We start from the raw sequence: 1,021,638 nt of genomic DNA, 5'->3' as shown, positions 1-1,021,638 counted from the left end.
CACATTCCCAGAATTTTTCTTCTGTCTGCTCAAATCTGCTGTTGAGCCTTTCTAATGTATATTTCATTTCAATTATTGTGTTTTTCAGTACTAGAATTTCTAAGCCTTTATTGATATTTCCATTTAGTAAGATATCATTATTATACTTTCCTTTAGTTGTTTATGCATGGTTTCTTTTTGTCTCTGAAATTATTTAAAATACCTAATTTAAAGTATTTTTCTAGTAAGTCCAACATGTAATCCTCCTCAAAGATTTCTGTTGATGGCCGTTTACCTGTAAATGGGCCATACTCTTTTGGTCTTTTTCATGTCTCATAATTTTCTGAAAACTGAAACTGGTGATTGCAAATAATATAATCTGGTAACTGTGGAAATCAGATTCTGCCTCCCTCCCAAATATTATTGCTGTTTGTTGTAGTTGTTGTTTGTTTTGTACATTTTTTGGCTGATTCTCTAAAGTTTGTATTCTTTGGTGTGTTTAGTTGCTGAAGTCTCTGTTCTCTTATCTTATTGGTGGGTTAATGATCACTCACAGACTTCTTTAAATCCTTGGAACTAGTAAGTCTTCTAGTCTTTGCTGAGGATCTCTGTGTGCATGTCAGTCAGCCAGGCAGTTAACAGCTATGCCTTTCATTTCACTTCCTGCCTGCACAGAGCCGCAAATCAGGCAGCGGTGAGAGTTTAGAGTCTTTTCAGGTCTTTCCTAAGCATGTACACAGCCTTGGGCATGCACTTAGTCCCATACATGTCTGTGACCTTCTAGATTCGCAGAAATTTGTCATAGCTTTTCAAAGCTCCATGTGGACATCTCATTCTCCAGTTTTTCCTTTTAAGTTTTTTTGGTTGGTCTGTTGTTGCCCCACTATTATTTACTTTCTTAGAGAACTGTGAAGTTTTAAAAAAAATGCTTGTAATTGTTTTCAATAAATACCTTTGGGAAAAAGGCTTTCCATACCAGATGAGATCTGATTTAGGTCAAATTCAGAAGAGTTTGAAGTGGGTCGTCTAGGAACCACAAATAGGTCAAATCATGACATTTCTCTAGAAATAAGACTTTGAAGATGCTCCAGCCACATTCTTCTTTTTTTGGAGGTTGCTAGTCTGCTGATATTTATGGCAAATGCAGACTATTAGCTTTCAGTTAATGGGAGAAGAGTCTAGGGCAAATTCAAATTCCACAAATATCACTGTTTTACTGAGGTGAGTTATTTTTTTTTGAATAAACCTTACCCAGAGTGCTGTAAGCCTTTGGTTAATTTCTAGAGATCTGAAAAAGTTGATTCTAACAGTTTTTGCTAGTTCTCGTTTTAGTTTTGTGTAGGAGAGAATTTTTGGAGATTGTCACCTTACTTTTCACTGACGTCACTCCATTTCATGAATTTTATATAACATGTATTTATAATCTTTTGATATAACATGTTTTCTAATTTTCCTTGTTATTGCTCCATTGACCCATGGGAAGTTTAGAAGTGTGCATATTTGAGGATTTTCTAGATATCTTTTTGATACAGATTTATCATGTTCAGAGAATGTGTTTGACTTCAGTATGTATATTTCTCTCCATATTAAGCAATTGTTTTATATAGTGTTCTACAGATGTTTATTAGGTCAATTTATTTGTATTCTTCAAAACTTCTGTTTTTCACATCTTTTTTTACTGTAGGGAATTTGTAGTTTCTGTCTGTAGCTCAGCCTCCTCCTGTGGGGCATTTTTGAACTTTATTATGCATTTTTCATTTTTAAGTGATATATCATTATTAATTCTTATGTAAAAGGAATATAGGATAAGTTAGCAAACTTTTACTTTTACTTTCAGACATTTATTGGTTTTGTCTAGAAGTTTGTAGGAAAATTACAATAACAGATTTCTCTGAGAGGCAAGCAGAGAGAACTCTTTTCTCTTTTTCCAGACCATTTCCAATTATAAGGTAAGAAACATTTCCTTATCAAGAGCAGAACTCAAAGGTACTCAATGATAAAATAAAGTGTGCTTAGACACAGGTGGGCAGGTCAACCAACTTCTTTCTGTATTGGGTAGTTGTGGTAGAAGTATTTTATGTTGAAATTACAAATATGATCTTGCATGTTGTTTAATATCTTCCATTAGTGCCTTTAATGTATTAATTGAAGTTGCTTTAAATCTTCTTTCTGATAGTTCTTACATCTGTGTCATTTATCAGTCTGATTCTCATGATTTGTATAGCTTTCATATTGCATTTTTTTCTTGCGTGTCTGTATACCTTCTCATTTTTTTGGTGAAAGCTAGACATGTTACATAAGGCAGTAGATACTGAATTAAATATTTTTTTAGGCTCGGATATGAGCATACCTTTGTTTCTGCTAGGCCTTTCGTTTGAAAGTTTATATTAATCTAGTCAGAATGTAGGCCTGTTTATGTGTGTTATTGCTATGGCTACACTCAGTGTACCTTCCAGAGGCTTCACATTCCTTTTACTGATATCTTTGTTAATAGTGAATGATAATTTCCTAGAGGGATGTCTGTTCTCTGCTTGGCTTTGAATTTGTCCACTTGGTTTTGTTTTGAGTCATTACAGATAAAATCTGTTTCTTCCAGATCCCCCTGCTGCCTCTACTGTAATTTTTTTCTTGACACATTTTAGCATAGAACATGGGTTAGGCATACAGCAGAGAACAGAGAAATTCTCTGATGTTTGGATTAAGACTCGGTGTTAGGAAGGTACTTTGAGCCTGGATTTGAGGATGTAGTTCTCACAAATGTCTCTACCTCTCTCCTCCAGTTGTAATACTGGGCCTAGCAAGTATTCCTTCCTCTGCCTCCAGAATTAGACCTTTATTTCCCTCTTCCCTCTCCCAGCCTCCCTTTCACCAGTGCCCTCAGGTACAAAACTCCTTACCCTTTCTCCAGTAGATTAAGGTTTTTGTATCAGAGAGGAGATAGAGGAGAGGAGTTTGGGTAGAGTTTCCACGGTGGCTGATGTTCCTCCCCACCAGCCAGCACCAGGAAGGAGTCTTTTTCAGTATATTCTCCAGTTCTCATTGTGAGTAGCTTGTGGGGATTCTGGAGAAAGACCCTGTAAGAAGCTATGAAACCAAATATTTTTATGGCTCTCAGAGTCTTCATACTTTGATGCTTGCACAAGCTTGGCCTTTAAAAATTCAGCCAAAATTTCTAGCTGAATATCCTTACCAGCTTATGTGGCATTTGGTGTCATCCAAATCAGGTAAGCAAATACTTGCTTCCTGGTCATCTCTGCAGGCATATTTCTCTCTCCAGATTTTGGTTAGTGGTTTAATCTGCAGTCCCAGTTTTTTGATGGGTTCAAGAAAAATCATTAATATGTACTTTGTCCAGGTTTTTCTCTGTTTTACATACGGAAGCAGCACTCTTTCCAGTTTTCTACTCTCTAATCTGAAACCAAATCTCCAATATTGCCAACAACTCTAATTATATAAATTTGACAATGTAAATAAAGGGCTAATATCTTAAAAATGACCCACTACCAAAACTCAACCAAGATAAAATAGACAACCTGAATAGTCCTGTAGCCATTAAAAATTGAATTTTCAATGAAAAAAGCTCTCAAACACAAAATCTCTCTGATGAAGATGGATTTATGGGAAATTTATAATAAATGTTAAAAGAAGATATAGTGCCAATTCTATACAGTTTCTCCAGAGAATTAAAGAGGAGTCAACACTTTACAACTCATTTTGTGAGGACACTATTGTCCTTATGCTAAAACTAGATACAGACAGTACAAAACAAATAAACTCATAGATGAATACAGCACATGAATATAAATGTAAAAATTCTGAAGAAAACACCATCAAAAGTAATTGAGTAACTTATAAAAAGGATTGGACACCATGACTAAGCAGGGTTTATCCAGCAATGGAAGTCTGGTTCAATATTTGAAAATAAATCAAAATAATCTACCATACTACTAGGTTAAAAAAGAAAAGTTACACATTCTTCTCAACTGATACAGAAAAAAATAAGGCAAAATTCAACATCCATTTATTATGTAAATTCTCAATGACCTTGGAATAGAGAGGAACTTGTTCTAGATCTTTAAAAAGTGCCTATAAAAACCTACAGCAAACATAATATTAATGAAGAAAGACTAAGTACTTTTCTCTTAAGATTTGGTACAAGGCAAGGATGTCCACTCTCTCCACCCTTATTTAAAATAGTGTTGGATTCCTAGGCAGGATAATAAGGCAAGAAAAGGAAATAAAATGCATACAGATCAGAAAGGAAGCCCTAAAATGTCGCCATTTGCAGATGACATGATTGTCTCCTTAGAAATCTCAGGAAATGTAGAAAATAATTCCTAGAACTAATAAGTTTAGTCAGCAGAGTCACAGAATACTTGATGAATGTTCAAAAATCAACTGTGTTTCTATGTATTAGAGATGACTATGTGGAAACTGTAGGAAAAAACATACCATTTACAATCATTCAAAAAGGAAATAAACAGTGTCTTAGTCAGTTTGGGCTGCTATAACAAATTACCATAGACTGGTTGGCTTAAACAACAAATATTTATTTCTCACAGTTCTAGAGCCTAGAAGACTGAGATCAGGGTGCCAGCATATTCAGATTCTTGGTGAATGCCCTCTTCCTCTTATATAGGTGGCTGTCTTCTTGCTGTGTCCTCATATGGTGGAGAGAAGCTAGCTAGCTCTCTGGTCTCTTCTTATAAGGGCACTAATCCCATTTATTATTTAGCTTCATGGCCTAATTACCTTTGGAAGGTCCCACTTCCAAATACAATTGCATTGGGATTAGGGTTTCAGCATAAGAATTTTGGAGGACACAAATATTGCAGGTAGATAGCGAGCAAAATATATACAGACTTTGTATACTGAAAACTACAAAATGCTGATGTAATAAATCAAAGTAGACATATCATGGAGAGACAAATGGAGAGACATACCATGTTCACGGATTGGAAGACTCAGTAGAGTATATATTCCATTTTCCTCCAAATTAATTTATAGATTTAATATGATTCCTAACAAAATTCCAGAAAGAAGTTTTAAAGCTATATATAAGCTTAGTCTAAAAGGTAAATGGAAAGTCGAAGAAACTAAAATAGCTAAAATAATTTTGAAAAGAGTCATAAAGTAGGAAGAACTACTCTACTTGATTTCAAGATGCCTTATGTAGCTACAGTAATCAAGATTGTGTGGTATGTGTGGAAAGATAGACACATTCAGCAATGGATCAGAATAGGGAACTCAGAAATAGACCTACACAAAATAAAAGCAATTCAATGAAGGGAGGATAGTCTTTTCAGCAAATGGTACTGGAACAGTTGAATATCCATTGGCAATAAAATGAGCTATGACCTAAATCTCATACCATATACAAAAATTAACTCAAAATTGATCATAGATTTAAAAATAAACTATAAAATCTTTAGAAGAAACATAGGAAAAATGCGAGGACCTAGGACTTGGCAAAAAATCCTTAGACATAATACCAAAAGCATGATCCATAAAAGAAAGGAAAAGATGAATTGGCCTTCCTTAAAATTAAAGTATTTTTATCTGCAAAAAAACCCTGTGAAAATAATGAAAAGACAAGCTACAGAATGGGAGAATATGACAAGGGACTGCTATCTAGACTATATAAATAACTCTCAAAGTCAGCATTAACAGGCAAGCAATACAGTTAGAAAATAGGCAAAACCTGAAGAGACATTTCACTAAAGAGAATATACAGCTGACAACGAAACAAAACAAAACACATGAAAAGATGTACATCATCACTAGCCTTTAGGACAATGCGAATTAAGATCATTATCTGATATTATTCTCCACCTATTAGAGCAGCTAAAATAAAAAAATAATGACTATCAAATGCTGATGAGGACTTAGGATAACTAGATCTTTCGTGCATTGCTGGTGGAAATGAAAATGGTACAGCCATTGAAGAAAATATTCTTAAAAAATACTAAATGTACACTTATCAGACAACCCAGCAATCAAATATCTGGGCGTGTATCCAGAAGAAATTAAAATTTATATCCATGCAAAAACCTATACACAAATGGTCGCAGAAGCTTCATTTGTAGCAGCCAAAAGTTAAAAACAACCAAAATATCCTTCAGTAGGTGAATGGTTTAACTATGGTACATTCACACCTCAGAGTACTACACATCAACAAAGGGAACAAACTATTGATGCACACACTACTTGGATGAATTTCAAGAGCAATATGAAGAATGAAGCAAGCCAATGTCAGACGGGCACATACAGTATGATTACATTTATGTAACCTTCTTAAAATGACAATATATAGAAATGGAGAGAAGATCAATGGTTGTCACAGGTTAAGAAAATGGGGAGGTTGGAAGTGCATGTGACTTTAAAGAGATACAAAAGGGAGATCTTTGTGGTCATGGAAAAGATCTGTATCTTGGTTGCAATGGTGGTTACATAAATGTACACATGACAAAATGACATAGAAATATACACACGCACGTTGTACCAAGTCAGTTTCCTGGTTTTGATAATGTCATATGGTTTGCAAGATGTAACCATTGGGGGAAACAGAGTGAATGATACATGAGATCTCTGATGTATTTTGGCAATTTTCTATGATTCAGTGGATTTTCTAAATGAATAAAAATTAAAAATAAAGAAAATGAAAATTATTAATAAATTAATGAGTTTTGAAGATCATTTTATTGAAAGTGACGTATCTGACATTATGGTGAAGATTATTGAAAGTTCATTTTGAAACTTACATATTAAAGGGGCCAGCCTGGTGGCGTAGTGGTTAAGTTCACACTCCGCTTTGGCGACCCGGGATTCAAGGGTTTGGGGATCCCGGGTGCGGACCTATGCACTACTTATCAAGCCGTGCTGTGGCAGGTGTCCCGCATATAAAGTAGAGGAAGATGGGCAAAGTTGTTAGCCCAGGGCTAATCTTCCTCACAAAAACAACAACAACAACAACACCAAAACTTAGATATTAAAGATAAATTTATTTATGTATGTATTTATTTTTCTTTTATTGATGTTTTAATAGTTTATAACATTGTGAAATTTGGGGTTGTACATTTTGTTTGTCCATCACCATATATATGTCTCCCTTCACCCCTTGTGTCCACCTCCTACCCCCATTGTCCCTGGAAACCACAATACAATTTTCTCTGTCCATGTGTTTGTTTATATTCCACATATGAGTGAGATCATATAGTGTTTGTCTTTCTCTTTCTGGCTTATTTTGCTTAACATAATACCCTCCAGGCCCATCCATGTTGTTGCAAATGGGACAATTTTGTCTATTTTATGGCTGATTAGTATTCCATTGTATATATATACCACATTTTCTTGATCCAATCATCAGTCGAGGGACACTTGTGTTGCTTCCACTTCTTGGCTGTAGTGAATAATGCTACAATGAACATAGGGGTGCATAAGGCTTTTTGGGTTGTTGATTTCAGGTTCGTTGGATAGACTCCCAGTAATTGGATAGCTGGATCATAGGGTATTTCTATTTTTGATTCTTTGAGGAATCTCCATACCGTTTTCCATAGAGGCTGCACCAGTTTGCATTCCCATGAGCTGTGTATGAGGGTTCCCGTTTCTCCACATCCTCTCCAAAATTTATTGTTTTTTGTCTTGGTGATTATAGCCATTCTAACGGCAATGAGGTGATATCTTAGTGTTGTTTTGATTTGCATTTCACTGGTGATTAGTGATGTTGAACATCTTTTCATGTGCCTATTGGCCATCTGTATATCTTCTTTGGAGAAGTGTCTGTTCGTTTCCTCTGCCCATTTTTTGACAGGGTTGTTTGTTTTTTTGTTGTTCAGTTGTGTGAGATCTTTATATATTATGGAGATTAACCCCTTGTCAGATATATGTTTTGCAAATATTTTCTCCCAGCTGGTGAGTTGTCTCTTCATCTTGATTCTGGTTTCATTTGTCTTGTACAAGCTCTTTAATCTGATAAAGTCCCACTTGCTTATTTTTTCTTTAGTTTCCCTATCCTGGGTAGGCATAGCATCCGAAAAGATTCCTTTATGACCAGTGTCAAATAGTGTGTTGCCTATATTTTCTTGTATGAGTTTTATAGTATCAGGTCTCATCTTCAGGTCTTTGAGCCATTTTGAGTTAATTTTTGTGGATGGCGATAGCAGGTGCTCCACTTTCATTCTTTTGCATGTGGCCGTCCAGTTTTCCCAACACCATTTATTGAAGAGACTTTCCTTTCTCTATTTTATGTTCTTAGCTCCTTTGTCGAAAATTAGCTGTCCGTATATGTGTGGTTTTATTTCTGGGCTTTCAATTCTGTTCCATTGATCTGTGTGTCTGTTTTTGTACCAGTACCATGCTGCTTTGATTACTATTGCTTTGTAATATGTTTTGAAGTCAGAGTTTGTGATGCCTCCATATTTGTTCTTTTTTCTTAGGATTTCTTTAGCTATTCGTGGTCTTTTGTTGCCCCTATGAATTTTAGTATTCTTTGTTCTATTTCTGTGAAGAATGTCATTGGGATTCTGATTGGGATTGCATTGAATCTGTAGATTGCTTTAGGTAACATAGACATTTTAACTATGTTTATTCTTCCAATCCATGTGCATGGGATGTCTTTCCATTTCCTTATGTCATCATTGATTTCTTTCAATAAAGTCTTGTAGTTTTCATTGTATAGGTCTTTCACCTCCATGGTAAGATTCGTTCCTAGATATTTTATTCTTTTTGATGCCATTGCAAATGGTATTATCTTTTTGAGCTCTTTTTCTGTTTGTTCATTATTAGCATACAGAAACGCAAGTGATTTTTGTAGACTGATTTTGTACCCTGCGACTTTGCTGTAGTTGTTATTTCTAATAGTTTTCCAATGGAATCTTTAGGATTTTCTATATATAAAATCATGTCATCTGCAAATATTGAGAGTTTCACTTCTTCGTTGCCTATCTGGATTCCTTTTATTCCTTTTTCTTGCCTAATTGCTCTGGCCAAAACCTCCAGTACTATGTTGAATAGGAGTGGTGAGAGTGGGCAGCCCTGCCTCGTTCCTGTTCTCAGAGGAATGGCTTTCAGTCTTTCCCCATTGGGTATGATGTTGGCTGTGGGTTTATCATAAACAGCCTTTATTATGTTGAGGTCCTTTCCTTCTATACCCATTTTGTTGAGAGTTTTTTATCATAAATGGATGTTGTATCTTGTCAAATGCCTTCTCTGCGTCTATTGAGATGACCATGTGGTTTTTATTCTTTGTTTTGTTGATGTGGTGTATCATGGTGATTGATTTGCAGATGTTGAACCATACCTGAGTCCCTGGTATAACTCCCACTTGATCATGGTTTATGATCTTTTTAATATATTGCTGTATCTGGTTTGCCAATATTTTGTTGAGGATTTTTGCATCTATGTTCATCAGCGATATTGGCCTGTAATTTGCCTGCTTTGTATTGTCTTTGTCTGGCTTTGGTATTAGGGTGATGTTGGCCTCATAGAATGATTTAGGAATTATTCCATCTTCCTCTATTTTTTGGAACAGTTTGAGAAGGATGGGTGTTAAATCTTTGAACCTTTGTTAAAATTCACCAGAGAAGCCATCTGGTTGTGTACTTTTGTTTTTGGGGAGGTTTTTGATTACTATTTCAATCTCTTTACTTGTGATTGGTCTATTCAGATTCTCCATTTCTTCTTGGTTCAGTTTTGGGAGGTTGTGTGAGTCTAAGAATTTATCCATTTGTTCTGGTTGTCCGATTTGTTGGCATATAATTTCTCATAGTATTCTCTTATACTCCTTTGTATTTCCGTGGTATCTGTTCTAATTTCTGCTCTTTCATTTCTAATTTTATGTACTTGAGTCTTTTTTCTTTTTTTCTTATTAAGTCTGGCTAAGGGTTTGTCATTTTTGTTTATCTTCTCAAAGAACAAACTCTTTCTTTCATTAATCCTTTCTACTGTCTTTTTGGTCTCAATTTCACTTATTTCTGCTCTGATTTTTATTATCTCTCTCCTTCTGCTGACTTTAGACTTTGTTCTTCTTTTTCTAGTTCTGTTACGTGTAGTTTAAGGTTGCTTATTTGGGCTTTTTCTTGTTTATTAAGGTGGGCTTGTATCACTATGAGTTTCCCTCTTGGGACCGCTTTTGCTGCATCCCATATGATTTGGTTTGGCATATTTTCATTTTCATTTGTTTCCAGATAGTTTTTGATTTCTCCTTTAATTTCATCAATGATCCATTGGTTGTTCAGTAGCATGTTGTTTAATCTCCACATTTTTGTCACTTTCCCAGTTTTTTTTTTTTGTGGTTGATTTCCAGTTTCATAATATTATGGTCTGAAATGATATGTTGTTATGATTTCAATCTTCTTAAATTTATTGCAGCTTGCTTTGTTTCCCAACATACAGTCTATCCTTGAGAATGTTCCATGCGCGCTTGAGAAGAATGTGCAGTCAGATGTTTTTGGATGGAGTGCTCTGTATGTGTCTACCTGGTCCATCTCGTCCAGTTTTTCATTTATGTCCACTATTTCTTTATTGACTTTTTGTCTGGATGATCTATCCATTGATTTAAGTGGGGTATTAAGATCCCCTATTTTTATTGTGTTGTTGTTAATGTCTCCTTTTAGGTTTGTTAATAGTTACTTTATGTACTTTGGTGCTCCTATGTTGGGTGCATATATATTTATAAGTGATAAGTCTTCTTGGTGGAGTGTCCCTTTTGTCATTATATATTTCCCTTCTTTGTCTCTCTTAACCTGTTTTATCTTGAAGTCTACAATGTCTGATATGAGTATGGCAACACCTGCTTTCTTTTTTTGCCATTAGCTTGGAGTATTGTCTCTTATCCTTTCACTCTGAGGCTGTGCTTGTCTTTAGAGCTGAGGTGTGTTTCCTGGAGGCAGCATATTGTTGGGTCTTCCTTTTTAATCCATCCTGCCACTCTGTATCTTTTGATTGGAGAGTTCAATCCATTTACATTTAGGGTAATTATTGATATATGATGGCTTAATGTTGCTGTTTTGTCACTTATTATCCAGTTCTTTTGCATTTACTTTGTTTCTTGTGCCATTTGTTTCAGACTGACAATTCAGTTTGGTTGTTCTGTCTTATGACTCTTCTAGTTTTCTCTTTGTTTATCATATGTGATTGTGTTTTGATTATTTGTTTAGTGGTTACCTTGACGTTTGTATAAAAAATCTTGTGTATGAGATAGTCCATTATCTGATGGCCTCTTATTTCCTTATACTAAGTCAATTCAATATCTTTCCTCTTCCCCTTCTAAGTCGTTCTTGTTATACCTTATTCTATCTTGTGTTGTGGGTGTGTGTTTACACTGATGAGGCTATATTTATTTTTGGTGAATTCTTTCCTTTGATCTTTGATTTTGGCATTTAAGTGGTTGCTAACCTATTCCGGTAAAGATATACTACTTTTCTGAGTTCATCTACCTATTTTTCTCCTTGCTCCAAGCTTTGTATTCTCTTTCTCTTCTTTTTTTCAGGCCCGAGGTCCTTCTTGAGTATTTCTTGTAGTGGGGATCTTGTGGCCATGAACTCCCTTAGCTTTTGTTTATCTGAGAAAGTTGCTATTTCTCCATTATATTTGAAGGAAATTTTGCTGGATAGAGTATTCTTGGCTGCAGGTTTTTGGCTTTCAGTATTTTGAATATATCATTCCAGTCTCTCCTAGCCTGTAAAGTTTCTGTTGAGAAATCTGCTGAGAGCCTGATGGGAGTTCTTTGTACGTTATTTTTTGTTTTTGTCTAGCTGCCCTTAATATTGTTTCTTCTTTCATTGACTTTGGCCAGCCTTACCACTGCATGTGGTGGATTGGGCCTTTGCCTGTTGATGTATTTAGGTGACCTATTGGCTTCACTTACTGGTATTTCCTGCTCCTTCCCCAGATTTGGGAAGTTCTCAGCTATTATTTCCTTGAATAGGCTCTCTGTTCCTCTTTCCCTCTCTTCTCCCTCGGGAATACCTATAATTCTTATGTTGCATTTCCTAATAGGGTGAGATATTTCTCAGAGACTTTCTTCATCTCTTTTTAGTCTCAGTTCTCTCTCCTCTTCCATCTGGAGCATATCTGTATTCCTATCCTCTACAATGCTAATTCTTTCCTTTATATTGTCAGCTCTGCTCTTTAAAGATTCCAGATTCTCCTTTATCTCCTCCATTGTGTTCCTCATCTCCATCAATACTGATTGGTTTTTCTTTATGATTTCAATCTCTTTTGTGAAGAAACTCCTAAACTCATTGAATTGTTTCTCTGTGTTATCTCATATTTGTTTGAGTTTTTTTATGAAAGCTATTTTGAAATCTGTGTCATTTAGGTTATGGATTTCTGTATCTTCTGGGTTGGTTTCTGGGTGCTTGTCATTTTCCTTCTGGTCTGGTGATTTCATGTACCTTTGCACTGTGGTTCCTGTATTGGCTTTATTTTTCCTCATCCTGGAAATATCTGGTTGCAATTTCCACCCACCCCCACCGTGTGGAGGTTAAGGGCTGTGTAATCTGAGCCCCCTGCACTCTGCCCTGGCTGTTCCCTGCCATTGGCAGGCCACTTGGTCTGGTCTGATTGGCTGATTTGCACTTTCCATCTTTCAGGGAAGGGGGGGGCTCTCTCTTTTGCCTTCTGGGTCCCTGGCGTGGAGGGCTTCTCACTCGCCCCTCGTTTCCACTCTCCTGGGGTGCTCAGATGTTGAGGGTAGCCCTGTAGCTGTTCTGAGTCCTCTGTGTGGGAGTTTCCCACTGGCTGAGAGAACCTGAAGAGCTACGGTTTCCCTGCAGAGGGCCGCCTCTCCCCCATCTCTGGGAGCCAACGGACCTGGATCACTGATCTGATGGGGAGGGAGAGGAGTTCTCCTTACCTCTCCCCACTTCCTCCGGGGTCCCAGCACCTTCCTCTCTTAGATGTGCGGCAATGTGGATGTTTTCAATCTTGCTTTTCACTGTCTAGAAGTCCGTTGTTGGTCTGTGACTGTTACTTTTGTTGTATCTTATCAGAGGAAGAGTTTACGGGAACGCTCACTCTGCCATGATGCTGACGTCACTCCAAATTGATTTATTTTGTGATAATAAGAATATGGATTTGGAAGGGCAACAAGTTGGGGTAAAAGGAATGTCATCATTGAAATATAAAACCTACTGTGCATAAACATACTTCAAATTGGTTATAGTGCACACAATTTATATTCACTCAAGCTGCAATCTAGAAGACGTGGTTGTCAACATTTACTTATATTTTTATATGTGTACAATAAGAGTAACGAAAATAGAAATTATTTTTGAAATTAATGTTGAACACAAAGGAAAAAAATCATTCCCTCAGTATTGATTTTTCTCTTAGGTGCACAACAATTGGCAGAAGGACCACATAGAGAAGAAAATTATTTGAAAAATTGGATCTCATAAAACATGATCAAACAAGGATATTCTGGATGAGCCTAAGAATTTTAACTCTACAATATATTTGACCTAAAATATTTTTTGGTTTCTATCATAATATAACTAGAATTATGAATATCCTCCATTCATCAGAATTTTCTCTGAATTTAGACGATATGTCATCACCTTCAGAGAGGGTTTTTTACCATTTAAAAATATTTTTGTGTTTAGAATACAGTCAATTGAAGGTATTGATAATTTCAAATATATTAGCCATAAAATGCCATTTTAAACAAAATCATAAACAGAATAATGAAAATTTAAGATGATATTGAAAATAAATAATGTTCCAAAATTATCAGAAATATTAGAGGGAGATAATAGCTAAGAAACTAATGTACGTGAGTGTTTATCAAGAAAGATTATTTTACTTATTATATTTTTAATCAATGAAAAGCTTTAAAAATTTTGGCTTTGTGTACACTTATATATATATTTAGAAAAAAATCTAGTTTGAAAATAACTTTTGCGTAGAAATATTTTTATGTCTTCCAAAGTAATAAAATTGAACTAAATGTCAATTTCAATAATTATGTAATTTAGGTTTTTCTAGTGCCCCCCCTAGTGCACTTAGTGTAGCCCACATTATTCTAGTTAGAACAATAAATTATATTATCACCATTGTTATAACTCTAGTAAGTGTTGAAAAGTTGTAGAGAAAATAATACAAGAGTGCTTAGGAGACCAAACCCACGTATTTCAGCATTTTATGAGGGAAAATGAGAGTGAAGAGCACTTTCTTTCCTACGAAATTGCATATATACATGTAGTCAGACAGACAGACAGACACATAGATAAGGACAGCAATAGACGTATAGCATGCAGGCGTACTTGCCTCACCTATGGAAATATAAACAAACATTTAAACCTAGGCTTTACCCACTGAGTCCAGTTCGTTTGCTTGTTTTAACCTAGGCTATTTTATGACAGACCCAATCTTTGTACCCTCCTTACTCTTATATTTAGTGATCAATATACATGGATCAAGGAAGAAATTTTGGTTTCTTTGAAATTTCTGTATGAGAAATGGGATTTCAATGTGGTAGAAATATAGCTTATGTAAAAATCACCATTAACGTGCTAAATGATGATGTAATAAATTGATTTACCTCTGACTGACTTGGCACAAAGATTATTACATCATATCAAATGGGACACACAGCCTATGGTTGGAGCTACAGAATTATTTCTGATAGTATACATTCAGTTCTTTTCTGTGTACCCATATGGTTGGTAGTACAAGTCACACTACCTGAATTTCTATGTCGACTATGAGTTCTTAAACATTTCCTATGCTTTTCTGCTGAATGAATGAAAGATTTCCAGTGTGGCACAGTTGATGACCATAGTCTTTAGGGGGAGAGTCCGTGAAGAATTCTCAAGTGTGAACTGGTAATGTAGATTTGTCATGTGATGAACACAACAGAATGTGTGTCCTTATATTCACTTTCTCATTCAGTGTTAATAGAGAGTACCTAGCCTCCTACATTACTCTAGTAGGCTCACTGGCACTCGTTTAAACCTGGAATATGCTTTCAAGTGAAATTTTCTGATTTGCAATTAATTTTTATATTTAAGTCCTCATGAGAGTTTTATATGCATTCTTTTTGCCTTCTTTACATGTTACTCTTTGCACTTAACAAATTCAATACATGTTAACATTTGTTAAATCTCTTTTCTTTTTTTTCAGAAGAAAACTCTTTCAAAACTATTACCCCGATATCTAGAAATGCACATTATAGTGGAAAAAGCTTTGGTAAGTCAAACTTTTCCGCCTTCCCTCCTTCTTTCCCACTTTCTTTCTTTCCTTCCTTCCTTCCTCCCTCCCTCCCTCCCTTCCTTCTTCCCTCCCTCCCTCTCTCTCTCTTTAAACTTAATGAAAATTTTTGCTTAATTTCAAAGACATAATGGAATTTTTTTTTATCATTCCAAATAGAGATATTTTATTTCAGGTGTTAGTTATGACCAGAACCCAAACTAGCCTAGAATGTCCTACACTGTCTACCCGCCTCCCATCCCCAGTCAGCTCTGTATATCTTTTTTGTTTTGTTTTGTTTTGTGAGGACTAACATCTGCCAATCCTCCTCTTTGTTTTGCTGAGGAAGACTGGCCCTGGGCTAACATCCGTGCCCATCTTCCTCCACTCTATATCGGACGCTGCCACAGCATGGCTTTCCAAGCCGTGCATCGGTGAGCGCCTGGGATCCGAACCGGCGAACCCCAGGCCGCCACAGCGGAGCGCGCGCACTTAACTACTTGCGCCACGGGCCAGCCTCCAGCCCTGTATATCTTTGACTTCACTTCCTGACAGCCTTGCCCTTCCCTTAACCTGCTCCAGCCTCTCTAGTCACATTGTTTTCTTTGAACATACCGGGTATTTACCATTTTACCAATTCACTTATTATTTTTTACAACTTTTTTGAGGAATAATTGACAAATATAATTGTATGTATTTAAAGTATATGACGTGATGATTTTATATACGTATACATTATGGATTTGTTACCAAGATCAAGATAGTTAACACATCCATCACCTCACATAGTTAACTCTTTTTTTCTTTCGTGTGTGCATGTGTGTGTGTGTTGAGAATACTTAAGATCTACTCTCAGCAACTTTCAAGTTTATAATACCGTATTATTAACTCTAGTCACTATGCTGTACATTGGATCCTCAGAACTTCTTCTTTTTATAACTGAAAGTTTGTACCATTTGATACAGGTACATCTCTTATTTCCCTCTTCTTCCAGCCAGTGACAACCACCATTCTATTCTGTTTCTATGAAATCTGCTTTATATGTTTTAGCTTCTACATGTAAGTGAAACCATACAGTTTTTGTCTTTCTCTGTCTGGTTAATTTCACTTAGCATAATGCCCTTAAGGTTCATTAGATTGTTACAAATGGGAGGATTTTCTTCTTTTTATGACTGAATAATATTCCATTGTCTATATATACCACATTTTCTTTGTCCATTCATCCTTTGATGGACACTTAGGTTGTTTCCATATCTAGGCTATTGTGAATAATACTGCAGTGAACGTGGGAATGCAGATATCTCTTTGAGATACTGATTTCATTTTGCTGGATCATATTAGTTCTCTTTTTAATATTTTAAAGAACCGACATACTGTTTTCCATAACAGCTGAACCAATTTACATTCCCACAGTGTGCAAGGGTTCCCTTTTATTCACATATTTGCCAACATTTGATATCTCTTGTCTTTTTGATAATAGCCGTTCTAACAGGTGAAAGGGGGTATCTCATTGTGGTTTTTATTTGCATTTCCCTGACGATTAGTGATGTTGAGCACCTTTTCATGTACCTATTTTTCATATATATTTTTTTGATCCATCTGTAGTTGATCAAAGTATGTGGTGTGAGGTTGAGGTTAAGGTTTATTTTTTCCATATCCATTTGCTCCAGCACCATTTATAAAAAAGACCTATCTTATCTCATTCAGTTGTGTTGGCAATTTTTAAAAAGTCATGGAATACGTATGGCTTATTTCCTGAATCTCTATTCTTTTCTGTTTGCCTATTTATTTTTTGTTGAATCAGTATCACACTGCCGTACTTACTATAGCTTTATTGTCATTTAAGATATTTGTTTAAATCCTCTTCTTATTCTTCACTATTGCTGTGACTATTCTGGGTCCTTTGCATTTAAATATATTTTAGAATTGCTCTACAAATTGCCATACACACACACACATACGAACACAGAAAACAACTGTGATTCTGCTTTTGGGATTAATTTGAATACTCAGATCACTTTGAGGAGAATTGTTATCTTAACAGTATTGAGTCTTCCAATCCGTAAATACATATGTTTACATTCTTTGTTAATTTCTTTCACTAGTGTTCTGTAGTGGTCTTGAACATCCTTTTTTGTTTTATTGTTATGTATTTGATGGTCCATCAAATGGGGTTTTTTTTTTACTAGTAAATGGCTAATAAATTTTTTTTTTTACTTTAACATTTCAGTTTTTCTTGCTAGTTTATGGAAATACAATGGATTTTTTATGTATTCATCTTATATCCTGTGATCCTGCATAATTCACTTGTTAATTCTTATGAGAGTTTTTTTTGTAGATTACTTTGAAAATCTATGTACACAATCATATCTGTGAATGATGACACTTTTAATTTCTCTTTTCTAATTTTTTATTTCCTTTTCTTGCTTTTGTATTTTTATTTTTTTGCTTATATTTCCTTTTCTTGCTTTATTGTCTTAGCTGGTCTCTCCAAAACATATGAATGTATTGTGTACATTCCTAACCTTTTCCTACCTTATAGAGTAGCCATTTTCTATAAGTACCATGTTTCCCTTTAGTTTTTGGTAGACAACCTTTATAATATTGAGAAAGTACCCATAGATTCTTGGCTTTCTGAGATTTTTTAAATCATGGACAGTTGTTGAATTTTATCAAATGCTTTTTTTTCTGCACCCATTGAGAAGATCATATAGTTTTAAAACCACCTTTGTGTTTCTAAAATATATCCTACTTGTTTAATATATTTTATCCATTTTTACAAATCATGGGTCTTTTATTTAGTATTCTGTTTAGGATTTTAGGGTTTATGTTCATGAAATAACGGTGTATAATATTCCTTTCCTATAATGTTTTGTTTCACTGTGTGATATCAAGATTATGTAGGCCTCATAAAATGAGTTGGTGAGTTTTGTTCTTCCTGTATTCTGTTCAAGAATTTATACATATGGGTTTGATCTCTTCCATATATATTTGGAAGAATTCACCTCTGAAGCCATGTAGATGTTAAGTTTTCTTGGAGGAAATATTTTTAAGTACAGATTTAATTGCTTTGGCATATATAGAGCAGTTCAGATTTTTGAAGTTTTGTTTCACTTTCTATTAGTTAAGTTTTTAAGGAATTTTTTCATATTATCTAAGTTTTCAAATTATTGGAATAAATTTGTTCATAATATTCTCTTATTATCTTGTAAAAACTGATGAAGTTGTAGTGATTTCACCATTTCTATTTCTCACCATTGCTATTGGTGATTTCTCTTTGCTCTTTAGTTTAATAATAGAGTCATCAAAACACTAAAATTAACATTCTTACAATACTGGTCTGTAGGTTTTGTTTAGATTTTGATGGTTTCCCCACAAATGTTGTTTTTCTAGTCCAGCCTCCAATCCAGGATCCTACATTCCATTGAGTTGTCATGTCTTTTGTTTTGTTTTTTCTATGTTTATTTATTTATTTATTTTTTGTTTGTTTATTGTGGTAACATTGGTTTATAACATTGTATAAATTTCAGGTGTACATCATTATACTTCTATTTCTGCATGGATTACATTATGTTCTCATGTTCACCACCCAAATACGAATTACGATCCATCACTGCACATGTGCCTAATTATCCCTTTCACCCTCCTCCCTCCCAGCTTCCCCTCTGGTAACCACCAATCCAATCTGTCTCTATGTGTTTGTTTGTTGTTATTATCTACTACTTAATGAGTTGTCCTGTCTTTATTCTCCTCTAATCTGTTATAGTACCATGGTCTTTATCTTTCTTATCCCTTCTCACCTTTCTTTATCTTTCTTGGTACCTTTCTTGTATTGGAAGATACTTACCAGTCAGTTATTTTGCAGAATGTACTTCAATATGAGTTTGCCTGATGTTTTCTCATGATTAGATTGAGAATTTGTATTTTTGATAAGAATAGCAAAACAGTGATCTTTTCTGGTTAAGCTGTTGTTAAGGTAGTGCTGGTTTCATAAAACAAATTAGGATGTCTTTAACCTTTTTCTGATATTGTGGAAGATTTTGTGTATGAATGTTTTTATTTCTTCTTTCAGTGTCTGTAAGAATTTGCTTTTGTAGCCCTCTCAGCTTGGTGATTTATTTTTGGAAAGGGTTATTATTACATGTTCCAGTTTTTATAGTTATATGATTATATTTTTTTGAACTTTATCTGAGTCAGTTTGGGTAAATAGTGTTTTCAATGATATTTTCAAATTTATCAAAATTTAAAAAGTTATTGGCATAAGCATTTTTATACTCCATTGTTATCATTTTAATATCTTGTAGGATCTATAGTTAGATCTCTCTTTCATTCCTGATAATGGTAATTCATATCATCTCTCTTATTTTCCTGATAGTGCTTATTAAGGGTTTGTCATGTATTCATTCATCTTTTCAAAGAACCTATTTTTGGATTTCTGGGGTTGTTTATGTTCATTTTCCAATTTATTGCTTTCTTCTCTTTTCTTTATTTCCTCCCTTCCAGTTTCTTTGGTTTAGATATTAAGATCACTGATTTTATACATTTCTTATTTTCTAATATATTCATGGTTAAACATTTATATCTAGTCAAAGTAGTTATAGAATACAAGGTTTTTTGGTTTGTGTCTAGTAACACAGGTTTTGATATGTCTGATTTCCATCAACATTTAGTTTAAAAAAATTATTTTCTAATTCATTTGTGTGTGTTTGTGTGTGTATGTGTGTGTGTGTGTGTATGTTTCTATTTGACCTTTGGTTAATTTAGAATTATATTGGTTAGAGTCAAGATATTTGGGGATTTTCAAGTTATGTTTTTGTTATTCATATTTTGTTTTACTCCATATTGTGAAAGAACATGATCTGAATGATGTGAAATCTTTGAAATGTATTGTGGCTTCCTTTATGGCCCAGTGTATGGTCAATTTTGTAAATGTTCCATATGCATTTGGAAAAGATTTATTATGCTCTGCGCTTGTTGGATGCAGTGCTCTATATGTATTAATGAGTCAAATCTTTTAACCATGTTGTTCAGGCCTTCTGTGTTTACTGAGTTTTTGCCCTCTTGTCCTATCAGTTACTGAGAGGATTGTGTTAATATCTTGAACTATTATTGTGGGTTTCTTAAATTATTCATTTAATTGTGTCAATTTTGTTTTCCATATTTTTATGGCATGTACTAATTAAGCATTGCTCTGTCTTCCTCATATATTGAGAATTTTGTCTTTGTGGAATAAACCTTTGGAGCTAGTGATATTTTCCAATGTGTCATAACATTTAGTACAGGAAATTATACCTCTACTATTTGATGATCTTGAGTGTTTGCAAACAGATTGTCATAAATAATAATTTTATTATTTGTGTATTTTATAGAAATATAGTTCATATATCTAACACATGCATAATGCAGTGTCTTTTGTATGACTAGAAAAACATTTTATCTGGAATATATTTAATTTTGAATTCATCCAACAGAAATTTGTAATTAATTTTACATTTCTTCTTTTATGAACATTTGTAAACAGTACGTCAATTTCAATAACTATTATAATTGTGAGTGAACAAGCTATACAGATTTCTAAGATTTGGTAGGATTCTTTGTTTTCGATTTGTAAAATTGGCAACTTTGCAGAGGTATTAAGCATTTTCTAAATATGCACCAAAGAGCAGTGTATTCATTGAGCTCTCCAAAATGAGTCCGTATCTTTTCAAGAATTTACCAGTTTCAGAGGACAACTGCTTTCCTTTCTCCTTTCCTTCACAATATTTCATCATATTATTTATCAAACTTTTTGAATCATACTCCATGTAATTTTACTTTACATCATTGTGATTTCTGTCTTTTTTCTTGTAGATGTATTTGAGCATTTTGATTATTGTTTTATGGTTCCTTATTTATGTGATCTTCTTTATTTACTAAGCGTGCAACTGGAGATGCTATGATTCCCTCTGTGTCATAGAAAATTTCTAACTCAAGAAATCCCTTTGTAATAGGGAGAAATCCATGAAGTTATTTTAGTACCTCTTGGTGATTTTGATTGTTTCTGCTCAAAGGTGTCTTTAAAATATATAACAAGTGAGAATCTGTTTCGAATGTCCAAGTATGAATTTTCACTTTGCTTTTTATTATAAATGTTATCATATTTATATTAGTATGCTTTAAATTGATTGACAAATCCTATAGTTTTTCTGCCTGAATATATCACCAAGATATAATCACTATACTAAAAAATTGCTGTTGCTCACAATTTTTTTTTTTTTTTTGTGAGAAAGATTAGCCCTGAGCTAATATCCATTGCCAATCCTCCTCTTTTTGCTGAGGAAGATTGGCCCTGGGCTAACATCCGTGCCCATCCTCCTCTACGTTATATGGGATGCCGCCGCAGCGTGGCTTGACACGCCTGGGATTTGAACCTGTGAACCCGGGGCCAATGAAGTGCAACAAACTGCTACACCAGCGGGCTGGCCCTATTGCTCATAATTTTTAAAAAATCATAAAAAAATTTGTTTTTCAGTATGATTATATGGGATCAGAAATGATGGCTGTAACACAGAAAATTATCCAGATTATTGGCCTTGTCAACACTGTAAGTTTTAACTCTTTTACATTTATAATTTTATGAAAAATCATTGAAAATAATTTGTATTCTGTCATGACAAATTAATGAGTTAAAGGCCTTTAATTGATTCAGTACCCAAAATAATGAACTGAATTTTTTCTTTATTTTTTATATACTGCTTTTATGTAATAATTTGTGTTACTTGAATAAATATGCCATTAATCTTATTTTTAGATGTTTACTCCGTTCAAATTGACTGTGATGCTGTCCTCCTTGGAATTGTGGTCAGATAAAAACCAAGTTTCTACCAGTGGGGATGCCGATGATGTATTACAAAGATTTTTGGCATGGAAACGGGACTGTCTTATCCTACGGCCTCATGACATAGCATTCTTACTTATGTAAGCACAATGTTCTACATTATTGAAGAGATATACATAAATAATTCCATTAATCTGATAATTTAATGCATTTTATTGTGTTCCTCAACTTTCTATGATCCCCTTTGAAACATTAAATAAAACATAGGTGCTGCCATGGAGGTGACAGTGTAGTTGGAAATATGGTAAAAATAAAAACCATGTGAATCAGTTATATAACAATATATTTTGGATCTAATTTATGTGAAAACATCTGCCTATTGTGAACTTTTGTGATATCAACTATACTACAGAATACATATAAGCCTAAGCTCATTAATGATGTAAAAATTGACACTATTCAGTTAAAATTACCTATAATATGTTAAGACATTTCATGTCTACTGTTTGACAAATAGCGATTTGTTTTTTTTAGTAATGTTTAATTTGAAAAAATGCTTATCTTTAGGACAGGGAAGATTACTTCTTCCACAAATTAAAAATCGCTTTTGTTTTAACTTTTACTGACCAAAAGTGAATGCAGAATCAAGGAAATTGAGGAGAATTTGAGATAATAAAATTGTATCAAGTCTAGGAGTTAGGTGGAGGAAAGAAAATTAGTATTAAAGTGAATTATAGTTTTCAATGATTTGAGCATTTTGTATGATATATTAGATATTATCCAGATTAAACATTTGTATGATTGAAAAATCATTTTAAATTTTATGGAAGATTGAATTTAATAAATAAGCTAGTAAATTCATTCTTCTTAATAACTATGCTAATAAAAAAGGCAATACTATTATGATGTAGTTACAGGAAACATCCTAAATATGTGGGAGCAACATTTCCTGGCACAGTATGCAATAAAAGCTATGATGCAGATATTGCTATGGTATGTAATTTTTATCCTTTTTTACATTACTAATTTTCTAAACTTTATATTATGTTTTATAAGTATTATTTTAAGTAGTTATATAGTGTATAATAACTTGATTTTTTCTCTATATGTATATTTATTATTATTTTGTTTGCATAAAATTATTTTAATCTTAGAAAATTTACTTAATTATAAATGTCAAGCATAAGGAAATCATATGAACAAACATTAATATACCCATGCACCAACAAGGCATAATGGCTACTAACATTTGCGTCAGATTTTCTAAGAACACAAAACATTAGAGCAAAGTTAAAGCCTCCTGTATGTCTCCTTCAAGCTCAAGAAATAGCAAAAGTCATGAATCTGTGCTCCCCATATTATGCATACTTTATACTATTGTTACAAATGTATGTATCCAATTAACTATATTATTATTCTGCATTGTCTTTATTTTATGTATCATTTCAGAACTCTTTTGAACAGCTTTTTAAAAGATGTATTCATGTTGAAACATATAAAAATTCTATACTTAGTTTTTCTTTTAAAGTTTTTATTTTACCACGTAATGCACATATACTAATTATAGATACAAATGGTTTCACAAGACTAATACTGAAAAAAACTAAATCAGTCCCTTGCATAATCTATACCCCCTGAATCCTATTTCTCATTTTGTTTTAACTTTTCCTCCTGGCATATAACTTCATGTTCATTACTTTTTAATTAAAGTTTTATTGAAGTACATCTTATATAGAGAACAATGCACAAATCATAAGTGTATAGCACAATTAATTTTGGCCAAGTCTATCCGTAGGTATAAACATCACAGAGATCAAGAAGTAAATATTATCAACACTTCAGAAGACCCCTATGAATCATGCCTCCTCCCACTTACTACTCACACCAAACAAAACCACTATCCTGACATCTATCACCATTGCTTAGTTTGACCTCTTTTTGAGCTTTATATAGATGAAAAAATACAGTGTGTATTCTTGTGTCTGCCATTTATTTGCTCAAAATTGTGTCTGTGCAAGTTATCCACGTTTATATGTGTAGGAATAGTTTTTCCATTCTTTACTCTATATTTCTAAATAATATGCCTGTGACATTTCTTGAGTATTCAAATTTAGACATTAGCTGTTGACTTCCTGTTATTGAAGTCAGAATTTAACATTCTAATAGCTCATCACATCTACATTCTACCTTTTCCATTCTTCCTCTATAATTATGTAGCTTATTAGAATTGTGTTTTATTCTCTGATGAGCCAAATAATGAACTAAGATGAAATTGCCTTTGTGAATAACTTTTGGTTCTTTCCAAATTAGTGATTGCATCACACTGTTTTTGCCCAAATTCTTTGTTAAAATTATAAATTGCCTCTACTTTTCTACATATTTCAGAAATTACTCTCTTCAACTCTGGAGACATATCTCTTTTATCAATCTACGTTAGACTTTCTGCATAGCTATTTAAGAAGCGTCTATCTTCTCTTCTTTGGAATACTATATACCTCTTTCGTGACTTGCTTATTGATTTTGGGGGAATACATGCTCCTATAATTTACTGAAAAAGTAGATGGGTAGTAAATTGTTTGAGAGTTGCGCGATTGAAAATGTATTTAATTATTTTAAAAGATTATTTGGTTAATTTTAGTTTTAAAATAATTGGACCTTGGAATTTCAAAAATCTTCTTTTTCTTTTAGCTTCTCTTTAGAAATTTAATACCATTCTTATTCTCATTCATTAGTATGTGGTCTGCTTGTTTTCTCTATGGAAACATTTGAGATCTTTTTATCCTTGTGTGATGTCTTTTGTCATCCAATATGCTGGTTATATTGAAGGCTTTTCAATCTGGATACTAATTAACTTCTGACTTGAGAAATTTTCTTATATTATTTATTTGATAATTTTTTCTTTCCCCTTTCTCTCTGGAATTTTGTTAATTATATGTTAGAACATTTTGGCTCATCATCTAATTTCTTTTCCCTTATTTAATTTTTTTATTTCTACATCCTCTAATATTTATTAATATTTATATTTTGGATCAGTCACTCACCTAAGTGCTCTCAGAATCATTTCCTCCTTATCCCCTGCTCTGATCCATCTCACAGGGAACTATTTATTCCCTGGGCTTCTTTGCCTTCTGGCTTTGGGGTATGTTCAGCAAATGTGCCTGATTGGCAGGAGGAGGAGAAATGTCACAGTATCTCTACATCCTGGCTCTGCTTGGAGCAATGTCTCAAAACTATTGCTTCCTGGTCCTGTGAAACATCTCCTCCTACTGTGGGTTAGCTCCTGCTGAACAGCACTTGCTTATGGATTCTAATAATGGTTCCTCATTTCTACAACCTGTCCTGGGGTTGGTAGCAACATTCTGCTTTCCTAATCTCAGAGTTGCCTCATCATCCTCTGTTCCTTCCTCAATAATTTCTTACCTGCTAACCAGTTGCTTTTATTAAATTCTTTCTTCTTGGATCCTGTGGTGGCTTTAAAGTAATCTCTTTTTTCTTGTAACCACTAGGCAAATATAGCTGAAAATCATGTCCCAAATTAATTGTTTATGTTGCAAAATTATCAATGCAAGTTGGCACCAAATCTATTACTTTATAATTAGAAAGGAGTGAGACCTTAGATTTGGGATGGTAACATTGGATGAACCACGATGAATCTGATAATTCTAAACCCCAAGTCCTTCTAAGAATGTTTTTGTCACCTGAGGCAGCTGATCCTCATCTGTCTGGTGAGGTGAGCTTTCTCACTTTTCTTGCTTAAATATCCTGTAATGACCTCATTTGAGTTGAATGCCTTATAATGACACCTACTCATTTCAAGCTCTATCTTAAAGATTGGTAAACCTTTTATGTGAAGGGCCAGATAGTAAATGTTTTAGGCTTTGTGGGCCGTGTGATCTGTGTCACAAGGACTCAACTCTGCCATTGTAGTGCAAAGGTCAACATAGACGGGATATAAATTAATGAGCACAGCTGTGTTCCAGTAAAACTTTATTTATGAATACGGAAATTTAAATCTCATATAATATTCATTTGTTACAAAATGGCATTTTTCTTTGGAGTTTTTGAACTATTTAGAACTATAAAAAACATTCTTATTTGCGAACTGTATCAAAACCTGTCACAGGCCAGATTTGGTCTGTGGACATAGTTTACCGACCCCTGCTCTATTCCCATCAGCTCTTGTGCTCACAGATTAATAATAAAAAGAGTAAGGCCTTCCCTAGAAGGTGACAATTTATAAACCAAAACAATTTACAAGATCTTGCTGTTCTATATTGACATGTTCCTGGGAACAAATGAGAGAATAGATACTGACGGTTCTAGACAAAGAACAACAGAATGATCTTTGGTTCATACTAAATTTGTTAATATAGGTGAAAATACTTGAGATTTTGGATTTAATGTGCCGGCTCAAAAATTTGAGAGTGGCTTTACAGTTTTATTGATTGACTGAAATGTGTGATGAATGGTGGTCTATTTGCAATGAAGTTGGCATAGTGAAAAAAAAGGAACTCATAGGCTTATAGACATGGAGATATTGGAGTATATTTATTATTTTTGTCAAATTGACCCATCTTTTGACTATGTTCTCTGTGGTCACTATCTGTAGGCTGGGAAAGACAGTTAGTTATATGAGTTGTTTGATAGACTTTGGGATTCTGTATGTAGATAATTAGGTCATCTGAGAATAGAGATAATTTTATTTATTCTGTTCCAATCTGCATGCCTTTTACTTTTTCTTGATTTATTCCACCAGCTAGAATCCCTAGGACAGTATTGAATAGAAACGGTGAGAGTCCAAATCCTTGCCTTGTTCCCCCGTCTTAGAGGGAATGCCTTCGGTGTTTCACCGTTTTGTATGATGTTAGCTGTAGGTTTTTTTAAAGATGCCCTTTATCAGGTTAAGGAAGCTTCTTTTGATTCCTGCTTTGCTGATAGCTTTTCTTTTGTTTGTTTGTTTTACCAGAAATGAATGTTGAATCTTGTCAAATGCCTTAATCTGCATTTAGTGAGACACTCATATGGTTTTTATTCTTTAGTTTATTGATAAAACTCACAAGATAATGCTATTCATTTTCCTTTTAAGGGTCATAATTGTTACAGAACTCTTAAGAAAGAACACCTAAAATCTCTTTTGTATTTACCCAGATATTTACTATTTCCAATACATACTCTTTAATTTTCTGAGGATTTGAATTTCCATCCAGAATCATTTCCCTTCAGTCTAAATCTCTTTCTTCAGGAATTTTTATAGTTCATATCCACTGTCGATGAATTATTTTAGCATTTTATGTGTGAATATCTTTATTCAACCTAATTTGGGGGATAATTTGCTGGATTTATAATTTGGGGATGATACTCGTTTCTTTCTGAAGTTAAAAAATATTATTCCACACGCTTCTGTGTTGTTTGTTGTCTAATGAGAATTCTATCAATAATGTAATGTTTATTGTTCCTTTGTGTGTAATCTGTCATTTACCTCTTACTGATTTCAAGATTGTTCTTAGTTGGTTAATTTATAAAGGAATGTTGCATTAAATTATTTCTTTACTCTTCCTGGTTACAAAGTAAATGACTAAAAGATTAAATGAATGGTTCTTTTGATGTTTGGTGCAGCAAATATGCTTTTACTAAAATCTAGGTATAGTACTTAATCGCATTACAACCATAATTTGTTACTGATGAAAAACTGTCATTGCTTTCAACTGAAAGTTTTCTTAAATTCTCCTCAGATACTGAGACACTTCATGGTGACTGACTGTTGGATTTACTTCCTCTGATAGTGTTCAATAAAGAAGAATTCCACTGCTTGATCCGACAATGTCATGATCTCTCTTGTGTGTTTTTCTTTATTTAGACTTTTTCTTTGAAAAAAATTAAGACTCACAAGAAGTTCAGTACAAGAGTCCCTTTGTACTCTTTGTCCAGATTTCCCCAATGAAAACGTGTTAAATAACCATAAAGCATTATCGAAATCATAGGACTTTTTCGTTTGTTTTCTAAAATTATTATAGATTTACAATTTACATTTAGATATAGGACCCATTTTGAGTTAATAATTATATAAGGGGTGAGATTTAAGTTGTTCATTTTTTAAGAAGACTTTTTTTTTACTATGAATTTCTGATTGTTCTTACATCATTTACTGAAGAGACTGTCTTTTCTGCATTAAATTGATTTTGCAACATTGTCAAAAATCACTTGAGCATACTTGTCTAGGTCTGTTTCTGGACTGTCTTATCTGTTCCATTGACCTATTTATCTTCTCTTTCCAATATTACGTTGTTTGATTACTTTAAATATATGATAACGCTTAAAGTTGGGCATATTTATTCTTTTTCAAGTTTGTTTTCACTATTCTAACTACTGTGCTTTTCCATTTGAACTTCAGAATCAGTTTTAAAAAAACATGGTGGTGTTTTGATAGGTATTGCATTAAACCTATAGATCAGTCTGGGAAGAATTGACATCTTTACTCTGTTGTGTTTTTGAAATCATGAATGTGCTATGTTTCTGTATCTCTTTTGTTCTTCTTAGATTTATGTCTTCAACATTTTCTAATTTTCAGCATGTAGTTCCTGTTCATGTTTTGTTTCATTTATGCTATTATGAGCTGAATTGTGTCCCCAAAATTAATATGTTGAAATCCCAAGCCCAGTACCTCAGAATGTAGCTATAATTGGAGATATGGCCTTTAAAGAGGTAATTAAAGTAAAAAGAGGTCATATGGGGTGTCGGGGTGGGGCACTAATCCAATATGACTAGTGTTCTTCTAAGAAGAGATTAGGACACGGACACACTCTGAGAACAGACAATGTGAAGACATCAGAATAAGATGGTCATCTATAAGCCAAGGAGAAAGGCCTTAGAAGAAACCAACTCTGCCTACATCTTGACCTGGGACTTCTAGCCTGAAGAATTGTGAGAAAATAAATTACTGTTATTTAAACCACCTAGTTTTTAGTACTTTGTTATGGCAGCTCTAGCAAACTAATACATAAACCTAAGTATTTTAACTTTTTTAGAAAAATTGTAAATGGTTTTGTGTTTTCAATTGTTCAGTGCTAATATATAGAAATATGATTGATTTTTGTTTGTTGAGATTGGAACCTGTTTCCTATCTAGAGTTCTATGAGTTTTTATTTTTAATATTTCCTAAGATTTTCTACATGGATAATCAGGTCTTCTGCAAACAGGGACAGTTTTGTTTTTTCCTTTCTAATATGTGTGCTTTTATTTCCTTTTATTGCCTTGTTACATTGGCTAGTATTTCCAACACTATGTTGAATAAGAATGGTAAGAGTTGATAATATGGATAGACACATAGGTAGGTAGGTAGATAGATAGATAGACAATAGATAATAGATAGATGATAGGTGTAGATAAATAGAAAGACACTTTCTTTTTGACCATAAATTATTTAAAAATCTGTTGTTTAATATCTATGTGCCATGTGTTTGGAGATTTTCCTCTCATCCCTATATTATTTATTCTAGCTTGATTCTTCTGTGATCAGAGAATGCATATTCAATTCTTTTATAGTTGTTAAATTCTGTTTTATTAAATAGGATATGGTCTCTCTTGGTGAATACTCAACGTGCACATGAAAAAATGTGTATCACGTTGTAGTTGAGTGTTTTATAAATGCCGGTTTATAGACATTATTTTATGGTGTTGTTCATGTCTTGTAAACAATTTCTGATTTTTTTTGTCTAGTACTTCTTTCAATTATTATGAGAATGTTGTTGAAGTCTCCAACTAAATTATGTATTTGTGTATTTATTCTTTCAATTGTGTCAGTTTTTGCTTCATATTTTTCATAGCCCCATTGTTTGCTGTCTAAGCATTTAAGATTATTATGTTTTATGGTATATTGAACCTTTTCATTATTGTTATAATGTCCTTTGTCCATGATAATTTTTTCTCTGAAGTTTACTTCACTCGTTATTAATATAGCCTTCTCCAGCTTTCTTGTGATAAATGTTTACATGTTATATCTTTTTTCTTAACTTATTTGTATCTTTATATTTTATGTGAGTTTATTGTAATAAGCGTATAGTTGGGTCATGTTTTTTTTTCCCCTGCACTTTGCCAGTCTGTGGCTTTTAATTGGTGTGTTTAGTCAAGTTTGCATTAAATGTAATTGTTGATATGTTTGTATTTCAGTCTGTCATTTTAGTATTTGTTTTCTGTTTTATCCCTCTGTTTTTTTGGTCCTCTGTTGCCATTTCCAGCTTTCTTATGGGTTACTAGAACATTTTTTTAGTATTCCATTTTGATTTATCCATAGCAGACATCAGCAAACATGGCCCATAGGCCAACTCTGGCCCACCATCTATTTTGTAAATAGAGTTCTATAGGAACAGAGCTACAGCCATTCATTTACCTGTTCTCTATAACTACTTTCCTGCTACAACATCAGAATTTATAGTTGTGGCAGAGACTACCTGGTACACAAAGACTAAAATATTTCATATCTGTCTTTTTACAGAAACTCTCAACTTCTAATCTTTAGTGTTTTTCAATATTTCTCTTTGATAAAGCTTTTTAGTGTTTTCTGTAGTGAGATTACACACACGCTTACACACACACACAACTACACAGACAAACAGGTGTGTTTATCAACAATTTACCACTTCAGGTAGAATGTAGAAATGTTAACAGCACATTTTAGGTCCCAAATCATATCATATAATCATAAAATAGGGAATTTTATGATACAGTTTGCTTAAATATTACTTCTAAATACATTTAGAACCGTATCACTCAAAATTATACTTTTTGTTTTCAACTATGAAACATAATTATTAAAAAAATCAAGTGGAGAAGAATAGTCTATTTTCCCAATATGTACCCTTTCTGTTCCTCTTTTTTTTTTTTAATTTTTTGTTTATTGCAGTAACATTGGTTTATAACATTGTAAAAATTTCAGGTGTACATCATTATACTTCTATTTCTGCATAGATTTTTTCATTCCTGATGCTACAAGTTTTCTTTTATTATCTTTTCCTTTCTGTCTGAAGAACTTTCTTTCGTCATTCTTTTAAAGCAGGGCTACTGGCAACATAGTCTCCTAATTTTCCTTCATTTTAGAATGTCTTTTTTTCATCTTCATTCTTGAAGGATATTTTTGCTGGGTGAAAGTTGTGGGTTGACATTTCTTTTCTTTCAGCACGTGAAAAATGTTGTGCCACATCTTCTGTACACCATCATTTTGGATGAGAAATTCTATGTCATATGAATCGTTATTCCTCTATTAGCAGTGTGTGTTTTTCTTTGGCTGATTTCAAGACATTTAAATTTTCTCTCCAGCTATGTTTAATTATGATGTGTCTGGCCATGGATTACTTTGAGTTTATTCTAAGTTTTGTGAGTCTGTTAAATATGTAGATTTATGTCTTTTGTAAAATTTGGGAAATTTTTGGCCATTTTCCTTCAAATATTTTTCAGCTCTACACTCCTTTTTTCTTCTGGGACACTAATGACATTAATGTTTGATCTTTTGTCTATGTCCCACTGCTGTCTGTATCTCTGTTAATTTTTTAAAAATTGTTTTTTCTCTGTTGTTCAGATTGGATAATTTATTTTAATCAATCTTTATGTCTACCCATTCTCTCCTCTGACATCTCCATTTTGTTACTAAGTCCATCTTGTGGGGTTTTATTTTTTGATTTATTGTATTTTTCTGTTGTAAAATTTTAATTTGCTTCTTGTTTATATTATCTATTTCTTTGATGAGATATTTTGTTTTTTTTAATTTATTCTAAGAGATTTTGTAATAGCTTATTGGAGCATTTTGTGATAGTTGCTTTAAACACCTTGCTAGAGAATGCAATGTATGGGCCATCTTGGTTTTGCTATCTGTTGGTTGTCTTTTCCAGTATTTTTTCAACTTTTCAACTACTATTTTCCATAATGGCTCTACCAATTTACATTCTCACCAACAGTGTACCAGGGTTCCCTTTTCTCCCCATCCTCATCAACATTTGCTATCTCTTTATCTTTTTGATAATAGCCATCCTTCTTATTGTGAGGTGTTATCTCATTGTGGTTTTGATTTGCATTTCTCTGATGGTAAGTGATGTTGAGCATCTTTTCACAACCTTTTGGCTATTTTCATGTATTCTTTGGAAAAATTTATATTCAGGTCCTTTGCCCATGTTCTAATTGAGTTATTTGGGATTATATGCTATTGAGTTCTATGTTCTTTATATATTTTGGATATAACTCCTTATTGGATATGTGGTTTGCAAATATTTTCTCACATTCCAAAGGTTGCCTTTCATTTTGTTGATTGTTTCCTTTGCTGTGCAGAAACATTTTAGTTTGATGTAGTCTCACTTGTTTATTTTTGCTTTTGTTGCCTTTGTTTTTTGTGTGAAATCCAAAAAATCATTTCTATGACCAATGTCAAGAAGCTTTTCACCTACGTTTTCTTCTAAAAATTTTACAGTTTCAGGTCTTAAGTTTAAGTCTTTGATCCATTTCAAGTTAATTTTTGTGAGTGGTATAAGATAGGGGTTCGATTTTATTTTTTTGCACCTCAGAGGTTTTTAATCTGTAGGATCTGCAGTGATGTCTTCTTTTTTATTCCTGTTATTAATATTTTGTATAATCTGTCTTCTCTTCCTGCATAGTATAACTAGGGGGTTATTTTATTCTGTTGCATGACTTTATACAGGGGATTTATTTTCAACTATATAATTATGGAAGTACAAGACTATGTCTCCTTTCTCTGAACTGGCATTAAAAGTCCAGCTTCTTGTTCCTACATCTTACCGGACAACCTGTTGGGCAGCCAGATGTCATCTCTTATGTTCTGCTCTGGCTTTAACCTCCTTTCAAATTCTGATACTGAGATTTTTCTTTTTCTTTCAAACTTAGCTCTTATAGGATAACAGGAGAGGGTAACTATTAACTCATTTTTCCATGTTGCTAGATAATATTCCGTGTTTTCATTCATACATGTGCACACACATACAGACAATCTTTTTTTCTTTTAGATATGGATTGGTTAAATTTTACTCACTGTAAATTTCAACTGATGTAAAAAAAATTAGAGAAGTTCTCAGAATTTTGCTTATTTTGATTAAAGGGGTAAGGAAAGTATCACGATTTATTTATCAAATAAATAATGCCACTCTGCACTGCCACCAGCCTGTTTTTTTTTTAATAACATCTCATTCTAAATTTCTTTATCATGGCCTTTTCTACATCTCTAACTTTTGTCATTTCTTCACTTCACTCATTATACTGCAACCTTTCAACAGGTTCCCATACAAGCACCCACCCTTAATTCATATTGCTGGGTCATTTCCCAATCTTTGTAACTCAGCCTAAATATCAATTCCACAAATATGTTTTTATAACTACCTTATCTAACTAGTTATATCCCTCCTCAAAATTCTCTGTTGTAGTACTTCATTTTCTTCAGAACACTTTTCATGATCTCTTTATATTTGGGAAGTTTGTTCTGAATTTCCTGTTTATTTTCTTTCTCCCCTTCTGTAATATAAGCTCCAAGTGTGGACAAAGTCAACAACTTTCATGCATGCCTCTATAGTCCCATCTTCTATCATAATGCCTGACGTGTATATTGAATTAATATTTGTTAATTGGATGAATTGATTTGATGAGAAAGTTAACTAAATGTGTTTTATATTGATTGCATCAGAAATGCTAAATATGTTTAAGGTTATGGAATTGGACATGCCAAATTTTAAACCAGGCAATATTTGTAGTTTGATACTTTTTACATTTTTTCATACTTCTTAATCAATTGACTAGTAGGGATATTCATTTCAATGACACATCAAAATAAAGTGTTGTAAAATATGTTCAATGTAAAAGCATTAAAATATAAAATTTTATAGGAACAAAAATGTTTTAATTTATTACTTGCATTTGTTTTCTTCTTATATAATGGTTTTCTCTTCAATCTTCTTTATTTTAGTATCCAGATGCAATAACTTTGGAGGGTTTTTCAGTTATTATAGCTCAACTACTTGGCCTTAAAATAGGATTAACATATGATGACAACAATAAGTGTTCTTGTCCAAGAGCTACGTGCATAATGAATCGTGAAGCAATGTAAGGCTTTTTTTTCTTCTGAATTAATTTCATATATGTATTTATGAGGCTGTTTATAAGATGTGATGAATTTTTTTTCCTTATGTTCAACTCCACATCAAAAATTGGAATGGTATTTTGTGCATGAAGAGCTATCACACTAACAAATTTTTCTAAGTGATGCCGGACTCCAGAAAGTGGTAAATCCCATGATTAAGAAATATTCACTCAGGGAATGAGAGGGAAAATTTTAAGATTTATGAAGACTATGAAATATTGTATAACCATATGATACTATTGTTGTTTTGGTTGTTACGGTATTTTTTGCTCAAGGCAAAGATGTCTAAAATTACCCTTAACAATATAAGACAGTACTGGCAACTTCAGCTAGTATTTTGAGGGAAAGAAAAAGGAGGAAGGATTGGAAGAGGACAAAAATTATCCTTATTTGCAGATATTATTATTGACTACCTACATAAATAAACAGAATCATACAAATTAGAGAAACCATAACATAAAGCTAGACAACATTGGTGTGTGTATACCAGCATTAAGAAAATAGATGACCTATTATAAAATTGTTAATTTTTCCAGAAGGTTTATAAATTCAATACAAGCTCAATCAATGTTGTAGATTATTTTTTAAGAAACTTGATGAACTCCACAGGAGGTGAGAACATGGAGATAGTAAATAAACACGTGATCGAGGGAGGAATTTTATTGATGGACACACTACATATTATCTATAGACCCATAGAAAAGGAGAGAAGTGGGGGGAAAGATGATGATGTTGGATATAATGAAGACTTAAGAGCAAAATCATTGAGTAAATTAGAGAGGATAGAATCTAGTGCATAAGTAGAGGGGTTAGCATTTATCAGAGCTGGGTATATCCAATTGCTGTGATAGGATGTTAGGAGAGTAAATAGATAAAGATGTAGGTAGTTTGATTAATGGAGGTTAAAGATGAGGACAATTTCTTCTGATAGGAAGCTGAGAACAAGGAGTAAAAGAACTTTGAGAGAAGATGTGAAACACGTGTCTTGGAGACTGGAAATTAGAAATGACTAGGAAAGGTGATAGGACTGATGGGCTTTTTGAAAACAGACTTAGAATTTGTAATTAAATTCCATGTGAACTCCAACAGCATGCTTGTTTATTTTAGTCCGTTTAATTATAGCTACCAAAGTGTATATGTAAAGAAAGTAGATACTTGAGATTTTGCCAAATTTTGTCCATAGGATTCAGAAAGAGTTAGGGCTGCAGGGAAAGCTAAGTTCTCTTGAAATAATTATTTCAATTTTGTCTTACTCCACACTATATATAGCTAACTTGTTCATTTCTTCCTTGCCATGATCATCTTTTCAGCAGAGATTTTAAAAAATAAATTGCTTTGTACCCACCTTAAACAGAAGTTCCAATTTCTAATTAATTCTTTTAATTTTCACTCAAAAAGCATATGGTCCAAGTAGAAAATAACCTGAGTCCCTCTCTAATTTTGTGTGAAAGGATATCGGTGCTCAAAGTTTTTAGCTTTTTGCATGAGAGTGGCCTGCAAAAGCAGAGTGGCACTGATGCCTATTAAAACCAAGTAGTTAAAAGTAATAGAGAAATTTGCTTAAATAAGATTATTCCTTGTGATATTTCTCCCACTTTCCCCTATTTATCCCACTACGTAGAGCTAAAGCATTTCTCTTTTTTCTCACACTCTTCCAACTCCAAAACCTTAGCAGTTATACATTTCTTTCCTTGGAGGCTCAGGAGACAACCCAGGACCTCTGTCATCTCAGATATAGCTTTTTAGGTATTAGTATTTCAGACGTGATTGCTTAGAGTGGCACTGTGCAATAGAAAAAATGTGAGCCATATATATAATTTTAAATTTTCTAGCAGCTGTACTAAAAAATTAAAAGACTCAGATGAAATTAATTGCAATAATATATTTTAATAATAATTTTATTTAACCCAATATATCTAAAATGTTATAATTTCAATATGGAATCAACATAAAAATTTTTAATTGGATAGGTTATATTCGTGTGTGTGTGTGTGTGTGTGTGTGTGTGTGTTGGTATAGAGTGTGAGAGAGAAAAAGAGTTGTCAGAAACTGAGAACAGTGGATGGAGCAGGCTTGGTTGAGATGATAAGTAGTTCAATACTGTATGTAGTATATTTGAAATGTCTGTTGGACATCTATTAGACATTTCTATTAGATATTCCACTGAAAATGTAGCTGTGAACATGAAAATGAAGACCTTAGTGGAACTTATATTTTAGTGCATAATTTAGGTCATGTAAAAATAAATTTAAAAAATACAAATAAAGAAGATTATTTTTACATGATGCAAAAGTACCACGTAGAATAATAAATATTGAAAATCGAAGGAGAATGTGGGAGGGGACAAAATTTCAGATAATGTTGTTAAGAAAGACCTCTTTAGAAGGTGACATTTGAGCAGACATCTGACTGAAACGAGGGAAGGAAGCTTTGGATGTATAAGAGAAGAGCATATCAGGTAAAGAAAGATAGATAGATAGATAGATTAGATCAATAGATAAATCGATAGATAGATAATAAGTAGATTTAACCATTACACCATATTGCTTTCCTGGACAGATACATTTTCAATGTCATTTTTAAAAAAAGAATGTTAAAGATAAGCAATGATAAACTGAAATTTAATCATGGTTGACTTCATCTCTGCGAAGGTACAAGATTTTCACTTGAGCCATCTTGCAATTAGTATCATTATATATGGAGCATTGTTTAGATGTGGCTTTATTACCCGAGATTATTTACCTGAGGAATATTATTTCATTTTAGGGGTTCCAGTGGTATAAAGATTTTTAGCAACTGTAGCATGCATGACTATAGATATTTTGTTTCCAAATTTGAGGCTAAATGTCTTCAGAACTTTTCAAATTTGCAACCGTTATATCAAAGTCAATCAGTGTGTGGTAATGGGATTTTGGAACCTAATGAAGAATGTGACTGTGGCAGTGAAGAGGTGAGTAATGAAAATTGAAATTTGAGCACAATTTCTTATGTTTCTAATAAGTGGTTGTCATGGCATATGTGGAATACTATATGCAATTATGTCTTCAATATAGAACTAAGATATGAAAATGAGGGTAAGTGAAGATATATGAATCACTTTCCCACACCTCTTCAATTGAGAAGACAAATGAGTCATGAAAACTTGGTTGGCACACACTGTTCGCAGTTATGCCAGGAAAGAGACTTTGAATGTTCATATAAACTAAATGAATTTCTTTTAATCCACAGCTGGTTTCCTAACTCATAGGCCCTCAGTCTCTGTTTTCTTTACAAACTTCTCCTGAATTTGGACCAAATTTTTCCCTATCTCTTGTGTTTGCAAGAATACCGAAACATTATAACGGGTTTTTCTTAATCATTCTCAAACATTTCTGCATTTCCCAAGTTTCAGGATGATCAAAATGTTTCTATTTGCTCACTTCTAAATATAGATACGCAGTCTACTAGAGTTCCTTCAAGCAAATGTTCAATGCACGCTCTTCTCAACAGATAGGACTACAAACTTAGTCTATTATGATATCACTATTGCATAATATTTAACAATTTTCATCTATTTAAATAAAATAAGGTTTCTTTATGACTACTCCCCCAGTAGTTACATGAATTCCTTATCCACCTACAAAAATAGCTGACCTCCACTTGTTTACATAACATTAAATCCCTACAAGTTCTCTTAATTATCCACCATTACCCAAAACGTTATATATACATATATATATATATATATACACACACACACACGCACACATATATGTGTGTGTATGTATGTATACGATTCTGTGTGTTTCTGTATATATGTATATAGATTTTCCAATTATCTCAGATTTCCCAATGTCATCTTAGTTTTCTAAGTGGCACTATGCTCATCCTGGATTCATCTACCCCTAGGTGTCAATTACCTGCCAAAAAACTGGTTATTTTTAATGAAAGATAGAATAAAGCAATATAATCTGGGGTAGGTTTTCACATTGTGATCTTCCGCAGCTACTGACTGTAGGCAGGTTGACACTTATAGCAGATACTGTCAGTGCCCTACTAGTATCTCCTTGGCGTTGACTGTTCCTACAGAGTGTTTTTGCTTCAAGTATCTGAGACTTTCTGTTGGAGTGCTTCCTCTGGCCTCAGTAGCATTGCTCGGCCATTAGCAGAGTGGGCTAAATGTACACAGGACTAATGGTCAGCCCTCAGATAATTACTGTGGGTAGTTGGTGGATAAATGCCCCAGGTTCCTTGTTCCTTATAAGGAAATTCTCTGAGGCATGCTTTACATCAGAGTTCTGCAAACTGTGGCCAGTGGGCCAAATTCAGCTGCCACTTATTTTTGTAAATGGAACTTTGTTGGAATGCAGCCACGCCCATATGTTTGCATATCGACTGTAGCTGCTTCCCTGCTACAATGGCAGAGTTGAATTGTTGCAGCAGAGACCATATGGTGCACCATTTCAGCAAAGCTGAAAATATTTGTTATTTCATCCTTCACAGAAAATGTTTGCTGTCCGCTATTCTATATCATTTCCCAGAGGTACTTGTGGGAATTAGCTTTACCTTACAAGACCAGTAACTGGTTCACAAACTCACATGTATTGGCTTGCTTCACTTCCCTAACATCTATACTCCCACACCAGTGCTTTGGTGGTAGGCAGAATGGACCTTCTAAGGTGTCCTCACTCTGGAATCCCTGGAACTTGAGGATATGTTGTATTACATGGCAGAAAGTACTTTGCAGAAGTAATTAAGATTATGGACCTTAAGATGGGGACATTATCCTGGATTATCTGAGTAGGTCCCTTCTAATCTCATGAGCCCTTAAAAACAGAGAACGTTCTCCAGGTGAAGTCAGAAAGATGTGGCAGAAGGACAATCACAAAGACTTAGAGAGTGGGAGGAATGAACCTGTTGTTACTGGAGGAAGACACATGGAAACACAAGAAGGAATGCTGATAGTTCCTAGGAGAAAAGACAAATCAAGGAAACAGGAACCTCAGTCCTACAACCACAGAAACTGAATTTGGCCAACAACCTGAATGAGCCTTGAAGTGGATTCTTTCCCAGAGCCTCCAATAAGGATCATAGCCCTTCCGACACTTTGATTTTATCCTTGTGAGAGTGTAAAGATGACCTGGCCTAGTTTACCTATCTGAACTTCTAATCTATAGAAACTATGAGATAATTTGTGTTATTTAAAATTGCTGAGTTTGTGGTAATTTATGACAGTATCAATAGGGAACTAATAGGGCTGGCCCCATGGCTTAGTGGTTAAGTGCGCGAGCTCCACTACTGGCGGCCCGGGTTTGGATCCCGGGTGCACACCCATGCACCGCTTCTCTCTTTGCTAATATTTATGGACAAGACCATGGAGAACATGCTAGGAGTGGATGTTTAGGATGCTAACCCCAAGATATTAAAATATAGGCCTCAATAGTGTAGTTTATTGATAGGGGGATGCTCTCTGGTAAATCAAAGTTTAATACCTTGGCAATGAAACCTGGGGCCAGTCTTGATTTGCTGCTACATGGATCCTTGAAGATTGGGAACAATCTGGCCTACAATAAATGAGGTAGATATGCCAGAACTACCTCAACAGAGTAATATGGAAGAGGTCAAAAGTTCATAGTAATGGTCATATTATAATAGAATATAAGAATAAAAAATCCAGCGTCCAATTATTTGGGTGGCCCAGAGAACACTCCTTTTGCTAAAGCAACGAGCAAATGCACTACTGAGGAGGTCCTACATTATTGAAAATCTCAGTGGTAGCTTTCTTCTATGGGCTAGGGCTTATGGTTGGAAGTGCCTTTATTGTGTTGGGTATCCTGGTGTCACTAGGGATCATTGAATTCCAAAGCAGCAGAGGCCAAGTGGCAGCACTTAATCATAATGGTCAAGGTGGATGTAATTGGTAAGAGAGGCATAGATGGCAACTAGTGGTTTTGACCTGCCTGGATTTGTACTGATGGCTAAGAGAGATCTGGGTAGTCAATGATGATATTGCTTGATGTATATAACTAAAAATTAAGAAGAGATGAGCAGAGGACCAGTGCCAATTACTAGAAGAGGAAATTCACAATGCCTTGCTAAATTTCCAGACCCAAGCCAGTCTCAGAGCCAGAGCTCACTGTTCAAGTAGGGGATGAGACATTATTTTTTTTTTATTTTTTAAAAATTAATTTATTTTTTCCCCCCAAAGCCCCAGTAGATAGTTGTACATCATAGCTGCACATCCTTCTAGTTGCTGTATGTGGGACGCGGCCTCAGCATGGCCGGAGAAGCGGTGCGTCGGTGCGTGCCTGGGATCCGAACCCGGGCCACCAGCAGCGGAGCGCGTGCACTTAACCGCTAAGCCATGGGGCCGGCCCAAGGATGAGACCTTACAATGCCCCAGTAAGGATATAAAGTAGCAATTCCCTCAATAATTCCCCCACAAAGTGATCTATGCCATTAACTAGAACAGCTGTACACTGGAGAATGGGAAATACCCAGATCATTGTAGGATGATTGAATATAGAATCTCTGCTCATGGTGCTCACATAAGAGGACCCAAAACACCATCATGGGTAGAGTAAGTGTATAGAGAATCTGGATGATACCTGGATTCCTTGAAAAAAATCCATCTCACATTAGGTCCAATGGATTCATTAGCCTAACCTGTGGTCATTTTGCTAGTTCTTTGGTGACACATTGTGGTGAGATACTTAGAAATTGACAGACCTTCACACTGGTTCCCCAACATGTGGATTAAAAACTATAAGGATAGGAAAGGCCAAGTGTAAACACCTGAAACTATCAGGATAGAAATTAAGAAGGAGTAATAGATCCTGGAGGAAGAAATCAAAAGGGAAAGTAGAGAGTAATTTGAACTACATGAAAATGAAATGAAATGAAAATCAAGATCATTACAAAATGATCTGTACAGACAGTGCTGACATCAGAAGACCCAAAACATCATCGTGGTTAACACAGATTCTGTAGCTATCATCCTGCAACCAAATATAATTCCTTTGTATAAATAATTAAATTAATTAAATGGGTAAGCCCATACTAACACTAGCAAAGAAAAGAAATTCAAGAAAAACAGTAAAGATGGAACATCACTATAGATCTCATATGATATGCCATTAGCAATAGTAAGATGAGGGGCTGGCCCAGTGGTGCAGCAGATAGGTGTGCACGCTCTGCTTCGGCGGCCTGGGGTTTGCAGTTCGGATCCCAGGCACTCACCAGAGCACCGCTTCTCAAGCCATGCTGTGGCGACGTCTCATATAAAGTAGAGGAAGATGGGCACGGATGTTAGCCCAGGCCCAATCTTCCTCAGCAAAACAAAAAAAGAGGACTGGCAGCGGATGTTAGCTCAGGGCTAGTCTTCCTCACAAAAAAAAAAATAGTAAGATGATATCACCCACAACATTATACTAATAAATTTAACAACCTAGATAAAATGGACTAATCCCATGAAAAACAGCATCTATAAAAGCCAACATGAGTAGACATATGTGAATTGTAGAATGATTGAATATAGACTCTTTGCTCACGGTGCTTACATAAGAGGACCCAAAATACCATCATGGGTAGAGTAAGGGTATAGAGAATCTGGGAATACATATTAAGGAATTGTATCTATAATTTCAAAACTTCTCATCAAAGAAAAATCCATGCCAAATGGCTCTATTGGTGAATTTTTTTTTAATTTATTTTCCCCCAAAGCCCCAGTAGATAGTTGTATGTCATGGCTGTACATCCTTCTAGTTGCCGTATGTGGGCCGCGGCCTCAGCATGGCCGGAGAAGCAGTGCATAGGTGCGTGCCCGGGATCCGAACCCGGGCCGCCAGCAGCGGAGAGCGTGCACTTAACTGCTAAGCCACAGGGCCGGCCCTATTGGTGAATTTTTTAAAATTAAGAAATTGTAGTGATTTTATACATTTTCTAGAATATAGAGAAAATATTGTATGCTCTAACTCACTTTTTTAAGAATAAAATAACATTGATAAAAAAATCTGATGAGAATATCTCAAGGATGGATTTATAGATGTCCATATTTCTCATGAACACAGAATTCTCAGTAAGAGATTAACAAATTGAATGTAATGACTGACACACACAGACAAACACACACTTACATTTTGCCTAACTAGTGGGAATTCATTGGTTTATTTCAGGAATAAAAGAAAAAGTGATTATCTCAGAGGATAGATAATAATCTTCTAGTAAACAGAGAATAGAAGGGAACTCTCTATATTTAAGAAAGGGTATTTATAAAATCTTATTCTTAAAATCATACATAATGATCTTTATCCCTGAGGTCAGCAATGAGACAGTGATGCCCACTATCATCTTTTCCACTTAATATTGAATATGATAAGCTAGCCAGCAAAACAAAGCAAGAAAAGAAAATATATAACAGTTAGAAGGGAAAAAATTTAGCTGTCATTCATAATAGTATCATTGTGCAAAATGGAAACCCCAAATAATCTGGAAATAAATTATGGTTTGCATGTGTAAGTGTATTTAGCAAGGTCATTGTTTACATAGTTAATTCAGAAAAGTCAAAAGACTTTTTTGTATCAGCAACAAATATTAGAAAATTTTAAAATAACAGCATTATAATATCGCCAAGAAACATAAAATGTTTAGGAATGTATCTAATAAAATATGTACAAAAACCACTAAATATAAAACTGTAAAGCACTGCTAATATAACTTATGCAACTACATCATAAATTCAAGAATATGCCTTATTTTAAGATCAGAAGAATCAATATTGATGAGATGTCATTTTTTTCTAAGTTCATCATCCCCAGATGCAATCTCAAACTATATGCTAACAGGAATTTCTGTGCATGTGCGTGTGTGTATAGATAGAAAAGTTGGTTTTAAAACTTAAATGAAAACATAAAAGGTGTAAGACTAGTCAAAATATTCTTGAAAAAGAACAAATTTGATGCACTGAAATTATCAGACACCAAGATTCATTATTAAATTATAGTGATTAAGTCAGTTTGTGCGTGGACAGACACATACAAATGGAACAGAATGAAATCTAGAAACAGACCCACAAACACTTTGTCACTATTTTGTGACAAAAAGGACATAGGAATGCAGAGGAAATGATGCATTTGCAAAAAATGATTTTGGAACAATTAAATATACACAAGAAAAAAGTCTTTACCTATTCTAGTAATACACTGAACCTAGTTCCATATGTATTGTTGATATATGTGTGAAAGGGAAAACAAATAAAGGAAAACATAGGAGAAAATATAATTTATAAGTTTTTCTAAATCTCAGAAATTTTTAAGATTAAGTTGGACTCTGATAAAATATCAGCTGTTGAAAACCCCAATAAGAGAGTGAAAGAGCAGACCACACAGTGAGAGAGAAGATACTTTCTATTTTTATGTGACAGAAGTTATATGTGTGATATATTACCAGGAAACCAAGCCAAGTTCTAAACCAACAACATTAAACAAGAAATAAGCAATAGCTCCTACTGAAAAAGATAAAACTGACTAAGAATATGGGCAAGATGTTGAACTTAATGTGGCCAATGAGATGTTTCCAAAATATATAAAATAAAATACATGGAGATATGTGCATATCCATAGTAATAAGGCTTTAATATACTTCCCTCAGGCTAACAATTATAAAATGACATATAGTATCAATAACGAACAAGAATAATCTAATGTTAAAGGATTTTATAAGCAAAAGAGAATTTACATAATTTTTAAATCCCATGGGGTATTTTTAAAAATCAGTCATGCATTAGGCCATGCAGGAATAATTAGAGAAACTGAAAATAAATACGATCCATTCTCCCAACATAATGAAACTAAATATTAACGTAAAGAACACTGTCCCTGAAAATCCATCTACTAAGTAGGAGAAATTCTTTGTTTTTAAAGGCGTTTATTAGAAAATAAGTGTTCTTTTAAAAGAATGATGTAAACATCCCAGTCCTGTAACCAGAAATAATATAAAATAAACATAAACAAAGTAGTCATTTTTAATCAATAACAGCAAACTCAAAAATGTATAATCTGTGAAAATACCAATGCAGTTGTGCAGCCAGAGTTGACTTAGCAGGCCTGAGGCTGCTGTCTTTTGAAGGTCCTACTTGCAAGGTTGGCCTTTGGTTGGCATCTGGGAATATGTTGTTTGAAATGTTCTCTAGCTGATAATGTTGCCTGGCCACTCCTAGACTGTTTGTACAGACAATGCGTTTTACGGTGGAGACCTGCTTTCCTTCTAGGTGTCTAGAATTTTGGTGATTGTTACTGACCACATGGACAGAGGGTGTCTGTATGACCAAACCCAAATAGAAATGCTGAGCCTCAAATGGGCTTCCTGAATCAGAAACATTTCATGTGATGCTTACTGCCTTTATGCTGCTAGATAAAGGATCATACTCAATGTGTCTTTTCCTGGGAAAAAGAAGAAATCTGTGCATGGATTTCTCCAGACTCTGTGTGATGTGTCTTTCCCCCTTACTACTCTGGCTATATATTCTTGCTATGTTGCTTTGATAAATCTCATCTTTGAATACAGCTATATGCTGAATACAGCTATATGCTGAATACAGCTATATGCTAAGTCCCATGAATGTTTCCAGCTAAACATCAAATATGTGTATGGTGTTGGAGACCCTGGAAACAGCAGTGGACTAATCTTTGGCATACTTGTTGATGTAAAACCAAGGAAACACAGAAAGAATATTTGGAATGATAAAGAGAACATAGCTTGAGATGTGGAGAATATTTTATTTAAGATTTTATTAATACATTTTAATGTCTTCATAAATTTGGTGATTTTATAAGAAATGCAAATTTAAAATATTAACTCATAAGTCAGCAATATTACATTACTATGGAAAAATTGAATGTTAATAAATAAATACAAAAGAGTACAGCAAAAATTTAAAGCATCAGTGGTATATTTCTGTCCCTGAATGTATTTGTGACAATCCATCTAGTAGGGAACATATAATCCATATTCATTTAAACAAATGATTCTTAAACGTTTTTGTCTTAGAAGCCCTTTTACTCTTAAAAATTATTGAGTACTCCAAAAAGATTTTGATTTTTGAGTTATATTTGACATATTAGAAACAAAATAGACATGTAAACATATTTAATTAATAATTCATTTAAAAAAGAATAAATCCACTACATGTTAATATAAATCACATATTTTGATAAAAATATATTTATGAAACAAAATAAAATATGGTAAGAATAGTGGTACTGTTTTGCATTTTTGCAAATCTCTTTAATGTCTGGTTTCATAGAAGATACCTAGAGTCTCAAGTCGTCTTCTACATTCACTCTGTTGTAATGCGAAGAAAGTTGCAGTAGGAAGAAAATCCTTCCTCAAACAAATACATAGTTAGAAAAAGAGGGGAAATTTTAATAGCCTTTTGAGAAAATTGCACATATCCTACTTGGGTACTACACCAAACTTGACAAGCAAAAATTTCTTAAAGGTTAGTTGCATTGTCAAATATGAAACCAAAATTAATGGATTTTTTTATACCCCACTACGTTAAAATCCATTGGTCTATATTGCACTTCAAATGGATCTTTCACCCATGTATAAATTTGTGACATCATGTATTCGTCATTTGGAAAATATTGGTTCAATGCATTATGCAGACTTTTTAAATGTAGACATATTTCATTATAAAATATCAAAGCTTCTTTTTTATTAATATCATCGCAAAATTCTTTAAGTAATGGGAAAATAAAGCTCCTGTTGATAAAGGTTTTCCAAAATTCTAGTTTTCATTTGAAAGACTGAATTACAACAGTAGCAGAAAATTCGTTTGTTATCCTTGAAGTGACAGGCATGCTTCATTTATTTTTTAGAAAATGTCTGCCAGGTGACCAAGCCTGAATAACCATGGTTTGTCTGTCTATTGTTTTTAAATTAAAACTTTTTTTCCATGGTAAATGTGGCTAGTTCAGTCTGCAACATCTGAGGTTTATCCTGAAGAATGCAAACTAAGTAAATTTATTCATGTGATTATTATACTAAACAAAGGAAAAAAACATATTCTTACCACAACAGATTGAGAAAGAAACTATATCACTAAATACTCTTTTCTCAAAATCATGCATTGTAATAGAACTTAAAGTTATCAATTTGGAGAAAATTTCTACCAGTAATGTACAACAAATTTAATACATAATAGCGAATCATTAGAGACATGTCCATTATATTTGACAATAAAGAATGCCTGTTATCACTGCTGGAATGCAGTAGTGGGATATGAGAGACAAAAACGTAATAGTATTGATAAAAAATGTCAATAAAAAATTGGACAATGAAATGAAAAAAGCAAGTTCACTACACTCTTAAAAAATTAAAACTATGTAACAAATAGAAATAAAGTTAACAAGTACTTTGCAAGGTAAATACTTTCCAGTGCTTCAAAGATCTGAATAATTTATCAAAAGTGAAAGACACAGAACTTTGAGTAGATAGTTATTTGTAGGATGGGAATATTTAAAGTCAAACCACATACAGTTCCTTCTCTATTAAATCCTCATAAATACTCCCCTTTTAACCCAAATTGAACTACTCTTCCGCAAAAATAGATTCTAAATTTCATCTAGAAAGGAAAACTAACCCAAGTGTATGCATCCATTTTAATAATTTGGAACAATGGCCATACATAGCAAATTAAATACACATGCACGCACACACGCGCACACATGCACACGCACACACACACACTGTGATTAAAACGAGGTAGTACTGGCAAAAAAACCCAAACAATACCGAAAATTAAAGTGAATAGGTAGTCCATGTCTTGATCATTGCTACATCACCAGTGCATAGAGCAGTGTCTGGTACCTACTAGGTGCTCAACAAATACTTGCTGATTGAATGAATGCCTAGAAAGTGTAATTATCTTTAAAGTAATGTATGGTTTGTCTTTGTGGGCAAGGATTGACTATTTGGTGTATTTAGAATACCCCATTAGGAATAATGTTACTTGGAAAGTTTATTCGAAAGTTTTTCTTAAAGAGAATTAAGGAAGAATACAAAGAAACGTTTTAGAAAAAGAGTTGATTTGGGGGAAAGCTTGCCTTGTAAAATATCAAAATATTCTATGAAGCTGTTTAATTTTATTCACTGTGATACTGGGCTATTGGCTTAAGAAATGAAAGTTGACATCTATATGTCTGTATCTATTTATATATCTACATTTATATCTATCAAGTGATCTAACAATCTAAATATGCAAAAGTTATATATAACATCTATTTCCAAGATGGAAATAGTTAATGCCACAAGTGTTTGTCTATAAATCCAATGCGTTCCCTATGAGAAAGGGAGAAGCAGCCCCTGAGATGCAACATCTGGCCTAATAATATCAGCTGGGCCCTGGAGTTGCCAGGAGCTGACCTGACTCGCACAGATGGGCTGTGGTGTTCTCCTGTTGAACATACAGTTTCATAAAAGGTCAACATCTGTGAACATGATGAGTGAAGAAAAAAGCAAGGCCACTAATTATGTTCGAATGCAGTTAAAACTTGAGAATTGCCCAAGTCACAAAAATGACTAAAGACCCTCCTGTCCTGGCTAACAGGAGTGATTCCTGCTCCTTTGCCAATTACAGCTTGAGCACTGGTATAGTCTTTCTTCTTCTAAGTGAGAATTATTAAAACATCCAGTCATAGATGGACCCCTGGTTTCTGACAGCATCTAATCTAGTAAAGTCCAGATTCCTCAAATCCTCGCCAATCACCTAACATGACCCCAGGTCCTATAATTACACCCTCTTACTGAGGGGTGTCGCAGTTCCCTGTGGTATTTGTTCTCCTTTGCTGAAACTAGCAATAAATCCAACTAGTTCAACTACAGATGTGTTCCAGGTGGTCTTTGCCAGAATGGCTTTGGCACGTATATCTTCATAAATATCCCCCATCTTACACAAATGGAAGCTCTGTTTTGTGCTCTGACCCACACACATACAAGTGTGTGCATTTATTTGTTCCTGTATTCACAAATGTAATGACTAGTAATAAATATCTGAGCAAATATTCCACAAAATATAGAGGGATGCATTAAAAAAATAAATTTATACATTTTTAAAAAGCAATAAAATATCAGAATAAAGTGTTGATGACATAGCCTTGGCATAATGGAGGTCTTGGTAAGGAGACATAAAACCCAAGAGCCATAAAGGAAGAAGAACATTACAAATTACACAAAATGACAGGAACCGTTAACAAGACAAACAATAGATTGCAAAGAAATGTTATAAACATATAGAAGAATGAAAGGATTACTGGATATTATATAAAAGCTGTTCCTACTACTTAATGGGAAAAAAAACCCACTATGCAAAATGGTCAAAAGAAATGATGATTTAATTCATAAATGAAATCATACAAAAGGCAAATTCATGCTCAAACTCACTAGTAATCAGAGAATTGAAAATGAAAAAATGTGACACTATTTCCCCATTAGCTTGTTACAAATTAAATTGATTGGTCACAATTAATATTGATAAGCACGGCTGGGAGAGCATCCTTATTCACTGTTCATGAAAGAATGTATATACACACATACACTCGTATAATGATTGTGAACTTTGAGTCACTAAACGCTGAAATATACGAGGTGATTAGCCCTAGAGAATCTGTGGAGTATAACTGCAACTTCCACTTTTACTCTGTATTTTCTCTATTATTTCTAGTACGGGAATATTTATAAATACATATCTATTCACATAAACACATAAAAAAGTGGAAACACATGGAAAATTAAAGACGAAGAAGAATCCTACTTTCATGTTAAAGGACATGATCTTTGAAACTGGATTTTTGAGTAAATGGAAATTATTTGATTAAAAAATGTGTTAAGAATACAAAAATATTAAAGAATTGTATTAATGCAATGTATTTACATAAAAACAATATTTGCTTTGTTAACGTTGTTTAAATTATCACTTAATTTGAGTAACAGTTGACTGTCATTTACCTTGTAAAAATATGTGTGTATTGACATATCCTTTTTTATTTCCATTATAATAAACAATACAGAATTACTATACTAAATGTATTTTTATTAAATATACTTCCTAACTCTACTTTAACTTTATTCACAGAGGGCAACTTTAGTAAACAATCACTAAAAAGACGACTGGGGAAAGTTTCTCTTGAAAAATCACCCTTTTTTCAAGGATATATTTCCATGTTGGTTAATTTATGAATTAACACTAAATATTTTAGGTAATAAATGTTCCTGATCAATTGCTATTTTAGATGTTATTTATTTAGTTCTTATAGTTGTATGTGCCTTTGAATATTCTAGAAATAGTAAAAATTGATTGAATATAATTTGAAAAGTTGAACACCGGAGAGTATTAAATAGAAGTTGAGATTAATAAACAGCTTAGTTATTAATTAAGTGGTTGAACTAGAATAATATTTCTTCTTATGAAATTTTAGGAATGTCAATTTAAGAAGTGCTGTGATTATAAGACATGTAAACTGAAAGGGCCCGTAAAATGTGGCTCTGGACCATGCTGTACATCAAAATGTGACGTAAGTTTCTAGCACGTATGAAAAGGAAATTGAACTGTGATGATAGAAGGCTATATTAATTAAATTAATGTGGAATTGATAAAAAGAATATAGAAGTAATTCAGTGGAGCAAAATAGAGCATTAAAAAACCACCAGTTCATAAGGAAAATTACTATGAAATGAAGGAGACATCTCAGATTGGTCCTGATTACTCTATTGTGTTGAAACCACAGTTTACCATCTTTTAAATGATCAGATAAAGAGTAGAATAGACATATACATTACTATATCAAAAAATAAATCAACTGTCAAGGAAATTGTAAAGTCAAATAAATGGCAAATTACTTTTGAAAAAAATTGGATATGAATAGCAGACAAAACGTGTAGCATACAGAATATGCAAAGAACTCTCAAACATTGATAAGTAAAAGGCAAGTCAAACACACGTGCACACACACCCACACACACACACACGGAGGCAAAGGGAGTTCCTAGGCAGTTTACAGCAATGAAAGTAGAATTGTTCAACGTGTACACTGATTGTCTGCAGTAATTAAGGTAAACATTATTAAAAATAATAACCCAATATCATGGAGCAGTCGTCCAAACAGCAATCTTAAGAACAAGGAGTGTGGCTAGAGATCTTTTTTGGATAGTGTTTGTAGATTTTCAGCTATAATCCCTTTGGTGAGAAATATTTGCATATCTCTGAATAGAGTATAAATTATCAAGTTAATTGATTATCATCAGTTTCTCTCTTATGTGTATATACCCTAGAAACATGCACATGTATGGAAAGCTCAGGAAGGAAAATTACAGAATTATTTGCAATAGAAAATCATAAAGGCAAGCAATGTTTATTGGTATTGGAATGGTTGCATATATTATCATGTAAGAGTTAATAAATGCAGGCTAAATATACATGCACCAATATGATATTATCTTTAAGACATATGTTTGGATAAGAAAGCAAGTTCCATAATGCAAAATGTTTTATAATTCCAATTCTGGTAAATTACATACACATAAATATTCCATATATTTTTTCCCCAAATTTCCAATTAAGGTGTAATTTATTATAGTAAAATTATTTTCACAAATACTTCTGAGTATTATAACAAACGTATTCAGTTTTATAACTAGCACCACATCAAGGGATAGGCGATTTCATCAGCACTTTCAAAAAATCCCCCTCTGCCCCTTTGTAGTCACTCCACACCTCTACCCACAGACCCTGGTAACTACAGATCAGTTTTGTGCATCTATAATTTTGCTTTTGCAAAAATATAACATAAATTGAGTCACATATATGCATAAACTTTATAATTAGGCATCTTAGAAAACACTTGAGATTCATTTGTGTGATGTTCAAACTAGTTCATTCCTTTTTTGTTGCCAAATAGTATTGCAAGCATTGTTAAGTATGTACCACAGTTTGTTAATACATTCCCCAGTTGAGGGGCATTTGGGGTGTTTTCAGTTTTTGGTGACAAAAATATAGCTGCTATAAAGAATATTCATAAGCATATTTTGTATGAACATAGAGTCTTATTCCCCTTAGATAGATACCTACAAGTGAGATTGCTGTATCATATGGTAAATGTATATGGAACTTCATAGGAAACTGAAAATTTGTTTTACAAAGTGGCTATACTATTTTGAATTTCCACCAGCCATTTATATACTTACAGTTGCTCTGCAAACTAAATGTAAACTCTAAAACTATACAACACATGGTTTCTTTTTATCTTTGCTTTTGGTTTATTATTTATACTTTAAAAATCATTTTACTGTTTGTCTCCGTTTAAAATTTTTTGATTAATCAAAGTCTGATTTTATGTAATATACCCCTTCATGTACAGTGAATGGATATTATAATAGAACAACACTTCTGTATACTATAAACACAAAATACATTGTTGCTATTTTTGCTTTATGTAGTCTTTTATCTTTTAGATAAAGTAAAATAAGATGAAAAGAGATTTTGTAATTAGCATCATTTATTCCATTTCTGGCTCTCTTTATTTCTTTTTGTAGATTTCTGCTTAGTATCATATTCCTTGTGACTAAAGATCTCCCTTTATTATTTCTCGTAATTTAGATCTGCTAAAAATGAATTCTCTCAGTTATTATTTGCCTAGGAAAGTCTTTATTTCTCATTCATTTTTGAAATATACTCTTCCAAGGTATGGAATTCTAGGTTGAAAGAGTTGTTTATTTCATCACTTTTGCGAGACACTTCATTCACTTATTACTTGTCTTGTCTCAATCCATTAAGTATTAATTCAATAAAACTGGGTTGTAGAGTGTGTGTGTGTGTGTGTGTGTGTGTGTGTGTGTGTGTGTGTGTGTTAGTTACTTCAACATACATAGTGGGTCAACATTTGGACGTGGTGAAATTCACTGTGGAAGGCAATGACAACCAATTTAGTCATCAGACCATAAAAGTTTGACAATAATTGTACTTGTTCTCTGAGCTATGCTAGGACTTTCTGCTCTCTGATAATAATAAATATAATGATGATGGTAGCTATTACATACATTGTTCACCATGTGTTGTTCTAAGCACTTTTTACATTAATTCAGTTTAATACTATCAAGAACCCTGTGAGAGAAGGATTACTATCCCAAGTTTACAAATAAGGAAACTGCAAAACAGAGAGATTATGTGTCTAACCACACAAATAAGTTAGTCAAAGTCCAAGCAATAGATTGAAACCAGGCGGTTCGGCTCCTGGGTCTCTCCAAGAACAGAAAGGTAGAGGCACTGTTCTGTCAATTTTGAGGAGCAGGTGTGTTTAAACTACTTTGTTTAATCTCTGTCCAAATGCTGGCTGAGTCACGTGTCCTCCCAATGTGGAACACAAAGCAGGTGCAAACCCTCTGTCAGAAGGGATCCTTAACACCTTTGAGACAGTTCCTTTTCTTCAGGCTTCATCATGAATACTGTTCCTAACTTTTCCTTCTGGGAACTTCATTGAGGGAACTCTGTGATTCCCTCAAGTATCAATAATCAGGCATATGTTATTTGGTAAATCTCTTCAGTAAGTAATTGAGGATAGTCATTCACAGAAGGTGATTTTCTTTTGCTTTTTCCTCCTAGATATCAGTAGCAGGCACTCCATGTAGAAAGAGTATTGATCAAGAGTGTGATTTTACAGAGTATTGCAATGGAACTTCTGGTAATTGTGTTCCTGACACTTATGCATTGAATGGCCAGTTGTGCAGGTTGGGAACTGCATATTGTTATAACGGACAATGCCAAACTACTGATAACCAGTGTGCCCAGATATTGGGAAAAGGTATTGATCTTTCTTATATATTTCTTTTGCCTTAACTTTGGATCCCTCTATAGGATGTAGTACGTATCACATAACTTTAGAAATGGAAGAACTGAATCACAAGCTTAATAAAGATTAAATTTGAATTAAAGAAACGTAGTTTTGGAGGAGTGTTTGAGGTTTTCCAGGATAGCATTCCACATTCCTTTTCTCATGGTTTAATTCTTGTTTTTGGTAGTTAGCTACCTGGGCAAAAATCCATGTTTACGGCTCGCAAGTTATATATAGATTGGAATGGCAAGTCAGTAGATTCTGAAATTTTAAAATTCCTTTTATTTCACATGTTTATGATCTAATTTTAATAGCATGAAATTTTAAAAGTTCAGACTGAATTTCATTCAGGTATAACCATGTTTCCTCACTGAGGAACTGCTAGGATAACAGTAGTCATAGGCCACTGATTAAAATTCATTTTTATATTTTGCTTTTTAAACAGTTTTGGGGAGTAATTCAAATTAGACTCAGGCATATATGCTTGCTTTTTAGGCAGCAGTGATTCATAATTCCCCAACATGATTTTGTATTTTTAGAAGAATTAAATTATATTTGAATAGACCAGTATTACTCAGTGAAATGCATTCGGATATAATCATTTGCTAATTGAGTAAAGGTAATATAACACAAATTTCAGTTATTTGTCCAGCAGTAATATGAGTACAGTTTGTGCTAAATGATGTGGTTCCTAACTATTTGAAGCTTGTCATTAATAACAAGTTTCAGATTAAGTGACTTAACTGAAATTCAACCAGAGCTGCAGAGCTATAATCTCCTAAATCACAGGTCAGAGCTATGTTTTCGGGATGCTACTTTTTATTTTATTGTTTCTGTTTTTCTTGTTCAATGGTCATTTGTATTTGAAAATATTGTTTGTAACATTTGATTCTGGTTTAATACATCATTTAAAAATAAAATTAACTAATACTCTCTGTAAGATCCATTAAGGAGACTCTAGGACATACTTCTTTTTTTAAGTAAGACTTAACCGTTCATGTGTCATTCCTCCTCTAGGATACACTCTAGGATCCTTGCAAAATTTACCCAAATGGGTCAAAATTTGATCTTTTGATTCAGTTCATTCATTAATTCATTCCTCTTTTATTCATTTATTTGGCTCCTATCTGGAGCAGGCATTTTGTCTTGTTCTTATGTTACCAAAAACTATAGGTGGTTTACCACATGAGACATATGCACTAACAAATAGTTGCTTAAATTTTGCATTATTTCTCTGAGTAAATTTAAAAGTTTAAAGCAACTGTAGAAGTTTAATCAGATTAATTACATTTGTCCATTAAAAAATATATACTGAGTGTGTATGTGCACAGAGCTGATAATATTCAACAAGATGGACATAGTCACATGGTTATTGTACTCATGGAGCTTATGATGAAAGATGCAGAGTAAATACATAAACACAAAAGAAACATACAACCTCTAAGTGCACTAAGTGCACTTAAAGGAAAGAAAATAGAATGTTAAAATAAGAATGAGGTGTAGTGGACAAGGAGAAGACCGCCAGCTGTCATCAGGTGGTCTCCAGCTGTCAGCCCGCTCTTTCAGAATTTGTCTCAACTACACAAAGACATCTCACCCAAGGGCACACCCTTCCCAAGGCAGCATATATCCAGTGAGTAATTGAGGAGGAGTATAGAAGCCTGGTCATTTTGGCCCAATCAGGCACAGTTTGTACTGGTAGGATATTTATGCTCCGCAGCTACCCACGTGGTTGGTCAAATCTTTGTTGGGCCTGCGTCTCAGTTTGACTTCTCTGCTCCATCCTTCTTCCTCGCTCTCACTTCCAGATGTTCTGATCACTAATAAATAGCTTGCATGTCATACCTCATCTACATGCTGGCTTCTGGAGGCTCCAACCACTAATGGTTGGTACTGACAATGGTGTGAGAAAATAACCTATAAGATAAATTTTCAAAACTAAATCACTCACTGCCAGGGTATCAATAAGCACCCCATTACTGGTGAAAGTTGATAAACACTCCCTGAGTGAACTGGGGTGGTATACTAGTGAAAGAGAATGTATTAGCTGGTATAAATGAAATGTGTAGAGGAAACAGTAACTATAAGGACATGGGATTGGATGGCTATTACTAAGGGACATTGAAATCTAGGAAAAGATAAGAAAGAGGTGTGCATTTGAAATCAAAGTGTGAGTTGGAAGGGCCCCCTTGTTAATGTATAAAGAGGATTTCATTTCCTAAAATAGGAGATTAGAGGAAGAGGAGGACTTAATTATCAAGTTGAAGGAATCCAGAGAAGGTTAAATTCTCAATCAACTCTGTTTTGCCAGGGTTACGGTTCTGTTTAGAAAAAGAATGGGTCCAGTACTTAGGATAGGAATGGTTGAAAATATGTCCCCCAAATTTTGAGACTCCAGACTTCTCTGAAACTCCTGAATCTATGGAATGGTACACCCAGGTCCCCTTACGCCACCACCTGCTCCCAATTAAGAGTGGTATAAGTATGTTGTCCTTGCTTGAAGATAATGCAGAAGCCTGTCACTCATAATACAAATTGTTATCCTTGTTAGGCTCTTCCCCCTACCCATCCTGGCCAGTAGCTGAAAATAGAGATAAGGCACAGCAAGGATGTGCTGTAACTTATAAGGGAGTAAAGGAACTATACCCCAATGGAGCTGTAGGTCCTAGACTGCACACAGAACTGGATTCTGAGAGTGTTGATCATAAGATTGGATAGGGGAAAACAAGCTTGGGTAGGAAAGAGTTTATTGTTTTGGGAGTACTCTCCCAAGATACAGGATTTAACATCATGGCAAGGATCCTAGAAGACAGTAAAAGTTTCTACTAGGATTGTTTCCAGGAGCATGGGAAAAAACATGGTGTCCCACTCTAAGTGGAGTTTAAATGACGGAATTGCCATGACCGATATTGGAGGAAAGGAGGAAAAGGCTCAGGGAAGTGGATATACTATAATGTATATACTGTATATGTAAGGCCAAATAATTCCCAACGGGAAGGCCCAAGGCCATAGGGCATGTGCTAATGAGACGGGTACCAGAATCACTGTAAGTTTCAATAATGGCCTTCTCTGTAGGCCAGAGATTAGACTGTAGATGAACTCATGGGCAATGACAAAGGGCCCAGCTGGTTGGTGGGAGCCTGGATGTGGCAAGATTGGAAGATCAGAGACAAGGGTTCTGGGATAGAAATATATGGATAGACACATGGAAATGAACAAAAAATGTGCATCTATTTGTATTAATCTACCAAAGGTTAACACCCACCAAAGAGCACTCACAATGGAAGAAACAGAAACCAACCAAATAGACATAATGACTTGGCCAGTTTACATCAGCAAGCATCTCTCATCATGTAACCCAAAGCCTGTAGGATGGACATTTCTGGACATTCTTTATCTTTTTTTTTATTACTGCTTCTGAAATAACTGATTCTTTTCTCAGTTTAGCTTCTCTCCTTCTTGAGTACATGTACCCTCTGGTCAAATGCAGCCAAGAGTAACCATGACACATTCTTTTTTCTTACCTCTTTGCCTAAGACACAAGTTCATTAAGGCCATTATCTCCCTTTAAATTATTGAGAAGATAGGTTCTCCAAATGTTTCACCATCAAGTAGCATGCGTGACTCTCCTGTTAGCCTCTGATAATAGTTTTCTTACCACCTACTTGCAGGCTTCAATTACAATGTCACATATTTTTGGCATATTTTGGAGTAGAACTCTGCTTCTAGGTACCGATTCCTGACTTTAAGGAAATGGAAATAACCCTCAAATCTCTGACATTTACATATCCAATACAGCTATTCTGCTACCCCACATTGCCTTCACTATGGCACCAAGTCTGACAGGTGAGCCTCTACTTAAAACATTGCTTATCTCTCATCAGGGAAAAAAAGACAATATGGCACTCTATGTATTAGTTCCAAAAGTTTCTGCCCGTTAAGTGTGCATTTCAAATCTTCCATTTCATTAAACAGAGCAAGATACAAGCCTGATATTCATTGGACTAGGAAGTATGCATTTCCACAGGAGGGGCAGCAAATTGTTTTTAACAATAATATAATTGACTACAATAGGTATAATCTTTTTCTGTTCTCTGTTAGATAATTGTTTCTTGTTACTTGTATTGACAAGGTACACAGAAAAAAAAAATCATGATCTAGATCATGAAATTTTTGTTTATGCAGTGTTTCATTAGCTTTTATGGATAAAATTTTTTGTTTGTACTAAGAATAATAATTTAAGAGATGTGTTTGTATTTTAAGGTGCTCAAGGTGCTCCATTTGCCTGTTTTGAAGAAGTTAATTCTCTGCGTGATATATCTAGAAACTGTGGTTTTAAAAATTCAGAACCATTACCTTGTGAACAGAAGTATGTATATAGAAAATGATTGTTTCATTGAGTCATAAAAATTATGTATTTCTAGTCAAGAGACACTAAATAATAATGGACAGTAAATTGTATGTTAGAATACTTTCAAATAGCAGTATATGTATTTTCTCTCTATGCAATTCAGTTTCTTTTTCGTTATTTTTTCCCTGATATTCTAATAATGAGACTAGACTGAAAGAAAGCTGATGCTTATTACCAGCAGCAGGAAGTGGGCATAAACTTCCCCAAATTAGAAACTTGTGCTTTATATTGAGAATTAAAATTGAGTTTTTTATTAAGTCGATGAATGATAATAATCCAAAGCAAGTGCTTTGATTTTTAAGACATAGGATTGTCGAGAGGAATAAAGTTTTATTTTTTGTTTTTGTTGTTTGTTTCCAAAACAATGATGTGCAAAGCATGGTAGTACCTATCAATAACTAAATTGGAGTACTGGAATATTGTTTTACTATAAGCCATAGAATAAAGGGATTCATGAAACTCGATAAAGGAAGTGCTTACCCCGCAACAAATGCTACACGTATTTCAAGGGGATTATCACAAATAAAAGAATCACAAAAATAGTAATAGGTAGGAGGTTGCCCAAGATGACAACATAAGAGGCTCCTGAATTCTCCTCCTCCCACAGACACGCTGAATGTTTGGGTACACATGGGGCAATTATCTCTGAAAAAATCCAGAAAATAACTGAGCAACTCCTACACATTGAGTGAAGGAGAAAATACCCACATTGAAACAGGTAGGTGCACACTCTACACCATAAAGCCCACCCCCTTGCACAGCACCATACAATTGGGAGGGAACTCCCAACTTCCAGTTTCTCCCTGAGGAGAAAAGAGTTTAGACCCCACGTTTAGTGTCCCAATGTTTAAGACACCCACCTAAGGGACAGGATCACAAAACATCTAGTTTTGAAAGCCAATGAGGCTTGCATCCACGAGACCCACAAGACTCTAGCAAACAAAGGAGTGAGTATCAATGGGAGTGTAAGCACATGCTGTGGATATCCCCCAGGGCTCACTGCAGAGGGAGCAGGCAAAATCACCCACCCCCCAGTCTTTCCCTGAAAGGGGTCCGTCTGCATTCTTAGAAAGCCACCACCTGAGGGTCAGGCTTCTAATTTAGCACACATCTAGGGACTGGCTGCAACTTTCCCCAGGGACTCAGGAAACTGATGGACCCATTCCCTGCCATCTCCTTGTAGCTTACTCTAACTCATCAGTATCTCCATGCATGGAACTTGTACACACTTCTGTGCTTCAGCTTTTGTGCTGCTGCCCAAGGAACAGATCCCCAGGCCACCTGGCTCTGATAGTTATAGGGACTTCCCTTCACAAGTCCGACAGGACTGTAGCAAACAAAGAAGGAGCTCTTAAATGGCTATCTTCCCAAGCTCAGCACAGTGGGAGCAGACTGAAATTTCTATCTCCCAGTCTTTCCCTGAAAGGGGTCCATATGCATATTTTAAAAGCTGTTGACCAAGGATCAGGCTTCTGATTTAGATTGCATTAGGGGCTGACTTTAATTCTACCCAGCCACATGGGAAGCCAGCAGGCTTCTCCCCTCACTGTCTCTCTGTAGATTGCTTCAAGTCATCAGCATCTCCTGAAAGGAGCTTGTACATGTGTCTGTACCACAGGTTTTGCAGCTGCTCCCCAAGGAACAGGTCCCCAAGTTGCTTGGATCTGATAGCCAATGGGACTTCCATTCATTAGTCCCATAGGACTGTAGCAAAAAAGCAGTTCTTAACAGACACAGAAACATCCCCCTCCCATCCACACCTTGGAGCTATACACCTAGGCCCAGCCCAGAGGAAGCAGGCGAAAGTCCCCATCTCCCAGCTGTTGCCTGAGGATTCTGGTTCCCATCAGATTTACATCTAGGGGCTGAATGCAATCCTACCCTTTGGAACACTGATGGATCTTGGCATGCACTCAACTACTGAGGGCCACTATGAACAAATAAGGCATCTTGAAAAATCACAAAAGTTTGAGAGGTAAATTGGAACTCAAGCCAGGCTGATTGATGAGGTACATGTCCTAAATGAGACCACTCTGTCAAGACTGGAAGAGGTGGCTGTTTTATCTAATGCACAGAAACCAACACAGAAGTCAAGGAAAATGAAGAAATTTAGGAATATGTCCCATACAAAATCACAAGATAAATATCCAGAAACAGATCTTAATGAAGTGGAGATATAAGTAATTTACCTGATAGAGAGACCAAAATAACAGTCATAAAGATGCTTCCTGAGGTTAGGAGAGTAATACATGAACAAATTGAAAATTTCAACTGAGAGACAGAAAACATAAAAAGTACCAAACAGAAATCACAAAGTATACAAGAATACAGTAACTGAACTGAAAAATTCAATAGAGCAGTTCAACAGCAAACTAGATCAACTGGAAGAAAGGATCAATGAACTAGGAGACAGGGTACTGAAATTAATCCAATCAGAGTAGAAAAAAAAGAAAGAAAGAAAGAAGATAAAGAGTGAACATAGCTTGAGAGACTTATGGAACACCACCAAGCAGAGCAGTATATGCATTATAGGGGTACCAGAATGAGAAGAGACAATAAAGGACAGAATGCTTATTCAAAGAAATGATGGCTGAAAACTCCCTAATCTAGGGAAAGGAACAGACATCTAGATCCGAGAAGCCCAGGCAGAATGCAAATAAGGTGAACCCAAAGTCACCCACATCGAATCACATTAAAATTAAATTGTCAAAAGTTAAACACAAGGAGAGAATCTTAAAAGCAGCGAGAGAAAGCAACTTTTTACCTACAGGATAACCCCCATAAAGCTATCAGTGGCTTTTTCAGCAGAAACTTTGCAGGCCAGAGTGGGATGATATATTCAAAGTGCTGAAAGAGAAAAACTGCCAACCAAGAGTAGTACACCTGGAAACTTGTTCTTCAAAATTTAAGGACAAATAAAGAGTTTTCCAGATAAGCAAAAGCTGAAAAATTTCATCGCCACTTGAATGGCCTTATAAAAAGTGTTAAAGGGGTTTCTCTAAGCTGAAATGAAAGGATGCTAATTAGAAACAGGAAAATATATGAAAGTATAAAACCCACTGGAAATAGTAAATATATAGTTAAATTCAGAATACTCTAATGTTGTAATGATAGTGGGTAAACATTTATAACTCTAGTATGAAGATTAAAAGACAAGTATTAAAAATGACTATAACTACAATAATGTGTTAATTGATACACAATGTAAAAAATTGTAACTTGTGATATCAAAAACATAAATGTTTGAGGGTAACGAAAAACGTAGAGCTTTGTGTTCAAAGTTGTTATCAGCTTAAAATAATTATAAATATAACATTTTTATGCAAGCCTCATCACAAACGCAAAGCAGAAACTTAAAGTAGATACAACAAGGATAAAGAGAATGGAATCAAAGCATAACACTACAGAAAAGCATCAAATCACAAAGGAAGATGGCAGTAGAGGAACAAAGGAAAAAAGGAATTATAAAACACCAAGAATACAATGAAGAGAATTGCAAAGGTAAGTCTATACCTATCAAAACTTACTTTAAATGTAAATGCTCTATATTCTCCAATCAAAAGACGTAGACTGGCTGAATGGATAATAAAACAAGACTCAGCTATATGCTGCCTACAAGAGATTCATTTCAGCTTTACAATACACACAAAGTGAAGGATAGAAAAAGATAATCCATGCAAATATGTAAATGGAAACCAAGGGAAGCACAGGTAGCTATACTTATATGAGACAAATCAGACTTTAAGCCAAAGACTGTAACATTAGACAAAGAAGGTCAGTATATAATGATAAAGTGGTCAATTCATCAAGAAAATATAACACTAGTAAATATTTATGTACCCAACTTAGGAGCACCAAAGTATATGAGGCAAATACATAAACAGATCTGAAGGGAGAAACACACAACAGTAAATAATGGTAAGGGACTTCAATACCCCACTTTCAACACCAAAGGTTAGATCATCCAGACAGAAAATCAATAAGAAAACATTGGCCTTAAATTACAGGTTAGACTAGATGGACGTTTACAGAACATTTCATCCAAGCAGCAGAACATATTCTTCTCAAGTGCACATGGAACATTATCCAGGAGATCATACATTAGGCCACGAAACAAGTCTTAATAAATTTAAGAAGACTGAAATCATATCAAGCAGCTTTTCCAACCACAATTTTATGAAAATAGAAATCAACTAAAAGAAAACTGGAAAATTCACAAATATGTGGAGATTAAACAATACGCTACTGAACAACCAATGGGTCATAGAAGAAATAAGAAGAGAAATAAAAAATATTTAAAAACATATGAAAATGGATACCCAACATACCCAAACTTTTGACACAGCAAAATCAGTTCTGAGAGGAAAATTTATAGTGATAAATGCCTATATTAAAAAGAAGAAAGATTTCAAATAAGCCACCTAGTTTACACTTCAAGGGCTAGAAGAGGAAGAGTAAATTAAACATAACATTGGTAAAAGGAAGGAAATAACACAGATTAGAGTGGAAATAAATGAAATTGAGACCAAAAAGACAATAAGAAAGATGAATGAAACTAGAGTTGGTTTTTTGAACAGATAAACAAAATTGACAAAAATTTAGCTAAACTTACCAAGAAAAAAGAGATAGGACTCAAATAGCTAAAGTCAGAAATGGAATAGGAGACATTATAACTGATATCACAGAGATACAAGGGATAATAAGAAATAACTATGAACAATTATATGCCAACAAATTGGACAACGTAGAAGAAATGGATAAATACCTAGAAACATACAATCTACCAAGACTGAATCATGAAGAGATAGAAAATCTGAACAGACCAACAACAATAAAAAGGTTGAATAAGTAATCAAAAACCTCTCAACAAACAGAAGTCCAGGACCACATGGCTTCACTGGTGAATTCTACCAAATATTTAAAGAAGAATTAATACCAATCTTTCTCAAAAATCTTCAAAAATTGGAACAGAGAATACTCCCGAATTCATTTTACAAGGCTAACCTTACCATCATACCAAAGCCAGGCAAGGACATTACAAGAAGAGAAGTAATAGGCCATCATCCTCAATAAACATAGATGCAAAAATCCTCAACAAAACATTAGCAAACTGAATTCAACAGTACATTAAAAGGATCATATACTGTGATCAAGTGGGATTTACTCGAGGGATGCAGGGATGATTCAACATCTGTAAATCAATCAATATGATAAACCACATTAACAAAATGAAAGACAAAAACCATATGATCATCTCAATAGGTACAGAAAAAGCATTTGACAAAATTCAACATCCTTTCCTTATAGAAACTCTCAACATATTATTATAGAAGTACTGTACCTCAACATAACAGAGGTCATATATAACAAACCCATAGCTAACATCACACTTGATAGTAACAGCTGAAAAATTTTCCTCTAAGATCAGGAACAAGACAAGGATGCCTTCTCTTGTCACTTCTGTTCAATATAATACTGCAAGTCCGAGCCAGAGTAATTAGGTAAGAAAAAGAAATAAAAGGCATCCAAATCAGAAAGAGAGAAGTAAAATTGTCTTTGTGGCAGATGATATGATCTTATATGTGGAAAACTTTAGAGACTCTACCAAAAAACTGTTAGAACTAGTAAACAAATTCAGTAAAGTTGCAGGATACAATTTCATTATACGAAAATCAATTGCATTTCTACCCACTAACAATCAACTACTGGAAAGAAAAATTAATAAAACAATCCCATTTACAATAGCATCAAAAAGAGTAAAATACTTAGGAATAAATTTAACCAAGGAAGTGAAAGATGTATACACTGAAAACTATAAGACATTGATGAAAAATATTGAAGAAAACACAAATAAATGTAAAGATATTCTGTGCTGATGGATTGGAAGAATTAATATTGTTAAAATGTCCATACTACACAAAGCTATCTACAGATTCAATGAAATTCCTATCAAAATTCCAATGGCATTTTCATAGAAATGGAAAAACAATTCTAAAATTTCATGGAATTACAAAAGACCCCCAAATAGCTGAAGCAATACTGAGAAAGAAGAAAAAGCTGGAGGCATCACACTTCATGATTTCAAACTATATCACAAAACTATACTAACCCAAAGAGTATGATATGGGCATAAAAACAGACACATATCAATGGAACAGAATAGAACCTAGAAACACACACATGCACACAGTGATGAATTGATTTTTGACAAAGAGCCAAGATTATACAGTGGAGAAAAGATTGTCTCTTCAATAAATGGTACCAGGAAAATTGGATTGCTACAGGAAAAAAAAGTAAAACTAGACCTCTATCTTACACCATAAACAAAAATCAACTCAAAGTGGAAAAAAGTCTTGAATGTAAGAAGTGAAACTGAAAAACTCCTAGAAGAATATATAGGGTATAGCTCCTTGTCATTGGTCTTGACAATGATTTTGGGAGTTGGCACCAAAAGCAAAGGCAAAAAAAGAAAAAAAGACAAGTAGGACTACATCAAACTAAAAAGCTTCTGTTCAGCAAAGGAAACCATCCACAAAATGAAAAGGCAAACTATGGAATGGGAGAAAATATTTGCAAACCACATATTTGATAAGGGGTCTGTATCCAAAATATACAAGGAATGCTTACAACTCAATAACAAAATAAATAAATAGATAAATAAATAAATAAATAATCTTTTTAAAAAATGAGCAGAAGATCTGAATAAACATTTTACCAAAGAAGACATACAAATGGCTAACAAGTACATGAAGAGATTCTCAACATCATTGATCATCGGGGAAATGCAAATCAAAACCACAATGAGATATTACCTTGCACCTGTTAAGATGGCTATCATCAAAAAGACAATAGACATCAAATGGTGGTGAGCATGTGGAGAAAACGGAAGCATTGTACACTGCTTGTGGGAATGTAAACTGGTACAGCCACTATGGAAAACAGTATGGAGTTTCCTTAGGAAATTAAAAATTGGGCTACCATATGATCCATCGATCCCACTTCTAGCTATATATCCAAGGGAAATGAAATAAGTATCTTGAAGAGATTTCATTGCAGCACTATTCACAAAAGCCAAGGTATGGAAACAATCTAAAGGTCCATCAGTGGATGAATGGTATATTTGCCATGGAATATTATTCAGCTTTAAAAAAGAAGGCAATCCTGACATTTGTGACAACATAGATGAACTTGGGGGGTAGTATGCTAAGTGAAATAAACCAGACAGATAAAGACAAATACTGAATAGTATCACTTATATGTGGACTCTAAAACAAACACACAAAGTCAAACTCATAAAAATGGAGAGTAGAAAGTGGTTGCTGGTGGGAAATGTGAAGAGGTTGGTAAAAGGGTACAAAGTTTTAGTTATGAGATAAATAAGGTCTGAAGATCTAATGCATGATGTGGTGACTATAGTTGATCACACTATTGCATAATTGAAATTTGCTAAGAGAGTGGAACTTAAATGTTCTCATACACAAGAAAGGATAAATATGTGAAGTGACGGATGTGTTAACTCAATGGGATGAATCCTTTCACAATATACATGTATATCAAATCATCACTTTATATGCTTTAAATATCTAACAATTTTATTTGTCAATTATATTTCAATAAAGCTGGAAAAACTAGTAACCGATAAGTAAGTTCTGGAGAGCTATTATACAACCTGGTTCCCACACTTAAAAATTTTACCTATTGTATACGTAAAATTTGCTAAGGTGGTAGATTTTATTTGTGTTCTTACCACAGAAATAATAATAGTTATTATTATTATAATTCAAAGGGCAAGAGGAAATTTTGGGAAGTGATGGGTATGTTTATGTCCTTCATGATGTTGATGGTTTCATGAGTGTGCTTATCCCCAAATTCATCAAATTGTATACGTCAAATATGTACAGCTTTTCAGATGTTAATTATACCTTAAAGTGGTTTAAAAAATAGTAACAGAGCCAAATTCAACAATTAACGGAGTGGGAAGAGAATATGAAAACATTCAGATAAGGTCAAGTGATCCAGGGAGAAGCAGGACTTTCTTTAATCTCTGAGACATAGTCAGGGAAAATTGTAAAGTCCTTAGGTTAGCACCACACTCAGCATGGTTAAAAACAGCTTGGATGGACATTGAGGGTATTATGCAAAGTGAAATAAGTCAGAGGGAAAAGATCAAATACCGTATGATTTCCTTCATTAAGTAGTAGATAACAACAACAATAAACAAACACATAGAGACAGAGATTGGATTGGTGGTTACCAGAGGGGAAGGGGGGAGGGAGGAGGGCAAAAGGGATAATTCGACACATGTGTGTGGTGATGGGTTGTAATTAGTATTTGGGTGGTGAACATGATGTATGTAATCTATGCAGAAATAGAAGTATAATGATGTACACCTGAAATTTATACAATGTTATAAACTAATGTTACTGCAATAAACAAAAAATTAAAAAAAAAAAGAAAAAAAACAGCTTGGATCCTTTATGAAGATTATAAATGGCTGAAGAAGGTGTCTAGTTGAGTAGGACTAAGATAGTATCCTCTACCACATGACTTTACATGAGTTTACTATGGATTAAGTATGCTATGTAAAAGATGCAGAATTTTCCACATGCCCCAAGACAAAGAAGACTAATGAATTGAAAGAGAAGGTCTAAAATAACAAAATGAATGCTTATGAGGGGAGATCTCATGAGGAGACCTGTATAATCACTAAAAGACAAGGTATAATCAGCCATGCCTTGTTAGACACCCATATAGAGCACCAGTGATCAGGCAGACTGAGTTACACTCGGCGGATGCCAACAAAGACAGCAGATGGTGGTAAACCAGCCATACTGAATCTCTTTCCCTGATGGCCAGAGGCATGTCTGCTGTCCTTGGTCTAAGATTGCCCATGGGAGAAGGAAAAGGAAAAGTGGAAGGGACCATGAAATTTAACAAGTGTGACTCACCTGAACTTCATCTGAGATAATAATAGTACTTGAATTTTCTTGAAATAAAATCACTAGATGAGACTGAAATTCAATAGCAAAAATCATTTGCTCTAAGCAGACCGTGGTCCCTGTTCAGAAAAGAAAAGTCAGTTCCAAGAATTCACCCATATATGCAAATTTTGAGAGAATGGACTTTGGAGGAAGAGTGTACTCCATAGCTGTATTAGAAAGACACTTACCATGCAAAGCTGTTTTAAGATATATTCCACAGAAAGAGAGTGGAGCCATAATCAAAAGACATATCTATATCTGAGAAACTAGAAAAAATATGCTGAAAGGGAGAAACTTGGAAAGAGAGTTAGGTTTTGGCTCCCACTCTCATTTCAATCTTCACTTCTTGATGCCATCAAGCTAATCCCTGTGATATTAAAAGAGCCCAATTGGGGTGGATGAAATTTTAGGACAAGTGGATGAAATTTCCTAAGGGGAGACTTTTGGAGAAATAATAATGACAGGGTAAACAGACATATAATCAATAGCTAAGAATGGTTGTTTCCATTAAGGATCAGAGTTGATAGATAGATTTGAGTGATTCCAAGAGCAAGAGGTGACATGGATTATTTTCCAGGGCATAGTCTAGGAATATTGTAAGCGTCTTAAAGAAGCCAGTATTCTACCCGATGATAGATTAGAAATGGCGAGATAAGCTGTTTATGGGATAACATTTGGTATACTTGTGGCATAAGGGGGATCTAAAAGTTCCTTAATCTCAAGAAAGTGGTGCAGAACTACTGGAACTTTCAGCATATTGGAAGAATCTTGGGTCAAAATGAAGAGTCTGTATACTACAGAGATGTACTGACTAGAGATCATGGCAAAGGGATTATGGGCATAATCAGAAGGGGCTCAAAAGACGCACAAAGAGTAAATAAATGCAATCAGCCACTCAGCAAATGATGGGCAAGAAATGACCACACTGGCCAAGCTATGTCAAAGTGGGGGCAGGTGATGGATTTTCCTGAAGAATGTGATAAAATACGATGCGTGTTCTAAGACAACTGAAGGCTAGACAACAAACTTGAGTTTTGAAATAGGAAATGAATTCATGTCTGCACATTTGAGTTCAGTGTATAGTTTTCAATTCTGCTACAGTTCTAATTAATTGAATTGCATTCAGTTGCTGTGCACCATAAAATAGTGTTATGTTGGTATTTATTATGTTTTTATACCATCAATTAAACATTTATGTTACCATCCATGTAATATAATATGTATTTGGAATTTGGTATCATTAAAAAACAAAATGATAAGGAATTTTCTGCTTTCCATTTCCAGGGATGTTCTCTGTGGAAAATTAGCTTGTGTTTGGCCTCATAAGAATACTTATAAAAGTGCTGTTCAATCTGCGGTTTATTCACATATTCCGGGGCATGTATGTATATCCATAGCTACTGGGTCATCAGTGAGATCAGATGGAAGAGACTATGCTTATGTGGCTGATGGCACTGTGTGTGGTGCACAAATGGTAACAAAACATGTTCATTTATATTTAGCTCTGTTGATTATGTAATTATCAGATACCATATTCCATGATGACTATCACAATTATACTGAATGGATTTGAACCTGGTGCTGCCGCTTATTTGCCATATGATATTGAAAGTTAATTAAACTGAGCCTCACCTATCCAATAGCATTACTTTTTGGATTAACCTGTCATCAGTCCTGATGTGAAAACATGCATATGTGTTTTAAGCACAAGAGTCCACTAACTGACAGGTGTTTTTTTTTTTAGATCTTTGAATTCTAACAGCTTTAAATATTAAAATTCTAATTTTGAGTTTTTAATTTTCCCTGCTTGACAAAGAAACATAATTGAGCTTTTATATTTCTTAAATCCTCTGCTTATGTGTATAATCAAAATATAAATGTGAGCGGTTTGGAAGAACCATACAAGAAGTCTGTACTAGGAAAGCATGCTTACAGTGATGTAGAAGCCTATGTACATATGCATATATACATACATATGATCATTAACACTCACGTAGTCATAAAACAATGGGAGAACAAAAGTGGTTCAGGGGCTTAGTTAGTTGATCTGGCAGTATGTGTGCACACATTCCAGAAAATATAAGGCATCTGAGATTTGAAGCAGCAATTGTAAATCAGTGTGTTGCATGTAAATGGCATTCAGCACTTACTTGCTGAATTAAAAATAAAGCAGAATCTTGAAATGATGACTCAATTAGCCAACACTTATATCTGGGGTCAGCAATCCCATACCCTTGGGAAACTTGCTTGTGGTGGTTGGCAGGTTCTAAAATGGCTCCAATGTTCCCACTTCCTGGTATTCACTTCCTGGTGTAATTCCCTTTCTTTGTATGTGGGCTGGATAGTGACTTGCTTGTAACAAATAGAATATGGCAAGAATTATGGGATGTCACTTAACAAGATTAGATTTAAAAAGAGAGAACTCTTAAACAAAAAGTAACCATGACTTGATAATTTTGAAAATTCCCAGCTTCTACACACAGCAAAGATGCTAAAATTAAGAAATGGATTCTAAGAACAGTCAGGAAAATGTGGTGTAGAGATAAAGCCGGGAGTGAAACTGTACAAACATTAACTAAGAGCTCAAAAACATTGAAAGATCACAGTGTTATTTAGTTACACAAATGTCCCTCTTAGAGATTGAGTGTGCCTCACAGATCCTCTAAATAAAAAATTTTTAAAAATGAGGCCTCCAAAAGCTTTAGGGCTTTGTCTGTCAGCCATCTCAGCAAAAGTCCAAGGTAGAGAAAAGCTTATTTTGAAGAGATTTGTGAGTGTATCTTTTTGTCTAATGGAATGAACTCCAATGAGAGTCACAGGAGATACACACAGTTTTTGAGAAATATCAGTGGGCACACTACCAGCAAGGATGATAGAGACAAAGAATATAGAATGAAAAGACGCTGTTGGACTCCCCACATTCCACTGGTAGGAAGCAGGTTGAGACTGTTGCTCAGCTGTAAACACACACTACATTTTGTTAAAAAGGAAAAACTACGAAGAGGGTAAAACCAGAGCTGAAAGGGCAGAATCAAGAGCCAAGAATGATTATTCACATCTCAAAACCTAACCAAGAAACTCCCAACATTTGTCCTGCTGGATTTCAGAATTGCTATGGGTCATTGATCCCTTTTTATGTGCCTGTCCCTACCATTGTATATTGGTGGTGTTGGGGACAGATAACCTAACTCTTTAGTTTCACAGACCTACAGGTGAAGGAGCTGTGAAACCAGGAGCCTAATCCACAGCTGGAGCTAATTTACATGAAGCAATGGGCTTTGAATAGATGTTATAACAGGATGAGATATTTGAAGACCTTGAGGATGAATGTAGTTTGCATATGTAAATCAGATGTAGCATTAGAAGAGAAGGGATGGACTGTGGTAATCTGCTTTTAAAATGTACCTCAGTGATCTCACCTTTTCTTATTCATTCCCTTGTAAAATACCCCTCCCTCTTCCCACACACACACTGTTGTGGGCGGGACAGATCTAGTGACTTGCTTCTCACAGAGTAGGTCAAAAGTGACAGAATGTCACTTCTGACATCAGGTTACAAAAGACAGTATCTTCCTTTTCGCTTACTCTCTCTCCGTTTCACATTTCTGGATTGCTTGCTTTGATGAAACAAGCTGCCATATAAGAGAGAAATACATGGGAAGGATCTGAGTATGGCTTCCAGCCAACAGCCCTTAAGGAATAGAGGATGTTAATCCAACAACCTGCCAACAACCATATGACAAGTTTGGAAGTAGATCTGCCTAGACAGATTTCTCCTTCAGTTGAAACTGGCTGACACTCTAATAGCAACCTTTTGAGAATCCAGAAGCAAAGGACCAATCTGTGCTATGACCAGAATTCCTGATTCACAGAAACTGAGATAAGAAATCTATTTCAGTTCCCTAGCATAAATGCCCAAGAGTGCAATTTGTGGTTCACATGACAAATACACGTTTGGTTTTGTATGAAACTGCTATAATCTTTGCCGGAGTGGCTGTACTATGTTACATTTCCACCAGTAATATGTGATTGATCAAGTTTCTCCACATTCTCATCAGTATTTGGTGTAATCACTATTTTTTATTTTTGCCATTTTGATATGTGTGTACTGACATTTGTGCTTTAAATTTGCATTCCTCTAATGGTTAATTATATTCAACATCTTTTTGTATGTTTATATACCATCCATATATCCTCCTCTGTGAAACGTTTACTCACCTCCTTTGCAAATTTTCTAATACGATTGCCCTTTTTTCAATGCTGAGTTTTAATTGTTCTTTATATAACCTACACTCAAATTTGCAAATATTTTCTCTTATTCTGTAGCTTGCTTTTTCATCCTCTTCACAGAGTTTCACTGAGCAAAAGCTTTTAATTTTTTTAGTGTCCAGTTTATCAATTTTTCATTTTATAGATCATCCTTTTGGTGTCAAGTCTGATAACTCTTCATCTAGCCCTAGCTCATGAAGATATTCTTCCACGTTTTAGTTTTTTTCTAAAAATGTCTAATATTGTGTTTTACATTTAAGTCTTTGTTCCATTTTAAGTTAACTCTTTTATAAGGTGAAGTTTAAGTTGAGGTTCTTTTTTTGTGTGTCTTTGTCAAAAATAAATTGAGTACATTTTGTGGGTCTATTTTTAGGTTGTCTTGTCTGTTAAATTGATCTACATGCCTATCCATCCACTGATACCGTATTCTTTTGATTACTTCAGCAATGTAGTAAGCCTTAATAACAAGCAGAGTGATTCTTCCCATTTTATTTTCCTTTTTCAAAATTGTTTTAGCTATTCTAAGTCCTGTATCTTTTTATGTAAATTTTAGAATAAACTTATGTAAGACTACAAAAAACTTTTCTGGAATTTTAACAAGAAGTGTGTTAAAACTATAGTTCAATTTGGGAAGAACTGATATCTTTACTATGTTGAATCTTCCAATCCATGAATCTGGTAAACTTTTCAATTATTTAGGTAGTTATTGATTTTTTTAATCAGCATTTTATAATTTTCAGGATATAGATCCTGTACATCTTTTGTTAGATTTATATCTAAATATTTTATTCACTTTGGAGTAGGTATAATGGTATTGTGATTTTAAATTCATGTTTCATATGTTTGTTGTTGGTATGTATATAAAAATGTGATTTTTATCAGCTGAATTTGTATCTAAAACCTTGCTGAACTTATTTATTAGTTCTAGAGCTTTCTTTGTAGATTCCTTAGGATTTTCTATGTAGATAATCATGTCATCTTCAAATAGAGACAGCTTTTTTTTCTTTATAGTCTATATGTTTTAAAATTTATTTTCCTTGCCTTATTGCACTGGCTAGGATTTCATGTACTATGTTGAATAAGAGTTGTGAGAATGGACAATCTTATCTTCTTCCTGATTTTAGGGGAAAGTATTCAGTCTTTCACCATCAAATATTACGTTAGCTGTAGGTTTTTGAAGATGACCCTTAGCCACTTAAGAAAGTTGCCTTCTATTCCTTGTTTGCTGAGATTTTTGTTTTTAATCACGAAGGAGTGTTGAATTTTGTCAGATGCTTTTTCTGTGTCAATTGATCTGACAATGCAATTTTTTCTTTGGTATTATACTTCTGTTTTATCCAAATCATCTAAAAACAATAAATGGGAGTTAATTGATGGTGTTTGAGTAGTCTAGATTTATAAGAAAAACTAGAGATTGTGAAGATAGTAAAGTTTCCCTTAGTCCAAATTAGCTAATGTAGCTTGACAGAGATTTGGAAGCACACGTGATTAAATTTACATGGAGAATTTTGGAAAATTGTTCAAAATTGCCAGAGACTTTGATCATGACTATCTAGGAGAATTAAAAGTGCTAAGCACCTCTATTATTTTGAGATTCCACTGATGACTAGATCTCATTCTTACCCAAGCAGGTTGAGAAATGTTACAGTGGTAGCAATGTGTGTTATATTATTTCAGGAAAATTATATTTGGATGTGAGTATCAGATTGATATTTTGGTTATTTTTTTTTTCATTTCTAAAATGACCATAGCTTACTTTCATTGTTGTTAAATGACTACAATTTCTCCCGTACAAATAATAGTATTGATTATTTAAGACAAATATTTTCAGACTCTGAATATTTTTTGATTCATTTTTTCCTCTTAAAGATGCATAAAAATTAGAAATCTGTGCAAATCAAAATTTCATTCTAAAACTACTAGCTACTGTACATCATTTGTGGTATATTATCTGATTAAAAGTATGCTTCCATAACTCTGCTTGATGAACATTTATAGTGAACCAGTAGATAGAAGGGCAGTGTGTTGAAAGGCAGCAAAGAGTCCCTTTATCACAGGATGTGGAAAATATTGATTTATTTTTAAATTGAGGTTCTTATTTTTTAATAGAAGTATATTTTCTCCAACTAGCCTTCCAGGGTGGATTGCAGGAATATAGGATATTAAGTCCAGCATGTTCAATTACAATATTTGTATACATTGTAATATAAAGTTGTTAAGTTATTGTTGATATGCCTATGTTGTCTCTTGTGTCTATATATGGAAAATTCTCATGGTACTCAGAAAATGACGATAAAATAATATCACAAATATTGAAAATATTTTTATACAAAATTCATGTGAAGTTGGTGGTGTCATTAAAGTGTCATACATGGTATGTTTTTTGTGTTTCCAAAATTAGTTATGATACATTATTTTTCCTCATTTTATTTTATTGATAAGCAATGTACAACCTAAGATCATGTCTAAATCCAGTGAGAAACAGTAGTTAACTTAACAATCAATGAACGTATTATTAATTTCCTCTCTCCCCATACATACGCTTGTCTAATTTAGACAATTTATCATCTTCTTATGGCATGTACAATTTTATTTTACTTTTTTATTTTGTTAAAATATACATAACATAAAATTTACAAATTTAATTCTTTTCAAGTGTGCAATTAAGTGGCATTAAGTACCTTCACGTTGTTACGCAACCACCATCACTATCCATCTCTGGAACTTTTTCGTCATCCCAAACTGAAACTCTATATCCATTAAAAAATAACTCCTCATTACTCTCTCCCCCTAATAACCACTATTCTAGTTTCTATCTCTATGAATTTGACTACTCCAAGTACCTCATTTTGTGGAATCATACAATGCTTATCCTTTTGTGGCTGTCTTATTTCACTTAGCATAATGTTTCTGAAGTTCACCCATGTTGTAGCATGTAGCAGAATTTCATTTTTTAAAAGTCTGAATAATATTCCATTGTATATATATACCACATTTTGTTTATCCATTTATCTGTCAATGGACACTTAGATTGTGTCTAACTTTTGGCTATGGCAAATAATGCTGCTATGAACATTGGTGTACAGATATCTCTTTGAGTCCCTGCCTTTTAATTCTTTGGGTATATACCTAAACATGGATTTGCTGGATCATACGGTAATTCTATGTTTAACTTTTGGAGGAGCAACCATTGTTTTTTACATTGGTTGCACCATTTTACATTCCCACTAGTAATCCACAAGAGTTCCAATTTTTCCACATCCTCACTAACACTTATTTTCTGTTTCTTTTTGTCTTTGCTTTTGTTTTGATAATAGCTATCCTAACAGGTGTAAAGTGGTATCTCATTGTATTTTTAATTCGTATTTTCTGAATGATTAGTGATGTTGAGCATCTTTCATATACTTGTTGGCCATCCATACATCTTCTTTGGAGAAATGTGTATTCTGCCTGTTGCCCATATTTAATTGGATGTTGGTTTTTGTTGCTGTTGAGTTTTAGGAGTTCTATATATACTGTGGGTATTAATCTCTTATCATGTATATGATTTGTTAATATTTTCCTTCATTTGGGAGTTGCCTTTTCAGCACTTGATAGTGTCCTTTAACACATGAATGTCTTTTTAATTTTCATGAAATCCAGTGTATACATTTTTTATTGTTGTCTGTGATTTTGGTATCATATCTAAGAAATCATTTCCAAATTAATGTTACGAAACTTTTCCCTATGTCTTCTAAGAATTTTATATTTTCACCTTTTATGTTTAGGTCTTTGATCATTTTGAGTTAATTTTTGTATATGGTGTAAGGTAAGGGTATAATTTCATTCTTTTGCATATAGATATCCAGTTTTCCCAGCGCCATTTGTTGAAAAGACTGTCTTTTCCCATTGAATGGTCTTGGCAGCCTTATTGAAATTAATTTGACCATATATGCAAAGGTTTATTTCTGGGCTCTTTAATCTATTCCATTGATCAATATGTCTGAATTTTTGCCAAGACTACATTGTTTTCATTGCTGTAGCTTTGTAGTAAGTTTTGAAGTCAGGAAGTGTGAGTCCTCCTACTTTGTTCTTTGTGAAGACTGTGGGGCTATTTGAAGTCTCTTGAGATTTCATATAAACTTTAGGATGAGATTTTCTCTTTAAGAAAAATGTGTCACTAGGATTTTGATAGAGATTATATTGAATTTGTAGGTTGCTTTGGACAGTATTGACATCTTAATAATAGTATGTCTTCCAGCCCATTAACACAGGATCTCTTTCTATTTATTTATATCCTCTTTAATTTTTTAGTATTTCTTGTAGTTTTCAATGTACACATCTTTTGCCTCTTGGTTAAGTTTGGTTGGTTAGTGACAGTTGATGCTATCGTAAATTGAATTATTTCATTAATTTCCTTTTCAGAATGTTCATTGTTAGTGTAAAGAAATGCATTTTTATTTTTCTATGTTAATATTTTATGCTGCAACCTTATTGAATTAATTGATTGGTTCTAACAGGCTTTTATTGTGTGTGGAATCTTTCGGGTTTTGTACATATAAGATGATGTCATCAGCAAACAGAGATAGTTTTACTTCTTCCTTTACAATCTTTACAACTTTTATTTATTTTTCTTGCCTAATTGTTCTGGCTAGAATTCCAATATTATGTTGAAGAGAAGGGGCAATAGTGGGCTGGCATAAACAACATCATTTATTTATTGACTGTATGTTAATTTTCAGGAAGTAGGTTCAAAAAGTTAATTTTTGCTCTCATTTGATACCTTCATAGTTCAATGACTTAATCATATTTTATGCTAATATTTTTTAAGAAAGCAAAAGAACATAAGCTAGGAAGCCAGTTAACAAAATAGAAAAAGGCAAATAAGTCAACAAGTCACATATCCAGGTGACTAATTATCACTGAATTACCCAGTTTGACATAAGGATTTTACAATGGATAAAAACGAAGTTGCAATATTTATCTTGCCAGATTATTCTGATCAATATTATAACAAAGATTCATGGTAATTTACAATCCAAAATATTAACTTATATTTGAAACCCAAACAAAATTAATGAATTATGTGCCAATTTTTGAGGAGACAAATCATTAACATTTATCTAACCAATTATTTATAACAGACATCAACACAGTATAGAAAACTCCCCTGATAGATATTCTCAATTCAATTCCCAAGTGATGGTATCAACACCAAAATTATATGACATCATTACATAAACTGTCAAGGCAAACACTCAGAGTTTTTTTCTTAAATTTATTATTGTTTAGATTTTTGTATTGGAATGTCAGAATCTTTGTACCAGAATCAGAGTAATATGGAAAAAAAGTCTCAACTTGGCCATCTCTTATGCATATGTAAATAAAAAGTTAATTATTTTCTATTATATCAAATTTGTGAATGATTATAAAATATTATGTTTGTTTTGTTTTAGTATTGTGTAAATAAAACCTGCAAAGAAGTTCATTTAATGGAATATAAGTGTAATGTCACTACAAAATGCAAAGGCAATGGGGTAAGTAACTTGTATTTTTTTAGCTCTAAATTGCATGTTGCTTTTGTGGGTAATTCAAAGTAAATATTTATCCTGTTAGGAAGAATTGAGAGTCTATGTTGCTTTTAAACTGACCTTGCCTAGGAACAGCCAACTAATATAAAGATAACTAAGCTAATTCAAACACTATTAAACGAATCGTACTATATGTGTATTGAATTTATTATAAGTTCCTACAACTTATGAATTAGTAACATGTTTAAATGAAAAACATTTCTTTTCTTATGCAAATATATGCATGCTTTACTTACATTGTAAATGTATTTTGTTCTCCCTCGTACTCTTTATAATTGAAATTTAAGGGTATATAATATCTTAGGTACAGTATACTTAAAAATATGTTGACATGTTAGAGAATTTTCCAATTATTCTTATAAAGAGGTTTCCAATAGGGAAGCAAAAAACTTTTTATTTCTTCTCAACTGCTTATCTATTTTAATGTGATAGTACAAATTTATTATTACTTTTATAATTAATTTTCATTTCTTAAAATTTATAATTTTGGTTTTTTGTTTCATTATTTTCCTAGAAGAAGATCAGTATATGATGCAATCAGCATTATAAGAATGATCCCAAATTCACCAAATTTATCAGTATTCAATTTTGTAATTTTTTTTGTGTGTGTGAGGAAGATTGGCTCTGAGCTAACATCTGTGCCAATCTCCCTCTATTTTGTATGTAGGATGCCACCATAGCATGGCTGATGAGCAGTGCGTGGGTCCAGGCCTGGGATCCAAAACTGTGAACCCCAGGCTGCCGAAGCACAGCACGTGAACTTAACCACTACACCACTGGGCTGGCTCCAATTTTATAATTTTTTAATTGGATTTAGAAGATATAAAATGTCACTGCATTGTCTTTAATTTTCTATGGGCGCTTACCAAACAGGATAGCTACATTTGCATATTTTGTTTTTTATTTTCTATAGTTAACAATTGTTGGTGTGATCTTTTTCTTTCCTTTGTTCAATTATCTGTTTTAAGCCTTCAGCCTTAATATTTTTCATAAAATCTCAAAACAAAGTTATACATTGTAGATTATTGATACTTTGTTTGGATACAAATTTTTCTTAATCTATTTCTATTTAGATTCCACTTTTATTCTACTTAGATTTTTGGATGTGTTTTTTCTTTTGATACAGCTTTTCACTGTGAAATATGACATACATAAAAGAAATAAATATGATAAAATGTCTATATTTTTTTCTGTGTATGTTATGTGTCACAATCGAAATGTTTAAAAAAGAAAACTATTTAAAAGCAATTAAAATGTCAAGCAAAATCTAACTGAATCTAGGAGAAGCTCTGTTTACTTTCCAATGACATCTCAACAGATAGGCAACTCTTTTATTTACAGTTGATAGAGTTAATTTACAACTCTATCATTTACAATTCCAGTTCAATTTTATGAGCATGAGGTTGTTTAGAAATCTTGTTAATTGTGAAATGTTAGCAGTTATTGTAGTGTTGTTCTTTTCCATTCATGATATGTATAGTTATTAGTAAGACTTTATTTTCTAGAACAGACTGAATAGACTACCTACGTTGTGGGAGAAAATATTCGCAAAATATACATCTGATAAGGAATTAATATCCAAAATATCTAAGGAACTCAAACTCAAATAGCAAGAAAACAAATAACCCATTTAAAAAATAGACAAAGGACCTGAATAGACATTTCACAGAAGAAGAAATACAAATGAGCAACATGTATATGAAAAGGTGTTCAACATCGCTAATCATCAGAGAAATGCAAATCAAATTCACAATGAGATATCATCTCACACCTGTTAGAATAGCTAATATCAAACAGATAAAAGAGAACATGTATTGGCAAGGATGTGGAAGAAAGGGAACCTTGTTCTCTGTTGGTAGGAATGTAAATTATTACAGTTATCATGGAAAACAGTATAGAGATTCCTCAAAAAATAAAAATAGAACTGCATATTATCTATGAATATCACTTTTTGTTGTATATCCAAAGTAAGTGAAATCAGAATCTTGAAGAAATATCTTAATTTCCATGCTCATTGTAGCATTATTTACAATAGTCAAGTTTTGGACATAGCCCAAGTGTTTGTTGATGCATGAATGAAACATGTTGTGATATATATATATCATTTATACATATATAAATGAGATAGAAGGAGAAAGAAGGAGAGCCTGCTATTTGGGACAACTTGGATGAAGCTGTAGGATATTATGCTAAGTGAAATAAGCCAGACAGAGAAAGACAAATACTATCTTAGCTCACTTTTATGTGGAATCCAAAAAAAAAGTCGAAGTCACAGAAGGAGAGAGTAGAATGGTGGTAGAGAGTAGAACCAGAGGCTGAGGTTGTGGGTGAAATGGTGAGATGCTAGCCAAAGAGTACAAAGTTGCAGTTATATAGGATGACTAAATCTAGAGAGCTAATGTACAGGCATGATGACTATACTTAATGGTATTGTATTAAGCCCTGGAAATATGCCAAGAAAGTAGATTTCAGGTGCACTCAGCACACACAGAAAAATGGTAACTATCTGAAGTGATATGTTAATTAGCTTGACTGTAATAATTATTTCACTGTAAATATGTATATCAGATCATAATGTGCATGTTAAATATCTACAATTTTTATTAAAAATGTATAAATAAAAAAGAATACTGATTAAAGCTTAAAATATAATTTCAATTGTCACAAATTTTAAATGGATGTACAGCAATTTTATTTTCAATTGCTTACATTTGAAATTTTGCACATTATCATTAATATTTCTTGGTCAAAAATATATGTGATAAATTAAGCCAAAAATGTAATATGAAGACGTTATGTTCACAAAGCAATTCTCTCACAGAAAATTTGGAACATTGTATTTAGAAGTTTTATATAAATGTAATATTTAATATACTCTCTAATATTTTGCAATTTATCTCTCTTTACAAATTGTGTAATCTAAAATTTAAATAAAATGAAATTCTCCACTCTTTTCATTTAACAAATTGAGAGATTATATATATCAATTTCTGAGTGTAACATGACACAAGAAAGTTGACGATGATTGTTATAAAGTGATTTGGGAAACTTCCTGTCTTTTCTTTCTATGATCTAGACAAGGTTAAATGACCTAGACATATTTGCTTCTAAAACTTTTGGTCAAAATTGACAATAAATTTGGACATGCTGTTCTTATAGAATTTAGATAATTTACTCTCTTTTCCCCTTTTTACTAGTAGTTATTGACTCATTTAGGGTAAAATTTACAGGAGTTGCTTATCTGTATTTTATTAAAACATTTATTCATTCTATCCATATTTTCCAATTCATTGTTTAAAACTTATATGTGCCTTATATATCTTATGTTTATCATTTCAGTGTTTTAAGTCCATAACAAGTGTCTGCATAAATTATCATGATTTCTATGTCCATACTTTATGCATTTTTGTTTGTATTTTCCTATTAGTCTATTTCCTAATTTTCACTATTTAGTCCATCGTGATAATTGTTGTCTTTTATTAGCTAATGTGTTTGTTGTTGTTCCTTGCATCATATACTATTTTTTGTCTTTCCTCTTTAAACATTTCCTTTCATTTTTTGATGAATCATTTTAAAATTTCTTCCCTTACCCTACCTTGCCCAAATACAAAGGAAATTCTACAGTATAACTATTTTTTTGGTCACCAATTACCTTGTAATTTTCACATTTTTCTGATATCTTGATTTCTCTATCCTTATTTCAAAACTTAAAAAAAAAAAACGATTTCTCTCTGCATACACAATTAAGTCTTGCCCATTTTTGTATTTTTGCATACCCTTTGCTTTTTGTCTCCAGCTTCTGTGTTTTGTGTAGCTACTTTGACTTTGTGGTCCCTGAGAGATACTATGCATTAAGATAATTTTTTCTAAAAAATACGTTGTAAGGGAAATGATAATCTATTTAGATTTGATATTCTAGATAAAATGTTCTTCCTAATATGACATTTTGTTCGCCTACTTTAATGGAAGGAGTGGGTGTGACAATAATACTTTTTTAAAAATGTAGAGCAAAAATGTATGTGAGAGATATACATTTAGAGATCTTGCATATCAACAATGCAAAAATTTTGCCCTTCCACACATACAATCTCTTTGTTGTCACAGGATTATTAAATTTCAGTTCCCCTCTCCCAAAACTTTGTAAACTCTGTTGCACTGTCCTGTTGCTTTCAGTTCTGTTGGAGAGAAATGTTATATTAGTTTAATTCTCCTTCCTTCATGCAGAATATTGTAAGATTATTTGTCTTTGTTTTTTGAGCTTAGAAATATTGCTGACAAATGTATGAAGTTTGTGTGTGAAGTTTGTGTTTTTGTTTCATTTTTTCTATTAAAAAGTCACTTACACATCCAGTCTGAAGTATCAAGTCATTCTCCGTTTAGGAAAATTTGTTTAATATTATTTACCGGTTGTTATTTATTGGCTATTGTTTCCGCTCTAGTTGATCATCTTTTTCTGTCATTAAGTTAGTCAAAATACAATGATAGTATCCTCTGTTTTCTTACGTTGCTTAAATATTGTAAATTAATTCAGGAAGGGGAAACAATTATGGATTAGGTTTAAATGATATTCCAATCCTAATTTCAAAACTTTATATAAAATATTTATAGCCAGTGCACTAAATATCTGAAAATAGAGGTATGGATACATAAAACAGAAGAGTACTTTATGGAATACCCATAATTCAAACCATAATTCAAACTCATTTTATTGAAATCACTTTTGATATGTAGGGAAAATAAGTTTAAGAATTTTGGTAAACTTTAAAGAATCAATTTAGCAGGTGTGAGCATAAATGGACAGGACACAATATCTGCAGCAGAATTATAGGAAATGTATATATTATTGAATATTATGGGTCTATTTTTTAAAATGTGCCAGTCCTATATTTATAAATACAGATATGGGAGTAAGTTCGTGGTATAATATTATTGATCTTAGTTTGGCAAAAACCCGTGAATGTGTGTTTATGTGTGTCTGTGGATGTGGGTGTATATATTTATATATGTATATATATGAAAGAAATACAGAAAATGCTTAGCAGTGGGGAGTGGGGCTTTATTAGTGGGTGAGGACCCCTTTCGCTCTATGCATTTTAACTGTTTGAATTTTACAAAATATTACTTACTTATTTTACTTTAAAATGAAAATTAATACTATTGAAATGTAAAAGCAGAAATATCATATAAACTCCACAGATGTAAACCACTAGCAATGCAAGCTTATCATAAAGCTTTATGTTGTTGTCCATTTTTAATACTTTTTACATCTACATTATTTTACCTTGAAAATATGTTCACTTAAAAATGAAATGGAAATGTTTGGTCAATACTGTCAAATTTTGAAAAAGGGGCTAGGTTAAGAAATTAAGGCAGCCAAGTCAATTAATGGTCATTTTATCACAATATTTTGTATAGAAATTAAAGTGCATGAGTAGGAAATGTGGAGATGGTGACAGCAAATATTTTCATGATAACTAAATGAGATAATATTTGTGAAAAATTCTAAATTCACCCAATGATGTCTTCTTCTCAGTTAATATAATGACCATAATTTTATTGAATCCCACTTATTAAAAAATGATTAGGAAAGATGAAGTGCATATCAAAAACAGTCAACATAGGGGCCGGCCCAGTGGCACATGTGGTTAAGTGTGCGCGCTCCACTGCGGCAGCCCAGGGTTCGCTGGTTCACATCCTGGGCACGCACCTACGCACTGCTTGTCGAGCCATGCTGTGGCGGCGTTCCATATAAAGTAGGGGAAGATGGGCACGGATGTTAGCTCAGGGCCAGTCTTCCTCAGAAAAAAAAAAAAAGAGGAGGATTGGCATCAGATGTTAGCTCAGGGCTGATCTTCCTCACAAAAACAAAAACAAAAACAAAACAGTCAATATAAAGAGGCCAGAAATATATTATCATGTAGGTAGTGATTTTGTCATTGACTATTATGTTGTCAAAAGTTTCACTACATTTTCTAACCCATTTCTCATATTATATAGTCTTAATAAATCTAGAAAAATAGTGATTTTATTATTTTGAATTTAGATATTTATTTATAATGTGTAAAGACTAACATTATTTATAGTAATTGTATGTTTTTCTTTTTCAGATATGTAATAATTTGGGTAACTGTCATTGCTTTCTTGGCTATAGGCCCCCAGATTGTGAATTTCAGATTGATTCACCAGGGGGAAGTATTGATGATGGAAATGTTCAGAAATCTGGTGAGTAGAAATTAAACTTTAAAACAAAATAGAATGTTATTTTATGAAATAATCCAGGAAATATACTGCCTAGTCAAATCTTTCATGATCTCTTAAATAATTGAAAGAGTTACCTTGAATAGTGGCTTAATTAAATTGATGTTACACAATATTTGTAACAATATTTTCTTAGAACCACTCAGTTTTAATCAACTTAGTTAAATGTTAGAATATATTAATCTTAAGTTTCAATAAAAGTCATAGGATGAATTCAAAACAAATTCAAATATGGAAGAATAAACACTACGAAAATTATTTGCCTTCCATATCAATAAAGACTTTATAAGTTATTAAACAACAATTGTAAGATACAGTGTTCATTCTGAATGAAATTTAGAGAAAAACATATGGCAAAATATAAATATCCTGGATTTATTAGGAAATAATAGTAAGTGATATTTTGATTGATGGAGTACATTTTTACACATTCTCTTGTTCTCACAAATGAAGGATAGGGTCATAGGTTATTCATTGATTGAATCATTCGTTCATTCACTAATACATTCCCTCCACAAATATGTTATTAAGTGTGGTAAGGCAATAAAATTGAGATCCCCATGAAAGTCCACTCAAGCGGCAATGTGGAGAATAAGTTTTATAACTTGTAAAGTTATATAGTGAGTCTGAATGAAAGTAAATTACCTGGAAAGCAATAGCCTTAATTATAAAAGCCTGAGGTAAACAACGAAAAAGAAGGTAAAGAAATTGCTACATAATATCAAATATTTGTAATTAACAATGAATAAGGCATGATGATCAGTAGTATGTGGCACATGGAGAAGAATGGGTACATGATATACCCAAGTTTGCATAAAAGAATCAGATGATGGGTGATGGCCCTAAGTCAACCACCGCTTGGAACAGCCGTGTCTGCAGCGAGGCCCAAACACCCATGGGCCTCAGAGCCTGCCCGAGCTGGCTCGTGGAGTGACATCAGCGTCATCATGGAGTGAGCTTTCCCGTAAACTCTTCCCCTTATAAGATGCAACAAAAGGAACAGTCACAGAATAACAACGGACTCCTAGACAGCAAAAAGGAAGATCGGAAAGATCCACACTGCCACACATCTGAGAGTGGACGTGCTGGGGCCCCTGGAGGAAGTGGGGAGAGGTAAGGAGAAATCCTCTCACTCCCCATCAGACAAGCGATCCAGGTCTGTGTGGCTCCCAGAGATGGGGGAGGGGCGGCCCTTTGCGGGGTAACCGTAGCTCTTTGGGCTCTATCAGACCATGGGAAATTCCCACACAGAGGAGTCAAAGTTGCTGCAGGGGTGCCATCAACTTCTGAGCACCCCAGGAGAACGGAGAAGGAGGGGTGAGCGAGAAGACCCACATGCCAAGGACGCAGCAGGCAAAAGAGAGAGCCCCTCTCACCCTGCATGCCCGACACTGAAGCTCAGCCGACCAGACCAGACCACCTGGTCAGCCAGTCACAGTGAGCAGCCAGGGCAGAGCGTAGGGGGCTCAGATTACATAGCCCTTAACCCCCACAAAGTGGTGGCAGGTGGACATGGCAACCAGATATTTCTAGGATGAGGAAAAACAAAGGGAATACAGGAACCACAATGCAATGGTACATGAAATCACCAGACCAGAAGGAAAATGACAAACACCCAGAAACCAAACCTGGAGGCACAGAAATCCATAACCTAAACCACACAGAATTCAAAATAGCTGTCATAAAAAACTAAACCAAATACAAGATAACACAGACAAACAATTCAATGAGATAAGGAGTTTCTTCACAAAAGAGATTGAAATCATAAAGAAAAACCAATCAGTATTGATGGAGATGAGGAGCACAATGGAGGAGATAAAGGAGAATCTGGAATCTTTAAATAACAGAATTGATAATATTGAAGAAAGAATCAGCATTACAGAGGATAGGAATACAGATATGTTCCAGATGGAAGAGGAGCAAATTAAGGCTAAAAAGAAATGAAGAAAGTCTCCAAGAAATATCTGACTCTATTAGGAAATGTAACATAAGAATTATAGGTATTCCTGAGGGAGAAGAGAGGGAAAGAGGAACAGAGAGCTTATTCAAGGAAACAATAGCTGAGAACTTCCCAAATCTGGGGAAGGAGCAGGAAATACCAGTAAGTGAAGCCAATAGGTCACCTAAATAGGTCAACAGGCAAAGGCCCACTCCACGAAATATAGTGGTAAGGCTGGCTAAAGTCAATGACAAAGAAACAAAATTAAGGGCAGCTAGACAAAAACAAAAAATAACGCACAAAGGAACTCTCCTTAGGCTCTCAGCAGATTTCTCAAAAGAAACTTTACAGGCTAGGAGAGACTGGAATGATATATTCAAAATACTGAAAGCCAAAAACTTTCAGCCAAGAATACTCTACCCAGCAAAAATATCCTTCATATATGATAGAGAAATAGTAACTTTCTCAGATAAACAAAAGCTAAGAGATTGCATGGCCCCGAGACCCCCACTACAAGAAATACTCAAGAAGGACCTTAGGCCTGAAAAAAAGAAGAGAAAGAGAATACAAACCTTGGATCAAGGAGAAAAATAGGTAGACAAAATCAGAAAAATAGTAGATCTTTCCTGGAATACGTTAGCAACCACTTAAATGCCAAAATCAAAGATGAAAGGAAGATAATCACCAAAAATAAATATAACCTCATCAGTGTAAACACACACCCACAACACAAGATAGAATAAGGTATAACAAGAACGACTTAGAAGGGGAAGAGGAAAGATATTGAATTGACTTAGTATAAGGAAATAAGAGGCCATCAGATAATGGACTATCTCATACACAAGATTTTCTATACAAACCTCAAACTAACCACTAAACAAATAATCAAAACAAAATCACATATGATAAACAAAGAGAAAACTAGAAGAATCATAAGGCAGAACAACCAAACTGAATTGGCAGTCCAAAAAAATGGCACAAGAAACAAAGGAAATGCAAAAGAACTGGAAAATAAGTGTCAAAACAGCAACATTAAGCCCTCATATATCAATAATTACCCTAAATGTAAACGGATTGAATTCTCTAATCAAAAGATACAGAGTGTCAGGATGGACTAAAAAGAAAGACCCAACAATATGCTGCCTCCAGGAAACACATATCAGCTCTAAAGACAAGCACTGCCTCAGAGTGAAAGGATGGAAGACAATACTCCAAGCTAATGGCAAACAAAAGAAAGCAGGTGTTGCCATACTCATATAAGACAAAGTAGACTTCAAGATAAAACAGATTAAGAGAGACAAAGAGGGGCAACATATAATGATAAAAGGCACACTCCACCAAGAAGACATGTCAATTATAAACATATATACACGCAACATAGGAACACCAAAGTACATAAAGCAACTATTAACAAACCTAAAAGGAGACATTAACAACAACACAATAACAGTAGGGATCTTAAAACTCCACTTACACCAGTGGATAGATCATCCAGAGAAAAAGTCAGTAAAGAAACAGTGGACTTAAATGAAAAACTGGACGAAATGGACCTAGTAGACATATATAGAGCACTCCATCCAAAAACAGCTAACTACACATTCTTCTCAAGCATGCATGAAACAGTCCCAAGGATAGACCATAGGTTGGGAAACAAAGCAAGCCTCAATAAATTTAAGAAGATTGAAATCATAACAAGCATATTTTCAGACCATAATGCTATGAAACTGGAAATCAACTAAGAGAAAAAAACTGAGAAAGTGACAAAAATGAGAAGATTAAACAAGAAGCTCCTAAACAACCAATTGATCATTGATGAAATTAAAGGAGAAATAAAAAAATATCTGGAAATAAACGAAAATGAAAATATGCCATGCTGACTCATATGGGATGCAGCAAAAGCAGTCCTGAGAGGGAAACTCATAGTGATACAAGCCCACTTTAATAAACAAGAAAAAGCCCAAATAAGCAACCCTAAATTACACCTAACAGAACTAGATAAAGAAGAACAAAGCCAAAAGTCAGCAGAAGGAGAGAAATAATAAAAATCAGAGCAGAAATAAATGAAATTGAGACCAAAAATACAGTAAAAAGGATTAATAAAACAAAGAGTTGGTTCTTTGAGAAGATAAACAAAATTGACAAACCGTTAGCCAGACTTACTAAGAAAAAAGAGAATAGGCTCAAATAAGTAAAATTAGAAATGAAAGAGGAGAAATTACAATGGATACCACGGAAATACAAAGGAGTATAAGAGAATACTATGAGAAATTATATGCCAACAAATGGGACAATCCAGAAGAAATGGATAAATTCTTAGACTCATACAACCTCCCAAAACTGAACCAATAAGAAATGGAGCATCTGAATAGACCAGTCACAAGTAAAGAGATTGAAATAGTAATCAAAAATCACCCCAAAAATAAAAGTCCAGGACCAGATGGATTCTTCAGTGAATTTTACCAAACATTCGAAGAAGATTTAATACCCATCCTTGTCAAACTATTTTAAAAAATAGAGGAAGAAGGAACACTTTCTAATTCATTCTTTGAGGCCATCATCACCCTGATACCCAAGCCAGACAAAGACAATACAAAGAAGGCAAATTACATGCCAATATCGCTAATGAACATAGATGCAAAAATCCTCAACAAAATATTGGCAAACCGAATACAGCAATACATTAAAAAGATCATACACCCTGATCAATGGCGATTTATACCAGGGATGCAGGGATGGTTCAACATCCACAAATCAATCAATGGGACACACCACATCAACAAAACAAAGAATAAAAACCACATGGTCATCTCAATAGACGCAGAGAAGGCATTTGACAAGATACAACATCCATGTATGATAAAAACTCTCAAGAAATGAGTATAGAAAGAAAGTACCTCAAAATAATAAAGGCTATTTATGACAAACCCAAAACCAACATCATACTCAACAGGGAAAGGCTGAAAACCTTTCCTCTGAGAACAGGAATGAGACAAGGCTGCCCACTCTCACCACTCTTATTCAATATAGTAGTGGAGGTTTTGGCCAAAGCAATTAGGCAAGAAAAAGGAATAAAAGGAATCCAAGTAGGCAACAAAGAAGTGAAACTCTCACTATTTGCAGATGACATGATTTTATATATAGGAAACCCTAAATAATAAATTGGAAAACTATTAGAAATAATCAACAACTATAGCAAAGTCACAGGGTACAAAATCAATCTATAAAAATCAGTTGCATTTCTGTATGCTAATAATGAACTAACAGAAAGAGAGCTCAAAAGGATAATACCATTTACAATGGCATCAAAAAGAATAAAATATCTAGGAATAAATCTTACCAAGGAGGTGAAAGACCTATACAATGAAGACTACAAGACATTACTGAAAGAAATCTATGATGACATAAAGAAATGGAAAGACATCCCATGCACATGGATTGGAAGAATAAGCATAGTTAAAATTTGTATATTACGTAAAGCAATCTACAGATCCAATGTAATCCCAATCAGAATCCCAATGACATTCTTCACAGAAATAGAACAAAGAATACTAAAATTCATATGGGGCAACAAAAGACCCTGAATAGCTAAAGCAATCCTACACTAAAAGAACGTAGCTGGAGGCATCACAACCCCTGACTTCAAAACATACTACAAAGCAATAGTAATCAAACCAGTATGATACTGCTACAAAAACAGACACAAAGATCGATGGAACATAATTGAAAGCCCAGAAATCAAACCACACATATATAGAGAGCTAATTTTCAAAAGGAGCTAAGAGCATAAAATAAAGAAAGGAAGGTCTCTTCAATAAATAGTGTTTGGAAAACTGGACAGCCACACGCAAAAGAATGAAAGTGGACCATCTGCTATCGCCACTCACAAAAATTAACTCAAAATGGATCAAAGACTTGAAAGTGAGACCTGAAACTGTAAAACTCATACAAGAAAATATAGGCAACACACTATTTGACATTGGTCATAAAGGAATCTTTCGGATGACATGCCTGCCCAGGCTAGGGAAACTAATGAAAAAATAAGCAAGTGGGACTTTATCAGATTAAAGAGCTTCTACAAGAGAAATGAAACCAGAATCAAGATGAACAGACAACTCACCAGCTGGGAGAAAATATTTGCAAAACATATCTGACAAGAGGTTAATCTCCATAATATATAAAGAACTCACACAAATGAACAACAAAAAAACAAACAACACGATCAAAAAATGGGCAGAGGAAATGAACAGACAGTTCTCCAAAGAAGATATACAGATGGCCAACATGCTCATGAAAAGATGTTCAACATCACTAATCATCAGGGAAATGCAAATCAAAACAACACTAAGATATCACCTCATACCCGTTAGAATGGCTATAATCACCAAGCCAAAAAGAATAAATGTTGGAGAGGATGTAGAGAAACAGGAACCTTCATACACAGCTCGTGGGAATGCAAACTGGTGTAGGCTCTATGGAAAATGGAGAATCCTCAAAAAATTAAAATTAGAGATATCCTATGATCCAGACATGCCACTACTGGGAATCTATCCAGCAAACCTAAAATCAACAAACCGAAGAAGCCTATGCACTCCTATGTTCATTGCAGCATTATTCACTATAGCCAAGAAATGGAAGCAACACAGGTGTCCCTCGCCTGATGATTGGATCAAGAAGATGTGGTATATATATACAATGGAATACTACTCAGCCATAAAAAAAGACAAAATGGTCCCATTTACAACAACATGGATGGACCTGGAGGGTATTATGTTAAGTGAAATAAGCCAGAAAGTGAAAGACAAACACTGTATGATCTCACTCATATGTGGAATATAAACCAACACATGGACAAAGAAAACTGTATTGTGGTTACCAGGGGCTATGGGGGTGGGGGGTGGGCACAAGGGGCGAAGGGAGTCATGTATATGCTGATGGACAAACAAAAATGTTCAAGTAAAAATTCACAATCTTATAAACTATTAAAACATCAATAGTTAAAAAAAAAACAATCAGAGGACGGACAGAGCATATAGATAATGAATTTAATTTTGGATAGTGTTTGGGTTACCTGTGGAAGAATTCATGTGAAGATGTCTGTGGAAATCCATGAGAATTTGATAACAATGTTTCCAACTAAATAAGGATATCAGTAATTGGTAATCCTTACCCTACGGTTAGTTTATAATTAAAGTAATTCATAGAATGGTAAAAATGTGTACATTTTTATGTGTTATGAGATAAGAGATTTGAATATAACTTCAGGAAGTAACAGTATTTCAGAGACATAATGTCTGATATTACTGCTAATTCTTGAAAGAAAGATAATAAAAAGGAGTCACAAGGACTTTTGTTTCTGGCCCTGACAGAATAACACTAGAAAATTATATCAGCTATTTGCCACCAAGTAATAGTATAGGACTATAATCCTTGAGATAAGGGAAACACATGAGATTCATCATTGTATGTTTGTGAGACAATATCAACCATTCTTTCATATGCGTGGTGGGAGATTTGGATGAAGGGGAAAAAGAGAGAAAGAATGTACAGAAAAGATATTTGAAAAAATAATGACCCCAAGTTTCCCAAACAAGATAAAAAAAGTCAACACAAGTACAAGAAGCTAAGGGAAGCTCAAGCAGGATAAATATAAAGAAATTTACACCTCTGAAAATTATAATCAAGCTTTTGAAAACCAGTGATAAAGTAAACAATTTAAAACAGCTTGAGCTAGACTTCTGATACCCTGCAGCATAGAGGAAGGAGGTCAACAGAACCTCTCCCCCAAAAGCAGCTAAGAAGGTGGAAAACACTGTCAAAACCAACCATTTCACTGCTCTGGAAATCAACAAAAAGCAAGCTAAAACTGTTTACTCATGAAAACTACTTCAGTTAACAAGAGAATGAGTCTGCAGCTTCTTTCCCTGAGGTTGTTCCTATCTCTCCTGTCCCAGCTCTGGCAACATGGTAGTTCAACCAGAACACCACGGGTGTAAAAACCATTAGCTTTGCTGCCACTGCTTCATGGCAGGTGAGACGAAGAAGGGGATTACTTGATTTGTTGGAGTGTTGTCAATTACAGTGGTAATCATTTTGTCATGAGGACATGAAAACTGCAATAGCAGGCCTTTTAGGACAAACAACAGACCAGGAAATAGCCATGGATTATCGGGGAGTGTCAGGAGATGAGACAGTCATAAGAGGAATGATAAGCTCTCAGTATGTGGACTGGAGACTGTGCAAATGCACAGAAAAGATACCAAGGCAGGCCCAATCCACCCACACATCCATCAATGTATCCTGAACTGATGGAGCCTGTGCACAACACAGAGGAGATGCAAAAGATACAGATGGAAAGTAAAATCCAGGCCAAACTTGAAATAATTATAAGTTGGTGAAGTTTGAAATTTATAAGTGGGTGAAAATTTATCAAATCTGGTGGATCATCCACAGATCCATCAATATACTCCACTCAAATAAACAAAAGAGATGCACACCTAGACACATCACAGATAGTTGTTGAATGCTAAGGACAAAATAGAGTCTTGACAGCAGCAAGAGAAAAATAATTTATCATGTATAGAGGGAAATTAATTAATTATTAATTGATGGTGATTAAGGGGTGACCACTCATCGGAAATAATGGAAGGCAGAAGTCATTGAAATAAAATATTCACATGTTGAAAGAAAAAAATTTAGTCAAAAATTCTATATCCTGTAAAACTATACTTTGAAACTGAAGGTAAAATAAATTCCCAGATAAAAGAATTTGAGAGAATCTGTTACTAGCATGCCTGATTTGTCACACATACAAAGAGAATTCCGTCAAGCTGAAATGAAGAAAACCAGATGGTATCTTGAGTCCGTAGGAAGAAAGTGAAAAAATGGCAAAAATGTAGATAAATAATATATATCATATTAAAAGTTTTTCTAACTTCTATTTATTCTATTCTTTAAAAAACATGAGATTGTGTGGTGAAATAATATATATAGCACAGCATTTTTTGGGTTTGAACATATATAGATGTAATAATATATATGTATGTGTATAATATATATGCATATTATATATACACATTTGTGTGTGTATGTATGAATAATAATACAAATGACTGGAGAGGAAAAAGAGATCTTTTTGCGCAAAGTTTCTATTTTTTGCCAGAATAAAATTAGTTTTATCCCAAAGTAGATTGTGATTCAAAAAATATGTGTATTATAATCCGCAGAGTAAACGCTAGGAAAATAATTCAAAATCTTTAGCAAAAAGATTTTTCTTTAGAAAAAAATAACAGAACTAAAACTGTACAAAGATATTTATTTCCACAAAAGAATAAAGTGTAGCTGAAATACAGGAAAAAAGACATGACAAAAATAGAATACAAATAGCAAAATGTAAATATAAATCCAATAATAGTAATAATTAAATATCCGTGCACTAAACACTGTATTTAAAGCAATAGTTGTCACACTGGCCAAAAAAAAGCATAATTTGAGAAAAATGTTGGTGTTGGCAGTTCCAAGCTTTTGTCTTTCACCATAAAAACATTGAAAAACAAGCATAAAGTGTCAGAACAAACTTCATCAGGACTCTGGATAACAGTACAACATTTACAACCATTGAGCAAGTACTGAATTAAGAGAAAGGCAATATAAAAACAGTAGAAAAACTTCACAGCATTTATATTTCCTCTTGCTCAAACATTCCCTGGCACAGTGGCCATCTTGAAGAATCAGCAGCCTGCATAGGTATATGATTTTGTTCACTGGTTCCAGAGGGAGGAGAACAGACTTTATGTGCGAATTTTTGTGTATGTCTATTCAGCCCCTGTTGGGGGATAACTGAAGAACTGATGTAAAGTGAAGGTGCTGGTATCTGTTTTCACATAACTTAAAATTCAGGCTGGAAATGTGGCGGGCATTGCTCAAAATGACTGTAAGGTAAACTAATTACCTGCAGATGACTGGGACAAGATCTTACATCTCAGGGATAAGTGAATGGCTTAAGGCCCAGGAGGAAAAGCTAGAGGAGATTCTTTGGGAAATTAGGACATTTAAAATCACTTTTTTTATATATAGGCATATTTAGACTGCCCCACATACTACCAAGGCAAGGCATGCTAGAAAATACTTAAGAAGACCATATACTTTCACCTGAAGCTGATCCCTGGGCTCAGTGAAAGTCTGGTTAAGTGTTAAAGCAGTGCCTCAGTACAGACTCAATCTGTGAGGATTGGGAGAGGTGTTTGCTTTTCTTTTCTTTGTGCATGTCATTATTCCTAATTAAAAAAAATTATACCTCCCATTGTTCAATAAATCACTGTCAAAGCATTACCTTAACGTAAGATAAAGCAACAGAGACTTCACTGATCATAAGGCCATGGAATACAGTGTTTGCAAAAATAGTTTGGAAATATTACTCAACAAATGAATTACTACAGTCTTCAACAACAACAACAAAATGCCAAACCCTGAGTAAGGGGGGAGAAATGTGATTTTCAGAGTTTTCATATTATAATAATCAAATACTCCATTTTAAATGAAAACACCACAGGATAATTGAAACAGGAAAGCATGGCCTATTTAAAGGAACAAAATTGATTGACAGAAACCATCCCTGAGGAGGCCCCCAAATCAAACTTACTAGACAAAGACTTTAAACCAGTGTCTTAAATATACTGAAACATCTAAAGGAAAACATGGGAAAAAACTAATAGAAATCAGAAAAACCATGTGTTAACAAAGTAAAAATATCAATAGATATAGAAATTATTAAATGGAACCCAGCAGAAATTCTGGAACTGAAAAGTACCATAACTGAAATAAAAAATCCACTAAAGGGCTTCAACATGAGATTTGAGCAGGCAGGAAAAGAATCAGTGAACTTGAAGAAACAGCAATCAAAACTATTGAGCCTGAGACGCAGTATGAAGAAAGAATGGAGAATAGTGAACAAGGCCCAAGGAAGCTGCAGGACACCATCAAGTGCACCAATGTACTCATTATGTGAATCCCAGAAGTAGAGGAGAGAGAGAAGGGGCAGAAAGACTATTTGAAGAAATAATGACCAAACACTTTCCAAATTTGATAAAAAGTCATGAATATAGAAATCCAAGAAGCTCAACAAAATCCAAGTAGGATAAACTCGAAGAGACCCATGCTGCATTATACTATAGTCAAACTATTGAAAGGCAAAGACAAAGAGAGAATCTTGAAAGCAGCAAGAGAGAATTGATGTATCACATACAAGAGATCCTAAACAAAATTTAAAAGTCAATTTCTTGTCAGAAAACTTGGAGGCCAGAAGGCAAGTGAGATGACATATTTAATGCACTAAAAGGAAAAAGAATCAACTGAGAACTCTATACCCAGGAAAACCCTCAAAATGAGTGATAAATTAAGACATTACTAGATAAAGAAAAGCTGAAGTAATCCATTATCCTACACCTCCTCTACAGGAAACATTTAAAGGAATTCTCAAGGTTGAAAAGAAAGGACACTAGACAGTAACTCAAAGCTGTGTGATGAAATAAAGATCCCTGGCACAGATAAATGCATGGGCAAATTTAAAAAGCCAGTATTATTTTATTCTTGACTTGCAACTCCATATTTTATTTCCTACATCATTTTAAAAGTCAAATACACAAAAAAAGAATTACAAATTTATGTTATTGACCTCACAATGTAAAAAGGTGTAATTTATGACAACAATAATATAAAGAAGGATCAGAGCTGTATATAGGCAGAGATTTTATATGCTATTAAAGTCAATTTGGTATTAATTCAAATTAGATTGTTATCAATTTAAAAGATTAAAAGTAATCCCCATGAAAAACATAAAGAAAATATGTAAAGATTATACACAAAAGAAAATGAGAATAGAATAAAAAATAGGTTAGTATATGGGGCCAGTCTGGTGGCATAGTGGTTAAGTTCATGCACTTTCCTTTGGCAGCCTGGGGTTCGTGTGTTTGGATCTTGGGTGTGGACCTATGCACCACTTACCAAGCCGTGCTGTGGCAAGGGCCCCAATATAAAGTAGAGGAAGATGGGCATAGATGTTAGCCCAGGGCCAATCTTTCTCAGGAAAAGGAGGAGGATTGGCAAGAGAGGTTAGCTCAGGGCTAATCTTCCTCACACGCACAAAAAATAGTTTACTACAAAAAATCAACTAAACACAACAGAATGCAATAATCAGGGAAATGAGGGACAAAAATGGTATAATACTAAAAGAAAACAAACAGAAAAATTGCATAAGTCATTCCTACTCTTTCAAGTTATTTTAAATGTATATGAATTAAAGTCCCCAAATGAAAAACAGAGACTAGCATATTGGATTAAAAAATCATGATGCAACTCAACACTGTCTACAAGAGACTCAGTTTAGACCCAGGGACACAAATCGAGTTAAAGTGAAAGAATGGAAAATATATTCTAGTCAAAGAGGAAGTAGAAGAGAGCTGGGAAGGATATACTAAATCCAGAAGAAAAAAACTTTAAGCCAAAAGCTATTGTAAGAGTCACGGTGAGACATTATAAATTGATAAAATGGTAAATTCATAAAGAATATATAACAACTATAAACATATACCCTACAAGCAGCAGAATATCAAAATATATGTAGTCAACATTAACAGAATAAAGGGAGAAAACTAGAATAATAATTAAAGGCTTTAATACTCCACTTTCAATAATGGATAGAGCATCTGGATAGAATATCAGGACTTGAACAACACTATGAACCAATTAACCTTAACAAGTCTATTTGTTTATTTAAAATCAAAATTTGAAAGATTGAATTTGCACAAATCATCTCTAACCACAAAGAAATGAAGCTAGACATCAGTAACAGAGGGAAGTTAGAAAAATTACAAGTATGTGGAAATTAAACAACACACTCCTAAACAATGGGTCAAAGAAGACATCACAAGGGAAATTAAAAAATACTTAGACATGTATGGCAAAATAAAACATACCCAAATGTATGAGATGCAGCAAATGCAGTAATCATGGGGAAATATATAGCTGTCAATATCTACATTTGAAAAAAAGAAAAGTCTGATCCAACATAAAAGGAGCCAGAAATTGTCACTTCCATGCTCAAAACAAGAAAAAAGCTGAACAAACTGAAAATCAATAACTTTTAGATCTCTTAGAGAATTGTGGTAACAAGGCAAACTGTGCCACCAAAATTGGACAGAAGGGAAGATACAAAGTATCTGAACTTACCAGAGCAGAAGCCCAGGAGCAGAAGGACACTGCAAGAGCCAATATCAGATTATTTCAACCCAGTACATCATGTCTGCCTTTCAACAAAAAGTTACAATGCAAAAAAAAGGCAAAACACGTGGTTTGAAGAGACAGAGAAAACATCTGTACCAGATTCAGATATGACAAAGATATTGGAATTATCAGACTGAGAATTTAAAATAACTATGATTAATATGCTAAGGGCTCTAGGGTAAAAGTAGATAACAGGCAAAAGCAGGTGAGTATTGTAAGGAGAGGGATGGAACCTAAGAAAGACAAGAAAATGCTAGAAATCAAAAACACTGTAGCAGAAATGAAGAATGCCTTTGATGGGAGCATCGGCTAACCGGATGCAGCTAACGAAAAAAACAGTGAGCTTGAAAGTAATTAGAAACTTTTTAACCATATAGCAAAGAGTAAAAGAAAGAAAAAAATGGAACAGGATATCCAAGAACAGTGGAACAATTACAGAAGTTGTAACATATATATAATGACAATACCAGAAGGAAAAAAGGTGAGAAGGGAACAAAATAACTATTTGAAATAAAAATGATTGAGACATTTCCAAATTAGTGATAGACACCCAACACCAGAGCCAGGAAGGTAAGAGAATACTAAGTAAGACTAATACTAAAAAATCTACAACAAGATGTATGATATTTAAACTGCAGAAAATAAAGAAATAAAAAAAAAATCTTGCTTATGTATTGCTTTTTTTTTTTTTGCTGAGGAAGATTGGTCCTGAGCTAACATCTGTTGCCAATCTTGCTCTTTTTTTTCACTCGAGGAAATTGTCCCTGAGCTAAGACATGTGCCAATCTTCCTCTATTTTGTATGTGGGACACCTCCACAGCATATCTTGATGAGCAGTGTGTAGGTCTGTGACCAGGATCAGAACCTGCGAACCCCGGGCAGCGAAGTGGAGCACGCAAATTTAACCACTACACCACTGAGCTGGCCCCATGATTTTAAGTATTTCTGTAGTATCAGTTGTAATGTCTCCTTTTCCATTTCTGATTTATTTTTTTGATTCTTCTCTCTTTTTCTCTGAGTTTGTTTTGTTAAAGTTTGACAATTTTGTTCACCTTTTCAAAAGACCAGCTCTTAGTTTTGTTGATTTTTTCTATTGTTTTTCTAGTCTATGTATCATTTATTTCTTCTCTCATCTTATGTTTATTATTTCCTTCCTTCTGCTAACTTTGTGCTTAAATTGTTTTTTTTTTTTTTTTTTTTAGTTCCTTGAGGTGTAAAGTTAGACTGTTATTTGAGATCTTTCTAATTTCTTAATGTACGCATTTATTGCCATAAACTTCTATAATGGCTCTGGTACCCAAATTTCTAACATGGGGGCGGGGGTGGTCCACACAACACCAAGCAATTCTAGGGACACCAACTGGATGTCCAAGAATTCAACTCGATTATGATGCTATCTACCTGGGGATGGTGTCAGATCCTACAGGTTAAGGGCTCAGTGCCACAAGACTGCCACCCCCACTTCAGATGCCAGTCTCAAGTCCAGGTTATCACATGTGCTTATGACCAACTAGCTATAGATTGGAGGTTCCAAAAACTCCCACCTTGGGTTCAATTAATTTTCTAGAGTGGCTCACAGAACTCAGGGAAACACATTCACCAGTTTATTAAAGGATATAATAAAGGGCACAGATAAACAGCCAGATAAAGAAATATATAAGGTGATGTCTGTGAGGGGCCCAAGCACAGGAGCTTCTGTCCCCATGGTGTTGAGGTGTGTCACCCTCCCAAAGTGTGGATGTGTTCACCAGCCTGGAAACTCTCCAAACCCCCTACTATTTGGATTTTATGGAGGATTCCTAACATAGGCATAATCAATCATTAACTCTGTTTCTAGCCCCTCTCCCCTCTCTGCAGGATGAGGGGTGAAGCTGAAAATTCTGAGCTTCTAATCATGGCTTGGCCTTTTGCCATCCAGGAGCCCTCCCAGAGCCCAGCCAGAGTTGCCTCAATACAACAAAAGTTACTCCTAGTGCTCTTATCACTTAGAAATTTACAAGAGTTTTAGGAGCCCGGTGCCAGGAGCAGGCTCAAAGACAAATATTAGAACAAAAAGATGATTCTAGTGTTCTTATCACTTAGGAAATTACAACAGTTTTAGGAGCTCTATGCCAGAAACCGGGGGCAGACACCAATATATATTTTCTATTATCTCACAGCTTACCCTTCAGAAATACTTTTTCAGCATTCCATTAGAATTGGAAGTTGTGTTTACAATTATTTTTTATTTTATTTCTTTCAAAATAATCTTTTGATTTTCTTTTTGATTTCTTCTTTGAACCATTGGTTTTTAGGAGTGTGTTGTGTGTTGTTTAGTTTTCACATATTAGTACATTTTCCAGCTTGCCTCTTTTTATTTGTAGTTTCATACTATTGTCATCAGAAAAGATACTTGGTATGATTTCATCTTCATAAATTTGCTAAGACTTGTTTTGTGTTCTATCATATGATTTATTCTGGAAAATGTTCTATGTTCACCTGAAAAGAATGTGTATTCTGCTGCTGTTGGATGGAATGTGCTATAAATGTCTGTTACGTCCATTTGGTCTAACATGTAGTTCAAGTCCATTGTTTCCTTCTTGATTTTCTGTCTGGATGATCTATGCATTGCTGAATTTTGGCTAAGTAGTATTCCATTGTATACATATACCACATCTTCATTATGAATTCGTCAGTTGATATGCACTTGCGTTGCTTCAACAACTTGTCTATTGTGAAAAATGCTGCAATGAACATAGGAGTGCATAAGATTTTTTGAAATGTTGACTTACAAAATCTTTGGATACATACCCAGTAGTGGGATAGCTGGATCATATGGAATTTCTATTATTAATTTTTTGAGAAATATCCATACTGTTTTCCATAGTGGCTGCACCAGTTTGCATTCCCACCAGCAGTGTATGTGTTCCCTTTTCTCCACATCCCCTCCAACATTTGTTATTTTTTGTCTTGGTAATTACAGCCATTCTAACATGTGTAACGTGATATCTCATTGTAGTTTTGATTTGCATTTCCTTGATGATTAGTGATGTTGACTGTCTTTTCAACTGTCTGTGGCCATCTATATATCTTCTTTGGAAAAATGTCTGTTCAGATCTTTTGCCCATTTTTTAACTGGGTTGATATTTTGTTATTGAGATGTATGAGTTCTTTGTATATTTTGCATATTAACCTCTTATCAGATAAATGGTTTGCAAATATCGTCTCCCAATTGTTAGGTTGTCTTTTCATTTTGTTGATGGTTTCCTTTGCTGTGCAGAAGCTTTCTAGTCTGATGTAGTCCCATTTGTTTATTTTTTCTATTGTTTCCCTTGCCTGGTCAGACATGTACTTGAAAAGATGCTGCTAAGACCAATGTTGAAGAATGTACGGCCTATGTTTTCTTCTAGAAATTTCATGGTTTCAGGTCTTACATTCAAGTCTTTAATCCATTTTGAGTTAATTTTTGCGTATGGTGTAAGAAAATGGTCTACTTTCATTCTTTTGCATGTAGCTGTCCAGTTTTCACAGCACCATTTATTGAAGAGACTTTCTTTTCTCCATCGTATGTTTTTGGCTCCCTTGTTGAAAATTAGCTGTCCGTAGACGTATGGGTTTATTTCTGGGCTCTTGATTCTGTTCCATTGATCTGTCTATCTGTTTTTGTGCCAGTACCACGCTGTTTTGACTACTATTGCTTCATAGTATATTTTCAAGTCAGGGACAGTGATGCTCCTGCTTTGTTCTTTTTCCTCAGGATTGCTTTGACTATTCAGGGTCTTTGGTTGTTCCATATAAATTTTAGGATTCTTTGTTCTATTTCTGTGAAGAATGTCATTGGGATTCTGATTGGGATTGCATACTGAATCTGTAGATTGCTTTAGGTAATACGGACATTTTAACTATGTTTATTCTTCCAATCCATGTGCATGGAATTTCTTTCCATTTCTTTATATTTTCTTTCAATAATGTGTATAGTTTTCAGTATATAGGTCTTTCACCCCTTTAGTTAAATTTATTCCTAGATATTTTACTCTTTTTGCTGTGATTGCAAATGGAATTGTATTCTTGACTTCTCTTTATGCTAGTTCATTATTAGTGCATAGAAATGCAACTGATTTTTGTAAGTTGATTTTGTACTCTACAACTTTGCTGTAATTGTTGATTATTTCTAATAGTTTTCCAATGGATTCTTTAGGGTTTTCTATATATAGAATCATGTCATCTGGAAACAGTGAGAGTTTCACTTCTTCCTTTCCAATTTGGATACCTTTTATTTATTTTCTTTCCTAACTTCTCTGGCCTATACCTCCAGTGCTATGTTGAATAGGAGTGGTGAGAGTGGGCAAACTTGTCTTGTTCCTGTTCTCAGAGTGATGGCTTTCAATTTTTCACCATCAAGTATAATGTTGGCTGTGGGCTTGTCATATATGGCCTTTACTCTGTTGAAGTACTTTCCCTCTATACACATGTTAATCAGAGTTTTTATCATAAATGGATGTTGAGTCTTGTCAGGTGGTTTCTCTGCAGCTATTGAGATGATCATGTGATTTTTATTCTTCATTTTGTTAATGTGGAGCATCACATTGATTGACTTGTGGATGTAGGACCATCCCTGCACCCCTGGTATAAATTGCACTTGATCATGCTGTATGGTCCTTTTAATATATTTGTGTATTTGATTTTCCAGTGTTTTTGAGGATTTTTGCATCTACGTTCATCAGAGATATTGGCCTGTAGTTTTCCCTCATTGTGTTGTCCTTGTCTGGTTTTAGTATCAGGGTAATGTTGGCCTCATATAATGACTTAGGAAGCGTTCCATCTTCTTCAATTTTTTGGAATAGTTTGAGAAGGATAGGTATTAAATCTTTGGATATTTTGCAGAATTCTCCAGAGAAGTCATCTGGTCTGGAACTTTTGTTTTCTGGGAGGTTTTTGATTACTGTATTGATCTCATTACTTATAATTTGTCTCTTCAGATTCTCTATCTTAATTCAGTTTGGGGAGGTTGTATGAGTCTAAGAATTTATCCATTTCTTCTAGGTTACCCAATTTGTTGGCATATAGTTTTTCATAGTATTCTCTTATAATCCTTTGTGTTTCTGCAGTATCTGTATTAATTTCTTCTCTTTCCTTTCTAATTTTATTTATTTAAGGCTTGTCTCTTTTTTTCTTAGTGAGTCTGGCTAAGGGTTTGTCAATTTTGTTTATCTTCTCAAAGATTCAGCTCTTAGATTCATTGATCCTTTCTACTGTTTTGTTAGTTTCTATTTCATTTATCTCTACTCTAATTTTTATTAATTCCCTCCTTGTGCTGACTTTGAGCTTTGTTTGGTCTTCTTTTTCTAGTTATGTTAGGTATAGTTTAAGATTACTTATTTGAGATTTTTCCTGTTTGCTGCAGTGGGCCTGTATTGCTATGAATTTCTCTCTTATAACAGCTTTTGCTGCATCTCTTAAGAGTTGGTAGGTGGTATTTTCATTTTCATTTGTCTTCAGGTATTTCCTGATTTCTCTTATGATTTCTTCATTGATCCAATGGTTGTTAGTAACAAGTTGTTTACTCTCCACATATTTGTGACTTTCTCAGCTTTATTTTTTTGTAATTCATTTCCAGTTGCATAGCATTATGGTGGGAAAAGAATCTCAATATGATTTCAATCTTCTTAAATCTACTGAGTCTTGCCTTGTTTCCCAACATATGGTCATCTGTGAGAATGTTCCATATGCACTTGAGAAGCAAACATATTCTGCTATTTTTGGATGGAATGTTCTATTTATATCTATTAAGTCCATCTGATCAAGATGGACTATTTCCTTGTTGACTTTCTATCTGGATGATCTATCCATTGATATAAGTGGGATGTTGAGGTCCCCCTACTATTATTGTGTTGTTAATTTCTCCTTTTAGGTCTATTAATCATTTCTTTACATACTTTGGTACTCCTGTGTTGGGTGCATATGTATTCATAAGTGTTATGTCCCCTTGGTGGAAAGTCCCTTTTGTCATTATATACTGCCCCCCCTTATCTCTCATTGTCTTTTTTATCTTGAAGTCTGTTTTGTCTGATACACGTGTGGCAACAACTGCTTTCTTTTGTTTTCCATTTGCTTGGAGTATCATCTTCCATCCCTTCACTCTAAGCCTATGTTTGTCTTTAAACCTGAGATGAGTTTCCTGGAGGCAGCATATTGTTGGGTTTTCTTTTCTAATCTATCCAGCTACTCTGTGTCTTTTGATTGGTCAATTCAATCAATTTACATTTAGAGTGATTATTAACATAAGATTGCTTAAAATTGCCATTTTATCTCTTGTTTTCCAGTTGTTTTATATTTCCATTGATTCTCTGCCCTTGTACTTCTGACTGTCATTTCAGTTTGGTGGTTTTCTGAGGGATAGTTTTACTGGATAGAGTATTTTTGGCTGAAAGTTTTGTCTTTCAGTATTTTGAATATTTCATTCCATTCTCTCCTAGTCTGTAAGGTTTCTGCCGAGAAATCTGCTGAAATCCTGATAGAGGTTCCTTTGTAGATTATTTTCTTCTGCCTTGCAGCCCATAGTATTTTTTCTTTGTCATTAACTTTTCCAGTTTTACTAATATATGCCTTGGAGAAGGTCTTTTTGCATTGATGTAATTAGGAGTTCTATTGGCTTCATGTGTTTTTAAGTCCAATTCCTTCCCCAGGTTTGGGAAGTTCAGGTATTACTTCTTTGAACATGCTCTCTGATACTTTACCTCCTCTTCTCCCTCTAGAATACTTATAATCCTTATATTGCTTTTCCTAATTGAGTAGGATATTTCTTGAAGAATTTCTTCATTTTTAAAAAAATCTTAGTTCTCTCTCCTCCCACACTTCAAGCATTTCTATATTTATAGCCTCTAAATCACCAATTCTGCCCTACATAATGTTGCCTCTATTTTTTAAGGATTCTAGATTACATTTTATGTCATTTATTGTGTTCTTCATATCCAGAATTTCTGTTTTTTTTTAATTATGTTTTCAATATCTTTGGTGAAGTATTCCTTCTGCTCACTAATTTTATTCCTGAGCTCATTGAACTCTTTTTGAGTTTTCTTGTAACTAATTGAGTTTCTTTATAACAGCCATTTTGAATTCTCTGTCACTTAGATTGTAAATTTCTGTGAATTCAGGGCTGGTTTCTGGAGAATTGTCATTCTCCTTCTGATCTGAATTGTTACTGTAGTTTTCCATGGTGTTTGAGGAACTAATCCTTTGCCAGCACATTTGTGGTAGTATCAGGTTGCAGATTCCACCTGCTACCACTGGGGGGAAGCAGGAGCTGTGTTTCTGATCCCACCCCATCTGCTGGAAGTCTTGTGGGTACTGTAGGTGCTCCCGCAGGCTGGGATAGCATTCACATGTGTGCCAACCTGTTGCTGCTCCTGCTTACAGTCACGCTGGCTGCTGTGCTTGGTGGGTGGGGCTTCTTCATGGGGTCCAAGCCAGGGCCACTCTTTGGGGCTTTGGCAGCATGGTGGGTGCTTCCACAGGCCAGGACAGCATTTGTGCATGTGCACAGGGCTGCATCTACCTCTTCTTACAGTCAAGCCAGGAGGCCTTCCCACTGGCAGGGCCACAGGAGCACAGTGGGTGCAGCCGCAGGCCAGGATAACATTTATGTGTGAGCACAAGGCTGCCACCGCCTACTCTTACTGTTGTGCCATGGTGTGTTCCCACTGGTGGGGCCACCACAGCATAGTGTGCACTCCCGTAGGCCAGGATAGCATTCGCCCACAGTCTGGGCTCTCCTTGTCTCCTCTTAGAGTAGCGCTGACTGCTGTGTGAGGGCCTGTGACCTGGCTCACTGCTGCCAGGGAGGGGTAGGGAAGCACTCACCTATTTCCACTGCTTCCCGGGGGCCCACTCCATCCACCTTCAGATGTATAGCTGCACGGGTCTCTCAGGTGTCCTGTTTTGCTGTATCCATATCCTCCATTGGTCAATGAATGTCTGTTTCATTGTAATTCAGAGAGAGAGAGAGAGAAAGAGAGCAGCTCACTCTGCCATGCTGCTGACGTCACTCCCTCATATTTTCTTTATCCATTCATCTGTTGACAGACACATAAGTTGTTTCCATATCTTAGCTATCATGAGGAATGCTGCAACAAACGTGTTTTCTTGAGGTATCTGTCTGACTTTGGTATCAGAGCAATTCTGCTCTTGTAGAATGAGTTTGGGAATATTCTCTCCTCTTCAATTTTTGGAAGTGTATGAGAAAGATTCATGTTAATTCTTCTTTAAATATTTCATAGAATTCACCAGTGAAATCATCTGGTCCTGGGGCTTTTCTATTTTGGGAGGTTTTTGATTACTGATTCATGGATATTTGTTATTGATCTGATCAGATTTTCTATTTCTTCATGTTTCACTCTTGGTAGATTATATATTTCTAGGAATCTATCCATTTCTTCTGGGTTATCCAGTTTGTTGGCATATAATTACTCAAAAGAGTCTCTCATGATTTTTTGTATTTCAGTGGTATCAGTTGTAATGTCTCCTCTTTCATTTATGATTTTATTTATTTGAATCCTTTCTCTGTTTTTCTGAGTAAGTCTAGCTAAACATTTGCCAATTTTGTTTATATTTTTTAAAAAATTAACTCTTATTGAACTTTTCTATTTTTTCTGGTCTCTATTTCATTTGTTTCTGCTTTAATGTTTGTTATTTCCTTCCTTCTACTAACTTTGAACTCAGTTTGTTCTTCTTTTTGTAGTTCCTTGAGGTATAAAGTGAGGTTGTTTATTTCCATCTTTCCTCCTGTTATTGATATCTAGTTTCATACTGTTGTGGTTGGAAAAGATACATGGTATGATTTTATTCTTCTTACATTTGTTAAGACTTGTTTTGTGACCTATCATGTGGTCGACCCTGGAGAATGTGTGCACTTGAGAAGAATATGTGCTGCTTTTGGATGGAAATTTATGTATATGTCTGTTAGATTCATTTGGTCTAAATATTATTCAAGTTCACTTTCTTGCTGATTTTCTGTTTGGATGATCTATCCGTTGCCAAAAGTGGGATATTGTAGTTCCCTACTATTACTGTATTGTTTTCTATTTCTTCCTTCACATCAGTTTAATGTTTCCTTAATATATTTAGATACTCTGATAGTGGGTGCATAAATTATTTATAATTGTCCTATCTCCCTGATGAATTGACCCCTCTATCATTGTATAATGACCTTCTATGTCTCTTATTACCATTTTCAACTTAAAGTCTGTTTTGTCTGTTATAAATATAGCTACCTCTGCTCTCTTTTAGTTTTCACTTGTGAGGTATATATTTTTCCATCCCTTTACGTTAAATTTTTGTATGCCCTTAAATTTGATGTGAGTCTCTTGTAGGCAGCATATAGTAAGTCTTGTTTTAAACCATTCAGTCTCTCTTTGCCTTTTGATTGGAGAATTTTATGTATTAAAATTTAGAGTAATTATTGATAGGTAAGGGCTTCCTAATGCCATTTTTTTTAATTTTCTGTTTATTGCAGTAACATTGGTTTATAACATTGTATAAATTTCAGGTGTGCATCATTATACTTCTATTTCTGCATAGATTACATCATATTCGCCACCCAAATACTAATTACAACCCATCACCACACACATGTGCCGAATTATCCCTTTTGCCCTCCTCCCTCCCCCCTTCCCCTCTGGTAACCACCAATCTCATCTCTTTCTCTATGTGTTTGTTTATTGTTGTTATTATCTACTACTTAATGAAGGAAATCATACGGTATTTGACCTTTTCTCTCTGACTTATTTCACTTTGCATAATACCCTCAATGTCCATCCATGTTGTCACAAATGGCTGGATTTCATCCTTTCTTAAGGCTGAGTAGTATTCCATTGTGTATATATACCACATCTTCTTTATCCATTCGTCCCTTGATGGGCACTTAGGTTGCTTCCAAGTCTTGGCTATAGTGAATAACGCTGCAATGAACACAGGGGTGCATGTATCTTTACACATTGGTGTTTTCAAGTTCTTTGGATAAATACCCAATAGTGGAATAGCTGGATCATATGGGAGTTCTATCCTTGATTTTTTAAGGAATCTCCATACTGTTTTCCATAGTGGCTGCACCAGTTTGCACACCCACCAGCAGTGTATGAGAGTTCCCTTCTCTCCACATCCTCTCCAACACGTGTTGTTTCCTGTCTTGTTAATTATAGCCATTCTGACGGACATGAGGTGATATCTCATTGTAGTTTGGATTTGCATTTCCCTGATAGTTAATGATGTTCAACATCTTTTCATGTGTCTGTTGGCCATCTGTATATCTTCTTTGGAGAAATGTCTCTTAAGTTATTTTGCCTATTTTTTAATTGGGTTGGTAGTTTTTTTGTTGTTGAGATGCATGAGTTCTTTATCTATTTTGGAGATTAACCCCTTATCAGATGTATGGTTTGCAAATATCTTCTCCCAATTGTTAGGTTGTCTTTTCGTTTTGTTGATGGTTTCCTTTGCTGTGCAGAAGCTTTTTAGTTTGATGTAGTCCCATTTGTTTATTTTTTCTATTGTTTCTCTTGCCCGGTCAGACGTGGTGCTTGAAAATATGTAGCTAAGACTGATGGCGAAGAGCGTACTGCCTATGTTTTCTTCTAGAAGTTTCATAGTTTCAGGTCTTACATTCAAGTTTTTAATCCATTTGGAGTTAAGTTTTGTGTATGGAGTAAGGCAAGGGTCTACTTTCATTTTTTTGCATGTGGCTATCCAGTTTTCCCAACACCATTTGTTGAAGAGACTTTCTTTTCTCCATTGTATGTTCTTGGCTCCTTTGTCAAAGATTAGCTGTCCATAGATGTGTGGGTTTATTTCTGGGCTTTCGATTCTATTCCATTGATCTGTGTGTCTGTTTTTGTGCCAGTACCATGCTGTTTTGGTTACTATAGCTTTGTAGTATGTTTTGAAATCAGGGAGTGTGATACCTCCAGCTTTGTTCTTTTTTCTCAGGATTCCTTTAGCTATTCGGAGTCTTTTGTTGTTCCATACAAATTTTAGGATTCTTTGTTCTATTTCTGTGAAAAGTGTTGTTGGCAATTTGATAGGGATTGCATTGAATCTATAGATTGCTTTAGGAAGTATGGACATCTTAACTATGTTAATTCTTCCAATCCAAGAGCACGGAATATCTTTCCATTTCTTTGTGTCTTCTTCAATTTCTTTCAGCAATGTTTTATAGTTTTTGGTGTACAGATCTTTCACCTCTTTGGTTAAGTTTATTCCTAGGTATTTTATTCTTTTTGTGCAATTGTAAATGGGAGCGTATTCTTAGTCTCTCTTTCTGCTACTTCGTTGTTAGTGTATAGAAATGCAACTGAAATTTGTATGTATGCAACTTTACCATATTCGTTTATTACTTCTAAAAGTTTTCCAGTGGATTCTTTAGGGTTTTCTGTATGTAAAATCATGTCCTCTGCAAATAGTGACAGTTTCACTTCTTCCTTTCCAATTTGGATCCCTTTTATTTCTTTTTCTTGCCTGATTGCTCTGGCTAGGACTTCCAGTACTATGTTAAATAAGAGTGGTAACAGTGGGCATCCTTATCTGGCTCCTGTTCTTAGAGGGATAGCTTTCAGTTTTTCACCATTGAGGATGATATTAGCTTTGGGTTTGTCATATATGGTCTTTATTATGTTGAGGTACTTTCTTCTATCCCCATTTTATTCAGAGTTTTTATCGTAAATGGATGGTGTATCTTGTCAAATGCTTTCTCTGCATCTATTGAGATGATCATGTGATTTTTATTCTTCATTTTATTAATGTGGTGTATTACGTTGATTGATTTGCGAATGTTGAACCATCCCTGCATACTTGGATTAAATCCCACTTGATCATGGTGTACAAGTGTATAATATTTTTAACATACTGTTGTATGCGATTTGCTAGTATTTTGTTGAGGATTTTTGCGTCGATGTTCATCAGTGATATTGGCCTGTAATTTCCTTTTTTTGTGTTGTCCTTGTCTGGTTTTAGTATCAGGGTAATGTTGGCTTCGTAGAATGAGTTAGGGAGCTTCCCCACCTCCTCAAATTTTGGAAGATTTTGAGAAGGATAGGTATTAAGTCTTCTTTGAATGTTTGCTAGAATTCATCAGGGAAGCCGTCTGGTCCTGGACTTTTATTTTTGGAGAGGTTTTTGATTACTGTTTTGATCTCCTTACTGGTGATTGGTCTATTCAAATTCTCTACTTCTTCTTGATATAGTTTTGGAAGGTTGTATGATTCTAAGAATTTATCCATTTCTTCCAGATTGTCGAATTAGTTGGCATATAGCTTTTCATAGTATTCTCTTATAATCTTTTGTATTTCTGAGGTGTCTGTTGTAATTTCTCCTCTTTCATTTCTGATTTTACTTATTTGTGCCTTCTCTCTTTTTTTCTTGGGGAGTCTAGCTAAAGGTTTGTCAATCTTGTTGATCTTTTCAAAGAACCAGCTCTTGTTTCATTTATGTCTGCTGTGATTTTTACTTTTTCCCTTCTCCTACTGATTTTTGGCTTTGTTTGTTCTTCTTTTTCCAGTTCCTTTAGGTGCATTGTTAGATTGTTTATTTGCGATTTTTCTTGTTTGTTGAGATAGGCCTGTATTGCTATAAACTTCCCTCTTAGAACTGCTTTTGCTGTATCCCATAAATTCTGGCATGTCGTATTTTCATTTTCATTTGTCTCCAGGTATTTTTTTTTAATTTTATTTATTTACATTTCCCTCTAAGCCCAGTAGATAGTTATGTCATAGCTGCACATCCTTCTAGTTGCTGTATATGGGAGGTGGCCTCAGCATGGCTGGACAAGCGATGCGTTGGTACACGCCCAGGATCCGAACCCGGGCCGCCCATAGCGGAGCTCATGCACTTAACCGCTAAGCCATGGGGCCGGCCCATCTCCAGATATTTTTTCATTTCTTCTTTGATTTCTTCATTGACCTAGTCGTTCTTCAGTAGCATTTTGTTTAATCTCCACGTATTTGTGGCTTTTCTGATTTTCTTCCTATAGTTGATTTCCAGTTTCATACCGTTGTGGTCAGAAAAGATGCTTGGTATTATTTCAATCTTCTTAAATTTATGGAGACTCGTTTTGTGGCCTAATATGTGATCAGTCCTGGAGAATGTTCCATGTGCATTTGAAAAGAACGCGTATTCTTCCGTTTTTAGATGGAATGCTCTGTATAAATCTACTAGGTCCATCCTTTCTAGAGTGTTGTTTAAGGCCAATGTTTCCTTATTGATCTTCTGTTTGGATGATCTATCCGTTGGTGTAAGTGGAGTGTTCAAGTCCTCTACTATTATTGTGTTACTGTGTATTTCTCTTTTTATGTCTGTTAATAACTGCTTTATATATTTAGGTGCCCTACATTGGGTGCGTAGATATTTACAAGTGTTATATCCTCTTGTTGGATTGTTCCCGTGATCATTATGTAATACCCTTCTTTGTCTCTTTTTACAGTTTTTATTTTAAAGTCTATTTTGTCTGATATGAGTACTGCTACCCTAGCTTTCATTTCATGGCCATTTGCGTGGAGTATCTTTTTCCATCCCTTCACTTTCAGTTTGTGAGTGTCTTTAGGTCTGACGTGTGTCTCTTGTATGCTGCATATTTATCGGTTATGGTGTTTTATCAATCAGTCACCCTATGCCTTTTAATTGGGGCATTTAGTCCACTGACGTTTAAAGTAGCTATTGATAAGTATGTAATTACTGTCATTTTTTAATGTTTCTCTCGGTGTTTTAGTAGTTCTTCTCTGCTCCTTTCTCCTTCTATACAGAATTGATGGTCTCTTTAGTTTGACCTCTGTCTGAAAGCTCCACTCTTTAACTCCCCTCCTCCCTCCTTTTATGTTTTTGATATCATATCTAACCTCTTTTTTGTGCATTTATATGCATTGCCCTCTTATCATGGAAATAGATAATTTTCCCTATTTGTTGTCTTCTCTTTTCCCCTTAAATCAGTCCCTTTAACATTTCCTGTAGCACTGGTTTCTTGGTGACAATCTCCTTTAATTTTTGCTTGTCTGGGAAATTTTTGATCTCTCCTTCCATTTTGAATGATAATCTTGCTGGGGTCAGTATTCTTGGCTGTAAGTTTTTTCTTTTAGCTCTTTAATTATATCTTGTCACTTTCTTCTAGCCTGTAAGGTTTCTGCTGAGAAGTCAGCTGATAGCCTTATGGAGTTTCCTTTGTATGTAACTTGTCTTGCTCTGGCAGCTTTTAGGATTCTCTCTTTATCTTTAATTCTGGACATTTTGATTATGATGTGTCTTGCTGTGGGCCTCTTTGGGTTTATCTTGTTTGGCGCTCTCTGTGCTTTCTGTACCTGGATGTCTGCTTCCTTCCTTAGGTTAGGGAAGTTTTCATCTATTATTTCTTGAAATAGATTCTCTGCCCCTTTGTCTTACTCTTCTCCTTCCGGGACACCTATAACACGGATGTTAGTGCGCTTGATGTTGTCCCAGAGGTCCCTTAGACTGTCCTCACTCTTTTTAATTCTTTTCTCTTTTACCTGTTCAGCTTGGGTAATTTCTTCTAGTCTTTCGCCCAGCTCACAGATCCGTTCTTCTGTATCCTCTACTCTGCTTTTGAGTCCCTCTAGCGAATTTTTCATTTCCAGTATCGTATTCTTCATTTCTGATTGGTTCTTTTTAATATCTTCCATTTCTTTGTTGACATTCTCACTGAGTTCATCTATTCTTCTCCCCACATCAGTGAGCATCCTTAACACTCTTAGTTTGAACTCCCTGTTGGGTAGGTTGCTCATTTCTGTTTCACTTAGTTCCTTTTCTGAAGTTTTGTCCTGTTACCTTGCTTGGAATGTATTCCTTTGCCTCCTCATTTTGCCTCTATCCCTGTGCTTGTGCCTACATATTAGGTAGGTCAGCTACGTCTCCTGCTTTTCAATAGGTGACCTTATACAAGTGATGCCTTAGGAGTCCTGCAGTGTGCTTCCCTCAGTTCTCAATGTTCCAGGGGTGACCCCTATGTGGGCTACATGTGTCCATCTGTTGAGGCCTGTTTGCTCTCCCTGTATGCGTCCAGGTAGGCGTAGTTATGCTCCTGGTCAGCTGTTGTAATGCTCAGCTGCTTGTAGTTGTTGTGGGGCCCTTCAGTCTCTTTATCAGGTGTGGGGAGCCCCAGCTCAGTTGTCTGCAAGTTCTAATACCACATTTGTGTTGCAGTATTTCTTTTAAGTGACTAGGCCCCCAGCATGGCAGGTTGTTAGGCTCAGGGCCTTACAATTGCTATAAGCCTCCAGCCTTTAGGTCTCTTGTCAGCTCTCTGAGGATTGCAGCTGGGTGGGGCTGGCCTTAGGCACAGGAGCACTCAATTGTTTCAGACTTTGGAAGGTGGGGCAAACCCCTTATGTGGGTTTTTGAGAAGCACAAGTCTTCTGCAGCTGACAAGCCCTGCCGCCCACAGGTCCACACACACAGTCAACACAGTCCTGCCCCGTGTGTGTGCCCCGACCTCCCAAAGTGGACCCAGTCTCTCCACGATGGGAGCCCCACACAATCCACCACTGCCCCACACTCTCCACCTGCTCCTTGTGCACGCCCTGCCCCACTGAAGTCGTCTCAGTTGCCAGGCTGCAGAGAATCCAGTCACCAATCTATGCAAGCCCACAAGTTGCCTGAGGGCTGGTTGTTGGGTGGGGCCAGTCTCTATGGTGGGCTGCCTGCCCTGCCTGAGCTGGATCAATTCGGTGCTCTAGTGGGTGGGGCAGACCTGGGCTAGCAGGCCTCAAGGAGAACTCCAATGGCGTCTGTGTCAGCAAGCCCACACCAGGCCACAACAATGGCCACCGCCAGTGTCCCAGTCCCTGGAGAGGTCTCACCTCTCACTGAGATGCACTCAGGACCTATCAGGTGTGTCTCTTTTCACCAAAGCACTATGCACCTTCCTTTCTGGTGATTTTAGGGTGCTTTCTGAAATGGCTGAGTTTGCATGTAGGCCCTTTAAGAGCTGGTTTTAACTTCTTTGTGAACCAGGTTTTCTGGGGATACTCCCCAATGTTTTAGTAGCAGGCAAAGTCAGATATTATGCCACTGGTCTCGATTGTGCTGAGTCTACAAAATGCCCACAGTGAGGGCGCTCCCTGGCTCAGGGCCCTGCGCCTCCAGGGAGGCTGTGTACCTTTGGGCTGCTCCCGGGCGGCCGTGAAGCTGGCGGCTTGTGAAGGAGGCGTTTTTCTCTCCAGAAGGGAGTTTCTGCCTCTTCCCCTTCAATTAGAATTGTCCTTTGTTGCAGGAATTCCTTTTATCTAGTTTTCAGTTCTGTCTCAAGGGTAATTTTTCCACGAGTAGTAAATTGGCTGTGTCTGAGAGAGGAGATGAGTTCAGATTCTGCCTATGCCACCATCTTGACTTCTCTCCTTCCTAATGCCATTTTATTAATTGTTTTCTGACTGCTTTGCATTTCTATTTTTCTTTTCTTCCTTTCTTGATGACTTTCTTTATAAATTGATTTTTCATAGTGTTATGCTTTGATTCTCTTCTCTTTATCTTTTCTGTATCTATTGTAGTTTTTTGCTTTGTGGTTCTTATGAGGTTTACGTAAAACATCATATATATATATATATATGTATAACAGTCTGTTTTTCTCTGATAACAATTTAACTTTGATCACGTGTGAACCCTTTATTGTTTCATTCCTTCTCTTTTATTTTTTTTTTAAATTTTTGTTTATTGTAGTAACATTGGTTTATAACATTGTATAAATTTCAGGTGTACATCATTATACTTCTATTTCTGCATAGATTTTTGATGTCACCCTTTACACCCCTTTTTTATTGTGTACCCATTAACAAATTTTGAAGCTATAGCTATTTTTAATACTTTTGTATTTTAGCCCTTATTCTAGAGTTAAGTATTTAGCACATCACCATATTGCAGTATTAGGTTATTCTAAATTTGACTCTATGCTTACTTTTGCCAGCGCGTTGTATATTTTCATATGTTTTCACGTTACTAATTTGCAACCTTTTGTTTCCACTTGAAGAACTCCTTTCAGCATTTCTTGTTTAGTAGTGATGAATTCCCTCAGTTTTTGTTTATTAGGAAAATTTTTTTTTGCCTTCAATTCACAAGGACAACTTTGCTGGATAATGTATTCTTGGTTTGCAGTTTCTTACTTTTAGTACTTTGAATATAACATCCCATTGTCTCTTGGCCTGTAAGGTCTGCTGAGAAACCCACTGATAACCTTATGGAGATTCCTTTGTCTGAAAAAATTTTTTTTTCTTTCTTTTAAAATTCTCTGTTTGTCTTTTGGTTTTTTAAAAACTTTTTTCCTTCAAAAGTCACTGTTCTGTATATAACTAATAAAATATTGTAATCAGAAAATATAAAAATTTTATATTCAGAATTTATAAAAGATCCTTGAGACTTAATGGAAAACCAACAACTCTATGTAAAATAGGCAAAATATTTGAACTGACATTTCAGCAAAGAAGATATATAGATGATAAATAAGTACGTGTAAAGATGCCCAACATCATTGTTCATCAGAGAAATGCAAATTAAGATACCATTACACTCCTTTAAAAATTGTGTAAATTTAAAAAACTAATCACATTAAGTTTGGCAAACATGTAGGTTGTACGACCAGTTTCACAATTTCTTAAAAAGATAAACATTCACCTAGCATATATTCCAGTCATTCCACTAACTACCCAAGAGAATAGAATGCTTATGACCATACAAACCTTTGTATACAAATGTTCGTAACAGCTTTACTTGTAATAGATAGAATCTGGAAACAACCCAAATTAAATCGACAGTTGGTGGATAAACAAAATGTGGTATATCCAAACAATAGAATACTATTTAACAATAAAAAGGAATGAGATATTGTTATATGTACCAATGTGTACGAATCTCAACATTTATGCTATGTGAAAGAAGCAACACTAAAAAGAATACATACTGTCTGACTCTCTTTATATTAAATAATAGAACATGCAAACTAATTTAGTGAGAGCAGGTAGATCAGATCAGTGATTGCCTGTGGGGAGGAGGGGCCGCATGGCGGGATTTTAAGAGGACAAGAGAAAACTTTTGTGGATGATGGATATATTCATTATTTTGCGTGATGTGATGGTTTCATGGGTGTATACATATAATAAAACCTATCAAATCATACATTTTAAATATATGCATTTATTATGTGTCAAAAATAGTTCAGGTAAGCTGTTAAAATAATAAAGTTTAAATAACATATAAGAGGATATTTACACTATTTAGTCGTCAAATATCAGGCACTAGTTAAACCCATGTTATTTACTTATCAAATAAAAAATTATGAGAATTTTACACAAAGTGGAGAAAACCCACGTATGTGAAAACAAAAAAGTCTTTTAAATATTTGCCTCATTGGGTATACATTTGTCAAATCTTGTCCATCTGTACAGTTAAAATGTTTGCATTCCATTGCATATCAAGAATAACTATAATAAAAAGAAGCAAAATACCAAATATATGCAACAACCAAGACCCTCACCCACTGCTAACGGGAATATAATTGTTATAACCACTTCGGAAAATCATTGGAAAATTTACTAATGTTTAATATAGGCATATGCTATGAATAAGAATTGCCTTTCCAAGGGCATATATCTGAGACATATGTGTAGATATGTTGACTAAAGACGTGAGTAGAATACTCATAGCAGCACTATTCATAACGCTCATAACTGCAAATTACCCATAAGGAATAGACTGCATTAATGGCTATTATTTCTTTACAAGATGTAGTATGCATTGATGAGAATGCACATTTTACAACTATAAGCAACAATATGAGTGAATCCCAAAATTAGGTAATATTAAGCAAAAAGAGAAAAACAATACATACAATATAATTCCATTTATGTAAAGTTTCTGATCTGCCAGAAACAATCCATGCTCTTAGAGAATGATAAAGCAGTGATTATCTTTGGGAAGGACAGTGACTGGAAGAAAGCAGACTGAGGGTTCTGAGGTGCTGGTAACATTATGTTTCCTGGACTTGGCGCTGCTTACATGGGTGTGTTCAACGTAGAAGATTCTTTGAATTGTATAATTATGGCACGCATGCATTTCTGTTAACGTTATACCACAGTAAAAATTCACTAAATAAATAATAATGGAAGAAAGTTGTAACCTTTGGAGAGGAATGATGATTAGAAAATGTGCTGAGGATACTTTTGGGATTCTAGCGGGGCCTGTTTTCAGATGTGGATGGTTTTTGCTAAATCATTGCCAATATATTTATATATTGTGTACTTTTCTGCATTGTGTAATACTTCAATTTTTTAAGTGCAAGAAGTAATGAAAGGTCATAATATGTTATGAAATGTCAATGACAGGGGAAAATATACAGATGTATTGTGTATAGGTATATAGATACAGATACAGATACAAATATAGGTATAGATAAGGATTTTATTTATAGGCATAAAATATAAATATTAGATGGAGAAACATGAGTTGTTTAAAAATGGTTTCCTCTGGGGAGAGAAACTATGACTTGGCAAGGGAGAGGGGATAGAAATTTGTCACAGTATATTCCTTTCTAAATTTTTAACTTAGGCACTATTAATGTATTACTTTTTAAAATATTGATGTCATAAATAAGCTGAATATAGTAAGCAGTAGTCAATACACGTATACAGTATCATAATAATTAAACAAATATGCATAAAAGACAAATGGGAAATCTATGAAAAATGTACCATCGTAGTTTTGGGTTATAAGCTTAAATGTCCTTTTATTTTCCCCTATAAGAGATTGCAATGTATTAAAATTTCAATTATGTTTTATACATAGATACATATACACATGATTAAAGTGAAATACAAATTTATTTAAATATTCAGTGAATATCCACTGATTTCTATGTTTCATTTCTAGATATGGTTTTTATTAAAAAAGGCTACAATACACATCAGAACAACTGGCTTATTCTGAGTTTCTATATTGTTCTGCCCTTTTTCATAATTTTCACCATTATGATCATGAAGCGAAATGAAATGAGGAAATCACACAACAGAGAGAATGAAGAATATGAGGGGTAAATATGATTACACAAATAATTTATTATTTAAATTGCACTACTCATTGACCAGTGTCATAAATTCATCATTATATTATATAACATTTGTTATATTTATTCTGAAGTAGGTACTATTTTTAATCTAATGTAAATGGAATTTTTACAGTTTTGTTTTCCAAGAGTTTGTTGTTAGCATATTGGGTTAAGTCAAAATTATGACTGTTCTAGAACTCTTTTCCTGATGAATATTCCATACTGTACTAGGGACTTAATGTGTCAGAGAAGAATATATTTGGTGTATCATTTTAAGTTCCTTTCCAAGTTGGATCTAAATTGTGTATTGGTGTTGGTTTTCTTCAGGGAAAGCTTTTTCCAATTTAGAAGTTGTGTTAAAACTTTCATTAATAAATTCTTTGAACCTCAAAATTTTTCTCTCTCTTCAGTAGTCTCACGTACTTTAAAAAATTCTTCAGAATTCCTTTGAAATTAGATACTATTTCTTATAAATTTGTACATGCTATTCTTACCATTTGTGCTTCTTCTCTTCTGATGACCAAGATTTTAACTCACTGAAAGCAAGTAACCCTCATATAAGTCCCTAAATACATCATCATAAATGGTGATTTCAGCTTTAAGGTGATGTTTTCTTTAAAAGCTATTTATTACTTTACATAAAACGGTCCATTTTATGAAGAAACTTGCACTTGTACACACATTACACGTACGTTGTTTAGGGAAGTGATGGATTATATTCCCTGAAAGAGGAAGTGACTTAATTGGCCTGTCATCACTCTTGCAGAGAAAAGAGAATGCAAAGAAAGGCCTCACAGGTGATGTCACTGTGGAGGTCTGAGTAATGTACATGCTCGACACATCTCCACAATCCAGACATTTCTACTGCCCCAGCCTCAATGGATGTGCCTTTATAAACTCTTCCAGCAGTCCTGGGATGTGTACCTTGATGTCTTCCATCTTTGTTTATTCTATAGGTAATATACACTTAGAGCCTTTAAATCATTATTTTAACCAGCTTGAAATAAAGGTATTTTATCTTGTAGCAATATATTCATTTCCATCATGCATTACTTTCTTAATTAATTTTACAAAAGACTTTGAAACTCAGCTGACTTTGGTATAGCTGGTACAGAATCCGTCCTGCTGCCTGGATTCACTGCAGATTCCTTTAGGATGGCAACCTAGGGTTGGTTCTTAGAGAGTCCTATTTCCAGCCCTTGACTTAATCAATTTCATGATGTCTTATGCTACAGATGAGAAAATATTGCCTCTGGAAAATTGTCACCTCTATCTTGAGTAAATATTGAATGTAAGAGAGCTGAATTACCTGGTTTTCTCCCTTTGTTTATCAGTTTTCCAAAGTAACTTTTTACCCATCTTTTTGTTATATTTTTGGATGGCCCTTTCAAGCGTGCCTTCTCAGTCCTTGCTCTCCGTGACACACTTGGTCTTTCACTTGAGTGAATTTATGTAAAATTAGTAGAAATATTGCATCTTCTTATAAAATATAGTAATCTGGATCACTTGTCATTCTGCTATTCATAATATAGTCATTGAAATTAACAAAATAACATCCTAAGAAAATTTTATATGAAGGGAAACCCTGAGGAAAACTAGAAAGTAGCATAAGAAATAGCAAAAAATGAGGAAAGGGCCGGCCCTGTGGCCTAGTGGTTAAATACGGCATGCTCCACTTTGGTGGCCCGGGTTTGGTTCTCGTGTGCAGACCTATACCACTTGTTGGCAGCCATGCTGTGGTGGTGACCCACACACAAAATAGGTGAAGATTGGCACAGATGTTAGCTCAGGGTGAATATTCCTCAGCAAAAATAAAAAAATAAGAAAGTTCCAGCCGGACTGGCACGGTTAAGGAAGGACACTAGGAAGAGCCTTAGTAATCTTTCTGGCTTCGAACACAACCTGAAAATGAGGGATGACCATGCAAATTTTCTGGGATGCCAATTCTAACCCAAATCTAAGCCCAAGCTTTCACAACAGGAAGGGGTTCAATTTTACTGTGTTTGAGTGTGTAAGTGAATGAAGTGCTAATTGTATCTAATTTTTGTGATACTTGTAATTTTCTAATTACTAGTGAGGCTGCAAATCTTCATTTTTATCTAGTCCATACTATTTTTCCCTACAGAGAAATGAGTGTCCATATATTTGACTTCTTTTCTCCTGTTTTGTTTATATTTTATCTTTTACAGGAGTTGTTTATGTATGTGGTTTACTAATTTTTTTTATTTATACATGAATAGTCTCTGGATTCTTATTGAATTTATAAAGTAATTAGAGAATTGATAGCTTTAAATATTGTATATTTCTATTCTGGAACGAGTGTAACAAGAATAAGTTTAAAAATATTAAATAATTTTTCATCACAGAAGGAATTGTTGACTTGCAGTGATTCCTTGAATATGAATATGAATTATTAAAAACATACAAAAAACACACAACACATGCCCGCACAATTTTAAAAACATCAAAATGAACACTCGTATATCCTCCAGCAAATGAAGACGTGTATCACCAGTGAAACCATCCAGTTCTGGGCTTTTCTTTATGGGAAGAGTTTTAGTTGTTATTTCAATATCTTTATTTGTTACAGGCTATTCAGCTTTTCTTTCTTTCTTGAATCAAATTCGGAAATTTGTGTCTTCTAGGAATATTTTTATTTCATCAAAATTGTCTAGTTTGTTGCATAAAGTTGTTCATAGAATATTCTAATTTCTGTAAGGTCAGTAGTGACTTCTTGTATTTCAGTCCTAGTTTTGTCCATTTGTGGCCTCTCTCTTTTTATCTTCAGTCTCGTCAAAGCTTTATTGATTTTGTTGATCTTTTGAAAGACTCAACTTTTTGTTTCAATTATTTTTCTCCAGCGTTATTCAGTTTTCTGCTTCATTGATTTATATTTCAATATTTATTATCTCATCCTTTTTGCTTGCTTTGGGATTAGTGTGTTCTTTCAGTGGTTTTGTAAGGTCAATGCTTAGATGATTTTTTGAGATCTTTGTTCTTGTGATATAAGCATTTAAACCTATAAAATTCCCTTCAAACTTTAGCTGCATCCTACCCATTTTGATGTCATATGTTTTCATTTTCATTCAGTTCAAATTATTTTATATTTTTCCTTGTGATTTCTTCCTTTGCATTCATGGGCTATTTTGAAGTATGTTGCTTAACTTCTAAATATTTATGGATTTCGCATATGTTTTGTCTTGCTGATTTTCAATTTAATTTAATTCTGGTCACAAAACATACCTCATTTGATTTTAATCATGCTAAGTTTAAAATCATTTTAAATTCATTAAGAAGTCTTTTATGGCTTAATATATGGTCTGTCCTGGAGAATGTTCCAAGTGCACTTGAAAAAAATGTGCAGTCACTGTTGCTGGATGAAGTGTTCTATAGATGCCAGTTAGTTCAAGGTGGTTGATAGTGTTGTTCATGTCTTCCATATCTTTGCTGCTTTTCTGTCTAGTTATTCTATAAACTTTTTAGAGTAGTATAATTAAGTTTCCATCTGTTATTATCAAATTTCCCTCTTTGAATTCTATCAGATTTTCTCCATGTGTTTTGGGGCTCTGTTCTTAGTTGTACATATGTATGTAATTGTTATATATTCCTGATGAATTGATCCTTTTATCATTTTGAAATAATCATAACATTTTTTTGTCTTAACACCTATTTTGTCTGGTATTACTACAGTCATTCCAGTTCTCTTATACTTACTGATTGCATGGTATATCTTTTCCACACTTTATTTTCTTTTCCTTTTATATTAAATAAACTTTTAATTTTAGAATAGCTTTAAATCTGCAGAAAAATTGTGAAGATAGTACCAAGAATGTCCATATACCCCTTACCCATGATCCCCTATAAAGTTACTATGGTGCCTTTGTCACAACTAAGGAAACAACATTAGCACAGTAACTAAACTATTAATTAAACACACTTTATTCATATTTCACTGCTTTTTTCCCTAATGACATTCTTCTGCTCCAAGATCCCATCCAGGACACCAGATTATTTTTAGTCATGATGTCTCCTTAGCCTCCTCTGTTCAGCGGCTAAGACTCAGATTTTCCTTGATTTGATGATCTTGACAGTTTTATAGCATACTAGTCAAGTGTTTTGTAGAATGTTTGTATTTGTCTGATATTTCTCTCTTGGTTAGGATGGGTCTGTGGGTTTTATGTAGGAAAGTTACAGAGATTAAATGTAATTCTTATCACCTCATATCAAGGGTACATGCTATCAACATGTTTTATAACTGTTAATGTCACCCTTGATCACTTGAGGTAGTATTTGTCAGGTATTTACTGAAAACATGGAAATGCCTGTAAGATTATTTTTCTCTTTTTTCATGTTTTAATCTATAAAATCAAGTACCCCATATGTTTTTGTTTTTTGAGTAATTCTTTACTTTCTGGCACTATGAGATGTTCCAGGCTCATCCTGTATACTCCTTGCTGTAGCCTTAGAAGCAGCCATTTCTACAAGGAAGCTTGGTTACTTTTATTGGAGAATAGTGTTAGAAACAGATCTGGATACTGGGTGTGCTCCTTGCTACTGAGATTTCATTACTGCTAGATCCTCACAATGGATGTAGATATAAACTCTACATATGTGTACTAACACATGTACACACATATATTTTTATAAATTCTGCATGCAAGTCTTTATCAGATATGAAAATTGCAAATATTTTCTTCAAGTATTTGTCATATTTTCATTCTTACCACAGTGCCTTTTGCTGAGGAAAAGTGTTTAATTTTTAATCACTATTTTCCTTCTTGGATTATACTATTGATGTTATATTTTAAAACTTACCACCAAACACAAGGTCGTTCAGATTGTCTCCTACGTTTTCTTCTTCAAGATTTATAGTTTTGCATTTCACACTTAGATCTATGATCCATTTTGAGGTAACTTTTGTGTAAAAGTTGAGGTAAATTTTGTGTAAGGTATGAGGTATCTGATGAGGTTAGTATTTTTGCATATGGACATCCAATTGTCCAGCACTATTTGTTGAAAAAACTATCCTATCTTCATTGAAATGCCTTTTCATCTTTGTTGAAAATCAATTGATCACACATATGTAGATCTATTTCTGAATGAAGGAAATAAAGATGTTTCTTTTTTTCATGGTTAATTTTACAGTGCAAGTCTGCTTATTTGCAAGGTAAAGATATGAGGTTTTTTCCTGCAATGTATCTTTTCCAAATTTCAAACATTGGAAGGTGATTTTTTTTTTATTGATGTTTTAATGGTTTCTAACATTGTGAAATTTTGGGTTGTACATTTTTGTTTGTCCATCACCATATATATGTCTCCCTTCACCCCTTGTGCCCACCCCCCACCCCCACTGCCCCTGGTAACCACAGTCCAGTTTTCTCTGTCCATGTGTTGGTTTATATTCCACATATGAGTGAGATCATACAGTGTTTGTCTTTTTCTTTCTGGCTTATTTCACTTAACATAATACGCTCCAGGCCCATCCATGTTGTTGCAAATGGGACGATTTTGTCTTTTATTATGGCTGAGTAGTATTCCATTGTATGTATATACCACATTTTCTTAATCCAATCGTCAGTCGAGGGACACTTAGGTTGCTTCCACTTCTTGACTATGGTGAATAATGCTGCAATGAACATAGGGGTGCATAAGCCTCTTTGGATTGTTGATTTCAGGTTCGTTGGATAGATTCCCAGTAGTGGGATGGCTGGATCATAGGGCATCTCTATTTTTAATTCTTTGAGGAATCTCCATACCATTTTCCATAGAGGCTGCACCAATTTGCATTCCCACCAGCTGTGTATGAGGGTTCCTGTTTCTCCACATCCTCTCCAACATTTGTTGTTTTTTGTCTTGGTGATTACAGCCATTCTAATGGGCATGAGGTGGTATCTTAGTGTTGTTTTGATTTGCATTTCCCTGATGATTAGTGATGTGGAGGGTGGAAGGTGATTTTTAATTCACATTTTCAAATAAGTTTGCCTAAAGGAAAGATGAGAGTTATCTTTCTCACATGCCATAGAATAAGTAAATAGATGAATAAACATGTAAAAGTTTATTAAAAATCCTTTTTTATATTGAGTCTCTTAGAAAGCAGAAAGAAAAGAAAATAATGTTTAGTAAAGATTGGTCTCCTCTGCCTTCAAAATGTAATTAAATTTCATTAAAGTGCACTAATACTTGGCAAGGACTGAAAAAGCCTTTTTTTTCTGTTTTTTTAACTCACTCTAAAAACTGTGCAAGCAGAGGTCTATTTTTGGGGACTTAGTAGGAGATAAGACTGGAGCATAAGACAAGCACAAACTCACAGAACACACCTAAGAGCACCCATTTCAGCATTTTTTACTAGACTAAGGGGAAATATCACAGTTATGGTGAATATGCACCCGGAACAAAGCCAAGGGTAAAATATAAATTATCTGGGCTTCCAGAAGGAATTATTTCAAATAGATGAACTAAATGAAAGCATAAGGCAAGGTGAAATTAGAGGCCATTACATTAAGGGCAGAGGGATGGCTGAAAAAAGAGTTTTATTATTGGCAGCAGAAATTCCTAGGATCAATGACTATGACTATGCACACACTCTTGTTATGGGAACTCCCTTGTAGAACTGACTCTAAAGATATAAACTTGATGCTAAGTTTTAAAGGGACTTGTAATGCCAAACCAAACCAAACCAAATACCTTATTTCTATTGCTAGGGAAAGTAGTCCTCAACACACAAATAGTGCAGAATGGTCAACGGCCAATCACCACTGTGTTTTGTATACCACAAATTACCTTTCAAATTATAAACTATCGATGCACTTATTCTCTTGTCTTCCCAGCATTATATGTTAATTAGGTTTGTGGTGAGTGGATTGGCTATCAATGCCGTAGGTCATGAAAAGGAATGTAAAAAATTATTGGTGACAGTCACACAACTAGCTTTATCAAAACTCACCGAACTGTACACTAGAAACAGTGAATTTTACTGAATGTAAATTTTACTTTAATTTCAAAGATGAAGAAAAAAATTAATGAATAAGATAATTTTACACCCAGCAAGTCACAAATCTATAGGAACTAGATGAGGGGTTGATCTATACGCCTTTAAGGAGAAGGAGACATCATTTTATATAATTGTAGGCATTTTCGTGTGTGTGTGTGTGTGTGTGTGTGTGTGTGTGTGTTTGTGTTGATATTATATATATACCCAGAGAGAAAGTTGTTTAACAATGTTGCTTAGGGTGTTCTAATGTGGCTAACATCATAATCTCTCCAATATCCATTGCTCTCCTCCTCCTTTATGTAATAGCTACACTGTTTGAGAGGAATTGATGAATCCCAAGTCCCCAGGAGTGGGCTATGGGGAATTTGTACCAATTAGGATAATGTTGTCTCACTTATAACTGTGATTGGTCAGGTAATCCAGCACTAATGCAATCAGCACATGATATTTCTTCATTTAGACACATTAGATTCATAAGTGGTCCAGGTTGTGCATAACTTGGGATTCTTTTCTTGATTGTGGGAAATAAAAATCTTTCATCCTGAATGTAAACAAAGGAACATATAAATACAGTTGCTGTTGTCATCCATCTTCCTACCAAAATGAAAGTCTATCTGAAGATGAAGGATTGAGCTGAGACTAGCGAAATGGAGACACTCAAACTTTTCTATTATTATCAACCAAAATCATCCTAAATGGAACAGGCCATGTACCAGATTTGTATTTTCTTGAAACTAACTAGCAAATGCATGCAAGAAAGCAAATCAATGAGCAAATACTACTATAAGGCCTACATATAAGAAAGTATATATATATATGTATATATATACATATGCATATAACTCTTTTGTTTTATGTATACGTGCAACAAAAGAGACATAAAAATAAGGTAATTTCTTGTGCCCAAGTGGGGAAGCAACAGAACATTTAAGTATGAAATGAATTGCACTTCTCAGAAATTTCTGTCTCACCAATTATAATATTTATTTATATTAATCTATCCACCTATCTATTTACATCAAGTAACACTTTCTCAGTCTTGAGAACTTAAACATGACAGTCTTTTATGTTAAGTGACACTGGGGCATAGAATAATTTACTATGTTAAATAAATGTCTATTTAAGCAAGAGAAATTGTAAATTTACAATCTTTTAATCTCAAATCCTTAACAGCATCTCACGCACACCTATATGTTTTGAGACAAAACTGTAGAAAGTTTCAGTTACTCGCCTAGGTTACAGATTTTGGCTTGCAAAGATTTTACAAGTCTGGATATTTGAAAGGACTCACAAGACCCCATAGAGTACACTCACATAAGGCCTCTATTCAAATACAATACATTATTGGTGAAACAGAAATTTCAGAGACATACAGTTCACTTTGTACATAAAATGTTCAGTTGGTTCTCCACTTGTGTTTATGAAATTCATGCATTATAACTGTATATGTTATAAATTATAATTATTTTTGTTTAAACAGTCAATTGTCTTTTTGAAACAGCTTTATTAAGAGATAATTCATACACCATACAATTCACTCATTTAAGTGTAGAATTCAACGTTTTTTAGTTTATTCACAGAGTTGTATCATTATCACCACAATTTTAGAACATTTTCATTACCCCGAAAAGAAATTCCGTACTCATTAGAAGTTATTCCTGGTAGTTGTCATGGGCTGGAGTTTGGGGAAAATGAGAAGAAGTTGGTCAAAAGGTACACACTTCCAGTTATAAGATGAATAAGTTTTGGGGATCTAATGTTCAGCATGGTGACTATAGTTAACAATACCGTATATTATACTTGAAAGTTAAGAGAGCAGATCTTAAATGTTCTCATCACACATACAAGATAAATAAATAAAATATAATTATGTAAGGAGATGGCTGTGTTAACTAACTTGATTACAGGAATTGTTTTGCAACATATATGTGTATCAAATCATCACGTGGTGCATCTTAACCTTACATAATATTATATGTCAGTTATCTCTCAATAAAGCTGGAAAAAAAGATGTTACTCCCTATTTACCTCTAACCCTCTGAGGCTTAGAGAACTGCTAATCTACTTTCCATGCCTTTAGATTTCTCTATTCTGAACATTTAATGTAAATGAAAATATGTAATTTATGCACTTTTGTGCCTGGCTTCTTTCACTTAGAATAATGTTTTCAAGGTTCATCAATGTTTTCAGCATGTATCAGTACTTCATTTTTTCATTGGCAAATAATATTCCATTAAGGATATATCATATTTTATTTATTTACTCATCAGTTAAGGTCGTTAGGATTGTTTGCAATTTTTGGCTATTATTGCTAATGCTGTTAAGAACATTCATTAAAGTTTTTGTATGAATATATGCTTCCATTTCTTTTGAGTATATATCTAGGACTGGAGTTGCTACATCATATGTTAACACTATGTTTAACTTTTTGAAGAACTTCCATTCTGTTTTCAAAGAAGCTGTACCATTTTACAATTCTAGCAGCCATCCTTTTTATATTCTTGCTAAATCTTGTTATTTTATGTCTTTTTGAATATAGTCATGCAGTGGATATGAAGTGGTATCTCATCAACATTTTGATTTACATTTCCTTCATGGATAATAATATTGAGCATATATTCATATACTTATTGGTCATTTCTTCCTTTAAGAAATGTCTATGCAGGGATGCCCACTCTCACCACTCTTATTTAACATAGTACTGGAAGTCCTAGCCAGAGCAATCAGGCAAGAAAAAGAAATAAAAGGGATCCAAATTGGAAAGGAAGAAGTGAAACTGTTCACTATTTGCAGACGACATGATTTTATATATAGAAAACCCTAAAGAATCCACCAGAAAACTTTTAGAAGTAATAAACGAATACGGTAAAGTTGCAGGATACAAAATCAACATACAAATTTCAGTTGCATTTCTATACACTAACAACGAAGTAGCAGAAAGAGAGACTAAGAATACGCTCCCATTTACAATTGCAACAAAAAGAATAAAATACCTAGGAATAAACTTAACCAAAGAGGTGAAAGATCTGTACACCAAAAACTATAAAACATTGCTGAAAGAAATTGAAGAAGACACAAAGAAATGGAAAGATATTCCGTGCTCTTGGATTGGAAGAATTAACATAGTTAAGATGTCCATACTTCCTAAAGCAATCTATAGATTCAATGCAATCCCTATCAAAGATCCAACAACATTTTTCACAGAAATAGAGCAAAGAATCCTAAAATTTATATGGAACAACAAAAGACCCCGAATAGCTAAAGGAATCCTGAGAAAAAAGAACAAAGCTGGAGGTATCACACTCCCTGATTTCAAAACATACTACAAAGCTATAGTAAGCAAAACAGCATGGTACTGGCACAAAAACAGACACACAGATCAATGGAATAGAATCGAAAGCCCAGAAATAAACCCACACATCTATGGACAGCTAATCTTTGACAAAGGAGCCAAGAACATACAATGGAGAAAAGAAAGTCTCTTCAACAAATGGTGTTGGGAAAACTGGATAGCCACATGCAAAAAAATGAAAGTAGACTCTTACCTTACACCATACACAAAACTTAACTCCAAATGGATTAAAAACTTGAATGTAAGACCTGAAACTATGAAACTTCTAGAAGAAAACATAGGCAGTACGCTCTTCGCCATCGGTCTTAGCTACATATTTTCAAGCACCATGTCTGACCGGGCAAGAGAAACAATAGAAAAAATAAACAAATGGGACTACATCAAACTAAAAAGCTTCTGCACAGCAAAGGAAACCATCAACTGAACGAAAAGACAACCTAGCAATTGGGAGAAGATATTTGCAAACCATACATCTGATAAGGGGTTAATCTCCAAAATATATAAAGAACTCATGCATCTCAACAACAAAAAAAACTAACAACCAAATTAAAAAATGGGCAAAATAACTTAAGAGACATTTCTCCAAAGAAGATATACAGATGGCCAACAGACACATGAAAAGATGTTGAACATCATTAACTATCAGGGAAATGCAAATCCAAACTACAATGAGATATCACCTCCCGCCCGTCAGAATGGCTATAATTAACAAGACAGGACACAACATGTGTTGGAGAGGATGTGGAGAGAAGGGAACTCTCATACACTGCTGGTGGGTGTGCAAACTGGTGCAGCCACTATGGAAAACAGTATGGAGATTCCTTAAAAAATCAAGGATAGAACTCCCATATGATCCAGCTATTCCACTGTTGGGTATTTATCCAAAGAACTTGAAAACACCAATGTGTAAAGACACATGAACCCCTGTGTTCATTGCAGTGTTATTTACAACAGCCAAGACTTGGAAGCAACTTAAGTGCCCATCAAGGGACGAATGGATAAAGAAGATGTGGTACATATACACAATGGAATACTACTCAGCCATAAGAAAGGATGAAATCCAGCCATTTGTGACAACATGGATGGACATTGAGGGTATTATGCAAAGCGAAATAAGTCAGAGGGAAAAGGTCAAATACCATAAGATTTCCTTCATTAAGTAGTAGATAATAACAACAATAAACAAACACATAGAGACAGAGATTGGATTGGTGGTAACCAGAGGGGATGGGGGGAGGGAGGAGGGTGAAAGGGATAATTCGGTACATATGTGTGGTGATGGGTTGTAATTAGTATTTGGGTGGTGAACATGATGTAATCTATGCAGAAATAGAAGTATAATGATGTACACCTGAAATTTATACAATGTTATAAACCAATGTTACTGCAATAAATAAAAAATTAAAAAAAAAAAGAAATGTCTATGTAGATCTTTTGGATTTAAAAAAATTGGTTTTTGTCTTTTAATTATTGAGTGAAAGGGTTTTTTATATATTCTGTATACTAGTCCATTGTCGGATAGTTAATTTGTAGACATTTTCTCCTATTCTGTGATGTGAACTTTCAGTTTTTTGACGACATTTTAAAGCATGAGTTTTCTTTTCATTGTGAAGAATCCTAATTTATCTATTTTTTTTTCCTTTTTTGCATATGGTTTTGGTGTCTTATCAAATAAAACTTTGCCTAATCCCAGGTCAGGAAGATTTATTCCTATGTTTTCTTCTGAAAGTATATGATTTTAGTTCCTGACATTTAGACTTACGATCCGTTTTGAGTTAACTATTTTGTATGATGTTAAAAAAAGATCTAACTTCTTTGTTTTGCATATGAATAACCATTATTCCCAGCAAGCTTTGTTTAAAAGACTGTTCTTCCACATTAACAGTCTTCCACATTAACAATTGACCATAATAGTGAGAGTGCATTTCTGGATTCTCTATTCTACCACATTTATCTATTTGTTTATCCTTACGCTAGTACTTGACTCTCTTGATTATGTTAGCTTTGTAGTAATTTTTTTTTTTTTTGGTGAGGAAGATTATCCCTGAGCTAACATCTGTGCCCATCTTCCTCTATTTTGTATGTAGGATGCTGCCACAGCATGGCTTGATGAGCGGTGTATAGGTCCATGCCCAGGATCTGAACCTGCGAACCCCGGGCCGCCAAAACGGAGTGTGTCACCTTAACCATTATGCCACCAGATCGGCCTCAGCTTTGTAGTAATTTTTAAGATCAGAAGTATGAGTTCTCCAACTTTGCTTTTCTTTTTCAAAATTATTTTTGCTAGTCTAGATCCCTTGCATAAATTTTAGGACCAGCTTGTCAATTTCTGTAAAAATCCAGCTGGAATTTTGATAGGGACCACATTGAATCTGTAGATAGATTTGGGAAAATTTGCCATATTAACAACATTACATCTTCCAATGGGAACATGGGATACCTTTCTCTGTATTTAGGTCTTCCTTAATGTCTTTCAACTAAATATTTGTAGTTTTCTGAGTACAAGTCTTAAACTCCTTTTGAAAAGTTTCTTCCTAAGTATTTTATTATTTTGGATGTAGTTGTAATTGAAAGTGTTTTTTTTTAATTTAATGCTCTAAAAGCTCATTGCTAGTGTATAGCATTAAAACTCATTTTGTGTATATTGATGTTGTATTCTTCAAACCTGCTGAATTTATTTATTAGCTCTAGCGTTTTAGAGGATTTTAACATGATTTTCTATATGCTAGAGAACGCCGTCTGCAAACAGAACATTTAATTCTCCCTTTCCAATTTGGGAATATTCTACTTATTTCTCTTGTCTAATTTCCCTGGCTAAAACTTCCAGTACAAGATTGGATAAACGTGGTGAGAGCAGACATTGTTGTCTTCTTTATTTTTAGAGAAAAAGTGTTCAATCTTTTCCATTAAGTATGATGTTAGTTGTGGGTTTTTTGTAGATGCCTTTAATTAGGTTGCAGATGTTTCCTTCTGTTCTTAATTTGTTAAATATTTTTATCATGAAACCGTGTTGGATTTTGTCAAATATTTTTCTGCATTTATTGAAATAGATGATCCTGTGTTTTTCTCTGTCTAGTCTATTAATATGGTGTATTACTCTGTTTGATTTTTATATGTTGGGCCGACCTTGCATTCTCAGGGTAAATCTTGGTCATGTTGTATAATCTGTTTTATATGTTGCTAGATATGGCTTGGTGGTATTTTATTGAGGAATTTTGTGCATATATTCATAAGAAAAATCGCCCTATAGTTTTCTTTTCTTATAATGTCTTTGCTTGGTTTTGTATGAGGGTAATACTGGCCTCAAAGACTGCATTGGAGAGTGTTCCATATTCTATTATGTGGAAGAGTTTGTGAGGAATTGTTATTAATTTATTTTTGAATGCTTCATATGGGCCGGCCTCGTGGCTTAGCGGTTAAGTGCGCACACTCCGCTACTGGCAGCCTGGGTTCGGATCCCAGGCGCGCACTGACGCATCGCTTCTCTGGCCATACTGAGGCCGCATCCCACATACAGCAACTAAGAAGGATGTGCAACTATGACATACAATTATCTACTGGGGCTTTGGGGGAATAAAAAAAGGAGGAGGATTGGCAATACATGTCAGCTCAGAGCCGGTCTTCCTCAGCAAAAAGAGGAGGATTAGCAGGGATGTTAGCTCAGGGTTGATCTTCCTCACAAAAAAAATAAAAATAAAAAAATAAATGTTTCATAGACCTCATCCTTGAAGCCAAGTGGGCCTGAGTTTTTACTTGGGAAAGTTTCTTCTTTTTTTTCATTACATAGTCTCTTACTTTTTCATAGATATATTCAGACTTTTATGTATGGGCATGTCAGAAAGTTGGAATTGAAAGGAGAGACTTTGTTTTAGAGACAAGAAAAAATCCAGGGGACCAAACATCGAGCTGGCCGTGTTTTAATCCACCGGTTCCATTTAATAGCTTCTCACAACATATGCAGTTTACATTATGGTATCCGGCACATGTAGACTTTGGCTGGGGTTATCCTCCTGAGTTCAGAATTTATGATCGTGCAAATAGACATCGAAGCAAAGAGTAGGCACACCAGAATAACCAGAGAGGAAAGCCTTTATTTTGTTTCTTCTGGGTTATGTTAACTCTGACTTTGCCAACAGAAGAAAAAAGGGATCTCATTTTCCCCAAAAGGGGGCTGGTAGGAAATGAATACTCTGAGATTCTGCTCTGGAGTTGGGGAAATGTGGCCTCTTGCTCTTTCTTTTTCAGTTTCCTGGAGCAGTAGGCTTAAGAAAGGAAGGGAGGAAACTGAGCCCTTTTTTGTCTCCAGAAAATTCATTTTAGCAAGATAAATAGCAGACTGGTCATTTAATAGCAGGACCCAGAAACCATATGAATACTTTCTCATTAGGGCAACACAGAATTTTACAGCCAAACTCAAAACACGGTTCTTTGAAGTCAAAGAGTTAGATTTGAGTAAAGGCTATGAGCATGCAAGTCAGTTTCACTGATGAATGGTGTTAGAAAATACATTTGGGGGGGGGGTCTATCCAGTTGCTAAGTAATTACATTTAGTTAATGTGAGAGTAGCTGTTGGTGAGGAAAGCTGGTTAAGAAAAGAGAAAAAATAAACCATTGACTGGATATGATGATGTATGCAATTATCTGGATTCACAGGCAGATATCAGGAAAAAGAGAAGAGACCATGGAAGAGAGCTAACATTTAATTGATCACCTATCATTGGCCAGACACTATCATAAGCACTTGATTATTTCCACTTTTTAGATGACATCATTGAGGCTCAATGAGATTAAGTAGCTTCCCCAGGATTACACAGGTAGAGAGAGGTTAAGCCAGATTTGAAACAAGGTCTATGTTCACGATGTTATTTCTGTCTGCCCTCATCCTACTCAGCTCCCTCTGGCTTCGTGCTCACTGCTTCCTCTGCAGTGCTTTTGGTAGAGTCACCAAAAATCTTAGTTGCCAAAATTGACTAGCAGTTTTTGAACATTTTGCTTGTTTTGTCAGCAGTATTTCACTTTGTTGACCACTCACTCCTTTCCTGAAATTCTTTTCTTCCTGGCAAGACAAGTCTATGGGCAATAAAGTCCCTCAATTTTTGTTTGTCTGAGAAAGTCTTTATTTCTCTTTCATTTTGAAGGACAATTTCACATAGTACAGAATTCTAGGTTGGTGATATTTTTCTCTTAACGTTTTAAATATTTCACTCACTTTCTTCCTACTTGTGTGGTTTCTGACGAGTTGGACGTAGTTCTTTTCCTTGTGCCTCCATAGGTAAGGTATTCTTCTCCTCTGGCTTCTTTCAAGATTTGTTCTTTACCTTTGATTTTCTGCAGTTTGAGTATGAGATACCTATTTATACATTTTTTGCATTTATCCTGCTTGGTGTTTTCTGGATCTGTGGTTTGGTGTCTGACATTAATTTTATGCAATTCTCAGTCATTATTGCTTCCAATAATTTTTTTGTTCCTTTTCATCTTTTATCTCCTTCTGGTATTCCCATTATGCATACGTTACCCTTTTTGTAAGTGTTCCACAGTTCTTAGATATTCCGTACTGGGTTTTATTCCCAGCCTTTTTCCTCTTTGTTTCTCAGTTTTGGAAGTTTCTATTGACATATCCTCAAGCTCACTGATTTCTTCCTCAGCTGTGTCCAGTCCACTAAGGAGCCTGCCAAAGGAATTCCTCAGTTTTGTTACAGGTTTTATTATTTTTAGTGTTTTTTATTCTGTCTTAGATTTCCTGTCTCTCTGCTCAGATTATCCACCTGCTCTTGCGTGTTGCCTACTTCTTCTGTTAGAACCCATAATCATAGTTGTTTTAGACTCTCGGTCTGATGATTCCAACATCCCTACCATATCGGCATCTGGTTCTGAGGCTTGTCTCTTCAAACTGTGCTTTTTGTCTTTTAGTATGCCTTTTCATTTTTTGTTGAAAACCAGACATGATATACTTGGTAAAGAGAACTGTGGTAAATAGGCCTTTAGTGATTCCATGATGAGGCACAGAGGGAAGAGAATAATTCTGTAGTGCTATGATTAGGTCTCAGTCTTTTAGTGAGCTCGTACCCCTGGGCTGTGACTCTCCCAAGTACTTCTCAGTTTTCTGCCCCCTTAGATGGGACAGGATGACTAGAAGGGGCTGGATTTGCGTATTTCCCTTCTCCCAGGTCAGTTAGACTCTGATAAAAGAGTAAAATAATTTCTCTTGAGGGCATGCCTTGTTAGAAAGGACAGAAAAATCTGGACATATTTCAAAATGGCTACTTTTCCTATCCCCCTTCTGAAAGCATGAGGGGATTTTTCTCTGATTTTCACTGTAAGAACCTGATAGGATCCCTAGAGGTAAAATTCACAATAGTTTGGGGACTCCTAAGACTGGGCCTCCTTGGGGTTTTTAATTCTCATATTTGTCCACACAGAGCTTCCAGCCATTCCTAAATTATATAGGTTTTCCTACCATGGTACTGGTTCCCAAGGACAACCAGCTTGTGAGTCTCTGTTCTAGTAAGTTGTGATTCTCTCTCTCTGCCTGTCTGTGTCTCCAATTTGTGTGGCAGCCATCTGCCCTGTGACCTCTATTCCCTGACAGATCTAAGAAGAGGTGTTAATTTTCAATTTGTTCAGTTTTTTACTTGTGGTTAGGATGGAGCGATGAAATGACAACTTTGGAACTTTTATATGCCAGACTGGAAACTGAAGGTTTGGCTATACTGTTTTTTATAATTGCCTACATAACTTTCCTTACCACTGCTGTTTGCTTCTTCATATGGATTAGAATTACTGTCTTGGGTAATTTGCTTCAGTCTGAAGAATCTCTTTTTTTACTTTTGTAAGATGTGTCTACTAGTAACAAATGCTCCCAAGTTTTCTTTTTTTAAATCTAGGAATGTCTTCATTATACCATCATCATGGAAATATTATCTTGCTAGATATAAGATTCTTAGATGACAGATTTTTTTCTTTTAACATTTTGAATATACCGTCACACTGCCTCCTGCCTCCATTGTTTCTGATGGGAAATAAGCTGCTAATCTTATTGAAATTTCTTTGTAGGTGATGAGTCATCTTTTTTCTTACTACTTTCAAGATTCTTTCTTTGTCTCCCTCAATATTTTGACTATTATGTGTCTAGATATGGATCTCTTTGTGTTTATGTTACATGGAATTCATTGAGCTTCTTGGATTATGAATGCTTTTCATCAAATTTGGGAAATTTTCAGCCATGAAATCTTTAGATATGTATTTTTTGCTCCTGTATCTCTCTATTCTTTCTGGACTCCATTAGATGTATGCCAGTGCACTTAAGTTGTCCTACATTTATATGAAGCTCTGTTCATTTTTCTTCTTTTTCCTCTTTTCTCTTCCAATTATTAACCTGTATTGATCTATGTTCAAGTTAGCGGAATCTTCTGCCAGCTCAAATCTACTGTCATGCCCTTCTTTTGACTCTGTCACTTTAGTTATTGTACTTTCAACTCCATAATTTCCATTTGTTTATTTTTTATAATTTCAAACACTTTATTATTATTTTATATGGGATGAGACATTGCCATCATACTTTCTTTTTCTTTTGTTTCCATGGTTTCCTTTAGTTCTTGGATCATTTTTATTATAGCTGGTTTGATGTCTTTGTCTGCTAAGTCAAACATCTCACAGGAAGTTTCTGTTACCTGCTTTTGACCCTGGGTGTAGGTCATATTTTCCTGTTTTTTTGCAGTCCATAGCATTTTCATTGTAAACTGGAAATTTTAGATAATATATTGTAGCAACTCTGGATGCTAATGCCTGCCCCCCTAACCCCCGCCACTACTTAGCCATCCAAGGCTTCTTGTGGTTGTTTTTGGATTTTTCATTTGTTTAGTGACTTGACTGGACTATTTCACTGAAATTGACTTTCCCTTTAATGTGACACCTATGATATTGCTCCTTAGAGGGCATAATTTACTCTGTAGTTTGATACAATTAAATCCAAGTGCCTTTGCAGGAGTAGTCTTTGAGATTTGTTTCTCTCTGATACCAAAAGGACTCTACTTAGCTGTCTCTTTCTTTGGTTCTCTCTGTTAAACTTCTAGCTGGTCTTTAATTTAGCTTGTTTTTTCATGAGCTGCCAACTTTCTCTTAATTTCTTAACACCACAATCTCCAAAGTATTTGACAGCACACTTAGTCTTGCACTTCTCCACATTCTGTTCCAAATAAATCATTTGCCTTGGAGAGCTACAAATCCAGCAATGCCACTCATGGACATTTATCTCTGAGAAATGAAAATTATGTTCTCCCAGAAACTTGAACTCAAATGTTCATAATACCTTAATACATAATAGCCAAAATCTGGAAATTAATGTCATTCACTGGGTAAATTGTTACACAACCTGTGGTAAATCCGTACCAACACATACAACACAGTAATAAAAGGAAACAAAGTATTCATAGAAACAACAACTTCAAAGACCCTAATGGGAATTATGCTAAGTGAAACAGAGCCAGTTTCAAAAGCTTATATGCTGTATGATTCCATTTAAATAAAATTCTTGTCATATCAAAAACTACGAGTATGGAGAATAGATTAGTAGTTATCAAGAGTTAGGGATAGTAAGGAGACTGGATGGGTATGTCCATAAAGGGGTAGTAACAAAAAATCTTGTGTTGATGGTGTAGTTCTGTATCTTGATGTGATCATAGTTACGTGAAACTACACATGTGATCAAGTTTCATAAACTACACACACATGCACACACATGAGTGAATGTGTAAGTGGTGAAATCAGAGCCATCTCTGTGGATTGTATCAATGTCAATTTCCTTGTTTTTATGTTATGGTATAGTTAGGCAAGATGTTAACATGGGGGAGGCTGGGTAATGGGTACATGAGACCTTTCTGTATGTTTCTTTGCAATTTGCCATGAACATAAAACTATTTAAAAATTAGAAAGTTAAAAATCTGAGTCATAGACATAAATGTAAAAGGTTAAATTACGCAAGTTTTTGAAGAAAACATGGAAAAATTTTGTGAGTCTAGGACTAGACCAAGAGTTCTTTCACGTGAGAACAAGTCACGGTCCATAAGGAAAATTTGGATTTGGTCAAAATTAAAGATATTTGATCTGAAAAATACCTTGTTAAGAGGGTGAAAAGACAAGCTGCAGTCTGGTAGAATATATTTGCAAACGATGTATCCGGCAAAGATTTTCTATCTAGAATACACTAACAAAATTCAAACTCAACAGTTGAAAAAAAATCCAATTAGAAAATAGGCAAAAACATAAACAGAGAATTTACTGAAGAGGATATACAGATGGCAAACAAGCACATTAAAATATGCTTAACATAATTAGTCATTGGAGAAATGCAAATTTAAACCACAAAGAGATATCACATTTCCCCAAACAGAATGACTAAGATAAAAAAAAGTGCTAATGGCAAATACTGATGAGGATGCAGAAAACTGAATCACCCATACATTAATTGAGGAAATGCAAAATGGCATAGCTATTGTGATGTACAATTTGTCAGCCCTTCTGATACAACCCAACAATTTCACTCTTGGGCATTTTTATCCTAGAGACAGGAATTTTATGTTCACACAGAAACAGGTACATGAGCTTTCTAGCAATGTTATTTGTAATAGCTAAAAATTGGAAATTACCCAAGTACTCTTTGATGGATGAATGGTTAAACAAACTGTGGAACATTCATACCATGGATGCTACTCAGGAATAACAAGGAATAAATTATTAATGCATGAAACAACTTTGATGGATCTCAAGGGAGTTATGTGAGAGAAAAAGCAAAATCTCAAGAGCTATTGTATGATATCATTTATATAAAGTACTCAAATTATAGTTGTAGAGATGGAGACCAGATTAGTGGTTGCCAGGGATCAGGAATTGGAAATAGGGCAAGTAAATGTACTATACAGGGGTAGTATGAAGGTTCCTTGTGGTGATGGAACAATCTATTTGTTGATTTTGGTGTTGGACACACTAATCTGTACAAGCAATAAGAGTGCATATATATTTACACACACACAAACACAAATCGGGACACGTAAAAATTGGTGAAATCCAAATTAGCTCTGTGGATTGTATCAATGTCAGTTTCCTTGTTTTGATAATGTAGTATAGTCAGGCAAGAAAGATTTTTATCATCAGGGCAACCAAGCAAAGGGTACACAAGTGAGAGCTCCCTGTAAAATTTTTTTAAACTTCCTGTAATCTATAATTACTGAAAAAATTAAATAAAATTAACTTTTGCCCCAAAAGCCTAGTAAATGATTCCCAAGAATCTAAAAAGGAGGATAAAGAGAACAACAATTTTATATATAGCAAGTTGTTAAATTGAAACTAAATCGTATTGAGTCAACTTATTTAAATAGTCTAAATACTCCAATCAAAAAACAGAAAGTGTTGACATATTAAATCCTGATTGCAATGTAATTCCAGGATTATTTTAATGCCCTGTTCTCCTCTATTTTAAAAAGTGTAAAGTATAGTGAGGAAATTATCTGTAGACCACCCAACTTTTTACCTGAATTATTTTAAAAAATCTAATCTTACACAGCCAAAAAAAAAAAAAGAACATTTATTTGTTAAATGTTCTGAACATTCTATGTAGGTTAACTCACAACTACCCCAAAAACTGATGGTGGTACTAAAAGAAGACGAGTCAAATGCTTTCATTTAGTGTTTTTGCCTGTTCAATTAGAAATTATTTTCTCTGACATTCTGGAAATTTATGACATTTCTAAGAAAATACTAAAACCACATTGTAATATCTCAGGGGAAAGTTTTGTATCTGTTAGTAACTGTGGCCCTCTATTATTCATTTTTCTAGGAACATACTAGTCTCAGAATGCTATAAAGGATTAAGTTCTCTTCATAAACCTAGGATCCCCACTCAGACTTGTCAGTTCATAGTCTAAGAAAAAATGAAAGTCTTTCAGTCTTAATACAAAACAATATAAAACAGTATTGTAAATTTTTTGTATGTATTCTAGTTTAGTTCATTGGGGTTATCTATTCCACCTTTTAAATCATGATATTTAAATAGGTAGCAATGCAAAGAAATATTTGAAGGCAAAATAAAATTTTAATCTTTATTTAGTTATGTGAGCAGACAGCAATATAGTCTTTGTTATGAAAAAGAACAGAGGTAGGTGGCGAAGGCATCAATGAACAAGACAATTGGCCATACTTACTGATTATTTTCTACATTCAGATCACTGTGCAAAAAGGAGAATTACAGGGGCCGGCCCAGTGGCATAGTGGTTAAGTGTGCGTGCTCCCCTTTGGCGGCCCAGGGTTCACTGGTTCAGATCCCGGACGTGGACCTATGCACTGCTTATCAAGCCATGCTCTGGCAGGCATCTCAAATATAAAGTAGAGGAAGATGGGCACAGATGTTAGCCCAAGGCCAGTCTTCCTTAGAAAAAAGAGGAAAATTGGCAACAGATGTTAGCTCAGGGCTAATCTTCCTCATCAAAAAAAAAAAAAAAGGAAAAAGGAGAATTACAAAATGGATCTCTGAATTTGGAAAGCTTATAACAAAATAAGGAGATAGGATACACCTCAAAGTACACATTAAAAACTAACAGAAAATGTAAGATTGGATAAAAATCAGGAGAAATATATGCTATCAACAACAAACCCACTTTAAATCTAAAGAAACAAATGGGTTAAAAGTAAAAGATATACCACACTAATGTCAGCCAAAAGAAAGCTAGAGTAGCTAAGTTTTTATCAACCAAAGTAGATTTCTGAAGAAGAAATATTGTTTTATGCCAAGAGGATAATTTGATAATTGTAATAACAAAAGGATCATGTCATCAAGAGGATATAGAATCCTTTGGGTTCTAACAGCTTTTGCTTCATGTATTTGAAGCTTTGTTAATAGATGCAATAAGAGAAAAAGCCTTCAATATCTCTCTCTCAGTAATTGATAGAATAAGTAGACTGAAAAACAGTAAGAAGATAAAATAATTGAAAAACACTAATCAGAAGCATGACCTTTTAGAAACTCTATACCACAACAGCAGAAATCACATTTATTTCAAGTGCTAGACCAAATTTGTGCCATAAGAAAGTAACAATAAATTTAAACATATTCAGATCATATGTACTCGGAACAAACAGAATTATAATTTTTGTCAATAACAATAAGAAATATAAAAAAACTGCACATATTTGGGAAGTATGCAACATGTTTTTAAACAGTTCATTAGTCAAAGACAAAAATCTCCAGGGAAATTAGAACATATTTGAATAAATTGAAAATAAAAAAACGACAAAATTTGTCAGATATGTCCAAAGCAGTACTTTGGGGAAAATTTATATCATTACTAATTTATATCAAAAATGTAAGAAAGTTTAAATCAATTACTTAAGCTTCCACTCAAAGAAACTATAAAAAAAGACCAAATTCAACCCCATATAAGAAGAAAGGAAATTATAAGGTTTAGAAAACAGCAATAACAAAATAGAACACAGGAAAACAATCAATGAAATCAGTGAAACAAAAAGCTGTGTCTTTGAAAGATCAATAAAATTAATAACCCTGTGGTCAGATTGATGTGAATGAAGCGAGAGAAGATGAAAATTACTAAGAAAGGATCCCTCATCACTGATCCTATAGACAATAAAAGGATACTGAGAAAATATCATGAAAGTGTTAATACCAAGAAATTTGACAACAAAATGGACAAATTTCTGAAAGACTAAAACCCTCAAAGCTTACTCAAGAAGAAATGGATAACCTGAGCAGCCTTGTATCTATTAAACAAACTGAACTTGTAGTTCAGCATCTACTTATAAAATTATCTCCAGACCCAGATAGCTTCACTGGTGAATTCTATTAAACATTAAAGGAAGAAATAATACCTTATTTGCACAAAATTTCCCACATACTTGAAGAGAAGGGAATACTTCCAAAATCCTTCTATGAAGATAGTATTACCCTAAGACAAATCAGACAAATAACTACAAGAAAAGTACACATCAATTTGTATCCCTCATGAAAATGGATGGAAATTTTAACAAACTGAACCTAATGTTATATAAAAAGAGTAATATATCATGACCAAATGTGATTCACCCAGGGAATACAAGGATGGTTCACTTTAAATTTCAATCAATAATTTCACCACATTAGATTGGAAAGGAAAAGATCAGCTCAATACCTGCAAGAAAAGCATTTGACAAAATCATCATCATGTTAACATCTTCTAATTCCTAACCTGTCTTAACTATTAATCTTTATCAGTTTTATTTTCTCTCTTGATTGCTTTTCCCTCAGTCCCCAAAATCATCTGTATCATCCACAATTCCTTTTTGGACATCCGCTTTTCTTTCTACATATTTCTCTCGGATTTTCATTTTCATTCTCTTTCCTTCATTTTCCCTTTTTATGTGTTCAATTCCAATTCTAAGATTCCAGACTCATATTGAATATTTGTGCCTACTAGTCCACAAATACCTCAAATTCAACATACCTTCAACCTAACTCATTATCTCCCAACTCCTGTACAAATCTGCTTCTCCTAAAATTGGTGCCATTATCATCTCAGTTGCCCAGTCATCCTAATTTTATCAATCTTCATATCAATTTAGTCAACAAACTTGGTTTTCTCCCTGTATGCTGTAAGGATAAACACAAATGTAAGAAATAAGACGTTAATTTTCCCTGGCACCAGAAGTGAAAGAGAACTCTCCCCCACGCACACACACACTGCCTTTTCTTAGATTATTTCCTTTAGAAAATTTGTATTGTTCATCCTTTCTCTGTCTCTTTGAGATGTACATAAATCTTTGTGAAAATTAAATAAAACTCTTGCCAGCTTTACATTCCAGGAATGTTTTTCTTAACGACTTTGTAGCCATCTATTACAAATATAAACATTAATCAAGATAGCTCCCTATTTCCCTGGCTCCTTGGGAGTTTAGTCTTCGTGTCTGGCTGCAAGTTCTAACTTCCTAGTTATCCTAAGGAAATAAGATGTTTTATTTTTACTTTGGATAAAGACAGTTAATATGTATGAAATGAATTGTACCTGCCTGGCTATACAAAAGGGTGAGATTTCTTTCTATCTTTGCAATCTCTTTAGTGTAACACAGTCGGGTTTAATGCTCATTCAATTATAAAACTGCTTGTTCCTTTCTACAATTGTGGAGAGGACTTTTGGCGGGCTGGTAGGAGATTCTATTTTTAATTACTTCCCCCAAATATTTCTCATATATATATTTTTTCTATCCATGGTTTAGCCCTGAGCATGCTGACATTTCTGGTCTAAACTATGGAACATTCTTCTAATTAGTTTTACTCTTTCCAGTCCTCACCATCCTGCCTCACCATCCCCAGAGTATTACAGATATCTTTCTCAGGCACAAAATATCCCTCACTCACACTTAACACTCTTGCATGATTTAACACTACTCTTAGGAGAAAATACACTGACTTTATGTAAGTTATACACTCATCCAACTATGGCTCAAATCTCAAATATGACATCCTTTCTGTAGCTACACTTGATATATGGAAGAAAACCAAATTATCTTACCTATATTCCCAGAGAACTTTGTATATTATACTAACAATTAATTTGTAATTTCTAGCTATGACATCTGTTACACATGTCTGGTTTCCTGTTAGTCTCTGACCTATTTGGATACAAGGATGGTATCTTTTATATTTTGATAACCCAGGCCTACTGCTTGCCTTATAACAGGCATTCACAATATAATTGTTGATTTAAATTTAAGTGATTTTAATGCTTATAGTCATGCACATTAAAAAAAAGAGAGAGCGAGGCCTGCCTGGTGGCATAATGGTTAGGTTCACACACTCTGCTTCAGTGGTCCCGGGGTTCGCAGGTTTGGATCCCAGGCGTGGACCTAAACGCTGCTCATCAAGCCATGCTGTGGTGGCATCCCACATACAAAAAATAGAGGAAAATTGGCACAGATGTTAACTCACGGCCAATCTTCCACACAAATTAAATTAAATTAAATTAAATTAAATTAAATTAAAGAACCATTCCATTTAGGCAAAGACAAGTAAAGAATTTAAATAATATTTTCCCTTTTGGTGAATTGATGGAATACCAGCAATTTAGTAAAATCATGAAAAATTAGTATTTATCATGCTTTCAGTGATGTATATATGTAGATATTATATATATATACAATATATAGCAGAAAATATATATATAACCGCAAAAAACACATGGTTAAGAAGTAAATACTTTAGTAAAATAAACAAATGTGGCTCTTTGGGGGTTAAATGTTCTTCTGTTAATTATTATTTGCTACTCAAATATTTAGAAGGAAGTACAGAAAAATAAATTTTTTAAAAAGCTATCTTTATTGTTTTGTTTCCATTTACAAACAGGAAAAGCAATCAATGTTGGATTTTGTCTATGGGTATTGTTTGTAAGGTATACAAGCACAAGTTCCCTGGAAGGGAAATGCAAGAATATCTTGCAAAAAAAGTCCTTGCAAAATTGAAATTAGGTAATTCTATCTTTAATTTTTTGAAGAACCGCCACACTGTGTTCCACAGAGGCTGCACCATTTTGCATTCCCACCAAGAGTGCACAAGGGTTCTGATTTATTCACATACTCACCAACACTTGTTATTTCCTTTTTCTTTTGATAGTAGCTATCCTGATGAGTGTGAGGTGGTAGCTCATTGTGGTTTTCATTTTCATTTCCCGAATGATTAGTGATTTGAGCCCCTTTTCAAGTGCTTATAGGCCATTTGTATATCTTTGTTGGAGAAATATCTATTCAAGTCTTTTGAATATTTTTGAATCAGGTTGTTTGTTTGCTTTTTTGTTCTTGAGTTTTAGGAGTTCTCTATATATTCCGTATATTAATCCCTTATCAGATATATGATTTGCAAATATTTTCTCCCAGTTTTGGAAGTTGACTTTTATTCTGTTAATATCTGGATATAGATTCAAATAATTGAAATCAGGGTCTCAGAGATATTTGTACACCCATGTTCATAGCAGGATTATTCACCATAGCTAAAATGTGGAAGCAAATCAAGTCTCAATGGACCATTGACAGATGAATGCAAAAGCAAAATGTGATATATACATACAATGTAATATTATTCGGCCTTAAAAAGGAAGGGAATTCTGACACTTACTACAACACAGATAAAGCTTAAGGACATTATGCTAAGTGAAATAAGCCAGTCACAAAAGACAAATAATGCATGAGTCCACTTATACGAAGTACCTGCATTAGTCAAATTTCTAGAGACAGGAAGTGAAATGGTGGTTGCCAGGGTTTGGGGGAGGGAGAAATGGGGAGTTATAGTTAAATGGGTGTAGTATTTCAGTTTTTCAAGATAAAGAGTTTTGGAGATGGTTGTTGGTGATGTTTGCACAACAATGTGAATGTGCTTAATATATTAATTGATATATAATTAATATATAATTAATTATATAACTAATAATAAATAATATATTACTTAATATATGCTTAATATAATAGCAATGAACTGTACACTTAAAAATGGTTAAGGTGGTAAATTTTATGTTATGTGTATTTTACTACAAAAAAAATTGTATTATAAAAAATCAAATTTTGAAAAAACCCTGAAATTAGGCAAATCACCAACCTATATATTAAAACATCAAATGAAAGTTCTTTTCATGTTAACTCTACTGATTATCAATGAGTGAACTCTCTATTGACTGGGAACACTTTCTATTTAGTCTCTCAGTTTTCCTAAGCCATAGATTTTTCTAAAAACAAAATGGTACAAAACTGAATAAATAAATGGATTTCAATTGTTTTTCAATCGTTTTCATGGCTGTAATTATTTTGCCTCATACTTAAATTATAAATCAATTCTAAAGTAATAAAACACAGACATTTAATAATTAGCTTTTTATTTGGACACCTAGTTTTCTAAGAAACAAACTTGTCTACAATAGAAGAATTGATTTAGACTTTTATTTATTTATTTATACCATGTCTATGTGTATGTAAGTATGTGTATTTGTTTTGACCTGAAACTTAAGGACAAGTCCCACAGTAGATATGGTTAAAATAGGCAACTGTCTCCTACTGAACATATTATAAATTTCTTTTTTCTCCTTCACTACAGTAATTCAGCCATTGTACCAGAAAGATATGACGCGGACTATTAATATTGCCAAGAACTTCACCAGCAAATGGCCCATTTCCAGAGGAGAAAGTATACTTTATAACCATTATGTTACCCTGAATATGTTTAAAATGTCATATTTTTGGAAAATAAAGCCGACGTGGGCAGGAGGGCAGGCTCCACCGTGCATCTTGTGTGCAGAGGGCCCTGGTTGGGCGCTCCTGGGGCTGCAACAGGGCGTTGGGTCCACAGAGCTGGGGCTGATCTGACTGAGAAGCCGTGACCTCCACTCTGCACTGCCCTTTCCCTCTAGCCACCTCCCCCACGCACAAGCAACCAATCCTCACCTGCGACGTCAGGCCTGGAGGCCTGCAATGCTGTCTCGCTCTTTTTTTTTTTTTTTTTAATTTTATTGTTGTCACATTGGTTTATAACACTGTATAAATTTCACATGTACATCATTATACTTCTATTTCTGCATAGATTACATAATTTTCACCACCTAAAGACTAATCACAATCCATCACCAGACACACATGCCTAATCATCCCTTTCACCCTCCTCCCTCCCCTCTTCCCCTCTGGTAACCACCAATTCAATCTCTGCCTCTGTGTTTGTTTGTTGTTTTTTTTTATCTTCTACTTATGAGTGAGATCATACAATATTTGACCTTCTCCCTCTGACTAATTTCACTTAGCATAATACCCTCAATGTCCATCTACGTTATCAAAAATGGGTGGATTTCATCAATTCTTATGGCTGAGTAGTATTCCATTGTGTATATATACCACATCTTCTTTATCCATTCAACCCTTGACGGGCACTTAGGTTGCTTCCAAGTCTTGGCTATTGTGAATAATGCTGCAATGAACACAGGGGTGCATGTATCTTTTTTTTTTTTGTCTCTATATGTTTGTTTATTGTTGTTATTATCTGCTACTTAATGAAGGAAATCATACGGTATTTGACCTTCTCCTTCTGACTTATTTCACTTGGCATAATACCCGAAATGTCCATCCATGTTGTCACAAATGGCTGGATTTCATCGTTTCTTATGGCTGAGTAGTATTGCATTGTGCGTATATAACACATCTTCTTTATCCATTCGTCCCTTGATGGGCACTTAGGTTGCTTCCAAGTCTTGGCTATTGTGAATAATGCTGCAATGAACACAGGGGTGCATGTATCTTTATGCATTGTTTTTTTCATGTTCTTTGGATAAATACTCGGCAATGGAATAACTGGATCATATGGTAGTTCTATCCTTAATTTTTTGAGGAATCTCCATACTGTTTTCCATAGTGGCTGCACCAGTTTGCACTCCCACCAGCAGTGTATGAGAGTTCCCTTCTCTCCACATCCTCTCCAACACTTGTTGTTTCCTGTCTTGTTAATTATAGCCATTCTGATGGGCATGAGGTGATATCTCACTGTAGTTTTGATTTGTATTTCCCTGATAGTTAATGATGTTGAACATCTTTTCATGTGCCTGTTGGCCATCTGTATATCTTCTTTGGAGAAATGTCTGTCCAGGTTTTTTGCCAAGTTTTTAATTGGGTCCTTAGTTTTTTTGTTGTTGAGATGCATATGTTCTTTATATATTTTGGAGATTAACCCCTTATCAGATGTATGGTTTGCAAATATCTTCTGCCAATTGTCAGGTTGTCTTTTCATTTCGTTCATGGTTTCCTTTGCTGTGCAGAAGCTTATTAGTTTGATGTAGTCCCATTTGTTTATTTTTTCTATTGTTTCTCTTGCCTCATCAGACACGATATTTGAAAATATGTTGCTAAGATTGATGTTGAAGAGCATACTTCCTATGTTTTCTCCTAGAAGTTTCATGGTTTCAGGTCTTACATTCAAGTCTTTAATCCATTTCGAGTTAATTTTTGTGTATGGTGTAAGATAATGGTCTACTTTTATTTTTTTGCATGTGGCTTTCCAGTTTTCCTAACAGCATTTGTTGAAGAGATTTTCCTTTATCCATTGTATGTTCTTGGCTCCTTTGTCAAAAATTGGCTGTCCATAGATGTGTGGGTTTATTTCTGGGCTCTTGATTCTATTCCATTGATTTGTGTGTCTGTTTTTGTGCCAGTACTATGTTGTTTTGCTTACTATAGCTTTGTAGTATACTTTGAAATCAGGGAGTGTGATACCTCCAGCTTCGTTCTTTTTTCTCTGGATTCCTTTGGCTATTCAGCATCTTTTCTTTTTCCATATAAATTTTAGGATTCTTTGTTCTATTTCTATGAAAAATGTTGTTGTAACTTTGTTAAGGATTCCAGTGAATCTATAGACTGCTCTAGGAAGTATGGACTTCTTAACTATGTTAATTCTTCCAATCCAAGAGCACAGAGTATCTTTCCATTTCTTTGTGTGTTTTCTTCAATTTCTTTCAGCAATGTTTTATTGTTTTCAGCATACAGATCTTTCACCTCTTTGGTTAAGTTTATTCCTAGGTATTTTATTCTTTTTGTTGCAGTTGTAAATGGGATTGTATTCTTAATTTCTCTTTCTGCTGTGTCATTGCTAGCATATAGAAATGCAACTGATGTTTTTATGTTGATTTTGTATCCTGAAACTTTATCATATTCATTTATAATTTCTAACAGTTTTTTGGTGGATTCTTTAGGGTTGTCTAAATATAAAATCATGTCATCTGCAAATAGTGACAGTTTCACTTCTTCCTTTCCAATTTGGAAACATTTTATTTCTTTTTCTTGCCTGATTGCTCTGGCTAGGACTTTCAATACATGCTAAATAGGAGTGGTGACAGTGGGCATCCTTGTCTGGTTCCTGTTCTTAGAGGGATAGCTTTCAGTTTTTCACCATTGAGGATGATATTACCTGTGGGCTTGTCATATATGGCCTTTATTATATTGAGGTACTTTCCTTCTATACCCATTTTATTCAGAGGGTTTTTTTTTTATGATAAATGGATGCCATATCTTGTCAAATGCTTTCTCTGCATCTATTGAGATGATCATGTGATTTTTATTCTTCATTTTATTAATGTGGTATATCATGTTGATTGATTTCTAGATGTTGAACCATCCCTGCATCCCTGGAATAAATCCCACGTGATCACGGTGTATGAACCTTTTAATGTATTGTTGTATGTGATATGCTAGTATTTTGTTTAGGATTTTTGCATTGATGTTCATCAGTGATATTGGTATTCTGACCACAATGGTATGAAACTAGAAATTAACTACAGGAAGAAACTCAGAAAAGCTGCAAACATGTGGAGATTAAACAGAATGCTACTGAACAACGATTTGGTCAATGAAGAAATCAAAGGAGAAATCAAAAATTACCTGGAGCCAAATGAAAATGAAAATATGACATGCCAGAATTTATGGGATACAGCAAAAGTGGTTTTAAGAGGGAAGTTTATAGCAACACAGGTCTATCTCAACAAATAAGAAAAATCTCAAATAAACAATCTAACAGTGCACCTAAAGGAACTCGAAAAAGAAGAACAAACAAAGCCCAAAATCAGAAGAAGGAGGGAAATAATAAAAATCAGAGCAGAAATAAATGAAATAGAGACTAAAAAAACAATAGAAAAAATTAATGAAACCAACAGCTGGTTCTTTGAAAAGTTAAACAAAATTGACAAACCTTTAGCTAGACTCACCAAGAAAAAAAGGCTCAAATAAATAAAATCAGAAATGAAAGAGGAGAAGTAACAACAGACAGCTCAGAAATACAAAAGATTATAAGAGAATACTGTGAAAAGCTATATGCCAAAAATTGGATAATCTAGAAGAAATGGATAGATTCTTAGAATCATACAGCCTTCCAAAACTGGATCAAGAAGAAATAGATAATTTGAATAGACCAATCACCAGTAAAGAGATCAAAACGGTAATCGAATACCTCCAAAAAAGTAAAAGTCCAGGACCAGACGGCTTCCCTGGTGAATTCTACCAAATATTCAAAGATTTAATACTTATCCTTCTCGAACTCTCCCAAAAAATGGAAGAGGAGGGAAAGCTTCCTAACTCATTCTGTGAAGCCCACATTACCCTAATACCAAAACCAGACAAGAACAACACAAAAAAATGCTGTCTCTCTTGCTGATCCTCCCAGGCCTGGGCCGGCTGACCTCCGATGGCCAAAGTAAGTGAAGGACCCTGGTGCCATGAAGGCTGCCTGTCCCAGTGCCCCTTGCCATGGCGGGCATCGCCCTCCTTGCTCCAAAACCCCAGGCCAGGCTGCGAGAGCCCAGCATCCTGTCAGACCCCACCTAGTTTCAGGGTCCTGCTGAGCCTGGTGGTTGTCCCTCACTTACCTGACCCTGCACTTGCAGGAGAGGGTGACTATCTCCCAGGGAGGTTGGGGAAGGAGAGAGCCTGGATGGAGTCCTGAGACCAGCCTTCTTCACCCAATCAGGGCTGAGGTCAATAAGCCCCAAAGCGTCGCCAGACTAGTAGGGTAATACTGCCACTTCTAGAAGAGCCTCTTCTTGGAATCGTAAAAAGTATGATTTTGTGGTGCGTGTGTGTGTGTGTGTGTGTGTGTGTGTGTTGGGGCTTGGAAGTTCCAAGAGTGGTGTGATATGAGAGGATAAGTGAGGACTAAGGATGCTGCGGTGCACTGGGGATGCTCACACGTGTTTTCCTTATTGCAGATTCTGAAACACCACTTACTTATACAAATTACAATCCCAAGATTGGGACAAACACCAACAATGGCAGTGTTTCTTATATGCGTGCAATTAAGAAATCATTCTTTGTATTTTCTGTGTATCTTATCCTTAAAGGACTACCTGGCCCAAATCAATTCATACATATCCATTTATAAAATTCTGTTTGTGTTCATAAGAGCCATTTTTTCTGAATGAGAGCAAATGTTTTGATATTTAATTTTCTTCATTATTTCTCAAGGAAAAAAAAGTGACCAAAATTTCTATCTCACAAAAAAGCTATACGGCCTACTGGACATTTTATCTATTAAAAATATGTAATTTAAATAGTTAGTCTTATATAAGTGATATCATGCTAATACATTCGATTCTTTTGGTAGCTATGTTCTATAAAGTACCACAACACTGAATTAGCTAATACTGACTCATTGCTTTTAGAGGAAATATGTGTATATCTCATATAGATTATAATCTTAAATCCTAAAAACAATTTATCCTGGGAGATTCTATTATCTCTAGTTTACAAAGGAGCAAAGGAGGTTCAGAAGTGAAAAGTGCCTTGCCTGGGGCCACCCCACTGATAGGTGTCAGACTTGAGATTCAAACACCCTCCAATTGGCCCCAGAGCTGGGGCTTCTTGCAATTCACTTCACTCTCCCTACTGTCTCCATCCTCTGGTCATCTCTGTATGAGAGCTGAAATAAAAAGGCAGAGCATCACCTATTTAACCTCAGCTGGGAATGTGACCCTTGGTGCAACTGAATGTTTTGCTGCCTTGGGCATGAACTCAAATGATCTGGAGAAAGCTACAAATATTGATTTGAGGGTTACAAATAAATCTTAGCAAGTAGACAAATTTTAAAACATAAAATAGTTGAATAATGATGATTATATTTATTTTGTAACATGATTTAAAAATAAACATAAAATGAGTGAAGTTTAAAATGTAAGATATAAACCAGCTAATTTTTTGCATATTATATGGTTGTTTAGATTGAAATCCTGAGAGATTTTACATACAAATTCTTGTAGTTAATTAGAAAGTTTAGCAAAGTATACCTGAGCACTGAAAAATGGATTAGTATATATAATAATGGTGAAAAAGCTGAAATGCGTTAAAGGAAGTTTTCAAGTCTTTGACACATCACTAATTACCTGTCAAAACAAACCTTACTTCTCTGTATCTTTAGTTCCTTTAATTATAAAATGGGTAAAATAGAACCATACCTAGCTCATAAATATATTGGGGGATTTTAAGAGGTATTTTGTAGAGTGCTTAGCCATAACGCAAAGAACTTATTTTTCACATTTTTTGTTATAACCAGTAAGGTAGAGGTACATTATTTTGTTGAAACACAGATTTCAGCCTTGAGTAACGGTGTATAGTGATGTCGTTACATGATATCCAGAATATAGGAGGAAAATTATGCATTTTTATTCTAAAACAATAGAATAAAGGAAGGATACTAAAGGGAATATTTTATTGGTTTGTTTCCTATGCAGTTTGTAGCAAATATAATTATAAAATCCATCATGGAGTTCAACATACAGAAGCAATCAATGTATACTACATTAACAGAATGAAGGAAAAGAACCACATGATCATGTCAATGTTGCAAAAAAATGCGCTTGATAAATGCAACACTCTTTCATGACAAAATCACTCAACAAGATAGGAACAAAAGGAAACTACCTCAAAATAATAAAATATATATCTGAAAAACCTATAGTTAACATCATATTCAGTGGTGAAAGACTGAGAAGATTTCTTCTAAAATCAGGGAGAAGGCAAGGATGCCCATTTTACCACTTCTCTTCAACAGAGTACTAGAAATTCTAGCCATAGCAATTAGGCAAGAAAAATTAAAGAAGCCTCCAATTTGCAAAGAAAGAAAAATTATCTCTGTTTACAGATGATATCATCTTATGCATAGAAAGCTCTAAAGATTCCATGAAAAAACTTTTAGACCTAATAAATAAATTCAGCAAAATGTCAGGATACAAAATCAACACTCAAAAATCAGTTACATTTCTATACACTTAACAATGAACAATCCAAAAAGAAATTAAGAAAACAATTCCATTTAAAATAGCATCAAAAAGAATAAAATACTTCTGAATAAACAACTGAAGAAGTAAAAGAGAAAACTACAAAACATTGCTTAAAGTAATTAAAGACATAAATAAATAGAAAGATATCTCATATTCATTAATTGGCTGACAATATTGTTAAGATGCCAATACCACCCACAGCGATTTATACATTCAATACAATCCTTATAAATATCCGCATGACTTTTTTATAGGAATAGAAAAATGCATCCTAAAATTTATGTGGAATCACAAGGGATCCTAAATAACCAAAACAATTTTGAAAAAGAAGAGCAAAGTTAGGTGACTCACACTTCCTGATTTTAAAACGCTCTACAAATCTACAGAAATTGAAAAGAATGGTATTGACAGACATATAGATCATAAGGAATGAGAATAGAGAGTCCAGAAATAAACTCTCATGTATAAGGTCAAATGATTTTTGAGAAGAGCAACAAGACCATTTAAGGGGGAAAGGACAATCTTTTCAAGAAATGGTGCTGGGGAAATTGTATATCAACATGCGAAAGAATGAAATTAGACCCTTACCTAACACCTTGTATAAAAATTAACTCAAAATGGATCAAAGACTTAAATGTAAGAACTAAAACTATAAAAGTCTTCTAAGAAAACACAGGGCAAAAGCTCCACAATGTTGGGTTTGGCAATGACTTCTTGAATATAACACCAAAAGCAAGGGGAACACAAGAAAAAAATAGACAAATTGGACTTCATGAAAATTAAAAACTTTTCTGCATCAAAAGTCAGTACAGAATAAAATGCAAACCCACACAATGGGAGAAAATATTTGAAAATCATATATTTGTTTGAAAATCATATATGTGGTAAGCGATTAATATCCAGGATATATAGAGAAGTCCTTAACTCAATAATAACAACAAAAAACAAACAACCTGATGCAAAAATGGCCAAAGGACTTGAATAGACATTTCTCTGAAAATATACAAATGGCCAATAAGCACATGAAAAGAGGGTCAACTTCTCGAATCATTAGGGAAATGCAAATCGAAATCCACAATGAGATACCATCACACACTCAATAGGAAGACCATTACCCAAAAAACAAAACAAAACAGAAAATAAAGAGTGTTGGTGTGGATGTGGAGACATTGGAACCCTTGTGCACTGTTGGTGGGAATGTAAAATGGTGTGACCACTGTGGAAAACAGTTACTCAAAAGATTAAAAATAGAAGTACTTGTGCACTGTTGGTGGGAATGTAAAATGGTGTGACCACTGTGGAAAACAGTTACTCAAAAGATTAAAAATAGAAGTACCATATGGTCCAGTAAGTCTACTTCAGGGTATATACACAAAAGAATTGAAAACATGGTCTCAAAGAGGTATTTGTATGCCAGTGTTCATAGCAGCATTATTCACAATAGCTACAAGGTGGACACAAACTGAGTGTCCATTGACAGCAAATGGGCAAGTGGAATGTGATATATATGTACAGTGGGATATTATACAGCCTTTAAAAGGAAGGAAATTCTGAAACATGCTGCAACACGGATGAATCTTGAGGATATTACGTTAACTGAAATAAGCCAGTCAGAAAAAGACAAGGATTGTATGATTCCACTTATATGAGATACCTGGAGTAGTCAAATTCATAGAGACAGAAGCAGAATAGTGATTACCAGTGGCTGGAAGAAGAAAGTAATGGGGAGTTATTATTTAATAGGTATAGAGTTTTGGTTTTGCAAAATAAAACGAGTTCTGGAGATGGATGATGTTGATGGTTGCACAAAACAAATATACTTAACACCACTAAAGTCTATACTTTAAAATGGTTAATGGTAATTTTTGTGTTACATATATTTTACCCCAAGAAAAAAAGTGGGAGAAAAAATTCACCGTGGAATAAACAACATATAGGGGACATCTTTACACTCATCATTCACTGTAAATTAGATTTCTTACTTTCAAAAATGCAACCTTCAATTTATCCATCAAATAAATCTCTACATTTTGTATGAATATGGAAGAAAAACGATTATAATCTACTCATTACATGAAAATAAACTCCAATGGAATGAAAATTAAGAATAAAAAAATGAAAATATCAAAAGTAAGCTGATGCAGCAATACCAATATCAAATAGGATAGAATTAAAAGTAAGAAGCTCTTCAAAAGAAAAAAAAGAACATTTACTATTGACATGGGGATCATAAAATTTTATAATACATTGCTAAATATCATACTGAATTCCGAAGAATTAAAATCTTTATCCTCAAGTTTGGGAACATGTTAAGCTCTCATTCCTTCCATTAGGGTATTGTCATAAAGCAAGAAAAAAGGAAGGAGCTTTTAGTCCATTTATATTAACATAATTACTGATAACAAGATGTACATCTATCATATTGCTATCAGTTTTTATATGTCATGCCAGTTTTCTTCCTCTTTTCCTCCATTAATGCTTTCTTTTGAGTTACCATTTTGTTTCACTTGTTATTTATTTTATCATATGTTTTTGAGTTATCTACTTAAAGATTGTCCTGGGTATTACAACAAACATCTTGATTTATAACAATCTGGTTTGGATTAATACCATCTTAATTTCAGTAGTATACAAAGTTAGCTTTGTATGTAGCTCTGTTTCCACTCGCTCCGTTATGCTCTATTATTATCACAAATTATTTCCTTATATATTGTGTGCCCATCAATATAGATTTATAATTATTGCTTTATCGAGTTATCTTTTAAATCCAACAGGAGAAAAAAGTTACAACAAAAAAATACATTTATACTATCTTTTATATTTAGCTCTATAGTTACCTTTACTGGTGCTCCATATTAGTTCATATGGATTCAGGTTACTGTCTAATGTCCTTTCATTTTAGCCTGAAGGATCCTTTTAGTATTTCTTTTAGGACAACTCTGCTTGTGATGGATTCTAATAGTTTTTATTTATTTGAGAATTTCTTAAATGCTCCTTCATTTTTAAAGGAAAGTTTTGCCAGATATAGAATTCTTTTTTGACCACTTCTTTCTTTCAGCACTTTGAATATTTCATCCCACTACCTTCTTGAGATAGGTAGTTGGGTAGACATGAGCAGGGGATTATAGCTGGAGACCTTGCTGCATCAATGCAGCATCTTACTGGCATGCAGACATGAGCAGGGAATCACAGCAGGAGACCTCACTACATCAAAGAAACATCTTGCTGGCATCCCACAAGATACAGATAAAGGGGAACTAAGGCCCACCTGTCACCACCACTGGAGTCTGAGACCTTCAACTGTGATGATAAAGATAACAAGTGCACAAACAACACATACAAAGCCTTCTGCTATACACCTCTAGAGGACATTGATCTTTCTTTAATTTACGTACAAATTCCATACGCATTAGCCCCCCTTCCATGGGAGATGACTGCCATGACAGTTCTGGAGATTCCCCTAAAAGGTCAAGAACTCCCCTTCCTGATGTGTAGGTGGAGGAAAGACCATTATTTGTGGGTAACCAGATCATGCTAATTCCCTCTAAACAGCCCAAATGAAAATAAGACTAACCCAAGACACAGGGCAGATGCATTCTCTGGCACTGTCTGCTCCCTGCTTGCAGTGTCTTTGACCTTTTCTCTAATAAATCTTTGCTTGGTTGTTGTCGCCGTTGTGTGAGTGTCTGAATTCCTCTCTTCCATTGACCAAGAACCTGGGCGATCGGACTCTTCAGTCTGGTTACATTCTGACCTCCATGGTTTCTGATAAGAAATTAGGTCTTATTCTTATTGATCATCCATTTTATGCAACAAGTTGCTTCTGTCTTGCTGCTTTTAAGGTTCTTTGTCTTTGTCTTCCAATTGTTTGATTATTATATGTCTAAATTTGCATATCTTTGAGTTTATCCCACTTGGAATTCATTGAGTTTCTTGGATGTGTAGATTCCTGTTTTTTTAAATCAAATATTGAAAGTTTTTGGCCATTATTCCTTTAAATGTTCTTTGTGTGCCTTTCTCTGTCTTTCTCCTCCAAGGACTCTCACTTTGTATAGAGTGGTGTGCTTGATGGTGTCTCTCAAGTCTCTGAGGCTCTGTTCATTTTCTTCATTCTTTATACTTTCAGCTTCTCAGATTGAATATAAGCTAAATTTTCCTCCCAAAATTCCTATGTTGAAGCCTTAAGCTCCAGTATTTCAGAATGTAACTGTATTTGGATATAGGGCCTTTAAAAAAGTAATCAAGTTAAAGTGGGTTCATTAGGATGGGCTCTAATCCAGTATGTCTGATGTCCTTATAATAATGTAACCACAGGACCAGGAGCAGAATTTGCCATCCCAAAATATGCATCTTTGGCATAAGAATTATTTTGGGCTGATTATTGTTAATAAACAGCAGACACAGGGAAAGCTCTGAAAACCTAGAAGTGACCCATTTGTAAAGGAAATTTACATTTATAAGAAAAATTTCCATTTGCAAGGGTGTCTTCAGCTCTGTGCCAGGAAGGAGAGGATGGCTAAATCTCTAGCAGCTCTTATCAATGGAGAAGATATTGACTTAAAATCTACATAACAATTTTACCCTTGTTCACTGTGCTGACCTCTTCTTAAGAAAAGAATGATAAAGACACTTTCTTCAGGGGTAGTGAGATAGACAGGAGCATACGCAGAAGAGAAAACTTTGATCTGCCAATCGAAACTCAGCCTGCCAGTGATTTTGCATAGCAGTCTGACCTCCCTGATCCCTTAAACCTTACCCCCCCCTATACCCTGAACTGGGGAGACAGAGTTGAAAGCCTTTCCTTCTGTCTCCTTACCAATTGATTAATAAACTGCTTCTTCTCTCAAAAACTGGTGTACCACAGTATTGGCTTCTGTGTGTGTCAGGTGGAGAGCCCTTGCTCAGTAACAATAAGAGGGGAATAAGACACAGACTGAGACATCAGATGAGTGTACACACAGAGGAAAGACTGTGTGAGGACACAGAGGGAAGGGAACCATCTGCAAGTTAAGAAGAGAGGCCTCAGAGTAAACCAAACCTACCAACACCATGATTTTGGACTTCTAGGCTCCGGAATTCAGAATTGTGAGAAAATAAATTTATCACAGTTGCTTAAGCCCCCTAGACTGTGGTATTTGTTATGGCATCCCTAGAAGACTAGTACAGATGGGATCATCTCATTTTGACCTATCTTCATGTTGCTGATTCTTTTTTTGGACTGCTCATATCTGCTGTTGAACTGCTTTAGAGAATTTTTCATTTCAGCTATCATACATTTATTTTCCAGAATTTGTATTTGGTTCCATTTTATAATTTATATCCCCTGATTAATATTCTCTATTTGGTGAGACATTGTTCTTTTACTTTCCTTTAGTTGTTTAAACATGATTTCCTTTAGCTCTTTGAAATTATTTAAAATAACTGATTTAAATTCTCTGTCTACTTGATTCAATATCTGGGCTTCTTTGGAAACCGTTATTATTGATTGTCCCTCATCCTCATTTGTGAATGACATTTTTTTATTTATTTTCATGTCTAGTAATTTTTTAAACAAAACTAGATGTTTAAAATAATATAAAGTGACAACTCTGAAATTCTCCTTCCTTTCCAGGGTCTGTTGTTCTTACTACCTTTTGCAGTAGTTGGTTTGTTGTTTACTGACTTTCCTGAACTAATGCTTAGAGTCTGTATACTTTGCTATGTACTGTTAGCTGAGTGGTCAGGTAAGGATTAGACAGAGATTTCCTTGAATGCCTGGAGCCAGTAATCTCCCAGATTTTGCTGAGTGCCTCTGTGTGTGTTGGGGCCTGCCTTCAACACTCATCCAGGCAGTTTACAACTCTGCCTTAGCCTTCACTTCTGCTTGTTCAGAGACTCCAAATCAGCTTCAGGTAAGAGTTGAGGGCCTTCTTATCTATCCTGAGCAAATACACAGCCTTTCACATATTTGTGGCCTTCCAGATCCACAAGATTATGTTGGGAATTTTCAAAGCTTCTGTGGGAGATCAAGATTTGGCCACCCTGAAATATGTCTCTTTACCTTGATTGTTTTTTCTGACAGACATTTGACCTCCCCCACTAACTGACTAAAGAATTTAACATAGAAGACCTGTTCCGGGAAGGAGTTACTATCATATGATGGCTGTAATATAATGTAAAATAGATGTTACAATAGGAAAGGCACCAACAAGCCCATCTTATCAAAAATTCTGTCTCTTTCTGGCCACATTCTCTAGGTGGCCCTGCAAAGAGTTGCCAGACAAACATTTACGTTTATAAGGGAAATCTCCATTTATAAAGGTATCTCCCTCTCTGGGGGAAAGGGGGGTAGCCTCTCTAGAAACTTATCAGTGTGGAGGATAAGACCTTAAATCTACATACTCTTGATCAATGTGATTTCTGTCTCCCTCCCCACCCCCAACATCCTCCTTTGTCTTTAGCCGAAGATGGTGTTTAAGACGAGAATCTCTGTCATTGTGTTGAGAAGCTCAGTTTCTCTGGTTTCTCCCATGTATACATGTTATTAAATTTGGTATTATTTTCTCCTGCTAACCTGTCTTTTAATTATTTGGTCAGCCATAAGAACCTTAAGGGAAAGGGTGGAGTGGGATTCTCTCCCTCTTCCCCGACACTTCTATGGACACCTAATTCCCTAGCTTTTCCTTTTAAGTTTTTGTTTTGTCTATTTCCCCAAATAGCATCCAATGACATCCAATGTTTACCTGTAATTGTTTTCAACAAATACCCCTAGATAAAAGGCTTTTAGCACTGGGTGAAACTCCAAGTCAGCCTTGTAAGTGAGACCTTCCTGGGACCCCCAGAAATGCCAAACAATTACAATTCTTTGAGAAGGAAGCTTTGCAAGAGCTTCAACTTTGTTCTGTTCCCTCTATGACTGCCAAGCTGCACTGGAAAATATAAGCTATTCTTTTTTAAGGCTACCATTTAGCTGGAGAGCAGCAGATGAGACTGGGGCAAGTAAAAAAGTCTGCAAGACTTGATGTTCTTACTGAAATTCAATTGTTTTTCTTGAATAAATGCTTTCTTGGGTTTCTGCAAAAGTTTTGTTATTTTTCAGAGTTCTAAAAGAGTTAAACCTGTTTTTTACCAACATTTTCATTGCTTTTATGGTGGGGAAAATTTTCAGAGGTCCTTACTCCACCATTTTTACTGACATCACTGAGGATTGTTTAGGAAGAAAGAAAAGAAAGTCCTTATTTGTAAAGACATGATGAAATCGGTAAAATATCAAAGCATCTACATAAAATTCTATTAGAATTAATCATTTAGTTCAGCAAGTTCTCTGTTACAAGGTCAACAAACAAACTGAATATCTACATACCAGCAAAAAACAAATAGAAAACTACATTTAAAAACATCATTTACATTATTGTCAAAAAATCCAAATAACCAAAATAAAAGGCTTGCAACTCCTCTACAGTTGAAAGCTTCTTACAAAATTAAAAGAAACCAAAGCAACCTAAATGAATGGAAATGTATATCACGTTTATAATCTAGAATATTCAGTTTTTTAAATGATGTCACTTCTACTCAAATTAATCTTTATATAAATCCCAACCCAAATCCCAGCAGTGTTTTGTGCTTGTTTGTAAATAGACAAGCTGCTTTTGAAATTCACATGGAATTGCAAAGGCTAAAAGGAACCATGACAACATTGAAGAAGGAGTTCAAATCTAGATGATTTACAATGACAGATATTAAAATCTATTATAAGACTACAGTAAGATATGATGCAGAATTACTGTTTAATATATAGCTTCTATAAGTCATTAAGGAAAAGACAAATATTTGTGGATGAAAGTGGATTTTGTCTTTTTGAAAGACAAAAAAGTGGATGAAAGTCACGAACAAAAATTTTTTAGAAACAAAGAAAAATTTATTTCAGAAAAGGAAGAAAATCCAAAGAATTTAATAAGTCTACAAAAATAAAATTAAAGTTTTTGACAAACAAAAATAAAAATAGAAAATTTCCATTTACCCTTCACTAAGTCACCAGGCCAAACTAGCTTCCCAGGTATATTCTAACAGATAACATTTCTTAAACTGTTTAAATTTTTTCAGAGCTTATATAAAGAAGAAGTGTTTTCAAATTTCTATGTAAAGCTATTTTAAATCCTGTGCCAAAGTCTAACATAGTCCATCTGAAAATAAAAATGCATAAATATTCCAATTTTGAAATTTAATCTCAAATGACTGATTTGATCATTCAGCTTTAGGCATACTTATCATATAAGAACTAGATTAATGTCAGAAAGTATTCATTTTTAAATAACTTCGCAGGAATATCACGATTCTAACAAAAATATAAAGTGTGGACTGCTTTATTTATTTATTGAAATATTTTATACATTTTAATTATTTTGTGCTATTTTATAACTTTATAGTGCTAGGGCCAGTTAGATTTATAATGGCCATCATATCCTTCATCTTTTAAAAATGGATATCTCATAGTTGATCCAAGAAGAATGAGGTCAAATTTTTAAAATTTGCCTTGAGAGTAATTAAGCCCATGAAAAGGAAGCCCCGAATCTGCTATATCTTTAATGGAGATGGATGCTGCAGGGAAGACAGCTATAAAAGCAAGCTCTACCACAGCATGACCCCTTCACATTGCCTTAATCACGATGTTCTCACACATGTATTTCCACTTCATTTCCTATAATATATAAAACTTTCTTTTAGGTAAATCTCTTTTAATCAATTGGGTTGTGCATATGATTTATTTTTTAAGTTACAAAACCCTTGTCTCTTAATGAGGACATTAAATTTATTGACAGTTATTATAACAATTATTTTGGGTGTAATTTTAATTGCTTAATCTATTAATTGTGTCTTAAGAATCTAGTTTATTTGTTCATTTGGACAAAGTTTCCAGAGAATTTAATTTTCTTTCTAATTCTTTTATTTTACAAATTTTACATGAACATTTATTTTTCTAATCAATATAGTCAAAATTATAACAATATCATCAGATACTCGACATGTGGAGTTTTAACCTAGTAACTATCATTAAACGCTTATTAAAATGACGTATCAGGTATGTCAATAATTGTTTTACAATCTTCATAAAATATAACATTTTGAAAAGTTATCTCTTTTTGCTCTGTTTTTTTAAACTAAAAGTCTAGAACTCATTATTGGATAATAATATCAATATTAGTGAATTTTAGGTAACTTTTTATAGAGTGGATGATAGAAAAAAATAGAATACATCAAATAAAGATAAAACATAAAAATCGTGTATACATTTAAAGATTTAAAATTAATTATGTCAGTTATATTTATATGTGTATTGACTTTAAAAATATATAATTCACTTTGAGACATAGTCACAAGAGATTGGAAAACATTGTTTTAAATTCAGTTTTATTCATTCCATGACTTTATCATTTCAGTTCCAAAGTTATATAATTCTAATTACTAGTATACTTTGAATATCATTTTTGTATATCATTTATATTTTAAACTATTATACCAGTATAATCTCATCATTATTTGTTAATTGTTATCTTTAACCAAAATGACCGATTTTTACTTTCTCCAGACACAGAAAATTTGAAAGCAGGAAACTAAGAACAGCATAGCTACTTTTGTCCACAAGTGCAGGTTACATATCTCTTTTTATAAAGAAATTACATTTTATAGGTTAATTTAGTTGAATACAAGATTTTGTAATTTTATAACTTTAAACAAAGTGATGTTAGTGTATCCAATTGGTTAAACCAATAGAATTTAAGAACTTCAAATTAATCAGGTTTATCATGAAAAAATATACCCAAGACTGGCAAAAAGTAGAACATTGTAGTAATGTTTTAAAATTGACTTGGTCTTTTAGAGCAATGTTAGATTCGCAACTAAATTGAATGGAAAACAGGTCCTATGTCACCCCTTCCTCTGCACGTGTCTAGCCCCCCCCATATGAACATTCCACACCAGAGTAGTACAGTTATTAAATTCACTGAACCTAATGGGCACACCTTTATCACTCAGAGATCAAAATTTACATTAGGGTTCACTCTTGGTGTTATACATTCTGTGGGTTTTGACAGATATATCACATGTATCCACCATTACAGTATCGTACAGAGCAGTGTCACCACCCTAAAAATCCTCTGTGCTCCACCTGTTCAACATTCCTCCCCATCAAACTCTGGCAACCACTGGTCTTTTTACTGTCTTCATAGTTTTGCCTTTCCCAGAATGTAATATAGTTGGAATCATACAGTATGTAGCCTTTTCAGATTGGCTTCATCAGCTAGTAATATGCATTTAAGCCATGTGTTTTTATGGCTTGACAGCTCATTTTTTTAAATCACTGAATAATTTTCCAATTTATGGATGTATCACAGTTTGTTCATTCATCTATTGAAGGAATTCTTGATTGCTTGCAATTTTGGCAATTTTGAATAAAACTGCTGTAAACATCTGTGTGCTTTTTGTGTGGACTTAAGTTTTCTACTCGTTTGGGTAAAGACCAAGGAGTGTGATTGCTGGGTCATACGGTAAGAGTATGTTTAGTTTTGAAAGAAGCTGCCAGGCTGTTTTCCAGTGTGGTATGTCATTTTGCATTCCCATTGAAGATCCCTTTTGAAAAGGATACTCTGATATTTGCAACTTACAATATACCTCTGTTTATAAAACAATGTACTACTTTGCAAAAAACAGCATTTTTCTATTTTTACTCACTTTAACTGCCTTCATTGGTCTGAAACAGAATAAAGTTATGGTATTATGGAAGAGAGGGAACTTTTAAGTGAAGCTTAAATAAAATTATGTTTATATTTCATATAAAAAATGCATTATAAGAAGTATGCAAGTATAATTCACAATATTACAAGTCCAGATTATTGCTTGGATTGGGTTAATGTTTAGAAATATTGAGTGAGAATGTCTCAGATATGTGCCAATTTTATTTTCAGATTTCAGGTGGTTGTATATCCTTCACATTCTTATAAGCCCAGGAGCAACTGAAGCTGCTTTGTAAATCACCAACGTCTTTCAAATAGGAAGCCATGGCCGTGATTGTTTTAAGAGGTTCTGTCTACTTCGCAAGCAGCCCCATTCGTCCTGCATTGACATTCAATTGTGTCAAGGAGATTAATAGGGTAAAAAGTCATGGAAGCTAATTTTCTGAGCAGAAATTGAGAAAAGCAGATGATAAGGAATGAGGGGGAGAACACACATAAAACACTCCCCATTTTACATGTTACATGGCTCGTATGTTTCTAAGATCAGAATTAAGGTACAGCTTTTTTTTTTTTTTTTCACTGTAACACTGTAACACCAAGTCACAATTTGTTTTTTGAGCATTTAGGGAAATGAGAATGCAGAATTAAGGAAAAAAGCTTGAGTCCATGCTAAAGGAAAATGGCTTTCTGCTTTTCACTTGTGTAGAAAGACATAATGAAATAATAAGCCATCAGAACATTTTAATTTATCAAGTTAGCTAATTTTATCTCCAAGTTAACAGAAATGAGAACAATTCAGACTAGTAGTCTGTATGATGTATATAGATATTTACATAATAATAAAATTGTTAAAAATCAACGAAATTGAATGATACTTGGCACAGGTCTTTTCTGAGCTCTTTCTTAAGACATCGTTAAAAAAATCTCAACAATTTCTAGAAAGTAATCCTGACTTTTGGAAGAGATATTATAATAATGGATTATTTTGTCAAAAATAACAAAATCTGGTCAGGAATTGTATAAGCATTCCAAAGAAACAATAGAGGCTGTACAAATAACACAAAATATAAGTAAATGTAGCTGAAAGACTTAGAGGCCTAATTCAGGAAGAATAAAAGTGGAATTATAGTCTAAGTAGTCATTTACATGGTTATTTGATGGAAATATAACTGGAGAGATGATAATTTAGGAATTTGAAGATTGACATGCAAATTATCAAATTTTAGAAGTGGATTATTGTAGATATATTAATATTTTATCCAAACTTCCATGTGGGCAAGATAGAGAAAAATAATAAAAAGATTCTTAGTTTGATATCAAAAGAAGTACTTAACCTCTTAAAAATTTTGACCAGTTTTAGAAAAAGACCTATAGTTGGACATAAGAACATTCAGTTGTATATGGGAAGTAAAGTGAATGTTGATACATGTGAATTGGGTAGTTAGCACAAATTTTGCTTCTTGGTTGTGCTCAAAATTACTATATTTCCTATCAACAATACTACTTTTTGTACACAGTTCTATATTAGAAGACAGCAATGGTAACAGCAATCTGCCGAAACAGCTAAAGGTGAATTAAAGGAATTTAATTGTTGAACAAATGTTGTGATTCATCAACTCAGTTTTTATTTTTAAAAATACCCCAGGGTGAGACATATACTATTCTTATAATTTATCATCTTGACTCCTGTTTTTGTCAATTTTGTATGTCAAATCAAGGACTAAAATAGAGCATTTTGATCTTGTGTTTTTATATTAATTTAGGGCTATTTATTTATTTATTTTTTGTTTAATGCAGTAACATTAGTTTATAACATTGTATAAATTTCAGGTGTATATCATTATACTTCTATTTCTGCATAGATTACATCATGTTCAACACCCAGATACTAATTACATCCCATCACCACGCACATGTTCCGAATTATCCCTTTCGCCTTCCTCTCTCCCCACTTCTCCTCTGGTAACCACCAATCCAATCTCTGTCTCTATGTGTTTGTTTGTTGTTGTTATTATCTACTACTTAATGAAGGAAATCATATGGTATTTGACCTTCTCCCTCTGACTTATTTTACTTTGCGTAATACCCTCAATGTCCATCCATGTTGTCACAAATGGCTGGATTTCATCGTTTCTTTTGGCTGAATAGTATTCCCTTGCATATATATACCACATCTTCTTTATCCATTCATCCCTTATTGGGCAGTTAGGTTGCTTCCAAGTCTTGGCTATTGTGAATAACGCTGCAATGAACACAGGGGTGCATGTATCTTTATGCATTGGTGTTTTCAAGTTCTTTGGATACATACCCAACAGTGGAATAGCTGGATCATATGGTAGTTCTATCCTTAATTTTTTGAGGAATGTCCATACTGTTTACCATAGTTGCTGCACCAGTTTGCACTCCCACAAGCAGTGTATGAGAGTTCCTTTCTCTCCACATCCTCTCCAACACATGTTGTTTCCTGTCTTGTTAATTATAGACATTCTGACGGGCGTAAGGTAATATCTCATTGTAGTTTTGATTTGCAATTCCCTGATAGTTAATGATGTTGAACATCTTTTCATGTGTCTGTTGGCCATCTGTATATCTTCTTTGGAGAAATGTCTCAAGTTATTTTGCCCATTTTTTAATTGGGTTGGTAGTTTTTTGTTGTTGAGATGCATGAGTTCTGTATATATTTTGGAGATTAAGCCCTCATCAGATGTATGGTTTGCAAATATCTTCTCCCAATTGTTAGGTTGTCTTTTCGTTCTGTTGATGGTTTCCTTTGCTGTGCAGAAGCTTTTTGGTTTGGTGTAGTCCCATTTGTTTATTTTTTCAATTGTTTCTCTTGCCCGGTCAGACATGGTGCTTGAAAATATGTTGCTAAGACCGATGTCGTAGAGTGTACTGCCTATGTTTCTTCTAGAAGTTTCATAGTTTCAGGTCTTACATTCAAGTCTTTAATCCATTTGGAGGTCATTTCTGTGTATGGTGTAAGGTAAGGGTCTACTTTCATTTTTTTGCATGTGGCTATCCAGTTTTCCCAACACCATTTGTTGAAGAGACTTTCTTTTCTCCATTGTATGTTCTTGGCTCCTTTGTCAAAGATTAGCTGTCCATAGATGTGTGGGTTTATTTCTGGGTTTTTGATTCTATTCCATTGATCTGTGTGTCTGTTTTTGTGCCAGTACCATGCTGTTTTGGTTACTATAGCTTTATAGTATATTTTGAAATCAGGGAGTGTGATACCTCCAGCTTTGTTCTTTTTTCTCTGGATTCTTTTGGCTATTTGGGGTCTTTTGTTGTTTCTTATAAATTTTAGGATTCTTTGTTCTATTTCTGTGAAAAATGTTGTTGGAACTTTGATAGGGATTGCATTGAATCTATAGATTGCTTTAGGAAGTATGGACATCTTAACTATGTTAATTCTTCCAATCCAAGAGCACAGAATATCTTTCCATTTTTTTGTGTCTTCTTCAATTTCTTTCAGCAATGTTTTATAGTATTTGGTGTACAGACATTTCACCACTTTGGTTAAGCTTATTCCTAGGTATTTTATTCTTTTTGTTGCAATCGTAAATGGGATTGTATTCTTAATTTCTCTTTCTGCTACTTCGTCATTGGTGTATAGAAATGCTACTGAATTTTGTATGTTGATTTTGTATCCTGCAGTTTATGGTATTCGTTTATTACTTCTAAAAGTTTTTTGGTGGATTCTTTAGGGTTTTCTACATATAAAATCCTGTCATCTGCAAATAGTGACTGTTTTACTTCTTCCTTTCCAATTTGGATCCCTTTTATTTCTTTTTCTTGCCTAATTGCTCTTGCTAGGACTTCCAGTACTGTGTTAAATAGGAGTGGTTACAGTGGGCATACTTGTCTGGTTCCTGTTCTTAGAGGGATAGCTTTCAGTTTTTCAACATTGAGGATGATATTAGCTGTGAGTTTGTCATATATGGCCTTTATTATATTGATGTACTTTCCTTCTATACCCATTTTACTCAGAGTTTTTACCATAAATGGATGCTGTATCTTGCCAAATGCTTTCTCTGCATCTATTGAGATGATCGTGTGATTTTTATTCTTCATTTTATTAATGTGATGTATTATATTGATTTATTTGTGAATGTTGAACCATCCCTGCATACCTGGAATAAATCCCACTTGATCATGGTGTATGATCTTTTTAACGTATTGTTGTATGCGATTTTCTAGTATTTTGTTGAGGATTTTTGCATCAATGTTCATCAGTGATATTGGCCTCTAATTTTCTTTTTTTTGTCTTGTCCTTGTCTGCCTTTGGTATCAGGGTAATGTCGGCTTCATAGAATGAGTTAGGGAGCTTCCCTCTTCCTCAATTTTCTGGAAGAGTTTGAGAAGGTTAGGTATTAAGTCTTCTTTGAATGTTTGGTAGTATTCACCAGGGAAGCCGTCTGGTCCTGGACTTTTAATTTTGGGGAGGTTTTTGATTAGTGTTTCCATCTCCTTACTAGTGATGGGTCTATTCAAATTCTCTACTTCTTGATCCAGTTTCAGAAGGTTGTATGATTCTAAGAATTTATCCATTTCTTCCAGAGTGTAGAATTGGTTGGCATATAGCTTTTCATAGTATTCTTTTATAATCTTTTGTATTTTTGAGGTGTTCATTGTAATTTCTCCTCTTTCATTTCTGACTTTACTTATTTGTGCCTTCTCTCTTTTTTTCTTGGAGAGTCTAGCTAAAATTTTGTCAATTTTGTTGATCTTTCCAAAGAACCAGCTCTTGGTTTCATTAATGTTTTCTGTTGTTTTTGATTCTGTATGTAAGTATGTACTTACTGTCATTTTTTAACTTTTTTTCCTCAGTGTTTTAGTAGTCTTTCACCGTTCCTTTCTCTTTCTATACAGAATTGATGGTCTCTTTAGTTTGACCTCTGTCTGAGAGCTCTACTATTTAACTCCCCTCCTCCCTCCTTTTATGTTTTTGTTATCATATCTAACCTCTTTTTTGTGCATTTGTACCCACTACCCTCTTATCATGGAAATAGATAATTTTTCCTATTTGTGGTCTTCTTTTTGCCCCTTAAATCAGTCTCTTTAACATTTCTTGTAGCACTGGTTTCTTAGTGACAAACTCCTTTAATTTTTGCTTGTCTGGGAAATTTCTGATCTCTCCTTCCGTTCTGAATGATAACCTTGCTGGGTAGAGTATTCTTGGCTGTAAGTTTTTTCCTTTTAGCACTTTAAATATATCTTGCCACTCTCTTCTAGCTTGCAAAGTTTCAGCTGAGAAGTCAGCTGATAGCCTTATGGGGTTTCCTTTGTATGGAACTTGTCTTTCTCTTGTGGCTTTTAGGATTCTCTCTTTATCTTTAAATCTGGACATTTTGATTATGATGTGTCTTGGTGTGGGCCTCTTTGGGTTTATCTTGTTTGGGGCTCTCTGTGATTCCTGTATCTGGATGTCTGTTTCCTTCCTTAGGTTAGGGAAGTTTTCTTCTATTATTTCTTGAAATAGATTCTCTGCCCCTTTGTCTCGCTCTTCTCCTTCCAGGACACCTATAACACGAATGTTAGTGTGCTTGATGTTGTCCCAGAGGTCCCTTAGACTGTCCTCACTCTTTTTAATTCTTTTCTCTTCTATCATTCAGCTTGGGTAATTTCTTCTAGTCTTTCATCCAGCTCGCAGATCCATTCTTCTGTATCCTCTACTCTGCTTTTTAGTCCCTCAAAAGTATTGTATTCTTCATTTCTGATTGGTTCCTTTTTATATCTTCCAGTTCTTTGTTGACATTCTCACTGAGTTCATCTATTCTTCTCCCCAGATTAGTGAGCATCCTTAACACTCTTTGTTTGAACTCTATGTCAGGTAGCTTGCTCATTTCTGTTTCACTTACTTCCTTTTCTGGGGTTTTGTCCTGTTACCTTACTTGGAAGTTATTCCTTTGCCTCCTCATTTTGCCTCTTTCCCTGTGCCTGTGTCTACATATTAGGTAGGTCGGCTACATCCCCTGCTCTTGGATAGGTGACCTTATATAAGTGATGCCTTAGGAGTCCTGCAGTGTGCTTCCCTCAGTTCTCAATGTTCCCGGGGTGACCCCTATGTGGGCTACATGTGTCCTTCTTTTGTGGCCTGTTTGCTTTCCCTGTAGGCGCCCAGGGAGGCCGAGTTATGCTCCTGGTCAGCTGTTGTAATGCTCAGCTGCTTGTAGTTGTTTTGGGCACTTCAGTCTCTTTATCAGGTGTGGGGAGCCCCTTCACAGTTGGCTGCAAGTTCTAATACCACATTTGTGTTGCAGTATTTCTTTTAAGTGAGTAGGCCCCCATCGTGGCAGGTTGTTAAGCTCAGGGGCCTACAAATGCTGTAAGCCTCCAGCCTTTAGGTCTCTTGTCAGCTCTCTGAGGAATGCAGCTGGGTGGGGCTGGCCTCAGACATGGGAGCACGCAATTGTTTTAGACTTTGGAAGGTGGGGCAAACCCCCTATGTGGGTCTTTGAGAGGCACAAGTCTTCTGCAGCTGACAAGCCCTGCTGCCCACAGATCCACACACACAGTCAACACAGTCCTGTCCCATGTGCGCACCTCGACCTCCTGAAGTGGACCCAGTCTCACATGGCGGGAACCCCACACACTCCACCACTGCCCCACACTCTCCACCTGCTCCTTGTGCACGCCCTGCCCCACTGAAGCTGGCTCAGTTGCCAGGCTACAGAGAATCCAGTCACCAATCTATGCAAGCCCACAAGTTTCCTGAGGGCTTGTTGTTGAGTGGGGCCAGTCTCTTGTGTGGGCTGCCTGCCCTGGATGAGCTAGATTAAATCTGCGCTCTAGTAGGTGGGGCAGACCCTGAGCTCGCAGTCCCCAGGGAGAACTCCAATGGTGTCTGTGTCAGCAGCCCACACAGGGCCACAGGAATGGCCACTGCCAATGTACCAGTCCCTGGAGAGGTCTCACCTCGCACTGCAACGCACTCAGAGCCTATCAGGTGAGTCTCTTTTCACCAAAGAACTGTGGACATTTCTTTCTGCTGATTTTAGGTTGCTTTCTGAAATGGGTGAGTTTGTGCATGGGCCCTATAAGAGCCGGTTTTAATTTCTTTGTGAACTAGCTTTTCTGGGGGTACTCCCTAACGTTTTAGTAGCTGGCAAAGTCAGATATTATGCCACTCGTCTCGATTGTGCTGGGTCCACAAAATGCCAATGGTGGGAGCATTCCTCGGCTCAGGGCCCTGCTCCTTCAGGGAGGGCTGCGTACCTTTGGGCTGCTCCCCAGCGGCTGTGAGGCACTGCAGCTTGTGAAGGCGGCATTTTTTCCTTCCAGAAGGGAGTTTCTGCCTCTTCTACCTCAATTAGGATTGACCTTTGTTGCAGGAGTTCCTCTTATCCAGTTTTCAGTTCTCCTTCAGGGGTAATTTTTCCACGAGTAGTTGTAAATTGGCTGTGTCCGTGGTAGGAGGTGAGTTCAGAGTCTGCTTATGCTGCCATCTTGACGTTGTTCTAGGGCTATTTAATATTAACTAATATTAGCCAGAGATTTAAGCAAAATTGTTCTAAGAAATTATTCTAAAGAGTTCTAATATCTTAAAATATTTATGAACAATCATGCATCTTGACTTCTTTGTCACTTACTCGACCTCCTCACTATTAATTTCTCATTCTTACCTCCATAATTTTAGTAATATTGCCAACTTATTCAATACTTCCTTACTTACTATATGTCGATTCCAATTGGTATATTTACACAGATTCTCTCTCTACATTACTTTTCTTCCTCCCTAAGACATCATGGATATTGTTATCCTTTTTAGAAATGAAGAAACTGAGACAAAGAATTTAAATAATTTCTCATACTTATAGAATTAGTAAGTTGGGAGTTGGAGTTAAATCAAGATAATCCAAAATTTAAGTACTTAAGAACTCCACAATCTTGAAATATATATCCTGTGATACAAGCATTGCGGATAGGAAATTGAATTTACATTACATTACATTGCATCTTATCAGATGCCAGGCAAAAATGCTAAATGCACCTTCTCCAAGCCAAGACAATTCTTTGTAATAAGATGGGATAGAGTAGACATCCAAACATATTTGTCAAAGAATTAATTCTTATATATAAATAAATAATGATATTTGACATGTTAGGAGGCCTATCACTGAAGGTAAATGCAACAACTCAACAGAGACCAAGAGTTCATCTAATTATTATCTACCTGCCATTTCCACGTATCTGATTTTTGACAGATAGTTAAATAAATGAGTCTGTATTTCTTCATCTGCCACTAATCTCTATACCAATCTCTACCTCCTCTTTGATTTTGTTGTATATATAAAACTTTTGCAAAGCTGCTGGCCCCTCCATATTAGGTGAGATTTTTGGAAATTAGTTCACTGCCTCCTCCTCAAATCTTTCCATTAACATCATGCTGAGTTTCTTCACCTGAACTCCACCCCCACCTACCTTTATTTATCTTGTTCTAGGGCAAATACAGAGCTTACCGTTTTCCTTTCTTCCAACTCATATGTCATAAACTCCAATATTTAGCTTTAATATATTTTTTTCTTTTTTTTTCACAGTCTTCTCCTGCCATCAGTACTTTCTGGATATATTAAAGCCTTACTCCAGGAATTTGACATAGTGGGTGTTAAAAAAAAATCAGAGCTAGACAATAGTTAAAGCAATAAAAACTTATTTTATTCAGTACTATTACAACAGAAGAAAAGAGACCTCGGTATAGAACTGGACTCAATTGCAAATACACCAGGGGCAAGTGAGAAATTATAGCCAAGGAACAGGAGCCAGGAGATGGAAAACTACTAAGAAGAAACATCATGGGTAAGAGGGTATTCTGGCTAAGACAATCTAGCTGGATTCTTGCCGAAGGTAGACCAGGGTAATCAGACATCACCTGGGGAATGGTGAAGCCTGAGGAATCTGATTAGAGATCAAGAGTGATCTGATATGGAGGAAGGGGATTCTGATTGAACCAACTTAGCAGAATTCTTGTTAAAACTGGACAATGTGGTCATGAACTCAGAAGTCCAAAAGTCAAGGTCTAGTTGAAAAGTTCAGGGGAGACTGAGTAGGGTTTAGTCAAAGATAAAATCTTTATCAGTCCTCCTCCTAGTTGAAGGAGAGGACTTTTCTTTCTTATCAATATAAGTCCATTTCTTGTTTGGTTGCATTTTTTTTTTTTTTGAGGAAGATTAGCTCTGAGCTAACATCTGTTGTCAATCTTCCTCTTTTTGTCGCTTGAGGAAGATTAGTCCTAAGCCAGACTTCCTCTATTTTGTATGTGGGTCAATGCTACAGCATGGGTTGATAATTGGTGTAGGTCTGCGCCCATGATCTGAACCCATGAACCCAGGTCACTGAAGCAGAGTGTGCAGAACTTTAACCACTCAGTCATGGGGCTGGCTCCCACTTGGTTGCATTTTTTTCATTAAGGATCAGCTGAACTATCTGTAGAGACTTTTTTTTTTTTAATTTTTTCCCCCCAAAGCCCCAGTAGATAGTTGTATGTCATAGTTGCACATCCTTCTAGTTGCTGTATGTGGGATGTGGCCTCAGCATGGCTGGAGAAGTGGTGTGTTGGTGCACGCCTGGGATCCGAACCCGGGCCACCAGCAGCAGAGGGCGCGCACTTAACCACCAAGCCACAGGGCCGGCCCTCTGTAGAGACTTAGTAGTAGAGGATATTTGCTGGATGGTGCAAGCAGCTGGGCTTTTAATGAGAGGATTTTCTACAAAAACAAAAGAAAAACAAGGTAATAGTTGTAATGTAAACCCAGCCTCTGAATCCAGAGGGAGGCCAGTTGAGATTTCTAGACTTCAGCTTGAAGCATCTTTAGATAGTGGGATAAGGATGGAAGTGGCAATCCAAAAAATTTCCTGGTTTTCAGTTTGAATGTCTTTGGTGATGGTATTGGGTGTTTCCGTGAACTTTCTGAGGGGCCCACACAGCGACAGACACAAATCTTTTGCCCATACATAATCTATTGTGATTTATTTGAAGTTTATATCAATTTGTCCAGCTTCAGTTTGTAGGACTTCAGGAAAAGGAAAAGTTCTCAGTGAGTCTAAGTTAGCAGAGATGACTCACGTGAGGGTGAGAGAAAAATTGAAAACATTAGCTTGGAGCATTATAATCGAATATTGGAGGAAAATAAAAGAATTGAGAACCCACAAGGATACACTATAGTTTTCCATTGAAATATAAAATTTTTCTCCATAGTCATCCCTCCCTTTTGATTCTTTTTTACAAATAAGTCTCATCTCATTAAATCTGGCTTGATTATTTACAAGAATGAGATAATAATAGTCATCAACCCATAGGTCTTTTTTAGTTTGATTTGCTGAAACTTTTCATAAGAAATCTCAGACTTTTAAAAGCCTGCTGAGACAAGGAAGCCAAGCCAAGAACTTGCCATCAGGTTTTGCCGGCAATACCTATAGATTTGAGTTGAATTCCTCTCTTCTCAAGGTCCTCTAGATATCCTGAGTGTCTTGAGCCTACCAGGAAGTGACGTTTCTTACTCCTCTGCAGGATAAGGCTGATTTTTCCAAAAGGGCCTTGTAAGCATTGGCTCCATAAAGTCAAACTTAGTTCTTTAAACAGTATTCTATGCACATCATTCTCAAATATGATATTCCAGTCGTTTCCAATTATGTCTTGTCATAAGGAGAACAGATTCTTATCGAACTTATGCAAATATCTATATTGCAATAGAAATAAGAATACTCAATGAGTTTCCAAATTTTGGAGGGATCCTGTAGGGGGAAAAAAATAGATGTTTCATTTTCATTTACAAAAATATAGTCTGCTAAATTGTTATAAGCTATAGATAACTTGATAAAAGGAAAGAGGATCCTTACATCCAGAAAATAGAATATTAAAAAACCAGCAATGTTCCAAATGAAAACGGTGTCATCCTTTGTCAGTTCATTCAGTCACATGTAATTAATTCTTATTCTGCTTGCTCTTAGGCAATTTCAAATGTTTTCAGAGAAGAATAAGAGTAGAACAAACACTGTCTGTGGGTGACAAAAGACTTAAAATGATTGAGATTAAAAGTCTGATGAGAGTTCATTTGATAAAGAAATTTGGTTATTTCTGTGGCATACAATATTTAAAATAACTGAATTTATGACTATAACATTATACCAGGACATATCAAATTTCTAGTAATTTCATAAAAATTCCGGAATAATAACATTTTACCCATACAAATATAACCTAGGAAAGGTTAAGCGTCAATTCTTTTTTGACAATGTCTACTTATGCAATTTAAAGTATCTAATACACCAAATTATTATTTCTTAACAAAATTCCTTTTTTATTTATTCACTCATATTTTAGATGTACATTTTTATTAATATAATTTCTATATTTTTACTCATTTACTTATTTATTTATTTATTTATTATTAAAGTATAATTGACATACAACATTATATTAGTTTCAGATGTATAATGCAATGATTTGATATTTATATATTGCAAAATGATCACCACAATAAGTCTAGTTAACATGCTTCACCATACATAGTTATAGAATTTTTTCTTATGATGAGATCTTTTAAGATTTACTCTCTTAGCAACTTTAAAATATGTGATAGAGTATTTTTAACTATAGTCACCATCCGTACATTACATCTCTATGACTTATATTTATTCATAACTGGAAGCTTTTACGTTTGACTCGCTTCACCCATTTTGTCTATCCTCCACCCTCTGCCTCTGGCAACAACCAATCTGTTCTCTGTATCTACAAGCTTTTTTTAGATTTCACATAAAAGCAAGATGATACAGTATTTGTCTTTCTCTGTCAGAATTATTTCACTTAACATAACGCCCTCAAGGTCCATCCGTCTTTGTAGCAAATGGCAAGATTTCCTTCTTTTTTTGGCTGAATAACATTCCACTGTATATATATGTCACTTTTTCTTTATCCATTCATCCATTGATGGACACTTAGATTGTTTCCATATCTTAGCTATTGTAAATAATGCTGCTATGAACATGGGGTGCATATATCTTTTCAAGTTAGTGTTTTCATTTCCTTTAGATAAATACCCAAAAGTGGAATTGCCATATCATAAGGTAGCTCTATTTTTAACTTTTTGAGGAACCTTCATACTGTTTTCCATGGTGGCTGCACCAATTTACATTCCCAGTAACAGTGCACAAGAGTTCCTTTTTTTCCACATCCTTGTCAACACTTGTTATCTCTTGTCTTTTTAGTAATAGCCATTCTAACAGGTGTGAGGTGATATCTCACTGTGGTTTTGATTTGCATTTCCCTGATGATTAGTGATGTTGAGCATCTTTTCATGTGTCTGTCGGCCATCTGTATGTCTTCTTTGGAAAAACGTTCAGATTCTCTGCCCATATTTTATTGGAATTTTTTTTTTGCCATTGAGTTGCATGAATTCTTTATACATTTTAGATATTAACTTATCAGATATATGATTTGTAAATATTTTCTCACATTCAGTTGGTTGCTTTTTCATTTTGTTGATGGTTCCCTTTGCTGTGCAGAAGCTCTTAACTGAATGTAGTCCCACTTACTTGTTTTTGCTTTTGTTGCTTTTCCTTTTGGTGTCAAATCCAAAAAATCATTGCCAAGACTGATGTCAAGCAGTTAACTGCCTACATTTTCTTCTAGGAGTTTTATGGTTTTAGGTCTGACATTCAAGATTTTAATCCATTTTGAGTTAATTTTTGTATACGGTGTAAGGTGGTGCTCCAGGTTCATTCTTTTGCATGTGGCAGTCCAGTTTTCCCAACATCATTTGTTGAGAAGACCCTCCTTTTCTCATTGTATATTCTTGGCTTCTTTGTCCTAAATTAATTGACCTTATTTGTGTGGGTTTATTTCTGGGCTCTCTATTCAATTCCATCGATCTAGGTGTCCATTTTTATTTTTACTTATTATCTTTTTTATTATTATAGCTTTGTAACGTAGTTTACAATCAAGGAGTGTGATGCCTCCGGCTTTATTCTTCTTTCTCAAGATTTCTTTGGCTATTTGGGGTATTTTGTGGTTCCATAAAAATTTTAAGATTGTTTGTTTTATTTCTGTAAAAAACGCCATTAGAATTTTGATAGGAATTGCATTAATCTGTAGTTTACTTTGGGTAGTATGGACATTTTAATAATATTCTTTCTTCCAATCCATGAGCACAGAATACTTTTCCATTTATTTGTATCCACTTCAATTTCTTTCCTCAATGTCTTTTCATCAATGTTTTCATTGTACAGGTCTTTCACTTCCTTGGTTAAATTTATTAACAGGTATTTTATTCTTTTTGGTGCCTTTGTAAATGGGATTGTTTTCTTAATTTCTCTTTCTGATAGTTCATTATTAGTATATAGAAACACAATAGATTTTGTATATTGATTTTTTCCTGTGTTATTTTTATATAATATAGTTTGAAGTATATTTGAATTTCCTTCTTTCATCCATGGATTATTTAGAAATGTATTGTTTATTTCAAATATTGGAGGATTCTTATATTTTTATAATGTATTTGTCCTAAATTTACTTTATTCAGAAAACATAATCTGAAATATTTATCATGAAAAATTGGTTGAATTGTTCTATACTCAAGCATATGGTATATATATCAGCAAATCTTTCATGTGTACTTAAAATATACATTTTGCAGTTGTTGGGTACAGTGTTCTCTATGTCAAGTAGGCCATGTATGTTTATCACATTGTTCAAATTCCTCACTATAGGGGCCAGCCCCGTGGCTTAGCAGTTAAGTGCACGCATTCCGCTACTGGCAGCCTGGTTCGGATCCCAGGCATGCACCAACGCACTGCTTGTCTGGCCACGCTGAGGCAGCGTCCCACATACAGCAACTAGAGGGATGTGCAACTATGACATACAACTATCTACTGGGGCTTTGGGGAGAAAAGGGGGGGGAACAAGATGAGGATTGGCAACAGATGTTAGCTCGGGGCCGGTCTTCCTCAGCAAAAAGTGGAAGATTGGCATGGATGCCAGCACAGGGCTGATCTTTCTCACACACACACACACAAAATCTTAAAAAAAACAATTCCTCACTATATTTGATAATTTTTCTCATTCTCTTTTTTCCTGACAATATTTGCTTCATATTTGTTGAAGCTATATTAAAAGTCATAAAATATTATAATTTGTTGTGATGGTTAATTTTATGTGTCAACTTGACTGGGCTAAGTGATGCCCAGATAGCCAGTAAAACATTATTTCTGAGCGTTTCTGTGAGGGTGTCTCTGGAAGAAGTTAACATTTGAATCAGAAGACTGAGTAAAGATCTGTCTCACCAATGATGGTGGGCGTCATCCAATTCGAAGTCCCGAATAGAACAAAAAGGCAGAGGAAGGTTGAATTCACTCTGTGCTTGAGTTGAGACGTCCATTTGCTCCTGCAGACATCGGCACTTCTGGTTCTCAGACTGGGACTTATAACAAACCCTTATTTCCATTCTTAGACCTTCAGACTTGGATTCAATTATACCATAGGCTTTTTTTGTTCTCCAGTTTGCAGATGGCAGATCTTGGTCCTTGGCCTCCATAACTATGTGAGCCAAATCCTGTAATAAATCTCGTATGTATCTTTGCATATATCCTATTGGTTCTGTTTTTCTGGAGAATCCTGACTAATACTGGTTTGGAGATGTTCTTTTCTTTTCTTTTTTTAAGAGATTTTATTTATTTATTTTTCCCCCCAAAGCCCCAGTAGATAGTTGTATGTCATAGCTGCACATCCTTCTAGTTGCTGTATGTGGGACGCGGCCTCAGCATGGCCCGAGAAGCAATGCGTCAGTGTGTGCCCGGGATCCTAACCCGGGCCGCCAGCAGCGGAGCGCGCGCACTCAACCGCTAAGCCACGGGGCCGGCCCTGGTTTGGAGCTTTTAAAGATAAGTTTTCTGAATTGGTTCTGGGATTTCTGGAATTGGCTTTTTAATCTGATTAAAAATGCTAATGACTCAATTTCCAGTAGTAAAGAGTGCACTGATAGTTCATGGCATGAACTGTTTACAGAGATATGCAAAGTATCTGCATTGGATACTCCTAATCAATCACTTATAAGAAGCAAGGAGCCAAGTGACTCTGAATATGACACTTTGAATATTTTTGGAAAACTAAAGAATATAACAACGTTGGTTGATTGCTCCAAATGTTGCTGGACAATATGGTGAAAAAAAAGGGATGAGCTCAGGGACTTGAATTCCCAGGTCAAGCATTACACAGATGATCTAAGAGCTTCTAGGTGTGCCCTGAAGGAGAGACTTATCTCCTATAGCTGAAGGGCTGAAATTGCTGAAAGTTAAATGGAGAACCTCATCCTGTGATGGGCTGAATTATAACGCAAGTTTAACTCCCAGCCTTAAAGGGTCTCTATTATTTAAGTGAGGGCATTGACTGGGAAAGAATGAGATCCTATAAATTGGGTTGGGGATGTGTGGGGAGACTTTGCTGAAGCTGAGAACCCTGAAGCCCTAAATTCGGATGAATCTTCTTTGTGGAAGTGGTCTCCTCACCCTCAGTGGAATTGGCCTCTCCGTCTTCAGCAAAATTGTCCTCCCCAACCCCAGCAGTAGTGATCTCCTCACCCACAGTGGAATCTCCATCCACAGTGGTATCAGACTTTCCACCTCTATTTGAGGGGATTAACGCTGAGAAAATGGTAAATGGCTTCCTTGACATGCTAGACAATGCTGAATCTCTTCAGAACTCACCCCCACCACCCTTCTTTGCTTCTAGACGTATAACTAGACTCAAGTCCCAGCAAAGTTGAGATACAAAGTGTGATCCATGAAGAGGTGAGATACAAAGGGTGACCCATGAAGAGGTGAACTACACTCCAAAAGAACTAGCAGAGTTTTCTAATTTATACAAGCAGAAATCTGGGAAACATATGTGGGAATGGATACTAAGGATGTGGGATAATAGTAGAAGGAATATAAAATCGAATCAGGCCAAATGTATTGATATGGACTCACTAAGCAGAGATTCTTCATTTAATGTTGCAGATCATGGAGTTAAAAGTGCTTTAACAGTTTGTTGGGTTGGCCAAAATGTGGACCAAAACATGGCCCACCATGAGCAAATTATAAATGTCCAATCTCCCCTGGTTTAATGTAGAGGGAGGGATTCAGAGTTTAGTGTCACCACCAAGGACTTGAAAGATGCAGGGGTGGTGATTCCCATCACATACCCACTTGACTCTCCTATTTGGCCTGTGCAGAAGGCAGATGGTTTTTGGAGAATAACTATGGATTACATTAAGCTTAACCAGGTGGTGACTCCAATTGCATCTGCTGTACCAGAGGTGGTTTAACTTGAGAAAAATAACACATCTTTTGGTTCCTGGTATGCAGCAATTTATCTGACAAATGCCTTTTTCCCCATCCCTGTTCATAAGGTCCAGTTGACGAAGCCAGCAGTACATCTTCACTATCCTACCTCAGGGGTCTATCAGCTCTCCAGTCCTATGTCATAATATAGATCTTGATCACCTTTCCCTCCTACAAGATATGATACTGGTCCGTTACATTGATGACATTATGCCGATTGGAGCTAGTGATCAAGAAGTAGCAACTACTCTATATTTATTAGTAAGACATTTGCTGTCAGAAGGTAGGAAATAAATGGGACTAAAATTTCAGGGACTTCTATCTCTATTTCTAGTGAAATTTCTAGGAGTCTAGTGGTGTGGGGCATGTTGCAATATCCTTTCTAAGGTGAAGGATAAATTGTTGCATCTGGAGTCTCCTACAACCAAGAAAGAGGCACAATGCCTAGTGGCATTTTGGAAACAACAACATATCCCTCATTCAAGAGTGTTACTCCAACCCATTTGCCAACTGACCCCTAAAGCTGCTAGTTTTGTGTGCAGCCAGAATAAGAGAAGGCTCCAAACAGGCCCAGGCTGCAATGCAAGCTGCTCTGCCATTTGGTCCATAAGATCCAGCAGGTCCAATGATTCTTAAAGTGTCAGTGGCAGATAGGAGTGCTGTTTGGAGTCTTTAGTAAGCCCCATAGGTGCAGCACAGTGCAGGCCTTTATGATTTTGGAGGAAGGCACTGCCATAATCTGCAGATAATTAGTCTTCTTTTCAGAAACAGCTCTTGGCCTGCTCCTGGGCCTTAGTAGAGACTGAATGTTTGACCATAAGCCACCAAGTTACCACGAGACCTGAGTTACCCATCATGAACTGGGTGTTTTCTGACCCACTAGGCCATAAAATTGGGCACGCACAGAAACATTCCATCATCAAATGGAAATGGTAAATATGCGATCAGGCCCAAGAAGGCCCTTAAGCCACAGGTAAGTTACATGAAGAAGTTGCCTAAATTCCCATGGTCCCCATTCCTGCTACACTCCCTTTCTATCCCAGCTTGCATTTATAGCCTTATAGGGAGTTCCCTACCATCAGTTGACAGAGGAAGAGAAGACTTGGGCCTTATTTATAGATGATTCCACACAGTATGCAGGCATCACTTGAAAGTGGAGAGCTGCAGCGCTACAGTCTCTCTCTTAGACATCCCTGAAGGGCAATGGTGAAAGGAAATCCTCCCAAGAGGGCAGAACTTTAGGCAGTGTAGCTGGTTGTACACTTTTCTTGGAAGGAGGAGAAATAGCCAGACATATAATTATATAACGATTTATGGGCTGTAACTGATGGTTTTGCTGGATGGTCAGGGACTTGGATGGAACATGAATGGAAAATTGGTGACAAAAATATTTGGAGAAGATGTGGATAGACCTCTCTGAATGTGCAAAAAATGTGAAGATATTTGTGTCCCAGATGGATGCTCACTAACGGGCGACTCAGCAGAGGATTTTAGTAATAAGGTGGAGAGGATAACTTATTCTGTAAAAATTAGTCTTTCCCTAGCCATGCCTGTTATCACTCAATGGGCTCATGAACAAAGTGGTCATGGTGGCAAGAATGAAGGTTACGGATGGGCTCAGTAACATGGACTTACACTCACCGAGTCTGACCTGGCTACAGGCACCACTGAGTGCTTAATGTTCCAGCAGCAGAGACCAACACTGAGCCCCAGATATGGCACCATTCCCTAGGATGATCAGCCAGCTACCTGGTGGTAGATTGATTACATTGGACTACTTCCATCCTGGAAGGGGCAGTGTTTTTTCCTTGTTGAAATAAATACTTACTCTGGATTCGAATTTGCCTTCCTGACATGCAATGCTTCTGCCAAAACTACCATCCATGGACTTACAGAATGCCTTACCTAGTGTCATGGTATTCTAGTCAGCATTACTTCTGGTCAAGGAACTAACTTCACAGCAACAGAAGTGCAACAATGGCCCTGGGGCATGCAATTCACTGATTTCCCACCATCTTGAAGCAGCTGGCTTGATAGAATGGTGGAAAAGCCTTTTGAACACTCAATTACAGCATCAGCTAGAAGTCAACACCTTTCAGGGCTGGGGCAAGGTTCTCCAGAAGACTGTATATGCTCTGAATCAGTGTCCAATATATGGTGCAATTTCTCCGATAGCCAGGATTCATGGATCCAGGAATTGAAGGGTGGAAATATGAGCAGCACCATTTACTATTACCCCATGCAGCCTGCGAGAAAATTTCTGCTTCTTGTTTCCACTTTAAGCTCTGCTCGAATAGAGATCTTAGTCCCAGAGTGACAAAACAATGATTCCTTGAACTGGAAGTTAAGACTGCCACCTGGCCACTTCGGACCTCTTATGCCTCTGAATCAACTGGCAAAGAAGGGAGTTAAGGTATTTGTTGGGGTGATTGATCTTGACTACCAAGGGGAAATTGGACTACTATTAAACAATGGATGTAACGAATAGTATGTATGGAATATAGGAAATCCCTTAGGCTGTTTATTATTATTACCATGCCCTGTAATTAAGGCCAATGGAAAACTACAACAACTCAATCCAGACAGGACTACTAATAGTCTACACCCTTTAGAAGTGAAAGTTTGGGTCACTAAACCAGCTCAGGTGCTTGCTGAATCAAAGGGACTACACAATGCATGATAGAAGAAGGTAGTTATAAATACCAGCTACAACCATGTGACCAGTTACACAAATGAGGACTGCAATGTCATGAGTATTTCCTCATTTTGCTATGAATACATTTGTGTGTTTATTTACATATATCAAGCAAATATGTTTTTTTCCCTCTTACTTCCTTATGATGTATCATAAGATATGTTAACTTTATATCAGTATTTAAGCATTGTTTATTTTACATCATAGTATTTAAGTTATCAGGAGATGAGTAAACATCACTCGAGGATTTTATCTCCTCTTCTGAGGAAGGGATTAGTGCATTTTTCGCAGGATAGTTATATCATGTTAGGAAGAGTTATGAACTTTATTTGGAGACAGAGTATGGCTTAAAGAGATGCATGTGGGCGCCAAGTAGGCAAGGGGTAGACTTGTGATGGTTAATTTTATGTGTCAATTTATGGATGCTCAGATATCTGATAAAACATTATTTCTGAGTGGGTCTGTCAGTTTTTCTCTGGAAGAGCTCAGTATTTGAATCATTAGACTGAGTGAAGAAGATTACCCTTACTGAGGTGAACAGGCATCATCCCATCCTTTGAGGGCCTGAATAGAACAAAAAGGTGGAGGAAGGACAAATTTGCTCTCTGCTTGAGTTGAGACATCCATCTTCTCCTGATCTTGGACATCCATTGGCACTCCTGATTCTCTAGTTTTTGGACTTATACCATTGGCTCCCCAATTTTCAGGCCTTCACTCATACTTAATTACACTACTGGCTTTTCTGGTTCCTCAGCTTGCAGATGGCAGATTATGGGACTTCTTGGCTACCCTAACCATGCAAGCCAATCCCTATAGTAAATCTCCTCATCTATCTATCTATCTATCTATCTATCTATCTATCTATCTATCCATCCATCCATCTATCTATCTATAATCTATCTATAATCTATCTATATCTCTATTGGTTCTGCTTCTCTGGAGAACCTGAACACATTGATATTATTATAGCTTCCTCTTAGATTGACCCTTTGCATTATGACATATTCTTCTTTACCTCTATTAATGCTTTCCATGTTAGTCTATCAAGCTTTCTTTTGTATAATGTTTTTGTATAGTTCCATTGTATATATTTTTCCATCTTTTACTTTGAACTTTAACTGAAATTGTGTGTTTTGTAGTAGCATATATTTGAGAATATTTTCCAAATCTTATCTTTTGATTGGTTATGGACCATCGGATTATAACATAACTACATACCATCTCAATTTAAAATATAACAGTGGCCTTTAATCATGGCATTGCATTTATTATATTATAACTTTTCCTTATCTAATGTCTACTGATTAACATAGTGCCCACTGAATAACAGAATTAGTATGAGATAACGTTAAAAATAAGAAATATGTAATATAAAAACTCATAAACATGCATTTCTTACAAATAAGTTTTTGTGGAATTATATGTATATATAAATGCCAAGTTATGTTATGTCATATTATATGATATTATATTAGAAAATTTTCATCTTTTCTTTTCAGATCAAAACAATAATATGCAAGCTTTGAAGTCCAGGCAATCAGGCAATGCATATATTTCTTTCTTTTCCATTTCTCCTGTCCATCGAAGACAATTACTCTGGAAGAACAAATAAAGGAGAAAAAGTCACTTACAAGACCAATCAAGTCAAAAATGATGGCTAATTCAACAAATAGTATGAGGGTACTCTTATTATAAAGTAGAGTTGTATCATGTAATTTATTTGTAACCAACATTTTGAATACACAAATGCTAAAAGATTAAACATTAATAGAAAAAATGTAAAAGATAACACTGCAAGAAATTTTTTAAATGATAAATTGAAATGTCACTTATAGTTTACTATGTCTATGATATAGCTTACAATATTGAAAAATATTCTCTAATTTAATTTTTATTATATGCAGCTATATGACTATCATCATTTAATATATATTTATATTATTTATATTTATCTAATGCAAAATTTTTCTGTTTCTCTGTCCTTCCCTCTCATTCTTAAAATATTTGATACTCACTGTGGTCTCATAGATTCTCTGTTTTCCAGGCTACTCTTTGGGTTCACTCTCACTTTCAAGTTGCCTGTATGTTTAAAAATAAAAATAATCACTCAAAATTATATTTTCTTCAAGATTGTTCTATGAAACTCTGTACTATCAGTATTTAAACAGCTTGGATTCTTATCTGAGATCTGGGAACAGCCACTACTTGAGAATATCTTACCACTTAGAACATTTCTTAGCTGGTAATCAAGACTAACATGAGAAAAAGCCCAGTAATATAAATTTACCTAAAAATGTACTCAGATCATTTTCATAATCATAACATTATTAGATAAATAGCTTTAAACTTTTTTTTCCATTCTTCTGCTCTACTTAGTTTTACTAATTTTACTAGCTACCTTTTCTCCTAAAGATATTTGATATCAGTTTTTCCACAATAAAGTTATCCAATATAAGAAAATTCCCTTAATACGTTTAACTATTAACTGAATTGTGTTAACTATTTTATGCACTGCATATTATTTCAGAATTTTACATAAATTTTTCAAAATATTTCTATGAAATATATTCCATTTTAATTTATATTATTTTATCAACTTTAAATATTTTGATAAAATAAATTCATTTTAAGTAAAATAAAGGGCACAGATATAAAACTCAAAGGCAGACATTATTTTATAGCAATTTCTCTTATGAGAAGTAAACCAATTTTAATATTTATTTCTATTCTTGATGGATATTTTCAGATATTTATAAGGTTTTTTAAATGGAAAATTGTTTTATTTTTTCATTGGATTGGCTATGGCTATAATCTAAATTTTTGTCTTACCATTACATATTAATTTTTAAACTTTTCAAATTCTGGCTGCCTATCTCTCAATTTATTTACCTGCATAAAAGGCTAATTACTTTCCTGGATTTTCCTGCTACCTTTTAATAAAATAATGTATGCAAATTTTTTGAAATATATAAATATTAAAAAGTAAAGTAATAGTACTTAATACATATTTAATAATTAGGATCAAATAATAAAAGGAGGTAGATAAACATCAACTAGATATCGTTTCCATTTAATTTTACCCTGAACAGAGTCCAAGTTGTTCTAATATTAAAATTGTGGACCTTTTAAAAAAGTTCTGTTTATTATTCATTATATTAATCATTAATATATTAAGTATTAAATTTCCATATAAAGATAAGAATTAAATCTAAATTATTACTAGTTACATCATCATGATTTTATTTATTAATGTTATATGTATGCCAACAAATCATAAAAGTAAAGAATCTTAAATATGAAACCAATATACTCATCGCTTGTATACTCCTCAGTTCTCCATTTTTTTCTTTGGAAATAAACTTTTACCAGTGCAACAATCAGTACACAAAGAACAATGCAAAAAGGAATGAGTAAGAAAAATGGCCATCTTGTAGCTTTGGGATGGTAAGCATTCGCAATAAAGCGCCTTTCTAGGAGAGAAAACACCAGTGATTTGAAAGCAATTACCAAGAATGTAGCAAAGACATTTCTATACTTTATTATGAATATTAGAATAAAAATTTTAAACAATTTAATAATTTTCATATTTCTATATGAAGTAGATAAGTTGACAGCATAAGTGCCCAAAGAGACTCTTCTGACTCTTACATAATAGTCCTATCCCATTATTTTTTTATTGAGAACCTTCTATTACAAGTAGTGTCTTTTCAGAACTGTCTGATATTATAGATGAAAACAATTAGAGTGTGATCCCAGTAAGAATTGATTTTTGCCTCAATACTCTTTTAGTAAGAAATACTGTACATATAATAAAATTTTAACAAAGTCCAAATTATCTTTTCTTTTATTGCATTCATATGTATTTTGACGTCTTATCTAAGAAATTATTGCCTATTCCAAGGTCATGTAGAAATCTCCCTATGTTTCTTTCAAGAAGATAGATAATTTTAGTTTCTACATTTAGATTTATGATCTGTCCCATATGAATTGTTAAGTAAGTTGAGATTTTGAGGTTAATTTGGTCTTATGTGGATATCCAGTTGTTACAGTATAATGTTTTGAACTGACTTTCCTTCCCCATTGAACTTTCTTTGTAGTTTTCTTGAAAAATTGATTGACCATATATTAATGGTTATATTTCTAGACACCCTATTCCATTCCATTGATCTCTTTGTATATCTATCTTTTACCAATGCCACACTGTCTTGATTTATGTAACTATTACTAAATCTATACTACACTAAATTCAATATAAGGCAAACAGACTAAGTTGTCCCTCTTTGTTATCCTTTTTCAGGGTTGTTTGGCTATTGTAAGAATTTTTGTGTATATTTTAGAATCAAATTGTCAATATCTAAATAGTTACATGCTTTTATGATTGAGTTTTTTAATCTATAGATTTAATTTGGTGAGAATTGACATCTTAGCAATAATAAACTTTTCCATAGGTGAACATGGCATATTTCTCCATTTATTTGTATGTTTAACATCTACCTGCATTTTTGTTTTAGTTTCAGTGTAACGGTCTTGCACATATTTTGTTAAATTTATTCCTAATATTTTATATTTTGATAGTATTATAAATGGTACTGATTTTAAGTAGATTTCCATTTACTGCTGCTGTTATATAGTAATACTACTTACTTGTGAACATTGTTTCCTTTTAACTTTCAAAAGATATTTATTATTTCTAGCAGTGTTTTTGTAGATTCATTAGGATTTTCTATGTAATTAATCATATCATCTGCAGTCTTGCTTCATCCATTCTAATCCTGATGCTCCTGCTCTCTTGTTCTTTCATTACTGCACTGGCTAGAACTTATGGTAAAAGGTTGAATAGACATCATGAGAACAGAGGTTATTGCATTGCTCCCAACTTTGGGAGGAAAAACAATTTATTTCATCATAAGATATATTAGCTGTGTATTTTGTTGATGCTTTTTGTGTGTGTGTGTGAGGAAGACTAGCCCTGAGCTAACATCCAATGCCAATCCTCCCCTTTTTTGCTGAGGAAGATTGGCCCTGGACTAACATCCAGGCCCATCTTCCTCTACTTTGTATAGGATACTGCCACCACATGGCTTGACAAGCGGTGCGTCAGTGTGTGCCCAGGATCTGAACTTGTGAACCCCGGGCTGCCGAAGCAGAGCTCACGCACTTAACCACCGTGCCACTGGGCTGGCCCTTTGTTGATGCTTTTTATCAGATTGATTACTACTTCTGTTAGTAGTTGGTTGCTTTGTTAAAATTTTGTTGTGTTGAATTTTGTCAAATGATTTTTTTGCATCAAATGAGAGAATGATACTTTTTTAAAAAAAATTTGTTTTGGTGAATTGCACTGATTGATTTTCAAATGATAAAAAAGTCTTGCATTCCTAGGATAAATCCCAATTAGTATGGATTATTATCCTCGTAATATAGGTAGCTACGTAAAAGGAGATAATATTTTGTTGAGAATGTTTACATCTAAGTTCGTTAAAGATATTGTTCTATAATTTTTTCTTTGTTAACTTCCTTGTCTGGATTTGGCATCAGGGTTATGTTTTCCTCATACAGTTCAGTGATAGGAATCCCTCCCAGCACTGTTTTTTAAAATGGTATTTCTTCCTTTCAAAAATTTGGTGGAATTAACCTATGAAATCATCTAGATCTTTACTTTTTTTGGTTATTTTTGTTGGTGGTTATTTTTAAAAACCATAAACCCACAAATCAAAGAAGTTTTGAATTCTGGTTTCTTGGTTATGCCTTTTGATTTATAATTCCTTTTCTTTTTCTATAAGGAATAGCTCTTTTTACATATGAGTAGATTTATCAGCCTGCTTCTTGCCCATAATTGATCAGGACTAAAAGTGTATATGTACTATCTTGACCACTTTCAGTCTGAGCTGATATAATTCCTTCAAAAATGTGTGGATTTCTTATGTATGAAATAAAAAATACACCCCATTAAACAAAGGCCACACTCACAAATATCTTTGACATAAGCCTTTTTCTATATTGGGTCCTGGTGAGGCTGCTATAAAAGAGCCTATTTAAGATTCTCGGCAGCCTTGTTTTTTGAGAGTTTTAAAGCATTCCAATACAATAGTTAGAAGGCCTTTCATACAGATGAAGGTGTCTAAGAGGCATCAATTTAAGTTTTTCTGAGGTTTTAACAAATGAGTTTACAGTCACATGCTTGACTGAGATCAAATTTTATTGCTCAATATCTCAAATTTAGCTGTTAGTCATTTCCTACTTTAAGAACATTTTGCTGGAAGAGTCCAGGAATGAGAATTAGTTATATTTTTCAAACCAAAAAAAAAAAAATTCCTAGCTCTTTTATATTTGCTTACATTTCATTTAAAAATTGAACTGTTCTTTTATTTAACTTCATTAATTTTTTGTTTGTTTGGTTTTTTTTTTTGGTGAGGAAGATTAGCCCTCAGCTAACATCTGTTGCAAATCCTCCTCTTTCTGCTGAGGAAGATTGGCCCTGAGCTAACACGCATTTCCATCTTCCTCTACTTTATATGTGGGATGCCTGCCACAGCATGGCTTGGTAAGCAGTGCATAGGTCCATGCCAAGGATCAGAACCTGTGAACCCCAGGCTGCCAAAGCTGAATGCACAAACTTAACCACTATGCCACTGTGCTTTTTATTAAATTATTTTATTTCTTTTAATTATTATTGTCTTCTTATATTTTATCATAGGTAACTTAAGTCACCTACCTGGAAATAATTACAATCTACCTGGAAATCTTGCCAATCAGAAGCATGAATTCTATTTTTCACATTACCATAGGCAGCAGTAATGCCAAACAATTCACCACTTCATAATAAATATCCACATTTCTCCAACTTCTAATAACATGTTCTTAAGGTGTCTTTGAACAGCTCACCAATAGTTTTCTAAAGACAAATTCAATATATACTAATAGTCTTCAACAGTTTCCTAGAGGTCTTTCTACCTTCCACATACCATCCAATTCCAAAGCTAATGCCACATGTTTTAGATTCTTGTTATATAAATACACCATCTGGTTACCAAATTGTGTTGTTTTCTATTATATATAGAAAGAGAGAAAATAGAGATAGGTGCAAGAAACTACCCCCAAATTTATTAACAATACAATTATTTAATTTTGTTCATTTTGTGGGTCATGAATTTGGTGGAGGGCTTATTTGCATGGTTGTATATTTTGTGTCTCAGTGTAGTCAAATCTTATACAGAGCAAAAGATTTTCAATAGAACAAATATTATAATAATGAGAGTTCCAAGAATTAGTATTCTAAAAGACCCTGTCAGAATCTGCTGGAAAACCGCAGAAGTCCCAGAACTTCACTTCTGTACATTTTATTGATCAATCATATCACTAACACAAACCTGGGTTCTAGGAAAGGAGTAGTCTCCTCTGCTCATTGGGGAAATGGCATGTGTGTGTATAGACATAAGCAATAAATTGCAGTCGATTTGAAGATAAACTATTGCAAGATAATTGTTACTACTAAAACGGAAATGGCTTGATAATGCATTAAATATGTTATAATGTTTTTAACTTAGCATCTATTACCATATGGCCTTAAATATAATATTTCAAACACTAGAATGAATGTGGAAATGTAAATAACAACCTTTCACTCAAAATCTGAAGAAAAACTTGCTTTAATTATCTGTAAATTTAGGTTTTTATACAAAGAAAGTCTGGCCCTAAGCATCACTGGATATGATGGTTGCTCTAAAATCTCTCTCTATTTTGAGCAAAAAATTATGGGAAACTATGTTCCCCAAGCTCCTCGACCTTCTCTCCTCTAGTTAGATTTGGCCAATGGAAATCATTGGATAAAATTTGGAGGGTCAGAAGAGTGAAATAGCTATGGTATTTACCCACTTCCTCTCCAGCGTCTCCAGTAATGGCTCTGTTTGTTCTATACCTCTACTTCGTGATGGACAGTATCTTTTCCTGTGCTCTAGAGCCTAGTATGTAGCCCTGTACATAGTTATGTGTCATGTTAGCTGACTCAGATTCTGATTCTAGTAATACCGTCTCCTTTTATTGTCCTTCCAGCGCTAAGAAGTGGTGGTAGATTCCCTGCTGCTAATTTCTGGGTTGCTTCACTATTCGCTCATTGGCTTTTATCTCTGCCATTATGTGTTACCTGATGTCTTATATTGAATTCTTTCTGTATGAAGGAGTAAAGTTATTTCTATTTTGCTGCTTGGGCCCTCACTGACATATTTATTAGTTACATATGTTAAAATATATTACTCTCTGGAAGTAAAACATAAATTAAATAGCCATGTGTGGTTTATTATTTGATGTCCAAACATAATATAAATATAAATACGTCGACAAAGTATTATCTATTTTATTTAATTTAATAAATTAAAATGTTATTTTAAGTATGTTTTCAATTTAATATTAACACTTACCATAAGGGGGTATGAGAGCTCTTGGTCCAGGTGGATAATTGCCACTGTCAACACTCCCACCAGGCCATGATTCATCTACATTTTCACAATTTGGAGGTAAAAATGTAGGGTTACAGTGACAGTTCTTTTTATTATTGCATGTCTGAAACCAAGAGAAATACCACTTTATAAGTAGCTATAAATATTTGTATTCAAGGAGAATTTTAAAATAATACTTACATCAGATAAAAATGGTTTTCTTATGTGGTTTATGAGTATATGAATGTGTGTGTGTGTGTGTGTGTGTGTCTATGTATTTAGCTGTGTGTTTGCTTTCCTAGGATCACTGTCAATAACTTCTATTCTTCCCTCAGAGTATTGATACTTACACCGTGATTGCTGCATTTTCCTGGAGTACAGTCATAATTCAAGTATCCAGCATCTACACATTCCTTATTCTTGCAAACCTAAAATGAGAATAAGCTAAAGTAAGTTAACTGAAATGCCATCTGTATTTGGCATTTAATTTAAAAGATTTCATATTATATGGATATGAGGTATTCATTTAACAATAAATATTAATATACTAACAATAAGTGATTAATTTATACTGCAACTGTATTGCCAGCACTAGATGAGACTCTAATTATCTGAGAGTAAACAAAACCATAAAAGCATCTTCCTTTTTTATATTGGGATAGGAGGTACAGACATGAAATAAATAAAAGCAAAGATAAATATGTGATAAATACTGTAATAAAAAATAGTTTTATTAAAGAATAAAATACAGGGAGTTTATCTAACATGAGAACAGTAAAACATTCTTACTGATCTCTGATGCGGAACAGGACTTAATCAAGCATAGAAATGAAAAACATAGTACGTATAGGAAAAGAAATAATATTTAAAATGACCCTACATTGGAATAAATTATGAGATTTTTATTAAGAGCAGTGTAGCTGTTATGCAAAAAATAGCCATTAACTCATTTATTACTAAATATTGGAGTCCTACAATGTGCCTGGCCCTGAGAACATAGCCGTCAAAAACAAAAATCTCATATTGCTCATATTGTAGCAAAATATATAGAAACACACAAATAAGAAAGCTAAATGTGATATGACAGAAGTTGTTATGGCAGTATTGTGTAGGGTCTTACAATCTTAACCAGAGAATTGGTTTATATCCTACAAGCAAGTGGTTGTATTTAGAGATTTAATTGGAAGATGAAAAGCTGATAAAAGTAGGTTTTGGAAAAGAGGATGGAAAGGGCAAGAGAAAATGTAAGGATACAAATTAGAATGTCGTTACAACAGTCCAGGAAAATGGTAACCATAGAGTGAAACTGAGCAGTAGTGGTGTAGATGGAAATAAGTGGTTGTATTTGAGATATAGTTAAAAAGTTGAATCCACCTAAGTTTAGTGATGGAGGATGAAAAGACAGATGGGTCAATGACATCAAGGTTTCTGGCTTATCTAATTCTCTTGGTGGTGGCAAAATTAACTGAGAGAGGGAAAGCTAAGCATAAAGCTCAGAAGTTTAGAAATATTATTTTTTGAGACTTCTTTCAACTTGTAATATCAAATAATATTATGCTTCAAATTTTAAAAAATGTTTACTGCACTCATAGGTTCAGAGTGACTGATGATAAACCAAAAACATGTCATTGGAAATATTATTTTCGTAAAAATATTTTTCTAAATAATATTGTCAATAATTCTTTGGAATTCTTTCCTCTTGAAAATATATGATCATAATATACTAATTTTTATAGTCAGAGAGTAAATCTGTAAATCTGCCCTCATATGTTTTGTTAAACATTACTGAATGTGGAAAAATACATTATTAATGGTATCTGATAATTATGGCAATGTATACCTCTATTTAAGATTCATGGATGGACATTGAGGGTATAATGCAAAGTGAAATAAGTCAGAGGGAGAAGGTCAAATGCCGTATGATTTCCTTCATTAAGTAGTAGATAATAACAACAATAAACAAACACATAGGGACAGAGATTGGATTGGTGGTTACCAGAGGGGAAGGGGGGAGGGAGGAGGGTGAAAGGGATAATTCGGTACATGTGTGTGGTGATGGGTTGTAATTAGTATTTTGGTGGTGAACATGATGTAGTCCATGCAGAAATAGAAGTACAATGATGTACACCTGAAATTTTTACAATGTTAAAAACCAATGTTACTGCAATAAACAAAAAATTAAAAAAAAAAAAAGATTCAGGAGGAAATACAGTGATGATAAATAGGCGGTCAGGTTATCTGAGTGGTTGTGGTAACAGTACAAAAGCTCTAGCTCTGGATCCAGACTAGTGCTGCTGTAGTTAGAATGTGTCTGTTCTGTTAGAATGATGCCTTAATACCTAACTGGAACTCAGGCAGAGAAGTTAGATACATAATTTGCAGAGCTGTTGTCCAGAAGAAGATAAACCCAATTCTCAGAACCATTAAATAATATGTGGGACCAACCCTGTGGCCTGCTGGTTGAGTTTGGCGTGCTCTGCTTTGGCAGCCCAGGTTTGGTTCCCAGGCGTGGACCTGCACCACTCATCGGGGTTATGCTGTGGTGATGACCCACATACAAAATAGAGGAAGAACTGGCACAAATGTTAGCTCACGGTGAATCTTCCTCAACAAAAAAATAAATAAATAAAAAATAAATTCTTTGAGCCAGAGAAAAAGAAGTTGAGAAGGAATTGTTGGTATTCTTTTTGTGCAATGGAATTTTTTTCTCTTCTTTAACATGTCTACTTCAGTTGCACCATGCAGGAAGGCTAGGGCGAAACACCATCCAAACTAGGAATCTAGCCACAAAACCACAGAAGCTATTTATCACCATACAGGAATAATGTAAAGAAAATAATGGTTCTTCAGAGGCTGGTCCGGTGGTGCAGTGGTTAAGTGCACGTGCTCCAATTCAGCGGCCTGGGGTTCTCAGGTTCGGATCCTGGTCGCGCACTGACACACTACTTGTCAAGCCATGCTGTAGCAGCATCCCATGTAAAGTAGAGGAAGATGGGCACGGATGTTAGCCCAGGGCCAATCTTCCTCAGCAAAAGGAGGAGGATTGGCATCGGATGTTAGCTCAGGGCTGATCTTCCTCACAAAAAAAAAAAAAAGAAAGAAAACAATGGTACTTCACCAAACTCTCTGAAACAAATTTTTTAATTCATTTTGAGATAAGAAAGATAATGCAGCTTCCTATTCCTGTCACCAGGGCAGAATAGGTTTCTGTAGAAACTTTCTTATAGGGAGAACCTAAAATGGTGAATAAAAAAATACATATATATTTAAAAAAACACACATAGTGGTACTGTACATAAGGCAAAAATTGTTTTTAGACTCAGAAAATGTAAGACAATGTGATTCCACAAAATTAAGCAAAAACTGAAGCCAGAATTCCTTTCATGGCCTTCAGTGACCAAGTATGTAGGATTTAAATGATCACGTGCACCCTACACCAGTGACAGATTTGGTTGTACCAAATCCAGAAAAAATAATCTGGAAAGTGACATCAGCAAAATGCTGCACCAGAAAGCCCCAAGTCCTGTTCTTCCTTGGAGATACTTTTAAAAAGAAGAAAAAGAAGAAAATTTGGCTGAAATAACATATAGGAGCTCTGGAAGCAGTCAAAGGTCTACAGCAACCAAGCAAATGCCCAATCAAGAAAAAGTTGCATTCAAAATGGTAGAAAATTTTGTGGCCTTTTTGCTTATCCTTGCTCCACTCTTTGCCCAGCATGTCAGGGTTTTGATCTGGAGGAGGCAACAGCTCAGTTTGCAATTTCATCCCTTGAACTGAAGGAAGCAGACAAGATCTTATATTCAACATTATATCCGGTCTGGGATCTGCCTAAAGGATTGGTCTCTGTTTCACCTAACTCAGATATCCAATGCGGAGAAGCAATGGACACTGCCCAGAAAACCTGCAGGGAGACTAAGATTTGCAGATATCTGGGGCAAGAGATTATGGGTGAAGATATACAGTAAATCATGTAAGGCCCCAAAGAGACACTGCAATGAAACTATTTGGAAAAATAAGACATTTAAAAACATCCATGTATGTGGGGAATCTAAAAAGCCACATAGAGGCCCAGGAAAGATGCATACACACAAAAGACCTCAGAAGACCACAAGCTTCCTCCTTGGGCTGATATCAAGTCTCAGAGTACACCCAACAAATTAGTAAAGAACTGCACCAGCACAGAGCCAGTCTGCAAACACTAGGAGAAGTGGCTATTTTTTTGGATGTCCAATTTTCAAAAAAAGAGAAAAATCACAAAGTATAAAAAGAAAACGAAAAATATGGTCCAAAGAAAGACAATAAAGTGACAGATTGTCATTTTTAAATAACTGTACAAAATATGCTGAAAAAGCTAAAGAATGAAAGGAAATCAGGAAAATGGTATATGAACAAAATGAGAATATAAACAAAGAGAGAGGAATTATAAATAGCAACCAAAAGAACTTATGGTGCTAAAAAATACAATAACAGAAGAAAAATTCACTAGATGGGTTCAACATATTTGAGTAGGCAAAAGAAAGAATTGGTGAACTTGAAGACAGAGCATTTTAAATTATTTAGTCTGAGGGGCAGAAAAAAGAAAAAAAAATGAACAAAGCCTAAAGGACTTATGGGACATCATCAGGTAGATCAATATACATATTACGAGAGTCTCTGAAGGTGATGAGAAAGGAAAAGAGCAGGGAGATTATTTGAAAAAATGACTGCTGAAATTTCCTATATTTAAAGAAAAACATGGATCTGCAAATCCTAGAAGATCAACAAATCCCAAGTAGGATAAACACAAAGAGACTCATACCAAGACACATTATAATCAAACTGTCAAATGCCAAAGAATAAGAGAGAATCTTGAAAGCAGCAAGTGAAAAGTGAATCATCACGCAAATGAGATCCTCAACAAGATTATAGCAGATTCTTCAAGAGAAACCTTTGAGGCCAGAAGGCAGTGGGCTGATATATACTTGAAGTGCTGAAAAAAAAAATAAAAGCTGCCAAGTGAGAATTTTATATCCAGCAAAAGTGTCTTTCAAAATTGGTGAATAAATTAGGATATTCAAGGTTAAAAAACAAACAAAAAAGCTGAGGGGACTTACTACCATGAGACCTAGCCTACACAAAATACTAAAAGGAGTTCTTCAGGTTAAATAAAAGGTTGCTAGTCTGTAACTAGAAGTTATATGCAGAAATAAAGATCTCTGATAAAGTTAAATAAATGGAGGAATATAAAAATCAGTATTATTGCAATTTTGATTTATAACTCCATTTTAAAAATTTCTATGAGATTTAAAAGACATACATAAAAAATAAACAATTATAAATCTATGTTAATTGGTACATAATATATAAAGATGCAATTTTTGACACCAAAAACAAGTGTGGAGGACCAAACTGTAAAGAAGTGGAGGTTTTGTGTGTGCTTGAAGTTAATTTGTTATCAATTCAAAAATAGATTGCTATAACTTTAAGATGTTACATGTAACCCCATGGTAACCACAAAGAAAATATCTATAGAATATACACAAAAGGAAATGAGAAGGGAAACAAAATGTGTCACACCAAAACATCAACTAAACTTAAAGGAAGGTTGTAATGGAGCTAATGAGGAACAAAAAAGCTATACTAAATACAAAATACAAATAATAAAATGATAAAAGCAAGTCCTTCTCTATCAGTAATTACATTAATGTTAACGGATCAAATTTCCCAATCAAATGGCATGGATTGGCAGAATGGATAACATTGCTCAACTATACGCTAAAAGATACTCTCTGCAAGAGAATTATTTGATATCTAATGACATAAATATGCTGAAAGTAAAAGAGTGGAGAAAGATATTCCATGCAAATAGTAACAAAAGAGAACAGAAATGGCTACAATAATATTGGACAAAATAGATCTTACATCAACTGCTATTACAAGAGACAAAAAAGGACATTTTATATAGATAAGGGATCACTTCACCAAGAATACATGCCGATTATAAACCTGTATGTACCAAACATCAGTGCTACAAAACATATGAAGCAAACAGACTGAATTCTCAAATTCTTCCAAAAAATTGAACAGGAGGGAACACTTCCAGATACATTCTATGAGGCCAGTATTACCCTAATATAAAAGACAAAGACATTGCAACAAAGGAAATCTACAAACCAATATTGCTAATGAATATTAATGCAAACATATTTCTAAGAAATACATTTTTAAGCAATTCAGTTATTGTGCAAACATCATAGAGTGTACTTATACAAAACTAGATGGTATAGCCTACTGCATACCTAGGCTATATGGTACAAATCTTATGGGACCACTGTTGTATATGTGGTCCATCATTGACCAAAATGTCATTATGAGGCACATGACTATATCCTCAACAAAACACTAGTGAACTGAATTTAGCAGCATATTAAAAAGTTTGTACAGCATAACCAAGTGGGATTTACTCCTGAAATATACGGATAGTTCAACATACAAAAATCAATCAATATAATATGCCACATTAAAAGAATGAAGGGAAAAAAAACATACAACCATCTCAATCGATGCAGAAAAATCATTTGACAAAGTTCAACACTTTTTAATGATAAGAACATCCAACAGATTAGAAGTAGAAGAAAACAACCTCAATATAGTAAAGGCCATCTATAAAAAACACACAGCTAACATCACGTTTAATGATGAAAACTTAAAGGTTTTCCTCTAAGATCAGCAACAAGACAAGGACAACTGTTTTCATGACTTCTATTCAACATAGTATTAGAAATGCTATCTAGAGCAAGAAAAAGAAATAAAAGGTATCCAAATTGGAAAGGAAGAAGTCAAATTCTCTCTGTTCACAGATGAATGATCTCATATGCAGAAAACTGTGAAAATTACAGACATACACATTATTTGAACTAGTAAACAAATTCAGCAAAGTTGCAGGATACAAAATCAACACATAAAAATCACTTGCATTTCTATACACTAAGGGTGAACATTCTGAAAAGAGAATTAGCTCAACAGTTTCATTTACAATAGCATCAAAAAATATTTAGGAATAAACTAAAGTAAGTGAAAGACTTCTACACTGAAAACTACAAAACATTGCTGAAAGATATTAAAGACAAACTGATGGAAAGCTATCCCACATTCATAGACTGGAAGACTTAATATTGTTACGATGTCAATACTGCCCAAAGCAGCCTGCAGATTCAACACAATCCTTATAAAATCCCAAAGTTTTCTGAAGAAATAGAAAAAGCTCATCCTAGAAAACATTATAGAATCTCATAAGACCACAAATAGCTAAAGAAATCTTGAAAAAGAAGACAAAATTTGGACTCCCACTTACTAATTTCAAACTTACTACAAAGCTACAGTAAAAAAAAAAAAAGTGTAGTACTAAGTAGACAGACATATACACCAGTGGAAAAGAATAAAGAGCCCAGAAATAAAGTTTTGCATATATGGTTAAATGATTTTCAATAATGTTGCCACAGAAATTCAATGTGGAAAGGATAGTCTTTTCAACAAATGATGCTTGGAATACTGAGTATCTACTGCAAATGAATGAATTTTGAACTTTACCTTACACCATATCCAAAAATTAACTCAAAATGGATCCTAGACTTAAGCAGAAGAGCTAAAACTGTAAAACTCTTAAAAGAAAAAATAGGGAAAAAGCTTCATGACATTGGATTTGGCAATGATTTCTTGGATATGACACAAAAAGCATAGGCAAAAAAGAAAAAAAATAGATAAATTGGATTTCATCTAAATTAAGAACTGTGCATCAAAGGATACTATCATCAGAGTTAAAAGCATCTTATGGAATGAGGGAAAATATTTGTGAATCATATATCTGATTAAGGATTAATATCTGGAATATATAAAGAATTAAAACTCAACAACAAAAAACAACTCAATTAAATTTTTAAAAAATGGGCAAAGGAGGTGAATAGACATTTATCCAAAGAAGAAATGCAAATGTCCAATAAGCATTTGGAGAGATATTCAATATCACTAATCATCAGAGAAATAAAAATCAAAATGACAATGAGATACCATTTTATATCCATTAGAATGGCTATTATAAAAGAACAGAAAAGAACAAATATTGGTGAGGATGTGGAGAAATTGTGACCCTTGTGCATTGATGGTAGGAATGTAAACTAGTGGTAAACAGTATGAGAGTTCCTCAAAAAATTAAAGAGAATTACCATATGATCCAGCAATTCTACCTCTAGGTATATAATCAAGACAATTGAAAGCAGGGATTTGAACAGAGATGCGAACACCAATGATATCAGCATTATTTACACCACCCAATGCGGGGGAACAAACCGAATTTCCATTGATGGATGAATGGATAAACAACATACGGTATAAACATGCAATGGAATATTATTCAGCCTTAGAAATGAATGAAATTTTGATACATGCAACAACATGGATGAATTTGAAAACATTATGCCAGGTGAAATAAGCCAGAATCAAAGGGACAAATATTGTATGATTCCACTTGTATGAGGTACCTAGAATATTTACATTCATAAAGACAGACAGTGGAATAGTGATTACCAAGGGCTGTGAAGAGGGGTTATTGGGGAGTTAGAGTTTAATGGGTACAGAATTTCACTTTGGGATGATGAAAATTTTCTGGAGATGGATAGTGATGATGGTTGCACAGCAACGTGAATGTACTCGTCTCTTTGAACTGTACACATAAAAATGGTTAAAGTGGTAAATTTTGTTATTCATATTTTACCACAAAAAATAGTATGTGTTTCATATTCAGGGCTTTAGAGACTAGGATAAGAGGTAACATCACTAAACCCATGTTGTGACTACAGTATATACTGTTACCCACATCAGGCAAGGGCAACCTAAAAAATAGTATATTGAATTCTGTAGTATATAAGGAATATACTGTCTGAACAAATTGAATTATTTTCCAGGGTTGAAAGGGTGGTGGTGGGGAAGCAGAATATTTATTTAATAAGCACAATACAAGGATTAAATGTGAATAAAACACAAGATAAGTCAAATCAATCCAGACATAAATGTTTTGAAAAATTTTAAATACATTCAGTAATAATAAAAAAATATTTAAAAATAAGAAATAAAGGGGCAACCCTAAGGAACAGAGCTTTAAATGCTGTACACATTTGACAATTAAAATTGATTATGACTGAGTTCCTATTTGGCAAAGTCAGTACAGTGTTTCAGACCCAGCCAGGTCACTTCCAACAATCTGCTTCATTTCCATTAGTAGTCTGATATACTGATTCATATACATCTTCAGGATTTTATTCTTTTATATAAGCACACAAGTTGTTTATGTTTGAGCAACTTGAAGCCAGTTTCTCTTTTCCATTCTGGAAGATGAGGCAAATAAATACTACTCTGCCCACATTTTAGAGATCTTTTCATACTGCAATCTTCCACAATTTTTATTCAAGGAAAAAAATATAAAACCAAAGTGTTGGAGTGTTCATAATTATTATCATTTCTGTTTTCAGTGGTGATGTCATGTTCCTCATGTATTTCCTTGTGGTCAGCCATGTGAGGATTCTACGTAGTGAGAACGATGGCAACCGTCTGGGACTTCTTGTTTCCATCATATCCTTCTATGACTCCTTCAGTTGCTCCCTCAGCATCATGCATTGATATTTCCTACCCTGACCTTCCTGAAATATTTTAAAGAGTTCCTGTGCTTATTTCTTTTGACAAAACATTTTCACATCAGCTTTTATGCTTATGATTTCCACTTGAATTTCAAAGTCAAGACTTTTAAATACAGATCTTAGTTAATCGTTGTTAGATTCCCTTTAGGATTAACCATGTACAAGTAGGTGGTAATACGTACAACTATTTTTTTATACTTAGTCACTAATATCTGAGAATGGAAACAATATGTATAGGATTCAATATCTCTTGCTATTTCTATGTTGACAAAGGAATTTTGAAATTTCTTGTGACAATATGTTTATTCTAATCCAAATGAACATTTATATATGAAGTATTTAAAAACAGTGGCACTCTAATTTGCAGAATACATAAAAATTGTTAGAGCACTAATATGCATGTAGCTTGTTCATCTTTTGCTAATAGAAATATATGATTTACATGAAGCCAAAGTTTTGTGATCAACCGTTGGAGAACACTTCTCAAGATCTCTACCCAGCCCCTCTATCTCCCTGCCTTGGAATAGAAACATCTCCAACATCATTATGTATTGCTTTTTTTTTCACTGAGGAAGATTTGCCCTGAGCTAACATCTGTTGCCATTCTTCCTCTTTTTGCTCACAGAAGATTCACCCTGAGCTAACATCTTTGCCCATCTTCCTCTATCTTGTGTGTGGGTCATCACCACAGCATGGCTGATGAGTTGTGTAGGTCCGCACCGGGATCTGAACCCATGAACCCAGGCCACCGAAGTGGAGTGCACTGAACTTAACCACTAGGCCATGGGGCCAGCTCCCTGTATTGCTTTTTTAATAATGAACAGTAGCATGTTTTAAAGCTGCTGACGTAGAAGTCTATTTGATAAAGCATCACGTTGGTCATGAATACTGTAGCAGAGTAGTGACTGCCAGATATCCCTCATCCTGTTAACTAATTGCGCTGAATAAAGATGGCATGCACCCTTTTTCTCCCTTAGCTCTTTCCAATAATCCTTCTTGAAATGTGGAGATAGTTGGAATTCCATCAACCATCTTGAAAACATAAGGAAGAGTATCACTGTAGAGGATCTATTGCTGAAAACTAGACTGAGTCTGGATCATTGATGACATGGTAGAACTCCATACTTCTCTGGATGGACAATCATCTCAATTTTTTTCACATGATGAAGAAGAATAAACCATAAACTGTTTAGGCCATTCTGGGTGGTTCTTGTTTCTTGTGCAATTCCTAACTTGTATAGACGATATGTTAGGTTCATTAGAAATAACAGAGAGTTAAAAATTAAAGACAATTTAGGCAATAATTTGGGAAATATTTTGCAAAGTGAATTTCAGGAAAGCAAACTTATTATAAAGTTTTTAAAATGATTGAATTTTTATGTGAGAATTTAGGGTGACAATTTTTCTTTTATATACCATTTTTACTTCCTAATTTTCTAAATGAATATTAGTAAAATTAGGTTGAAATATGACTTCAATATGTATGGCAAATATCTCCATAATTATCAGATAAAATGATATATTTTAAATATGGATACAGTCATAATGATATACAATTAAGATGTAAAAAATTGTGAGATTTCATTTATACTCTTTACAACCAAAACATGGAATTTTTACTCCTCTTTCACAAAAAAATATCTTTTGCTTTCAAGTCAGTTATATTTTGCCTTTCCCTCTGTTCTTCAATAAGTGATTTAAATAAGTAATTTATTTCTTACTAAACCAGAGAAGTTTTATCATTTAAAACTTGGATATGAGAATAACTTGAGCTTGAGCTTTGTTGCGAATTTGTGTATGTATACCTAAGTGGCATATATCTCATAGAGGAAAAATCTGGGAAGACAGAAAATGTTGATACATATCCATATGTACTCTATGGAATGATAAAAGAGCAAAATCAGATAAAAGGATGGACTATTTTAATATGGCTAGATAAGTATTCTTTTTTGTGTGTATTTATGTATATAAATAAAGAGTTGATGGAAGGTTCATGAAAAATGGAAAGAGTACTTACATCGCAGATATGTGCCCTTGATTGATTTTTGCTTTACTCTGTGCATTCTTTATTATTTTTATCACTAAAATGAGCATATATTATTTTAAAAGGTATATTTAAGTAATTATATTAAAAGATAATTCATGACATTAAAAGTCTCTCTGTGTAATGTAAGATAATTTAATAAAATACAGTGAATTAACAGTATAAGTCTCTATTCAGTGCATATACATAATTTCCACAAAGTACTAAATAGCCAATGAAACATCCATAATAATATCTATGCATGAATGCAGATTATATTTTTGCTTTTTAAATTTTTTCTTATTTTCAAAATTTTCTATTTTTGAAATCAAATGTGCACTTAAATTATAAGGAAAAATTAAATATGCATTTCAAAATATAGCATAAAATGTTAGGAAGTTATTTGGGAAGAAAAGACTACATACCTTATTTTCACCACAAACAGTTCCAGTTTTTACCCACATCTTTGGGCTCTCTGTATAATCATGTGGAAACTCCAATGCAACACAGATGTGCCCATTTATATTGCTATAAATAGCAGTGGCATTTGGAATATTAATTATAAGTTCATTTTCATATTTACATATTAATTTTCCACATGGCAGATCCCTATAATTTACCAATAAATGACAATGATTAGTTTCCAATAAAAAGAAGTATTAGAATATCATTTCTAAAGTAAAAATATTTAGGGGCCGGCCCGGTGGCGCAAGCGGTTAGGTGTGCGCGCTCCGCTGCGGCGGCCCGGGGTTCGCTGGTTCGGATCCCGGGCGCGCACCGACGTACTGCTTGGCAGGCCATGCTGTGGTGGTAAAGTGGAGGAGGATGGGCACGGATGTTGGCCCAGGGCCGTCTTCCTCAGCAAGAAAGGGAGAGGAGGATTGGCGGATGTTAGCACAAGGCTGATCTCCTCACAAAAAAAAAATAAAAATAAAGTAAAAATATTTAAGTAAACAATTGATGGCTTGCAAAAAGATGTGTGCAATTGATTATGAAACACCAAAAAGATGAGAGTGTTGCCTGCAATGTTAGTAATAATTAAACATTTTAATAATTATGAAATACTTCCTAGCTAGCCTGATCACTTTTTTGTAATGATTCCTTCACTCTTTTTTGATTCTTAAACGTAATCAATTTCAAGCTTATTCTATCCTAAAAGTTAAATAAGGTCTATCTAATTACCAGTCTTATTGGATTTCCTTTTCAGTTTTTCAAACATAATACCCACTTTCAGCATTATGGGTCCCAAACTGACAGGACATTGAGACCTGCACTCAAGAAGCATTATACGCAATAAATATTAAAATAACACCACTAAGATACATCATAATGATAATGCTGAAAACCACAGAAAAATTCATGAAAGTGAATTTAAAAAAGCATTAACAACAAAAGAATAATAATACAACTTAAGATTGACTTTCCAACAGAAACAATGGAAACCGGAAAATTATTGAATGACAGACCCAAAGGTAAAACAAACTACCTACTGTCTTCCCATTCTATATGCAGAGAAAATATCTTTCAAAATGAAATACAGTATTTTCAGACAATAATTAAGAAAACTTGTCACCAGCAGTCCTGGACTAAAGAAAATGTAAACTGAGTTCTTCCCATTGAAGGGAATTTATCCTATATATAATATAATTGTAGAGGTACAATATATGTACAGCTTTATCAGATTGAGGGAGTTATTTTATATTCCTGGTTAGACGAGCATGCTTATCATGGGTCAGTGCTAGATTTTGTGAAATATCAGACACAAAATAAAGAAAATTGTAAATCCAAATGAGGAGGCTATGAGAGAGAAAAGATATAAGTAAATCATCTTCCCCCCAAACAAGTATAAACCCAGGCAAATTTGTCAAAACAACCATTTCGGGGCTATGAAAACTGATCAAAAGCAAACAAGTTGAAAAGCATTTATGAACAGCTGCTATAAAATCAAGTAAGAATAGTGAGAGGCTGTAGTCTTTTTGCCTGAGTCTATTCCCCTGCCCTCTCCCAGATCAGTTGAGGCTGTCATTTTACTAGGGCAAGGCTGGCCATGCAAACCGATAAATTCAATGCTAGATGGGTGACTCCTTTTTTTTTTTTTTTTTTTTTTGCTGAGGACGATTCACCCTGAGCTAACATGTCTAGCCAATCTTCCTCTTTATTTTTTTTTTTTTTTTTAAAGTGAGCTGTTGCCACAACATGGCCACTGACAGATGAGTGATGTGGTTCTGTGCCTGGGAACCAAGTCTGGGGTGCCGAAGCGGAGCATGCTGAATGTTAACCACCAGGCCATCGGGGCTGGCCTCAGAGGGGTCATTCTTGATTTGGTGCAGAGAGCAAGGAAAGAACTCACCCAGCAGCACTTTGAATAACAGCAGCAAAATTGGTAGGGAATGAATATAAAACCAGCAGCACTGGTAGCCCAAGGTTGAGGTCCCATTTGGGGTAAGTAACCGACCAGCCAGAAATTAAAGGTGTGATCCTGGAAATGATAGCTCCATAAACAGTGGTAATAAACTCTTCTTACATCACATCCCTAGCTGACCGGACGGCTACATGCATGTGCCAGGGAGACTTGAGACGGACTGATGGGAAGTCACACCAGAGGAAACTTTAAATTTGCCTAAATCTAAATGTGTTCACCCATTCACAAACAGAGCCATCAAAAAGAAAAACCCAAGGCCAAATGGCTTCAGTGGTGAATTCCATGAAATATATAAAGAAAAAATAATACTAATTCTACAAAAATTTTACAGAAAATGAGAAGGGTAAAATACTGTCCAATTCATTCTATGAGGCAAGTATTATCCTGATATCAAAGCCAGCAAAGTCATCACAATATAATGAACATAGGCACAAAAATCCTTGACAAAACATTAGCAAACCAAATTTAGAATTATATAAAAGTGGTTATACACCATGACTAAGTGGGATTTACTCAGAAATTGGGTTCACATCTAAAAGACAATTCATATTATAAAGGGGGAAAACCACATTATCGTCTCAAAGGATGCAGAATAAGCATTTCACAAAATCCAGCACTGATTCATGATGGACATTCTCATCTAAATAGGAATAGAAAGGAACTTCCTCAAACTGATAAAGCTATGTGTGTAATCTACTAGTAACATCATGATTAAAGTTGAAAGATTGAATGCTATCACCCTTCAATCAGGAACAAGAGAAACATTTCTGCTTTCACAAATTTTACACAATGGAGCAAAGATTTCTTAGATATTATACCAAAACTATGATTGGTAAAAAAATAAATGAATAAATTGGCCTTCATCAAAATTAAAATCTTTTTCTCTTCAAAAGATGTCATTAATTAAAGAAAGACAACGGATAAGCTGAGAAAAAATATTTACAATTCATATATCTGATAAAGATTATTTTCTGAGTATGTAAATTACTTTTACCATACAATAATAACAACAAAACCCAATTTAAAAATGAGTTATAAGATTTGTCAAGACATTTCACCAAAAAAGATATGCAAATGTCAATAATCACATGAAAGAGCGGTCATTTCCTAAATCAATAGGTAAATGCAAATTAAAACCAGAATGAGATGCTTTAGAATGGCAAAAAAAAAGGAAGCAAACAAAAAGTCCTGACAATACTAAATGTTGGTAAGGATGTAGAGAAGCTGGAACTCCCATACATTGTTGACGGAAATGTAAAATTGCACAGTCACTCCGGAAAATATTTGGACAGCTTCTTAAAGCGTTAAACGTACACTTGCCATATGACTCAGCAATTCCAATTCTAAGTGTACATCGAAGTGAAATGAAAAAAGGTATATCAACACAAAGACTTATACATTTATCACTTGTTATATCCCAAGAGAAACAAATACATGGCTTTACAAAACGAACAAATAAAATGTGCACTAGAATGTTCACAGCAGCATTATTCTTAATAGCCCCAAACTAGAAGCATTCTAAATGCCCATTGACTGGTGAATGATTAAACAAAATGTTGTATATCCATACCATATAAAATTATTCAGCCAAAAAAATTTATGAACTACTGATATATACTAAAAAATGGATGAACCTTAAAAACATTATGATAAATAAAAGAAACTAGACAAAAAGACTACATATTGTATGACTTCTCTTATATAAAATTTCCAGAAAAGGCAAATGTATGGAGATAGAAAATAAGTCACTGGTTGCTTAGGGCTGGGATCAAGAGTAAGGATTTATTCCAAATGAGTACAAAAGGAAATTTAAAGTGATTCTGAATTCTGGATTTTGCACTTCTATAAATTTATCACAAAATAAATAAAATACCCCTTTAAAATGGATTAATTACTTTTTAGCTAAGTGATTTATATCTTAATAAAGTTGTTAAACATTTTGTATAAGAGTTCCTACATAAAGAGTTTGGAAGTCATTTCTCCTGTTTTTACAAGAAAAAACTGAACAAACTGAAATCAGTGACCTTTCTTGGACCTATCAGAGAACTGAGGTTACAGAGAAAACCACCTACATATATCGGGAAAGCTAAGTACATGGAGAACTAGTGTTGACTAACATGAGAATGAGAAGCTCCTAAGGAGCACAGTCATAAGGCACCACCATATTTTTATGTGCCTTTTCTCCAGGAAGTTTATAAGGTTCTCTTGGGGAGGATCTGAGAAAGCTCTTCATATAGACCTTGCAAGGGAAAGAAAAGAGTAACCATTGTAAAACCTTCTCCTTCACAAAGGCTTAATCTCCAGGTGGAAGGATTTTATCAGAGGGCAATTTTGAAGCATTATCCCTAGCTGGGGAAAGAGAATTCCACTCCACTCTAGTCAACTCCACTCTTCCTGTCTCACCTAAGAAAAATTAATAAACAAAGTCATAATCAATAACAGAGAAAGGTTTCATAAAATATATTTGGAATCCTGTAGCTGTGGCAGGGACTAGGGGATGGGGGCATGGGAGGGGAAGCTCTATACCTGGAGGAGGAACACAAACACTTACGAAAGCCACATACCTGAGACACAGGCACATTAAAAGACTGAGGTTCACATGAAAACTAGAGAAGGTCCCCTCCCCATACGCTACCACCATACCAACAAGTCTCTTGTAACAATAAAAGTGGATTCCAACTGAAAGAACTGCAAGACACATATTCCCTCTGAGGGGCAGAATGAAGGGAAGCCTCAATTCTAAGAGGGGAGGAAGAAACTACCCTGCTAGAGAAATTTGAAGATTCTGGTACCTATAACTACAACAAACATTAGACGCAGCCCAGCTCCTAAAAAGATTAACATAAATCCTCACACCAAAGGCTATTTACCTCAGTGCCTATTACCATATATAATATGCCCAGCTTTCAACAAAAAGAAGTACAAGTCTTGTGAAAAGGCAAGAAAAAAACACAGTCTAAAGAGACAAAACAAGCATCAGAACCAAATCAAATGTAAAACAGATGTTGAGATTATTAGATGCAAAATTTAAAATAACTATAATTAATATCTTAAAGACAAAAGTTGACAGTGTGAAAGACAAGAGAGAAAATATGAGCAGAGATATGGACACCACTAAGAATCAACTCCAAGTATTAAAAGGAAATAATAGCAAAAAAAGTAACAGAAATGAAGAAAGGCTTCCTAGGGCTTATCAACAAAACTCAATCAAAACAGCAGAAGAAAGACTCAGTGAAATCAGTGACAGGTCAGTAGAAACTTCCCAAACTGAAACACAATGATAAAAAATCGTGGGAAAAAAAACAAAATAGAAAATCCAAGAGCTATAGGACAATATGAAAAAGTGTAATGTGCTTATAATAAGAAAATGCAGGAAGAGAAGAAAGAGAATGCAGCAGAAGAAATATTTGAAAGAATAATGGCCAAGATTTTTCCAAAATTATTGACAGACGTGAAACCACAAATGCAAGAAACTAAGAGAAAACTAAGCAGGATTAATACCAAAAAACACTGCCCACAAAAATATCACATTCAAACTGAAGAAAACCAAAGTCAATGAGAAAATCTTGAAGGCAACTAGTCAGGGGCACACCTTACTTACAGAGGAACATGGATAAGAATTACAGCAGACTTTCCATTAAAAAACATGTAATTAAGAAGAGATGTGCAGCTATGACATACAACTATCTACTGGGGCTTTGGGGGAAAAATAAATAAATAAAATTATAAAGAAAAAAAAGAAGAGAGTGGAGGGAAGTTAAGTGTCGAAAGAAAAAAAAATTTAACTCATAATTTTGTGTCCAGTGAAATTATTCTTCAAAATTTAAGGAGAAATAAGCTCTCTCAGAAAAACAAAAAGTGATAGAATTCTTTGCCAGCAGATCTGTCTTGCAAGAAATGTTGAAAGAAGTTCTTAAGGCAGAGGAAAATGATATGAATCAGAAACTTCGATCTATATAAAGAAAGAAAGAGCATGAGAAAATGAATAAATAAAAGAAAAATATGTTTTATTTTTCTTATTCTTAACTGAACTAAAAGATAACTGTCTACTTAAAGCAATAACACAAAGAATGTATTGGCTGTTTATAGTATATGATAATTAAAATGAATAACAGCAATGTTGCAAGGGATTGGAAGGAGAAATTGGGATACTCTGTTATAATACAACCGCACTACACGTGAAGTAGTATACTGTTATTAAGGTGGACTATTACTGTATTATATATTGTTATATTTGAAGATAGCAGATATGAGTCCAACTATATCAATAATCACTTTTATCGGGAATGGTCTAAACAACCCATTAAAAGCCAGACATTGTCAGAGTGGATAATAAAAACATGATCCAAGGTTGGTTTAACATCTGAAAATCAACTAATGTAATATGCTATATCAATAGAATAATGGACAAAAAACATAGAATCATGTCAACAGATAAATGGAAAGCATTTGAAAAAAATACAACCACTTTTCAAGAATAAAAACTCTCAACAAAGTAGGAATACAGGGGAACTTTCCCAGTCAGATAAAGGGCATCAACAAAAAACCTAACAATAACAAAAAAATTAACAATGAACATAATGATGAAAGGATGATTTTTTCCCATAAAATTGGGAATAAGCAAGTATCTCTTCTTCCTCCACTTATATTTCAACATTTTAATGGATATGTACATGGTGTAATCAAGCAAGAAAAACAAATTAAAGGCATCCCAATTAGCAAGAATGAATAATTTAGATATTATTTGCAGATGACATGATCCCGGACATGGAAATGCTAATAAACTCACATACACACACACAAAACGTTTAGGAAGGCCACACAATATAAAAGATCAATATAAAAATATTATTTGCATTATTGTTATTATTATATATCAGTAATGAACAGTGTGAAAATGAAATTTAGAAAACCATTCTGTTCACAATAGTTTCAAAAGTAGAATATTTAGGAATATATTTAACAAAATAAATGCAAAACTGGAACACTGAAAACTAATAAACCTGGATGAGAAAAATTAAAGAAGGCTGAAATAAATTGATACATAAATTCTATATTTATTAATTTAAAACTCAATATTGTTACAATGGGAATTCAACACACACACACATACACACACACAGTGCACACACATGCATGCATGAAAAACTGATGAAATCTGAGGAGTAAGTTTTATGAATTTACCAGTGCCAATTTTCTGGTTTTGATAATGTACTACAGGTAAGGTATATATGATATAAGTCATGTAAAATGTTACCACTCGCGAAAACCAGCTGAAGGGTACAAGAGACCTCTCTATTCTCTCTATGTTATTTTTGCAACTTCCCATGAATCTACAATTAGTTCAGAATAAAAAGATAGAAAGATAAAATTCAATGATAGGAACACTAAACCATTCCAAGTATAATGGAAAAAAACTTGAACAGATTTATCACACAGGAAGATACCCACATTGACAAGAAGACTTGGAAAAATGCTCAAAATAATTGTTAATCAGATAAATGCAAATTAAAAGAAAAATAAGTTACAACTAGAATGACTAAAATAAAAAAGACTGACAATACCAAGTAGTAGCACATTGCAGAGAAACTAGAAAGCTTGGATTCTGCTAGTGTAAATGTAAAACTGCACATCCATCTTGAAAAACAATTTGGCAGTTTCTTAAAAAGGTTAATGTGTACTTATCACACAACTCAGCAATTACACTCCTATGTATCTATATACTCAACATAAATGAAAGTATATCTCACCGGACCTTGAAAGTTTATAGCAGCTTTATTCATAGTAGCCAAAAACAATGCACCACATAATTGACCATCAATAAGTGAATGGATAAAGTAATTGTGTTAATTGTAGTATATATATAATTTTCAGTGGTATTCAGAATTATTCAGCAATAAATATTTAAATATTAATATAAGAGCAATTTATTTGAATCTCAAAAAATTATTCTGGGCATATTAAGTGTAACACAAAAAAATGCATATTGTGGGACTTAATTCATATGAAGTTTTTTCTGTGTGAGGAAGACTGGCTCTGAGCTAACATCCATTGCCAATTCTCCACTTTTTGCTGAGGAAGATTAGCTCTGAGCTAACATCTGTGCCCCTCCTCCTCCATTTTGTACGTGGGACATCACCACAGAATGGCTTGATGAGCAACGTCCACACCTGGGATCCGAACCTGTGAACCCCGGGCTGCCAAAGCAGAGTGAGTGAACCTCACCACCACACTACCGGGCCAGCCCCTAGATGAAGATTTTGAACAGGCAACACTTATCTATCATCGTTGAGATAAGGTTGTATGAGACAGAGATTGGAGAGAACATTTTTGCATGATGTAAATATTAATCAAGTTGTATACCTAAAGTACACTCAATTATCATAGTCTATAAAAATGAAAAAATAAAACAAAACCAAGTAAAATGAAGACAATCAAAAGACTCAACAGGAGTTTATATGTACTCTATCTTTAGCATGCTATGTTTACACTTGGACTTTAAACGCAACTTTATAAGGGTAAAACAGTAGTGTTTTCAAGTATTTGACATAAAAATTAAATTCTCTAAAAATTCATATGAGGTGGAAAGAGAATATTATTAATACCATTTCACATACAAGTGTTCAAAAGAGTAGTTTTCTTTTGAAAAACCCATGGATAAAGTGTTGTAGCAAAGAATCTAAACTACATACATTTTAAGTAGGAGACTGCATTTTATCTAATGAAAAATAAAAACAAAAACTCTCTTTAAATACATGACTTCAATTTATTTGAACTTGTAAAAATTTACTAAGCATAAATTTAATGTCTTAAATTTTAAGACATTAAAGTCTTAAGTTTACTCAAAATTACCTTTTGAGTAATTTTTAAGTTAATATTTCAAGGGCCTAAGTCACATTAATTAACAAAAGTAAACAAATTATATACTGTAGAGTTATCACTATTTCCATCATTTAAGGTATATGCAATATTGTAACAAAATGGATATCCTCAAAGCTATGTCTGATGGATTAATGTGAGAGTCTGCTCATAGCACATGTTATACCACAAAATTTTTATCTGGTCCACGAATTTGGTTTAAGGTCTTAAATGCTCCCACATAGCCATTGCTATACCAAAGGATTCAACAAATTATCCCACAACAAAAGGGGCAGAGGAGACTAATGCCAGCCCAACTATATACCATGTTTTCTAAATAACCTCCTAATCAGTAAAACTTTAGCAATATCAAAAATCTAGGAATCTTAGAGCAATTTTTCTATAACCTGACCTTTTCTGCCTTTGTGCAAAAAAAGAGAAATGAAAAAGAGAAAAGCAGCCCCTGACATCCAGATGAAGGTCTGGTATTAACAGCAAGGACTTGGCGATGATACAAGCTGACTTCGCACTCATAACTAGATCATGGTGCTTATGTGTTGAACATAAGCAATTTCAAGAACATCAACTTAGGGCTAAGTGACTCTGTGACTATGATGAATCAATAAAAAGACAAGCCCACTCCATAAATCATGTCTGAATATAGAGCAACAAGACATAAACATTGTCTAAGCAACAAAATTACCAAACATCCCTCTCATCCAGCTAATATGTGTGACTGTTGCTTCATTACCAATTACAATGTCAGCTTCACTCTAGTCTTCCTTCTTCATCTTTAAGATTTATTAAGACACCCAATCATAGAATTATCTCCATTTCCTAAAAACATCCAATTCAGAGCAAAGATCCACTTCCTGAAACTCTACTGAAAATAACTTAACACCAGGCCAAGTCCTATATTTTCTAAAACTCTGAAACTAAGATGTCCCACACTTTCCCATAGTGTGCAGTCTCACTGACTGCAGCATGTAATAAACCCAACTTTTTCAGCTACGGGTGTATTTCTGGCGGTCTTTGGCTGGAAGGCATTGATATAGAACTTGATCTGAAAATAATTTCTACTGTTAAAGAGTGGGTTGAGCTGGATTCCAGGAAAGTAGAATATACAAACACGCACACTGAAGGCACTGGAATGTAACCAGAAAGGAAAGAATTGTATGATAATTGAACCTTAAGAATGGGAACTGCGCTGACTTTAAATACAAGACCAAAGGCAAAAGGAGGAACCATAAGTTTCTTTAGGTGGGTAATTAAGTGTAAATGTTATCTAGGGGAAAGCATTCTTGGAGCCACAGGTAGCCCGAGTTGTCATAGGAATGAGTGCAGGCAGAAAAACGACTTGAAGACTCTTGTAGATATCCTAGCATTAGGTGAAGAAGGACCAGTGTAGATTATGGGAAAGAAATACATTGATCAGACATAGTCTGCGAGAATCGACTTACACGAGAAAATTGAGAAAAGCAGTAAAAATAAAGAGTACTAGAGTAGAGATCTCAAGCAGTTCATCACTACAGTTGGAGGAAACAAGGAAAAATGTAGTATTGGCTGGGGAGATAGCTGGGACAAAAATGGCACACTGAATTTTTAATATTACAACTTGTTTCAAGCATATGGATTTAGCAAATGCTATAATTTTGCCATATGTGTTTATACACTTCTCTTTAAAATAAATAAAACAATACAGATACTTTAAAAGAAAAAAAAGAATGGGAACTGCAACATGAGATATTTTGCAGTTTGGATTGTGGGCTTTTTTTTTAATTCATGACAGCACATCAATCTTATCTTGAATAATCAGAGGACAGAATTAGAAGATGGGTTTAATGTCAATTATATTACTGGAAATTAAGAGGGACTGAGCGCTAAAATGTGCCGATAAACTGCACCCTGAATCCTGGCTAATTTCACCCTAAATCCTGATAGTGAACTCAGCATGTGTAGTGATGACTCCAAGAAGTTCATAAAAAGCATCTGAGTAGGTATAAAGAAATGAACAGTGTTTTCCACCGCCCTTCACAGAGAGGTACTGTTTATAGTATGAGTCCAGCTATGTTAAATCCCTTCCATAACAAAATTCTATAGCATTCAGAAAAGCAGAAGTGAATGCAAATTTTCCATTATGTATTATACATAATATCTAATATAAAGTCAAAAAATTGCTAGGCATGCAAAAAAAATTAAAATGTGACATAGTCAAGGAGTAAATAAATCACAAGATACTAAAATTAAAATGACTCAGATATTGCAATTAACAGAGAAGCACTTTATAGTAGCTAATATAAAAATGACCAATGACTTAAAGGAAAATATAGGCATAAGAGCTAGAATGTTTTCTTTAGTGAATGTATGCTTTAGCAATTGTGAAACAAACTTCTGTGCATTCTGGGCTTGAGCATATGAGAAAGCAACTCATAAATGTACTAAAATGTACTTTGAGGTGTTTAATTGGAAATAAAGTTATCACTATAAGTTCATGTTTTAAATATAGAGATATAAACAAATGGATATAGAAATAAATCTGTGATACATGTATGGGCATATATTCCAGGTATATTCTAGCTCTGTTGACTGAGAGGGCTTAGAGGTAATGGAAAACAGTAGAAACAAGCATACCTGGTGCCCAGATATTTATTTTCTAAATACTATTTTCTACTAAAAGAAATCTAGGATTTTTGGATAAATAGCTGAATTCAGAGCAAGGGTAGGAAAAGTATAAAAGGAGCCTAGAACATCTTTTCTGTGCTAGAAAAATTTGGAAGTTCTTAAAAAGTCATCCAGACTTTTGAAAAAGACATTGTTGTCAACTAAAAGGGACTCTCACTAGCCAAAATTGAGACAACTTGAAAAAGTATCAAAATAAATAATGACAGTAATATATTCTATACTATTGAATAAAATAATTGCTGTCTGAACTGATATAAACAAATATGATATAAATAAATAGATAAGAATATAAATAAATATAGAGAAGGGACTATTTCTTCCTACAGTAAATTTCTAGCTTAAAGGCAGAATGATTAATAGAGTTAGAAAATCACCAATGGATTTTAAAACTAGTAGGTGAAAAGTTGAAGAGGAACAGAATATGTCCCTAGTCTCAATATAACTCCTCACAGATACGTATTAAACACAAAGGGAAAGGATAACTTTACAATTGAGCGACCTAAATAAAATTAACTTTTCCAAGTAATGTAACCTAAAATATCCAATATATAGAGAGAATGGTGCGTACCTTTAAAAAATTGCACTCGAGAGTACAATATCACTTCAGTGGTAAGCATGCCAAAGTGCATAACATAAATCTACTTATGAAAACTGTAAAACAAACTCAAATTGAGGGACATTCTACAAAATAATTAGCCTGTAGTAATAAAAAAAACTAAGAAAAAAACTAAGAGAAAAAAACAAATGAAAACAAAGGAAATGTTCTAGACTAAAGTTTAAAAATACATTATGATTGGGCTGGCTCCATGGCTTAGCAGTTAAGTGCTCGCGCTCTGCTGCTGGCGGCCCGGGTTCGGATCCCAGGTGCGCACCGACGCGCCGCTTCTCCGGCCATGCTGAGGCTGCGTCCCACATACAGCAAGTAGAAGGATGCGCAACTATGACATACAACTATCTACTGGGGCTTTGGGGAGGAAGAGGGGAAAACACGGAGGAGGATTGGCAATAGATGTTAGCTCAGAGCCGGTCTTCCTCAGCAAAAAGAGGAGGATTAGCACGGATGTAAGCTCAGGGCTGATCTTCCTCACCAAAAAAAAAAAATATATATATATATACATTATGACTAAATGCTAATACATAATTTGTTGGATTTGCTCCTGAATGAGGCAAAATAGCTATAAATACTTTACTGAGACAACCAATGAAGCTTTAATGTGAATCATGTTTGACAGCTACAATATAGCTATGTAACAAAATATCATTATTTTCAAGAAAGACATACTGATTTATTTAGGGATAAAGAAGCACAGTATCCAATTTATATTCAAATGGTTTAGAAAAATCATTTTGAAGAGAGGAGAGGAGAGTTAAAAAAACAGAAAGATAGAGTGACGTCAGCATAATGGCGGAGTGAGCTTTCCCGTGAATTCTTCCCCCACAAAATACAACAAAAGTAACAGCCACAGACAAACAACGGAATCCCAGACAGTCAAAAGCTGGAGCGGAGGGATCCACACTGCCGCACATCTGAGAGCGGAACGTGCTGGGCCCCCGGAGGAAGTGGGGAGAGGTAAGGAGAACTCCGCTCCCTCCCCATCAGATCAGCGATCCGGTCCGCGTGGCTCCCAGAGAGGGGGGAGGGGCGGCCCTCGGCGGGAAACTGCAGCTCTTCGGGCGCTTTCAACCAGTGGGAAACTCCCGCACAGAGGGCTCAGAGGAGCCACAGGGCTACCATCAACATCTGAGCAACCCAGAGAGCGGATAAAGAGGGGCAAACGAGAAGCCTCCCACGTCAGGGACCCAGAGGGCAAAAGAGAGAGCTCCCCCCTCCCCACAACCCGGAGTCTGCAGCTCGACCAGATCTAGCGGTCCGAGGCAGACCTGAATAAATTGGACTGGACCCGTGGATCGCAGTGGGGAAAAGAAACAAAACAAAACAAAACAAAACTGCGGATCGCAGCAGAAAAACTGGGGCAGAGCGCAGGGGGCTTAGACTACACAGCCCTTCACCACCACACAGTGGCGGCAGGTGGAAAGTGCAACCAGAGACTTCCAGGATGAGGAAAACCAAAACCAACACAGGAACCACAATGCAAAAATATATGAAATCACCAGACCAGAAACAAAATGACAAGCAACCAGAAATCAACCCCGAAGACACAGAAATCCATAAACTAAATGACAGAGATTTCAAAATAGCTATCATAAAAACACTCAACGAAATACGAGACAACACAGACAAACAATTCAATGAGATTAGGAGTTTCTTCACAAAAGAGATTGAAATCATAAAGAAAAACCTATCAGGGCTGATGGAGATGAAGAACACAATGGAGGAGATAAAGGAGAATCTGGAATCTTTAAAGAACAGAGCTGACAATATGGAGGAAAGAATTAGTACTTTAGAGGATAGGAATACAGATATACTCCAGATGGAAGAAGAGGGAGAACTAAGACTAAAAAGAAATGAAGAAAGACTCCGAGAAATATCGGACTCTATTAGAAAATGTAACATAAGAATTATAGGTATTCCTGAGGGAGAGGAGAGGGAAAGAGGAACAGAGAGCCTATTCAAGGAAACAATAGCTGAAAATTTCCCAAATCTGGGGAAGGAGCAGGAAATACCAGTAAGCGAAGCCAACAGGACTCCTATATATATTAACAGACAAAGGCCTTCACCACGACACCTAGTGGTAAGGCTAGCCAGGGTCAACGACAAAGAAACAATATTAAGGGCAGCTAGACAAAAACAAAAAATAACGTACAAAGGAACTCCCATCAGGCTCTCAGCGGATTTCTCAACAGAAACTTTTCAGGCTAGAAGAGACTGGAATGATATATTCAAAATACTAAAAGACAAAAACTTTCAGCCAAGAATACTCTATCCAGCAAAAATATCCTTCAAATATGATGGAGAAATAGTAACTCTCCCAGATAAACAAAAGCTAAGGGAGTTCATGGCCACGAGACCGCCACTACAAGAAATACTCAAGAAGGCCCTCAGGCCCGAAAACAAGAAGAGAAAGGGAACACAAAGCTTGGAGTAAGGAGAAAAGTAGGCAGACAAAATCAGAGAAATAGTAGATCTTTACCGGAATAGGTTAGCAACCACTTAAATACTAAACTCAAAGATCAAAGGAAGAAATTCACCAAAAATAAATTTAACCTCATCACTGTAAACACACAGCCACAACACAAGATAGAATAAGGTATAACAAGAGCAACTTAGAAGGGGAAGAGGAAAGTGACTGAATTGACTTAGTATAAGGAAATAGGAGGCTATCAGATAATGGACTATCTCATACAGAAGATTTTTTGCCCAAACCTCAAGGTAACCACTAAACAAATAATCAAATTAAAACCACATATGATAAACAAAGAGAAAACTAGAAGAATCATAAGACAGAACAACCAAACTGAATTGGCAGTCCAAAACAAATGGGACAAGAAACAAAGGAAATGCAAAAGAACCAGAAAATAAGTGACAAAACAGCAACATTCAGCCCTCATATTTCAATAATTACCCTAAATGTAAATGGATTGAACTCTCCAATCAAAAGATACAGAGTGGCAGGATGGATTAAAAAGCAAGACCCAACAATATGCTGCCTTCAGGAAACACATCTTAGCACTAAAGACAAGCACAGGCTCAGAGTGAAAGGATGGAAGACAATACTCCAAGCTAATGGCAAACAAAAGAAAGCAGGTGTTGCCATACTCATATCAGACAAAGTAGACTTCAAGATAAAACAGGTTAAGAAAGACAAAGAAGGGAAATATATAATGATAAAAGGGACACTCCATCAAGAAGACATATCACTTATAAATATATATGCACCCAACATAGGAGCACCAATGTACATAAAACAACTATTAACAAACCTAAAAGGAGAAATCAACAACAACACAATAATAGTAGGGGATCTTAACACCCCACTTACAGCAATGGATAGATCATCCAGACAAAAAGTTAATAAAGAAATATTAGACTTAAATGAAAAACTGGACGAGATGGACCTAGTAGACATATACAGAGCACTCCACCCAAAAACAGCTGACTACACATTCTTCTCAAGCGCGCATGGAACATTCTCTAGGATAGACCATATGTTGGGAAACAAAGCAAGCCTCAATAAATTTAAGAGGATTGAAATCATAACAAGCATCTTTTCAGACCATAAGGCTATGAAACTGGAAATGAACCAGGAAAAAAAAACTGGGAAAGTGACAAAAATGTGGAGATTAAACAACATGCTACTGAACAACCAATGGATCATTGATGAAATTAAAGGAGAAATCAAAAACTATCTGGAAACAAACGAAAATGATAACATGCCATATCAAACCATATGGGATGCAGCAAAAGCGGTCCTGAGAGGGAAACTCATAGCGATACAAGCCCACCTTAACAAACAAGAAAAAGCCCTAATAGGCAACCTTAAATTACACCTAACAGAACTAGAAAAAGAAGAACAAACAAAGCCCAAAGCCAGCAGAAGGAGAGAAATAATAAAAATCAGAGCAGAAATAAATGATATTGAGACCAAAAAAACAGTAGAAAGGATTAATGAAACAAAGAGTTGGTTCTTCGAGAAGATAAACAAAATAGACAAACCCTTAGCCAGGCTAACTAAGAAAAAAAGAGAAAAGGCTCAAGTAAATAAAATTAGAAATGAAAGAGGAGAAATTACAACGGATACCATGGAAATACAGAGGATTATAAGAGAATACTATGAGAAATTATATGCCAACAAATCGGACAATCTAGAAGAAATGGATAAATTCTTAGACTTATACAACCTCCCAAAATTGAACCAAGAAGAAATGGAGAATCTGAATAGACCAATCACAAGTAAAGAGATTGAAATAGTAATCAAAAACCTCCCAAAAAATAAAAGTCCAGGACCAGATGGCTTCTCCAGTGAATTTTACCAAACATTCAAAGAAGATTTAATACCCATCCTCCTCAAACTATTCCAAAAAATAGAGGAAGATGGAACACTTCCTGAATCATTCTACGAGGCCAACATCACCCTGATACCGAAACCAGACAAAGACAATACAAAGAAAGAAAATTACAGGCCAATATCGCTGATGAACATTGATGCAAAAATCCTCAACAAAATATTGGCAAACCGAATACAACAATATATTAAAAAGATCATACACCATGATCAAGTGGGATTTATACCAGAGACGCAGGGATGGTTCAACATCCGCAAATCAATCAACGTGATACATCACATCAACAAAACAAAGAATAAAAACCACATGATCATCTCAATAGACGCAGAGAAGGCATTTGACAAGATACAACATCCATTTATGATAAAAACTCTCAATAAATTGGGAATAGAAGGAAAGTACCTCAACATAATAAAGGCCATATATGACAAACCCACAGCTAACATCATACTCAACGGGGAAAGACTGAAAGCCATTCCTCTGAGAACAGGAACGAGGCAGGGCTGCCCACTCTCACCACTCCTGTTCAACATAGTACTGGAGGTTTTGGCCAGAGCAATTAGGCAAGAAAAAGGAATAAAAGGAATCCAAATAGGTAACGAAGAAGTGAAACTCTCACTATTTGCAGATGACATGATTGTATATATAGAAAACCCTAAAGAATCTGTTGGAAAACTGTTAGAAACAATCAACAACTACAGCAAAGTTGCAGGGTACAAAATCAATCTACAAAAATCAGTTGCATTTCTATATGCTAATAATGAACTAACAGAAAGAGAGCTCAAAAAGATAATACCATTTACAATTGCATCAAAAAGAATAAAATACCTAGGAATAAATCTTACCAAGGAGGTGAAGGACCTATACAATGAGAACTACAAGACATTATTGAGGGAAATCAACGATGACATAAAGAAATGGAAAGATATCCCATGCACGTGGATTGGAAGAATAAACATAGTTAAAATGTCTATATTACCTAAAGCAATCTACAGATTCAATGCAATCCCAATCAGAATCCCAATGACATTCTTCACAGAAATAGAAAAAAGAATACTAAAATTTATATGGGGCAACAAAAGACCCCGAATAGCTAAAGAAATCCTAAAGAAAAAGAACAAAGCAGGAGGCATCACAATTCCTGACTTCAAAACATACTACAAAGCAATAGTAATCAAAACAGCATGGTACTGGTACAAAAACAGACACACAGATCAATGGAACAGAATTGAAAGCCCAGAAATAAAACCACACATATACGGACAGCTAATTTTCGACAAAGGTGCTAAGGACATGCAATGGAGAAAGGAAAGTCTCTTCAATAAATGGTGTTGGGAAAACTGGACATCCACATGCAAAAGAATGAAAGTGGACCATGTGCTATCGCCATACACAAAAATTAACTCAAAATGGATCAAAGACCTGAAGGTGAGACCTGAAACTATAAAACTCATAGAAGAAAATATAGGCAACACACTATTTGACATTGGGTTTAAAGGAATCTTTTCAGATGACATGCCTACCCAGACTAGGGAAACTAAAGAAAAAATAAACAAGTGGGACTTTATCAGACTAAAGAGCTTTTATAAGACAAATGAAATCAGAATCAAGATGAACAAACAACCAACCAGCTGGGAGAGAATATTTGCAAAACATACATCTGACAAGGGGTTGATCTCCATAATATATAAAGAACTCACACAATTGAACAACAAAAAAACAAACAACCCGATCAAAAAATGGGCAGAGGAAATGAACAGACACTTCTCCAAGGAAGATATACAGATGGCCAATAGGCACATGAAAAGATGCTCAACATCACTAATCATCAGGGAAATGCAAATCAAAACAACACTAAGATACCACCTCACGCCCGTTAGAATGGCTATAATCACCAAGACAAAAAACAACAAATGTTGGAGAGGATGTGGAGAAACAGGAACCCTCATACACAGCTGGTGGGAATGCAAATTGGTGCAGCCTCTATGGAAAACGGTATGGAGATTCCTCAAAGAATTAAAAATAGAGATGCCCTATGATCCAGCCATCCCACTACTGGGAATCTATCCAACGCACCTGAAATCAACAATCCAAAGAGGCTTATGCACCCCTATGTTCATTGCAGCATTATTCACCATAGCCAAGAAGTGGAAGCAACCTAAGTGTCCCTCGACTGACGATTGGATTAAGAAAATGTGGTATATATATACAATGGAATACTACTCAGCCATAAAAAAAGACAAAATCGTCCCATTTGCAACAACATGGATGGGCCTGGAGCGTATTATGTTAAGTGAAATAAGCCAGAAAGAGAAAGACAAACACTGTATGATCTCACTCATATGTGGAATATAAACCAACACATGGACAGAGAAAACTGGACTGTGGTTACCCGGGAAGTGGGGGTGGGGGGTGGGGGATGGGCACAAGGGGTGAAGGGAGTCATATATGGGGTGAAGGACAAACAAAAATGTACAACCCAAAATCTCACAATGTTAGAAACCATTAAAATATCAATAAAAATGTAAAAAAAAAAAAAAAAAAAAAAAAAAAAAAAACAGAAAGATAAAGCAAATGGGGAAAATGTAAACAATTGGTAAATCTGGATAAAGGATATAGGGGGCGTCTGTGCTGTTCATTCAAACTAGAAATTTTTTACAGAATTTTTACTTTTACTATCAAATCAAGTTTGAAATAATATCAAAATAAAATATTACAATAACAGTAACATTCTAGTTCTAATATATATATATATACTAATTGTGATATTTAATAATTAATACATATAGTGCATACTAGGTGTCAGTCCCATTCTAGGTGCTTTTTGTAGATTATCTAAACTCCACACTGGCACCAGCTCAATGATGTTAATGGAATTGATATTGATATTTTACATATCAGAAAAGGGAAGCACGTGTCCAAGGTCACACAAGTAGGTAAGCCATAGGGATAGGATTTGAAACCGAGATATCTGGCTGTAGAGGAAACATTCTTAAACACAGTGCTTTAGTTCCTGGAAGGCAAAAATTCATGCATTTTCATTTCATCACCATAAGTATGGTCATCCTTTGTAAAATTAAAGTGACGGCATGCAAAATAAAAATGATCAGTCCTTCTAACTAATGGGTATTTACTGTACTTACATGTAAATTAAACACTCTGTAAGAAGCCACAAGGGATAATTTGGATATATGAGAAAGAGAAGTACAGGCATTCTGTATTTAAGACATTTATAATTTGATTAAATATAGTCTTACTTCATGGCCAGGTGATATTTTGATTATATATAAACTTAATTATCTGGTGGTATTTTCAAATTGAAGGCAATAAATAGAGTTTCTCAGATAGATTTCTTAAAGCATACTTAGATTGACACTGTGTGTATCCTGAAGGACCTGAACCACAGTTCCCAGATTGATCAGCCTTAGAGTTAAGGTAAGTAAAACACTCTTCAGGACCAAAATCTGCACCTGAAAAAAACATGTGGTTAGTCATTTTGAACTTATATTAATTTAAAATAGTTAATGAATACATTTAAAATTCTGAAATGGTTTAAAACATTGCACAAAATAAGATAATAATATAAAATTGAAAATAAAAACTGTATTTAAAATCACACAAAACCACTTCAATGAAATATTTAAAAATTGAAAGCATTCTTCTCTACTACCCATAAACAGATATCTTAGAATTAATCATGGTGTGCAGTTTGTCTTCTAATTTTTAGTAAATCTAAAAATACATATCTGTAAATATATAAGAAACTTTTTAAACAAATAATTGACTTATTGGGCAATAATCTGTTTTTGCATAAATGTCAAACCACTAAACTGATATCTTACTTTTTAATCATAATTTCCTCAGACCAAACATTTTTGGAGTCACAATTGTTTCATTTTCACACTCACTATCCAATCTATACATACAATGTGTTTAATTCTCATAAGTTCCATCCTCCTTAAAGAGCAGTTTATTCACCATAACGTCCACCAGTTCTACTCTAGTTGAAGAACTAAGCCAAAATCCTTTGATAGGAAGATTTAACCACTGCACTGTGATACTGAAAAAAAATGACACACTATAGGATGAGCCCCCGTGGACACTTCAGGATCTCAGTTGTAACTCCTAGAGGCAGTAGTGAATTGAAAATAAGCAGTTGATTTTGTCCCAGAGGTTACTTCCAAATCTGGTTATGGGTGAGAAGTCAAAATTATCAGCTTAGCTATGGAAACAGGCCATTGCTGGTAGACATAAAAATAGGAGACAGTTGGAGGATCTTTCCTAGCTATAGTGACAAAATTAGAGACTCAAGGGGCCTCAACATATAGTTTCTTCTCCCCGCAAGGCTTTTTCCTACTTTTACACATGTGAAGAGAAGGAGAGGAAAATATAAAGAGAAGAATTCCATAAAGCAGTGTAGATTTTTCAGCAGTTTATGTGTGGTGGTTACATACCTGCCAGGACTCTCAACAAATATACTGACTCTCAGTTGAAAACTCTGGAGAGTTATGCACTAGAAATAAGAGTGAACTAGATGTAGACTAAGCCTTATCTAAACTCTAATCAAACCTTAACAAACATAAGCTTCTGATTTAATTAAAGTCATTAGTCTCTCATTTTATATACCTAACAGAAGAAAAAGATGAACGATACTAGTATCTATACAAAAGAAGCATTTAGATTGAAAACACGGCTTCTCAAAGACAAAAATTAAAGATAGACAAGGTGAAAAAAAAATTTAACTAGAAATATATCTATCTAGAATATCATTCAAGAAAAAATATAAAGACATCCACCTATATTAAAATAATTGACTATGAGAACCATGGTACATATACACTAAAATTAATTACAAAGGATATACATCTGCAAGAAGAAAAAGTATCAAAAATAAATAAATTGAAATAATTATGGAGAGATCATTAAATATTAACATAAAACATAATTTTTAAAAATGTGTATAATAACACAATGTTTACACTAAAATTCCAAGAAAGAGAACACGAAACAGGATTAAATGCACACACGTACACGCACACGTCCAAACAGTATAACTCCTAAAAAACCAAAGACAAAGAAAATCTTGAGGGTTCAAAGAGAAAAAAGACACAATATGACAGATTTTTCTTCAGAAAACATGGAAATCATATGACAATGGAGTAACATCTTTAAAGTTTTGATGGGAACAGAGGTTTTGATTCAAGATGGTGATGTAGGAAGATCCTGAACTCATCTCTTCCTATAGACACCCCAAATCTACAGCTACATATGGAACTATTTCCTCTGAAAAAAACCTAAAAACTAACTGAGTGACCTCTACACAGCAGGCAAATGGGAAAAAACCCTCATCAGAGTGGGTAGGAAAGGTTGAAACACAATCTAACCATAAACCCCATCCCCAGTACTGTGATCCACGATGGGGAGGGAACTCAAAATCTTAAGATTTTCCCTGAGGGGAAACGAATTTGAACTTCACATCAGGCACCACAACTTTTAAGACTTATACCTGAGAGATGAGTTCCCAAAATGTCTAGATTTGAAAAGCAACAGGGCTTGTGTCTACGAGACCCACAAGGCGATAGTGAAGAGAAACAGCTCTTGAAGGGCTCACATGCTCAGACTGACTCAGTCAAGGGACCAGGGCAGAGGCAGCCAATTGAGAGGCTCCCAGACTTTATGTGAAAGAGGGCTATTTGCTTACCTCAGAGCATTGGCCTGAGGGACAAGCATCTAATTTAACACATAGCTAGGGTCCTGCTAGGGTATTCTCTGGCAGTGGAGGCTGGTGGGCACCATCTTTGCATTCTCCCTCTGCCTCCCTCCAGCTGGCCAGTACCTCCCAGAAAGGAAGTTGTACCCTCCTCTGGCACCCTCAATTTTTGCAGCTTCTGCCCAGGGGACACATAGATCACATGGCTCTGGTGGCCAGAGGGGCTTATGCTCAAGGGTCCAACAGGACTGGAATCAACCGAGAAAGAGTTCTTAACTGGCTACCGCACCCAGGACACTGCAAAAGGCAACAGTCCAAGAAGCCCAGTCTTTCTGTGAATGAGGCTTATTAGTTTATCTTCATAGCTGTAGACTTAGGGGCACGTTTCTAATTTAACACACATCTAAGGGCTGACTGTAATCCTTTCCAGAGACCTTGAGGGCAGGTGCTATCTTTCTACTCTCCCTTTGATGCACTCCAGAGTGCCAGTATCTCCTGGATGGGAGCTTTTACACACATCTGGTGCCCTGGTTTGGGGCTGCTTCCCAGGGTATGCCCTATATCATCTGGCTCTTGTGGCCAGGAGTGTTTGCATTCCTGGGTCCCATGGGATGGTAACAATCAGAAAGACAGTTCTTAGCTGGCTATCCCCCACAGTGCACTGCCAGACAGCCAGTTGAAACACATGCTCAGTCTTTCTGTGAAGGAGACATCTTTGCTTGTCCTGGAGCTTCCACCTGAGGGGAAGGCATCTGGTTTGCCTCACATCTGGGAACATACTGATGTTCTCTGAGGGGATGGAAAACTGGGGACATCATCTTTGTTCTCTCCTTTTGCCTCACTTCAACTCACTGATATCTCCCAGAAAGAAGATTGTACCCTCTGAATCACATAAGCCATAAGATAGATCTTAATATATGTAGATACAGATATCTATAGATATACATATTCAGAGAGAGAGAGTATAATTATATATCCTAAAGATTCTGTTTCTCTGGTGAAATCCTGGCTAATACAGTAGTAAAATAGAGGAGTTTGTAACGTTTTAATTTGAAGATATTCTTCTCTCTCCTCAGAGGCATGGTAGCCCAAAGTCAGCAGCTTTATAGCTAATGAAGAGGTGTGACCTATTTTGAGATTTGTTAAAAGCACCATACTCAGAGCACAGTGAATAAGTTATCCAAACTTTCACTTACCTAGAAATCTCTATTCTCAGCATTTTGTTACTGTTTGATTTGAGTTAGAGGTCAGCTCAGTGGGGATAAAAAACCTGACCCCCAGAAAATTACTGAAATAATAGCAATACGCTGGCAATATCACAGTTGTTGAAGCAAACAAGAGACTGTAAGAATTTAGAAGGAAACTCTGGAGAACCAGATGATTACAAGGAATGTTGAAAAGCTCAAACATATAACTGGATCTAAAAAGGTGTACATATGCCAAGAACAGTCCTGAGAAAGGAGAAGTCCCCAGACACACTTCTCTGGATGATGGTTAGGTCCTGAACAAGCAAGAAGTGAAATAAAACCTTTCTTGTAAACAGCCTGAAGTTTGAAGCTGTGTCTTCTCACACAGATATCCTCAGCATAGGGTAGAAAATATACAGTCAAGGCATTTAAGGAAATCTGGCAGATTCCTGGCTGGCCACTAAATTATGCTGATTTAGGAATGATCCCTATGAAGCTAGGCTTAGAAATAAAAACAAAAATTTTTAAAAAAAGAGCTAGCAGGGAGTGATGTCAGCATCATGGCAGAGTGAGCTTTCCTGTAAACTCTTCCCCTGATAAGATATAACAAAAGGGACAGTCACAGACCAACAAGGGACTCTTACACAGCAAAAAGGAAGATCAGAAAGACCCACACTGCTGCACATCTGAGAGTGGACCTGCTGGGGCCCCCAGAGAAAGTGGGGAGAGGTAAGGAGAATCCTCTAGCTCCCCATCAGACTGGCGATTCGGCTCCCAGAGAGGGGGCAGGGGCGGCCCTCTGCGGGGAAACTGTAACTCTGCAGTTTCTCTCAGTCAGTGAGAAACTCCCACACAGAGGACTCAGAATTGCTGCAAGGGTGCCATCAAGATTTGAGTACTCCAGGAGAGTGGATAATGAGGGGCGAGCGAGAATCCCCCCACCCCAGGGACCCAGCCAGCAAAAGAGAGACGCCCCCCTGCATGCTCGACACTGCAGCTCAGCTGACCAGACAGAGCGGCCAGGGTGGATCACAGGGGGCTCAGATTACATAGCCCTCAACCCCTACACAGTGGCAGTAAGTGGAACTGCAACCAGATATTTCCAGGATGAGAAAAACAAAGCAAATACAGGAACTGCAATTCAAAGGTACATTAAATCTCCAGAACAGAAGGAAAATGACAAGAACCCAGAAATCAACCCTGAAGGCACAGAAATCCATAAACTAAATGACAGAGAATTCAAAACAGCTCATAAAAAAGCTCAACGAAATACAAGAAAACACAGATAAACAACTCAACTAGATAAGAACTTTCTTGACAAAAGAGATTGAAATCATAAAGAAAAGCCAATCAGTATTGATGGAGATGAAGAACACAATGGAGGAGATAAAGAGGAATCTGGAATCTTTAAAGAACAGAGCTGACAATATAGAGGAAAGAATTAGCATTACAGAGGATAGGAATACAGATATACTCCAGATGGAGGAGGAGAGAGAACTAAGACTAAAAAGAAATGAAGCAAGTCTCCAAGAAATTTCCAATTCAATTAGGAAATATAACATAAGAATTATAGGTATTCCTGAGGGAAAGGAGAAGGAAAGAGGAACAGAGAGCCTATTCAAGGAAATAATAGCTGAGAACTTCCCAAATCAGGGAAGGAGGAGGATATACCAGTAAGTGAAGCCAACAGGTCACCTAAATACGTCAACAGGCAAAGGCCCACTCCTCGACATATAGTGGTAAGGCTGGCCAAAGTCAATGATAAAGAAACAATACTAAGGACAGCCAGACAAAAACAAAAAATAACACACAAAGGAGCTCCCATCAGTCTCTCAGCAGATTTCTCAAAAGAAACTTTACAGGTTAGGAGAGACTGGAATGATATATTCAAAATGCTGAAAGACAAAAACTTTCAGCCAAGAATACTCTATCCAGCAAAAATATCCTTCAAATATGATGGAGAAATAATAACATTCCCAGATAAACAAAAGCTAAGGGAGTTCATGGTCATGAGACACCCACTACATGAAATGATCAAGAAGGCCCTCAGGCTTGAAAAAAGAAAAGAAAGGGAATACAAAGCTTGGAGCAAGGAGAAAAATAGGTAGACAAAATCAGAAAAATAGTAGATCTTTACTGGAATAGGCTAGCAACCACTTAAATACCAAAATCAAAGATCAAAGGAAGGACTACACCAAAAATAAATATAATCTCATCACTGTAAACACACACCCACAACACAAGATAGAATAAGTTGTGACAAGAATAATCTAGAAGGGGAAGAGGAAAGACATGGAATTGACTTAGTATAATAAAATAAGAGGCCATCAGACAATGGACTATCTCATACCCAAGATTTTTTATACAAACCTCAAGGTAACCACTAAACAAATAATCAGTACAAAATCACATATGATAAACATAGAGAAACCTAGAAGAGTCATAAGACAGAACAACCAAACTGAATTGGCAGTCTGAAACAAATGGGACAAGAAACAAAGGAAATGCAAAAGAAGTGGAAAATAAGTGACAAAACAGCAATATTAAGCCCTCATATATCAATAATTACCCTAAATGCAAATGGATTGAACTCTCCAATCAAAAGATACAGAGTGCAGGATGGATTAAAAAGAGATGGAGGAGATGGACCTAGTAGACATATACAGAGCACTCCATCCAAAAACAGCTAACTACACATTCTTCTCAAGTGAGCATAGAACATTCTCAAGGATAGACCATATGTTGGAAAACAAAGCAAGCCTCAATTAAAGAAGACCGAAATCATAAAAAGCATCTTATCAGACCATAATGCTATGAAATTGGAAATCAACTACGTGAAAAAAACTGGGAAAGTGACAAACATGTGGAGATTAAACAACATACTACTGAACAACCAATGGATCATTGAAGAAATTAAAGGAGAAATAAAAAAATATCTGGAAACAAACGAAAACAAAAATATGCCATGCTAACTCATATGGGATGCAGCAAAAGCAGTCCTGAGTGGGAAACTCATAGTGATACAAGCCCCCCTTAAAAAAAAAAGAAAAAGCCCAAATAAGCAACCTTAAATTACATGTAACAGAACTAGAAAAAGAAAAAAAAACAAAGCCCAAACTAGCAGAAAGAGAGAAATAATAAAAATCAGAGCAGAAACAAATGAAATTGAGACCAAAAAAAAAAAAAAAAAAAAACAGTAGAAAGGATTAATGAAACAAAGATTTTGTTCTTTGAGAAGATAAACAAAATTGACAAACCCTTAGCCAGACTTACTAAGAAAAAATGAGAAAAGACTCAAGTACATAAAATTAGAAATGAAAGAGCAGAAATTAGAACTGATACCACAGAAATACAAAGGATTATAAGAGAACACAATGAGAAACTATATGCCAACAAATTGGAGATTCTAGAACAAATGGATAAATTATTAGACTCATACAACCTCCCAAAACTGAACCAAGAAGAAATAGCGAATCTGAATAGACCAATCACAAGTAAAGAGATTGAAATAGTAATCAAAAATCTCCCCAGAAATGAAAGTCCGGGACCAGATGGTTTCTCTGGTGAATTTTACCAAACATTCAAAGAAAATTTAATACCCATCCTTCTCAAACTATTCCAAAAAATAGAGGAAGGTGGAACACTTCCTAACTCATTCTACGAGGCCAACATCACCCTGATACCAAAGCCAGACAAACACAATACAAAGAACGAAAATTACAGGTCAATATCGCTGAAGAACATAGATGCAAAAATCCTCAACAAAATATTGGCAAACAGAATACAGGAACACATTAAAAAGATCATACACCATGATCAAGTAGGATTTATACCAGAGGTGCAGGGATGGTTCAACACTCACAAATCAATCAATGTGATACACCATATCAACAAGACAAAGAAGAAAAACAACCTGGTCATCTCAATAGATGCAGAGAAGGCATTTGAAAAGATCCAACATCCATTTATGATAAAAACTCTCAACAAAAGGGTATAGAAAGAAAGTACTTCAACATAATAAAGGCTATTTATGACAAACCCACAGCCAACAGCATACTCAACGGGGAAAGGCTGAAAGCCATTCCTCTGAGAACAGGAATGAGACAAAGCTGCCCACTCTCACCACTCTTATTCAATATAGTACTGGAGATTTGGGCCAGAGCAATTAGGCAAGAAAAAAGAATAGAAGGAATCCAAATAGGCAACGAAGAAGTGAAACTCTCACTGTTTGCAGACGACATGATTTTATATATAGAAAACCCTAAAGAATCCATTGGAAAACTGTTAGAATTAATCAACAACTATAGCAAAGTCGCAGGATACAAAATCAATCTGCAAAAATCAGTTGCATTTCTGTATGCTAATAACCAACTAACAGAAAGAGAGCTCAAAAAGATAATACCATTTACAATGGAATCAAAAAGAATAAAATATCTAGGAATAAATCTTACCAAGGAGGTGAAAGACCTATACAATGAAAACTGAGACATTATTGAGAGAAATCAATGACATAAAGAAATAGAAAGACATCCCATGCACATGGATTGGAAGAATAAACATAGTTAAATGTCCATATTACCTAAAGCAATCTACAGATTCAATGCAATCCCAATCAGAATCCCAATGACATTCTACATGGAAATAGAAAAAAGAATACTAACATTCATATGGGACGACAAAAGACCCCGAATAGCTAAAGAAACCCTAAGAAAAATGAACAAAGCTGGAAGCATCACAACCCCTGACTTCAAAACATACTACAAAGCAATAGTAATCAAAACAGCATGGTACTCGTACAAAAACAGACACACAGATCAATGGAACATAACTGAAAGCCCAGAAATAAATCCACACATATGCAGACAGCTAATTTTTGACAAAAGAGCCAAGAACATACAATAGAGAAAGGAAAGTCTCTTCAATAAATGGTGTTGGGAAAACTAGACAGCCACATGCAAAAGAATGAAAGTGGACCATCTGCTATTGCCATTCACAAAAGTTAACTCGAAAAGGATCAAAGACGTGAAGTTGAGACCCGAAACTATAAAACTCATACAAGAAAATATAGGCAACACACTATTTGACATTGGTCATAAAGGAATCTTTTCAGATGCCATGCCTACTCAGACTAGGGAAACTGAAGGAAAAATAAGCAAGTGGGACTTTATCAGATTAAAGAGCTTCTACAAGACAAATGAATCCAGGATCAAAATGAATAGACAAGCCACCAGCTGGGAGAAAATATTTGCAAAACATATATCTGACAAGGGATTAATCTCTATAATATATAAAGAACTCACACAACTGAACAACAAAAAACAAAAACCCGATCAAAAAATGGGCAGAGGAAATGAACAAACACTTCTCCAAAGAAGATATACAGATGGCCAATAGGCACATGAAAAGATGTTCAACATCACTAACCATCAGAGAAATGCAAATCAAAACAACACTACTAAGATGTCACCTCACACCCGCTGGAATGGCTATAATCACCAAGACAAAAAACAACAAACGTTGGAGAGGATGTGGAGAAACAGGAACCCTCATACACAGCTGGTGGGAATGCAAACTGGTGCAGCCTCTATGGAAAATGGTATGGAGTTTCCTCAAAGAATTAAAAATAGAAATACCCTATGATCCACATATTCCGCTACCGGGAATCTATCCAACGAACCTGAAATCAACAATCCAAAGAGGCTTATGCACCCCTATGTTCATTGCAGCATTATTCACTATAGCCAAGAAGTGGGAGCAACCCAAGTGTCCCTCAACTGATTGGATCAAGAAGATTTGGTATATATACACAATGGAATACTACTCAACCATAAAAAAAGACAAAATCATCCCATTTGCAACAACATGGATTGACCTGGAGGGTATTATGTGAAATGAAATAAGCCAGAAAGAGAAAGACAAACACCATATGATCTCACTCATATGTGGAATATAAACCAACACATGGACAGATAAAACTGTATTGTAGTTACCAGGGGCAGTGGGGGTAGGGAATGGGCACAAGGGGTGTAGGGAGACATGTACATGGTGATTGACAAACAAAAATGTATGACCAAAATTTCACAAGGTTATAAACTATTAAGACATCAATAAAAAAAAAAAAAAGCTAGCAGGGAACACAGTGGCTGCACACTGCAAGGAATATAGAACTTATAAAATTAGTCCAGAAAACTCACTAAACAAATAAGTGCTAAGACAACAACAACAAATCTTGGGAGATAGAGGAGTTTGAACCAGAATTGTCAAAATATGTTATCTAAAATTTCCAGTTTTAAACAAAAATTACACTACATCTGAAGAAATAGGAATGTATGTTACATACAAAGAAAAAACATTTTGAACGTAGTAGAAAAACACATTAAATCAGCTATTACAAATGTGTTAAAATTAGTAGAGGAAACCATTTCTAAAAAACTAAAGAAAAATCTTACAAAGATCTCTCACCAAACAGAATAATAACACAGATTTATAAATGATAAAAAAGAAACAAATAGAAATTCTGGAATTGAAAACTATAATAACTAAAATGAAATAATTCACTAGAGAAATTTAAAAATTAACAACAGATTTAACCCGCCAGATTTTACCAACTAGGGGATAGGTCAACAGAGATTATTCAGTATGATAAAAAGAAGAAAAAATCAAATGATGCAAAAGGAAGAGAGCTTTATGGGCCAGTGGGACAACATCAAGCATATGAATATTCACATAAAGGGATTCTAATACTGACAAGAAAAATAGAAAGGGGCAGAGAAATACTTTGAGACATAATGGATGAAATCTTTGCAATATATATATATTTCTATATATTATATATTTATATGTATATATTAATATTATATATTTATATAGTATGTATTTATATTATATATTTCATATTTATATAAAATTTATATTTAATATATATATATTTGGACAAGAGGATCAACAAACTCCAAGTAGAACAGTCTCAAAGAGATCCACACTTAGACATATCATGGTCAAGTTGAATACAGTCAATGACAAAAAGCAAATCTTAAAAGATGCCCAATAAAAATAACCTATGGCATGCAAGGATGCTCAGTGAGATTAACAGATGACTTCTCATCAGAGCCTAGGGAGGCCAGATTACAGTAGGATGATATCTACAGAGTTTTGAGAGAAAAAGACCAAGAATTCTATATTCAGCTAAACCCTCCTCAAAAAATAAAGGAGAGGGCTGGCCCCGTGGCTTAGCAGTTAAGTGCGCGTGCTCCACTACTGGCAGCCCGGGTTCAGATCCCGGGTGCACACCTACGCATCGCTTCTCCGGCCTCATGGCCACGTCCCACACACAGGAACTAGAAGGATGTGCAGCTATGACATACAACTATCTACTGGGGTTTTGGGGGAAAAATAAAAAATATAAAATAAAATAGAATAAAGAGAAATTATAATGTCCCAAGATAAACAAAATCAGATAGAACTTATCTCTAGCAGGCTTGCCCGGCAAGTCATACTAAAGTGCATTCTTCGGGCTGAAATGAAAGGACACTATATGGTAACTCAAATCTACATGAAGGAATAATGAATGCTAATGAAGTAAACTATAAAATAAAGTAAGTAAATATAACACAATGTAAACATATTTATTGTTGGGACTCTCTTCTATAGATTTTAAAAGACAACTGCATAAAAACAAATATTATTAAATTTTGTTGATGGGTTCATATAAAGATGTGAAGATGTATGACAAAAATAGAAAAAGTAAGGGGAAACAGAGGTATATATACGTGAAGTTTTTGTTTACTTTTGTAATTAAGTTAGTATTAATTGAATGTTTTAAGATAGTAATCGTAATATGCAAGCAAGCCGCTCAGAAATAACTAAATATATAGTAAGAGAAATCACCAAGAGGTTAAAATATTACACTAGAAAATATCTATTCAACACAAAGGAAGACATTATTGAGGAACACATGGAAAATGTAAGATATATTGAAAACACACAGTAAAAGGGCAGATAGAAATCCTACCTTACTAGTAATTACATTATGTGAATGGATTAAACACTTCAATCAAAAATAAGAGATTGGCATGGGCGGGGCCGGTGGTGCAGCAATTAAGTTCACGCACTCCACTTCGGCAGCCTGGGGTTTTCAGGTTCGGATCCCCCGGGGCGAGGACCAATGGCTTATCAAGCCATGCTGTGGCAGTGTCTCATATAAAGTAGAGGAGGATTGGCAATGGATGTCAGCTCAGGGCTAATCTTCCTCACACACAAAAAAGAGAAGAGATTGGCAGAATGGATTACAAAATATGATCCAACTATATGATGTATGGAACAGACAAAATTTAGATTCAAAGGTACAAATAGGTTGAAAGTAAATGAATGGACACAGATATACCATACAAGCAATGATAAAAAGAGAGCTGGAGCGGCTATACTAACATCGTAAAAAACAGACTATAAGAAAAATATTGTTACTAGAGACAAAAAAAGATATTTCACAATGATAAGACAGCCAACTCATGAGGAAGATATTACAGTTATAAACATATCCCCTAAGAATAGAGCACCAAAATCCATGAAACAAAAACTGATAGAATTGAAGAAAGAAATAGGCAAAAATAACAGTTTATCTTTTTTAACTTTTAATGAGGGATAGAACAAATATACAGATCACCATGGAAATATAAAATTAGAACAACTCTACAATGAACTAGACCTAACAGATATCTACAAAATACTCTATCCAGCTACAGTAGAATACATATTCTTCCCATGCATCTGGAAATTCTCCAAGATAGAACATATGTGAGGCCAAGAAAATATAAATAAATTGAAAAGGATTGAAATCATATGAATTATGTTCTCTGAATACAATGGAATTGAATTAAAAATCAATAATAAAAGTAAATTAGAAAAATGCAAAAATGTGGAAATCAAATAACACACTCCTAAATAACCAAAGCATCAAAGCAAAAAATCTCATGGGAAATTAGAAAATATTTTGAGATGAATAGAAATGAAAACATGACATATAAAAATTTATGATGGGGGCCGGCCCGGTGGTGCAAGCGGTTAAGTGCACGTGCTCTGCTGCGGCAGCCCGGGGTACGCTGGTTCAGATCTCGGGCGCGCACCGACGCACTGCTTGGCAAGCCATGCTGTGGTGGCATCCCATATAAAGTGGAGGAAGATGGGCACAGATGTTAGCCCAGGGCCGTCTTCCTCAGCAAAAAAAGAGGAGGACTGGCGGATGTTAGCACAGGGCTGATCTCCTCACAAAAAAAAAAAATTATGAGAAGCATTGAAAGCAGTCTTACAAATTTATAGCTGTAAATATTTAAAGTAGGATAGAAGAAAGATTTCAAATCAATAATCTAGCATTCCATCTTAAGATACCAAAAAAAGAGCATTCTAAACATACAGAAAACAGAAGAAAAATAATAGAAATCATAGCATAAAAATAATAAAATAGATAACAGACAAATGATAGAAAAAAATCAAAAAAAACAGAATTTAGTTTTTTGAAAAGATCAACAAAATTGACAAGTTTGAATTATTAACCAGAAAATTTCCCACAATGAAAAGCCCAAGTGCAGATGGCTTCACTGGTGAATTCCACAGAAACTCCAAATAATTAATACAGCACATCACAGACTCTTCCAAAAAATATAAGAGTAGAGAATACTTCCTGAATCATTCAATGAAACCTGATACTAAAAAAACCCAAAGACATTTCAAGAAAGAAAAATTTGAGAATGTCCCTCATGAATATAGACATAAAAATCCTCAAGAAATCTACAGACTGATACCTCTTGTGAATGTTGATTTAAAAAACTTCAACAAGGGGCTGGCCTGGTGGCATAGCGGTTAAGTGTGTGTGCTCCGCTGCAGCAGCCCGGGGTTCAGATCCCAGGTGCGCACCGACACACTGCTTGTCAAGCCATGCTGTGGCAGTGTCCCATATAAAGTGGAGGAAGATGGGCATGGATGTTAGCACAGGGCCAATCTCCCTCAGCAAAAAGAGGAAGATTGGCAGATGTTAGCTCAGGGCTGATCTTCCTCACACACAAAAAAAACAAACCTCAACAAAATACTAGTAAATTGAATTCTAGAGCATACTAAAAGCATTATACACCATTACTAAGTGGGATTTATTCCTGGAATGCAAGGATGTTTCAATGTCCAAAAATAAATAAATGTCATATGACAAAACAGCAGAATGAAGGGCAAAAAAACCCACCACATGATCATGTCAATTGATGCAGAAAAAACATTTGACAAAAAAAAAATTTGACAAAAACTGCCTCAATTATAATAAAAGCCATTTACGAAAAACACACAGTTAACCTAATAGTCAATGGTAAAAGAGTGAAAGCTTTTCCTCTAAGAAAAGGAACAAGACAAGGATGTGGGATTTCATCGCTTCTATTCAACATAGTCCTAGAAGTCCCAGTCAGAGCAATAGGCAACTAAAAGAAATAAGAAGCATCTAAATTGGAATGGAAGAAGAAAAATTATGTCTGTTCACAGTCTCTAATATCTTATATATATAGAAAACCCTAAATGTTACATACACATACACACTCGAACTGTTAGAGTTAATAAATATATTCAGCAAAGTTTCAGGATATAAAGTTAACACGTGAAAATCAGTTGCATTTCTATACATTATTAATGACAAAATCCCAAAAGGAAATTAAGTAAACAATTCCACTTACCATAGTATCAAAAAAAAAAAAAATTAGGAATAAAATTAACCAAAGAGGTGAAAAACTTGCACAATGAAACCCACAAAATGTTGCTGAAAGAAATTAAAGAAGATACAAATAAATGGAAAGACATCCTGTGTTTATGAGATGGAAGAGTAAATACTAAGATGACAATATTATCAAAAGTAATTTAAAGCTTCAATGAAAACCTACCGCGTTTTTGCAGAAATAGAAAAATTGATCCTAAAATTCATACGGAATCTCGAAGGACCTCAAATACCCAAAACAATCTTGAAAATGGAGAACAAACTTGGAGGTCTCACATTTTCTGATTTTAAAACTTACTGTAAAGCTACAGTATTCTAAATAATGTTGTACTGGCACAAAGACACACACACACACATATATATATATACATATATATATATATATATATACACACACCAATGGAATAAAATAGAGATCTCAGAAATAAATCTTTGCATATATGGTCTAGTAATTTTTGATAAGGGTGCCAAAACCATTCACTGGAAAAGGGTAGTCTTTTCAACAACTGATACTGAGAAAACTGGATATCCACATGCAAAAGAATGAAGTTGAACCCTTACTTTACATGATATACAAAAATTAACTCAAAATGGATCAGATACCTAAGTGTAAGCATAAAAGCTATAAAACTCTTAGAAGAAAATACAGAGGAAAAGCTTTTTTAACATTGAATTTGACAACCATTTCTTGGATTTGATGCCAAAAGCACAGGCAATGAAAGAAATTATAGATCAAAATTTTAAAAACTTTCGTGCATGGAAATCAACAGAGTGAAGTCAACCAACAGAATGGGAGAAAATATTTAAAAATCATGTATCTGATAAAGGGTTAATGTCTGAAATATATAAATACTGGTACAACTCAGCAATAACAAAAAACAACCCAATTAAAAATAGGCAAAGGACTAAAACAGACATTTCTGCAAAGAAGTTATACAAATAGCCAATAAGCACATGAAAACATGTTCCACGTTACTAAGCATTAGGGAAATGCAAATTGAAACCACAATGAGATATCATCTCATACCCATTAGGATGGTTACGATCACAAAAACAGAAAATAATAAGTGTTGGCAAGGACATGGAGAAGTTGGAACTCTTGAACATTGCTGATGCGGATGTAAAATGATGTAGCCACTGTGGGAAACAGTAAGGCAGTTCCTCAAAAAATTAAAAATAGAATTAGCATACGATTCAGCAAAAGAATTGAAAGCAGAGACTTGAATGATATTTGTACACCCATGTCCATAGCAGCATTATTCACAATATCCAAAAGGTGAAAACAACCCAAGTGTCCATTGACAGATGAATGGATAAGCAAAATGTGATATATACATACAGTGGAATATTATTCAGCCTTAAAAAAGAAAGAAATTCTGACATGGATGAACCTTGAAGACATTATGCTAAGTAAAATAAGGCTGTCACAAAAAGACAGATAATGTATAATACCACTTATATGAGGTACTTTGGGAATGGAGTTTCAGTTTGGGAAATTGAAAAGAGTTATGGAGATGGATGATAGTGATGTTTGCAAAATAACGTGAATGAACTTAATGACACTGAATTTTACACTTAAAAAGGATAAAAAGGTAAATTTTATGTTATTTATATTTTGTCACAATAAAAACATAAGAAAAAAAAGTCATCAAGCATATATCGACAAACCATATCCAGCAACATAAAAAAAGGTAATATACCATGACCAAGTGGTGCATTCCAGAAATGCAAGGTTGGAAATCAATTTGTGTAATATACCATATTAACAAAATAAAAGACAAAAACAATCATGATCACTTCAATAGAAACAGAGGACTGGAAAATACCATTTCACTCTATTAAAAACAAAACAAAACAAAACAAAACAAAACAACTCAACAAACTGGGTAACAGAAATGAACTTCCTCAACCTGACAAAGCGATTATGAAAAACCATTGGTAACGTCAATACTGAAAAACTCAATCCCCAACCCCTAATATAAGGAACACATCAGACTATGTGTCCTGAGAACCTCTATTCAACATTGTACTGGAAGTACTAACTAGGAAAAATAGCCAAGAAGAAAAAATAAAAGGCATACAGATTGTAAATTAAGAAATAAAATTATGCCTATTTCCATATGACATTTTCTTTTTTTTCAAACTCTACCCTTTTCTTATTGAGGTAACATTGTTTTAAAACATTATATAAATTTCCGATGTCATTATATTTAGATTTGTGTAGACTACATTACGTTCACCACCCAAAGACCAATTATCAGACATTTTCTGATATATAGAAATAGTAGGGATCCACTAAAAATAACTATTAGAACTAATAAAGGATTCCAGCAAGGTTGCAGGATAAAAGATCAATATTCAAAATCAACTGATATCTATACAGTATTAATGAACAATCCAAAAATGAAACTAAGAAAAATCTTATTTATAGTAGCATCATATAGAATAAAATATCAAGAAATAAACTTCACAAAAGAAGTGTAAGGCTTGTACACTGATAATTACACAACTATAAAACATTCAATTAAAAGAAATTAAGATCCAAATAATTGGAAGGCATTCCATGTTCATCAATTGGAAGCCTTAATATAGTTGATATAAAATTACACCTCAAACTGATACACAGATTCAACACAATTACTATCAAAATCCAGCTGCCTTTTTTGCAGAAATTGACAGGTTGATTTTAAAATTCAAGAAATGCAAGAGACCAAGGAGATCCAAAATAATATTAAAAAGAAGAAATAAGTTGGATTACTCACATTTCCTGATTTCAAACAAACTACAAAGCTACAGTAATCAAGACAGTGTGCTACTGACAGAAGCATATAGATGTGTAGATCAACGGAATAGAATTGAGAGTTTGGAAATAAACCCCTATTTTTATGGTCAAGTGATTTTTCAGCAGAGGTGCCAAAAGGGAGGAATTAAATGAGGGGGATAATCAGCTTTTCAACAGTGACACTGAGACAACTGGATATCCACATGCTAAAGAATGAAGTTGGAACAATTTCTCATACCATACACAAAAATGAACTCAAAGTGGATTATAGTCCCAAATTTAAGAGCAAGAGCCATAAAAGTCCTAGAAGAAAACAAAGGAGTCAGTCAGGACCTTGAACTAGGCAATGCTTTCTTAGATATAAAACCTAAATCACAAGCACAAAAGAAAAAAACAGATAAATTGAACTTCTTCAAAATTAAAATTTTGTGCTTCAAAAGAGGTCATCAAGAAAGTGATGAGATAATCTACCAAGTGAGAGTAAATATTTACAAAACATGAATTTGACAATAAACTTGTGTCAAGAGTATATAAAGAACTATTACAGCTCAATGATAAAAAGACAACTCAATTAAAAAATAGGTAAAGGATTTGAATAAATATTTCTCCAAAGAAGACATACAAATGGCCAATAAGCACATGAAAAGATGCTCATCATTCGTCATCAGGTAAATGCAAATCAAAACTACGAGATACCACTTCACACCTGTTAGGTCATCCACAGAATAACTCAGTATTACATGGATATCAATTCAAGATATATGAAGGAATATAAACAGCTAAGATGGCTTGCCTTGAGATATTAAAATAGTTATAAAGGCAGAGAAATTAAAACAGAGTAGGATTGGCATAGGTAGAGAAAAATGACCAAAAGAATAGAAGAGAAAATTGAGAAACACTGAAACACGTAGGTTTAAAAACAACCAACCAAGAAACCAACCAAACAGGTTCTTAGTCTACAGCAGATACGGCATTGTAGTCCATTCAGCAGTATTAAGTTGTGACAGCAAAGGTGGTTATCAATATGCTGTAACATTAAATTGGATATATGTCAAATAACACAAACACGCACAAAGACACAACCACATTCCTTCCCTCCCCAGCCCCAGGGAACCATTAATCTCCTTTCTGTCACTGTATATTTGTGTATTCTATACTCTTAATATAAATGGAGTCAGAATATGTGGTCCTTGTGACTGGCTGCCTTAGCTTTGCATAATGTTTTCAAAATTCATCCACATTTAGCAAATATCAGCACTTCATTAATTTTTATTGCCTAATAATACTACATATTTTGTTTACTCGTTCATCAGTTGATGAACATTTGGGTTGTTTCTACTGTTTGGCTATTATGAATAATGGTGCTATGAACATTTGTATATAAGGTTTTCAGGGGACGTATGTTTACAATACTCTTGGGTACATACCAGGGGTAAAATTGCTGTGTTCAACATTTTGAAAAATTGCCAAAATGTTTTCTACAGCAGCTACACCATTTTATATTCTCAGCAGTAATGCATAGTAGTTCTGATTTTGCTACATCCTCACTAACATTTGCTATTGCCTGTTTTTAAATTATAGCCATCCCAGTGAATGTGAAGAAGTATCTTAATGACTTAATGACTTAATGACATTTCCTTAATGACTAATGATTTTGAGCATCTTTCTTGTGATTAGCCATTTCTATGTCTTCTTTTGAGAAATGCCTATTCAAATTCTTTGCCTATTTTTAAATTTGGGTTGTCTTTTTATTGAGTTGAAAAAGTTCTTTACGTAGTTCTTTACAAGTTTAATACATAGACTTGTATACGAGTCTATTATAAGAAATATGATTTGCAAATATGTTCTCCCATTCCTTGAGTTTCTTTTCACTTTCTTGATGATATCCTTAGAACAACAAAAGCTTTGTAAAATGTTGATGAAGTCCAATTCATGCCTTTTTCTTTTGTCCCTTGAGCTTTGGATGTCATATCTAAGAAAACATTGCCTAATCTAAGGTCACTAAGATTTATGCCTGTGTTTTCCTCTAAAAGTTTTATGGTTTTTGCTCTTACATTTAGGTCTATGATACATTTTAAGTTAATTCTTGTGTTTAGTATGAGGTAGTGGTTCAAATTAATTATTCTGCCTGCAACTATACAGCTGTTCAAGTACATTTGTTGAAAAGACATGGAAGGTATTTTTGCTTGTTACAGAATTCTAGGTGGGTACTTAATTTCTTTTAGCCCTTAAGAGATGCCTTTATTTTGTTTTCTGGCTTTCATAATTGTTGAGAAATGAGAAGTCTGAGTCTTTCTTGCTCATTTAAAGGTATTGTGTTTCCCCTAAACCACCCAGATGTTTTTGTTCTCCTCTTTTTATTTATTTTCTGGCAGTTTTGCTATGTTGTCTTTATGTATTTTTCCTTTCAAGACATCCTTCTTAAGATTCTGAGAACATCTTGAATTTGTGGGTTGACCTATTTCATTTTGAAAATTATTGGTTCTTATCTCTTTAAAGATTGCTTCTTTCCATTCTCTGTCTTATCATTTTAACGACTCCCTCTCCTGAGTTAAGCAGATTGAGTGAGGCAGTGATCACATAAATCTAATCAAGCAATTATATGGGCAAGGGCTGATGTACAGTTTTATTCTGGATTCACCTCATTATTTTTGGTATGGCCCTTGAAAGCTACTGATTGAGAGCTTTGCAAGTATTTATCTTCTCTTCACTGAAAGTCTGCCAGGGATGAATAGTTACCCTTTAGAGAATCTCAGAACAACTTCCCAGCCTACTAATACAAGCACTTCGAAATGTAGCAAAAGCTTTTAGGAGAAGACTAAGATTTTCTGGATGCAAGATTCCTCCGCCATTTAGTCTTTGATCATCTTGTGACTGCAGGGAAGTTTGTAATGCCTTTTTAACATTTTTGACCTAACTGACCAAGTTCCTGAGCAGCTTTAGCGCTCCAAGAATGCCTCATGGGAAAAATGGTCTATAGTTTCAACAGCTCCCCCCTTAAATTTCAACTGCTAAAATTTTTTAATCTTTTTTTCTAGTAGATCTCTGCCCAAGCCAAGCTGATCTTCGACTTTCAGAACCTGCAATGTCCCTAGGAACATAAAGGCCAACAGTCCTCCCCTAAGATATGCAAAGTTTCTCTCCCATGGAAATTTAAACCATTAGTTGTCTTTGGTTTCACTGTACCCCAACGCCTTTAAAAATATCATCAACCCAATGTGTCTTGATTTTTCTAGTCATTTTCTTATGATTGCATCTGTCACTACTTGCTACATTCTTTCCCAAATTTAATATTTATTAGAAGTTTTAATGTAATTGATAAATATTTAAATGTAAATAATCTGCCTTAGTATTTGTTTTCCTATTCTATGTTCTTCTTTTTTTTACTATTCTTGCCTTCTTTTGGCTTAATCAAATATTTTCAATGCTTTTGTTTTTTTCCCCTTTATTAGCTTTTAGTTTCACATTATTTTATCATTCTTCTTGTAGTTATCTTAGATTATAAAATGAATATTTGACTTATATCAATTTTTAATTTCTCTCTGTATGTATATTAGTCAACAATGACTTTTACTAATTTCTATGATTACCTTTTCTTTTTGCTTTATTCTGCCCTCTCCTGGTTTAGTCTCCTTTTTTTGGACATCATTCACAATTCTTACAGAGATGAATGTGGAAAGTAAATGCAAATACTTTCTCTTTTTTGTATTTATCTTTTCAGCATTGGGGTGAAATTCTCAATTCCATCTGCCAGCTTAGACAGAAGTTCTACCTTTTCAGTGATTTAACCAATGTGTTATTTTATTTTTAAACTTTAACCAATACACCTTTCAATTCAAGATCTTCTTTTCCTTTCTATTACTTTCTCTTTCTCTTTCTATCTCATCTCTACCTCTATCTCCATCTCAGTATCTCATCTCTCACTCTCTATATATACTTATCTTTCTCTCTTGCTTCAAAATGTCTTCACTGTGGTTCCAAATCACCCATTTCCTCAGGAGAGCACTTTCCCATTTTATAAGTTTCTGTCCTCGTGTCTTTGTGTTGCCTTCTTTCAAACCAATAGTCATTCTGATTGTATGTTCATTTTGGGAGTTGATAATCATGTTACGACTCCCCTTCACACAGACATTAGAGTAGGCATTGCTACCTCTTCCAGTTGAGAGAAGGTTGATCCACCTGGCTATTTCTATGAATATCCTAAATATTTCCTCTGTCAATTGCTCTTGATTCTTCTGATATGGACATGAAATACTGTTGGCATTGCTGCTGTTGCCATTTTCTTCAGCAAATGATTCCATGTATATTCTGTGCCATGACTTTCCTTTTTGTTTTCAACCTTAGTTTATATCATTTTTAAATGATTTCATAGATCCTGGATTTCCGTGAGTCCTCTTTGGGATTTTCATGGGTCACCCTTGTATGAATGTGTGTCACCCAGGTATGAATGTGTGCATTTGTCTGTGTGTGTTTGTATGTGTGCTTTAAATTGTATTCATATGACAACTTATATTTATGACCCTTTTAATGTTCATAGCCATAAGTATTTATTCTATATTTATTAAGAAAACTGTGGATATGGGGTGAGAGATGGAAACGTAGCTTGTGTTCAGTCTGCCTTCTTCTTTCTTGAGTGCAGAGCCTACAGACTTTGAATCTTTCCCTTTATTATTTTGTGGAAATAATTCCGAATTTTAAACCCAGACAATTTGTATGATGTTGTTGCTTATAGTATTCCTCTTCTCTTGCTATAATCCTTTAAAACATTTATACTAAAAATCACATTTATTTTAAAAATCACAATTATATATCAACATCTCCTTCTCAGTTTCCAGAAAAATACATATATGGGAAATCAAATTATAATAAATACCTTCACCAAGTATATCCACACATTGGTTTGTCCCACTCACACATTTTCCATCCAGACAGATCCATTGATTCTCTCCACATGGATGCCCATTCTGAACATAAAGGTCATCTTGACATGATGCAGATGATCCATTGCAATATTCAGTGAGATCACATTCACCAAAGGAAGTCCTACATTCTTCTCCTTTTGCCATAAACTGATGGGTAAGGTAAATGATATCGAATAAAGTAGAATGTGAACATATAAATATGATAAAGAATGAGAACTTTACTATGTAGGTAATACAGAAATTTTAAAAGGCTCTTACGTTACACTGAGAACAGCATAGTCCATCAGCACAGTCTGAACCACGTGATAGTCTACATGTAGAAGCCTCACAGCATAAGTGTGGGTCCATAGCACACTCCTGAAAGGAAAGTCAAATGCTCTGAAATATTTTCCAACTCTTCTTTACATTGGATAGATATTTTAATGACGTCCACATATTATATAATATACAAGTAGATGCTTAACTTACATGTGTGCAAACAGAAAAAATAAAGACACTTACTCACTCCCTTATTTAACAGACATTTATTGGTCACCTACTATGTGTGAGACTGTGTATTTGTTATATCCCTAGAGTAGGTTTGACTATATTGGTAGTAGGATTTTCCGAAGCCCCAGACTCCACTAAAGCAAAGATATTGAGAAGATCTCTGGCTCTTGTAGACAAAGAGATAGTTAAATACAAGACATGAAATAAACAGATGTTATGATTTAACAATTTCATTATAGTGACTAGTTCGTAATCAACCTTTATGAATCTACTGTATTTTAATAAGTCTGTAACTTTTATGAGATATTCAAATTTTACTTTACTTTTAATTCTCGAAAGACAGAGAGCTAGAAAATAATATTTCTGAACATAACTGAAATTATTACCTCTATATCATTCATCCATATCTTATTATGCACTGTTTTATGCTTTAATTCACCTATGCCCAGTGATTCTGTTTTTAAAAATTCTATTATTAGGCTTAATAAAAGCAGCAGATAAGAAAGGAGAAGACTAGAGAGACAATGCATTCACACACACACATTCACATTTTTAAATTCCCAGGGATTTGAAATAGGGCTAATTGGGCAAAAAAATTTCAGTAAGTTAAGCAAAAACAAATTATGGATTTCAGTAGTCTTAATATGAGTTATAGCATGATACTTACTAGGGCACACTAAATTTGCTTATTTTCCAGAACTATTCTGCTAAATCAATGTCACTGCTTTTGCTATCTATATGGGATTCCAGAAGGTAAATTATATCACAGGAGTTTGGGACTCAATTATATGACATTTAATAGAGCTAAGATACACTACTCTCAATTTTTGTTAGAAATTTTCAAGATGTTTTCATTCAGATCCAAACAAGCAAAAATGAGTGGGTAAAGGGGAATAATTCCTGAAAAGCACGTCAGCCAACTACGTATCTAAAAGCACACTTTCCATGTTGGGGAGGGTACACATGAATAACCTTAGCTGCTGCAGTGGGGAACTGAACTCCATTCAAATCTTGATTCTCTCACATCCATACCACTCACTATGAGACTCACAACCTCTCTCTCCTTCATTGCATTCCCTTTATCTCTACTCTTTCCACCTCTCTCCAATCCAGCAGCTTTATCTAAGACTGGGTTGGAAAAATCAGCTTTTATTGATTACGTATGGTCCAAATTTTTTTGACTTAAATATTGACCTGGTTTAACATATTCAAAGCCACAAATGTGCCTTCTATGTTTTACTGTTCAATTGTGAAACTTTATTTCTATCTTTCTGAATAGCAGAGGATCTTAAGAAGAAGAAATTCTAGGGAAGAATACACTTAAGAGGAAAAGTGTAAACCTAGGTCAACTCAGCTGTGGGATTAATGATCTTGAAAATCACCATATGGATAATCTATAAACCATTGAATCCATATACCAATATATAAGTACATTCATTAGTTTATTATAATCCTTACATGCCTTCCTTGTAGAAAAGTGAGTTTGATAAATTGGTATTTTTATTATAAAATGGCAGTATAACACTACAAAAATTAATAATTTTTTATGTAATTCTGGTATATATTCTTCCAAATTAGTACCCACCTCTTCACTCCCACAGTCACATTCTTCTCCTTGTTCCACTTGTTTGTTACCACACTCCGCAACTTTGTATGATAGATCTAAACGTGGTTGATTTTGAAGACATTGGGACTTTGGCTTTGAAATAAAATGTGCAAAATCTTCCAGGCTGCAGTTGCTAAAGATCTTCACACCACTGAAATGACTAAAAATACATCAAACTTCAATTTTTTATGTAAGCATTGCTTCCATAAACTACCTAGCCTCAGAATAAAGCTATTTAATAGCATTCCATGACAAACAAAATGCTCAATTGTGTTAATGTCAAACTTTCGTTTTCTGTGCGTGGGAAATACACTGTGCAAGAATTTATAGTAAATATTTTTAGTAGAAATACTAATCAAAAAATATTTATTGGTTCTTATATTACACTTATTAGTGACACTGCTTTCTCTTGAAGCTCTTATCTCACAAAGTGCTCCATCTCTGTTTCATTTGTTGCTTCTCTTTCCTTTCACGACTTCTAAATATTATAATACCCTTGTATTAACAAAAGAGATTGGGCTTTTCCCTTCTTTATCTATATTTATTCATAGATAATCTTATCCAATTCTATATTTTAAATAATGCCTATACCTGACAGCTCAGATATTTGTTTCTCTAACTTAAGCTTAACACCTAAACTCTAGAGTCCAATATCCAATTCTTAATTCAGTGTTTACACAGAGATAACATTTCTAAGCACACATCTAAAATACTACTCCTTTACTTCTCTTTATTTTCTTAGAGACATCTATTTTTCTTCAGACTATTTATCCACAACTGGAATATTATTTATTTAATTATTTATTGATTATCTTGTCCTACTTGTTTTTAGCTCCAGGAGAAAAAGCATTCCAATTGTTTTGTTCACTAATGCAGAGTTAACAGCTCAGTGATCTTTTTTTTTAAATGAATGAGTGTATGGTTGAAACCATCCATTGTAAATAGTAGATTCTCTGGTTACTGTTTCACTATAATTTTTATTGTTCTGAATAGTATTAACATGTAAAAGATTATAATCATAAAGGTCTATAATTGACAAGTAGATATAGCTAACATGAATTTATTGACTTTTAAGGCAATAGACTCAAATCTTAGTCATTTAGAAAGTGTTATTCACATGAGAACCTCAAACAAATTAGAGATTTGGGGACAAACTACCAATTGTGGTAATTTTTTTGTGGTCACATCCTTCTGGAATATACCCTTTCATTATATTAACCACAAATAATGGATTTATTATTACATTGCCAACAATTCAGATGATTTCTCTCTAAATACCAGAAAAATAAGGAGAAAAAGCAATAGAACTTTACTATTACTAAGAACTAGTAATGCAAGATATGTTTAGTATGTGTGAACTGGTTTACAGGGGATAGGCTTTCTGGTAATGAAATTAATGTTGTCATTAGAAAGAAAATATCAACCATAATTATATCTAGTTGGAGAATTCATTTGGAGCTTGAATCTTTGCACAGATTTGATGGATGTTTCCATTCTCTATTCTCCCATTTTTCCTTGATAATAGAGCCTCTGATGTTCAGTTAAATACATGGCTTCTTTGTATGATGCCTACATTTCTTAGCCTTTTGTAAAGTTAGGAGTGGACATATATAAAGGTCAGATAATTGGCCTATAATGAAGCCATAAATTTAAGTTCTAGGAAGTAATTTTGACAGCTATGCTTTTATGTACCCCTTTATTCCATTGGTGACTATAATTTTGGTTAATTGTTGTGGTGAAAGCTTCCATCATGGACTATGAGGTGAACTTGAGAATGGAAGCCATTGTGTAGAAATCAATGTAAAATTATACTGTGAAATGGCATACAATTAATAGAATGCTAATTTTCCAAAATAAAAACAAATTCTCTTTGATTTAAACTATTATTACTTTGGGATTTCTGTAAATTTCAGCCAAATCTAAATACAAATTCCCTCTCAATAAATATAGATCTCGATCAGGATATTGCTGTTTTAATCACATTTCAAACATTCATTTCCTCACCACAAAACTGCAAAGCATTGACAACAGGATGCAATGTTCTCATTACAATGAGGAATAGAGAATAATAGAATGGAGCATCTATTCCTCAATACATAAGCTAAACATATGTCCAGTATTTTGCATTTTTTAGAAGAAGCAACATTCAATAGAAGTAAAATTAATAAAACCTGTCTTCAAATATAACTTTGAAGAAATTATTGGAGGCATCTCAATTACTAACTAAAAACAGAAAAATAACACTCAACACAAACTCCTTTTACTTTGAAGTATGTACAGCATAGAGAGAATCAAGCAAAAATGGAAAACAAAAGAGATAAAAATAAATACTGTTTTTAAGTAAGTCTCAATAAACTTCGAAAGATGTACACCTAAATATATATTTTTGGACCACAACAGATATTAAATCAGAAATCAGTAATAAAAAGACATCTAGATTATCCACAAATGTTTGAAAATTAACTGATATATTTCTAAAATAATCCACTAGACAAAGAAGGAATCACGAAGAAAATTTGAAGATATTTCAACTAAATGAAAAAGAAATATAAAATATCAAATTTTGTGGTATGTAATCAAAACTTTTAAAGGTAAATGTATAGCTTTAAAGGTCTTATACAAAAAGAAAGTTTAAAATCAATTATTTGAGCTTTCATATTAAAAATCTAGGGATAAAAAAAGAACAAATTTACCTCAAACTATGCATAAATAAAGAAAAAACAAAGTGGACAAGTGATGGGAAACAATCAATAAATTTAAAATATGGTCTTTGAAAAAAATCAAATAATTTGATGAAATCCAAGTTAGAGTGATTAAGAAAAAAAAAAGAGAAAACACAAATTATCTAATTCAGAGATAAAAAAGGTCATATCACTAGAGAGCCTAGTGACTTTTAAAGGAAAATAAGTGAAGATTATAAAAAACTTTATGACTAATTAATCAATTTCTGTGAAAATATTAGAAAAACAAAAATAACCAAAATCTAAATATCCTCGTATCTTAAAAATTAATTATTAAACACCTTCTCTGAAAAAGTTTAAGTCCAGATGGCTTCACTCGTGAATTCTATCAAATAATTTAGGAAGAATTAATATCAACTTTCCAAAATCACTTTTAGAAAATTTTATGAGGCCAATGTTACCCTGACAATGAAGCCAGTCAAAGGAATTGCAAGAGAAAATAACCAAAGATCATTGTCCCTCATAAATATGGAGGCAAATGTTAGAAAAAAAATCCAGCAACAAACAGGAAAAGTACATTAAAAGGACAATGCATCATGCCCAAATGTGGTTCGTTCCAGGAAAACAAAGTTATCTAAACAATTGAAAATCAGTATAACGTATTTCAACATATCAATAGAATAAAGTAGAAAAAACACGTGATCCTCTCAATATGTTATTAAATCTATTTATGATGAAAACTTTGGAAAAAAAAGGAATAAAAAAGAATTTCCTCAATCTGATTAAAAGCCTCGATGAATAATTTTCACCTAACATCCTTAATGGTGAGGATTAAGGATTTTGCCTTTAAATCAGAAGCACAACAAAGACAGTGACATACTCCATTTCTATTTTACGTTGTATTGGAAGTCCTAACCACTGTAATAAGGCAAAAAACAGAAATTTAAAAAATACATAAAGATTGAAAAGGAAAATATAAAACTGTAGGTACAAATATTATTGTACATGTATAAAATTCTAATAAAGTTAAAGTCCCAGAACTGAGTTAATTTAGCAAAGCTGTATGATAAAAGTTCAATATAAAATAATCAATAATATTTCTATATACTTGCCACAATTGTAAATTTCATAGTCATAAACAGATACAATTAGAAAAACAATAAAGGCCAATCTATTTACAGTTAATTTCTCCAAAGAAAAGAATTGAGAAAACACTGCATTTTGAAAGGTTCCAACCATGATGAGAATAATTCAGGCATCTCAACAAAATAATCTACTTTCAAAATTGAACAGAGAATACCTCGACAATATTTAGAGGGCAGAGGGTCCAGAGAGATATTAATATTTAAGATCTTTTCATCCTTCCTATCCTTTCTCTACCATTATAACGAGTATCATTACAATCAGAATCACAAGAAACATATCATCATCATCACTGTAAAAAACTTGTAAAAAAAACTGTAAAAAAAACATGGTAATGTAATCAAAGATAAATACAAAATTTAATAAGCAGTGGTCAATATTATTAATACAAACTATATAAAATGTCATCTCTCTTTATTTAACCAGAAAAGCAAACAAACAAACAAACAAAACAAGGCCTAGAGGCCAGCACTGTGGCCTAGTGTTTAAGTTTGATGCTTTCTGCTTCCCAGGCCCCGGTTCGTGGGTTCAGATCCCAGGCGCAGACATGCACCACTCATCAGCCATGCTGTGGCAGTGACCCACATACAAAATAGAGGAAGACTGGCACAGATATTAGCTCAGGGTGAATCTTCCTCAAGCAAAAAGGAAAAAGAAACAAGGCATGAACTTGATTGCAGGAAATTTCTTTGGGACATAATGCTAGGAAGCACGATTAAGGGAGTAGGGATGGAGAAAGAGAGAATGAGGAAAAGTCAACATAAGTATGTTGTATTGAGGTGGTAATGGGGGCTCCATTCTGCTGAGAAAACAAAGAAGTGTACAGAATAGACAATGGAATGGTCCTTAGATGGTCAGGAAGCTGGTGTTCCAATAAAGTGGTTGAAGGTTGCTCCTGTGAAGGGAGTGACTATCATTTTAAGGCCTGTTTATGGATAGCCTAGGGAAGAAGCTGGTTGACATTCATGGATTGCAAAATATTGACCATGTCACCGAGTGCTTCTTGTGAAGTAAATACTTTCTGGTGGGACTTAAGACATAAATACCACATACTTAGTGCCCACTCTAAATCAATTCATATGCCTCTTCCTCACAATTCCTTGTCTCTAAATGTCCAATCTAACAGCATCTAGATCTATGATGATCTATATCTAGACTTTCTTAATTTCTTGGGCAAATACCCAAGTCATTTGCCACCGCTCAGGCTATATAGATCCCAATCTCCTGCATTTCTCTCAAACAAGATGGAAAACCAAATGTACTGTTTGCAAACATGCTCACTGGGGGGCCAGCCCAGTGGCATAGTGGTTAAGTTTGCAAGCTCTGCTTCAGTGGCCCTGGGTTCGCAGGTTCGAATCCTGGGGGCAAACCTAGGCACCGCTAATCAAGCCATGCTGTAGTGGTGTCCCACATGCAAAATAGAGGAAGATGGGCACGGATGTTAGCTCAGAGCCAATCTTCCTCACCAAAAAAAAAAAAAAATGCTCACTGGGTCACTTACCATTTCCTACTTGTCTTTAGGTCTTAATCTAATTGGAGAGCAGTATGGAACAGTGATTTTTTTTTTTTAATATTCCATCTAACATATTGAGAGAAACTGTTCTTTAAACAAAACAGGTTTTTCTTCCTCTAGCAGCCATTTTTAGGGAATCCCCATTTGGCCATTGGTGTGAAGTGACTGAGAAACATTGAGAAATATGCAATAGATGTAGGTTATATGGGGATCTGGGATCTCTGTTCACATTATTTACTTGTGTTATCTGGACCGTTTTTAGCTTGCTCCCATATATACCATTTTGGTCATCAGATAGATCAAGATGCCCACTGGATCTTACAATTTTGTAGATCTAAAAAATACCCAAATTATGATGAAAATATTTAACTTCAGTAACATAGTCATTTACTATTTCCTGGATGCATGCTCAACTCTACAAGGTTCCAGTAGCCCACCAGGAGCTGTAAGAGAATTCTAGGGTTCTGCACTACAAATCTCCTATCAATACTTTGCAGAGAATCCACATGTAACCTAATCTACCAGGAATATCTTTAGTTTTATTGTATCTTAATGGTCATAAACACCAAAGAACAAGGCATCTTGCATCACAGCCTGGACCTGCAGTGCCCTTCCTGTACATCATCTCCAGCCAAAGGAATCCTTGTTGCCATCAGATCATTTATTGATCCAGTTTCACAATCATTTCATAAAAGTTTGTTTTCTATAGCCACTTCTGGGATAACTATTTTCATATGGGTTCCTCCCAAATCAGAGCCTGAGATAAAAATTGAGTGCAAGTATTTTTAGGAAATGATTGTGGAGCAGGAGTGAAGGAATGGAGAGAGTGAGATGTTGTCAAGTTTGCTGCTATAGACAATGGGGCTTGATTTTCTACGACATCTGAGAAGCAGAAAATGTCTCCAAGAAGCATCCATCAGAAAGATAAGAGGCTGGCTCCAGTCATGGACTGGATGATGGTTTCCCTTAATCCCCTGACTATTTGGTCCTAATTCTATAAAATCTCATAGTGTACTCTAAGAATAATGATGATAATAGCAAACAAAGTCACTAGGTCTTTGAGGCATGATAACGATAGCTCAAAAGGCCTTCTCTAGTGACAAAGAAAAGGCTAAATAACAGCACCTTTGAAATCAATAGATGCCAAGACTTCAGGCCAGGGAAGAGTTAAGGGGATTCGTGCAGACAAGGCCGTACTAATAAACCATTCTTGAATAGTTATCACAAGCCTATATTTGGCTTACCAAAACATGCATTAAATTATAAAATCATGCAAGTAAATATAGTGATAAATGCAGAGTTAGATCACATATGAGAAAGCAAAAGTGATGTTAGATTAAAAGAGATATTGAGATCTATATGCAGCATGGGCATTAGAATATGTATTTTGATCTGGGGGCCATTGGTCACAGGTTATATTCGACCATTATTAATTATTTTAACAGCTTAGACTTTCTTAAACTAAATACACCAAACTTATTTTCATATAAACTATATATGTAAAGCATATAAAAATATGGCATCTTACATTGCTTCTGGGTTCATTATGCAGACAGCTCCTGAGCACTGGCATTTGTTAATGTCATCGTAGGCTATCCCCATACTGATACTCAGTAGCTGAGCTATAATAACTGCAAGTGATTCCAGACTTATGGTTCTGGGATGCTGGGGAAAAAAAACGTAATTGTATACACTAACATTTTAGGAGAGAATTCATTTACCTGGAGAATAACATAATTATTAAAAATAGTCACATGATAAAATGGAATAGAGGCATCTAGCATGTTAACCAAAGAAGTGCCATCCATGTTGACCTAATATGTTACAGGTACCATTATCAATATAAGAAAAACATGAAAAGTGAAATCTGAAATTTTACCAAAACGTAAATGTATAGTCCATTTGGTGACATCAGGCCAAGAAAAAAATTGCCCCAATAAGTTTTTAATTATATATAACAATAGGTATATTTATATTTGTACTCACAAAATAAAATCTTTAAAGACACACTTACACACATACAGTGTCAAATCATTAACAAGTTGTGTTCACTTACAATTTAATTATTTGGAGATGATACTTTATACGATTGTTTTATAAACTTTTTAAAAATCATAAATTAACCCATTGAATTAATTTATATTATGGTAAGAATGTCTGATAATAAGAATACTGACTATCCAGTTATTTAAACTTTATTTTCAAAACTAAAATGCCTTTATCATTTTTCTTTTTGTAAATGTAAGATGCTTATTATAGCATATTTTGACCATACTAAAACAGAATATTTATATATACAAATTCATATACATAATTTATTTATACCTATTATATGTGCATACATACGTACACACATATTTGCAAAGTGTGTGATTGTGACATATACCAGTATAACTACTACCTTGTTCAAGATACAAAATATTTTTATTATTCAGGAAGTTCTCTTGAGCAAGTTTCCAGACATTACCTCTCCACAAAATGTAACATCTGTTCTGACTTTTAACAATATGGTTTATCTTTACCTATACTCTGGCTTCATAAACATGGCATCACGAAGTACATATTATTTTATTTTTGGCTTCTTTTGCTCAACATATAGTTTTTGAGGTCCATCAATGTTGAGTTTAATGGTAGTAGTTCTTTTCCTCGCTTACATTGTCTGAACATTACCACGTTTGTTTATCCATTTCATGGATAGGAGGAGTCAGTATTGTCAATCTCCCTCAGACTGACCTAAAAATTCAACTCAAAATCAATCAAAATCCAAGCAGTTTTTGTCAAAATTGACAAGCTGATTATAAAACGGGAATACAGAGAACTTAGAATGCTTCCTTCCTGGCCATTTTGTCCTGTTGACAACATCCACAAGACACTTGGTCCATGCCAAAAGGTCCTTGATAGTTGGTCCTGTCCAAAATGTCCATGAATATATTTGGTCTGTGCCAAACGGTCTTGGACAGCACAAAATATCAAGGACCTTTTGGGGTGGACCAAATGTCTCCATGTACGCTTTGGACAGAAGCAAATATGACCAGATATCAGATGTGTGCTAGAAGACGGCCTAAATCAATCTGAAGAAGTGGTAGTAGAGTTTACACTACCATTTTTGATGATTTACTCTAAAGCTATTGTTATTAAGACAATGCGGTGTTGGCGGAAGGACAAACAAATATACCAATGATCATAAAAGAGTCCAGAAAGAACTAGAAATATGATGACCCGATTCATATAACAAAGGCACTACAGTAATTCTGTGGAAGAAAAATAACCTGTTAAAGAAGTGTTTTGGAGCAATTGCCTATCCAGTGTGAACTAAATAATACTGACCTCCGACTCACATCAACAAACTATTTTAATGTGGATTATAGATCTATCATTAAAAGGTAAAAACAAGCTTGTATTAGAAAATATGAAAGAATAGCCTCATGACCTTAGAGTGGCAAAAATTTCTTAAAGGTGTTCCCTTTTGCATCCGGTTTTCTGAGAGTTTTATCTATTTATTTTGTCATGAATGGGTTCTAATTTCACCAAATGTTTTTTTCTGCACCTATTTATTTTTAATATGGTAAATTGCGATTAATTTTCAAATGTAAAATTAGCCTTGCACTCCTGGGTTAATTCCTACTTGGTCATGTTGTGTTACCCTTTTGATACATTGCAGAATTCTGTTTGGTGACTTATAGTTAACATAAGTCTCATTTCATACAACAAGTTGAGAAATTGAGAAATAGACTCTTCTTTCATCTTCTCTAAAAGAATTTAACATCGTCACTAAAACTTTTGGAGATATCCTGAGGGAGGCTATCTGAGCATAGAGTTTCTGTTTGTTATTAAGGAGTCTTATTTATGGACCCAATTACACCAATTGATCAATGGTTCTTCAGATTTTCTTTTCTATTCATTTGATACATTTTATTATTTATGAAATTTGCTAATTTCATCCAAAATTACTGCCATAAGTTAGTTGAGGATATGCTCCGTTATATTTTTAATATGTGTAGGATCTGTAGTGGAGGTGTCTCTTTTTTCAATGAATGTTTTGATAATTTGTTTTCTTTTTTTTTTTGATGTAGGATATCAGTTTTGCTAAGAGTTTATCATTTTTATTTAACTTTTCAAACAAGTAACTTTTGGCTTTGATTATTTTCTCCTTATATGTATGTTTTGTATTTTATTAATAGTCAATATTATTTTTTATTATTTCCTACTTTCTAGTCTTTTAGTTTAACCTGCAACTATATGTTTTTTTTCTTTTTGGAGTTGGATCATTTATAACCAAGCTAACTTTATTTTAATTTGTACAATTAAAGCTACAAGTGTACCTCTCAGTTCTATTATTTTGGAATCCCAGAAATTTAGACATGTATTTTAAGTGTCATGTAGTTCAAAATGAGTATTATTTCTCATGTTTCATTTGCAAACCTTTAGATATTTTTAACTGCTCTTTCTATTATTTAGTTCTTTTTTTAATTTAATTTAACGTTTTTATTTATTTATTTTTCTTTTATTGTGGTAACATTGGTTTATAACATTGTATAAATTTTGGGTATACATCATTATACTTCTATTTCTGCATGGATTACACCAGGTTCTCATGTTCACCACCCAAATACTAATTACAATCCATCACCACACACATGTGCCTAATTAGCCCTTTTGCCCTCCTCCCACACCCTTCCCCATTTCGTTCTAATTTAAATCCACGGTGGTCAGAAAATATTCTCTCTAAGATTTCAATCATTTTATATTGATACCTCTTCATTTACCACTATATTATTTATTTTGGTAAATACTCTACATTAAAAAGAAAGCAAGGTGGGGGCCAGCCCGGTGCCATAGTGGTTAAGTTCACGTGCTCTGCTTTGGAGGCCTGGGGTTTGCAGGTTCGGATCCCAGGCGCAGACCTATGTACCGCTTATCAAGCCATGCTGTGGCAAGCATCCCACATATAAAGTAGAGGAAAATGGGTGCAGGTGTTAGCTCAGGGCCAATCTTCCTCAGCAAAAAGAGGAGGATTGGCAATGGATGCTAGCGCAGGGCTAATCTTCCTCACAAAAAAAAAAATACTTAAAAAAAAAGCAAGAAGACACAAGAAATCTTTTGGAGGTGATGGATATGTTTTTGCCTTGTTTGTGGTGATGGCATCATGGGTTTATGCATATGTTAAATTCACCAAAATGTATACATTAAATATGTGTAAATTTTATATATTAAGTATACCTCAATAAAGCTAAAGATAAAATAATAATCTGCTGCTTTTTGGTGTAAGATCTTTTAAATGTAAGTTTTGACAAAATGGAAAATAGCATTAGTGAGTTAGGTTTTTCTTCATTCTCAAATATTATTATGGATGTCTTTTTTCCTTTATCCTCTCACATTTGCTTTATATATTTTGAAGCAAAGTAATTAGGTGCATGCAACATTATGATCACTATGTCTTCCCCTTCAATAATTCATTTTATCATCATTAAATATTCTTTATTTCTCATAACACATTTTGCTTTGTGTCCCCCACAAAATCCTGTGTTGAAACCCTAGCTCCCAATGTGTTAAATAAGGGCATAAAGGTGGGGCCCTATCTGATAGAACTGTAGCCTTATAAAAGGAAGCACAGATTTCTCTCTCTCTCTCTTCACCCCCCTCCTCACTGCCATGTGAGGACACAGCGAAAAAGTGGCTGCCTGCAAGCCAGAAAGAGAGCTCTCACAAGAACCTGAGCATGCACCCTTATCTCACACTTACAGCTTCCAGAATTGTAACAAAATAAATTTGTTGTTTAATCCACTCAGTCTATGTCATTTTGTTATGGCAGCCCAAGCTGACTAGGACATCTATTTTATTTGCTATTAATATAGCCAAGACAAATTGCTTTTGTTTAGTATTCACATAGTATAAATTTTCATTGTTTAAATTTCAATGTACAGATTCCTTTTCCAGAAAGATGGAGTAAACATATGCCAGACTATCTCTCTCACTGAACTCAACTATAGAACCTGGACAAAATAAGAGAGGAAACTATATGAAAAGTCTGAAAGAATCAGCAGTCAGAAGGGGAAGAACACCAGAATTCAAAGTACCACTGAATTGAAAATGAGATTATTATTCTCCCTCTCCACCTCTGGTTTCCCCTGGCCTGAAAGCAATGTAGTCTGAATTTGGAATTAAGTACTATAGTGCAGACAGAGAGAGACCCACGAGAAATACTCTAGCTCTGGATTGAAGAGTAGAAAATGAAATTCTTAAATCTCAGGGAGAGTGGGGAAATCTACTTATTTTTCTCTCCTTTCCCTTCTTTTCCCTTATGCCTCATCCCCCAGATAATTTTTCAGTGGTGGTAGCAGCACCAAAGTGGCTAAAAGGGGCAAATCACAGAACCAAAACACTGAAGTAGGGGCACCTTCCTCTCCCTTTGGTGGAGCTGTCGGTTCAAGAGTTTGGGACCAAACAATGTCGTTTTCTTTTCTTGTACTCTGTTCTCCCACTGCTTGGGGTCCAGAGGTGGTGCGATCACAGAAGTGGGAAATATTCTGCCCAGGGGACTAAAAAGGGCAACCACAGGTAACTGAAACATACCAGGGAGATAGCAGAGAGGTATGAATTCAGGAAATCATTATCATCTATCTATCTATCTATCTATCTATCTATCTATCTATCTATCTATCTTCATCATCATCATCACTATCATCTCTATCATGCATATATCTTTTAATACTTAAGTATGTATTTATATTTAATAATTAGCCATTGTATTAATCAGAGTTCTTCAGAAAAGTAGAACCAGTAGCATACATATGAAGAGATTTATAATAAGGAATTGGCTCACATGATTGTGGAGGCTAGCAAATCTAAAACCGCATGGTGGGCTGGCAGCCTGGAGACCTAAGAAAGCTGATGGTGCAGATATAGTCTGAAGGCAGACTGCTGAAGAATTCTCTCTTGCTTGGGGAAGACAGTCTTTTTGTTCTATTCAGGCCTTCAACTGATTGGATGAGGCCCACTCACGTTATGGGCGGCAATGTGCTTTACTCAAGATTTCACTGATTTAAATATTAATTTCATCAAAACCCCTCCAAGCTGACATATATAATTAACCATCACAGGCATCTCTCAAACTTCATAGGTACAGATTCAAAATAAAACGCTCCTTCCACTCTTCCATTTCCCCTCTGCCTCCAAAGCTTTCCTACCTTTCCCTACCTAGTTTTCCAAGACAAATCTTAGGCATGATCACTGATTTTTTTCATCATGCATGCTATGTATCTGATAAGATAGCAAGCTCTTTATGTTCGGTTTTCATGACATATACCAAATAAAAGATACGTCACACATATCCAAGAATAAAACACCAGTTTATCTCATTCGTCTGTAGTTGTCTCTTCTCTATTCTCCTCACATTGGATCTTTACTCCTCTACACTTACTTTTCCATAAGGCAACCAGGGAACTATTTCTGTCTGGCTTTAAAACTTCAAGTGCCTTTTCAATGCAAAGAGGATAAAATCCAAAACTGTGTACCAAGATCTATTAGGCCTTATATAATCAGCCTCTTGCTTACGTTAATAATCTTAATATTTTCCCAACCATCTGATTCATGACATTTATTTCTAGCTGAAAGCCCTTGAATTTAGTGATCTTTCTGATGGGCTCTGATTTCCAAGACTTTGCCATGACTGCCTTTGTCTCATCATTCATGCCTCCTCCTAAATATCTTCTCCTCAAAGTTTTCCTCTGATCGCCCTGGCTAAAATAGTCTACTCTACCTCCCATCAAATTTTACCATAGTATCTTAATGTATCTTCTTATTAGCAAATCCATTAACTGAAGTAATGTAAATGGCATTATTTTAATGATGTTAATAGATTTTCTACGGTTAAATTATCTTACTTTCTTTGGATTAAATCACTTTTGTCATGGTCTATTATCTTTATAAACTGCTGGATTCAGTTGGTTAGTATTTTGATTTATGATTTCTACCTGTCCTCTATGTTTGTGAATAAATAAGCCTCTAATTTCCTTTTGTGTAACATCCTCATTTGATATTATTATTATTACGGTAATTCTGACTTCCAAGTTTGTGGAGTGTTTTCTCTTTTTCTATTCTCTATAAATGTATGAGATTAAAATTCTCAATTCCTTCAAAATTGTGTAGAATGTGCCCCTACAGCATTGGTTTTTTTTTTCTTGTGAGAAGACTTTTAAATAATAAAATAATTCCTTTAATAGTTTGGTGTTATTCTGAATATCTAGTTCTTCTTGTGTAGTTTTAGTAAATTATGGGCCCCTATTAGCAATGTACTATTTGTATACATTTTCAAATTTAAGTTATAAATTGTTCTATTATCTTTTTGAATAGATATTCAATCTATTGAATATCTCTATTCTACCTGTAATTTGTCTTTCATTGATTTCTGCTTTTATCTTCATTATTTCATGCCTTCCACACATTTCAGTGTTATTTTGTTTTCACACATTTTAAATTGGATAATTAGCTCACTGATTTTCAGCTTTATTTATTCTCTGCAAAGTTCATTAGATACTAATTTCCTTAACTATTCTGCCACTATCCCCTCGTTCCTCAAGTTTTAGCATGAATTATTTTTGTAATATCTTTAGATATTTTCAATTTCCCATCATGATCTCATCTATATTTCAACCATGTTTTTGACTTAAAGTTTATTATGAATATTTGATTTTAGTTTTTTTTTTCATTTTTGTTTAGTGACTGGAATTGCCTTGGGAACTTGCCAAAAATCATTTGATTGTATATATCCTGGTCTATTTTTAGATTTCTTACTTTGTTACATTGATCAGTTTATCTACACTGTAATATCTTAATTACATAGTTTTATTAGAAGTTTAGATCTTCAACTTTTCCTTAATTTCCAAACTTATTTTATCTAGCTCCTCTTTTATATTTATATATAAGATTTTAGTATCAGCTTGTCAATTTCTACCAAAAAAATTCTGAGATTTTGATTAGGACTGCATTGACATCTCTACAATATTATAAAGGACAATTGAATTTTATATTAGAGATAACATCTCAACAAAGGAAGAAAAAAGTCTATATGAGCATATCAGTAACCACAGTAAAAAAAGCGTGCTATTAAAATGGGACATTTAGAAAAAAAAAAAACTCAAATAAATTTAATTTGGATTAATTCCCCTTTAAAAATATAAAGATGAGACAGGGCCAGCCATAGTGGCCTGGTGGTTGGGTTTGGCACACTCTGCTTTGGTGGCCCGGGGTCGGTTCCTGGGCACAGACCTACACCACTTGTCTGTCAGTGGCCATGCTGTGGCGGCAGCTCACATACAAAAAGAGGAAGATTGGCAACAGATGTTAGCTCAGGGTAAATCTTCCTCAGGAAAAAAAAAATATATATATATATATGTATATAAAGATAGGATAGACAATAAAATACATTTTAAAAGCTTAGAAAATTAGAAATAGAACTGAGCATCCTTATTATGTTAAAGAGTGTCTATAATAACCTAGAGAAAACATAATACCTAATAGTGCAATATTGGGAGTTTTTTCCATGTGATCAGGAATGATACAATACAAGAATGACTACCAACAATTCAATTAAACATTGTTCAATTCAACTATTTCAACCGAATACTCTTCTTGAGATTCTAGCCACTTCAGTAGGAATAAAAATATAAAAGATACCCATATTGGAATTAGACACTACAAGTAAATATAGAAATATTATTGGATACAAGTCAGTGTATAACATTTAGTTATTTTCAACATAACAGAAGCACACATTTAATGATGTAAAACAATATTTACTGATACCTAGGAATAAATCAAACAAAATATATTGAAAACTTCTACATGGAAAGCTACAAAGAGGTTTATGCCTATTTGCTATCTATAATGTATTTTACTATAAATTCTATTATCTCATAATTACTTGCTTCATATTTAACTGGAATATATTTTATATTCATCTTCATTTTGTCCTATTAAAATATCTCTTTAAATACATCAGAAACTCTACCTCTTATTTGGTGAGTTTAGTCTATTTACATAATTGTTCTTACATTAGGATATATTTAAATCATTGTTTGATTTATATTGTTTGATATTTTTTATTCCTTTTATTTTATGTTATTGTTCTTATGTTTCTTCTTTGTCTATATGTACATTTCTTCCATTAGATTGTATACCCTTACTTATTTCTAAAACTTACCAATATCTATGCTTTCATGTCATTTCTAACACATTCTTAACCATCTCACACCATCATAGAATCTAAGTTCTGGTTTGACACTGATATACCTATCTTCCCCACACACACACCCCCAGACAAGTTCCAGCCACTTTTATTTTAAGACAACAATATTTATTCACTTTTATTTTCATAATCTTTTTTGCTTTTCACGGATATAAGTAATTTCTGCAAATAGGTTCTGAATGTTAGTCTTTTGTTCGGCAAATCTTTTGAGAACTTACATGCCTAAGAGTTTTTTCGTTGTGCCTTATATTTGAATTTTTTTTAGATATGAATTGTGCCTTCAAAGTAATTTTACCTCAATATCTTAAGAATGAAGTCTTTTTGCATTTAATGTGGCTTTTCTAACTATGGAACTTCTTCCTTTCTGGAAACATAGTAATTTTTCTTTGTATTTGATATTTTCATTTCATTGTAGGTGTGCATTTTTATCTCTCTTTTTTTTGGACTTTGCATGTGCCCTTTTCATCTGATAACCCACTTTCTTCCCCTCCTGCCAGATAGCGCAGCATAAGGAATCATGAGGACACTCCAAGAGGGATGTCCTGGCGAAGGCACCTGTTGATCTGGTAGTGGCTGGATACAGTGTTCTGTGAGTATCATTCTGTGAAATTCATCTCCGTTGTGCAGTGTGTTTTCTTCTCAGGAAGTTTAATAGTCAGCATCTACATAGTCCCTGAACTGAGGTCAACAGACAGTGTTATCTGCTAATATATAGTGTATAAAATCCTTGAGTCCAAGAACTAACTTGTGTCAGTTTTTGTGAGTGAGCGTACCTGTATCAGGACAGGTGAGCGATGAGCCCCCAGGCAAAGAGCTGCAGACATCAAAACTCTCCTGCTGACAATTCTTATTTGCTTCTGTTCAACCTAAAACTACTTGAGTTATGGTTTCACCTGTAAGTTGTTAATGAAGGAGCAGCATTGAAAGGATATAGTTCCTAGATTTTGTTCCACAGCCCCAAGGGATTACGTGGGAGGGTGGCATCAGAGGGCAGAGCTTCAACTGTTTTCTTCAACATCTCACTCCTGTGAACAACTGCTGCTGCTGATTTTTCCGGGGAAACACCACGCAATGACTAGCCCAATGACATGTGAAGACCCACACACTTTCCAACAAGCAATGGCATTTCCTTTCTCTCAGTAGTTAGCCTGCCTTTAGAGAGAATGCTCTCATTTTTGTTAATCAGTGAAGGTCTTGCTCCATATGAGAGTCTTAAGAATTTCAGTCTTGCATGTGACTGGGTAAATCAGCCAAATTTCAGCTTTTGAGACTAGTGTTAACTTGAAAACAAGAAACCAGTGCAAGAGACAAGGCGTTTATTTGGAATCAAAGAATTGCAATTTGGAAATGCAAACTGTAGCAAGCTATAGGTGAGTCCCAACAGACAAAGATAACGCCAGCTTTTATTAAGTTTTAGGAGGAAATTGGGGAGGGTTGTTTTGAACCCTCATTGGAGAAGAACAAAGAGTTCGAGGGTGGACGGTTTCTCATTGGCTGCAAGCAGTGGTTAGTATGTTGTTGGGGCAGGGAGGAATCTTCCTTCTTCTTCTTAAAAGCAAGAGATTAAAGTCTCAAGTGATTAATGTCTTCCCTTATCAAAATAATTCTTATCTTCTTTCTTCCCGCTGGTTATGCAGGCTGCAAGGAGCGGTACATTCCGGAGAGCTTTCCCTTCGGGGCTTCCTGACTCCATTTTAAACGAGGTTTCCTGTGTTTATTTTCACAGTAGGTAATGACTTGTCCATAAATATGAGCCACATTATCCAAGCTATGATTTCTGAATTTTAAAGATGAAATTTGTGTCTCCATCTGTTTGATCCATCTGTTTATATCTTCACTTAGCTTCTCTTGTTCACTGAAACCGTGTATTATGCATTGTCTCCCTCAAACTCCACCAGACGTGATACAAACACACAAAAAATAAAAAAAGGCAAGTTCTATATGTCAGGATAACCATACCATTATGAAATAGCGGCAAAAACATACCAATTTTAAATACCTGAAGATTTTCCACTAAGATAAATAATGCCAATTAGGGGATTTGATTCTGTTATTCTTTACCTATGCCCCACAAAGCACTTTAAGGCAATTGATAAATAGTTTCAAAAGTTTTATTTTATCTGGTTCATAATTACATTAGCTACATAATTTTAAAAATTTTACAAATTTAAGCTTGAAATTAAAATCAATTAGTGATTACATATTGAGTATATGAAAAACTCATGAGCATTTTATAAGACTATTTAGATCACGACCTTAACTTTCTAAGAGGGATATTTTGAATGCATGAGAGGAAAATTGTAAAAATTTTTTATATGTATTAAGTTCAATGAAGACTTCTTATAGTTCAAACATTTTTATCAGCAACAGAGACAAAGAACTCTAGAATCATCATGCAAATTTTAATATACTTAGAAAAATAAAATAAGGAAATATTTGACTATATATTAATCTAAATAACATTCTATTTATACATCTTAGCCAAGCAAATTAAACCATACCATACCAGAGCAACACCTCCTCCATATTGTCTATCACATATCTTCCCTTGAAAGGTTGCACCAACATAATTTGATTTTTCTCTGTAACTTAAGTTTAAAAAAGGATCATAATCATATAATTATGTAAAATTAAGCACAATTAATATTGAATTTGCTTAATACAATTTTTTGTTTTGTGTACTTATATAACAAATTCATAGACATTTTTACTTCCATTAGGGTAACAAGGCATAGGAAGTGACTAAATGTGCCTGCTTGCATTGAAATTAATAAGATAGATTTAAAAAACAAATAACATAAAGTGTATTCTCATATGGAATTTTAGCAAATAATGACCATTCCTTTGTAGGTAGTGTTTTTTTTTTTAATTAAAATAATTGCTAAAATTTCAAAATAATCAAAATAAATAAAATTCCTTAAAATTAGAAAGCTAAGGCAATGCAGTTGATAAAAGGGGAGAGTCACCTTATGGACTGAAGTCTTCCCTTAATTAGATAGAATTAGCCTGCCAGAGGTACGGAAAAGTATGGCATATTTGTAGGACAGAAAATAATTAAAAATACAATTATTTATAATTATATATATGTGATTTTTATGTAATGCAATCATATATAATATATGGGTCCTGAATATGGGTAAGAGAAAATAAAGAGCTTAGTAAATAAAATAAAAGGCTTATATTTTAAAAAATGCAGCACAATATGAATATGGTATGTTAGAGATGTTAAAATATACAATGGTGTTTCTATTTCCTTGTTATTTTTGTTTTTATTTTATGGAAACAAAGCATAAAAAGAAGGCCAAATTACTATAGTTATAGAATTCAGGTATGTTTCTTCAGATATATATAGTTAACATTTTGTGTATAGTTAGGGACATTTAATGATATATATTCTAAGGTAAGAAGGCATATGGTAACAAAATTGAAAGAGTGAGTTTTAACTACAAACCAATAAATAAAATAATTGATATCAATATTTCTCCTATAAAACCTGTGCTGTAAAAACTAATATTCACATGAGTTGTATGTAAGATAAAATGGCACAAGATTTTTTTTTCCTAAAAGCCTGGTATCCTGATTATATCCATATCAAATATGGATATGTTTTCTTTGTATAAGATTTAGTAATGCCAAGATATGCTTACACAAGTAAAAATGCCACATCATGTGGACGCAAAACAAGATAAGATTTTTTCCACTTTAAAAATCTGTGTAATAATTCATTAGCATCTCCAGTTACTGAAATTTTGTTTTCATCTATCCAAAGCTCCAGTGAAGATAGAATTATTGTAATATTAAATGAAGTGAAGATCTAAAATAGAAAACATAAAGAAAATATATTCAAACATCGTGGTTTAAATGGATTTGGAGATTTATCTGTGAAAATAAACATTATACTGATGACAAATATTAAACGACTGAACTGTAAGTCTGGATTGAATCTTACAAAGTATATTAGTAAGTAATAAATACTACTAATAAAACAAGTAATAGTTAACATTTTGAAATGCTTATACTTAAGCAAGCGCCATGTCAAGTGTTTTATTTAATCTAATCTGTACAATAACCTAAATAGGTATATACCATTATTATTATTCCTATTAAACAGTTAGAAAACTGAAATCTAAAATGGTTATATGATTTTCTCTATTTCACATAACATGTGTATTCAAGCAGTGTCATAAAAGAAAGTATAAAAATTATTTAAGTAACACAAACAAATGCAAAGGTACTAAAAAGCAAACACTTACAGCATTGGTCAGTCCAATCAACTGGAAAATTTTTTGAATGACAACAGTTGTGTCAGAACCCATATGATTATACTGAAAAAGATAATTGTCTTTTAGATCTAAATATATATTGCTTAATATTTAATGATTGTTATCCTGCTTAAAATTTGATATAATGAGGTAAGAAATTGTTTAAATTACCAATTTATTAGTTTTAAAAAATTATTTATTATTATAGAAAGAATATATATATCCAGTGTGGAAAATGGAAAAACATAAAAAATTCCAAAAAGACACTACAAACTCTTCCAAAAGTAGAAGAGGACGGAACATTTCCAAACTCATTTTATGAGGCCAGACATAATACCTGATACCAAAGCCAAGAACACTGCAAGAAAAGAAAATTAATATCTAATATCTAATGATGAATATAGGTGCAAAAATCCTCAAGAAAATATGGGCAAACTGAATTCAATAGCACATTAAAAGGATCATACACCATGATCAAGTGGACTTTATTCTAGGGATGCGAGAACGGTCCAACATCGACAAATCAGTCAATGTGATATATCACATTAACAATATAAAGAAAAAAAATCATATCATCATCTCAATAGATGTAGAAAAAGCATTTGACAAAATTCGATGTCCTTTCATAATAAAAACTCAACCAAGTGGGTATAGAGGGAATGTATCTCAACATAATAAAGGCTATATATGACAAGCCCACAGCCGACATCATATTCAATGGTGAAAAGATGAAAGTTTTTCCTCTAAGATCAGGAACAAGTCAAGAATGCTCACTCTCACCATTTTTATTCAATATAGTATTGAAAGTCCTAGCCAGAGCAAGTAGGGAAGAAAAAGAAACAAAAGGCATCCAAATTGGAAAGGAGAAGTAAAACTGTCACTACTTGCAAAAGACAAGATATTATATATAGAATACTCGAAAGACTCCACTCAAAAATTGTTAGAACTAATAAAAAAATTCAGTAAAGTTGCAGGACACAAAACGAATATGCAAAAATCTGTTGCATTTCTATGTACTAGTAACAAACTATCAGAAAGAGAAGTTAAGAAAACAGTCCCATTTACAATTGCATTAAAAAGAATAAAATACCTAGGAATAAATTTAACCAAGGGGGTGAAAGACGTGTACACTGAAAACTATAAGACATTGATGACAGAAGCTAAGGAAGACACAAATGAATGGAAGATATTCCATGCTCTTGGATTAGAAGAATTAATATTATTAAAATTTAACAGCAATCTACAGATTCAGTGCAATCTCTATCAAAATTCCAACCGTATTTTTCATAGAAATAGAACAAATAGCCCTAAAATTTGTGTGGAATCACGAAAGACCTCGAATAGCCAAAGCAAATTTGAGAAACAACAAGGCTGGAGGTGTCATGCTCCCTGATTTCAAACTATATTACATAACTATAGTAATCAAAACAGTATGGTATTGTCATAAAAACAGACACACAGATCAATGAAACAGAATGGAGAGGTCCAAAATAAACCCATGCATAAGGTCAACTAATTTACAACAAAGGAGCCAAGAAAATACAATGGAGAAAGCACAGTCGTTTCAATAAATGATGCTGGGAAAACTAGACAGCCACATGAAAAAGAATAAAACCAGACCACTATCTTACACCACACACAAAAATTAACTCAAATTTTGGATTAGAAGGTTTAATTTGGATTAAAGGCTTGAATATAAAACCTGAAACCACAAAACTCCTAGAAGCAAACATAAGTAGTAAGCTCCTTCATATCAAGTGGTGATGATTTTTTGGATTTGACAACAAAAACAAAGGCAACACAAGCAAAATTAAGCAAGCAGGACTACCTCACACTAAAAAGCTTCTACACAGCAGAGGAAACCACCAACAAAATGAAAGGCAACCTACCTAATGGGAGAAAATATTTGCAAATCACAGCTCTGAAATGGGGTTAATATGCAAAATATATAAAGAACTTATATGACACAATGGCAGAAAAAGCAAACAACTCAATTAAAAATGGGCAGAGGATCTGAATAAACATCTTTCCAAAGAAGACATACAGGTGGCCAAGAGGTATATGAAAAGGTGCACAACATCACTAATCATCTGAAAAATGCAAATCAAAACCACAATGAGATATCACCTTACACCTCTTAGAATGGCTATTATCATAAAGTCAAGAAATAACAAGTGTTGGTGAAGATGTGGCGAAAAGGGAACACTTGTGCACTGTTGGTGGGAATGTAAATTGGTGCAGCCACTATAGAAAACAGTATGGAGGTTCCTCAAAAAATTAAAAATAGAACTACCATATGATCCAGCAATTCTACTTCTGGGAATATATCTGAAGGAAACAAAAACACTAACTCGAAAAGGTATCTGCACCCCCATGTTCATTGCAGCATTATTTATAATAGCCAGACATGGAAACAACCTAAGTGTCCATCAATGGATGAATGGATAAAGAAAATGTGATTATATATATACATAATTTATATATATACAACCCTAGCTATTTATACATATATAAATTATATATATACACTCTATAGTGAGTTATATATCAATAATTATATAATATATAATATTATATAATATATATGGTGGAGTATTATACAGCCATTAAAAAGAAGGAAATCTTGCTGTTACTGACAACATGAATGGACCTTGAAAGCATTATGATAAGTGAAATAAGTCAGAGAGAGAAAGACAAATACCATAGGATCTCACTTATATGTGGGATCTAACAACAAAAAATAAAACAAAGCAAAAAAGCAAGCTCATAAATACAGAGAACAGATTGGTGGTTGCCAGAGGCAGGAGGTGGGGAGTGGGTGAACTGAATGAAGATGGTCAAAAGGTACAAACTTCCAGTTATAAAATAAATAAGTCCTGGGGATGTAATGTGCAGCGGGGTGAGTACAGTTAAAAATACTGCATTGCGTATTTGAAAGTCGCTAAGAGAGTAGATCTTAAAAGTTCTTATCACAAGAAAAAAATTTGTAACTATGTATGGTGATGTACGTTAACTAGACATATTGTGGTGATCATTTTGCAATATATACAAGTATCAAATCATCATGTTGTACACCTGAAACTAATACAATGTTATATGGCAATTATATCTCAATTTAAAAAAGGACACTACACTCAGCAGAAACCTTACAGGCTAGAAGGGAGTGGCATGATATATTTAAAGTGCTGCAAGGAAAAGACATACAGCTGAGAATACTCTACCTGGCAAGGCTATCATTCAGAATGGAAGGACAGATAAAGTTTCCCAGACAAACAAAAACTAAAGGAGTTTATCACCAAGAAACCAGCCTTACAAGAAATGCTAAAGAGACTTATTTAGGTGGAAAAGAGAAGACCACAAAGAGGAATAAGAAAATTACCAAAAAGAAGAAAAAAAAACCCAAAATTACTAGTAAAGGTAAATATACAGTAAAGGTAGCAGATCAACCACCTGTGAAGCTAATATGAAGGTCAAAAGACAAAAGTACTAAAATTATCTATTTCAATGTTAGAAGGGTAACGGATACACATGCACAAACAAAGAGGTTAGATATGATATCAAAAACATAAAATGTGGTAGGAGGGGAGTAAAAGAGTAGATCTTTTAGCAAGAGGTCAAACTAAAAAGACCATCAATGTAATACAGATTGCTACATACGTAGGTTATTATATATGAACCTCATGGTAATCACAAACTGGAAATCTATAATAAATATACAAAAAATTAAGAGAAAGGAACCTAAACATAATACTAAAGAAAGCCATCAAACCATGGGGGAAGAGAGCAAGAGAATAAGAAAGGAACAGAGAAGAACTACTAAAGCACACAGAAAAAAAGCACCAAAATGGCAATGAATACGTTCTTGTCAATAGCTACTTTAAATGTCAATAGACTAAATGCTCCAATCAAAAGGCATAGGGTGGCCAATAAAAAAATAAGACTCATATGTATGCTGCATGCAAGAGACACACTTCAGACATAAAGACACTCACAAACTGAAAGTGAAAGGATGGAAAAGGATATTCCATGCAAACGGCAATGAAAAGAAAGCTGGGGTAGAAATACTTGTATCAGACAAAATAGACTTAAAACAAAATCTGTAACAAGAGACAAAGAAGGGCACTACATAAGGATCAAGGGAACAATACAACAAGAGGATATAACACTTGTAAATATCTATGCACCCAACATAGGAGCACCTAAATATATAAAGCAATTATTAACAGACATAAAAGGAGAAATAGACAGCAATGCGATAATAGTAGGGGACTTGAACACTCCACTCACACCAATGGATAGATCATCCAAGCAGAAGATCAATAAAGAAACATTGGCCTTACATGGCACATTACAACAGATGGACTTAGTAGATATATACAGGACACTCCATCCAAAAGCAACAGAATATACATTCTTTTTTTATTTTTTTATTTTATTTTTTACTTTTTTCCCCCAAATCCCCAGTAGACTGTTGTATGTCATAGCTGCACATCCTTCTAGTTGCTGTATGTGGGACGCGGCCTCAGCATGGCCAGACAAGCGGTGCGTCGGTGCACGCCTGGGATCTGAACCCGGGCCGCCAGGAGCGGAGTGCGCGCACTTAACCACTAAGCCACGGGGCCGGCCCAGAGTACATATTCTTTTTGAATACACATGGAACATTCTCCAACATAGATGACATATTAGGCCACAAAACTAGTCTCGGTAAATTTAAGAAGACTGAAATAATACCAAGCATCTTTTCAGACCACAACAGTATGAATCTAGGACTCAACTACAGGAAGAAACTCAGAAAAGCCACAAATATGTGGAGATTAAACAAAATACCACTGAACAACAACTGGGTCAATGAAGAAATCAAAGGAGAAATCAAAAAATATCGGGAGACAAATGAAAATGAAAATATGACATGCCCAAATTTATGAGATACAGCAAAAGTGGTTCTGAGAGGGAAGTTTATAGCAATACAGGCCTACCTCAAAAACCAAGAAAAATCTCAAATAAACAATCTAACAATGCCCCTAAAGGAAACAGAAAAAGAAGAACAAACAAAGACCAAAATCAGTAAAAGGAAGAAAATAATAAAAATCAGAGCAGAAATAAATAAACTAGAGACTAAAAAAACAACAGAAAAAAATCAATGAAACTAAGAGCTGGTTCTTTGAAAAGATAAACAAAACTGACAAACCTTTAACTAGACTCCCCAAGAAAAAAATAGAGAAGGCTCAAATAAATAAAATCAGAAATGAAAGAGGAGAAATTACAATGGACACCTCAGAAATACAAAAGACCATAAGAGAACACTATGAAAAGCTATATGCCAACAAATTGGATAATCTAGAAGAAATGGATAAATTCTTAGAATCATACAACCTTCCAAAACTGAATCAAGAATAAATAGAGAATTTGAATAGACCAATCAACAGTAAAGAGATCAAAACAGTAATCAAAAACCTCCCAAAAAATAAAAGTCCAGGACCAGACGGCTTCCCTGGTGAATTCTACCAAATATTCGAAGAAGATCTAATAACGTACCCTTCTCAAACTCATCCAGAAAATTGAAGAGGAGGGGAAGTGTCCTAACTCATTCTATGAAGCCAACATTACCCTGATACCAAAACCAGACAAGGACAAGACAAAAAAAGAAAATTACAGGTCAATATTAATGATGAACATCGATGGAAAAATCTCCGACAAAATACTAGCAAATCGAATACAAGCACACATTAAAAAGGCCGTACATCATGATCAAATGAGATTTATTTCAAGGATGCAGAGATGGTTCAGCATCTGCAAATCAATCAACGTGATATACCACATTGACAAAATAAAGAATAAAAATCACATGATCATCTCAATAGATGCAGAGAAAGCATTTGACAAGAAACAGCATCCATTAATGATAATAACTCTGAATAAAATGGGTATAGAAGGAAAGTAACTCAACATAATGAAGGTCATCTATGACAAACTCACAGCTAATATCATTCTCAATGGAGAAAAACTGAAGGCTATACCATCCCTTTAAGAACAGAAACTAGACAAGGATGCCCACTGTTGCCACTCTTATTTAACATAGTATTGGAAGTCCAAGCCAGAGCAATCAGGCAAGAAAAAGAAATAAAAGGGATCCAAATGGGAAAGGAAGAAGTGAAACTGTCACTATTTGCAGATGACATGATTTTATATTTAGAAAACCCTAAAGAATCCACCAACAAACTTTTAGAAATTATAAACGAATATGGTAAAGTTGCAGGATACAAAATCAACATAGAAAAATCAATTGCGTTTCTATACACTAACAACGAAGTAGAAAGAGAAAGTAAGAATACAATCACATTTACAATTCAACAGAAAGAATAAAATACCTAGGAATAAACTTAACCAAGAGGTGAAAGATCTGTACACTGAAAACTATAAAACATTGCTGAAAGAAATTGCAGAAGACACAAAGAAATGGAAAGATATTCCATGCTCTTGGATTGGAAGAATTAACATAGTTAAAATCTCCACATTTCCCAAAGCAATCTATAGATTCAGTACAATCCCTATCAAACTTCCAATGACATTTTTCACAGAAATAGAACAAAGTTTCCTAAAATTTATATGGAATAACAAAAGATCTGAATAGCCAAAGGAATCCTGAGAAAAAAAAAGAAAGCTGGAGGTATCACATTCCTTGACTTCAAAATATACTACAAAGCTATAGTAATCAAAACAGCATGGTACTGGCACAAAAACAGACACACAGATCAATGGAACAAAACCAAGAGCCCAGAAATAAACCCCTACATCTATGGACAGTTAATTTTTGACAACGGAGCTGAAAACATACAATGGAGAAAGGAAAGTCTATTCTATAAATGGTGTTGGGAAAACTGGACAGCCACATGCAAAAAAATGAAAGTAGACCATTATCTTACGCCATACACAATAATTAACTCAAAATGGATTAAAGACTGGAATTTAAGTCATGAAACTTCTAGAAGAAAACACATATGGTACGCTCTTTAATATCAGTCTTAGCAGCATATTCTCAAGTACCATGTCTGACCAGGCAAGAGAAACAATAGAAAAAATAAAGAAATGGGACTACATCAAACTTAAAAGCTTTTGCACAGCAAAGGAAACCATCAACAAAACGAAAAGATAACCTACCAATTGGGAAAAGATATTTGCAAACCATATATCTGATAAGGGGTTAATCTCCAAAATATATAAAGAACTCATACGTCTCAACACAAAAAAAAATTAAAAACCCAAATAAAGAAATGTGCAAAACTTCTGAATGGATATTTCTCCAAAGAAGATATATAGATGGCCAACAGGCACATGCAAAGATGTTCATCATCACTAATTACTAGGGAAATACAAATCAAAACTACAATGAGATATCACCTCACGCCCATCAGAATGGCTATAATTAACAAGACAGGAAACAACAAGTGTTGGAGAGGATGTGGAGAGAAGGGAACTCTCATACACTGCTGGTGGGAGTGCAAACTGGTGCAGCCACTATGGAAAACAGTATGGAGAGTCCTCAAATAATTAAGAATAGAACTACCATATGATTCAGCTATTCCACTGCTGGGTATTTATCCATGGGAAAACATGAATGCATAAAGATACATGCACCCTTATGTTCATTGCAGCATTATTCACAATAGCCCAGACTCGGAAGCAAACTCGGTGCCCATCAAGGAATGAAAGGATAAAGAAGATGTGGTATATACATATACAATGGAATACTACTCACCCATAGAAAAGGATAAAATCTGGCCATTTTTGACAGCATGGATGGACCTTGAAGGTATTATGCTAGGCAAAATATGTCAGAGGGAGAAAGTCAAATATTGTATGCTGTCACTCACAAATAGATGATAAAGACAACAACAAACAAACACATAGTGACAGAGATTGTATTGGTGGTGATGAAAGGGGAAGAGGGGAGGGAGAAGGGTGAAAGGGATGATTAGGCACATGTGTATGGCGATGGATTGTAGTCTTTGGGTGGTGAACATGATGTAATCTACACAGAAGTTGAAATATTATGATGTACACCTGAAATTAATATGTTATAAACCAATGGTACTGCAATAAAAAATACACTACAAATAAGATATAGTGTTACTATGAAATAATTAATAATAGTTGTTGAAAAAAATGTTAGCTTTAAACTATAAAATTTAAATGGGATGAATAATGATTATAGATTGAATATACTCATTCAAAGCCATGCATTCTTGAAACCTCACTAAAAATTTATGAAAGTTATCAATAGAAAGATAAAGGCTCACAAGAAAAATAAATAAAACAAAAGCAAAAAGCAAAGACAAAATCTGGAAACTGAGGAATAGATAAGTGGTAAATGATTTGGCAAATTTAAGAAATTTGAATGATAAATGAGTATAGCAATATAATTCACCTCAAAAATCTTGAAATACTCATATTGGCTACATCAGTTTCTCTGAAAGTCAGAGAAGTTGGCACAAAGAGAAGGTGGATTGACTTCAAGTTTGTTAAGTAGTTAAGGCTGGGAGAACTTCCAGAATGGCCGTATGAAAAAAGACAATCCAAAATGTTACATATTGAATGATTCCATTTATATAACATTTTGGAAATGAGAAAAAGTATAGAAATGGAGAACAGACTAGTGGTTTCCAGAGATCAGGGAAAGAGGGGTGAGGGAGAAGTGGATGTGGCTATGAAAAGGCCACACAATAGATCCTTGTGATGCAATTATTCTGTACTCTGTATCTTGACTACCAATGTCAATAACCTAGATGCAACATTGTACTATGGTATTGTAAGATGTTATAAATTTGAAAAAAATCACTTAGGATACATAGAATATCTATATCTTCCTTTTTTGTTTTAATATATATTTTATTCATACTTTATCCTATAAAAATAACAACATTATTGATGATACACATACATAAACAACACAAATCCAAAAACACATAGAAATGAATTAAGATGAATAATCAATATTTTAAGCACTCTTTGTCAACATTTGAGAAAACAAAGCTATGGTACATGTTTCAAATCAATTTTGGAACTCAACAATGTGCAAGTAAGAAAGAACACCAAGGACATAACTTTTAGACAGTAGATAGAACAGAAAGGTCATCAAAGAAATTACTGGGTGATTAGTTGTTATAAGTGTGTTAAAACTAGGAAAGAGCAAAGTCATAGATCCTTCAGGATTGGGTGAAAGAACAAGATGGTTTCAGAGATTTGAGAGTAAAAACTTTAGAATAAAAGTTTTTGCCACCGGTACCCACAAAATTCTAAGTCCTGGGCACAATAGAGCTATCACAAACAAGGACTTCTATATATTCTTACAACTGCATAGGAGCATACAATTACTTCTAATAAAAAGGTAAATTTAAAAAACATTGAAGAAATAGAAAATATCCACTTATGACAAAAGGAGATAATAGAAGAGGAACAAATAGTTATGAAACATAGAAAAATAGTCATGAAACATAGAAAAATCAAAATGGCAGAGATACGTGCCAACGTCTAAATAATGACATTAAAAATTAATGGAAAAATCACTTAAAGGGTACACAAATCAAAACCACAACGAGATATCACCTCTCATCTGTTAGAATGGCTACTATCAAAAAGACAACAGATAACAAATGCTGGCAAGAATGTGGAGAAAAGGGAACTCTTGTGCACTGTTGGTGGGAATGCAAAGTGGTACACCCACTATGGAAAACAGTATGGAGGTTCTTCAAAAAACTGAGAATAGAACTACCATAAGATCTAGCTACTTCACTTCTGGGTATTTAACCAAAGAATACAAAAACACTAAATCAAGAAAATACATGCACCCCCGTGTTCATTGCAGCATTATTCACAATAGCCAACATATGGAAACAACCTAAGTGTCCATCAACGAATGAATGGATATAGAAAATGTGGTATAATGTATATATATATATGTGTATATATATATACAATGGAATATTATTTGGTCATAAAAAAGAATAAAATATTGCTATTTGTGACTACATGGATGGACCCTGAAGGGATTATGCTAGCGAAATAAGTCAGAGAGAGAAAGGCAAATACTGTATGATCTCACTTATACGTGGTATTTAAAAAAAAAAACAACTCATACATAGAGAGAACAGATGAAAAGACTGGTGGTTGCCAGAGGTGGGGAATGGTGGGCAAAATGGGTGATGAGAGCCAAAAGATACAAACTTCCAGTTATAAAATTAATAAGTCATGGAGATGTAATGTACGACATGTTGACTATAGTTAATAACACTGTATTGCATATTTGAAAGTTGCTAAGAGAGTTGATCTTAAAAGTTCTCACCACAGGAAAAAAATTTCTGTAACTACGTGTGGTGATGGATGTTAACTCGACTTATTGTGGTGATCATTTTCAATATATACAAATACCAAATCACTATGTTTTACACCTGAAACTAATTTAATGTTGTATGTCAATTATACCTCAATAAAAAAAGAGAGACAGAAAAATAGGAAACTATTTTAAAGTTTTAAGCAGGGGATTGATACAATCTGATTTATGTTTTAAAAAAGATAAAAATGTCCTAGCTCTATCAGATTTTGGTATTAAAGTTTTTTTGGCTTTGTAAAATGAATTGAGAGCTTTCTAAATAGTTTAGAACAGTGGTCCTCAGGTTTTGGTAGTGTCAGAATCACCTGAAAAGCTAGTAAAGAATCCCGAGACCTAGACTTGTTGAAGCACAGCAGGGTCTGGGTGTCTTTTTTCACCAAGTTTCCTAGGTGATTCTTATTCATACCAAAGTTTAAAAACCCCTAGATTAGAATTCAATTATCTATGCAATTATCTGTTATTTAAACATTAGATAAAATGCAACTGTGAGTTCATAAGTTCCTGATGAGTTTTTCAATTGTAATCCTTTAATCATCTTTCAGGTTTCTTCTGTGGTAATCAATCTATTCAACAAAACTAAAACAACTGCTCTTGTAAACATGAATGCAGAAATTCTAAATATTAGTCAATAGATTCCAGCAATGTATCAAAAGAATAACATGTGATGATGATGCGGAGTTGTTTTCCAGTAAACTAATGTTCAAAATCAGTGAAATGTGTAAACATTATCCACTATATCAACAAACTGAAAGAGAAAACCTGCTTTGTCATAATAATAAATGCTGAGAAGGCTTTTGATAAAATTCAACCACAATTCCTAATAACAACTCAAAAAATGGGAACCAAGTAAAACTATTTAAATATGATAAAGACTAGACACAACAACAATGGCAATATCAACAACTAGAAATTGGTAATAAACATTATTCTAAATGAAAAGAAACTTTTCAGTTAAAATTGCCTGCTATTCCTTTCATTATTTAACATGGTCAGGGAAGTTTTCATGAATGCAAAAACACAAGAAAAGAAAAGAAAATAGCTACAAAAATTCAGAAAGAAGAAATAAAACTATGTCTTCGAGCTTATGATATATTTTATACTAGAAAACCTATTAGACTCTAGTAAAACTAAGACAATTATTAACAGAATATGGTATGGTGGCTGGATACAGTAGCTGTGTATAAAAATTGACGTTTTTCTCATTTGATATGAAAAAATTCATTTTCAATACTGAAAAATTTAAAGTACTTAAGAATAAAACAAGAAACGCAGTAAATTTATATAAAGCAAACTGCAGTACTCTTATTAAAGAAGTAAAATCAGTCTAAACCAAAAAGTATATGTTATTCTTGGATAGAAAGACTTCCTATTACAAACTTGTTAATTACCCTAGATTACTATTAAATTTTAATGCCATGCCAAGTAGAGTCCCCCATTTGAGGGTGGGGAGATTGAGAAAATGATCACAAGATTTATATGTGAGAATAAGAGCCTGAGAGAAAATATGCAAAAGAAGTATGAGAAAGAAAAGGAAGTGGAGATTTGCCTTGTTAGATATCATTATGCCATAAAGCCACTGTAATCAAGTCAGTATGGGGTTAGTTTATGAATAGACAAATAGATTAATGAGTACACAAAACAGACAACTCATAAATATATCCCAATTATATGTGAGACTTTAATATTTAATAAATGGTGCTGGCACAACTACCTATTTATCTGAAAGAAAATAAAAGTAGACACCCATCTTAAGCCATAGTTTATCCTATACCATATCTAAAAATACATTCTAGATGAATTAAAAAGTTAAATGCAAACAAATCTAGAAAACTACGTATACAATATAGGAGTCAAAAAATATCTTCTTAATTAAAACTGTAAACTCAAAAACTATATAAGAATCTGAAGGCATATTTGAATATGCTAAAATTAAAGTTTTGCATATACTAAAAACTCCACAAATAAAGTCAATTACCAAATAACATTTGATAAAATTTTATTGCAGATAATGAACAAAGCATGAATATTTTAATATCCAAAACTTCTTACAAATTGACAAGAAGGTAAACAACCACCAAGAAAATGAGCAAAAGGTGTAAGTTGTCAATTTAGAGAAAAGCAAATGCCAGAGGCCAGTAAACATTAAATGATGTTTAATGGAAATGAAAGTTAAAATCACAGTGAGATATACTTTTATACCCATTGACTGGCTAAAATTAAAGGGAAGTATAAAACCATAAAACCAATGGCTGGTAAATATGAGAGAAAAATAGTACTTTCAGTTTTAACTTGGAGATGTGAAAAGCTATAGCCTTCTTATAAAGCAATGGATAACATCTATCAAAATTGAACTACATACATCCTTTGACACATCAGCCCTACTCTTGGTGACCTTTCTCACAGGGATTAAATTCCCAAGATGCAGGGACCCATGAATAAGGATAATTCATGTAGCATTGCTCATAGTGGTAGGGCAAAACAAAATACAAAATAAAAGAAAACTGTAAACAAACTAAATACTCACATATAAAGGAATAAATTATGGTACATGCATACCATAGTATGCTATGGAGCCCTTAAAAGACTAAATTAGCTGTTCAGTTGATTTGAAGGATCTCCCACAGAAAAAAAGAGTAGATTATACAATCCAAGCAAACATCATAGACTGCCAAACGTAAGAAAAAGAAAAGAAGAATTAAATGTATATTGTTCACAGAAAAGACTACATTTTCAAAGATACAAATAAAAGTAAAAGTATTGAAAGGATATGCCATTCAAACAGCAATGATAAGAGAGCTGGGATGTCTATCAGGAAGATATAAAATTATAAACACATATGCATTAAGAACAGAGCCTGAAAATTACACAAAATACAAAATGCAGAGTTGAAGGGGGAAATATAAAATTCAACAATAATATTTGGAAACTTAAGTATACAACTTTCAATAATAGAATAACTGGGCAAAAACTCAACACAGATATAGACTACTAAAACAAAACCATAAAGCAACAGATATCTATGGAACATTCCAACCCAAACCAGCACAATATGCATTCGTCTCAAGTGCTTATGGAACATGATCCAGAAATAGAGCATATGATAGGCCATAGGATAAGCTTCAATAAGTTAACACAATTTTAAAAAATACAAAGTATGTTCTCTTATCACAATAGAATTAAATAAAAAATCGACAACAGAATTTGGGAAATTAAAAATATATGGAAATTAAACAATCAATTATAAATAACCAATAATCAAAGAAGAAATCATGAGGGGAATTAGGAAATACTACAATATTGCTCAAAACACAACATAGTCAAACTTATGGAATTCAGCTAAAGTAGTGCCCAGAATGCAACTTATAGGAAATGATTATATTTAAAAGTACACCTGAAATTTTTACAATGTTATAAACCAATGTTACTGCAATAAACAAAAAATTAAATAAATAAATAAATAAATAAAAACAAAGAAGCATCTCAAATTATTAACCTAACCTTCCACTAAGGAAATTAGTGAAAGAAGAGCAAACTCAAAGAACCCTAAAAAGGGAGATAGGAGAAATTAATAAAGATCAGAGCAAAATGATGAAAATATAGATATGAGAAGCAACATAGAATATGAACAAAATGCAAAGTTGATTTTTTTTTAAAGATTGGAATACTACTCAGCCATAAGAAATGATGAAATCCAGCCATTTGTGAAAACGTGGATGGACATTGAGGGTATTATGCAAAGTGAAATAAGTCAGAGGGAGAAGGTCAAATATGATATGCTGTCACTCATAAGTAGAAGATAAAAACAACAAACAAACACACAGAGACAGAGATTGGATTGGTGGTTACCAGAGGGAAGGGGGGAGGGAGGAGGTCGAAAGGGATAATTAGGCACATGTGTGTGGTGATGGATTGTAATTAGTATTTGGGTGGTGAACATGAGAACATGATGTAATCCATGCAGAAATAGAAGTATAATGATGTACACCTGAAATTTATACAATGTTAGAAACCAATGTGACCACAGTAAAAAAAAAAAACAAAAATTAAAAAAAAAAAAAAGATTAATACAATTGACAGACCTTTAGCTACACTGACCAGGAACATAAGAGACAAGTCTAAATTACTAATTCAGGATGAAAGAAGGGTTACAACTACGGACCGTAGAGAAATAACAAGGATTATAAGGGAACACTATGAACAACATTGTGGTAGCAATTTAGATAACTATAATGAAATGGATGATTCCTTGTAAGACACAAATTACCAAAACTGACTCAAGAAGAAATAGAAAACATAACAAGCAAAAAGATCGAATATGCATTAAAAAAATTTGCACAAAGAAAAGAATCAGTTCTGGAGGGCTTCATCAGTGAATTCGATCAAACATTTAGAGAAGAATTAAAACGAATTCTTCACAAATTCTTCTATAAAATAGGACAGAACCCTTTCCTACTCATTCAATGAGGTCAGTATTACCCTAATACCAAAACCGGAAAAGACGTTAACAAGAAAAAAAAAAGACAAAGTGACGTGTATCACGAATATACATGTAAAAATACTAACAAAACACTAAAAACCAAATTATGCAACATATACACCACAATCAAGTGGAATTTATCCCAGAAATACAAAGTTGGTTTAATATCTGAAAACAAATCAATGTAATTCAACATATTATAGAATAAAAGACAAAACTGCGTGATTCTTTCAATAGAGACAGAAGCAGCATTTGACTAAACACAACACCTGCTTACAATAAAAATACTCAATAAACTAGGGATAGAAGGGAACTCCTTTAACCTGACAAAGGACATCTATTAAAAACTCACAGAGAACATCACACTTAATGGTGAAAAAAATGAGGGTTAAAAATGATCTAAGGGTCATTCCCTTAGATCAGGAAGAAGATAAGGATATTTACTCTTATAGCTTCTACTCCACCTTCCACTGGAGGTTCTAGCCAAGGCATTCAATCAAAGAAAAGGAATAATGTGCATCGATATGGGAAAGGAAGAAGTTAAACTCTCTAATGACAGACAAAAAATATTTGTATATAGAAAAATCCTAAGCAATCCACTAAAAACATTAGCGTTAATAAATGATTTTAGCAAAGTTGAAAGATACAAGATCAAGATACAAAAAGCAATTGCATTTCCTATTGCTGGAAATAATAATAAAAATTAAATTAAGCAATAAAAATCCAAAAATTAAATTAAGAAAATTAATTCATTTACAATCACATCAAAAAATAATAAACTATTGAGAAATAAATTTAACAAAAGAAGGGCAAAACTGACACTGAAAACCACAAAACATTGTTGAAAGAAAGTAAGCAAGACATAAATAAATGGAACGTCATCCTCGTGTTCATGGATTGGATGACCTAATATTTTTAAGACATCAATAATTTTCAAATTGGTCTATAGAGACAATATAATCCCTATCAAAATTCCAACTATCTTTTTTTTCAGGAATTGACAAGTGTATCTCAATATGTATATGAAAATGAAAGTGATGCAGAATGCCCAAAACAATTTTAAATAAAAAGAAGAGAGTTGGAGGACTCATACTCCCAAATTTCAAAACTAACCACAAAACTGCAGTAATCAAGGCAGTGTGCTATTGGTATTAAATTAGACTTACAGATCAATGAAATAGAATTGAATGTCCAAAAATAAATTCTAATATTTGTGGTCAAAGGATATTTGAAGAAGAGAGCAAAAAAAATTAAATGGAGAAAGATTGATGTTTCCAAAATTTAAAAATGTTATGATTCAAATGACATCATCAAGAAAATGAAAAGACAATCCACAGAATGCGTAAAAATATTTGCAAATCATATATCCGATAGGGGTGTAGAATCCAGGATATATAAAGAACACTTACAATTAAACAATAAAAAGACAAATAATCCAACTAAAATATGTGTAAAGAATTTGAATAGACTTTACTCCAAATAAGACATGTAAATAGCTAGTAAGAAAATGCAAATATTCTCAACATCATTATACATTAGAGAAATGCAAATCAAAAGCACCATTAGAAACCAATTCACACCCACTAGGATGGCTATAATCCAAAAGACAGACAATAAGAAAAGTTGAGAATTTGGAAATGTTGTAACTCATACATTTATACATTGCTGGTGGAATATAAAATGGAGCAACCACTTTTGAAAACCATTTTTCAGTTCCTCAAAATGTGAAACATAGAGTTATCATATAATCCAGCAATTCTCATCTTTTGTATCCACCCAATAGAAATGAAATCGTATATCCACACAAAAACTTGTACACAAATAATGTTAGTATTACTCATAATAGCAAAAAAGTGGAAAAACCCCAAATGTCCATCAGCTAATGAATGGTTAAACAAAAGTGACATATCCATATGATGGGATGATATTTGGCAATAAAAATGAATGAAGTACTAATATATGCTATAATTTGGATGAACCTGAAAAACATAATAAATGAAAAAAGGCAATAATAGAAGATGACTTATTGTATGGATCCATTTATATAAAATGTCCAAAATAGGAAAATCTACATAGACTGAAAAAGTAGTTTAGTGATTGCTTAGGTCTGTGAGGTAAGGATGCAGGGAGAGGGGGATTGGGAATGAAAGTCATTTTGCAGGATGGAGAAAATGTTCTAAAATTAGATTATTGTGCTGGTTGCATAACCCTGTAAATATACCAAAAACTATTAATTGTACACTTCAAATAGATGAACCTTTTGGAATGTAAATTATATCTCAATAAACTTTAAAAAAACAAAAACAAAAAAGAAGCAGTTGGACAGCTCCTCTTTTCTTTTCAAGGAATTCATTGACTGTACTTCTCCACTGTAAGTTAAAACTGGGGCCGGGGGGCTGTTATATTCTTTCAAGGTTATGGTCAAGGGTCTCTGGACTGGAGAACAGTTAAGAGGCATTTCCCTAAAGAGGGAGTTTAACTGCAATTTTTTTAATTTCCCCAATTAAGATTCAAGAGATATATTTAATTAATTTTTCTAGCCTAAAGAAAAAACACACAGATACAGACATCTGTGCTTACCCAAAGAAAGAACACAGAGATCTCCTGATAATGAAGTCCCCACTTAAAAACAGTATGGAGATTCCTCAAAAAATCAAGGATAGAACTCCCACATGATCCAGCTATTCCACTGTTGGGTATTTATCCAAAGAACTTGAAAATACCAATTTGCAAAGGTACATGCACCCCTGTGTTCATTGCAGCATTATTCACAATAGCCAAGACTTGGAAGCAACCTAAGTGCCCATCAAGGGACGAATGGATAAAGAAGATGTGGTATATATACACAATGGAATACTACTCAGCCATAAGAAACGATGAAATCCAGGCATTTGTGACAACATGGATGGACATTGAGGGTATAATGCAAAGTGAAATAAGTCAGAGGGAGAAGGTCAAGTACCGTATGATTTCCTTCATTAAGTAGTAGATAATAACAACAATAAACAAACACATAGGGACAGAGATTGGATTGGTGGTTACCAGAGGGGAAGGGGGGAGGGAGGAGGGTGAAAGGGATAATTCGGTACATGTGTGTGGTGATGGGTTGTAATTAGTATTTTGGTGGTGAACATGATGTAGTCCATGCAGAAATAGAAGTACAATGATGTACACCTGAAATTTTTACAATGTTATAAACCAATGTTACTGCAATAAACAAAAAATTAAAAAAAAAAATAAAAAAAAATCCCCATCCATGTAACCTGTTTTTAATAGCTCAATCTTAGAAAATAGTGACATGCTTAATTGTTTCAAATTATGCTAAATAGTTGAGTATGATTAACTCTTTGAATGAAATAATTAATTTAGGAAGGTGGAGATAAAGTTTACATTATAATTAATTTTGGAAGTAGAGACAGGAATAAAAATGAGATTGGACTAGTTGAAGAGACAACATTAGAAGAGGCAATCAGGACCAGTAAATACAAACAACTCTTTCAAGAAATATTATAAATGAAAACAAAATATGGGTGTGTTAGCTAAGAGAAAGGAGACTGTTAATTGTTTGGTTTTGTTTTTAAAAGGGAAAGATACTTACTTGCTCGTGGAAATAGCCAAGTACTGAGGAAAATTGATGATGTGGGCTGGACTTTTTAGAGTCATATACTTGAGTGGGTGAGTGCTAATGTGCACAATTTGAGTTCTAATGTTAGATTGGAGCACTATTTCATCCATAATAACACCAAAGAAAGCAGGGTAAATGATTAGATTTCCAAGTTCAGTGTTCGATAAAGTGATAAAAGTTGGTGGACTTTCCCTTCTACTTTGTTCTATTTCATCACTGAGTATTAGTCATCAAGGTAACCAATAGAAAGTGGAAAGCATGGTGAAGTTTGGGGATTTGTGAAATTAAAGAGAGAGCAGTTTATCCTATTGTGTGTTTTATTTATTTATGAACAGATTATTTGTAGACTTTGATTTAATCAGGTTTGAAGCTTTTCCAGGGAGGCAATTAAAGGAAAAAAAATGGCAAGTGAGTTGAGGGTGTTTGCAAAGGAGTGACAACAATGATGAACCATAGGATATATGATTTGTAAGGGAAAGATTGAGTACATGGTGAAAGTCAATGAAAAAGTGATAGGATTAATGGATGAAAGTCTCGATGGCAAAAAGGGTTGATGCCTGGAAACTAAGAAAGAGATGAAAATACAGGAGGAAGTAGTCATAGATTGTAATGCTTGAATATAAGAGTATGGAAGAATGATGTCATAGTAAGCATCAAGTATAATGTATATTCATGGGAAATGGTGGCTGAAGCAGGCTGATAAACAATACTATTGAAGTAGACAAGTCAAGGAATTGAAAAGTAAGAAAATTGGAAGGAACGTTTATTTAAACATTGAAATTAGAATAAATTATGATACAAATATTATTAGAAAGTGAAACAGTGACCAAAGTACTAAACTCTTCAGGAAAAAAGTGGGAAAAATGCAAATCTTGATTCATATTCTTTCTGTTCCTGTATGTATGGCACTCTGTAGTGTGGTATATTTCTCTGTCCCTTGAATTGGAGCCTAGATCTTGTTACTGTTTTGTTTATTTGTGGCAATCAGAGTGTAACAAGAGGCTTTTAAATCACTTGCACTTTGAATTTTGTCTTCCCTTGCCATTTTGGGGAACGCTATCAACACGACCAGCACGTAAGAAAAAAAGTATAGGATTGTTTGCTGACTGATGAGGCACCACGTGGGGGAGAGATGAGACATGCCAGACACACTGTGGACGAGTCAACCCTAAGAAAATGGGTAGCTTACTAAAGATACGTAAGTGAGGCCTGTCCAACACAAAAAATCTTGCTGAGATCAGAAAAATTTAAGAATTATGAGCTAAATAAATAGTTGTATTAAGCCACTAAATTTTGGAGTAGTTTGTTATGCAGCAAAGGCAAACTGATGCAAAAAAGTGATTCAGGAATCTATAAATGACAACAACAAGGAATAGAAGTATGAATATATGGAAATATATAATTTAAAAAATGGTGAAACAAAATGCCTAGCAAATGTGTGAAACCTATACGAGGAAAAGTTCATAAACTACTGGGGAATTAAAAATATAATTACAGAAAGGGGGACTCGTGAGATGGTGAAACGATGAGCTCTGCAAATCCTTCCCATAATAAGCAATGATAACACAAGATGAAATTGTTAATAAAACATTTCAAGATTCTGGAAATTGATCAAAGGCATACAAAAAATTGAGAAGTATTTATTAAAGTAAAACTAGTAATCCTATGGTAAAAACATTGGGAATCTGTGGCATTTTACCTGAGGCTATCCCCATCCGCATCTCAAGTCATGTTGTGTGATAATTCTACTCTAGTAGGTCAAGCCATAAATTTTAGCAGCTTCCCTATCAGAGGAGGATGACTTGATTTGGAGCAGAGAAGGGGCAAAACCACATGCCCAGGTACATTGGCAAAAACAATAGTGAGCTCTGTGGCAAATAAACATTGAAAGTCATTATCACAGCTAAACTTAGGTTGTGATATCAGTTGTTTCAGGCAACAGACCAGAAGACGAGCAAGAAATGTAACACGGAGATGGAGGGAATACAACAGCCATATGAGTCTTACAATTTCCCATATGTCTTTGATATTCTGGGATATTCCATGCATATACAAGGTAGCATTCATGCTCAGGAGAGACTGCAGCGGGTCGAAGATATTCACAGGGTCATTGCTGAACTTGAGACATTACTTACTAGTAGAGGAGATGTGGGAAAGTCCTGTAGAAATCAAAACCTACCTGACTTGAGGACTGCCTGAATATTGAACACTTTCCCCAACCCACAGACATATCCATTTGCAAAGGGTAGAAGGCTTACTAGCTCAATTGTTGGAGCATAGCCTCTGAGCAATTATTGGCTGACCACTAAGAAATGCTTATCCAAAGTCAACCACTAGGAATCCTGGATTAAAAATAAAAACAAGAATAAAAAAAATATTAAGCAGGGCCGGCCTGGTGGTGCAAGCTGTTAAGTGCATACACTCTGCTTTGGCGGCCCAGGGTTCACAGGTTCGGATCCCTGGCATGCACTGATGCACCACTTGTCAAGCCATGCTGTGGCGGCGTCCTATATAAAGTAGAGGAAGAAGGGCACAGATGTTAGCTCAGGGCCAATCTTCCTCAGCAAAAAAAGAGGAGGATTGGCATTACATGTTAGCTCAGAGCTGATCTTCCTCACAAAAAAAAAAAAAACATATATATATTAAGCAGAGACATCTGCTAGACTGGTAGGAGACAGAACCTACAGAATTGGAGACAAAACGTACAGAATTACTCTAGCAAGGCATTAGACATTAAACAAGCAAAAATAAAAACAGCAACAAGAACTGCAAGAAGAGTTTTCAGGATCCAGAGTTGTGAAACTATATTATATACAATGTCCAGTTTTCAACAAAAATATGACATATACAATAAAACAAAACAATGTTACTCACATACAATAAATGCAGTTATTAGAAACTATGAGGTGGGTCTTATTAGACTTAGCAGACAAAATTTCAAGGCAGCTACTGTAAACATGGAACTGAAGGGAACCATAATTAAAGAAGTAAAGGAATAATGACATTGACTCATAAAAAAGAGACTATCAATAAAGAATATAAATTGTGCATTATAATGTACAGCATGGTGATTATAGCTAATAATGGTATCATATGCTTGAATGCTGATAAGATAGTAAATCTTAAACGTTCTCACCACACCAAAAAAATGGCAATTACATGACGAGATGGAGATGGTAGCTAAGACTACTGTGGTAATCATTTTGCAATTTGTAAATGTATCAAATCGACATGTACAGATTAAATTTACAGTTATGGGTCAATTGTATCTGAATAAAGCTGGAAAAATAGAAAAAAAGAATGAAAGTTATAATATACAAAAAGAAACTAAATGGACACTCGAGTTGAAAAATACAATAACTAAAATGAAAAATTTATTACATGGGCTTACCAGCAGAAAGAACAAATGAACACAATGGTGTATCAATAGAAATTATCCAACATAAAGAACAGAAAGGAACAACAAAAAAAAGAAGTAAAATGAAAAGAATCTCAGACATCTGTTTGCTCTCATAAAGCAAACCAACACTTATATAATGGGAGGATTAGAAGGAGACAAGAGATAGAAAAGGGCAAAAAACACTTGAGTAATTAATGGCTAAAAACTCCCCAAATTTAATGAACATAATTAATCTACCCATTATATAGACTCAACAAACTGCATGTAAGATAAAATCAAAGACATTCACACATTGACACATCATAGTTGTTACTGGACATCAACCATAAGGAGAAAATCTTTAAAGTGAAAAGAGAAAAATGATCCATTACAACAGGGGAGGTACAACAAGGTTAAGAGCTGACTTCTCATCAGAGTCAATGGAGACCAAGTGGGGTGACAAATTCAAAGTGCTAAAAGAAAATACTCTCAATCAAGAATTCTATATCCTGCAAAACTATTCTCTAAAATTAAAGGCAACAGAAAGACATTCCCAAACTAAAAAAAAAAAAAAAAAGAGAGAAAAATCATTCATAGCCAAAGTGCCTTACACAAATAATAAGGAAAGAAATAATAATCAAGAAATTTCCTTCAGGTTGAAAAGAGATGACACAAGACTGTAACTCATATCTACTCAGAGATAATAAGGAGCATTAATTAATGTCAATTGCAAAGTAAGTATAAAACACAATAAATATCTTTTCTTCTCTTAAATCAGTTTAAAAAAACACTTGCAAAAAACAATAATTTAAATTTCAACCTGTATTGTGGAGGCTTCTGTTTCAGACAAGATGGTGTAGCCTCATCTTTCTCCATCCCCCTGACCATGAGTAAAACTATAAAAAATTATAAACCTTGAAACAAGGGTGCTAGGCATGGAGGAAAAACATAGCAACCCAGCAACTCCCAATACCCCATCCAGTGGCAAAAAAATAGCCCAGGTAGGAATGAGGTGAGAAACCCACTAAAACTATGTTTCCTGGAGTAGTAACCTCTGGTCTATAGCATAGAGTCTCTTATGACCCTTTTTAAGACAACAGGTGGCCTGGACCAGAGAAGAGCCCATTGGCAGTATCCACAGGGAATGAGTGAAGCTCTGCTGACACAAACTAGCTCCACCTCCACAGGCCTGATGTCTTCTACCCCCACCTAGAACACACTAGGCATAATGACCCTGGGAAGTAGCTTCTTTGCCCCACAAAGAGCACTGGAAGAATGTGAGCAGGAGTCCCACTGGCACTCGGTGGACCAGGGAGACACTTTGCCCAACATCTATAATTCCCTATTCAGAGGCAATGGGAGGACAGAGGAAGCTCCTTCCACTTCTGTAGGCAGCACAGGCAGGTATCAGTAGGACCCACAGAAGCACCAAGCAAACTAGGAAAAACAAAATAGCATCACAAAAGCTCTGAAAACTTTCGTCATTGAATAAAACCCCCATAACTAGGTCAAGACTGGTGTGTTAAAACTAAGATAGGTAAATGAATAAATAAAACATTTAAGCAGAATGCAGAATCTCATAACATAATAGTCAAAATGTCCAGAAAGCAATTAAGAATCATTTGCCATGCCAAGAACCAGGAAATCACAACTTGAGTGAGAAAAGTCAATCAATATATGTAAACACCAAGGTAAATCATCTGTTAGAATTATCTGACAAGGATTTTAAAGTAGCTTTCATAAAAATATGACAACAAGTAATTAAAACTATCATTCAGGGGGAGTGATATTAGCAAAATGGAGGGCTAGAAAGCTCCAAGCCCTTGTTCCTATATGGAAACATCAAAAGACAACCGGAAACTGGCCGAAATAACCGTATAGCAGCTCTGAAAAACATTCAAAGGTCTATAGCAACCTAGCAAATGTCCAATCACAAGTCACCTTGAAACTGGCAGGAAATTTTGTGGTGTTTTCACACACCCTGGCCCTGCTCCCTCTCCAGTCTGGCACAGTTTAATCTGGAGGAGATGGCAGCCCAGTTCTCAGTTCCCTCCCTCAAACCAGGGGGATCAAAGAAAAGCTTATTTGCAATGTTCTGACATGTCAGGAGGCTCCTGAAAGACTGATTTCTGTCTCACCTAACTCAGATTTCAGACAGCAAAAAGTAGTAGCCACTGCTTGTGAAAGCTTCAGGAGGATGACAGACATGCAGATGCCTCGGGCAAGAGATTATAGGTGCAGAAATACAACAGGCCATTTAAGGCCCTGAGGAGAAGCTGGGGTGAGACTCTTTGGGAAACTGAGATACTCAGAAGCAGCTGAGTATATGGTGGAGCTAAGAAAACCACACATAGGCCCAAGCAAGACATATGCTCAGAAAAGATCTGAGAACATCCTAAATTTTCACCTCAGTTGACCCCTAGACTGAGCGCAAGCCCAGCTAATCAGTGAAGGACTGCCCTGGCACAGAGCCAATGTGCAAAAACTGCAAGAGGTGGTTATTTTTTTAAATGCTAAATTTTCAACAAAAATCACAAGGTGTCTTAGTCTCCCATAACAAAAATACCATGGACTGCATGCTTCAACAACAAACCTTTATTTCTCACTGTTCTGGAAGCTGGGAAGTCTAAGATAAAGGCTCCAGCAGATCTGGTGTCTAATGAGAACCCTCTTCCTTGTTCATAAATGGCCTCCTTGCCATCTTCCTGCTTTGTCCTCACATGGCAGAAGGGATGAGGGAACTCTCGCAGTCTCTTTCATAAGGGAACTAATCTGATTCATGAGGGCTCCCCCTTCATGACCTAAGCCACTCCGAAAGGTCCCACCTCCAAATATCATCACACTGTATTAGGTTTTGAAATGAATTTTGAAGGGACACAAACATTCAGTCTATATCATAAGGCAAACAAAGAAACAAAAAAGCATTCCCCAAGGAACCAAATAAATTGGGAGAAATCATACCTGAGGAAGTGTATTCACCAGACAAAGTCTTTAAAACAACTATCTAAAATATGCTCAAAGAGCTAAAGGAAAACACAGACAAAGAACTAAGAGAAATCAGGAAAATGATATATGAACCAAATGAGAATATCAACAAAGATACAGAAATTATTAAAAGGAACTAAATATAAATTATGGAGCTGAAAAATGAAATAACTGAATTGAAAATTCACTAGAAGGATTCCACAGCAGATTTGAAGGGGCAAAAGAAAGAATCAGCAAACTTAAGGTTAGGAAAATCGAAATTATTGAGGCTAGGAACCAGAAATTAAAAAAAGGGACATGTGGGATACCATTTTGCAGAACAATATACGAATTATGGGAGTTCCAGAAGAAGAAGAGAGATTATTTAATGAAACAATGGTCAAAAACTTCTCAAATTTGATGAAACACATGAACCTACAAATCCTGGAACCTCAATGAAATCTAAAAAGGATAAACCCAAGGAGACACACCAATTGACACTTTATAATAAAAAACATTATAATCAAACTGTCAAAAGCTAAAGACAGAATATTTAAAGCAGTAAGAGACAAGTAACTAATCACATAAAAGGGATTGATAATAAGATTACTAGCCAATTTTTCAGCAGAAACTTCAGAGGCCAGAAAATGATGGGATGATATATTTAAGGTGCTGAATGCAAAACGGCACAGCCACTTTGGAAGACAGTCTGGCAGTTTCTTACAAAATGAAAAATCCTCTTATCATATGATTCAGCAATCATGTTCCTTGGTATTTACCCAAAGGAGTTGAAATTTATGTACACACAAAAACCTGCACTTGGGTGTTTATAGCAGCTTTATTCATAATTGCCAAAACTTGGAAGCAACAAACATGTCCTTCAGTAGGTGAATCAATAATCTGTGGTAAATCCAGATAATGGAATATTAGTCAGCGCTAAAAAGAAATGAGCTATCAAGCCATGAAAAGGCATGGAGGAAGGTTAAAAGTGTATTACTAAGTGAAAGAAGCCAATCTGTAACGGCTACATACTGTGTATTTCAACTACATGACATTCTGAAAAAGGCAAAACTATGGAGACAATAAAAAGATCAGTGGTTGCCAGGCACTAGGGGGATGGGAAGGATGGATAAAAATTACTAGGAAACTATTCTAAATGTAGTAATTGTTTTAATTTACATTATTTATATAAAATTAGGAATAAACATAGACAGTTGATTTCCAATTTACTACTGATACTAGTAATTTAAAATACATTAAAGCACAGATAAAGCAAAATTATCATTTTTTGTCCTGTCTTAAAACTTTATCCCAATTTTTTATAACTCCTCATTGCTAATATAAATTTACATAAGACAGATAAATCAGAATATACTTACCAATTTTTTTTCAACTACAAGATGCATTTCTATATACCAAGAGAATTCTGCAAGTGGCTGAAAAATATCCACAAACTTTGCATCAAAATTGAAGAATTACTTAAATATTTTAATGTATATCACTACTTCATGAATTCAATGTTGAAAAATCTGATTTTATGCGTAAAAATGGAACCAGATAATATAAGAAAAACTAGGTATCACAGAATCATTTTCAGAATGCTGCCTTTGTCACATCTTTTGTATTTAATCAACCATTTAATTTACTCATAAAACAACTTTCCTCTACCTTCCATTCTCCATATTATCATTGGTACTGGGCTACTCATATTAGTCTCTTCTCTGAAGAAACTCTTTCCTTGACTCCCCATTACAAAATGTGTGTATTTCTATTAGTTTAATGATGCCATTATGCATATACATACTGTGGTTTGGTTTTATCTATAACCCTGAGAGAGTAAGGACACAATTCTGTGTTTAGAGGGGTAGGATTTCATCTGAAGGATAAAGTTAATCCTTGAATAAATCACTTCAGAAAAAAGTGAGCAACATAGATTCAACATGACTGACTTTCTTAAACTGGATCATAGATATCTCAAGAAGTAGCTTCTAGGTATGATGTCATCCACTTAGATCATAGTGGTTAAATTAGGCGTAAAAGAGAGGCTTAACAGGGTTTAAACTCTGGCTTATCATTTATGTGACTTAGACTTTGCCAAAAAATGGGGATAAAGTAATAATTGTTTTAACTACTATTGATAAAATGTTACTTATTTTCACATGAAGGTAACCTAGGAGAAATGCACCAGGGAAAACTTGAATGACAGGCTTTGCAAGCACTTTAAGACTTTTGTGTAGATAACTCAAACTATTTGTTACTAAAATAGCATACTATCTATAAGCATTGGGCAAATATCTAGAAGTAGAGAAGGAGGATAAAATTTTAGAAACTGGGGAAACGTTTGTTATGCTTATTTTGCCTGCATTTTTTCTTTTTTACATTGATATTTAATCCCTTGAAAGTTCAAAACTATCACATTTAGTCAAACTATTTACCCTATAAAAGTGCTCCATGTAAAAGGAGCACTAAAGAGGAAACAACAAATCTGGGATTTAGTACAGGTCAAAAAAGTGATGGTTATAGTAATTTAGAATTCTTGCTTAGCCCAAGCCTTGGAAATTTGACGGTTTTGTTCAAAAAACACAGATGAAATCCCCTTATGGTCTAACTGGTTTCTTATCATTTCCATCCAAAATTAAGCACCAAATGTTTCATGATAACTTTTCATCCTTTTATTAAAGTCCCTAAACAAGGAAATGACAGTACTTTACTAGAGAAGAAAAATAAACATTTAAATTAATTGAGAGAAACAATATATTAACGGATTGAGGGATTCAAAACTATTTCCTTGTTTTAACCAACATAAATGTTAATTGCCTAACATTTCCTGAAGTAATTTTTGTTCATTCTCATCTTTGAGATTGGGATGGGTGATATTTAGTTAATAATAATTTATTCATTCATTTACTGAACAATAAGCTTTCATGAAGAGAAGATATGTAGTCCATTTTAGCCAAATAAATAAAAACTTATGATAAGGGTGCATAAAAGAATGCCAGGAAATGTGTGTGTTGGAAAGGTATTCAAGTGTTAGGTTTCAAAAGACGTCAAAAGCCATTTTGTTTAGTAAGAGAAAGTAGCCATGTGAGGAGACAAATTGTTTTGATATGTGTTCTATAAAGATGACTCCAATTACACAAAAGTTTGTTTTGGTCAAGTAAATACTAAAGAATTAGATCTAGGCAAGAAGATAGGGAACAGTAGTGGATGATCCAATTGCAATATAAATGGATTAAAGAACTAAATTTAAAAGATGTCAAAGATAATTGGTGAGAATATTCAGGGAGAAGGGACATGAAGATGATAGATTAGATAGAAAGATGATAGATAAATAAATAGATAAGTAGGTAGATAGATAATGTGCATGTTTGTCTATTTTGTTTAACCTGGGCAACCATTATGTCCAATATGGGATCAATAGCTCAGGAAAAATTTAGGAATGAGAATGAGAGATCTCTGTAAATCACAGGAGGTAATGCCATGGAAAAATATATAAGACAAACAAAACCTTGAGATATAATATAGGAAATATCAATATCTAGAATGTGAGTGTATAAGGAAAAGTCAGAAAAAGTGAGATAGAATGAAAAGCAGGAGAGTTTTATCAGAAAGTAAAGTGAGTCAAAAATTCCAGGGAGTTTTTGTTTTATTTCACCGTTAATATTATACTTAACAGTGATGGGCTGAATCCTTTCCTCCTAAGATAAGCACAAGACAAGGATATCTCTTTTCAGTTATTCAACATTATACTGGAGGTGCTAACTAGAGCAACTAGGCAATAAAAAAGAAATGAAAAGTATCCTAATTGAAAAGGAAGAACATAAACTATTTTTATTTAAGATGACATGATCTTGTACATAGACAATCACAGAGTCCAATAAAAAACTAATAAGCAATTTTAACAAATTAGTAGAATATAAAATTAGTATACAAAAATCAATAATTTACAAATACTAATAATGAGAAATCCAAATTTGAAATGAAAATTAAATGTGCAACAGCATTTAAATGATAAAATTTATAAAAATAAATTTTACAAAAGAAGTTTTGTTGATGACTTGAGGACTGAACCACACAAAACATTGCAGAAAGGAACTAAGGAAGATCTAAAAACAAAAAGATATTCAATGTTCATGGATAGGAAGAGTTAATACTGTTAAATGGTAACATTCCCCAGATTAATCTACAGAATCAACACAATTCCAGATGGCTTTTTAAGGGAATTGACAATAAATGAAATTTAAAATTCATTTCGAAATGCATAGTACCAAGAATAGCCAAAACAATCTCAAAAAAGAACATTATTGAGGAATGTACACTTACTGATTTGAAAACTTACATCAACGGTATGGTAGTAAAAAAAAGTGTGGTTCTGGCATAAGAATAGACATAAAGATCAATGAAACATAATTGCAAGTGCAGAAATAATCCCTAACTTTTACAGTCAACTGATCTTTGAAAAAAAAGGGCAATGAAAATTCAATGGAACAAAGAATAGTCTTTTCAACAAATGCTGTTGGGAAAACGTGATATCCATGTAAAAAAGATTAATTTAGAACCCTAACTCACTCCATATAAAAATTAATTTAAATTAGATCATATATTAAAATGTAAGAGATTAAACAATAAAAATTTAGAAGAAATATAGGAATAAATTTTGTAACCCTGTTGTGATGATTAATTTTACCTTCACTTGACTGGGCCACAATACCCAGATTTTTGGTCAAACATTATTCTGGATGTTTCTGTGATTGTGATTTTTGGATAAGATAAACATTTAGGTTGGTGGACATTGAGTAGAGCAGATTACCATTCATATTATGGATGGATCTCATCTAATCAGTTGAAGGCCTTATTAGAACAAAGACTACCTCCTCAGCAAGCAGGAATTCTGCCTCCAGACTGCCTTTGGACTTCGATGAAACTTCCCTGGGTCTCCAGCCTGCCAATCTACCCTAAAATTTTCTCTCTCTCCTCACATTTGTGTGTGTGTGCATAAATATATATATACATATACACACACACACGTGTATACATATATCCTGTTGGTTCTGTTTCTCTGGAGAAATATCTGCCCTGAAAGAGATTCTTAACTACTGTAGCTGCAGAACTGAGATTGTTGAAAACCAAACCCAAAGTCTCATTCTGAGTGGATGAGTTACAACACAAACTGAATTTCCAACCTCACAAGGTATCTACTGTTAAAGTGAGGGCATTAATTAGGAAGAAATGAGATGCTGAAAATTGGAATGGGGACACATGGGAAGACTCTGATGAAGCTAGGGTCATTGAACCCCTAAATTTTGATGAGTCGTCTTTGCCAGCAGAAGCAGCCTCTCTACACCTGTATAAGGAGACTAACCCTGCATTTCTTGAGGAAAATGTAATGGCATCCTCTGAGGCAGTTGCCTTAAAAGATACTGGTGATTCTCAGTACCCTAGGTATGTACCTTCAATATTTATGCGAATGGCATTTGTGATTATTATATCAAAATTTTGACATAATGGATATGGAGAAGGAAGTGCATCTGCAAACAATAAAGGTCTAGATCACGGGAAAAAAATGCCACTAACAGTGGAAAATGCCAAATTGGAGTTCTGGAAAACTGAATGACTAGTTTTAAGGTTTACAATATAAGTTATGAAGTTTCTGGTATATTTATCTATCTATAATATATATTAGTGTAAATAATTTGTTTATCAAATAGTATTGTTTATATTGCTACATAGTAATAACCGTATAGTTTACTCAATTAAACACCTACCTTTATACTTTGTATTTTATAGGGCACTTCTCTTGACTCAATGTCCTTCTCAGCATATAAAGAAACACCTGCATCCTTATGTTTTACTTGATAAATCACATGTTCAAAACCAATTGAAGGCTCCAAGGGCTCGATTCCATAACTTACATTTTCAAACTGCAGTATGCCCCTACAAATTCCAAAAAATAAGTGAATAAATAAAATAATGCATTTTTTAAAGTCAATAAAATGCCACTTAATCAGTGTTTTTAATAGTATACAGATTATTTTCAGTCTGAGTCTTAGGTGGTAAAGTAAGAAAAAGTTACTGAGTATCCACAAACTTGCTGAGTGGCACAGAATAGTAATGCTGCTGGTATTCACCTAGCTATTAATATTTCATGGTCTCCAAATCTATCAAAAATCTTAGTTCAGGATAAGGGTAGGAGACATTACAAGAATTTCCATACTATGCTTTTCTAATGGCAGTTTCCCACAAAAGTCATGGCTCAATTTAGAACTTTTGAATATACTTTCAAAAATTTAAAAATTATTTCTAAAAAAATAGTGTATTTTGCAGTCATAAAATTATATATCACAACCTGAGTCCAGTACATGTGCTAACGATCACCACTGAGTTTGGATAACCTTCAATATACCCTTGGTAGTAGCAAAAATTCTGAAAAATAAAATACATATTTCTATTAGAATAATTCATGTTACAGGTACTATTTTCAAATATATAAAACATATATGCTTGTGTTTATGTGTCAAATATTCTGTTTTCAAAATAGATTTACAAGATTATTAGACGAGCATTTGGCTCAATTATCCAAAATTTTCCCCACAGATTCAAAAAGAATAAATACACACTCATTTTTTTTCCTGTTATAGATTAAACACAACATTCTCAGTCATTAGAATCAAGTTAAAAATCATTGAAAACTTATTTTTTCATATTCTTTTGACTTAATTTTGCAAGGTAGAGGTAAAAAAACCAAAATGAATCCAAAAGAGAAAATTTTCATTTTAAAATTACTTGAGTGTAATGGTACAGTAGTTTGCCTTGGATTAACCCTCTCACTGATCACAAATATAAACTGTGGAAAAAAATATGTATATGTTTTTTGCAGAGGAAGACTCGCCCTGTGCTAACATCTGTGCCAATCTTCCTCTATTTTGCATGTGGGATGCCACCACAGTGTGGCTGGTGAGTGATGTAGGTCTGTGCCTGGGATCCGAACTGTGAATCTGGGCTGCTGAAGCAGATCCTGGGGCACTCCAACTACAAAGGCAGGCAGGAAACTGTGGGAGAATCGAATCAACACTAGAAAGAAGAAAAGTACATTTACTGATATTTGCATTTATATTGGTTTTCACCTGAGGGCACTTCCAGAGGCAGGGCAGCACAAAGTAGCTAATGTTTCAACAAAAAACCCAACCTTACTGACTGGCTTCAGAGTGCCTAGAAACTGAGGTGCAATATCCAGGAAAAGAAAAGACACAGAATGAGGCCCCAAAAACGTGTGCTCTTAACTCAGGTGTAACTTCTTTACTTACATCTGAACTGACAATATGTGAAAGTGCGCTCAAGTAGCTTAGCGGAAAGTAAGACCAGAAAAGCTGGAAAAACTGAGAAGAGATTTTGGCTGTCTCCAAACACAGGAAAGTAGAGTTTGGAAACTGGTTCCAGCTGAGTTAATTGCTGGCTAGAACAAAAGGAAAAACTCCTTGGAGCAAAGAGTCACAAGCTCTACATTGAATATGGCCAGTATACGATTAAAAAATATTACATATGTGATTAAAAGAATCAGAAAGAGAACAGATCCTGAAATAATCCAGGATTTTGAGATTAGTAAAAAAATAACTTTAAAACAGGTATTAAAAACGTGATCAAGAACATAAAGGAAATTTGGGCATAATAAGGGAAGCAATTAGGAAATTGAGCAGAGAAATAAAGGTATAACCTTTATTTTTATAAAATTTTTATAAAAAATGCCAACGCTAAATTCTAGAACAAAAAATATATTTAAAATGAAATTCACTAGATAGATTTTACTGAATATTGAAGATGCCAAAAATAGAGTAAAAAAAAAGAAAAAGACCTAGAATATAGGCTATAGAAATGATCAAATCTGAAAGAAAGCTGAGAGAAAAGAAGCTTTAAAAATTGAACATAGCTGCAGCAACTCGTGGAATAATTTTATCTAACATATGTTTAATTGGAGTCCCAGAGAAATGGAAAGAGAAAATAGGTATAAAAATACATGAAAAAAAATGCCCAAAATTTCTCACAAATTTAGTGAAAAACCACAATTTATATATTGAGACATTGAATATACAAATGGACAATGGCCAGACCATATGAAAAATAGAACTCAACACACAACCTGCAGCAACCTGCCCAGGAAACCAACCCCCTTATTGACCGATATCCCAGCAAGCCAGCCTGCTATAGTCAGACTTTGTAGGAAGTCATATTACTATCGCCAGTAACAATCCTGGAAGCTAAACAATAATTTACATATCAGCACCCAATGACCAGGACTTGATTAAAAACTATAAGCTTACCTAATTTTTGTCCCTGTTTCCATTTTAGGACCAAACAGAGAAGGCCAAATATGCACTCCTAAACAATCACATGGAATACTTTGATTCTACTCGGCCTGCCTACATCTTCCCCATGCCAACAACCTTCAATCAGGGCATACCTAAAGCTTTCCTGTTTTTCTACCATAGAAAGCTTTTCCGCTCTGCCTGCCTTTGAGTATCTGCCAAAATGCAAATGACAGTGGCTGACTCCCTTGTTATGGCAAGCTCTGAATAAATAGCGTTCACTTATTCCCATTTGTTTGGTTTTTGTTTATTTCCCCAAGATCTAAGATAAAGAACTTATTATATCATAGTGAACTGCTGAAAACCAAAAATGAAGAGAAAAACTTGAAACAGACCAAAGAATTAGTAACATATAACATTCAGAGGACTAGTGATACAAATAACGATACTTATTTTATATATAAAATCTCTCTCTCTATATATATATATGAATATATATATATATATATATATATATATAAATCTCTCTCGCTCTCTCTCTCTCGCTCTCTCTCTCGAGAGAGAGAGCGAGAGAGAGAGAGCACCAGGATACAATGGAATAAAATAAAATGCTCTGGCACCAAAGAATAAAATTATTCTTTAAAAATGAAGATGTGGAGAATTGACTTCTGGTCTGACAGCATGAGGAGCTCCACAGATCCGCTCTCTAGTGAAAATGGTGAAAATTATAAACAGACAACAATCAAAATCCTCTGGAAATGCTCATAAGGACAAATGGTCCTATGAGAAAATGAATAGAGAGCTATTCAAGAAAACTTATGAAAATCTAGTATGAAAAATGAAAGCCTATGGTATCTGAGCTAAGACCACACCCTCCTTCCCTTGCTCCAAGCTCAGTGAGGCAGGGACTCCATTCCAGACAGGTGCAGCCAAAAGCTCTCATGGAAGGAGCCAGATGTCAGCATTTCTCATCCTACCTCCAGATACCTGTTGCTGAGGCTAAATTCCAGGTCAGTGCACTAAAGAGTTAGGGGCTCCCTTCTTCTGCCCAGAACAGTCTCTAACTTGGACACAGCATTGCAGATTACATTGAAACTCTGATCACCCCTGCCCTGGCTCATAAGTCAGTGAGTGATTCCATGTCAGGAGAAGCAAGCTGAGTTGTCAAGCACATCCTTTCTTCTGAATGCTCAGCTACTAAAGAGGGAGTGTCACTCAGAGAGAGTATACCACCGTTCCCACTATCAGCTTGTCTTAGTTTGGGCTGCTCTAACAAAATATTATAGACTGGGTGGCTTAAACAACAATCATTCATTTCTCACAGTTCTAGAGGCTGGAAAATACATCAAGGTGCTGACCAATGTGGTATCTAATGAGAAACCTCTTCCTGGTTTGCAGACAGTTGCCTACTTGCTATATTCTCATATGGTGGAGTGAGAGATCATCTCTCTCATATCTCATATTATAAGGACACTAATTCCATTCACATGGGCTCCAACCCAATGACCTAATTTCTTCCCAAAGGCCCTACCTCCAAATACCATCGCATTGGGGATTAGGGCTTCAACATATGGATTTTGGTGGGACACAAGCATTCAACTCATACTGCATCTCCAAAACCCTAGTCAAGAGATTTTGCCTGGTGAGAGAAGTAAGGCATAAAACAGATAGTACCTAATTTTCTCCCAGAGGAACTAACTTCCTTTACAACAGAGTGCAGAGAAGTTCAAGGCTAAGGGAACATTAAAAATTGGTGGAGGTTGTGGTCAGGAGCAATTGATATAAGATTTATGGATTCAGTGAAGATACAGGCCCCACTATAGCTGGCTAGTTTGTAGGAGAGAGCTGGGGAAGTAGATGGCTGGGAGGAGCCCTCCTGGGGTCATAAAAAATATCAAACCCTGGCTTAGGGAACTGTTCCTTCAAAGGTGTCCAAAATTGATTGGATTAAACTGTAGAACAATTTGTCCCCACTGCATTGTTGAACACAATTAGAGCAATCAGCTAACAATTAGCTGAGTTTAGCAGATGAATGTGGTCAAGGAGAAGGGGCAAAGAAAGCCCTGCCAAATCATGTCATTCTGGGGTCACCGTGACATACCCTTAGCTTTATCTCTCGGAGAAGTAATATCAGAGGCTTAACAATGCCTGTACATGTATGAGGGGTATACGTCACTAAAATAATCCAGCCAATCATTAAACAAATAAACAAGCAAATAACAATTACAAGCCCTGGAATGAGAGGAGCACTACTCAGAATGGCTTCAATATATTGTCTAAAATGTCCTATTTCCAAAAAGAATTATAAGATATGCAAAAATAAATAGGAAAGACATTATACGTTGACATATACTTTGAAAAAAAGTAGGCAACATAAACTACCTGTGACAGTGACCAGATATTTGATTTAACAGAAAAAGACTTCAAAGTAGTCATTATAATTCAAAGAATTATTGAAGGAAACCATGATTTAAAAAATAGAAGTAAGATGACAATGTTATATCACATAGAGATAGAAATTATTTTTAAAAGAAATTCTGGAGTTGTAAAGTACCATAACTAAAATGAAAAATTTACTAGAGGATAGATAGGCAGAGGTTATACAATCTAAAGAACAGAGACAAAAAAAGAATAAAGAAAAATAAACAGAGTCTCAGGGAAATGTGAGACACCCTTAAGAACACCCACATATGTGTAATAGAAGTACCAGAACGGAACGGATAAAATATTCAAAGACACTGACTAAAAAAATTCTCAAATTTATTGAAAAACTAACCCACACATTTAGAAAGCTCAATGAACTCCAACAGGATAAACACAAAGAGATCCACTAACAGACACATCAGTAAAAATGATGAAAGTCAAAGACAAGAATCAAATCTTGAAACCATCAAGAGAAAAACAACACATTACATAAAAGAGAACTCCAATAAGATAGATATCTGACTTTTCTGTAGAGCTATGGAGGTTAGGAAGCAGTGGGCTAACATAGTCCAAGTACTCAAAGAAAAAAAAGTTACCCAAGAATACTATATCAAGCAAAACTATGTTTAAAAATGAAAGCAAAATAAAGACATTTCCATAAATAAAAACTTTGAGAATTTGTAATTAGCTTCCCTGCCTTATAAGAAATACTTAAGGAAATTCTTCAGGCTGAAAGTAGGTGATCCCAGACGGTAATTCAAATCCACATTGAAAAGAAATAAAAACAAAGAGAGCTCATAAAGGTTATTATGTAATTTAAAAACATAGTATAAATGCATATTTCTTCCTTCTCTTAACTGATTTAAAAATCAATTATAGGGGCCAGCCCTGCGGCTGAATGGTTAAAAGTTTGCCATGCTCTGCTTTGGCGGTCCAGGTTCACAGGTTTGGATCCTGGATACTGACCTACGCCACCCATCAGCCATGTTGTGGCAGTGACACACAAACAAAATACAGGAATATTGGCACAGATGTTAGCTCAGGGCAAATCTTCCTCAAAAAAAAAAAAAGAATCAGTTGTATAAAATAATATGTATCTAATGTATTGTTCGGCCTATAACATAGAAATGTAGTATATATACCAATAATAGCATATAGCAGGTAGGTGGAAACAAAGCAGTACTGGGCTAAGGAAATGACTACAGATGGCAAAGTAATTATAACAATGTACTGTTGGGTTTGTAACATTAATAGGTATAATATATACAACAATAATACCATAAAATGGAAGGAAGTAATTAGAGTTATACAGGAGTAGTGTTTCTATATCTCACTGGAATTAAGCTAGTATAAATCTAAAGCTAATTCTGATAAGTTAAAATGTATAAGGTAAGCCCCAGGGAAATCACTAAAAATCTAACTCAAAAAATATTGAAAAAAATTATTAAAGAAATTTAAATGCTTCACTTCAGAATATATTCACTTAATGGAAAAAAAGCAGTAAATGAGGAATAGTGGAACAAAAGCACATGATACACATAGAAAACAAAGAATAAAAAAGCAGATATAAATACAAATATATCAATAATAGCATTAAATGTGATTGGATTAAACAATCCGATAAAAGGCAGAGATTGTCAGACAAGGTAAAAAACAAGACATAACTATAAGCTGTCTATAGGTAACATGCTTTGAATTCAAAGATACAAATAGAGTAAAAGTAAGAGGATGAAAAAGATATATCTTGCAAATAGCAACCGTAAGCAAATTGGAGTGACTATACTAATATTAGACAAAAGAGATTTTAAAACAAAAAATTATTACTAGAAATAGAACACATTTTGTAATAATAAAAGGTTCAACCCATCTGGAAGATATAACACTTGTAAACATACATGCACCAAATAACAGAGCATCAAAATATACAAAGCAAAAACAGGGAGAAATAGACAGTTCAACAATTATAGTCAAAGACATTTTCTCTTTTTCTATCTCACTTTCAATAATGGGTAGAACAACTAGGCAGAAGATCAACAAGGAAATATATGACTTGAAAACACCATGAACCAACTAAATCTAGCAGACATCTGTAAAACACTCCACCAAACAACAACAGAATAGATATTCTTCTTATGTGCACACGAACATTTTCCAGGACAGACCATATGCTAGGCCATAAAAAAGCGTCAATTAATTTAAAAGTATAAAACTACTAAAAGTATGTTTTTGATAACAATGGCATAAAATTAGAAATCATTAACAGAAAAAATTTGGAGAAACTCACAAATACGTGGAAATGAACCATCACATCCCTAAACAACTCATGGGTCAAAGAAGAAATCAAATGTGAAACCAGAGCATACTTTAAGATAAATTAAAATGAAGATACACCACACTAAAACTAATGGGATGCAGCTAAAGTGGTGCTTAGAGATAAATTTTACATGTATAAATGAATATATTAAGAAAGAAGAAAGATCTCAAATAAATATCCTAACTATGCACTGGAAAAAGAACAACAAACTAAATCTAAGTCAAGCAGAAGAAAGGAAATAATAAAGATTAGAGTGAAATAAAATAAATAAGAATAGATGAGCAATACAATAAATTAATGAAACCAAAAACGGTCTCTTTGAAAATATAAACAAAATTGACAAACCTTTAGCTAGATTGACTAAGAAAAAAAGAGAGAAGACTCAAATTGCTAAAATCAGAAATGACAGTAGGATATTACTACCAACCCTACAGAAATAAAAAGGACTATAAGAGAATACTAAAAATAATTGGATGCCAAGAAATTAGAATAATGTAAATAAATGGACAAATTCATAGAAAAACACAAACTACCTTCCCTATCAATAGTGCTTCTTCCAGCACCAGCATTCATGGACTCACAAAGTGCCTTATTTACTGTCATGACAGTCTGCACAGCATTGTGTCTGATACAGAAACACATTTCTGAGCAAATTAAGTGCAGCAATGGGTTTATGTACCTGAAATTAAGATGTCTCACCATATATCTAACACCATCTTGAAGCACTTGGCCTAACTGAAAGGTAGACTAGGTTACTGAATACTCATTATACTCATTTACAATGCCAGTTGTGAGACACTACTCTAAAAGGCTGGGGTTATGTTTGAATCAGAAACCACCGTATGGCATGGTTTCCTGATTGCAATTAGGGTGTTAAAATGAGAGTGTCTTCTCTCACCATTATACTTAATAGTTTTCTTGTAGAATTTTTGCTTTCCATCCCAGTAACCTTTAGCTCCTAGTACCCAGTGGGGAATTCGTCCACCAGGAGACACAATAATAGTTTCACTAATTCGGAAGATGAAACTCTTATGTCACTGAATGAACAGGCTAATCTAGTAGCTGGAGTAACTGACTCTCCATATCAAAGGCAAATTTGTTGCTTTTACCAATGGATGCAAGAAGGGCTACATCCTGAACCCAGGTGATTATTACAGCAACCAAAACAAAGTATGGTTAAGGATGCAGACCCTTAGGGAATAAAGATTTGCACCACTCTGTTAGGTAAATATCCTTAACGAGGTTCTGGTTGAGAGCAACTGAAACGGAGAATAGGTATTGGGAAAAGGAAGCCATAGATAGCTATCATGGCTTATTACAGAAATGAAGACTACAGTAGCTTTGCATATTTTCTCTTTGCTTGTTAAATGTGTATGTATGTCTTATATGCATATGCCAACAATTTTCTTCTTCTTTTCCTTCTTCCTATTACTAGTTTATATACAAGTTGTTGGAGGTTAACTTGACAATTTAATTTAATCTCCAGTTAACATAGTATTCAGTAGAACTGTGAATTTGAGGAGAAATTAATATAGCTAGCAATAAACACAACAACCCTTGTGGCTGTGTATCTCCCCATTTTGGGGGAAGGGTGAGAATTTCTTCGCTTGTAAAAAAGATAGCTGAATCCTGTTAAATAGAAATGTAGGAGGATTTCGTTGTTTTACCAGAGTTCAAATGTGTGTAAAAGAGTGCATACAGAAGCTGAGTAGTCAAAGTGGTAGACTGTGTCAATTATTGATGTATCGCCACTCAGCTTCACATTAACCTTTTGCCTACTTTGTGCAAATGAATCTGGGTCCCTTAATTATTTCTTCCTTTGCCAGGTGTCACTGAAACTTCACCAGTAAAGGTCGCTGGAGAGCATGAGCAGAGAGCTTTGCTTCCTGGTTCTACTGTGCTAGCTTGGTAGGCTCTTACAGAGTGAACAATTTATGGCAACACCAGGATCCCTCAGTGCTTGGAGATTCTCCAGTACCCAGATCCTTCAGTGCATGGTGGTCACTAGCACCCACCAGCCAGTATTTCTTCCCATCATCTAGGTCCCCCTCCTTTTGTAGCAGAGTGGCTTTGGTAAGACATCTCCTTGTGAACAGCTTTCCTGGCTACTTTAAAGCGCAGATTTCCAGAAAGTTCCAAGGAGAAATTGTACAGCAAGATTTGTTGGAACACCACCACAGTGACTGCCTACTATTCAGAGATCCATGGCTGTGCCCCTTCTAACAAGATTTGGATCTCAACTCTTGGATGAGGAGATTATCTTCTTTATCCCAGGCCTAGGGTTGCCTGGCTGCTTCTTGTATCTGGTATTCCTATGTTCTTGAGAGTTATTTTTACCTATTATTTTTTACTCTAATCTCTGTTATAGTTAATAATTGTTTATATTAAACTTTCCTTGTTTAAATTGCTGTGTGGTTTCTTTATGTTAATTATGCATACTAAAACAGTGTCTCATTTTTTTTACATATTTCATTGACATATCATCATAATGGATTATTTTGTATTTTTTTTATTGTGGGCCCATGTAGAACTTTGTCTAAATGAATCATACTTTAGGTGCTTAAGGTAAAACACCTCTACCTTTCCACCAGCTTTTGTCCACTTTCTTCCAAATGTGGTTTATATTATCCAGATTCATTACATTTCTAACTCTGGAACAATCACTTAAGTTATATCCACCTTATAAATACGTTGATTGTAAAAGTTGGAAATCAATAAATAAATCATTTTTAGGTCAACATAGGATAAAATTTTCATGGAGGAGTCAAAGGGCTTATTATTATTATTATACAATATCATTCTGTAGTTTTTTTCTTATTTTTATCATTGTCATTTCTTGCAGTGTTTTCCTTTATTATGTCTTGTTCAATGATCTATCTACACTCAAAAAGAATGTGTATACTGTTGCTGTTGTATGTGATCTTTTACAAATGTTGATTAGATCAAGTTGATTGATTGTTCTGCTCAAGTCATCAACATACTTGCTGAGTTTCTTTGCACCTCATCTATCAATTTTTGAGAGCGGAACGTTTAAATTTTCAATTATAATAATATACTATCTATTTCTCTTTTAATTTCTGTCAATTTCTGCCTCCTGTAATTTGGGGTCTGTTTTTATGTGCATACGTGCAATTTTGGATTGTTATGCCATCCTGGCAATTTTACCTTTTAATCATGATGAATATGTCTCTGTTTGTCCTGAAGAGATCATCAAGTCTAAGACAATGATGAATGGCTTACACCTGTAAGCTCTACGTACTGGGAACAAATTCTTTCTGTGTTTAACTGGGTGATTTGTTCCCTCATAGACGCCTTTACTTACGAAGATAATATGACTTTTAGGGATGAAAATCATTTGCAGACTTCATGAAAAACAATTTACTTGCTTTTAACCTAATTTAATAAACTTTCCTGATCTTTCCTACAGTCGGGATAGGTCTACAGCTTTGGCAAGCATAATTTATCACATGGCACCATATATTCGCTACATTTGAGGCCAACATTCAACAACTTACTACATTTAGCTTATTAATAAAGCATTCTTTGCTTTGTCTTTTTAATTATATATTTATCTCTCATGGTTTCCCCCTGGGTGGTAGGAAGCAGAGTTACTGTTAGGTATGGCACAATTGTATAAAATTCAGCTGTGGGATATTGTGGCTCTCTGTATCTCTTTGTCTCTGATTCTAACTCCATGTCTCTCTCTTCTTCTCTCTCTCTCACACATATATTTGCATATATCATAACACTGTTTGATAGTATGTATTATTTATATATTTGTATAGACTACTCCATAGATGACTCACATATATTTGCCTACTCTATTGGGCAAATTTAAAATAATATGTATTATTTCTTCTGTTAAAAACTTAGTCTCCATAAAAATGCTTTAATTTTAAAGTACTGGTTGATTCACTGCATAGAAATAAAAAATGCAAGGAAAAAACAACAGGAATTGGTAAGGAAGGGCAAAGATGAAAAGAAACCAGCATTTCAGACACGGGTAGTCCCCGCAATTTCATGCACACTTCTCTATTATTTTTACAACAAATTACAGACATTATTAAATGAAGCTCCAAAAGTTTTCCAAATATATGAAAATTTAATTGATTCCTAAATGTGCATGAAATTCCATGTGTATTTATTTGATCACCAAACATAAGACAAGTCTTTGCATTCTTTTTTTCTGCTCAGATTTCGCTTTCCTGATTTAAGTCATATTTTCTCATTTTAAGTATTTCACAGCATATTGTCTATTGCCTCAAGTACATAAGCACATACATGTACATCATCATGAAATAATAGCTTAAAAACATCACAGTCATTTGGTTTGGTTAATCATCTGTGTACTAGAGCTAACTCAAGACACATCATCAAAAGAAAATGGTTAAATTCACGCCAAAACAAAACATAACCCCAACCGTCTATACTCTAGCATCACGTGGATCCTAAGTAAGGTGATTACAGAAACTCCTATCACAACGGTAAAACAGACAATAAAAATCATACCTGAAATTGTTGTTCAAGAGCTTTCATACTTCCTGCACCATCATAACCATAAACTCTAAAATTATGAGGTAAAAAAGGTCTGTAAAATAAAGATAAAAAGTATTAAACAGAAAATTTATCCCCTAAGCTTTTACTTTGAAAAGATATTTATTTTATTATATTTATAGACAGAGAGAGAGGGGGAAAAACACAGAGATTACTTGAATTTGAATACATGGATTTTGTTCTAATTTTACTCAAAAATCCTAGTCTCTAGACCTCTCTGCTCTTACTTTACTGTGCTGTTTTTTAAACACAACAGGCAAGCTTTCACCTCAGGATATTTGCATCACTTGTTGCCCCTTCCTGGGATGTTCTTCAGCAGGGCTCATTGTCTCATCTACTTCAAGTCTTTGCTTATACACAGACCTCTCAGTGAGGCTTATCATAACAAGTTTATTTAAAAAAATGCAGCTTTCCCAATTATCAACACATAGGATTTCCAAATGATACTTCTTCCTTTGCTCTGTGTTTTGCTTAAGCATTTATCACCTTCTAACATTCCTCCTAATCCATTTATTTATTATATCATTATTAGTCTCATCTGATAACAATATAAACTCAGAGATTTGTATCCTTTTTGCTTACTAACGCAACTCAAGCACTTAGAAGAATATTTGGAAAATAGCAAATGGTCAATAAATATTGAATTAATATGACATGAATTCAAGAGATTAGATCGAGATCTCACATTAAAATATATTATTTGTAAATATGTTAACAATACGCTTAAAAGGCTCTATAAAGAAAAACTGTGGGTGTAGGTATCCCATTTTCATTTTCCCAATAAGTATAATACAAAGATTTGTGATTGCAATAGCAGTCTGGATTTTTTGTGTGTGTGTGTGAGGAAGATCAGCCCTGAGCTAATATCTATGCCAATCCTCCTCTTTTTTTGCTGAGGAAGACTGGCCCTGGTCTAACATCCATGCCCATCTTCCTCCACGTTATATGGGAGGCCGCGACAGAATGGCCTGACAAGCGGTGCATCGGTGGGCACCCTGGATCCGAACCCAGGCCACCAGGAGTGGAGTGTGCGCACTTAACCGCTACGCCATGGGGCTGGCCCTGACAGTCTGGATTTGTTGAAGCAAGAAGTCAATGAGACAAATCACAGACAAGCAGAACAAAATTTTTTGCATTCTTGTTGTCACAAAAGAGAAAATGACCCACAGGGAGGTGGGGATCCAGGGGACACACAAATTCTGAGGTGAAAGTCCAATAAGGAAATTTAGCTAGTGATATGCAGGCACTGTTTTTTGGCCAAGAAAGAAGCCAAATATATATGTTTGGCGCAAGGAGAAAGCTACGAATGGGAAGCCCAGAAACAAGCAGAACTCTTCGTGGTCATGCAGGACTGGATCGAAAATACTAAACATTTGAGGCTCATCAAATATGTAGCTTCTCTCCCTGTAAAATCATTTGCCAAATTTTGAAGTTGTGCAGAGTGGCCAAGGAGCTAAACTTAATCTTTGAAAACTGGAGCCAATATTTTTTCAAAATTGATGACACAGAATCAGTAAGCTCTGTGTAATTCAACTACAATAAAAGCAAAGAAAAATCACACTCAAGTATTTTTTAAAAAACTGATGAAAACCAAAATAAAACCCTCAATGTATCAATAGGAAAAAGAAAGGATATTATCTTCCAAGAAGCAGCAGTAAGACCAACAGCTACCTTGTCAATAGAAATGAAGAAAGCCAGAAGAAAATGGAATGATAATTTTAAAGGACCAAAATTATTTTTAAAAACTCATCCTAGAATTTATTCCAGTAAAAAAGTTTTTAAGAATAGGGTTGAGTAGGGGCCAGGCTGGTGGCATAGTGGTTAAGGGTGCATGCTCTGCTGCTGGCGGCCCGGGGTTTGGATCTCGGGCACACACCCATGCAGCAGTTGTCAAGCCATGCTATGGCGGCATCCCATATAAAGTGGAGGAAGATTAGCACAGATGTTAACCCAGGGCCAGTCTTCCTCAGCAAAAAGAGGAGGATTGGCAGATGTTAGTTCAGGGCTGATCTTCCTCACCAAAAAAAAAAAAAAAAAAACTCAAGAATATGGTTGAGTAAAGATTTAACAATGAATACAAACAAATATAATCAAAAACAAGCAGACCTGTAATAGAAATATAGAGAATTTCTGAGACACACAGAAATTAACTGCAGATAAAACCAGAGATGCAGGGAAAAATGAAAAGCACCAGAATGGGTAAATTTATGGTTAAGTATAAAGGAATAATGACTGTACAAAAATGATAGTAATATCTCATTAGGGTTTAAAAGTATGCAGGATTATGATGCATGAAAAAATAATGAAAAGGTAGAAGAAGGTAAGTGGAATTAAAAGGTTTAATGATCTAACAATATAGGGTACCTGGTGAAAATAACAGTGTATATTAGAGTCAATAACCTAGGGACTAATATGTAAATCTAGAGAAACTACTAAAAGAATAGTGAAAGAATGTATAACAAATTTGAATTGAGGGAAAAATGGTGTAATGTAAAATAATAGATTCATTAAAATGGAGACAATGAAAGTAAAAAGGAATATAAGATAAAAGGTACAAAAGGAAATAACAATAAAATTATTTCAGAAATTACATGAAAAATCAAAGGATTAAGAAAGGCAAGGACATCTGAAACTGTAGAACAAGGCTGGGCATTGAGACTAACACTGTGTGCTGTTGACATAGATGAAAAAGGCTCAAGAATAAACACATACACAGAAGAGAAAAAAGAGTCCAGAAAGAGACCCCTTTATAAACAGTCATTTGATACAGATGACATTCCAGTGCCATGAGGAATGGTTTTTTTCTTTTTCAATAGTGTGTGCTGGATGCACTGGATGCTAATATGGAAAAATGATTGAACACTGACACCTATGCTCACAAAATACATGAACATCAATTCTGGATGAATCCTAGAGCTCAATATGAAAGTGAAAACAATAAAAACCATTAGAAGAAAACGGTAGCTTGGATTCTTGGATTCATAACTGTAGGTAGACAATGATTTTTTTTAAATATGAAAAGAATAATAACTACAAAGTAAAAATCATAATTTGCATTGGATTAAAAGAAAAAATTTCACACTCAATAAAACAAATCTAGACTGGATAAAAAATTGAAAGGGAATAATAGGAAAAGTATAGTGCACAAACACTAAACAAAACAAATTTAATGTAACTATATATACATCAGATAAATTAAAATTTAAGACAAACCGTTAATAGAAAATAGTCACTTCATAATGTTAAAATTGTATTCACCAGAAAGATAAACTATTTAAAAATTTTATTTGAAATTTTTATAATTTCAAAATATATAATTCAAAATTTACAGAATACAAGGAAACTTGTCAATTTGAAAATCATTATGGAAGATTTTAATTTATATATATGTATTACAGAATAATAGAATAAATTAAAAAATCAGTTTGAATATGGAAGAATTTTATGTTATGATTTAAAAATAATTGCAAAATACATGCCATTTTCTATTACATATAGTACATTTACAAAAACTGAATGCACATTACACCACAAAATAAGTCTCAACAATTACATTTTTTGTGAGGAAGACTAGCCGTGAGCTAACATCTGTTGTCAATCTTCCTTTTTTTGCTTGAGGAAGACTGTCCCCGAGCTAACATTGGTGCCAATCTTTCTCTATTTTGTATGTGGGACGCCACCACAGTATGGCTTGATGAGTGATGTGTAGGTCCACTCTTGGGATCCAAACCTGCAAACCCCAGGCCACCAAAGTGCAGTGCATGCACTTAACTGCTGTGACACTGGACCAGCCCCTTGGCAACTTTTAAAGGATTGAAATCAGAGAATATTCCATGATCAAAAATTATTAGAAATAATAACTAGAAAAGTGCCACATGTATTGATACTAAGAGATACAATGAAACTCATGGGCCAAAGAAGAAATGTAATATAAACTAGAACATATTTGCTAATGGTAAACTAGAGAAAGTTCTATATATCCAGTATTTAGAGAAAAAAGTTAGCCTTACACTCTTAAACTAGAAAATAATAATGATTGATGAATAATGAACTTAGAATTTATTTAAGGAAGTTATAAACAAAGATCAAAATAAACACAAAAAAATTAGAAGCAAAGCAATAATACAAAAGTCATATAATGTAGATGATCGACAAAACAAAATTTAGTTCATGGAAAACATTATTAAATTGACAAAGTTATTGTGAGATTTGTCAAAGAAAAAAAAGAGAATGAAATAACTAGTATTAGAATACAAGACGGGAGCTGGCCTGATGGCATAGTGGTTAAGTTTGTGCGCTGTACTTCTGGCGGCTCAGGGTTTGCGGGTTCGGAACCTGGGAGTGGACCTACACATTGCTCATCAAGCCATGCTGTGGTGGCGTCCCACATACAAAATAGAGAAAGATTGGCACAGATGTTAGCTTGGAGACAGTCTTCCTCAAGAAAAAAGATGAAGATTGGCAACAGATGTTAGCTCAGGTCCATTCTTCCTCATCAAAACAATAAAATAGAATAAAAAAATAAAAATACAAGAGGGCAAAAGACCTCAGAAATACCAGTCTTTGAAAAAATGAGGGGACACTATGAATGACTATATACCATAAATCGAAGTGTTAAATTAAATGGAGGAATACCTAGAAAAATATTATGTATAAAAACAGACTCAAGAAGTAGAAAATTTGCATAATCATAAAACTTTTAGAGAAATTAAATCAATAGTCAAAAAAGTTTCTAAACAAGGGAATTCCAGGTGAAGTTAATTTCACAAGTGAGTATTACCAAACAGTCAACATTTCAAAAACGAGGAAAAGATGGAATACTCTTCTAGTCGCTCTCCAGGGATAGAAAGTGAAAAGATAACCTGAGAAAAGACAATTATAAGCTGTAATTACAAGCTATAACCATAGCATTGACTTACAGCTGGTCTGTGGTAGACCTGTGGTTATCTCTAGGGATGCTTGGAGCCATGGAAGTACCGTTTGCCAAGACAGAAATAAAATGGACTAACTAGTGATTTATAATAATCTGTTTAGAGTAAAATTCCCATAAAGGTCTGAATCAGCTGTCTATATTGCTATCAAAAATACATAGATTCTCTACATTTCTTTTAACCAGTTTTGGGTCTGTGACCAGTAGGATAGAAAAGACCTATCAGTTAACTTGAGCCTTGGGTTTCCTGAGAATGAAGCACATCTGTGCAACTATAAGACCTCCCTAATCTTGCCCTGTGCTTTCTTCTTCCTACTTTCGCATTATATCATTTCTGAAATAAATCATATTGTTATGTAATAAATCTTTTGTGAGTCCTTTTAATTATGCAACCCAGTGTAATTTCTGCATAGACCAATCTTAACTATAATTATAGGTAAAATAACCCTAAACAAAATATTAATAAATGCAATTGATTAAGTAATATGCAGAAAGATAATATGTCAAAACCAAGCAGAGTTCATTCCTGAAATAAAGGTTAGTTTAATATTAGAAAGTCAATTCCAGTAACAGATTACAACAAAATTTATGATCATCAACAGATGCAGAAGAGCGTTTGATAAATTTAACATCCATTAATTATGGAAACACTTAGCAAAGAATGGAATGAATGTCTTTATGACAATCAGAATATCATACGTAATGATGAACACTGAAATATTTCTATTTGATTTAGTAAACAAGCTAATAATGCATTCTGTCTCCACTTCAATTCACTATTATACTGGTGGTTCCTTGTACCCAGAAGAATAAGACTAGGAAAAGAAATAAAACTCCTGTAGATTAGAAATAAAGAAACGAAACTGCCTTTATTAAATGATGAGATGATCATAAATGTACAATATTTCCAAAAACAGATTACTAGAATTCTCCAGAGAATTTAGTAAGTTTTATGGATATATATATCTAATATATAAGAATCAATTACATTCTCATACACAAGAAACACATTTAGAACATAAAAGTTTCTCAAATGTAACATTTTCAATAGCATCAAAAGTATGAAACACCTAAAGAGAAAATGTAAATAAATGTGCAAGATCTTAAAGGAGAATATCATGAAAATATATCGAGTAGTGTTAAAATCTAAATAAATGGGCAGATATACCATGTTCATACACAGAAAAGACAATATTGTAAAATGATCAATTTTTCCCAAAGTGCTGTGTAGATTCAAGGAAGTCACAATCAACGTCCCTGGACATTTCCTTGTGGAAGAGTTGATTCTAAACTATATGAAAATGAATAGCAGTAAGAAAAGCCAGAAAACCCCATGAAGAAATAGATGGAAGGACCTTATATGTAAGCTACCAAGATTTATCGTAAAGAGACAAATTGACCAACAATTGCACTAGAGAGTCCAGAAACAGATATATCCATATATATGTGCAATATGTGACCATCATCACACAGCAGATACATACAGAAAAGAGAGAAGATTCAATCAAGTCGTTGAGACATTGAGAAGTCATGAGGAAAAACTAAATTGGTCCTCTACCTCATAGCATACTGTAAAGTCAACTTCTGATAGAATAAAGACCTAAATATGAAAGGCAAAACTAAAATTATTTTAGAGGATTGTATAAGATTTAGTCATTGGCCTTGAACTAAGGAAGGATTTCTTATACAAGATACAACTATAATTTGTCACCAAGGAAAAATTCTCTTTACCAAAATACTGTAAGTGTGAAATCACAAGGCACAGAATAGAAGGTATCTGAAAAACACATCATGGACAAAAGACTTTTAGGCAAAAATTTAAAATAATGGCTAAAAATAGGGCAGAAAAAATCAGATTAGAAATGTCTTTTAAAAAGTACAAATGTATAACATAAGTAATTCACAAAGGAGAAAATCCAGAGTGCTGATTGATATATATTTAAAAAGTACTCAAACTTATTTGCATTTAGAGAAATACACATTAAATCACACTAAGACATTAGTACATAATCAGTTATTGAAAACTTAAAACATCTACCATTATTATTAGCCAGAATATGCAATTCATAGGGGCATATAAATTGGTATAATGCTTTGGGGTAAATGTATAATAATTATGAAAATGCATATAATTTAACAGTCCAGAACTATGCTTAATTATATGTCCTAGAAAATCTTGTGCACATGTGCCAAGAATATATGTTTTCATATTTGGATATTTTTAATATCTCCAGAGTAGAAAGAAAATGTCCAAAATAAGAGAATAAATTGTATAATCATGAAATTTGATACCATACAGTAATAAAAATGAATAAACTGGAATTACTTGCAACAATATTGATAAATCTCACAGACACTATTTTGAGTGACTGAAATAAGCTGTGGAAGAATACCAACATTATGATTTATTTATTTAGAGTTCAAAAGTAACAGAAAGAGGGGCTGGCCCAGTGGTGTAGTGGTTAAATTTGCCCACTCCACTTCAGGGGCCCGGAGTTCGCTGGTTCGGATCCTGGCCGCGGACCTATGCACTGCTCATCAAGCCATGCTGAGGCAGCGACCCACATAGAAGAACTAGAAGGACATACACCTAGGAAATACCACTATGTACTGGGGCTTTGGAGAAAAAAAAGGAAAAAAAGAGGAAGATTGGCAACAGATGTTAGCTCAGGGCAAATCTTCCTTAGAAAGAAGAAAAGGGAAGGAAGGAAGGGAGGGAGGGAGAAAGGAAGGAAGGAAGGAAGGAAAGAAAGATCTATTCCTGAGTTTGGCAAGAATATCTTTGAGCGATGTGATAAAATTGATCCCGAGTGTTCTAATTTCAAGTTTGAAGGCCCTAGGGGGTTGCCAAGTTGCCATGATAAGGCACAGATTGGTGCTACTCTGCACACAGCCTAAGCCTCATAGTCTGTTGAGAGCACAAGCAGTATCATCCTGTTCCTATACAAACTGTTGGCTAAGCCTGAAACTAACTAGCTACCAAGATATCCTGGGTAGGGGCTGCCAGGGCTTGCAGCAGATCAATAACAATGGTGACTGAAGGCTTCATGACTCCACCAGCAGGGCAACCTGGCAATACCTTATTCTGCTTCCTCCACCAACCAAGTATTATTCATTTATTTCGAGTGTTGCATATAAAAATGTAAAAACAGCAAAATCTTTGCATTTTACTTTGATTATAGATTTGGTCACATCTAAAATGTTTGATCTAAAACATTCGATTCATGGTTACTTTATTGATATTTTGCAACAATGTTTTAAATTTTTTTGAGCCAAGAGTTATTTGGCAACTTCTATTTAATTTCCAAATAGCTGGTTCTTCTTTGATTAAACATTTACAATTCTGTTCTAATTTTATTGTGCTGGTCATTGAGAATGTGGTTACTCTTCAAAAGAATTTTGTGTTCTAGTGTATAATCATTTTTATTTAAATACGCTTTGCTTGTGTGAGAGAAAAGTATTAATTGTAGAGTGTGTAGTATGTGAGTTATCAATTACATCATCATTAGTGATATCGTATATTCTATACATTTTTTCCCTAATATAAAAAAGATGAAGCTTAAGAAATGTACTACTATTATTGTATTTTAATTCAGGTCTGTGAGATTCTATCTGGATTTTCCCTACGTATTTCTTCCTTCAAGTAGTACCATTCATTTTATATGTAGAAAACATTTTCCAAACTTTGTGATGTATAAAAGGATTGCAGCTATGAATTCTAGAAATGATGAAGATGTATTTCCTATTTTTGTATTGATTTGGTAACTTCACTTGCAGGATTCTACCTGTCATTATTTTTAGAAGTCCATTCTTATCATTTAAAAAAGGATCACCAGAATTTTGATTTTTCTTTATTCCTTAGTACGGTATGCTTGTTTTTCCCAACTTCAGTAGCTGGCATGGGATTGAGTTTGGCTAATTACAATTATAATCTAAGTCCTTAATACATTCTGATACGATAAGTAAACTATTATTTTTTAAACTGTCTTTATTCTTTCCACCCCAAAATCCTCTATGTTCTTTGAAATATAGTTGAATGTAAGGAAACTTGAAAACAAGTCCTATATATGTTTTGATAAAGATAGAAAATTATCAAAATTCATCTTCCATGAAACCACGTGGATAGCCAAATAGAAATCTGGTGCTACTGGGAAGAAGGAAGATGGGAGCATACACTATGGATTCAAGTTCTAGAATATTTATTACACAGACTTAAAAGGATTTTTCAAAAAGTAAAATGAGAGATAAATGAACAGCCAGTAACTAGAAACATTTACAAATGAAAATAATTACATTCTGGATAATTATAAATAGAACAAAGACAGATGATGAAATAATGTAGATTACTTACTTTTGCCTTAGGTTCACAGTGTATGTTTTCCCTTCAATTACAACGTGGTAGGACACCTGGCAGGAAAGGATATTGAAAAGGAAAAGTCAGAAGAATGCTAAAAGGAAAACTATCATTTTACATCAATTATAATTACATTCTAAAGCACACTAATACAATAAAAAGAGGAAAATTTATAATTTAATACTGATTTATTTCAATGTAATGTGATATTAAAATATTGGTTTTCATAATAAAAATGGATGGAAGACATGATTTGTGTAATTTGTTAATTTTTAAATTTATCCAATAAAATAGAATCTGAAAAATTGATGATTTTCATCCAATAATTGTGTTAGCTTAACAAATATTGAGGCCATTGCAAAACTTAAGCTTAAAATGGAAGAATATGAATTACTCAAGAGAAAATTTATATGGTAGAGCAAAGAATTAACAGCAGATAATGTATTATATTTGTAGATTTTATAAAATTTGTTCTAAGTTTGGATGCAATACTCGATCTATTTTATTAATATTAAGATTAAGAAAAGATGTTTAACAAATAGACAATTCAGTCTTTATAGATCAATTTGGGGAGCCTTGACATCTTTACATTATTAGGCCTTCCAATCCAGGAGCATGAGATATGTTCAATTTACTTAGGTCTTTAATTCCTCTCATTTTGTTTTATTGTCTTTGTCGAGGAGGTTTTGCTTATCTTTGTTAGATTTTGATTTTTACATAAATTGTATCTTTTTAAAAATTTCATTTTATATTTTTGTTTTGCAGAATAGAAATACACTTGATTTTTATAGTTTGATCTTGTTTCCAGAGAATTTACTAAATTATTGTATTATTTCTAATTTTCTCTAGATTATTTTGGGTTTTACTTTGTATACAATCATTTGATCTGCAAATAATGATAGTGTAATTTTTTCCTTTCCAATTGTTATACCCACTTTTAATTTTTGTTGTTTTCTTTTCTTATTGCACTGGCTAGTACTTCCAGGACCATGATAAATAGAAAAAGTAATAGTGGGCATCTTTGTCTCTTTCTTGATCTCAGGAGGAAAGCTTTCAATATTTCAACTTTATGCATGATGTTTTTTTCAAAGGCATTTGAACGTCTCTATAAGCCACAATTAATTATTATTTTTAATTATTACATTTCAAATGAATAAACATGAGAGAAAATTCTATAAAATTCTTTGTCTTTAATGTCTTTATCAAAAAATAAAAAAACATTACAAGTATTTGAAAATAATTTCAAGTACTCTAAGTAATCACTCTTATGGTTAATTCCCTTTTTTACATCCCAGCTAACCAACATCTGGAATTTCATGTTTATCATTCCCATGCATATTTTTATATTTATACTAATTATGGATGTTTAAGTGATGGTTTTGTTTTGCATAAATTTTAACTTTACGTAAATGTAATCCTTCTACAAGTTATATATTTCATTGCTGGATTACACCTGCTGCTTAAAACACTGCCTCAGACATACTAAGCACTATGTAAATATTTGCTATCATCATCATCATCATCATCATCAATACATGTAGCTTTACCATTTATTTTACTTGTGGTATAATATTCCATTTTCTAAATATAGCACATTTTATTCATCTATCCTATTAATGGATGTTTAGTTCTATTTGTTTCACTATGTTAAGCAATGATCTAATAAATAATCTTGGACACGTCTCTTTGTGCATCTTTGCTGGGTATATGTTAAATTAAACCTATGAGTGGACTTCTTTAATTTAAAGCGACATACTTTTGCAGCTTCACTTGAAATTTTAAATCTGCAAATTCGTCATACCAATGTAGACATTCACAAATAGTGAATATTATCCTTTTATTCATATCCTCTAACCATGTTTTGTTTTGTTAGATTTAACTTTTGCAATTGATGATGTAAAATAATACTCTATTGTGTTTATTTGGCAATTCCCCGTAAATTTCTCAATCTGTGTATTTGGTTGATGTTTGTTACCCCCTCAATTTTAACACCTAGTTGTAGTTCCTAACTTTGTACATGTTTCTGTTTTGTTGTTTTTTATCTTATTGATCTGTGTGAGTTCTTGATATATTTTAGATACCCTTTGTGTTATCTGGATTGCAAATATTTTCCATGAGTCTGAAACACCTTTCACTTTGTTTATGGTAGCTATTTATTTATGTATTTAAATCTAGATATTCCTCAATCTTTTACTTAAGAATTTGTGCTTTTTTTTTTTCCTGATTCAATCCTTCCCTATTAAAGGTCCTAAAAATCTTCTATCTTACCTTCCAAATATTTAGTATTTTATTCTCAGATGTATGCACTTAAATTATCTTGAATCAATTTTGGTGTATGATGTGGCATTAATATACAGTTTATTATTATTCCATACTGTTAATCAACTGTGCCTTCACCATTTATTAACTAGTCCATTCTCTATCCAATGATTTCAATGCTACCATTGCATCAAATAAGTTTTCATATGTGTATGGATATTTTGGAGGCACTGTATTCCGTTACATTAATTTATTTGTCTGTCCTTAAACAGTGCCACATTTTATTAATTACTAAAATTTTAAAATACGTTTTGACATGAACTAAAAGGAAGTACTCTCTTGTTCTTCAAAGTAGACAATTTTTTACTTTTTACCATTCCATATAAATTTTAGAATCAACCAATTAACTGAGAAATGATAAAAAAAAATGAATCCTCAGATCATCTATCACAACATAGAATAAATAAAAATCAAGTAACACCTTGACATAGTGAAATCAGAATACCAAAGCAAAGAAAATATTTTAAAGGCAGCTAGGAATAAAAGATTACCTACATGGAAATAATAAATACACTAATAGCAGACCTCTCAAAATCAACAATAGGAATGAGAAAATAGTTAAATAAAAGCTTCAATTTTCTGACTTTGAATAAATTTGCATATAGAATAATTTTCTCAAATGAAATATCCTCCAGAAATTAGGGTCAATTAGGGTCAAATTAGGGTCAAATTAGGCCAATTTCCAAGAAATTCCTTATTGGAACTATACTCAATCTATAAATTTGGTGAAAATTAACCTAAGAAAATCAGAGTATTCTTCACTGCAAACATGATCTCTCTCTCCACTTTTATTAGCGGTTGTATAATATCTTTCAATAAAGCTTTACTATATACTAAAAAGGTCTTTACCTTTTAAAAAATATTTATTGGCAAGTAACTCATATTTTTGACAAAAGTATGTGTGTATTGTGTATATATGTGTACATACTTACCAATAAATATTATTAAATATTTGTGTGTATATATATGTGTGTCTTTTATTGTGTGTATCATCCAAGTCTTTTATTCTTTCCCTCATCTTACAACTAGGTTATAATATCCAGTATAATGTTGAATAGAAAAGGCCATAATAGCCATCCTTCTTTTATTCATAATAGTCAAAGAAATTCTTCTTATATTTTACTATTAGTTTTACTATTAGTCATGAAGTATGCTGTAGCTTTGGGGATGTTTATTTTATAGGATTAACAAAGTCAGGTTATATTCTTCTATTGCTAAGATTTTTTTATCATAGATAGTATTGAACTTTGACCAATAATTTTTCTGCTTCTAATGCTATGTGTATATTCCTTTCCTCATATAATTTTTAAAAGCAACTATTCATTGATATTCCAAGATTCAATCATCTTAACAATTTAGGTTTAAGTTGCATATTGTCATTGGTCATTTTTTAATACTTTGTTATATTAGATTTGCTAATATTGTTATGTTTGCCAAATATATTCATGAGTGAATTTGTCTCAAATTTTCTTTCTTATATTGTCCTTGCTTGTCTTGGTACCAAGGTTATATTGCTTCTATAACATGTGTTGGGCAGTTTTATCTCTTTTTCTTTTCACTGAAAGGTTTTTATGGGATTATAATTATGGCTTCCTTGAATGTTTGGTTGTATTCATCTGTAAAATAATTTAGCTTGTGCTTTTCTTAGATTTAATTGTTGTTTTTGTATTTTTGAGGAGAAAGAAAGAGACTTTTAAATACAGTTTCAAATTCTTTAAAGTCTTGGGCATTTTCATATTTCCCTGTTTCCCATGAATTTGTTTTTCTAGGAAATTGCTTATCTTCTCAAGGTTTTCAAATTTGTTGGCACATTTATTCATTGTATTATTCATTTTTTCAAATTTCTGCTCTATATTATCACTAAGTCCACGTTTTAATCCCTATTAATAGTCTTTTATACTTTTATTCTGGGTTGCCTTCAAGATTATTTTTCCCTGATAAAAATACGGCTACAGAAGCTAATTGTTGGTTACTCTTTGCTTTGTATAATTTTTCTTATTTTTGTGTTAGACCTTTCTATTTCCTTGTGATTTAGGTGTTTCTTTTATAGTTATATATTTTTAAATTCAATCTGAAAAATATGTAATTTATGACACATTTAATCAATTAAATTTTTATTTAATGGTTTTTAAATTTCATTTTGATTCCTTAGTAGATTGAGACACATACTTTCTATTCTTTATTTGTTATAATTACAATTGTATATTCAATTTGTTTTGTTTTGAGTTATAGATATTCACTACTTTTTCACCAGCTCCTACTTTTATGTTATTCTCTGTCGCAATTTCAATTTCTACCTACAGAAGTACATTATTTACTTCTCTTGTAATCTAAAAATTAATATACCCCAATTTCTGAAGGATATTTCATTGGAGTAAATGATTCTATATGCAAATTTATTCAAAGTCAGAAAATTGAAGCTTTTATTTAACTATTTTCTCATTCCTATTGTTGATTTTGAGAGGTCTGGTATTAGTGTTTTTATTATTTCCATGTAGATAATCTTTTATTCCTAGCTGCCTTTAAGACATTTTCTTTGCTTTGGTATTCTGATTTCACTGTGTCAAGGTATTACTTGATTTTTATTTATTCTGTGTTGTGATACTTGATCTGAGGATTCATTTTTTTTATTATTATTTCTCAGTTAATTTATGTTTAATACAACCTCCTGTCCAGGCTTTTGTTTTTTCTCTCTCTTTCACGAATTCCAATGACTCTATCCTTAAGCCTCTAATTCTCTCTTCCTTTTCCCCTAGCCATGTATATGTTCCATCTGTTTAGTTTTTTCAGCAGTCTTTGGTTTACTGTCAATTCTTGATTTTTTTACTTTCATATTATATTTTTCACATCTAGAAGTTTCATTCAGTTATTTTTTTAAAAAATCTGCTAGTCTTTTTAAGGTGAATATTCTCTTCTTATGGTATATATTCTTTATTTTTTAATTATAATAATTATAAACATACACTGTCTCATATTATGTTTGCAGCATTTGTTGAATAGGTAAGTACAATAGCCTTATTGGTTTAAAAAATACTATTAATCTCTTACTATGTATCCAGTGCTGTTCTAGGCACTGGGGATAGAGACATTAACAAAAAGTCAATTTTTTTCTCTCATGGATTTGACAGTTGATGACAGGTGATTTTTTGTTATCAACTTCTCTTCTGGGAATTACTGTCATACAATCTGGTGATGACTGGTTGAAGATATTTTCCATTAAATAGATTCTATGTATATTTTCTAATATGACCAAGCAATTCCATATATTTTTGCATTAAAAAAATAGAACTTTATTAAAATATTGTGAAATGCCTCACCTCTTTTTTCTATTTAAATGATTAAATTTGAAGTTTTCATAAATATGCATTCCTTTTAAAATGATATGTTGAAATTTTTAAGATTGTAATATCTGTATTAGGGTGACAAGTGGGTAGTTGCTACAGAAATATTTGCATTCAAATTACCAAAACATTTACTGCCCAACCAAGAAGAAAACTAAGTTGTGGCATTTCAAAAAACACATTTCACTTCTTTAGATACGATTCTAGATACTATTAAAAAGATACAAAACTTTCTAATTAATTAAAAAAAAACAAAAAAAAACAATACCCTGAACCAAGATGAACTAAGATGGCATGAAAAGTACAGTCTTAATGATTAACATATTTGCAGTCAAGGTGCAAAAATCATTCATATCACACTTCATTGAATCAAAGGATCTTCATCCCATATAAGGAACATATAGGGTTACTTAACAACAACAAAAAGTCCTCTAAATACACCCTGGCGAGTGAGCGAAAAGAGATTTTTTAGGTGGATCAGGTCAATGATTATTCAAGGGTACTCAAGAGGGAAACACATTTAGAAGATGGGGCTTATAGCTTTGATAATAAGCATCACTGCACCATATTGTTATGAAACATTGTTAATCTTGGTTCATTTTCAAAAGGGCTTTTCCACTTAAGAAGAATTGGATATATAAACATAAAATTCAAACAGTGTGCATGGATGAAAAATGCCAGGTTTACTTCTTAGGAACAAAATATTCACATGATTTTTAGATGGTAAAAAATGTTAGTGCTCAATTACGTGTGATTCAACTCCTCCATTTGACGTTGACCCTATTTTCTCCGGAATGGTAATTTGCACACGTAGTCTTTCAGAATCTGCAAGGTGCAAAACTTTTATTAGAGCAACACACATCACCTCGTAGCTTCTTTCATTATTCCCTCATCTAAATCCATAATATTCTAGATGCCGCCTCCTATTTTCACTTTTTTCAAAAACCCTCAATCAGCACCTCTTTCTAGAATTACAAGACTTTTAAAAGGAAATAGGTATACTGCTTGAGAAATATTGCCCTGTGGGCAGGCTGTGGTAACCCTGAGGCAATAGGCCCAAACACTCTGAGTACAGGTACCTCAGGTCCTTTGGACCTTTCAACTAAGAGTCCAGAGGTCAAAAATGCAGAGCAGCATATGAAACTTCAATCTTGAGGCATCCACTCCAGCCATGGCATTGCCTATCTTTCCTATGGTCCCAAGACGAGTGAGAAAGCCTTCTTGCATCCAATGTGGATTCTGGTTGGGGAAGGTGGCAATGTGGGAGTGGGCTCGGGCTTATAGAGCTGAAGCCCCCACAAGAAAGCACTTTCCCAGAGATATGCAGCCTTTCAGAGCGAAACGCAGAGGAGAGCTGATATCCCCGAGAGGTCAGAGAAGGGGTTTTTTGTACTTACTATTGTCTGTCTGGAGCCCGATAAACCCGATGAGCAGAAGCAGAAGGCACAACATGGCTGGACGTCCTGGATGCCAGCCCGAATAATGGCAGTTGGCTTGGCTAGAGGGCAGTTGGGAGCGCGAGGAGGCCCCTCCTGGCCGCGCACCCTGCAAGAGGCAGACGACTGTGAGAGCGGAAGTGGGACGAGAGGGTGGGTGCGGTGTGCTGTTGCACGTGGGCCGTCTTAGCCCCTAAATCAGTACAGGAGGAGGCTTACACTCCGTTTGATGCTGCTTTGAGGCTAAAAAAGAGCAGAATCACTTCCAAACGGCAGGGTTGAAGAAATAGCTAACGAACAGGAAGATTCATCTCCACTTCTTAAGTGAACTTTTAATTGATGGTTATATATATGTAGGTATATATATATTCTACAAACCATAGGCACACAGCTCAATTAATGTTCAAGTGAACAAACCAGTGTAATTAGCACCTTGATCCAGATCAAGAAATAAAACATAGAACCACCAAAGCCCCCGGATTGCCCCCTGACAGTGGTTACCTCTAACACCATAGATTGATTTTGTCTGTTTTTGAACTTTATATAAATCGAACCAATCACCATGTACTCTTTTATGTTTGAGTTCTTTTAATATGATAATTATGAGATTCATCCATGTTGCAAGTAACAATAGTTTGTTATTTCCTTGTTGGTGTATATTACACATTGAATGAACGAAACACCATCTGTTTTTCCATTTTACTCTTAACATTTGGTTCTTTTATAGTTGTGGCTATTAAAAATCATATTTGGCTATTTTATTTCTTGTACATTCCATTTGGTAAAATATGTAGTGATTTCCATTGGCTATATTTCTAAAGTGAAGTTGCTGGATCACAGGGTATATTTTAGTAGATAATTCCAAACAGTTTTCTGAGATTGTTGTGCTAATTTGTATTCCCATCAAAAATGTATGAGAATTCCACTTCGAATCAATGCCTACACTTGTTTTTTCTTTCTGTTTTTTTTTTTTTTTTTTTTTTTAATTTTCAATTTCATTTTAGCCGTTTTGGTGGACCTGTAGAAGTCCTGCATCTTGGTTTTCATTCACATTTTTGTGGTTGTCAATGAACTTAAGCACAATTTTAGAGTTTATTGGCCATTTATATAGCTTCTTCAGTAAATATCTGTTTGAGACTTTGGTCCATTTACCAATTGAGTGGCCTTGTCTCTTTCTTATTATATATAGAACCAATTAATGTATTCTAGATATGATTCCTTTGTTGGATATAATGGTTACAATGATCTTCTATACTGGGGCCTGAGGTCAATGGATTTTTGTACATACACATTCATATTCAGAAGTTTACTTTTTTTACTAATTTTCTGGGATTCTCATGATATGTGTTTTATCATGGATGTCAAATTTTATCAAAAGCTTTTTTCTGTATAAATTAAGGTTACATATAGTTTTCTCTATTTTCTGTGAATTTTGTGAATTAAAATTATTGATTTTCTATTGTTGAAACAAATTTGCATTCCTGCAATAAACCCTATTTGGACAGGATGTATTATCTTTTTTATTTTGCTGGATTAATTTGCCAGCAGTTTGATTAGGATTTTTGCATCCATATTGGTAAGAAATATTTGCTTGTAATTTTCTTTTATTGTAATGAACTTGTCAATTTTTGTATCAGAGATGTGCTAGTCTCATTAAGAAAATGGGAAATGTTATCCCTTCCTCTATTCTTTGAAAAAGTTAGTATAATGTTGTGAATATTTCTTCTTTTAATGTTTCTTAGAATTGAGAAATGGAGTGATTTGGACTTAGAATTTTCTTTGTGAGAGAGTTTTTTTTACTTATGAATCTAATTTTTTCTGTGTGTATGTGAGGAAGACCAGCCCTGAGCTAACATCCAATGCCAATCCTCCTCTTTTTTGCTGGGGAAGACTGGCCCTGGTCTAACATCCGTGCCCATCTTCCTCTACTTCATATGGGACACTGCCACAGCATGGCATAATAAGTGATGCGTCGGTGCACGCCCGGGATCTGAACTGGTGAACCGCAGGCTGCCACAGCAGAGCACGCACACTTAACCACTTGCACCACCAGGCCAGCCCCATGAATCTAATTTTTAAAAAGTATATTCAAATATTCTCTTTCTCCTTAGGCTAGAGGAAGTTCTATTTCTGATGGAATTTTTCCATTTCTTCTGAGTTGTTAAATGAATTGGCAAAAGTTGTTCATAATACCATTCCCTTCTTTATCATACTTGTAGCTCTGTAGAGTCTGTAGAGATATCCCTTTTTTTCATTCTCAATATTGATAATTTTGTGATTTTTTTTTCTTTATTCATGATCAATCGCTCTTAGAGTTTATTATTTTTATTAGCTTTTAAAAAAACTAAGTTTTGGATTCCTTTATTTTTTCCATGATGTTTGTTTGCTATTTCATTAATTTTTTTTCTACTTTGGATGTAATTTGTTCTTCTTTTTCTAGCTTCTAAGAATGGAAATTTATCTTCAAAACACAAGAATCAAAAATTCATAGAACACTAAAGAGTTATAGAAAAATCTATTATCTTACTGAATATATTAAAAGTTCTAGGTTTGTGGAAAATACAGAGAGTTCCCACATACCCTCTCCACACACACACACAGGCTTCCCCATCATCATCATTCTGCATCAATGTGGTACATTTACTACAGTCCATAAGCCTACATTGACACTTCATCATCAACCAAAGCCATAGGTTACATTAGGGTTCACTCTCACTGTTGTACATTCTATAGGTTTTGACAAATGTATAATGACAGGTATCCACCATCCACCACCAGAATAGGTTCCCTACTCTGTACGCCACCTATTCATCCCTCTTTCCCGCCCTTTGAACCTCTGGCAATCACTGAATTGTTTTCAGTCTCCATAGTTTTGTCTTTTCCAGAATGTCATGTAGTTGGAGTCATGCAATAAGTGGCCTTTTAGACAAGTTTCTTTGACTTAGTAATATGCATTTAAGGTTACTCCATATCTTTTTCTCAAAACATTATTTTAATATTTGATTTACTTAAATAATTTCAATATAAATTTTTAAATGCTTTTTTACATTTATACAGGTAAATTCTTTCTGATTTTTTGTTTTTCTGAAAAACATTTTTTTTATTTTGCCTTAACTTTTGAAGTGTATTTCTGCTGGATATAAAATTCTACACTAACAATTGTTTTATATTTTATTTATTTTTTTTGAGTATCTTAAATTTTTTTTTTTTCCAGTGATTTTTGCCTTCCATTGCTTTGAATGAAAAGTGGTCTCTGGCTTCTATTACCTCTAACATCATTCTTAATGTTGTTCTCCAGAATATTTTTTCTCTGATTGTTTTAAAGATTTTCACTTTATCTTTGGTTATCAGCAGTTTATGATGTACCCAGATGTGTGTTTTCTTTATGTTGATCATTCTCAGGATTTGAGTTTTTCGTGTCTGTGAGTTTATATCCTTCATCCATTTTAGAAAATTCTTAGCCATTATCTCATCAAATATTATCTCTATCCAATTTTCTCTCTTCTCTCATTCTATAAGTCTGATTGTATATATGTTAGATGATTTTATATTTTCCCACAGTCTCTGAAATTCTCTGCTTTTTTTCGTGGTTTTTCTGTCCATGTTTCAGTTTGAATAATTACAGTGGTAGCCTCTGCATTAGAAAAATAGAATTTTTCAATTTGTACTCAGTCTATCATGGTGGATGTGTTAGCATATCTGTTACAATGATGGTTTGAGCAATGATGGCCATCTGGTTGGTACAGGCTCACTAAAAGATTGTCTTACAATCATGACCAAGACAGTGAAAAAAGCATTTGTGATTCATTTCACTGGTCATGGTCCCAAAGAGGAGTGTGTTTAATCAGCCATTTTGTAATTTTCTAAGGAGCAGACCAAACAGCTAGGCCATTGTCAACAGCCAAGTCACAAAATATATACAACGTTTGCCAAAGGGAGTACTAACCAGAGCTAGGAGGATGACCTTGAATATATTCTTTGATATATATTTATTTATATTTTATATATATTTTACATATATATAATTTTTTGGAGGGGGCTTCAGATTTAGAAGCAAGAGTAACAATATATTGCCTGAATCTAGGTTCCACTTTCCCCCAAGGAGCTTCATAAGATATACATATTTTTTCTAGTTATTTTGTTATCCTATAACCCTAGTCACCCCTTTGAACTACAAGTCTCTGCGACTGACGCTTTGCCAATGGGAAACACTGCAAATGGAAAGTAGACTGGACCTGGAGGTACTCCTTGGTGTTTTGGACTTGTTGCCTTCCAGACATGGCTGCCTTGTACGCTCCTTTTGAAAAGAAGTTATTTACTTCCTATTGGACTCTTAATGAAATTGAGTTGACATATGAGGAGGCATTGTGATTCTTGGTCTGACATCCTCATATTGAGTGAGTCAACTTGGGGTTCACAACTAACCAGCTGTACTTGTGAAGTTTAAATGGTATATGCAGAAACTCAGCTGGCCTGGCCCCAGCACATCTTAGTAAGGCTAAGCTGAATCCTGATGGTGTCTACCATTCTGTTTCACTGTTCACCCTCAGCAACTGGTGTGCTGTACCAAAAATGGACATAGTCATGCAGTGGACATTTGGGTACATGTAGTAAACAGAGCCATTAACTTACCAATTTAAAGTGCACAATTCAGTGGTTTTTATTACGATCATGAAGTGGTACAATCATCACTAAAATCAAAATATAAAACATTTCTATCACCCTAAAAAGAAACCCCAAACCCATTAACAGTCATTCCCCATCCCACTCCCAACACTGCAAGCAATAGGCAGCCACTAATCTACTTTCTGTCTATATATTTGCCTATTATAGACACTTGATATACAGTAATTCATTGCTTAACAATGGGGATACATTCTGAGAAATGCATTGTTAGGCAATTTTGTCATTGTGTGAACATCGTAGAGCGTACTTACACAAACCGAGATGGTATAGTCTACTACCCACCCAGGCTATACGGTATAGTTTATTGGTCCTAGGCTACAAACCTGCGCAGCATGTTACTGTACTGAATACTGTAGGCAATTGTAACACACTGGTATTTGTGTATTTAAACATATTTAAACATAGAAAATATAGTAAAAATACAGTATAAAAGATAAAAAATGGCACACCTCTATAGGGCACTTACCCTGAATGGATCTTGCAAGACTGGAAGTTGCTCTGGTGAGTGAGTGAGTGAGTGAGTGTGAAGGCCTAGGACATCACTGTACACTACTGTAGACTTTATAACACTGGATACTTACGTTACACTAAATTTATAAAATAATATTTTTCTTTCTTCAAAAATAAACTAAGGGGCCGGCCCGGTGGCGCAAGCGGTTAAGTGCGCGCGCTCCGCTGCGGCGGCCCGGGGTTCGCTGGTTCGGATCCCGGGCGCGCACCGACGCACTGCTTGGTAAGCCATGCTGTGGCGGCGTCCCATATAAAGTGGAGGAAGATAGGCACCAATGTTAGCCCAGGGCCGTCTTCCTCAGCAAAAAAAAAAAAAAAAAAGAGGAGGATTGGCGGATGTTAGCTCAGGGCTGATCTCCTCACAAAAAAAATAAATAAATAAAATAAACTAACATTATCTTACTGTAACTTTTACTTTATCAACTTATTTTTTTAACTTTTTGACTCTTTTGTAATAACACTTAGCTTAAAACACAAACACGTTGTATAGTTGTACAAAAATATTTTCTTTCTTTATGTCCTTAATCTATAAGCTTTATTCTATTTTTAAAATGTTTTATTTTCTTTTTACTTTTCAAAATTTTGTTAAAAACTAAGACACAAACACACACATTAACCTAGGTCTACCCAGAGTCAGGATTATCAGTATCACTAAAATGGTGTCTCATTTTTCATTATCATTTCTCTTATTACTAGTGAGTTTAAGCATGAATTTGCATTTTGCACAATTTTATTTTTGAATTAAATAATCATTTCTTTTGACCATTTTGACCATTTTGCATAGTGGGTTTTTTTCCCTTCTTTTCCCCATTAATTAGTAGGAACAGCTTTTATATAATATCCAGTTATCCTTTCACTCTTCTATATATTTATAACATCTGATTTTTTAAAAAATTATGTTTCATGGTTGAAAACAAAAATTAAACTGTTGTGTGATAAAGTTTGAAATGCATTTAGAAGTAATATTTAAGCAAACTGTATCACAAAATTCTCTATTTTATGATTATGTGATATGATTTGGGACCTAAAAGATGGTGTCAACATTTCTACATTGTACTTGAAGTGATAAATTGTTGATACACACACTTGTGTGTATGGTTGTGTGTATGTATAATCTCACTGCAGAAAACACTAAAAAGCTTTATTAAAGAGAAATATTTAAAAACACTAAAGATCAGAGGTTGACCCTTTCTGTAAAGGGACAGATAGGAAATATTTTAGTCTTTGTGCACCATATAGTCTCTGTCACAACTGTAAATTCTGATGTTGTAGCAGGAAAGTAGTCATAGAGAATCGGTAAATGAATGGATGTAGCTCTGTTCCTATAGAACTTTACGTACAATATAGGTGGTGGGCCAGATTTGGCATATGGGCCATGTTTTCTGATGTCTACTATGCATAAATCACAATGTAATGTTAAAAAATGTTCTAGTAACCCATAAGAAATGAAGTGGAGAAAAATAGTCTATTCATTTTCCCATATATGTATCCTTTTTGTTCCTCTTTCTTCATTCTTGATGCTACAGGTTTTTTTTTATTATCATTTTCTTTCTGTCTGAAGAACTTTCTTTAGTTATTCTTTTAAAGCAGGGCTACTGGCAACATAGTCTCTTGATTTTCCTACATTTTAGAATGTCTTTATTTTATCTTCATTCTTGAAGGATATTTTTGCTGGATGAAAGCTGTAGGATAAAGGAGAAAACAAATACTAAAATAACAGAGTGAAATACAAACATATCAACAATTATATTTAATAATTTTATTTATTTATTTATTTTTCCCCCAAAGCCCCAGTAGATAGTTGTATGTCATAGCTGCACATCCTTCTAGTTGCTGTACGTGGGACGCGGCCTCAGCATGGCCGGAGAAGCGGTGCGGCGGTGCATGCCTGGGATCCGAGCCCGGGATCCGAACCCGGACTGCCAGCAGTGGAGCGTGCGCACTTAACCGCTAAGCCACGGGGTCGGCCCCTCAACAATTATATTTCATGCAAACTGTCTAAACTTACCAATTAAAAGCCACAGATTGGCAAAATGAAAAACAAAACAATATGACCCAACTATATGGTGTTTATAATAAACTAACATAGAAAATAAAGATAAAGTAAGTTAATAACAAAGACAAAACAGGTAAATATTTATGACAACAAAGCTGGAGAGGCTATATTAATAACAGGTGAAGTTAACTTCACAGCAAAACTTATCATGGACAAAGGACATTATATAATAATGAAAAGATTCAATTCACCAATAAAACATAATAATCTTAAATGTTTAGAGCCCAAACAACAAGAGCTGCAAAATATACAAAGCAAAAACTGACAAAATTGAAAGAAAAAATACACAAATACATAATTTAGTTGAAGACATCAAAAACACTCACAATAATTGATAGAAGCACTAGACAAAGAATGAGAAATTATTTAGAAGACGTGAACATACCATAAAACAATGTCTAACTGGCATTTAGAGAACACTCAATTACAGCCCAATACATATTTTTTTTTCATGTGCACATTGTGTATTCACCAAGAGAGACCATATCCTATTTAATAAAACAAAACAACTATAAAAGAATTGAAATTATGCAACATGCATTCTCTTATCATAAAATAATTAAGCTAGAATAAATAATATAAGGAAAATTTCCAAATACATGGCACATAGATATTAAACCACACATTTTTAAACAATGTATGGTTAAAAAAAAAAAGTAGCTTTGTATTTTTCTGTCTGTCTATCTATCTATCTATCTATCTATCTATCAATCATATCCACTCTGACCATTCCTATTCAATATAGTGTTGGAAGTACTAGCAAATGCAATATGGCAATAAAAGAAAATAAAAGGTACACATATTAGAAAGGAAAAATCAAAACTCTCCCTATTGCAGAAAACATGATTATCTATGTAGAAAATCTTGAAAGACATTAAAAATAAAACCTCAGAGAACTAAAACGTGACTTAGAAAGGAAGAAGGTTACCAATTCAACAAACAAACATCAATCATATTTATATATATTAGCATTTTCTAATACCATTTATAATTTTTCTAAAATACCATTTATGATTTTTCTAAAAACGTTAAAATATTTAGATATATGTATTCATTTCTAGGGCTGCTATAACAAAGTACCACAAACTTGGTGGTTTAAACAACAGTAATTTATTTTCTCATGATTCTGCAGGCTAGAAGTCCCAGATCAAGATGTTCGCAGAGTTGGTTTCTTCTAAAGATTTTCTCCTTAATTATAGATGGCCATCTTACTCTAAAGTTTTCACATGATCCATTCTCAGAGTGTGTCTGTCCTAATCTCTTCCTATAAGAACACCAGTCATACCGTATTAGCCTCCCCCACACACACAAATATGTCCTCATTTTACTTTAATTAGTTCTTTAAAGGCATCTCCAAATACAGTCACATTCTGAGGTACTTGGCAAGGGATTTCAACATATTAATTACTGCGGAATACAATTCAGCTCCTAATAGTATAAATGAAACAAAACATGTACAGGAACTCTATGCTGAAAATTAGAAAATGCTGAAGAAAGATATCAAAGAGGACCTAAAGAAATGGAGAAACATGGCACGTTCAGGGCTTAGGAAAGACAACAGAGTAAAGACGTCAATTCTCCCCAAATTGATCTATAGGTTTAATGCAATGCCTATCAAAATACCATCATGTTATTTGTTAAATGATTCTGAAATTCAAATGGAAAGGCACAGTAATTAGAATAGTGAAAACAATTTTGAAAAAGAAGAATAAATTTGTCTGACTTTAAACTTTACCATATATTTAGAGTAATTTAAACAATGTAATACAAGAAAGAGGATAGACAAATAGATCAATGAAACAGATAAGAAAGTCCAGAAATAGATCCAGGCAAGTATGCTCAAGTGATCTTTGACAATAGTGCAAAATCAATTTAATGCAGAAAAGAAAGTCTCTTCAGTAAATGATGTTAGAAGAATTGGAAACCCTTAGTCAAAACAAAAAAAAAACAAACTTCTTAAAAATGAATAACTTAAATCTCACTCTTTACATAATTATTAACTCAAAATGGGTCCTATACCTAAATGTAAATTGTAAACCTATAATAATTTCAGAAAACAAATGAAAAACATCTTATGATTTTGATAACGTACTATGATTATTTAAAAAAGTTTTTATTGGGGAAATCTGGATAAAGGGTACATAGAGACTCTTGTACTGAACTTCTTGTGAGTCTTAATTTTTTTCAAAGTAAAAGCCTAAATAAAGAACAACACACAAAGAGAGATCATGACATTGTAGGACCAAGCAGTGGAATTCTTCCTTCTTGAACACTGTCAGAGGTAGTAAATCCAACAGTCAGTCACCACGAAGTGTCTCAGTATCTGAGGAGAATTTAAGAAAACTTTCAGTTGAAAGCAGACAATTTTTCAATGGTAACAAATTATGATCATAAGGTAATTAATTTATACACCTAGATTTTAGTGAAAGTTAGTGTAATTTTCTTGATCAGACCATTTTGATCAAACCAAAGGAACTATTACATTGAATCTTTTTGTCTTTACTCTGTAACCAAGAATAGCGAAGAAATAATTTAATGTAACATGCCTTTATAAATTAACCAAGGTTTGAAAGTCAACAACTAAGAACAAACTTGAAAGCAGCAAGAGATAAATGACAGATTACACACAAAGGAACAACAATTCCATTATTGGTTGAATTCACATTAGATAACAAGGAAAGCCAGAAGAATGTGCAATAATATCTTTTAAGTTCAGAAAGAAAAAGATTATCATCCTCACATTATGAATTCTGCAAAAATATCCCCAAAATTAGATTGAATAAAGATATTTTCACATAAAAAGGTGAGAGAATTCATCACAAGTGGACATGAACTATGAAAAATTGTGGAAGAAAAAGATTTAGATTCAAGGGAAATGATTCTAGATGGAAATTCAAATTCTCAGAAAATTAGAGAATATGTATTGGAGATGAGAAATATCTGGGTAAACACGAAAGAGATTTTAGGTGTTTTTTCTTAAGAGTTCTGTAACAATTATGACTTTTTAAAGGAAAAGGAATAGCATTATCTTGTGAGTTTTATAATATTTGTAGCTTCAAGTATGGGGCTCATGGACCTCAATTATTGCAAGGTTTCTACCTATGACAAGAGGTAGCACAATTTAATTCTCTGTGAAAACTTAAGTCAATTTCTCAAGGCTGGGAAAATGGAACCTGAAGAGAGCAGATGAAATAATCCCTGGAAGTCACACAGAACGGAGAAAAATTGATGGTCACACCAGCCAGAATAGAAACATTGATAATTCGTGGGGCTTTGGGTAGAGTACTTAGAATCAGAAGTCTACTGCCTCAGTAGTTCAGCAAAATTAATTCTAGATGCAATGCTCCCTGTTTCTACCTGAGAATATTTAAAAGAATTTCTTGAAATGATCAAACTCTTGCCAAGTAACTTAACTGTTTCCCAGAATAGGAAAAATAACACACACACACACACACACACATACACACACACAAACACACAAATACGCAGCAACCAACAATGTATAATTCAAAGCAAGCAACCAAAAAAATTTTAAAAAGCAGAGGATGTTAGTGAAAATGGCCAAGTAGGTAACTCCAAGGACCTGTTCCTCCACAAAAATACTCAAAATTTGAGCAAAAATTATCAGAATCAACTTGTCAGAACTCTGGAAACCAGTCAAAGTCTTACAGCAACCAAGTGAATGCTGAATCAAGAGAAAAGCAGTTTAAAAACTTATAGCTGGTATTTTAAAACACTACTGGACTATGGGGGCATTTTATTATATTAAAATAAAATATTCAGATTTTTTTAAGGCAACTTAAAAATGATAGGAAACCATTGTGGCATTTTTACTTCCCCTAGTTCCAATCTCCAGCAAGGATTTATTTCTGGGCTCCCCATTCTGTTCCATTTGTTTATATGTCTGTTTTTATACTGATACCATACTGTTTTGATTACTGTAGTTTTGTAATATATTTTGAAATCAGGAAATGTAATGCCTCCACCTTTGTTCTTCTTGCTTAAGATTGCTATGGCAATCCAGGGTCTTTTGTGGTTCCATATGAATTTTAGGATTGTGTTTTTCTATTTCTGTAAAGAATGCCATTGGAGCTTTTGTTTGTTTGTTTTTTGGGGGTTTTTGGTGAGAAAGATTTGCCCTGAGCGAACATCTGTTGCTAATCTTCCTCTTTTTTTTTTTTTTCATGTGAGCCACCACCACAGCTTGGCGACTGAGAGACAAGTGGTATAGGTCTGTATCCAGGAATCGAACCTGGGCCACCAAAGCAGAGTGCACCAAACTTAACCACTAGGCCACCAGGGCTGGCCAGCCATTGAAGTTTTGATAGAAATTCCATTGAATCTGTAGATCACTAGGGGTAATGTGGAGATTTTAACAATATTTATTCTTCCAGTCAGTGAATACAAGATGTCTTTCTATTTATCTGTATCTTCTTATATTTCTTTCATCAATGTTTTATAGTTTTTATTGCGCAAGTTTTTCATCTCTTTGGTTAAGTTTATTCCAAAGTATTTTATTATTTTTGTTGCTATTGTGAATAGGATTGTTTACTAATTTCCTTTTTCAGATAGTTCATTGCTTGCATATAGAAACACGACTCATTTTTGTATGTTGATTTTGTTTTGCAAATTTACTGAATTTGTTTATTAGTTCTAAAAGTTTTTTTGTTGTTGTTGCTGAATCTTTAGGGTTTTCTGTATGTATGATCATGTAATCTGCAAACAGATAATTTTACTTCTTTTCTAATTTGGATGCCTTTTCCTTCTTTTTTTTTCTTTCTGTCGTTATAATTGATCTGGCCAGGACTTCCAGTACTATGTTGAATGGAAGTGGTGTGAATGGGTATCCTTGCCTTATACCAGATCTTAGATGGAAAGCTTCCAGTTTTTCCCCATTAATTATGATGTTAGTTCTGGAATCTTCAAATACGACCTTCATTGTGTTGAGGTAATTTCCTTCTACACCTAATTTGTTGAGAGTTCTTATCATGAATGGATGTTGAACTATGTCAAATGCTTTTTCTGCTTTAATGAGATGATCAAGTGGTTTTTCTTTCATTTTTTTTTTCATGTAGTGTATCACACTGACTGCTTTGCATATGGTTCAACATATGTTGCATCCCAGGGATAAATCCCAGTTGGTCATAGAGTATAATCCTTTAAATGTGCTAAATTCAATTGAATTTGTTTTGCTAGTATTTTGTTGAAGATATTTACATCTGCATTCATCAGCGATATTGGCCTGTATTTTGCTTTTCTGGTGGTATCTTTGCTTGGCTTTGGTATCAGGGTGATGCTGGTCTCATAAAATAAGTTTAGAAGTGTTTCTTCTTCTATATCTCGGAAGAGTTTCAGAAGGATTGGTATTAATCCTTCTTTGGATTTTGGTAGAAATTTCCAGTGAAGCCACCTGGTCCTGGGCTCTTGTTTGTTGGGAGTTTTTTTGATTACTGATTCAATCTCCTTCTTTGTTATTGGTCTGTTCAGGCTTTCTATTTCTTCTTGATTCAGTTTTGGTGGGTTGTATGTTTCTAGAAATTTATCCATTTCTTCTAGGTTATCAAATTAATTGGCATATAATTGTTCCTAATAGTCCTTTATTATCCTTTTTATTTATCAGGCACCCATTGAAATGTCTCCCTTTTCATTTCTGATTTTATTTATTTAGTCTTCTCTCCTTTTTACTTAGTTTAGATAAGGGTTTGCCAGTTTTGTTTATCTTTTCGAAAAACCAACTCCTAGTTTTACTCCTAGTTTTGTCAATTTTTTTATTGTTTTTTATTCTCTATTTAATTTATTACTGCTTTACACAAATTCTTCAAAAAACAGAAATGAAGAAAATATAACTCATTTTATGTAATCATAATTACCCTCATATCAAATCCAGAAATAGTCATTATCAAAAAAGATAATTACAGCTCAATACATCTCGTCAATGTAAATGCAAATTTTTTAACAAAATTTTACCAACTCTAATCCAACAATATATAAACAAGAAAAAACATCAGGAATAAATGGAGTTTATTCTAGGGATGCAAATCTTGTTCAACAATTGAAAATCTACCAGTAATATACTTACCATATCAACAGACTAAAGAATAAAAACCATGTGAGTGACTCAATAAATTCAGATTAAGGCATTTGACAAAATTCAACATCCATTTCTGGTAAAACAAACAAAAAACCTATCAGTAAAGTGAGAATCAAAGGGAGCTTCCTTAACCTCATGAAGTATGGTCAAAGACCAAAGGCATTCCCTCTAAGATTGGAAACAAGGCAAGGACTTGGACTCTCACCTTTTCTATTCAACATTGTCCTGTGGATTTTAGCTGCTGGAATAAGTCAAGAAAACGAGATAAACAGCATGCATATTGGAATAGAATAAAATTGTCTCTATTCTCAGATGACCTAATTATCTACATAGAAAATCTCAAAGCCCATCAAACAACTCACACAATTAACTGTCTTTCCCAGCCTACAGAGGATAGTGACTACAGAAAGCATAGTCAAAAGATGGTGAGTTTGATGGAAATAATAAATATACTCCAATATCTCCATGCCTATAAGGTATGAATTACTTTCTTTTCATTATGCCAACTTCATTGCAAATAGACCGCCATTCATCACACATTTCAGTCAATCAATAAATCTGTTAAAGCCACTCACAAATGTTTGAGCTGGCATAAAAAATCTAAAATCTCAAGTATTTTCACCTATATTAACAAATTTAGTATGAATCAAAGATCATTCTTTTCTTTGTCTAGAACCCTTAGTATCTATTCCTTCATTCGTTCCCAGAAACATGTCAATATAGAAAAGCAAGATCTTGTAAATTGTTTTGGTTTATGAACTGTCACCTTCCAGGGAAGCCCTTACTACTTTTGTTATTAATCTGTGAGCATAAAGGCTGATGGGAATAGAGCAGGGGTTGGTAAACTATCGTCCACAGACCAAATTTGGCCTGTGACCTGTTTTGATACAGTCTGCAAATAAGAATGGTTTTTATATTCTTAAATAGTTTTAAAAATCAAAAGAAAAATACCATTTTGTAAAAAATGAATATTATATGAGATTCAAATTTCAGTATTCATAAATAAAATTTTATTGGAACACAGTCATGTTCATTAATTTATATCCTGTCTATGTTGACCTTCGCACTACAATGGCAGAGTTGAGTCCTTGTGACACAGATCACATGGCCCACAAAGCCTAAAACATTTACTATCTGGCCTTTCACATAAAAGGTTTACCAATCCTTAAGATAGAGCTTGAAGTGAATAGGTGTCATTATAAGGCATTCAACTCAAATGAAGTCATTACTGGATCTTTAAGCAAGAAAAGTGAGAAAGCTCACCTCACCAGACAGATGAGAATCAGGTGCTTCAGTTCACAAAGCATTCTTAGAAGGACTTGGGGTTTAGAATTATCAGATTCATCTTGGCTCATCCAATGTTACCATCCCAAATCTAAGGTCTCACTCCTTTCTAATTAATGCTTTAATTATAAAATAACAAAATTTTGTGCCAACTTGCATTTATAATTCTGTAACATGAACAACTAATTTGGGACATGATTCTCAGCTATATTTGCCTAGTGTTTATAAGAAAAAAGAGATTTTTGAAGTTACCACAGGCTCCAAGAAGAAAGAATTTAATAAAAGCAAGTGGTTAACAGGGTAAGAAATTATTGAGGAAGGAACAGAGCATTATGAGGCAGCTCTGAGATTAGAAAAGCTGTATGTTGCTACCAACACTAGGACAGGATGTAGAAATGAGGAACCATTATTAGAATCCATAAGCAAGTGCTGTTCAGCAGGAGCTAAGCCACAGTAGGAGCAGATGTTTCACAGGACCAGGAAGCAATAGTTTTGAGACATTGCTCCAAGCAGAGTCATATGTGTAGAGATACTGTGACATTTCTGCTCCTCTCGCCAATCAGGCACATTTGCTGAACATACCCCAAAGCCAGAAGGCAAAGAAGCCCAGGGAGTAAATAGTTCCCTGTGAGATAGATCAGAGCAGGGGATAAGGAGGAAATGGATCTGAGACCATTTGGGTGAGTGACTGACCCAAAATATAAATATTAAGAAATATTAGAGGATGTACAAATAAAAAAAATTAATAAAGGAAAAGAAATTATATGAGTCAAAATGCTCTAATATATAATTAACAAAATTCCAGAGAGAAAAGGGAAAGAAAAAAATCATCGAATAAATAATATAGTAGAATTTCTCAGGTCAGAAGTAAATTGCCATTCACATTGAAAAGGCTTCAATATAACCAATGTATTGGATGATAAAAGACACCATACAACGATAAAAAGATCTTAAATGTTTTCATAGAGAAAACAAGCAGGCCACATATAAATGAAAGAGAATATCAATGCCATTAAATCTCTAAAGAGAACGTAAAAGACGAAGGAAAAGTCTTTTAAAATTCCAAGGTAAAATTACTTTAAAACTAAAATTAACCAAACAATCTTTTAAAAGAATTAATACTTTTTTTTTAGGAAGATTGGCCCCGAGCTAACATCTGTTGCCAATCTTCCTCTTTTTCTTTTTTTATTTCCTCCCCAAAGCCCCAGTACATAGTTGTATATCCTAGTTGTAGGTCCTTTTAGTTCTTCTATGTGGATGCCACCTCAGCATGGCTTGATGACCGGTGAGTAGGTCTGCACCCAGGATCTGAACCTGTGAACCCCAGGCCGCCAAAGCAGAATGTGCAAACTTAACTGCTACGCCACCGGGCCACCCCCAGAATTAATATATTTTCAATCATGCAACTCCCAAACAACTTACTCGCTATTTACTTTTTCAGTAAATTATAGGAGCAGGTAATTCTACCAAAATGAGTAAGCAAGTCATGAAAGAAGAATACAATATTCCAAAGAAGAGAAGATAGAACCTTCTTAAACAGCTATGCAGAAAGTCTAACACAGATTGATAAAAAAGACATGTCTCCAGGAATGGAAAGAGTAATTTCTAAAACATATAGAAAAGTAGAGGCAATTTATAATTTATTAAAGAATCTGAGCAAAAACAGTATGATGCAATTACTAATTTAGAAAGAATCAAAAGTAATGCAATAAAGGCAATTTAATCTTAGTTCATTATTTGGCTAATCAGAGAATAAAGCACAATTCTAATAAACTATATAATTATAGAAGAAAAATGGTAGAGGCAGAATGTTGATATGATGAGCTGTTAGGATGTTAAATTCCGACTTCAATAATAGGAAGCCAGCAGACAATGTCTAAATTTGAATACTCAAGAAACGTCATGGGCATATTATTTATATTTATAGACTAAAGAATGGAAAAACTATTCCTACACATATAAACATGGATAACTTGCACAGACATAATTTTGAGCAAATTAATGGCAGACACAGGAATACACACTCTATTTTTTCATCTACATAAAGCTCCAAAAGAGGTCAAACTAAGCAATGGTGATAGATGTCAGGATAGTGGTTTTCTTTGGTGTGAGTAGTAAGTGGGATGAGGCATGATTCATAGGGGTCTTCTGAAGTGTTGATAATATTTTATTTCTTGATCTCTGTGATGTTTATACCTATGGATTGACTTGGCCAAAATTAATTGTGCTATACACTTATGACTTGTGTAATTTTCTCTATATAAGACATACTTCAACAAAACTTGAACTAAAAAGAAATGGACAGGAAGTTACATGCCAGGAGGAGAAGTTAAAAAAAAATGAGAAAGAGGATCCAGGGAGTGTAGAATATGCAAGGGACTTATTTAGTTTCTTTTTTCAGTATTAGTCTTGTAAAATCATTCATGTCTATAATAAGTACATATGCATTACTTGAGAAAATAGAAGTTTTAAAACATAAAGTAATTGTAATAGAGTTATGTTTCAACACGCATATATCTTTTAAAAAGCTATTCAATATAGATCTGAAATAATACTTAAAATAAGGACAATGCAGAACAATAATACATAGTTAATGCATACACACATTTGTAACAATACATTTGTATAAAGTATGCATAAAATCGGGAGCACAGATTCCTGACTTTTGCTATTTCTTGAAGTTGAAGGAGACATACAGGAGGCTTTAACTTTGCTCTAATGTTTTATGTTCTTAGAAAAGCTGATGCAAATGTTAATACCCATTTTACCTAGTTGGTGAATCAGTATATTAACATTTGTTCATACTATTTCCTTATGTTTGAAATTTATAATTAAATAAACTTTGTAAGATTAAAATAATTTTGCACAAACAAAATAATAATAAATATACATATAGAGAAAAAATCAAGCTACTATACAGTACATAACTACTAAAAATAATACTTAGAAAATATAAAGGTTAGAAAACTAGTGATGTATAAAAGGATAAAAATTACATACTATAGCAATATCTGCATCATAGCTTATATTGCATATTGTGCCAGGAAATGTTACTCCCACATATTTAAGATGTTGCCTGTAACTACATCATTACAGTATTGTCATTTTAATTAGCATAGTTATTCAGAAGAATTTACTAGCTTATTTATTAAATTCAATCTTACTTTCATAAAATTTAAAATGATTTTTCAAACATACAAATTTTTGACCTAGATAATGTCTAATATATTATACGAAATGCTCAAGTCATTGAAAACTATAATTCACTTTAATACCAATTTTCTTTCCTCACCTAACTCCTAGACTTGATATAATTTTATTATCTCAAAATCTCCTCTGATTCCTTTATTCTGCATTCATTGTTTTGGTCACTAAAAGTTAAAACAAAAAGGATTTTTAATTTTTGAAAGAAGAAATCTTTCCCGTCCTAAAGATAAGCATTTTTTTAAATTAAATATCACCAAAAAACAAAATCCCTATTAGTCAAACAGTAGACATGAAATGTCTTAACATACTATAGGCGTTGTTAATTGAATAGTGCCAATTTTTACATCATTAATGAGCTAAGGCTTATATGTATTCTGTAGTATAGTTGATATCACAGAAGTTCACAAAAGGCAGATCTTTTCACATAAATTAGACTCCAGAATATATTGCTATAAAACTGATTCACACGGTTTTTATTTTTATCATATTTCCAACTACTCTGTCACCTCCATGGCAGCAGCTATGTTTTATTTAACTTTTCAAAAGGGCTTATAGAAAGTTGAGGAACACAATAAATGCATTAAATTATCAGATTAATGGAATTATTTATGCATATCTCTTCAATAATGTAGAACATTGTGCTTACATAAGTAAGAATGCTATGTCATGAGGCCGTAGGATAAGACAGTCTCATTTCCATGCCAAAAATCTTTGTAATACATCATCAGCATCCCCAGTGGTAGAAACTTGGCTTTTATCTGACCACAACTCCAAGGAGGACAGTATCACAGTCAATGTGAACAGAGTAAACATCTAAAAATAAGATTAGTGGTATATTTCTTCAAGTAACACAAATTATTACATAAAAGCAGTATATAAAAAAGTTCAGTTGATTATTTTGGGTACTGAATCAATTAAAGGCTTTTAAGTCATTAATTTGTTATGATAGAATGGAAATTTTCAATGATTTTTCATAAAATTATAAATGTAGAAAAGTTAAAACTTACAGTAAAGACAAGGCCAATAATCTGGATAATTTTCTGCATTACAGTCGTCATATCTGACCCCATATAATCTTACTGAAAAACAAAGTTTTTTAATGATTCTTGTAAAAATGTGAATGATAGCAATAGCTTTTGGTGGTGAATATATCCTGATGATTCCAGGCAGGAAAACCATAGGATTTATCAAACAATTTACAGATGATAAAATTTATAATAAAAGAAAACAATAAACAAAAAAAATCATACTTTGGCATTCAAAATAGATTCTCACTTGTTATACATTTTAAATACACTCTTAAGCAGAGACAATTGAAATCATCAAGAGGTACTAAAATAACTTCACGAATTTCTCCCTATTATAAAGGGATTTCTTGAGCTAGAAATTTTCTATGACACAGAGGGAATGATAGCATTTCTGGTTGCATGCATAGTAAATAAAGAAGAGCACATAAATAAAGAAATGTAAAACAATAATCAAAATGCTCAAATATTTCTACAGGGAAAAAGACAGAAATCACAATGATGTAAAGTAAATATTATGTGGAATGAATGATTCAAAAAGGTTTGATAAAGAATAAGATGAAATAATGTAAAGGAAACTGAAACTGGCAAATGCTTGAGAAGATATGGACTCATATTTGGAAGCTTAATGAATACATCTGTTCTTTGGAGTCACATCTGGAATATGCTTAATACCTATGTAAATTTGGCAATTTCACAAATTGAAAATAAAGAATTCTACCAAATCTTAGAAATCCTTCACTCACAGTTACGACAGTTATTGAAATGGGTGTACTGCTTACAAATGTCGATAAAAGAAGTAATGTAAAATTAATTAAATATTTCTCTTGGATGAATTCAAAATTAAATATGTTCTAGAAACACGTTTTCCTTGTCATACAAAAGACACTGCATTGGGTAGGTATTAGATATATTAAATATATTCCTAGAAAACACAAATAAGAAAAATCCTTATTTATGACATTTATGAATACTCATGATCATCAAATAGTAGAAGTATAATTTCCTGTACTAAATGTCATGACATTTTGGAAGATGTCACTAGCTCCAAAGGTTTATTCCACAGGGACAAAATTCTCAATATATGAAGAAGACAGAGTAATGCTTAATTAGTAAGAACTAATACATATCATCAAAATATGGAAAATAAAAATGACACAATTATAAGAAGAATTTAAGAAAGTCACACTAATAGTTCAGATATTAACACAACTTTCTCAGTAACTGATAGGACAAGAGGGCAAAAACTCAGTAAACACAGAAGGCCTGAACAATACGGTTAAAAGATTTGACTCATTAATACATATAGAGCACTTCATCCAACAAGGGCAGAGCATAATAAATCCTTTCCAAATGCATACGGAACATTTACAAAATTGACCATATACCAAGCCATAAAGGAAGCCACAATACATTTCAAAGATTTTATATAATTCAGATCATGTTCTTTTACAATATGGAGTAAAACAAGATATGAATAACAAAAATATAACTTCATATTCCCAAATAGCTTGAATCTAACCAATACAATTCTAAATTATCCAAGGGTCAAACACAAAAATACACACACACAAGTGAATTAGAAAACAATTTTTTTTTAAAACTAAATGTTGATAGAAATCAGACATTAAAACTTGTGTTACTAGAAACAAAAAAAAAACAAAAAACTTATATTATATAGCTCCTCTTTGACTAGAAATAAAGTTTTAACCATGAATATATTAGAAAAGAAGAAATGCATAAAATCAGTGATCTTACTATCCAAACCAAAGAAACTAGAAGGGAGAAAATAACAAAGAAAAGAGAAGAAAGCAATAAACTAGGAAATGAACATAAAAACCAAGAAAATAAACAAACACAATTGACAAACCCTTAATAAGAATCATCAAGAAAATAAAAGAGACAATATGAATTACCAATATCAGGAATGAAAGAGAGACCAAACTATAGATCCTACCAGATATTAAAATGATAACAAGGGAGTATCTAAATGTTTATGCCAATAACTTTTTAAATTTTGATAAATTTTAAAATATCATTGAAAACACTACCAAAACTGACACAAAGTTTAAAAATATATAATCATATAACTATAAATAACGGAATATGTAATAATAAACCTTTCCAAAAATAAATCACCAGGCTGAGAAGGCTACAGCGTGAATTCGTACAGATATTTAAAGAAGAAATTAAAACATTCATACGCAAAATATTCCAGAATATAAGAAAAGGGTAAAGAGAGTCTATTTTGATTTATGAAACCAGCACTACTTTAACAAAAGCTTAAAAAGAAAGTATCGCATTTTTGGTATTCTTATCAGAAATACAGTTTCTCAATCTAATCATGAGAAAACACCATGTAAACTCAAATTGAGGTACATTCTGCAAAATAACTAAGAAAGGCAGCAAGAAAGACAAAGAAAGGTGCCAAGGGACAAGAAACACAAAGATATAATACTATAACAGATTAGAGGAGAATAAAGACATGACACTTCAATGGAATGTAGGATCCTGGATTGGAGGCTGAACTAGAAAAACAACATTTTTGGGGAAACTGTCAAAATCCAAACAAAATCCATAGACTATTAAATAATATTATAAGAATGTTAATTTTCATGTTTTGATGACTATTGTAAAACTAAACAGCAAAGATAAATCACCAATAGCAACGGTGAGCAATAGAAATGGTGAAATTACTACAACTACCAATTTTTTAAAGATAATAAAAGTGTATTATGAAAAAATTTATTCCAGTAATTTGAAAACAGATGATATGAAAAAATTCCTTGATAACCTACCTTATAGAAGGGAAATAAAAATAAAGAAATCTGAACTATTCTATAAATGTCAAAGCAATTAAATCTGTACTTAAAAGTGTTTCCTCCGTGGGCCAGCCCCGTGGCTTAGCGGTTAAGTGCGCCCGCTCTGTTACTGGCGGCCTGGGTTCGGATCCCGGGCGCGCACTGACACACCGCTTCTCCAGCCATGCTGAGGCCGCATCCCACATACAGCAATTAGAAGGATGTGCAACTATGACATACAACTGTCTACTGGGGCTTTGGGGGGAAAAAAAAGAGGAGGATTAGCAATAGATGTTACCTCAGAGCCGGTCTTCCTCGGCAAAAAGTGGAGGATTAGCATGGATGTTAGCTCAGGGCTGATCTTCCTCACAAAAAAAAAAAAAAATTTTCCTCCAAGAAAACTTAACATCTACATGGCTTCAGAGGTGAATTCTTCCAAATGTATATGCAAGAGATCAAACCTATAATATATAAATTGTTGAACAGAATATAGGAGGAGTAAAACTCACGAACTCATTTTATGAAGCCTGCATAATCTTGATACCACAACAAAACAAAACATTATAAGAAAGGAACATTACATACCATTATTTCATGAATATAAACCCTAAAATCTTAAACAGTATTAAATAAAAGATCTATAATTTGTAAAAATAGAGAAAATATAATGAATAAATAGGACATATTTTAGACACAAGGGTGGTTTTAAAACATATATGATCATCTCAATGGGTCAGAAAAAAGCATTTGGTAAACTTCAACAACTGTGCATGATTAAACAAATATCAGAAAACCAAGAATTTATGTATACTTCCTCAACATTACAAAGGTTATCTAGCAAAAACTAATAACTAACATGATATTCATAGAAAATGGCTATTCTATAAGGAAAGAAAAGGTTAGGAATGTACACAATATATTAATATGTATTGGAGAGTCCAACTAAGACAATAAAGCAAGAAAAGGAAATAAAAGCAAAAAAGTAAAAATACAAAAGCAAGAATAGGAAATCAAAAACTAGAAAAGAGAAACTAATAGTGTCATTATTCACAGGTATGATTGTATACATAGAATTTTCAAAGGAATCTACCAAAAAACCCTCATAATAATTAACAACTGGAAACTGGATAAAAAGAACCCCCACAACAAGGGATAACACTGAAAGAGGTGGAAGAAGCAGAAATACTCTTCTGCTTAGGAGAAAAACACATTCTAGCCATGGTGCTTCTTGGCCAGGAGCAACCTTAAGGTAAGAAGCTTTTCCTGGAGGAGTAGGGGATCTGAGAGGGAGAGCTATGTCACGATAAGCAGCCTTTGAATTCAGTACAACTGACATGAGTGCCATAACACCTGGCTTTGCTGGCTATTAAAACCAATAGGGAATACCTCCAGAAAAGTTATTGAACATAAGAGAAAGAAAAGCTCTTAAAGAGCTCATGCACAGATTCACCCATTCCAGAAACCAACACCAAATCACCAGAAAGAAAGATGTATAGTCCTTCGGTAAAAGAGAAACACTTGATAAATGCTGAGCACATCTCAGGGAGGCAGGAGGCAGCTGGGCCCACCTCCCCAGGGACTGAGACACTGCTGGCACCATTATCATGACCTAGTATAGGCCTGCTGACACAGATGCTGGCAGATGCCATTGGGTTTCTTCCTCTGCCCTGTTACCACAGGGGTTTGCCCCACCCATTAGAGCCCTGATTTAATCCAGCTCAACCGGTCTTACCTAGGGACTGGCCCTGCCCACAAGCAAGCCCGTAGGGAACATGTGGGGCTGATTGGTGGGATGTGTGGGACTTCTGCAGTGGGGCCAGTGAGTCTGCCTTGGTGGGGCAGGGCATGCATGTGGGGCAGGACTGCATTGGTGGAGTGTATGGGCCTGTGGGTGGTGTGGCTTGTCAGCTGCAACAGACTTGTGCCACCGACAATCTCAAACCACCACACAGGAAATCTGGCCCACCTTACAACACCTGAAAAAATTGTATGCTGCTTAGGTCGGCCCACCCAGCTGTGCTCCTGAGAGAACTGACATCAGCCTTGCAGGCCAAAGGTCTACAGCAATTGTGAGCCCCTGAGCCTAGCAACCTGCCATGCCAGGGGCCTGACCACTTAACAGAAAAATAGTAACAAGTGTGTGCTATTAGACTTTGCAGCCAGCTGTCCTTGGGATCCTCCCACCCAACAAAGTGACTAAAGTGACTACAGCAGCTGAGCCTTACAATCAGCTGGGCCAGGAGCCAGCCTAGCCTACCCGTGGGCCTGAAGCAAGAGCAACTCCACCACAATAGCAGGGCACATGTAATCCACACAGGGGACACTCCTGGAACATTTGGAACTGGTGATGAGAGGGAAACATATTGCTGGGCCCCAAAAGACATCTCTTACATAAGGTCACATCTCCAAGATCAGGACATGTAGCTGATCTACCTAATATGTAGATAAAAGAACAGAGAAATAGGCAAAATGAGGAGACAAAGGAATATGTTCCAAATAAGGGAATAGGACAAATCTTCAGAAGAAGAATTAAATGAAAGAGATAAACAATCTATCTGATAAAGAGTACAAACTAATATTCATAAAGATGCTCACTGCTCTGGGGAGAAGAATAGATTAACACAGTGAGAACTTCAACAAACAATACAAAAATATAAAAAAGAACCAATCAGAACTGAAAAATACAATAATGGAAATGAAAATTCACTGGAGGGAATCAACAGCAGAGTAGTGACACAGAAGAATGGATCAGTGAGCTGGACAAAAGACAAGAGGAAATCAACCAAGCTGAACAGAAAAATGAAAAAAGAATTTAAAAGAATGACAAAAATCTAAGGAACTTCTGGGACAACATCAAGTGCACTAAGAGTCACAATATAGGTTTCCCAGAAGGAGATGAGAGAGACAAAGAAGCAGAGAACCTATTTGAAGAAATAATAGCTGAAAACTTTCCTAACCTAAGAAAGGAAACAGACATCCAGGTACAGGAAGCACAGAGAGCACCAAATAAGATGAACCTAAAGAGGCCCACACCAAGACACATTGTAATTAAACTGTCAAGAACTAAAGATAAAGAGAGAATCCTAAAAGCTGCAAGATAAAGGCAACAAGTTACATACAAAAGAAACCCCATAACGCTATCAGCTGACTTCTCAGCAGAAACCTTACAGCCTAGAGGGAAGTAGCATAATACATTCAAATTGCTGAATGGAAAAAACCTACAGACAAGAATATTCTACCTGGTAAAGCTATCATTTAGAATGGAAGGAGAGAGAAAGTTTTCTAGACAAGCAAAAATTAAAGGAATTTATCACCAATAAGCCAGCCTTACAATAAATGTCAAAGGGACTTATTTAAGTGGGAAAAAAAAGACCACGAATAGGAATAAGAAAATTATCAAAGAAAAGATATCACTGGTAAAGGCAAACACACAGTAAAGGTAGCAGGTTAACCATCTATAGAGTAATATGAAGATTAAAAGACAAAGGTACTAAAATTATCTAGGTCTACGATAACAGGTTAAGGGATACACACACACAAAAAAGGTGGTTAAATATGATAGCAAAAACATAAACGGAAGGGACAGAGTAAAAGTATAGGGCTTTTAGTAAGAGGTCAAACTTAAGAGACCATCAGCTTAATATAGATTGCTATTTATGTAGGTTATTATATATGAACCTCACGGTAATCACAAACCAGGACACCCATAATAAATACACAAAAAATTAGGAGGAAGGAAGCCAAACATAACACTAAAGAAAACCATCAAATCACAGGGGAAGAGAGCAAGAGAAGAAGAAAGGAACAGAGAAGAACTACTAAAACACCCAGAAAACAAGTAACAAAATGGCAATAAGTACATACTTATCAATACCTACTTTAAATGTCAATGGACTAAATGGTCCAATCAAAAGACATAGGGTGACTGAATGGATTAAAAAAACAAGACCTATACATAAGCTGCATACAAGAGACACACTTCAGACCTAAAGACACTCACACACTGAAAGTGAAAGGATGGAAAAAGATACTCCATGCAAATGGCAATGAAAAGAAAGCTGGGATAGTAATACTCATATCAGACAAAATAGACTTTAAAACAAAAACTGTAACAACAGACAAAGAAGGGCACTACATAATGATAAAAGGAAGAATCGAACAAGAGGATATAACACTTGTAAATACCTATGCACCCAACATAGGAACAACTAAATTTCTAAAGCAATTATTAAGAGACATAAAAGGAGAAAGAGATAGTAACACAACAATAGTACAGAACTTTAACACTCCACTTACAGCAATGGATAGATCATCCAAACAGAAGATCAATAAAGAAACGTTGGCCTTAAATGACACATTAGACCAGATGGACTTAGTAGATATAAACAGAACGTTCCATCCCAAACCCGCAAGATACACATTTGTTTTGAATGCACATGGAACATTCTCCAGGATAGATGACGTATTAGGCCACAAAACAAGTCTTGATAAATTTTAGAAGATTGAAATAATACCAAGCACCTTTTTTGACCACAAAAGTGTGAAATTAGAAATCAACTACAGGAAGAAAACTGGAAAAGCCACAAATATGTGGAGATTAAACAAAATCTTACTGAATAACTATTGGCTCAATGAAGAAATCAAAGGAGAAATCAAAAAATACCTGGATACAAATGAAAAAACAACATGCCAAAACTTATCAGATATAGCAAAACCAGTACTAAGAGGGAGGATCATAACAATACAGGCTTACCCTAAAAACAAGAAAAATCTCAAATAAACAATCTAACAGTGAAACTAAAGCATATGGAAAAAAAGAACAAAGCCAAAAATCAGTAAAAGGAAGGAAATAATAAAAATCAGAGAGAAATAAATGAAATAGAGACTACAAAAAGCAGAAAAAAACCCCCACTGAAACTAGTAACTGGCTCTTTGAAAAGATAAACAAAATTGACAACCGTTTAGCTAGACTCGCAAAACTGAAAGCTATCCCTTTAAGAACGGGAACCAGACAAGGATGCTCACTTTCATCACTCTTACTTAACACAGTACTGGAAGTCCTAGCCAGAGCAATCAGGTAAGACAAAGAAATAAAAGGGGTCCAAATTGGAAAAGAAGAAGTAAAACTGCCACTATTTGCAGATGACATGATTTCATATATAGAAAATGCCAAAGAATCCACCAAAAAACTATTAGAAATAGTAAATGAATAAAGTAAAGTTGCAGGAAACAAAATCAACGTGCAAAAATCAGTTGCATTTCTATACACTAACAATGAAATAGCAGAAAGAAAAATTAAGAATACAATCCCATTTACAATAGTAACAAAAAGAATAAACTACATAGGAATAAATTTAACCAAAGAAGTGAAAGACCTGTACACTGAAAACTATAAAACATTGTTGAAAGAAATCGAAGAAACAAAGAAGCGGAAAGATATTCTGTCCTCTTGGATTGGAAGAATTAACATAGTTAAAATGTCCATACTTCCTAAAGGAATCTACAGATTCAATGCAATCCCTATCAAAGTCCCAATAACATTTTTCTCAGAAATAGAACAAAGAATCCTAAAATTTATATGGAACAACAAAAGACCCTGAATAGTCAAAGGAATCTTGAAAAAAAAGAGCAAAGCTGGAAGTATCACAATTCTTGATTCCAAAATGTACTACAAAGCTATAGTAATCAAAACAGCGTGGTACTAGCAGAAAAACAGACACACAGATCAATGGAATAGAATTGAGAGCCCAGAAATAACCCCATACATCTACGGATAGCTAATTTTTGACAAGGCAACCAAGAAAATACAATGGAGAAAGGAAAGTCTCTTCAATGAATGGTGTTGGGAAAACTGGACAGCCACATGAAGAATGAAAGTAGGCCATTATCCTACACCATACACAAAAATTACCTCAAAATGGATTAAAGATTTGAGTGTAAGACCTGAAACCATAAAACTTCTAGAAGGAAGCATAGGCAGTATTCTCTTTGACATTGGTCTTAGCAGCATCTTTTTGAATACCATGTCTCACCAGGCAAAGGAAACAAAAGAAAAAGTAAAAAAAACTGGGACTACATCAAACTAAAAATTTTCTGCACAGCAAAGGAAACAATCAACAAAATGAGAAGACAACCTACCAATTGGGAAAAGATATTTGCAAACCATATATCTGATAAGGGGTTAATATCCAAAATATATAAAGAACTCATACATCTCAACAACAAAGAAATAAACAACCAATTACAAAATGGGTAAAGAATATGAACATATGTTTTTCCAAAGAAGATATATAGATGGCCAACAGGCACATGAAAAGATGTTCGATATCACTAATTATTAGGGAAAAGCAAATCAAAACTATAGTGAGATATCACCTCATGCCCATCAGAATCGCTATAATTAACAAGACAAGAAACAACAAGTGTTGGAGAGGATGTGGAGAAAAGGGAACTCTCATACACTGCTGATGGGAATGCAGCCACTGTGGAATACAGTATGGAGATTCCTCAAAAAATTAAGAATAGAACTACCATATGATCCAGCTATTCCACTTCTGGGTATTTATCCAAAGAACATGAAAACACAAATGAATAAAGATATATGCACCACTATGTTCACTGCAGTGTTATTCACAATACCCAAGACTTGGAAACAACCTATGTGCCCATCAGTGGATGAATGGATAAAGAAGATACGGTATATATACACAATTGAATACTACTCAGCTATGAAAAAAGATGAAATATGACCACTGTCAACAACATGGATGGACCTTAAGGGTATTATGCTAAGTGAAATAAGTCAGACTGGAGAAAGTCAAATACCATATGATTGCATTCATAGTTAGAACATAAAAACAACAGCCACCACAAAAAACAAACACATAGATACAGAGATTAGCTTGGTAGTTAACACAGGAGAAAGGGAGAGGGGTGAGGGCAAAGGAGGTGATGCAGCATATGTGTATGGTGATGGATAGTAATTAGGCTTTGGGTAGCGAATGTAGAGGAGGAAGCACTATTCCTCTACCCTCTAGGTTCTTCTGGCTGGTCTAAGAATTAAACTGACTTGAGAAAGAATAACAGGAAAAAATCAAGCAAAGTTTAATAACACGTATACCTGGGAGAATCTCAGGAAAACTGATTAGCTTGCCAAAATGGTAAAAGCTTCTACCTTAAATACTACCTTTATCTAAAGCCAAAGGAGGATGTTGGGGGTAGTGGTTTGGGACTTCAAAGGAGAGGAAGGCAATTCACATCGAGAAGGAAGAGCAAATGTTTGGTAAACAAATGTTGACCATGTCTTGTAAAGACAATTAGAGATTGAGAGGACTTTGATCAAATAGCCCTTGCTAGGTTCCTCCATGTCTATCACATCTAGTTTATATTATACAAGAGTTATCTTATGGTATTAGCTCCTTCCTGGAACAGCTCTTCCATTTCAAATTCTTTTAGACAGTTAGGGAGAAGGTCAAAGTTTCTTCCCGGTATTTTCTTCTTAAAAAGTAATCAAACCAAAGACACACATTTTGTGGTTGCAAATTCTGATCCCCCATATGAACATGATGTACCTCTACACAGAAATCAGAATATAATGATGTACAACTGAAATTTATATAACATTATAAACCAATGTTACTTCAAAAAAAGAGAATTAACTAGTGAATTATGCAAGATCACAGGACATAAGTTGAATACTAAGAAAAATCAACTGTATTTCCATAAACTAGCAAGAGAAACTGAAATGTTAAAGTAAAAAAAACCATCTACTATAAACCATCAAATACATACAAATAAAACTAATATGGATGTTCAAGACCACCACAGAACACTGGTGAAAGAAATTAGCAAAGAACATAAAGGTGTGTGTATTTATGAACTGGAAGACTCAGTCCTAAGATGGCAATTCTTCCCAAAGTGATCTAATCATTCAATGCAATCCTAAAATCAAAATCACAGTTGTTTTGTGTGTTTGTATGTATGTGTGTGTGTGGAATTTTTTTTTTATATTTATTTATTTATTTATTTTAATTTTGTGTTTATTGCAGTAACATTGGTTAATAACATTGTATAAATTTCAGGTATAAATTTCTATTTCTGCATAGATTACATCATGTTCACCACCCAAATACTAATTACGTGCCCATCAAGGGACAAATGGATAAAGAAGATGTGTATGGAAATTTATAGAGCAATTCTAAAATGTATTTAAATGCAAAGAACCTAGAATAGTCAAAGCAATAGTGAAGAATAAGAAGAGGATTTAAATAAATAGACTAAGTGAAAATAAATCTACAGTAAATAAGACAGTGTTAAGTATTGATTCAACAAAATATAAATGGGCCATTGGAAAAGAATAGAGATTCAAGAAATAGGCCATACATATTCTATTAAATGACTTTTTAAAAATTGCCAACACAATTGAATGAGATAAGATAGGTATTTTTATAAATGGTGCTGGAACAAATGGATATAGAAAAAGTAAACCTTAATGCCAACCTCATACCACACCCTTTTATCAACTACAGATAGACCATAAAACGGTATGTGAAAAGGTAAAAAAAAGTAAATTCTAAAATAAAATATAAGTGAAAATATTTATTTCCTTGGGGTAAGAAAATATTTCATAAATATAAAAGATAAAGTAACAATAAAAATCATGAATTGGACTGAAATGCATCATAATTAAGAATGCATGTCCCTCAAAATACACCATTAGGTGAATGTAAAAACCAGCCTCAGACTGAGAGAAGATATCCCCAATATAGCTATTTAAGAAAGGACTCATGTATGTAATATATAAATAATCCCCTTAAAGAAATAAGAAAAAAATTAAAATGAGAAAAACTTGTATATTTACACTTAAAAAGAATATCCAAATGGTCAACAACAACATCAAATGTGTTCAAACTCATTAGTCTTCAGATAAATACTAATAAAAACCACAATATGATCTTACTATACATACAGTAGAATGGCTAAAATTTAACAAGATTATCAATACCAATTGTTTGTGAGGATATGGAACCTTCGGATCTTTCATACATTGGTGATGGAAGAATAAATCGTTATAATTACTTTTGAAAATTATTTATCAATATCCTCTAAAGGTAACATATCCTGACCCTATGACACAATGATTTCACTTCTAAGTAGATACTCTAGATACTCAAAAGAAATTGTCTACTACATGGCCATTGTTCCAAATAAGACATACAAATGGCCAATAGGTACTTGAAAAGATGCTCAACATCACTAATCGTCAGGGAAATGCAAATCAAAATCACTTTGAGACATCATCTTACACCTAATAGAATGGCTGTTATCAAAAAAAAAACAAGAGATTTCAAATGTTGGCAAGGAAGTAAAGAAAAGGAAACCCTTGTACAGTGTTGGTAGGAATGTAATTGGTACAGCCATTAGGGAAAACAGTATGATGGTTCCTTAAAAAATTAAAAATAGAACTACCATATGATCCAGCAATACCACTCTTAGGTATATATCCTAAGAAAATGAAATCAGTATCTCCAAGAGATAATCTACATTCCCATGTTCATTGCAGTATTATTCACAATAGCCTAGATATAGAACAACCTAAGCGTCCCTCAACAGATGAATGAACAAAGAAAATGTGGTATATATAGACAATGGAATATTATTCAGTTTTAAAAACGAAGGACACCCTCTCATTTGCAACAACATGATTAATCTGGAGGGCATTGTGCTAAGTGAAATAAACCAGACGTAGAAAGACAAAAACTATATGGTATCACCTATATGTAAAATCTAAAATATAAACCTGATTTCATAGCAACAGAATAAATGGTGGTTGTCAGTGGCTGGAGGAAGGGTAAATGAAGAGATGTATGTCAATGGGTACAAACTTTCACATAGAAGAAGAAGTTCTGAGGGTCTAATGTACAGCATGGTGACTGGAGTCAATAATGTGGTATTGTATACTTGAAAGTTGCTGAGAGGGCTCGCCCCTTGGCTTAGCGGTTAAGTGCGCACACTCCGCTACTGGTGGCCCAGGTTTGGATCCAGGAGCACTGACGCACCGCTTGTCCAGCCATGCTGAGGCTGCGTCCCACATACAGCAACTAGAAGGATGTGCAACTATGACACAACTATCTACTGGGGCTTAGGGGAAAAAAATAAAAAAAGGATGAGAACTGGCAATAGATGTTAGCTCAGAGCCAGTCTTCCTCAGCAAAAAGAGAAGTATTAGCATGGATGCTGGCTCAGGGCTGATCTTCCTCACAAAAAAAAAAAAAAAGAAAGTTGCTGAGAGTAGATCTTAAGTGTTCTCACCACACACACACAAACACACACGAAAGAAAAAAAGAGTTAACTATGTGAGGTGATGGATGTGTTAATTATCTTGATCTTGGTAATCAATCCACAATGTATATGTATATCAAATCATCAGATTGTACATTTTAAGTTTGTACAATAGTATTTGTCAATTATTCCTCAATAAAGTTGAAAAAAATATTAAGTGAATTGGTAATATGGTAAATACCTAGTATATTTAAAGAAAACAATATGACCAGACAGGCTAGATCAGGGTAAGGGAAGGGCAAGGCTGTTAGGAAGTGAAGTCAAAGATATACTGGGCTGACTGAGGATGAGAAGCAGGTAGACAGTGTAGGGCATTCTAGGTTAGTTTGGGCTTCTAGTCATAATTGAAGAATATCTCTATTTGGAAATACAAAAAATTCCACAATGTCTTTAAAATTAAGGAAAATGTTTTCATTAAGCTTAAAGAAAGAGAGAGGGTAGGAGGGAAAGAAAGAGTGAAAGAGAGACGGAGGGAGGGAAAGAAAGAGTGAAAGAGAGAAAGAAAGGAAGGAAGGAAGGAGGGAAGGAGGGAAGGAAGGAGGGAGGGAAAAAGGGAAAGTTTGACTTACCAAAGCTTTTTCCATTAGGATGTGCATTTCTAGGTATTGGGGTAATAGTTTTGAACGAGGTTTTTTCTGAAGAAAAAATTATATTTATCAAATATTAACATGTATTAAATTCGTAAAGAGTGACATGTAAAGAAGGCAAAAAGCATGCATACACAATCTTAATGAGGACTTAAATATAAAAATTAATTACAAATAAGAAAATTTCACTTGAAAATGCATTCCAGGTTTAAAAGAATCCCAGTGCGCCTGCTAGAGTAATGCAGGAGGCTAGGTACTCTCTATCAATACTGAATGAGAAAGTGAATATAAGGATACACATTGTGTTGTCTTCATCCCATGATAAATCTACATTACCAATTCACGCTGGAGAATTCTTCATGGACTCTCCTCTTAAAGACTATGGTAACACCAACCGTGCCACACTGGAAATCTTCCATTCATCCAGCAGAAAAGCATAAGAAACATTTGAGAACTCACAGTCTACGTAGAAATTCAGGTAAACAGTGTGACTTGTACTATCAACCATATGCGTACACAGAAAAGAACAGAATGTAAACTATCAGAAATAATTCTGTAGCTCCAGACCGTAGGCCATGTGTCCCATTTGATATGATGTAATAATTTTTGTGCCAGGTCAGTCAGCTGTAAATCACCAATTTATTACATCATCATTTAGCACTTGAATGGTGGTTTTTACGTGAGCTATATTTCTAATATGTTGAAATGCCATTTCTCATTTAGAAATTTCAAAGAAACCAAAATTTCTTCCTTGATCCAAGTATACTGATCACTAAGTACAAGAGTAAGGAGGGCACAAAGATTGGGTCTTTCATAAAATAGCCTAGGTTAAAATAAATAAACAAGCAAACAAACCGGACTCAGTGGCTAGAGCCTTGGTTTAAATGTTTGTTTATATTTCCATAGGTGAGGCAAGTATGCCTGCATCCTATATGTCTATTGCTGTCATTATCTGTCTGACTGGCTTACTACATGAATATATGCAATTCTGTAGGAAAGGAAGTGCTCTTAACTCTCATTTTCCCTTATAAAATGTTGAAAATATGTGGGTTTGGTCTCCTAGGCCCTCTTTTATATATGTATATATGTATATATATATATGTATATATATATATACATATATATATAACACTTCAATGGTAATTTTTACATGAGATGTCTTTCTATATAGTGATGATCATATAATTTATTGCTCAAACTGGAATAATGTGGACTGTACTAAGGGCACTAGGGGAGCACTAAAAATAATTTAAATTATATAATTATTGAAATTGATATTTAGTTCAATTTTATTATTTTGGAAGACCTAAAAATATTTCTATTCACAAGTTATTTCCAAAACTAGAATTTTTTCTAAAAATATGACAACTCAAAACCAAAAATTTTGAAGCCTTCATTGATTAAAAATAGCATAACTAAAATAATTGTTCTTGATAAATACTCACGTACTTTGGTTTCTTAGCTATGTCTCCCTCTAATATTTCTGATGTCTTGCAACAACATTTTCTTCAATATCATCTTAATATTTTCACTAAATTGTTTATGATTTTGTTCAAGGTTGTATTTTATGGATTTACACTTGAAATTGTTGACACCTTCAATTGACTCTATTCTAAGCACTACATTTTTTATTGGAAAAAAACCCTCTCTGCAGGTCATGACATATCCGCTAAATTCAGAGCAAATTCTGATAGATGGAGGATATTCATAATTCTAGTTATATTTGGATAAAAACTAAAAAATATTTTAGGTCAAATACATTGTAGAGTTAAAATTGCTTAGGCTCATCCAGAACATCCTTGTTTGATCATTTTTTTATGAGATCCAATTTGTCAAATACTTTTCTTCTATTTATGGTCCTTCTGCCAATTGTTGCACACCTAACAGGAAAATTAATACTGAGAGGATAATTTTTTTCTTTGTGTTCAACATTAACTTCAAAAATAATTTCTATTTTGGTTACTCTTACTGTGCACGTATAAAAATATAAGTAAATGTTGACAACCATGGCTTCTACATCGCAGCTTGACTAATAAATTATTTGTGCACCATAACCAATTTGGAGTATGTTTCTGCACAATACTTTTTATATTTTAGTAACAGCATTGTTTTTACCCTGATTTTTTGCCCTTCCAAGTTTATATTCTTATTATCAAAAAATAAATAAATTTATCTTTAATATATGTTTTAAAATGAACTTACAACAATATTCACCATAATTTTAGATGTCACCTTCAATAAAATGATCTTCAAAACTCATTAATTTATTAATAGTTTATTTTTATTTTCTTCATTTTTAACTTTTATTCATTTAAAAAATAATTATTGGATCATAGAAAATTGCCAAAATAGATCAGGGTTCCCATGTATCGTTCACTCTGTTTCCCCCAATGGTTACATCTTAGAAAACTATAGTACATTATCAAAACCAGGAAATTGACTTGGCACAATGTGTGTGTGTATATTTCTATGTCATTTTGTCATGTGTACATTTAGGTAACCACCATTGCAATCAAGATGCAGATCTTTTCCACGACCACAAAGATCTCCCTTTTGTCTCTTTAACGTCACATCCACCTCCAACCTCCCCATTTTCTTAACCTGTGACAACCACTGATCTTCTCCCCATTTCTATATATTGTCATTTTAAGAATGTTACATAAATGTAATCATACTGTATGTGCCCATCTGACATTGGCTTGCTTCATTCCTCATATTGCCTTTGAAATCCATTCAAGTAGTGCGTGCATCAATCTTTCATTCCTTTTGTTGATGTGTAGTCCTCCGAAGTGTGAATGTACCACAGTTTAACTGTTCATCTACTGAAGGATATTTTGGTTGTTTTCAATTTTTAGCTACTACAAATGAAGCTTCTGTGAACATTCGTGTATAGGTTTTTGCATGGATATAAATTTTAATTTCTTCTGGATATATGCCCAGATGTTTGATTCCTGGGTTGTGTGATAAGTGCAGGTTCAGTATTTTTGAAGAATATTTCCTTCCGTGGCTGTACCATTTTCACTTACATCAGCAATGCATGAAAGATCTAGTTATCCTAAATCCTCGCCAGCGTTTGATATTATCACTGTTTTTTATTTTAGCTGTTCTAACAGGTATACAATAATATCTGATAATGATCTTAATTGGCATTTTCTTACAGGCTAGTGATGATGTATATCTTTTTATGCATTTTGTTTTGTTTTGTTGTCATGTGTATGTTCTCTTCAGTGAAATGTCTCTTCAGGTTTTTGCCTGTTTTCTAACTGTATTGCTTGTGTGTTAATGTTGACTTTGAGAGTTTTTTATACAGTCTAGATATCAGTCTCTTGTCATAGTCACCCATTCTGTAGCTTGTCTTTTCATTGTTTTCACATGGATTTTTGCAGATGATAACACCTTAATTTTAAGGAAGGCCAATTCATCTTTTCTTTTCTTCTATGGGTCATGCTTTTGGTATTATATCTAAGAACTTTTTGCCAAGTCATAGGTCCTAAAGTGTTTTCCCTATGTTTCTTCTAAAAATTTTATAGTTTAACAGTTTATATTTAAATATGTGATGAATTTTGAGTTAATTTTTGTATATGGTGTGAGATTTAGGTCATATCTCATTTTATTGCCAATGGATATTTAACTGTTCCAGTACCATATGTTGAAAAGACTATCCTCTCTTCATTGAATTGTTTTTATTTTGTGTAGGTCTATTTCTGAGTTCTCTATTCTGATCCACAGCTGAATGTGTTTATCTTTCTACCCATACCACATAGTCTTGATTGTTGTGGATAAAGATACACATATGCATAATGCATCTTACATAATGCATCTTAAAATCGAGTAGTTATACCTACTTTATTATTCTTTTCAAAATAATTCTAGCTATTTTAGTTTCTTTGACTTTCCATATACCCTTTATGCAATTTTTTTAAAATTTTTTGTTTATTGCAGTAACATTGGTTTATAACATTGTAAAAATTTCAGGTGTACATCATTATATTTCTATTTCTGCATAGATTACATCATGTTCACCACCAGATCAAGCATATATATAGGTATGAAACTTCTTGCTGGGATTTTGTTAGGAATTATGTTAAAACTATAAATTAATCTGGAGGAAAATGGAATATCTATTATGCTGAGTCTTCCAATCCATGAACATGGTATGTCTTTCTATTTGTCTCTCCAGGATATGTCTACTTTGATTTATTACAGCAGCATTTTTTAGTTTTCAGTATACCATATATGTTCAGTGTATGTTTTGTTAGATATCTACCTGCAATATTTGTGTCCCCCAAAATTCTTATGTTGAAACTATAATCCCAATGTGATTATATTTAGAGGTGTGACCTTTAAAAGGTATTTAGGTTATGATGCTAGAGCTCTCATAAGTGGGATTAGTGCCCTTACAAGGAGAGACCAGAGAGCTGGCTAGCTCTCTCTCCAGCATATGAGGACATGGCAAGAAGACGGCCATCTATATACCAGGAAGAGGGCATTCACCAAGAATCTGAACATGCTGGCACCCTGATCGCCAACTTTCAGCGTCTAGAACTGTGAGAAATAAATGTTTCTTGTTTAAGACAACCAGTCTATGGTAATTTGTTATAGCAGCCCAAACTGAATAAGACACTATTTCATTTTTGAATGATTGTAAATGGTATTTTTTTGCCTACAGTTCCCACATTCATTGCTAATATATAGAAATCAACTGATTTTTGAATGTTCATCAAGTATTCTGTGACTTTGCTGATTTCACTCATTAGTTCTAGGAGTTATTTTGTATATTCCCTGAGATTTCTAAGGAGACAATCATGTCATCTGTAAATCAGGACATTCTTAGGTCTTCCCTTCTGATCTGTATCCCTTTTATTTCCTTTGCTTGTCTTATTATCCTGCCTAGGAATCCAACATTATGTTAAATAAGGGTTGAGAGAGTGGACATCTTTGTCTTGTACCAAAATTTATGAGAAAAGGACTCAGTCTTTCTTCATTAATATTATGTTTGCTGTAGGTTTTTATAGGTGTTTTTTTAATCAACTAGGAAAAGTTCCTCTCTGTTCCAGGTCACTGAGAATTTATATAATAAATGGATGTTGAATTTTGTTCTATGTTTTTCTGTATCTATTGAGAAGAATGTGTAACTTTTTTTCTTTAACCTAGAAATAGGCTAGATTATTTGGGCTTATTTTCAAATATTGAACTAGACTTCCACTGCTGGATAAACACTGTTTAGTCTTGGTGTGTAATGCTTTTTATAAGTTACTCAATTTACAGAGTAATTTATAAATTACTCTATAAAAATATAGAGATTATATAGAATTGGCATTATATCATCTTTTAACATTTATTATAAATTTCCCATAAAATTATCTACACCAGAGAGATTTTGTATTTGAGAGATTTTTAATTGAAAATTCAATTTTTAATGGTTATAGGACTATTCAAGTTTTCTATTTCATCTTGGTTGAGTTTTGGTAGTGGGTCATTTTGAAGATATTGGTCCTTTTATTTACATTGTCAAATTTATATAATTAGAGTTATTTGCAATGCTGGAGTTTTGGTTTCATATCAGAGAGTGGAAAACTGGAAAGAGTACTGCTTCCATAAGTACAACAGAGTAAAACCTGGACAAACTACATATCAAAAAACTCAGATTGCAGATGAGACACTAACCAAAATTTGGAGAGAGAAATATGCCTACAGAGATGACATGGAAGCAAGCATTTCCTTATCTGGTCCAGATGACACTGAACCCCGTATAAGCTGGTAAGAATATTCAGCTAGAAATTTTGGCTGAATTTCTAAAGGCCAAGCTTGGGCTAGCATCAAAGTGTGAAGTCTCTGAGAGCCATAAAAATAGTTGGTTTCATAGATTCTTACAGGGTTTTTCTCCAGAAACCCCACAAGCTACTCACAATGAAGACTGGAGAATAATTCCTTCATGGTGTTACCAAGGCAAGGGCTCAGTCTGTTCACTGCAAGACAAAAGGACAATCAGGTGGTGGTAGACAAAGAAGTTTACTAAGTGATGAACTAGCTGATCAGAAGATGGCAGACTATCATTCAGGGGGAAAAAATCTTGAAAGGGAACTGATTTGGAAATGACTTATATAAGGCAAATAGGGTTGGGGAAAGGGAACAGGAATATCAGGTGGTGGAAGATTGCAGAATGTTTGGCACTTCTCCGTAAACAAAAAGTTTTGGATATGCTGAAGGTGACATTCCTGAGGAATCTAAGAAAACATTAGTTATTTTCTTATCAGGGGCAGAAGGAAGAGTTTCAAGGTAGGGGCCATAAATTTCCTGCTAACAAGTCATTCTTTCTACTGGTTACTGACTAGCTTGCCTACGTGCTGTTCTAAGCATTTTTCCAAAGCACACTGTGAGAATAAGACATGGGGCTCAGGAAAAGTTTTTTAAAGCATGATATATTGCATGCTAACTCAGTCTCAAGTCCCCACTGTCAGTTACTCATTCCTCAATCTTGGGGAATATAAGTGTACTCTCTATCTTGCTACTTCCTACTGAATGAGGGCATTGTGGGGGGCAAGAGGAATGGAACTATTGGACTATAAGCTGGAATTATTCATGAATAATAGGGCTCATTAACATAACATGGGACTTTTGGTTCTTTTTCTGGCATCACGACAAGAGGATGATAAATGTGATTACAAGTATAGTAAAGAAGATGATTTGTAAGACTTTATCATCACCCAAGGCAGATTGGAATAAACAAGAAAACCATCCAACAAACAGGCATCTGCATAATTCTGGACCAACTTAATAATCCTTTCTGCTCCCTCTGTAACAGTTACCTATACTCAATGTTTGACTTCTCCAGTTCACTGGAGAGTGTCCTAGATTTCTTGGGTTCCTAGATCTAAACTCTGTTTAGGCCATTCGTTTTCCATAAGCCTTACCTTAGTAGGGGGTCTTAGTTCTAGTTCCCAATAGGCATAATCTTCCTCATCAGCATTGTCATAGGCCTTGTTAACATCTGGTAGATAGATTTTCCCTATGACTTCTGTGTTACACCAAATACTGAAAGAATTCATTATAAATTCAGTCTGGTAGCAATAATGATCTGCCAGTTGTACAGTATGATTCATGGTTCCTTCCCAGCCAAATCATCCCTTTCCCACGTACCAAATATTTATTTGAATAGGGGTTTTTACCAAAGGCCAGGTTAAAGTTATTTCTGAGTCCCATTGTTCTTGTGGGCAGAGCCATATTCCATTATGTTGTTTATATCCTAGGACTGAAATTGGTTCCCATCAGGGTAAGATTTTATTTGAGGTAAAAAGGGCCCAGCAACCCTCTAACGGGAGTATCTGATAGTTGTCATGGATAGTATCTATCCCAACAAGCTGTACTACTTCATGTTTCCAGTTTGGATCTAGCCTGGGTGCTAAGGCAGTTAGGGAACAATGGTGTAAACTGCAAGTTCCTTCAATTATTTCCCACATATTTGGTGCTCCATAGACTTCTCATAAGTGAGGTTTTTGGGCTTCTGCTGTCAGGATGATTGGCCATTGTTTCATTGCTACTTCTCCATTTGGAGGAGTATATCAATCAAATTCTGCCGGGTAGAGGCACATGTCTTTTCCCATAACTGGGATTTTGCATATTTTGTCATGATATCCTTAGTTTGACTTACCCAATTACTTAGGGCCTGATCAGTTTTTCAAGCTGCCTCTCAACCTTTTCCTTCCTCCTGAAACAACAGTCCCCCCAGTTTTCCCAATTTAGTTAGATACCCCTTTTCATGGCCATGACAGTATTCACTGAAAGCTGCTTCCACTTGGCCCAATACACTGAGCCCAGCCCCAATTGATCCTAAAATATCCCTTTTCACTCTTTGGAGCCATTGTTGGTATGGAGCCACCAGATATGATTGTTTTACCACAGTTTGGATACAATATGTTGGCCCAAAAATATTGAGTCCCCCATACCAGATTTAGGTGAGTGGTTGTAACCACCAAATAGAGAGTGGTTTGGGTGGACCCTTCATGAATAATGGGAGGATGGTTGTTTGTAGTGGTCCACCATTTTACTCTGACCAGATATAATTGTCTTTGCTTATTGGAGGGTTTGGTTTTAGGCATCCAGCCACAAAAACATGGTTGAGGGGAGTGAGGACATATAGCCCTATGGCAGGAGATGCAGGGCTTGATTAGAGAGTCATTATCATAGTCAGTCACCATTTTTAGAGGTTCATCATTAACACCAAGGGCAACACAATAACGTTGGTATCTGTTGGTTGTATTGATCCTTGTTATTTCTCTTCCAAAAATGTTTCCTGGCAAAAGTTCCCAAGCAGATTTTCCCAAGCAAAATCCTATATAATAAATATATCCTGTAAAATCTGAATTAATATGTCTAGGACAGATTGGACAGGATATACTTTAAACCCTGGGTGTTTGCATCATATAAAAGTATTAGATTCTGAGAATTAAATTGGGGGAACCAGGGATCCCATTAAATTGTCCATGGGATCAGAGGTAGTAACTTCTCCCCATGACCATAAATCAACATTTAGAAAGGGAGGGGGTTTTAGGAGACAGAGGTTATGACTAAAGCAGGTAAGTTCTATGGCTCTTAGTAATAGGATATATATATATTGCCCCTTGAGTATTAGTCTAAGGGTCAGAGCACACATGGATTTTTGGAATCACCCCTAGCAACATACAGAGCTTAAGAAACTTTGTGGAATATGTACCTCAAATCTTTTATGGACTCGCACCTGCACAAGGATGCTTCAGATTGATCTTCTGTCTCTTCTAGCAGGGCTCCTTTTATTTGGGTATGATGTATCCATGGCTTCACTCTGACCAACTTGACAGAGGAATGGGTAGTCAGCAGTATGTCAAAAGGTCCTATTCATCTGGCTGTCAATTGGTTTTCCAGTCCTTGTTCTCTCCAGGTCCGTAGGAGAACTTGATTTCCAGGGTGCAAAGTATGCAAGAAAACATCAGATGGATGGATCAACCTGCTAGAAGCAAACTCATGAACAGAGGTTAGTATAGAACTCAAAGATTTAACATACATTGTAATTGCTTTAGGGGCTCAAGGGGTTCTCCTGTAAAGAAGAAGGCTGAAATGGTCTACTGTATAGAATTTCAAAGGGGCTTAACTTAAGCCTACGTCAGGGAGCTACCCTTATTCATAACAGGACAATGGGTAGGGCCTTATTCCAGGTTAATTGTATCTCCTGACATATCTTTGCAATGCTTCTTTATAAAGTGTGGTTTGTCTTCTCTGTTTTTCTGGTTGATTGGGGTCTTCATGTAGAATGTAACTTCCATTTGATGTCCAATACCTTTGATACCTATTGTGTGACTTGAGAAACAAAGGCAAGTCCATTGTCACTTTGCAGAATGTTAGGCAGGCCAAATCTAGGAATAACATCTTTTATAAAATCTGAATTATCTATGATGCTTTTTCAGGTTGGGTGGGAATGTCCTCTACCTACCCAGAGAAGGTATCCACAAACACCAGCAAGTACCAGAAGTTCCTAACAACTCGTGGCATTTGCGTAAAGTCTATTTTCCAATCTTTGGTAGGCCAATTCACTTTATGTTGGCTTCCCATGTGAGGGGGTCCCAGAGATGTCTTAGGGTTGTTTTTTGTACAAGTTATGCAATTTTTAGTAACTTGTATGTGTTTTTGTAAATTAGGTCCCATAATGTACTTTTGGACCCACTGTAGGTAGTATCTCTTCTATAATGGGTGCTTTCATGTATACATTTTAAAATTGGATGCAGAAGAGTATGAGGAATTAAAATTACTCCCTGGGTGTTATTTTTTCAGCCTGTCAAATTTTCAGAGGTGAAACCCCATTCTTTTGCCTAATTTAGGTCCTTTTCTGAGTATGCTGGCTGATACTCAGCTAAAGCTACCTGGGGGAGCAAAGAGCCTATCATAACGGGTTTTTGTCTTGGCTGCTTTCTTTGCTGCTTGGTCAGCCAGTCAATTTCCCTTAATTGGAGGGGGTGCCTTTTTGGTGGCTGGGGCAATACATTATGGCCACTTGAGAAGGCTCATAAATTGCCTCTAAAAATTGTAATATCTCTAGATATTACATGTGTAATTCCTTTCTTGTCAGTGACTAGAAGCCCTCTTCCCGTCCAAATAGCTCCGTCGGCATGGACCACTGAAAATGCTTATCAGGAGTCCATATAGGCATTCACCCTTTTCCCATGCAATGAGAGTAAAGCTCTGGTGAGGGCGATGATCTCAGTCTCCTGGGCTGAAGTCCCTGGAGATAATGCCCTGGCTTCTGAATCTTCTGCATACCTGGCATGCCTCTTACCTTGATTCACGAAGGTACTACTGTCCATGAAAAGCTCCAGTTCAGGTTCTTCCAATGGCTTGTCTTTTAAATTGGGCTGGCTGGAATAAACCATTTCTATGACCTGTAAGCAGTCATGCTATAAAGCATGTGAGGCCTCACTGGGAAGCACGGTGGCTGGGTTCAGAGTTGAGGTCACTTGTAACCTGACATTCAGATAGTCCAAAAGGATAGCATGGTATTTGCCCAGGCTTCCTGAGGTGAGCAAGTATCCCCCTTTCTGTTTCAATAATGTGAGGATGTGGTGGAGCACATATACCATTGTAGGTTGGTATATTTTAGAGTAAATTTTTCAGCTTCTTGAAGAATGTAACATGTGGCCACTACTGCCCAAAGGCAAGGTAGCCATCTCACCTCCATTTGATCCAGTTCTTTAGAGAAATAGGCCATAGGGCTAGAGATTGTTCCCAATTTTTGAGTCAATACTCCCAGACTTATGCCTTATCTCTCATGTGCATAGAGACTGAAGAGCTTGTCCAGGTTTGGCAATCCTAAGGCTGGAGCTGAGGTCAGTTTGGCTTTTATAGCATCAAATGTTGACTGGCATTCTTTAGTCCAGTCCACAGGTTCTGAGTCTAAACCCTTTAGGGCTTCATATAGGGGCTTTACTGTGAGACCATAATTAGGAATTCAGATTCAACAGAAGCCTGGCATTTCTAAAAAACCTCATAGTTGTCATTTGGGAGGACTTAAGTAGGCTATCCTACTTCCAATCAGGCAACAATTCTCTTTGCTCCTTGGATATGGCAAATCCCAGGTATGTGACCTTTTGTTTACAAATCTGGGCTTTCCTTTATGAGACCTTGTATATACATTCTGCCAAGTAATTTAAAGTCTCAATTGTGTTTGTTAGACATTGCTCATAAGTGGGGCTTGCTATTAGGTCACCTACATACTGTAATAATAGTCCTTATTTCAGTATTTCAGTTTTAGATGACTCAAATCTCTGGCCAACACTTCCCCAAACAAAGTGGGAGAGTTCTTTTTTTTTTTTTTGGTGAGAAAGATCAGCCCTGAGATAACATCCACGCCAATCCTCCTCTTTTTGCTGAGGAAGACCGGCCCTGAGCTAACATCCATGCCAATCCTCCTCCTTTTTTTTTTCCCTTTTTCTCCCCAAAGCCCCAGTAGACAGTTGTATGTAATAGTTGCACATTCTTCTAGTTGCTGTATGTGGGACGCAGCCTCAGCATAGGGAGAGTTCTTAAGTGCCTGGGGGAGGACAGTCTAACAATATCGTTGTGTCATCTGAGTGTCTGGATCACGTCATTCAAAGGCAAATGGCTTTTGAGCCTCCTTGCCAATGGTATGCAGAAAAATACATCCTTTAAGTCCAATACGGAAAACCAACCACATTCTCCCAGTATATTCACTAATATGGTGTAGGGGCAAGGCACCACAGGGTACAAATCTTGAACCACTTCACTTATGGCACACAGATCTTGAACAAAGCAATATTCATTAGAATGTGGCTTCTTTACTGGGAGAACAGGGGTGTTTTATGGAAACTGGCAGGGTCTAATTAATCCTCTTTCTAGGAATCTTTTGAAAATAGGCTGTACGCCTCTCTGAGCTTCCTGTTTTAGCAGATATTGTTTCAGGTTAGGCTTTATTGTTTTCTCCTTTAAGGATATTTGCACTGGTTGGGCATTCTTTGCTTTCCCCAGAGCCCTGTTTGCCCATACATGGGGGCTTACCTTCTTGTAGATTTCAGGTGGTAACAGTTCCAGTTCTGACTCTAGGATCCCCAAAAAGCTATCTGCAAATTTAGGGACTGTTCCTGGGGAAGTGGTATATCAAGCTGTCCTGGAGCAAAGGTTACTTGTACCTTTAATTTACAGAGAAGGTCTCAACCCAGAAGTGGGATAGGGCTTCTGGCATGTATAGGAAACTGTGTTTCAGAGTCAGGGCCCCCACCGGAAATTCCAATGGTTATAGGAATTAATGATCTTGGATTTCACCAGAGACTCCAGTACTGGGGTTGACCTTGACATTCTCTTTGACAATTTGGCATTTAAGACAGAACAGGTGGCACCAGCATCAACTAAAATCTCAATTAGTCTGTTCCTCACTGTCAGTTGTACCCAGAGCTCCTGTGGGGAAATTTGGATGAGGTGCCTCAAATCCAAAGGAGCCCCTGGGCCCTGTCAGCCTTCATCAGAACATTCATCCCTTTCCACCATTTGGGATGTCCCCCTCTTTCTCTCATCTTCTTTTCCTTCTTAGGGCATTCTGTCTTCCAATGTCCTTCCTCTTTGCAATAGGCACATTGATTTCTCCCCTGGGGATGCCTACCCTACTTCTGTTGACTTGTTTTCCCTTTCAGACAGCTTGGGCTTTGTCTGCCTAAAGTGGCAGCCAGAAAGGCAGCATTTCTTTTAGTGTCCTCCTGTTTCATTCGGCGTTCTCTGTTGTTGTAAACTTTATTTAAAGGGAATGTCTACAAGCTGAGAGAGATTCATTCCCAAAGTCTCATCTAGTTTTGTAATTTCTCTCTAATATCTGGGACACTTTGTCCTACAAAAGTCGTGTTAACCATTCTAAGGTTCTCATAGGCCTCCAGATCTGCATCCATGTAATGCCTATAGGCTTGGTAAATTCTGTCTAGGAACTCGGAAGGGTCTTCATCAGGTTTTTGTTGGATTCCTTGAATTTTATTTAGGCTTTTTTGTTTTGGGACCCCAGCTCTTAGAACTGCTAAGACACATCTCTTATAATGTTCCAATCTGACTCTTCTTCCAGTATCACTGGGATCTCAAGCTGGTTCAGCTATTGGGGCAGCTTCATCAACCTCAAGTGTACTGGCAGGGTCTGCTAGATGGAGCCTGTGAGCTTCCTCTCTGTCTTTGTCCGTTACTATTCTTTTTTCATCTCCCATTAGGAGCATGTTCATTAAAATGTGAATGTCCACTCATGATGAATGATAGGTGGCAAAGATGGAAAAGAACAATTCTTTCACCTGCAGGAGATCCTCCTTGTAGGGCTGATTATTATTTTTCCAATTAAATAAATCAGAGGTAGAGAAGAGGTTATGCATCCATATGCATCCAGCAGGCTGTCCTTGAGCATTAATTCCTACAGGATATTGCCATAACAGGAACTACCCTGCTCCAGAGGGAGCCCCCTGACCAAATTAGGTTCCCTATCTAGGGCAGGAGGTGAAAACCAGCCCATTGTTGCAGGGTCCATTTCAGCCTTCCTCTCATAGGAGTGGAGTGCCTGCCTCAATTACTGAGGGCACCTCTGGAGGTGGTGGCACTGTGGGGGCAGATGCAAAGACTGGCACCAGTGCAGCCAAGGGAAGGTCAAGGGTTTCCATTAACATTACATCATCATCATCCTCTTTAACATCCTACAAAACAGATCCTTTTTGTTCCTTCTCCACTCTCTGTACCATAAGAAAATCTTTTCCTTCCTTTTTCTCATCTTCATACAACATAAAAGCTTGTCATAAGGGACTTCATCATCTTTTCCAGCTCTTTTACAAAACAATTCTAACTGAGCCATTAAATGGCCAGTTCTCACCAGATCCTAAAGAATATTTTGGCCATGTGGTGTTACAATAGAAAATCATCTTCTTCTTAAACATTGTCTCATAACTATAACCAGACTATCTACTCAGAATCAGCCCCCTCTTTGGGGATAGACAGCACGTTCCCCATTCTGATACCCAAAGATGGACAGACTAACAGATACAGACACAGAAAAACCAGACACCAGTGAACTGGTTCCCAGATACCAGGCAGAAGTCCTACAACTATATTCCCACTCTGGCAGGGTGCTCTATCAACCAGACGGTCCTGCTACTCAAAGAGGGAGGATCCCAGAGGGAGGGGAAGAGAGTTCTTCATTGTGCACACTGAGACGACTTACCTTACTCCAGATGGAGTCTGTTGACTCCCCAGAAAGAGTTGTTTCCACTGCAGAAGTGTTTAGAGGCAGCCAGCATAAGAATGGGAAGTCAAAAGGGACAAATCCTTTTTTTGTGTATTTGTGCCAAGGGGCAAGGGGGCTCAGCAGCTGCTAGGGACTTACCCAAGAGATTGCCTGTCCAATGTCAGCTAGCCACGGGTAGAACTTAAAGACCCTTCGTGGTCACCAATTATGTTACCAAGCAAGGGCTTGATCTGCTCACCACAAGACAAGAGGACAATCAGGCAGTGGTAGAGAAAGAACTTTATTAAGTGATGAACTAGCTGATCAGAAGATGGCAGATTGTCATCCAGAAAAACACCATCTTAAAGGGGAACTGATTTGGAAATGACTTATATAAGGCAAACAGGGTTGGACAAGGAGCTCAGGAATGTCAGGTGATGGATGACTGCAGAATGTTGGGCAGCCTCCATAGACAAAAAGTTTTGGGTATGCTGAATGTGACATTCCTGAGGAATCTAAGAAAATATTAGTTATTTTCTTATCAGGGGCAGAAGGAACAGTTTAAAGGTAGGAGCCATAAACTTCCTGCTACCAAGACATTCTTTCTATTGGTTACTGATTAGCTCACATACATGCTGTTCTAAGCATTTTTCCAAAGCACGCTGTGATAACAAGATGGGGGGGTGGGTAGTCAGGAAGTTTTTTAAATCATGGAGTCTTGCATGTTAACTCGGTCTCAATGGCAGGGAGGAACATCAGCCACTGCAGAAACTCTACCCAAACTCCTCTCTTCTATCTCCTCTGTGATACGAAACACTTAATCTACTGGGGAAAGAGTAAAGAGGTTTGTAGGCTGAGGGGACTGGTGAAACTCACTACAGCTGGGAGAAGGAAGAGGGAAAAAAGGTCTAATTCCAGAGGGAGAGGAAAGAATATCTGCTAGGCCCATTATTACATCTGTCGGAGAGAGGTAGGGACACTTGGGGACCTGGACCCCAAATCCAGGTTCATAGTGCCTTCCTAAACGAAGTCTTAATCCAAACATCCGAGAATTCCTCTGTTCTCTGCTCCATGCTTAACCAATGTCCTATGCTAAAATGTGTCAAGAAAAAATTACAGTAGAGGCAGCAGGGGGATCTGGAATGGACAGATTTTATCTGTAAAGACACAGAACAAAGCCAAGTGGAGAAATCCAAAACCAAGCAGAGAACAGACAACCCTCTAAGAAATTATCATTCACCATTAACAAAGATATCAGTAAAAGGAATGTGAAGCCTCTGGAAGGTACACTGAGTGTAGCCATAGCAACAACACACATAAACAGGCCTACATTCTGACTAGATTAACACAAACTTTCAAACTAAAGACCTAGCAGAAAGAAAGATATGCTCATCTCCAAGCCTAAAAAATATTTAATTCAGTATCTACTGCCTTATGTAACATGTCAAGCTTTCACCAAAAAAAAAAAAAAAAAAAATGAGAAGGAATACAGACAGGCAAGAAGAAAATGCAATATGAAAGCGATAGCAATCATGAGAATCAGACTGATAAATGACACAGATGTCGGAACTATTGGAAAGAAGATTTAAAGAAACTTCAGTTAATACATTAAAGGCACTAACGGAAAATATTAAATAACATGCAAGATCAGATATGTAATTTCAACACCAAATACTTCTAACCACAACCATCCAACAATACAGAAGTTGTTTGTCCTTACCCATATGTGTCTAAGCATAGTTTATTTTATCATTGAGTACCTTTGCATTCTGTTCTTGACAAGGCAATGTTTATTATCTTACAATTGGAAATGGTCTGGAAAAGAGAAGAATTCTCTCAGCTTGCCTCTCAGAGAAAAATCTGTTATTATAACTTTCCCACAAATTCTTGACAAAACCAATGAGTTTCTGAAAGCAAATAGTGAAAGTTTGCCAAATTTATCCGGAATTACTTTAATATTAGAATAAATAATGATATATCACTTAAAAATGAAAAATGCAGAATAAAGTTCAAAAATGTCCCACAGGAGGATGCTGAGCAACAGACATAAACTGCAAATTCCCTACAAGAAAAAATATGTGGAAAACAGAAGTTTTGAAGAATCCAAATAAATTGACCTAATAAGCCTCTATAGAACACTATATAAAAAAATAGTATAATATAGAGAGAAATACACATACTGAAGTCAATTCAATGGAATCGGGAACTTCTTCACAAAAGAGATTGAAACTATAAAGAAAAGCCAATCAGAAATGTTAGAGATGAATAACACAATGGAGGAGATAAAAAAAAAATCTAGAATCTTTAAAGAACAGAGCTGACAATATGGAGGAAATAATTAGCATTACTGAGGATAGGAAGGCAGAAACGCTCCAGATGAAGGAGGAGAGAGAACTAAGACTAAAAAGAAATGAAGAAATTCTCCAAGAAATATCTGACTCAATTAGGAAATGCAACATGAGGATTACAGGTATTCGAGAGGGAGAAGATAGGGAAAAAGGAACAGAGAGCTTGTTCAAAGAATAATAGCTGAGAACTTCCCAAACCTGGGGAAGGAGCTGGGAATAGAAGAGAATGAAGTCAATAGATCTAAATATATCAACATAAAAAGACCCTCTCCAAGGCATATAGCAGTAAAGCTGGCAAAAGTCAACAACAACAACAAAAAATATTAAGGGCAGCAAGACAAAAAAGTAAATAACATACAAAGGAATTCCTATAAGTCTCTCAGCTGATTTCTTGGCAGAAACTTTACAGGCTAGGAGAGAGTGGAATGATATATTCAAAATTCTGAAAAGACAAAAACTTTCAGCCAAGAATACCCTATCCAGCTGAAATACATATTCTGTTTAGATGGTTCTCTTGAAACTTACTACGACATCTTAAATCTAATATACTATACGTATATGTATATACATACCTATATATACATATGGTATACATAAATACTCCAGTTGTCTTCTGCTGTCCTTTATGATTTCTTTACTTGCTTCACAGTGTAGCCTTGATTAAGGTCCAATATGACCTAACACAAATTAATCGCATAAACGGTGAGAAAGAGAAAAGCAGTCTGACACGGAAGACCTGTACTATCAGTTGGCCTTGGTGTTCTGCTGTTGAACATAAACACTCTCACAGAACTTCAACATCAAACACAGCCACTGTGAGACAATTACAGATCAAGACAAAAACAAGACCATTTCATAATCATGTCTGAATACAAACAAAATATAAACACTTTCCGAGTCAGAAAAAATGACCAAATATGCCCTTATTGGGCTAATGTGAGTAGCTGTTGCTTCTTAACCAATTACAGCTTCAGGGCTGTTCTAGTCTTCCCTTCTCCTAGATAAGATTTACTAAGACACACAATCATAGAATTACCTCTACTTCCTAACTGCATCCAAACCAGAGCAAAGTCCTGCTTCCTAAAACCTCCCCAAATCCCCTAACACAAGCCAACATCTCCGAAGGCCTTTCTAATGCCCTTGTATGTAGATGCCCCACACTTCCCCATGGTGGGTGTTCCCCTCACTGCAACGACCAGGAAACCTGACTTGTTCAGCTACAGGTGTGTTCACACTGGTCTTTGGCAGGAAGGCACTGACAGGAGGAAGCAAACTCTTCATAACTGAGGTCAGCTCTCCACAACTGAGGAGTTTCTTCCCAGGGTTAAACCAATAACAGCATGATGGCTTCCACAAATGTACTTAGATAAACCTTAGAAGGTTGGACATCTTCTCCACAATTCCTGTAGTATCCCCAAATCCAAGCCATTGCTTTAGAGGAATATCTGTTACCATAACAAACTGGAAGTCCGTGAAAAAAGAATCCTTTACATGTCTAATCCAAAAAAAAAAAAAAAAAAGATGATGCAGGGTAGTAAGGGATTGAAGGAAGAGAACACGAGAGAGATAGGGAGGTCTACTGTAAGAAATAAAAGCAGAACATTAAGCATTCTCTATCACAGGAAAAAATGGCTTCCAGAAATCCATACATAGAACACAAAAAATGTAGAAATGTACTGAACAGTTTACGTCCTCCAAAGTAAAACTATTTCATGTCCTGCACAGTCACTGTATGCTTTGTGACAGGCAATTTGAAGTAAACAATGCAATGACAATGTACAAACAGAAGTAAATCAGGAACAAAAAGGTAGAAGAAAATAAACTTTTATGTAAAGAATTTTTCAACAGAAGGTAGTTTACTTGTAACTGAATTGGAGTCATAAATTAAATATTAGATTTCATGTCCTGAAACTTGTAGCCTTGACACCTTAATTTAACGTTTTTAACCCTCTTTGCTAAATACATACATACATGATATACATATAATAGGATATATATATAATAGGAAGGTTAATGTGAGAATTAAGTGAGTTTAGTATGTGAAAATACAACTGCTATAAAGGAAACTAGTTTATTGTGATTTTCAAGTGCAATTTACATATGTTGTATTTTTATTAAAATTGTTCAGTAGGAGAACATAATCATGATAGGTTCCAATACTGTATGCCAAAATAGAGTTAATGGATTCTTAATTTTTTTACTTATTCTTATTTCAAGAATTTTTCCTTCAACCTGAAAAAATGTTCTCAGGGTTACCACACATTGACCACACCACTTTAACCACATGGAAATCTAAATCCCTGTATTGTGACTTATGGCTTGTAAAACATTGTAGCTATGCAAATTTGAAGTATTTTAATCAAGAAAATATTCAAGACTGAATGCCTTCAATTTAATCACTTTTTTTTATAGCAAGTAGGCATATTTTTCAACTTCATTTTCCGGTTAATATTTATGTATTACAATCTTTTTCATCATAATAAGGCAAATGTGACAATTTTATTTTTCCTTTTCTTTTTTTCTTTCTTTCTTTAGCCATTACTCGTACTAAGTCTGATGCTTCTGGGTCAAAATTTGCAGGTCTAAATTGTACTCAAGACCAATTTATCTGTCTGTAGCCATTCACAAATTTTTATTGATTGCAGGCTAAACCATTGTTATGTTTATTTCATACTGACTTTTTTTCTACCAGTATGATTCCTGAAAAGTGTTTACCATTTCTTGAAAATTGTGAACAAGTATGTCAGAAGAGACAGCGAGATGAAGGGAAGGGCACAGGACTGAGCAGCAGAGGTGTACGGAAGGGAGCATCAAAATGTACTAAGAGACAAAAAGAGCACAGTGAAAATATTTTGCTTTGCAATTGAATACAAATGAGTATGATCTGATTTAATACAAAGTAAATAAAAATAGTGTTAAAATTTTTAATTATAAAAAAAATATTGTTGGTCATTTACCTGCTTCTCTGAATCTTCACTCTCATCTGACCTTATCTTCCGTGGAACTGTGACCTGCAGGAATATTCCTTCAGAATCCACAGTAAGAAAATGGGGTTTTTTGTAACATGCTTGACTGTAACTCAGTCAAGCATGGGTTCCTAACCCTGAGTCCACGCGGGCTATGAAATTGTAGGTAAACTTATTATATGTGCCCACTCTCCTTCTTGGTCCACAGCTTTCACTAGATTTTCAATGGCACTTTAAAAATGGCTGATACAAACAAAAATTAGACGTCGCAGTTCCACAGGACCATCCTGTTCATTTCCAGAAGCACGTTGGGGCCTGTTGTCCTCCAGTCTCTGAGGAATAAATTGAGGGCAGCACACACCCCGCTAAATCCTCTGGCCACAGAGTAAGTGACCCAGGAAGACCGGCTGCCTTTCAGCTGCTGAGACCCTGGACCCCGGTTGCAGAGTGGACTCCTTGGCCAGGGTCCTCGAGACACCTGCCCTGGTCTGCGGGGTGGGGACACACGGAGGCAGGCACCAGCAGGGGATCCGGGAAGGGTGCTGCAGGAGTCCCAGAGCTGCAGGAAATCGTCCCCCAGGAAGAGCCCAGCCCTGCTCTGAGGCAAAAGGAGCAAGTCCAGGCTGCCCGGGGCTCACCCAGGCGGGCGTGCAGCCGTCCGAGCTCAGCGAGCAGCGCAAGGAGAAGGAGCATGGCTGGGCCGCGGGCAGGAAGCACGGCCAAGGTGGAAGGCGGTTGGGCAGCTCTGAGGCTCGCGGCCCGTGTCCTCAGGAGGACGGCGCCGCCCCGGCCCTGGGGCGAGGGCTGCAGAGGACTGCGGTTCTTTCATTGGAGCCGCTCACACCCTACGGGTCCCAAGTGGCCGGGCAGCTTCCACGGGGCGGGGAGAGGAAGCACCGGACTTGAGCACAGGCGATGGCGCACAGCTGGTTTGCTGGGGCAAGTTTACGTTGTTGAAACCCCTCAGTAGCGACGTGGGGGCAAGTAAGCATGATGTGCTTTTCTGGTGAAGTTCTTGGTAATTTCATTTCTCCTCGCCACAGTTTTCTGCCATGTTTTCTTGACTGTGGTGGAGGAGAAAGAGGAAGATAGAAATGCTAACGATTTTTACGAGAAATTTTCTGCTTAAATCATGCTGCTGACAGTTTATTGTCTTTGCAAATGAGGAAATATCAAGAATATTGAACTTGGTCCTGGATAAGGCAATCAAAAGCACTTTTCTTCGTCTGAGTGTCTGTTCTTACAGTATTAGATTATAACCGTTCAGGAGCAACCTAAGTGAGCCTTGCGAACAGTTACTCTAAGCACTAGCAAGGAAGCTGGCGAGATGGGAAGGGCAGCAAGGCAAACAGCGAGAGGAAAAGGGACACCACTGTAGAAGGAAGAGCAGGCAACTGTCTTTGAATTTTCTGACAAGTATCTTGAACCGCACACGTCTAAAACCTCACTCCACTTGTATCGCACCTCTCACCAAACCTTCTTTTATCCCAGGACACCCTGTTGCAAGGATGACTTGTGGCAGCAGTTGCAAAAATAACCTCTGGTCAGGCCTAAAACCTGGACCTGCCAGGGAGCAGTACACCTGGGAAACTGATCCTCAGAGGTTCTCAGAATAGAGCAGGCCCGTGATCATAATGCCCCAAATGAGGAGTGCTGTGAGGATGAGGGAAACTTAGGGAAGAATCAGCCCGATGTATATTTTTTTTACCACACAATTCACCCACTTCAAGTGTACAATTGAATGATTGCAGGATTTTTAGTATCTCCACAGATACGTGCAATCATTACCACAGTCAATTTTAGTTTCATCATCTCAAAAGGAAACCCTGTACCATTTAGCCTGTCACCACCCCTCACCTCAGCTCTTCATCCCCCACCCCTACTGCCAGCCCTAAACAACCACTGATCCTTGTCTCTAAAGATGTCCCTGTTCTGGATATTTCATACAAATGAATAACGTGGTGTTTGTGACTGGCTGTATTCGCTCAGCATAATGGTTTCAAGGTTCATTAATATTGTAGCAGTACCTGTGCTTCATTCCTTTTTATGGCTAAATATCCCATTGTGTGGCTAGACCACATTTTGTTTATCCATTCATCAGTTGATGGACATTTGGAAAAGGAAACACTTGGCCTCTGTGGTGAGGTACTCCCACCCCGATCCAGGAGCATCTTTGTTTAATGATGGAGGCTCTGTAGGTCCTAATTAGACTCCAGGTAGGCTGATGGTTCCTCAATCCTTGTAGAATGCTTTGAGGTATGCAGAAGTGCACCATCTCGTAAGAGGGAGATGGGGAGAGGGAGCACTAAAGCGCAAAAATCTTACCCAGAAGAGCTCAGCTTCAGTGAAGAAAGAGCAGCAAGTCCGGGTTCCCCCAAAGGACAAAGATATGTCCTAGATCTCAATTTACATGAGGCCAAGGACGTATCACCTGGAGACAGAACGGTTATCTACAGACGGGAACTCAGTCTGAGCAACTCCTTGAAGATAGAACAGATGCTAGTGACTCTCTGGGGGCTCTGGGGCTGGCCTTACCTAACACCACTTCCTCTCAATATCCCAAAGCCAGCAATGGATAGGGCAGGGGAATCCTGAGCTCTTGGAGAGGTGCCGACTGTAGATGTCCTCTCTTGAGATGGCAGCAGTTAGCATGGCCATGTGTACCTGAGGGCAGGCAGCAGAGGTGGACAATGGAATGTTTTCAGCTTGGGATGTGACAGTCTCCCAGCTTCAAAAGCTGCTTATTTCCTACTAAAGGATCCCAGGGGGAGAGGAAACAATAGACACAAGCCTACATACTTTCACTCACAGGATTTATTTTGGTTTGTGAAGCTGAAAGCTTTAAGCCATAACAAAAGGAGAGAAAAAGCAGATTTTTTTCATTCTTGGATCAGGCTAGTTAATGGTGAGTTTCTTAGTAATATCCCTTCTCCAACCTATGGCTTTTTGACATTATCGTTTAGTTACTGCTGTAAAAGAAATACAGAAAAATAGAAATGTTAAATGTTAATTGTTTTTAAAAGCTGTCTAATTTTCCTATGCTATGGGTATAGCAATTAATTAGTATAATAAGGCACTGATTACACTGTCACAATCTATGCCTGTGCTCCACAAAATTGGTAAACCCAAGTTTCTTTTTCCTGGATCATTTGTGACAGCCACATTAAAAGGAAATATTATTTATTGGTATTTATATATGTTTCATTTACACAGTCTCTACACTTTACGTGAGTAAAATCATTTTTCACTCCTCTCCACTTCATTACTCCAACACCAAACTGGTTCTTACCCTACTATACAATATGTCATTAGTAAAAGGCATCACTATCCATTGTGTCAGAAATATTTAAGTCTTTGTAGTTCTCTTTTATTCTAACGCAAATATGTCCATCCAGTCATCACTTCATTTGAGTCTACCTCTGTTATATCTCTCAAGATTTTTCTGTTCTTTCCCTCCTATCTAATCTTGCCCTTACCACACCTCTCCTGTGGATTCTGTAGTCTCATAGGTGTTTCACATGTCTCCGGTTATGACTGAATTGTCCCATACTTTATCCCAGTGAAATTTGTAAAAAGCAAACCATATCATGCTAAATACCTCCCTTACCACTTCAAAAATACAACTAAGTTCCTATTCATATATGGGAAAATTTAAATTCCCCATCGTGGCATACCGGACGCTTGTCTTGGCTCATCATTACCTATGTAGATTTTATCTCCCAGTGTTCATAAATTTTATTTATTTTTTTTAATTTTTTGTTTATTGCAGTAATATTGGTTTATAACATTGTATAAGTTTCAGGTGTACATCATTATACTTCTATTTATGCATAGATTACATCATGTTCACCACCCAAATACTAACTAGAACCCATCACCACACACTTGTGCCAAATTATCCCTTTTGCCCTCCTCCCTCCCCACCTCCCCTCTGGTAACCACCAATCCAATCTCTGTCTCTATGTGTTTGTTTGTTGTTGTTATTATCTAGTGCTTAATGAGGGGGAAATCATACTGTATTTGACCTTCTCCCTCTGACTTATTTCACTTTGCATAATACCCTTAATGTCCATCCATGTTGTCACAAATGGATGGATTTCATCATTTCTTATGGCTGAGTAGTATTCCATTGTGTATATATACCACAGCTTCTTTATCCATTCGTCCCTTGATGGGCATTTAGGTTGCTTCCAAGTCTTGGCTATTGTGAATAACGCTGCAATGAACACAGGGGTACATGTATCTTTATGCATTGGTGTTTTAAAATGTATTAAGAGCACAAATTTAGAAACAGAGAGATCTGAGTTTACATTTTAGCTTTGCTATCTTCCTGCTTTATATCAATAAATATTATTTAAACACTTTTTCTTACATTCTGCCAACTCAGAGTGTAATTCTGTCAATTCATTCTGTTGGTTCACCCTCAATATTTATTCCTAAAATCATCTTTACCATCCCTGGTCTGAGGCACCATCTTTTCTCTCATGGATTATTGCAGTAGTTTCTCCACTAACTGGTTTCTCCACTTCTACTCCTGCCATCATACAGACTATTTTCCACAAACCAGCCTTTAAAAGTGTAAGTCATGTGCTTGGAATCTAAATCCTCCAGTGATTCCTCCTTTTCAATCAGGATAAAACACAGATGGCCTCCAAGACCTCCCAGGCCCTGTAGGAGTTTTACTTCTCTGACCTAGTCATCACCACAGCCCTCTTGCTAACTCTGCTCCAGATAAACTGGCATCACTGTTATTCATCAAACATTCCTGACTTATTTTTTCATTCGATCACCATGTGCTTGGAAAGCTCCTGCCTGGATATATGCATGGATAGCTCTGCCAGCTCTATGCCTGTGGAAGATAAAGCTGATTTACAGCTGGAATGGAAAAGCTCTATCTTTATCTCTGGGAACGGCTGGATGTCTTGCAATTTTTGCCAAGATAAGGGCAGTGGGATTTATGATGGGCTGTTCAAAATTTAAAATAAGGAACCTTGAGACCTTGAGCATGAGGTGTCTCTCTGACCCCCAATGCTTGCCTGCACTCTCTCTTGCTGCACTGTATCCTTTGCATTTAAATAAAAGCCTTATGTGAGTTGCCCCTGTGAAGTCAGGTAATTCCTTTCAAATATCTAAACTGGGTATATATTTGCACCTCCTCCAATGATTTGCTTACATGTCACCTGCTCAACAGGACCTACGCAGTCAACTATGTTTAAGATTCCTGTCCAGTTCCTCCCTCAACATCAACTCTCCCAGTTACACCTACTGCTCTAATCTTTTCCATACAATTAATGACCTTTCAATACAGTATATAATCAACTTATAAAATATGTTTATTACTTATGAACTGAATGCTTAACCCATTATCTCAAATTCTTGAGGCAAGATCTTAATGTGATCAGAAAGTACTGTTGACAGGAGAAGGCTGTGAAAAAATAATAAAAGAAAGAAAGCAAGATACTGAATTTATGACTTACGAGTTGGAAGAAATCAGGGAATTGGCAATCTCAGTACATTGCTCTACGAGAAAATGACTGAAGTTGGGTGGTGTGAGGAGTTCAGGTGAAGACTCTCGGCATGATGGTGAGACTACAACTTAAGGACGTGAGAGGAGGACAGTGAGCCGAGGGCCAAAATCCTCACCTAAGATGTGGGCTTTTAATAAAGTTATCAAAGAAGAGGTAGAGATTGGTCTAGGCAGAAATAAGACTATTTTACATTGAGGGTAGGATTTATAAATGTTTTCTGGTGGCAGATAAAGAAATAGAGATCTGTTCACTTAACTCTGGATCAAAATCAGATATGGGCATTAGCAGATAGGTAATTGGATTAACTCTTGATCTCACTCTTGGTCGAATTTTTGAATTTTTCCATTTACTCCCACTGATTGATAGGTCTAATATGTGAAATATCATGATTTCTTCACATACATGAGTTAGAAATTTGAACAATATATACAGATGCCTACTTTATGCCATTTTATAGTAAAGAATTCTTTCTGTCTTGGAGGGAGAGTGCATCTAGCATTTTGCAAGGCATCTAATAGGTCCTCAATAAATGTAAATTCCATTCCCCATCCCCAGTTATGTATCATGCTATATGTCAAAATCATGGAGTTCTTAAGAGTTTAAACCCTCGAGTCTGATTGTCCTAAACTCCAACTTAAAACCCTACTAAAATTCTACATGCATAGGGAATTATTTAAATTCTTTATGTCTGTTCCCTCATTTCTAAAATAAGGATAGCGACAACCATGGAGCCTTACTGAGGAAGAAATACAGGTGTCGGAAGATAATCTGTGTGAATCTACCAATTAGAACCTTAAATGCAGGAGCAAGATGCATGATTGCTCATAAATATTTTAAGAACATACTTAAAATATCTTTAAAGTCATTTCTTATTGCTCTAATCTCTGGCTGATATTAGTTAATATTAAATATTTTTCAATTAGTATAAAACAAAGTTAACATCAAATGCTTTGCTTTAGTATATGACATTGACAAATAGGAATCAGCATGATGAAACATGGAAATAATTTTCTTATACTGAGGTATTGCTAAAAATTAAAAGAAACTGTTTCATGAATTATATCATTTTGTCAATAATTTCATTCCTTCAATTCACCTTTAACTCTGTATATGACTGATTGCTGTTACTATCTTCTTCCTGTTACTATTGCTGTCTTCTGATATACGTCTGTATAAAACAAATAGCATTAGTTTAAGGGTTAGGAAATATTTTAATCTAAAATAAAATCAAGAAAAGTAAAATAGCTATATTTCTAGTAATTGCTCAATTAATATGTACCAATATTCACTTTACTCCACATATCCCACTCACTGAACATATATTCTAGTATTTGGTCTTTTCTAATGTTGATCTAACTTTCAAATATTTAAGCATTTTTTAAATTTCAAACTAAAAATTCCATCTATGATTTTTCTCTATCTTATATACATGGAAGACAGGATGGCATATTAATACATCCATGCTAATGCTTCTCCAAAGTTAAAAATGTAATTTACATGAAAATCTTCAAATTCTTAAATTATTATCTGTCCAATTATAATATTTCCAAAAAAAAAACTATGTAGGGGGCCGGCCCTGTGGCGTAGCGGTTAAGTGCGCACACTCTGCTGCTGGCGGCCAGGGTTCGGATCCCGGGCACGCACTGACGCACCACTTGTCAGGCCATGCTGTGGTGACGTCCCACATAAAGTGGAGGAAGATAGGCACAGATGTTAGCCCAGGGCCAGTCTTCCTCAGCAAAAAGAAGAGGATTAGCATGGATGTTAGCTCAGGGCTGATCTTCCTCACACACACACAAAAAAACTATGTAAATAACTATTTGACTTTTATTAATGAGGTCCTTAATGAGGCCTCTAAGTCTTTCAGCTATGTTTAGTTACATTTTGTGGTATTTATACAGCCTACATTTTTTCTTTGGAAAACTCCTATACACACACAGTTCTTGTTGAAGAGGAATGTCATGGTGTCCAGGTTCCTACCACGTGGCTACAATTCCTTGGCCACAGATGATAAAATCAGGTTTGAACACCTAACTCAGACAGACAGACAGAACACCGGCTGAATTTAGGTACACCTGCACAGCTATTTTCTTCCATCTCTTGAGAATATGAACTAAGAGGCATTGGCTGTGGACAGATTATTGGTATTTTATTTGAAAATGAATCTACAAAGGGTTGAGATATGTATGCTGCCCCATGTGCAAGCAGAGCAGTCCTTTTGGAGAGAATGGACATAGACAAGAAGGATGATGCCAGTCATAGAGCCTTTGGGTGATGGACGGAATGACGTAGTTCCTGACCATCTAGTTTATGACCACCCTCTGTGCTTCAGCTCTACACCATTTCTTACCCTTGCAGTCCTGAAACCAGTTATTGCTGCTTTAATACTTAGGTTGTCATGACCAGATGTTGTTATTTATGATCAAAGATCGCTTATGATAACATCTCTTCCAAAAGTCAGATTTACTTCTGGCAACTATTCAGATTTTTCCAAGATGTCTTAAGTAATAGCACAGGAAGACTTATGAGAGATATCATTCAATTAAGTCAATTTATAGCAATTTGATGATCATGTAAATGTCTACATAAATCATGAAGAATACTACCCTGAATTTAACTAATTGCTACTAACTTGTTGATAAATAAAATTAACTAACTTGGGAAATAGAGGTGTTGATGGAAACTTTATATCATTATTTTATCTCCATATGCATAAGCAACAAAAAAACCATTTTCCTTTAGCATAGAACAAGACCCACTTATGTATCCTTACGTCTGCATTCTCATTTCCTAAATATTCACTAAGCAAATTGTGGCTTGTATGGGTGTTCTGGTAAAGAAAAAGGCTGTGCAAGTACCTTAAGTCTAATTTTAGAAACACATAAGCAATATTAATTATGTGTAAAATGGGGAGTATCCTATCTGTGATTTCTCCCTCATTCTTTGTCATCTTATATTTTTTCTCTCAATACATATTCTATTCACAAAATTTGCTTCCTTATCTCTATTAATCTCCTGGGCACAACTGAATGTCAATGCAAGGAAACTGGGGTTTCTTGGGAAGTAGACAGAACCTCCTAAAGCAATTATAGCCATCATGGCTTTCTATCTGAAAGGCAGTGAGGATTTACTGAGTAGCTTCACTTGTTTCTGGGCCTATAAGAACATGAAGGATACCTAACTACCTGAAGTCTGAAAAAAAATTGGTATATACTAAGACTCAATATTTTTAAACATTAAGCCAATCCATCCAAGGATCCCTGCTTGTAATATTCTGAATTATATGTGAATTCTTCCCATGATGCATTTATAATATTAAATATAAAAAATAATGAGTTTGAGTTTATTCACCCTCCACTTACTGTTCTTTCTCTATTCCAAAATCTCTTCATTTTATTCCATTTAAGAGCAATGATAGCAGTTAAAATAAGGAAAGGTAGAAAAACATAGACACTGATCAAGAGGTCATTTTCTCAAGGAGCCGCATGTCATTTTACAAACAAGTGTGTACTTTTAGCTGAAAACGTGAGAGTACAATTTAACTGTTTCAAAAGTGATATGTGAAGCTTATTAGTAATTTGAATTATAACAATTGGAAGTCAAATAATACAGTTAAATTTAAAAGTGTTTTCCAATATTCTGTGGCTATGCCCCAAAGTGCCTCATGTATTTACGTCAACTCAATCAATATACATATATATCTCATTGACATAAGTTTATTTTTATCTTTACATTTATATTATATTAAATCTTTATGTGCTATATTCTAATGGATTTCATTCTATCATATTTCCTTCTGTGAACTGCTACTTAGAATACATTAAATTGATATTATCTAAGTCCTTCCATTAAAAAAAATACAAAAATAAGAACTGTTATAAAAATGATTTAATGAAAAATTATTGGTATAACTGAAGGCTAATTTTAAAAAACAATTAATGAATAGAGGCCATATATGACAAACCTACAGCTAATATCATCCTTAATGGTGAAAAACCGAAAGCTATCCCTCTAAGAACAGAACCAGACAAGGATGCCCACTCTCACCATTCCTATTTAACATAGTATTGGAAGTCCTAGCCAGAGCAATCGTTCAAGAAAAAGAAATAAAAGGGATCCAAATTGGAAAGGAAGAAGTGAAACTGTCACTATTTGCAGATGACATGATTTTAGATATAGAAAAACCTAAAGAATCCACCAAAGAACTTTTAGAAGTAATAAATGAATATGGCAAAGTTGCAGGACACAAAACCAACATACAAAAACCAGTTGCATTTATATACACTAACAACAAAGTAGCAGAAATAGAAGTTACGAATACAATCCCATTTACAATTGCAACAAAAGGAATAAAATACCTAGGAATAAACTTAACCAAAGTGGTGAAAGATCTGTATGCAGAAAACTATAAAATGTTGCTGAAAGAAATTGAAGACACAAAGAAATGGAAAGATATTCCATGCTCTTGGATTGGAAAAATTAATATGGTTAAGATGTCCAAGCTTCCTAAAGCAATCTATAGATTCAATGCAACCCCTCTCAAAGTTCCAACAACATTTTTTCACAGAAATAGAACAAAGAATGCTAAAATTTATATGGAACAACAAAAGACCCCGAATAGCCAAAAGAATCCAGAGAAAAAAGAACAAAGCTGGAGGTATCACTGTCCCTGATTTCAGAATATACTACAAAGCTATAGTAACCAAAACAGCATGGTACTGGCACAAAAACAGACACACAGGTCAATGGATAGAATGGAAAGCCCAGAAATAAACCCACACATCTATGGGCAGCTAATCTTTGACAAAGGAGCCAAGAACATACAATGGAGAAAGGAAAGTCTCTTGAACAAATGGTGTTGGGAAAACTGGACAGCCACATGCAATGAAATGAAAGTAACCATTATCTTACACCATACACAAAAAATAACTCGAAATGGATTAAAGACTTGAATGCAAGACTTGAAACCATGAAACTTCTAGAAGAAAAGATAGGCAGTACACTCTTTGACATCGGTCTTAGCAACATATTTTCAAGCACCATGTCTGACCGGGCAAGAGAAACAATAGAAAAAATAAACAAATGGGACTACATCAAACTAAAAAGCATCTGCACAGCAAAGGAAACCATCAACAAAATGAAAAGACAACATAACAATTGGGAGAAGATATTTGCAAACCATATATCTGATAAGAAGTTAATCTCCAAAATATATAGAGAACTCATACATCTCAACAACAAAAAAACTAACAACCCAATTAAAAAATGGGCAAAAGACCTGAACAGACATTTCTCCAAAGAAGATACACAGACGGCTAACAGGCACACGAAAAGATGTTCAACTTCATTAACTATCAGGGAAATGCAAATCAAACCACAATGAGATATCACGTCACGCTCATCAGAATGGCTATAATTAACAAAACAGGAAACAACAAGTGTTGGAGAGGATGTGGAGAGAAGGGAACTCTCACACACTGCTGGTGGGAGTGCAAACTGGTGCAGCCACTATGGAAAACACTATGGGGATTCCTCTAAAAATTAAGGATGGAACTACCATATGATCCAGCTATTCCACTGCTGGGTATTTATCCAAGGAACATGAAAACACCAACTCATAAGATACATGCACCACTGTGTTCATTGCAGCATTGCTCACAATAGCCAAGACTTGGAAGCAACCTAAGTGCCCATCAAGGGACAAACGGATGAAGAAGATGTGGTATATATACACAATGGAATACTACTCAGCCATAAGAAACGATGAAATCTAACCATTTGTGACAACATGAATGGACATTGAGGGTATTCTGCTAAGTGAAATAAGTCAGAGGGAGAAGGTCAAATACCATATGATTTCACTCATAAGTAGTAGATAAAAACAACAACAAACAAACACATAGAGCCAGAGATTGGATTGGTGGTTACCAGAGAGGAAGGGAGGGAGGAGGGCAAAAGGGATGATTAGGCACATGTGTGTGGTGTTGGATTGTAATTAGTATTTGGGTAGTGAACATGAGAACATGATGTAGTCCATGCAGAAATAGAAGTATAATGATGTACACCTGAAATTTATACAATGTTATAAACCAATGTTACTGCTATAAAAAAATTTTCTTAATAAATAAAGTGATACTGACAATGTAAAAAAATAAAATAAAAAACAATGATAGTAAACTAAGTTAAATTTCCATATTATCTATATAAGGTGATATTGTTCTAATTTTGACTATATTGATCCGTAAAATAGATGTTTCTCTGAGTCTTATAAAGATATTACAGAAAGTTAGAAAAATAAAATCTATAGAAACTTTGTCCAATCAAACGAAAGAAATAAATCAGACAAATAAAATATGAAAAAACTAAATCAAGCAATCAGAATTACTACCAAAGCAACTATGATGATATTAAATGCAAATGAATTTAATGCCCCTGACAAACAACAAAAAATCGGTAAATTAAAACACACATAATCCAATTATATGTTGATTCACAGTGATTTACCTAAAAGAAAGTGATTAAGGATGTTTTATATATTATAGGAAATAAATTGGCAAATATAGTCATGTGCCACATAAGGAAGTTTCTGTCAATGACAGACTGCATTTACGATTGTGGTCCCATATGATTAGCACCATATAGCCTAAGTGTGCAGTAGGCCATACCATCTAGGTTTGTATAAGTACACTCTATGATGTTCGCGCAAAGACATAATGGCCCAATGACACATTTCCCAGAATGTGTCCCCTTCGTTAAGAAACACATGACTGTACTAGTTTGAGCAGTGCTGGAAAACAGAGCACCAAGAAGATCCCAATTTCTCCACATCCTCACACATTTTGCCTGTGTTTGTTATCACAATCTGAATGAGCGCGAAGTAGTATCTCATTGTGGTTTTGATTTGCATCTTCCTAAGATGTTGAGCATCTTTTCAGGGGCTTATTGGCCATTTGTATATGTTCTATGGAGATGTGTTTATTTAAATCCCTTTCCATTTTTAATTGGGTTGTTTGTCTTTTTATTAAGGACTTGTGAGTGTTCTTTATATATTCTAGATACAAATCCCATTTGAGATAAAAGATTGGCAAATATTTTCTCCCACTCTGTAGTTTGTCTTTCACTTTCTTGGCGTATCATTTGCAGCACAAAAGTTAAGTTTGATGAAGTTCGATCAATCTAGTGTTCTCTTCACTTGTGCTTTGGTGTCTTCTATAATGTAGCCTATGGCAAGTCACAAAGATTTACTTACATGTGTTCTAATGTTTTATAAGTTTAGCTCCTACATGTATTATCCATGATACATTTTCAGGTAATTTTTGTAAATATTGTGATGTAGCAATCTATCTTCTTTCTTTTGTGCATGAATATCTACTTGTCCCAACACAATTTGTTGAAAAGACCATTCTTTACCCATTGAATTGCCTTGGCATCCTTGTCAAAAATCAATGACTGTGGGCCGGCCCCGTGGCTTAGAGGTTAAGTGCGGGCGCTCTGCTACTGGCGGCCGGGGTTTGGACCCTGGGCGCGCACCAACGCACCACTTCTGTGGCCATGCTGAGGCTGCGTCCCACATATGGCAACTGGAAGGATGTGCAACTATGACATACAACTATCTACTGGGGCTTTGGAGAGAAAAAAAAAAAGGAGGAGGATTGGCAATTGTTGTTAGCTCAGAGCCGGTCTTCCTCAGCAAAAAAAGAGGAAGATTAGCATAAAAAATCAATGACTGTAAGTATGAGGCTTTATTTCTGGGCTCTTTATTCTATTCCATTGAACTATGTGTCTAGCCTTATCCTTAGGACAGTACTACACTGTCTTGATTATTTTAGCTTTGTAATGTATTTTGGAATTGAGAAGTGGGTTTTCAGTTTCAAGTTTTCTTGAAATCTATGTTTTCAAGATTGTTTTTACTATTCTGTGTCCCTTGAATTTATGTATGACTTTTAGGATCGACTTGTCAATTTCTGCAAAAAAGACAGCTTGGGTTTGTTAAGGATTGTGTTGAATTTGTAAATCAATTTTGGGAGTATTCCTATACTAACAATATTGATTCTTCAAATATATGAATCTGAAATGTCTTCACATTTTTGCAGATCTTTCTTACAATAATGTATTTTGAGTTTTCAGTGTCTTACACTTTTCATAAAATTATTTCTAAATATTGTATTATTTTTAATGATATCATAAATGGAATTTTTCCTAATTTAATATTTTATTGTGTTAAAATACACAACACTGAAAATTTATCATTTGAAACATTTTTAAGTGTACAGTCAGTGCATTAAGTCCATTCACATTGTTGTGCATCCATTACCATCATCAAACTCCAGAACATCTTCATCCTCCCAAACTGAAACTCTCTACCCCTTAAATATTAACTTACCATTTTTCCCTCCTGTCAGCACCTGGCAACTGTCATTCTGCTTTCTCTCTATAAATTTGACTACTCTAGGTACCTCATAAAAGCAGAATGATCCGATATTTGTCCTAGTGTGACTGGTTTGTTTTAGTTAGCATAAGGTCTTCAAGTTCCATTCATGTTGTAGCATGCGTCAGAATTTCAGTCCTTGCTAAAGCTGAATAATATCCCCTTGTGTATATATATATACCACGTTTTGTTTCTCCATTTACCTATCAATGGACATTTGGATGTTTCCACCTTATGGCTATTGTGAACAATGCTGCTATGAACATGAGTATATAAATATCTGTTTCAGTCCATGCTTTTAGTACTTTGGGGCATATACCTAGATGTGGAATTCTAGGACATGGTAATTCTGTGTTTAATTTTTTGAGGAACCACCATACTATTTTCCATAGAGACCGCATCATTTTATATTCCCACCAGCAATGCACAGGGTGTCCAATTTCTCCACATCCTCATCAATATTTGATATTCATCAACACTTGATATTTTCTGAATTTTTTTGATAATAGCCATCCTAATCGGTATGAATTGGTATCTTGTTGTGGTTTTGACCTGCAACTCCCTAACAGTTAGCGGTGTTGATCATTTTTTCATGTGCTCCCTGGCCATCTGTGTATCTTCTTTGAAGAAATGTCTATTCAAGTTCTTTGCCCATTTTTTAGTTGGGTTATTTGTTTCTTTGTTGTTGAGTTGTGGGAGTTCTTTACATATTCTGGATATTAATCTTTCATCAGATATATGATTTGCAAACATTTTCTCCCATTCCATGGGTTACCTTTCTACTTTGTTGATGGTGTCCTTCAATGCACAACAGTTTTTAATTATGATCAATTCCAGTTTATCTCTTTTTCTTCCATTGCCTGTATCATATCCAAGAAATCATTGCCAAATCCAAAGTTATGAAGATTCTTCCCTCTGTTTTCTTCTAAGAATTTTATAGTTTTAGCTCCTACGTTTAAATATTTGACCCATTTGGAGTTAATATTTGCATATTGGTGTAAGTGTCCAACCTCACTCTTCTGTATATTCATATCCCATTATCCCACTACTGTCTGTTGAAAAGACTGTCATTTCCCCTACTGAATGGTCATGGCATCCTTATTGAAAATCATTACACCATGTATCCGAGGGTTTATTTCTGGGCTCCCTATTGTATTCCACTGGAAAACTTCTGTTATCTTTTGTGTGTGTGTGCGAGGAAGATTAGCCCTGAGATAATACCAGTTGCCAATCCTCCTCTTTTTTTTTTGCTGAGGAAGATTGGCGCAGGGCTAACATCCATGCCTATCTTCTTCTACTTTATGTGTGATGCCTACCACAGTGTGGCTTGACAAGCTGTGCATAGGTCCATGCCTGGGAATCCAAACCTGAGAACCCTGGGTCACCAAAAGCAGAGCACAGAACCCAACCACTACGCCACCAGGCTGGCCGCCTCAGTTTTCTTATTTTGTTGCCAAAAGTAATGTACCAACTTTCAAGAAGGTACAAAAGAGCCCTAGAGTCAATTTCTGTCTTTTTATTTTAGCTTCTATTGAGCATGACTTAGAATTAAGAAATTTTCTTTTACTGCTATAGTAATAAAGAAAAGAATATTGATGGAGAAAGACATTTTATAATTTTTAATCAGACAAATGCAAAGAAACAGAGAGCAGAACTCTAGCCTGTAATGGTGATACTGAAATTGATCATACAAATGAAATCTCATACTATGTCTTCAGACAACTATATCATAATTTTGCTCCAAATCAAGAATCAATGAGTGAATAGAATCTTTCTAATGACAAAAAGGAAATATGGTATTCTCATCCAATTAGACATACTTCAGCATGCTATATTTTTTTTATTTTTATTTTATTTTATTTTCTTATTTTTTGCTGAGCAAGATTCACCCTGAGCTAACATCTGTTGTCAATCTTCCTCTTTTTGTATGTGAGCCACTGCCACAGCATGGCCACTGACAGATAAGTGGTATAGGTCCATGCCCAGGAACCGAAGCTGGGCCACCAAAGCAGAGTGTGCTGAACTTAACCACTAGGCCCCTGGGGCTGGCCCCAAAGGCAATATTTTGTCACAAATATCTAGAATATTCTATACTGTAAAGAAGACCTACAATAGTATCCTTTCATCTTTTATAACAATTGGACATAAATCTTTTCTTGATATGGTTCACAAGTGGACAAATATGTATGCAAAGTTAATTGGAAGGAGTAGATGTTGTAGGAGTGATAAACATTAAGACTAATCATTTTAATTTATGTTTATAAATATAAAATGAAAATATATTCAATTACAGTACATCATTTACAATTGCTCTAAAGAAAGTGAAATAACACATATGAAATAACAAAATATGAACTAATAAAACAGGTACAGTAACTGGTGAAAATTACAAAATTCTGATGAAGGAAATCAAAGAAGACCTAAATAAATGGAGAGATGTACTGTGTTCATAGATTGGAAGATTCAGTAATAAATAGTAAAGATGTAAAATCTTCCTAAATCTTCCTTATGTTTAAAACAATTTGTATCAAAATGACAGCAAGGTTTTTGTAAACATAGACAAGCTTATCCTAAAAGTATAAGAAAAAGAAAAACCCTAGAATACTCAAAAAATTTTTTTGAAAAAGAAGAATAAAGTGGGAGGAGTCACTTCTCCCAATGTTGAAGATTACTGAACAGCTACAATAATCAAAACAGTGTAGCACTGGTGGAGAGAATGACATGTAGATCAATGGAACAGAATAGAGAACTGAGAAATACACCAACACAAAAATGTCCAACTAATTTTTGACAATGGTGCAAAAACAATTCAGTGGACAAGAAATAGCTTTTACAAAAAATTGTGCTGGAGGAATTGACACGCATTAATCAAAAAATTAATCTCCTACTCGTCATAAAAGTAACTCAAAGTGGATCATGCACTTAAGTGTTCAACATAAAACCACACCTTTTAGGAATGTCATAGCAGAAAGTCTTCAGGGCTTAAGACTGACAAAGAGTTCATACACTTGACACCAAAAGCATGATCCAAAAAGGAAAAGAGTATACCTTATCAAAATAAGAATTTAAAAAACTTTTGGTCGTAGAAAAAAAAACAATTAGACTTGGAGATAATATGTTCGAATTACATATCCAACAAAATACACACATCTAAAAAACAAAAAAATTCTGAAAGTTCAACATTTAAAAAACACAAAAATTCCAATTAGAAAATGGGCAAAAGGTATGAACGGACTTTTCACTGAAGAGTATATGCAGATGCCAAATAAAAACATGAAAGATATTCAACATTATTACCCATTACAGAAGTGCAATTTAAAAGCAAATGAGATATTAGCACACACCTAATAGAATGACTAAAAAAATAGTGGTATCATCAAACTTTGAAGACGCCAAAAATCTGGGTCATTCATATATTATTGATGGGAATGTTAAATGTTACGGCCACTCTGAAAAGTAGTTTGGCAGTTGCTTTTAAAACTATAGATGCCTTACCATAAAACAAGCAATTTCACTCTTAGGCACGTTTCCAAGAGAATTAAAACTTTACTTTCATGAAGAATCTTCTACAAGAATTTTCATTGCAGATCCATTCATAATAGCTAAAAAATGGCAACCCCCCAAATGTCCTTCGGTGGGTGAATAATTAAACAAATATTGATACATCCATACAAAGGAATACTAGGCATAAATTAAAAACACTGAAGTATTCATACATGCATACAAACTCTATGATTCGATTTATATAACATTTATAAAATAGCATAATTAGAGAGAGGGAAAGTAGTTTAGTAGTTACCAGGAGTTAGGAATGGGGAAAGAGAGGATCCGTGTTGCTATATAAAGGGTAATGTTAGGGGCTGGGTAGTGATGATATAGTCCTGTATCTTGATTGTGGTGGTTGTTACACAAATGTGAACATGTGGTAAAATTGCATAGAATGAAATATACACACACACACATATACACAAATGAGTGCATGTATACTGGTGAAATCTGAATAGGGTTGGTGCATTTTACTAATGTCCATTTCCAATGTCCACTGGTTTTGATATTCTACTATAGTATTGAAACATGTTAACATTGATGGAGGCTGGGTAAAGGGCACACAGGTCTTTCCTCTACATTTCTTTGCACCTCCTTTTGAATCTACAATTATTTCAACATAAAAAGTAAATAAAAATCACAACGGAATATCATTACACACATAAAACTGGTAAAACAAAATCAAACAAAAAAAGACAATATCAAGTGCTTCTGAAGTGTGGATCATCTGTGTAGAGAAAATGGAACTCTCATAGATGAATGGAGGGAAGGAAAAATGGTACAGGCACTTTGGAAAATAGTTTGGCTATTTCTCACAAAATTAAAAAGACACTTGCCAAAAAAAAGAAACCTCACTCCTAGGTATTTACCCAACAAAAAATTAGAACTTATATATACACAATGTCTATGTGCTATATAGCAGCTTTATTCATAATTGCCAAAATCTAGAAACAACCCAAATACCCTTCAATGGGTGAATAGATAAGCAAACTATAATACATCATTTCAATAGAAGGATATTTAACAATAAAAAAGAATGAACTACTAAAACATAAGGCGACAGGGATAAATCTCAAATACATATGTACCATATATGACATTCTGGAAAAGGCAAATCTATAGGGACAGAGAACATGTAATTGGTTACCAGTAACTGACATTGGGGGATAAATATAAAGGAGCAGCCAGAGGGAAGTTTTGGGGTGATAGATCTATTGTGTATCATGACTGCAGTGTTGGGAACAAAAGTCTGTACATTTTTCAATACCCATAAAACTATATACCATGGAGTAAATGTTACTGTGTATAAATTTTTAAAGCCAAATATGTTAAATAAAAAATAAATATTAAAAAAGAAACAATAGCTAAGATTTTTTTCCAAAATTTCCAAAAATACATCAACCTATAGAGTCAACAATCTCAGCCAACCCAAGCAGGATAAATTCAAAGAAAAATACAGCTTGGTAAATCATAGTGGAACTGTGGAAAATCAAAGATATAAAATAAGTTTGAAACTCAGACAAAGAATAAAAGAAGCATTATATTATTAGGAGGAATATGAGAATGACAGCTGTATTCTCATCAGAAAATGGAAGCCAGAATACGACAGGATTACATCTTTGAACTGTCGAAAGAAACAATTCTCAATGTAGAATTCTACTTTCACTGAAAATATCCTTCACTAATTAAGACATTATAAAAACACTTTAAAGACAAAAGCTGAGACAATCGGTCACCATAAGTTACACACAAAAAGAAATACAAAAGGAAGCTTTTCAGGCTGCAAGAAAATGACCCACATGGAAACTTGAATGCACTGGAAGAGCTGAAAAGCCTAGAAAACAGTATGGAGGTGGGTAAATGTAAATATTTATATTTAAAAAATCTCTAATATTCCATGGGCTATTTAAGTCAAATATAATAATGTATTTTCAGGTTTATAACTAATATGTAAATAAAATATATAACAGTAAAAGTACAAATGATGGAAAGACATAAATAGGATTACACTGTTATGACATTTTTACATTGTGAAGTTTAGAAAAAACAAATATGCTATATTTGTTCACGAATATTTACCAAATAATTAAAAATGTTTGGTTCCATCTACTATCCATATGGTATGGATGTGGAAGATTTGATTATTTTTGCCTTCCAATAGTATGGTTAACTTTAAAGATGCAACTCAGTTGTGAACTAGCACATCACAATAGTTAACATCCTTGGAATATACAGTCTGTATAATAGAGCCATCACCTATTCAATGATTTAACTATACCTATCTAGAAAACCTGGTATATAAACAGAAAAGTTTTGAGAAATATGGAAATGTTTGGGAAAATTAAGGGAAGGATTATTAAAATATTCACTTCTAGATTTGAATTAAACGTGTATACAAAACTTTGATTGACACTATAATCTAGAGCTGTGCTATCTACTCGCCACAAGTGGCCATTTAAATGTAAATTAACTAAAGTAAAATAAAACAAAAATTTTAGTCCCTTAGTTGCACTACCCACATATCAGGGGCTCAATAGCCACATACACAGTGGAGATGCAGAAGATTTCTATAAGTGCAAAAAGGTCTCTTGAAGCAGACTGATCTAATACTAACTTTCCACAATCCAAAACCCATCATCAATACTTTCTCCTGGTGATGACGGTGTCAGCTCACAAGATGGAGGAGCATATCCAACGTCAAATTGACAATTAAGGAAATTATTGCAAACCTAAAACCAAAACCAAATAAAAAATAAAAACATTTTGTGTGCAACATAAAAATTAAATGCGTTAATTGTGATTGTTATTCAATATAAATTATTAAAGTATTGTAAGTTGGTATGTTAAAGGTAATTTTTATTTTAATGTGGAAAATAATTTTCAAAACAAAATATAATAAATGTCCATGCAATACCTTTTCAAGTGTCATAGAGATTTCCTCTCATTACCTCTTGTAGTTTTAAATAAAAGTACATAACTTTCTTGATACAACTGAAATGCCTTATTCTAGAAAGGCATAGAAAATATAAAATAGTGGGAGTTGAAATTTATTATAAATTGTGCTGGATTAAAAAAATAGCTGTGATAAGAGCCAACTTTTACAAAAAATGGAGGAAAAAACTAAAGAGAGATGCTTGCTTAATCACACACTGATATCAAAATTTATTTTGCTAAAAAATAGGAAGGCTAAAATATATCTGTAAGTGTGATCTGGTGTATGAATCACAGGAAGGATTAGAAGCAGAACAGAGAATCTAGAAATAGGTTCATGCAAAAATTAAAATTAAGAAAGGAAAGAAACAGAAAAGAAACTGTAAATAATAGGATATGTAAGTGATTTGTGAGAAAATTTTGATACAACACACACAGACAGGTAACTTTTTTTGTGGATTACTATATAAAATATGAAGCATCAATATGACAGGAGACACTAGCCACAAAGTTAAAGTCAATAGCATGCTTGGAAAAACTTACAAAGTTTTCAAAATTCCTATAACCCAGTAGATAATTTCATAATGGACGGACAAATAGAAATGCAAATGGCAAATATGAACATACTTACGTACTTAAGAATTATAGAATTAATTATTAAATAAATGCAAATTAACAATGGATATATATACAGAACATTCCATCCAAAAGCAGCAGAACCCACATTCTTCTCAAGTGCACATGGAACATCCTCAAGGATAGATCATATGTTGGGAAACAAACAAGTCTCAATAAATTCAAGAAGATTGAAATCATATCAAGCATCTTTTCTGACCACAACGGTATGAAACTAGAAATCAACTACAAGAAGAAAGTGGGAGAAGTCACAAATATTTGGAGATCAGACAACATGCTACCAAGCAACTATTGAATCAATAAAGAAATCAAAGATGAAATCAAAAAATACCTGGAGACAAATGAAAATGAAAAAATGGCACATCAAAATCTATGGGATGCAGTAAAAATAGTGCTAAGAGGGAATTTTATAGTAATACAGGCCAGCCTAAAGAAACAAGAAATTTTTAAAATAAACAATCTATCATTACACATAGAAAAACGAGAAAAAGAACAAAGCTCGAAGTCAATGAAAGGAAAGAAATAATAAAAATCAGAGTGTAAATAAATGAAATAGAGACTAAAAAGACAATAGAACAGATTAATGAAACTAAGAGCTGGTTTTTCAAAAAGATGAATAAAATTGGTGAAACTTTAGCTAGACTCACTAAAAAAAGAGAGAGAGAGAAAAGGCTCAAATAAATATAATCAGAAATGAAAGAGTAGAAATTACAATGGACACCCCAGAAATACAAAAGTTTATAGGAGAATACTATATAAAGCTATACAATAACCAATTGGCTAACCTAGAAGACATGGATAAATTCTTAGAATCATAAAACTTCCCAAAATGAAATAAAGACGAAATAGAGAATCAGAATAAAACAATCACTAGTAAGAAGATTGAAACAGTAATCAAAATCCCGCCCCCCCCAAATACAAAGTCTGGGACCAGTCAGCTCTCTGGTGAATTCTACCAAACAATTGAAGAATATTTAATACCTATCCTTCTCAAACTCTTCCAAAAAATTGAAGAGGAGGGAATACTTCCCAACTTTTTTTACAAGGCTATCACCCTGATACCAAAACCACAGAAGAACAACAAAAGAAAAGAAAATTACAGGCCAATATTACTGATGAACAAAGACGCAAAAATTCTAAACAAAATATTAGCAAATTGAATACAACATACATTAAAAAGATCATACACCACGATCAAGTGTGATTTATTCCAGGCATAAAAGGATGGCTCAACATCTGCAAATCAATCGATGTGATACAGCACATTAACAAAATATAGCATAAAAATCATATGATCATCTCAATAGTTGCGGAGAAAGCATTTGACAAGATTCAGCATCACTTCATGATAGAAACTCTCAATAAAATGGGTAACAAAAAAAGTACCTTAACATAATAAAGGACATATATAGGAAACCCACAGCTAACATCATACTTAATGGCGAAAAACTGAAAGCTTTCCCTGTAAGAACAGGAACAAGACAAAGATGCCCACACTTGCCACTCCTATTCAACATATATTGGAAGTCATAGCCATAGCGTTTGGCAAGAAAAACAAATAAAAGGCATCCAAATTGGAAAGGAAGACATAAAACTGTCACTGTTCATGCATGACATGATTTTATATACAGACAATCCTAAAGATTCCACCAAAAAATTAGAAATAATAAATGAATACAATAAAGTTGCAGGGTACAAAATCAACAAACAAAAATCAGTTGTGTTTCTATACACTCACAACAAATTAGTAGAATGAGAAATCAAGAAAATGACCCCACTTACAATAACAAAGATAATGAAATACCTAGGAATAAATTTAACCAAGGAGGTTAAAGACCTGTACAATGAAAACTATAAGACACTGTTGAAAGAAACCAAAGACGACACAAAGAAATGGAAAGATATTCCATGCTCATGGATTGGAAAAATTAACATAGTTAAAATGTCCATATTACCTAAAGCAATCTACAGATTCAATGCAATCCCTGTCAAAATCCCAACAACATTTTTGACAGAAATAGAACAAAGAATCCTAAAATTTATGCAGAACAACAAAAGACCCCAAATAACCAAGGCAATTCTGGGGGAAAAAAAACAAATATGGAGACATCACACTTCCTGATTTCAAAGTACAGTACAAAGCTATAGTAATCAAAACAGCACAGCATTGGCAGAAAAACATACACACACACATTAATGAAACAGAATTAAGGGCCCAGAAATAAACCCACACATTTATGGATGGCTAATTTTCGACAAAGGAGCCAAGAACATACAGTGGAGAAAGGAAAGTCTCTTCAATGAGTGGTGTTCAGAAAACTGGACAGCCACATGCAAAAGAATGAAAATAGACCATTATCTTATACCATACTCAAAAATTAACTCAAAATGTAAGACCTGAAACCGTGAAACTCCTAGAAGAAAACACAGGCAGTATACTCTTTGACACTGATCTTAGCATTATCTTTTTAAATATGTTTCCTTGGGCACAGGCAACAAAAGAAAAATTAAAGAAATGGGACTACATCAGACTAAAAATCTTCCACACAGCAATGGTAACCATCAAAAAAATGAAAAGACAACAGACCAATTGTGAGAAGATATTTGTAAATCATATATCTGATAAGGTGTTAATACCCAAAATATATAAAGAATAATACAACTCAACAACAAAAACACAAACAACCCAATTAAACAGTGGGAGGAGGATATGAACAGACATTTTTCCAAAGAAGACATACAGATGGACAACAAGTCCATGAAAAGATATTCAACATCACTAACTATAAGGGAAATGGAAATCAAAACCACAATGAGATATCACCTCACACCCATCAGAACAACTATTATCAAAAAGACAAGAAATAGCAGGTGTTGGAGAGGATGTGGACAAAAGGGAACCCTCATACACATCCCTCATGCCGGTGGGAATGTAAACTGGTGCAGCCACTATGGAAAACAGTATGGAGATTCCTCAAAAAATTAAAAGTAGAACTACCATATGATCCTGCTATTCCACTTCTAGGTACTTGTCCAAAGAACACAAAAATAGTAATTTGAAAAGATATATGCACCCCTATGTTCGTTGCAGCATTGAAAAGATATATGCACCCCTATGTTTGTTGCACCCCTATGTTCATTGCAGCATATATATATAACAGCCAAGACATAGAAACAACCTCAGTGCCCATCGATGGATGAGTGGATAAATAAAATGTGGTGTGTGTATATATAGTGTATGTATATATAGTTATATACCCACACACAATGGAATACTACTCAGCCATAAAAAAAGATGAAATCTTGCCATTTGCAACAACATGGATGGGACTTGAGGGTATTATGCTAAGTGAAATAAGTCTAATGGAGAAAGACAAATACCATATGATTTCACTTATATGTGGAAGATAAAACATAGATACAGAGAACACATTAGTGGTTAACTGATGGGAAGTGGAGTGAGGTGAGGGCAAAATGGGCAAAAGGGGACATTTATATGGTGACAGACGAAAACTAGAATTTTGGTGGTGAACACAATGTAGTGTATACAGAAGTTGAATTGTAATGATGTACACTTGCAATCTACATAATGTTATAAACCAATGTTACTTCAATAAATAAATTAAGGACAAAAATCAAATAATAAAATATACAAGGATATCCTACAATTCAATAGCAAAATATTGATGCTCAGCATCACTAATTATCAGGGAAATGCAAATAGAAACCATAGTGATGTCACTTCACACATGTTTGGACTGTCATTAAAAAAAACGGTGATGAGAATGTGGAGAAATTGGAACACTGTTGGTGGGAATGCAAAGTGGTGCAGCTGCTATGGAAAACTGCATGGAATTCTATCAAAAAATTAAAAATGAAAATACCATATGATCCAGCAATCTCCCTTCTAGGTATTTATTCAAAATAATTGAAATCAGGATCTCGAACAGGTATTTGCACTCCATTTTCATTGCGGCAACATTCACAATAGTGAAGCGGTGGTTCACCATATATGCCCATCAACAAATTAATGGATTAAAAAATGTGGTATATACCTATAATAGAATATCATTTACCCATAAAAAAGTAAAAAAAAAAACTGTCATATGCTACAACATGGGTCAACTTTGAGCACATTATGCTAATTGAAATAAGCAAGTCACGGAAGAATAAATACCACATGATTCCACTTATATGAGGTATCTACAGTAGTCAAACTCATAGAAACAGAAAGTAGAATGGTGGGTGCCAGGGCCTGGGGGCAGAGCAAAATGAGGAGTTGTTGAGTAGGTATAGAGTTTTAGACATTCAAATTGGAAACGTTCTAGAGATCTGCTGTACAACATTATGCTTACAGTTAATAATACTTTACTCTCTACCTAAAAATTTGTTAAGGGGATAGATTTTAAGTTATGTGTTTTTCACCACAATAAAAAAAATACATTGAGGTGCCAGCCTGGTGGCATAGCAGTTAAGTGCGGGTGCCCTGTTGCGTCGGCCCGGGATTCGCAGGTTCGGATCCCAGGCGCGGACCAATGCACCGCTTGTCAAGCCATGCTGTGGTGGTGTCCCATATAAAGTAGAGGAAGACGGGCACACATGTTAGCCCAGGGCCAGTCTTCCTCAGCATAAAGAGGAGGATTGGCACTGGATGTTAGCTCAGGGCTGATCTTCCTCACACACACACACACAAAAACATATTGAAGTCCTAATTCATGTTACTTACTGTCTATTCTAAATCCCCCTCATATTCAGCTATCACCTGGAAGGCCTCCATGGCTTACTGGTGGTATAACCAAACCTTTATCCTGAAGTGTCTGAAACTTTAATAATCATAGTTTTCTCACTCCAGCATTGATGGACATGTCCATTCACAGTTACAATGGGACACACTCAGGTGTATCACATGGGTTCCACCCATATCCCCTTGCACCCACTGGGTGAAGGCACTCCTATCTCCTCCTGCTGATCAGAATCAGTTATCCCTGTTATCCCAGTTATCAGGACAGGGACTCTTATTCTTGCTTTTTTGTCACTGGACACATGGAATCCAAAGTGTCCTGATAGCTGCCACCCTTGTATTTCAATTGGAAATTTGCTGTTTCTCCTGGCAAGAGCCGGCCTCCTTGGGGAACCATGACCTCCAACCCTGTAGATCCCAGAGTGTGGGGCAGAAAGCAAAAAAATCCCCCAGTTGGGTACTGGGAGAGAAGGTAAGTGGGGCCACTCCTACTTCTACCCCTATAGTCCCAGACCCATGTGTCCTTCAAATTAGTAACACCTTAGGGATGTCTGGATTAATTAATATACTGCATCCATCCTAAGATGTTGTATTAGTCAGGGTTCTCCAGAGAAACCGAACCAATAGGAGATAGATAGATAGATACATAGATAGATAGATGATAGATATATAGGTAGATGATAGATAGACAGACAGACAGACAGACAGACAGATAGATAGATAGACAGATAGATAGATGATAGGCAGATATAGATATAGATATAGATATAGATATAGATATAGATATAGATATAGATGTACACGAGATTTATTTTAGGAATTGGCTCCTGTGGTTATGGAGGCTAGGAAGTCCCACGATCTGCAAGCTGGAGAGCCAGGAAAGCTAATGGTGTAATCAGTCTGAACTTGAAGGCCTGAGAAACTGGTGCTGATGATGCAAGCCCTTTATCTGAGTCTGAAAGCCCAAGAACCAGGAGTGCCAGTGTCCAAAGGCAGGAGAAGATGGATGTCTCAGCTTAAGCAGAAATTGAATTCACCCTCCTTCCACCTTTTTGTTTTATTCAAGCTCTCAGTGGATTGAATGATGCCCACTCGTACTGGGGAGGGCCATATGCTTTACTCAGTTCACCAATTCAAATACTAATCTCTTCCAGAAACACCCTCACAGACATACCTAGAAATAAGGTTTTACCACTTATCTGGGCATCTCATAGCCCAGTCAAGTTGATACATAACATTAACCATCACAGATATCATCCCATAGTTTTAGAGTACCTCATTCAAGCTGGTGCTTCAATATCACCTTTTAGAAAGCTGTTCAACAGTTCTATGAGGCTAGGTGGTACATTATGGGAAACAATCAGTGGATCTCATGGTTATGGTCTCACTCCCACACCTTCTTCACTGTGAAGTGGATCCCCTGGTCAGATGCTTTGGGATGTGTGATTCTATGCCTATGGATACCATTATATTACTGATTATATCAATAATCCCATATATAGTAGTGCCAGCTAAGGCTCTGCAGGTAAGTAAGGCAAACCAATACCTGAATAGGTATCTCTTCTTAACAGAACAAAACTCTGGCCCTTCCAGGATGGAAGAAGTTCTGATATGATCAAGTTGCCACCAAATGACAGTTGCTTTCCTCAAAAAAAACAAAAAACAATAGTGCTATATTGGAGCTCAATATTGGTCCCTGCCTCTGACAAGTTTGACATTCAGAGGCAGCAGTAACTAGATCTGCTTCAATAAGTCCATGCTGTTAGGTCCATACATAACACTGTTGACATGCCACTTATATGCCCGTCATGACACTCCGGGGGAAGTCAGTAATAATGGTTGACTAAACTCAACTGACCAAGTCATTTTGTCTCTGTGGTTGTTCAGTCCCTTTCCTGTGGTGGATGTTTTCTAGTTGGCATTAACATGTGATACAAAAATCTTCACACTCTGTGCCAACTCCCACATGTCCATCCACATGCCTCTACCCCAGAGCGTGTTTCCAATATTCCAGTACTTTTCTTTTCAGGCCCATAACCAGAAGGCCAGACAAACCATCCAACAACCAACTAGGCTTTTTCCTTCACTTTTAGCTGATCGTATGCAAGTTATCAATTAATTGCCTCTCAGATCCAAATTCACAACTCTTCACCTGCTCTTCAATAATGGACTGAACTCTAAACATTTTCTCCCTTACAGTGAGGGTAATGGTAAACCTTAAGAGTAGAGAGCACCAGAGCGACACTGAAGGAAGGGAAGGCTCCTCTGGTGTGGACTGTGCTTTACTTTTGCTTATTCCTGCTTCACAGGGAACTAGCAGTGCCAGTGTGTGAAGACATCCAGTGGTACTTTACTGTGGGTGTTCATACTCCCAGAGTATGTTGTCCCTTGGTGACCTCGCAGTCCTGGCTTGGGCTCATTAACTACATTCTCCTGATCCTACTGACATGGACACCATGTACCTCAGGCTTTGCTCCTGCAGCACCACCTCAGCACACTGTGAAATCCCATACCAGCTATGGCTTGCCTGCACCCATCCTGACTCAGACGCTGTGCACTCCAGCCCTTGCACATGAAGCGGCACTGATTCTCTCAGCAGCACTAGCTGGAGATGTTTTCTGCTTTCCCAATGTTTGTGGACCAGCTCTGGCTGAGCCATCAGGTAGCCAGAAATCACACTTTCTCCAGTGAGGTCTGAACCCCAGTCTTGGAGAGTGGCCGCACTTTCAAATGTATCCTTTTTTGGGTACTTTCTCTCAGATGTAGGGTACCTGTAGAGTTCTCTTTATATCTTCATAATTACTCTCCTACTGTAGCTTATTATTAAACTTTCTCTGTTTAAATTACTATGTGATTTCTGTCCCTTGATTGGACTCTGACTAATGGCAGCATAGGTGCAAGCTGTGGGAGGAACACTGGTGCAACTGCACTGGGTAACATAGGAGTCTGACTTTATGACTTGGCCGTCCACAATGAGCAGTTCAGATGAATGGCCACTTGGTGTCCCATGGTCAAATGTTCTATCTCTACTAAAATCTGGTAACACATCACTTTTTCTCAAAGGACATACAATTATTTGTTGTGGATGACATAACCTTACTTCAGAATCTAAGGGGCCTGCATTGTGATTCTCTCAGCGAAGTTTGCCATAAGCTTCATAATGTGTCTTTTCCCACCACTGACACCTCCAACACCGTAGTCTGCCAAGTGGCAGAGCTGAGTGCAACATGGCCTACACCTGTTGTAAAGTGCTTTTCTGATCTAGGCTCTACCCAAAGCTAGCAGCCTTCCGCATCACTGAGCAAATGGCCAGAGCAACATTTCCAGGTGTGGAATATGTTGCCTCTTGACCCTCCTCTGGTAGGCTTCCCTCTTTGTGCTGGGGGATGCAAGATTCAGCTATTTGTCTTTTACTTTAGAAGGGATATCCCAGCATGCCCCTAACTATCGGACCCCTAAAAAATTCACTACAATTTCATCTTCCACATAATCTTTATAGGATTTATCTCTTGCCCTCTGGAATGCATGTATCTTACCAAGGCCTCCAGCATAGAAGCCACCTCTTGTCTATCCTGATCAATCTGCATGACCTCATTGATGTAATAGAACATATGACGTTCTGAGGGATGTTCAGGCAGTCCAGATTTCTTCAAACTATATTGTCACAGAGGGCAGGAGAGTTAATATAGCCCTGAGACAAAATAGCAAGTGAATATTGAATGAATGAATGTGAACATGAATGTGACCCATTTCTCATTTGAATGGAAAAGAATACATTCACCAAGTCAATGGCCACATACCATGTACCTGAGATTTGATTAATCACTTCTGCCAATGATACCACATCTGACACATCAAATGAAATTAGATATATTATTAAGGCAGTGTTAGTCTAATCATTCATCAGGTTCCATCTGGTTTCTGCAGGGAGAAGACTGATAAATTAAACAAAAATGTGGTGGAGACCACCATCCCTGCAATTTTAGGTCTTTAACAATGGTACTAATTTCTACTACCTCCTTTCCACAAGATAAAATATTGTTTTGGATTTACTATCTTGGCCGGTGTTGGTGGGGGGGTGGGAGGTGGGGTCAGTCGGAGGTTTGCTTTTGGCCTTTTCTACTATGACAGCTCTCACTCCACAGATCAGGGATTTGCTGTGGGGTTACTCCAACTGCCAAGTATATCAATTCCAATAGTGCTCTTGAGAACTGGGGAAATGACCACTGGAGGTTTCTGCAGACCCAGCAGGTGACTGTAAGCTAAACTTTAGCCAAGAACTCATTTATTACCTGGTCTTCATAGGCCCCACATCCAATAGGGGTGCTGATGATACTTTGAGTGTCACTACCAACCCAGACCCTGTGTCCAATAATAGTCTTCAAAATGTATGGTCAGTCCCCTTTCACCAGGATACAGACCCTGAGTAACTGGCTGTAGTTCCCTTCAGGGGAAGACAGGAGGAGTCTTTACAGTGTATACTTTCCATGGAGTTAAAGGGTCCTTCCAACCAGGAACCAAGTCGCATTTCAGTAAATGGGTTTCAGCTCTGAAAACTGATTTAGGTCTGGGAACTGATCAAGGGATTGTGACTTTTTATTGAGATGACAGTCCTCAGCCTCCTGCTCCTCCATTCCTGCTTTCTCTTTATTATAGAAGCAAAAGGGCTCCCTAGTTGGCTGTCAAACTATTTTGCATCTAAAAGTCACAATCCTCTATTTATTGTCTCCAAAACTATTTGTGAGTCAAGTCGCCTTGGCAGCTCCTCCACCCATACTAATCACAATGTCATTATGGCTTCTTGGATTCCAGCAGGTAAGCATTACCACCGGGCCAGCACATCCTGAGCTGTGCTATGATGAGATTTAATCCTAATTATTGGCCTTGGAGTCAGAAGAGGAAGGAGGTGGGGAAACTCCTCTGGGGTGGGAGTGGGGGTCACCTAATTCCTTGTGGGGAAGAAGTTTCTGTAGCATCTTCAAGCAAAGTGGTTTCCAACCAGTGAGCTCAGGAGGTGGGTGTAATAGAATCAACACCTTCAGGAGCATACATCTGGAAGTCCTCTTTGCAGTTTTCAAGATCCCATGTTTTCCCTGCAGTGCCATGACCTTAGCCTAGCAGAGCTCCTTTGGCTGAGTATTCAGATGTCTCTGGAACTTTCAACTCTAACAAATAGGCCCACTGCCTGCCATTCACCTGTGTCTGCCATTCAACTATGGATGATAAGGGGCTCTCTCTAAGCTGCCACTGAGACTCTCTGGCTCCTAAACATAGCCAGTAACTGCTTGTTAACAGCCTTCAATCTCTTATTGTCTTTCTGCAGGGCATCAATAAAACTGAGCAGTAACCAGCTAACTCCACTGATTTTAAATGCCTGCTTTATTGCTTCTGCAAACACATTCCCGTCTACTGAGACATTTTTCCTTGTCGCCATGAAATTTTTAGAACTGCACTGCCACCTTGTGTAGGGACTATCTGTGCCCCTCCTTCCAACCAGGATCCTGTCCTCCTTGCTTGTTGCAGGATTAGGTGAACCAAGCCAAATCCACATCTTACTACAGGTTTACTCATAACACTTTCATTATTACTTGTTTTAATCTGGATCTCCTGAGAAGCAGATGCCAAGACAGGACTAAATGTGTAAGGATTTTATTAGGAGGAATATCACTGCATGAAAAATGGGGAGAAAGATAAAAAGGCTGAGAAAGCTGTCAGACGATGAAGCAAGTCTGATCCCAAGTGGGAGAGAGGGAAAGAAAACTGGATAGAAGTAGTCTAGGACTTACACAGTTTAAGGGAGTCCATGCAATGTAAAGAAGGTTCAGCAAGACTGTTGGGGAGTCCTCAGGCCAGAGTCAGCTGTCAGAGGAGTCCTGAGTCTCCCAAGAATGCCTCTCTTAGTATCTATCTCTATCAAGTTCCATCATTGGTTAGGAGAAGACCATGGGAAGTGTGGCCTTGACAAAAACATACTGATGCATTTCAGATGGCAGCAGCTCAGAGCCTTCATCATTCATGCTCCTGTAGTAGGTCTGCAAGGTACACTCCAACGGCTGCCATACATGGCACTCAGTTTATGTATACACTTATCTACTTCCAGGGTGTGCAACTTTTAGAAATGGCTATAGGCCATTTCTAAAATATAGGCCATGCTGTCAGTGCAGCAATGGCACTTTTCCAATGTCAATGTACCTCAGAGATTTGTTTGGCATCCAACTTGGAAACTTAGCAAACTGATTCTACGGGGACCTGTTGGGAAGGAGGGCGAGGGAGCATTAGCCAAATCAATGACCACTGCCCTGTCAAAGGGTGCTTAGAAGGTCTTCTATCACAGGAACTATGGCAAGCCTATACCTAGTCACAGTTGGCACAACCTTCGTTTTTTCTGTTTCACAGTGTGGTATGGACAGCAGTGCTCACCAAACATTCCATGAGTTCTCTTGATGTTTTCCAGCCTCCTTTGAAGTTAGGTTAGGACTATAACTCGCTTGGGCCAATAGATCATGAGAATAAATTATCTGTATCACTGCCAGTTAGAGATAGTTAGTGGGCAGGTATGAGTTTTCCACACTTTCTTCAGTTTCGCTAGCAAGTGTGGAGTCATATGCTGAGAATACAGAGCCCCCAGACTGAAGAAGCCTGGATAGCTAGTCATCAAATAGAGGACAAAATCTGCTGCCCAGGAAAATTGCCATACCTGCATATGACATGTCATCCATCAGACTCCATCTAAATTGTGTTCAGCTAAAGCTGTGTGTCAACCGGGGGGATTTCAGTATATATCATCTCCAGTATCAAAGTGTCACAGATGAGATCATCCTTGGGAACTTGTCCTGGTTTCTAATGGTAATTCTGGAGAGGCAGGCAAGTTCTGCATGTTTTCCTTCAGTGGCCCACACGTGAGCACCTTGCATGACCTGAGCTCCACCTGCTTAAGTAGGGTTCTTCCTTTTCCCAGGAATTCAAAAAATGACTTGCATAACACACTCAGGGGAAGGTACAACCACCAAAAAGAATTATTTTGGTAATCTGTGTCTAGTTCATCATGAGCCTACTAGGAATGTAGGTAGGCATATGAACTCAGATAAAACATTGATCTGTATATACGTATATTTGAGTTAGTAGCAATACAGAGTATTTTATATCAGGAGAATAACCAGCATTATCAGAGAAAGGTCCCAGTGAATCCAAATTTCTGGGGTGGGTGTTTCAGAATGAGTATTTTGGAAAATCTCCCCAGGTAGTAATGAGGCACAATGAAAAGTTAGTTATGAACTGCCGGTACGCAATGAAAAGAGACGCAAGTCAAGGGTTAGTAACACCAACATTTAAGGACAAATAAATGGATGGTAATAAAGCAAATTGAGAAAGAATTCTCAGAGACAGATACACAACTAGGCATCAGAAGAGATGGAAATGTTTCAGAAATGATAGAAGTAGCAAGTTTCAAAGGAGGAATAATAATACATGAACTAAAAAGGCAAAAAAAAAAAAAAAAAGAAACAACAAAAAAGATGAGGACTGAAAGGAATTCATAGAATTTAACACTGTAGAGTAAGTGAGGATTTTGCCAGAATAATTTCAGAAAAATATCAGGGATCAAAGCCCTATCTGCAGTAAGCAATGAGGAAATGGTTTTACATCTTGATTTCTGAGAACTTACACCTATTATAAATAAAGGTTTCATACCAGAGTATATCTGCATAATAGCACAGATTTTGACTGATAAATACAGAATTACTAAGCCCTATGCTTCCTAATTAGGAATAAAAATCCTCAAAGTACTACACGACTACACGATTTCCAAATTTTCACTGGCCTTTTACACAACTTGTATGGAATTATGAGTAATAGAGAAGCTTTCTTCCAGGAAGCAAAAGATTTTATTTCAGCAGCACCCTCGTATTTGCAGCATCCATCTCCCTTTTCAAATCTAAAAGCAAAATTATTTTCCTGCGAGGCATTTCTACTCCATCTTGGAATCTTTCTTTGCTCCTTCATTTCTTTCTAGTTTCAGGGTAAGCATCAGGGAAAGTAGAAATGCTACTTTATGAGAATTCCCAAACTCACCCTGGCCCAGAGCCACTTGAACATTTTGCTTATCTTAGGCTTTCATAAGTTTGGTGTTCACAATGACTGGTAAATGTATTGCCCCACATGACGTTCCTCTCCTCAGATCTCCCAGCTCATCAGTATTTGAACAGCCTTAAAGGCAGTGTAAAGTTATCCTTGGACAACAGACTCAGTGCCCTTGTCATTTTTGGTGGTGCAACATAGTACCTTCTAGCAGCTTCTCCACTATCCGTAACAGAAAGCAGATCTGAAATATACCTTCTTTGCCTGCTACACATGTGGCTCATAGGCTCTCCCAACCCACGTCAAACTTCCTAGGGACCCCAGATATCAGGTATTCTTGTCTGGGATGAGTTGGGGATAGATTAGAACTATGATAGAAAAGCACCTCCCACAAGGTATTGGAAAGAAAAATAGAAGGAATTTGAAAAACCTCCAAGGGCAGTGGTGTGCTCGTAAATGCTACAAAGCTGTCTCTCTGGAAAAAAATAAAGCCAAGATTTATAGGTTTATCAGTTTCAGTAAAGGCCAGTATCTAGGTACCACTTGATGTTTTTAGAGGCAGTGTTGGGAAGAGATGTGAGTAGCACACCATAATATAGTAATTCCACCATAAAGATACAACAGCCATAACCTCAAGAGCAAAGATAAGTGTAAATGTAATAAAATAATTGAGATTGTAAGTTTTGTGTCAGTTTTTAATTTATTTAAATTTATGTAATTTAATGTTTTTAATAATGGTTGTTTAACAGCTGACTTGCAAAACTTCTGAAATTTTTTTTTTATTTTATTGTGGTAAAAACACTTAACACGATATCTACCCTCTTAACAAATTGTTAATGTACAATACATTATTGTTGACTACAGGTACAATGTTGTACAGCAGATCTCTAGAGCTTATTTATCCTGCTTAACTGAAACCTTATGCCCACTGACTAGTAACTCCCCATTTCCCTCTTCCTCTCAGCCGCTGGCAACCACCATTCTACTCTTTGATTTATGAATTTGACCAGTTTAGGTACCTGATACAAGTGGAATCATGAAGTATTTGTCTTTCTGTGACTGGCTTATTTCACTTAGTATAATGTCCTCAAAGTTCATTCATATTGTCACATATTGCAGAATTTCCTTCTTTTATAAGGCTGAATTATATTCCATTGAAGGCATATACCGCATTTTCTTTATCCACTCGTCTGTTTATGGACATTTAGGTTGTTTCCACATCTTGACTATTGTGAATAATGCTACAATAAACATAGGAGTGCCAACGTCTCTTTGAGATCCTGATTTCAATACTTTTGAATAAACACTCAGAAGTGGGATTGCTGGATCACATGGTAGTTCTTTTAACTCTGAGGAACTGCCATAATATTTTTCCATAACAGCTGCATCATTTTACATTCCCACCAACAGTTTGCAATGGTTCTAATTTCTCCACATCCTTGCCAACACTTGTTGTCTTTCTTTTTCTTTTTCCTTTTCTTTTTTTGATAAGAGCAAATTTCTGAAATTTTAATGATCAGCTCTTGTGAGCTGATATTAACTGGATCCAGCACACCAATGCCAAGAGAGTTGGTGAACAGGCAGATCCAGGTTCAGTGGGGCATGAACTATACAAAATTTGATGAACTCTCTCTGAGAAAAAGAATACAAAATTAGGTCCATGACTGAAAAGAGCCTATGCAAGTAAGTAGCCTTGATGCTTTTGCTTCCTTAGCTTCATGATAAATCTACTCTTGGTAAACAGGTATCTCAATACACTAAAGCAGGTATACAGCTTTCAAAGAGGAGAAGCAGTAACAAGAGACAGATTGGATTCAGATCCTATCTGAGTAAACGCCACTGGGACAAGTCACAGGCTAACTGAAGGCTAAGAGCTCTGAAGAGAAGGAAGGAGGTCAGACTGAGGGAGGGAGATCCAGGTCAACCTAAAGAGCAGAAGGGAAAAGGGATATTCTCTACCCTTGGGTCACGAGGCTGAACTGCCAGGCACTCTTGGCTTCATGGGATGAGGATTTTAGGCTGCTTTCACCTGATTCACAGCCTCTTCTGGAGCCAAGTTGGAGCAGATAGGGTGGAAGTTGGGAGTGAAAATACAAAGTGAACATTGGACATAATTCAGATGATTCAGGTGCAGATGATTTATTATTTCATAATTTAAACCCTCAGGAGTGACAATAGAGGTAAGGGAGAAATTACTTGTTTTCCTTCTTGATATAGGCCAGTTTCTGGATTTATTTGGTACTATCCTCTCTCCAGGCCAAGGTTGTCAGAGACTGTTACTGTAAGAGAAAACAAAACATTATACAAACAAAATGCCAGTGTTGCTTTTTTTTCCTTTGAGCTAACATTTCTAACACAAGTAATTTAAAAGGCATGAGTAACCAAAGGGAAAGGATCAAGAAAATGAAAATTAATTCCAGAAAAAACAATTATGGGCAAATACTCTTAGTTTTGTGATAGAAGTGGCTTTCTAAAATACCCTAAGTGTTTACTATTCTAAGTATATAAACTGATTTTAATTTAAAAGAAAAAAGAAAAAATTATGATAATTCTAAGTGCAATCACATTTTATAAAAGACAAAAACATACATACATGCATGTGCACACACACACACACACATACACATGTACATCTATATATTGAAATATTTTAACAATCATCCTTGGTGCTAAGATTAATGATGGTAATTATTTCATTCTTTTGCATACCTATATTTTTAAATGAATGTTTATTACTTGCTACTACTGTTATAAGAAGCAGAATGATTCACACACTCACATCCACATATAATTTATCGAATGAACTAAGAGAGGAGAGTCAAGAAAAAAGATTTAAGGTGAGATCTGGGCATTCCAACATCTCTGGTTGGAAAAGGATCTTAATGTCATTAAAACCTAAAATCATCCTTCCGAATTATGAAAAGTGAAACCAGTTAAGCATAAAATAAAGTAAAAATGTTTGTTGTAAACTTAAGGACAAAACTGAAAATGACAAAATATTTTTGGAACCAAGGTAAATAATGTTTAAAGAATAGGAATTTAACAGTAGGCTAGATCTAAAATCCCAACGTACATAACAGAAAAACTGGTGGAGTGAGAGATGGAAGAAGGTAAAAATATACTAAGCATCCCTCAAACTAAAGGAAGTCTCAGAAATGTCTCTAATCCCATATGATTATATCATGGATTTTCTAATTCTATGCCATACTCATGGAAATAGCTTATTACCAAATGACAGAGTGGAAAATAACAAAGAAAATTCAATAGGATGGTAAAAGAAAGTAAAATTTAAGATATGCTATGGCTCAGAAAGTATACACTCACATGTCCAATTGACAAAAAATAAATAACTTATGAAAGTTACAACTTGATGCAAATGGATTACTGGCGATCATTAACACCAGGTAATTTGGCAATAGCTATCAAAACATAACAAGAGTGTAATATGTTATATTTACGCTTTGATCAATCTCTTTTCTAGGGATTTATTCTGAGGCTATAATTGGACAATGCTCCAAAATGTATGTCCATGTAAGGAAGTTTATTACAGGGTGTTTGCAAGAATGAAAAACTGGAAGTAATCTAAATATTCATAATAATGAATTTTTTAAATAAATTATTTTTCGTTTTTAAATTGAATACTATATGTCACAAAATGATGATATAGGCCTATAGCTTAAGATATGAAAAGTTGTTCATAATAGTCTCTAAGTAAAAAAAAAAAAAAAGTATAAGTATTTTTATGTTTTGCTTAGAAAAACATTTAAGATATGCATCTATATTGTTAACAGAAATTTTCTTTGGGCATTATGATTATGAGAATTTATCCTTAATTCATATATCTACCAAGATATCTTAGATATTTTAAGAAATATTTGATAATACATTAAAAATCAGAAAGATGCTTTTTGAAAATAAAAATATCTGTGTGTTAATTCATTGTTAGTTAATACTAAAGTTTACTGCATACCCCTATTTTCCTTTCATATAAATTTCAGAATATTTTTCTCAATTCTCCCTACCCATGTACCCAAAAAATATTTTGATTAAGTTTATGTTAAATATATAGAAACCTACATATATGTAAAGTATTGATGTTGGAAAAGAAGAGAATAAGTTTTAAAGTTAAAGGTACAAAAAAGGGTGAAGTAAAGACAATCAGCTTCAAGTTACATGGAAAAAGAAAGAAAAATATTTTAGATAATTAGACTAAAAATTAATGGGAAATTTCCTTTGTCAAAATTCTAGGACATAAATGCCGAGTTAATTATACTATAAAGTATATAAAATTTAAATATAAGTATGATAGTTTTAAAAATGAAAATAAAAGCTATAAATGTAATTGAAACCTAATAGCTTTAGAAGATGCTAAACTGTTGAACAGTAACAAAAATATGCTGTACCAATATATACTCTCACCTGCCATGTGAGCAAGTCCTAGTTGCTTGATATGCTCACCATCCATTGATGTTGTCAGTTCTTTTAACTTTAGCCACTCTTATAGGGGTGTACTGAAGTCTCGTTTTTATTTTAATTTGCCTTTTTCTGATGAGCAATTACGTTAAGCAATTTTTCCTGTTTTGAGCCCCTTCGATATCATCTTTCGTGAAGTGTCTCTTCAAATATTTTGCCTATGTTCTCTCACCTTTTGTTATTATTGATTTGTAGGGATTCTGAATGTGCCTTTATTGGAAATACGTATTACAAAAATCTTCTCCCACATTGTTGTTCCCTTTTCCCTTTGATAAGGGTGTCTTTTGAGAAGCAAAACTTCTTAAATTTTTAAAAATTTTGTGTTGTGGTAAGAACACTTAAACGATATCTACTCTCTTAACAAATTTTTAAGAATACAATACAGTATTGTTAACAATAGAGACAACATCGTACATAGCAGATCTCTAGAACTTATTCATCTTGCATAATTAAGACTTTATTCTCATTGATTAACAACACCCAATTTCCCCTCCCATCGGTCAGTGGCAACCACCGTTCTACTCTCTGCTTCTGTGAGTTGCGCTGTTTTAGATACCTCATATAAGTAGAATCACACAGTTATCTGTCCTTCTGTGACTGGCTTATTTCACTTAGAACACTGTCCTCAAGGTTCATCTATGTTGTCACATATGCAGGATTTCCTTCTTTTTCATAGCTGAACAACATTCCATTCTATGTATATATGACATTTCTTTATCCATTCATCCGTTGATGGACATTTAGTTTGTATCGATATCTTGGCTATTGTAAATAGTGCTGCAATGAACTTGGGAATACTAATATTGCTTTGAGATCCTGATTTTAATTCTTTTGGGAAAATATCCAGAAGTGGGATTACTGGATTATACAGTAATTCTATTTTTAATTTTTAGAGGAATCTCCAAGAGTTTTTCACAGCGAATGCAATATTTTGCATTCCCACCAACAGTGTAAAATTTTTCAACTTTCTCCACATCTTTGCCCACACTTGTTGACTTTTGTTCTTTTGATAATAGCTTTTCTAACAGGCGATACCTCGTTGTGGTTTTGATTTGCATTTCCCTGATGATTAGTGACATTGGTCATCTTTTCATACACCTGATGGCCATTAGTATGGCATTTGGGGAGAAGTGTCTATTCAACTCTTTAGCCCATTTTAGAATCAGGTTATTAGTTTTTTTTAGTATTGACGGTACGAGTTCCTTATATATTTTGGCAATTAACCATTTACCTGATATACGGTTTACAAATATTTACTCCCAATCTGTAGGTTGCCCTTTCACTCTGTTGAAAGTTTCTCTTGCTGTGCAGAAGCTTTTCAGGTTGATGTAGCCCCACTTCTTTATTTTTTGCTTTTGTTGCCTGTACTTTTGGAGTCAATCCAAAAAATCATTGCCAAGGCCAATGTCTTGAAGCTTTTCCCCTATGTTTTCTTCCAGGAGTTTTACAGTTTCAGGTCTTACATTTAAATCTTTAATCCATTTTGAGTTGATTTTTGTGTATCGTTTAGGTAAGAGTCCAATTTCATTTGCATGTGGATATCCAGTTTTCCCAACACCATTTGTTGAAGACACTACCCTTTCCCCATTGTGTATTCTTGGCACCCTTTTCAAAGATCGGCTGACCATGTATGTATGGGTTGATTTCTCGGCTCTCTATTCTGTTCCACTGGTCTTTCTCCTCTTTATACCAGTACCATATTGTTTTAGTTACAGTAGCTTTGCAATATATTTTGAAATCCGCAAGTGTGATGTCTCCAACTTTGTTCTTTCTCAAGATGTTTTGGGTATTTGGGGTCCTTTGTGGTTCCATATGAATTTTAGATTTTATTTTTTTGTATTTATGTGAAAAATGCCATTGGAATTCTGATAGGGATTTCACTGAATTTGTAGATAACTTTAGGTAGTATGGACATTTTAACAATATTAATTCTTTCAATCTATGAATACAGTTGTCTTTCCATTTGTTTGTGTGTTAATTTCTTTTATCAATATCTTGATATCGGTACACAAGTCTTTCACCTTCTTAGTTAAGTTTATTCCTAAGTATTTTATTTTTTTGGATCCTATTGTATATGGAATTGTTTTCTCAATTTTCTTTTCAGATAACTTGCTGTTAGTGTATAGAAATGCAACCGATTATTGCATGTTGATTTTGTAGCCTGCAAGTTGACTAATTTCATTTATTACTTATAGCAACCTTTCTGGCATCTTTAGGGTTTTCTTACCTTATATAAGATAATGCCATCTGCAAACGGAAACAATTTTACTTCTCCCTTTCTGATTTACATGTCTTGTATTTCTTTTTGTTGCCCAATTGCTCTGGATAGAACTTCCAGTACTAGGTTCAATAGATGTGGTGATAGTGGGTATCCTTAACTTGTTCTTGATGTTAGAGGAAAAGCTTTAAGTTTTTCTCTGTTCGGTGAGACATTAGTTGTGAGCTTCTCACATATGGCCATTATTATATTGAGGTAATTTCCTTCTACTCTTAATTTATTGAAATTTTATATCATAAAAATGTTTTTAATTTTGTCAAATGCTTTTTCTGTATCTATTGAGATGATCTTGTCATTTTTATTCTTCATTTTGTTAATGTGGTGTATCACATTGATTAATTTTTGTATGTTGAACCATCCTTGCATCTCTGTGAAATCACTTTGTCATAGGGTATGTTCATTTTAATGTACTGTTAAATTTGGTTTATTGGTATTTTGTTGAGCATTTTGTATCTAATGTTCATCACAAATGAACCTACAGTTTTCTTTTCTTGTGGTGTCCTTGTCTAGCTTTTGGTATCAGAGTAAATGCTGGCCTCATTAAATCAGTTTGGAAGTATTCCCTCCTCTTACAATTTCTTGGAAGAGTTTGAGAAAGACTGGCATTAACTCTTCCTTAAATGTTTGGTAGAATTCACCAGTAAAGCCAATCTGCCCTGGGATTTTCTTTATTGGGAGGTTTTTACTTACTGCTTCAATGTCCTTACTAGTTTTAGATCTGTCCACTTTCTATATCTTCATGATTTAGTCTTGGTAGCTTGTATATTTCTAGGAATTTATTCATTTCTTTTAGGTTTTCTAGTTTGTTGGCATAAAATTGTTCATAGTAATCTTTTATGATCCTTTTTATTTCTGTAGCATCAGTTGTAATGTCTCCTCTCTTATTTCTGATTTTATTAGCCTTCTCTCTTTTTGTGTTAGTCTAGCTAAAGGTTTATTAATTTCATGTTTTAAAAAAACAGTGCTCACTTTTGTTGATTTTTCAATTGCTTTTCTCTTCTTTATTTCATTCATATCTGCTCTAATCTTTATTATGTCCTTCTTTCTAATAACTTTGGGCTTAGTTTGTTGTTCTTTTTCTCATTCCTTGATGTGTAAAGTTAGGTTATTTAAGAGCTTTCTACTTTTTTTAAAATGTAGGCCTTTATTGATAATAAATTTCCCTCTAAGTATTGCTTTTGCAGCATCCTAAGTATTTTGTATGCTGTGTTTCCATTAGCATTTGTTTCAAGACATTTTCTAATTTCCCTTTTGATTTCCTCTTTAACCCATTGGTTGTTCAAGAATTCATTATTAAATTTCCACATATTTGTGAATTTTCTAGTTTTCCTTCTGCTAATGATTTCTAGTTTCATTCCACTGTGGTCAGAAAAGATACCTGGTATGATATGAATTTTCTTAAATTTGTTAAGATTTCTTTTGTGACCTAATACATTATCCACCCTGACAAATAGTCCATGTGCACTGCAGAAGAATATATATTCTGCTGCTGTTGGGTAGGATATTCTGTATATGTCTGTCAGGTCCATTTGGTCTATAGCGTTGTTCAAAGCTTTTATTTCCTCACTGATTTTCTGTGTGGATGTTCTGTCCCTTATCGAATGTGAGGTATTGTATTGCTGTCTATTCTCCACTCAGTCTGTCAATGTTTGCTTTATACATTTAGGTGCTCTGATGTTAGGTGCATATATATTTATAATTATTATCTCTTTCTAGTGAATTAATCATTTTTATCATCATATAATGTAAGTAATGTATTTAATTATTTCTTGTGACAGTTTTTGACTTAATATCTATTTGTCTGATATAAGTATAGCCAACTAGAGTGACTAGTTGCATGCTAGATCAAACTGACATCTCTATTCTCACTGGCCCTCAGACTGCCAGGTCCCATCAGCACTCCAAGACAGGCTAGACAGAAGTCAGACCTCTGGGTAGCCCCCAGAAAAATGTGGGTAATAGATGCATGGTACATCTCTTATCCTTCCCAGAGAAAACCTGGGGTTTTTCATCAACTCATTCTGTGCTGAGCCAGGGCGAGAGGCTATGGGGCCAGCCCAAACCACCATCTCTTTTCTCACTGGCTCCAGGCAGCTATATTAGGGAAGGTCCCATCAGTGCTCCAAGTCAGGCTAGACAGAAGCCAGTCCTCTGGGAAGCCCCTGAAAATGTTGGGGCATTGGTTGCATGATCCACCTCTTTCCCTCCCCAGAAAACTGGGAGCTGGGAGGTTGCCTCCTGATCATATGGCACTGTGCAAGGGGTAGGGATTATGGAAAAAGGGTGTCTTAAATTTCCCTACTGGCTTTGATAATACTTTCATGCTCACATGGGGTTCAAGAACCTCTCACCTAGTTTCCAGATTTCTCACAAAGGAATTTGTCCATGAACTGTTGAATTGGTGTGTTTGTGGAGGGAAGGAAGGCCTAGGGCTTCCTCTTCTGCTTTCTGGCTGACATCACTCTAAAACTTCTTAATTTTAATGAAAACAATTTATCAGTCTTTTCTGATATGGTTAGTTTGTGAGTATGCATGTATCCTCTTTGCAAAATCTTTGCCTAACCCAGGATTATGAAGATGTTTTATTTTGGAAGCTTTATTTTTCACTTAGTTCTATTATCCATCTTGAATTAATTCTTGTTTTTTATATGACGTAGTGGTGAAAGTTTATTTTTCCCACACAGATATATAATTGATCCACCACTATTGTTGAGAAAACCAGCCTTCTCTACACTAAATAGCAGTGGTGCCTTAAAAGTAAATAAGACGCGTGCGTATTACAGGTCTTTTTCTGGACTCCCCATTTTTTTATTGGTCTATTTGTCTATCATTGTTCAGATCCTATATTGTCTTAATTACTTAATGGAAAGTATTGATATCAGATAGTGCAAGTTTTCTAACTTTTTCCTTCATCTTCAAGATTATGTCGACTGTTATAATTCCATCTATTTTCACAAAAATTTTAAAATCAATTTACAATTTTCCATCAAAAATAACGTTGAGATTTTTATTTTAGGATTGCATTGAACAATGGGTCAAATTTTGGAAGAATTTATATCTTAAAATATTGAACACACTATGTTCCTCAATTGATTTAGGTCTTAAAATTCTCACAGTAATATTTTGTATTTCAAGTGTGAATTTCTTACACATCATTTACTGGATATATTCCTATGTATCTCTCTCTCTCTCTCTCTCTCTCTCTCTCTCACACACACACACACACACACACACAAGTATATATAGTTGTATTTTTCAGTTATCATTTTCTAAGGGTTTTTTGCTTGTAATAAAGAATTGAATTTTGTATATTGGTGTTGTATCCAGGCACCTTATTACATTCATTTACTAATTCTAATTATTTTGTAATTTCTTAGAATTTTCTATGTAGGCAGACATATCATCTGCAAACAATGACAGTATTTCATCTTCATTTTCAATCTTTCTAATTTTTTTTTCCTTACCTTATTTTACTGGCAAGGATCACACATAAAATGTTGAAAAGAAAAGCTCATAGCGGACATTCTCTTGATCTCAAGGAGGAATTGTTCACCATTTCACCATTAACTACAATTTTTTTTATGTTTGTGTTTTATTTTTTTTGGATTTTTTTTTTTTTTTTGAGAAAGATTTGCCCTGAGCTAACATCTGTTGCCCATCTTTCTCTTTTTTTCTTTTTTTTCTCCCCAAAGCCCCAATATATAGTTATATATCCTAGTTGTAGGTCCTTCCAGTTCCTCTATGTGGGATGCCACCTCAGCATAGCTTGACAAGTGGTGAGTAGGTTTGCCCCCAAGACCCGAACCGGCGAACCCCGGGCCACAGAGGCGGAGTGTGCGAACTTAACCGCTACACCACCAGGCTGGCCCCTCACCCTTAGCTATACTGTTTGCTGTATTCTTTTTTTTTCAGATTCCCTTTATCACACTGAAACAGCTTCCTTTTATCACTAGTTAACTGGGAATGTTTAGAGTGAAAGGAAATTTTTCTTCCTCTATACAAATGATCATATTTTTTTCCTTCTAGTTTCTCTTAATATTGTGAATTACACTATAGTCGCTTTCTAACTTTAAATCAACCTTTAATTCCTAGATCATCCTTTCCCTCCATGGCTATGATATATTATCCTTTACAATATTAACTGGATTTACTTGGAAATGTTTTGTTTAGAATTGGTGCATCTCTAATTAGAAACTGATCTATAATTTTCCTTTCTAGTAGTGCCTTTGTCAAGTTTTGGTATTAAAATTAGGCTGACCTCATGGAAAAACTTGGGAAATGCTTTTTCTTTTTATATTCTCCAGATGAGTATGGGTAAGGTTGGTATTACTTCTTCCTTAACTATTTGGAGGATGTAATAGTTTGAATTATTGCTTCCAGTTCTTTACTCTTTTCCTGGTATATGATTATTCATCCATGTTTTTTGCCAAGTAACTTTTTAGTACCTCCTATTAGAGTGGGTGGAGCATATAACACACATCCCCTCACTGATGTTGAGTTTGGTATTGTGACTTGTTCGTCCGGTGCAATATAAGATGATGTGATTGAGCAAGTCTTGGCTTAATTTGACTTGGCTCTGATGTTCCTGATGCATGCCATGAAAAGAGTATGCCCAAGTATCAACTTTGTGAGAAAGTTTTAAATTATAGTTGCCAGAACTTTAAAGGATATAGGCATATTCATATTTTCAATTTTTCTCTATTCTATTTTGGGAAAGATACATTTTTGGATGAATATATGTATTCCACATAAAAATTTAAATTTATTGATTTTAAGTTGTTACTAGTATCCTCTCATCTTCTAATGCCCAAAAGATCAAAAATATGCAATTTTCTTACCTGATATTGGTCATTTACATTCTTTCTCTTTTTATTTTGAACTATTGGCTCATTTTCATCAATTACATTAATCTTTACAAAGAATCAGCTTTTGTCTTTGCTGATTTTTTTCTGCTATTTTCCTTTTCATTTATTTCTGCTCTTTATTTAATTATTTCTTTCCATTCACTGTCTTTGAGGGCAATTAGTTCTTCTTTTTGATAGAGATTATAATGGCAAAAAACATATTTGACTGTTCTCTGTCCTGTAATATGCATTTCATTGTGATTAAAAGGATTAAAGTATAGTCTTGCCTGGAGAGTAAAGATACCCCTAATTTTTCTAGAACCTAAAACAGTCTGCCTTGACAATCAGGTTAGGATGGTGACTATCCATACTTAATAATGTTTCTCTTAAAATTAAGAATTCCCTCAGTTCAGATATGTATCTCAACAATCGTTACATGAATATCATAGTCAGTGTGCAACTTTGAATGGCAAAGACGAAAAGAGAACTTGAAAAATAATTTTGGATGCTATATGAATATTCTCTCCTTTTATATTCTATCCATCATTTGGTAAGGGAAAATTTTATATACTGATAATAAAGGGGGAATATCTAATTTTATAAAATGTTGTGTCTGATTATTCCATAGTCTTATCTCTAAATTTACTTTCCCAGATGAACTAAGACAGTGAAATGAATGAAAACTCCAAGGTTCTATCTTGTTAATTGTAATTTTTTCTGAGATAATAGTATAACTATAAGCACATATGGCATCCCTTATATCAGTCCTCTTCTTATGTGGCAGTAAAATGTCATCAAGATATAAGTGCTCCTTACCAATGCTCAAAAAAAAGAAAAGCCACGATTTATGTGCTCATAGATGTTAGTGTGGGTACACAAAAATCACTGCTTCAGTTTAGATCAGAGAGGAGAGGTTGAGATATCATGAAACCAAGTTTTATTGGTTAGTATTATAAAAAAATCTACAATAAGAACCATAAAGAATATTTGGAACAAGTGTTTTGGTTTCAAATTAATAATTCTTAAGAGCTACAATAATTAAAATATACAACGCATAATGATTAATCACATTGTTCTACACTCACCTTTCACTGGAGGATGACTTGCTGCTACTGCTGCTTTCTTCTGACACAGATCTATAAAATTGATAAAATTTATTTTAAAGTGGAGAAATTTTAAAATCTTGAACAATTAAGTGACTATTTGAATGAAGAATGCTCTTCAAAGAAACACAGTGATTCATTAAATGAAATGTCTCCTTCCAAAAAAATAAAAGAAAACACCACCTTGCTTTGTTGATTAACTCCTCTCATCCTCATTTTACATTTATTCAAGTATTTATGTCCTAAGCCCACATTTGTACAGACAGGCTCCCTGATTCTTGGATATCTCTAACTCCTCAGTCAAATTAAGCCAAAACCACAAAGCAGCAGTCAAAAATTTAAATTAATTTTTCTATATATTTTTTTCTTCCTCTTATAACACATACTCATGTCTTCGCTTCCTATCAGTTCTTGGAAGGTAAAGCTAGAGGTAAATTCTTCTGTGGAAAAATACAGTAAACTATGAATAAGGGGCTCAATAATGATGTTTAAATATTTGTGTAACTGATTACAGATAATATTGTGTTCACTTATTAATTTGGTCTACCAAAAAATTTATGATATATTGGAAAACTATTATCTCCGATTTTATAGAGTTATAGAGAATAATTTTAAGAATATAAAGATTAAATCACATGCTTAAGATATCATAGTTTTTACATGCAAGATTTAGGAGTTAAAACCAACTTTTCTGAGGCTAAATGTAATTTTCTCCTCATTTCATGATGCTGTCTCCCATCTCCTGACCTGATATAATGAACTACACATGTAATTTCTAGCTAATAAAATGACTTTACAAATTAGCGGTTTCAATATTTAGGAAAATAAATATTATGGAGCAGGTTCATAGATATTATCTCTAGTTGAAACAGGTGTTCTAATAACATTGTTTACCACTGGCCTGAAAATCACTATCTAAAAAAAATATTTTTTGAAAGTTCCCTTGAAATGCAGTATTACCTATTCTCATGAAGCACAGGACAATATGACTATTTAGACAGAGTCCGTGGACAAAGAGCTGAATAAACCGCCACAACAGCCTTGCCCCCATTTCTCCTCCTAAAGTGATACTGGTGGTAAAATGAATAGTTTTAGTAATGAGTAAAATGAGAAAAAACATGAAAGACACCAAACTGGTTTGAAATGTATCTCTGGGCCTCTCCTCATCTTGCATTACCTACAGTCTTAGATTATTCCTGATGAACATGAATACTTTTATTTTCTTGAGTTACTTAATAAGAGTAAATATATATATACCTCTCAGTTTCAGTTTCCCCTCTGTAGCATTGCTCTTTTATTTTCTTCCACTTTACTAAAAGAGCAGCAGTAATGATGAGCACAGGTACAGAAATGTAGAAAATGAGTTGAAATCGGTGTTTTGGAAGAGTGGGAGATGTTTCCTCCAAGTAACTTTTAGCTAGAAGGAAAAATATCCATTTCAAATTATGTCAGAGACTTTACTAACCAAATGAACAGGTGGAGAGGATATCATTACCAACACTACTCCCAAACACTAAACATTTCATCAATATAAATTATGAATATAATAAAATCCCCAAAAAACTAAATTAACATATAAAATGGGCTGTTACTAGTGCTTTACTGATGTTTTTGAGCTTTCAACCTTCCACCACATGGTGATTTCTTTGGTCGAAGGTAATGTTCTTTCATGAAGCGCATGTTTAATACTTGCAAACATTTTTTCAATTCCTTTCTGATACAGCTGCTCCAAAGCTCAAACATGTGTATGACAAAGAGTATTGGGATTGTACCTATACACCAGAATTAAATCTGGGAAGTGGACCTATGCACCATTCATCAAGCCGTGCTGAGGTGGCATCCCACATAGAAGTACTGGAAGGATGTACAACTATGACATACGAATATGTACTGGGGCTTTGGGGAGAAAAAAAGGAAAAAAGGAGGAAGATTGGCAACAGATGTTAGCTGAGGGCCAATCTTCCTTAAAAAAAGAAGAAAAGAAAAATGAAAGAGAATGATCCCTGAGGTTGATTCACAGATCATCAGGGCTTCCTCTCCCATCACAGGCCTAGGGACTGTCTCCCTCTTGGTTTCAGAGGGTGAGGCCTTCTCCTTGGTTTCTGCTAGCCAGGCTGCCCCAGCCCAGGGCCTCAGGGATGGAGCTGCTGCAAAGAGTTGTATGGGCAAGGTCTCTACCCAGAGCCAAAGGGGTGGGGTAGATGTTACCTAGGGCTGTGGGGTGATGCTGTCCTCCATGGGTCTGGGGGACAGAACATAAAGCCAAGAGGATTACTCTCAAACCTTAAAATCTAATGCAATTTGCAAGCTAGGTGTTGTATTTACTAGGATCTGTCGCCTCTTCCTTCTTCCCAATTTCTCTCTTTTGGAATGCAAATGTCTATCCTACACCTGTCTCACGACTGTTTTTTAGAAGCACATAGCTCTTCTGATTTCACAGGTTCACACTTGGAGAGGAACTTTGCCTCAGGATGAATCATACTTCACGTCTCATCCATACCTGATTTAGGCGACACTTAGATGAAACTTTGTGTTTGGAATTGGCGCTGAAATGGGTAAGACTTTTGGAGCTGTTGAGATGAGATGAATGTATTTTGCATACCAGGAGGACATAAATTTGAGGTGGTCATAGGATGGAATGTTATGGATTGAATTGCATTCCCCCAAAATTCAAAGCCCTAACCCCCAATGTGATGGTATTTGGAGATGAGGCTTTGGGGAGATAATTAGGGTTAAGTAAGGTTTTAATGGTGGGATCTGATGAAACTTATCTTCTTAAAAGAGGAGGAGGAGAGACCAGAGAGTTCTCTGTCTTCACACACACAGAGGAAAGGCCATCTGCAAGCCAGGAAGAGAGCTTTCAACAGAACCCAATTTGCCAGCAACTTGATAATGGGTTTCTCGGCTCTACAACTGTGAGAAAACAAATTTCTACCGTTTAAGACATCCACTCTGTGGTATTTTGTTATGCAGCCCAAGCAGACTAATACAGTGTGTTTTCATGAAAGAATACATGAGGTCATTTTTTCCCCAGGGCATCCCTTGAAGGGAGAAATAGTGGTGGAACTCCTGTTAAAACTTTCCTTCCCAGCAACATTCACTACCTAATAGTCTAAAAAACTTCAGGCTACAACACAAGAGGTTTAGTATTAAAAAAATCTTTAAAGGTGATATAAGAAACAATATGATCAGTTCAACAGATACGATCCACATATTTAATAAAACCAAAAAGACATTCCTGATTTTAAATAAAATTGGAAGAGATAAATATTTTCTAAACAAGATAAACATAACGAATCAAAAGCAGCAAGCTTTTCATGATAAAATATTAGAGGTTTTCCTTGGTGTAAAGTAATAACCTCTCTCATGATTAGTTCTTTTTATTCTGAATGGATTATCTAACACAATTACGAGATGGGGGAGGGACATTAACTAAAGAAGAGGAAAGAGAGGGAAATTATTATTATTAAAAAGATATGGCAAAATTATTATTAATTGCAGTTACATCATTTAAAAAACATCAACTGCCCCAAAAATCAACGAAAAGACTTTTGAAAATAGTGATAGTCCATCGACAAAATGTATGCACAAAAATCAGTAGGCTTCCTATATGTAAAAGGTAGCAAATTAAAAATACAATGACAGAAAGATCTTCTGATATGAATTTTCAACAAAACAATAACATTCTGAAAAGGAAAAGAGTAATTTCTGATCTATAGATCCTGCAATACCTCTACAGAGACCAAACCACAATGAGTTATCACTTTACACCCATTAGGATGGCTACTCTAAAAAATAAAATAAAATAACAAGTGTTGATGAGGATGTAGAGAAATCCCTTGTGCATTGCTGGTGGGAATGTAAAACGATGCATCCTCTATGGAAAACAGTATGGTGGTTCCTCAAAAAATTAAACATATAATTACCATATTATCCAGTAATTCCACGTCTAGGTATATACCCAAAACAATTGAAAGCATGGACTCAAACTGATATTTGTGCACCCATGTTCACAGCAGCATTACTCACAATAGCTAAAACTTGGAAGCAACCCAAGTGTCCATCAACACATGAATGGATAAACAAAATGTGATATATACATGCAATGGAATATTATTCAGCCTTAAGAAGGAATGAAATTTTGTCACATGCTGCAACATGGATGACCTTTAAAGACATTACATCAAGTGAAAGAAGCTAGACACAAAAGGACAAATACTGTATGATTCCATTTATAGGAGGTATCTGGAGCAGGCAAATTCATAAAGACAGAAAGTAGAATGGTAGTAGACGGGGATTGGGGGAAAGGGGAATGAGGAGATATTGTTTAACAGATACAGAGTTTCAGATTTTCAAGATGAAAAGAGCTCTGGAGATGGATGGTGGTTGCACAACAATGTACAACAATGTACTTAATGCCACTGAATTGTACACGTAAAAAATAGTTAAAAAGGTAAATTTTATGTTCTGCGTATTTTACAATTAAACATACATATGTAAATATGTGTTGTGTTATAAAAGATCAAAAATATTAGCAGAATAGATTGCTAAGCATGATGAAACAGCAATACACAGAAGAATTATAAATTTCCTGCAACCATAAGGTAAATAGGAAGCCTCATGAAATTGAAGAAATGCAAGTGGAATTTTTTTTCACTATTAGCTTGTCACAGATTAAAAAGGTTGATAATACTGACTGAAAATCAGGAATAATATATAGTATTAGTGGTAATTTCTGGGGTTAGGATTACATCAAAATTATTGAAAAAAATTATGAGATTAAAATATACTCTTTAGGTATCAAGTAGACAAAAATATATGAGGATTTATATTCTAGAATATGCTAATTCAAATAGGTAACTCACAAACAAACATACACACACACATATATATGTATACATTCAATTATGCATATATGTTTGTTTATGTAGTTAGAGCTATATATATATATATATACTGTAAAAACAGATTATACATTATTTGAAAATATCCAAGAAAGTTAACAAAAGTTGTAATGTACTGGCAACAAATAAGGCCATCATAAATTCTATAATTTGAGGTTTTTCCAGATCATATTCTGTTAACATAAGTTAGTGATATTCAAAATAAATAGAACAAGAATATAAAACAAACCTGGACTCCCTGGGACCACCTTGCCTCTCAAACTCTTTATGCCTCCAAAACGCATTCAGCATCACAAGGGCTTCTCCCACATTGAGCCCAGGGCTCATCAAGGGAAGCCCAGGGCTTCCTTGACCGAGTCCAGGGCACCAGAAGGGACCATTTTGGGACAGAACATGCAGCCAGATGGCACATCAGCCCAGTGCTTTCAGGGTAGGCCTACAGGCCCCAGAATACAGCTGAGGAAGACAGAGCCTACGGAAGCTGACTAAAGAAAACTAGTTGCATTGGAAGGTTTCCTCTGATCCCCAGCTCAGGTGCTGTCATCCTACTGTCATTTGGACCTAGGGTAACCAACCTATGAAGGTTCACCTGGGACTGTCCTGGGGTCATACGAAAATCTCACATACTGAGGAATCCATTACCGGGACGGGAAATTTTCTGAGTTTTGGCAACTGGTTTGGAAGGCTGGAGGAGAAGAATAAAATCCATATTGAAGCTAACAAAAGCAAGGACTAAAAGCAGCATTATTTTGGTGTCAAATGAATACAGCATAGATTATCTGTAGTTGTTGCCAATGTTTTTAACTCTGACTGCTGATGTTCACAATTGTGATTTGTGGTTCACTCAGAATGATGTGACTTAAGTGTGCAAGCTAAAGGTGTTGAAATCATTAGTGTTAATAGTCCATCTTTGACTTAGTCTGGAGATTAACTGTCGTGTTTGGTGTAAAGATAGTGCTAATTTAATTTTTTCATATTGTCAATATTGTAATCTTGGTTTATAAAAGCTCAAATAATGAAAATCAGAATGATTAAAATACTGACACCAACACGACCCAGACATCACTGAACAAAAAGGCAAAATGACTGTTTTTACCAACAGATGGAAGGACACATACAACTGGATTGGGATGTAAATAACCAAAACAGAGCATATGGCACAACACACCAAAAATAATTTATACCCAGAAATAAACCCACACATATATGGCCAATTAGTTTATGATGAAGGAGCCAAGAATATACAATGGGGAAAGGACCATCTCTTCAATAAATGGTGCTGGGAAAACTGGACAACCACAAGCAAAAGAATGAAACTGGACCACTATCTTACACCATACACAAAAATTAACTCAATATGAATTAAAGACTTGAACGTAAGACTTGGGACCATAAAGCTCCTAGAAGAAAACATAGGTGGTAAGCTCCTTGACATTGATCTTGGTGATCATTTTTGAATCAAACATGAAAAGCAATGGCAACAAAAGAAAAAATAAATGGGACTACATTCAAACTACAGGGCTTCTACACAGCAAAGTAAACCATCAACAACAAAAAAAGACAACCTACTGGATGGAAGAAAATATTTGCAAACCCAGTTCCCTTCCCATCCTCCTCCTCCTCACACTACAGTAGTGGAGCTTCCGATGCAGGTGATCCCAGATGTGGCAGAGGTGTGAGCCCTCTCTGTACCCTCAGCAGTAAAATCAGCAACTGTAGCAATATCAGCAACCATAAGGCATCAGTGACCCCCAAAGACAAAGGCAGCAATGATGAGACTACTGGTGATACCCCTAACAGATGTGTTGGAGGGTGGAAAGTACCAACCCTCAAATATAGCCAGAGGTGTTCAGGTAAGAGAAACCAAAAACTAGTGCTATATTTCTATCTCAATACAAAAAGACCTTCTCCAAGATACAGGATAATAAACTGTCAAAAGTTGATGACAAAGAAAGAATATTAAAGGCAGCCAGGGGAAAAAAAAACAATAACCTACAAGGGAATTCCCATTAGGTTATCAGTAGATTTCTCAGCAGAATCTCTATAGGTCAGAGAGAGGGGGTTGATATATTCAAAATATTGAAAGATAAAAACTGTCAGCCAAGAATATTCTATCCATCAAAGTTATCCTTCAGATATGAAGGAGAAATAAAGGTTTCCTAAGACAAACAAAAGCTGAGGGAGTTCATTGCCACTATACATGCCCTGCAAGAAATGTTGAAGGAGTTCTCCTACCCAAAATGAAAAGGCAAACATATACAAAGCTTTCAGCAAGGTAACAGAGAGAAAGAATCAGAAAATTGCAACTCTATATCGGAATAGGCTAATAAACACTTAATTATAACATAAAGGTTAAAAGTAAAGGAAGCATTAAAAGTAACTATAACCACTTCAGTTTGGTAATGAATTCACAACATAAAGAGGGAAAATTGGTGACAACAAAAACACAGAGGAGGAAGTGGAAAATGATGCAACCAGTACTGGCAAATGAAGAATAGATGCTATCAGCAGAAAAAATAACTACCTTACCTAGGAGACCTTTTATACAAACCTCACAGTAACCACAAGACAAAAGTTCAGAACAGAGACATAAAATATAAAAAAAGAGGAAACTGAGAAAAAAAATCACAAAAAAGCCACCAAACTTAAATGGCATACAGAAACACAAAGAAGAAATAAAGTAATGAAAATATTGAGAAACGAGAAAACAAAAGGTAAAATGGCAGTATTAAGTCCTTATATATTAATAATCACCCTAAATGTAAATGGATTGATATCACCAATCAAAAGACAGAATGGTTACATGGATTAAAAAGCAAGACCCAATAATATGCTGCCTCCAGGAGATCCACCTCAGCTCTAAAGACAAACACAGGCTCAAAGTGAAGGGATGGAATATGAAACTCTGAGAAAGCGGCAACCAAAAGAAAGCAGATGCAGCCATACTTATATCAGACAAAATAGACTTCAAGCCAAAAAAGATAAAAAGTGATTGGGGCCAGCCTGGTGGCATAGTGGTTAAATTCACATGCTCCACTTCAGTGGCCAGGAGTTCGCAGGTTGACCTATACACCACTCATCAAGCCATGCTGTGGTGGCGTCCCACATACAAAACAGAGGAAGGGCACATATGTTAGCTCAGGGCCAATCTTCCTCTCCAAAAAAAAAAGATAACAAGTGACAAAGATAGACATTATATAATAATAAAGGAGACATTCCATCATGAAGACGTAACATTTATTAACATATATGCACCTAACATAGGAACACCAAAATATATAAAGAAACTATTAACAGACCTAAAGGGAGAAATTGACAGCAACACAATAATAATAGGGAACTTGAATATCCCACTTACATCAATGGATATATCATCCAGGCAGAAAGTCAACACGGAAACAGTGGCCTTAAATGAAACATTAGGCAAGGCGCACTTCATATATATGTAGAGAATATTCCATCCACAAGCAGCAGAATCCACATTCTTCTCAAGCGCACATGGAACATTCTAAAGGATAGATCATATGCTTGGAAATAAAACAAGTCTCAATAAATATAAGAACATTGAAATCATATCAAGCATCTTTTCTGACCACAATGGTATGAGACTAGAAATCAACTACAAGAAGAAACTGGAAAAGCAATAAATATGTGGAGTTTAAAAACATGCTACTGAACAACTATTGGATAAATGAAGAAATCAAAGGAGAAATCAAAAAATACCTGGAGACAAATGAAAATGAAAACATGATATACCAAAATCTATGGGATGCAGTAAAAGTGGTACTAAGAGAGAAGATTATAGCAATACAGGCCTACCTCAGGAAACAAGATAAATCTTAAACTGTCTAACATTACACATAGGGGAACAAGAAACATAAGAAAAAAACATAGCCTAAAGTCAGTAGAAGGAAGGCAAAAATAAAATTCAGAGGGACCAGCCTGGTGGTGTAGCAGTTAAGTGCTCATGCTCCGCTGCAGTGGCCTGGGGTTTGCAGGTTCAGATCCTGGGCACGGGGCCGACACACCACTTGTCAAGCCATGCTGTGGCGGCATCCCATATAAAGTAGAGGAAGGTGGGCACAGATGTTAGCTCAGGGCCAATCTTCCCAGAAAAAAGAGGAGGATTGGCATCAATGTTAGCTCAGGGCTGATCTTTCTCACCGAAAAAAAAAAAAAAAAAATGAAAGAGGACAACTTACAATGGATACCACAGAAATACCACAGAAATATTTATGTGTAATACAAATAAAAGAATACTATGAAAAAATATATGCCAACAAATTGGATTACCTAGAAGAAATGGATAAATTCTTAGAATCATACAACCTCTCAAAACTAAATCAAGAGGAAACAGACAATCAGAATAGACCAATCACTAGTAAGGAGATTGAAACAGTAATGAAAAACCTCCCAAAAAACAAAAGTTCAGGACCAGATGGTTGCTCTGGTCTATTCTACCAAACATTCGAATAGGATTTATTACCCATCCTTCCCAAACTCTTCCAAAAAATTGAAGAGGAGGGTATGCACTCTAATTCATTTTAAAAGGCCAACATTACCCTGATACCAAAACCAGACAAGAACAACACAAAAAAGAAAATTACAGGCCAATATCACTAATGAACATAGACGCAAAAATCCTCAACAAAATATTAGCAAATTGAATACAATACTTTAAAAGGATCATACACCATGATTATGTGTGACTTATTCCAGGGTTGCAAGGATGGTTCATCATCTACAAATCAATCAACATGATACATTACATTAACAAAATGAAGAATGAAAATCACATGATCATCTCAATAAATGCAGAGAATACATTTGACAAGATTCACCATCGATTTATGGTAAAAACTCTGAATAAAATGGGTATAGAAGGAAACTACCTCAAGGTAATAAAGACCATATATGACAAACCCACAGCTAACATCACACTCAATGGTGAAAACCTGAAAGCTATCCCTGTAGGAACAGGAAAAACACAAGGATGCCCACTTGCACCACTCTTATTCAACATAGCATTGGAAGTCCTAGCCAGAGCAATTAGGAAAGAAAAAGAAAATGTATCCAAATTGGAAAAGAAGAACTAAAACGTTCACTGTTTGCAGATGACATAATTTTAAACTTAGAAAACCCTAAATAATGCACCAAAAAACTATTAGAAACAATAAACGAATACAGTAAATTTGCAGGGTACAAAATCAACATACAAAAATTAGTTGTCTTTCTATACACTAAGAATGAACTAGCAGAAAGAGAATTCAAGAAAACAATCCACATCACAATCACAACAAAAAGAATAAAACACCTAGGAATAAATTTAACCAAGGTGGTGAAAGATCTGTACACCGAAAACTACGAAATATTGTTAAAAGAAATCAAAGAAGATACAAAGAAATAGAAAGATATTCCATGCCCGTGGACTGGAAGAATTACCATAGTTAAAATGTCCATATTACCTAAAGGAATCTACAGATTCAATGCAATCCCTATGAAAATCCCAACAACATTTGCCATAGAAATAGAATAAAGAATTCTAAAATTTATATGGAACAGAAAAGACCCCAAATAGCCAAAGCAACCATGAGAACAAAGAACAAAGCTGGAGGCATCACACTCCCTGATTTCAAAATGTACTACAGAGCTATAGTAATAAAAACAGAATTGTACTGCAGAAGGACTGATACACTGATCAATGGAACAGAATTGAGAGCCCTGAAATAAACCTACACATTTATGGACAGCTAATTTTCAACAAAGGAGCCAAGAACATACAATGGAGAGAGTAACATCTCTTCAATAAATGGTGTTGGGAAAACTGGACAGCCACATGCAAAAGAATGAAAGTATACCACTGTTTTACACCACATGCAAAAATTAATTCAAAATGGATTAAAGAGTTGAATGTCAGATCCGAAACTATAAAACTCCTAGAAGACAACATAAGCCGTATGGTCTTTGACATTGGTCTTACCAGTATCTTTCTGGATATATCTCCTCAGGCAAGGTAAACAAAAGAAAAAATAAACAAATGGAAGTACATCAAACTAAATAGTTCCTGCATGGCAAAGGAAACCATCCACAAAGCGAAAAGACAACCTACCAGTTGGGAGAAGACATTTGCAAATCATATATCTGATAAGTGATTAATATCCAAAGTATATAAAGAATCATACAACTCAACAACAAAAAACAAACAACTCGATTAAAAACTGGGCAAAGGATATGAATAGACATTTTTCCAAAGAAGATATACAGATGGTCAACAGGCAGATGAAAAGATGTTCAACATCACTAATTATTAGGGAAATGCAAACCTAAACCACAATGACATATCATCTCATGCCCGTGAGAATGGCTATTATTAAAAAGGCAAGAAATAACAAACGTTGGTGAGGATGTAGAGAAAAGGGAACACTTGTACACCATTGGTACAAATGTAAACTGGTGCAGACACTATGGAAAACAGTATGGAGATTCCCCCAAAAATTAAAAATAGAACTATCATATGATCCAGCTATCTCACTTTTGGGTATTCCTCCAAAGATTATGAAAACAGTAATTTGAAAAGATACATGCACCCCTATCTTCACTGCAGCATTACTTACAATAGCCAAGACAGAAACAACTTCATTGCCCATTGAAGGATGAATGGATAAAGATGTGGCATATATATACAATGGAATACTACCCAGTCATAAAAAAGATGACACCTTGCCATTTGCAACAACATGGATGGACCTTGAAGGTATTATGCTAAGCGAAATAAGTCAGACCGAGAAAGACAATTATCATATGATTTCACTCATATGTGGAAGATAAAAAATAAATACACACATAGATACAGAGAACAGACTGGTGGTTACCAGAGGGGAATGGGGGTGGGGGGAGGGTGAAAGAGGTAAAGGGGGACATTTGTATGGTCACGAGGGGAAATAAACTTTTGGTGGTGAACACGATGTAGTGTATACAGAAGTCGAAATATAATGATGCACACTGGAAATGTATATAATGTTATAAACCAATGTTACCTCAACAAAAAAAAGAAGAAGAAAATATAGTAAGATAGCCTGCAAAATTTAAATATGCAGTTAAGAGTTTTTAAAAAGAGATAAAATAAATTGTTGTATCAGATAACATATTATAAAATATTGTTACATTTTTGCTCATATATATTTTTAATTGGTTGACTATGAACTACTATCAATTGACACTGTTAACTAGTAATATTTTTGTTTTGCTTAAATAATAGCATTTATGTAACAGAAAAGTAAACAATACAGAATAATACATAATTTCAAATAAATATTTATTTTCCATATATTTATGTGAAAATAATACATGTGTATAATTATATGTTACACGTTAAATTATTATGTTCCTTTTTTTGGTCTGATACACAGTCTGATACTGCTGTGCATTAGCTCTCTAAAAAGTTGGTTACCCTAAGTATGCCTCTCCCCTAGTATACAAGCTACAGGTAAGCCTGCCCAGGAATTTCATTATTTATTTTCCTCAAAAGAAAAGGGCTTAAGGGTGGACGGCCCTCCTCTGCTCCTGGGGTATTTTAGGTGGGCCCCAATACCTTCTGGAACCAGGGAGTATCCCCCAGCTGTTCCTGGTCTCATCCAGGCCTGCTTAATCTCAAAATACTACTCGGGAACCCCACGGGGGAGATTCTAAAGAGGACATTTCAAAAGACGAGATCAGAGCCTTTAAAATGCAAGAGAAAGAAATAAAAGATATCCCGAAAGAGTCTAGTGGCATTAATATAACAATGACTACTATTTTAAACGAGGACTATATGAAACAATCCAATTAACCGGTAAAATTATATGCACCGGAATTTCTACTTTTAAAATTGCCTAACATTGGGTATACTTTTTGTTAGCAAACCATGTCATTGTTGCTATAGAAAGAACAGCACAAACTTATACTGGCTTAGATTTTTTAAAATCTTATAAATAAAATAAAACTGTATTTGTTGACATTAGTTGCTTTGTAATGTAGCTTGGAACCTACACTTTAATTTATTCTCTTAGATATTGTCATGGATTAATAAAATTTTTAAGACACTAACCAGTTTTAATCTCGTGTCCATCATCGATACTTCCAAATTCTCCTTTCTTTGGCTGGCAGTTAGGAGGAACAAACCCGTCTTTACAATGGCAGTGGTTAAAATTGTTGCAAATCTGGAATAATCCGAAAATAAAACAATTGTTTATGTACAAAGATCATTTTCAAGAGAGACCAATGAATACACTTCATTTATTTAACAGAGAATTTATCCATTCCAGATAATTTATCTTAAATAGACAAATTCAACAAGTTTTTCTTTGAAATTGTCCATACTTTAGAAAGTATATCTAGCTTCTGTTGCCAAATCAATTTTTTGTTTGAATTCTTTCAATTCTCATCACAGCTAGACCCAAATACTGGCAATTACCAGTAACATGCCACTAATTATCATTTACTTGCTAGCTTCACAGAACAGCCCAGACTAAATTAAGGGGCAAGACTAGCAAGAAAATTCTAATAACCTTTATTTACCAGTTTCTGCCTTCTCTCTGCAAAAAGAACATCATTTTAGTTATAATGTAACACATGACGCTTATAGCGTAACCATCCCACATATTTACCAAACACTTTATACAACCAGAATCATCTTAAATGTTTCTACTTTACCTCTCTAATAAATAGTTCCACAAGATTTCTTAAGAAAATAAGATTGAAGCTATAAATTACAGACTATTAATGACATCAAGCAGCATGAAAATGATAAAAAACAATCATTCAAATAATTATTTTAAGTCTCCAAACTGTTTATTGAATTGTTCAAAGCATGTTGCTTAAAATGAAAATTGAAATTACTTACTCCATTGTTATTGCAATGTCTAGAAGAATCGCACGCCCTAAAATCGATCCGATGTCGAACCTCTACACAGGCATAGTGGTAACAAAACTAAAACAAAGCAAAAAGAAATGAAAAATAAAGTCAGTTGAACCATCAGATTGTGTGCATGCATAATACATAAGAAAAATTCAAGAAAATTCCAGAATTCATATTACCAATAATTGGCATAAAAATCCAAAAAATAAAATAAAGTAATAATTGTGACTACATTGAAATAAAAACGAAATAAGCTATGTGCCTTCAGATTGTAAAGACGTAATCATATGTAAGAAGTTGGAAGTTTTATTTTCTTACCATCTAGCACCAGAAGTCCTCTTAGAGAAATATATGAAAAAATAATTTGATTAGTCCCTTGAGTTCAAGAATTATCTGAAGAGCATTTAAAAAATACCCATGCCTGGGCTCTACCTGAGACCATTATATCAGAATCTCTGGGGCAGGTCCAGAGGATTATCATGAGCAGTTAGGGTTGAGAACTCTCAGGTGGCAGGTTGAGGTCTTAAAATCATAGGTATGAGCAGCAAAGGAAGAGCATTTACTATTCCATGTGAAAAAATGAGGAGAAAGAGAAAAGCAAGGATAACAGATAATTATATGAGGTAATAGAACAATGAGATTCCCAATGGTGAGATGGCTAAAAGATCTTCTAAGGAAAGAAATGTTTAATGTGTGAATTAACATTGTTCTAATCCATGGCATTAATTTTGTGACCTTTCCTAATTATCCAAAAATTTTAGTAAATTCAATACTTCGTGAAGGGGTTTTGTTTTGGGAGTTAGTCTCCTCTTTGAATCATAATAACAAAAGAATATGCAGAAAAGGGAGCATTAGAACTCTAGAATAGAGATTAGAGCCGATATCATTTAGGTTTCAAGGGGGAGAGAGGCCTCAGGTCCTATTTGTATTCCATATGTTTCCATATGACCCAGATGTATCTGTCAGATGTGACAGATACTCTGGTTATTTTCATGTGCTATTATCAAAATGTATTAAATAGAAAGAAATTTGCATTTAGCAAGCACATCTCAAGACTTTCAAAAAATTTATGTTAATTGAACTTTCTGTAGTATCTCTTGGAATAGTTTCTAGGATTTATTACTATATTAAATGGTTATTAGATAAATTATTAATTTATAAAATGGAACATTCTAGTGACATTCTATAATTATATTATGCTATATTATTAATTGTTAATACTGTTTTCTTATTATATGCAACATAACTATAATATGCATTATATTATAGCAGAATACAATATTATAATAATAATATTCGATTTAAACAAAATATTCATCTACCAATCAGAAAAAAATCAGAGTCCATTATAAGAAGTTAAAATCAGTTAAAATTATAAAAGTTAAAATTTATTTTTTTCTACTGAAACTATAAATACAATTGAAGAAATGTTACAAAAACAGTCCATAGGAGGAAAAATGCTTGATCACAAAATACCTTACTCAACCAAAACTAGCATTCATACAAGATCTTCAAATGTTTGCTAAAAAATTAGTCCCTATAGTGTATGCAAAATCACTTGATTACATATTGCAGAACATCAAAAATGATCTGTATAAAAACTATTTAAAATTATTGTTGCTGTTAAAAAGAGGAGTGGAGATTATTAATAACAAATATTGCTGGTATATTGCTAATACACCTGTTAAAGAAAAATTGTCCACAACTTGTAAATAGAGAAAATGGAGAACCACATATCTTTTCAATGTCATATTTGAACATTTGTTAAGAGACCCATCTGAGGCCAACCTAAATATTATTTAGTTATCTAAGGGAATGTACTTTGTTTAACTTGCTAATCACTATTAATAAGAACCTATATTTGGTGAAGTTATATGTTAACATGTAGATTTTGTCAGGCAGATTTTGTCCAGTTGAAAAATGATAACCCCCAAATTATGGTTTTATTGTTCTATAGGACATTAGCAGGTTTTACATCAAATCCAGTGATTGTATTTCAATATTCTTTTTCCTAATGCCTCCAAATATACAGTTTTTCAAACACTCTGTGAACTATTTAACAACTATTAATGAGTTAAATAAGTGTTTGACAGGTGCTCAGTTTATATTTGTAAAAGAGTAATGTTTTTAACATTTTTGACAGTTTTCAAGGCCTCATTGAGATGCCCAAGTGGACTCATTTAACAGAGTCAGATACATTTCCTTGCCCAACAAATGTTCTTCTTGAACTGTTTAAGCATACATATACCTTTTCTTGCACCTACATGGCTTTTGGGGTGATTTCCAAGTGGCAGCAGAAATTTAATTTAGCTGATTCTCTATTTCTCTGGATTTTTTCTTCTCATTTTGTTTTTTTGTTGTATTGTTTCTGTTTCTGATTCTCGACCCCGTCAGTCTGCTCATAATCTGTATGTATTTGTGCGTGTGCATATATACATACACACACACATCTATACATACAATATTGCTTCATATTTTATGTATTACAGGATGGCTATACTTTTGGGTTGTGTTAATGAACTTGTTCATTTTTGCCACTTTAAAAAGGTAAAAGAAAACGAGCATGACTGTAAGGGATTATATTATGTGTATATGCGTTTTTAGGCTGCAAACTAGCTTCCGAATGAGAGGCATTAATAAATTATCTACCTCTCACTTCTCTCTGAAATAGAACTTACTTAATTTGGTTAGAAATTATAATTAATACAATTGGGACCATACTAGTAGCAATAGTGGCAGAAGACAACTGTGGTTCAGGATAAAGGGATGTGTAATTGCTTTCCAAAGGATGAAATAGTTTCATCTTAATAGTATATGACTGGTTGTTTCAGAATATGAAAGAGGACAGTGAAAGTCAAGACTTGAATGGATACAGAAAATTGTAGATGTTTTGTGCAAAGTAAACTTTATCTTGCTTGTAATACCTATAAACAAGCAAATAAAGAGTCTGAAAAAATCTTGGCAACAATTGTTCAATTTTCGTGAGGTTATTCATAAGATAATTAAAAAAAATTGTTTGTGAATACTTTAGAGCCAAATACCATATTGATGCAAAATTAGAATCTGGTCTTTTTAACTGTATACATGGCAGTTAGTTGTGAAATATTTATTTGCTCTTAACAGAGGTAATGCAAAGTTTTTCTTTGCCTTATATACAATCTGCCCAGATGGCAGAGATTCAATATCTCACCAGAATAATTTTTTGTGCTTTGTATCATGTAAATGGTTATTTTTAACAAGTTCCTTATTTCTGAAAGAGCTAAGATTCCTTATAATTTTGCTGCTTTCTCCTATTTTACATAAACTTGCATCGTCACATTGATTAACAGGTAGCTAATCAATTTTTACTAGACATCAATGATCCTTTTTAATCAAGTGACTGTACCTCCTCTGATGACTCTTGATTTTGCCTCATCAAGGTCAGACCCTAAATTCAAAAAAGTTTTTTTCTTCAGGATTTTTTTATACCTAAAACTATGTTTGAGAATTATGAGCTTGCCATTGGAACATCACAGACTTGTTCTCTTGTCTTATAAATATAAGGATGCTAGAAATCATTACATTTGTTTGGTAGTCTCCATATTTTTTAATTAGATAACATTGTAAGAGCTGCATAGGAAGAACTGTCAAATCAAAGAAATTCAGCTAGACTTCCCCAGGTTAACTGTAATGTTATTAATATAAACTTGATTAATGTTATTTGTATAAATGTTTTATACACTGTACATGTTGCAAGAATGCATTGAAAGCTCCTAGAAAATCATTAAGTCCATTTCTCTCCATAATATTTTCTCATCTCAAGAGAAACTTTGATAAAATTCTTAATAAAGAGTTATTATCATACCCCTCGTCCTAACAAAAAGGATTCTACTTTTCTCTGTTTTGATACTATTGGTGACTCTAACAAATTAACCACAGTCTTTCAGGCTTTTGGTCAACTGGCAGCTTCTGCTTTTCTCTGATGTTCATCTAAAGTCTCTGCTCTCAGATGCAGGAGAGAAACTAGGTCTTCACTTATCTGTAGAGAGGATTATTCTAAACTATTTGAATTCAAGAATTAGACTCACAGGTACAGGGTGTGGAGCTTAAGCTGACATTGGTTAGACAATTTTCAGACAATATTACAAGGCTGAAATCAGGATTTACTGGAACCCTTTATATCTGGGAGCATAGGGCCACATGAAAGCAAACTGCCTGTTCAATATCCAGGGGAATAAGAATTAATCATACAGGATTGAATTAAATGATGAGAGAAAAGTTGTGTGGTTTTTAATTTTTTCTATATTTCTGATGGTATACGAGGAAGCCCTTTGTGTCTCTTCTCGATGCTTCCTAACCCTCTATTTGGTACCTGTGCTTTTATAAACTGAAATGAAACATTCTAAAACTAGTAACTGATTCTCACTGATCCCTCAAAATTCATAAACAATACTTTTACTGTTTCTTTACTTTTCATGCCAATGCAGTTATTAATACAGGCTCAAAAAGAACTTTTTGAGGAGTTCGGCTTCCAGTCAGGATAAAATAACAGGATCCAATATTACCCTTCTAACATAAACAACTAGAAAACTGGACAAAGTATAGAAAACAACTATTTTTAGACATTGGACAACAGACAGCTCAGACTACGATCTCTGAGAAAAAAAGAAAAAGAAACAAATGAGGTGGGCCCTCCCACTTTTCAGGCTCTCTGCCTGGAGGCAATTTCCCAACTAAGGTGTACTGAGGAGGAACCCAGACACAGCCTGGAAATCTTGCTGAGTAAAGGAGATATAGATTCTCGGGTATGTGAAGGTTAGGAGGCTGTGGAAGCTAGAATTTGCTGGGAAGACTATTCTAGAGGAGGGAACCACATAATGAAAGAGTTCGATAAATTTGCATAGGACATGCCTTGTGTCTTTGGCTGAATACAGTCTGCACCTATATAGGGCAAACATCCAAAACACTGAGTAAGAACAACCTCCAGAAAAAAATTACCAAGGATCTGTAAGATTGAACAATTACTGAAATCACACAGAGCTGCAAATCATCCAAGGTCTTACCAGCCCGAATGTACAGACCTTGTTGAATTCAGAAGACATTTAGTAGACACCACAGAAGGGCCACAACTTAGAAATGAGGAAAATTTAACCTAGAATAAAATGTATACCCTAAGAATTCATGTTATGCCCTAAAAAGAGCTTAACGAGTCTTGAAAGGATTAAACTAATCTGCAAGTATCTTAACTTCCTGCCAAGACAAGTTCAATTCTCTTTAAAGCAAAAAATCATTCAACAACATTAAATTAATAATGTTCAGTATGCAATAAAAATTAATAAACTATGAAGGAAAATGCACCCCAGAAATAGTAGAAAAAACAGCCAATAGAGCCATAATGACTAATGCTAAAGTTGATGAAATTCACAGACAAGAAAGTTAAAATATCTGTTATAAATACACTCCATAGGCTCAAGGATGTAAAGGAATACATGGACATAATGAGAAGAGTATTAGAATATAAAAAAAAAAAAGAAGCAACAGAACTTCTAGAATGAAAACTAAAATATACGAAATGAAAATATCATAGGTGGAAGATTTCTGTTCTGTAATATCTGTTCCAGACTGAAAGGTCCAGTTCACATTAGTAAGGAAGGTTTCTTCCTCATAGGCCATGAAGCTTCACAGCTTTTGAGAACGTTGAGAGGAGAGAAATTCACCAATATTTATAGGTATTTCAGGTGACACACGGTAGAGAGCATTCCTTGGGCTTCGTTTCCCAGCTTTACAGAGAAAGAACATTTTAAAAATCCAGATCTATATTCCTTGTGAAATTGCCAGACAGTAATTAATTCTCTGGTTCTAGTTTGCTCAAAACTGTATGCTCACCTATGTATATAATCAACCTCAAACACAAGACTCATCATTTTTATGCTGAAGAATAATCTTTGAGATTATTCATGACCAAACATCACACTTTTAAGAGAAAGTATACAAACTTGGAAATAAGACAGAGAGGGAATTGACTGTTCTCATCTAAGAATGATTTCATTATCTATGAACCTTTGTTTGACTTGCTTTTACTGCTGATTAGACTCCAGATTTTATAAATTTACACATTACTATGTAGATTATTTTGTCTGGAAGAGATACAGGAAGTGTCACACACACACACACACAAAAGGAATAACTTAGCATCAAAAAGCTATGAAGCAAAAATTATAGGAAATACAAGAGAAAATGGCAGAATAAAACTAATTCAAATAACAATTAATAATGGCTTTGAGTCCAGATGAGATGACATAGATCTGGTTCTCTTTGCTTGTCCTTGCTAAGCACAATTATAAAATTATAAATGGGTAAGAGACAACCAAAGGAGAACTCCAAGTGGTGGTAAGAAGGTGTGTTGGTTTGAGACCCAAGACTGGAAGAACAGCATAGCAGCTGAGTATCTTGTCCTCTTCATCCAACAGAGGAAGACCACCTAGATCTTGCATTTCCCAGCCCCCAAACTAGCAACAGAAGGCAAGCCAGATAGGCTTATTCCTTCCCCAGATCAAATGTTGTCCATTCTGACAAGATCAGGGGAGACCAAGACCACCACCAGCAGCAAGAGGGGTGGATTTAGAATCCCACCAATAGCAAATGGCCAGGTGGAACCCTCTCCTTCCACTCAGGACCTAAGAGTCTCCTCCCCTTCCCCTGACAAAGGAATAGGTGGGCAGAACCAGCAAGAGAGCTCCAGTCATAGCAAGCAGTCTGGCTGGGAATCATCTTTTAACTTACAGCCCCAATGACCTGACACTCCAGAGACTTCTTTCCTCCTCTAGGAGGTGTCAGGACAGGCAGGTAGTACTGGAAAAGGGGCCCAATCACAGCAAGCAACCAAGCCAGGAATGCCTATATGATGTTCAGATGTGCCAGGGTGGATGGGGGGAACCAGAGGGAGAGATGCAGACATAACAAACAGATCAGCCCAAAAAACCTCTTTGATCCCAGTTATCTGAGACTCCTTTCCCTATCCAGAGACTTAAGAGCAGCTATAGGGGTCAGGGGAATGGAGAGACCAGACAGGGGATTCCAAAGCATCCCACCTGCAGTGAGAGACATGCTGTTGGCTGGCCTGGGGAAATTCTTCCTATGCCTTCAGGAAGCACCAGCAGAAACTACTGGGAGACTTAGTGGCAAGAGATAAACCAAGTAGAACAAAATAACAATACAAAGGCTCTGAAAATTAAACTGCTGTTGGAATCACAGCCCACAAAAGAAGGCCAAGACCTAAACAAGGTGATTGCCTGCTAAAATAATAGCTTTAAATAGGACCTACGGTCTCCTCATATAATGGATAAAATGTCCTGGATACAAATACAGTCATTTTAAGAGCTAAGAAAATGAGAACTTGAATGAGAAAAGACAATCAATTTATACCAACATGAAGATGATTCAGATGCTGGAATTATATGACAGGGATTTTAAAGCAGCCATCACAAAAATGCTTCAACAATTACAGATTCTCTAGAAACAAATGAAAAAAATAAAAAATCTCAGCAAACAAATAGAAGGTATAAACAAAGAACCAAATGAAAATTACAGAACTGAAAAATACAATGATTAAAAATTTTTCTTAAACGCTGAACATGCTTAATAGTAGAGTGGAGATGACAGAGTCTAGAATCAGTAAACTTGAAACAGTAAGGAAATGATAAAAGAAAGTATCTTGGAACACCACCAAGGAAGAATAAACAGTGGAAATGTATAAATATGGGTAAATACAACAGACCATCGTTTCCTTCATTAGTTTTTAAAATCGATTTAATGATTGAAACAAAAATTCTAATACCATCAATGATATTTAAAACCAGGGAAGGTAAAGGGATTTAAATGGAATAGAGGTTTCCATATTTCCTTCAAAGTGGCAAAATGTTGACACCAATGACTATTTAAGTCACATATGCATATTGTAATACCTAGAACAACCATTATGAAAACTATACAAAGAAGAGATGATACACTTGGAAACACTATAAATAAATCAAGATAGAATCCTAAAAAAATTAAGTAACCCATAGGAAGCCAATAAAAAAGAAACAAGAATGAGAACCAGAGGAAACTAATAATGAAAGGTAGACTTAAATAACATATCAATAATTTCATTAAATGTAAATGGTCTAAATAAACCAATCAAAAGACAGAGACTGGCATGGTATAAAAACCACAACTCAACTATCCGATGCTTACAAAAACTCACTTAAAATTCAGTGGCATAGGTAGGTTTAAAGTAAAAGGACAGGAAAAGTTATACCATGCAAACATTAATCCAAAAATGGCACATGTGACTAGATTAATATCTGGTCGACATTATAGCAAGTAAAATTACTAGAAACAAAGAGAGACATTATGTAAAAATAGAAGAATCATCCCACTAATAATACCCAATGATACTAAATGTGTGCATACAAAACAATGGAGCCTCAATACGTGTGGCAAAATACATAAGGCAAAAATGGACAGATTTGAAAGGAGAAACAGACAAATCCATAATTATAACTGGAGACTGCAACACCTCCTTCTCAGCAACTTGCAGAAACTAGACAGAAAATCAGCAAAGATATAAAAGATCTGAACGACACAATCAACCAACAGGATTTAATTGATATATATGAACACTCCACCCAAGATCAGCAGAATACACATTTTGGCAAGCACCCATGGAACATGCAGCAAGGTAAACCATATCCTGCCCCAAAAAGCAAACCTCAAAAATTTTTTTAAAATTAAAATTCTAGAGGGTATGTTCTATGACAGTAATACAATTAAACTTGAAATCAGTAAAAGAAACAATAGGAAAATCTGTAAACATGTGAAAATTAAGCCACACATTTCTAAATAAGTCACATGTCAAAGAAGAGTTCTCAAAAGAAATAAAAAATATATAGAACTGAAAAAAATGAAACTATAACATATCAAAATATGTGGTGTGTAGCTAAAGCAGTGTTGAGAGGGAAATTTACAGAACTAAATGCTTACACTCAAAATGAAGAAAGCCCTCAGATAAATAATTTAAGCTAATACCTCAGGAAACTAGATAAGTAGAGGAAAATAAACCCAAAGCAAAGGGAAAGAAATAAGAGCAGAAATGAATTAAACTGAAAATAGGAAAGCGATAGAGAAAAACAATGAAAAAAGATGGTTCTCTGAAAATTTATATTAAATTGACAAATTTCTAGCAAGACCGAGAAATATAAAAAGAGACAAGATCCAAATCACTAACATCAGAAATGAAGTAGAGAATATCACTACAAATCCTGCAGGCATTAAAGTGATGATAAGGGAATACCACGAACAACTTTACACTCATAAATTCAAAAACTTAGGAGAAATAGATCAATTTTTAGAAAAATACAATGACCAAAATTCAACAAGAAATTGATGTGAAGATTCTCATAACAATTGAAGACTTTGAATTCACAATTAAAAAGATCTTGAAAAAAGAGATCTCCAGACCCAGATTATCTCTTGGGAGAATTCTACCAACATTTACAGAAAAATTCTCTCTTCCAGAAAATAGAAAATGAGAGAATAATTCCCAACTTATTGCATGAGGCCATATAAAATGGCCAAAATCAGACAAACACAGTACAAAAAAAGAAAACTACAGACCAATATTTCTCATGAAGTTAGATACAAATATTACTTAACAAAATATTAGCAAACTAAATCCAACAATGTATAAAAAGAATTATAAACCATGACCAAATGGGATTTTTATCAGGTATGCATGGCCGGTTCAACATTCAAAAATCTATCAATGTAATCCAACATACCGACAAACTTAAGAAGAAAAATCATATGACCATGTCCATTGACACAGAAAAAACACATGACAAAACCCAAGAAACAATTATAAAAACTCTCAGCAAGTTAGCATTAGAGGACAATTAGTTCAACATGATAAAGGACATCTACAAAAAAAAGCCTACAACTAACCTTATGCGTAATGATGAAAAACCTACTGCTTTCCTCCCAAGATTGGGAACAAGGCCAAACATGTCCACTTTGACCACTCATATTCAACATTGTACTAGAAGTTCTAGCCACTGCAGTAAAGCAAGAAAAAGAAACAAAAGGTATACAGATTAAAAAGGAAGAAAAAAATTGCCTCTATTACCAAATTAAATCTAAGTAGAAAATCCCAAGGAATCTATGAAAAAACTCCTAAAACTAATACTTTAGTTCAGCAACATTGCAAGATATAAGCTCCACACACAAAAAGCAGTTGAATTTCTATATACTAACAGTGAACATGAGGAAACCAAAATTTAACAACACAAAATCATTGAAAATCACTCAAGAGGAAATGAAAAACAGATTTATACATTTAACAAATCATGTACAGGACTGGTTTTGTGGAAATCACAAAATGATGATGAAAGTAATCAAAGAAGACCTTAATAAATGGAGGCATACAGTATGTTCATAGGTTGTAAGTTTCAACATAATAAAGATGTCGATTCTCTACAAATTGATATAGGTTTAATGAAATTCCTATCAAAATCCTTGCAAGCTTGCTCATAAGCAAAGACAAGCTTATTATAAAATTTATGTGGGAAGGCATAAGCCACAGAATAACAAAAACAATCTTGACAGAAAGAATAAAATGGAAGGCATTACTCTATCTGATATTAAGGCTTCCTATATAGCTAAAGTAATCAACAGTGTGATATTGGTAGAGGGACAAAAAAACCAATAGAACAGAATATAAAACCTTAGAAGTAGACACACACAAATATAATCAACTGTTTTTGAACAAAAGTGTATAAGCAATTTAATGGCTAGAGCAACTGTACATCTGTGATGGTCAATTTTACATGTCAACTTGGCTCGACTACGGTGCACAGTTGTTTGGTCAAACACTAGTCCAGATTTTGCTGTGATGGTGGTTTTTAGACGTGATTAACACTTAAATCAGCAGACTCTGAGTAAAGCAAATTACCTTCCATAAAGTAGGTGGGCCTCATCCAAACAGTTGAAAGCCATAAGAGCAAACACTTACCTGAAAGAAGAAGGAATTCTCCTCCTGACTGTAACATAGAAACTGGCTGAATTTCCATCCTGCTGCTCTGTGGAATTCAGACTCAAGAATGAAACATCAACTCTTACCTGAATTTCCATCCTAACTGCCTGCCCTACAGATTTTGGACTTGCCAGCCCCCACAGACACATGAACTAATTCCTTAAAATAAATCACTCTCTCTCTCTGTAAACACATATATGTGTGTGTGTGTATAAATGTATATATGTGCGTATATAAATGTATAAATATATATGTATATATTTATTTATATTTAAATATATTATGTATATATATGTATACATACACTGTTGGTTCTGTTTGGAGAATCTGCCTAATAAAACATCCAGAGACAAAAATAAAATCTTGACCTAAATCTCACACCTTATTCAAAAATTTACTCAAACTATAGGACATTTAGAAAAACACACGGGAGAAAATCGGGGGATCTAGGGCTAGGCAAAGAGCTCTTTGAGTTGACTTAAAAGTGTTTACTTTGTGAAAGCCCATGTGAAGAGGATGAAAATATAAGCTAGAGATTGAAAGAAAATATTTGGAAAGTACATAACTGACAAAAGACTAGTATCCAGAATATATACAGAAATCTCAAAACTCAACAGTAAAATAAAAAATACAACTAGAAAATGCAAAAAAGACTTCAAGAGCCATTTAACTAAGGATATATAATTGGCAAATAAACACATGAGAAGCTATACATAATTAGACATTAAGGAAATGCACATTAAAACCACAATAAGACATCACTACCCATCTATTAGAAAGGCTAAAAAAAAAAAGGTAGTGATAATACCAAATGCTGGTGAGGATGCAGAGAAATTGGATCTCTCATATATCACTGGTGGGAATATAAAATGGTACAGCCACTCTGAAAAACAGATTTGCAATTCCTTATGAAATTAAACAGACATGTGCCACACGGCCGAGCAATTGCACTCCTGGGAATTTATCTCAGAGAAATGAAAATTTAGGTCCACACAAAACCTACACACAAATGTCAATAACAACTTTGTAATAGCTGAAAACTGGAAACAACTCAAATACTCGTAAATGTATGAATGGTTAAACTGCGGTAAATCCATACAATGAAATACTACTCAGCACCAAACATGAACAAACTATTGACACATGCAGCATCCCGGATGGAACCAAAGGACAATAGGCTGGGGGACAATAACTAATCTCAAAAGGTTACACACGATTCCATTATTATAACAGTCTCCAAATGACAAAGTTACAGAGTTAGAGAACTGATTAGAACCAGGGGTTAGGGACACATAGGCGTGACTACAAAGTGATACCATGAGGGAGATCCATTTTGGTGATGGAACAGTTCTGTATGTTGATTGCAGTGGTGGTTCCACGAACATACACATGTGATAGAATTGCACAGAACTACACACACGCACTCAAACATACACACACGCACACACTCATGTAAAAAGTGATGAAATCTACATACAGTCTCTACCACTGTCAATTTCCTGTTTTTAATATCGTACTATAGTTACAGATGTTAAGAAAATCTCGGTGAAGGATACACGAGTCCTCTCAACTATTTTTACAACTTTCCATTAAAGTATAATTATTCCAAAATAAAAAGTTTAATTAAAGGAAAAAACTACTATTAACTGTGATTAATTCTGAGCAATGGTTTACCTTCTTCATATTTTTCTCCATTTAAGAAATTGATATATTACACCTTTATAATTTACATTTAATTTTATAATTTGAAAACAGTGAAAAAATTTTATAAACACTAAAAATACTGGAAAGAAATATAAACAGAATTTATCTCTAGGTGGTGGTACCATGGATGCTTTTATTCCTTCTCTGTATTTGAAAGTCATTTTTGATGTGCATATATTATTCCATAATGGAAAAATTACATTTGTTTTAATAAATCAAATAAAACTCAGCCAGAAAATATAAAAGAACAAGGAAGCTCTCTAGAAGTTATATAAATTTATTACCACAAAATGTATTAAGCAAAAAAAAAGTGCAAAAGAGCATCTATAGTAGACCACCTTTTGCGTAACAAGGGGATATAAAAAATGTATGTGTCTGATCCATTGTGCAAAAAACAAGAGGTAAGATAATCAGAAACTAATAAAAACTAATTGTTTCTCAATTGGGAGTAGCAAAGAGTAATGAGAATGGGACAGAAAAGTTGCAGAGATGGGAATGGGGTGGAAGGATGGGAAAATGATAATTTCCTGAGTATAACCTTATACAGCTTGGAACCTTAAAATCATTTTATATTTTGCATCTCAAAAATTAAAATAAAGTAAAATTAACAAGGACAGGGAAAAACCTCAAAGCTTACTGTTTTTCAAATGAATACTCTAACCATATTGAGGGGGAAAATGTGAATTACCCCAAGTAATTCTTGAATAAAGCATTTTTACATATATATTCAAGACAAAGGCACAAAGAAGTAAAAACAAATATTGAATGTTAATTAGTATTTTTTTCACAGTGGAAAGAGTTAGGAATTCTGAAACTACATAATGTGTATTCTAGATGCATTCTACGATGGAATTATATATATATATATATATATATATATGTGTGTGTGTATATATATATATGGAAATTAGGAACAAAGTGTGTCATTGTCAGAGAAAACAGTTATAAAATATGAAAGGTAGGAAGCTAGAATGAATCTTATCCTGAGAATTCAATTTGAAAGTATAATTTTGACCTCATGCTTTTTTAATGTAGATATCTGGATATATATAGAAATATATGTAAAATATGAGTGTGAATATATATATACATATACATGTATGCATATATATGAATATGTATATATATATATATATGAATATTATATAGATATATATTTCCTAGGTCAGCCTGTTGATGGAGCCAAAAGCAGTGACACTCCAGTAGCAAAAAGCATAATTTGCACCTAGATCTTTGTTTCTAAATACCATTTCCCATTAAAATGAACCAGGGGTCTTTAGAGAATGGCTGATTCTGGGAACTGAAGCAGGAAACATACCAGATGAACCTAGAACATCTTGTGATTCCAGGAAGTAAGGGCGCACTCAAAAGAAAAAAAAAATCCCGCAGTGATAAGAGTATGTCAAACAGAGACAGGAATCAATTGAAAGAACTCCCAATGGCCAAATCTAGAACAATTTGCACAATGAAATAAAATAGTACTGGATTAGAACCCAGGCTACAACATAAATATCCATGAGTCCATATTGTTACAAATAAATGACTGAATAAATAAATGGAGAAGAAAAGACAAACCTTCTGTGCAGAAGAATTCAAAATAATTTATGTAGATACTGAGCCCTCAAGAAGGTAGAACATAGTTTCCTACTCTTTAAGTGTGGGCTATGCATAGTGACTTCTTTCAGTGAAGTACAATATGGAAAGGGAAAAAAAGAGTAATTTTACAGTGAGAAATCTGACAAACATTGCCTCAGTCAGGCGATCAAGGTTCACATCATCAAGTATGTACACTTGAAAGGGCACTTTACCTCTGTGGTCTTCCTCCTAAGAGCACATAAACCCAGACTAATCATAAGAAACACATCAGACAAATCCTAATTGAGGGACATGTTACAGAATATCTGACTAGTTCTCCTCACAACTTTCAAGGCCATCAAAAAACAAGGATATTATGAGAGACTGTCATTCTCAAGAGGAGCCTAAGGATACACAACTAATAAACGTAATGTGGTATCCTGAGTGGAATCCTGGAAAAAGACGTCAGGTAAAAGCTAAGGCAATCTGACTGAAGTATGGGATGTAGTTAATAATAATGTATCAACATTGATTCACTGATTATAACAAGTGTACCATACTATTGTTAGACATTAATAATAGGGGAAACTGGGTGTGTTGCTTAGGGGTGGGGATGGGCAACAGGGAAATTTGGGGGTGATGGTATGTTCTAATACTGGATGTAGTGATGGTTGCACAACTATAAATTAATCAAAAGCAATAAATTGTACACTTATCATGCGTGAATGTTATGGTAAACGATACCTCAATAAGTCTGTTTAAAAATGCATTGGGAGTGATGTCAGCATCATGGCGGAGTGAGCTTTCCCGTAAACTCTTCCCCTGATAAGATACAACAAAAAGGTCAGGCACAGACCAACAAGGGACTCCTACACAGAAAAAAGGAAGATCAGAAAGGTCTATGCTGCGGCACATCTGAGAGTGGAGGTGCTGGGGCCCCTGGAGGAGGTGGGGAGAGTTAAGGAGAAATCCTCAGTCTCCCCCTCAGACCAGCGATCCCGGTGCCAGCTCCCAGAGTTGGGGGAGGGGTGGCCTTCTGCAGGGAAACTTAGCTCTTCCGGCTCTCTCAGCTAGTGGGAAACTTCCACACAGAGGACTCAGAACCTGCTGTAGGGGTGCCATCAACATCTGAGCACCCCAGGAGAGCAGATAACGAGGGGCGAGCGAGAAGCTCCCCACTCCAGGGACCCAGCAGGCAAAAGAGATAGCCCCCCCCCCATGCCTGACACTGCAGCTCAGCCAACCAGACCAGACAGAGCCGCTGGCCTATGGCAGGGAGGAGCCGGGGCAGATCACGGGGCGAGGGGGGGGGCGTTGCTCAGACTACGTAGTCCTTAACCTCCACATGGTGGCAGCAGGTGGAAACAGCAGCCAGATATTTCCAGGATGAGGAAAAACAAGGCAAATACAGGAACCACAATGCAAAAGTACATGACTGAGGAGAAACATAGGTAGACAAAATCAGAAAAATAGTAGATCTTTACCAGAATACATTAGCAACCACTTAAATACCAAAATCAAAGATCAAAGGAAGGAAATCACCAAAAATAAATATAAGCTCATCACTGTAAACATACACCCACAACACAAGATAGAACAAGTTATAACAAGAATGACTTAGAAGGGGAAGAGGAAAGAGATTGAATTGTCTTAGTATAAGGAAATAAGAGGCCATTATAAAATCGACTAACCCATACACAAGATTTTTTACATAAAGCTCAAGGTAACCACTAAAGAAATAATCAAATCAAAATCACATATGATAAACAAAGAGAAAGCTAGAAGAGTCATAAGACAGAACAACCCAACTGAATTGGCAGTCTGAAACACATGGGACAAGAAAAAAAAGGAAATGCAAAAGAACTGGAAAATAAGTGACAAAACAGCAATATTAAGCCCTCATATATCAATAATTACCCTAAATGTAAATGGATTGAACTCTCCAATCAAAAGATACAGAGTGGCAGGATGGATTAAAAAGCAAGACCCAACAATATGCTGCATCCAGGAAACACATCTCAGCTCTAAAAACAAGCACAGCCTCAGAGTGAAAGGATGGAAGACAATATTCCAAGCTAATGGCAAACAAAAGAAAGCAGGTGTTGCCATAGTCATATCAGACAAAGTAGACTTCAAGATAAAACAGGTTAAGAGAGACAAAGAAGGGCAATATATAATGATAAAGGGGACACTCCACCAAGAAGACATATCAATTATAAATACATATGCACCCAACACAGGAGCACCAAAGTATATAAAGCAACTATTAACAAACCTAAAAGGAGATATTAACAACAACACAATAATAGTAGGGGATCTTAATACCCCACTTACACCAATGGATAAATCATCCAGAGAAAAAGTCAATAAAGAAACCGTGGACATAAATGAAAAACTGGACAAGATGGACCTAGTAGACATATACAGATCACTCCATCCAAAAACAGCTGACTACACATTCTTCTCAAGTGTGCATGGAACATTCTCAAGGGTAGACCACATGTTGGAAAACAAAGAAAGCCTCAATAAATTTAAGAAGATTGAAATCATAACAAGTGTCTTTTCAGACCATAATGCTATGAAACTGGAAATCAACTGCAAGAAAAAAATTGGAAAAGTGACAAACATGTGGCGATTAAACAAGATGCTACTGAACAACCAAAGGATCATTGATGAAATTAAAGGAGAAATCAAAAAATATCTGGAAGCAAAGGAAAATGAAAATATGCCATACCAAATCATATAGGATGCAGCAAAAGCAGTCCTGAGAGGGAAACTCATAGTGATACAAGCCCACCTTAACAAACAAGAAAAAGCCCAAATAAGCAACCTTAAATTACACCTAACAGAACTAGACAAAGAAGGACAAACAAAGCCCAAAGTCAGCAGAAGGAGAGTAATAATAAAAATCAGAGCAGAAATAAATGAAATTGAGACCAAAATAACAGTGGAAAGGATTAATGAAACAAAGAGTTGGTTCTTTGAGAAGATGAACAAAATTGACAAACCCTTAGCCAGACCTACTCAGAAAAAAAGAGAAGAGTCAAATGAATAAAATTAGAAATGAAAGAGGAGAAAGTACAACAGATACAACAGAAATACAAAGCACTATAAGAGAATACCATGAGAAATTATATGCCAACAAATTGGACAATCTAGAAGAAAGGGATAAATTCTTAGGCTCATACAACCTCCCAAAACTGAACCAAGAAGAAATGGAGAAACTGAATAGACCAATCACAAGTAAAGAGACTGAAATAGTAATCAAAAACCTCCCCAAAAATAAAACTCCAGGACCAGATAGCTCCTCTGGTGAATTTTACCAAACATTAAAAGAAGACTTAACACCCATACATCTCAAACTATTCCAAAAAATAGAGGAAGATGAAACATTTCCTAACTCATTATACAAGGCCAACATCACCCTGATACCAAAGCCATACAAAGACTATACAAAGAAGGAAAATTACAGGCCAATATCGCTGATGAACATAGATGCAAAAATCTTCAACAAAATATTGGCAAACCGAATACAGCAATATACTAAAGAGATCATACACCATGATCAAATGGGATTTATACCAGGGACACAGGGATGGTTCAACATCCACAAATCAATCAACCTGATAAACCACATCAACAAAACAAAGAATAAAACCACATAGATGCAGAGAAGGCATTTGACAAGAACCAATATCCTTTTATGATAAAAACTCTTAACAAAATGGGAATAGAAGGAAAGTACCTCAACATAATAAAGGCTATCGATGACAAACCCACAGCCAACATCATACTCAACGGGGAAAGGCTGAAAGCCATTCCTCTGAGAACAGGAATGAAACATGGCTGCCCACTCTCACTACTCTTATTCAACATAGTACTAGAGGTTTTGGCCTGAGCAATTAGGCAAGAAAAAGGAATAAAAGGAATCCAAATAGGCAACAAAGACGTGAAACTCTCACTATTTGCAGATGACATGATTTTATATATAGGAAACCCTAAAGAATCCATTGGAAAACTATTAGAAATAATCAACAACTACAGCAAAGTCACAGGGTACAAAATCAATCTACAAAAATCAGTTGCATTTCTGTATGCTAATAACAAACTAACAGAAAGAGAGCTCAAAAAGATACCATGTACAATTGCATCAAAAAGAATAAAATATCTAGGAATAAATCTTACCAAGGAGGTGAAAGACCTATCAATGATGACATAAAGAAATGGAAAGATATCCCATGCACATGGATTGGAAGAATAAACATAGTTAAAATGTCTATATTACCTAAAGCAATCTACAGATTCAATGCAATCCCAATCAGAATCCCAATGACATTCTTCACGGAAATAGAAAAAAGAATACTAAAATTCATATGGGGCACCAATAGACCCTGAATAGCTAAAGCAATCCTAAGAAAAAAGAACAAAGCTGGAGGCATCACAATCCCTGACTTCAAAACATACTACAAAGCAATAGTAATCAAAACAGCGTTGTACTGGTACAAAAACAGACACACAGATCAATGGAACAGAATTGAAAGACCAGAAAAAAAACCACACATATACGGACAGCTAATTTTCGACAAAGGAGCTAAGAACATAAATGGATAAAGGAAAGTCTCTTCAATAAATGGTGCTGGGAAAACTAGATAGCCACATGCAAAAGAATGAAAATGGACCATCTGCTATCGCCATTCACAAAAATTAACTCAAAATGGATTAAAGACCTGAAACTATAAAACTCATAGAAGAAAATATAGGCAACACACTACATGACATTGGGTTTAAAGGAATCTTTTTGGATGCCATGCCTACTCAGACTAGTGAAACTAAAGAAAAAATAAGCAAGTGGGACTTTATCAGATTAAAGAGCTCCTACAAGACAAATGAAACCAGAATCAAAATGAACAGACAACACACCAGCTGGGAGAAAATATTTGCAAAACATATATCTGACAAGCGGTTAATCTCCATAATATATAAAGAACTCACACAACTGAACAACAAAAAAACAAACAACCTGGTCAAAAAATGGGCAGAGGAAATGAACAGACACTCCTCCAAAGAAGATATACAGATGGCCAATAGGCACATGAGAAGGTGTTCATCACCAATCATCAGGGAAATGCAAATCAATACAACACTAAGATATCACCTCACACCTGTTAGAAGGGCTTTAATCACAAAGACACAAAACAACAAATGTTGAAGAGGATGTGGAGAAACAGGAATCCTCATACACAGCTGGTGGGAATGCAAACTAGTGCAGCCTCTATGGAAAACAGTATGGAGATTCCTCAAAATATTAAAAATAGAAACACCCTATGATCCAGCTATCCCACTACTGGGAATCTATCCAACAAACCAGAAATCAACAAGCCAAAGAGGCTTATGCACCCCTATGTTCACTGCAGCATTATTCACTACAGCCAAGAAGTGGAAGCAACCTGTGTCCCTCAACTGATGATTGGGTCAAGAAGGTGTGGTATATGTATACAATGGAATACTACTCAGCCATAAAAAAACCAAAATTGCCCCATTTGCAACTACATGGATGGACCTGGAGAGTATTATGTTAAGTTAAATAAGCCAGAAAGAGAAAGACAAACACCATATGATCTCACTCATATGTGGAAGGTAAATCAACATATGGACAGAGAAAACTGTATTGTGGTTACCAGGTGCAATGCGGGTAGGGGGTGAGCACATGGGGTGAAGGGAGACATGTATATGGTGATGGACAAACCAAAATGTACAACCAAAAATCTCACAATGTTATAAACTATTAAAACATCAATAAAAAAATGCATTGGTTGGTATATCGCCAAAACAAGTATAATGATAAAAATAATCTTTAAATCACTTGAAATTTTGTAGTTCTAATTACCATATCAGGACCACACACAGTGCCATCTTGTACAAATGTTTCATCTCTGTCTTCAGGTCTTTCAACTGTTGTCAGTGAATTTCTAGGATACTTGTCTTTGTTTAGAAATGTAGACACACATATTTCATCTCGTACATGTGTGTAAATCACAGATAAATTTGCACGTGTTATTAATTCTCTGTGTGGCCAGGCACAAACTAATTTTCCACATAGAAGATTACTAGAAGCATAAGGCAGAAAAAAAATTTCTCTTATCATTTACTGAAATAACGCAGATTGCTGATATAGCTAAGTTAAAAAAGAGTTTTACTAATTTAAATCCAGGCTTCAACAATTTTCTCTCAGTAAATTATTTGAGCACATTGACTTCTGTATGATGCGCCTCTTTTTGTTTTGTAAGGTAATTTGACAAGGGAAAAATTAATGATGTTTACAATCAGAAAGCCCTGACCTGTCCTATATTAGTTTCTGAAATTTAAGCAAATGATCACTGGTCTTCAGTATTTTTATTTTAAAAAATGGGATAAATAATTCTTACTACAAATGTTTGATGTATATAAATATATAATGTACGTATACTACCTAACACAATGTCTAGCTCATCACAACAAGAAATAGAGGCAATTTTTATGATCATTATTGCTGTAACATTATAGGTACTGAGTACATGTTATTTCTAGGCAACGGGTAATACTGTTCAGCTCAGATCATGAAACAGAGAAAACTTCATATAAAATGCCATTTTAGTGTGTACATAATAATACATTCTAGGATCCTAGCAATATACAACCTACATTCCAAAATTACAATTTTCTAAATACATACGGAAAATCACAATAAGATGGGCCACAGTTTCCATATCTATCTCCTCTTGAATTTACTTCATCATAACAAGAAAATGGAGCACCTCTAGAAGCTACAAGAAAAAAAAAAACTTAGGTAAATTATAATACACAATTCCAATTATCATTATAGAATTAATAGACTTATTCTGGAAATTATACTGTGATCCCTAGGGGATCACCTAGCATTCACAAGTTGCTAGGGGTGGATCTAGGATTTGAAAGAGAGCTCCTCATTTTAAGCCAGGTAGACTTTGTTCTGTACCAAACAGAAAGCAGAGTAAACAGCAACATGATTCAAGAGGCCCTATATTGTCAGAAAAATAAGCAGCCACGGCCTCTCTACTTCCTCTAAATTGTTTCCTTTCTGCCTTAGTTTCCTACCCAATGTGAAAACATAGTTTGCTCTTATTCCAAACAAAACAGGAGAGAAATAATATCTATAATGCAATACTGATAAGAAACCCAAAAAGCATTTGATTTAACTCTTCTTATTCCATACTAGAGTCCTCATCTCTGTTGCGTAGTATCCTAACAATTACTAAGAATTACTGAATTTTAAAATTAGGAAGGACATTACTGTTCACTTACTTCAGCCCTTTTATATATTTAGTTATGTCTAATTTAAAAATCATGAAAAATTCAAACATGCATTGTAGGAGAGAAAGAACTATTCCTCTAACCTCTACGTTCTTCTGGCTGGCTCAAGAATTAAACTGACATGAGATAGAATAACAGGAGAAAATCAAACAAAGTTCAATAACATCTATCCATGGGAGAAACCCAGGAAAACTGAGTAACTTGCCAAAATGACTGAAGCCACCACCTTAAATACCATCTTTAGTTAAAGATAAAGGAGGACGTTGTGGGTAGTAGTTTGGGGACTTCAAAGGGGAGGAAGACAATTTACATGGGGATGGAAAAGCATATATTTGGTAAACAAATGTTTACTGGGCCGTCTATAGACAGGGTGACCCAAGAGTGAACTTTGATCAAAATAGGGCTAGCAAGGTTCCTCCCAGTCTACCACACCTAAGGTTATCTATGGGGATGGCTCCTTCCTGGGACAGGCCTACTATCTTAAATTCTTTTAGGCAGTTTGGGGGAAGGTCAAAGTCTCTTTCTGAGTTTTTTGTTCTTAAAAATAAGCAAGCAAAAGAGACACATTTTTGGGATGGCAAATTCTGATCCCCCACAATATAATAGCTGCCCCATCACTTTGACTTGGTCGTTTAGAGTTGGGTTGTGTTGATTATGTTAATCACGTGTAATAAGAACTGAGATCTTTTGTTGTCACCACTATTAATTGACAAGGGAGCTCTCTTCAGCAATTTCACCGATTTTCATAGTTGGAGAACATGATCTATAAATTTCACTCTCTCTCTCCTGAAAGACACAATCCATAAATGTACAGGATATTACAAAAACAGGTCAAATAGATTTGTGAGGAGAATCCACCATAATCAGCCTCTCTTTTGAAAAGGCTTACTCTTAAACTCACCCAATAAGTAATTAGCTTTTGTTTGCTTTGATCCAATCAAAATACTGCTTTGATTAAATCTAATTTAAACTTCCCAATTCTCCCAAATTCTATATAGGGCCAGGAATAGGATGGTGTAAAATTTACGGGGGTAGGGGAGAAAAACTCAATAATCAAATAACATCTTACTATAATGTTTTTTAAGAAGTCAAAATTAATTGCAGGGAAAATCCATGATGAACAAAACACTAAAGTTTAGATAGGGACAGGTCATTGTTTGTTGTGTAACCCTGCTTTACTGCACCACTGGAACCGCCCTTTCCAATCAGCGTACGGCTCCCTCGAGTGGTGTGAGGAACTGCATGAGTAACCTGCTGCCATCACCTCACATGCACTGGAGGGAAAAAGAAAGCAGTGAAACGTGAGGTATCTCCAAGACTGCTCCCAGGATCTCCCACCACAATGAACAACCCAACATCCTCTCCAGTGGCCTTTTTCGGTTCAACTTTTGAGGCTTAGGACGGCAGGTATTTCTGCGCTGTTTTCTTGATTCAAAGACCTGCTGCCCTGGCCGAGCCACCCCTGACCAGAAGTTTTTTCCCTCCCAGGACCATATCCACTGTGGTTCTGTCACCTAATTCTCCTGGGGCCCAAGAGATTTAGGGATAAATGGCAGCAACTTTCCTGTCCTTGCCTCCATTTCACAGGCTTCGAATTGAGATCACCACAAAACCCAAAAGCACAAAGATAGTGATTGGAAGTTAAGTTTGGGACACTTGAGGACAGAACCTTGACACTCTTACAGTGGTGCTGAAGTCACCTCAGTTCCCACAACTCCAGGTGCACGTTCTTGGACAGACAATGCCAATGGCTGTGCACATCAGGAACTGCAATGACCCGGTGTGGGAATGCTCTTGGCAGAGGTTCTCAGAAGGTAGTGGCATCAAGAGGACGCATGTCTCACCTGGCAGGGCCAAGTAAAAGTCAATAACTGTATTTTGGTTTTGATTTTTGAGTTTTTTCTTTTTTGGTTTGTTTCTGTTTTGTTTTGTTTTGTTTCCTCATGTGGCTGCAAGAATCTCTAGAGGAAGGGCATTTATTTTGTGGACTTCCATCTAATTGTTGGCTTTAGTTGTTAATCCTTTGTATTTTATAACTCGCAGCGCTTTCCCACCACATTTTATTTCCAGGGCAGGACTGTGAGGAATGTAGGTAGATATATATGGGTGAGGAGATCCAGTGCCCTGCACTTGGTGACACTGAGTCCAGTGCTCAAGGGTATTACAGGCAGCTACTCCTAAATTTGACCACTTAGGGGGTCTCAGCTGTTGAAGTGTAGAGTAAATACAATCAAAAGAAAGCATTATTTTAGTCTCCTGTGATTGAATATCTGAGACAGAGAGAGGAAAATGGTGAGCCAATTCCATCAAATGTTTCCATGTAAAAATACTCCAGACCCCATCCATCACTGCAATGTCTAATGGAGCTTAGGAAAATGAAAACATAATAAAACAGGCCCCGGCTGGGGGCAGATGGTCTGATAAATACACCCTTCAGTGTAAAATAGAAAGAAGTTGCCGTCAATGGAGACCTACACTTGGATTGCCTAGGCTGAAATTATGAGACTGAGCAGCACATTAGTAAGCAAAGAAAAAAATGTATGTAATTTTTAGAGTTAGAATTAATTAAGGTGAGCTGAAAGTAATAGAACCTTATGTAATCTGAACCTTGAAATCATCACTGGCTTGTAATCATCAGTGGCCCTTGGACCAAGAGTCTTCTGTGGCTTTTAGTCACGCAGGGGTGGAGTAAAATGCTATATAGGTTCTATGTAGTTTTTAATGTCCACTCCATGCTGGAGGGTACAATGAGTAAGTGAGTGAATCACTGAATGGGGTCAGGAATCAGTGTTTAGATCCATCTCTCTCCCCTAGACAGTGTGATATAGAACAAGTTGTGTCACCTCTCTGGACTTCACTTTCTTCGTAAAGAGAAGTTAAGTAACCAGACTCAGATGTCTCTCTCATCCAAAATATTTTGATTATACTAAAGTTTTACATTCATCAAATATACTTTCAAATATACCTTTAATTTGTCGCAAGCAAAGGGGTAGGCCTTCTCTTAAGCATGCAACCTTATATATAGTCATGTAGTTTTTGTTATTAATAAAACTTTTAACTTTTTCCACTTGGCTCAAAATATGGGAGATGGAAGAATATAGAGGTGCACCTTTTTCTCTTTATCTCAGGCTCAAATATGACACAGCATGGCATTCTTTCTATATAATCTCATTCTTTCCTCTATTTAGTGAGAAATTAACTTTCCTTTTGCTGTTTTCTCCCTGCTTGAGCAAGAATTCTAAACAAATTCAGCTTTTTGGTTTTCAGAGTAGAGTCAATTTATGGTCACCTGAAGGTCTTCTACTGGAAATACCTTGAGGCCTCTTGTACATTTTAGTCATTGGAACTGTAATACTATAGAACAGAACTGAACATTTCCTGAGCCCTCTGTGTTCAAGACTCATTCTGGTAAGTATCTCCAGTGGCAATCAGAAATGCTAAACTACTTTTCATTGTACTGCTGCATTTCTATCCTATAATTGTTACCATTAGGTCATTGTGCAACCCTGTGTGCTTTGATGGACTCTTGAATCTTTGAAAATTGTAGAATGAAATTAAATCTGTGATAAGAAATTCTCACCTTCAGTAAAAAAAAAAACGGTGAGGGGAGGATTTTATATGCTGTTGCTTTTATTAAGTTATGGAATTGTTTGTCTTTTCTGTTTATGATATTTGACTCTGCATTGACTATTTTGTTTGATTTATTTTATTTTATGTTAATTTTTTTTTGTGAGTGAGGAAGATAATCCCTGAGCTAACATCCGAAGCGAATTCTTCTCTTTTTTTGCTGAGGAAGATTGGCCCTGGGCTAACATCCGTGCCCATCCTCTTCTACTTTATATGGGACACCACCACAGCATGGCTTGACAAGCTGTGCGTCGGTGCACACCCGGGATCTGAATCTGTGAACTCCGGGCCGCCAAAGTGGAGGGCGCGCACTTAACCACTGTGCCACCAGGCCAGCCCCTGCATTGAGTGTTTTAAAAGAAACCTCAGAAGACTTAGATGGTGACATAGATGCTATAAGTCATTGTTTAGTCCAGCCTTGAGGAAAAACATGTAAGAGGGCCCCTTGCACTGGTGTTCATTCACTGGAACAACAAACTGTGCCCTGAGTTTCTCTAAAAAACCCTCAGGAGGAGAGTCTGTCTTGTTTAAAATCAATCTCACTTTAACAAAGGAAACCTCCCTACCATGTTCCATAGTCTGAGGCTAATTGTTTCTGTGCCATTAACTGTATAGTATTGAAGGAAATAATCAAAAGACTGAGATGCAGTCTTATATCTTCCAGATGCTGTCTGTAGTGACTCTGTGTTAAAACTTCCCTTTCTGCATGTAAAACACACACCTGACAGAATTTTGCTGAACAGATTCTCAGTTTAATCCCAATTCTTAGCTTACCTCATTAACCAGTACAATTTCACCAAAGATAATTTAGGATTATAATTGCCATCATGGGAAACTTTTGACATGGCAAAGGTAATACATCTAAGAGCTTGAGAACAGAAGAGAGGAAAATTGCGAAATATTCAAGGGTCAGTCTTTATTGTTGATATCCTAAGGCTTCAAAACAAAATTCTGACCTCCAAATTGCACCCTCAAAAATTCTCTGGCAAAATCCAAAGAATAGAAACCACTCTTAAATTTATCCTCCTCGTGCCTGTAACATTCTTTCCCCTGCTTTGACATTACCACCTACAGTCTTCCAGTTCTTTTCTATTTGCTTCCTCAAGTGCCTATAGAAATGACTTTTTCCTCAAGGAAACTACTAATCTAATGATTCTATACCTGCTTAATATTGTGACACAGAGAATAGCCAATGAAAATGAAATTTAAGCCATGGTCTAGACCTGAACTAAGAGCCATAAAAAATATATTCCAGAGAGAGAAGAGTAAGTGGGAAAAAATGCCCATGTAGGAGAACCCAGCTTCTCCATCCTCCCACAAAGATCAATGATTGGACAGCTATCCATGAACAAAAAGAGCTCTGGGAAACCACTAGAGTCCACTTATGAAATTTTAGCAACACACTGAAATAAAAAAACTGAGAAAAATCATACAACAAGAGAAAAAAGACAACTTCATTTTGCCTGCAACATCCCATCCCCCACACCAGCATTGTTCAGCGCCAAGGAGGAACTTCCCTGCTAGAAAGAGTTCCTCTTGCCAGCAAAGGAAGAGAGGAGTGAGCAACCAACTTCTCTAGCCTCTCAGGTCACTGTACAAACGTCTCGCTTCAGTTTCACCCCACCCAGACTGGCACAGCTAAGGCATAGTAAGCCAGCTAGGAACAAGGAAGAAAAGCAGAGGGTATTAATAGCAGACACCGAGTCAGAGGACTGCAGTTCACAGAGATTTGCTCTGAGATGAACTCAGCAGATTTTTCCATTGACAAAGCCAATGACCAGCACAGTGGCTGAGGACCTTATGCAGATCTCTGCTAGCTTTCACCCCACAAGTACTCACATTCACTGACACCAGCACCTGAATCCTTCACCCCACTGAACCTCAGAAACCACATCAATAGCCATCCAAGGTCTCTGATGTGGTGCAAGTATAAGACACCAGTGATCCTAGACAATTACTACCCCCATCAGAGCCGAGGAGCAATGCCTGCAGTCAGCTAGGGCTTTTGCAGCTGCATGAATTCAAGTTGCAAGCCTAGACCACCCAGCTGAACCCCACCACCATGTCTGTGCTTGGTGCTAGCCCCTCTAGCTGTGCACCTGCACATCACCAGCCTGACACCTCTCATTGGCCTCCACTGCAATGCATATGCCTTGCGGAGGAGGATGTGCAGCCATGAGTGAGTGCATCAACAGACAGAGGCTTCTGAGCCTGAATCAGGTCCTGCCTTCTGTCACTTGCCAGCACCATGGCACTGATCTGTAGCTAGGCCCTCCAGCTGTGTATCTGCATGCCTCCAGCTCAACCCCTGTCGCTGAACTCCACTACAGTGTGCAGACCTAAGGAAGAGTGTGCAGTCACAGGAGAGCATACCAAAAGCCAGGGACTCTGCAGCTGCCAGTGAGCCCATAGTTGACCCCAGGCCTTGCTACTTGACCTAGTCCCTATCACTAGGTGTGTGTCTGCAACTTGGCCTTGCAATACATGGACACCTGAAGCTGGCCCCTGAAGACAGTGTATGCACACCACTAGCTCTGGCCACCACCACTGCCTGCCCTTAGTCCCCACCTGCCAGAACTATTGGGGATGCTTAGGACTCCAGCAGCCCTTACAGACACTGCAGACCCCAACAGTGCTCATCAAGGACCACATAGTTGTCAATACCAGCAGCCTGAGCCAAAGAGACAGCACATGCCTCCCAGACCTGGTGCCACCATGCACCCCCACACTTGATGCCCTGCTCCATTAGACCCATGGTCACAGCACAGTCTAGAATGCCCCCACCTGCAAGGTAAAGACTTCCCTTATCAAAGTCAGTCCACAAAGTCTAGAAAAGGTGACTGCTTCAACAAATGCACAGACACCTACACAAGTCTACAAGGATCAAGAAAATCAGGGAAATATGTTACCACCAAAAGAACACACAGTAAAGTGGCCCCAAAGAAATGGAGATCCAGGGAATGTCTAACAAAGAATTTGAAATAATTGTTCTAAAGATACTCAGAGAGCTACAAGAGAAAACAGATAAACAATTTAATGATATAGGGAAAACAATGCAAGAACAAACTGAGAGGTTCAACAAATAGAAAATATTATAAAAAAAAATTTGGAGATGAAGAATATAATGACTGAAATGAAGAATTCAATAGAGAGCTTCATCAGCAGACTTGAACAAGCAAGAGAAAATAAATGAGCTCAAGACAGATCAATTAAAATTATCCAATCAGAGAAGAAAAATAACAAAATGAAAAGGAATTAAGGAAGCCTACAGGATTTATGGGATGCAGTCAAAGAAATAATGAATACATTACTGGAGCCCGACCAGGAAAAGAGAGGGAGAAAGAGAAAGTTTATTTAAAAAAATAATGTCTAATAACTTCCCAATCCTGGAGAGAGATTTAGACATCCAAGTTCATGAAGCTTATACATTGCCTCAAAATTTCAACTCAAAATGATCTTCTCTAATACACATAATAATAAAACTATCTAAAACCAAAGACAACAAGAGAATTATAAAAGCAGCAAGAGAAAAATTTCTCAGCAGAGACTTTGCAAGAGAGGAGAAAATGGGGTGATATAGTCAACGTGCTAAAAGAAAGAAACTCAACCAAGAATGCTTTACCCAGAAAAGTTGTCTTACAGAATTGAAAGTGAAATAAAAACTTTTCCTAATAAACAAAAGCTGAGAGAATTCATCACCACTAAACTTGCCTTACAAGAAATACTAAAAGAAGTTCTACAAGTTGAAACAAAAGGATGCTAATTAGTTACATGAAAATATGCAACGTACTGGTAAAAATAAGCATACAGTCAAATTCAGAATACACTAATATTATAATATGGTGATGTGTTAACTACTTAACTCTACTATAAAGGTTAAAGGACAAAAGTATTAAAAGCAGCTATAGCTCCAACAGTTTGTTAAGGGATACACAATATAAAAAGATGCAGTTCTCATCACAAGAAAAACATTTGTAACTGTGTATGGTAATAGATGTTAACTAGTCTTATTGTAGTGATTACTTTGCAACATATACAAATACTAAATCATTATGTTGTACACCTGATACTAATATAACGATATATGTCAATTATACCACAATTAAAAAAAAACATGTAAATGGAGACATCAAATATATAAAAGAGAGGAGTAAAAGGATAGAGTTTTTGAATGTGTCCAAAGTTAAATTGCTATCAGGATAAAACAGATTGTTGTACATACGTAAGATGTTTTATGTAAGCCCCATGGGAACCACAAAGCAAACATCTAAAGTAGATACACAAAAGATAAATACAAGGTAATCAAGCATACCACTACAGAAAATCATCAATTTACAAAAGAAGGCAGAAAGAAAGGAAGAAAAAAATGGAACTACAAAGCAGCCAGAAAACAATTAATAAGATGGCATTAATTAGTCAAAATAAATAAGATGGCATTAGTTAGTCATTAAGCATCAGTAATTCTCTAAATGTTAATGAATTGAATTTTCTGATCAAAAGGCACTGAGTGGCTGGATGGACAAAAAAACAAGACCCAACTATACTGCCTATGAGGGACTCACTTGAGCCTTAAGGACACACAGAAGCTGAAAGTAAAGGGATGGTAAGATATATCCCATGCAAGTGGAAACCAAAGGAGAGCAGGGGTAGCTATATTTATATTATACAAAATAGACTTTAAGCTAAAAACAGTAATGAGAGACTAACATGGTCATTATGTAATAATAAGGAGGTCAATTCCTCAAGAGGATGTAACAATCTTAAATATATATGCACCCAACATTGGTGCACCTAAAATATATTAAGCAAGTACTAACAGATCTGAAGTGAGAAATGGACAACACAATAATAGTAGGGGAACTCAATACACCCCTATCAACAATGGATAGATCATCCAGATAAAAAATCAACAAGGAAACGCTGGACTTGAACCAGACATTAGACCAAAGGGAACGAACAGACATACACAGAACATTCCATTTAACAGCAGCAGAATTCACATTCTTCCCAAGTGCATATGGCACATTCTCCAGTATAGAGCACATGTTAGGTCACAAAACAAAGCTTAGGAAATTTAAGAAGACTGACATAATACCAAGTATGTTTTCCACCTACAATGGCATAAAACTAGAGATCGACAACAGAAATGAAGCTGGAAAATTAACAAATATGTGAGGATTAAACAACATGCTCCAGAACTACCACTAAGTCAAAGAAGAAATCAAGAAATAACAAAACAAGAAAAAATGGAAGCATAACATATGAAAATCTATAGGATGCAGCAGTTCTAAGAAGAAAGTTTATAGTGATAAATGCCTACCTTAAGAGAAAAGAAAGATCTCAAACAAAGAACCTCACTTTACACAACAAGGAACTAGAAAAGCTAAGCCCAATGTTAATAGAAGGAAGGAAATAACAAAATAAATGAATGAATATGAAATGAATGGAAATAAATGAAATAGAGACCAGAAAACAACAGAAAAGAAGGATGAAACTAAGAGCTGGGTTTTTTTTGAAAAGATAAACAAAATTGACAAAACTTGAACTAGACTAACTCAGAAAAAAAGAGGACTCAAATAAATCAAATCAGAATTTAAAGAGGAGACATTACAACTGATACTAAAGAAATACAAAGGATCATGAGAGACTACTATGAACAACTGCATATCAACAAACTGGATAATCTAGAAGAAATGGATAAAATCCTAAAAGACATATGAACTATCAAGACTGAATCAGGAAGAAATAGAAAATCTGAACAGACTAATAACAAATAAGAAGATTGAATCAGTAATCAAAAACCTTCCAAAACAGAAAAGCCCAGGACCAGATGGTTTCACCGGTGAATTCTACCAAACATTTAAAGAATAATTAACACAATCCTTCTCAAGCTCTTCCAAAAAAATTGAAGAGGAAGGCATACTTTCAAACTCAATTTATGAGGCCAGCATTATCCTGTTACCAAAGCCAGAAAAGGATACTATAAGAAAATAAAATTACAGATCAATAACTCTGATAAATACAGATGCAAAAATTCTCGACAAAATATTAGCAAACCAATTTCAACAGCACATTAAAAGGATAATTCACCACGATCAAGTGGGATTTACCCCTGGGATGCAAGGATGGTTCAACATATGCAAATCAATAAATGTAATATACCACACTAAGAGTACGAAAGAAAAAAGGGATATGATTGGCTCAGATGTAGAAAAGGCATTTGACATAATACAACATCCTTTCATGATAGCAATGCTCAACAAATTGGGTATAGAAGGAACATACCTCAACACAATAAAGGCCATATATGACAAATTCACAGCCAATATCATATTCAATTATGAAAGGTTGAAAGCTTTTCCTCTAAGATCAGGAAAAAGACAACAAGGCCCACTCTCACCATTCCTACTCAATATAGTACTGGAAATCCTAGCTAGAGCAATTAGGCAAGACAAAGAAATAAAAGGCATCCAAATTAGAAAGGAAGAACTAAAACTACCTTTGCAGATGATATAATCTTACATACAGAAAATCCTAAGACTTCAAAAACTTCTTAGAATTAATAAACGAATTTAGTAAACTTGCAGGATACAAAGTCAACATACAGTAGACAAGTTGCATTTCTACCCACTAATAACAAAACATTTGAAAGAGAAATAAATAAATTATTCCCATTTACAATAGCATCCAAAAATAAAATATCTAGGAATAAATTTCACCAAGGAGGTGAAATATCTGTACACTGAAAACAAGACTTTGATAAAAGAAATTGAAGAAGACATGAACAAATGGGAAGATATCCAATATTCATGTATTACAAGAATTATATTGTTAAAATGTCCATAATACCCAAAGCCATCTATAGATTCAATGAAATCCCTCTCAAAATTCCAACAGCATTTTTCACAGAAATAGAAAAAGCAATCCTTTAAATTTTGTGGAGTGACGAAAGACCCCAAATAGCCAAAGCAATCCTAAGAAAGAAGAACAAAGCCAGAGGCATCACACTTCCTGATTTCAAATTATACTACAAAACTATGGTGATCAAAACAGTACAGTATTGGCACAAAAATAGACAGACCAATGGAACAGAATCAAGAGCCCAGAAATAAACCCCATATATACAGTCCACTAATATTTGATGAGAGATCCAAGAAACTCAATAGGGAAAGTAGAGTCTTTTCAATAAATGGTGCTAGGAAAACTGGATAACCACATGCAGAAGAACGAAATTGGACCCTTATCTTACACCACTCACAAAAATGAACTCAAAATGGATTAAATACTTAAATGGATCAAGGTCTGAAACAACAAAACTCCTAGAAGAAAACAGGGAAAAAGGTCTTTGATACTGGTCTTGGCAGTGATTTCCTGATATGACACCAAAAGCACAAGCAACAAAAGCAAAAATTGATAAGTCGGGCTACCTCAAACTAAAAAGCTGCTGCACAGCCAAAGAAGCAACTGACAAAATGAAAAGGCAACCTACAGAAAGGGAGGAAATATTTGCAAATCATATATCTGATTAAGCATTCATATCCAAATTATATATAAACAACTCATACAACTTAATAACAAAAAATAAAAAAACAAATAAATTGATTAGAAAATGGGCAAAGGATCTGAATAGACATCTTCCAAAGAAGACATATAAATGGCCAATAGGTACATGAACAGGTGCTCAACATCACCAATTATCAGGAAATGAAAATCAAAACCACAGTGAAATATCACCTCACACATGCTAGGTTTGCTATTATCAAAAAGACAAAAGATAACAAGTGTTGGCAAGGATGTGGAGAAAAGGGAATCTTTGTACACTGTTGGAAATGTAAATTGGTGCAGCCACTGTGGCAAACAGTATGGAAGTTTCTCAACATCTTAAAATTAGAACTACCATATGATCCAGCAATCCTACTTGTGGGTGTATATCTTAAGGAACTGAAATCAGATATCTTCACCTTCACATTAATTGCAGCCTTATTCACAATACCCAAGACATGTAAACAACCTAAGTGTCCATCAATGGATGAACGTAAAAGAAAATGTGATATTATTTATATATTTATATTATTTATATATACAGATATTTATATATATAGATATTATTTATATATATATTTATATATAGATTTATTATATATTATTATTTATATAGATAGATATTATTTATATATAGATTATTTATATATATAGATTATATATACAGATATTATATATACATATGAATATTATTCAGCCATGAAAAGAAGGAATTTCTGCCATTTGAGACAACCTGGATGAACCTCGAAGGCATTATACTAAGTGAAATACATCAGACAGAGAAAGACAAACAGTGTATGATATCATTTATATGTGGAATATAAAAAAGCCAAACACAGAGAAACAAGAGACTAGTGTGGTAGTTAGTGGGGGCTTGGGTAGCAGAAATAGGGAGATATTGGTCAAAGGGTACAAACTCCCAGTTACAATATTTACAAGTTCTGGGGATCTAACGTACAGTATGTGATTATAGCCAATGATACTGTATTATATGCTTGAAAGTTGGTAAGAGAATAAATCTTTATAGTTCTCACCACAAAAAAAGAAATGGTAATTATGTGACAGGATAGAGGTGTTAGGCAATGCTAAAGGTGGTAATCATTTTGCAATATATAAATGTATAAAATCAACATGGTGTACACCTTAAACTTACACAGTGTTATATATCAATTATATTTCAATAATGCTGGGGATGAGATGTTCCAGAGGGAGAAAGATACCAGCAACACGGCAGTGTAGGAAGCCCTGGATTCTCCTTCTCTCTTACAAATGCACTGATTCAGCAAAAATTCATGGAGAAACTCCTGTTGTGATGAATCCTAAACTGAATGAAAGGCTCCTTTACTCCAGGAGAATGCAAAACCAGACTCATTAAAGCCAGTAAGGAGACTCATGACACTTTCTCATCACAGACCCTATGCTGGTGCAGTATCTTACAAGCAGGAAGAGACCACCTAGCTCCCAGCTTCACCCAGCAGAGGAAAGGGCTTTGTTTGTAGCTCCAGCACCCATACATTTCCAAGGGGGCTGCCCAAAGAACTGCAGTCTGTCTTGCTAGTTCTGGGAGCTCTGATGGGTCTTAACAGTCTAGTTGTTCAAAGGATAAGAGAGATGGTAGCTTGGGCTAGTAGACATCAATAGTACTCCCTAATGCTCACCACAGAGTGAGTGGATGAATAATCCCAGCTGTCAACTTCCACCTTGGGAGGGAAAGAGTTGATCCATTTGTCCACAGTCCCAAGTACCAACAGAAATCTTGGAGCTGACAATATGCTAACTGAACTGAAAAATGCTCTAGAGGGGTTCAACAGCAGACTAGACCGAGAAGAATAAAGGATCAGCAAAGTAAAAGACAAATCATTGGAAATTACTTAATAAGAAGAGTAAACAAGGTAAAAGAATGAAAAAGAGTGAAGAAAGCTTAAGGGACTAATAAGACATCATCAAACAGACCAATATATGCATTACGGGAGCTCCAGAAGAAGAATAGTGAAGGAAAGGATCAGAAAGCTTATTCAAAGAAATAATGGCTAAAAACTTCCCAAATCAGAGGAAAGAAATGGATGTTCAGATGGAGGAAGACCAAAGAAGCTCAAATAAGTTGAACCCACAGAAATCCATACCAAGACACATTATACTCAAAATTCAAAGACAGAGAATTTTGAAAGTATAAAAAGAAACGTGAGTTGTCATATACATGGGAATCCCCACAAAACTATGAGTGGATTTTCCAGCAGAAATTTTACAGGCCAGAAGGTGGTGGGGTGATATATTCAAAGGGCTGAAATAAAAAACTGCCGATGAAGAATACTACTCCAGGCAAAACTGTTCTTCAAAAATTAAGGAGATATGAAATCTTTCCAGACAAATAAAAGCTGAAGGAGTTAATGACTACTAGATCTGCCTTACATGAAATGCTGAAGTGAGTGATGTCAGAATCATGGTGGCATAAAGCATCCCTCCTTTAAAAAAAAATCCACATATATTTATTATGTATCAAGTCTATTTTAGATACTCACAAAAGAACAGAAGATGGGGGAAAATAGTTCCCAAGCTTCAAGAAATTAAATATTTAGATGTAAATACACAAAACATGATGTTAAAAGAGTAAAATACTAATTGCTAGTGGGTGTCAGAGTAAATAAATAATGCAATAAAACTTTTAAAAAATTTTAGCTGGATTACTCTAAAGAATCATAAAGAGAAAGAGTTTCCACATATCAAATGAATTGGATTTTGTTTTTCCACAGATTTTTTATTGTGTTAAAATACACATAACATAAAGTTTACCATCTTAACCACTTTTAAGTGTATAGTTCAGTGGTATTAAATACATTCACATTGTTGTGCAGCTATCACTACCATCCACCCCCATAACTGTTTTCATCTTGTAAAACTGAAACTCTATACCTATTTAAAAATAACTCTATTTATCCCTCCTCCAAGCCACTGCCAATCACCATTCTACTTTCTGGATCTATGATTTTGACTATGCTAAGTACCTCATATCAGTGGAATGATACAGTATTTGTCTTTTTATAACTAGTTAATTTCACTTAGCATAATGTCCTCAAAGTTCATCCATGTTTAGCATATGGCAAAATTTCCATCCTTTTTAAGGCTGAATAATATTCCACTGTTTGTATATAACATATTTTGCTTTATCCATTCACTCATTGATGGACACTTCGGTTGCTTCCAAGTTTTAGCTATTGTGAATAACGCTGCTGTGAACATGGGTATACAAATATCTCTTCCAGACACTGCTTTTAATTCTTTTAGTATATACTCAGAAGTGGAGTTGCTGGGTCATATGGTTATTCTACTTTTAATTGACTGAGAAATTTCCATACTGTCTTCCACAGTGGCATACTATTTTACATTCCCACCCACAGAGCACAAGGTTTCCAATTTCTCCACATCCTCACCAACAATTGTTTATTTCTGTGTTTTTTTTTTTTTTTTTGCTGATTAAGATTTGCCCTGAGCTAACATCTGTCACCAATCTTCGTCTTTTTGCTTGAGGAAGATTGGCCCTGAGCTACCATCAGTGCCAGTCTTCCTCTATTTGTATGTGGGTTACCACCACAGCATGGCTTGATGAGTGGTATAGGTCTGCATCCAGCATCCAAACCCATGAACCCGGGCTGCCGAAGCAGAGTGCATGGAACTTTAACCATTCGGCCACAGGCTGGGCCCCCAACCCCCCTGCTGTTTTTTTGATAGTAGCCATCATAATGGGCGTGAGGTAGGATCTCATTGCAGGGTTTTTGGCAGGGCGTGGGGTTGTCGTTTTGGTGAGGAATATTCACTCTGAGCTAACATCTGTTGCCAATCTTCCTCTTTTTGCTTGAGGAAGATTAGCCCTGAGCTAACATCCGTGGCAATCTTCCTCTATTTTGTATGTGGGTCACCACTACAGCATGGCTTAACAGTGGTGTAGGTCTGCACCTGGGATCCGAACCCGCAAACCCGGGCCACCAAAGCAGAGTGCGCTGTACTTAACCACTACGCCACAGGGTCAGCCTCTCATTGTAGTTTTGATTTGCATTTCCCTAATGATTAGTGATGTCGAGCTTCTTTTCATGTGCTTATTAACCTTTGTATATCTTCTTTGGAGAAATGTCTACTCAAGTCCTTTGCCCATTTTTGAATTGGGCTGTTTGTTTTTTGTCATTGAGTTTTAGGAGTTTTCTACATATTCTCCTATAAATTTCTTATCAGATATATAATTTGCAAATATTTTCTTCCATAAAACAGTGAGAAAGCAATTAATAAGATGGCATTAGTAAGTCCTTACGTTTGGGACTGGATAATTCTTTGTTGTATGGATTGTTCCGTGCATTGTAGGATGTTTAGCTGTATCCCTGACTTCCACCCTCTAGAAGCCAGTGTGAGTCTCACCCCAGTCCTGAAAACCAAAAATGTCTGCAAGCATTGTGTCTAGTAGGCAAAAGCCATTAATGCTGCTAACTATGCTACAATGCACAGAACAATCCCCCTCACCCCTACCTCTCACAACAAAGAATTGTCTGGCCTAAAATATCAATAATGCTGAGGTTGAGAATCCCTAATGTAACTCACATCCCTTTAGTTGCCACACAACTCAATTTGGTGACAATTTCCCCTAATAATGTATGTGACTTTACAACTAATGAGACTTTCTACCCTCTAGAGTTTCTGCATGTACAGAAATTACACTGACGAGCATGCTGTAGGGGCTAGATGTTTACAAAAACAAAATTTGGTAAAGAGCTCAGAAAAAGGAAGTACATTTCCAGTTAAAGTGTCTTTATGGATCTAATCAGGAAAAAAAAACTTACTACCTAAAATCAAGGTCGTTTACCATAGGTCTATAGATTTGTCTACTTTAAATGATATTACTTCATGCATAAGCTATATCTTTCAATATTACAACCCCATAGGCATATTTTAACCAGAAACCAATAATTTGGTGACATGTGATGACTTGTATTAGGTCTATGGAATAAGATTTTTATTGGCTGTTGACTATAAATCATATACAGTTTTTATCTTGAAAAGCTAATGCCTACTTCAGAATTATATCAAACCCAACTCAAGACCATTCTAGTTAATTAGTGTCCATAGATGATCTCGTCAAAGAATTATAGTTCACTCAGATTGAAATACAGTGATGATTGAGGGCAAATTTTCAACAGTTTATTTTTGCCCCCAAGCTCTGCAAGAGGCACACAAAATGGGATTGTTTTCCAAAAATAAGTACAAAAGCTGATCGATAGACCCAGACTTATCATGTCCTAGATGCATTAACACAAGCAATCACTAGGATTGGACAGACATTACTTTGAAATCAAGATGCTTTAGATGTTATACCTGTCTCTTAGAAGAAATCTGTACTATTTGGGGAGAAGACTGTTATACATCTGCAATTCTCACAGAGGGCTTTAAAATCATTTGAAATCACTGCTAATACTAAAGAAACAGTAAATAAGATAAACAACCTAGGGGACGCCTAGCTGACATCCCACTACCTGGCTCTAAATTTATCTGGCCAGTACTGAGATTTATTTTCCTGGTTTTACTTGGGGAAACATTGAATCCTAGATCTGGAGTACTTTTACGTTCCTCTTAATCTTACTGCTCATTTGTTCATATCTCACTTATGTTTTAAATACTGCTCTAATGTAGCCATCGTCTTGCCAGATGGTGCAACTATGATTCTGATACAAAAGCAGAACAAAATTTTAGTAGTCACCAAATCCTCTATCTCATCTCCTCCTCAAATTCCTGGCATTCATATTGATCTAGACAATACTTAAGAGTTCTCTCCTAAGATCTGGCTAAGGAAGGCCTAAAGGGAGGACTGAGGATGAAAAATTTCACTCTCCCAAAGAACATGAACTGCACATGTGCAGTAAATTGTGTATTTCAATGTAGCTAATGATCCACACATTTATAGGAAGCTAACAAACTGGACTAGACAGTTCATAACCTGAAGCCCTCGCTCATCAGCAAGCCTCTTGGAACAGACCCACTCTTGAAACCCAACATATCAGTGATTAGCCCTGCTTTGTTCTAGTAAAAACTCTTGTTTCATTTAAGTCTAAACTAAACTTCACCATCACAAATTCTACATAATCTTCCAAGAAGTTGCATTTCTACTTGAGGCTTCCTCCTTGTGCAAATGAGAATTCCACATAAATTCAGAATTTTTTGTTTTTCAGAAGGAAGAAAATTTGATTTTCTTTAACACTAATATACACTAGGCAAGACTTCACTCATTAACAAATTACACATATAATTTTGTTCTATAGAATTGAATAACAGAGCTTGGAATAATCAGAATTTAGGAACTAAGAAGAAAATTATGGTCATTACCTCCTCCAATTAAATTTCTACACTGTTTGGTATGCAGCCGACATCTTCCTTCATAACAGAAGGCTTGACCCGAATCACAAGACTGTCCATCACGTGCAAAAGTGTCAGGCACACAGTGTCCGGTAACCCCATTGCAATATTCAGTGAAATCACACTCATCAAGTGATTTCCTACAAAGTATACCAATTGGTCTTATCTAGCAGGGAAAAAGAACACAAGAAAAGATTACATATCAATGATATTCAAGTTTTCTTTCTCTTCAGGCTTTTAATTTCCATTCATTTTTTTCTAAGTTGCTAAGAGGAAGGAGGAAATTAAGTCTTCTTGTCAACTACTTAAGCACTGCATAGCAATTTAGGTGATTGAATTTATTGTGCATAAAGGAGTGTGTAATACTTATGAGAGAAGTGAGAAACTCAAAGATAAACAGACCACCATAACTATAAAAAAGAAAGAGCTACGGAATTAATGTAAAAATTACTTTGAACCCATTATGGCTATGCTCACATCATTTCTCCATATGCCATCCTTAAAGCAGAAATCAGCAACCATTTACAAAACAATAAATACACATCAGAAACATTTAGAAAAAAGTTTGTAGATTTTAAAAGAAGATAATTTAAGGACACATAGGAGAAGGTTTATTTCACATATCATATTGCAAATAACTATTAAAAACAAAACTTCCCCAATTATGTATCTCTGATCTCTTCAGCACTTATTTTTTGGATGATTGCTTCTAGGGTTTCCTTTCTGTAGCTGCAGTTCCTCATGGCTATCATCACTATCCTATGCAAACTCCTCCCTCAAAAAAATAGATTTTCTGTATACCTTTTCTCACTTTGTCAACAAGTGTTTGCTACCTGTAGCAAATTTGACACAAATTCTCCAAGTTACAGGTGAGAAGACAAAACGTAATACTGTATCACCCAAGTTTATGGAGTTGACATTCAAATCAAAACCAATGATCAAAATCATTTCTAAAGGAAAATACATATAAGTACAATGAGAAAGTATCAATACTTGTTTCCTCAGAATATGCTTCCTTTTACAAATGTGTATAAATGGCAATCTTACTTTTATTATAATTTCTTTTGTTATTAAGATTTTATTTTTTCCAGCAGTTTAAGGATCACAGAAAATATGAGTGGAAAGTACAGAGATTTCCCATATAGCTCCTGCTCCACACATGCAAAGCATCCCCTATTATCAACATCTCCCACTAGAGTGGTACATTTGTTACAATTGATGAACTTACATTGATACATCGTTATCACTCAAAGTCCATAGTTTACATTAAATTTCACTCTCGGTGTTGTACACTCTATGGGTTTAGACAAATGTATAATGACATGTATCTATTGTTACAGTATCATACAGGGTTTTTTCACTGCCCTAAAAATCCTTCATGCCCTGACTATTCATCTCCCCCTTGGTCTCTGGCAACCACTGATCTTTTTACTGTCTCCATAGTTTTGCCTTTTCCAGAATGTCATTTAGCTGAAATTATACACTATGTAACCTTTCAGATTAGCTTCTTCACTCAACTTATTTTTCAATACTTAAAAATACCCAGTTCCTCAAATGCTCTTTGAACTAAATTTTATCATCCTAATTAATCCTTCATTAAGGGGTGTTCATTTTTCTTTCCTTAGCTCTCTAATTCCCAAACAGCCCTAAAACTTTAAAATTGTTGACTCCTTGTTTCTGAGTGTTTTCTCCTAAAATCCTTTGATTTTGTTTTTGTTTTAGTTATTAATTTATTTTTATTCTTGTCAAGACTGTCAGTTTGTGTATGTAAAGTGTAATTTATGGTCAGGGCTGTGTCCCTTTAGAAAACTCAACCAGGGATGGTGGGTTAAATTATTGCCTCTGACTACCACATCAGCCTTGACTGCAAAGTAAAGAAAGTATTGTGTATATTAGAAAACAGTTACAGTTAATATTAATAATTAGGACTATACTATGTCTGATAATGTAAAAGAAGAAGAGAGTAACATCAGCAAGATGGCAGAATAGGAGACTCCAGGCTGCATACCCACACAGCAACACCTATTTTAACAGCTACCATGGATGAGGATACCTTTATGGGAGCCTAGGAATCCAGCTGAAAGGTTACAGTCCTCTGGTGGAGCAAGAAACCTGAGAGTAGATGCATTGAAGAGGATAAGAAGAACAGCTTCACTTTACCCACATCACCCCTCCCCCAAGGTGGCACAGCTCAATGCCAAGAGAGACCCTATCAGCCCATGATTTCTCCAACAAGGGAACATGAAAGTGATATGAAAGCCTGGTTTCCCCAGCCTTGTGAGACCCTCCCCAAGAAGCCCACTTTTGTCTCACCCCACCAAGAACACTGAGGGGATTGGCACAGTTGAATAGTATGGGGACACCTAGGAGTAGGGAAAATGGATGGGAGCTCACAGCAACCAGTATGAGGATCACAACAACCAGCCACATATCACATTAATTGGCTTGCAGACTCCAGCAAGAGCTCCATCAATGAAACAACAGGATACTTCACATGAGGACACCCACAACTAGCCAAGAAACACCCCCAGCACTCCACACACACCCCCTGTAGCTGGCACACCACACCCCCCAGCAGATTGTGCACGTGGGCCTCCAACAACAGTGTGCACAGTCTCGCAAACAACACATGGATATCAGCAGCTGGCTTGACTCTGCTGCACTGGGAGAAAGTGCACAATCCTGAACACTTCAGGGCACTGCCTTAGGGAGAATAAATGTGGAGCTCTTCACACTTGGACTGTCTTTGTGGGCTTGAGAGAAGGCATGCTGTCCTAAGCTTGCCCCCACCATGACGGAATAAAGGAATGGAGCAAGCTCACCCATAGCAAAGGTCTGAGAGACCCCCCAAAACTCTAGCTCAGCTGACTTGTGACTAGCTTCTTTCTCTCCCTACGCCAGTTAGTAAACACTGAAGAATATGGCTACTTCTTCAAATGTGAAGACAGGAATGCAAAGCTTTAATTAACATGAAGAATTAAGGAAACATGAAACCAGCAAAGGAACAAAACAAAGCTCCCATGGGAGACCCCAAAGAAATGGAGATGTATAAACTGTCCAACAAAAAAATTAAAAATAATCATCTTAAGCACAGTGAGAGCACAGATAGACAAATAAACAAAATCAGGAAAGCAATACAATATGAAGTTTAACAAGGAGAAAAATGATTAAAAAAAAAACAAATAGAAATTCTGGATCTGAAGAACACAATGGCTGAACTGAAAATTTCCATATAAAGAATGTCGAGAGCACAGTTGGTCAAGCATAAGAAACAGGGAACTGAAAGACAATCACTTGAAATTATCCAATCAGAGGAACAAAAAAATAAAGAATAGAGAAAGCCTATGGCACTTACGGGACACCATCAAAAGAAACAATATATGCATTATGGGACTTCCAGAAGGAGCAGAGAAAGAGAAAGGCACAGAAAGCTTATTTAAAGAAATAATGACAGAAAATTTCCCAAATCTGGGGAGGGAAACATGCATAAAGCCAAAAGAATTCTAAACAGATTGAACATAGGGAGGTCTTCAAAAGACATGTTACAAATAAATTATCAAAAGTCAATGACAAGGAGAGAATTTTGAAGGCAGTGAGAGAAAAGTGACTCATTATATATAAGGAAACCCACAAAAGACTATAAGCGGATTACTCAGCAGAAACCTCGAAGGCCAGGAGAGAGTGGGATGATATTTTCAAAGTGCTGAAAGAAAAAAAACCTGCCAACCAAGAATACTATATGCAATAAAGCGTTCCTTCAGAAATGACGAAGAGATAAGGCTTTCTCATAAAAACAAAAGGTAAAGGAATTCATCACCACTAGACTTGTCTTACAAAAAATGCTAAAGAGAGTTCTTCAAGTCGAAATGAAAAGATGCTAGTTAGCAAGATGAAAACATATGAAAGTAAAAACATCACTGTAAAGGTAAGTATATAGTCAAATTCAGAATACTCCAATACTGTAATATGGTGGTATGTAAATCACTTTTTAGTATAAAAGTTTAAAGACAAAAGTATTAAGAATAATTATACCTGAAAGAACGTATTCATGGATACACTATATAAAAAGATGTTAAAATATGACATCAATAGCATAAAACGTGGAGGCAGAGAAGTAAAGGTGTAGGGTTTTTGTATGAGATCGAAGTTATCAGCTTAAAATAGACTTTTATAACTAAAAAATGTTTTTCGTGTAAACCTTGTGGTAATCACAAAAAAAACTTGTAGTCAATACACAAAATATAAAGAGAAACAAATCAAAGTGTACCACCACAAAAAAAAATCATCACATCACAAAGTAAGTCAATAATAGAGGAAAAATGGGACAAAAGAACTGCAAAATATATACAAAACAAATAATAATATGGCAATAGAAAATCTTTCCTTATCAATAATTACTTTGAAGGTAAATGAATTACATTGAACAACCAAAAGACATAGAGTAGCTGGATAAATAAAAAATAATATCCAATTATATGCTGCCTACAAGAGACTCAAGCCTTCAGGACGCACACAGACTGAAAATGAAGGGATAGAAAAAAATAGTCCATGCAAACGGCAATCACAGAGAGCAGGGAGGGCTACATATAAATCAGATAAAATAGACTTTAAATCAAAAATTGTCACCAGAGACAAAGAAGGTTATTATATAATGATAAAGAGGTCAATTCATCAAGAGGATAAAACAATTGTAAATATATATATGTACCCACACCAGAATACCTATACAAAGCAAATATTAACAGAACTGAAGAGAGAAATAGTCACCCATACAGTAACAGTAGGTGACTTCACTACCCCACTTTCAATACTGACCAGATCATCCACTCAGAAAAATCCATAACAAAACAGTGGACTCGAACAACACTAGAGACCTAATGGACCTAACGAACATATACAGAATGTTCCATCCAACAGCAGCAGAATACACATTCTCCTCAAGTACACATGGAACATTTTCCAGGACAGATCATAGGTTAGGCCAAAAATAAAGTCTTAACAAATTTAAGAATGAGATCATATCAAGCATCTTTTCTGACCACAATGACATAAAACTAGAAACCAATAGCAGAAGGAAAACTTGAAAATTCGAAAATATGTAGAAACTAAACAACACACTCCTGAACAAACAATGTGTCAAAGTAGAAATCAAAGGGAATAAAAACATATCTTGAGACAAAAGAAAAATGGAAATACAACATTTCAAAACTTAAGGGATGTGACACATACAGTTCTGAGGGGAACGTTCATGGTGATAAACACCTAGATTAAAAAGAGGAAAGATCTCAACCTACTTAATACCTCAAAGAACTAGAAAAAGAAGAACAAATGATGCTAAAAGTTAACAGAAGGAAGGAAATATTAAAGATTAGAGCAGGAATAAATAAAATAGAGACGAGGAAAACAAGAGAAAACATCAACGAAACTAAGAGCTGGTTTTTTGAAAAGATAAAATTGACAAATCTTTAGCTAGGCTAAGAAAAAAGAATGAGAAGTCTCATATAAATTATAAATGAAAGATGTGATATTACAAAAGATATCACAGAAATACAAAAGACCATAAGAGACTACAATTATACACCAACAAATTGTATAGCCTAGAAGAAATGGATAAATTCCAAAAAATGACCTACTAAGATTGAATCGCGAGAAATACAAAATCTGAGCATACCAATAGTGAGTAAGGGGGTTGAATCAGTGATGGATTATAATTAGTATTTGGGTGGTGAACATGAGAACATGATGTAATCCATGCAGAAATGGAAGTATAATGATGTACATCTGAAATTTATACAATGTTATAAACCAACGTTACTACAATAAACAAAAAATTTTTAAAAAATTAAAAAAAAAATCTCCCAACTACAAAAAGCCCAGGATCAGATGGCTTCACAGGTCAATTCTTTTTTTTTTTTTGTGAGGAAGATCGGCCCTGAGCTAACATCTGCCAATCCTTCTCTTTTTTTGCTGAAGAAGACTGGCCCTGGGCTAACATCCGTGCCCATCTTCCTCCACTTTATATGGGACACCGCCACAGCATGGCTCAACAAGCGGTGCATCAGTGTGCGCCTGGGATCTGAACCGGCGAACCCCAGGCCGCTGCAGTGGAGCGTGTGCACCCAACCACTAAAAATAATAACCAACTGTTAAAAATAATAAATGAATTCAGTAAAATTGCAAGATACAAAATCAACATAAAAATATCCGTTGTGTTTCTTTATGCTAAAAATGAATGATCTGCAAATGAAAGTAAGAAAAGTCCCATTTACAATAGCATCAAACAGAATAAAATACTTAGGAATAAATTTAATGAAGGAGGTATAAGATATGTACACTGAAAACTATAAAACGATGATGAAAGAAATTTGAGGACACAAATAAATGGAAAGATATACTTTGCTCATTTTGCTTTGTATCCTTTTGTGGTAATAAATCATGGTCGTGAGTATGCTATCTGTTGAGTCCTGTGAGTCCTCCTAGCGATTCATTAAACCTGGGGATAGTACTGGGGACCTCTGACAAAGAGGAGAACTGCCATCTTAACAATATTGAGTCTTCCAACACATTCACATGGAATATGTTGCCATTTAGATTCTTTATTTTTCTCAACAATGTTTTAAGTGTACGTTTTGTATTTATTAAATGTATTTGGAAGCATTTTTGATGGTATTGTGAATGGAATTGTTTTCCTAATTTCATTTGCAGATTATTCCCTGCTATACATAGAAACACAATTCATTTTTGTATAGTGATTGTGTACCCTGTGACTTTGATACACTCATATATTTGTTTTAAAAGGTGTTTTTGGTAGATGCCTTAGGATTATATACATGCAGGATCATGTTGTCTGAAAATAAAGAGAGCTGTACTTCTTCCCTTCCAAATCAGATGCCTTTTATTTCTTTTTCTTACCTTACTGTACTCCCTAGCATCTCTAGTACAGTGTTTAATAGAAGTGATAAGAGCCTACATTCTTGCTTTGTTTCTGATTTTAGGGGGAAAGCACTCAGGCTTTTGTCATCAGTATGATGTTAGCTATAGGTTTTTCATAGATGCTCTGTATCAGGATGAGTATGTTACTTCCTATTTCTGATTTGTTGATAATTGTATAATGAGTGGGTAATACATTTCGCTAGACCATTTTTCCGCATCTTTTGAGATGATCGTGTTTTCCTTTATTTGATTAATATAGTGTGTTTAATTAATTAAACCAAACTTGCATTACTGAGATAATTCTGCTTGGTCATGGTGGATAATTCTATTCATATGTTTCTGGACTCTGTTTGTAATTTTTGAAGGATTTTTGCATCCATATTCATAAGGAATATTGATCTATAGTTTTGCTTTCTTGTGATACCTTCATCCGGTTTTGGTATCAGTGAAATAACTGTCCTCATAAAATGATTTTAAAAGTGTTCCTTTCTCTTTTATTTTCTGGAAGAGACTGTGGAGTACTGGTATCATTTCTTCTTTAAATTTTTGATAGAATTCACCAGTGAGGCCATCTAGACCTGAGCTGGGCTTTTCTTTGTGGAAAGATTTTAAGCTACTAATTCAATTTTTATTCTTGTCTATTCAGATTTTCTATTTCTTCTTAAGTCAGTTTCGGTAATTTGTGTATTTCTAGGAATTTTCACCTTTCATTTAAGTTGTCTAATTTGCTAGATACTGAAGTTTAGTGTTTCCTTATAATTCTTTTAAATTCTGTAAGTCAGTACTGATTCTCCCTTTTTAATTACAATTTTTATGTGTGATCTTTCTCTCTATTTTTCTTAGTCTAGGTAAAAGTTTGTCCATTTTCATTAATTTCCTTTTCCCAAGAAGCAATTTTGGTTGCACTGACGTCCTCTCAACCTTTTATCCTTCCTTATGCTTGCCTTGGATTTAATTTGCTCTTCTTTTCATAACTTTTTAAGGTACGAGCTTAGATGATTGATTTGAATTATTTCTTATTTGCTAATATAGGTACTTAAAGCTAAAAATTTCCCTCTAAGCACTGCTTTACCTGCCTGCAATAGATTTTTAGTTTTCATAAGTTCAAAATATTTCTATTGTTCCTTGTAATTTCTTCTACACAATGATTATTGAGAAATGTTTAACATTTCTAATATTTATGGATTTATTAAATTCCCTACATTTGTTGATTTCTAATTTATTGTTGCTGTCATAGGAGAATATACTTTGCATGATTTCAGTCTGTTAAAATATTTTGAGACTGGTTTTATAACCCAGCTTGCAGTCCACGTACAAAGATGTTCTATGTGTGCTTGTAAATAATGGGCATTCTGCTGTTGCTGAGTGGTATTCATTAGATGTCAACTTGGTCAAGTTGTTTGATAGTGTGGTAAAAGTATTCTATATGCTTGATGATTTTCAGTCCACTTGTGGGAGACCCTGAGCCAGAGGACTCAGCAAAGCTACACCCAGATTCCTGAACCATAGAAACTGTGAGGAAATGCTTGTTTTAAGTTTGGGGGTAATTTGTTATTCAGTAATAGATAAATAATATACCATGACCTTATAAAATCTGGCCCTTGCCTGCCTCTCTGATGCTTCTATCTTAGTATGGGTTCCCCACAAAATAGAGCTTGAGGCAAAACTTATATGCCAAGGCTTTGGTAAGGATTGGTAGCCTGAGACAAAGGCAAAAAACAAAAAAAACAAGATGGTTGGTGCATTACCAAGCTGGCCAAGGCTTTACCAAAAATCATATGTAGTTGCTCTGTAAGTGAGGCTGTCTCCAGAAAGAGCATATAAAACATTGCATCTCAAAACAATCTGTTATTAGAATTGAGCAGAAAGCCATGGCCAAGCATATCTGAGCAGTCACATAGACTCAGTCCAGTAGACCATCTATCACTACACTATAGCAAATTGGGTGGTAAATTAAAGAAGCTTATAATCATTTTGCATATGAATTCTTCATTTTTAAAAAGTGATTACCAGAGTTTTATTTTATTGCCTTTAAAACAGAAGCCAGTTTACAAAATGTCTGATTTGTCAACCACATTTTAGAAACATGTACAACAATCACCTTACCTAATTATGGTTTGGATTGGCATTTTTAACAGAGAACGCATACTTTGGAAATAAATGTAAATTAGGCATCTTTGCTTTTTAATCAGTAGCACTAAGCAGAAAAACATGGCAGAACAATTCTGGAAAGTCGCATCAACTAGGTCCAATACACTATTTCTCTTCTTCTCAGTCATTCAATTTTAAGAACATAACAAGCCACTTTTCCTCCTTTATTCATTTACCATTCTCAAGATCTTTCTATTGCTTCTATTTTACATGAATCCTCCACACCAATTCTTTTCCTTGTCATTTAGGTATTAGTTCAAATGTCACCCCTTACAGAGATCACCTACCTATTTACCCTGGCTAAAATATACCCTCGCTTACTCTTTATTCTATTACACTATTTTATTTTTAAATCACTTATAAGTACCTGAAATTATCTTTTCTAATGTTTGTTTGTTTAAAGATTAATTCTCTGTAATACCCCCCACTAGACAGTGTGGGGTAAAATATTTTCTGAGTTAGTGAGTGAACAAACAATTTCAAGCTGCAAACAAATTTTAAATGTGTCTTTGCTCCTAATTCTAACCTTTTATTTCATCTAAATTTCACTGAGTTTTGATCTGCATATCTCTGTGGTTGTTTTCTCTGTACTTTGTTGCTGTACATTAGTTTTAGAGAAATGAGTAAACTAGAGTGATGTTTAGCTGTCACATTTAACTGGAATCCACCAAGTTTTCTTTGATATTGATTAAGAAAACCATCTTTGTTTTCAGATCTATTATTTTTTATCTATTTTTCCTTCTGCTCTGATCCTTTCATTTGGCCTTATCTTCTTATATTTATCTTCCAACTCTATGAGTAATTCGAGCCACAGAAATTTGGGTATTTGCTAAGTTCAGTGCTGATTTTATGTTTAAATGGCAAACTTAGTTTATCTGTAATCATTCGTCATTTCATACACCTTTAATTTTATTGTGTTCAGTTCCTTGCTTATGACATTCTCTTAATTTAGGAAGGTCAAGTCTTGCCATTTTTTGAGAATGGCAGTTTCCTGAAATTGCTTCTGGATCCTAACTTAATGTTAAAGGCATATACAGAGAGTGACGTCACAAGATGGTGGAATAAGAATTCCCCTGCTCATATCTCTCCTCAGTAACAATAACTTGACAGCAATCCATGGACAAAAGTGCCTTTGTGGGAGCTTTGGGATCCAGGTAGATGGTGAAACTCTGGCGGAGTCTAAGACTGAGGAGAACCAATTTGAAAAGGCAGACCCTTGCCTAGGCAGCTACTTGATGAACACGCTCCCAGCTAAAGATTTGGAAACAGCTCCATACCCCTGAGGACTCAGCTACAGCCCCGTTTGGCCACGAACCTGCTAAAAGCACCATAGGCCAAGGGACCTCAAGTCACATCCATGCACGCCTCAGGTAACAGTCCCAGATGTGGACCCTGAAATGCCCATGAATTGGCCATGGTCCAGGAGTACTTGGAAATGAGCACACCAAACTTAGTTTGACTGTAGATTTTGAAAGGGCCATGTAACTAGGCTCCAGTCCCTATCAACTGAAGTCTTAAAACAGTCCTGCTGGCCTGGAACTAGGCAGGAGACACACCTATTGCACCACGGAAGATCTAGTTTGGGCCCTATACTTGGCCAGCATGCCCCACCCCCAGTCATAGTCCCAAGCAGTCCTGCTGGCCCTGAGACCTAGCAGGAAACACTCCCGTCTGTGTCTAGGAGTCCAGAAAGGGCCCCATATTAGGGGCCAGTCCCCTTTCAGCTGCAATCTATTAATAGTCCTGCTTGCAAAGGCACCCAGCAGGAGACACTCCTGTCTTCAACTCCAGAGATCCTGTAAGAGCCTATACTTGGCTCCAGCCTCTCCCAGCCCTAGTACATGAACAGTCCTGCTGGCACAGGCACCCAGCAGGAGACATTCCAGAACATATCTAAGAAGATCCTGAAATGGCCTTGTACTTGGATCCAGTCCCTCCAGCCATGGTCAGAGACCTGTCTAGCCCACCCAGAGACTTGGCAGGAGACACACTCATCTGTGTTTCTAGAGCCAGGTCTGTAGAACTCAGTCTTGGCTGTGGATCCTGAGCCCAGGGACTCAGTTCCAGCCACTCAAAGACATGGTCAGGGCCAGTCCTGTCCACACAGGAACTCACCCAGTGATCTGGCAGGAGGCCGCCTAGGAAGCTGGTAGGAGTCACACCCATCCAGATACCTGGTAACAGGCCCCAGTCTGAGTACTCAACTGTGGACCCTGAACTAGACCCTTGTCCCAGTGTCACTCTACTAAACAAGGTTCTGGAGGCAGTCCAATACACCTGGGAACCAGACAGGATTCATGCCTGCCCAAACTCCTTGTAAACTGGCTCCAACTCAGCATGATTGCTATTCTGGAGGTAATCCCATCAGCCTGGGAACTAACAGAAGATCTCCACCTGCAGAAACCAGTCTGTAGGTGTTTGCTCTTTCAAATGCACAAACACCAACCCAAGGCTACACAGATCACAAAGAGTCAGGCAACTATCACATCAGTAAATGAAACTAATAAAGCTCCAGTAACTAACCACAAAGAAATAAAGATCTACGAATGGCTTTACAACAATTCAAAATAATCATCTTAAAGAAACTCAATGAAATACAAGAGAGCACAGAGAGACAACTAAATGAAATCAGGAAAACATGCAAGAACAAAAAGAAGCAAGAAAGAAATAGAAACCATCAAAAAGAACCAAACAGGAATCCTACAACTGAGAAAACAATAACAGAAATGAAAAATTTAATAAAGGGGTTCAACAGCAGATTGATCTTACAGAAGAAAGAATGAGTGAACTTGAATACTGTTGATTTGAAATTATCAAGTTAGAGGAACAAAAAGAAAAAACAAGGAAAAAGAGAGAAGAAAGCTTACACAAATTATAGGACTTCATTAAGCAAACAAACATTCATATCATGGGAGTCCCTGAAGGGGAAAACAGAGAGAAAGGAGCAGAAAGATTATTTAATGAAATAATACCTGAAAAGTTCCCAAATCTTGAAAGAGATGTGGACAGCCAGAAACAGAAAGCTAAAAGGACCCCAAGCAAGAACAACCCAAAGAAGATTACCCCAAGACAAATTATAATCAAAATGTTAAAAGTCAAAGGAAGTTTTTTGAAGCAGCAAGAGAAAAGTTACTCATCACATACAAGGAAACTCCAAAGGGCCATCAGCAGATTTCTCTGCAGAAATGTTAAAAACAAGAGATGAGTGGGATGATATATTCAAAATGCTGAAAGAAAAAAAACTGGCTACCAAGAAAACTCAACTAGGCAAAACTATCCTTCAGAAATTAAGGAGAGAGAAAGACATTTGCAGACAAATAAGGTAGCTAAGGAAGTTTATCACCTCTAGACCTGTATTACAAGAAATCCTAAAAGGAGTTCATTTATTGAAATGAAAGGACACTAAGTTATGAAAATATATAAAAGTATAAAATTCACTGGTAAATGTAAATATATAGTCAAATTCAGAATACCTTAGTACTGTAATGGTCGTAAATAACTTTTATCTCTAGTGAAAAGTTAAAAGACAATAGTATTATAAAGTAAATATTGCTACAATAATTCATTAATGGATGCACAATATAAAAAGATGCAAAATTTGGCATTAATAGCACAAAATGTGGGGGAAGGGGAATCAAAAATATAGAGCTTTTGGGGGCCGGCCCGGTGGCACAAGCGGTTAAGTGCGCGCGCTCCGCTGCGGCGGCCCAGGGTTCGCTGGTTCGGATCCCGGGCGCGCACCAACGCACTGCTTGGTAAGCCATGCTGTGGCGGCGTCCCATATAAAGTGGAGGAAGATGGGCACCGATGTTAGCCCAGGGCCGTCTTCCTCAGCAAAAAAAAAAAAAAAGAGGAGGATTGGCGGATGTTAGCTCAGGGCTGATCTCCTCACAAAAAAAAAAAAAATATAGAGAGCTTTTGTAAGATGTTATCAGCTTAAGGTAGACTATCTACTTTATATCTATATCTTTTTATATCTATAAAATGTTTTACGTAAGCCTCATGGTAATCACAAAGAAGAAACCTATAGTAGATTCACAAAAGATAAAGAGAAAAAAAGCATACCACCACAAAAAGTAAATCACAAAGGAAGACAGCAAGAGAGGAAGAAATGGAAAAAAGAACTTAAAAAAAACCCAGAAAACAATTAACAAAATGGCAAGAGAAAGTCCTTACCTATCAATAATTAGTTTAAATGTAAATGGGTTAAACTCTCCAAAAACACAGAGAGGCAAATGGATAAAAAACAAGATCCAACAATATGCTTGCTATAAGAAATTCAATTTAGCTATAAGGATATTCATGGGCTGAAAATGAAGGGACGAAAAAATATTCTATGCAAATGGTAACCAAAAGAGAGCAAGGTTTGCTATACTTATATCAAATAAAATACTTTCAGTCAAATCAGTCACAAAAGACAAAGAAGGTCATTATACAGTGATAATGGGGTCAATTTATTAAGAGAATATAACACTTGTAACTACATATGCACCAAATATTGGAGCAGCTAAAAACTTAAAGCAAACATTAACAGAATGAAGGGAGAAGTAGACAGCAGCACAATAGTTGGGGACTTCAATATCCTATTTTCAACACTGTATAGATCAACCAGAAAGGAAATCAATGAGAAAACAGTAGACCTGAATAACACTGTAGACCAAATGCCCCTGAAGACATATATAGAACGTTATATACAATTGGTACAAAATACATATTCTCCTCAAGCACACATGAAACATTCTCCAGTAGACAACATATGTTGTCCCACAAAGCAAGTTTTAAGAAATTTAAGAAGATTGAAATAATATCTAGTATCTTTTCCAGTCACATTGGTATCAAACTAGAAACCAATAACAGAGGGAAAACTGGAAAATTCACAAAATGTGTAAATTAATCATCACACTCTTGAACAACCAATGAATCAAAGAAGAAATGAAAGGGAAATCAGAAAGTATCTTGATATAAATCAAAACAAAAAAACAGCATAAAATATATGAGATGCAGCAAAAGGAGTTCTAAGTGGTAAGTTTATAGCAATAAGTGCCTATATTAGAAAAAGAAAGATCTGAAGTAAACAACCTGACTTTAAACCTAAAAGAGTCAGAAAAGGAAGAACAAACTAAGGTAGCAAATTCAGTAGAAGGAAGGAAATAACAAAGATCAAAGTGGAAATAAATGAAATAGAGATCAGGGACTATAGAAAAAAAATTAATGAAACTAAGAGTTGGTTCTTTGAAAAGATAAACAAAATGGCAAACCTTTAGCTAGACTAACCAAGAACAAAAGAGACAGGTCTCAATAAAACAAAATTATGAATGAAAGAGGGGACACTAAAACTGATACCAGAGAAATACAAAGGATCATAAGAGGCTACTATGAACAACTATATGCCAACAAATTGCATAACCTATAAGAAATGAATAAATTCCTAGAAATAGATAACATAGCAAGACTGAGTCACAAAGAAATGGAAAACTTGAACAGCCCAATCACAGCTAAAGAGACTGAATTTGTTATCAAATCTCCTAACAAAGAAAAGCCCAGGACCAGGTGGTTTCAAAAGTGAATTCTATGAAATATTTAAAGAAGAATTAATGCTAATCCTTCTCAAACTCTTCCAAAATCTTAAAGAGGAGAGACTACTCCCAAATTCATTTTACAAGGTCAGTATTACCCTGATACCAAAGACAGAAAAGGACACTACAAGAAAAGAAAATTACAGGCCAACATCCCTGATAAATATAGACACAAAAATTCTCAACAAAATACTAGCAAACCAAATTCAATAGCACATTAAAAGGATCATATACCATGATCACGTGGGATTTATCCCTGAGAGGCAAGGATGTTTCAACATATGGAAATCAATAAATGTGATACATTCCATTAACAGAATTAAGGGTAAAAATCATGTAATCCTTTGAAGAAATGCAGAAAAAAAAAACATTTGATAAAATCCAACATCCTTTTGGGCCGGCCCCGTGGTTTAGCAGTTAAGTGCGCGTGCTCGCTGCTGGCGGCCCGGGTTCGGATCCCGGGCGCACACCGACGCACTGCTTCTCCGGCCATGCTGAAGCCGCGTCCCACGTACAGCAACTAGAAGGAGGTGCAACTACGACATACAACTATCTATTGGGGCTTTGGGGGGAAAATAAATAAATAAAATCTTAAAAAAAAAAATCCAACATCCTTTTATGCTAAAAGTTCCCAACAATTTGGGTATAGAAAGATTATCTCAACATAATAAAGGCCATATACGACAAGCCTTAGCTAACATCATACTCAGTGCAAATTTGAAAGTTTTCCTTTAACATCAGGAACAAGATGAAGGTGTGCACTCTCACCACTCCTATTCAACATAGTACTGGAAGCCCTAGACAGAGCAATTAGGCAAGAAAAAGAAATAAAAAGCACCCAAGTCAGAAAGGAAGAGGGAAAATTGTCTGTTTGCAGATGACATGATCTCATATACAGAAAATCTTAAAGAAGCCACCAAAAAACTGTTAGAATTGATGAACAAATTCAATCAAGTTGCAAGACACAAAATCAAACTACAAAAATTGTTTGCATTTCTACACATTTGCAATGAAATATATGAAAAATAAATTTTTAAAATCCCATTTACAATAGTACCAAAAACAATAAAATACTTAGGAATAAATTTAACCAAGGAGGTGAAAACTTGTACACAAAAAACCATAAAACATCCATGAAAGAAACTGAAAGAGACACAAATAAATGAAAAGATACCCTGTGTTCATGGATCAGAAAAATTAATATTGTTAAAATATCCATACTACCAAAGCAACCTATAGATTCAATGTAATCTTTGTCTGAATTCCAAAGACATTTTTCATAGAAACAAAAAGCAATACTAAAATTCATATGGACCCACAGAAGACCCCAAATAGCCAAAGCAATCTTGAGAAAGAAGTACAAAGCTGGGGGCATCACACTTCCTGATTTCAAACTGTACTGCAAAGCTATGGTAATCAAAACAGTATGGTATTGGCATCAAAACAGACAGATCAAAGGAATGGAATTGAGAGCCCAGATATAAAACCACACATATATAGCCAACTAATCTTTGACAAGGGTGCCAAGAACACACAATGGGGAAAGGATAGTCTTGAATGATGCAGGGAAAACTGAATATTCACATGCAAAAGTAGTAAACTGGACCCTTATATTACAGCATGCACACAAGTTCACTTGAAATGGGTTAAATACTTAAATGTGAGACCTGAAATCATAAAACTCCTAGAAGAAAACATCTTTGATCACATCTTGGCAATGACTTTTTGGGTATAACACCAACAACACAAGCAAAAATAAACAAGCGGAACTACATCAAACTAAAAAGCTTCTGCACAGCAAAGGAAATAATTAAAATTAAAAGACAAACTACAGAACAGGATAAAATACTTGCAAACTGTAGATCTGATAAGGGGTTAATATTCAAAATATATAAAGAACTCATATACCTCAATAGCAAAAAGAAAAGTCTGAATTTAAAAATTAGCAAAGCACCTGAATACACATTTTTCCAAAGAAGATATTCACATTGTCAACAGGTACACGAAAAGGTGCTCAAGATCACTAACCATCAGGAAACGCAAATCAAAACCACAGTAATAGATCACCTCACACCTGTTGGAATGGTTATTACCAAAAGATAAGAGATATCAAGTGGTGGCAAGGATGTAAAGGGAATCCTTGTACACTTTCGGTGGGAATGTAAATTGGTATAGCCACCACAGAAAAGAGAATAGGGGTTCCCTGAAAAATGAAAAATATTACTATTGATCCAGGAATCTCTTTTCTGGGTATATATCTGAAGGATATAGAATCAGTATCTTTAAGAGATATGTGCACCCCCACGTTCGTTGCAGCTATTCACGATAGCCAAGACATGGAAACAACCTAAGTGTCCATCAATGGATGAATGTATTTTAAAAAATGTAGTGTATATATGCAATGGAATAATATTCAGCTATAAAAAAGAAGGAAATCCTGTCATTTGTGACAACACAGATGAACTTTGAGGGCATTACACTAAGTGAAATAAGTCAGACAAGAAAAAGACGAATACTGTATGATCTCACCTGTATGTGGAATGCTAAAAAGCCAAACTCATCAAAACAGAGAGTATATTGGTGGTTGCCAGGGGCTGCTAGGTGGGGGAAATGGAAAGATATTGGTCAAGGGTACTAATTTTCCGCTATAAAATGAATAACTCTGGGGATATAATGTACAGCATGTTGACTATAGTTAACAATAATGTATTATATACTTGAAAGTTGCTAAGATAGTAAATCTTAAAAGCTCTCACTCTGTGAAGTGGTAAATGTGTAAACTAACCTTAATTATAATATTATTATAATTGATAATAAACTAACTGTAATTTGTAGTAATGATTTCACAATATATACTTAGATCAAATCATTATGCTGTACACCTTAAACTTACACAATGTCATATGTCAATTATATCTTAATAAAGCTAGTGAAAGAAAATTTTAAATATAAAATCAGACTCTTCCTCCAATCTTACAGATATTTGCCATATACTTTGTTCAGGAGTTTCATTTTCCTTAGATTCCAGTGAATTATGCTGGGTGTGGGGCAATTATTCAGGAATTCTTTAAATGGTTTCAATAAAGAGGGATTGAATGATTGTAACAATAATTGAATGACTTGCAAAGGAACAGAGGACTTGCCAGAAGACAGTGAAGAGAATTTAGCCAACACAAAGAACTAATCTAACTTCCTGATCCCACGTGAGATAAGGTGTTAGAAATTAAGAATTTAAGAGGGTTTGCTCCAGATATATGTTGATCATAGAGAAATCTCAGTGGGTACAAGAAAGATTTGTAACAAGGTATACAAATGGGAAGCCAAATCTGGAGAGGAGACGCATTAGGCATTATGTACATGCGAGACGTGGAAATGATAAATTACTGAATGGACTGAAGTGTGAGAGTGGGTCCAATATTACTTGATATGATATAATGGGAAGGGCTGAATATGCTATATGACATGTTTTCCATCTCCCTGAAACAAGTATTTCCAGAAGTTAATGCTGAGCTATTCTAAAATACAAATTGCCTCTTACCTTGCAATTTTTTGTGCAGCATTCCCCAGAACCACAGTCTTTACCCTTTTTCTTTGTACATGTTCTAGGATCACAACAGCTTTTATGAGTACAATTCTGTAAACAAATGCTCTGTTACTCAATCATGTATGATTAGGTACTATCAGAGAAAACTGCAACACAGAATTTCTTTACAAAGTATGAAGCTTTTCTTAAATTCACAGTTTCAGTAATCCTGTTCTTTATATGAGAGTTATAGAAATCAACATCTCATTCACCAGTTAGTAAAAGAAATGTGTTGTTTCACTACATTCCATTATAAATTGAACAATAGTAACACACTACTGTGGACTCAAAACCTTAGAGGAGATAGTTATCAGATACCTTGTTAACTACCATTCTCTTCAAACATTTTCTTATATTCTTGCTTTTATAATAAATTGTATAAGCAAAATCCATTCATATAGAATTTCTCTGATGTGAAGCTGTCAAAAGCAACATTCAGACTCCCGGCTCGTCTCTCTGAAATGGCAAAACCTCAAACCTCAACCCTAAAAAAGTGGTCCCAGAAGCCAGGCTAATCTATCCAGATTTGATTTAACTTGGATGTTGGCCCCATACTTACTTATATGTTATAAGAGTCAGTGCCTTTAATCAGCTTTCTAGTCTTCAATAGTAAGTTTGTTCTAAATTAGGTAGTTTTCAATATGAGAAGTTTGAGTTTCTGCTTTTGTCTTTTTTGTTATTGGTATTTTTTATTGGTATTTTCAGTGAACAACTTGACCATAGGCAGCAGGCATATAATTTTAAAAATTATATTTTTAAAAAGTTATTTATTTCATATATTGACTTGTGTACTCAAAATTTAAATATTCTTTTGTTAGCTTTTTTTTTCATACTGTTTCTTTTAATCAAATGCTTGGTTATTCTTAGTTGTTTTGTTTTTTTCAATCCAACTTTGTATATGTAAGGGCAGACCTTTTTAAGATCCAGCAATTTCTCAACTACAATTCAGGTTTTCCTACCTAGGCACTGGTTCCCAAAAGGGTTCAGCTATTCCAGTAAGTTGTGTTCTCTGTATTCACCTGTCAATCTTTCCAGTTTAAGGGGCAGTGTTTTGGTCTGTGACCTCATGATGGATCTAAGAAGAGTTGTTGCTTTTTCAATTTGTCTAGCTTTTTATTTATTGTAAGGACTGAGTGGCAACTTTTAAACTTCTCACATGTCAGACTGGAAACCAGAATTCTTAACTGTCTTTTTATGTATTTGAATAAAAGTCTTTGAATTGGCTTTTGAATATATTTTTATATTTATTCATATATATTTAAATATATATGAATTATAAATATTTTCTCCCATTCTGAAGCTTGCCATTTTATTTTTCTTGACAGACTAAGAGAAAAAGTCTCTAAATTTGATGAAGTACAATATATCACTTTTTTCTTTAAAACCTCGTTCTTGTTTGGCATATCAGAAATTTTTCCCTACCACAGGGTCAAAAAGATTGTTTTCTATGTTTTACCCTAAAAGCTTTAGAATTGTAGCTTTTCTATTTAGGTCCTTGAGCCATTTCATGTTAATTTTTTATTGAGGTAACATTGGTTTATAACATTATATAAATTTCAGGTGTACATCATTATATTTTGATTTCTGTATAGACTACATCATGTTCACCACCCAAAGACTAATTATCCTCCATCACCATACATATGTGCCCTATTACCCCATGTAGTCACAAATGGCAAGATTTCATCTTTTTATGACTGAGGAGTATTCTATTGTGTATATATACCACATCTTCTTTATCCATTCATCTGTTGATGGGCCCTTAGGTTGCTTCCAAGTCTTGGCTATTGTGAATAATGCCACAATGAATATACGGGTGCAAATATCTTTTTGACTTAGTGTTTTCATGTTCTTTGGAAAAATACCAAGAAGTGGAATAGCTGGATCATATGGTAGTTCTATTCTTAATTTTTTGAGGAATCTCCATACTGTTTTCCATAGTGGTTGTGAAGTTTACATTCCCACCAGCAGGTGTATGAGGGTCCCCTTTTCTCCACATCCTCTCCAACACTTGTTATTTCTTGTCTTGTTAATTACACCATTCTGACGGGTGTAAGGTGGTATCTCATTGCAGTTTTGATTTGCACTTCCCTAATAATTAGTGATGTTGAACATCTTTTCACGTGCCTGTAGGCCATCTGTACATCTTCTTTAGAAAAATGTCTGTTTAGATCTTTGCCCATTTTAATAGGTTTTTTTGTTATTATTCAGTTATATGAGTTCTTTATATATTTTTGATATTAACTTCTTCTCAGATACATGGTTTGCAAATATATTATCCCAATTATCTTTTCATTTTGTTGGTGGTTTTCTTTGCTGTGCAGAGGGTTTTGATGTACTCTCATTTGTTTATTTTTTTCTTTTGTTTCTCTTTCCTGGTGAGACATGGTATTCAAGATACTCCTAAGACTGAAGTCAAAGAGCATACTGCCTATAGTTTTCTTCAAGGAGTTTTATAGTTTTAGGTCTTGCATTCAAGTTTTTAATCCATTTTGAGTTATTTTTTGTGTATGGTGTAAGACAATGGTCTACTTTCATTCTTTTGTATGTGGCTGTCCAGTTTTCCCAACACCATTTATTGGAAGAGACTTTCCTTTCTCCATTGTACGTTCTTGGCTCCCTTGTCAAAAATTAGCTGTCCATAGATGTGTGGGTTTGTTTCTGGGCTCTCAATTATGTTCCATTGATCTGTGTGTCTGTTTTTGTGCCAGTACCATGCTCTTTTGATTACTATAGCTTTATAGTATACTTTGAAATCAGGGAGTGTGATAACTCCAGCTTTTTTTTTTTTTTCTCAGTAGTCCTTTGGCTATCTGGGTCTTTTGTTGTTCCATATAAATTTTGGGATTCTTTGTTCTATTTCCATGAAAAATGTCATTGGGACTTTGATAGGGATTGCATTGAATCTGTAGATTGCTTTAGGAAGTATGGATATTTTAACCATGTAAATATCTTTCCATTTCTTTGTATCTTCTTTGATTGCTTTCAAAAGTGTTTTATAGTTTTCAGTGAACACGTCTTTCACCTCTTTGGTTAAATTGTCTCAGGTATTTTATTCTTTTTGTTGCAATTGTAAATGGGATTGTAGTCTTAATTTCCCTTTGTGCTATTTTGTTGTTAGTGTATAGAAATGCAATTGATTTTTGTTTGTTGATTTTCTACCCTGCAACTTTACTGTATTCGCTTATTATTTCTAATCATTTTTTGGTCAATTGTTTAGGGGTTACTGTATATAAAATCAAGTCATCTGCAAATAATGACAGTTTTACTTCTTCCTTTCCAATTTGGATCCCTTTTATTTCTTTTTCTTGCCTGATTGCTCTGGCTAGGACTTCTAACACTATGTTAAATAAGAGTGGTGAGAGTGGGCATCCTTGTCTGGTTCCTATTCTTAAAGGGATGGCTTTCAGTTTTTCACCATGAAATATGATGTTAGCTGTGGGTTTGTCAGATATGGCCTTTATTATGTTGAGGTGTTTTTCTTCTATACCTATTTTATTCAGAATTTTTATCATAAATGGATGCTGTATCTTGCCAAATGCTTTCTCTTCAGCTATTGAGATAATCATATGATTTTTATTCTTCATTTTGTTAATGTGATGTATCATGTTGATTGATTTCCAGATGTTGAAACATCCCTGTATCCCTGGAATAAATTTCACTTGATCTTGGTGTATTGTTGTATTCGATTTACTAGTATTTTGTTGAGGATTTTTGCATCTATGTTCATCAGTGATATTGGCCTGTAATTTTCTTTTTTGTGTTGTCCTTTTCTGGTTTTGGTATCAGGGTAGTGTTGGCCTTGCAGAATGAGCTTAAGTGTTCCCTCCTCTTTGATTTTTTGGAAGAGTTTGAGAAGGATAGGTATTAAATCTTCTTTGAATGTTTGGGAGAATTCACCAGGGAAGCTGTCTGGCCCTGGACTTTTGTTTTTTGGGGAGGTTTTTGATTACTGTTTCAATCTACTTACTAGGGATCGGTCTATTCAGATTTTCTATTTCTTCTTAATTCAGTTTTGGAAGGTTGTATGATTCTAAGAATTTATCCATTTCTTCTAGATTATCAAATTGTTTGGTGTATAGCTTTTCATAGTATTCTCTTAATCCTTTGTATTTCTGTGGTATAATTGTAATTTCTCCACTTTCGCTTCTGATTTTATGTGAGCCTTCTCGATTTTTTTCTTGTGAGTCTAGCTAAAGGTTTGTCAATTTTGTTTATCTTTTCATAGAACCAGCTCTTAGTTTCATTGATATTTTTATTGTTTTTTAAATCTCCTTTGCATTTATTTCTGCTCTGATTTTTATTTTCTTCCTTCTACTGATTTTGTGCTTTTTTTGTTCTTTTATTCTAGTTACTTTAGGTGTATTTTTAGATTGTTTATTTGAGATTTTTGTTGTTTGTTGAGGTAGGCCTGCTTGCTATAAACTCCCCTCTTAGTACCACTTTTGCTGTATCCCATAAATTTTGGCATTTAGTATTTTCATTTTCATTTGTCTCCAGGTATTTTTTGACATCTACTCTGATTTCTCCATTGACCCAATAGTTGTTAAGTAGCATTTTGTTTAATCTCCACATATTTGTTGCTTTTCCAGTTTTCTTCTTATAGTTGATTTCTAGTTTTACACCATTGTGGTCAGAAAAGATGCTTGATATGATTTCAATCTTCTTAAATTTATTGAGTCTTGTTTTGTGCCCTAATATGTGATCTATCCTGGAGAATGTTCCGTGTGCACTCGAAAAGAATGTGTATTCTGTAGTTTTGGGACAGAACGTTCTGTATATATCTACTAAACCCATTTGGTCTAATATGTCATTTATGACCAATGTTTCCTTATTGATCTTTACTTGGATGATCTATCCATTGATGTAAGTAAAGTGTTCAAGTTCCCCACTATTTTGTGTTACTATCCATTTCTCCTTTAATGTCTGTTAATAATTGCTTATATATTTAGGTGTTTCTACGTTCGGTGCATAGATATTGACGAGTGTTATATCCTCTTGTTGGATTGTTCCCTTGATCATTATGTAGTGCCCTTCTTTGTCTCTTGTTGACAGTTTTTGTTTTAAAGTCTATTTTGTCTGATAGGAGTATTATTACCCCAGCTTTATTTTCATTGCCATTAAGATGGAATATCTTTTTCCATCCCTTCACTTTCAGTTTGTGAGTGTCTTTAGGTCTGAAGTCTGTCTCTTCTATGCAGCCTATATATAGGTCTTGGGTTTTTATCCATACAGCCACCCTATGTCTTTTGATTGGAGCATTTAGTCCATTGACATTTAAAGTAGCTATTGATAAGTAGGTACTCATTGTCATTTTGTTACTATTTTCTGAGTGTTTTAGTAGTTCTTCTCTGTTCCTTTCTTCTTCTCTTGCTCTCTTCCTTTGTGATTTGATAGTTTTCTTTAGTATTATGTTTGTGTTTCTTTCTCTTCATTTTCTGTGTATTTATTATAGGCTTCTGGTTTGTGATTACCGTGAGGTTCATATATAACAACAAATGTAAATAGAAATATATATTAAGTCGATGGTCTCTTAAGTTTGACCTCTTATTAAAGCCTTCTCCCCTTCCCCTACATTTTATGTTTCTGTTATCATATTTAACCTCTTTTGTGTATGTGTGTGTGTATCCCTTAACCTGTTATAATGGAGAAAGATATTTTCAGTACTTTTCTCTTTTGACCTTCATACTAGCTTTATAGGTGGTTGATCCACCACCTTTACTGTAAATTTGCCTTTATCAGTCATAATTTTTCTTTGAATAATTTTCTTATTCCTATCTGTGGTCTTTTATTTTCCACTTAAATAAGTCCTTTTAACATTTCTTATAAGGCTGGTTTAGTAGTGATAAACTCCTATAGTTTTTGCTTGTCTGGAAAACTCTTTCTCTCTCCTTCCATTCTGAATGATAACCTTGCCAGGTAGAATATTTTGGGCTGTAGGTTTTTTCCTTTAATTACTTTGCATACATCATACCACTCCCTTCTGCCTGTGAGGTTTCTGCTGTGAAGTCAGCTGATAGCCTCATGGGGTTTCCTTTGTATCTAACTTGTTGCCTTTCTCGTGCAGCTTTTAGGATTCTCTCTTTATCTTTAATTCTTGATATTTTAATTATAATGTGTCTTGATGTGGGCCTCTTTGGGTTCATCTGGTTTGGGGCTCCTTTGCTCCTGTACCTAGATGTCTGTTTCCTTCCTCAGGTTAGGGGAGTTTTCAGCTATTATTTCTTCAAATAGGTTCTCTGCTCCTTTGTCTCTCTCACTCTCTCCTTCTGGGACACCTATACAGATGTTAGTATATTTGATGTTGTCCCAGAGGTCCCTTACACCATCCCTGTTTTTTTTAATTCTTTTTACTTTTTTCTGCTCACCTTTGGTGATTTCCTCTGCTCTTTCATCCAGATCACTGACCCATTCTTCTGTGTCATCTACTCTTGTTGATTCCCTCTGGTGAATTTTTCATTTCCATCATTGTATTCTTCAGCTCTGATTGGTTCTTTTTTATATTTTCCAGTTCCTTGTTGAAGTTCTGACTGTGTTCATCTATTCTTCTCCCAAGATCAATGACCATCCTTGTGACTATTAGTTTGTACTCTTTATCAGGTACAGTGTTTATCTCTTTCATTTAGTTCTCTTTCTGAGGATTTACCCTGTTCCCTTATTTGGAACATATTCCTTTTGTTTCCTCATTTTGCCTACTTTTCTGTGCCTATATCTATGTATTAGGTAGATCAGCTACGTCTCTTGATCTCGGAAATGTGGCCTTCTATAAGAGATGCCTTATGAGGCCCAGCAATGTGCTTCCCTCTCACCACCTGTTCCAAATGTTCCAGGAGTGTCCCCTGTGTGGGCTACATGTGCCCTTCTGTTGTGGCAGAGTTGCTCTTGTTACGGGTGCACAGGTAGCCTAGGCTGGCCCCTGGGCCAGCTGATTGTAAGGCTCAGCCATGTGTGGCTGCTATGGTCACCTTAGTCACTTTATTGCAGGGGGCAAGCCCCGGCACAGCTGGCTACAAGGTCTAATAGCACACAACTGCTGCTCCTTTGTTGTTAAGTGAGTCAGGCCCCCAGTGTGACTGGTTGCTAGGCTCAGGGGCTTATGATTGCTGCAGGCCTCCAGTGAGGCTCCCTGTGGTGTGACGCTATTGTCAGCTCTTTCAGGAGCACAGACGGGTGTGGCCGGGCCCAGGCATGGCAGCACACAATCTTTTCAGGGATGGAAATGTGGGGCAGATCCCCTGTGTGGCTGTTAGAGATGGCCAGCAGCACAAGTCTGCTGTGGCTGACATTCCCCACAGCCCACGGGCCCACAGGCCCACAAACACTGCCAACGCAGGCCCACCCCACACCTATGCTCCACTGAGGCAGACCCACTTGCCCCACTGTGGAGACCCCACAAACCCCACCTATACGGGCCCACAAGTTCCCCAAGGGCTTGTTGGTGGGTGGGGCCAGTCCTGGGGCAGCTGCCTGCCCTGATTGAGCTGGATTAAATCAGTGCTCTAGTGGGCGGGGCAGACTCCTGCACTAACAGGCCAAAGGAAGAAATCCAATGGCATCTGCCAGCATCCATGTCAGCCTGACTGAAGTAGATCACAATAATGGCTGCCACCAAGGTCTCAGTCCCTCGGGAGGTGGGCCCAGCTGCCTCTTGCCTCTCTGAGACTCTTAGAGCTTAGCAAGTGAATCTCTTTTACCAAAGAACTGTAAAGCTTTGTTTTTGGTGTTTTTGTGTTGGTTTCTAGAACGAGTGAATCTGTATGTGGGCCCTTTCTGAGTAGGCTTTTCTTTCTCTAAAGTTCAATAGTTTTTCTGGGTGTATTCTCCTTGGTTTGAAAAGCTAGCAAAGCCAGGTATTATGGGAACTCACCTTGGTTGTGCTGAATTCAAAGGCTGGGACACCTGTTGTGGCATAGATCTCCTGCTCAGATGCCCCACGCTCCTCTGGGCAAAGATTCATACCTTTAAGATTGCTCCCGGACATGAAGCACCATGGCTAGGATGTGGTTTCTTCCTCAGCTAAGGCATATTTCTGCCTCTTCCACCCCTGTCAGTGTTGTCCCTTATTGTGTTTTTTTTTTTAATCCAGTTTCCAGATCTCTCTAAGAGGTAACTGTTCCACAGATAGCTGTAGATTTGTTGTGGCCATGGGAGGATGTGAGTTCAGAGTCCTCTTATGCCTTCATCATCCCAGCATCCTCAAGTTGATTTTTGTGTACGGTGAGAGGTCAAGGTTTATTTTATTTACATGGATGTCCAGTTCATACAACACCTTTGTTGAAAAGATTTTCTTCATCCATAAAATTGCCTTAACATATTGGCAGAAAATCACTTGACCATATAAAAATCATTTTATTTCTGGATTCTCTATACTGTTCCATTAAGGTATATATGTATGCTTTGTCCAATAGCACATTATCTTGATTATAGCTTTATAGAAAATTTTGAAATTTATAGAAAATTAGTGTATGTGCTCCTCCTTTTTTCTTTTTCTTTTAATGCTTTGTCTATTCCAGGTCCTTTGCATTTCCACATAAATTGTAGTATCAGTTTGTCAATTTCTATAAAAAGATGGGTAGTTTAGATTGGGATTGTGTTGAATGTATAGATCAATTTATGTAGAGCTGACATCTTAACAATATTGTGTCTTCCAATCCATGAAAATGGGATCTATCTCCATTCATTTTAATCTTCTTTCATTTCTCTGAGAAATTTAAGTTTTTATTGTTCAGGTCTTGCACATATTCTGTTAAATTTATCTCCATATATTTCACGTTTTTTGAAACAATATATATGGAAGTGTACTTTTTATTTCACTCCCCACTTGTTTATTGCTTATACATAGGAATCCAGCTGAATTTTTTTATATTGACCTTGTATCCAGTGACTTGCATTCAGTAATTAGTTTTGGTAGCTTTTTGGGGGAGATTGCTTAGGAGTCTCTACTCATTTGACCAAATTGAGCTTGATTAAAGACAGTTTTATTTCTTCCTTTTCAATCATATGTGTCTCTCTACCTTGCCCTACTGCAATGGCTGTAGCATCCACTACAATGTTGGATGAAAGTGGTGAGAATGAACATCTTTGCCTTGCTCCAGATATTAGGGGGAAACATTGAGTCTTTCACCAGTAAGTATGATCATAGTTGTAGGTTTTTCAGAGATGTACTTTATTAGAGTGAGGAGGTTCTCTTCTATTCGTAGAATGCTGAGAGAGTTTATAATGAATTAGTGCTAAATTTTCTCAAATGCTTTTATTCTTCATCTACTCTGTTATTATGGTGAATTACATTGAATGACTTTCATATGTTAAAACAACCTTGTAGTCCTGGGATAAACCCTATTTGATCAAGACTTATTAAACTATTTATATATTGTTCATGAGGAATATTGTTGTGATTTTCTTTTCTTTTAAATGTCTTGTCAGGTTTTGACTTCAGACCAATACTCCCTTTATGAAATGAGTTGCAAACTGCCTCCTTCATCTATTTTCAGAAGATTCACGTATAATTGGCATTATTTCTTCCTTATATGTTTGATAAAATTCACTGGTGAAGAAACACGCGTTTGGAGTTTCTTTGTGAAAAATATTTTAATTGCAAATTTAATTTCCTCACTGAATATAGAGATATTCAAATTTTCTCTTCGATCAGCAGTGATAATTTGAGTCTTTTAAGAAACTTGCCAATTTCAACTAAATTGCAAAATTTAGTCGTGTAAAGTAGTTTTTAATATTCCTTATTTTAATGTATGTAGAATCTGTAGTAATGTGCCCTCTGTCATTCCTGATATTATTAATTTGTTTTTGTCTCATTTTTCCTTCATCAGCACAGTGAGAGGTTTATCAAGTATATTGATTTTTTCCAAAGCACCAGTTTTTATTTTCATTGATTTTCATTCTCTGGTTTCTACTTCATTGATTTCTGCTTTTATCTTTATCATTACTTCCTTCTATTTATTTTGGATTTAATTTAGACTAATATTTCAGTTCCCCAAAGTAGCATTCTAAAGAATTGATTTCAGACCTTTCTTCTTCTCTAACATAAGCATCTAAAGCTATAGATTTTACTCAAAACACTGTGTTAGCTGAATCTCATAGATTTTGACATGTTTTCATTTGCACACTGTTAAAAATATATTCTAATTGCCTTTGTGATTTCTTCTTTGAGCCATGGGCCATTTAGACGTGATCATTTATTTTCCAAGTATTTGGGGACTTTATAAGATATCTTATTATTGTTGATTTCTAATTTAATTTTCAACACAAAATAAATATGCTGAGATTTATTTCATGGCCAAGAATATATTTTATCTTGAATATTCAAAGAGCACTTGAAAAGAATGTTTATATTTAGTTATTAAATATAGTGGCCAGTAAATATCACTTATATTAAGGTCGTTGATAGTATTGTTCAGGTCTCCTAGATCCTTACTGATCTTTTCGTCTAGTTGTTCTACCACGTACTGAGAGATCCAAAGGAAACCTACCTCCAAATACAATAGTGGATTTATCTGTTTCTCCATTTAGTTCTGTCAGTGATTGCTTCACGAAACTTGAAGATCTAACATGTGTATGTTTCTGTGTGCATACGATATATTATTGTAAATGTATATATATGTTTATTATTGTATCTTCTTTATGTATTTATCTTTCTATCATTTCGAAGCATTACTATATCTGTTTACTTTTTATATTAATATAGTTACTATAGCTGTCTCATATTTACTGTGTGTTTGTTATATCTTTCTTTTTCCATCAATACGGATAAGCATGTAACTGATTCTTGATTTTAATCTAGTCAGACAATCTGTGCCTTTAGATCAGTGTTTTGCCTATTTACATTTAATACAATTATTAATATGTGTGTATTTCAATTTGTCATTTTGCTGTTTGTTTCCTATTTGTCTCGTCTTATTTTTCTTCTGCAATTCTTCCTTTCTTGCCTTATTCTGTGTTAATGAAGTATGTTTAGCATTTCGTTTTAACTCCTCTATAGGTTTTTTAGCTATATCTCTGCATAATTTTTCAATATATGCTCTAGTATTTACAGTAAGTATTTTTAAAGTACTATAATCCACTTAGAGTTAATATTGATTTTCTTTAGGTAAATTATAGAAACTTTGCAAAATTTATTTTAATTTCCTCTTTCATCTTTAGTGCTATCATCATTATTGTATAGATGTAGATATATAGATACACACACATATATACACATCCATGTGTATGTGAATTTGTGTTTATATGTATATATACATATGTACATCCATAAGCACATACACATCCATATTTACATGTGAGTATATATGCACCTAAGTAAACACACATGTATGTACATGTGTATACATATTTATATGTACATGTGTATGTGTGTATTTATATATGAATGCATAGTATATAAGTGTGTATATATTTACATATGTGTACCTGTATATAGCATAGTGAAATTAAGAGAAGAAAAGAAAAAACATATATAATTATTTATATTACCCACATATTTACAATTTCCTGTGCTCATCTTTCTTTCTCTAGATCCAACTGGTCATCTACTGCCTTGGCCCTTCAGCCTGAAGAATTTCAAATTCTTACAATTTTTTGTAGTGCAACTTAGAGGCCATTATATATTGTCTCAGCTTTTGCTTAACGGAGAATAACTTTATTTGCTTCTATTTTAAAGGATAATTTCTTTGGGAATAGAATTTTTGGTTGTTAACTTTTTTTTTCTTTCAGCACTTTTTTTTTTCTTTTTTGCTGTGGAAGATTTGCCCTGAGCTAACATCTGTTGCCAATCTTCCTCTATTTTGTATGTGAGCTGCTGCCACAGCATGGCCACTGACAGATGAGTGGTGTCGGTCCATGCCCAGGAACTGAACCCAGGCCACTGAAGCAGCCTGTGCTGAACTTCACCACTAGACCACTGGGGCTGGCCCTCTTTCAGCACTTTTAATTTGTCATTCCAAAGTCTACTGACCTCCATTATTTGTGATAAGAAGTCAGCTATATTTTGTATCATTGGACCCCATATCTAATGTGTATTTTTTTCAGGCTGCAATTAAACTTTTCTTTTATCTCGGGGCTTTGAGAGGTCTTACTGTGCTGTATATAGAATTGGTTTTCTTTGTGTCTATCTACTTATAGTTATCTGAGCATCTGAGACATGTAAGTAAATGTTTTTCTTCAAATATGGAAAATAGTAGGCATTATTCCTGCAAATATTTTGTTTCTGCCGCATTTTTTCTCTTTTCTTTATCTTGAAATCCAATTACACCTATATTGGGCTGCTTAACATTTCCTTTCAGGTCCCTGAGGTTTTGTTCATTTTTCTTCAACTTTTTTTCTCTCTGTTCTACAGATTTTACAGATCTGAATGCTCTATTGTCAAGTTCATGGACTCTTTATTCTGACACATCTCGTGCTTTTGGGCCCATCCAATGAATTTTTCATTTAAGTTATTGTACATGTCACTTCTAGACTTTAAGGTTATATGTTTTTATGGTTATTTATCCATTGAGATCCCTTAGCTGCTCACTCATTAAGTTAATTTTTCCTTAAATTATTTGAGCATAATTTCCTTTAATTCCCTTAATACACTCAAAACAACTACTCTGAAGTCTTTATCCGCTAAATACAACATCTTGGACTCAGAGTCAGTTTCCCTTAACTGCCTATTTTCCTGAATGTTGTTCACACTTTCTTGTTTCTCTGAATGTCTAGTAATTTTTGGTTAATAAGTTGGGCATTATAGAGAAAATGATACAATGACTGTATTCAGCTGTGTCCTTCTGGAAATGTCCTAGCAGGGAGTGGAGTTGCCTGGGCATAAACTATAAACTTTGTCTCCCTTGCAATGCGCAGCAGCTATCTCTGCTCAGCTCAGATGGCTTCCATCTGCTGAATGTTTAGCTTCATTCCCTGATGTAATGTAGCGTTCAGCCAATGATGTAGGCAGAGGCCACACTTAGATTTCAGAGTACAATCTATCTGCAGTTTCCTTGTTTCTGAAGATCCCTCTTTAACTTCCAGTTGCAGTTCCAGTCTGAGGCTCTGTATTCTGACATCTGAAACCAATAAGGCTGCAGATTTCTGCTGCCTGAGTTGCACGTAGTTGGAAAATATTCTCTAAAAACATCATCAATCTCACAGAGCTCACCTGATACACCTGTGTCTTTCAAGGGTCTCACCCTTCTCTCCTGCCCCATGGGGTGTTTCTGGCCCATGCATATTCATACAGTTAATAATCAGATTTGAGGCCTCACCACTTTCATGATTCTCCCACTTTCAGGATTTTCTCCTTAAATTTCTAGTGGCTTTCATCCCTGAACTCTGTTCTCTGCCACACTGAGTCAGCAGGGCTGCAGTTTTCCACAGTCATTTAATTCAGCCACAGCTATGGAGGTGGAGGAGCACCCTTAGGCTACAAAGACATAATTTCACAATCTCTGCCTATTCCAGCCACAGTTTTTCAAGAGTACGCTCCTCTGGCTTCTTTCTTCATTTGGATAGGTTCCAGTGCCATTAAATTATATACATATACATACATATATAAATATATATAATGTATTATATACATTATATATATTTATATATTTAAGATATATTTATATATCTAATATATTGCATATTTTACAATTGCTATCTCTGAGAGTTTTCATACAACTACTTCACTTTGTTGTCAATACCTCCTCTATCATCTTTCATATTTGTTTTGGTTTGATCTTAGTTCCATATTTTTCTTCAAGTACTTTGTTAGAAATTTCTTTATTAAATGTGTTCTTAAACACTTTACTACATGCACTACAGAGTGGGTATCACTTCCATTCACTGAAATAATACTGTGCTAAATACATCTTTCAAGTAGCTTGTTAGAAACATCTTTACTAAATGTGTTATTAAACACTTCTATATTTTTATATTTTCTACAAGTGATAGATTTCATTTTAAAATATTTTTAATTGGAATCACCTGTCAATGCAAAAATTTTTCTCCCTATATTATCAAACAATGCATTTTGCTATCCCATTGGTAATAGTCTATAGTCTTGAGAGGTTTGTCTGTTTTTTTTACTGCTTATTGTTAATGGTATATTTCTTGAACTCCTTAGACACTGTTTGTGATCACTAATTATAAATTTGGAGCTGATGCCTACACTAAAGAAAGTCAGAAGGTAATATCTGAAGACCCTGAAACATTATCTAAAGGACCTTTGCTCTCCACTTCAAAAAATAGCAAAATTAGGAGATTTAAAGGCTTCTGTATTCCCCAATATTCTTTTTCAAATTTATTTTTATAAAAGACAATGGTCTTTATCATCTTTTCCAACTATTATACACATATATAGGGAATAAAAAATTTTTTGAAAAACTTGCTACTAACCACTGGAGTGCCACAGTCACACTGTTCACCTTGTTCCAACACTCCATTGCCACATACACTCCTCTGTCTGTAAACTGGCACCTCTGGAACGATGTTCTGAAGACAGTCAAGGCCAGAATTTGAAGCAAAATATTTAAAGTCATCCAAACTACAGGTGCTAAAATCCTTTACACCCTCAGAGTACCTAAAATATAAAAAACATGAGTACAACAAAAATTAATGCTATATATCTCTACATTTCCCCAAACGTATGGTATTTTGAAGAGAGATGGAAAGGGCATTGTTCTTCATGGAAAACAACAAACACACCTTAAAAAATATTGATTGCATTGCTAACATGTTTTAACATGGTTTTTACATTTAATCAAGAAAATTCTTGTAATGAAAAATAAAAATTCCAAAATCTTTTTCTTGTCATCCATCTTGTTTTAAACAAGACTATCATTTACTTATCCTATGACCTTTATTAAGTCTTTAAACATAGCAACTGTGTTATTCTTATTTACCTTCCCAGTGCCAAACAATTGAATTTTGAATTTTTGGCCTCAGTATTTAATATACTTTTTTTCTATTTATATCATTTTTGTATTTTTGTGTAAATAATGACATGCACATGTTTGTATTAACTTTAATAGCATATTTGATCTCCATAATTAAACAGTTTTCAAATAAAAACATGTTGTTTGAACCACACTACAGGAGAGGCCACAGGAGTACCTGTCCTGATGGAGGGACAGAGCTGTTAGCACTGTGGTAGCAGCTCAGCATCCAACCGAAACACAAGAAACAAGATGATTTAAGAGTAAAGACTACGCCCTAGACCAGGGGTTGACAAATTCTTTCTGTAAAGGGCCTGATAATAAATATTCTAGGCTTATATGCCATATACTCTGGTGCAACTACTCAGCTCTGCCATTAGTGCAAAAGCAGCCATAAACAATATTTAAACCAATAAGCCTGGCCATATTTCAACAAAATTCTTTTTACAAAACAAGCAGCCAGCCAAATTTGGCCTATGAACTGTTGTTGCCTGATCTCTGCCCTATACTAAAATCTTCTCTACATCAATTTTAACAGAGCCTAAATTCAAGTCCTGACAAGATCCCCAGATCTCCCAGAGGAGACAGGGTTTGGATGTTCAGTCCTGCCAATTTAGAGGGATTTGGAAATACCTTGAGTTTTCCGTAGATCATACTAACAAAGCATAAAACCAAGAATTTAAAATTCAAAATGATTAGCTAATAAATGAATTGCCTGGTAGGAAAAGAATCAATGATTTTCAGAGGAAGGTAGGAGAATCCACGCTTTCTATTGTATTATCAAAAATATTCAATATGCCAATAGTAATAACAGACATACAAAGAAATAAGAAAATGTGATCTATAGTCAATTTAAAAAAAGCAGTAAATAGAAATCAACACTGAGATGACCCAGGTATCAGATTTGGCATACAGATACTTAAAAGGAACCACTATAAATACACTCAAATAATTAAAGAAAGATGTTTAAATAATTCAGAGAAATTACAGTCTTACAATTCTAGAGCAAGGAAAACTAATTGTAAACAGAAATCAGATCAGTTGTTGCCTGGGGCAAGAGTGGAAGGTAGAAGGAGAGCCAAAGGTCACAAAGGAACTTTCTATGGAGACGGAAATGTTGCATAGCCTGACTGACACTGTGGTTCAGAGATTTATATATATTTGTCAAAAGTCATAAACTCGTACACTTAAAGTATGTAAATTTCACTGTGGACAAATCATACCTCGATAAAGCTGAGTTTTTATAAAGCATATAAATAAAACACTCAAAAAGATGGTGAAATAATATTCTTCTAAGAAATGATTTATCACAGGGGAGAAGAAATAAATTTAGTTATTATCTACTTTGTGCCTTTACAAAAATTGGGGATATCATGGATTCAATAATCAAAGGATAAAATGAAATAAGGAGAAAATATACTGAGTTGATTAGGTCATTATTTGCAGCAGATTTACTGAGCACTTTTCTAGGCAACTGGTATGTAGTAAAATGTAGACCAAGTATCTGCTAGGGGCAAAAAGTATGAACATCGGAAAATAACTATGTGAAATAAGTCAGATCGTTACTGGCATGATAAAGAAAAGTAATAAAACAACATAATGTACAAGGGAATTAAAAATACTATTTTAGAAGAGAAGATATATTTATTTTAAAAAAATACTGTAGCTAACATCTTTCTTATCATGAAAAACTGAATGCTTTTCCCATAAGATTGGGAAGAAGGCAAGGATATCCACTCTCACCACATCAATTCACATTGGACTGAAGTTATTTCAAGTGCAATTCAGCAAAAAAAAAAGAATTACATGAAAATAGATGGACAGGAAAAAGTAAAACTGTTCTTATTCATGGATGACAAGAACTTTGTAGGAAATCTTAAGGAATCAAAAAATAATATCTCCTGGAATTCCTAATGAGTTTAGCAAGTTTTTGCAGCACAGAAAGTCAATCTACAAAAATCAATTATATTTCTATGTACTAGCAATGAACAATTTGAAAATGAAATTAAGAAAACAATTCTACTCATAATAGCAAAAAAATAATAAAATATGTAAGCATAAATTTAACAAAAGTATGTAAACTATAAAGTACATACATTGCTGAGAAAAATTTAAAAATACCTAAATAAATAGGACATACACAATATTCAAGGATCAAAATACTAAATATTGTTAAGATGCTGATTCTCCCAAAATTGAACTATGTAATTGATTAATGCCTTATCAAAATCTCAGCAGGAATTTTCGTAAAAATTGGAAAGTTGATAATAAAATGTATATGAAAACGCAAAGGACCTAGAATAGCCAAAACAATACCGGAAAAGATGAAAAATCTTGGGGACTTGCACTACCTGATTTCAAAATTCAATATAAAGCTACAGTAATAAAAACGGTATGCTTTTCCATTAGGGTAGGCATACAGAGTAATGATATAAAATAGAGATTCCAATAAGAAAAATCCAAACATTTATGATCAATTGATTTTTGACAAAGTTTCCAAGGCAATTAAATGGGGGAAAGATGGGTCTTTTAAACAAGTGGTATTGGAATAATTGGAAATCTGTATGGACAAAATGAAAATGAACTTAAAACATACACAATAAACTCAAAATCTGTCATGAAACTGCATATGAGAGCTATAGAACCATGATTCATAAATGAAAAAAATTGATAAACTGTACTTCATCAAAATTAAAAACATTTTCTTAAAAAAAGGCACTATATGGAGGAAATATTTGAAAATCATGTATCTCGTAAAGGACTCATAGCCAGAATATATAAACAATTCTTACAGCTAAATAAGACCATGAAAATCTCAATTTTTATTTAAAAAAATGGACAAAAGTTGTAACTAGGTTCTTCACCAAGGAAGATATACGAAACTATTAAGCGTGAAAATATGTTCAACATCATTAGCCTCTAGGGAAATGCAGATGAAAACCAATATGAGATAATACTACATACCCACTAAAATGATTCAGATTAAACATACTGAACATAGCAAGTCTTGGTGCTGATGTGGAACCACCAGGACTGGCTATATAATTTGCAGGAGACAATGAAAAACGGAAATGCAGGGCCCCTTGCTTATAAAGCAGGGAAAAAGTATTATTAATGGTACTAAAATGAAAAGCTTTTTCCTTTCTTCAGCAGTTTCTCTCTCAATGGGTCATGGTATTATTTATTTCCAATTTAATATCTTTCAAAATAAATTTTTTAAATTTAAATTATTAACATGAATTGTACTACTCAGCCTTATATTGTACAATGCCAGTTTTAAATGCAAATATCAAAGCATTTAACTTTATGCAGATTCACTGAAATAATAGAATTTTCACGGTTTGTCCCTAGAGGGTGCCTTCAATCTGGCCAGAAGAGAAAAATACAAGCCAGACTCTGGAAGGTAGAAAGGAAGAAGAAAGTTTCCCCAGGCATGGAGAGGCCTGGGGAATGTTAGGCCTATTTTTGGGCTGTGCTCCATTTGCACTCGAAAAGAATGTGTATTCTTCAGTTGTTGGGTACAGTGTTGTATAATTTTTATTTACTTCAGTTTGGTTAATAGAAGTGTATAAGTTCTTAACCAAAAAATTTTTAAAAAGGAAGATGTATATTTAATAAAGAAAATTATCTTACACTGCATCTGGTGACATTGTGCAGATATCTCCTGAACAAAGGCAGGTGTCAGTATCTTCATAACTCAATCCCAGATTAAAGCCAAGCAACTGCACGATACTGATAGTATATGACTCCAAGGATAAACCCTCTGGATACTAAATATAAGGAAAAGTTTTCAAAAAGAAATTAGCTAACAATCCTCTTCAGTTATAAAGAAAATAATATTTACTATAATCAAAAATTAGTATATAAAACTCATGTTTAAAATTTATTAATGCATCTAAGATACCTATGTAGATATAATTGTAGTAGAGTTACATAAGCATTTGGATGTTAGACATTAAACATGAATGAGTAAACACAATAGTTTAATTTCAAAATACTATTACTTAATGACAATACCAGCTATCTTAGCAAATCTGATAGAGTCTTAAACATCACATTGTATTGCTTTGAATTATTTTACACAAAAGACCTTTAATATTTTATTTTAATAATCAATTCTACATTCTCTTAATAGCAGGTAGCCTCTAAAATGGACCCCAATGACTCCTGCCTTCTTTTATTTAAGTTCTTGCATATTCCCACTCCATGGAGTATAGGCTGGACTTACGGACTTGCTTCCAATAAACTGAATACAGCAGAAGTGATGGGTAATCATTTCCAAGATAGCTTATAAAAAAGACTGACTTCCTGGATTCTATGTCTCACTCTCCCTTGCTCTCTCTGGGGCAGCCAGCTACTATGTCATGAAGTAGGCCTATGGAGAGGTCTATATGGGTGAACTTGGAAACAGACTTTCTAAAGTCAGCCAACAGCCACATGACTGAGCTTGGAAGCAAATCTTCACACGTTGAACCCTGAGATAACTACAGCCCTAAGTGATAGTTTGATTTCACCCACTAAGCTGCTCCTAGATGCCTGACCCATAGAACTGTATTGTTTTCACCTGCTAGGTTTTGGTATAATTGGTTATGTAGCAATAAAAAATTAATCATCCTCAGTAGGTATTGTTGTTCTTCTTTGAATCATTTCCAAGTTCTGCACACAGATGTTTATGGCAGCTTTATTCATAATTGCCAAAACTTGCAAGCAACTATGATGTCCTTCAGTAGGTGAATAGATAAACTGTGGCATATTTCAGACAATGGAACATTATTTAGCACTAAAAAGAAGTGACCTATCAAGTCATGAAAAGACATGGAGGAAACTTAAATGCATATTACTAAGTGAAAGAAGCCAATCTGAAAAGGCTACATACTGTATGATTCCAACTATATGACATTCTGTAAAAAACAAAATTATGGAGACAATAAAAAGATCCATGGTTTTGGTGGGGAAGGGATAAATTAATAAGCAGAGCACAGAGGACTTCTAGGGTAGCAAAAATACTCTGTATGATACCATAATGATGGATACATATTATTTGTCCAAATCCATAGAATGTACCACACCAAGACTGAACCCTAAGGTGAACTATGGACTTTGGGTGATTTTGATTGGTCAATGTAGGTTCATCCTTGGTAAAAAATATACCATTCTGGTGAGTGATGCTGATAACAGAGGAGGCTATGTATGTATGGGGGCGGGGGTATGTGAGTAATCTACCTTCCCTTCAGTTTTGCCGTGAACCTAAAACTGCTCTAAAAAAATACTCTCAAAAAAAACATAGTTGGTTCCTGATGGACCTGAAGTGAGAAAGCATTGTGAGGGAGTGGCAAATAAAGAACAGTTCAGAGGAGAAGATGTCTATGATCCATGAAGATGTTTCTAAATTTTCTATCCCACATATTGCCCTGGGTTGCTTATTGTTCAACTATAGCCACTAAGAGGTAAAAAACAACAACCAACTGATGCACCAGACATTTCAGTCCACCTTCAGAGAAGAGATAGTAATTTCCTTTACTGGAAGACTGCCTGAACTCAAGCAATGCCTCCATCCTTTATCCCAGCTTTTGATCAAAAGAAGTTCTTAAGACAAAATACAAGGCCTTGCTAGGACACTCTTTATCCCCTTTGGAGCTAAAGACATCATTAATAGAAACCAAGGAACACATTTCACTTCTCAGAAGACACAATACTGGTTTCTTGAAAAAGATATTCAATATACCTTTCATGTTCCTGATAGGTTCCAGATAGTTGGCTTAATTGAGAAATATAACGGTCTCCTCAAACAATTCCTTTTCAAATTCTAGTCCAGCAAATGGACCTCTAAATGGGTGTCTATATATACAGTTTTCATCTCTCTTAATTGAAGGATGCTTGGTTGACTTGAACCTCAAACCAACTTTAAAACACTTTCCCATTGCCCTCTCCTATATTTAATGGGGGTATGTCTTGCCTCCAGGTAAATATAGACTCACTATATATGAGGCCCTTTAATTATGTCTCCCCTATCTTTATAATTTTTTTTTATCTTGCCCTATACCATAAGGGCTGGAGGCCAGATCCAGGCTGCATACTCTCCTGGGATCTGTTAACCATAGATTTCCCCATGGCCCAGGCAGCTGCTAATCTGATATGAGACCGATTTGAGCCTAAACTCCTACCACTACAGAAATAAAACTGTCAAGAGCAGCTGCTTGACAGTAGCCCAGCATCATGGGCTACACAGACAGCAAGCTCAGAAAATATAATAGAGTCCCTAATATCAAAGTAAGAAAACCAATAAATTTCCTGGGTTCAATTTGTGCCATAAGAGAGGCAGTCTTTGAGCAGGCCTGGGGTGGAGGTTTTAGTGTCTGGGGTAAGTTGTTATAATTGCTTGTAAAGGAGGTATAAATTGATCATAAGTGATGGTTTTAGAGGTTTCTCTAACTAATTAAAATGAGATTTAATGCATGTGCCTTTTGACAGCTATTTCAGCTGTGGTGTGAGAAAACGTGTGTGTGTGTGTACATGTGTGCACTTATTTACATATATGTTAATAAAGTCATTAGACAATGGGTAAAAGCAATCAATAAGACAGTGATACTGTGATACTTAATGAATGAGGAAACCACAAATTGAGATGGTTGAACAACTTGCACCAGAATACACCTAGAAACTAGGTCTCATTTCTAATCACAGAATGAAGGCAGATACAGAATATAAGAAGAACTTTTGGTCTCCAAACATTCCCCAAGTTACCAATGTCTTTAAGGCAAATAGCCCAAAACATCTCTGCTACCTTCTCTTCAAGGCTGCCTTGTATCAGACATGGAGGGGTCTAGGATGTGTTCACAAATAGGTGAACTGCACCACTCTCCTTACAATCCACCCAGAAATCCCAACCAGTAGTGACTGGCCAGGCTTCTCATGGCTGAGACTCCATTACATTTATGGAATGTTCAAGAGCACATTTCCCAGCATGATAAATGTTGCCGAGGAACCTCCGTTGTCACGCAAACCTGAGACTATCTGTCAAACCACAGAGACCACAGTGAAGTTAGCAGGCCTCAACTTAGCTTTGTCACAAATTTTACTCTTAATCTCTTTTCATTCTACAGATACTTGTTAAGGGCCAACTGAGAATTCAGCACCAATTGCTAACATTTGTGTGCCAGGTCCTGTAATGAGCTATTTATGTTTATTAACACATTTAATATTCACAAAGACCCTATGAAGTAGGTACTAGTCTTACTCCCATTTTACAAATGAGGGAACTGAGGAACAGAGAGTAACACGCCCAAGGTCACCCACCTGGGAAGTGGTGGAGCTGAACAGACACCCAGGAAATCTGCTTATACACTATCATGAATGTTATAACAAAGACACAACCCCTGCCCTCAGGGAGCTTCCACATAACAGAAAATATAAAGGTAAACCTTTATGTTGAGTGAATGGTTTAGTAAAAAAAAAGACAGAGATTGTCAGAGTGGATTAAAAAACAAGACCCAACTATAATTTGTCTACAAGAAATCCACTTAAATGTAAAGACACAGATAGATTAAAAGTAAAAGGATGGAGAAAGATATACAGGCTTACACTAATCAATAGAGAGCTGGAATAGCTATGTTAATATCAGACAAAGAAGACTTCAGAAAAAATAAAATTATCAGGGATATAGAGGAGCATTACATAACAATAAAGGGGTCAATTCTCCAAGACATAACATTCCTTAATGTATATGCACCTAACAACAGAGTGCCAAAATTCATGAGGCAAAAAAATGACAGAAAAGGAGAAATAGACAAATCCACTGTTATAGTCAGAGACTTCAGCATCCCTCTATCAGTAATTGGCAGATATAGCAGGTATAAAATGAGTAAGCATATACTTGAATTGAACAGCACCATCAATCAACTAACTAATTGATATTTATAGAATACTTCATCCAACAACAGCACAATACACATTCTTCTCAATCTCACATGGAACATTCATCAAAATAGACCCACATTCTATGCCATAAAACACACCTCAACAAATTTTTTTAAAAAAGGAAATCATACATAGTATGTTCTTAGACCACAATGGTGTTAAACTAGATATTAGCAACAGAAATATATTTGTAAAAATCCCAAAATATTTAGAGATTAAATAGCATATTCCTAAATAATACATAGGGCAAAGAAGTCTCAAGAGAAATTTTAAAATATTTTAAACTAAATGAAAATGAAAACATAATTTATCAAAATTAGTGATATGCAATAAAAGCAGTGCTTAGAGAGAAATTCATAGCAGGAATGAATGTACATATTAGAAAGGAAGAAACATCTAAAACAAATAATATATGCTTCTACTTTAGGCAACTAGAAAAAGAACAAAGTATATCCAAAGTAAGCAGAAAGAAGGAAACAATTAACATTAGTACAGAAATCAATAAAATTGAATACAGAAAATTAATATAGAAAACCAATAAAACAAAAAGCTAGTTCTTTGAAACATCAATAAAATTGAAAAAATTATAATTACCAAGAAAAAAAACGAATGAAGACACAAATTACATCAGAAATGAAAGATAAATAATCTATATTATACTCTCCTTAGCAGAAGCCAACTCAAAGATTATGCAAATATTGGACTAAGCAGAAAAAGACTTTAAAATAACCATGATAAGAACATATATGAGAGTGACATCAGCAAGATGGCAGAATAGGCGGTCCCTTGTTCACATCTTCTCTCAGCAACAATAATTTGGCAGCCATCCATGGACAAAAGTGACTTTGTGGGAGCTTTGGGATCCAGGTAGGAGATTTTGAAACTTCAGTGGAGCCCTAAGCTGAGGAGAGCCACTTTGAGAAGGCAGTTCCATGCCCAGGTGCCAGATCCTGACTATGGTCTTGGGTTACAGATCTGGAAACAGCCATGTCCCTCTGTGGATTTGGCTACAGCTCCATTTGGCTTTGGTCCTGCCACTAGCCTATCCACCAAGGGACCTGGCAGGAGTTACGCCCACCTGTGCCTTGAGTAACAAGTCCATCAACTTCAGTCCTGGCTGTGGACCTGAGCAACCCATGACCCAGCTCCAGCACCAATCAGTCACCAATCCTGCCTGCACAGGGACCATGCAGGAGACACTTATCTACGCCCCTGAGGTGGGCCCTCTGACCTTGGTTCAACTATGGATCCTGAAACAGCCCTAGAACTTGGCTCCAGCCCCTCCCAGCCTGTCTGGAAGCAGTCCTTCCTGCCCAGGATTTGCCAGGAGATACATTTGTCTATGACCCCAGAGGAGGGCCCACCAAACTCAAACCAGCTGTGGATCTTAGAGCAACCCTGTAACCTGGCTCCAGAGTAAGATAAAGGATCCTATAGATGAAATGGTATTTCATATTGTGTATGCATCTGGGTAGCCTGAATAACGTCGTGATATTCCTGAGAGGTTAAGAAACTCTCACAGCCATGGCACAGGAGCAGTCTTGCCTGCCCAGGGACTCAGAAAGACACATGTCCACCCATGCTGCTAGAAGCAGTCTTACGAACCTTGGTCCAACAGCAAATCCTGAAGTGACCCTATAACTCAGTTCCAGCTCCTCTAAGCTGCAGTCCAGGACATTCCTGCCCAACCAGAGACCACTGTGAGACATGCCCGTCTGTGCTCCCAGAGGCAGGCCTGCTGACCTGTCTGACCACAAACCCTAAAGCACCCTGTGACTTGGCTCTAGTCCCACCCAGCTACAGTCCAGAAGCAGTCCTGCTCACTCACTCATCAGTGTCCACAGAAGCAGGCCCACCACACTCAGTCTGAATTTTGAACCCAAGGCAGCCCTGGGACTTGGAGCTAGCCCTTTTCAACCATGGACTAAGAGCAGTCCTTCCTGCCCAGGAACCTATCAGGAGGCAACCCTGTCAGTGTCCACAGAGGCAGGCCTTCAGAACTTGGTCTGAGTTGTGGACCCTGAAGCAGCCCACTGACTCAGTTCCAGCTCCTCTCAGGTGCCGTCCAGGGCCAATCCTTCCCATGCAAGGACTCATTCAGTGACCTGATGGGAACAGAAAAGGCCCATCATCTGTGGACCCTGAGCACACTCTTGTCCCAGCTCCAGCCCTACTGACCAAGGCCCTGGAGTCAGTCCTATTCACCCAGGGACCAAACAGAATCCATGTCCCCTCAAACCCTTGGTAACAAGCTCACCAACCATGGACCCAGCAATAGCCACATTACCCAGCTCCAACCCTGCTCAACTTAGACCCTGGAGGCAATATCATCAGCCTGGGGACACAACAGGAAAGGTCTTCAGCTGCCAAAACTAGTCTGAAATGACTGGAAGAGGAGTTTGTTCTTTCAAATGCTCAGATACTCACACAAGGCTAAAGAGACAGACACACACAAAAAAAAAATCAGGCAAATATGACACCAACAAAGGAAAGTAATAAAGCTTCAGTAATTCACCCCAAAGAAATGGAGATCTGCAAACTGACAAAAAATTCAAAATAACCGTCTTAAAGAAGAGCAATGAGATGAAAGAGAACACAGACAAGCAACTAAATGAAAACAGGTAAATATGAAAGAACAAAATGAAGTTTAATAAAGAAACAGAAACCATAAAAAAGAACCAAACAGAAATTCTGGAACTGAAGAATAAAATAACAGAAATAAATAATTCAATAGAGAGCTTAAACAACAGAACTGTCATGCAGAAGAAAGAATCAGCAAACTCAAGGTCAGGTCATTTGAAATTAGCCAGTTAGAGGAACAAAGGTAAAAAGAATGAAAAAGAGTGAAGAAAGCATACAAGACATAAGGGATACCATCAGGGGAATGAATATATACATTATACGAGTCCCAGAAGGAAAAAGAGAGAAAGAGAGAGAACAGGGAAGAAAGCTTATTTAAAGAAATAATGGCTGAAAACTTCCCAATCTTGGGAGGGAGAAGGACATCCAGATACATGAAGCCCAAAGGACTCCAAGGAAGATCAACTAATGGAGACTACCCTGAGACACATTATAATCAAATTGTCAAAAATCAAAGGCAAAGCAATAATTTTGAAAGCAAGAAGAGAAAAGACACTAGTCATATACAGGGGAACCTCCAATAGGCTATCAGTAGATTCATCAGCATAAGTATTGCAGGCCAGGAGGGAGTGGGACAATACATTTAAAAGGCTGGGGAAAAAAATGGCAATGAAGACTACTTTACCCAACAAAGCTGTCCTTCAGAAATAAACAAGAGATAAAGACATTCTAAGACAAACAGAAATGGAGGGCGTTCATATCACTAGACCTTCCCTACAAGAAATGCTATAGGTATTTCTTCAAGTTGAAATGAAAAGATGCTAATGATATGAAAGCATATGAATGTACAAAACTCACTGAAAAGGTACGAATATTGTCCAATTCAGAATACACTAATACCGTAATGGTGGTGCATAAATCATTTTTAACTTTGGCATAAGCTTAAAAGACAAAAGTATTAAATATAACTTTAGCTATAATAATGTGTTTATGGGTACACAATATATAAAAGATGTAAATTGTAACAGTAACATAAACTGTGGAGGGAGGAGAAGTTAAAGTGTAGAGTATTAATATGCAGTCAAAGTAAAATTTTTATCAGCCTAAAATGGACTGTTATAACTGTAAGAAGTTTTATGTAAGCCTCATGGTAAACACAAAGAAAAAACCTGAAGTACATACACAAAGATAAAGAGAAAGGTATCAAAGCACACCACTACAAAAAAAATATCAAGTCTCAAAAGAAGATAGCAAGAGAGGAATAAAATAACACAGGAACTACAAGAGAGTTGGAAAACAATTAACAAAATGGTAACAATGAGGGGTCGGTCCAGTGGCATAGTGGTTAAGTGCACATGCTCTGCTTCAGTGGCCTGGGGTTCATGGGTTCAGATCCCGGGTGTGGACTGATGCACCACTTGTCAAGCCATGCTGTGGCAGTGTCCCATATAAAGTAGAGGAAGACGGGCATGGATGGTAGCCCAGGGCCAATCTTCCTCAGCCAGAAAAAGAGGAGGATTCGCATCAGATGTTAGCTCAGGGCTAATATTCCTCCCCACAAAAAAAAAAAAAAAAAAAAGAGAGAGAGAGACTCACTTAAGCTGTAAAGATACACAGACTGAAAATGAAGGGATGGAAAAAGGTAGTCCAGGAAAATGGTACCCAAAGAGAACAGTGTTTAGATAAACGTTAAATCAAAAACTGTCACAAGAGACAAAAAAGGTCATTGCTTAATGATAAAGGGGTCAATTCATCAGGAGAATATCACAATTTTAAATATGTCTGCACCCAACGTCAGAGCACTTAAATGTAAAGCAAATATTAACAGAAACGTAGGGAGAAATAGACAGTGATACAACATATTAGGGGACTTCACTACCCTACTTTGAACATTGGGTAGATTATCCAAAAGAAAAGCAACAAGGAAACAGTGGACATGGACAACACTATAGACCAAATGCATCTTAACAGACATACACGGAAAATTTCATCCAACAGCAGCAGAATACACATTCTTCTCAAGAGCACATGGAATATTCTCTAGGATAGATCATATGTTATGCCATAAAAACATCTTAAAAATTTAAGAACATTGAAATCATATCAAGTATCTTTTCCAACAATAGTATGAAAATAGAAATCAATAACAAAAGGAAAATTGAAATTTTCACAAAAATGTGGAAATTAAACAACACACTCCTGAACAATCAATGGGTCAAAGAAGAAATCAATAGGGAAATAAAAAACATCTTGAAACAAAAGAAAACAGAAACAAAAATATCCAAATAAAGAGATGCAGCAACAGCAGTTCTTAGAGGGAAGTTAATAGCAACAAATGCGTACCTTAAAAAAAAAAGAAAGATCTCGAATAAACAACCTAATTTTACCTTCAAGGATCTAGAAAAATAAGAACAAACTAAGGCCAAAGTTAGAAGGAAAGAAATAATAAATACCAGAGCAGAATTAGATGAAATAGAGACTAGAAAGAACAGAAAAGATAAATAAAACTAAGTTGGTTTTTTGAAAAGATGACCAAAATTCACAAACCTTTAGCTAAGGTAATCAAGAAAAAAGAGAGAGGACATAAATAAATAAAATGACAAATGAAAGAGGAGACATTATAAGAAATACAAAGGATTATAAAAGACTACTACAAACAATTATATGTCAACAATTTGGATAACCTAGAAGAAATGGATAAATTCCTAGAAACATACAACCTACCAAGATTGAATCATGAAAAAATAGAAAAGTTGAACTGACAAATAATGAGTAGGAGATTGTATCAGCAACCAAAAACCTTACAACAAAGAAAAGCCCAGAACCAGACAGTTTTACTGGTGAATTATACTAAACATTTAAAAAGAATTAATGCCAATACTTCTCAAACTCTTACAAAAAAATTGAAGGAGATGGAAAACTCCCAAATTCATTTTACGAAGTCATCATTATCCTGATACCGAAGCCAGATACGGGCACTACAAGAAAAGAAAACTACAGGCCAATATCCCTGATGAACATGGAAGCAAAAATTCTCAACAAAATACTAGCAAACCAAATTCAACAGCACGTTAAATGGATCAAACACCATAATCAAGTGGAATTATCCTGGAATGTAAAGATGGTTCTACAATTGCAAATCAATAAGTATGACACACTACATTAACAAAATGAAGGATAAAAATTACATGATCCTTCTAATAGATGCAGAAAAAGCATTTGACAAAATTCAACACCCTTTCATGATAAAAATCCTCAACAATTTAGGGATAGAAGGAATGCACCTCAGTATAATAAAGTCCATATATGACAAGCCCACAGCTCACACCATACTCAAGGATGAAAAGCTGAATGCTATTCCTTTGAGATCAGGGACAAGACAAGGGTGGCCACTCTTACTACTTCCATTCAACATAGTACTAGAAGTCCTAGCCAGAAGAATTAGGCAAGAAAAAGAAAAAAATGTCATCCAAATCAGAAAGGAAGCAAAATTGTCTCTGTTTGCAGATTACATGATCTTATATATAGAAAATCCTAAAGAGTCCACCAAAAAAAAAATCAGTTTTGTTTCTATAACAATGAACTGTCTTTAAAAGTATTTAAGAGAATAATCTCATTTATAATAGCATCAAAAAGAATGAAATACTTAGGAATAAATTAAACCAAGGAGGTTAAAGATCCCTACACTGAAAACTATAGGACATTGGTGAAAAAAAAATATTGAAGAAGAAATTGAAGAAAATTTCACAAATAAATGAAAGATATCCCATGTTCATGAATTGGAAGAATTAATATTGTTAAAAATATCCTTACTATTCAAAGGTATATAGAGAGTCAAAGCAAGCCCTATCAAAATTCCAAAGCAATTTCCACAGAAATAGAAAAAACAATCCTTACATTCGTATAGAACCACAAAAGATCCCAAACAGCCAAAGCAATCCTGAAAAAAAGAACAAAGCTATAAGCAACACACTTCCTGATTTCAATTATCTTACAAACCTATAGTAACCGAAACAGTATGGTACTGGCATTAAAAACAGATGTGGTTCCTCCCTGTTCAACAGAGAGCCACATCTTCTTGTGCAGTGCCAGCTGCATCTCTGAGATATGAAAGTGAATGTCAGAGCAAAGATTTAGCCATATTGGGCTCCTGGTAACCAGGGCTGCTTTTGACTCTGGCAATGTGAATACTGTCACCATCAATGACCTCTTCATTGACCTTAACTACATGGTCTACATGTTCCAGTTTACTTCCACCCTGTATATGTGTGGGTTTATTTCTGGGCTCTCTATTCTGTTCCATTGGTCTATAGATCTGATAGTTCAATGGCACAGACAAGGCTGAGAATGGGAAGTTTGTCATCAATGGAAAGCCCATCTCTATCCTCTGGGATCAAGATCCTGCCAACATCAAACGGGATTATACTGGTGCTGAATATGTTGTGGAGTCCACTGGTGTCTTCACTACCTTGAAGAAGGCTGAGGTTCACTTGAAGGAGCCAAAAGCATTATCATCTCTGCTCCTTTTGGCAATGCCCCCATGTTTGTGATTGGCATGAACCATGAGAAGGTATGACAACTCCCTCAAGACTGTCAGCAAGGCCTCCTGCACCACCAACTGCCTGGCCCTCCTAGCCAAGGTCATCCATGATAATTTTTGCCTCATGGAGGAACTTATGACCACAGTTCATGCCATTACTACCACCCAGAATACCATGGATGGCCCCTCTGCAGATCTGTAGTGATGGCTGAGGGGCTTCTCAGAACATCATTCCTGCTTCTATTGGCACTGCCAAGGATATGGGCGAGGTCATCCCTCAGCTGAATTAGAAGCTCTCCAGCATGGCTTTCCATGTCCCCACACCCAGTGTGTTCAGCTATGGATCTGAATTGCTGCACAGGGAACGCTGCCAAATATGATAACATCAAGAACTTGGTGAAGCAGAAATCAGAGGGCCCCTTAAAGGGCATCCTGGTCTACAGTGAAGACCAGGTTGTCTTCTGTGATTTTAACAGTGACACCCATCCTTCCCCCTTGGATGCTGGGGCTAGCATTGCTCTCAATAACCACTTTGTCAAGTTCATTTTGTGGTTTGACAATGAATTTGGCTACAGCAACAGGGTGGTGGACCTTATGATCTATAAGGCCTCCAAGGAGTAAGAACCGCCTGAACCACCAATCCCAGTGAGAACACGAGAGGAAAAGATAAGCCTTTAGCTGCTGAAGAGTCCTCGCTCTAACTCAGTCCCCTAACATACCAGAATCTCCCCATCTCACACTTTCCATCCTAGATCTCTTGAAGAAAGGGAGGGGCTTAGGGAGCCCTACCTTTTCATGTACTATCAATAGAGTATACTGTACCCCCACCAAAAAACAGACCTATAGATCAACAGAACAGAAAAGATAGCCCAGAAATAAACCCACATATACATTCAACTAATCTTTGACAAGGGCACCAAGAATACACGATGAAGAAAGGATAATCTCTTGAATAAATGGTGCTGGGAAAACTGGACAGCCAGATGCAAAGGAACGAAACTGAATCCTTATAGTACACCATTTACAAAAATTAACTCAAAATGGATTAAGGACTTAAGATAAGGCCTGAAATCATAAAATTCCTAGAACAAAATATAGGTGAAAATCTTGACATTGGTCTCGGCAACAATTTTTGGGTATGAAACCAAAAACACAGGTATAAAAAGCAAAAATAAACAAACAGGACTACGTCAAACTAAATAGCTTCTGCACAGCAAAGGAAACAATCAACAAAATAATAAGGTAATCTATGAAATGGGAGAAAATATTTGCAAACTTTATATCTGATAAGGTTTAATATCCAAAATGTATAAGGAAGTCATGGAACTCAATAGCAACAACAACAACAACAAAACCAACCTGATTAAAAAATGGGCAATGGACCTGAATAGACATTTTTCAAAAGAAGACAGACAAATGCCAACAGGTATATAAAAAGGTCCTCAACATCACTAATCATTAGTGAAATTCAAATGAAAACCACAATGAGATATCACCTCACACCTGTTAAGATTGCTATTCTCAAAAAGACAAGAGATAACAAGTGTGGGTGAGGGTGTGGAGAAAAGGGAACCTCATGCACTGTTGATGGGAATGTAAATTGGTACAGCCATTATGGTAAACAGTATGGAGGTTCCACAAAATATTAAAAATAGAATATATGATCCAGCAATCCCACTATAGGGTATATACCCAAAGGAAATAAAATTAATATCTTGAAGAGATATCTGCATTCCCATGTTCATGCAGCATTATTCAAAATAGCCAAAATAGCCAAGATATGGAAATGACCTAAGTGTCCACGATGAATGGAAGAAGGAAAAAAGAAGGAACTCCTGTCCTTTGAGACAACATGGATGAACCTGAAGGACATTATGCTAAGTAAAATAAGCCAGACACAGAAAGATAAACACTGTATGATCTCACTTTTTGTGGAATCTAAAAAAGCTGAACTCATAGAACCAGAGAATAGAATAGTGGTTGTCAAGGACTGGGGAGTGGGAAAATGTGGAGATTTTGGTCAAAGGGTACAAACTTTCAGTCACAAGTTGAAGAAGTTTCAGGGATGTAACGTACAGCAATGTGACCATAATTAGTAATACTACTGTATGCTTGAAATTTGCTAGGAGAGTCGATCTTAAGTTTCTCACCAAAAAAAATGGTAACTATGTCAGTTGATGGATGTGTGAGTTGACTTGATTGTGGTAATCATTTCACAACGTATACATATATTGAACCAAAAAATCACGTTGTACAACCTAAATATATACAATTCTCACTTGCCAACTTTTCAATAAAGCCATAAAATAAGATACATAGGAAATGAATGGTAGACAAAGTAGATTAAAAAATGAAAAATTTCACAAAATCATTGAGATTTATAAACAAATAAAATGAACATTGCAGAACCGAAAAAAACGAATATCTGAAATAGCAGAATACGGAATTATTGAACAGAATTACAAGTCATAGAAAGTACTCAAACAGAAGAACAAAACAAAAAAAAAGGAATAAAAAAAACTAGAGTATAAATGACATGCAGGGCATCTTCTAAAGTCCTAATATATGTTTAATTAGAGCCTAACAAGAAGAGGTGGAAGACATGGGAGAAAAATAATATCTGAAGTAATAATGGTTGAGAATTTTCCAACATTGATAAAAGTCATCAATCAAAAATTTCAAGAAGCGTTACCAACATAAAGGAGAAAGATCAAGTAAAATGAGTGTAGGTCTATGACAGCCTCTGCAAGGGCTGTTTCACCTCCAGCTCATCCTGGCTTCTAGGAAGCAGCTCTTCTGTTCTCAGTGAAAAGTGTCACCATAACGCTTAACAATGACTGGCCTTGATCTCCCCCTTTTTGTCCCTTTACACACTGAGTCTGTCGAAAGTGACCCTTGTTTCAATGTGCCCTCAATCATCTGGCTGAAACAAACAATAATTCCTCATGGAACATAAGAGCAATTAGACTTTAAGTTATTTATATGAATAATTTTTAAATGATTGAAATACAATTACAGATAACCAGACTCAAAAGGAAAAAAAAAATACATGAATAAGAATTAAAAGGAGTGCCAGACAGCAGAAAACCAACAGTGCCTCCAGATATTTAAACTATCAGACACAGGATTTGATTTAACTCTGCAATATAAAAACGCAAAATACAGTATAGCCCATGCCACTTTCTGTTGTTGAAGTAAAACATAAGTATATGTCTATATTTCTATAAGAAACACTGGAGGAATTATGTAAGAATCTGATGAAATGTGAGGATTAAATGAGAGAATAAAACTTTTCTGGTTATATCTTTTCACTAACATTTTTAGATCTACATAATTGTGGTACTTTAAAAATAAAATTTTATTTTAAATGTATTTAAACAAATATATAGACACCCTGAATATGTCATGGATATAAATATTCAAATAATTTAGCAGATATGGTGGTTACGAGATGTGAAGGAGGCAGGGAGGAGGATGAAAGGGATGATTAGGCACATGTGTGTGGTGATGGATTGTAATTAGTATTTGGTTGGTGAACATGATGTAATCTATGCAGAAATAGAAGTATAATGATGTACACCTGAAATTTATACAATGTTATAAACCAATCTTACTGCAATAAATAAATAAGAAAAAGTAACAAATAGAAATTTTAGAAATGAAAAAGGTGACAAAATTTTTTAAATATAAAGTGTTAACAGTAGCTTAGAAACAGCTGAAAACATTAAAATTGAATTTAGATCAGAAGAAAATATCAAAATGTAGCATGAAGAGAAGGGAAAACAGAGAATCTAGGGTAAGAGACACAGAGAATACATTGAGAGTGTCTATCATATGCTTAACTGGTTATCTGAAGGAAAGTAGAAAATAGTGTAGAAGCAAAATAGTTGAAAAGACAATGAACTCATAGAACATACAACACCCAGAGTCAACCATAATGTAAACTATGGACTTTGTGTTTTTCTGATGTCTCACTGTAGGTTCATCAATTGTAACAAATGTACCACTGTGGTGGGGGATGTTGAAAACGAGGGAGGCTATGCATGTGTGAGGGCAGAGGGTATGTGGGGAATATTTGCAATTTCCCCTCAATTTCGCTGTGAATTTAAAACTGCTCTAAAAAATTTAATTCTTAATTTAAAAAATGATTTGTAACCAACACTTTTGGGAAAATAGTTTGTCTCTGGGCCAACAATGATAACTTGAAATTGAAGTTAACATAGTCATTAATTTTCTCAAGCTTTTTATAAAACTTTGTACTTAACTGTTATATATCAGGGAACAAAAAAAATAATAATAATGGCAGAAAATTTTCCACAGCTGATGAAAAGTAACAATCCACAAATTAAAGAATCCTCCTCGGGCCCAGCCCAGTGGCATAGTGGTTAAGCACACGTGCTCTGCTTTGGCGGCCCAGGGTTTGCAGGTTCGGATCCCCGGAGCACATAGATGCACTGCTTGTCAAGCCATGCTATGGTGGCGTCCCACATAAAGTAGAGGAAGATGGGCACAAATGTGAGCCCAGGGCCAATCTTCTTTGGCAAAAAGAAGAGGATTGTCATTGGATGTTAGCTCAGGGCTGATTTTCCTCACACAGACAAAGAAGGAATCCTCCTAAAAATCCGAAAATGATAAATACAGAAAGATATTTATGCAATACACATTAATTTAAAACAGCAGAAAAGGAAAGACAAAGAAAAATTTAAGTGCAATAACATAAATCAATAAAAAAAGATAAGTAGAAAGATCTCATTTGTTTGGAAATTAAAAATATACTTCTAACTAACCCAACAGTCAAACTAGAAATCACAAGGGAAATAAGAAAATAACTTGAAATTGAAGATAATACAAATATATATCAAGCTTGTAAAATGCAAGTAAAGCTAGGCATAGAAAAAAATTACAGTCTTAACATAAGTGCATAAAAAATAAGTCCTGAAAAAGTTAAAGAATAAAGGCCAGCCAAAAGGAAAGAATAAATCAGAATAAAAACAGAGGTTAGTGAAACTAAAGACAAATGTAAACTTGAGATGATCTACAGAGCAAAAGTTGGCTCTTTGAAAAAACTAATAAAATTGAAAACATCTAATGAGATTGATTAAGAAAAAACAAAGAGCAAACTCAAAAGGTCAACATCAAGAATTAAAAATCTGAAATCAGCAAAGATCAGGCATACATTTAAAATATAATATTGTGAACAACTTTATGAATTTTATGTTTTACTTAAGATAGATGTAACAACCTCTCAGAAAATAAGAGAGTGGGATCATTTCCCTACTGCTTTATGTGACTTGATATGAACATGCAAAAAAGACATTACATTACAAGAAAGGAAAATTGCACATCAATCTTTTGTGAACATATATATAAAAAAACAAAAAATAGTTAGCAAAACACATCCAGGAAATATAAAAATATAGTAAAACATTACCATATCAATTTTACCCCAGAGCTTAACAATCATAAATTCATTGGTGCAATAATCCGTATCAATGATTAGAGATGCAAAATCATATGATCATCTCATTATTATTGATAAAATGAAAATAAAAGCAGAAAATGACTATTAAAATATTTATCAGAAAAGTACATGCAAAAATAAATAAAGCTGAGTAGAAGAGTTAAAATCTAATACAGCATTCCAATATTAATTAAATAAGTTAAACAAGTATTTACAGTATGAAAGAACACCATGAATCAAAATCTCAAAAACCCAGCATTGAAATAATTGAACAACAGGAAGACTTGAAACAGGAGGTGACAGAATTCAGGAAATTATCAAAGAAAAAGAAAAATATCTCAGAAATGAAGAATGAAATACAAGATATCCAAGATAGGAGAGATATAAACAAAAGTATAGTAAGCAAGAAAAAATAGAAAATAAGAGATAAGAATAGGAATCATAAATCATGATCAAAGAACAATGGTAAAGAAAATATTCAATATAGAGACATACAAAGAATATGCATCATCATATAATATAGGAAAATATGAAATTATATTAAAACTATAATTTATACATAGAAATTGTGAGAATCCTCATGTTGAAAAGGCAAACTGTGTAACTGTGAAAATTAGCTCATGCAGAGTAATGCTGATTTTTATCCCAGTAAAACAGTTAAATTTTAAAGATAAAGAAAAATAAAGTAATCTGAGTATCTAGGAAAAAGGGTCCAATCAGTTAAAAAAAGCAGTTCATCTTGGCACTGGATTTTTCAACAGCAGGATATAAACCATGGCAAGAGGAGAGAAAAATTTCTAAGACGCTAAGGACGTAAAATCAAAAAATTTGTATCCAGTAATCAGTCCTTTAAGTAACAAGGCTAGAGAAAAATAATTTTATAAATGTAAGAATTGGGGGATTATTACACCCATAAAACTTTCCTGAGTTATCTACATAATAGTGATGAACTTCATCCAACCAGACTATGACTGAGAAAATATAAAAAATGAAAAAAATGACTGGTTCACATACTTAATTTTAAGATTACATAAGCACGGACTAATAGTATGTAAATATTATATACTCCAATAAAGTAGAAATAACAAAACTAAAATCTAAGAAAGAGAGAGAAAAAAGGGGATACAGAATGGAGGGAAAGAATATAATATAAAGTCACCAAACAGAAAGGTATAAGCCTACATAAAAAAGAAGACCAATACTTTATATGAAGGTGTTAATATAAAGGTATTCACTAGAACTAAAAACTATTCTGAAACCTAGAAAATTATTTTAAAATTTATAAATAAAAAAACAAAGAAAACAGACACGAAGTAAACATAATACACAAAGTAAACTAAACACAAAATATATGAGAGAAATAAAATCAAACATGATTCATTTATAAACCAGTTTTTAAAAATAAGATTCTTTAGATGTACTCATAAAATTGGACTCTATGGCTTATACAAGAGACACACCTTACATAAGAAAACCGTGCAAAAAAGCTAAAAAAAAAAACGATGGGCAAAGAGGAATAAAGAAACTGCAAATGAAGTACATATTTTCACAATCTTGCTATCTGTAAAGAATAAATTAAAATGACACTTTATAATAGGAAAGTCTTGACTTCAGAAATCAAGTACAAAATTCGGTCACAACGTAATTTTGTGTGTGTCCTAGATTCTTTTTGCTAATGTCTTATTTAGTATATTTGCATTAGATACATAAACGTGATTCTTTGGTTCAAAGTTTATAATGGTTATGTATTAGTCATACTCATTTGATAAAAATGAATTTAGATTTTTTCCTTCTTCTGTGCAATTAATACAATCATCAGTGAAAGCATTTATCTACTTCTTCTAAGGAAACTAACCTATGTAATTTTCTATTTCTGTTTCAACCAGTTTTGTTATGTTTAATCAATGTTTCATATTTATTTGCATAGAAATTGTGTTGAGTAGAGTAAGATTTTTCAAATTCTCTATTTTAATGGTTATTTTACCCCTTGTAATATCTTGTGTACTTTATTTGTTCTTTTTCATGATTATTCTAGTAAGTTGCATGTTTTGTTCATTTTATGAGGAAAAAAATCATCTTTTACATGTAGTGATTAGTTCTACAGTGTTGTGTTCCTTCAATCATCTATTCCAGATTTCACCTTTTTAGTTTACTTTCCCTTGATTACTTTCATTTACTTTTTTTTTATTTTTGACATTTGGTGCTTAAATCATTCATATTTATACACTTGCATTTATCTAAGTCTGTGAATATTCTTCTCAGCACGTCATAGTTTGGATCCATAGATTCCGATTTATGGAATTTTGCTTATCATTACTTTCAATCATAGTTCAGGTTCCAAGCATGGGAATGTGAAAAACAGCTGAAAATCTTGCTCCCAAGCCCAGTCTTCCCTGCTTTGAACCTTGGGCCCACAGCAATCCAAAGGCAAAACCAATGCCCAAATGCCTTCATGTTAAGGCATAAACACTGAGAAGATGTAAGAGATTAGTTCCTCAGCAAAATCATTTGGACCCCATGGAAATATGGGTGGTTTTTCTAAAGAAAAGGGAGTTTAATCTTATTAAAGCTCAGCCAAACCAAGGTCAACTCGATATTTAGTAAAACTTGAATCAATGCTTTCTCAAGCTGCCAGAGGAAGGAAAAAGGTGGCACTCTGAGAATCCAAAATAAACAACCAGACCAAAAACTATATGTGAATCTCGACTATTATTCTGTGCACAATGTTCAGTTCACAATAAAAAATTATGAGACATGTGAAGAAGCAAGAAAATGGAATCGAAAAACAAGAAAAAATTCCACAGGAATAGACCCATACACAATCTGATTTTGAAACTGACAAGAAATTTAAAACCACTATTATAAATTTGTTTCAGGACTTATAGAAAAATTTAGAAAGAATGGGTGAACAAATGGAAAACAAATCAGCAAAGGTACGAAAACCATAAAAAAAAGCACCCCAGGAATTCTACAACTAAAAAATGGAATGCCTGAACAAATATATATATATATATAATGTGCTTAAGAGAAGAATGAACACTGTTGTACAAAGGATCAGTGGATTTAAAATCATATTGAAAAAAATTATGTCAATTGAAGCACAGAGAAAAAGATTGAAAAATCTGAACACAAAGTGACCTGTAGGATAATAGCAAGTGGTTTAACTAAGATGTAATCACAGCCCAGAAGAAGGGGGATTGGAGCAGAAAAAAAATATCTGAAGACAGAACAGCTCTAATTTTTCACATTTGATAAAAAATATCCACCCAGTAATCCAAGAAGATCAACAAACAACAAGCAGTATAAAACTGGAAGAAAATAGAGCTAGGAATAATATAACCACATTGCTGAAAATCAAAGAAAAAAGAAGTTTCTAAAAGCAGCCAGAAGAAAAAAAATACATATTAATACAAGAGAATGATGACTGTCTTCTCGCCAGAAACAATACAAACGAGAAGACAAAAAAATTACATTTGTACTAAAAGAAAAAATTGGTAGTCTAGGATTACATAAAAATAGGTAGTCTATAAAATTAGGTAGTCCATATTCCAGTGAAAATACTCTTCATAAATGAAGTAAAATAAATACATTGTTAAATAAATGAAAGCTGAGAGAATTCAATGTCAGTAGATTTTATGTTACAAAAAATGATTAAGCTAGTTTTTCAGAATGAAGAAACACGATTCGAGATAGATAGAAATTTGGATCTGCACAAAGATTGCAGAGTGCTACAAATGGCAAACGAGTAGAGAAATGTGCAATACTATTTTTTTCTTTTCTTAATTCCTTTGAAGAGCATTTGACAATTTAAAGGGAAAAAAAGCTTAATTATATTATGGGGATTATATATATGTAAATATAGGAAATATATGAAAATTTAACAAAAAAAGGAAAGGTGTAAAATGGTACTATACTGTTGTAGAGTACTTACATATAGTGATATAACAGTAAATCAAGTAGGTAGTGATATGAAAAACATATCTATGTTATTAGGACAAAAAAGTAGAAGGCAGGAAAGGAAGATCAAAAGAAAAAGAACAGAGGGGATAAACGGGAAACAAAGAAAAAGATGGTAGTCCTGTACCCAAACTTAATAATTATATTAAATGTAAATGGGCTAAACATTCCAATTAAAAGCAAAGACTGTCAAACGGATTGTGAAAAACAGATGTAATTATACGCTGACTACAAGAGATGCACTATAAGTACAGAGTCGTAGAAGGTAGATGGTAGAAGTAGACAGGTAGAAGTAAAAGGGTGGAAAACATAAACCATGCAATCATCATCAAGTTGATGTTGCTGTATTGATGTCACATTTCATAATGAAAAAAGGGTTAGTGTATCAAGAATACATAGCAATCCTAAATATTTATGCAATTAAAATCAGAAAGCTTCAAAGTGTATGAATCAGAAATTGAAACAACTAATTGGAGAAAGGTAAATCCTCATTTATTAGAGGCTTTAAACCCTATTATCTCAGTAATTGAGAGAACAAGTAGACAAAAATCATAAACAGTCAACCAACTAAATAGAAAATATTTATAGAACACTATACCTAACAACTACAGAATGAATGCACATTTTCTCAAGCACACTTGAAAAAATATTCCAACATACCCCATACACTGGGGAATAAAACAAGCCTGAATAAATGTCAAATAATTAAAATGGTACAGAGTACATTCTCTGACAAATGAATTAAGCTATCAAACGTCAGCAAAATGATATTAAGAAAAACCACAAATATTTATAAATTTAGCAACACACATGTAAATCTCATAAGCCAAGTGAGAAATTAGAAAACTCCTTGGACAATTAAGAAAGGGTCTAAATATCTAGGATGCAGCTAAGTTTACACTAAGAAGGAATTCATAGCTTTAAATGACTATGTATTTTAAAAGTTTTTAAATAAATTCATAATGTAAGTTTCTGTTTTTAGAAGCAGGAAAAAAAAGCAACATAAATACAAACAAATTAGAATAAACAAAATAATAAAGAGAAGTAATCAATAAAGCAGATAACAAACACCAGAGAGAATCAACAAAGTTATAATTTGGTCCTTAGAAAAAAATTAAAGAGTTGATAAACCAACCCAAAACCAGGAGGAGGTGGAGAAGGAATATGACTACAGATCCTACCACAGTATAATAACAGAAAATTATGATCAAAATATAGTGACCAAATTAATTATGTAGATGAAACAGACACATTCTTTGAAAAGCACAACCTACCAGCACTTACCCAAGTATTCTTATTTAAGTATTCTTGGGTAAATAAGTATTCTTATTACCCAAGAATAAATAAACAAATTGAATAGCCCCCATAACTTTACAATAAATTGATTTCTTCTTAATTAAATACTTTGCAACAAAGAAAGCTTTTTCCCTACATTGTTTCATTGGTGAATTCTAACAAACATTCAAGGAAGAAATAATATCAATACTATGCAAACTATTTCAGGAATAGAGGACGAGGGAACACTTCCTAGCTCTTTTATGAGGCAAGTATAACCCTAACACAAAAAATCTGACAAAGAATCATAAGAAAAGAAAACTACAAACCAGTATTACTAATAATTAAACAAACAAATCTTTAACAAAAAAAATAGCAAATAGAATAGAGCAAGACATAAAAAGATAATACATCATAACCAAATGGAGTTTACCTTAAGAATGAAAGATTGGGAAATTTTGAAAATCAATTAATATAGTTATTACATTAACTGAAACAAAAAGGAAAAAAGATAGGATCACCTCATTCAGTGAAGGAAATTTGACAACATTCAGTTCATTTATGATACTAACTCTTAGCAGAAGTTAGAAAGAAACTTCTTCCACTATCTGATAAATGGGAACAACACACACACACACACACACACACACACATACAGCTACCTTCATACTTAAGATGCAAAATGGAACACTTTCCCCTAAGTTCAGGAGCAAGGCAAGGATGTCCCTTCTCGTCACTTCTAATAACATTGCCCTGGAAGTCCAAGCAAGTTAAATAAGGAAAGCAAAAGAAGCAGTAAAACTGTCTTTGTTCACAGAAAACATGATGATGTATATTGAAAATATACAGGAATATAAAAAAAATAATAAGCAGTGATGTCATCAAGAGGCGACATAGGTCATTCCTGACATCAGTCCCCATCACAAGAAGACTAACTAGCTACTATCCATAGATAAGAATCATTGTGAAAACCCAGAACCTGGGGGGAGGCTGAAGCACCCCCCTGGAACACAAACTGAGAAGGACCACATTAGAAGGGTAAGAGGAGTGGCTACACTCTGACTACATCAACTTCCCCAGGCACCACACCTAGAGGACTCCCTTGGCCTACAATTTCTCCAGTGAGAAGAGAGCCCAAAGGGGATGTCCAGCTCCCACAGTATTGTAGGACACTTCCTAGGAGATCTACTCAGGTCTCACCTCATGGGGATCACTGGGGGAATATGTGTAGCTTGACCACTAGGGATTAGATAGAGACGAGAACGGGGACAGGGCTTATAGTAACCAGTGCTCAGATATTGGCAGATTACATTCCCACCTGCAGTGGCTCCTGAGCAGAGACCCCAGCCAGTGGCTCTGCCCATCTGCAGAGCTGAGCCAGTAGCCTGGTCTGGCTAGGGAACTCTGTTGGCAGGTCTGCCTGATTTGGGTCCCTAGGCAACAAGCCAAACCATACAAGTCATGGAGCCCATTTTATAGACTCACTCCAGCAGGGAAGAAAATGTGAAGCCCTGCCAAACTCATGAGTACAGCCTCCAGTCCCACCTGACCAAGAAGCCTATCTAGAGAACCCAGCCAGCTAGGGGACCCTCCAACTGCCATGCATGGGCAGAGAGCCAAGCCAGCAATCCTGCCCAACTGTTAAGTATAGCCTCTGGCCCTGCGTAACAAGGGAGCCTGAACAGTGACCCTAGACATCCCTGAAACCCAGCCTATGGTACCACCCAGCTACAAAACCCAGGCTACAGCCTTGCCCCAGAACAGAGCCCAAACTGTGGTCCTGTGTGATTGCTGAACAAAGCCTGCAGCTTTGACCAGGCAGGGAGCCCAGCCAGTGACCCTGCCCAATAGTGGAACACAGCCTGCAGCCCTACCCAATGAAGGACTCTCAACAGTAAACCTGCCCTAATGCAGAGTGAAGTCTCTAGCCCCACCCAACTATGGGATACAGCTAGAGGCCCCTCCTGACAGGAGAGCCTGGCCAGTGACATTGCCCAACAGAAGAGCACAGCCAGCTGCCTACCTGATCCCAAAGCTAGCTTGGGGCTCTGCAAACTTGAGGGCACAGCCTGTGGCCTCACCTGATTGCGGAGCACATACTGAGGCCTTGTTCACCCACAAAGCCTTGCCTGCAGCCCCATCTGAACACAGAGTCCAGCCAGCAGCACCATCGAGTTGGTGAGCACATCCTTAGAACCCACCAAACCCAGAGCCCAGTGGAGCCCAGCCCATGGCCCTGTCCAATTGCAGAAAACAAGCAGTGGCACCACTCTGGAAGAGAACACAGCCTGCAACATTGCCCTACCAGAAGTGACTGCAGAGCCCAGTTAGTGCAGATCCCACCTGACCGTGGAGCACAGCCAGTAGCCCAGCCCAATCAGGGAGCACACGTAATGGACCCATTTGAATGCAGAAGCCAGCCAACAGGCCCAAGCAACTGCAGCGCCCAGTCAGTGGCAGGTCTACTGATCACAGAGCACAGGTAGTGCCTCACACAAATAGGGATACCAAGAGCAAGCCCCACCTACCTATGACACTACCAGCTGACCCTCCAGTAACCCAATCTTGTGAATAGCTGTCCCTGCTGAAGCAAATCTGCAAAGTCTGGAAGAGGAGACCACTTACTCTAATGCACAAGAATCACAAAGAATCAGGAAAACATGAAACCACCAAAGGAAATTAATAAAGCTCCAATAACTGATCCGAATGAACTTGAGATCTATGGAATGTCTGACAATGAATTCAGAATAATCCTCTTAAGGATGTACAGTGAATTATAAGAACAGACAGACAACTAAACAAAATTAGGAAAACAATGCGAGAGCAACATTAGCAGTTCAACAAAGACATAACAACCATAAAAAATAACCAAAGAGAAATCCTAGAGCTAAAGAATACAGTAACTGAACAGAAGAATTCAATAGAGAGCTTCAACATTAGATTCAGTCAAGAAGATGAAAGAATCAGAGAACTATAGGACAAGTCATGTGAAATTATCTGGTCAGAGGAACAAAAAGGAAAAAGAACAAAAAAGGGGAAAGAAAGTCTACAGAATTTATGGGACACGATCAAAGTAAACGATATATGTATTATGGGAATGCCAGAAGGAGAAGAGAAAGAGAAAGGGATAAAAGTCTATTTAAAGCAATAATGGCTGAAAACTCTCCAGACATTGGAAGAGAGATAGACATCCAGATTCATGAGGCCCAAAGAACCCCAAATATGTTGAACCTAAAAAAGGCTACATGAGACACATTATAATTAAATTGTCAAAAGTCAAAGATGAAGAGAAAATATTGAAATCAGCAGGAGAAAAGTGACTCACCACATAAAATGGCATCTCAATAAGACTCTAAGCAGATTTTTCAGCAGAAACTTTGTAGGCCAGGAGAAAATGGGATGATATATTCAAAATATTGAAAGAAAAAATAACTCTCAACCAAAATACTATACCAGACAAAGCTGTCCTTCAGAAATAAAGATTTTTTCAAATAAACAAAAGCTGAGGGATTTTTATCACCACTAGACCTGCCTTACAAGAAATGCCAAAGGGAGTTCTTCAAGAAGAAATAACAGGATTCTAATTAACATCATAATAATAGCAGCGTGTAAAACTCAGTGGTAATGGCAAATATATAGTCAAAGTCAGATTTTCTAATATGGTAATGGTAGTACATCATTCACTTACAACTCCCATTTAAAAGTTAAAAAACATATGTGAATTCGTTTTGATTATTTGTTTAGTGGTTACCTTGAGGTTTATATAAAAAATCTTGTGTATGAGTTAGTCCATTATCTGATGGCCTCTTATTTTCTTATACTAAGTCAATTCAACCGCTTTCCTCTTCCCCTTCTAAGTCACCCTTGTTACAAATTATTCTATCTTGTGTTGTGGGTGTGTGTTTACAATGATGAGGTTATATTTATTTTTGGTGATTTCCTTCCTTTCATCTTTGATTTTGGTATTTAAGTGGTTGCTAACCTATTCCCTTAAAGATCTACTATTTTTCTGAGTTTGTCTACCTACTTTTCTCCTTGCTCCAAGCTTTGTATTCCCTTTCTCTTCTTTTTTTCAGGGCTGAGGGCCTTCTTGAGTATTTCTTGTAGTGGGGGTCTCATGGCCATGAACTCCCCTAGCTTTTGTTTATCTGGGAAAGTTACTATTTCGCCACCATATTTGAAGGATATTTTTACTGGATAGAGTATTCTTGGCTGAAAGTTTTTGACTTTCAGTATTTTGAATATATCATTCCAGTCCCTTCTAGCTTATAAAGTTTCTGCTGAGAAATATGCTGAGAGCCTGATAGGAGTTACTTTGTACGTTATTTTTTGTTTTTGTCTAGCTGCCCTCAATATTGTTTCTTTATCATTGACTTTAGCCAGCCTTACCACTACATGCTGTGGTGTGGGCCTTTGCCTGTTGACATATTTAGGTGACCTGTTGGCTTCACTTACTGGTATTTCCTGCTCCTTCCCCAGATTTGGGAAGTTCTCAGCTACTGTTTCCTCGAATAGGCTCTCTGTTCCTCTTTTCCACACTTCTCCCTCAGGAATACCTATAATTATTATGTTACATTGCCTATTAGAGTCAGATATTTCTTGGAGACGTCCTTCATTTCTTTTTAGTCTTAGTTCTCTCTCCTGATCCATCTGGAGCATTTCTGTATTCCTATCCTCTATAATGCTAATTCTTTCCTCCATATTGTCAGCTCTGTTCTTCAAAGATTCCAGATTCTCCTTTGTCTCCTCCATTGTGTTCTTCTTCTCCATCAGTACTGATTGGTTTTTCTTTATGATTTCAATCTCTTTTGTGAAGAAACGCCTTATCTCATTGAATTGTTTGTCTGTATCATCTTGTATTTCATTGGGTTTTTTTTTATGATAGCTCTTTTGAAATCTATGTCATATAGCTTATGTATTTCTGTGTCTTCAGGGTTGGTTTCTGGGTGCTTGTCACTTTCCTTCTGGTCTGAGAATTTCATGTACCTTTGCATTGTGGTTCCTGTATTCACTTTCTTTTTCCTCATCCTGGAAGTATCTGGTTGCAGTTTTCCCTGCCACCAGCATGTGAGGGGTTAAGGGCTGTGTAATGTGAGCGCCCTGCACTCTGCCCCGGCTGCTTGCTGGGATTGGCCAGGCCGCTCTGTCTGGTCTGGTTGGGTGAGCTGCAGTGTTGGGCATGCAAGGGGTGGGCTCTGTCTTTTGCCCGCTGGGTCCCTGGCATGGGGGGCTTCTCGCTCGCCCCTCGTCATCTGCTTTCATGGGGTGCTCAGATATTGATGGCACCCCTGCAGTAGTTCTAAGTCCTCTGTGTGGGAGTTTCCCACTGGCTGAGAGAGCATGAAGTGCTATGGTTTCCCCAGAGAGGGCCACCCCTCCCCCCTCTCTGGGAACCACACAGACCTGGATCGCTGATCTGATGGGGAGGGAGAGGAGTTCTCTTTACCTCTCCCCACTTCCTCTGGGGGCCCCAACACATCCACTCTCAGATGTGTGGCAGTGTGGATCTTTCCAATCTTCCTTTTTGCTGTCTAGGACTCCGTTGTTGGTCTGTGACTGTCCCTTTTGTTGTATCTTATCAGGGGAAGAGTACAGGAAAGCTCACTCCGCCATGATGCTGATGTCACTCTGCCCAAGTAATCCAAATCATCCCAAAAAATTAAAGACCAGGACCAGATGGCTTCTCCAGTGAATTTTACCAAACATTCAAAGAAGATTTAATACCCATCTTTCTAAACTATTCCAAAAAATAGAGGAAGATGGAACACATCCTAACTCATTCTATGAGGCCAACATCACCCTGATACCAAAGCCAGACAAAGACAATACAAAGAACGATAATTACAGGTCAATATCATTGATGAACACAGATGCAAAATCCTCAACAAAATATCGGCAAACCGAATAGAACAATACATTAAAAAGATCATACACTATGATCAAGTGGGATTTATACTAGGGACGCACAGATGGTTCAACATCTGCAAATCAATCAACGTGATACATCACATCAACAAAACAAAGAATAAAAACCACATGGACATCTCAATAGATGCAGAGAAGTTATTTGACAAGATACAACATCCATTTATGATAAAAACTCTCAACAAAATGGGTATAGAAGGAATATACCTCAACATAATAAAGGCTATTTATGACAAACCCACAGCCAACGTCATAGTCAATGGCGAAAGGCTGAAAGCCATTCCTCTGAGAACTGGAATGCGAAAAGGCAGCCCACTCTCAGCACTCTTATTCAACATAGTACTGGAGGTTTTGGCCAGAATAATTAGGTAAGAAAAAGGAAGAAAAGAAATCTAAATAGGCAACAAAGAAGTGAAACTCTCACTATTTGCAGACGACATGATTTTATATACAGAAAACCCTAAAGAATCCATTGGAAAACTATTAGAAATAATTAACAACTACAACAAAGTCACAGGTACAAAATCAATCTACAAAAATCAGTTGCATTTCTGTATGCTAATAATGAACCAACAGAAAGAGAGCTCAAAAAGATAATACCATTTACAATGGCATAAAAAAGAATAAAATATCTAGGAATAAATCTTACCAAGGAGGTGAAAGACCTATACAATGAAAACTACAAGACATTATGGAAAGAAATCAATGACGACATAAAGAAATGGAAAGATATCCCATGCACATAGATTGGAAGAAAAAACATAGTTAAAATGTCTATATTACGTAAAGCAATCTACAGATTTAATGCAATCCCAATCAGAATCACAATGCAATTCTTCACAGAAATAGAACAAAGAATACTAAAATTCATAGGGGCGACAAAAGACCCCGAATAGCTAAAGCAATCACAAGAAAAAATAACAAAGCTGGAGGCATCACAACCTCTGACTTCAAAACATACTACAAAGCAATAGTAATCAAAACAGCATGGTACTGGTACAAAAACAGACACACAGATCAATGGAACAGAATTGAAATCCCAGAAATAAAACCATACATATACGGACAGCTAATTTTTGACAAAGGAGCTAAGAACGTACAATGGAGAAAGGAAAGTCTCTTCAATAAATGGTGTTGGGAAAACTGGACAGCCATATGCAAAAGAATGAAAGTGGACCACAGGCTCCCGCCATGCACAAGAATTGACTCAAAATGGATCAAAGACCTGAAGGTGAGACCTGAAACTATAAAACTCATAGAAGAAAATATAGTCAACATACTATAGGACATTGGTTATAAAGGAATCTTTTTGGATTCCATGCCTACCCAGTATATGGAAACTAAAGAAAAATAAGCAAGTGGGACTTTATCAGATTAAAGAGCTTCTGCAAGACAAACAAAACCAGAATCAAGATGAACAGACAACCCACCAGCTGGGAGAAAATATTTGCAAAACATACATCTGACAAATGGTTAATCTCCATAATATATAAAGCACTCATACAACTGAACAACAAAAAACAAACAACCCGGTCAAAAAAATGGGCAGAGGAAATGAACAGACACTTCTCCAAAGAAGATATACAGGTGGCCAAGAGGCACATGAAAAGGTGTTCAACATCACTAATCATCAGGGAATTTCAAGTCAAAACAACACTAAGATACCACCTCACGCTCATTAGAATGGCTATAATCACCAAGACACAAAACAACAAATGTTGGAGAGGATGTGGAGAAACAGGAACCCTCATACACAGCTGATGGGAATGCAAACTGGTGCAGCCTCTATGGAAAACGGTATGGAGATTCCTCAAAAATTTAAAAATACAATACCCTATGATCCAGCTATCCTACTACTGGGAATCTATCCAACGAACCCGAAATCAATACTGCAAAGAGGCTTATGCACCCCTATGTCCATTGCAGCATTATTCACTATAGCCAAGAAGTAGAAGCAACACAAGTGTCCCTCAATTTATGATTAGATCAAGAAGATGTGGTATATATATACAATGTAATAGTACTCAGTCATAAAAAAGCCAAAATCGTCCCATTTGCAACAACATGGATGGACCTCGAGGGTATTATGTTAAGTGAAATAAGCCAGAAAGAGAAAGACAAACACCACATGATCTCACTCGTATGTGGAATATAAACCAACACATGGACAGAGAACTCTGTATTGTGGTTACCAGGGGCAATGGGATTAGGGGGTGGGCACAAGGGGTGAAAGGAGACATGTATATGGTGATGGACAAACAAAAATGTACAACCAAAAATTTCACAATGTTATAAACTATTAAAACATCAATTTAAAATAAAGTTAAAAAACATATTAAGAATAACCATAACTACAATATTTTATTACTGGATACACAATATAAAAAAGATGCAAATTGTAGCACCAATAACTTAAAATGTGAGGGGAGAGAAGTAAATGAAGTTTCTGCATGCTATATTAAAGCTAAGTCATTATCAGCTTAAAATAGGATACTATAATATATTTCATGTAAGCCTTACGGTAACCACAAAAGAAAAAGCTGTAGTAGATACACAAAACATTATGATAAAGGAGTCAAGCCATACCATTACAAAAATTCATCAAGTCACAAAGAAAGATAGCAAGAGGGGTAGCAAGGTACAGGGAATTTACAAAACAGCCAGAAAACAATGAACAAAACGGCAATAGCAAGTCCTTACCAATCAATAATTACTTTAAACATAAATGGATTTAATTCCCAATCAAAGGACATAGACTGGCTGAATGGATTAAAAAAAAAAAAAAAAGGCCCAACAATATGCTGCCTACAAGAGAGTCCCTTGGCTTTAAGGACACCCATAGACTGAAAGTGAAGGGATGGAAAAATTTACTTAAGGAAATGGTAAGCAGAAGAATGCAGGGATAGCTACACTTATAAGACACAAAATAGACTTGAAGCTAAATATAGCCAAAAGAGACAAAAACTCATTATATATTGATAAAGGTATTAATCTATCAAGAAGATAAAAAAATTGTAATTATTTATGCACCCAATATTGGAGCACCTAAATATATTAAGCAACTACTAGCAAACTAAAAAGGAGAAACAAACAACAATATAATAATAGTTGGGTATTTTAACACCCCACTTTAAACAATAGACAGATCATTCAGACAGAAAACCCATAAGGGAAACAGTAGATTTGAACAATGTTACCCACCAAATGGACCTAAAAGACGTATACAGAACATTCCATCAGACAGCAGTGGAATACACATTCTTCTTCATTGCACAGAGAACATTTTCTAAGATTAAGCATATGTTAGGCCACAAAACAAGTCTCAACAAATACAAGAAGATCAAAATCATATCAAGTATCTTTTCTGAACAGAATTGTATGAAACTAGAAATCAATAACTGGGGGAATGCTTGAAAATTCACAAATACACGGAAATTGAGCAACACGCACCTGAACAATAAATGGATAACAAATTTAAAAGAAGGGAAATTTTTTAAAATATTGAGACAAATGAAAATGGATACAACATATCAAAAATTATGGGATGCAGCAAAAGCAGTTACAGGAGGGATGCTAATAGCAATAAATGCATACATCAAGAAAAAAGAACATCTCAATCTAACTTTACATCTCAAGGAAGTAGAAAAAAGAAGAACAAACAAAGCCCAAAATTAGCAGAAGGAAGGAAATAATAAAGATTAGAACAGAAATAAATGAGATAGAGAATAGGAAATCAATAGAAAAAATTTTAAAAACTAACAGTTGGTTCTTTGAAAAGATAAACAGGGGCTGGCCTGGTGGCACAAGTGGTTAAGTGCACGTGATCCGCTGCGGCAGCCTGGGGTTCGCTGGTTCGGATCCCAGGTGCGCGCTGACACACCGCTTGTTGGGCCATGCTGTGGCAGGCGTCCCATATACAGTGGAGGAAGATGGGCATGGATGTTAGCCCAGGGCCAGTCTTCCTCAGCAAAAAAAAAAGAGGAGGATTGGCAGAGGTTAGCTCAGGGCCGATATTCCTCACAAAAAAACAAATACGAAAGAAAAAATAAACAAAATTGACAAAACTTTAGCTAGAGACAACTGAAGTAAATACAATTATAAATGAAAGAATAAACATTACAACTTATACTACAAAAATACAAGGAATCATAAAAAACTATGAATAATCATACACAAACAAGTTGGACAATCTAGAAGAAATGGATAAATTCCTAGAAAAATATAATCTACCAAGGCTGAATCATGTAGAAACAGAAAATCTGATCAGACTAATCACAAATAAGGAGATTGAATCAGTAAACATAAACCCCTCACAAAAGGAAAGCCCAGGATCAGATTGTTTCACTGGTTAATTCTAACAAACATTTAATGAAGAATTAATACTAATTTTTCTCAGAATCTTCCAAAAAATTGAAGACAACAAAGTTCTCCCAAACTTATTTTATGAGGTCATTATTACCCTGATTCCAAAGGCAGATAAAGACATTACAAGGAAAGAAATATACAGACTAATGTCCCTGATGAATACAGATGCAAAAATTATTAACAAAATAGTAGCAAACCAAATTCAACAGCATATTAAAAGGATCATAAACCATGATCAAATGAGTTTCATCCCTGGGATGCAAGGATGATTCACAATACAGAAATAAATAAATGTAATATTTCACATTAATAGAATGAAAGAAAAAAATCATATGATCATCTCAACAGATGCAGACAAACCATCTGACGAAATTCAAAATCCATTTATGATTTACAAAAGACAGTCACAAGAAATTAGGAATAGAAGGAATGTACCTCAACATAATAAAGGTCATGTATGACAAACCTATGGCTGACATCATATTCAACAATGAAGGGTAAGTCTTTTCCTCTAAGATACGGATCAAGACAAAGGTGGCCACTCTCCACGGTACTGGAAGTCTTAGGCAGAGCAACCAAGAAAGAAAAGGACATAAAAGGCAACCAAACTGGAAAGGAAGAAGTAAAATTGTCTCTCTTTGCTGATAACATGATCTTATATATAGAAAATCCTAAAGACTTCACCAAAAAATTGTTAGAACTAATAAATTCAGTAAAGTTGCAGGATACAAAATCAACGTACAAGAAGGAGTTGTATTTCTGTATACTAACAATGAGTTAACTGTAAAAAAAGAGAAATCAATCCTATTTACAATAGCTACAAAACATAACGAAATACCAGGAATAAATTTAACCAAGGGGTAAAAGGTCTCCACTCTGAAAACTATAAGATATTGATGAAAGACAGTGAAGAAGACACAATTAAACGGAAAGATATCCCATGTTCATGGATTGGAAAGAAGAATATTGTTAAAATGTCCATACTACTGAAAGCCATCTATAGATGCAATGCAATCCCTATCAAAATTCCAACGTTATTTTTCATAGAAATAGAAAAAACTAAAATTCATATGAGAATACAAAAGACCCCAAATAATCAAAGTAACCCCGCGAAATAAGAACAAAGCTGGAGGCATCACATTTTCTGTTTTCAAACTATATTACAAAGCTTTCATTATCAAAAAAGTATGGTACTGGCATAAAAACAGACACATAGACCAAGGGAACAGAATAGAGAGCACCAAAATAAACCCCTGCATATATAGTCAACTAATATTTGACAAGGGAGCCAAGAACACTCAATTGAGAAAAGATACTCTCTTCAACAAATGATGTTGGAAAACTGGATAGTCGTATGCAAATAATGAAACTTGACTGCTATCTTACACCACTCACAAAAATCAACTCAAAATGGACTAAAGACTTAAACGTAAGGAGTAAAATCATAAAACTCTTAGAAGGAAACAGTAAAAAATTCTCCTTGACACAGGTCTTGGCAATGATTTAACGGATATGGCACGAAAACCACAAACAACAAAAGCAAAAACAAACAGGTAGGACTACATCAATATAAAAGGTTCTGCATAGAAAAAGAACAGATCAACAAAACGAACTGGCGACCTAGAGAGAGGGAGAAAGTATTTGAAACTATACATCTAATAAGGGGTTAATATCCAAAACATATTAAGAAATGTTCAAAGGACCTGAATAGACATTTCTTCAAAGAGGATATTCAAATGGCCAACAGGTACATGAAAAAGTACTCAACATCACCAATCATCAGAGTAATGAAAACCAAAATCACAACAGATATCACCTCACACCTGTTACAATGGCTATTATCAAAAAGACAAGAGACAACAAATGCTGGCAAGGATGTGGAGAAAATGGAACCCTTGTACACTGTTGATGGGAATGTAAATTGGTGCAGCCACTATGGAAAACAGTATGGAGTTTCCCGAAAAAATTAAAAATAGAACTACCATATGAATCAGCAATCCCACTTCTGGGTATATATCTGAAGGAAATGAAATCACTATCTCAAAGAGATATCTGCACATTATGTTCACTGCAGATTATTCGCAATAGCCCTGATATGGAAACATCCTATGTGTCCATTGACAGATGAATGGATAAAGAAATTGTGACACACGTATGTATATGTATGTGTGTATATATATACATATTCACATATGAGTATTATTCAGTCATAAAAAAAGGAAATTCTGCCATTTGGGACAACATAGACGAACCTTGAGGGCATTATGTTAAGTGAAATACATCACACAGAAAAAGACAAATACAATATGACCTCAGTTACATGTGGAATCTAAAACAACAAAACTCACAGCAACAGAGAATAGATTGGTGGCTGTCAGGGGGTAGTGGGGGCTGGAGGATAGGAATGAGCCAAAATGATCAAAGGGTATAAACTTCTAGTTTCTGGGATGTAACATACAGCATTGTGACTATAATTAACAATACTACATTGTATATTTGAAAGTTGCTAAGAGAGTAGATCTTAAAGGTTCTCACCCCACCACACACACACACAAATGGTAACTATGTGAGATCATGGATGAGCTAACTAACCGTATCATGGCAATCATTTCACAATATATACATATACCAAATCATTACACTGTACATCTTAAACTTACACAATGTTACATCTCAATTATATCTCATTAAAGCTGGAAAAATGATGGCTCTCATATGTAAATTCAGGAAGGTTACAGGATATGTATAAAAATATATAAAAATTGACCACATATGTATAACACCAGTAGTGAGAAATTAGAAGATCAATTTAAATAATCAATACCAGCTGCAATAGCAACAGAACATATAAAATACCTAAGAATAAATTTAGCAGATGTATTAAACCTCTACAGAGAATTTTCTAAAAACCTGACTAAATGGAAAGAGAAATCATATTAGTGGATTGGAAAGTCCAATGCTGTTAAGGTGTCAATTTCCCCCTAATTGAATCATAAATTACACACAATCCCAATCAAAATCTAAGTAAGCTTTTGTGTGTGTTTGGAACTAGACAAGCCAATTCTAAAATCTATATGAAAATGCAAAGTTAAATACAGACAATATAGTAATGAGAAAGAACAAAGTTGGAGGACTTAAACCACCTGATTTCAAGACATTTAATAAAGTTACCATATTTAAGGAAAAATTCTAAACTATTAAAAAATATTTTAAAATATTAGGATTAGTATCTATCTTTAAATCTTCAAACTCTTTTAGCTGGTATAATATCTATTGCTTGTTCTATCTATCTTTGTTACTGGTGTTTATATGTATTTTATTTTTTAATATATTTATATCTTAATTTTATACTGACATTTTTACAGCATTCTTGCTTGACTCCTATATTAGTTCTTTTCCTCTACAAATTTTGTGTGTCTGTTTGTGAGGAAGATTAGCCCTGAGCTATCATCTGTTGCCAATCATCCTCTTTTTGCTGAGGAAGATTGACCCTGGGCTAACAACCTCACCCATTTTCCTCTACTTTATATGGGACACCGCCACAGCATGGCTTGACAGGCAGTGCGTAGGTCTGTGCCCGGGATCTGCATCTGCAAACCCCAGGCAGCCAAAGCGGAGCACATAAACCCAACCGCTATACCACCCGACCGGCTCCCTTTACAAATTTTTATTACAAAAATTCCTATCAAAGTTAAAGTCTGAAGATTGGCACCAGGAAAACACACATATATTCAATAATAATTATTTTTATTATTATTATCATTGTTATTATAATAAAAATACTAATACCAGTTGATAATATAGTATAGTATACTAAATACTAATAATAATTATTATAATAAAACTAATAATTATTCAATTATAATTATATTCAATAATATTATTCAATAATAATAAATAATAATAAAAACACTTATATCAATAATTCTTATCATCTGCAAGACCTGAACCCTTGCTGATGGTCTTTCCTCAAACTTTGGCTGAGGAAGGACCAAAAGCAGGAACTGAGAATAAAAACAAATTCCTAGGAAAGGTCTGATTGTTCTTTAGCCATGGTAACAAATAATCCCCAGAACTGGTTTAAGATTTACCTAATCAATGTGTCTCTCACAGTAACAGTAACCAGTAGTACCAGAACTGCTTTCAAACCTGTCTAATGTGTCAATGGCAATTTACTTCACTGCACACGTTTCTAAAAGTCAACCAACTATACAAATGGGTCAGTGTAAAAATCACAGTACGGACTTCTTTTTTTGATGCACTCTCAAATTAGTTCACTTCTCTACTTTTCAAATAACTTCTTGTAAAAGGAATACAATTCTTCAGTAAGAGCCCATTCTCACTTTCCCCAGAAAGCAGATTATGAATGTTTGACGGCAGTTTCTTCCTACAACAGTCTGCTCCTCCCAAACATATAATAGAGAATTGAATGCAATAATAAAATAGTTACCTTAAAATAGAAAAAATAATTGTCACTTAATAGAAAAGCACATGCATGTACATCAATTATCATTTTTGAGAGAAAAATTGATATGTTTAATAATTAACATTAAAATTGCATTGATTATATAGTAAATATTGATGCAAGCATACTACTATTCAAAACAATTAAACTTTGACTTACAATGGCCAAATATGTTTTTTTTAAATGTCATTTTTAAAAAATGACATTATTATCAGTTCAATTTATAAATGTATTTTTTATTTTATTTTATTATTTATTCATCATTTTTTTTTTCACTTTTAAAACATAATATATTAAAAAAGATGGTTGGTAAATCTTAAACGCATAATCTGAGTATTGCTTACAAATGTGGTTACATTCTGTTACATATATCCACTTATAACCTTGAGTCTGAATCAGTTACTCCACATTTTTTTTTTTGATTTTTATTGATATTTTAATGGTTTCGAACATTGTGAAATTTTGGGTTGTACATTTTTGTTTGTCCACCCCATATATGACTCCCTTCACCCCTTGTGCCCACCCCCCACCCCCACTTCCCGGGTAACCACAGTCCAGTTTTCTCTGTCCATGTGTTGGTTTATATTCCACATATGAGTGAGATCATACAGTGTTTGTCTTTCTCTTTCTGGCTTATTTCACTTAACATAATACGCTCCAGGCCCATCCATGTTGTTGCAAATGGGACGATTTTGTCTTTTTTTATGACTGAGTAGTATTCCATTGTATATATATACCACATTTTCTTAATCCAATCGTCAGTCGAGGCACACTTAGGTTGCTTCCACTTCTTGGCTATGGTGAATAATGCTGCAATGAACATAGGGGTGCATAAGCCTCTTTGGATTGTTGATTTCAGGTGCGTTGGATAGATTCCCAGTAGTGGGATGGCTGGATCATAGGGCATCTCTATTTTTAATTCTTTGAGGAATCTCCATACCATTTTCCATAGAGGCTGCACCAATTTGCATTCCCACCAGCTGTGTATGAGGGTTCCTGTTTCTCCACATCCTCTCCAACATTTGTTGTTTTTTGTCTTGGTGACTATAGCCATTCTAATGGGCGTGAGGTGGTATCTTAGTGTTGTTTTGATTTGCATTTCCCTGATGATTAGTGATGTTGAGCATCTTTTCATGTGCCTATTGGCCATCTGTATATCTTCCTTGGAGAAGTGTCTGTTCATTTCCTCTGCCCATTTTTTGATCGGGTTGTTTGTTTTTTTGTTGTTCAATTGTGTGAGTTCTTTATATATTATGGAGATCAACCCCTTGTCAGATGTATGTTTTGCAAATATTCTCTCCCAGCTGGTTGGTTGTTTGTTCATCTTGATTCTGGTTTCATTTGTCTTATAAAAGCTCTTTAGTCTGATAAAGTCCCACTTGTTTATTTTTTCTTTAGTTTCCCTAGTCTGGGTAGGCATGTCATCCGAAAAGATTCCTTTAAACCCAATGTCAAATAGTGTGTTGCCTATATTTTCTTCTATGAGTTTTATAGTTTCAGGTCTCACCTTCAGGTCTTTGATCCATTTTGAGTTAATTTTTGTGAATGGCGATAGCACATGGTCCACTTTCATTCTTTTGCATGTGGCTGTCCAGTTTTCCCAACACCATTTATTGAAGAGACTTTCCTTTCTCCATTGCATGTCCTTAGGACCTTTGTCGAAAATTAGCTGTCCGTATATGTGTGGTTTTATTTCTGGGCTTTCAATTCTGTTCCATTGATCTGTGTGTCTGTTTTTGTACCAGTACCATGCTGTTTTGATTACTATTGCTTTATAGTATGTTTTGAAGTCAGGAATTGTGATGCCTCCTGCTTTGTTCTTTTTCTTTAGGATTTCTTTAGCTATTCGGGGTCTTTTGTTGCCCCATATAAATTTTAGTATTCTTTTTTCTATTTCTGTGAAGAATGTCATTGGGATTCTGATTGGGATTGCATTGAATCTGTAGATTGCTTTAGGTAATATAGACATTTTAACTATGTTTATTCTTCCAATCCACGTGCATGGGATATCTTTCCATTTCTTTATGTCATCGTAGATTTCCCTCAATAATGTCTTGTAGTTCTCATTGTATAGGTCCTTCACCTCCTTGGTAAGATTTATTCCTAGGTATTTTATTCTTTTTGATGCAATTGTAAATGGTATTATCTTTTTGAGCTCTCTTTCTGTTAGTTCATTATTAGCATATAGAAATGCAACTGATTTTTGTAGATTGATTTTGTACCCTGCAACTTTGCTGTAGTTGTTGATTGTTTCTAACAGTTTTCCAACAGATTCTTTAGGGTTTTCTATATATACAATCATGTCATCTGCAAATAGTGAGAGTTTCACTTCTTCGTTACCTATTTGGATTCCTTTTATTCCTTTTTCTTGCCTAATTGCTCTGGCCAAAACCTCCAGTACTATGTTGAACAGGAGTGGTGAGAGTGGGCAGCCCTGCCTCGTTCCTGTTCTCAGAGGAATGGCTTTCAGTCTTTCCCCGTTGAGTATGATGTTAGCTGTGGGTTTGTCATATATGGCCTTTATTATGTTGAGGTACTTTCCTTCTATTCCCATTTTATTGAGAGTTTTTATCATAAATGGATGTTGTATCTTGTCAAATGCCTTCTCTGCGTCTATTGAGACGATCATGTGGTTTTTATTCTTTGTTTTGTTGATGTGATGTATCACGTTGATTGATTTGCGGATGTTGAACCATCCCTGCGTCTCTGGTATAAATCCCACTTGATCATGGTGTATGATCTTTTTAATATATTGTTGTATTCGGTTTGCCAATATTTTGTTGAGGATTTTTGCATCAATGTTCATCAGCGATATTGGCCTGTAATTTTCTTTCTTTGTATTGTCTTTGTCTGGTTTTGGTATCAGGGTGATGTTGGCCTCATAGAATGATTCAGGAAGTGTTCCATCTTCCTCTATTTTTTGGAATAGTTTGAGGAGGATGGGTATTAAATCTTCTTTGAATGTTTGGTAAAATTCACTGGAGAAGCCATCTGGTCCTGGACTTTTATTTTTTGGGACGTTTTTGATTACTATTTCAATCTCTTTACTTGTGATTGGTCTATTCAGATTCTCCATTTCTTCTTGGTTCAATTTTGGGAGGTTGTATAAGTCTAAGAATTTATCCATTTCTTCTAGATTGTCCAATTTGTTGGCATATAATTTCTCATAGTATTCTCTTATAATCCTCTGTATTTCCATGGTATCCGTTGTAATTTCTCCTCTTTCATTTCTAATTTTATTTACTTGAGCCTTTTCTCTTTTTTTCTTAGTTAGCCTGGCTAAGGGTTTGTCTATTTTGTTTATCTTCTCGAAGAACCAACTCTTTGTTTCATTAATCCTTTCTACTGTTTTTTTGGTCTCAATATCATTTATTTCTGCTCTGATTTTTATTATTTCTCTCCTTCTGCTGGCTTTGGGCTTTGTTTGTTCTTCTTTTTCTAGTTCTGTTAGGTGTAATTTAAGGCTGCCTATTAGGGCTTTTTCTTGTTTGTTAAGGTGGGCTTGTATCGCTATGAGTTTCCCTCTCAGGACCGCTTTTGCTGCATCCCATATGGTTTGATATGGCATGTTATCATTTTCGTTTGTTTCCAGATAGTTTTTGATTTCTCCTTTAATTTCATCAATGATCCATTGGTTGTTCAGTAGCATGTTGTTTAATCTCCACTTTTTTGTCACTTTCCCAGTTTTTTTTTCCTGGTTCATTTCCAGTTTCATAGCCTTATGGTCTGAGAAGATGCTTGTTATGATTTCAATCTTCTTAAATTTATTGAGGCTTGCTTTGTTTCCCAACATATGGTCTATCCTAGAGAATGTTCCATGCGCGCTTGAGAAGAATGTGTAGTCAGCTGTTTTTGGGTGGAGTGCTCTGTATATGTCTACTAGGTCCATCTCGTCCAGTTTTTCATTTAAGTCTAATATTTCTTTATTAACTTTTTGTCTGGATGATCTATCCATTGCTGTAAGTGGGGTGTTAAGATCCCCTACTATTATTGTGTTGTTGTTGATTTCTCCTTTTAGGTTTGTTAATAGTTGTTTTATGTACATTGGTGCTCCTATGTTGGGTGCATATATATTTATAAGTGATATGTCTTCTTGATGGAGTGTCCCTTTTATCATTATATATTTCCCTTCTTTGTCTTTCTTAACCTGTTTTATCTTGAAGTCTAGTTTGTCTGATATGAGTATGGCAACACCTGCTTTCTTTTGTTTGCCATTAGCTTGGAGTATTGTCTTCCATCCTTTCACTCTGAGCCTGTGCTTGTCTTTAGTGCTAAGATGTGTTTCCTGAAGGCAGCATATTGTTGGGTCTTGCTTTTTAATCCATCCTGCCACTCTGTATCTTTTGATTGGAGAGTTCAATCCATTTACATTTAGGGTAATTATTGAAATATGAGGGTTGAATGTTGCTGTTTTGTCACTTATTTTCTGGTTCTTTTGCATTTCCTTTGTTTCTTGTCCCATTTGTTTTGGACTGCCAATTCAGTTTGGTTGTTCTGTCTTATGATTCTTCTAGTTTTCTCTTTGTTTATCATATGTGGTTTTAATTTGATTATTTGTTTAGTGGTTACCTTGAGGTTTGGGCGAAAAATCTTCTGTATGAGATAGTCCATTATCTGATAGCCTCCTATTTCCTTATACTAAGTCAATTCAGTCACTTTCCTCTTCCCCTTCTAAGTTGCTCTTGTTATACCTTATTCTATCTTGTGTTGTGGCTGTGTGTTTACAGTGATGAGGTTAAATTTATTTTTGGTGAATTTCTTCCTTTGATCTTTGAGTTTAGTATTTAAGTGGTTGCTAACCTATTCCGGTAAAGATCTACTATTTCTCTGATTTTGTCTACCTACTTTTCTCCTTACTCCAAGCTTTGTGTTCCCTTTCTCTTCTTGTTTTCAGGCCTGAGGGCCTTCTTGAGTATTTCTTGTAGTGGCGGTCTCGTGGCCATGAACTCCCTTAGCTTTTGTTTATCTGGGAGAGTTACTATTTCTCCATCATATTTGAAGGATATTTTTGCTGGATAGAGTATTCTTGGCTGAAAGTTTTTGTCTTTTAGTATTTTGAATATATCATTCCAGTCTCTTCTAGCCTGAAAAGTTTCTGTTGAGAAATCCGCTGAGAGCCTGATGGGAGTTCCTTTGTACGTTATTTTTTGTTTTTGTCTAGCTGCCCTTAATATTGTTTTTTTGTCGTTGACCCTGGCTAGCCTTACCACTAGGTGTCGTGGTGAAGGCCTTTGTCTGTTAATATATATAGGCGTCCTGTTGGCTTCGCTTACTGGTATTTCCTGCTCCTTCCCCAGATTTGGGAAATTTCCAGCTATTATTTCCTTGAATAGGCTCTCTGTTCCTCTTTCCCTCTCCTCTCCCTCAGGAATACCTATAATTCTTATGTTACATTTTCTAATAGAGTCAGATATTTCTCAGAGTCTTTCTTCATTTCTTTTTAGTCTTAGTTCTCTCTCTTCTTCCATCTGGAGTATATCTGTATTCCTATCCTCTAAAGTACTAATTCTTTCCTCCATATTGTCAGCTCTGTTCTTTAAAGATTCCAGATTCTCCTTTATCTCCTCCATTGTGTTCTTCATCTCCATCAGCACTGATTGGTTTTTCTTTATGATTTCAATCTCTTTTGTGAAGAAACTCCTAATCTCATTGAATTGTTTGTCTGTGTTGTCTCGTATTTCGTTGAGTGTTTTTATGATAGCTATTTTGAAATCTCTGTCATTTAGTTTATGGATTTCTGTGTCTTCGGGGTTGATTTCTGGGTGCTTGTCATTTTGTTTCTGGTCTGGTGATTTCATATATTTTTGCATTGTGGTTCCTGTGTTGGTTTTGATTTTCCTCATCCTGGAAGTCTCTGGTTGCAATTTCCACCTGCCGCCACTGTGTGGTGGTAAAGGGCTGTGTAGTCTAAGCCCCCTGCGCTCTGCCCCAGTTTTTCTGCTGCGATCCGCAGTTTTGTTTTGTTTTGTTTTGTTTCTTTTCCCCACTGCGATCCACGGGTCCAGTCCAGTTTATTCAGGTCTGCCTCGGACCGCTAGATCTGGTCGAGCTGCAGACTCCGGGTTGCGGGGAGGGGGGAGCTCTCTCTTTTGCCCTCTGGGTCCCTGACGTGGGAGGCTTCTCGTTTGCCCCTCTTTATCCGCTCTCTGGGTTGCTCAGATGTTGATGGTAGCCCTGTGGCTCCTCTGAGCCCTCTGTGCGGGAGTTTCCCACTGGCTGAGAGAGCCCGAAGAGCCACAGTTTCCCACCGAGGGCCGCCCCTCCCCCCTCTCTGGGAGCCGCGCGGACCGGATCGCTGATCTGATGGGGAGGGAGCGGAGTTCTCCTTACCTCTCCCCACTTCCTCCGGGGGCCCAGCACGTTCCGCTCTCAGATGTGCGGCAGTGTGGATCCCTCCGCTCCAGCTTTTCACTGTCTGGGATTCCGTTGTTGGTCTGTGGCTGTTACTTTTGCTGTATTTTGTGGGGGAAGAATTCACGGGAAAGCTCTCTCCGCCATGATGCTGACGTCACCTCCTATTCATCATTTTTTTTGTGAGGAAGATCAGCCCTGAGCAAACATCTGTTGCCAATCCTTCTCTTTTTTGCTGAGGAAGATTGGCCCCGGGCCAACATGTGTGGCCATCTTCCTCTATTTTATATGGGACAGTGCCACAGCATGGCTTGACAAGCAGTGCATTGGTGTGCGCCCAGGATCAGACCCCCGAAACGCCAAAGCGGAGCATGCGCACTTAACTGCTACGCCACCAGCCTACCACAAAATTTCTATTTTTTAAAGCGATTATATACAGTTCAATTTTTATGCTCCAACTTAGTAATATAAAAAACTATTAAAGGATGAGTAAACTAAGTAATATGCTTATTCATGCTTTAAAATATTTAGGAATTGTGAAACGTGAAAATAAGGAGAACAAACTGGATAATAATTACATACCAGAGCAACTCCTGCGGCATATTTCTTATTACATATCTTTCCAGGAAATGTGGCTCCTATAAAACTAGGACTTTTCTTGAAGCTAAAAAATAAAATTTTCCTCATAATTGCATTTAAGAGTAGTATTATTAACGATAATTTTCATAGCAGCAAACATTACTGAACAATTATCTAGTAATAGTGTCCTAAACACTATGATTCTCTAAATTAAACTATTTAAATACATTTTTCAAACCTTCCATGTTGAGAATATTTCAATATATATTTATAAATTTTGAATTTGACAAACATTGAGAAATATAATAAGCATGAGGCCTAATAGCTTATGCAAAATGCCATTGCACTAATGGTTACAGTTTTTATTTTGATTCTCTCTACATTTATAGTCCTGAAAATTCAATCTTCTGTGACGTCCTTATTCATTTATTCACTGAAGATGAATAGATTTTTCTGTGCATTAGATTCTAGATGGTGTAACATTTCAATATATTCATGTTATTAGAAAATAAAAACATAAGAATTATTCAGATGGGAGACAAGAATGTAGAGATAAGATAACAGGTAGTAAAAGTTATAAGCCAAGGGAAATCAAAGAAATCATTTCACTCGTAATTTAATCTCTTTTAGTTATTTCAATATGTTTATGCAATTTTACTTTTATCAGGTAATTTTATATCAGTTGATCAAAGTTTTTAAGTCATGCCTCACATTTGCTCCTTGAATCGGACTTTTAACTTATATTTTTTTCCTATCACGTGGTGTCTATCAAATTTAAGAACACAGTTTACATTAAGTGCTTACTTTTCATATTTAACATAGGAAATAATTTTGGGTTATTCCTTTAATGTTATACAAATATGGAATACTATACTCACGCAAAAAAGTATGCAATATGATGAGGTCGGAAGAGATGTTTGGATTTCCACTCTAAAAATCTAGATAATATATGATTAGGAGACCCTGTAGTAGAAATTTTGTTTTTATTTGACCAGATTTCTATGGAAGATATTACAACAGTCATTTTTAACTGGGTAAGCATCTAAAAGCAGAAGATAAATAAAAAATTTTAAATAAATTTGAACATTATATTAAACTTTTATAAAAATACCTTTAAGACATCTAATTCAGTATTTTGATTATGGAAACTCTTCAACAGCACAGCAAAATACTATACACATCAATTGATATTACTTATACTTCTACAAAATATATAACCAAAATAGTTTTTAAAAACTTACAGTGTTAACAAAACCAATTATCTGAATAATCTTCTGTGTTACAGCCTTTATATCAGAGCCCATGTAATCAAACTGAAAAAGATAAATTATTTTTAAAAACTAGTGGATGACGTTAATATATCACATATGCTTTACACGTATAATGTGCTCTATTCTAAAATAGCTATGGGGCCACATTCAAGTTGAAATCCAGGAAACCAATAATGAGTATAAATAATAATTTATTTAAAAAAAAAATAGGGAGAGCCCTGGTGGCCTAGTGGTTAAGTTCCATGTGGTGCGCTTTGGTGGCCCGGGTTCAGATCCCAGGTGTGGATGTATACCACTCATCTGTCAGTGGCCATGCTGCGGCAGTGGCTCACATACAAAATAGAGGAAGATTGGCAACAGATGTTAGCTCAGGGCAAATCTTCCTCAGCAAACTAATTAATTAATTAAATAATTTATATAATAAAGAAAAACATTTAATAAGATGATTTTAAACAATGTTTAATGCACTCAACTTGGGAGTTACTCATTGTTTATGAAAATTTAATCATAAATTTTTTAATCTGGTATTTCAAAATACAGTTATTTCTAAAATAATACATATAATCACAAACCAAAACATATATGCATAACAAAGGAAAATCCTTAATGAGAGGCTTGCTTTATTATGATCCTGGATATCATGTTCAGATACAGCCTTTCATGTCACCATGTAACTCATGTTCTAATTTCTTCTTTATTCCAATAAGCTCTTTCTTTGTCTAATGTTTAAAAATGCCAGGAGAATATTAAATAGCAATGGTTATATCAGGCATGTGAGTTTTGCTCCTGATTATTCATTGGAAAACTGCAAATATTTCAACATTAATTGGTGTTCAGTTTTAGATGACTATTTTGTATCATGTTCAGAAACACCTATTTATAAATCTTCCTAAATACTACAACTTTTATAAAAAATAGAGTTGAGTTATTATCAAAAGCCTTTTTGAAGCATACCAAAATGATAATGATTTTTGTCTTTTGACCTATTGATGCAATAGATTTCATTGACATATTACTTAATATTAAACCATCATTATATTTGCTATCAAAACACTACATACTATTAATATACTATCAAAATTAGTATAATATTTTGTTTAGAACTTGGTAGCATTAAGAAAGATGGGCCCGTTGCTCATGTATGTGTGTACACACACTTTTCATAATTGAGCAAATGAATGTTGCTTAGCAAATGTTAGAGCATTACCTAAAATTGTTAAGCTGCATGTTTTTCCTATATCCGAGAAGTGAATTAGCATCTGAATTATGTCTTCCTGAAACATTTTAAAGAACTCTCATTTAAAAACACAGTATGATCTCACTCATATGTGGAATATAAACCAACACATGGACAGAGAAAGCTGTATTGTGGTTACCAGGGGCAGTGGGGGTAGGGGGTGGGTACAAGGGGTGAAGGGAGACATATATATGGTGACAGACAAACAAAAATGTACAACCCAAAATTTCACAATGTTATACTATTAAAACATCAATAAAAAAATCATAAAATAAAATATCTATACCTAACAGTGGCAACTGATCCATTATATTTCTATTTATTTTTTCCAGCTTCTTGAGATAAAATTGACATATAACACTATGTAAGTTTAAGGTGTGCAATGTGATGATTTCATTTAAATTCTTATCTCCTTTGGAGAATTCAACGAATTTGTGTTTATTTGTTTGAATCTTCTCCAAGCCCATAGTTATAACATCTTAATCTTTTTTAACATCGTAACATGTTTTATTCCTTTTGCTTAATTATACTTTCTACCTATTTTTTTAAATAAACCAGCTCTTGAATTTACTTATCCATTTTAATGTTTCTGTTTATCATCAACTTAGCCTTCTTACTAATTATTGCCCATCCTCCTTACATTTCTCTTGTTTTAAAGTTTTGAAACTTTAAATTAGAAGCTTCATCTATATATTTTTCATTCCTACTTCCTAATAGCAAATTCTTTCAAAAATATGAATTTCCTCTGTGTTTAGTTTTGGTACTATCCTCTGTGGTAGGCATTATCCCTATTTACCAACATTCAGTTCCTCCTAGTTCAGGAACTCTTCCTTTCTAAAGAAAGGCATGGCCAGGTGATTTACTTTGGCCAATGAAATGAAGGCAAAAGTGATGAATGTCACTTCTAAGGGGAAGTATTTCCTTGTGGTGGCTCACATCTCTCTGGTCTGCTCTTCTACTGGCTTGGCAATCAGAAAGCAAACTATCAATATATAAATGCCAAAAAAATCTAAGCATTCTGGAGTGGAGAGCCAACACATGGAAGACAGTTGTCCTGGAGAGTCACCCAGACCCATGGCTGACATTGCATGAATGAAAAATGAACTGTGTTTAGCCACTAAGATTTTGCAGTTATTTTTTACCATAGCAAAACCTAGCCTGTTCTGATTAATACAAATTCTCTAAATTTTTAAAATATTGTATACAATTCATTAATTTCTAAATAATTTATAACTATGGGTTTTTTCCAACCTTGAATAAGTTACTCATAATAGTATTTAAAATTTTTCATTTTACTATTTTTTGCCTTATCTCTTTTTATTCCTTATTGTTTTAATATGTTGTGAGAGAGTTTTGGAATACAGGTTTTACTTTTACAAAATTATTGCTGTTTTCCTTGTCACCTAGAGATGACTACCTTTGCATACATTTTCTACAGATATCTATAGACATTTAAATGTGTGTGGCACCACTCATAAGATACAAAGATGAATAAGTATCTAGTAAAGCAAGCTGATAAATAATTTGATCTTTATATGTTAACATTTATTTCTTGTCTATCTGTTAAAGGCCAGAAGAAATGCTTTAATGTGCTCCACTATAGTTTTGGTTTCTGTTAGTTTCTTCAGAAACCTTCCAGAGGTTTTGTTTTAATAGTTTCATCATAACTCACCGGGCAACTAAATGTTTATTATTAAAAACACACCTTTAATTTGAATTGTATTTTTCAATATAAAATATTCCTCTCATTCTTCTACTTAAGGCTTTTTATCTATTAGTAATATCATCCTGATTTTCTCTGGTTGCTAATCTAGGCACATTTTTGCTGGTCGTTTAAAAAATGTTTTATACCTAATACTGCCATTTTGTTTTAAGCTGTTTCATAAATGTCATCTAATTTGAGATTCTTTGCACTTTAATAGGGATATTTAACTCACATTATTGTAATCAATAAAGTTGACCCATAATTTTCTATTTTCTTGTTCATGTCCTCACAGTATTTCCTTTTGACTTTTGCTATAGTATACAAAAATATTTGGGGGGGGGGGTTCTGTGATGATTTCAAGGTTATACATTCAGGATTGTATATTCAGATATGTTTAAACATTGTAAAACAAGTTTCTTCATTTTTGTCAACTGGACCCATCTAGACAGGAAGACCTCAACCCCTTGGAAGGTGAAAATCAAAAATGTGAGGATTCATCAAGATTTAACTATTTTTTCCAAAATGGTTAATAATGCTTACCAGGAAGATGCTGAATATGGTTATGTAAACGAGGCAACACCACACCCTACCAATTGATTGGAGGCAGCACTGCATTTCTCTTTCTTTTTGACTTAATGATAAAGCCTATGTAAATAATTTTTTGAAATGCATGTTTACTTGTTGTCACCCTACTCTAAATCTTTTAGATCAACTTTATTGAGGTATAATTTATATATAATTAAATTCACCCATTGTAAGGATTCATTAATTTTGATAAATAGCACTTTTTATTTTGAAAAAATTCAACCTACACGAAATTTGAAGACTATCCATATATCCTTCACCTAGATTAATCTATTATTAATGTTTGTCACATTTAGTTCTTTCTATTCATCTTTATCTATTGTCTATGGATGTGGATCTGGGCATACGTCGTTCATTTTGCTGAACTATTTGAGAGTAAGTTGCAAACACTTCAGCATGTAGCTCCTAAGAATAAGGATTTTCTCCTGTTTGCCCACTATACCATTATCATGCCCAAGAAATTTCTTATTAATTCAATACCAAATGTATAATATATAATATCTATATTTCATATCTAATAACTATCTATACATATGTATGACATAATATCTATATGTCACATCTAATTATATGTAATATCTAATGTCAAATATGTAATGTTCTTGGGCAGGGAAGCTAATCTGTAGCCCTTCTCATTGCCAAATACAGTCTCCAACCCTGCCAACCAGGAAAACTAACCAGAACTCCTGGGAATGTTGGTAGCCCACCATGCAGTCCCGGTTACACTTGAGCGGAGACCCCAGTCAGTGTCTCTGCATCTGCAGAGCCAAGACAGTGGCCTTCACTGACCAGGGAGCTTGGGGTGTGGTTCTTTCTGATTTGACCTATAAACAAAGAGCATTTCTTGTAAACGGCCTGTTCTGCAGCCCAAACTCGGCAGGAAACTAATTTATAGCCCCATCCAAAGCTGAATACAGCCTCCAGCCCAGCCTGACAAGGAAACCTAACTGGAGCTCTGGGAATCTGTGTAGCCCATTCTGCAAGTCCAATTAGAACAGATCTTTGGCAAACAGCCCAGGCAGTGGTCCTACCATCCTACCATCTGCAGAGCTAGAATGGTGGCCCATCAGCTCAGGGAAGTTGGTGCATAATTTTGCCTAATTTGATGCCCCAAAAAAAGATTAACCAGGGGCCTGCCTGGTGGCGCAAGTGGTTAAGTGCACGTGCTCCACTGCAGTGGCCCGGGGTTCACCGGTTCCAATCCAGGGCACACACCAACACACTGCTTGGCAAGCCATCCTGTGGCGGCGTCCCATATAAAGTGGAGGAAGATGGGCATGGATGTTAGCCCAGGGCCAGTCTTCCTCAGCAAAAAAAGAGGAGGATTGGCAGATGTTAGCACAGGGCAGATCTCCTCACACACAAAAAAAAATTAACCAGAATTAGGGCCAAGACAGGGAAACTAATTGATAGCCAGCCATCTGCTGAATATAGCCTTCAGCCCATCTGATCAGGGAACCTATCAGAGTATATAGGATGCTGCATAGCCCATCCTATAGCCCTGTTTACAGTGGCACTTGAACAAAGAACAAAGCATGCAGCTTTCTACATTTGCAGAGTAAAAGTGATAACTCCATCTGGCCAGGGAATTCAGTGCAGAGTGTTGCGTGACTTCAGTCCTCAAACATGAGCTGTGGAGGTCCTGGGGCTCATTCTGCTGCCACACCAGGGCAGGGAAGCTAATTCATAGCCCCACCTACTTCTGAGTATAGACTCAGTCCTGATCATCTAGGAGGCCTAACTAGAGAATGCAGGCAACTGCAGAGTCCATCCTACAGCCTCACTTGGGCAAGGAACTAACCCAGCAATTCTATACAACTGTTCTCAGCCAGCAGCACCCCACCCCCGACCTCAGAGCTCACGCAGTAGCCTCATTCAAAAATAGAACTTGATAGCAAACCCCACCTGCCCAAAGACTCTACAAGCCAACACTCCCAGAGCCCCAAGTTAAGTTGAACAGTGAAGGACTGCCTCTGCCAAATCAAACCTGTAAAGTGGGGAATGGAGATAGTTTATTCAAATGAGCTGATATCAGTGTAAGGAATCAAGGATCAGGAAAATATGACACCACCTAAGGAAATTAATAAACCTCCAATAACTGACCCTAATGAAACGAAGATCTATGTTCTGTCAGACAAAGAATTCATAACAATCATCTAAAGAAGTTAAGTGAACTACAAGAATATACACAAAACTAAATGAAATTAGGAAATCAATTCATGAACAGAATGGGTTCAAGAAAGTAACAGAAACCATAAAGAAACAACCAAACGATATCCAAGAGCTGAAAACTACAATGACTGAACTGAAGAATTCAATAGAGCTTCAACAGCAGACTTGACCATGCAGAAGAAAGAATCAGTGATCTACAAAACAGCACATTTGAAATTACCCACTCAGAGGAGCAAAAGAAAAAATACTAAAAAAGAATGAAGAAAGCCTATAGGACTTATGAGAAATAACAAAAAGAAACAATATCCATAATATGGGAAACAAGAAAGAGAAGAAAAAGAGAAAAAGGGACAGAAAGTATATTTAGAGCCATAATAGCTGAAAACTTCCAAAATCTTGGAAAAGAAACAGACATCCAGATCCATGAGGCCCAAAATATTCCAACAGGTTGAACCCAAATAGGGCTACATTGAGACACATTATAATTAAATTGTCTAAAGCCATAGACAAAGAAGGAATTTTGAAAGGAGCAAGAGAAAAGTGACAAATCACATACAGTGGAACCCCCATAAGACTAGTGGCAGATTATTCAACTGAAACTTTTCAGGCCAGGAGAGAATGGGATGACTGTCTTCAACAAATGGTGCTGGAAAAACTGAATCTCTACGTGCAAAAGAATGAAGTTGGACCCTTACCTTAAATCATATACAAAACTCAAAATTGATTAAAGACCTAAACGTAAAACCTAAAACTATAAAACTCCTAGAAGAAAACACAGGGGAAAAGCTTCAGGACATTGCATTTGGCAATGACTTCTTAGATATGACACCAAAAGCACAGGCAACAAAAGTAAAAATACAAATGGGATTCCATTAAACTTAAAAACTTTTGTGCATCAAAGGAAACAAACAACACAGTGAAAAGGCAACCTACAGAAAGGGAGAAGGTACTTGTAAATCATATATCTTACAAGAGGTTAATATCTAGAATATATAAAGAACTCTTACAACTCTACAACAAGAAATAAACAATCCAATTTAAAAATTGGCAAAGAACTTGAAAAGACAACTCTCCAAGTAAAATATGCAAATATCCAACATGTGTATTAAAAGATGCTCAACATCAGTAATCATAACAGAGACGCAAGTCAAAACCACAATGAGATATCACCTCACACCCATTACAGTGGCTAATATCAAAATAACAGAAAGTAACAAGTGTTGATGAGAGTGAGGAGAAATTAGAACCCCTGAGCACTGTTGGTGGAGATGTAAATCAGTGTAGCCATTATGTAAAACAGTATGGCAGTTCCTCAAATAATTAAACATAGATTTACCATACATTCCAGCCATCTGGCTTCTGGATATATACCTAAAAAAATTCAAAGCAATATCTCAAAGAGATATTTACACATCCATGTTCCTTGCAGCATTATTCACAACAGCCAAGAGGTATAATAAACCCAAATGTCCATTAATAGGTGACCGTATAAAGAAAATGTAGTATATATATACAATAGAATATTCTGCAGCCTTGAAAAGGAAGGAAATCCTGTCATATGTTACAACATGGATGAAACTTGAGGACATTTTGCTAAGCAAAATAAGCCAGTCACAAAGGGACAAATACTATATGATTCTACTCATATATAGTATCTAAAGTAGTCAAAATCATAGAAACAGAAAGTAGAAAGGGGTTTACCTAGGGCTGGAGAGAAGGCAATGGGGAAATTAGTATTTAATAGACACAGAGTTTCAGTTTCCAAAATGAAAATGTTCTAGAGATCTGTAGCACAATAATGTGAATAGATTTAACACTACTGAACTGTACATTTTAAAATGGTTAAAATGGTAAATTTAAGGTTTTTTACCACACAAAAAAATATTATACAGTTCTAACGCACAAAACTAGGATTCAATCCTAGATCTGACTCCAAACCATGTATTTATAATGGCTAAATCTTGTTTACCAGGAAACACAATAAACTCTGTACTCCTTCACTAGAAAACAATTAGAGAAATGGATAACTTCACACTGGTGGGCTATTTCAAGAAAGAACACTAGGGCAACTTCCCTAGCAAGCTTCCCACTGGGCTTCACCAAGGCCACAGTCAATCCTCGTATCTGCCACTGGTAACCACACAGTAATGTATATTTTGTTTAAATTAAGAAGTTGACACCTCTTTAAGTGTATCCCTATACCTCTGAAATCTTAATAAAGAACATTTTCTCTGTGAGGGAAAAAAGACGTTAAAAAGTAATCCTGTAAAACAAAAAAAGAGAGAGAGAGAGAGAAAGCCCACAAAGTTTTTAAGATAGCTGTGTCAGTAAAAGGCTACCAGATTAGACTAAAAGGGTCTGAGATTGATAAAAGTCCAAAAGGTCTCTGGGTTCCCAACCAAATAGATAAATGGTTATTGGTTTAAGTCACTAAATTTTGGAGTGGTTTGCTACGCACTGATAGATAACTTACACTTATCTTCAAAGTCTACTTTGTCTAATGTTAATATAGCTGAACGAGTTTCTTAGAATTTTTGTTTTTATGGTATATTTTTAGTCTTTTACTTTCATTATGTACCATATTTCAGAGATGTCAGTTGTAAGCAGAATGTGTGTGTGTGTGTCTTGCATGATAATCTTTGTCTTTGCTTTTAATTACCTTTATCTTTGATTTTTAATTGTAGTCCTTAGTCCCTCTACATCTAATATAACTACTTATATACTTGCGTTGAAATCTTTTCTCTTAACCTTAGCTTTTAAATTTGTCCCACATTTATGAAACAAATGCTTAATGTATAATGTTTTTCTTTTCTTTTATTGCCTTCTTTTGGTTGATTATGCTTAAAGTTCTGCTTTCCTACTTCTAATTGCTTTGTAATTTTACAGGAATATGATTTCAGAGTATGTGTTGGATTTGTACTGGGTCAACTTAGCTATATACTAAAAAACCCTTCAATTCTTTAGTGAGCCGTGCACTTCAATTTTTGTTAACTCTGCCAAAATTTAACTTAGCTTCCCTGTTTCATAGTCACCTCTTCTGAAATCAGCAGATTTCCTTATGAGAAAAATATTTTTATTTTATAACTTATATCTTAAAATTTTAATATCTGAAGGTTTTGTGGATCTAAATCTATTATTATTATTATTATTATTAATTTTTTTGGCTAAACTTTGTTCGTGTTGGCTCATTTTCTTTTGGATTTTGAGCTCACATATGGCTGACATTAATCTGTGAGAATTCTGCCTGAACTTGCACTCCTCCAGAGAGAAATTCTATCCACCTATATCAGGTGCCCTTGGATCTTACCAACCTGGGACAACTGTGGCCTTATAGCTTAGAATCTCCCAACAACCTACGTTTTATAAATTCAAAACTTTAACTCATACAAGATCTGAAGTATAGTCATGAATCCTCAATGTGAGAATTTCGTTTGTTTGTTTTTCTGTCATGTCATTTACCTAGAACTGAGACAAACAGATAACTTGTTTTCTCCCTTTGCTTGAAAGAAGTGGCAGTTTAGTTTCTGCAGACTACTCTTCCAGTTAGGCTGAGGCAGTTAAATATTATTATTGTATGTGGTGGTTCAGGGTGTGGAGGAGTTTTAATCTGCACTTTCATTGAGGATGTACTCCTTCCACAAAAAAGAAAAATAGCTGACAAGCTTTAGAAAATGAAAAGATGCTTCACTTTACAAAAGCAATTAGAAATCTTATATACAAAATAAGTGAATTAACAAAAATTTAGTTTATTCACAATTTTTAAGAATTTATTAATTGCAAAATCAAAATAAACATTTATCAAAAAATGGTTTAAAATTGTTATTACATCATTGAAATCAAGTTAAAGACAAATGTTAAATAATTTTAAAAAGACGATGCATAAAAAAGGACCTACCAGATTTTTATCCACAACAATGTACGTTTCAAGATTTCGATGGAATGACTTGAACAATTTAGTTCTCTGAAAAACACACAATGTGAGTCCTGAGGAATTTCCAGAAATTTACCTTCTATCGAAATTTATCTTTAGAGATAAACTGAGAGACATGTTGCTACTAATTACATAACAAGGCTGCTTCAAATACAAAATTTAGGTACTAGTCAGAAAATTCCAGTCCAAAAGGAGCTTGTAGTTACTAATAATTTTCAATGACATTTCAAGCAATATAAGAACTCAGATATCTTTTGATTTTAGCAACAGCTGAAACTGAAAATATTAAGTTTACAACATAAAGCTTTTCTTTCCTTAGCCTTGTGATAATTTTCATAGTAACCACATGAAGACAGATTTTCTGCTACCACTTATTAGGAAACTACTTTTGGCAAACAATATAGTTTAGAAAAATATTACTGAAGTTTATGATCAATGGCGGCTCACTAGAGCCAGGTGTGTTATTTATGGCAGTTTACAGGTCTTTGTGGAGGAATAATTCATCACTTTGTTTTACATGTACCTATGTAAGCCACTGATATTCATTTTTGAACTCTTATGAAACAAAGATTTAACTTAGAAATCCATATTATGTAATATTTTCACCTAAATTATCCAAGTAATTGAGGAAAAGGAATAACTTACACTAATTATCCAAATGCCTACACATGAACATTAATTTTTTGGTTTCTTTAATCCTATATTCACATAATCATTTCCAAGATTAATAACCTAAGTTTTCATGAAAATTTCATCTAATCACAAGCATAACAAAGAACTTAATTTCATTCTCTATCCATTTTAAAAGTCAGACAGGACCCTCATGAAAAAGCAGAATAATTTTAAGATTTGTAAGTCACCAAATTTTGCTCTGAAAGTGTTTTTTGTTTCACAAAATCATACTGAATAAGTTAAAATTAAAAATTCAACACTTACTTCTGAACTTTTTCTGACTTCATACAGTGAATTATGGCTGTAAGTGTTATTGTCTCCTAAGAGGGGAATATTAGTGTTATCATTTTTTTCCTTATAAATCATGTGCACAAATCCAGATAAAGCCTCCATGGGTTCGATTCCATATGAGATGTTTTTAAACTGCAATGTCCCCCTGAATATTAAGATAATTAAAACAAACCTTAAATGATTTTACAAAAACTATAATCTAATATTCTAATGAGAAATTTTGGCCAGAATTTTTTTTCCACATTTAAAGTTACCTTAGTTTTTCTACTTTATCTCTTTATTCTTTGCGGTGTTAACACAGAACTGGACCAGTAATACCATAGGATACGTACTGCTTTATATTACAAATATTCTAAGGAAAATATTTTGGTTATCTTCAAGAAAGCATGTTAGCAGAATGGATTCACATGCTTAAAGAGGTTATGATCCCTGCCTAGGGTACACATTTTCTAAGCCAGCCTGTAGGATGTATAGGCACTCTCTTACTTAGTATTAGGTCCCATTCTTCTTTATAAGACACCTAACTCTCTCCTGACACTTAATGTTCTAAATCATTTGTTTGTGTGTGCTGAACTGAAGGTATGACCTGCCTAAAAATGACTGTGAGCAGACCCCAAGTGTCTATCAGATTCAGGCATTCTACAATTGTCAATCATTCTAAGAAATTAAGAAACAAGTAAAACATAAAGAATTTAGGAAAACTATAGAAGTATGGAGAGACCAATCAATCCCCTCTACACTCAAGATTGCTCAAAGCCTCAAGCAGGAGATCCTGTCAGAATCAACAAGTAGCCTCCCATCAGAAACAGATGCTGCCAGGGTGACCAAGACTATTTCATCAGCAATTTGGGTTTACTCCTTAGGGAATTGAAGCAACAAAGTGACTGTAGATCTACAAAAGATACATGGAGGATCAACTTATAGAGTAGCAGGATCTAATACTGGCAAATGTGATATCTTTAAATAGGCTACAACCTGAGTCCTGAACAAGTGTTGAGTGACACACGAGAATTTGGAAAACCTGCAACATATCCATGATAATTGCAATCCATCTGAAAAAAAAACACAAAGGAAAAAAAACGGATAACTTATTTTAAAAATAGACATCCCACGTGTGTCATTTATGTTTATCACTTTAGCTACCTTAGTACTTTAACATGAATGGCAATTACCCAATAAATTTGTGTCTGGTAAAAATAAGAACTAGTCCAGGTTATTCAATTTCAGTGAATATGCAAAATAATATTCTAGTAATTTCAGAATATTCATATTTTTAAATAAAATCCAGAATAATAAATCTGTAAGAGAAAAACCAATGTCTTACCTGAACTAACAAAGGCTTAGAACGTTGGCTATCATCTTTGTCATAAGAATAAACAACAGAAGCTGAAGATAAAAATGATCTAGGCAGAAATCACAAAAATATGTTCAAGTGGTAAAATAGAAAACACAGAAAAAATTATTCTTCATAATACAAATTTTCTTTTTAGTGAGGAATTTAAAGTAGTGCCAATTATCTTAGCATATCCTATTGTCCAAATACTTCTCTGTCATTTACAATGAATTAGGTGCTGAAGGAGGTATTTTAACCACAGTGACATACAATATTAAAATGCATGCTAACGAACAGCCCAAATTGCTAGAAATATTGAAGAGTGAAATAACACAGGTCCCAACTTCCAGCACAGGATTTGCACCTCTCTGTCTTTATTGTTCATTCATTCTAGATTTTAAACCTGAATCTCAAAATTAAAATGTAAGGTTAGGACAGAATTTAGAAAGATATTCTTGGTATCACTACAAGTTCATATTCACTAAGCTTAGCTAAGTATCAAGTTCTTTTCAATAACTTTGGTCAGAATTTTCTTTCATTTTTCTTGGTAACTATTCAAAAACTTGACACCACTTCTGTCAATCATCCAACAGAACCTTCATGTCACCTCACGTTCAGATCACCTGTACCCATCCTCACTGCTTCTCTTTATTTCCAGAGGATGATTACATATTTTGTTTAAAGCAAACCCTTACACTTATGCTATGAATCCCATCCTGTGCCATATATTGAAGATACATACTTTTTCCACCCTATAATTTCACTCTTCCTCTCTACTGCTTTTTTGTCTTAATAATATTTAAAGGTTTATTACCAAGTCATTACCACCCTAAATAACTCTCCCTTGACCCTAGTCCTACTCTAGCTATTCCCTATATATTTTCAATTCTCAACAGATTTTATCAGAAGAGTAGTCTACACACCAGTTCTCCACTTTGTCAATTGTTATTCACCCTAAAACTGCTCTGGAAAAGATTCATAACCACCAGAGTGTCAAATCCAAATGACAATTGTAAAATAATCATTGCACTGGACTTCTGGCATCATTTTGGAAACTGTGGCCACTTTGTCTAATCACTTTATTTACATCACACATCACTCTTCTTCTTGTCTTCCTACATCTCTGATGCTTCCAGCTTGATCTTTCATGTTGGCTGCTTTTTTGTTCTACCTAACCCAGAAATGTTGGTTTTTCCCAGGATTCAGCCTTTAGCCATTAGACTATAAGCACTCTATAAACTCTCATTTTAAAAAATTACAACCAAACAATTGATAACTGCTAAATCTATTGGCAATCTCCTGAGAGATTCAAATTTCCATATCTAATATTCCATATTCCAATCCCAGTGGGAGAAAAAACCCACTGGGATATCTTATAGGCACTGCAAACCAAACTCATCTCTTCCTCACATAAATACCTTCCTGTTCATATTGCTCATTTAATTACACTATAACCTGCCCAGTTTCTTAAACAACAACTAAATTATCCAAGATTCCTCACTGTTTCCCAATCACTCTACCAAATCTGTCTTCAAGGTATTCTGAATTTTTCTTTCTAGTGCTATGACCAATGCCATTGTTCAAACCACCATCATCACTCACCTAAACTATTATATAATCATATAACTAGACACCCCACCACTACTTCTGCCTCCTCAAAAATAGCCTAGAGTGACATCAGCATCATAGCGGAGTGAGTTCTCCCCATAAACTCTCCCCACTAAGATACCACAAAAAAGACATTCGTACTAACAGAGGGCATTCACACAACACAAAAGATGTCTGTCTGAGAGACCCACACAGCCATACATGTGAAGGTAGAGGTGCTGGACCCCATGGAGGAAGTGGAAGGAGGTAAGGAGAACTCCTCTCCATCCCCAAAGGCAGCAACTCCAGGTCCATGTAGCTCACAGAAAGAGAGGGGGGAGGGGCAGACCTCCATGGGAAAACCATCACTCTCCAAGTTCCCTCACAGCCGATGGTAAACTCACACTTGAAGGTGACTGAACTGTTGTGGGGTGCCTTCATCAAGCTAGCACCCCAGGAGAGCAGATAGTGAGAAGCCCCCAGGATCAGGCAGGTGAAAGAAAGTGCTTCTCCCCCTGCTCTGTGCTCCTCCAGCACAGCCAGTTGACCAGAGTACCTGCAGATCTTGGTGGGCTCAGAATACACAGCTCTTGACCCCCACCTAGTGGCGGCAGGAAGCTGCGACCAGATATTATCACTATCAGGAGAAATAAATCCACACCATCAAACAGTATGCAAAAATATATGAAATCTCCAGACCAGAAGAAAAATGACAAGCACCAAGAAATCAATCCTGAAGGCACAGAAATTTATATTCTAAATGACAGAGAATTCAAAATAGCTATCATAAAAAAGTTCAAAGAGTTACAAGAAAATACAGATAGACAGTTCAATGAAATCAGGAACTTTTTCACAAAAGAGATTGAAACTATAATGAAAAATCAATCAGAAATATTGGAGATGAGAAATACAATGGAAGAGATAAAGCAAAATCTGGAATCTTTAAAAGAACAGAGCTGACAATATGGAGGAAAGAATTAGCAACCTAGAGGATAGCAATGCAGAAATGCTCCAGACAGAGGAAGAGAGAGAATTAAGACTAAAAAGAAATGAAGAAATTCTCTGAGAACTATCCAACTCAATTAGGAAATGCAACATAAGTATTATAGGTATTCCAGAGGGATAAGAGAAGGAAAAAAGGGCAGAGAGCCTGTTCAAAGAAATAATAGCTGAGAACTGCCTGAACATGGAGAAGGAGCTGGAATTAGAAGTGAATAAAGTCAATAGATCTCCTAACTATATCAACATAAAAAGACCCTCTCCAAGGCATTTAGTAGTAAAGCTGGCAAAAGCCAACGAAGAAGAAAAAAATCTTAAGGGCAGCAAGAGAAAAAAAAAATAATGTACAAAGGAACTCCTAGCAGGCCCTCAGCAGATTTCTCAGCAGAAAGCTTAGAGGCTAGGAGAGAGTGGAACGATATATTTAAAATTCTGAAAGACAAAATCTTTCAGCAAAGAATAGTCTATCCAGCAAAAATATCCTTCAGATATGATGGAGAAATAAAATCTTTCCCAGAAAAACAAAAGCTAAGGGAGTTCATCACCACAAGACCCCCACTACAGGAAATGCTCAAGGAGGCCCACATACCTGAAAAAAAAAAAAAAGATAAAGGGGATAAAAAGCGTTGAGCTAGGAGAAAAATAGGTAGACAAAATTAGAAAAATTACAGGTCTCTATCAGAACAGGTTAGCAAATACTTAATTATAACATCAAAGATAAAGGAAGCAAAACAGCAAAAATAAATATAACCTTGTCACTTTAACCACAAACTGACAACACAAGATGAAATAAGTTGTGACAATAATAACTTTGAAGGGGAAGAGGAAAGGGATGGACTCGACTTAGCCTAAGGAAATAAGAGGTTATCAGAAATGGACTATCTCATTTATGAGATTGTTTTATACAAACCTCATGATAACCACTAAACAAATAATCAGAACAGAGACTCATATGATAAACAAAGAGAAAACTAAGAAAACCATCATAGAGAACTACCAAACTCAATTGGAGTCCAAAGCACATGGGACAAGGAACAAAGGAAATGCAGAATAGCTAGAAAATGAGTGATAAAATAGCAGCATTTAGCTCTCATGTATCACTAATTACTCTAAATGTAAATGGATTGAATTATTCAATCAAAAGACACAGAGTGGTGGGATGGATTAAAAAACAAGACCCAACAATATGCTGCCTCCAGGAACCACATCTCAGCTCTAAAGACAAACATAGGCTCAGAGTGAAGGGACGGAATATGAAACTCCAAGCTAACAGCAAAGAAAAGAAAGCAGGTGTTGCCATACTCATATCAGACAAAGTAGATTTCAAAATAAAACAGGTGATGAGAGACAAAGAGGGGCAATATATAATGATAAAAGGGACACTCCACCAAGAAGACACATCACTTATAAATACATATGCCCCCAACACAGGAGCACTAAAGTACATAAAGCAACTATTAACAAACCTGAAAGGGGATATCAATAACAACATAACAATAGTAGGGCACCTTAACACCCCACTTATATCAATGGACAGATCATCCAGATAGAAAGTCAATAAGGAAACAGTGGACTTAAAGAAAAATCTAGACTAGATGGACTTAATAGAAATATATAGAACACTTCATCCAAAATCAGCAGAATACACATTCTTCTCAAGTGTGCATGGAACATTCTAAAGGATAGACAATATATTGGGAACAAGGTAAGCCTCTATAAATTTAAGAAGACTGATATCATAACAAGCATCTTTGCCAACAATAATGCTGTGAAACTAGAAATCAACTACAGGAAAAAAACTGGGAGAGTAACAGAAATGTAGAGACTAAATATGCTACTGAACAACCAATGGATCATTGAAGAAATTAAAGGAGCAATCAAAAATTATCTGAAGACAAATGAAAATGAAAATACACCATATCAACTCATATGGAATGCAGCAAAAGAAATCCCGAGAGGGAAATTCATAGCAATACAGGCCCACCTTAGCAAACAAGAAAAATCACAAATAAGCAATCTTAAACTACATCTAACATAATTAGAAAAGAAGGACAAACAAAGCCTAAAGTCAGCAGAAGGAAGGAAATAATAAAAATTAGAGCAGAAATAAAAGAAATTGAGACTAAGAAAACAGTAGAAAGGATCAATGAAACAAAGAGCTTGTTCTTTGAGAAGATAAACAAAATTGACAAACCCTTACCAAGAAAAAGAAGAGAGAAGCCTGAAATAAATAAAATTAGACATGAAAGAGGAGAAATGACAACGGATAACACAGAAATACAAAGGATTATAAGAGAATACTATGAAAAACTATATGCCAACAAATTGGACAATCTAGAAGAAATGGATAAATTCTTAGACTTACACAACCTCCCAAACTGAATCAAGAAGAAACAGAGAATCTGACGAGACCAATCACAAGTAAAGAGACTGAAACAGTAATCAAAAATCTCCACAAAAATAAAAGTCCAGGACCAGATGGCTTCTCTGGAGAATTTTACCAAACATTCAAAGAAGATTTAATACCTATCCTTCTCAAACTATTCTAAAAAACAGAGGAAGATAGATCACTTCCTAACACATTCTACAGGGCCAACATCACCCTGATACCAAAGCCAGACAAGAAAAATACAAAGAATGAAAATTACGGGCCGATATCACTGATGAACATAGATGCAAAAATCCTCAACAAAATATTGGCAAACTGAATAGAGCAATACATAAAAAGATCATACACCATGATCAAGTGGAATTCATATCAGGGACACAGGGATGGTTCAACATCCACAAATCACTCAATGTGATATACCACATTAATAAAATGAGGAATAAAAACCACATCATCATCTCAGTAGAGAAAGAGAAAGCATGTGACAAGATCTAACATCCATTTACAATAAAAACTCTCAATAAAATGGGCATAGAAGGAAAGTACCTCAATGTAATAAAGGCCGTATATGACAAACCAACAGCCAACATCATACTCAATGGGGAACAACTGAAAGCCATCCCTCTGAGAACAAGAACAAGACAAGGGTACCCACCCTCATCACTCTTATTCAACATAGTACTGTAGGTTTTGGCCAGAGCAATTAGGCAAGAAAAAGAATAAAAGGAATCCAAATAGGCAATGAAGCAGTGAAACTCTCACTGTTTGCAGACAACATGATTTTATATATAGAAAACCGTAAAGAATCCATCGGAAAACTATTAGAAATAATCAACAACTACAGCAAAGTTGCAGGGTACAAAATCAACTTACAAAAATCAGTTGCATTTCTATACTCTAATAATGAACTAAAAGAAAGAGAACTCAGGAATACAATCTGATTTACAATTGCCACAAAAAGAACAAAATATCTAGGAATAAATTTAACCAAGAAGGTGAAAGACCTATTCAATGAAAACTATAAAACATTACTGAAAGAAATTGGTGATGACATAAAGAAATGGAAAGATATCTCATGCACATCGAAGAATAAACATAGTTAAAATGTCCATATTACCTAAAGCAATCTACAGATTCAATGCAATCCCAATCAGAATCCCAACGACATTATTCACAGAAATAGAACAAAGAATTCTATTGGGGCAACAAAAGACCCTGAAAAGCTAAAGCAACTCTGAGAAAAAAGAACAATACTGGAGGCATCACAATCCTAGACTTCAAAATATACTACAAAGCTATAATAATCAAAACAGCATGGTAGTGGTACAAAAACAGATACACAGACCAATGGAACAGAATTGAAAGCCCAGAAATAAAACCACACATCTACTGGCAGCTAATCTTCAACAAAGCAGCTAAGAACATACAATGGAGAAAGGAAAGTCTCTTCAATAAATGGTGCTGGGAAAATTGGACTGACGTGCAAAGCAATGAAAGTAGACCATTATCTTTTGCCATACACAAAAATTAACTCAAAATGGATTAAAGATTTAAAAGTAAGACCCAAAACTATAAAACTCCTAGAAGAAAATATAAGCAGTACACTCTTTGACATCAGTCTTTGGAGGGATCTTTTTGAATTCCATGTCTACTCGGACAAGGGAAACAAAAGACAAAACAAACAAGTGTGAGTTCATCAGACTAACGAGCTTCTGCAAGGCAAAGGAAACTGGCTGCAAAATGAAAAGACAACCCACCAGCTGGGAGAAAATACTTGCAAATCATATATCTGACAAGGTGTTAGTCTCCATAATATATAAAGAACTCACACAACTAAACAACAAAAAACAAACAACTTGATCAAAAAATGGGCAGAGGATATGAACAGACAGTTTTCCAAGGAAAATATACAGATGGCCAATAGGCACATGAAAAGATGTTCAACATCACTAATAATCAGGGAACTGCAAATCAAAACTACACTAAGATATCACCTTACACCAATTAGAATGGCTATAATCACCAACACAAAAAATAACAAATGCTGGAGAGGTTGTGGAGAAAAGGGAACCCTCATTAACTGCTGGTTGGAATGCAAACTGGTGAGCCTCTGTGGAAAATGGTAGGGAGATTCGTCAAAAAATTAAAAATAGAAATACCTTATGATCCAGCTATCTCACTGCTGGGTATTTATCCAAAGAACCTGAAATCAACAATCCAAAGAGGCTCATGCACCCCTATGTTCATTGCAGCATTATTCACTCTAGCCAAGAAGTGGAAGCAACCCAAGTGTCCATTGACTGATAACTGGATAAAGAGGATGTGGTGTATATATATATATACATATATATATATATATATACACACACACACACACACACAATGGAATACTACTCAGCCATAAAAAAGTACAAAATCGTCCCATTTGCAACAACATGGATGGACCTGGAGGGTATAATGTTAAGCGAAATAAGCCAGACAGAGAAAGACAAACACCACATGATTTCACTCATACATGGAAGATAAACAAACACAGACAGAGAGAAAAGTTTGGTGGTTACCGGGGGGAAGAGGGTTGAGGGTGGGCACAAGGGGTGAAGGCATGCATTTATATGGTGACTGACAAACAATAATGTACAACTGAAATTTCAAAAAGTTATAAACTATTATGACATAAATAAAAATAATAGCCTACAAGACTCAATGGGACTATATAAGTACATGCTTAAAAACATTTTTGGCTTCCAGTATCCTTATAATAGCATTCTATAGATCTTCTACAACCTGGTTCCTGCCTACCTTTCCAAAATCTTCTACTTCTATCTTCCAGAAAACATGTTCTTTAGTAATTCACACTGACTTTTTGCACACCACAGAATCCACTCTGTTTCACTCCTTGAGGTTTTGCACGTGATTTCTTCTAAACAGAATGTCCCCGTCACTACCCGACTTCTTTACAGAGCTTCCTAAGTATCTTTCCTCAAGATACAAGTCATTTCTAACCTCTTTCCAAAAAGATTTCCCTGATTTCCAAAGAATACTACTGACACATTTATCATAATAACATATTATAAAACTCTCCATTTCTTTAACTAATGTGTCTGAATATATCTTCCTGTATTATAAATTCTTTAACTGTGAACCATGTTTTATTGTCTTTTGTATACATAAGATTTTACTCAATAATGGATATACAATAAACATACATTTGAATTGAAATGATTCCATTCAAAAGTATTTTTAAAAATCAAGAAACCAAAGAACTAAAGTTTGAAAGAATAAAATAATTACTTACTGCTTTTTGAGATGGACAAAATATGGTTTTCCTTCAATTGTAATAATATAAGCAACCTGTAATATGAGTATCCAAAAAAATTTCAATAACACTGATAAATAATATATGCTAAATAATGTTTTCTCTAACTTATGCTTTAAAAATATTGATAAAATTAATAATAATAATACACAACCATTATATGTGTTTCCCTTCCCATGTGGATATTTGAAGCCTCAGGATTCTGAATTGAGAACTAGGTGGTAGAGTCCCCACATGCCTACTATTCAACACTACTCACATGTCTGAGAAAGAAGTTTGCCTGATGATTGCTATATTTTGGCTTAGACACACACCATCACTTCACCATGTCCAAGGCAAATACCAAAGATGTCCACTTCACTTGAGAGAAACTGGTGCTTGCTTACTTCCAGCCCTCCTGGAAAGTAAATTGCCCTGCTCATTGGAAGAGACACTCCTAAAAGATAGAACTACAAGAAATGTACTCTAGCAATGTAACGCAAATAGTACCATTGCATTTCTCTTATCCGTGTAAGCAACGAAACTCCTCTAGAATAGAATGTAGGAGAGGATAGAGTGAGAGCAGAGACATGTCTAGAGAACCTTCTAGAAGATAACGGAAAATACAAGAGTCATCAAATTATTTATTTGGTTAATTTTATTAAAATATTTCAGCAAGAAAAACAGCCATTTAAAAGTTTTCAGTTCCTTAACTTTGTATTAGAGCAGAACAAGATTCTCCACAACAGATAAATGTTCTGAGAAGAGGCATTGATTGGCACTCTGGGAAGAAGTATAAGCGGAATCTGAAGGGCACCTTGAAAATTATGCCCTCTAAAAAATCCCTTGTTATTAAACAAATATGAGGAGAAATAAAGGGGAATATGATAGCACCAATAAAATTTAAAATCCACATATCTTACAAAGCAAAAACCACAAAAAAACTAGAATGTAATTAACAAGAAATGTACAAAACTGACAGGAGGAAAAAAACTCCAAAAAGCCACCATTCAGAGCTTCTACAACTTTTCCCATACAACATCCAACTGTTTGGATTGAATCCGCTCACCTCCTTCCAAATTTATATGCAAATTTCTAACTCCAGTACCTCAAAATGTGACCTTATACAGAGACAGGGTCTTTACAGAGATAATCAAGTTAAAATGAGGTAATTAGTGTGAGCTCTAACCCAATATGACCTGTATCCTTATAAAAAGGGGAAATTGAGACACAGACATACACAAAGGGAGAATGCCATGTGAAGATTCATAAGGAGAAGACATCCAACTACAAGCCAAGGATAGAGGCCTAGAGCAGATCCTTCCCACACAGATCTTCCCTCCAAGGAAGAACCAGCTTTGTCAACACCTTGATCTTGGAGTTCCAGCTTCCAGAACTGTGAGACAATAAATTTCTGTTGTTTAAGCCACATTATGTTACTTTGTTATGGCAGCCTGAACAAACTAAAACATTAACTCTCAATAAAAAATTTAAGAAATGCTAAAGAACAGGATCTAATTGCCAAAAAACAAATAAAAAATAGAGAATAATAAGAGAGCCATGAGTAATATGTATAACAACCAGGATTAAAATAAGAAAATGATGGAGAATTTCAGTAGTACTGTAGCATCTCTCATAAAGAAACATATTGAAATTCTAAAGCAGGAAAAATGCAATACCTGTTATTAAAAATCCAATTAAAGGGTTTAAGCGAAGATTAGACATAGAACAAGATAGGACTGGTGAACAGAAATACAGGTCAGTAGAAAATATCTAGATTGAAGCACAAAAAGAGAATACAAAAGAGAAAATAAGAGAAATGTGACCCATTAACAATATCTAACATTCATGTAATTAAAGTCCAAGAAAAACAAGAGAAAGATAGAGGTAGAGACTAGTAAAGAAATGATATTTGAAGAATTAACGTCTGAAATTTTCCAAAGCTTATGAAAGATATCAATCCATAGTCTCAAAATATTCTACTAATCCAAAGTAGGATGAATACAAAGAAAGTAAAAGCCAGGCATATCATACTCAAAAAGCTAAAACAAAAGACAAGGAGAACATATTTTAAAAGCATCAAGAGAAAAAAAACACATTACTTTAAAAATAATTTTTTAATCAAGTATAAGTAACTTTCCCAAAGAAATAATGGACACCAGAAGGCAATGGAATGACATCGTTATAAACTGCTGACAGAAAATGATGTCCAATCAAGAGTTTTACATCCAGCAAAAATACCCAGAAAATATGCAAGCAAAATAAACACATTTCCTCACAAGAGGAGATGAGAGAATTCATTGCCAGAAAACCTGCACTAAAAGAAACACTAAAAATAGGGGTTTTTTTTAATGGAAAGAAAATTGCTCCAAGATATGACCATGAAACCAGAAAAGAGAATGAAGAACATAGGAGAAAGTAAGTATGTCAGTAAATTTAAGTGAATATCATTTGTTTAAAATGGTGATAGTGATTGCTCTTGTAATTAAAAAAAATATGTAATTGCAAAGTATATGACAATAGCACAAATGACAGGGAGGACATAAATGGAATAAAGTTTCAAGGTCCTTGAATTATTCAGGAAGTGGTAAAAATACAAATTTAATGGAGCGGGTAATAAATTAAGGATGCATGTTGTAATCACAGGGGTAACCACTAAAAGAATAACAAAAGAATGCATCCCTAATAGCTTAATAAAGAAGATAAATTATACTAATAAAAATCACATCATGGATTATAAACAGCGGAGGAAAGAAAAATTAAGGAAGAAAGAGCAATGGATTTTTAAAATAATAATTATACACTTTATAAAAGAGAAGCATTTTAAATATAAAAATATTGAAAATAAAAGGATGAAAAATGTTATACCATGCAAACAATACCCAAAAGAAAGCCAATGTAGCTATATTAATAGCAAGCGATATACAATGTAATTCAAGACGGATTACAAGAAATAAAGGGAGACATTTCACAATGATAAATGTATTAATTAAAAACTAAAATATTACAATCCTAAAAATTTTACACACTTAATATCATATCTCCAAAATATATAAAGCAGTTTCATCAAATTTTGAAAATCAACAGTGCATTTAGGGACAAGCAACAAACAATTAGAAAATGAACTTAAAGAAACAACACCCTTTATTATAGCATTAAAATATATTAAAAAGCCTGAGAATAAATTTAGCAAAAGATTCATAAGACATCTACACTAAAAACTACTAAACCTTACTGAAAGAAAACCTAAAATACATAGAAAGATATACCAGGTACATGAATTTGAAACAAATGACTCATCTTGGAAAAAATAAGGTCTTCTTAAATCAAGGAAAGGCCTCCACCACTTTGGTCAAGCAGCTTCTACCAGAACTAGCCTTACTCCAGATAACACATGTACATTCTGGTAAAAACACACATAAAAAAATGACCTAAAGGCATGAGAAAGTGAACAAAAGCAGCCACATTCTAGAAATGAACCAAAACTTGAAAAAAGGTAATGACATAAGGCAAGTTACATCTATTTATGGGTTTTAGTCTTAGAGCAAGACAAAGTGGGCACCTCACAGCTAAACTCTAAAGAAACAGAGGATATTGTACGGAGCAACCACAGCTGCCATAAAGTGAGGGTGCAATCAGACAGGAAAGAACCAGAGATAGAGAGCCCCAGACACTTACTACATGATTTAATCTATATAATGTTTAAAAATAGGCAAAACTAATTTATGATGATAGAAAGCAGAACACTGCCTTTGGGGTGGTGGGGGAATTAACTAGAAAGGGACATATGGGAATTTTCTGGGATGATCTTTATCTTGATTTGGGTATTGATTACAAGAATATGTACATTTGTAAAAGCTCAAGAAATCATACACTTAAGATCTATATTTTTCACTGTATAGAAATTATCCCTCAATAAAATGGTCTTTATCTAAATAATTATTTAAAAAATGCAAATTGAAACCACAATGAGATATCAATTAAGTCAATCAGAATGACAGAAATCACAACATTGAATTACACTTATTCCAGTGTTGGCTGTGGCTCTGATCTCATCTGGAGTTTGAGCAGGCTCATTGATTGATTGTGGAATTTATCTCCTTGTAATTTTAGTACTGAGGTTACCATTTTCTTGCTGGCTGTCTGCCAAGGTTGCTTTCAGCTCACAGAGGCTCCCAGGGTTCCTTGCCACAAGGTCCCCGTAGGCAGTTCACAATATGGCAGTTTTTGTCTTCTTGGAGGCCAGCTGGAGAAACACTCCAGAAAGCTGTGATGGAGTCTTGTATGATATATACGAATCGACAGTGTGACTACCCCATCATATTTACAGGTCCCACTAACACTCAAGGGGAGGGACTTAGACACCAGGGAGCAGGACTCTCGAGGGCCATCTTAGAATTCTGTCTACTGCAATATTATACAAACATATATACATACGTAAATAAATATATTAAGTACATTGGAATAGTTGTCATTGGATGGAAGAGGGAAATGGGAATGGGGAATAAGAGTAAAGAAGAAAATATAATAATAAGAGGTTTGATGGGACCATTAATCATAGTGTGCTGTGAAATGAAGGGGGGGATACATATCTGCACCTGAGGTCCAAAAATGTCCTCTATGGAATATTTCCAGAAACGCTAAGTTTTAATCAAATTAATCACAGAAATCAACCTATAAATCTCTCTTAAGAACATAGTGCATTATTGCTGGAATGAACTGGAAGACATTCTGAAAAACAGTAATAATTCTTCCTAAGCAGAAACTAATGAATTTCCTACCTTTACTGTATTGTATGAGGGCAGGGTGGTTGGTTGGGTGTGAGGAGATAAGGATATTCTGGGTCATACTGTTTTATACTTGGACAAGTCTTCACTAGTTTGCTCTATTAGCAAAACTTTTAATTGCAGGAATGATGACAGATTTTTCATATTGTTCACTTTGGTTGTTCCTGTGGAAGGAGTCAAGTATACCACTATCATTCACAAAATTTATTTAAAATAGAACTAGGGCTCTGGTGGTTATGATTGAAAAAAGCATGCAAATATTATTATTTAAATAAAACTAAACAACGTGAAAATACTACACTATGCCTATAAGATATTGCGACATAAATATCAAACAATATTAATAAAAATCAAATGCCAAGGGGTTGTAGAGTAGTTTCAATTGTACACATTTGGTATGTTGGATAATATCCTGAGACTCTACCTTACTATTCCAAATTCCCCTTGAATAGCCTTGGTTCAGTCAATTCACACTCCAGGAAGAGTCATTATTATATCAACATTTGTTAGTAATATATGTTTCTAGGGCAAAATGTTTTACCGTGATACTTTTCTGCCCAGGAATCAAGGAAGAGAGAACAAAAGGAAAAGAAAATAGTATTACTTCTTTCTTTGCCCACAAAACTAAATAAGTGGGCCTCTTTTCATTCTTCTTCTTTTTTTTTTTTTTTTTTTCTTTTCTGTTCTGTTTGATCAAACCATATTTGAAGGTTTGGAACGACAGGTTTAGGTTTCCTTAATTCCTATATTTAACTCAGAGAAGTCACTTGGGACACTCATAAATACTCACACGGATTAATTTTTTTCATTCCTAAATACCTTGGTGTGTGTGTAGAGTTGCCAGGCATCCTGTATACATAGGAATGTCCTGAATTTAATGATGTTTGTCCTGTGTTCTGTATTTTCTTTGTCAGAATACCCCAAACACCCGGTATCCATATTTTTCAAATAAATTACAAAAATTTGGCAGTCAGATCTATTTTCCACCACAGTAACTGGTGCTTAAATCACTTCCAAGGCAACAGCAGCTGAGAATCATGCCTCCACAAATAAACACCTGCACAATCCCTTCTCTCTCCCTGTATGCTTGTCTGAGAGAAGTCCAGAAGAGAGGACTGAGAATTGAAAATACTTATTTTTCATATTCAATAAAGGAAAAGATTGGTCTTTGGCCAAAGTCCCAGGTGATGAACAAGCAACCACCGTTAGAGATAACTTCTGGTCAGTGCACAGGATCAGAAAATCAGCCAGTCAACAACAGCCACACTCAAATAACTAGATTCTGCAAGTTAGCCCTGAGTGAGAGCCCCAGCTCCTAGACGAGGGTCAGCCAGTGCCTCACTCCACTGATGAAGATTCCGACATGGAGCTTTTCTCCACGGAGCACACTAACACAGCTGAAAGACTGGCATAACCTGAACACTCCCTTCTGAAAACCCACCAGTCCCACAACACCAGGCTTCCCCAACTTTCTATGAAGATAGCTCTGGCTTTGTGCGGGGAGACCGTGCTTACAACTGGCCCTTACAGGCAAGCTGGAAGAGCACTATCGTTTCCGAATCACACGTCAAGTTCAATTCATTGTTTGTTCACAAGTTCGCAATCCTTTCAATGGTTCACCTCGTTTAGATTAGTTATGAGTGTGGACTTGTGAAGGACAGACTCACTGATACAGGTGCAATATAATCAAATTCGATATTTTCAATTCTTTTGAAATATTTTGAAACTGTTATCTATTCTTTTATTTGTGTATATTTAAACTCCAAAATGCCAAACACAAGTGTAAATTTTGTGATGAATTTTCTGAACAGTAGAAATTTATCAACTGAGGAAAAAGTTATTTTGAAACTCTCTGCGCAGTATGCAATGGTTCATTCCACATCAAAAATGGTGGGAAGTCAGATGTAAACCAGCATATACTAACAGCTAAGCAGAAGAGATGAGTGATTTCCCCATACAGTACCAAAGAAGGTGCTACAACAAATTTTTTGGATTCAGAAAAATTCAGATGAAGAGGACATAAGAATTGCAGCAGACACTGCAGTGGTTTTCCACACTGTGTATCATAAGTCTGCTCAAATGACTGAATGTACAACTACCAGATGTATTTTCTGATTCCAAAATTGCAAGCAAATTTTCAGGTGCCAGGTTGAAATCCACTGCAATAATTAAACAACGTTAACGGCTCCCTCTGCAATTACAGAAATTAGCAAAGATCTACACATCTCACCTTGTTAGGGCATAGCCACTGGTATAAGTAGTCACAATGCAGAAAAAATGTTCCCTTTGCTTGTTTGGTATTTTTCTAGTGAAAAAAAGGCTTGCTTATAAGGCTATTTTCAAGTAAAATTCCTTCCAGATGAGACATCAGAGACAAGGGCACACTTTTGCAGACTCTCTTATTGAATTGAGTTAATGAGAAAAATTATACTGCTTTTGGTGGAGATAATACAAATACAAATTTTTGTGGATGTTTGCATAAATATGCCGACAATGTTTACTCAAAACTGAAGCAAAGCATGAATGATTCTGTGGAAGGTGTTGGCTGTTCTGGCCATATTCTGCATAACATTATTCAAAGAGCATCTAATAAACATTCTATTGGCACTGAGGTCATTGTCATGGTATTGTCCTCTTGCTTCAGCATGTATGCTGTTTGAACTGAGTGATTAAAGGATTTTTTGATTTTGTTGACATTCAGTATTCTTCAATCCTTTTGCATTCACCAAAACTGTTGGCTCTTTTTAACAAATGCAGTTGAGAGAATCCTAAGTTTATTCGAAGCACTGATGTCATGCTTTAATGCTAAAGCAAGGCCCCCAAAATTCTTGTTGACTTTTTAAATAATCCACTGAGTGAAGCCTACTTATTTCTTTTACATAGTTCTCTCTTTAGCAATAGGATTTGGCAAATTGGAAGAAGAGCAAACAGTGTTATTGAAGTATTCCATTACTTAAAATTGAATGTGTTGAAGAAAGAATTGAACCCCCCCACAAATATATCCCTTTGAATGCCATCTGTTCTTAAAGGGGACACCATTACTTATGAACAGGAAAAGAAATTCCAACTTGAAGTGAATAATTATTATGGCACTTTATCTTTTGAAATAGTGTTAATACCTTGAAAAATTCAATTCTTATATCTGGATGTTACCAAATACTTTTCCAGCATGGGAAGAAGTAGAATCATCCTGCGTAGCGTTAGAGAAGAAGGGAATAAAATTTGATGACGAGGTTTTGTTTTTGTCAGTGGACAGCATTTTAGAAGGCTGGTGATTAGGAAACGCAACATAATGGGGAAGAATAGAAAAGCAAGTTAAGAAGAGCAATGATCAGAGTTGTTAACTTTATGTCAGTACCTGTTCAGTATACCATCTCACAATGCTAATGTCCAGTGTGTTTTCTCACTAACAAATGATCAATGGAAAGAAGAATGAAATAAATTGGATGTGACCACTGTAGAAACTATGCTACAATATAAATGGAATAACTACAAGGAATTTTATAAGCCAATTCTGCAAAACAAAGAACTGTCAAGGAAAGTCAAATCATCAGGGAAATAGAATTCAAGAAAGAGGTATGTAATTTAGATATTTGTAATTTATTTCAGATGAACAGCAAATAATTTTTAGTGTTTAAAATTTAGTATGCCCATGCAATATTTCCCTTTCATCTTTATATACAGATATATAGGCAATGAGAAATAATTCAAATTTAATTGGGTGCCCCATGTTTTTATTTGCTAAATCTGGGAGCTCCTTTTGTGTATCCCTAGGCACTCTTACTTTTGTAGGTCCTACCTCATATTATACTAAACATATTAAAATATAATCACATCCCTCATTAACAATAATTTTCTGTTGCAAAAATATTAAAAGGGAGCTTTTAAAATTGTCATAATTAAAAGAAATACACTAAATTTCCATATTACTAAATGTCTTTATAAAAATGCTAGAGATTGAGCAAGTGGGGAACTCAAAGATTGTCTGCTCAGTGATAAATAATAGGGAGAGAGGCCTGGTATTATTAATTTCAGGGAAAAGGAAATTAAACAAAAAGTCAAACGGGGTTCCTTCTTTCCAATCAGAAAAATAAGCTGGAGTAGCACTCATGTATCACGACATGGCTAAGAATTCACTTGGAATAGAGCTGGGGGGCTTGTAAATAAAACCCAGCTGCTAAAGGAAGAAAAGGTAAAGAAAGAGTATATGGGGACAGGAGGATAGCTTCAGAGAACCTGGGGTGATCGGGGATACACTGAGACAAGCAGTGTATCCTTATGTGAAAGAGGGGGGAAGGTTTGTAAAAAACACTAAAAGGAAAGAGATAAATTTAGAAACCCACATTATGACTAGCATTGGATTATCCTATATCGGAAGGAACTATGTGAGAAGCAGATTTTCCTGGGGAATTAGAGAAGGAATATGCACTAAAATATAGGCTCTAACTGTGAAATCTATGTGCTAGTTACCAGATAAGCCATCTATAAGCTAATCACCAGATCAGCTTTCAGCTCCTTACTGACTTACTGAAAGCTGAGGCAAGTAGCTGAGAGGAATCACCAGGGCTAGGACTAGAGGGCCAGAAATCTCAGTAATCAATATAAATATTATTTCAATGCAATATTTTAGACAAAGTTAATGCAAAAATACCTAGGATGAACACAATATCAAAATTTAAAGAAAGACAGGACCTGACCCTGACTCATCTCACTCACCTCACCTTAATCCTGGTCCAGGGGAAATCCCAGTTTTCTGCTACTCTCTTAAATTTTGTGCTCGAGTGAAGCCCTTTGCTTGCCTCTCCCTAGTCCTGGCCCTTAAAATCCTCCATCCTCCATAGAAACACACACACATACAGGGTCACACGTATTCATACACATCAAAATACTCCTTGTTGTGAACCTGGTCTGAGCGGTCAACTCTGCCTCCAAGAACTGAGTTCCTGCCTACATTCAGCAACTTGGGTCTTGACATTAAAGACAACTTAAAACAATGTAAGATACAAAAATATTATTTCCCAATTACATTATTTTCTGGATCACTTTTTGAATCAGATGATGAAAGCTTCTCAGGAACTGTGGTCTGCAGAAATGTTTTATGAGGATCTAAAATAAAAATAAGCAAAGTTATTTTGATACTTTAATCTTACATTATCCATTTCTAAATCCAATTCTGCCTTTGTTTCCCTACATGATCAACTATTTTTTGTATAACCTTTGCATATACTCTTCCTCTCCACTGTCTTTCTGGTCATTCTTACCTACAAGTTTCTTAACCCTTGTCAAGATCTCAAGTTTTTATTCTCTCTCTCAATCTCCACACACACGCACACACACACACACAAACACTCCCTTGGGCAGTGTGACTAAGTAACACTGGCTAACAAATTACACTGTTGTAAAAGAGGTGTGGAAATGAGAACATACGGGTGCATCAAGAAAGTGGGATCATTTGCAAGGAAAAGATACAGAACATTGAATACAAGGGCGATCTACAATTTTCAACGGAGCAGGTGGAGGACAGCAGTCACCAAATCAGGAAAGCATTGATAGCTTCTTTATGGTGACACAGCTATTTCTGGAACAGCAGAATTTTGTATGTGGAAAAGACCACATATGTCATTTTTGTCCATTTTACAGACAAGGAAGCCATCCCAGAGAGGAGAAACGATGTTCTGCCCGGAGGCTGCCTCTTTGCCTTCTTGGCCACAGGCCCTGAAGCGCGAGGCAAGGAGAAAGTGGGTGGCGAGAGCGAAGGACGGGAGTGACGTCTGGGCCGGGATGTTGGACCAAGAAGTACAGCCCCTGAGCGAACGAAGTCCCGTCAGAAGCCTGCATTGGGAGGGGAAACAAGAACCTGGACTTACCAGGGCCTGCGTGCAGCCCGCCGAGTCGGGTGAGAAGGACCACAAGGAGGAACATGGCTCCGCTGTCCTGGAGCCGGGCTGCCCGCACAGCAGCAGTTGAGGCGTTGAGGCGGTGCCGGCGCCGCTCGCGCGGGGCGGGCCGCCCGCCGAGCGCTGGAAACGCGCAACCGGAGCGGGAGGGCGGAGGCGGCGGAGCGAGCAAGAGCTCCAGCGGGAAGGAAACAGGCGGGCGAGGGCTCTCTGCTGCCGCTGGGGGAAGGACGCGACTCGGCACAGGTAATGTGCAGCTGGCGGGCGGGTGGGGGCTCAAGAGAAGACAGTCAGTATTGACACACGTTCGGTTTATTGTTAAGGAAGGAAAGGCGGTGTAATTTTCAATTCTCAGGTTGGGGTGGTGCCTAGGGAGGCTTTTGTTTCTATCTTTTACTTAGGCCAGTGATTTCTGAGGTAATTTCTAGTGACAGTGAGGAGAAGAAACAAAGACAAAAATGCTTAAGTTGCTGATAGCTAACAAGTTTCTTTCTGTTAACATTTACATACCATCCAAACAGGCAAAATGCATATATTTGCAAAAACTGTCGCCAGCTGTGACTTTTCTAAATTTAATGGTTGGATACCTGTTACTGGACAGCTATTGAATGCAGAAGATCCCATACAATCCCTTTCAAATATAGACTCTTCCAAAAAATCTTCTTTAATATCCCCAGTTATTATTGCCACACTCGGGGTAATCCTGCAGCCCCTAGCTTTTACTTCTTTACTTAGCCCTTTTTACATTCTGCCTCTATTAGGAGTGAGAACCTTTGATTTCTTGAGGTCTGTAGGCATTCTTTCCCTCACAGATCCTAGCCTACATCATATTAAATACATTAAAATACAGCCATGCCCCACATTAACTATAATTTTGTTTTAAGAAATGCTGAAAGCATGTTTATAAATTCATTTTGAAATTGCTTAGCTGTCCCGAAAAAAATAAGGGAAGTTATTAGCGGAATATAACAGGAACAATCTTTAAAAAGAACCAAGTGACCAAGAAATAAAGTCACAATAGATGGAATTAATAGTAGAATGGATACATATTGCTTAATGAATTAGAAATTTGGAATATTGGAGTGACAAACTCTCCCAGGAAAGAGCAAGAAAGGATAAAAAATAGAAAATACAAAAATAAAAGTAAGAGATAAGAAGAATAAAAGTAGAACTGTCAATATTCTGATAATAGCACTTCCAGAAGGAGAGAAAAATTAAAAGAGTTAGGAGGAAATATTTAAAGGGATAATGGAAAAAGTTTCTCTTAATTTAAAAATAAGAAAATGACCTTAGAAAGGACCCAGATATTAAAACCTGGGCGTTGAAGAAAAACACGTCTGAAATTTCAAGGGACAGCAAAGAGAAAATTCTGAAATCTTCCAGAGGAAAAGAACAGATCACCTAGCAAGGAAGAAGAGTCAGATTGACATTAATAGCCATACTGAATGCATGACTTTCTATTTGCCCTGCCCTTTTTATATGTTTTTCTCTCCTTTTTTGCCTTCCATTGGATTGATCATTCTTTATTATTCCATTTTCCTTCTTTATTGACATGACAGATAAGTAGTTTTCAAATTTTTCTTTTAGTGGTTACCTTAGAATTATAGCATGTGCCCAGGAATATCTCCCTAACTTAATGTCCATTGATTAGCAACTTTAATTACACCTGCAAAGTCCCTTCACAGGAATACCTAGATTAGCTTTGACTGAATAACTAGAAGACAGGAATCTTGGAGGGACATCTTTAGAATTCTTCCTACAATAAGTGGCCTGTCAGTCTCTCTAATCCTTTGGGCTCGCATCAACTAGATCAAGATATGACTCTCCAGGTTTCATTTTTTAATGGTGTGGTGGTGTGATTTTTAGCAGGTCTTTGAGAGAGTATAAATGTATAATCTTCCTGATTCTGCCATACTGTAACTCAATTTGAACTTCTATTGCTAGGTGTTTGTTAGACTTCAGTTGAAACAGAATGGCTCACACATTTCACCAAGTCCTTCTGCAACCCAAAATACCTAACCTGAATTGGATCATGTCTAACCTGAAAACCCATAAAGCTAGGTGGGAAATGTGAGTGCCATTGAAATGACAAACGAGGTTCATCTCCCCATATGAGAAATAGCTGGTATCCTGGAACCTCACCTCTTATGAGGCACTTTTCTCTGACCTCAGAGCTGCTACATAATTTATGGATGGCTCCACCACCCTCACTTCAAAACAGCTAAGGATAGCAGACACCCTGAACTCAGCCTCTTGGAATATACTCTTAGAGGAGGGTGAAGAAATTTAGTTGAGTGGGCGGAATTGAAGACAGTACTCATGGAATTTACCTGGCCTCTATAGTTAACATCAGGCCTGATCCTTATAGATCCCTGTTACTTGTCTGTGCATAATAGCTTAGCTGACTTATCTGGCATTCTAAGGGGTGGAGAAATGTGACCAGCAGTGAATTGGTCAAATTCCTTTACATTCAAGTCAGAATTTTGCCTTCTAGGATCAAGTTTTTCTGTCAGCTTCTTGGGGAACTAATTGGTGGGTATCCAAGCAGTTATGAGATCACACTTGTGGTGGGACTATTTCATGAAATTTAAATTATTTTTCCCTTGAGCAACCAAATGGGAGAAGCACCATTCCTGCTTACAAAGTCTCTTCTAGACTTGAGGTGAAACCAGAAAAAAAGAGAAAATAAATGACCTCCATACCCTGGAAGAGTTCAATAAGCCCAGAGTTATGGAGGATATTCCAACATAACTTATCAAGAAGAACATGTAAACCATTGTACACTAGCTTCAATACTGGAACAGCAGCAAACTTGCTGTTGACGTATTGGCCAAAGAGGAGACAGAGAAGCTGGAAGAGCCACAGGAGTATGAATGAATTTCATGGGTTTAGCAGTTCCCTGAACCAGAAAGCCCAACAAGAAGGTGCTGTTGCATCTGATTGGCTTAAAGAAAGCTTTAATTAAAAATCACGTTGTAATTGGTGGTGTCTTATTCCTTGTGCTCCCGTCCATAGGATTCACAGAGACCATCGTACTATAACTTAAAATGGCCAAGTTAAGGGCTATGGAACTCAACCGCTTGAATCATTTGACAGAGTATTGTATGAAATATCAAATCCTAAACAATCCCACAGATGCAGGTGACTATTTAATTGGGTATTTCAGAATTTCTGCAAAGAAGTTAAAATTAAAACCAAATATTTTGACTCTATTAAAGATTGTGAGGAACCTACTTCTACATTAGTTAAATACTCAGATCCTGTAAACAGAATTTTCTGTCACTGTTTAATTACAGAGAGAAATAATCAGAAAACTGATAGAAATGTAACAGGCTGAGATTCAAAAAGTCTACCTTAGACTTTCATCTTTTAAAGATAGAGTTGGACAGATTCTTATAGAAAGCATTTCTGGGATCAGAGAGACCAGCTGGAAACTGAATAGAAAGGATCTTATCAGCTTTACAAACTGCTCATAAGCATCCAAAAACACTTAAAACGTCCATGAAGCTCTTGGCCTTTCCTTGGACTTATGAAAAGAAGAAAAATTCTTGGATATTGTGAAGTTATAAGGCTCACCGTTATCTCCAGCAATCTGAAAACCAAAAGCAAATGCTTCGATAATACTTATTATATGTTTAAGAAATTTTTCATGGCAGTCTTTACCAATTGCAAAGAATACAATCCTCCTGAGAGTAAATATAACAAATGTGCCAATATCCTAGATAAATTCTTCTTTACTGAAATTAAGGAAGACGGATTGACAATCATTTTCTCTTCTTTCTTAAAAACTAATTGGTATACTTACTAATGTATGTATGGTGGTTTCATTTTAAAACAAAACTGGATATGTAAGCTTCTGCACCGAATTCTGATGTGAGGGCCAAGGGAGGTTTCCTCACACCAACAAGCAATTCTCTGACACCAGCTAAGTGTCCTACAATTCAACTCAATTCTGACACTATCTACCCAGGGATAGCATCAGATTCCACAGGTTAAGGGCTCAGTCCTACAAGACTGCCCCCACTTCAGATGCCAGTCACAAGCCCAGGTTGTCAACTGTGCTTCTGACCTACCAGCTATAGACTGTAGGTGCCTACAGCCACCTCCTTGGGTTGGATTATCAACCTACAAAAATAGTAACCAGTTTAAAATGCAAAGCATTTATTTGGGGTCAAATAATTGCAATTCAGGGAGCACAGATTCAAGTAGAAAGCCAAATAGTGTCCCGCTAGGGAGTAAAACTCAGGGGCTTTCAAAGGCAAAGGGAGGTTGTAGTACAAAGAATTTTAATTAGAGTTGGAGGCAGAGAGCTAGTCATGGCTAAACATTGATTGACTGTTGATTCTATCTTCAGGAAGTCCACAATCTTTAGTCTTTGTGATCAGGATATCTGTTCTCCTGCTGACTTCTCAAACAATTGCTTGTAAAACAATTACCGTTTTGGCCCAGTCCAAAGGTTTACCCCAGTCCAAGGTTTAAGACAGCAAGGCAGGTTCTCTGGAAAGGCAGTTCTGACTCCATTTTAAAATGGCTCCACTAAAGTCAATTTGACAATTAATTTGCTAGAGCAGCTCACAGAACTCAGAGAAACATTTTACTTGGCAGATTACAGGTTTATTATTAAAGGATATAACTGAAGAACAGAGGGAAAAGGTGAACAGAGCAAAGTACGAGGAAAGGGCGTGAAGCTTCCATGCCCTCTCTGTGAGTACATCTCTTTCCCCAAATCTCCATGTGTTCACCAACCCAGAAACTCTGGGAACCCTGTCCTTTTCAGGTTATTGTGGAGGCTTCATTACATGGGCACAATTGATTAAATCACTGGCCACGGTGGTTGAATTCAATCTCCGGGCCCCTCTCCCTTCCCTGGAGGTTGGAGGGAGGTACTGAAAGTTCCGACCCTCTAATCACATGGTCGGCTCCACTGGCAACCAGCCCCTGTGCTTAAGTGTGGTCTAAAAGTCATCTCATTAATATAACAAAAGACACCTTTGTCACCCTCATCATTTAGGAAATTCCAAGAATTTTAGTTCTATGCCAGAAACAGAGATAAAGACTAAATATATATTTCTTACTATAAATCACAATAATAGAATACTATATATTAAAGATAATTGCACCCTGTTAAAATTAGCACTTAAAAAAACAAACAAAAAATTCGTCCTAGCATCCTAGTGTTTCAGATGTGCATTTAAAGCCATAGAATAGGGGCCAGCCCCCCGTGGCCTAGTGGTTAAGTTCAGCCTGCTCTGCTTTGGCAGCCCGGGTTCATTTCCAGGCGTGGACCTACGCCGCTGTTTGGTGGCCATGCTGTGGAGGTGACCCACATATAAAATAGAGAAAAATTGGCACAGATGTTAGCTCAGGGTGAATCTTCCTCAGCAATAAATAAATAAATAAAGACATAGAAGATTTCTATGAAGTAGATTAAAACACACCCACTATTAATATAAATTTTATATGAATGTCTATTAGCTGAATATTTGGTAATAGATGTTCATTTAGTAACAGATGATAAAACAATGATTTGGGGGATCAAGGCAAATTACCAGACCATGAATTTTGTTATTTTCTTAATGAAGTGTGAAGGTTTATTTTTATTCTACTCTGGACAAATTTTAAGTAAGGAATACAAGATAAAAGTCCTGAAAAACATGAAATAGGTGTGTTTGATGTGTTATTGTATATATTTTATAAATAATTACATAGGGGAGAGGCTTTGAGCAATTCGCAATAATTCCATTTCCAAAATATGACTGTTTTGATTACTAAGACATCCTGAAAAATGTAGTTTTCATCAACATCTAGTTTTTTATAATGCTACCTAGCACTAATTTGAATGTATAACCACTATGTTAATATTGATTTTTCTCTAAGTAAATGTATAGTATCATGTTTGATTTTGCTTCTGCAATATATGATTTCAAAAATTAACTTCCAGGGTCACACAGGTGTAAACTCGAGTCTGAAATATAATTATATGCTTTAGTAAGGAAGAGTGTATATTATCTCTATGTTAATTCTAGTTTATCCCTATTCCAATAAATAAGAAATTGTCTCAACATTTTTAAATACCAAAAAAAAAAAAAAATCACCTTAGTGGTATCTAAAATATCGAATGAAAAATGGGAACCCAGCTTGTATTGAGTACCTTGGAATTGATTTCTAAAGATATATCATATCAGATCTGCTTTGTAATGATAAATGAATGAAAAGCAATAGGATATATTCGAGTATAAAAGGAAGCCATTTGGTTTAAAACTAATTTGGCCTGACCCTGTTTTTCCAAAAGGGCCTGACGTGGCCTGTTGAGCATGCATTGTACATCTGCTTTAAACATTTACAATGTCCCAAAGACAAGAGTGATGCCCTTAAAGATAGGGATGTAGCTTCCCCCATATTGGCACTTACTTGAAGAGAAGCATCTCTTTCTAGAAACTAAGGATTAATTACTGACCTGCTGTGCTCACCTTGTGACCACTGATCTGCTGTGCCAGCGAAGCAATCTTGTCGTAAAAGGGACATTCCTGTCGTATGTGATGTATGCTCTTTGTTCCAAGATGTTATATAACCACTCTGTAAACCCCACTTCTTTGGTGCCCTTCCTTTCTTGGGGAAGGAAGGCCCTGGGCTTTAGTCCTCAGACCTGGCTCATAATAAACTCACCCTAATTTTGACTTATAGATTGATTATGGATTATTTGCATCAACAGTATCCTCTGAAGTTTGGGTTTTTTAATGGATCTTATTATAAAGTATTATCTTTAAAATCAGACAGTCTCTCTATATTGAAAGCATTTTGTTTCTAATTTAAAAATTAATATTTTCATATAACTATTATGCAACAAAGCTGAAGTAGATGTAGTAGTAATTTATCACTATGGAACAAATTATCCTAAAACTAGGGTCTTAAAACATTAACATTTTTTAATTTCCTTGTTCAGCAAATATTGTAAAAAGAAATAACTAACATATTTTCATTCCAGTTAATTCAAAATAAATAGTACAATGATAAAAGATGAAATACTTGGGTCAAGGGACTTTAAAGATTTGGTTGATGTTCCTTCCTCATTCCAGCTCTAGTTTACTGTCAGAACTACAATATATTATCAGTTTAGCCTGCCACCAGATATCTCCATCTAACTATGATCAGAATGCTTGACTCCCCCAAATGGACTTTGTTCTGCCACTTTTAACAATGTATTATGTAGTACCTATTTTCCTTACCTGAGGTACATTCATGAAATCTTGTGATGACTGAAAAGTCTATTCTCCAATCATTGTGTTTTCTGGTCATTATTGCTCACCTGTAAGAGCCATGAATAGGAGCTTGCATATTTTCCCATTATGTATATATTTTTGTCTTTATTTAAACACATTTTTGGTATACCTTTGCAAAATCTTCCTAATAAAAATGAAAAATCAGGGCCAGCCTGGCGGCATAATGGTTAGGCTAGCATGTTCCACTTCAGTGGCCTAGGGCTCACAGGTTCAGTTCCCAGGCGTCGACCTACACACTGTCATCAAGCCATGTTGTGGCAGTGTCCCACATACAAAATAGAGGAAGATGGGCACAGATATTAGCTCAGGGACAATGTTCCTCAAGCAACAAGAGGAAGATGGGCAGCAGATGTTAGCTCAGAGCCAATCTTCCTCACACACAAAAAAATGAAAAAACAATACTTCCCTACTGATCAAGTCTGCTACTGGGAAACTATCATTTTTGAGGGGAACTGAATATTTTAAGAAATAAGTTAAATAGAATTCAGTCATGCATTATGTAAAAGTAAGCAAATGCTTAATTAATTTCTCATTTCCTTATGAAATAGTTTTTTTGTGCATTTCCTACTCAAATTAATGGAAGAAGAAAAAAGGAGGCAAAAAGATTAACATTCACTGCATGCCTTACTAAGTGCCAGGTATGATGAAATATTCTTCTGCCTAATATTTTAAATTTGGTAATTGATTATTATGATTAGAGATTAGAAGACATTTTCCAATAATAGCTTCCATTTATTGAAGACCTCCCATATGCCCATAAGCTAGGGACTTCACATGAATCACTAAATACTCTTACCTGGGTTTTATTATTCCCACTTACTGGGAATTAATTAATGGTAAATGTATGCCCTGAATGCACCTACCTCTTTTATGTTGTTCATATATATATACGTGTGTACATGAATTTTTTTTTTTTTTAGGAAGATTAGCCCTGAGCTAACATCTGTTGCCAATCCTCCTCTTTTTTGCTGAGGAATATGGCCCTGGGCTAACATCCGTGCCCATCTTCCTCTACTTTATATGGGACACCGCCACAGCATGGCTTGATAAGCAGTGTGTAGGTCCACGCCCGGGATCCGAACCTGCAAACCCTGGGCCACCAAAGCAGAGTGTGTGAACTTAACCGCTGTGCCACTGGGCCGGCCCCCATGGATATTTTTTGAAATCAGACAATTCAGAGAAAAAAATCTTCACCTCCTGGAAATATTTTTTCCTACACCTTTGGCATAGATCTATTCATGTTTTTCTCAAATTGCTCTTTCTCCTTCACAATTATTCTTTCTGTGGAGCCATTTGTTCCATAATAACAGGTAATGTTATTCTCAATATTTTTGATTAATAGTTATATTTATCGCCATCATCTCTAGCTTTACTTCTGTAAAAATTTGCTGCTACTTCTTATTAGCACTCTCAACATTCTCACTACCACTGTACTTTTGAAACATAATGTTCTAGTATTGCACATCAACAACTACAAAAATTAGCAAAAATAAAACACAATCGATCACAAAACAACTTGACACAGGAGGCTTAGATGACCTTTCACAAGTGCCCATATCACCTCTACATGTCATCTCTATGGGTAAAATCAAGTTGACTTGGTCTTTAGAGAGTAACTTCATTCAAGTCTATGAAGTTCACATGCTGAGAGTCTATATGTTGAGCTGTTTCTGGATACAGGATGATCATTATTATCAGTCTATTTGCTTGTATTTATATGTGATATGCATGTGTTTATTTCTTTCTCCTCTCCTTCTCCTTCTTCTGTCTCCTCTCTTTGTTTCTTTGTTTTTTTCATGTTTTAACATTTATTCATTAGGTCTTTTTTTTTCAGCTTTATTGAACCATAATTGACATATAATATTGTGTCAGTGTAAGGGGTACAACTTGTTAATTTGATACACTTAATATTGCAATATGATTACCACCATTGCATTAGCTAGCACCTCCATAGCATCATATAATTACTGTATCATTTCTTTTTTTGTGGTAAGAACATTCAAGATCTACTGTCTTAGCAATACATTGTACAATACAATACAGTACTATTAACTATAATACTGTTAACAGTAGAAATATACAATACAGTACTGTTAACTATAATACAATGCTATGCATTAGATCCCCAGAATTTATTCATCTTCTAACTGGAAGTTTGTACACTTTGACCAACATTTCCCCAGTTCCTCCACCGCCTGCCCCTGGTAACCACCATTCTACTCTCTATTTCTACAAGTTCAGTTTTATTAGATTTCACATATAAGAAATATCATACAGTACTTTTCTTTCTTTATCTGACTTCACTCAGCATAATGCCTTCAAGGTCCCTATATGTAGTCACAAATGGCAAATTTCTGTCTTTTTTATGGCTGAATAATATATCTTTTTAAAAATCACATCTTTTTATCCATTCATCCATTGATTTACACTTAGGTTGTTTCCATATCTTGCCTATTGTGAATAATGCTACAATGAACATGGAAGTGCAGATATCTTTTTGAGATCCTGTTTTCATTTCCTTTGGATATAAACCCTGAAGTGGGATTGATGGAGTATATGGTAGTTCTATTTTTAATATTTTGAGGAAGCTCAATACTGTTTTCCATAGTGGCTGTACCAATTTACATTCCCATCAATAGTGCACAGGGGTTCCCTTTTCTCTACAACCTTGCCAATACTTGTTATCTATTGTCTTTTTGATAATAGCTGTTCTAACAGGTGTGAGGTAATATCTCATGGTAGTTTTGATTTGCATTCTCTGATGATTAGCAGTGTTGAGCATCTTTTCATATAGCTGTTGGCCATTTTAATGTCTTCTTTGGAAAAATGTCTATTCAGTTCCTCTGTCTAGTTTTTAATATTTTAAAAATATTGTTTGTTCTTTTGTTATTCAGTTGTATGAGTTCTTTATATATTTTGGATATTAACCCCTTATTATATATATGATTTGCAAATATTTCCTCCTATTCCTTAAGTTGCCTTTTCATTTTATTGATTGTTTCTTTTGCAGTACAGAAGCTTTTTAAGTTTGTTGGAGTCTCACTTATTTATTTTTGCCTTTGTTGCTTGTGCTTTTGGTGTCAACCAAAAAATTATTGCCAAGATCAATGTCAAGGAGAATTTTCCCTATGTTTTCTCCTAGGAGGTTTACAGTTTCAGGTCTTATGTTTAAGTCTTTAATCTATTTCAAGTTAATTTTTGTGAGTGGTGTAAGATAGGGGTGCAGTTTCACTTTTTGGCATGTGGTTAACCAGTTTTCCCAAAACGATTTATTGGAGAGACTATCGTTTCCCCACTGAGTATTCTTGGCTCCCTTGTCAAGTATTAGTGGGCAATATGTGCAGGGGTTTATTTCTGGGCCCTCAATCTGTTCCACTTGTTTATGTGTTTACTTTTACGCCAGTGCTGTACTATTTTTATTAAATGGCTTTGTAGTATAGTTTGAAATCAGGAAGTGTGATGCCTCCAGCTTTGTTCTTCTTTCTCATGATTGCTTTGGCTCGTCAGGGACTTTTGTGATTCCACAAACTTTTAGGATTGCTTTTTCTATTTCTGTGAAAAATGCCATTGGAATTTTGATAGAGATTGCATTGAGTCTATAGATGGCTTTAGGTAGTATGGACATTTTCCCAATATCAATTCTTCCAATCCATGGACATGGGATACTTTTTCATTTATTTGTCTTCAATTTCTTTCATCAAAGTCTTATAGTTGTCATTGTACAGATCTGTCACTTCCTTGGTTAAATTTATTCCTAAGTATTTTATTGTTTATTGCGAATGGGATTGTTTTCTTTATTTCTTTTCCAGATATGTCATTGTTAGTATGTAGAAATGCAACTGATTTCTGTATGTTGATTTCATGTCACGCAACTGTGTTGAATTTGTTGATTAGTTCTGACAGTTTTTTGGTTGAGTCTTTAGGATTTTCTTGTATAAGATATATGATTTGCAAATAAAAACAATTTTATTCTTTTCTGGTTGGGATGCCTTTCATTTCTTTATTGTTTCTGATTGCTCTAGATAGGACTTCCAGTGCTATGTTGAATAAGAGTGGTGAGAGTGGGACACCCTTGTCTTGTTCCTGATCTCAGAGGAAAAGCTTTCAATCTTTCACTATTGAGTATATTAGCTGTGGTTTTGTCATATATGACTTTATTATGATGAGGTATGTTCCTTCTATATATCCAGTTTGTTGAGTGTTTTTATCTGCATCTACTGAGATGGTCATGTGATTTTTATCTTTTATTCTGTTTATATGGTGTATTACACTTATTGATGTGTTTATGTTGAACCATCCTTGTATCTCAGAGATAAATCCCACTTGATTATGGTGCATGATCCTTTTAATACTGTTGGATTCAGTTTGCTAATATTTTCTTGATAATTTTTGCATCTATGTTCATCAGGGATATTGGCCTATAGTTGTCTTTCTTTGTAGTGCCCTTATTTGGCTTTGGTATCATGGCAATACTGGCCTCGTGAATGAGTTAGAGTTCCCTCCTCTTCCATTTTTTGGAAGAGTTTGAGAAGAATTGGCATTAATTCTTCTTTAAATGTTTGGTAGAATTTGCCAGTAAAACCACCTGGTCCTGTGTTTTTCTTTGTTGGAGGTTTTTGATTATTCATTCAATAACCTTATTCATTATTGATCTGTTCATGTTTTCCGTTTCTTCATTATTCATTCTTGGTAAGTTGTAGGTTTCTAGGAATTTATCCATTTCTTCTAGGTTACCCAATTTGTTAACATATACTTGTTCATAGTAGTGTCTTATGATCTTATGTGTTTCTGTGGTATCCTCTTTCATTTATAATTTTATTTGAGTCCTCTCTCTTTTTTTCTTAGTTAATCTAGCTAAAGTTTCATCTATTTTGTTTATCTTTTCACAAACCACTCAGTTTTATTGAGTGGTTTCTATTGTTTTTCTGGTCTCTATTTCATTCATTTCTGCTCTGATATTTGTTATTTCCTTTCTTCTGCTAACTTGTGGCTTAAGTTGTTCTTTTTTCCTAGTTCCTTGAGGTGTAAGGTTAGGTTGTTTGAGATCTTTCTTTTTTAAATATATTATTTATTGCTATAAACTTCCCTTTTAGAACTGTTTTTGCAGCATCCCATAGGTATCTTGTGTTTCTGTTTTCATTTGTTTTAAGATATTTTTTGATTTCCCTTTTGATTTCTTCTTTGACCCACTGGTTATTTAGGAGTATGTTAATTTCCACATGCATGTAAATTTTCCAACTTTTCTCTTGTTGTCGATTTCTAGTTTCATACCATTGTGGTCAGAATAGATGCTTGGTGTGATTTCAATCTTCTTAAATTGCTAAGACTTTTGTGGCCTATAATATGATCTATCCTGCAGAATGTTCTGTGCACACTTGAGAAGAATGTGTATTCTGTTGCTGTTGGAGGAAATATTCTATGTGTGTCTGTTAGGTCCACTTGGTCTAAAGTATGGTTAAAGTCCAATGTTTCCTTGTTGACTATCTGGATGATCCATCCATTGCTGAAAGTGGGGTATTGAAGTCTCCTACTATTCTTGTATTGTTGTCTATTTCTCCCTTCAGATGTATTGGTATTTGCTTAATATATTTAGGAGCTCCAATGTTGGGTGCATATATATTTACAATTGTTATATCTTCTTGATGAGTTGACCCCTTTATCATTATTTAATGACCTTCTTTGTCTCTTGTTACCATTTTTGGCTTAAAGTCTATTTTGTCTGATATAAGTATAGCTAACCCTGCTGTCTTTTGGTTTCCACTTGCATGGAATATCTTCTTCCATCCCTTCACTTTGAGCCTATGTGTGTCCTTAAAGCTGAAATGAGTCTTTTGTATCCACCATATAGTTGGGTCTTGTTTTGTTTTTTTTTTTTTTTTGGTGACGAAGATTGTCCCTGAGCTAACATCTTTGCCAATCTTCCTCTATTTTGTATGTGGGACATGGCCACAGCATGGCTTGATAAGCAGTGCTTAGGTCCATGCCTGGGATCTGAACCCACGAACCCCAGGCTACCAAAGCAGAGCATGCGAACTTAACCACTACACACCACCAGGCTGGCCCTTGGGTCTTGTTTTTTTATACATTCAGCCATTCTGTGTCTTTTCAATTACAGAATTCAATTCATTAAATTTAGAGTAATTACTTATATGTAAGGACTTACTAATGCCATCTTATTCATTGCTTTCTGGCTGTTTTGTAGTTCCCTGTCTCCTCTTTGGATGCTTTTCTTAAACATCAACATTTATTATCTTAAATTCTGTAGATCAAGAATCCAGGAAACATTTACTGGATCCTCTGATTTAGAGTCTCTTGCAGGCAGGAATCAAGGTATCACCTGAGGCTGCAGTCATCTTAAGGCTTAACTGGGGAAGGATCCACTTCCTCCTGTCATTGTTGGCATGATTCAGTTCCTATACTGTTGAGCCAGAGCCCTTAGTCTCTTCCTGGCTGTTTGAAGAAGGCCAGCAACCTCAGTTCCTTCCCATGTGTGCCTCTCCATGGTGTATCTCACAACATGATACCTTGCTTCGTCAGTGCAAGAAGTGAGAAGAGTCAGGGAAAGAGAAGGAGTAGGAGCATAATAGAAACAATAGCTTTTTATTACCTTATCTTAAAAGGAACTTTTCCCATCACTTTTGTGGCATTCTGTTTGTTAGAAGCAAGTGACTAGGTTTAGCCCAGATTCAGCAGTAGATGTCAACCCATAGGTGTAAGTACCAGGAGGTAGAGATCTTTGTGAGCCATCCTATGATTCAAGATATGGTCTAGCTTGGTGAATGCCCCATTGTGTGCTTGCAGAGAATGTATGTTCTGCTGTTGTTGGGTGAAGTGTTCTATATATGTCCATTAGATTCCATTGGTTGATGAGATACTTCATTTCTTCTATACTCTTGCTGTCTAGTGGTCCTATAAACTACTGAGAGAAGTGTAAAGTCTCCAACTGACAACAATATAATAGTGGATTTGTCTATTTCTCCTCTCAGTTGTCTCAATTTTGCTTCATGTATTTTGCAGCTCCTTTGTTTTGTTCATATACATATAATATTTTTATGTCTTCTTGGTGGATTGACCCTTTTATCATTATGTAATGTCACCCTGCTACTTTTCTTTGCTCTGAAGTCTACTTTTATATTAATATAGCCACTATAGCATGTTCCTGATTAGTGTTTGCACCATATGTCTGTTTCCATCATTTTACCTTTAAACTACCTATATCAGTATGTTTAAAGTGAGATTTTTTAGAAAGAATATAATTGTGTCATTTTTAAAATCCATTCTGTAATCTCTGTCTTTTAATTGATGTGTGCACCATTTACAAATAATGTAATTCATGATATGTTAGGATTTAAGCCTGCCATTAGGTTGTTTTCTGTTTGTTGCCTCTCTTTTTCCTTTTTTTATTCCCTGTTTCTCTATGTTATTTGAACATCTTTAGTACTGCATTTTGATTTGCTTATAATGTTTTTGAAAACTGTAAAAATTTTTCTGGAGATCAAAATATACCTACATAGCTTATCACAGACTGCTACTATAAACCTTTTTTATCACTTCAAGTAGAATGTTGATACCTTACCACCATTTAGGTCCATTTGCCTCCCCACAAAGTGACCCCCAATACAGTATAGTATTCTCAGTATATTCTCTGCATATACCAAGAACTTTATCTGGCAATTTTATAATTTTTGCTTTCAACTGTCACAATTTTTAAAACTCAAGAGCAGAATAATAATCTATTATATTTGCCCATATATTTACCCTTTCCATTGTTGTTTTTTTCATTCTTATATTCCAAGTTTCTTTTTATTATAATTTCCTCTCTTTCTTATGAATTTCCTTTAGCTATTCTGTTATTTAGTGACATTTTCTCCATGTTTTCCTTCATCTCAGAATGTCTTTATTTCACCTTCATTTCTGAAGGGTATTTTTGCTGGATATAGAATTCTATGTTGACAGTTCTTTTCTTTTAGCATTTGAAAATGTTCTGTCAATTCCTTTGTCCTCCATGATTTCTGAGGAGAAAACTGCTGTCATTTGAATCACTGTCACTCTATAGGTAATGTGTCATTTCTCTCTGGCTGCTTTAGAGATTTTTTTCTTTGTGTTTAGTTTTCAAAAGTTTGTTTCTGGGTATGTATTTCTTTGAGTTTAGACTATTTTGAATTTGCTCAGCTTCTTGAATCTGTAGGTTTATGTGTTTGCCAAGTTGGAATATCTTAAGCCATTATTTCTTCAATAGTTTTTCAGCCCCACATTCTTTTTCCTTTCCTTCTGGGACTCCAATGACATTTTGTTATTGTCCCACAGGCTTCTAAGGCAGTCTTTTTGTTAAATAATTTTCTCTCTGTGTTCTGATTGGATAATTTCCAATGATCTACTAAGTTCACTGATTCTTTTTTCAGTCTTTTCCATTCTACTATGGAGTTTATTGAGTAAGATATTTTATTTATGGTATTGTATATTGAAATTCTAAAATTTCTTTTTTCATATCTGCTATTGAATTGCTGAGATTTTTAACTATTTATTTGCCTCAAGAGTGTTCATAATTGCTTTTTGGAGCCTTTTTATATTAGCTGCTTTAAAATCCTTTTCTGATAATTTCAATATCTGTGTCATTTCACATTTTATGTCAATCATATTTTATCACTCAAGTTGAGATTTTCCTGGATCTTGGTATGACAAGTAATTTTGGCCCATGTTCTGGACATTTTGAGTTTGTGTTATAAGACTCTGGTTCCTATTTATAGCTCAGATTTTAGCAGATAGTCAGCATGTTTATATTTAGAAGCCATGTCCTGGCTTACTTTTGTTGGCTGTGGTCAAATGTCAATTTAGTTTCTAATGGCTGTTAGTCTTGTCTGCTCCATTTGTGGGTTACCGAAATGACAGGTCTCCACTCCACTGTCTCTGCAGCATCAACTGGAAAGGGTGAGAGCTGCCACCTTATTATTAGAGGCTAAGGATGGAAGACAGAATTCCACGTATTGACTTAACAAAAGTAGGGCATCACCTTGTTACTGCATGGAGGTGGTGGAAGTCAGAGTTCCACACATAAGTTCAGTAAGGGGAGGGGCATTGCCTAAATTACCATAGTGAGTGGTGAAGACAGGATCTCACCCACTGGCCCTGCTGCTGCAGTGCTTGTTGCTGTGGGAGAGAGGTGCTATTTTTTTCACATAGTGGCTCTTTCCAGAGAGGCAGGCATCATTAAAAGGTTTCTGACCTACTGGGATGCTCTTTTCTTTGTCTTTTGGCTGGAGAGAGCAAGCTTTTATTGGAGCTATGTTTTTCTAGGCCAATATATATAGGAGGCAAGTAAAAATCCACAGGGAACTCACTGCCAGGTTGTTGAGTCCCATGGTCTGTAACCAGTCTGCCTTCCTTTCTCTACCGTTTAGAGTCTTCTGATAGTTGACATATATTTTTTCCCAAAGTTTTTTGTTATGACTAACAGGAGGAGTAAAATGGAATGTGTTTACTCCATTTTGTCTGTAACTGGAAACATGAAGCAATTTTAGAGGCAGCCTGCCATAGTAAGTTATGTGTTTTTGTAAATCATTAAAAATAAAGTTGCACATTTATAAACTTAATATATTTCATTGGTACAAAATAATTTTCAATTATATCTTAAACATTTTAAAAGATGAGTGGTGTCTTCAGTTCTAGGCCTAAATGGAGTAGTTGCGCTTTACTTTATTTCTACAACTAAGTACACCTAAAAACCCTGGACATTATACGTAAACATAAGAACACTTTGGAAGGTGAAGAGAAAAAGGCAGACTGGCTAGGGATCTCAAGACTGAAGTAACAATATGGAAGTGAGCTCCTTGAGTTTTCTTTTTACCTCATATATCCCAGACTGGGCGCTGGAGAAGCCAACATCTCGGAAACGCCAATAGGAGAAGACAAAAAAAAAATCCCCAAGAAAAGCCCTCTTTCCCTAGCTAAAGGACCCAAAAAGGGGCAATCTAGCAAGACAGAAAACTTTGACGACAACCTCCCTATTCCAGCCAAACACCACAGGAAAAAACAACCCCATCCCACTCCCATTGGCAAAGTCAGAACAGGGAGCCTAGACTTCTGCCCTGCCTGGCTATAACAAGGCACCCCTCTCCCCCATCCACCAGGGTGTTATCAGAGAAGACCAAATGGGGAGCTGTAACTTTCATACCTGCCCACAATGCCACTGGAGGTGCTGTTGGAAGCTAGAGTTTCACTATCATCCAATGGTAATAAGGCCTTACTCCACCCTGGTGACTGCATAGGCCACATGGGAAGCAATAATAAGGTGCCTCTTCCCCACATCCCCCATCCCAGCCATTTGGTGTCACCTGAGGCCTAGTAGGAAATCTAAAATTCTACCTCTCCCTACCAATAACCAGGCACATTCTCCATTCCCCCTCAATGCCTAGGGTGTCAAAGCAGCATAGAGGGGAACCCAGACTCTCAATATCACCTGAAACTAATAAGGTAGCATCCCATCCCTTTTCCTCAACCAGTATAGTGTCAAAGGAGTCCCACTGAAACAGAAGATTTAAATAAGATTCAGAGTCTCATAACATAATAACCAAAATGTCAAACCAAGAACAAGAAAATCTCAACTTCAATGAGAAAAGACAATATACATCCACACCAAGATGACACAGATGTTGGAATTATCTGACAAAGGTTTTAAGTAGCTATCACAAAAATGCTTCAATGGGTAATTAAGAACACACTTGAAACCAGTGAAGAAATAGAAAGTGTCAGCAAAGAAATAGACCAAATGGAAATGTTAGAACTGAAAACTACAATACCAAAATAAAAACCTCAGTGGATGAGTTCAACAGCAGAATGGAGAGGACAAAGGAAAGAATTAGTGAATTTAAGGTAAAGTAGAAATTATCCACTCTGAACAACACAAAGAAAATAGACTGAAACAAACAAACAATGACAACAAAAAACAGAGCTTCAGAGACTTGTGGGACCCTAACAATTCATGTCATTGAAGCCCGATAAGAAGAGGAGAAAGAGGGTGGGACTGAAAAAATATTTGAAGAAATAATGGCTGGAAATTTCCAAAATTTTAGCAAAAGACATAAATCTACATATTCAATATGCTGTGCAAAAACGAAACAGGATAAACTCAAAGAAATCTACACCAAGGTATAGTATAATCACACTTCAGAAAGCTGATACAGAAAACATCTTGAAAGTAGTAAGAGATGATACCTTACCCACAGGCGAAAAACAATTCAAATAACAATGGATTTCTCATCAGAAACCATGGACCCAGAAGGAAAATTTTTTCAAGCGCTGAAACAAAGAATTGTCAATACTGGATTCTATATCTGAGGAAATTATAGTTCAGGAATGAAAAGGAAATAAACACATTCTCAGATGAAGGAAAACAAAGAGAATTTGTCACCAGCAGACTTACCCTAAAAGAATGGCTAAAAGAAGTTCTCAGACAGAAAGGAAATGATGAAAGAAGGAAACTTGGAACATTAGGAAGGAAGAATGAACATGGGTTAATATCATAGACTTTCCTTCTCCTCTTGAGTTTTCTAAATTATGTTGTTTAAAGCAAAAGTTTATAGAAAAATATTTATAGCAAAAAAGTAGAACAGTGAAAAAAAGAAAGTCTCAGAAAAATACATACTTTATGATTCCATTAATAAAATGTACAACTAGGCAAAATGATACAATAATGAAATGCAAAGGAATAATTCATACAAAATTCAGAAAATTCATTAGTTTGGGTGAGGGAGAATAGGATTGGAGTGGGGTCTCAGCAGAAGAGCATGTGATACCCTATCAGACTGGTAATGTTCCATTTCTTAATTGGCAGATAGGTACCCATTTGCGTGTTTTACTATTATTATTAAACTGAACATATACATATGTTTTATACTATTCATGAATATTTAACAATAAAAAATAAACAATCAATGAAATTAGTTGACTCATAATCTGAATCTGAAATGATCTTCTATCTTGCCTATCATACACACTTAAACTTCAGGAATAGTGGAATGATGTCATAGACGCTTCTACTCTCACAACCTCAGACAAAATATACAATTTTATGATCAAAATTTATTAGAGGCAGGAGTATCATTCTTAGACTTACTAGGCTGTGGTGAATTGGCACCTACTTTAGTATATAGGTTATCTTATTCTGGATCATACTAAAATGGGAAAAATTATTCTGAATACTGTAGAGGGAGTTAATACAAGATGAAGAAGTCATAGATTTTGAAATTAAATAAACCCAGTAACAAAGAAAATATATTAAACCGTAAGCAGTTTAAATGTGATAAATGGTGATAAATGTGATAAATGGATAAATATATTAAACCGTAAGCAGTTTAAATGTGATAAGCTGCTAGTGTAAATGTTCCTTTCTCTGTCAGCCTGGGATTCTTGTCTTCATTTTGCTTGTCCTAGGCTGGTAAGCCAAACACCACCAGCTCATGTTTATTTTGCCTTGGATAATGGCAAAATTTAAGACTCTATTTTGCCTTAAAGGGTATAGTGTACATTGTTTCCCAATAGATAAGGAAGAATTGAGTATAATATGCTCAGGAAACCTGTGAGATTTCTCACTAGCAGGCAAGTATCCAAATGGCAAATTACCATATAAAAATGCTTACTTCACTTGGGAAAGATATAGTTGATACGTTCTTACTAGAAGAGCATGGTACCCAAAGCTTAGGCATTCCATTCCTACAAGATATTTTATTTTAAAAACTCAAGGGACAATGAAATGATGATATATTATTCAGTCTTTACTCACTTTCCTTTATCATTAGAAGTTTTATGATCTATTTACTTTGTAATATTTCTGTGAATAGACAGAGGAAATTCACTTCTTTGTGCCTTAATTGAGAATGAAAAAGTTGTAATTGGATATAATAACCATTGTCAATATTCTAGGATCTAAATTAGTACTGTTGAACAGAAACATAATAGGAGACACAGATGCAATTTTAAGTTTCCTAATAGCCACATTAAAAAAGTAAAAAGAAAGATGAAATTAATAATATATTGTACTAATAGATCCAAAATATCACCATTTCAACATTTAATCAATATAAAACATTATTGATATTTTCTTTTCCTTTTTTGTACTAAGTCTTAAAAATTTGGTATTTTATACTTACAGCATATCTCAATCAGACTAGCCACATTTCAAGTGCTCAATGGCCATATTTGGTAATGGCTAACATATTGGACAATACAGGTCTAAAGTAAGGAGGCACTCACCTCTGGCTGAGTAGAGAAGCACATATTAGGTTGTGGATGGGAAAATTAACCATGAATAAACTGTTTTCCTTCCCAGGATGGTTTGGAAAGCAGAATGATGGGAAGGAGGGGAGAAGAGAGACAGGCCTCCAGTTCTGCTGGAACTTTTGAAACAGTCAAGGAGGAAAAGTACTGTACAAGCAGAAATTTGAGAAATGAATTTGGTAATAGCTGATTACATTTCAATGATATCTTGATTAGCAAATAAAACGAAATTTGTTGAAAGGCACTCTGCTTGATGGTTTTCTCTCAGTGTTCTGAATTCTGAACTTTCCCTCACTGCTTCATGAAAAGAACCTATTCATATTGGATGAGGCAAAGTGAAGGAAATTTCTCCTGATATTTGGGCAAAATCCCTTTAAAAATTAGGCATTCTCTGTACCTTTATGAGGACATGCCTAGATGTGTAAGTTTAATTAAGGAACAAATTATTAAGAGGTCCATTTCTCAGCATTATGCTCTATTTCAGCTTGGCCAGTATTATTCTTAGCCTTATTCTCCATTTCAGGTTGACCAGTAATAAAAATGATTATTTGATCTACATTTGTCTGCCTATTCTGTCTATCTTGCTATTGGATTTGGAACCTAGAGGGAGAATGGCATCCCAATTTACCATTAGCAATATGTTCCTATGATCAGAGGAAAATAAACTGGGAGCTTATTTCCCAATATCTTAAATTATAAAAATTGTATGCTACATGTCAACTCAAAGCTTCCAGCCTCTGATCAATTTGCTAAAAGACAACTAACTACAGCAGTGCTACTCAAAAAGTGGGCCATCATCATGTAGAGATTGCAGAAATGCAGAGTCTCAGGTTTCACCCCAAACCTACGGAATCAGAATATCTGGGAATGGGGCACTCCAGGTGATGATTTTTATGCATGCTAAAGGTTGAAAAGCACTGAAATAAATAGATGGATGGATGGATGGATGGATGGATGGATAGATAGATAGATAGATAGATAGATAGATAGATAGATAGATAGATAGATAGACAGTTAGATTAGATAGACAGACATATGATAGATAGATAGATAGATAGATAGATAGATAGATAGATAGAGATAGAGATAGACAGATAAATTATAATAAATGCGTATTTTCTAACCTGCTTAAAATATCACAATATAGTTAAATAGTTCATTTGTTTGCAGTGACATCTTTTCCACTGTAATCACTTTCTACACTCTTTACTTCCTTATCCAGAGAGTGTTTTCTTCAACACTATCAACTTCTGGAAAACTCATTTTACAACACTACTGAAAACAAGGGCTAAATGTGAAAGGGCGGATGTGGAAATGACAAGTGTATAATGGCAAAGAATTGCTCACACTATCGTTCCTTTGTTAGTTCCAACGGTATGGACCTAGAACATGTTACTATTGTTGGGAAGCAATGAAGCTGGCAGAAATATCTAAAGAAAACAGAAGCTGACCCAAAGAGGACTCCTATCTAAAGAACTGACCATAATGTTAAAATAAGGTTGCAAATCTGTTATTTCTGGAAAGCAGAAAAAGTTGAGTCTATAAAAAAGCCTTCAATCTATGATGTAAAAATGGTTTTTAAAAATAGCTGTAATGTGTTGGGACTCCAGCTATAAAATTAATCACATATTTGTCAAGAACTGTGAAGGGTCTGAGGTCTTACCCTACTTGCAAGCTAATAAGTTAGCCTGCCATTATTTCATGGATGCTGGCAGACCTGTGACTCCTAGGACAAATAAAGACAAAGGCCTCTATTACTCACAGCACAGCAGGCAATATGTTTGCATTGGCTTCCTTGCCCACCAAGTCCCACAGGTGTGATGCCCAGGTGAACACTGCCCATGCAGTGGGTTTGTGTCGCAGCTGAGGGTTTTACAAGAAAACGGCTATAAAACTTGCTCATGATACTTAAAAGGAGATGATATAACAATGCAGTATTTGGTACATAGTTATACTTTTTCATTGTTCATCTGAAATTCAGATTTAACTGGGTGTCCTGATTTTATCTAGCAACCAATTGTATAAGTCATTGATGACCTTTGCCAGACCCATTTCAGGAGACTGATGGGGTGGAAGTTTGACTGCATGGGGAGTGAGGAAGTAATTGTAAATTTAGATTTTTTTGAACTTGACTTAATTTTTTAAAAACTAGAAATTAAAAGGTTTTGTGAACAAAAAGTCACAGATTTTGATAATTGGAAGTATCAGTATTGCTCTATCACATGTCCAAAATCAATTACTGCTTCCCTCAGGCCTTCAGAAGTTTGAGTAGTCAACTAGAGTGGAAGTTCAGTACTTCTTTGTACATTTGCCTTCCATACTACCCCTTCCCCTAACTCACTTGTATCTGAAGTCCTGATGGGTAAGTAAAGTAGTCCCAGGACAAGATTCCAAGCTTGTTTGGGGTAATCAGTCATAATAGAGGGCAGGTCTGAAATGTATCGCCTTTGGCTTCTAGAGATAAGGCCTCTGGGCACCCATCATCCTTGTCAATGTCCCTAGGTTCCCTGCAACAGGGCGTTCTGGCATAGGAGTTGCTGAAGCTTACCTTCCCAAATGAATACTTGAAGCTTCAGGCCTTCGTACTGATAATGGGGGCTGGGCTACCTCTGTGCCTGCTATTCATCACTACTCACATTCTCAGAGTAAAGTTTGCCTGATAACTGTTCATTTATTGCTCAGACCTATCCATCCAGCTCACCATGAACCTCACTGGAAAGTATCTGTTGCTTGCTCATCTCTCACCCTCCTGGAAACATAATTTCCCTGTTCATTGGAAGTGTCAAAGTATAATTTCCAAAATGTTAAAAACAAGACCCTCATATAAATGTACAATGGGTATACATCAAAGATTTATTGAACTCATTAATCAGGAATAAGTATTTTGGTAAAGCTGGTTCAAAGAGCATTTGAAGAACAGTGATTTACATAGCGCATAAGGAAATAAATTATGAAATAACTAAATTATATATAAAACTCATTAATGTCCTTCAAAGCAATGAAATTGCACCTTTGAAGTATCTCTTTTACAGAATAGAACATCTCTGCTGTACATAAATCACTTGCAACTTATCAATTTTCTTATGTTTAACATCTAACTTTATGGAGACATTAGCAGTCTGTAGAGACTGTAACCCTGTAACCCAAATTATTGATTAGGGTTCTAATTGATAATAAATACAAGTCAAATAAAGGTATACTCTCCTAGAAAATTGGATAAACTTGGGCAAGTCTGTTAGACAATGCTCAAACATGTCACTGAAAGGATGTGCAGTCATCCTTTTGCATTGTTTCCAAGTTTTGCATATTTTTTCCTAACAGAAGAAACACTCCCCAAAATCAGAACTGAAAGGAATTGTTACCATATTTCTAATATCATAATCCAATAAATGTTCCTTGTACTTCACTCATATACGTAAGTAATCAGACTTTTTTGGAATAGAGTAATGTGGGATCAGAGAATGATCATAAAACACCCCACGGAAGTCAAGAAGAAGAAAGATAACCATTAAATATCTGCACTTAATGCTGAGTAAGGCAATAAAAAATTAGGGGGCGGCGGTGTATAATTGACAAGAAAAGATATTTAAAAGTTTTCAGCTGCTATTAAGTAGATATTTGTTCTGGGAAGACTAGCCTGGGGCCACTCTATACCCTGGAATCATCTGGGTATAATCAGGCTCAGAATACCCATCAGTATAAACACACATTGTTGAAAATTAGAAATAGAGCAGTGCCAGTCAAACTTTAAAATGCACATATCCTCTGACCCACCAATTCCGTGCCCAAGTATCATTTTTGCAGAAATTTTCATTACAAGTGCACATAAGTACATGTATCAGGATGTTCCTTCCAACAATATTTTATAATAATAAAAATGGCAAAGAGCTTAAATGTCCATCAATAGGAAAATGGTTAAATAAGTTATGGTATTACTATAATAAGATGTATAAATAAAAGATACTAGATAAGTATGCACTGAAAAGGAAAGTTGTCCATGATATATCATTGGGTGAAATAAGGGGCAGAAAATATGTGTAGCTTAATCCCAGTGTTGGTTAAATTTCTATACTAGTATACATAATTATATAGAGATATGAATATGTGTGCATGTTTATGTGTGTATGTTTGCTCATAGAAAAGTTCTGAAGGAGACATGAATTGTGAACAGTGGTTACCCCAGAGGAGTGAAACCCGGTAGTGGGCAAAGGAGATCTGCAGATTTTCAGTTGCAGACATAAAAAATACCAATGGAATAAAATAGAGTGCCTGTTATCTACAGAGAAATTTGCTTTGTGACAAAGGTAACCACACAAGTTTGTGAGAAAAGGGTGAATTATTTAGTGTTAGAAAAACCAGATCACTATGGAGAGAAAAATTAATTGGGATCTCTACCTTAAACCATATTCAAAGCTGAACATCAGATTGTATAAACGTCTAAATATAAAATGCAAAACAAAAAATGATAGAAAAAAAGTAGAATAATATTTGCATGGCAGGGAAGGACCTCTAAAACAATACCATAAATACACAAAACAAAAACGAGAGAGAAAGACGGGTGTGATCATTTAAAAATTAAGGAGTTTTGTTCAGTCAAGGACATTATAAAGTTAAGAGTCAAGTGAAAGACAGGGAGAGGACATTTGCAATGTTTAATACCAACAAGGAATTACTATCTAGAATATACAGCACACACACACACACAAACATAGGAAAGAAAGGGGAAGGTATGAGAGGGGACAAAAATCCAGTAGCAATATGGGAAATAGGTTATGATACTTAGTTCACAAGGCATGATATCTAAATGCTGAAAAGGATGTGAAGAGATCTTTAGTCTAAGTAGTAATCATAGATGAGCAAATTAAAACAATGAGATATCACTTTAGATCCATCCAGTAGATTAGCTAAAATTAGTGGTAAACAGCACCAAGTGCAGGTAAGGATGTGGGGAAACTCCAGACTTTGTTAGTGGGAGTGTAAGGAGGAATAACCATTCTGGAGAACAAGTTGGCAGTTTTCCATGAAATCAATTTCTTATAAATTCTGTGATCCAGCAAGTCCATTCCTGGGGAGGACTTCTGGTAAAGCTTTCACAAAGGCATGGCCTGATTCCTCACACAGAAAACAACTATAAAAACTTGGCAAAATATTTTTTAAAAGCTAGAAGGGCCTGTAAAATGACCACAGGCAGACACAAATTTGAAAAGAGTTTACTCTTGAAGACTACCTTTGCATCTAGTAAGAACTGTGAGTTTGTGTGGGCTTCTTGGTCTGGTCATGCTCCCCAACTACAGCAGCTTAGGCAGTAGAAAACTGTAGCCTCGATGGAGCAGATAACAGAGTTCAGCAGAAAATATAGAGCGGAAGATACTTGGCATGATTTCAATCATTTTTTAAGACTTTTTTTGTGCCAGATATGATCTATCCTGGAGAATGTTCCATATGTGCTTGAGAAGAACATATATTCTTCTGCTGTTGGGTGAAAAGTCCTGTATGTGTATGTTATGTCCCTCTGGTCTCTAGTGTTGTTCAACTCTGCTGTTTATTGATTTTCTGTCTGTATGTTCTATGCATTATTGAAAATGGGGTATTGAAGTTTCCTACCATTTTTGTGTTGCTGTCGATTTCTCCTTTCAGGTCTGTCAATATTTGTTCTATATATTTAGGTGCTTTCATGTTGGGTGCATATATATTTACAATTGTTATATCTTCCTGTTGAATTGACCCTTTTATCATTATGTCATGACCTTTTTTGTCTCTAGAGGCAGTTTTTGACTTGACAAAGTCTACTTTGATTTAAATATAGCCACTCCTGCTTTGTTTTGGTTACCATTTGTGTGGAATATCTTTTTCCTTCCCCTCACTTTCAGCCTGTGAGTGTCCTTCAATATAAAGTGAATTTCCTTTGGATAGCACACAGTTGGCTCTTGGTTTTTTAACCATTCCAGCCACTTTGTATCTTTTTATAGGGAAGTTTAGTCCATTTGCATTTAAAGTAATTATTGATAGGGAAGGATTTATTATTGTCATTTTGTTAACAGTTTTCTGTTTGCCTTGTAGTTCTTTTGTCCCTCTTTTTCTCTCTTGATATATCAAACTAAAAAGCTTCTTCACACCAAAGGAAATAGTCAACAAATGAAAAAGCAACCTATAGAATGGGAAAAAAACTTGCAAATCATATATCTGATAAGGGGTTAATATCCAATATATATTAGGACCTCAAACAACTTAATAGCAAAAAAAAACCCAAACAATCCAATTACAAAATAGGCAAAGGACCCAAATAGGTATTTTTCCAAAGAAGACCTATGAATTTCCAACAGGTACATGAAAAGGTGCTGAACATCACTAATCATCAAGGAAATGCAAATCAAAACCACAATGAGATATCACTTTACACCTGTTAGGATGGCTATTACCAAAAGGATAAAGATAACAAGTGTTGACAAGAATGTAGAGAAATTGGAACCCTGGTACACTGTTGGTGGGAATATAAATTGATAATGCCATTATGGAAAATAGTATGGAGGTTCCTTAACCATTAAAAATAGAACTACCACATAATCCAGCAATCCTACTTCTGGGTATATATCTGAAGGAAATGAAATCAATACACCATGTTCATTGCAGCATTATTCACAATAACCAACGTAAGGAAACAACCTAAATGTCCATCAGTGGATGAATAAAGAAAGAAAATGTGGTGTATACACACACACACACACACACACACACACACAGTGGAACATTATTCAGCCATAAAAAAGGAGATCCTGGGCCAGCCCGGTGGCACAAGCAGTTAAGTGTGCATGCTCTACTCCCACAGCCCGGGGTTCGCCAGTTCAGATCCTGGATGTGCACCGACGCACTGCTTGTTAAGCCAGGTTGTGCAGCAACCCATATAAAGTAGAGGAAGATGGGCACGGATGTTAGCCCAGGGCCAGTCTTCCTCAGCAAAAAGAGGAGCATTGGCATCAGATGTTAGCTCAGGACTGGTCTTCCTCACAAAAAAAAAAGAAGGAGATCCTGCCATTTGTGACAACATGGATGAAGCTAGAGGGCATTATGCTAAGTAAAATAAGATAGACACAGAAAGATAAATACTCTGTGATCTCACTTATATGTGAAATCTAAAAAAGTCAGACATAGATGTAGAGAATAGAACAGTGGTTACCAGGGTTGGGGAGGCGGGGGAAATGAGGAGATGTTGGTCAAAGAGTACAAACATTATTATGTCAGATGAATAAATCTAGAAATCTAATGTACAACATGATGGCCATAGTTAATAATCTTGTAATGCATACTGGAAATTTGCTAAGAGAGTAGATTTCAGATGCTCTCACCACTCATAAAAATGGTAGCTATATGAGGAGATGGACATTTTAATTAGCTTGACTGTAGTTATCATTTGACAATGTATATGTATCTCAAATCATCATGTTGTACACCTTAAATATATACAATTTTTATTTATAGAAAAAGAAATTATAAGCAGAAATTCTGGAATCAAGAGAACCAAAGAAAGGCTAAGAAACAAAATTGGAGAATAAACTCATCCAAATCCCAGGCTGACCACTGAACTAGGTATGTATGTGGAAGACCCGAGGAAGCCTAGCAAAAAAGCAAGCAGAAAGATGGGAGTCTACTATTCAAGGGCAGAACTGCTCTTGGTGGGATTTGTGAATGTTCTACCCGTTGACTGAGTTTATTCCCCAGCCTTCACGTAGGTTCAGGTAGCAAAAAGTGGTAGCTTTCTGGATTGAGGTTTCATGCAGCAAAACTTGTGGCTGTCAAAGCAACTGGAAATTAAAGGGAAGAGAACTCTGAAAGCTAGGGATCTGCAGAGAGGGCAAAGCTATCATATATATGATGCCATGTATATGAAATACTATGAAAGGCAAGATTGTAGTGACAGAAAACAAATAGTTGGTTGTCTGGGACTAGGGGTAAGGGGAAGGAACTGACTGCAAACAGGAACAAGAGAATTTTTGTGGAGTGATGGAAATATGCTATATATTGGGTGGGGGGGTGATCACATGACAGAAAAATTAGCCAACATACATCCATCTGTACAGAAAAAACACTCCAGAGAAACTCTTGCAAAGTTTTTTACTATCAGAAACATGGACAAGGATGTCAGCAGTGTTGTTTGCGATAGTGGGGAGCTGTAAGCAACCTAGCTATTAATCACAGAAAATGGAGAAGAAAATTTTATAGACACATATTATGAAGTACTTTGCAGCAGTTTGATGGAATGAAATATTATATATATATGTACATATATATATATATCCTCACATGGATTGATTACTACAAACATAAGGATTGACTGAAAATAGTAAAAAAAAAAAAATGGATCAAATATGTAGCACAATATCATGATGAAAACACATACCAAACAACACATATCCAAGGGCATATATCAAGCACGTTAAAAGGGGAGTATTTGAATTAGCAGATCAGAACTTTAAAATAACTATTATAAACATTACAGAATTTGGAGAACTAAATAGACAAAAAGGATGAAAAAAGGGATAATTTCAACAGAGTTTCAATTTCAAACTAAAAAAAGAACCAAATTGAAATTCTAGGACGTAAAGAAAAATCATTGGATGGGCTTACAGCTGATTGGACACAGCAGAAGAAAGAGTCAGTGAGCTTAAGATAAGTCAACAGAAATTATCCAAACTGAATTAAAAAGGGAAAAAAATGAAAAATAAAACAGAACCTCAGAGAATTATGAGACAATATCTAATGAATAGAAAAATGTGTAATTCGAGTTCCCTAAAGAGAACAAAGAAAGAATGGGAAAAAGAAATATTTAAAGATATTTTTAATGGCTGAGAATTTTCGAAAATTATTGAGACATTAAGCAATAGATCCAAGAAGTTAGTTGAACACAAAGTAGGGTAAATTCAAAGGAAACCATCATGATTAAGTACAAAATGATCAAAATTTCAAAAACCAAAAATATGGAAAAATGTCTTAGGAGTACCTGGGGGCAGGGAGGGGAGACACATTATAATCCAGTATAGCAAAAAGAATGATAATTCACTTTTCATCATAAATAATGAAATCCAGAAGATAATAGATTAAAAGTGCTGAAAGAAAAAAATAGCAATTTAGAATTCTATGTGCAATAATCATATCTTACCAAAATGAAGAGTTTTTGATACATAAAAAAAGCTGAAAGAATTTGTCACCATCAGAAACATACTGTAAGGAATACTGAAGAAAGTTATTCAAGCTGAGGGAAGTGATCCTATATGGAAGCACAGATCTATAAGAAGAAAGGAAGAGCACCAGAAAAGGTAAACATGTGAGTAAATGTAAAAGGCTATTTAAACTTTTTGAAAACACTTTTGACTATTTCAGGTGAAAATAACAGCAACGTATAGGTGGCATTTGTAAAATATGTAGAATTAAATATAGTAGCACCCAGGGCAGGAAGTAATTGGAATCATACTGTTGTACAGTTCTTCTGTTGTTTGTTAAGTAGGATAATACTAATTCAAAGAATACTGTGATAAATTAAGGATGCACATTGTAATCTCTGGAGTAGCCACCAAAAAAATTTAATATAAATAAAGGATAGCTAAAAAGCCAATAGAGAAGATAAAACAGATTAATGCTCAATTAACCTAAAAGAAAAAGAGGGAAAAAATAAAAGAACAAAGAAATGTGGGACAAATAGAAAACACATAGCAAAATGGTAGACTTAAAACCAACAGTATCAGAAATTATATTAAATATAAATGCTTTTAACACTTCAATTTAAAAACATTCTCTGACTGAATTAAAAACTAAATACAAGACCCGACTATATGCTGTTTACATCTGATACATCTTAAATATAAGGAAAGATACACTGGCAGTAAATGGATGAAAAAAGATATCTCAGGCAAAGACTAACTGTAAAAAAGCTGGCATGGCTATATTAATATCAGAAAAAGTAGAATTCAAGACTAAGAGTATTACTAGAGATGAAAAGGAGAATTGTGTAACGATAAAGGGTCAATTATCAGGAAAACATAACAGTCCTAAAAATATATGCCCTAAAATATAGCTTCAAAATGCATGAAACACAAATAATATAAATAAAACAAATAACCTATCAGCAATAATAATTGGCAATTTTAATTCTCTCAGGAAATGATAGAATAAGTTGAAAAGAAATTAAGAAGATTTCCAAAACATTGTTAACAAATGACTTAATTGACATTTATATTTTCACCAACTGCAAAATGCACATTTTTTGGTGCACATGGAACATTCACCAAAATAGACCATACACTGGATCATAAAGCAAAATAAGAATTTCAAAGGATTTAAATCATGTAAGTATGTTTTCTGACCATGACTGAATTAACCAGAAATCAATAAGGAAAAATTAAACTGAAAATATCTAAATATTTGGAAATTAATCAACACACTTCTAGGTAACCATAATTCAGAGATTAAAATAAAAATTAGAAAATATTCTGACCAGAAAAATAACAAAAATACAACATATCAAAATTCATGAAATGCAGCTAAAGAGGCACATAGAGCAGATTTATACCTTTAAATGAATTAGAAAAGGTTTAAAATCAATGATCTAAACTTTCACCTCAAGAAGCTAGGAAAAGAGCAAATTAAAAAAAGGCAGAAATGAATGAAACAGAAAACAGAGATGCAAAAGAGAAAAACAACAAAGCCAAAAGGTGGTCTGAAGAGATTAGTAGATTAATTAAATAGAAAAACTCTTACCAAGACTGATCAGAGAGAGAACAAGTATCACCATGATCAGAAATGAAAGAAGGGATATAACTGTAGACCCTATAGACATTTTAAAAAGGATATTAAGAACAACTTTGTGCCAAAAGATTGACCATTAAATGAAATGGATCAACTCCTTTAAAATATAATATCTGAAAAAACTATCACAAGAATAAATGGAAAATCTGAATAGTCCTGTGAGTGTTAAAGAAATTGAATCCATCATTAAAAATCTTCCCACAAAGAAAACTCCAGCTTCATTGGTGAATTTTGCCAAATAGTTAATGGAAAAACTAAAAAATTTTATAGAAACTCTTTCAGAAAATGGAAAATGTGGGAACCTTTTCCTAACTCATTTTATCAATCCTGACACCAAACTCTGATAAGGGGTTAACCCTTGCCCCTGAGACCCAAGCCCAAACTCTCTGGGTCCTTCTGTCTTCCGGGATTCACCCTGTGGGTCAGCCAGCAAAGGGGCAAGAGAAAGGTGATGGGTAGAGCAAGAAGCCCGGACAGTAAAGTACAGCCCCCGAAGCCAATGCAGCCTCCCTCAGAAGCCCGGGTTGGGGTTCTGGGGAAGGTGAGGTGGGCAAATATCTGGATTAACTGAGACCTGTATGCAGCCAGCCAAGTCCGGTGAGAAGGCCCAGGAGGAGGAACATGGCCCACTCCCCAGAGCCCTTCCTGAGTAAGGGCAGTTGATGCAGCTCCCCAGCACATGGGGCCCCAGGCAGTAAACCCCAGTGGGTGGTGGGAGAGCTGCTGAGAAGAGCTCAGGGAGCCAGGTGGGGACGGAAGTGCCTGAGTTGAGATGACCCTCTTCAGTTAGGGCCCCTGAAATGGTAGGACTGCAGCCTCAGAGTGGAGGAAGAGAGAAAAACAGACACGTATGCAAATTGGTCCACACTCCGTTTATTGTTTCCTTCAGCTGTGATCAGGGGAGGAAAGGTAGAATTTTCATTTCTCAGTGAGACCCTCGGTGATATCCATTGCCTTCTGAAGGAATTACTAGTTACTGTGGAAGAGAACAAAGACACGCATGCTTGAGGTACTGATAGCAAATATATTCCCCTGCACTGCAAAACATACAAACAGTTGGAGTACTGACAAGCGAAAACTTCATATGGCAGAAAAAAGAATTCTAGAAAGAATTTTTCCAATTTTGTTTGTGCAATTATTTGGCTGTAACTTATTTACTCTACAATCTTCTGTGATTTTGTGGGAACCACCATATTCAATGAGAAGTACTTGCAAATGAGAAAATCTAAGATTTTTTCCACACACAATGAAATGTTCATGAATATAACAATTAAGTTAAATCTTTGCATTTTTTTAGAAATTTAAATACATATTAATTTTATTTTTTCCATATCTTGGAGCCAATCATTTTTGTTTTTGTATGTTGTAAACAGTGTCTTGGTTTTGGCACTTGGAAACTCATGGGCCTTATGCATTGTGCCTGCAGTGCCTAATGGGTAAAGTGGCCCTGATTATGAATTCATTTGATAGACTAATTTACATGTCTTATATCTTATTATAATCAACTTTTTAATTCCATTCTATCCACAAAAGCAAGTTCCCAACAAACTCAAGAGAACTTTACTAAACTGAAGAAAAAAGACTATGTGATTTAAATGTTCAGTAATAAGATTAGCAAAGATTAGTAAATTATTTTTGGTGCAGTACTTTACCAATTCATCTACCCAATAAACACTTAGGAATTAATTGTGGATTATGAATTTCATTTTAATTTCAAACGTACTTATTTTAAGAGATACCTCCTAATGTATTTATCTACTGTTAAATGTTTGGGTGCTTTCTTGTGATTTGAATCCAAATAAACAAGGAAATAATGATACGATACAATCTGACAAAGTTATATTTTTTAATGGCAGTTTCTTCCACTTTCCTTTCAAAATTGTGATAAAAAAGAAGTATCTGCCCAATTTCTATTTTTATACTAATTATTACCAAAAGTCAAAATCAAATTCTTGGGCCTTTTTCCTGCTTTTATATCCATAGATTTCTTATTTCTGATAGAGAGAAAAAGAATAAATTGAAGACAAATTAAGCAAGGTTAATTGACAGAGAGGATAATACAGATAGTGAGATTAGTAAGAGAATTCAGTGATAAGATTGATATAATTTTACCCTTCCAATCTTTTCCTCATCTATGCTATTTTATATCTTTGAAACTTACAGTATATTTTTCCTACTACTCTGACCACAAAACATACCTATTTAATAGAGTTAGTTCTCCCCCAAACCAATAAAGGGATTTCCGTATCTATACTTGTAGGTCTACTGACATGTCCAACCCAATGGATTTCCAGCTTTTAAAAAAATTCTTGTTTTGGTAGTGTTTGCCCAAGGAGTTGGTTCTAGCAACATCTCCTGCTGGCTTTCCAATTAAAAAAAATACTGAAAATAAAAATTTTAAAAGAACAGGGGAAAAAAGGAAAATATAATGGATGCTGTAACAGTAAATCACAGCAACTATGTCTGCCTGGCTTATTAGATTTAAATGAAAGAATAATCCAAGAGTGCTTTTCTGGTATATGCTAAACACAAGCCAAACTAATGGGTTAAAATTCCAAATTACATTCTTCAAATACAATATATATTGTCCTATGGATGATGCCCTTAACTATCTCTCAATCCAGTTGAATATCACTTCTAGAGGAGGATGATTATGTGAGTGACATATTCTGTAATGAGAGAGAATGTGAGGGGACAATTGGAGTACTTATAACATTAATTGTGTATGTAAAGTTCAAGGGTAATCATTCATTTATTAAACAATTATTTATTGAGTATTTACTCTGCTAGGTGCTAACTATAAATTAGTTAGCAAAATACACGTGGCCATTACCCTCGAGCGATTTCAGAGTATACAGGAAAAGTAACACTTCTAGGTAAACAAAAGGTTGGAAGAATTATAGTGCTTGAACACTATATCACAAATCCTGTAGGAAAGGTGACAGAGAATAGAAACAATAAAGACAATCAGCTTTTTTTTCATACTTAGTTTGGAGAAAGTACCTAACATCTAGAAAAGGGTGATTATGTTAGAAGACATCCAAAAACAACAGGAAGAATAAAGGATACAGAAATGTAATAGCTTCCCTAGTGGAGAGACTGACTTCATCAAGGAGGATAGAAACTATATAATGTTGTGGTGTAGCCTGAAAACTTAACCTGTGGATATAAAGGATATTCTGGAATACCAGTGGATTGAATATAACTAAAAGAAGACACTTTAAGGAAAAATGCCAGACAGTACAAAAAAACTAAAACTCTACAAGTGAGAAAGGAAAGTGAGCAGACCAGTCAATATTGATGACTTCAGAAAGATCACAAGGCTACAACTGTGGAGCATGGAAAACTAATAACCTTAAAAACAATTCAGAGAACCCTTGTTAACACAATTGTGGTCTGTTGAGGGGCTATGGGAAATGTAGAATGTTCCTGTGTTTATGATACTGTCTCCTAGATAAACTATTCCTAAGTGGGATAATCATTCACTCAGTTGTTCTTATTGAATTTGTGTGTATAAATGTAATCTGAACATGAAAGTAGTATTTCCCTTTGTGTATCCTATCATAAAGGATGCAAAAATGCTCTGCTTATGAGTTAGTTTCACAAAATAATTATAAATATCTTGTCTCTTATTAGATTTAACTAGTTATTTCCTATATATCAAAAGGGCTGGCCTAGTGGTTAAGTTCAGCATGCTCCACTCTGGCGGCCCAGGTTCAGTTCCCAGGCAGACCTACACCATTTGTTGGTAGCCATGCTATGGTGGTGACCCACATACAAAACAGAGGAAGACTGGCACGGATGTTAGTTCAAGTTGAATCTTCCTCAGCAGGAAAAAAAAAAAGAGTAGGCAATCAAAAATTTAGTCAACTGAAGAAAAAAGATTCAGTTAATTAATACTCATTACTAGAATGGGAAATATTAATAAGTCGTTTGTAGTGCCATACTTTATCAATTGTGGCTGCTCAAAAAAATATTAAATGATTATCTTTTTTTTAAAGGATAATTTTATTCTACTCTTTTTTTTTTTCCTCAAAGCCCCAGTAGATAGTTGTACGTCATAGTTGCACATCCTTCTAGTTGCTGTATATGGGACGTGACCTCAGCATTGCCGGAGAAGCAGTGCAGTGCTTCGGTGTGTGCCCGGGATCCGAACCAGAGCCGCCAGCAGCAGAGGGCATGTACCCAACCGCTAAGCCACGGGGCCGGCCCTTTTTTTTCTTGTTGTTGTTGTTAGCAAAACTACTTTATTCTGATAAATAGTTCTAAGACAAAATTTGTTCATTCTTATTTTCAACATATACTTATTGATAAGAAACATTTTCTAAGTTGCTTACCTGCTGGTAGATGTTTGGGCACTATTTTCTGACCTAGATCCAAATAAAAAAAAAATAATGTCCAAAAGTTAATACTAAGAAACTTAGCTACTTTAAAAATGAAGATCAGGCCATTTAATACTAAAACTAACTCATTTAACACCTGGGGCATGCAAATAAGTAGCATTCTTATTTACCCAACACCAAGTACAACATACAGTGCAAAATTTAAATCCTCCAGTGGGGAAAAGTATCAAGATAGCAGAGATATATTTTTTCTTTATCACTTCTAAGCACAGTATAAAAGTTTGACTCTGAATGCCTAAATTTGGCCTGCAGGCTCCAATTTAGCTTTTTATTTGTTGATATGTAAATTGCCACATTTTGCAAATTAAAGCTCACAGTTCACTTCTGGACAATCTAGCAGACTGAACTAAATGGAAAATTTCCCCTTTCTATTCCACAGAAAACCTGAAGAAAATAGCACAAAAGTGTAATACCTAACTGAGATTGACAGCCAGAAAAGGCTTTTCCTTCTGTCAATAAAAAACAAAGAAACTAGAAGTTCAGAGGGAAAACAGGAGCAAAAGCTGAATGACTACAAGGGAATCTGAATTACTTACACCCTAAGGGATGTGGTTTTAATAACTGTAGCTTAGAAGGAATTGAGGGCACAGATATTTAGAGGTAAGATAGCTAGAATGAAGCCCAAGCCCAGGAGTCTTGAATGTGAAACCATGGGCCAACTTGCTTTAACTATACTCAGTTAATTGTCAATTTGCAAAAGTAGTTAGATAATGCATTACTAAAGCCCACCCTATAGATAACATCTCTGATGCTTAGATCACCATAGTAATTGGTGCTTAAGTTGTTTTTAGTCAACTCCTTGTCCAGTTCAGGCCGGTTAAGACCACTGACTCCTCACCTGGGCCCATAAAATAGAGGACCCTTTGACATCAGGGGGCTGGAAACTCCACCCTCAGATCATGCTAATGCCACCATATTGTGAACATGCGTCCTATGAAGAGCCATGAAACTTGACTATGCTTGTGCAGATCATTAATTTCCTCACTTCTCTCCATAAACATACCTAATCCCCATGTTCAGAGAGGCAGATCTGAGTGTTTTTCTCCCATCTCCTTGCTTGGTTGCCTTGTGAATAAACCCTTTTTCTGCTGCAAACTCGTCATCTCAGTGATTGGCATACTACACAGCAGGCAAAATGAGCCTGGTTCAGTAACAAATGGGAATAATAAAAGCTATGGCCACTGGGAATGCAACAGGTAAATTGTCTCAGCCATGTAGATGGAAAAGGATCACCTGGAGATGCAGAACCCCAGGCCTGCACCACGTATAGGGGCAGGACCTCAATTGCTCAATTCCACAACCCACAAATTTGAATCAGCAAGCATAGAAAATAATGAAACATTCATGCCCCAAGACAGGCAAATTTGAAACATTCCCCTCTTCCTAATGTATGCCTCTACAACTCAGGTTGTGCAGAATTCCCATGAGAACAATCATTGCCCTGAGGATGAGCTCACAAGCCTTAATTACAAACTACTGTGTGTTAAATGCCCACAGCCATAACACAGCAGAACAAAAAATTCACACATTAAGATCAATGGATAATATAAAAAACCTTTAATAGAAATGTTTAGAGTCCCCACAGAGATCAAGGCAGGAATAAGGCAAGAAAAGGATAGATGTTAAAAGAATGGGTGATTTGGAAGCTGATATGAAGAAATCAATGCCAGATAGAGACGTGAAAAAGCATAGTAATATGAACATCCCAGTTAAGAAATATGGAGGCTGTTAAAAAAGAAATAACAGGCCCAAAAAAGCCCCCAAGACAGCAAACTAAGACTTAATTACATTTTCAACCTATCCTAAGAATGTGATCTTTTTAACAGTCAATCTGAAATTTCCTGATTAGCACTAGTGGGGTAATCTGCATTACAAAACTCCTGCCTTCCCTCCCCCAACAAAGATGTCCTGGCCTCAACCAATCCTTTGTTTTCTTTTGCTAGTAACTTCTTTACCCCACCCTCCTTCTGCCTATAAAAACATTTCATTTTGTACAGGTCCTTGGAGCACCTTTCTGTCTGATAGATGGGATGATGCTGGATTCGTGAACCATTGAAGAAAACCAATTAAATCTCCAAATTCACTTGGTTGAAATTTTATTTTTAACAAGGTTAAAATGCGAACACTCTCCCAAATATAGTTATTTTAGATGGAGGGAAAAAAAAGAATGAAGAAGAGTCAATAATTGAAGAGATAATGACTGAATTTTTTCCAGAATTCATGACCTGAGTGCCGATATCTATAGAATATATTGAATCCAGAGCTGGAGATATAAAACTAAATTATATCATAACATATCATAATAAAATAACAAAACATTTAGGACAAAGAGGAAACCTTCAAAGCCATTTAGAGAAAATACACATTAATTGGAAGAGAATAAATAAATTAATCAGACTGACAACTGAGGTGCCATCAAAGACAATAAATGTCACATTAGAACAACAGAATACTTTAAAAGAGTTGTAGACAGTGACTTCAACTAGAAGTCTGAAACCATTTAGCTGTCTTTCATTGATGAGTGTGAAAAAAAGACATGTTCAGGCATGTAACACAAAATGCTTACAACCACAGACACTAACTGAAACTAAAAGGGTTGAAATTCAGTAAAAAGGAAATTAAAATCAAAATGAAAAAATGTATTCAAGAATGGTGAGTAAAACAATTGGTAAATGTATTGTTAAATCCCAATAAATATCATTTAATATAAGAATAATACAATAAAAATAATTTTAATGCACACCTGAAATTTATATAATGTTATAAACCAATGTTACCTCAATAAAAAAAATTTTGAAATGATCATAATAATAATGACAACAACAACAGTGACTAATGGATGGGGGGTCCTGTGATAAAAAACCCAGAAGTTAAAAGTCAAATGACAATATATGAGAGATTAATGATTGGAGTTTGCTGTTGAATGTTCTAAGATCCTTCTGTTATTTAGGAAAAGACTGGAAATACTGATTGAATTTAGACATTTAAAAATCAATTATACTAGAGTGGTATTAACGTAACCCATGCTGGGATTCATCCCACCTCTCTGCATTCTTTGACTTCAACAGCATTTCCCACTGACCTTCCATCAGATAAAGATTATTCCAAAAACAAGTGATTGAAAGCTATAGTGGATGTTATGTCAGCAAGCACAGCAATAGTGTCAAGCGACATTATTAAAATTTAAATGAATAATTATCTTATACATGATTCCCTGGTGCACACCAAGCCAGAAGTCTAGACTAGTGGATTAACATTCCAAATTATAATACTCCAACTAAAATGTGCATTTTCCTATGGGTGATGCTATCATCCCTCACTCATTGTAGGTGAATAATGATCCTATGAGAGATTATGTTAACAAGGTTTCAGGATGAAAGATAAAATAATGAGAGAGGAAGAAATAGGGGCAGTTAGAACGTTATAGATATATGGATGTGTGTGTGTATGCATGGGTGTGTGTGTATTTATGTACCTTTGTGTTTGTCAGTTTTTTATTTGGCTGCCTGTGTGTGTGTGTGTGTGTGTGTGTGTGTGTGTGGATAAGATTAAAAGTAATCATTCATTCATTCAACAAATATTTATTGAGCCATGAACTATGATACACGCTGAGTATACAATGCTAAGCAAGATAAACATGGCCTTTGCCCTCTAAGGTAACAGAGTATAATAAGACATACGTTGAAGGTGAGGAAAAGGTAACTGAGATTTGCTCTTTGAGTGCCCTATGATAACTCCCTGACACAGAGAGGACATAATAATGAAAATCAATTGTTTTAGTTTAGTGATAGTAACTCATGACTCCAAAGTATCACTATAATAATAAAAGAGAGAGAAAGGATAATAAAAGCATGTATTCTTATTGAAGAGGAAGACCTCTTCTAGAATAAGATAAATTATACAACCTTGTTCTGCAGCCTAGAAAGTTTACTCTATAGATCTGGATGTTTTTGGAATAGAAGTGGACTCTGGTGAAACCTAAAAGGAATAACACCAGCCCCCTATACAAGTAAATATAGACTTTAAGTTAGAGGAGGAGGAGGGAAAAAATCCTAAACATTTTATATCTGCAGAAGGACCTCAAATCCAAAAATGTTGGATGTGGAAAACTACACACTTACTGTATTATTATACAGAGATATCCACCTTTCAGGAAATGGAAGCAAATCTAACTAAAACTACTTTGTAATACTGAGAGGCTATGGAAGATGTAGAATTATTGTTTCTTTATGACTTTTTCTTCAGCAAGTTGTTCCTAAGTGACCAGGGTAAGCACTCACTCAATTGTTCATGAGCATACATATTGAGTTTATAGTTGTAGCGTCTCCAAATAAAGAAGTAGAACTACTAAAATACCCAGAAAAAAGTAACAAAATGGCAATAAGTACATTCTTATAGATTGCTAATGTAAATGTCAATGGAGTAAATGCTCCAATCAAAAGGCATAGGGTAGGGGGCCGGCCACATGGCTTGGTGGTTGGGTGCGAGCGCTCCGCTACTGGCAGCCCAGTTCGGATCTCAGGTGCGCACCGATGCACCTCTTCTCTGGCCATGCTGAGGCGGCATCCCACATACAGCAACTAGAAGGATGTGCAACTATGACATACAACTATCTACTGGTGCTTTGCGGAAAAAAGGAGGAGGATTGGCAATAGATGTTAGCTCAGAGCCGGTCTTCCTCAGCAAAAAGAGGAGGATTGGCATGGATGTTACCTCAGGGCTGATCTTCCTCACAAACAAACAAACAAAAGGCATAGGGTGGTCAATTGGATAAAGCAACAAGACCCATATATATGCTGCATACAAGAGACACACTTCAGACCTAAAGACACACACAAACTGAAAGTAAAGAGATGGAAAAAGATACTCCATGCTAATGGCAATGAAAAGAAAGCTGGGGGAGCAAACTCATATGAGACAAAATAGACTTTAAAACAAAAACTGTAAAAAGAGACAAAGAAGGGCACTACATAATGATCAAGGGAACAATCCAACGAGAGGACATAACACTTGTAAATATCTATGCACCCAACGCAGGAGCACTTAAACATATAAAGCAATTATTAACAGACATAAAAAGAGAAATAGACAGTAACACAATAATAGTAGGGGACTTTAACACTCCACTTACACCAATGGATATATCATCCAAACAGAAGATCAATAAGGAAAGTTTGGCCGTAAAGGACACACTGGAACAGATGGACCTAGCAGATATATACAAAACATTCCAACCAAAAACTAAAGAATATACATTCTTTTCAAATGCACATGGAACATTCTCCAGGATTGATCACATATTAGGCCATAAAACAAGTCTCTATAAATTTAAGAAGATTGAAATAAAACCAAGCATCTTTTCTGACCAAAATAGTATGAAACTAGAAATCAACTATAGGAAGAAAATCAGAAAAGCCACAAATATGTGGAGATTAAACAAAATGCTATTGAACAACGATTGGGTCAATGAAGAAATCAAAAGAGAAATCAAAAAATACTTGGAAACAAATGAAAATGAAAATATGGCTTGCCAGAATTTATGGGATATGGCAAAAGCAGGTCTAAGAGGGAAGTTTATAGCAATGTAGGCCTATCTCAACAAACAAGAAAAATCTCGAATAAACAATCTAACAATGCGCCTAAAGGAACTGGAAAAAGAAGAACAAACAAAGCCCAAAATCAGTAGAAGAAGGTAAATAATGAAAATCAGAGCAGAAATAAATGAAATAGAGACTAAAAAAAAGAGAAAAAAATTAATAAAACCAAGAGCTGGTTCTTTGAGAAGATAAACAAAATTGACAAACCTTTAGCTAGACTCACCAAGAAAAAAAGAGAGAAGGATCAAATAAGCAAAATTAGAAATGAAAGAGGAAATGCAAATCTCATTGTAGTTTTGCAAATCAAAACTACAATGAGATATCACCTCACACCCATCAGAATGGCTATAATTAATAAGACAATAAATAACGTGTTGGAGAGGATGTGGAGAAAAGGGAAGTCTTATACACTGCTGGAGGGAGTGCAAACTGGTGCAACCACTATGCTGAACAGTATGGAGATTCCTCAAAAAATTAAGGATAGAACTACCATCAGATCCAGCTATTCCACTGCTGGGTATTTATCCAAAGAACATGAAAACACCAATGCGTAAAGATATAGGCACCCCTGTGTTCATTGCAGCGTTATTGACAACAGCCAAGACTTGGAAGCAACCTAAGTGCCCATCAAGGGATGAATGGGTAAAGAAGATGTGGTATATATACACAATGGAATACTACTCAGCCATGAGGAATGATGAATCAAGCCATTTGTGACAACATGGATGGACATTGAGGGTATTATGCAAAGTGAAATAAGCCAGAGGGAGAAGGTCAAATACTGTATGATCTCACTCATTAAGTAGCAGATAATAACAACAACAAACAAACGAATAGAGACAGAGATTGGATTGGTGCTTAGCAGAGGGGAAGGGGAGAGGGAGGAGGGTGAAAGAGATAATTAGGCACCTGTGTGTGGTGATGGATTGTAATTAGTTTTTGAGTGGTGAACGTGAGAACTTGATGTAATCCGTGCAGAAGTAGAAGTATAATGATGTATACCTGAAATTTATATAATGTTATAAACCAGTGTTACCTAAATTAAAAAAAATTAATTAATTAATAAAACCTATGGTTGGAGTGGAAGCAGAGGAATTTGGCTAACAATAGCAGGGCTGTTAGTGGAAGAGGAAATTAGGCCTAGGCATGGACAAAAAAGATCTTTTTAAGTCATAGTTTTGAGTTGATTTGTTTTTAGAAGAAGCTGGCCACAAAGTCAAGATATAGTGTGCAATGAATAGGTAATTATTTTAGTACCTTCAGGCTAGTATAATTTATCTATCTGTATTATATTGTACTATATATCTATGAATAAAAAATTAGTGGGGTTTATTAACTAAATTCAGTCATCTCAGAATAAAAGTGCTATATAAATATAATAATTGAGCACTTAATGCGTATAAGGCAATGTTCTAAGTGATTTCTATCCTTTATCTCATTTAAAACTCCTGTGATCAGTGGCTGTAAGAAATCTAGTTACATACATAAATCTGATGTTATGCGCAAGCCCATGCCCCAGACTCCAGTATTGCTGCCATAGATGTACATATGCCCCAGACCCCAGCACCAAGAAGGGATTCAATGGTCACCCTTCCCCCACAGAGTAAAAGGAGAGCAGGAGGAACCTGGCAGTTTTCAGCATGAAGGACCCAGAATCCCTCACAACCACCGTAGAAACCTGCAGTCTTAACCACCAAGGAAGACAGTGATCTTCACCAGTGCTGATCATAGCTGATGGAAAGGCCTAGAGTCCATGCCACTCTGCCCTTCTCGAGCCAGATACGCTGCCATGCCCCCACAGGGTCAGAGCCACTGCACCCAACCCAGCCTGCACCCTGGCACCCACCCAAAGGTGAAGGTCTTTCCCTACCAAAGCCAGTCTGTAAAGTCCAGAACAAGTGACTGCTCCTTCAAATGCTCAGACACCACCAAAGAAACAAAATAGATTCCCAGTCACTATCCAAAACAATGGAGATCTATGAATTGCCTGACAAACAATTCAAAATAATTGTTTTAAAGAAGCTTGGTGAGTACAAGGGAACACAGATAAATAACTCAAGGAAATCAGGGAAACACTACATGAACAAAATGAGACGTTCAACAAAGAAACAGAAATCATTAAAAAGAACCAGACATTCTGCAGTTAAAGATTTCAAGGAACGAAATGAAAAATGCAATAGACAGATTTGACAATAGAATCAAACAAAGGAAAGAATATGCAAATTTGAAGACAATTAATTTGAAATTATCCAGGCAGAGGGAAAAAAAGAATGAAAAAGAGTGAAAAAAGTCCACAGTAGTATGAGAGACCAACAATGAACAAATATATGCATTATGGAAGACATATTAAAGAAAAACAGAGAGAGAAAAGGGCAGAAAGCCTACTTAAAGAAATAATGCTTGAAAGATCCCCAAATCTTGGGAAGGAAATGGATATCCAGATGCACAAAGCTCAAAGGATCCAAAACAGGATCACCTCAAAGAAGACTAAAAAGATTCACACTATAATCAAATTGTCAAAAGTCAAGGACAAAGATAGAATTTTGAAAGAAGGATGAGAAAAGCAAGTAGTCACATACAGGGGAACCCCCACAAAACTACCAGTGAATTTTTCAGCAGAAACCCTGCAGGCCCAAATGGAGTGGGAGGATACATTTAAAGTACTAAAGGAAAAAGTCTGCCAACCAAGAATACTATATTCAGAAAAACTGTCTTAAAAATAGAGAGAGAGAATCTTTTTGAGACAAACAAGAAGTGAGAAAGTTCATCACAACTAGACCTGCTTTACAAGAAATGCTTAAGGGAGTTCCTCAAATTAAAATGAACACATGGTAAACAGCAATGCAAAAGCATATGAAAACATAAATCTCATTGGTAAAGGTAAATATATAAACAACTACAGAATCATGTAAAATTGTACTAATGATGTATAAATTAGTTTTATCCTAATATAAAAGTTAAAGTATAAAAATTTGTTTATACTTTGAATCACAATATAAAAAGAAGCAAACTCTGACTAAAAGAACACAAAGTGGGTGGAAAGGGAGTAAAAGTGTATATTTTTGTTTTCAATTGAAGTTAAGCTGTTATCAACGTAGGTGGTTACAACTATAAGATATTTTTTGCAAGCCTTGAGCTGATAACAAAGAAAAAAATATAATAGATACAAAAAGATACAGATAAAATAATTAAATTCATTACAAAAAATCATCAAACAACAAAGGACAACAATGAGAGGAAGAGAGGGGCAATACAACTGCAAAATGGACAGAAAACAATAAACAAAATAGCAATAGCAAGTCCTCACCTATTAATAATTAATTTAAATGGAAATGGACTAAATTTCCCCAATCAAAAGGCATAGATTGGCTGAATTGATAAAAAACAAAATCCAACTATATACTGTCTATAGAGATCCCTTTAGATTTAATGACACACATAGGGTGAAAGTGAAGGAATGGAAAAGATATTCCATGTAAACAGTAACGAAAGGAGAGCACGCGTGACTATACTTATATCAGACAAATAGACTTTAACTCAAAACTATTTCTAGAGACAAAGAAATTCATTATATACTGATTAAAGGGTCAATTCAACAGAAAGATAAATCAATTATAAATATATATGCACCCAAATCATATAAAGCATAAGATTGACAGATATGAAGGGAGTAATTGATAGCAATACAATAATACTAGGAGACTTCTTTACCCCACTTACAATAATAGATAGAACATCCAGACAGACAGTCAATAAAGAAACATATAAAAATCAATAGATACACAGTTGTGTTTCTATACACTAAGAATGATCTATCAGAAAAGGAAATTTTTAAAAAATCTCATTCACAATAGCAACAAAAACAATAGAATACTTAGGAATGAACCAAAAAGGTAAAAGATTTGTACACAGAAAATTATAAAACATTGATGAAGGAAACTAATTAAGACACAGATAAATGGAAAGATATCCTATGCTCATGGATTCAAATAATTAATATTGTTAAAATACCGATACTACCCAAAGTAACCTACAGATTCAATGTAATCCCTATCAAAATCCCAATGGCATTCGTTACAGAAATAGAACAAACAATCTTAAAATTCATATGTAACCACAAAAGATTGCAAATAGGCAAAGAAATCTGGAGCCAGAAGAATAATGCTAGAGGCATCACACTTCCCAATTTCAAAATATATTACAAAGCTACAGTATTCAAAACTGTGTGTTACTGGCACAAAAACAGACATGTACACCAATGGAACAGAATAGAGAGTGAAGAAATAAACCCACACATCTACATTCAACTGATCTTCAATAAGCACGCCAAGAACACACCATGGGGAAAGGATAGTCTGTTCAATAAATGGTGCTGGGAAAACTGGATGTCCACATGCAGAAGAATGAAACTGGATATTTATCTCACATTATACACAAAAATAAACTCAAAATGGATTAAAGACTTAAATTTCACTTAAAAGTGACATGACCAAAATGGCAATGTAGGAGACCCCAGCCTTCTCATCCCCCTACAAAGATCAACAATTAGAACAATTAGAAAAAAAAGCACTAGGAGTGCTCTGGAGTCCACTTAAGAAACCTTAGTAACACAGTGATACAAAGGAAAAAAAAAATGAGAATAATCACACAAGAAGAGAAGATAGCCTCATTTTGTCTGCGTTAGCCCATCCCTCAAGCTGATCTTATTTAGTGCCAAAGGGAAGTTTCTAGGTAGAGAGAGTTTCCCTGGCCAGGAGAGGAAGAATGGGGTGACCAGTTTGATCAGCCTTCCAGGGCACTGCATGCAGGTTTCACCTGCTTTAGTTTCACCCCACCAAGACCAGCAAACCTGAGACAGCTATGAACAAGGAAAGTGTAAACACAAGAGGCTCCAGCCACCACTGCCTGCATTAGTCCCTTTCCACTGTACCTAAACGCACTGCTGAGGACACCAACAGCCCCTACAGCCACTGTGGACCATCCACAGTGCTCGTGAGGAACCACATAATTATCAATGCTGTGGATGCTAGTGGCCTGAGGCAAGGAGATATCACACCCTGCTGGACTCAGTGCCACCAACACACCCCTGAACTTGGTGCCTTGCACCACTAGACCCAGGGTCACAGCACAATCCAGAGTGCCCCCACCTAGAGATGAAAGTCTTCCCTTACCAAAGGCAGTCCATAAAGTCTGAAAGAGGTGACTGCTTCTTCAAATGCACAGAGACCTACACAAGGCTACAGGATCACAAAGAAGCAGGGAAACATGACACCATCAAAAGAACACAGTAAACCTCCAGTAAATGGCCTCAGAGAAATGGAGATCTAGGATTTGTCTGAAAAATAATTCAAAATAATTGTTCTAAAGATACTCAGAGAGCTACAAGAGAACACAAGAACACAGATAAACAACTTAACGATTTTGGGAAAACAATACAAGAACAAAATAAGAGGTTCCATTCATAGATAGAAAACATCAAAGTAAAAACCAAGCAGAAGGTTTGGAGCTGAAGAATACAATGACTAAACTAAAGAATTCAATAGAGAGCTTCAATAGTAGAATTGACCAAGCAGAAGAAAGAACCAGTAAGCTACAAGACAGATCAATTGAAATTACCCAACCAGAGGAGCAAATGGAAAAAGAATGAAAAGGAATAAAAAAAAGCCTATGGGAGTTATGAGACACCATCAATAGAAATAACTTACACATTATTGGAGTTCCAGAAGGAGAAGAAAGGGAGAAAGAGGTAGAAAGCTTATTTAAAGAAATAATGTCTGAGAACATCTCAAACCTGGGGGAAGATCTGGACATACAAGTTCATGAAGATAATAGATCACACCAAAATTTCAATCCAAAATGATCTTTTCCAAGACACATTATAATAAAACTATAAAACCAAAGACAAAGAGAGAATTTTACAGCAGCAAGAGAAAAAAAAAATTCTTCCATAAAAGGGAACCCCCCCCATTAGGCTATCAGTAGATTTCTCAACAGACACCTCGTAGGCTAGGAAAGAATGGTATGATATATTCAAAGTTCTGAAAGAAACTTCTAACCAAGAATACTTAAATAAGCAAAGTTGTCTTTTAGATATTAAACAGAGGTAAAGACTTTCCCTAGTAAACAAAAGCTAAGGGATTTAATTAGCACTAAACCTGCATTACAGGAAGGGCTAAAAGGAGTTCATTGGTCTGAAATGAAAGGAGCTAATCAGTAACATGAAAACAAGTGAAAATATACAACACACTGGTGAAGGCAAGGACATAGATTCATAATACTCTAAAAATGAAGTATGTGGGTGTGTTAACTACTTAATTCTATTATAAAGGTTAAGAACAAAAGTATTAAAAACAGCAATATCTACAATGATTTCTTAATGGATGCACTACAAGATGTAAATTGTGAAATCAAAAACATAAAAGGAGGGGAGAAAAACGGTAGAGTTCTGTATGCAATCAAAGTTAAATTGTTATCAGCATAAAATAGACTGTTATACATATAAGATGTTTTATGTAAGTTGTATAGTAACCATAAACAAAAATCTTCAGTAGATTCACAAACGATAAAGAGAAGGGAATCAAAGCACACCACTATGAAAAATCACAAATTCACAAAGGAAATCAGCAAGAGAGGAAGAAAGGAACAAGGGAACTACAAAACCCCAAGAAAATAATTAACAAGATAGAATTAGTAAGTCCTTACCTATCCATAATTACTCTAATTGCAAATGAATTGAATTCTCCAATCAAAAGACACAGAGTTGCTGGATGGATAAAGAAAGAAGACCCAACTACATGCTGCCTACAAGAGAACCACTTCAGCTATAAGGACAAACATAGGCGAACGTGAAAGAATGGAAAAAGATATTTCATGCAAGTGGAACACAAGAAAGCAGGGATACCTGTATTTAAATAAGACAAAATAGATTTTAAGTAAAAATGGTAACAAAAGAAAAAGAGGGTCATTATACAATGATAATTCATCAAGAAGATGTAACAATCATAAATATATATGCACCCAACATCAAAGCACCTAAATATCTTAAGCAAATACTAACAAAATAGAAAAAAGAAATAGACAACAACACAACAGTAGGGGCCTCAATATTCCACTTTCAACAGTGGCTAGATATCCAGACAGAAAATTAACAAGGAAACATTTGACTTGAACCACACTTTCAACCAAATATACCTAACAGACATATATAGAATATCCCATTCAACAGCAGCAGAAGACACCTTCTTCTCAAGTATGCACAGAACATTCTCCACAACAGGTCATATGATGTCAAAAAGCAAGTTGTGGCAAATTTAAGAAGACTGAAATCATACAAAGTATCTTTTCCAACAACAATGGTATAACACTAAAATTAATAACAGAAGGAAAGCAGGAAAACCTACCAATATGTGGAAATTAGACAACCCACTCCTAAACAACCAGTGAATCCAAGAAGAAATCAAACAGGAAATCCAAAACTGAAACAAATGAAAATGGAAGCACAACATATCAAAACCTGTGGGATGCTGATCAACAAGGAAACATTGGCCTTAAACAACACATTAGACCAGATGTACTTAATAGAAATATATAGAACATTCCAACCAAAAATAGCAGAATACACATTCTTCTCAGGTGCACATGAAACATTCTCCAGAGCACAGTACATGTTAGGTCACAAAACAAGTCTCAATATTTTTAAAAAGACTGAAATCATATCAAGCATCTTTTCCGACAATAACAGTATGAAACTAGAAATCAATTACATAAGAAAACTGGAAAAAAACACAAATTCATGGAGGCTAAACAATATTCTATTGAACAACCAATGGATCAAAAAAACATCAAAGAGGAAATAAAAAAATATCTTGCAGGCCAGCCCTGGCGGTGTAGTGGTTAAGTTTGCTACACTCTGCTTCGGCACCCTGGGTTTGGTTCCAGGCACAGACCTACACCACTTGTCAGCAGCCATGCTGGGGCAGTGACCTGCAAACAAAATAGAGGAAGATTGGCACAGATATTAGCTCAGGGTGAATCTTCCCAAGCAAAAAGAAGATTAGCAACAGATGTTAGCTCAGGGCAAATCTTCCTCGGCAAAAAAAATAAAAATAAAAATCTTGAGACAAATGAAAATGGAAACACAATGTCCCAAAATCTATGGGACACAGAAAACAGTTCTAAGAAGGAAGTTTATAGCAATATAGGCCTATGTCAGTAAACAAGAAAAATCTCAAACAATCTAATGGTACACCTCAGGGAACTAAAAAAAGAAGAGCAAAGCTCAAAGTTAGTAGAAGGAAGGAAATAATAAAGATCAGAGTGGAAATAAATGAAATAGAGACTTAAAAAACAATAGAAAAGATCAATGAAACTAACAGCTGGTTCTCTGAAAAGATAAACAAAATTGATAGCCATAGTCAACAAGAAAAAAAGTGAGAGGGCTCAAATAAAAAATCAGAAATGAAAGAGGAGAGTTACAAATCATATCACAGAAATACAAAGGATCATAAGAGATTACTATGAACAATTATATGCCAACACATTGGACAAATGAGAAGAAATGGATAAATTCTTAGAACCATACAATCTTCCAAGACTGAATCAAGAAGAAATAGAACACCTGAACAGACTGATTAATAGTAATGAAATTGAGTCAGTAATCAAAAAGCTCTCAATAAACAAAAGTTCAGACCAGATGGCTTCATTGGTGAATTCTGCCAAACATTTAAAGAAGAGTTAATACCTATCCTTCTCAAACTATTCCAAAAATTGAAGAGGAAGGAATGCTTCCAAACTCATTCTAGGAGGCCAGCATTACCCTGATACCAAAACCAGGTAGAACACTACAAAAAGAGAAAATTACAGGCCAATATTCCTGAGGAACATAATGCAACCTCAACAAAATATTAGCAAACTGAATTCAAGAATACATTAGAAGGATTATACACTATAATCACGTGGTATTTATCCCAGTGATGCAAGGATGGTTCAATATATGCAAATCAATCAACGTGATAAACCACATTAACCAAATGAAGGATAAAAATCATATGATCATCTCAATAGATGCAGAAAGAGCATTCAATAAAATTCAACATCGATTTATGATAAAAATTCTCAACAAAGTGGCTATAGAGGGAATATACCTCAATATAATAAATTCCATACAATACAAAATCACAGATAATATTGGGGCTGGCCCGGTGGTGTACTGGTTAAGTTTGCGAGCTCCACTTCGGTGACCCAGGGTTCACAGCTTCAGATCCCGAGCACAGACTTACACACTGCTCATCAAGCCATGCTGTGGCGGCATCCTATATAAAGTAGAGGAAGATGGGCACAGATGTTATCTCAGGGCCAATCTTCCTCAGCAAAAAAGAGGAGGATTGGCAACAGATGCTAGCTCAGGGCTGATCTTCCTCACAAAAAAAAAAAATCACAGCTAATATCATACTCAACAATGAAAAGCTGAAAGCATTTCCTCTAAGATCAGGAAGAAGACAAGGATGCCCACTCTTGCCACTTTTTATCCAACATAGTATTGGAATTCCTAGTCACAGCAATCAGACAAGAAAAAGAAATAAAAGTCATCAAAATTGGAAAGGAAGAAGTAAAACTGTCACTATTTGCAGATGACATATACTATAAATAGAAAACCCTAAAGACTCCATCAAAAGAGTATTAGAACTGATAAATGAATTCAGTAAAGTTGCAAGATAAAAAACCAAATACAGAAATCTAAAAAAAAAATCTTGTATTTCTAAACACTAATAACGAACTATCAGAAAGAGAAATTAAGAAAACAATCCCACGTATAATCGCATCAAAAAGAATAAAATACCTAGGAATAAATTTAACCAAGGAGATAAAATATCTGTACTCTGAAAACTATAAGACATCGATGCAAGAAGTTGAAGATAACACAAATAAATGGAAAGATACACTCTGCTCATGGATTGGAAGAAATAATACTGTTAAAACGTCCATACTACCCAAAGCAAACTACGGGTTGAATACAATCCCTATCAAAAGTCCAATGGCATCTTTCAAAGAACTAGAACAAAAATCCTAAAATTTGTATGGAAGCACAAAAGACAAAGAGTAGAAAAAGCAATTTTGAGAAAGAACAAAGCTGGAGGTATCGTGCTCCCTGATTTCAAACTGTACTACAAAGCTATAGTAATCAAAACTGTGTGGTACTGGCATGAAAACAGACACATAAATCAATGGAACAGAAAATAGAGCACAGAAATAAACCCATGCTTATATGGTCAATTAATTTATGACAAAGGAGGCAAGAATATACAATGGGGAAAAGACAGTTTCTTCAATAAATGGTGTTTGGAAAACTGCACAGCTACACTGCAAAAGAATGAATCTTTGTCTTTGCCTTTGTCTCCTCAGGTAAAGGCAACAAAAGCAAAAATAAACAAATAGGACTACATCCAACAAAAAGCTTTTGCACAGTGAGGAACACCACCAACAAAACAAAATGGCAACATACTGAATGGGAGAAGATATTTGCACATCATATATCCAATAAGGGATTAATATCCAAAATATATAATGAACTTATAAAACTCAATAGCGAAAAAATAAACTTGATTAAAAAATGGGCCGAGGACCTGAATAGATATTTTCCCAAAGAAGACACATAGATGGCCAACAGATACATGAAAAGTAGCTTACCACCACTAATCATCAGGGAAATGCAAATCAAAACTGCAAGTAGATATCATTTCTGTTAGAATGGCTCTCATCAAAAAGTCGAGAGATTATAAATGTTTGGGAGGATGTGGGGAAAGTGGAACACTTGTGTACTGTTGGTGGGAATGTAAATTGGTGCGGCCATTATGAATAACAGTCTGAAGCTTCCTCAAAAAGTTAAAAATAGATGGGGCCGGCCTGGTGGAATAGTGGTTAAGTTTGCGTGCTCCACTTTGGCAGCCCAGGGTTCGCAGGTTCGGATCCCGGACACAGATCTATGCACCGATTATCAGGCCATGCAGTGGCAGGCATCCCACATATAAGGTTGAGGAAGATGGGCACAGATCTTAGCCCAGGGCCAATCTTCCTCATCAAAAAAAGTAGAACTACCGTATGATCCAGCAATCCCTCTTCCAGTCCACTTCATATTCAAAGGAAATGGAAGCAAGACCTCAAAGACATATCTGCACACCCATGTTTGTTGCAGCATTATTGAAAATAGGTGAGATGTGGAAACAACTTAAGTGTCCATCAGTGGATGAATGGGTAAAAAAAAATATTCTATAAATATACAATGGAATATTGTTCATTCATGAGAAAGAAGGAACTCCTGCAATTTTCAACAACATGGATAAAACTTGTGGGTATTATAGTAAGTGAAATAAGTCAGATACTGGAAGACAAATACTCTATGTTATCACTTATATGTGGAATCTAAAAAAGGCAAACTCATAGAGACAGAGGGTAGAGTGGTGTTTACCATGGGCTGGAAGGTGAGGGAAAAGGTGAGATATTTGTCAAAGGATACAAATTTCCACTTATAAAATGAAGTTCTGGGGATCTAATGTACAGCATGATGTTTATACTTAGTAATATCATATTATATACTTGAAAGTTGCTAAGAGAGTAGACCTTAAATGTTCTCACTACAAAAAAGAAATGGTAATTATGTGACAAAAAGGAAGTGTTACCTAACACTGTGGTGGTAATCATTTTGCAGTATCTAAGAGTATCAAATCAACATGTTGTACAACTTAAACTTACATAATGTCAATTGTATCTCCATAAAGCTGGCAAGGGGGAAATGATTTAAACATAAGACCTGAAACTGTAAAACTACTAGAAGAAAACATAGGGCAAAAGTTCTTGGACATTGCTCTGGGTAATAATTTTTTGGATATGACACAAAAGCACAGGCAACAAAAGCAAAAATAGATAAGTGGGACTGAATCAAATTAAAAAACTTCTCAGAAAAAAAAATCAACACAGTGAAAAGGAAACCAATAGAATGAAGGAAATATTTGCAAGCCATATATTTAATAAGGAGCTAATCTCCAAAATACATAAGTAACCCATAAAACTCAATAGCAAAAACAAATAATGAGATTTAAAAATAGCAAAGAACCTGAATAGCCATTTCTCAAAAGAAGACACACAAATGGCCATCGGATATAGGACAACGTGTTCAAAATCACTAATCATCAGTGAAATGCAAATGAAAACCACAACTCACACCTTTTATGATAGCTATCATTAAAGAGACAAAGAGAAGAAGTATTAGCAAGGATGTGGAGAAAATTGGTACAGCCATTAGAAAATAGTATAGGCTCCTCAAAAATTAAAAATGAACTACTTTATGATCCAGCAATTCCATATCTGGGTATATATATGTAATGGATATGTTAAGTAGCTTAATTGTGGCAATTATTTCACAATGTATATGTATAGGAAAACATCAAGTCATATACCTTAAATATATACATTTTTATTTGTCAATTATGCCTTAATAAAGTTTGAAAAAAAAACATATAGATGTTACACAGAATAAAGAATTTAAATATATTTAATTTAAATTCTATATATATATAAATATATATATAAATAGAATTTAAATTTGTATGCATAATTGCCCTTTCTCTTGGTAATGTTAATAAAAATACTGAGGACCAACTATTTAGACGTTACAAAATGATTTTACCTTTTCCAAATAGGGATGCACAACATGCATCAGGATCTTGGCAGTCTCCACTATGACATATATGCTTTCCTCCTTTACATAAATTTCCATTGAGCATAGTTATATCAGGTGGACACTCTGGGGAGACTCCATCACAAACCTCAGCAAGATCACACTCAGCATTCACTCTGTGCCTACATTCAACACCTGCTTCTGCAAGCTAATAGAAATTAAAATATTAAAAATAAAGCATTATATATGATTGTTGTGTTTATCAATATTTATTTCAAAATTGTGTTAATTCCACCTATAGTTTAATGATCTATTTATTCATTAATGTCTATCAGTATTTTCTTTGCATAAAGCACTATGCTAATCATATTTTTTAAAAATTGAATGTTATCAACTAAAACAGGAGATAAGACATATGTACAAGGAAAAGTGTAACACAAATATGATGTGATGAGAGCCAAAGTTTTGTCTGTGTTTCGGTGCAAGGGAGGAAAAATCACTTTTAGCTTGGATAATTATTTCTTTTGTGTGAACATAGTGTAATTTAGACAATTGCAGAATAAAATATACTTATTAAAACTGTAGCTTGTAAGTATGAAATATTTGTAGTTCTATGACAACCGTGAAACATAAATAACTGAGATCAAACAGAGGAAAACTGGAAGATGATTAAAGAGGCAGTTCAACTAAGAATTCTGCAGAGGAAGCAACCAAATTCTAACTTTTATCCTGAATTATCCTATAGTTAATTAATACTTCCACATATAGAATTCTGAAAATTTATATAAAGAATCTTAAATGGGCATCTATCTCATTTTTCTGAATTGGTGACTTCAAGCTGACACTAAAAAGGCCACAGAGGTAAGAATGTAACCATGTTATAAGATTCTAGAATAAAATAACATAAAACTGTGTCAGTCAGGGACAGTTAAGAACACAGAACCCAGGGCAGGTAGTTCAACAGAGGGATTTTCATATGATGAATCTGTTACAAATAGATTGGAAGAGTTGAAAAGGAAAACAAGGGACAGGAGTCAACATCTTCACCATATAAACTAAAATATGATCTTTAAGTCAAATGATCTTTGAATAATAAGTTCATAGTTTAAATTTTGTGCTAACATGTAGCATTTGGAAAGTGTTACTTCCCATAAGTTTCATTATTTACACATGCATGGGAAACTGTGATATCTTTCAATTACATACCTACAGATACCTATCACAGCCAGTAACAACATTTTTATTTATAAAAATATAAATATTGGATAGAGTGAATGAAAATAGTCCCTCTTAATGGAGACCTTCTGTACTGAAGAATTCTATAACAGCTCTCAATAAAGACTTAAAAACAACAATATCAAGTTAGGGAGAATAATGGCATTAGAAGGAGGCCTCAACATGCACTCAAGTTCACAAAATCAGAAAGCTGATGCTTAATTTAGTATCTTCTTCTTTATTTGAGAGGTCACTTATTTTGTCTTATGGCTATATATCTAAGTGTTTTAAAGTATCCCAGACATGAATCATTATATACTTGGAAGATGTTAATAAACTTGAAACTTACTCGACAGTCCCTGCAGCATGATCCTCTGTCACACTGTGATCCTGCTTTCAGCAAACAAGTTTGCGGATGACAACAGCTATGAAGTCCACATTGCTATGAATGAGTGGAATGCACAAGTAAAAATACATCATGACAATAATATAAAGTTTGGTAGGAGCTACATTTACTGGGCTTATTTTTTGAGTTTTGGGGAAGAATATGAATGCTATCAACATTTATAGATTTTTGCATCTCTAAAAAAGTAAAATAGTAAGGTAGGACTTTTACTTAGTGTCAAAATAGAGTAACTGGTGTCCCACTTATTTTTATCCAACTGGAAAATGGGGCAAAACGTATGAAACAACTTTTTTCATAAATTATATAATAGTAGTAGAGAGTAGAATGGTGGCTACCAGTGCCTGGAGGGTGGGAGGAAAGGGGAGATATTGATCCAAGACTACAAACTTTCATTTATCAGATGAATTAGTTCTCAGGATCTAATGTACAGCATGATGACTATCATTAACAATACTATATTGTATACTTGAAATTTGCTAAGATAATAGGTGATGTATTCTCACCACAAAAAAAAAAGGATAATGGTGTGAGGTGATAGATATGTTAATTAGTTTGTTGTAATCATTTCACTATGTATACATATATCAATACATCATATTGTACACCTTAAATATATATAATTTTTCTTTGTCAATAATACCTCAATAAAGCTGGGGGGAAAAGGGTGTGTAGAATTTAGCCCTAATGCAAAGTTAAAGAGAACAGGCCCCAAGACTGCCTTCACTTCTTACATCAATCACAAGTTCGGTGGATTCCCAAAACCACCCTCAGATTTGATAACTTATTGAAAGGATTCATGGAATTCACTAAAAGCTGTTCAACTCACAGTTGTCATCTATTATATGGAAAGGATATAAATTAAAATCAACCAAGAGAAGAAATGCCTAGGACAGAATTCAAAAGAAGCACTAAACATGGAGCTCCTATTGTCTTCACCCCATGGAATCATAGACACATTACTCTCCCACCATTGACATGTGACACTTTCTAACTCATTCTATGAGGCCAGTATTACCCTAATACTAAGCCCAGACAAAGACATTATAAGAAAGGAAAATTACAGACCTATATCTCTCATAAACATAGAAGCAAAAGGCCTCAACAAAAAATTAGGAAAGTGAATCCAACAATGTATAAAAAGAACTATACACCACAACCAAGTGGGATTTATCACAAGTATACAAGGCTGGTTCATCATTCCAACATCAATTAATATAATCCATCTTATTGACAGGCTGAAGAGGAAAAATCATATGATCATAACAATTGATGTAGGAAAAGCATTGTGACAAAATCTAACACTCACTTATTATACAAAATGTTAGCAACTAGGAATAGAAGGATACTTCCTCAATTTGATAATGAACATCTAGAAAAAACCTACAGCTAACATCATACTTATGGTGAGAAACTATTTGCTTTCCCCCTAAAATCAGGAACAAGGCAAGGATGCCCCCTCTCACCACTCCTTTCAACATCTTACTGGAAGTCCCAGCTAATGCAATAAGACAAGAAAATGAAATTTAAAATATACAAGTTGGGAAGGAAGAAACAAAACTGTCTTTGCCCATAGATTACATGATTGCTATGTAAACAAAATAATTGACCAAATAACTGACCAAACAGCAAAAACCTCCTGTAACTGATAAATGATTATAGCAAGGCTGCTGGATACAAAGTTAATGTACAAAAGTCAATCATTTTCCTTTATACAAAGAATGAAAAATGGCAATTTGAAATTACAATCCCCATACTGTTTAAATCAGCACAAAAGCAATGAAATACTTGTGAATAGTTCTAACAAAATTTTTTAGGATCTATATGAGAGAAACTACAAAATTCAATAAAAGAAATCAAATAAGATATCAATAAATGTAGAGATATTCCACATTCATGGATAGGAAGACTCAATATTGTTAAGATGTCATCTTCCAACTTGATCCAGAGATTCAATGCAATTCCAATTAAACTTCCAGCAAGTTATTTTGTGGATATTGACACACTGATTCTAAAGTTTATATGGAGAGGGAAAAGACCCAGAAGAGTCAACGCAATACTGAAGAAGAAGAGGAGGAGGAGGAGGGCGGGGGGAGGAGGAGGAGGAGGAGGTGAAGGAGAAGGAGAAAGAGAAGAGAAGGAGGAAGGAGGAGGGGGAGGAGAAGAGGGAGGGAGAGGGGGAAGGAGAGGGGGACGGGGAGGAGGAGAAGAAGAAGAAGAAAGAAAAGAGCAGGAGGAAGAGGAGGGGAGGAGGAGGGTGAAGAGGAAGAGGAGGTGAAGAGGAAGAGGAGGAGACGGTGGAGGAAAATTGCAGGACTGACAATATCCAACTTCAAAACTTACTATCAACTATAATAATGACAGTGTGGTGTTCACAGAAGAGTAGACGAAGTGATCATTGGAACAAAATACAGACCCCAGAAATAGACTACACAGTGATAATGAAATCTTTGACAATGGAGCAAATGCAATTTGATGGAGAATGGATAGTCTTTTCAACAAATGGTGCTGGAACAACTGCACATGCACATGGAAAATTACTCTAAACACTGACCCTACACTTTTCACAAAAAATTAACTTAAAATGGATCATAAATCTAACTGTAAAATGGAAAACTATAAAACTTCTAGGAGGATACATTTAAGAGGGTAGATCTCATTTAAGTGCTCTTCCACAATAAAAATAATAAATAAACAAATAAATAGGAATAACACCAATCTTAAATTCCTTCAGAAAGTAGGGAGTAAGGGAGGACTTTCCAACTCATTTTATGAGTCCAGAATTACCCTGATGCCAACACTAGAAGAAAATATTACAAGAAAATAAAAAATCGCAGACCACAATCCTCTTGTGAAATAAACCCATAATCCTGAACAAAATATGGGCAAATTAAATCTAGCAACATATATTGAGTAACTTAAGTGGGGCTAATCTCAGAAATGCATGGTTGGGTTAGCATTCAGAAACCAATCAATGGGGGCCGGCCAGGTGGTGTAGCAGTTAAGTTTGCCCACACCGCTTCAGCGGCCTGGGGTTCATAAGTTTGGACCTTGTGCACTGACCAATGGACCACTTGTCAAGCCATGCTGTGGTGGTATCCCATATAAAGTAGAGGAAGATGGGCAGAGATGTTAGCCCAGGGCCAATCTTCCTCAGCAAAAAGAGAAGGATTGGCAACAGATGTTAGCTCAGGGCTAATCTCCCTCACACACAAGAAAATAATAATAATCAATGAAATGCACCACATTAATAGGAAAAATAAGAAGAAAACCCATATGATCAGCTCAATAGACACAGAAATAAGACATCTGACAAAACTCAACACTAACTCTTGATTGAAAACTCTCTCTAACTAAACATTATACTCAGTGGGGAGAAATTGAAAGTGTTTCCTCTAAGATCAGGAAGAAGACAAGGATGCCCACTCTTACCACCCCTATTCAATATAGTACTGAAAGTCCTAGCTCGAGCAATTAGGCAAGAACAAGAAATAAAAGGTATCCAAATTGGAAAGGATGAAGTAAAACTGCCATTATTTGCTAATGATATGATCCTATATGTAAAAAATCCCAAAGAATCTGTCAAAAAACTGTTGGAATTAATCCAATTTCAGTAAAGGGGCAGGATACAAAATTAACATACAGAAATCAATTGCATTCCTTTACACTAATGATGAAGCATCTGAAAAAGAAACAAAGAAAACCATCACATTCACCATAGCATCAAAAACAAGAAAATACTTAGGACTAAATTTAACCAAGGAAGTGAACATTTGTAAATGAAATGATGTGAAATTCCATTTCATGGAAATGAAAACTACAAAACTCTGCTGAAAGAAATTGAAGAGGACACAAACAAATGGATATCCCATGTTCATGGTTCAGAAGAATTAATATTGTTAAAATGACCATACCACCCAAAGCGATCTATAGACTCAATGCAATCCCAATCAAATGTCAAAGGCATTCTTCACAGAAATAGAAGAAACAATCCTAAAATTTGTCTGGAACCACAAAAGATCCTGAATAGCCAAAGCAATCCTAAGAAAAAAGAACAAAGCCGGAAGCATCACACGTCTAGATTTCACACTATACCACAAAGCCATAGTAACAAAAATAGGATGGTACTGGCACAAAAATAGACACATCAACCAATGGAACAGAATAGAGATCCCAAAATTATCCCCAGGATATATGGTCAACATATATCATACTTGACAAGAAAACCAAAATCCCCAATGAGGAAAGAATAGTTTCTTCAACAAATGGTGCTAGGAAAACTGAAGAAACACATGTAGAAGAACAAAATTATTCAATCCCTATCTCACACCACTCACAAAACTTAATTCAAAATGGATCAAAGACTTAAACATAAGACCTAATACCGTAAAACTAGGAGAAAACATAGGGAAAAAGTTCTTGGTAATAATTTGGGGGACATGATATCAAAAGCACAAACAACAAAAGAAAAAATCAACAAATAAGACTACATCAAAATCAAAAGCTTCTGCACAGCAAAACAAAGAATTAACAAAATGAAAAAACCTACAGAATGGGAGAAAATTTCTGCAAACCATACACGAGATAAGGAGTTAATATCTAAAATATATAAAGAACTCAGTCAACTCAATAAAACAAACAAACAATCCAATTAAAAAATGGGCAGAAGAACTAAATAGACATTTCTCCAAAGAGGACATCAAAATGGACAATAGACACATGAAAAGATGCTCAACATCATAATCATCAGGGAAATGCAAATCAAAACTACAATGAGATATCACTTCACATCTGTTAGAATGGTTATAAAGAAGACAAGAGACAACAGGTGCTGGCAAGGATGTGCTGATGAGGGAACACTTATATATTGTTGGCGGGAATGTAAAGTGGTCCAACCACTATGGAAAACAATGTGGAGTTTCCACAAAAAATTCAAAATAGATATACCACATGATTCAGCATTTCCACATCTGGGTATATATCCAAAGGAAATGAAAGCAGGATTTCAATGAGATATATGCAATCCCATTTTTATTGCAACATTATTCACAACAGCCAACCATATGGAAACAATCCAAATGCCCATCAACTGATTAATGGATAAAAAAGACATGCTACATATACACAATGGAATATTATTCAGCCATGAGAAAGGAAGATACCCTTCCATTGTGACAATATGGATGGACATTGAGCACATTATGCTAAGCAAGATAAGTCAGACAGAGAAAGACAAGTACTGTATGATATCACTTATATGTGGAATCTATAAAAGTTAAACCTGTAAAAAACAGAGAATAAAATGGTGGTTACCAGGGGTAGGAGTGGGAAAATAAAAGTGATGGTATTTAAGGGTACAAACTTGTAATGAATAGCAAATAATCCATAGAGATCTAATGCACAGTATAATGAATACAGACAATAATATTGTACTATAATCATCTAATGTGATAAATATTGCTACATTGGCAATCATATAACAATATATAAATGTATCAAAGTAACACATTGTACACCTTAAATTTACACAATGTTAAACATCAAATTAATTCAATAATTATAAAAACCTCTCAGCTAACTAGAAATAGAAGGAAACTCTTAAGATGATAAAGGGCATCTGCTACAAAGAAAAAAAAAAGCTTATATCTAACATATTTAATGATGAAAGTCAGAAAGCTTTCCTCCTGAAAACAAGAACCAAACAAAGAACACTCTCAGCACTTCTAATCAACACTAAATCCAAGGTGAACTCACAGAAGTCCATTGTATTTTTTATACTAGCAATGGACAATTGCCAAATAAAATTTTAAAGCAATACTATCAAAACAAGTAAACTATAGAAGAACGAAATAAATTAAAGAAGACCTAAATAAGTGGAGAGAGACACCACGTGCATAGATTGGCAGACTCAGTATTGGTAAGAAAGTAATTCCCCCAAAATTGGTGGATGATTGTAATGGATACAACACAATTCCAATCAAAGTCCCTACATTCACATGCTGATTCTCCAATTTATATGACAAGACAAAGGTCCTAGAATGGTAAAACTACGTTGGAAAGAGAAACAAATTTGGATGATTTACATTGTTTTCAAGACTTACTATAAAAGTATGTTAATTAAGACAGTGTAGAATTGGCATAAGAACAGACATATAAATAAACAGAAAAGAATCCAGAATAGATACACATGTATGGTAATTTATTTTCATAAGGACACTAAGGTAATACAACGTGAACAGATAGTCATTTTAACAAATACTGCTAGAAAAATTTGATTTTTGTATGGAGCATAATGAACCTCAATCCAAATCTCTCACCAAACACAAAAACAAACTCAAAATGGATCACAGACTAAATGTAAAAGTTATAATAGTGCAAATCCTAGTAGAAAACATAGGAGAAAATATTAATGATCTTGGGTAAGCAAAGATTTTTTAGGACACAAAAAATCACAACCACAGAAGACAAAAATGATAAATTGGACTTCATACAAATGAAAAATGCCTGCTACTCAAAGATGTTTAGAAACTGAAGAGGAAATCCATAGACTGGAAACAAATATTTGTAATATACATGTATGACAAGGTCTTGTCTCTGGTCTGTATAAAGAACTCTTACAAATCAATAATAAAAAACAAACAACCTAATTTTAAAAACTGGTGAAAGATTTGAATGGATTATTCAAACAAAAAACAGCCAAAGGGACATGAGAACATGCTCAACATCATTAGAGTCATCAAAGAAATACAAACCAAAATGAATGGCTAAAATTTTAAAGGCTACAATGTCAAATTTTGGTGAAGATGTGAAATTAAAGTTTCACATGTTGCTTATAGAAGTGTAAAATGATGCAACTACTTTGGAAAATAGTTTGACAGTTTCTTACAAACACCCACACAGCATATGACCCAGCAATTCAACTTTTAGGAATTCAGAATAATAGCTCAGTACTGTTAACAACTTAAATGTCCATTAGCAGGCAAATGGAAAAACACATTGCGGTATATGTAAACAATGAAATGCTATTCAAAACAAAAAGGAAGAAAGTATTGTGACATAAAACAATGTGAGTGAGTCTCGAAAACACTGCATTGAACAGAAGAAGCCAGACACAAAGAATATGTGCTGAATCATTCTGTTCATATGACTTTCTAGATCAGGTAAAACTGCTGTAATCAGAAGTTGCCTGGAGATGAGTAGAGGTGGGAATGACTGCAGAGAGACATGAATAAACTTTTGCAGATAATTAAAAGAATCTATATCTTAATTGCACGTATGCTTATACACATTTGTCAAAACACATCAATCTGTACACTTAAAATGGGTGCATTTTATTGTATGTTGATTATCTCCCAATAAAACTAATTTTAAAATAAATGAAGAAAAGTAAAGAGGGAAGACTTGTTCTACCAAATGGTAAAACATAACACAAAGGCATAGTAATTAAAACAATGTGATATGGGTACAAGTACATTCAGACCCCTATATGTATAAAACCCTAATATCTTTTCCATCTATCTTGTAATCATGGCAATTTATAATATCTGCTTTGTTGCTGCAAATATTGAAATGTCTAGAAGCATTATTTCCTGGACCTTTTGCATTTATTATATTTTCAGTGCTTCCCTAGCAAGTGAATAATCCAAATCACGCAATGTTCAGACTGTAATATTAACACAGTCTTCCCTCACCATACTATTGATTCCATTGTGAAGTAATACCCTGAAGGATTCTTGATGGTCCGCTGACACATTCATCTTCAATTAGGCATTTATAAAATGTCGAAAGGTTAAGCACAGGCTTGGAAAAATATTATATATTTAGTCTGGAACCCAAAAGCTCATTCGAGATTCACCTTTTTTCCCATCAGCAATAATTTTTTGGGAGTACATTTTATATTTGTTCAAAACTCTTCAATCTCTAAAACCTAGACAGTATATTTTTGTATTTCAACCTTGATTTCACATACTGCCAATATTCTGCATGGTACTCAGTCATATTTGAGATATATAGCATTTATGACAAAAAGATGAACTAAAACAATAAATTTATTAATCAGTTTTCCTAGTTATCAGACTTACTTCCTCAGTACCACAGTCACAGGCTTCATTTCCCTCCACTCTGCAGTTACCACAAATTGATGTTGGAGGCGATTGCATTTGTGGCTTATTTTGAAGACATTTGACACCCATTTTTGAAATGAAATTTTCAAAGTCGCTCAAACTGCAACTGCTAAATGTCTTCACACCACTGGATTGCCTAAAGATGAATCCATATAATGTCATTGTCAGTATACTGCTGAAAACACAATTCTATATTATATAAATTAATTTCAAAATGCTAAATTTAATAGGTAATGATAAATCTCCGTAACAAGTACTTAGAGGCCAAAATCGTTCTTGAGGAGGTTATGTAATTTCCTTTAGTGGAATACATGTCCTTATCAAAACAAAATTAAATACAACCCAATAGCAAAGAACAACCCAATCATAAAATGGGCAAAGGACTTAAATAGACATTTCTCCAAAGAAGACATGTAAATGGCCAACAGGTATATGAGAAGGTGCTCAACATGACTAATCATCAGGGAATTGCAAATCAAAACCATAATAAGATACCACCTCACACCTGTTAAGATGCTATTATCATAAAAAAAGATAAGTGTTGAAGAGGATGTGGAGAAATTGGAACCCTGGTACACTGTTGGTGGGAATGTATATTGGTACAGCTACTGTGAAAAACAGTAGGGAGGTTCCTCAGAAAATTAAAAATAGAACTACCATATGATCCAGCAATGCCACTTCTGGGTATATGTCCAAAATAATTGAAATCAGGATCTTGAAGAGATATGTGCACTCCCATGTTCATTGCAGCGTTATTCACAATAGCAAAGATATGGAGGTAACCTAAATGTCCATTAACAGATGAATGGATAAAGAAAATGGGATACATATGTGCAATGGAATATTATTCAGCCTTAAAAAAGGAAGGAAATCCTTCCATATGCAACAACATGGATGAACTTCGAGGATATTATGCTAATAAAATAAGCTAGTCACAGAAGGACAAATACTGTATAAGCTCACTTAAATGGGATATCTAAAATAGTCAAACTCATGGATGCAGAGAGTAGAATAGTGGTTGTTAGGGGCTAGAATGAGGGGGAAATGGAGTCTAAATGGGGTTCAATGGGTATAAAGTTTCAGTTATGTAAGATGAATAAATTTTAGATATCTGCTGTACAACATAGCACCTATGTTTAACAATACTATATTGTATATTTAAAAATTTAAGGGGACTCCTGTTAAGTATTCCTACCACAATAAAAAAATTAAGAATAATTTTATTTGTATATGCATTACAAACTAATTCCAGCTAAGAGAAATTTTTGAGCTTTTGGATGTGACTGTATGCAAATTCTTGTATACAGAGGAACAAATGGTTATATATGTGTATGATGCCTCTGCCTAGGTGAAATAAAACTGAAATGATGGCATGGAGAAAACCCTGTATCCATTTACCTAAACTCCCAGATGTGTATCAATAACTCTAAATTTCTCTTCTTCTTCCTCCATCGTTCCCTTGACCATAATAAAATTAAGAACCAAGCTTTTTGAAAGTTTGAATCTCTTCTATTTCAATGTTTTTTCAATGTTTACTCATAGGTTTGTAGCACATATACAATAGAACAGATAATGAATTAAATTGCTAGTTGCTTGGGGCAGGAATTTTGTCCTCTTTATTGTCGGTATCACTTATTACCAGCACAGTTCTTAGCAAATGTAGAATCAACTGTCTATTGATTCTTCATAAAAACAACAAACTTTTATTAAACAGACTATACTGTGCTTAGTCCTGAACTTTCTTAAAGATCTCAGAGAAACTGCATATTAATCAAAATTTTATATAATTATGTCCATATACTGACTAATAAAGATAACTTCAAAGAATATATGCGTAGGATGAATCACTCTCAATATGTAGTAAAAATCTGTAAGGCAAGGAGGAATCTGACATTTATTGAGCACCTAATATTCGCCAGACATTTTATATACTTGATTATTTTATCCTCACCACAATCCAGGGAGGCTGGTCTTGTCATCAACATTTTATAGTAATTGAACTAAAGTTCAGAGAAGCTAAAAACCTCACCAAAATCAGACAGTTCATAAATTAGCATGATTAGGTATTCATACACAGTTGTTTAAGACTTCAAATTCAGTTACTTTTTACTCAAAAATTCATCTTTGAACATTACATAATTCAATAAAATATTAATAGATATTTTACTATATACAAGAAATTTTGATGATCTTACCACCAAAGCAAAAAGGTGAAGAAAATTTTTAACTAAAAAACTGTATACTATTTTGGCTCTGGGAACTATTTCTAGTCAACTATATATAATCCCTACTCATTCACCTTTTTGCTGCCCCATAATGGCAGTTCTTGAGAACATGTATTCGCAAAGTTTATTTGTAATCAATTATCTGGATATTTTTTTTTTTCATTTTTGGTTGAGATTTTGAACTCTGAATTCTAATGCTATGTTAGCTTTCTTCCCAAATTATTTTATAAAAGCTTATTGAAACTATGATATAACTAGCCTAAGTTCTGTGTTCAAAGAGCAGAGAAATTAAGTGACAGAAGGAAATGATGGGAATGAAAGTAGTTTTCTGACGTTGGGGTTAGAACTTGACAGCATTTTGGAAAAAAAAAAGTTTATCTTTTACATTATTTCATTTTCCTTTCAGGGCCTTTCTCTCTTCTACACTTTTTCTCCTAAATTCCCTGTTCTCACTGCTCTTGTGTATCCCTACACCACCATTTTAATACCCTCCTAGGCCTTCCCTACTCCTCAAATAATAAGACATACCAGCACAATGATAAATAAATCACAAATATCTTAACTACTTGAATCCTCACAACAACTGTATGATGTAGCTATCATGATCCTCATTTTTCAGATGAGAAAATGAAGGGTTAGAAAAATTAGCAAACAAGTGAAAGATTCCAAAGTTCCATGCTCCCCTCAATGTATTCCATACTCCAAAATGGTATCCCCACTTCCCCAATCAACTTCCATAGCTTAATGAAATTGCTCTTAGCAAAGAATTAACAGAAAGAATGTGAATAAAATAATTCAATGCCTTTAAACTGATAACTCCATGCTCCTCCTAAACGTTTTTGCCTTTTTGTAAAATGGTGCAACCAGATCGGTGAGCAAACCTTGACCCTGAGTTTTCCCTACGTTCCCACATTCATAGCTATTGCGACTTTCTATGCCTCTTTCCTCCCTCCACTTCTGAACTCATTTGTGTGTACAGACTGCCTAGAAAGTGAGGGTTTAAGGCAAGAGCTACCCATTTTTCTAAAGTAGATATAAATTAAATCATCAAAATAATATATAATCATGAACTACATACTGACGTTTTGGTCAACAATAGACCAATAGTGGTCCTCTATATTAGTACCATATAGCCTCAGTGTGTAGTATACCATCTAGATTTGTGTAAGTATACTCTATGATGTTCACACAATGATGAAATTGCCTAACGACCCATTTCTCAGAACGCATCCCCATTGTTAAACAACGCATGACTGTATTAGAAGAATCACTGAAGTATAAGAATCAAGTTTGTACACATACATACTAATGTTCTCTTGCTACTTGGTTTAAGTTCATTCCAATATATTAACTGTCTTCTATATGAAGTCAGTATGGAGTAGAGAAAATAACAAAGCTTTGAGTTAGATAAACCTGTTGCCTACTACCAACCCTGTGACTTGAGGCTTTAGGAAAAGCTATTATACTCTCTAAGTCTCAGTTTTCTCATCTTCAAAAGAGAGATAATACCCATCCACTTCATAGCACTCTTGTGAGGACTAAATATAATTAAACAAGGAAAGGGCCTAATACAACTTGGTGGCTTATAGTAAGTGCTCAATAAATCATTGGTGATATTACTGACAGCAGCTGAAGTTTGGCCACTAATTAACTGTATATCCAATGTAGAGTCATTTAGGTTGTCTGGACTCCAGGGACTTTTTAAAAATAAAAAACATTAAATGGAAATAATAATATTTTCTCCTTACTTGTTCTCATGCCTTCTTTGAAAATTACATAAAATAATATATAAGATGGATTGTGGAAATGCAAAAGATATATATATATATATCTTTTTTTTAAATTAAGATAACACTTGCCCTACACACATCACAAGAGTTTTGTAAGAAATTGGAGAACATGTATGAAAGCATTTTAAATATTATAAAGCACTATAGAAATCTAAAAGTATACTAGTACAGATTCTAAAGCCAGAATGCCTGAGTTCACAACTCAGGTCTGCCACAAACTAGCTATCTGACTATGATAATTATCCTTTTTATAACTCAGTTTCTTATCTGTAAAAATGGGAATAATAAAACCTGCCCTATAGAGATGTTGTGAGAATCAAATGAGCTAATATATGTTAAGTGTTTGGGATGGTCTCTAGCACATAGTAAGCACAACATAAATATTTGTTATTCTTACTGTCATTAATACTAGACTCTGGGTGACCTACGCATACAAGTCACAGCATACTTGAGAATAGCTGGCCAAATGGACAATAGGCCCAAAATAGTAATTCTCATTTTGTTTATATAGCTATATAAATTATATATTGGATTTAATAAACATATTATTATAATATTTATTTAATTTATTATATATATAATTTAATAAAAATATATAATACTTTATATATGTATAAAATATTGTTTCTATATATAATCCATTTAGAGATAATTAATATAATATGTGTGCATGCACATAGATTTATATGTTTGAGTCTGAGCTATTTTTAAAATGTAAGAGTTAACCCTTGCATAGTGCTTAAGAGTAACTATAAAAAGAGTATGGTTGCACAAATTAATACCTTATTTTCACTTGTAGCTTTTGATTTTTCTTCAGTTATGAATAGGTCACATTTAGCACAAGCCCTTTTCACAAATAAAAAAACTGTAGAATACTAGTGACACCTGCCTAACCCTTGACTGATATATACTATTGGGGGTATACTGGCAAACAGAAATCACTGTAACTAATCTATCACATACTGATGGGATTTTACAGTTTAGAAAATACTCTCCCATTTTATTTTCTCATTTCATTCTTACATCACTCTGAAATAAGAGAATAGGCATAATCATTCTCATTTTAAATATGAAAAAATAAATCTAAACAAGGTTGAGTAATTTCTCCAGAGTCACACAAACATTATATATTTGATAAAGGTCTCCAACCAGGACTTCTTATTCTTTGGATGGTAGATTTCTACAACATTAAACTACTCTAAAAGCAAAACCAAAAATTCTGTCTAAAAACAAATGCCACTTGTTTTGGCCTACTGATATATTTTTAAAGATCCTTACTAAGTGATTTCATAAAATACACAGCCTAAGGAGAATTCCTTTGCTAATGTATCTTGCATACTGGATTTGTTAGCATTGACCTTTCTTTTTTTTCAGAAGTAAATTTTTTTTTTCAAAATAACATCGTAAGATGACATTTTCTACAAAACACATAACTTGTATGTCATCAGGAAATGAACTAAATAAATATCAAACTATTAAATAGTTTATATTTGTAAAAACCCATGCTATCTGAACCATTGTAAAAGTTACTTAAATTAAGCCTTCCTGATCTCTTACTTGGAATCAATAGCCTCTTACTGATTTCTCCTAACTTCAAACTTCATCATCCAAAATCACTAGATTGTTCTTTCAAAACAGGAAAACCCACCATCTAACATCCCTATTTTTTTAATTTTATTATTTTATTGACGTCATATTGGCTTATAACGTCGTGAAATTCCAGCTGTACGTTATTATGTATCAGTTTCCCTATAGATTACATGGTGCTTACCACTAATAGTCTAGTTTTTATCCATCACCATACATGTGCCCCTTTACCCATTTCGCCCTACTCCCCAACCCCCTTCTACTCTGGTAACCATTAGTCTGTTCTCTTTATCCATGTATTTGTTTATCTTCTACATATGAGTGAAATCGTACAGTGTTTTTCTCTGTCTGGCTTATTTCACTTATCATAATACCTTCAACGTGCATCCATGTTGTTGCAAACGGCAGGATTTTGTCTTTTTTTAGAGCTGAGTAGTATTAATTGTGTATATATATACATATATATATGTATATATATACATATTGATATTCTTTGTCCATTCATCCGTTGATGGGCACTTGGGTTGCTTCCACGCCTTGGCTACTGTGAATAATGCTGCAATGAACATAGGGGTGCATAAATCTTTTTGAATTGTGGGTTTCATGTTCTTTGGATAAATACCAGTAGTGGGATAACTGGATCGTATGGTATTTCTACTTATAATTTTTTGAGAAATCGCCATACTGTTTTTAGTAGTGGCTGCACCAGTTTGCTTTTCCACCAGCAGTGTATGTGGTTCCCTTTTCTCCATATCATCTTCAACATTTGTTATTTTTTGTCTTGTTAATTATAGCCATTGGGATGAGTGTAAGGTAATATCTCATTGTAGTTTTGATTTGCATTTCCCTAATAATTAGTGATGTTGAACATCTTTTCATGTGCCTGTTGGCCATCTGTATATCTTCTTTGGAAAAATGTCTGTTCATATCCTCTGCCCATTTTTTGATTGGGTTGTTTGTTGATTGGGTTGTTTGTTGTATGAGTTCTATATGTATTTTGGAAATCAACCCCATGTTGGATATATGATTTGGAAATATTTTCTCCCAGTTGGTGGGCTGTCTTTTCATTTTGTTCATGGTTACCTTTGCCTTGCAAAAGCTTTATAGTCTGATATAGCCCCATTTGTTTATTTTTTCTTTTCTTTCCCTTGCCTGAGTAGACATGGTATTTGAAAAGATCCTTCTAAGACCAATGTCCAAGAGTGTACTGCCTATATTTTCTTCTAGGAGTTTTATGGTCTCAGGTCTTACATTCAAGTCTTTAATCCATTTTGAGTTAATTTTGTGTATTCTATAAGATAATGGTCCGTTTTCATTCTTTTGCATGTGGCTGCCCAGTTTTCCCAAAAACATTTATAGAAGACACTTTTCATTCTTCGTTGTCTGTTCTTGGCTCCTTTGTCAAAGATCAGCTGTTGATAGATGTGTGGTTTCATTCCTGGGCTCTCAATTTTGTTCCATTGATCTAAGTGTCTATTTTTGTGCCAGTACCATGCAGTTTTGTTTACTGTAGCTTTATAGTATATTTTGAAGTCAGAGATTGTGATATCTCCAGCTTTGTTCTTCTTTTTTTTCAGGATTGCTTTGGCTATCGGGGTCTTTTGTTATCCCCTATAAATTTTAGGATTCTTTGTTCTATTTCTGTGAAAAATGTCTTTGGGATTCTGATTGGGATTGCATTGATTCTATACATTGCTTTAAGTAATATGGACCTTTGAACTATGTTTATCCTTCTAATCCAAGAGTATGGAATATCTTTCCATTTCTTTGTGTCTTCTTCAATTTCTTTCAATGTCTTATAGTTTTCAGTGTATAGGTCTTCCACCTCCTTGGTTAAATTTATTCCTAGATATTTTATTCTTTTTCTTGTGGTTATAAATGGGATCGAGGCAAGCCTCATTAAATTAAAGAAGATTTAGATCATATCAAGCATCTTTTCTGACCACAATGCTATGAAACTACAAGTCAACTACAAGACAAAAGCTGTGAAAGACACAAATATGTGGAGATTAAACAACATGCTCCTGAAAAACCATTTAGTCAATGAAGAAATCAAAGGAGAAATCAAAAAATACCTGGAGACAAATGAAAATGAAAATACAACATACCAACTCATGGGATGCAGCAAAAGCCATACTAAGAGAGAGACTTATAGCAATACAGGCCTAGCTCAACAAACAAGAAATATCTCAAATAATTAATCTTAACCTACACCTAACCGAAGTAGAAAAAGAAGAACAAACAAAGCCTCAAGTCAGGAGAAGAGGGAAATAATAAAAATTTGAGCAGAAATAAATGAAATAGAAACTAAAAAAAAAAACAATAGAAAGGGTCAATGAAACTAAGAGCTGGTTCTTTGAGAAGATAAACAAAATTGACAAACTCTTAGCCAGACTCACTAAGAAAAGATGAGACAAGGCACAAATAAAACTAAACATGAAAGAGCAGAAATGACAACGGATACCACAGAAATACAAAGGATTATAAGAGAATACTATGAAAAACTGTATGCCAACAACTTGGATAACATAGAAGAAATGAATAAATTCCTAGACTCATACAACCTTGTATAACTGCATCAAGAAGAAATAGAGAATCTGAATAGACTAAATAAGTAAAGAGATAGAAACAGCAATCAAAAACCTCCCAAAACACACACACACACACACACATACACACACACCAGTTTCATTCCACATCCCCCCAATCCCATCTCCCTCCCATTAAAAGCAACAACAACTACCAAACTCTCCAAACCCTCTCTAAATAAAGTATTTGAGTCTGCCTCTCACACTGTTAGGCGTAGTTTAAGATTAATTACTTGAGATATTTTTTGTTTGTTGAGGTAGGCCTGCATCGCTATAAATTTCCCTCTTAGCACCACTTTTGCTGCATCCCGTAAGAGTTAGTATGTTATGTTTTCATTTTCATTTGTCTCCAGGCATTTTTTGATTTCTCCTTTGATTTCTTCATGGATCCAATGGTATTTCAGTAGCATGCTGTTTAGTCTCCACATATCTATGACTTTCCCAGCTTTTTTTCTTGTAGTTGATTTCTAGTTTCAGAGCATTATGGTCGGAAAAGATGCTTGAGATGATTTCAATCTTCTTAAATTTATTGAGGCTTGCCTTGTTTCCCAACATATGTTCTATCTTTGAGAATTCTCCATGTGCACTGGAGAAGAATGTGTATTCTGCTGTTTTGGGATGGAACTTTCTATGTATAGCTATTGAGACCATCTGGTCCAGTGTTTCATTTAAGACCACTGTTTCTTTGTTGACTTTCTGTCTGGATGATCTTTCCGTTGATTTAAGTGGGGTGTTGAGTTCCCCTACTATTTTTGTGTTGCTGTAAATTTCTCCCTTTAGGTCTGTTAACAGTTACTTTATATACTTTGGTGCTCCTGTGTTAGGTGCACATATATTAATAAGTTTTATGTCCTCTTGGTTTAATGTCCCTCATCATTATATACTGCCTCTCTTTGTCTCTCATTATCTTTTTTATATTGAAGTCTGCTTTGTCTAATATAAGTATGGCTATACCATACACTTCATTTTTTAAAAATCTTAGTTCTGTATTTTCTCCTCCATCTGAAACATTTCTAGATTTCTATCTCCTATGCCACTTGTTCTCTGCTCTATAAGATCTGCTCTATTTTTTATGGATTCTACATTATTTTTTATCTCATTAACTGTGTTCTTTGTGTCCAGAATTTCTGTATAGTTTTCTTAAGGGCTTCAATCTCTTTGGTGAAATATTCCTTCTGCTCATTAATTTTATTAGTGAGCTCACTGAACTGTCTTTCTGTGTTGGCTTGTAACTCGTTGAGTTTCTTAGTGATAACTATTTTGAATTCTCTGTCATTTAGATTGTAATCTTCTGTGACTTCAGGTTTGGTTTCTGGAGACATGTTATTTTCCTCCTGTTGTGCAGTGTTACTGTAGTTCTTCATGGTGTTTGATTAATTGATCATCTGCCAGCACATATGTGGTAGTATCTGGTTGCAGATTCTACTTACCATCACTTTGGGGGGAGGCAGGGGCTGTGTTTTCTGTTTCTGCCCCATCTGCTCTGAGTTGTGCCAATCGGGATGCTCTGCATTCGTACTGGCTGGCTGCAGCAACTCAGTGAATCACACTCACATGAACAGGGCTGCTGCACTTGGCAGGCAGGTCACACTTGTGCATGCAGGGCGCCTTCATGAGGGCTAGCTGCTGTGTTTGGTGGGTGAGTGGGTTTCACTCTTGCAGGCAGGGCCACTGTGCTCCTCAGGTAGCTCACGCTCGTGTGGGTGGGGCACCTTTGCATGGGCTGGTGCTGCACTCGGCAGGCGGGTTCCATGGGCTGCTGCACTTGGCAGGCTGGGTTCCTTCACAAGGTACAGCACTGCACTCGGCAGGCAGGGTGCCTTTGCAGGGACTAAGCTGCCACAATTGATGGGGCGAATCTGCATCGTCTGGACCACCACGGCATGGTGGGTGCTCCTGCAGTCCAGGCTACCACTCTGAAAGCGTTCATGTATGGGCCTGGTTGTCCCTGCCTCCACTCACAGTCATGCTGGCTGCTATTTGAATATCTATGTCCTGGATCACTGCAGCTGGGGTAGGGGAGGTCCATTCCCTTAGTTCTACTGCTTTCTGGGGGTCCAGTACACCCACCTTCAGACGTATAGCTGTGTGGATCTCTTAAGGGTCCTGTTGTGTTGTGTAGAGAATCCTCTGTTTGTTAATGGATGTTTGTTTAGATGTAACTTAGAGGTGAGAGATAAAGGGAACAACTCACCTCACCATGATGCTGTCATCACTTGTTGTCCTTGAATGTTCTTAATGGTACACCTCCTTCCATATTCCTCTTACACTTAAAATTTCGTGTTTCTATTTTGTAGTACTTAGTCCATTTATAGCTAATTTGTCCTGTAAGTAAATACTAAATTTTTGCACCTTACATATATAAAAAAATAAACATAACCAATAAATAAATATTATTTTTAAATAACTTACGTAGCTTCTGGATTCATTATACAGATGGCTCCTGAACATTGACATTTCTTTAGATCATTGTATGATATTCCCAGACTGATTCCCAGCATCTGGGTGACAATAACTGAAAATGCTTCCAAAGTTATCTCCTTGGGATATTAACATTAACAACAGAAAAAATTAAAATGAAAAACAATTCATTGAAGGGTGGTAAAAAAATAATATTTTTCTAATTATGAATATTTTTATTTTTTTATCAAATACTTAAGAATAGGGAAATATAGTTCATTGGACAGATGAGAAGCTAAAGCTCTTCTTATGAAATTATACTGAGATATAAGCATATTGTGTCTATGCCAAGATTTGCCATAATTTAACAATTGAATATCTAACATAATTCTTAAGTAGCTACCATAACTATGTAAAAGGGCTGTCTTTGCCTTATATTGTTGGCTATATGGACCATAATCTTCAGTTTACTTAATTTCTTACAACAGCTGTCATATTCATTTAGGATAGTACATATGATACTCCGCCTCCCAGCTCACAAAGTGGCTACATAACTAAATTATTCAGTTTAAGTGCATTATCTGCTTCCTGCCAGGATGGGGCACTGATAATTCATAATATGCAATGACATCATGATTTCTCAAATTATTACCAAATCTGGCATAGGATAAGGTGCAGGTGGAGGCCAAGTTGTGAGAAAGATTAAGGCACTTCATTGCTATAATGACAAGCTATAATAAAGATTTTGGGGTCAACTGGCTTCGTATGACAGCAATAGAGAATGTACATTATGAAAAATATAAAGGGAAAGCTATGAATGAACAACTGAGAATGCAATAGGCAATCAGAAAGCCTCTGTAACAGCACTGTAGTAACTCCTCATCTTCTGTAGTTGTTGGATTGACATGGCAGATGACCAACATCATGGCCTAATTATAAAGACTGCAGGGTTGCAGCACCAATTTAACCCTCAAACCTACCAGTTTTGGTGGGGAAGGGATGGGAAACTTGGGATGGGAACAATAGGTGTGACATGGACAAATATCCCTGGACTTCCCTTGCCAGCAGAGGAAGCTTCCTTATAAACAATGAGAGAATCCCTACATCTGAAAAAACAACACATTTAATGACAATACCCTGGACATTTTCCTCACCACCCCTCATTGCCTCTGGGTCCATATTAATAATTAAATCACAACAGGAGTGACGTCACCAAGATGACAACATAGGTTGTTCCCAACTTCACTCCCCCTCACAAGAAGAACAACTAAAAACCATTCATGGACAAGACACCACTGAGAAAATCCTACAGCACAGAGGTGAGGCTGAAGCACCTCCTGCACCAACAGAGACCAAGACAGACAGCATTAGAAGGGTAAGAGGAGTAGCTGCACACTGACTGAACTGCCCCTCCCCAAGGCTGGCACAGCACCACACTGAGAGGTCTCCCTAGAGACTACTGTTCTTCAAGTGGCAAAAGAGAGCTCAGGGTGGACATCCAGCTCCCCCAGCATTGTGCTTCACTTCTTGGTAGCCCCCACTCCAGTCTCGCCTCACGGGGATCACAGAGGATGTTGTGAGGCTTGACCACTGGGATCTGATTGTGATGGAGAAGGAGGGAGGGGCATGCAACAACCAGCGTTTGGATCTTGGCAGACCAGGTTCTGCCCTGCAGCACCCAAGTAGTAGTCCTAATCAGCAGCTTTGCTCATCTGCAGAGCCAAGACAGTGCAGCAGTCTGACCAGAACCCTTGACAGGGTGCAGGTTTGCCTGATATGGGTCCTCAGGGAAAAGTCTTGCCAGCTCTGGATCCCAATCTGTCCCCCACCCCACGGGGAAACTAAATCATAGCCCTACCCAGTGCTGAGTGTAGCTACTGGCCCCACCTGACCAGAAGCTTGATTGAAACACCTGGGAGCTGTACACCCCAGCAAAGCTCAAGCAGAGAGTAAGGCAGGCAGAACTGATTGTCTACAGAGCAAAGCCAGTGGCACTGTTTGGCCAGGGAACTTGGGGTTTGAGTTAGTTTAAGTCAAGACCACAAACAAAGCTTTGCTTGGCTTGAAGTCAGTTCTGCCCAGGCAAGTGAGCTAATTCATAGCCCCGCCAATTGCTAAATATAGCTCCTGACTCTGCCCAACCAAAAACCTTAACCACAAACACCTCAGAGTCTGCTTGGAGCCTACCCTCCCACTCTCCCTGTGCAGGGAAGCTAATTCATAGCCCCATCCACCACTGAATGTAGTTACCAGCCATGCCTGAACAGAAAGCTTGGCTGGAAAGTGTGGAAGCTGTGTAGCCCAGCAACACTCAAGCTGAGAGTATAGAAGCCAGAGCTGATCATCCACAGAGTAAAGCCAGTACCACTGTTCAACCAGGGAACTTGGGGTGTGGATCAGCTTGAGTCACGACCACAAAGAGCCAAGGTGCTTCTCTCCCTCCACCTGGTCAGGGAAACTAATTCCTAGCCCCTTCCATTGATGAATATAGCCTTCAGCCAGCCAGATCAGGGAAGCTAACCAGAGTACACAAGAAGCTGCAAAGCCATTTGCTTATAGTGACACTTGAACAGAGAGCACAGCTTATGGCTTTCCCTATCTTCACAGCAAAACCAGTAGCCTCATCTGGCCAAGGAAATCAGTGCACAGTCTTGAATGATTCATGTCCCCAAACAATGAGCCCTGCAGGCCATGGGACCCTGCCAGGGCAGAGAAGCTAATTCATAGCCCAACCACTGCTGAGTAAAGTACTGACCATCTAGGAAGGCTCACCAGCAAACCCAGGCAACCACGGAGCAAATCCTACAGCCTTGCTTGGACAGGGACAAGCCAGCAGTCCTTTCCAACTGTTATCATCCAGTGGCACCCCCAACCCTGATTTCAGAGCTTGGGCAGTGGTCTCACTCAAAAATAGGCACTGATAGCAAGCCCCACTTGCCTAAGGACATTATCAGTGGACACACCCAGAAACCCAAACTGAGCTGACAGGTGAAGCACTGTCTATGACAAAGAAAACCTGTAAAACCTAGAAGAGAAGACCACTTACTCAAATGTACAGGTACCAACCTAAGGAATCAAGGATCACGAAAAATCAGGTAAATGTGAAACAACCAGAGGAAGCTAATAAAGCTGCAATAACTAACCATAAAGACACGGAGATCTATCTACTTCTGTCAGAGAAGTAATTCACAATAATGTTCTTAGAGAAGTTTAGTGAACTATAAGAATACAAAGACAACTAAACAAAATTAGGAAAACAATGCATAAACAAAATGAGAAGTTCAACTAAGAAATAGAAACCATCAAAAAAACCCACACATATCCTAGAGCTGAAAAATACAATGATTGAACTGAAGAATTCAATAGAGAGCTTCAACAGCAGACTCAACCATGCAGAATAAAGAGTCAGTGATCTAGAAGGCAGGACATTTGAAATTATCCAATCAGAGGAGCAAAAAGGAAAAAGAATGAAAAAGAATGAAGAAAGCCTACGAGACTATGCAACATAATCAAAAGAAACAATATCCACATTATGGGAATTCCAGAAGGTGAAGAGAGAAAGAAAGAGATAGAAAGTATATTTAAAGCAATAATGGCTGAAAACTTCCAAAACCTGGGCAGAGAAATGAATATACAGACACATTAAGCAGAGAAGACCCCAGATAGGTTGAATCCGAATATGGCTACATCAAGGCACATTATAATTAAATTGTCAAAAGTCAAAGAAAAAGAAAAAATTTTGAAAGAAGCAAGAGAAAAGAAACAAGTTACATAAAAGGGAACCCCCATAAGACTATCAGCAGATTTCTCAATAGAAACCTTTCTGGTAAGGAGAGAATAGGATAATAGATTCAAAATGCTGAAAGAAAAAAACTGTCAAACAAGTGTTGTATATCAGGAAAGGTGTTCTTCAGAAATGAAGGACAGATAAAGACTCCCAAACAAACAAAAGCTGAAGGAATTTATCACCAATAGACCTGCCTTACAAGCAATACTAAAGAGAGTTGTTTGAGTGGAAGTAAAAGTATGCTAATTAACATCATTAAGACAAAAAAGTTAGATTCTGTAATAAGGTAATGGTGGTGTGTAATTCACGTATTTGTTAGGCCACAAATCAAGTCTTAGCAAATTCAAGATTGAAATCAAACCAAATACCTTCTCTGACCACAAGAGTGTGAAACTAGAAATCAACAACAGGAGAAAAACTGGAAATGTTACAAAAACAGGGAAATTAAACAACACTCTCCTGAACAAACAATAGATCAAAGACAAAATTAAAGGAGAAATAAACAAGTATTTTGAGACAAAAAAAATGGAGACATATCATACCAAAAGTTATAGGATACAGCAAAAGCAGTATTAAGAGGGAAGTTCACAATGAAAAAAAAAAAAGCCTACATTAAGACAGAGGAAAGATCTCAAATAAATAAGCTAACTCTACCCCTCAAGGAAGTAGAACAAGAACAAACTGAACCCAAACTTAACAGGAGGAAGGAAATAAAGATTAGAGCAGAAATAAATGAAATAGAGAACAGGAAAACAATAGAAAATATTAACAAAACTAGGAGTTATTTCTTTGAAAAAATAGACAAAATAGACGAATTTTTAGCTGGAGTCATCAAGGAAAGAAGAGAGAGGACCCAAATCAACAAAATTATAAATGACAGAAGAGATATTAGAACTGATACCACAGAAATAATAAGGATCATAAGAGGTTACTATGAACAATTACATACCAAAAACTAGACAAGCTAGAAGAAATGAAAAACTTCTTAGAAACATGCAAGCTTTCAAGACTGAATCAGGAAGAAATAAAAAATCTGAAAAGACCAATTACTTATAAGGATAATCAAAAATCTCCCAAGGAAGAAAAGCACAAGACTTGAGGGCTTCACTGAATTTTACCAAACATTTAAACATCAAAAATAATGCCAATCCTTCTCAAACTCTTCCAAAAATTCAAAGAGAAAGGAATATTCTCAAATTCATTTCATTAAGTTGCATTACCCAACACCAAAGCCAGAAAAGGACTACTACGAGAAAAGAAAACTACAGGCCAATATCCTTGAAGAATATAGATGCAAAAATTATCAATAAAATACTAGCAATCCAAAATCAGCAGCACATTAAAAGGATCATTCACCATGATAAAGTGGAATTTATCTCTTGGGTGCAAAAATGGTTCAACATATGCAAATCAATAAATGTGATATATCATATTAATAGAATAAAAGAAAAAACTCATATGATAATCTCAAGAGATGCAGAAAAAGCATTTGACAAAATTCTGCATTCATTCATGATAAAAACTCTTAACAAATTAGGTATAGAAGGAATGGACCTCAATATAATAAAGGCTAATTATGACAAGTCCACATCTAACATCATATTCTTTGGTGAAAGATTGAAAGCTTTTCCTCTAAGGTCATGAACAAGATGAGGGTGCCCACTCTCACCACTCCAATTAAACATAGTACTGGAAGTCCTAGCCAGGGTAATAAGGCAAGAAAAAGATAAAAGGAATCAGAATTGGAAAGTGTTAAAAACAAGACAACAGGTCCAAAATGGAGTTACTTATATTAAGTCCCACATTGCCAAACTGAGACAATTACAGTTTCATCTTTCCTAGAAATGAAATCTTAAACCACTCAATCAAGAATCACCAAATCAGTACTAGTTAGGTAATCTGCCTGATAGCCCCCTGTCATTCCCTAAAGGAAAGTGACTTTGCCACAACCAATCCACTTTTTGCTAGTATAACTTCCTTGTTATCACTCCCTTCTGCCTATAAAAGTCTTTTATTTTGTACACCTCCTCAAAGCTTTTTTCTATCTGCTAGATTGGATGCTGTCAATTCATGAATCATTGAATAAAGCCAATAAAATCTTTAAAATAAATTCATTTGAGGGCCGGCCTGGTGGTGTAGTGGTTAATTTCACACATTCCACTTCAGCGGCCTGGGATTCACAGGTTCAGATCTCAGGCACGGACGTATGCATCCATCATCAAGCCATGATGTGGCAGTGTCCCAGATACAAAATAGAGGAAGATTGGTACAGATGCTAGCTCAAGGCCAGTCATCTTCAGCAAAACAAAAAAGAGGGAGATTTGCAACAGATGTTAGCTCATGGACAATCTTCCTCACCAAAAAAAAAATCATTCAGTTGAATTTTGTTTTTTAACAAAAGAAGTAAAATTGTCTCTATCTGCAGATGACATGATTTCATATATAGAAAATCCTAAAAACTCTACTAAAAACCTGTTAGATTGAATCAATGAATCCTTAAAGTTGCAGGATACAAAATAACATACAAAAACTGGTATTGTTTTTATGCACTAGCAATGAATTATCTGAAGAAGAAATAAAACAATCCCACTTACAATTGCATTGAGAACAAGAAAATACTTAGGAATAAATCTACCCAAGGAGGTGAAAGAGCTCTACACTGAAAACTACAAGACATTGATGAAAGAAACTGAAGAAAACACAAATAAACAAAAAGGTGTCCTATGTTCATGAGTTAGAAGAATTAATATTGTTAAAATGTCCACACTACTGAAATCCACCTATAGATTTGACGCAGCCCCTGTCAAAATTCCAAAGGCATTTCTTACAGAAGTAAAAAATGCAATCCTAAAATTTATATGAAACTAGAAAAGACTCTGAAAAGCCAAAGCACTCCTGAGAAAGAAGAACAAAGTGGGAGGCATCACACTTCCTGATTTTAAGCTATATTGTAAAGTTATAGTAATCAAAGCAGTATGATATTGGCATGAAAACAGACAAATAGACCAATGGAACAGAATTGAGGACTCAGAAATAAACCCAAGCATATATATAGTCAACTAATATTTGACAACAGAGCCGAGAATACTCAATGGAGATAAAACAGTTTCTTCAATAAACGGTGCTGAGAAAATTGGATATTCACATATAAAAGAATGAAACTAGAACCTTATCTTACACCACTAACAAAAAGTAACACACAATAGATTAAAGACTTACATATAAGACCAGAAACCATAAAATTCCTAGAAGAAAACAAAAAAAAGCTCTTTGACGTGTATTGACAACCATTTTTTTTATATGACACCTAAAAGGCAAGCAACAAAATCAAAAATAAACAAGTGGGACTACATCAAACCAAAAAGCTTCTGGACTGCAAAAGAAATGATCAACAAAATGAAAGGACAAACTCAGAATGGGGAAAATATATGCAAACCATATATCTGATAAGGGATCAATATCCGAAATAGATTTTTTTAAAACCTCATACAATTCAACATCAAAAAAAAAAAAACCCACTAATAATCCAATTAAAAAATTGGCAAAAAACAAAATTGGCAAAAGACCTGAAAAGATATTTTTCCAAACAAGATATACAGATAGCCAATGGGTACGAGAAAAATTGTTCAACATCACTAATCGTTAGGGAAATGCAAATCAAAACCACAATGAGATATCACCTCACACCTGTTAGTATGGCTATCAACAAAATGATAAGATATAACAAATGCTGGTGAAGATGTAGAGAAAAGGGGACCCTTGTGCACTGTTGGTGGGGTTGTATATTGGTACAGCCACTATGGAAAACAGTACGGAGGTTCCTCAAAATATTAAAAATTAAACTACCATATGATCCAGCAATTCCACTTCTGAAAATATACCTGAAAAAAACATTGTACCAGATAGAGTGGTTGAGTTAGAAAGAAATTTCGTTGGTGCTACATAATGGGGCAAGGAGAACTATGTTGATCAATGGAAAACTATGGCAATGCAACAATGACAAGAATACCAAGGACTCATATTCCACAGGAATGAAAGAAAGGTCAACAGGTAAATAACCCCATCAAGTTATGCTGCCAGTAGTAGGTAAGAGGAGCAAAGAATGTGGATGGAAGAAGTAGCTATGATCACTCACAACCAGAGACACAAGTGAGGATCACACCAAAAATATTTTGTTTCCTCTTTCTCCTTTTCTCCCTCAGTCTCTTATATAAAGAACACTGGTGGTAGTTAACTTTTTGGTTTCAGGAGTGAATATAACTAAATTAACAATAAGGCAGGAGAGAAGTCAAGATGGCTGCATAGGCAGACTCTGAATTCACCTCCTCCCACAGACACAGCAGATTTACAACTAACCTTGGAACAATTACCTCTGAGACAGAACTGAAAACTGGATAAGAGGAACCCCTTAAACAAATGACAGTCCTGACTGAGATGGAAGAGGCATAAATTCCCTTCTGGAGAGAAAAGATGCCACCTTCACAAGCCGCAACACTTCATGGCCACCCAGGAGCCATCCAAACGTACGCAGCCTTCCCTGGAGGAGTGGGGGACCTAAGCTAGGGAGCATTGTCACTATAAGCATTTTTTAGACCCAGCACAACCGAGATGAGTGTGATAATATCTGGCTTTGTTGGCTACTAACAACAATAAGGAATACCCCTGCAAAAGCTGGGGCATAAGGAAAGTAAAGCTGGCTCTTAAAGGGCCCATGCACATATTCACCCATTTTGGAAAGCAACCTAAAATCACCAGAAGGAAAAGTGCACAGTCCTTTGGTGAATAGAGACTCAACTGATAGTCTCTGGGTGCATCTTGGTGAGACGTGAGACATCGCCAGGGAATGGGACATTGGCAGCAGCCATTGTTGTGACCTGGTGTGGGCATGCTGATGCAGACACTGGCAGACATCATTGGAGTTCTCCCTGTGGGCTGATAGCCCGGGGTCTGCCACACACACTAGAGCACCAATTTAATCTGGCTCAGCCAAGGAAAGCAGCCCGCCTAGGGACTGGCCCCACCCAACAACAATCCCTCAGGCAACTTGTGGGCCTGCATGGGCTAGGTGCCTGAATTTGCTGCAGCCAGGGGAGTGGGCCCACCTTTGTGGGGCAGAGCATGCATGACTAGTGGGTGGAGTGTGTAGGGCATTGGTCGAGTGTGTAGGGCCTCTGCCATGGGGCGACTGGGTGTGCTTCATGAGGTTGGGATGTACGCATGGGACACGACTGTGTTGACTGTGTGTGTTGCCCTGTGGGCAGTGGGGCTTGTCAGCTGCAGAAGATTTGTGCTTCTCAAACAGCCACATAGGGAATTGGCCCCACATTCCAAAGCCTGAAGCAACTGGGTCCCATGCCTGGGGCCAGCCCCACCCAGCTACAATCTTCAGAGGGCTGACAAGAGCCTTACAGTGTGGAGGCCTATAGCAATTTCAAGCCCCTGAGCCTAACAATCAGCCACACTGGGGGCCTACTCACTTAGTAGAAAAACTGCCACAGGAATGTGCTATTAGACCTGCAGCCAACTATGCTGGGGTTCCCCACACATGATAAAGAGACCAAAAGGCCCACAACAACCACATGCAGCTAAGCATTACAACCAGCTGGCCAGAAGGACAGCTCGGCCTCTCTGGGCACCTATGGCTAGAACAAATCTGCCACAACAGAAGGACACATGTAGCCCACATGGGGGTCACTCTTGGAACATTTGAAACTGAAGATGGAAAGGAAGCACAATGCTCGGCCTCATAAGGCATCACTTACATAAGGTCACCTTGCCAAGATCAGGAAACCTAGCTGCCCCACCTAATACACAGATACAACCACAGAGAAAGAGGCAAAATGAGGAGGCAAAGGAATATGTTACAAGTAAGGGATCAGGACAAAACCCCAGAAAAGGAACTAAATGAAACAGAAATGAGCAATCTACCTGACAGAGAGTTCAAACAAAGAGTCATAAGGATGCTCACAGGTCTTGGGAGAAGAATGGATGAACTCAGTAAGAATGTCAACAAAGAAATGGAAGATATAAAAAAGAACCAGTCAGAAATGAAGAATACAATACTGGAAATGAAAAGTTCACTATAGGGACTTAAAGGCAGAGTAGAGGATACAGAAGAACAGATCAGCAAGCTGGATTAAAGACTAGAGGAAATCACCCAAGCTGAACAGATAAAAGAAAAAAAGAATTAAAAAGAGTGAGCACAGTCTAAGGGACCTCTGGGACAACATCAAGTGCACTAACATCAGTGTTATAGGTGTCCCAGAAGGAGAGGAGAGAGACAAAGGGGCAGAGAATCTATTTGAAGTAATAATAGCTGAAAACATCCCTAACCTGAGGCAGGAAACAGATATCCAGGTACAGGAAGCACAGAAAGCACCAAACAAGGTAAACCCAAAGAGGCCCACTCCAAGACACATCATAATTAAAGTGTTCAGAATTAAAGATAAAGAAGGAATCCCTTTAAAGATTTAAAGAGAAAGGCAACAAGTTACATACAAAGGAAACCCCATAAGGTTATCAGCTGACTTCTCAGCAGAAACCTTACAGGCTAGAAGAGAGTGGCACAATATATTTAAAGTACTAAAAGGAAAAAACCTACAGCTGAGAATACTCTACCTGGCAAGGTTATCATTCAGAATGGAAGGAGAGATAGTTTCCCAGAAAAGCAAAAATTAAAAGAGTTTATCACCAAGAAACCAGTCCTACAGGAAATGCTAAAGTGACTTATTTAAGGGAGAAAGAGAAGATCACAAATAGCAAAAATTATCTATTTCCATGATAAGAGGATAACGCACAAAAAAGAGGTTAGATGTGATATCAAAAACATAAAATGTGGGACGAGGGGAGTAAAAGAGCAGAGCTTTTAGAAAGAAGTCAAACTAAAGAGACCATCAACTTAATATAGATTGCTATAGACGTAGTTTATTATATATGAACCTCATGGTAATCACAAACCAAGAAATGTATAATAAATAGACAAAAAACTAAGCGAAAGGAACGCAAACAATGTTAAAGAAAGCCATCAAACCACAAGGGAAGAGAGCAAGAGAAGAAGAAAGGAAAAGCAAAGAAATACTCTAACACTCAGAAAAAAAGTTAAAAAATGGCAGTAAGTACATACTTATCAGTAGCTACTTTAAACGTCAATGGACTAAATGCTCCAATCAAAAGGCATGGGGGGACTGATTAGATAAAAAAACAAGACCCATATATATGCTGCATATAAGAGACACACTTCAGACCTAAAGACACTCACAAACTGAAAGTGAAGGGATGGAAAACGATACTACATGCAAATGGCAATAAAAAGAAAGCTGGGGTAGCAAAACTCGTATAAGACAAAATATATTTTAAAACAAACACTGTAACAACAAACAAAGAAGGGCACTACATAATGAACAAGGGAACAATCCAACAAGAGGATTCATAAAGCAATTATTAACAGACATAAAAGGAGAAATAAACAGTAACACAATAATAGTAGGGGACTTTAACACTCCACTTACACCAACGGATAGATCATCCAAACAGAAGATCAATACGGAAACATTGGCCTTAAATGACACACTAGCCCAGATGGACTTAGTAGATATACATAGAACACTCCATCCAAAAACCAAAGAATACACATTCTTTTCAAATGCATATGGAACACTCTCCAGGATAGATCACATATTAGGCCAACAAACAATTCTCCATAAATTTAAGAGGATTATAATAATACCAAGCATCTTTTATGACCACGATGGTATGAAAATAGAAATCAACTATAGGAATAAAACCAGAAAAGCCACAAATACGCAGCAATTAAACAAAATGCTACTGAACAATGATGGGTCAATGAAGAAATCAAAAGAGAAATCAAAAAATGACTGGAGACAAATGAAAATGAAAATACAACATGCCAGAATTTATGGGAAACAGCAAAAGTGGATCTAAGAGGGAAGTTTATAGCAATACAGGCCTATCTAAACAAATAACAAAAAACTCAAATAACAATCAAACAATGCACCTAAAGGAGCTGGAAAAAGAAGAACAAACAAAGCCCAAAATCAGTAGAAGTAGGGAAATAATAAAAATCAGAGCAGAAATAAATGAAAGAGACACTAAAAAAATAGAAAAAAAATCAATGAAACCAAGAGCTGGTTCTTTGAAAAGATTAAAAAAAAAATAGACAAACCTTTAGCTAGACTCACTAAGAAAAAAAGAGAGAGGCTCAAATAAGTAAAATCAGAAATGAAAGAGGAGAAATTACAATGGACAACTCAGAAATACAAAAGATTATAAGAGAACAATATGAAAAGCTATATGCCAACAAATTGGATAATCTAGAAGAAATGAATAAATTCTTAGAATCATACAACCATCCAAAACTGAATCAAGAAGAAATAGAGAATTTGAATAGACCAATCACCAGTAAGGAGATCAAAACAATAATCAAAAACCTCACTAAAAATAAAATCCAAGACCAGACGGCTTCCCTGGTGAATTCTACCAAACATTCAAAGAACACTTAATACCTATCCTTCTCAAACTCTTCCAAAAAATTGAAGAGGAGCAGAAGCTTCCTAACTCATTCTATGAAGCCAAAATTACCCTGATACCAAAACCAGACAAAGACAACACAAAAGAAGAAAATTACAGGCCAATATCACTGATGAATATCAATGCAAAAATCCTCAAGAAAACACTAGCAAATAGAATACAACAATACATTAAAAAGATCATACACCATGATCAAGTGGGATTTATTCCAGGGATGCAGGGATGGTTCAACATCTGCAAATCAATCAATGTGATACATCACATTGAAAACAAGAAGAATAAAAATCACTGATCATCTCAGGATGCAGAGAAAGCATTTGACAAGATACAGCATCCGTTTATGAAAAAAACTCTGAATAAAATGGGGATAGAAGGAAAGTACCTCAGCATAATAAAGTCCACATATGACAAACCCACAGCTAATATCATCCTCAGTGGACAAAATCTGAAAGTTATCTCTCTAAGAACAGGAACCAGACAAGGATGCCCACTTTCACCACTCTGATTTAACACAATATTGGAAGTCCTAGCCAGAGCAATCAGGCAAGAAAAAGAAAGAAAAGAGATCCAAATTGGAAAGGAAGAAGTGAAACTGTCACTATTTGCAGATGACATGATTTTATATATAGAAAACCCTAAAGAATCCACCAAAAAACTTTAGAAATAATAAATGAATATAGTAAAGTTGTAGGATACAAAATCAACATTAAAAAATCAGTTATGTTTCTATATAGTAAAAACTAAGTGGCAGAAAGAGAAATTAAGAACACAATCCCATTTACAATTGCAACAAAAGAATAAAATACCTAGGAACAAACTTAACCAAAGAGGTGAAAGAGGTGAAAATTATAAAACATTGTTGAAAGAAACGGAAGAAAACACAAAGAATGGAAAGATATTCCGTGCTCTTGGATTGGAAGAATTAACATACTTAAAAAGTCCATACTTCCTAAAGCAATCTGTAGATTTGATGCAAACCCTCTCAAAGTTCCAACAACATTTTTCACAGAAATAGAACAAAGAATCCTAAAATTTTACAGAAAAACAAAAGACTCCAAATAGCCAAAACAATCCTGAGAAAAAAGAACAAAGCAGGAGGTATCACATTCCCTGATTTCAAAATATACTACAAAGCTATAGTAACCAAAACAGCATGGTACTGGCACAAAAACAGACACACAGATCAATGGAACAGAACTGAAAGCCCAGAAATAAACCCACACAGCTATGCACCGCTAATTTTCGACAAGGGAGCCAAGAACATACCATGGAGAAAGGAAAGTTTCTTCAATAAATGGTGTTGGGAAAACTGGACAGCCACATGCAAAAGAGTGAAAGTAGACCATTATCTTATACCATACACAAAAATTAACTCAAAATAGATTAAAGACTTGAATGTAAGACCTGAAACCATGAAACTTCTAGAAGAAAACATAGGCAGTACGCTCTTCAACATTGGTCTTAGCAACGTATTTTCAAGTACCGTGTCTGAACAGGCAAGGGAAACAACTTAAAAAAATAAACAAATGGGACTACATCAGACTAAAAATCTTCACATCAAAGGAAACCATCGACATAAGGAAAAGACAACTTAACAATTGGGAGGAGATATTTGCAAACCATACATCTGATAAGGGGTTACTATCCAAAATATATAAAGAACTCACACATCTCAACAACAAAAAACAAACAAACCAATTAAAAAATGGGCAAAAGACCTGAACAGACATTTCTCCAAAGAAGATATACAGATGGCCAACAGGCACATGAAAAGATATTCAACATCATTAACTATCAGGGAAACGCAAATCAAAACTACAATGAGATATCACCTCGCACCCGTCAGAATGGCTATAATTAACAAGACAGGAAACAAGTGTTGGAGAGGATGTAGAGAGAAGGGAACTCTCATACACTGCTGGTGGAAGTGCAAACTGGTACAGCCACTATGCGAAACAGTATGGAGATTCCTTAAAATATTAAGCATAGAAATACCATATGATCCAGCTATTCCACTGCTGGGTATTTATCCAAAGAACATGAAAACACCCATGTGTAATGATACATGCACCCGTGTTCATTGCAGCATTATTCACAATAGTCAAGACTTGGAGGCAACCTAAGTGCCCACCAATGGACGAATGGATAAAGAAGATGTGATATATATACACAACGGAATACTACTCAGCCATAAGAAACTATGAAATCCAGCCATTTGTGACAACATGGATGGACCTTGAGGATATTATGCTAAGTGAGATAAGTCAGAGGGAGAAGGTCAAATACCATATGATCTCAATCATAAGTAGAAGATAAAAACAACAGCAAACAAACACATAGAGACAGAGATTGGATTGGTGCTTATCAGAGGGGAATGGGGGAAGGAGAAGGGTGTAAGGGATGATTAGGCACATGTGTGTGGTGATGGATTGTAATTAGTTTTTGGGTCATGAACATGATGTAATCTATGCAGAAACAGAAGTATAATGATGTATACCTGAAATTTATACAATGTTAGAAGCCAATGTTACTGCGATAAAAATAAAATAAAATAAAAACAATAAGGCAGCTGATGGACTACGTTAGGGTTGATAATTTTCCACCTGTGTGAAGAAGAGGTGAAAGTCAAAATGTGTGGACTGTGCTAAATATCTTCAGTTTATCTTTCCACATTCAGTCTCCTCCCTGCTCTCTGCCATGGAACACTAAGCCACATGAACTACATCAGTAGGCTTCCTGGTCCTCTAGGTTTTCACAATAGGGAGTAACTGGGAGGAAGAAGAGTAGAGTCAGCATATTTACCTGGCTATAAAAAGGCTGTATTCTTCAACCAAATACTCAGCTCCTGTCAGGCAGACCTCTCCACATAGCTTCCTGATCTCCAGTATCCCTCCTTAACTTTGCCCCTCAGGCCTAGTGGTGGTAATGGTTCCTTGATGTTCCTAGCCACGTAGATCTTCACTTTCCCTTGTGATTTCCCTACATTCTGCCTATACCTTTGTAAATTGTTCCGTTATTAACTTCCCCTAAAATTACTCAAATTGGACATGCTATGTCTTGAAAATATTTCCTTTGTTAACCTCGCCTAAAAATATTGAGTGTGCCATCCTTTTCCTGCTAGAACACAGTCAAATAATACTGCATATAATAGAGCATGCATATATAATATGTTCACATAATACAGCAGACATACAAAGGAATGAGAAAGATACCTATATACCGATATGGAGAGATATCCAGGACACATTGTAAAGTTAAAAAAAAAAAGAAAGTGGGGCTGGCCCGGTGGTGTAGCAGTGAAGTTCATGCACTCTGCTTTGGTGGCCCTAGGTTTGCAGGTTCAGATCCCAGGCGCGGACCTATGCACTGCTTATCAAGCCACGCTGTGGTGGCGTCCCATATAAAGTAGAGGAAGATGGGCACAGATGTTAGCCAAGGGCCAATCTTCTTCAGCAAACAAAAAAGGAGGATTGGCAACAGATGTTAGCTCAGGGCGAATCTTCCTCAAAAAATAAAAGAAAGCAAGTTGTGGAATAAGATGGGTGGCATATCAACTTTCAAAGAGAAAGGCGAGGGATAAGAATTTTATACATAGTTGCATATATTTGCAAAAATCAGCACTGGAGGGGTAAATCAAAGACTTTTTTAAATGGTTGCCTATAATAGGGGGGAAAGAACAGGTCAAAGGGACAGGATTGGAATGAAGACCTCTCTAAGTAAGATACCTTGTTGTATCATGTAGAGACAGTCCTCATTTTACATGACACATGCAGGACTGTAAAAATGACAGTGCAAAGATATCTTAACAATCAGTGGGGGAAAATTACAATTGTACCATGACTTTTGAAAATTTTATAAACTATATAAATGTATAGGAAAAATTTTTAAATAATAAAACTAATATATAGTTAATACAGTGTGATTTAAAACATTAGAAACATTGAAAACTGTTTTATTTCTTTGTAAAAGAAAAACTTAGCAAAGGTAGCTTGAACAGTATTTGCCTTTTTCTTCTCATTCATACAACTTACAATATGAAGCAAACATTTTTTCTATGCCTTGGCAAACTGACCTTTCTAAATTTGGATCAGCTTCTAATATTTCATCCTTTGCCCTTTCAGTGTCATGAAATATCTCTAGGAGTTCCTTTAAATGTAATGAAGTTATCTGTTGGTGTCACTTCCTCTGGAACATCTTTATCTTTTTCGTCACAACCACTCTCCTCATTTTTGTTCCTTTTCACTAAGATCCTCTGTCTGTGTAGCTAGAGTTTCTAGAACGGCAGCAGTGTCAACACTCCCCCAGTCAGCCGTTTCTTCTATAACTCCATTTACATTTGATTTGAATTTCACTTTCAGCATTATCATTTTTCATTTCTTTGCTGCACTTTCATTTTTGTTGACCAATTCCCTCTTTCAGTCATACATTTTTGTAAAATATCACATAGGTTTATCATTGAGAAACAAGGAGGCAGTGTAACTCTTGCTCTTGGCTTGAACTAAATAACTAGTGCACAGAAACCAACCAGTGACAGATTTTGAAAGAAGTGAAGATTGGTCACTGATCATGTTACTTACATAGTGATTTGTGAATTGAAGAACTAGCAGCTAAGTTTTACTTTATGCAATTGCTCAGTTAATATACCAGTATTTATCCCCATAGTTCCACCCCTGCTCATTTGTCACAGGTTGACTGTATCTTGCATTTCTAAACTAAATCCACAACAACTATCAGGCAGCCCTTTCCAGTTATTCTCTTCGAGTTTTGGTAACTACCCTTCTCTCTGTGGTGTCTTCCTGCCAAGAACTTACACACACACACACACACACACTCTCCTTCATGCCCTTTAGCAATTACTACCCTTCTCTCTTCTCATTGCCAATAATAACGATTATGCTAGCTTCTAACACATAAATATTTGCCTATTTTTGAATTTTATGTAAACGAAATCATAGCAAACATATTTTACATATTTTGGGAGTATGGCTTCTTTCACTCAATATTGTGATTGTGAGATTCATCTATAGGGCTGTATGGAGCAGTAGTTCATACATTTTTATTGCTATATGGTATTATATGAATGCAGCACATTTTATTTATCCATTACACTCTTGATGGACATTTGGGGTGTTTCCAGTTTCATGCTATTAGAAATAGTGCTACTATGAACGTTCTTTTAATGCACATACATACATATTTCGGTAGATAGAAGTGAAAATGCTGGATCTTAGGATATGTATGTGTTCACTTTTAGTAGATGCTACCAGTTTCCTAAACTGGTTATAGCAATTTATACCCCCAGGAGCAATATATGAGAGTTGCAGTGACTCCATATTCTTGCTAGCACTTAGTGTTATCTTAGTGTTAACTAAAACCGTCTTCTTTACGTTATCATTTCTAGGGGGTGTGAGGTAGTATTTCACTAAGTTTTTACTTCATTTCACATATTTTTTGACTATATGGCTATCCTTTTTTGTGAAGTGTTTATTCAAGTATCTTGTCCATTTTTCTATTGCATTAGCCTTTTTTAGTGATTTTTGGGCACATTTTATATATTCTGTATATGAGTCATTGTCAGTCATGCATTGCAAATACTTCCCCTATTCTGTGGCTTATATTTTCACTCTTTTAATGTCTTCTCATAAACAGAATTTCCTTAATTGGGTGTGGTCCAATATAGGCAACTTTTCCTTTATGATTAGCGTTTTTTATGTCCTCCTTAAGAAATCGTTCCCTACTCCCACAGTCATGAAACTTATGTTTATTTTTTTATCTGCCAGGGCTTTATTAATTCCACATATAGATCTATAATCCACCTAAATTTTATCTTTTGAATAGCATCAGGTAGCAGTGAAGTTATATTTATCAAAAAGACTATGAACTACAGGTAATCTTCGCAAAAAATTAAGTATATGCCCATACGTTTTTCTGTTTTTGAACTCTCTGTTCTGTTCCATTGGTCTATTTGTCTATTTCTGTCTTTATTACTGAAGCTTTATAATAAATCTTGATATCAACTACAATATGTTCCTTTGCTTTGTTATTCTTCAAGATTATTTTACCTATTCTTAATTCTTTGTATCACCACAAGTTGTAGATTTAGCTTGTCAACTTTATACACACACACACACAACCCCGATAGGATTTTTATTGGGGACTGTATTCACTCTATAGATCAATTTGGGGGGAGTCAACATCTCTATATTATTTTCTGCCAATCCATGATCTTAGGCAATGTCTCTAACAATGTTTTATTTTCTCTGTAGAGGTCTTACACATCTTTTGATCACTTCTTATTTCTATACTTCTCGATTTTTATGCTATTTTTAAAGTTTGGTTTTCTGTTTATGGGTAGTTTATAAAAATACATTTTATTTATCCATCATACTGTACTTTGATTTGTTGCCTTTTGATCTTTGTATTCAGTAACCTTGATAAACTTTTATTAATTCTAATATGTTAACTGTAAATTCACTTGATAGATTCATCTACTTACTCATAAAATCTGAAAATATCAGATCTTGTAATTTTTTTCCCTTGTTCTTGCTAAATTGCCTTGTATAGGAACCTCGAAATTAACTGAATATAAATGATGATGGTGGGCATATCCTCATCTTTTCCCTGATCTCAAAGAAAGAGTTTTCAAAATTTCAATATGATGTATGCTGAAGACTTTTGTCAACACCCTCTTTCCTATTCTCAATATTAAATATTTTTTGAATTCCTAATACAGACAGGTGATGTTTTAGAAACTTGGACTACTTCAGTGAAAGAAAGCAAAGGTCCCTGCCCCCATGGAAATTTTTATTGTAATGAGTGTTCTCCTTCATATCTAAGTTGGCTTAGAGTTTTTATTTGAACATTAGCAAATGCTTTTCTTTTCATCCTCTGAGATGATTACATAATTTTGCCAATTATTCTATCAATGTGGTGAATTACACTAACTGCCAATGCTAAATCAATCTAGTATTCCTGGAATAAATTCAATTTGGTCACAATATATTTTTCTTTTTATGTATTGCTGAGTTTTGCCTGCTAAAATTTCTTTAGAATGCTTGCCTCTATCTTCTAAAGCAAGATTGCCCATAATTTTCTTTCTTGTACTATCCTTTTCAGGTTTGTTATCAAAATTGTGCTAGCCTCATTAGACAAACTGGAGAGTGTACCTCCCTTATTCATTCTGTAAGTAAGTCTTAAATATTTGGTACAACTTGCCAGTAATAAGTTTGGGCATACAATTTTATTTGTGAAAAGATTTTAATTATGGACTCAGTTTTTTAAAATACTGTAGATATTTTCAGGTTGTCCACACTTTTGCCTCAAGTTACTATTAGCAAGTTATATTATTCTTGGAATTTGTCTATTTAATCTACGTGTTCAAATTATAGCATCCTCTAATAATCTTTTTGATATATGCAGCATATTTTCTCTTTCTTAATATTGCTCATGTATGTCTTCTATTTTTGTTCTATCCTGTTTTTGTCTTGATTAGTCAACACTACAGGTTTGTCAAATTAACAGTCCTTTCAAAGACTCAACTTTGGAAGTTGTTGACTCCCACAATAGCAAGTTTATTTTCTTTGTAATTAATCTCTAATCTTCTGTTAATTATTTTCTTCCATCAATGTTCTTTTGGTCTCTCTTACATTTTTTCAACTTGTTGAGATAATTAGTTGGCATATTAATTTTCACCCTGCATTCTCTTCTAGGATAAGCCTTTAAGGTTCTCAAAAGTTTTGATATGAAGTATTTTTATTATCTTTTGATTCAAATTATTTTTGTAAGTTCTATTATATATATATTTTTAACCATTGTGTGTTAATTTCAAAGGATATTGTGCTTTTTGATGTTTGTGTTTTATTTCTAACATGCTTTCTGTCATTCCAGTCCTTTGAAATTTGTTGAGACTTGCTTTATTGCCCAGTATAATGGTAAATTTGTATAAACATTCCATATGTGCTTGTAAATGATGTTTCTTCTGCAATGTGGTAAGTGCATTTACAGACATGTAAATGTCCATTAGCATCAAGTTTATTAAACATTTTGCTCATTACTGAATGTGTTACTGAAATGTGTTACAATCTCCCACTATGTTTGGGGATTTGGCTTTCTTCTTGTAGTTTTGTCATTTTTTTCTCTAAACATTTTGAAGCTATGTTATTAGTTGCATAGAATTTTTAATTGCTATATTTTCCTGGCGAATTGAACCTGCTATCATTATGAAGTAATATTCTACTTCTATCTAGTAATGCTTTTTTTCTTATAGTCTACTTTATCTGATATTACTTTAGCTATACCACCTTTCTTTTAATTAGTATTTGCATGATACAAAGTTTTACGTTCAATCTTCAGTTTTCTTGTTTGAAATATATTTCCATATATGTCAGCTTATAGTCAGATTATTTTTCCATGCAGTATGATAATCTGTGTCCTTTAATTGGATAATTTAGTCAATTTATATTTAATGTATATCTGACATTTTTGGCTTTAATTTTTTCTATTTGTTCCAGGTAGTTTGTATTTCTTTTTCCATATTTACTTGTCCTCTAATAATTTAATAGCTTCTCTAATTCCATTTTTCTCTTTCTATTTTTAGTGGTTACCTGGGAAATTACAATATACATACTTATCAAAGTCTGAAGTTATTCAACATCTTTTAACTTCCTCTAGGACAATACTAGCTTCTTAAAAAAAAAACATTTAACTCCGTTTATACTCCTTCAACCTATATTATTATTATATTTTTCAATTTAAGGTAATGTTAGATACTGCTGCAAACAGGCATCTAAAATCTTAGTGGTTTCATACACTCACATAAAGCCCAGTGCAGACACTCCTGGGAAGTGGATAACCTTCCATATGTTCATGTTGAAATACTTACATATTGTGCTCCTGTCCTTATTTACAGCCTTTCCATCAAGCTCACCAGCAGAAAGGCTCATACATGTTTTAAATGCTCCAACCAAGAAGTGACATACATTACTCCCATTCACATTGCATGGCTCTATCTAAATATAAGGAGGTCTGAGAAACATGGTCCCTGAATTGGCACATGCTTTCCAGCCACAGCTGTAGACAGTAGTATCAGCCAACCAGCTATGACAGATTGTTGTTATTTGTTTTAACTTAATCTTGTCTCTATTTTAATTTCACCAGATACAATTATTATTAGTTCATGCAGGCCACGTTCAAATAATTATTACTTTCATTACTCTTCATTCCCTTTGAATCTCAGATCTCCCATCTGGGATCACTTTCTTTCTGCCTGAAGATTATTTATAACTTCCCTTAGTAATATTGGACTGTAGGCATATAAGTGGAGGCAAAGAAACAAACAAGAAAAATGGAAAATAAGGTGATAGTGTTAATTGTAAAAATATCATTAATCACAAGAATGCACATGATTTAAACTGAAATAATTAAAACACATATATTTTTATATTGAATAGGGAACAACAGTTCCAGTTATATGCTGTTTACAAGAAATACTGCTGAATTGGCAAGGATTATATATAGCTGCATGAGACAGAAAACTCAATAATGACATTTTCTAATAGGAAGAAGTTTATTTCTTTCTCACATAAAAGCGGCTTCTTGCCCTTCAGGGACCTGGGCTCCTTCCAGCTTCTTAGTCCATCATGCCTAGGTAATGACTTTGTCTTCACATGGGATTTTAAACAGCAGATTGGAGAAAGGCCACAATGAAGAATAGGTACCATCCCTTTAAAGAAGCTTCCTGGAAGTTCCAAATGTTATTTCTGCTTACATCTCACTGGATGAAACGTTGAAAAATCTGGCTACGAAAAGAGTTAGGGAATGAAGACTTCTATATGAGCAGGAGTATGCCTATCTGAAAACTGAGGTTTGTTAAAAAAAAAAAAAAGGATCAAATAGAAATTGGAAGAGGTATATATAGAGATGTTTATTAAATATTGTTTGTAATGGCAAAAATAGAAACAACCAAAATGCCCACAAAAAGCATGCAGGATACAGTGCGGTATATTCATATAATGAAACATCACACACCAATGCAAAAAATTAACTAGAGACAAAGGATTCTGAGGACAGTGAAACTACTCTGTATGATACTAAAATGGTAGATATATGTCATTATACATTTGTCAGAACTGAGAGAATGTACAACACCAAGAGTGAACCCTAGTGTAAACTATGGACTTTGGGTGATTATAATGTGTCACTGTAGGTTCATCATTTGTAACAAATGTACCACTCGGGGATGAGATGTTAACAGTGAGGGAGGCTATGCATTTGTGAGAGCAGGGCATATATGAGATATGTCTATGCTTTCCTCTCAATTTTGCTGTGAACCTAAAATTTCTCTTAAAAAAATAAAGTTTCAAAAAATTAACTAAAATCCACGTGTCAGGATGGATAAATCTCAAAATTATAAGTAGAAACAAAAAATTCAAATTGCAGAATGACACAGTATGATACAATTTATATTATGTTTAAAGCATAAAAAACAATTCTTGTTTAGAGATATATTCAATTATGGTAAAAGTATAAAAGTTTTTAAACAAAGAAACATAAAGGTTTTATAAAAGTATAGGCATAAAAGCTTTATAAAAGCATCATTCCTTGAATTCATCTCCTCCAATGATTCTATCCTATACCCGGCCTCAGTCACTCATTCCTATGGTTCACACCATAGGCCTTGTCAACAGACCTTTATCAATAACTGCAACTCCTCCATCATCTCTGTAAAGTGCATCCCACATCCTGACCACCTACTTTCTTTCCTGATCACTCCTCTAGGACCTCAACTCCAACAATCCCTGTACCCACCAGCATATCCAAACCACGGTTCCTACATTTTCCCTGTACCTAACTTCCTTACTGACTTCTCTCCTCCCTTAACCAGTTCAAATTCTCTTACAAACACCCTCCATTTCCTTGCCATCCTTTCACTTCATAATGACTTAACAAAAGCACAATACATCAATCTTCAAAACACTGAGATAGAAAGATATCAGAACTAGGATTTTATACCTAGCCAAATTATCCATCAGATGAGGATGGAAAGCAAAAGTATTTTCATTAATAAAAGAACTCAATGTTTTCCATTTATACACACTGTGTTTAAAAAAAAGAAACTCATGATTTATTCCAGAAAAAACAGCAAAAGATTCCAAGAAAAAGAAAATGAGGCTTAATTTTCTGTAGCAGTTGATTTCACCCATAGAAGTAAAAGAAGTTGGAAAAAAATTTAAGAAGCTCCATTAGACCGTGAAGCCTAAAAGGCCCTTCTTTGACCACCAAAGTTTTATGAGCATAACAATATATTTATTTCTTTATTCAACAGTTAACATCATTTATATATTCATAATACTGTAAAATACTATTTATTGATTTAACTTTTAAATCAATCTGTAGGCCAAGGTACAAAAGATCTATAGAATAAATTATAAATTTTATAAATCTTGACAATGGATATGAGAAGTGTACAACTATTTTATATCTCTTCTTTTTCATAGCAAGTAATCAAAGGACATTGCCTAAGGTAAATAGATATTATTTAAATAGTAAAATATAAATAATAAAAATATAAATATTATTAAAATGGTAATATATATTATTATATGTATTCTGTATATATGATATAATATGTATAATATATATAATTATATATAAACAAATAATATAATAATATATTTTAATAATAACATAAATATTATTAAAATAAAAAAATATAAGAATATATTTATCACACACAGAAAGAGTGGGCTATGTCTAAGATAATATTACCAATATTGTCTAAAGTTTATAAATCAAAATATGAGTAAGAGCATATATATTTTAAATAAATAAATTTAACTATCAGAAGAATTTAAACAGCAATTAGAAGATCTTAATTAGAACTACATGAAGGGAATAAAGGAGAAAGTGTTACAATAAATTTTTGCTTTCAATACCTATAATTAAAACAATTTCACCATGTGCATGCATAAATTCTATAATAAAACTAATTAAAAGAGTATCAAATAAAAATATATGCCACAAAATCCCAACTTTGCAAAAATATATGCAGAGAGGGAGACACAGTAACAGAGAAAGACACAAAGTACAAGATACATATCAATCAAAATGTTAATAGTGGTTATCACTTTCTGAGTGGGAAGACAACAGGTTATATGAATTCTCTTATATGTTCTTATATATACTTTAAAAAATGGACAAGAATAATGTAAGTTATTTTGTAATTAAAAAAACGTATAGTACTTAAACTTTTTTTTTTTTGAGGAAGATCAGCCCTGAGCTAACATCTGTTGCCAATCCTCCTCCTTTTTTTTCCCCCTTTTCTCCTCAAAGCCCCAGTAGTCATAGTTGTACGTCATAGTTGCACATCCCTCTAGTTGCTGTATGTGGGATACTGCCTCACTATGGCCAGACAATCGGTGCATCGGTGCGCGCCCGGATCCAAACCTGGGCCGCCAGTAGCAGAACACGCGTACCCAACCACTAAGCCACAGGGTCGGCCCCTTAAACTTGTTTTTAAAAAGAATGAATAGTGTAGGAAAAGGGCTCAACAAATTACTTCGCCTGTCAATGATGCATCTAATTGTACCAATAATTTATTTATATATATAAAATATTTATAATTACTACAAATGTTTAAAATAGACTGAAAATTTTCTTTTAAATATTGTCGTTCAAAGGTGTGAAACATTTTAAAGGATTTTTATCATACTTTTTGTTGTTTTGATTTTGAAGCTATTTTATCTGTAAGACTATTTCTCCAATTTTATGTCTGCAAGCAAAAGTCAATTTGGGTTATAGAAATTTCTTTACAGATAATTTTTCATGATGCACTACTCTATATATTAAGGAATATCTGTGTATTTATGATATTTTTATTCCACTCAACTTCCAGCAAATTGCAACAAGATCCTTGTTCTACAGAATACTCTTCCTTCTACACAGTTCAAATTTTTAATTATGGAAAATAAATGCAATCTCTAAATGTAAATATAAATGTAAACTGTATAAAATATATGCTATAATGTTGGATAGTTTGTTTCTTTGCTTGTTTTTGCTGAGGAAAATTTGCTCTGAGCTAACATCTGCTACCAATCTTCCTCTTTTTGTATGTGAGCCACCACCACAGCGTGGCCACTGACAGACAGGCGAGTGGTGTAGTTCTATGCCTGGGAACCGAACCCAGGCCACTGAAGTAGAGTGCGCAAAACTTAACCACTAGACCACCAGGGCTAGCCTTGGATAATTTGTAAATGTACAAATTTTTTAAATAAGAGGATTAAATAATTACATACCAAAGCAATTCCTGCAGAATAATGGGTAACACACATCTTTCCAGGAAACGTTGCTCCCACATAATCTGGATGATCTCTATAGCTAAATAAATAGGTACATATTTGTAATTAATTTTGACAAAATTCAAATGAGAGCATTCCCGCTAATAATTCGTCTGTAGTTCATAAAATCCTAGTCTAAAGCAAACTGGGGTATGATCTTTCCATATGTCCTTAATTGTTTCAATTTTGGAAGATATTCTTAATTAAATGAGATTAAGCACCCTGGATTTCTAAAACATATCCAAGTTTTTGATGGCTTTTCTGTTCTCATCACATTTGGTTAGGGTTACCAAAGCCTTGGACCAAATATTTTGATCAAAAGCATTTTGTTGAGTGACAATGAAAAAGTTTTAAAGCATAGATTAAAATTTTTCACTCTCATGTAGAAAAGCTCACCAGTTTCTCATAGGAATGACTTTATTGTTCTACGACTTAACATTACTATTTCTGCTTTGAGTAAGGGCCCATAAAAACTGTCATATAATAATAGCACAGTTCTCAGAGATTTACGTAAATTATTCCATTTAATCCTCAAATCAAGCCAATGAAACAGATACTATCCTTATCCTCATTGAACAAACCAAACATCATATGGAAAGTATAACTTTCTCAGGGTAGCATGATTAGTAAGTGCTACTGAAGAATTTGAACTTGGGCAGTTTGAATCCAGAGCCATAGGCTCAACCACTAAGGCATAGACACTCCAAACATATTCTGCCATCTTTAGAGCCTCCACCAAAACAAACATTCCAGAATGTGTGTAAAGAAGCTTGGTACTCAATTCTCAATTTGCAATGCTCCACCGGTCTCAATTGCACTGTCTTCCCACTGCTGCCTTTATTCTGTCTCTCTGGTATTGTTTACATCTAACCCCTCCAGCACTTGTTGCCAAGTATTTGCTCTTAACACCCACTTTGGCTTTGTATTTCAATGTCTAAGAACTGTTTACACTCTTTCTTCATCCAAGATAGTTCTCCGAATAGATAAGACTTTCCCTAAAACTCTATGCATACTGTTGATGAGCTGGACTCAGTAATAGTTAGTTTTTACTTAATACTGCCTGCCCAGTCTCCACATCAAATCAGTTGTCAAGATCTACTGTTTTACTTCTTCAATGTTTCTTGTATCCTTTCCCTCATTCAAAGGTCCAGCTCTAGTTCTATGAATTCCATATTCTTTGAAAAGAACTAAAAATTTATTTAGTCTCATGCCTCTAAGCATATTGTTTTCATAACCTGGAATGATCTCCATATCCCTTCTCTGAATTTAAATATGCCTAATTCTGCCTTCCTACTTCTAATTTAATTAGTACTTCTTTAATTTGGGCTATTTGTTATACATTATTTTGAGTCTCTTTCTCTCATTCTCTCTTTCTCTTGCTCTCACTCTCACTCTTTTTTTCTCCTGTAAACTATAAATAAGTAGAGATAAAGTACTAACACTAATCTGTGGAGTGACATCAGCAAGATGGTATAATATATGTTTTCAGCCCTCACTTCCCCACAGAAACAATGATTTTGACAACTATCCATGGATGAGAGTACCTTTCTGGGAGCCCAAGTGTCCAGAGAAGAAGCCCCAGATCCTCGTTGAATCCAAGAATAGACACAATGAATGAGGTAATAAGTTTTACTTTACCCTTTACTTTACCCTTCACTTAATTTACTTTTACCCTCACTTTTACCCTTCACTTTCACTTTACCCATCACTTTACAAGGTAGCATAGTTCAATGCTAAGAGAAACATCCTGAGCCATGATTTCTCAGAGGATGATGAGAACATAGTGTGTGCCTCCAGCCAAGTGGGATGCTGCACAAGAGGCCCACTTTTTAAGTGTCCATTGACAGATGAACGGATACAAAAAATATGACGTTTATGTACAATGGAATATTATTCAGCCTTAAAATGGAAGGAAATCCTGCCATTTGCAATATAGGTAAACTTGGAGGAGATTGATGGTGCTCAGGGCAAGCTGCCCCAGGAAGCACCACTCTGGTATGCGGATTATTTCGAGCTGAAGACAATAAGGATATTTGACCTCCCCCACTAACTGCCTAGAGAATCTGGCATGGTGGCTCATTCCTGGAACAGATCTTCTATCATGATGGCTATAAAGATAATGTAAAATAGATGTTGCAATGGGAGGGGCACCAAGCCCCTTTTATCAAAAAACTCTATCTCTCCCTGACCAAATTATCAATAGATGACCCTGAAAAGAATTGTCCTTCTGCCCTCTGAAGTCCCAGGCCACTACCCACCCCCAACACGTTCCTTCGCCTTTAGCTGCAATACTTAAGAAAGCAGCTTAGACAGAGGGACGAGTTGCTCATTTCTGAGTTTCTCCCATGTATACATGTTATTAAACTTGGTATTATTTTCTCCTGCTAACCTGTCTTGTTGATTATTTGGCCAGCCAGAAGAACCTTAAGGGAAAGGGCGGAGGGAGATTCTCCCTCTTCCCCCTACAAGATTATGCTAAGTGAAATAAACCATACATAAAGACAAATACTGTATGATCTCACCTATATGTGAAATCTAAAATAGTCCAGTTCATAAAAACAGAGAGTAGAATGGTGGTTGCCAGGGGTTGGCAGATGGAGGAAATAGGCAGATGCTGCTCAAATGGTACAGTTTCAGTTATGTAGGATGAGTAAGTCCTGAAGGTCTAATGTACAGCATGGTGACTCTAGTTAATAATACTGTCTTGCATATTTGAAATTTGCTATGAGAGTAGATCTTAAGTGTTCTCACCACACACACAAAAAGATGGTAACTATGTAAGGAAATAGATATGTTATTTAGCTTGATTATGGTAATCATTTCACAATGTATACACACATCAAAACATCACATTGGACACTTTAAATATATACAATTTTTATTTGTCAATTTTACCTCAATAAAGCTGTAGAAAAATAAAAATAAGAAAAACAAAAGGGGGTAAACTGAAGCAGAGATGGTCACTGGCCCTAGGTGACAGAGTTGAAGTTAAATACAGGCAGTTGGCCTCCAGAGCTTAAATTCTGAATCGCTGTGTTATACTATCTCAGTAAACATTTGTTGTAAAAAGTTAAAAAAACTTAACTTTGCAATGTTCATAGTGCCTACTGTATGACTTATTCATACCAGATTATAAACTTCTGGAGTACAGAGACCATAGAAAATTATTGTTAATTATTGTATTTTCATAGTGTCTGTTCTAGGACCTTACTCACTGTAGATATGCAAAATATGTTGCTGCAGTAAAATAATATCAAGATATCAAGAAGGAGTATTACTCAAGTTCAAGGATGCTGATTGCACCATAATTTCTACATTTCTAATGGGATAAATTCTCTTACAGCAATCTCATTTATTAATGCAATCAAAGTTCAATGTCCTATTAAAAGAATACATCATGCCAAAGTGAGGTTTCTTCTAAGAATGCAAGGATAGTTCAAGGTTGGGAAATATATTAATGTAATTATTTGTATTAAGAGAGCTAAGGAGAATATCTTATGTCATCTCTATAAAAGCTAAAAGATTATTTTTCAAACTGTTTCTATAACATGGTTCTATGGCTACTGCCTTAATATTATACACACACAAAGACAGGCAGGTGCATGCACACACACACACATACATTTTAACCCAAAAAGCTAAAAAGCATCTTACTGAACAAGGTAATATTCCCACTAAAGTAAAGAAGAAAACAGACATGACCCATGTTACCATTATTACCACTAATATTTAACATTGTACTAAATTAGCCAAAGCAGTAAGATTAGAGAAAGAAATTGAAAATATAAAATGAAGGAAAAAGAGATAAAACTACCTGTATTTGTAGATGGTATTTGTATGCATGAAAAAAACCAAGGTAATACACTTAAGAACTATTAAAAACAATAAAGATATTTAGTAAGGCAGTAGAATATAAAATGAATACAGGCATACCCGGAGATAATGCAGGTTCAGTTCCAGACCACCACAATAAAGTGGATATCGCAATAAAGCAGGTCACATGAGTTTTTTGGTTTCTCGTGTACATATAAAAGTTATTTTACCCTATACTCTAGTCTATTAACTGCAGTAGCATTATGTCTAAAAAAACAATGTACATACATTAATTTAAAAATACTTTATTGCTAAAATGTGCTACCCATCATTTGAGTCTTCAGTGAGTTTTAACCTTTTGCTGGTCTTGTAAAAAACATGGTATCTGTGAAGCACAATAAAGTAAAGACCAATAAAATGAGGTATTCCTGTAGATGAAAATTAAGTAATTCTTATTCTTAAAAGCAACATCTTGCTAGTAGATAGCAGATCCATTTATAACAGCAACTGGAAAGATAAAATACAGAGGAAAAGTTATCAAGAAATGTATAAAACCTATAGAGAGAAACTAACTTCTGAAGGCCAAAACAAGTAGAAAGACATAATATATGTGAGGTTTGAAGACTCAACAATTCTCCATAAGTTGATTTATAAATTTAACGTGGTCCTAATAAAAATACCAACATTTGTTAGGAGCTGGACAGGTTGATTCTAAAATTTCCATGGAAAATAAATTTAAAATTTCCTTTATAACCATGAAGGGGGAATGTCTTTTTAATTATGACTCAAAATCCAGAAATCATCAAATAAAAACCTAATAAATTCTCCTTCATAAAAATATAAATATTTAGGGGACCAGCCTGGTAGGTAGCACAGTGGTTAAGTGCACACACTCCGCTTCAGCAGCCCGGGGTTCGCAGGTTTGGATCCCAGGCAAGCACCAACACACTGCTTGTCAAGCCATGCTGTGGCAGCATCCCATATAAAATAGAGGAAGATGGGCACGGATGTTAGCCCAGGGCCAATCTTCCTTGGCAAAAAGAGGAGGATTGGCATCGGGTGTTAGCTCAGGGCTGATCTTCCTCACAAAATAAATAAATAAATAAATAAATAAATAAATAAATAAATAAATAAATAAATAAATAAATATTTTGTATGGCAGTTAAAAAAACCCACACGCAAGAAGTTAAGTCAAAAGTCAAATTATCAATTGGGAAAGAAAACTACTTCTCATTGCAAGAAAACAAAATTTATCTATCTTTATATCTAGGTCTATCTATCTATCCATCTACCTATTTATATGTGTCATGAAAATTAAAACTACACCAAGATATGATTTCTCACATACCACACAGGTAAAAACAAATTTTGACCAGATATTTTGTTGGCAAGACTGCGGGGAAACAGACCCTCTCATACATTATTGATGGGTGTGTAATGTGCTAAAATCTGGTATTGGCTATCAAAATTATAGTTACAGGGGCCAGCCCCATGGCTTAGTGGTTAAGCGTGCGCTCTCCGCTACTGGTGGCCTGGGTTCGGGTCCGGGCACGCACCAACGTACAGCTTGTCCGGCCATGCTGAGGCAGCGTCCCACATACAGCAGCTAGAAGGATGTGCAACTATGACATACTACTATCTACTGGGGCTTTGGGGAGAAAAAGGGGGGAAAAAAAGGAGGAGGATTGGCAATAGATGTTAGCTTAGGGCCTGTCTTCCTCAGCAAAAAGAGGAGGATTTGCATGGATGTTAGCTCAGAGCTGATCTTACTCACAAAAAAAAAAAAAAATTATAGTTACACTACCCAGCAATCTCATTCCTGGGAATTTGCCTTCCAGACGCACATACACATACATAAAATACATAAAATGACACATATATGAAGTATTTTTACTGTTAGATTCTTTATAATAATAAAATACCAGAAGTAGTCTAATTGCCAATTATTAGGGAACTAATTAAATAAACTACACACAATCACACAATGATTTCTAACCCCTATTATATAGGGGTTAAAAATAAGTAAGAGCTCTATGTTCTTACATGAAGAAGACTCTGAGTTATATTAAGTAAAAAGGCAAGGGCAAAATGTGAGTTATATGACATGCATCCTTTTGTTTAAGAAAGGAGACACAATAAGAATAAATACATTTACTTGCTTATATTTACACAAAGGCCACTAAAAGAATACAAAAGTCACTGATAAAAATGATTTGACTCCATGGCACCAAGAAGCAAAGGACGGAGGTGGCAGACTGAAAGGGAGAATTTTCTGTAAAGATGGTTACATTTGTGCTAACTGCTTGCTATGTTGAGAACAGTGTTATTTCAGGTGATGGATGTGATAGCCATTCTGTAATGCATTTAGAGAAGTGGTTAAAAATACATGTAATAAAGATGGTTATAGGATTGAAAAAAAATTTTAAGAATTTTCTGTGTATACTTTTCCTTATAGGTTTGACTTTTGAATAATGTAAATGTGTTACCAATTCAAAAACATAAAATTAAGTTTTGGAAACAAATCTAAATAAATCAAACTAATCTAATATAAATTTAGTAATAGAGAAAGGATTTATTTCAAAAGAATTTGGAACAAAGTTCCTTGTACATCTTCAATGAGATACACTCAAAAAAGAACTGTCAGCTCAGGGCAAATCTTGCTCAGCAAAAGAAAAAAAAAATGTAGGTAAAGCAATATATATTCATATGAATGAAATGAGAAACTTACATTCTCAGAGGAAAAGAAAAACATTTATGAAATTAAAGAAGCTAGGTAAAAATACCATAATTCTAATTACGATTAAATCCATTAAAAGTGATGAAAATGATCCCTATGGACTCATAATTTTTTAATTCCATTCTTCATTTTAAAAATTATTGTATAACTTACAATAAAATTTACCCTTTTTAATGTACAGTATTGTTTTGACTAAAGCATATACTATGTAACCACCACTGTAATTAAGATATGGAGTAGTTCCATCAACCCCCAAAAATCTCCCATACATATATATGTACATACATACATCTCCCCCAACACCAAGTCTTTGGCAACTTCTCATCTGTTTTCTGTTCCTATGTTTTGCCTTTTCCAGAGAATAGGCATGTTATAGATGCATATATATGTGTATAGTGTCTGTATGTATATAAAATAGATTCTTTCACTAAGCAAAATAAATTTGTGACTCATCCATAGTGTTACGTATATTGGTAGTTCATTCCTTTTAATTTTTGAGTAGTGATTCATTGTATTGATATATCACAATTTGTTTATCTATTTACAAGTAGGGACATTTGAATTGTTTCCAGTTTGGAGTGATTATGAATAAAGCCACTATAAACATTCTCCTACAAGTTTTTGTTTTAACATAAGTTTTTATTTCACTTAGGTAAATGCCTCAGAGAAGGATTACCAAATCATATTGTAAGTGTACGTTTAACCTCACAAGAAATGGCCCAACTGTTTTCCAAAGGAACTGTAAGATTTTGCATTCTCACCAGCAACGCAGAAAAGTTCCACTTATTCTGCATAATCTCCAGCAGATGGCATTGTCAGGTTTTTGTTTTGTTTTGTTTTGATTTAGTCATTATAAGAGTACAATAGTTTGTTACTGTGGTTTTAATTTACATTTCCCTAATGAGTAATGATGTTGAGTGTCTTTCATATATTGATTTGCCATCAATATACTTCTTTGGTGAAGTGACTTCAAATACTTTGTCCACTTTTTACTGGGTTGTTTTCTTATTACTGAGTTTTAACTGTTCTTTAGGCATTCAGGTACATGTCCTTTACCAAACATGTGATTTCAAAATATTTTTTATGAGTATTTGGCTGTGGTTTATCTTTTCATTTTCTTAACAGTATATTTCAAAGAGCAGAAATTTGATGAATTTCTTATCATCAACTTATCAATTTTTTATTTTATGAATCATGCTTTTGGTGTTAAAATATCTTTGCCTAACAAAAGGTTACAAAGATTCCTCTAGTATGTCTTTTGCTAGAAGTTTTAAGTTTTACTCATTTAGCTCTATCACTCATTTTGAGTTACTTATTATATATGCTATGAGGTATGGATGGAGGCCATGTTTTGCATATGAGTAACCAACTATTCAGCACCAATTCTTGAAAAGACCATTTAATTTCTTTTGAACTTTTGTCAAAAATAGTCTTTAGAGCTATTTTTTTGAACACAGAATGAAAAAACTTTTATTTACTTCTTAATTTTATTTTTTATTGAAATATACTTGACACATAACATTGTATAAATTTAAGGTGTACAATATGTTAATTTGATAAATTTATATATTGTAATAGTCAGTCTTGGTGGTCTAGTGGTTAAGATTTGGCTCTCTCATCATCAAGGCCTGGGTTCATTTCTTGGTCAGGGAACTACACTGTCTGTTGGTTGCTGTACTGTGGCGGCTGCATGCTGAAAGCTATGCCACCAGTATTTCAAATACAAGCATGGTCACCCATGGTTGACAGGTTTCAGTAGAGCTTCAGACTAAGACAGATTAGGAAGAATGACCCGGCCACATACTTCTGAAAAACCAGGCCATGAAAACCCTGTGAACAGCAGCGAAGTATTGTCTGATATAGCGCTAGAGGTGAGAGGATGGTGCAAAAAGACTGGGCAGGGTCCCGCTCTGCTGTACACAGGGTCACTAGGATTCAAAATCGACTTGACAGCACTAACAACAAACATATTGTAATATATTTTTACAATGGCAATGACTGCCATTGTAGCAATAATTAGCATCTCTATCACATCACATAGTTATCATTTCTTTTTAGTGGTTGGAATAATTAAGTTCTAGGGTCTTAGCAAGTTTGAAGATTATAATACAACACTGTTTTCTAGGTCTATAATACACGGTGTATTAGATCTCTAGGTCTTATTTACTACTCATTGCAAGTTTGTACCCTTAAACAATATTAGCGCTATTGTGAATGGTTCATTTTGCTGAAGTTTCAAACATTTTATTGCTAGTATATAAAAATCAGATTGATTTTTGTTCATTGATTTTGAAACATGTGAACTCGCTAAACTCACTTATGAATTCTAGTAGCTTTTTTGTGGACTCTGGGATTTTCTAGGTAGACAATCACATCATACATAAACAGTGAAAATTGTATTTCTTACTTTCCAATTCATATGCCTTTTATTTTATTTTTTTGCCTATCGAGCAGGATAGGATCTCTAGTATGATGCTGAACACCTATAGTGAGAGCAAACATTCTTGCCTTTTTCCAATCTTAGAGGCATAACATTAAGTCTTTCACTATTAACTATGTTGTTCATAGTAGGTTACTGATATATGGTCTTTATCAGAAGAATGAAGTTCCATTCTGTTGCTGGTTTGTTGAAAGTTTTTATCACGAATTGGGTGTTGGGTTTTGTCAAACGTGTTTTCTGTGTGTATTGAGATAATCATATAGTTTGTCTTTTTTAGACTGTTAATAGGATGAATTTTATAAACTGATTTTTGAATGTTAAACTTGTACTCCTGGGATAAACCACATTTAGTCAAAATATATTATCCTTTTTATATATGTTGGATTTGATTTGCTAAAATTTTGTTTACAATTTTACATCTATAATCATGAAGAAAACTGTCTGTAGTTTTCTTTTTTCCTAATGTCTTTGTCTAGTTTTGGTATAAAGGTAATTCGGATCTCATAAAATTGGTTAGGAAGTGTTTCCTCCTTTTCAATTTTCTGGAAGAGTTTATGTAGGCATGGTATTATTTCTTTTTTAAATGTTAGTAAAATAATTGGAATCTAGACCTGGAATTTTTTTGTAGGAAGATTTTTTAACTATAAATTCATTTTCTTCATTAGATGTAGAGCTAAAAAGGGTCAGCTATTTCTTCTTCAGTGAGAGGAATTTGTGTCTTTCAAGGAAGTTTTTTATGTAAATTAAGTAGTCAATTTTATTTGCATAATATTATTCATTATATTCCCTTACTGCATTTTTCATGTTTATAGATTCTCTTATTCCTGATATTGGTAAATTGAATTGGTAAAATTTTGACACCATTTTGACTGTGATAAACTATTCATATGTAATGTAATAGCTATGGCAACCGCTTAAAGAGTTATATGAAGAGATACACTCAAATAACTATGGATAAATCAAAATGGAATTCTAAAAAATGTTCAAGTAACCGACAGAAAGTCAAGAAAAAAGGAAAACAAAGAAACAAAAAACAGAAAGAAAAAACAGAAAACAAAAAATTAAATGGCAGTGTTAAGCCCAACATATCAATAATTACATTAAATTTAAATAGTATAAATACACCAATTAAAGGAGAGATTGGCAAAGTGATTAAAAGCCATGACCCAACTATACGCTGTCTACAAGAAACTCACTTCAAATATGATATAGGTAGGTTAAAAAGAAAAAGATATATCATGAAAATATTAATTAAAGTAAAGCAAGAGAGGCTATATTAAGATCAAATAAAGTAGACATAAGAACAAAACAATTACAGCAGAGAGGGACACTATATAATGATACGAAAAGACATAGCAATCTGAAATGTGTGTGTACCAAACAACAAAGCTGCAAATTTTGCAAAGCAAAAACTAATAAAGCTGAAGGAGAAATAGACACACCCACAATTACATTTGGAGACTTCTACATGCCTATCTCAACAACTGATAGAACAACAAGACACAAAATCTGCAAGGATATAGAAAAACTCAATGACACCATCAACCAATGAGATCTAATCAATATTTATAAAACATTCCAACCCAATTCCACCAACTTTTCAAGTGCCTATGGAATATATACAAAGATAGACCATATCCTGGGCCATAGAACACCTCAACAAATTTAAGAGAATTTAAATTGTATAAAATGTGTTCTCTGAACACAACGGAATCAAACAATAAATCAATAACAAAAATATAATGGGGGAAATCTCCAACTTGGGGATAAAACAACATACTTTGAAATAAACCATGGGTAAAAGAAGAAGTCTCAAGGAAAATTTTTTAAAAATACATTGAATGGAATGAAAATTTAAAAAATAACATCTAAAAATTTGAGAAGAAAGCTAAAGCTTTCTTTAGGTGCTGAGAGGAAAAGTTATAGTACTAAAATGCTTACATTAAAAAAAGCAAAAGTTTCAAATCAATAATCTAAGTTCAAATCTAAAGAACCTAGAAAAAAGAAACATAAAATAAACCAAAACAAAACTAATTAAAAACAATGATAATAATCAGAGATGAAAATGAATACATAAAATAAATGAAACAAACAGCTGGTTCTTTGAAAAAATCAATAAAATAGACCAACCTGTAGCAATGCTGACACACACAAAAAAAAACAAGCGAACAAAAATGAATGAAATAGAGGCTATCACTAAAGACTATACAAATACTGAAACTATAATAAGGAAATACTATAAACAAATCTACACACATAAATCTGACAACTTAGATGAAATAAATCAAGTCCTCTAAAAACACAAACTACCACAATGAAATAGATTATTACATTAGCCCTATAACTATTCTGGAAACTGGATTTATAGTTTAAAACCTTTCAAAAATGAAATCTTCAGGCCCAGATGATTTTACAAGAGAATTCTAACTAACATTAAAGAATAATTAATACCAATTCATACAATCTCTTCTACAAAACAGAAGAGGAGGAAAAATTTTCAATTCATTTTATGAGCTAATATTACCCTGATACCAAACCAGAGAAAGAAACTACAAAAGTGAAAATTACAGACCAATGTCCCTCCTGAAAATAGACACAAAAATATTTAATAACATAGCAAATAGAATTCAGAAATATATAAAAATAATAAAACACCATGGACTCATGGGGTTTATTCTAGGAATGCAAGGCTGGTTCAATATTTGAAAACCAATCAATGTAATCCATTGTGTTAACAGGTTAAAGATGAAAAATCACGTGATCATATCAATTGATGCAGAAAAAACATTTGACAAAGTTCAACACTCATTTTTGACTAAAAAAAGACTCAGAAAACTAAGAATAGAGGGAAACTTTCTCAAATTGATAAAGAGCTTCTGCAAAAAACTTACAGCTAACATTACACTTATGGTGCAAACTAAAGTCTTTCCCACTAAAATTTGGAAAAAGCAGGGATGTGAGCTCTCACCACACTTATTCAACATAGTACAGGACATTCTGCCAGTACAATAAGGCAAGAAAAAAATAAAAGGTATATAGATCAGAAAGGAAAAAAATAAAAATTGCCCTATTTGCAGATGACAGATTGCAGATGCAGATTGTCTGTGTAGAAACTCCTAGGCAACCCACAAAAGTTCTCTTAGAACTAGTAAGTGAGTTCATCAAGGTTGCAGGATACAAGAGAAATATACAAAAATCAATTGTGTTCCTATATATTGGCAATGAACACCCAGACATTGAAATTAAAAATATAATACTGCTTGTCAAGCCATACTGAGGTGGCGTCTCAAATAAAGTACAGGGAGATGGGCACAGATGTTAGCCCAGGGCCAATATTCCTCAGCACATAAGAGTAGGATTGGCAACAGATGTTAGCTCAGGGCTAATCTTCCTCAAAAAAAAAAAAATACAATACCACTTACAATTGCTCAAAAAAATAAAATACTTAGATATAAATCTAATAAAATATGTACAGGACTGGGATGCTATAAACCCCAAAATGCTGATGAAGAAATCAAAGATCTAAATAAATAGGAAGACATAGCGTATTCATAAATTGGAAGAGGCAACATAGTACAGACGTCAGTTCTCCCCCAACTGATATATAGGCTTGACCCAAGTCCTATCAAAATCCCAGGAAGATTTTTTTGTAGATAAGGACAATATTATTCTAAAATCTATGTGGAAAAACAAAGGAACTAGCTAAAATAAATTTGAAAAAAAAAGAGGGAGAGGAATCTGTCTAACAATTTCAAGACTTATTATATAGCCATAGTAATCATGACTGTGTGTTACTGGCAGAAGAATAGACAAATGGGTCAGTGGAACAGGATAGAGAACTTAGAAACAGATCTATATAAATACAGGCATACCTCGGAGATATTGCAGGGTCAGTTCTGGACCACCACAAAAAAGCAAATGTCACAATGTACATACCTTAATTTTAAAATGCTTTATTGCTAAAAAATGCTAACCATCAGCCAAGCCTTCAGCGAATTGTAATCTTTTTGCTGGTAGAGGGTGTTGCCTTGATGTTGATGGCTGCTGATCAGGGTAGTGGTTGCTGAAGGCTGGGGTGGCTGTGGCAATTTCTTAAAATAAGGCAACAGTCAAGTTTGCTGCATTGATTGACTCTTCCTTTTACAAACAATTTCTCTGTAGCATGCAATGCTGTCTGATAATATTTTACCCACAGTAGAATTTCTTTCAAAATTGGAGTCAATCCTCTCAAATCCTGCCACTGCTTTACCGACTAAGGTTATGGAATATTCTAAATCCTTTGTTGCTGTTTCAACAATATTCACAGCATCGTCACCAGACTGTGAGCAGCAAAGGCTGCTTTGCCTTGTACTTTCATGTTATGGAGATGGCTTCTTTCTTTAAACCTCATGAACCTCTGCTAGCTTCAAACTTTTCTTATACAGCTTCCTCACCTCTCAGCATTCACAGAATTGAAGAGAGTTAGGGCCTTGCTCTGGATTAGGGTTTGGCTTAAGGGAATGTTGTGGCTGGTTATATCGTCCATCCAGACCACCAAAACTTTCTCCATAAGGCTGTATCACTTGCCCATCATTCATGTGCTCACTGGAGTAGCACTTTTAATTTCCTTCAAAAACTTTTCCTTTGCATTCACATCTTGGCTAACTGGTGCAAGAGGTCTAGTTTTCAGCCTATCTCAGCTTTTGACATGCCTTCCTCACTAAGCCTAAATATTTCTAACTTTTATTTAAAATGACAGATGTGCAACTCTTCCTTTCATTTGAATACTTAGAGGCCATTGTAGAGTTATTAATTGGCTTAATTTCAATATTGTTGTGTTGCAGGGAATAGAGAGGCCCAAGGAGAGGGAGAGAGATGAGGGAACAGCCTGCTGCTGCAGCATTCAGAACACACACAACATTAATTGATTAAGTTCACCATCTTATATGGGCATAGTTCATGGCACTCCAAAATAATTATAAGAGTAACATAAAAGATCACTGATCGCACACCACCATAACAAATATAATAATAATGAAAAAGTTTGAAATATTGCAAGAATTACCAAAATGTGACACCAAGATACGAAGTGAGCAGTGCTGTTGTAAAAATGGTGCCAACATACTTGGCTCGACACAGGGTTGCCAGAAACATTCAATTTGTAAAAAACTCAATATGGGCAAAAGTGCAATAAAATGAGGTATGCCTGTGTGCCCAACTGATTATTGACAAAGATGCAAAAGCACCTCAATGGAGGAAGGATGGCCTTTTCAATAAATGGTGCGGAAACAACTAGAAATGCATAGGTTAAAAAAAGTGAATCTCAAACCAAGCCTCAGATTGTATACAAAAATTAACTCAAAATGGATCACAGACTCAAATATGAAATGCAAAAATATAAAACTTTTAGAAAAAAACTGTAGGAAAAAGTCTTCAGGATCTATGGCTATGCGAAGAGTTCTTATGCTTCACCCCAATTATATGATGGATAAAATAAAAAATTGATATATTGGACTTCATCAAAATTAAAAACTTTTTCTCTGCAAAAGACGCAAATAAGAGGATAACAAAACAAGTTATTGACTGGGAGAAAATATTTGCAAACCACGTATCTGACAAAGAATTAGTTTCTTGTGTATACAAAGAACCCCAAAACTCAACAGTAAGAAAACAAACAGTTCAGTTGGAAAATAGACAAAATACATGAATAGACACTTCAACAAAAAGGATATGTGGATGGCAAAAAAGCACATGAAAACATTTTCAACATCATTAGCCATTATGAAAATGAAAATTAAAACCACAATTAGGTATCGCCACATACCTATCAGAATGGTAAAATTACAAATAACGACAAAATCAAATGCTCACAAGGATGCATACTTATACATTGCTGGTCGGAATGTAAAATGGTAGAGTTACTCTGAAAAACAATTTGGTAGTTTCTTTGATCAAGGGGTATCCACTGGGCAGCAGATGCAACAACTGGGGCAACAGATGAGTGCACAAGCTCCTTCTAGGAGATACCGCCAACCTGGAGAAATGCAGAGGGAGAGTGCAAAGATGGCACCAACTGGCCTCTGTCTTGGGAGAGTAATTCAGTAGGCCCTTAGATGTGTGTTAAATTTGATGCCTGCCCCTCAGGCTGAAGCTTTAAAATAAGCAAAAAATCCTCTTTTACAGAAAGATTGGACATTTCAGTGTGCTGCCTCCGCGTTAGGCCCTGTTGGGTAGCCAGGTGAGTCACATGAGCCCTTAAGAACTGTTTCTCAGTTTGCTATAGACTCTGGATCTCCTAACGCAAGCCCTGTTGGTTTTCAAAGCTAGATGTTTTGGGGGCTTGCCTCTCAGGCGCAGGTCTTAAAAGTTGGGTTGCCAGTGAAGGGGTTCAAACCCTTCACTCTTCAGGGAGAAGCTCAGAGTTGAGCTCCCTCCAATTGTGAGTTACCATGCCAGGGGTGTTACGGCAAGTTTGTGGCTCAGCCTCTCCTACCAGTTTCGATGTAGGTCTTTTTCTCCTTCACCTGATGTGCAGCAGTTGCTCAGCCAGTTTTGGGTTTTTGTCTGGAGGAAATTTTTGCATATGTAACTGTAGATTCTGTGTTTCTGTGGGAGGAGGTTACTTCAGGATCCTCCTATGTTACTGTCTTGAACTGGAACCTATTTTTTCTAATTGTGGAAAAATAACACGTAACACAGAATTTATTACCTTAACCATTTTAAGTGTACAGTTCAGTAGTGGTAAGTTTATTCACATTGTTGTGCAATCAATCTCTAGAACTTTTTCATCTTGCAAATCTGAAACTTTATACTCATTAAACAATACCCCATTTTCCCCTTCCCCCATCCCCTGACAAGCACCATTGTACTTTCTGTTTCTATGGGTTTGACTCTGGATACCTTATATAAGTGAAATCATATAGTGTTTGTCTTTTTGTGACTAGCTTATTTCACTTAGCATAATATCCTCTAGGTTCACCCATGTTGCAGTATGTGTCAGAATTTCCATCCTTTTTAAGATTGAATATTATTCCATTGTATGTACATACCACATTTTGTTTACCCATTTATCTGTCAATGTACACTCAGGTTGCTTCCATCTTTTGGCTATTGTGAATAATGCTTTGAACATGGATGTATAGATATCTCTTTGAGACTCTGGTTTCCATACTTTGAATGTATACCCAGAAGTTGAATGCTGGATCATATGGTAATTGTACTTTATTTTTTTGAAAAATCACCCTACTGTTTTCCATAGTGGCAATACCATTTTACATTCCCACGAAGAGTGCACAAGGTTTCCAATTTCCCGACATCCTTGTGACCACTTGTTATTTTGTTTGTTTTGTTGATAATAGCCATTCTAATGGGTGCGAGGGGTAGATGGTGGTTTTTGTTTTCATTTCTCTAATCATTAGTGATGGTAAGGGTCTTCTCGTGTGTTTATTGGTCACTTTATCTTATCTAGAGAAATGTGTATTCAAGTCCTTTGCCCATTTGTTAATTGGGTTGTTTGTCTTTTTGTTGTTCTGTGGTAGGAGTTCTTTATATATTCTGTATATTAAACCCATTCTGTACGTTGCCTTTTCACCCCATTTTTTTGGTTCTTTGTGATGTAGTCCAATTTATTTTTACTTTTGTTCCTTGTGCTTTTGCCATCATATCCAAGAAACAACTGCCAAATCCAATGTCAGGAAGCTCTTCCCCTGTGTTTTCTTCTAAGGTTTTTTAATTTTAGATCTTACATTTAGTTCTTTGATGCATTTCAAGTTAATTTTTGTGCAGTATAATGTAATTGTCCAACTTCAGTATTTTCCACATGAATATGCAGTTTTCCCAATATCATTTGTTGAACAGACTGTCTTTTCTCAATTGAATGGCCTTGGCACCCTTGTCAAAAATCATTTGACCATATATGCAAAAGTTTATTTCTGGGCTGTCTTTTCTATTCGTTAGTCTATATGCCTGTCTTTATGCTAGTAGCACACTGTTTTGATTATGGTAGTTTTCTAGTAAGTTTTTTTGTGTGTGTTTTGTTTTGTTTTGTTTTTTACTGAGGTAACATTGGTTTATAACATTATATAAATTTCAGGTGGGGGCCGACCCCGTGGCTTAGCAGTTAAGTGTGTGTGCTCCACTACTGGTGGCCTGGGTTTGAATCCGGGCACACACCGATGCACCACTTGTCAGGCCATGCTGAGGCGGCATCCCACATACAGCAACTAGCAGGATGTGCAACTATGACATACAACTATCTACTGGCGCTTTGGGGAGAGAAAGGGGGGAAAAAGGAGGAGGGTTGGAAATAGATGTTAGCTCAGGACCAGTCTTCCTCAGCAAAAAGAGGAGGATTGCCATGGATGTTAGCTCAGAGCTGATCTTCACAAACAAACAAAAAAAATTTCAGGTGTACATCATTATATTTCAATTTTTGTGTAGATCATATCATGTTCACCACCCAAAGACTAATTACAATCCATCACCACACACATGTCCCTGGTCACCCCTTTTGCCCTCCTCCCTCCCACGCTCCTCTCTGGTAACCACCAATCCACTCTGTCTCTATGTGTTTGCTTGTTGTTGTCTTTATCTTCTACTTACGAGTGAGATCATATAGTATTTGACTTTGTCCCTCTGACTGATTTCACTAAGCATAATACACTCAGGGTCCATCCATGTTGTCACAAATGGCTGGATTTCATCATTTCTTATGGCTGAGTAGTATTCCATTGTGTATATATACCACATCTTTTTTTATCCATTCGTCCCTTGAAGGGCACTTAGGTTTATTCCAAGTCTTCGCTATTGTGAATAATGCTGCAATGAACATAGGGGTGCATATATCTTTTTGCATTCAAGTTTTCATGTTCTTTGGATGAATACCTAGCAGTGGAATAGCTGGATTATATGCTAGTTTTATTCTTAATTTTCTTTTTTTTTTAAAGATTTTATTTATTTTATTTTTTCCCCCAAAGCCCCAGTGGATAGTTGTATGTCGTAGCTGCACATCCTTCTAGTTGCTGTATGTGGGACTCGGCCTCAGGATGAACGGAGAAGTGGTGCCTCAATGCGTACCCGGGATCCGAACCCGGGCCACCAGCATCGCAGCGCGCGCACTTAACCACCAAGCCACAGGGCCGGCCCTTATTCTTAATTTTTTGAGGAATCTCCATACTGTTTTCCATAGTGGCTGAACCACTTTGCACTCCCACCAGCAGTGCATGAGAGTTCCCTTTTCTCCACATCCTCTCCAACACTTGGTATTTCTTGTCCTGTTAATTGTAGCCATTCTGACAGGCATGAGGTAATACTTCATTGTAGCTTTCATTTGCATTTCCCTAATAACTAGTGATGTTGAACATCTTTTCATGTGCCTGTTGGCCACCTGTGTGTCTTCTTTGGAGAAGTGTCTGTTCGGATCTTTTGCCCATTTTTTAATTGATTTAGTTTTTTTGTTGTTGAGATGTATGAGTTCTTTATATATTTTGGATATTAACCCCTTATCAGTTATATCGTTTGCAAATATCTTCTCCCAATTGTTAGGTTGTCTTTTCATTTTGTTGATGGTTTCCTTTGCTGTGCAGAAGCTTTTTAGTTTGGTGTAGTCACATGTGTTTATTTTTTCTGTTGTTTCCCTCAACTGGCCAGACATGGTACTTGAAAATATGCTGCTAAGACCAATGTCGAACAGTGTAATGCCTACGTTTTCTTATAGAAGTTTTATGGTTTCAGGTCTTACATTCAAGTCTAATCCATTTTGAGTTAATTTTTGTGTATGGTGTAAGGTAATGGTCTACTTTCATTCTTTTGCATTTGGCTGTCCAGGTTTCCCAGCACCATTTATTGAAGAAACTTTTCTTTCTCCATTGTATGTTGGCCCCTTTGTCGATAATTAGGTGTCCATAGATACGTGGGTTTATTTCTGGGCTCTTGATTCTGTTCCATTGATCTGTGTGTCTGATTTTGTGCCAGTACCATGCTGTTTTGATTACTATAGCTTTGTAGTATATTTTGAAATCAGGGAGTGTGATACCTCCAGCTTTGTTCTTTTTTCTCAGGATTGCTTTGGCTATTTGGGGTCTTTTCTTGTTCCATATAAATTTTAGGATTCTTTGTTCTACTTCTATGAAAAATGTCATTGGAACTTTGAAAAGGATGGCATTGAATCTATAGATTGCTTTAGGAAGTATGGACATTTTAACTATTTTGTCTTCCAATACAAGAGCACAGAATATCTCTCCATTTCTTTGTGTCTTCTTCAAATTTTTCACAACTTTTTCTGGTTTTCGGTGTACACTTCTTTCACCTCTTTGGTTAAATTTATTCCTAGGTATTTTATTCTTTTTGTTGCTGTTGTAAATGAGATTGTATTCTTAATTTCTCTTTCTGATACTTCTTTGTTAGTGTATAGAAATGTAACTTATTTTTGCATGTTGATTTTGTATCCTGCAACTTTACCACATTCATTTATTATTTCTAAAAGCTTTTTGGTGTATTCTATAGGGTTTTCTATATATCAAATCATGTCGTCTGCAGATAGTGACAGTTTCACTTCTACCTTTCCAATTTGGATCCCTTGTCTTTCTTTTTCTTGCCTGATTGCACTGGCTGGTACTTCCAATATTCTGTTAAACAGGAGTGGCTAAAATGTGCATCCTTGTCTGGTTCCTGTTCTTAGAAGGATTGCTTTCAGTTTTTCTCCATTGAGAAGGATACTAGCTGTGGGTTTGTCACATATGGCTTTTATTATGTTGAGCTACTTTCCTTCTATACCCATTTTATTGAGAGTTTTACCATAAATGGTTATTGGATCTTGTCAAATACTTTCTCTACATCTATTTAAATGATCACGTGTTTTATATTCTTCATTTAGTTAATGTGATGTATCACACTGATTGATTTGCAGATGCTGAACCATCTCTGCATCCCAGGTATAAAACCCACATGGTCATGGTGTATGATCCTTTTAATGTATTGTTGTATTCAATTTGCTAATATTTTGTTGAGGATTTATACATCTGTCCATTAACAATATTGGCCTATAATTTTCTTCTTTTGTGTTGTCCTTGTCTGGTTTTTGTATGAGGGTAATGTTGGTTTCATAGAATGAGTTAGGAAGTGTCCCATCTTCTTCAACTTTTCAGAATAGTTTGAGAAGGATAGGTATTAAAACTTCTTTGAATGTTTGGTAGAATTCTCCAAAGAAGCCATCTGGTCCTGGACTTTTGTTTTTCGGGAGGTTTTTGATGGCTATTTCTATCTCTTTAATTTTGATTGGCCTATTCAGATTATCTATTTCTTCTTGACTCAGTTTTGGGAGGTTGTATAAGTCTAGGAATTTGTCCGTTTCTTTTATATTATCCAATTTGTTATCATATAGTTTTTCATAGTATTCTCTTATAATCCTTTCTATTTCTGTAGTATCTGTTGTCATTTCTCCTCTTTCATTTCTAATTTTATTTATTCAAGCCTTCTCTCTTTTTTTCTTGGTGAGTCTGGCTAAGGGCTTGTCAATTTTGTTTATCTTCTCAAAGAACCAGCTCTTTGCTTCATTGATCCTTTCTACTGTTTTTTTGGTTTCAATTTCATTTATTTCTGGTCTAATTTTTAATATTTCCTTCCTTCTGCTGACTTTGGACATTTTTTGTTCTTCTTTTCTAGTTCTGTTAGGTGTAGTTTAAGATTACTTATTTGAGATTTTTCTTGTTTGTTGAGCTAGGCCTGTATTGCTACAAATTTCCTTCTGAGCAGTGCTTTTGCTGCATCCCATAAGAGTTGGTATGTTGTATCTTCACTTTCCTTTGTCTCCAGGCAATTTTTGCTTTCTCCTTTGATTTCTTCATTGATCCAATGGTTTTTCAGTAGCATCCTGTTTATTCTCTGCATATTTGTCACTTTCCCAGCTTTTTGCTTGTAGTTGATTTCTAGTTTCATAGCTCTGTGTTTGGGAAAGATGCTTGAGATGATTTCAATCTTCTTAAATTTATGGAAGCTTGCCTTGTTTCCCAACATATGGTCTATCTTTGAGAAGGTTCCATGTGTACTGGAGAAGAATTTGTATTCTGCTGCTTTGGGATGGAACGTTCTATATATATCTATAAAGTCCATCTGGTCTAGTGTTTCATTTAAGGGTACTATTTCCTTGTTGACTTTCTGCCTGGATGATCATTGATGTAAGTAGGGTGTTAAGGTCCCCTACTATTATTGTGTTGTTGTCAATTTCTCCCTTTAGGTCTGTTAATAGTTGCTTTATATACTTTGGTGCTCCCGTGTTAGGTGCATATATATTCATGTGTTATGTCCTCTAGGTGGAATGTCTCTTTTATCATTGTTTACTTCCCCTTTTCTCTCTCATTGCCTTTTTTATCTTGAAGTCTGCTTTGTCTGATATAAGTATACCAATATCCGCTTTCTTTTGCTTGCCATTTGCTTGGAGTATCATCTTCCATCCTTTCACTCTGAGCTTATGTTTGTCTTTAGAGCTGAGATGTGTTTCTTGGAGGCAGCATAATGTTGGGTCTTGTTTTTTAATCCATCCAGCCACTCTGCATCTTTTGATTGGAGAATTCAATCCATTTACATTTAGAGTGATTATTGATATATGAGGGCTTAATACTACCATTTTATCTCTTATTTTCCAGTTGTTTTATATTTCCATTGTTTCTTTTCCCTTGTATTTCTGACTGCTATTTCAGTTCGGTGGTTTTCTGTGATGGTTTTCTCTTTATTTATGATTTGTGGCTCTGCACTGAGTTTTTCTTTAGTGGTTACCATAAGGTTTGTATAAAAGATCTCATAAGTGAGATAGTAAATTTTCTGATAGCCTCTTATCTCCATTAGCCTTAGCCAGTTTCATCCCTATCCTCTTTCCCTTCTGAGTTATTGTTGTCACAAATCATTCTGTTTTGTGTTGTGAATGTGTGACTAAATTGAAGTGTTTATAGTTATTTTTGATGCTTTCCTTCCCTTCATCTTTTATGTTATAATTATTTGATAAACTGTTCTGATAGAGAGCTGCAATTTTCTGATTTTGTCTATCTATTTATGTCCTTGCTCAAGGCTTTGTAAAGCATTGTTTTTTTGTTTTGGTAGGGTAGCTTCCTTCATCATTTCTTTTAAGGCAGGTCTAGTGACAGTGCACTCCCTCAGCTTTTGTTTATCTGGGAAAGCTTTTATTTTTCCATCATATCTGAAGGATAGTTTCACTGGGTAGAGTATTCTTGGATGAAAGTTTTTGTCTTTCAGTACTTTGAATATATCATTCCAATCTCTCCTATACTGTCAGGTTCCTGCTGAGAAATCTGCTGAAAGCCTGATGGGAGTTCTTTTGTAGGTTATTTTCTTCTGCCTTGATGCCCTTAATATTGTTTCTTTGTCATTGACCTTTGACATTTTTAATAGTATATTCCTTAGAGAAGGTCTTTTCTGGTTTTTTGGCAGGGCAAGTTTCACTCTAAGTTAATATCTGTTGCCAATATTACTCCTTTTTCTTCCTTTTCCCCCTCCAAAGCCCCAGTACATAGTTGTGTATAGTTGTAAATTCTTTTAGAGTGTCTTTTTGCATTGATGTAATTAGGAGTTCTATTGGGTTCATGTACTTGTAAGTCCAGTTCCTTCTCCAGGTTTGGGAATTTCTCAGTTATTATTTCTTTGAACAAGCTCTCTGCTCCTTTCTCCCTCCCCTCTCCCTCTGGGATATCTATAATCCTTATGTTACTTTTCCTAATTGAGTCAGATAATTCTCAAAGAATTTCTTCCTTTTTTTTTTATCTTACTTCTCTCCTACTCCACCTGAAGCATTTCTAGATTTCCATCTTCTAAGTCCTTAATTCTGTCCTCCATAAGGTCTGCTCTATTTTTCATGGTTTCTACATTACTTTTTATCTCATTAATTATGTTCTTCATATCCAGAATTTCTGTATAGATTTTTTAAGGGCTTCAATCACTTTGGTGAGGTATTCCTTCTCTTCATTAATTTTATTCCTGAGCTCAACGAACTATCATTCTGTGTTTTCTTGTAACTTGAGTTTCTTTATGACAACTGTTTAGAATTCTCTGTCATTTAGATTGTAATCTTCTGTGACTTCAGCTTTGGTTTCTGGAGACTTGTCATTTTCCTTCTGATCTGCAGTGTTACCCTAGTTCTTCGTGGTGTTTGATGAATTGATCCTTTGCCAATGCATTTGTGGTACTATCAGGTCACAGATTCCACCTGCCACCACTGGGGTGGTCAGGAGCTGTATTTTTTGATCCCACCCTGTCTGGTGGTAGTTGTGCCAGTAGGGCCGCTCTGCATTTGTATGGGCCAGCCACAGCCACTAAGAAGGTGAGGCCAACTGAGCTTCTGTGCTTAGTGGGTGGGGCACCTTCCCATGAGCTGAGTCACCAACACACAGTGGGAAGCATTTGCATGGACAGAGCCATGTTGGTAAGTGGGTGCTCCCACAGGCCGGGCTACCACTCTGAAAGAATTTGCCTGTAGGCTGGGCTGTCCCTGTCTCCACTTACAGTTGCACCAGCTGCTGTGTCAGTATCCACTACCTGGATCACTCTGCTGCTGGGGAGGTGAACTGGTCCTCTCACCTAGTTCCACTGCTTCTCTGGGATCCAGTCCAGCCACCTTCAGTTGTATAGTTGTGTGGATCTCTCAGATGTCCTATTGTGCTGTGTAGGGAATCCTCTGTTGGTTAATTAATGTCCATTTAGTTGTAACATAAAGGAGAGAAACAAAAGGAACAACTCACTCTACCATGATACTGACATCACTCTCCAAGGCAAGAATTGTTAACTAATCTTAAGACCAGTAGGTGAAATGCTGCTCATGAACTGGTAAAAAAAAAAAAGTGACAAAGGTGCTAAGAACATGCAATGGAGAAAGGAAAGTCTCTTCAATAAATGGTGTTGGGAAAACTGGACAGCCATATGCAAAAGAATGAAAGTGGACCATGTGCTATCGCCATTCACAAAAATTAACTCAAAATGGATCAAAGACCTGAAGGTGAGACCTGAAACTATAAAACTCATAGAAGAAAATATAGGCAACACACTATTTGACATTGATTTTAAAGGAATCTTTTCGGATGACATGCCTACCCAGACTAGGGAAACTAAAGAAAAAATAAACAAGTGGGACTTTATCAGATTAAAGAGCTTTTATAAGACAAATGAAACCAGAATCAAGATGAACAGACAACCAACCAGCTGGGAGAGAATATTTGCAAAACATACATCTGACAAGGGGTTGATCTCCATAATATATAAAGAACTCACACACTGAACAACAAAAAAACAAACAAGCCGATCAAAAAATGGGCAGAGGAAATGAACAGACACTTCTCCAAGGAAGATATACAGATGGCTAATAGGTACATGAAAAGATGCTCAACATCACTAATCATCAGGGAAATGCAAATCAAAACAACACTAAGATACCACCTCACGCCCGTTAGAATGGCTATAATCACCAAGACAAAAAACAACAAATGTTGGAGAGGATGTGGAGAAACAGGAACACTCATACACAGCTGGTGGGAATGTAAATTGGTGCAGCCTCTATGGAAAACGGTATGGAGATTCCTCAAAGAATTAAAAATAGAGATGCCCTATGATCCAGCCATCCCACTACTGGGAATCTATCCAACGCACCTGAAATCAACAATCCCAAGAGGCTTATGCACCCCTATGTTCATTGCAGCATTATTCACCATAGCCAAGAAGTGGAAGCAACCTAAGTGTCCCTCGACTGACGATTGGATTAAGAAAATGTGGTATATATATACAATGGAATACTACTCAGCCATAAAAAAAGACAAAATCGTCCCATTTGCAACAACATGGATGGGCCTGGAGCATATTATGTTAAGTGAAATAAGCCAGAAAGAGAAAGACAAACACTGTATGATCTCACTCATATGTGGAATATAAACCAACACATGGACAGAGAAAACTGGACTGTGGTTACCAGGGGCAGTGGGGGTGGGGGGAGGCGGGTAGGGGGTGGGCACAAGGGGTGAAGGGAGGCATATATATGGTGATGGACAAACAAAAATGTACAACCCAAAATTTCACAATGTTAGAAACCATTAAAACATCAGTAAAAAAAAAAAAGGATATTTGACAATTAAAAAATCACAAATATTATCTCCTATTCTCAAAACTGTTGCTATCCAATAGAGAAACCAGGCTATCTTGTCCCTAACTTAATTATCCATCTTAGCATCACTGATGGCACTACTGTCATATATTATGCATTACTTACGTGATGCAATAAGAGGTATAAATCATCAGTTATCATGTATTCCAGGCACATACACATGCATTTAACTTGTACCTATCAAGCTTTTAGATTTAGCTTCCAGTTTACAGGAACTATAGAGATAGAGGAACAAACTAATCTAAGTGATACCACTAGGAAACAATCAGACAAATCCAAACCGTGGAACATTCTGTAAGACAAGCAGCCCGCCTTCCAAAAAGTTGGTGCCATGAATAGACAAATGAGACCTCACAGACACAATAACCAAATGAAGTTCACGGTCCTAGATTTGATACTAACTAGGAAGAGGTAGCTGTTTAGTACAATTTGGATGTCAGTGGTGAAATCTGAATGTACACCGAGTAGTAGATGAATTATTATTTTATTAAATGTAACAATACTATTCAGGTTATGTAGGGAAATGTTCCTTTTAAAAGAGACATACCAAAGCTAAAAAGAAGCATTTCCCATAAAAGTATTAAAAAATGGAATTCCAAAACTTTCTCTTTACTTTTCACTGGCAGGATAGTAATACTTAAATAAGAAAAAAAGGTGAAGAGAATGCACTACAGAAACTGGACAGAGAGCAAGAAGAGAAGAGAACAAATTTTAAAAGAACAAATTCCAAAGCTGGGACGTCTGACCAATTTCATACTTTTGCAGTTTAAGTCCAAAACAATGTCTTTATTTCTGTCATATGAAAAATATTAGATAAATTATTAGATTAAAAAATAATCTAGAGGAGCAACTCCTACACATCAGTTGAATGAGAAAAAACCCACATAAAAACAGGTAGGAGTGGCTGACACAAAATTTATTACAGAAATTATTAGATTTAAAAAATGAATTTATAACGCAAAGAGTGAACTCTAATGTCAACTATGGGCTTTAGTTTAATAATGTATCAATATTGGTTCATCAATTTTAACAAACAAACCACACCAATGCAAGATGTTAATAATAGGGAAAATTGTGGTGGCGATGGTGGGGGAGAGGGAGTATATAGGAACTTTCTATACTTTCTGCTCAGTTATTCTGTAAAACTAAAACTGCTCTTAAAATAAAGTCTATTAATTTAAAAAAATAAATTTAGAACTTACAAAAATCAATTGCATTACTATATATCTTCAAAAATGTGGTGAAAGTTAAAAAACATATTGTTTATATTAGCACAAAAAATATTAAATACTAGAAATAAATATCAAAATTATCTGGAAGATCTCTATAGAAAACTATAAAGCTTTTCTGAAAGACTTAATGAAGGCCTTATAAATATGAAGGCATATACAATAATCAATGATTGGACTATTCAATAGTATAAATTTGCATAGATTGGAAGACTTAACACTGTAAATATGTCAGTTCTCCCCAAACTGATATACAGATTACTGTAACCTCTCTAAAAATTTCAACAGGTTGTTTGTGGAACTTAACAAATACGTGCCAAAAGTGGTAGTTAAATTCATTGCAAAACTGGCTATCTACCTGGCAGAAAACAAAATTGTACTTCTCTTTTATACTATATTAAAATTAGCTGAAGTTATATCAAAGACTTAATTATAAAAAGTAATATTATCAATCCCTCCAAAAATAATCTAGCAGACTAAAATTTAGGGCTGGGAGAGATCTTCACCAAACAGGAAACTAAAAATAAAAAAGAAAAGATTAACAAATTTAACCCTATAAAATATAAAATATTTTATGTGGAAAGAAATTTTTTAATATCTATAGAAAAATTATAGATATGGAAAAAGTATTTTTGATACAGATAAACAAAGGATTAATATCTAGACATTCAATAAGCCCTTACAAATTACAAGGAAATAGTCAAATAACACAAAAAGGCAATTACAGAAGGACAGATCCAAATTTTCAACAAGCATATATATGAAAAGATTCTCAAATCTACTAGTCGCTGGAAAAAGCAAATTAAAAAACACTGACATCAATTTATATCCATTAGACCAGCAAAAAATGAAAAGAGCAATAACACTTATTTTTGGCAGAGATGTGTGGAAAAGATTAATCTCACACATGCAAAAGGAAATTACTGTTTTCCAACTTAAGAAATATGTATATACAGATTTATTGAAAGACACTTGCTTATTATAATTGCTAATAAATTTAATATGAATACAATTATGAATATATACTTATAATTGATCATTGGAAAACTAGCATTTAAAAATAAGGTGGAAAATTTATTAGGGTAAAATATTTTTAACCTATTTTATCAAGCCTTTGATCAAAACTCACAACAAAAATATAAACTTCACAAGACAAAACCCGTCTCTTTATGTAACGGTTAAGATTATGGGCTCTGGAGTTAACAAACTGTGAGCTGAAACCCTAGATACACCACTAGATCCGAGAGTCCTGAGTTGGCTTAACTTTTTGAAATCTCAATCTTCTCAATGGTAAAAGATTGATAAGCATAGAAATGAATTTTAGCAATCTTTTTGTATTGTCTGACAACTAGAAAGAGAGCACAAGGCCTGAATAAAGCACATAATGTTCAAAGTGTGATAGTCAGAAACGAATAACAATTCCCTAAATTAAGCTACATCCATTATCACAGATTTTTGTTTTCTTTCTAAGAATATTCAAACATTATTCTTACATGAATAGATATGCAATATCATGAGGTCTTAGGGTAAGATAGGACTTTTTCCATTCTAAGAATCTACTCAATAATTCATCCGCCTCACCAACTGTAGAAATCTTATTTTTATCTGACCACAACTCCAATGATGACAGCACAACAGTAACTTTAAATTGGGAAAACATCTAAAAACAGAAGAGATAAATACATGGAAAATTAATCTTTATGTTATTTTACAATAAGAAATTAATTCAATGTTTCAACAAATCCACACTCAGTTTATATGAATGACTTAATTATAAAGAAATGCCACATCAAATTAATGCAAATTGTAATTTCAAAACTAGTATGAATTTTTCTAACTACGATGCAAAGGACTATACTTACTGAATTTACAAGGCCAATAATTTCGATGACTTTATTTGTTACTATCATGCTATCAGAGCCCAAGTAATTATACTAAAAAACAAAATTAATTTTAAATTTAAATACAATATGTTATGGAATATGTTTAAGATTTACTTTCCATCTACTTTCAGAGGTTTGAGGCTGCTTTGGGGTTAACATAGTTCAAAATAAGACAGTAACAAATTACAAAATGAATATAAATTGTATCAATCATACATGCTGGTGGGAATGTAAAATCATACAGCCACTCTGGAAAGTAGTTTGGCAGCTTCTTTCAAAACAAATAATGAACATACTATATGATCCAGCAATTGCACTCCTGGGCATTTATTCCAAAAAAATAAAAACAGATGCTCACAAAAATCTGTACATGAGTGTTCACAACAGCTTTATTCATAATAGCCCAAACCTGGAAACAGCGTATATGTCCTTCAATGGTTAACTGGTTAAACAAATTGTGGTACATTCATACCGTACCATAAAATACTACTCAGTAATAAAAAGGAACTGAACTGTCAATACATAGAACATCTTGGATAAACCTCAAGAAAGTAATGCTGAATATAAAAAACATCTCCAAAGGATACATACTGCATGATAACATTTATGCAATATTCCTGAAATCATAGAGATGGAGAACAGATTAGTGATTGCCAGAGGTAATAAACTGTAGAGAAGGGGAAAGATGGGGGAAGAGATGGGTATGACTATAAAGGGATAACATAAGAGTCTTGTGGTGATGGTACTGTTGAGTGTCTTGACTGTGGTGGTGGTTACGCAAGGCTACATATGTGATACTACACATAAAACAACACAAAAACACACAAATGAGTGCTGAAATCTGAATAAGGTCTGTGGAAAGTGCCAATGTCAAATTCCATACCTATAAAGCATCTCTCTAGAGTACACCATCCCTTGGATATTCCATAGGACCATCTATATCCATATTCATAACTAAACTCATCAGCCTCCCTCAAAACTCTGCTCCTACTTACACTTCCACTACTTTAAAAAATGGTGTTTTGACCTCCCACACTTATTATACTACATGTTCCATGAGAGCAGAACTGTTTCTGTTTTATCCCCTGCTGTATCTTCAATAAATAGAACAGTAACTGGCATCTAGATGATGCTCAATAAATTTATTAAGTGGATGAGTAAATCAAATCAATTTACAAGTCTTTCTAATTCAACCTCATCAGTAACTTTTAAAATTGTCCTTTTCTTTCTATTCCTAATTCTAATAATTTATAAATTTTTACTTTGACTACTGGAATAGTCTCTTAACTTGTTCCTCCCTCTCCAATTTTCCCACCAGCAATCCAATCCCTACACTATTACACAAATGATGATTCTAAAATGAAAACATGAACATGCCACTCCCCTGTTTAAAATCTTTAATGACTCTCCATCACCTTTAGGATAAAATCCAAATATCATGTCAATTCTTCACCTCTTTCCATTTTACTTCTTCAACACTGTGTATTAATCATACTAAACTCTTTCAGTTTTCTGAAAAGAACCTTCTCTCAGAAGGTTCTTTATGTGCCCTTGCAAAGAAAGGTTTTTCACAAAGTCTTCCCTGGCCCCACCCTCTCCCTATGACCCAACTAATCAATCCAGAATCCAACCCCCAAGGACCTCCATTATCAGGCTCTTATACTCCAAGCCAGTTTTCCCTCACCCCAATCACCCAAGGGCCAGGTACCAGACAACTAGAGACAACCCCTACACCCCAGAACCCACTGAAACTAGCCTACCCTTCCCACAGAAACCACAATCAAGGCTCCTTGCTCATATTTTCCCCTTGCTCCCTCTGTCTCCTGACCTACCCTGTTGCTTCCCATGTGACTTCTGCATGATGTGGTGTGCCCTCTCCTCTTGGGAACTGTGAAGAATAAACTATCTTTCCAGTAGGAATCATCTCATCTGTTGGCCTCACCACATCTGAATAATAATAAAACCTACATTTTAAAACACCTGCTTGCATGTTCTTATAGTACCCCAAGTTGCAATTGTGTGTTTCCATGTCTTTCTACATTATTGGACTGTGTTTTTATTGTGCCATATTCTTTCCTCCATCATGACACTGAATTCACTAGGCTACAATTGTGGATGTAAAATCTGTGGTCACTAAAGAAAATATCATTCTTGTTCTTCTTTATATGCCCAACATCTAGTAACACAGATGTCACAGCTGGCTCGATGTTTGTTTTATTATAGAAAACGTAAATATGTATAAGAACATAGATAATGGATGTTTAATCAGTATTATATGGATGGAAAACCTGGCAGTTGGGACAAGGACTTTTAAAACAACTCTTAAAATTTGTAACATAATCCGGAAACAAAATTATTTTCATAATCCAAAATATTCCCTGGAAATTTAGTCATCTTTACTAGAAATATCTTAACTTGCTTTTAAATGTTCCCTTCACTCTTTCCCCTACACTCTAATAAATCAAGTATTTTCATATCCTTCTCCAAATCTCCCTTGTCTCTGACCCTCAACTCTGGCTTCCTGACAGGCTCTACATCCTAAAAAGAGAATTGATGGTGAGTATGATCCATATTCTCTGTAGTATTCCATAGATGTGACAATCAAATGCTTATCATCAGAACAAAACCTGGAGAGTATATTTTTACCCTTGTTTTCTGAGATCTTTGAAACCTAGGGAAATAAAGGCACACCTGGTTGAGTAGAAACTAAGTTGTCATCCCAAGATCCTAAAGTTCAGAGGTCCTCAAATTGTCTATGAGAATCAGAGATCCAGAGTTACGTTTAGATCAGGTAAACATCAGACTGGAATAGGTGCACCATCAAAAACTACTAAAAAAACCCTGACACATTAACATAAACAGTTCTCATAAACAGTTGTACTATCATCACTTTTGTGCCAATAAATATTGTATAGGGCAAAACATTCCCTAGATTACATACTGCTCTTCAAGTGCCCTAAAACGAGAATTAAAAACTTAAAGAATTTCACTTAAAACAAATATAATCATTAAAAAATATTGTGGATTGAGAGAAGCCCTAAAGGTATAAAGTATTAGCAAAAAAATCATTTTGTTATGCAGGACTGTTATGTAAATATTTCAAATAAAACATTTCTGAGAGAACTAGTGTAATTTTGAATATATGGTTTTTCAGTTTGCAAATATTTCCACTGTTCTCTCTATGACATGTTAGTAAGAAGACTGGAATCTTTAAGTTCCTTTCTAGACAGACATAATCATACATTCACACCAAATATTTAAAAGCAAAGAAAAAGCAAAAGACATACCAAAACTTTGTCCACCACAATATGTACTTCTAGATAAAGAGGAATTAAATCTGGAACAGTTGATTCTGACTAGAAAAAGGAAAAACAGCATTTAAAAACTTTCATAAATTGTTTATTCTGAACTTTTAAGATCGTTTTTCCACATTTATTGAGGTATAATTGACAAATAAAATTGTATATATTTAAAGTGTAAGACTTGAAATTTTTATATACATATACACTGTGAAATAATTGCCACAACCAAGCTAAATGACATATCCACCTCACAGTTACCATTTGCTTTTTGTGTGTGTGTGTGTGATGAGAACACATAACACCAACCCTCTTAGCAAATTTCAAGTTTATAGTACAGTATTGTTAACTATAGTCACATTACTGTATATTAAATCTCCAGAACTTATTCATCTTGCATAACTGAAACTGTGTACTCTTTGACCAACACTTCCTCATTTCTCCTTGTCCCCAGCTCCTGGCAAATACCATTCTACTTTCTGCATCTATCAGTTTGACTATTTTAGATTTCACATATAAGTGAGATCACGCAGTATTTGTCTTTCTGTATCTGGCTTATTTTATTTAGCATAATGCCCTCCAGGTTCATCCATATTGTCACAGATGGCAGCATTTCTTTCTTTTTTAAGGCTGAATAATATTCCATTGTATAAATTTATACATATATGTCACATTTTCTTCATCCTTCATCTCTCAATGGACGTTTAGGTTGTTTCCATATCTTGGCTATTGTGAATAATGCTGCAACAAACAAGTGAGTGCAGATATCTCTTTGAGATACTGATTTCATTTCCTCTGAATATACACCTAGAAGTGGCATTGCTGGATCATATGATAGTTCATTTTTAATTTTTTGAGGAACTTCTATACTATTTTCCATAGTGGCCACACCAATTTATATTCTCACCAACAGTGTACAAGTGTTCCCTTTTCTCCACATCTTCGCCAACACTTGTTATCTTTTGTCTTTTTTGGTAATAGCCATCCTAACCAGGTGCGAAGTGATGGCTCACTGTTGTTTTTCATTTGCATTTCCCTGATGATTAGTGACGTTGAGCACCTTTTCATATATCTGATGGCCATTTGTATGTCTTCTTTTAAGAAATGTCTATTCAGGTCTTTTGCCATTTTTAAATCTTGTTATTTCATTTTGCTATTCAGTCACATGAGATTCTTATACATTTTGGTTATTAACGTCATATCAGATATATGGTTTGCAATATTTTCTTCCATTCCGTAGGTTGCCTTTTCATTTTGTTGACTGTTTCTTTTGCTGTGCAGAAGCTTTTTAGTTTGATATAGTCTCACTTGTTTATTTTTGCTTTCTTGCCTGTGCTTCTGTCATCATATCCAAAAAATCATTGTCCAGACCAATGTCAAGAAGTTTTTTCCCTGTTTTCTTCTAGGAGTTTTACAGTTTCATGTCTTACGTTTTAAGTATTCAATCCATTTCACCACAGCATTTACAGGCTATGCTAGGGTGTTCGCTTTTTACAATTGGTTAATATCAATATATAGTGTTTTAAGTTTCATGGCAATGGACTTAAGTGATAAGAACATTGGTTACGAAGCTATATCATAGTACTCATTAGATCCGCAGCTTCCCATCTGTGACCTAAGAATAAAAGAAGCAGCATGTCTAACCATCTATTTCATCTGCATATCAGAAATAAATTAAACTTCTGCTCTACAAATTATTTAGGTGTGGAAGATTTTTTCAAATGTTTACATTTTTTGCAGTGCCGCCCATCAAGAAATGAGTCTATTTCCTCTCACTTCAGTATAGGTTGGGCCTTGTAACTTGCATTAGACAATTAATGCAGTAAAAATGCTGGTGACCCAGTTCTGAGTCTTAGGAAGCCTTGCATGCTGCCACTCCTACTCTTAGAACCATATTTATACACCATTTGTACAAGCCTGAGCCAGCCTGATAGAAAGTAAGAAACAAGTGGCCCATTCACACCCACTGCCCCAGCCAAAAGCAGGGGAATGCTTCATGAAGAGAGAAGCTGCTGACTTCTATAAGAGAGTATTGTGATGTTTGAACTTACCCACGCACCATCACATCCCCTACTCTCAGTGGCAGCCATGAGGATGCTGGCCCATGTTCCTGATGTGGCTCACTGGTGCCAGGGAGGGCAATACCAAATTTGTTCTCGAAGAATTACGGTCGTGTGTTGAGCTGTCCAGCAGCTCCCTGAAGGACTGACTCAAGGGTTTGCCGCTGTTTCCTCATCTTGGAACTTTCACAGGGTTAGAGTGGATACCCAGGCAGTGTTTGTCAAAAGATTTAAAGCGAAAAATACTAGCTGCAGCCACGTGGCACAAGGGATAACAGATCAGACAAAACCTAGGAAAGAAAAACCTAGGAAAGAAGAGGCCGAGGAAGGAGATATGCGTGAGAATAAAGGCTTTGAAAAACTCCTGCGTATACCAGAAAATCTAGAAGGTCACACATGCCCAGAGCTGGACACATGCTCAGAAAAGATTTGAGAAAGCACTGAGCTTTCTCCTCTGACTGAACTTTAGGTACTGTGCAAGCAAGAGTGAAGGCTAAGGTAGCGTTGTAAATGACCAGGATAAGCATTGTAGGAGTGCCCACACACAGAGGCAATCTGCAAAAACCGGAAGAGTTTGTTGTTGTTGTTGTTGTTGTTTTTATTGTTGGTTACAGTCACTTAAGGAAATTGGTCAATTCATTAGCTGACCACTAATGGAAAACAGATTTCAAACACAAATCATAGTCTATAATAAAAACAGTTCAGAAAAATCACTAAGCAAACAAACTACAACCCACAATAAGCACCAATAACCACCCATGAAGGGGGGCGAATCTGGTTTCTAGAGTTACCACTTAATAATAGTCAAAATGTCCAGTTCTCAACAAAAAATTATGAGGCATGCAAGGAAACAAGAAAGTGCAGCCCATTCACAGGGAAAAAAGAAACAGAAATGGTCCCTAAGGAAGTCTAGACCTTGGATTTACTAGACAAAGGTGCTCAAAGAGCTAAGAGAAACCATGGACAAAGAACCAAAGGAAACAAGAATGATGCCTCACCAAGTAACGAATAACAACAAAAATACAGAAACTATAAAAGAGAAATTCTGAAGCTTAACATACAATAACATAAATGAAAATTAAAAGGTCAAAACAAATCAATAGAGGTTATCCAGTATGAGAAACAGAATAAAAAAAAAATAAGAAAAACGTACAGCGTCTAAGAGACCTGCGGGACATCATCAAGAGTATCAGCATAAGCATAATAGGTGTCCCCAAAAGAAGACAAAGAGAAAGGAGCAGAAAGAAAATTTGAAGAACTAATGGGTGAAAATGGTCCAAATTTGATGAAAGATATGAATCTACACATCCAAGAAACTGGAAAAACTCTAAGTAGGATAAATTCAAAAGGATCCACCAACACACATTAAAATCAGACTGTCAAAAGCAATGATAAAGACAGAATTTTGAAAGCAGCAAGACAGAAGTAACTCATCATGAACAAAGGATCTTCAAAAATATTAACATCCAATTTCTCATTAGAAACCACAGAGGCCAGAAGCAGAGGGATGACATTTAAAGTGCTGAAGAAAAAACTGTCAACCAAGAATTCTATGTCTAATAAAACTAACCTTCAAAAACCAAGGAGAAATTAGGACATTCCCAGATAAACAAAAACTGAGGGAATTGGTTGCTAGTAGAGCTGCCAGTTATGGACTCAATTGTCTCCCCTCAAAATTCATATGTTGAAATCTCAACCACCAGTGCCTCAGCATGTGACCATACTTGGAGATAGGGCCTTTGAAAGGTAATTAGGCTAGGTCATTAAAGTGGGCCCTAATCCAATATGACTGGTAAACTTATAAGAAGAGAAAATTAGGATAAAGACACACACAGAAGGAAGACCAAGTGAAGACACAGGGAAAAGACGGCCTAAAGCTAAAGAGAGAGGCCCTAGAAGGAACCAAGCCTGCCAACCCCTTGATCTCAGACCTTTACCTCCAGAACTGTGAGAAAATGAATTTGAGTTGCTTAAACGACCCAGTCCGTGGTACTTTGTTATGATAGCCCTAGGAAACTAATACACTATCCTACAAGAAATAGCAAAGGTAGTCTCTCAAGCCAGAATGAAAGTACATTAGACAGTAACTTAAAGCTATAGAAAGTAATAAAGAACACAGTAAATGTAACTACTTGGGTAAATATAGGAGCCACTATTATTATATTTTTGGCGTATAACTTCTCTTTTTTCCCATACTATTTAAAAGCAAATGCATAAAACAACAATTATAAATTAATGTTAATGGAAATACAAGATTTAAAGATATAATTTGTGACAATAACAACATAAAGGGAGTAGAAATATATAGAAGCAGAGAGTTTGTTTTGGTTTGTTTTTTTATTTATTTTTCTTTTTTTTTAATTGAGGTAACATTAGTTTACAATATTATATAAATTTCAGGTGTAAGTCATTATATTTTGATTTCTGTGTAGATTACACCATGTTCACCACCCAAAGACTAATTACCATCCATCACCATACACGTGTACGAATCACCCATTTCACTCTCCTCCCTCCTCCCTTCCCTTCCGGTAATCAGCAACCACATCTCTGTCGGAGCAGAGACTTTGTATACTATGGATGCTAAATTGATATTAATTCAAACCAGGATTACTATAAATTTAAGATGTTAATGGTAATGTCTAGGGTAACCACTAAGAAATTAACTAAAAATATGCAGGAAAAATGAGAAGAGAATCGAAACAATACACAAGGAAAAAAATCAAATAAAGAAAAGAAAGCATTAATGGCATAATTGAAGATCAAAAATATATATAATACATATAGAAAATAAATGATAAAATGTCAAAAGTAAGTCTCTGTCATTAATTACTTTAAATAATGATGTACACCTGAAATTTATACAATGTTATAAACCAATGATACTGCAATAAACAAAAAATTTAAAAAAAAATTAAATGTAACAAACTCTCCAAATAAAGGGAAGAGATTGGCAGAATGGATCAAAAATATATGATCCAACTATGTACTGTCTAAAAGAAACTCACTTTAGATGTAAAGACACAAAAAGTTGAAACTGAGAGAATGGAAAAAGATATTGCATGTAAAAGTAACTACCAGTAACTGAGATGGCTATACTAATATCAGAAAAAAATAGACTTTAAGCCAAAAAATTTTAAAAGAGACATAGAAGGATATTATATATTGATAAATGGGTCAATCTATTAAAACATACATTTAAAAGCATATACACATTTAAAAATAGAGCCCCAAAATATATGAAGCAAAAAACTGAAGGGAAAAATTGAGAGATCTACAATAATAGTTGGATACTTCAATACCTCACTTTCAATAATGGATAAAACTAAGCAGAAGATCAAGAAGGAAATAGAGGACTTTACCAGCACTATATACCAAGGAGACCTAACAGACATATACAGAACAATTCACACAACAACAGCAGAATATATATATTATCCTCAAGTGCTCATGGACCATTCTGCAGGGTAGACCATATGTTAGGCCACAAAGTGAGTCTTAATAAACATTTTAAAGATTTAAATCATATAAAGTATCTTCTCTGACCACAGTGGAATGGAACTAGCAATCAATAACAGAAGGAAAATTGAAAAATTCACACAAACGTGGAAATTAAACAAAACATTTGTAGTTTTTTGTTTTTTTGTTTTTTTGATGAGGAAGATTCACCCTGAGCTAACATCCATGCCAGTCGTCCTCTATTTTGTATGTGGGTTGCTGCCACAGCATGGTCACCAATGAGTGGTGTAGGTCCATGCTGGTGGAACCAAACCCAGGTCGCCGAAGTGGAGAGCCCCAAACTCAATGACCAGGCCATGGGGCCAACCCCAAAACATTCTTAACCAATGTGTCAAAGAAGAAATCATAAAGAAAATTAGAAAATACTTTTTTATTATAAATTTTATTTTTGAAACAAATAGGTTTTATAGGTTATTTTTGCAGCATACAGTTCCCACTCCCCATGTGTAATATAAAGTACACAATGAAGAGGTTTTTTGTTGTTTTTTAAATGAAGAGTTGACTAGCTAATTAGTTCAGCAAATATTGTTTGCTCACCTACCATGAAAAGCAGTTTAGCTCTGACAATACAGTGGTAAATCAGTCAAACCATCCCTGGTGATGTTTTTTTCTCCTTTTTACCTTTTAACCCCCTTCACCCATTTCACCCATCTTCTGCCCCCAACACTGTCTCTGGCAACCACCAATTTGTTCTCTGTATCTCTGAGTTTGTTTTTTTTTTAGATTCTACATGTAAGAGAGATCATATAGTACTTGTCTTGCTCTGACATATTTCTCTTAGCATAATGCCCTCGAGGTCCATCCATGTTGTCACAAATGTCAAGGTTTCATTCTTTTTTAAGGCTGAATAATAGTCCATTGTGTATATATATGTTTGTGTGTATATATATATATGCCACAATTTCTTTATCCATTCATCCATCGATGGACACTTAGGATGTTTCAATATCTTGACTATTGTAAATAATAATGCATAGAACATGGGGGTGCATATCTTTTCGAGTTAGTGTTTTCATTTTCTTCAGGTAGACACCCAGAAGTGGAATTGCTGATTCACATGGCAGTTCTATTTTTAATTTTTTGAGGGACATCCATACTATTTTCCATGGTGGCTATACCAATTTACATTCCACCAACAGTGCACAAGGGTTTCCTCTTCTTCACATCTTTGCCAATACTTATTTCTTGTCTTTTTGGTAATAGCCATTCTGACAGGGTGAGGGGTGATATCTCATTGTGGCTGTGATTTGCATTTCCCTGATGATTAATAATCTTGAGGATCTTTCATATACCTTTTGGCCATCTGTATGTCTTCTTTGGAAAAATGTCTGTTCAGATCCTCTGCCCATTTTTCAATTTGACTGTTTTTTTGCTATTGAGTTGTATGAGTTTTATATATTTTGGATATTAACCCCTTATCAGATATATGGTTTGCAAATATTTTCTCCCATTCAGTCCTTTTCATTTTGTTGATGGTTTCCTTTGCTCTGGAGAATCTTTTTTGTATGACACAATCCCACTTATTTAGTTTTGCTTTTATTTCTTTTGCTTTTGATGTCAGATTAAAAAATCATCACCAAGACCTATGTCAAAGAGCTTACTGCCTATGATTTCTTCTAGGAGTTTTATGGTTTCAGGTCCTACATTCAAGTCTTTAATCCCTTTTGCGTTAATTTTTGTGTATGTTGTAAGATAATGGTCGAGTTTCATTCTTTTGCATGTGGCTGTCCAGTTTTCCCAGCACCATTTATTGAAGAGCCTGTCCTTTCACCACTGTATATTCTTGGTTCCTTTATCATAAATTAATTGACCATATATACATGGCTTTATTTCTAGGCTCGCAATTCTGTTCCATTGATGTATGCATCTATTTTTACGCCAATACTATATTGTTTTAATTACTATAGCTTTGTAATGTAGTTTGAAATCAGGGAGCATGATGCCTCCAGCTTTGTTCTTCTTTCTCAAGATTGCTTTGGTTATTCAGTGTTTTTTTGTGGTTCCATCCAAATTTTAGGATTATTTGCTCTACTTCTTTGAAAAACTTGTAAAATCATTGCAAGTCAAAATCTGTAACCTAGGCAAGTAACTGAAACTGTCTACGGTTTTATCTTGAAACGCATAGGTGTGAGTGAGACGCTGTTAAGGATTTGATATTAAAAGATTGTAAATTTACAATATCTTTTTCTTAAACAGAAATTTATTTAATATAGTAAATTATTCTATGCCCCAGTGTCACTTAACATAAAAGACTGTCATGTTTAAGTTCTCAAGACTGAGAAAGTGTTACTTGATAACAAGTAAATAGATAGGTGGATAGATTAATATAAATAAATATTAGTGAAACAGAAATTTCTGAGAAATGCAATTCATTTCATACATAAAATGTTCTGTTGGTTCCCCACTTGGATTCAAGAAATTATCTTATTTTTAATGCCTCTTTTGTTACATTTACACATAAAACAAAAGAGTTATATACCTATATATATGTATGTGTATGTGTGTGTGTGTGTGTGTGTGTATATATATACTTTCTTATATGTAGCCATTATAGTAGTATTTGCTAATTAATTTGCTTTCTTACATGCATTTGCTAATTAGTTTCAAGAAAATCCATATCTGATACATGGACTGGTCCATTTAGGACGATTTTGGTTGATAACAATAGAAAAGTTTGAGTGTCTCGATTTCTCTAGTCTCAGCTGAATCCCTCAACTTCAGATAGACTTTCATATTGGTAGAAAGATGGATGACAACAGCAACTGTATTTACGTGTTCCTTTGTTTACATTCAGGATGAAAGATTTTTATTTCCCACAATCAAGAAAAGAATCCCAAGTTATGCACAACCTGGGCCACTTATGAATCTAATGTGTCTAAATGAAGAAATGTCCTGTGCTGATTGCATTAGTGCTGGATTACCTGACTAATTACAGTTATAAGTGAGACAACATTATCCTAACTGGTACAAATTCCCCACGGCCCACTCTTGGGGATGGGGGATTCATCAATTCCTCACAAACAGTGTTGCTATTACACAAAGGAAGAGGAGAGCAATGGATATTGGAGAGATTATGATGTTAGATAGCCACATTAGAACACCCTAAGCAACATTGTTAAACAACTTTCTCTCTGGGTATATATATAATATCAACATAAACACACATACACACACACACACACACACACACATATTAAAATGCCTACAATTATATCAAATGACGTTTCCTTGTCCTTAAAGGCGTATAGATCAACCCGTCATCCAGTTCCTATGGATTTGTGAATTGCTGTGTGTAAAATCACCTTACTCATTAATTTTTTTCTTCATCTTTGAAATTAAAGTAAAATTTACATTCAGTAAAATTCACTGTTTCTAGTGTACAGTTCGGTGAGTTTTGATAAAGCTAGTTGTGTGACTGTCACCAATAATTTTTTACATTCCTTTTCATGACCTACGGCATTGATAGGCAATCCACTCACCACAAACCTAATTAACATACAGTGCTGGGAAGACAAGAGAATATGTGCAATGATAGTTTATAATTTGAAAGAGCTATGGGTGGTATACAAAACACAGTGGTGATTGGCCATTGACCATTCTGCTTTATTGGTATGTTGAGGACTACTTTCCCTAGCAATGGAAATAAGGTATTTGGTTTGGTTTGGTTTGGCATTACAACTCCCTTTAAAACTTAGCATCAATTTTATATTTTAGAGTCAGTTCTATGAGCGAGTTACCATAACAAGAGTGTGTGCATAGTCATAGTCATTGATCCTAGGTATTTCTGCTGCCAATAATAAAACACTTTTTTCAACCATCCCTCTGCCCTTAATGTAATGGCCTCTAATTTCACCTTGTCTTATGCCTTCATCTAGTTCATCTATTTGAAATAATTCCTTCCGGAAGCCCAGATAATTTGTATTTTACTCTTGGCTTTGTTCCGCTTGCAATTTCACCATAAGTATGATATTTCCTCTTAGTCTAGTAAAAAATGCTGACATGGGTTCTCTTAGGTGTGTTCTGTGAGTTTGTGCTTCTCTTATGCTCCAGTCTTATCTCCTACTAAGTCTCCATATCTAGACCTCTGCTTGCACAGTTTTTAGTGTGAGTTAAAAAAACAGAAAAAAAAAAAGGCTTTTTCAGTCCTTGCCAAATATTAGTGCACTTTAATGAAATTTGATTACATTTTGAAGGCAAAGGATACCAATATTTATGAAACATTATTTTCTTTTCTTTCTGCTTTCTAAGAGACTCAATCTAAAAAAGGATTTCTAATGAATTTGTACACATTTATTCATCTATTTACTGATTCTATGACATGTGAGAAAGATAACTCTCATCTTTCCTTTAGGCAAACTTATTTTCAAATGTGAATTAAAAAGGAAATCACCTTCCAATGTTTGAAACTTGGAAAAGATACATTGCAGGAAAAAAACCTCATATCTTTACCTAGTAAATAAGCAGATGTGCACTGTAAAATTAACCATGAAAATAAGAAACATCTTTATTTCCTTCATTCATAAATAGATCTACATATATGTGATCAATTGATTTTCAACAAACATGAAAAGGCATTTCAACGAACATAGGATAGTTTTTTCAGCAAATAGTGCTGGACAATTGGATGTCCATATGCAAAAATACTAACCTCATCACATACCTCATACCTTACACAAAATTTACCTCAAATTTTACACAAAAGTTACCTAAAAACGGATCATAGATCTAATTGTAAAATGCAAAACTATAAATCTTCAAGAAGAAAACGTAGGAGAAAATCTGAACGACCTTGGGTTTGGTGGTAAGTTTTAAAATATAACATCAAAAGTATAATCCAAGAAGGAAAATAGTGATTAAAAATTAAAAACTTTTCTTCAGCAAAAGGCACTGTGGTGAGAATGAAAATATAAGACACATATCTGAAGAAAATATTTGCAATTTTAATATCTGATAAAGGACTTGCATGCAGAATTTATAAAGATATATGTGTATACATGTGTTAGTACACATATGTAGAGTTTATATCTACGTCCATTGTGAGGATCTAGAAGCAATGAAATCCCAGTAGCAAGGAGCACACCCAGTATCCAGATCTGTTTCTAACACTATTCTCCAATAAAAGTAACCAGGGTTCCTTGTAGACATGGCTGCTTCTAGGGCTACAGCAAGGAATATACAAGATGAGCCTGGAATATCTCATAGTGCCAGAAAGTAAAGAATTACTCAAAAAACAAAAACATATGGGGTACTTGATTTTATAGATTAAAGCATGAAAAAGGAGAAAAATAATCTTACAGGCATTTCCATGTTTTCAGGAAACACCTGACAAATACTACCTCAAGAGATCAAGGGTGACATTAACAGTTATAAAATATGTTGATAGCAGGTACCCTTGATATGAGGTGATAAGAATGACATTTCATCTCTGTAATCTTCCTACCTAAAACCCACAGACCCATCCTAACCAAGAGAGAAATATCAGACAAATACAAACATGCTACAAAAAACTTGACTAGTATGCTATAAAACTGTCAAGATCATCAAATCAAGGAAAATCTGAGTTACAGTCACAGAGCAGAGGAGGCTAAGGAGACACGATGACTAAATATAACCTGGCTTCCGGATTTTGGAGCAGAATAATGTCATTAGGGAAAAAAGCAGTGAAATATGAATAAAGTGTGTTTAATTAATAGTTTAGTTACTGTGCTAATGTTGTTTCCTTAGTTGTGACAAAGGCACCATAGTAACTTTATAGGGGATCCTGGGTAAGGGGTATGTGGACATTCTCGGTACTATCTTCACAATTTTTTGGTAGATCTAAAGCTATTCTAAAATTAAAAGTTTATTTAATATAAAAGGAAAAGAAAATAAAGTGTGGAAAATATATACCATTCAATCAGTAAGTAAGAGAACTAGAATGACTGTAGTAACATCAGACAAAATAGAAGTTAAGACAAAAAATGTTATGATTATTTCAAAATGATGAAAGGATCAACTTATCAGGAATATGTAACAATTATATACATATGTATAACTAACAACAGAGCCCCAAAATACGTGAAGAAAACCTGATAGAATTGAAAGAGGAAAATAGGAAATTCAATAATAACAGATGGAAACTTAATTATACTACTCTAAAAAGTTTATAGAATAACTAGACAGAAAAGCAGCAAAGATATGGCAGACATGAACAACACTATCAATCACCTTGAACTAACTGGCATCTATAAAACACTTCATCCAGCATGCAGTGCATCCAGTGAATGCACATTTTTTTCAAGTGCACTTGGAACATTCTCCAGGACAGACCATATATTAAGCCATAAAAGACTTCTTAATGAATTTAAAGTGATTTTAAACTTAGCAGGATTGAAATCAAATGAGGTATGTTCTGTGACCAGACTTAAATTAAATTGAAAATCAGCAAGACAAAACATATGGGAAATCCATAAATATTTAGAAGTTAAGCAACATACTTCAAAATAACCCATGAACTCAAAGGAAGAAATCACAAGGAAAAATAGAAAATAATTTGAACTGAATGAAAATGAAAACATATGACATCAAAATGGATAGGATGCAGCTAAAGTTTGAAGGGAATTTTATAGGTTTAAATGCTTATATCACAAGAACAAAGATCTCAAAAAATCATCTAAGCATTGACCTTACAAAACCATTGAAAGAACACACTAATCCCAAAGCAAGCAAAAAGGATGAGATAATAAATATTGAAATAAAAATCAATGAAGTAGAAAACTGAATAACACTGGAGAAAAATCATTGAAACTAAAAGCTGAGTCTTTCAAAAGATCAAAAAAATTAATAAAGCTTTGACGAGACTGAAGATAAAAAGAGAGAGGCCACAAATGGACAAAACTAGGACTGAAATACAAGAAGTCACTACTGACCCTACAGAAATGAGAATATTCTATGAACAACTTTATGCAACAAATTAGACAATTTTGATGAAATAAAAATATTCCTAGAAGACATAAATTTCCAAATTTGATTCAAGAAAGAACAAAAAGCTGAATAGCCTGTAACAAATAAAGGTATTGAAATAATAACTAAAACTCTTCCCATAAAGCAAAGCCCAGAACTGGATGGTTTCACTGGTGATACATATCTTCATTTGTTGGAGGATATACAAGTGTTCACTTTGACGTTTTTAAAATTGTGCATGCATGTATTGTGTGTTTTTTGTATATTTTTAATAATTCGTATTCATATTCAAGGAATCAATGCAAGTCAACAATTCCTTATGTGATGAAAAATTATTTAATATGTTTTTGAACTTATTCCTGTTACACTAGTTCCAGAATAGAAATATACAATATTTAAAGTTATCAATTCTATAATTACTTTATAAATTCAATAAGACCAGAGACTATTCATGTATAAATAAAAAGCATTAGTAAACCATATACATAAACAACTCCTATAAAAGATAAAATATAAACAAAACAGGGGAAAAGAAGTCAAATATATGGACACTCATTTCTCTGTAGGGAAAAACAGTATGGACTAGATAAAAATGAAGTTTTGCAGCCTCACTGGTAATTAGAAAATTACAAGTATCACAAAAATTAGATACAATTAGCACTTCTTCTCTCACATATACACTCAGACACAGTAAAATTGAACCCATTCTTGTTGTGAAAGCTTGGGCTTAGATTTAGGTTAGAATTGGCCTCCCAGAAAAATTTGCATGGGCATCCCTCAATTCCAGGTTGTGTTTGAAGCCAGAAAGATTACTAAGGCTCTTCCTAGTGTCCTTCCTTAACCGTGCCAGTCCGGCTGGAGCTTTCTTTTTTTTTTTTTTGCTGAGGAATATTCACCCTGAGCTAACATCTGTGCCAATCTTCCTCTATTTTGTATGTGGGTCACTGCCACAGCATGGCCACCAATTAGTGCTGTAGGTCTGCACCCAGGAACCAAAGCCAGGCCACCAAAGTGGAGCACGCCAAATTTAAGCACTAGGCCACGGGGCCGGCCCTTTCCTCATGTTTTGCTATTTACTATGCTACTTTCTAGTTTTCCTCAGGGTTTCCCTTCATATAAAATTTTCTTAGGATGTTATTTTGTTAATTTCAATGACTATTTTTATGAATAGCATAATGACAAGTGATCCAGGTTACTATATTTTATAAGCAGATCCAATATTTTGTCTATTAATTTTACATAAATTCACTCAAATGAAAGACCAAGTGTGTCATGGAGAGCAAGGACTGTGAAGGCATGCTTGCAAGGGACACCCAAAAATATAACAAAAAGATGGGTAAAAAGTTACTTTGGAAAACTGATAAGAACAGGGGAGAAAACCAGGTAATTCAGCTCTCTTACATTCAATATTTACTCAAGATAGAGGTGACAATTTTCCAGAGGCAATATTTTCTCATCTGTAGCATAAGACATCAAGAAATTGATTAAGTCAAGGGCTGGAAATAGGACTCTCTAAGAACCAACCCTAGGTTGCCATCCTAAAGGAATCTGCAGTGAATCCAGGCAGCAGGACGGATTCTGTACCAGCTATACCAAAGTCAGCTGAGTTTCAAAGTCTTTTGTAAAATTAATTAAGAAAGTAATGCATGATGGAAATGAATATATTGCTACAAGATAAAATACCTTTATTTCAAGCTGGTTAAAACAATGATTTAAAGGCTCTAAGTGTATGTTACCTATAGAATAAACAAAGATGGAAGACATCAAGGTACACATCCCAGGCCTGCTGGAAGAGTTTATAAAGGCACATCCATTGAGGCTGATGCAGTAGAAATGTCTGGATTGTGGAGATGCGTCGAGCATGTACATTACTCAGACCCGCACAGTGACATCACCTGTGAGGCCTTTCTTTGCATTCTTTTTTCTCTGCAAAGAGTGGTGACAGGCCAAGTCACTTCCTCTTTCAGGGAATATAATCCATCACTTCCCTAAACAACGTACGTGTAATGTGTGTACAAGTGCAAGTTTCTTCATAAAATGGACCGTTTTATGTAAAGTAATAAATAGCTTTCAAAGAAAACATCACCTTAAAGCTGAAATCACCATTTATGATGATGTATTTAGGGACTTATATGAGGGTTACTTGCCTTCAGTGAGTTAAAAGTTTGGTCATCAGAAGAGAAGAAGCACATATGGTAAGAATAGCATGTACAAATTTATAAGAAATAGTATCTAATTTCAAAGGAATTCTGAAGCATTTTTTAAAGTTTTTGAGACTACTGAAGAGATAGAAAAATTTTGAGGTTCAAAGAATTTATTAATGAAATTTTTAACACAACTTCTATATTGGAAAAAGCTTTCCCTGAAGAAAACCAACACCAATACGTAATTTAGATCCAACTTGGAAAGGAACTTAAAATGATACACCAAATATATTCTTTTCTGACACATTAAGTCCCTAGTACAGTATGGAATATTCATCAGGAAAAGAGTTCTAGAGCAGTCACAATTTTGACTTAACCCAATATGCTAACAACAAACTCTTGGAAAACAAAATTGTAAAAGTGCCATTTACATTAGATTAAAAATAGCACCTACTTCGGAATAAATATAACAAATGTTATATAATATAATGATGAATTTATGACACTGGTCAATGAGTAGTGCAATTTAAATAATAAATTATTTGTGAAATCATATTTACCCCTTATATTCTGCCCTCTCTCTGTTGTGTGATTTCCTCATTTCATTTCACTTCATGATCATAATGGTGAAAATTATGGAAAAGGGCGGAACTATATAGAAACTCAGAAGAAGCCAGTTGTTCCGATGTGTATTGTAGCCTTTTTTAATAAAAACCATATCTAGAAATGAAACATAGAAATCAGTGTATATTCACTGAATATTTAAATAAATTTGTATTTATTTCACTTTAATCATATGTATATGTATCTATATATAAAACATAATTGAAATTTTAATACATTGCAATCTCTTATAGGGGAAAATAAAAGGACATTTAAGCTTATAACTCAAAACTAGGATGGTACATTTTTCATAGATTTCCTATTTGTCTTTTATGCATATTTGTTTAATTATTATGATACTGTATACGTGTTTTGACTACTGCTTACTATATTCAGCTTAAAAAGTAATACATTGGGGCCGGCCCAGTGGCGCAAGGGTTAAGTGCACGCGCTCTGTTGCAGTAGCCCGGGGTCTGCCGGTTTGGATCCTGGACGCGCACCCATGCACCGCTTGTCAAGCCATGCTGTCGCGGCATCCCATATAAAGTGGAGGAAGATGGCCACAGATGTTAGCCCAGGGCCAGTCTTCCTCAGTAAAAAAAGAGGAGGATTGGCAGATGTTAGCATAGGGCTGATCTCCTCACAAAAAAAAAAAAGTAATACATTAATAGGGCCTAAGTTAAAAATTTAGAAAGGAATATACTGTGACAAATTTCTATCCCCTCTCCCTTGCCAAGTCACACAGTTTCTCTCCCCAGAGGAAACCATTTTTAAACAACTCATGTTTCTCCATCTAATATTTATATTTTATGCATACAAATAAAATCCATATCTATACCTATATTTGTATCTGTATCTATATCTATATACATATACATAACATATCTGTGTATTTTCCCCTGTCATTGACATTTCAGAACATGTTATGACCTTTCATTAATTCTTGCACTTAAAAAATTGATGAATTAAACAACGCAGAAAAGTACACAATATATAAATATATTGGCAATGATTTAGCAAAAACCATCCACATCTGAAAACAGGCCCTGCTAGAATCCCAAAAGCATCCTCAGCACATTTTCTAATCATCATTCCTCTCCAAAGGTTACAACTTTCTTCCATTATTATTTATTTAGTGAATTTTTACTGTGGTATAACGTTAACAGAAATGCATGCGTGCCATAATAATACAATTCAAAGAATCTTCTACGTTGAACACATCCATGTAAGCAGCGCCAAGTCCAGGAAACATAATGTTACCAGCACCTCAGAACCCCCAGTCTGCTTTCTTCCAGTCACTGTCCTTCCCAAAGATAATCACTGCTTTATCATTCTCTAAGAGCATGGATTGTTTCTGGCAGATCAGAAACTTTACATAAATGGAATTATATTGTATGTACTGTTTTTCTCTTTTTGCTTAATATTACCTAATTTTGGGATTCACTCATATTGTTGCTTATAGTTGTAAAATGTGCATTCTCATCAATGCATACTACGTCTTGTAAAGAAATAATAGCCATTAATGCAGTCTATTCCTTATGGGTAATTTGCAGTTATGAGCGTTATGAATAGTGCTGCTATGAGTATTCTACTCACATCTTTAGTCAACATATCTACACATATGTCTCAGATATATGCCCTTGGAAAGGCAATTCTTATTCATAGCATATGCCTATATTAAACATTAGTAAATTTTCCAATGATTTTCCGAAGTGGTTATAACAATTATATTCCCGTTCGTTAGCAGTGGGTGAGAGTCTTGGTTGTTGCATATATTTGGTATTTTGCTTCTTTTTATTATAGTTATTCTTGATATGCAATGGAATGCAAACATTTTAACTGTACAGATGGACAAGATTTGACAAATGTATACCCAATGAGGCAAATATTTAAAAGACTTTTTTGTTTTGACATACGTGGGTTTTCTCCACTTTGTGTAAAATTCTCATAATTTTTTGTTTGATAAGTAAATAACATGGGTTTAACTAGTGCCTGATATTTGACGACAAAATAGTGTAAATATCCTCTTATATGTTATTTAAACTTTATTATTTTAACAGCTTACCTGAACTATTTTTTTTTTCTTTTTTTTTTTTTTTTGTGAGGAGATCAGCCCTGAGCTAACATCCACCAATCCTCCTCCTTTTTTTTTTTTTTTTTGCTGAGGAAGACGGCCCTGGGCTAACATCGGTGCCTATCTTCCTCCACTTTATATGGGACGCCGCCACAGCATGGCTTACCAAGCAGTGCGTTGGTGCACGCCCGGGATCCGAACCAGCGAACCCCGGGCCGCCGCAGCGGAGCGCGCGCACTTAACCGCTTGCGCCACCGGGCCGGCCCCACCTGAACTATTTTTGACACATAATAAATGCATATATTTAAAATGTATGATTTGATAGGTTTTATTATATGTATACACCCATGAAACCATCACATCACGCAAAATAATGAATATATCCATCATCCACAAAAGTTTTCTCTTGTCCTCTTAAAATCCCGCCATGCAGCCCCTCCTCCCCACAGGCAATCACTGATCTGATCTACCTGCTCTCACTAAATTAGTTTGCATGTTCTATTATTTAATATAAAGAGAGTCAGACAGTATGTATTCTTTTTAGTGTTGCTTCTTTCACATAGCATAAATGTTGAGATTCATACACATTGGTACATATAACAATAGCTCATTCCTTTTTATTGTTAAATAGTATTCTATTGTTTGGATATACCACATTTTGTTTATCCACCAACTGTCGATTTAATTTGGGTTGTTTCCAGATTCTATCTATTACAAGTAAAGCTGTTACGAACATTTGTATACAAAGGTTTGTATGGTCATAAGCATTCTATTCTCTTGGGTAATTAGTGGAATGACTGGAATATATGCTAGGTGAATGTTTATCTTTTTTAAGAAATTGTGAAACTGGTCGTACAACCTACATGTTTGCCAAACTTAATGTGATTAGTTTTTTAAATTTACACAATTTTTAAAGGAGTGTAATGGTATCTTAATTTGCATTTCCCTGATGAACAATGATGTTGGGCATCTTTACACGTACTTATTTATCATCTATATATCTTCTTTGCTGAAATGTCAGTTCAAATATTTTGCCTATTTTACATAGAGTTGTTGGTTTTCCATTAAGTCTCAAGGATCCTTTATAAATTCTGAATATAAAATTTTTATATTTTCTGATTACAATATTTTATTAGTTATATACAGAACAGTGACTTTTGAAGGAAAAAAGTTTTTAAAAAACCAAAAGACAAACAGAGAATTTTAAAAGAAAGAAAAAAATTCTTTCAGACAAAGGAATCCATAAGGTTATCAGTGGGTTTCTCAGCAGACCTTACAGGCCAAGAGACAATGGGATGTTATATTCAAAGTACTAAAAGTAAGAAACTGCAAACCAAGAATACATTACCCAGCAAAGTTGTCCTTGTGAGTTGAAGGCAAAAAAAAATTTTCCTAATAAACAAAAACTGAGGGAATTCATCACTACTAAACAAGAAATGCTGAAAGGAGTTCTTCAAGTGGAAACAAAAGGTTGCAAATTAGTAACGTGAAAACATATGAAAATATAAAACACGCTGGCAAAGGTAAGCATAGAGTCAAATTTAGAATAACCTAATACTGCAATATGGTGCTGTGCTAAATACTTAACTCTAGAATAAGGGCTAAAGGACAAAAGTATTAAAAATAGTTATAGCTTCAAAATTTGTTAATGGGTACACAATAAAAAAGGGGTGTAAAGGGTGACATCAAAAATCTATGCAGAAATAGAAGTATAATGATGTACACCTGAAATTTATACAATGTTATAAACCAATGTTACTGCAATAAACAAAAATTTAAAAAAAAACATAAAAGAGGAGGAATGAAACAATAAAGGGTTTACACGTGATCAAAGTTAAATTGTTATCAGAGAAAAACAGACTGTTATACATACATATATATATATATATATATATGATGTTTTACGTAAACCTCATAAGAACCACAAAGCAAAAAACTACAATAGATATAGAAAAGATAAAGAGAGGAGAATCAAAGCATAACACTATGAAAAATCAATTTATAAAGAAAGTCATCAAGAAAGGAAGAAAAGAAAAATAGAAGTGCAAAGCAGCCAGCAAACAATTAATAAAATGGCATTAGGAAGGAGAGAAGTCAAGATGGTGACATAGGCAGACTCTGAACTCACCTCCTCCTGCAGACACAGCCAATTTACAACTACTCGTGGAAAAATTACCCTTGAGACAGAACTGAAAACTGGATAAAAGGAATTCCTGCAACAAAGGACAATTCTAATTGAGGGGGAAGAGGCAGAAACTCCCTTCTGGAGAGAAAAAACGCCTCCTTCACAAGCCGCCAGCTTCACGGCCACCCGGGAGCAGCCCAAAGGTACACAGCCTCCCTGGAGGCGCGGGGCCCTGAGCCAGGGAGCGTCCCCACTGTGGGCATTTTGTAGACCCAGCACAATCGAGACCAGTGGCATAATATCTGACTTTGCCTGCTACTAAAACATTGGAGAGTATCCCCAGAAAACCTGGTTCACAAAGAAGTTAAAACCGGCTCTTAAAGGGCCCACATGCAAACTCAGCCATTTCAGAAAGCACCCTAAAATCACCAGAAAGGAAGGTGCATAGTGCTTTGGTGAAAAGAGACACACCTGATAGGCCCTGAGTGCATCTCAGTGAGAGGTAAGACCTCTCCAGGGACTGGGACACTGGCGGTGGCCATTGTTGTGGCCTGGTGTGGGCTTGCTGACACAGACGCCATTGGAGTTCTCCTTGAGGCCTGCTAGCCCAGGTCTGCCCCACCCACTAGAGCACTGAATTGATCCAGCTCATGCAGGGCAGGCAGCCCACCATAGAGACTGGCCCCACCCAACAACCAGCCCTCAGGCAACTTGTGGGCCTCCATAGATTGGTGACTGGATTCTCTGCAGCCTGGCAACTGAGCCGACTTCAGTAGGGCATGGTGTGCACAAGGAGCAGGTGGAGAGTGTGGGGCAGTGGTGGATTGTGTGGGGCTCCCATCGTGGAGAGACTGGGTCCACTTTGGGAGGTCGGGGCACACACACGGGGCAGGACTGTGTTGACTGTGTGTGTGGATCTGTGGGCGGCAGGGCTTGTCAGCTGCAGAAGACTTGTGCTTCTCAAAAACCCACATAGAGGGTTTGCCCCACCTTCCAAAGTCTGAAACAATTGGGTGCTCCTGTGCCTGAGGCCAGCCCCACCCAGCTGCAATCCTCAGAGAGCTGACAAGAGACCTAAAGGCTGGAGGCTTATAGCAATTGTAAGGCCCTGAGCCTAACAACCTGCCATGCTGGGAGCCTAGTCACTTAAAAGAAATACTGCAACACAAATGTGGTATTAGAACTTGCAGACAACTGAGCTGGGGCTCCCCACACCTGATAAAGAGACTGAAGGGCCCACAACAACTACAAGCAGCTGAGCATTACAACAGCTGACCAGGAGCATAACTACGCCTACCTGGACGCATACTGGGAGAGCAAACAGGCCTCAACAGACGGACACATGTAGCCCACATAGGGGTCACCCCTGGAACATTGAGAACTGAGGGAAGCACACTGCAGGACTCCTAAGGCATCACTTGTATAAGGTCACCTATCGAAGAGCAGGAGACGTAGCTGACCTACCTAATATGTAGGCACAAGCACAGGGATAGAGGCAAAATGAGGAGGCAAAGGAATACATTCCAAGTAAGGTAACAGGACAAAACTTCAGAAAAGGAACTAAGTGAAACAGAAACGAGCAACCTACCCAACAGGGAGTTCAAACTAAGAGTGTTAAGGATGCTCACTGATGTGGGGAGAAGAATAGATGAATTCAGTGAGAATGTCAACAAAGAAATGGAAGATATTAAAAAGAACCAATCAGAAATGAAGAATACGATACTGGAAATGAAAAATTCGCTAGAGGGACTCAAAAGCAGAGTAGAGGATACAGAAGAACGGATCTGTGAGCTGGATGAAAGACTAGAAGAAATTACCCAAGCTGAACAGGTAAAAGAGAAAAGAATTAAAAAGAGTGAGGACAGTCTAAGGGACCTCTGGGACAACATCAAGCGCACTAACATCCGTGTTATAGGTGTCCCAGAAGGAGAAGAGTGAGACAAAGGGGCAGAGAATCTATTTCAAGAAATAATAGATGAAAACTTCCCTAACCTAAGGAAGGAAGCAGACATCCAGGTACAGAAAGCACAGAGAGCACCAAACAAGATAAACCCAAAGAGGCCCACACCAAGACACATCATAATCAAAAGGTCCAGAATTAAAGATAAAGAGAGAATCCTAAAAGCTGCCAGAGCAAGACAAGTTACATACAAAGGAAACTCCATAAGGTTATCAGCTGACTTCTCAGCAGAAACCTTACAGGCTAGAAGAAAGTGACAAGATACAATTAAAGAGCTAAAAGAAAAAACTTACAGCCAAGAATACTGAACCCAGCAAGATTATCATTCAAAATGGAAGGAGAGATCAAAAATTTCCCAGACAAGCAAAAATTAAAGGAGATTGTCACCAAGAAACCAGTGCTACAAGAAATGTTAAAGGGACTGATTTAAGGGGAAAAGAGAAGACAACAAATAGGGAAAATTATCTATTTCCATGATAAGAGGGCAATGCATATAAATGCACAAAAAAGAGGTTAGATATGATATCAAAAACATAAAAGGAGGGAGCAAGGGAGTTAAAGAGTGGAGCTTTCAGACAGAGGTCAAACTAAAGAGACCATCAATTCTGTATAGAAAGAGAAAGGAGCAGAGAAGAACTACTAAAACACTGAGAGAAACATTAAAAAATGGCAGTAATTACATACTTATCAATAGCTACTTTAAACGTCAGTGGACTAAATGCCCCAATTAAAAGGCATAGGGTGACTGATTGATAAAACACCATAACCGATAAATATGCAGCATACAAGAGACACACGTCAGACCTAAAGACACTCACAAACTGAAAGTGAAGGGATGGAAAAAGATACTCCACGCAAATGGCCATGAAATGAAAGCTGGGGTAGCAGTACTCATATCAGACAAAATAGACTTTAAAATAAAAACTGTAAAAAGAGACAAAGAAGGGCATTACATAATGATCACGGGAACAATCCAACAAGAGGATATAACACTTGTAAATATCTACGCACCCAATGTAGGGCACCTAAATATATAAAGCAGTTATTAACAGACATAAAAAGAGAAATACACAGTAACACAATAATAGTAGAGGACTTTAACACTCCACTTACACCAACGGATAGATCATCCAAACAGAAGATGAATAAGGAAACATTGGCCTTAAACAACACTCTAGAAAAGATGGACCTAGTAGATTTATACAGAGCATTCCATCTAAAAACGGAAGAATACGCGTTCTTTTCAAATGCACGTGGAACATTCTCCAGGACTGATCACATATTAGGCCACAAAACGAGTCTCCATAAATTTAAGAAGATTGAAATAATACCAAGAATCTTTTCTGACTACAACGGTATGAAACTGGAAATCAACTATAGGAAGAAAATCAGAAAAGCCACAAATACGTGGAGATTAAACAAAATGCTACTGAAGAATGACTAGGTCAATGAAGAAATCAAAGAAGAAATGAAAAAACATCTGGAGATGGGCCGGCCCCATGGCTTAGCGGTTAAGTGCATGAGCTCCGCTATGGGCGGCCCGGGTTCGGATCCTGGGCGTGTACCGACGCATCGCTTGTCCAGCCATGCTGAGACCACCTCCCATATACAGCAACTAGAAGGATGTGCAGCTATGACATAACTATCTACTGGGCTTAGGGGGAAATGTAAATAAATAAAATTAAAAAAAAAATACCTGGAGACAAATGAAAATGAAAATACGACATGCCAGAATTTATGGGATACAGCAAAAGCAGTTCTAAGAGGGAAGTTTATAGCAATACAGGCCTATCTCAACAAACAAGAAAAATCGCAAATAAACAATCTAACAATGCACCTAAAGGAACTGGAAAAAGAAGAACAAACAAAGCCAAAAATCAGTAGGAGAAGGGAAAAAGTAAAAATTACAGCAGACATAAATGAAACAAGAGCTGGTTCTTTGAAAAGATCAACAAGATTGACAAACCTTTAGCTAGACTCCCCAAGAAAAAAAGAGAGAAGGCACAAATAAGTAAAATCAGAAATGAAAGAGGAGAAATTACAACAGACACCTCAGAAATACAAAAGATTATAAGAGAATACTATGAAAAGCTATATGCCAACCAATTCGACAATCTGGAAGAAATGGATAAATTCTTAGAATCATACAACCTTCCAAAACTAGATCAAGAAGAAGTAGAGAATTTGAATAGACCAATCACCAGTAAGGAGATCAAAACAGTAATCAAAAACCTCCCCAAAAATAAAAGTCCAGGACCAGACGGCTTCCCTGGTGAATTCTAGCAAACATTCAAAGAAGACTTAATACCTATCCTTCTCAAAATCTTCCCAAATTTGAGGAGGTGGGGAAGCTCCCTAACTCATTCTACAAAGCCAACATTACCCTGATACTAAAACCAGACAAGGACAACACAAAAAAAAGAAAATTATAGGCCAATATCACTGATGAACATCGATGCAAAAATCCTCAACAAAATACTAGCAAATCGCATACAACAGTATGTTAAAAATATTACACACTTGTACACCATGATCAAGTGGGATTTAATCCATGTATGCAGGGGTGGTTCAACATTCGCAAATCAATCAACGTAATACACCACATTAATAAAATGAAGAATAAAAATCACATGATCATCTCAATAGATGCAGAGAAAACATTTGACAAGATACACCATCCATTTATGATAAAAACTCTGAATAAAATGGGGATAGAAGAAAGTACCTCAACATAATAAAGACCATATATGACAAACCCAAAGCTAATATCATCCTCAATGGTGAAAAACTGAAAGCTATCCCTCTAAGAACAGAAACCAGATAAGGATGCCCACTGTTACCACTCCTATTTAACATAGTACTGGAAGTCCTAGCCAGAGCAATCAGGCAAGAAAAAGAAATAAAAGGGATCCAAATTGGAAAGGAAGAAGTGAAACTGTTCACTATTTGCAGACGACATGATTTTACATATAGAAAACCCTAAAGAATCCACCGGAAAACTTTTAGAAGTAATAAACGAATACGGTAAAGTTGCAGGATACAAAATCAACATACAAATTTCAGTTGCATTTCTATACACTAACAACGAAGTAGCAGAAAGAGAGACTAAGAATACGCTCCCATTTACAATTGCAACAAAAAGAATAAAATACCTAGGAATAAACTTAACCAAAGAGGTGAAAGATCTGTACACCAAAAACTATAAAACATTGCTGAAATAAATTGAAGAAGACACAAAGAAATGGAAAGATATTCCGTGCTCTTGGATTGGAAGAATTAACATAGTTAAGATGTCCATACTTCCTAAAGCCATCTATAGATTCAATGCAATCCCTATCAAATTGCCAACAACACTTTTCACAGAAATAGAGCAAAGAATCCTAAAATTTATATGGAACAACAAAAGACCCCGAACAGCTAAAGGAATCCTGAGAAAAAAGAACAAAGCTGGAGGTATCACACTCCCTGATTTCAAAATATACTACAAAGCTATAGTAAACAAAACAGCATGGTACTGGCACAAAAACAGACACACAGATCAATGGAATAAACCCACACATCTATGGACAGCTAATCTTTGACAAGGAGTCAAGAACATACAATGGAGAAAAGAAAGTCTCTTCAACAAATGGTGTTGGGAAAACTGGATAGCCACATGCAAAAAAATGAAAGTAGACCCTTACCTTACACCATACACAAAAATTAACTCCAAATGGATTAAAAACTTGAATGTAAGACCTGAAACTATGAAACTTCTAGAAGAAAACATAGGCAGTACGCTCTTCGCCATCGGTCTTAGCTACATATTTTCAAGCATCATGTCTGACCGGGCAAGAGAAACAATAGAAAAAATAAACAAATGGGACTACATCAAACTAAAAAGCTTCTGCACAGCAAAGGAAACCATCAACAAAACTAAAAGACAACCTAACAATTGGGAGAAGATATTTGCAAACCATACATCTGATAAGGGGTTAATCTCCAAAATAGATAAAGAACTCATGCATCTCAACAACAAAAAAACTAACAACCCAATTAAAAAATAGGCAAAATAACTTAAGAGACATTTCTCCAAAGAAGATATACAGATGGCCAACAGACACATGAAAAGATGTTCAACATCATTAACTATCAGGGAAATGCAAATCAAAACTACAATGAGATATCACCTCACGCCCATCAGAATGGCTATAATTAACAAGACAGGAAACAACATGTGTTGGAGAGGATGTGGAGAGAAGGGAACTCTCATACACTGCTGGTGGGTGTGCAAACTGGTGCAGCCACTATGGAAAACAGTATGGAGATTCCTTAAAAAATCAAGGATAGAACTCCCATATGATCCAGCTATTCCGCTGTTGGGTATTTATCCAAAGAACTTGAAAACACCAATGTGTAAAGATACATGCACCCCTGTGTTCATTGCAGCATTATTCACAATAGCCAAGACTTGGAAGCAACCTAAGTGCCCATCAAGGGACGAATGGATAAAGAAGATGTGGTATATATACACAATGGAATACTACTCAGCCTTAAGAAAGGATGAAATCCAGCCATTTGTGACAACATGGATGGACATTGAGGGTATTATGCAAAGTGAAATAAGTCAGAGGGAAAAGGTCAAATACCGTATGATTTCCTTCATTAAGTAGTAGATAATAACAACAATAAACAAACACATAGAGAAAGAGATTAGATTGGTGGTTACCAGAGGGGAAGGGGGGAGGGAGGAGGGCAAAAGGGATAATTCGGCACATGTGTGTGGTGATGGGTTGTAATTAGTATTTGGGTGGTGAATATGATGTAATCTATGCAGAAATAGAAGTATAATGATGTACACCTGAAATTTATACAATCTTGTAAACCAATGTTACTGCAATAAACAGAAAATTTAAAAAAATGGCATTAGGAAGCCCTTACCTATCAATAATTACTCTAAATTTTAATACATAAAATTCTCCAATCAAAAGGCAAAGAGAGACTGAATGGTTTAAAACAAGACTTACTATATGCTACCTACAAGAGACTCACATCAAATTTAAGGGCATACAAAAATTTAACGTAAAGGGATGGAAAAATATATACCTCACAAGTGAAAACTAAAAGAGAGCAGAGGTAGCTATATTTATATCAGACAAAACAGACTTTAAGTTGAAAATGGTAATAAGAGACATAGAAGGTCATTACATAATGATAGAGGGGTCAATTCATCAGGGAGATAGGACAATTATAAATAATTTATGCACCCACTATCAGAGTATCTAAATATATTAAGGAAACACTAAACTGATGTGAAGGAAGAAATAGAAAACAATACAGTAATAGTAGGGAACTACAATATCCCACTTTTGGCAATGGATAGATCATCCAAACAGAAAATCAGCAAGAAAGTGAACTTGAATAATATTTAGACCAAATGAATCTAACAGACATATACATAAATTTCCATCCAAAAGCAGCACATATTCTTCTCAAGTGCACACATTCTCCAGGGTGGATCACATGATAGGTCACAAAACAAGCCTTAGCAAATTTAAGAATAAATCATTTTGAAATCAGGGAGTCTGATACTTCCAGCTTTGTTCATTTTTCTCAGGATTCCTTTAGCTATTCGGGGTCTTTTGTTATTCCATACTACTCAGCCATAAGAAATGATGAAATCCAGTCATTTGTGACAACATGGATGGACATTGAGGGTATTATGAAGTGAAATATGTCAGAGGGAGAAGGTCAAATGCTGTATAATTTCCTTCATTAAGTAGTAGATAATAACAACAAACACATAGATACAGAGATTGGATTGGTGGTTACCAGAGGGGAAGGGGGGAGGGAGGAGGGCAAAAGGATAATTCGGCACAAGTGTGTGGTGATGGGTTGTAATTAGTATTTGGGTGGTGAACACGATGTAACCTATGCAGAAATAGAAGTATAATGATGTACACCTGAAATTTATACAATGTTATAAACCAATGTTACTGCAATAAACAAAAAATTAAAAAAAAAAAGAATAATATCGTACCACGTATCTTTTCCAACCACAACAGAATGAAACTAGAAATCAATAACAGCAGGAAAGATGGAAATAAACAACCTCACTTTATACCTCAAGGAAATACAAAAAGAACAACAAACTGAGTTCAAAGTTAGTAGAAGGAAGGAAATAACAAACATCAAAGCAGAAATAAATGAAATAGAGACCAGAAAAAATAGAAAAGATCAATAAAAGTAAGAGTTAATTTTTTAAAAAATATAAACAAAATTGGCAAATGTTTAGCTAGACTTACTCAGAAAAACAGAGAGAGGACTCAAATAAATAAAATCATAAATGAAAAAGGAGACATTACAACTGATACTACAGAAATACAAAAAATCATAAGAGACTACTATGAGTAATTATATGCCAACAAACTGGATAACCTAGAAGAAACAGATAGATTCCTAGAAATATATAATCTATCAAGAGTGAAACATGAAGAAATAGAAAATCTGAACAGATCAATAACGAATATCGATAAATCAGTAATCAAAAACCTCCCAAAATAGAAAAGCCCCAGGACCAGATGATTTCACTGGTGAATTCTACCAAATATTTAAAGAAGAATGAACACCAATCCTTCTCATACACTTCCAAAAGTTGAAGAGGAGGGAATATTCCCAAACTCATTCTACAATAGCAGAATTACTCTGATACCAAAGTCAGACAAAGATACCCCTAGAAAAGAAAATTACAGATCAATATCCCTAATGAATATAGATGTAAAAATTCTTAACAAAATATTAGCAAACCAAGTTCAACAGTACATTAAAAGGATGATTCATCATAAGCAAGCGGGATTTATCTCTGGGATGCAAGGATAGTTCAACATATGCAAATCAATGAATGTGATACACCACATAAATAGAATGAATGGTAAAAATCATATGATTCTCTCAATAGATGCACAAAAAGCAGTTGACAAAATACAACATCCTTCATGATAAAAACCCTCAACAAATTGGCTATATAAAAAGAACATATCTCATCATAATAAAGGCCATATATGACAAGTTCACAGCTAACATCATACTCAATGGTGAAATATTGAAAGGTGTTCCTCTGAGATCAGTAATAAGACACAAGTGCCCACTTTCACCACTCTTATTCACTATAGTACTGGAATTCCTAGTTGGAGTAATCAAGCAAAATAAAGATATAAAAGGTACCCAAATTGGTAAGGAAGAATTAAAATTATCTTTGTTTGCAGATGATATGCTCCTATATATAGAAAACACTAAAGACATTACCAAAAAACTATTGGAACTAACCAACAAATTCAGTCAAGTTGCAAGATACAAACTCAACATACAGAAAACAGTTGTGTTTCTATACACTTACAATAAAACATCTGAGAAAGAAACAAAACAATTCCATTAACAATAGCATCAGAAACAATAAAATGCTTTGGAATAAATTTAACCAAAGAGGTGAAAGATCTGTACACTGAAAATTACAAGGCGTTCATGGAAGAAATTGAATACATAAACAAATGGAAAGCTATCCCATGTTCACGGACTGGAAGAATTAATATTGTTAAAATGTCCATACTACCCAAAGCCATCTATAGGTTCAATGCAATCCCTACCAAAGTTCCAATGGCATTTATCACAGAAATAGAAAAAACAATTCTAAAATTTGATGAAGTCACAAAAGACCCTAAATAGCTAAAGCAATGCTGAGAAAGAAGAACAAACCACAGGCATCACTCTTCCTAATTTAAACATATACTACAAAGCTATAGTAATCAAGACAGCATGGCACTGGCATAAAAAGAGACACTCAGACCAATGGAAAAGAATTGAGAGTGCAGAAATAAACTCCTGCATATACAGTCAAGTCATATTTGACACAGGACCCAAGGACACTCAACGGGGAAAGGATAGTCTCTTCAAAACTGTTGCAGGGGAAAACTGGATAACCACACGCAAAAGAATGAAATTAGACCATTATCTTACATGACTCACAAAAATTAACTCAAAATGAATCAAAGACTTATACATGAGACTTGCAACTATGAAACTCCTAGAAGAAAACATGGAGAAAAAGCTCCTTGACATTTCTCCTGGCCGCAATTTCCTGGATATGACAGGAAAAGCACAAGGAACGACAGAAAAAATAAATAAGTGGGACTACATCAAACTAAAAATCTTCTGCACAGCAAATGAAACAATCAACAATCAAAAGGTAACCTCTGGAACTGGGGAAAATATTTGTAAGCCGTGTATTGAATAAGAGGTTAATATCCAAAATATATAAAGAATTCATACAATTCAATAGCAAAAAAAACTGACAACCTGTTTTAAAAATAGGTAGAGAAACTGAATAAGCAGTTTTCCAAATAAGACATACAAATGGCCAACAGGTACAAGAAAAGTTGCTCAACATCACTAATCATTAGGGAAATGCAAATCAAAACTATAATGAAATATCACCTCACACTGGTAGCATGGCTGTCGTCTAAAGACAAGAGATAGTAAATGTTGATGACGGTGTGCAGAAAAGGTAACCCTAATGCACTGTTGTTGGGAATGAAAATTGGTACAGCCACTATAGAAAATAGTATGGAGTCTCCTCGAAAAATTAAACAGAGAATTACCATATGATTCAGCAATCCCACTTCTGGGTATATATCCAAAGGAATTGAAATCAGGATCTTGTAGAGATGATTGCACTCACATGTTTGTTGCAGCATTCCTCATGATAGCCAAGATGTGGAAACAACCTATGTGTCTGTCAACAGATGAATGGATAAAGAAAATGTGGGGGAATGACGTCAGCAACATGGCAGAGTGAGCTGCTCTCTTTGTCTCTCTCTCTCTGAATTACAATGAAACAGACATTCATTGACCAATGGAGGATATAGATACAGCAAAACAGGACACCTGAGAGACCCATGCAGCTATACATCTGAAGGTGGATGGACTGGGCCCCCGGGAAGCAGTGGAAATAGGTGAGTGCTTCCCTAACTTTTCCTGGCAGCAGTGATCCAGGACATGGGTCCCCACACAGCAGTCAGCACTACTCTAAGAGGAGGCAGGGAGAGCCCAGACTGTGGGTGAATGCTATCCTGGCCTACGGGAGTGCACACTATGCTGTGGTGGCCCCACCAGTGGGAACACACTATGGCACAACTGTAAGAGCAGCCGGTGGCAGCCTTGTGCTCACACATAAATGTTATCCTGGCCTGCGTCTGCACCCACTGTGCTCCTGCGGCCCTGCCAATGGGAAGGCCTCCTGGCTTGACTGTAAGAAGAGGTAGAGGCAGCCCTGTGCACATGCACAAATGCTGTCCTGGCCTGTGGAAGCACCCACCATGCTACCAAAGCCCCAGAGAGTGGCCCTGGCTTGGACCCCATGAAGAAGCCCCACCCACCAAGCACAGCAGCCAGCGTGACTGTAAGCAGGAGCAGCAACAGGTTGGCACACATGTGAATGCTATCCCAGCCTGCGGGAGCACCTACAGTACCCACAAGACTTCCAGCAGATGGGGTGGGATCAGAAACACAGCTCCTGCTTCCCCCCAGTGGTAGCAGGTGGAATCTGCAACCTGATACTACCACAAATGTGCTGGCAAAGGATTAGTTCATCAAACACCATGGAAAACTACAGTAACAATTCAGATCAGAAGGAGAATGACAATTCTCCAGAAACCAGCCCTGAAGTCACAGAAATTTACAATCTAAGTGACAGAGAATTCATAATAGCTGTTATAAAGAAACTCAATTAGTTACAAGAAAACTCAAAAAGAGTTCAATGAGTTCAGGAATAAAATTAGTGAGAAGAAGGAATACTTCACCAAAGATATTGAAACTATAAAAAAAAAATCAAACAGAAATTCTGGATCTGAAGAACACAATAAATGAGATAAAATGTAATCTAGAATCCTTAAAAAATAGAGGTGACATTATGTAGGACAGAAGTAGTGATTTAGAGGATAGAAGTATAGAAATGCTTGAAGTGTGGGAGGAGAGAGAACTAAGATTTTTTTAAAAATGAAGAAATTCTTCAAGAAATATCCTACTCAATTAGGAAAGGCAACCATAAGGATTATAGGTATTCTAGAGGGAGAAGAGGGGAGAAAGGAGTAGAGAGCTTGTTCAAAGAAGTAATACGTGAACTTCCCAAACCTAGGGAAGGAACTGGACTTAAAAACATATGAAGCCAATAGAACTCCTAATTACATCAATGCAAAAAGGCCTTCTCCAAGGCATATATTAGCAAAACTGGCAAAAGTTAATGACAAAGAAAAAATACTATGGGCTTCAAGGCAGAAGAAAATAATCTACAAAGGAACCCCTATCAGGCGTTCAGCAGATTGCTCGGCAGAAACCTTATAGAGTAGGAGAGAATGGAATGATATATTCAAAATACTGAAAGACAAAAACTTTCAGCCAAGAATACTCTATCCAGCAAAACTATCCCTCAGAAAACCACCAAACTGAAATGACAGTCGGAAGTACAAGGGCAGAGAATAAATGGAAATATAAAACAACCAGAAAACAAGAGATAAAATGGCAGTTTTATTCATATATTAATAATCAATCTAAATGTAAATGGATTGAATTGATCAATCGAAAGACTCAGAGTAGCTGGATAGATTAGAAAAAAGACCCAACAATATGCTGCCTCAAGGAAACTTATGTCAGCTTTAAAGATAAACATAGGCTCAGAGTAAAGGGATAGAAGATGATACTCCAAGCAAATGGCAAACAAAAGAAAGCAGTTGTTACCATACTTGTATCAGCCAAAGCAGATTTCAAGATAAAACAAACAATGAGAGAGAAGAGGGGGCAGTATATAATGATAAAAGGGACTTTCCACCAAGGGGACATGACACTTATGAATGTATATGCACCTAACACAGAAGTACCAAGTATATAAAGCAACGATTAATAGACCAACGAAATTAACAACAACACAATAATAGTAGGGGACCTCAAGATCCCACTTATATCAATGGATAGATCATCCAGACAGAAAGTCAACAAGGAAATAGTGGATTTAAAAGAAACACTTGATCAGATGGACTTAATAGATATAAATAGAACATTCCATCCAAAAATAGAAGAATGCATTTTATTCTCAAGTGCATATGGAACATTCTCACAGATCAACCATATGTTGGGAAACAAGGCAAGACTCAGTAAATTTAAGATTGAAATCATATCAAGCATCTTTTCCCACCATAATACTATGAAACTAGAAATCAATTACCAAAAAAAAAAAAAGCTGAGAAAGTCACAAATATGTGGAGACTAAACAACTTGTTACTGAACAACCATTGGATCAATGAAGAAATCATAAGAGAAATCAGGAAATACCTGGAGACAAATGAAAATGAAAATACTACATACAGACTGTAATGGGATGCAGCAAAAGCTGTTATAAGAGAGAAATTCATAGCAATACAGGCCCGCTGTAGCAAACGAAAAATCTCAAATAAGTAATCTTAAACTACACCTAACAGAACTAGAAAAAGAAGACAAAACAAAGCTCAAAGACAGTACAAGGAGTACTGACTCACTTAGAGTAGAGATAAATTAAATAGAAACAAACAAAACAGTAGAAAGGATCACTGAAACTAAAAGCTGGAGACGATAAACAAAATTGACAAACCCTTAGCCAGACTCACTAAGAAAAAAAGAGACAAGCCTCAAATAAATAAAATCAGAAAGGAAAGAGGAGAAATTACAACAGATACTGCAGAAACACAAAGGATTATAAGAAAATACTATGAAAAACTATATGCCAACAAATTGGATAACCTAGAAGAAATAGATAAATTCTTAGATTCATACAACCTCCCAAAACTGAATTAAGATAGAGAATCTGAAGAGACAAATTACAAGTAAGGAGATCAATACAGTAATCAAAAACCTCCCAAAAGACAAAAGTCCAGGACCAGATGACTTCTCTGGACAATTCTACCAAACATTCAAAGAAGATTTAATACCTAACCTTCTCAAACTATTCCAAAAAATTGAAGAAGATGGAATGCTTCCTAAGTCATTCTACGAGGCCAACATTACCTTGATACTAAAATCAGACAAGGACAACACAATGAGGGAAAATTACAGGCCAATATCACTGATGAATGGAGATGCAAAAATCTTCAACAAAATACTGGCAAATCGATTACAGCAATATATTAAAAGGACCATACACCATGATCAAGTGAGATTTATACCAGGGGTGCAGGGATGGTCCAACATCCACAAATCAATCAATGTGATGTTCCACATTAACAAAATGAGGAATAAAAATCATGTGATCATCTCAATAGATGCAGAGAAACCACCTGACAAGACTCAACATCCATTTATGATAAAAAGTCTGATTAACATGGGTATAGAGGGAAAGTACTTCAACATAGTAAAGGCCATATATGACAGCCCACAGCCAACATTATACTTGATGGTGAAAAATTGAAAGCCATCACTCTGAGAAGAGGAACCAGACAATGCTGCCCACTCTCACCACTCCTATTCAACATAGCACTGGAGGTTTTGGCCAGAGAAATTAGGAAAGAAAATAAATAAAAGGTATCCAGATTGGAAAGGAAGAAGTGAAACTCTCACTGTTTGCAGATGACATTATTATATATATAGAAAACCCTAAAGAATCCATCAGAAAACTATTAGAAATAATCAACAACTACAGCAAAGTTGCAGGGTACAAAATAAACTTACAAAAATCGGTTGCATTTCTATACACTAATAACGAACTAGCAGAAAGAGAAGTCAAGAATACAATTCCATTTACAATCGCAGCAAAAAGAATAAAATATCTAGGAATAAATATAACTAAAGGGGTGAAAGACCTATATAGTGAAAACTATAACACATTATTGAAAGAAATCAAAGAAAATATAAAGAAATGGAAAGAAATTCCATGCACATGGATTGGAAGAATAAACATAGTTAAAATGTCCATATTACCTAAAGCAATCTACAGATTCAGTATGCAATCCCAATCAGAATCCCAATGACATTCTCCACGGAAATAGAACAAAGAATCCTAAAATTTATATGGAACAACCAAAGACCCTGAAAAGCCAAAGCAATCCTGAGAAAAAAGAACAAAGCAGGAGCATCACTGTCCCTGACTTGAAAATATACTATGAAGCAATATTAGTCAAAACAGCGTGGTACTGGCACAAAAACAGATACACAGATCAATGGAACAGAATCAAGAGCCCAGAAATAAACCCAGCTAATTTTCAACAAGGGAGCTAAGATCATACCATGGAGAAAAGAAAGTCTCTTCAATAAATGTTGCTGGGAAAACTGGACAGCCAAACACAAAAGAATGAAAGTAGACCATTATCTTACACCATACACAAAAATTAACTCAAAATGAATTAAAGACTTGAACGTAAGACCTGAAATCATGAAACTTCTAGAAGAAAACATAGGCCGTACACTCTTCAACATTGGTCTTAGCAGCATCTTTTCAAGTACATGTCTGACCAGGCAAGGGAAACAATAGAAAAAATAAACAAATGGGACTACATCAGACTAAAAAGCTTCTGCACAGCAAAGGAAACCATCAACAACAAGAAAAGACAACCTAAAAACTGAGAGAAGATATTTGCAAACCATTTATCTGATAAGGGGTTAATATCCAAAATATATAAAGAACTCATACATCTCAACAACAAAAAAACTAGCAACCCAGTTAAAAAATAAGCAAAAGATCTGAACAGACATTTTTCCAAAGAAGGTATATAGATGTGCACAGACAGATGAAAAGACATTCAACATCACTAATCATCAAGGAAATGCAAATCAAAACTACAATGAGATATCACTTTACACCTGTTAGAATGGCTATAATTACCAAGACAAAAAATAACAAATGTTGGAGGGGATGTGGAGAAAAGGAAACCCTTATACACTGCTGGTGGGAATGCAAACTGGTGCAGCCACTATGGAAAACAGTATGGAGACTTCTCAAAAAATTAAAAATAGAAATTCCATATGATCCAGCTATCTCACTACTCGGTATTTATCCAAAGATCTTGTAAGTCAACAATTCAAAGAGACTTATGCAATTCTCTGTTCGTTGCAGCATTTTTCACAATAGACAAGTTGTTGAAGCAACCCAAGTGCATATCAACTGATGAATTCATAATCAAGATGTGGTATATGTACACAATGGAATACTGCTCAGCCAAATTTCAGCAACGGATAGATCATCCAGACGAAAATCAATAAGGAAACAATGGACTTGAACTACACGTTAGACCAAATGGACGTAACAGACATTTATAGCACATTCCATCCAACAGCAGCAGAATATACATTCTTTTCAGGTGAACATAGAACATTTTCCAGAATAAATCATATGATGGAACAGAAAACAAGTCTTAGCAAATTTATGAAGATTGAAATCATACCAAGTATCTTTTCTGATGACAATAGTATGAAACTAGAAATCAAAAAGAGGCAAGATGGAAAAGCTACTAATATGTGAAAACTAAACAACACACAACACACTCCTAAAAACCAATGCGTCAAAGAAGAAATCAAAAGGAAAATCAAGAGATTATTTTGAAAGAAATAAAAATGGAAACACAACTTCCAATTCTAATGGAATGCTGAAAAAGCATTTCTGAGGGGTAAGCTGTGAGAAAATAGAAAATATATATTGGTGTCTGCCCCCGGTTTCTGGCATAGAGCTCCTAAAACTCTTGTAATTTCCTAAGTGATAAGAACACTAGAATCATCTTTTTGTTCTAATATTTGTCTTGGAGCCTGCTCCTGGCACAGGGCTCCTAAAACTCTTGTAAATTTCTAAGTGATAAGAGCACTAGGAGTAACTTTTGTTGTATTGAGGCAATTCTGGCTGGGCTCTGGGAGGGCTCCTGGATGGCAAAAGGCAAAGCCATGATTAGAAGCCCGGAATTTTTAGCTTCATCCCTCATCCTGCAGAGAGGGGAGAGGGGATAGAAACAGAGTTAATGATTGATTATGCCTATGTTAGGAATCCTCCATAAAATCCAAAAGTAGGGGGTATGGAGAGTTTCCAGGCTGGTGAACACATCCACACTTTGGGAGGGTGACACACCTCAACACCATGGGGACAGAAGCTCTTGTGCTTGGGCCCCTCCCAGACATCACCTTATGTATTTCTTTATCTGGCTGTTTATCTGTGCCCTTTATTATATCCTTTAATAAACTGGTGAATGTGTTTCCCTGAGTTCTGTGAGCCACTCTAGCAAATTAATTGAACCCAAGGCGGGAGTTGTTGGAACCTCCAATCTATAGCCAGTTGGTCATAAGCACAGGTGATAACCTGGACTTGTGACTGGCATCTGAAGTGGGGGTGGCAGTCTTGTGGCACTGAGCCCTTAACCTGTAGGATCTGACACCATCCCCAGGTAGATAACATCATAATCGAGTTGAATTCTTGGACATCCAGTTGCTGTCACTAGAACTGCTTGGTGTTGTGTGGACCACCCCCGCACCCATGTTAGAAATTTGGGTACCAGAGCCGTTACAGAAGTTTATGGCAATAAATGCGTACATTAAGAAATTAGAAAGATCTCAAATAACAGCCTAACTTTACACCTCAAGGAACTAAAAAAGAAAAAACAATTTAAGCATAAAGTTAGCAGAAGGAAGGAAATAATAAACATAAGATGAGGGAAGAAATAAATGATACAGAGACTAGAAAAACAATAGAAAAAATCAACAAAACTAAGAGCTGGTCTTTTGAAAAGGTGAATAAAATTGTCAAACATTAACCAAAAAAACTCAGGGACAAAGAGAGAAGAATAAAAAAAATAAAATCAGAAACGGAAGAGGAGACATTACAACTGATACTACAGAAATACATAAAATCATGGGGCCAGCTCAGTGGTGTAGTGGTTAAATTAAATTCGCGTGCTCTGCTTTGCCACCAGGGGTTCGCAGGTTCAGATCCTGGACACAGACCTACCCACTGCTCATCAAGATATGCTGTGGAGGTGTCCCACATACAAAATAGAGGAAGATTGGCACATATCTTAGCTCAGGGACAATTTCCTCAAGCAAAAACAAAAAGAGGAAGATTGGCAACAGATGTTAGCTCAGGGCCAATCTTCCTCAGCAAAAATAAAAGCAATACGTAAGCAAGATGTTCTTTTTTTTTTCTTTCTTTTCTGCAGTTTAAATATGACACGTCTTGTTGTAATTTTTTTAGTATTAGTCCTACTTAGTACTCTCTTACCTTCCTGGATCTGGAGTTGGGTGTCTGTCACTAATTTGGAAATGTCTCAATCATTTTTATTTCAAATAGTTATTTTGTTCCCTTCTCACCTTCTTTTCCTTCTGGTATTGTCATTATACATATGTTACACCTTCTGCAATTGTTCCATTGTTCTTGGATATCCTGTTCCATTTTTTTCTTTCCTTTTCTCTTTGCTTTATGGTGGAAAAGTTTCTGTTAACTACTTTCAAGCTCACTGGTTTTTTTGTTAGCTGCATCCGGTTAGCCGATGCTCCCATCAAAGGCATTCTTCATTTCTGCTACAGTATTTTTGATTTCTAGCATTTTCTTGTGTTTCTTAGTTTTCATCCCTCCACTTACAATATGCACCTGCTTTTGCCTGTTATCTACTTTTACCCTAGAGCCCTTAGGTTCTAGGGCTAAAAGTACTAGGGCTAAAATAACTATAATATTAATCATAGTTATTTTAAATTCTGTCTGATAATTCCAATATCTTTGCCATATCTGAATCCGGTACAGATGTTTTCTCTGTCTCTTCAAACCACGTGTTTTGCCTTTTGTTTGCATTGTAACCTTTTGTTGAAAGCCAGACATGATGTACTGGGTTGAAATAATCTGATATTGGCTCTTGCAGTGGCCTTCTGCTCCTGGACTTCTGCTCTGGTAAGTTCAGATTCTTTGTATCTTCCTTTCTGTCCAATTTTGGTGGCAACAGTTTGCCTTGTTACCACAATTCTCTAAGAGATCTAAAAGTTATTGATTTTCAGTTTGTTCAGCTTTTTTCTTGTTGTGAGCATGGAAGTGACAATTTCTGGCTCCTTTTATTTTGATCAGACTTTTCTTTTTTTTCAAATGTAGACATTTACAGCTATATATTTCCCCATGATTACTGCATTTGCTGCATCTCATAAGTTTGGGTATGTTTTATTTTGCGATACGTGTCTAAGTATTTTTTAATTTCCCTTGTGATGTCTTCTTTGACCCATTAGTTGTTTAGGAGTGTATTGTTTAATTTCCACATACTTGTAAATTTTCTAATTTCCCTCTGTTACTGATTTCTAGCTTCATTTCTTTGTGGTTAGAGATGATTTGTGCTAATTCAATCTTTCAAATTTTGATTTTAAATAAACAAATAGACTTGTATTGTGGTGTGTAGAGTATTTTATACATATGTGTTAAGTTTAATTGGTTCATAGTATTGTTCAAGTCCTGATATTGTACCCAGATGCTCTATCCATTATTGAAAGTGGAGTATTAAAGCCTTCGATTATTATTGTAGTTTTCTCCCTTTATTCTGTTAATGCTGGCTACATATATTTTGATATTCTGCTGCTTGTAGGGTATATGTTTATAGTTTTTATATATTCTTTATGAATTTACCATTTTATCAATTTATAATGTCTCACTGTGACTCTTATAACAACTTTTGGCTTAAAGTTTTTTCTTCTGATTTTAGTATATCCTTCCCAGCTCTCTTCTACTTCCTTTTTGCCTAGAATATATTTTTCCATTCTTTCGCTTTAAACAGATTCGTGTCCTTGGGTCTAAACTGAGTCTCTTGTAGACAGTGTCGAGTTGCATCATGGTTTTTTAATACAATATGCTATTCTCTGTTTTTCACGTGGAGACTTTAATTCATATATATTTAAAATAACTATTGAAAGGGTAGGATGGACTTTTGCAATTTTTCTGTTTGTTTTCTTTTAGTCTTATACCTTTTTGTCCCTCATTTCCCTGATTACTGCATTCTGTTGTGTTTAGTTGATTTTTTGTAGTAAACTATTTTTTGTGAATGTGAGGAAGATTAGCCCTGCGCTAACATCTGTTGCCAATCTCCTCTTTTTGCTGAGAAAGATTGGCCCTGGGCTAACATCTGTGCCCATCTTCCCCTACTTTATATGTGGGACACTTGCCACAGCATGGCTTGATAAGTGGTGCATAGGTCACACCCAAGATCCAAACCCGCAAACCCCAGGCTGCCAAAGGAGAGTGCACGAACTTAACCACTACACCACTGGACTGGCCCCATATACTAACCTATTTTCTATTCTATTCTCATTTTCTTTTGTGTATAATCTTTACATATTTTCTTTGTGTTTTTCATGGGGATTACTTTTAATCTTTTAAATTTATAACAATCTAATTTGAATTAATACCAAATTGACTTTAATAGCATGTAATATCTCTGCCTATATACAGCTTTGATCCTTCTTTATATTATTGTTGTCATAAATTACACCTTTGTACATTGTGAGGTCAATAACATAAATTTGTAATTCTTTTTTGTGTATTTGACTTTTAAAATGATGTAGGAAATAAAATATGGAGTTACAAGTCACGAATACAATAATGCTGGCTTTTTAAATTTGCCCATGCATTTATCTGTGCCAGAGATCTTTATTTCATCACACAGCTTTGAGTTACTGTCTAGTGTCCTTTCTTTTCAACCTGGAGAATTCCTTTAAATCTTTCCTGTAGAGGAGGTGTAGGATAATGGATTACTTCAGTTTTTTGTTTATCTAGTAATGTCTTAATTTCTCATTCATTATTGAGGGATGGTTTTCCTGGGTATAGAATTCTCAGTTGATTCTTTTTCCTTTTAGTGCATTAAATACGTCATCTCACTGCCTTCTGGCCTCCAAGGTTTCTGACAAGAAATTGACTTTTAAATTTTATTTAGGATCTCTTGTATGTGATACATCAATTCTCTCTTGCTGCTTTCAAGATTCTCTCTTTTTCTTTGCCTTTCAATAGTTTGACTATAATATAATGCAGCATGGGTCTCTTTGAGTTTATACTACTTGGACTTTGTTGAGCTTCTTGGATTTCTATATTCATGACTTTTTATCAAATTTGGAAAGTGTTTGGTCATTATTTCTTCAAATAGTCTTTCTGCCCTTTCTCTCTCTCCTCTACTTCTGGGATTCACATAATGAGTACATTGGTGCACTTGATGGTGTCCTCCAGCTTCCTTGGGGCTTGTTCACTATTCTCCATTCTTTCTTCATACTGCATCTCAGGCTTAGTAATTTCAATTGTTGTATCTTCAAGTTCACTGATTCTTTTACTGCCTGCTCAAATCCCATGTTGAACCCCTTCAGTGGATTTTTTATTTCAGTTATGGTACTTTTCAGTTCCAGAATTTCTACTGGGTTCCATTTTATAATTTCTATATCTATTGATAATTTTACTTTGTTAACACATGGTTTTTCTGATTTCTGTTAGTTTTTTTCCCATGTTTTTGTTTAGATGTTTCAGTATATTTAAGACACTGGTTTAAAGTCTTTGTCTAATAAGTCGGATTTGGGGGCCTCCTCAAGGATGGTTTATGTCAATCAATTTTGTTCCTTTGGCCATGTTTTCCTGTTTCATTTGTCCTGTGGTTTTTTCATTTAAAATTGAGTATTTAATTATTATAATATGAAAACTCTGAAAATCACATTTCTCCCCCCTTACTCAGAGTTTGGCTTTTTGTTATTGTTGTTGTTGAAGACTGTAGTAACTCATTTGTTGAGTAATATTTCCAAATTATTTTTGCAAACACTGTATTCCTTGGCCTTATGATTACTGAAGTCTCTGTTGCTTTAGCTTATGTTAAGGTAATGCTTTGACAGTGATTTCTTGAACAATAGGAGGTATAATTTTTTTTAATTAGGAATAATGACATGCACAAAGAAAAGAAAAACAAAAAAGCAAACACCTCTCCCAGTCCTCGCAGATTGAGTCTGTACTGAGGCACTGCTTTAACACTTAACCAGACTTTCACTGAGCCCAGGGATCAGCATCAGGTGAAAGCATATGGTCTTCTTAGGTATTTTGTAGCATTCCTTGCCTTGATAGTGTGTGGCTGTCTAAATTTGCCTATATAAAAAAAGTGATTTTGAATGTCCTAATTTCCCAAAGAATCTCCTCCAGCTTTTCCTCCTGGGCCTTAGGCCATCTATTTATGCCTGAGCTGTAATCTCTTGTCCTAGTCATCTGCAGGTAGTTAGTTCACCTTGCAGTCATTTTGAGTAATGCCCACCACTTTTCCAGCCTGAATTTTAAGTTATGTGAAAACGGAGACCAGCATCTTCACCTTACATCAGTTCTTCAGTTAGCCCCCAATAGGGGATGAATAGACATACACAAAAATTTGCATATAAAGTCTGTTCTCCTCTCCCTGGAACCAGTGAACAGGATCATATACTAATGCAGGCTGCTGATTCTTCAAGATGGCCACTGTGCCAGGGAGTGTATGTGCAGGGGAAATATAAATGCTACGAAGATTTTCTAGTGTTTTTATATTGCCTTTTTCTTAATTCAGTGCTTGCTTGATGGTTGTAAATGTTGTACTGTTTTGCAGGGTCCTGACAAAGTTTGTTCGGACACTTTATGCTTGTTTTTCAATGTTTTTATGGTGAAAGACAAAAGCTTGGAACTGCCAACACCAACAATTTTCTCAAATTATGCTTTTTTTGGGCCAGTCTGACAATTATTGCTTTAAATAGGGTGTTTGGTCCATAGATACTTAATTATTACTATTACTGGATTTATATTTACATTTTGCTATTTGTATTCTATTTTTCTCATATTTTTTCCTCTATTTCAACTTCACTTTATTCTTTTGTAGAAATACATATCTTTGTACAATTTTAGTTCTGTTATTTTTTTCAAAAGAAAAATCTTTTTTCTAAAGATTTTGAATTATTTTCCTAGTCTTTACTCTGGGGATTACAATATACATTTTTTTTGAATCACAATCTATTTCAGAATAAAACTAATTTTATTCTGGCAAAAAATAGAAATTTTGCTCAAAAAGATCTTTTTCCTCTCCAATCTTTGTGTTATTATTCATATATACACACACAAATGTGTATATATAATATATATAATATGCATATATATTATTACATCTATATATATTCAAACCCAAAAAATGCTGTGCTGTAATTATTTCACTATACAATCTCATGTCTTTTAAAGAATGGAATAAATAGAAGTTTGAAAAACTTTAGTATGATATATTTTATTTATCTACATTTTTGCCATTTTTTCACTTTCTTCCTATGGACTCAAGATACCATCTGGTTTTCTTTATTTCAGCTTGAAGGAATTCTCTTTGTATGTGTGACATATCAGGCATGCTAGCAACAGATTCTCTCAATTACTTTTATCTGGGAATTTATTTTACCTTCAGTTTCAAAGTATAGTTTTACAGGATATAGAATTTTTGACTAAATTTTTTTTCTTTCAACATTTGAATATTTTATTACAATGACTTCTGCCTTCCAGTATTTCTGATGAGTGGTCACCCATTAATCACCATCAATTAATAATTAATTAATTTTCTCCTATACCTGATGAATTATTTTTCTCTTGATGCTGTCAAGACTCTATTTTGTACTTATCATTCAACAACTGTCTATGATGTGTCTAGGTGTGCATCTCTTTTGTTTATTTGAGTGGAGTATATTGATGGATCTGTGGATGATCCACCACATTTGATAAATTTTCACCCACTTATAAATTTCAAATTTCACTCACTTGTAGTTATTCCAAGTTTGGCCTGGATTTTACTTTCCATCTGCATCTCTTGCATCTCCTCTGTGTTGTGCACGGGCTCCATCAGTTCAGGATACATTGATGGATGTGTGGGTGGATTGGGCCTGCTCTGGTATCTTTTCTGTGCATTTTCACAGTCTCCAGTCCACATACTGAGAGCTTATCATTCCTCTTATGACTGTCTCATCTGATACTTCCCGATAATCCATGGCTATTTTCTGGTCTGTTGTTTGTCCTAAAAGGCCTGCTATTCCAGTTTTCATGTCCTCATGACAAAACGATTACCACTGTAATTGACAACACTCCAACAAATCAAGTAATCCCCTTCTTCCTCTCACCCACCATGAAGCAGTGGCAGCAAAGCTAATGGTTTTTACACCCCTGGTGTTCTGGTTGAACTACCATGTTGCCAGAGCTGGGACAGGAGAGATAGGAACAACCTCAGGGAAGGAAGCTGCAGACTCATTCTCTTGTTAACTGAAGTAGTTTTCATGAGTAAACAGTTTTAGTTTGCTTTTTGTTGATTTCCAGAGCAGTGAAATGGTTGTTTTTGACAGTGTTTGTCCACCTTCTTAGCTGCTTTTGGGGGAGAGGTTCTGTTGACCTCCTTCCTCTATGCTGCAGGGTATCAGAAGTCTAGCTCAAGCTGTTTTAAATTGTTTACTTTATCACTGGTTTTAAGAAGCTTGATTATAATTTTCAGAGGTGTAAATTTCTTTATATTTATCCTGCTTGAGCTTCCCTTAGCTTCTTGTATTTGTGTTGACTTTTTTTTATCTTGTTTAGGAAACTCGGAGTCATTATTTTTTAAATATCTTTTTTGTACATTCTTTCTCTCTTTTTCCCTTTCATCTGAATCTCCCATCACGCATATGAAAGAATAGTTGATATTGTCTCACAAACATATAATGATGAATCTCATGTGTTTCCCTTATCTCAAGGATTGTAGTCCTATACTATTACCTGGTGGCAAATAGCTGATATAATTTTCTAGTGTTATTCTGTCAGGGCCAGAAACAAAAGTCCTTGTGACTCCTTTTTATTATCTTTCTTTCAAGAATTAGCAGTAATATCAGACATTACGTCTCTGAAATACTGTTACTTCCTGAAGTTATATTCAAATCTCTTATCTCATAACACATAAAAATGTACACATTTTTACCATTCTATGAATTACTTTAATTATAAACTAACCATAGGGTAAGGATTACCAATTACTGATGTCCTTATTTAGTTGGAAACATTGTTATCAAATTCTCATGGATTCCCACAGACATCTTCACATGAATTCTTCCACAGGTAACCCAAACTCTATGCAAAATTAAATTCATTATCTTCATGCTCTGTCCATCCTCTGATTTTTTCATGCAAACTTGGGTATATCATCATTACCCATTCTTCTCCAAGTGCCAAATACAACTAATCATCATGCCTTATTCATTGGTACTCACAAATATTTGATATTATGTAGCAATTTCTTTACCTTCTTTTTCATTGTTTACTTCAGGCTTTTATAATTAAGGCTATTGCTTTCCGGGTAATTTACTTTCATTCAGACTCACTATATAACTTTATAAGTTATAAAACTTATTCTCCACATTGCTGCTTGTGTGGACTTTCATGGGGATCTCAATTTTATTGCCTTACCACACTTAATAACATGCTTGTGGAGGGAATGTATTAGTGAGTGAAAGAATGGTTCAATCAATGAATAGCCTATGACACTATCCTTCACTTGTGAGAACAAGAGAATGTATAAAAATGTACTCCATCAATCAAAATATGACTTACTATTATTTCCTAATAAATCCATATATTTATATTTTGCTATATTTTTTTTCTGAATTTCGTTCAGAACAAACACCTTATCCTACAGTTGTTGTTTAATAACCTACAAAGTTTTTAATGATATGGAAGGCAAATCACTTACGTAGTGTTTATTCTCTCATATTTGAATTTGTTTTGAATTCATCCTATGACTTTTATTGAAACTTAAGAATAATATATTCTAACTTATTTAACTAAGCTGATTAAAATTGAGTGTTTCTAAGAAAATATCATTACAATTATTGTGTAACATCAATTTAATTAAGCCACTATTGAAGATAACTTTTAATTATTTAGGAGCTCATGAAAGATTTGACTAGGCAGTATATTTCCTTGATTATTTCATAAAATAACATTCTATTTTGTTTTAAAAGTTTAATTTCTACTCACCAGATTTCTGAACATTTCCATCATCAATACTTCCCCCTGGTGAATCAATCTGAAATTCACAATCTGGGGGCCTATAGCCAGGAAAGCAATGACAGTTACCCAAATTATTACATATCTGAAAAAGAAAAACATACAATTAATATAAATCGTGTTAGTCTTTACATATTATAAATAAATAACTAAATTCAAAATAATAAAATCACTATTTTTCTAGATTTATTAAGACTATATAATATGAGAAATGGGTTACAACTTTCGGCAACATAATAGTCAATGACAAAATCACTACCTACATGATAATATATTTCTTGCCTCTTTATATTGACTGTTTTTGATAGGTACTTTATCTTTCCTAATCATTTTTTAATAAGTGGGATTCAATAAAATTATGGTCATTATATTCACAGAGAAGAGGGCATCATTGGCTGAATTTGGAATTTTTCACAAATATTATCTCATTTAGTTATTGTGAAAATATTTGCTGTCACCACTTCCACATTTCCAACTCATGCACTTTAATTTCTATACAAAATATTGTGATAAAATGACCATTAATTGACCTAGCTGCCTTAATTTCTTAACCTAGCCCCTTTTTCAAAATTTGACACTATTGACCAAACATTTTCATTTCATTTTTAAGTGAACATATTTTCCAAAGTAAAATAATATAGATGTAAAAAGTATTAAAAATGGGCAACAAAATAAAGCTTTATGATAAGCTTTCATTGCTAGCAGTTTACATCTGTGGAGTTTATATGATATTTGTGCTTTTACATTTCAATAGTATTAATTTTCATTTTAAAGTAAAATAAGTAAGCAATATTTTGTAAAATTCAAACAGTTAAAATGCATAGAACTAAAGGGGTCCTCACCCACTAATGAAGCCCCACTCCCCACTGCTAAGTGTTTTCTGTGTTTCTTTCATATATATACATATATAAACATATACACCCACATCCACAGACACACATAAACACACATTTGTGGGGTTTTGCTAAACTAATATCAATAATATTATACCATGAACCTACTCCCATATCTGTATTTATAAATATAGGACTGGCACATTTTAAAAAATAGACCCATAATATTCAATAATATATACATTTCCTATAATTCTGCTGCAGATATTGTGTCCTGTCCATTTCAACTCACACCTGCTAAATTGAATTTTTAAAGTTTATGAAAATTTTTAAACCTATTTTCCATACATATCAAAAGTGATTTCAATAAATTGAGTTTGAATTATGAGTAGTCCATAAAGTACTCTTCTGTTTTGTGTATCCATACCTCTATTTTCAGATATTTAGTGCACTGGCTATAACTATTTTATATAAAGTTTTGAAATTAGGATTGGAATATAATTTATTTATCATTTAAACCTAATCCATAATTGTTTCCCCTTCCTGAATTAATTTACGATATCTAAGCAACGTAAGAAAACAGAGGCTACCATCATTGTGTTTTTACTAACTTAATGAAAGAAAAAGATGGTCAACTAGAGCAGAAGCAATAACCAATAAATAACAACTGACAAATAGTATTCAACAAATTTTCCTAAGTGAAGAATGACTTGATACTTCAGACTGGATGTGTAAGTGACTTTTCAATAGAAAAAATGAAACAAAAACACAAACTTCAGACGTTTGTCAGCAATATTTCTAAGCTCAAAAAACAAAGAAAAATAATCTTACAATATTCTGCATGAAGGAAGGGGAATTAAAGTAATATAACATTTCTCTCCAACAGAACTGAAAGCAACAGGACAGTGCAACAGAGATTACAAAGTTTTGGGAGAGCGGAACTGAAATTTAATAATCCCGTGACAACAAAGAGATCGTATGTGTGGAAGGGCAAAATTTTTGCATTGTTGATAATGCAAGATCTCTAAATGTATCTCTCTCACATACATTTTTCCTTTACTTTTTGAAAAAAGTATTATTCCCGCACCCACTCCTCCCATTAAAGTAGGAGAACAATGTCATATTAGAAAGAACATTTTATCTAGAATATCAAATCTAAATAGATTATCATTTCCCTTACAATGTACCTTTTAGAAAAAATTATCTTAATACATAGTATCTCTCAGGGACCACAAAGTCAAAGTAGCTACACAAAACACAGAGGCTGGAGACAAAAAGCAAGGGGTATGTAAAAATACAAAAATGAGCAAGACTTAATTATGTGTGCAGGGAGAAATAGTTTTTTTTTAAGTTTTAAAATAAGGATAGAGAAATCAAGATATAAGAAAAAATGTTAAAATTACAAGGTAATTGGTGACCAAAAAAATAGTTATACTGTAGAATTTCCTTTGTATTTGGGCAAGGTAGGGCACGGGAAGAAATTTTAAAATGATTCATCAAAAAATGAAAGGAAATGTTTAAAGGGGAAAGACAAAAAATAGTATATGATGCAAGGAACAACAACAAACACATTAGCTAATAAAAGACAACAATTATCACGATGGACTAAATACTGAAAATTAGGAAATGGATTAATACATATATAGGAAAATACAAACAAAAATGCATCAAGTATGGACATATCAGAAATCATGGTAATTTATGCAGACACTCATTACGCACTTAAAACACTGAAATGATAAACATAATATATATGAGGCACATATAAGTTTTAAACAATGAATTGGAAAATATGGATAGAATGAATAAATGTTTTAATAAAATATAGATAAGCCATTCCTGCCACAGAAGAAATTTTACCCTAAATGAGGCAATAACTAGTAGTAAAAAGTAGAAAAGAGAGTAAATGATCTAAGTTCTATAAGAACAGCAGGTCCAAATTTATTGTGAATTTTGACCAAAATTTTTAGAAGCAAATATGTCTACATCATTTCACTTTGTCTAGATCACAGAAAGAAAAGACAGGAAGTTTCCCAAACCACTTTATAACAATCATCATCAAACTTTCTTGTGTCGTGTTACACTCAGAAATTGATATATGTAATCTCTCAATTTGTTAAACGGAAGGACTGGGAGAATTTTATTTTATTTAAATTTTAGATTACACAATTTGTAAAGAAAGATAAATTGCAAAATATTAGAGGTATATTAAGTATTACATTTATATAAAACTTCTAAATACAATTTTCCAAATTTTCTGTGAGAGAATTGCTTTGTGAACATAACATCTTCATATCACATTTTTGGATTAATTCATCACATACATTTTTGACCAAGAAATATTAATGATAATCTGCAAAATTTCAAATGTAAGCAATTGAAAATAAAATTGCTGTACATCTATTTAAAATTTCTCACAATTGAAATTATATTTTAAGCTATAATCAGTATTCTTTTTTATTTATATATTTTTAATAAAAATTGTATGTATTTAACATGTACAACATTATGATCTGATATACATATTAACAATGAAATGATTATTACAGTCAAGCTAATTAACATATCCCTTCAGATAGTTACCAGTTTCCTTTTTCTGTGTGTGCTGAGTGCACCTGAAATCTACTTTCTTGGCATATTTCCAGGGATTAACAATACCATTAAGTATAGTCATCATGCCTGTACATTAGATCTCTAGATTTAGTCATCCTACATAACTGCAACTTTGTACCCTTTGGCTAGCATCTCACCATTTTACCGACAACCGCAGCCTCTGGTTCTACTCTCTACCACCATTCTACTCTCTCCTTCTGTGACTTCGACTTTTTTTTTGGATTCCACATAAAGATGAGCTAAGATAGTATTAGTCTTTCTCTGTCTGGCTTATTTCACTTAGCACAATATCCTACAGCTTCATCTAAGTTGTCCCAAATAGCAGGCTCTCCTTCTTTCTCCTTCTTTCTCGTTTATATATGTATAAATGATATATATATCACAACATGTTTCATTCATGCATCAACAAACACTTGGGCTATTTCCAAAACTTGACTATTGTAAATAATGCTACAATGAGCATGGGAATTAAGATATTTCTTCAAGAAATTGAAGAAGACACAAAGAAATGGAAAGATATTCCGTGCCCTTGGATTGGAAGAATTAACAGAGTTAAGATGTCCATACTTCCTAAAGCAATCTATAGATTCAATGCAATCCCTATCAAAGTTCCAACAACATTTTTCACAGAAACAGAACAAAGAATCCTAAAATTTATATGGAACAACAAAAGACCCAGAATAGCTAGAGGAATCCTGAGAAAAAAGAACAAAGCTGGAGGTATCACACTCTCTGATTTCAAAATATGCTACAAAGCTATAGTACCCAAAAAAGCATGGTACTGGCACAAAAACAGACAAACAGATCAATGGAATAGAATTGAAAGCCCAGAAATAAACCCACACATCTATGGACAGCTAATCTTCAACAAAGGATCCAAGAACATACGATGGAGAAAAGAAAGTCTCTTCAATAAATGGTGTTGGAAAAACTGGATAGCCACATGGGAAAAAATGAAAGTAGACCCTTACCTTACACCATGCACAAAAACTAATTCCAGATGGATTAAAGACTTGAATGTAAGACCTGAAACTATGAAACTTCTAGAAGAAAACATATGTAGAACGCTCTTTGACATCGGTCTTAGCAACTTATTTTCAAGCACCATGTCTGACCGGGCAAGAGAAACAATAGAAAAAATAAACAAACGGGACTACACCAAACTAAAAAGCTTCTGCACAGCAAAGGAAACAAACAACAAAATGAAAAGACAACCTAACAATTGGGAGAATATATTTGCAAACCATACATCTGATAAGGGGTTAATCTCCAAAATATATAAAGAACTCATGCATCTCAACAACAACAAAACTAACAACCCAGTTAAAAGATGGGCAAAAGACCTGAACAGACATTTCTCCAAAGAAGATATACAGATGGCCAACAGACACATGAAAAGATGTTCAAAATCACTATCAGGGAAATGCAAATCAAAACTACAATGAGATATCACTTCACGCCCGTCAGAATGGCTATAATTAACAAGACAGGAAACAACATGTGTTGGAGAGGATGTGGAGAGAAGGGAACTCTCATACACTGCTGGTGGGAGTGCAAACTGGTGCAGCCACTATGGAAAACAGTATGGAGATTCCTCGAAAAATTAAGGTTAGAACTACCATATGATCCAGCTATTTCATTGCTGGGTATTTATCCAAAGAACTTGAAAACACCAATGCGTAAAGATACATGCACCCCTGTGTTCACTGCAGCGTTATTCACAATAGCCAAGACTTGGAAGCAACCTACATGCCCATCAAGGGACGAATCGATAAAGAAGATGTGGTATATATACACAATGAAATACTACTCAGCCATAAGAAATGATGAAATCCAGTCATTTGTGACAACATGGATGGACATTGAGGGTATTATGCAAAGTGAAATAAGTCAGAGGGAGAAGGTCAAATACCCTATGATTTCCTTCATTAAATAGTAGATAATAACAACAGTAAACAAACACATAGAGACAGAGATTGGATTGGTGGTTACCAGAGGGGAAGGGCGGAGGGAGGAGGGTGAAAGGGATAATTCGGCACGTGTGTGTGGTGATGGGTTGTAATTAGTATTTGGGTGGTGAACATGATGTAATCTATGCAGTAATAGAAGTATAATGATGTACACCTGAAATTTCTACAATGTTATAAACCAGTTACTGCAATAAACAAAAAAATAAAAAAAATAATAATAAAAATTTGATTTTAAACTAAAAAATAAAAATAAATAAATAAATAAAATGTGTTTAAATGCGAAGGACCCAGAATAGTCACAGCAATAGTGAAGAATAAGAAGAGGATTTAAATAAATATCTTAAATGACAATAAAGCTACAGTAATTACGGCAGTGTGGTACTGATTCAACAAAAAATAAATAGGCAAACAGAAAAGAATAGAGATTCAGGAAATAAGCCATATGTATTCCATGACTTTTTAAAAGTTGCCAACACAACTGAATGAGATAAGATAGGTCTTTTTGATAAATGGTGATGGAGCAAATGGATATGGAAAAAATAAACCTTAACCTCAACCTCACACCACATATTTTTATCAACTACAGATGGATCAAAAAACTATATATGAAAAATAGGTACATGAAAAGGTGCTCAACATCACTAATCGTCAGGGAAATCCAAATAAAAACCACAATGATATACCACCTTTCACCTGTTAGAACGGCTATTATCAAAAATACAAGAGATATCAAATGTTGGCAAAGATGTGACTAAAAGGGAACACTTTCACATTGTTTGTGGGAATGTAAATTGGTTCAGCCATTATGGAAAAAAGTATGTCGGTTCTTTAAAATATTAAAAATAGAACTAATATGATCCAGCAAAATGAAATCAGTATCTCAAAGAGATATCTGCATTCCCACGTTCACTGCAGTATTATTCACAATAGCCTAGATATGGAAACAACCTAAGTGTCCATCAAAGGATGAATGGACAAAGAAAATGTGGTATATATAGACAATGGAATATTATTCAGTCATAAAAAGAAGAAAATCCTCCCATTTGCAACAATCTGATGAACCTTAAGGGCATTATGCTAAGTGAAATTAACCAGACAGAGAAAGACAAAAACTGTATGGTTTCACTTATATGTAGAAGCTAAAACATATAAAGCAGATTTCATAGAAATAGAATAGAATGGTGGTTGTCACTGGCTGGAAGAAGGGGGAAATAAGAGATGTACCTGTATCAAATGGTACAAACTTTCAGTAATAAAAAGAAGAAGTTCTGAGGATCTAATGTACAGCATGGTGACTAGAGTTAATAATACAGTATTATAAACTTGAAAGTTGTTGAGAGCAGATCTTAAGTATTCTCAACACACACACACACACACGAAAGGAAAAAAGAGTTAACTATGTGAGGTGATGGATGTGTTAACTATCTTGATCTTGGTAACAAATCCACAATGTATACGTATACAAAATCATCACATTGTATACTTTAAATACATACAATTATATTTGTCAATTATTCCTCAAAAAAGTTGTAAAAAATAATAAGTGAATTGGTAAAATGGTAAATACCTGGTATGTTCAAAGAAAACAATGTGACTAGAGAGGCTGGAGCAGGTTAAGGGAAGGGCAAGGCTGTCAGGAAGTGAGGTCAAAGATATACAGGGCTGGGGGCCAGCCAGTGGCACAAGCGGTTAATTGCACGGGGTGCTTTGCTGTGGAGGCCCTGGGTTCGCTGGTTTGGATCCCAGGTGCGCACCAATGCACTGCTTGGAAAGCCGTGCTGTGGCAGCGTCCCATATAGAGTGGAGGAAGATGGGCATGGATGTTAGCCCAGGGCCAGTCTTCCTCAGCAAAGAAAGAGGAGGATTGGCAGATGTTAGCACAGGGCTGATCTCCTCACCAAAAAAAAAAAAAAAAAAAAAAAAAGATTTACGGGGATATGGGGCTGACTGGGGATAGGAGGCGGGTAGACAGTGTAGGGCATTCTAGGCTAGCTGGGGTTCTGGTCATAACTAACACCTAAAATAAAATATCTCTATTTGGAATGACAAAAAACTCCATTATGTCTTTGAAATTAAGGAAAAATTTTCATTAAGTTTAAAGAGAGATAGAGAGGGAGGGAGGGAAGGAGGCGGGAGGAAGGGAGGGAGGGAGAGAGGGAGAGACGGAGAGAGGGAGGGAGGGAGGTAGGAAGGAAGGAAGGAAAGGAACTGGGAAAGAAGGAGGGAAGGAGAAAAAGTTTGACTTACCAAAGCTTTTTCCACTATATTGTGCATTTCTAGATATCAGGGTAATAGTTTTGAAAGAGTTTTCTTCTGAAAAATAAAAAGCGATTTAACAAATGTTAACATGTATTGAATTTGTTAAGTGCAAAGAGTAACATGTAAAGAAGGCAAAAAGAATGCATATAAAACTCTCATGAGGACTTAAATATAAAAATTAATTGCAAATCAGAAAATTTCACTTGAAAGCATATTCAAGGTTTAAACGAGTGCCAGTGAGCCTGCTAGAGTAATGCAGGGGGCTAGGTACTCTCTATTAACACTGAATGAGAAAGAAAGTGAATATAAGGACACAGATTCTGTTGTGTTCATCACTTGACAAATCTACATGACCAGTTCACACTTGAGAATTCTTCACGGACTCTCCTCCTAAAGACTATGGTCACCAACTGTGCCACACTGGAAATCTTCCATTTATTCAGCAGAAAAGCATAGGAAATGTTTAAGAACTCACAGTTGACACAGAAATTCAGGTAAACAGTGTGACTTGTACTATCAACTATACGAGTACACAGAAAAGAACAGAATGTAAAATATCAGAAATAATTCTGTAGCTCCAGACCGTAGGCTGTGTGTCCCATTTGATATGATGTAATAGTCTTCGTGCCAAGTCAGTCAGTGGTAAATCAATTTATTACATCATCATTTAGCACTTTAATGTGATTTTTAGATGAGCTGTATTTCTAACACATTGAAATCCCATTTCTCATACAGAAATTTCAAAGAAACCAAAATTTCTTCCTTGATCCATGTATATTGATCATTGAATATAACAGTAAGGAGGGTACAAAGATTGGGTATGTCATAAAATAGTCTAGGTTAAAACAAACAAGCAAACAAACTGGACTCAGTGGGTAGAGCCTAGGTTTAAATGTTTGTTTAGATTTCCATAGGCGAGGCAAGTACGCCTGCATCCTATACGTCTGTTGCTGTCCTTATCTATCTGTCTCTCTGAATACATGCATATATGCAATATCATAGGAAAGGAAGTGCTCTTAACTCTCATTTTCCCTCATAAAATGCTGAAATATGTGGGTTTGGTCTCCTAAGTACTCTTGTATTATTTTCTCAACAAATTTTCAACAGTTACTAGAGTTATAACAATGGTGATAATATAATTTATTGCTCAAACTGGAATAATGTGCGCTACACTAAGGCACTAGGGGGGCACTAGAAAAACCTAAATTATATAATTATTGAAATTGATATTTAGTTCAATTTTATTACTTTGGAAGACATAAAAATATTTCTACTCAAAAGTTATTTCCAAAACTAGATTTTTTTCTAAACCTATATATATATGTGTTCACAAAGCCAAAATTTTTAAAGCTTTTCATTGATTAAAAATATAATAAGTAAAATCATCGTTCTTGATAAACACTCACGTACTTTAGTTTCTTAGCTATTATCTCCCTCTAATATTTCTGATAATTATGGAACATTATTTATTTTCAGTATCATCTTAAATTTTCATTATTCTGCTTATGATTTTGTTTAAAATGGCATTTTATGGCTAATATATTTGAAATTATCAATACCTTCAGTTGACTGTATTCTAAACACAAAAATATTTTTAAATGGTAAAAAACCCTCTCTGAAGGTGATGACATATCGTCTAAATTCAGAGCAAATTCTGATGAATGTAGGATATTCATAATTCTAGTTATATTATGATAAAAACTAAAAAATATTTTAGGTCAAATATATTGTAGAGTTAAAATTCTTAGGCTCATCCAGAATATCCTTGTTTGATCATTTTTTATGAGATCCAATTTGTCAAATAATTTTCTTCTCTATGTGGTCCTTCTGCCAATTGTTCTGCACCTAAGAGAAAAATCAATACTGAGGGAATGATTTTTTTCCTTTGTGTTCAACATTAATTTCAAAAATAATTTCTATTTTTGTTACTCTTATTGTACACATATAAAAATATAAGTAAATGTTGACAACCACGTCTTCTACATTGCAGCTTGAGTGAATATAATTATAAATTGTGTGCACCATAACCAATTTGAAGTATGTTTATGCACAGTAGGTTTTATATTTCAATGATGGCATTCCTTTTACCCCAACTTGTTGCCCTTCCAAATCCATATTCTTATTATCAAAAAATAAATCAATTTGGAGTGACGTCAGCATCATGGCAGAGTGAGCTTTCCCGTAAACTCTTCGCCTGATAAGATACAACAAAAGTAACAGTCACAGACGAACAACGGACTTCTAGACAGTGAAAAGCAAGATTGGAAACATCCACACTGCCACACATCTGAGACAGGAAGGTGCTGGGACCCCGGAGGAAGTGGGGAGACGTAAGGAGAACTCCTCTCCCTCCCCATCAGATCAGTGATCCAGGTCCGTTGGCTCCCAGAGAGGGGGGAGGGGCGGCCCTCTGCAGGGAAACTGTAGCTCTTCAGGTTCTCTCAGACAGTGGGAAACTCCCACACAGAGGACTCAGAACAGCTACAGGGCTACCCTCAACATCTGAGCACCCCAGGAGAGTGGATAACGAGGGGCAAGTGAGAAGCCCCCCATGCCAGGGATCCAGAGGGAAAAGAGAGAGCCCCCCCTTCACTGCAAGATGGAAAGTGCAAATCAGCCAATCAGACCACACCAAGTGGCCTGCCAATGGCAGGGAACAGCCAGGGCAGAGCGCACGGGGCTCAGATTACACAGCCCTTAACGGCCACATGGTGGCGGTGGGTGGAAATTGCAACCAGATATTTCCAGGATGAGGAAAAATAAAGCCAATACAGGAACCACAATGCAAAGGTACATGAAATCACCAGACCAGAAGGAAAATGACAAGCACCCAGAAACTAACCCTGAAGACACAGAAATCCATAACCTAAACAACAGAGATTACAAAATAGCTATCATTAAAAAAATTCAACCACATATGAGATAACACAGACAAACAATTCAATGAGATTAGGAGTTTCTTCACAAAAGTGATTGAGATCATAAAGAAAAATCAATCAGTATTCATGGAGATGAAGAACACAATGGAGGAGATAAAAGAGAACCTGAAATCTTTAAAGAACAGAGCTGACAATATAGAGGAAAGAATTAGCATTATAGAGGATAGGAATACAGATATGCTCCAGATGGAAGAGGAGAGAGAACTAAGACTAAAAAGAAATGAAGAAAGTCTCTGAGAAAAATCTGACTCTATTAGGAAATGTAACATAAGAATTATAGGTATTCCTGAGGGAGAAGAGAGGGAAAGAGGAACAGAGAGCCTATTCAAGGAAATAATAGCTGAGAACTTCCCAAATCTGGTGAAGGAGCAGGAACTACCAGTAACTGAAGCCAATAGGTCACCTAAATACATCAACAGGAAAAGGCCCACTCCACGACATGTCATGCTAAGGCTGGCCAAAGTCAATGACAAAGAAACAATATTAAGGGCAGCTAGACAAAAACAAAAAATAACGTACAAAGAAACTCCCATCATGCTCTCAGCAGATTTCTCAACAGAAAATTTATAGGCTAGGAGAGACTGGAATGATATATTCAAAATACTGAAAGACAAAAACTTTCAGCCAAGAATACTCTATCCACAAAAATTTCCTTCAACTATGATGGAGAAATAGTAACTTTCCCAGATAAACAAAAGCTAAGGGAGTTCATGGCCACGAGACCCCCACTACAAGAAATACTCAAGAAGGTCCTCAGGCCTGAAAAAAAGAAGAGAAAGGGAATACAAAGCTTGGAGCAAGGAGAAAAATAGGTAGACAAAATCAGAAAAATAGTAGGTCTTTACCGGAATAGGTTAGCAACCACTTAAATACCAAAATCAAAGACCAAAGGAAGGAATTCACCAAAAGTAAACATAACCTAATCACTGTAAACACACACCCACAACACAAGATAGAATAAGGTATAACAAGAACAACTTAGAAGGGGAGGAGGAAGGTGATTGAATTGACTTAGTATAAGGAAATAAGAGGCCATCAGATAATGGACTATCTCATACACAAGATTTTTTATACAAACGTCAAGGTAACCACTAAACAAATAATCAAAACACAATCACATATGATAAACAAAGAGAAAACTAGAAGAGTCATAAGACAGAACAACCAAAATGAATTGGCAGTCCGAAACAAATGGGACAAGAAACAAAGGAAATGCAAAAGAACCAGATAATAAGTGACAAAACAGCAACATTAAGCCATCATATATCAATAATTACCCTATATGTAAATGGAATGAACTCTCCAATCAAAAGACACAGAGTGGCAGGATGGATTTATAAGCAAGACCCAACAATATGCTGCCTCTAGGAAACACATCTCAGCTCTAAAGACAAGCACAGGCTCAGAGTGAAAGGATGGAAGACAATACTCCAAGAAATGGCAAACAAAAGAAAGCAGGTGCTGCCATAATCATAACAGAAAAAGTAGACATCAAGATAAAACAGGTTAAGAGAGACAAAGACGGGAAATATATAATGATAAAAGGGACACTCCACCAAGAAGACTTATCACTTATAAATATATATGCACCCAACATGGGAGCACCAAAGTACATCAAGCAACTATTAACAAACCTAAAAGGAGACATTAACAACAACTTAATAATAGTAAGGGATCTTAATACCCCGCTTACATCAATGGACATATCATCCAGACAAAAAGTCAATAAAGAAATAGTGGACTTAAATGAAAAACTGGACAAGATGGACCCAGTAGACAGATACAGAGCACTCCATCCAAAAACATCTGACTACACATTCTTCTCAAACACGCATGGAACATTCTCAAGGATAGACCATATGTTGGGAATAAAGCAAGCCTCAATAAATTTAAGAAGATTGAATTCATAACAAGTATCTTTTCAGACCATAATGCTATGAAACTGGAAATCAACCAAGAAAAACAAACTGGGAAAGTGACAAAAATGTGGAGATTAAACAACACGCTACTGAACAACCAATGGATCATTGAGGAATTTAAAGGAGAAATCAAAAACTATCTGGAAACAAACGAAAATGAAAATATGCCATACCAAATCATATGGAACGCAGCAAAAGCGGTCCTGAGAGGGAAACTCATAGTGATAAAAGCCCACCTAAAGAAACAAGAAAAAGCCCAAATAAACAAGCTTAAATTACACCTAACAGAACTAGAAAAAGAAGAACAAACAAAGCCCAAAGCCAGCAGAAGGAGAGAAATAATAAAAATCAGAGCATAAATAAATGAAATTGAGACAAAAAAAAAAACAGTAGAAAAGATTAATGAAACAAAAAGTTCGTTCTTCGAGAAGATAAACAAAATTGACAAACCCTTAGCCAGACGTACTAAGAAAAAAAGAGAAAAGACACAAGTACACAAAATTAGAAATGAAAGGGCAGAAATTACAACAGATACCACGGAAATACAAACGATTGTAAGAGAATACTATGAGAAATTATATGCCAATAAATTAGACAATCTAGAAGAAATAGATAAATTCTTAGACTCACACAACCTCCCAAAACTGAACCAAGAAGAAATGGAGAATCTGAATAGACCAATCACAAGTAAAGAGACTGAAATAGTAATCAAAAACCTCCCAAAAAATAAAAGTCCAAGACCAGATGGCTTCTCCAGTGAATTTTACCAAACATTCAAAGAAGATTTAATACCCATCTTTCTTCAACTATTCCAAAAAATAGAGGAAGATGGAACACTTCCTAAATCATTCTATGAGGCCAACATCACCCTGATACCAAAGCCAGACACAGACCATACAAAGAAGGAAAATTACTGGCCAATATCGCTGATGAACATAGATGCAAAAATCCTCAACAAAATATTGGCAAACCAGATACAGCAATATATTAAAAAGATCATAAACCATGGTCAAGTGGGATTTATACCAGGGACACAGGAATGGTTCAACATCCGCAAATCACTCAACGTGATACACCACATCAACAAAACAAACAATAAAAACCACATGGTCATCTCAATAGACACAGAGAAGGCATTTGACAATATACAACATCCATTTATGATAAAAACTCTTAACAAAATGGGAATAGAAGGAAAGTACCTCAACATAATAAAGGCTATTTATGACAAACCCACAACCAACATCATACTCAACGGGGAAAGACTGAAAGCCATTCCTCTGAGAACAGGAACGAGGCAGGGCTGCCCACTCTCACCACTCCTATTCAACATAGTACTGGAGGTTTTGGCCAGAGCAATTACGCAAGAAAAAGGAATAAAAGGAATCCAAATAGGCAACAAAGAAGTGAAACTCTCACTATTTGCAGATGACATGATTTTATACATAGAAAACCCTAAAGAATCCACTGGAAGACTATTAGAAATAATCAACAACTGCAGCAAAGTCGCATGGGAAAAAATCAATCTACAAAAATCAGTTGCATTTCTGTATGCTAATAATGAACCAACAGAAAGAGAGCTCAAAAAGATAATACCACTTACAATGGCATCAAAAAGAATAAAATATCTAGGAATAAATCTTACCAAGGAGGTGAAAGACCTATACAATGAAAACTACAAGACATTATGGAAAGAAATCAATGATGACATAAAGAAATGGAAAGACATCCCATGCACATGGATTGGAAGAATAACCATAGCTAAAATGTCTATATTATGTAAAGCAATCTAAAGATTTAATGCAATCCCAATCAGAATCCTAATGACATTCTTCACAGAAATAGAACAAAGAATACTAAAATTCATAGGGGCAACAAAAGACCCTGAATAGCTAAAACAATCCTAAGAAAAAAGAACAAAGCTGGAGGTATCACAACCTCTGACTCCAAAACATACTAGAAAGCAATAGTAATCAAAACAGCATGGTACTGGTACAAAAACAGACACACAGATCAATGGAAGAGAATTGAAAGACCAGAAATAAAACCACACATATACCGACAGCTAACTTGCGACAAAGGAGCTAAGAACATACAATGGAGAAAGGAAAGTCTCTTCAATAAATGGTGTTGGGAAAAGTGGACAGCCACATGCAAAAGAATGAAAATGGACCACCTGCTATCACCATTTACAAAAATTAACTCAAAATGGATCAAAGACCTGAAGGTGAGACCTGAAACTATAAAACTCATAGAAGAAAATATAGGCAACACACTATTTGACATTGGTCATAAAGGAATATTTTCAGACGCTATGCCTACCCAGTATAGGGAAACTAAAGAAAAAATAAGCAAGTGGGACTTTATCAGATTAAAGAGCTTCTACAAGACAAATGAAACCAGAATGAAGATGAACATACAACCCACCAGCTGGGAGAGAATATTTGCAAAACATATATCTGACAAGGGGTTAATCTCCATAATATATAAAGAACTCACAGAACTGAACAACAAAAAAACAAACAAGCCGATCAAAAAATGGGCAGAGGAAATGAACAGACACTCCTCCTAAGAAGATATACAGATGGCCAATAGGCACATGAAAAGATGTTCAACATCATTAATCATAAGGGAAATGCAAATCAAAATAACACTAAGATATCACTTCATGCCTGTTAGAATGGCTATAATCACCAAGACAAAAAACAACAAATGTTGGAGAGGATGTGGAGAAACAGGAACCCTGATGCACAGCTGGTGGGAATGCAAACTGGTGCAGCCTCTGTGGAAAACGGTATGGAGATTCCTCAAAGAATTAAAAATAGAAATACCCTATGATCTAGCTATTCCATTACTGGGAATCTATCCAGTGAACCTGAAATCAACAATCCCAAGAGGCTTATGCACCCCTATGTTCATTGCAGCATTATTCACTATAGCCTAGAAGTGGAAGCAACTTAAATGTCCCTCGACTGATGATTGGATCAAGAAGATGTGGTATATATATACAATGGAATACTACTCAGCCATAAAAAAAGACAAAATTGTCCCATTTGCAACAACCTGGATGGGCCTGGAGGGTATTATGTTAAGCAAAATAAGCCAGAAAGAGAAAGACAAACACTGTATGATCTCACTCATATGTGGAATATAAACCAACACATGGACAGAGAAAATTGTATTGCAGTTACCAGGGGCAATGGGGGTAGGAGGTGGGCACAAGGGGTGAAGGGAGACATATATATGATGATGGACAAACAAAAATGTACAACCCAGAATTTCACAATGTTATAAAATGTTAAGACATCAATTAAAAAAAGAATAAATAAATAAATAAATTTATCTTTAATATCTAAGTTTTGTTGTTTTGGTGGTTGTTGTCGCTTTTGGTGAGGAAGATTAGCCCTGGGCTAACATCTTTGCCCATCTTCCTTTACTTTATATGTAGGATGCCTGCCACAGCATGGCTTGATAGGTAGTGCATAGGTCCGCACCTGGGATCCCCGAACCCGTGAATCCCGGGTCGCCAAAGCGGAGTGCAAACTTAACCACTACGTCAACAGGCTGGCCCCTTTAATGTCTAAGTTTCAAAATGAACTTTCAATAATGTTCACCATAATGTCAGATAAGTCACTTTCAATAAAATGACCTTCAAAACTCATTAATTTATTAATAGATTATTTTCACTTTCTTCATTTTTAATTTTTATTCATTTAAAAAAATAACCACTGAATCATAGAAAATTGCCAAAATAAATCAGGTATTTCATGTATCATTCACTCTGTTTCCACCAATGGTTACATCTTACAAACCATAGGACAGTGTCAAAACCAGGAAATTGACTTGGTACAATGTGCGTGTGTATATTTCTATGTCATTTTGTCATGTGTACATTTATGTAACCACCATTGGAATCAAGATACAGATCTCTTCCATGACCACAAAGATCTCTCTTTTGTATCTCTTTAAAGTCACATGCACTTCCAACCTCCCCATTTTCTTTATCTGTGACAACCACTGATCTTCTCCCCATTTCTATATATTGTCATTTTAAAAATGTTACATAAATGTAATCATACTGTATGTGACCTTCTGACATTGGCTTGCTTCATTCCTCATATTGCCCTTGAAATCCATCCAAGTAGTGCATGCATCAATAGTTCGTTCCTTTTGTTGATGTGTAGTACTCCGAGGTGTGAATGTACCACAGTTAAACCATTCACCTACTGAAGGATATTTTGGTTGTTTTTAACTTTTGGCTGCTACAAATGAAGCTTCTGTGACCATTCGTGTATAGGTTTTTGCATGGATATAAATTTTAATTTCTTCTGGATACATGCCCAGATAGTTGATTTCTGGGTTGCATGATAAGTGTACATTTAGTATTTTTTAAGAATATTTTCTTCAATGGCTGTACCATTTTCATTTCCACCAGCAATGCACGAAAGATCTAGTTATCCTAAATCCTCGTCAGCATTTGATAGTCACTATTTTTTATTTTAGCTGCTCTAATAGGTGGATAATAATATCTGATAATGATCTCAATTCACATTGTCCTAAAGGCTAGTGATGATGTACATCTTTCCATGTGTTTTGTTTTGTTTCGTTGTCAGCTGTATATTCTCTTCAGTGAAATGTCTCTTCAGGTTTTGCCTATTTTCTAACCGTATTGCTTGCCTGTTAATGCTGACTTTGAGAGTTATTTATACAGTCTAGATAGCAGTCCCTTGTCATATTCTCCCATTCTGTAGCTTGTCTTTTCATTATTTTCCCAGGGTTTTTTGCAAATAAAAATACTTTAATTTTACGGAAGGCCAATTCATCTTTTCTTTTCTTTTATGGATCACGCTTTTGGTATTATGTCTAAGAATTTTTTGCCAAGTCCTAGGTCCTCTTGCATTTTTCCTATGTTTCTTCTAAAGATTTTATAGTTTGTTTTTAGATCTATGATCAATTTTGAGTTAATTTTTGTATATGGTATGAGATTTAGGTCATAGCTTATTTTATTGCCAATGGATATTCAACTGTTCCAACACCATTTGCTGAAAAGACTATCCTCCCTTCATTGAATTGCTTTTATTTTGTGTAGGTCTATTTCTGAGTTCCCTATTCTGATCCATTGCTGAATGTGTGTATCTTTCCACCCATACCACACAATTTTGATTACTGTACCTACATAAGGCATCTTAAAATCAAGTAGAGTAGTTCTTCCTACTTTATGACCCTTTTCAAAGTTATTTTAGCTATTTTAGTTTCTTCGACTTTCCATTTACCTTTTAGACTAAGCTTATATATAGCTATAAAACTTCTTTCTGGAATTTTGTTAGGAATTATGTTAAATCTATAAATTAATGTGGAGGAAAATGGAATATCTATTCTACTGAGTCTTCCAATCCATGAACATGGTATGTCTCTCCATTTGTCTCTCCGTGATATGTCTACTTTGATTTATTACATCAGCATTTTGTAGTTTTCAGTATACAACGCCTGTATATATTTTGCTCGATATCTACCTGCAATATTTGTGTCCTCCAAAATTCTTATGCTGAAACCCTAATCCCAATGCAATTGTATTTGGAAGTGGGACCTTCCAAAGGTAATTAGGCCATGAGGCTAAATAATAAATGGGATTAGTGCCCTTATAAGAAGAGACCAGAGAGCTAGCTAGCTTCTCTCCACCATATGAGGACACAGCAAGAAGACAGCCATCTATATAAGAGGAAGAGGGCATTCACCAAGAATCTGAATATGCTGGCACCCTGATCTCAGTCTTCTAGGCTCTAGAACTGTGAGAAATAAATATTTGTTGTTTAAGCCAACCAGTCTATGGTAATTTGTTATAGCAGCCCAAACTGACTAAGACACTGTTTATTTCCTTTTTGAATGATTGTAAATGGTATGTTTTTCATACAGTTTCCACATAGTCATCTCTAATACATAGAAACACAGTTGATTTTTGAACATTCATCAAGTATTCTGTGACTTTGCCGACTAATCTTATTAGTCCTAGGAGTTATTTTGTACGTTTCCTGAGATTTCTAAGGAGACAATCATGTCACCTGCAAATGGCAACATTCTTAAGTCTTCCTTTCTGATCTGTATGCCTTTTATTTCCTTTTCTTGCCTTATTATCCTGCCTAGGAATCCAACACTATGTTAAATAAGGGTGGAGAGAGTGGACATCCTTGCCTTGTACCAAATCTTAGGAGAAAAGTACTTAGTCTTTCTTCATTAATATTATGTTTGCTGTAGGTTTTTATAGGCATTTTTTTTAAGATCTAGAACAAGTTCCTCTCTATTCCAAGGTCACTGAGAATTTACATAATAAATGGATGTTGAATTTTTGCCTTTGTTTTTTCTGTATCAATTGAGAAGAATGTGTAACTTTCCTTTTTTAACCTACTAATATGGTAGATTATTTTGATTTATTTTCAAATATTGAACCAGACTTCCATTGCTGGATAAACCCTGCTTAGTCATGGTGTCCAATCCTTTTTATAAGTTACTCTATTACTTTTGATGTTGTTTTCTTCATAATTTTTACATTTATATTCATGTGCCATATTCATCTATGGGTTTATTTATTTTGTACTGTCTGTATCTAGTTTTAGTATAAGGACAATAGTATCCTCACAAAATGAGTTGTAAAGTGTTGACTCCTCTTCAATTCTCTGGAGAAATTGTACAGAATTGGCACTATATCTTCCTTTAACATTTATTATAAATTTCCCATAAATCCATCTTCATCAGACAGATTTTGTGTTTGAGAGATTTTTTTCATTGAAAATTCAATTTTTAATGGTTACAGGACTATTCAAGTTGTCTATTTTATCTTGGTTGAGTTTTGGTAGTGGGTCATTTTTAAGATATTGGCCCTTTATTTACATTGTCAATTTTATATAATTAGAGTTGTTGGCAATATTGGATATTTGGTTTCAGATCAGAGAGTAGAAAACTGGAAAGAGTGCTGCTTCTGTATGTACAACAGAGAAAAACCTGGACAAAGTACATATTAATGATTTTTCTTAAACCCATCAAAAAACTGAGACTGCAGATTAAGCCACTAACCAACATCTGGAGAGAGAAATATGCCTGCAGAGATGACCAAGAAGCAAGTATTTGCTTACCTGATTCGGATGACACCAAATACTACATAAGCTGGTAAGGATATTCAGCTAGAAATTTTGGCTGAATTTTTAAAGGCCAAGCTTGGGCAAGCATCAAAGTATGAAGACTCTGAGAGCCATAAAAATATTTGGTTTCATAGCTTCTTACAGGGTCTTTCTCCAGAATCCCCATAAGCTACTCACTATGAGAATTGGAGAATATACTGAAAAAGACGCCTTCCTGGTGCTGGCTGGTGGGGAGCAACATCAGCCACCATGGAAACTCTACCCAAACTCCTCTCCTCTATCTCCTCTCTGATACAAAAAACTTAATCTACTGGAGAAAGGGTAAGGAGGTTTGTACCTGAGGGCACTGGTGAAAGGGAGGCTGGGAGAGGGAAGAGGGAAATAAAGGTCTAATTCTGGAGGCAGAGGAAGGAATACTTGCTAGGCCCAGTATTACATCTGGAGGAGAGAGGTAGAGACATTTGTGAGAACTACATCCTCAAATCCATGCTCATAGTGCCTTCCTAACACCGAGTCTTAATCCAAACATCAGAGAATTCCTCTGTTCTCTGCTCTATGCCTAACCCATGTTCTATGCTAAAATGTGTCAAGAAAAAATTACAGTACAGGCAGCAGGGGGAGCTGGAAGAAATAGATTTTATCTGTAATGACTCAAAACAAAACCAAGTGGACAAATCCAAAGCCAAGCAGAGAACAGACATCCCTCTAGGAAATTATCATTCACTATTAATAAAGATATCAGTAAAAGCAATGTGAAGCCTCTGGAAGGTACACTGAGTGTAGCCATAGCAACAACACACATAAACAGGCCTATATTCTGACTAGATTAATATAAACTTTCAAATAAAAGACCTAGGAGAAAGAAAGGTATGCTCATCTATGAGCCTAAAAAAATATTTAATTCAGTATCTACTGCCTGATGTAACGTGTCTAGCTTTCACCAAAAAAATGAGAAGGTATACAGACACGCAAGAAGAAAATGCAATATGAAAGCTATACAAATCATGAGACTCAGACTGATAAATGACACAGATGTAAGAACTATCAGAAAGAAGATTTAAAGCAACTTCCATTAACACATTAAAGGCACTAATGGAAGATATTAAACAACATGCAAGATCATATTTGTAATTTCAACATCAAATACTTCTACCACAACCACCCAATACAGAAAGAAGTTGGTTGACCTGCCCACATGTGTCTAAGCACACTTTATTTTATCATTGAGTACCTTTGAGTTCTGCTCTTGATAAGGAAATGTTTCTTACCTTATAATTGGAAATGGTCTGGAAAAAGAGAAAAGAGTTCTCTCTGCTTGCCTCTCAGAGAAATCTGTTATTGTAATTTTCCTACAAACTTCTAGACAAAACCAATAAATGTCTGAAAGTAAAAGTGAAAGTTTGCCAACTTATCCTGTATTGCTTTTACATAAGAATTAATAATGATATATCACTTAAAAATGAAAAATGCATAATAAAGTTCAAAAATGCCCCACAGGAGGAGGCTGAGCAACAGACAGAAACTACAAATTCACTACAGTAAAAAGATGTTAAAAACAGAAGTTTTGAAGAATACAAATAAATTGACCTAATAAACATCTGTAGAACACTATATAAAACAATTGCTTAATATGGAGAGAAATATACATACTGAAGTCAAATGCATTCTCTGAACATGATAAATCTGTATCAAAAAGATATCTAGAAAATCCCCAAATATGCACACTTCTAAACTTCCCATGGGTCAATGGAGCAATAACAAGGAAAATTAGAAAACATGTTATATTAAAAGATTATACATACATTATATAAAATTCATGAAATGGAGTGATGTCAGTGAAAAGTAAGGTGACAATCTCCAAAAATTCTCTCCTACATAAAACTAAAAAGAAAACTGGCAAAAAGTGTTAGAATCAACTTTTTCAGATCTCTAGAAATTAACCAAAGGCTTACAGCACTCTGGGTAAGGTTTATTCAAAAAAAAAAATAATAACTCACCTCAGTAAAACAGTGATATTTGTGGAATTTGAATTTGCCCTAGACTCTTCTCCCATTAGCTGAAAACTAATAGTATGCATTTGCCATAAATATCAGCAGACTAGCAACCTCCAAAAAAAGAAGAATGTGGCTGGAGCATCTTCAAAGTCTTATTTCCAGAGAAATGTCATGATTTGATCTTTTTGTGGTTCCTAGACGACCCACTTCAAACTCTTCTGAATTTGACCTAAATCAGATCTCATCTGGTATGAAAAGCCTTTTTCCCAAAGGTATTTGTTGAAAACAATTACAGGCATTTTTTTAAAAACTTCACAGTTCTCTGAGAAAGTAAATAACATTGGGGCAACAACAGACCAACCAAAAAAACTTAAAAGGAAAAACTGGAGAATGAGATGTCCACATGGAGCTTTGAAAAGCTATGACAAATATCTGCGAATCTAGAAGGTCACACACATGAATGGGACTAAGTGCATGCCCAAGGCTGTGTACATACTTAGGAAAGACCTGAAAAGACTCTAAACTCTCACCTCTGCCTGATTTGCGGCTCTGTGCAGGCAGGAAGTGAAATGAAAGGCATAGCTGTTAACTGCCTGGCTGACTGACATGCACACAGAGATCCTCAGCAAAGACTAGAAGACTTACTAGTTCCAAGGATTTAAAGAAGTCTGTGAGTGATCATTAACCCACCAATAAGATAACAGAACAGAGACTTCAGCAACTAAACACACCAAAGAATACAAACTTTAGAGAATCAGCCAAAAAATGTACAAAACAAACAACAACTACAACAAACAGCAATAATATTTGGGAGGGAGGCAGAATCTGATTTCCACAGTTACCATATTATGTTATTTGGAATCACCAGTTTCAGTTTTCAAAAAATTATGAGACACGAAAAAGACCAAAAGAGTATGGCCCATTTACAGGAAAAAGTCCGTCAACAGAAATCTTGGAGGAAGATTACATGTTGGACTTACTAGAAAAATACTTTAAATTAGGTATTTTAAATAATTTCAGAGACAAAAAGAAACCATGCATAAACAACTAAAGGAAAGTATAATAATGATGTCTTACTAAATGGAAATATCAATCAAGGCTTAGAAATTCTAGTACTGAAAAACACAATAATTGAAATGAAATATACATTAGAAAGGCTCAACAGCAGATTTGAGCAGACAGAAGAAAAATTCAGGGAATGTGATAGATCAATTGAGATTATACAGTCTGAGGAAGACAAAGAAAAAAGAATAGAGAAAAATGAACCGAACCCAATAGCCCTGTGGGGTACTATCAAGTATACCAACATACACATAATGGGAATACCAGAAAGTAAGGAGACAGATAAAAGGGCAGAAAGAATATTCAAAGAACTAATGGCCAAAAATTTTCCAAATTTGCCGAATAACATTAATTTATACATCCAAGCAGTTCAATGAACTCCAAGTGGGATAAATTCAAAGAGATCCACTCAAAGACACATCATAAGAAAACTGTCATAAGGCAAAGACTAACAGACAATCTTGAAAGAAGCAACAGAGAAGAGACTCATCCTGTATAAGGAATCCTCAATATGATTAATAATAGCTGACTTTTCAACAGAGACCACAGAGGCCAGAAGACAGTGAACTGAAATATACAAAGAAATGAAAGAAAAACACCTGTCGACCAAGAATTCTATATCCGGCCTACAGGTAAATTGAGAGAGCTTAATAATATACAAATGATTATCTATTTTGGAAAGATATGTTCCAGTAGTATATAAAGCTACATATCAAAATATTAAAAGTAATTTTACCAGAATAGTGGTAATTAACAGTGACTCTATTCTTCTTGCCTTTATAAATTTTATTTAATAATATGTATTTTTATTTGAACAAAAACAAAAATAAGAAATGTTACGTAATACATCATAAAACAATAAGTTTGAAATACATTATAACTTTCCATATATTCTAGATAGAATATGGATGTTTTATTTAAAGGTATAGAAAGAAGATGCCAAATTCATTATTTCTGCTCAACAGCTTAGCTCCTTTTCACTACTAACAAAATTCTACAGAATTAATTTGATAGTATATCATAATATCAGAATCATCACAGTTACCTGTGAGCTTAAATGAACTTTATAGGGCTAGTCTTTCTGAGAAATATTGTTGTAATTTTCTGCTAACATTGGTATATCTGGATTGTCATTCTTCACTTGATAAATGATGTGCTCAAATCTTACTAAAGATTCCAACGGCTCAATTCCATAGCTGATATTTTCAAACTGAAAGAATCCCCTGAATATTTAGAAATCAATGATATAAAAATCCTGCAAATGATCTCATCAAAGCTATAATCTAAAATGTTGTGAGAAATGAGGAACCATAGTACGAAACATTTAAACCCACTTTCTTTTCCTATTTTTTTCAGTCTGCTGTTAGTAACTGAGTCACCACATCTGCCTTACTTTTGTTCACATATTAAAGAACTAAACATATTGAAGAGAATTTTGTATTTTCTTTATAGTAGTCACATTCATTCAAGATATATTAAGGCCAGTTACTGTCTGGGAATCAAGATAATTGCTGAGAATTCCAAGAATAAAGTTCCTGTCCTTACAGAGGTGAGAATAACTGAAAGCAGGTATATACAGTAGAAATCTAAAGAGGTGATATCTATGAAAACCACATTCAGGGAATGCCCATTTTCTGACTTGACACGAGTACAATGCTGGAAATCAGACAACCAAAACCAAAAGGAAGTTAGGGAGAGTCTTTTGTCTGCTCTGGATCAGTCTTCCGATAAACTTACCTCCTTCCTCCTGCCACCATCAGTGATGAAAATCATTTATCTCTGACCTTTACCTGAGGGACTTCTCAATTAGTTGTTTTATGTCTGATATTGAGTGCCCCTAACCTGAGAGCATACAATATGTGGCTATTTAAGTAACTAATTAATGTCATTTTCCATAACTATTTGAGATAACTGACAGATAACGTGACAATAGTTAGAGAGATGTTCTAAAGTTTCCTTTACTGAAACTATCCCCCTTTGCACAGCATCTTGAAAATATCTCCAGTCAGGTTTCCCTAGACTGATTTCATTTGAATGGGCCCTAAAGTCTAGTTAATAATATTAAAGTAAGGCCATCATAAAGGAAAATTTCAGATTTGGATGCCCCTTAAACTTTCGCAGAGTTGTGTCTCCTAGCCACTAAGTTTCATTTTCAAGTATGTCCTAAATTTTCCATGTATAAATACCTGAGTCCAGCACAGATGCTGAGTGTTGCAACCGAATTTGGAAATTCTGCAACATATCCTTGGTAATGGCAATGCATCTGAAAAACAGTATAGAAAGGAAAATAAATGCATTCTTTATGAATAACAAATATATTGGTAAACATTACAGAAGACTCAAAATGTTAGAAGAGTTGAAAATAATAAGATTGTGTGTCACATAGATTTATTAATACAGATTTTCAGGGAAGAAAGGTTTTTGATAACTCTCCTTGGTACCACCTCAGTGCCCAAGAGTATTCATTCAGCCTGGGTTTCATGTCTAGCACAGGCCACTTCTGTGTACAACAATCAACCATGTAACAGGTCATAATTATATGGAATAACATATTTATATTAAACTGTCCACAGGAAACAAATATAGCCCAATGGTAATGATATGTCCACTTCAATAAACAAACACATAATAATAAATATCTAAGACATCTGAATCTTACCTTAAAATATGAAGACACAGAATGCAAAGATCCAGTTTAATTGTATGTATAAACCAAAAAGTTCTGGGATAAAAATGAGCTAAGAAAAACAAAAATAAAAAATGTTTGAGTCATGAATTTAATATGAACATAAACAGTAAAATAACAAAAATAAATGTGAAATATATGATGCATATAATAATATGCTTTAATTAGAGTAATTTTAATGTAGCATAACAGTTTAAATTCACAGAACTGGTGTATCAGAGAGACCAGGCTTTGTTAACATTGCAATAGACTGAATCTTCTGTATCAGATATTTGTGAGTGCGTCTGTATATGTCTTCATTTAACAAATATTTACTGAGTGCCTACCATCTGACAGATCCTCTTCTAGGCACTGGAATACAGCAGTAAACAAAAGACAAAACCACTACTCTTCATGACAGTGAGGGACACATACTGCTACCATGTTAGATGGCAATAAATAGGCCTGGGTGAGGGAGGTTGGTTGCAAAATGTAGATAGGACGGCATGAAAAGGCTCACTGAATAGATGGTTAAAGACCTGAAAACAAGCCACAGGGATTTGTACAGAAATCTTATCCCAGACAGAGTTAGGGGAAAATGCAAAGACCGTGAGGCAGAAACATGCTTTGTGTATATGAAGAACAGCCGGGGGGCAATGTGCCTGGAGTGGAGCGGGATTGAGGATGAGAGACAGTAGGAACAGAAGGTGTCACAGAGGTGAGAAGCCATGGCAGATTCTGAGCAGATAAATGATAGGATCAGACCAACATTTCAATAGAATCAGACTGAATGCTGTGTTGAGAAGCATCTGTAGGGCAAATAAGCAGAAGCAGAGAGTGCAGTTAGGCTATTAGTCATCTGCGAAAGACAGGATGGTGGCTTGACCCAGGATAGTAACAATGGTGGAGGTCCAATACTGGATGTATTTTGAAAGTAGGACACACGGGATTTAATAATCCATCGGATGTGGGGGAAAACAAAAGAAAGAAAGATGTCAAGTATGACTCCAAGGTTTTTGTTCTGAGAAACTGGAAGAATAGAGTTACCATTTACTGAGATGGTTGTGGGAAGGATAAATTTTGGAAGAGGATCAGAAGTACAATTTAGACATGTTAAGTATGAGAATTCTAGTAAACAATTGTTTATCAAATAAGTAGTCAGATAAACGAATATGGTGTTCACTGGAGAGGAATAAAGTAGAGATGTAAGTTTGGGAACAATCAATACATAAACGGTATTTAAAGCCACAAGACTGGATGAAATAACCAGGTGATTGAATATAGCGAGGAAAAAACAAGAGTCAAGAATAACACAATGGAGTACTCTAAGATTAAAGATGTGAGGAAGAATCTGAAAAACAAACAGACAAAATGGAACAAACAGGGGCCCGCCCAGTGGCATAGTGGTTAAGCTCAGCGCACTCCATTTCAGCAGCCCAGGTCCACAGGTTTGGATCCCAGGAGCAGACCTACACCACTCATCAAGCCATGCTGAGGCGGCGACCCACATATAAAATAGAGGAAGATTTGCATGCACACACACACACATACACAAAATGAAACAAACAAACAAAAAACTGAGCAAGAGTAAGCACAATGGTGAGAGTTAAACCAGGAGTCTGTAGTATTCTGGAAGCCAAATGAAGAAAGTATTTTGTGGAGGAGACACTGATTAGCTATAGAAAATGCTGCCAATTGGTCAAGAAAATGAAGACTAAAGATTAACTGGCATTCAGAAACATGAACATCATTGATGGTCTTATCAAAAAATGTTTTTAATGAAGTTGTAGAGACATTAAAGACCAACATGAGTTTCACTGTCACAAACTAGGCGAGAACAGTCGTGAATTAAGTGAGGATAATTTTCTCCAAGCTTATGCAACTAGAAAGATGCAGGCAGACACAATGCAGATGTTATAAATATATACTTTCAAAGATGCAATCAGAGAAGAGGCTGGTTGATTCCATTTATATGAAATGTTAAAAAAATGCAAATTAGGAGACAGAAAGTAGATTGATTGTTGCCTGGAGTAATGAGTGGAAACAGGGATTAAAAATGAAATGGCATGAGGAATCTTATGTGGGGAATGAAATGAATATTATTCAGCCTTATAAAAGAAAGAAATTCTGCCATTTGCAACAGCAAGGATGAACCTGGAGGGCATTATGCTAAGTGAGAATCGACAAAAACTGCACGGTGTCGCTTCTGTGTGATACCATACATCAAATTACCACATAGGATATACACATACAAGCCATCCATACACTCATACAAACCACATCAAGACAAAAGAATCAGATTGAAATAAAAAGTGCCAAAAAATTATAAGCAGGCAGAAAAAATATATTAAGTATTTTCAGAGTAATAATAAGGATGGCCTGAGACTCTTCAACAGAAAATATGCAGGAACAAGATAAGGGATTTACATCTTTTTTGTGAAGAATTTTTAAAAATCCAAAAAAAATAAAAATGCTGAGAAGTTTCATCAACCACAAAGTTACACTAAAGGAAAATTTAAAAGATGTTCTTCAGGAAAAAGAAGAGCATAATATCACAATGAAGTGTGATCACACAAAGTAGCATAAAGCATCAGGAATATTAAATATTTGGATAAACATGTCATTTTATTCATCTGAGATCTAAGGATAATTTACAATTTAAAAGAAAAATAATGATATGTTCTGAGGTTTATAACAAAAGGAGAAATATACTGTATGTCAATAGCACACAGAATAGGAGAATGCAAATAGAATTATATTGTTTCAAAATTCTACATTATGTGACAATATTGTATTATTTGAAGGTAACCTTTGATAAGTTAAAGATCCAATGGTGAAACAACAATCAATCACTAAAAAGAAAACAGAAAAAAATATTGAAAGTAAAAAGGAATATCAATGAATATTCAATAATTCAAAAGAAGCTAAGAAAGGAGGCCTTGACTCAAGCCGACCTGCTCCCCAAGTTCCCAGGTGGAACAGTGCCACTGGCTTTGCTCTGCAGATGATCAGCTGTGCCTGCCTTACTCTCTGAGCATTGCTGGGCTATGTAGCTCAGGTGTTCTTGCCAGCCTTTGTGATCAGGCAGGACTGGGAGATACGCTCAGCACTGAGCTTGGCGATGACTCAGCTATGATGAGCTCCCCTGCCTGGACAGGAGGGAGGGCCATCTCCAAGCAGCCTCTCAGGTGTTCCATTCAGGCTTTCTGGTCAGGAGGGGCCGGGAGCTATACTCAGCAATGGGCCAGGCCACCAAAAACTGTCAAAGCTCATCAATGAATTCAGTCAAGTTGCAGCATTACAAAGGTAACATATAAAAATCAGTACTGTCTCTATACACTAACAACAAATTATCTGAAAAAGAAAGACAGTAGTCCCCCTTATCTGCCATTTCACTTTTCACGGTTTCAGTTACCCATGGTCAAATGCAGTGTGAAAATAACGCTACATCACAATGCCTACATTATTCATCTCACTTATTCTCATCACATAGGCATTGTATCATCTCACATCATCACAAGAAGAAGGGTGAGTACAGCACAATAAGATATTGTGAGAAGGAGAGAGACCACATTCACACAACTTTTATTACAGTATATTGTTATAATTGTTCTATTTTAATAGTTCTTGTTGTTAATTTCTTGCTGGGCTTAACTTATTAATTAAACTTTTTCATCTGTATAAAAAAACATAGTATATATAGGGTTTGGTTCTGTCGGGGGAGAGGGAGAATCTCCCTCTGCCCTTTCCCTTAAGGTTCTTCTGGCTGGCCAAATAATCAACAAGACAGGTTAGCAGGAGAAAATAATACCAAGTTTAATAACATGTATACATGGGAGAAAGCAAGGACACTGCATTTCTCAACACAATAGCAGAAATTCTCATCTTAAATACCATCTTCTTCTAAAGACAAAGGAGGATGTTGGGGGTGGGGGGTGTCAGTTACAGGAGATTACCACTAAAGCACTGTAAACAAGGGTAAAGTTATTATGCAGATTTAAGACCTCACCTTCCACATTGATAAGTTTCTAGAAATGAGGTCATCCCCCCTCTTCCCAAGACAGAGAGGGAGATACCTTTACAAATGGAGATTTCCCTTATAAATGTAAATGTTTGTCTGGCAACTCCTCGCAGGGCCATCCAGAGAATGTGGCCAGAGAGACAGAATTTCTGATAAGATGGGCTTGTTGGTGCCTTTCCTATTGTAACATCTATTTTACATTATATTACAGCCATCAGATGGAAGATCTGTTCCAGGAAGGAGCCACCATGTCAAATTCTTTAGGCAGTTAGTGGGGGAGGTCAAATGTCCTTCAGAGAAAACAATCAAGGTAAAGAGATATATTTCAGGGTGGCCAAATTTTGATCTCCCACAGTTCTATGAGCAGTTTCAGGCACTCACTAGGAGACTTGGAATATATCAAACACAGATAAGGGGACACTATTGTAAAGAAAAAGATCCCATTTACAATAGGATCTAAAAAGAAATACTTAGGAATAAATTTAACCAAGGAGGTGAAAGATCTCTACACTGAAAACTACAAGACATTGATGAAAGAAATCAAAGACACAAATAAATGGTAAAATATCCTATGTTCATGAACTGGAAGAATTAATATTGTTAAAATGTCCTTGGTATCCAAAGCCATCTATACGTTCACTGCAATCCCTATCAAGATTCCAATGACATTTTTTAGAGAAGTAGAAAAAACAATCCCATAATTTGTAATGAACTGCAAAAGACCCTGAATAGCCAAATAATCCTGAGAAAGAAAAACAAAGTGGGAGGCATCACACTTCCCGATTTCAAGCTATATTATAGAAGTATGGTAATACAAACAGTGTGGTACTGGCATAAAAACAGACACAAAGATGGGGGTCGGCCCAGTGGTGTAGTGGTTAAGTTCGGACACTCTGCTTTGGCGGCCCAGGATTCATGGGTTCAGATCCTGGGCGTGGACCTACACACCGCTCATCAAGCCATGCTGTGGTGGCATCCCACATACAAAAATAGAGGAAGACTGGCACAGATATTAGCTCAGTGACAATCTCCCTCAAGCAAAAAGAGGAAGATTGGCAATGTATGTTAGCTCAGGGCCAATCTTCTTCACAACACCAAAAAAAAAACAGCCATGAAGATCAATGAAACCTAATCGAGAGCCCCAAAATAAACCCATTCATATATGGCCAGCTAGGATTTGACAAGGGAGCCAAGAATAATCAATGGAGAAAAGACAATTTCTTCAATAAATAGTGCCAGGAAAACTGGATATTCACATATAAAAGAATGAACCTATACCCTTATCTTACACCACTCACAAAACTTAACTCAAAATTAATTAAAGACTTAAATGTAAGACCAGAAACCATAAAACATAAAAACCATAAAATATCAAGCACCAGAAGAAAACAGAGGAAAAAAGGTCCTTGCCATGGGTCTTGGTGATGACTTTTTGGAAATTATACCTAAAGTACAAGCTAAAAAATAAAAAATTAACAAGTAGGACTACATGTAACTAAAAAGCTTCTGCACGGAAAAGAAATAATCAACAAAATGAAAAGAGAAACTACAGAATGGGAAAAAATATATGCAAACCATATATCTGATAAGATGATAATATCCAAAATATATAAAGACCTCATAAAACTCAGTAGCCAAAAAAACCAAAACATCCAGTTTAAAAATCAGCAAAGGACCTGAATAGACATTTTTCGAAAGAAGATATACAAACAACCAACAGGTACATGAAAAGGTGCTCAACATCATTATAATTAGGGAAATACTAATCTAAACCACAATGAGATATCACCTCACATCTGTTAGAATGGCTATCATCTAAAAGATCAAGAGATAACAAAAGGATGTGGAGGAAAGTGGACCCTTATGCACTGTTGGTGGGATTATAAATTGGTACAGACAGCATGGAAAATAGCATGGAAGTTGCTCAAAAAATTAAAAATCGAACTACCATGTGATCCAGCAATTCCACTTCTGGGAATATATCTGAAGGAAATTAAAACACTATGTGTAAGAGACAGCTGCACCCCCATGGTCATAACAGTATTATTTATAATATCCAAGACATGGAAAGACATGTACTTAGAATAGAATATTACTCAGCCATAAAAAGAAAGAAATCTTGCCATTTACAACAACATGGATGGACCTGGAAGGCATTATGCTAAATGAAGTAAGACTAAAAGGGCTGAGGAGAATACCTGGAAGCTGCGTAAGCCAGCAACGCTCAAGCCAAGAGACAGGCAGGCAGAGCAGAGAGTCTGCAGAGCAAAGCCAGTGGCCCTGTTTGGCCAGGGAACTTGGAGCGAGAGTCAGCTTGAGTTAAGAGAGCAAACGAAGAGCTTCACCAGCTTTAGCGCTGCTTCTCCAGATGCGCCCAGACAAGGAAACTAATTCATAGCCCTGCTCGTTATGGAATATAGCTTTTAGCTTGCCCAACCAGGGAACCTAGCCAGAGCACACAGGAAGCTGCAGGGACCATCCAATAGCCCTGCCTAGAGTGGCACTTGGACAAGGAGCACAGCCCATGGCTTTCCCCATCTGCAGAGCAAAACTGGCGGCCTCAACTGCCCAGGGAATTCAGTGCACACTCTTGCCTGATTCTGGGGCCCAAACAACTAGCCATACAGGACCTGGATCCCATCCCGCTGCCCGTCAGAAAGTCAGGGCACCTTCTGCGCCTGCATTTAATAAAGCCCAGAATGCTTCACAAAGAGATTTTCCAACCTTGTCTTATTGCCTGAGATTGGCTCATCCTTTTTTTGTTTGCAAGACTGAATAATGGACCAGTCAGTTTTTTGAGGGAATACTTTCAAGCAGTTCTTGAGCTATCTTTCTGGCACATTTTGGCCCATCCCTAGCAGAAATATTAATATGTAAGTCTTTAATATCTCTTGAGATATTCCCATTTGGCTTCAGCCATCCATTTCTGCACGTCAGCAAGAACTAGCATCATGGGAATAAACTGGTAGAGATCTGGGAACCCTAGATTGTAAGCTTCAACTGGAATTCTGAATTCCTCATAAAATTTTTGAGGATTCCCTTTTGAGTTTGGAAAGTCTTTGGCAATGGCCCTAAGCTCAGTTTTTGACCATGGAGAAAAAGTAGTTACATGAGGTATTCCAGGCTCAGCACAGGACCTCACAGAGCCTTTATAAGGCACTGTTTAACCTCCAGCTCATCCTCATAGTGGAAAAGCAACTGAGCAAAGGAATTAGTAGGTTCAGGATATTAAGAGAGAGGAGAGCAAAGGGAAGGAAAAGTTGGAGTCAGTCAGCGTGTAATCCTTTTTAGTCTCACAATCAATATGTTGCTTAAGCTTTTCATTTGCCTTTTTGTAAGGAATATTTTAAAGAAGCAACTTTTTATTCATCCAATCTCCTAAAAGCTTCTGCATACCAATCAAAAAATACATCCCAGTGTTTTTGGGAAAATCGGGACCCCTTTTTCCTTAGGGCACCTTGTAAATGGATAAACTTATCTAGATTAAAACTTCTCCAGTGTGGCCATTGTAATTCAATATCATCTTTGGTAATGTCAATCGATTTCTTCAGAAAAGCACAAGTTTGGGGCCTATAATTTTTAGACATATAGTTAGCCAGAGTCCCAAATGAATGAGTCTCAGACTCTTTAGACTTGGAGGAACCCATTTTCTTTCTTTTCCCTAAAAAAAAAATGACCTAGCCCGGGGCCTCACGCTAGACCTAGTCCAGCGTAAGTCAGATCCAGTCCAACTCTGGACCCAGTCTGGAGAAAAAATGCCCAAATAAACTCAGAGAGCTTGTAATGCAAATGTGCAGAGCTGGGATCCTAGAGGACATTAAACTTGACAGTCAGTTGCAGCGAGAAAGCAGTGAGCACATGGGCTCAGCAGGTACCTTCGCCTATTGCTCATTGCTCCCAGAGGCCATGGGGGTATCTCCTTCACATCCCACTTCTAACACCACAACTCTCAAAAGATAAGCTGAGGAATATTAAATTTTGAAGAGCTGATTTGAGCAAACAACGATTTGAATCAGGCAGCATCAAAACCCCAAATGGTTAGAGGCACTCCGTGGGTGGGGGCTAGAGCAGAGGACTTTATACCGAAGACATGGAAGCAAAGCAAATTATTTAATTAGCTATAGCTTAAACAGTTGCCTTATTTGGGAAAATCTACTTATTTGGCTATTTACGACTGCGTGTTCTTGAGTTTCGTTTTCTCCGATTCCAGTGCACTGACTCTGCCTTTGGTTTTGGTCTGCTTATGCAGGCTGCCAACGGCACTAGGGCCACCCCAGTCTAACGGCCTCTTTCTTGAACTCCTCTAACAGTATATAGATAGATGTATAACACAAGATCAACAGTCAGCTGAAATACATATTCTGGTTAGATGGCTCTTCTGAAACTTACTACATCTTAAATCTAATATACTATACGTATATGTGTAGACATACATATATACATATGGTATACAAATATATCCCAGTTGTTTTCTGCTGTCCTTTACTATTTCAATACTTGCTTCACAGTGTAGCCTTGATTAAGATCCAATATGACCTAACACAGATTAATGGCATAAAAGGTGAGAAAGAGAAAAGCAGTCTGATACTGAGGAGCTGTACTACCAGCTGGCCTTGGTGTTCTGCTGTTGAACATAAACACTCTCACAGAACTTCAACATCACACACAGCCACTGTGAAACAATTATGGATCAAGACAAAAACAAGACCATTTCATAATCATGTCTGAATACAAACAAAATACAAACACTTTCCGAGTCAGAAAAAATGACCAAATACGCCCTTATTGGGCTAATGTGAGTAGCTGTTGCTTCTTAACCAATTACAGCTTCAGGGCTGTTCTAGTCTTCCCTTCTCCTAAACAAGATTTACTAAGACACACAATCATAGAATTACCTCTACTTCCTGACTGCATCCAAACCAGAACAAACTCCTGCTTCCTAAAACCTCCCCAAATCCCCTAACACAAGCCAACATCTCCGAAGGCCTTTCTAATGCCCTCATATGGAGATGCCCCATGCTTCCCCACAGTGCATGTTCCCCTCACTGCAATGACCAGGAAACCTGACTTGTTTAGCTACAGGTGTGTTCACACTGGTCTTTGGCAGGAAGGCACTGACAGGAGGAAGCAAACTCACCACAACTGAGGTCAGTTTTCTTCACCTGAGGAGTTTCTTCCCTGTGTTACACCAATAACAGCATGACGGCTTCCACAAATGTACTTAGAGAAAACTTAGAAGGTTGGACACCTTCTTCACAATTCCTTTAATATCCCCAAATCCAAGCCATTGCTTTAGTGGAATATGTGTTATCAAGACAAACTGGAAGTCCATGAAAAAAGAATCCTCCTTTATATGTCTAATCAAAAAGAAAAAAGATGACGCAGGGTAGTAAGGGATTGAAGGAAGAGAACACGAGAGAGATAGGGAGGTCTACCGTAAGAAATAAAAGCAGAACATTAAGCATTCTCTATCACAGGAAAAAATGGCTTCCAGAACTCCACATATAGAACACAAAAAATGGATAAATGTACTGAACACTTCATGTCCTCCATAGCAAAACTATTTCATGTCTTGCACAGCTGCTGTATGCTTTGTGACAGGTAATTTGAAGTAAACAATTTGAAATTTAAAATGTTCATGCAATGACAATGTACAAACAGAACTAAATCAGAAAAAAAAATATAGAAGAAAATAAACTTTTATGTAAAGAATTTTTCAATAGAAGGTAGTTTCTTGTAATGGAATTGGAGTCATAAATTAAAGATTAGATTTCACATCCGGAAACTTATAGCTTTGACACCCTTAATTTAATATTTTTAATCCTCTTTGCTAAATACATATATAGATGATATATATAAAATAGGACATATATATATAATAGAAAGGTTAAAAAGTGAGAATTAAGTGAGCTTAGTACATTAAAATACAATTTCTCTAAAAGGAAACTATTTTATTGTGATTTTCAAGTGCAATTTACATATATTTTATTTTTATTAAAATTGTTCAGTAGTAAAACATAATCATGATAGGTTCCAATACTGGATGCCAAAATAGAGTCAATGGATTCTTAATTTTTTTACTTATTCTTATTTCAACAATTTTTCCTTCAACCTAAAAAAATGTTCTCAGGGTTATCACACATTGACTACATCACTTTAACCACATGGAAATCTAAATCCCTATATTGTGACTTATCACTTGTGAAATATTGTAGCTATGCCAACTTGAAGTATTTTAATCAAGAAAATATTCAAGACTGAATGCCTTCAATTTAATCACATTTTATATAGCAAGTAAGCATGTTTTTCAACTCCTTTTTCCGGTTAATATTTATTTATTGCAATCTTTTTCATCGTAATCAGGCAAACATGACATTTTTATTTTTCCTTTTCTTTTTTTCTTTCTTTTGTTAGCCATTACTCATATTAAGTCTGATGCTTCTGGGTCAAAATTTGCAGGTCTAAATTGTACTCAACCAATTTCTCTGTCAGTGGCCATTCACAAATTTCTATTAATTGCAGGCTAAACCATTGTCACGTTTATTTCATATTGACTTTTTTTCTACCAGTATGATTCCTGAAAAGTGTTTAATATTTCTTGAAAATTGTGAACAAGTATGTCAGAAGAGATGGAGAGATGAAGGGAAGGGCACAGGACTGAGCAGCAGAGGTGTACGGAAGGGAGCATCAAAATGTACTAAGAGACAAAAAGAGCACAGTGAAAAAAATATTTGCTTTGCAATTGAATACAAATTAGTATGATCTGATTTAAAACAAAGTAAATAAAAATAGTCTTAAAATTTTAAATTATACAACAAATTTTCTTGGTCATTTACCCGCTTCTCTGAATCTTCACTCTCATTTGACCTTATCTTCCATGGAACTGTGACCTGCAGGAATATTCCTTCAGAATCTGCAGTAAGAAAATGGGGTTTTTTGTAACATGCTTGACTGTAACTCAGTCAAGCATGGGTTCCTAACCCTGAGTCCACACGGGCTATGAAATTGTAGGTAAACTTATTATATGTGCCCACCCTCCTTCTTGGTCCACAGCTTTCACTAGATTTTCAATGGCACTTTAAAAATGGCTAAGATACAAACAAAAATTAGACGTCGCAGTTCCACAGGACCATCCTGTTCATTTCCAGAAGCACGTTGGGGCCTGTTGTCCTCCAGTCTCTGAGGAATAAATTGAGGGCAGCACACACCCCGCTAAATCCTCTGGCCACAGAGTAGGTGACCCAGGAAGACCGGCTGCCTTTCAGCTGCTGAGACCCTGGACCCCGGTTGCAGAGTGGACTCCTTGGCCAGGGTCCTCGAGACACCTGCCCTGGTCTGCGGGGTGGGGACACACGGAGGCAGGCACCAGCAGGGGATCCGGGAAGGGCGCTGCAGGAGTCCCAGAGCTACAGGAAATCGTCCCCCAGGAAGAGCCCAGCCCTGCTCTGAGGCAAAAGGAGCAAGTCCAGGCTGCCCGGGGCTCACCCAGGCGGGCGTGCAGCCGTCCGAGCTCAGCGAGCAGCGCAAGGAGAAGGAGCATGGCTGGGCCGCGGGCAGGAAGCACGGCCAAGGTGGAAGGCGGTTGGGCAGCTCTGAGGCTCGCGGCCCGTGTCCTCAGGAGGACGGCGCCGCCCCGGCCCTGGGGCGAGGGCTGCAGAGGACTGCGGTTCTTTCATTGGAGCCGCTCACACCCTACGGGTCCCAAGTGGCCGGGCAGCTTCCACGGGGCGGGGAGAGGAAGCACCGGACTTGAGCACAGGCGATGGCGCACAGCTGGTTTGCTGGGGCAAGTTTACGTTGTTGAAACCCCTCAGTAGCGACGTGGGGGCAAGTAAGCATGATGTGCTTTTCTGGTGAAGTTCTTGGTAATTTCATTTCTCCTCGCCACAGTTTTCTGCCATGTTTTCTTGACTGTGGTGGAGGAGAAAGAGGAAGATAGAAATGCTAACGATTTTTACGAGAAATTTTCTGCTTAAATCATGCTGCTGACAGTTTATTGTCTTTGCAAATGAGGAAATATCAAGAATATTGAACTTGGTCCTGGATAAGGCAATCAAAAGCACTTTTCTTCGTCTGAGTGTCTGTTCTTACAGTATTAGATTATAACCGTTCAGGAGCAACCTAAGTGAGCCTTGCGAACAGTTACTCTAAGCACTAGCAAGGAAGCTGGCGAGATGGGAAGGGCAGCAAGGCAAACAGCGAGAGGAAAAGGGACACCACTGTAGAAGGAAGAGCAGGCAACTGTCTTTGAATTTTCTGACAAGTATCTTGAACCGCACACGTCTAAAACCTCACTCCACTTGTATCGCACCTCTCACCAAACCTTCTTTTATCCCAGGACACCCTGTTGCAAGGATGACTTGTGGCAGCAGTTGCAAAAATAACCTCTGGTCAGGCCTAAAACCTGGACCTGCCAGGGAGCAGTACACCTGGGAAACTGATCCTCAGAGGTTCTCAGAATAGAGCAGGCCCGTGATCATAATGCCCCAAATGAGGAGTGCTGTGAGGATGAGGGAAACTTAGGGAAGAATCAGCCCGATGTGTATTTTTTTTACCACACAATTCACCCACTTCAAGTGTACAATTGAATGATTGCAGGATTTTTAGTATCTCCACAGATATGTGCAATCATTACCACAGTCAATTTTAGTTTCATCATCTCAAAAGGAAACCCTGTACCATTTAGCCTGTCACCACCCCTCACCTCAGCTCTTCATCCCCCACCCCTACTCCCAGCCCTAAACAACCACTGATCCTTGTCTCTAAAGATGTCCCTGTTCTGGATATTTCATACAAATGAATAACGTGGTGTTTGTGACTGGCTGTATTCGCTCAGCATAATGGTTTCAAGGTTCATTCATATTGTAGCAGTACCTGTGCTTCATTCCTTGTTATGGCTAAATATCCCATTGTATGGCTAGACCATGTTTTGTTTATCCATTCATCAGTTGATGGACATTTGGAAAAGGAAACTCTTGGCCTCTGTGGTGAGGTACTCCCACCCCTGATCCAGGAGCATCTTTGTTTAATGATGGAGGCTCTGTAGGTCCTAATTAGACTCCAGGTAGGCTGATGGTTCCTCAATCCTTGTAGAATGCTTTGAGGTATGCAGAAGTGCACCATCTCGTAAGAGGGATATGGGGAGAGGGAGCACTAAAGCGTGAAAATCTTACCCAGAAGAGCTCAGCTTCAGTGAAGAAAGAGCAGCAAGTCCGGGTTCCCCCAAAGGACAAAGATATGTCCTAGATCTCAATTTACATGAGGCCAAGGACATATCATCTGGAGACAGAATGGTTATCTACAGACGGGAACTCAGTCTGAGCAACTCCTTGAAGATAGAACAGATGCTAGTGACTCTCTGGGGGCTCTGGGGCTGGCCTTACCTAACACCACTTCCTCTCAATGTCCCAAAGCCAGCAATGGATAGGGCAGGGGAATCCTGAGCTCTTGGAGAGGTGCCGACTGTAGGTGTCCTCTCTTGAGATGGCAGCAGTTAGCATGGCCATGGGTACCTGAGGGCAGGCAGCAGAGGTGGACAATGGAATGTTTTCAGCTTGGGATGTGAGTCTCACAGCTTCAAAAGAGGCAAAGCTGCTTATTTCCTACTAAAGGATCCCAGGGGGAGAGGAAACAATAGACACAAGCCTACATACTTTCACTCACAGGATTTATTTTGGTTTGTGAAGCTGAAAGCTTTAAGCCATAACAAAAGGAGAGAAAAAGCAGATTTTTTTCATTCTTGGATCAGGCTAGTTAATGGTGAGTTTCTTAGTAATATCCCTTCTCCAACCTATGGCTTTTTGACACTATTGTTTAATTACTGCTGTAAAAGAAATATAGAAAAATAGAAATGCTAAATTTTAATTGTTTTTAATATCTGTCTAATTTTCCTATGCTATGGATATAGCAATTAATTAGTATAATAAGGCACTGGTTACACTGTCACAATCTATGCCTGTGCTCCACAAAACTTGTAAACCCAAGTTTCTTTTTCCTGGATCATTTGTGACAGCCACATTAAAAGGAAATATTATTTATTGGTATTTATATATGTTTCATTTACACAGTCTCTACACTTTACGTGAGTAAAATCATTCTTCACTCCTCTCCACTTCATTACTCCAACACCAAACTGGTTCTAACCCTACTATACAATATGTCATTAGTAAAAGGCATCACTATCCATTGTGTCAGAAATGTTTGTCTTTGTAGTTCTCTTTTATTCTAACGCAAATACGTCCATCCAGTCATCACTTCATTTGAGTCTACCTCTGTTATATCTCTCAAGATTTTCCTGTTCTTTCCCTCCTATCTAATCTTGCCCTTACCACACCTCTCCTGTGGATTCCGTAGTCTCATAGGTGTTTCACTTGTCTCCAGTTATGACTGAATTGTCCCATACTTTATCCCAGTGAAATCTGTAAAAAGCAAACCATATCATGCTAAATCCCTCCCTTACCACTTCAAAAATACAACTATGTTCCTATTCATATATGGGAAAATTTAAACTCCTCATCATGGCATACCGGACACTTGTCTTGGATCATCATTACCCATGTAGATTTTATCTCCCAGTGTTCATAAATTTTATTTATTTTTTTAATTTTTTGTTTATTGCAGTAACATTGGTTTATAACATTGTATAAGTTTCAGGTGTACATCATTATACTTCTATTTCTGCATAGATTACCTCATGTTCACCAACCAAATACTAACTAGAACCCATCACCACACACTTGTGCCGAATTATCCCTTTCGCCCTCCTCCCTTCCACTTTCCCCTCTGGTAACCACCAATCCAATCTCTGTCTCTATGTGTTTGTTTGTTGTTGTTATTATCTAGTACTTAATGAGGGGGAAATCATACTGTATTTGACCTTCTCCCTTTGACTTATTTCACTTTGCATAATACCCTCAATGTCCATCCATGTTGTCACAAATGGCTGGATTTCATTGTTTCTTATGGCTGAGTAGTATTCCATTGTGTATATATACCACTTCTTCTTTATCCATTGTCCCTTGATGGGCACTTAGGTTGCTTCCAAGTCTTGGCTATTGTGAATAACGCTGCAGTGAACACAGGGGTGCATGTATCCTTACGCATTGGTGTTTTAAAATGTATTAAGAGCACAAATTTAGAAACAGAGAGGTCTGGGTTTACATTTTAGCTTTGCTATCTTCCTGCCTTATATCAACAAATATTTTTTAAACACTTTTTCTTACACTCTGCCAACTCAGAGTGTAATTCTGTCAATTCATTCTGTTGGTTCACCCTCAAGATTTATTCCTAAAACCATCTTTACCATCCCTGGTCTGAGGTACCATCTTTTCTCGTCTGGATTATTGCAGTAGTTTCTCCACTAACTGGTTTCTCCACTTCTACTCCTGCCATCATACAGACTATTTTCAACAAACCAGCCTTTAAAAGTGTAAGTCATGTGCTTGGAATCTAAATCCTCCAGTGATTCCTCCCTTTCAATCAGGATAAAACACAGATGGCCTCCAAGACCTCCCAGGCCCTGTAGGAGTTTTACTTCTCTGACCTAATCATCACCACAGCCCTCTTGCTAACTCTGCTCCAGATAAACTGCCATCGCTGTTGTTCATCAAACATTCCTGACTTAGTTTTTCATTCGATCACCATGTGCTTGGAAAGCTCCTGCCTGGATATATTCATGGATAGCTCTGCCAGCTCTATGCCTGTGGAAGATAAAGCTGAATTACAGCTGGAATGGAAAAGCTCTATCTTTATCTCTGGGAAGGGCTAGATGTCTGGTTGCAATTTTTGCCAGGATAAGGGCAGTGGGATTTATGATGGGCTGTTTAAAATTTAAAATAAGGAACCTTGAGACCTTGAGCATGAGGTGTCTCTCTGACCCCCAATGCTTGCCTGCACTCTCTCTTGCTGCACTGTATCCTTCGCATTTAAATAAAAGCCTTATGTGAGTTGCCCCTGTGAAGTCAGGTGACTCCTTTCAAAGGTCTAAACTGTAAATATTTGCACCTCCTCCAGTTATTTGCTTACATGTCACCTGCTCAACAGGACCTACTCAGTCAACCATGTTTAAGATTCCTGTCCAGTTCCTCCCTCAACATCAACTCTCCCAGTTACACCTACTGCTCTAATCTTTTCCATACAATTAATGACCTTTCAATACAGTACATAATCAACTTATAAAATATGTTTATTACTTATGAACTGAATGCCTAACCCACTATCTCAAATTCTAGAGGCAAGATCTTAATGTGATCAGAAAGTACTGTTGACAGGAGAAGGCTGTGAAAAAATAATAAAAGAAAGAAAGCAAGATACTGAATTTATGACTTACGAGTTGGAAGAAATCAGGGGATTGGCAATCTCAGTACATTGCTCTACAAGAAAATGACTGAAGTTGGGTGGTGTGAGGAGTTCAGGTGAAGACTCTCGGCATGATGGTGAGACTACAACTTAAGGACGTGAGAGGAGGACAGTGAGCCGAGGGCCAAAATCCTCACCTAAGATGTGGGCTTTTAATAAAGTTATCAAAGAAGAGGTAGAGATTAGTCTAGGCAGAAATAAGACTATTTTACATTGAGGGTAGGATTTATAAATGTTTTCTGGTGGCAGATAAAGAAATAGAGATCTGTTCACTTAACTCTGGATCAAAATCAGATATGGGCATTAGCAGATAGGTAATTGGATTAACTCTTGATCTCACTCTTGGTCGAATTTTTGAATTTTTCCATTTACTCCCACTGATAGGTCTAATATGTGAAATATCATGATTTCTTCACATACATGAGTTAGAAATTTGAACAATATATACAGATGCCTACTTTATGCCATTTTATAGTAAAGAATTCTTTCTGTCTTGGAGGGAGAGTGCATCTAGCATTTTGCAAGGCATCTAATAGGTCCTCAATAAATGTAAATTCCATTCCCCATCCCCAGTCATGTATCAAGCTATATGTCAAAATCATGGAGTTCTTAAGAGTTTAAACCCTGGAGTCTGATTGTCCTAAACTCCAACTTAAAACCCTACTAAAATTCTACATGCATAGGGAATTATTTAAATTCTTTATGTCTGTTCCCTCATTTCTAAAATAAGGATAACAACAACCATGGAGCCTTACTGAGGAAGAAATACAGGTGTCGGAAGATAATCTGTGTGAATCTACCAATTAGAACCTTAAATGCAGGAGCAAGATGCATGATTGCTCATAAATATTTTAAGAACATACTTGAAATATCTTTAAAGTCATTTCTTATTGCAAGAATGTTGATTAATAAATCTCTGGCTGATATTAGTTAATATTAAATATTTTTCAATTAGTGTACAACAAAGTTAACATCAAATGCTTTGCTTTAGTATATGATATTGACAAATAGGAATCAGCATGATGAAACATGGAAATAATTTTCTTATACTGAGGTATTGCTAAAAATTAAAAGAAACTGTTTCATGAATTATATCATTTTGTCAATAATTTCATTCCTTCAATTCACCTTTAACTCTATATAAGACTGATTGCTGTTACTATCTTCTTGCTGTTACTATTGCTGCCTTCTGCTATAATCTGTATAAAAGAAATAGCATTAGTTTAAGGGTTAGGAAATATTTTAATCTAAAATAAAATCAAGAAAAGTAAAATAGCTATATTTCTAGTAATTGCTCAATTAATATGTACCAATATCCACTTTACTCCACATATCCCACTCACTGAATATATATTCTAGTATTTGGTCTTTTCTAATGTTGATCTAACTTTCAAATATTTAAGCATTTTTTAAATTTCAAACTAAAAATTCCATCTATGATTTTCCTCTATCTTATATACATGGAAGACAAGATGACATATTAATACATCCATGCTAATGCTTCTCTAAAGTTAAAAAGGTAATTTACATGAAAATCTTCAAATTCTTAAATTATTTTCTGTCCAATTATAATATTTCTTAAAAAAAACTATGTAGGGGGCCGGCCCTGTGGCGTAGCGGTTAAGTGCGCACACTCTGCTGCTGGCCGCCAGGGTTCCGATCCCGGGCACGCACTGACGCCCCACTTGTCAGGCCATGCTGTGGTGACGTCCCACATAAAGTGGAGGAAGATAGGCACAGATGTTAGCTCAGGGCCAGTCTTCCTCAGCAAAAAGAAGAGGAGGATTAGCACGGATGTTAGCTCAAGGCTGATCTTCCTCACACACACACACAAAAACTATGTAAATAACTATTTGACTTTTATTAATGAGGTCCTTAATGAGGCCTCTAAGTCTTTCAGCTACGCTAAGTTACATTTTGTGGTATTTATACAGCCTACATTTTTTCTTTGGAAAACTCCTATACACACACAGTTCTTGTTGAAGAGGAATGTCATGGTGTCCAGGTTCCTACTACGTGGCTACAATGCCTTGGCCACAGATGATAAAATCAGGTTTGAACACCTAACTCAGACAGACAGACAGAACACCGGCTGAATTTAGGTACACCTGCACAGCTATTTTCTTCTGTCTCTTGAGAATATGAACTAAGAGGCATTGGCTGTGGACAGATTATTAGTATTTTATTTGAAAATGAATCTACAAAGGGTTGAGATATGTATGCTGCCCCATGTGCAAGCAGAGCAGTCCTTTTGGAGAGAATGGACGTAGACAAGAAGGATGATGCCAGTCATAGAGCCTTTGGGTGATGGACGGAATGACGTAGTTCCTGACCATCTAGTTTATGACCACCCTCTGTGCTTCAGCTCTACACCATTTCTTACCCTTGCAGTCCTGAAACCAGTTATTTCTGCTTTAATACTTAGGTTGTCATGACCAGATGTTGTTATTTATGATCAAAGATCCCTTATGATAACATCTCTTCCAAAAGTCAGATTTACTTCTGGCAACTATTCAGATTTTTCCAAGATGTCTTAAGTAATAGCACTGGAAGACTTATGAGAGATATCATTCAATTAAGTCAATTTATAGCAATTTGATGATCATGTAAATGTCTACATAAATCATGAAGAATAATACCCTGAATTTAACTAATTGCTACTAACTTGTTGATAAATAAAATTAACTAACTTGGGAAATAGAGGTGTTGATGGAAACTTTATATCATTATTTTATCTCCATCTACATAAGTAAGAAACAAAACCATTTTCCTTTAGCATAGAACGAGACCCACTTATGTATTCTTACATCTGCATTCTCATTTCCTAAATATTCACTAAGCAAATTGTGGCTTGTATGGGTGTTCTGGTAAAGAAAAAGGCTGTGAAAGTACCTTAATTCTAATTTTAGAAACACATAAACAATATTAATTATGTGTAAAATGGGGAGTATCCTATCTGTGATTTCTCCCTCGTTCTTTGTCATCTTATATATTTCTCTCAATACATATTCTATTCACAAAATTTGCTTCCTTATCTCTATTAATCTCCTGGGCACAACTGAATGTCAATGCAAGGAAACTGGGGTTTCTTGGGAAGTAGACAGAACCTCCTAAAGCAATTATAGCAAGCATGGCTTTCTATCTGAAAGGCAGTGAGGATTTACTGAGTAGCTTCACTTGTTTCTGGGCCTATAAGAACATGAAGGATACCTAACTACCTGAAGTCTGAAAAAAAATTGGTATATACTAAGACTCAATATTTTTAAACATTAAGCCAATCCATCCAAGGATCCCTGCTTGTAATATTCTGAATTATATGTGAATTCTTCCCATGATGCATTAATAATATTAAATATAAAAAATAATGAGTTTGAGTTTATTCACCCTCCACTTACTGTTCCTTCTCTATTCCAAAATCTCTTCATTTTATTCCATTTAAGAGCAATGATAGCAGTTAAAATAAGGAAAGGTAGAAAAACATAGACACTGATCAAGAGGCCATTTTCTCAAGGAGCCACATGTCATTTTACAAACAAGTGTGTACTTTTAGCTGAAAACGTGAGAGTACAATTTAACTGTTTCAAAAGTGATATGTAAAGCTTATCAGTAATTTGAATTATAACAATTGGAAGTCAAATAATACAGTTAAATTTAAAAGTGTTTTCCAATATTCTGTGGCTATGCCCCAAAGTGCCTCATGTATTTACGTTAACTCAATCAATATACATATATATCTCATTGACATAAGTTTATCTTTATCTTTACATGCATATTAAATCTTTATGTGCTATATTCTAATGGATTTCATTCTATCATATTTCCTTCTGTGAACTGCTACTTAGAATACATTAAATTGATATTATCTAAGTCCTTCCATTAAAAAAATACAAAAATAAGAACTGTTATAAAAATGATTTAATGAAAAATTATTGGTATAACTGAAGGCTAATTTTAAAAAACAATTAATGAATAGAGGCCATATATGACAAACCTACAGGTAATATCATCCTCAATGGTGAAAAACTGAAAGCTATCCCTCTAAGAACAGGAACCAGACAAGGATGTCCACTCTCACCACTCCTATTTAACATAGTATTGGAAGTCCTAGCCAGAGCAATCAGGCAACAAAAAGAAATAAAAGGGATGCAAATTGGAAAGGAAGAAGTGAAACTCTCACTATTTGCAGATGACATGATTTTAGATATAGAAAAACCTAAAGAATCCACCAAAGAACTTTTAGAAGTAATAAATGAATATGGCAAAGTTGCAGGACACAAAACCAACATACAAAAACCAGTTGCATTTCTATACACTAACAATGAGGAGGCAGAAATAGAAGTTACGAATACAATCCCATTTACAATTGCAACAAAAGGAATAAAATACCTAGGAATAAACTTAACCAAAGAGGTGAAAGATCTGCATGCTGAAAACTGTAAAATGTTGCTGAAAGAAATTGAAGAAGACACAAAGAAATGGAAAGATATTTCGTGCTCTTGGATTGGAAAAATTAATATGGTTAAGATGTCCAAGCTTCCTAAAGCAATCTATAGATTCAATGCAACCCCTCTCAAAGTTCCAACAACATTTTTCACAGAAATAGAACAAAGAATGCTAAAATTTATATGGAACAACAAAAGACCCCGAATAGCCAAAAGAATCCAGAGAAAAAAGAACAAAGCTGGAGGTATCACTGTCCCTGATTTCAGAATATACTACAAAGCTATAGTAACCAAAACAGCATGGTACTGGCACAAAAACAGACACACAGGTCAATGGAATAGAATGGAAAGCCCAGAAATAAACCCGCACAGCTATGGGCAGCTAATCTTTGACAAAGGAGCCAAGAACATACAATGGAGAAAGGAAAGTTGCTTGAACAAATGGTGTTGGGAAAACTGGACAGCCACAGGCAATGAAATGAAAGTAACCATTATCTTACACCATACACAAAAAATAACTCGAAATGGATTAAAGACTTGAATGTAAGACTTGAAACCATGAAACTTCTAGAAGAAAACATAGGCAGTACACTCTTTGACATCGGTCTTAGCAACATATTTTCAAGCACCATGTCTGACCGGGCAAGAGAAACAATAGAAAAAATAAACAAATGGGACTACATCAAACTAAAAAGCATCTGCACAGCAAAGGAAACCATCAACAAAATGAAAAGACAACATAACAATTGGGAGAAGATATTTGCAAACCATATATCTGATAAGAAGTTAATCTCCAAAATATATAGAGAACTCATACATCTCAACAACAAAAAAACTAACAACCCAATTAAAAAATGGGCAAAAGACCTGAACAGACATTTCTCCAAAGAAGATACACAGACGGCTAACAGGCACACGAAAAGATGTTCAACTTCATTAACTATCAGGAAAATGCAAATCAAAACAACAATGAGATATCACGTCACGCTCATCAGAATGGCTGTAAACAAAACAGGAAACAACAAGTGTTGGAGAGGATGTGGAGAGAAGAGAACTCTCACACACTGCTGGTGGGAGTGCAAACTGGTGCAGCCACTATGGAAAACACTATGGGGATTCCTCTAAAAATTAAGGATAGAACTACCATATGATCCAGCTATTCCACTGCTGGGTATTTATCCAAGGAACATGAAAACACCAATTCGTAAAGATACATGCACCCCTGTGTTCATTGCAGCATTGCTCACAATAGCCAAGACTTGGAAGTAACTAAGTGCCCATCAAGGGACAAATGGATGAAGAAGATGTGGTATATATACACAATGGAATACTACTCAGCCATAAGAAATGATGAAATCCAGCCATTTGTGACAACATGGATGGACATTGAGGGTATTCTGCTAAGTGAAATAAGTCAGAGGGAGAAGGTCAAATACCATATGATTTCACTCATAAGTAGTAGATAAAAACAACAACAAACAAACACATAGAGCCAGAGATTGGATTGGTGGTTACCAGAGAGGAAGGGAGGGAGGAGGGCAAAAGGGATGATTAGGCACATGTGTGTGGTGTTGGATTGTAATTAGTATTTGGGTAGTGAACATGAGAACATGATGTAGTCCATGCAGAAATAGAAGTATAATGATGTACACCTGAAATTTATACAATGTTATAAACCAATGTTACTGCTATAAAAAAATTTTCTTAATAAATAAAGTGATACTGACAATGTAAAAAAATAAAATAAAAAACAATGATAGTAAACTAAGTTAAATTTCCACATTATCTATATAAGGTGATATTGTTCTAATTTTGACTATATTGATCAGTAAAATAGATATTTCTCTGAGTCTTATAAAGATATTACAGAAAGTTAGAAAAATAAAATCTATAGAAACTTTGTCCAATCAAACGAAAGAAATAAATCAGACAAATAAAATATGAAAAAACAAAATCAAGCAATCAGAATTACTACCAAAGCAACTATGATGATATTAAATGCAAATGAATTTAATGCCCCTGAAAAACGACAAAAAATCGGTAAATTAAAACACACATAATCCAATTATATGTTGATTCACAGTGATTTACCTAAAAGAAAGTGATTAAGGATGTTTTATATATTATATTCCTACAATATTGACAAATTGACAAATATAGTCATGTGCCACATAAGGAAGTTTCTGTCAATGACAGACTGCATTTACGATTGTGGTCCCATATGATTAGCACCATATAGCCTAAGTGTGCAGTAGGCCATACCATCTAGGTTTGTATAAGTACACTCTATGATGTTCGCGCAAAGACATAATGGCCCAATGACACATTTCTCAGAACGTGTCTCCCTCGTTAAGCAACACATGACTGTACTAGTTTGAGCAGTGCTGGAAAAAAGAGTACCAAGAAGATCCCAATTTCTACACATCCTCACACATTTTGCCTGCGTTTGTTATTACAATCTGAATGAGCGCGAAGTAGTATCTCATTGTGGTTTTGATTTGCATCTTCCTAAGATGTTGAGCATCTTTTCAGGGGCTTCTTGGCCATTTGTATATGTTCTATGGAGATGTGTTTATTTAAATCCCTTTCCATTTTTAATTGGGTTGTTTGTCTTTTTATTAAGGACTTGTGAGTGTTCTTTATATATTCTAGATAAAAATCCCATTTGAGATAAAAGATTGGCAAATATTTTCTCCCACTCTGTAGTTTGTCTTTCACTTTCTTGGGGTATCATTTGCAGCACAAAATTTAAGTTTGATGAAGTTCGATCAATCTAGTGTTCTCTTCGCTTGTGCTTTGGTGTCTTCTATAATGTAGCCTATGCCAAGTCAAAGATTTACTTACATGTGTTCTAATGTTTTATAAGTTTAGCTCTTACATTTATTATCCATGATACATTTTCAGGTAATTTTTGTAAATATTGTGATGTAGCAATCTATCTTCTTTCTTTTGCGCGTGGATATCAACTTGTCCCAACACAATTTGTTGAAAAGACCATTCTTTCCCCATTGAATTGCCTTGGCATCCTTGTCAAAAATCAATGACTGTGGGTCGGCCCTGTGGCTTAGCGGTTAAGTGCACGCGCTCTGCTACTGGCGGCCGGGATTTGGATGCCAAGCACGCACCAACGCACTGCTTCTGCGGCCAAGCTGAGGCTGCGTCCCACATATGGCAACTAGAACTAGAAGGATGTGCAACTATGACATACAACTATCTACTGGGGCTTTGGAGAGAAAAAAAAAAAAGGAGGAGGATTGGCAATAGTTGTTAGCTCAGAGCCGGTCTTCCTCAGCAAAAAAAGAGGAAGATTAGCATAAAAAAATCAATGACTTTAAGTATGAGGCTTTATTTCTGGGCTCTTTATTCTATTCCATTGAACTATGTGTCTAGCCTTATCCTTAGGACAGTACTACACTGTCTTGATTATTTTAGCTTTGTAATGTATTTTGGAATTGAGAAGTGGGTTTTCAGTTTCAAGTATTCTTGAAAGCTGTGTTTTCAAGATTGTTTTTACCATTCTGTGTCCCTTGAATTTATGTATGACTTTTAGGATCGACTTGTCAATTTCTGCAAAAAAGACAGCTTGGGTTTGTTAAGGATTGTGTTGAATTTGTAGATCAATTTTGGGAGTATTCCTATACTAACAATATTGATTCTTCCAATATATGAATATGAAATGTCTTCACATTTTTGCAGATCTTTCTTACAATAATGTATTTTGAGTTTTCAGTGTCTTACACATCTTTTCATAAAATTATTTCTAAATATTGTATTATTTTTAATATCATAAATGGAATTTTTTCCTAATTTAATCTTTTATTGTGTTAAAATACACAACACTGAAAATTTATCATTTGAAACATTTTTAAGTGTACAGTCAGTGCATTAAGTCCATTCACATTGTTGTGCATCCATTACCATCATCAAACTCCAGAACATCTTCATCCTCCCAAACTGAAACTCTCTACCCCTTACATATTAACTTACCATTTTTCCCTCCTGTCAGCACCTGGCAACTGTCATTCTGCTTTCTCTCTATAAATTTGACTACTCTAGGTACCTCATAAAAGCAGAATGATCCGATATTTGTCCTAGTGTGACTGGTTTGTTTTAGTTAGCATAAGGTCTTCAAGTTCCATTCATGTTGTAGCATGCGTCAGAATTTCAGTCCTTGCTAAAGCTGAATAATATCCCCTTGTGTATATATATATCACGTTTTGTTTCTCCATTTACCTATCAATGGACATTGGGATGTTTCCACCTTATGGCTATTGTGAATAATGCTGCTATGAACATGAGTACATAAATATTTGTTTCAGTCCATGCTTTTAGTACTTTGGGGCATATACCTAGATGTGAAATTCTAGGATATGGTAATTCTGTGTTTAATTTTTTGAGGAACCACCATACTATTTTCCATAGAGACCGCATCATTTTATATTCCCACCAGCAATGCACAGGGTGTCCAATTTCTCCACATCCTCATCAATATTTGATATTCATCAACACTTGATATTTTCTGAATTTTTTTGATAATAGCCATCCTAATAGGTATGAATTGGTATCTTGTTGTGGTTTTGACCTGCAATTCCCTAACAGTTAGTGGTGTTGATCATTTTTTCATGTGCTCCCTAGCCATCTGTGTATCTTCTTTGAAGAAATGTCTATTCAAGTTCTTTGCCCATTTTTTAGTTGGGTTATTTGTTTCTTTGTTGTTGAGTTGTGGGAGTTCTTTACATATTCTGGATATTAATCTTTCATCAGATATATGATTTGCAAACATTTTCTCCCATTCCATGGGTTACCTTTCTACTTTGTTGATGGTGTCCTTCAATGCACAACAGTTTTTAATTATGATCAATTCCAGTTTATCTCTTTTTTCTTCCATTGCCTGTATCATATCCAAGAAATCATTGCCAAATCCAATGTTATGAAGATTCTTCCCTCTGTTTTCTTCTAAGAATTTTATAGTTTTAGCTCCTACGTTTAAATATTTGACCCATTTGGAGTTAATATTTGCATATTGGTGTAAGTGTCCAACCTCACTCTTCTGTATATTCATATCCCATTATCCCACTACTGTCTGTTGAAAAGACTGTCATTTCCCCTACTGAATGGTCATGGCATCCTTATTGAAAATCATTACACCATGTATCCAAGGGTTTATTTCTGGGCTCCCTATTGTATTCCACTGGAAAATTTCCTTTATCTTTTTTGTGTGTGTGTGCGAGGAAGATTAGCCCTGAGATAATACCAGTTGCCAATCCTCCTCTTTTTTTTTGCTGAGGAAGATTGGTGCAGGGCTAACATCCATGCCTATCTTCTTCTACTTTATGTGTGATGCCTACCACAGTGTGGCTTGACAAGCTGTGCATAGGTCCATGCCTGGGAATCCAAACCTGAGAACCCTGGGTCACCAAAAGCAGAGCACGGGAACCCAACCACTACGCCACCAGGCTGGCTGCCTCAGTTTTCTTATTTTGTTGCCAAAAGTAATGTACCAACTTTCAAGAAGGTACCAAAGAGCCCTGGAGTCAATTTCTGTCTTTTTATTTTAGCTTCTATTGAGCATGACTTAGAATTAAGAAATTTTCTTTTACTGCTATAGTAATAAAGAAAAGAATATTGATGGAGAAAGACATTTTATAATTTTTAATCAGACAAATGCAAAGAAACAGAGAGCAGAACTCTAGCCTGTAATGGTGATACTGAAATTGATCATACAAATGAAATCTCATACTATGTCTTCAGACAACTATATCATAATTTTGCTCCAAATCAAGAATCAATGAGTGAATAGAATCTTTCTAATGAAAAAGGAAATATGGTATTCTCATCCAGTTAGACATACTTCAGCATGCTATTTTTTTTTATTTTTATTTTATTTTATTTTCTTATTTTTTGCTGAGCAAGATTCACCCTGAGCTAACATCTGTTGTCAATCTTCCTCTTTTTGTATGTGAGCCACTGCCACAGCATGGCCACTGACAGATAAGTGGTATAGGTCCATGCCCAGGAACCGAAGCTGGGCCACCAAAGCAGAGTGTGCTGAACTTAACCACTAGGCCCCTGGGGCTGGCCCCAAAGGCAGTATTTTGTCACAAATATCTAGAATATTCTATATTGTAAAGAAGACCTACAATAGTATCCTTTCATCTTTTATAACAATTGGACATAAACCTTTTCTTGATATGGTTCACAAGTGGACAAATATGTATGCAAAGTTAATTGGAAGGAGTAGATGTTGTAGGAGTGATAAACATTAAGACTAATCATTTTAATTTATGTTTATAAATATAAAATGAAAATATATTCAATTATAGTACATCATTTACAATTGCTCTAAAGAAAGTGAAATAACACATATGAAATAACAAAATATGAACTAATAAAACAGGTACAGTAACTGGTGAAAATTACAAAATTCTGATGAAGGAAATCAAAGAAGACCTAAATAAATGGAGAGATGTACTGTGTTCATAGATTGGAAGATTCAGTAATAAATAGTAAAGATGTAAAATCTTCCTAAATCTTCCTTATGTTTAAAACAATTTGTATCAAAATGACAGCAACGTTTTTGTAAACATAGACAAGCTTATCCTAAAAGTATAAGAAAAAGAAAAACCCTAGAATACCCAAAAAATTTTTTTGAAAAAGAAGAATAAAGTGGGAGGAGTCACTTCTCCCAATGTTGAAGATTACTGAACAGCTACAATAATCAAAACAGTGTAGCACTGGTGGAGAGAATGACGTGTAGATCAATGGAACAGAATAGAGAACTGAGAAATACACCAACACAAAAATGTCCAACTAATTTTTGACAATGGTGCAAAAACAATTCAGTGGACAAGAAATAGCTTTTACAAAAAATTGTGCTGGAGGAATTGACATGCATTAATCAAAAAATTAATCTCCTACTCGTCATAAAAGTAACTCAAAGTGGATCATGCACTTAAATGTTCAACATAAAACCACACCTTTTAGGAATGTCATAGCAGAAAGTCTTCAGGGCTTAAGACTGACAAAGAGTTCATACACTTGACACCAAAAGCATGATCCAAAAAGGAAAAGAGTAGACCTTATCAAAATAGGAATTAAAAAAACTTTTGGTCGTAGAAAAAAAAACAATTAGACTTGGAGATAATATGTTCAAATTACATATCCAACAAAATACACACATCTAAAAAACAAAAAAATTCTGAAAGTTCAACATTTAAAAAACACAAAAATTCCAATTAGAAAATGGGCAAAAGGTATGAACGGACTTTTACTGAAGAGTATATGCAGATGCCAAATAAAAACATTAAAGATATTCAACATTATTACCCATTACAGAAGTGCAATTTAAAAGCAAATGAGATATTAGTACACACCTAATAGAATGACTAAAAAAATAGTGGTATCACCAAACTTTGAAGACGCCAAAAAACTGGGTCATTCATATATTATTGATGGGAATGTCAAATGTTACGGCCACTCTGAAAAGCAGTTTGGCAGTTGCTTTTAAAACTATAGATGCCTTACCATAAAACAAGCAATTTCACTCTTAGGCACGTTCCCAAGAGAATTAAAACTTTACTTTCATGAAGAATCTTCTACAAGAATTTTCATTGCAGATCCATTCATAATAGCTAAAAAATGGCAACCCCCCAAATGTCCTTCGGTGGGTGAATAATTAAACAAATATTGATACATCCATACAAAGGAATACTAGGCATAAATTAAAAACACTGAAGTATTCATACATGCATACAAACTCTATGATTCGATTTATATAACATTTATAAAATAGCATAATTAGAGAGAGGGAAAGTAGTTTAGTAGTTACCAGGAGTTAGGAATGGGGAAAGAGAGGATCCATGTTGCTATATAAAGGGTAATGTTAGGGGCTGGGTAGTGATGATTTAGTCCTGTATCTTGATTGTGGTGGTGGTTACACAAACGTGAACATGTGGTAAAATTGCATAGAATGAAATATACGCACACACACATATACACAAATGAGTGCATGTATACTGGTGAAATCTGAATAGGGTTGGTGCATTTTACTAATGTCCATTTCCAATGTCCACTGGTTTGGTATTCTACTATAGTATTGAAACATGTTAACATTGATGGAGGCTGGGTAAAGGGCACACAGGACTTTCCTCTACATTTCTTTGCACCTCCTTTTGAATCTACAATTATTTCAACATAAAAAGTAAATAAAAATCACAACGGAATATCATTACACACATAAAACTGGTAAAACAAAATCAAACAAAAAAAGACAATATCAAGTGCTTCTGAAGTGTGGATCATCTGTGTAGAGAAAATGGAACTCTCATAGATGAATGGAGGGAAGGAAAAATGGTACAGGCACTTTGGAAAATAGTTTGGCTATTTCTCACAAAATTAAAAAGACACTTGCCAAAAAAAAGAAACCTCACTCCTAGGTATTTACCCAACAAAAAATTAGAACTTATAAATACACAATGTCTATGTGCTATATAGCAGCTTTATTCATAATTGCCAAAATCTAGAAACAACCCAAATACCCTTCAATGGGTGAATAGATAAGCAAACTATAATACATCTTTTCAATAGAAGGATATTTAACAATAAAAAAGAATGAACTACTAAAACATAAGGCAACAGGGATGAATCTCAAATACATATGTACCATATATGACATTCTGGAAAAGGCAAATCTATAGGGACAGAGAACATGTAATTGGTTACCAGTAACTGACATTGGGGGATAAATATAAAGGAGCAGCCAGAGGGAAGTTTTGGGGTGATAGATCTATTGTGTATCATGACTGTAGTGTTGCTAACAAAATTCTGTACATTTTTCAATACCCATAAAACTATATACCACGGAGTAAATGTTACTGTGTATAAATTTTTAAAGCCAAATATGTTAAATAAAAAATAAATATTAAAAAAGAAACAATAGCTAAGATTTTTTTCCAAAATTTCCAAAAATACATCAACCTATAGAGTCAACAATCTCAGCCAACCCAAGCAGGATAAATTCCAAGAAAAATACAACTTGGTAAATCATAGTGGAACTGTGGAAAATCAAAGATATAAAATAAGTTTGAAACTCAGACAAAGAATAAAAGAAGCATTATATTATTAGGAGGAATATGAGAATGACAGCTGTATTCTCATCAGAAAATGGAAGCCAGGATAAGACGGGATTACATCTTTGAACTGTCGAAAGAAACAATTCTCAATGTAGAATTCTACTTTCACTGAAAATATCCTTCACTAATTAAGACATTATAAAAACACTTTAAAGACAAAAGCTGAGACAATTGGTCACCATAAGTTACACACAAAAAGACATACAAAAGGAAGCTTTTCAGGCTGAAAGAAAATGATCCACATGGAAATTTGAATCACTGGAAGAGCTGAAAAGCCTAGAAAACAGTATGGAGGTGGGTAAATGTAAATATTTATATTTAAAAAATCTCTAATATTTCATTGGCTATTTAAGTCAAATATAATAATGTATTTTCAGGTTTACAACCAATATATAAATAAAATATATAACAGTAAAAGTACAAATGATGGAAAGACATAAATAGGATTATACTGTTACAACATTTTTACATTGTGAAGTTTAGAAAAAACAAATATGCTATATTTGTTCACGAATATTTACCAAATAATTAAAAATGTTTGGTTCCATCTACTATCCATACGCTATGGATGTGGAAGATTTGATTATTTTTGCCTTCCAATAGTATGGTTAACTTTAAAGATGTAACTCAGTTGTGAACTAGCACATCACAATAGTTAACATCCTTGGAATATACAGTCTGTATAATAGAACCATCACCTATTCAATGATTTAACTATACCTATCTAGAAAACCTGGTATATAAACAGAAAAGTTTTGAGAAATATGGAAATGTTTGGGAAAATTAAGGGAAGGATTATTAAACTATTCACTTCTAGATTTGAATTAAACGTGTATACAAAACTTTGATTGACACTATAATCTAGAGCTGTGCTATCTACTCGCCACAAGTGGCCATTTAAATGTAAATTAACTAAAGTAAAATAAAACGAAAATTTTAGTCCCTTAGTTGCACTACCCACATATCAGGGGCTCAATAGCCACATACACAGTGGAGATGCAGAACATTTCTATAAGTGCAGAAAGCTCTATTGAAGCACACCGATCTAATACTAACTTTCCATAATCCAAAACCCATCATCGATACTTCCTCCTGGTGATGACGGTGTCGGCTCACAAGATGGAGGAGCATATCCAACGTCAAATTGAAAATTAAGGAAATTATTGCAAACCTAAAACCAAAACCAAATAAAAAATAAGAACATTTTGTGTGCAACATAAAAATTAAATGCATTAATTGTGATTGTTATTCAATATAAATTATTAAAGTATTGTAAGTTGGTATGTTAAAGGTAATTTTTATTTTAATGTGGAAAATAATTTTCAAAACAAAATATAATAAATGTCCATGCAATATCTTTTCAAGTGTCATAGAGATTACCTCTCATTATCTCTTGTAGTTTTAAATTAAAGTACATAACTTTCTTGATACAACTGAAATGCCTTTTTCTAGAAAGGCATAGAAATTATAAAATAGTGGGAGTTGAAATTTACTATAAATTGTGCTGGATTAAAAAAATAGCTGTGATAAGAGCCAACTTTTACAAAAAATGGAGGAGAAGTCAAGATGGCGGCATAGGCAGACTCTGAACTCACCTCCTCCCGCGGACACAGCCAATTTACAACTACTCATGGAAAAATTACCCCTGAGACAGAACTGAAAGCTGGATAAGAGGAACACCTGCAACAAAGGACAATCCTAATTGAAGTGGAAGAGGCAGAAACTCCCTTCTGGAGAGGAAAAACGCCGCCTTCACCAGCCGCAGAGCCTCACGGCCGCCAGGGAGCAGCCCAAAGGTACGCAGCCTCCCTGGAGGCGCGGGGCCCTGAGCCAGGGAGCGCCCCAGCTGTGGGCATTTTGTGGACCCAGCACAATCGAGGCGAGTGGTATAATATCTGACTTTGCTTGCTACTAAAACATTGGGGAGTACCCCTAGAAAACCTGGTTCACAAAGAAATTAAAACCAGCCCTGAAAGGGCCCATGCACAAACTTACCCATTTCAGAAAGCATCCTAAAATCACCAGAAAGAAAGGTGCATAGTGCTTTGGTGAAAAGAGACTCACCTGATAGGCCCTGAGTGCATCTTGGTGAGAGGTGAGACCTCTCCAGGGACTGGGACATTGGCGGCGGCCATTGTTGTGGCCTCGTGTGAGCGTGCTGACACGGGCACCATTGGAGTTCTCCCTGGGGCCTGCTAGCCCAGGTCTGCCCCACCCACTAGAGCACCAATTTAATCCAGCTCAGCCAGGGCGGGCAGCCCACCCTAGAGACTGGCCCTACCCAACAACAAGCCGTCAGGCAACTTGTGGGCCTGCATAGATTGGTGACTGGATTCTCTGCAGCCTGGCAACTGAGCCGACTTCAGAGGGGCAGGGCGTGCACAAGGAGCCAGTGGAGAGTGTGGGGCAGTGGTGGGGTGTGTGGGGCTCCCACCATGGAGAGACTGGGTCCACTTCTGGAGGTCGGGGCACACACATGGGGCAGGACTGTGTTGACTGTGTGTGTGGACCTGTGGGCGGCAGGACTTGTCAGCTGCAGAAGACTTGTGCTTCTCAAAGACCCACATATGTGGTTTGCCCCACCTTCCAGAGTCTGAAACAATTGGGTGCTCCCATGCCTGAGGCCAGCCCCACACAGCTGCAGTCCTCAGAGAGCTGACAAGAGACCTAAAGGCTGGAGCTTATAGCAATTGTAAGGCCCTGAGCCTAACAACCTGCCACGCTGGGGGCCTACTCACTTAAAAGAAATACTGCAACACAAATGTGGTGTTAGAACTTGCAGCCAACTGTGCTGGGGCTCTGCACACTGGATAAAGAGACTGAAGGGCCCACAACAACTACAAACAGCTGAGCATTAAAACAGCTGACCAGGAGCATAACTCAGCCTACCTGGGCGCATACAGGGAGAGCAAACAGGCCACAACAGAAGGACACACATAGCCCACATAGGGGTCACCCCTGGAACATTGAGAACTGAGGGAAGCACACTGCAGGATTCCTAAGGCATCACTTGTATAAGGTCACCTATCCAAGATCAGGAGACACAGCTGACCTACCTAATACGTAGACACAAGCACAGGGAAAGAGGCAAAATGAGGAGGCAAAGGACTACATTCCAAGTCAAGGAACAGGACAAAACCCCAGAAAAAGAACTAAGTGAAACAGAAATGAGCCACCTACCCGACAGAGAGTTCAAACAAAGAGTGTTAAGGATGCTCACTGATGTGGGGAGAAGAATAGATGAACTCAGTGAGAATGTCAACAAAGAAATGGAAGATATAAAAAAGAACCAATCACAAATGAAGAATACAATACCGGAAATGAAAAATTCACTAGAGGGACTCAAAAGCAGAATAGAGGATACAGAATAACAGATCTGTGAGCTGAATGAAAGACTAGAATAAATTACCAAAGGTGAACAGGTACAAGAGAAAAGAATTAAAAAGAGTGAGGACAGTCTAAGGGACCTCTGGGACAACATCAAGCACACTAACATCCATGTTATAGGTGTCCCGGAAGGAGAAGAGCGAGACAAAGGGGCAGAGAATCTATTTCAAGCCATAATAGATGAAAACTTCCCTAACCTAAGGAAGGAAACAGACATCCAGGTACAGGAAGCACAGAGAGCCCCAAACAAGATAAACCCAAAGAGGCCCACACCAAGACACATCATAATCAAAGTGACTAGTATTAAAGATAAAGAGAGAATCCTAAAAGCTGCCAGACAAACAAGTTACATACAACGGAAACCCCATAAGGCTATCAGCTGACTTCTCAGCAGAAACTTTACAGGCTAGAAGAGAGTGGCAAGATATATTTAAAGTGCTAAAAGGAAAACACTTACAGCCAAGAATACTCTACCCAGCAAGGTTATCATTCAAAATGTAAGGAGAGATCAAAAATTTCCCAGGCAAGCAAAAATTAAAGGAGTTTGTCAACAAGAAACCAGTGCTACAAGAAATGTTAAAGGGACTGATGTAAGGGGAAAAGAGAAGACCACAAATAGGAAAAATTATCTATTTCCATGATAAGAGGGCAATGGATACAAATGCCCAAAAAAGAGGTTAGATATGATATCAAAAACATAAAAGGAGAGAAGAGGGGAGTTAAAGAGTAGAGCTTTCAGACAGACCTCAAACTAGAGACCATCAATTCTGTATAGAAGGAGAAAGGAACAGAGAAGGATTACTAAAACACTGAGAAAAAAAGTTAAAAAATGGCAGTAAGTACATACTTATCAATAGCTACTTTAAACGTCAATGGAATAAATGCTCCAATTAAAAGGCATAGGGTGGCTGATTGGATAAAACACCAAGACCCATATATATGCTGCATACAGGAGACACACTCCAGACCTAAAGACACTCACAAACTGAAAGTGAAGGGATGGAAAAAGATACTCCAAGCAAATGGCAATGAAAACAAAGGTGGGGTAGCAGTACTCATATCAGAAGAATAGACTTAAAACAAAAACTGTAAAAAGAGACAAAGAAGGGCACTACTTAATGATCAAGGGAACAATCCAACAAGAGGATATAAGACTTGTAAATATCTATGCACCCAATGTAGGTGCACCTAAATATATAAAGCAATTATTAACAGACATAAAAAGAGAAATAGACAGTAACACAATAATAGTAGGGGACTTTAACACTCCACTTACACCAACGGATAGATCATCCAAACAGAAGATCAATAAGGAAACATTGTCCTTAAATGACACACTAGAACAGATGGACCTTGTAGATATTTACAGAGCATTCCATCCAAAAACCGAAGAATACACGTTCTTTTCAAATGCACATGGAACATTCTCCAGGATTGATCACATATTAGGCCACAAAACGAGTCTCCATAAATTTAAGGAGATTGAAATAATACCAAGCATCTTTTCTGACCACAACTGTATGAAAGTGGAAATCAACTATAGGAAGAAAATCAGAAAAGCCACAACTACATGGAGATTAAACAAAATGCTACTGAACAACGATTGGGTCAATGAAGAAATCAAAGGAGAAATCAAAAAATACCTGGAGACAAATGAAAATGAAAATACGCCATGCCATAATTTATGGGACACAGCAAAAGCAGTTCTAAGAGGGAAGTTTATAGCAATACAGGCGTATCTCAACAAACAAGAAAAATCTCAAATAAACAATCTAACAATGCACCTAAAGGAACTGGAAAAAGAAGAACAAACAAAGCCCAAAATCAGTAGAAGAAGGGAAATAATAAAAATCAGAGCAGAAATAAATGAAATAGAGACTAAAAAAACAATAGAAAAAATTAATAAAACCAAGAGCTGGTTCTTTGAAAAGATCCACAAAATTGACAAACCTTTAGCTAGACTCACCAAGAAAAAAATAGAGAAGGCACAAATAAGTAAAATCAGAAATGAAAGAGGAGAAATTACAACAGACACCTCAGAAATACAAAAGATTATAAGAGAATACTATGAAAAGCTATATGCCAACCAATTCGACAATCTGGAAGAAATGGATAAATTCTTAGAATCATACAACCTTCCAAAACTGGATCAAGAAGTAGAGAATTTGAATAGACCAATCACCAGTAAGGAGATCAAACAGTAATCACAAACCTCTCCAAAAATAAAAGTCCAGGATCAGACGGCTTCCCTGGTGAATTCTACCAAACATTCAAAGAAGAATTAATACCTATCCTTCTCAAACTCTTCCAAAAAATTGAAGAGGAGGGAACACTTCCCAACTTATTTTACAAGGCTAACACCACCTTGATACCAAAACCATAGAAGAACAACAAAAGAAAAGAAAATTACAGGCCAATATCACTGATGACCAAAGATGCAAAAATTCTCAACAAAATATTAGCAAATTGAATACAACATACATTAAAAAGATCATACACCACGATCAAGTGTGATTTATTCCAGGCATAAAAGGATGGCTCAATATCTGCAAATCAATTGACGTGACACAGCATATTAACAAAATACAGCATAAAAATCATATATGATCATCTCAATAGTTGCAGAGAAAGCATTTGACAAGATTCAGCATCACTTTATGATACAAACTCTCAATAAAATGGGTTACAAAGAAAGTAACTTAACATAATAAAGGACATATATAGGAAACCCACAGTTAACATCATACTCAGTGGTGAAAAACTGAAAGCTTTCCCTGTAAGAACAGGAACAAGACAGAGATGCCCACTCTTGCCACTCCTATTCAACATATATTGGAAGTCATAGCCATAGCATTTGGCAAGAAAAACAAATAAAAGGCATCCAAATTGGAAAGGAAGACATAAAACTGTCACTATTCATGCATGACATGATTATATATAGAGAATGTTCAAGAGTTGTATGAGGCTAGGTGGTACACTATGAGAAACAATCAGTGGATCTCATGGTTACTGGCTCACTCCCATACCTTCTTCACTGTGAAGTGGATCCTCTGGTCAGATGCTGTGGGATGAGGGATTCTATGCCTATGGATACCATTATATTACTGATTATATCAATAATCCCATATATAGTAGTGCCAGCTAAGGCTCTGCAGGTAAGTAAGGCAAACCAATACCTGAATAGGTATCTCTTCTTAACAGAACAAAACTTTGGCCTTTCCAGGATGGATGAAGTTCTGATATGATCAAGTTGCCACCAAATGACAGTTGTTTTCCTCAAAAAAATAAAAAATAGTGCTATATTCGCCCTCAATACTGGTCCCTGCCTCTGACAAGTTTGACATTCAGAGGCAGCAGTAACTAGATCTGCTTCAATAAGTCCATGCTGTTAGGTCCATACATAGCACTGTGGACATGCCCCTTATATGCCCGTCATGACACTCCGGGGGAAGTCAGTAATAATGGTTGACTAAACTCAACTGACCAAGTCATCTTGTCTCTGTGGTTGTTTAGTCCCTTTCCTGTGGTGGATGTTTTCTAGTTGGCATTAACATGTGATACAAAAATCTTCACCCTCTGTGCCAACTCCCATATGTCCATCCACATGCCTCTACCCCAGAGCATGTTTCCAATATTCCAGTACTTTTCTTTTCAGGCCCATAACCAGAAGGCCAGACAAAACATCCAACAACCAACTTAGGCTTTTTCCTTCACTTTTAGCTGATCGTATGCAAGTTATCAATTGATTGCCTCTCAGATCCAAATTCGCAGTTCTTTACCTGCTCTGCAATAATGGACTGAACTCTAAACATTTTCTCCCTTACAGTGAGGGCGATGCTAAACCTTGAGAGTAGAGAGCACCAGAGGGACACTGAAGGAAGGGAAGGCTCCTCTGGTGTGGACTGTGCTTTACTTTTCCTTATTCCTGCTGCATAGGGAACTAGCAGTGCCAGTGTGTGAAGACAGCCAGTGGTACTTTACTGTGGGTGTTCATACTCCCAGAGTATGCTGTCCTTGGGTGACCTCGCAGTCTTGGCCTGGGCTCAGTAATCACATTCTCGTGATGCTACTGACATGGACACCATGTACCTCAGGCCTTGCTCCTGCAGGACCACCTCAGCACATTCTGTGCAACCGCATACCAGCTGTGGCTTGCCTGCACCCATCCTGACTCAAACGCTGTGCACTCCAGCCCTTGCTCATGAAGCGGCACTGATTCTCTCAGCAGCACTAGCTGGAGATGTTTTCTGCTTTCCCAATGTTTGTGGACCAGCTCTGGCTGAGCCATCAAGTAGCCAGAAATCATACTTTGTCCAGTGAGGTCTGAACCCCAGTCTTGGAGAGTGGCTGCACTTTCAAATGTATCCTTTTTTGGGTACTTTATCTCAAATGTAGGGTACCTGTAGAGTTCTCTTTATATCTTCATAATTACTCTCCTACTGTAGCTTATTACTAAACTTTCTCTGTTTAAATTACTATGTGATTTCTGTCTCTTGATTGGACTCTGACTAATGGCAGCATAGGTGCAAGCTGTGGGAGGAACACTGGTGCAACTGCACTGGGTAACATAGGAGTCTGACTTTATGACTTGGCCGTCCACAATGAGCAGTTCAGATGAATGGCCACTTGGTGTCCCATGGTCAAATATTCCATCTCTACTAAAATCCAGTAACACACCACCTTTTCTCAAAGGACATACAATTATTTGTTGTAGATGACATAGCCTTACTCCAGAATCTCAGGGGCCTGCATTGTGATTCTCTCACTGAAGTTTGCCATAAGCTTCATATTGCATCTTTTCCCACCACTGACACCTCCAACACCGTAGTCTGCCAAGCGGCAGGGCTGAGTGCAACATGGCCTAGACCTGTTGTAAAGTGCTTTTCTGATCTAGGCTCTATCCAAAACTAGCAGCCTTCTACATCACTGAGCATATGGCCAGAGAAATATTTCCAGGTGTGGAATATGTTGCCTCTTGATCCTCCTATGCTAGGCTTCCTTCTTTGTGCTGGGGGATGCAAGATTCAGCTATTCGTCTTTTACTTTAGAAGGGATATCCCAGCATGCCCCTGACTATTGGACCCCTAAAAAATTCACTACAATTTTCATCTTCCACTTACTTAATCTTTGTAGGATTTATCTCTTGCTCTCTGGAATGCATGTATCTTACCAAGGCCTCCAGCATAGAAGCCACCTCTTGCCTATGCTGATCAATCTGCATGACCTCATTGATGTAATAGAACATATGACGTTCTGAGGGATGTTCAGGCAGTCCAGATTTCTTCAAACTATATTGTCATAAGAGGGAAGGAGAGTTAATATAGCCCTGAATCAAAATAGCAAATGAATATTGAATTAATGAATGTGAACATGAATGGACCCATTTCTCATCCAAATGGAAAAGAATACATTCACCAAGTCAATGGCTACATACCATGTACCTGAGATCTGATTAATCACTTCTGCCAATACCACATCTGACACATCAAATGAAATTAGGTATATTATTAAGGCAGTGTTAGTCTAATCATTCATCAGATTCCATCTGGTTTCTGCAGGGACAAGACTGATAAATTAAACAAAAATGTGGTGGAGACCACCATCCCTGCAATTTTAGGTCTTTAACAATGGTACTAATTTCTACTACCTCCTTTCCACAAGATAAAATATTGTTTTGGATTTACTATCTTGTCCGGGGTTGGTGGTGGGGTGGGGGTTGGAGTGAGTCAGAGGTTTGCTTTTGGCCTTTTCTACTATGACAGCTCTCACTCCACAGATCAGGGATTTGCTGTGGGGTTACTCCAACTGCCAAGTACATCAATTCCAATTGTGCTCTTGATAACTGGGGAAATGACCACTGGAGGTTTCTGTAGACCCAGCAGGTGACTGTAAGCTAAACTTTAGCCAAGAACCCATTTATTACCTGGTCGTCATAGGCCCCACATCCAACAGGAATGCTGATGATACTTTGAGTGTCACTACCAACCCAGACCCTGTGTCCAATAATAGTCTTCAAAATGTATGGTCAGTCCCCTTCCACCAGGATACAGACCCTGAGTAACTGGCTGTAGTTCCCTTCAGGGGAAGACAGGAGGAGTCTTTACAGTGTATACTTTCCATGGAGTTAGAGGGTCCTTCCAACCAGGAACCAAGTCACATTTTCAGTCAACAGGTTTCAGATCTGAAAACTGATTCAGGTCTGGGAACTGATCAAGGGATTGTGACTTTTTATTGAGATGACAGTCCTCAGTCTCCTGCTCCTCCATTCCTGCTTTCTCTTTATTATAGATGCTAAACAGCTCCCTAGTTGGCTGCCAATCTATTTTGCATCTAAAAGCCACAATCCTCTATTTATTGTCTCCAAAACTATTTGTGAGTCAAGTCCCCTTGGCAGCTCCTCCACCCATACTAATCACAATGTCATTATGGCTTCTTGGATTCCAGCAGCTAAGCATTACCACCGGGCCAGCACATCCCGAGCTGTGCTATGATGAGATTTAACCCTAATTATTGGCCTTGGAGTCAGAAGAGGAAGGAGGTGGGGAAACTCCTCTGGGGTGGGAGTGGGGGTCACCTAATTCCTTGTGGGGAAGAAGTTTCTGTAGCATCTTCAAGCAAAGTGGTTTCCAACCAGTGAGCTCAGGAGGTGGGTGTAATAGAATCAACATCCTCAGGAGCATACATCTGGAAGTCCTCTTTGCAGTTTTCAAGATCCCATGTTTTCCCTGCAGTGCCATGACCTTAGCCTAGCAGAGCTCCTTTGGCTGAGTATTCAGATGTCTCTGGAACTTTCAACTCTAACAAATAGGCCCACTGCCTGCCATTCACCTGTATCTGCCATTCAACTATGGATGATAAGGGGCTCTCTCTAAGCTGCCACTGAGACTCTCTGGCTCCTAAACATAGCCAGTAACTGCTTGTTAACAGCCTTCAATCTCTTATTGTCTTTCTGCAGCGCATCAATAAAACTGAGCAGTAACCAGCTAACTCCACTGATTTTAAATGCCTGCTTTATTGCTTCTGCAAACACATTCCCGTCTACTGAGACATTTTTCCTTGTCGCCATGAAATTTTTAGAACTGCACTGCCACCTTGTGTAGGGACTATCTGTGCCCCTCCTTCCAACCAGGATCCTGTCCTCCTTGTTTGTTGTAGGATTAGGTGAACCAAGCCAAATCCACATCTTACTGCAGGTTTACTAGTAACACTTTCATTATTACTTGTTTTAATCTGGATCTCCTGAGAAGCAGATGCCAAGACAGGACTAAATGTGTAAGGATTTTATTAGGAGGAATACCACTGCATGAAAAATGGGGAGAAAGATAAAAAGGCTGAGAAAGCTGTCAGACAATGAAGCAAGTCTGATCCCAAGTGGGAGAGAGGGAAAGAAAACTGGATAGAAGTAGTCTAGGACTTACGCAGTTTAAGGGAGTCCATGCAATGTAAGGAAGGTTCAGCAAGACTGCTGGGGAATCCTCAGGCCAGAGTCAACTGTCAGAGGAGTCCTGAGTCTCCCAAGAATGCCTCTCTTAGTATCTATCTCTATCAAGTTCCATCATTGGTTAGGAGAAGACCATGAGAAGTGTGGCCTTGAGAAAAACGCACTGATGCATTTCAGATTGCAGCAGCTCAGAGCCTTCATCATTTATGCTCCTGTAGTAGGTCTGCAAGGTACACTCCAACGGCTGCCATACATGGCACTCAGTTTATGTATACACTTATCTACTAGGGTGTCTAACTTTTAAAAATGTCTATGGCCCTGTCAGTGCAGCAATGGTACTTTTCCAATGTCAATGTACCTCAGAGATTTGTTTGGCATCCAACTTGGAAACTAGCAAACTGATTCTACAGGGACTTGTTGGGAAGGAGGGTGAGGGAGCATTAGCCAAATCAATGACCACTGCCCTGTCAAAGGGTGCTTAGAAGGTCTTCTATCACAGGAACTATGGCAAGCCTATACCTAGTCACAGTTGGCACAACCCTAGTTTTTTCTGTTTCACAGTGTGGTATGGACAGCAGTGCTCACCAAACATTCCATGAGTTCTCTTGATGTTTTCCAGCCTCCTTTGAAGTTAGGTTAGGACTATAACTCGCTTGGGCCAATAGATCATGAGAATAAATTATCTGTATCACTGACAGTTAGAGATAGTTAGTGGGCAGGTATGAGTTTCCACACTTTCTTCAGTTTCGCTAGCAAGTGTGGAGTCATATGCTGAGAATACAGAGCCCCCAGACTGAAGAAGCCTGGATAGCTAGTCATCAAATAGAGGACAAAATCTGCTGCTCAGGAAAATTGCCATACCTGCATATGATATGCCATCCATCAGACTCCATCTAAATTGTGTTCAGCTAAAGCTGTGAGTCAATGGGGGGGATTTCAGTATGTATCATCTCCAGTATCAAAGTGTCACAGACGAGATCATCCTTGGGAACTTTTCCTGGTTTCTAATGGTAATTCTGGAGAGGCAGGCAAGCTCTGCATGTTTTCCTTCAGTGGTCCACACGTGAGCACCTTGCATGACCTGAGCTCCACCTGCTTCAGTAGGGTTCTTCCTTTTCCCAGGAATTCAAAAAATGACTTGCATAACACACTCAGGGGAAGGTACAACCACCAAAAAGAATTATTTTGGTAATCTGTGTCTAGTTCATCATGAGCCTACTAGGAATGTAGGTAGGCATATGAACTCAGATAAAACATTGATCTGTATATACGTATATTTGAGTTAGTAGCAATACAGAGTATTTTATATCAGAAGAATAACCAGCATTATCAGAGAAAGGTCCCAGTGAATCCAAATTTCTGGGGTGGGTGTTTCAGAATGAGTATTTTGGAAAATCTCCCCAGGTAGTAATGAGGCACAATGAAAAGTTAGTTATGAACTGCCGGTACGCAACGAAAAGAGACGCAAGTCAAGGGTTAGTAACACCAACATTTAAGGACAAATAAATGGATGGTAATAAAGCAAATTGAGAAAGAATTCTCAGAGACAGATACACAACTAGGCATCAGAAGAGATGGAAATGTTTCAGAAATGATAGAAGTAGCAAGTTTCACAGGAGGAATAATCAAACATGAACTAAAAAGGCAAAAAAAAAAAAAAAGAAACAACAAAAAAAAATGAGCACTTAAAGGAATTCATAGAATTTAACACTGTAGAGTAAGTGATGATTTTGCCAGAATAATTTCAGAAAAATATCAGGGATCAAAGCCCTATCTGCAGTAAGCAATGAGGAAATGGTTTTACATCTTGATTTCTGAGAACTTACACCTATTATTAAATAAAGGTTTCATACCAGAGTACATCTGCATAATAGCACAGATTGTGACTGATAAATACAGAATTACTAAGCCCTGTGCTTCCTAATTAGGAATAAAAATCCTCAAAGTATTACACGACTACACGATTTCCAAATTTTCACTGGCCTTTTACACAACTTGTATGGAATTATGAGTAATAGAGAAGCTTTCTTCCAGGAAGCAAAAGATTTTATTTCAGCAGCACCCTCGTATTTGCAGCATCCATCTCCCTTTTCAAATCTAAAAGCAAAATTATTTTCCTGCGAGGCATTTCTACTCCATCTTGGAATCTTTCTTTGCTCCTCATTTCTTTCTACAGTTTCAGGGTAAGCATCAGGGAAAGTAGAAATGCTACTTTATGAGAATTCCCAAATTCACCCTGGCCCAGAGCCACTTGAACATTTTGCTTATCTTAGGCTTTCATAAGTTTGGTGTTCACAATGACTGGTAAATGTATTGCCCCACATGACGTTCCTCTCCTCAGATCTCCCAGCTCATCAGTATTTGAACAGCCTTAAAGGCAGGGTAAAGTTATCCTTGGACAACAGACTCAGTGCCCTTGTCATTTTTGGTGGTGCAACATAGTACCTTCTAGCAGCTTCTCCACTATCCGTAACAGAAAGCAGATCTGAAATATACCTTCTTTGCCTGCTACACATGTGGCTCATAGGCTCTCCCAACCCACGTCAAACTTCCTAGGGACCCCAGAAAATTGGGTATTCTTGTCTGGGATGAGTTGGGGATAGATTAGAGCTATGATAGAAAAGCATCTCCCACAAGGTATTGGAAAGAAAAATAGAAGGAATTTGAAAAACCTCCAAGGGCAGTGGTGTGCTCGTAAATGTTACAAAGCTGTCTCTCTGGAAAAAAATAAAGCCCAGATTTATAGGTTTATCAGTTTCAGTAAAGGCCAATATCTAGGTACCACTTGATGTTTTTAGAAGCAGAGTTGGGAAGAGATGTGAGTAGCACACCACGATATACTAATTCCACCATAAAGATACAGCAGCCATAACCTCAAGAGCAAAGATAAGTGTAAAATGTAATAAAATAATTAAGAAATGGTAAGTTTTAAGTGTCAGTTTTTAATTTATTTAAATTTATGTAATTTAATGTTTTTAATAATGGTTTAACAGCTGACTTGCAAAACTTCTGAAATTTTTTTTTATTTTATTGTGGTAAAAACACTTAACATGAGATCTACCCCCTTAACAAATTGTTAATGTACGATATATTATTGTTGACTATAGATACAATGTTGTACAGCAGATCTCTAGATCTTCTTTATCCTGCTTAACTGAAAGCTTATGCCCACTGACCAGTAACTCCCCATTTCCCTCTTCCTCTCAGACCCTGGTAACCACCATTCTACTCTTTGATTTATGAATTTGACCAGTTTAGGTACCTGATACACTTGGAATCATGAAGTATTTGTCTTTCTGTGACTGGCTTATTTCACTTAGTATAATGTCCTCAAAGTTCATTCATATTGTCACATATTGCAGAATTTCCTTCTTTTATAAGGCTGAATCGTATTCCATTGAAGGCATATACCACATTTTCTTTATCCACTCATCTGTTTATGGACATTTAGGTTGTTTCCACATCTTGACTATTGTGAATAATGCTACAATAAACATAGGAGTGCCAATGTCTCTTTGAGATTCTGATTTCAATACTTCTGAATAAACACTCAGAAGTGGGATTGCTGGATCACATGGTAGTTCTTTTAACTCTGAGGAACTTCCATACTATTTTTCCATAACAGCTGCATCATTTTGCATTCCCACCAACAGTTTGCAATGGTTCTAATTTCTCCACATCCTTGCCAACACTTGTTGTTTTTCTTTTTCTTTTTTTTTTGATAAGAGCAAATTTCTGAAATTTTAATGATCAGCTCTTGTGAGCTGATATTAACTGGATCCAGCACACCAATGCCAAGAGCGCTGGTGAACAGGCAGATCCAGGTTCAGTGGGGCCTGAACTATATAAAATTTGATGAACTCTCTCTGAGAAAAAGAATACAAAATTAGGTCCATGACTGAAAAGCGCCTATGCAAGTAAGTAGCCTTGATGCTTTTGCTTCCTTAGCTTCATGATAAATCTACTCTTGGTAAACAGGTATCTCAATACACTAAAGCAGGTATACAGCTTTCAAAGAGGAGAAGCAGTAACAAGAGACAGATTGGATTCAGATCCTATCTGAGTAAACGCCACTGGGACAAGTCACAGGCTAACTGAAGGCTAAGAGCTCTGAAGAGAAGGAAGGAGGTCAGACTGAGGGAGGGAGATCCAGGTCAACCTAAAGAGCAGAAGGGAAAAGGGATACTCTCTACCCTTGGGTCACGAGGCTGAACTGCCAGGCACTCTTGGCTTCATGGGATGAGGGTTTTAGGCTGCTTTCACCTGATTCACAGCCTCTTCTGGAGCCAAGTTGGAGCATGTAGGGTGGAAGTTGGGAGTGAAAATACAAAGTGAACATTGGACATAATTCAGATGATTCAGGTGCAGATGATTTATTATTTCATAATTTAAACCCTCAGCAGCGACAATAGAGGTAACGGAGAAATTACGTTTTTTCCTTCCTGATATAGGCCAGTTTCTGATGATTTATTTGGTACTATCCTCTCTCCAGGCCAAGGTTGTTAGAGACTGTTACTGTAAGAGAAAACAAAACATTATACAAACAAAATGCCAGTGTTGCTTTTTTTTCCTTTGAGCTAACATATTTCTGACACAAATAATTTAAAAGGCATGAGTAACCAAAGGGAAAGGATCAAGAAAATGAAAATTAATTCCAGAAAAAACAATTATCGGCAAATACTCTTAGTTTTGTAATAGAAGTGGCTTTCTAAAATACCCTAAATGTTTAGTATTCTAAGTATATAAACCGATTTTAATTTAAAAGAAAAAACTGTGATACTTCTAATTGCAATCACATTTTATGAAAGACAAAAACATACATACATGCACACACACACACATGCACATGTACATCTATATATTGAAATATTTTAACAATGATCATCCTTGGTGCTAAGATTAATGATGGTAAATATTTCATTCTTTTGCATACCTATATTTTTTAAATTAATGTTTATTACTTGTTACTACTGTAATAAGAAGCAGGATGATTCACACACTCACATCCACACATAATTTATCGAATGAACTAAGAGAGGAGAGTCAAGACAAAAGAGTTAAGGTGAGATTTGGGCATTCCAATGTCTCTGGTTGGAAAAGGATCGTAATGTCATTAACATCTAAAATCAGGGGCCGGCCCCGTGGCATAGCAGTTAACTGTGCGCACTCCGCTGCTGGCAGCCCAGGTTCGGATCCCGGGCGTGGACTGAGGCACCACTTGTCAGGCCATGCGGTGGCGGCGTCCCATATAAAGTGGAGGAAGACAGGCAGAGATGTTAGCCCAGGGCCAGTCATCCTCAGCAAAAAAAAAAAGAGAGGAGGATTGGCATGGATGTTAGCTCAGGGCTGATCTTCCTCACAAAACAGAAAAATCTAAAATCACCCTTCAGAATTATGAAAAGTGAAACCAGTTAAGCATAAAATAAAGTCAAAATGTTTGTTGTCAACTTAAGGACAAAACTGAAAATGACAAAATATTTTTGGAACCAAGATAAAAATTGTTTAAAAAATAGGAATTTAACAGTAGGCTAGGTCTAAAATCCCAATGTACATAACAGAAAAATCGGTGGAGTGAGAGATGGAAGAAGGTAAAAATATACTAAGCATCCCTCAAACTAAAGGAAGTCTCAAAAATGCCTCTAATCCCATATGATTATATCATGGATTTTCTAATTCTATGCCATACTCCTTATAGAAATAGCTTATTACCAAATGACAGAGTGGAAAATAACAAAGAAAATTTAATAGGATAGTAAAAGAAAGTAAAATTTAAGATATGCTATGGCTCAGAAAGTATACCACTCACATGTCCAATTGACAAAAAATAAATAACTTTGAAAGTTAAAACTTGATATAAATGGATTGGTGGTGATCATTACAACCAGGTAATTTGGCAATAGATATCAAAACATAACAAGAGTGTACATGTTATATTTATGCTTTGATCAATCTCTCTTCTAGGCATTTATTCTGAGGCTATAATTGGACAATGCTCCAAAATGTGTGTCCATGTAAGGAAGTGTATTACAGGGTGTTTGTAAGAATGAAAAACTGGAAGTAATCTAAATATTCATAATAATGAATTTTTTAAATAAATTATTTTTCATTTTTAAATTGAATACTATATGTCACAAAATGATGATATAGGCCTATAGCTTAAGATATGAGAAGTTGTCCATAATAGTCTCTAAGTAAAAAAAAAAAGTATAAGTATTTTTATGTTTTGCTTAGAAAAACATTTAAGATATGCATCTATATTGTTAACAGAAATTTTCTTTGGGCATTATGATTATGAGAATTTATCCTTAGTTCATATATCTACCAAGGTATCTTAGATATTTTAAGAAATATTTGATAATACATTAAAAATCAGAAAGATGCTTTTTGAAAATAAAAAGCTCTATGTTTTAATTCATTGTTAGTTAATACTAAAGTTTACTGCATACCCCTATTTTCCTTTCATATAAATTTCAGAATATTTTTCTCAATTCTCCCTACCCATGTATCCAAAAAATATTTTGATTGAGTTTATGTTAAATATATAGAAACCTACATATATGTAAATTATTGATGTTGGAAAAGAAGAGAATAAGATTTAAAGTTAAAGGTATAAAAAATGGAAAAGTAAAGACAATCAGCTTCAAGTTAAATGGAAAAACAAAGAAAAATATTTTAGATAATTAGACTCAAAATTAATGGGAAATTTCCTTTGTCAAAATTCTAGGAAATAAATGCTGAGTTAATTATACTATAAAATATGTAAAATTTAAATATGATAGTTATTAGTATGATAGTTTTTAAAATGAAAATAAAAGTTATATATTTAATTGAAACCTAATAGCTTTAGAAGATGTTAAACTGCTGAACAGTAATAAAAACATGCTGTACCAATATATACTCTCACATGCAATGTGTGTGAGTCCTAGTTGCTTGATATGCTCACCACCCCTTGATGTTGTCAGTTCTTTTAACTTTAGCCACTCTTATAGGGGTGTAGGGAAGTCTCGTTTTTATTTTAATTTGCCTTTTTCTGATGAGTAATTACGTTAAGCAATTTTTCCTGTTTTGAGCCCCTTCGATATCATCTTTCGTGAAGTGTCTCTTCAAATCTTTTGCCTATTAGGTTCTCTCACCTTTTGTTATTATTGATTTGTAGGGCTTCTGAATGTGTCGTTTATTGGAAATATGTATAACAAAAATCTTCTCCCACATTGTTGTTTCCCTTTTCCCTTTCATAAGGGTGTCTTTTGAGAAGCAAAACTTCTTAAATTTTTAAAAATTTTATTGTGTTGTGGTAAGAACACTTAAACGAGATTTACTTTCTTAACAAATTTTTAAGAATACAATACAGTATTGTTAACAATAGAGACAACGTCGTACATAGCAGATGGCTAGAATTTATTCATCTTACATAATTATGACTTTATTCTCATTGATTAACAACACCCCAATTTCCCCTCCCATTGGCCTGAGGCAACCACCATTCTACTCTCTGCTTCTGTGAGTTTCACTATTTTAGATACCTCATATAAGTGGAATCACACAGTTATCTGTCCTTCTGTGACTGTCTTATTTCACTTAGAACAATGTCCTCAAGGTTCATCTATGTTGTCACATATGCAGGATTTCCTTCTTTTTCATGGCTGAACAACATTCCATTCTATGTATATATGACATTTCTTTATCCATTCATCCGTTGATGGACATTTAGTTTGTATCGATATCTTTGCTATTGTAAATAGTGCTGCAATGAACTTGGGAATACTAATACTGCTTTGAGATCCTGATTTTAATTCTTTTGGGAAAATATCCAGAAGTGGGATTACTGGATTATACAGTAATTCTATTTTTAATTCTTAGAGGAATCTCCAACAGTTTTTCACAGTGAATGCAATATTTTGCATTCCCACCAACAGTGTAAAACTTTTCAAATTTCTCCACATCTTTGCCCACACTTGTTGACTTTTGTTTTTTTGATAATAGCTTTTCTAACAGGTGACACCTCGTTGTGGTTTTGATTTGCATTTCCCTGATGATTAGTGACATTGGCCTTCTTTTCATACACCTGATGGCCATTAGTATGGCACTTGGGGAGAAGTGTCTATTCAAGTCTAGCCCATTTTAAAATCAGGTTATTTTTTTTTTTGGTATTGACAGTACGAGTTCCTTATATATTTTGGCAATTAACCCTTTACCTGATATACAGTTTACAAATATTTACTTCCATTCTGTAGGTTGTCCTTTCACTCTGTTGAAAGTTTCTCTTGCTGTGCAGAAGCTTTTTAGGTAGATGTAATCCCTCTTCTTTACTTTTTGCTTTTGTTGCCTGTACTTTTGGAGTCAATCCAAAAAATCATTGCCAGGACCAATGTCTTGAAGCTTTTTCCTTATGTTTTCTCCCAGGAGTTTTACAGTTTCAGGTCTTACATTTAAGTCTTTAATCCATTTTGAGTTGATTTTTGTGTATGGTTTAGGTAGGAGTCCAATTTCATTCTATTGCATGTGGATATCCAGTTTTCCCAACACCATTTGTTGAAGACACTACCCTTTCCCCATTGTGTATTCTTGGCACTCTATTCAAAGATCAGCTGACCATGTATGTATGGGTTGATTTCTGGGCTCTCCATTCTGTTCCACTGGTCTTTCTCCTCTTTATACCAGTAGCATACCGTTTTAGTTACAGTAGCTTTGCAATATATTTTGAAATCAGGAAGTGTGATGCCTACAACTTTGTTCTTCTTTCTCAAGATGTTTTGGATATTTGGGGTCCTTTGTGGTTCCATATGAATTTTAGAATTTTTTTTTGTATTTCTATGAAAAATTTCATTGGAATTTTGACAGTCATTTCACCGAATTTGTAGATAACTTTGGGTAGTATGGACATTTTAACAATATTAGTTTAAGCCAATGTCTTTTATGCTAGAGGATCTGATTCATAAATGGGTTGTGAAATGGAGGTGGGTTACAACTTGCATTTTTTTTTAATTTTGTATTTATTGCAGTAACATTGCTTTATAATATTGTATAAATTTCAGGTGTACATCATTACACTTCTATTTCTGCATAGATTACATCATGTTCACCACTCAAATACTAATTACAACCCATCACCACACACTTGTGCCAAATTATCCCTTTGGCCCTCCTCCTTCCCCTCTTCACCTCTGGTAACCACCAATCCAATCTCTGTCTCTATGTGTTTGTTTGTTGTTGTTATTATCTACTACTTAATGAGGGAAATCATAGGGTATTTGACCTTCTCCCTCTGACTTATTTCACTTTGCATAATACCCTCAATGTCCATCCATGTTGTCACAAGTGGCTGGATTTCATTGCTTCTTATGGCTGAGTAGTATTCCATTGTGTATATATACCACAGCTTCTTCATCCATTCGTTCCTTGATGGGCACGTAGGTTGCTTCCAAGTCTTGGCTATTGTGAATAATGCTGCAATGAACACAGGGGTGCATCTATCATTACACATTGGTGTTTTCAAGTTCTTGGGATAAATACCCAGCAGTGGAATAACTGGATCATATGGTAGTTCCATCCTTAATTTTTTGAGGAATCTCCATACTGTTTTCCATGGTGGCTGCACAAGTTTGCACTCCCACCAGCAGGGTGTGTGAGTTCCCTTCTCTCCACATCCTCTCCAACACATGTTGTTTCCTGTCTTGTTAATTATAGCCATTCTGACGGGTGTGAGGTGATATCTCATTGTAGTTTTGATTTGCATTTCCCTGATAGTTAAATGATTTTGAACATCTTTTCATGTGTCTGTTGGCCATCTGTATATCTTCTTTGGAGAAATGTCTGTTCAGGTATTTTGCCCATTTGTTAATTGGGTAGTTAGTTTTTTTCTTGTTGAGATGCATGAGCTCTTTATATATTTTGGAGATTAAGCCCTTATCAGATATATGGTTTGCAAATATCTTCTCCCAATTGTTAGGTTGTCTTTTTGTTTAGTTGATGGTTTCCTTTGCTGTGCAGAAGCTTTTTAGTTTGATGTAGTCCCATTTGTATATTTTTTCTATTGTTTTTCTTGCCTGGACAGACGTGATGCTTGAAAATATGTTGCTAAAACCGATGTCGAAGAGTGTACTTCCTGTGTTTTCTTCTAGAAGTTTCATAGTTTCAGGTCTTACATTCAAGTATTTAATCCATTTGGAATTAATTTTTGTGTATGCTGTAAGGTAAGGGTCTACTTTCATTTGTTTACATATGGCAATCCAGTTTTCCCAACACCATTTGTTGAAGAGACTTTCCTTTCTCCATTGTATGTTCTTGGCTCCTTTGTCGCAGATTAGCTGTCCATAGATGTGTGGGTTTATTTCTGGGCTTTCGATTCTACTCCATTGATCTGTGTGTCTGTTTTTGTGCCAGTACCATACTGTTTTGGTTACTATAGCTTTGGAGTATATTTTGAAATCAGGAAGTGTGATACTTGCAGCTTTGTTCTTTTTTCTCAGGATTCCTTTAGCTATTCGGGGTCTTTTGTTGTTCCATATAAATTTTAGGATTCTTTGTTCTAATTCTGTGAAAAATGTTGTTGCAACTTTGATAGGGATTGCATTGAATCTATAGATTGCTTTAGGAAGTATTGACATCTTAACTATGTTAATTCTTATAATCCAAGAGCATGGAGTATCTTTCCATTTCTTTGTGTCTTCTTCAATTTCTTTCAGCAATGTTTTATAGTTTTTGCTGTACAGATCTTTCACCTCTTTGGTTAAGTTTATTCCTAGGTATTTTATTCTTTTTGTTGCAATTGTAAATGGGGTGGTATTCTTAATTTCTCTTTCTGCTACTTCTTTGTTAGTGTATAGGAATGCAACTGATTTTTGTATGTTGATTTTGTACTCTGCAACTTTACTGTATTCGTTTATTACTTCTAAATGTTTTTTGGTGGATTCTTTAGGGTTTTATATTTATAAAATCATGTCATCTGCAAATAGTGACAGTTTCACTTCTTCCTTTCCAATTTGGATCCCTTTTATTTCTTATTCTTGCCTGATTGCTCTGGCTAGGACTTCCAGTACTATGTTAAATAGGACTGGTGACGTAGGCATCCTTGTCTGGTTCCTGTTCTTAGAGGGATAGCTGTCAGTCTTTTACCAATGAGGATGATATTAGCTGTGGGTTTGTCATATATGGCCTTTATTATGTTGAGGTACTTTCCTTCTATCCCCATTTTATTCAGAGTTTTTAATCATAAATGGATGCTGTATCTTGTCAAATGGTTTCTATGCATCTATTGAGATGATCATATGATTTTTATTCTTCATTTTATTAATGTGGTGTATTACGTTGATTGATTTGCGAATGTTGAACCATCCCTGCATCCCTGGAATAAATCCCACTTGATCATGGTGTATAATCTTTTTAATGTATTGTTGTATGCGATTTGCTAGTATTTTGTTGAGGATTTTTGCATCGATGTTCATCAGTGATATTGGCCTGTAATTTTCTTTTTTTTGTGTTGTCCTTGTCTCGTTTTGGTATCAGGGTAATGGTGGCTTCGTACAATGAGTTAGGGAGCTTCCCCTTCATCAATATTTTGGAAGAGTTTGAGAAGGATAGGTATTATGTCCTCTTTGAATGTTTGGTAGAATTCACCAGGGAAGCAGTCTGGTCCTGGACTTTTATTTTTGGGGAGTTTGTGATTACTGTTTCGATCAGCTTACTGGTGATTGGTCAATTCAAATTTTCTATTTCTTCTTAATCCAGTTTTGGAAGGTTGTATGATTCTAAGAATTTATCCATTTCTTCCAGATTGTCGAATTGGTTGGCATATAGCTTTTCATAGTATTCTCTTATAATCTTTTGTATTTCTGAGGTGTCTGTTGTAATTTCTCCTCTTTCATTTCTGATTTTACTTATTTGTGCCTTCTCTATTTTTTTCTTGGTGAGTCTAGCTAAAGGTTTGTCAATTTTGTGGATCTTTTCAAAGAACCAGCTCTTGGTTTTATTAATTTTTTTCTATTGCTTTTTAGTCTCTATTTCATTTATTTCTGCTCTGATTTTTATTATTTCCCTTCTTCTACTGATTTTGGGCTTTGTTTGTTCTTCTTTTTCCAGTTCATTTAGGTGCATTGTTAGATTGTTTATTTGAGATTTTTCTTGTTTGTTGAGATACGCCTGTATTGCTATAAACTTCCCTCTTAGAACCGCTTTTGCTGTGTCCCATAAATTATGGCATGGCGTATTTTCATTTTCATTTGTCTCCAGGTAGTTTTTGATTTTTCCTTTGATTTCTTCATTGACCCAATCGTTGTTCAGTAGCATTTTGTTTAATCTCCATGTATTTGTGGTTTTTCTGATTTTCTTCCTATAGTTGATTTCCAGTTTCATACCACTGTGGTCAGAAAAGATGCTTGGTATTATTTCAATCTTCTTAAATTTATGGAGACTCTTTTTGTGGCCTTATATGTGATCAATTCTGGAGAATGTTCCATGTGCATTTGAAAAGAACGTGTATTCTTCGGTTTTTGGATGGAATGCTCTGTAAATATCTACAAGGTCCATCTGTTCTAGTGTGTCATTTAAGGACAATGTTTCCTTATTGATCTTCTGTTTGGATGATCTATCCGTTGGTGTAAGTGGAGTGTTAAAGTCCCCTACTATTATTGTGTTACTGTCTATTTCTCTTTTTATGTCTGTTAATAATTGCTTTATATATTTAGGTCCACCTACATTGGGTCCATAGATATTTACAAGTGTCATATCCTCTTGTTGGATTGTTCCCTTGATCATTATGTAATGCCCTTCTTTGTCTCTTTTTACAGTTTTTCGTTTAAAGTCTATTTTGTCTGATATGAGTACTGCTACTCCAGCTTTCCATTCATTGCCATTTGCATGGAGTATCTTTTTCCATCCCTTCACTCTCAGTTTGTGAGTGTCTTTAGGTCTGGAGTGTGTCTCCTGCATGCAGCATATATACGGGTCTTGGTGTTTTATCCAATCAGCCACCCTATGCCTTTTACTTGAAGCATTTAGTCCATTGACGTTTAAAGTAGCTATTGATAAGTATGTACTTAATGCCATTTTTTAACGTTTTTTTCCTCAGAGTTTTAGTAGTCCTTCTCTGTTCCTTTCTCCTTCTATACAGAATTGATGGTCTCTTTAGTTTGAGCTCTCTCTGAAAGCTCTACTCTTTAACTCCCCTCCTCCCTCCTTTTATGTTTTGGATATCATATCTAACCTCTTTTTTGGGCATTTGTATCCATTGCCCTCTTATCATGGAAATAGATAATTTTTCCTATTTGTGGTCTTCTTTTTTCCCCTTAAATCAATCCCTTTAACATTTCTTGTAGCACTGGTTTCTTGTTGACAAACTCCTTTAATTTTTGCTTGCCTGGGAAATTTTTGATCTCTCCTTACATTTTGAATGATATCCTTGCTGGGTAGAGTAGTCTTCGCTGTAAGTTTTTTCTTTTTAGCACTTTAAATATATCGTGCCACTCTCTTCTAGCCTGTAAAGTTTCTGCTGAGAAGTCAGCTGATAGCCTTATGGGGTTTCCGTTGTATGTAACTTATCTTTCTCTGGGAGCTCTTAGTATTCTCTCTTTATCTTTAATTCTAGCCATTTTGATTATGATGTGTCTTGGTGTGGGCCTCTTTGAGTTTATCTTGTTTGGGGCTCTCTGTGATTCCTGTACCAGGATGTCTGTTTCCTTCCTTAGGTTAGGAAAGTTTTCATCTATTATTGCTTGAAATAGATTCTCTACCCTTTGTCTCGCTCTTCTCCTTCTGGGACACCTATAACACTGATGTTGGTGCGCTTGATGTTGTCCCAGAGGTCCCTTAGACTGTCCTCACTCTTTTTAATTTTTTTCTCTTTTACCTGTTCACCTTTGGTAATTTCTTCTAGTCTTTCATCCAGCTCGCAGATCCGTTCTTCTATATCCTCTATTCTCCTTTTGAGTCCCTCTAGTGAATTTTTCATTTCCAGTATTGTATTCTTCACTTGTGATTGGTTCTTTTTTATATCTTCCATTTCTTTGTTGACATTCTCACTGAGTTCATCTATTCTTCTCCCCACATCAGTGAGCATCCTTAACACTCTTTGTTTGAACTCTCTGTCGGGTAGGTGGCTCATTTCTGTTTCACTTAGTTCTTTTTCTGGGGTTTTGTCCTGTTCCCTGACTTGGAATGTAGTCCTTTGCCTCCTCATTTTGCCTCTTTCCCTGTGCTTGTGTCTACATATTAGTTAGGTCAGCTACATCTCCTGCTCTTGGATAGGTGACCTTATATAAGTGATGCCTTAGGGGGCCTGCAGTGTGGTTCCCTCAGTTCTCAATGTTCCAGGGGTGACCCCTATGTGGGCTATGTGTGTCCTTCTGTTGTGGCCTGTTTGCTCTCCCTGTAGGCGCCCAGGGAGGCCGAGTTATGCTCCTGGCCAGCTGTTGTAATTCTCAGCTGCTTGTAGTTGTTGTGGGCCCTTCAGTCTCTTTATCAGGTGTGGGGAGCCCCAGCACAGTTGGCTGCAAGTTCTAATACCACATTTGTGTTGCAGTATTTCTTTTAAGTGAGTAGGCCCTCAGTGTGGCAGGTTGTTAGGCTGAGGGGCTTACAATTGCTATAAGCCTCCAACTTTTAGGTCTCTTGTCAGCTCTCTGAGGATTGCAGCTGTGTGGGGCTGGCCTCAGGCATGGGAGCACCAAATTGTTTCAGGTTTTGGGATGTGGAGCAAAACCCCTATGTGGGTCTTTGAGAAGCACAAGTCTTCTGCAGCTGACAAGCCCTGCCACCCACAGGTCCACACACACAGTCAACAAAGTCCTGCCCTGTGTGAGCGCCCTGACCTCCTGAAGTGGACCCAGTCTCTCCACAGCGGGAGCCCCACACACTCCACCACCGCCCCACACTCTCCACCTGCTCCTTGTGCACGCCCTGCCCCACTGAAGGGGGCTCGGTCACCAGGCTGCAGAGAAGCAAATCACCAATCTATGCAGGCCTACAAGTTGCCTGAGGGCCTGTTGTTGAGTGGGGCCAGTCTCTAGGGTGTGCTGCCTGCCCTGGCTGAGCTGGATTAAATCTGTGCTCTAGTGGGTGGGGAAAACCTGGGCTAGCAGGCCCCAGGGAGAACTCCAATGGCATCTGTGTCAGCACGCCCACACCAGGCAACAACAATGGCTGCCACCAATGTCCCAGTCCCTGGAGAGGTCTCACCTCTCACTGCAATGCACTCAGAGCCTATGAGGTGAGTCTCTTGTCACCAAAGCACTGTGCGCCATTCTGATGATTTTCGGTGCTTTCTGAAATGGGTGAGTTTGCATGTGAGCCCTTTAAGATCCGGTTTTAATTTCTTTGTGAACCAGGTTTTCTGGGGGTACTCCCCAATGTTTTAGTAGCAGGCAAAGTCAGATATTATGCCACTCGTCTCGATTGTGCTGGGTCCACAAAGTGCCTACAGTAGGGGCACTCCCCGGCTCAGGGCCCTGCTCCTCCAGGGAGGGCTGCATACCTTTGGGCTGCTTCCGGATTGTGGTGAAGCTGGCGGCTTGTGAAGGTGGCGTTTTTTCTCTGCAGAAGGGAGTTTCTGCTTCTTCCAACTCAATTAGGATTGCCCTTTTTGCAGTAGTTCCTCTTATCCAGCTTTCAGTTCTGTCTCAGGGGTAACTTTTCCACGAGTAGTTGTAAATTGGCTGTGTCCATGGGAGGAGGTGAGTTCAGAGTCTGCTTATGCTACCATCTTAACTTCTGTCCCATTTTAACAATATTAATTATTTCAATTCATGAATACAGTTGTCTTTCCATTTGTTTGTGTGTTAATTTATTTCATCAATATCTTATAGTTATCAGTACACAAGTCTTTCATCTTCTTAGTTAAGTTTATTCCTAAGCATTTTATTTTTTTGGATCCTATTGTCGATGGAATTGTTTTCTGAATTTTCTTTTCAGATAGCTTGTTGTTAGTGTATAGAAATGCAACTGATTATTGCACGTTGATTTTGTAGCCTGCAACTTGGCTAATTTCATTTATTAGTTCTAACAATTTTTATGGCATCTTTAGGGTGTTCTTTCTTATATAAGATAATGTCATCTGCAAACAGGAACAATTTTACTTTTCCTTTTCTGATGTAGATGCCTTTTATTTCTTTTTGTTGCCCAATTGCTCTGGATAGAACTTCCAGTACTCAGTTGAATAGATGTGGTGACAGTAGGCATCCTTAACTTGTTCTTGATGTTAGAGGAAAAGCTTTAAGTTTTTCTCTATTCAGTGAGATATTACCTGTGAGCTTCTCACATATGGCCATTATTATGTTGAGATAATTTCCTTCTACTCTTAATTTATTGAAATTTTATATCATAAAATGTTTTTAATTTTCAAATGCTTTTTCTGTATCTATTGAGACGATCTTGTCATTTTTATTCTTCATTTTGTTAATGTGGTGTATCACATTGATTAATTTTTGTATATCCTTGCATCCCTGTGATATCACTTTGTCGTAGGGTATGTTCATTTCAATGTACTGTTAAATTTGGTTTGTTGGTATTTTGTTGAGAATTTTTGCATCTATGTTCATCACAGATATTAGCCTACAGTTTTCTTTTCAGGTGGTATCCTTGTCTAACTTTTGGTATCAGGGTAATGCTGGCCTCATTCAATGAGTTTGGAAGTATTCCCTCCTCTTACAATTTCTTGGAAGAGTTTGAGAAAGACTGGCATTAACTCTTCCTTAAATGTTTGGTAGAATTCACCAGTAAAGCCAATCTGCCCTGGGATTTTCTTTATTGGGAGGTTTTTACTTACTGCTTCAATGTCCTTACTAGTTTTAGATCTGTCCACTTTCTATTTCTTCATGATTTAGTCTTGGTAGCTTGTATATTTCTAGGAATTTATTCATTTCTTTTAGGTTTTCTAGTTTGTTGGCATAAAATTGTTCATAGTAATCTTTTATGATCCTTTTTATTTCTGTAGCATCAGTTGTAATGTCTCCTCTCTTATTTCTGATTTTATTAGCCTTCTCTCTTTTTGTGTTAGTCTAGCTAAAGGTTTATTAATTTCATGTTTTAAAAAAACAGTGCTCACTTTTGTTGATTTTTCAATTGCTTTTCTCTTCTTTATTTCATTCATATCTGCTCTAATCTTTATTATGTCCTTCTTTCTAATAACTTTGGGCTTAGTTTGTTGTTCTTTTTCTCATTCCTTGATGTGTAAAGTTAGGTTATTTAAGAGCTTTCTACTTTTTTTAAAATGTAGGCCTTTATTGATAATAAATTTCCCTCTAAGTATTGCTTTTGCAGCATCCTAAGTATTTTGTATGCTGTGTTTCCATTAGCATTTGTTTCAAGACATTTTCTAATTTCCCTTTTGATTTCCTCTTTAACCCATTGGTTGTTCAAGAATTCATTATTAAATTTCCACATATTTGTGAATTTTCTAGTTTTCCTTCTGCTAATGATTTCTAGTTTCATTCCACTGTGGTCAGAAAAGATACCTGGTATGATATGAATTTTCTTAAATTTGTTAAGATTTCTTTTGTGACCTAATACATTATCCACCCTGACAAATAGTCCATGTGCACTGCAGAAGAATATATATTCTGCTGCTGTTGGGTAGGATATTCTGTATATGTCTGTCAGGTCCATTTGGTCTATAGTGTTGTTCAAAGCTTTTATTTCCTCACTGATTTTCTGTGTGGATGTTCTGTCCCTTATCGAATGTGAGGTATTGTATTGCTGTCTATTCTCCACTCAGTCTGTCAATGTTTGCTTTATACATTTAGGTGCTCTGATGTTAGGTGCATATATATTTATAATTATTATCTCTTTCTAGTGAATTAATCATTTTTATCATCATATAATGTAAGTAATGTATTTAATTATTTCTTGTGACAGTTTTTGACTTAATATCTATTTGTCTGATATAAGTATAGCCAACTAGAGTGACTAGTTGCATGCTAGATCAAACTGACATCTCTATTCTCACTGGCCCCCAGACTGCCTGGTCCCATCAGCACTCCAAGACAGGCTAGACAGAAGTCAGACCTCTGGGTAGCCCCCAGAAAAATGTGGGTAATAGATGCATGGTACATCTCTTATCCTTCCCAGAGAAAACCTGGGGTTTTTCATCAACTCATTCTGTGCTGAGCCAGGGCGAGAGGCTATGGGGCCAGCCCAAACCACCATCTCTTTTCTCACTGGCTCCAGGCAGCTATATTAGGGAAGGTCCCATCAGTGCTCCAAGTCAGGCTAGACAGAAGCCAGTCCTCTGGGAAGCCCCTGAAAATGTTGGGGCATTGGTTGCATGATCCACCTCTTTCCCTCCCCAGAAAACTGGGAGCTGGGAGGTTGCCTCCTGATAATATGGCACTGTGAAAGGGGTAGGGATTATGGAAAAAAGGTGTCTTGAATTTCCCTACTGGCTTTGATAATACTTTTGTGCTCACTTGGGGTTCAAGAACCTCTCACCTAGTTTCCAGATTTCTCACAAAGGGAATTTGTCCATGAACTGTTGAATTGGTGTGTTTGTGGAGGGAAGGAAGGCCTAGGGCTTCCTCTTCTGCTTTCTGGCTGACATCACTCTAAAACTTCTTAATTTTAATGAAAACAATTTATCAGTCTTTTCTGATATGGTTAGTTTGTGAGTATGCATGTATCCTCTTTGCAAAATCTTTGCCTAACCCAGGATTATGAAGATGTTTTATTTTGGAAGCTTTATTTTTCACTTAGTTCTATTATCCATCTTGAATTAATTCTTGTTTTTTATATGACGTAGTGGTGAAAGTTTATTTTTCCCACACAGATATATAATTGATCCACCACTATTGTTGAGAAAACCAGCCTTCTCTACACTAAATAGCAGTGGTGCCTTAAAAGTAAATAAGACGCGTGCGTATTACAGGTCTTTTTCTGGACTCCCCATTTTTTTATTGGTCTATTTGTCTATCATTGTTCAGATCCTATATTGTCTTAATTACTTAATGGAAAGTATTGATATCAGATAGTGCAAGTTTTCTAACTTTTTCCTTCATCTTCAAGATTATGTCGACTGTTATAATTCCATCTATTTTCACAAAAATTTTAAAATCAATTTACAATTTTCCATCAAAAATAACGTTGAGATTTTTATTTTAGGATTGCATTGAACAATGGGTCAAATTTTGGAAGAATTTATATCTTAAAATATTGAACACACTATGTTCCTCAATTGATTTAGGTCTTAAAATTCTCACAGTAATATTTTGTATTTCAAGTGTGAATTTCTTACACATCATTTACTGGATATATTCCTATGTATCTCTCTCTCTCTCTCTCTCTCTCTCTCTCACACACACACACACACACACACACAAGTATATATAGTTGTATTTTTCAGTTATCATTTTCTAAGGGTTTTCTGCTTGTAATAAAGAATTGAATTTTGTATATTGGTCTTGTATCCAGGCACCTTATTACATTCATTTACTAATTCTAATTATTTTGTAATTTCTTAGAATTTTCTATGTAGGCAGACATATCATCTGCAAACAATGACAGTATTTCATCTTCATTTTCAATCTTTCTAATTTTTTTTTCCTTACCTTATTTTACTGGCAAGGATCACACATAAAATGTTGAAAAGAAAAGCTCATAGCGGACATTCTCTTGATCTCAAGGAGGAATTGTTCACCATTTCACCATTAACTACAATATTTTTTATGTTTGTGTTTTATTTTTTTTGGATTTTTTTTTTTTTTTGAGAAAGATTTGCCCTGAGCTAACATCTGTTGCCCATCTTTCTCTTTTTTTCTTTTTTTTCTCCCCAAAGCCCCAATATATAGTTATATATCCTAGTTGTAGGTCCTTCCAGTTCCTCTATGTGGGATGCCACCTCAGCATAGCTTGACAAGTGGTGAGTAGGTTTGCCCCCAAGACCCGAACCGGCGAACCCCGGGCCACAGAGGCGGAGTGTGCGAACTTAACCGCTACACCACCAGGCTGGCCCCTCACCCTTAGCTATACTGTTTGCTGTATTCTTTTTTTTTCAGATTCCCTTTATCACACTGAAACAGCTTCCTTTTATCACTAGTTAACTGGGAATGTTTAGAGTGAAAGGAAAATTTTCTTCCTCTATAGAAATGATCATATTTTTTCCCTTCTAGTTTCTCTTAATATTGTGAATTACACTATAGTCGCTTTCTAACTTTAAATCAACCTTTAATTCCTAGATCATCCTTTCCCTCCATGGCTATGATATATTATCCTTTACAATATTAACTGGATTTACTTGGAAATGTTTTGTTTAGAATTGGTGCATCTCTAATTAGAAACTGATCTATAATTTTCCTTTCTAGTAGTGCCTTTGTCAAGTTTTGGTATTAAAATTAGGCTGACCTCATGGAAAAACTTGGGAAATGCTTTTTCTTTTTATATTCTCCAGATGAGTATGGGTAAGGTTGGTATTACTTCTTCCTTAACTATTTGGAGGATGTAATAGTTTGAATTATTGCTTCCAGTTCTTTACTCTTTTCCTGGTATATGATTATTCATCCATGTTTTTTGCCAAGTAACTTTTTAGTACCTCCTATTAGAGTGGGTGGAGCATATCACACACATCCCCTCACTGATGTTGAGTTTGGTATTGTGACTTGTTCGTCCGGTGCAATATAAGATGATGTGATTGAGCAAGTCTTGGCTTAATTTGACTTGGCTCTGATGTTCCTGATGCATGCCATGAAAAGAGTATGCCCAAGTATCAACTTTGTGAGAAAGTTTTAAATTATAGTTGCCAGAACTTTAAAGGATATAGGCATATTCATATTTTCAATTTTTCTCTATTCTATTTTGGGAAAGATACATTTTTGGATGAATATATGTATTCCACATAAAAATTTAAATTTATTGATTTTAAGTTGTTACTAGTATCCTCTCTTCTTCTAATGCCCAAAAGATCAAAAATATGCAATTTTCTTACCTGATATTGGTCATTTACATTCTTTCTCTTTTTATTTTGAACTATTGGCTCATTTTCATCAATTACATTAATCTTTACAAAGAATCAGCTTTTGTCTTTGCTGATTTTTTTCTGCTATTTTCCTTTTCATTTATTTCTGCTCTTTATTTAATTATTTCTTTCCATTCACTGTCTTTGAGGGCAATTAGTTCTTCTTTTTGATAGAGATTATAATGGCAAAAAACATATTTGACTGTTCTCTGTCCTGTAATATGCATTTCATTGTGATTAAAAGGATTAAAGTATAGTCTTGCCTGGAGAGTAAAGATACCCCTAATTTTTCTAGAACCTAAAACAGTCTGCCTTGACAATCAGGTTAGGATGGTGACTATCCATACTTAATAATGTTTCTCTTAAAATTAAGAATTCCCTCAGTTCAGATATGTATCTCAACAATCGTTACATGAATATCATAGTCAGTGTGCAACTTTGAATGGCAAAGACGAAAAGAGAACTTGAAAAATAATTTTGGATGCTATATGAATATTCTCTCCTTTTATATTCTATCCATCATTTGGTAAGGGAAAATTTTATATACTGATAATAAAGGGGGAATATCTAATTTTATAAAATGTTGTGTCTGATTATTCCATAGTCTGATCTCTAAGTTTACTTTCCCAGATGAATTAAGATAGCCAAATGAATGAAAACTCCAAGAATTATGTGCTCATAGATGCTAGCGTGGGTGCAGAAAAATCACTTCTTCAGTGTAGATCAGAGAGGATAGGTTGAGATATCATGAAACCAAGTTTTATTGTTTAGTATTATAAAACAATCTACAATGAGAACCATAAAGAATATTAGGAACAAATGTTTTATTTTCAAATTAATAATTCTTAAGAGCTACAATAATCAAAATATACAATGCAAAATGATTAATCACATTGTTCTACACTCACCTTTCACTGGAGGATGACTTGCTGCTACTGCTGCTTTCTTCTGACACAGATCTGTAAAATTGATAAAATTTATTTTAAAGTGGAAAAATTTTAAAATCTTGAACAATTAAGTGACTATTTGAATGAAGAATGCTCTTCAAAGAAACACAGTGATTCATTAAATGAAATGTCTCCTTCCAAAAAAATAAAAGAAAACACCACCTTGCTTTGTTGATTAACTCCTCTCATCCTCATTTTACATTTATTCAAGTATTTATGTTATAAGCCCACATTTGTACAGACAGGCTCCCTGATTCTGGGATATCTCTAACTCCTCAGTCAAATTAAGCCAAAACCATAAAGTAGCAGTCAAAAATTTAAGTTAATTTTTCTATATATTTCTTTCTTCCTCTCATAACACATACTCATGTCTTCTCTTCTTATCAGTTCTTGGAAGGTAAAGCTAGAGGTAAATTCTTCTGTGGAAAAATACAGTAAACTATGAATAAGGGGCTCAATAGTGATGTTTAAATATTTGTGTAACTGGTTACAGATAATATGGTGTTCACTTATTAATTTGGTCTACCAAAAAGTATGATATATTGGAAAACTATTATCTCCCATTTTATAGAGTTATACAGAATAATTTTAAGAATATAAAGATTAAATCACATGCTTAAGATATCATAGTTTTTACATGCAAGATTTAGGAGTTAAAACCAACTTTTCTGAGGCTAAATGTAATTTTCTCCTCATTTCATGATGCTGTCTCCCATCTCCTGACCTGATATAATGAACTACACATGTAATTTCTAGCTAATAAAATGACTTTACAAATTAGTGGTAGCAATATTTAGGAAAATAAATATTATGGAGCAGGTTCATAGATATTATCTCTAGTTGAAAGAGATATTCTAATAACTTTGTTTACCACTGGCCTGAGAATCAGTATCTAAAAAAATTTATTTTTTGAAAGTTCCCTTGAAATGCAGTATTACCTATTCTCATGAAGTACAGGACAATATGACTATTTAGACGGAGTCCGTGGACAAAGAGCTGAATAAACCGCCACAACAGCCTTGCCCCCATTTCTCCTCCTAAAGTGATACTAGTGGTAAAATGAATAGTTTTATTAATGAGTAAAATGAGAAAAAACATGAAAGACACAAAACTGGTTTGAAATGTATCTCTGGGCCTCTCCTCATATTGCTTTACCTACAGTCTTAGATTATTCCTGATGAACATGAATACTTTTATTTTCTTGAGTTACTTAATAAGAGTAAATATATATTTACCTCTCACTTTCAGTTTCCCCTCTGTAGCATTGCTCTTTTATTTTCTTCCACTTTATTAAAAGAGCAGTAGTAATGATGAGCACAGGTACAGAAATATAGAAAATGAGTTGAAATCGGTGTTTTGGAAGAGTGGGAGACATTTCCTCCAAATAACTTTTAGCTAGAAGGGAAAATATCCATTTCAAATTGTGTCAGAGATTTTATTAACCAAATGAAAAGCTGGAGAGGATATTATTACCAACACTACTCCCAAACACTAAACATTTCATCCATATAAATTATGAATATAATAAAAAAAAAACAAATTAATGTATAAAATGGGCTGTTTTTAGTGCTTTACTGATGTTTTTGAGCTTTCAACCTTCTACCACATGGTGATTTCTTTGGTCGAAGGTAATGTTCTTTCATGAAGCACATGTTTAATACTTGCAAACATTTCTTCAATTCCTTTCTGATACAGCTGCTCCAAAGCTCAAACATGTGTATCACAAAGAGTATTGGGATTGTACCTATACACCAGAATTAAATCTGGGAAATGGACCTATGCACCGCTCATCAAGCCGTGCTGAGGTGGCATCCCACATAGAACTACTGGAAGGATGTAGAACAATGTACTGGGGCTTTGGGGAGAAAAAAGGAAAAAAGGAGGAAGATTGGCAGCAGATGTTAGCTGAGGGCCAATCTTCCTCCAAAAAGAAAAAAAGAAAAGAAAACAGAAAGAGAATAACCCCTGAAGGTGATTCACAGATCATAAGGGCTTCCTCTCCCATCACAGGCCTAGGGGCTGTCTCCCTCTTGGTTTCAGAGGATGAGGCCTTCTCCTTGGTTTCTGCTAGCCAGGCTGCCCCAGCCCAGGGCCTCAGGGATGGGGCTGCTGAAAGAGTTGTATGCGCAAGGCCTCTACCCTGAGCCAAAGGGGTGGGATAGATGCTACCTAGGACTGTGGGGTGATGCTGTCCTCCGTAGGCCTGGAGGACAGAACATCAAGCCAAAGAGGAGTATTCTCAAAGCTTAAAATCTAATGCAATTTGCCATGCTAAGTTTTGTATTTACTAGGATCTTTCCCCCCTTCCTTCTTTCCAATTTGTCTCTTTTGGAATGCAAACATCTATCCTACGCCTGTCTCACGACTGTTTTTTAGAAGCACATAGCTCGTCTGATTTCACAGGTTCACACTTGGAGAGGAACTTTGCCTCAGGATGAATCATACTTCACGTCTCATCCATACCTGATTTAGATGACACTTAGATGAAACTTTGTGATTGGAATTGGTGCTGAAACGGGTTAAGACGTTTGGAGCTGTTGAGACGAGGTGAATGTATTTTGCATACCAGGAGGACATAAATTTGAGGTGGTCATAGGATGGAATGTTATGGATTGAATTGCATTCCCCCAAAATTCAAAGCCCTAACCCCCAATGTGATGATATTTGGAGATGAGGCCTTTGGGAGGTAATTAGGGTTAAGTGAGGTTTTAAGGGTGAGATCTGATGAAACTTATCTTCTTAAAAGAGGAGGAGGAGAGACCAGAGAGTTCTCTGTCTTCACACACACAGAGGAAAGGCCATCTGCAAGCCAGGAAGAGAGCTTTCAACAGAACCCAATTTGCCAGCAACTTGATAATGGGTTTCTAGGCTCTACAACTGTGAGAAAACAAATTTCTACTGTTTAAGACATCCACTCTGTGGTATTTTGTTATGAAGCCCAAGCAGACTAATACAGTGTGTTTTCATGAAAGAATAGATGAGATCATTTTTTCCCCAGGGCATCCCTTGAAGGGAGAAATAGTGGTGGAACTCCTGTTAAAACTTTCCTTCCCAGCAACATTCACTACCTAATAGTCTAAAAAACTTCAGGCTACAACACAAGAGGTTTACTATTAAAAAATCTTTAAAGGTGATAAAAGAAACAATGTGATCAGTTCAACAGATGGCATACACATATTTAATAAAACCCAAAAGACATTCCTGATTTTAAATAAAATTGGAAGAGATAAATATTTTCTAAACAAGATAAACATATCGAATCAAAAGCAGCAGCCTTTTCATGATAAAATATTAGAGGTTTTCCTTGGAGTAAAGCAATAACCTCTCTCATGATTAGTTCTTTTTATTCAGAATGGATTACCTAACACAATTATAAGATGGGGGAGGGACATCAACTGAGAAGAGGAAAGAGAGGCAAATTATTATTATTAAAAAGATATGGCAAAATTATTATTAATTGCAGTTACATCATTTAAAAAACATCAACTGCCCCAAAAATCAACAAAAAGACTTTTGAAAATAGTGATAGTCCATCGACAAAATGTATGCACAAAAATCAGTAGGCTTCCTATATGTAAAAAGTAGCAAATTAAAAATACAATGACAGAAAGATCTTCTGATATGAATTTTCAACAACACAATAACATTCTGAAAAGGAAAAGAGTAATTTCTGATCTATAGATCCTGCAATACCTCTACAGAGATCAAAACTACAATGAGTTATCACTTTACACCCATTAGGATGGCTACTCTAAAAAAATAAAATAAAATAACAAGTTTTGATGAGGATGTAGAGAAATCCCTTGTGCATTGCTGGTGGGAATGTAAAACGATGCATCCTCTATGGAAAACAGTATGGTGGTTCCTCAAAAAGTAAACATATAATTACCATATTATCCAGTAATTCCACATCTAGGTATATACCCAAAAGAATTGAAAGCATGGACTCAAACAGATATTTGTGCACCCATGTTCATAGCAGCATTACTCACAATAGGTAAAACTTGGAAGCAACCCAAGTGTCCATGAACACATGAATGGATAAACAAAATGTGATATCTACATGCAATGGAATATTATTCAGCCGTAAGAAGGAATGAAATTTTGTCACATGCTACAACATGGATGAACTTTAAGGACATTACATTAAGTGAAAGAATCTAGACACAAAAGGACAAATACTGTATGATGCCATTTATAGGAGATATCTGGAGTAGGCAAATTCATAGAGACAGAAAGTAGAATGGTAGTAGACAGGGATTGGGGGAAAGGGGAATGAGGAGATATTGTTTAACAGATACAGAGTTTCAGATTTGCAAGATGAAAAGAGTTCTGGAGATGGATAGTGGTTGCACAACAACGTACAACAATGTACTTAATGCCACTGAATTGTAGACTTAAAAACAGTTAAAAAGGTAAATTTTATGTTCTGTGTATTTTACAATTAAACATATGAATGTAGATATGTGTTGTGTTATAAAAGGTCAAAAATACCAGTAGAATAGATTGTTAAGCGTGATGAAACAGCAATACACAGAAGAATTATAAATTTCCTGCAACCATAAGGTAAATAGGAAGCCTCATGAAATTGAAGAAATGCAAGTGGAATTTTTTTTCACTATTAGCTTGTCACAGATTAAAAAGGTTGATAATAATCACTGAAAATCATTATGATGATCAGTGATTAGTGGTAATTTCTGGGGTTAGGATTACATCAAAATTATTGAAAAAAATTATAATATGAGATTAAAGCAATCTTTATAATTTTATGTATCAAGTAGACAAAAATATATGAGGATTTATATTCTAGAATATGCTAATTCAAATAGGTAACTCACACACAAACACACACACACACATATATATGTATACATTCAATTATGCATATATGTTTCTTTATGTAGTTAGAGCTATATATATATACCGTAAAAACAGATTATACATTATTTGAAAATATCCATGAAAAATTAACAAAAGTTGATAGTGCACTGGCAATAAATAAGGCCATCATAAATTCTATAATTTGAGGTTTTTCCAGATCATATTCTGTTAAGTCAGTGATATTCAAAATAAATAGAACGAGGATATAAAACAAACCTGGACTCCCTGGGACCACCTTGACTCTCAAACTCTTTATGCCTCCAAAACGCATTCAGCATCACAAGGGCTTCTCCCACATTGAGTCCAGGGCTCATCAAGGGAAGCCCAGGGCTTCCTTGACTGGGTCCAGGGCACCAGAAGGGACCATTTTGGGACAGAACATGCAGCCAGATGGCACATCAGCGCAGGGCTTTCAGGGTAGACCTACAGGCCCCAGATTACAGCTGATGAAGACAGAATCTATGGCAGCTGACTAAAGAAAACTAGTTGCATTGGAAGGTTTCCTCTGATCCTCAGCTCAGGTGCTGTCATCCTACTGTCATTTGGACCTAGGGTGGCCTAGGGTAACCAACCATGAAGGTTCACCTGGGACTGTCCTAGGGGTCATATGAAAAGTCTCACATACTGAGGAATCCATTACTGGGACGGGAAATTTTCTGAGCTTTGGCAACTGGTTTAGAAGGTTGGAGGAAAAGAATAAAATCCATATTAAAGCTAACGAAAACAAGGATTAAAAGTAGCATTATTTTGGTGTCAAATGAATACAGCATAGATTATCTGTAGTTGCTGTCAATGTTTTTAACTCTGACTGCTGATGTTCACAGTTGTGATTTGTGGTTCACTCAGAATGATGTGACTTAAGTGTGCAACCTAAAGGTGTTGAAATTATTAGTGCTAATAGTCCATCTTTGACTTAGTCTGGAGATTAACTCTTGTGCTTGGTGTCAAGAAAGTGCTAATTTAATTTTTTCATATTTTCAATATTGTAATCTTGGTTTATAAAAGCTCAAATAATGAAAATCAGAATGATTACAATACCGACACCAACATGACCCAGATATTACTGAACAAAAGGCTAAATGACTGTTTTTACTGACAGATGGAAGGACACATACAACTGGATTAGGGATGTAAATAACCAAAACAGAGCATATTGCACAACACGCCAAAAATAATTTATACCCAGAAATATACCCACACATATATGGCCAATTAGTTTATGATGAAGGAGCCAAGAATATACAACGGGGATAGGACCATCTCTTCAATAAATGGTGCTGGGAAAACTGGACAGCCACATGCAAAAGAATGAAACTGGACCACTATCTTACACCATACACAAAAATTAACTCAATATGAATTAAACACTTGAACATAAGACTTGAAATCATCAAGCTCCTAGAACAAAACATAGGTGATAAGCTCCTTGACATTGATCTTGGTGATCAATTTTTTAATCAAACATGAAAAGCAATGGCAACAAAAGAAAAAATAAATGGGACTACATCAAACTAAAGGGCTTCTACACAGCGAAGTAAACCATCAACAACAAAAAAAGACAACCTACTGAATGGGAGAAAATATTTGCAAACCCAGCTCCCTTCCCACCCTCCTCCTCCCCACACAACAGTAGTGGAGCTTCCGAGGCAGGTGATCCCAGATGTGGTAGAGGTGTGAGCCCTCACTGTACCCTCAGCAGTAAAATCAGTAACTGTAGCAATATCAGCAACTGTAAGGCATCAGTGACCCCCAAAGACAAAGGCAGCAATGATGAGACTACTGGTAACACCCCTAATAGAAGTGTTGGAGGGTGGAAAGTACCAACCCTCAAATATAGCCAGAGGTGCGCAGGTAAGAGAAACCAAAAATTAGTGCTATAGCACCATCTACTGAAAAACAAAAGAAAGGCCTCTAATCTCTAACTAACTGAATAGTTAGAAAACAAACAAAGATATACCTAAATAAGAAAAGTGTTTCCTGTGACAAATGCACCAGCAGAGGAGTAACTCCACAAGGACCGTGAAAAGCCACAGTAACATAACAGAAAATAACAATGCTCCAGAAATCAAACATAAAGTCATTGAAGATTGTGATCTAAATGATAAAGAATTCAAAATAGGTGTCATGAAGAAATTCTATGAGCTACAAGAAAACTCAGACACACAGTTTAATGAGATCAGGAATAAAATCAATAAACAGAAAGAATACTTTACCAAAGAGATTGAAACTAAAATAGAACCAACAGAAATTCTGGAGGTGAAGAACTCAACAAATGAGATGAATAATGTATTAAAAAGCACTGGAAATAGAGCAGACCACAAGGAATGGAGAATTAACAAGTTCAAAGATGGAAACTTAGAAATGATGCAGGTAGAAGAGGAGCGAGAAGTAAGATTTTTTTAAATGTATAAATTCTATGAGAATTACCTAACTCCATTAGAAAGGGCAATGGAGGATAATAGGTATCCTAGAATGAGAGGAGAGAGAGAAGGGGGCAGAGAGCTAATTTAAAGAAATAATAGTTGAGAACTTCCCAAACCTTGGGAAAGGAACTGGATGTAGAAATCCATGAAGCTAATAGAACACTCAGTTATCTCAATACAAAAAGACCTTCTCCAAGATACATGATAATAAAACTGTCAAAAGTTGATGACAAAGAAAGAATATTAAAGGCAGCCAGAGAAAAAAAAACCAATAACCTACAAGGGAATTCCCATCAGGCTATCAGGAGATTTCTCAGTAGAATCTCTATAGGCCAGGAGAGAGGGGAATGATATATTCATAATATTGAAAGATAAAAACTGTCAGCCAAGAATATTCTATCCACCAAAGTTATCCTTCAGATATGAAGGAGAAATAAAGGCTTCCCAAGACAAACAAAAGCTGAGGGAGTTCATTGCCACTATACCTGCCCTACAAGAAATGTTGAAAGGAGGTTTCCTACCCAAAATGAAAAGGTATACAAAGCTTTCAGCAAGGTGACAAACAGACAGAAAGAATCAGAAAATTGCAACTCTATATCAGAATAGGCTAGTAAATACTTAATTATAACATAAAGGTTAAAGGTAAAGGAAGCATTAAAAGTAACTATAACCACTTCAGTTTGGTAATGAACTCAAAACATAAAAAGGGACAACTGGTGACAACAAAAACACAGAAGAGGAAGAGGAAAAGGGTAAAAACCAGTATTGGCAAATGAAGAATAGATGCTATCAGCAGAAAAAGTAACTACCTTACCTAGGAGACCTTTTATACAAACCTCACAGTAACCACAGGATAAAAATTCAGAACAGAGACATGAAAGATAAAAAAAGAGGAAACTGAGAAAAAGATCACAAAAAACCACCAAACTGAAATGGCAGACAGAAACACAAAGAAGAAAAAAAGTAATGAAAATATTGAGAAATGAAAAAACAAAAGATAAAATGGCAATATTAAGTCCTTATGTATTAATAATCACCCTAAATGTAAATGGAGTGATATCACCAATCAAAAGACAGAATGGCTACATGGATTAAAAAGCAAGACCCAATAATATGCTGCCTCCAGCAGATCCATCTCAGCTCCAAAGACAAACACAGGCTCAAAGTGAAGGGATGGAATATGACACTCCAAGAAAGCGGCAACCAAAAGAAAGCAGGTGCAGCCATACTTATATCATACAAAATAGACTTCAAGCCAAAAAAGATAAAAAGTGATTGGGGCCAGCCCGGTGGCGTAGTGGTTAAGTTCACATGCTCCACTTCAGTGGCCAGGGATTCGCAGGTTGACCTATACACCACTCATCAAGCCATGCTGTGGTGGCATCCCACATACAAAATAGAGGAAGAAGGGCACATATGTTAGCTCAGGGCCAATCTTCCTCTCAAAAAAAAAAAGATAACAAGTGACAAAGATAGACATTATATAATGATAAAGGGGACATTCCATCACGAAGACATAACATTTACTAATATATATGCACCTAACATAGGAACACCAAAATATATAAAGGAACTATTAACAGACCTAAAGGGAGAAATTGACAGCAACACAATAATAGTAGGGAACTTGAATATCCCACTTACATCAATGGATATATCATCCAGGCAGAAAGTCAACAAGGAAACAGTGGCCTTAAATGAAACATTAGATCAGATGTACTTCATATATATGTAGAGACTATTCCATCCACAATCAGCAGAATCCACATTCTTCTCAAGTGCACATGGAACATTCTCAAGGATAGATCATATGCTTGGAAACAAAACAAGTCTCAATAAATTTAAGAAGATTGAAATCATATCAAGCATCTTTTCTGACCACAATGGTATGAAACTAGAAATCAACTACAAGAAGAAAGCTGGAAAAGCTATAAATACGTGGAGACTAAACAACATGCTACTGAACAACTATTGGATAAATGAAGAAATCAAAGGAGAAATCAAAAAATACCTGGAGACAAATGAAAATGAAAACATGATATACCAAAATCTATGGAATGCAGCAAAAGTGGTACTAAGAGGGAAGATTACAGCAATACAGGCCTACCACAGGAAACAAGATGATAAATCTTAAATAAATCATCGAACATTACACATAGAGGAACAAGAAGCATAAGAAAAAAACAAAGCCTAAAGTCAGTAGAAGGAAGGAAAAAATAAAAATCAGAGGGACCAGCCCGGTGGTGTAGCGGTTAAGTGCTCACGCTCCACTGTGGTGGCCCGGGGTTTGCAGGTTCAGATCCCGGGCATGGGCCGACACACTACTTGTCAAGCCATGCTGTGGCGGCATCCCATATTGTAGAGGAAGATGGGCACAGATGTTAGCCCAGAGCCAATCTTCCTCAGCAAAAAGAGGAGGATTGGCATCAGATGTTAGCTCAGGGCTGATCTTCCTCACATACACACACAAAAGCAATGAAAGAGGACAAATTACAATGGATACCACAGAAATACAAAGGATTACAAAAGAATACTATGAAAAACTATATGCCAACAAATTGGATTACCTAGAAGAAATGGATAAATTCTTAGAATCATACAACCTCTCAAAACTAAATCAAGAGGAAATAGACAATCAGAATAGACCAATCACTAGTAAGGAGATTGAAACAGTAATCAAAAACCTCCCAAAAAACAAAAGTTCAGGACTAGATGGCTTATCTGCTCAATTCTACCAAACATTCAAATAAGATTTAATACCCATCCTTCCCAAACTCTTCCAAAAATTTGAAGAGGAGGGGATTCATTTCACAAGGCCAACATTACCCTGGTACCAAAACCAGACAAGAACAACACAAAAAAGAAAATTACAGGCCAATATCACTAATGAACATAGACGCAAAAATCCTCAACAAAATATTAGCAAATTGAATACAATACATTAAAAGGATCATACACCACGATCAAGAGTGACTTATTACAGGGTTGGCCCCGTGGTTTAGCAGTTAAGTGCACACAGTCCACTGCTGGCGGCCCGGGTTTGGATCCCTGGCGCACACCGGCGCACCGCTTCTCTGGCCATGCTGAGGCCGCGTCCCACATACAGCAACTAGAAGGATGTGCAGCTATGACATACAACTATCTACTGGGGCTTTGGGGGGAAAAATAAATAAATAAAATCTTAAAAAAAGAAAAAAAGAGTGACTTATTCCAGGGATGCAAGGATGGTTCATCATCTACTAATCAATCAACATGATACATTACATTAACAAAATGAAGAATAAAAATCACATGATCCTCTCAATAAATGCACAGAACACATTTGACAAGATCCACCATCCATTTATGGTAAAAACTTTGAATAAAATAGGTATAGAAGGAAACTACCTCAACGTAATAAAGACCATATATGACAAACCCACAGCTAACATCACACTCAATGGTGAAAATCTGAAAGGTATCCCTCTAGGAATAGGAAAAACACAAGGATGCCCACTTTCACCACTCTTATTCAACATAGTATTGGAAGTCCTAGCCAGAGCAATTAGGAAAGAAAAAGAATATGTATCCAAATTGGAAAAGAAGAACTAAAAGTTTCACTATTTGCAGATGACATAATTTTAAACTTAGAAAACCCTAAATAATCCACCAAAAAACTACTAGAAACAATAAACTAATACAGTAAATTTGCAGGGTACACTTCAACATACAAAAATTAGTTGTCTTTCTATACACTAATAATGAACTAGCAGAAAGAGAATTCAAGAAAACAATCCACATCACAATCACAACAAAAAGAATAAAACACCTAGGAATAAATTTAACCAAGGTGGTGAAAGATCTGTACACCGAAAACTACAAAACGTTAAAAGAAATCAAAGAAGACACAAAGAAATAGAAAGATATTCCATGTCCATGGACTGGAAGAATTACCATAGTTAAAATGTCCATATTACCTAAAGGAATCTACAGATTCAATGCAATCCCTATGAAAATCCCAACAACATTTGTCATAGAAATAGAATAAAGAATTCTAAAATTTATATGGAACAGAAAAGACCCCAAATAGCCAAAGCAACCATGAGAACAAAGAACAAAGCTGGAGGCATCACACTCCCTGATTTCAAAATGTACTACAGAGCTATAGTAATAAAAACAGCATGGTACTGCAGAAGGACTGATACACTGATCAATGGAACAGAATTGAGAGCCCAGAAAAAAACCCACACATTTATGGACAGCTAATTTTCAACAAAGGAGCCAAGAACAGACAATGGAGAGAGGAACATCTCTTCAATAAATGATGTTGGGAAAACTGGACAGCCACATGCAAAAGAATGAAAGTATACCACTGTCTTACACCACATGCAGAAATTAATTCAAAATGGATTAAAGAGTTGAATGTCAGATCCGAAACTATAAAACTCCTAGAAGAAAACATAAGCAGTATGGTCTTTGACATTGGTCTTACCAGTATCTTTCTGGATATATCTCCTCAGGCAAGGTAAACAAAAGAAAAAATAAACAAATGGAAGTACATCAAACTAAAAAGTTCCTGCATGGCAAAGGAAACCATCAACAAAACTAGAAGACAACCTACCAGTTGGGAGAAGATATTTGCAAATCATATATGTGATAAGTGATTAATATCCAAAGTATATAAAGAATCATACAACTCAACAACAAAAAACAAACAACTCGATTAAAAAATGGGCAAAGGATAAGAACAGACATTTCTCCAAAGAAGATATACAGATGATCAATAGGCACATGAAAAGACGTTCAACATCACTAATTATTAGGGAAATGCAAACCTAAACCACGATGACATATCATCTCATGCCCGTGAGAATGGCTATTATTAAAAAGGCAAGAAATAACAAACATTTGGTGAGGATGTAGAGAAAAGGGAACACTTGTACACCGTTGGTGCAAATGTAAACTGGTGCAGACACTATGGAAAACAGTATGGAGATTCCTCAAAAAATTAAAAATAGAACCATCATATGATCCAGCTATCCCACTTTTGGGTATTCATCCAACGATTATGAAAACAGTAATTTGAAAAGATACATGCACCCCTATCTTCACTGCAGCATTACTTACAGTAGCCAAGACAGAAACAACTTCATTGCCCATTGATGGATGAATGGATAAAGATGTGGCATATATATACAATGGAATACTACCCAGTCATAAAAAAGATGAAACCTTGCCATTTGCCACAACATGGATAGACCTTGAAGGTATTATGCTAGGAAAATAAGTCAGACTGAGAAAGACAATTATTGTATGATTTCACTCACCTGTGGAAGATAAAAAATAAATAAACGCATAGATACAGAGAACAGATTGATGGTTACCAGAGGGGAAGTGGGGTGGGGGGAGGGTGAAAGAGGTAAAGGGGGACATTTGTATGGTCACGAGGGGAAATAAACTTTTGGTGGTGAACACAATGTAGTGTATACAGAAGTCGAAATATAATGATGCACACCGGAAATTTATATAATGTTATAAACCAATGTTACCTCAACAAAAAAAGAAGAAGAAAATATAGTAAGATAGCCTGCAAAATTTAAATATCCAGTTAAGAGTTTTTAAAAAGAGATAAAATAAATTGTTGTATCTGATAACGTATTATAAAATATTCTCAGTATAAAATATTGTTACATTTTTGCTCATATATATTATTTGTTTAATTGATTGTACTATGAACTACTATCAATTGACACTGTTAACTAGTTATATTATTGTTTTGCTTAAATAATAGCATTTATGTAATAGAAAAGTAAACAATACAGAATAATACATAATTTCAAATAAATATTTATTTTTCCACATATTTATGTGAAAATAATAATAATATATGTGTATAATTATATGTTACATGTTAAATTATTATGCTCTTTTTTTTGGTCTGATACACAGTCATACGGCTGTGCGTTAACTCTCTAAAAAGTTGGTTACCCTAAGTATGTCTCTCCCCTAGTATACAGCTACAGGTAAGTCTGCCCAGGAATTGCATTATTTATTTTCCTCAAAAGAAGAGGGCTTAAGGGTGGACGGCCCTCCTCTGCTCCCGGGTTATATTAGGTGGGCCCCAATACCTTCTGGAACCAGGAAGTATCTCCCAGCTGTTCCTAGTCTCATCCAGGCCTGCTTAATCTCAAAATACTACTTGGGAACCCCACGGGGAAGATTCTAAAGAGGACATTTCAAAAGACAAGATCAGAGTCATTAAAATGCAAGAGAGAGAAATAAAAGATATCACGAAAGAGTCTAGTGGCATTAATATACCAATGACTACTATTTTAAACCAGGTATATATGAGACAATCCAGTTAACTAGTAAAATTATATGCACCAGAATTTATACTTTTAAAATTGCCTAACATTAGGTATACTTTTTGTTAGCAAACAATGTCAATGTTGATATAGAAAGAACAGCACAAACTTATACTGGGTTAGATATTTTTTAAATCTTAAAAATAAAATAAAACTGTATTTTTTGACATCAGTTGCTTTGTAATGTAGCTTGGAACCTATACTTTAATTTATTCTCTTAGATATTGTCATTGATTAATAAAATTTTAAGACACTAACCAGTTTTAATCTTGTGCCCATCATCAATACTTCCAAATTCTCCTTTCTTTGGTTGGCAGTGAGGAGGAACAAACCCGTCATTACAATGGCAATGGTTAAAATTGTTGCAAATCTGGAATAATCAGAAAATAAAACAATTTTTTATGTACAAAGATGATTTTCAAGAGAGACCAATGAATACGCTTCATTTATTTAACAGAGAATTTATCCATTCCAGATAATTTATCTTAAATAGACAAATTCAACAAGTTTTTCTTTGAAATTGTCCATACTTTAGAAAGTATATCTAGCTTCTGTTGCCAAATCAATTTTTTGTTTGAATTCTTTCAACTCTCATCACAGCCAGACCCAAATACTGGCAATTACCAGTAACATGCCACTAATTATCATTTACTTGCTAGCTTCACAGAACAGCCCAGACTAAATTAAGGGGCAAGACTAGCAAGAAAATTCTAATAACCTTTATTTACCAGTTTCTGCCTTCTCTCTGAAAAAAAAACATCATTTTAGTTATAATGTAACACATGACGCTTACAGCATATCCATCCCACATATTTACTGAACACTTTATACAACCAGAATCATCTTAAATGTTTCTACTTTATCTCTCTAATAAATAGTTCCACAAGATTTCTTAAGAAAATAAGATTGAAGCTATAAATTACAGACTATTAATGACACCAAGCAGCACGAAAATGATAAAAAATAATCATTCAAATAATTATTTTAAATCCCCAAACTGTTTATCGAATTGTTCAAAGCATGTTGCTTAAAATGAAAATTGAAATTACTTACTCCATTTTTATGGCAATCTCTAAGAGAATCACACGCCCCAAAATCGATCCGATGTCGAACCTCTACACAGGCATAGTGGTAACAAAACTAAAACAAAGCAAAAAGAAATGAAAAATAAAGTCAGTTGAACAATCAGATTGTGTGCATGGATAATACATAAGAAAAATTCAAGAAAATTCCAGAATTCATATTACCAATAATTGGCATAAAAATCCAAAAAATAAAATAAAGTAATAAATGTGACTACATTGAAATAAATATGCAATAAGCTATGTGCCTTCAGATTGTAAAGATGTAATCATATGTAAGAAATTGGAAGTTTTATTTCTTACTATCTAGCACCAGAAGTCCTCTTAGAGAAATATCTGAAAAAATAATTTGATTAGTCCCTTGAGTTCAAGAATTATCTGAAGAGAATTTAAAAAATACCCAAGCCTGGGCTCCACCTGAGACCATTATATCAGAATCTCTGGGGCATGTCCAGAGGAGTATCATGAGCAGTTAGGGTTGAGAACTCTCAGGTGGCAGGTTGAGGTCTTAAAATCATCGGTATGAGCAGCAAAGGAAAAGTAGATTTACTATTCCATGTTAAAAAATGAGGAGAAAGAGAAAAGCAAGGATAACAGATAATTATATGAGGTAACAGAACAATGAGACTCCCAACAGTGCGATGGCTAAAAGGTCTTCTAAGAAAAGGAATGTTCAATGTGTGAATTAACATTGTTCTAATCTATGGTATTAATTTCTGTGACCTTTTCTAATTATCCAAAAATTTTAGTAAATTCAATACTTTGTGAAAGGGTTTTATTTTGAGAGTTAGTTTTGTCTTTGGATCATAATAACAAAAGGGTATGCAGAAAGGGGAGCATTAGAACTCTGGAATCGAGATTTGAGCCGATATCATTTAGGTTTCAAAGGGGAGAGGGGCCTCAGGTCCTATTTGTATTCCATATGTTTCCATATGACCCAGATGTATCTGTCAGATGTGACAGATATTCTGGTTATTTTCATGTGCTATTATCAAAATATATTAAATAGAAATAAATTTGAATTTAGCAAGCACATCTCAAGACTTTCTCTCAAAAAATGTATGTTAATTGAACTTTCTATAGTATCTCTTAGAATAGTTTCTAGGATTAATTAGAATATTAAACAGTTATTAGATTATTAATTTGTAAAATGGAACTTTCTAGTGACATTCTATAATTACGCTATATTATTAATTTTAATACTGTTTTATTATTATATGTAACATAAATAACTATAATATGCATTATATTATAGCAGAATACAATATTATAATAATAATATTCGATTTAAACAAAACAGTCATCTACCAATCAGAAAAAAATCAGTCCATTATAAAAAGTTAAAATCAGTTAAAATTATAAAAGTTAAAATTTATTTTTTTCTACTGAAACTATAAATACAATTGAAGAAATGTTGCAAAAACAGTCCATAGGAGGAAAAATGCTTGATCACAAAATACCTTACTCAAGCAAAACTAGCATTCATACGAAATCTTCAAATGTTTGCAGAAAAATTACTCCCTATAGTATACGCAAAATCACTTGATTACATATTGCAGAACATCAAAAATGATCTGTATAAAAACTATTTAAAATTAATGTTGCTGTTAAAAAGAGGAGTGGAGATTATTTATTTATTTATTTATTTTTTTTGTGAGGAAGATCAGCCCTGAGCTAACATCCATGCTATTCCTCCTCTTTTTGCTGAGGAAGACTGGCTTTGAGCTAACATCTATCACCAATCCTCCTCTTTTTTTTTTCCCCAAGGCCCCAGTAGATAGTTGTATGTCATAGTTGTACATCCTTCTAGTTGCTGTGTGTGGGACGCGGCCTCAGCATGGCGGGAGAAGCGGTGTGTCGGTGTGCACCCGGGATCCAAATCCGGGCCGCCAGTAGCGGAGCGCACGCACTTAACCACTAAGCCACCGGGCTGGCCCCATAGGAGTGGAGATTATTAATAACAAATATTGCTGGTATATTGCTAATACACCCGTTAAAGAAAAATTGTCCACCACTTGTAAATAGAGAAAATGGAGAACCACATATCTTTTCAACATCATATTTGAACATTCGTTAAGAGACCCATCTGAGGCCAACCTAAATATTATTTAATTATCTAAGGGAATGTAGTTTGTTTAACTTACTAATCACTAAAGGGAGGATGGTGAAAGGGATAATTCGGCACATGTGTGTACTGATGGGTTGTAATTAGCATTTGGGTGGTGAACATGATATAATCTATGCAGAAATAGAAGTATAATGATGTACACCTGAAATTTATACAATGTTATAAACTAATGTTACTGCAATAAACAAAAAATTTAAAAAAAAAACCCTATATTTCGTGAAGTTATATGTAAACATGTAGATTTTGTCTGTAAGATTTTGTCCTGTTGAAAAAACGATAACCCCCAAATTATGGTTTTATTATTCTATAGGACATTAGCAGGTAGTTATATGTAAACATGCAGATTTTGTCTGTAAGATTTTGTCCGTAAGATTTTGTCCTGTTGAAAAAACGATAACCCCCAAATTATGGTTTTATTATTCTATAGGACATTAGCAGGTTTTACATCAAATCCAGTGATTGTATTTCAACATTCTTTTTCCTAATGCCTCCAAATATACAGTTTTTCAAACATTCTGTGAACTATTTAACAACTATTAATGAGCTAAATAAGTGTTTGACAGGTGCTCAGTTTATATGTGTAAAAGGGTCATGTTGTTAACATTTTTGACAGTTTTCAAGGCCTCATTGAGATGCCCAAGTAGACGCATTTAACAGAGTCAAACACATTTCCTTGCCCAACAAATGTTCTTCTTGAACTGTTTAAGCATACATATATCTTTTCTTGTACCTACATGGCTTCCGGGGTGATTTCTAAGCGGCATCAGAAATTTATTTTAGCTGATTCTCTATTTCTCTGGACTTTTTCTTCTCATTTTGTATTTTTGTTGTTTTGTTTCTGTTTCTGATTCTTGACCAAGTCAGTTAGTCTGCTCGTAATCTGTATGTATTTATGCGTGTGTATATATACATATATGCACACATCTATACATACAATTTTGCTTCATATTTTATGTATTACAGAATGACTATACTTTTGGGTTGTGTTAATGAACTTGTTCATTTTTGCCACTTTAAAAAGGTGAAAGTGTTTGTAATACCTATACCTATAAACAAGCAAATAATGAGTCTGAAAAAATTTTGGCAACAATTGTTCAAATTTGGTGAGATTCATAAGATAATTTTAAAAATTTGTTTGTGAATACTTTAGAGCCAAATACCATATTGATGCAAAATTAGAATTTGGTCTTTTTAATTGAATACATGCCAGTTGGTTGTGAAATATTTATTTGCTCTTAACAGAGGTAATGCAATTTTTTCTTTGCCTTATATACAATCTGCCCAGATGGCAGAGATTCAATATCTCACCAGAATAATTTTTTGTGCTTTGTATCATGTAAATGGTTATTTTTAACAAGTTCCTCATTTCTGAAAGAGCTAAGATTCCTTATGATTTTACTACTTTCTCCTATTTTACATAAACTTGCATCATCACATTGATTAACAGGTAGCTAAGCAATTTTTACTAGACATCAATGATCCTTTTTAATCAAGTGACTGTACCTCCTCTGATGACTCTTGATTTTGCCTCATCAAGGTAAGACCCTAAATTCAAAAAAGTTTTTTTCTTCAGGATTTTTTTATACCTAAAACTATGTTTGAGAATTATGAGCTTGCCATTGGAACATCACAGACTTGTTCTCTTGTCTTATAAATATAAGGATGCTAGAAATCATTACATTTGTTTGGTAGTCTCCATATTTTTTAATTAGATAACATTGTAAGAGCTGCATAGGAAGAACTGTCAAATCAAAGAAATTCAGCTAGACTTCCCCAGGTTAATTTTTAATGTTATTAATATAAACATAATTAATGTTATTTGTATAAATGTTTTATACATTGTACATGTTACAAGAATGCATTGAAAGCTCCTAGAAAATCATTAAGTCCATTTCTCTCCATAATATTTTCTTATCTCAAGAGAAACTTTGATACAATTCTTAATAAAGAGTTATTATCATACCCCTCGTCCTAAAAAAAAGGATTCTACTTTTCTCCGTTTTGATACTATTGGTGACTCTAATAAATTAACCACAGTCATTCAGGCTTTTGGTCAACTGGCAGCTTCTACTTTTCTCTGATGTTCATCTAAAGTCTCTGCTCTCAGATGCAGGAGAGAAAGGATTATACCAGGTATTCTAAACTATTTGAATTCAAGAATTAGACTCACAGGTACAGGGTGCGGAGCTTAAGCTGACATTGGTTAGACAATTTTCCGACAACACTACAAGGCTGAAATCAGGATTGACCAGAACCCTTTATATCTGGGAGCATAGGGCCACATGAAAGCAAACTGCCTGTTCAAAGTCCAGGGGGATAAGAATTAATCATACAGGATTGAATTAAATGATGATAGAAAAGTTGTGTGGTTTCCAAATTTTTCTATATTTCTGATGGTATACGAGGAAGCCCTTTTTGTCTCTTCTCGATGTATTCCTAATCCTCAATGTGGTACCTGTGCTTTTATAAACTGAAATGAAACATTCTAAAGCTAGTAACTGATTCTCACTGATCCCTCAAAGTTCATAAACAATACTTTTACTGTTTATTTACTTTTCATGCCAATGCAGTTATTAATACAGGCTCAAAAAGAACTTTTTGAGGAGTTCGGCTTCCAGTCAGGATAAAATAACAGGATCCAATATTACCCTTCTAAACATAAACAACTAGAAAACTGGACAAAGTATAGGAAACAACTATTTTTAGACATTGGACAACAGACAGCTCAGGCTACGATCTCTGAGAAAAAAAGAAAAAGAAAAAAATGAGGTGGGCCCTCCCACTTTTCAGGCTCTCTGCCTGGAGGCAATTTCCCAACTAAGGTGTACTGAGGAGGAACCCAGACACAGCCTGGAAATCTTGCTGAGTAAAGGAGATAGAGATTCGGGTATGTGAAGGTTAGGAGGCTGTGGAAGCTAGAATTTGCTGGGAAAACTATTCTAGAGGAGGGAACCACATAATGAAAGAGTTCGATAAATTTGCATAGAAAGTGCCCTGTGTCTTTGGCTGAATACAATCTGCACCTATACAGGGCGAACATCCACAACACTGAGTAAGAACAACTTCCAGAAAAAAATTACTAAGGATCAGTAAGATTGAACAATTACTGAAATCACACAGAGCTGCAAATCATCCAAGGTCCTACCAGCCCAAATATACAGACCTTGTTGAATTCATAAGACATTTAGTAGAGACCACAGAAGGGCCACAATTTAGAAATGAGGAAAATTTAGCCTAGAATAAAATTTATACCCTAAGAATTCATGTTATGCCCTAAAAAGAGCTTAACAAGTCTTGAAAGGATTAAACTAATCTACAAGTATCTTAACTGCCTGCCAAAACAAAGTTCAATTCTCTTTAAAGTAAAAAATCATTCAACGACATTAAATTCATAATGTTCAGTATGCAATAAAAATTACTATAAATATGTAGGAAAATGTACTCAAGAAATAGTAGAAAAAACAGCCAACAGACCCATAATTACTAATGCTAAAGTTGATGAAATTAACAGACGAGAAAGTTAAAATAGCTGTTATAAATACACTCCATAGGCTCAAGGATGTAAAGGAATACATGGACATAATGAGAAGAGTATTAGAAGATACAAAAAAAGACCCAACTGAATTTCTAGAATGAAAACTAAAATATACGAAATGAAAATATCATAGATGGAAGATTTCTGTTCTGTAATATCTGTTCCAGACTGAAAGGCCCAGTTCACATTAGTAAGGAAGCTTTCTTCCTCATAGGCCATGAAACTTAACAGCTTTTGAGAAGCTTGAGGGGAGATAAATTCACCAATATTTATAGGTATTTCAGGTGACACACGGTAGAGAGCATTTCTTGGGCTTGGTTTCCCAGCCTCACAGAGAAAGAACATTTTAAAAATCCAGATCTATATTCCTTGTGAAATTGCCAGACAGTAAGTAATTAATTCTCTGCTTCTAGTTTGCTCAAAACTGTATGCTCACCTATGTGTATAATCAACCCCAAGCACAAGACCCATCATTTTTATGCTCAAGAATAATCTTTGAGATTATTCATGACCAAACATCACACTTGTAAGAGAAAGTATACAAACTTGGAAATAAGACAGAGAGGGAACTGAATGTTCTCATCTAAGAATTATTTCATTATCTACAGGCATGAAGCTTTGTTTGACTTGCTTTTACTGCTGATTAGACTCCAGATTTTATAAATTTACACATTACTATGTAGAGTATTTTGTCTGGAAGAGATACAGGAAGTGTCACACACACACACACACACACACACACAAAAGGAATAACTTAGCATCAAAAAGCTATGAAGCAAAAATTATGGGAAATACAAGAAAAATGGCAGAATAAAACTAATTCAAATAACAATTAATAATGGCTTTGAGTCCAGATGAGATGACATAGAACTGGTTCTCTTTGCTTGTCCTTGATAAGCACAATTATAAACAATTATAAAATTATAAATGGGTAAGAGACAACCAAAGGAGAACTCCAAGTGGTGGTAAGAAGGTGAGTTGGTTTGAGAACCAAGACTGGAAGAAGAGCATAGCAGCTGAGTGTCTTGTCCTCTTCACCCAACAGAGGAAGATCACCTAGATCTTGCATTTCCCAGCCCCCAAACTAGCAACAGAAGGCAAGCCAGATAGGCTTATTCCTTCCCCAGATCAAATGTTGTCCATTCTGACAAGATCAGGGGAGACCAAGACCACCACCAGCAGCAAAAGGGGTGGATTTAGAATTCCACCAATAGCAAATGGCCAGGTGGAACCCTCTCCTTCCACTCAGGACCTAAGACTCTCCTTCCCTTTCCCCAACAAAGGAATAGGTGTGCAGAACCAGCAAGAGGGATCCAGTCATAGCAAGCAGTCTGGCTGGGAATCCTCTTTTAACTTACATCCCCAATGACCTGAGACTCCAGAGACTCCTTTCCTCCTCTAGGAGGTGTCAGGACAGGCAGGTAGTACTGGAAAGGGGGCCCAATCACAGCAAGCGGCCAAGCCAGGAAAGTCTCTATGATGTCCAGGTGTGCCAGGGTGGATGGGGGGAACCTTAGGGAGAGATGCAGACATAAAATACAGATCAGCCCAAAAAACCTCTTTGATCCCAGTTATCTGAGACTCCTTTCCCTATCCAGAGACTTAAGAGCAGCTATAGGGGTCAGGGGAATGGAGAGATAAGACAGGGGATTCCAATACATCCCACCTGCAGTGAGAGACATGCTGTTGCCTGGCCTGGGGAAATTCTTCCTATGCCTTCAGGAAGCACCAGCAGAAACCACTGGGAGACTTAGTGGCAAGAGATAAACCAAGCAGACCAAAATAACAATACCAAGGCTCTGAAAATTAAACTGCTGTTGGAATCACAGCCCACAAAAGAAGGTCAAGACCTAATCAAAGTGATTGCCTGCTAAAACAATAGTTTTAAATAGGACCCAAGGTCTCCTAACATAATGGATGAAATGTCCTGGATACAAATACCGTCATTTTAAGAGCTAAGAAAATGAGAACTTGAATGAGAAAAGACAATCAATTTATACCAACACCAAGATGATTCAGATGTTGGAATTATATGACAGGGATTTTAAAGTAGCCATCACAAAAATGCTCCAACAATTACGGATTCTCTAGAAACAAATGAAAAAAATAAAAAATCTCAGCAAACAAATAGAAGGTATAAAAAAAGAACCAAATGAAAATTACAGAACTGAAAAATACAATGATTAAAAATTTTTCTTAAACGCTGAACATGCTTAATAGTAGAGTGGAGATGACAGAGGCTAGAATCAGTAAACTTGAAACAGTAAGGAAATGATAAAAGAAAGTATCTTGGAACACCACCAAGGAAGAATAAACAGTGGAAATGTATAAATATGGGTAAATACAATAGACCATCCTTTTCTTCATTAGTTTTTAAAATCGATTTAATGATTGAAACAAAAATTCTAATACCATCAATGGTATTTAAAGGTAGGGAAGGTAAAGGAATTTAAATGGAATTGAGGTTTCCATATATCCTTCAAAGTGGCAAAATGTTGACACCAATGACTATTTAAGTCACATATGCAAATTGTAATACCAAGAACAACCATTATGAAAACTATACAAAGAAGAGATGATACACTTGGAAACACTATAAATAAATCAAGATAGAATCCTAAAAAAAAAAAAAATTAAGTAACCCATAGGAAGCCAAGAAAAAAGAAACGAGAATGAGAACCAGAGGAAACTAATAATGAAAGGTAGACTTAAATAACATATCAATAATTTCATTAAATGTAAATGGTCTAAATACACCAATCAAAAGACAGAGATTGGCATAGTATAAAAACCACAATTCAACTATCTGATGCTTACAAAAACTCACTTCAAATTCAGTGGCAGAGGTAGTTTTAAAGTAAAAGGACAGGTAAAGATATACCATGCAAATATTAATCCAAAAAAGGTACATGTGACTAGATTAATATCTGATATACTTTATAGCAAATAAAATTACTAGAAACAAAGAGGGACATTATGTAAAAATAGAATAATCATTCCAATAATAAGGTGCAATGATCCCAAATGTGTGCATACAAAACAACGGAGCCTCAACACATGAGGCAAACTACATAAGGCAAAAACTGACAGATTTGAAAGGAGAAACAGACAAATCCATAATTATAACTGGAGACAGCAACACCTCCTTCTTAGCAACTTGTGGATAGTAGACAGAAAATCAGCAAAGATATAACAGATCTAAACAACACAATCAACCAACAGGATTTAATTGATATATATGAACACACCACCCAAGATCAGCAGAATACACATTTTGGAAAGCACCCATGGAACATGCAGCAAGGTAAACCATATCCTGCCCCATAAAGCAAACCTCAAAAAATTTTTTTAAATTATAGAGAGTGTGTTCTATGGTAATAATAGAATCAAACTTGAAATCAGTAAAAGAAACAATAGGGAAATCTCTAAACATGTGAAAATTAAGCCACACATTTCTAAATAATTCACATGTCAAAGAAGAACTCTTGAAATAAAAAATATATAGAACTGAAAAAAATGAAACTATAACATATCAAAATATGTGGGGGGTAGCTAAAGCAGTGTTGAGAGGGAAATTTACAGGACTAAATACTTACACTCAAAATGAAGAAAGCCCTCAAATCAATAATTTAAGCTACTACCTCAGGAAACTAGATAAGAAGAGTAAAATAAACCCAAAGCAAAAGGAAAGAAATAAGAGCAGAAATGAATTAAACTGAAAATAGAAAAACGATAGAGAAAACCAATGAAACAAAAAGATAGTTCTCTAAAAATTTATATTAAATTGATAAATTTCTAGCAAGACTGAGAAATATAAAAAGAGAGAATCACCAACCAAATCACCAACATCAGAAATGAAGTAGAGAATATCACTACAAATCCTGCAGGCATTAAAGAGAGGATAAGGGAATACCATGAACAACTTTACACTCATAAATTCAAAAACTTAGGAGAAATGGACCAATTTTTAGAAAAATACAATGACCAAAATTCACCAAGAAGAAATTGATAACCTGAAGATTCTCATAACAATTGAAGACTTTGAATTCACAATTAAAAAGATCTTGAAAAAAGAGATCTCCAGACCCAGATTATCTCTTGGGAGAATTCTACCAACATTTAAAGAAAAATTAATATCAATTTTACACAATCTCTTTCAGAAAACAGAAAATGAGGGAATACTTCCCAACTTATTGTATGAGGCCATATAAAATGACCAAAATCAGACTAACACAGCACAAAAAAAGAAAACTATAGACCAATATTTCTCATGAACTTAGATACAAAAATTATTTAACAAAATATTAGCAAACTAAATCCAACAGTGTATAAAAAGAATTATAAACCATGACCAAAGGGGATTTTTATCAGGTATGCAAGGTTGGTTCAACATTCAAAAATCTATCAATGTAATCCAACATACCAACAAACTAAAGAAGAAAAATCATATGACCACATCAATTGACACAGAAAAAACACATGACAAAACCCAAGAAACAATTATAAAAACTCTCAGCAAGTTAGCAGCAGAGGACAATTAGTTTAACGTGATAAAGGGCACGTACAAAAAAAGCCTACAACTAATATTACGCATAATGATGAAAAACCTAGTGCTTTCCTCCCAAGTTCAGGAAGGAGGCCAAACATGTCCACTTAACCACTCATATTCAACATTGTACTAGAAGTTCTAGCCACTGCAGTAAAGCAAGAAAAAGAAACAAAAGGTATACAGATTGCAAAGGAAGAAAAAAATTGCCTCTATTTCCAAATTACATCTACGTAGAAAATCCCAAGGAATCTATGAAAAAAACTCCTACAACTAATGCTTTAGCTCAGCAACATTGCAGGATATAAGATCCACACACAAAAAGTAATTGAATTTCTATATACTAACAGTGAACATGATGAAACCAAAATTTAACAACACAAAATCATTGAAAATCACTCAAGAGGAAATGAAAAACATATTTATACATTTAACAAATCATGTACAGGACTGGTTTTGTGGAAATCACAAAATGATGATGAAAGTAATCAAAGAAGACCTTAATAAATGGAGACATACACCATGTTTATAGGTTGGAAGTTTTAACATAGTAAAGATGTCAATTCTCTACAAATTGATCTAGGTTTAATGCAATTCCTATCAAAATCCCTGCAAGGTTGCTCATAAGCAAAGACAAGCTTATTATAAAATTTATGTGGGAAGGCACAAGCCACAGAATAACAAAAACAATCTTGACAGAAAGAACAAAATGGAAGGCATCATTCTATCTGATATTAAGGCTTCCTATAGAGCTAAAGTAATCAACAGTGTGATATTGGTAGAGGGACAAAAAACCAATAGAACAGAATATAAAACCTTAGAAGTAGACCCACACAAATATAATCAACTGTTTTTGAACAAAAGTGCAAAAGCAATTTAATGGCGGAAGGATAACCTTTTCCACAAACATCATTAGAGCAATTGTACATCTGTGATGGTCAATTTTACATGTCAACTTGGCTCGACTATGGTGCACAGTTGTTTGGTCAAACGCTAGTCCAGATTTTGCTGTTATGGTAGTTTTTAGATGTGATATCAACACTTAAATCAGCAGACTGTGAGTAAAGCAAATTACCTTCCATAATGTAGGTGGGCCTCAACCAAACAGTTGAAAGCCATAAGAGCAAACACTTTCCCGAAAGAAGAAGGAATTCTCTTCCTGACTGCAACATAGAAACTGCCTGAGCTTCCATCCTGCTGCTCTGTGGAATTCAGACTCAAGAATGAAACATCAACTCTTACCTGAATTTCCATCCTAACTGCCTGCACTACAGATTTTGGACTTGCCAGCCCCCACAGACACATGAACTAATTCCTTAAAATAAATCACTTGCTGTCTCTGTAAACACATATATATGTGTGTGTGTGTGTATATATATGTATATATGTGTGCATATAAATGTATAAATATATATGTATATATTTATTTATATTTAAATATGTTATATATATATTTATATATATGTATACATACACTGTTGGTTCTGTTTGGGGAATCTGACTAATAAAACATCCAGAGACAAAAACAAAATCTTGACCTAAATCTCACACCTTATTCAAACATTTACTCAAACTATAGGACATTTAGAAAAACACATGGGAGAAAATTCGGGGGATCTAGGGCTAGGCAAAGAGCTCTTTGAGTTGACTTAAAAGTGTTTACTCTGTGAAAGCCCATGTGAAGAGGATGAAAATATAAGCTAGAGATTGAAAGAAAATATTTGCAAAGTAAATAACTGACAAAAAACTAGTATCCAGAATATATACAGAAATCTCAAAATTCAACATTAAAATAAAAAATACAACTAGAAAATGCAAAAAAGATTTCGAGAGCCATTTCACTGACAAGGATATATAAATGGCAAACACACGGAAAGATATACATAATTAGCCATTAAGGAAATGCACATTAAAACCACAAGGAGACAGCACTACCCACGTATTAGAATGGCTAAAATAAAAGTTAGTGATAATACCAAATGCTGGTGAGGATGCAGAGAAATTGGATTTCTCATACATCACTGGTGGGAATATAAAACGGTACAGCCACTCTGAAAAATAGATTTGCCATTCCTTATGAAATTAAACAGACATTTGCCACACAGCCCAGCAATTTCGCTCCTGCAATTTATCCCAGAGAAATGAAAACTTAGCTCCAAACAAAACCTACACACAAATGTCAATAGCAACTCTGTAATAGCTGAAAACTGGAAACAACTTAAATACTCGTAAATGTATGAATGGTTAAAAAACTGTGGTAAATCCATGAAATACTACTCAGCACCAAATATGAACAAACTATTGACACATGCAGCATCCCAGATGGAACCCAAGGACAATAGGCTGGGGGACAATAACTAATCTCAAAAGGTTACACACATGATTCTATTATTATAACAGTCTCCAAATGACAAAGTTACAGAGTTAGAGAACTGATTAGAAGCAGGGGTTAGGGACACATAGGCGTGACTACAAAGTGATACCATGAGGGAGATCCATTTTGGTGATGGAACAGTTCTGTATCTTGATTGCAGTGGTGGTTCCACGAACATACACATGTGATAGAATTGCACAGAACTACACACACGCACACAAACATACACACACACACACTCATGGAAAAAGAGATGAAATCTACATACGGTATCTACCACTGTCAATTTTCTGTTTTTGATATTGTACTATAGTTATAGATGTTAAGAAAATCTTGGTGAAGGATATACAGGTCTTGTCTTAACTATTTTTACAACTTTCCATTAAAGTATAATTATTCCAAAATAAAAAGTTTAATTAAAGGAAAAAAACTACTATAAACTGTGATTAATTCTGGGTAATGGTTTACCTTCTTCAATTTTTCTCCATTTAAGAAACTGATATATTACAGCTTTATAATTTATATTTATATTAATTTTATAATTTTAAAACAGTGAAAAATGTTATAAACACTAAAAATACTGGAAAGAAATATAAACAGAATTTATCTCTAGGTTGTGGTACTATGGATGCTTTTTTTCCTTCTCTGTATTTGAAAGTCATTTTTGATGTGCGTATATTATTCCATAATGGAAAAGTTACATTTATTTTAATAAATCACATAAAACTCAGTCAGAAAATATAAAAGAATATGGAAGTTCTCCAGAAGTTATGTAAATTGATTCCCACAAAATGTGTTAGGCAAAAAAAAAGTGCAAAAGAGCATCTATAGTAGACTACCTTTTGCATAACAATGAAGGGGATATAAACAATGTACATGTGTCTGATCCACTGTGCAAAAAACAAGAGGTAAGATAATCAGAAACTAATACAAGCTAATTATTTCTCAATTGGGAGTAGCGGAGAGTGATGAGAATGGGACAGAAAAGTTGCAGGGATGGGAGTGGGGTAGAAGGATGGGAAAATGATAATTTCCTGAGTATAAATTTATACAGCTTTGAACCTTAAAATCATTTTGTATTTTGCACCTCAAAAATTAAAATAAAATAAAATTAACAAGGACAGGGGAAAACCTCAAAGCCTACTGTTTTTCAAATGAATACTATAACCATATTGAGGGGGAAAATGTGAATTACCCCAAGTAACTCTTGAATAAAGTATTTTTACATATATATTCAAGACCAAGGCAAAAAGAAGTAAAAACAAATATTGAATCCTAATTAGCATTTTTTTCACAGTGGAATGAGTTAGCAATTCTGAAACTACTTAATGTATTCTAGATGCATTCTACGATGAAATAAAATATATATATATATGGAAATTAGGAACAAAGTGTGTCATTGTCAGAGAAAACAGTTATAAATATGAAAGGGTAGGAAGCTAGAATGAACCCTATATTGTGAATTCAATTTGAAAGTATAATTTTGACCTCATGCTTTTTTAATGTAGATATCTGGATATATATAGAAATATATGTAAAATATGAGTGTGAATATACATATATACATATACACGTATTCATATATATGAATATGTGTGTGTATATATATATATGAATATTATATAGATATATATTTCCTAGGTCTGCCTGCTTATGGGGCCAAAAGCAGTGACACTCCAGTAGCAAAATGCACAATTTGCACCTAGGTCTTGGTTTCTAAATACCATTTCCCATTAAAATGAACCAGGGGTCTTTAGAGAATGGCTGATTTTAGGAACTGAAGCAGGAAACATACCAAATGAACCTAGAACATCTTGTGATTCCAGGAAGTAAGGGCGCACTCAAAAGAAAAAAAAAAAATCCCACAATGATAAGAGTATGTCGAAGAAAGACAGGAGCCATTTGAAAGAACTCCCAATGGGCAAAGCTAGAACAATTTGAACAATGAAATAAAATACTACTGGATTAGAACCCAGGCTACAACATAAATATCCATGAGTCCATATTGTTACAAATAAATGACTGAATAAATAAATGGAGAAGAAAAGACAAACCTTCTGTGCAGAAGAATTCAAAATAATTTACGTAGATACTGAGCCCTCAAGAAGGTAGAACATAGTTTCCTACTCTTTAAGTGTGGGTTATGCATAGTGACTTCTTTCAGTGAAGTACAATATGGAAAGGGAAAAAAAGAGTAACTTTACAGTGAGAAATCTGACAAACATTGCCTCAGTCAGGCGATCAAGGTTCACATCATCAAGTATGTACACTTGAAAGGGCACTTTACCTCTGTGGTCTTCCTCCTAAGAGCACATAAACCCAGACTAATCATAAGAAACACATCAGACAAATCCTAACTGAGGGACATGTTACAGAATATCTGACTAGTTCTCCTCACAACTTTCAAGGCCATCAAAAAACAAGGACATTATGAGAGACTGTCACTCTCAAGAGGAGCCTAAGGATACACAACTAATAAACGTAATGTGGTATCCTGAGTGGAATCCTGGAAAAAGACGTCAGGTAAAAGCTAAGGCAATCTGACTGAAGTATGGGATGTAGTTAATAATAATGTATCAACATTGATTCACTGATTATAACAAGTGTGCCATACTATTGTTAGACATTAATAATAGGGGAAACTGGTTGTGTTGCTTGGGGGGGTGTGGGCAACAGGGAAATTTGGGGGTGATGGTATGTTCTAATACTGGATGTAGTGATGGTTGCCCAACTATAAATTAATCAAAAGCAATAAATTGTACACTTATCATGGGTGAATTTTATGGTAAACAATACTTCAATCAGGCTGTTTAAAAATGCATTGGTTGGTATATTGACAAAATGAGTATAACAATGAAAATAATTTTTAAAACACTTGAAATTTTGTAGTTCTAATTACCATATCAGGACCACACACAGTGCCATCTTGTACAAATGTTTCATCTCTGTCTTCAGGTCTTTCAACTGTCGTAATTGAATTTCTAGGAAGCTTCTCTTTGTCTAGAAATGTAGACACACATATTTCATCTCGTACATGTGTGTAAATCACAGATAAATTGTCACGTGCTACTAATGCTCTGTGTGGCCAGGCACAAACTAATTTTCCACATAGAAGATTACTAGAAGCATAAGGCAGAAAAAAAATTTCTCTTATCATTTACTGAAATAACACAGATTGCTGATACAGCTAAGTTAAAAAAGTGTTTTACTAATTTAAACCCATGCTTCAACAATTTTCTCTCAGCAAATTTTTTTGAGCACACTGACTTATGTATGATGTGCCTCTTTTTGTTTTGTAAGGTAATGTGACAAGGGAAAAATTAATGATGTTTACAATCTGAAAGCCCTGACCTGTCCTATATTAGTTTCTGAAATTAAAGCAAATGATCACTGGTCTTTAATATTTTTATTTTAAAAATGGGATAAATAATTCTTACTACAAATGTTTGATGTATATAAATATATAATGTATATATACTACCTAACACAATGTCTAGCTCATCACAACAAGAAATAGAGGCAATTTTTATGATCATTATTGCTGTAACATTATAGGCACTGAACACGTTATTTCTAAGCAACAGGTAATACTGTTCAGCTCAGATCATGAAACAGAGAAAACTTCATATAAAATGCCATTTTAGTGTGTACATAATAATACATTCTAGCATCTTAGCAATATACAACCTACATTCCAAAATTACAATTTTCTAAATACATACGGAAAATCACAATAATATCGGCCACAGTTTCCATATCTATCTCCTCTTGAATTTACTTCCTCATAACAAGCAAACGGAGCACCTCTAGAAGCTAAAAGAAAAAAAAAACTTAAGTAAATTATAATACACAATTCCAATTATCATTATAGAATTAATAGACTTATTCTGGAAATTATACTGTGATCCCTAGGGGATCACCTAGCATTAACAAGTTGCTAGGGGTAGATCTAGGATTTAAAAGAGAGCTCCTCATTTCAAGTCTGGTAGACTTTGTTCTGTACCAAACAGAAAACAGAGTAAACAGCAACATGATTCAAGAGGCCCTATATTGTCAGAAAAATAAGCAGCCACGGCGTTCTCTACTTCCTCTAAATTGTTTCCTTTCTGCCTTAGTTTCCTACCCAATGTGAAAACATAGTTTGCTCTTATTCCAAACAAAACAGGAGAGAAATAATATCTATAATGCAATACTGATAAGAAACCCAAAAAGCATTTTATTTAACTCTTCTTATTCCATACTAGAGTCCTCATCTCTGTTGCGTAGTATCCTAACAATTACTAAGAATTACTGAATTTTAAAATTAGGAAGGACATTACTGTTCACTTACTTCAGCCCTTTTATATATTTAGTTATGTCTAATTTAAAAATCATGAAAAATTCAAACATGTATTGTAGGAGAGAAAGAACTATTTCTCTACCCTCTAGGTTCTTCTGGCTGGCCCAAGAATTAAACTGACATGAGATAGAATAACAGGAGAAAATCAAACAAAGTTCAATAACATCTATACATGGGAGAAACCCAGGAAAACTGAGTAACTTGCCAAAATGGCTGAAGCCACCACCTTAAATACCATCTTTAGTTAAAGATAAAGGAGGACATTGTAGGTAGTAGTTTGGGGACTTCAAAGGGGAGGAAGGCAATTTACATGGGGATGGAAAAGCATATATTTGGTAAACAAATGTTTACTGGGCCGTCTATAGACAATGTGACCCAAGAGTGAACTTTGATCAAAATAGGGCTAGCAAGGTTCCTCCCAGTCTACCACACCTAAGGTTATCTATGGGGATAGCTCCTTCCTGGGACAGGCCTACTATCTTAAATTCTTTTAGGCAGTTTGGGGGAAGGTCAAAGTCTCTTTCTGAGTCTTTTGTTCTTAAAAAGCAAGCCAAAGAGACACATTTTTGGGATGGCAAAATTCTGATCCCCTACTATATAATAGCTGCCCCATCACTTTGACTTGGTCATTTAGAGTTGGGTTGTGTTGATTATGTTAATCACGTGTAATAAGAACTGAGATCTTTTGTTGTCACCACTATTAATTGACAAGGGAGCTCTCTTCAGCAATTTCACAGATTTTCATAGTTGGAGAACATGATCTATAAATTTCACTCTCTCTCTCCTGAAAGACACAATCCATAAATGTACAGGATGTTACAAAAACAGGTCAAAATAGATTTGTGAGGAGAATCCACCATAATCAGCCATCCGCTTTTGAAAAGGCTTACTGTTAAACTGACCCAATAAGTAATTAGCTTTTGTTTGCTTTGCTCCAATCAAAATACTGCTTTGATTAAATCTAATTTAAACTTTCCAATTCTCCCAAATTCTATACAGCGCCAGGAATAGGATGGTGTAAAATTTAAGGGGGTAGGGGAGAAAAACTCAATAATCAAATAACATCTTACTATAATGTTTTTTAAGAAGTCAAAATTAATTGCAGGGAAAATCCATGATGAACAAAACACTAAATTTTAGATAGGGACAGGTCATTGTTTGTTGTGTAACCCTGCTTTACTGCACCACTGGAACCGCCCTTTCCAATCAGCCTACAGCTCCCTCGAGTGGTGCAGGGAACTGCATGAGTAACCTGCTGCCATCACCTCACATGCACTGGAGGGAAAAAGGAAGCAGTGAAACGTGAGGTATCTCCAAGACTGCTCCCAGGATCTCCCACCACAATGAACAACCCAACATCCTCTCCAGTGGCCTTTTTCGGTTCAACTTTTGAGGCTTAGGACGGCAGGTATTTCTGCGCTGTTTTCTTGATTCAAAGACCTGCTGCCCTGGCCGAGCCACTCCTGACCAGAATTTTTTTCCCTCCCAGGACCATATCCACTGTGGTTCTGTCACCTAATTCTCCTGGGGCCCAAGAGATTTAGGGATAAATGGCAGCAACTTTCCTGTCCTTGCCTCCATTTCACAGGCTTCGAATTGAGATCACCACAAAACCCAAAAGCACAAAGATAGTGATTGGAAGTTAAGTTTGGGACACTTGAGGACAGAACCTTGACACTCTTACAGTGGTGCTGAAGTCACCTCAGTTCCCACAACCCCAGGTGCACGTTCTTGGACAGACAATGCCAATGGCTGTGCACATCAGGAACTCCAATGACCCGGTGTGGGAATGCTCTTGGCAGAGGTTCTCAGAAGGTAGTGGCATCAAGAGGACGCATGTCTCAGCTGGCAGGGCCAAGTAAATGTCAATAACTGTATTTTGGTTTTGATTTTTGAGTTTTTTCTTTTTTGGTTTGTTTCTGTTTTGTTTTGTTTTGTTTCCTCATGTGGCTGCAAGAATCTCTAGAGGAAGGGCATTTATTTTGTGGACTTCCATCTAATTGTTGGCTTTAGTTGTTAATCCTTTGTATTTTATAACTCGCAGTGCTTTCCCACCACATTTTATTTCCAGGGCAGGACTGTGAGGAATGTAGGTAGATATATATGGGTGAGGAGACCCAGTGCCCTGCACTTGGTGACACTGAGTCCAGTGCTCAAGGGTATTACAGGCAGCTACTCCTAAATTTGACCACTTAGGGGGTCTCAGCTGTTGAAGTGTAGAGTAAATACAATCAAAAGAAAGCATTATTTTAGTCTCCTATGATTGAATATCTGAGACAGAGAGAGGAAAATGGTGAGCCAATTCCATCAAATGTTTCCATGTAAAAATACTCCAGACCCCATCCATCACTGCAATGTCTAATGGAGCTTAGGAAAATGAAAACATAATAAAACAGGCCCTGGCTGGCGGCAGATGGTCTGATAAATACACCCTCCAGTGTAAAATACAAAGAAGTTGCCATCAAGGGAGACCTACGCTTTGATTGCCTAGGCTGAAATTATGAGCCTGGGCAGCAAATTAGTAAGCAAAGAAAAAAATGTACGTAATTTTTAGAGTTAGAATTAATTCAGGTGAGCTGAAAGTAATAGAACCTTATACAGTCTGAACCCTGAAATCATCACTGGCTTGTAATCATCAGTGGCTCTTAGACCAAGAGTCTTCTGTGGCTTTTAGTCATGCAGGGGTGGAGTAAAATGCTGTATAGGTTCTATGTAGTTTTTAATGTCCACTCCATGCTGGAGGGTGCAATGAGTAAGTGAGTGAATCACTGAATGGGGTCAGGAATCAGTGTTTAGATCCACCTCTCTCCCCTAGACAGTGTGATATAGAACAAGTTGTGTCACCTCTCTGGACTTCACTTTCTTCGTAAAGAGAAGTTAAGTAGCCAGACTCAGATGTCTCTCTCATCTAAAATATTTTGATTATACTAAAGTTTTACATTCATCAAATATACTTTCAAATATACCTTTAATTTGTTGCAAGCAAAGGGGTAGGCCTTCCTTAAGCATGCAACCTTATATATAGTCATGTAATTTTTGTTATTAATAAAACTTTTATTAACTTTTTCCACTTGGCTCAAAATATGGGAGATGGATGAATATACAGGTGCACATTTTCCCCTTTATCTCAGGCTCAAATATGACACAGCATGGCATTCTTTCTATATAATCTCATTCTTTACTTTATTTGGTGAGAAGTTAACTTTCCTTTTGCTGTTTTCTCCTTGCTTGAGCAAGAATTCTAAATGAATTCAGCTTTTTGGTTTTCAGAGTAGAGTCAATTATGGTCACCTGAAGGTCTTCTACTGGAAATACCTTGAGGACTCTTGTGCATTTTGCTCACTGGAACTGTAATACTATAGAACAGAACTGAACATGCCCTGAGCCCTCTGTGTTCAAGTCCCATTCTGGTAAGTATCTCCAGTGGCAATCAGAAATGCTGAACTACTTTTCATTGTACTGCTGCATTTCTATCCTATAATTGTGACCATTAGGTCATTGCAAAACCATGTGTGCTTTGATGGACTCTTGAATCTTTGAAAATTGTAGAATGAAATTAAATCTGTGATAAGAACTTCTCTTCTTCAGTAAAAAAAGGTGAGGGGAGGACTTTATATGCTGTTGCTTTTATTAACCAAGTTATGGAATTGTTTTTCTTTTCTGTTGTTTATGATATTTGACTCTGCATTGACTGTTTGGTTTATTTATTTTATTTTATTTTATGTTAATTTTTTTGTGTATGAGGAAGATCAGCCCTGAGCTAACATCCAATGCCAATCCTCCTCTTTTTTGCTGAGAAAGATTGGCGCTGGGCTAACATCCATGCCCATCTTCCTCTACTTTATATGGGATGCCACCAGAGCATGGCTTGACAAGCGGTGCGTCATTGCGCGCCCGGGATCCGAACCTGCAAACCCCAGGCCGCCAAAGCTGAGTGCGCACACTTAACCACTGTGCCACCAGGCCGGCCCCTGTATTGAGTGTTTTAAAAGAAACATCAGAAGACTTAGATTGTGACATAGATGCTGTAAGTCATTGTCTAGACCAGCCTTGAGGAAAAACATGTAAGAGGGCCCCTTGCACTGGTGTTCATTCACTGGAGCAACAAACTGTGCTCTGAGATTCTCTAAAAATCCCTCAGGAGGAGAGTCTGTCTTGTTTAAAATCAATCTCACTTTAACATAGGAAAACTCCCTACCATGTTGCATAGTCTGAGGCTAATTGTTTCTGTGCCATTAACTGTATAGTATTGAAGGAAATAATCAAAAGACTGAGATGCAGTCTTACATCTTCCAGATGCTGTCTATAGTGACTCTGTGTTAAAACTTGCCTTTCTGCATGTAAAACACACACCTGACAGAATTTTGCTGAACAGATTCTCAATTTAATCCCAATTCTTAGCTTACTTCATTAAGCAGTACAATTTCACCAAAGATGATTTAGGATTACAATTGCCATCATGGGAAACTTTTGACATGGCAAAGGTAATACATCTAAGACCTTGAGAACAGAAGAGAGGAAAATTGTCAAATATTCAAGGGTCAGTATTTATTATTGATATCCTAAGGCTTCAAAACAAAATTCTGACCTCCAAATTGCACCCTCAAAAATTCTCTGGCAAAATCCAAAGAATAGAAACCACTCTTAAATTTATCCTCCTCGTGCCTGTAACATTCTTTCCCCTGCTTTGACATTACTACCTATAGTCTTCCAGTTCTTTTCTATTTGCTCCCTCAAATGCCTATAGAAATTACTTTTTCCTCAAGGTCTCACCAAGGAAACTACCAATCTAATGATTCTATACCTGCTTAATATTGTGACACAGAGAATAACCAATGAAAATGAAATTTAAGCCATGGTCTAGACCTGAACTAAGAGCCATAAAAAATATATTCCAGAGTGAGAAGAGTAAGTGGGAAAAAAATGCCCATGTAGGAGAACCCAGCTTCTCCATCCTCCCACAAAGATCAATGATTGGACAGCTATCCATGAACAAAAAGAGCTCTGGGAAACCACTAGAGTCCACTTATGAAATTTTAGCAACACCCTGAAATAAAAAAAAACTGAGAAAAATCATACAACAAGAGAAAAAAGACAACTTCATTTTGCCTGCAACATCCCATCCCCCACACCAGCATTGTTCAGCGCCAAGGAGGAACTTCCCTGCTAGAAAGGGTTCCTCTTGCCAGGAAGGGAAGAGAAGAGTGAGCAACCAAACTTCTCTAGCCTCTCAGGTCACTGTACAAAGGTCTCGCTTCAGTTTCACCCCACCCAGACTGGCACAGCTGAGGCATAGTAAGCCAGCTAGGAACAAGTAAGAAAAGCAGAGGATATTAATAGCAGACACAGAGCCAGAGGATTGCAGTTCACAGAGACTTGCTTTGCGGTGAACTCAGCAGATTTTTCCACTGACAAAGCCAATGACAAGCACAGTGACTGAGGACTCTATGCAGATCTCTGCTAGTTTTCGCCCCACAGGTATTCACATTCACTGACACCAGCACTTGAATCCTTCACCCCACTGGACCTCAGGAACCACATCAATAGCCATCTAAGGTCTCTGATGCTGTACAAGTATAAGACACCAGTGATCCGAGATAATCCCCACCCCCAACAGAGCCCAGGAGCAATGCTTGCAGTCAGCTAGGGCTTCTGCAGCTGCATGAATTCAAGTTGCAAGCCTAGACCACCCAGCTGAACCCCACCACCATGCCTGTGCTTAGGGCTAGCCCCTCTAGCTGTGTACCTGCACATCACCAGCCTAACACCTGTCATTGGCCTCCACTGTAATGCATATGCCTTGTGGGGGAGGATGTGCAGCCATGAGTGAGTGTATCAACAGATAGAGGCTTCTGAGCCTGGACCAGGTCCTGCCTTCTGTCACTTGCCTGCAACTGAGCACCACGGCACTGAGCTGTAGCTAGGCCCTCCAGCTGTGTATCTGCATGCCTCCAGCTCAACCCCTGTCACTGAACTCCACTACAGTGTGCACACCTGAGGAAGAGTGTGCAGTCACAGGAGAGCATGCCAAAAGCCAGGGACTCTGCAGCTGCCAGTGAGCCCATAGTTGGCCCCAGGCCTTGCTACTTGACCTAGTCCCTATCTCGAGCTGTGTGTCTGCAACTTGGCCTTGCAACTACATGGACACTTGTAGCTGGCCCCTGAAGACAGTGTATGCACACCACCAGCTCTGGCCACCACCACTGCTTGCCCTTAGTCCCTAGCTGCCATACCTAGTTGGGATGCTTAGGACCCAAGCAGCCCTTACAGACACTGCAAACCCCAACAGTGCTCATCAAGGACCACATAGTTATCAATACCAGCAGCGTGAGCCAAAGAAACATTATACGTCTCCCAGACCTGGTGCCACCATGCACCCCCACCACACTTGGTGCCCTGCTCCATTAGACCCATGGTCACAGCACAGTCTACAATGCCCCCAAGTGCAAGGGAAAGACTTCCTTTACCAAAGTCAGTCCACAAAGTCTAGAAAAGCTCACTGCTTCAACAAATGCACAGACACCTACACAAGTCTACAAGGATCACGAAAATCAGGGAAACATGTTACACATATTTCCACACAGTAAAGTGGCCCCAAAGAAATGGAGATCCAGGAAATGTCTAACAAAGAATCTGAAATAATTGTTCTAAAGATACTCAGAGAGCTACAAGAGAAAACAGATAAACAATTTAATGATATAGGGAAAACAATACAAGAACAAATCGAGAGATTCAATAGATAGAAAACATTATAAAAAAACAATTTTGGAGATGAAGAATATAATGACTGAACTGAAGAATTCAATAGAGAGCTTCATCAGCAGACTTGAACAAGCAAGAGAAAATAAATGAGCTATAAGACATAATTAGGGGCTGGCCCCGTGGCTTAGCAGTTAAGTGCGCACGCTCCGCTACTGGTGGCCCAGGTTCGGATCCAGGCGTGCACCGATGCACCACTTGTTCAGCCAAGCTGAGATGGCGTCCCACATACAGCAACTAGAGGGATGTGCAACTATGACATACAACTATCTACTGGGGCTTTGGGGAGAAAAGGGAAAAAAAAAGGAGGAGGATTGGCAATAGATGTTAGCTCAGAGCTGGTGTTCCTCAGAAAAAAGAGGAGGATTGGCATGGATGTTAGCTCAGGGCTGATCTTCCTCACAAAAAAAAAAAAAAAAAGACAGATCAATTAAAATTATCCAATCAGAGAAGGAAAAAAACAAAATGAAAAGGAATGAAGGAAGCCCTCAGGACTTATGAGATGCAATCAAAGAAATAATGAATACATTACTGGAGCCCCAACAGGAAAAGAGAGGGAAAAAGAGAAAGTTTATTTTAAAAAATAATGGCTAATAACTTCCCAAATCTGGAGAGAGATTTAGACATCCAAGTTCATGAAGCTTATACATTGCCTCAAAATTTCAACTCAATATGATCTTCTCTAATACACATAATAACAAAACTATCTAACACCAAAGACAACAAGAGAATTATAAAAGCAGCAAGAGAAAAATTTCTCAGCAGAGGCTTTGCAAGAGAGGAGAAAATGGGGTGATACAGTCAAAGGGCTAAAAGAAAGAAACTCAACCAAGAATGCTTTACCCAGAAAAGTTGTCTTTCAGAATTGAAGGTGAAATAAAAACTTTCCCTAATAAACAAAAGCTGAGAGAATTCATCACCACTAAACTTGCCTTACAAGAAATGCTAAAAGAGGTTCTACAAGTTGAAAAAAAGGATGCTAATTAGTAACATGAAAATATGCAACGTACTGGTAAAAATAAGCATATAGTCAAATTCAGAATACACTAATATTATAATATGGTGATATGATAACTACTTGACTCTACTATAAAGGTTAAAGGACAAAAGTATTAAAAACATCTATAGCTCCAACAATTTGTTAAGGGATACACAATATAAAAAGATGCAGTTCTCATCACAAGAAAAACATTTGTAACTGTGTATGGTAACAGATGTTAACTAGTCTTATTGTAGTGATTATTTTGCAATATATATAAATACCAAATCATTATGTTGTACACCTGATACTAATATAATGATATATGTAAATTATACCACAATTAAAAAAAAGATGTAAATGGTGACATCAAAAATATAAAACAGGGGAGTAAAAGGATAGCGTTTTTGGAACGTGACCAAAGTTAAATTGCTATCAGGATGAAACAGACTGTTATAGGGGCCGGCCCCGTGGCTTAGCGGTTAAGTGCACATGCTCTGCTAGTGGCAGCCCGAGTTTGGATCTCGGATGCACACCGATGCACCTCTTGTCTGGCCATGCTGAGGTGGCATCCCACAGACAGCAACTAGCAGGATGTGCAACGATGACATACAACTATCTACTGGAGCTTTGGGGAGAAAAGGGGAAAAAGGAGCAGGATTGGCAATAGATGTTAGCTCAGGGCCGGTCTTCCTCACACAAAAAAACAGACGATTATATATATATGTAAGATGTTTTATGTGGGCCTCATGGGAACCACAAAGCAAACATCTAAAGTAGACACACCAAAGATAAATACAAGGTAATCAAGCATACCACTACAGAAAATCATCAATTTACAAAAGAAGGCAGAAAGAAAGGAAGAAAAAAAAATGGAACTACAAAGCAGATAGAAAACAATTAATAAGATGGCATTAGTTAGTCAAAATAAATAAGATGGCATTAGTTAGTCATTAAGTGTCAGTAATTCTCTAAATGTTAATGAATTGAATTCTCTAATCAAAAGGCATAGAGTGGCTGGATGGACAAAAAAACAAGACTCAACTATATTGCCTATGAGGGACTCACTTGAGCCTTAAGGACACACAGAAGCTGAAAGTAAAGGGATGGTAAGATATATTCCATGCAAGTGGAAACCAAAGGAGAGCAGGGGTAGCTATATTTATATTATACAAAATAGACTTTAAGCTAAAAACAGTAACAAGAGACTAACATGGTCATTATGTAATAATAAGGAGGTCAATTCATCAAGAGGATGTAACAATCTTAAATATATATGCACTCAACATTGGCACACCTAAAATATATTAAGCAAGTACTAACAGATCTGAAGTGAGAAATAGACAACACAATAATAGTAGGGGAACTCAATACACCACTATCAACAATGGATAGATCATCCAGATAAAAAATCAACAAGGAAACGCTGGACTTGAACCAGACATTAGACCAAAGGGAACGAACAGACATACACAGAACATTCCATTTAACAGCAGCAGAATTCACATTATTCCCAAGTGCATATGGCACATTCTCCAGCATAGAGCACATGTTAGGTCACAAAACAAAGCTTAGGAAATTTAAGAAGACTGACATAACACCAAGTATCTTTTCCAACTGCAATGGCATAAAACTAGAGATCAATAACAGAAATGAAGCTGGAAAATTAACAAATATGTGAGGATTAAACAACATGCTCCAGAATAACCAATAAGTCAAAGAAGAAATCAAGAAATATCTTAAAACAAGCAAAAATGGAAGCATAACATATGAAAACCTATAGCATGCGGCAAAAGCAGTTCTATAAAGAAAATTATAGCAATAAATGCCTACATTAAGAGAAAAGACAGATCTCAAATAAAGAACCTTACTTTACACCACAAGGAACTAGGAACACTAAGCCCAATGTTAGTGAAAGGAAGGAAATAACAAAGATCAGAGTGGAAATAAATGAAATAGATACCAGAAAAACAACAGAAAAGAACAATGAAACTAAGAGCCGGTTTTTTTGAAAAGATAAACTAAATCGACAAAACTTTAACTAGACTAACTCAGAAAGAAAAGAGGACTCAAATAAATAAAATCAGAATTTAAAGAGGAGACGTTACAACTGACACTAAAGAAATATAAAGGATCACAAGAGACTACTATGAACAACTGCACATCAACAAACTGGATAAACTAGAAGAAATGGATAAAATCCTAAAAGACATATGAACTATCAAGAGGGAATCATGAAGAAATAGAAAATCTGAACTGACCAATAACAAATAAGAAGATTGAATCAGTAATCAAAAAAACCTTCCAAAACAGAAAAGCCCAGGACCAGACGGTTTCACTGGTGAATTCTACCAAACATTTAAAGAATAATTAACACCAATCCTTCTCAAACTCTTCAAAAAAAACTGAAGAGGAAGGAATACTTTCAAACTCACTTTATGAGGCCAGCATTATTCTGATACCAAAGCCAGAATAGGATACTATAAGCAAGTAAAATTATAGATCAATAACTCTGATAAATACAGATGCAAAAATTCTCAACAAAATATTAGCAAACCAAATTCAACAGCACATTAAAAGGATAATTCACTGTGATCAAGTGGGATTTATCCCTGGGATGCAAGGATGGTTCAACATATGCAAATCAATAAATGTAATATACCACATTAAGAGTACAAAAGATAAAAATGGTATGATTGGCTCAGATGCAGAAAAGGAATTTGAAAAAAATGCAACATCCTTTCATGTAACAATGCTCAACAAATTGGGTATAGAAGGAACATACCTCAACAAAATAAAGGCCATATATGACAAATTCACAGCCAATATCATATTCAATTCTGAAAGGTTGAAAGCTTTTCCTCTAAGATCAGGAAAAAGACAACAAGGCCCACTCTCACCATTCCTACTCAATATAGTACTGGAAATCCTAGCTACAGCAATTAGGCAAGACAAAGAAATAAAAGGCATCCAAAGTAGAAAGGGAGAAATAAAACTGCCTTTGCAGATGATATAATCTTACATACAGAAAATCCTAAGACTTCACCAAAAATTTTTTAGAATTAATAAATGAATTTAGTAAACTTGCAGGATACAAAGTCAACATACAGTAGACAAGTTGCATTTCTACCCACTAATAACAAAACATTTGAAAGAGAAATAAATAAATTATTCCCATTTACAATAGCATCCAAAAATAAAATATCTAGGAATAAATTTCACCAAGGAGGTGAAATATCTGTACACTGAAAACAAGTCTTTGATAAAGAAATTGAAGAAGACACGAACAAATGGGAAGATATCCAATATTCATGTACTACAAGAATTATATTGTTAAAATGTCCATAATACCCAAAGCCATCTATAGATTCAATGAAATCTCTCTCAAAATTCCAACAGCATTTTTCACAAAAATAGAAAAAGCAATCCTTTAAATTTTGTGGAGTGACGAAAGACCCCAAATAGCCAAAGCAATCCTAACAGTATGATAAACAGTATGGAAGTTTCTCAACATCTTAAAACTAGAACTACCATATGATCCAGCAATCCTACTTCTGGGTGTATATCTTAAGGAATTGAAATCAGATACCTTCACCCTAACATTAATTGCAGCCTTATTCACAATACCCAAGATATGAAAACAACCTAATTGTCCATCAATGGATGAATGTAAAAGAAAATGTGATATATATATATATGTACCACATTATTTATATATGTATATGGATATTATATATACATATGAATACTATTCAGCCATGAAAAGAAGGAATTTCTGCCATTTGAGACAACCTGGATGAACCTTGAAGGCATTATACTAAGTGAAATACATCAGACAGAGAAAGACAAACAGTGTATGATATCATTTATATGTGGAATCTAAAAAAGCCAAACACAGAGAAACAAGAGACTAGTGTGGTAGTTAGTGGGGGCTTGGGTAGCAGAAATAGGGAGATATTGGTCAAAGGGTACAAACTCCCAGTTACAATATTTACAAGTTCTGGGGATCTAACGTACAGTATGTGATTATAGCCAATGATACTGTATTATATACTTGAAAGTTGGTAAGAGAATAAATCTTTATAGTTCTCACCACAAAAAAAGAAATGGTAATTATGTGACAGGATAGAGGTGTTAGCCAATGCTAATGGTGGTAATCATTTTGCAATATATAAATGTATAAAATCAACATGGTGTACACCTTAAACTTACACAGTGTTATATGTCAATTATATTTCAATAATATTGGGGGGAAGATGTTCCAGAGGGAGAAAGATACCAGCAACACGGCAGTGTAGGAAGCCCTGGATTCTCCTTCTCTCTTACAAATGCACTGATTCAGCAAAAATTCATGGAGAAACTCCTGTTGTGATGAATCCTAAACTGAATGAAAGGCTCCTTTACTCCAGGAGAATGCAAAACCAGACTCATTAAAGCCAGTAAGGAGACTCATGACACTTTCTCATCAGAGACCCTATGCTGGTGCAGTATCTTACAAGCAGGAAGAGACCACCTAGCTCCCAGCTTCACCCAGCAGAGGAAAGGGCTTTGTTTGTAGGTCCAGCACCCATACATTTCCAAGGGGGCTGCCCAAAGAACTGCAGTCTGTCTTGCTAGTTCTGGGACGTCTGATGGGTCTTAACAGTCTAGTTTCTCAGGGGACAAGAGAGGTGGTAGCTTGGGCTAGTAGACATCAATAGTACTCCCTAATGCTCACCACAGAGTGAGTGGATGAATAATCACAGCTGTCAACTTCCACCTTGGGAGGGAAAGAATTGATCCATTTGTCCAGAGTCCCAAGTACCAACAGAAATCAGGGAGCTGACAATATGCTAACTGAACTGAAAAATGCTCTAGAGGAGTTCAATAGTAGACTAGATCAAGAAGAATAAAGGATCAGCAAAGTCAAAGACAAGTCATTGGAAAATATTTAATAAGAAGAGTAAACAAGGTAAAAGAATGAATAAGAGTGAAGAAAGCTTAAGGGACTATTAGGACATCATCAAACAGACTAATATATGCATTACGGGAGCTCCAGAAGAAGAATAGTGAAGGAAAGGATCAGAAAGCATATTTAAGAAATAATGGCTAAAAACTTCCCAAATCAGAGGAAAGAAATCAATGTCCAGATCCAGGAAGACCAAAGAACCTCCAATAAGTTGAACACACAGAAATCCATACCAAGACACATTATAATCAAATTGTCAAAATTCAAAGACAGAGAATTTTGAAAGTATAAAAAAAAAAAAAGTGAGTTGTCATATACACAGGAATCCCCATAAAACTATGAGTGGATTTTCCAGCAGAAACTATACAGGCCAGAAGGTGGTGGGGTGATATATTCAAAGGGCTGAAATAAAAAACTGCCGATGAAGAATACTACGCCAGGCAAAACTGTTCTTCAAAAATTAAGGAGATATGAAATCTTTCAAGATAAATAAAAGCTGAATGAGTTAATGACTACTAGATCTGCCTTACATGAAATGCTAAAGTGAGTGATGTCAGAATCGTGGTGGCATAAAGCATCCCTCCTTTAAAAAAAAAAATCCACATATATTTATTATGTATCAAGTCTATTTTAGATACTCACAAAAGAACAGAAGATGGGGGAAAATAGTTCCCAAGCTTCAAGAAATTAAATATTTAGATGTAAATACACAAAACATGATGTTAAAAGAGCAAAATACTAATTGCTAGTGGGTGTCAGAGTAAAGAAATAATGCAATAAAACTTTTAAAAAATTTTAGTTGGATTACTGTAAAGAATCATAAAGAGAGAGAGTTTCCACATATCAAATGAATTGGATTTTGTTTGTTTTCCACAGATTTTTTTATTGTGTTAAAATACACATAACATAACGTTTACCATCTTAACCACTTTTAAGTGTATAGTTCAGTGGTATTAAATACGTTCACATTGTTGTGCAGCTATCACTACCATCCACCTCCATAACTCTTTTCATCTTGTAAAACTGAAACTCTATACCTGTTAAAAAATAACTCTATTTATCCCTCCCTCAAGCCACTGCCAACCACCATTCTACTTTCTGGATCTATGATTTTGACTATGCTAAGTACCTCATATCAGTGGAATGATACAGTATTTGTCTTTTTATAACTGGTTAATTTCACTTAGCATAATGTCCTCAAGGTTCATCCATGTTTAGCATATGGCAAAATTTCCATCCTCTTTAAGGCCGAATAATATTCCACTGTTTGTATATAACACATTTTGCTTTATCCATTCATTCATTGATGGACACTTGGATTGCTTCCAAGTTTTAGCTATTGTGAATAACGCTGCTGTGAGCATGGGTATACAAACATCTCCTCCAGACACTGCTTTTAATTCTTATACTCAGAAGTGGAGTTGCTGGGTCATATGGTTATTCTACTTTTAATTGACTGAGAAACTTTCATACTGTCTTCCACAGTGGCATACCATTTTACATTCCTACCAACAGAGCACAAGGTTTCCAATTTCTCCACATCCTCACCAACAATTGTTTATTTCTGTGGTTTGATTTTTTTTTTTTTTGCTGAGGAAGATTTGCCCTGAGCTAACATCTGTCACCAATCTTCCTCTTTTTGTTTAAGGAAGATTGGCCCTGAGCTGACATCCATTGTCAATCTTCCGCTATTTTTTTTTTCACTTGAGGACGATTAGCCCTGAGCTACCATCAGTGCCAGTCTTCCTCTATTTGTATGTGGGTCACCACCACAGCATGGCTTGATGAGTGGTATATGTCTGCGCCCACCATCCAAACCCATGAACCCGGGCTGCCGAAACAGAGCGCATGGAACTTTAACCACTCAGCCACAGGGTGGGCCCCCAACCCCCCTGCTGTTTTTTTGATAGTAGCCATCATAATGGGTGTGAGGTAGTATCTCATTGCAGGGTTTTTGGCAGGGGGTGGGGTTGTTGTTTTGGTGAGGAAGAGTCACTCTGAGCTAACATCTGTTGCCAATCTTCCTCTTTTTGCTTGAGGAATATTAGCCCTGAGCCAATATCTGTGGCAATCTTCCTGTATTTTGTATGTGGATCACCACCACAGCATGGCTTAACAGTGGTGTAGGTCTGCACCCGGGATCCGAACCCGCAAACCCGCGCCACCAAAGCAGAGTGCGCCATGCTTAACCACTACGCCACAGGGTCAGCCTCTCATTGTAGTTTTGATTTGCATTTCCCTAATGATTAGTGATGTCGAGCTTCTTTTCATGTGCTTATTAAACATTTGTATATCTTCTTTGGAGAAATGTCTACTCAAGTCCTTTGCCCATTTTTGAATTGGGCTGTTTGCTTTTTGTCATTGAGTTTTAGGAGTTTTCTACATATTCTCCTATCAATTTCTTATCAGATACATAATTTGCAAATATTTTCTTCCATAAAACAGTGAGAAAGCAATTAATAAGATGGCATTAGTAAGTCCTTACATTTGGGACTGGATAATTCTTTGTTGTATGGATTGTTCCATGCATTGTAGGATGTTTAGCTGTATCCCTGACTTCCACCCTCTAGAAGCCAGTATGAGTCCCACCCCAGTCCTGAAAACCAAAAATGTCTGCAAGCATTGTGTCTAGTAGGCAAAAGCCATTAATGCTGCTAACTATGCTACAATGCACAGAACAATCCCCCTCACCCCTACCTCTCACAACAAAGAATTGTCTGGCCTAAAATATCAATAATGCTGAGGTTGAGAATCCCTAATGTAACTGTTGGGTTTGTACTCACATCCCTTTAGTTGCCACACAACTCAATTTGGTGACAAATTTCTCTAATAATGTATGTGATCTTACAACTAATGAGATTTTCTACCTTCTAGAGGACAAACATCACCACAAACTCAACGACACCAAAACTTTACCATCATTTTATACTTTACCTAGAATAGGAAGTTTCTGCACGTACAGAAATTACACTGACAAGCATGCTATAGGGGCTAGATGTTTACAAAAACAAAATTTGGTAGAGCTCAGAAAAAGGAAGTACATTTCCAGTTAAAGTGTCTTTATGGATCTAATCAGGAAAAAAAACCTTACTACTTAAAATCAACGTCCTTTACCATAGATCTATAGATTTCTCTACTTTAAATGATATTACTTCATGCATAAGCTATGTATTTCAATATTACAACCCCATAGGCATATTTTAGCCAGAAACCAATAATTTGGTGACACGTGATGACTTGTATTAGGTCTATGGAATAAGATTTTTATTGGCTTTTGCCTATAAATCATATACGGTTTTTATCTTGAAAAGCTAATGCCTACTTCAGAACTATATCAAACCCAAATCAAGACTATTCTAGTTATTTAGTGTCCATAGATGATCTCATCAAAGAATTATAGTTTACTTCGATTGAAATACAGTGATGATTGAGGGCTAATTTTCAATAGCCTCTTTTTGCCTCCAAGCTCTGCAGGAGGCTTACAAAATGGCATTGTTTTCCAAAAATAAGTACAAAAGCTGATCGATATACCCAGACTTATCATGTCCTAGATGCATTAACACAAGCAATCACCAGGACTGGACAGACATTACTTTGAAATCAAGATGCTTTAGATGTTATACTTGTCTCTAAGAAGAAATCTGTACTATTCGGGGAGATGACTGTTATACACCTGCAATTCTCACAGACGGCTTTGAAATCACTGCTAATACTAAAGAAATAGTAAATATATAAATAACCTAGGGGACAACTAGCTGACATCCCACTGCCTGGCTCTAAATTTATCTGGCCAGTACTGAGATTTATTTCCTGGTTTTACTTGGGGAAATATTGAATCATAGATCTGGAGTACTTTTACCTTCCTCCTAATATTACTGGTCATTTGTTCATATCTCACTTACGTTTTAAACACTGCTCTAATATAGGGATTGTCTTGCCAGATGGTGCAACTGTGATTCTGATAGAAAAGCAGAACAAAATTATAATAATCACCAAAACCTCTATCTCATCTCCTCCTCAAATTCCTGGCATTCATATTGATCTAGACAATACTTAAGAGTTCTCTCCTAAGACCTGGCTAAGGAAGGCCTAAAGGGAGGACTGAGGATGAAAAATTTCACTCTCCCAAAGAACATGAACTGCACATATGCAGTAAATTGTGTATTTCAATGTAGCTAATGGTCCACACATTAATAGGAAGCTAACAAACTGGACTAGACAGGTCATAACCTGAAGCCCTCGCTCATCAGCAAGCCTCTTGGAACAGACCCACTCTTGAAATCCAACATATCAGTGATTAGCCCTGCTTTGTTCTAGTAAAAACTCTTGTTTCATTTAAGTCTAAACTAAACTTCACCATCACAAATTCTATATAATCTTCCAAGAAGTTGCATTTCCACCTGAGGCTTCTTCCTTGTGCATATGAGAATTCCATATAAATTCAGAATTTTTTGTTTTTCAAAATCAAGAAAATTTGATTTCCTTTAACACTAATATACACTAGGCAAGACTTCACTCATCAACAAATTACACTTACAATTTTGTTCTATAGAATTGAATAACAGAGCATGGAATAAACAGAATTTAGGAACTAAGAAGAAAATTATGGTCATTACCTCCTCCGATTAAATCTCTACACTGTGTGGTATGCAGCCGACATCGCCCTTCGTAACAGAAGGCTTGACCTGAATCACAAGACTGTCCATTGCGTGCAAAAGTGTCAGGCACACAGTGTGCGGTAAGGCCATCGCAAAATTCAATGAAATCACATTCATCAAATGATTTCCTACAAAGTACACCAACTGGTCTTATCTAGCAGGGAAAAAGAACATAAGAAAAGATTACATATCAATAATACTCAAGTTTTCTTTCTCTTCAGGCTTTTAATTTCCATTCATTTTTTTCTAAGTTGCTAAGAGGAAGGAGGAAATTAAGTCTTCTTGTCAACTACTTAAGCACTGCATAGCAATTTAGGTGATTGAATTTATTGTGCATAAAGATGAGGGCAATACTTACGAGAGAAGAGAGAAACTCAAAGATAAACAGACTACCATAACTATAAAAAAGAAAGAGCTAAAGAATTAATGTAAAAATTACTTTCAACCCATTATGGCTATGCTCACATAGGCAGCCTCTGGTTTCTCCATATGCCATCCTTAAAGCAGAAATCAGCAACCATTTACAAAACAATAAATACACATCAGAAACATTTAGAAAAAAGTTTGTAGATTTTAAAAGAAGATAATTTAAGGACACATAGGAGAAGGTTTATTTCACATATCGCATTGCAAATAACTATTAAAAAAAAAACTTTCCCAATTATATATCTCTGATCTCTTCAGCACTTACTTTTTAGATGATTGCTTCCAGGGTTTCCTTTCTGTAGCCCCAATTCCTCCCGGCTATCATCACTATCCTATGCAAACTCCCCCCAAAAAAACTGGATTTTCTGTATACCTTTTCTCACTTTGTCAACAAGTATTTGCTACCGGTAGCAAATTTGACACAAATTCTCCAAGTGATAGGTGAGAAGACAAAACATAATACTGTATCACCCAAGTTTATGGAGTTGACATTCAAATCCAAACCAATTATCAAAATTATTTCTAAAGGAAAATACATATAAGTATAATGAGAAAGTATCAGTACTTGTTTCTTCAGAATATGCTTCCATTTACAAATGTGTATAAATGGCAATCTTACTTTTATTATAATTTCTTTCGTTATTAAGATTTTATTTTTTACAGCAGTTAAGGATCACAGAGAATATGAGGGGAAAGTACAGAGATTTCCCATAAGGCTTCTGCTCCACATATGCAAAGCATCCCCCATTATCAACATCTCCCACTAGAGTGGTACATTTGTTACAATTGAACTTACACTGATACATCGTTATCACTCAAAGTCCATAGTTTACATTAAAGTCCACTCTTGGTGTTGTACACTCTATGGGTTTAGACAAATGTATAATGACATGTATCTACTGTTATGGTATCATACAAGGTTTTTTCACTGCCCTAAAAATCCTTCATGCTCTGACTATTCATCTTCCCCTTGGTCTCTGGCAACCACTGATCTTTCTACTGTCTCCGTAGTTTTACCTTTTCCAGAATGTCATTTAGCTGGAATTATACAGTATGTAACCTTTTCAGGTTGGCTTCTTTCACTCAACTTATTTTTCAATACTTAAAAATACCTAGTTCCTCAAATGCTCTTTGAACTAAGTTTTATCATCCTACTTAATCGTTCATTAAGCGGTGTTCATTTTTCTTTCCTTAGCTCTCTAATTCCCAAATGGCCCTAAAACTTTCAAATTGTTGACGGCTTGTTTCTAAGTGTTTTCTCCTAAAATCCTTTGATTTTTTTTTTCAGTTATTAATTTATTTTTATTCTTGCCAAGACTGTCAGTTTGTGTATGTAATGTGTAATTTATGGTCAGGGCTGTGTCCCTTTAGAAAACTCAACCAGGGATGGTGGGTTAATTTATTGCCTCTGACTACCACACCAGCCTTGACTGTATAGTAAAGAAAGTACTGTGTATGTCAGAAAACAGTTACAGTTAATATTAGTAATTAAGACTATACTATGTCTGATAATGTAAAAGAAGAAGAGAGTAACATCAGCAAGATGGCAGAATAGGAGACTCCAAGCTGCATACCCACACAGCAACACCTATTTTAACAACTACCATGGATGAGGGTACCTTTACGGGAGCCTAGGAATCCAGCAGAAAGGTTCCAGTCCTCTGGTGGAGCAAGAAATCTGAGAGTAGATGCATTGAAAAGAGTAAGAAGAACAGTTTCACTTTACCCACATCACTCCTCCCCCAAGGTGGCACAGCTCAATGCCAAGAGAGACCCTATTGGCCCATGATTTCTCCAATAGGGGAAAATGAAAGTGATATGAAAGCCTGGTTTCCCCAGCCTTGTGAGACCCTCCCCAAGAAGCCCACTTTTGTCTCACCCCACCAAGAACACTGAGGGGATTGGCACAGGTGAGTAGTATGGGGACACCTAGGAGTAGGGAAAATGGATGGGAGCTCACAGCAATCAGTATGTGGATCATGACAACCAGCCACATATCATATTAATAGGCTTGCAGACTCCAGCAAGAGCTCCATCAATGAAACAATAGGACACTTCACATGAGGACACCCACAACTAGCCAAGAAACACCCCCAGCACTCCACACACATCCCCTGTAGTGGGCACACCACACTTCCCAGCAGATGGTGCACATGAGCCTCCAACAACAGCGTGCACAGTCTCGCAAACAACACATGGATATCAGCAGCTGGCTTGACTCTGCTGCGATGGGAGAAAGTGCACAGTCTTGAACACTTCAGGGCACTGCCTTAGGGAGAATAAATGTGGAGCTCTTCACACTTGTACTGGCTTTGTGGGCTTGAGAGAAGGCATGCTGTCCTAAGCTTCCCCCTACCATGATGGAAAAAAAGAGTGGAGCAAGCTCACCCATAGAAAAGGTCTGAGAGACCTCCCAAAACTCTAGCTCAGCTGACTTGTGATTGGCTTCTTTCTCTCCCTGCGCCAGTTAGTAAACACTGAAGAATATGGCTACTTCTTCAAATGTGAAGACAGGAATGCAAAGCTTTAATTAACATAAAGAATTAAGAAACACGAAACCACCAAAGGAACAAAACAAAGCTCCCGTGGGAGACCCCAAAGAAATGGAGATGTATAAACTGACAAAAAAATTAAAAATAATCATCTTAAGCACAGTGAGAGCACAGATAGGCAAATAAACAAAATCAGAAAAGCCATACAATATGAAGTTTAACCAACAGAAAAATGATTAAAAAAAATAAAGAGAAATTCTGGATCTGAAGAATACAATGGCTGAACTGAAAATTTCCATATAAAGAGCTTCAAGAGCACAGTTGGTCAAGCGTAAGAAACAGGGAACTGAAAGACAATCACTTGAAATTACCCAATCAGAGGAACAAAAAAGAAAAAGAATAGGGAAAGCCTATGGCGCTAATGGGACACCATCAAAAGAAACAATATATGCATTATGGGAGTTCCAGAAGGAGCAGAGAAAGAGAAAAGCACAGAAAGCTTATTTAAAGAAATAATGACAGAAAATTTCCCAAATCTGGGGAGGGAAATATCCATAAAGCCAAAAGAACTCTAAACAGATTGAACATAAGGAGGTCTTCAAAAGACATGTTACAAATAAATTATCAAAAGTCAATGACAAGGAGAGAATTTTGAAGGCAGTGAGAGAAAAGTGATTCATTATATATAAGGAAACCCACATAAGACTATAAGCGGATTACTCAGCAGAAACCTTGAGGGCCAGGAGATAGTGGGATGATATTTTCAAAGTGCTGAAAGAAAAAAAACCTGCCAACCAAGAATACTATATCCAATAAAGCTGTCCTTCAGAAATGAAGGAGATAAGACTTTCTCATAAAAACAAAAGCGGAAAGAGTTCATCACCACTAGACTTGTCTTACAAAAAATGCTAAAGAGAGTTCTTCAAGTCAAAATGAAAAGATGCTAGTTAGCAAGATGAAAACATATGAAAGTAAAAAAATCACTGTAAAGGTAAGTATATAGTCAAATTCAGAATACTCCAATACTGTAATATGGTGGTATGTAAATCACTTTTAATTGTAGTAGAAAAGTTTAAAGACAAAATTACTAAGAATAATTATACCTGAAATAATGTATTCATGGATACACAATATAAAAAGATGTTTAATTATGACATCAATAGCATAAAACATGGAGGCAGAGAAGCAAAGGTGTAGAGTTTTTGTATGAGATCGAATTTATCAGTTAAAAAAAGACTTTCATAACTAAAAAATGTTTTTCGTGTAAGCCTTGTGGTAATCACAAAAAAACCTATAGTCAACAGGCAAAATACAAAGAGAAATAAATCAAAGTGTACCACCACAAAAAAAAAAAAATCATCAAATCACAAAGTGAGACAATAAATAGAGGAAAAATTGGACAAAAGAACTGCAAAATATATAGAAAACAAATAATAATATGACAATAGCAAATCCTTCTTATCAATAATTACTTTGAAGGTAAATGAATTATACGCAACCATCAAAAGACATAGAGTAGCTGGATAAATAAAAAATAATATCCAATTATATGCTGCCTACAAGAGACTCAAGCCTTCAGGATGCACACAGACTGAAAATGAAGGGATAGAAAAAAACAGTCCACGCAAACGGCAATCAGAGAGAGTAGGGAGGGCTACATATAAATCAGATAAAATAGACTTTAAATCAAAAAGTGTCACAAGAGACAAAGAAGGTTATTATATAATGATAAAGATGTCAATTCATCAAGAGGATATATAACAATTGTAAATATATATATGCACTCACACCAGAATACCTATACAAAGCAAATATTAACAGAACTTAAGAGAGAAATAGTCACCCATACAGTAACAGTAGGTGACTTCACTACCCCACTTTCAATACTGACCAGATCATCCATTCAAAAAAATCCATAACAAAACAGTGGACTTGAACAACACTAGAGACCTAATGGACCTAACGAACATATACAGAATGTTCCATCCAACAGCAGCAGAATACACATTCTCCTCAAGTGCACATGGAACATTTTCCAGGACAGATCATAGATCAGGCCAAAAATCAAGTCTTAATAAATTTAAGAATGAGATCATATCAAGCATCTCTTCTGACCACAATGACATAAAACTAGAAAACAATAGCAGAAGGAAAACTTGAAAATTCAAAAACATGTAGAAACTAAACAACACACTCCTGAACAAACAATGTGTCAAAGTAGAAATCAAAGGGAATACAAACATATCTTGAGACAAATGAAAAGTGGAAATACAAAATTTCAAAACTTAAGGGATGCAACACATGCAATTCTGAGAGGAACGTTCATAGTGATAAACACCTAGATTAAAAAGAAGAAAGACCTCAAACAACCTACTTAACACCTCAAGGAACTAGAAAAAGAAGAACAAACTAAGCTCAAAGTTAACAGAAGGAAGGAAATAATAAAGATTAGAGCAGAAATAAATAAGAGATGAGAAAAACAATAGAAAACATCAAGAAAACTAAGAGCTGGTTTTTTGAAAAGATAAAATTGACAACCCTTTAGCTAGGCTAACTAAGAAAAAAAAGAGAGAAGTCGCATATAAATTATAAATGAAAGAGGTGATATTACAACAGATATCACAGAAATACAAAAGACACTAAGAGACTATAATTATACATCAACAAATTGTATAGCCTAGAAGAAATGAATAAATTCCAAAAAATGACCTACCAAGATTGAATCACGAAGAAATAGAAAGACTGAGCATACCAATAATGAATAAGGAGATTGAATCAGTTATCAAAAACCTCCTAACTACAAAAAGCCCAGGATTAGCTGGTTTCACAGGTCAATTCTACCAAACATTTAAGGAATAATTAATGCCCATCCTTCTCAACCTCTTCCCAAAAATTGCAGAGGAAGGAACATTTCCAAACTCATTTTACAAGGCCAAAACTACCCTGATACCAAAGCCAAACAAAGACAGCACAATAAAAGAAAACTACAAGCCAATGTAGTTTTGACCTGATGAACAAGCCTGATGAACATAGATGCAGAAATCCTCAACAAAATACTAGCAAACCAAAGTTAACAGCACATTGAAAGGATAATACCCCATGATCAAGTGGGATTTATTTCTATGAATCAAGGATGGTTGAACATATGAAAATAAATAAATGTGATACACCACATTAACAAGGTGCCCTCGCTCACCATTCCTAGTACCTGGCTAGTACTGGAAGTCCTAGTCAGAGCAATTAGGCAAGAAAAAGAAATAAAAGACATCCAAATTGGAAAGGAAGAAGCCAAGTTGTCTCTGTTCACAAATGACATTATCCTATATATAGAAAACCCTAAAGACTCCACCAAAAAACTGTTAAAAATAATAAATGAATTCAATAAAATTGCAAGATATGAAAGCACCATTAAAAAAATCCATTGTGTTTCTTTACACTAAAAATGAATGATCTGCAAAAGCAATTAAGAAAAGTCCCATTTACAATAGCATCAAACAGAATAAAATAGGAATAAATTTAATGAAGGAGATATAAGATATGTACACTGAAAACTATAAAACGTTGATGAAAGAAATTTGAGGACACAAATAAATGGAAAGATATACTTTGCTCATTTTGCTTTGTATCCTTTCATTGTAATAAATCATAGTCGTGAGTATGCTATACGTTGAGTCCTGTGAGTCCTCCTACCGATTCATTAAACCTGGGGATAGTACTGGGGATCTCTGTCAAAGAGGAGAACTGCCATCTTAACAATATTGAGTCTTCCAACACATTCACATAGAATATGTCACCATTTAGATTCTTTATTTTTCTCAACAATGTTTTAAGTGTATGTTTTGTATTTATTTTATTAAATGTATTTGGAAGCATTTTTGATGGTATTGTGAATGGAATTGTTTTCCTAATTTCACTTGCAGATTATTCTCTGCTATTATATAGAAATACAATTCATTTTTGTATAGTGATTGTGTACCCTGTGACTTTGACAAACTCATATATTTGTTTTAAAAGGTATTTTTGGTAGATGCCTTAGGATTACATACAGGCAGGATAATGTTGTCTGAAAATAGAGCTGTACTACTTCTCTTCCAAAACAGATGCCTTTTATTTCTTTTTCTTACCTTACTGTACTCTCTAGCATCTCTAGTATAGTGTTTAATAGAAGTGATAGGAGCCTACATTCTTGCTTTGTTTCTGATTTTAGGGGGAAAGCACTCAGGCTTTTGTCATCAGTATGATGTTAGCTATAGGTTTTTCATAGATGCTCTGTATCAGGATAAGTAAGTTCCTTCCTATTTCTGATTTTTTGATAATTGTACAATGAGTGGGTAATACATTTTGTTAGACCATTTTTCTGCATCTTTTGAGATGATGGTGTATTTTCCTTTATTTGATTAATATGGTGTGTTAAATTAATTAAACCAAACTTGCATTACTGATAAATTCTGCTTGGTCATGGTGGATAATTCTTTTCATATGTTTCTGGATTCTGTTTGTAATTTTTTAAGGATTTTTTCCTCCATATTCATAAGGAATATTGATCTATAGTTTTCTTTTCTTGTGATACCTTCATCTGATTTTGGTATCAGTGAAATAACTGTCCTCATAAAATCATTTTAAAAGTGTTCCTTTCTCTTCTATTTTCTGGAAGAGATTGTGGAGTACTGGTATCATTTCTTCTTTAAATTTTTGATAGAATTCACCAGTGAGGCCATCTAGACCTGGGCTTTTCTTTGTGGAAAGATTTTAAGCTACTAATTCAATCTCTACTCTTGTCTATTCAGATTTTCTATTTCTTCTTAAGTCAGTTTTGGTAATTTGTGTATTTCTAGGAATTTTCTCCTTTCATTTAAGTTGTCTAATTTGCTGGATACTGAAGTTTAGTATATTTCATGATAATTCTTGTAAATTCTGTAAAGTCAGTACTGATTATCCATTTTTATTTCCAATTTTTATGTGTGATCTCTCTCTTTTTCTTAGTCTAGGTAAAAGTTTGTCCATTTTCATTGATTTCCTTTCCAAAGAAGCAATTTTGGTTGTACTGACATCCTCTCAACCTTTTATCCTTCCTTATGCTTGCCTTGGATTTAATTTGCTCTTCTTTTCATAACTTTTTAAGGTACGAGCTTAGATGATTGACTTGAATTATTTCTTATTACCTAATATAGGTACTTAAAGCTAAAAATTTCCCTCTAAGCACTGCTTTACCTGCCTGCAATAGATTTTTAGTTTTCATACATTTCGAAATATTTCTATTGTTCCTTGTAATTTCTTCGACACATTGATTATTGAGAAATGTTTAACATTTCTAATATTTATGGATTTATTAAATTTCTTTCATTTGTTGATTTCTAATTTAATTTTGCTGTCATCAGAGAATATACTTTGTATGATTTCAGTCTGTTAAAATATATTGAGACTGGTTTTATAACCTAGCTTGCAGTCCACGCACAAAGATGTTCTACGCGTGCTTGTAAATAATGGGCATTCTGCTGTTGCTGAGTGGTATTCATTAGATGTCAATTTGGTCAAGTTGTTTGATAGTGTGGTAAAAGTATTCTATATCCTTGATGATTTTCAGTCCACTTGTGGGAGACCCTGAGCCAGAGGACTCAGCAAAGCTACACCCAGATTCTTGAACCATAGAAACTGTGAGGAAATGTTTGTTTTAAGTTTGGGGGTAATTTGTTATTCAGTAATAGATAAATAATATACTATGACCTTATAAAATCTGGCCCTTGCCTGCCTCTCTGATGCTTCTGTCTTAGTACAGGTTCCCCACAAAACAGAGCTTGAAGCAAAACTTATATCCCAATGCTTTAGTAAGGATTGGTAGCCTGAGATAAAAGCAAAACAAATACAAGATGGTCGGTGCATTACCAAGCTGGCCAAGGCTTTACCAAAAATCATATGTAGTTGCTCTGTAAGTGAGGCTGTCTCCAGAAAGAGCATATAAAACATTGCGTCTCAAAACAATCTGTTATTAGAATTGAGCAGAAAGCCGTGGCCAAGCATATCTGAGCAGTCACATAGACTCAGTCCAGTAGACCATCTATCACTACACTACAGCAAATTGGGTGGTAAATTAAAGAAGCTGATAATCATTTTGCATATGAATTCTTCATTTTTAAAATGCGATTACCAGAGTTTTATTTTATTGCCTTTAAAACAGAAGCCAGTTTACAAAATGTCTGATTTGTCCACCACATTTTAGAAACATGTATAACATGTTTATATACATGTATAACATGTATAACATGTTAATTATGGTTTGGATTGGCATTTCTAACAGAGAATGCATACTTTGGAAATAAATGTTAATTAGGCATCTTTGTTTTTTAATCAGTAGCACTAAGCAGAAAAACATGGCAGAACAATTCTGGAAAGTTGCGTAAACTAGGTCCAATACACCATTTCTCTCCTTCTCAGTCATTCAATTTTAAGAACATAACAAGCCACTTTTCCTCCTTTATTCATTTACCATTCTCAAGATCTTTCTATTGCTTCTATTTTACATGAATCCTCCACACCAATTCTTTTCCTTGGCATTTAGGTATTAGCTCAAATGTCACCCCTTACAGAGACCACCTACCAGTGTACCCTGGCTAAAATATACCCTCGCTTACTCTTTATTTTATTATACTATTTTATTTTTAAATCACTTATCAGTATCTGAAATTATCTTTTTTAATGTTTGTTTAAAGATTAATTCTCTATAATACCCGACACTAGACAGTGTGGGGTAAAATATTTTCTGAGTTAGTGAGTGAATGAACAATTTCAAGCTGCAAACAAATTTTAAATGTGTCTTTGCTCCTAATTCCAACCTTTTATTTCATCTAAACTTCACTGAGTTTTTATCTGAATATTTCTGTGGTTGTTTTCTCTGTACTTTGTTGCTGTACAGTAGTTTTAGACAAATGAGTAAACTAGAGTGATGTTTAGCTGTCACATTTAACTGGAATCCACCAAGTTTTCTTTGATATTGATTAAGAAAACCATCTTTGTTTTCAGATCTATTATTTTTTATCTATTTTTCCTTCTGCTCTGATCCTTTCATTTGGCCTTATCTTCTCATATTTATCTTCCAACTCTATGAGTGATTCAAGCCACAGAAATTTGGGTATTTGCTAAGTTCAGTGCTGATTTTATATTTAAATGGCAAACTTAGTTTATCTGTAATCATTCATCATTTCATACTCCTTTAATTTTATTGTGTTCAGTTCCCTTCTTATGACATTCTCTTAATTTAGGAAGGTCAAGTCTTGCCATTTTTTGAGAATGGCAGTTTCCTGAAATTGCTTCTGGATCCTAACTTAATGTTAAAGGCATATACAGAGAGTGACGTCACAAGATGGTTGAATAAGAATTCCCCTGCTCATATTTCTCCTCAGCAACAATAACTTGACAGCAATCCATGGACAAAAGTGCCTTTGTGGGAGCTTTGGGATCCAGGTAGATGGTGAAACTCTGGCGGAGTCTAAGACTGAGGAGAACCAATTTGAAAAGGCAGACCCTTGCCTAGGCAGCTACTTGATGAACACACTCCCAGCTAAAGATTTGGAAACAGCTCCACACCCTGAGGACTCAGCTACAGTCCCATCTTGCCACGATCCTGCTAAAAGCACCATAGGCCAAGGGACCCAGGAGGAGTCACATCCACCCATGCCTCAGGTAACAGTCCCAGATGTGGACCCTGAAATGCCCATGAATTGGCCATGGTCCAGGAGTACTTGGAAATGAGCACACCAAACTTAGTTTGACTGTAGATTTTGGAAGGGCCATGTAACTAGGCTCCAGTCCCTATCAACTGCAGTCTGAAAACAGTCCTGCTGGCCTGGAACTAGGCAGGAGACACGCCTATTGCACCACAGAAGATCTAGTTTGGGCCCTATACTCGGCCAGCATGCCCCACCCCCAGTCATAGTCCCAAGCAGTCCTGCTGGCCCTGAGACCTAGCAGGAAACACTCCCATCTGTGTCTAGGAGTCCAGAAAGGGCCCCATATTAGGTGCCAGCCCCCTTTCAGCTGTAATCCACTAACAGTCCTGCTTGCAAAGGGACCCAGCAGGAGACACTCCTGTCTTCACCTCCAGAGATCCTGTAAGAGCCTATACTTGGCTCTAGCCTCTCCCAGCACTAGTACATGAACAGTCCTGCTGGCACAGGGACCCAGCAGGAGACATTCGAGAACATATCTAAGAAGATCCTAAAATGGCCCTATACTTGGATCCAGTCCCTCCAGCCATGGTCAGAGACCTGTCTAGCCCACCCAGAGACCTGGCAGGAGACACACTCATCTGTGTCTCTAGAGCCAGGTCTGCAGACCTCAGTCTTGGCTGTGGATCCTGAAACAGCCCAGGGACTCAGTTCCGGCCACTCAAAGACATGGTCAGGGCCAGTCCTGTCCACACAGGAACTCACCCAGTGATCTGGCAGGAGGCCGCCTAGGAAGCTGGTAGGAATTACACCCATCCAGATACCTGGTAACAGGCCCTGGTCTGAGCACTCAACTGTGGACCCTGAACTAGACCCTTGTCCCAGTGTCACCCTACTAAACAAGGTTCTAGAGGCAGTCCAATACACCTGAGAACCAGGCAGGATTCATGCCTGCCCAAACTCCTTGTAAACTGGCTCCAACTCAGCATGACTGCTATTCTGGAGGTAATCCCATCAGCCTGGGAACTAACAGAAGATCTCTACCTGCAGAAACCAGTCTGTAGGTGTTTGCTCTTTCAAATGCACAAACACCAACCCAAGGCTACACAGATCACAAAGAGTCAGGCAACTATCACATCAGTAAATGAAACTAATAAAGCTCCAGTAACTAACCACAAAGAAATAAATATCTACAAATTGCCTTACAACAATTCAAAATAATCATCTTAAAGAAACTCAATGAAATACAAAAGAACACAGAGAGACAACTAAATGAAATCAGGAAAACATGCAAGAACAAAAAGAAATAAGAAATAAATAGAAACCATCAAAAAGAACCAAACAGAAATCCTACAACTGAAGAAAACAATAACAGAAATGAAAAATTTAATAAAAGGGTTCAACAGCAGATTGATCTTACAGAAGAAATAATAAGTGAACTTGAATACTGTTGATTTGAAATTATCAAGTTAGAGGAACAAAAAGAAAAAACAAGGAAAAAGAGAGAAGAAAGCTTACACAAATTATAGGACTTCATTAAGCAAACAAACATTCATATCATGGGAGTCCCTGAAGGGGAAAACAGAGAGAAAGGAGCAGAAAGATTATTTAACGAAATAACACCTGAAAAGTTCCCAAATCTTGAAAGAGATGTGGACAGCCAGAAACAGAAAGCTAAAAGGACCCCAAGCAAGAACAACCCAAAGAAGATTACCCCAAGACAAATTATAATCAAAATGTTAAAAGTCAAAGAAAGTTTTTTGAAGCAGCAAGAGAAAAGTTACTCATCACATACAAGGAAACTCCAAAGGGCTATCAGCAGATTTCTCTGCAGAAATGTTAAAAACCAGGGGTGAGTGGGATGATATATTCAAAATGCTGAAAGAAAAAAAACTGGCCACCAAGAGAACTCAACTAGGCAAAACCATCCTTCAGAAATTAAGCAGTGATAAAGACATTTGCAGACAAACAAGGGAGCTAAGGAAGTTTATCACCTCTAGACCTGCCTTACAAGAAATACTAAAAGGAGTTCATTTATTGAAATGAAAGGACACTAAGTTATGAAAATATATAAAAGTATAAAATTCACTGGTAAATGTAAATATATAGTCAAATTCAGAATACCTTAATACTGTAATGGTCGTAAATCACTTTTATCTCTAGTGAAAAGTTAAAAGACAATAGTATTATAAAGTAAATATCACTACAATAATTCATTAATATAAAAAGATGCAAAATTTGACGTTAATAGCACAAATTGTGGGGGAAGGGGCACCAAAAATATAGAGCTTTTGTAAGTTGTTATCAGCTTAAAGTAGACTATCTACTATATCTATATCTTTTTATATCTATAAAATGTTTTATGTAAGGCTCATGGTAATCACAAAGAAGAAACCTATAGTAGATTCACAAAAGATAAAGAGAAAAAAAGTATACCACCACAAAAAATAAATCACAAAGGAAGACAGCAAGAGAGGGAGAAATGGAAAAAAGAACTTAAAAAAAAAACCAGAAAACAATTAACAAAATGGCAACAGAAAGTCCTTACCTATCAGTAATTAGTTTAAATGTAAATGGGTTAAACTCTCCAAAAACACAGAGTGGAAAATGGATAAAAAAACAAGATCCAACAATGTGCTTGCTATAAGAAATTCAACTTAGCTATAAGGATATTCATGGGCTGAAAATGAAAAGAAGAAAAAATATTCTATGCAAATGGTAACCAAAAGAGAGCAGGGTTTGCTATACTTATATCAAATAAAATAGACTTTCAGTCAAATCAGTCACAAAAGACAAAGAAGGTCATTATACAATGATAAAGGGATCAATTTATCAAGAGAATATAACACTTGTAACTATATATGCACCAAATATTGGAACACCTAAAAACTTAAAGCAAACATTAACAGAATGAAGGGAGAAGTAGGCAGCAGCACAATAGTTGGGGACTTCAATATCCTATTTTCAACACTGTATAGATCAACCAGAAAGGAAATCAATAAGGAAACAGTGGACCTGAATAACACTGTAGACCAAATGCCCCTGAAGACATATATAGAATGCGACATCCAATTGGTACAAAATACTCATTCTTCTCAAGCACACACGAAACATTCTCCAGGAGAGAACATATGTTGTTCCACAAGGCAACTTTTAAGAAATTTAAGAAGATTGAAATAATATCTAGTATCTTTTCCAATCACATTGGTATGAAACTAAAACCAATAACAGAGGGAATACTGGAAAATTCACAAAATGTATAAATTAAACATCACACTCTTGAACAACCAATGAATCAAAGAAGAAATGAAAGGGAAATCAGAAAGTATCTTGATATAAATGAAAACAAAAAAACAACATAAAATATATGAGATGCAGCAAAAGGAGTTCTAAGTGGTAGGTTTATAGCAATAAGTGACTATATTAGAAAAAGAAAGATCTGAAGTAAACAACCTGACTTTACACCTAAAGGAATCAGAAAAGGAAGAACAAATTAAGCTAGCAGAGTCAGTAGAAGGAAGGAAAAACAAAGATCAGAGTGGAAATAAATGAAATAGAGACAAGGGACTATAGAAAAAAATTAATGAAACTGAGAGTTGGTTCTTTGAAAAGATAAACAAAATGGCAAACCTTTAGCTAGACTAACCAAGAACAAAAGAGACAGGTCTCAATAAAACAAAATTATGAATGAAAGAGGGGACACTAAAACTGATACCACAGAAACACAAAGGATCATAAGAGGCTACTATGAACAATTATATGCCAACAAATTGCATAACCTAGAAGAAATGAATAAATTCCTAGAAACAGACAACATAGCAAGACTGAATCACAAAGAAATGGAAAATGTGAACAGACCAATCACAACTAAAGAGACTGAATTTGTTATCAAATCTCCTAACAAAGAAAAGCCCAGGACCAGGTGGTTTCAAAAGTGAATTCTATGAAATATTTAAAGAAGAATTAATGCCAACCCTTCTCAAACTCTTCCAAAAACTTAAAGAGGAGGGAATACTCCCAAATTCATTTTACAAGGCCCGCATTACCCTGATACCAAAGACAGAAAAGGACACTGCAAGAAAAGAAAATTACAGGTCAACATCCCTGATAAATACAGACACAAAAATTCTCAACAAAATACTAGCACACCAAATTCAACAGCACATTAAAAGGATCATATACCATGATCACGTGGGATTTATCCCTGAGAGGCAAGGATGTTTCAACACATGGAAATCAATAAATGTGATATACTCCATTAATAGAATTAAGGGTAAAAATCATGTAATCCTTTGAAGAAATGCAGAAAAAAACATTTGATAAAATTCAACACCCTTTTATGATAAAAGTTCCCAACAATTTGGGTATAGAAAGAATATATCTCAACATAATAAAGGCCAAATACGACAAGGCTTAGCTAACATCATAGTCAGTAGTGAAAATTTGAAAGTTTTCCTCTAAGATCAGGAACAAGACGAAGGTGTGCACTCTCACCACTCCTATTCAACATAGTACTGGAAGCCCTAGCCAGAGCAAATAGGCAAGAAAAGAAATAAAAAGCACTCAAGTCAGAAAGGAAGAAGTAAAATTGTCTGTTTGCAGATGACATGATCTCATATACAGAAAATCCTAAAGAAGCCACCAAAAAATTGTTAGAATTGATAAACAAATTCAATCAATTTGCAGGATACAAAATCAAACTACAAAAATCATTTGCATTTCTATACATTTACAATGAAATATATGAAAAATACATTTTTAAAATCCCATTTACAATAGTACCAAAAACAATAAAATACTTAGGAATAAATTTAACCAAGGAGGTGAAAGACTTGTACACAAAAAACTATAAGATAACAATGAAAGAAATTGAAAGAGACACAAATAAATGAAAAGATATCCTGTGTTCATGGATCAGAAAAATTAATATTGTTAAAATATCCATACTATCAAAGCAACCTATAGATTCAATGTAATCTTTACCTGAATTCCAAAGACATTTTTCATAGAAACAAAAAGCAATACTAAAATTCATATGGACCCACAGAAGACCCCAAATAGCCAACGCAATCTTGAGAAAGAAGTACAAAGCTGGGGGCATCACACTTCCTGATTTCAAACTGTACTGCAAAGCTATGGTAATCAAAACAGTATGGTATTGGCATCAAACCAGACAGATCAAAGGAATAGAATTGAGAGCCCAGATATAAAACCACACATATATAGCCAACTAATCTTTGACAAGGGTGCCAAGAACACACAATGGGGAAAGGATAGTCTATTCATTGAATGATTTTGGGAAAACTGAATATTCACATGCAAAAGAAAGAAACTGGACCCTTATATTACAGCATACACATAAGTTCACTTGAAATGGGTTAAATACTTAAATGTGAGACCTGAAATCGTAAAACTCCTAGAAGAAAACATCTTTGATCACATCTTGGCAATGACTTTTTGGGTATAACACCAACAACACAAGCAAAAATAAACAAGCGGAACTACATCAAACTAAAAAGCTTCTGCACAGCAAAGGAAATAATTAAAATAAAAAGGCAAGCTACAGAATAGGATAAAATACTTGCAAACTGTAGATCTGATAAGGGGTTAATATTCAAAATATATAAAGAACTCACATACCTCAATAGCAAAAAGAAAAGTCTGAATTTAAAAATTAGCAAAGCACCTGAATACACATTTTTCCAAAGAAGATATTCACATTGTCAACAGGTACACAAAAAGGTGCTTAAGATCACTAACCATCAGGAAACGCAAATCAAAACCACAATAAGATATCACCTCACACCTGTTAGAATGGTTATTATCAAAAGATAAGAGATATCAAGTGCTGGCAAGGATGTAAAGGGAATTCTTGTGCACTTTCAGTGGGAATGTAAATTGGTATAGCCACCACAGAAAAGAGAATAGAGGTTCCCTGAAAAATTAAAAATAGAACTACTATTGATCCAGGAATCTCTTTTCTGGATATATATCTGAAGGATATAAAATCAGTATCTTTAAGAAATATGTGCACCCCTATGTTCGTTGCAGCATTATTTACAATAGCCAAGACATGGAAACAACCTAAGTGTCCATCAATGGATGAATGTATTAAAAAAATGTAGTGTATATATGCAACGGAATAATATTCAGCTATAAAAAAGAAGGAAATCGTGCCATTTGTGACAACACAGATGAACTTTGAGGGCATTATGCTAAGTGAAATAAGTCAGACAAGAGAAAGACAAATACTGTATGATCTCACCTGTATGTGGAATGCTAAAAAGCCAAACTCATCAAAACAGAGAGTATATTGGTGGTTGCCAGGGGCCGCTAGGTGGGGGAAATGGGAAGATGTTGGTCAAGGGTACTAATTTTCTGCTATAAAATGAATAAGTCTGGGGATATAATGTACAGCATGTTGACTATAGTTAACAATAATGTATTATATACTTGAAAGTTGCTAAGATAGTAAATCTTAAAAGCTCTCAGTATGTGAAGTGGTAAATGCGTAAACTAACCTTAATTATAATATTATTATAATTGATAATAATAAACTAACCATAATTTATAGTAATGATTTCACAATATATACTTAGATCAAATCATTATGTTGTACACCTTAAACTTACACATTGTTATATGTCAACTATATCTTAACAAAGCTGGTGAAAAAAATTTTTAAATATAAAAGCAGATTCTTCCTCCAATCTTACAGACATTTGCCATTTACTTTGTTCAGGAGTTTCTTTTTTCCTTAGATTCCAGTGAATTGTGCTGGGTGTGGGGCAATTATTAGGAATTCTTTAAATGCTTTCAAGAAAGAGGGATTGAATGATTGTAACAATAATTGAATGACTTGCAAAGGAACAGAGGACTTTCCAGAAGACAGTGAAGAGAATTTAGTCAACACAAAGAACTAATCTAACTTCCTGATCCCGCGTGAGATAAAGTGTTAGAAAATAAGACCTTATGAGGGTTTGCTCCAGATATATGTTGATCATAGAGAAATCTCAGTGGGTACAAGAAAGATTTGTAACAAGGTATACAAATGGGAAGCCAAGTCTGGAGAGGAGAAGCATCAGGCATTATGTACATGCGAGACGTGGAAATGATAAATTACTGAATGGACTGAAGTGTGAGAGTGGGTCCAATGTTGCTTGATATGATATAATGGGAAGGGCTGAATATGCTATATGACATGTTTTCCATCTCCCTGAAACAAGTATTTCCAGAAGTTAATGCTGAGCTATTCTAAAATACAAATTGCCTCTTACCTTGCAATTTTTTGTGCAGCATTCCCCAGAACCACAGACTTTACCCTTTTTCAATGTACATGTTCTAGCATCACAGCACTTTTTATGAGTACAATTCTGTAAACAAATGCTCTGTTATTCAATCATGTATGATTAGGTACCATCAGAGAAAACTGCAACACAGAATTTCTTTACAAAGTATGAAGCTTTTCTTAAATTCACAGTTTCAGTAATCCCATTCTTTGTATGAGAATTATAGAGATCAACATCTCATTCACCAGTTAGTAAAAGAAATGTGTTGTTTCAATACATTCCACATGACTTGAACAATATTAACATACTACTGTGGACTCAAAACCTTAGAGGAAATAGTTATTATATACCTTGTTAACTACCATTCTTTTCAAACATTTTCTTATATTCTTGCTTTTATAATAAATTGTATAAGCAAAATCCACTCACATATAGAATTTCTCTGATGTGAAGCTGTCAAAAGCAACATTCAGACTCCCGGCTCGTCTCTCTGAAATGGCAAAACCTCAAACCTCAACCCTAAAAAAAGTGGTCCCAGAAGCCAGGCTAATCTATCCAGATTTGATTTAACTTGGATGTTGGCCCCATACTTACTTATATGTTATAAGAGTCAGTGCCTTCAATCAGCTTTCTAGTCTTCAATAGTAAGTTTGTTCTAAATTAGGTAGTTTGCCAATATGAGAAGTTTGAGTTTCTGCTTTTGTCTTTTTTGTTATTGGTATTTTTTATTGGTATTTTCAGTGAACAACTTGACCATAGGCAGCAGTATTATATTTTTAAAAAGTTATTTATTTCATATATTGACTTGTGTACTCAAAATTTAAATATTCTCTTGGTAGCTTTTTTTTCATACTGTTTCTTTTAATCAAATGTTTGGTTATTCTTAGTTGTTTTGTTTTTTTCAATCCAACTTTGTATATGTAAGGGCAGACCTTTTTAAGATCCAGCAATTTCTCAACTACAATTCAGGTTTTCTTACCTAGGCACTGGTTCCCAAAAGGGTTCAGCTACTCCAGTAAGTTGTGTTCTCTGTATTCACCTGTCAATCTTTCCAGTTTAAGGGGCAGTGTTTTGGTCTGTGACCTCATGATGGATCTAAGAAGAGTTGTTGCTTTTTCAATTTGTCTAGCTTTTATTTATTGTAAGGACTGAGTGGCAACTTCTAAACTTCTCACATGTCAGACTGGAAACCAGAATTCTTAACTGTCTTTTTATGTATTTGAATAAAAGTCTTTGAATTGGCTTTTGAATATATTTTTATATTTACTCATTTAATTTATTTATTCATATAATTTATATTTATTTATTCATTTAATTTATATTTATTCATATATATTTAAATATATGTGAATTATAAATATTTTCTCCCATCCTGAAGCTTGCCATTTTATTTTTCTTGACAGAGACTAAGAGAAAAAGTTTCTAAATTTGATGAAGTACAATTTATCACTTTTTTCTTTAAAACCTCATTCTTATTTGGCATATAAGAAATTTTTCCCTACCACAGGTTCAAAAAGAGTGTTTTCTATGTTTTACCCTAAAAGCTTTAGAATTTTAGCTTTTATATTTAGGTCCTTGAGCCATTTCATGTTAATTTTTTATTGAGGTAACATTGGTTTATAACATTATATAAATTTCAGGTGTACATCATTATACTTCGATTTCTGTATAGACTATATCATGTTCACCACCCAAAGACTAATTATCATCCATCACCATACATATGTGCCCTATTACCCCATGTAGTCACAAATGGTAAGATTTCATCTTTTTATGACTGAAGAGTATTCTATTGTGTATATATACCACATCTTCTTTATCCATTCATCCATTGATGGGCCCTTAGGTTGCTTCCAAGTCTTGGCTATTGTGAATAATGCCACAATGAACATACGGGTGCAAATATCTTTCTGACTTAGTGTTTTTATGTTCTTTGGAAAAATACCCAGAAGTGGAATAGCTGGATCATATGGTAGTTCTATTCTTAATTTTTTGAGGAATCTCCATACTGTTTTCCATAGTGGTTGTGAAGTTTACATTCCCACCAGCAGGTGTATGAGGGTCCCCTTTTCTCCACATCCTCTCCAACACTTGTTATTTCTTATCTTGTTAATTACACCATTCTGACGGGTGTAAGGTGGTATCTCATTGCAGTTTTGATTTGCACTTCCCTAATAATTAGTGATGTTGAACATTTTTTCACGTGCCTATAGGCCATCTGTACATCTTCTTTAGAAAAATGTCTGTTTAGATCTTTGCCCATTTTAATAGGTTTTTTTGTTATTATTGAGTTATATGAGTTCTTTATATTTTTTTGATATTAACCCCTTCTCAGATACATGGTTTGCAAATATCTTATCCCAATTATCTTTTCATTTTGTTGGTGGTTTTCTTTGCTGTGCAGAGGGTTTTAGTTTGATGTACTCTCATTTGTTTATTTTTTTCTTTTGTTTCTCATGCCTGGTAAGACATGGTATTCAACAAGATACTCCTAAGACTGAAGTCAAAAAGCATACTGCCTATAGTTTTCTTCTAGGAATTTTATAGTTTTAGGTCTTGCATTCAAGTTTTTAATCCATTTTGAGTTATTTTTTGTGTATGGTGTAAGACAATGGTCTACTTTCATTCTTTTGCATGTGGCTGTCCAGTTTTCCCAACATCATTTATTGGAAGAGACTTTCCTTTCTCCATTGTACGTTCTTGGCTCCCTTGTCAAAAATTAGCTGTCCATAGATGTGTGGGTTTGTTTCTGGGCTCTCAGTTCTGTTCCATTGATCTGTGTGTCTGTTTTTGTGCCAGTACCATGCTGTTTTGATTACTATAGCTTTATAGTATACTTTGAAATCAGGGAGTGTGATAACTCCAGCTTTTTTTTTTTTTTTTCCTCAGTAGTCCTTTGGCTATCTGGGTCTTTTGTTGTTCCATATAAATTTTGGGATTCTTTGTTCTATTTCCATGAGAAATGTCATTGGGACTTTGATAGGGATTGCATTGAATCTGTAGATTGCTTTAGGAAGTATGGACATTTTAACCATGTAAATATCTTTCCATTTCTTTGTGTCTTCTTTGATTGCTTTCAAAAGTGTTTTATAGGCCGGCCCCGTGGCTTAGCGGTTAAGTGCGCACGCTCCGCTGCTGGCGGCCCGGGTTCAGATCCCGGGCTCGCACCGACGTACCGCTTCTCTGGACATGCTGAGGCCACGTCCCACATACAGCAACTAGAAGAATGTGCAGCTATGACATACAACTATCTACTGGGGCTTTGTGTGGGAAAAAAATAATTAATAAATAAAATCTTTAAAAAAAAAGTGTTTTATAGTTTTCAGTGAAAGGCCTTTCACCTCTTTGGTTAAATTTACTCAGGCATTTTATTCTTTTTGTTGCAATTGTAAATGGGATTGTAGTCTTAATTTCTCTTTGTGATATTTTGTTGTTAGTGTATAGAAATGCAATTGATTTTTGTATGTTGATTTTCTACCCTGCAACTTGACTGTATTCGCTTATTATTTCTAATCATTTTTTGGTCAATTGTTTAGGGGTTACTGTATATAAAATCATGTCATCTGCAAATAATGACAGTTTTACTTCTTCCTTTCCAATTTGGATCCCTTTTATTTCTTTTTCTTGACTGATTGCTCTGGCCAGGACTTTTAACACTATGTTAAATAAGAGTGGTGAGAGTGGGCATCCTTGTCTGGTTCTTATTCTTAAAGGGATGGCTTTCAGTTTTTCACCATGAATTATGATGTTAGCTGTGGGTTTGTCAGATATGGCCTTTATTATGTTGAGGTGCTTTCCTTCTATACCTATTTTATTCAGAATTTTTATCATAAATGTATGCTGTATCTTGCCAAATGCTTTCTCTTCAGCTATTGAGATAATCATATGATTTTTATTCTTCATTTTGTTAATGTGATGTATCATGTTGATTGATTTCCAGATGTTGACACATCCCTGAATCCCTGGAATAAATTCCACTTGATCTTGGGGTATTGTTGTATTTGATTTACTAGTATTTTGTTGAGGATTTCTGCATCTATGTTCATCAGTGATATTGGCCTGTAATTTTCTTTTTTGTGTTGTCCTTTTCTAGTTTTGGTATCAGGGTAGTGTTGGCCTTGCAGAATGAGCTAGTAAGTGTTCCCACCTCTTCGATTTTTTGGAAGAGTTTGAGAAGGATAGGTATTAAATCTTCTTTGAATGTTTGATAGAATTCACCAGGGAAGCTGTCTGGCCCTGGACTTTTGTTTTTGGGGGAGGTTTTTGATTACTGTTTCTATCTGCTTACTAGGGATCGGTCTATTCAGATTTTCTATTTCTTCTTAATTCAGTTTTGGAAGGTTGTATGATTCTAAGAATTTATCCATTTCTTCTAGATTATCAAATTTGTTGGTGTATAGCTTTTCATAGTATTCTCTTAATCCTTTGTATTTCTGTGGTATCATTGTAATTTCTCCACTTTCGCTTCTGATTTTATGTGAGCCTTCTCTCTTTTTTTCTTGTGAGTCTAGCCAAAGGTTTGTCAATTTTGTTTATCTTTTCAAAGAACCAGATCTTAGTTTCATTGATATTTTTATTGTTTTTTAAATCTCTTTTGCATTTATTTCTGCTCTGATTTTTATTTTCTTCCTTCTACTGATTTTGTGCTTTTTTTGTTCTTTTATTCTAGTTCCTTTAGGTGTATTGTTAGATTGTTTATTTGAGACTTTTGTTGTTTGTTGAGGTAGGCCTGTTTGCTATAAACTTCCCTCTTAGTTTGTTATAAACTTCCCCTGATACCAAAACCACTTTTGCTGTATCCCATAAATTTTGGCATGTAGTATTTTCATTTTCATTTGTCTCCAGGTATTTTTTGACATCTACTCTGATTTCTCCATTGACCCAATAGTTGTTAAGTAGCATTTTGTTTAATATCCACATATTTGTGGCTTTTCCAGTTTTCTTCTTATAGTTGATTTCTAGTTTTACACCATTGTGGTCAGAAAAGATGCTTGATATGATTTCAATCTTCTTAAATTTATTGAGTCTTATTTTGTGGCCTAATATGTGCTCTATCCTGGAGAATGTTCCATGTGCATTCGAAAACAATGTGTATTCTGCAGTTTTTGGACAGAATGTTCTGCATATATCTACTAAACCCATTTGGTCTAATATGTCATTTAAGGCCAATGTTTCCTTATTGATCTTTACTTGGATGATCTATCCATTGATGTAAGTGAAGTGTTCAAGTCCCCCACTATTTTTCTGTTACTATCCATTTCTCCTTTAATGTCTGTTAATAATTGCTTATATATTTAGGTGTTCCTACGTTGGGTGCATAGATATTGATGAGTGTTATATCCTCTTGTTGGATTGTTCCCTTGATCATTATGTAGTGCCCTTCTTTGTCTCTTGTGAACATTTTTGTTTTAAAGTCTATTTTGTCTGATATGAGTATTATTACCCCAGCTTTCTTTTCATTGCCATTCAGATGGAGTATCTTTTTCCATCCCTTCACTTTCAGTTTGTGAGTGGCTTTAGGTCTGAAGTATGTCTCTTCTATGCAGCATATATATGGGTCTTGGGTTTTTATCCATTCAGCCACCCTATGTCTTTTGATTGGAGCATTTAGTCCATTGACATTTAAAGTAGCTATTGATAAGGAGGTACTCATTGTCATTTTGTTACTATTTTCTGGGTGTTTTAGTAGTTCTTCTCTGTTCCTTTCTTCTTCTCTTGCTCTCTTCCTTTGTGATTTGATAGCTTTCTTTAGTACTATGTTTGTGTTTCTTTCTCTTCATTTTCTGTGTATTTATTATAGGTTTCTGGTTTGTGATTACCATGAGGTTCATATATAACAACAAAGGTAAATAGCAATATATATTAAGTCGATGGTCTCTTAAGTTTGACCTCTTATTAAAGCCCTACACTTTTACTCCTCTTCCCCTACATTTTATGTTTCTGTTATCATATTTAACCTCTTTTGTGTATGCGTGTGTGTATCGCTTAACCTGTTATAATGGAGATAGATATTTTCAGTACTTTTGCCTTTTGACCTTCATACTAGCTTTATAGGTGGTTGATCCACCACCTTTACTGTAAATTTGCCTTTATCAGTCATAATTTTTCTTTGATAATTTTCTTATTCCTATCTGTGGTCTTTTATTTTCCACTTAAATAAGTCCTTTCAATATTTCTTATACGGCTGGTTTAGTAGTGATAAACTCCTATAGTTTTCGCTTGTCTGGAAAACTCTTTCTCTCTCCTTCCATTCTGAATGATAACCTTGCCAGGTAGAATATTTTGGGCTGTAGGTTTTTTCCTTTAATTACTTTGCATACATCATGCCACTCCCTTCTAGCCTGTGAGGTTTCTGCTGAGAAGTCAGCTGATAGCCTCATGGGGTGTCCTTTGTATCTAACTTGTTGCCTTTCTCGTGCAGCTTTTAGGATTCTCTCTTTATCTTTAATTCTTGACATTTTAATTATAATGTGTCTTGGTGTGGGCCTCTTTGGGTTCATCTGGTTTGGGGCTCCCTTGCTCCTGTACCTGGATGTCTGTTTCCTTCCTCAGGTTAGGGGAGTTTTCAGCTATTATTTCTTCAAATAGGTTCTCTGCCCCTTTGTCTCTCTCTCTCTCCTTCTGGGACACCTATAATACAGATGTTAGTATCCTTGATGTTGTCCCAGAGGTCCCTTACACCATCCCTGGTTTTTTTTTAATTCCTTTTACTTTTTTCTGCTCACCTTTGGTGATTTCCTCTGCTCTTTCATCCAGATCACTGACCCATTCTTCTGTGTCATCTACTCTTGTTGATTCCCTCTGGTGAATTTTTCATTTCCATCATTGTATTCTTCAGCTCTGATTGGTTCTTTTTTATATTTTCCAGTTCCTTGTTGAAGTTCTCACTGTGTTCATCTATTCTTTTCCCAAGATCAATGACCATCCTTATGACTAATAGTTTGTACTCTTTATCAGGTACAGTGTTTCTCTCTTTCATTTAGTTATCTTTCTGAGGATTTATCCTGTTCCCTTATTTGGAACATATTCCTTTTGTTTCCTCATTTTGCCTACATTTCTGTGCCTATATCTATGTATTAGGTAGATCAGCTACGTCTCTTGATCTCGGAAATGTGGCCTTCTATAAGAGATGCCTTATGAGGCCCAGCAATGTGCTTCCCTCTCATCATCTGTTCCAAATGTTCCAGGAGTGTCCCCTGTGTGGGCTACATGTGCCCTTCTGTTGTGGCAGAGTTGCTCTTGTTACGGGTGCACAGGTAGCCTAGGCTGGCCCCTGGGCCAGCTGATTGTAAGGCTCAGCCATGTGTGGCTGCTATGGTCACCTTAGTCACTTTATTGCAGGGGGCAAGCCCTGGCACAGCTGGCTGCAAGGTCTAATAGCACACAACTGCTGCTCCTTTGTTGTTAAGTGAGTCTGGCCCCCAGTGTGACTGGTTGCTAGGCTCAGGGGCTCATGATTGCTGCAGGCCTCCAATGAGGCTCGCTGTGGTGTGACACTATTGTCAGCTCTTTCAGGAGCACAGACGGGTGTGGCTGGGCCCAGGCATGGCAGCACACAATCATTTCAGGGATGGAAATGTGGGGTAGATCCCCTGTGTGGCTGTTAGAGATGGCCAGCAGCACAAGTCTGCTGTGGCTGACATTCCCACAGCCCAGGGGCCCACGGGCCCACAAACCCTGCCAACGCAGGCCCACCCCACACACATGCTCCACTGAGGCAGACCCACTTGCAACACTGCGGAGACCCCACAAACCCCACCTATATGGGCCCTAGAGCTTAGCAAGTGAATCTCTTTTACCAAAGAACTGTAAAGCTTTGTTTTTGGTGTTTTTGTGTTGGTTTCTGGAACGAGTGAATCTGTATGTGGGCCGTTTTTGAGTAGGCTTTTCTTTCTCTAAAGTTCAATAGTTTTTCTGGGTGTATTCTCCTTGGTTTGAAAAGCTAGCAAAGCCAGGTATTATGGGAACTCACCTTGGTTGTGCTGAATTCAAAGGCTGGGACACCTGTTGTGGCATAGATCTCCTGCTCAGATGCCCCACGCTCCTCTGGGCAAAGATTCATACCTTTAAGATTGCTCCCAGCCATGAAGCACCATGGCTAGGATATGGTTTCTTCCTCAGCCAAGGCATATTTCTGCCTCTTCCACCCCTGTCAGTGTTGTCCCTTATTGTGGGTTTTTTTTAATCCAGTTTCCAGATCTCTCTAAGAGGTAACTGTTCCACAGATAGTTGTAGATTTGTTGTGGCCATGGGAGGATGTGAGTTCAGAGTCCTCTTATGCCTTCATCATCCCAGAATCCTCAAGTTGATTTTTGTGTATGGTGAGAGGTCAAGGTTTATTTTATTTACATGGATGTCCAGTTCATACAACACCTTTGTTGAAAAGATTTTCTTCATCCATCGAATTACCTTAACATATTGGCAGAAAATCACTTGACCATACAAAAATCATTTTATTTCTGGATTCTCTATACTGATCCATTAAGGTATATATGTATGCTTTGTCCAATAGCACATTATCTTGATTATAGCTTTATAGAAAATTTTGAAATTTATAGAAAATGAGTGTATGTGCTCCTCCTTTGTTCTTTTTCTTTTAATGCTTTGTCTATTCCAGGTCCTTTGCATTTCCATGTAAATTGTAGTATCAGTTTGTCAATTTCTACAAAAAATGGGTAGTTTAGATTGGGATTGTGTTGAATGTATAGATCAATTTATGTAGAGCTGAAATCTTAACAATATTGTGTCTTCCAATCCATGAAAATGGGATATGTCTCCATTCATTTTAATCTTCTTTCATTTCTCTGAGCAATTTAAGTTTTTATTGTTCAGGTCTTCCACATATTCTGTTAAATTTACCTCCATATATTTCACGTTTTTTGAAACAATATATATGGAAGTGTACTTTTCATTTCACTCCCCACCTGTTTATTGCTTATACATAGGAATCCAGCTGAATTTTTTTATATTGACCTTGTATCCAGTGACTTGCATTCAGTAATTAGTTTTGGTAGCTTTTTGGGGGAGATTGCTTAGGAGTCTCTACTCATGTGACCAAATTGAGCTTGATTAAAGACAGTTTTATTTCTTCCTTTTCAATCATATGTGTTTCTCTATCTTGCCCTACTGCAATGGCTGTAGCATCCACTACAATGTTGGATGAAAGTGGTGAGAATGAACATCTTTGCCTTGCTCCAGATATTAGGGGGAAACATTGAGTCTTTCACCAGTAAGTATGATCATAGTTGTAGGTTTTTCAGAGATGTACTTTATTAGAGTGAGGAGGTTCTCTTCTATTCGTAGAATGCTGAGAGAGTTTATAATGAATTAGTGCTAAATTTTCTCAAATGCTTTTATTCTTCATCTACTCTGTTATTATGGTGAATTACATTGAATGACTTTCATATGTTAAAACAACCTTGTAGTCCTGGGATAAACCCTATTTGATCAAGACTTATTAAACTATTTATATATTGTTCATGAGGGATATTGTTGTGATTTTCTTTTCTTTTAAATGTCTTGTCAGGTTTTGACTTCAGACCAATACTCCCTTTATGAAATGAGTTGCAAACTGCCTCCTTCATCTATTATCAGAAGATTCACGTATAATTGGCATTATTTCTTCCTTATATGTTTGATAAAATTCACTGGTGAAGAAATATGCGTTTGGAGTTTCTTTGTGAAAAATATTTTAATTGCAAATTTAATTTCCTCACTGAATATAGAGATATTCAAATTTTCTCTTCTATCAGCTGTGATAATTTGAGTCTTTTAAGAAACTTGCCAATTTCAACTAAATTGCAAAATTTAGTCGTGTAAAGTAGTTTTTAATATTCCTTATTTTAATGTATGTAGAATCTGTAGAAATGTGCCCTCTGTCATTCCTGATATTATTAATTTGTTTTTGTCTCATTTTTCCTTCATCAGCACAGTGAGAGGTTTATCAAGTATATTGATTTTTTCCAAAGCACCAGTTTTTATTTTCATTGATTTTCATTCTCTGGTTTCTACCTCATTGATTTCTGCTTTTATCTTTATCATTACTTCCTTCTATTTATTTTGGATTTAATTTAGACTAATATTTTAGTTCCCCAAAGTAGCATTCTAAAGAATTGATTTCAGACCTTTCTTCTTCTCTAACATAAGCATCTAAAGCTATAGATTTTACTCAAAACACTGTGTTAGCTGAATCTCATAGATTTTGACATGTTTTCATTTGCATACTGTTAAAAATATATTCTAATTGCCTTTGTGATTTCTTCTTTGAGCCATGGGCCATTTAGAAGTGATCATTTATTTTCCAAGTATTTGGGGACTTTTTAAGATATCTTATTATTGTTGATTTCTAATTTAATTCTCAACACAAAATAAATATGCTGAGATTTATTTCATGGCCAAGAATATATTTTATCTTGATGAATATTCAAAGAGCACTTGAAAAGAATGTTTATATTTAGTTATTAAATATAGTGGCCGGTAAATATCACTTATATTAAGGTCGTTGATAGTATTGTTCAGGTCTCCTAGATCCTTACTGATCTTTTTGTCTAGTTGTTCTATCGCGTACTGAGAGATCCAAAGGAAACCTACCTCCAAATACAATAGTGGATTTATCTGTTTCTCCATTTAGTTCTGTCAGTGATTGCTTCATGAAACTTGAAGATCTAACATGTGTATGTATTTCTGTGTGCATATGATATATTATTGTAAATGTATATATATGTTTATTATTGTATCTTCTTTATGTATTTATCTTTCTATCATTTCGAAGCATTACTATATCTGTCTACTTGTTATATTAATATAGTCACTATAGCTGTCTCATATTTACTGTGTGCTTGTTATATCTTTCTTTTTCCGTCAATATGGATAAGTATGTAACTGATTCTTGATTTTAATCTAGTCAGACAATCTGTGCCTTTAGATCAGTGTTTTGCCTATTTACATTTAATACAATTATTAATATGTGTGTATTTCAATTTGTCATTTTGCTGTTTGTTTCCTATTTGTCTCATCTTATTTTTGTTCTGCGATTCTTCCTTTCTTGACTTATTTTGTGTTAATGAAGTATGTTGAGCATTTCATTTTAACTCCTCTATAGGTTTTTTAGCTATATCTCTGCATAATTTTTCAATATATGCTCTAGTATTTACAGTAAGTATTTTTAAAGTACTATAATCCACTTAGAGTTAATATTGATTTTCTTTAGGTAAATTATAGAAAGTTTGCAAAATTTATTTTAATTTCCTCTTCCATCTTTAGTGCTATCATTGTTATTGTATAGATGTAGATATATAGATACACACACATATATACACATCCATGTGTATGTGTATTTGTGTTTATATGTATATATACATATGTACATCCATAAGCACATACACATCCATATTTACATGTGAGTATATATGTACCTAAGTAAACACATATGTATGTACATGTGTATACATATTTATATATACATGTGTTTGTGTGTATTTATATATGAATGCATAGTATATGTGTGCATATATTTACATATGTGTACCTGTATATAGCATAGTGAAATTAAGAGAAGAAAAGAAAAAACATATATAATTATTTATATTACCCACATATTTATAGTTTCCTGTGCTCATCTTTCTTTCTCTAGATCCGACTGGTCATCTACTGCCTTGGCCCTTCAGCCTGAAGAATTTCAAATTCTTACCATTTTTTGTAGTGCAACTTAGAGGCCATTATATATTGTCTCAGCTTTTGCTTAACTGAGAATAACTTTATTTGCTTCTATTTTAAAGGATAATTTCTTTGGGTATAGAATTTTTGGTTGTTAACTTTTTTTTTCTTTCAGCACTTTTTTTTTCTTTTTTGCTGAGGAAGATTTGCCCTGAGCTAACATCTGTTGCCAATCTTCCTCTATTTTGTATGTGAGCTGCTGCCACAGCATGGCCACTGACAGATGAGTGGTGTCGGTCCATGCCCAGGAACCGAACCCAGGCCACTGAAGCAGCCTGTGCTGAACTTAACCACTAGACCACTGGGGCTGGCCCTCTTTCAGCACTTTTAATTTGTCATTCCAAAGTCTACTGACCTCCATTATTTGTGATAAGAAGTCAGCTATATTTTGTATCATTGGACCCCATATCTAATGTGTATTTTTTTCAGGCTGCAATTAAACTTTTCTTTTATCTCAAGGCTTTGAGAGGTCTTACTGTGCTGTATATAGAATTGGTTTTCTTTGTGTCTATCTACTTATAGTTATCTGAGCATCTGCGACATGTAAGTAAATGTTTTTCTTCAAATATGGAAAATAGTAGGCATTATTCCTGCAAATATTTTGTTTCTGCTGCATTTTTTCTCTTTTCTTTATCTTGAAATCCAATTACACCTATATTGGGCTGCTTAACATTTCCTTTCAGGTCCCTGAGGTTTTGTTCATTTTTCTTCAACTTTTTTTCTCTCTGTTCTACAGATTTTACAGATCTTAATGCTCTATTGTCAAGTTCATGGACTCTTTATTCTGACACGTCTCGTGCTTTTGGGCCCATCCAATGAATTTTTCATTTAAGTTATTGTACATGTCACTTCTAGACTTTAAGGTTATATGTTTTTATGGTTATTTATCCATTGAGATCCCTTAGCTGCTCACTCATTAAGTTAATTTTTCCTTAAATTATTTGAGCATAATTTCCTTTAATTCTCTTAATACACTCAAAACAACTACTCTGAAGTCTTTATCCGCTAAATACAACATCTTGGACTCAGAGTCAGTTTCCCTTAACTGCCTATTTTCCTGAATATGGTTCACACTTTCCTGTTTCTCTGAATGTCTAGTAATTTTTGGTTAATAAGTTGGGCATTATAGAGAAAATGATACAATGACTGTATTCAGCTGTGTCCTTCTGGAGATGTCCTAGCAGGGAGTGGAGTTGCCTGGGCATAAACTATAAACTTTGTCTCCCTTGCAATGTGCAGCAGCTATCTCTGCTCAGCTCAGATGGCTTCCATCTGCTGAATGTTTAGCTTCATTCCCTGATGTAACGTAGCGTTCAGCCAATGATGTAGGCAGAGGCCACACTTAGATTTTAGAGTACAATCTATCTGCAGTTTCCTTGTTTCTGAAGATCCCTCTTTAACTTCCAGTTGCAGTTCCAGTCTGAGGCTCTGTATTCTGACATCTGAAACCAATATGGCTGCAGATTTCTGCTGCCTGAGTTGCACGTAGTTGGAAAATAGTCTCTAAAAACATTATCAATCTCACAGAGCTCACCTGATACACCTGTGTCTTTCAAGGGTCTCACCCTTCTCTCCTGCCCCATGGGGTGTTTCTGGCCCATGCATATTCATACAGTTAATAATCAGATTTGAGGCCTCACCACTTTCATGATTCTCCCACTTTCAGGATTTTCTCCTTAAATTTCTAGTGGCTTTCATCCCTGAACTCTGTTCTCTGCCACACTGAGTCAGCAGGGCTGCAGTTTTCCACAGTCATTTAATTCAGCCACAGCTATGGAGGTGGAGGAGCACCCTTAGGCTACAAAGACATAATTTCACAATCTCTACCTATTCCAGCCACAGTTTTTCAAGAGTACGCTCCTCTGGCTTCTTTCTTCATTTGGATAGGTTCCAGTGCCATTAAATTATATATATATACATATATATATATATATGTATATATATATGTATAATAGTTGGAAAAGATGATAAAGACCCTTGTCTTTATTATATATATATACATATATATATGTATATATATGTAGCATATATAAATGTGTATATTTGTATATAATACATTATATATATTTATATATTTAAGATATATTTACATATCTAATATATTCCATATTTTACAATTGCTATCTCTGAGAGTTTTCATACAACTACTTCACTTTGTTGTCAATACCTCCTCTATCATCTTTCATATTTGTTTTGGTTTGATCTTAGTTCCATATTTTTCTTCAAGTACTTTGTTAGAAATTTCTTTATTAAATGTGTTCTTAAACACTTTACTATATGCATTACAGAGTGGGTATCACTTCCATTCACTGAAATAATACTGTGCTAAATACATCTTTCAAGTAGCTTGTTACAAACATCTTTACTAAATGTGTTATTAAACACTTCTATGTTTTTATATTTTCTACAAGTGATAGATTTCATTTTAAAATATTTTTAATTGGTATCACCTGTCAATGCAAAATTTTTTCTCCCTATATTAGCAAGCAATACATTTTGCTATCCCATTGGTAATAGTCTATAGTCTTGAGAGGTTTGTCTGTTTTTTTTACTGCTTATTGTTAATGGTATATTTCTTGAACTCCTTAGACACTGTTTGTGATCACTAATTATAAATTTGGAGCTGATGCCTACACTAAAGAAAGTCCGAAGGTAATATCTGAAGACCCTGAAACATTATCTAAAGGACCTTTGCTCTCCACTTCAAAAAAATAGCAAAATTAGGAGATTTAAAGGCTTCTGTATTCCCCAAATATTCTTTTTCAAATTTATTTTTATAAAAGACAAGGGTCTTTATCATCTTTTCCAACTATTATACACATATATAGGGAATAAAAAAAATTTGAAAAACTTTATACTAACCGCTGGAGTGCCACAGTCACACTGTTCACCTTGATCCAACACTCCATTGCCACATGCCCTCCTCTGTCTGTAAACTGGCACCTCTGGAACGATGTTCTGAAGACAGTCAAGGCCAGAATTTGAAGCAAAATATTTAAAGTCATCCAAACTACAGGTGCTAAAATCCTTTACACCTCCAGAGTACCTAAAATATAAAAAATATGGGCACAACAAAAATTACTGCTGTATATCTCTACATTTCTCCAAATGTACCGTATTTTGAAGAGAGATTTAAAGGGCATTATTCTTCATGGAAAACAATAAGCACACTTTTAAAAATATTGATTGCATTGCTAACATGTTTTAATATGGTTTTTACATTTAATCAAGAAAATTCTTGTAATGAAAAATAAAAATTCCAAAATCTTTTTCTTGCCATCCATCCTGTTTTAAACAAGACTATTATTTACCTATCCTATGACCTTTATTAAGTCTTTAAACATAGCAACTGTGTTATTCTTATTTACCTTCCCAGTGCCAAACAATTGAATTTTAAATTTTTGGCCTCAGTATTTAATATACTTTTTATGTATTTATATCATTTTTGTATTTTTTCTGTAAATACTGACATGCACATGTTTGTATTAACTTTAATAGCATATTTGTTCTCCATAATTAAACAGTTTTCAAATAAAAACCCGATGTTTTAACCACACTATGGGAGAGGCCACAGGAGTACCTGTCCTGACAGAGGGACACAGCTGTTAGCACTGTGGTAGCAGCTCAGCATCCAACCGAAACACAAGAAACAAGACGATCTAAGAGTAAAGACTATGCCCTAGACCAAAGGTTGACAAACTCTTTCTGTAAAGGGCCTGATAATAAATATTCTAGGCTTATATGCCATATACTCTGGTGCAACTACTAAGCTCTGCCATTAGTGCAAAAGCAGCCATAAACAATATTTAAACCAATAAGCCTGGCCATATTTCAATAAAATTCTTTTTACAAAACAAGGTGCCAGCCAAAGGTCTATGAACTGTTGTTAGCTGACCTCTGCCCTATATGAAAATCTTCTCTACATCAATTTTAACAGAGCCTAAATTCAAGTCTTGACAAGATCCCCAGAGGAGATCGGGTTTGGAAGTTCAGTCCTGCCAATTTAGAGGGATTTGGAAATACCTTGAGTTTTCTGTAGATCATACTAACAAACCATAAAACCAAGAATTTAAAATTCAAAATGATTAGCTAATAAATGAATTGCCTGGTAGGAAAAGAATCAATGATTTTCAGAGGAAGGTAGGCGAATCCACGCTTTCTATTGTATTATCAAAAATATCCAATATGCCAATAGTAATAACAGACATACAAAGAAATAAGAAAATGTGATCTATAGTCAATTTAAAAAAAGCAGTAAATAGAAATCAACACTGAGATGACCCAGGTATCAGATTTGGCATACAGATACTTAAAAGGAACCACTATAAATACACTCAAATAATTAAAGAAAGATGTTTAAATAATTCAGAGAAATTACAGTCTTACAATTCTAGAGCAAGGAAAACTAATTGTAAACAGAAATCAGATCAGTTGTTGCCTGGGGCAAGAGTGGAAGGTAGAAGGAGAGCCAAAGGTCACAAAGGAACTTTCTATGGAGACGGAAATGTTGCATAGCCTGACTGACACTGTGGTTCAGAGATTTATATATATTTGTCAAAAGTCATAAACTCGTACACTTAAAGTATGTAAATTTCACTGTGGACAAATCATACCTCCATAAAGCTGAGTTTTTATAAAGCATATAAATAAAACACTCAAAAAGATGGTGAAATAATATTCTTCTAAGAAATGATTTATCACAGGGGAGAAGAAATAAATTTAGTTATTATCTACTTTGTGCCTTTACAAAAATTGGGGATATCATGGATTCAATAATCAAAGGATAAAATGAAATAAGGAGAAAATATACTGAGTTGATTAGGTCATTTTTTGCAGCATATTTACTGAGCACTTTTCTAGGCAAGTGGTATGTAGTAAAAAGTAGACCAAGTATCTGCTAGGGGCAAAAAGTATAAACATCGGAAAATAAATATGTGAAATAAGTCAGATAGTTATTGGAATGATAAAGAAAAGTAATAAAACAACATGATGTACAAGGGAATTAAAGATACTATTTTAGAAGAGAAGATATATTTATTTAAAAAAAATAGTGTAGCTGACATCATACTTATCGTGAAAAACTGAATGCTTTTCCCATAAGATTGGAAACAAGTCAAGGATATCCACTCTCACCACATCAATTCACACTGGACTGAAGTTATTTCAAGTGCAATTAAGCAAGAAAAAAGAATTACATGAAAATAGATGGAAAGGAAAAAATAAAACTGTTCTTATTCATGGATGACAAGAACTTGTTTGTAGGAAACCTTAAGGAATCAAAAAATAAAATCTCCTGGAATTTCTAATGAGTTTAGGAAGTTTTTGCAGCACAGAAAGTCAATCTACAAAATTCAATTATATTTCTATGTACTAGCAATGAACAATTTGAAAATGAAATTAAGAAAACAATTCTACTCATAATAGCAAAAAAAATAATAAAATATGTGAGGATAAATTTAACAAAGGAACATAAACTGTAAAATACAATACATTGCTGAGAAATACTGGAAAAGATGAAAAAACTTGGGGACTTGCACTACCTGATTTCAAAATTCAATATAAAGCTACAGTAATAAAGACGGTATGCTTTTTTCCATAAGGGTAGGCATACAGAGTAATGATATAAAATAGACACTCCAATTTAAAAAAATCCACATATTTATGATCAATTTATTTTTGACAAAGTTGCCAAGGCAATTAAATGGGGGAAAGATGGGTCTTTTCAATAAGTGGTATTGGAATAATTGGAAATCTGTATGGCCAAAATGAAAATGAACTTAAACATGCACAATAAACTCAAAATCTATCATGAAACTGCATATGAGAGTTATGAAACCATGAGGCATAAAAGAAAAAAATTGATAAACTGTACTTCATCAAAATTAAAAACATTTTCTTAAAAAAAGGCACTATATGGAGGAAATATTTGAAAATCATGTGTCTGGTAAAGGAATCATAGCCAGAATATATATAAACAATTCTTACAACTCAATAAGACCATGAAAATCTCAATTTTTATTTTAAAAAAATGGACAAAAGGTGTAACTAGGCTCTTCACCATAGAAGATATACGAAACTATTAAGCGTGAAAATATGTTCAACATCATTAGCCTCTAGGGAAATGCAGATGAAAACCAATATGAGATAATACTACATACCCACTAAAATGATTCAGATTAAACATACTGAGCATACCAAGTCTTGGTGCTGATGTGGAACCACCAGGACTGGCTATATAATTTGCAAGAGACAATGCAAAACGGAAATGCAGGGCCCCTTGCTTATAAAGCAGGGAAAAAGTACTATTAATGGTACTAAAATAAAAAGCTTTTTCCTTTCTTCAGCAGTCTCTCTCTCAATGGGACATGGTATTATTTATTTCCAATTTAATATCTTTCAAAATAATTTTTTTAATTTAAATTATTAACAGGAATGGTACTATTCAGCCTTATATTGTACAATGCCAGTTTTAAATGCAAATATCAAAGCATTTAACTTTATGCAGATTCACTGAAATAATAGAATTCTCACGGTTTGTCCCTAGAGGGTGCCTTCAATCTGGCCAGAAGAGAAAAATACAAGCCAGACTCTGGAAGGTAGGAAGGAAGAAGAAAGATTCCCCAGGCATGGAGAGGCCTGGGGAATGTTAGGCCTATTTTCGTGTGTGCTCCATCTGCACTCGAAAAGAATGTGTATTCTGCAGTTATTGGGTACAGTGTTGTATAATTTTCAGTTACTTCAGTTTGGTTAATAGAAGTATATAAATTCCTAACCAAAAAATTTTTAAAAAGTAATATGTATATTTAATAAAGAAAATTATCTTACACTGCATCTGGTGACATTGTGCAGATATCTCCTGAACAAAGGCAGGTGTCAGTATCGTCATAACCCAATCCCAGATTAAAGCCAAGCAACTGCACGATACTGATAGTATATGACTCCAAGGATAAACCCTCTGGATACTAAATATAAAGAAAAGTTTTAAAAAAGAAATTAGCTAACAATCCTATTCAGTTATAAAGAAAACACTATTTACTATAATCAAAAATTAGTATATAAAACTCATGTTTAAAATTTATTAATGCATCTAAGATACCTATGTAGATACAATTGTAGTCGAGTTACATAAGCATTTGGATGTTAGACATTAAACATGAATGAGTAAACACAATAGTTTAATTTCAAAATACTATTACTTAATGACAATACCAGCTATCTTAGCAAATCTGATAGAGTCTTAAACATCACATTGTATTGCTTCTTTGAATTATTTTACACAAAAGACCTTTAATATTTTAATGATCAATTCTACATTCTCTTAATAGTAGGAAGCCTCTAAAATGGACCCTAATGATTCCTGCCTTCTTTTATTTAAGTCCTTGTATATTCCCACTCCATTGAGTATGGGCTGGACTTATTGACTTGCTTCCAATTAACTGAATATAGAAGAAGTGATGGGTCATCATTTCCAAGATATGTTATAAAAAGACTGACTTCTTGGATTCTATGTCTCACTCTCCCTTGCTCTCTCTGGGGCAGCCAGTCATGAAGTAGGCCTATGGAGAGGTCTACATTAGTGAACTTGGAAACAGACTTTCTAAAGTCAGCCAACAGCCACATGACTGAGCTTGGAAGCAAATCTTCACACGTTGAACCCTGAGACAACTACAGCCCTATGTGACACCTTGATTTCACCCACTAAGCTGCTCCTAGATTCCTGACCCATAGAACTGTATTGTTTTCACCTGCTACGTTTTGGTATAATTGGTTATGTAGCAATAAAAGACTAATACACCCTCATTAGGTATTGTTGTTCTTCTTTGAATCATTTCTAATTTCTGCACACAGATGTTTATGGCAGCTTTATTCATAATTGCCAAAACTTGCAAGCAACTATGATGTCCTTCAGTAGGTGAATAGATAAACTGTGGCATATTTCAGACAATGGAACATTATTTAGCACTAAAAAGAAATGAGCTATCAAGTCATGAAAAGACAAGGAGGAACCTTAAATGCATATTACTAAGTGAAAGAAGGCAATCTGAAAAGCCTACATACTGTGTGATTCCAACTATATGACATTCTGGAAAAAACAAAATTATGAGGACAATAAAAAGATCCATGGTTTTGGGTGGGGAGGGGAGAAATTAATAGGCAGAGCACAGAGGATTTCACGGGTAGTGAAAATACTCTGTACAATACCATAATGATGGATACATATTATTTGTCCAAATCCATAGAATGTACCACACCAGGATTGAACCCTAAGGTAAACTATGGACTTTGGGTGATTTTGATTGGTCAATGTAGGTTCATCCTTGGTAAAAGGTATACCATTCTGGTGAGTGATGTTGATAACGGAGGAGGCTATGTACGTATGGGGGCAGGGGGTACCTTCCCTTCAGTTTTGCTGTGAACCTAAAACTTCTCTAAAAAAATACTCTCAAAAAAAACATAGTTGGTTCCTGATGGACCTGAAGTGAGAAAGCATTGTGAGGGAGTGGCAAATAAAGAACAGTTCAGAGGAGAAGATGTCTATGATCCATGAAGATGTTTCTAAATTTTCTATCCCACATATTGCCCTGGGTTGCTTATTGTTCAACTATAGCCACTAAGAGGTAGAAAACAACAACCAACTGATGCATCAGACATTTCAGTCCACCTTCAGAGAAGAGATAGTAATATCCTTTACTGGAAGACTGCCTGAACTCAAGCAATCCCTCCGTCCTTTATCCCAGCTTTTGATCAAAAGCAGTTCTTAGGACAAAATACAAGGCCTTGCTAGGACACTCTTTATCCCCTTTGGAGCTAAAGACATCATTAATAGAAACCAAGGAACACATTTCACTTCTCAGAAGACACAATACTGGTTTCTTGAAAAAGATATTCAATATACCTTTCATGTCCCTGATAAGTCCCAGATAGCTGGCTTAATTGAGAAATATAATGGTCTTCTCAAACAATTCCTTTTCAAATTCTAGTCCAGCAAATGGACCCCTAAATGGGTGTCTATATTGTCCACGGTTTTCATCTCTCTTAATTGAAGAGAGATGCTTGGTTGACTTGCACCTCAAACCAACTTTAAAACACTTTCCCATTGCCCTCTCCTATATTTAAAGGGGGTATGTCTTGCCTCCAGGTAAATATAGACTCACTATATATGAGGCCCTTTAATTATGTCTCCCCTATCTTTATAATTTTTTTATCTAGCCCTATCCCATAAGGGCCGGAGGCCAGATCCAGGCTGCATACTCTCCTGGGATCTGTTAACCATAGATTTTCCCATGGCCCAGGCAGCTGCTAATCTGATATGAAACCGATTTGAGCCTAAACTCCTACCACTACAGAAATAAAACTGTAAAGAGCAGCTGCTTGACAGTAGCCCAGCATCATGGGCTACACAGACAGCAAGCTCAGAAAATACAATAGACTCCCTAATATCAAAGTAAGAAAACCAATAAATTTCCTGGGTTCAATTTGTGCCATAAGAGAGGCAGTCTTTGAGCAGGCCTGGGGTGGAGGTTTTAGTGTCTGGGGTAAGTTGTTATAATTGTTTGTAAAGGAGGTATAAATTGATCATAAGTGATGGCTTCTCTAACTAATGAAAATGAGATTTAATGCATGTGCCTTGTGACACCTATTCAGCTGTGGTGTGAGAAAACGTGTGTGTGTATGTGTGTGTACATGTGTGCACTTATTTATATATATGTTAATGAGGTCATTAGACAATGGATAAAAGCAATCAATAAGACAGTGATACTGTGATACTTAATGAATGAGGAAACCACAAATTGAGATGGTTGAACAACTTGCACCAGAATACACCTAGCAACTAGGTCTGATTTCTAATCACAGAATGAAGGCAGATACAGAATATAAGAAGAACTTTTGGTCTTCAAACATTCCCCAAGTTACCAATGTCTTTAAGGCAAATAGCCCAAAACATCTCTTCTACCTTCTCTTCAAGGCTGCCTGTATCAGACATGGAGGGGTCTAGGCTGTGTTCACAAATAGGTGAACTGCACCACTCTCCTTACAATCCACCTGGAAACCCCAACCAGTAGTGACTGGCCAGGCTTCTCATGGCTGAGACTCCATTACGTTTATGGAATGTTCAAGAGCACATTTCCTAGCGTGATAAACGTTGCCAAGGAACCTCCCTTGTCATGCAAACCTGAGACTATCTGTCAAACCACAGAGACCACAATGAAGTGAGCAGAGCTCACCTTAGCTCTTTCCCAAAATTTACTCACTCTCTTTTCATTCTACAGATACTTGTTAAGGGCCAACTGAGAATTCAGCAGCAATTGCTAACATTTGTGTGCCAGGCCCTGTAATGAGTTATTTATGTTTATTAACACATTTAATATTCACAAAGACCCTTTGAAGTAGGTACTAGTCTTACCCCCATTTTACAAATGAGGAAACTGAGGAACACACAGTAACACACCCAAGGTCACCCACCTGGCAAGTGGTGGAGCTGAACAGACACCCAGGAAATCTGCTTATACACTATCATGAATGTTATAACAAAGACACAGCCCCTGCCCTCAGGGAACTTCCATATAACGGAAAATATAGAGGTAAACCATTAATTTTGAGTGAATGGTTTAGTAAAAAAAAAAAAAAAAAAAGACAGAGATTGTCAGAGTAGATTAAAAAACAAGACCCAACTACAGTTTGTCTACAAGAAATCCACTTAAATGTAAAGACACAGATAGATTAAAAGTAAAAGGATGGAGAAAGATATACAGGCTTACACTAATCAACAGAGAACTGGAATAGCTATGTTAACATCATACAAAGAAGACTTCAGAAAAAATAAAATTATCAGGGATATAGAGGAGCATTACATAATAATAAAGGCGTCAATTCTCCAAGAAGACATAACATTCCTTAATGTATATGCACCTAACAACAGAGTGCCAAAATTCATGAGGCAAAAAAATGGCAGAAAAGGAGAAACAGACAAATCCACTGTTACAGTCAGAGACTTCAGCATCCCTCTATCAGTAATTGGCAGACACAGCAGGTATAAAATGAGTAAGCATATACTTGAATTGAACAGCATCATCAATCAACTAAATCTAATTGATATTTATAGAATACTTCATCCAACAACAGCAGAATACGCAATCTTCTCAACCTCATATGGAACATTCATCAAAATAGACCACATTCTATGCCATAAAACACATCTCAACAAATTTCTTTAAAAAAGGAAAACATACACTGTATGTTCTTAGACCACAATGTAGTTAAACTAGATATTAGCAACAGAAATATATTTGTAAAAATCCCAAAATATTTAGAGATTAAATAGCACATTCCTAAATAATCCATAGGGTAAAGAAGAAGTCTCAAGAGAAATTTTAAAATATTTTAAACTAAATGAAAATGAAAACATGACTTATCAAAATTTGTGATATGCAGTAAACGCAGTGCTTAGAGAGAAATTCACAGCAGGGATGAATGCACGTATTACAAAAGAAGAAACATCTAAAATAAATAATATATGCTTCTACTTTAGAAACTAGAAAAAGAACAAATTATATCCACAGTAAGCAGAAAGAAAGAAATAATTAACATTAGTACAGAACTCAATAAAATTGAATACAGAAATTAATACAGAAAACCAACAAAACAAAAAGCTAGTTTTTGAAACATCCATAAAATTAAAAAAACCTATAGTAACCAAGAAAAAAAATGAGTGAAGACACAAATTACATCAGAAATGAAAGATAAATAATCTAGATTACACCCTCCTTAGCAGAAGCCAACTCAAAGATTATGCAAATATTGGACTAAGCAAACAAGGACTTTAAAATAACCATGATAAGAACATATATGAGAGTGACATCAGCAAGATGGCAGAATAGGCGGTCCCTTGTTCACACCCTCTCTCAGCAACAATAATTTGGCAGCCAACCATGGACAAAAGTGACTTTGTGGGAGCTTTGGGATCCAGGTAGGAGACTGTGAAACTTCAGTGGAGCCCTAAGCTGAGGACAGCCACTTTGAGAAGGCAGTTCCATGCCCAGGTGCCAGATCCTGACTATGGTCCTGGGCTACAGATCTGGAAACAGCCATGTCCCCCTGTGGATTTGGCTACAGCTCCATTTGGCTTTGGTCCTGCCACTAGCCTATCCACCAAGGGACCTGGCAGGAGTTACACCCACCTGTGCCTGGAGTAACAAGTCCATCAACCTCAGTCCTGGCTGTGGACCTGAGCAACCCATGACCCAGCTCCAGCACCAATTAGTCACCAATCCTGCCTGCACAGGGACCATGCAGGAGACACTTATCTATGCCCCTGAGGTGGGCCCTCTGACTTTGGTTCAACTATAGGCCCTGAAACAGCTCTAGAACTTGGCTGCAGCCCCTCCCAGCCTGTCTGGAAGCAGTCCTTCCTGCCCAGGATTTTCCAGGAGATACATTTGTCCCTGACATTTGTCCATGACCCTAGAGGAGGGCCCACCAAACTCAAACCATCTATGAATCTTAGAGCAACCCTGTAACCTGGCTGCAGAGTAAGATAAAGGATCCTATAGATGAAATGGTATTTCATATTGTGTATGCATCTGGGTAGCCTGAATAATGTCGTGATATTCCTAAGACGTTAAGAAACTCTCACAGCCATGGCACAGGAGCAGTCTTGCCTGCCCAGGGACTCAGAAAGACACATGTCCACCCATGCTACTAGAAGCAGTCTTACGAACCTTGGTCCAACTGCAAACCCTCAAGTGACCCTATAATTCAGTTCCAGCTCCTCTAAGCTGCAGTCCAGGACATTCCTGCCCAACCAGAGACCACTGTGAGACATGCCTGTCTGTGCTCCCAGAGGCAGGCCTGCTGACCTGTCTGACCACAAACCCTAAAGCAGCCCTGTGACTTGGCTCTAGGCCCACCTAGCTACAGTCCAGGAGCAGTCCTGCTCACTCACTCATCAGTGTCCACAGAGGCAGGCCCACCACACTCAGTCTGAATTTTGAACCCAAGGCAGCCCTGGGACTTGGAGCTAGCCCTTTTCAACCATGGACTAAGAGCAGTCCTTCCTGCCCAGGAACCTATCAGGAGGCAACCCTGTCAGTGTCCACAGAGGCAGGCCTTCAGAACTTGGTCTGAGTTGTGGACCCTGAAGCAGCCCACTGACTCAGTTCCAGTTCCTCTCAGGTGCCATCCAGGGCCAATCCTTCCCATGCAAGGACTCATTCAGTGACCTGATGGGAACAGAAAAGGCACATCATCTGTGGACCCTGAGCACACTCTTGTCCCAGCTCCAGCCCTACTGACCAAGGCCCTGGAGTCAATCCTGTTCACCCAGGGACCAAACAGAATCCATGTCCCCTCAAACCCTTGGTAAGAAGATCACCAACCATGGACCCAGCAACAGCCACATAACCCAGCTCCACTCCTGCTCAACTTAGACCCTAGAAGCAATATCATCAGCCTGGGGGCACAACATGAAAGGTCTTCAGCTGCCAAAACTAGTCTGAAAAGACTGGAAGAGGGGTTTGTTGTTTCAAATGCTCAGATACCAACACAAGGCTAAAGAGGTCACAAAAAAAAAAACCAGGCAAATATGAAACCAACAAAGGAAAGAAATAAAGTTTCAGTAATTAACCCCAAAGATCTGCAAACTTACAAAAAATTAAAAATAACCATCTTAAAGAAGATCAATGAGATGAAAGAGAACACAGACAAGCAACTAAATGAAATCAGGAAAACATGAAAGAACAAAATGAAGTTTAATAAAGAAACAGAAACCATAAAAAATAACCAAACAGAAATTCTGGAACTGATGAATAAAATAACAGAAATAAAAAATTCAATAGACAGCTTAAACAACAGAACTGTCATGCAGAAGAAAGAATCAGCAAACTCAAAGTCAGGTCATTTGAAATTAGCCAGCTGGAGGAACAAAGGTAAAAAGAATAAAAAAGAGTGAAGAAAGCATACAAGACATAAGAGATACCGTCAGGGGAATCAATATATACATTATGGGAGTCCCAGAAGGAAAAGAGAGAGAGAAAGAGAACAGGGAAGAAAGCTTATTTAAAGAAATAATGGCTGAAAATTTCCCGATCTTGGGAGGGAGAAGGACATCCAGATACATGAAGCCCAAAGGACTCCAAGGAAGATCAACTCATGGAGACTACCCTGAGACACATAATCAAATTGTCAAAAATCAAAGGCAAAGAGAGAATTTTGAAAGCAAGAAGAAAAAAGATACTAGTCATATACAGGGGAACCTCCAATAGGCTATCAGTAGATTTATCAGCAGAAGTATTGCAGGCCGGGAGAGAGTGGGACAATATATTGAAAAGGCTAGAAAAAAAATGGCAATGAAGAATACTTTACTCAACAAAGCTGTCCTTCAGAAATAAACAAGAGATAAAGACATACTAAGACAAACAGAAATGGAGGGAGTTCATATCACTAGACCTTCCATACAAGAAATGCTAAAGGTAGTTCTTCAAGTTGAAATGAAAAGATGCGAATGATATGAAAGCATATGAATGTATAAAACTCACTGGAAAGGTATGAATATTGTCAAATTCAGAATACACTAATACTGTAATGGTGGTTCATAAATCATTTTTAACTCTGGCATAAGTTTAAAAGACAAAAGTATTAAAAATAACTATAGCTACAATAATTTGTTTATGGGTACACAATATATAAAAGATGTAAATTGTAACAATAACATAAAACGTGGAGGGAGGAGAAGGTAAAGTGTAGAGTATTAATATGCAGTCAGAGTAAAATTTTTATCAGTCTAAAATGGACTGTTATAACTGTAAGAAGTTTTATGTAAGCCTCCTGGTAAACACAAAGAAAAAACCTGAAGTAGATACACAAAAGAGAAAGGTATCAAAGCACACCCCTACAAAAAAAATATCGAGTCAGAAAAGAAGACAGCAAGAGAGGAATAAAATAACACAGGAACTACAAAAGAGTTGGAAAACAATTAACAAATTTTAACAGTGAGGGGCCAGCCCAGTGGCATAGCGGTTAAGTGCGCATGCTCCGCTTCAGCAGCCCAAGGTTCATGGGTTCAGATCCTGGGCATGGACTGATGCACCACTTGTCAAACCATGCTGTGGCAGTGTCCCATATAAAGTAGAGGAAGACGGGCATGGATGTTAGCCCAGGGCCAATCTTCCTCAGCCAAAAAATGAGGAGGATTGGCATTGGATGTTAGCTCAGGGCTAATATTTCTCACAGAAAAAAAAAAAAAAAAGGGAGAGACTCACTTAAGCCATAAAGACACACAGACTAAAAGTGAAGGGATGGAAAAAAGTAGTCCAGGAAAATGGTACCCAAAGAGAACAGTGTTTAGATAAACTTTAAATCAAAAACTGTCACAAGAGACAAAGAAGGTCATTACATAATGATAAAGGGGTAAATTCATCAAGATAATATCACAATTTTAAATATATCTGCACCCAACATCAGAGTACCTAAACGTAAAGCAAATATTAACAGAAATGTAGGGAGAAATAGACAGTGATACAACATATTAGGGGACTTCACTACCCTACTTTGAACACTGGGTAGATCATCCAAAAGAAAAGCAATATGGAAACAGTGGACATGGACAACACTATAGACCAAATGCATCTTAACAGACATACACGGAAAATTTCATCCAACAGCAGCAGAATACACATTCTTCTCAAGAGCACATGGAACATTCTCTAGGATAGATCATATGTTATGCCATAAAAAATTCTTAAAAATTTAAGAACATTGAAATCATATCAAGTATCTTTTCCAACAATAGAATGAAACTAGAAATCAATAACAAAAGGAAAATTGAAATTTTCACAAAAGTGTGGAAATTAAACAACACAGTCCTGAACAATCAATGGGTCAAAGAAGAAATCAATAGGGAAATAAAAAACATCTTGAAACAAAAGAAAACAGAAACAAAACATATCAAAATTAAGAGATGCAGCAACAGCAGTTCTTAGAGGGAAGTTAATAGCAATAAATGCATACCTTAAGAAAAAAGAAAGATCTTGAATAAACAACCTAATTTTAACTTCAAGGATCTAGAAAAATAAGAACAAACTAAGGCCAAAGTTAGAAGGAAAGAAATAATAAATACCAGAGCAGAATTAGATGAAATAGAGACTAGAAAGAACAGAAAAGATAAACAAAACTAAGTTGGTTTTTTGAAAAGATGACCAAAATTCACAAACCTTTAGCTAAGGTAATCAAGAAAAAAGAGAGAGGACACAAATAAATAAAATGATAAATGAAAGAGGAGACATTACAAGAAATACAAAGGATTATAAAAGACTACTACAAACAATTATATGCCAACAAATTGGATAACCTAAAAGAATTGGATAAATTCCTAGAAACATACAACCTACCAAGATTGAATCATGAAAAAATAGAAAAGTTGGACTGACAAATAATGAGTAGGAGATTGTATCAGCAACCAAAAACCTTACAACAAAGAAAAGCCCAGAACCAGACAGTTTAACTCGTGAATTACACTAAACATTTAAAAAGAACTAATGCCAATACTTCTCAAACTCTTACTAAAAAATTGAAGGGGATGGAACTCCCAAATTCATTTTATGAAGTCATCATTATCCTGATACCAAAGCCAGATAAGGGCACTACAAGAAAAGAAAACTACAGGCCAATATCCCTGATGAACACGGAAGCAAAAATTCTCAACAAAATACTAGCAAACCAAATTCAACAGCACATTAAATGGATCAAACACCATAATCAAGTGGAATTATCCTGGAATGTAAAGATGGTTCAACAATGGCAAAGCAATAAAATATGACACACCACATTAACAAAATGAAGGATAAAAATTACATGATCCTTTTAATAGATGCAGAAAAAGCATTTGACAAAATTCAACACCCTTTCATGATAAAAATTCTCAACAATTTAGGGATAGAAGGAATGCACCTCAATATAATAAAGCCCATATATGACAAGCCCACAGCTCACACCATACTCAAGGATGAAAAGCCGAATGCTATTCCTTTGAGATCACGGACAAGACAAGGGTGGCCACTCTTACTACTTCCATTCAACATAGTACTAGAAGTCCTAGCCAGGAGAATTAGGCAAGAAAAAGAAAAAAATGTCATCCAAATCAGAAAGGAAGCAAAATTGTCTCTGTTTGCAGATTACATGATCTTACATATAGAAAATCCTAAAGACTCCACCAAAAAAAATCAGTTTGGTTTCTATAACAATGAACTGTCTTAAAAAGTATTTAAGAGAATAACCTCATTTATAATAGCATCAAAAAGAATAAAATACTTAGGAATAAATTAAACCAAGGAGGTTAACAATCCCTACACTGAAAACTATAGGACATTGGTGAAAAAAAAAACAGTGAAGAAGAAATTGAAGAAAATTTCACAAATAAGTGAAAGATATCCCACGTTCATGGATTGGAATAATTAATATTGTTAAAAATATCCTTATTATCCAAAGCTATATACAGATTCAAAGCAAGCTCTATCAAAATCCCAATGGCATTTTCCATAGAAATAGAAAAAACAATCCTTAAATTCATATAGAACCACAAAAGATCCCAAACAGCCAAAGCAATCCTGAAAAAAAAGAACAAAGTTACAGGCCACACACTTCCTGATTTCAATTATCTTACAAACCAATAGTAATCAAAAAGTATGGTTTTGGCCTTAAAAACAGATGTGGTTCCTCCCTGTTCAACAGACAGCCACATCTTCTTGTGCAGTGCCAGCTGCATCTCTGAGATATGAAAGTGAATGTCGGAGCAAAGATTTAGCCATATTGGGCTTCTGGTCACCAGGGCTGCTTTTGACTCTGGCAAAGTGAATACTGTCACCAACAATGACCTCTTCCTTGACCTCAACTACATGGTCTACACGTTCCGGTTTACTTCCACCCTGTATATGTGTGGGTTTATTTCTGGGATCTCTATTCTGTTCCATTGGTCTATGGATCTGACAGTTCAATGGCGCAGACAAGGCTGAGAATGGGAAGTTTGTCATCAATGGAAAGCCCATCTCTATCTTCTGGGATCAAGATCCTGCCAACATCAAACGGGATTATACTGGTGCTGAATATGTTGTGGAGTACACTGGTGTCTTCACTACCTTGGAGAAGGCTGAGGTTCACTTGAAGGAGCCAAAAGGGTTATCATCTCTTCTCCCTTTGCCAATGCCACCATGTTTGTGATTGGCATGAACCATGAGAAGGTATGACAACTCCCTCAAGAGTGTCAGCAAGGCCTCCTGCACCAACTGCTTGGACCCCCTAGCCAAGGTCATCCATGATAATTTTTGCCTCATGGAGGAACTTATGATCACAGTTCATGCCATTACTACCACCCAGAATACCATGAATGGCCCCTCTGCAGATCTGTAGTGATGGCTGAGGGGCTTCTCAGAACATCATTCTTGCTTCTATTGGCACTGCCAAGGATATGGACAAGGTCATCCCTCAGCTGAATTAGAAGCTCCCTAGCATGGCTTTCCATGTCCCCACTCCCAGTGTGTTCAGCTGTGGATCTGAATTGCTGCCCAGGGAAAGCCGCCAAATATGATAACATCAAGAACTTGGTGAAGCAGAAATCAGAGGGCCCCCTAAAGGGCAACCTGGTCTACAGTGAAGACCAGGTTGTCTTCTGCAATTTTAACAATGACACCCATCCTTCCCCCTTGGATGCTGAGGCTAGCATTGCTCTCAATAACCACTTTGTCAGGTTCATTTTCTGGTTTGACAATGAATTTGGCTACAGCAACAGGGTGATGGACCTTATGATCTATAAGGCCTCCAAGGAGTAAGAACCTCCTGGACCACCAGCCCCAGTGAGAACACGAGAGGAACAGATAAGCCTTTAGCTGCTGAAGAGTCCTCGCTCTAATTCAGTCCCCCAACATACTAGAATCTCCCCATCTCACACTTTCCATCCTAGATCTCTTGAAGAAAGGGAGGGGCTTAGGGAGCCCTACCTTTTCATGTACTATCAATAGAGTATACTGTACCCCCACCAAAAAACAGACCTATAGATCAACAGAACAGAAAAGATAGCCCAGAAATAAACCCACACATATACATTCAACTAATCTTTGACAAGGGCACCAAGAATACATGATGAAGAAAGGATAATCTCTCGAATAAATGGTGCTGGGAAGACTGGATAGCCAGATACAAAGGAATGAAACTGAATCCTTATAGTACACCATTCACGAAAATTAACTCAAAATGGATTAAGTACTTAAGATAAGGCCTGAAATCATAAAATTCCTAGAACAAAGCATGGGTGAAGATCTTGAGATGGGTCTCGGCAACAATTTTTGGGTATGAAACCAAAAACACAGGTATCAAAAGCAAAAATAAACAAACAGGACTACATCAAACTAAATAGCTTCTGCACAGCAAAGGAAACAATCAACAAAATAATAAGGTAACCTATGAAATGGGAGAAAATATTTGCAAACCATATATCTGATAAGGTTTAATATCCAAAATATATAAGGAACTCATGGAACTCAATAGAAACAATAACAACAACAAAAACCAACCTGATTAAAAAAATGGGAAATGGACCTGAATAGACATTTTTCAAAAGAAGACAGACAAATGCCAACAGGTATATAAAAAGGTGCTCAACATCACTAATCATTAGTGAAATGCAAATGAAAACCACAATGAGATATCACCTCACACCTGTTAAGATTGCTATTCTCAAAAAGACAAGAGATAACAAGTGTGGGTGAGGGTGTGGAGAAAAGGGAACCTGGTGCACTGTTGATGGGAATGTAAATTGGTACAGCCATTATGGTAAACAGTATGGAGGTTCCTCAAAAAATTAAAAATAGTACTACTATATGTTCCAGCAATCCCACTTCAGGGTATATACCCAAAGAAAATAAAATTAATATCTTGAAGAGATATCTGCACTCCCATGTTCATGCAGCATTATTCAAAATAGCCAAGATACATGGACCTAAGTGTCCATGATGAATGGAAGAAGGAAAAAAGAAAGAACTCCTGTCCTTTGAGACAACATGGATGAACAAGAAGGACATTATGCTAAGTAAAATAAGCCAGACACAGAAAGATAAATACTGTATGATCTCACTTTTTGTGGAATCTAAAAAAGCTGAACTCATAGAACCAGAGAATAGAATAGTGGTTGTCAAGGACTGGGGAGTGGGAAAACGTGGAGATGTTGGTCAAAGGGTACAAACTTTCAGTCACAAGTTGAAGAAGTTTCAGGGATGTAACGTACAGCAATGTGACCATAATTAGTAATACTACTGTATGCTTGAAATTTGCTAGGAGAGTCGATCTTAAGTTTCTCACCAAAAAAATGGTAACTATGTCAGTTGATGGATGTGTGAGTTAACTTGATTGTGGTAATCATTTCACAATGTATACATATATTAAACCAAAAAATCACGTTGTACAACCTAAATATATAAAATTCTCACTTGCCAATTTTTCAATAAAGCCATAAAATAAGATACATAGGAAATGAATGGTAGACAAAGTAGATTAAAAAATGAAAAATTTCACAAAAGCAATGAAATTTATAAACAAATAAAATGAACATTGCAGAACTGAAAAAAATGAATATCTGAAATGGCAGAATACGGAATTATTGAACAGAATTACAGGTCATAGAAAGTACTCAAACTGAAGAACAAAACAAAAAAAAGGAATAAAAAAAAACTAGAGTATAAGTGACATGCGGGGCATCTTCTAAAGGCCTAATATATGTTTAATTAGAGCCTAACAAGAAGAGGTGGAAGACATGGGAGAAAAATAATATCTGAAGTAATAATGGTTGAGAATTTTCCAACATTGATAAAAGTCATCAATCAAAAATTTCAAGAAGCGTTACCAACATAAAGGAGAAAGATCAAGTAAAATGAGTGTAGGTCTATGACAGCCTCTGCAAGGGCTGTTTCACCTCCAGCTCATCCTGGCTTCTAGGAAGCAGCTCTTCTGTTCTCAGTGAAAAGTGTCACCATAACGCTTAACAATGACTGGCCTTGATCTCCCCCTTTTTGTCCCTTTAGACATTGAGTCTGTCAAAAGTTACCCTGGTTTCAATGTGCCCTCAATCATCTGGCTGAAACAAACAATAATTCCTGATGGAACATAAGAGCAATTAGACTTTAAATTATTTATATGAATAATTTTTAAATGATTGAAATACAATTACAGATAACCAGACTCAAAAGGAAAAAAAAAATACATGAATAAGAATTAAAAGGAGTGCCAGACAGCAGAAAACCAACAGTGCCTCCAGATATTTAAACTATCAGACACAGGATTTAATTTAACTCTGCAATATAAAAATGCAAAATACAGTATGGCCCATGCCACTTTCTGTTGTTGAAGTAAAACATAAGTATATGTCTATATTTCTATAAGAAACACTGGAGGAATTATGTAAGAATCTGATGAAATGTGATGATAGATGATTAAATGAGTGAGAATAAAACTTTTCTGGTTATATCTTTTCACTAATTTATTTTTAGATCTATCTAATTGTAGTACTTTAAAAATAAAATTTTATTTTAAATGTATTTAAACAAATATATAGATATCCTGAATATGTCATCAATATAAATATTCAAATAATTTAGCAGATATGGTGGTTACGAGACGTGAAGGAGGGAGGGAGGAGGGTGAAAGGGATCATTCGGCACGTGTGTGGTGATGGGTTGTAATTAGTATTTGGTTGGTGAACATGATGTAATCTATGCAGAAATAGAAGTATAATGATGTACACCTGAAATTTATACAATGTTATAAACCAATCTTACTGCAATAAATAAATAAGAAAAAGTAACAAATAGAAATTCTAGAAATGAAAAAAGTGACAAAATTTTTTAAATATAAAGTGTTAACAGTAGCTTAGAAACAGCTGAAAACATTAAAATTGAATTTAGATCAGAAAATATCAAAATGTAGCATGAAGAGAAGGGAAAGCAGAGAAGCTAGGGTAAGAGAGACAGAGAATACGTTGAGAGTGTCTATCATATGCTTAACTGATTATCTGAAGGAAAGTAGAAAATAGTGTAGAAGCAAAATAGTTGAAAAGACAATGAACTCATAGAACATACAACACCCAGAGTCAACCATAATGTAAACTATGGACTTTGAGTTTTTCTGATGTCTCAGTGTAGGTTCATCAATTGTAACAAATGTACCGCTGTGGTGGGGGATGTTGAAAACGAGGGAGGCTATGCATGTGTGAGGGCAGAAGGTATGTGGGGAATATTTGCACCTTCCCCTCAATTTCGATGTGAATTTAAAACTGCTCTAAAAAATGTAATTCCTAATTTAAAAAATGATTTGTAACCAATGTTTTTGGGAAAATAGTTTGTCTCTGGGCCAACAATGATAACTTGAAATTGAAGTTAACATAGTCACTAATTTTCTCAAACTTTTTATAAAACTTTGTACTTAACTGTTATATATCAGGGAACCAAAAAAAATAATAATCATGGCAGAAAATTTTCCACAGCTGATGAAAAGTAACAATCCACAAATTAAAGAATCCTCTTCGGGGCCGGCCTGGTGGCGTAGCTGTTAAGCGCACATGCTCTGCTTTGGCAGCCCAGGGTTTGCAGGTTCGGATCCCCAGCGCACACAGATGCACTGCTTGTCAAGCCATGCTATGGCGGCGTCCCAGATAAAGTAGAGGAAGATGGGCACAGATGTTAGCCCAGGGCCAATCTTATTTGGCAAAAAGAGGAGGATTGGCATTGGATGTAAGCTCAGGGCTGATTTTCCTGACACACACAAAGAAGGAATCCTCCTAAAAATCCCAAAATGATAAATACAGAAAGATATTTATGCAATACACATTAATTTAAAACAGCAGAAAAGGAAAAACAAAGAAAAATTGAAGTGCAATAACATAAATCAATAAAAAAAGATAAGTAGAAAGATCCCATTTGTTTGGAAATTATTTCTAACTAACCCAACAAACTAGAAATCACAAGGGAAATAAGAAAATAACTTGAAATTGAAGATAATACAAATATATATCAAGCTTGTAAAATGCAAGTAAAGCCAGGCATAGAAAAAAATTACAGTCTTAACGTAAGTGCATAAAAAATAATCCTGAAAAAGTTAAAGAATAAAGGCCAGCCAAAAGGAAAGAATAAATCAGAATAAAAACAGAGGTTAGTGAAATTAAAGACAAATGTAAACTTGAGATGATCTACAGAGCAAAAGTTGGCTCTTTGAAAAAACTAATAAAATTGAAAACATCTAATGAGATTGATTAAGAAAAACCAAAGAGCAAACTCCAAAGGTCAACATCAAGAATTAAAAATCTGAAATCAGCAAAGATCAGGCACACATTTAAAATATCATATTGTGAACAACTTTATGAATTTTACCTTTTACTTAAGATAGATGTAACAACCTCTCAAAAAATAAGAGAGTGGGATCATTTCCCTACTGCTTTATGTGACTTGATATGAACATGCAAAAAAGACATTACATTACAAGAAAGGAAAATTGCACATCGATCTCATTCGTGAACATATATATAAAAAAACAAAAAATAGTTAGCAAAACACATCCAGGAAATATAAAAATATGGTAAAACATTACCATATCAATTTTACCCCAGAGCTTAACAATCATAAATTCATTGGTGCAATAATCCGTATCAATGATTAGAGATGTAAAATCATATGATCATCTCATTATTATTGATAAAATGAAAATAAAAGCAGCAAATGACTATTAAAATATTTATCAGAAAAGTACATGTAAAAATAAATAAAGCTGAGTAGAAGAGTTAAAATCTAATACAGCATTCCAATATTAATTAAGTTAAACAAGTATTTACAGTATGAAAGAATACCATGAATCAAAATCTCAAAAACCCAGCATTGAAATAATTGAACAACAGGAAGACTTGAAACAGGAGGTGACAGAATTCAGGAAATTATCAAAGAAAAAGAAAAACATCTCAGAAATGAAGACTAAAATACAAGATATCCAAGGTAGGAGAGAGATAAACAAAAGTATAGTAAGCAAGAAAAAATAGAAAATAAGAGATAAGAATATGAATCATAAATCATGATCAAAGAACAATGGTAAAGAAAATATTCAATATAGAGACACACAAAGAATATGCATCATCATATAATATAGGAAAATATGAAATTATATTAAAACTATAATTTATACATAGAAATTGTGAGAATCCTCATGTTGAAAAGGCAAACTGTAACTGTGAAAATTAGCTCATGCAAAGTAATGCTGATTTTTTTAATTGATGTTTTAATAGTTTTTAACACTGTGAAATTTTGGGTTGTACATTTTTGTTTGTCCATCACCATATATATGTCTCCCTTCACCCTTTGTGCCCACACCCCACCCCCATTGCCCCTGGTAACCACAATACAGTTTTCTCTTTCCATGTGTTGGTTTATATTTCACATATGAGTGAGATCATACAGTGTTTGTCTTTCTCTTTCTGGCTTACTTCACTTAACATAATATCCTCCAGGCCCATCCATGTTGTTGCAAATGGGACTATTTTGTCTTTTTTTAGGGCTGAGTAGTATTCCATTGTATATATATATACCACATTTTCTTGATCCAATCATCAATCGAGGGACACTTAGGTTGCTTCCACTTCTTAGCTATAGTGAATAATGCTGCAATGAACATAGGGGTGCATAAGCCTCTTTGGATTGTTGATTTCAGATTCATTGGATAGATTCCCAGTAGTGGGATGGTTGGATCATAGGGCATCTCTATTTTTAATTCTTTGAGGAAACTCCATACGGTTTTCCATAGGGGCTGCACCAGTTTGCATTCCCACCAGCTGTGTACGAAGGTTCTTGTTTCTCCACATTCTCTCCAACATTTGTTGTTTTTTGTCTTGGTGATTATAGCCATTCTAACAGGCGTGAGGTGATATCTTAGTGTTGTTTTGATTTGCATTTCCCTGATGATTAGTGATGTTGAGCATCTTTTCATGTGCCTATTGGCCATCTGTATATCTTCTTTGGAGAAGTGTCTGTTCACTTCCTCTGCCCATTTTCTGATCAGGTTGTTTTTTTGTTGTTCAGTGTGTGAGTTCTTTATATATCATGGAGATCAACCCCTTGTCAGATGTATGTTTTGCAAATATTCTCTCCCCGCTGGTGGGTTGTCTGTTCACCTTGATTCTGGTTTCGTTTGTCTTGTAGAAGCTCTTTAATCTGATAAAGTCGCACTTGTTTATTTTTTATTTAGTTTCCCTAGTCTGGGTAGGCATATCATCTGAAAAGATTCCTTTATGACCAATGTCAAATAGTGTGTTGCCTATATTTTCTTCTATGAGTTTTATAGTTTCAGGTCTCACCTTCTAGTCCTTGATCCATTTTGAGTTAGTTCTTGTGAATGGCAATAGTAGATGGTCCACTTTCATTCTTTTGCATGTGGCTGTCCAGTTTTCCCAACACCATTTATTGAAGAGACTTTCCTTTCTCCATTGTATGTTCTTAGCTCCTTTGTCAAAAATTAGCTGTCCGTATATGTGTGGTTTTATTTCTGGGCTTTCAATTCTGTTCCATTGATCTGTGTGTCTGTTTTCGTACCAGTACCATGCTGTTTTGATTACTATTGCTTTGTAGTACATTTTGAAGTCAGGGATTGTGATGCCTCCTGCTTTGTTCTTTTTTCTTAGGATTGCTTTAGATATTCAGGGTGTTTTGTTGCCCCATACGAATTTTAGCATTCTTTTTTCTATTTCCGTGAAGAATGTCATTGGGATTATGATTGGGATTGCATTGAATCTGTAGATCACTTTCTAAAATATAGACATTTTAACTATGTTTATTCTTCCAATCCACGTGCATGTAATGCTGATTTTTATCCCAGTAAAACAGTTAAACTTTAAAGATAAAGAAAAATAAAGTAATTTGAGTATTCAATCAGTTAAAAACAAAGTAGATCACATTGGCACTGGATTTTTCAACAACAGGATATAAACCATGGCAAGATTAGAGAAAAATTTCTAAGACACTCAATGACATAAAATCAAAAAATTTGTATGCAGCAATCAGTCCTTTAAGTAACAAGGCTAGAGAAAAATAATTTTAAAAAAGTAAGAATTGGAGGATTATTACACACATAAAACTTCCCTGAGTTAGCTATATAATAGTGATGAACTTCATCCAACCAGAATATGACTGAGAAAATATAAAAAATGAAAAAAAATGACTGGTTCACATATTTAATTTTAAGATTACATAAACACGGACTAATAGTAGGTAAATATTATAAACTCCAATAAAGTAGAAATAACAAAACTAAAATCTAAGAAAGAGAGAGAGAAAGGGGGATACAGAATGGAGGGAAAGAATATAATATAAAGTCACCAAATAGAAAGGTATAAGCCTACATAAAAAAGAAGACCAATACTTTATATGAAGGTGTTAATATAAAGGTATTCACTAGAACTACAAACTTTCCTGAAACCTAGAAAATGATTTTAAAATTTATAAATAAAAAAATGAAGAAAACAGACACGAAGTAAACATAATACACAAAGTAAATTAAACACAAAATATATGAGAGAAATAAAATCAAACATGATTCATTTATAAACCAGTTTTTAAAAATAAGATTCTTTAGATGTACTCATAAAATTGGACTCTATGGCTTATACAAGAGACACACCTTACATAAGAAAACTGGGCAAAAAAAGCTAAAAAAAAAAAAAAACGATGGGCAAAGACAAACAAAGAAACTGCAAATGAAGAACATATTTTCACAATCCTGCTATCTGTCAAGAATAAAATAAAAGGACACTTTATAATAGGAAAGTCACCACCTCAGAAATCAAGTATACAATTATGAGACATGTGAAGAAACAAGAGTTCGGTCAGAACGTAATTTTGTGTGTGTCCTAGATTCTTTTTGCTAATGTCTTATTTAGTATATTTGCATTAGATACATCAACATGATTCTTTGGTTCAAAGTTTATAATGGTTAAGTATTAGTTATACTCATTTGATAAAAATGAATTTAGATTTTTTCCTTCTTCTATGGAATTAATAGAATCATTTGTGAAAGCATTTACCTACTTCTTCTAAGGAAACTAATCTACGTAATTTTCTATTTCTGTTTGAGCCAGTTTTGTTACGTTTAATCAATGTTTCATATGTATTTGCATAGAAATTGTGATGAGTAAGATTTTTCAAATTTTCTGTTTTAATCATTATTTTACCCCTTCTAATCTCTTGTGTACTTTATTTGTTCTTTTTCACAATTATTCTAATAGGTAGCATGTGTTGTTCATTTTATGAGAAAAAAATCATCTTTTACATGTAGTGATTAGTTCTACAGTGTTCTGTTTCTTCAATCATCTATTCCAGATTTCACCTTTTTAGTTTATTTTCCCTTGATTTCTTTCATTTACTTTTTTTTATTTTTGACATTTCGTGCTTAAATCATTCATATTTATACCCTTGCATATATTTAAGGCTGTGAATATTCTTCTCAGCACGTCGTAGTTTGGATTCCATAGATTCCGATTTATGGAATTTCGCTTATCATTACTTTCAATCATAGTTCAGGTTCCAAGCATGGGAATGTGAAAAACAGCTGAAAATCTTGCTCCCAAGCCCAGTCTTCCCTGCTTTGAACCTTGGGCCCACAGCAATCCAAAGGCAAAACCAATGCCCAAATGCCTTCATGTTAAGGCATAAACACTGAGAAGATGTAAGAGATTAGTTCCTCAGCAAAATCATTTGCACCCCATGGAAATATGGGTGGTTTTTCTAAAGAAAAAGGAGTTTAATCTTATTAAAGCTCAGCCAAACCAAGGTCAACTCGAAATTTAGTAAAACTTGAATCAATGCTTTCTCAAGCTGCCAGAGGAAGGAAAAAGGTGGCACTCTGAGAATCCAAAATAAACAACCAGACCAAAAACTATATGTGAATCTCGACTATTATTCTGTGCACAATGTTCAGTTCACAATAAAAAATTATGAGACATGTGAAGAAGCAAGAAAATGGAATCGAAACACAAGAAAAAATTCCACAGGAATAGACCTATACACAATCTGATTTTGAAACTGACAAGAAATTTAAAACCACTATTCTAAATTTGTTTCAGGATTTATAGAAAAATTTAGAAAGAATGGGTGAACAAATGGAAAACAAATCAGCAAAGGTACGAAAACCATAAAAAAAAGCACCCCAGGAATTCTACAACTAAAAAATGGAATGCCTGAACAAATATATATATATATAATGTGCTTAAGAGAAGAATGAACACTGTTGTACAAAGGATCAGTGGATTTAAAATCATATTGAAAAAAATTATGTCAATTGAAGCACAGAGAAAAAGATTGAAAAATCTGAACACAAAGTGACCTGTAGGATAATAGCAAGTGGTTTAACTAAGATGTAATCACATCCCGGAAGAAGGGGGATTGGAGCAGAAAAAAAATATCTGAAGACAGAACAGCTCTAATTTTTCACATTTGATAAAAAATATCCACCCAGTAATCCAAGAAGATCAACAAACAACAAGCAGTATAAAACTGGAAGAAAATAGAGCTAGGAATAATATAACCACATTGCTGAAAATCAAAGAAAAAAGAAGTTTCTAAAAGCAGCCAGAAGAAAAAAAATACATATTAATACAAGAGAATGATGACTGTCTTCTTGCCAGAAACAATACAAACGAGAAGACAAAAAAATTACATTTGTACTAAAAGAAAAAATTGGTAGTCTAGGATTACATAAAAATAGGTAGTCTATAAAATTAGGTAGTCCATATTCCAGTGAAAATACTCTTCATAAATGAAGTAAAATAAATACATTGTTAAATAAATGAAAGCTGAGAGAATTCAATGTCAGTAGATTTTATGTTACAAAAAATGATTAAGCTAGTTTTTCAGAATGAAGAAACACGATTCGAGATAGATAGAAATTTGGATCTGCACAAAGATTGCAGAGTGCTACAAATGGCAAACGAGTAGAGAAATGTGCAATACTATTTTTTTCTTTTCTTAATTCCTTTGAAGAGCATTTGACAATTTAAAGGGAAAAAAAGCTTAATTATATTATGGGGATTATATATATGTAAATATAGGAAATATATGAAAATTTAACAAAAAAAGGAAAGGTGTAAAATGGTACTATACTGTTGTAGAGTACTTACATATAGTGATATAACAGTAAATCAAGTAGGTAGTGATATGAAAAACATATCTATGTTATTAGGACAAAAAAGTAGAAGGCAGGAAAGGAAGATCAAAAGAAAAAGAACAGAGGGTATAAACGGGAAACAAAGAAAAAGATGGTAGTCCTGTACCCAAACTTAATAATTATCTTAAATGTAAATGGGCTGAACATTCCAATTAAAAGCAAAGACTGTCAAACGGATTGTGAAAAACAGATGTAATTATACGCTGACTACAAGAGATGCACTATAAGTACAGAGTCGTAGAAGGTAGATGGTAGAAGTAGACAGGTAGAAGTAAAAGGGTGGAAAACATAAACCATGCAATCATCATCAAGTTGATGTTGCTCTATTGATGTCACATTTCATAATGAAAAAAGGGTTAGTGTATCAAGAATACATAGCAATCCTAAATATTTATGCAATTAAAATCAGAAAGCTTCAAAGTGTATGAATCAGAAATTGAAACAACTAATTGGAGAAAGGTAAATCCTCATTTATTAGAGGCTTTAAACCCTATTATCTCAGTAATTGAGAGAACAAGTAGACAAAAATCATAAACAGTCAACCAACTAAATAGAAAATATTTATAGAACACTATACCTAACAACTACAGAATGAATGCACATTTTCTCAAGCACACTTGAAAAAATATTCCAACATACCCCATACACTGGGGAATAAAACAAGCCTGAAAAAATGTCAAATAATTAAAATGGTACAGAGTACATTCTCTGACAAATGAATTAAACTATCAAACGTCAGCAAAATGATATTAAGAAAAACCACAAATATTTATAAATTTAGCAACACACATGTAAATCTCATAAGCCAAGTGAGAAATTAGAAAACTCCTTGGACAATTAAGAAAGGGTCTAAATATCTAGGATGCAGCTAAGTTTACACTAAGAAGGAATTCATAGCTTTAAATGACTATGTATTTTAAAAGTTTTTAAATAAATTCATAATGTAAGTTTCTGTTTTTAGAAGCAGGAAAAAAAAGCAACATAAATACAAAAAAATTAGAATAAACAAAATAATAAAGAGAAGTAATCAATAAAGCAGAAAACAAACACCAGAGAGAATCAACAAAGTTATAATTTGGTCCTTAGAAAAAATTAAAGAGTTGATAAACCAACCCAAAACCAGGAGGAGGTGGAGAAGGAATATGACTACAGATCCTACCACAGTATAATAACAGAAAATTATGATCAAAATATACTGACCAAATTAATTATGTAGATGAAACAGACACATTCTTTGAAAAGCACAACCTACCAGCACTTACCCAAGTATTCTTATTTAAGTATTCTTGGGTAAATAAGTATTCTTATTACCCAAGAATAAATAAACAAATTGAATAGCCCCCATAACTTTACAATAAATTGATTTCTTCTTAATTAAATACTTTGCAACAGAGAAAGCTTTTTCCCTAAATTGTTTCATTGGTGAATTCTAACAAACATTCAAGGAAGAAATAATATCAATACTATGCAAACTATTTCAGGAATAGAGGAAGAGGGAACACTTCCTAGCTCTTTTATGAGGCAAGTATAACCCTAACACAAAAAATCTGACAAAGAATCATAAGAAAAGAAAACTACAAACCAGTATTACTAATAATTAAACAAACAAATCTTTAACAAAAAAAATAGCAAATAGAATAGAGCAAGACATAAAAAGATAATACATCATAACCAAATGGAGTTTACCTTAAGAATGAAAGATTGGGAAATTTTGAAAATCAGTTAATATAGTTATTACATTAACTGAAACAAAAAGGAAAAAAGATAGGATCACCTCATTCAATGAAGGTAATTTGACAACATTCAGTTCATTTATGATACTAACTCTTAGCAGAAGTTAGAAAGAAACTTCTTCCACTATCTGATAAATGGGAACAACACACACACACACACACACATACACACACACACACATACAGCTACCTTCATACTTAAGATGCAAAATGGAACACTTTCCCCTAAGTTCAGGAGCAAGGCAAGGATGTCCCTTCTCGTCACTTCTAATAACATTGCCCTGGAAGTCCAAGCAAGTTAAATAAGGAAAGCAAAAGAAGCAGTAAAACTGTCTTTGTTCACAGAAAACATGATGATGTATATTGAAAATCTAAAGGAATATAAAAAAAATAATAATAAGCAGTGATGTCATCAAGATGGCGACATAGGTCATTCCTGACATCAGTCCCCCTCACAAGAAGACTAACTAGCTACTATCCATAGATAAGAATCATTGTGAAAACCCAGAACCTGGGGGGAGGCTGAAGCACCCCCCTGGAACACAAACTGAGAAGGACCACATTAGAAGGGTAAGAGGAGTGGCTACACTCTGACTACATCACCTTCCCCAGGCGCCACACCTAGAGGACTCCCTTGGCCTACAATTTCTCCAGTGAGAAGAAGAGAGCCCAAAGGGGATGTCCAGCTCCCACAGTATTGTAGGACACTTCCTAGGAGACCTACTCAGGTCTCACCTCATGGGGATCACTGGGGGAATATGTGTAGCTTGACCACTAGGGATTAGATAGAGACGAGAACAGGGACAGGGCTTATAGTAACCAGTGCTCAGATATTGGCAGATTACATTCCCACCTGCAGTGGCTCCTGAGCAGAGACCCCAGCCAGTGGCTCTGCCCATCTGCAGAGCTGAGCCAGTAGCCTGGTCTGGCCAGGGAACTCTGTTGGCAGGTCTGCCTGATTTGGGTCCCTAGGCAACAAGCCAAACCATACAAGTCATGGAGCCCATTTTATAGACTCACTCCAGCAGGGAAGAAAATGTGAAGCCCTGCCAAACTCATGAGTACAGCCTCCAGTCCCACCTGACCAAGAAGCCTATCTAGAGAACCCAGCCAGCTAGGGGACCCTCCAACTGCCGTGCATGGGCAGAGAGCCAAGCCAGCAATCCTGCCCAACTGTTAAGTATAGCCTCTGGCCCTGCATAACAAGGGAGCCTGAACAGTGACCCTAGACATCCCTGCAACTCAGCCTATGGTACCACCCAGCTACAAAACCCAGGCTATAGCCTTACCCCAGAACAGAGCCCAACCTGTGGCCCTGCCTGATTGCTGAACAAAGCCTGCAGCTTTGACCAGGCAGGGAGCCCAGCCAGTGATCCTGCCCAATTGTGGAACACAGCCTGCAGCCCTACCCAATGAAGGACTCTCAACAGTAAACCTGCCCTACTGCAGAGTGAAGTCTCTAGCCCCACCCAACTGTGGGATACAGCTAGAGGCCCCTCCTGACAGGAGAGCCTGGCCAGTGACATTACCCAACAGAAGAGCACAGTCAGCTGCCTAACTGATCCCAAAGCTAGCCTGGAGCTCTGCAAACTTGAGGGCACAGCCTGTGGCCTCACCTGATTATGGAGCACAACCTGAGGCCTTGTTCACCCACAAAGCCCTGCCTGCAGCTCCATCTGAACACAGAGTCCAGCCAGCAGCACCATCCAGTTGGTGAGCACACCCTCAGAACCCACTCAACCCAGAGCCCACTGGAGCCCAGCCTATGGCCCTGTCCAATTGCAGAAAACAAGCAGTGGCACCACTCTGGAAGAGAACACAGCCTGCAACATTGCCCTACCAGAAGTGACTGCACAGCCCAGTTAGTGTGGATCCCACTTGACCATGGAGCACAGCCAGTAGCCCAACCCAATCAGGGAGCACACGTAATGGACCCATTTAGACACAGAAGCCAGCCAACAGGCCCACGCAACTGCAGTGCCCAGTCAGTGGCAGGTCTACTGATTGCAGAGTACAGGTAGTGCCTCACACAAATAGAGATCCAAAGAGCAAGCCTCACCTACCTATGACACTACCAGCTGACCCTCCAGTAACCCAACCTGGTGAATAGCTGTCCCTGCTGAAGCAAATCTGTAAAGTCTGGAAGAGGAGACCACTTACTCAAATGCACAAGAATTACAAAGAATCAAGAAAACATAAAACTACCAAAGGAAATTAATAAAGCTCCAATAACTGATCCTAATGAACTTGAGATCTATGGAATGTCTGACAAAGAATTCAGAATAATCCTCTTAAAGACATACAGTGAATTATAAGAACAAACAGACAACTAAACAAAATTAGGAAAACAATGCGAGAACAATATGAACAGTTCAACAAAGACGTAAAAACAATAAAAAAATAACCAAAGAGAAATCCTAGAGCTGAAGAATACAATGACCGAACAGAAGAATTCAAGAGAGAGCTTCAACATCAGAGTCAATCAAGCAGATGAAGGAATCAGAGAATTATAGGACAGGTCATGTGAAATTATCTGGTCAGAGGAACAAAAAGAAAAAAGAATGAAAAAGGGTGAAGAAAGTGTACAGAATTTATGGGACATGATCAAAATAAATAATATATATATATATATAATATATATATATATATAATATATATATTCCCAACAATTATGCGAATCCCAGAAGGAGAAGAGAAAGAGAAAGGGATAAAAGTCTATTTAAAGCAATAATGGCTGAAAACTCCCCAGACATTGGGAGAGAGATAGACTTCCAGATTCATGAGGCCCAAAGAACCCCAAATATTTTGAACCTAAAAAAGGCTACATAAGACACATTATAATTAAATTGTCAGAAGTCAAAGATGAAGAGAAAATATTGAAATCAGCAGGAGAAAAGTGACTCATCACATAAATGGGCATCTCAATAAGACTATAAGCAGATTTTTCAGCAGAAATTTTGTAGGCCAGGAGAGAATGGGATGATATATTCAAAATATTGAAAGAGAAAATAAGTCTCAACCAAGATACTATACTAGCCAAAGCTGTCCTTCAGAAATAAAGGAGAAAGAAAGATTTTTTCAAATAAACAAAAGCTGAGGGATTTTTATCACCACTAGACCTGCCTTACAAGAAATGCCAAAGGGAGTTCTTCGAGCAGAAATAAAAGGATTCTAATTAACATCATAAAAATACGAATGTGTAAAACTCAATGGTAATGGCAAATATATAGTCAAACTCAGATTTTCTAATATGGTAATGGTAGTACATCATTCACTTACAACTCCCATTTAAAAGTTAAAAAACATATTAAGAATAACCATAAATATAATAATTTATTACTGAATACACAACATAAAAAAGATGTAAATTGTAGCACCAATAACTTAAAATGTGAGGCAGGAGAAGTAAAAGAAGTTTCTGCATGCTATATTAAAGCTAAGTCATTATCAGCTTAAAACAGGATACTATAATATATTTTATGTAATCCTTATGGTAACCACAAAGGAAAACGCTGTAGTAGATACACAAAACATTATGATAAAAGAGTCAAGCATACCGTTACAAAAATTCACCAAGTCACAAAGAAAGACAGCAAGAGAGGAAGCAAGGTACAGGGAATTTACAAAACAGTCAGAAAACAATGAACAAAATGGCAATAGCAAGTCCTTACCTATCAATAATTACTTTAAACATAAATGGATTAAATTTCCCAATCAAAGGACATAGATTGGCTGAATGGCTTAAAAAAAAAAAAAAAGACCCAACAGTATGCTGCCTGGAAGAGAGTCACTTGGCTTTAAGGACACACATAGACTGAAATGAAGGAACGGAAAAATATACTCAAGGAAATAGTAAGCAGAAAAATGCAGGGATAGCTACACTTATAAGACACAAAATAGACTTTAAGCTAAATATGCCCAAAAGAGACAAAAACTCATATAATGATAAAGGTATCAATCTATCAAGAAGATAAAAAAATTGTAATTATTTATGCCCCCAATATTGGAGCACCTAAATATATTAAGCAACTACTAGCAAACTAAAAAGGAGAAAGAAACAACAATATAATAATAGTTGGGGATTATACACCCCACTTTCAACAATAGACAGATCATTCAGACAGCAAACCAATAGGGAAACAGTAGATTTTAACAATGCTATACACCAAATAGACCTAACAGACATATACAGAACATTCCATCTGAAAGCACTGGAATACACATTCTTCTCCATTGCACAGAGAACATTTTCTAAGATCGAGCATATCTTAGGCCACAAAACAAGTCTCAACAAATACAAGAAGATCAAAATCATATCAAGTATCTTTTCTGAACAGAATGGTATGAAACTAGAAATCAATAACTGGGAGAATGCTTGAAAATTCACAAATACATGGAAATTGAGCAACACATTCCTGAACAATAAACGGATAACAAATAAAACAAAAGGGAATTTTTTTTAAATCTTGAACGAATGAAAATGAAAACAATATAGCAAAAATTATGGGATGCAGAAAAAGCAGTTATAAGAGGGATGTTAATAGCAATAAACTCATATCAAGAAAAAAGAAAGATCAATCTAACTTTACATCTCAAGGAAGTAGAAAAAAGAACAAACTAAGCCCAAAATTAGCAGAAGAAAGGAAATAATAAAGATTAGAACCAAAATAAATGAGATAGAGAATAGGAAATCAATAGAAGAAATTTTAAAACCTAAACAGTTGGTTCTTTGGAAAGATAAACAAAATTGACAAAACTTTATCTAGAGATGATCCAAGTAAATACAATTATAAATGAAAGAGTATACATTACAACTTAAACTACAAAAGTACAAGGAATCATAAAAAACTATGAACAATCATACACAAATAAGTTGGACGACCTAGAAGAAATGCATAAATTCCTAAAAAAATATAATCTACCAAGGCTGAATCATGTAGAAACAGAAAATCTGATCAGACTAATCACAAATAAGGAGATTGAATCAGTAAACATAAACCCCTCACAAAAGGAAAGCCCAGGATCAGATTGTTTCACTGGTTAATTCTACCAGACATTTAATGAAGAATTAATACTAATCCTTCTCAGAATCTTCCAAAAAATTGAAGATAACAAAGTACTCCCAAACTCATTTTAAGAGGCCATTATTACCCTGATTCCAAAGCCAGATAAAGACATTACAAGGAAAGAAATATACAGACTAATGTCCCTGATGAATATAAATGCAAAAATTATTAACAAAATAGTAGCAAACCAAATTCAACAGCATATTAAAAGGATCATAAACCATGATCAAATGAGTTTCATCCCTGGGATGCAAGGATGATTCACAATACAGAAATAAATAAATGTAATATTTCACATTAATAGAATGAAAGAAAAAAATCATATGATCATCTCAACAGATGCAGACAAACCATCTGACGAAATTCAAAATCCATTTATGATTTACAAAAGACAGTCACAAGAAATTAGGAATAGAAGGAATGTACCTCAACATAATAAAGGTCATGTATGACAAACCTATGGCTGACATCATATTCAACAACGAAGGGTAAGTCTTTTCCTCTAAGATACGGATCAAGACAAAGGTGGCCACTCTCCACGGTACTGGAAGTCTTAGGCAGAGCAACCAAGAAAGAAAAGGACATAAAAGGCAACCAAACTGGAAAGAAAGAAGTAAAGTTGTCTCTCTTTGCTGATAACATGATCTTATATATAGAAAATCCTAAAGACTTCACCAAAAAATTGTTAGAACTAATAAATTCAGTAAAGTTGCAGGATACAAAATCAACGTACAAGAAGGAGTTGTATTTCTATATACTAATAATGAATTAACTGTAAAAAAAGAGAAATCAATCCTATTTACAATAGCTACAAAACATAACGAAATACCAGGAATAAATTTAACCAAGGGGTAAAAGGTCTCCACTCTGAAAACTATAAGATATTGATGAAAGACAGTGAAGAAGACACAATTAAATGGAAAGATATCCCATGTTCATGGATTGGAAAGAAGAATATTGTTAAAATGTCCATACTACTGACAGCCATCTATAGATGCAATGCAATCCCTATCAAAATTCCAACGTTATTTTTCATAGAAATAGAAAAAAACTAAAATTCATATGAGAATACAAAAGACCCCAAATAATCAAAGTAACCCTGCGAAATAAGAACAAAGCTGGAGGCATCACATTTTCTGTTTTCAAACTATATTACAAAGCTTTGATTATCAAAAAAGTATGGTACTGGCATAAAATCAGACACGTAGACCAAGGGAACAGAATAGAGAGCACCAAAATAATCCCCTGCATATATAGTCAACTAATATTTGACAAGGGAGCCAAGAACACTCAATTGAGAAAAGATACTCTCTTCAACAAATGATGTTGGAAAACTGGATAGTCGTATGCAAATAATGAAACTTGACTGCTATCTTACACCACTCACAAAAGTCAACTCAAAATGGACTAAAGACTTAAACGTAAGGAGTAAAATCATAAAAATCTTAGAAGGAAACAGTAAAAAATCTCCTTGACACAGGTTTTGGCAATGATTTTACGGATATGGCACGAAAACCACAAACAACAAAAGCAAAAACAAACAGGTAGGACTACATCAATATAAAAGGTTCTGCATAGAAAAAGAACTGATCAACAAAATGAACTGGCAACCTAGAGAGAGGGAGAAAGTATTTGCAAACTATACATCTAACAAGGGGTTAATATCCAAAACATATTAAGAAATGCTCAAAGGACCTGAATAGACATTTCTCCAAAGAGGATATCCAAATGGCCAACAGGTACATAAAAAGTACTCAACATCACCAATCATCAGAGTAATGCAAATCAAAATCACAACAGATATCACCTCACACCTGTTACAATGGCTATTATCAAAAAGACTAGAGATAACAAATGCTGGCAAGGATGTGGAGAAAATGGAACCCTTGTACACTGTTGATGGGAATGTAAATTGGTGCAGCCACTATGGAAAACAGTACAGAGTTTCCCGAAAAAATTAAAAATAGAACTACCATATGAATCAGCAATCCCACTTCTGGGTATACATCTGAAGGAAATGAAATCACTATCTCAAAGAGATATCTGCACACCATGTTCACTGCAGATTATTCACAATATCCCTGATATGGAAACAACCTACCTGTCCATTGACAGATGAATGGATAAAGAAATTGTGACATACATATGTATATGTATGTGTGTGTATATATACATGTACACATATGAGTATTATTCAGTCATAAAAAAAGGAAATTCTGCCGTTTGGGACAACACAGACGAACCTTGAGGGCATTATGTTAAGTGAAATAAGTCACACAGAAAAAGACAAATACAATATGACCTCAGCTACATGTGGAATCTAAAACAACCAAACTCACAGAAACAGAGAATAGATTGGTGGCTGTCAGGGGGTAGTGGGGGCTGGAGGGTAGGAATGAGCCAAAATGATCAAAGGGTATAAACTTCTAGTTTCTGGGATGTAACATACAGTATTGTGACTATAATTAACAATACTACATTGTATATTTGAAAGTTGCTAAGAGAGTAGATCTTAAAGGTTCTCACCCCACCACACACACACACAAATGGTAACTGTGTGAGATCATGGATGTGCTAACTAACCGTATCATGGCAATCATTTCACAATATATACATATATCAAATCATTACATTGTACATCTTAAACTTACACAATGTTACATCTCAATTATATCTCATTAAAGCTGGAAAAATGATGGCTCTCATATGTAAATTCAGGAAGGTTATAGGATATGTATAAAAATATATAAAAATTGACCACATATGTATAACACCAGCAGTGAGAAATTAGAACATCAATTTAAATAATCAATACCAGTTGCAATAGCATCAGAACATATAAAATATCTAAGAATAAATTTAGCAGGAGATGTATTAAACCTCTACAGAGAATTTTCTAAAAACCTGAGTAAATGGAAACAGAAATCATATTAGTGGATTGGAAAGTCCAACGCTGTTAAGATGTCAATTCCCTCCTAATTGAATCATAAATTACACACCATCCCAATCAAAATCTAAGTAAGCTTTTGTGTGTGTGTGGAACTAGACAAGCCAATTCTAAAATCTATATGAAAATGCAAAGTTAAATATAGACAATATAGTATTGAGAAAGAACAAAGCTGGAGGACTTAAACCACCTGATTTCAAGACATTTAATAAAGCTACCATATTTAAGGAAAAATTTCTAAACTATTAAAAAATATTTTAAAATATTAGGATTAGTATCTATCTTTAAATATTCAAACTCTATTAGCTGGTATAATATCTATTGCTTGTTCTATCTATCTTTGTTGCTGGTGTTTATACGTATTTTATTTTTTAATATATTTATATCTTAATTTTATACTGACATTTTTACAGCATTCTTGCTTGACTCCTATATTAGTTCTTTTCCTTTACAAATTTTGTGTGTGTGTGTGAGGAAGATTAGCCCTGAGCTAATATCTGTTGCCAATCCTCCTTTTTTTGCTGAGGAAGATTGACCCAGGGCTAACATCCTCACCCATGTTCCTCTACTTTATATGGGACACCGCCACAGCATGGCTTGACAGGCAGTGCATAGTCTGTGCCCGGGATCTGAATCTGCGAACCCCAGGCAGCCAAAGCGGAGCACACAAACCCAACCGCTACACCACCCGACCGGCTCCCTTTACAAATTTTTATTACAAAAATTCCTGTCAAAGTTCAAGTCTGAAGAATGGCACCAGGAAAACACACATATATTCAATAATAATTATTTGTATTATTATTATCATTATTATTATAATAAAAATACTAATACCAGTTGATAATATAGTATAGTATACTAAATACTACTAATAATAATTATAATAAAACTAATAATTATTCAATAATTATTATATTCAATAATAATATTCAATAATAATAAATAATAATAAAACCACTTATATTCAATAATTCTTATCATCTGCAAGACCTGAACCGTTGCTGATGGTCTTTCCTCAAACTTTGGCTGAGGAAGGACCAAAAGCAAGAACTGACAATAAAAACAAATTCCTAGGAAAGGTCTGATTGTTCTTTAGCCATGGTAATAAATAATCCCCAGAACTGGTTTAAGATTTACCTAATCGATGTCTCTCACAGTAACAGTAACCAGTAGTACCAGAACTGCTTTCAAACCTGTCTAATGTGTCAAGGGCGATTTACTTCACTGTACACGTTACTAAAAGTCAACCAACTATACAAATGGGTCAGTGTAAAAATCACAGTACAGACTTCTTTTTCTGACGCACTCTCAAATTAGTTCACTTCTCTACTTTTCATATAACTTGTAAAAGGAATATAATTCTTCACTAAGAGCCCATTCTCACTTTCCCCAGAAAGCAGGAGATTATAAATTTTTGACGGCAGTTTCTCCCTACAACAGTCTGCTCCTCCCAAACATATAATAGAGAATTGAATGCAATAATAAAATAGTTACCTTAAAATAGAAAATATAATTAATGTCACTTAATAGAAAAGCACATGAATGTACATCAATTATCATTTTTGAGAGAAAAATTGATATGTTTAATAATTAACATTAAAATTGCATTGATTATATAGTAAATATTGATGCAAGCATACTACTATTCAAAACAATTAAACTTTGATGACTTAGAATGGCCAAACGTTTTTTTTTAAATGACAATATGAGCAGTTCAATTGATAATTGTTCTATTTTTTATTTTATTTTATTATTTATTATTATTTTTTTGTGTGTGTGAGGAAGACCAGCCCTGAGCTAACATCTGTTGCCAATCCTTCTCTTTTTTGCTGAGGAAGATTGGCCCTGGGCTAATATCTGTGCCCATCTTCCTCTACTTTATATGGGACAGTGCCACAGCATGGCTTGACAAGCAGTGCGTCGGTGTGCGCCCAGGATCAGAACCCGCGAACCAACAAAGCAGAGCGTGTGCACTTAACCACCACACCACCGGGCCCGCCCAAAAATGTTCTATTTTTTAAAGCAATTATATACAGTTCAATTTTTATGCTCCAACTTAGTAATATAAAAAACTATTAAAGGATGAGTAAACTAATTAATATGTTTATTCATGCTTTAAAATATTTAGTAAATTGTGAAATGTGAAAAGAATGAGAACAAACTAGATAATAATTACATACCAGAGCAACTCCTGCAGCATATTTCTTATTACATATCTTTCCAGGAAATGTGGCTCCTATAAAACTAGTTCTTTTCTTGAAGCTAAAAGATAAAAATTTTCCTCATAATTACATTTAAGAGTAGTATTATTAACAATAATTTTCATAGCAGCAAACATTACTGAACAATTACCATGTCCTAAACACTATCATTCTCTAAATTAAACTATTTAAATACATTTTTCAAACCTTCAATGTTGAGAATATTTCAATATATATTTACAAATTTTGAATTTGACAAACACTGAGAAATATAGTAAGCATGAGGCCTAACAGCTTATGCAAAGTGCCACCGCACTAATGGTTACAGTTTTTATTTTGATTCCCTCTGCATTTGTAGCCCTGAAAATTCAATTTTCTGTGACCTCCTTATTCATTTGTTCACTGAAGATGAATAGATTTTTCTGTGCATTAGATTCTAGATGGTGTAACGTTTCAGTAGATTCATGTCATTGGAATATAAAAACATAAGCATTATTCAGATGAGAGACAAGAATGTAGAGATAAGATAACAGGTAGTAAAAGTTATAAGCCAAGGGAAATCAAAGAAATCATTTCATTCATAATTTATCTCCTTTAGTTATTTCAATATGTTTATGTAATTTTACTTTTATCAGGTAATTTTATGTCAGTTGATCAAAGTTTTTAAGTCTTGCCTCACATTTGCTCCTTGAAGACAAAGACTTTTAACTTATATTTTTTTTTCCTATCACATGGTGTCTATTAAATTTAAGAACACAGTTTACCTTAAGCAAATGTTTATTTTTCATAATTAACGTATGAAATAATATTGGGTTATCCTTTAATGTTACACAAATATGGAATACTATACTCACGCAAAAAAGTATGCAATATGATGAGGTCGGAGGAGATGTTTGGATTTCCACTCTAAAAATCTAGATAATATATGATTAGGAGACCCTATAGTAGAAATTTTGTTTTTATTTGACCAGATTTCTATGGAAGATATTATAACAGTCATTTTTAACTGGGTAAGCATCTAAAAGGAGAAGATAAATAAAAATTTTAAAATAAATTTGAACATTATATTAAACTTTTATTAAAATACCTTTAAGACTTCTAATTCAGTATTTTGATTATGGAAACTCTTCAACAGCACAGCAAACTACTATACACATCAATTGATATTACTTACACTTTTGCAAAATATATAAAAAAGAGTTTTTAAAAACTTACAGTGTTAACAAAGCCAATTATCTGAATAATCTTCTGTGTTACAGCCTTTATATCAGAGCCCATGTAATCAAACTGAAAAAGATAAATTATTTTTAAAAACTAGTGGATGATGTTAATATATCACATATGCTTTACATGTATAATGTGCTATATTCTTAAATAGCTATGGGGCCACATTCCAGTTGAAATCCAGGAAACCAATAATGAGTATAAATAATAATTTATTTTAAAAAATTAGGGACAGCCCTGGTGGCCTAGTGGTTAAGTTCCATGCACTCCACTTTGGTGGCCCAGGTTCAGATCCCAGGTGTGGATGTATACCACTCATCTGTCAGTGGCCATGCTGTGGCAGTGGCTCACATACAAAATAGAGGGTGACTGGCAACAGATGTTAGCTCAGGGTGACTCTTCCTCAGCAAAAAAGATGAAGATTGGCAACAGATGTTAGCTCAGGGCAAATCTTTCTCAGCAGATTAATTAATTAATTATTAATTAATTAAAATTTTAATTTATATAATAAAAACACAACATGATTTTAAACAATTTTTAATGCACTCAACTTGGGAGTTACTCACTGTTTACGAAAATTTAATTATAAATTTTTTAATGTGGTATTTCAAAATATAGTTATTTCTAAAATAATATATATAATCACAAACCAAAAAATATATGCATAACAAAGGAAAATCCTTAATGAGAGCCTCACTTTATTGTGATCCTGGATCCCATGTTCAGATACAGCCTTTCACGTCACCATGTAACTCATGTTCTAATTTCTTCTTTATTCCAATAAGCCCTTTCTTTGTCTAATGTTTAAAAATGCCAGGAGAATGTTAAATAGCAATGGTGATATCAGGCATGTGAGCTTCGCTCCTGATTTTTCATTGGAAAACCTCAAATATTTCAACACTAAGTGGTGTTCAGTTTAAGATGAGTATTTTGGATCATGTTCAGAAACATCTATTTATAAGTCTTCCTATATACTAAAACTTTTATAAAAATAGAGTTGAGTTTTTATCAAAAGTCTTTTTGAAGCATACAAAAATGATAATGATTTTTGTCTTTTGACCTATTGATGCAATAAATTTCATTAATATATTACTTAATATTAAACCATCATTATATTTTCTATCAAAACTTTACATACTATTAATATACTATTAAAATTAATATAATATTTTGTTTAGAACTTGGAAGCATTAAGAAAGATGGGCCTGTTGCTCATATATGTGTGTACACACACTTTTCATAATTGAGCAAATGAATGTTGCTTAGCAAATATTAGAGCATTACCTAAAATTGTTAAGCTTTATGTTTTTCCTATATCCTAGAATTGTATTACCAACTGAATTATATCTTTCTGAAAGATTTTAAAGAATTCTCATTTAAAAATATCTATACCTAACAATGGAAACTGATCTATTAAATTTCTTTCTTTTTTTCCAGCTTCTTGAGATAAAATTGATATATAACATTGTGTAAGTTTCATGTGTACAACATGATGATTTCATTTAAATTCTTATTTCCTTTGGAGAATTCAACAAATTTGTGTTTATTTGTTTGAATATTCTCCAAGCCCATAGTTATACCATCTTAATCTTTTTTAACATCATAACATGTTTTCTTCCTTTTGCTTAATTATACTTTCTACCTATTTTTTTTAACAAACCAGCTCTTGAATTTACTTATCCATTTTAATGTTTCTGTTTATCATCAACTTAGCCTTCTTACTAATTATTGCCCATCCTCCTTACATTTCTCTTGTTTTAAAGTTTTGAAACTTTAAATTAGAAGCTTCATCTATATATTTTTCATTCCTACTTCCTAATAGCAAATTCTTTCAAAAATATGAGTTTCCTCTGTGTTTAGTTTTGGTACTATCCTCTGTGGTAGGCATTATCCCTATTTACCAACATTCAGTTCCTCCTAGTTCAGGAACTCTTCCTTTCTAAAGAAAGGCATGGCCAGGTGATTTACTTTGGCCAATGAAATGAAGGCAAAAGTGATGAATGTCACTTCTAAGGGGAAGTATTTCCTTGTGGTGGCTCACATCTCTCTGGTCTGCTCTTCTACTGGCTTGGCAATCAGAAAGCAAACTATCAATATAGAAATGTCAAAAAAAATCTAAGCATTCTGGAGTGGAGAGCCAACATATGGAAGACAGTTGTCCTGGAGAGTCACCCAGACTCATGGCTGACATTGCATGAATGAAAAATGAACTGCGTTTAGCCACTAAGATTTTGCAGTTATTTTTTACCACAGCAAAATCTAGCCTGTTCTGATTAATACAAATTCTCTAAATTTTTAAAATACTGTATACAATTCATTAATTTCTAAATAGTTTATAACTATGGGTTTTTTCTAACCTTGAAAAAGTTACTCATAATAGTATTTAAAATTTTTCATTTTATTATTTTTTGCCTTATCTCTTTTTATTCCTTATTGTTTTAATATGTAGTGAGAGAGTTTGGAATACAGGTTTTACTTTTACAAAATTATTGGTGTTTTCCTTGTCACCTAGAGATGACTACCTTTGCTTACATTTTCTACAGATATCTATAGACATTTGAATGTGTGTGGCACCACTCATAAGGTATGAAGGTGAATAAGTGTCTAGTAAAGCAAGCTGATAAATAATTTGATCTTTATATGTTAACATTTATTTTTTGTCTATCTGTTAAAGGCTAAAAGAAATGTTTTAATGTGCTCCACTATAGTTTTGGTTTCTGTTAGTTTCTTTTGAGTATTTCCAGAGGTTTTGTTTTTATAGTTACATCATAACTCACCGGGCAACTAAATGTTTATTATTAAAAACACACCTTTAATTTGAATTGTATTTTTCAATATAAAATATTCCTCTCATTCTTCTACTTAAGGCTTTTTATCCTGAATTTTACTTTATCTATTAGTAATATCATCCTGATTTTCTCTTTGATTGCTAATCTTGGCACATTTCTGTTGGTCTTTTAAAAACTGTTTTATACCTAATACTGCCATTTTGTTTTAAGCTGTTTCATAAATGTCATCTAATTTGAGATTCTTCACACTTTAATAGGGATATTTAACTCACGTTATTGTGATCAATCAAGTTGACCCATAATTTTTTATTTTCTCATTCATGTCCTCACAGTATTTCCTTTTGACTTTAGCTATATTATATGAAAATATTTTGGGGTTTTTTTTCTGTGATGATTTCAAGGTTATACATTCAGGATTGTATATTCAAATATGTTTGAACATTGTAAAACAAGTTTCTTCATTTTTGTCAACTGGACACATCCAGACAAGAAGACCTCAAGCCCTTGGAAGGTGAAAATCAAAAATTGTGAGGATTCATCAAGATTTAACTATTTTTTCCAAAATAGTTAATAATGCTTACCAGGAAGATGCTGAATATGGTTATGTAAATGAGGCAACACCACACCCTACCAACTGATTGGAGGCAGCATTGCATTTCTCTTTCTTTTTGACATAATGATAAAGCTTACGTAAATAATTTTTTTGAAATGCATGTTTATTTGTTGTCACCCTACTCTAAAACTTTTAGATCAATTTTATTAGGTACAATTTATATATAATTAAATTCACCCATCTTAAGGATTCATTAATTTTGATAAATAGCACTTTTTATTGTGAAAAACAGTCAACCTACAGAAAATTGAAAATTTGAAGACTATACATATATCCTTCACCTAGATTAATTTATTATTAATGTTTGTCACATTTAGTTCTTTCTATTCATCTTTATCTATTGTCTATGGATGTGGATCTGGGCATTCATCGTTCATTTTGCTGAACTATTTGAGAGTAAATTGCAAAAACTTCAGCATGTAGCTCCTAAGAATAAGGATTTTCTCCTGTTTGCCCACTATACCATTACCATGCCCAAGAAATTTCTTATTAATTCAATACCAAATGTATAATATATAATATCTATATTTCATATCTAATAACTATCTATACATATGTATGACATAATATCTATATGTCACATCTAATTATATGTAATATCTAATGTCAAATATGTAATGTTCTTGGGCAGGGAAGCTAATCTGTAGCCCTGCCCATTGCCAAATACAGTCTCCAACCCTGCCAACCAGGAAACCTAACCAGAACTCCTGGGAATCTTGATAGCCCAGCTTGCAGTCCTGATTGCAGTGGCACTTGAGTGGAGAGCCTAGTCAGGGGAACTGCAACTGCAGAGCCAAGACAGTGGCCTTGACTGGCCAGGGAGCTTGCGGTGTGGTTCTGTCTGATTTGACCTACAAACAAAGAGCATTTCTGGTAAGGGGCCTGTTCTGCAGCCCAAACTGGGCAGGAAACTAATTTATAGCCCCATCCAAAACTGAATACAGCCTCCAGCCCAGCCTGACAGGGAAACCTAAGAGGAGCTCTGGGAACCTGTGTAGCCCAATCTGCAAGTCCAATTAGAACAGATCTATAGCGAACAGCCCAGGCAGTGGTCCTACCATCCTGCCATCTGCAGAACTAGAATGGTGGCCCATCAGCCCAGGGAAGTTGGTACATAATTTTGCCTAATTTGATGCCCCCAAAAAAGACTGACCAGAATTATGCCAAAGGCAGGGAATCTAACTGATAGCCCAGCCATCTGCTGAATATAGCCTTCGGCCCACCTGATCACGGAACCTATCAAAGTATATAGGATGCTGCGTAGCCCATCCTATAGCCCTGCTTACGGTGGCACTTGAACAAAGAACACAGCCTGCAGCTTTCTATATTTACAGAGTAAAAGTGATAGCTCCATCTGGCCAGGGAATTCAGTGCAGAGTGTTGCCTGACTTCGGTCCTCAAACATGAGCTGTGGAGGTCCTGGGGCTCATTCTGCTGCCACACCAGGACAGGGAAGCTAATTCATAGCCCCACCTACTTCTGAGTATATACCCAGTCCTGATCATCTAGGAGGCCTAACTAGAGAATCCAGGAAACTGCAGAGCCCATCCTACAGCCTCACCTGGGCAAGGAACTAACCCAGCAGTTCTATACAACGGTTCTCAGCCAGCAGCACCCCACCTCCGACCTCAGAGCTCACGCAGTAGCCTCATTCAAAAATAGAACTTGATAGCAAACCCCACCTGCCCAAAGACTCTACCAGTTGACACTCCCAGAGCCCCAAATTAAGCTGAACAGTGAAGGACTGCCTCTGCCAAAGCAAACCTGTCAAGTTGGGAATGGACATAGTTTACTCAAATGAGCTGATATCAGCGTAAGGAATCAAGGATCAGGAAAGATCAGGAAAACATTACACCACCTAAGCAAACTAATAAAGCTCCAATAACTGACCCTAATGAAATTGAGATCTACGTACTGTCAGACAAAGAATTCATAATAATCATCTAAAGAGTTTAGTGAACTACAAGAATATACACAAAACTAAATGAAATTAGGAAATAAATTCATGAACAGAATGGGTTCAACAAAGTAATAGCAACCATAAAGAAAGAACCAAACAGATATCCTAGAGCTGAAAACTACAATGACTGAACTGAAGAATTCAATAGAGAGCTTCAATGGCAGACTTGACCATGCAGAAGAAAGAATCACTGATCTACAAGACAGCACATTTGAAATTACCCACTCAGAGGAGCAAAAGAAAAAAGAAGAAAAAAGAGTGAAGAAAGCCTATAGGACCTATGAGAAATAATAAAAAGAAACAATATCCATAATATGGGAAACCAGAAGGAGAAGAAAAAGAAAAAGGGACAGAATGTATATTTAGAGCAATAATGGCTGAAAACTTCCCAAATCTTGGAAAAGAAACAGACATCCAGATCCATGAGGCCCAAAATATTCCAATAGGTGAACTCAAATAGGGCTACACTGAGACACATTATAATTAAATTATATAAAGCCATAGACAAAGAAAGAATTTTGTAAGGAGCAAGAGAAAAGTGACAAATCACATACAAGGGAACCCCCATAAGACTAGCGGCAGATTATTCAACAGAAACTTTTCAGGCCAGGGGAGAATGGGATGACAGTCTTCAACAAATGGTGTCAGAAAAACTGAATCTCTACATGCAAAAGAATGAAGTTGGACTCTTACTTTAAATCATATACAAAAGTTAACTCAAAATTGATTAAAGACCTAAATATAAAACCTAAAACTATAAAACTCCTAGAAGAAAACACAGGGGAAAAGCTTCAGGACATTGGATTTGGCAATGACTTCTTAGATATGACACCAAAAGCACAGGCAAGAAAAGTAAAAATATACAAATGGGATTCCATTAAATTTAAAAACTTTTGTGCATCAAAGGAAACAATCAACACAGTGAAAAGGCAACCTACAGAACAGGAGAAGGTACTTGTAAATCGTATATCTTATAAGAGGTTAATATCTAGAATATATAAAGAACTTCTACAACTCAAGAACAAAAAATAAACAATCCAACTTCAAAATTGGCAAAGGACTTGAATAGACAACTCTCCAAATAAAATACGCAAATATCCAACATGTGTATTAAAAGATGCTCAACATCAGTAATCATAACAGAGATGCAAGTTAAAACCACAATGAGATATCACCTCACATCCATTAGGGTGGCCACTATCAAAATAACAGAAAGTAATAAGTGTTGATGAGAGTGAGGAGAAATTAGAACCCCTGAGCACTGTTGGTGGGGATGTAAATCAGTGTAGCCATTATGTAAAAAAGTATGGCAGTTCCTGAAATAATTAAACATAGATTTATCAAACCTTCCAGCAAACTGGCTTCTGGGTATATACCTAAAAAATTTCAAAGCAATATCTCAAAGAGATATTTACAAATCCATGTTCCTTGCAGCATTATTCACAACAGCCAAGAGGTATAATAAACCCAAATGTCCATTAAAAGGTGACTGGATAAAGAAAATATAGTATATGCATACAATAGAATATCCCACAGCCTTGAAAAAGAAGGAAATCCTGTCACTTGCTACAATATGGATGAAACCTGAGGACATTTTGCTAAGCAAAATAAGCCAGTCACAAAAGGACAAATACTGTGTGATTTTACTCATATATAGTATCTAAAGCAGTCAAAATCATAGAAACAGAAAGTCGCAAGGGGTTAGCCTAGGGCTGGAGGGAAGGCAATGGGGAAATTACTGTTTAATAGACATAGAGTTTCAGGTTCCAAAATGAAAATGTTTTAGAGATCTGTAGCACAACAATGTGAATAGACTTAACACTACTGAACTGTACATTTTAAAATGGTTAAGATGGTAAATTTAATGTTTATTACCACAAAAAAAAAGATTATACAGTTCTAATGCACAAAACTAGGATTCAATCCTAGATCTGACACAAAATCATGTATTTATAATGGCTAAACCTTGTTTACCAGGAAACACAATAAACTCTGTACTCCTTCACTAAAAAACGATTGGAGAAATGGATAACTTCACACTGGTGGGCTATTTCAAGAAAGAACACTAGGGAAACTTCCCTAGCAAGCTTCCCACTGGGCTTCACCAAGGCCACAGTTAATCCTCTTATCTGCCACTGGTAACCACACAGTAATGTATATTTTGTTTAAATTAAGAAGTTGAGGGGAGAGAAGTCAAGATGGCAGCATAAGCGGACTCTGAACTCACCTCCTCCCGCGGACACAGCCAATTTGCAACTACTCGTGGAAAAATTACCACTGAGACAGAAATGAAAGCTGGATAAGAGGAACACTTGCAACAAAGGACAATCCTAATTGAGGTGGAAGAGGCAGAAACTCCCTTCTGGAGAGAAAAAACGCCCCATTCACAAGCCGCCAGCTTCTCAGCTGCCCGGGAGGAGCCCACAGGTGCAGAGCCCTCCCTGGAGGAGCGGGGCCCTGAGGCGGGAGTGCTCCCACCGTAGGCACTTTGTGGACCCAGCACAATCGACACTAGTGGCATAATATCTGACTTCGCCTGCTACTAAAACATTGGGGAGTACCCCCAGAAAAGCTGGTTCACAAAGAAATTAAAACCGGCTTTTAAAGGGCCCATGCGCAAACTCACCCGTTTCAGAAGGCAACTGAAAATCACCAGAGAAAAAGGTGCACAGTGCTTTGGTGAAAAGAGACTCACCTGATAGGCCATGAGTGCATCTTGGTGAGAGGTCAGACCTCTCCAGGGACTGGGACATTGGTGGCGGCCATTGTTGTGGCCTGGTGTGGGCGTGCTGACACAGACGCCATTGGAGTTCTCCCTGGGGCCTGCTAGCCCAGGTCTGCTGTACCCACTAGACTGCCGATTTAATCCAGCTTGGCCAGGGCAGACAGCCCACCCTAGGGACTGGCCCCACCCAAAAACAAGCCCTCAGGTAACTTGTGGGCCTGCATAGATTGGTGAAATGCTTCTCTGCAGCCTGGTGACTGAGCCCCCTTCAGTGGGGCAGGGCGTGCACAAGGAGTGGGTGGAGAGTGTGGGGCGGTGGTGGAGTGTGTGGGGGTCCTGCCGTGGAGAGACTGGGTCCACTTCAGGAGTTCAGGGCATGCACATGGGGCAGTACTGTGTTGACTGTGTGTGTGGACCTGTGGGTGGCAGGGCTTGTCAGCTGCAGAAGACTTGTGCTTCTCAAAGACCCATATATGGGGTTTGCCGAACCTTCCAAACCCTGAAAAAATTGGATGCTCCCGCGCCTGAGGCCAGCCCCACCCAGCTGCAAACCTCAGAGAGGTCTGACAAGAGACCTAAAGGCTGAAGGCTTATAGCAGTTGTAAGGCCCTGAGCCTAACAACCTGCCATGCTGGGGGCCTACTCACTTAAAAGAAATACTGCAGCACAAATGTGGTATTAGAACTTGCAGCCAACTGTGCTGGGGCTCCCCACACCTGATAAAGAGACTGAAGGGCCCACAACAACTACAAACAGCTGAGGATTACAACGGCTGGCCAGGAGCATAACTCAGACTCCCTGGGTGCCTAGAGGGAGAGAAAATAGGTCACAACAGAAGGGCACACATAGCCCACACAGGGTTCTCCCCTGGAACATTGAGAACTGAGGGAAGCAACTGCAGACCTCCTAAGGCATCACTTATATAAGGTCACCTACCAAGAGCAGGAGACATAGCTGACCTACCTAACACGTAGACAAAAGCACAGGGAAAGAGGCAAAATGAGGAGGCAAAGGAATACATTTCAGGTAAGGGAACAGGACAAAACCCCAGAAAAGGAACTAAGTGAAACAGAAATGAGCAACCAACCTGACAGAGAGTTCAAACAAAGAGTGTTAAGGATGCTCACTGATCTGGGGAGAAGAATAGATGAACTCAGTGAGAATGTCAACAAAGAAATGGAAGACATAAAAAAGAACCAATCAGAAATGAAGAATACAATACTGGAAATGAAAAATTGACTAGAGGGACTCAAAAGCAGAGTAGAGGATACAGAAGAATGGAACTGCGAGCTGGACAAAAGACTAGAATACATTACCCAAGCTGAACAGGTAAAGGAAAAAAGAATTAAAAAGAGTGAGGACAGTCTAAGGGACCTCTGGGACAACATCAAGCACACTAACATCCGTGTTATAGGTGTCCCAGAAGGAGAAGAGCAAGACAAAGGCACAGAGAATCTATTTCAAAAAATAATAGATGAAAACTTCCCTAACCTAAGGAAGGAAACAGACACCCAGGTACAGGAAGCACAGAGAGCCCCAAACAAGATAAACCCAAAGAGGCCCACACCAAGACACATCATAATCAAAATGTCCAGAATTAAAGATAAAGAGAGAATCCTAAAAGCCGCAAGAGAAAGATAAGTTACATACAAAGGAAACCCCATAAGGCTATCAGCTGACTTCTCAGTGGAAACCTTACAGGCTAGAAGAGAGTGGCATGATATATTTAAAGTGCTAAAAGGAAAAAACTTACAGCCAAGAATACTCTACCCAGCAAGGTTATCATTCAAAATGGAAGGAGAGATCAAAAGTTTCCCAGACAAGCAAAAATTAAAGGAGTTTGTCAACAAGAAACCAGTGCTACAAGAAATGTTAAAGGGACTGATTTAAGGGGAAAAAAGAAGACCACAAATAGGAAAAATTATCTATTTCCATGATAAGATGGTAATGGATACAAATGCACAAAAAGGAGGTTAGATATGATATGAAAAACATAAAATGAGGGAGGAGGGGAGTTAAAGAGTAGAACTTTCAGACAGAGGTCAAACTAAAGAGACCAGCAATTCTGTATAGAAGGAGAAAGGAACAGAGAAGGACTACTAAAACACTGAGAAAAAAAAAAAAGTTAAGAAATGGCAGTAAGTACATACTTGTCAAGAGCTACTTTAAACGTCTGAATGCTCCAATTAAAAGGCATAGGGTGGCTGATTGGAAAAACAACAAGACCCATATAGATGCTGCATACAAGAGACACACTTCAGACCTAAAGACACTCACAAACGGAAAGTGAAGGGATGGAAAAAGATACTCCATGAAAATGGCAATGAAAAGAAAGCTGGGGTAGCAGTACTCATGTAAGACAAAATAGACTTTAAAACAAAAACTGTAAAAAGAGACAAAGAAGGGCATTACATAAAGATCAAGGGAACAATCCAACAAGAGGATATAACATTTGTAAATATCTATGCACCCACTGTAGGTGCACCTAAATATATAAAGCAATTATTAACAGACACAAAAAGAGAAATAGACACTAACAAAATAATAGTAGGGGACTTTAACACTCCACTTACACCAATGGATAGATCATCCAAACAGAAGATCAATAAGGAAACACTGGCCTTAAATGACACACTAGAACAGATGGACCTAGTAGATATGTACAGAGCATTCCATCCAAAAACCGAAGAATACACGTTCTTTTCAAACGCACATGGAACATTCTCCAGGATTGATCACATATTAGGCCACAAAACAAGTCTCCATACATTTAAGAAGATGAAAATAATACCAAGCATCTTTCTGACCACAATGGTATGAAACTAGAAATCAACTATAGGAAGAAAATCAGAAAAGCCACAAATATGTGGAGATTAAACAAAATGCTACTGAACAACAATTGGGTCAACCAAGAAATCAAAGGAGAAATCAAAAAATACCTGGAGACAAATGAAAATACGACATGCCAGAATTTATGCAATACAGCAAAAGTGGTTCCAAGAGGGAAGTTTAAAGCAATGAAGGCCTATGTCAACAAACAAGAGAAATCTCAAATAAACAATCTAACAATGCACCTAAAGGAACTGGAAAAAGAAGAATAAACAAAGCCCAAAATCAGTAGAAGAAGGGAAATAATAAAAATCAGAGCAGAAATAAATGAAATAGAGACTAAAAAAAAATAGAAAAAATTAATAAAACCAAGAGCTGGTTCTTGGAAAAGATAAACAAAGTTGACAACCCTTTAGCTAGACTCACCAAGAAAAAAAGTGAGAAAGCTCAAATAAGTAAAATCAGAAATGAAAGAGGAGAAATTACAACAGATACCTCAGAAATACAAAAGATTATAAGAGAAATCTATGAAAAGCTACATGCCAAACAATTGGACAATCTGGAAGAAACTGATAAATTCTTAGAATCATACAACCTTCCAAAACTGGATCAAGAAGAAATAGAGAATTTGAATAGACCAATCACCAGTAAGGGGATCGAAACAGTAATCAAAAACCTCCCCAAAAATAAAAGTCCAGGACCAGATGGCTTCCCTGGTGAATTCTACCAAACATTCAAAGAAGACTTAATACCTATCCTTCTCAAACTCTTCCAAAAAATTGAGGAGCGGGGGAAGCTCCCTAACACATTCTATGAAGCCGACATTACCCTGATACCAAAACCAGACGAGGACAACACAAAAAAAGAAAACTACAGGCCAATATCACTGATGAACATTGATGCAAAAATCCTCAACAAAATACTAGCAAATCGCATACAACAATACGTTAAAAAGATTATACACCATGAGGAAGTGGGATGTATTCCAGGGATGCAGGGATGGTTTAACATTCGCAAATCAATCAACGTAATACACCACATAAATAAAATGAAGAATAAAAATCACATGATCATCTCAATAGATGCAGAGAAAGCATTTGACAAGATACAGCACCATTTATGATAAAAACTCTGAATAAAATGTGTATAGAAGGAAAGTACCTCAACATAATAAAGCCCATTTATGAGAAACCCACAGCTAATATCATCCTCAATGGTGAAAAACTGAAAGCTATCCCTCTAAGAACAGGAACCAGGCAAGGATGCCCACTGTCACCACTCCTATTTAACATAGTACTGGAAGTCTTAGCCAGAGCAATCAAGAAAAAGAAATAAAAGGGATCCAAATTGGAAAGGAAGATGTGAAACTCTCACTATTTGCAGATGACATGATTTTATATACAGAAAACCCTAAAGAATCCACCAAAAAACTTTTAGAAGTAATAAGCGAATATGGTAAAGTTGCAGGATACAAAATCAACATACAAAATTCAGTTGCATTTCTATACACTAACAACGAAGTAGCAGAAAGAGAAATTAAGAATACAATCCCATTTACAATTGCAACAAAAGGAATAAAATACCTAGGAATAAGCTTAACCAAAGAGGTGAAAGATCTGTACACCGAAAACTATAAAACATTGCTGAAATAAATTGAAAAATTGAAGAAGACACAAAGAAATGGAAGAATATTTGTGCTCTTGGATTGGAAGAATTAACATAGTTAAGATGTCCATACTTCCTAAAGCCATCTATAGATTCAATGCAATCCCTATCAAAGTTCCAACAACATTTTTCACAGAAGTAGAACAAAGAATCCTAAAATTTATATGGAACAACAAAAGACCCCGAATAGCTAAGGGAATCCTGAGAAAAAAGAACAAAGCTGGAGGTATCACACTCCCTGATTTCAAAATATACTACAAAGCTATAGTAACCACAACAGCATGGTACTGGCACAAAAACACACAGATCGGTGGAATAGAATCTAAAGCCCAGAAATAAACCCACTCATCTATGGACAGCTAATCTTCGACAAAGGAGCCAAGAACACGTAATGGAGAAAAGAAAGTCTGTTGAACAAATGGTGTTGAGAAAACTGGATAGCCACATGCAAAAAAATGAAAGTAGACCCTTACCTTACACCATACACAAAAATTAACTCGAAATGGATTAAAGACTTGAGTGTAAGACCTGAAACTATGAAACTTCTAGAAGAAAACATAGGAAGTACGCTCTTTGACATCGGTTTTAGCAACATATTTTCAAGCACCATGTCTGACCGGGCAAGAGAAACAATAGAAAAAATAAACAAATGGGATTACATCAAACTAAAAAGCTTCTGCACAGCAAAGGAAACCATCAACAAAACAAAAAGACAACCTAACAATTGGGAGAAGATATTTGCAAACCATACATCTGATAAGGGCTTAATCTCCAAAATATATAAAGAACTCATGCATCTCAACAACAACAAAACTACCAATCCAATCAAAAAATGGGCAAAAGAACTGAACAGACATTTCTCCTAAGAAGATATACAGATGGCCAACAGACACATGAAAAGATGTTCAAAATCATTAACTATCAGGGAAATGCAAATCAAAACTACAATGAGATATCACCTCACGCCCGTCAGAATGGCTATAATTAACAAGACAGGAAACAACATGTGTTGGAGAGTATATGGAGAGAAGGGAACTCTCACACACCGCTGGTGGGAGTGCAAACTGATGCAGCCACTATGGAAAACAGTATGGAGATTCTTCAAAAAATTAAGGATAGAACTACCATATGATCCAGCTATTCCACTGCTGGGTATTTATCCAAAGAACTTGAAAACACCAATGCGTAAAGATACATGCACCCCTGTGTTCATTGCAGCATTATTCACAATAGACAAGACTTGGAAGCAACCTATGTGCCCATCAAGGGACGAATGGATAAAGAAGCTGTGGTATATATACACAATGGAATACTACTCAGCCATAAGAAACGATGAAATCCAGCCATTTGTGACAACATGGATGGACATTGAGGGTATAATGCAAAGTGAAATAAGTCAGAGGGAGAAGGTCAAATACCATATGATTTACCTCATTAAGTAGTAGATAATAACAACAACAAACAAACACATAGAGACAGAGATTGGATTGGTGGTTACCAGAGGGGAAGGGAGGAGGGAGGAGGGCGAAAGCAATAATTCGGCACAAGTGCGTGGTGATGGGTTGTAATTAATATTTGGGTGGTGAACATGATGTAATCTATGCAGAAATAGATGTATAATGATGTACACCTGAAATTTATACAATGTTATAAACCAATGTTACTGCAATAAACAAATAATTAAAAAAAAAAGAAGTTGATACTCTTTAACTGTATCTCTATACTTCTCAAATGTTAATAAAGAACACTTTCTCTGTGAGGGAAAATAGAGGTTAAAAAGTAATACTGTAAAATAAAAAAAAAAAGAGAGAGAGAGAAAGCCCACAAAGTTTTTAAGATAGCTGTGTCAATCAAAGGCTACCAGATTAGACTAAAAGGGTCTGAGATTGATGAAAGTCCAAAAAGGTCTCTGGGCTCCCAAAGAGATAAAAGGTTATCGGTTTAAGCCACTAAATTTTGGAGTGGTTTGCTATGCACTGATAGATAACTTACACTTATCTTAAAGTCTACTTTGTCTAATGTTAATCTAGCTGAACAACTTTTTTAGAATTTTTGTTTTTATGGTATATTTTTACAGTCTTTTACTTTCATTATGTACCATATTTCAGATATGTCAGTTGTAAGCAGAATGTGTGTGTGTCTTGCACGATAATCTGTCTTTGCTTTTATCTTTATCTTCGATTTTTAATTGCAGTCCTTAGTCCCTCTACCTCTAATATAACTACTTATATATTTGAGTTGAAATCTTTTCTCTTAACCTTAGCTTTTAAATTTGTCCCACATTTATGAAACAAATGCTTAATGTATAATTTTTTTCTTTTCTTTTATTGCCTTCTTTTTGTTGATTATGCTTAAAATTTGCTTTCCTACTTCTAATTGCTTTGTAATTTTACAGGAATATGATTTCAGAATATGCGTTGGCTTTGTACTGGTTGGATTTGTACTGGGTCAACTTAGCTATATACTAAAAAACCCTCCAACTCTTTAGTGAACTGTGAACTTCAATTTTTGTTAACTCTGCCAACATTTAGCTCAGCTTCCCAGTCTCATAGTCACCTCTTCTGGAATCAACAGATTCCTTTATAGGAAAAATATTTTTATTTTATAACTTATATCTTAAAATTTTAATATCTGAAGGTTTTGTGGATATCAATCTATTATTATCATTATTATTATTATTATTATCATTATTATTATTTTGGCTAAACTTTGTTCGTGTTGGCTCATTTTCTTTTGGATTTTGAGCTCATATATGGCTGACATTAATCTGTGAGAATTCTGCCTGAAGTTGCACTCCTCCAGAGAGAAATTCTATCTGCTTCCATCAAGTGCCCTTGGATCTTACCAACCTGGGACAACTGTGGCCTTATAGCTTAGAATTTCCCAACAACCTATGTTTTATAAATTCAAAACTTTAACTCATACAAGATCTGAAGTATAGTCATGAATCCTCAATGTGAGACTTTCGTTTGTTTGTTTTTCTGTCATGTCATTTACCTAGAACTGAGAGCAAACAGATAACTTGTTTTCTCCCTTTGCTTGAAAGAAGTGGCAGTTTAGTTTCTGCAGACTACTCTTCCAGTTAGGCTGAGGCAGTTAAATATTATTGTATGTGGTGGTTCAGGGTGTGGAGGAGTTTTAATCTGCACTTTCATTGAGGATGTACTCCTTCCACAAAAAAGAAAAATAGCTGACAAGCTTTAGAAAATGAAAAGATGCTTCACTTTACAAAAGCAATTAGAGATCTTACATAGAAAATAAGTGAATTAACAAAAATTTAGTTTATTCACAATTTTTAAGAATTTATTAATTGCAAAAGCAAAATAAACATTTATCAAAAAATGGTTTAAATTTGTTATTACATCATTGAAATCAAGTTAAAGACAAATGTTAAATAATTTTAAAAAGATGATGCATAAAAAAGGACCTACCAGATTTTTATCCACAACAATATACGTTTCAAGATATCGAGGGAATGACTTGAACAATTTAGTTCTCTGAAAAACACACAATGTGAGTCCTGAGGAATTTCCAGAAATTTACCTTCTATCAAAATTTATCTTCAGAGATAAACTGAGAGACATGTTGCTACTAATTACATAACAAGCCTGCTTCAAATACAAAATTTAGGTACTAGTCAGGAAATTCCAGTCCAAAAGGAGCTTGTGGTTACTAAGAATTTTCAATGACATTTCAAGCTATATAATAACTCAGATATCTTTTGATTTTAGAAACAGCTGAAATTGAGAATATTAAGTTTATAACATAAAGCTTTTCTTTTCTTAGGCTTGTGATAGTTTTCATAGTAACCACACGTGGACAGATTTTCGGCTACTACTTACTAGGAAACTACTTTTGGCGAACAATATAGTGTAGAAAATATTACTAAAGTTTATGATCAATGGCAGCTCACTAGAGCCAGGTGTGTTATTTATGGCAGTTTACAGATCTTTGTGGATGAATAATTCATCACTTTGCTTTACATGTACCTATGTAAGCCACTGATTCATTTTTGAACTCTTATGAAACAACGATTTAACTTAGAAATCCAGATTACATAATATTTTCACCTAAATTATCTGAGTAATTGAGGAAAAGGAATAATTTACACTAATTATCCAAATACTCACACATGAACATGAATTTTTTGTTTCTTTAATCCTATATTCACATATTCATCTCCAAGATTAATAACCTAAGTTTTCAGGAAACTTTCATCTGATCATAAGCATAACAAAGAACTTCATTTCATTCTCTATCCATTTTAAAAGTCAGACAGGGCCCTCATGAAAAAGTAAAACAATTTTAAGATTTGTAAGTCACCAAATTTTGCTCTCAAAGTGTTTTTTGTTTCACAAAATTATACTGAATAAGTTAAAATTAAAAAGTCAACACTTACTTCTGAACTTTTTCTGACTTCATACAGTGAATTACGGCTGTAAGTGCCATTGTTTCCTAAGAGGGGAATATTAGTGTTATCATTTTTTTCCTTATAAATCATGTGCACGAATCCTGATAGAGCCTCCATGGGTTCAATTCCATATGAGATGTTTTTAAACTGCAAAGTCCCCCTGAATATTAAGATAATCAAAACAAGTGAGAAATGATTCTACAAAAACTATAATCTAATATTCTAATGACAAATTTCGGCCAGAATTTTTTTTTCACATTTAAAGTTACCTTAGTTTTTCTACTTTATCTCTTTATTCTTTGAGGTGTTAACCCAGAACTGAACCAGCAATACCATAGGATATGTACTGCTTTATATTACAAATATTCTAAGGAAAATATTTTGGTTATCTTCAGGAAAGCATGTTAGCGGAATGGATTCACATGCTTAAAGAGGTTATGATCCCTGCCTAGGGTACACATTTTCTAAGCCAGCCTGTAGGATGTATAGGCACTCTCTTACTTAGTATTAGGTCCCATTCTTCTTTTTAAGACACCTAACTCTCCCCTGACACTTAATGTCCTAAATCATTTGTTTGTGTGTGCTGAACTGAAGGTACTACCTGCCTAAAAATGACTGTGAGCAGAGCCAAAGTGTCTATCAGATTCAGGCATTCTACAATTGTCAATCATTCTAAGAAATTAAGAAACAAGTAAAACATAAAGAATTTGGGAAAACTACAGAAGTATGGAGAGACCAATCAATCCCCTCTACACTCAAGATTGCTCAAAGCCTCAAGCAGGAGATCCTGTCAGAATCAACAAGTACCCTCCCATCAGAAACAGATGCTGCCAGGGTGACCAAGTCTATTTCATCAGCAATTCTGGTTTACTCCTTAGGGAACTGAAGCAACAAAGTGACCGTAGATCTACAAAAGATACATGGAGGATCAACTTATAGAGTAGCAGGATCTAATACTGGCAAATGTAATATCTTTAAATAGGCTACAACCTGAGTCCTGAACAGGTGTTGAGTGACACACGAGAATTTGGAAAACCTGCAACATATCCATGATAACTGCAATCCATCTGAAAAAAAAATACACAAAGAAAAACAAATGGATAACTTATTTTAAAAATAGACATCCCACGTGTGTCATTTATATTTATTACTTTAGCTACCCAAGTACTTTAACATGAATGGCAATTACCAATGAAGTTGTGCCCGGTAAAAATAAGAACTAGTCCAGGTTATACAATTTCAGTGAATATGCAAAATAATATTCTAGTAATTTCAGAATATTCATATTTTTAAATAAAATCCAGAATAATAAATCTGCAAGAAAAAACCTAGGTCTTACCTGAACCAGCAAAGGCTTAGAACGTTGGCTATCATCTTTATCATAAGAATAAACAACAGAAGCTGAAGATAAAAATGATCTAGGCAGAAATCACAAAAACATGCTCAAGTTGTAAAATACAAAACATAGAAATAATTATTCTTCACAATACAAATTTTCTTTTTAGTGAGGAATTTAAAGTAGTGCCAATTATCTTAGCATATCCTATTGTCCAAATACTTCTCTGTCATTTACAATGAATTAGGTGCTGAAGGAGGTATTTTAACCACAGTGACATACAATATTAAAATGCATGCTAACGAACAGCCCAAATTGCTAGAAATATTGAAGAGTGAAATAACACAGGTCCCAATTTCCAGCACAGGATTTGCACCTCTCTGTCTTTATTGTTCATTCATTCTAGATTTTAAACCTGAATCTCAAAATTAAAATGTAAGGTTAGGACAGAATTTAGAAAGATATTCTTGGTATCCCTACAAGTTCATATTCACTAAGCTTAGCTAAGTATCCAGTTCTTTTCAATAACTTTGGTCAGAATTTTCTTTCATTTTTCCTGGTAACTATTAAAAAACTTGACACCACTTCTGTCAATTATCCAACATAACCTTCATGTCACCTCACTTTCAGATCACCTGTACCCATCCTCACTCCTTTTCTTTATTTCCAGAGGATGATTACTTCTTTTGTTTAAAGCAAACCCTTAAACTTATGCTATGAATCCCATCCTGTGCCATATATTGAAGAAACATACTTTTTCCATCCTACAATTTCAAACTCTTCCTCTCTACTGCTTTTTTGTCTTAATAATATTTAAAAGTTTATTACCAAGTCATTACCACCCTAAATAACACTCCCTTGACCCTAGTCCTACTCTAGCTATTCCCTATATATTTTCAATTCTCAACAGATTTTATCAAAAGAGTAGTCTACACAGAGGTTCTCCACTTTGTCAATTCTTATTCACCCTAAAACTGCTCTGGAAAAGATTCATAACCACCAGAATGTCAAATCAAAAAGACAATTGTAAAATAATCATTGTACTGGACTTCTGGCATCATTTTGGAAACTGTGGCCACTTCACCTGATCGCTTAATTTACATCACACATCACTCTTCTTCTTCTCTTCCTACATCTCTGATGCTTCCAGCTTGATCTTTCATGTTGGCTGCTTTTTTTGTTCTACCTAACCCAGAAATGTTGGTTTTTCCCAGGATTCAGCCTTTAGCCATTAGACTATAAGCACTCTATAAACTCTCATTTAAAAAAAATTACAACCAAACAACTGATTACCGCTAAATCTATTGCCAATATCCTCAGAGATTCAAATTTCTATGCTCATATACCTAGTGGAAAAAACCCATTTGGATATCTTATAGCCACTGCAAACCAAACTCATCTCTTCCTCACATAAACATCTTCCTGTTCATATTGGTCATTTAATTACACTATAACCTGCCCAATTTCTTTCTTTTTTTTTTTTGTGAGGAAAATCAGCCCTGAGCTAACATCCATGCTAATCTTCCTCTTTTTGTTGATGAAGACTGGCTCTGAGGTAACATCTATTGCCAATCCTCCTCCTTTTTTTCTGCCCCCCCCCAAAGCCCCAGTAGATAGTTGCATGTCATAGTTGCACATCCTTCTAGTTGCTGTATGTGGGACATAGCCTCAGCATGGCCGGAGAAGTGGTGTGTCGGTGCGTGCCCGGGGTCCGAACCCGGACCACCAGTAGCGGAGTGTGTGCACTTAACCACTAAGCCACGGGGCCCCTGCCCAATTTCTGAAACAACAACTAAATTATCCAGGATTCCTCACGGTTTCCCAATCACTCTACCAAATCTGTCTTCAAGGTCTTCTGAATTTTTCTTTCCAGTGCTATGACCAATGCCATTGTTCAAACCACCATCATCACTCACCTAAACTATTATATAATCATATAACTAGACACCCCACCACTACTTTTGCCTCCTCAAAAATAGCCTACAGTGACATCAGCATCATGGCGGGGTGAGCTCTCCCCATAAACTCTCCCCACTAAGATACCACAAAAAGGACATTCATACTAACAGAGGGCATTCACACAACACAAAAGACATCTGAGAGACCCACACAGCCCAATGTGTGAAGGTGGAGGTGCTGGACCCCATGGAGGAAGTGGAAGGAGGTAAGGAGAACTCCTCTCCATCCCCAAGGGCAGCAACTCCAGGTCCATGCAGCTCTCACAAAGAGAGGGGGGAGGGGCAGCCCTCCATGGGAAAACCATTACTCTCCAAATTACCCCACAGCCTATAGGAAACTCCCACATGGAAGTGACTGAACTGTTAGGGGGTGCCTTCATCAAGCTAGCACCCCAGGGGAGCAGATAGTGAGAAGCCCCTGGGGATCACACAGGCGAAAGAAACTGCTCCTCCCCCTGCTCTGTGCTCCAGCACAGCCAGTCAGCCAGAGCACCTGCAGATCATGGCAGGCTTAGAATACACAGCTCTTGACCCCCACCTAGTGGCAGCAGGAAGCTGTGACCAGATATTATCACTATGAGGAGAAATAAATCCACACCATCAAACAGAATGCAAAAATATATGAAATCTCCAGACCAGAAGGAAAATGACAAGCACCCAGAAATCAATCCTGAAGGCACAGAAATTTATAAACTAAATGACAGAGAGTTCAAAATAGCTATCATAAAAAAGCTCAACGAGTTACAAGAAAATACAGATAGACAGTTCAATGAAATCAGGAACTTTTTCACAAAAGAGATTGAAACTATAAAGAAAAACCAGTCAGAAATATTGGAGATGAAAAACACAATGGAGGAGATACAGCAAAATCTGGAATCTTTAAAGAACAGAGCTGAAAATTCAGAGGAAAGAATTAGCAGCCTAGAGGATAGCAATGCAGAAATGCTCCAGACAGAGGAAGAAAGAGAACTAAGACTAAAAAAGAAATGAAGAAGTTCTCTGAGAACTATCCAACTCAACTAGGAAATGCAACATAAGTATTATAATTATTCCAGAGGGAGAAGAGAGGGAAAAAAGGGTAGAGAGCTTGTTCAAAGATACAATACCTGAGAACTGCCCAAACCCGGGGAAGGAGCTGGAATTAGAAGTGAATAAATCAATAGATCTCTTAACTAAATCAACATAGAAAGACCCTCTCCAAGGCATATCGTAGTATATCTGGCAGAAGCCAATGACAAAGAAAAAATCTTAAGGGCAGCAAGAGAAAAAAAATAATGTACAAAGGAACTCCTATCAGGTTCTCAGTGGATTTCTCAGCAGAAACCTTACAGGCTAGGAGAGAGTGGAATGATATATTCAAAATTCTGAAAGACAAAATCTTTCAGCCAAGAATAGTCTATCCAGCAAAAATATCCTTCAGATATGATAGAGAAATAAGAACTTCCCCAGAAACACAAAAGCTAAGGGAGTTCATCACCACAAGAACCCCACTACAGGAAATGTTCAAGAAGGCCCTTATACCTGGAAAAAAAAAAAAAAAAAGATAAAGGGGACAAAAAGCCTTGAACAAGGAGAAAAATAGGTAGACAAAATTATAAGAATTGCAGGTCTCTATCAGAACAGGTTAGCAAACAATTATAACATCAAAGATAAAGGAAGGAAAACACCAAAAATAAATGTAACCTTGTCACTTTAACCACAAACTCACAACACAGGATGAAATAAGTTGTGACAATAATAACTTAGAAGGGGAAGAAGAAAGGGATGGAATTGACACAAACTAAGGAAATAAAAGGCTATCAGAAATACACTATCTCATGAGATTTTTTTATACAAACTTCATGGTAACCACTAAACAAATAATCAGAACAGAGACTCATAGGATAAATAAAGAGAAACTAAGAAAACCATCATAGAGAACTACCAAACTGAATTGGAGTCCAAAACACGTGGGACAAAAAATAGAGGAAATGCAGAAGAACTGGAAAATGAGTGATAAAATAGCAGCATTAAGCTCTCATATATCAATAATTACTCTAAATGTAAATGGATTGAATTCTTCAATCAAAAGACACAGAGTGGTGAGATGGATTAAAAAACAAGACCCAACAATATGCTGCTTCCAGGAATCACATTTCAGCTCTAAAGACAAACATAGGCTCAGAGTGAAGGGATGGAAGGCGAAACTCCAAGCTAATAGCAAACAAAAGAAAGCAGGTATTGCCATACTTTTATCAGACAAAGTAGATTTCAAAATAAAACAGGTGATGAGAGACAAAGAGGGGCAATATATATTGATAAAAGGGACACTCCACCAAGAAGACATATCACTTATAAATACATATGCACCCAACACAGGAGCACTAAAGTACATAAAGCAAATATTAACAAACCTAAAAGGAGATATCAGCAACATAATAGCAATAGTAGGGCACCTTAACACCGCACTTATATCAATGGACAGATCATCCAGACAGAAAGTCAATAAGGAAATAGTGGACTTAAACAAAAATCTAGACTAGATGGACTTAATAGAAATATATAGAACACTTCATCCAAAATCAGCAGAATACATATTCTTCTTAAGCGTGCATGGAACATTCTCAAGGATAGACAACATATTGGGACCAAGGCAAGTCTCTATAAATTTCAGAAGATTGATATCATAACAAGCATCTTTTCCAACCATAATGCTATGAAACTAGAAAGAAACTACAAGAAAAAAACTGGGGAAGTGACAGAAATGTGGAGACTAAACATGCTACTGAACAACCAATGGATCATTGAAGAAATTAAAGGAGCAATCAAAAAATATCTGGTAACAAATGAAAATGAAAATACACCATATCAACTCATATGGGATGCAGCAAAAGCAATCCTGAGAGAGAAATTCATAGCAATACAGGCCCACCTTAACAAACAAGAAAAATCCCAAATAAGCAATCTTAAACTACAACTAACAGAATTATAAAAAGAAGAATAAACAAAGCCCAAAGTCAGCAGAAGGAAGGAAATAATAGAAATTAGAGCAGAAATAAAAGAAATTGAAACCAAGAAAAGAGTAAAAGGATCAATGAAACAAAGAGCTGGTTCTTTGAGAAGATAAACAAAATTGACAAACCCTTAGCCAGACTCACTAAGAAAAAAAGAGAGAAGTCTCAAATAAATAAAATTAGAAATGAAAGAGGAGAAATGACAACAGATACCACAGAAATACAAAGGATTATAAGAGAATACTATGAAAAACTATATGCCAATAAATTGGACAATCTAGAAGAAATGGATAAATTCTTACACTTATACAACCTCCCAACTGAATCAAGAAGAAACAGAATCTGAAGAGACCAATCACAAGAGACTGAAACAGTAATCAAAAACCTCCCCAAAAATAAAAGTCCAGGACGAGATGGCTTCTCCGGAGAATTTTACCAAACATTCCAAGAACATTTAATACCTATCCTTCTCAAATTATCCCCCAAAAATAGAGGATGATGGATCACTTCCTAACACATTCTACGAGGCCAACATCACCCTGATACCAAAGCCAGACAAGAAAAATACAAAGAATGAAAATTACAGGCCAGTATCACTGGTGAACATAGATGCAAAAATCCTCAACAAAATATTGGCAAATGGAATACAGCAATACATTAAAAAGATAATACACCATGATCAAGTGGAATTTATATTGGGGACCCAGGGATGGTTCAACATCCACAAATCAATCAATGTGGTACACCACATTAACAAAATGAGGAATAAAAACCACATGATCATCTCAGTAGAGGCAGAGAAAGCAAGTGACAAGATCTAACATCCATTTATGATAAAAACTCTCAATAAAATGGGTATAGAAGGAAAGTACCTCAACATAATATAGGCCATATATGACAAACCAACAGTCAACATCATACTCAATGGGGAACAACTGAAAGCCATCCCTCTGAGAACAGGAACAAGACAAGGGTACCCACCCTCACCACTCTTATTCAACATAGTACTGGAGGTTTTGGCCAGAGCAATTAGGCAAGAAAAAGGAATAAAAGGAATCCAAATAGGCAATGAAGAAGTGAAACTCTCACTGTTTGCAGACAACATGATGTTAAATATAGAAAACCCTAAAGAATCCATTGGAAAACTATTAGAAATAATCAACAACTACAGCAAAGTTGCAGGGTACAAAATCAACTTATAAAAATCAGTTGCATCTCTATACTCTAATAACAAACTAAAAGAAAGAGAACTCAGGAATACAACCTGATTTATAACTGCAACAAAAAGAACAAAATATCTAGGAATAAATTTAACCAAGAAAGTGAAAGACCTAGTCAATGAAAACTGTAAAACATTACTGAAAGAAATTGATGATGACAAAGAAATGGAAAGATATCTCATGCACATGGAAGAATAAACATAATTAAAATGTCCATACTACCAAAGCAATCTACAGATTCAATGCAATCCCAATCAGAATCCCAATGACATTCCTCACAGAAATAGAACAAAGAATATTAAAATTCATATAGGGCAACAAAAGACCTCAAATAGCTAAAGCAACCCTGAGAAAAAAGAACAAAGCTGGAGGCATCACAATCCTCCACTTCAAAATATACTACAAAGCTATAATAATCAAAACAGCATGGTATTGGTACAAAAACAGATACACAGATCAATGGAACAGAATTGAAAGCACAGAAATAAAACCACACATCCACCGGCAGCTAATCTTCGACAAACAGCTAAGAACATACAATGGAGAAAGGAAAGTCTCTTTAATAAATGATGCTGGGAAAATTGGACAGCCATGTGCAAAAGAATGAAAGTAGACCACTATCTTTTGCCATACACAAAAATTAACTCAAAATAGATTAAAAACTTGAAGTTAAGACATGAAACTATAAAACTCCTAGAAGAAAATATAGGCAGTACACTCTTTAACATCAGTCTTAGAGGGATCTTTGAATTCCACGTCTACTTGGACAAGGGAAACAAAAGACAAAACAAACAAGTGTGAGTTCATCAGACTAAAAAGCTGCTGCAAGGCAGAGGAAACCGAGATCTATATGAAAAGACAACCCACCGGTTGGGAGAAAATATTTGCAAATCATATATCTGACAAGGGGTTAGTCTCCATAATATATAAAGAACTCACACAACTAAACAACAAAAAAACAAACAACCAGATCAAAAAATGGGCAGAGGATATGAACAGACGTTTTTCCAAGGAATATATACAGATGGCCAATAGGCACATGAAAAGATGTTCAACATCACTAATCATCAGGGAAATGCAAATCAAAACTCACTAAGATATCACCTTACAACCATTAGAATGGCTATAATCACCAACACAAAAAATAACAAATGCTGAAGAGGTTGTGGAGAATAGGGAACCCTCATTCATTGCTGGTGGGAATGCAAACTGGTGCAGCCTCTATGGAAAATGGTAGGGAGATTCCTCAAAAAATTAAAAATAGAAATATCTCATGATCCAGCTATCTCACTACTGGGTATTTATCCAAATAACCTGAAATCAACTATCCAAAAAGGCTCGTGCACCCTTATGTTCATTGCAGCATTATTCACTCTAGCCAAGAAGTGGAAGCAACCCAAGTGTCCATTGACTGATAATTGGATCAAGAAGATGTGGTGTATAGGTATACAATGGAATACTACTCACCCATAAAAAAGTACAAAATCGTCCCATTTGCAACAACATGGATGGACCTGGAGGGTACAATGTTAAGCGAAATAAGCCAGACAGAGAAAGACAAATACCACATGATTTCACTCATATGTGTAAAATAAACTAATACACGGACAGAGAGAACAGTTTGGTGGTTACCAGGGGGAAGAGGGTTGACGGTGGGCACAAGGGGTGAAAGAATACATTTATATGGTGACTGACAAACAATAATGTACAACTGAAATTTCAAAAAGTTATAAACTATTATGACATCAATAAAAATAACAGCCTACAAGACTCAATGGGCCTATATAAGTACATGCTGAAAAACATTTTTGGCTTCCAGTATCCTTATAATAGCATTCTATAGATCTTCTACAACCTGGTTCCTGCCTACCTTTCCAAAATCTTCTACTTCTATCTTCCAGAAAACATGTTCTTTAGTAATTCACACTGACTTTTTGCACACCACAGAATCCACTCTGCTTCACTCCTTGATGTTTTGCACATGATTTCTTCTAAACAGAACGTCCCCCTCACTACCCCACTTCTTTACAGAGCTTCCTAGGTATCTTCCCTCAAGATACAAGTCATCTCTTACCTCTTTCCAAAAAGCCTTCCCTGATTTCCAAAGAATACTATTTACACATTTATCATAATAACATATTATAAAATTCTCCATTTCTCTAATTAATGTGTCTGAATATATCTTCCTGTATTATAAATTCTTTAACTGTGAACCATGTTTTATTGTCTTTTGTATACCTAAGATTTTACTCAATAATGGATATACAATAAATATACATTTGAATTGAAATGATTCCATTCATAAGTATTTTTAAAAATCAAGAAACCAAAGAATTAAAGTTTGAAAGGATAAAATAATTACTTACTGCTTTTTGAGATGGACAAAATATGGTTTTCCTTCAATTGTAATAATATAAGCAACCTGTAACATGAGTATCCAAAAAAATTTCAATAACACTGATAAATAATATATGCTAAATAATGTTTTCTCTAACTTATGCTTTAAAAATATTGATAAAATTAATAATAATAATACACAACTATTATATGTGTTTCCCTTCCCATGTCGATATTTGAAGCTTCAGGATTCTGAATTGAGAACTAGGTGGTAGAGTCCCCACATGCGTACTATTCAACACTACTCACATGTCTGAGAAAGAAGTTTGCCTGATGATTGCTATATTTTGGCTTAGACACACACCACCATTTCACCATGTCCAAGGCAAATACCAAAGACGCCCACTTCACTTGAGAGAAACTGGTGCTTGCTTACTTCCAGCCCTCCTGGAAAGTAAATTGCCCTGTGTTATGAGAGGTTTGCGCATTCGATTGGAGACGTAAAAGAAACTTTTCACTCCAAACAAATGGACTCAAGATATATTTTATTATATAGAGGATAGTAAAGTGATAGTCCGCAAACAGATCCAAATAGGTCAAATAATAAGAGGGAAAAAACACCAGCTCGACTGGAAAGGGAAAACATCCACATTGGCTGAGATAGCAGCAGATTCTAATAGGTCATATAATAAGAGGGAAAAACATCAGATCGATCGGAAAGGGAAACACCAGATTGACTGAAGGGAAATGACACAAATCAACCGGAAAGAGAAACACCAGGTTGACTGAAAAGAGAACACATCAGATACATTACTTCCCAATAAATCAATTACTCACAACATCGACGCCCCACTGCTAGGAGAGTCCTGTCAACCGACACGGCTGGCCCAGGATCACACGTCCTGGGCAAGGCGTCCCTTCCACAGGTGGAACTCTCACCAGGTCTCAGTCTCCAGCAGTTTTTTATAGCATCAATAATTTCCAGAGTAAGCAGTTACAGAGCTTTTTCAGAGCAAGCATCTAGTGTTCCCACGCACAAATGGTTATCAGTGGCTTACGTGCACTGAGACCCACCCCCGGCTGTCGTCCCAGCCCAGTAGTCGTGTATTTGCATTGTTTACCTTGCTTATGGTCCTAGCCTGGCACAGATGGCCAGTCTGCCCCAGGCTGCGGCACCCGAAAGGCCTTGAAATTTTTACACATTGCAACTATCTCCATGGGAGAAGGGCCAGTTCCCACCACGCAGAAAGCAGCTTTTATATTTCTTTTTGTGTTGGTGGCTGTAGGTCAATGGAGTGGCCAAACATGGCTGTACTCATGTCAAGACACCCTGCTCATTGGAAGAGACACTCCTAAAAGACAGAACTACAAGAAATGTACTCTAGCAACGTAACACAAATAGTACCATTGCATTTCTCTTATCCGTGTAAACAACGAAACTCCTCTAGAATAGAATGTAGGAGAGGATAGAGTGAGAGCAGAGACATGTCTAGAGAACCTTCTAGAAGATAACAGAAAATACAAGAGTCATCAAATTATTTATTTGGTTAATTTTATTAAAATATTTCAGCAAGAGAAACAGCCATTTAAAAGTTTTCAGTTCCTTAACTTTGTACTAGAGCAGAACAAGATTCTCCGCAACAGATAAATGTTCTGAGAAGAGGCATTGATTGGCACTCTGGGAAGAAGTATAAGCGGAATCTGAAGGGCACCTTGAAAATTATGCCCTCTAAAAAATCCCTTGTTATTAAACAAATATGAGGAGAAATAAAGGGGAATATGATAGCACCAATAAAATTTAAAATCCACATATCTTACAAAGCAAAAACCACAAAAAAACTAGAATGTAATTAACAAGAAATGTACAAAACTGACAGGAGGAAAAAAACTCCAAAAAGCCACAATTCAGAGATTCTACAACTTTTCCCATACAACATCCAACTGTTTGGATTGAATCCGCTCACCTCCTTCCAAATTTATATGCGAATTTCTAACTCCAGTACCTCAAAATGTGACCTTATACAGAGACAGGGTCTTTACAGAGATAATCAAGTTAAAATGAGGTAATTAGTGTGAGCTCTAACCCAATATGACCGGTATCCTTATAAAAAGGAGAAATTTAGACACAGACATACACAAAGGGAGAATGCCATGTGAAGATTCATAAGGAGAAGACATGCAACTACAAGCCAAGGATAGAGGCCTAGAGCAGATCCCTCCCTCACAGATCTTCCCTCCAAGGAAGAACCAGCCTTGTCAACACCTTGATCTTGGAGTTCCAGCTTCCAGAACTGTGAGACAATAAATTTCTGTTGTTTAAGCCACATTGTGTTACTTTGTTATGGCAGCCTGAACAAACTAATACACTAACTCTCAATAAAAAATTACAAGAAATGCTAAAGAACAGGATCTAATTACCAAAAAACAAATAAAAAATAGACAATAATAACAGAGCCATGAGTAATATGTATAACAATCATGATTAAAATAAGAAAATAATAGAGAATTTCAGTAGTACTGTAGAATCTTTAATAAAGAAACAAATTGAAATTCTAAAGCAGGAAAAATGCAATACCTGTTATTAAAAATTCAATTAAAGGGTTTAAGCGAAGATTAGACATAGAAGAAGATAGGATTGGTGAACAGAAATACAGGTCAGTAGAAAATACCTAGATTGAAGCACAAAAAGAAAATACAAAAGAGAAAATAAGAGAACTGTGGCCCATTAACAATGTCTAACATTCATGTAATTAAAGTCCAAGAAAAACAAGAGAAAGATAGAGGTAGAGACTAGGAAAGAAATGATATTTGAAGAATTAATGGCTGAAATTTTCCAAAGCTTATGAAAGATATCAATCCATAGTCTCAAAATATTCTACTAATCCAAAGCAGGACGAATACAAAGAAAGTAAAACCCAGGCACATCATACTCAAACAGCTAAAACAAAAGACAAGGAGAACATATTTAAAAAAATACATAGTCTCATTTGCAGTGTATGAGAAAGCCCACACCATTGTCACATTTGCGACCTTGCATGAAAAGATTTATCATCATTAAATTTGCCTTTTTTGATTAAAAAAAAAAGGAACAAGAGAAAAAAACACATTACTTTAAAAAGAATTTTTTAATAAAGTATAAGTAACTCTCCCAAAGAAATAATGGACACCAGAAGGCAATGGAATGACATCTTTAAAGTGCTGACAGAAAATGATGTCCAATCAAGAGTTTTATAGCCAGCAAATATGCAAGCAAAATAAACAGATTTCCTCACAAGAGGAGATGAGAGAATTCATTGCCAGAAAACCTGCACTAAAAGAAACACTAAAAATAGGATGTTTTTAATGGAAAGAAAATTGCTCCAAGATAGAACCAAGAAAATGTAAAAGAGAATGAAGAACATAGGAGAAAATAAGTATGTCAGTAAATTTAAGTGAATATCATTTGTTTAAAATGGTGATGGTAATTGCTCTCATAATTAAAAAAACATATGTAATTGCAAAGTATATGACAATAGCACAAATGACAGGGAGGACATAAATGGAATAAAGTTTCAAGGTCCTTGAATTGTGGTAAAAATAGAAATTTAATGGAGCAGGTAATAAATTAAGGATGTATGTTGTAATCACAAGGGTAACCACTAAAAGAATAATAAAAGAATGCATCACTAATAGCTTAATAAAGAAGATAAATTAGACTAATCAAAATCACATCATGGATTATAAACAACAGAGGAAATAAAAATTAAGGAAGAAAGACCAAATGGATTTAAAAATAATAATTATACACTTTATAAAAGAGAAGCATTTTAAATATAAAAACATTGAAAATAAAAGGATGAAAAAAGTTATACCACACAAACAATACCCAGAAGAAAGTCAGTGTAGCTATATTAATAGCAAGCGATATACAATGTAATTCAAGATGGATTACAAGAAACAAAGGGAGACATTTCATAACGATAAAACTATCAATTAAAAACTAAAATATTACAATCCTAAAAATTTTACGCACTTAATATCATATCTCCAAAATATATAAAGCAAGTTTCATCAAATTCTGAAAATAACAGTGTATTTAGGGACAAGCAACAAACAATTAGAAAATGAACTTAAAGAAACAACACCATTTATTATAGCATTAAAATATACTAAAAAGCCTGCGAATAAATTTAACAAAAGATTCATAAGACATCCACACTAAAAACTACTAAACCTTACTGAAAGAAAACCTAAAATACATGGAAAGATATACCAGGTACATGAATTTGAAGCAAATGACTCATCCTGGAAAAAACAAGTTCTTCTTAAATCAAGGAAAAGCCTCCACCACTTTAGTCAAGCAGCTTCTACCAGAACTAGTCTTACTCCAGATAACACATGTACATTCTGGTAAAAACATACATAAAAAAATGACCCAAAGGCATGGGAAAGTGAACAAAAGCAGCCACATTCTAGAAATGAGCCAAAACTTGAAAAAAGGGAATGACATAAGGCAAGTTACATCTATTTATGGGTTTTAGTCTTAGAGCAAGACAAAGTGGGCACCTCACAGCTAAACTCTAAAGAACCATAGCATAGTGTACGGAGCAACCACAGCTGCCATAAAGTGAGGGTGAAATCAGACAGGAGAGAACCAGAGATAGAGAGCCCCACGCACTTACTACATGATTTAATCTACATAATGTTTAAAAATAGGCAAAACTAATTTATGATGATAGGAAGCAGAACACTGCCTTTGGGGTGGTGGGGGAATTAACTAGAAAGGGACATATGGGAATTTTCTGGGATGATCTTTATCTTGATTTGGGTATTGATTACAAGAATAATGTACATTTGTTAAAGCTCAAGAAACCATACACTTAAGATCTATATTTTTCACTGTATAGAAATTATCCCTCAATAAAATGATCTTTATCTCAATAATTATTTAAGAAATGCAAATTGAAACCACAATGAGATATCAATTAAGTCAATCAGAATGACAGAAATCACAACACTGAATTATACTTATTAAGGTGTTGGCTGTGGCTCTGATCTCATCTGGAGTTTGAGCAGGCTCATTGATTGATTGTGGAATTTATCTCCTTGTAATTTTAGTACTGAGGTCACAATTTTCTTGCTGGCTGTCTGCCAAGGTTGCTTTCAGCTCACAGAGGCTGCCAAGGTTCCTTGCCACAAGGTCCCCATAGGCAGTTCACAATATGGCAGTTTTTGTCTTCTTGGAGGCCAGCTGGAGAAACACTCCAGAAAGCTGTGATGGAGTCTTGTATGACATATACGAATCAACAGTGTGACTACCCCATCATATTTACAGGTCCCACTAACACTCAAGGGGAGGGACTTACACAGACACCAGGGAGCAGGACTCTCGAGGGCCATCTTAGAATTCTGTCTACTGCAATATTATACAAACATATATACATACGTAAATAAATATATCAAGTACATTGGAATAGTTGTCATTGGATGGAAGAGGGAAATGGGAATGGGGAATAAGAGTAAAGAAGAAAATATAATAATAAGAGGTTTGATGGGACCAAATCATAGTGTGCTATGAAATGAAGGGGGGGATACATATCTGCACCTAAGGTCCAAAAACGTCCTCTATGGAATATTTCCAGAAACACTAAATTTGAATCAAATTAATCACAGAAATCAACCTATAAATCTCTCTTAAGAACATATTGCATTACTGCTGGAATGAATTGGAAGACATTCTGAAACACAGTAATAATTCTTCCTAAGCAGAAACTAATGAATTTCCTACCTTTACTGTATTGTATGAGGGCAGGATGGTTGGTCGGGTGTGAGGAGATAAGGATATTCTGGGTCATACTGTTTTATACTTGGACAAGTCTTCACTAGTTTGCTCTATTAGCAAAACTTTTAATTGCAGGAATGATGACAGATTTTTCATATTGTTCACTTTGGTTGTTCCTGTGGAAGGAGTCAAGTATAACACTATCATTCACAAAATTTATTTAAAATAGAACTAGGGCTCTGGTGGTTATGATTGAAAAAAGCATGCAAATATTATTATTTAAATAAAACTAAACAACGTGAAAATACTACACTATGCCTATAAGATATTGCAACATAAATATCAAACAATATTAATAAAAATCAAATGCCAAGGGGTTGTAAAGAGTAGTTTCAATTGTACACATTTGGTATGTTGGATAATATCCTGAGACTCTTATCTTACTATTCCAAATTTCCCTTGAATAACCTTGGTTCAGTCAATTCACACTCCAGGAAGAGTCATTATTATACCAACATTTGTTATTAATATACGTTTCTGGGGCAAAATGTTTTACTGTGATACTTTTCTGCCCAGGAATCAAGGAAGAGAGAACAAAAGGAAAAGAAAATAGTATTACTTCTTTCTTTGCCCACAAAACTAAATAAGTGGGCCTCTTTTCATTCTTCTTCTTTTTTTTTTTTTTTTTCTTTTCTGTTCTGTTTGATCAAACCATATTTGAAGGTTTGGAACGACAGGTTTAGGTTTCCTTAATTCCTATATTTAACTCAGAGAAGTCACTTGGGACACTCATAAATACTCACATGGATTAATTTTTTTCATTCCTAAATACCTTGGTGTATGTGTAGAGTTGCCAGGCATCCTGTATACATAGGAATGTCCTGAATTTAATGATGTTTGTCCTGTGTTCTGTATTTTCTTTGTCAGAATACCCCAAACACCCGGTATCCATATTTTTCAAATAAATTACAAAAATTTGGCAGTCAGATCTATTTTCCACCACAGTAACTGGTGCTTAAATCACTTCCAAGGCAACAGCAGCTGAGAATCATGCCTCCACAAATAAACACCTTCTCTCTCCCTGTATGCTTGTCTGAGAGAAGTCCAGAAGAGAGGACTGAGAATTGAAAATACTTATTTTTCATATTCAATAAAGGAAAAGATTGGTCTTTGGCCAAAGTCCCAGGTGATAAACAAGCAACCACCGTTAGAGATAACTTCTGGTCAGTGCACAGGATCAGAAAATCAGCCAGTCAACAACAGCCACACTCAAATAACTAGCTTCTGCAAGTTAGCCCTCAGTGAGAGCCCCAGCTCCTAGACGAGGGTCAGCCAGTGCCTCACTCCACTGATGAAGCTTCCGACATGGAGCTTTTCTCCACGGAGCACACTAACACAGCTGAAAGACTGGCATAACCTGAACACTCTCCCTTCTGAAAACCCACCAGTCCCACAACACCAGGCTTCCCCAACCTTCAATGAAGATAGCTCTGGCTTTGTGCGGGGAGACCGTGCTTACAACTGGCCCTTACAGGCAAGCTGGAAGAGCACTATCGTTTCCAAATCACACATCAAGTTCAATTCATTGTTTGTTCACAAGTTCGCAATCCTTTCAATGGTTCACCTCGTTTAGATTAGTTATGAGTGTGGACTTGTGAGGGACAGACTCACTGATACAGCTGCAATATAATCAAATTTGATATTTTCAATTCTTTTGAAATATTTTGAAACTGTTATCTATTCTTTTATTTGTGTATATTTAAACTCCAAAATGCCAAACACAAGTGTAAATTTTGTGATGAATTTTCTGAACAGTAGAAATTTATCAACTGAGGAAAAAGTTATTTTGAAACTCTTTGTGCAGTATGCAATGGTTCATTCCACATCAAAAATGGTGGGAAGTCAGATGTAAACCAGCATATCCTAACAGCTAAGCAGAAGAGATGAGTGATTTCCCCATACAGTACCAAAGAAGGTGCTACAACAAATTTTTTGGATTCAGAAAAATTCAGATGAAAGGACATAAGAATTGCAGCAGACATTGTAGTGGTTTTCCACACTGTGTATCATAAGTCTGCTCAAATGACTGAATGTACAGCTACCAGACGTATTTTCTGATTCCAAAATTGCAAGCAAATTTTCAGGTGCCAGGTTGAAATCCACTGCAATAATTAAACAACGTTAACGGCTCCCTCTGCAATTACAGAAATTAGCAAAGATCTACACATCTCACCTTGTTAGGGCATAGCCACTGGTATAAGTAATCACAATGCAGAAAAAATGTTCCCTTTGCTTGTTTGGTATTTTTCTAGTGAAAAAAAGGCTTGCTTATAAGGCTATTTTCAAGTAAAATTCTTTCCAGATGAGACATCAGAGACAAGGGCACACTTTTGCAGACTCTCTTATTGAATTGAGTTAATAGAAAAATTATCCTGCTTTTGGTGGAGATAATACAAATACAAATTTTTGCGGATGTTTGCATAAATATGCTGACAATGTTTATTCAAAACTGAAGCAAAGCATGAATGATTCTGTGGAAGGTGTTGGCTGTTCTGGCCATATTCTGCATAACATTATTCAAAGAGCATCTAATAAACTTTCTATTGGCACTGAGGTCATTGTCATGGTATTGTCCTCTTGCTTCAGCATGTATGCTGTTTGAACTGAGTGATTATATGCTGTTTGAACTGAGTGATTAAAGGATTTTTTGATTTTGTTGACATTCAGTATTCTTCAATCCTTTTGCATTCACCAAAACTGTTGGCTCTTTTTAACAAATGCAGTTGAGAGAATCCTAAGTTTATTCGAAGCACTGATGTCAGGCTTTAATGCTAAAGCAAGGCCCCCAAAATTCTTGTTGACTTTTTAAATAATCCATTGAGTGAAGCCTACTTATTTCTTTTACATAGTTCTCTCTTTAGCAACAGGATTTGGCAAATTGGAAGACGAGCAAACAGTGTTATTGAAGTATTCCATTACTTAAAATTGAATGTGTTGAAGAAAGAATTGAAGCCCCCCACAAATATATCCCTTTGAGTGCCATCTGTTCTTAAAGGGGACACCATTACTTATGAACAGGAAAAGAAATTCCAACTTGAAGTGAATAATTATTATGGCACTTTCTCTATCTTTTGAAATAGTGTTAATACCTTGAAAAATTCAATTCTTATATCTGGATGTTACCAAATACTTTTCCAGCATGGGAAGAAGTAGAATCATCCTGTGTAGCGTTAGAGAAGAAGGGAATAAAATTTGATGACGAGGTTTTGTTTTTGTCAGTGGACAGCATTTTAGAAGGCTGGTGATTAGGAAACGCAACATAATGGGGAAGAATAGAAAAGCAAGTTAAGAAGAGCAATGATCAGAGTTGTTAACTTTATGTCAGTACCTGTTCAGTATACCATCTCACAATGCTAATGTCCAGTGTGTTTTCTCACTAACAAATGATCAATGGAAAGAAGAATGAAATAAATTGGATGTGACCACTGTAGAAACTATGCTACAATATAAATGGAATAACTACAAGGAATTTTATAAGCCAATTCTGCAAAACAAAGAACTGTCAAGGAAAGTCAAATCATCAGGGAAATAGAATTCAAGAAAGAGGTATGTAATTTAAATATTTGTAATTTATTTCAGATGAACAGCAAATAATTTTTAGTGTTTAAAATTTAGTATGCCCATGCAATATTTCCCTTTCATCTTTATATACAGATATATAGGCAATGAGAAATAATTCAAATTTAATTGGGTGCCCCATGTTTTTATTTGCTAAATCTGGGAGCTCCTTTTGTGTATCCCTAGGCACTCTTACTTTTGTAGGTCCTACCTCATATTATACTAAACATATTAAAATATAATCACATCCCTCATTAACAATAATTTTCTGTTGCAAAAATATTAAAAGAGAGCTTTTAAAATTGTCATAGTTAAAAGAAATACACTAAATTTCCATATTATTAAATGTCTTTATAAAAATGCTAGAGATTGAGCAAGTGGGGAACTCAAAGATTGTCTGCTCAGTGATAAATAACAGGGAGAGAGGCCTGGTATTATTAATTTCAGGGAAAAGGAAATTAAACAAAAAGTCAAACGGGGTTCCTTCTTTCCAATCAGAAAAATAAGCTGGAGTAGCACTCATGTATCACGACATGGCTAAGAATTCACTTGGAATAGAGCTGGGGGGCTTGTAAATAAAACCCAGCTGCTAAAGGAAGAAAAGGTAAAGAAAGAGTATATGGGGACAGGAGGATAGCTTCAGAGAACCTGGGGTGATCGGGGGAGGGAGAAACCTGAGACAAGCAGTGTATCCTTATGTGAAAGAGGGGGGAAGGTTTGTAAAAAACACTAAAAGGAAAGAGATAAATTTAGAAACCCACATTATGACTAGCATTGGATTATCCTATATCGGAAGGAACTATGTGAGAAGCAGATTTTCCTGGGGAATTAAAGAAGGAATATGCACTAAAATATAGGCTCTAACTGTGAAATCTATGTGCTAGTTACCAGATAAGCCATCTATAAGCTAATCACCAGATCAGCTTTCAGCTCCTTACTGACTTACTGAAAGCTGAGGCAAGTAGCTGAGAGGAATCACCAGGGCTAGGACTAGAGGGCCAGAAATCTCAGTAATCAATATAAATATTATTTCAATGCAATATTTTAGACAAAGTTAATGCAAAAATACCTAGGATGAACACAATATCAAAATTTAAAGAAAGACAGGACCTGACCCTGACTCATCTCACTCACCTCACCTTAATCCTGGTCCAGGGGAAATCCCAGTTTTCTGCTACTCTCTTAAATTTTGTGCTCGAGTGAAGCCCTTTGCTTGCCTCTCCCTAGTCCTGGCCCTTAAAATCCTCCATCCTCCATAGAAACACACACACATACAGGGTCACACGTATTCATACACATCAAAATACTCCTTGTTGTGAACCTGGTCTGAGCGGTCAACTCTGCCTCCAAGAACTGAGTTCCTGCCTACATTCAGCAACTTGGGTCTTGACATTAAAGACAACTTAAAACAATGTAAGATACAAAAATATTATTTCCCAATTACATTATTTTCTGGATCACTTTTTGAATCAGATGATGAAAGCTTCTCAGGAACTGTGGTCTGCAGAAATGTTTTATGAGGATCTAAAATAAAAATAAGCAAAGTTATTTTGATACTTTAATCTTACATTATCCATTTCTAAATCCAATTCTGCCTTTGTTTCCCTACATGATCAACTATTTTTTGTATAATCTTTGCATATACTCTTCCTCTCCACTGTCTTTCTGGTCATTCTTACCTACAAGTTTCTTAACCCTTGTCAAGATCTCAAGTTTTTATTCTCTCTCTCAATCTCCACACACACGCACACACACACACACAAACACTCCCTTGGGCAGTGTGACTAAGTAACACTGGCTAACAAATTACACTGTTGTAAAAGAGGTGTGGAAATGAGAACACACGGGTGCATCAAGAAAGTGGGATCATTTGCAAGGAAAAGATACAGAACATTGAATACAAGGGCGATCTACAATTTTCAAGGGAGCAGGTGGAGGACAGCAGTCACCAAATCAGGAAAGCATTGATAGCTTCTTTATGGTGACACAGTTATTTCTGGAACAGCAGAATTTTGTATGTGGAAAAGACCACATATGTCATTTTTGTCCATTTTACAGACAAGGAAGCCATTCCAGAGAGGCGAAAAGATGTTCTGCCCGGAGGCTGCCTCTTTGCCTTCTTGGCCACAGACCCTGAAGCGCGAGGCAAGGAGAAAGTGGGTGGCGAGAGAGAAGGACGGGAGTGACGTCTGGGCCGGGATGTTGGACCAAGAAGTACAGCCCCTGAGCGAACGAAGTCCCGTCAGAAGCCTGGATTGGGAGGGGAAACAAGAACCTGGACTTACCAGGGCCTGCGTGCAGCCCGCCGAGTCGGGTGAGAAGGACCACAAGGAGGAACATGGCTCCGCTGTCCTGGAGCCCGGCTGCCCGCATAGCAGCAGTTGAGGCGTTGAGGCGGTGCCGGCGCCGCTCGCGCGGGGCGGGCCGCCCGCCGAGCGCTGGAAACGCGCAACCGGAGCGGGAGGGCGGAGGCGGCGGAGCGGGCAAGAGCTCCAGCGGGAAGGAAACAGGCGGGCGAGGGCTCTCTGCTGCCGCTGGGGGAAGGACGCGACTCGGCACAGGTAATGTGCAGCTGGCGGGCGGGTGGGGGCTCAAGAGAAGACAGTCAGTATTGACACACGTTCGGTTTATTGTTAAGGAAGGAAAGGCGGTGTAATTTTCAATTCTCAGGTTGGGGTGGTGCCTAGGGAGGCTTTTGTTTCTATCTTTTACTTAGGCCAGTGATTTCTGAGGTAATTTCTAGTGACAGTGAGGAGAAGAAACAAAGACAAAAATGCTTAAGTTGCTGATAGCTAACAAGTTTCTTTCTGTTAACATTTACATACCATCCAAACAGGCAAAATGCATATATTTGCAAAAACTGTCGCCAGCTGTGACTTTTCTAAATTTAATGGTTGGATACCTGTTACTGGACAGCTATTGAATGCAGAAGATCCCATACAATCCCTTTCAAATATAGACTCTTCCAAAAAATCTTCTTTAATATCCCCAGTTATTATTGCCACACTCGGGGTAATCCTGCAGCCCCTAGCTTTTACTTCTTTACTTAGCCCTTTTTACATTCTGCCTCTATTAGGAGTGAGAACCTTTAATTTCTTGAGGTCTGTAGGCATTCTTTCCCTCACAGATCCTAGCCTACATCATATTAAATACATTAAAATACAGCCATGCCCCACATTAACTATAATTTTGTTTTAAGAAATGCTGAAAGCATGTTTATAAATTCATTTTGAAATTGCTTAGCTGTCCTGAAAAAAATAAGGGAAGTTATTAGCGGAATATAACAGGAACAATCTTTAAAAAGAACCAAGTGACCAAGAAATAAAGTCACAATAGATGGAATTAATAGTAGAATGGATACATATTGCTTAATGAATTAGAAATTTGGAATATTGGAGTGACAAACTCTCCCAGGAAAGAGGAAGAAAGGATAAAAAATAGAAAATACAAAAATAAAAGTAAGAGATAAGAAGAATAAAAGTAGAACTGTCAATATTCTGATAATAGCACTTCCAGAAGGAGAGAAAAATTAAAAGAGTTAGGAGGAAATATTTAAAGGATTAATGGAAAAAGTTTCTCTTAATTTAAAAATAAGAAAATGACCTTAGAAAGGACCCAGATATTAAAACCTGGGCGTTGAAGAAAAACACGTCTGAAATTTCAAGGGACAGCAAAGAGAAAATTCTGAAATCTTCCAGAGGAAAAGAACAGATCACCTAGCAAGGAAGAAGAGTCAGATTGACATTAATAGCCATACTGATTGCATGACTTTCTATTTGCCCTGCCCTTTTTATATGTTTTTCTCTCCTTTTTTGCCTTCCATTGGATTGATCATTCTTTATTATTCCATTTTCCTTCTTTATTGACATGACAGATAAGTAGTTTTCAAATTTTTCTTTTAGTGGTTACCTTAGAATTATAGCATGTGCCCAGGAATATCTCCCTAACTTAATGTCCATTGATTAGCAACTTTAATTACACCTGCAAAGTCCCTTCACAGGAATACCTAGATTAGCTTTGACTGAATAACTAGAAGACAGGAATCTTGGAGGGACATCTTTAGAATTCTTCCTACAATAAGTGGCCTGTCAGTCTCTTTAATCCTTTGGGCTCGTATCAACTAGATCAAGATATGACTCTCCAGGTTTCATTTTTTAATGGTGTGGTGGTGTGATTTTTAGCAGGTCTTTGAGAGAGTATAAATGTATAATCTTCCTGATTCTGCCATACTGTGACTCAATTTGAACTTCTATTGCTAGGTGTTTGTTAGACTTCAGTTGAAACAGAATGGCTCACACATTTCACCAAGTCCTTCTGCAACCCAAAATACCTAACCTGAATTGGATCATGTCTAACCTGAAAACCCATAAAGCTAGGTGGGAAATGTGAGTGCCATTGAAATGACAAACGAGGTTCATCTCCCCATATGAGAAATAGCTGGTATCCTGGAACCTCACCTCTTATGAGGCACTTTTCTCTGACCTCAGAGCTGCTACATAATTTATGGATGGCTCCACCACCCTCACTTCAAAACAGCTAAGGATAGCAGACACCCTGAACTCAGCCTCTTGGAATATACTCTTAGAGGAGGGTGAAGAAATTTAGTTGAGTGGGTGGAATTGAAGACAGTACTCATGGAATTTACCTGGCCTCTATAGTTAACATCAGGCCTGATCCTTATAGATCCCTGTTACTTGTCTGTGCATAATAGTTTAGCTGACTTATCTGGCATTCTAAGGGGTGGAGAAATGTGACCAGCAGTGAATTGGTCAAATTCCTTTACATTCAAGTCAGAATTTTGCCTTCTAGGATCAAGTTTTTCTGTCAGCTTCTTGGGGAACTAATTGGTGGGTATCCAAGCAGTTATTAGATCACACTTGTGGTGGGACTATTTCATGAAATTTAAATTATTTTTCCCTTGAGCAACCAAATGGGAGAAGCACCATTCCTGCTTACAAAGTCTCTTCTAGACTTGAGGTGAAACCAGAAAAAAAGAGAAAATAAATGACCTCCATACCCTGGAAGAGTTCAATAAGCCCAGAGTTATGGAGGATATTCCAACATAACTTATCAAGAAGAACATGTAAACCATTGTACACTAGCTTCAATACTGGAACAGCAGCAAACTTGCTGTTGACGTATTGGCCAAAGAGGAGACAGAGAAGCTGGAAGAGCCACAGGAGTATGAATGAATTTCATGGGTTTAGCAGTTCCCTGAACCAGAAAGCCCAACAAGAAGGTGCTGTTGCATCTGATTGGCTTAAAGAAAGCTTTAATTAAAAATCACGTTGTAATTGGTGGTGTCTTATTCCTTGTGCTCCCGTCCATAGGATTCACAGAGACCATCGTACTATAACTTAAAATGGCCAAGTTAAGGGCTATGGAACTCAACCGCTTGAATCATTTGACAGAGTATTGTATGAAATATCAAATCCTAAACAATCCCACAGATGCAGGTGACTATTTAATTGGGTATTTCAGAATTTCTGCAAAGAAGTTAAAATTAAAACCAAATATTTTGACTCTATTAAAGATTGTGAGGAACCTACTTCTACATTAGTTAAATACTCAGATCCTGTAAACAGAATTTTCTGTCACTGTTTAATTACAGAGAGAAATAATCAGAAAACTGATAGAAATGTAACAGGCTGAGATTCAAAAAGTCTACCTTAGACTTTCATCTTTTAAAGATAGAGTTGGACAGATTCTTATAGAAAGCATTTCTGGGATCAGAGAGACCAGCTGGAAACTGAATAGAAAGGATCTTATCAGCTTTACAAACTGCTCATAAGCATCCAAAAACACTTAAAACGTCCATGAAGCTCTTGGCCTTTCCTTGGACTTATGAAAAGAAGAAAAATTCTTGGATATTGTGAAGTTATAAGGCTCACCGTTATCTCCAGCAATCTGAAAACCAAAAGCAAATGCTTCGATAATACTTATTATATGTTTAAGAAATTTTTCATGGCAGTCTTTACCAATTGCAAAGAATACAATCCTCCTGAGAGTAAATATAACAAATGTGCCAATATCCTAGATAAATTCTTCTTTACTGAAATTAAGGAAGACGGATTGACAATCATTTTCTCTTCTTTCTTAAAAACTAATTGGTATACTTACTAATGTATGTATGGTGGTTTCATTTTAAAACAAAACTGGATATGTAAGCTTCTGCACCGAATTCTGATGTGAGGGCCAAGGGAGGTTTCCTCACACCAACAAGCAATTCTCTGACACCAGCTAAGTGTCCTACAATTCAACTCAATTCTGACACTATCTACCCAGGGATAGCATCAGATTCCACAGGTTAAGGGCTCAGTCCTACAAGACTGCCCCCACTTCAGATGCCAGTCACAAGCCCAGGTTGTCAACTGTGCTTCTGACCTACCAGCTATAGACTGCAGGTGCCTACAGCCACCTCCTTGGGTTGCATTATCAACCTACAAAAATAGTAACCAGTTTAAAATGCAAAGCATTTATTTGGGGTCACATAATTGCAATTCAGGGAGCACAGATTCAAGTAGAAAGCCAAATAGTGTCCCGCTAGAGAGTAAAACTCAGGGGCTTTCAAAGGCAAAGGGAGGTTGTGGTACAAAGAATTTTAATAGAGTTGGAGGCAGAGAGCTAGTCATGGCTAAACATTGATTGACTGTTGATTCTATCTTCAGGAAGTCCACAATCTTTAGTCTTTGTGATCAGGATATCTGTTCTCCTGCTGACTTCTCAAACAATTGCTTGTAAAACAATTACCATTTTGGCCCAGTCCAAAGGTTTGCCCCAGTCCAAGGTTTAAGACAGCAAGGCAGGTTCTCTGGAAAGGCAGTTCTGACTCCATTTTAAAATGGCTCCACTAAAGTCAATTTGACAATTAATTTGCTAGAGCAGCTCACAGAACTCAGAGAAACATTTTACTTGGCAGATTACAGGTTTATTATTAAAGGATATAACTGAAGAACAGAGGGAAAAGGTGAACAGAGCAAAGTACGAGGAAAGGGCGTGAAGCTTCCATGCCCTCTCTGTGAGTACATCTCTTTCCCCAAATCTCCACGTGTTCACCAACCCAGAAGCTCTGGGAACCCTGTCCTTTTCAGGTTATTGTGGAGGCTTCATTACATGGGCACAATTGATTAAATCACTGGCCACGGTGGTTGAATTCAATCTCCGGGCCCCTCTCCCTTCCCTGGAGGTTGGAGGGAGGTACTGAAAGTTCCGACCCTCTAATCACATGGTCGGCTCCACTGGCAACCAGCCCCTGGTGCTTAAGTGTGGTCTAAAAGTCATCTCATTAATATAACAAAAGACACCTTTGTCACCCTCATCATTTAGGAAATTCCAAGAATTTTAGGAGTTCTGTGCCAGAAACAGAGATAAAGACTAAATATATATTTCTTACTATAAATCACAATAATAGAATACTATATATTAAAGATAATTGCACCCTGTTAAAATTAGCACTTAAAAAAACAAACAAAAAATTCGTCCTAGCATCCTAGTGTTTCAGATGTGCATTTAAAGCCATAGAATAGGGGCCAGCCCCCCGTGGCCTAGTGGTTAAGTTCAGCCTGCTCTGCTTTGGCAGCCCGGGTTCATTTCCAGGCGTGGACCTACGCCGCTGTTTGGTGGCCATGCTGTGGAGGTGACCCACATATAAAATAGAGAAAAATTGGCACAGATGTTAGCTGAGGGTGAATCTTCCTCAGCAATAAATAAATAAATAAAGACATAGAAGATTTCTATGAAGTAGATTAAAACACACCCACTATTAATATAAATTTTATATGAATGTCTATTAGCTGAATATTTGGTAATAGATGTTCATTTAGTAACAGATGATAAAACAATGATTTGGGGGATCAAGGCAAATTACCAGACCATGAATTTTGTTATTTTCTTAATGAAGTGTGAAGGTTTATTTTTATTCTACTCTGGACAAATTTTAAGTAAGGAATACAAGATAAAAGTCCTGAAAAACATGAAATAGGTGTGTTTGATGTGTTATTGTATATATTTTATAAATAATTACATAGGGGAGAGGCTTTGAGCAATTCGCAATAATTCCATTTCCAAAATATGACTGTTTTGATTACTAAGACATCCTGAAAAATGTAGAGTTTTCGTCAACATCTAGTTTTTTATAATGCTACCTAGCACTAATTTGAATGTATAACCACTATGTTAATATTGATTTTTCTCTAAGTAAATGTATAGTATCATGTTTGATTTTGCTTCTGCAATATATGATTTCAAAAATTAACTTCCAGGGTCACACAGGTGTATACTCGAGTCTGAAATATAATTATATGCTTTAGTAAGGAAGAGTGTATATTATCTCTATGTTAATTCTAGTTTATCCCTATTCCAATAAATAAGAAATTGTCTCAACATTTTTAAATACCAAAAAAAAAAAAAAATCACCTTAGTGGTATCTAAAATATCGAATGAAAAATGGGAACCCAGCTTGTATTGAGTACCTTGGAATTGATTTCTAAAGATATATCATATCGGATCTGCTTTGTAATGATAAATGAATGAAAAGCAATAGGATATATTCGAGTATAAAAGGAAGCCATTTGGTTTAAAACTAATTTGGCCTGACCCTGTTTTTCCAAAAGGGCCTGACGTGGCCTGTTGAGCATGCATTGTACATCTGCTTTAAACATTTACAATGTCCCAAAGACAAGAGTGATGCCCTTAAAGATAGGGATGTAGCTTCCCCCATATTGGCACTTACTTGAAGAGAAGCATCTCTTTCTAGAAACTAAGGATTAATTACTGGCCTGCTGTGCTCACCTTGTGACCACTGATCTGCTGTGCCAGCAAAGCAATCTTGTCGTAAAAGGGACATTCCTGTCGTATGTGATGTATGCTCTTTGTTCCAAGATGCTATATAACCACTCTGTACACCCCACTTCTTTGGTGCCCTTTCTTGGGGAAGGAAGGCCCTGGGCTAGTCCTCAGACCTGGCTCATAATAAACTCACCCTAATTTTGACTTATAGATTGATTATGGATTATTTGCATCAACAGTATCCTCTGAAGTTTGGGTTTTTTAATGGATCTTATTATAAAGTATTATCTTTAAAATCAGACAGTCTCTCTATATTGAAAGCATTTTGTTTCTAATTTAAAAATTAATATTTTCATAAAACTATTATGCAACAAAGCTGAAGTAGATGTAGTAGTAATTTATCACTATGGGACAAATTATCCTAAAACTAGGGTCTTAAAACATTAACATTTTTTAATTTCCTTATTCAGCAAATATTGTAAAAAGAAATAACTAACATATTTTCATTCCAGTTAATTCAAAATAAATAGTACAATGATAAAAGATGAAATACTTGGGTCAAGGGACTTTAAAGATTTGGTTGATGTTCCTTCCTCATTCCAGCTCTAGTTTACTGTCAGAACTACAATATATTATCAGTTTAGCCTGCCACCAGATATCTCCATCTAACTATGATCAGAATGCTTGACTCCCCCAAATGGACTTTGTTCTGCCACTTTTAACAATGTATTATGTAGTACCTATTTTCCTTACCTGAGGTACATTCATGGAATCTTGTGATGACTGAAAAGTCTATTCTCCATTCATTGTGTTTTCTGGTCATTATTACTCACCTGTAAGAGCCATGAATAGGAGCTTGCATATTTTCCCATTATGTATATATTTTTGTCTTTATTTAAACACATTTTTGGTATACCTTTGCAAAATCTTCCTAATAAAAATGAAAAATCAGGGCCAGCCTGGCGGCATAATGGTTAAGTTAGCATGTTCCACTTCAGTGGCCTAGGGCTCACAGGTTCAGTTCCCAGGCGTCGACCTACACACTGTCATCAAGCCATGTTGTGGCAGTGTCCCACATACAAAATAGAGGAAGATGGGCACAGATATTAGCTCAGGGACAATGTTCCTCAAGCAACAAGAGGAAGATGGGCAACAGATGTTAGCTCAGGGCCAATCTTCCTCACAAAAAAAAAAATGAAAAAACAATACTTCCCTACTGATCAAGTCTGCTACTGGGAAACTATCATTTTTGAGGGGAACTGAATATTTTAAGAAACAAGTTAAATAGAATTCAGTCATGCATTATGTAAAAGTAAGCAAATGCTTAATTAATTTCTTATTTCTTTATGAAATAGTTTTTTTGTGCATTTCCTACTCAAATTAATGGAAGAAGAAAAAAGGAGGCAAAAAGATTAACATTCACTGCATGCCTTACTAAGTGCCAGGTATGATGAAATATTCTTCTGCCTAATATTTTAATTTTGGTAATTGATTATTATGATTAGAGATTAGAAGACATTTTCCAATAATAGCTTCCACTTATTGAAGACCTCCCATATGCCCATAAGCTAGGGACTTCACATGAATCACTAAATACTCTTACCTGGGTTTTATTATTCCCACTTACTGGGAATTAATTAATGGTAAATGTATGCCCTGAATGCACCTACCCCTTTTATGTTGTTCATATATATATACATGTGTACATGAATTTTTTTTTTTTTAGGAAGATTAGCCCTGAGCTAACATCTGTTGCCAATCCTCCTCTTTTTTGCTAAGGAAGATGGCTCTGGGCTAACATCCGTGCCCATCTTCCTCTACTTTATATGGGACACCGCCACAGCATGGCTTGATAAGCAGTGTGTAGGTCCACGCCCAGGATCTGAACCTGCAAACCCTGGGCCACCAAAGCAGAGTGTGTGAACTTAACCGCTATGCCACTGGGCCGGCCCCCATGGATATTTTTTGAAATCAGACAATTCAGAGAAAAAAATCCTCACCTCCTGGAAATATTTTTTCCTACACCTTAGGCATAGATCTATTCGTGTTTTTCTCAAATTGCTCTTTCTCCTTCACAATTATTCTTTCTGTTGAGCCATTTGTTCCATAATAACAGGTAATATTATTCTCAATATTTTTGATTAATAGTTATATTTATCGCCATCATCTCTAGCTTTACTTCTGTAAAAATTTGCTGCTACTTCTTATTAGCACTCTCAACATTCTCACTACCAGTGTACTTTTGAAACATAATCTTCTAGTATTGCACATCAACAACTACAAAAATTAACAAAAATAAAACACAATCGATCACAAAACAACTTGACACAGGAGGCTTAGATGACCTTTCACAAGTGCCCATATCATCTCTACATGTCATCTCTATGGGTAAAATCAAGTTGACTTGGTCTTTAGAGAGTAACTTGGTTCAAGTCTATGAAGTTCACATGCTGAGAGTCTATATGTTGAGCTGTTTCTGGATACAGGATGATCATTATTATCAGTCTATTAGCTTGTATTTATATGTGATATGCATGTGTTTATTTCTTCCTCCTCTCCTTCTTTTCTTTCTTCTGTCTCCTCTGTTTCTTTGTTTTTTTCGTGTTTTAACATTTATTCATTAGGTCTTTTTTTTTCAGCTTTATTGAGATATAATTGACATATAATATTGTGTCAGTGTAAGGGGTACAAATTGTTAAATTGATACACTTAAATATTGCAATATGATTACCACCATAGCATTAGCTAACACCTCCATAGCATCATATAATTACTGTATCATTTCTTTTTTTGTGATAAGAACATTTAAGATCTACTCTCTTAGCAAGTTCAGTTTTATTAGATTTCACATATAAGAAATATCATACAGTACTTGTCTGTCTTTATCTGACTTACTTCACTCAGCATAATGCCTTCAAGGTCCCTATATGTAGTCACAAATGGCAAATTTCTGTCTTTTTTATGGCTGAATAATATATCTTTTTTAAAATCACATCTTTTTATCCATTCATCCATTGATTTACACTTAGGTTGTTTCCATATCTTGCCTATTATGAATAATGCTACAATGAACATGGAAGTGCAGATATCTTTTTGAGATCCTGTTTTCATTTCCTTTGGATATAAACCCTGAAGTGGGATTGATGGAGTATATGGTAGTTCTATTTTTAATATTTTGAAGAAGCTCAATACTGTTTTCCATAGTGGCTGTACCAATTTACATTCCCATCAATAGTGCACAGGGGTTCCCTTTTCTCTGCAACCTTGCCAATACTTGTTATCTATTGTCTTTTTGATAATAGCTGTTCTAACAGGTGTGAGGTAATATCTCATGGTAGTTTTGATTTGCATTCTCTGATGATTAGCAGTGTTGAGCATCTGTTCATATAGCTGTTGGC

General features: G+C 35.3%; 4 protein-coding genes, 2 long non-coding RNA genes and 2 pseudogenes across 9 annotated transcripts; 2 read left to right on the top strand and 6 right to left on the bottom strand.

The window, feature by feature from the left end:
• Positions 1–181,660: 181,660 nt before the first annotated feature.
• Positions 181,661–322,770, bottom strand: ADAM2 (ADAM metallopeptidase domain 2). Its single transcript, XM_058525401.1, has 20 exons — positions 322,716–322,770; positions 322,067–322,143; positions 315,656–315,711; positions 306,330–306,408; positions 295,129–295,205; positions 294,548–294,716; positions 290,162–290,218; positions 263,942–264,013; positions 263,336–263,502; positions 262,195–262,276; positions 250,971–251,107; positions 244,085–244,265; positions 242,269–242,367; positions 241,962–242,157; positions 220,030–220,135; positions 200,164–200,347; positions 188,398–188,475; positions 188,030–188,171; positions 182,926–183,085; positions 181,661–181,694 (listed from the first exon to the last, which is right to left on the bottom strand). The coding sequence occupies exons 1-20, from the start codon at positions 322,768–322,770 to the stop codon at positions 181,661–181,663; spliced, it is 2,208 nt and encodes a 735-aa protein (XP_058381384.1).
• An 88,058-nt stretch (positions 322,771–410,828) lies between these two features.
• Positions 410,829–1,011,863, bottom strand: LOC131394054 (disintegrin and metalloproteinase domain-containing protein 5-like). 4 transcript variants are annotated; one of them, XM_058525261.1, is made up of 29 exons: positions 1,011,739–1,011,863; positions 1,010,898–1,010,977; positions 1,000,104–1,000,159; positions 991,570–991,648; positions 991,221–991,297; positions 990,219–990,390; positions 989,251–989,316; positions 973,230–973,301; positions 972,869–973,032; positions 971,994–972,075; positions 576,510–576,565; positions 568,231–568,309; positions 567,882–567,958; positions 566,880–567,051; positions 565,908–565,973; positions 556,284–556,355; positions 555,921–556,084; positions 555,046–555,127; positions 511,261–511,397; positions 507,089–507,272; positions 492,677–492,772; positions 474,449–474,644; positions 456,303–456,393; positions 455,478–455,697; positions 435,247–435,333; positions 434,452–434,563; positions 422,719–422,878; positions 421,444–421,494; positions 410,829–411,042 (listed from the first exon to the last, which is right to left on the bottom strand). In XM_058525261.1, exons 1-29 carry the CDS (start codon positions 1,011,824–1,011,826, stop codon positions 411,030–411,032), a joined length of 3,051 nt encoding a protein of 1,016 aa, XP_058381244.1. In that variant the 5' UTR covers positions 1,011,827–1,011,863; the 3' UTR covers positions 410,829–411,029. The 4 variants fall into 4 exon arrangements, with proteins under 4 accessions (XP_058381244.1, XP_058381245.1, XP_058381246.1 ...); XM_058525262.1 differs by lacking the exons at positions 555,046–555,127; positions 555,921–556,084; positions 556,284–556,355; XM_058525263.1 differs by lacking the exons at positions 455,478–455,697; positions 456,303–456,393; positions 474,449–474,644 and having other exon boundaries at positions 410,831–411,042.
• Positions 522,242–523,285, top strand: LOC131393850 (glyceraldehyde-3-phosphate dehydrogenase-like; annotated as a pseudogene).
• On the bottom strand, positions 633,325–798,640 carry LOC131393849 (disintegrin and metalloproteinase domain-containing protein 32-like). Its single transcript, XM_058524842.1, is given in 18 exon segments — positions 633,325–633,689; positions 641,225–641,423; positions 642,780–642,872; positions 650,915–651,092; positions 661,559–661,696; positions 687,174–687,254; positions 715,059–715,225; positions 715,428–715,499; positions 718,736–718,804; positions 719,808–719,819; positions 749,379–749,390; positions 780,303–780,318; positions 781,001–781,021; positions 788,049–788,159; positions 789,123–789,199; positions 789,596–789,674; positions 797,795–797,925; positions 798,518–798,640. Coding segments are annotated over 18 exon segments (1,944 nt in total).
• Positions 834,738–853,548, bottom strand: LOC131394057 (uncharacterized). Its single transcript, XR_009216053.1, has 3 exons — positions 853,495–853,548; positions 852,221–852,271; positions 834,738–834,895 (listed from the first exon to the last, which is right to left on the bottom strand). It is a non-coding gene; the product is annotated as an uncharacterized LOC131394057 (long non-coding RNA).
• On the bottom strand, positions 866,992–901,408 carry LOC131394058 (uncharacterized). Its single transcript, XR_009216054.1, has 3 exons — positions 901,214–901,408; positions 883,295–883,385; positions 866,992–867,047 (listed from the first exon to the last, which is right to left on the bottom strand). It is a non-coding gene; the product is annotated as an uncharacterized LOC131394058 (long non-coding RNA).
• On the bottom strand, positions 918,817–937,802 carry LOC131394056 (disintegrin and metalloproteinase domain-containing protein 5-like). The gene is made up of 3 exons (XM_058525265.1): positions 937,664–937,802; positions 933,701–933,884; positions 918,817–919,207 (listed from the first exon to the last, which is right to left on the bottom strand). The coding sequence occupies exons 1-3, from the start codon at positions 937,678–937,680 to the stop codon at positions 919,073–919,075; spliced, it is 336 nt and encodes a 111-aa protein (XP_058381248.1). The 5' UTR covers positions 937,681–937,802; the 3' UTR covers positions 918,817–919,072.
• Positions 948,712–949,656, top strand: LOC131394055 (glyceraldehyde-3-phosphate dehydrogenase-like; annotated as a pseudogene).
• Positions 1,011,864–1,021,638: the final 9,775 nt, after the last annotated feature.

The sequence above is a fragment of the Diceros bicornis genome, chromosome 29, assembly GCF_020826845.1.
Source record: "Diceros bicornis minor isolate mBicDic1 chromosome 29, mDicBic1.mat.cur, whole genome shotgun sequence".
Lineage (NCBI taxonomy): Eukaryota > Metazoa > Chordata > Mammalia > Perissodactyla > Rhinocerotidae > Diceros > Diceros bicornis.
Note: the sequence above shows the minus strand (reverse complement) of the source record. Positions and strands in the feature narration are given on the sequence as shown.

Excerpts from the sequence above, each read along its gene's own strand:
- LOC131394054 (XM_058525261.1), bottom strand. The coding sequence starts at position 1,011,826 with ATGCGGGCAGCCGGGCTCCAGGACAGCGGAGCCATGTTCCTCCTTGTG. Across the intron at positions 973,033-973,229 it reads TAATTGGCTTTGTTAACACT|ATGCTTACCCAGTTAAAAAT; the intron begins GTAAGTTTTTAA and ends TTCTCCTTTTAG. Across the intron at positions 492,773-507,088 it reads GTGACTGTGGCACTCCAGTG|AATTGTACTCATAAAAGCTG; the intron begins GTTAGTAGCAAG and ends ATTTGTTTACAG.
- LOC131394056 (XM_058525265.1), bottom strand. Across the intron at positions 919,208-933,700 it reads GTGACTGTGGCACTCCAGCG|AATTGTACTCATAAAAAGTG; the intron begins GTTAGTATAAAG and ends ATTTGTTTACAG.
- ADAM2 (XM_058525401.1), bottom strand. The coding sequence starts at position 322,770 with ATGTTGTGCCTTCTGCTTCTGCTCATCGGGTTTATCGGGCTCCAGACA. Across the intron at positions 294,717-295,128 it reads AGCACATGTACTGGACTCAG|GGGCATACTGCAGTTTGAAA; the intron begins GTTGTGATATAT and ends TGGAATTTGTAG. Across the intron at positions 220,136-241,961 it reads TGTGGATATACTTGGTGAAG|GTGCAGATTTTGGTCCTGAA; the intron begins GTATTTATTATA and ends TGTTTTTTTCAG.